This window comes from Lepus europaeus, chromosome X (genome assembly GCF_033115175.1).
Source record: "Lepus europaeus isolate LE1 chromosome X, mLepTim1.pri, whole genome shotgun sequence".
NCBI classification, from domain to species: Eukaryota; Metazoa; Chordata; class Mammalia; order Lagomorpha; family Leporidae; genus Lepus; species Lepus europaeus.
The window spans coordinates 31036416-32161551 of record NC_084850.1 but is presented as its reverse complement, the minus strand read 5'-3'; the positions used below and the strand labels follow the sequence as shown (position 1 = coordinate 32161551).

Here is a 1125136-nt window from a genome sequence, read left to right as displayed (position 1 = left end):
CCAAGGACATGGGCCATCTTTCACTGCCCTCCCAGGCCATAACACAGAGCTGGATCAGAAGTGGAGCAGCCAGGACTCAAACCAGCACCCATATGGGATGCCAGCACTGCAGGTGGCAGCTTCACCTGTCATGCCAAAGTGCCAGTCCCCCATTTGTCTATTTTTTCTTTGATTGCCTGTACTTCTGGGGTCTTTTTCAAGAAGTATTTGCCTCTGCCATTTATATAATATATATTTCATATACAGGAATACAGTGTACACACCCAGGTAAATGGAATTATGCTACATATCTTGCTCTCTTGGGCTGAGTGTGAGGAGACTAAGCCAGAAGAACTGGAGACAGGGGCATCTCTGACCCTCATTTCCCTCTATGTGATTACCTGCAGCATTTCTGATTTTCCTCTCCCTTCTTCCATGTCCAAACTCCTTCACCCCTCAACACTATAAGATAAGAACATTAGACTTCCCCATCTAAGATCTGGGTGGAAGAAGGAGCCAATTGCCAAAGATGTGAGGTTGGAATTTCTATTGCCACAGCATGTACTTTACAGGGTTTTGTGATGCCATAATTAACTATTCCCCTATGGAACACCCCTGTTCCTTTTCAGATTTTCTTTTTTAAAAAAATATTTATTTATTTATTTGAAAGTCAGAGTTACAGAGAGAGAGGAGAGACAGAGAGAGAGAGAGAGAGAGAGAGAGAGAGAGTTCTTCCATCCTATGGTTCACTCCCCAGTTGGCTGCAATGGGAGGAGCTGCACTGATCAGAAGCCAGGAGCTTCTTCCGGGTCTCCCACGTGGGTGCAGGGGCCCAAGAACTTGGGCCATCTTCTACTGCTTTCCCAGGCCGTAGCAGAGAGCTGGATCAGAAGTGGAGAAGTCAGGTCTTGAACTGGTGCCCATATGGGATGCTGGCGCTTCAGGCCAGGGCGTTCACCTGCTGAGCCACAGCGCCAGCCCCCCTCTTCAGATTTTCAATATCACTAAGAACATCCTGGTTAACACATCTTCATGCACTTATGTGAATGTGTTAATCAGTTAAATTCCTTAAAATGTAATTACTGAATCAAAGGGAATGTACATGGCAGAATTTGAGAGAAATGCCAATTACACACTCAAAGTTCTTTATCACCAATAGCATATGAGTTCCTACTTCCTTACACACTGTTGATACTAGTAAATTCTCAAGCTTTTAAAATTTTTGCTTATCTGATGGAACAATAGTAATATTTTAATCTGCATTTCATTAATAATTAGGTTGAACAGCTATTTATGACAGTTGATGACCTATTTTCATCTTAAAAACTGCCTGAGATAGACCAGCGCCGTCACTAAGCTAACCCTCCGCCTGTGGCACCAGCACCCTGGGTTCTAGTCCCGGTTGGGGCATCAGTTCTGTTCCGGTTGCTCCTCTTCCAGGCCAGCTCTTTGATGTGGCCCGGAGTGCAGAGGAAGATGGCCCAAGTGCTTGGCCCTGCACCCACGTTGGGAGACCAGGAGGAAGCACCTGGCTCCTAGCTTTGGATCGGCAGAGCATGCTGGCCATAGCGGCCATTTCGGGGGTGAACCAACGGAAGGAAGACCTTTCTCTCTCTCTCTCTCACTGTCCAACTGTGCCTGTCAAAAAAAAAAATAAATAAAAATAAAAAATAAAAAACTGCCCGAGATAAAAAGGAAATAGAAAAAATCCAGAAGTTTATCTCTCACAAAAGTAATGGGCAAACTGGCAAAAGTGGTCAGAAGCAACTTTTTAAGAATTTCTAGAAACTTAAAGCAACCTAGGGGAATACCTCATCAAAAACTACATGTGAATCTCAATAAGTGAGCTTTGTGGCACTTAAACTTGTCTTGCTATCATCCCTCACCTATGCTTAGTAGTGACTCTGAAGACAATAACATTAATTCCTGGTACAAGCACTCAGTATCTGAGGGGAGTAGAACAAACTCTATTCTCATAGAATTTTCATTGATTGGTTTTACCTGATTGGTGACTTCCTTGAGCCGTGGCTAAAAGGCCTTGCTTTTATTTTACCTGACTTGAAACTTTTCCAGGTTGCAGATGACTGCTTCAGGAGCTGTGTGTTCAAAATATTTAAGGCAAATATTTTAGCCTTGGGGCAAGGAATAACAAACACATAAAAAATAGGAAACCTCAAAGCTTGAGAGGAGAGGCTGGGAAGTGAGATGCTTTGGTGAGTAAGACCTTTGCAAATCTCCCACATATTCTTGGGAAACCAGGAGTCCATGTATATACCTAGAAGTATGCACATCCCCAGGAAAGACCTGAGAAGGCCATACACTTTCACCTCTTAAATCCAGGATCTGTGGGTAATAAAGGCTTAGGCAGACTTAGAAACTTTGTAAATGTTCAAGGTGTACCCCAATATACATAAAGTCTCTCATTGAAGACTGATTGTTTTTTAAAATTTATTTATTATATATATTTATTATTATATTTTATTATTATATTTTTATATATTTATATATTATATATTTATTATTTATTTATTATTATATTTTATTTATATTATATATATATATAGAGAGAAACTCTGGTGTTTATTTGTTTAAAAGATTTTATTTATTTATTTATTTGAGAGGTAGAGTTATAGAGAGAGGGAAAGACAGAGAAAAGTCTTCCATCCACTAGTTCACTCCCTAAATGGCCGCAGTGTCCAGAGCTGGGTCAGTCTGAAGCCAAGATCCAGGAGCAGCATCTGGGTGTCCCACATGAGTGCAGGGCCCAAGCACTTGGGCCATCTTTCACTGCTTTCTCAGGCCATTATCAGAGAGATAGATTGGAAGTGGAGCAGTCGGGACTCGAACCAACAGCCATATGGGATGCTGGTGCTGCAGGCAGAGGCTTAATCTACTATGCCACAGTACCAACCCCGGCACAATGACCTTTAACATCTATATTTCCACCATTGCTGTGTTTATGATTATTTGTGTGCAGTATTTTCTAACAATCTGGATGCTTTTTCTCCAGCTTTCCTTTTTTTCTTTCTAACTCCTCAACAGAATAACTCCTCAACAGAATTGTCTTTAATGTTCATATATCTACATATAGTCCCTTAACAACACTCTGGGCTTTTTAAAAAAGATTTATTTATTTATCTGAAAGGCAGAGTCGGGGGGGGGAGGGGGAGCTAGAGAGATCTAGATCCTCCATCCACTGGTTCACTCCCCAGATGGCTTCAAGGGCAGGGCTGAGCCAAGCCAATGTCAGGAGTCAGCAGCTCAACCAGGTCTCTCATGTATGTTGCAGGGCCCAAGGCTTGGGCCATCTTCTGTTGCTTTTCCCAGGCCATTAGCAAGGGGCTGGACTGGAAGTGGAGCCGCTAGGACAGGAACTGGTGCCCATATGGGATGCTGGCATCACAGACAAAGGCTTTACCCTCTAGGCCACAAATGCTGACTCCAACAATCTTGGCTTTTTATAGCATGTATTTCAAAGGTCTTCCAGTTTGTATCCATTACCCAGTTCCAAAGTGGCTTTGCTTCCAAATTTTAGGGATTTGATAAAGTAATACTTAATTTCTCAGTACCAAAATCTGTATTTTTTTTCTTTTTCTTTCTTTCTTTCTTTCTTTCTTTTTTTTTTGACAGGCAGAGTTAGACAGTGAGAGAGAGAGACAGAGAGTAAGGTCTTCCTTCCGTTGGTTTACCCCCCAAATGGCCGCTATGGCTGTCGTGCTACACCGACCTGAAGCCAGGAGCCAGGTGCTTCCTCCTGGTCTCCCATGCAGGTGCAGAGGCCCAAGCACTTGGGCCATCCTCCGCTGCATACCGGGGCCACAGCAGAGAGCTGGCCTGGAAGAGGGGCAACCGGGACAGAATCTGGCGCCTCGACTGGGACTAGAACCCAGGGTACCGGCACCGCAGGCGGAGGATTAGCCAAGTGAGCTGCGGTGCCAGCCCAAAATCTGTATTTTTAAAAGATATATTTCTGTGTTTGAAGATAGAGCATCAGACACACACACACATACACACACATACACACAGAGAGAGAGAGAGAGAGATCTTTCATCCACTGGTTTACTCCCTAAATGCCTGCAACAGCCAGGACAGGACCAGGATGAAGCCAGGAGCCAAAAACTCTATCTGGGTCTCCCATGTAGAAGCCCATGCTCTTGAACCATCATCTGCTCCCTTCCCAGTCACATTAGCAAGAATCTGGATTGGAAGCAGAGAGCTGAAACTCAAACCAGCACCCTGATAGGGTGAGTCTTGCCCACATAGGGAGGGCAATTGGCATTACTTGGGCATTGATTTAGAGGTTAATCTTATCCAGAAAAGTCTCTGACCAAATGTCTGGCACTATGTAACACAGTAAGTTGGCCCTCCTATGAGTAAAAGGGAACTCCTGTCTGACTGTTTGGCTGGGACACTGATTTTTTTTTTTCACTTTTTCATACTCAAATTGAAGCATCAGCTCTTCCTGGGTCTTGAACCTGATGGTCTTCATACTAGAATTATAGCATTGGTCCTCCTGGGTCTCCAGTTTGCAGACCACAGATCTTGGGACTTGACAGCCTCCATAATTGCATAAACCAATTCCTTGAAATAAATCTCGTTCTACATATAATCCTAATGGCTCTGCTTCTCTGGAGAACTTTGGGTAATACAGTGAAGGAAGCACGTATTATTAACCCTACTTTGTTGATGGATAAGTTGAAACTGAAGAAAGTTTAGACTTGCAGGTTAAGTCTGTAAGTTATAAACAAAGATGAGGTCTTTCAGATCAGTCTCTTAAGTACTCTACATCTTTACAATTCTGATTGCACATGTTGAAAATCACTGCTACATGCCCTTGTTTTATACTTTATTAAGACTTCTGAACCAACTGTGTCTCCTCTCAGTTCCTTGTGTGACATTAACAGTGAGTGACAAACCCACCCCCCCCCCCGCCTCATTTTAGTACTCTGTTGAATGCAATTTCCGTGTTCTAGAGTCTATGATTTCAGTAGGGATTCCCAGGAGCTCAGAATCTAAGACAATACTTTAAAATATGAACTACTTGGGGCAGGCATTTGATACATTGGTTAAAAATGCCCATTCGTGTGCCTACTTCCTGTATCAGAGTGCCTGGATTTGAGTCTGCTCTGCTTCCAATCCAGCTTCCAGTAGTGTGCATCCTTGGAGGCAGCAGATCATGGTTCAAGTAGTTGGATCTAACCCACATGGGAGAATAGGATGGAGTTCCTGGCTTCCAGCTTTGGCCTGATCCAGTTCCAGTTGTGAGCACTTGGGGAGTGAACCAGTGGATGAAAGATTTCTCACTATCTGTTTGTCTTGTCCTTTCAAATAAATTAAAATAATTAAATAATTGAAAGTACAGGGGCCGGCGCCATGGCTCACTTGGTTAATCCTCCACCTGTGGCACCAGCATCCCCTATGGGCACCAGGTTCTAGTCGGTTGCTCCTCTTCCAGTCCAGCTCTCTGCTGTGGCCTGGGGAAGGCAGTGGAGGATGGCCCAAGTGCTTGGGCCCCTGCACCTGCATGGGCGACCAGGAGGAAGCACTTGATTCCTGGCTTTGGATCGGCCATTTGGGGAGTGAACCAGTGGAAGGAAGGCCTTTCTCTCTGTCTCTCTCTCTCACTGTCTTTGACTCTACCTGTCAAAAAAAAAAAAAAAAAGCAAGAAAGTATGAATTGCTGTTTTGGTCAGGTTTTCATCACTAACACAAAATACTGACGGCAACCAACTTTGCAAAGAAAAAAAGGGTTACTTAGCTCAGAGTTTTGGAGGTTTTTTTTTTTAAATATTCATTTATTTGAAAGTCAGAATTACATAGGGAGAGGGAGAGAGACAGAGAGAGACATCAATCTTCCATTTGCTGGTTCACTTCCCAGATGGCCGCAATGGCCAGGTCTGGACCAGGTGGAAGCCAGGAGCTTCCTCCAGGTCCCCCACATGGGTAGCAGGGGCTCAAACACTTGGGTCATCTTCTGCTGCTTTTCCCAGGGCTTTAGCTTGGAGATGGATCAGAAGTAGAGCATCCATGACATACCAGCACCCATGTTGGATGCCAACATTGTAGGTGGCAGCTTTACCTACTATGCTGCAGTGGTAGCCCCCAGTTTTGCAGGTTTTGGTACAAGATCAGATGGGTCTCATTTCTGGATTTTTAATTAATATTTATAATGAGAGAAAAACAATCTTCCATCCGCGGTTCACTTCTCAAATGCCTGCAACAGTCAGAGATGAGCCAGATCAAAGCCAGGAACAAGGAACACAATCCAGGTCTCCCATGTGGATGGCAGGGACTGAGCCATCACCTGCTGCCTTCAATGTGTGTATTAGCAGGAAGCTGGAATTGGAAGTGGAACTGGGACTCAATCCCAGGCAATCTGCTGTAAGTTGGTGGCTTTACCTCTTGCCACAATGCCCACACTTTTAGGTATTTTCTTGCTTAGTGCTTAGAAAAATACTTTATTCTTTCTTTCTTCATTTCTTCCAGTTTTGAATTCATTCTACCTTTTTTTTAGAACTAGCAACTCCAGTCTCCTATTAGGAAATGTTTCTCTCACTGCACATTTGATAAAGTCTGGCAGGAGTGTTAATCAATGTACCCTGCCCTGGCCTAGCTTGTGAGTAGCAATGTAGATCCACGATAGATCAGTTAGAAGCTTCTTCCTCTTGAATTGGACTCATGAATGGAGTGGTAAAAAGACTGGGTGAGGGGTTAAGCATTTCTTACTTGATACCTTCTGGAGCTGCCTGATTTCTGCAGAGCTGGATTCCTTCAGGCTTGTTTTAAACCCATTTGCCCTTTGTATTCTTCCAATAAATTACCATTTTCCCTAAGTTTTTCAGAGTTGGATTTTGTTACATAATAAAAAAAAAAAACCTAAGTCATATAAGGGTGGTTCATTAAATCACTCAGAAAATATTTATAAAGTACTTACTATTTGCCAGTGGCTGCACTGGTCACTGGGGAGGGTTTTCCAAGTGCTTGATAGGATGATCTCATTTGTCAGTAAGAGAGAACTGGGAGTTAACGCTACACCTTCATTGTCAGTACCGGGAAAGAAAGTGACTCTAGGAAACAAACTCCTAGGGCTTCACAGGAGAGTAATTAACTCTCATTAAATAAAGTTTAATAGAAACAATAAAGATATTAATGTTAAAATTGTAATAATTTTCTCTCATTGCTGTAACAAGTCTCTGTAGAGGTGATATTTATTGTTACACTCTGATCATGCAGGAGTAAATTTCTTCCCGGTTGCTCACCACTCAGGAACATGTTACATAGTGTTGCCTATGTGAGAAGTGGCTTGATCAAAAAACCAATGCCAATTATTTGAGGCATCTGCACTTGGGATTTATTAATAGCCATGGCATGGGGGGAAAGATACTCACTTGGTATTTCTGGTATTTAAAAGATGAAGGGGTAATTTGAGAGAAGCAGTGATTTGGGGGCATTAAATACTGGTTCGTCTCTATTGCACACAATTGGAATATAATTTAAGCTCTTATGTTATCTTAAAGAAATTGGAATTGTGGTTGATTTTCATTAATAATGATTTTAGCAACTTTTAGGCTCAGTACTTGGTTCCAAAGTGACCTTTTCATTGGAACATGTAGGCTCTCCCTTTCAGATTCCAGACATAGACGTGGTGTAGATTCTTTGGCATGATTGATTTGGGGCTCAAGTTTAAAAGCACTATTTTCTCTAACAGAAGCATGTGAATTTATATCTCATGTATCTCCTGATCAACAGCCAAATGTCTCTTTGAACTGGACTTTGGTTTCAACTGTCTGTGAAAGAACTTGATTTTCCTGATCTTCCACCAAGTATTCTATTTGCAGGTTCTTTTGTCTTTGAAAGAATCCATCTTTCCCATTGACACTTTCAGGGGTGGCCCTTGCAAATTGGGTTTCCAGCTCTGCAAAAATTTTCATCTCAAACTGCTATTGGTCACTTGAAACTATTCATCTTTGAAAAGAGTTTTGTGCCATTCAATTTCTTCATTATATGGACAAAAATATTTAAATTGGTCATTTTGAAAAATTAATGAAATGTTTGAATCTGTGACATTTTCTCAAAATATAGAAAGTGTCAGTTTCTTCATCCAACTCATACAAATCCATGCAATGATGGGCCACAAAACTTACAATGAAGGAAAAAAAATAACAAAGGTTTTCTATAGAATTCCCAAAGTAAATTTTGTCATTACAATGTATTTTAATTTGGATCACATCAAAATAACCTCTGAACCGGTGACAATCTGTCTAGCTGTTTCCACATTGGGGAGAAACAAGCAAAACTGGATGGGAATTACATATAGATAAGAGGTGATCTGTGCAGTTTCGTGATGATGCCTTGACTCCTGCTACTCATCAGTACCTCCACCAGAGGGCAGGCAGTAAAAGAGAAAGCAAAGGAGAGGCAAGGATGTGAGGCTCTTGCAACCAATAAAGAACTCAAGCTACCTAAACCATCTATAAAACCCATTTTTCTGAGGGCCTGGTGGGTCTAGTTTATTTAAATGATGGTATTAGCTCAGATAGGGACACTGGGTCCAAATCACGACTCAGTCACTTCAGGAGTCACAAAGTATTTATGGAGTATCTGCTATATACCAGGCACTATAGTAGACAGTAGAGAAAAGGCAGTAAACAAGGTAGACAAAATGTTAGCTTGTAGAACTAACACTTTAGTGTTATAATCCCCATGAGCTTCATTTTATTTGTACCATGGGAATAATAATACTAGGCATTCTATGAGCATTTAAATGAGATACTTAAGCACCTAGCAAAGTTTGCTATATTTTAATTTATAACCTATATATAGGGTATCCATAAATTTCTAATTTTATTATGTTTTACAGTCTGTATATAGTTTTCTTTGTTACAGGTTTTTTTGTAATTTAAAGAATATGTGTGCGGCCAGTGCTGTGGCGGAGAAGGTGAAGCCGCCACCTGCAGTGCTGGCATCCCATGCGGGCGCCGGTTCGAGTCCCAGCTGCTCCTCTTCCTATCCAGCTCTCTGCTATGAGCTGGGAAAGCAGTACAAGGTGGCCCAAGTCCTTGGGCCTCTGCACCTGCGTGGGAGCCCCTGAAGAAGCTCCTGGCTCCTGGCTTCAGATTGGCACAGCTCCGGCCGTTGTGGCCATCTGGGGAGTGAACTAGTGGATAGAAGACCTCTCTCTCTCTCTGCCTCTCCTTCTCTCTCTGTGTAACTCTGACTTTCAAGTAAAAAATAAATCTTTTTATAAAAAAGAATATGTGTAGCTGTACATTGTGCTTATAAAGTTTTGGATCCTACTTGGCATAGTTTCATGAACATGTTCCTATGAGTGTCTCTAATGAAAATTTTAATGATTATATAAAATTTCACCATTTCAAATTTATCTTAATACTTAAAAATTGCTCTATTTTAGCATATACCTGGGTCATAGTGGATTTTCAGTGTTTGTTGAAATAGTGCATGAATATCACATACTTACATCATTTACATTTTTTCAATAATACAAAAAGCACTCTGTCTTTTGAATAATAACTTTCTGGTAAAAGTTCTAAAAGCAGGATTATTGTATCAAAATGCATGACACAAGACATGACTATTCTCACAATCCTCTCCCTGTTTCTCTCTCTCTCTCTGTCTCTCTCTCTCTCTCTCTCTCTCTCTCTATATATATATATATATATATATATATATATAGACTCATCATGCTGCTTTGAAGACTGGTACTAATTGAAAATTAGTTACTCTATTTTGTTTAATTTGTGTTCTTGTTAAGATTATTGAATTTCTTGTACATAGTTACTACTTGGAAATCCCTGTTGTCTACTTTATCTGTCTATGGACTGAGATACTTGTGAGGGAAGGCAGGCAAAGTCCTCTAGGTAGGATGTGAACTGGGAGAGCAAGCTGCAAACCAGCTGCCTGAGCCACAGGGGCGTCAGGAGCAGGAAATGAAGCAACACAAGGCAGAGTCATGTAGAAAGTAAAAGGAAGGACATTGGAGACAGATGTTAGAGTTTTGCCCAACTACCAGATGAAAGACTATTACCACGAAGGGGTGCCACTGTTACATCACATCAGGGTAGGGGCTGTTTTGGGCAATGAGCGCCTGAGATATTGGAAGTGAAGTCAGCAAATCCTGATGTCTTCAGTGGAATTGAGAGTGCTGATATAGCACTAGGCATGGAAATGTTGATGAATTAGTATGAATCGGGGCCTGGTTTGCATATCTGTGGTTTGGGGTTATACATGCCGTACCTTTACTCTTTTGCCCTGAAGAATAGAATTGTTTGAGTGGTTGAAATTAAACAATGATACTTTGATCTGAAATGGTTTGGTAAAATAAGTGATTGTGTGGTTTTTTAAAATACCATATTTTGAAATATTTTCAAACCTATGAAAAAAATTACAAATGCAGTACAAAGAATGATCATATCCCTTTTACCTAGCTTCCTAGCTATTAGCATTTCTCTGCATTTGCTCCCACTGAAGACATGATGCTTATTCTAGTGTATATTTCGCCAAAGCAAGTCCACTCTTCTAACCTACCAGCATATGACTTTCCAATTCTGCAAGTCCATGTTGGTTCAACACTACTACTCAATCTGCAGGCTCTGGGATGGGCATTTTGATGCCAGAAGGTTAAACTACTGCTGGGGAAACCCAGATCCCATATTGGAGTGTCTGCCAGTTCCAGCCCTGGTTACTCCACTTCCAATACAGCTTCCTGCTAATGCACCAAATGATAGTTCATGTACTTGAGTTCCTACCACCTATATGGGAGAGCAGGATGGAGTTCCTGGCTCCTGGCTTTAGCCTGGCCCAACCTCAGCTGTGTGGGCATTTAGGGAATGAAACAGCATATGGAAGAATTCTCCCCTACGCCCACCCCACACTTTCTGTGTGTGTGTGTGTGTGTGTGCACGCACGCGTGTATTGGGGGGGGGAATAGAGGGAAAGAGAGAGAGAGGCTCTGCCTTTCAAATAAAATAAGTAAATCTTTTAAGAAATCAGTGGACTCCATTAGAACTTTGCCAACTCTCCTAATAATGTCACTTTTTTTTTTCTGGTCCAGGATTTCATCCAGGAATATTTAATGGTCAGAAATGTCCACCCAGCATTTAACTCTCATATCTCATCAGGCTCCTCCAATCTGATATAGTTGTATGGTCTTTTCTTGTCTTTCCTACCCTTTGGGCTTTAGAAACTTTTGATTTTACACTTTGTAGCATGACCAACTTGTTTCTTCATGACTAGGCCAAGGCTGTGTTCCTTGGGGGCAATACCCTGTAAATGATGCTGTTCTTTTCTCAGTGCATGGCATCAGAGGGCACATAATGCTAACCTGCCCTGTCAGTGGTAATCACCTGGTTTCTCTACCACCAGCATGCCATCTTTTTGTCCTTGTGATTGTTTACTATTTCGGGGGGAGGAGATATTCCCAGATATCAACCTTCAGTTGCTCATCAATCATCTTCCACCCACCATAGGGCAGGCATTGTGACACAGCAGCTTAAACCACTGCTTGGGACACCTGTATCCCATACAAGAATGCAGGTTTGAGTTCTCAGCTCCTCCGTTTCTCTTCCAGTTTCCTGCTAATGCTCTTGGGAAGCAGCAGATAAAGGCTCAAGTGCTTGGGTTTCTACCACCCACGTGGGATACCTGGATGGAATTCTGGGCTCCTGGCTTCCACCAGACCCAGCCCTGGCTGTTGTAGGTAGTTTGGGAATAAACCAGAAAGTAGAAAATATCTGTACTGTTTCTCTCTCTCTCTCTCTCTCTCTCTCTCAGCCTTTCAAATAAATAAATTTTAAAAAATATTTCCACCCACCACCCTTATCAACCTGGATCAACCACTACTATCATGGCCAAATAATGATTCTCTATTTCCTTCAATCTTTCTGCATTTATTAGTTGGAATTTTACTGTAAGGAAGAGAAGGAATTCTCTTGCATTCCAGCTGTCTACTGATTTATACCAAACCAGACCCAAATTTAATGGCTTAAAACAATAACAATCATTTCTCTAGCTCATGCATCTGTGATCTGGACAAGGTGATATATGAGCTGGAGCAGTCAGCTGAGACTGGAGGATCCACTTCCAAGGTGACTCACTCATATGGCTGGGAGACCTCTTCATATGGCTACTTAATTTCATCCCAGTATTGTGGTTGGGATTCAATCAAAAACATCCCAAGAAAGCAAAGTGGAAATGTGTGGCCTTTTTCTGTTTCAGCCTCAGAAGTCACCTAGCTTTCACTTCCAGAACTTTTTGTCTCTTGGTTGAGGTGATTACGAATATCCACACAGGTTCAAGGAGAGGGGACATAGCCCTTACAACTTGATGAGAATATTGTTAACATTACATTGTAAGAATAGCCTGTAGGAAAGAATATATTACGATGGGTATCTTTGTAGAATACAATCTTCCTTACCACCCATTTACTTGTTTATTTATTTGTTTATATCCATGTGGACTCATGCATTCCTATTTTATATAACTGGCTGTAATCTATTACTATTATTTATTTTGATGTTCAAATTGTTCTAGATACTATCATTGGAAGCTGTTTTCAATGTGATATCTGTGTCCTGTTGAGATTTTCCAGTTGTTCTTTGAGTACTTCTTTTGGTAGATGGTGGTGTATGGACACCATGATCTGAACATTGGAATGCTCTTTGCTAATGGGTTGTCATTACTTCTAGGTCCCCATGGAAGACACAGCTAGGAAACAAGCATTACCACAGTCTCCAAGTTGGGATGGTTTGACTTACAACTTTTCATCTTTATGATTTTGTGAAAGCAATACCCATTCTGTAGATATTGCTTTGAATTTAGATCTTTTCCTAGGCTCCTGATACATACCATGACCCTTGCTCATGATGCTGAGCAGGGTGGTAGCCACAGCTCCTGGCTAGCCCCTGCACTATGGAGGGAACCACTGAGTCCCTGGAGTGTGTGGGATGCTAAACTGCAATGTTCACTAGCTTAGGTATATTCAATGCATTTCCTCTCCCTCTCCCAGCACCCAACACCAGTGGATTCTGGTACATTTTCAGGTTAAGTTAAAAATGTCATAATGTGTACAGGAAACAGACAAGGGAGTGTCTGGAGGGAAGCAATGCCTATAGGCAGAATGCACAGTCCCACTACCTGGGGGAGAAGCTCGCTATGGTAAGGACCAAGGAGCTAGAGGGTTTCAGGGAAGGTGTTGGTTCACACGATGGAGGGGACGATCTTCCCAGTGATGTTGATAGTGCCTTTGCAGCCTGAGCTGCACTCAATCACTGCTTCTTGAGTGAGCGTGCAGGCCTAGGAGGAGGCCAATATAGACTGCAGCCAAGAGGCAGTGGATGGAGGCACTTCTTGGGGAAGTGCTTCCAAGAGATACACAGGACGGGACCTCTTGATTCTTGTCGTCTGCATCAGGGTCTGCTTTCAGTGTTTTCATGCTGATGCCGCTCTCTCTGCTCTTAGGCATCACAGCTCCTGCCAACAGCTTTACTCTGGGAGAACTTGCTGTTGCTTTCATGGATTTCACAGTGAATGTCTTCTCAGCTTTCTTCTTGTTTTGTGGAGACACTCTCACCTTGTTGCAATTACTTCTCTATTACTGCAGTTTGCTCAGCTCTTCCTCTCTTCATTGTTTTTCTATAGTTCTCGATGCTGAGAAACCTCAGCTTCATCTAAGCCTTTTACTATGTTTTTAAATTTCAGCTGCTTTTCATATTCCTGTCTTTCCGCTCCCAGAGGTCCTAAATCTCCTCTGGTCTGGACATTCTTCTGTATCTTCAGGTTTTTGAACTTTCTCCCATTCTTCTTGCCTCCGATTGCACCATTCTTCTAGTTCTGCCTCTGACACAAACCTCTTTTTGATAACAAGGTTTATCATCATTGCCTCCTTCTGTAAAGCCATAAGTAGTCAGCTCTTGATTCTAAGTAGATGCAAGTGGAGAAAGTGGGGTATTCAGGGAGCCTTAATGATGGTTTCCAGTCTGTACAGCTGGTAGTGATATGCCTATCATAGCATATGGGGGGTGGTGGTGGTGGAGAGACTCCCTCACATCAGTGGTGCCTACCCTACACAACCACTGCAAAGGCTGCTCACTCTTTTTTTAAAAAAACTTTTTTTAAAAAAATTAATTTATTTGACAGGTAGAGTTATAGACAGTGAGAGAGACAGAAAGAAAGGTCTTCCTTCCGTTGGTTCACTCCCCAGATGGCCGCCACGACCGGCGCTGCCCCAATCCAAAGCCAGGGGCCAGGTGCTTCCTCCTGGTCTCCCAAGTGGGTGTAGGGGCCCAAGCACTTGAGCCATCCTCCACTGCCTTCCCGGGCCACAGCAGAGGGCTGGACTGGAAGAGGAGCAACTGGGACTAGAACCTGGTGCCCATATGGGGTGCTGGCATCACAGGTGGAGGATTAACCAAGTGAGCCATGGTGCAGGCCCCCAGGCTGCTCACTCTTAAAGAAAATAAAAGAAAAAAACAAGAAAGAAAAAGTAAAAAGGAAGAAAATGGTCTTTGCTTTCATATTCTTTTTGACCCATCAGGGCTTCCTGTTCCTCACCACCACAATGAAGTTTGGCCCGCATCCAGCCTCACTGCATTTTCAGCTTATGATCTTTGCAATCTATGGTGGCTTTACTAGGTTGTACCTCCACTGTAAGTTAAGGAGCTTCTCCATATCCATCCATATGTACACATGATACACATACGAGTATAGGCGCACACATACTTCTGCAACTATTTCTACATCTCTGTGATTACATATATTTAAAGCATATGAGTTCATACCGAAACCTCCAATTTCAACCCAGAATGTCAGCATTCATTCTGAACTTCCTCCTTTCCATGCTTTTAGTGTCTTCCCCAGCTGTTGGAAAACTGGTATTTATTATCTTAAATATAATCTTCACTTATTTACTCAATTAGTGTAACCACTGTCCCAACCATGTCAAACTTCTCCATCTGCCTGGCTTACACCCCACCACCAGCTGTCTCCATTCTTAGATATCAGCAGGTGCATTGTATGTGTGTGCTTCTGTGTGCCATCCCACAGGGCTTCCACACCAACTATCTTTGGGGACTAATAAGCATACCTCCAATGCACCTCTGTGCTACTCCCCTTTTCTCCCCCTTACCAGCCAATGTCCATGCGTGCCGGTGTGCATGCCCCAGACATCCCCCTGTATAGCATTGCCTGTCTCCCTCTCCAGCACACTAGCACACATATCATTGGTGGGCCTCCATTTGGCAGCTTTTGTCACTGTCACTGAGTCCCTCACCACTGGTGGGAAGTGGGAAAGGGAAGGGAATCTTTTGCATGTTACCGGGTTTAAACTTGACCGAAACGTGGTATAGCATCCTCTGTCTTTGGACGTCTATCTACATCAGCTCCTTTTTGATCATCTTTTATTTTTCTTTATTTTAATTTTTTAGAAAACTTTAATAAATATAAATTTTGAAAGTACAACTTTTGGATTATAGCAGTTTTTCCCCCCATAACCTCCCTCCCACCTGCAAACCATCCCATCTCCCACTCCCTCTCCCATCCCATTCATCATTAAGATTCATTTTTAATTATCTTTATATACAGAAGATCAACTTAGTATATACTAAGATTTCAACAGACTGCACCCACAAAGTATACTTTATACACAAAGTATAAAGTACTGTTTAAAAACTAGTTTTACCATTAATTTGCATAGTACAACACATTAAGGACAGAGATCCTACATGTGGAATAAGTGCACAGTGACTCCTGTTGTTGATTTAACAATTGACACTCTTATTTGTGACGTCAGTGATCACCCGAGGCTCTTGTCATGAGTTGCCAAGGCTATGGAAGCCTCTTGAGTTCACAAACTCTGATCTTATTTAGACAAGGCCATAGCCAAAGTGGAAGCTTGTCTCCTCCCTTCAGAGAAAGGTACCTCCTTCTTTGATGGCCCGTTCTATCCACTGGGATCTCACTCACAGAGATCTTTCATTTAGGTCATTTTTTTTTTTGCCACAATGTCTTGGCTTTCCAAGCCTGAGATGCCTTAAGGGCTGATTCTGAGGCCAGAGTGCTGTTTAGGGCATTTGCCATTCTATGAGTCTGCTGTGTATCCCAATTCCCATGTTGGATTGTTCTCTCCTTTTTAATTCTATCAATTATTATTAGCAGACATTGGTCTTATTTATGTGATCCCTTTGACACTTAATCCTATTTTTATGATTGATCATCTTTTAAAAAGCAAACTTGATCACATTGTTCTCTTACTTAAAACCCTTGAATGACTTTCAGGCCTTTAGGCTAAATTCCAAAAACCATAATGCAGCCTACAAAACAAGTAACTGGACACCCTGCCTGCTTTTCCAGTATCGTCTCTGGCTTTTTTCTCTGTGTTCAGTCAGTTTCCCAAAGAAGAATCTACAAATCTCCTGCTTGGCATGTGTAAATGTGGCTGTTAGTATTTTGGGAACTGAGCCAAGGAAGGGGACTGGAGGTCTCGACGTTCAGAATGCAGACTTAAACTTCATCCCTGTTTTCAACATAGCATCTCAGTGGGTCCTCAGCTGTGCTTGGCTTAAATGTCCCATTTCCCACTGGGGTGGAGGAACAGATCTGGGAACTAACTGCTCCTTACAAAAGTGTTCAATCAATCATCATGTTTTCAATTCCTTACTGAAACTCCCACTTTCAGTGATACCTGGTACCTTTAATTCCTGAGTCTTTTGGGGTTTGCAGTATAAACAGTCTCCGTGGGTTTCAGTTTTCTCAAATCTGCTAAGTCAATTACTACTTGTTTTCCATTTCTAGTTTCTGTATTATGCGTGTGTGTGTATGTGTGTGTGTACTGTCTCAGCTGTTAACACCTCTTGTTCTTTTTTTTCTCATGGTCTTTGGCCTTTTAATTAATTTCTTTACTATTTTTGTGGTGTCTTAGAAGCTTACAGAAATGCATGTGTTCAATTTGCCGGTTTTAACTGGAAGTGGGGTTGTTTTAAATAACAAACACCTGGTTCATTTTAAAACCGATCCCATGAACAGAAAAGGGATTTCAGAGAATCATGAAATATTATAAGTAGAACTGTTCATCTAGTCAGGTGGTTCTTGTCATTTCACCACCGGGTACCTCTTTTATTATATATCTACTGTCCCCAGTGCTGCAACCCCACATTTGAACTGATTCAGACTTTCAAAGCTGAGTTTGGGAAACTTTGGGCAAGTCAATGGCCTCATTTTACAGAAGAGCAGGCTGAGGCTCAGAGAGAAAAGAGGTAATTTGCTAGTGAGTGGCTAAGATATGATGGGCACCTGAGTCTCCTGCTTCCTACACTCCTGCTGTTTTTCCATCTAGGAAGTGGGGTCTCTGACCCCCCAAACCGACGGGCAGGTGAAGGAAAAGCTTCCTTTTGACATCAGGTGGTGGTTTTTCTTGGCAACAGCATTGGTGGCATTGAAACATCACTGCTGATGCCTTGGGGGGTGGGGGAATGCCTTCCTTCCACCTTGAGGGCCACAGGCAGCTGAACATGCTGAGGATCACTGGAGCTTTCTGAAGGCCACGGGAAACTGTTTCTTTGAAACATAATAATGGGTCCTTGACTCCAAACGTGGGCAAAAAGCAGTCCTTGGAACACCTCAGGAACTGTGTGTGACGTCTTTTCTAGCCTAGTTAACCAGCCTCTCAACAAGGATAGACTAGGCACCTGCTGTGAGCTCTTGGCCATGCTGAGTTACCAGCGAGCCTGGGGCCTGGCCCTGAAGGGACTCATGATCAATTGCTGACCAAACAGCCTAGCGGCCAGCTTGTGACCTTTCTCAAGCCAGGACCTCGATTTTCCCCATTTCTTGCGCACCTCAGTGCCCCTGGCCTTCTGCTGGACACATTAGTTATCTCTGGTTGGAGTAAAGCTTCTTTGTTGCATTATTTCCTCTCCCCAAAGTGGAAATAATGAGCAAGTGCTGAGCTGATGCAACTGGGTAGCTCGCTTCCCCGAAGTAAAGTGACTAGGTATCGTTTTATCCGGAAACTCACTGCCTTCTGCACAATCCTTTCATACTGGTACAGGTTAAAATTTGCTGTTCTCTGGGATCTTTTGAAAAACGTCTCCTACATTGAGGAAGCTAACAATAAAACCCCTACTGCTTGTATAGGCTTTGTAGTTGATCGTGATCTCATTTAATCTCCTATCTTGTCTTTTTCCTCAGTGCTTTGTACACAAATGTTATTGATTCCCTCCAGAGGCGGCCCTGGGTGGTAGAATAAACAGGCTGAGTTTTAGCACCCACCTCTTCAACTAACTAGCTGAGGGCTCTTAGGCAAGCTGCTTCCTTTCCCTGGGCCTCGGTTTCCCTCCAAGCAGAAGGAGGAAAGGCTTTGGATTCCACGGGATCTGAGACCCCTTCAGGTTTCTGAGTGGAGTGCAGTGCCATTGTGCAGTTTCTGCTGTAGGTGTGATTGTTCCAAACCAAAGGGCAGAGACAGGATGCAGTCTGATGATCAGGGACAGAGGAGGAGTGGCCCAGCAGCTTTGCACATCGATGGGTCCTCACAGCCTGTCCTTAGATGTCCCAGGCTGTTGAAGTTCACGATCCCGGGGCACAGCCTGTCTGCCCTTAGCACACACAGCAGGCCATTCAGGGTTTCTTTCCCAGGGTCTGCTTGAAAGCCAGTAGAAGCTTCTCAGAGCTCTCAGATCTTCTTAGTTTTTGCCCTCTTGACATGGGAGGCCTGAAAAGAGCTCTAGTTGCCTGCCTAGGCAGGCTTCCGGAGGCCACAGCCTTCTGTCTTCCGGGGCTGGGGGCAGGAGGGTGCCCGAGCTCAGGCAGTCATTGTTTGGGTATTGACTCAAAGGAGCAAGAGCCACAATGCACAGGAAAAAGGATGAGCTCATGACAGCTAAATGAAAAGATTCTTATCTTGGAAACAGCGGTTTCTTATGCAAAACAGGGGGCTGCAATGTGATTATGCCCCACGGAGTACATTCAACAACAGGGATTTCACACTAAGAAGCTATTTTGCATACCTACAGGAGCAGCCATGGGCCAGATTGTTCATCAATTAAAAAGGGGAAGAGGCGGGTGCTGAAAAACCCACGCTCACCCTCGCTGCAGAACTGAAATAATTCATTTGCCTTCCCCTCAGACCCAGTTGATCAGCTGCGAGACAAATGCTTTTTCAACCCTAGACACCTTTGGAGAAAGGAAGGGAGGATGGAGGATGGCGGAGGAGGGGCGCAGGGATGAGGCGTGGAGGGGAGGGGTGTCGCATATCACTAGAACAGCAGTGATCTCTCAGCCATTTCTATTTGGCTTTCAAATGGGTTGTACAGAAGTGCTGGGGTTTTGTTGCCTTTTTTCCCTTCCACCCAGGAGATTAACCTTCCTGGTTCTGTTTGATTTCATATGAAAGAAATTAGCAAATCCCCACTGACCAGGAGGAGAAGCAAGGAGAGAAAGAGGGTGCAGTTCCGGGTGGGAGTAAGAGTGGGGGCAGCCAGGGACTGTATCCTTTAAGTAACTACACCCCCTCTGTTTCCCCAGCATGGACATGCGGTTCCCTGGGGAAAGGACTAGAACTGTGGCTGTCCTGGAAATTCCAAAATATAGGTCACCCCCTCAATGGGGAAGGCTGCCGTAGAGAGTCGAGTTGACTGTGGTTGCAGATGGGAGGCACCCATGCCACCCACATATTTTTCCTACCAGCCAGACTGCTCTTTTACCCCACATCATCTTTTGATTCAGGAATAAGCATGGTTATCATTTATCAAGTACTTTCATATACACTGTCTCATGTTCTCCTATATACAGGTGTGACATGTGTGTGCAGGATACTTTCACATATACTAGCTTGTCTGAGCTCCTCGCTACCCTGGGAAATAGTTAAGCATTATTGCTGCCTTCTTAGAAATGAGGATACTGAGGCTCAGGGATGTTAAATGGGTTATCTAAGGCCACAGAGCTCAGAAGCATCAAAGCTAGGATTTGAACCCATATCAATCGTGATTATGTCAGAATGCACACTCTAAACTCTGCAATGCTACCTCTTCTGCCTTTCCCCCATCTCCCCTACATCACCATTGCTTAGCTGTTACCTAACAGGAAAGCTTCCAAAGGCCAGCATTCTGGCCAACAGCGCAAGGATAGATGTCCTTGATGAAAGTGAGACACTCCCACAAACCATGGATACCATTATTACGGAAGACAAGCCAAAGAAGAAAAGCCTGTGCCATCTCCTCTTGTCTTAGGCTCACTAATATGATTGCATTTTTATTCTTTTACTTAAAAATTTATTTACTTGAGAGCCAAAAAGATGGGGGAGGGGAGATGGTGTGGGAATAGAGAACTCTCATCTTCTGATTTATTCTACAAATGCTTACAACAGCCAGGGGCCAAGGCTGCAAGCCAGCTCTATGAATGTAAGTGGTAGGAACCCAATTACTTGAGGCATTACCATTGCCTCCCAGGGTCTGTATTAGCAGGAGGCTGGAATTGAGAGGAAAGAACGTGAACCCAAACACTCTGATATGGGGTGCAGGCATTTTACTTTTTAAAACTGTTGTTCATTTTATTTATTGGAAAAGTAGGTGGGGAAGCAGAGAGAGAGAGAGAGATAGACAGAGAGAAAACTCCCAACCTCCCATCCTCTGGGTCATTCTCCAAATGCCTGCAACAAATAAGGCTAGTCCAGGCCGTATCCAAGAGCTGGGAAATCAATCTGGGTCTCCCGTATGAGTGGCAGGGATTGAACTACTTGAGCCATCACTACTGCCTCACCATGGTGCATGTTAGCAGGAAGCCAGAATTGGGAATGGCAGTGGTACTTGAACTCAGGCAGTCCAATATGAGATGCAAGTGTCACAAACAGCATTTAACTGCTACACCAAATATCTGTCATGCACGTGGGCATCTTAACCATGAGGCAAAGCACCCATTACATTTTGCCCACTATATGAAAGAGATTTATTGAGATAGTTGATACACAAAATACTGCACATGTTTAGTGTATATAACTTGATTAATTTAGAAATATGCATACATCCATGATACTATCACCACAATCAAGGTGATAAACATATTTATTACCTCCAAAAATTTCCTTGTATTCCCTCCTTTTTTGGTGATAAAAACACTTAACATGAGATCTACCCTTTTAAGTTTTTATGTTGTTAACTATGGCAGTACATTGCATATCAGATATCTATAATTTAATCATCTTGCTTTCCATTTGTCAGTTGGGTTGCTTGTTTTTCTTATTATTGAGTTTTGAGAGTTCTTTATATTTTCTGGGTGCATGCCTCTTACCAGATATGTGTTCTGCAAATATTTTTTCCTAGTCCAATGTTCAACTTTTCATTTTTAGAAAATATTTATTTATTTTAAGGGGTGACTTGGGGAAACAGAGAGAGAAAGAGAGAGAAATTGAATTTTCACCCACTGGTTCACTCCTCAAATGGCTACAATGGCCATAGCTGGTCCAGGCCGAAGCCAGGAGCCAGGAACTCCATTCAGGTCTTCCACGTGGATGACAGAGGCCCAAGCCCTTGGATTATTCTCTGCTGCTTTCTTAGGTGCATTAGTAGGGAGCTGGTTCATAAGTGGAGCAGCCAGATATCAAACTGGTGCTCATAAGGGATATTGGCATTGCAGGTCATAGCTTAACCCACTGTGCCACAACACTGGTCCCTAAACTCACTTATTGCTTTTAGCAGGTTTTTGTTTTTGTTGTGTGTGTGTTTTGGTATACTTTGGGATTCTTTAAGTAGATGATTATGATGTCTACAGATAATTTTATTCCTTCCCTTCCAATACTTATATCTTTTATCTCCTTTTCCTTGCTTAATTGCCCCAGCTAGAACCTCCAGTACAAAGTTGAGTACAAGTGGCAAGAACTGATGTCCTTGTCTTGTTCCTGGTCTTAGGGGAAAAGCTTTCAATTTTGACCATTAAGTGTGATGTTAGCTATGAGTTTCTCATAAGATACTCATTTTCAGGTCTAGAATGATCTCTTTTATTCCTAGTTTCCTGAGAATCTTTTTAAAAGGAATCATAAATGAATCTTCATTTTGTCAAATGACTTTTCTGCATCTATTGGAATGGTCATATGATTTTTATTTTTTAGTCTGTTGATATGGTAAATTACTCTGATTTCAAAACATTTTTAACAGTTTTATTTATTTGAGAGGTAGAGTTACAGACAGTGAGAGGGAGAGACAGAAAGGTCTTTCTTCCATTAGTTCATTCCCCAAATGGTCGCAACAGCCAGAGCTGCGCCGATCCGAAGCCAGGAGACCAGCTTCTTCCTAGTCTCCTATGTGGGTGCAGGGACCCAAGCACTTGGGCCATCTTCTACTACTTTCCCAGGCCACAGCAGAGAGCTGGATTCGAAGAGGAGCAGCCGGGACTAGAACCAGCGCTCATATGAGATGCTGGCACCGCAGGTGGAGGATTAACCTACTGCACCATGGCGCTGGCCCCTCAAAAACATTTTAACAGACATAAAATTGTACTTATTTATGGAATATCATACGATGTTCTTATACATGTATACATCGTGTAATATCTAATCAGAGTAAATATATCTATCTCCTCAAATGTTTAACATTTCTGTATGAGGAAAACACTCAAAATCCTAACTTATAGTTTTCTATAGAGAGATATATACATTATCATTATCATATCATCATTACCTATAGCCACCTGACTAGGCAATGGAAATTCAGAACTTCTTCCTCCTACCTAGCTGTAACTCAGTACCCATTAATCAACCTTTCCCCATCTCTTCTTCCCTCCATCCTTCTCCGGCCTCTGGCAGCCACCATTATACATTTACATCCATGAACTCACCTATTTTTTTGAACTCCACATGAGTGACATCATGTGATACTTGTCTTTCTTTGCTTGGTTTATTTTGCTTAACATACCGACTCCCAGTTCCATCCATACTGCTACAAATGACATCATTTCTTTCTTTTTTAATGATTGAATAGTATTCCATTGTGAATACATACCACATTCTCTTTATCTATTCATCAGCAGATGGAACCTGAGCTTTTTTCCATTCTTTGGCTATTGTGAATAGTGCTGCAATAAAAGTGGACGTGCTGATACTTCTTTGTGAGATTGCGCATCAAGTGGTAGTTGTATTTTTAGATTTTTGGAGGAAACTCCACATGACTGTACTAATTTACATCCTTATCAGTAGTGTGCCAGGGTTCCCTTTTCTTTGCACCCTTGTCAACCCTTGTTGCCTTTTGCCTTTTTGATAATAGCCAATTTAACTGGAGTGAGGTGATATCTCATTGTGGTTTAGCTTTGTGTTTCCCTGTTGATTAGTGATGTTGAGCATTTCTTTGTGTACTTACTGACCACTTGTAGTCTTCCTTTAAGAAATGTCTTTAGAATTATTGACCATTTTTAAATTGGATTAGTTTTTCCTATTTTTTTTACCTATTGAATTTAAGTTGCTTATATATTCTGGTTATTAACCTTTTGGCAGGTTTATAACTTGCAAATATGTTTTCCCATTCTGTAAGTTTCCTGTACCTTGCTGACTGTTTACTTTGTGAAGCTCTTTAAGTTTGGTGAGATCCCACTGGGGATTTTTGCTTTTGTGTTTTCTGTGCTTCTGGAGTCTAGTCCAAAACGAATCCTTGCCTATTCCAATATCCTGAAGCATTTACTTTATGTTTTCTCCTAGTAGTTTAAACATTTCAGGTCTTACATTTAGGTCTTTAATTCATTTTGAGTTGATTTTTGTTCATTGTGAAAGATAAGGATCCAGTTTCATTCTTCTGCATGTAGGTATCCAATTTCTCTCAGCATCATTTATTGAAAACACTGTCTTTTATCTAATGTGTATTCTTAGCACCTTTGTCAAAGATCAGTTAGTTGTAGATGTGTGGGTTTACTTCTAGAGTCTCTATTCTTTTTCTGTTTTTAAAGATTTATTTATTAATTTGAAAGGCAGAGTAGGAGGGAGGGTGAGAGGGAGAGAGAGAGAGAGAGGTCGGTCTTCTATCTGCTGATTCACTCCCCAGATGGCTGCAACAGCCAAGATGGGGCCAAGCGGAAGTCAGGAATTAGGAATTCCTCCTGGATCTCCCACATGGGTGGCGAAACCAAATACTAAGGCCATCATCTGCTTCCTCCCAGGTACATTAGCATGAAGCTAGATTGGAAGTGTAGAGTAGGCCGGCACAGCGGCTCACTAGGCTAATCCTCCGCCTTGCGGCGCCGGCACACCGGGTTCTAGTCCTGGTCGGGGTGCCGGATTCTGTCCCGGTTGCCCCTCTTCCAGGCCAGCTCTCTTCTGTGGCCAGGGAGTGCAGTGGAGGATGGCCCAAGTGCTTGGGCCCTGCACCCTATGGGAGACCGGGAGAAGCACCTGGCTCCTTCCATCCGATCAGCGCAGTGCGCTGGCCGCAGCGCGCCAACCGCGGTGGCCATTGGAGGGTGAACCAACGGCAAAAAGGAAGACCTTTCTCTCTGTCTCTCTCTCTCACTGTCCACTCTGCCTGTCCAAAAAAAAAAAAAAAAAAGAGGAAGTGTAGAGTAGCTAGGATTCAAACTGGCACTCTGATATGGGATGCAAGAATCCCAAGCAGCAGATTAACTAATTGTGCCACAGCACTTGTCCCTCTATGGTATTTTTTCTGTTCCATTTGTTCATGTATTTGTTTTTATATCAATATCATGGTGTTTCTGTTACCAGAGAAGGCAAGGGTTCTTGTCTTTGTGCAAGAAAGAATTCAGGCGTGAGACAGAGTAGTGAGAGAGGTGTTTCATCTGCTGGTTCACTCCCCAAATGGCCACGAAGGCTGGGGCTGGGCTAATCTGAAGCCAAGAGCCAGGAGCTTCTTTCCAGGTCCCCCACAAAGGTGCAGGGGCCCAAGGACTTGGGCCATCTTCTACTGCTTTCCCAGGCCACAGCAGAGAGCTGGATCGGAAGAGGAGCAGCTGGGACTAGAACCAGCGCCCATATAGGATGCTGGCACTTCAGGCCAGGGCTTTAACCCACTGCACCACAGTGCTGGCGCTGAATGTCTTTTATTTCTTTTTCTTACCTAATTGCTCTGGCTGGAACTTTGAGTATATGTTGAATATGAAAGTAGTGAAAGTGGTATCCTTTTCTTTTTTCTGATCTTAGAAAGCCTTCAGCTTTTCCCCATTCAGTATGATGTTGACTGCTGTCTTGATTACATGACTTTTGTTATGTTGAAGTATGTTCCTTCTACACCTAATTTTTTCAGAGTTTTTATCATAAACTGATGTTGCATTTTATCAAATGCCTTTCCCACATCCATTGAGATAATCATGCAATTCTTGTCTTTCAATATGTTGATATGATGTATCACGTTTGTTGATTTATGCATGTTGAAGTATTTTTGCATCCCTGGAATAAATCTCAGTAGGTCAAAGTGAATAATCACTTTAATGTGCTGTTGGATTTGATTTGCTAGTGCTTTTGTGACTCTGAATTTTATCACAATTGTCCTGGCGCTGGGATTCAATTCCCTTTCTCTCTCTGAAGTAGGAGATATCTCTCTCTATACTGTGCTCCTTGGAGTTTGGGGATGTGAGGTGTGGGTGACTTTTTTCTTTATGCTTTCTTGTTTTGTTTTGTTTTGTTTTTTACAGGCAGAGTGGACAATGAGAGAGAGAGACAGAGACAGAGAGAAAGGTCTTCCTTTGCCGTTGGTTCACCCTCCAATGGCATCACACTGATCTGAAGCCAGGAGCCAGGTGCTTCTCCTGGTCTCCCATGTGGGTGCAGGGCCCAAGCACTTGGGCCGTCTTCCACTGCCTTCCCGGGCCACAGCAGAGAGCTGGCCTGGAAGAGGGGCAACCGGGACAGAATCCGGCACCCTGACCGGGACTAGAACCCGGTGTGCCAGCGCTGCAAAGCGGAGGATTAGCCTATTGAGTCACGGCGCCGGCCTCTTTTTGCTTTCTTTAATGCCACTTTTTCTTACACTAAAAACTTTTCTTGTACGAAAATGAGGCACTGTAATCTCTTGCCTGGTGTCTTTAGCTCTTAGGAATGTGACTTGTGTGAATAGCTGTTCAAATTGGTGTCTGTGAGGACTTGCTGGCTGGAGTGTCTTATTCAGGGGTTATCTTGTTCCACCTCTTTATCGACTAATTTTTGAATTTTAACTGGTCTTGCATTTCCAGGATAAACCTTAATTGGTCTTGAGGTATTATCCTTTTATATGTGTTGCTACATTTGATTTGTTAATATTTCAGGGAGGATTTTCTGTTTGGCCTACATTCATAAAACAATATTGGTGTATATTTTTCTTTTAATGTCTTTGGTTTGGTATTGACTGAGTTTTGCATTGTAGTTATGTTTCAAATAGTCAAGCTGAATTTAGGGCTAGTTTGAGACAACAATGCTATAAGAAGGCCAAGTTATTCCCACGCTTTGCTTTGCTTGGCTTTCCTTTACTCTGCAATGCCACATTATCGGCCTTCCTTCCTGCAACTGCAGATGGCGCTGGACCCCCATTTAGTCCCTTCTGCTGCTCAGAGCTCTGGAATTTTCTGTCTCCTTTCTTTGCTCCACTTCCAAACCAAGAACACAATGCACAAAACAAGATAGACCCACCTGCTGTATGTGATAGCTGGTCAGATATGCTGAAACTGGGAAGCCGCAGAGACCTCCAGTCACATCTTGGTCTATGCTTAGGGTTGAGTTGAATGAGTTCCAAGGTGTGTGAACGCCGTGTCACCAGGGACCAAGGGATGCTGGGGGATTGTATCCAGCTAGCAAATGGGAGCACTTTCAGATTGTCACCTGTACTTAGCAAAGATTTGAGAGTTTTCTGTAGTACCCTGAGTATTTAACAAGCATTCTGGTCTTGAATAACGATTACAGCTGTACATAACGTAGAATGATTAGAGTCTCAGTTGCCTGCTTAATATGTAAATGTATCCAGTTATGTGTAAGTGCTTTTGATGAAGTAGCTTGGCACTTCTATTTCCTACATTGAGAATGATTGATGAAAAAAAAAAATACTCTGCAACCCCATCAGAAACTAGCAGCTAATAGGTCCTTTGAACTAGCTGCATGATGCTGTCTTGCCTGGGGCTAGGAGGCAGTTGAACTGGGTTTTTTTTTTAGCCTTGGATTTATATCTGTTTTCTGCTTCTCTGGGCACTAGGAAGTAGACTCCCTTATCCCCATCTGAGCTCAGAGTTGTTGAAGAAATAGCTGTATTCACCCATTTACTTGGGTTAGTTGCCATCTCAATATACAGGTATGGATAATAAACACTGCAGCTACCAGGCCCTGTGCTGAGTGATTAATTCATATTATTCCTTTTAATCATCACACTGATCTTGGAAGACAAGCGTTAATATACCCCCACTTTACAGATGGGGAAACAAAGTCAGAGAAAGGAAGTCCCTTGCCTAACCTGACCTTATCCATTATAGTTAAGCTGGGATTCAAATTCAGATTTTAAAAAAAAGATTTATTTATTCTATTTGAAAGGCAGAGAGAGAGAGAGAGAGAGAGAGAGAGACAGACAGACAGAATCTTCTATTTGCTGGTTCACTCCCCAAATAGCTGCAATGGCTGGAGCTGGGCTGATCCAAAGCCAGGAGCCAGGAGCTTCTTCTGGATCTTCCATGTGGGTGCAGGGTTCCAAGCACTTGGGCCATCTTCTACTGCTTTTCCAGGCCATAGCAGAGAGTTGGATTGGAAGTGGAGCAGCTGGGACTTGAACCTGTGCCCATATGGAATGTCAGTGCTGGCCCCTCAAATTCAGATCTTCATGGCTATTGACCTCCTACTCTTATCATGACACCACACTGGCTCTGTCATTGCTGAGGATGGTGACATCTATCTCCAATAATTATCTCAATTATAGGCAACTGGATGACCTTGGGAAGATGAAGGGTATTGTGTCTGTGAGGAAGAGCAGGATACAGATAGTATCAGGGTTGTGGGCTTCTTTCTGCTTCCTACCACACACCTACACTGCTCCAGGCCTTCCAGGAGGACAATGATTTGGATTTCATCTCTTCTGAAGTCAGGATCAAGAGTGTACACAATTTCCACTTGATGGCCCTGTAGCACTGACGGGCCCTCTCCAACTGCAGAGGCCTCCCAGTGGCTAGGGAATGTTATTCTACCAAATTTCTCTCACTGGAAATAAGTTATATATAGCAGTTATGCACTAAGCTCTTCTCTAATTACTATCTATCTATATTTGTATAGTCCTTACAAAAGTCCTGTGAAAACCCTGATTATTATTTTTTAAGATTTATTTATCTATTTGAAAGTCAAAGTTACACACACACACACACTACATACAGGAGAGAGAGAGAGAGAGAGAGAGAGAGAGAGAGAGAGAGAGAAAGAGAGATCTTCCATCCATTGGCTCACTTTCCAAAATTCACAACAGCCAGGAGCCTGGAATTCTATCCAGGTCTTCCACATGGGTGGCAAGGATTACAAATACTTGAGCCAGCATCTGTGGCCTCCCATGCGCATTGGTAGGAAGCTGAATCATTGGAAGTGGAGGAGCCAGGACTCAAACCAGGCACTCCAATAGGGAATGCCGTTGTTCTAAGAGGCATGCCAACCACTGTGACAAATGGCAGTCCCTTTGACATTTGTGAAACCAGGCTTTAAACTCCAAGCCTTATCTTTTTTTCCCCCAGAAACCATTTATTTAAGGAATACAAGCTTCATACATTTCATAATTATAACTTTAGGAACATGGTGATTCTTCCCACCATACCTGCCCTCCCACCCTCTCCCAGCCCTCTTCTTCCTCCCTTTCCTGTTCCCATTCTTATTTTTTTTTACTAAGATCTATTTTCAATTAACTTTATACACATATAATTAACTCTATGTTAAGTAACAAATAGTATAAAAAAAAAACCTGTTCCTCAACAGTTGAGATAAGGGCTGTTCAAAGTCATTGCTTATCAAAGTGTCAATTTCACTTCTATAGATTACCTTTCCTATACCTATTACCTTTTCTATAGATTACCTTCCTGGTAATCTATAGAAGTTATTACAGGGAGAACATATGATATTTGTCCTTTGGGGACTGGCTTATTTCACTAAATATGATATTTTCCAGTTTCATCCATTTTGTTGCAAATGGCCAGATTTATTTTTTACTGCTATGTAGTATTCCATAGTGTACATATCCCATAATTTCTTAATCCAGTCTTCAGTTGATGGGCATCTGGGTTGATTCCATATCTTAGCTATTGTGAATTGAGCTGCAATAAACATGGGGGTACAGATAACTCTTTCATATGCTGATTTCATTTCCCCTGGGTGAATCCCCAGGAGTGGGGTGGCTGGGTCATATGGCAGGTCTATATTTGAGCTAAACCTTATCACCCCTCCACTACCTCTCTGGCATCAGGCTTGTACTGATCCTTCAATGTTTGAAGAGCTACAGCCTGTGCTCAGAAGTTTTTATTAGTACTGCAGACTTCTGGAAGTCCCATTCATGGCAGGGAATGGAAAGATCTACGGGGGTGTTGGCTGTTAGCTTCTTGTGACTTCTTTCTACAGACTTGGGCTCTTATCAAATCAGTCTGATGTGCTGTGCAGAAGGGGAAAAAAACACAAAGGGGCTTCCAAGTAAGTGTGGCAGACTAGAAGTCTACAGCAGTTCTTTGCTACTTTGGGTTATAGTCATTACCACAAAATTTTCCAGAGCTGGGGCAAGCAGACAGGTGATTGATAATGATTACCTGATTACCAAAAGAGATTTTTCTCATGGGTTTTTAGAAGCCTAAGGAAGCAGAAGCCCCCTTACCAGCAGTTGGCTTTCTTCAGATGAGGTTTTAGGGAAGTTGGCAAGGCTTTAATGATGCTTCTCCATCACTAAAACAAATCTCCCTTTGGGCCTTCCAGAAAGTCTTGCTGCCCTTTCCTATCCCAAGGGAGGGCATGCTGTTTACTTGTTGGCTAACATATCATGTCAGGGGGGCAAAGCATTGCCTAATTTTCCCCCAGGGAGACAAGGGCAGGTTGGAGACATGTGGATGAGGAGGGAGTAGTTTGCTGAAAAGTTGATGATGTGTCAGACACACTTCAGTTAGCTTTCTCTTTAGCCTGTGGCCCTGTCTGCGGTTCAAATTCAGGACAGAAGGTTTGCAAAGACTTTCCATCGCTGCAATGCCTCCCTAAATAGACATTTCTCAGGGATTGCCAGGACCAGGATTTCAAGAATGATAATAACAAACTTTCAAAAACAGAAGGGAGGCCACTGAGTGGTTCTTTGCAGTTAGATTTTGGCATCTGTAATTGATCCAGCGGTGGTTTGCTGCCATATTGACAGGAGGTGGGGAGGCTTGGTGGCAGAGGCTATGTAGCACCCAGGCTCTGGGTGAGAGACAACTTGGACAGCTGGCATATGAGTCAGTACTGTCCTTTCCTTTTGTTTCTCCTCCTGGAAGCAACCTCATGTGTGTTGCTCTCATGTGTGTTGTTATAAAACCTTTCAAAACCTTGCTAGGCCCATTAGAATAATAACCAGCCCTCGTGCCTGAATAGCTGGCTGCCATTTCTAGAGTCTTTGCAAATCCTTCACCTTACTTCACTTTTGCCCGTTTTCTATGGGGTAGGAAGGACAGCAGTGGCATTTCCATTTTAATAATGAGGAGGCAGAGGCAGAGAGAGGCCTCAATGGTTTTTTTTTTTCATGGTAGTGTTTGAGTGGCCTGACTGGAATCTCAGATATTTGACTACCCTTCTGCTTCAGAAGCTTCTAGTAGCTCCTCCTCCTGTTTCTTTTGTTGTGCTCTTGGGGAGGACAGAGATATTTGGTTGTCTGGAAGAGGAGATACCACAGCTGGCACAACGAGCTCTTGACTGGTGTTGAGTTGGTTAAAGGGATTGACAGCACTAAGGGCTTCTCTGGGCTCTGCTCTGCCTCACTTTTGTTCTTGGTTCTTCCCTTTTGAGCCGAGTGTTCCTCTTCTCTCTTGAGTCTGTAAGCCCCTCCAGCATTTTATATTTTTGCCACTGATGGAAAGTCGAGTGTAGTCAGTGCTTACACAGGAACCAAGGGGATTTTCTGCCCTGTCGTCTTCATCAGGTATCTAGCAAGTATTATTGACTGATGATGCTTGCAGGGATGGAAGCCATCCTTTCAGGACTATGGAGGGCCTGAAATGGCAGGTGAATGAGTCTAGACCTTATCTTGTAGGCAGAGGTTAGTGGAAAACCCAGGGAACAAAATATACTCTGGGATATTACTGCAGATGGATAGGAAGCAGCAGGAGCTCTACTGGGTTGAACAAGGTAAAGGGATCACCTTGGAGACGTAATTCAACGAAATACATTGGTTTTTGGTCAATTGATTGATACAGTTTGCTTCTCACCTTCCAGCAAATCATCACAATAAGCTGGTCACAGCCCCTGCTTTTCTGTGAGTATTGAGGACAATGGGATTTAGTCTTATTCTCCAGTTCCTAGCACAGAGAAAGACCCAAAGTAGTTGCTTAATAAATGCTTTTTTAAATGATGAGAATTTTCAAACTTTAGTCACGGAAGCTGACAACAGAGTCTCAATAAGAAATGTCAGTCCTTATCAGAGTCTTTCCTGATAATATGCAGTTACAGAAAATCCCAAAACAGGTTTGAGGAATTGCTATAGAACCCCCCAAACTGGTTCCCCTTGCCTGATGTGCGGCAAGCCAATTATTGGCATCAGGGTGGTGGAAGAAAGTAGGTTTGTATCACAAAGTGTAGAGCCAGGAGCCCGGCAGCTAGTGCCTATTTCCTGGGCTCCTTGAGGGATTAGGGGTAAAGATTCTTACAGATTGAAGTTGGGGCTGAGAGGTGCAGGTTCAGCTCATGTCCAGGTTCCTCCTTCCAATGGTCAATGATATATCTTGTCCTTCAGGGAATTTTGATAAGGGCGAAGTGGGCTCTAGTCAGTTCAGGGGCTACGTGCAGGTGGGAGTTACTTTTTGCTCAGAGGTAACCAGTAGAAACCACCTCAAGACAAGACAGAACATCAAGGTGTTATCTACCAGGGAAAACAAATGGCATCTTGAGTCCCACGATTAAGACTGGTTGCTCCACTCCCTCAACTCAGCAAGTTCATTTTAATGAACACAGGATAAGGGAAAGTTTAAGCTCAGGGAGGAAGGCTGGGAGACCATGGGAAACTAGGACCTGATGGTATTTGGTATCTGCATTCAAGACACCTGTAGGGGCTTGATTTCATTGTTAGGCCCTGGGTGGAGTCACTGGGTCTCATCTAGTGTGCTGGAGAAGGCCTTGTAAATAGTTGGCTGAATGAAGCCCTGGGGTCTTGCACAGGTCATTGCTCCTTAAGGGCTTGTTAGAGAAAAGTTATTCTAACACTTGGTAAAATGGTAAGGAAGACTTTCTACAATGGGCCTGGGTAGTGGTGATGGTGCTGAGACTGGACTTTGAATATGAGGACAAGTGGAGATTTATAGCCAATGGACAGAGGGGGAGGGGGTGTCAGCAGATGGAAAAATAACCAAGAAAATCTTGATTAGACATCAAGGGGAGGCAGACTCTTGCTAAAGGCAGATCTAGGAGGTAGACATCAAGAGTAGAGGATGAGAAGTGTGATCAGGTCTCAAGGGTGGGGTATTTATTTAATTTACTGATTTAGCAGAACTGAGGATGAAGCCTGGTTTAAAAGAGGGCTTAGAGGAGCCTGACTCAGTTTTGGTCAGTGAGGGAGCCTTTGTCAGGCCTAGTCTGCTGGGTATAGTTTTGCTCATTATGCTTGACATTTGCTATACTGTAGGAACCCCCACTTGCCTACCTCACCTGGTGGGAGACGGAAGCTGATGCCAGTATTTATCCAGTAGAGCTGCCCCCTTAAAATCACCTGGGCAGCAGCTTTAAAAACACCTGTGCCTTGGTCCCAGCCCATGCCTGCTAAATCCAGATTAATGAGGCGGTGATGATATAATTATGTTTAACATGATCTCCTAGGGTTTCCCTCTCAGTCAGGGTTGGGACTCCTAGGTTTACAGTACTCCTAGGTTTACAGTACCGACTGAGCAAGAGAACAACAGGGAATGAGAAGTGGCTGTTGGGGAGGGGACAAAAAGCGGTATGGAGATGTAGAGGAGGCTGGAGAGGATCCCACATTTGCTCTCTTTTCCCACAGACCTGGGTTTGAGACCAAGCCCCTTTAATGTAAAGGAAGGACCCAGCCTCTTGTCTGTCTCCCTTAACCCAAGGTGTCCTTGCCTGTCCTTTACCAAAAGGAAGTCACTGAATTGAAGGAATTCAGCTGGCCTGACAAGGTTCTGATCACCAGACTCAAGGAGTCATTTGCTTCTCCAATAGATAAAACCTTGTTGGCCAATATTGTTTGGAGGGGTTTGTGTAGAGGAATTCCAGGTCCAGGAAGGGAAACGCCAGGTCAGGGGCAGAAGGTAACTATCACTTACATGTAACCCCCCCCCCCATCGGAGCCCACCTGAATTCCCTAATGAGCATGGCATCACCAACCAATCAAAGGTAGGCCACGAGCACCACTGACCAACCGGGAACTTGGACACGAGCTGATCATGCACCTCGCAGCCCTAGTTTGTCTATAAAAACCTAAACCCCAACTCCTCGGAGAGTCTGTGGATGAAGCAATAGCTGCCTAGCTCCTTGCTCTGCACTTTGCAATAAACACCTACTTTCTGTCACCACCTGATGTTGGTGATTGGCTTTCTGCACGTTGTCAGGGGAGCAGACCCAGGCCTGGAGGTGCAACAGCAACACCTCCAACTAGTTTCTTTGTTCCACGACAGGTTCCTTCTGCCTTTGGAAGGCTCCAGGATTTATGTCTTCATAAAAATGGCAAAGTGAGTATTATCTACAACATCAGTCACCTTTGCTTCTCAGGCCTTTTTCCCCCTTTTTTTCTGTTGCTTCTCAGACCTCTGGAACCCTTACCTTCTCTATGCTTGTTAGAATTAAAATCTGCTCTCCTGAAAGAGGCAGGCTAACTATGGCTCACTAAGGTTTGCGTGGTTGATAAGGCAGACTGGTTGGTGTTTTTAAAAAGAGACAAATCCAGAAGTTAAAGGAGTAGATGCTCCAAGATAGACAAATCAGACGAGGAAGAGGAGCAACAGATTGTGTGTGTGTGTGTGTATGTGTATATGTATGTCCAGAGGTGGGGCAGGGGTATCTACTATGCCACAAATGTCACAGATAGAGCAACTTTCTTTGTTTATGCCTGAGGTTGACTCGGAGACTGGCTGTGTCCCAGATTCCTAGGACTGTCTGAGAGTGAGAGATAGTAGGCAGAGTTCTATCTTCTTCCTAAAAGAACCGAAAACCAGAAGGTCTTAAAGCTAAACCTTGACTCCCAGGTAAGGTGCAGCCCTTACTGAAATAGCACTATGTCAGCAGAACAGAGTCTTATTGGCTCATTATCGGGCGAGGTCAGGACATTATTCTGGCAGCTTCTGAAAGCCCCAGCCTGTTAGAAAAAAAATTTCTTCCTGAGGGTTTAATACGGCTTGCTCTCACTTGTTCTCACGAGCGCTTTTGCTCCACCGCTCTTTCGCTCTTTTCTTGGGCCTCCTTTTAAAATGCTAATTAAATTTGCTTGATCTCTGCTGCCCCCTCCCCCAGCTAATTTTGGAGATTGAGAAAGGGAGCTTGATATCTATAAAAGATGTGCTTGTCTTTCCACCTGAGCTACCTTTGTATTTCATCCCCTTTTATTACAAGAAATTGTGTCGGGGCCCTAAACACTAACATACATAACATTGATTGTATTCTGCATAACAAATTGGATTAGGATAATTACCACACAGATGTTAAAAAACCCTGAATGCAAATCAATGCAATTAGTCATGACTTAATATCCTATAATTCACACATTGGAATGTCTTATTGTGATTATACTATTTTAGAACTAAATGCTTTAACCAAAAAGTGGGGGGGGGGGATTCTTTTGCTCTGGTGCTGCACGTGCTCTGAACAAGAAATTGTTTTATGCTAATTTGGAATTTCACTACTCAGAATTCTTATTAACTAATCAGATCCTTCAATTTCTCTTGCCCCCTTTTATGTAGAGAAAGCCGCTTCTTTAGCAAGACAATTTCATGCGCAATTCAACTTGAATGCCACCATTATGAACAAAGGCATTTGCACACGGATGCTTTTGACAAACATGGCTTTAGAAAACCAAGCCTTGGCGGGGGCGGGGGGAGGGGGGAGGGGCAGGGCCCCTCTCACTGATGACCAGGACCCTGAAACAAAGCAGACCGAGTGTAAGCAATTGGAGTGGGTCCAAGTAGCTGGCAAAGAGCAGAGCTGTCACAAAGGGCAGTCAGCTTAGAGCTGCCACAAAGGGTTGTGCATCTTGCACCCCGCTGAGGGGGGGTGGGTGGGGGCGGAACTCCAGCCCGGGGTCTAAGCTCCAAGCTGTGCACCCACTTGCAGCTCGGCATCCAACCTAAAGAAAGGGCACCCCTTTCTAATTCTCACAAAGGTGCCTTAAGGGTGCAAGTCAGGAGTTTGGTCACAGAGCAAAAACCATACAGGTAGCACTGTTAGAAGCAACAGCAGCTGGGAACCCTTGAGTCTGAACTGTAAACACAAATCCTAAGGTCTTCATTGGAAAGACTCTGGTGCTCTGTGCTTGCTTAGAATTGCTTAGAGTTCAAGGTGCTCCTATGATCTACATTTTACACTCTTGTTTACATGCTCTTTGCAACTGTTCTGCATCTGATTGATGTCAAAGCTTTGCACACCTGGCTGATCTGGGGGATCCCTTGAGGGCTGGGCGTGTGCCATCATCATCCTGGGCTCTGGAGTCCTACCACCTAGGGCTGCCAGATTTAGCCAGTAAAACACACAGAATGTCCAGTTAAATTTGAAATTCAAATATGTAACAAATGCTTTCTAAGGTAACTGCATTCCCAAAATTCAATTTTAACTAGGTAGTCTGCGTTTTATCTGGCAACCCTAACCCCACTCAGGCACAAAGCATAGAGCTTCATGGTTAAAATAAATCCGGGCCAGTGGCTCTCATGCTTGTGTGTGCAATCAGAATCACCTGGAGGTGATTAAGACACTGACTAAGCTCCACCCCCAGACTTTCTGATTCAGCAAGTCTGTGGTGGTGCCTGACAATTTGCATTTCTAACAAGTTCCCAGGTGATGGGGCTGCTGGTCCAGGGAACACACTTTGGAAAGCATTGCTCTAATACAAGCTCAATAAATGGATCTGGTGGGGTGGAAGCTCAGGCTGCTGAATTGATAACAAGCAGGCAGAAAGCTTCGCAGCCCTCTTTCAGCTGGCTGTGTGGGTCCCCTGGCAATGCTCCCTCAAGGTGTACGTTAATGCTCACCTCCGCTCCCTCCCAGCTGGATCTCTCTTGACTGTGTTCCCCTGACAATAATCAGAGTTGTCGCTTGCATTTGTTACTTCCAGACTTCTTTTTACCTCCATCAACTTTAACTCTCTCATCTCTTACTTCCTCTTTACATGCTGGTATCTGTATTATTCAGCCTGGGGATGGCAAATCTATGTGTTGTAGGTATTGGTGAAGAAGGATTCTTCTTTTCTAGCAGGAACCAACCACTTGGAGGTTCCTGGCAATTTTTAATGAAGATATTGATTCCCTTTAAGGCTTTCTTCTTTGTTTTGGGCATGCCACCATAATGACTAATTACTCACACTACATTCCCATTGACATGGGGTGAGATTTTGGTATGAGAGAAAATTGTGTAAGGTGTACCAGGGTTTTCCTTTGAAGCTAAGTTTGAGATCTGGAATTTCTGACTGAATTTCTATTGGTGGTTCAAAGTTGTAACCTGTTGGGGTGGACTAAGGGCATTCTAGTCAACTCTAGGGGTCAGGCAAGGGCAATAAAACTCCTGATGTAGGAAACAGGACTGAGTAGTTGGCTCCTGCTCAGAGTCCTAAGGTGCCAGAAGGATTCAAGGTCATTTCTGCCAACTCTCTGAAGCTACTGAGACCAGAATCTGCTTCAATACAGCCCTTCCAGGGGGCAGGTTGAAGCCAGAAGCACAAATCCATGTGTATGAAGGAGTTAGAAGGCCCCAGGCCTACTTCCTATATTATTGGACAGGCAGAGAGACCTTTTTCATCTTCTGGTTCACTCCCCAAATGGCGGCAAGAGCCAAGGCTGGGCCAGGCTGAAGCCAGCAGCCCAGAACTCAATCCAGGTCTCCCACGTGGGTGGCAGAGATGCAAGTACTTAAGGATCATCTGCTGCCTGCCAGGGTGAGCATTGCAGGAAGCTGCCAGTAGAAGAGAAACTGGTGCTCCAACCTGAACACTCCAATATGGGACATGGGTGTCCTAACGGCTCTGCCAAATGCCAGCCCCCAGACCTACTTTATCTTGAACCAGTCATGCCTCAGAGTTCCTGTATACCTAGCCCAGGGACCGAGACTGTGTAGTGCTGTTGGGGAGTGTATCTGATACCCTGGGTTCTATGGGACCCCAGGATAAAAGCTGAATTTCCTGTCAATATGGGCATGAAAAAAAAATCAGTCATAAGAATTAGAACATTAAAAGAAATGTTACAATTTGTATTTCAAGTTGATGAAATGCAATGTGCTTATTACATGTGGCCCTTGAGAGTACTTCAAAAAGTTTGTAGAAAAATGGAATTTGTGATAAGTTTATATTGGTCCAAAACTTATGAAATCCATGCATGACTTTTCACAATCTGCATTTTTCAAAGTACCATTGTGTATGTAGTGCTGCTTCCTCTTTTTATGCTGATGGCAGATGTTGTTATTTGATCACAGCCTTATTCCCACTGAGCCTGGGTACGTGCTTTGAATCCCATTAGGACATTTTTGGTTGCAAGTGACAGAAAACAAACTATTAAATAAATCTTTAGCATGTACTAGCTGCCAGGTAGGGTTCTAATGGCTTTATACATTTATAGATTATTTTAAATTGGCCGTACAAAGTAGACCAGTTATCCCACTTTAACAGATGGAATTGTTTTAATGTAAGGATTCAAGGGTGTCTTGCTAAACCCAAGTGCCTGACCATGGAATAAGTGCAGTCTGCATTCTCTCTATACCATTTGCTCCTACATCCCCTTGTACCTATGTTTCATTCTTCTTACTTTTCATCAGCTTTTTCTTTCTAGTCCATATTGAGGGAAACATAGTGGCCAACACCACCCACGTTTTAGACTTTATGGATCTGACAAGATAGAGAAACTGATTTGGTTTTTACAGTAATTTTATAGTAAGTTTCATTTCTTACTATTTTGAAATTGACAAAAATTATCTTATGTACAACATATTTTGAAATACGAATATGTTGTGGAATGGTTAAATCAAGCTAATTAAAATTATATATTACCTCATATTTGTGATGACAACACTTAAGATATATTAAAAATTTTCAGGCATATAATGTACTTTTTTAAAAAAAAAGATTTATTTATTTGAAAGGGAGAGGGAGACAAGGGAGAGGGAAGGAGAGAAGATCTGAAGATCTTCCTTCCACCGCTTCACTCTCCAGATGGCCATGGCTGGGCCAGGCCAAAGCCAAGAGTCAGGAGCTTCTTTGAGATCTTCTATGTGGGTGCAGGAGCCCAAGCAATTGGGCCCTCTTCCATTTGCTTTCCCAGGCACCTTAGCAGGGAACTGGATTGGAAGTGGAACAGCCAGGGCTTAAATTGGTATAGGATGCTGGTATCACTGGTGGTGGCTTTACCTGCTGCACCATAATGCCAGCCCCTACAACACACTTTGATAAAATCTAGTCCCCATGTTGTTTAACACATCCCTTGAACTTACTCCTCCTATGTGACTGAAATTTCCCATCCTTTCACCAGAATCTGCCTATTTCTCCCAACTCCTACCCTCTGGTAATCACCATTCTACTCTCCACTTGTATGAGTTTTTATCTTTTAGATGCCACTCATAAGTTAGATCATGTGGAATTTGTCTTCTCAAAGACAAACTGATCTCTTAATTTAAAAATCTCCTGGGAAGAGATTTTTTTGGGATTAGGTGGTCAGCCCTGGACTCAGTCTCTTAGAAATTAAGTTTTGCTTATTCAGTGCAACTTGAAAGAGGGAAATACTCATTTAAAAGCATGGACAGAGGAATGAGAATCACGTTGTATGAATGCACAGTTCCCACTGGTACCACATGGATAGAGAAGGGATGGGAGAAGTCCTTGAAAAGGAGGTATTGGGAGGACAATAGCTGTCCACAACACCTAATACAGCATTCTACCTGTTTTCTACCAAGTGATCAGAATTGAAACATGGTTCTATTTGTCATTTCCTTTCTGCCTCTCTCCCCTTGTTGGAACAGGAGATGGGTGTATAGATTCATTTACAGTGACTGCATTGTCCAGAGGGAAGTTCCTCATATCTGTCCAAGCCACTCTGTGTTCACTGCCCTTGTAGCTCTTTTCTGCTCATGTCTACTATTGCTAGACCTCATCCTGCAGGTGAACTTGGCTAGGAGAAAGTACTTTCAAGGAACATTTTCTAGACATGGTGGCAAAGATGTTGTTGATAAAGACATTGTCCCATGAGGGATGTGGCAATTAGAAAAGTGAGGTGGGTTGGATGGAGGCATCATTTAAAAAATTTGGCAATTCGGGCAAGACCTCATAGATAACAGGCCCAGAAATTATATATATATATATATATATATATATATATATATATTTTGTTGTTGTTGTTGTTGTTGGAGACACTGAAAGATCAGTGATCTCCCATGCATGGATTCATGCTAACTAAATCTAAATCACAAGGGATAGAGATACTGAGCCAGAATTTGGATTTCTGCATTTTCAGAGCTACAGATAACTGTTAATCAGACTGGAATTGTAATGTCAGGCCAGACCTGAAAGGAAAGCTAAATGATCACAAATGGTTGTGGAGTGAGCAAGGAATGAGAACTAGCAGAGCTCCTTAGATATCTTAATAGCATCTGCAGTTCATCTGTGAGAGTCCTACCCTAGGAATCGGAGAGCAGGCAGGGACTAAGTACTCATATTTGTATGTGAGAATGAGCTCAGTTGTGCTACACGTTGAAAATTTCTTGTTCTTTGACTCCTTTTCTAGATCTCAACACTAACTTTTCTCCTCTGCTTAATATGTCCATCTTCAGCTTCAAATTACCATGCAATGAGCTATTAACAGTGTTGCATCAAACCAGTGTTCTGAAAAAGGAACACTGTTCTGCAGAATTATAATGGATGTTTTGCAGTCAAAAATATTTTCTCCATGGTTGACATGGAGTTATAGATTGCTTTCCCACAGGATTTCTGAGATCCTTTATAGAACCAATGTGTGTTGTGAATTTCCCAAAAATAGGCTAGAGATGGCAAATTTATTTGATCACTTGTGTTCTTCAAAAGTTTTTTTGAATTTTATTTAAGTTATGCAAGTTTCATGTATTTCATATATATAGATTTAGGAACATAGTGATACTTCCCATTCTATCTTCCCTCTTGCCCACACTCCAACCCTTCTTACTCCTCCCTCTCCTATTCCCACTCAATTTTTACAAAGATCTATTTTCATTTTACTTAATGATTGTAAGGTTAACCCTAGACTAAGTAGAAGAGTTCAGCAGATAGTATGAAGAAGAGCACACTGGTCCTCAACAGAAGAGACAAGGGCTGTGAACAATCATTGAATCTCAAAATGTCCTTTTCATTCCAACACATTACATTTCAGGTACTCTATTAGTTACCTCAGATCAGGAAAAACATATATCATCTGTCTTTTTGGGGACTGGCTTATTTCACTAAGTATAATGGTTTCCAGTTGTGTCCATCTTGTTGCAAAAGATAGGATTTCATTTTTTATAGCTGAATAGTATTCCATAGTGTATATATACCATAATTTCTTTATGTAGTCAACAGTTGATGGACATCTGAGTTGATTCCATAGCTTAGGCATTGTGAATTGTGCTGCAATGAACATGGGGGTACTGATAACTCTTTTAGATGCTGATTTCTTCAAAACAAGTTATGGTGAGTGTTTAGCCTAGTGGTTAAGCTGCTGGATAGGCTACCTGCATCCCACATCGAGGTGCCTGCATTTGATGCCCACCTGCAGTCCTGACTCCAGATTGCTGCTAGTGTGCACCCTGGAAGGTAGCAGGTAATGACTCAAGTACTTGGATTCCTGCCAGCCATGTGATACCCACATTGAGTTCCTGGCTTCTGCCTTTAGCTTGGCCTGGACCTGACTACTGTGGGTATTTGGGGAGTAAAGCAGCAGATGGGACTCTTTCTGTCCGTCTGTCTCCCCCTCCCCCGGCTCTGTATATCCAATAAATAAAAACTTTAAATTATGATTAGTGAAATAAGACAGGCACGGGAAGACAAATACCACATGAATTCACTTATATGTGGAATCTAAAAAAGTCAAACTCATAAGCAGAGAGAAGAATTGTGGTTTCTAGAAGCCTGGGAGGCTGAGGAACAGGAAGATGTTGACCAAAGAGTACAAAGTTAAAGTTAGAGGAAGTAAGTTGTCAAGATCCATTGTGTAACCTGGTATACCACAGTCAATGTATATTTTAAAGTTGCTAAAAATACATATTGTAAATGTTTTCACTACAAAAAAACTGTGGAACATATATAAGGTGATCAAATGTTAATTAGCTGATGTGATGATTCTGATATTTATATGTAGATTATATATACATAAATATCACTTTATACCCATAAATATACTTGGATATAATTATCAGTTGTCAATTAACAATAAAAATTTAGTTATGAGGGAAAATGTTTTAGTTTCTTGTTGCTGATGTAAGAAGTTTGTACAAACTTGGTGGCTTAAAGAAACAAATTTGTTATTTTTTGTTATCTTGCAGTTCTATAGTTCTGAAGTTCTGAAATTAAGGTGTCAGCTAGCTACATTCCTTCTGGAGACTCTAGGGAAAAAATCTATTTTCTCCCTCTTTCCAGCATCTAGGGACCACTCACATTCTTGGGTCACAGCCCTTTTCTTCATCTTCGCAGCCAGCAACACAACATCTCAAATGTCCCTCCCGCTCGCTCTGTTACCACATCTTCGGACTCTGACACTCCTTCCTTCTTATGAAGACTCTCGTGATTACATTGGGCCCACCCCAATGATCCAGTGTAATCTTCCCTCAAGATCTTTAACCACATCTGCTATGGAAGGTAAGGTGTTTAGAGGTTTCAGGGATTAGGATATGGACATCTTCGGGCAGGTTGTGATATTTCCTTCCATAAGGAACAATGGGAAGCAATGGATTATAGCATTAAACATATCAATACATTCTTAGTCTTCCGAGATTATGCCAGGGTCAAACTTTATCATATTTGGGCAGTTCTGACATTTCTCAGCTAGTTTAGAGGTTAGAACAGGCTTCTACAAATCTCACAGAATTCTCAAAGGGTATTTATGACCTACAAAATCTATTTGAGCAGTGGAGAAGGCTCTTGGCTCGAGAAGGAGAAAGGGCTTGTGCACCAAAGAAGGGGATTTTCCCCAAGACTCCTTCTCAGAAACGTACCATTCTCAGACGAAAATCATGCACAAGAATTCCATGGCAGTGGGTTAAAGTTACTTGTTTAATCGAAAGTAGAGATAACCTATCACTTGAAATGGAAATTAGGGCTCTAGAATGCCTTAAATGAGAGTGTTACCACCCTGGGAAACCCCCTGTTGACTTGTGAGCAAGAAAGTAAGGTTGCGAGCAGGTGACCTTTTCATGCCACACAATATATTTGTGACAGGTACTAGGCTGTGTTTGCAGAAACTGGCAACCGTAGCTGTTGGCTTTCCTGCAGAGACAATGGAACCCTTTTTGCATCCTCTAAGGATATCTAACTATTTCATGATGATGATAACTCTTGCCTTTGATTTAATCTATTACTAAGTGTGGGGTCTCCAAAGGTGACTATGTCACCAGAAACTAAACTGCAGACCAGACAGGGGTTACTGAAATTCCATTAAACACTACATTGATTAAGAGTGGTAATTTCAGCTTAAGCAACAACCATGCCAAGGATTCCATTAGAGAGGATGAATAACTTAGATTGTAGAAAAATAATTCATGAGGCTTTGGGTCTACTTGGGCAAATACACAGCAGAGTTTCCCAGGGATCGCTTTCTTACCATATCTCTAGACTTTTCACTACTGTGTTTTTCTCACCTCCACTGACACTGACTGTCCTAACTTCTCCTAACCCAGCCTTACATAAGCATTTCTTTTAGCTCTTTGGCCACACCTCTGTTTTATTTCCTGGTTCTTCTTTCCCCATTCTAACAATGGATTCTCCTAAAGACACAGTCCTTCACATACTCCTCTTTTCCTTATGGACTCTTTCATCCATCCATTAAGCACTTTAAAAAATTTTGTCATGCTTATTTATGTTTAGAGACTTGTATGTGCTCTAGGGATACAGAAATCTATCAGGCACAATCCTTGTCCTTTTTTTTTTTTTTAAAGATTTTATTTATTTGAAAGACACATTTACAGAGAGGGAGACAGAGAGGTCTTCCATCCGCTGGTTCACTCCCCAGATGACCACAATGGCCAGAGCTGCACCGCTCTGGAGCCAGGAGCTTCTTCCAGGTCTCCCATTTGAGTGCAGGGGCTCAAGCACTTGGGCCATCTTCTACTGCTTTCCCAGGCCGTAGCAGAGAGCTGGATTGGAAGAGGAGCAACCGGGACTAGAACTGGCTCCCATATGGGATTCCAGCACTTTATGCCAGGGCTTTAACCCGCTGTGCCACAGGGCCAGCCCCAAATCCTTGTCTTTTGAGAACTCAAACTGGGAAGGGCGACAGACAGGAAATCGGCAAAAATGAAATAGTTTAATAGTATGAAATATATATGCCATATTTTATGGAACTCCGTAGCAGGGGCCTTTATATGTGTTTCCATTTGGGATGTTTTCAGCTACAAGCAACAGAAAACTCAAAGTGACTTAAGCAATGAGGACAAGTATTATTTCTTATACCTGATGAGAGAAAGATTCTGGAATTGGTCAATTCAGGAGCTCAATGACCTCATTAATAACCCATATATTTTCCATCTTTTCATGATTTATCTTTAGCATTGTTTCAGGATTGAAGGACAATTCCAGTTTAAGGTGTCACATGTAGAAAAAATGATGTTTACCTGAAAAAAGATTGCTTGCACTACATTTAATTTTATGAGTCAGAAAATCCTATCTTTGAAGTTTCCACCCAACTTGCCTTCACGACCCATCAACTAGGATTACCTAAATCAGTTACTGACAAGGGGAGTGTAACTGCCATGTTTGGCTTAGACCAGTGAATCTAAACTTTGGCTATGCATGAGAATCACCCAGAGGGCTTTTCAAAGCCCATGCCCAGGCACACCCTTGAGCAATTACATCAGAATGCTTGATTGTTGAGACATGAGCATCAACATTTTTAAAATATGCCAGGTGATCTTGCAGCCAAGATTGAGAACTATTGGTTTAGACCAAACAACCCCTCTGACTTGTCCCACTGGAGAGGGGAGAGCTTCCAGCCTCTCTCAGGAATGTGAGTGCCTGCCATGGGACAAAATTGGGCTTGTATAAGCAAGGACGAAATGATGAATAGCTTTTTAGTAGGCAAAGCACAATGTCTGCCACAGTAACTGACCGGCATTCATGATTTCACTAGCGCTTTTATGTGGAGACTAATGTTTCTAGCTCTGACCTCATCTGAGCTTCAGCTGTCTCCCAGCATTTCTCCTTGGATTTTTTTTTTATCCATGACTCAATCTCAATTTACTCCAAAACCACTTGGGAACATTATTTTCATCTTATATGAGGGGTCATCAAAAAGTTCATGGAAAATGTGCATTCTCCTCTGATTCCAGTTTTTTCTCAGGAATGTTTTTGAAGTACCCTTGTAAAAACAGCATTCTCAGAGTATTTCAGGCTCCAGTTCTTAAAATCTTCTCCATCTCTTTTAGCTCGATTTTAAAAGTTGCCTCACCTGCTCTTCATTTTGTCCCCTGAGATGCTTTCACTGTCTTCTACTCGAGCTCCTTCCAGCCTGGTTCAGGCTTCCCTGCAGTACTACAAGCCTGCCTTCTGTAACAGTTTCTTGATTCCAGCCTTAAAACTCCTTCGGCTCATTCTGCATATTACTTAGGAATTACAGTCCCAAGATTCTGCTTTCATTCTATCATTCCATGCAACGGATTTTAATGCTTACCTAAGCCTACCTGTTTTCAAGGCCCTCCAAATTTTAGGGCCTTAGTTCCTACAGGATGCATTCTCCATTTATTCCCATCCTCTTGGGTCCAGACACATTTGCCACTAGCTACATATGTTTCCTTGGCAAGTTGTATAAGCTTTCTGAGTTTCAGTTTCCTTTGCTGTGAAGTACTACTGTTTTCTACTTCATAGGGTTATTGTCAGAATTAAATGAGTTCTGTTTTTCCCCTGCCTCTCTCATATTGCCGACTCTTTAATACATCAGTTAGTCTTTTATTGTCTAATGCCCCGTACCCTGGGCTCCTTGTTTTATGGATATCTTTTCTCCTCAACTTGACAGTCAAGCTCCCTCATGTGCCCTTTGAGTCATTCCTCTTCTGTGCCCTTCTGAATTCTCCTATTGTATACTGAGCCCATATGGAAGGTATTCTACAGCGCTTGCCAACTTTGTAGGTATTAAGTAGCACAAACTAAAAGTTGACAGAATCTGGTAGGAAGTTACTGGCTGCGGCTCAAGGGGATGGGGCTTATATGCAGAGGTACTTCGTTTCTGCTACCTTGCTTACAGTCAGCAGCTTCCATGCTTACTCTCTGCCACTGAAGTTCAGGTGGTCTAATTTGCATGGAAGCGTCTCCATGCTAGTGCTGTGGTTTGAATATGTCTCTCCCAAAGTTCATGTGTTGAAAATGTATTCCAAAATTCATCTATTAATGGTATTTGCAAGTGGAGCCTTTGGGAGGTAATTAGGATCAGATGAGGTCTTGAAGGTGGGGACCCCATGATGGCATCACTGGCTTTACAAGAAGAGGAAGAGAGACTGGAACTATCATCCATGCTACTTCTTATGTGATGCCTTCTGCCATGTTAGGTTGCACCAAGAAGACCTCACTAGATGCCAGCGCCATTGTCCTTGAACTTCCCGGCCTACAGAGCTCAGAGCAAAATAAACCGAATTGCCTGATGTCAGGTATTTTGTTGTAGCAACAGGAAACAGATGAAGACACTCCATTTCCATTGCCTTCACTCTTAAGGTAAGGTGGAGGCTGGGCCTTCTGTGGCTCTGAGCTCACATTCAGTGGCCTGTTCATCACATCAATAAAGCCTGATATTTTTGGCTTCTGGTAGGGTGGGGTGCTTGTGCAGCTTAGTAGCATGGCTTTCTCATTTGAATCTCCATTTGGCTGTTGACTGTGAGGTTACCAAAGTTGTCTCAAGGTGATAGTGCAAATGCGGATACAGAAAAGTATAAAATTTGTTGGAGAAGGATGTATGGAATTTTTGCTCTTTGGTTTCACATGGTTTTTGACTTTGTTTTGCTTACTTGTTCCCCAAATTGTGATTGAAGGACACTATTTGAACCAGAGTCCGCATCATTGGAAGTAAAAATATTTTGGATGGAAAAATAGGAGACCTGTGTCTGTGTGTACCTTTAGCAAAGTTACACCCTTCTCTTGTGCCTCAGTTTCCTCATCTGTACGATGGCAATACTGCCTGCCCTACCACCTCATGTTGATATGGAAAGAAAGGATGATCAACTGTGTGCTGTACTATGAGAATGTATTATTTTAAATGGAATTTAAACACAATCTGGCTTCAAGGGAACAAAGTTTAACAGCTGGGAATTGGTAGGTTTGCTTTTGTGATTAAGCATAAGATTTACACTATCTAAAGGTGTTTGACTTTCCAACCCTTCTTGCAGTATTTGTAGTTATGCATGTGAGGTGGTGGTGATGGGCTTCTCTAATCTGTATTCTATATGATTTTACCTTGTCTCTCTCTATCTCTATCTCTATATATAGATATAGATAAAATGATTTATTTTGTAAGACTCTTATTTGCAGTGTAAGTCAATTACCCCCTGTTCTTGCAGGTTTCAGTGAACACTAATTAAATTGATTTTGAAATATAATAAACATTCACTAAATACTATGCATTGTTAGCTGCCTTTGTTGAACTTGATTTTATTTATGCTCATTTATTTGAAGATAATGGTTACCCTCAAAGAAGTTTAAGTTTGAGATAGATGAAGGTTGTTTATTTTTTCTGCAATCTCCCTATGGAGTTGTAATGAAAGCAAGTCTTGAACCAAATTTTGTAATGCATATTAGCATTTATGAAATAAACATTCATTTGCAATAACAAAGCTGTTCATATAAGCTGTTCTGTAAGCTTGATGACGTCTCTGTCTCTTAAAATTCTTTGACCACAACTTGCCTTGAAGGGTCCCAGGAGGAATGTACAATCACATTACAGAAGTGATATTTCATTTTATTTTTTAAAGATGTGTTTTATTGATGTGAAAGACAAAAAGGGTAAAGGAGGGAGAGAGTTCCTATCCACTGGTTCACTCCCTAAATGCCTGTAGCAGCCAGGGCTAGGACGGGCCAAAGACAGGAGCCTGGAATTCCATGCAGAGTAGCCAGGACTCAAACCTTTACTCTGATATAGGATGCAGGCATTCCAAGCAATGGCTTAACCTGCAGCACCACAATGCTCTCCCCATAGTTGTTTCTTGTTTAAAAAATGAAATTATTTAAAAAAATGTTTTATTAATAAAAGAGAACAGATTTCATGTATTTCATGGGTACAATTCTAAGATAATCGTATTTCCTTCCCTCTTACCTTTCTCTCTCAATCCCCCTCCTCCCTTCCTTTTATTTTTAATTTTTGCAAAGACATGAATTCTGTAATAAATTTTGCAAATACATTTCAATAATCACAGGCTTAATTCGCCACTAATCATAATATTCAAGTAAAAAGTAGAAAGACCATAGTTCCACAGGAGTATAAACAAGTGATAAAAGCAATCATATCACGAGATATCCATTTCATTCCTATATATTTTTTGTATTCTAACACCCATGTATCAGAGAAAACCTATTTGTCTTGTTGAGACTTCCTTATTTCACTAAGTGTAATGGTTTCCAGTTACATCCATTTTATTGCTAAAGACTATTCCATTCTTTTTTATAGCTGAGTAGTATTCCATAGTATATACATACAACATTTTCTTTATCCATTCATTGGTTGATGGACATCCGGGTAGATTCCATTTCTTTTCTATTGTGGCTTGAGTTGCAATAAACACGAGGGTACAACTCTTTCATATGCAGATTTCATTTTGAGTAAACTCCCAGGAGTAGAATGACTGGGTCATATGGTAGATCTATTTTCAAATTTCTGAGGAATTGGCCATACTGTCTTCCATAATGGTTGTACTCGTTTACATTCCCACCAACGGTGGTTTAGGGTACCTTTTCCACACACCCTCCCCAGGATTTATTGTTTTTTGATTTCTGTTTTAAAGCTATTCTAACTGGGGTGAGGTGAAACCTCATTGTGTTTGTTATTTGTGATTTTTCTGATGGCTAGTGATCCTGAGCATTTTATATATGTCTGGCCATTTGAATTTCATCTTTTGCGAAATGCCTGTTCATTGTCCTTTGTCCATTTCTTAACTAGATTGTTTTGTTGAGTTTCTTTAGCTCTTCATAGATTTTAGATACTAATCCTTTATCACTTGCATAGTTTGCAAATACTTTCTCCCATTCTGTCAGTTGCCCCTTCACTTTGAGGGTATCATTTACAGTGTAGAAGCTTCTTAACTTGATGTAATCTCATTTGTCTATTTTTACTTTGTCTGCTTCTGGGGTCTTCTTTCCTAAGAGGCTTTCCCCTATGCAATGTCTTGCAGAGTTTCCCAATGTTTTCCTCTAGTAATTTTATGGTATCAGGTTTAGATCTTTGATTTGTTTTGAATTGATTTTTATTTAAGGTGTAAGGTAGGGGTCTTGTTTCACACTTCATGCATAAATCCAATTTTCCCAGGACCATTTGTTGAAGACACTGTCCTTTCTCCAGGGATGGATTTTTAGCTCATTTGTCACAGATTAGTTGGTTGTAGATATGTGGATTAATTTCAGGGGTTTCTATTCTGTCCCATTGGTCTACATGTCTATTTTTGTGCCAGTACCAGGCTGTTTTGATTACAACTGCCCTGTAGTATGTCTTTAAATCTGGTATTGTGATGCTTCCAGCTGTGTTTTTGTTGTGTAAGCTTGCTTTAGCTGTTTGGGGTCTCTTGTGTTTCCATTTGAATTTTGGCATTTTTATCTAGATCTGAGAAGAATGTGGTTGATATTTTGATTGGGATCATATTGAATCTGTAAATTTTGGTAGTGTGGACATTTTGATATATATTCTTCCAATTCATGAACATGGAAGACTTTCCACTTGTTTGTGTTTTTATTTCTTTCTTTAATGTTTTATATTTTTCATTGTAGAGATCTTTCACATCCTTGGTTACATTTATTCCAAGTTACTTGCTTTTTGTAGCTATTATGAATGGAACTGATCTTTATAAGTTCTTTCTCAGCCATGGAATTGTGTATACAAAAGCTACTCTTTTTGTGTGTGACTTTATATGAGTTCTAATATCTCTTAGTGGAGTCTTTTGGTTTCCCTATATATAGGATCATCTCATCTGCAAACAGGGGTAGTTTGACTTCCCCCTTCCCAATTTGTATCCATTTCATTTCTTTTTTCTTGCCTAATTACTCTGTCTAGGACTATATTGAATAGCAATGGTGAGGGTGGGCATCCTTGTCTCGTTCTGGATCTTAGGGGAAGTGTTTCCAGTTTTTCCTCAAACAATATGATGCTGGCAGTGGGTTTCCCATGTATTGCCTTGATTGTTTTGAAGAATGTTTCTTGTATACCCAATTTGCTTAAGTTTTTTTTAAAGATTTATTTGTTTACTTGAAAGGCAGAGAGAGGGAGATCTTCCATCTGCTGGTTCACTCCCCAAATGGCTGCAAAGGTCAGGGCTGGACCTCCCTCATGTGTGCAGTGGACCCAGGACTTGGGCCATCTTCTACTGCTTTCGCAGGCCATAGCAGAGAGCTGGATCAGAAGAGGAACAGCCAGGACTCAAACAGGTGTCCACGTTGGATGTCTGCACTCCAAGTGGCAGCCTTACCCACTATGCTACAGAGCTGGCCCTAAGGTTTTTTATTTTTATTTTTTAATATTTATTGATTCATTTGAAAGAGTTACAGAGAGAGAGACTGATTGATCTTCAGTCCGCTTGTTCACTCCCCAAATGGCCGCAATGACTGGAGCTGGGCTGAGACAAATCCAGGAGCCAGGAACTTTCTCCAGGTCTCCCACTTGGGTGCAGGGGCCCAAGTACTTGGACCATCCTCCACTGCTTTCCCAGGTTCATTGTCGGGGAGCTGGATTGGAATTTGAACAGCCTTGACTTGAACTGGTGCCCATGTGGGATGCTGACACTGTAAGTGGTGGCTTTACCTGCTATGCTACAGTGCTGGCCTCTGCATAAGGGTTTTATCATGAAAGGATGTTGTATTTTATCAAATGTTTTTCTGTGTCTATTGAGATAATCATAGTTTTTTCAAGATTTGAGAAGCAGAGAGGTAGGTAGAGAGGTAGAGAGGTAGGTAGAGAGGTAGAGAGGTAGAGGTAGAGAGAGAGAGGGGTCTTCCATCCACTGGTTCACTCCCCCAAACGCCACAATGGCCGTAGATGCGGCAATCTGAAGCCAGTAGCTTCTTCATCTCCCACACGGGTGCAGGGACCCAAGGACTTGGGCCATCTTCTACTGCTTTCCCAGGCCGTAGCAGAGAGCTGGATTGGAAGTAGAGCACTTGGGATTTGAACTGGTGCCCACATGGGATACTGGCACTGTAGGCAGAGGCTTTACTTGCTACACCACAGTGCCGGCCCTATCATATAGTATTTTTATTTGACAGGCAGAGTTGGACAGTGAGAGAGACACAGAGAAAGGTCTTCCTTCTGTTGGTTCACCCCCCAAATGGCTGCTATGGCTGGCGCGCTGTGCCAATCCAAAGCCAGGAGCCAGGTGCTTCCTCCTGGTCTCCCATGCGGGTGCAGGGGCCCAAGCACTTGGGCCATCCTCCACTGCCTTCCTGGGCCACCACAGAGGGCTGGACTGGAAGAGGAGCAACCGGGACTAGAACCCGGCGCCCATATGGGATGCCAGCGCTGCAGGTGGAGGATTAACCAAGTCACGTCGCCGGCCCCTATCATATAGTTTTTATTCCTCATTTTGTTAGTTTGATGTAGCACATTTTCTTCCTTTGTTAAATGATTTATTTATTTGAAAGAGTTACACAGAGAAAGGAAGAGAGAGAGAGTTTCCTTCTATTGGTTAATTCCCCAGATGGCCACAATGGCTGGGGCTGGGCCAGGATGAAGCCAGGAGTTAGGAGCTTCTTTCCCATCTCCTGTGTGGGTGAATGCACCCAACTATGTGGACGATCCTCCACTGCTTTCCAAGGCACATGAGCAGGGAGCTGGATCATAAGTGGAACAGCCAGGATTCAAACTGAGGGACATATGGGATGCTGGTGCTGCAGGCAGCAGCTTAACCTGTTCTACCAGAATGCTGCCTCCCACCTCTCAATAATCTTAATAGTGTACAAAAAACTGTTTTACAGCTCTGTTCCAATGTTTTATGTTACTTCTGTAATTTACATGTTTATGTATTAGGTACCCATTAACATGTATTATAGTTGTTTCTTTATTCATTCGTATTTTATATCATACAAGGACAAAAAGAATGATTAACAGAAAATGAAGAAGAGTTACACTATATATGCAATGCCTCAGGCCTTTATATTTACTGGTGTAGCTACTCTATTCTTTATTTCTTCATATGGCATTTGGGTTAATGTCTGGTTTGTTTTCATATCATAGGATTTTCTTTAGCATTTATTGAATGCTATGTCTGCAAGTGATGAATTACATCTGCTTTTGTTTATCCGGGAATATTTTGCTTTTTCCTTCATTTTTGCGGGATACTTTTTTTTTTGATATAGAATTCTTGGTTTAAATATGTCTTCCCTACTACTTCCATGGTTTTCTGAAGATAACCTGTTAATCTTTTTTTTTTATTTAGTAAATATAAATTTCCAAAGTACAGTTTGTGGATTACAATGGCTCCCCCCCATAGTTTCCCTCACACTCGCACCCCTCCCATCTCCCGCTCCCTCTCCCATTCCATTCACAGCAAGATTCATTTTCAATTATCTTTCTATACAGAAGATCGATTTAGTATATATTAAGTAAAGATTGCATCAGTTTGCACCCACACAGAACATAAAGTGTAAAATACTGTTTCAGTACTAGTTATAGCATTAATTCATGTTGGACAGCACATTAAGGACAGATCCCACATGAGAAGTAAGTACACAGTGACTCCTGTTGTTGACTTAACAATTTGACACTCTTGTTTATGGCATCAGTAATCTCCCTAGGCTCTTGTCATGAGTTGCCGAGGCTATGGAAGCCTTTAGGGTTCGCCGACTTCGATCTTATTCTGACAGAGTCGTAGTCAAAGTGGAAGTTCTCTCTTCCCTTCAGAGAAAGGTACCTCCTTCTTTGATGGCTCTGTTCTTTCCACTGGGATCTCACTCGCAGAGATCTTTCATTTAGGTCTTCTTCTTTTTTTCTTTTCCATGGTATCTTGGCTTTCCATGCCTAAAATACTCTCATGGGCTCTTCAGCCAGATCCGAATGCCTTAAGGGCTGATTCTGAGGCCAGAGTGCTATTTAGGACATCTGCCATTCTATGAGTCTGCTGTGTATCCCACTTCCCATGTTGGATCGTTTTTTCCCTCTTTGATTCTATCAGTTAGTATTAGCAGACACTAGTCTTGTTTGTGTGATCCCTTTGGCTCTTAGACCTATCAGAGTCATCAATTGTGAACTGAAATTGATCACTTGGACTAGTGAGATAGCATTGGTACATGCCACCTTGATGGGATTGTATTGGAATCCCCTGGCACGTTTCTAACTCCATCATTTGGGCCAGTCCGATTGTGCATGTCCCCAATTGTACATCTCCTTCCTCTCTTTTTCCCACTCTTAAATTTAACAGGGATCACTTTTCAGTTAAAATTTAAACACCTAAGAATAATTGTGTGTTAATTAAAGGGTTCAACCAATAGTACTAGAACAAAAAAACTAAAATGGACAAAGTATTACATTGTATATCGACAATCAGGACAAGAGCTGATCAAGTCACTGTTTCTCATAGTGTCCATTTCATTTCAACAGGTTTCCCCTTTGGTGCTCAGTTAGTTGTCGCCAATCAGGGAGAACATATGGCATTTGTCTCTTTGGCACTGGCTTAATTCACTCAGCATGATGTTTCCCAGATTCCTCCATCTTGTTGCAAATGACAGGGTTTCATTGTTTTTGACTGCTGTATAGTATTCTATAGAGTACATGTCCCATAATTTCTTTATCCAGTCTACTGTTGATGGGCATTTGGGTTGGTTCCAGGTCTTAGCTATTGTGAATTGAGCTGCATTAAACATTAAGGTGCAGATGGCTTTTTTGTTTACCAAATTAATTTCCTTTGGGTAAATTCCAAGGAGTGGGATGGCTGGGTTGTATGGTAGGGTTATATTCATGTTTCTGAGGAATCTCCAGACTGACTTCCATAGTGGCTTAACCAGTTTGCATTCCCACAAACAGTGAGTTAGTGTCCCTTTTCCCCCACATCCTCTCCAGCATCTGTTGTTGGTAGATTTCTGAATGTGAGCCATTCTCACCGGGGTGAGGTGAAACCTCATTGTGGTTTTGATTTGCATTTCCCTGATTGCTAGTGATCTTAAACATTTTTTCATGTGCCTGTTGGCCCTTTGGATCTCCTCTTGAAAAATGTCTATTGAGGTCCTTGGCCCATCTCTTAAGTGGGTTGTTTGTTTTGTTGTTGTGGAGTTTCTTGATTTCTTTGTAGATTCTGGTTATCGACCCTTTATCTGTAGCATAGTTTGCAAATATTTTCTCGATCGATTTCTGAGAGTGGAGTATTGAAGTCCCCCAGTACTCTGGTGTTGGAGTCTAAGTCTCCCTTTAAGTCCCTTAACAAGTCTTTTAAATAAGCCGGTGCCCTGTAATTAGGTGCATATATGTTGATAATTGTTATATCTTCCTGTTGAATTGATCCCTTAATCATTATATAATGCCTCTCTTTGTCTCCCTTAACAGTTTTTGTGTTAAAGTTTATGGTGTCTGATATTAAGATGGCTACGCCTGTTCTTTTTTCATTTCTGTTGGCATGGAATATCTTTTTCCAGCCTTTCACTTTCAGTCTTTATGCATCTTGGTTGGAAAGATGTGTTTCTTGTAAGCAGCAAATAGATGGGTTTTGTTCCTTAACCCAATCAGCCAATCGGTGTCTTTTAACTGGACAGTTCAGGCCCTTAACGTTCAATGTGACTATTGATAAGTAGTAACTTTGCCCTGCCATTTGCCAAATTTATTTTCTAATATATGCTTTGAGATTCCTGTGATCTTTTGCTGTGAGGTTTCCTTCCTTTACCTTCTTTCATATTGATGACCATGTTTCTGTGTTTCTCTGTGTAACACATCTTTAAGCATCTTTTGCAGGGCTGGACGAGTGGCGACGAATTCTTTCAATTTCTGTTTGCTATGAAAGGTCTTTATTTCACCTTCATTCACAAATGAGAGCTTTGCAGGATATAATATTCTGGGCTGGCAGTTTTTCTCTCTTAGTACCTGGGATATGTCTCGCCATTCCCTTCTAGCTTGTAGGGTTTCTGATGAGAAGTCTGCTGTGAGTCTAATTGGAGATCCTCTGAGAGTAATCTGGCGTTACTCTCTTGCACATTTTAGAATCTTTTCTTTATGTTTCACTGTGGTGAGTTTGATTACCACGTGTCGTGGTGAGGATCTCTTTTGGTCATGTTTACTAGGGGTTCTATGAGCTTCCTGTACTAGGATGTCTCTGTCCTCTAAACCCGGGAAGTTCTCTGCAAGTATCTCTCTAAAAAGGCCTTCTAATCCTTTCTCCCTCCCCATGCCTTCAGGAACTCCTAGAACCCAAATGTTGGGTTTTTTAATAGTATCCTGTAGATCTCAGACAATATTTTTTAGATTTCTAATTTCCTCTTCTTTTCTTTGGTTTGACTGTGCTCTGTCTTCTAAGTCCGATATTCTCTCCTGTTTCACTGACTGTTTTTAAGGCTCGCTAATGTGCTTGTCATTTGATCTATAGAGTTCTTCATTTTGATTTGTATTCGCTATCACACTTTCCTGTTCTACTAGTTTCTGAGTTTCATTTTGATTCCTCCTTAAGATTTCATTTTCTCGAAGGAGACTTTCTATCCTGTCCAGTAAGGATTTCCATAGCTCAAGCATTTGTTTTTGAAAACTTCTACTTGTTCTTATCATAAATTTTTTGAAATCTGTATCTTGCATTTCTTCCATCTCATCATCTTCATAATCTTGGCTTGGGGTGTCTTGTTCATTTGGGCGTGTCATAATGTCTTCCTTGTTCTTGTTTCCTTGGTTTCTGCGTTTGTTGCTTGGCATTGTGGAGATAGCTTTGGATTCTTCTTCCCTCACTGTGGTGTTTTTTCTTGTCACACTATGACTGTATTAAGTGGACTGTCTGCTTTTGATGGAGCCTTAGAGGCTTGAGATGGGTGTGGCCTGAGAGCTCTGTTTGGTTCCTCAGGGTTGAGGGTGTGCCAAAGGTGACACTCCCAGGTTAGGCGTGGTAAATCTCTCTCTCTCTTTTGATTCAAAAGGGAAGTAATTATTTTTTTTTGGACAGGCAGAGTGGACAGAGAAAGAGACAGAGAAAGGTCTTCCTTTTGCCATTGGTTCACCCTCCAATGGCTGCCGCGGCCAATGCACTGTGGCCGGCGTACCGCGCTGATCCAAAGGCAGGAGCCCGGTGCTTATCCTGGTCTCCCATGCGGGTGCAGGGCCCAAGCACTTGGGCCACGGCGCCGCCATAAACAAGAGTCTCAAGTTGTTAAATGAACAACAGGAGTCACTGTGTACTTACATCTCATGTGGGATCTGTCCTTAATGTGTTGTCCAATGTGAAGTGATGCTATAACTAGTACTAAAACAGTATTTTTACACTTTGTGTGTCTGTGTGGGTGCAAACTGATGAAATCTTTACTTAGCATATACTGAAACGATCTGTATATAAAGATAATTGAAAATGATGGCCGGTGCCATGGCTTAACAGGCTAATCCTCCACCTTGCAGCGCCGGCACACCGGGTTCTAGCCCCGGTTGGGGCACCGGATTCTCCTGGTTGCTCCTCTTCCAGGCCAGCTCTCTGCTGTGGCCCAGGAGTGCAGTGGAGGATGGCCCAAGTGCTTGGGCCTTGCACCAATATGGGAGACCAGGAGAAGCTCCTGGCTTCGGATCAGTGAGATGCACGGCCGCAGCGGCCATTGGAGGGTGAACCAATGGCAAAAAGGAAGACCTTTCTCTCTGTCTCTCTCTCTCACTATCCACTCTGCCTGTCCAAAAAAAAATTGAAAATGAAAGTGGTGTTAAAGTGGAAATTGCATACAAATTAATTTTTAAAAAATATCATGTGGGATCTCTGTCTTTAATGTGCTGTACACTGTTATTTAATGCTATAACTAGTACTCCAACAGTATTTTTTCACTTTCTGTTGCTATGTGGGGGCAAACTGTTGAAATCTTTACTTTATATACAGAAAATCAGTTTAGTATATATTAAGAGAATTGAAAATGAATCTTGATGTGAATGGAAGGGGAGAGGGAGCGGAAAGGGGAGGGTTGCGTGTGGGAGGAAAGTTATGGGGGGGAAGCCATTGTAATCCATAAGCTGTACTTTGGAAATTTATATTCATTAAATAAAAGTTTTAAAGAAGTAATTTTGCACAGCTGAGCAGAATTGAAGGTAGTTAGCAGGCGAATGATAAACCCACAGGAGCCAGAGGTTGGAAGCTCTTTCCCAAGGACCACACAGGGAATCTGTGCTGCCCTCAGTGTGGGCTCAAATTCTCCTGCAGTCTCCCACTGGGTTGCCAAGGTTACCAAATTGTAGCCTCTCTGGAGAGTACTCACGTGAATTCCATGAGTTCTCTCCCCCACCATCTCTTTTTTCACAGTCTCAGTTCATTAGCACCACACATTCACTAGGTCCTAATCTCCTGTCATTTCACCCCCCACCCCAGAGTCAGGTTTTTCTGCTTGGCTGAGGGCGGGTGCAGACCTGAGGTCTCCCTGCTTATGACGTATGTCCAAAATGGTGCCTGCTCTTTGTCTTGTTCACCTTTGAGAGGTGAGCGGAGAGAGAGAAACTCGTGTCCGTATCGGTCACTTTTTTTTTCCTCTCTCTTCTAGTTAGCCTGGTGAACTTTTCCCCATGGGGTTTCAAGCCTCGTTCTCTCTAGTCTCCTCTTTCTGCTTGCCCGCCGGTGTCTCGGGCTATTGAGGTTTGGCTCACCTAGCGTTCCAGTGCTGGTGTGTTGATTCTGCCGTTGGAGTCCCGAACTTGTGCTCCCACACTCTCCACGCAGGTCCACTGTGAATCACTAGTTCCGGAAGTGTGTCTTCTGCTGTTTCTTCCCCTACTCTTCCTTGAACCTGCAGTATCTCCACTTTTATTAAACTATCTCTTCCCGGACTATCAGTGTGCTCCCTTCCTATTCCACCATCTTGCTGCTCTCTGTTAATCTTTCTTTTAAATTTTTTGACAGGCAGAGTGGACAGTGAGAGAGAGAGAGAGAGAAAGGTCTTCCTTTGCCATTGGTTCACCCTCCAATGGCCGCCGCGGCTGGCGCGCTGCAGCCGGCGCACCGCGCTGTTCCGATGGCAGGAGCCAGGTGCTTCTCCTGGTCTCCCATGGGGTGCAGGGCCCAAGTACTTGGACCATCCTTCACTGCACTCCCTGGCAACAGCAGAGAGCTGGCTTGGAAGAGGGGAAACCGGGATAGAATCCGGCACCCCGACCAGGACTAGAACCCGGTGTGCTGGCGCCGCAAGGCGGAGGATTAGCCTAGTGAACCGCGGCGCCGGCCTGTTAATCTTTCTTAAAAATGTTTGTTTAAAAGGCAAAGTGGGAGAGTGAGTGGGGGAGAGAAAGATTGATTTTCCATCTACTGGTTCCTTCCCAAATGCCTACAGCAGCCAGATATGGGCCCTGCAGAAGCCAGGAGCTCTGTCTGGGTCTCCTACATGGGTTGCAGGGGCACAAGCACTTGAGCTATCATCTGATGCCTTTCCTGTCACGTTAGTAGGGAGCTGGATCGGAAGCAGAGCTGCCGGAACTGGAGCTGCTTTTCTTTCTTATATGCAATGTGGGTGTTGCAAGCAGGGGCTTAACCTGCGGTGCCACAGTGCTGACTCCTGTCATTCTTACTCAAGATTCCTCATGGGATTCATTACTTCTCTTTTTTGTTTTTCTCAAGATATTTTCTTAGTCTTGTGACAATTTGGTTATTATATTTCTTGGAGTAGATATCTTCAAGTTGATAACACATGGATTTTTTTGCACATCTTGGGTTTATGATGTTTTTCATCCAGTTTGGGAAATTTATTATCTTTCCAATATACTTTTTGCTCTGTTCTCTCTCTCCTCTTGCTTTTGGAATCAGTTCATGCTTATATTTATACTTGATGGTGTCTCAGGGTCTCTTGGGCTCATTTTTGTTTAATCTTTTTTCTTTCTATTCCTGTGATGGATTTTGACTTTCATCTCTAAGTTTTCTAATTCTTTCTACTTCCTGCTCAGTCAGTTGTTAAATACTTCTAGTGAATTGTTCATTTCAGTTTCTATTTTTAAATTTCTATCTCCTCATTGATGTCCTTTATCTTTTGAGATACTGTTTTACTAATTTTCTTTAGTGTTTTTTGTCCATGGTTTCCTTTAGGTCCTCCAACATGTTTGATAGTTCAATTTAACTCTTTGGTAAATTTAATGCCTGGGATTCCCAAGAAAGAATTTCTATTGTATTTTTTTTCTTGTAGATGCACCATATATTCTTGTATCTTTGAATTTGTACCCTACCTAGATTTGGTTCTTATTGCCTGTTGTGAGTTGCTGTTATTTGCTTAGTGGTTTTTTTTCCCAAAATTTTTGTGAAGTCCATGTTCTTTGTCATATGTGGCCCTGTTAGCTTAGTGTTTAGCTTGTGTTTATACAGTGTTACTTTTAATGCTTGGAACCCACAATAGATAAAAGGAAGAGAAAAGAAAAAGGAAGGAAAAATGACTAGTCGCTCAGACTTTGCAGAACGGTTCTGTTTTAGTGTGCCTCTGTAATGCTCGGCTGGGCTAATTACAGCTGTATGATAGCTTTCACTTTCTTCATTCATGGAGCCTAAAGACTAGCCTGAGGTTACAGTTAAAGTCTTCTCAGGACTTTTCAGAGTGTGCCTCCTACACAGGGCATGTGCATGTATTCCTTGATTCACTGACATACACGAGAACTTCAAAAGTCTTTATTTCCACATGTAACAGTTCCTTTCCCACCCTCCTTCTTTCCCGGATTTTTGTCTATTGCTGGTCCCAAATGTTTTCCCTTGCCCTAGACTTCTATGGCCAGTTCCTGTGCCTTTATTTTTTTTGTCCAGAAAATCACCCTAGTGCTGAGAACTCTGAGTTGGGTAAATTGGACAGTAGCTTTTGCGCTGCTTCTTGCAGAAAATAACAGGATGTATGAAGACCCAATTCTTTGAAAATAAGATCCATATTTCTCTGTGTGGCACTGGTTATCCTCACCAGAGGTTTGCACTGTAGTTTGCACTGGCACTGCTGATCTGATGTATGAAGTATGGTGGGTGGGCAATTCGAAAAGATACTGTGCTCTCTTAGCACAAAGCAATCTCTTCTCTCTTCAAGACTTTCCCTGGTCATTGTCAATTTTTTTTTTTCACTTGGGATTCAAGAATTATTCAAAAGTTGATTATGGTATGGTGTGGTTTTTTGTTTGTTTGTTTGTTTTGTTTTTTGTAACTAGATCACCAGTTGCTTTTAAAGATGGACAGAGCCTGGTAGTCCCTACTGTTTTTCAGGTACATCCCTCCCAGAAACAGATCTTGTACCTTAGACAACCAAGACAATTGTTAAAAATCAAGGTCTGGAATAAGGCTCTTTAGGTATTCAGCTTCAAGTGCTTCCTCTGAGAGTCCATACAAACTACAAGATTGCTTAGATTTTTATACCCTGTTTATGCAAGAGTGAGAGAGTCTGTAAAATACTTCAGTCACTTTTTTAAAACCAATGAGAGACCATTTTTTTTTTTGACAGGCAGAGTGGATAGAGAGAGAGACAGAGAGAAAGGTCTTCCTTTTTGCCGTTGGTTCACCCTCCAAATGGCCGCTGCAGCCAGCGCATCGCGCCGATCCGAAGCCAGGAGCCAGGCACCTCTCCTGGTCTCCCATGCAGGTGCAGGGCCCAAGCACTTGGACCATCCTCCACTGCCTTCCCGGGCCATAGCAGAGAGCTGGCCTGGAAGAGGGGCAACCGGGATAGAATCCGACGCTCCAACCGGGACTAGAACCTGGTGTGCCATGCCGCAAGGCGGAGGATTAGCCTGTTAAGCCACGGCACCGGCTGAGAGACCATTTTTAATATTTATCATGCAAGTTAACAGGCCAGTCAATAAAGCCAATTTTTGACATTCATTATGCTAATTAGCAGAGTAGATGGTCCTGTGTTGAAGCAATTGTGGTCTAGTGCTGGCTCTGTCCCTGTTTCTGTATCTTGCTGAGGACAACTGGTTCCTAAAGATAATGCTGAAGTACACTGGTACATACATCATATTATACTGCCTCTGCTGAAATCTCAAAGTGGCAGACGTCACAGCACATGTATTATCACTTCATACAAGAATCCCATGAAGTGGTACTATAATTTTGGTTTTTTTTTTGTTGTTGTTGTTGTGTAAAGAACTTTTTCTATGGGGAGGGTGTTATGGTGCCACAGATTAAGCAATCATTTTGGATGCCCATATCCTGTATTGGAGTACTGGTTTGAGCCTAAGCTACTCAGTTTCTGATCCAGCTTCCTGCTAATTCATCCTGGGAGGCAACAAATGATAGCCCAAGTGATTATGCCCCGGCCACCCATATTGGGGATGTGGGTGGCATTCTGGGCTCATGGCTTTGATCTAGCCCCATGGCTTTGATCTAGCCCAGCCTGTGCTGCTGTGGGCATTTGAGGGGAGTGATCCAGTGGATGGAAAATTGATCTCTCTCTCTCTCTCTCTCTCTCTCTCTCTGCCTTTCAAGCAAATGAAAATAAATATTTGGTGTAAAAATATTTCCAAAAGAACTTTCTGATATCAAATATTTTTAGTGGTTGGAGGCTAGCCCATAGGCAGAATGTGGTCAGATGGTTTCATTACTTGCCTTTGGTCCTCTCAGAAACTTGTCATCTAGAAAATCTCAAGTCCAAAGAGAAATTATGGGAAACGGTAGCAGTGGTCTCTTTTAGGGGTGCTCAAGAAGCACTAGTGGTGGTTCAGTGCTCATAGGGTCTGCAGATGGGTCAGAAACTAGAAGTGAATTTCACTTTCCCTTTCCCTTCTACCCAGATACTAGAGTATGATAGTACTCAAATTTTAGTTCCTCTTGTCTGTCTGAAGGTTCTAGAAATGTAAATAAGGTGAGATGCACTTGTGTTTGATAGGAGTGGAAGACAGTCTTTTAAGAAAGGCTATTAGCAATTGATGACTGGAAATGCATTCATGTGCCACCTAACTTCACTTTGGTCGGTGAGAGACCACATTTACAACAGTGATCCTGTAAGGTTATATCTCCCAGTAACCTTGTAGCATTTTTAGTTTGTATAAGTACACTCGCTGATAGTTACACAACAGAATTCCCTAATGACACATTTCTCAAAACACAGTTGCATCATTAAGTGACACATGACTATAGTTGGAAACATGAATTCAGTTTTCTCCTTGTAGCTTAATACGAGTATCTGCTCATACTGTGGTTTTCGGGACAGAATTTTCACAAAATCTGGAAAGTATTCACAATTCCAGTAATATCTTTAAGTTAACTCTAGCAGAGTTAGCTTTAAGAGGTGGTAGAAAATGAGCTTCTCTTCAGAATGAGATTTGAGGGAGCGGCTACCAGTATGCTACTTCCTTCAAGTTTGCTGACAGTCATTCCACAGTTTCTCTGTGCCTTCAAGAAACTCCTAGTGAAGTCCCAAGTTTGGTAGGTGTTCTAAGCCTTTTCAGAGTAGGTCTCCCACTTCCCTCTCCCCCTATTGAAAAGTGATTTCCTTTTCAGACTTTTGGAGGGCAGACAACAGCATGGGGATCATCAAACTTACACTGGGGGAAATGAGGATATCAGAAACTTTCCAGATGGCTTGAAATGAATGCAGGTGTGCCTGGAACCCTGCCATTGCTTCTCATCGTGAAATGGTAGTCAGTAAAGGCACATCTGATCAACAATCCAATTTTAAATGTGCCAGTGGAATATGCTAAAGAAGTCCAGCAATGAATCTGTTTATTCAGCAGACGTGTCCTCTTTTTGTTATATGCATTTTTATTAGTTTCCTAGATTCTTAAGGCATTTATAATAAGTAGAAAAGCTGATTTAGACAGTGTGAATTATGTTATAAGGACAAAAGAGAAGGGGAAAGGTTTGCATTGATGGGTTGTGTTGTGTGTGTATGCGCATGCATCTGGCATGGAGACAACAATGTCTAACTTGGAAGTATAGATATTTTACACTGTAGCCACGTTGTACAAGTGAATGAGTGTCAGTGATAACACAACAGGCTCCTCTTGGCAATATGAGACAACTTCAAAAAGTTTTTGGAAAATGAAATTAACAGATGTTTATTTTCACATAAAAATGTTAATCTATGGATAGTCTTCAAAAAGCTCATGGAAAATATGTATTATGAAAATATGCATGAATTTCAACTTTTTTATGCACTAAGACTTTCAAGTTCATATTTTCACAAACTTTTTTGAAGTACCCTTGTATATTTTTGTGGTGTTATGGGTTATGTGGTGATGGCTTTTCATTACACTGACATAAGTTCTTAACACTTCTAAAATGCTTTGTTCTCACCATTAGCTTTTGTTTTAAGAGCAACTAACCCCCAGAACATTTATGGCAATTTTTCCTTGACCAAATAAGGATTCTTTTAGTGTTTGTCATTACCATAAAGGGCTGCCCTTGTTGTCTAATATGATGTGGTTTTATGCATTGAAAAACAAATATTTGTTGAGCAGCTGCTACATGCAAAATAATTTTCTGGACATTGGAGATACATCACTGAGGAAAATGAGCACATATTTCTATCCTCATCAAACTTATATTTTAGTGGGCATGGGCAGGCAGTGAGTGAAATATACCAGTTGAGTATATACTACATTATATGGTGATTAAAAATTCTACGGCAGGAAATATAGCAGGTGCTTGGGAGCATTAGGTACAATTGCTTACTACCTCCCTGGGAAAGTCGGTGCTAGCTCTTATTAGCGCTTAAGGTAACAAAACATTTCTTATCTCTGCAGTTAAGCAGACTTTGGAATGAAAAAGACATATTTTGATTTGTAACTTTGTCTCCTGGCTTTGTGACCTTGGGCAAGTAATTTTACTTTATTGAGCATGGAATTTGCCAGTGTTCAATCAGGGAAGTAGAACCATTACAAGTGATTTCGAGCAAAGGATTTATTATGGAGATTTGACCTTATACAATTGTGGGAGCTGTTGTGTTGTATCTAGTGCTGGGCCTGAAATTGGTAGAGCAGATAATCAAAGATGGATGTGAATTGAGGGATATCAAGGTCAATCTCAAGCTCCTGAGAACCTGTTGGAACCAGCAAGGACCTACTGGGATCCACATTCATCTCTCACAGGCTCTAAACCTCCAACTTCAAAGATGGGGGCCATGGGTGTGCTCACTTCACCTGCAGGATACTCCCGAGTCGGAGAAACCAAAGGACGAGATCTTGGGAGTGCCAGAGAAGTTGTGGTCTGTGTTCCCCGAGAATCCAGAGAAGTTGGAGGAGGATTAGCAGTTGCTGTGGGAGGAGATCTCCCTATGTCCAAATTGAAAGCAGGGGGCAAGAACAGCTGGTGCCATCTGCAAATCTTCCAGGAACAAGAAGATGATAGTTGGTGCTTCCCATCTGCTTCCCGAGTCTCGTGTACTATGTCTCATGGCCCGTGCTAGACCTGAACTATTCAGAATAGGGAATGGAGGCCTAGAGATGCTAGTTCCAGCTTAGCTAGGTGACAGAGCACATCTGCCTCAAGCCTGTTTCTTTTTTTTTTCTTCAAACTTTTATTTAATATAAATTTCGAAATTACAACTTTTGGATTATAGCGGTTTTTCACTCCCACCCTCCCACCCACAAACCATCCTATCCCCTACTCCCTCTCCCATCCCATCCTTCATGAAGATTCATTTTTAATTATCTTTATATACAGATAAACTTAGTTTATACTAAAGATTTCAACAGTTTGCACCCACACACATACACAAAGTATAAAGTACTGTTTGAGTACTAGTTTTACTGTTAATTCAGAGTACAACACGTTAAGGACCGAGATCCTACATGGGGAGTAAGTGCACAGTGACTCCTGTTGTTGATTTAACAATTGACACTCTTATTTATGATGTCAGTAATCACCCGAAGACCTCTTTCTTAATGAGGATTAATAATACCTAACTCGTAGGATTGTTGCAAAGAATAGATGAGATCATCTATGTGACAGTACCTAGCACATAGCAGGCAGATGGTCAACTTTTTTTCCCTACTCTCATCCTTTGTGCAAGGCATAAGTTATGAGGGCCTAAGAGATTGTTTCTTTGGGGGAAGGTGAGGAGGGATGCTATGGGTACTATGAAGGTGCCTTTTTTTTTTATTACATAGTTATATGAGATAGAAAGCTGTCTGTTATGTCTATATTTGAGGTTGGCTGCATTTTGAGGATGTGGAAAAGAAACTGAATGCCCTAGGCCATTGAAGATACATCTAACATCCATACCTACAATACAAGAAAAATGGATTGGAACGGACAAAAGTTGGTGGAAAAATGAAACTTAATTTCGGAAGTCACAGGGTCAAAGAATGTCACAGGTGGTAGGGAGTTAGGTGCAAGTTAACTAGTGCGACACTTAATTGTCACAGATGGGGAAACTTAGGCTTAGGGGAAGTAAACTGCCTCAAGTCATCACTTGTTTGGCCCAAGAACATTTTGACAGGTCAGTTCTTTTAGAATCCAGAAGAACTAGTTAAATATATTGTAAGGATAATAAGTACTTTGTTCACTTTCTAATTCACTGTCCTCTATATGACATCTCCCCATGAAAAATTTTGGAAGTGAGTGCCAGGAAAAACTTTGTTTATCCTGAGGAACTAGTGTGCGTTTATTCCTCATAGACAATACAAATCTGTTCAATGATTATGCAGAAACATGACCATTTTATTCTGGCTGCCAGGATGCTCAGAGCCAAATCTGTAAGCCAAATTTATTAACTGTGTAGGTTTCTATGGCTTTCTATCTATGTCCTACCATTCCCTCTGGCTTTGTTGCATTTTACTCCTACCCTTATTTGTGGCTTTTTTTCTCCTGGTCTTGATTTTTGGTTAATATAATTTTTGTGTGTGATGTGTTATATGTATTTTGAGTGACCTCAAATAGTTTGTGATATGGGGAAGTATATAGACAGAAAAATCCTATATTTTCCTTTGTGGTACAATGAAAAAGTGCTGGGCATGTCATAGATTGTAGTGCTGCTCTGCCATGTGACTGGGTTTTTTGAACTTCAGTTTCTTTTGATTGGCTTGGGTATTATAACCTCTGGCACCATTTAGAGGATAGTCTTATTAAAGAATATGGAAATCACACGTGGTGGTTGTTTCTGATCTAAAAGGTATTTTGGGGATCCTGACTCTTAGTTAAGAGACTTGGGGTAATTTGAAAGGAGCATTTTATTCAATTCTGGATAGGAAACCAGGATGATTAAGTCTCAAAATTAAAAAATTGACAAGAGAGAGTTTGATCAATTGATCGATTTTTTTTTTTTTCATTCCCCAAATGCTGACAACAGCCAGATTTGAGCCAGGCCAAAGGCAGGAGCTGAGAACTCAGTCAGATTGTCCTGTGTGGATGCAGGGAAGCAAATATTTGAGCTATCACCTGCTGCCTCTCGGGGTATGCATGCATCCCATGTAGCTGGATTGTAGAGTGAAGCTGGGACTTGAACTCAGGAAGTCTGATATGGGATGTGAGCATCCCCAAAAATATCTTAACTGCTGTACCAAATACCCACCCTATGTCTTAAGAGTAGTGAGAGAACAGTACATAAAGCAGAATATTTTAATTATTTTTGATTTTAAATTTTCTTAATTAAAAATCATCATATAGTGAAATTGGCTTTTTGGTGAGTACACAGTGCTAAGTTTTAACATACATACAGATTCCTGTAACCACTAGCACCAAGAGGATATAGAGCAGTTCTATCCCTACAAGAAACTCCCTTTGACTTTCCATTTATAGTCATACTCTCCTACCCATCTGCCTTGAATTTATTTTAAAACATCCTCAACATTTTATGAGAATAAATAAATTAAGAAGATTAATTTGATATGGCCCTTCACTTTATAGAGTTCCTACTGTATGTTCCCCATCATGGTAGGTTTTGCAGGCTGTGTGCAGAGTATCATGTGGATTAGGGACTTCAGGGATTTTACAATATGGTTGGCAACATCAACTTACACTGCAAATAATTAGAGGCCCTTAAAAGAAGCTGTATGAGCAAGTGCTAAATTGGCACAGACAGGGAGATGGGGAAACATCTGTCTAGGCTAGAATACATGATTCTGTAACTGAATGACATGCTACTTGTATGCATATATAATATATATGTACATATATTTCATGTGAGGAAAGACTAGAATGTATTTAGCAATGCAGAGTAAAGTTTCACCTTTGAAAGTGATATATTAGTCTAAACAGATGAAAGGAAATCACATGTTTGTGAGGGTATTTACAAAAGTCTTCACAATCTACAGTAAAGGAAGTCTACCTAAAGGCAAAATCTATTTTGCATCCATAAAATGTGGAAAGACGGATGAGTGCCAAATGGCTTTGCTCTGTGTCCAGAGAAATTTAACGAAGGTGACATCCAGATATCAATTGCAGAAGTCTGACTACCATTTTCCATTATGAATACAGTGCATGTAAATTTTGAACATATGGCTCCCATCAGTGATCTATGAGGAGGTGATGGAATGTAGGTTGGGGAAGACAAGAGCAAGGCCAAGTCTCTGACTCTAAAGTGAGAGGCAGCTGGACACCATATGTGTGTGCTTAGACTTGGAGCCAGCTTTATGTCGAGGGAGTAGGCAGTCACCCAAGCCTTGTGATTTGTAGGGTGTGGGGAAAGAACCTTCCTTTGCCAAATTGTTCCCCTACAGGCAGGTCCTGAAGGTTGAACTTAACACTGGAGAAAGAAACAAAATGTTGTGTCTTCCAGAATGCTTCTTTAAAATCTAGTGAGCAGAGTAGGGGAGGGACATGAGCCCATTCAGCTGGAAGCAGCCATCTGAACCCTAATGAGGAACAGTTTATCTAATTAGTCTAGCAGAACTGGGGGGAAAGAGTAGGACCCAAGAGAAAAGAATAGGTCTGTGTGTCTGAGGGTGTACGGATGTGTGTGCACATGCATGCATTCTGGGGGTTTGTGTGTGTGTGAAAACAACTGGAACTATACAGATTAGGATGATGGTATTTAGTACACACACACATATTCTGGCCATTAGTTTCATGTTGGGTGAATGCGGTGGCTTACTTTCCAGGGTGGCAGGCCTTTGTAGTATCAGGCAGAGGTACAATTGAACTGCAGAGATTTGCTAAAAATTTTGTCCTCTGAGGCATTCTTGGTTATCTCAAAGGCCTCCCCCCATTTTTTAAAAATTTATTTGAGGGGCCAGTGCTGTGGCGCAGCGGGTTAATGCCCTGGTCTGAAGCGCCAGCATCCCATGTGGGCACCGGTTCCAGTCTTGGCTGCTCCTCTTCCCATCCAGCTCTCTACTATGGCCTGGGAAAGCAGTAGAAGATGGCCCAAGTCCTTGGGCCCCTGCACCCACATGGGAGACCTGGAAGAGGCTCCTGGCTTCGGATCAGCACAATTCTGGCCATTGAAGCCAATTGGGGAGTGAACCATCACATGGAAGACCTCTCTCTCTCTTTCTCTGCCTCTCCTCTCTCTGGGTAACTCTGACTTTCAGATAAATAAATCTTTAAAAAATTTTATTTGAAAGAGCCAACAGAGAGACAAAGAGAAATTTTCTATCTGTTGGCTCATTTCCCAAATGGCTGCAACAGCCATGTTTGGGCTGGACCGAAGCCAGGAACTCATCCAGGTCTTCTGTGTGGATGACAGGGGCCCAACTACTTGGCCCATCTTCTGCCTTACCAGACACATGAGCAGGGATCTGGATCAGAAGCAGAGTAGCCAGGACTCTGGCATTTTGATATGGGATGCCAGTGTCCCAAGCAATGGCTTAACCCACTGCACCACAGTCTGGCCTGGCTTAACCCATTGCACCACAGTCTGGCCCCACAAAGGGCTTTCTTAAACCTTCACGTTACAGAAAATATGGATAAGTCAAGAGTGTGAACCCCGTGATGTGATGCAGAGATTAGCTATTAGAAGTTTTGTGATGAGAGCTTGAAGCCCCACCCATTCCAAACAAATGAGTGATATGAAGAGCAGAGCTTTGATTGCTTCATTCATACTCTGAACCCTAGGTATGGTCCTGCCTTGCATCCTGAAAGTTGACCTTTACAAAACAAGATTGCCTTGAATCCTTTTTCTAAGCTATTTTTAGTAGTCAAGCCCACCTCACTAAATTGGGAAAACATAAATCTCCCTTTCCTTTTGGAAATGAAGGAAAATGTACTCTAAGAAGTTATGAAGATAGGCAAGATCTCAAATGTTGAACTTGACTATTTGAAAAGTGCAAGGAAAATCACTTTAGATGCTTTTCCAATTCTCAGGTAAGAGAAGGAGCTTCACAGAACTTAAAATTTGGGGCCAAAACTAATCCTTTGTCCATTGATGCCTCTTTGACATAAAAGTATTAATTTATCTCACAATCCCATTTCATTTTGGTAGTCCTATAATTCTTCTGTATTCAGAAAGCAATGTGCTTTTCAGGCAGGTTTGGGGTAAAGAGTAATCAACAAAACCCTGTGTGGGTGTGGGTATGGTGTGGCTTTTCTGAGTTCTTTGTGGGATGGGAAATTCAGACCATTTCTCAGCCTGAGTCATTTGACAAAAATTGGATATGTTCATTTGCAGGTGGAAATTTTAATGTGCCCATTAATTTCTTCAGATGATGACATTTAAAGATGAAAGTGACAATGTTGCTAGGGAGGAGTACTGGGGATCATGGGCTTTCTGTTGCTGGGGCAGAGAGCTGTCATTGTGGTTGTGTGAATTGGCTTTGGTCAAAGGGCAGATGCCAGGGTTCTGTTTTGATTTTCCTGTAGATTGATAATGGAAATTTCCCATTATAGTGTGTGGGCATATGATGTATTGGAGATTCACAAATAGTATTCTTGGGCCCTAGTTTCTGATGGATAAATGGGCATCAGTAATTTTTGGGTGATAGCTGGTGATGGGGACCCCAATAGCTTCTAGTAGCCTGTTCCCTTTCTTGGACATTATGGAAACTCTTTCCTATTTCCAACCATGTCCCTTGTGCTTAAATTGTTCCCATTTCTCCTTGGTCAGTGCTTCATTTATATTGAGAATAGCTTCTCAGCACTGTTCTCATCAAATCTCTTCATGGACTATTGGGTCATACTCCTCAGGTCTTCTCCAGGCTAAATAACTTTCTGCAGTGACAATGTAGGCTTTTCTCAACTCACCTCAAGAAAAATGTCTTTTTTGAGAAATGAGTCTTTAGATTTCTTTCTTTGATAACAGTAATGATGATGATAATGTTAATAACTACTAGTCATCTTTTTTTAAAAAAGCTAATATTTATTGAGTTTATTATTTGCTGGGTAATAGGCTAAAGATTTTGCATGTATTGGTTCATTTGATCCTCCTGATAATCCAATAAGAATTATTATTTTGCCATTTTAAAGATTAAGAAACTGAAGTTGAGAGTGACTTTGCCAAGGTTCACACTATTAATTTAACTCTGATGCTCTATAGCTCCTCTGATCATTAAGAGTAATCTGGCTTTCTTACATGTTGGGTTTTCCTCTATATGTGCATATACATTGGAAAATGAGTGTGGGTCAATTTGCTAAATGTGCTCCATGCTAAGGTAGTAATACTTTTAAATGAAACACTAGCTGACCTTCATTGCTACTGAAATTATTCCCTTAGGAATATTTCATTTCTCTTTTCCATTAATAAGATACCTTGAAGAGTGAATTAGTTCTATGAAGGATGCTACATTAAGTTTCAAAGTGCTAAAGTCAAAGGAATTTTAATGTTTTCAGCTTTATTCTATTCACATATGTGGTAGATGATAAATTTTACAACGGTTCCTATTCTGTGCACTTCATCACAGTCATAGGGGCTGTTAGATGGTGGCTAAGAGGAACCACTGCATATCCCCAATGAATGGAATATAGGCCACTTTGTAGTCCTTTATGGTCTAGTAAGAAGGAGTAACCATAACCATACATTGTAGGTGAAAATCAACCATACTGCATGTGGTGTTTGTGTACTAAGTGCATTTGCAGAGTTGCTCCTGAGGAATGCAGACAGAAATATACATTTTCAGGGGATTAAATATTGTCTTGAAAGTCATGGAGCCAGGGTATGGCATTTGGTTTAGGATGGGAAGGCAAAGAACTAAGGAAAAGTAGAGGAATTCCTAAAGTGGAATTCATTAGCTTTGTATTGGAATTGAACTTTTGTTCCCAGACTGGCACTGCTGTATGCTGTGTTAGGCTGGGGACAGAAAGAAGAGCAGCAACACTCAAATCCTAAGCCTGAACTTGGCCCTCTGTAGATGTGCAATCTTGGACAAGTTAAGTCTTCCCTCCGAGCTTGTTTCCTCACTTGTAGATTGGGGATAGGCCTATAGTTGCATTAGAGGCTTTTTTGTGATGGCTAAATGGGTTAATAAATGAGAGGTTGCTTTGAGTCTACAGAGAACATTAGAAACGTTAGTAATCACTAATAATTATCTTTTAGATTGTATTCCTCATGAAATTTCTTTGCTTATTAGCTTTTATCCTCCTTTCATAAATAGCTCTATTATTTTACTGACTATATCTCACAGTAGGGAACTGAAAATGTTGTATTTAGCAATGATAACTATTAAGTGTAGCACTGATCCTGTTTTGTCCCCTTTAGCCCACATCTGAGCAGACTTTGGATGGCCTCCCCCCAGCTGAGGTCAATGAGCTTCACTAATGCTCTTAAATCATTTTGCTGCCTACAACCCACTTATTTCACTTTAAAACTCATAGCTTATTCTTAATCGGTAACTTAAGCCAGTGATCTCCAAAGTGAGGGATGCATAGACATGCAGGGAGTTCAAGATGATCTATTTGGATATGGGGAAACATCAAAACTTACATTTACTTTTTATCTAAAGAAAGCAATTAAGCATTACGATACTTAATCTTTGGATTGCCACTGCCTGCTCAGTTGGATCTCTGTGTTAGGTAATATCACATAGGTCTGTCAGCACCCTGAACAAAGAGTGGGTGTTTCATCATTCAAAGTGGATTTCAGCAAAGGCCTTACTTGCTTTTGGCTTTCAATATATTGCAACACACTGTGGTTACCTGTGCAGGGAGAAAGTTAAGGGTCATATAATCTTAACTAAGAATCTTTAAAATACTTTGTAAGGAGGTGGAGAATGACCATGGAAATCTACTACCTAGAGGGCTCATGAGTTGTCTTGAGGAAAATGTTGTAAAAGCAGTCGAAGGAAGAGATCACTCCATTCTTTTAAACACTGACAAATACTGCAAAGTTGCTGACCTTTTCTTGCTAAGTAGTTGGCAACAGTATAGCACCCAGAAGATACTATTTGTTGTTGATCTATTCCTTCAAGGTGAAGTTTAACAATTTTAACAATGTATGTGAAAAGTAACTGCTTTAAAGAGTGCATTTTAAAACTGACTACTGGGGCCAGTGCTGTAACGTTGTGGGTAAAGCCGCTGCCTGTAGTGCTGACATCCCATATGGGCACTGGTTTGAGTCCTGGCTACTCCACTTCCAATCCTGTTCTCTGCTATGGCCTGGGAAAGCAGTAGATGATGGCCCAAGTCCTTGGGCTTCTGCACCCATGTAGGAGACCCAGCCATTGAAGTCATCTGGGGAATGAACCAGCGGATGGAAGACCTCTCTCTCTCTCTGCCTCTGCCTTTCAAATAAATCTTAAAAAAAAAAAAAACCAACTCTGAATACTGGAAAATGTCTCTTTTATGTAGTTCATTACATATTTTTTTACAGGCAGAGTTAGAGAGAGAAAGGTCTTCTTTCCGTTGGTTCACCCCCAAAATGGCCACTACAGCCCGTGCACTGCGCCTATCTGAAGCCAGGAGCCAGGTGCTTCTCCTGGTCTCCCATGCAGGTGCAGGGCCCAAGGACCTGGGCCATCCTCCACTGCACTCCCGGGCCACAGCAGAGAGCTGGCCTGGAAGAGGAGCAACCTGGACAGAATCGGCGCCCCAACCGGGATTAGAACCTGGGGTGCTGGCGCCACAGGCGGAGGATTAGCCTAGAGAGCCGCGGCGCCGGCCAATGTAGTTCATTACTTTGTCACTGAAGAGAAACGTTAGATACTGGCATACTTTTAACAATTGGAAGGAACTATCTCTAACCTTTCAAAATTTTTTCCAGATGAAAATTTTAGTAAATTTGTAATCTAATGGTTAAAAATGTTAAGATCTCACACCTTGTGGTTTGTTAACATGTGCAACTGACTATAATTAGGAAATAAGTTTACTAGACAAATTACAACAAATACTTTTGAATACTAAAATATAAAACACATTCATGCTATGTTAAGCAGAGTGATATACTTCCTTCTTAAAAATTTATTTATTGAGAAAGAAAAGGAACTCCCATCCATTGGCTCATTCCCCAAATGCCCACAATAGCTGGGGCCAAATTCTGGAGCCTGGAACTCCATCCAGATTTCCCATGTAAGTGTCAGAGACCCAACTATTTGAGCCATTACTTGCTGCCTACTAAGGTACACACACATAAGCATGCAGTTGGAATTTTGAGCAGAACTGTGACTTGAACCCAGGCACTCTAATATGGAATTGGTCTTTCCAACCAGTGGCTTAACCCTAGGCCAAATTACTGTTCCATGCCATGGACAAAAGCAATGATTTCTTCTTCTATTTGGATCTGTGTATCTATATAAGCCCTGTTTTTCAACTAAGACATACATTAAAAGCTAGTGTTTAAACAACCTAAATTAGAGCAAGACCTTCAAATTGCTGTATCATTAGATTTTAAAAATTAAAGAACAGTTTTAAATCACATCATCTCATTAACAAATAATGCTGAACAAAATTATTTTTGTAGAATTAGTCATTTTTAAACTCTGCTGATTGTATTTTGTCATCCTTTTAAATTTATATTATACAATTTACATATTTGTCATCTTTTTAAAATTTATATTTGTTTCATATTAATGGTATAAATGTGTACAATGTAATAGTGCAGTTGTATATATAATTTTAAAATAGTAATATTTGAATTTTTGGAGGGTATGTGCTTTATTTTCCTTTTAAAGTGATGGTAATAAAATTTGGAGGCCACTGAACTAGACTACTAATTGCTGTAGACCCTTGACAGTAGACATAAGCTTGAGATGTCTGCAGCAGCTTCTCTCAAGAGTCTGGCTGAGAGCACTGATATTTAGGTAAGGGATATACTATCCACTTCACCTCCATTATGTGTTTCATCCTTGAGTCAAATCAGATCCCTGAAAGGCTACATATCTAGGTTGTTTAGGGATGGGTCAATGGGAAAAAGTGCTGGAAAGGTGTTAGAAAGTACGTACAGATCATTATCTGGAAAGGGAGAAATGGATCAAAGTATGAAAGGACTGAAATTTGTGATACTATATATTTCCAGCTTGAGCCACATTTAGACTTCAAAAGGGCCAGCCAATGGTAGTGTCCAGTTGCATAAAGCACACAAAACCACAAGTAGGGATGAGAAGTACTAAATGGTATTAGATTGCATTGTTCCTTAATACTTTTATACAAGTAAACCCGGGATGATAGGGTAGTAGTTAAAAGTAAGAACATCAGATAGACTTTAGTTTGAATCCTGGTTTTGCTAGTGGTTTGTTGGTTCTGGGAACTAGGGCAAGTAACTTATCAATTTTTTAAGAAGTATCATTTATTTTCCCCCAGAAACCTTTTATTTAAGGTATATAAATTACATGAATTTCAATACAACTTTAGGAACATAGTGATAGTGATTGTTCCCATTGTACCCACCCTCCCACCCCGACTCTCGCCCTTCTTCCTCTTCCTCCTCCTATTCTCATTCTTATTTTTTACTAATATCTATTTTCAATTAACTTTATACATAGAATATTAACTCTATACTAAGTAAAGATTTCAACAAATAGTATTAAAAACTGTTTCTTAACAGTTTTTTGATTTCTCTTTTGATTTCTTCTATGACCAATGTTCATTCAGGAGCATGCTGTTCAGTCTCCATGTGTTTGCATATGTTCTAGAGACTCTCAGGTTGTTAATCTCTAGCTTTAATCCACTGAAGTCAGGGTAGACACATTGTATGATTTTGATTCCTTCAAATTTGCTGAGACTTGCTTTATGGCCTGGCCTGTGGTCTATCCTAGAAAAAGTTCCATGCACTGGTGAGAAGAATGTGTATTCTGCTGCTGTAGGGTGAAAAGTTTTGTAGATATCTGTTAAGTCCATTTGATCTATAATGTCGATTAACTGTCGTTTCCTTGCTGATTTTCTGTCTGGTTGATCTGTCCATTGCTGAAAGTGGGGTATTGAAATCCCCCATTACTATCGTGTGGGAGTCTAAGTCTCCCTTTACATCCCTTAATATTTCTTTTAAATAGCCAGGTGCCCTGTAATTAGGTGAATAGGCGTTAATTATAGTCACATCTTCCTGTTGAATTGATCCCTTAATCATTGCACAGTGCCCTTATTTGTCTCTTTTAACAGTTTTTGTGGTCTGATGGCTACACCAGCTCATTTTTGGCTTTTGATAGCATGGAAAATCTTTTTCCACCCTTTCACATTCAATCTGCATGTATCTTTGTTGGTGAGATGTGTTTCTTGTAGGCAGCAAGTAGATATATATATTTTTTTCATTCAGCCAGTCTGTATCTTAACTAGAGAGTTGAGGCCATTTACATTCAAGGTGACTATTGATAAGTAACGGCTTGGCCATGCTACTTTTCCATAAATATTCCTATTGTTTACTTTGGATTTACTTTGTACCTTTACTGGGAGATTTTCTGCCTTCACCTTCTTTTATAGTGATGATCATGTTTCTGTGTATGGTACATCCTTAAGCATTTTTTGTAAGGCTGGACCAATGGTGACAAAATTTCTGTTTGTCATTGAAGGTCTTTATTTTACCTTCATTTGTAAATAAGAGCTTTGCAGGGTAAAGTATTCTGGATTGACATTTTTTTTCTCCTAACATTTGGGATATATCTTGCCATTCTCTCCTAGCTTGTAGGGTTTCTGATGAAAAGTCACCTGTGAGTCTAATTGGCGATCCTCTGAGAGTAATCTTGTGTTTCTCTTGTGCACATTTTAGAATCTTTTCTTTGTTTTACTATGGAGAGTTTGACTACAATGTGTTGTGGTGAAGATCTTTTATGATCATGTCTATTAGGAGTTCTATGTGCTTCCTGTACTAGGATGCCCCTTTGTTTCTCCAAATTAGGGAAGTTTTCTGTAATTTTTTCACTAAAAAGGCCTTCTAATCCATTCTCTTTATACACCTTCAGGAACTCCTAAGAGCCATATATTGGGTCGTTTGATAGTATCCCCTAGATCTTCAACACTGTTGTTTTAGTTTTCTAATTTCTTTTTTTGGTCTGTAAAATTTCCAGAGGTTTGTCTTCTAACTCAGATATCTTTCTTCTGCCTCACTGAGTCTGTTGTTAAGGTTTTCCACTGCATTTTTTATTTTATCTATTGAATTATTCATTTCCAATATTTCATTTTGATTTCTAAAATCTTGATTTCATGGGAAAAATGTTCATTCATGTCATGTATGGATTTCTTTAATTTGTGGATTTACTTCTGATTACTTCTAAGTATCCTATGATTGATTTTCTGAATTCCATTTCTGGCATTTCTTCAATCTCTTAATTTTCACATTCTAGTATTGAAGTGTTGTTGTGTTCCTTTGAGGGTGTCATGTTGTCTTCAGCAACTCAAGAAACAAGAATAAAGAATTTATTATTAGGCATTTGTGGGAATACTTGTTTTGATTTTTTTTTTTATCCTGAGATGGATGGCTTTTACCTTTGGACTATGATTCTGTGGCTTAGCGGAATGTCTGTTCTTTCAGTGAATACCCAAGGGTGTGTGCTGGGTGTGGTAAGGAATCTCTGTTCAGTCCTCCAGGGTGAGGGGAATGTCTCAGGTGACACCCAAGTTGGGCATGGTAAATCTCTGGACTCTCACAAGGCTCTTCCCATAGTTTTTTTGCCACTGGCTTGGGCTGCTGCAGTCTGGTCTCGCCTCACTCTCCAAAGCTGGTGCTGAGGCTCTTGGCTACTGGGGTTAAGTTGTGCATGTCCACACCCTGCATGTAGATACACAGTATCCATCTCATTATGTGGAGTTTTCTCTGCCATTTTCTCCCTAACTCTTCCCTGAGATTCCACTCTCTCCATGTTTTGTTAACTATCTGCCCCTAGACTAGAGCAGTAAGCTCTCTTCCTATTCTGCCATCTTTATGCCTCTCACTTATCAATTGTTTTGGTTAATTTAATCTTTTTGAATCTTCATGTAAAAAGTTAGGATCCCAATAACTACCTCTCAGAGTAGTTGGGAGGACTAAATTTATGGAAAGCATTAAGCAAGGAATCTGATATACAGTAGGTACTCAATCTCATAATTCACCAGATAGTTATTTTCTGATTGTTGGGACCAGACTATATGCTCTGTGCTTTTCTATACCCACAGTGCATCAAGATTATATGAGGGGGCCTTAAAAAGTTCATGTAAATTGTGCATTATCTTTAATCCCATTTTCCCATGAACTTTTGAAGTCCTTTTATGCTAGGTGCTCAGTATTCATTGGATTGAACAAAATGGGAGGGAAAGACATGGAAGCAGAAGGCTGATATAGGAGTCTAGTGAAACCTGAAATTAGAGACTTTCAACCAATTTACTTTCCCTCTCTGCTGAAATAACTTATTTTTGAAAGATTCTGAAATTTTTTTAACCCCAAATCTTGTTCCAACAACTGTTTTCATATACAGGGGCTCTTCAAAACGATCATGGAATAATAGAATTAAAAGATAAGCTTACTGGTGCAAAAAATTTTTGAAATCATTCATACTTTCTTCCTAATTCACATTTTCCAAGTACTTTTTCAGAGCCATAATATTCATACAAGTTTCATCTATTTAAGGGGAAAATAAAAGTATTCTCTGTCATGTTGCTTTTCTCCTTATCAGTGACATTTGAGCTATTTGATTTTGACATCTTTCAATCTTAACAGAAAAGCTATGCTGCTGCATCATCATCACTGGAGATTTTAGTGAACACTGTTAAATGAACAGTGATACTTCTGAGGAATTGAATGGACTCTGGGTATGCTGATAAAGGCTCCTTTGACAAGGACTGAAGGTCAGACAACAGTAAGTTCCCTAAGTTGCCACAACTACAAAAGGGTTCTTGGAAAACATGCAGCCAGGCTCCTAGAGAGCCCCCAACTTGTCTTTTTCTACTTTAAACTTCTCTAAAGGCACTTTTTTGACAGTAATGACATCCTTTTTTTCTCCTCTGAATGCTAAAGTAACTTATGCATTTTTCATATGTAATTAAGACACCAAATCTTAGTTTGTCATCTTTTCCATATCTGGCTTAAATTCACTGCATTACATTTTGTAAATATCATTCTGAAACAACTTGCATTACTCAGTCTGCACCTCTTACTTGTGGTATTTGACACTCAAGTTTTCAGTTGGCCACCTTCTTCACTTTTAGCAACTTCACAGCAAACCACACCACACTATGAGAAAACAGTTGATCATTCTGCCACCTCAGAAAGCAGGTTATCTGAGAGTCATTTTAAAATAAGTGTAAAAAAAAAACACACCTCAAACCCCAATGGGCTTAAAAGTGACTTGAGGATGAGTTGCCTTGACTGTTATTGCTACCCTTTGTAGGGAGGGAAAGATCCCCAAATGATTTGAGAATCACTTTCATTCCACTCCGCAGAGCCAAATCATCTGGTCTGTGTGCTGAGTCCAAAAAAACACTGTTGCATATTTCCCCCAAGGAACAAGCCAAGGGAATCTGAAAGATTGCAGTAGGCTTTAGGTGAGAAAACTTCCAGGGTGGAACTTCCTTGAAAATATAGGATATGTACAATGAAAAGTATTGCTCTCCAGCCACTGCATCTGAGTATTTTTTCTTTTATTAAATGACAGAGTGGTCAAACGTCCTATGCCTCTACATTCCTTCACGGCATATTTTCAGCAGTGTTTTCTTCACTTCAGACTATCAAAAAAGGTTTACATATTTTAATCTATTTGAAAGGGAGGGAGAGAGAGAGTTTGAAAGCAAGCATGGGGGAAGAGCTGACATCATGGGGATTTGGATACTGGGTGTTTTTACGAGGCCATGTCAACATCTGTTCTGTTACTGACCCTAGGAACAAGCACTGTGGCCCGAGTTCTGCCTGGGTTTCTCTTCCCTGGGCTCTTGGCATGCTTCGCTTCTTGTTCTTCAAGCCTCAGCCTACATGTCACTTCTTCAAAGAGGCCTATCCTGATGATCCTGTTGAATGTAGCCACCATCCCTCCCAACCTAGTCACTCTCTGCATTATATTCCTCTGAATTCTTCCATAGCAACTTACCTAATTTATCTACCTTATCTTACTTAATTCTCTGAAATGATCTACTTCCTCTACTTTTGTTCCTTCTCTCTTCACTAGAATGTAACCTCGATGCAGAAAGGGATCCTGTCAGTCTTGTTCAGTGGTTGTATATATGCAATGATTAGCATAGTGCCTGGTGCATTCTAAGTGATTGGCAGCTATTTGTTCAATCAATGAACGAGTAGGAAGGCTGGAGGGCAATGCAGGACTGCCACATGTCCCTTATTCCTGGTGTGTATAGCTACGGAAGAGACTCTGCTGAGATTTGTCATACTCACTGACCTCTACCCACATCTGATTCACGTGGGAGAGCAAATGATAGGATCAAAAGAGACTGAACTGTTCAGCGTTTCTAGAGATAGATGTGAAACTTAGTGCACAGGAGTCCAAGTAGCATTTTCATTTCTTTCATGGGTTAAAAGGAATGAATTAGGCAGAGAATGGGTGACACAGGAAGTTGACAGTTGACCCCATTCATAACATTAAGCAGGATTCGATTTTCTGAACTGTGCTTCACAGCAGTGGAACAATAGTTCGCTGTTAGAGGAGGAGATGTGTGTGTGAAGACAGAAGAAAGATAGTTGTCAGGAGACTCAAGCGCATGTTGCTGGATTCAACAAAAACCAAAACCAGATGCCTGGTTAAATTTGAATTTTGGATTTCAGAAAAATAGTGAATACTTTTCTAGTATAATAATAAATCTCTTGCAATATTTGGTGTCCTGAATTTTATCTGGCAACCCTACAAGAGCATTTTCATCCAGTTTTAGTTACTCTATATTATTGATAAGAATACTGTAAGAACTGTTTCAGATGCCTGGCCAACTTCCCTCTCAGCCCATTATTTGTCCTTGGTAACATTTCCTGGAAGCATAGGGTCCCATAATATGTGACTGTACCTTGTTAAAGTGTCAAGTGTTTACAGAGAGCCACAGTACATGTTAGGTGCTGAGAAGCCCTGCAGTAAAGACATGAACATATACACCCTCCCCAAAATTCGATTCGGACTTGAGAATCCACACACACATGCTGCAATTATCTCCCTCTGAGATTCCCAACCTCACATCCTGTGAGCAGCCTTGCTCAATGGTTTGGCTGTGTCAGTGGGCTAGGTTCGGTACTGGCTGACATTCACTTTTCCCTCTAGGGACACAGGATACAGGAATCGGATTTTGATCCTGATGAAGAATTTCATAGTGTTTCTGAGGATCTCACTGCTGCTTCTCAGCTTCTGAGGGTTAGGGCCTGCTTGCACAAGTGCCCAGCTTAGCAGACACCCTGTAATGGGACTCACTCATTGTTTTAGATGTAATTTGTTGTCACGGTTTTTAAAGTAGAGCACAACAATCTTTGTGTGGAAAAAGATGTGTTATCATAGGAATCAATTTGTGCATAATTTTCTAGGTGAAGTCTAGAATGCATCTTCTTTAAAGGTAAACTTAATGACATTTGTTTCATAAATACCATCATTCCTCACTGTCAGTCCTCTGAACGCTCAAGCCTCTGACATTCAGTGAAGCAATAGAGAAATCAAACATGCCTACCTAACCTTTATGAAAATATTTAAAATTATGATTTAATTTTTAATCTCCCATGGCAGCAGTAAAATAAATGATACAAATCTCAACAGGACAAACTGCCTGCTTTGCAATAACACTTGGGGTATGGCCTAAACAGGCAAGATTTCCTTTTAATCATAAACTGATGTGGCATGGGTGTGGGCAAAGGGAGGTGGTAGATGTTGACATTTTGCATTTCCTGGGGACTCATTTATGTAATTGTCTTTCACAGAGGGTAGAGAGTGGCAAAGCAGTTTTGACATGTTCTGTGCTAACAGTTTGGGTTTTAATGTAATGCCTTGTTCTTCCTTGACACTTAGTTTTTCCCTTTTGTCATTAAAACAAACAAGCAAAGAAAAACCAAGCAAACTCAAAATGGGCAAAACAACGACCAAGCAAAAACAAGTAAAGGCAAAAAAAAAAAAAAAAAGGGAGGGGGGCTTTCTAACTTTTTTTTTTTTTGGGGGGGGGAAGATGATCTAATCAGTCTCAAAAGAGGATTTCAGGTTTAGAGTTCATGTGAAATCTCTTACACAATTAGCTAAGGTCAGGGGCAAAAGCCACTGGAGTAGGGACGGGTGGACTTACGGATGCCAAATTAAATAAGGTGGTTTACTGTGTGGAAATGATACACATGCGGTATATTGCAGATGCAGTAATTGGTTTCTCAGTGTGTTTTCACAGTTCAAAGAGCCAACATCAAAAATCTCATAGCCCTAGGAAGCAAATTGTTTAGTTTTACGTTATTTCATGTGCACTAAACATTAGTTAGGCACATGGCTTTATTTTTAGAGACTTATTTACTTGAAGGGCAGAGTTACAGAGAAAGAGGGAAAGAGAGCTCTTCCATCTGCTGGTTCACTCCCCAAATGGCTGCAATGGCCAGGGCTGCTGGACTAGGCTGAAACCAGAGGTCAGGAGCTTATTCAATTTGTCCCATGTGGGTGCATGGGCCCAAGGACTTGGGTAATCTTCCACTGCTTTCCCCAGGTCACTAGAAGGGAGTGGTTCAGAAGTGGAGCAGCCAGGACTAGAACTTTTACCCATGTAGGGTGCTGGCATTGGCACAGCAGGCAGAAGCTTAACCCACTATGCCACAATGCTGGCCCTAATGAGTGGTTTTATGTGACACTTGAACTGTGAATACTTTGAGGCAGGCCACAGCCTGACCCATTTATAGGTACTTGTAAGTGTATGTTGAATCTATGAATATTCTGTACATAACTGTGATTTCAAGATAAAGTATCAAATCTACGAACAATTTTCCATTTGGTTATATCTCATTGGAACCTCTGATTGAACTCTTTGGAACTTGGCTGATTTCTTAGATTTACAGGGTTCCTCACACTTGAGACTATTGCAATTGTGGGCCAGGTGATTTTTTTTTTTTTTTGTTATGGATTCTGTCCTTTGCGCTGTAGAAAGTTTAACAGTATTTCTGGCATCTGTCCACTACATATTAATAGCATACCCCAGTGTCTCCAGACATTGCTAAATGTCATTGTGCCAAGGGTGGGGGTAAAATTGCTCTCAGGTGAGAACCGCTGAGTTAGAAGGCAGTGCAGGTTCAGGTCCAGAGTTCTCATGAGTTCACTCTAGTTCCCTACAAATTACATGATTCTGACGCACTTGCTTTTACAGATGGGATCCAAAGAGCTTTGTGACTGCAAGAGGAGGAGGAGGAAGGTCAGGAATAGAAAACAGGTTGAATGTCCATCAGTGAGTGAATGGATAACATGATACATCCATACAAGGGAAAATTATTCGTAAGAAGGGAATGGAGTTGTGATACATGCTGCAATGTGGATGAACCTTGAAAACATGTTAAAAGTCAGACATACAAGATCACATATTAGAGGATTCTTTTTATATGAAACACTAGAATAGATAAATCAACACAGACAGAAAAACAGCTTGTTGGTTGACAAGGGCTGTGAGAGTAGGGCTGAGAAGAAAACCGCTTAATGGATGTGGATGGCAGGCATTGTAGTGCAGTAGGTTAAGCTGCTGCTTGGGATGGCCATATCCCATATTTGAGTGCTAGTTTGTGTCCTGGCTCCTATGCTTCCCATCCAGCATCCCCCTGATGCATCTTGGGAGGCAGCAGATGAGGACTCAAGTGGTTGTGCACCTGCCATCCGGTTGGGAGACCCAGATAGAATTCTGGCACTAGCTTCAGCGTGGCCCAGACCTGGCTGGGAGTGAAGCACTAGATGGAAGATTTTCCTCGCTTGGTGTGTGTCACTCTGCCTTTCAAGTAGATGAAGGATAAGTAAATAAACATTAAAACTGGATATGTAGTTTCCTTTTGGAGTGATGGAGAGGGTGATTACACAGCATTGTGATTATATCAAATGACAGTTGTTCATTGGAAAATTATTTTCAGCTTTTTTTTTAACATTTATTTGAAAGAGTTACAGAGAAGCAGAAGTAGAGAGAGATCGAGAGATCTTCCATCTGCTGGCCGCAATGGCCAGAGCTGGGCCGATCCGATGCCAGGATCCAGGAACCTCTTCCAGGTCTCCCATGCAGGTGCAGAGGCCCAAGAACTTGAGCCATCTTCTACTGCTTTCCTAGGCCATAGCAGAGAGCTGGATTGGAAGTGGAGCAGCCGAGACGTGAACTGGTGCTCTTATGGGATGCAGGCACTAAAGGCCGGGGCTTTACCTGCTATGCCACAGCACCAGCCCCCTTGGCTTTGTTTTAATTGACATAATTGTACATATTATGTGGTACAATGTGGCACTTTGGTACATGTATGTATTGTGTAATGATCAAATTAGTAGTATATTCATTCTCTCAAACACTTATTTCTTTGTGGTAAGAATGTTTAAAATCTTTTGGCTAGTTTGAAATACACAGTGCAATAACATTATTGGTAGTCATTGTACTGTGGAATAAAACACCAGCACTTATATCTATGTAACTGTAAATTTGTACCCAATGACAACTTCTTTCCATTCATCCCTACCTTCCCGGTCCCTGCTAACCACTGTTCTGCTCTCAACTTCTATGAGATTCACTCATTTAGATTCCACATGTGAGTGAGATCGTGTGCTGCTTGTCTTTCTGTTCTTGGCTTATTTCGCTTGACATGATGACCTCAAGTTCATCCACGTCATCTCAGATGACAGGATGCCATTCTTCTTTATGACTGAACAGTGTCCAATTGTGTTTATGTCCCACATAAATTGTTAATTTTATGTTATACGAATTTCAACTCAACAAATTAAAAGAAAGGAGAGGCCAGATAGACCCTTCAGAGGGCCAACTTAAGCCAAAGGGAGCAGTCTAGGAAAAATAGAACTGCCCAAGTTTTCCATTTTGTTTCAGGGACCACTGAGGGTTTGGAGGAGCTTAAATGGGGCCATGGAGAAGGTTGGAAACCAGATGGGGCAGCAGTCTCCCATCCTCTTTTGCTTGAATCAAAGTTAGCTATACCTAGTGATCCTTAGGGACATTTGGACTAAAAGCAGAATTTCCTTCACATGACTGTCATGAAAGTTCAACGAGTGAATGCATTTTGATTTGCTAGCACATAGAAGGTATTGCCGAAATAGTGGCAATTATTTGTTTCCTGTCTCTGAACAGTTAGGCATCCTTCTGTCCTCTTTAGGATCCTAAAGAGGGGACTAATTTGGACTCTTTGCCAGTTATGCCCCCTCTTTTCACTGAGTAAATTAGAATCTATTCTTCTACATGTTAGATTTATGTCAAAACCAATTATGCCTCTGATCATGGTATACAAAGAATTTCACCTCTGAGGGCAGCTGAAGGTCAGACTTAATCACAACAGCCAGTGCCACAATCACAAGGCACAAACTGGCACAGGGAAGTGATTAGTCAAAAGATGAAGAGCTTCAGTGTCCCAGGCATAGGAGGGATGCTCAAAGAAATGACTTCTTTCTCTTTTAGTGAGGTTTTGGAAGGAACATGGAAACAAATGAAAAACACAAAGAGTTCCAGGCTAAAACTTAATACTCCCCATCAGCTTCTCTAAAATACAATCTTGATAGCTTCTTTTGTGTGTGTGTGTGTGTATGTTTATGTGTGTGTGTATAATATATACATATTTGGAAGGCAGAATTAGGGAGAGACAGATCTTCCATATGCTGATTCACTCCCCCAAATGGCTGCAATGGCCAGAGCTGGGCCAATCCAAAGCTAGGAGCCAGGAGCTTCTTCCTGGTCTCCCTTATGGGTGGCAGGGCCCCAAGGACTTGGGCTATCTTCTGCTCCTTTCCCAGGAGCATTAGCAGGGAGCTGGATCAGAAGTGGAGCAGCTGGAATACGAATTGGTGCTCATGTGGAATGCTGGCGTTGCAGGCCATGACTTAACCCACTACACCACAATGTTGACCCCTACTTCTTTCTTTTATGGTACATTTCATAGAGGAAACTATGAGTATGTGTGAATCTGAAGAAATGTGCCTCAGAAGAGAGAAAGATGGGTTGAAGGGACTTTGGAACAAAACGCATCTTGAGTTATTGCAAATTCCAAGCTCTGCAGTTATGTGCTCTTTCTTTATGAGGAAAAAAAGTGTGTGGTGGGGAGGCTTTGCAGTGCATCTTCTCCATTAGTAGGAGAGAACCTTGAAAGGTTCATGGAAAATGGAGCTGAAAGATGTTTATTTTAGTATAAAATTTTGAAATCCATGAAGTTTTTTCATAATACACATTTCCCACAAACTTTCTGAAGTACCCCTCATTTTAGACCCAGTTATTTTACATGAGTAAGGAAGAGACAAATTGGGGTCCTTTACATCTTGGAGATGGAATTAGATTTTTTTCCTTTTTGACACTGTCTTCCCAGTGGATGCAAGAAGAGTTAGGGAGAAAGATGAGGTAGAATTTTAGACATGTAGAATCACAATCAAATTCATACTTGATCTGCTGCTACCTCTCACACTTCCTCTTTCTTGATTTTATTCTGGTAGTGTTGAAAAATATTGGCTTCCTATCAAATCCAGGAAGAATGTGGGTGCTGTGCACTGGAAGTCACCGAATGAAAATACAATTTCTAAAATTGAAAGCATCTTTTATTGATTTGAGCATCACATTGTCTTGGTAAATAGTATGAGCTTTCTCATTCTGAGGAAGAGATCTCGGAGAAGCCTTTTGCACATTCTCTTGTGGCAACACACCAGCTGTTTTTGAAAAAAGGCTTGGTGCTTTGAGCTAGTCAACCTGGCAGGGGTGGGTGTGTGTGTGCTCTGCCTCTCTGCAGCTTGCCTGCCTGTCCCAGACTAGCAGAGAATTCGGCTAGCTGCCAAATAAGGCCACTGGAGACATATACTTTTTTTTTTTTTTTTTTTTTTTTTATTTTATTGACAGGCAGAGTGGACAGTGAGAGAGAGACAGAGAGAAAGGTCTTCCTTTTGCCGTTGGTTCACCCTCCAATGGCCGCCGCGGTAGCGCGCTGCGGCCGGCGCACCGCGCTGTTCCGATGGCAGGAGCCAGGTGCTTATCCTGGTCTCCCATGGGGTGCAGAGCCCAAGCACTTGGGCCATCCTCCACTGCACTCCCTGGCCACAGCAGAGAGCTGGCCTGGAAGAGGGGCAACCGGGACAGGATCGGTGCCCCGACCGGGACTAGAACCCGGTGTGCCGGCGCCGCAAGGCGGAGGATTAGCCTGTTGAGCCACGGCGCCGGCCCGACATATACTTTTGTAGGTCTAAATGCAACAGGTCCTGGGCAAGGACTGCTGTGTTCTGGACAGCAGTAAGCATCATGAGCACTGGAGAAGCATAACCAAAGCTCTGGTGGGGTTTCTGGTCTTGAGAAGAGAGAAGAAAGCCCCTACGGTTTCCAACAGCTTTGTGGTGTTTGTAGGCCTTCAGAGTTCAGAGGCTGATCCCAGGAGGGAGAGGGCCAGACCTTGCAATTTTCCGGATCCAGGAAAATAAAAAAGAGTGATTGATTTTTTCAGGAAGGGAGCCATGTGCAAAAGAGGGCTTCTGACCCCAGAAGGAGGCATGGGGAGGGAGGAGGAAACAGATGTTTGAGTAATAGCAAAGGGACCCAGGAGGCTGTTATGCTGTGTCAATGATGTAATGCTGAATTGAAATGACTCTTAACTACAGATGTGTGGGCTGTCGCTTGCCCTGGGAGGGAAGAGCATTCCCATGCAGGTGCACGTAGCTGGGTCTCAGACAGCAAGTCATAGACAAACTTGTGCTCGCTTCGGTTTGTGTATGTTTTTTTGGCCCAGTCTGGGCCTTCATTCCTGGATGCTGATTACTCCGTGGATAAAGATGGGCAAAGCTTTGAAATGTGATTCAGGAAGAGCCAATATACCAGGGCCAGAGCGAGGGTTGTGACAGAGCTTGGACAACACATTGATAGCTCCCTTAGTTTTGTGCTTTTTTAGGCTGCTTTCCTTAGGCTAAAGTCTTGCTTTGATAGGATCCCAGAATGTTTTTTTTTTTTAATTTGTGGGTTTCTGCTGGAAACCCTGACTGTGCACAGCTCTCCCTAAGGGTTGAACTATGCACTTTGTCCAACTCTGACTTTATGCTGTGAACTGGCAGATGCCAGGGAAGAAAAAAATGAGCATCTGCCATTACGTTGCTTTAAAACTTATGGTGGCCTTGTATTGCCCATCCCTTTAGCTTCATCTTGTACCACTCTACACCCATTTATGCTCTGGTCTCCTTGGCTTTCTATCAGTTCCTAAAATAAAGCAGGCTTTATCTTACAAAAACGTGGCACTAGCTCTTCTCCCTGTTTGGAAATCTCTTCCCTAAGATCTTTAAAGACCAACTCTTACTCATTTTTCAGTTCTCAGGGCCTAGCCAGTGCCTAGGACATACTGGACACCAAGGAAACTGAATGGGAGCAGATTGTAGTGGACAACAGAAGGTCAGTGGAGAGGTCAGGCTTTGGGGATGGGCATAAGCTAAAGGTTATATGGGAGGAATTGTTTAGTTAAAAAGAGTAAATGCAGAGCCAAGGGGCAGTGGTGACCCATGGGCTTCATCTGTTCTCCAAAGGTCAGAGTTGAGGCACATGGCTAGGCTCTAGAACTAGGAATTCACTGATAGGTGCTGCTCTAACCTGAATCAAGGATGAAAACACCTGGTTAAACTCATTGTCATGACTCAAGTAAGCTAAGGAACAGACCCTGGGATTGCTAGAGAGAATCCCATTTATACTTTTTAAAAAAGATTTACTTATTTGAATAGCAGAGTTGACACAGAGAGATTGATCTTCCTTCCACTGATTCACTCTCCAAATGGCCACAACAGCCAGGGCTGGGCCAGGCTGAAGTCAGGAGCCAGGAACTCCATCAGGTCTTCCACATGGATGACAGGGGCCTAAGCATTTGGGCCATCTTCTGTTGCTTTCCCAGGCACAATAGCAGGGAGCTGGATCAGAAGAGGAGCAGTTGGGACACCAAGCAACACTCTGATGTGAAATGCTGGGTTTGCAAGCAGCAGCTTAACCTGCTGGGCCACGAAGCTGACTCTTCCACTTACACTTTTAGTTAAGGTACTGATTATTGAATAGTGATCTCTTATCATCTCCATCTGTGAGCAGTACAGTTTCCCAAATTCCTTCCCACCCCAGCTGCAATAGATGGCACTCGTTTGCATGTTCATAGTACTCTGTCCTCTCCATCATGGCACTGTCGTTAGTGTACTTGTCTTTGGAGGTTTGAGTCTGTCTTTCATACGTGTCTGTGAGCTCAGGGAAGGGACCATATCACTAACAGGTACTTGGAAAATGCTCTGGGTTTGTTGGATGAATGAATGAACTATTCTCTGATTATAATATGGCTGCCCCTTGTCTTACCATACTCATTCATTTGTTCATCTACTTGTTCCACAAATGTTTTTTAAAGATTTATTTATTTGAAAGATGAAGTTACAGAGAAAGTGATCTTCCATCTGCTGGTTTGCTCCCCAAATGACCACAATACCTGGGGCTGGGCCAGGCTGAAGCCAGGAGTTCCCTTCAGGTCTCCCACGTGAGTGCAGGAATCCAAGCATTTGGGCCATCTTGCACTGCTTTCCCAGGTGCATTAGCAGGGAACTGGATCAGAAGTGGAGCAATCTGGTCTCAAACCAGCACCCATATGGGATGCTGGTGATGCAGATGGAGGCTCTACCCACTATGCAACAACACTGGGCCCTCAGCATATATTGCTGCGGAGCAGCCCATATGGGATGCTGGCATCACAAGTGATGACTTATCATGTAGTGTCACAACACCATCCCTCACACAGCATTCTTACCATAAACAAAGTTAAAAGACAATCATTGATTTAGACTATTTATAGTCTATTTATAGACTATTTATAGTACTATGAATCTAGTACTTTGATCCAGACCCTTGCTAATGCATCTGGGAAAGCCAGCAGAAGGTGGCCCAAGTGCCTGGGCCCCTGCCACCCATGTGGGAAACCAGGATGGAGTTCCAGGTTCCTGGCTTTTGCTTGCCCCAGCCCTGGCCCATTGCAGCCATTTTGGGAAGTAAACAGCAGATGGAAGATCAATCAATCAATCTCTCTCTCTCCCTCCCTCCATCCCTTCCTCTCTCTCTCTTCCTCCTTCCCCCCTCCCCTTTTAAGACTGTTTATTTGAAAGGCAATGTTCAACCTCACTGGTAATCAAGAAAATGTAAATTAACCATGATGAGAGGTCTTTTTACATCTATCAGACTAAAAAAATGAGAAGTCTGACAGTAACAAATGTTGGCTAGAATATGGAGTAGACTCTTCATTCACTATTTGGCCAGAGTGTAAATTAATTTTAGGCACTTGAGAGGAATTTGATAATGTCTGATAAACTTGGCAACATACATACAATCCAGCAATTGCTCTCCTATTTGTCTAGATATACTCACATACTAATGAACAAGGGTCATTCATTTTGGCGTTATTTCTAATAGTGAAAAATTAGTAACAATGTACATGTGTATTAATAGTATAGGTATATAAAATAAGACATTCACGTGGCAGACTTCTACATATCACATGAAAGGAATGATCTCGATTCAGATGCAGCAAAATGTTGGATGACTGAATCAAGTTACAGTGTACATACGAGGATGTGCGTTTTGAGATGCAAGCTCTATGTTCATGGATGTATGTGAGTGCATTTGAAGTATAGAAGAAGGCCTGGAATAATGTACTCCAAATTCATAATGATGATTGCCTTTGGGGATAGGGAAGGATGATGGGATTGGGAGTATGGGGCTGAGACAATCTGACTTGTAGGCTTTTCTTTTTTTATTTTAATGTGATAAGTTTCCCCTGATCTATGTTAACTAATAGAGTACCAAAAAAAAATGTACAGGAGTGAAACTGACATTTTGAGATTTGAGGATTGTTTATAGCCCTTGTCTCTACTGTTGAGGAACAGTGTTTTTTCTTCTATTTGTTGAATTCTTTACTCAGTGTGTGGTTAATCTTATGAGTATAAAGTAAACTGAAAGAAGATCATTGTAGAAATTAAGAGGGAGTAAGAGAAGAAGGAGTAGGAATGGAAGGAGCATGAGTGGGGGAGAGGGTAAGGTGGGAAGTATCACTGTATTTCTAAATCTGTATGTATGAAATACATGAAATATGTTTACCTTAAAAACTTTTAAAAATAAAAATTATTTATTTATTTGAAAGGCAAAGGCACAGGGAGAGAGGGAGAGACAGCAGAGAGATTTTTCCATCCACTGGCTAACTCCCCAAATGGCTGCAAAGTCCAGAGCTGGGCAGGTCCAGAGCCAAGAGCTTTCTCCAGGTCTCCCACATAGGTACAGGGGCCCAAACACTTGGGCCATCCTTTGCTGCTTTCCTAGGCACACTATCAGGGAGCTGGACAGGAAGTGGAGAAGCTAGGATTCGAACCGGTGCCCATATGGGATACCAACATTGCAGGCAGTGGCTTTACCTGGTATGCCACAATTCCAGCATCAATTTTCTTTGTATATGAAGAGTAGTATGCTGATAAACATTTAACAATTGGCTTTCCAGGAAATAAAAAAAAACACATTGATTTATAATGTTTGAGAACTTCCATGGTATAATGCTTTCACTGTGACCAGTTTCAAGCTACCAAAGGTTTAGCCATTAGGTGGCAAAATTTCTAAAAATTTGAAATAAAGCTCTCAAGAATAAGTATGAAATGGTTGCAACATACCATTCTATGTGTATATTGTGTGTGCATACACATGTATGTGTATAAAAACTTGAAACATTGATGAAACTATTCCTCAGTTCTGTATATTGGAAGCATAATATTTGTTGTATAATCCTTTGAAGTTTTATACATATATTACATTTCTTGTAAAAATAATTCTGTATGAGTCAGAATTGGTAAAAAAAAAAATTGACAGATTGTTACTGAAAATGTTGTAGGGGCCAGCTCTGTGGCACAGTGGGTTAACGCCCTGGCCTGAAGCGCCGACATCCCTATGGGTGCTGGTTCTAGTCCTGGCTGCTCCTCTTCCAATCCAGCTCCCTGCTATGGCCTGAGATAGCAGAAGATGTCCCAAGTCCTTGGGACCCTGCATCTATGTGGGAGACCTGGAGGAAGCTCCTGGCTTCAAATGGGTGCAGCTCTGGCCATTGTGGCCAATTGGGGAGTGAACCAGCGGATGGAAGACCTCTCTCTCTCTCTCTGCCTCTCTTCTCTCTGTGTAATTTTCAAAACGAATAAATAAATCTTAAAAAAAAAAGTGTTGTAAAGCAGAGCTTTGTCCTAGATGATTTTCTCTATATTTGGCATCTAAACAACTTGTTGAATATATTGAATAAGCACATTTTTCTTGAACATTTTCCTCTCTACTGGTCACATAGTTTTATGTACCAAGAGCAGCTTTCAGAAATAGCCAATTTTTATGATCAAAACAAAAACTTACAAGAGAAAAAACCCCAGCTAACAGAACAGTAGACTTAAATAATTCCCAAGTATCTCTCCCAGGGCCTGACACTTTGTTGACCCATTAGCAGAATTCGTTTCACTCCATTGATATACTGGAAAAACAATTGCTAGATCAGTTGGACTGTATGTGGTTTTTTTTTTTTTAAACAAGCTTCAAAGGTTTAGAGGGGGGATGCTATGTTATCCTGCTGAATATATTGCTGTTACTGCTCTGGGTTACCACAGCTGAAGGAGGGTCTACTCCTGTGTGGAAGGAAGGAATAGAGCAATTAAATGTAGGAATGGTTTTTCCCTGTTTCCTAGTCATCTGTTATTTAGTGAGTTCCTAGAATAAATCAAGTTCCCATGGCTTCAGGCACTGAAGCGAACACAATGAGGAAGCTAGTCTTTCCTTATTGATTATAGACTCTTCCCTTTTAGGGATCCAGAAAGAAATGCTTTAAAATGCATCTTCTCTCTTCTTTCAATTGTTTTTAAAATGATTTATTTTATAAATAAAATATAATTTAAAATTATGAATAAAATTTAAATTATATGATTATAAATAAAATTGTATAAACATCATGTGATAATATCTTTATTATAAGACATTTATATACTTGGTGTTTTGTAAATTCAATTTTTAATAAAACAAAACACAAAAGATCTTTATAAATTTATAGAGTAAATTAGGAATAAATGTAGATTTATAAAATACATTTTATAAATAGTTGCAGATTTGAAATTAGATTTATAAATATTGGAATAAATTGAATATTAAATTTCTGCTTTTCAATTAGATATGAAGTTATTACTTATTGTAACAGTTGTATTTAGTTGAAAGTCCTGCTATATTAAACATTTATGTAAAATCAAATATGGTAATTAAAACTTGACACAGAGAAGTGCTAATCATACACTGCACATTCTTGACTGTGTCTAGCCTACATAGCATGCTTTCCAGACAGATGATTCTTCTATAGAACCAGGATCATTATAAACAAGAATTTGCTCATATTCCTGATTGAGATTCCCATCTTTTCTTAGCACGTGCCACTGAAAAATTTCTCATCATTTACTTCTATTTCATTTTTTAATTTACTTACTTTTTTTAAAAAATTATTTACTTGAGAGGCAGAGTAGAGAAAGAGGGAGGAACAGAGAGGAGAGATCTTCCATCCTCTGGTTCACTCCCCAGATGGCCACAACTGCTGGAGCTGAGCTGATCTGAAGCCAGGAACTTATTCTGGCTCTCCCACATGCATGCAGGGGCCCAAGCATTTTGGCCTTCTTCCACTGCTTTCCCAAGTGCATTAGCAGTGAGCTGTATAGGAAGTAGAGAAGCTGGGACTCAAACTGGTGCCCATATGGGATGCTGGTGCTGCAGGTGGAGGCTTAACCTACTACCCTGGCCCCTTCATTTACTTATTTCTGCTTTTGCATATGCTTTCAGAATTTATTAGTTTGTGTTTCTATTACTTTGTAAATAAAACCAGTAAAGAAAAACGTATATTTTATTTTTGCACTGGGTGATAATGACCCAAAGATGAGTTAGTAAGAAAATAAATTTTAAAAACTGTTTCACTGATTGAAAACAACAAAAAAAATTGTGCATTTCTAGTACCCAGGGATTATCATTCTTAACTTTTTGATGTATTTTTCCTTCCAATTTTTATGTATACCTGGTATATGCATAATATATTCACAGTCTTTACCTTTCATTGCATATTAAAATCACAAACGGATTTTTTTTTTTAAATCAAGACTAGGAGAACACTCTTGGACCATTTGAATCAGAATTTCTGAATGTGAGATCCAGGCATGGTGGTTTTTTTTTTTTTAATTTTTAAAAATTTTTTGGTTGCCAGGAGCAGAATCATCCCCAAAACAGGTTTAAACAATGAGAGTATCTCTTAATTGCAGTTAATTAAAGTCTAGAGGTAATGAGGGCTTCTGGCATTGTGTGATCAGTATTCTAGCTAAGTTTCTCTGCAGTTCTCCTGATCGCTCTCCTCAATGTGCCAGCTTCTCTCCTGGTTCAAATCAGGTACCATAGCTTCCTGTGACTCAAGAAGCTTTGAATGAAAGTCCTAAATTCTACTGATGGGACCAATATGAATTAATAACTGTGGTCAGATGATTGCTGTGGACCTTTGCTTTAGACTTAATGTTGGCCATCCATGAACCGCAACAAGGCAGGAAATTTGGATGCTTTTAGGAAGACGACAGGAGAGACTGGATGTTGGATAAGCAATGCATGATTATTGGCTACATAGTGTTTAGCCACTGTGAATCATACTTTTTATAGTTTCTTAATTTAAAAATACAATATTTAAATACATTTTGAAATATAATTTTAATTAGCTACATAATAGTGATTCATATGAAATATATACTATTATTTAACACTTGCCCTTTCTTCGTACATTTTAAGTTTTTTCAAATGGAACAATCAATAGCTTTTAACTAGTTATGACCATGTGACCCACTATGCCTGGAACTGTCCACCTCAATATCTATTGTCTTGGAATAATCATTAATAATGCCTTATTTAACTCTCAAAAGTATCCTGGTGGGGCCAGCACTGTGGCACAATGGGTTATGCTGCTGCCTGCAGCACCAGCATCCCATATGGGTGCTGGTTCAAGTCCTAGCTGTTCCACTTTTGATCCAGCTCCCTGCTAGTGCTCCTGGGAAAGCAGCAGAGGATGGCCAAATCCTTGGGTCCCTGCACCCATGTGGTAGACTTGGAAAAAGGTCCTGGCTCCTGGCTTCAGCCTGACCCAGCCCTGGCTGTTGTGGCCATTTGGAGAGTGAACTAGTGGATAGAAGACCTCTGTTTGTCTCTCCCTGTCTCTCTGTAACTCTTTCAAATAAATAAATCTTTAAAAAAAGTATTCTGGTTTGGAGGATAAATTATATGATCATTTTATTTTAAGCATAAAGATCTCCACCCAGGTCTCCCATGTGGGCAACCAGGACCCAAATACTTGGACTATCTTCTGCTGCCTACCCAGATACAAGTACTTGGGCTATCTGTCATATGCTTCCTCCTGGCGCATTAGTAGGAAGCTGGATCCAAAGCACAGAGTAGTTGGGCCAGGAACCAGGCACTCTGATATGGAATGGGAGCATCCGAAATAGTGACTTAATCCACTGCACCACAGGAGTCGCCCTCCTGAATGTTATTTTTGCATGCTTAGTGTCCATTTGTATATCTTATTTTGTGGCTAGTTTATGTCTTTTGCTCCTTAAGAATCCATTTTGTATGGGTCCGTTGTCCACTATATTTGTTGAAATAATTTTTCTGTTTGCACTTTGTTATCTTTCTTTATCACACTAGAGGCTTTATAATTTTAACTGTAGATACTATCATTGAGTATGTTTTCATTGCTTTTATGCTGGGAAAGTCCATCATTCTGAGATCAGATTGATATTCCTCTTTATGTTTATTATCTACTTAAAATTTCTTGTAGCATTTTTAGATTAAAGAAATATTATTAAATATACCTGGAACTCATTTTGGTATAAACTTTGACTATTTGGTCTCAATTTATTTAGTTTTTCCATTAGTTAAACGATTTTTCATATCTCATTTTGATTGAAATTGCCCTACAGTGTTAATTAAAGGGAAGAATTGACCTCTTTATGGTTATATGCCTTATGTTATCAAGGCAGTTTGAATGTGTACTTATTTAAGTAATTTTTTTGTTTCAGTTTGTGTTTTTCCTCAAATAGATGCAACATACTTCTCAAGTATCTCTAGGCAGTTCATATAACACATTGATAAGGTGAATAGAATCTCTTCCCGCCTCACCATTCTATTTTCTCACGGTTTGCTGTGATATAGGAAATGTATTCATTTTGTATATTTTGTATGCAGCCACTTATTACTGCTCTTAGATATTCAGTTGATTTATTCTCTTGGTGTTTCTAGGCAGATAAACATACATAAACTGTAAGAAGTATAACTGTGTACACTTTCTAATAGCTGCACTTCAAAGTGTTTTTAGTAAAACATAAAATAAATTTGAAAAGTGTACAAGAACATAATGTTTATTGTGGGATGTATTCCTGGTTTGTCTCTGCTAGAAGGTAAATGCTTTTAGTGTTTTACTCTTAGATAAGACATTGGCATTTGGATTAAGAACTATCTTTTACATTTTAAACAATTAGTTATATTTGAAAGGGAGAGAGACTGAGAGGAATCCCTCATCTGCTGGATTACTTCCCAAATGCGTGCAATAGCCAAGCCTGGACCAGGCTTAAGTCATGATCCAGAAACTCAATCCAGGCCTCCCATGTGGACGTCAGGGATCCAAATACCGGAGCCATCACTGCTGCCTACCAGGGTGTACATAGCAGGAAGCTGGAGTCAGGAATGGAGGCAGAACTTGATTCCAGGCACTCTGATATAGGATGTAGGCATTTCAAGCTGTGCCAAATGCCCACCCCAAGAAATACATTTTATTCTCAATCAAAATTTATTTTAAGCTTATTGATTAAAATTGAATTTAATCAAGCATACTTTTGCCATTTATCTTTATAGACACGGTACTTTTTTGCCCTACTGATGATGAATAATATGAGTAGATTTCAGTATGTTGAACTTGCATATAAAAACAATGTATTTCTGAATGTTAGTGAGTTTCCTTTGTTGGTATTTTATATGGAATGTTTACACTTGTGAGTAAGATTGGTCAGATGTCTGTCTTTGCGCTATCTTTATCAGATTGGAATAAGAATAATCATACCTTTTGAAAAGTAAGTTGGAAAGTTTCTATTTTTATCCTTTAAAGTTTTGTTTGAGAGGCAAAGTTGGAGGGAGGGAGGGAGAGAGGGAGGGAGGAAAGGAGAGAGGTCTTCCATCTGCTGGGTCACTCCCCAAATGGCCACAACAGTCGGAGCTGGGCCAATCCGAAGCCAGGAGTCGGGTGCTTCTTTTGGGTCTCCCACATGGGTACGGGGGCCCAAGCATTTGGGCCATCTTCTGCTTTTCCAGGCCATAGCAGATAACTGGATCAGAAGCGGAGCAGCTGGGACTTGAACTGGCGCCCATATGGGATGCCGGTGCCACAGGTGGATGCTTAACCACAGCACCGGCCCTTTTTATGCTTGTTTTTAAAATTTCATGTCATTTTGATTTCTTCTTTTCTTTTCTGTTTTATTCCACCCTCAAAGTGACAGTAACCTAATACCATTTCACTCAACTGTCAGCCCCAAGAGGGTGGGGACAGGGTTTATATTTGCTTCCCATTCTATCCACAGCTCTCTGGAGCAGACATGTGAGAAGATGAAATGATCTGTTCCATAACACAGGGAATTGTGGTGAGAGGCTTTAGCTATTTCTTTATCCTATCATCCCTCTTCCACTTACTTCTCATTTATTAAAGCCTACCTTTACTTTTTAACCTCTGGTAATCTTAGCTCCATTCTCAGTACTATACCGAAACAATTCAAGTCTGCACACACCAGTGGCCTTTTTAGTGCCCAAATGGTCTTTTCTCAGTCCTCTTGTTCCTTTCTCTCACTGTAACAACTGCTGCTGGAGATCTCTTTACATTCTGCCTTCTGGTGCTTTGCACTATCCTTTCTTGCTCTTGCATCTCTAATGACTCCTGTCTCCTGTTCCCTCAGTTTTAATCTTTTATGATAATCCTTTAGATTTTTAGCATTCCTTCCGCAGGTCCTATCTTCAGCATTTGTTCTTTTCTTTATCCATCCTTACTAATTGAATTCATTTCTGTGTCTTCAACTATGTGGATGCCATCTGTGAGGGTTCCTAGTATAGTGACTATCACATGGTGGGTGATCAAGAAGTGTTAATCTGGTTTGGGCCTCAAGTCCATATGTCTAGGCTTAACTACTTCTGAATCTGAGCCTTGAAATTGCAATTGGCTATTGAATGATTTTGATGGGATATCCTTCTAATACCTCAGGGTCCGTATGTGTGCAACTGAACTTGCCAGCTTTCCTTCTCTCATGTCTTTCTTCCCAGTGTCCTTGTTTCTATTAGTTGTGACAATGTGTTCTGTCATAACTCAATGTCTTGTGGTGGGCATTGGGAGGAATGGAGAGTACATATTACTGTCATGTAAAATTGTTAGCTCAGTATTGCAAGAGCTCAAGGATTTTCAGGGGAAGCTGAACATTCAAAGGAAAAATAACATTTTTGAGTGTTGACAACTAATTGATTAAAAAATCTGAGAGCAAACAGAACAGACTGCTTGGCTCATTTTGACCTCTGGGATGCTGGTTTTCAATCTTTGGGCCTGAGAGTTTTCAGGCTGATAGTTAAAATGCAATTTTCCCTATAGATGTTTTTAATTAGCCATATTGAAATATTATGTGTATACAGTAAGATGCATATAGTTTAAATGTTCAAATCAATGAGGTTTTTGTTTTAACAAATATATACACCCATGTAACTACTGTGCCCATAAAGATGAATAATATTTTCTTATTCTTTTCTAGTAAGTCCTTTCCTACCCATAGCTGCTGTTCTTTTACAAAAATATATTTAATTTATTTGAAAGGCAGAAAGAGAGGGAGGGGGAGGGAGACAGGAAGGGAAGAAAAAGAGTGAGGGAGAGGGACACAGGGAGGGGAAGGGGAGGGAGAGAAAAGAGAAAAAGTAAGAGCAAGAGAGATTTCATCTACTGGTTCACTTCCCCAAATGCCTACAGCAACCAGGGCTGGATTGGACTGAAGCCAGGAACACAGAACTCCACATGGGTCTCCAGCAAGAAGCTGGAATTGGAAGTAGAGCTTGGACTCCAATATGAGATGTGGGTATCACAAACAGTATCTTAACTACTGTGCCAAATGCCTGTCCCTGCTATTCTTAATTTCTGCTAACATAGTTTAGTTTTTCCCGATTATAGAACTTCATATAAATGGAATCAAACTGTATATACTGTTTCATGTCTGCCTTTTTTCACACAGCATAGCATTTTTGAGATTCACTAGTATTCTTATGTATCTCAGTAGTTTATTCTTTTTATTGACATGTAGTATTTCATTTTATATAATGCAACTTATTTATCTAGTTTCCTGCTGATGTCTCCTCTAGGATTTTAAGTAAAAAAATTTTAAAATAGGACTATAACTGTGGAGTTTTAAAAAACAAACTAGACATCACTGTGAGCAGATCTAATTTTGGTTACAGTTAACTTGTTGGAGAGTAAGATGCCTTTATGTTCCTCTCACTGCTTTTCTTGAGCGTGGGTTTCTTCCACATCTTAATCACTTATGTCATTCATTGTCCATTGTTAACCATAATCAAAGTACCTGAGCTCACTGTAAACAGAGCAGAAGTGATACTAGCTTTACTCTGTGCCCCCATCTGGGATACTAGTTCCTGATGGCTGTGCTGGCTATCTGGTCATAATGTTTATAGGTTTGCATGATGCAAATCATATCTCCTTATTGATTGATTGCGCTAGAAAACCTTAGTGGTAGATAAAATGTCTAGTTACCACTCCTGGAAGTTACTTTATTTTTTAAAGATTGATTTATTTATTTGAAAGGCAGAGGTAGAGAGAGAGTGAGTGCTTCCATCTACTGGTTTACTCCCTAAATGGCCACAATGGCCAGGGCTGGGCCAGGCTGAAGCCAGGAGCCAGGAGCTTCTTCTGGGTCTCCAGCGTGAGTGCAGGGGCCCAAGCACTTGGGCCTTCTTCCACTGCTTTCCCAGGACATAGCAGAGAGCTAGGTCAGAAGTGGAGCAGACAGGATTCAAACTGTCGCCCATATGGGATGCCGGCACTGCAGGCGGTAGCTTTACCCAGTATGCCACAGTGCTAGCCCCTACTATTTCAGGTATAAACAACAGGACGGTGAGTAAATTTATTACTGCTCTTATGTGTTAGATAGCTTTGAATAATTAGCCAGTGTGAACATAAATCCCAAGATAAAATGGGAAATATATCAATTATATCAGGATATTAGGGGTATACATTTGTGAATTCATCATTCACTCAAAAAGCATTAAATTTTGTTCTGAGTTTTCAAAAACAGGTACAGTTGAAGCACCTTCTATACCGTTTTAGAGTTTGATTTCCCTCTCTCCTTCTCCCTCCGGGAGTAACCACTATCCTGTGCTTTATATTTAACATTTCCACATTTATGTGCAAACTTCTAATGTATACATATCTATAAAGGATATTTAGTATAGTCTTTCCTTTTTAAAACAACATACACAGCAGCATCTCATATTTTTATTTTACAACTTGTTTTTTTGCTTAACCTTATATTTGTGAAAGTTTCCATGTTTTTAGAGCACTAGTTCATTCATATTAATTTCCCTGTAGTATTCAATTAAATGAATGTTCCACAATATATTCATCCATTCCCCTGCTGTTAGTCATTTAGGTGGCTCCGAAATTCTGTTGCCAGAAATCCAACAGTGAGCATTCTTGTGTTAGTCTCCTAATGTGCACATGTGAAAGATTCTGTAGGTTTTTTACCTTCAAGCAGAATTAGCAGAATTATTAGGTTACAAAATATGTGTACCTTCTCCCTCCTCTCTATCAAATACTTCATAGTTTATTAATAATTATTTAACAGATTTCCCTGAAAATTTTTAAGAGTATATTTTAATAGTTGGAGTTTAGACTCTCACTAAAGCAGAGGTACAAAATATACTTCCCCAAAACAAAACACAAGTGTACTTCTCTTGTGAGGCATTCTAGAGTCCAGTTCAAGTAAGTGACTGTCATATCTTTGCTCTGCCGTTTCCTAGGGTAAAGTTTTACAAGCTTAACCTTGCTCACTACTTGATTTTTTATGATCATGAGCTAAGAGTAGTGTGTGTGTGTGTGTGTGTGTGTATATTTTTAAGTGGTTGAAAAAATATTTCACGACACATGAAAAATATAAATTTCAGTGTCCATGAATAAAGTTTTATTGGAACACTGCCATATTCATTTATTTCCATATTGTCTAAGGTCACCTTTGAGCTTTAGTAGTAGTTCTGAGTATTTGGACACAGGCTGTATTGATACAAAGCCTAAAATGCTTATTTTCTAGTCCTTTGCAGCAAGTTTTCTGACCCTTACCTTAGGATGCTCTCCATGCACCTTCTAAGCTGTACAGTCACAACTTATTTCTAGCCTTGAGAAGGAACAAACGAGGAGCAGAGAACAGTTATTTTCCTTTTGAAAAATACAATCCCATCATGTATGTACCATTGGCCAGAACTTTTGTTTTTCTCTTGTTGATTTAATTCCTTCAGCTTTATAGTCCAGCTTTGTCTTCATTGTACTTATGTATTTCATTTCTGCTATCCAGTTTCTTATTTTAATTTTAATTAGTTTTAACAAATTCAATGTGCTTTATAGGTAAAATTCTATGAACATAATGATAGTCCCCTCCCTCTCTCTTTCTTTCTCCCTCCCATCCTCCTTCCATCTCCCTTACTCTGTTTTTTTTTTTTTTTTTTTTTTTAGATTTTGAGATAACATTTTAAATTTACATTATGGTAAAAAGGCTTAATACTTCACTGAATAAGTAGCTTAACAAGTAAAAAGCAAAAAGACCCTAGTTTAATGGGAATACAGACAACAGCCATAAATAATAATTGAATGGAAAAATGACCATTTCACCCATATACAATGAACTTTAATCACATTTTTTCAAATATTTATTTATTTGAAAGGCAGAGTTATGTGGAGACAGAGAGAGAGAGAGGTCTTTGATCTGCTGGTTCACTCCCCAGATGGCTGCAACAGCTGGAGCTGTGCCACTCCGAAGCCAGGAGCTTCTTCGGGGTCTCCCATGTGGGTGCAGGGGCCCAAGGACTTGAGCCATCTTCTATTGTTTTCTCAGGCCATAGCACAGAGCTGGATGGGAAGTGGAGCAGCCAGGACTCGAATCGGCACCCATATGGAATCCTGGCACAGGAGGCTGCGGCTTTACCCGCTATGCCACAGTGCTGCCCCCCCCCCCAATATCTTTTTAAGTCTATTTTAATCTGTATGGTTACCCTTTAGTCATTTCTTTTCTTTGCCGTTTAACTCTTAGAGAATAAAATCTATAATTTCCAGTAGTCTGGGTTTTGCTGTTTTTGCACGTCTGGTTGAGTACAACATGTTTCTCTGTCCTCTATGTTTCTGGCAAAGTTGGCAAGTGGATCCAGAGACTGGATCAGACTCAGGCTTGATTCCTTTGACAAAGTTTTAAGTGGCAAGACTATGGGAGATATGCAGCATCTAATCATCTCTTTTTCTGATATTAGCTGCTATTGATATTTAATGCCTGTGTTTATGAAGCCATGGTGATTGTGAAATTCTGATAATTATGTGTGTGTTTATATATTTTTTTGAGTTTTTTTTTTTTAAAGATTGATTTATTTGAAAGGCAGAGTTAGAGAGAGCGAGGTCTTCCATCTGCTGGAGCTGGGCCCATTCAAAACCAGGAGTTTCTTTTGGGTCTCCCACATGGGTGACAGGGGCCCCAGGACTTAGGCCATCCTCTACTGCTTTCTCAGGCACATTATCAGGAAGTTGGACCAGAAGTGGATTTTTTATCTTCGTCCGTTATTAGATTACTCAGTGCTACAGTGCATATGATTCAAGTCTTTTGAAATGATGGATTTAAATCCTTTGTAAGTTTTATTAATTTGGCTAAGCTGGAGCTATGTTTGCCAGAATCCCCTTCCTGCTATGGCACCAGAATGGAATTTGCCAAAAGAGAAATTTGAGTGAGATTTGGAAGGCAGAAATGAAACGGCTATCTCACTGTTGAAGGTTATTGTTACAGGCAGGGAGAACCAGATGCAGAGGTGCCTGCAGCTGCCAGTGTGTCCCTGCTTTCCCTCACTCAGAGTCTAGCTCTTCTTCCCAAGTGCCAGCTTTGCTGACCAGGGTGAGTGAGCCCAGACAAGTGCTGTGGATTGTCAGATGAGATTTAGGACATCCAGATAAATTTGGAGCCTCAGATAAGCAATAAATTTTTTCACTGTAAGTGTGGCCCATTGTATGTATACTCATATATATTTAATACATATATGTGTACATATACATATATATTTTACATATGAGAGTACTTGAAAAGGTTAGTGGAAATGGAATTGAAAGAAAAACTTATTTTGGTGCAAAAAATTGAAATTCATGCATGTAAGAGGTTTTCAAATGTTCATGTATTATGAAAAAGCTGTGTAAGAATTTCAAAATTATTTTCATCAAAATAAACTTTAAATTGCATTTCCCACAAGTGTTCAAATACTCTCATGTGGTTTTACGCTCACACACATGTATGTGTAGTATATGTACAGTACATGTATTGTGTGTGTGCATACATGCATAGTAAATCTGGCAACCCTACCCTAGACCCACGGCCATATGCAGAGGAAACTGCCTTCTGTAGACTTCTGCATCAGCTGTCCTCTGCCTTCCCACTCTGGTAGCTGGTCATGCCTGCCTATTTCGTGAGTTTCTTCTGATCCTCTAATTCTCTTTATCCTTATTTTCCTAGCTTTTTAAATAATTGTTGATTTTCATTACTCTAAGAAATTTCTTATTTTGTAATACTCATAAGGGTTCCTTGTTCCTAATTGAATCCTAATATAATCCTGTGAATGTAACCAAGGCTGTCATACCCTGTGCGTAGACCAATTCTAAAATTTGAAAACCAAGTACCACATACATGTTTGCATAATTATTATTCGAGGCTGAGTTACCTAATTTTGGGCCAAAAAATGCCAAGCAAGTCAGGGTGCTAAAATTACTTCATATTTTCTATTGATCCTCCTATCAAAGTGAAGTGGATTTGCTGTATGTGGGTATTTTATGCTATTTTCTTATAATCATTCAATTGGACAAACTTGTCCTATTTTGGTTTGCCAAATGTTTGGCTCATGAGTTTCCTGTACAGTTAAGTCACTTTCCCTGGAGTTTTAAATTACCTAAATTTATTTCCCTCTCTGCCTGTCTTCCTTCCTTCTTCCTTTCTTTGTTTTGTCATTAGAGCTCTGACTGAAGAGCCAGATGAAGTCTTGGAGAATACATACAATCCAGTTTGTTCCCAGTTAATTATCTAAAGTGCTACAGCTCCATCAGGAGGGAAAATACTGAGAATATAGAACCAGACCATCAAGTGGTTAAGCAACCTGGATGTGGGCTATAGACTCAAATCCAAAGAATTGCATAATGTTTAAACTGAATTTAGTGTTTCTGTGCTATGAGAGCACATCATTTGGAAAGCGTTCACATGGGATTTCTTACTTTTTAAAGATTTATTTATTTATTTGAAAGAGTTACAGAGAAGGAGGGGGAGGGAGGGCGGGGAGAGAGTGAGAGAAAGAGAAATATCTTCCATTCGCTGGTTCTCTCCCCAGATGGCTGCAACAGCCAGAGCTGAGCCAGGCTGAACCACGTGCTTCATCTGGGTCTCCCACATGAGTGGCAGCGTTCCAAGCACTTGGGCCATCTTACACTATTTTCTCCAGGCCATTATCGGGGAACTGGATTCTAAGTGGAGCAGCTGGGACATGAAACGGCACCCATATGGGATGCCAGTGTCACAGGAAGCAGCTTTACCTGCTATGCCACAATGCTGGCTGCACATGGGGATTTCTCCCAGCATAATGGCGTTAGAAAAAACACTGCACCTGTTCACCAGTGTTGCACAGATTATCAGATTCTCAGGTCCTGGCTAAAAAGTCTGGTCAATAAACAACTTAAATCCTAGTGATAGGGATTCCAATTTTGGGAAAGTATTACTGCTTCCATAGTAGGTATCTTTTTAACTTTGGGAAAGTGTTGAATTTATAGAAATCATGAAAAAAATGAAAACCATGATACCGATACTTTCATGTTAACTTCAGAAAGTGTTTTTGTAATCAGTAGAGCAATTTTTACCTATGATATTTTCAACATATATAATGTTAAGAGAATTTGACACATGAAAATATCAGATTATATGATTCCAAGTGAGTAATTGATTTTATAATTTTTTTTGACTTAAAAGGAATAAGAAAATTCTGTTTCTAAACAGTATTATAATGTTTATACAAACAAGATCCATATGTATTTATAAATTTCATTTATTTACTAGTTATTTAAGTACATGTTTAATTATTGTGCTTGTTTAGTGCCTACTAGGGAGTATTTAAAATATTTTTAAAAGAAAATTAAATATATTTACCAATGTGGTTGAAAAATTTGAAGGGTATTTTTAAAATTTTTAAAAATTTTATTTAATAAATATAAATTTCCAAAGTACAGCTTATATTTTAAATTAAGTTGCACATTGGACTGATTAATAAATACAATAGTATTGGCTGGCACCATGGCTTAACAGGCTAATCCTTCGCCTTGCGGCGCCAGCACACCGGGTTCTAGTCCCGGTTGGGGCGCCGGATTCTATCCCGGTTGCCCCTCTTCCAGGCCAGCTCTCTGCTATGGCCCGGGAAGGCAATGGAGGATGGCCCAAGTCCTTGGGCCCTGCACCCGCAAGGGAGACCAAGAGAAGCTCCTGGCTTCGGATCAGCGCAATGCGCCGGCCGCAGCGGCCATTGGAGGGTGAACCAATGGCAAAAAGGAAGACCTTTCTCTCTGTCTCTCTCTCTCTCACTATCCACTCTGCCTGTCAAATAAATAAATAAATACAATAGTATTTTAAAATTGAAGTTAAAAGTTCAAAAAAGGCATAGATTTTAAATTTCTTAATGTATATTGAGATTAATCAATTGTAATTAATCATGTAATCATTCTCTTTGTTGTGTGTATATATAGAAGTCACTGTTATTCACACCAAGAAACTTGCATTGTCATTTTCTTCTAATTCTATTGAACTTTGCAATATCTTAAATTTTTTAAAAAATTTACTCAAAATATAAAGTGACAGGGGGAGGGAGAGAGAGATCTTCTATCAGATGGTTCACTCACTAAATGGCCACAATAGCCAGATCTGGGCCAGGCTGAAGCCAGGAGCTGTATCCTGGTATCCCACATGCGTGGCAGGGATCCAAGCACTCAAGCCATCTTATCCTGTATCCCAGATGCATTATTAGGATCAGAAGATGAGCAGCTGGGACTCAAACTGGCACTCATGTGGAATGCTGGTGTTGTAAGCTATGCCTTAACTGCTGTACCACAATGGCCTCTAATATCTTGAATTTCCCTCCAAATTTTTCATTATGCCATTTATGTCATTGAGGCCACATTTCTTCTTTATAGAACCTCTGTTTTCCTACTCTGATGTGCACTTGTTGTCTTTCAGGCCTGCTGCATAGCTGTAATACTAGAACTTCCCTCTCCTGCTATAATAAATCCACTGTTTTGTTCATCAGGTTATAACCAAGACTTCTGCCTGTCCTTCAATTTCTTTTTTTTTTAAGATTTATTTATTTATTTGAAAGAGAGGCAGAGAGAGAGAGAGAGAGCCAGTGAGCGAGAGCGAGGGAGAGAAAGAGGTCTTCCATCCTCTGGTTCACTCCGTAAATGGCCACAATTGGCTGATCCAAAGCCAGGGGCCAGGAGCTTTTTTCGGTTCTCCAACATGGGTGCAGGGGCCCAAGGACTTGGGCCATCTTCTGCTTTCCCAGGCCACAGCGGAGAGCTGGATTGGAAATGGAGCAGCCAGGAGTTGAACGGGTGCCCATATGGGATGCCGGCACTGCAGGTAGCAGCTCTGCTTGCTATGCCATAGCACCTGACCCTAAAGTCTTATATTTATATGTAAATACTATCTAGAATATCCAGCTACACCACAGTACTGGTCCCTGTCCTTCTAAAATAGTAATAAACCCACTAATATTTTGATGGGCAAATAAGACATTTCCTGGCCTTCCTTGCAGTTAAGAATGACTGTGTAACTAAGTTATGGGCAATGGAGTATAAGTGGAAGTAACACCTGCAATTTCCAGATTGTGATTTATTTGAAAGGCAGAGTGACAGAATGAGACATACATGTACACACAGAGTAATTTATTGATTGATCAATTGATTTTTCCATCTTCTGGTTCACTCCCCAAATAACCAAAACAGCTAAAGTTGGACCAGGCTGAAACCAGGAGTTGGGAACACCATCTGGGTCTCTCATGTAGGTAGCAGGAGCCAAATCATTTAGGCTATCAGCAACTACCTTCCCAAGAGCATTAGCATGGAGTTAGATTTGAAATGGAGTGTCCAGACTCAGTGCTTCAATATGGGATGCTGGTGCCACAAGTGTTGGCTTAAACCACAATGTACCACGATGTCAGGCCCTCTTTGTAAGTCTTCTAGTTACTGTTCAATATGCCTTCATTTCAGGCTGGGAGGCAGGTATTGGATCAATGAACTTTCTCAACTTTTACTTATTTGGGAATATGTTTTTCCCACTTCATTTTTTGAAGGCTAGTTTTGTCAAATATAGAATTCTTAGTTAAAAAGTTTTTTTTTCCAGCATTTTAAATATTTCCTGGTACTACTTTCTGGCCTCCATCTTTTTGAAGGGAAATTGGCTGTTGATCTTTTGGAGAATTCCTTGCACTTGGTAGGTCCTCTCATCCTGATTCAGAGATTGTCTTTGTCATTCAACAATTTGATCATAAGCTGATTTGGGTGAATTCCACTGAATTTATCCTACTTGATATTCATGGAGTTTCTTGAATGTTTAGATGCATGTATTTCACCAATCTGATTTTTTCTTCATTATATCTATCTACAAATTTTCTTTCTGCTCATTTGTCTCTACCTTCTTTCTGAGAGTCCTATTATGCCCATGTTAGTATACTTGATGGTTTCCCGCTGCCCTTAAGCTCTAATAATTTTTCTTCAATTTTTTCTTCCTACTCCTTACACTTGATAATTTCAGTTGACTCATCTTCAAAGTTCTCTAATTCATTATTTTTAGAAGATTTATTTTACTTGTAAGGCAGATAGAGCAAGACAGACACAGAAAGAGATCTTCCACCTGCTGGTTCACCCCTCAAATGACAACAGCCAGACTGAAGCCAGGATCCTGGAACTCCAGGGGTCTCCCATGTGGGTGGCAGATGCCCAAGTACTTGGGCCATCTTCCACTGCTTTCCCACGTGCATCAGAAGGGAGCTGGATTGGAAGAAGAACAACTGGGATTCAAACCAGCGCTCTGATATGGCATGCTGGCATCACAGGCAGTAGCTTAACCCCTAGCGCCACAATGCTGGCCCCTCATTCACTATTCTCCCTGCACAAAACTGTTGTGAACTGCTCTAGTGAAATGTTTAAGTTATTTTTCTTTAAGGCTGCAGAATTTGTTTCTTTCTCCCCCTTTCTTATAATTTCTTTTGCTTTAGTTGAATATTTTCTATTTAGTGACATAGTGTTTTCTTGACTTCTTTGTCCATGCTTTTCTTTAGCTCTTTGAGCATGGTTAAGACACTTGACTTTAAAATCTTTCTAGCAAGTCTAGTATTCTTCAAGGGCAGTTGTTGTTGATCCCATATTTTCCTCAAAATGGGCCATATTTTCCTGTTTGCATGCTTTGTAATATTTTGTGGAAAATTGGACATGTTGAATATTTTAATGTAGTGACTGTAGATATTAGATTCTTACCATTTCCCATAAGACTTGTGTTGCTGCTGGTTTTATTTGTACATGTTTGGTGACTTTTCTAAATGGTTTTTGTAAAGACGGTATTGTGTGTTGCACGTGGTCAATTGAAGTATGTGGTCTGCTGGTTTGGTGGTTAGCTCGTGCTTTGACAGAGCTTCCTTCCATGCTTGAGGTCAGAGAAAGAAAAGAATACCTGCTATTAGTCTTGACACATTGGCTCTGTATCGGAACACTCCTTCAGAGCTTAGCCACATTGGTTACAACTCTGCGTCAGCCTTCACTTCACGCTTGTGCAGAGCCTGAAGGATGTCCAGGAGTGAAAGCTTAGGATCTTCTGATTTTTTTTTTTTGCACATGCTTTCAGCCTTGAGTGGGTGCGTGACCTTTTGAATTCCTCAGTATTTATGGGAGTTTTTAAAAATCCATTATAACTACACACAGCTCTTTTTCTAAACGCTTCCTTCCAACACTTCTTGGTCCATCTGTTGCTTGTCCCTGTCATTGTCCCTTGCCACATCCTGCAGCAGCAGTTAATACTTGTTACTTTAAATGCTTTTTGGCAAATGCTGTCAAAGAAGCTTCTCTAGCCCTAGGAATGCTGTAAGTCATGTGAGAGAAAGCCAATCCTTCGGATCTGTTATTCAGGGGGACACCAAGCATTTAGATATAGGCAACCACAAGTTTGAGAGTAGATTCTACATTGTTCTCTTTGGTACTAACAACCTGCACTAGTAGCGAAGGCTGCAACCTTTAGAGCCACTGCTGATCTGGGAATTAAGGTATAGCATGTTGGCAATTTTAAATGCTAGATTGCTGGGGCTGACATTGTGGCACAGCAGGTTTGGTCATAGCCTCTGATGCCATATAAGTGCTAGTTCAAGTCCCAGCTGTTCTACTTCCCATCCAGCTCCCTGCTAATGCACCTGGGAAACATCAGAAGATGGTCCAGTCCTTGAGCCTCTACCACCCATGGGGGAGACCCGGATGGAGTTCTAGGTTCCTGTCTTAGACCTGGCCCAGTCTGCTGTTGTGGTCATTTGGAGATTGAACCAGCAGATGAAGGTCCATCTCTGTCTGTCTCTCTCTCTGCCTTTTAAATAAATAAAACATAAAAAATGCTACTATGCTATCTTACCACACTGCAGTCATTTCTTTCTTCACCAAGCCTTCTCTGATGTAAGTTTTGGACTAGATTTCCGAGTTCTGCAAAAGTTCATCCTGATGGTTTTTGCTAGCTTATTGCTTGTTTTTGTGGAGGAATAGAGCACTGGAACTCTCTAGCCTACCACTTTTGGTGGTGTCATTATTCTGTCCATTTGCTTTTAAAGAAACATTACTGGGTAGCTGGTGTGGGTTTTCCTTTTGCTGTTGCATAAGCAAGCGTGTTTTCTGGGTAGCTCTCCCTTCTGATGACTGAATGGGACTTCTGACAAGGAAGCCTTTATGAGGTTGGACAGGAAGGGCTGCTTGCTTGGCAAGTTTCCTCCGGGAGTGAGTAGGCTGGCAGTTGGCTGGCTACATACGAGTTCCCTAAATGTCTAGTGAGAAGAGTATTTCTTTGAAAAGGCAATATGCAAATAAAAGTCTTAACTTTCTTCATGGCATTGTTATTTTTTTTCTGATAAAAATCCTCTAGTTTTATCTTGTGTTGTTTTGCTTGTTGGCAAATGCCCATTAATAGTATTGTGGATGAGAGGTTTGGGAAGAATGTGGTGGGGGAGACCGATGCAGCTGTTCTGTTGTACAAATCTTCAATTAATTCCCCAGTTTAAAGCCCCACTTCTCATTTGAGTTCCCTTCTGTACTTGCTGACTCAGAGCCCAGAATATTTCCAGGGTTCTGCCAGGAAGGCCGGCTCTCATCTCCTCTGTAGCTTCTTCATAACATTCCCGGTTGTGGTTTTATCCATCTGTTTCGCCTGACAACTTGCTCACATCTACTTTTCCTCCTTCCAAAAATGTGTTGGGATCTCTTTTTTTAGTGATCTCCTCATCTTCCAGCTAATTGTGTTTTTTTCTTTAAGGTTTTATTTGGTTATGTGCTGTTGTACTTTTATTTAATGGAAGCAAGGAGGGATTTGAAACAATGCATGTACCTAGTCTATCATCTTGAACTGGGGGCCACAAATAGCTTTGAGCACTTTCCCTGCACCAAGTAGTTTCTGGGGAGTAGAAACGTGAATGGAATTTATTGGTATCAAGGACCTCATAGGGTTGTAGTGAATATACCCCTAGGCAATGAATATTAAAATGGAACTTCTTCTGCTTTCTCAGTTTTAGATGAGGACCTAAAGCTGAAAAACAAAGGGTTCACATATTCTAAAGGGAGGAGACATTGTCATTTGTATAGAACTTGTGAAATGGCGTCCTCCAAACCATGATCTGTTGCCTTTAGTTCATTATCTACCACAGATTATGTAAGGGAGCTGGGGATTGATTGAGGGGAAAGTGGTAGAGAGGATGGTTTTGCAGAGCTATGTGGGAGTGCTATAAAGTTTGTCCTCATAAGGGAGTGAAGGAGGCAACTGCTCCCCCCCATACTTAAGTGGAATGGGGCTGCAAGAGCACAACTTTAAGAGCCTGACACGTGTTCCCTGGAGATGAACATGTATAGGAGCTAGCAAGTGACTCACACTTGAAAATCTGAAGGTAAGAGGGAATATGGCTAAAGCAGTCTGACAAGACAAAAGAGTAAGAATTGCATTTGCAGTGCACTGTACATCTGCCAATATACGGGCAAAGCTGGCTGTTTCCCAGGGGCAGACACAGTGTCCATGCTAAGGTCATTTAGTAAGAGATTTCCCCTATGAGGATTGCTCAGAGGTATGAAGTGATCCCAACAGAGGAATGGACCGATGGAAACCCAGGTCAGAGGGGTTGAAGAAGCTGACCAGAGGAAGTGTTGCCCAGGTCAAGGAATCTGCAAGTGAGAGACCTCTGCTGACTGGTGGGCTTCAAAGAACCCTCTCAAGAAGGCATCAGCTTTAGAGGTCTGCCATACTCTTCAATCAGCACCAGGTTAAGGCAGACCCAGTCTAGAAAAGCTGCTTTTTTGGTCCTTTCTGGTCCTTCCCCACGCTTCAACCTGCAGACATGATTGGAAATAGCATAGGAAGGTGGGGAAGAGAGAAAGGAGAGGGTAAGGAAAGGGATTCGTTTGGGAAGTTGACCGTGCTCTCCATTCTTCCCCTACCACAAACTTCAAGGCTGAGTTAGATGGAGCTAGGGGAGGAGAGAAGCTTGGAAACAGGTAACAGATTGAAGCTGTGATATATTGGACTGTACTAGAATTTTTAATGCCTAAAAAACAAAGCTAGTTTTTAATATCTGAGAGTGACTGAAAAAGGTATGAGATCTGTCTGAAATTTCAAGCAGGGGTGGGAAAAAATGATTCCACAGAGCTTGTGGTGTGAAGCAGTGGTGTGAAAGAATTATATTCCTTTCTGCTTACACCCTACTGTGTCTAGCTCATTCAATAAACCAGTTTATATAAGTGCTACACCATATGTATAGTCAAGGTTCAGTGACTGGGTAGCATATAGGAAAATTAATAAGCTCATCCCAGGGAGGCCAGGGAAGGCCTGATGCTTTTTTTCAGAAGAGTTAGTGCTTGAGTTGGATCTTAAGGATGATGACGGGATTTGCTAGGGGAGGATGAGGTAGGAGGACATTCCAGGAAGATGGAACAGCATGTGCAAAGGTCGGAGGTGCATATGGGCAACTGCGTGTAGTTTCTGGATTCTGGATCAGTGTAGTATCAACTGCTATTGGATGGGAGAGAGCTAGGGTAACATTTAGGATTCTGCTTAGGAAATGCCTTTTTTACTCTGAAAAGTGACAGAAAGCTAAAAGAGCCCAGTAGGGTGTGACAGGATCATATTTGCATTTTGAAAGATCACTCTTGTCACAATGTGGTAGGTGCATTGGTGGGGATTGTGGAGGCTGGGCAATAATGCCTGGTTAAAATGGAGCCAGTCAGTGAGAACTCTTGACTGTTTAGAAATACTCTAATAATAGTCTGATCTATTGTTAACAACATTTGATCTAAATAGAGCAGTGTTCCTAGATTGAGTGCAGGGTGGAATTTGGACTTCTCTGGGCTTATGCCCTGAATTGTAGGATAGGCAGCTATAACTTTTTAGCACCAGGCCTTAAAAGAACTGGGGCTAGGGCAAGTTTTTTTTTTTTTAAGATTTATTTATTTGTTTGAAAGTCAGAGTTATATATATAGAGGGAGAGAGAGAGAGAGAGAAAGAGATGATCTTCATTTGTGGATTCGCTCCCCTAGATGGCCACAACGGCCAGAGCAGGGCTTCTCGGAAGCCAGGAGCTTCCTCTGGATCTCCCACATGGGTGCACTTGGGCCATCTTCTGCTTTCCCAGGCACATTAGCAGGGAGCTGGATGGGAAGTGGAGCACCTGGGACATGAACTGGTGCCAACATGGGATGCCAGTATCGCAGGTGGTAGCTTTATGTACTATGCCACAATGCTGGCTCCAGGGCAGTGGTTTTTAACCTAGGTTCATGGATACAATCCATGGTGTCTGGGAACTTGGAAGAGAAATTGCATCTTCGAAAATTAACATTTTTCCTCAATTATAAGCAGAGATAACAACCCACAGTGGTGTTAGCAGTGTCTGTGACTTTTAGAAATCAGATATTTTCATACCTCATTACACTTTTCTTGAATGTCTGAAAATGTAATTTATCCTGGGATCTACATTGTGGTGCAGCAGGTTAAGTCATATTGCAGTGCTGGCTCGAGTTCCAGCTACTCTGCTTCTGAAACAAGCACCTGGAGAAGCACTGGAAGATATCCCAAATGCTTGGGCCCCTGCACCCACGTGGAAGACCTGGATGGAATTCCAGGCTCCTGGTTTAGGCCTGGCCCAGTTCTGGCTGTTGTGGCCATCTAGGGAGTGAACCAGCAGGTGGGAGATTCTCCCTCTCTCCCTCTCTCCCTCTCTTCAGTGTGTGTGTGTCTCCCTCTCTGTCACTGCCTTTCAAATAAATAAAATCTTTAAAAAAAAGTAGTACATGAGTATTTTTAAGATTTATTTGAAAGTCAGAGTTACACAGAAGGAGGGGCACAGAGACAGAGAGGTCTTCCGTCCAATGGTTCACTCCCCAGCTGGCCGCAACGGCCAGAGCTGCACTGATCCAAAGCCAGGATCTAGGAGCTTCCTCCAGGTCTCCCATGTGGGTGCAGGGCCCAAGGACTTGGGCCATCCTCCACTGCCTTCTCAAGCCACAGCAGAGAGCTGGACTGGAATTGGAGCAGCTGGGACTGCTTTGAATTACTGTGGTGGTTGGTCTGCCACTGGGTCATTTATTTAAAGTATTCATGAAAAGCATGTATTATACAAAGTTTGCTTTGGAAATCATTTGATAATTGTGTCATATATCTGTTTTCCTTTGTAATCCTATGTATTTTGTTTTATGCACTTAAGAATGTTATTCTGAAAAAGGTACATAGGCTTCATCAGACTGCCAAAAGGGCATGTGGCATTAAAAGGTCAGGAACTCCCACTGTTTAAGGCAAACAGAATCACCGAGATTTATTACTCTGTCCATTGATAAGTGAGACTGAATGGCTTATGATGAAAAGTGGTATCTGTACATTCTCACCAAGAGATTTTTTTGCTTACTTATACTTCCCACTCTTCCTCTTCTCACTGAAAAAGATAATGGAGCCCAACCAGCATTGCTCCCTGCTTTTCAGCAGAGTACCATGCAGATCTGATATCTCTAGACTCCAGTGTCTCAGCTTCAGTGAGACATCAAGCAGTCAGGTGGGGATGGTAGGAAGCACCTTGTAGAGGACAGTGGTACCTGTTTGATGCCATGATTTCCAATTAGAGAGTGGGGAGGGGAGGTACAAGTGGAAGACACCAAGTGGTTGCTGATTGGACAGCTGGCTAGATTCTTGTGTGCTTGTAAGGTGACCTTCCACTTTCCAGGAATGCCTGCTAACACTTTGGAGGACCCTTATTTGAGAAGCAGCTAGGATTTGGGGTATACAGAATGAAAGAATTGGTAATATTTAGTGATTACATCTACTAGAAACCCTATAGTATCCACAGGCTGAAGCAGCCTGAAGAAATGTGGGTTCCGGCCGGCGCCGCAGCTCACTAGGCTAATCCTCCGCCTTGCGGCGCCGGCACACCGGGTTCTAGTCCTGGTCGGGGCACCAGATTCTGTCCTGGTTGCCCCTCTTCCAGGCCAGCTCTCTGCTGTGGCCCGGGAGTGCAGTGGAGGATGGCTCAAGTGCTTGGGCCCTGCACCCCATGGGAGACCAGGATAAGCACCTGGCTCCTGCCTTCGGATCGGTGTGGTGCGCCGGCCGCAGCGTGCCAGCCGCGGCGGCCATTGGAGGGTGAACCAACGGCAAAAGGAAGACCTTTCTCTCTGTCTCTCTCACTGTCCACTCTGCCTGTCAAAAAAAAAAAAAGTGTTCCAAAGCTGTTTGTTGCGAGAGTGACAACTGTCCTATTGGTTTTTATGTTACTTTTTTATATAAAAGAGAAAAAGCCAAGTGAGTGCTCCTTTTCATGTTCATTATTCCATTAGTTGAACAGCTTCTACATGTATTTGCAGAAATATTTTATGACTTGAGAATAACTTTGGAGGTTGAGAGCATGGTTCCCCCAGCATTTGCTTTAGAGCTTACTTGAATAGTCAGCTCCCAGCTTCCAGAACAAATCTTAGTTTTCTTGAACAGCAGTATCCCTCAGTCGTTCATTGATGTATGTTTTAATGGAAAAAGTGCCAGGTGCTTCAACCTCATCCCCCACAGGCTTATAATTAAGCCATCAGTAGTTTGCTGTTGGTTAAGAAAAATTTTTGGTTTGTTTTATATATGTATATATATAATATATAATCAGAAATTTCCAAATCCCATGAGTTGGAGATGTGCCACTGAGAATGCTGCTACCCTGTGATTAAAAAAGCTGAGTTTATCTGCTGTGTCCATTGAGATTTATCAATTGTAAATTGAGATTTCTTGCATTATAAGTGCGGGTATTCTTTAATGAAGGCTGTGATGTTAACTAAAATGATATGTGATGCATGCTTAGAATAGTACTTGTTGGAATGGAGTGAGTGCTTGATAAATATAAGCTGTCATAATCGTCAGCAACATCCCAGCCAATAAGCATAGATTTGAAAATACACCCAAAGGTGCTGTTCTACACAGAGTGTACATGTGAGTAGAGGAAGGCAAGAATTGGAGATAAAGTCTCTTAGGTGTATGTTGACTTCCATGGTTATAAATTTTAGTGGAGAAAGAGATAAACTAAAATGGCTCAGTTATCTTGGTAAAGGGCTTAATTTGTTAAAGATAGCTTTACTCATATCTTTTTCTGTGAAAAGTTAGTCCTGGAAGATCCGTAGAGGAAGAGGGGTACATGGTCAAATAAGTTTATATAGTTTTTCATCTGTCCTGCCTTGCAGGATCACCTGTCATTTAGCATATTAAGCAAGTTGAACAGTCCCCCAGAAAATAAAGCCATTTAGTTTTCTAAATGCAAGATGATTTTGAAGTATTTATTTAATTTATTTGAAAGACAAAGAGAGACAGATAAACAGATCTTTCATCTCCTGGTTTACTCCCCAAGTGCCTACCATATGCAGGGTTGAACCCTGCTGAAACCAGGAGCCTGGAACCCAATCCAGGTCTCTTATATGAGTGGAAGGGATGCAACTTCTTAAGCCATCACCTGCTGCCTCCCAAGGTGCACATTAATAGGAAGCTGGAATTGGAAGTGCAGCTGTCTGGTACTTAATCCCATAATCTTCTAAATTCAGTTGGACAAAGTTCCTTGACCACATAACTCCTTTTCTTGTAACCTTAATATTCCTAGGCACTGGTGTTCTCTATTTAGCGGGTGTCCTTTCAATGATAACTAATTTTTTCTTCTTTGGAGAAAGGAGTTTCCAGTCACTTTCCATATAGACTGAGTCAGAAGGGCATCTTCATGAGGCTGCCTGAATTATGCAGACATTCACTGGACAGATGTACAGAGCCTGGAGAGAGGGAAGGGCAGTTACCATGAGAAGTCCATGGAAGGAATTTTCAACTCCTTTGTCCTGAGATTTGGAGTTAAGGAGATTGATCAAAGGGCAGATTGCTCTATTCAAGGTCTGATGTTGGAAGAGTTAAAAGGACCCATGAAATAATGTTACCAAAAGTTTTGAGGTCTGGTAGGTGGGCCCTAGCGCTAAGAGGAAAGAAGTGTATGTTGGTAGGACCAACTGTGTAATTTGTGTTGACAGTGAAAAATGAAAATGCAAGGACCCATTGTTAAAAATTGAGAGGAATTCAGTAATAGTAGAGCAGTAAACCAAGGATATGACTGCACAGGTTCTACACTCATGGAGACAGCTCTGGGTTGTGGTCTTGGTTTTTTGAGGCTGTACACTAAGAACTGTTATGGCCCTGTCTCTTCTAAAGCTGATTTAACACCCACAGAAGTATTTGGGTGTGACTTGAAATTGTTGGTCACCACCAGGTGTAATAAAATGCATTGAGGTTAGCTTCTTTGACGCACTAACAGTTTTTTTTTTCATTTTTTTATTGCTGCTGTTGCAACTTACCACAACTATAATGGTTTAAAATAATATAAATTAATTAAATTATAGTTTTATAGTTCAGAAGTTTGGAATTGGTGACATTGGTTAAAATCAAGGCATTGGCAAAACTGATTCTAGGGGAGAATCCATTTCTTTGCCTTTTCCACCTATAGAGGCCACCTGGACACTTTGGTTATAGTTCCCTTACTCTATCTTAAAAGCCAATAATGTTGCATTTCTTAAGTCTTTAGTTATATATCCCTCTGAGTTGACTCTTCTTCCTGTATCCAATTTAAGGACACTGGGCCCACCTGGATAATCCAGCATAGCCTCCCTACCTACTGATAGCAACCTTGACTTAATCTGTAATGTTAATTTTCCTTTTCCACTAAATTAACATATTCATAAGTTCCAAGGGTTAGGACATTATTCTGCTTAGAAAACTTAGAATATAACCAAACTGTATATTGCCTTTAAAATAAGTTTATTGAAATATAAAATATAAAAGGTTCCCAAATCTTAAGTATACACTTGATGAATATTTGCATAGACACCTGTTTAGTTTGTAAATATATTCCTGTGTAAACAACTCAGATCACATTATGAAATATATACAGCACCTCAGAAGATTCCTTCTCAGTGACTGTCTACCCCCAGAGGTAATCACTATTTTGTCTTTTATCACTGTCAGTTATCTATTACAGACCACTCCAAAAAAATTGGTGGCTTAAAATAATAATCATTTTATTTGGTTACAATTTTGTGGATCAGTCATTTATAATGGATTCAGCTGGGCAATTCTGGTCTCACCTGGCCACATGGCAGCTGTTTTGGCAGCTTGATTGGGCTGGATGATCTGAGATGATCTCATGCATGTTTGGTGATTGATGCTGGACAAAGATATGGACATCCAAGAACCCCAAATAGACATGGTCAGAGAAGATCTTCACCACAACACATTATATTCAAACTTTCAAAATGTAAAACACAAAGATCCTAAAATGAGCAAGAGAGAAACAAAAGATTACCTTGAAAGTTTCTCCAATAAGATTGATAACAGATATGTCATTGGAAATCCTATAGGATAGGAGAGAATGGAGGGATATAGTCCAAGTCCTTAATGAAAAAACACTCAGCCTTAGAATACTGTACTCAGCAAAGCTCTCATTTATAAATGAAAGTGAAATAACAATCTTCTAAAGCAAACAAAAGTTGAATTTGTCATCACCCAATCAGCCTTACAAATGATATGTAAGAATGTACTACACATAGAAACAGGATAACCAGCATCATGAAAGAATGTGAAGGTAGAAAACCTCTTAATAATAGTACAAAGGAAATAAAAAACAAACAATAGGAATATTTATGGAAAAATGACAAGATCAAGTCATAACTTATTATTAATAACCTTGAATGTAAGTGGCCTCAACTCTCCAGTTAAAAGATATAGACTGGCTGAATGGATTAAAATTGTTAAATCAACAACAGGAGTCACTGTGCACTTATTCCCCATGTAGGATCTCTGTCCTTAATGTGTTGTACAATGTGAATCAATGGTATAACTAGCACTCAAACAGTACTTTACACTTTGTGTTTCTGTGTGGGTGCAAACTGTTGAAATCTTTACTTAATATATACTAAATTGATCTTCTGTATATAAAGATAATTAAAAATGAATCTTGATGTGAATGGGATGGGAGAGGGAGTGGGAGATGGGAGGGAAGTTATGGGGGGGAAAAAGCCACTGTAATCCAAAAGTTGTACTTTGGAAATTTATATTTATTAAATAAAAGTTAAAAAAATACCCATCTATATGTAGCTTACAGTAAACACACCTCACCAACAAAGAAACACACAGACTGAAAGTGAAAGGATAAGAAAAGATATTCCATGTAGATGGAAATAAAAAATGAGGAGTAACTACCTTAATACCATACAAAATAGACTTAAGACAAAAACTGTTAGAAGAGATAAAGAATGACATTATGTCATTGATTAAAGAATCAATTCAGGGGCTGGTGCCGTGGTTCACTTGGTTAATCATCTGCCTGTGGCGCCGGCATCCCATATGGGTGCTGGGTTCTAGTCCCAGTTGCTCCTCTGCCAGTCCATCTCTCTGCTATGGCCCAGGAAGGCAGTGGATGATGGCCCAAGTGCTTGGGCCCCTGCACCTGCGTGGGAGAACAGGAAGAAATACCTGGCTCCTGGCTTCAGATTGGCACAGTGCTGGCCGTAGCAGCCATTTTGGGGGTGAACTAATGGAAGGAAGATCTTTCTCTCTGTCTCTCTCTCTCTCTCTCACTGTCTTACTGTCAAATAATAAAAAATAAATAAATAAAAACTTTAATAGTATAACATTCTTTAAAAAAATCCATTCAACAGGAAGATGTGACTATAGTAAATGTATATGTACCAAATGCTAGAGAACCTAGCTATTTAAAATAAATGTTAATGGCTCTAAATGGAGATATATGCTCCAATGTAATCACAGTGGGAGACTTCAACATCTTTCGTCAGTGGACAGATCAACTAGGCAAATAAATTAACAACAGAGCTCATCTATACTGTCAATAAATTGGATCTAATTGATATCTATAGAACATCCCAGAGCCACAGAATACACATTCTTTCTATCAGTGTATGGAACATTCCCTAGGGTAGAATATGTACTAGGCCACAAAAACAAGTCTCAACAAATGCAAAAAATTAAATCATGCCATGTATCTTTTCTGATCACAGTGAAGTGAAGCTGGAAATTAATAACATAAGAAACTCTCTTAAAATATATATAAACATATGGAGACTGAATGATATGCTCTCGAATGAACAATAGGGTCGTGGAAGAAATCAAAAGGGAAATTTCTTGACACAAATGAAGATGAGAACATATCAAAACTTAAGGGATATAGCAAAAGCCATGTTGAAGAAAGTTTATATCACTTAGTGCCTACATCAAGAAACTGGAAAGAGATCAAATAAATTATCTAAACTTGTATCTCAAGGACCTAGAAAAGCAAGAAAGAACCAAACTCCAAATTAGTAGGAGGAAAGAAAAAATTAAAAATTAGATAAAGAAAATGAAAACACAAAACAAAAGATCGGTGAAATGAAGATCTGATTTTTTTCTGGAAAAAAAAACTGATAAAAATTGGCCCAACTAACCAAAAAAATGGAGATGACCCAAATTAATTAAATCAGATGAAAAAAGGAGATATTACAACTGATGTCACATTGTAAATAATTGAAATTATAGAGTATGTTCTCCTACATCAATGCAATTAGATTAGACATAAACAAAAATGTCACTAGAAAATCCTTAAATCTTGACAATTAAGAAATATATTAGAATAACTCTTGGATCAAGAAAAAAAGGCATTGTAATGGAAACTAGGAAGTATTTTGAACTTCATTTATATAACATACAAAAACTATTCCTGTGTCTGGTGTTGTGGCTTAGTGGGTAAAGCTTCTGCCTGCAGTGCTGGCATCCCATATGGGTGCCTGTTTGAGTCCTGGCTGCTTCACTTCTGATCCAGCTCTCTGCTATGACATGGGAAAGCAGTAGAAGATGGCCCAAGTGCTTGGGCCCCTGCACCCGCATGGGAGATCTAGAAGAAGCTCCTGGTTCCTGGTTTCAGACTGGTGGAGCTCCAGCCATTATGGCCATCTGGGGAGTGAACCAGCAGATGGAAGACCTCTCTCCCCATCTGCCTCTCCTCTCTCTGTGTAACTCTTTCAAGTAAACAGTTTTTTTTAAGATTTATTCATTTATCAACACAATAGACAAGGGCTATAAACAAACATTGTGCCTCAAAGTGTCAATTTCACTTCCATAGATTACCTTTTAGGTACTCTATTAGTTACTACAGATCAGGGAGAACTATGGTATTTGTTTTTTTGGGACTGGCTTACTTCACTAAATGTAATGGTTTGCAGTTGCATCAATTTTGTTGAAAACAACAGGATTTCATTTTTTACTGCTGTGTAATATTTCATAGTGTACATATACCATAATTTCTTTATCCAGTCTTCAATTGATGGACATTCTGGTTGATTCCATATCTTAGCTATTGTGAATTGATCTGTAATGAACATGGTGGTACAGATAACTTCCATATACTGATTTCATATTCCCAGGAGTGAGATGGCTGGGTCAAATGGCAGGTCTATATTCAGATTTCTGAGATATCTTCACACTGTATTCCACAGTGGCTGTATTAGTTTACATTCCCAACAATAGTGGACTAAGGTACTTTTTTCCCCACATCCTCACGAGCATTTGTTGTTTGTTGATTTCTATATGAAAGCCATTCTAACTGGGGGGAGGTTAAACCTCATTGTAGTTTTGATTTGCATTTCCATGATGCCTAGTGATTCTGTGCATTTTTTCATGTGTCTGTTGGCCATTTGAATTTCCTCTCTTGAAAACTGCCTGTTAAAGTCTTTTGCCCATTTTACTTGATTGTTTCATTGTTGTTAAATTTTTGAGTTCTTTATAAATTCTGGATATTAACCCTTTATTGGTTGCATAGTTTGCTAATAATTTCTCCCATTCTTTTGGTTGCCTCTTCTCTTTGCTGAGTGTTTCTTTTGTGATGCAGAAGCTTCTCAAATTGATGTAATCCCATCTGTCAGTTTTGACTTTGATTGCCTGTGCTTATGGGTCGGTACTTCTCTTTCTTTCTTTTTTTTTTTTTTACAGGCAGAGTTAGAGAGACAGAGAGAAAGGTCTTCCTTCCATTGGTTCACCCCCCCAAATGGGCGCTACGGCCGGCACTGTGCCGATCCGAAGCCAGGAGCCAAATGCTTCCTCCTGGTCTCCCATGGGGTGCAGGGCCCAAGCACTTGGGCCATCCTCCACTGCCTTCCCAGTCCACAGCAGAGAGCTGGACTGGAAGAGGAGCAACTGGGACAGAATCTGGTGCCCCAACTAGGACTAGAACCTGGGGTGCTGACGCCGCAGGCGGAGGATTAGCCAAGTGAGCCGTGGCGCCGGCTAAGGGGTCGGTACTTTTCAAGAAGTATTTGCCTATGCTAATGTCTTGGTGGGTTTCCCCAATGTTGTGTAATAATTTGATGGTATTGGGTCATAGATTTAGGTTTTTGACCTTATTTTGAGTGGATTTTTGTGAAAGGTGTAAGGTAGGGGTGTAGCTTCATACCTTTGCACATGGAGATCCAGTTCTACCAGAAGCATTTGCTGAAGAGACTATCCTTGGTTCAGGGTTTGATTTTAGCTCCTTTGTAAAATATAAGTTGGTTGTAGATGTGTGGGTTGATTTCTGACATTTCAAATCTGTTCCATTGGTGTACAAGTCTGTTTTTGTGCCAGTACCAGGTTGTTTTGATTACAACTGTCCTGAGTATGTCTTGAAATCTGATTTTGTGATGCCTCTGGGTATGTTTTTGTTGTATAAGATTGCTTTAGCTATCTGGGGTCTCCAGTGTTTCCATATGAATTTCAGCATCATTTTTTTGATATCTGAGAATATTTTTGGTATTTTGATTGGTATCTCACTGAATCTGTAAATTGCTTTTGGTAGTATGGACATTTTGATGTTGATTCTTATAATAAATGAACATGGAATATTTTTCCATTTTTTGTGTCTTCTATTTCTTTAATGTTTTGTAACTTTCATCATAGAGATCTTTAACATTCTTGGTTAAACTTATGCCAAGGTAGTTAATTTTTTTGTAGCTATCATGAATGGGATTTATCTTAGCAGTTCTTTCTCAGTCGTTGCATTGTCTGTGTATACAAAGGCTACTGCTTTCTGTGTATTAGTTTTATATCCTGCCACTTTGCCAAACTCTTCTATGAGTTCCAGTAATCTCTTAGTGGAATCTTTTGTACCCCCTTTATATAGAAACATGTTATTTGCAAATGGGGATAGTTCGACTTACTCCTTCCCCAAATGTATCCCTTTGATTTCTTTTTCTTGCCTAACAGCTCTGGCTAAAACTTCCAAGTCTAAGTCGAATAGCAATGGTGAGAGTTGGCATCCTTGTATGGTTCTGGATATTGGTGGGAATGCTTCTAACTTTTCCCCCATTCAATAAGATGTTGGCTGTGGGTTTGTCATAATTTGCATTGATTGTGTTCAGGAATGTTCCTTCTATACCAAATTTGCTTAAGGTTTTCATCATGAAAGGATGCTTTTTGTTTATCAAATTCTTTCTCTGCCTCTATTGATAACCATATGGCTTTTTTTCCTTCAGTTTGTTAATGTGATGTATTGCATTTATTTGATTTGCGAACATTGAACCATCCCTGCATATCAGTGATAAATCCCACTTGATTTGGGTGAATGATCTTTCTGATCATTTTCTGTTGCATTTGGTTAATATTTTGAGGATTTTTGTACCAATGTTCATCAGTGAAATTTGTAGTTCTCTTTCTCTGTTGTATCTTTATCTGGCTTAGGAATTAATGTGATGCTGGCTTCACAGAAGGATTTTGGGAGGATTCCCTCCCTCTCAATTGTTTTGAATAGCTTGAGAAAAAACGGAATTAGTTCTTCTTTAAATGACTGGTAAAATCCAGCAGTGAGGCTATCTAGTCCTCGGCTTTTCTTTGTTGAGAAGGATTTTATTACTGATTCAATCTCCATCTTGGACATTGTGTGCATCATTTTTCTATCTTCATGGCTCAATTTTGGTAGGTTTTACGTGTCCAGGAATTGATTCATTTCCTCTAGGTTTCCCAATTTGATGGCATACAGTTTTTTGTAGTGATTCTTTTTATTTCCATGGTATCTGTTGTTACATTTCTTTTTTCATCTCTGAATTTACTGATTTGGGTTTTCTTCTTTTTGTTAGTTAGGCCAATGGTGTATCAATTTAGTTTATTTTTTCAAAAAACCAGCTCTTCATTTCAATGATCTTTGTATTTTTTGTTTCAATTTTGTTTATTTCCTTTTTCCTAATTTGGGTTTGGGTTGCTCTTGTTTTCCTAGGTCCTGGAGATGCATGAGAGCTCATTTGTTTGGTGCTTTTTCAATTTCTTGATGTAAGAACCAATTGCTATAAACTTCCCTCTTGACACTGATTTTGTTGTATCCCTTAGGATTTGACATGTTTTCTTGTCATTGCCAGAAATTTTGGGTTTCTCTTTTGATTTCTTCTATGACCCACCATTCATTCAGGAGAAAGTTGTTCAATCTCCATGTGTTTGCATATGTTAGAGATTCTTGAGTTGTTGACTTCCAGCTTCATTCTGTTGCGGTAAGAAAAGATGTGTGGTATGATTTCAATATTTTTGAATTTGCTAAGACTTACTTTATGGCCTATATGTGGGCTATCCTAGAGAAAGTTACATGCACTTGTGAAACGAATGTGTATTCTGCAACTGTAGGTTGAAAACTTCTGTAGATACCAGTTATGTCCATTTGGTCCATAGTGTCAATTAACTGTTGTTTCTTTGATGGTTTTTGTCTGGTTGATCTGTCCATTGCTGAAAGTAGGGTGTTGAAGTCCCCCATTACTATTTTATTAGTGCCTATATCTCTCTTTAGATCAATTAGCACTTTTTTTGAATAGCCAGGTATCCTGTAATTGGGTGCATGTATGTTTATTATAGTTACATCTTCCTGTTGAATTGATTCCTTATTACATAGTACCCTTCTTTGTCTCTTTTAAGTTTTTGTGTTAAAGTCTATTTTGTCTGATATTCAGGTGGTTTTTTGCTTTCTGTTAGCATGGAATAACTTTTTCCATCCTTTCTTTCTTTTCTTTTTTTTTTCTTTTTTGACAGGCAGAGTGGACAATGAGAGAAAGAGAGACAGAGACAAAGGTCTTCCTTTGCCGTTGGTTCACCCTCCAATGGCATCGCGCTGATCCGAAGCCGGGAGCCAGGTGCTTCTCCTGGTCTCCCATGCTAGTGCAGGGCCCAGGACCATCCTCCATTGCACTCTCAGGCCACAGCAGTGAGCTGGCCTGGAAGAGGGGCAACCGGGACAGAATCTGGCGCCCCGACTGGGACTAGAACCTAGGGTGTCGGTGCTGCAGGTGGAGGATTAGCCTATTGAGCTGTGGTGCCGGCCTTTCCATCCTTTCACTTTCAGTTTGCATGTATCTCTTTTGGTGAGATGTGTTTCTTGTAGGCAACAAATAGATGGGCCTTGCGTTTTAATCCATTCAACCAGTCTGTATCTTTTAGCTGCAGAGTTGAGGCCATTTACATTCAAGGTTACTATTGATAAGTAACAACTTGGCCCTGACATTTTCCATAAATATTTCTATTGTTTGTTTTGTGTTTCCTTTGTACTTTTACTGAGAGATTTCTTGCTTTCACATTCTTTCATAGTGATGACCATGTTTCTGTGTGTTGCACATCCTTAAGCGTCTTTTGTAAGGTGGATGAGTAGTGACAAATTCAATTTCTTTTGTTATGGAAGGTTTTTATTTCACCTTCATTCATAAATGGGAGCTTTGCAGGATATTGTGGATTGACAGTTTTTTTTTCCTCTGAAGACTTTGAATATATCTTGCCCTTCTCTCCTAGCCTATATGGTTTCTGATAAGAATTCATCTTTGAGTCTAATTGGAGATCCTCTGAAAGTAATCTGGTGTTTCTCTCATGCACATTTTAGAATCTTTTCTTTGTTACACTGTGGGAAGTTTGACTACAATATTTTGTGGTGAAGATCTTTTCTGGTCATTTCTATTAGGAGTTCTATGTCCTTCCTGTACTTGGACATCTCTTTCTCCAAATTGGTGAAGTTTTCTGTGATTATTTCACTAAATAGACTTTCTAATCCGTTCTCTTTCCATGCCTTCAGGAACTCCCAAGATCTGTATGTTAGGTCATTTGATAGTATCCCATAAATCTCAAGCACTGTTTTTAATTTTTCTAATTTTTTCTTTTTTTGGTCTGACTAAGATTTCCAGAGATTTGTCTTCCAACTCAGATGTTCTTTCTTTTGCCTCACTGAGTCTATTGTTAAGGCTTTCCACTTCTTTTTTTAAATTTGATCTATTGAGTTCTTCATTTCTAATAATTCATTTTGATTTCTCTTTAAAAGCTCAATTTTCTGGGAAAAATTTTCATTCATTTTATGATTTGCTTCAGATTATTTCTGAGTAGTCCTATGATTAATCTTTTGAATTCCGTTCCTGGAATTTCATCAATCTTTTCATCTTCACATTCTAGTATTGAAGTGTTGTTGTGCTCCTTTGGTGGCATCACGTTGGCTTCCTTGTTCTTATTTCTTGAATTTCTGCATTTATTTTTAGGCATTTGTGGAGATACTTGCCGAGTTTTTTTCCCCTCTGATGGCTTTTATCTTTGCACTATGCCTATTTGGCTTAGTGGAGTGTCTGATCTTTCAGTGAATAGGAAGAGGCATGTGCTGGGTGTGTCCAGGGAGTTCTGTTTTGAGTTCTAGGGTGGGGGGAGTCTCCAAGGTGACACCCACGTTGGACATAGTATATCTCCTCTTTCTTTAATCAGAGGGAAGGGTTTGAACAGCTCTGTTAGCATAGTCTTACCCTTACCCTCCTCTCTTCCAAGATGATCAACATCTGGTTACTATCCCCATCGGGTGCAATATTCGTCTGTGCTGGCACAAGAACCACACAAAGAATCCATATAGTCCTCAGTATGAGCATGGATCCCCCCACAGTGACCCACTCCTGGCAATCAGGTAGTCCTGAGCATGTGGAACCGTCCACAGCGACTGCCTAGAGACCCAGCCTCAACCTGCATCCTTCCATACAGCCACATTGTTTCAACAGTTCCAGCATACAAGGCTCCCACAGTCATGGGGCACCCAGGATCCACCCGTCCTGCCACTCCATCCTGTGCACAGAGAGGCAGAGACTCTCCCAGAGCCAGCTGCCTGTGGTTGCTCAGCCTAGAAAGCTTGAGCCCCAGGGCCTATGATATTTTGGGAGTCTGGGGACACCTCATAGTCTGACATTGGTACCCAGTCTGTTATCAGTTCTCCCAGCCAGACTCAGGTGTCTCCCTTTGGCTGGTTGCTGGGCACAGGGACACAAGCTCGCACAGCTGTTACATACATACAAAATGGCACTTGCCCTCTCTCAGCCAGTTGTGGGGCACCATTGTAGGGGGATAGAAGTAGACAGAAACATGCCCCCTTTTTCCCTCTAGGTTGGGCTCTAGGCTGGACTCACGACAGGCTTTCCCTGCAGCTGTATCTCCAGTGGCTTGTGCTGCTGCAGTCTGGTCTCTTCGTACTTTCCAAAGTTGGCACTAAGGCTCTTGGCTGCTAGAGTCCTGGTTTTATCTTAATTTAATCAAGAATCTTAACATGGAAAGCAACCCTCCCCTCCCAAATCTTACATGATTCTCCTATGATAGCCTCTAGTAAAAGTCAAGTGCACACTGTATAGTAACATGTAAAAGGGAGCAGCTAACTGAGCAACAAGTGTTGCTTTCTAGCAGTATCAATTAATATATGGTTAAAATGAGAAAAAAAATCTAGAATATCACCAGAATATTGCTGAGACCAGTGGTTTACATATTCTGGTTCATAGGTCAACTCTATCAGGATTTCCTGGTGAACACTTTGAGTTCCCATCCTTAAAGAGTTGGGATCCAGTCCTGGAAATTTACATCCTATAATTTCATTGGGTGATCCATTCTCATGGACATTTAGACTTGGGAAACAGTACCTTGTACCATTTCTCTTAATTAACAGTTGTCTTCATGGTGCTATTTAAAGTGATCTCATTCAATAAGTGTGTGGAATATAGAAAATCTGTTGCTATCAACGTATCACAAATAAAATTGTAGAGACATGCATGGAGAAATTCTTCTAAGTATGTACTCACATATATACACACCATGAGACTTGTACAATTTTGTTAATTATAACTTGTTACTGGCAAAAAGCTGGAAATCTAAATGCATGAAGAGTGGGCTCTTACACAGCAGTTAAAATGAATGAAATAATCTACAGGTATCATCATAGGAAGATCTAGAAAAATCATGTCAAATGAAAAATGTAAGTTTGAAAAGTTGATACTTCCTATCAGAGTTAATGCTAAATATTATTTATAGAAAATACTATCTTCAAGAATATACACAGGGATATCTATGTCAACCTTGGGCTATTTTGGAGAAGTAAGGGAATAAGGGAGGGGAGGAGAAAATATGATAGAGGAGGTCATTAGTTACATCACTAACATTAAATTTCTTTAAAGGAAAAGATCTAAAGTATGACAATATTGACAAAGTATTCTCAAATATACCAGTCTACTACTTCATCACTGCCTGATCTTGTGCAGATTGTTTAACTTTCTTGAGTCCCAGAACCCCGATCTGTAAAATGGTATAATAACTGTACCTATAATTCACAGATTATTTTGAGGATCAAATGTTATGTTACTATATAACATTTTCACATAGTAATGGCATAGTAAGCACTTCCTGAATTATAGCTGGTGTTATGATAGGCCAGAAAGTATAAAAAACGTTCATTCAGTTGGTGGGTCAGAAAGGACAAATGGGAAAAAGGTGCATTCCAGAGAGATGACATCTGGCATTTCAGAGCAGATGCATCTTTGCCGAGGGTACAGGGCTTGGAGCATGTCCAAGGGCAGAGAGAACAGGGCTGAAATATTGCTTCCTTATTCTGTTTCTCTATTGGTTGCAAGGTCTGTCTCTCCTGAAGTGTGCGTGTGTGTGTGTGTGCGCGCGAACTTATGTTTATTAGGGTAGTAAGAAATGAGAGCCCTTACTTGGCAGAAGGTGATCTAAATCTTGTGATCTAAATTCTTCTAAGTTCTAATCAATTCCAAATTTCCTTAGAACCAACAGGCACCTTCAGAGAATGGTCTGTTGTCTTCTAGCCACTGCCTTGTGAAAACCAGGATGGCAGTGGAGTGTGGGACCCAGGCGCTGCAACTACAGACTTGTGAAGAAGTCACTGTTACCTCTTTTTAGCCTTGAGCCAAGTCTGGAAGGAAAACTGATCTCTTTTATTGATGGCTTTATGGCCCATCCTTCTCAGGTTAGGAAAATTTGGCAAAGACAGTTCACCAACACAAAACAACTTTGTGTCTGCTCACTCTTATGGCTTATTTTACCATATACACACACTTGTGTTGTCACTGTGGATCAGGTAAACTTGACTGAATTGTATTTGCTTACAATGTGACATTGTGTTTAGCTATGCTCACACTTGTGTTGATTATCTGCAATGGGCTACTGCCCATGCAGTATGCTCACACGTTAAAAATCTTCTGAGAACATGTCTCTAGTATTTCTGAAATAAACTGCCTCGTTGCCTCTTTTCTTTTTGTATCTGCCAGGCAGTTACATTGAAGGGGTCATTGAGGGTACAAAGTACAAGGAAAGAAAGCGTAAGTTATAAAAGGTGTAAATTTTCCTAAAGCAGTAAAAGGTTGTTTCTCAGTACTCAGCACATACAGCTTATATTTACTGTATATGCCTTTTCTCTATTCTATTTACCCCTCTGACTCCCGGGAGATTAAATCTGCACAAGCGTAGCTACACACTAATATGATGAACTTTAAAATGTTATTTTCCTTCCTTTATCATCAATGATTATCATTTAAAGTCGTTTTGAAGGCTTTGTGACAGAGGTTGTACTAAGATTGAAAGTATATGAACTTACTGAAAATCATGTAAAATTAGCTATGTTTTTAATGTGGTTTCTCAGATTGATTAATTTATGCAATTGGATTGTTCTGCTGCCTTGTAAACACGCATTCACACTTTGCAAACTTGCACACCTGCAAAGTGAAGTGTGGTGGTATTTATGGTATTATCAGTATTTCATCAAGAATGATAACTCAGTCAGGTTACCTTTTAAATCTACTTTATAGGCCATTATATATCACCTTCCTGCTTCTGTGCAGTAGAAATTGATTCCATAAAGGTCCCAAAAACCAAAAGAATTTTAAATGTAGTATTTTTTAAAACACCTTGGCATTTATGAAGTGTTATAACATTAATTTGGAAATAGTTGGAAGTTGTTATAAAGTTTAACAGTATATGAAAGCACTTTCTCAAAGATAGATGTATCAGTTTGGATGTGGTGAACTTTTCTCTTTACAGGTGTGTGTGTCTTTAAAAAATTACTTTTCTCCTAATAGAAACTATGACAAGGTTATGCCCCTAAAAGTTTCAGTCTGAATTTTAACCAGGGTTATGGAAATTGTGGAATAGTATCTGTTTCTCCTCCTGTCTTTAATTAGTCATTTGTTCCCCCCTTTTGGTATTTATAAGCACTATATTTAATAGGGGCTATGCTAGATTCTAGGAATTCAGAGATGAAAAGATGCAGTCTCTGTTCTTGGGACTAAGTCTAGTTGGTGAGACAGAAGAATAAAAAACTAATTACAGCATTGGTGGTGGAGAGGTTGGGAAAGGCTTCGTGGAGGAGACCATGGTTGAGCTAGAAGGATGAGTGATAGCTGACAAGGAGATGAGATTAATCTTATTTGGGATATTAATGGTTATGGGGTATGATAGCACTCTTTATACCAAAAGTAGAGTAGGAAACATCAAGCCTCCATCCTTCCATAAAAATATCCAATGAGCTGGCACAAACTCTAAGAATCAACTTTTTCATAACTCTAGAATCTAGTCAAAAACAAAGCGGATGAGGGGAGAGCAGAGTGGTGAACAGTATTAAAGCTGCAGCTCAGAACACCCGCATCCCACATCTGTCTTCAGTTCCTGGTTCAACTCCAAATTCCAGCTTCCTGCTAATGCACACTCTGGAGGTGATGGTGCAGCTACTTGGGTTCCTGCTACTCACGTGGGAGACCTGAAATGAATTCTGTCCCTACCCTGGATGTGGCAAGCATTTGGGGAGTGAACCAGTGAGGATCATTCTCCTTCCTCTACACTGCCCCCCCCCACTTTAAAAGTAAATAAAATAAATTTTCAAAAGCCCCCAAACTTACAACAACGAAGGGAAAGGCTGAGGAAGAGAGAAGCTGCTGCACTGCAGTAAGGGAGCTCTCTGGTACTTTAAATTCCTCACACACCAGATCAGAGGCAGCCAAGAAGACAGCAGCCTGTACTCTTGGTGCAGGTTGCCAAATGCCAGAAGGAGCAATATGGACCTTATTTTCCAAAAGCTGTGGTTGTGTGTTTCAATCTGCCTACTAGCTCCCTAGAGGAGTGGTGCAAGAGCTTGCCTGTATTTTGTCTTTCTGATTCAGAGTATTCCTAGGGCTGGGGTGGCTTCCCAGGTGGCATCTGCCAAAACATTTAAAGTGAACGTATTGACTATAGAAGTCTGGGGCAAGAGGTAGCAGTTAGAACAAGCCATAGATAGATCAAAAAGCCTGGTAAGAAAGAGGGAGGGAAAGGATTACACGGGGAAGTGAGGGACTTTTATAAAGCTCCTGCATTAATTAGAGAATTGAGAAGGCCATGCATATGCCCAAGAACGGACACATACTCAGAAAAGGCCTGAGGGGGCCAGCACTGTGGCACAGCGGGTTAAAGCCCTAGCCTGAAGTGCCAGCATCCCATATGGGTGCCGGTTCTGGTCCCAGCTGCTCTTCTGATCCAGCTCTCTGCTATGGCCTGTGAGGGCAGTGGAGGATGGCCCAAGTCCTTGGCCCCTGCACCCACGTGGGAGACCTGGAGGAAGCTCCTGGCTTCAGATTGGCGCAGCTCCGGCGGCTGCAGCCATCTGGGGAGTGAACCAGTGGATGGAAGACTCTCTCTCTCGCTGTCTCCACCTCTCTCTGTAATTCTGTCTTTCAAATACATAAATAAAATAAATCTTTAAAAAAGGGCCTGAGAAGATTCCAAGCTTCCACTTCTTGCTGATTTTCAGTTTTTACATAAGGAGGAAGTGAAGGCAAAGGCAGCTTTATATTGGTCTGGATCAATGTTGAAGGATTGTACCCAAACTGAGTCAATCTTCCGAGAGTGGGAGAGTTTTAAAAATTCTTTCTTTAAAAATTTTGGGACTTCAGTTGTTTATGGAAACTGTCAATACACACTTGTTGACCACTAACCTCATGAAACACAAACTTCAATGGCCACAACTGACAAACAGAAACTGTATGAAAATTATTTAGCAAAATAACTAAAACAACATCCCTAAGTAAACAGCAACAAACTAAACAAAAAATTGAGTTAACTTTTTAAGGATTTATTTATTTGAAAGAGTTACAGAGAGAGGTAGAGACAGAGAGATCTTCAATCTGCTGGTTCACTCCCCAGATGGCCGCAATGGCCGGAGCTGCACCGATCCGAAGCCAGGAGCAGGAGCTTCCTCCGGGTATCCCACACGGGTGCAGGGGCCCAAGGACTTGGGCCATCTTCCACTGCCCTCCCAGGCTATGGTAGAGAGCTGGATTGGAAGAGGAGCAGCCAGGACTAGAACCAGTGCCCACATGGGATGTGGGCACCGCAAGCAGAGGACTGACCTACTGCGCCAAGGTGCCAGCCCCCCTGTTTTGTTATTTCTAATTAATCCTTATCATTTTCTTTTTTTTCTGCTGGCTTTGAGTTTTTTTCTTTTCCTAATTCTATAAGGTAGGTGTTTGGTTGTTAATTTGATATGCTTATTTGTTTTGAAAAAAAAAAAAAACTAGGCATTTATAGCTATAAACTTCTTTGGAAGGTATGTTTTGGTTTTCCCTTTTCTCAACATATTTTTAGTTTATCTTGTGACTTTTTCTTTGGCACAATGATTATTTAGGAGTGTGTTAATTTTTACACAGTAGTATATTTTGAAATTTTCCTTCTGTTGCTGATTTCCAATGTCATTCTATTGTGACCAGAGGACATATGTAGTATAATTTCAATCTTTTAAAAATCTATCGAACTTTTTTGGTGGCCCAACATGTAGTATATTCTGAAGAGCTTTTCATGCGCACCTGAGAGGAATATGTAATTTGTTGTTTGGGATTGACTGTTCTATAGATGTCTTTGTTTTACGGTGTTGTTCAAGTCTTATATGTTATTCTGATAAGTCTTCCAATTCATTACTGAAAATGGGATATTGACAACTCCAACTGTTCTTGCAGAACTGCTATATCTCACCAATCTGTCAATTTATGCGTGTATTTTTGGACTCTGTTGTTAGGTGTATGTATGTTTATAATTGATATGTCCTCTTGGTGGAATAATAATTTTAAACATTATACAGGACTCTTTTTATCTCGTAACAGTTTTTTCTTAAAATCTATGTGATACTTGTAAAGTGAGTTTAGCCCTCATTTACTTACTACCTCCATGGAATATAGCCTTTTCTTACTTTAAAAAAGAGGATTTATTTATTTACTTGAAAGGTGGAATTACAGAAAGAGCTAGAGAGGAAGAGTGAGAGAGATATTTTTGATTTATTGATTCCTCAAAAGGCTGTAACAGTCAGGTCTGGGCCAGGCAAAAGCCAAGAGCCAGGAACTCCTCCTCGGCCTCCTATACTGGTGGCAGGGGCCCAATTTCTTGAACCATCTACTGCCTTCTCGGGCTCATTTATCAGAAGCAAACTAGCCAGGACATGAAGCAGCACTCCAATATGGGGTGCTGGCATCACAAGTGGTGGTTTTACCTGCTGCACCACAATGTCAGCCCCTGGAATACTCTTTTCAATCCTTTTATTTAAAAAATTGTTTATTACAGAGGCAGAGAGAGAGGGATCACTTATCTGGTTCACTACCCAAATGCCTACAACAGCTGAGGCCAGACCAGGCCAAAGCCAGGAGCCAGGGATCTAATATGAGTCTCCCTTGTGAATGGCAGGTACCTAACTACTTGAGTCATCACCTGTTGCTTCTCAGGGTGTGCATTAACGGGAAGCTGGAATCAGGAACAGAGCCAGGAATTGAACCCAGATACCCTGGTATGGGATGTAGGCCTCCCAAGTGGCATCTCAATTGCTTTCCTGAATATCCACTCCTCAATCCTTTTACTTTCAACCTATATTTGTCTTTGGGTCTAAAATGAATCTCCTATAGACAACACATACTTGCAATAGATTTAAAAATATTATCCATTTTTCTAGTCTTTGTTTCTTAGTTTAATATAGTTACTGATATGGAAGTACTTCCAACATTTTATCATTTGTAATATCTTTTCCCCTTTAATTTCTCCATTATTGTCTTATTTTGTGTTTCATTATTTTTATAATGTGTCATTTTGATTCTCATTTCCTTCTTTGCAAATTTTTAGTTATTTTCTGAGTAATTACCCCAGGATTACAGTTAATGTGTTAATTTTTGACAATATACTTCAGATACCAACCTAATTTGAGTAGTCTACGAAATTCTTTTCTCATCTATAGCTCTATTCCCTTCATGTTGTTATTGCCATAAATTACATCTTTATATATTACATGCCAACCAACATGAATTTATATTTTTTGTTTCTTAAATCACATATTTAAAAAAGAGGATTTAGAAGCCAGAATACATTAACTATATTTTTTGTTTTTATCTATATAGTTACCTTTACGATGTGCTTTATTCCTCATTTGGATTATAGTTATTCTCCATTTCTCCTAGAGAAGATCCGTATCACAGGAGGAGTTTTTATTCTAAGGTACTATTTGACACCAGGGTTGTGCAGGTAATACAGGAATGAATTTACAAGGAAAATACAAGGACTTCATGGTTCAATCATTTAATTTTCATTTTTTCTTTAATCTTCCCTTCTGAATTATTTTTAATTTTTTTCAAGATTTATTTATTTGAAAGAGTTACACAGAGAGGAGAGGCAGAGAGAGAGAGAGAGAGAGAGAGAGAGAGAGAGAGAGAGAGAAGTCTTCCATCTGATGGTTTACTCCCCAATTGGCTGCAATGGCCAGAGCTGCACCAATCCAGAGCCAGCAGCCAGGAGCTTCTTCTGGGTCTCCCACATAGGAGCAGGGCCCAAGGACCTGGGCCATCTTCTACTGCTTTCTCAGGCCACAGCAGAGAGCTGGATCAGAAGTGGAGCAGCCGGGTCTTGATCTGGCACTTCAGGCCAGGGTATTAAACCGCTGCACCATAGCACTGGCCCCTTATTTTTAATTTTTTAAAAATTTTCATTTTATTTGAAAGACACATTGAAACACAAACACAAACACACACACATACACACATACACACACACACCCCTTCCATCCACTGATTCATTCCTCAAATGCCTGCAAGGAGCCTGGAACTCCATTTGGGTCTCCTACATAGTTACAGGGGCCCAAGCACTTGAGCCATCATTTGCTACCTCATAGGATGCATTAACCAGGAGCTCGGGACCAACCGAAATGCAGCTCGGACCAACCCCCATATTCTGTTATGGGATGTGGATGTCCCAAGTAGCTTTAAAAAAAAAGATTTATTCGAGAGGCAGACAGTGAGACAGATCTTCCATCTGATGGTTCACTCCCCAATGGCTGCAACAGCTAGAGCTTTGCCGATCCAAAGCCTGGAGACAGGAACTTCTGGCCTCCCACATGGGTGCAGGGGCCCAATGATTTGGGCCATCTTCTACTGCTTTCCCAGGCCATAGCAGAGAGCTGGATTGGAAGTGGAACAGCCGGGACTTGAACCAGTGCCCATATGGGATGCTGGCACCACAGGCAGAGGATTAACTCACTGCGCCACATCCCTGGCCCTCCAATTAGCTTTTAACAACTTTGTCAAATGACCATCCCTCATTAAATTTTCTTTTATGTTTTGAGATTTATTTGTTCACTTGAGAGGTATAGAAAGGGTGTTAGGAAGGGAGGGAGGGAGGGAGGGAGGGAGAGAGAGAAAGAGAATGAAAACAAAAGAGAAGAAAATAAAAGAAAGATCTTCCGTCAGCTGATTCATTTCCCAAATGGCTGAAATCGCTGGGGCTGGGCCAGGCTGAAGCCAGGAGGCTGGAACTCCACCCAGGTCTCCCACGGGGGTGGCAGGGGCCCAAGTACCTGGGCCATCTTTTACTGCTTTCCCAGGCACATTAGCAGGAAATGGGATCAGAATTGGAGCAGTCAGGAGTGGAAGCAGGGCCATATGGGATGCCGGCATTGTGGGCAGTGTTTTAATTCATTGTGTTTGCAACAGCAGCACCTCGCTGGGTTTTCTTGATGGTGGAGGATTGTAAATTTATCTGATCAGGGTGAGGAGCAAAGCGTGCAGGCTGCATGACCGACCCCATAGAATGTTTGAAGCAGTAACCGAGAGTACCCGGGATGGAGCTGAGGTAAAAAGTCCTCATGCACACGCCTATCCAATTCTACCACCTCTCTAGGAATTCATTCATAATGCTGGGACTTGTTTTTTCCAAGCTCGTGGAAACAGTTTCTGTTAGCTCGCCGCAGGCTCCAGCGCGAGCACTGACTCTGTCTTCCCTGTAGGTGGCGCTGTGGCACGTGAGGCTGTCCCAGCAGGCCTTGCGTGCGTGACTCAGTGCTTTGCTCTGTGACGCGCCACTTGCCAACGGTTGGTGTGGTGAGTGAATCAGTCGCTTGGAGTGACCACCAAAGGCAAGGCGGGAGAAAGAAGCGAAGCGGGTGGCTAGGACTGAGCAAAGACTGAAACAGGGCCGAGCCAGGAGGCGAGGGAGGGGTGGACCAGTGGCGGCTGCCACCGAAGGCGGTTGCCTGACTGGCCCGCGGCGGCCATGGCTGTGGACTTTGGGGATCCCGCCAGTGGTTTCCACCACAATGAGGTGATCCGTTTTATCAACGATGAAGTCCTCATGAATGGCGGCGGCCCGGAATTCTACGTGGCCTTCCGCTCCCGATCCTGGAGTGAGGTCGAGGACCGGCTTCAGGCAGTCGTGGTCGACCCGCAGGTACCGCGGTCCCTCAAGAGGGCCTGCGCCTGGAGTGCGCTGGCTTTGGCTGTGAGAGCTGCCGCGAGGCAGAGGGAGCAGCAGATGCACAGGCTCCAGCAGCTGCAGGAGCAGGTGGAGGAACGCGAGGTAGCGTCCTGGGCTCTGGCCTCTGAGCTGCAGCAGCTACGAGAGAAGCGTGAGATGGCAGCAGCACAGCTGCACTACGTACGGGCCGCCCTGCAGGTGACGCTGAATGAGCGCGATATGCTGTATCAGAGGCTGCTCCAGATGGAGCCATCTACCCAGTTTGCCCCTCCAGGCCATGAAATGGGTCTCGGGCTGGGGGCTGAGCAGCAACATTGGGCTGCAGCGTGGCCCCTGAATATAGAGCAGCGGAGAGGGATGGTGGCTATGGAGGCACATGGCAGGCTGTTTGGCCAGATGCCAGCTCCAACAGCTGTTGTTTCCATGCCTGGACACCCAGACCCCTGGGTCCAGACTGTACAACCACCTCTGCCAATGACAGTGCCAAACTCTGTTCCTTTCTACCCACCAGTGGGGTTCCCATTCTTGCTACCTCTACAACCCACGGTATTCATGGGAGCAGAAGCTGCAGCAGTTCCACCTTCACAGCCTCCTGTGGGGATCTTCCCACCTGGCCCGTGGCCTGCAATGGTCTTCCAGGAGGTGGCCCCTCAGAAGGACAACAACCAGGAGGCAAGTGCTGAGATCCTCCAGGAGACAGTCCCCCCTGGGGACAACACCAGCCTCAGCCAGGAAGAACATCCAGAGATACTCCAGGAGATGGCCTCCCTGGGTGATGGTGGAAGCCACAACCAGGAAGAAGTCGTGCAGGGGATCCAGGAGAGAGCCGTTCCCAGTGACACAGGGAGGCGCATCCACGGAGAAGGTCTAGAAGGCCCTCGGGAGATGGCACCTCTGGAGGACAAAGGGAACCATACCCAGGGAGAAGATCTAGTGACATCCCAGGGACTGTCCCTTCTCGTGGATAGTGAGTGCAGTAGCCAAGAAGAAGAGCCAGGAAAGTTCCAGGGGATGGGCACCCTGGTGTTTCACAGAAGCCACAGCGGGCAAGAAGGTCCAAAGAAGTTCCAGAGGATAGCTCCCCTGGAGTTTAGAGCAAGCCACAGCCAGCAAGAAGGTCCCGAAGAGGCCCAGGGGTTGGCCTCCCTGCGAGACAGCAGGAGCCGTGGCATAAGAGAAAGCCCAAGGAAACCGCACACACAGTCGCGGAAGGCCAAGCAGCTGAATGGAAGAACACCCTTGGAGTCCCAGCAGCAGCCTGCCCTAGGCTACTCTCCAGGAAATTGGGACTGTCCTTCGTGTAAAACCAATAATTTTGCAGGGCGCAAATGCTGCTTTAAATGCAAGAGAGTCTTTAGGCCAGTTGAGAGTAGATGCGTTGATCCAGGACAAACTCATTGATTTCAAGAAGGTAAGTAAGAATGAAAACACCCCCCCCCCAAAAAAAAAAAACAATTTCATAAGATTCCCTTGCTTATCAGAAACTAACTTACACACAAAAAAATTGAAACCAAACTTATCATAGAGAAAATTAAATTACTCCATCATTCCATTACCCAAATTAACCACTTTTGAGCCCTGTGGGTACACATACACACAAATGCAGATGTATTTATATTTTTATTTACTTGAACAAAGAGGGACTACTTTTGTCTATAATGCTTGCTTTAAGTGGTGAATTTCTCATAACTGCATTTAAGTTTTGCAGGTGATGCATTCTGGATGGCTGATAGTGATTGACACCCTGGAGGAGCTGCAGTCATGAAGCCTTGTTTGTTTTCATTCCTGACTTCTTTAACTCTTTTCCTTGAAGGTGCCATGTTTGAGTATTTAGCTGGGAGCAGCCCCTTCAGTTTAGAGTTATAAGTTGTGTTGAACTTTAGGAACACCACTTTTCCCTGAAAATGCTATCGTTCCTTTGGAAACCCTAGCAATTTTCATGTTTGCTGCTTTTTTCAATTTCATAGAAGAGATCCCGTTTTGAGTGTCAGCCACACCAAACCTGCTTATTGCCGAAGAAGCTGAACCTGTCCTATTAGAAGATCTCCCAAGAGCCAGAAGAAACACCTGATGGACCCATATACTTCAGTGAGACTCCGGTGGAGAGAGGATCCCAGAAATGTGAGAGATGTGTGGACACTCATTAGGCGGATTAGAAGAACAAGATAGTTCTGGTAGAATTGTGTTTTTCCACTGAAACAATAAATTAATTTGAAAGATTTTTGGGAGCTGTTATATTAATTGCATAGGTGATAGCAAATTAAATTAATTCCACTTAATTCATTAAACAGATATTGTATAGTTTGTGTTACAAGCTAGACTTATAAGTTATTGTCTGATGCATATATCATAAACCTTTTTTAGTTAGTCTGGTTAGATGATGGGAGAGAGTATAATTTGGAATGTAGATTCCATCAAGGGTATAGATGCCTTGCATGCAATGTGGCCTTGGGAAAAGCCAATTGAAATTACAGTCAGATCTGTTTTTTTAAAAAGATTTATTTATTTATTGGAAAAGCAAAGTTACAGAGGCAGAGAGCGAGCGAGAGGTATTCCATTTGCTGGTTCACTCCTAAATGGCCATAATGGGCAGAGCTGAGCTGATCTGGAGCCAGGAGTTTCTTCCCAGTCTCCCACGCAGGTGCAGGGACCCAAGGACATGGACCATCTTCCACTGCTTTCCCAGGGCATAACAGAGAGCCAGATCAGAAGTGGAGCAGCTGGAACTTGAACCGGTGCCCATAGGGGATGCCAGTGCTGCAGGCAGCAACTTTACCCACTATGCCACAGTGCCGGTCCCTTCAGATCCATTTTTGAATAAAACTCATCGAAATAGTATCCTGATCCACTTTTTAATAAAACCTGTTGAAATAATATCTAGGTCCATTTTGGGATAAAACCAGTTGAAATAGCATCCAGATCCATGTTTTGCAGGGGCTAGGTGTGGGGCAACACTGATTGAAATAGCATCCAGATCCACTTTTGGGCAAGACCCATTGAAATGACATCCGTGCCCCCCCCCCTTTTTTTTTTTTGCAGTTCTGAGAGCAATGTGAAAGAACTTGAGAACTTGAGTAACCAAGCTGTTCATCACATTGCCCCCAAGTGCAACAGATGAGCAGTGGCAGAAATCAGAAAAGAGGCCTTATGAAAGTGGAGGCAGGTCTTTTCTGATTCTCTGCTGGTTTCCTCCCTTGGGAAGGACAGCTGTTTTCCTTGGTTTCCCACAAGACTGCCTGAAAGATCACTGGGTTTCTTTGAAGGACAGTGCTTAGGAGAGTGTGGGCTGCACATTCTGCTCCTTTGTTTTAGGCTACCCTCATCCCTAGGTCCTTTCCGGTGAGCAGCACATGAAGGACCGACTTTGAGGCTGCCAGGCTAGAGATGGTGTTTCTCTTATGAGGACTGACTGGCCTGGTCTGGGCTAGCATTCTTGAGAGTGCCGCCTGGGCCCCTTCCCTCCCACTACAGGCTCTCTCTTTCCCATGGCAGCTGCTGCAAGGCAAGGTAGAGCCCAGAGGTTGAGGGAGTTAGATACAATCTTAGTCTGAATCAAAGGTGTCCTAGAGTTCCCTCACTAAATCCTGCCTGACTCACTGAGATCAACCGTTGCCAGGGGTTTTCTGATTCTAACCAGTAATAAAGAGTGTGTACTTGCCTACTATGTCTTATGTGTCATTTGTGTTTCTGGGCAGATTTGCTCAGAGGTGGCAGCTTAAATCTTTTCCGCATCCCACTGAGGAGAAAGAAAGTTCGTTCTCAGTCACTGCTGGAGGGCCCCTTTCTTCTTGTGAGTTACCCAAGAATTGGCGTAGTGTACGTGAGACTCCTGATTCACCGTGACTGTCCCCGCTGCTCTCACTGTCCACATCTGCATAGTACCTTGAAGGCGGGCATGTGTGCTGCTCCGTAGCTGGGGAGGCACAGAGGATGGAAACTAAAAACCTGGGGTCCAGCCTCCCTTCTGTGTACCAAGAAGGGCTGTTTCCCTGAGGCCCTTGTCTCCCTGAGATCCACTGATGTCCCAGGAGCAGCCCCCCTGCCCTCCAGGCGCTGTCCCCTCTTCCATGCATAATCCAACCGAGGTGCTCAGGATTTGGGGAAGGAGCCAGGCTACAGACTGCTCACAGGATAAATGTTCCGAGAGGTGAAAGGGAAGAGCGGAGAGGCCAGCTACCTGCTTGGCACAGGGACATAGAGCAAAAGCGACCCTGCCCCACCAGCTTTCTCACTTAGAGTTGTGACTACAGCGGGTAACTTGGGAAGGGAGGGCCAGAGAAGAAAGGTTCCATCAGGGAAATCAGATGCAAAGCTAGGTTTTCTGGGTTGTGGAAGGTTTTGTGATACTCTTGTGTGTGCTGAAAGCGCCAATTATAAGAGATTATTAATGGTAATGAGAGCTACCACTGAGAGCTTCCTATGTGCCAAGCACCCAAGGTATGTTACCTCTTTTGGTGACTGTAACGTGTAACAGGAAACCAAACCAACCATTCTTTGAAGTGGGTACAAATGTGGTAAGTTAATACCCAAATTTGGGAATTGGTGGCTCCAAAGTAAAATTTTACTGGTTCCAATATCTGTCCTCTTTTTGTAATGTTATACTACCTTAAGCTTCTACCCTTACAGAATAATACATTTGCATGTTAGCAAGGATCATCAATGCTTAAATCCAATGAAGTTGTAAGGGAGAGACTTTGAGGCATAATGGCAGTCGTGGTGACACGTCATGGAGCTGCTGTTTTAGAATCTCTCAAGTTTTGTGATATGTGACCACCTAGGCTACCAGTGAATAAGACCATTTATTATTTTCATTTCCAGATAAAGAAAAGGGTGGTAATTTAGGTCATGGAGTGGTTTATGTTTGATTCAGCTGACTGACCTTATGAAAAGTTTGTGTCTAAGTTTAATATAATTAAGATAGAGCACATCTTGACTACTTACCTGAAATCTGTCTGAATTACTTAATTTGTTTTAAGTAGATAAGATGCCAGTTATAAATGTCCATTGTATGTATATATTTTTTTCAGTGAGGAAGGAGGAGGAAAGGAGACTTCAAAACCTAAAAGGTAATCTGTAAGAGTGAAATTGATGCTTTGTGATGTGATTTTGAACAGCCCTTGTGTTGACTGTTGAAGAACAATGTTTTTTGTTTGATTTTTTTTTAAAATTTTTTTCATACTGTTTGAACTCTCTATTTAGGGTTAATCTCATGAGTATAAAGTAAACTGAAAATATATCTTTGTAAAAAAAAAAAGAATGGAAATGGGAGAGGCAAGAGGAAGAAGAGTTGGGAATACGGGCAAGAGAGATAGGGTGGGAAGAATCACTATGTTCCTAAACTTGTATAATTGAAATGTGTGAAGTTTGTATTCCTTAAATAAAATTTAAAAAAAGGAAAAAAGAAACTTCAAGCTCATGTTGCAAAATGGGGACTGGAATTGATGCTTTTAAATTCAATCATGATGCTAAGTCTATGACAGAGGCAAAGAAGTGCATAATTTCTTTATTGCATCCTTTGTAAAGTCTCAACACCATGGTAGCATATCCTTGTTATATGGTGCAGCCACTGTACATAGCACTCTTGAGTGGTTTCCTCACTTTGAGCCACATGATAGGGTGAATGCATTTACTGATGCTAAACCTCATATGCGTTTAAGGATACTAAACAACCCTAGCCTCTGAGGTTGAACAGATTTTCTCATTGACTATAATGTTTATTTTTTGCATTTAATAAAAGTGTCTAGAAACAATGAAATAGGCATAGGGAGTGTTGCTGCACTGGGTATCAATACCCCCAGGAAGCCTAGTACAATTCCTTGAGTACAACTGTCCATTTGGTGCACTGTTGGAAGCACTCTCTTCAATGGACCCAAGAATTCTTCCAGCAGGCCAGATTGTAGCCTATCTAGCCTAACTTCTCTGGGGGCATAAAGCAATTGTTGGAAAGCAGTATATCATCCTGAGTGTCAATTTTAGAGGCAAGCAGTGCCACCAGGAATCTTTAGCTTCCTTTATTACTTTATAGATCAAGTGCACAGCAGGCATTCAGGGCAGGCTTGCTATGAGCTGGGCCAAGTGCTCTACTCTGTGGAAGGTATCATTATTGCCCTCACTGACCTCCCATTCTATTAGAAGAAATAAGGTAAGTACGCACAAAACACTAGTTCGCAAGTCTTTTCATCACTTGTTCTGTCATATTTTTTTAGCCTATAGATGTCAATTTTTGTAAGATTCTATGTATGAAATGGCATCAATTAATAAATGATCATTTTCTTTTTTAAAATTAAAAAAAAACCTATATAATTATAAAGCTCCTCACAAAGTTCATATGATTCTAAGAACAACCACTTATCATTTTAGTACAGGGTTTTTTGAGGATTCACTGAATCCTATTATTAATACTATTATTTTTACATATAGCCTAATCACAGGCCAAAGGACTATTTTATTGGGCTCTTTGTAATACAATACCTCAGAATCCATTAATACCACCTTAAAATTCTATAAACTTGGGAATAACAATTAGGGACAAACCTCTCTAGAAAGCTAGTAGTTTTTTTGTTTGTTTTTTACTTATTATTTGAAAGGCAGAGTTTCACAGAGGCAGAGGCAGAGAGAGACAGACAGGTCTTCCATCTACTGGTTCACTCTCCAAATGGCCACAACGGCTAGATCTGGGCTGATCTGAAGCCAAGAGTTTCTTCCAGGTCTCCCACGAAGGTGCAGGGGCCCAAGGACTTGAGCCATCTTCTGCTTTCCCAGGCCATAGTGGAGAGCTGGATCAGAAGTGGAGCAGCCGGGACTCTAACCAGTGCACATATGGAATGCTGGCATTGCAGGCTGCAGATTTATCCACTACACCATAGTGCCAGCCCTGAAACTAGTAGTTTTAATACATGCTGCATGCCAGAAGGTACTAAGATTTTATAGGAGTCTATGTTTAATGTGTACCATTTTGGATTGCAAATGTTCCATGAGAGCTAGATGGTTTCACATTGTGCCCTCAGTCAACAAAAAGTTGTTAGGAAAATTGACTTTTCTTTACTTCAAAATAAAATTCAATATTGCAGCTTTGCTCAAGACATTCTCTAGCTCTTTTTTTATATGTATATCTATTATTTTAGGCTTTATTCTTCATTCTGCACTACATTATGAAAATAATTGCACACAAGGCAGAAACCTATGATTACTTTTGTAGTAGGCTGCATTAAACCATATCTAAAGTTTATGAAATGATGACAAAAAGCCCTCTGAGAGTTTAGTCTGTAAGTAAAAGTTTTAGGAGATTTAATCTGATTTACTTTTTCCTTCATATATTTATTTTGATAATTTCAATGAACTGTATTCGTTCCAGGTTAGAAAAGGATTGAGCAAATATTGAAAATTTCATATCTTTACAATTGCAATTCCTGATACTGTCTATATAATTTTGAAACTTCTAAACATATATGATTTGTTTTGTGAAAAAACTCATACTGCTGAACTCTCATTGATCAATGATTCTAGCATTTCTTCATGAGATATTTATTACTGAGAGTGGAAAGAAAAATAATGCCAATGTTGCATGTATACCTGACTCCAAATGTGTTTAGAAATCTACCATTAGCTGCTTTGTTTGCTGAGCTATAATATTTCATTTGTATTTACAAAACTGCTGAGGGAAATGTTTATAGTACATTTCGTTATATTCCTTTGCCAAATTTTGGTGTTTGTGATGTATAGATCAAAGTGTTCATTCATGTTTTAAAACATCAGAGGTTTCTTACAAAATACTCAGCCAAAAACAGGGAAAGTAACAGCTTCTTGGACTTTAATCTTTTAAACTCCAGTGGTAGAACTTTATTTGTGAACTTCCAAGAAAAATAACAGATTTTTTTTTATGAAAAACTGGAGCCTCATTTACAAAGAAGTGATAATTGCTTGTGCTGATATCATACCCACGATGAATGGAGGTAGAAAGAAAATTCAGTAATGATCCAAAGGAACCTTAGTAGATGAGGCCAAAAGAGCTACATAATTCGTTCTCTGTCAGATGTTGAGGTGTGGGAATATAACGAGGTGTTTTTACAAACCAAATTTAGGCAGACCACAGGGTGCACATTGGTAAATGATGAATGTGAAAGAGGCTGATGTCTCAGAAATGATAAATTACTTGAGGCAAATGAAAAGCCATGTTCTGCAGAGAATTCTCTCTGAAAAAGGAATGAGGAGGAGAGAAAGGAAGGGCATGAACTGAGTGCAAGGTACTACATTAGGATCTAGGTGTACTAAGAAGACTGTACCTTCATCTCTGTCTTCCAGAGGTTCACAGGCTAATAAGAAAAACTAAACGTGAATGTTTTTAGGTTCCAGGCACATTGCATGTGCCAGCATGTTTATCCTCAAGGGAAAATATGAAAAGTGACAGGAAGTATAGCCTTCATGTTGTCTAGGAAAGGGACAAAAAGAAATGGATAATAAGAGCTTACCTATGAATATATGTCTACCCAGCATGAAAGGTGCCCAGGTTGCTTTAAAAACAAAACAACCCCCAAAGCAGCTCAGGAACATTCTCTTACTTTGGGTGGATAAGCTAATAATCTAGATTTTATACCTGGAACTCTAGGAGAAAGACATTGACTCTAAAGATCCTTCCAAGACAGTAATCAAAGAGACCTAGGCTAAAACAGGGTGTCAGCTGATAAGCTATATCAGATACTATATTTTATCTTTATTTTTTAAAGATTTGTTTGTTTGAAAGGCAAAGATACAGAAAGGAGGAGAGAAAGACGGACAGAGATCTTCCATCCAGTGGTCTACTCCCCAAATGGCTGCAATAGCTGGACCTGGGCTGATCTGAAGTCGAGAGCCAGGAGCTTCTTCCAGGTTTCCCATGTGTGTGCAGGGGCCCAAGGACTTGGGCCATCTTCCACTGCTTTCCCAGGCCATAGCAGAGAGCTGGATTGGAAGTAGAGCAGTGAGACTTGAACTGGCACCCATGTGGGATGCTGGCACTACAGCAGAGGACTAACCTTCTATGCCACAGTGCTGGCCCCCAGATACCATTTTCATATCACACACAGGCATGCTCAAAAGTATGGGGGCAACTGACACTTGAGAAGTGTAAGAAGAACATTCTAGAAGTCAAAATTATAGTTTCTAGATAGACTGAACCCCAAGCAACCTAGTGCAGTGGTCTCAAAATTAACATTGGGAGGCAGAAGAAATGCACAGGCTCCATATTCAGTGGCCTGTGCTCAAATCTTGGGACTGACAAGCTGTGCCACCTAGGTTCTCTTAGTTTTGACTTCTTTGTGGCTAAAAATGAGGGTAAAAGCAGTATTTGCTTTATGGGGGTTACTGATATAAATAAATGAGATTATATATTTCTAGTGCTTAGCAAGATGCCTGAAATGTAGTATGCAGTTAACAAATATTAGCTATTGTTATTATTTTAGACAGAATTTCAGCTCAAATTAGGGGGTGTCTCTCGAGTCATGAAGAAAGTAAAATCAGGTCAAATAAAAATAACTGTACATAGAAGACAGAAATATAAACAACTGGTCTTTTCAATAAGATTTATATACATATAGAATATAAACTGAGTTAGACATGCCACTACTGTGCACCTAGATCCCTACACTTTCCTCTATCACAAGTCTTATTAAGAGACTTGTAATTGTCTACTTGTTCATCATCTTCTCAGGACTACGAGCTACTTGAGGGCAGGTACTATGCTTTTCTTCTTTCTAACCTAAGTACCTACTATAGTATCTGGCATACAGTAGACACACATGTTGATTGAAAGGATAACTATATTTAAAGCAGGTTTAAATAAACACAGCAACCCTTTCTCTGGCTTCTCACAAAAGGGCATTAAAAAACTTATCCCCATAGGTAAACCCAGATATTATTGAAAGGAGGTGCTCTTATTTTTTAAAATGTATTTTCTTTCCTCTTTTTTAACAGGAAATGATTTTAGTAAGTGCTGAGAGAATGTGTAAACCCATCATAGGTGGGTTTATCATAGGTGACACTATTATAACACTGTCACAGGAGAATTCACACTTATAGATAAGTTAGTGGAAGAACAAAGTTAGTTTTGAAAGGTTAGAGAAAAAGATGCTGAAATGTCAGATGCCCTCTATAAACTTGACCACCCTTGGCATCCTTCTTTTAATCTACCTGGGCTTGAGAAAAGCCTAGGGCATTTGAAATGAAGACAATTAACACCTCAGACAGGGCATCCACATGTAAAATTTTGTCACCTCTCAAAGACCTCAGGAGGTGACAAGTTTAGATGAGAAGACACTTTCAACCTTGGCTGACAGCTCCTCTAACTTGCAATACTTTTATATTTGTTTTAAATGGCATCTATATCATAAGAAGTCATAGTTTTCTTTAAACTGTGAAGCCCTCTTCCTCTGCTCTAGAATTTTTATTCTTTAGGCTCTTTCAAAGCACCAAGAAGAAAAATATTTTCCCTACTGGGTGAGATTTCAGGAAACAAGTCTTGCTTATTCAACACAAATGAGTTCAGTCCATTTTTTCTGGTTTCTCTCTCAATAAGCCCATTTGGCTTTCCTTTAGAGCCCAGGGTATTATAGCTGGAATTGAACTAAGGGGTCATATGTTTCAACTCCATTTGACAGATAGGAAAAATGGGGCTCAGAGAGAGGAAGTGAGTTAGTTGCAAAACAGGGTGTAAAATTTGAATCTCATAATTACTGGCCTAATATTCTTCCAATTCACTTTGCCATTTTCTTTTTTTTTTTTTTAAAGATTTTTTTTTAAGAGTTACAAAGAGGCAGAGGGAGGAAGGGGTGAGAGAGGGGGAGAGAGAGGTCTGCCATCTGCTGGTTCACTCCCCAAATGGCCGCAATGGTCAGGGCTAGGCCAATCCAAAGCCAGCATCCAGGAGCTTCTTCTGGTTCTCCCAGGCGGGCCATTTTGTACTGCTTTCCCCGGCCATAGCAGAGAGCTGGATCGGAAATGGAGCAGCCAGGACTTGAACCAGCACCCATATGGGATGCTGGCACTGCAGGCGGCAGCTTTACCCGCTATGCAACAGTGCCAGCCCCCATTTTGCCATTTTCAAAGGTGGGCTACAAACATATAGAAACTATATTTGTGTGTGTGTGTGCGCACGCATGTGTGCATAAAATAGTATCATTTTCTAAAGTTATTTGAAAGAGTGACACACACACATGCACACACACAGTTTTATATTTTCCGGTTCACTCCCTAAATGACTGCGACAGCCAGGGCTGGACTATGTTGACCAGGAGCCTGGAACTCCATACAGATCTCCCACAGGGATGGCAGGGGATCAAGTACTTGGACCATCTTCTGCTTCCTTCCCAGGAGCATTGGTAGGAAGCTGAATTGGAAGTGGAGGAGTTGGGATTTGAATTGGCATTCTCATATGGGATGCCAGTGCCACAAGTAGTGGCTTAAACCGATGTGCTACAATGCTAGCCCATGTTTTACTTTATTTCCTTAAGAGCATTAATTTAAATCACTACTCAACATATGTAGCATCTACCATGTGTCAGACACGGAAGATACAGTGGTGAACGCAATCCTGCCACCTTGGACCTTATACAGACAATAAACAGATGATTTTGCTCCTAAGTGGTATATATTTTGTACCTGGAACCCATTGTTCCTATTACTCTGTTGGCACTTTCCACTATCTCCATTGCTCTCCTCTTTCATTTTTCCCCCTTTCCTCTCTGGGGAGAGATAAGGAAGCCAGCCATTTCTGTGCCTCTTTTTTCTACATTTTAAGCTCAGTGTGTAGCACTAGAGTGACGATGTCAGTATTTTTCATCAACACTACACTAGTGGGCTGGTTTGGCTGTCAGCTTGCTTGTGAAATGACAATGAGGTATTGGATGTGAGAGCTGTACTATTACCTTATAATTTATCCGCCGTTTTTTTTTTTAAATGTGATTTTAGTTGTGCTGAACCCTATCATACCTGGCTGCTTTGACAGGAGTGCTATTTTAGCAACATGGAACAAAACAGAGAAAGAAAAGAAGTACGTATGGTACACTTGTCCTGTCAAATCCAGGTTGCTCTGTTCCCAAGTGTGTGGATGATTTGTCAGAATTGTTTAGAGACAAAAAAGAAAAGTTACATTTTGTTTTTAATCTGTGTCACACCAAATGTTCTCACAGTTTACTTCACAGGTGGGCTGTTGCCTATATGGGCTTATATAAGGGGTTCCCCTTCCCTGTCTTCTTTCGTATTGAAATTCCACCATTGTGATTAGTTTCTCTGGGATAATCCTTTGCACGTTCAAAATACAGAGTCCAGGGTCTGGCGCTGTATTGTAGCAGGTAAAGCCACCACCTGTAGTGCCGGCATCCTACATGGGCGTCAGTTCAAGTCCTGGCTGCTCCACTTCCCATCCAGTTCTCTGCTATGGCCTGGGAAAGCGGTAGAAAATGGCCCATGTGCTTGGGCCCCTGCACCCATGTGGGAGACCCAGAAGAAGCTCCTGGCTTCGGATTGGCACAGCTCTGGCCGTTGTGGCCAATTGGGCAGTGAAACAGCAGATAGAAGATTCTCTCTCTCTCTCTCTCTCTCTCTCTCTCTCTCTCTCCTTCTCTGTGTAACTGCCAAATGAATAATTTTTTAAAAAAAGCTATACTACTATAGTTTAATGATCTGTGATTGCTTTGAAATTTACTGTATATGGGTGAAATGACCATTTTTCCATTCAATTATTTATAGCTGTTGTTTATATTCCCACTAAACTAGGGTCTTTTTCACTTTTTACTTGCTAAACTTATTCAGTATTAAGCGTTTTCACTGTAACATAAATTTAAAATGTTACCTCAAAAAGGAAGAGAATATTATGTTTGTGTCTACAAAGCACGTTCAATCTGTAAAAAACTAAAAATCGTTAAAAAGTCTATAAAATGTGAAAAGAAATGAAGGAGACTTACATTTCAGGTACTAAGGCTGGGCATTCTTCCACCAAGGAGAGCTGTTGTTGGCTACCACTGAAATCTTAAAGGATTGTCTTTAACCCTCATAGTTGGAGGAAAAATAGCCACCTTTGGGTCTGAGCATCCAATTCATTGGTTAAGACATGAGGGTTTAAATGTCCTCCCAAGAGAGTTCCCAGCTCAGACGCATTCTCAGAAAAGTAGGTGCTGAAGTGGTGAAAGGGATACAGCAGACAACATAGCTTCAGCTCTTTGTATTCCAATTCTAAAAGTATTTTACATAATCTAACGGGACATGTGTGAGACTATTGAGTTCTAGGCATTAAACGATGTCTAGCAAAAATGGAGGAAGTTTTTGGGAAATATTACTTATTACTGTTTGAAATAGAAGCAACGCTTTATTTCAGAGAAGGAAATGTAGGCTGAAGGCTTTTAAAAAATTAATTACAGCTTAACATCAATTGAAGAAGAAGCCATTCTATAGAAACAACAGAATAAAAGTTACAATACAATTATCAACATGCACAAAATGTTGTAAAACCAGTTTTATGGCTGAAATGCTGAAAAGTGGGCCCTACACACCAAAGGGCATAGACAAATCCATGTAATGATGAAGACCCAGTTAAATGATTTGGTCTTCATTCCAGGGCCCAGCAAATAGACAAATCTGGAATACCTTTGGACATGCAGTGGGATTTTTGTGCCTCCTCCAGCACATTGGGATCCTAGACAAGGTGCTAGAAAAAAAAATCAGTATTTACTTAGGACCAGGATCATTCAAGATGACTATCTGAGTTAGGAGCTTAGAGGAACTTGCCCAAAGTCCATTGTTCACCTGCTTCATCTGATTCTGCAGGAGTCTCATGGCCATGATCAGTAGTAATTGCATATAGAAGGTGCCGTTTCGGTGCTTTGGTTTCAGAGCTTTTAGTCCTTCCGTTCTCAGTAGGTTTCAGCCCCGCATGACATGCTGCCTCTATCATCAACTCCTTTGAAGATCTGGTAAGCTAAGTCATTCCCGGTGGCCCCAGGGGGGAAAATGCAAGAATAGAAGCATTACCAAGCACTCTTGTCAGTGGGTGAGAGTCTGCATTGGCAGTACAGCCCAAATCGTGCAAAGTCCGTTTTCCAAGGTTGCACTCTTTGTAGGAACCCTATGTTGGTTGGGGGGTGGGGACCACACCCGGTGACATGTTCGATAGAACCAAGCGGCTAAGTTGCTGAGCTGGTTTTAATTGAAGTGTGAGAGGGAGGTTTTTAGGCAGGTAGACAACATCCTGTTGTTCCGGTGCTTCTCTTTCTTTTTGCACATTTAGCTGAACTGGGAGTCAGGTGGCTGACTTGTGCCTGGCTGCAGCAGCTGCATCTCCCAAGTACCGTCTGCAAACCTTGGCCTGCCCCAGAGTCTACTAGGCAATGGATGCGGTGGCTGTGTATCACGGCAAAATCAGCAGGGAAACCGGGGAGAAGCTCCTGCTCGCCACCGGGCTGGACGGCAGCTATTTGCTGAGGGACAGTGAGAGTGTCCCGGGCGTGTACTGCCTTTGTGTGCTGTGAGTACATTATGGCTGTGGCGGCTCAGCTGCACACAGGACCTGGACCTGGGCCTGCGCAGAGTGTGGGCAGTGGGCACGGGGGACCCGGGGGCAGGGATGCGGGTGGCAGGTGTTCATTAAGATCTCCTCTCTGTGGCCCTGAGACTTCCTGTTCAAGTCCAACTTTGGCCGAGTGTCTTCCTGGGGATTTCATTCCCTGGCTGCCGCCTCTCCAGGAGGACCTCACCAGGGACTTTCTGGGCAGCTGCAGAATGTATCCTTGAGGATATGGGGACGCATGGCCTAGAATTTACCTTTGCTGTGAGACTCGGGCTCCTGGCTTCTGTCTTGACTTCCAACAGAGGCCAGCAAGATGGAGTCCTGGAATGATGGGCCAGTCAGATTTGGGGCCCCCAGCTCTGGAGGGAAGGAAAGGCCTCTCTTGAGATGGTTTGGAAGTGTCATCCCAAAGGAAGAACACCAAATTCAGGGAGAGGAGGCAGACTAAAGGGCAGAGTCCATTACTTTCAGAATGCGGCCACCGGTTGGGTCAGGACGCAGAAATGGGGTGTGTGTGAGTAAAACTGCTGCTCTGGATCGGCTTATTTAGCTTCTTTTAGAGGAGGTGTGTGGGGCACAGGAGGTTTTAAAAATAAGACCCTCCTGCATGAAAGCTAGGACTGATAGTGGTAAAGGGTGTGGCGGGAAAACACCCTCGTCATGATTCAGCTTTGCCTTTGTCTAGGCGTGTCTCGGTCTAAATGCCCCATTTTGAATCAGATGCACCTGCTTCTTTGTTCCAGGGCTCCAGAGGCAGACAGCTGTGAGAGCTAAACCCTGTGCTGGTCAGATGCCAGGTGTGTGGCCTTGGCAAATTAATGTCTTGGTCCTTCAGTTTCCACATCCATTAAATGGGTATTACCCACCTCACAGAACTGTGAAGTTTCTGTGCCGTAATGCACGTAAAAAATTAACACTGAACCTAACACATAGTAAGTGTTCAGTGGAAATAAGATATTGGTATTATTACAACCAATCTTCTCTTTCAGTTGATTACTTTTAATACTCCTGGGAAGGACCTAGCTGAAGCATTGTCACCACCAGGATAAAACACCAGCACTCTACATTAGGTTCTAGACAGAAACAAAATAAGGGCTAAAGCTTGGTAGTCAGTTCAGTATTGATGATACATGGATTGCATATTGGTTTTTAAAAATGGTCAAGGTTTGTTAGTAGTAGCTCTGAGATTGTACTAAATACATTCATCATAAGGACTGCAAAGGAAATGTACAGAAGTTATTGAATCTCTTGAGCTTGCAGCTTCATGTTTTCCTGATATTACTGTGCTTTCTGAGTGAAACCAGGAGAGGGTGATGAAAGCCAACTAGGATTCTTAGGCTCTTTTCTTTTTAATTAAAAAAAATTTAAAAATTTAACTGAGATATGAAAATTGTACATATTCATGGGGCTCCATTGATGTTTTGATACGTGCATACGTCATGTAGTGTTCAAATCTAGATAAACATGTCAATCTCCTGCAAGCATTTGTTATTTCTTTATAGACAGGCTCTTTCGTTATCAAAAGAAGGTAGAGGAGTGAGTGGGAGGGTTGAGGGGGCTGCTTTAGGGAAGCTAGCCAAGGAGGTAACGTGCTCCTTAGCTTAGCGGTAAAGAGGAAGGCACAAAAGAAGCCTGGGCAGGGGTCGGGAGAGCAGGGGACAGTGTGTGGCTACATACATTAAGGCTTCATTCTTGCTGGCCTCCTGGCCATTTCTTAAGCTCACTGAGTATGCTTTCTATTTAGGGTTTTTGCCCTTAATGCTCCTTCTGCCAAAAATTTGATTTACATGTTTGGGCAACTGACTCTTCCTTCAGAGAGGCCTTCTCTGACCACCCTATCTAGACTAAATGCCCTCTATCTCTCCCACTTACATGCTCTTTATTTTTCTTCAAGGAGCTTTAAAGGCCTGACATTTGCATGTTTACTTAACTGTATTGCTGGGATCTTCTAGAAAAATGTAATCTCAGCTGGTGCCATGGCTCAATAGGCTAATCCTCTGCCTGTGGCGCCAGCACCCCGGGGTTCTAGTCCCGGTCAGGGAGCCGGATTGTGTCTCTGTTGCTCCTCTTCTAGTCTAGCTCTCTGCTGTGGCCCGGGAGTGCAGTAGAGGATGGCCCAGGTCCTTGGGCCTTGTACCCGCATAGGAGACCAGGAGGAAGCACCTGGCTCCTGGCTTCAGGTTGGCATAGCGCGCCGGCCACAGTGGCTACTTGGGGGGTGAACCAATGGAAAAAGGAAGACCTCTCTCTCTCTCTCTCTCTCACACACACACACACTCTCTCTCATTAACTCTGCCTATCAGTCAATAAATAAATAAATAAATAAAAGAAAAATGTAATCTCTGTGAGGGCAAGGGACTTCATCTCCAGCCCCAGGAATACAGCCTGGTGCGTAGATAGGCACTCAAAATATTTCTGAATTAACCGACCAGTGAACTATAGAAGGAAATTCTGTTTTTCACTGCAAAGAGCCTTGATCCAGGGGCTTGCGTTTTGGTGAGATGGGTAAAGCCACTGCCTGCAATGTCAGTATCCCGAAGGGGCACCAGTTTGTGTCCCGGCTGTTCCACTTCCAATGTAGCTTCCTGGAAAAAGCAGCAGAAGATGGCACAGGTGTTTGGGTCTCTGCACCCATGTGGGCGATTCAGATGAAGCTCCTGGCTTCTGGCCCAGCCCTGGCTATTGCATTTATCTGGGGAGTGAATCAGCTGATGGAAGATCCCTCCCTCCCTCCCTCTTCTCCCTTCCTCTTCCTTTCTCCCTGTGACTCTGACTTCCAAATAGATAAATAAATCTGTGCATTCATTGTGGGGGGAAGAGCCTTAATCTGTCATTAAGGGGGGCTGTCATGGAGCTTAATCTGTCATGGAGGGGGGCTCCAGAGAAGTCACTTATATTCTCTGGGCCTTAGTTTCCATGTTTATAAAACAGGAATAGTAATGCCTGTCTTCTGCAAGTTTGCTGAAAGTGAAATATGCAGAAGAGAAGGACAAGTGTAGCCTTTTGCCCATGTAGGCCAGAACCATACAAGGGACGAATTTAAGCAGGAGGGAAATTCAATTCTCAAATGTGTAAATGTAGTTTGTATGACACTTGGGTGTCCATGAAAGCCTCCTCATGAAGCCGCAGAAAATAGTAGGCAAATTGAGAGTTCCTTACTGTGTCTTTTGACTGGTACACTCTGGCTTCAAAGTTTTCTGAGATTGTTAGGGTGATCGGCACACTGTGCTGCAGAGGGAAGACACAAGGGCATTTTCCTTTGATCAGTGTTTCTCAACCTTTTTGAGCCACGTAGCCTTCTTGATAAACATAAACATTTCATTCCCTTTTTTTATTAAATCAAATTGTATTTTGAAATAAGCCCTGTACTCTTTTTAAACCAGAACACTTATGCTTGAAATATGCAGCTTAGGTGGTAATGTAAATGGTATCATGTACTTATGAACCACAAGGTACAGCTAACAAACATGCATTGATTATAGGGTTTACTCAGAATGGTTTCTCATTCTCTCTCTCTCTCTCTCTCTTTTTAAAGATTTATTTATTTATTTGAAAGAGTTACACAGAAAGAGAAGGAGAGGCAGAGAGAGAGAGAGAGAGAGAGAGAGATCTCTTCCATCTGCTGGTTCACTCCCCAATCAGCCGCAATGGTCAGAGCTGTGCCGATCCAAAGCTAGGAGCCAGGAACTTCCTCTGGGTCTCCCACATGGGTGCAGGGGCCCAAAGACGTGGGCCATATTCTTCTGCTTTCCCAGGCCACAGCAGAGAGCTGGATTGGAAGCGGAGCAGCCAGGACTCGAACTGATGCCCATATGGGATGCCGGCGCTGCAGGCAGCGGCCCCTCTCATTCTCTCTTGTTTGTTCCCATTAACCAAGATTTGGTTGAGCTTTAGTTTCTATACATATTTTTAAAGATTTATTTATTTACTTTGAAAGTCAGTTACAGAGAGGGGGGGTGGGAAGAGAGAGAGAATGTGAGCTTCTATCTATGGATACATATCCCCAGATGGCTACAACAGCCAGTTTTGGACCAGGCCAAAGCCAGGAGCTTTATCCGGGTCTCCCATGCAGGTGGCAGGGGCCCAAACACTTGGGCTGTCTTCTTCTCCTAGGCCATTGGCAGGGAGCTGGATTGGGAGTGGAGCAGCTGGGAAATGAACTGTTGCCCATATGGGATGCTGAAATCACAGGCTGTGGCTTTACCCGCTACACTATGGTGCTGGCCTTTCTGTATTTTTCTTGTAATAGATTTCAAATGCCTTTCAAACTGTACTTTAAGCTGTATTCTCACACTACACTTGCTCTTTTCTCCAATTATGAACCCTCTAATCATGGATTTCAGATATGGCTTTTTCTTCTGTTTGGTTTCAGAAGCCAAAGCTTTATGAATTTCACAAAGCACTAAAGAAGTTTTCCATTTATCGGACTATTCAACTTCATTTTAAGTCAGGGGTTTTTCATCCAATCATATTCTTTAAGCACATCTGGATTTTTGTATCATAAGTCTATTAAAATAGTTCCTTATACCTATTCAATATAAAAAATTTGAAAAATATAGATAATGGAAATAAGGGAAAAAGTTATCTATAGTTTTACAACCTAAAGATAGCTATTGTTGAAAATTAAGTGAATTTTCTTCTGTATCTTAATAAGATGAATTACTTTGTGAGCACACATGTGCTCTTAAAATATTGTATTCTGCGTTCCCACTTAACATGTAATATCCACTTCTTATAATGTTCTTACAAATGATTTTGAAGCATTACTTTTAATGGCCTCATGATAGTCTAGCTAGCTAGTGAATACCACACTTCCCTTTCCTAGTCATCTGTCTTTAGACATTTGACCCTTTCCATTTTCTTATTATAAATTTCATCATGACTTGTACTTCAGTGTATAAAGGTTTCCTTGCATTTATGATTATTTCCTTATGTGATTTCTGTGTAGAATATCTAGGTTAGAAAAGCATGAACAGTTTAGGGTTCATGCTCAGCAAATCTTTCCTTCTCAATGGTTATTCTAATTTATGTGCTCACCAGTAATGCATGAGAATGTCTCTCACTGCATTTTCTTCCTACAAGTAGGAAAACTACTTTTTCTCCTTTTTGTATTTCTTCAATTGTTAAGCATTTTTATATGATTGTTTATATATATTTCCTCATTCATGAATGGACTATTTCTGTACTTTTGTCCTTGAACCATTTGGATCTTCTTATTTTTCTTAGCATATAAAAGCATACTAATCACTGATGTGTTACAGGTATCTTTTCTCACTTTGGTGTCTGCCATTACTTTTCTTGATACATAAGAGTCTGGGAGGGAAGAATGGAGGCAAGGAGAATCCCTTCTACAGGTTCACTCCTCAAGTCATTGGCAATGGCTGGGGCTGGGTCAGAACAAAGCTAGGGGCATTGCAAACAGCAGCTTAACCCACTCTGCCCCAACTCCAGCTCCCTGGGATTTTATTTGATGTGTATAAAGAATATAATTTGATATTGCTTCCAGATAGATAGCAATTGTCCCAATACATTTATCAAAGAACTTTAATTTTTCATTGATTTCTTAGGCTTTTACCATATATTAAATTCTTATATATAATAGTTTCTAGACTATATTTTTGGCTCAATTTCTATATTATTTTTAAAGATTTATTTATTTATTTGAAAGGCAGAATTACAGAGAGGCAGAGGTAGAGAAAGAGGTCTTCCATCCGTTGGTTCACTCCCCAGATGGCCGCAATGGCTGGGGCTGCACCGATCCGGAGCGAGGAGCCAGGAGCCTCTTCCAGACTCCCATGAAGGTGCAGGGGCCCAAGGACTGGGGCCATCTTCTGCTTTCCCAGGTCACAGCAGAGAGCTGGATCAGAGTAAAGCAGCTGGGACTCAAACCGGCGCCCACATGGGATGCCGGCACTGAAGGCGGCGGCTCTATCTGTTACGCCACAGCGCTGGCCCCAGTTTCTCTATTCTTATACCAATAGTACTATAGAACAATAATGTCTTGATATATTTAAAGATTGTTTACTTTTTTCTTAAATTATTAATTAGATGTGGATTTTACAAACATTACTGGTGCTTAAGATAATGGTGTAACTGCAGGGTATTGCGCCTTCCCCAGGCTGCACAGCAAGAATACCCAGTAGTGTGGTGGAACTTGTAGCCCCTTCCAAGGCCACGACTCTTATGGCCCATGGATGTCAGCCCAGGCATTCCCCTGTGCTTGGCAAACTGCTTTGGTGATCCACCAGGCGTCAGGATTCCTTCTCATAGCTTTACGGAATGGATCAATGAGGATAACCTCATATTTCATGTGGAATCTTCTCCACAGTGGCATCCAGCTCGATCCTTTGCAACAAAATGAAGGCTTCATGAAAACTTTATCTGGTTAGCAGCATAACGGACAGGCTTGTCATCAGATGCACCCTTGGGAACTGAGTATAGCCACAATAGCGCACATGAGCCCTACATACGGCATAACGCCACTTGGCCTTATATCCCAGTTTGTGTACTTTGCTGGGCTGAGTGTGGTGAGGTGCCCTGTGGAGTGCAGAGAGCTGGTAGCACTGCCAGCAGTGGACTCTCTAGAGAAAGCATATCATATTACACTGCTGCTTTCTCTCTAGTTCCTATATGTACTTGTATGCATATATCCTGGCTTACTTGATGGCTGCAGAAAGGCTGTGTGCTATTCTTACCTGTTGGTTCTTTGAAATGAGATCTAGGCGCTGTGGCTCAACAGGCTAATCCTCCGCCTTGCGGCGCCGGCACACCGGGTTCTAGTCCCAGTTGGGGTGCCGGATTCTGTCCTGGTTGCCCCTCTTCCAGGCCAGCTCTCTGCTATGGCCTGGGAAGACAGTGGAGAATGGCCCAAGTCCTTGGGCCCTGCACCCCATGGGAGACCAGGAGAAGCTCCTGGCTTCGGATCAGCACGATGCGCCGGCCATTGAAGGGTGAACCAATGGCAAAAAGGAAGACCTTTTTCTCTGTCTCTCTCTCTCACTATCCACTCTGCCTGTCAAAAAAAAAAAATCCAGAATAATTTGGTTAAGCTAAAAAAAGCCATTGGGAGTACATTAAACTAATTAATACATTCTTGCAAAAATATGGTATGTCTCTCCACATAGAACTGTTTGTCTATCAATAGAGTTTTGTATTTTTCTTCCTGTAGGTCTGCACAGCTTTTGTTAAATTTATCTCTACCTCTTGTGTCTGTTGCTTTTTGGTTTTTATCATAGATGAAATCTGTTTCCACTATATTTTCTGTTGCTAAGGAAAGCTATCACTATATTGATTGCTTTTTTGAACATGCAAATAGCTATTTTGACTTTAATCTGTTTAATTTTAGAAGTATATCAAGTTTGTTTTCACTGAGATACATGTGTGCTTTCACATTTCTTCCTGTTTTACCCTCAATTTAGATAGCCTTTGGGCAAGTGCTGACAATTGGGGTTGTTTGATAATGATAAGAAAACTGATTTAATATATTTAAAATAATTAGCATCACAAAATAGTTTATTTCCATAAATAGCTCCTTCTGTAAATATCTGCTTTTGTTTGCTACTTATCTGATGGAAGATTTGGAAGAAGAAATGCTATTATAATTCTTTAGCCTCAGGGGCACATAATGAAGACATTTGACATACATGTCTTTAGATAAAAGCATAATTATCTTTTTGCCCTTTAAGATTTAAAGGGATGAGTGAGAATAAAATGCTCATCAAACAACTGAAATGGAGAAATGGGGGAGAACAATGACAAAATTCAAATTCCAGTTTATCAGATATAAGAAAGGAGAACGGGGGCCTGGCCAGCATCCCCTATGGGTACCTATTAGTGTCTCAGCTGCTCCTCTTCCTATCCAGCTCCTTGCTAATGCACCTGGGAAAGCAGCAGAAGATGGCCCAAGTGCTTGGGCCCCTGCACCCACATGAAGGACCTGGAAGAAGCTCCTGGCTCCAAATCAGCCCAGCTCTTTGGGGAGTGGACCAGTAGATGGAAGACCTTTCTTTCCCTCTCTCTGTAATTCTGCCTCTCAAAACAAAACAAACCCTTAAAAAAAAAAAAGTGGTGTGGCAAAGCACTTGAAGTTATAGCTTAACTATTTTTTTGTTTTTGTTTTTCTTTATTTTTGACAGGCAGAGTGGAAAGTGAGAGAGACAGAAAGGTCTTCCTTTGCCATTGGTTCACCCTCCAATGGCCGCCGTGGCCGGCGCACCACACTGATCCGAAGCCAGGAGCCAGGTGCTTCTCCTGATCTCCCATGAGGTGCAGGGCCCAAGCACTTGGGCCATCCTCCTCTGCACTCCTGGGCCATAGCAGAGAGCTGTCCTGGAAGAGGGGCAACCGGGACAGGATCTGGCACCCCAACTGGGACTAGAACCCGGTGTGCCGGCGCCGCATAGCGGAAGATTAGCCTAGTGAGCCACGGCGCCGGCCTAGCTTAACTATTTTTATGAGAAATCGCAATTTAACTTAGATTTAATTTTTAAGAATATTTATTTGTTTGAAAGGCAGAGTGACAGAGAGGGAGGGAGAGCAAGAGCGAGTGAGAGATCCATCTTCCATCTGCTAGTTCATTCCCAAAATGGCTACAACAGCCAAGTCTGGACCAGGCCACAGCTAGTAGTCAGGATTCCATCCAAGTCTCCTATGTGGATGGTGCAGACATAAGTAATTGGGGCATTTTCTTCTGCTTTCTCTGGCACATTATCAGGAGTTTGGCTCAGAAGTAGAGCAGCCAGAACTCGAACCAGCTCTCTGATATGGGATACTGGCATCATAAGTGCTGGTTTAACCTGCTGTGCCACGCCAGCCCACATTTAACTTCTGAATTAACATTTAGTTTTTTAATTCAGTGGTGCTACATCTATCTCATGACAACTTAGGTTATCAAAATTATTTTGGATTTTCTGAGTACAATGCATTAACAACAGAATGAGCCTGAAGGATTAAATCTGTCACACATAAACCACAAAATGGATGATTCGTAGTCAAATAAAACATGTGCTGACTATGTTTGACAATTTAAAATTGAAATTGCCAGATTAGTCTAAAGATATCAGATTAATCAAAGAGGCATTCCAGGTTGACCTCATCCAACTTCTCTTCAGCTTCCTCCTCTGCTTTTTCTCTCAGTGAAAGTCTCCAGCCCTATATCCCAGCAGATTCTCTCTCCTTTTTAGAATTGTGCTTTTGGTATTGCTTTTAAGATCAATTTCCTCAAATATTAGGGGTTTTCAAAATGCTTGTGGACACATGGATTTAAAAACTTTTGTACCCAAACTTGTTTTTAATTCCATTTTTAAAATATTTATTTATTTGAAAGGCGGAGTTGGAGAGACAGAGATCTTCCATCGACTGGTTCGCTCCCCAAGTGGTCTCAATGACTGGGGCTGGGTCAGAGCTAGCATAGAATGGTGGTTAAGATCCCCATGTCTTCCAGCCAGACCCTCTGGGTGTGCATTCATGCTTTGACTCTTAACTAGCTATTTACCTTGGACATATCAATTAAAATTTCTGTGCCTTAGGTTTCTTATCTGTAAAATGGGAGATGGGGTTAATAATAGTACTTATCTCGTGGTTGTTATGAGGATTATTAAATGAGTTAGTATTTGTAATGTTAACATATATGTATTAACAAAAAAAAAGACTGAGGGCAGCGTTATGGTGCAGTGGGTTAAGCCAGTACTTATGATGCCAGCATCCCATATGGACATCAATTCAAGTCCCTACTGCTCTGCTTTCAATTCATCTCTCTCCTAATGTACCTGGGAAAGGAACATAAGGTGGCTCAAGTGTTTGGGCCCCTGCACCACATAGGAGATCTGGATAAAGCTCCTGGCACCTGGCTTCAGCCTGGTAAAGTCTTGGCTGTTGCAGCCATTTGGGGAATGAACCAGCGCATGGAAGATCTCTCTTTGTCTCTGTCTCTCCTTTTCTCTGTCACTCTACCTTTCAAATAAATATTTTAAAAATCTATAATTGTAATTTAAAGTTAGACATCATAAAATGTGCATAAATAAAAACTTCTTGCGGCAGTTCAGGTGAAGAAAAGGTTATTGTCATAACTCACCAAAATTAGCATTACATAGTTTTATCATCAGACTTGAAGATGAGTGACTTTTGACGTATCAAAAATTCAGATTTCACTTTTTGAAGATTTATTTATTTGAAAGAGTTAGCAGGGGAGAGAGGGAGAGACAGAGATCTTCCATCTGCTCATTCACTCCCCAAGTAGCTACAATGGCTGGGATGCCATCCAGGTCTCCCAGGTGGGTGGCAGCATCCCAAGCTCTTGGACCAACTTCTGCTGTTTTCCCAGGCATATTGGCAGGAAGCTGGATTGGAAGTGGAGCAGCTGGAATGCTCATGTAGGATGTCGGCATCAAAGATAGCCACTTAACCTGCTGTGCTACAAAACTGGTCCTCCCACTCACTTTTAAAGAATGAAATTTGGGGCTGGCATCCCATATGGACACCTGTTCAAGTCCTTGTTGCTCCACTTCAGACCCAGCTCCCGGCTAATGTGCCTGAGAAAGTAGTGAAAGATGGCCCAAGTGCTTGGGCCCCTGCACCCATGTGGGAGACCTGGAAAAATGTCCAGGCTCCTGGCTTCAGCCTGGCCCAGCTCTGGTCATTGTGGTCATTTGGGGAGTGAACCAGTGAATGGAAGATGGATCTCTCTTTTCCACTTCTCCCTCTTCCCTCCTCCCCCTCTCTCCTTTCCTCTTCCCCCCCTCCTCTCTCTCCTCTCTCTGTAACTCTGCCTTTCAAATAAATAACATATAATTTAAAAAAAGTTTGGACCACGGGAAATTCTGAAATCGTTTGAATCAAAATCAAGTATGACAGTATAGGTTACTATTCCTCTGTATATAAAAGTTCTGAAGTACTTGTTTAAAAAGCAGGCACATTATAATTGTGTTGAATTTTGCACATAGCATTAGTTTGTATAGATATAGTGGGCAAGGACACTAGCCTGCTTTATTTGCAGTGTCATGAAGAAGTCAGATGTCACCAAATCTTTTGTATAGTCCTTGAAGTGGTATGAAGAAGGAATTGATGTGGTTTTGTCAGTTTGAAATCGAGATCTGCCCTCAACACTGACCCACTGAGAAGTGTCACGTTGCTTTCTATCTGCTCAGTTCTAACCCAAACACTTTTTAAAGGATTAAGGACAGCTTTAGATGAAATGAAGACACATTTTATTTTATTTATCATAAGAGACAGAAAGACAAAGGCAGATAGCGAGATCTCCCATCCATTGGTTCATTCTTCAAATGCCCACAATGACTGGGGCTGGGCCAAGCCATAGTCAGAAAACTGAAACTCAATCTGCGTTTTACTGTATGGGTAGCGGGAACCCAACTACTTGAGCCTGCTGCCTCCCAGGCTGTACAGTAGCAGGAGGCTGGAATTGGGAGCAGGAGCTGGGACTTGACTCTAGATACTCCCTTGTGGAATGCAGGCATCTTACCTGTAGGCCAAATGCCCACCCTGAAACAAAGACACATTTTATTATCAGCAGAAACTCAATGAGTTGATACTTTGTAGTCATTAAAATGCAAATGTTAGTCATAAAAATAAATTAATGGTAACAATAAAACCCTACCATTCTCTACCAATTATTTTCTGGAATTTTTGTGGTAAATTAAAAATTTTAAGTTCCAGGTTGATCAAGTTTCTTTAAAAAAATGAATAGGGGAAACATTTAAAATCATAGTACTTTCTAAGTGTGTATTAATGGGGAGAGAGTCAGAAAAAATAAGCCTAGGAGATAATCCTACAATTTAAAAAAATGAATTTTATTTTTCTGGTTTGTGATTTACTCAGGCAAGTTGATAAATTTCAAATTATAATTCTTTTTTCTATAATATGATTTTAATCACTTAAATAACTTTATAAGGAAATTTAATATGCAATGATGTGTCTACATTTAAATTTGCTTTTAGTTTATAAACCCACGAGAGAAAGACAACACTGAACAGTTGTAATTAGTGTGGACTATCATTTTATGTCAACATAGTCCATATACTTAAATGTTTTTGGAAAATATGGGACTCTACTACCTTTGAATTGTGGTATAATTTTTAAAAATTACCTTTAATTTATTTGAGAGATAAATATGGAGGTAGAATATATTCCCATCTGCTGGTTCACTCCCCAAATGGCCAGGGCCAGAGCCGGGAGCCAGGAGCCAGGAACTCACTCCAAATCTCCCATATGGGAGGAAAGAATCTAATTACCACCATCACCACTGCCTCCTGGAGTCTGCATTGATTGGAAGCAAGAGTCAGGAGCCAGAGCCAGAAATCAAACTTGGTCACTTTGATGTGCGATGCAGGCATCTTAACTGCTAGGCTAAATGCCTGCTCTCTGATGATTTTGAATTGTTCTTTCTGCTATATTTTTCTTTTTTCCCCTCTTTTTTTATAATTTAATTTTTTGACAGGCAGAGTGGATAGTGAGAGAGAGAGACAGAGAGAAAGGTCTTCCTTTTTGCCGTTGGTTCACCCTCCAATGGCCGCTGCGGCCGGCGCATCTCGCTGATCCGAATCCAGGAGCCAGGTGCTTCTCCTGTTCTCCCATGGGGTGCAGGGCCCAAGGACTTGGGCCATCCTCCACTGCCTTCCTGGGCCATAGCAGAGAGCTGGCCTGGAAGAGGGGCAACCGGGATAGAATCCGGTGCCCCGACCAGGACTAGAACCTGGTGTGCCGGCGCCGCAAGGCGGAGGATTAGCCTGTTAAGCCACGGCGCCGGCCTATAATTTAAAATTTAAAAAAAAAATTGTACTTATTGTGGACATGATATTTTGAAATATGTATACATTGTGGAGTGGCTAAATTGAATTAATTAGCATGTATCACCATTGTGGAGAGACAGAGAAAGAGACTGTATCTGCTGGTTTACTCCCCAAGTGACCGGGATGGCAGAGGCTGGGTCAGGTTGAAGCCTGGAACTCCATCTGGGTCTCCCACATGGTGACAGGGCACAAAACACTTGTGCCATGTTCTGCTGCCTTTCCAGGCATACTAGCCAAAAGCTGGGTTGCACCTAGAGCAGTCAGGACTCGTGTCAGCACTCACATGGGATGCCAGTGTCACAAGCAGCATCTTAGCCTGCTGTGCTATAACGCTGGCCCCACAATAGAGATTTTAAAGGTATTCCTCTTGTCTAACTGGAATTGTGTAACCAGCACATCCCACTCCCTGCCCCTCACTCCCACTGCAGCCCCTGGTGAGCACCAGTCTCGTCTCTGCTTCTGTAAGTTTAGCCTTTTCTTATTCCATATACGAGTGAGATCATGTGATGTTTGTCTGTCTATGCCTAGCTTATTTCACCTTATCATATTTCCTCTAGGGTCATCCATATTATCACAAATGACAAACCTGTTTTTTTAAGGCTACAAAGTATTTTATTGTGTATAAATACCACACCTGTTGAATCTATTCATCCACTGGCGGACACTTACATCTGGGGTGAGGCTTGAGAGTCTGCATTTCTCACAAGCTCCCAGGTGATGCTAACGCTGTTACCCTGGGAGCACTTATTATATTGTACTCTTTTAGAGCTCTTCCATCCCTGACATATCATGGAAGGCTGACGACAGGGGATCCTTGGTGAGATACTTCAGCAAATTAAAGTTAAAGACATGAGCCGATATGTTATTTGAGGAATAAAATAATTTTGCTCATTGAGAAATTTAAGGGATTTGATGGAGGAAGGAAATTGCTAATATTAGATGAGTTAATCACGAGAAGTTTTATGTGTCATTGCCACCGGGTTGTTCAGAGACTGAAAGAGGTAAGAACTTTTGAAGTGGTACTCGAGTTCCTGCTGCTTAACTGAAAGTAAGATAAGATCGCATTCGTTAGGAAACAATTTTCAAAACAGACTCCTTCATTTTGACGAAATGAAGCTGATGATACTAGGGAGACGGATTCCCTGCATTTTTTAGAGACTCCCTGCTTTAGAAGGTGGAAAATGGATTTCTTACCATTTTGTTGTGTTGTTGCTGGGATTTAAAATAATGCATTCTCACATTACCCTTAGTAAAACTGAATTATTGCAATTACTTCCCTTAGGGAAAATGGAACTAAGGATTTCATACTGTTTCCTGCTTTCGTCTCCATTTTGTTGTGTGGCTTTAAGGAAGTCACTTAAAGACTTCTACTTTGAGTTCTTACATAGTACTTGCTGAAATTAGTAGACTTTGAGGTACATTTCAATTACTTGGAAAAAACAAAGGATTTCAATACTGTAACATGTTTATTCAGCTTACTATAATAAATAGGCATTTTAAAGCATATTTTATATATATGATAAAAATTCTGGCAAATCTTTATAACAAAAATGAAAGTTTTCATGTTATCATGCCAGCAGTCAAATTAAGCTTTTAGTCAGAATCAAAATTCAAATGAACCTGATTAAAGTATTTTAGATTTTTTTCTTTCGATAATCAATATCGATGATTATTGATTAAAGATATAACTAGTTATTTCGTATATTTTAAAGACTTTTAATTCTTTTTTTTTTGACAGGCAGAGTGGATAGTGAGAGAAAGACAGAGAGAAAGGTCTTCCTTTTTGCCGTTGGTTCACCCTCCAATGGCCGCTGCAGCTGGCTCATCTCGCTGATCCGAAGCCAGGAGCCAGGTGCCTCTCCTGGTCTCCCATGCAGGTGCAGGGACCAAGGACTTGGGCCATCCTCCACTGCCTTCCCGGGCCATAGCAGAGAGCTGGCCTGGAAGAGGAGCAACCGGGATAGAATCCAGCGCCCCGACCGGGACTAGAACCTGGTGTGCCGGCGCCGCAAGGCGGAGGATTAGCCTGTTAAGCCACGGTGCTGGCCAAAGACTTTTAATTCTAAAGGGAGTTAGTGATAAATGTGGTTAAAAAGTTCAAGCATGACACTCTGTTTGTAATAATCTAGTCTTTTAAGTTTAAACACAGTGTTTTTAGCTAGAGTTTAGTGTGCATCCTAACCAAGGATCTCTCTTGACCCAACTTACACCTAAGAATGGCAACCAGAAAATATGCTGAATAAAAGCATGTTGACTCGGATTCAAAATTTGAAATAATTCACAATTAAGTTCTCCTTATTTTTCTGTGAAGTCAAAGTTTATTAGGCAAGTTCAGTAGCATTAGCATATAATGTAATATAAAATCTTTATTGCAGTGTGGGAATCAAGAGCTGAGTCTCAGTGCCAAATAAGCCTGATTGAAACACACCTCTGCTGCTTGAGCTCTAGTCTGACTGTGGCTACTTTTTTCTTTTTTTAAAAGATTGATTTATTTGAAAGGCAAAAATACAGAGAGAAAAGGAGAGAGAGAAAGAGATCGATCTTCCATCCACAGGTTCACTCCCCAAATGGCGACGACGGCTGGACCTGCTTGGGATCTATCACCTCTTTATTCCTTCTGCTTTCTCCCTTTCAGAATGGGAATGTCTGTCTTGTGCCTGTCTTACCATTTTTGTCTCAAGATGAATGACAACTCAAGTTTCACTCATATTTGTTTAGATCATATTTAGATGAGACTTTGAACTTAATACCAGAATAAGTTGTCTTTTGTGGCTATTGAGGTGGAATGATTGAATTGTGTCTCTGCAAAATATATTTAAACCCTTATCTCCAATGTGACCATTGTTTGGAGATAAGATCTCTAGGCAGTAATTTAGGTTAAATGAAGTCGCAAAGATGCGGCCCTAATTGGATAGGGTTGGGGGGACCTTATAAGAAGAGAAAGGGGAAGGTGGAGGGAGAGAAATATCTCCCATGCATGCACTGAGAGGCCATGTGAGCATACACCAAGAAATCATCCACTAACAAAGCAAGAGGAGAGGCTCCAGGCAGGAGCCTGTCTTCCTGACACTTTCATATTAGGCTTCCCAGCCTGCAGCACTGTGAGAAAATACATTTTTGTTGTTAAAACCACCCAGTCCATGATATTTTGTGATGGTAGCTGAGCAGACTAACACAGCATGTAAAACTCTTGGCATGTAGTAGAAATCAGTTATACAGATATGCAATATCTGTGCAAACTGAGTAATGAGAGAGAATGTTTTTACCAGTTGAAAGGACAAGCTGCTTTCAAGTACTTTAGCAGCACTCGTTTTTAATTCAAATTACTATTACTACTATGTTATATTATAGAATAATGTAGTAACAACAATGTATTACTATATAATAGTAGCATAATGATAGAGGCATTATGTTCTTATAGTTTTCTAATATGTTTAAATAATAATGTTAGTTTATGGGGACATGGTAGTGCCTTATCTCAGTGGAATGTTTTTGCCCTAAAACTCTTTGTGTACTTAAAAATGAAAAGGCTACATTCTGTCAAAACTGTTTAGCAATTCATGGTTTTGATCAATTTCAACAAGTCTGTTTATTTCTGTCTAAACAGTCTCTGTACTATACAAATCCCTAGGAGTATGAGTTCCCACATTTTAAAAAATGAGAAGCTAAAAGCTCGTTGGAGATTGTGGTTAGACAGATATGATATGGAAAAAGTTAGATTCACTGGACTTTGCTACCTATGAATGCTTTGGTGTCATATATGATCCAGGATATTCGTATACAGCGTTTATATATAATCGTAAGCTGAAATTCAGAGCACCCCTTGTTCTTTTGGAATTTTTTAGTAATGGAAATGTATTCTTTCACAGGTATCAAGGTTACATTTATACATATCGCGTGTCCCAGACAGAAACAGGTTCTTGGAGTGCTGAGGTATAGTTTTTTTTCTTTATTTTTGCTTGTGTGGGTATCAGGCAAGTGTCTGGAATTTAGGTTGGTTTTATAAAACAAAAAGAAGTCATATCATACAGTACCAACACATTACTCATATTTAGGTCATTAAATATCCAATCCAAACTTGTTCATGGATCATTAAGAAGCCTCCAGAGAATCTTGGTCCCAGTCCTATTCAGCCACCATCGTGTGGAATGGTATGACTTTGGAGGAAAGCTCAAAAAATTGAAGGAATGTGTCAAACGTTTAGTGCCTATGTGAAACTCTAGAAAGCATATCAAAAACAGGTGAAATACTTAAATTGGCAATTGTTCGTTGAATAATATTAATATATCGGTGTTATGGGTGATTAAGAATTATGATTGTTGTTTGCTAAGAGCCTCAAACTTCCTTGGGGAGATGTAACATGAAATCAAATAGTCAGTAGTGTGAGGGCCTGTGCCTGGTTGTCAGGTGGACCCAGGTTACAGGGATGGTCTACCTTCTTCCTTGCTCCTTCCGTGACTTTGGGCAGATTACTTCACTTTTGCAAAGCAGTTTCTTTATCTGTAAATTGAGCTGAACATCCATCCCTTCCTCACAGGGCTCATTTTTAGGAAAAATGGGATAATGCATGTAATAAAGCTCTTATCCACAAGGCCTGGTACACAGTGAGTCTTTAAAAATGGGACTTACTGAAAATTACTGAACAATATGATTATGCTGTCAAGTGCTAAGTTATCTAACATGGGAAATCAGAGAAGGGAGTGTTTTCCAAGTATTAGGGTAACTGATGATGCTGTACGTGAGGATATATGGAATAGAGAGCTGTGCTCGTTAGAATCCTGGGGTTCTTCTACCTGGAGGACTTGGGACTACCTGGGGGCTTGCAGGGCTAGAGGAGGTAAGTGGGTGTGCTTCTGGTATCTACTTGGGTTTTGATCTGAGTTCTTTTTTATTTTTGCTTATAACCCAGGGGATCTGAATAAGATATCATTAGAAAAAAGGGTTCTTATGGCTTTGAAAACATTTGAAAGCCACTGGATGATTGCAAGAAAAGTCTGTGGAGTGAATCCATTTCCATGGACCACGACAGTGCAGTATATCACATCTTACCAATCATAAAGGCTCTACAACTGGAGATTTCAACCTCAAATGCTTTCTCTGCTTTCTGCCTCTCTATAACAGTCTTTCTTAAAATTATTCATTATAAGCTTTTGAAAATTTAAATGCTAATTTCAACCTCTATTAATACCTCAATCATGCTATGCATTTAAGAAACTCTAAAGTCTAGACCTAAAAAATCAAAATAGCTTTGAACTTTACAAATTCATAAATAAACTGGAAAGTACAAATAACAGACTATAAAAATTTTGAACTACTGAGATGAATTAGGGCAAGTTTTTAAACACATTAGTGCTTTATATCAGGATAATATTTTAACACTAAAGGGAAAGCAATAACATTTCTAATTAAAACTACACCTGTTTATTTCTTTAAATTCTCTATCACTGCAGAGATGATTAAAGTTATAATCAAGAGTGGTTATGTATAATAACAGAAACACATACACACACACATATTTGTATATGATTTGACCAGAAATAGCACTTCTCCTTAGGTAAGTGCCCTTCATTTGCTGAAGAAAATTCTTTATGGAAAGGATATTAAATTCTTAAAGCTTTAACAACCTTATTTTTTCTTTCCTCCATTTCGAGTATAACATTATATGAATTTTGATACATGCTTGTGATCATGTTAAAGAGGAGAGGGCTTATTGCACATAAATGCCCCCTCATGCCCTCGTCTGATCTAACCTTATTTATATAATAATACTGTAATTATCTGCACCAAGAGAGCAGAAGATTGGCATGGATTGTTACCAAATAGAAAACAGTTTAAAAATTCTTTAATTGTTGAAATTCATATTGCATTTTTCCTATCTGCCAAATTGGCCGTCTTAGTTATGGTTTGCTAATGTGAATATTAAACTTATGTGTATTCTCAGAGCTCATACCACCTGACTGGAAGAGGTTTCTCTAGAGCATATTGAAGACCAGCTAGGAGCCAACACATATTTCCATGAATAACCAAGAGGTGACAGTAGGAGAAATGTGCACATTTGAACAATAGCTGAGCTCAGTGACAGGATAGGAGCTGTCAGTGATACAATTCTTGTGGTAAATGCTTTTTCAAAATTGGGTAAATGATAGATATTTATACTAGTTTTTTTTTTGTAACAACTTTTTAGTTTGCCACACTGTAGGAAAAATCATAAGAGTAGTACTCTAATCTCTGTCTAAAGATTATGCATAACATCTGAGAAAGGCTGAGATTTGTTTCAAAATTGAATATTGGATCCTCTGAATTATGGAAGATGTTATATATTCTTAGTATTAGATTAGATTATTGCATAGTGTATTAAGTTATCCCGTGTGACTCAAGTTAAAATTTTACTAGTTTTTTTTTTTTTGACAGGCAGAGTGGACAGTGAGAGAGAGACAGAGAGAAAGGTCTTCCTTTCTGCCCTTGGTTCACCCTCCAATGGCCACCACGGCCTGTGCACCGCGCTGATCCGAAGGCAGGAGCCAGAGGCTTATCCTGGTCTCCCATGGGGTACAGGGCCCAAGGACCTGGGCCATCCTCCACTGCACTCCTGGGCCATAGCAGAGAGCTGGCCTGGAAGAGGGGCAACCGGGACAGAATCCGGCACCCCAACTGGGACTAGAACCCGGTGTGCCGGCGCCGCAAGGTGGAGGATTAGCCTAGTGAGCCACGGCGCCGGCTAGATTTTTTTTTTTTAAAGATTTACCTATTTGATAGGCAGAGTTACAGAGAGAGAGAGAGAGAGAGAGAGAGAGAGAGAGAGGTCTTTCATTTCCTTGTTCATTCCCTAAATGGTTGCAACGTCCAGAGCTGGGCTGATCTAAAGCCAGGAGCTTGTTCTGGGTCTCCTGTGTGGGTGCAGGGGTCCAGGCACTTGGATCATATTCCACTGCTTTCTCAGGCCATTATCAGGGAGCTGGATGGGAAGTGGGGTAGTGAGGACTCAAACTGGTGCCCATATGGCTTGCCAGAGCCACATGTGGAAGCTCAACCTACTACGCCAAAGTGATGGCCCCCTAAAACTTTACTAAATTTTTAGAGAATTATACATGTAGTCAACTATCCTTTATTAACATGTGCATTGGTTTTACATTGTATAAAATCTGGCCGCCCCTTGCTGACTCAGCCTGTGTTTTTTTTTTTTTATATTTGATTATCAGATCAGTAGATGCTAAATAATTTTACTTATTAACCTAAGCAAAATGCTGTAAATTCAGTCACTCATTTGCCAATGAGAGATTGCATCCCAAATCTGAATTGCTTCTGTACAGCTGGCACTATTATTTCTCTCTGTTGGCATGGATAATTAAGTGTTAACTGGATATCAGTACCCAGAAAAATAATCCTTCTCTTGATAAATGGTTTTTTACAAGCCACAAGGACAGTCAAAAGATATGTGGTTTGCCTTCTTTTGACACTGAGGAGGGTGTATGTTTTCTCTTCTAGTTAGTGATTGTAGCTTCGGTAGCCCCTCTTTGGTTCAGTCCTAATCTGAAAGGCAAGAAACTGTGTCCAAAGATCCAGAGCCAGTTCTGCCTGCGATTGTCTACATGAATGACCTTGGGCAAGCCGATTAATTTCTTTGTGTTTACATTTTCTCATCTGTCAAAATGGGAATAATTGAATCTGCTGACAACTGCCAATCTGTGAGGAAAGAGAGGCAGGGGATGAGAAACTGCCTTGAAAATTAAAAAAGTATGCTAAGGAAATTGTAAGAAAGTATTTTTGTAGCCATGGCCTGCATTTGCAAATTTGGAGGTGTTATCTTGGAGGCAAAGAATTGTCTTGACCTCTGAAAGAAAGGCTATCTTATTCTGGATGAAGTCTCAATGGAGTTTTAGGCAGGGGTTTGGATCATTGTGGAGTTTGGTGGGAGAGGGCTTTACGTCTACTGAGAGTATATGGGTGCACAATAGATGAGGGCTAAAACAAACTTTTGTAATGTTTTCAGTGAAAAATCACCCCAGTGTAAGACATGATCAGAGTTACTATGGAGAGTGTGCTAACTCCTGTGCGTGCTGGCGGACAGAAGTCTGTATCCTGGCCTTCGTGGTTTCTCATTAGATGCTAAAAACCAAACAGCCTCCCCCTCAAAAATCTTCCAGATGGAATAGTTGATAAGAACTTTGTTGATAAAAAACAAAAACTAGCCATTGTTGAATGGCTCATAGCAATACTATTTTATTTCCTGTGAAATGACAGTTCCGAGCTACTGCCTAAAGCGTGGCTCACAAGCTTTTGCAGGAAATAGTTGTTGATTTCAGGCACTGCCTTTGCAAGAGAACTGATGTCAGGAAAGGAACACATTTTAATAATTGCCTGCAAACACTGCTCTCTTTAAAAAGAAACAAACATATAAACGTGACCTTTATAGAGTCTTCTATTCTCATGTCATGGAGAAAGCATTGTCACAGTGCAGTGCTGACGGAGACAGCCATTTTGGGGAGAACAAGGAAGTTTCCCAAGGAAGAAACAATTTCATGTGAAGGATGAAGCTGGACATATTTTCAGGCTAAAGAGTATGAGGGCTAACTACCCATGCGCTTCGTGTATTGCAGTAGTCAAATTTTAATTTCTTGCACAGTATTTTATATAATGGAGCTATGACAGGGAAGATGGGCTGTAGGGTTTTTTTTTTGGGGGGGGGGTTGATTCCTCAGGCTTTTTATTAATGACCTGTAGTATCTGTGTGCTTGTGTGTGTGTGTGTGTGTGTGTGTTTCCCTGCTTCCCTCTGTTCGTGAATTCATTGTGGGTAATGGCCTGTATACCCTTAGAGGTTCAGGATGTATGATGGGTAGCAGGCAGGAAGGGCAGAGCGAGGAGCAAGAGCTTGTACAAACTAATACCACCCTTGGGAGAACTTAAATGACAGCTCATTAGCTTCCCTTGTAGGGAAGTTCAGCCAACCAAAGTAAGCTCTTTCGGAATGTTGTTTTTCTTTCCTCCTTATGTTTTCAAATACTTAAACAAGTTACACAAATGTTACCTCTCTAAGCCCCCCTTGCACATTTTTTTAGGCCTTTTTGTATCCATATGAGCTAAATAAATAATTTGCTTGGCCTTTTATTTTTCAGACAGCACCTGGGGTACATAAACGATTTTTCCGGAAAATAAAAAATCTACTTTCAGCATTTCAGAAGCCAGATCAAGGCATTGTAATACCTCTGCAATATCCAGTTGAGAAGAAGTCCTCAGCCCGAAGTACACCAGGTACTACCCATATGGGCCTACTATTATTTTTTGACAGGGCTTGGAAGTTCAGGGTTATGTATGAACCTATTTATAACAATACCATCACTTAGAAGTTCTTCAAGAAAGATGCAATGAGAAAGTCGAGGTAGCTGGAAGATCAAGTGAGTGGTAATTATGTGCTGCAGTTTCAACATGCTATACTACAAACTTTAATAAAGCTGTGCAAAAATGTCAACCATTCTGTAAACCCACAACATTTTAATCTCTATTGTTCCATTTTATTCTCCTCAGTCACTTTGTATGTATGTAAGTCCTATTTCACTTTACTAATTCAGACACTAGCAATTTGAAAGATGGGATATTTCAGGGAGTATCTCAGCTGTTCTTTACCTTTGCTTAGTAAACTTTTTTTTCCCCCTTCAGGGATATAAAAGCTAATGTTACTTGGTCTATGTGATCCTGATGTCTGAATTGGTACTGCTTAATTAATGAAATTTTATTGTGGTAAAGAAAATTAAATTAGTGGGCTTTATTATTCCACTGGCACAAACTGCTATAACTCCTGAGCAAAGCTATTTTAGCTGGTATGTCAGGCTAAAAAGAATACCTGCAGATGCCTGTAATGGTCTGAAACGTGACTGTATGCCTCTATTGAAAGGGATAAATCATAGCCGGTGCTGCAGCTCACTAGGCTAATCCTCTGCCTGTGGTGCTGGCACCCCCAGTTCTAGTCCCGGTTGGGGCACCGGATTCTGTCCAGGCTGCTCCTCTTCCATTCCAGCTCTCTGCTGTGGCCCGGGAAGGCAGTGGAGGATGGCTCAAGTGCTTGGGCCCTGCACCCGCATGGGAGACCAGAAGGAAGCATCTGGCTCCTGGCTTTGGATTGGTGTGGCGCGCCAGCTGTAGCAGCCATTTGGGGGGTGAACCAATGGAAGGAAGACCTTGCTCTCTCTCTCTCTCTCACTGTCTAACTCTGCCTGTCAAAAAAAAAAGGGGGGAGGGGTAAATCATTTGTTTGGAGTAGGAGGATATGCCTTGATTGAAACAATAAATATTTATGATAAAAGAAAATGAATCATTATGTCCTTTTATTTTTTTGACAGGGACTCAGGCATAAACTGACAATTAGACTCAAGTGGCAAATTAAATTAATGAATACTTAGGCTTAATAATGGAAATATAAATAGAACTCTAATTGGCTAATTGTTCTCTTCTGCCCAGTATTCCATTCTTTAAAACTCAGTTTTAAATAATAGTTGCTTAAGGTGTATCATCGTGTTATATTGTTGTAAATTTTATGCAGTAGGAAATTTGATTATATGTTTGAGTTAACTTATACTGTAAATAGTTTGAATGCTTATCTTTTCTTGATTTTTGTTATTACTTTTTTAGGGAGAAGAGAAGATCCTGATGTATGCCTGAAAGCACCATGAAGAAAAAGAAAACACCTTGTACTTTATTTTCAGTAATTTAAATATATGCTAAGTCTTATATATTGTAGATAATACAGTTCAGTGAGCTACAAATGCATTTCTAAAACCATCATAGTCCTCTAATGGAAGCATCTAGCCTGATGTTCAAGCTGAGATGGGCTTTGTAGATAATGAAGAGCTTTGAAATGAGGATTGGGAAAAAAAATAATTCCCTAGGTTATCTTCAGTTATTGTATTTACAAATGGGAAACAATTTAAAGCACAATGAATACTTTATAAGCGACTGATATAAATTCTTGCCAAATACAAATAAAAATAATACTCAGTTTTTGTCAAAAGCACCATTTTTAGTGAAATATTATTTGAGAGTTACCGATTTGAAATTGTTTCGCTTTGACTGTATGGAGGGATGTTGGTTAGTAGCCTTCATCTTTGGCATATGCAGTTCTCCATTAGCTATGGTGTCATAGGCTCTTTTGGGATTCATGAAGCTGTGTACTGTTTGCTAAAATAAGAACTAGAGAAAGAGCAAAGCGTTTCTGTTTAATTCTGAAAGCCACCTTCTTGCCTAGTGTTCTGATGTAGTACAGTAATCATCTTCATACTAATATGGAGTTGAAAATCCCACAATTAAAAATATGCTCTAAATATTGATTATATTTGATGCTCCAGGATTTGAACTTAGAAATCTGATGAAGTGTATTTTTCATCTTTTAGTTTACCTCTGTGCAGGTTGTTTCCACTACACGTGAAACCTGACTTAAAGGGCAACCTCAGCAGCTGCAGGTCTTCCAGTAAGTCATGCAGAAGCCCCTCCCTCTTAGGTATCCCTAGAAGCCCATTGGAAAGCTTACGGTTGCATTAATTTTTAACAATTCCAAATGATTGAAACCTAAGTGAGAGTCCGAATTTTATGCAGTATATTCTTTTCACATTTGTGTTTGCATGACTTGTGTGATTGATTTTATGTTGGGTTGCTTCAGGGCTCATAAAATTGCTTCAGCCAACAAACATAAGAGGGCACGGGGCGGTGGGTAGAGAAATAAAAACACTTGATCCCTGTCCTTGGATAGCTCACTGTCTAGTTGCACAATAAAACAATAATAAAGGTGGATAAATACATGAGAAGTGAGATTCCCCATGTGTAGGTAGGTCTGCCTTTAGAGGCAGAATGAAGCAACAGAAATACTGTGGTTTCTGGCCTACTGGAAAAGGCTGAGCTTTATTGTGAACTAATCAATTGGGATTCCAGGTTGTACATGCGTATTGGTGGGCTGGTTAATAATTAATGGACTGCTGAGAGACAGTACTACTCCCCATGTGCTGTCAAGGTCCGATTTGTGAACACTGAACATCGATGCTGTGGGAGTGCACAAGGTGGAGTACAGCCACAATAAGGTATAGGGCATGGTTTGCTATTTCTTGAATTAAGAGCATCACTTTAAATTGTAAAGGATTCCAGAAAGCCTACTTTCGAGACAAAAATGCATGTGTTTCTTATTTTTTAATTATTTGAAGCTTGAGTTTAAGTTATAAAATGTGTAGCTAATTTTTACTCTTGAATGTGCTCATTCTGGATTAATCCTAAACACATGAATCATGTTTGCATGTTCTTTTATGAGAGCTTTTTTTTTTTTGAAAACAGCTATCTTGAATCATTTATGGTCTTTCACATTTTAATAAAGTGTTTGAAAGCTTCATTTACCTAATTTGTCTTAAAATACTCCTTTTGAAAATATGCAGAGCAGAGGCTATTAATAAAGGAAATAAAGCATTGATGAAGGCCATCTTACTTATCTTATTGAACGGGTCCCCTGGAAAGGTAAGTGCTTTTCTGATTGTGCTATTGTCAGATTTGCCAGCTGATGAGCCCACCCCCTGTCTTCTTTGGCTGGCCTTTTATTCATCAACTTTTTTTTTTCACTTTTTCTTTCCCAACATGCACAACTTGCTGTTTCCCAGTACATAATAGCTTGCACCTTTATAGAGAGGTCACATCCTTGCCATATCTGAAACATTGCCATGCTAACATATACCTGTAAGATGCTGAGTCAAGATAGAAAAATGCACATATATTTCCAAGCCTACACTTCTCTTTGGAGAAAAAAAAGTGTGTCAGCAGGCCCACCAGGAGCATGACAGCTTATCAAATACTTGTTCATTTCCTCTGAAATTTGCTTTTACGAGATAAGGTGAGTGAGGACAAGCTTAGGTAATTGTCTGTTTGGCTGTTACAGACAGGGAACCTTTGTTCATAGGTAGAATGGTGCATATGTAGAATAAGTCTACAGAGAATGCCTTTGATTAAGTCCTCCTGTGTAAATACAAGGCTGAATTTAAGATATTCTTTGGTAGAATAGATAGAAAATTAAAATGTGAGAACTAGCTATAAAATCTGTTAAGAATGTTTTAACATCAGCGTATATTTTATTTGATTCACTTTATTGAGTTCAGAATCCAAAGTCTATTAACAGTAAAATACAGATTTGCCCTTAAGCATGTCAAGGTTATAAGATGCCTAGTCTTCTTGTTAGGATGCTATAAATTCAACTTTACCACCTATGTTTGCCCTTGTAGTAAATGGGTTACTATCACCTTGCACTGTGTGGCTAAGAGTGAAGTGAAACTACCCACTTTGAACACTTTCATAATTTGGAGTCTTGGCCAAACTTGTAGTAAAAGGCTGAATTCTTACCAATAGGTTTACAAATAGACTTATTTTTAAAAATGTACTAAGATGTAACAAGCCTGATGAACAGGATAAAGCTTATCAACCTAACATATATGTCTTGCTTGCATATATACATACACATGCAAACACACAGAAATTGAACTGTTCTCTCACAAGGCAGCAAAAGGCAATAGCATATTCAATACTGGACAGAGAGCATAAAAGCAGGAATGCATGAGACCTGAATTTTTTTTTGGCTTTGTCATAGATTATCTATGTGACCTTAAGTATGTCAGCCAAATAGGAATAATGTATCCTCACAGATTATTAAAGAATTGCAATTATAAAACTTTAAAGTAGTAATATTGATAAATGTTTAATAGCATTGATATTTGAAAATTTTTAAAAGGGAAAGTGAATGGAGAAGAAATGCGGAAAAATCTCATTTCCTTTAATGATTCTGTCAGTGTAGGACCTCTTGTCTTTTTTTTAAAATACTCTGAGGGTGGGGTGAGCTGCACATTTTGAAGAAGAAATTCCCAGGTGATACTAACACCCTAGTCTTCCCCCACACGCCCTACTGTTTTGGATGATGGGTTATGTTGAGACAATCAAGGGTGTTGTTTGTTCCATGACTCTCCTCACTGTACCTGTATATCCCTTATCACTGAAGAACACAGCAGCAGGGTGCTGTGAAGTGGTATAAATTCTAGCATTCCAAGCAAATTTCAGCTACGGGCTCTCTGGATTACATGTGTCCCCCCGTAGCAGATTAAAATCTGTTTGCTAGCTTTCCAGTATCACTTGTAAATACAACTTCATATGGAAAATAACTCTCCCATGGTGACTGTAATTGCCTGGGATGTGGGCTCTTACAATAACTGTTGTTTTTATTCATCTTTTGTGTTTGCCCCTCTCAACGTCCTTTTTTCTTTTTCTTTTTGCTCATGTATTTGGGTGCCCTGGTCTCCTAGCTTTCCCTTATCCCTCTTTTGCGATTTTTAAAAAATTTCCTTTCTATTGCTAAGCAGGCAGAAGGGGGCACTGAAACCTTTGGAAAAGTCATAGCCTAGAGGCATTTACATTTCCAGCAGCTACTCTTCTTTGTTTATTAAACGGTCATTTGTGTCCGAGATCATATTTGTATGAAACATCAAAATGAAGAGACGTCTACCTGGGATCAGGGCCTCTCTGCAGCTACGTTTTCAAAACGTTTTCAATGACATGGTTTCATTGTTCCCTGTTAGGGAGCCACTCACTTTTCCTATCTCGGGTGACCAGGCTGACTTAAAAATGCAGTTTGGCGCATGAATAAAATGGGACACCATTTTCATTTGCAATTTTATTTTTTAAAAATGAAATATTCAAAGTACTTTTCTTTCAAATATCGACACATAATGTTTGACTTTAAATATTTACAGCATGTTGTTGTGATGCTCTTGTAGAAAAATGCATGCTTCTGGCCTGAAAGCCAGAGCAAAATGCAAAAGACCATTTAACTGCAGCCAGAGAACATGAACCTGTACAGTATCCAGTCACTTTTCAGCACAGGAATGAGAGCAGGAATACAAAATTGGAACCTATTGTTTCCTAGCAACATGGCTCAGGCCATTGTAACACAATTTCAGTATGATTAGAACCTCTAACTGTTGTTATATAGAAACTGAAAATGTTGGCATACACTGTAAACATCTTTACTTTTCATGAGAAAGTAAGCAGCTAAAAAGAATATTTTTCTGACATAAAGGCTATACTTCTCTCTCTCTCTTTCTCCCTCTCTCCCCCTCCTTCTCTCTTACTGATACTTTCGCCTGAAGAATAGTAAAGATTTAGACATTGTCATGATTCATACAAGTAAAATATTTTCAAGGACACAATCTGATAGACTAACATTTATTTAAGAGGTTAAACTCCACCACTAAATCTAAGGAAAGATTTTTAACTGCCAAACACATTTCCTTTGACAAATAATGTAAGATGACAACTGCCAAGACAAAATCCACAGCAAGTTTAACTCTAAATATTTTCAGTTACTGTTTAGGAAGTAACTTCTTACACACAGTAATATATTTGGTCCTTAAGAGCTTTCACATGAAGGACACACTGAAATAATAGTCACTATTTTGTGATTGAATTATTTTTGTTTTCTGTGTTTTTTTTTTGTTTTGCTTTGCTTTTTTATTTTTTGTATTTTTTGTTTGTTTTTTTATTTGTTTTTATTTTGTTTGCAGAATAAAGAACCTTACAGAAGGCTGTGGAAAAGCAGTGTGAGATCTGAAGTACTAGTTAGGTTAGCTATGTGTATGTGAGTTCCAACAAGAATGTTGTGTACAATCTGTAGCCTTATGTGTTTTCCATAAGCTATAATACACTCCAATCTCTCTGAAAATTTCTATCAATACTTGGTTACTGTATTTTGGCTTCCATTTATACCAAATGCCATTATAATTGCCCTTCCATGAACATATCTTTATAAGTGCAAAAACTTTGCCCTTTCTCAGGTGATATTACAGTGGGGCCTGGTCTGGTTAAAACATATTTCTAAAAGAGGAAAGAAAGAAAAGAGTCAAAGTAATATGATGGAGTGCCTGAAACTGTGTCAATAGTAATGAAAAAGAAAAGTCGCATGAAAATCATAACATAATCTTTACCTCTCTGTAGGCAGCAAGTGAATTCCAAATTATGCATTGTCAAGTGTTCATACATTTGGCTATGTTATGTATACTATGTTATATATGTGTAGTTTATATATTATAGGTCTTCTAGATAAACTGACAGTAAAGACGCTTATTTTATACATAATTTTGAGGGGTTAAAATAGAACATAGACTTATTTCTATGGTGTTTTGTTGAAAGTATGAATTCAGCTTTATTTCCTTGCCTTCTGCAGTCATGCTTCTAGTCAATTATGATTAGAATGACAACTACAAACAAGCATATTTAAATGTTTGTTAGACTTTGAATTTTCAGCTCATTTGGATCTCTAGAATATAGTGCAAGAGTAAAAACAAAACAAAATAGCACAAATAAAATAGGCCTAACGGAGAAAAAGAACAACCATGCAGTATTCCCTGCCTCCATCCCACAGTGTTCTTCATAGGAGAATCCAACTGCTGTGCTCTCACTTTAACTTACTTGAGTGGTGTGTGGCTGTGCAGTGTCAGCCACCTGTTTTCTGGGTATAAGAAACTCATGTATTTCTCTTAAAACTGACTTTCATCAGTAAATGCAAGTGAATTGCTGTTTCATTAATTTAGACTTCAGAGCTACAAGGCAATGAAGTTGTTCTTTCTATTCAGCCGAATTGGAAGTGTTTAATATCTCCACATTCATATTGAGAAATGCCAAAATGGTTCTCTTAGATTTACTACTCATTAGTGCTAACATTTTGGTTTTTTTCCTTGTTCCCCCCAAAAAACTTTAGGAGTTGTAAAGAGAACAATAATAGTTCAAGGCAGTATTAAAACCGCTAACAAAAAGTGCATTTCCTGAATATAATACAAATAGAACTTTAAGAAACTAAAGGCACAAACTAACTAGATGTGTATTACAAACTAGAAATGCACAGTTCAAGGTAATTACTATTAAGTAAACGCTTCAAATACATGTTTCTAATGGATATTTAAAGCAGTTTGACAATGATGTAACAGTGAATTGCAAAAGAGTATAACTGTTTAAAATATAAGCAAAATAGACTCCAATATTGATATCTTGATTTAGTGATAAAATACATTGACACACGTATGAATGTATTCTTTATATACAGTTCACAAATTATTTTTCCGTTTATTTAAAAGAACATCAGAGGTTCTAGAAACTTAAGGTCCATTTTCGAGGTTGATGTGGAGGTATTCAAATTTTCAACAAGTTTGTTAGTCATTTTAAAGTTCCATCTGGAATAAATACTGTGCCAAGCCTGATTCGGGAAAAACTCAATACTACAATTTTTGTCTGGATTAGCAATATCTTGAGCTAGTGCACTTGCAGTTACAAAGAGGAATGCATTCATGAGGATCTCTCTCTGTCTCTCTCAATATATGAATAAGAATGTTGTTATCCCAACCTAAAGGTTTTGAAAATGAAATGTTTGAATACCCTCTCCCCTAATATCTGTTGAGGTCCTTTGCTTTTCCTCAGTCTCCTCTGTGTGCTTTGAGTCACCTTAACAGGAGCCTAGATTCTGACTTTGCAGATTTTCAGGGACTGTCATCACAAAGCAAGGCCACTTAGGTAGTAGCTGGAAAGAATCCAAACTAACATTCCATCATAAATTCTCCTTCAGACACAGCAAATGTTCAGACTTGGTGCTGAAAGTGCAGAAGCTGGCTCAGGGGGATTCTCTCCAGGCCACATTGTGGTGTATTTTTGTCTGTGGTAACTTACAATTACACAGCACTCTACAAACTGTTTCTTTGTCACTAGGCACAAATCTCCCAGCTCACTAAGGGGCTTCCTTTCCTGTAGGATTCATAGAGATTGAGCAACTGCGCCTGATAGTAACACTAATCCTGACCTTTCTCCAAATTTGAAATGATCGCACAACAGATAACTTGTCCTGGACAAAATAGTCATTTTCCTAGGCAGGAGAGACGATGAAATAAAAACAAATGGGTAAAGACTGAACTAAAATAACTAGCTGTATGAATTCAGTTAGTAAAAATTAGTCTGCCTCTCCATACACAGTTGTAATGTCCTCGGTTGGAAAGGGTTCACTTAATAAATTTCCCGAATGTGGCTGGGAGATGGTCAAGACAAACTACAGGTTTGAAAGATAAATCTAAGTGGGCTGAAACAATGTGACAACTACTGTGAGATCTGGTTTGGTCTTTCACTTCACTCCTAGGTCTGGTTTCTTTTAAGGTTTTGGCTCTTACGAATGTCTGCAGTAGTAGTAAACCTATTTATCAGCATCCCAGGCACGACGGCCTTCTAAAGCCTCTTTTTGATTTTGTTTTGTGTTTTTTTTTTGTTTTTTTTTTTGTTTTGTGGTAACAGAATCATACTTGTTAGTAAATTACCTTTCACGTGCACAAAACCATTGGATTAGTGTACAAATACTGAATCACTAATGGGAAACTATGACCAAAACACACCTTATATAGAAATGAGAAATCCCTACCCAGGTTACTAAAAGCTATGTTTATATGATGCCCAAACAGCTGGACAGTTGGGTAAAAAGAACTCGGTCAAAACAGGTTGTGTGAGAGAGGTCACGTGGGCCAGCTGCTTTGGTATCACGTCCACACACGCGAACAGTGGCTCTTCAGGCTGCTTACCACACCTCCTGGGAAGCGTGGCAGACAGACCGCAGCCCGCACACGCCGAAACACAGCACAACAACATGGCATTTACTTGAACGAGCAAGGAGGAATCACCGGGGAGGAAGGGCAAACGGGGCCTGATTCTAGGAGATGGTGGCTGAGGACGTTTTACATTTCTTTTTAAATTTCCTATCACAGATCTGGAAAATGTGACAGGGCTGGCAGTCTTTGGTGCGATTGCACCGCCTCTGCAAGACCTGCCAACAGTTACGTGTGAAACCCGGTGTCACAATCCAGATAGAGAACCTTGGGTTCCTTCTGTGTCTCTGAACATACAAATGGCTCAGCGAATTTCAAGTGGTGCTTTCCGGAAACTCTGAGCTGTTGGAGTTCTACTTGTGTTATTTTGAATACTGCCACACAAGAACTAAAAATCTCATTTCGTAAAGAGTTTAAACAAACAATATTAAAATACCATCTTCCGTCACATTGAAAGGCAGTTGGATATGTTTTTCCTCCATATTTACATATACAGAGTTCTGATCTAGAAAACCAATACAATAAACCGTTTTATGTTTTAAAAACAGGCAGTCTTTGGTGACGCAAAGGCAGAGATTTTTTTTGTTACCTCCTGCCTATTTCGCTCTGTCTCATAAAGTGAATATTGTTGGCACTGTCAGAAAGTTCCAGATACTGCTCAACAGACAAAACAAAATACCCATCATAACCTTGTACCCTCCCGGTGCTCAGCAGCTGCTGCTTTTCCCCCTCTGTCCATGCCCGAATTCCCTCTTCCCCTTCTTGCAGGCGTCTTTGTTCCTTAGTCCAGGCCTGGGCCACGGCACGCTGTCTGGCGATCTCCAACACGTGATTCTTTTCTTCTTCCACAGTTGTCCCATACCGGATGTTGAAGCACAGGGCTCCGTGTTGGAGCTGAATATCTGCAAACCGTCTAGTCCTCCCATTCAACACAGAGGTCATCTGGGACACCGTGACATTGACACCGTTCTCCAGAATGCGCCTCCCCCCAGTGTTACCGATGAGCACCAGGTCTTCCTCCAGAGACCCAAGCTTGATGAAGTAGTGAGTGTCCCTCCCCTCTATGGTAAAATGTAGATTTTCCAGGTAATGAGCATTATTGAGAATGGCAGCGAGCCGCCTGCTATCTTCATTGGCTACTCCTATGATATCAGCTGTTACTATGCCATCCTTGATGGCAAACTTTATACCTTTTCCAAAAACCGAAGGGACAGCGGCAAACCGTGGTTGCTTTCCTCCTTCAAGGCACCGTCCGTCATTGTAGCGGGGAGTCATGGGAAGTTGGTCCAAGGAAATGAAATTCCTTAGCTGTTTCTGGAGCTCACACTGAATACCCAGGATAGTCTAGGAAACAAGAAAGGCCCAGTTCAAATATGGCACAGGGTTAGACACCTGTCAGACACCTGGGGATTGTGGGAAGGAAAGGTTTGTAAGGTTGCTTCCTTCTCTTTTGGTGAGTGATCTGAAAGCAAGCCAAATTTGGAATCTTCTCACCAGGCCTTTGGAAAAGAAAAGACTAACAGGTGCCTGATCACTTATCATTCTTATATCTTGATTGAAGCAAACATAAGGAAATGTATGCAGATGATATCATAGAATTTCAGAGCTAGAAAGTGCTTGAAATGGGTTCAGATCCCCCCAAACACTTAATTTTTGCCAAATCAACTGACATTGACTAGATGTTATTGCTGCATCTGGAGTAATATATCAGGTACAGTGAGGAAATAGAGCTACACCCTGTGCATGTCTTTAACTTTCAGCTGTTTGTCACCTTACAAATATCTACAGTAAAGAAGCAAGAAGTTCACTCACATCTTTAGTGTACTTTAGAAGAAACTTTTTTTTATTTTTGGCAGTTCTCAAACATATTTACATAGAAGTTCATAAGTATTTTCTTTCTAAGTATCCATTATGAAGTGTCAAGCAATTTTCAATGTTTTGTTTAATAAGGATTTTTTAAATTATAGAAAGTACTTGTGTATTTTCAAAAAAGGATAAGCCCATGGGATCTACTTAGAATTTCTTTTCCCTTATAAGTTTCAGACTCCACCCAAATTTTAGTTTTATTTTGTTAAAACCATTGTTTTTACAAATGTAGGTAGTCCTGTTTCTTTCCACTGAAAGAAAAAGGTTTTTCTGTTTTCTTTTGTACCTCATTATCCAGATGAAATCATTGTTAAATATTCACGATTTTGGCTTTCCTATTTGGTTCAAAGACTTCATCCCTGTAGTATTATGTTTGCTTCATCGCAATAATATATTTTATTAAGATAATTTTATTCTGGTCAACCCATGTTCTAAGGTACCACATCCTAAATTATTTACAGCTGGAAATCTGATTTTTTTTTGGGGGGGGAGTCCTTTCTTATTTTGTTGTTACATTTTAAAAATGTTAACAGACATATGAAAAGTATACATACTTTTGAGATACTATCAGTTACATATTGAGTTACATATCAGTTACATGCATACATTGTATAATGTCCAATCAAGGCAAATATGCTGATCTCCCAAACATTTAACATTTCTTTATAATGAAAACCTCCAAAAATCCTATCTTCTAGTGTTCTTAATAGAGGACTATATAATACATTAATGTTATCTATAGTTGCCCTACTGTGCAATAGAACCCAGAACTTCTTGCTCCCACCTAGCTATAACCTAGTACCTGTCAAACAATCCTCCCTCCCCAGCTTCTGGTAATCACTGCTGTATTTTTAACTTCTATGAGATCACCTATTTTCAAGATTGCACATATGAGTAAGATCCTGTGAAGACATTTCATTTTTTATGTTTCCTAGTGAGTACTCTTTCCTATGTAGAATCCACAATCACCCTTGGTAACCTGCTGCAGAACTTTAAAAGTTCAGTTTCTTTTTCCTCTTGTTTGTTAGTCATCACTTTATCAAAAGCCCCAATTTCCTGATCTTTTCCTCATGGGAGTTTTTCCTTACCTTGTCATAAGTCATGACCGTTTAGTGAATATTCAAATAGACTCAAGAATAAGTAAGCAAATGTATCTAAACAACATTTCATGGTATTACATGCTCTTGTGTTGTTTTTTTTTTTTTTTTTTCAGTTACACAGAGATGGTAAAACTTTGCTCACCTTTCCAGGATCCCACTCTTGAGTTTTTGTCTGAAGCTGTAGAAGCTCATATGTTAATTCCAAATTTTCTAATTCTGGTTTGGGAAATCCAGGAAGTACATTGTGTAACTGGAAACCAAATAGCTCCAACCAACTTCCAATGTCTGAGAGAGAAAATTTAAAAGAAAAAGAAAAAAAAACTTTTAAAGCTCATACTTCACAATCGTTGTTGAAAACATGAAAGATGCCTTCAATATGTTCAGGCAATGGGAAGTTAGGGATCAAACTCCCTCCTTTTATGACCTACTGTAAAATACATGATCGTTCCTCTACAGGGAACGATTTCTGCTTGTAAATAATCCTAGAGCTAGGCTCAGGTTACTGCCTTGAATTTTTTTTTTTTTTTGGTAGTGTTTTTTTTTTTTTTTTTTTTTTTTTGGACAGGCAGAGTGGACAGTGAGAGAGAGACAGAGAGAAAGGTCTTCCTTTTGCCGTTGGTTCACCCTCCAATGGCCGCCGCGGTAGCGCGCTGCGGCCGGCGCAGCGCGCTGTTCCGATGGCAGGAGCCAGGTGCTTATCCTGGTCTCCCATGGGGTGCAGAGCCCAAACACTTGGGCCATCCTCCACTGCACTCCCTGGCCACAGCAGAGAGCTGGCCTGGAAGAGGGGCAACCGGGACAGGATCGGTGCCCCGACCGGGACTAGAACCCGGTGTGCCGGCGCCGCAAGGCGGAGGATTAGCCTGTTGAGCCACGGCGCCGGCCGGTAGTGTTTTTTTTATTTATTTATTTGAAGGAAAGAGAGAGGTCTTCCATCTGCTGGTTCACTTCCCAAACCGTCAGGACAGCCAGGGTTGGGCCAGGCAGAAGCCAGGAGCTTCATCTGGGTCTCCCACATGGGTGCAGGGGCCCAAAGACTTGGGCCATCTTCCCTTGCTTAGCAGGGAGCTGGATTGTAAGTGGAGCAGTTGGGACTCGAACCAGTGCCCAGATGGGATGCTGGCATTGCAGGTGGCGGCTTAACCCGTTACACCACAACACCTGCCTTGAACTTTTAATGTGGTAGTGGTGCTAAAGTCACATTGATGGTGATATTATGTTTATGTGATGCAACATAATTCTGAATTTTCCTTTTATGATATTATTTATACAAGCTTTAAAGAGAGACACAGTGTAGAGGGGGAGAAAAAAATGTAGTGGGATGGAAAGCTTTACAGTTTACGTTAACTTGCATGGTTTGCTCAGTTTAGAAAACTAAGTGAATGCACAAGAACCTGTGGGCTAACTGGCAGGAAGAGGAAGCATATTTACAAAGACATTGAGATTCTGTGATAAAATCAACAGTACTGAGTTATTTCAAGTTTAGCTGAAAGCTTTACACTGTTTAAATACCTGTGGTATACTTGGCGACATCTTGAATTTTGCCAACTGGGTAGTTATTTTCAAAGGAGTAGAGGTTGAATGGCTTAGGAAGGAGGTTCAACTCTTTCCATATGTGATGATTGGGCGTTGTCCATCTACCAGCGACAACATCATAGTCTCTTTGTCCCAGGTGTACTAACTTAGTGAGAAAATCATAGAGTCCTCCATGAAAACCAATGATGACCTGAAAGTCAGGGTAAGTGTCATGATAGATATCACCATAAGGTGTGTATAATATCTCTTTTATCACCTGACCTCGACTGCTGAACACAGCTAGTGGGGTACCTGTATTATCACAGGCTACATAATACTCTTCACCACTGCTTAACTCCATGGCGATAAGATGACCTTGGAGATCATAATACAGAGATGTAATCTCTGAGCTCGTGTGGTTGTACAAATGAGTCACTCTTATGGGGTTGGCAAGGTCTGCATAAAAGAACTGGAGGTGCTGCCCTAGGCTGGACTTACTGGCAACACGTCGCCCAAGCCCGTCATAGTAATATTGTACAGTCCAGCCAGAAGCCTTATTGTAGGCTTTCTGCAGCAGACCATTAGAATTATATTCAAACACATCATTTCCCCTCTGCCTCAGAAAGCCATCTTCATCCATTTTGTACTGAATCTCTCCTAATCTGGTGATGCGGTCTCGGAGGTCATATCGGAGAGGAGTAAGACGAGCACTATTTCCATGGCTTAGGAGGTTGATATTTCCATTCAGATCATAACTATAACGCCACTGGGTTTTGTCATTTACAGAAACAGTTTGAAGTTGCCCATCAGCATCATATTCGTAGAAGTACCTTGTTATATTGGCATCTACTCCTACCCTTATGTCACATATTACCATACGGCCCATATTATCATATTGAATAGTCATCCAGTAGGCAATCGCCTTTAGGATTTCATATTGGACTTCAATGACTTGTCCATTGGCACTAAAGATCTTGGTGTGCTTCATCACTGTAGTAGTTATGACCTGATTTAAATCATAATTAATGACACTAAATTTTCCAAACTGCTCTGTTCTACCGGAGACATCAACATATCTGTACAGATCTATGGGCAAAGGGGTTTCATTGATCACAGCTTGCATGCTGGTGACACGGAAGTTGTTGTAGCTGTAGTCAAACCGTGCATTCACAAGACCTTCTTCACTGAATCTGAAAATCTGGCGTCCAATAAGAGGTCCTGTAGGAATCAAAATTAAAAATGAGAAAGGAACTAGGTGATCAAATGTGGGACAATCAAAAAGTCTAGTGTTATTTCAGTATTGATGCATTTACATTCAAAATGGAATAGTGGAGAATGACTTCTGATACCTAATTCCTGGACATATCTTATAGACTTACAAAGGTGATCCAAAAACTTCATGGAGAAAGGAAATGGAAAGGTATGTTTCTTTTAGTGTTACACATTTTTGAATTCCATGCACAAGAGGGGAGGTCTTCAAAAAGTTCATGGAAAATGGGTATCATGAAAAAACTTTGGGTTTGGAAATTTGGGCACCCAAATAAACTTATCTTTTCATTCCATTTTCTTAGAACTTTGTGAAGTGTCCTTATATATTCTCATAGTGGTAGTCACCAAATATGGAAAAAATTAAAAATATTATATCATTATAGGATAATCTAATTATAGAAACCACAGAAGTAATATTCCATCCAGTAGCCTGGGGTGATAAAACTGATATAATGAACATGCTTTCAAAGGTGCTTTCATTTCATTTAACCTTTGCTATAAAGTCAAAGGGTCAGGTTTTGACAAAGCCCAGTGCTAAAGTAACTGGATCTGGGCATTTTTATACACCCAACAGATGAGATATATTCGAAAGTTCTGACTTTTGAAGATAGTTTGTCATCATCTGAGGCTTATAGAGATTACCTAGGGCTTGAGCTCATTTCAGTGAAACTCATATCTTGCAGCTGCATCTTTAGGAAGCTTTGGTGGTGAGAAGGAACAGGCATACAGTTAGACCAGATCTGTAGATCTCAACTTTCTTGAAAGCCAAGAGAAAGAGAAATGCACTATATGTCTTTTAAAGAATAGACTTTCATGTAGACTACAAGTGTTTTAAATTTTCCATAGAAGATAATTTGATAGCTAAAGTGAAAAGTCGTTGGCTTGGAAGCATAAAGGTCAGTGCTTCTCAGACTGTAGTCAGTAAAAACATCATAAGAAAATACTAATGTTGTATACATCAGCACTTTTTCACAACAAACCTGTTTGCCTGTATCTGATTGTGCAGATGAATCCATCGTGCATCAGGTGTATTGTCTTAATCACTCCAGAAGACTCTTCATATGTTAATGTGACCTGAGTGGTATCATAGAGAATCTCCGACAGCCTTGCTTGCTTGGTGTACTTGTGCAAAACTCTGCGCCCGGTCCCCAGATGCAGGGTCTGCAGGAGTCGGCCATCTCGACTATAGTCTTGGATAAAGGAAGTGCTACTGTCTGGTGGGGTGTAGATGTTCCTGTAGTAGCCCACTGAAAGCATGGTTTGTAAGCTGTGGCGCACCATGCTAGGCATGGTGACTGAGAGAAGACAATCCGATTGGTCATACTCAAAGATGTAACGCCGCTGGCTATGTAAGAGAAGCATCACAGACTGAAATGAGACAAAAGCAAAATAACATAGAATGTGTCATTAAAGTTGAGAACATTAAAGAAAACACACCTTCATCCATCCATCACTTAGTAAGGGGTAATGGAATTGAAAGCAAGTAGTCAAACCAACGTGGTGTGAAGTGTGCTATCACAGGGCTGGTACTGAGTGCTTCTGGGAGACAGCAAGAGCAGATAACCCAGACTTAAGAGGCCAGGGAAACCTTCCTGGAGAAAGTGACATCTGAACTGAGACCTAAAGGATGACTAGGGGTTGGGCACATAGGGTGGGAGAAGAGAGACAGTACTCCGAGTAGAGGATACAATATTATGAGGGTCTGGATATGAAAGAGAACATAGCTTTGTCAGAGAATGACAGGAACTGGCAGACAATGGGGTGGGAGTGGTCAGTGGCAGGAGATGAGAACAGCTGGGCCGGGCTGGGTTCAGATCATGTGGAGTGTTCTAAGTCATGCTAAGGAATTCAAACTTAAGTGTGTTGACAACAGAGAGCCATTGACGGGTTTAAGCCAGTTGAGGGAAGGGGTACCGTGGAGCTGGGAGAAACTGTCAAGTTGGTATTTTAGAAAGGTCCTTGCTGCTTCGATGTGAAGGTGGATTGCAGAGAGGTAAACCAAGGGCAGGGCACTTCATGTATTAACTCAGCCACAAAAGTGCCTTAACAAAGCCAAAAAGTTATTGACTTCACATAGTGGTGTTTTTCTGTGAAGCTACAAAGTATTATTATTTTGCAAGTCATGCTTTATTAATGTTTGAATTTACATTTTCATGGAAGGGAAGCATGATGTTATGAGTGAATAATTCTCTGGTTATGCAACCCCTTTTCCTGCAACTGATTTACTATTTCAGAAACAGCTATATGTTGAAGAATGATGCCTAGTATGTAATAGGTGTTTCATAAGCATTGGTTGATCTTATTTTAATTTTATGTAAAAGCACTGTCTTACAGAGAACACTGATTCACTAACATTTAACTCTCATGTTTAAATTTTTTTTTCATTTTATTTATTTGAAAAGCATAAAGACACAGAGAGAAATAGAGAAAAGTTGCCAGTGCTGGTTCACTCACCAAATGCCTGCTGGGTCAAGCTGAAGCCAGGAGCCCAGAATTCAATCCAGGTCTCCTAAGAACTTGGGGCCAGTACTGTGGCGTAGCAGGTAAAGCTGCCACCTGCAGTGCCAGTATCTTGTATGGGTGCCTGTTCCAGTCCTGGCTGCTCCACTTCCCATTCAGCTCTCTGCTGTGGCCTGGGAAAGCAGTAGAAGATGGCCCAAGCGCTTGGGCGCCTGAACCCGTGTGAGAGACCTGGAAGAAGCTCGTGACTCCTGGCTTCGGATAGGCACAGCTCTGGCTGTTGCAGCCAATTGGGGAGTGAACCAGCGGATGGAAGACCTCTCTCTCTGCTTCTCCTCCTCTCTGTGTAACTTTGACTTTCAAGTAAAATAAATAAATCTTTAAAAAAAGAGAGAGAGATCCAAGAACTTAAACCATCACCTGTTGCCTTTCAGGGTGCACACCAGAAGGAAGCTGGAATTGGTAGTGGAGCTGGGAGTTGAACCCAGCCTTCTGGTATGGGATGCACGCACCAAAAGCAGCACCTTAGCCACTAGGCCAAATGCTTGCCCCTAACTCTCATCTTTTAGAGAGTCTAAAGGAGCTTTAATGCTCTCCTCTTGAGAATTACCTTATCAAGCAAAAGGATTTAACTGAGCTTTATATTCTAAACATTATGTTATGAAAATGGGGATTTTTTTCATTTTCTAAATATAAATAACTTACATATTTATGAATGTGAATTGCATAAACATGTAATATGCAGTTACATCTTCTAAATATGAAATTATATTCTGATACTGAATGTGCTTTTGGAAACTGCATATCTTCCCTACCCTTCTGAGATTACTGAGTTTGAACTGCGTGTCAAAGTCAGTGGTTACTTGCTTGTTCATTCTTTCTTTCTTTCTCTCCTACCAACACTATGGCTGAGGATCCAGAGGTGGGTGCTGAATTCCTGTCAACTCCTCACCTGTGGCCACTTCCAGCTTGCCACTGTTGTGACCTCTGAAAACCTTCCTGAAATACAGGGGCCTTGGAAATCCTGCGTGAGCCTGGGGAACATGAAGTGAGAACGCTTTCCCTTGACCAAAGAGGAACTCAATAGAACCAGCAGGGAATTTTCCTATCAAATTGGCAGTAAGGTAGAAGGGGACAGCAGGGTAGAAGATGCCTTTTCATTATCTCTATGCTGAAAGTCAGACTTCTTAGCTCCTTTCCACTCTACTGTCAATTCTCCACCAATAAGTGACATCTGTCATGTGGGCCAAGAACAATCACCATATGGTCTCCATGCATTATCTAGTATCAGCCTGCCTGGGCCATGCCTTTTCCAGTCACTATGCCAGCCTTGCCAAACATTTACAGCACATCATTATTGTATTCTCTCCCTCCAGCCTGCAATAAACCACTGCTTGAATCTGCTCCTAGGTGGGGCTGATGCTCAGCTGTCTTGATCTGTTTTAAAGCTTCTTGCCAATAGCAAAGATGTGAATGATGTGAACAGAAGTTTCATGAATGTAAATATTGTGTTGCTAGAATACAATTTAGCCATCATGAGGCTGCTTTTCACTTTGGGTGGGTATTATTATCAGTTGGTTCAAAAACAATAAAACAGGGGCCAGCTTCGTGGCGCAGTAGGTTAATCCTTTGCCTGTGGCTCTGGCATCCCATATGAGCGCTGGTTCTAGTCCCAGCTGCCCCTCTTCCAATCCAGCTCTTGGCTATGGCCTGGGAAAGCAGTGGAGGATGGCCCAAGTGCTTGGGCTCCTGCAACTGCATGGGAGACTGGGAAGAAGCATCTGGCTCCTGGCTTCAGATCAGCGCAGCTCCGGCCATTGCAGCCATCTGGGGGGTGAACCAACTGAAAGAAGACCTTTCTCTCTGTCTCTCCCCTCTCACTGTCTGTAACTCTACCTCTCAAATAAATAAATCTTTTAAAAAAACAATAAAACAATGCTTATGAGTGTGTCTAATGTCCACAGTGCTGCTACAGGATAAAAGTCCATTTACTATTAGTCCAAATAACAGAGTTACAGGACTTTTATCATTCTGATTGACTGTGTTTCAAAGGAAAAATAGTCATGATATATACCCAATTTGAAGAAGCGAAGAGAGTAATTTGACTAGTTAAAGCATTTGAATGACCACGAGATGGCAGTATGTAGCCACCTGGAAGCGCAAGCCTAAAATTGCATTCTGTCCCTCTAAGTAGCATTTGAAAACTTCAGCCCCAAAGAGGCAATTTTGTTCAAATGCATTAAGACTAAAGCATCTTATTAAATGATTATAAAATACATTTAAATTAATTTTCAAAATTAAGTTGACAAGAATGATTTTAGGGCACTGAAAGACTTAGATTTCCTGTAATACAAAATTGTAGCCCCACAAGTCTTCAAAAAATAACCCAGAGAAGTCTCATAAATTAAGACAGAATTAATGACCACGTAGAGGAAAGTTAGGAAACAATAATTGATTTTTTTAACAGTGAAGAAATCGTTTAAGCAACCACAGCTATAACCAAAATAATTGTGGTTTTTTTCTTCCCCCTAACGGATAAAAACCATTGTGCATGAAAATGATATAACTTTCACTTACTCTAGAGAAAGTCAAATTAGTTTCACAAAACTTCTGCATGTTAAGATGAAAAAAATCTGCTGTCTTAAAACCTTTATTTCTGAAGGACAGAGAGAAACAGAGAGCTTCCATCCTCTGGTTCACTTTCCAAATGCCTCCAATAGCCAGGGTTAGGCCAGGCTAAAGCTAGGAATCCAAAACTCAATGCAAGCAGGGACCCAAGCGGTTGAGGCATCACCTGTAGGCTGCGGAGTACTAGGAAGCTGGAATTGGAAGCACAGCCCAGACTGGAGCCCAGGCACTATGATGTGGGATGCAGGCATCCTATGTGGCATCTTAACTGCTGTGCCAAATGCCTGTCACTGCTACTACCTTAATGTATGACAGTATAGGAAGGGCAAGAAGATCGACAGAAGTAATACCAGATTATTCTGGGGATATAAAGAGAGATGCATTTTAAAGTTTGCTAATTCCTACTTTATAGTACAGGAACCATCACCTTTGTCCCTGCTCTGTCACAGTGAAAGGGTGTGTTGTCAAAGGAGACTCAAAACCTAATCAAGTCACTTGAAACAGTTACACCCATAAATCACATTTTGGCAACTTCAATCTTCTCTTTTTTTTTTTCCCCCTGGAATCACCATTTCCAAGATGTTTAAATTTCCTTTCTTGCCTCTTCTCTCCTCCTCTCCTTGTTGCCTGCCAGCCTTTGTCCTTTCCTGTTTTGGCCTACCTTCGAGTGGCAATAAGTGCTAGCTGGCATTTAAAATCTCTAATTGGGTATTCTATATCATTTCATCTAATCATACTTATTCAGTGAATTAGTTATCACTGGTAATAATGTTAATAAAATCAATTTCACGATAAATGATTTTGAAAGTAAAGAACCATTCCATAATGTATTTTGTAGGTTTGGAGTTTTGCATAATAGAATTGCTTAAATCAAGACTACCCCTTTTTTTATTAGACGAGTAGAGTTACAGAGAGAGACAGAGAAAGGTCTTCCTTCCGTTGGTTCACCCGCCAAATGGCCACCACAGCTGGTGCTGCGTCGTTCCGAAGCCAGGAGCCAGGTGCTTCCTCCTGGTCTCCCATGCAGGTGCAGGGGCCCAAGCACTTGGGCCATCCTCCACTGCCTTCCCGGGCCATAGCAGAGAGCTGGACTGGAAGAGGAGCGACCGAGACTAGAACCCGGTGCCCATATGGGATGCCGGTGCTGCAGGCGGAGGATTAGCCATGTGAGCCACGGCGCCGGCCCCAAGACTATCCTTTTAATTACAGAACAAATTAGACATGAGGACAGGGACAAAAGTCAACTAAAAGTCATAAACAATTTCACTTGTCTCACTAGTCAATAAGCTAGTCTTTGGAAGTCACTGGGGTTTTTCATGATACTTTATTTTGGGTCTGTAAGATCTCATTTTCTGCCCACTGTAGATGTTGACAGTCTCACAGAGGGTTTTTTTTTTTTTAATTATTGCCAACCAAGTTTCTATAGGAAAGAGAATTCCCGTCAAGTTTGCTGCACAGGATTATCTGTTCAAGCAGATCTCATGAGCTAATCAGCTAATCCAGAAAAGAGAAATGATACAGTATCCTCACTGGTGTCAGAGAAGAGGCTAAATAATTGCATTTGGGGTTGAAATTTAAGTTTTTGGGCTCTTGTTGCTATACAGGTGGCCTAAAAGAAATCTTAGCGGCCTAGAGCTCATTTTCTATAGACAGCTCATTGGGTCATATTCTGGTGCTAATGAGGTTGGAGTTATGTGCTCAAACCCATACATACTCCTAAGAAGTGGTGGCTACTTCCCTAGTCACACGGAGGACCTGTGGAAGGCTCAGGACAAACCCATCCTCGTTGCTGGAAAACAAACTCGGCCGATGTTCTATTAATGATCAGGGGGCATGCTTTTCTCATATGAAGGTTTTCAAAAATGTGCCTTAAAAAACACTTTCTGGAGCCGGCACTGTGGTAAAAGCACTGCCTGCAGCACCAATATTCCATATGGGTGCCTGTTTGAGTCTGGGCTGCTCTACTTCTGATCCAGCTCCCTGTTAATGCACCTGGGGAAGCAGCAGAGGGTGGTTCAAGTGCTTAGGCCCCTGCACCCATGGTGGAGTCTCAGAAGAGGCTCCTGGCTTCAGCCTGGCCCAGCTCTGGCCGTTGCAGCCATTTGGGGAGTGAACCAGCAGATGGAAGATCTCTCTCTCTCCCCCCTCCCCACACCCCATAACTCTGCCTTTCAAATAAATATTTTTTTAAAGAAACACTTTGCCTGTGCATAAACATTAAGCAATATTTGGATTCAGTTAGTGTCATGACAAGTTTGGCACTTTGTCGACATTAGTCATAGGATTTTGCCAATCATTCTAGTTACTGAAATCTCAAAGAGGAAAAACCCAATGTATTAGAGGCAGATTGTCCCAGTAAAGAGGATATATTTTTTAACGAGTAGAAAAGCTCCGCATGATTTGGCACAAATAGTGAAATTTCGCTAAGTGAGCTGTGAGTTCTATGACTTTTCCAAGAACGTCTCTGGGTTACCTTACACTGATTACCCGTGAATCCTCAAGGGAAAGCATGTTTCCGTTTTCACAGAAATTAATTCAAGACTGCTGAATTCAGTTAAATGTATAGATTTGGGAAACAGAGGCATTATCTGAGGCAATCGCATTGAGATGGCAGATGGAGATCAATTACTCAGATTGTCCTCTGGTACTGGTCAGGTCAGAAACCATGTTGCTGTGTAGGGGCTGATGTTTGACAAACGGGTCCAGCTGTGGAACGAAAGTCCTCTCTTGCTTGCTCTTATGAGAAGGCGGAGGCCCAAAGCTCCCATTAGAGATTCGAATGCACACAAAAGACTATTCCCAATGAGATCCCACTGCCACCATTCCCTCAGGCTGATTATTTTTGAAAAATAGTTCTTAAATGTATATGACTCCAATTTCACTGACTATCCGAACAATTAGAATTCCTTATCCTCGGGGTAAGAGGCCCTTCCCCAGAGCTGACATACAATAACACACAGCTTTAGAATTTCCCAGCTATTTTCCCTCAGTCTGCGTTTTCATAATAATAAAGATACCTTTTCAAGAGCATGAACAGATAAGCACAAATGAGGAGAAAGCTAAGCCATTATCTCGACTTCAGTTTGAAAGAGTACTTGGCAGAGTGTGGGATTAGGGAAAGTTTCCAACTGAATGAAAAACAGCTTATTCTCAGAGGCTCCACTTTTTTGGGGGGTGGGGGGGTAGGGAAGGCTGTAACTTCTACAGAACATCCAGACCAGACTTTCTAATTTGGCCATGTTCAATATTCTCGTCAATATTCTCACTCAGAAACTTGTAACTAGTCACCCTCCTCCCCATTACTTACTTTTTTTTTTTTTTGACAGAGTGGACAGTGAGAGAGAGAGAGAAAGCTCTTCCTTTTCCGTTGGTTCACCCCCCAATGACCGCTACGGCTGGCGTGCTGTGGCTGGCGCACCACACTGATCCAAAGCCAGGAGCTAGGTGCTTCTCCTGGTCTCCCATGCAGGTGCAGGGCCCAAGCACTTGGGCCATCCTCCACTGTACTCCCTGGCCACAGCAGAGAGCTAGACTGGAAGAGCAGCAACCAGGACAGAATCCGGCACCCCGACTGGGACTAGAACCCAGTGTGCCGGCGCCGCAGGCAGAGGATTAGCCTATTGAGCCACGGAGCTGGCCAGTACTTACCTTTTCCAAGTAGGTGTAGCTCCAGATTTTCCCATCAGCCCAAGTTCTTGAGATGATTTTTCCACTCTGATCATATTCCATTTTTTCATTCCATGTCCCTCTTTGAATAAATGTCACCAATCCCGAGGGTGAATACGTGATATTCACTTCATTATATCTGCTTACTGGAGACCATAGAACAGGTCGCCCAGTCTGGTCATAAAGAATGCGAAGGGTGAATTTTCGATGGTCGTCATAGATCTTTCCTGTGCGGGTGATATGATCAAAATCTATGGAGAGCAGGTTTCTGTTATGGGCCTACAAAAGAGAGAGAGAAAATACATTTTCAGCTCTGCCTGGTTTCCCCTCATCTAGTGCAGCCTCAGTTCTGAGGATGCTCCTGATTCTCCCAGCGACGGGGTCTCTCTCACCTCGGAGTCCTGTGGTTTCATGTTCCTCGGGTGTCACTTGCTCTTTATTCACCCATCAGAGTGGGCATTCCTGGAAGGTCATGGCTATGTCTTCATTCCTGCGAGAATACCTGTCATAGTCTATCTAGACCTTCAATGTATATTATAGGTTGTTGACTGTCTTTTGCTCAGCTCAAGCCTCAAGCATGGCCACAGTTTTTCTTGGTTCTGTGACTTGACTTTATGTGAGTCAGATGCCTATGAGGGAGTGGGGCTTGCTTCTCCTTTTTTTTTTTTTACCAGTCAAGTAGCTAGAACATAGGATGGTTTGGCTTAGTTCTAGTTCTAGACTTCTGCATACCAGCATTCCATCTAGGTACCTTGAAACCTTGTAGCTGACACAGTGAGCCTGATCCAGGGAACCTTGAACAGGATTCCATGAAAGAACTCACAGGTACCTGGATTTGATTAAATTCTTCTTGGTCCACACAAGATAGCCAAATAATTTTAAATATTTAGTAAAAAAATTTTAAAAATCATCAAAACAATTTTTACCAGATTTTCAAAATAAATGGACAGTTGACCTGATTTTCTTCCACTTTTGAGTTAGTTTGCCAGACCCACCAGTAATGTCTGCCTTGGCTACCTAATTAGAAAAGACACTACAGAAATGCTGCTTTTGTCTCAGAATGAAAGTTGCTGTTCCTGATTCTGATGGTTAAGGGGACTCAGTCCCTGCTGGCCTGGGTGCTGCAGGAGGCTTTGTGGAAGAGGGAGTTTTGGAGCAGGGGTAGCAGTATCAGAGAAGGGCTTTGCAAGTTGTATTTTATTCATTTTAGGTCAGATCAGTTTAGCTAAGTTTTAGTTTTTATTATAACTTTTTATTTTGAAGTAGCCTGACTCACAAGAAGTTGCAAAAAATGGAAGCAATCCCCTGTAACTTTCACCCAGATTTCAGGGGACAGACTTCTGATTTGGGTGGAGGGGGTCCAAGCAGATTGGGCAGGAACAAAGGCAAGAATGAAAAAGCAGAGACTTTGAGAGGTGTAAATAGCAGTAACCAGAGCGAGGAGACGTTTAGCTAGTTACTTGTCTATGCACCACTCATTTCTTCTATCTGGTTTCTTAGTTTTCTCATCTGTGAAATGTGAGTGATATTACTACTTTGTACCACAGACCTGTGGAAGAATTAAATGAAATGACACATGCAGGTACTCAGTAAACTGTGAAACAGCATTAGTTATTATTTCTACAATACAGGGAACACTTTACCCATTTTATTTAAACTTGTGACTAGGCCCATATGTCGGATTCCAAGGTGATTGTAGCATAGTGTACTAGATTGTTATCTGGAAGAATTGTCAACATGATCCCAAGCAGGAGGTTAAATATCTGGTTTAGTGAGGGAGGGGAAAGAAGCCAATGTGAGGGTTTGGCTACATTGTTCACAGTTGGACTAAATCTATTTACTAGCTATTTAATCAAAATAGCTCTTTACTGGCTATATTTCATCAAAATAGCTGTTTGCTAGCTAGATTTAATCAAAACTTTCAACTGTTGTGGTCAAAAATTCCTTTACGTATTTGACAGCTGCAGACTGCATTGCCAGAAATTTGCACATAAGCACACACGTGAACATTTTTGGTAAATCTGGGGGTGGAGGGGTGGGAGTTCTGAACTTCAAGGGGTCTCCAGGGTCCAAGTACAAAAATCTCTGTTCAGAAAGTTTTTAATCTTTACTGGCTTGGAGGACTTCAAAATTCAATACTGTCATATCAGACCCTTCTTTTGCTCAGTGATATTGTGCACGTTGTTGTTGTTTTTTTTAATGTTTATTTTTCATCTGCTTGAAAGGCAGAGTGACAGGGAGGGAGGGAGGGAGGGAGGGAGGGGGAGAGAGAGGGATAGAAAATCTTCCATCTAAAGAATGGGGCCAACAAAGAAGGAGGTACTTTTCTCTGAAGGGAGGAGAGAACTTCCACTTTGACTATGGCCCTGTCGGAATAGGATCGAAGTCGGCAAACTCAAAAGGCTTCCATAGCCTTGGCAACTCATGACTAGAGCCTAGGGAGATTACTGACGCCATGAACAGTAGTGTCAAATTGTTAAGTCAACAACAGGAGTCACTCTGTACTTACTTCTTATGTGGGATCTGTCCTTAATGTGTTGTCCAATGTGAAGTAATGCTATAACTAGTACTAAAACAGGATTTTACACTTTGTGTTTCTGTGTGGGTGCAAACTGATGAAATCTTTACTTAATATATACTAAATCAATCTTCTGTATAGAAAGATAATTGAAAATGAATCTTGATGTGAATGGGATGTGAGAGGGAGCTGGAGATGGGAGGGGTGCGAGTGGGAGGGAAATTATGGGGGGGGGGGAAGCCATTGTAATCCATAAACTGTACTTTGGAAATTTATATTTACTAAATTAAAAAAAAAGGTTTTGTAGAAAAAAAAATCTTCCATCTGCTGGTTCACTCCCCAAATGCCAACAATAGCCTGGCTGGGGCTACACTAATGCCTGAAATCCAGAATTCAATCTAGGGTTCCCAGGTGGGTGGTAGGGACCCAAGTACTTGAACTTGTACCTGCCTCCCAGGATGCATATTAGGAGAAAGCCGGAATTGGAAGCAGAAGTACAAGGATTCAGACTGGCACACTGTCATAGGATGTGTGCCCTGCAAGCAACAGCTTAACCTACTGTAGCATAAGGCCCACCCTCATTTTGCTTACTAAAGTAACCTCCTCCACCTCCCACTCCCAATTATAAAAGTGATAGTTTTATTGCATAAAAATTGGAAAATATAGAAGTGTACAAAGAAAATAATTACTTGTAATCTCACCTGCCAATGAGAATCACTGTGAACACTTTGCTGAGTTTTGTTCCAAATATTTTTTGCATAATCCCTGTTCATACATTTAAAGTAGGATTGTACTTAAACTTCTATGTCTCATTTTTCTAGCTAATGTTTTATCGTCAGCAGTCCTCATGTTATTAAATATTCTTAAAATATTGCTTTTAATGGCAGCATATATCTTACCACGTAATAAACATTATCCATTCTTCTATTGTTGGCAATTAGAATTTTTCCCATTTTTCTTTCATGTCTTTTTGTTGTACCTTTTTGTAAATAAGTATTTCCTTAATATGGAATCCTTTGAGTGAAATTACTGGGTCAAATGGGAAGAGCCTATGAAGAGACTCCGGATGCAACTTTTTTTACCAGTACATTTTTATGGGGTACAGTGCAGTATTTCAACACATAAACATAGCATAAACTGATCAAACCAGGCAAGGAACGTGAGAGAGTATAGTGCAGAGGCTATACAAATTCACACACCCATTAACTAGTAGTGGGAGAGCCCGCCTCATTCCAGTCTTACTAGGATTGAAAATTATCCTTGTTAGCAACCTTTTCCCAATATTAAAGTAGGAAAATGCTGTGTCACTGCAGCCGAAATGTGCATTTCTTAGATTACTGGTGAGGCTGAACCCTTTCTGCTATCTATTTGCCATGTCTGTGTCTCCTGTGAATTGTCTGCTCATGACATTGGCCCGTCTTTCTACTGGGGTGTGGCACTTCGCTTTTTACGCTCCTTTGGATTTCGGTTTCTTCACCAGTCAGCTGAAGCTAATGAGATTTGCCTTTAATTTTGAATTTCTGCCAAAAAAGGACCTATCAAATATTCCATGCTATGAATTCTATCCAGAAAACTAGTGATTACATACTCCAATTATTTGGGGAGACATGCTGTGAGTCTCAGGGGTAGGTTTAATTCAAGGAATAGAGCCACAGATTGCGAATCATGACTGTTCAAACCATCTGTAGCCAACGTGTGCTGCGTTGAATTGCATAAATATACAGTCACCTGCTGTGATTGCCTAAAAGGTGACAGAGAAGCACGTATTTCCTGCCTTTGGATATGCAGGGTTTGGAAGCCTATAGGAGACCAGGTGTTCTTTCTTCAACTACCCTTCCTGTGGTTTTATAGCCATGGATCTCCAACTGTAATACCATTCATTTACAATAGCCGTGAAATATCCGTGGACTCCCAGGGACAGTTGTAACCATTACAATTTATGTTATAATGATAGTTAAAGAGCCAAAGTAGCAAGTGATTTCCAGTTCAACTAAATTTGTGGTTTTATGTGTCTGATAGATTAAGTTTACTACTCAAGAACACATTTCTTAATAAAGTCATTGCTTCTACCCAAAAAGGGATCACTGTTTAAAATCCACTACAAACCAAGCAGAGGAAAACTCTAATGTTTTTTCTCTGCCTGTCGGGACTTCTTCAGCCAGGCATCTCTGTTTCTGGATAATACACCCTGATATTTGAGGCAGGTGAAGTGCTTGTTTCAAAGTCAACTTTGGAAGCTAATGCAAAATTCAGCTCTGAGCTGAAAGAGGATGAAAGAGTAAAAAAAGGCCACAGGTTCCCTTGAGTCTCCTGTGGAAACCATGTGTGAGAAGCCTGGGAAGGAAAATGCTTTCCCAGGTGAGCTCTCCCAACCTCCCGCTTGACTGCCTCTGTGGTGTGAATGAGAAGTAGGTTGAACACCGCTGTCTGCTGGGGTCATGGGCAAGGTTGGGAAAGCTCCATAGATGTGCTTGCTTTCCTAAAAGCAGGGGTCGGCGCTGTAGCATAGCAGGTAATGCTGCCGCCTGCAGTGCTGGCATCCCATATGGGTGCCGGTTCAAGTCCCAGCTGCTCCACTTCCCATCCAGCTCTCTGCTGTGGCCTGGGAAAGCAGAAGATGGCCCAAGTGCTTGGGCCCCTGCATCTGCGTGGGAGACCTGGAAGAAGCTCCGGACTCCTGGCTTCTGATTGGCACAGTGCAGCCATCTAGAGGGGAGTGAGCCAGCAGATGGATGACCTCTCTCTGCCTCTCCTTCTCACTCCGTGTAACTCTTCCAAATTAATTCATTAATTAAAAAAAGCCAATAGTGCTCGAACTAAGTGTGAGCCAACAATCCTTATTTCCACTCTTCTTCCAGTCTATACAAATCTGAAACAGGGGGGAAAGAAAAAGGACAGGAATTTGGGAATAGCTTTGCTATTCAAGTTTCACAACTGATAAGCTGGGTTGTTGTGGTAAGACAGCTGGACTTGCTGATTTTTTTTTTTAATAGGGGAAGACACAGCTATGTCGTAGTTTATCTTTTGGTTTCCTTTTTCCCCCTACTGTATTAAAGAGCAGTGAGAAGGCCTTGAAGTGTGTCCATAGTTGGGCCAGAGAGGAAAGAGGGAAGAATGTGTCCTGGTGAGCTGGAGACAGTGTTGCAGCATAAATGAGAGTGCCTGGGGAAGGTGGGTAGGGGAGAGGCTCCAAAGGCAAGTGTCTTCTGCCTGCCTTCAGAGCCCTTTCCTGATCTTTCCCAGGGGTTTGTATTTTAATTGTTCAGGACAAGGTCCTCTGAACCCTTCCAATTTGAGGTTCATTCAATTAGTAGGATAACGCTACGTTAGGTTGTTCTAATGGCAATTGCTGACATTTGACTTTGTTTTGGCCTACACAAAGGGCAATTTGCTATGGTTCAGCCTACACACACATACACACACACACACTCATGTGTGGAACTGAGCTACGCTTACAGCAGTTGATTTTCTTTCCTCTTCAAGGAGCAGAGGCTGAATTCTCAAGGACACTGTCGAGCATTTCAGCTCACGGTACAACTGACTTACCTGTTTAATTTTTGCTGAAGAAGTCGGAAGATGAATAAGTGAGAGGGGCCAAATAGCCACCTTGGAGTTTGGAAGATACACCGCATTTAATTTTCATGAAGTTATGAGAATGGATAGGAAAGTCACAGCTGATTTTAAAGTAGCACACGCTAGGCTGCTCCCACTAGTTCTAAGGTAATTAGTACGTGATACCTCTACATTGACAATCCAAATCTTGGGCCTGCTTTTATTTCATAGAGTTGCTGACAAATGAACAGGTATTTATTTAGTATTAGCCCCCCTCTCCCTTACATTTTATCTGGAATTTCCTGATTCTTTTCTTTTACTCCTAAGATAACTCTCTCTACATCAGCAGCTCACAAAATTGTTGCACCAGAAGGGTTCTTAGGAAATGGGCTATTGAGTCAGTTAGGGTTCAAATCCTGTAATCACCAGTCACTAGCTGTGTGACCTCTCTGTGCCTCAGTTTCTTCATCTGTAACATGGGAAGGATAATAACAAACTTACCTGACAAGGTGTTAAAATTGTAAATGCATTCATCATGGCGCTACACAGAACAAGGTCTCCCTGTGTGTTAGTTGCTATTACTAGGCTTAATGGTAATAGTGCAAATCACAGAGATTGCACAATCCATTTCCCTTATTTTGAAGAAGAAAAAAGTACAGAACTATGAGTATAGCAGTTTGTCCTCAAAATCTTACTCATTATTCTACTCACCTGACTTGGGCCAAACCATTTATCTTGGACACTTTCCCCCTTAGATGAACTTTAAATACTTTCATGTTGATTACTTTACTGTTATGTGTAACCATACAACATATATATTAAAAAGTTTTAGAACAAACCATTAATGTTTATATATAGGTGAAACAATGGGTAGAATGACACTTTTTAATTATCCTGGCCTTGATCTAAGATGAACAAACAGAATAGTTGCTATGATTTGAAGGCCTTCAAGAATTCTTTGACCCAAAATGCCAATACTGCCAAAGTAGCATTGATGCTGTAAGTTCTGTGTTTCCGTGTGACTCATTAGGGATAGCAGCACTGCTCTTTGGGACTGAAATATACACCTACATATATACCTACGTATATTTACCCAAGAGGCAGCCACACACACACACACCCCCCCCACACAGAGAGAGAGAGAGAGCGAGCGAGAGAGCAAGAGAGCGAGAGAGCGAGAACACTCTTAACCACTGGTTCACTCCTCAAATGCCTACAACAGTCCCAGGCCCAGACTGGGGCCATCACTGCTGCCTCCGAGGGCCTGTGCTACCAGGATGCTAGAAGCAGGATATAGATATCTTAAACAGCATCTTAACCACTAGGCCAAACACTTCCTCTGATATATTTGTAAAACGGGTTAAGCTATCTTCAAGCAGTTTCCTTATCTGGATTTTCCTAAAATGAGTGCCTCCAATTAACCCAGAGAGAAGGAAGTTAATGAGAACTCCAACTGGGAGCACCCTGGAGCTCAGGGCCCTGTCAACAAAGGCACTTCATGGGGCCGGTGCTGTGGCTCACATGGTTAATCCTCTGCCTTCGGTGCCGGCATCCCATATGGGCGCTGGTTCTAGTCCTGGCTGCTTCTCTTCCGGTCCGGCTCTCTGCTGTGGCCTGGGAGTGCAGCGGAGGATGGCCCAAGTGCTTGGGCCCTGCACCCACATGGGAGACCAGGAGGAAGGCACCTGGCTCCTGGCTTCGGATCAGCACAGCGCCGGACGTGGCGACCATTTGGGGGGTGAACCAACGGAAGGAAGACCCCCCCCCTCACCGTCTATAACTCTACTTGTCAAATAAAAAATATTTTTAAAAAAGGCACTTCGTGAGGATAGAAGGAAATGCTGGAACTCCCTCAGCTGTCCCCCAATCCCCCATCCTTAGTCAGCCTGAAGCTCTAAGCTTCAAGTAGACTTACTTCCCCCTTTAGAGCTCAGCTCACATATGAATGTTCACATGTTGCATTTAAAAACTGACCAACCCTATTCTCACTTATCTTTGAGCAGAGAAAAAAAATCAATTGTGAGGGTTTTAGATTAGTCCTTGCTTCATTTTGCTTATAAACACATAATCATGTTACTTGATTTTATGACTTTGGTTGGAAGTGCTAAGCTTCCTCCATTTTTTTTTCTTTTTAATAGAGAAGACTGCAGTTCCGGGGTTTTGCTGTAACCTTACTACTCAGTCTGTGAAATCTCATAAAGAGCTCTGGGACTCAATGCAGGGATAAGTATCATATGACAACATTATTATCCATGGCCACAGCAAGGTGCAATCTGGATGTAGTTCCTAAACCAGTGTGCTTTTGGTGACTGTCCAATTCTTTTACAATTGCCTCTATTGTTATGTGCACTCTAATTTCTCTCCTGTCCAGGGAAATGTATTTATGGGGACAGATTGATGCAGCAGATGAGAAGATACATGGACGGGATGTGAAAGGACTTTGCAAGGAAGATGATTCAAACACAACTCAGGTTGGGGGCAAATGGATTTTTAAAATAAATGAAATTTCAGGATGTTAATGTGATCTATTTCACGTAATGAGGCAGGTGAAGGATGGCCCCGAAGTAACAAATCCCCTGGCTGTTCAGGCTGAGCAGGGTATCCTGTTTCCCAACAGTTTGCCTCCCTCACCTTGAAGAGGACCCTGACTTTTTGTGGAAAAAAAAGTCACTGATCATTAAAGAAAAGCAACTCTTGTTGCTTTGCCTCCAAAGACAGGTCTATTCCTTTCTGATTTTTTTTTCTTTTCAGCTAGAAGATCTACAGTAGGTGTGATCAGATTTTTGGAACATTTGACATCCATCATTTTACCCAATGGGCCTTTAAATGAACCTGTCACTTTGTGCCTGGACAATTAATGCTTTATAGTCCGCTGCCTGAGCATGTTTGCAAATCACAACCACATTTTTGTGTGGATTTTCAAAGAGGCGCCCTATGTCCCACGGTTCCACAGAGCTTCTGTGTTGTGTGACTTTCTGAAATCCTGTCTCAGCGGCTCTGGCCATCGCACCTGCCCTCATTTCAGAATGGCTGCTTCGGCAGGAGAAATAAATGTTCATTCCCAGGTCTCAAGGTAGTTGAGGACGTTACACATATGCTCTCAAACGTGTCGCTGCATATTTGGCCCAGAAGGAAGGAAAGTTGTCAGCTTGGCCCTTGAACGCTACCTGAAGTGAAAGGACACGTCTTTGAAATCATAAAGTCAGTGGAGAAAGAGAATTTGCTTTTTCAAAATAGGATCTTGGGGTGTGGTACAGTGGGTTAAAGCCGCTGCTTGGAATGTCCACATCCCAAATCGGAAGGCCTGGGATTGAGTCCAATCCAGCTGCCTGCTAATGTGCATCCTGGGAGGCAGCAGGTGCTGGCCCAAGCACGTGGGTCCCTGCCACCCACTTAAGAGACCCAGATGGAGGTCTGTGCTCTTGGCTTTGGCCTGGTACAGCCCTGGTTGTCGCAAGCATTTGTAGAGAAGACCAATGGATAGAAGATTCTTTCTCTCATTCTCTCTCTCTCATTCATTCTATCTCTCTCATTCATTCTATCTCTCTCTCCTCTCTGTCTTTCATAAAAATAAAAATCAACATTGAAAGAAAACTGGATCCTGAATAGCCTTTTAGGAGCATATTCATTCCATTAAATTGGGTATACCTAATCTGGGCAAACTGAAACAGCAATATAAAGAAAAATCCCTAAACTGAGGCCATCAGGCAAGAATTAGTCAGTTAAACAGCCTCCCTCCTCCAGGCTTTCCCTGCCTGGAGGCCAGCCAGTTGTCCTGTACCATCCACACCTGCCAGTACATTAGAGTCGATTATTTGTCTCTTTTTGTCAGCATTAAAACAAGGAGTCAGGCCCTGCCAAGGTGGCTTCACTGAGTGGGGCAATGATTTATAGATTAATTATTTTAAGGAACAAGGCAGCACAGCATGATGCAGTGGAAAGAGTGCTGTGCTAGGCAAAGACCTGTGTTTCAGCCTTGGCTCTGTTTCTTTATAGCTGTTTGACTTTGGGCAAATCACTTAACCTCTCTGGGCCTTAGTCTCTGTCTCTGTAAATTGGGAACAAAAATTGATGGTTGTGCTGATTAGATAAAGTCCTGGCAATGAAAGCGCTTTGTTTACTCTAAGGCACTAAACATACATAAAGTATGATCATGGTTATTAGATTTCTAAGGACATGCACAGTAACACACCTAGCCAATAAGGAGCTCCATCCTTCAGTCCCAAGACCTCTGGGACTAGCTTCCAAGTCACACAGAGGAGAAGGTCATGAATTTGTTGTCCTTATAATCCACTCAACTCTATTACAATATGGGAAATGGGTCTAGTGATAATTAGTATTAAGTAAGCACTTAACTCTTTCATGACCATTAGTTTCTCAACACTGAAAACAAGTGGGGCTATGGGGTGCAAATTAATTTATAGTTTCCCTCCATTATCCATACTTATGAAGAGGACAAGACAGGGTTTTATAGAATATGGAGAATCCCAAGGTCACATGGTATAGGGCGAGCTATCCTAAAGAATGGAAAATCTCAAGGTCACACACCATAAGATTTGGTTCATAATGTTTGATTGAGGTTCTAAGCTGCAAGAGGGGCTAAAAATCACTTTTTCAATATAAATTTTCTGTGGTGAATCCATGATGTTGATAACCCATACGTAAATAACTCTTTCTTTTCCAGTACTACATTTTCATGTCATAGGTTAAAAAAAAGGCATTTCTTAAGCCAGTTGTAAAACTGAGAATCAAAGCCAGCTCATCTAAGTTCCTTATCCAGGGTTTTACCCACAAGACCCCATTCCTCAAAGGACTTGTATGAAAATCCTTACTGCTATCCACACAGAGACCTTTGACTACTTGGACTGGGCTCGCTTCTCAATTCAGTGGCATATCTGGTAAATATTCTGTTAGAGGCTGGTCAGTTGAATCAAAACATACAAACTACCTTGTGCACATAGACAACTACAGTGGTTGCTACAAAAACACTGAATTCTGTGTCTATGGGTCACCAGTAGAACTGATTGAAACTGAGCACGGTTGTAGATTATTTTGTCCAGTCATGTGACTAGTTTGTGTGTTTCTCCTTGGAACTGGGTGGTCGTTGGCTGTTGCATGCATTTCCAAAGCCATAAGATAACCAAATTTTTACTGTGAGTGAAGGCCATGCAAGCAGCTCTGGTATCCCAGGTGTGGTGTGGGTGCTCAAAGCAGGTCTGGCCTCAATGGTGAGTGAATGCTTCTTGTAGGTTGGCAGTAGCTCTGGGGCTGATACTGAAGTTACTACATTTGGAAAGTTGGTCATGTCATCAGTTAATGTTCAAGGAGGGACAGGTAGTCAAAGTGCTGTGGTGTCGGTCAGCATTGTGTACTGCAGGAAAGCAATTTTGACAGAGATCTCTGGTGAACTGTGGCAAAGGTGCTTGGGAAGGACCTGAAATCTCCCAAACCTTTACTTCTCGCCAGGCAGCGCTCTCGGAGCCCCCCAGCCCAATCTCACAATTAAGCCTTGACTCTTTTGGCCCTTAATGTTTTCATTGCAATGATATCATTCACTGTTTTTTTTTTCTTTTCATTTTGCCCTGGGGCAAATATTGCCTTAAATCTCATGTCTGTCTGTGTGTGCCCAACTGGTCTTTTCCAGTTCCACCCAAGAGCAGGGATGCCTGGGTCAACCCACTAGGCCTGAGAAGCATCCCCAGGGCATGCTGGGAGGGATACACTAGAGGGCTTCCTGACTAAACATATTTCGCCAGCTAGACTTTCTTGGTGCCTGAAATTGCTACTATTACAGCACTTTAGCTGGCTAATGACAAAGAAAGCTCCTATTAGAATGTTCATTTAAGGATACCGAACCATTATCGGCCATTAGCATCCTCTCTTGAATTAGTATATCATATAAGCTAGTCAGTCACCTAGAAAAGCTGTGGAGAAACAGGACTTCTGATTAGGGAGGCTCTGCAGTTAAAACAACAACACAACAGCAAAAGGCATAAACGGTCTAGATGCTATGGAAGGTCAAGCCTTACCCTCAGCCTCCTTTCAAAAGCTGAAACGTTGCCTTTGCTTTGCTCCTTCCTCTGCCGCCATTCGATGAGGTTTGCATTGTGCTCTCCAGGCAGTGAGATGTTGCATTTGCCCAGGGTGGGGTTGACTGCCCCGGCCAGGATGTGGGGTTCTGAGCTGAGGCTGATCTCCATCCCGCTGGCAAAGGTGACTCGGAGGGATCCATCTGGACTCACCCGATAGGTACTTTGAGTATTTTCTGTCGACAGAAGAACGCAGACGGAAGAGGGTGCGGACAGGGAAGCAGAAACAGGGGAGAGGCAAGTTCAACTTTAGGAGGCATGTTTGGGGAAGGCTGAGCAGGTGGGGCGTTGTGGAGCTAATTGCTTTCTGGGCTAGACAGGCGGATGCGCTCTGCCCATTTGGGCAGGTCCTGTTATTTTCCCAGCTGGATAAAAGACTCCTGTGTAACACTGCAGGCTGTTTTGCTTGTTTTTCATCCGTAGAGGATTCTCTCTCAAACGCCCTCTCTGACTTGTTGGATCAGCTTCCTCAGTTTGATATGTGGGGAACAAGAATGGGAAGAGCAGAAAGCTCAACTCAGTATCCTTACCACCTGGGAACACCATCACCGTTACTGTACCCTACAACATGATAGCACTGACAAAAGTTGGCTCTGTTCCTCCCAGACTGCTGGCCCACCATTTAATGACAGAATGAGTCCTTAATGGCTGGGCAAGAGAGAAAGCCATTTCTTTTCCTCACTTCCCCTCCAGCTTCTAAGGCAGTCCTTCCAAATCCTATCTTACTTCCCTCTCTCCCTCCTTCCTCCTTTTCTTCTTCCATTCTTTCTTAGCTCAGTCTCTTTGAAGGGAATGAGCTTTTGGTTCTGTTACTTCATTACTATTCCTGCTTGTGGTGTATCCTAATGAATACTACTTATTCACCCGTGTCAGCATTGCTCTAGAATGCTAAGCTCCAATAGGGTGCACACTCCATTTTTTTTTCAGACAGCCTAGTCAGGCACAGAGAACTTTACAAACAGCTGGGCTGTAGGAAACGACTTGGTGGAAAAGCAGACATGGTGGGGATTTCACCTCATAACTGCCAGAGATGTGGCCCAAGGGTGAACGTGAACTTGTGGAAGGTGTGAATCTGTCTGGCCTTAAGCCTTTATAGCTGGAACATGGGGCAGAAGAATCCAGTTTCTCAGCAACAGGTGGGCTCTATCTATTAATGATGTGTGTGGCTTTGAGGTGACATGATAAGACACGTGCTGTCATAGTCAGGTGAAGTTGGAAACATTCTTACCTTGCTTTAAAATATATATGGTACTGGTTGCTGTCAAGTTGGTTGACATGAGGACATTTTCACGGTTGGAAGTGTCTAGCTCCACCTTGGTCAGTTTCTCCAGATCACTGTGGAAGCTGCTGACCTCCCCAGTGGGAAATGTTGCATTGGTCAGATGTCCCTCGGGGTCATACCTGAGGAATGTACCCAATCACAGTTTTGAAACCTCTTGGCATGGATTACAGGCCTTTGCAAAAATAAAAATCACTTGCAGCTAATACAGTTTAACTTTGAGTGATAAGAAGTATTATTAACCTTGTTCAATAAGAAGAAAAAGGTCAGAGAGATGATTAATCAAACGAAGGTATTTTTTGCAGCTTCTGAATTCTTGATGACTTCCTTGAGCTGTGCTGTTTTACAGAAAAAATATATCTGGTAATGAATCACCAGGGTGGAAAACTGATTTATGAATCATGTCCTGCTGTGTGCAATGTTGCAAGGAGGCCTCTGCTTGCAATTTGGGTTGATCCCATTAGATGTGATAGATTACAAAATCCAGCAGAGGGTGCTGTTGTCAAAGGGAAAGGAGACACAAAGGGGCCCTCAAAGCCTGAACAGGCCAATACACTGACTTTGCATTGTGATGGGAAAATTATAATTTGCTGCAGTTTAAGTTGCCAAATTTGAAATGAATGAATCATTCTTCCACCAAAATGAACAAGCACACAGGATAATGGGAATGTGTTCATTAAAACATTCTGGAGCCCCCCTGATCTTGGTGTCACTTAAATTCTTTTTATATTTTTAGAGTATAGTGCATGATGTTTCGTAATTTGCCTATATGAGTAAGAGACAAAAAAATAATAATTACCTGGGATAATAGGCAATAGTCTATATCTAGAAATACAGTGTAGTGATTTTGTTTTTTCTTTTTTTAAAAAAGTCAAAATGGCTGGCAATCTTACTGTCCTCCAAATGGAAACTGCTTCCCTGAAGGCTTTTGATGTGCAGCTATTCTTTCATTGCCAATAGAACCATGAAAAATAAACACTTCATGAAAAGTAAAGACATGCACTTGGAAACCCATTACTGTTTTCTTTTCAAGTTGCAAATTACAAAATATTTAAGCACGTTTATTTGCTTTTAAAATGTTAAACAATTATATTCTTTTTGCTCAAACTGATCAGCCTATAGCCTCACTTGTGGGGTCCTCAATGGTGGAGACTGGCTCTCACTATCCCTTCCCCTTACAATTGTGCAAAACAGTAATCCACTGTTAATCCACTAAGTTTTGAAGAACTTGGTCTGGGTGGTTGCTCAAATTTTACAACCTATGCCAGCCTTGGCAGGCTTGGAAGAAGCAATTGTACCATATTTTATGAGACAGAACTGACCTTGAGGGTATAAATAAGGCTGCGTCAAGTTTTAGTTCTGTGTGTACACACGTGGGTGGGCACACACTCATGGAAGCAATTCAGTCAGTCGTGTATGGGAATAAAAAGAATCCAATTGGTCATTTGACATCACAGACTGGCTACTGGCTACATCCTCGGTGTTTGAGTATTCCCTTGGTTTAAATGAATTTCAATCAAAATGGTCAGTGTTGCTAGCATGCCGCCAAGGACTCATGATGAAAGAAAGGCTGAAGGGTGTGGTTTTGGCCTCTGGTTAATGGCTAGATCCTTCCCTCTGCCCAGCCTGTTTGTCTATGGTCTGCCTCTGGGGTTCTGTGGCTGCAAAAAGTAGGCACCTGGCAGGACAGGAGCATGGAAAGGCCTGAATGTCAGTATGGCCCCTACCTTGTCTGCCTGGTCTGCTTTCTAGGAGACGAAAACAAAGTCTAGCCTTTGTACTCCCAAGGTACCAACCTGCTTTTCCCTGCAGGGAGGAGTTTCTTGGCAGCAGATAGAGAAAAAGCCTTGCCTTCCTCATCAGAGAGATTACTGCTCCCACAGCCTGGAATATGCAGGTAGTTTCTCTCTGTTGCGCATTTAGCACCAGCAACTCTGTTGCTTTCCCTGTCCTGATTTCTAAGGGGTTTCCTCAACCCTTGGTGACATCACTCTTCATCATTCCCCAAGGAAATGCAGGTAAGACACCATGGATGCAGTTGCTGATGGACTTCCCAGCTTGGGGGCCATTTCTTTTTTTTTCCCCAATCACACAGCTCCTCGTTTGAAAGATTTCCTATAAAGGGGACAGCTGTGGTTGCAGCCACTGCTCAGTGCAAGATGACAGTCAAATACCAATTAGCAAAGGCCTGTAAATATATTTTATTTTTGAACCCAGCTACCAAACACGTTTTAAGCTAAGATATGGGTGCTCCTTGTCTGAGATACATTTAAAGGCTTATTCCTATAAGCACAGGCATGCCCCCATATACTCTGGTCCTGTTTCTAGGCCCTAAATCAACAACAGTACATTTGGAGAGGAAAGCTCAGGAGTCCTGTGTGAGACTGTAATTACCCAGAGAGATCCATCTGGGAGGCTGTTGCCTGGTTCTTTTCTGGCAAAGGGTGCAGTGGTGTTGGCAATTTGGTATCACTTCCCACATGCCTGTCCACTTGCTGTATAGCTACAAAATTATATTGCCTCCTTTCCTTTCTGTGGCTGGACAGGCATCTTATTTAAAGTGTACATTGGAGTGTAACTGTATCATAAGCAAAGCATCCCATTCTCCAAAGCACTCATGCACCCCAGTTCTGCTAGTCACAGTCACAGCGGTCACACTTGATGCTGTCTGCACTGTGGTGTTTCTCGTTTGTATGGCCTTGGATCAAATATACAGGCCCACTTCTGTTTTGTGGAATCATTTCCAAAGGAAGAGTGATAGGCAGATGTACACATGAGTGGATAATTCCCACAAGTTTGGAAGGATTGCTCAAAGAGGATAAGAAATAAAGGGAGCCTTTGATTTCCTATGGCTTGTTTGAGTTATTCACCCCCCTCCCCTCCCACTGCCATCACAGGGGAATGCATCCTTCCAGACTGAATGTCAAAGAAACAAGTTTAATCAAAATCTCTTATGCTATGTGTTTCCCTTTGGCACAGAGAGCACAAGCCAATATGCTCCAACTGATCCCCTCAGGCCACAACACAGGGGCAACCCCTCTTCCTCCCAGGCAAGGGCATGACACTCGCCTAACCAGGTGCACAAATCCTGATTGGTGCGTCAAGTCATCAGGCAATGCCTGTTGCCTTTATAATCATCAGAAGTGAGTACATGGGTACAGTTAACAGAGATTTGCCATCCAATTGTCACTTCCTGTCCTGCTTTTACTACAGCTGTCTATTGTGGGTGTGTGGGGGGGTCCCCACAGTGACATATTGCGTGAACTTACCCTTTTGCTCAGTATCACCATGATAGACTTTGTGTACATGAACTTGTGTGTGTGTGTGCATGTGTGTGTGCGTGCACTTGTGTACACTGGTGAAGCAAAGGAAGTATCTGTAAAGGAAATCACAATTCAATCCTGTCTTTGAGGAGCATATAGATTAGTTGAGGAGATGATATTTACACATTATTAAAAATATGTTTGGTCTGGCAGTTTCTCATAGGGATAGCTTGCTTTTTCCTTTGAGGACAATTGAAGCCATACCTAAGCTGTACAGGGTAGAAACTAGAAGCTCCTCTACCTTGGTGTTTAAGAAAATACTGCTGATTACAGAAGGAAAATTCATTACCTATTTTTAAAAGGAAACACGAGGGAGTCAGATCCTCTTTCCATTTTCATTTCAGAAAACAGACCAACTTAATAAGCATTCTTTACAAAACACTGGATTCCCCTTTCCTCACCAATAACTGCATTTGGCTTCTTATGATTCAGTTCCAAGTCCACAATGCCCTTCTCTCTTCATTTGTCCTTCATTCAATAAATATCAGAGTTCTGTGCTAGTTACTGGGTTATAGTGCTGCATGAAACTCAGTCTACTAGGGCAGATCAGACATGCACTCAAATAACTGCAATGCCAGAAAATGGCCACGTCTTTACGTAAAGAAGGAGCCGCAGAAGGTCAGAAGAGGTGGAGGTGATTTCTAGCCTGGCTGAGCAAAAGAGGAGGAGGAGGAACAGGAGGTGTTTGAATCCTGGGGGCTGGCAGAAATTGGGGAGGGGCTTAAGGGGTTCCAAAACAAGGTCATGGCATGATGGGAAGCAAACAGGTGGATGGGCTATTTATGAGGCCTGAGGAGACTAGGATGAGCCAAGCAGTGCTTGGGTGGCAATGAGTAGAGTGGGAGACATGGAGCCAGGAGAATTGGTTAGCAGGTAGCTTCAGTTAGTGTAGGTGTAAAACAGAATTATAGAAGCTAGTGGCCTCTGGCCTTATTAAATGTATTGTGATTGCCTGTCAGTGGGTCTAGTCTCCCGCACTAGACTAAACTCTCCAATCTCTGGTTGGGGGGAGGTGCAGTGTCTCCTTCATATTTCTATTCTCGGTATCTGGCTCAGAGCAGATTCTCACTGCACCTACTTGGTGAAGGAGTGTCAACAGAATGCTGCCAGTGTAAATGGAAAGGATGAGGTAGATATGAGAGCCAGTGGGGTTGTAGAACAGACAGAATCAGGTAGACCGGTGTTGGGAGGCCACGCTCAGCTTGCACCAATGGTATGTGCATTGCAGCGAAAGTTCCCTATCAGCCTCTGAGAGCTTTTTCTGCCCACAGCCTCCAGTACTTCTGTTCACTGCCTGTCTGTATTTCAGTGCTCCCCAGCATTACCCATGACGGTTCTGTCCGCCTCGTTCTTGATCCTTATCAAGGGCAAAAAGCACAAAGAGAGGTGTCTGAGGAAAGGTGTTGAATCTGTATCTCTGGAGACCTGAAAGAACAGTTGACAATTCTATGTTCTTCTTTAATTGAACTGGAGACAGGTGGCCATAAGACCATATGGTGCCTTAGTTCCCTTCCTACTCTGGGATTCCAGGAGGCCCTGGAAAAATTAAACGTGTTCGACTGACTGGTCAGCACATAAGCATTTCTATATGGGCATCACTCCCTACCCCCAGGCAGATATCTTACCCAGAGACTCAGCTTGTTGACCTTGCCCTTCCTCCCCCTTATAATCTTACCAGGGCAGAGGGGGAGTCCCTCATTAGCCATCCTTGATAGAACTGATATTTGAAAAACGGCCTCGAAGGTACCCAGGGATGTTAGGATGGCTTTACTGACTCATCAGTAGGTGTTTTTATTTTTCATTTTTTTTTTGCTCGTGGGAGTGGGAGAATGCAGAAGACTGAGGGTCAAGAGATAATTTAAAAACAGAGTCTCCTTTAAGTGCAAGGGCTTCCTACCTAAGGTAAGGGACCTGAGAAACTGTCACCTTGGTCTGACCTGACAGCAGTGACACAACTGATGCTTTGGCCTTAGGCTGGGTCCTCTTCCACTTAGTATAGCATCAGCCTTTGCCAGGGTAATGCAGAGGACGAAAACAAAGGTATCCTGGCTACTCCTGGAGTCTTGTGGGGGAACGAAAGCTCACCTGCTGTGTGACTCACAGGACCCCTCCCTTGGATGCCAACTGTGACAGGGTCATTACAGTTAGGAGCCTGCCAACCCCTTAGACCAGAACACCTGCCTCATTCTGTCAATCTTCTGGCCTTGACAGTCACCTCCTGCTTAGCCATTTCTCTGTAGTCAGCTTTTCCCCCTTGACACTCATGACACTTAAGGGCAGTGAAGCATCACACACTAATACTTGGGGTGTGCAATTATTATCTTTGTCTAAGTCAAACAGAATTATAAAAATCAATGAACAATTTAAACAACATTGCAGTACACAAAAGAAGCCTACACACCACCACTACACAAGATGCATTTTTAAATCTCATTTGGATTATCTACTGCTTAGGGTCATTTCTCCTTTTCATAGCTGTAGATAACTGAAATTTGAATAAATTATTGGCTGGGTTTCTACTGCACAGCAGTCTTCCATAGTGCCAGTTTCTCTCTCTCTCTCTCTTTCTCTCTCTCTTCCTCCCTCCCTACTTCCTTCCCTCCCTCCCTCCCTCTCATTTCAGAATACAGCTGCTATTCCATCTTCCCTTCAGCTCCAGAAAGAAGCCTCTCTTTCTCACTCCAGAAAAATACTCAAGATCTTTTATCAAGGCATGGCAACCTTCTGTACTGTTCTGACTTTGCCTGGAATGGTAGGGCCAATCCTGTGTCCCTCAATTGCAGAAAGACAAGGAAATCTTGAAGGAGTGTTCTGAATTAGCTAAGCATGGATGAAAGAGAAAGAAGTCAAATTTTGTTCAGAATACACAATTAGTCACATTGGGAAGGTTGGGAAGGCGCTCGTTCTTGTGTGTACATGCAAGAAGGGACAGGGCCTGTGTTTTGTTGGGGACTGCCATTCAGCATCAGAAGGCATTGCTTCGGGAAGAAGAGGTACTCTCCCCTCTCAGCAGACATGATGTGGCCAAGAAGGCTTCATCTTGATTCTGGAGACTGTTAAGAAGGTTGGAGAAGGAACAAATGGTTGTTCACCTCCTTTTTTATCTCATGGTACTGCCACATTCCTCTTTTCTTGCTACAATTTCCTACCTGTCCAGACTTTGCACAATAGTTCTGATCCAAACATGTTCCTTCTCTTTCTGGAAGGTGATGTTGTAACAGTGAAAAGAGCAATGAAATAGAGGCTTGAAGACCTAGCTTGACTTGGAGAACTAAGTTTGGAACAGGAAGGCTGCTTCCCTATTCTTAGCCTCAGTGTCTTCATTTGTATTGTGACTTCCAATTTCTCTCTGTGGCCCTAAAATCCCAAGATTGCCTTCATGTGGATCCCTACATTTCTCATCTCTTGGTGGCTCAAGACTGGCTATTCAATAATGATGTTAGTTGATTGCTTTTCACTAACTGCTGGTCAAGTCCTGGTAACAGGTCTGTGCTCCACTTGCTATGAGGAGCCTGCCTCCCACACAGTACCAACACCAATGTGCTGCTTGTGGAAAGCAGACACACAAAGTGATTTGACAACAAACTTTTCTTCTTTATTTGACATTATTGTTTTTTTTCTTCTGTGTTGGATTAATTATTGTCATCAGCAAACAAATATTGCATCATTTTTCTCATTTGAAAGATTCTTTCTGTTTATTCCATTTCCTCCTCAGGTCCAATTTTTCTGCTCTTCTTTGGAGCAAAGCTCCTCAAAAGGGGACTTTACATGCTGTCTTCAATCTCTCTCCTCTTTATCGCTTTGTTTTTATGATTACTATTGAGGTATAATTCACACACCATAAAATTCCCTATTTTAAAATATACAATCATTGACTTTCAGTAGATTCATAATGTTGTGCAACCACCAACACCCAAATAAACCCTGTACTCATTAACATTCACTCCCCATGCACTCTTCTCCCCAGCTCTTGACAACTGATTCTACTTTCTGTCTTTATGGGTCTGCTTGTTATAGATATTTCATACAAATGGAATCATACATCATTGCATATAAGTGGAATATCACATCTGTCCTTTGGTGTCTAACTCCTTTCATTTAGCATGTTTTCAAGGTTCATCCATGTGGCAGCATACATCAGTACTCCATTCCTTTCCAAGCAAAAAATAATATTCTATTGTATGGATATACCACATTTTGTTCGTCCACTCATCACTTTGGGAAAGGAGTGTGACAGTTGCCAGAATCAAGATGGAGTCATCTGTGACAATACTAACAATAAATAAAGCCAAGAGGTTAGGAACAAAGGGTTCTTATTCAGGGTGGCCCGATGGGGACTATCACAAAAGATCCTGCCAGAATGACAACACTGCAAAAAAACCATCACAACCTATACCAAGAAGTACTTCTACAAGAACATTTGCCCAGCAACTGTCTGTTCAACCTCAACTAATGTCACCCTGGTTGTTACTCATTGTGGCTAAAGATTATTGTTTGTAAATATCTGCTGTAATCTCCTTCATTTTTTGCTATGAAAAACTTTCCCTTGCTTCAGCCTTTTTGAATACACCCAGAGTTTACTATGGCAGGCATAATCTCATTGCAATGCTCTGTACCCCACCCATATCCCCACAAATGATTATTCTTTGGAGAGTCTTTCTGATTAAAAAAAATTAGATTGATGACTTGATGGGCACATAGGGTATCTACACTATTTGTCTATAATGAATAATGCTGCCACAACATTTGTGTGCCATTCTTTCTTAAATCTGTTCTAGTCACACTTTGGTCCCCTACTGTCATAGCATCTACTCATCTCCTGGGAAAAATGGTCTCCAGTGTTAAATGGAATCGTCACTTCCTGGTTCCCTCTTGCTTTACTTATCACGGATCTCTGATACAGATGATCCCTTATAGCTATTTGAATTACCTCTTTTACTTGGTGCTATGGATTGAATGTGTCTCCTTAAATTTTTAAGTTGACACTTAATCACCAATGGTAATTTGTTCATGAAGGATCCTCCCCCAATGAATGGGATTAGTGACTTTATAAAATGCCTGGAGGGTGTGGTGGAATGAGAAGGCCATGCCAAGGTGGCCACTGGCAAGCGAGTGTCAGTTACTCAGGAACAGCTTTGAAACCCACCTGGCAACGGAGCCCGCCTGGCAACAGGCTGTGATTGGTTGGGGCATAGACTGCCCCTTGACCAGACTGGCTGGTCTTGGCTATCTAAGCAGCTGTAGCAACTGAAATAAATGAGTCTGCAGGCTGCTCGCCTCAAGCCTGCTTTCACCGACTCCCGGGGTCTGTGTGGTGACTCCGAGCCTCTTGCCCCCACCGCTGCTCCTCTCAGAAACGAATCCACTGCAACATTGTTGAGAAATCAACAGCAACATCTGGAGCCCAACGTGGGGCCAGGAAAGAAATCAACCGATACATCTGGCATGCCAACGTGACTGAGAGAAAGACAGCTGTCGGACTCGGAGAGGTCCCCCCTGGATTTCGGCAAGAAGGCTCCTCAGTGTTTTGTGTGCTGTTCGGTTCTGTGAGGGTGAGCACAGAACCCCCTCCTACGCCCCTTTCCTTGTCCTTGTCCTTGGTCTAAGTGACCCCAGGTTAGCACACACCGCCCAGAAGCGTACGTCGCTTCTCAGCTCCTCCTTTTACTTTCAGTTCGCCCGGCGAATTCACATAAGGGACTGATCATCCCAGAATTCGGAACCAAGTCATCTTCCCTCACTCGAGAGAGGTGACGCTCCAGAGACACTGTGTGGGCATACGGCCTTGACCTAAAGAATCAAGGAAGTCCCCCACTAAGCACAGGACATACGTACGATCTGATACACCACTGTCTATCTGTCTAACGTAGGGAAACCTCCTGCAAAATGCCATCAACAGCTGAGGTGCTAGGAATTTGCTTTGTTACGGCAGCAGCGCTGTACGTGTCTTTCCTTTGGCTAGAGTTGGCATGCCATGCCGCTCTTAAGCGCTCAGATATGGGAAAGATACCCCCCTCTCAGAATCCTGTGCAGATTATCAAACATAGTGAATCTGTGAGTGATAAGAGCCTGTCACTCTAGGCCTCTGTCTCACAGACAATGGTTGATGACTTAGGGAGAGAGAGCTCTGACAGTGAAAATAACAATGTAGCAAACAAGGTAGCAAACAGGTAGCAAACAAGGTAGCAATGCCTAGTCAGCCACCCCCCACATACCCGTGGGATGAACAAAGAGGACCTCTAGACAATAACTCATGCGAGGTCATCCCATCCGCACCCAGCGAGGATCCCCATATTTGTGGCAGTCCTCTGGCACCCCAAGCTCTCAGGACAGCTGCTAGATCCCATGCCATCAGCATGTTTGCTGTTAATGTAGAAGTGTACGCAAAATTCAGGCCCTGGATTCCATCGCCTGTAAAAAGGCTTCTGCTAACCAAAGGTCGAGGATATGCTTGTGTCTTTCCAGAGAGTGTGGAACAGCCCATTTGGGTACCAGCCAGAAACATCAAGCCTGCAACTGACAGCCAACCAGAACCAGCTGAACAAGACCGAGACTCTGCCTTGTTAGCAGACACACCTGCCCTATCATCCTACCCTGAGAAACTGCCCAAAACCATATCTGTTACTGTTGTGTACCCCACTAGCTCTGGTCAGCCACCTAAATGGCCCACAGCCTGTGTGTGGTCATGCCATTCCTGATAACTATTATTCCTCATTCCTACCCCCATCTGAGCAAGCAATCCTGTGGTCTCTCGATTTGAGCGCTGGTTAGTCTGATGGGTAAGATTCCCTGGGGGACAACCTAAGACAGGCACAGCTGCATACGGAGACCACATGGAAACGGGGTCAACAATGGTATGGCCAAGAATCATGCCTCCCATTGCTCAAAAATAAACGAAAAGGGGGAAATTTGGTGGAATGAGAAGGCCATGCCAAGGTGGCCACTGGCAAGCGAGTGTCAGTTACTCAGGAACAGCTTTGAAACCCACCTGACAATGGAGCCTGCCTGGCAACAGGCTGTGATTGGTTGGGGCATAGACTGTCCCTTGACCAGATTGGCTGGTCTTGGCTATATAAGATGTAGTTCCAACTATAATAAATGAGTCTGCAGGCTGCTCGCCTCAAACCTGCTTTCACCGACTCCCCGGGGTCTGTGTGGTGACTCCGGGCCTCTTGGCCCCACCGCTGCTCCTCTCAGAAACGAATGCACTGCAACATTGTTGAGAAATCAACAGCAACAGGAGGGAACTAAACAGGTGTCTTTTTTGCCATCCACTCTTCTGCCATGTGAGAGCATAGCAAGGGGTGCCATCTTGGAAGCAGAGAGTGGCCCATGTGCTCCTACTCTGCTGACCCTTTGATCTTGGATTTTCCAGCCTCCAGTGTGTGAAGTTTCTATTGTTTATAAATTAGCAATTTAAGGTATATTGTTACAACAGCATAAATGGTCTAAATCACTGGGTTTCCAGGATGTGCCACTCTCCTAACATGTGTCCCCATTGTTTTCCTCTCCCACAGCCCCCACCCCAGCCCCACTCTTGTTAGGTTCCTGTTGCTCTAATACAGCCTGTTTTCAATATTCAGTGATTCTTTAAAAACGCAAGAGTATGTCATGCTTTCACCCAAAACTCTCCAGCGGCTCCACCTGTTAGAGTGAAAGTCAAAGCCTTTACAGTGGTCTACAAGGCCCTACATAAAGTAGCTCTGGCCACTTTATTGATTTCATCACCCGATGATTCTTACTCCACTCCTTACTATTCCTTGAACACATCAGGCTTGTTCCTGCTGCAGGGCCTTGGTATTGCTGTTCCCTCTGCCAGAATACCTCCATATCCCCACCCCCACCAGATAGTCATATGGCTTACTCTCTCACCTCCTCTAGGTCTTTGTTTGCATACCTGGCACATAGTATGTACTTGGAAAATATTCGTTGAATAAATGAATTCATCGTTGAACTGGTCATTTTGAAAAACTAGTTCATGCACCAGCCATTCCTTAGTGGGGGACTGAATTCAAGTGTTGGCTTTCATGATAGTTATTTACCTAATTTCAGCTGCAGTGTGATCTGGCATGGCCTTTAAAAAAGATATTCAAGTTTCTCATCAGAAACTTTGTTTCTCAAGGGTAGTATATTTTAAAACATGCTCTCCTGAGTCAGACTGCTGGAGTTTGAATCTTGCATAATCTGTGTGAATGAGGATGAGTTAGCCATGCTATGACTCAGTTTCCTCATCCATAAAATGGGCACGCTAAGAGCACCCATCTCATGCTGTTAGAGGGATCAAAGAAAATAATGGGTGTATGGCCGGCGCCGCGGCTCACTAGGCTAATCCTCCGCCTTGCGGCGCCGGCACACCGGGTTCTAGTCCCGGTCGGGGCACCGGTCCTGTCCCGGATGCCCCTCTTCCAGGCCAACTCTCTGCTGTGGCCCAGGAGTGCAGTGGAGGATGGCCCAAGTGCTTGGGCCCTGCACCCCATGGGAGACCAGGATAAGCACCTGGCTCCTGCCATCGGATCAGCGCGGTGCGCCGGCCGCAGCGCGCCAACCGCGGCGGCCATTGGAGGGTGAACCAACAGCAAAAAGGAAGACCTTTCTCTCTGTCTCTCTCTCACTGTCCACTCTGCCTGTTAAAAAAATAAATAAATAAATAAATAAAATAAAAAAAAATAATGGGTGTAAATTACCTAGCCCAGTACTCAGAATTTAGTAAATCTTTTATGAACAGTAGCTTTTATTTACTCCTACGAAGATGTAAGATAACTTTTTCAAAAAACAGAGGAAGACTTGCAACAGAAACAGCTGAATCCATTTTTCTAAGTAAGACTAAAATAGCTGTCCTGCTCTTTTGTATAGATGGCATTTCTTTGGGAAATGATCCAAAATTTAAAAACGAGCTGTTTTGCCCCATCCCTCAGGAGGCTATATATATTCTCTACATCCTGACAGACTAGCCACACTTGGAAGTCTAGTACTTAACATCTCCACTTCGCACATTCTTCAACTTCAGTGCCATTCTAGACTCCGGGTTCACATCCCACACCTTATCCTCACTCCGTATTTTGGTTTAAAATCCAGCAATCTCATTGCAGGGAAAATGCTTCCTACCAGCTTTTAAAATGGGTCGTCTGGCAAACAAGGGTGTCCACGCTCTAAAGGGCAATGACAATGGTCTCCATATCCATGTCAGGGCCCCTGCTGTCAGACACATTATGTGTTAGTTCCCAGCTAAGCAAAGTCAGCCAGATCCGGTCTGTAAGCGCCATGAGGTGCTGAATTCATTGACGTGGGCAGGAACGGCAAGAAGGCCCACGCCTGGACAGGAGCTCTTGGCACTGTACCTCACAGAAGCAGCCAAAGGCATGGCACCTCTCCTAGGCAGCATTTGCCCCATATACTTCTACTCTCGCTTTCCAGGGTCCACTCCATATATTCTAACTTCTCTCTCACTTCCCGCAGCTTCTTATACTGAGTCGGGTCGGGCTGGGCTGGGCAAACATTAATTTATTCATTCATTAAACCCCACAGGGATCAATAAATACTCGTTAAATCACACTGCTTCTTTGCAGCATTGGAACTATTTTCGTGGTTTGTTATTTAAGTGAAACTTTACCCTGTCTTCCTAGGTATGCTGCAATTTCTTGAGTACACATATTTCTACCTCCTGCCTCCCGCCAAGCCACACTTGATTCTTCCTTCATCCAATCTAGCCTTTTATTATTGTGCTTTGCAAACTGCTCTGGGTTAAAATTACCCTAGGAGTTGGGTAAAATTTTCTCCTTGACATTGTATCTTTTTATTGTAGTTCTTAGGAGAAAATAACATGTAACACTCAGCAATGATGAAGCCATTTCCCCTCTGGAACCCAGTTTCACATAAAAACCTAACAAAACTTAAGTTGAGAATTAGAAACTTACTCATAAACAGTTGTCCATCCATTTTCGTTACTTTTGGTAGCCAGAAGTCCAGTGTTTCCTGGGTAGGTCATCAAGGCCAGATTATAGCCTTGCGCTGATACTCTTTTCAGGACTCCGTTACTGCTTATGGTCAGCCAGTACACCTGCCCGCCAGGCACCACAAGCCAAAGGGGCATCCCACCTGCATCACGGCGAATGTGCACTGAATTGCCATTGCTGCTGGTAATTGCACCCAAGTCACCTTCAGCATTGTAGGTGAAGTTATACACATAGTCCCTCGTTATCAAGTTCAAGGTGTGCAGGTGGGTTCCATTGACAGTGAACTGGTAGAGTTCCTGATCAGCAGGTGAGGCAATCTCATAAAGGTTCATGTCATTCAGGTGGGCTTGGTTCCGGGTGATGGTACGGATTCGAACATTCCCAAGGTCTGCCACATACAGGGTACCATCTGGTGACACTGCTAAGGAGGAAGGGGCTTTCATCTTTGCATCTTTGGCATAGCCACCATCACCTGTTAGAGAAAGAGCCTGATTTTACTAATTGGCATCAGAAGCGTTTTTATAGAACATACCATAGACAGAAAACACTGTGCATCAAGGATCATTTTAAAGCGAACAATCAGTGAACCAGCATTCTCTGTGTGGCCCCCTTGACAAATTCGAAACCCATTATTCAAAAGATTGTAATTCTTGAGTCAGTACCATTGAAGATGAACAGTAAGATGTAATTATCTCAGTTACACTAATTTTGTGAAATCCTCAATCCTGCTGCTCAGAATCTATTGTATTGTAAGAAATAAGAAAAGCAAATAATGATAGCTACACAAAACTCAGGCTGGCGACCCATGAGACTTAAGCTTGTAGGATCTGTTTCAGGACTTTCCAGTCCTACCATACCTAGAGGCCCTTTCTGCTGTTAATTCCAGCAGTCACATTGTCAAAGAATACTAAGTCTATAAATATGACAGTGATTCAGAACATCAAATTGGATAGCTGGAATAAACACTAGATTTGCCCTGAATGGAAGACACAAATTAGCAAATATCTATAAGACTCATTATCTAGGAAAACATTGGGCATATTGATGAAAAGTCATATTGAACAAATTGCTTGCTCTTGATTCCTCTGGTTTAAGAAAAGGCAAAGGTTAAGAGGACCATTCAGGCCTGGATGGGTATTTAATAGGGCTGAAAGTAGCATGGAGGGATTTCTCCAGCCCAGCAGTAAATGTATGTGTTGACATTTAGGAGACTGTTTGCTACCTGTAATGGGAACTCCATGTTTTGGGGAAAAGACTTTTTGCCCCCAATTTCAATTAGAAATAAAGGGCACTACTGGTCCTGGAGAAAGTTTTAAAGAATGATGTGTATTATAGACCAGCGACCCAAGAACCCGCCATGTGGGCTTTAATTTTGCCCATCTAGCCCCAAAGCAGTCTGCCCTTTGAGTCTCAAATAGCACACACTTTTAATGCGGAAAGCAGCCACTTATGGGAAAGCGTTTTTCCTTGCTTACCTAAATGAGTAAATGTGGGTTTTGCCCAGTTTCTCCTTCTTTAAAGTACAAAGAATATCATGATCTTAACTTCTTAAGAGTATACTTTTTTTTTATTATACTAGTTGATCCTCAAAAGAGGAAAGTGATACAACTGAGACAAGCGTTATCTCTCCTTTACAACTGAGGCAAGTGGCTCATGAAGAGACTTTGTGGCTCCCCTAGAGTCACTCAGTGAGTCAGCTGGCAAGCCAACCAGGTGATGCGACTCCCAACCCACTGCTTCCTCCACTAGCTCACACCCACGTTTATAAGAAATACTTTTGTTTTTCCTTTTGGCTTTCCTGATGCACATTTTCCTTTGGAAAGCAGAGCTAGTGAATTGCTAAAAAGGTCATACCCGAAAAACAGTCACAGTTGGGATCAATTTTGCAGTCACAGTCAGTGGGGGCACCAGCGATGATGGAGATCTCCCCATTGGTGGTCACTTGCTGAATGCGGTTTACTTTTCTCTCGTCCGTTTCAGCTATGAAGAGCAGCCCGCTGTGGGAGACGCTGATGGCCCTAGCAGACTCCAGAGTGGAGTGAATTGCTACCTTGCTGACCAAGAAATGATCGATGCCTGGCACCTGGCAGTGAATGGGGCGCCCTGCAATGATCCGCACGCGCCTGTTCTCAGAAATTTGCAGCACAATGTTGTTATCCAAGACATACAATGAATTGTCCATAGGGTTGACTGCAAGGTCTGTTGGCCACTCTAATCTCACCTGCAAAAAGAACAGAACACACTCCATTAGGTTACTGTATCTTTCCAGGGCAGTTTTACCTTGAAAGAAAAATTGGCTCGCTTCCCCTTGTCTTCTGAATTGCAGCAACATTGGTGCTGTTTGGTAAAAGTGGCAGAGGGGATGGTTAATCACATATTCTGGTTAACATATTTGTCACACATGCCATTTTGAACATAATGGAAAATTTTACAATAATTCCAGAATGATCTAGAATAGTGGTTTCCAGACTATGGTCTCTGGGCCAGCAGCAAAAGAATCACTGGGGACCTAGATAGAAATGTGAATTTTCAGGCCCCAGCCTAGACCTATTGAATCAGAAACCCTAGGCATGGGGACTCAGCCATTTGTGTTTAGCAAGCCTTCCAGGTGATTCTGAGAACCACCGCTCTAGGGCTTCTGGATTGCTATAATGTACTCTTATTTTACTGTAGATGAACAAAAGGACAAAGTCATAGAGGCTTTGGGGTGAGAGAGAAAGCAGATTTCACTTAATCAGCAACCTGCGGAGACAGGGCTTATCATTAGCACAAACCTGGTATCCATCTCATGGATTACCCTGGCATGGTTCATCAGCGGTTGATTTGGAATCCTAGGTTGTAGTGTACTACTCCCTTAGCTTGGCCTAGTTTACTCCATATGCCCCTTTCCTCAGCAAAGAAATGGATTGGCTTGCTCTTTTATTCAGTGTCTGCTGAGAGCTTTCTCTGGGCTAAGCTTTGTGTTAAGCCTTGGGTAGTCAAAAATGACTATGACACAGCATTCTTCCTCGAACAACTTATGGTCCGGCAGGGCCTTTGGAGGAACCATTAGGCAATTACCTTCCACATGATGAGAAGGAAGCAGCAGAGGGGATATGAGAGTACTTCACTCGCACTGGAAGGCAGGAGGCAGGATATTACCAGAGAAAGTGCTACTTAAGTAGGGCCTGATGTGACTAGTAGGAGAGAAATGGGAAATGGCCAGATGTTACGGACTAAATTGTCTTCCCCAAATTCATACATCGAAGTCCTAACACCTCAATGTGACTGTGTTTGGAGATAGGGCCTTTAAGAATAAATGAGGGGGCCGGGGCCTGTGGCATAGTGAGTAAAGCCACAGCCTGTGGCACCAGCATCCCATATGGGCACTGGTTCAAGTCTTGTCTGCTCCAGTTCTGATCCAGCTTCCTGAAATGTACCTGGGAAAGCAGAGGAGGACAGCCTAAGTCCTTGGGCCCCTGCACCCATGTGGGAGACCCGGAAGAAGCTCCTGGCTTCAGTTTGACTCAGCTCCTGCAATTGTGGTCATTTGGTAAGGGAATCAGTGGATGGAAGATCTCTCTCTCTCTCTCTCTCTCTCTCTCTCTCTCTCTCTCAGTCTGTCTTTCAAATAAATTAATAAGAGAATGGGACCTTCAGAGTGGCTTCCTAATCCAAGAGAACCAGTGTCTCTCTAAAAAAGGAAGAGATGCGGGGATGCACATGCACCTAGGGGAACATTAGATAGGAACACAGCAAGAAGGTGGCCATCTGCTGTCCAAAGCGAGAAGCCTAGGATAAACCACACCTCTCAATGTTTTCATCTTGGACTTCGAGCCTCCAGACTGAGAAAAGCACTTGGTGCTGTTTAAGCCTCCTGTCTGTGGTACTGTGCTCTTGCAGCCCACGCAGGTAACAGAGGGAAGCACATGTCCAGTTTTACTCTGGTGGCTGCGGGAAGCCACTGAAAGCCTTTGAGCAGGCATATGACCTAGTCATATTTGGCTTCCGGACAGATCATCTTGGCTGCTGTAGTATTGGAGGGAAAGGAGAGATGGGAGGCAGGTAGACAGAAGCCTCCCTGGTCAAGAATAATGATGTTGAACTAGGCTAGCAACAGTGGGCATGGAGAGAAGCAGATAGATTTCAGACATGATATAAAGTTAAAAGCACAAGGACTGGTGTGTGTGTGTGTGTGTGTATCTGTGTGCATGTACATGTCTGGCATGCTTTGTGCCAAGGGCTGTGCTAACCAGTGGGGACACACAGGCTTATCTAAATATGGTTCCATCTTAGTTTCTTTCTGGACACAGGAGTTTGCTCAGTGCCTGGCCTGACATTTCAGTGACAGCAAATATTTGTCCCTAGGCACTTCTGAGAGACCTGTCTTCTAGCCCGTAGTCCACCCCACTACTCATTTGTTTTGTTTCTCCTTGCCTAGGCTAGACAAAGACAGAAGCAATGTCACATTCATGGTATAAGTACTTAATGGTAACATAGCTACTTTTCTTACTTGCTTTCAGTCAAAGTCCAAGAAAGCCTTTGTTTTGTTCCCATAGAACCTTAAAATCTAAAAACACAATATTGCATGAGGCCCACTACTTTCCTAGCTGGATGGAGCCTTACCTGCAGTCAGTAATGAAGTGGACCAAGGCTTTTCTGAGATTTAAGGTGCTTCCTCTAATTGTGTCTCATAAGGGAGGGCATCAGTGTTGTAAGGAGAACAAAAGTTGTCTTTGGCCTCCCCTATTACACCACGAGGGGCTCTTTGCCCATCTCTGAGTATCTGCTCCTGACACCCAGCAACCTCATTCTGTCCTCATGTCTATGTGTGCCCTCTACCTCTACACAGGTTGGCCTTCCCTGCTCAGTACCATATGCCTCTGGGCAGCTAGGAATTTGAGTGCTAATGGGGTATAAAGCTCAACTTGCATTATGCATGTTCTACAGAGCCTTTCGGACTGAGGCCATTGTACAAACATTAAACAGCAGTGTAACAGCTCCCAGAGCAGGCCGCAGAGAGGTGTTGCCCAGCACGTCTGTCTGAGGCCGCTGCATGCCAGTGCCCCGCCACTATGAGTGAGTAGGCCCTTGCTGTGGCAGAGGGCACTGCCGCCTGCTCCATTGTGTGCCCTGGCCTCAGCCCTCTGTATACACTCGTGCACTTGTACAGGAGCTGTCTCTGTGTGTTGGTCCTATGGAGCACAGTCCCCCAGGAAATAAGCTGGGGCTGGCTGAGGAAGAGGAAATGAATTTATTTCAGTACAGCACTCCTATTTTGATCGAGTCTGAAGTCAGTGACCCAGACAAAACAAACCTGGCGGAAATGGCGGTCTAATTATCCCCACTCTGGGAGCCGAGGCCAGGGCAGAGGCCAGGGACAGCACACACCTGGCAGGAGCCAGAGGAGGAGCGTGTTTCGGACTGTGTTCTCAGCTAGCACAGCTGCCTCGGAGAGAAAGGCTGGCAGGTGGAAAAGAAGCCGTTAAATTCTTCAACTTCCCCAACCTGATTGAAGCCAACACTCTTGGTGTCATGTTTATTAGATTTAATATTGCCTCAAAAATATACCAGCTATTGTGTCTGTTTGTTTTCTTTTCCATCAAATAAGCCACCCTCTGGCAGTTTCCTGTGACTAAAGTGGCCTTTGTGCTTCTGAGACACATTCTCTACCAACTACACAGAATGCCTTTAACTCCCATTTGATTTGGCTGGCAGCTTGTCTGGGAGATCTGCTCAGATGAAAGTTGGGTGGCTACTTAGTAGTCGAGGGGCTGCCTTTTCTGAATCTGGCCCTTTTCACCTCGCTTAGGTTGGCAGTTTCTTTTATGCCCTTCCCATGTTAAATACTCTCTTTCCCAGGTAATTTTTCAAGGGACGGGTGCCTTACACTCCCACAACAGAAACACTGTATTTAGTAGCAAGGCATTATACCTGACACACCACCTCTCATATGGAACGGAATCTTTGAGCTAATCCTGGCAGGCAGAATTAGCATCTGTTAGGTACAGAGAGACCCCAGTATTATACACTGCTGAGTTGCAGCTAAGGTTAACCCCTGGGAATGGCTGGCATTTATCCAAGTGGTTTCTGGGGTGGGGGTAGAAATTAGCACTTCCTTTTTTTTGGGGGGGGGGGTGAGAGTAGAAAGTGATTGAAGCACAGCAGTGTAGCTCTGTAAACTCTGCCCACTGACCTGGCCTGAAGGCAAACCATTTGGCCTAATTTGTGGTGGTTGCTCCACCTTGTAAAAATACATTAATTTGTTTGAAATGTCAAAATGTATTTAAGCTAAACTAGCATGAAAGGTCATTGGCATAGCCGCCAGCTGGTGGAATGTGCCCATCTCCCAATAACCTTCCCAGAGAAATGACCCTGAGCAGAAAGGAGTTCTTGGTCAGAATGTCAGCCCTGGACAGCATTATGTCTTCCCCTGCTAATTGAAATCTTGCCTTGAAGGGAGTTGACCCTCAGGTCAACCAGTGCCATGGCTGGTTAAGAGATCCAGCTAATTTTGACCCATGTAACATTTTATATAGCAGCAGAAATCCTGTAGTGAAAACCCGACCTATAAAGAGCAGTATTTAAATTTGAGCCCTTGATTATATTAAACCAGTAATTCCTCACACACAAACCTCATCTGACACTGTACATACAAACCATCATCTGTATTCTTAGGCTCTCAGTTTCCTTCCCTAACTCTGTGTAATCCTAGGCAAATTAGGTAATCCTCTATGGATCTCTGGTTTCCTTGTGTGTAACAACAAAAACAGGTTCATGATAGTATATCTACTTGTACAATTATTTCATGGATTAATTGATAGTGAAGTAAGGTGCTCATCAGAGTGTCTGGAACATAGTAAGGGGCAGCAAATAGTACTAATACTTATAACATGGGCTGGTGTTGTGGCTCAAAGAGGTTAAGCCACTGTTTATCATGCTGGAATCCCAAGATGGAGCACCTGTTCGAGTTCTGGCTGTTCAGCTTCCAATCCAGCTCCCTACTAATGCACCTGGGAAGGCAGGGGAAGATGGCCCAAGTACTTGGTCCCTATCCCCCACATGGGAGACCCAGTCTCATGGCTTTGGCCTGGTCCATATTTAGTTGTCGAAACCATTTTGGGAGTGAACCAGTAGATAGAAGATCTCTCTGTCTCTCTGTCTCTCACTCTCATTCTCTTTCTCCAAATCTCCCCGATGCCTGGAACTCAGCCATTCAAATAAATAAATCATAGAAAAAATACTAGTAACAGATTTATGGTTATAGAACTTCAGAGCTGGAAGCAACCTTGTCTAGTAACAATTCAGTGCGGTTCCCTTTCAATTGTATTTTCCAAACAAATTATTCACATACAACTTTTATGAATTTTGCTTCTCACTTCTATACCATCTGCATTATTACTGACTTGATATTTTTCTTTAAATTCACCTTTTATTTATTTATTTTTTTAAACTTTTGTTTAATAAATATAAATTTCCAAAGTAGCTTTTGGATTACAGTGGTTTTTCCCCCCATAACTTCCCTCCCACCTGCAACCCTCCCATCTCCCGCTCCCTCTCCCATTCCATTCACATCAAGATTTATTTTCAATTCTCTTTATACACAGAAGATCAATTTAGTATATATTAAGTAAAGATTTCAACAGTTTGCACCCACACAGAAACACAAAGCGTAAAGTTGTGTTTGAGTACTAGTTATAGCATTAATTCACATTGTACAACACATCAAGGACAGAGATCCTACATAGGGAGTAAGTGCACAGTGACTCCTGTTGTTGACTTAACAATTGACACTCTTGTTTATGGAGTCAGTAATCACCCTAGGCTCTTGTCATGAGTTGCCAAGGCTATGGAAGCCTATAGGGTTCGCCGACTCTGATCTTATTTAGACAAGGCCATAGTCAAAGTGGAAGTTCTCTCCTCCCTTCAGAGAAAGGTACCTCCTTCTTTGATGGCCCCGTTCTTTCCACTGGGATCTCACTCTCAGAGATCTTTCATTTAGGTTTTTTATTTTATTTTATTTTATTTTTTGCCAGAGTGTCTTGGCTTTCCATGCCTAATATACTCTCATGGGCTTTTAGCTGGATCTGAATGCCTTAGGGGCTGATTCTGAGGCCAGGGTGCTATTTAGGACATCTGCCATTCTATGAGTCTGCTGTGTATCCCGCTTCCCATGTTGGATCGTTCTCTCCCTTTTTTATTCTATCAGTTAGTATTCGCAGACACTAGTCTTGTTTATGTGATCCCTTTGACTCTTAATCCTATCATTATGATCAATTGTGAACTGAAACTGATCACTTTGACTAGTGAGATAGCATTGGTATATGCCACCTTAATAGGATTGAATAGGAACCCCCTGGCACATTTCTAACTCTACCATTTGGGGCAAGTCCAATTGAGCATGTCCCAAATTGTACACCTCCTCCCTCTCTTATTCCCACTCTTATATTTAACAGGGATCACTTTTCAGTTAAATTTAAACACCTAAGAATAACTGAGTGTTAATTACAGAATTCAACCAATAGTATTAAGTAGAACAAAAAAATACTAAAAGGGATAAAGTATTAAGTTGTTCCTTGACATTCAGGACAAGGGCTGATCAAGTCATTGTTTCTCATAGTGTCCATTTCACTTCACAGGTTTCCTTTGTGGTGCTCGGTTAGTTGTCGCCAATCAGGAAGAACATATGATATTTGTCCCTTTGGGACTGGCTTATTTCACTCAGCATGATGTTTTCCAGATTCCTCCATTTTTGCAAATGACTGGATTTAATTTTTTTTTTACATCAAGAAATTGGAAAGGCACCAAACAAATGAGCTATCAATGCATCTCAAGGATCTAGAAAAACTGCAGCAAACCAGACCCAAAACTAGTAGGAGAAGAGAAATAATTAAAATCAGAGAAGAAATCAACAGGATTGAATAAAAAAAATTACAAAAGATCAGCCAAACCAAGAGCTGTTTTTTGAAAAAAAAAAAAAACAAAATTGACACACCATTGGCCCAACTAACTAAAAAAGACGATGATAGACCCAAATCAATAAAATCAGGGGTGAAAAAGGGAATGTAACAACAGACACCACAGAAATAAAAAGAATCATCAGACATTACTACAAAGAGTTGTATGCCAGCAAACAGGGAAATCTATCAGAAATGGATAGATTCTTGGACACATGCAACCTACCTAAATTGAACCATGAAGACATAGAAAACCTAAACAGACCCATAACTGAGACAGAAATTGAATCAGTAATAAATGTCCTCCCAACAAAGAAAAGCCCAGGACCGGATGGATTCACTGCTGAATTCTACCAGATATTTAAAGAACTAACTACAACAACTAATAACAGATGCTGGCGAGGATGTAGAGAAAAAGGGACACTAACACACTGTTGATGGGAATGCAAACTGGTAAAGCCACTATGGAAGTCAGTTTGGAGATTCCTCAGAAACCTGAATATAACCCTACCATACAACCCAGCCATCCAACTCCTTGGAATTTACCCAAAGGAAATTAAATTGGCCAATAAAAAAGCTGTCTGCATCTTAATGTTTATTGCAGCTCAATTCACAATAGCTAAGACCTGGAATCAACCTAAATGCCCATCAACAGTAGACTGGATAAAGAAATTATGGGATATGTACTCTATAGAATACTATACAGCAGTAAAAAACAATGAAATCTGGTCATTTGCAGCAAAATGGAGGAATCTCGAAAACATCATGCTGAGTGAAATAAGCCTTTCATTTATTTCTAAAAATTTAAAAATTTATGTGAGTTGGGGAGGGGGATAGAAGGGGGGAGGAGGATGAGAGAAGTCTCCCATCTACTGGTTCACTCCCTAAATGCTACAACAGCAATTGCTGGGCAAGGCCTAAACCAGGAACCAGGAACGCAATCCAGGTCTCCAACAAAGGTGGCAGGCTCCAAATTACTTGAGCCTAGGGTCTGCATTGGTAGGATATTGGGGTCAGGAACTAGGGTCAGGAATTGAACCCAGGTACTCCAAGGTGGGATGTAGGCATCTTAACTGCTAAGCTAGATGCCTGTGTCTGATCTACTTTTTCAAAAAATAATTAATTAAATTTATGTGAAAGGCAGAGAAAAGGAGAAACAGAGAAAGACCTCCCACTGACTGGTTCACTCCTAAAATGGTTATAACAACCAGGACCAGGCCACAATGAAATCAGGAGCCCGGAACTCCATCTGGGTCTCCTACATGGGTGGCAAGGACCCAAGTACTTGAACTATCATCTGCTGCCTCCTAGGATGTGCATTACCCGAGGTAACACTGCATTACCAGGAGCTGGAACTGAAAGAACTGGATCTCAAACCCAGGAACTCTGCAATATGGAATGTGGAAGTCCAAAGTGGCATCTTAAATGCTATGCCAAACGTCTACCCCAATCTACTTTTTAAATGTGAATAGATACTGCTCCTTCCTTTGAATGGTCTTCATCAATAACACCTATAAAATTATAAGCTCACACATCTGGGTCATTAATAAAAGTAACCGCTGTTTATTGAGTTCTTCCTAGGTGTCAGATACTTTGCATGGACTATTACTTTATATACTTAGAGCAGTCACTTGAGAACAAAACTATTAATATCCTCATTTTCAGATATGTGCTTTTGTCCTCTATGTCATCTGATTCTGCATTTCAAAGCATGAACACGTTTCTTCACTCTTTTCTTACCAGGTCTGGCCTCCTTTTTATCCCTTCTGAATTACCTCCAGTGTTGTTCATTTTGGCTTCTTAGGAGTCATGCTATTTGTATTTCTCTTGGCTGTCTGCTATCTTTGAATGCAGTGTTTTGTGGGTACCTACTATATTCTAGGAACTGTTCTAAAGGTAAATAAAACAGGTTTCTTCCACGATTATGTCACAGTCAAGTGGGGGAAAGGCAGATACAGAAATAGGTCATTCGATACAATGCGCTAAGTGACACAAATGTCTGCCCACAGTGACATGGGGACACAGAGGAGGGAGTTCAAGGCAAGATTCCTAGAAGAGAAACGAAAACTTGACTTGAGGGAACAAGTAAAGTTATCAAGAAACACAATGGGAAGAGTGATCTGAGCAGAGGGAAAAGCACGAACAACGAAGCCATACGGGAATGGGGGAATGGAGTGGGATTTCTTGGGCACAACATAGGATGGGTAGCAGTAGTGAAGGAAGTGTTCAATGTTTGCCAGTGACAAGGTCCAGGTTTCTTCTCTGAGGCATTATTGTTCGGTGGGGCCAGTCCTGTGCTTGGTGGGATTGTAGCAGCATCCTTGGCCTTTATACAGTAGAGGCCAGTAGCACCTTACCCTCCATCAGGACAATGCCAAATGTCCCCCAAGGGACGAAACTGTCCTTTGTTGACAAACACTAGACTAAGCCACGAAGGTCTGGGTATGCTAAGGAATTCAAGCATAAACTGTAGATGTTGAGCAGTCAATGAAAGTCTTTTTAAAGCAGGAAGCTGACATAACCAATGAGACTGTAGTTTGGCGGGGCAGGTTGGAAAATCAGACTAGATGCAAGAGAATCAGTTTGGAAGCCACTCATTCAGCATTATGTTCAATCCATTAATATAGTCTTTCTTCTAATAATCTGAGTGCTGATCTACAGACAGTCCTTGCCTTCAAGGTGCCTGGAGTCTGCAACTCTGCTTCTCATGCTTTTTTTTGAATTATATGGCTGTTTAGGAATCTGATGAAAGCTATGTACTCCCTTTCTAGCCAATGCTCAGCAGTCAAATGAAGTGCCTAGGAGCTCAGGCTCCGGAGTTCAGACTTCCTGGGTCAGAACTTCCACCCATGTGATTTTTTAAAAATATGGAATATGCCTGTATTTCTTTGGTCCCCCTGACTATTGTAAGGTTTTCCCTGATTCTATGTCACCAGCTATTTCTTCCTTATTTGTTTATTCTATTCCTTGTCAATAGTCTTTTTTACATAAAAGATTTATCTTCTATTTATTTGAAAGGCAGAGCTACACACAGAGAAGCACTAGCGGGTTCATTCTCCAAATGGCCACAGCGGGTCTCCCACATGGGTACAGGAGTTCAAGTACTTGGGCCATCTTCCTCTGGTTTCCCAGGCACATTAGCAGGGAGAGGTAATTGAAAGTGGAGCAGCTGAGTGACTGTTGCAGGCAGTGGCTTAACCTGCTATGCCACAACACCGGCCTTTGCTTGTGAATCTTTCTAAGTTATATGGCCTCCAAGAAATACTTGGCTTGCACTGGGATGTATTATCTCATGTACAGTTGTCAGCCAGTTTCATGGCTAATATTTTAGCTTATTACTTGGATTACTCATTGTTATTTGTGACACAATCCTTGGTATAATTCCAAGTACAAACATGCTACTTTAATGAATTCCCTTTCTTCTAATAAATGTCAACGTATTCCTTGTTAGACATTATGCTGGGTAGTAAGGAGTCAGCTTTAGCCAATACAGCATGGATTCTTCCCCTTTTGAGTTTACAGTCTTTTTATCTGACTTCATTTCCTTTATTTTCCAATATGTACAAGGGGCAGCCAGTGGCATAGAACAGTAGACTATTTCTCTGCTATCCTATTCATTTTCAGAAATTAACTTTCACAGCAATGCCTCATAACCATATCATGACTGATCCTGTATTATTCAATCACCACCGAGTGCTAAAGACTTTTTTGCCCAGAGTTCAACCATACTGAAAAGACCAGGTTTTTTTTTCCCCAAAAGGTCCAGCCTTCTCATCCAAAACATGACACTTCTAATCTCCTTCCTTTACTATATTTAGAGCCTTGTGGCTCATTTCAAAGGTGACTCTGTTTGATTTTGATCTCTGAGGCCTCTTCAGCAGGAATATCCAGGAAGTGTATGATTATCTCTTCTGTAGTAAGCAGCCTTGGGGAAGACACTGTGATGGGACTAAGTGCTCTCTGCCAGGTGTTCTGCCAGCTCCATGTTAGATTTCCCCATGCTTCTAAAAGCTGACAACTCCAGATTGTTAGCATCACTTTTTGTCAGTTTTCAAATGGCCTTCTCAATTCTTGACACTGATACTGTCTGAGCTTCTTCAAATTTATAAAAAAAGGAAAAAGCTGTCTGGAGCAAGTTTGGTTTTTTGTACTTTGAAAACGTGATGACACCTTTGCGAGTGATGGCCCCTATTGATCTTGCTTTTAAAAAGTGGAAATTATTAGAAGATGAAATTCACCAAAATTACATGGCCTTGTCAACAGGCAAATTATTTTCCATTATCTCAGATCCACACTCCTGTATGTCTCTCTGCATGATGGCTGCAGAGTTTGAAGAACTTTTCAACCTTTGGTCAAATGCATTAGCATGGACTGTTTCCTTGGCCACCCAATGAGAATAACTGACATTTAAGTTGCATTATTCATTAAAAATGAATATCTAAGATCAATTTCATCAGGACTGATCTTTAGAGTTATTGCACTTCAGGGGATATGGATTAAATTGCATCTACCCCAGTGTTCCCAAAACATTTTGGAAGTGGAGGAAACAGAGGAAAGCAAAAACAAAAAACCCCAAAGTAGTCCTAGTATACAGTGGGTCTTGAGTAAGTTCATGAAAATGCATATAACGAAAAGACTATAAATATACTTAAAATTTCTTTGCACCAAAATCAATTTATCTTCTAATGCCATTTTCCATGAACTTTTTGAAGTGCCCTCATATTTCATCTAGTAATTTAACAAAACTTTTTTTTACAAGCAAGATCAATAAGATCATCGCTCTTTTAGCAGTCATCATATCTTCCAATGGAGTATGTTACTAAAATAGAACACATTCCAGCCTTCTTGCAATTAACTGTAGTGATATGATTAAGCCCCATACAATATGGTACAGGAGGAAGTGTAGGAGGTATCCAAACTTTCAAATGTACACTTTAGAAAGGCTGCTAAGGAGAGCTGACCCAACTGAAAGGAGCCTGTTTTTGCTGTTCCTTCTATTCTGCAATATGGATACACCAGTGAGACTTATCATATACATCTTGGACCATTAGGTAACCTTAAAAATGGAAGCTATGTGCTCTGATAACAGGGCAGAAATCTAAGAGCCCGGGTCCTGGATGACATCACAGAGCTGCCATCTCAGTTCTGAACTATGCATCTAATATGGTGGCTATCATTCTTCTGTCACTGTTACGTTGGGGTTTTATATTATTCTCAGTTGTTTCTAACCATAATGAAGACAATGGCTTGTTAGGCTTTGATCTTGACTGGAGCTACTGACTACATCATTGCTGCTAAACTGGTGTAATAAAATTCTAGGTTTACATCTCTGGATAAGTCACGTGTATTTTCCAAATTCAATGAAACTAAACTGGAATAAATTAATATTTGAAAGGGGTCAACACATGTGTCAAAGTTTGCTAGTACAGCCTTTTGTTAAGAGAGTGACTAATTGCTTAAACTTGGTTATTTACTTCAAGCATTCATGAATATTCCAAGCTCCATTTTGGTGCTCTTATAGCTCTGTGACTCACCCTCTCAATATCCAGTGCCTTTCTGTCATACTATGAATACTATGACTACTTGTTTGTTTTCTGTCCTCTACCAGATCTATGAGTCCTCAAGGGCAAGAATGAGGACTCATTCATTTTTATACTTCCAGTATCTGGTATTACAGTTGGCAAATGTTTTTTGAATGAAAACACTAGTGTTGCAATGATTATAACCTTTTCAGTTCAAGAAAGAATTTAAAGAACTATAATATGCAAACAGGCTTTCAGAAAAAACTATTTTTCATCCACATATTTTGCCAGTAAATCTGGGTTTTGAGAGAAAACTCAACTTTCTTAGTGGTAGTTGACATATTTCCTGAATTTAAAAATATTATTTAATAGAGAGAGAGAGAGAGAGAGAGAGAAAGTTCCCGTGTGCTGGTTCACTCCCCCTAATGCCTCTATCAGCAAGTGCTGGCCAAGCTGAAGCTGGGAGTGAGGAACTCAGCCCAGGTCTCCCATATGGGTGGCAGAAACACAACTGTTTGAGTCATCACTGATAGTTTCCAGGATGTGCACTCGCAGGAAGCTGGAGTTGGGAGCCAGAGATGAGAATTTAACCCAGGTACATTGATGTGGAATGTGTGCATGTTAACTGCATGCTTAACTGTCAGGCCAAATGTTTGCTCCCATTTCCTCAATTTTAAGGTGTGTGTGTCTCACTCCTTTCATACTTTAGCTTTTCTGAAGATATGTCTTACAATTAAAGTATATGTTTAATTAGGCATTTCTCCCTACCATCCAAAGTTACCAAATTAATGCTATGTCTTACTGTCTATGGTATCGTATAAATTTAGAAACTATGGTACTTCCATTTTTGTTCAGGGGCTCTGGGGATTCCTGAGACTCTTCAAGAGATTGTTGAGGTTAAAACTATGTTTCTAATAATATTATTTGAAACCTTTACACTTTCCAATGTATGTATAGTGGAGTTTTTCCAGAGGCTACTTGAGACCAGCATATCTTCAGTTTTAAAATTTTCACAAGTCCAATTTCCAATAAGATAAATATTGAGTTGTTCAAGCCCATACAAAGGGGAGAGCTCATTGGAGTCCCCAGCAGTTCTTAGGGATGAGAAAAGGTCCTGAGATTAACAAAAAAAAGTATGAGACTAGTTGTCCTAGAGGAAACAAACAGTGAAAGAAGCCATTGTATTGTATAAAGGTTTCATTTCAGCTCATGAAGGGAAAAGAAGTATCCCTTCCAAGATGGTTCTTGGGGCTGTAAGCTCTGTTCAAAAACATAATGATGGAGTGGCTAAAAATCTTCACTTCCTCTAGAGACTCCAAGCTGATGGGCCTCTTTACAAAAGTTTGTTCTTGCAGGCTCCCCCAGAACAATCAGCACGTATACACTCTCCATGAGTCTGCTGTGTAATTGCCACTACCTCATCTTAATAACAGGCATAATTGCTCTGAGTTTCCGTCGACCCTTTCCTGCATCTCCTCTCTAAAGCTTCAATTTTGGAAATGGCACTTGTGAATACACAGAATGTTTAACCACTTCCAGTTTTCAATTTACAGTCAAAGTCATCTATCAGCAGGAGAGAAAGGCCCAGTGTGAAAACTACAGAATGTCCTTCAGACTTCACAGCTAATTTGTTTGTAAATTTGCTTGTTATTGTAAGAAGAACATATTGCGCATGGTGCTACTCACATGATGGTACTTGCCAATCTACGATTTGTATCTGTGACTTGGGTTTGATCATGGAAGGCAAAAAATTTAACCCTTCCAGCCCTTTTGGGGATGGAGAAAGGAACACGAAACTGTAACTGTGTTTTAAGTCTCTTTCAAGTTAATTTTATTTTTTTATTACATACCTACTGTATCTCCAGCAGTGTGTGAGATACACATTCAGAATGAGAGCCAACCAGAGAACTGTCCAAGGTAACAGGGATCAAATGTGAGGCTGAGTGGTGAGACCATAAGTTCTGAGAGAATTCAGAGAAAGGAGAGGACGACTGGGGATCTTCATGCAGTGAGAGGTTGGACTCCTGTCCTTCTGAGAGAGAAAGCTTTGCTTGCATAGGAACCAGGGGCTTACAAAGAAGCCCCTGGAATCATCCTGCAGTTTCTTCATGTGGAGCAGTTGCAGAAACGTGATTGTTGCAGGTTGTTAATATTATAGTATTGGCTTGACAGGATAGACCAAGCTTCCAATTCCCTTTGGCACCTAAAGCAATTTACAGGCTAGAAGTATGGCTGCATAGCTTTTATGAAATGGTTTGATTTCATTGATCAGCCACTCTGAGATTATGTTTTCATTTCTGTAGCTACTGCTAACCCCTCTTTCTGGTATAATATTTCAGGAAAAAAACTATTAAAAGTTTCACCATGGAGATATTAAGATATAAGTGGGCACAACTCTGAATGGGAAGTGAAACGTCACAAGTCATGATTGCTCTATTCAAAAGTTCAAGTTAGACTAGAATCCCACAGATTGTCTCTCTCATCTTAACTCTGTAATGCTTCCAAATGATAAGGATACTAATAAGAGCAGATGGCCTAATGAACATTTAGAGAGAATATTTAATTGGTCGTATTTTCATTAGGCCTCCAGTGTGCTTCCGGGTTTTGCCCACCACTTCCCTATGTGCAATTCAAAGCTGCACACACTCAACAGATGGCCAGCTCAAGCTTCATGCTTCTAGAACTCTGGAGATTGGCCATCTAATCTTTACAATGTGTACAGAATCATTTAAGGAAGCATGCAGGCTACAGACTTGAGTCTAAACAAAAGTTTTTTAAAATGGTGATGAATATTTAGTACTCAAGCTTTGATAATAAGGGAATCAAACACCCTCATAAGTACATTGAGCAGCCCTGCTTGAGGTCTCCCAATAACTGCTGCTTATGGATTCAGTAATGATGAAATCCTCTGTGGCAAACAGTCCCCTCTAATTAATGTTACACCAAACTGTAAGCATATCTGAGTGACTCCAGCAGCAACAGTGACACACAAATCTAACACCTCATTGCACAGTGTGTTAGTTATTAAGCTATTGTCTGGCAGCTCCGTACTCACCCCTCTAAAGATGTTGCTTTGTAATGCTGCAGTTGGAACTCTGCAATCTACATTTTTCTTTCCCAAGCATGATTTCCAATAGGTCCTGACAATACGAGGAATACAAGGCTTCCAGGAAGCCAGAGGGAGAAGGGACTTACTCCTTCCTGTTTGCTTTCTGTTCCTGTTAGCATCGCCCCAACAGTAGCCATTAATCCTAGCAGCAACAGTTGGCTGCACTTTCCATCTCCTTTCCATTCTCTGAGAATCAGTCTCATCAAGTCTCCTCAGAGGCACCAGAAGCAGCCAAGATGGCATTCTCTTCTCAAAGGACTAGGTCATCCCTCCATGGAGCAAATCCTCCAACATTTGGGGTGCTGACAACCCCAGCACTTCCCCTTTGTTTCTTCACCCACTTCCTGCAGATATTATCTCTTGTTCCTTTTTTCAACCCCCTAACATCTGAGCAGCTCATTTCCTGTGTTCAGTCATCTCTGTTAAAATAATGTGGTTTCAGCTTATCTGACTGAATCTTGACCCATATTCACAGCATGAACCCACATACAAGGAGTATCTCGTTAGGGAGAATAATGTGCTACTGTACACCAGTGGTAACAACAACAACAACAAAAAGCTAGTAAAGCCAAGCAAGAAGCATGAAGGGCTACCTGAGCTGCACAAGACTTATTCATAAATAGCTTCCTCTACTGGCCAGGCACTTCTAAAGTGTATAGCTACTGAAGTTGCTATGAAAGTGAGAATATCCATATAAATAAATCTACTGTACTGGACATTTATGAAGTTGGTTGTGATTGACTTTAACCAGAACTTCCTTGACTCTCTGGAAACATGTTGACATCATTACTCCCTACAAATTTCTCGTTCTTGTGATTCTTGAGGATACTTTCACAGTGGATCTCATGACTCTCCCATACATCTTTTGGAGAGATAACTCTGTACTGAATGGTTTATGAGGTTGGCCCATGATGCTTTCTATGTGCTTGGAATTTATTTATAAGTGGTTATACAAGCAGTTGTCAAAAAGTTCGTGGAAATGCATATTATTAAAGAAACTATACATGGATTTCAAATATGTTTCTCACCAAAATAAACTTGTCTTTTAATTTAATTTTCTATGAACTTTTTGAAGTACTTTGTAAAATGAGTATTTATTATTAAATTTATTTAATATACCCTCATGCTAGTTTCCTTGTCAGACATTGGGATTGTTCCTTCAGAATTCTCTCCTTGATTTGGAGTTGGAACTATATTCTGAGGAAGACCAAATGAACACCTGTTCTTATGTGTCTCAAGAGAAACACCTCTCAACAGGTGTAGCCTAGAGGGAAATGTTTTATACCTCTCTGTGTTTACTTTCCCAAATACATTAACTATTGTGTGAAAAGGTAGCACACCTGCTGAGAGTTAAGAGTGTCTCTTTGAGTTCTATTTCCATTTGGTAAAGATGGATTGACACTGATTTATGTACTTTCCCCTTTCATAGTACATAGAGAGTGGGACTGTGCTTAAAGGTATAGTCTGAAATACAGTTAGGATAATTGAATTATATTGGAACTTTGCCCAAGATGTTGGCCCTAAACCTGTAGTTACTAACTACTGAATTTACCAACCACAGATTTCTGCATCTTGGAGGACTTCAGGTTCACCTCGGGTCATGGTGCCTGCTGAGCAAAATGTGTGGAAGACTGAATGGTTCAGAAGTATTTTGCAAGCTTTGCATCTTATGACTCTCCCTGAACTTTGAAGATGCTTTTCCTCTGGTGCTTAATAGTTTTAATAAGAGCTAACGTGCCATTGTCCTTTGTGTAGAAAGAGGACACTGCTGAGGGAGTTTTATTTATGTGATAAATTACATTTTCTATATAGCATTGAGCACGGTACTTGACTTTTATTTTAAGGCCACTGACAACTCAGGCTATTTGCTTGTGTGCAGACATTTCAGCAGAATTTGGATATGTTGGAGTTGAAGATGGTGGCCTGCTGTTCTTTACTTCTTATATAAACAACTTAAGCTGTCACTTTGGAATAAGCAATGCAAATATCTCTGATAATAGGTTATTATATTGTGATTTTACCTAAAATATGCAGGTCTGAAAAGTGTTGTTGAAAATCAGTTTAAATGAATTTGGAGAAGAGAATGATATTTAAAGGAACTCTGTGGATAATCTTATTTGAAATGTTTCCCCCAGTTTACTTTTATACATTTGTATTTTTATACATTAGTAGGTTAAAAAGTGATAGAACTTGAATATGTTGATTAAAAACAAAGGAGTCACTGAATGAATCAACTGAGTCAATGAAACAACTCAGGCTAAACTTGTTTCAAAAATCCTAGGATGCTGCTTTCTTCTTATGATATATCAGCTTCATAACTTCCCTCGTTTTGGTTTTCCAATTAGCTAGGAGTCCTTTTGTCCTGCCTTGGGAGAGCCATATTCTTCATGTTGACCTACATAAGCTCTGTCTTCTTTATTATCTACTCTAATATTTATTGATTGATTTTCTTTTGAAATTGACCAACCTAGAATGGCTGTAGGCTACCCTTTGATTTCAAAGGGATGGAAGATGGTCTAAAACTTCAATTCACAGATGTATGAAACTCACACTACTTTTCAACTTTAGCTCCGTAGTCAGCATGACACTTCTTAAAAGTAGAAAGAAAATGAAGTATTTTGGGCATCATCCAGAGCCTATAGTGAGCCTCCATTAAGTGATCTAGATAGAGCTTCACATTGGCATTAGGCAGATGAAACATTCTGTGAAGGTCACAGCAGGTGAAGACCCATCTCTGGAGTATATGTTTGCTACAGCCCATCAAACTCCCTACAGACATATGTGTCTTTATACACTTATGTGAAAAGGACAGAAGGGAAAATTACGCAATTTCGTTAGCACTTCCAAACTTCTTCTTGGTCCTCTTTATGCAGTTCTGTAAATTATCAGTTCAATTCTGTGTTTTGTGGGTGGAAGGTAAAATACCACTACTACTGTTACTACTACTACTACTATTAACATATTGAGCACATAGGATCCAAGTATTTTGCTAAGTGGTTTATGCATATTACCACTTATGAATATGTGAATAAGTGAATATGAATATGAATCATCATAACCTCTCTATGAGAAAGCTGGCATTATCATTCCTATTCACCAGTAAAGATTTCCTCCCCAGGGGAACACATCTGTGAAGTGTGGATCCAAGATTCAAATCCACACAGAATGTGCTCCTAAACACTATGTTTTACTGACTTTTTATATTGGTCTACCTATGAATGACTGTCTACACTAAAGGCCCGATTTTGCCCCTTGCATCCTTGATTAAAGGAATAGAGAAGGTGTTGACTGTCTTTTGCAGCTCCAGATGGATTTTCCTGCTTTTGACAGAGCCAGGAGACTAGGTTTGGGCTGCATGAGCAAAAAATAACATTATCCAGCAGAGAGTGACAACCATAGGTATTACAAAATCTGAATAACCACCTTAGAGTTATTATTTTCTTGTGTCCTCCCATTTTAGCAAGTGTGTGATGAATCAACAAAAAAAATTTCCCGAAGATGCCAATTAACATCTTACATCATCCTTTATATTTGTAAAGCACTTCATACTTTTCCAAGTGCTTTCACATTAAAAAAAGGGAGACCACTTAATCAACAATTAGGTCATTTATTGAATTAGCCTTCATAAAGAAGAAAAATTTACCAGCTCTAAAATCCTCATGTCGGTTTTCCAAGAGTAGTGCTGAATCTAAAATTATAGAGAAGCCTCTTTTGGGTCAAGAAATAGACAAAAATGATTGAATTTTTCCTACATTACCATATTTCAGAGGAAAACAGAATAAATGATTTAGAAAGAAATGTCCTTTTCCTAAAATATAGAAATGGAAACTAAAAGTAGTGTTTATTTGACATTCTTAAGTGATTTTAGCCAATAACTCTAAGTGATCTCTTATTTTCAGGTGTGCAATGTTGAAAGCCACTAGGGACTCCTTAAGAAGTCGTTTTTAAATGGTTTTTGGTGCTGCTGTCACATCAGAGCCTAAACAACTCTAACTTCCATTTCATGCTCTGTGACAGTATAATGTGATCACTATGTAGATTGGGGTTTGTGCCACCTTCCTTCCACATGCCTACTTAACTGGTGTGGCAAATGAACACCAAAAAGTCAAGGCTACATGTAATGCCATATAGTTTCTCTCTTCAACAATTTACAATGGCAAGTGCCTTTCAAAAAGAAAGTTCTTTCTATGTGTTTTGGCTGTGACTACTGGTCTGATTGAGTGCATATGGTGCAAATAAATTGAGCAAACATTGCTGATTTAGGGTGCTTTCATTTGGACCCTTGCAATAATAACCAATTGCTGAGCCATTAGAATTGTGTACTATTGATGTTGTCCAGGCATGAGAACAGTGAAAGAAAATGGGGAAATCCATTGAAGGTTTGGCTTGTTTGACTTTTAATACTATTCCATCCACTAGCTAATGGTTATTATGCAGATGGAAGATGCATTTGACTAAACTAGCCATGGTCAATTAGGAAGGAGTAAATGTTTGCCACAAGGGCTACAAAATAACATTTTTGGTTCCTTTCTGCTGTCCTGGGTCTCATTAATATGCTGTTTGTCCTTTTCTTCCTGCATCTTCTCTTGTCTTTTTTGTCACCTTTTTCTCCCCTATACCTATATATACCCCTATACCTATATATACCCTATACCTGCTGCCCACTGGGTTAGCTGACTCCCAAGAGATATGTTTCCAGATTTTTCAGATAACTTGGTTTCATCTTCCCTATCTTGCTGTTGACCCACAACTCATTTTTTCCTTGTATCACGTATCTGTCTGTCTGCATTAACTGGAGTGTGGTCACAGACCTTTTCTTTGCCTTGAGAGTGAGATAGGTTCCATAGTCACTGAAGCATTGAGAAGGTGTGGTGGAGGTGGAGGTAGTGAGATTTTTCATCTCTGGTGGCAAGAACTTTAAAAATAAACTTTCTTTTTTCCCCTGAGAGATCCCTTTATTCAAGTAAACTTATTATAATTCAGATTTTCTTGATTCCCTACAGAGCTTCACAAAATTCAGAAGTCTGTCCCTGCAGGGAATTTCACTTATAATGGCCTTCATTCGAAAGATCTAATTCTGTTCTCTTTCAGTGTGCACATGGGAGAGTGATGTACAAAGAAAGGCAAATAACCCTTAAAGAACTTGAGCTTCCGTATCATCCATATCACTCAGGCAGACGGAGGACATTCTGTAGACATGAAAGGGTCAGAGAAGGAGGGACAATGAGAGACATTAGGCAAGAGTTTAAGGGAGAAATGAAGGTGCCTTTTATGTTTTAAAACTGTTTCTTTTCTTCATTATCTCAAGTTTCCTGTAACTTTTCATGCTTGGATGTTATTTTATATATATATATATATTTTTTTTTTTAAAAAAAACAACAGGAATTGTTGAATCCACTTGTGTAAAGTTGAATTGGCGTGTAGATTTGGAAGAGGAAGTTTTATATTTCCCCTGCTATCCGGTTGTGGTTAGCTTATTTGCTTGCAAAAAATTCTAGGGACAACAGAAAATGACTTTTTAGTTATGTGGAGAATAGAAGACAACTGGAAAAGGCAGAGGTCTGATGCTTGAGGCAGGTAGTATAGTGTTGATGGATGAGAGAGGGGGAAGGATTTGTTTTCTGTGTTAAGAATGATTGCTGAATGTATGAGTGAAATTGACAACTTATGATCTGATCATTGTTTATAGCTCTTGTCTATATTCCTGTATATTTTACTTGTTGAACACTATATTTAATTGAGCATTAATCCTTTGATTATCAAATAAATTATAAGTATGTTATGGCAACAATTAAAAGAAAACAAAGAAAGGAAGAAGCTGCAGGTAGGCAGAGAGGGAAAGAGGGAAGTATTACTATGTTTTTAGAATTGTATCTATGAAATACATGAAATCTGTTCTCTTTATATTAATAAATAATAAAAATAAAAAAGAATGAATGTAAAAAACATGGGATTTAAAGTTACTAAAGTCCAAGGTGTGTGAAGAGATTGTAAATGAGTACCTAACTTCTTTAACTGAATTCAAGTTTTTTGGCCAGGAAGACTTTTCACTTAAAGAGAACTTACAAATTGAGTATTAGAACCTTTTTGTTATTACTTAAAAATAGTAGAATGTGTTCTAGGAGATTAGAGATGGTTAAATACAGTTCTGACTTCAAGAGGAATCGGAAGATGTGTCCTACAAACTGCATAGAGGGAGCCTGATTGGGAAAAGATCCTTTAAAGTATCATAAAACAGTTGCTTCTTAGTATTTGGATGAGGAACTTGTGTTTATAGATACTATGACTGTAAACAAATTTTGAGTAGTTTTTATTTATTTTCAGAGATTTATCAACCTGATAAGGGTTCTTGTGGTACATTTGTGGATAAGTTGGGGGAAATCAGGTGAGGAGATGGCTTTTGAACTTTTTTTGATTGTGACCCTCACTCAGAACTATATTTTACATCATTATCCAGTTGGAATAAAAGTTTTATGAAATAATATTTATATTTACTGCATATCATATAGTCAAAAATTTTTGTTGCGATTCATTTTTTAAAAGAGGTGATCATAGTCCATTATATTGATTTCCTGATCTACTACAAATCATAATCTATAGGTGATAATTCAAATGAATGGGTTCATAATTGAACAGATAACTAGGATAGTATTGCCATAATTGCACGTTGGCCTACTTATCCATCGATTTTTATCATGGAGGTAGACATAGATAGTGTTTATGAAATTTACAGGTGACACAAGGCTGGGAATAATGGTGAAGCTATTGGGTAATAGTAGAATACAAAGAAATGGATGAATTAAATGACATGGAATTGAATATATACTAATAGAAGCCCTTGTAGTATGATACAAATAACTGTGCAAGAACAAGATGAAATGGCAATGAGAAACATGAACTTTTAGTCCTGGCTAATATCACATGTTGAAAGTGTGGTGTGGGGTAAAAAGCAAAAAAATCCAAATAAACTTTAGCTGTGTCTTCTGAACCTGTGCTTTTTACTTCTTTAGCATTTTACAAAAGTACCTTAGGGCTGCCATACATGTCACCATTGAATGCATGTGAGTCAGAATAGGGAAGGTTCTGGGACATTACTGTTTGACTGAATCTGCTGTTTGCATCTATTTTGTAAATACGAACTTGTTTAGTTTGAAACAAAATTTGTGGCTAAAGTCCTTTTGAAGACTACCAGGTGAAAGGAACAGAAAACAGAATGTAGATGGGTTTGATAATCCCCATTCTACCTCTTAGTAGTCAGAACACATCTGGATCATTCATTTCTGGAAGGTATCCTTTAAAATAGATATTAAACAAATGAGAACACATCCAGAAAAGAGTGGACAGAATAGTGAATGAACTCAAACCCACAGCAGGTGAGGTAAAGTTACATGAATTTGGGATGTGACTATAGAAGAAGCAGTTTAAAAAATTGCTTCTTTATGTATTTAATCTAAAATTTTATTTGAAATGGAGGGAAGGAGGAAGGGGGGAGGGAGGGAGAGGGAGAGGGAGAGGGAGAGGGAGAGGGAGAGAGAGAGAGAGAGAGAGAGATCTCCCATCTGCTTGTTCACTCCTTCAATACCTGCAACAGTCTGGGCTGAGCCAAATTGAAGCCTGGAGCCAGGAACTCAATCCTAGTCTCCCACATGGCTGGCAGGGACCCAAGTACTTTGAGTCATCAAACTGCTGCCTCTTAGGGCATTCAACAATAGGAAGCTAAGATTTGGAGGTGAGCTGGGACTCAAACCCAGGTACTCTGATATGAGACTGAGCACCCTACATGACATAACTGCTAGGCCAAGTGCCTACTCTAAGGACGCAGTTGCATATCATGTTTGGTGAAAATAATGTGGACTTTGGCAACAGGTTGATCACATTCAAATTTCAACTCTGTCTCATATTGATTATGTGATCTTGATCAAGTTACTCAACTTGTCTGCATTTTGTATCCCACATTTATTAAAAATAAGTGAGTGGAACTGGCACTGTGATATAGCTGGTTAAGCTGCTGCTTGCAATGCTGGCATCCCAAATGGGTGCCAATTAGTGTCCTGGCTGCTCCACTTTGCATCCAGCACCCTGCTAATACACTTGGGAAAGCAACAGAAGATGGCCCAAGTGTTTGGGTCCCTGAACCCATGTTGGAGACCTGGAGGAAGCTCCTGGGTTCTGGCTTTAGCCCAGCCCTGGCCATTGTGGCTGTTTGGAAAGTGAACAAAAAAATGGAAGATCTCTCTCTGTTTCTCTCTTTGTCTCTCCGTCTCTCTCTCTCTCTCTGTAACTCTGACTTTCAAATAAATAAATGAATCCTTAAAAAACCAGGAGAGCAAAATACTTGAAGAATTTTCTTGGGGATTAAAATAACATATATTTGTGTTTCAAAAAGTTCATGGAAAATAGAATTAAAAGATGAATTTCTCTTGGTGCAAACAATTTTTGAAATCTATACATAATTTTTCATAACTAAAATATCTGTTTTCCTTGAACTTTTAAAAGTAGCCTTAAATAAAATATTTCTTTGGGAAAAAATAAAAATAGATAAAAAGAAGAAAAAATCATTAATTGTAATAAAGATACTAATATGAGATATTAATGAAGAAATGGTTTGAGGGTATATGTGAATTCTTTATATTACTCCCTCACAATTTTTGTTTTGTAAATTTAAAACTATTCAGAAATAAAATTCTAAATAAAGTTAAAAATAGGAAAAGAAAGGAAGCCTAATATCTGAAAGGACCCAGTATAGTGCTTGTTTTCTTAATTAATTTCATAGAAAATTGATTAAATTTATAATTCAGAGCCTGAAGACTTGCAGTAAGGCTAGAAGGTGAACGTTAAAGGAAGATACAAAGTTAAAGGGATCCCAGAAGAGCTTTCTGTAAGTCAAAGACATTCAAAGATTGAGTCAGCTGCCTGGGCTATGTAGTAAGTTCCCTATTAGAAGAAGCTTTTGAGATATTTGGTTATTATCGCATGATGAGAAAATTCTGAAGGGAAGGCCAGAATCAAATGACTAGGGAGAGATGTATGACTCGCAGTGGAATGGCTCAATAGAGTAAATGCTTGCGGCTACAATTTGCCCCTCTAGGGAACCAGAGTCTTTCCCTCTTTCATAACCATGAGTATTGTATCCTCCTCCACCCCATTAGGTCCATCTGAGAAATGAGTGCTATTCAGAACCAGTGTGGGAAATACAGATCATCCAACAAGCATGGATGGCATGCTGGATATGTGTCGGAGGCCTGGAATAAGACCTCAAAGTGTGTGCCTCATGGGCAGTGGGTCAACAGGATTATTTATGACTACAAAAAGTCCATGCTACTTCTGTATCTGCTGTTGGACTGATTTTTGGAATAACATTAGGGCAGCTCCAAGGACTGAATCCAGCTCTGAAACTTGTTGTTCCACCAAGAGACTTGGTCTAACTTCCAGTTCCATTATAGTCAGGCACCAGCTGGAAGTATAGAGCAGGAAGATTCAAAAGCAGTAGTGGAAATAAAGAGCCCCATCTCTCCACCATCAACTCATTTCCTGAAGTGAAAGGCCTGGTTGTTTATAGCAGTGCTTACAAAGGGAAGTTATGCTTTACAGTTCTACCAAGAGTTCAGTTTCACATTTCAGTAAATCAAAAAAGAGAAAAAAAGATATTGATTCTGAACAAGTGGCTGATTTTTATTGTCAAAGCAAATTTCATTTCTTGAGATGATTAGGCTTTATTAAACTCTTCCTTAAGTGCCACTAAACACACATTCTGTGAGTAAGCAACATATTCTTCATCCAAGCAGCATTTTTCACCCAGTTTGTTTGGTCATTTTCACTTGTCACTGAATATATGGAAGTTGGACAAATGTACCCTAAGATCAGATATCTCATGCTCAAATCTTGCCTGTCTCACTTAATAACTCTATGGCCATAGTACAATATGAAGATACTTCAAAAAGTTCACGGAGACTGGAATTAAAAGTACAAGTTTATCTAAGTGCAATATTTTTTGAAAGCCATGCATAGTTTTTTCATAATATTCATTTTCTCACAAAATGAAATGTTTTTGTACCAACATAAACTCGTGATTTTAACTCCATTTTCCAGGAACTTTTTGAACTACCATCATGCATCATCTTCTGGCTATCAGTGTTCTTCTCTGTGGAGGGGATCATAATAACTATCTCTCAAGGGTGGTTGGGTTGTGGAAGTAAAATGCAACAGTGTGAATAAGACGCTTAGCATGGTTTCTGGCACATAATAGTAATCTCTCAATAAGTGGCGGTAGGTATTCCTAGAATTAATACAGGACATGATGATTTGCTGAAGATTAGGACAGGCTACTGAGAATTGATTCTTGCTGGGGCTCAGGTTTGCCTCAGAAAGTACAGAAGAAAAAGTCAAGTAAGAGAGAGAAGAATTCTGTTGTATCACTTCACAGCCTCTATAGGTATTAGGCTAGCATGGATGGGCCTTTCCTTGTTGGAAACCTTTTGGTTTTGAAATGCAGAGAGAGCAACAAGAAAAATTGAGGAATTTGGTTTTATTTCTGTAGAGAAACCTTCATGGAGTTGGAAGGAACTCTGAGAAAAAAGAGTTAGTGCGTCTTCCTGACTCCAGAGAGGACTGTAAGTCAGCATTCATAGATTATTGGTACCCAGCATCTGGTTGGAAAGTATCAAAAGATGGGGATGCTACCAAAACCTTGGATAATATACAGTGCTGCCACACAGTCTTAGAAACAGTAACCCCTTCTTAAGGTCTGACTCAAATTTCCATACTGCAGTTCGGGCCTGTATTGTGTCTTGTCAGCAGAAACCGTGTGCTCTCACTGAGACATTTGTTTCTGTCCTCAGCCATCAATACATTTTGATTTACTGAAATATGAACCTGAATACTGTGTAAGCTCAGCTGGATCACTGTAAGTACTAGGATAAACAACGGGGGCTTTGCTCTTGGAGGGCTTTACAAAGCTCCCTACTCAGCTTTCTTCTCTCTAGCTGCGGATGGCCCATGTTCTTAAGTATTGCCATGGGAAACATCAGTTGCAAATCTGCCACAGCTGTCTAAACAGACAGGAAGCACCGGCCGTAATGGCGGAGCATCTAGGAAGCTGTGCCACACATAGGCTTCCTCCTGGTAAGCACTCTTATCTACTCTACCTCAGCAGATCTCATTCAGGGATCTCCTGTGCCACACCTGTGTGCTGATTTGCCCACATCTGGGCACTGATTTGCTTCAATGCCAAGGTTCCACTTCCCAGCCAAACATTTCAAAGGAGTGATCTATTTTCACTTTCTGCACTTCCTCATTTCATACTCTTACCACTAAAATATGACACCCATTAATTAGTATCCTATTAAAGGCACTCATATCACAGTCACTAATGCTGTGAATCAAATGGCTTCTTAAGAAAACAGCTAATTACCCATGACTTCTACAGAGCATTTGCTATTGAGCATTCCCTTCCAGTTTTCCTCTTCATTTGTCAGGTCTCTTCCTCTCAATCTCTTTTGTGTGTTGGTCAGCATTCTCTTGATATTGACGGTTCTCAGAGTTTGGCCTTGTCCTTCTCTTTTTATGCTATATACCTTTCTTGGGAGTTCTCACCCACTCCCTTTGTTTTGCCATTACCATGGAAAATCCAATAAGCACAAATATAATCTATGTTTCAGCCCTTGAGCTTTAGACTTGTACCCAGCTGCCTGCCAAATATCTTTCCCTGCATGCCACATAAGTACCTTAAATTCAGTATGTCCCAAACTGAACCCTCAACTCAAATCTGCTTCCATTCCTCTTGTATTCCCTATCTCAGTGAACGGTATTATCACCCATGTGCTCCTTTAATTCTCAAATTAACTCAGTCAACAATTCTTTCATTTTAGCTCCACTATTTCACTAATCTTTTTGGCTTTCTCCATCCATACTGTGATATTTGAGGTTCAGCCATTATCATTGCTTTTATAGCTAATGTGACCCAGAGTTGTATTTTAAAAACACATCAGCAGAATATCCAAAAAACAATGGAAATCAAGTTAATTTGATAGGCATTTCTTGAAAAGGTGCTAATCACTCATATATTGGTATAGTTTATCCCTGTCATATCTATATTACTTCTATTGCCTCAGAAGTGGTCTCTCTGCCTCTAGCACTGTTGTGCTCCACTGATACTCCACACTACAACTAGAATGATCTTTTAAAAATGCATTTCCATGCTTAATGCTATTTTAAAAGCTGTATTTCTCTGCTTAATGCTATTATTGGCTACCCATTGCCGACTATATAAAACTGAAATGCTATCAGACTTGTAAGGTCTTTCACTATTTCATCCTCTCTAGCTCCATCTGATTCCTCCATATTCTTTTCACCATAGTGTCCTTTTGGTACAGGTATACATGTTTACTGTGCCTGCCTAGCACTTACTGTGCATGTTCAAAGAATACAGTCTATTTTGGGAGATTATTTGGATACACAGTTTGCCAAGAGAGAATAAATTACATATTAAGCATGGTGATACTAAATTCCAATGGAGAATGTGACAACAGTGAGGACTAGAACTAGCAGGGAAGGCTCCCATGGAAGAAATGAGATATGAGGAAGATGGAGAGTGGTCTTTGGACCAGCTGAGGTCATTCTAGACTGGGGAATGGGGCCATACGAAGCAAGGCTGTAATAAAAGAGAAGAGTGAAAATCTGGACACTGAGGTAGAGATCAGTAGAGACTTCTTCTGAGTCAGTCTGGGCAGATCAATTGTAGTTATTTTTTAGTGCACAGAACAGGGAATGGTGGCCAGCAGCAGAGTTAGCTGCCAAATAATTTATACAGGAAGCTTGCTCTCTTTCCCAGTGAATCCTACTGGTTTCTAGCACCCTCCCTTCACCTTGCTCAACTCTTTCCCCTTCACCTTCCCCCCAAATGAAACTTCCCTGTGGCTCCAAAGCTCAAAAAGTGCTTCAGAGAAACTAAGGCTTGGCATCAAGTGGCAGAGTGAAGATGTGATTCTGTGTCCTGGTTCCCAGGGCTCCCTTTCAGTGGGCTGCATGGCACCCTCACAACCTGAAAGGGATGAGGTAGCTTTTATGGTGGCAATTACGGTTACAGATGTTTTATGAAAAAGAACCCTCCTCATGATGAGGCTCATATTTTTGAACTTTTTAGACAAAGCCTTTTTAAGCTTTTTGCTTGACTTTCCATGCAGAAACAGATAAGTTGTTTAGAGTTGCCTGATCGCAATACTAAGTGCCCTATTTTAAGTTAAAAATATCTTACAAATGAATCATATGCGTGCATCTTCTCTCTTCCCCTTCCCCCATAGAAATCCATTCTCCCCCTTCCTTTTTGCCATAAATAATGCTCATTTTCCTTGCCTTTAGCAGAAGATTGAATCATGGAAAGTTAGACCATTTAAGGATTTGAGGGTGTGATGCACTCAAATCTCTATTAACAATGGTTGGTTCAGTTTGTCAGTTCTCCAGGCTTTCCAACTCTCCATTTTGTCTTTGTAGTTGACTTTGACCATTTTCTGAGTTTCTGGGGGCAAGGCAGGGGTACGGTGAAAAAAAAGTGGACTTCAAAATAGGCACACTTCTGATGTTTTATAGAGATGTGTACTCATGGTGAGTAGAGGTAGCAAGAGCTATTACAGTTAAGGAATAAAGCAAGATTTCTGGGTGATGCATTCATTGCATTTTACTTGTTATCCTAGGTCTCAGGTGAGATGACAAATGAAGCTACAGGAATATTTTAACTGTGAAGGATATCACTGGTTGCCTACCCAACAGCAACCCTTTATTTCTTGCTACCAGAACCCTGATTTTGGTTCAAACATCAGGCAGCAAAATGCTCATGGAAGGTGACCCAATTTCAGAGAGTCTGAGTCCATTAGGAATCCCATTTTCCCTTTGCCAGTGACTGGCAAAGGCATAGGCATGTGACTCAATTCTAGTTAATGTGACACAAGAAGGAAATCTGCTGGCATCTTAGCCTACGTTTTGACATCCCATAATGTGAGATAATTAAACCTTGTTGTTTAAACTACTTTCAGAAAAGCATTTTATTACTTGCAGCCCAAACCATCACCTCTGATACACTAATCAATCCTAAAACTTCCAACATCTCTTCTAATTCCTTTGGAAAAATCATCTAATAATCTCCTTCATCAGAGTTGAGATTTATGAAATGTTAGAGCTTAAAAGTCCCTTTGAGGACTGTCTGGTCTATTTCCTTCATTTTGCATATCAACTCCTTAAATCTGCAGACTAAGAAAGGCCTTCACAGCTGGGACTATGCTGTGTGCTCTATAATACCTCTGCATGTCCAGTACTGATTTTGTGGAATGGTGGAAAAAATCAAGGGTTTGGAACCAGATGAGAGCTACACAGAATTTTCTCTTTTATTCTAGATGGCCAAAAGCTTTTCTAAATAAGTGTAAAATATGCAGATTTCAGAGGGGATGTTGCTTTTACTTAAGAAAACTTTCAAATACCTTAGAAATGGCCATATATCATATATGGCTATGGCTATGTATGAATAACTAGTTACGTTCATATATTCATTAAAAGTATTTTAAGTCACAACTAAAATGACTGCTTTTCCAAATTTGAGTTGTTGTTTCATTTAAAAATAATAACATTACATGTCTTGGAAAAATAGCCAATAAATGAGGTTGACCTCCTTACTCTCCAAATGATTCAAATTTGGGAGACTTTAATTTTTATGTCAATATTCCACCTCACATTGCACCCAGCCTTACCATACTCTCCCAACTAAGTTTTTTTTTCCCTACTCCAAGGAGAAAAAAAGTAGCTTACATAAAGAGAAACTTCTGCTAGCTGGCATTAAAATAGATCCACCAGGCTTCCTTTCTACCTAATTTCTGTATGAGAAAATTATTCTCCATTTCAATGATGCCAAATGGCGATAATGCTTGAAAAACCAGTGGTGCCTACCTGAGTGATGTCCATTCCCGAGTCACAGCTCAGCGGCTGCGTGGAAGTCAGACCGTTTGAGCCGATTACAGTTGTGATCACTGCATTTTCATCAATTCTCCGAATCATAGTGCCATCCACAAAGTAAATGAATCCATGCCTATCAACTGTGATACCTGTTGGGAAACAGCCAATGAGCATTAGTATTCTAGGGGGCCACATTTGCACTGAGCTCACTATTTTGAAAGAAGCCATAGAAATGGAAAGACATTTTAAAGACACATGGGTTCAATTTTACTCAGCATAGGCAGGACAGTCATGGGAGAGGTGTGTTGGGACACACATTCACTTCTTTGTGTATCAAAAAGTAACATATGAACATAAAGCCAGATCTAATGATTTTGTTTGGCATGACTTTACATTTTCACCCCTTTGATACTTGCTTCCTCCTACAAACAGAAAAAGAAATCTCTAAAATAATTGGGAAAAGATGGTGGAGGTAGTATAAGTTACATTTCTTTTATGGTATAGATGCATAGGCCACTGCTTCTATTCAGGGTTGCATTAAGAAATAAGTGACTTGGAAAGCATTAGAATTATTTTCATCAATTCACACTGAGTTAACAGGGAGTTTGTAATAATTCTGATAAATGGCAATGAGCTTTTTTCTCTGTATTATCTACTAAGAGGAAGGCCGTAGAGCAAAATTATGACATTACACAGGGAATGGCCGAACTTCTAGAAAAATAACAGCCAATAAAATTTTCAGTTTTTATACACTGTTAATTGCAGCCTGGTTTCTTGGAAAGTATACTTGTACTATAATAGCAGTAAGAAGGTATGGGTTCTAGTACTGAATATACTATGTACGCCAGATGTGTGCCTTTGAATTGAGTCATTTATCTCCAAATTGAGGTCTCCTATTATGTACAATAGAGGGGAAAAAAGGTCTGTCTCATCCAAGATGACCAGCTGCTCTGGTTTTCCCAGGACTGAGGCAGAGGTCAAGGGTTTTTTTGTTGTTGTTGTTTTGTTTTAAAAGACTTATTTATTTATCTGAAAGACAGAATTAAAGAGAGGCAGAGTCAGAGAAAGAGAGAGAGAGAATCTTCTCTTCCCTAGTTCACTCCCCAAATGGCTACAATGGCAGGGGCTGGGCCAGGCTGAAGCCAGGAGCCAGGAGTTTCATCTGGGTCTCCCACATAGGTCTAGGGGACATGAGCCATCTAGTGCTGTGTTCCCAGGTGCAGTAGCAGGGAGCTGGATTGGAAGTGGAACAGCCGGTACCTGAACCAGTGCCCATATTGGATGCAGGCATTGCAGGCAGCGGCTTTACCCAGCCCCCAGAGCTCAGTTTAAAATTAAGACAGAGCTGGAAAAATGGGGATGAGCGGGTCACTTGATGCCTAGGTTGTTGTAAGTATCTTATGAGATAATAAATCTAATGGGACTGACATTGTGGCACAGTTAAGCTGCCACTTGTGACACTTGCATCCTATATTAGAGTACTTGTTAGAGTCCCAACTGCTCTGCTTCTGATCCAGCTCCCTGCTAATGCACCTGGGAAAGCAGTGGATGTTGGCTCAAGTACCTGGATCCCTGCTATTCACATGAAAGACCCAGATGAAGTTCCAGGGTCCTGGCTTAGGCCTGATCCAGCTCCGGCCATTGCGGCCATTTGAGGAGTGAATCAGCAGATGGAAGATCTCTCTCTCTCTCTCTTTTCTATGTCATTCTGCCTTTCAAGTAAATAAATAAATCTTAAAGTATTTAGACAGAAAATTAAAAAATAATAATTGTAAAAAGTGTCAGACACATATAAAGAACACATGATTCAACTCTGTCTTCTGTTGGTGCTATTGACAGTGCTCTGGAAAATAACCACATGGAATTAATGTAGCCCTCCCCACCTGCCTTATTCACAGGGCTTATATTCCAAGACCCCTAGTGGATGCCTGAAACTGGACAGTAAGTCCTATATATACTATGTTTTTCATATACATACATACCTAGGGTATAGGTCTAAGTTTAATTTATAAATTAGGCACATAAGAGATTAACAATACTTAATGATTACAGAGAACAATTATAGCAATGTACTGAAATAAAAGTTATGCAAATGTAGTCTCTTAAAAATGTTATATTGTACTGTACTCACCCTCCTTGTCATGATGTGAGATGCCTATGTGATGAAATGAAGGACACAGGCATTGTGCTGGATGCTTAGACTATCATGAAAGGGTTACAACTGAGGCAATACCACAACAGCTTATATCATAACCAAGATGATTATTGACTAATGAACAAGTGGCATTATATGGTGGTACTTCCAAAAATTCATGGAAATGTGTGTTATGAAAAAAACTATGGGGTCTGGCACTGTGGTGTAGTAGGTAGAGCCACTGCCTGCAGTGCTGGCATCCCATATGGGCGCTGCTGGGTCAAGTTCTGGCTGCTCCACTTTCAATCCAACTCTCTGCTATGGTCTGGGAAAGCAGTGGAGGGTGGCCTAAGTCCTTGGGTCCCTGTACCCGCATGGGAGACCCTTAAGAAGCTCCCGGCTTCCAATTGGCACAGCTCCAGCCGTTGTGGCCATCTGGGGAGTGAAAGTGGATAGAGATCTCTCTCTCTCTCTCTCTCTCTCTCTCTCTCTCTCTCTTTCTTTCTGCCTCTCTATAACTCTGCCTTTCAAATAAATAAATAAATAAGAGAAAATTATGTAGGATGGAGTAGGACAGCACAAGATTTCGTTATGCTTCTCAGAATGGTATGCAATCTAAAACTTTTGAGTTGTTTATTTCTAGAATTTTCCACTTAATATTTTTGGATTCTGTTTGGCCATTGGTAACTGAAATTGTGGAACATGAAGTGACAAATGAGGGGGAAGGGAGTACTGTACACTCAAACTAGTCTATATTTTAGTCTTTTTCTATTTTCATTTTATTCAGACCTAGTAAAACTTATTAAAAATATGTTGAAGTTAGAAATTTCTGTTCTAACAAGCATGTCCTTTTACCACCACCACCACTACCACTACCACCACATGTGCGCGCACACACACATACACATATACACATACACTAATTTTCCTGGCAAAGGGTGAACTCATCCAAAAATAATTTATAAACCCAATATAATAAACTGTTTTGTAGCGAACTATAGAAATGATCCCTGAAAGTATAGTCTTATTGGGATGGACTCAAGACAAACATGTTCTCCAGGCTCTTCAGCCAAACTTGCATCTCCCAGAGTGTATCCTCTGCCAAGGCTGCATCCCGAGGAGCAACAACGGACACTGGTAGTGATGGATCTGGGATTTCCTCAACAGTAAATACACTCACACCAATTTCCTTCTTTCTTCTGTGCACTTCAAACCCTCAGATTGGTTCTGGTTCAGATTCAGCAGGTGTATCAGATGTGAGGGTGGAACTTGAGTTTGACAGAACAATTTACCAAGAAGGGTATCTTCCTATGGAACCCTACCTACAATCTAGCAAGGTACGTATGATCAAGAATATATTCCCAGGCCAAAAATCTGAGAGGCTTCCTCTAGAGAAATTAAGTAAGTTACCTGAAAAATGGAAAGTTTTATGATTTGTGTATGGATTTTCTGTCACCTAATGGCATTCTGGGGGTCCCAAAGTTAACAGTGGACTCTATCCATGAGCAGCTACATCAATATCCAGGAAAATGGCAACACCAATTTTGGTGAACAACGTACAGAAGTGCTAGCATGGTCTATGATCCTAAGAAAGGTTCCGTCTCACTAGTAAGCAGGAAAATGCAAAGTCATACAGAGATATTACTCCTAGTGCATCAGACTGGCATAAGTTAGTAGTGTAAGTCTACTTCTGGTATGGCTTATTCATTTACAGTCTTCCATTTAATAAATATTTACTACCTAACAGGCATCAAGCCTAGTTTTAGTGCTGAGGATGCAATAATGAACAGAAGACCCAAGCCCCGTCCTGCAGTTTGTGTAGAGCTGAGCAAAGTGCAGGCCAGGTGCTTGTATTGCTAATAAACTTGTTTGCTAATCAACTTGCTGATAAAGCCTATTGCAAAGTCATTTAACAGTATCTGTTCAAAAACAAACACTACCACTTTGAGCTTTAACAGGCTTGAACATACATGATGTGTGAGGACTCTGGTAAACATGCAATTCATTACTCCTTGAAAACAAAATAACGTGTACATATGGACATTTGTTACTGGTGTCAAAGCCATCATCCAAAGTGCAGAAACACATGCATAAAATTGTTAAAAAATATTGAGGAGTGGGATTAGGAAGCAATAATGTCAAAAAGTCTGAACATCTGGTCAATATTTTGTACAAGTATATGACACCCAATGTATCTAAAAATTTCTATGTCTGAATTTTTCTATCAATGGGAAACATATGGAATGATGGTTACAAAACTGTTAGTAGTTGAAATCTCAAAATTGAGATAATTATTTTTTCTGTGAAAAAAGCTTTTTGAAACTTATGTAAAAACTATGAACATGAGTTGGTTGTATACTCCAAATCTCATACATTATCAAAGTTTTACAGTAAGTATTGAAAATAATAAACTATCAAAAATTTGGGGGGTTGGCTTGTTTGGAGGTAACATGAAATATCATAAAACATTCATTGAAAATATGAAAGAATTATGTATGGATTTTAAGGTTTTTAATGCTAAAAATAAATTCACCTTTTAATTCAAAAAAAATAAAAATAAACTGTTTTTTAGGTGAGCTAATTTGTTGATAGGAGTTTAATATTAAGATTTGGATGTATCATCTACTTTGATTAATAACTTTGATATTCTTCATGAAGTACTAATCTTTAGTATCTGTGAAAATTGCAGATTCATTTTATGATCCCCTGACTACCTCTAAAGTCATCTATGCTTTGTTGAGTTCTCCAAGGAAACAAGTATGTCCACATGAGGGAATTCCAACAAATACCTTTTTCATTTCTAGAGGCATAAAGATTTTTAAAGCACTTTAAAAAAGGACTTTTAAGATTGGGACAGAGCAAATGATCATGGCATGTGAACATTTATTTCATTTCCATTTTGGTTGAGGATGAACCAAGGGAAATCTGTACTTTTCATTTTTGTTTATGTTTTGGCAAAATCAATTTCTTGACTGCCCAGAATTTGGTCTGGGTAGTGGCAGGCCTATGATTTTAGGACCACCTTTTATAACTTCTATATTAAATATCACTGAGTGTGAAATTTAAACTTTGGCTGTCATAAGATGATGGACTCGAAGTTCAAGACTCAAGTCTGGAGAGAGACAGGCTGAGAGTAGATGTGATCAAGGTGTGTAAAATCATGAATCATTTACTAAATGTATACTGAATGTCACTGTGCTAGGCTCTGTGAGGGTAAAGGACAAAAAACCTGGGAACACTGAAGCTAAGACTAAGAATACTCTGAAAGTTTAGACAATTAAGGAAGTTAAAAATAAAATGAAGTATTCTTAGTAGGAGGCAGTAAATATAGAGAATCTGATCCTCTGAAAATCTGAGGAGGTCCTCAAAGGGTATAGAAAAATAAATGTATGTCTCACTAGCATATTTGGAAGGATCTTTACATCTTTGTGCTAACATCAGAGAAAGATAATTCTGTACCTTGACTACTACTTCTCATCCTCATCAGACTGTGAAGTGTGGGCTGATCCAGGCAGGATAATCCTGCACTTCACATAGTTTTCCCATTTTTAACTTTTATAAAGTTCTAAACATTGCATTTCTCTTTCTCTGTTCCTATAAGCTGAGTTCCACAGATCAGTGCCCTTTGAAATAACTCTGGCCTTATTAAATACTCACTACTGCATTTGCCCTCAGGGTTTTTTCTCCTGACAGTTTGTAAAATAGTCTCCTTTCATATATTTGTGTAGTAACTTCTTTTATCGTGGTCCAAATTCCAAACACACTCCTTTTTCCTTGAGACTCTTTAATTAACTTTGATTGGGCTATGACTTATGTTTGAGGTTGAAAAGAAATAGTAGAAAGGACTACGAAGGTACTGTGTGATGGGTGCTTTATAAATGTACCTAGTCATATTCATATATATATATATATATTCATACATATTTTCCTTCCATGATGAACCACCCAACCATCCAATGCACAAAGCCTCCAAATACCTTTACAAACTCATCTCTGGTGAACTTTAAGGGGTGTTTAATTTGATTTTCACTGAGGATAAAAATCAAACTGGAAACTGTAGGCAGGCAAAGGAGAATTATATTTTTGTCCACTACTTGGGGAGGTTTCCCCTTCCAACATGAGTACTGTTATAACCCAGAGCTAGTGATGATGCAGTGTGATCTCCTACTGTTTGTTAGACTGAGTGGGAGGAGGTGACACATACCCAGGATATTTTAAGCCTTATTCTTCAGAGACAGGAAAGTGAGTGATTTCAGATCACAGAAAGCCATCAGGGGCTAGCAAGATCTGCAGATTCAATTTAGTTTCAAATTTTGATATTGCTCTATCCAGACCTCCAAAACTTGGTATCCAGTGTTGTGGGTATCCAATTTATTCTGTATTTTTTTTCAATTACTTTTTTAAAATTGATTTGACAGGTAGAGTTATAGACAGTGAGAAAGAGAGACAGAGAGAAAGGCCTTCCTTCCGTTGGTTCATTTCCCAAATGGCCACCACGGCTGGTGCTGCGCCAATCCGAAGCTTGGAGCCAGGTGCTTCCTCCTGATCTCCCGTGCGGGTGCAGGGGCCCAAGTACCTGGGCCACCCTCCACTGCCCTCCCGGGCCACAGCAGAGAGCTGGACTGGAAGAGGAGCAACCGGGACTAGAACCTGGTGCCCATAGGGGATGCCGGTGCCGCAGGCGGAGGATTAACGAAGTGAGCCATGGCGCTGGTCCCGGCATAATTTATTCTAATGGCTATGCCCATGGATGTGCTTACTGACATTGTTTTTGTAAGAACTTAAAACATAATCAAAGGTACAGTTATTGGATAAGAAAAAGAAAAGAGTTAAAGGCACAAATATATAAATCTCTAAAATAACCATGAAGTTAGGCAGTACTGCTGGGGAGGTGGGGTGGAGGTGGGAAGACCAACACACAACAGCTTGAGTCCCCATACTTGCACCCCCTCCACCAAGGAAAACACTGGGCTCAGATACCCAGACAGCATATTTAGCTTGGAGCACATTTTTGCATTTGTGAGAAAATAACTAAATCCTTGTAAATTAGTGCACGTAATGAAAGCACTGCCAAATCATAACCTGGAAGTGTGAATGGTGCCATCTCAATTCATCAGCATTAAGCCAAAGAAGCTCTTTCCATGGAGGGATCAGCTCATAAATAAATTGTATCTTTAAAAAAAATCTTGGAGGAGAGCGGCAAGATGGCAGAATAGGAAGGGAGCACATTGATAGTTCATCAAGACACACGTTAATATAAGTGGAGATACTGCAGGGTCAAGGAAGAGTAGGGGAAGAAACAGCAGAGGAAACTCTTCCGGAACTAGTGATTCACAGTGGACCTGCGTGGAGAGCGTGGGAGCCCAAGTTCGGGACACCAGCGGCAGACTCAACACACCAGCGCTGGAACGCGAGGTGAGCCGAACCTCCATAGCCCGAGATACCAGCAGGCAAGCAGAAAGAGGAGACTAGAGGGAACGAGGCTTGAAACTCCGTGGGGAAAAGTTCACCAGGCTAACTAGAAGAGAGAGAGGAAAAAAAAAAAAAAAGTGACCGATACGGACACGAGTTTCTCTCTCTCCGCTCACCTCTCAAAGGCGAGCAAGACAAAGAGCAGGCGCCATTTTGGACATACGTCATAAGCAGGGTGACCTCAGGTCTGCACCCGCCCTGAGCCTAGCAGAAAAACCTGACTCTGGGGGTAGGGGTGAAATAACAGGAGATTGGCATCTAACTTGGCAACCCAGTGGGAGACTGCAGAATTGGAGCCCACACCGAGGGGAGCAGAGATTCCCTGTGTGGTCCTTGGGAAAGAGCTTCTAATCTCTGGCTCCTGTGGGTATATCATTTGCCTGCTAACTACCTCCAAGTACGTTCAGCTGTGTGGAATTACTTCCCTTTTGAATCAAAAAAAAAAAAAAAAAAAAAAAAAAGAAAGAGAGATTTACCACGCCTAACCTGGGAGTGTCATCTTTGACACACACTCAGCCCTGAGGAACCAAACACAGCTCTCAGTCCACACTCATCTCAAGCCTCTAAGGCTCCACCGAAAGCAGACAGTCCACTTAATATAGAGCCATAGTGTAACAAGAAAAAACACCACAGTGAAGAAACCAAATATCTCCAACATGCCAAACAACAAATGCAGAAATCGAGGTAACAAGAACAAGGAAGACACTATGACGCCCCCAAATGAAAAAGACACCCCAATGCAAGATTATGAAGATGATGAGATCGAAGAAATGCAAGAAGCGGATCTCAAAAAATTGATAAGAACATTAAGAAGTTCTCAAAAACAAATTCTTGAACTACAGAAATCCTTCATGGACAAGATAGAAAATCTCTCTCGTGAAAGTGAAATATTAAGGAGGAATCAAAATGAAATGAAACAATTAGTGGAACAAGAAACTCTGATAGTGACGAGAAATCATAATGAAATGAAGAATTCAATAGATCAAATGACAAACACATTAGAGAGCCTTAAAAACAGAATGGGCGAAGCAGAAGAGAGAATATCGGACTTAGAAGACAGAGAACAGGAAAGGAAACAGGCAAACCAAAGAAAAGAAGAAGAAATCAGAAATCTAAAAAATATTGTTGGGAATCTACAGGATACTATTAAAAAACCCAACATTCGGGTTCTAGGAGTTCCTGAAGGCATGGAGAGGGAGAAAGGATTAGAAGGCATTTTCAGTGACATATTAGCAGAAAATTTCCCAGGTTTGGAGAAGGACAGAGGCATCTTAGTACAGGAAGCTTATAGAACCCCTAATAAACATGACCAAAAGAGATCCTCACCACGACATGTTGTAATCAAACTCACCACAGTGAAACACAAAGAAAAAATCCTAAAATGTGCAAGAGAGAAACGTCAGATTACTCTTAGAGGATCTCCAATTAGACTCACAGCAGACTTCTCATCAGAAACCCTACAAGCTAGAAGGGAATGGCGAGACATAGCCCAGGTACTAAGAGAGAAAAACTGCCAGCCCAGAATATTATATCCTGCAAAGCTCTCATTTGTGAATGAATGTGAAATTAAGACTTTTCATAGCAAACAGAAACTGAAAGAATTTGTTGCCACTCATCCTGCCCTGCAAAAGATGCTTAAAGATGTCTTACACACAGAAACACAGAAACATGGTCACCAATATGAAAGAAGGTAAAGGAAGGAAACCTCACAGCAAAAGATCACAGGAAGCTCAATTTCTCTTTGACATAGAATTAAACTCTGATGCTCTGTTAAAGCAATGTGTTAATCTATTATGTTCTCTTGATGTCTGTTAAATTCTAATTGTTCAAAAACAGCTGAATTTTTATTAAGAGCTATGGGTTATGTAAATATGTGCTTATTTTCAAAGATTTGAATAATCACCTTGTAACAAGATCAAATTTGGTCTATGAGTTTATAATTTTAAACATGGCGACTTAAAGTCTTTTGTCATCCACAGTTATATATGATGTGCTGCTCATAAAACTAAAGCGTTGTTGGTTCTGTGTTTAGCTGTCCTCCTATAGGTTCCTATGGACTTTTTCCAGCCACTTCCATTGTATTCAGTACTTTGGGATGGCTCTGTAAACAGATGAAGCCAATAATGTATTAACAGTACCAACTGAGAGAAAGTATGGTTAACTGAGGTTACTAAAAAAGCAATTCAAATCAATTGGCAATCTACAAAAAGAGTTAAAGATTTTAAAAGCTATTATTAAAATTGCTATATTGGTCTATTATGTTATGTTATATGTGTGTACATATTGTATGTCCACATGGGGAAATTTTATTAAGAGGTTTATTTTAAATGGCTTATAGATAAGATTGTCCATAAATTTAAGCTGCTAAAATCAATCAAAGATACATTTTAATTTGTGTGACCTGAATCTGTGTATCATATGTTTTAAACTTGTTGGTAGAAAGAAACTAAAAACATTTTAGATGGTTGTGCTTAAGTTTACTGGTTAAATAAACTACACCATGTTAGATATTTAAGAGGTGTTTTCAAATACATGATTCTTAAAATTTCTAGAAGGCATTGGACCTTCTGGTAAATGTTTTCTTAAGTTGTTATCTAATGGTTGAAACTGTTTGCTAAGTATTCATGTGATATTGCTATTGTCAGTAAGCGATCTAGGACTTACTCCCTCATTTCTCTATTCTAAGCCCAACTTCTTCTTTCATTTCTCTATTCTCTTCAAGGTAGGAAACTAATTCTATTATGAAGGAATCTGTAGGACGCACAATTTAATCTTTAGACCTTATAAAAGAGATGGCTAACATTTTTCCGTAATAGCATAGCCAAAATAAGAACTTAAATAATAATCTCATAGCTAGATTCACTTCGCCATCAGCAAAGTATACAGTAAGTAGAAAAAACCTCCCTTTCAGACCAAAGGGAAAGAAAGTTTTAAAGTGAGAATATAATTTTCCTCATGGGCATTGTCTACCTTAGAAAAACTACTACAGAACATGCCTGTGACTATAGACTTGTAGTTCAGGCCACCGAAGTTTAGAGATGGGACACGGGCACTCCCTTGACTTGCATCCTCTGGTCTGCTTTAACACAAACCAGGAGGAAAAGAAAGCTAGGCATCAGAAGCAATGGGTGGCAGGCCTATTAATGGCTGATCTGTACAGTGATCTGCCCTCAAGGAGACCCAACAGGCCAGTCCACTGCAGTGGCTTTCAATGTGGTAAGCCTGGGCTTCAGCAGAAGTCAGCTTGTGAAGAGCCCTGGCAGCTCTGCCAAGAGTTGGATCACTGGAAATGGACCTGCCCTGGAGTCGAAGGATGCCCAGGTCAGAGCCACAGATCTTATTGGCTCTAAGCTGAAAAGCCCTTCACTCAGCCCAACTTCCAAAGTGACCACTGCAGCTGAGGGTGTGGTCAAGTAGGGTCAGCAACATTGAAGGCAGAACTGTAAATTTCTTGTTAGAGATGCCCCCTGCCTTTACCTGGCCAGCTCTCCTCCCAGCCCAGCCAAGTAATGAAAGTCAACAGAGTGCCTTCCCCTAGGAGGTTCACACCTCCCTTAGGATATACCCCATGTGAAGAGATAGATAGGTCTGGGCCTCTGAATTTACAAGGCCTAAAGCCCACCAGAGTATTATCAAGCCCCTTCTATCAGGTTCTATTTGCCTCTCAATCAGAAAACTTAATTGTAGCTTAGACAGCACCTTTCTTAGCTCCTCTAATAATGACTCTGTCCTTTGTTCTAGACCCTGTCTAGCGTACTCGGGCCTCATTCCTTCGTAATCATAACCTCTACTCTACCACCAATGGCTCTACTCCCAACCTGTGTGTACTGATGGTCCTCTTCCCCACTTAATGCTGTATAATTGTTCAAACCTGGTTAATGCCACTCTTAGGATCATTGGTTACTATCCTCACTCTGTCTTTTATGACCTTGTCTAAATATGATCAGAGTCGGCAACTTGGAAGGATTCCATAGCCTTGGCAACTCATGACGACAGCCTAGGGTGGTTACTGGCGCCATAAACTAGAGTGTCAATTTGTTGGGTCAACAACAGGAGCCACTGTGCACTTGCTCCTCATGTGGGATCTCTGTCCTTAATGTGCTGTACATTGTGATTTGATGCTATAACTAGTACTCAAACAGTATGTTTCACTTTGTGTGTCTATGTGAGTGCAAACTGTTGAAACCTTTATACTAAATTGATCTTCTGTATATAAAGAGAATTGAAAATGAATCTTGATGCAAATGGAAGGGGAGAGGGAGCGGGAGAGGGGAGGGTTGCGGGTGGGAGGGAAGTTATGGGAGGGGGAAGCCACTGTAATCCATAAGCTGTACACTGGAAATTTATATTCATTAAATAAAAGTTTAAAAAAAAATCTTCACAACATCTTATCCAAAATAGGGGACATTATATAATATCTGAACTGCAGGTTTTGTTCTCTGAGAAGCATTGCTTTGTAGGAAATGGCTGCAAATTACAGGTGAAATTATTTGACTTCTTCCCTTGTCTTATTATCCTCCAATGAATAAGTACTATAATTCTTGACAAGTGAGTGCCTAAAGCTCGGGCATCTTGTATAGTTACTAATAAATTTATCACCTCTTGGGGAAGATGCTGCTGCTGATCAATATGGAGGAAGAGAGGTATCCTGATGTGATCACTGGGAGTCCAGATGTGGCACTTAATAGCCTGGAAATAGTAGCTCAAATCCCAAATTAGATAACAGCAAAGATCAGAAATTTTGGCTGTGCAGAATGCCTATTTTAAAATGTTGGCAGAAGGCATCTCTATTTAATTTTTTGAAAATTACAGCTGTTGAGGCCACCTAGATTTTTATTATGAAAAATGAAGCTTCTTTCAGTACATAAGCTTTGGGAAGTAGTCATAAAACCTTTTTCATCTTATAGCCCTGGCACTCAGAAAACTGAAATACTGAATTTTTTTCTGCCACAATCTGCTCTTTAATTTTATGAGACAGAGATAAATGATAAATATCAACTTCCAGGGAATGTCCTAAGCTCAATATGGCGTCACCTCAATTTTCAATATTGAGAGTGCTGAATTGTATAAGTGACATTTAGCTAGTTGATCCTACAGTGTTCTTTAAGTCAAAGAGAGAGAAAAATATTTCTACTTTGTTCATGTGTATTCCAACTGTCTTTCAACTGGTGTAATATTTGTGGACCATATGGAAACTCTCTACTAGGCAGAAAAGTTTATTCTCCAACTGATGTAACTACTGTCTACTTAATTACCCATTGGGATCAGAAAGGGCCAGGTTCATTTTGCACAAAAAGCTTGTGAAGTACTTTTGCTAGGTAGCCACTAATGGAGCTTCTAGAACTTGGAGGGTTTATAGATATGTGTGTCACTAGGGTTGGAAGGAGCAGAGCTTAATGAGCAGCTGAAATGACTGCACTCTGTGGTTAGCAATGAGGTAAGGATGTCTCCTGTAGAAGACGCTAAGAAAGTGACTATAACATTACAGGACTAGTAAATACTGTGTTATTCAATCAGATATTCTGTTTCATAAAATAAGTTACAGTATGTTCTAAACAGTAAAGGTCAATTTCTAAATAACTTAAATCCAAGTTAGAAATGGGAAGCATTCAAACTGCCTGGAATATCCTCTTTCTTTGATGATTCAGAAGGTGCTTTAAGGGGCTGCAGAGTCATCATAAGGGACAACAGATGCGCAAGTTAGTTAGCCAAGAGTTTAGAATGAGAGAAAGACAGACAAGGCCACTGTTAGCATTTTTCTTCTCTTCGGCTCCTTCTGATCCTCTCCCCAAGCTTTAGGTCTCAGACTTGCTGCAAGGTCAAGTAAACGAACAGTTTTCTTACTTCCACAAATTACTATCTTTCTAGAAACGTTCAGAGGAAGCTGTTTTCCCCCTTACTTATTGATTTATTCAAGATTTATTTGATACCTATTATGTGTCAGGCACTGTGATAGGGACTGTGACTACAGGAGAGTGTAAAACAGACATAGTTTTGCCCTTTAGGAGCTTAGAAAGCAGCGAGGGAGATGAAGGAATAACCAGACAATGCCAATGCCATGAGTTGAGCATTAGTTTTGGGTAAGTCCAGGTTGTCATGGGAGCAGTTGGGGATAGGCTGTGTACATGAAGATCACAAGTAATTTCTCAGAGTTAAGTGATATGCAAACTGAAATCTGAAGGATCACACTGAATTCCTGATGAGCTTACTATGAAATCCAGGTAAGCACCACAGAAAACCCATGAAGCATGACTAATACTACTAATAATTATTTCCTTTTGCTGAGAATACTATGAGATTCTAGGTACTGTGCTAGATTCTTTAAATACATTTTCTCATTTATTCCTTACAGCAGCCTTGTGTAATACATATTTAAGTCACTTAATTTTTAAATTGATATTCATTACACAATGTTATTTTTCAGATGAAGAAACAGAAACGCAAAGGTCAAGTGATTAAGTCCAAGTTACATACCTAGAAAATGCTAGATTGAACTCATGTTTGTGTGAGTTCAATGGCATTGTTTTCTTAACTGTCATATCAAGTAGCTTAAATGAGGGCATCAATTGCTTTGCTGTGGGGGTGGTAGACAGACTGGCTTAAGAAAGTTCAGAAACCATTGCTTTTGTTAGGTTGTCAAAGAGATCCATTGTCCTTCCCCCAAAAATTGTTAATAATTTTTGTATTCCTGTGACTACCATAGATCTATACAGAATTATTATGGGGCTCCATCCTTACAAAGCTGAACGTCTGGACAGAAGTTCTCAGAGTTTCCATTTGATAGGGTGGTTGGTAACATGACTATTATCATATAAGCTAGCAGCTAAAAAGGAGACCCCAGAAGTAAGGTTACAAAACACATATGCCATATCTCTGGCAGATGACATACGTGTATAAGCTAGGCCAGGTGTTAGACGATTCAGGTTCTTGGGCAAACTAAGGTTAACTAAAATGAACATGTCCCACCTAAATGCATTCAATGTTTTCAAAAGAAGATCCTTGAACTTAGAATAAATCCAACTAACACACTTAGCACTGCTATTTTTTTCACATTGTCTTGATAACTTTTATTACTGATAATATTACACATAATTAATAATTTCTTCAAAACAAGCCAGTAGTTAGGTGATTTAATCTTTGGCTTGGTATATTTTGGATTCTCACAGTTTTGTCCATTTAATACTGCTATTAAAATTGTGTCTCTGGGGCTGGCACTGTAGCATAGTGGATAAAGCTACTGCCTGCAGTGCTGGAATCCCATACGGGTGCTGGTTCGAGGCCTGGCTGCTCCACTTCAGATCCAGCTCTCTGCTATGGCCTGGGAAAGCAGTAGAAGATGGCCCAAGTCCTTGGGCCCCTGCGCCCGTGTGGGAGACCTGGAAGAAGCTCCTGGCTTCGGATCAGCCCAGCTCTGAACGTTACAGTCATTTGGGGAGTAAACCAGCAGAGGGAAGCTCTTTCTCTCTCTGCCTCTGCCCCTCTAACTCTGCCTTCCAAATAAATAAATAAATAAATAAAACTTTTTAAAACAAAGCTGTGTCTTGATATAAGTGATGTGAAACCAAAGATAAACAAATCTAGTAATGGCTCTCATCACTGGAAAATGAAATATCTGGATAATTGATAGGCAAAACTTTTTAATATAGCTTCTTCTGTTCCTACCAAGAGCAACATTCAGAATTTGTGACAAGTTCATCCAATGTCATCAAATCAAACCAGAAAAGTAGGTGGCCAAGCTGAATTCAACTTTGCTTTTGCTTTGGTCACCATTCTCTAACTCACTCTTCCTTCAGAATTTCTAACCTTTGGTATGACAGAGATAGGGCTTTGTGGTCAGGTCATCCTATTTATTATTCCTTCTGAGAATAGGACTGTATTATACTTCCCAGCCTCTTTTACAGTTCCACGTGAGCAATAGTAATGTATGTTACTTTTAGGTCCGGCACCTAACAAACCCTCTATTGCACTCCTCTGTGGATCATCTGCTTTCTTTGCTGCCTGACTGGATACAAAGCAACTAGTGGAAGACTCCAATGCCAAAGGCATTGAGTAAGCCTTATATGGAGAGAGACTGGTTCACTGAATCACTGTTTGGATTAGAGATTCCTCCCATCCATCCCCGAGGCAACCGATATTGGACTGTAACATGAGAAGTAAATTACTATTTTCTTAAGCCATCGGCATTATTTAGGTGTACACGTCTAATATAGTTGCTAGTTTGGCTTAAAATTCTATTCATCTTTCAAGATGTTTATAAGATGTTTCTCTTTTACAAAGCTTTCCCTCTAAACTCTAGTTCATCATGATCTCTCTTTTCTAACCCACAGAAGCTGTGATTAATTAAAACACACACACACACACAAGTTATCCAGTCACACTCTGCAGGCAATAAGCTCCTTGAGGGCAAAATCTGGATTTTATGATTATTTTTATATCTTAACAAATCTAGTAGACCTGGGCACAAATGTTCAATGAACTTTCATACATTATATACTAAATTTCCATGTAGTTATATTGGGGCACATTTAACATGAATAAAAGAAAGTGAGCCATGAGGCCCCAAACTCCTTATGAATTTCTCTAAAAATGAGCTTAAAAGGGACACAAATACAATCTTGTTCTCTAAAAACCTTTAACAGAAGTATGGCCTCTATCAATTAGCAATGATTGGAGTACAGAGAGAGGGAAGTTGACAACCAGGAACAGATAAAGAACTATGGATTAAATTAACTGCACATAAATTTGATCCAAGCAGACAACTACATTCAATAGCCCAGTGATCCCCACCTCCCACCACTAAGTGTACTTTTCTCTGTCAACACAGCTTTGTGTTGTCATATGGTGATTTCTTCCAACATTACCACAGTGGGAGTTCTAAAGAGACAGAAGTACCTCAAGAGTTTGCCTTAATTTGCTTCATTATGGATCACACAAGGGAAAACAGAGATAACTCACTGGCTCCTGGGTCAGCTCAGGGGATATGCATCTCAGGCTGACTTTTGTTATGGGTTAGCTGTAGCACTCAGTACCTGGAGTTCCTAACACATATACTGCCTACTACACAGGGTAAAATGGTGTGAAGCCCACAAGAGTTAACGAAGTAAAAGGACCCTGAAGAGGATGAAGTATTATGGGGGTGCTAAGTGGTGTCCTAATTGCTCAGTTATTGCTATAATTCTTTCTGAAAGTGACTTTTCTAAGCCTAGGATCATAGACACAGGTTTCCACACAGGCCTTGCTTCAACACTGTAGGCTTTCTCTGTTGGAGAGGCATACTATAAAATTTAAGTCCATAAAGCAGAGTGCCTTGAGTTAGATTCACATTACAGACAAGGCAATGGTTGAAAACAATTTCGTTAGCTTGAGGGAAATATTGCACTGTTGAACTGTTGTTGTAAAAGCCTTCAAACTTTTATAAGGTGGTTAAAGTTTTCATATAGAGAATGAAATAAATGAAGCTCCATTTTGTGCAACTGGCTAAGAAATACCTTGGACTGAGGGGAGTTGTGATATCTAAAAATTTAATGGCAAAGCCAGGTATTAATAATGATGTGAGTTATTTTATGCTTTATAGATGTTGGTGGTTTGAGTGTGTATGTGTATGTACATATGTAAGTAAGAGAGATGGGGTAAGTAGATGGTTCTGGTTCAAGTTGAAATGCACACCTCTTGTTTTATTTTTATGCTAGGATTCTTGCTCAAAATATGCCTGCAGATTGAGATTTAAGGAGACTCAGTACATATGGGCTAAGATAAATGAGGTTTACTAAATTCAAGCCGAATATTTTTTATTCTCCCCCCTTAAAAATTCTTTAAACATCAAGCAACTATATCTGGGACAATACTAAGATACCTTTTCAGGAAATGCCTCTGTCATCCTAAGGAAACAAAAGTGCCTCACAAGAACCTTATGTGAACAATTAGCCCGAGGAAGGAAAGTTCATTTATTGTCCATGGACTAGAAAAATGTAATTGCAGTTGATAGACTCTAGGGAAAATGAATCTCTTTCAAAATATGTGAATGACCAAGAGTATCTAATAAAAAAAATCAAACTAAGTAGAATACCTTGGCCTGAATACATAATAAAAGCAGGATATGAGGAATTAAGTCAACAGTGCTTACTATTCACATAAGTGGACTAACTCAAGAATTAAAATTTCTTTTAGGACAATCATTTGCATGTGGTGCCCATTCCAAAAGAACACAGAGGGCCTATTTAAAATTCTTCCTATACTTGTTCATCTTGACTAATGAAGATAATGCCATAAGAGAAGTTCACAAAGTCAAGAGTAGGAGTTAGCCATTTGCAAAAGGTAAGACAGGGTAAAAAGCACCATGTGAAAACAATTTTTCAATCTTTTAAATGGAAGTTCAAGAGAATGACAGTTGAGTAAAACCAAAAAATAGTCAAAGTAGTTGTTCGAAGCAGTTGTTTCATGAAGCAAAGAATTCCTTTTACTGTATTTTTCTTTTTCCCACTCTGACCTACAAGTTTGGCCAAGTTGGGTACCAGAAAGTTACAATTAAAAGGCATTATAAAAGCTTGGATGCCTTGTTCAGAGGGGGCTTTTTACTGTTTTAGCCTAGTCTTGATGGATGCTGGGTTTTCCAAGGTCATTTTCTCACCTTTTCTTCTCTAAATTCAATCACCTAGACAAGTTCATGAGAATTATGGGAGGAGGAGGGAAGAGTCTGGAAGTAGAAACTGGAAGATACAGTTGTAAGACTGTGATTTAAACAAATGTACATAATCTCCCAGTCTTTAGATTTTTGCCTTTGTCCAGGTGTGAGAATCAAAACTGACTTGGCCATGTCAGCGGATTACTATAAAGACCAAACAAAATAACAACTGTTTTGTCTGTGAAAACTTTATGAAAGGTTAATATTTATTTACACTTTTGATTAACAGTGTTCTGATATCATGCTGTGGTTTATCTGTTACATGATTACCTGCTTCAGCATGGATTGATTTAGATGGCAGGCACCCTACAGGTAATTCTGTCAGTATCTCCTCCACACTGATGGTGAAGATCAGTCTTTACAGGGTTTTGTATTATTTTTCCAGTCAAATTAATCCACATGCTGGCTCTGAAATGCACCACCCACTTTCCTATCACTGCAGATTTGCCTACGCTTGTCCCTAGAATTTCCCTACTTTCTCCTAGTATCCAAATCCTATTAATCTTTCACGGCACAGTGCAATTGCCTCTGGAATTATAATATACAAACTGACTTGAATACTTGCAAGTAGCCTGATGGGAGTAGTTCTTTGTCAATGATACCAGATAATTCCATTGGTCTTATCTGAGGGTAGAAATCTTCTGAGCCTGTTGGAATAGACATGTAATACCAATGCAAGTGGGTAGGAATGAGATGTAATAAGCCATCAAGTTGCAAATCTAAAGCTTAGACCATAACTAAGAGCACAGTGTGCTTTGATTGGGCTCAAGGATGCATTTTACATACTGAGTTGGGGCCATTGTAGCAAGTGCAGGCCAGCTCCCAGGAAGGGCCATGTTATTCATTACTCATTTAGAGCTGCCTCTTATTCTCCACCACCATACCTTCTCGCCTTTCATTTATCCATTGATCTCATTCCTTTTGTGGTTCACTGAATTGCTCCTATCAGGAAGAGAGTACACTCTCGTTTCTCAGATTCCTTTCTTTTCCTCTGCATCTTCCCTGTTCTGCTCATTTCCCTCCTATTCCTCTCCCAGTCTTGATCAGCTCTTCATTCTCTGAATCACTGTAGTGTTTAAAGTTAATATCACACACCTAATGCTGGATGATCATCTTCTCTAATGAGCCTTTGCTTCTATCCTCAGCCAGATCATTTTCTACTGAAGGGAAGGGAGCTTGTCTTTTTACTTCACTTATGATTTCTGAATTTGCTGCTTGAAAAGCTTAACAAAACAGCGGAGCTAGAAGAACATGGTTATTTTTCTAACAAAATATACTGGGAGCATGATGCGGATCTGATAGAGTAGCAAAAAATAGTGTGAGTCTTACAGATAGTAAAGAATACTTACTGACATCACTTGAATATATTGAAAGTATTAATTTAATTAAGAGTTTTGCATCTTTGCATACCTGACAAACAAGATGGTCATGATGTTTGACTATAACATTTAGCCTAGTTACAGCCATACAGGAATGCTGGTTTTGTTCATAGAATAAATGACTTAGGTATACATTAGAAACAAAGCAATCTAAGCAATTAAAGAGTAGTTAGAAACAGCTAGTGAGTCTAATACAGGAGGTAAAACAAAGCAAAACTGAGACATATTAAAAAGATTGCCATATAACAACTGCAGTGGTCCCTATTTCCACAGTCTGAATACCTCTGGAATTTCTAGGAACGATGTAGGCCTCAATTTAGGATCAATTCAGAAGTCAGTAGTTTTGATAACTTTTTAATTGACTAGTATTTTTAAAAACATTCAAATAAATCAGATGATTAAAACCATGTTGTTAAAAGTGGACCAGCTATATTTGTGAAATACAATATTGCTCAGCATCAGTAAAAACTTCAACAAGAAGATTTTGAGGATACTAGGTGTTGATCTGTGGTTTCTCAAAAATTTGAAGCCTATCAAGCCAAAAATCACATGATTTAAAAGTAGCCCTTCTAATGCCATCTCACTAGTTCAAGTGATCAATTTCAGTTCACAATTGATCACACTGATAGGTCTAAGATTCAAAGGGATCACACAAACAAGACTAGTGTCTGCTAATACTAACTGATAGAATCAAAAAGGGAGAGAACGATCCAACATGGGAAGCGGGATACACAGCAGACTCATAGAATGGCAGATGTCCTAAAGAGCACTCTGGCCTCAGAATCAGTCCTTAAGGCATTCGGATCTGGCTGAAGAGCCCATGAGAGTATTTTAGGCATGGAAAGCCAAGACACTCTGGAAAAAAAAAGACCTAAGTGAAAGCTCTCTGTGAGTGAGATCCCAGTGGAAAGAACAGGGCCATCAAAGAAGGAGGTACCTTTCTCTGAAGGGAGGAGAGAACTTCCACTTTGACTATGACCCTTTCGGAATAAGATCTAAGTCGGCAAACTCAAAAGGCTTCCATAGCCTTGGCAACTCATGACTAGAGCCTAGGGAGGTTACTGACGCCATAAACTAGAGTGTCAAATTGTTAAGTCAACAACAGGAGTCACTGTGTACTTACTTCTCATGTGGGATCTGTTCTTAATGTGTTGTCCAATGTGAAGTAATGCTATAACTAGTACTTAAACAGGATTTTACACTTTGTGTTTCTGTGTGGGTGCAAACTGATGAAATCTTTAGTTAATATATACTAAATCAATCTTCTGTATAGAAAGATAATTGAAAATGAATCTTGATGTGAATGGAATGGGAGAGGGAGCGGGAGATGGGGGGGTATGAGTGGGAGGGAAATTATGGGGTGGGGGGAAAGCCATTGTAATCCATAAACTGTACTTTGGAAATTTATATTTACTAAATAAAAAAAATAAATAAAAGTAGCCCTTGTTCAATCTACTCTCTAGTTTTACTGCTTTTGGAAAGGGGAGAAGGCACCATCTGAGAGACCTCTAGTCCTCAGGTAGAGAACACAGATTATAGAAGTCAGTGTAGGTAGTCTTGCAGAATCCATTTTGATGTATTTGGGCTTGGGGAAATACAAAGAATACCTATCAATCTACTACTATGGTTCAAATTTTCTTGGGCTAGAGATGCCTTACAAAATCAGAAATCAGTCCTGCCAACTCAGGGAAACTAGTTGCTATAATCACCTTCCTTTCATGAGTAAATACTGGTGAAATGGGGAAACCTACCTACCTTCCTTTCCCTCAAAACCCATTACACAAACAAGCTTTTTGAAAATCCAAATGGAATAGCCAGTAAATGAAACTGGAAGGAAAATAGAATAACACTGGGGCTTTCTGGCCAGGCTTTGCTATTTGGGGCTTGGAGTTATATATAGAACATGTACAATAATTCATAATATTTGAGTTATTAAGCTTGTGATTCCTCAAACAAAAACTTTAAATGGTACGGAGCCCAGTCCCAAGGAAACAGTGACTTTCTTTGACAGATAATAAAGCCGAGTCAATACATTGAGGCTCTTTCAGGAAGTTCATAGTCAGTCATTTTTGGAACTTCACATTTGGACATATAAGAGGTGCTGGAGAACTCTGCAGCTCATAGAAGAGCTTCAAACCCAATCAGTTCAGAAAATAATGCATTAATTCTGGCCACTGCAGGGACCTTGAAGACCCTGATCTATGACCAAAGTTGGTTTGTGTTCTCATATATTGGCACCTGTGTGTTATAGCCTGTTAAATTTTGTTTATTATCTCTGTATGAGTAAAAGCCTCATTTAAAACAAAACTAAATAGATCATTTTTGAAATAGAATTACCAGGTATAAATTTAAAAGCTGCTCTCTAAACGCAGCTTAAAAGGTCTTATAATTATGAAATAATTTAAATGGTAGACAATTCAGAATTATAGAATTCCATACATCTACCACTCACATTTAATAAATGTTAACATTTGTTTCATATATCTCTTTTTAAAAAGGAAATGTCTGGGTGGGAATTTGCCCTAGTGGTTAAGACGCTGGTTAGTATGCCTGTGTCCTACATCTGAGTGCCTGGGTCTATTCCTAGCTCTGGCTCCTGATTCCATGTTCCTGCTAATGCAGACCTTGGGAGGCAATGGTGGTGACTCAAGTAATTACATCCTTGTCACACACAAGGGAAACCTCTATTTAGTTCTAAACTCCTGCTTTGGTCTGGTCTGGCCCAGGCTGTTAAGGGGCTTTTTGGGAGTGGCAGAAGATGGAAGCTCTCTCCCTCTCTCCTTCTCTTTCTGCTTCTCAAATTTTTTAGAAAGGAAATTTATGAATATAACCAAAGCCTGATTTCCTTAATACCTTTCCTTTTTCTCCTTTCCTCCCCAGAAGCAATCACTATCTTGAAGTGTGTTTTGTTCATATGCATGTTATGATAAATAGCAGATAAACAGAGAGAGCTACCATCTGATGGTTCACTCCCCCAAGTGCCTATAATGGTCACTGGAAGGCAAAAACTGGGAGCCAAGAACTCAATATAGGTCTCCTACATTACAAGCAGGAACCCAATTACCTGAACCATCACTGCTGCCTCCCAAGGTGTGCATTAGTGGGAAACTGGAGTCAGGAGCCAGAGCCAGGCACTGAATGCAGGTACTCTAATCTCTCATCCTTATTATTGTTTTTACATATAGATCTAGTTCACTCATTTTTACTATTGTATAATTTTTATCATTTGACTACCCCCTATTAATAGAATACTAGGTTGCTTCTACTTTTCAATATTGTGAGGAATATTCTAGCTTGTGTCCCCTTACATACATGTATACTTGTGATTTTCCATGCATTTTTCCTTATTCAGGCATTCTCCTAGAACAACTCATGACAAGGTTTAAATTTTTGCTTTTTATTTGGACAATGAATTTTCCAAGTAAACATAATTAAGTCAGAACAGTGTGTAAAAATTAGACCCCTACCTATCACCACATACAAAAATCAAGTCAAGTTGGAGCAAAGACCTATACTTAAGACCTGAAAGTATAAAATTGCTAAAAGAAAATGTAGGGAAAACACTTCAATATATTGGTGTAGATGATGACTTCTTGGATAAGACCCCCCAAAGTACATGCAACAAAAGCCAAACAAAACCAATGGAATTATAATAAATTATAATAAACTCAGAAGCTTCTACACAGCAAAGGGTACAGACAATGAAGTTTGAAAGAAGAGAACTTGAATACAGTCAAGTTTGAAAACAATTCTTATTAATCGTCAAAATAATCCAGCTATTAGTAGTTATTAGTTTTAGAAATATTTCACCACTCATTATCATACCCTATTCTGCACTTGATCTGTGCCAGGCTCCGGTTTTTAACCCATCTTGTGTCATTTCATCCTCCATAAGCCTAAGGAAGCTAGGTACTATTTCCATTTTACAGATGAGCAAACAGTGGTCAGAGATTGGTTCAAAATGGGTTTTCATCCAGATTTATCTGTGTGACTCCAACGCCTGTAGATTTAACTGGTCTAGACACTTCCAAAACTCAAAATTCCACAGGGCTCAAATTGGAAAGACAGATGGTATGACTTAAGGGTCACTAAAAGGCCTTCCCACTCATCTTAAAAATACCTTTATTTCAGGAAGGCTTTTCTAACAGTACACAAAACTTAGAGACATTAAGGAAATATAAACCCAATCTTATAAAATTAAAGAACCACATGTTTAGAAAAGAGAGACAAATGACAAACTTGGAAAAATATTTACAACACATGAGATACAAAGAGTTTTTTTCTTAATTTGACAAATAGAAATACCAACAGCTCAGTAGAAAAATTGGCAGAGGATATGAAATTGAGTTTACCAAAAATGAAACACAAATGGTGACAATAGATAGGAAACAGTATTCAACTTAATTGGTAATGAAAAGGAATGCAAATGAAAGCTACAAGCTACCACTTCATACTGCTCAGAGGTACAACATTAAATGGTTTATATTCAGAGCTGTTGAGAGTATAGCAAATGGGTACTCTCATGCACTATAAGTGAGAGCATAAATGTGTTTCATTTTTTGGGAAGACACTTTGATAATATCCACTATTGCTAAAAGATTAACCATATTGGGACCTGCACTGTGGCATAGTAGGTTAAGCCTCCACTTGAGGTACCAGCATCCCATGTGGGCACTGGTTTGTATTCTGGCTGTTCCTCTTCTTTTTTTAAGATTTATTTTATTTATTTGAAAGACAGAGTTACAGAGAGAGGTAGAGACAGAGAGAGAGGTCTTCCATCTGCTGGTTCACTCCCCAGTTGGCCACAACAGCCAGAGCTGTGTCAATCTGAAGCCAGGATCCAGGAGCTTCTTCCGGGTCTCCCATATGGGTGCAGGGGCATAGGACTTGGGCCATCTTCCACTGCTTTCCCAGGCCATAGCAGAGAGCTGGATTGGAAGAGGAGCAGCCAGGACTAGAACCGGCACCCATATGGGATGCTGGTGCTTCAAGCCATGGATTTAGCCTGCTGCACAGTGCCAGCCCATGGCTGGGCCTCTTCTAATCCGGCTCTCTGCTTATGACCTGGGAAAGCAGTGGAAGATGGCCAAAGTGCTTGTTCCCACACACCCACGTGGGAGACCCGGAAGAAGCTCTGGGTTCCTGGCTTTGGATCAGCCCAACTCTGGCAGTGGCTATTTGGGGGAGTGAACCAGCAGGTGGAAGACTTCTCTGTCTCCCCCTCTCTGTAGCTCTGCCTCTCAAATAGATAAATCTTTTAAAAAATTAAAAAATTAATCATATGGAAATACTGACAATAGTGTTCCAAAATATATGAACTAGGTTGTTGTCTGCAACACAATAAAAGTAAAAGACTGAAAACAAGCTCACCAAGAGGCAACTGGTTTAATAAATTATATCCATATGTTGATATATCATGGGATTCTTCCAGAGAGGTATATACATGTTTTTACGGAATGATCTTCACGGTGTACTATTAAATGAAAGAAGCAGGATGAGGAGGAATCTATATGGCATTATTCCCTTTTATGTAAGGAAAAATATATAATGATCTAGAAGGAATGTCAATAAACTGATGGAATTAGTTACCGTTAGAGAGGGACAGGAGTGTGTGTGCGTGTAGTGAAGAAGTCCCGAAAGTTTCTTTTTGCGTCTTTCTCTACAGATCCAACTTTCAAACCATAGACATGAGTTGCATTCATATTCTTATATTTAATTATCAGTAAGGCTTATCTAGATGGTGAGATTATGGGTTGTTTTATGTTTGCTTCTTTATACTTGTTTTTAAAACTAATAACCTAATTAAAATAAATTTTACTACTGGATTTCCAAGATTCCTTTAAGGTATTCTACTTGGGTTACTTCTTTGACTTACAGTATTGCCCTTGTAGCAGCATCTGAGCATCTGTAACCTGCTCAGATGAGACTAGCCCATTGCCAACATTCAGTGCCATGACACTTCTTTGGAGAGCCCTATCTAGGAGAGCAGAGACCTGGGTCAACAGATTGGTGCATAGGACAGGGCTGTGTGTGTGTGTGTGTGTGTGAGAGAGAGAGAGAGAGAGAGAGTGAGAGAGAGTGAGAGTGAGAGAGAGAATGTGTGTGTCTTTTAAAATAACATATATTTTTGAGAATAATCCAAAACATGTATTTTATTCCATAATTAAACCCTTAATCAATTAAACCACTAACATATTGTGTCTTTTGTTGAATTATAAAAATAATAAATACTTAGAAAACTGAAGAGAAGAAAATAAAAATCTCTTGTAATTCCTTAGGCAGTAATGATCATCGCTAATAGATATACTTCCTTTCAAAATTTTGCTCACTTTACTATAACACCTTTAAAGATGTAGCAGTAGGGGCCAGCATCGTGGTACAGAGGGTTGAAATATATCTTAAAAAAAGACATGTAGCAGTATACATATACAGAGTTTTTTGTCCTGGGCTTTTTCCTGAGTATTATTTTGTGAGTATTTTCCTAAGACCTGCAGTGGTGCACCAAGGTTTGGGGTGCATGTGAGTGGTCTGTCTTGGGTGCAGATGGTAAGAGGGAGTGTATTTTCTGCAGACATATCAGAAACAATAATAAGTGTGCTGTGTAGCAGGGCTGTGTTTACCATCACCATGCACTGGAAATTTTACACAATGCCGGTGATCAAATACTACCCTCACTGTGCCAGCTGTGATGAGGACTGAGGGAGGAGAAAAGGTTACATTTCCCTCTAGAGGAGACAGGTGCAGTGCTGCCTGGGTGAGTGACTCTGAGTTAGCCAGGGAGTCAGTGAAATGCAGAATGCAGAGGAGACATTTCAAACAGCTGCGACTGCACTAGTTTGCTTCTTAGATCTATACAGCTCAGAGAAATGTTCAAACATGCTTGACTCTAAACAAAGTAGCTGTCTTCCTTATGTGCATATCACTGAAGTCATTTGTGGTGCTTGTGTAAATGTCCTGTGTGGTGCCATCTATAATACTTGGGGTGAATTGGCTGAGAAATGTAATCAATTGTTCAATTATAAAATAAAAATGGACTTTCTGACTTCATTCCAACTGTGTTTTAGCCCAGGATGATGTTAACTTTATGAATTTCCAAGGACATTTTGGTTTGTTGCATGTTCTGTGAGTTCTATATCTACCTGTTAATTTACCCAGTATTTCTGGAAGATCAATGAAGCTAAAAACATCTTCTGATGACTCCTCTGTTGTGGAGTGAATATTCTGGATTCCCTGGGAAGTCAATGCACTATAGATTCAGATTCCTTCAAAAATCAGCAGAGCACACTAGACTCATCAGGAAATGGCTTCCCCATGTCTTTGATTTTACAGTCAGCTCCATGCATTTGGTAAACATGAAATCACTGGGTCAGCTTATATTGATGTTGGAGCAATATGGGGCCATGATCAAAGCATGAACTCTAATACAGTTTCATGTTTTAGAACCTTAAAAACAAACATTTTGCATTGAAAGAAATTTCCTAATTAACTTCTGAAGAATTTGTACATTAAAACATCTCACCCTGCTGGAGAAGACTGATAAAGCAAATGTACTACCTTCTGCTGAAGAGAAACTGTATTTAGAAGGAACTTGCTATTCTCATAAAACTTTTAATAGGAAGAAGTGAATCAAATTCCTTAATTACCATTTTATGGTTGGTAAAAGGGCAAATTACATGCCATCCATTTCTAAACTTCTAAATGTCTCTGGTGCTTTTAATTAAAGCTGCCATCTAGAAACTACTAAAGCAATTTTACGCAATTAGTTATTTATAGGTTACCATAATACAACACTCAAAATATGATTTAAGTGATTTGCAGCCTGCTAGTGTGTGATTGCCATCATTTTTGGGGGAGGGGAAGCTCTTCTTTTTAACCAGCTGAGGCTATTCTTAAGTGGACAGATAAGAAAGGTGCGACACTGAGCAGCTGTGATAAGGAAGGAAAGTTATTCTGGCTACGGATCTTGTAGGGGCCCAAATTTTATTCCAGAGGACATTGTGGAGGGGAAGTATAACATTGTTATTTTCCTACCTCTCTTCACTTGTGTTACCATTCTGCCATATACCTAGTTCCACATTTCCTCTGCTACCTCGAATAGATCCCACCTAGGGTTGTTCTCCTCAGGTGACCTCATCTACCCAAACATATTCATTTTGTGTTCCTTGACCTCAAGGCCCTCATAAAGTGTTTTAATTAGGAATTAATGTGCTATTCTTCCAGGTAATTCTCTGAACTGAACACCAAGTTTGCATCTGAAGAAAATCCTCAGGGAATGAATTTGATGGTACAAGAGTAGGCTGCTAAGGGAATTATTTCGGTTAGGTGGGGTTCCCCAAAATACAACATGTACAAGGAACCAGCACTAAAATTACTGCATGTCAAAATCAAGAGGGTCAGCTAGTCAAATGCAATACCTGAATTCCACCCTACCTTGACACTTACTTCTTTTGTGGCACCATTTCTACCTAGAAATCATCAAGTATTGGATTTACCTATAAGGGCATGAAGCTTTCCTCCTTCCAAATTAAAGTAAATTGAGAATAAAAGATCATTTAATAATGTATCTGTGGCTTTATAAAACTTAGAAGTCTTCTCAACAATGGTTATCACCCAGACCAAATAGGCAATTAGCTAGAGCTAGGCATAAATGCCTTCCTTTTGTCTAACTCTGCCCACCAACAGCTCATGGCTTTAGAGATGCAACAGAAAAGGCATAAAGGTTTTCAAATTCCAGCTGCTGTCATAATCTAAGGCCAAAATATTTTATCCATTATGAGCAGATGAATCAACCCAACTGTACATAAAAGGAGTTTAATGGTCACATAATAGGCCTCTGTTGCAGTTACAGTAAACTGAGAAACCAATAACTTAGTTTAAGAAAGAAATCTCCCTAAATGAAAACAATTCAGGATGAGGGAGGGATAAAGAGCTAACATTTTTCCTGAATTTTAAGGCTTGTCAAACATATTTTTCTAAAGATAGTTCTGATTCTAAATCAAGGAGGTTGGAGGAACATTCGCATGGGAAACCTTGAAACTGAGCTGGGAATGATTTGGCCATAGGTGGTAGTGATACAGGAAATAGGCAGGGAGTTAAGGAAAAAATGACTTAGAAGATTTTCCCCCAGTTTCTGTCTCATAGTGCTGCACTTCAACTCCACCCTCCCTGCATGCCAATCCAGTATGCCAACGTCCCCATGATACACCTGCATCACCTCCAGGACTGAGAAGGAGGGGACATCCTGATGAGCACAAATAAGCTGAGCTCCACAGGGAGACACCATGAAGCTCTCAGAAAATCTCACGCATATTAAACACTACCTAAAACTCCACCCTGTTTGTATATTTAATTAGGGCACCACCCTCTTCCCCATAAAGGTGACTTCTGGATTTGGGAGCCTCCCTTCTCTTGCCTTCCTCCAGGTTTTCTCTTCATGGGTAGCTCTTTGGCCCTCTCATAGTATTTCTCCTCATACTAATTCTTCCATTTTGAATAAACTCTATTCTCACTTATGCACATTACTTATACCTCTGTCTTGACTTTTTATCTCACTTGGGGGCAAGGACTTGGAATAAAAACTGGGGAACAATAGTAGAATGTTGATCTTACCAGAAAATAGACTTCATTAAGTGATTCTCCCAAAGCTTTTCCACTTATCTCAAGGCCTGACTGAGAGACTCCCTCATTTTCAGCAGAACAGATCCACTTCCATAAGCTTGCTGAGACTATATCAGAATAGAGAACCTTCAACCTTCTACCTCTTCTTATCTATAAACTTATCCTCATCCCTATACTTACATATAATCCTAGGAGGATCTCTTCATTTTCCCCTCCTGTCCAGTTTCTCTCAGCCTTTGTTTCATCATTTATTGCCTGTCTTACATATTGACCTATATGCAATGACATTATCTCTTTTATAGAAAACCTCCCTGAGCTCCAAAGCCTCCCAATACTTATCGCTGTATACCTCACATTCAACTTCAGAAGTTATCTTCACTAGTGATATTTATTTTCTCATCTCATGTTAGCTCATTAAATGACTAAAATCTAGTTTCCTCTTCAATTACCAATAAAACCATCAATGGCAGACTCACCAATGGACCCATTACCTGAGCTAATGTGTCCTCATGGGTGACATTTGATACTGTTTTCCACACCTCCTCGAAGCAAACTACTCCCTTGGCTTCCTGGACACCATGCTCTCTTGGTTCAGCTCCTATTTTCCTGAAGGTTTATTTTCTCTTTTGTTAGATTCCCTTCCATTGCCTAACTTGCAAGTAAGTAGAGCTTCCTATGGCTTCTTGGCCTCAGCTATGCTCCAGTACATTTATTGTCCAGTTACCAAAATAGTAAAAAAAAAACCAAACAAAACATGTATCAGATGATTATGTCATTCCCCTGCTTCAAATCTTTGGTCCATAAGTAAAAATCCTAGCTTCCTATTCCTGCCCCTACCCTTCCTATTACCCTCAAATATCTTTATCCTAATGATACTGAATTATTTGCCACTTCCTAAATAAACCATTCATTTTATTGATGCTGTGGCTTGTTTGTAATTTTATTGAGGGTTGTCTCTAGCATTGGTCCAAATGGCTATGTCACAAAGGTAAATAATGTACTAAAGCAATATAGGAAAAATCTTACTGCCCCCAATTGCACAGGATAACCAAAAGAACACATTCATGTTCATTTCTGTACTATATTCTTGCCCCCATAGACGTCAGTGATCTCAGCAAGAAGTCATTGATTATCACCTTAGTATCTCCATTCACTTAAATATAGATTTCAGAAGAACATGGAGATGCCAAGGAAATGGGTAGAGTTTCAGCAAGATCTGAGTAGGGACAAAAGCAAATTGTTTGTGTCTAGGCTTCATCATACTCAGATTTCTTAATTGTCAATAAAGTGAAAATGAATTCTGTATGGTTAGTGTCAAGAATACCCTCAGGGCTGGTGCTGTGACATAGTGGGTAAAGCCGCTGCCTTCAGTGCCAGCATCCGATATGGGTGCTGGTTCGAGTCCTGGCTGCTCCACTTTCAATCCAGCTCTCTGCTATGATCTGGGAAAGAAGTAGAAGATGGCCCAAGTCCGTGGGCCCCTGCACCCTTGTGGAAGACCTGACTCCTGGCTTCAGATCGGCCCAGCTCCAGCCGTTGTGGCCAACTGGGGAGTTAACCAGCAGATGCAAGACCTCTCTCTGTGTAAATGCCTTTCAAATAAATAAATAAATCTTTTTAAAAAAAGAATACCCTCAAACAATTTTTGGAAGTTGTTGAGACTTAAGGATCATTTCCTACCCATGGGGCAGCTCAGAGGCTGCTTCCATTCATTCTGGATTCAGAGGTTGGTTTGCTTAAAGACATATGTGAAAATAGAGATATAATCCTTGGTGAGGTCCAAGAAAACCAAATTAAGTCATTGATTAATTTCATCCTGTCCAGTTACTGCTTCACCTTCGGTATCTACTTAAAAAAATAAATGCATTCGGCTTGTCACAAATTTTATTTTATATCCCCACCTAGTACCATTTCACATTCTGCTTAAGTACTTGGTCATCTATTACATGACTCATTAGTTTGAGTTCTCCGTAGAATTAAAGAAAGTTGCAGTAAAAATAATAAATGGAACCTAAGTTTCAACGACATCATCCATGCATGTTTTAAAAGCATCTTTCAAAGTCAATTCAAACTCATATACAATGCCAGGGATTAGCACTCAGTCAACCTCTTTGCTAAACTTTTTTTCTTGCTCCATTACATTGAAGAATTGATGAGTAAAATGGCAAATGTTTCTCTTTATTGGGATTCAAACCAAAGTGCATAAACTGAATCAGATAAAGACTCTTTTCCAGGAGAAGAACCCAAGGGCTATCATATAAGATTTTATTTGGGGATGTTTCCATTTTTCCTTCAAACAAAATTTGTAGCTACTACTGTACTGAAGAAATTTAATAAAATGAAGATTTCCTGCCTCAGTCCCTTAAGGAAAATTTAGTGAAGTTCCTAATTGCAGTATCTACCAAAGAGATGTGACAAGGTTTCCTGGAGATTTATTTGGCTAATTACATTTACAGATTACACAAATGCTATGTAGTGTGGTATTGGTACGCTACTAGGTCAGAAAAATCAGAGAAATTGCTTTAATAGGAAAAGGAAATGACTAAAAGTTATTTGTCCCGTAAATAAAGGAAATTTGTTTGCATTCAATACATGTCATGCGACTGAAAAGCATTTTCCAATATTTCCAACCTTCCCAGAGATCATAGATTTTTGTGGAACAACTGTGGTATAACGGAAGCATCATGGGTTTTTGGAATAAGGCAGACCTGGTGTGAACCCCAATGTTGTTACCTGTAAATTGTGTGACTCTGGGTAAATGTCTTAACCTCCCTGAGTCTGTTTCTTTCTCTGTACAGTGGGAATAACACTATTTACCTTGCTCTTTGCTGTGAAGATTAGAGAGAGAGTGTGTTAAATATCTAGCACAGTGTACAGCACAGAGTAGGCTCTCAGTAGGTTATAGCTGTATTTATTTTAAAACATTAGAGCTTGGAGGGAGGTCATCCTGAGCACTTCAGTTTACAACTGAAGAATCTCAGGACTCAGGGTTTAAATGCCCCACGTCACAAAAGTATTCAATGGCATTTTATGTCTATTTTAGTGTTCAGTGAAATGAGATTCCAATGTGGTATACTGACTTTCACAGGATCATTTAAGGAAACATGGGCATTACATGAATAAACAAGAAAGTCCAGAATGTACAACCCAATATGTACCACAATTTGCTGCCATTTCTCACAAAACAAAACAAACCCAAATTCCCGTGGCTCTGTCTTTTTATCTTTTGCTGACTGGCTTTAATCCTATTTGATAATTTACTCCAACTTTAGGCTGTATGATCCCCAAAACAAGGTTTATTTTATCCTATTTTTAGAATAGATTCAGAAAGTCTATTAGCTGCCTTGCAGATTAACATTTACTTGACTTACCTTGTATAATTAAAGACATGTTGGAGAGTCTTCCCATAATTGCAATATGTTGCTTGTTAAAGTCTTAGAGCAAGCTTTCTTTCCTAACCTAGAAATGGTGCTCCCTAGATGTACATTTCCATTTTCTACTGATCTACAGCTTTTCTTTATGAGCTTCTAGATAGATGGGGAAAAAATCAAACTTCTCCTTAAAGAAATCCATTGAACACTTGCTCTCTTCTGGGGGGAAGGAAAAAGCTGATGTGCATAGTAGCTGCAGAGCAAAAATAAACAAATTGGGCCTTATTGGGAGACAAAGAGCCTACAGGATAACCTCAAAGATGAAATTAACAATCAACAATATTCTCCTTTCAATTTGCACACTATGCTTTAATAACCTCTTGCCTGATTTTTCCTTCTATGGAAGGCTATGAAATTGCCCTGCAGCATTCCACACAACGAGAATCTCAGTTTTGATTCACTGACAAGGGTGAATTCTGTCTATAGTCAGCATGGAGATAGGTGCCATAGCTGAGCACCTGAGTGTTCTGAGCAGCATTTTCAGAGTGACTGATGTCTGGACATACATTTTGCCAGATGAGTGACTTTAAAGATCACCAACAGGGTCTTCAAATACTGTTAACATGGTTGAAGGAGATGTAGCAGATACCTGTAGTGTGAATCACACATCCTACTCCTTTAAGCATTCTAGTTTAATCAGTGGACCAGAGCAGAGGCTGACAACACCAGCTTCAGGAATGTTACGTAAAAGCTGTCCTGGATGGCTTAAGACATTCAGCTCTGTCCTAAGCCTGGGCTAGGAGTCTTAGGGCTCCCCCATAACTTTGGGATAAATGAAGTGCAGTGCATTATGGTAAAGACCACTCTCAGATAGCAAGATTGGTAAGTCAGGCCAAAGGGAAATGCACTACTAGCTATGACAAGAAGAAAAACTTAGTTTAATATTAGTTTTAATAGATATATAAATTTTGGCATTCTCATTACTGATGCTTCAAGAGTTCACGTAAATCTTGTTCATCAGGACTCTCTTATTGCTGCTTTCCAAGCCACCCACCCACCCACCCACCCACACATGCACACACACACACAGCTGCAGTGAATCAATTATTTGCTTTCTTTGGAAAACCCAAGATATTCATTCTCTGTGTGGCAAGTTGAACGTGGTTGGTGAGTTGAGTGGTTCTCATACTAGCAGTAACTCAGGAGGATGTCAATTTCAGGTCCAATACAAGCTTGATTCCTCCCTATTTCTTATGCAGAAATGAGTTTTAAATCTGCGTTAAAGGTGAGACCAAGTTTAGTGTATTTCCTTGAAAGATGGGACAATTACATGTTGGACCTGAGTTATTCATTCACTCATCAAATGCTTGCTGTGAACCTACTACAGGTAATAAATGAGAACTGGCACAGAGGAAAAAAAGAAACACTTTACTATAATACTTGGCCAGCAGTGGTGGGGATGGGGGTGGCATGGGGCCAGAAGAGCTCTCTTATATCTCTTATGTTTTTGTTGCCTCCTTTAAACACCACTGAAATTCTTTTTGGGAATATTTGGCATAGATTATGAATTACTTAATTGATAAGTTGGACAACAAGCAGGTGAGCACATGTAGTGGATGCCACACTGTGCTAGAAGTTGGTGGGAAGGTAGGGAAGATTAAAAAAATATTAGATACAGTTTCTCATCTTGAGTAATTTACTTTGGTAGAAAAATAATCTCCCATTCATGAAAGATCTGGAGAGAAAAAGGCGGCAAAATGTAATCAAGGGCTAATTGGGTAGTACAGATGCTGTTAAGGAAATTGAGATTTAATGGGTTGGGGTTAGCCAGAGAAGATTATGAAAAACAAAGACCTTGAAGAAAGCAAAAGCTTTAAGCTTTGATAGTAGTTGGAATTTAATTCCAATGTAGCAAATGTCAAATGGCTAAAGAGTAACTTCATAATATTTGCAATAATAAATTACCATCTAACAAATCAAACACATTGACCTCACTACATTTATTGGCGTGAAAACATGTTCATCCTACATTAAGTATATAAAGCAGGTTATAAAATAGAATTGAATAATATGAGTCCATTTTTAGGGAATTAAAATATATGACATGCACAGAAAAAGTCTAAAAGGACAAACACTAAAAATTTAATGGAGGTTTTCTATATATGGTAGGCTTACAGGTAATTTTAATGAAACTTTTTTTCCTTTTTTCTAATTTTTCTTCAATAAATGCTTATTGTTATTGCAATAATTTTAAAAGCGCATGGCTTTATAAAAACTAGTACATGAGTATATTTTAAAATGTGTGCACACACATCTAGGAGAAGGAACAGTGAAGTGATTAAATAATAAAGAGACAGTGTATGTAATACATGATGACAGACTTAAAAATCAACTATCCTTCAGCTTAGTGGCCTAAGATGGGCATATGATCCAAGACTAAAAAATAATGATTTTACATTACACTGAGAGACAGATATTTGCTCACTAAATTCCAGGGGGTAGAATTGAGGGTTGGTCCTTGAAGATTGAGAAATGAATTTAGTCAAATAAAAGTAAGGCTGAGCTTCCATGGAAGGCAAAAGAAAAAAAAAAAGGGGGAGGACTATGTTATCCTAGAGGTGCTATAAATAAAATATATAAGTAGCTTCCAGAATGATTTAGATAAATTAGTGTAAGAAAGAGTCATTAAAATTTGTTAAACCTCAGCCAGAAGAAGTGTTTAGGGTCTGTAAGATATTCAACATATTTGACAGGGGTAGAAAGTGGGCACAGACTTGCTCCCAACCAATGCAGGCCACAGAGATAAAGCAGGGAGCTGGAGGTTTTCTGCTGAGCAAGGTTAACCCTTTAGATGTTGGGCTGTGAGGAGTTTCCAGGAGGACTCCTCGCAGGGTGGTGGTGGTGGTTGTGGTACAAAGAAGGCCAGAAGATTCTGGACAATAGATATTTATCAGCTAGAAAGAAAGAATTTCAATGTCTTAATATCAGTTACAGCCATAATGACACATACTAGCTAAAAATTAGTCTTGGATGTGCCTATCCTCTGAGATAGACTTCAGAACAGGTGTCCGTCAGAAGCAGAATATTCAGATGGATGGATGGGCTACAGTGTAGTGATGGTTTTAGGATTTCATGAAGTCAAGTGAAATCTTTAGATCACCAAAGGATGTTTTTTTTCTTACCTCGAGGGCTGTTCAATGAAGCTTCTGATGCTCTCCCGCCATCTCCACAGTGACTCTGGTCAAAGGGAAGGCACTGGTCACCTGTTCCCGCTACCACTTCAAAATTCTTGGACAAATCTTTTGTTTCCACAAGAGATCTCAACTTGTAGACTTTTCGAGTATTGGTGTCTGATAGATAGAGGGATTCAGACATAGGGTCCATAGCCAGGTAATATTTGTGAGCAGGACTTGTGCTAAGGAAGAGAAAAATAAAGTTATTCAAAGCAATTTGTTCAACATGTACCCCCCGGGGTCTGTCTTTGTCACAATTGGAAAAAGCCTCATAATAGATGAAAGAATTCATGTATCTTCCTTTTTATGTACTGAGAGGATGAATATCTCTTTGCTTTTCTAGTAATGGGTCTAGGTATGAAAAAAATCCAATGTCTACTGTTAATCTGCAATGATGTTGACATTTCAATACCATTCACTAGGGGATAGAAACAGAACACAGAAAATCTCAGGATATCACATTTCTCATACTTTTTATACTCGTTTACCAAAAAATTACCAACTAAATGACTTCCTGAATATCTCACTGTCACCTCCAACTCAACAAACCCAAAACAGAAGTTATTTTCTTTTCCCTCCTTCCCCATGCCTCATAAACCTACTCCTTTTCTTCTGGGGCCCTGCTTCCCTTTTATAACTGACCACTACAATTCTCTAATCCATTTTTCCTTCTTTCAGGGCATAATAGAACTAATTATATTAACCTTTTTCAAATTACAGTCACAATTACATGATTGTGCAATCACATAGCCATACTCCTGAAGGTGACACTGAAGTTACCCGGAGTAGATACAGGCATTCCTGAAACTATACAGTTAAACATCCATAGTGCGTCACATGTTATATCAATCTGCATAGATATCTGAGCTCACTCATTATTTTGATCCCTCCTACTTATTTTTGGTGGCTGCAGTAATTTTGCTTTGGGGGATACTTAACTTGAACCTATGATTCATGAACTATTTACATCATTCAAGCCCTAATCCTGGAAGTGGTCTCTGATCCCTCCTTTTCTCCCCACATGCCACTGTCCGTAAAAATAGTTACATTAGTTCTACCTTTCATTATCTCTGGCCTAGAATATTTTCTATAGTCTGGTACACAGGAAGGTTTTTGTGGAATCTTAAATTCACTTTTTCCTACACTATCTCCATGATTATTCTGATTGCTTGGCTCTCATCTTTAAAACCCTTTTACTACTCTTTTCTTCACTTAATTTTCACTTGCCTCTCAAGCTTTACTTAGGCTTCATTGCCTGAAGGAAGCTCCCCTAAATCTTCAGTCTGGTTACTTGCACTGTGCTTACATGTATTCTGGGAATTACACATTACATTTGTTCATGTGTTTGCATCCCTACCCAATAAACTATGAGAGGCTGGAGGAGAGCAACCTTGTCTTGTTTATCTACTGTGCTCAATGCTCAGAAATCTGCCTAGCACTAAATTTTCTAAGCCCAAACCAGAAGCCACTGTCTCCCCCTCCTTCTTTCCACCATTCTGCACATTCAGCGAAGCGTAGTTTTAAAAAATTCTACCTCCTAAAATCTTCACCAGTCTGTTGGCTTTTTCTTAACCTCTGATGTCATTAGTCTGTCTCATCATTTCTCATCTGAACTCCTTCATTGGTACCATTTCTACATTGTAGACTGGCTTATAAACTCATTAAGAAGCATTTACTAAGGGAATACACTGTGTCCAAGAACTGCGCTGAGGTCTAATATGGTATATTGCTACTTGTATGCAAGATACAGTCCCTTTCTTCATGAAATTCAGTCCAAGCATTAAGAGCAGTGGAGAGAGAGAAATGAGCAGAAAGGCTATGAGCTAGCAGCACCTTTCACATGATATTAGCTCTATTCTTTAGAATTAACTGAAATCCATACTTTAGATTTCTTTAGTCTTTTTTTAAACCTAATGTCCTTTTTCTATTCCAAGATCTCTTTCAGAATGCCACATCACATTTAGTCTTCATGTTTCCTTGGGCTATTCAGGGCTGTGACAGTTTCTCAGATGTTTCTTGTTTTTGATGACCATAACAATTTTGAGGAGTACTGGTCAGATTTTTTTTTTTTGGTAGGATACCCTCTATGTGAATGTATCTGATTTTTTTCCCTTGCAGGTTAAGAGTATTTAAGTGGAAGGCCAGAGATAAAGTGTCATTCTGATCAAATCATATCAAGGGTACATAAAACGACATGATGTATTACTGATGGGCTGACCTTGATCTCCTGACTGAGGTAGCGTTTGTCAGGTTTCTCCACTGTAAAGCTACTCTTTCTCTATCATGTTCCATATTACACTCTTTGGAAGGAAATAACTGTCCAACCAACATTTCAGAAGTAGGGAGTCATGCTCAACCTCCTTGAGGGTAGAGTGTCTATATATAAATTATTTGCAATTATTCTGAATGGGAGCCATCTTTTATCCTCCATTTATTTGTGAATTCAACCATTTATTTATGTTAGGATGGATTAATGGATGTTTCTTTTGGATGTTGTATTAAATCCAATGCTACTTCATTTTGTTGTTCAAATTGTTCCAGCTTTAGCTATTGGGAAGCTCTTTGTGGTGGCTTATGTACCCCTTTGCCTTTTGAAGCTTTTAGGTTTTAGCGCTGCCTTACTTTTTAGCACTGTGAGATGCTCTAGGCTTAACTCATTATAGTGCCTTCTCCAATTCTAGAATCAGCCATTTCTCCATAGACTTCTCATTTTTTATTGGAGAATGGGTGCTGAGTGTAAGTGCTGTTTTCCCACATGGCTCTCTTTCCAGCACTGTGAGTTCTTTGTCGGCAGGAACCATAGGCATTTCTCTATCCTTAGCACCAACACAGTGGCATGGTTGGTGTTTAGTGAGTGTGGAACTGAGCTGAACTGTAGGATATGAAACCAAGACATTTAGTCAAGCAAAATGGAGGTAAGATGATCCTCAGAACCATTAAGATACCTTTAAGGACTGGCATATTTTTAATTGTATTTATAATTGCATTTTCTCTCTAAGCATATTTATGTATATTAATAACAATAAGGCTAGAAAGTACTCATTTGAAAATCAGTTCATAGTTTTCATTGGAAAAAAATCAGGTCCAATTGGAATACTTGATTTTTTTCTACTTACCTTCATTGAGTAAGAGAATCCAGTAGATTCCAGGGACATCTTCAACCCTGGAATCTCCATGACAGGTGCTGTAAATAAATGTAAAGGGCCCCAACCGACTCCAGAACTGAATTGGCATTCATACCAGACAAGGCATCTCTGTAGCAAAGACTGCTTGAACAGGGATTTGAGTAAAATTTGAACATATTTAGTGGAATTTTTTCCTTCATCATAAAATTTGTCCAATGTATTTAGATCTTTTTAGACTAAAGAAGGGGTCACAGTTCTTCCCTAAAACAACTTCAATACTTTGGTAGCCAGTTTGTGGAGTTTCCACAGAGCCAGATTAATCATGCTTTGTTTAGGAAGAGTCCATAGGCTATTTTTTCCAAGAGAAATGTTATTCGCACAAACTACTTAGGAATGCATTACATTCATTCATTATTGAATATTCCCAATGTGCCTGCAAGGGAAGTTAGAATTAGCATTCTCCTCAAATACCAGCTGGGGAAAACCAGACACAGAGGGGGCTTGCCCAGGGTCAGTAACAAATCTGGGCCTGGAGTGAGATTAGATCAGACCTAATCTTACGACTATATGCAAAATACCATCAGGTGATCATTATTCTGAAGGTGACCAAATAAAATAAAATAAAATAAAATAATCAGTGTTCCTGCTTTCTTCTGAGCAACATGTTCTATTTTGTTCAGCTAGGGTATTCTCAAACTTTGTGTACTGGCCTTTAGAAAATGGAATAGCCCAACATACCAAATTCAAATCTGATTAATGTTATTTTCTTGACAGTTAACAGGAATGTCCTGTATATTTATATGCAATTTCTTGCCATTTCATGCCATTTCCCAAGTGCATTTCAGCTCTTTTGAGACTGTTTTCTTTCTACTTTCTGAAAACATGCTATGCCAGAGAAGAAAAACCACTGGACTATATTCTAATTTGCTTTAATCTCTTGTGTCTAAATACATATTGAAATGGGGATATGTGAATATTTCTTTTGTAACTTAGGTGTTAGATTTATTATCACCTTTTGGTTAGTTTTACATTCAAGCAATGCCCTTCAACTTCGCAAATATCACTTCATCCATACTAGCTAAAAATCACATGGATTGTTAAATGGGCAATTAATGCTTATAATTAATATTGTGCAACACTTTACCAGTAAGCAATTTGACAATCAACTTGATCTGCTTAAGAATGCCAAAGCAGCAGGCTGATCTTGTGCACTGGCATTTAGGAGGTGGCATATCCAAAATGAAACTCAAATTAAAAACCCAATCAGTGCCATTTTGATAACAATTGGCATTGGAGAGTTAGCAAATTCAATTTTCTCCTTTGCAATATCAGGTAATTTAGAACAGTTTTCACAAGTGTAATGTATAAACAAATTGAAAAGAAATATGATGAATTTTGGAGCTACATGGCATTGTTGGTAAATGATCAGTTTAGAATTTTTTTGTATTACTTCTTTTTAGTGGGAAGAACTAGAAACTATAAAGTCACATAAAAGAAAAAAATCTTATTAAAGAAGGTCATTGTGGTCACTGTCTCTTAATATACTTGTCAACTGTATTTCTGGCTCTAGGGAGATTGCTGTATTACCCCTCTCTCTACCTGCAACTTGAAAACATCAAATGTGTTTGAACTTATGGACTCATTTGTGATAGCACCTTAGGGAAACATAATGAGACTTAAGGCTTTGCTTTCCCATGAAGAACTGAACTGCCAGTTTTCACTTATCTTGTTTTCTTTTCAGTATGTTCCGTTCCTCAGGCAAGTCCTCCTTTGTGCAGCCCTCTTCTTTTGGAAGATACTTACCTGCATCATAGCTTCCAAATTCAACCTTCACCTTATCCCTTTCAACTTACTTAAGAAGCACAATTTCCCTGTCAGCACATTATTAGAAAGTGGTCTCTTAGGCAACAGGGGTTTTTAGGCAGCTGCCCACGTGATTTGCTTACCTATGTCTGGTATCTCTGTTTCTAGGGTGCACAAGGTATCCACGAGTGGCAAGTGAAAACAAACAGAGAGTCATCAGTGTTATTCAACAGGGCAAATCTACCGGACACACCAATTCCTAACACAGCTTGTGGCTATTCCAGGATGATTCAGGCAAGTACACAAGGCAATCCCTCCAGGCCTCTCCTAAGATGGTGTGAAGGTGAGTGTGTATTTTGCTGGAATAGAGCAAAGTTCTAAGGCAGGTTTTTCAAAAAGTTCTCCCTGGACTATTTGCACATCTGCAGTTTCGTGGGACTCTCCCCAGTTCTTTTTTAGAATCTTATCATAGGGGTAAGGTCTAGGAGTTTTATTTTTAACCTCAGGTGGTGATTGTGAGGCAGAGTAAAGTTTAAGAGTCACTTGTATAGAAGTTGTAGAAGCAGCCACTGCAAAGGGTCTGATCATTCTAGGCTCTGTTTTGATAGCCATTATCACTCCTATCAAAATGGGGTATCACTGTGCCTGAATATCAAGTCATAAGTACAACAGGCATCCCAACCCTAACTGCAAGTTACTTGTCTGTTTGCAGGGACAAGACTGGGACATCTGTTACGCATATTTCTTACCAATATTAAAAACCTTAATATTTTTAATGTACAGGGTTTTCTCTTAAACCATGGGACAATGTGCCTGGCATCAAAACTGCTGCATCCAAACAGCTTCAACAAAATACCATGTACATCAACTCTTAAGGCCTGTGCCTTCCAGTCATCCTTGCTCCATGGGGCCAATTGGAGTGGGCAGAACAGAACTGTCAGGCCAGAAGCAGCAGAGCCCTTTGCATCGCCTGATCTGTGAAGCCTCTTGACACTGGGTGTTGCCTAGGGCATTTTATTCTGGAACCTGGTATGAGGCTTCTCAGACACAGGGCACCCGGTGTTTGGGTACAGGCCTGACTCCGGGTCAAGTTTGCTTGGAATTGAAAGGCTATAATCTGTGAAACACAATCATTTTAATTTTAAAATCCTTTTAAATCTAGCCCTATGTCATTTTGAATACATGAAGATAACCTTTTTTTTTTTTAATCTGCACTAGAAAATGTTCTCATTCTTTGGAATTTCAAGGAAGAAGAAAAGATATAAAATTATTTCATTCGAAGCTATCTGCTACCATGTGTTCAATTCTTTTTAAACAGACCCTTTCCGGGACTTTGCTAGTTGGGTCAGAGGTCAGCAAAGGTGTGCTGACTTTTCAGTTTCCCTGGCCCATCTCCAAAGGGTAGATATCCTCTGGGTTGACACAAAGGTCAGCTGGAAAGGATGGGGAGCTCTGATTTGAAACCTGGCCTCAGGCATTTGCACTTTTCCCAGTTTCTTTGTCTCTAGACATTCGGTGTGTTTTCGCAGGCTCTGGATTACAGGATGAGTGTGCTTGAGGCTGGTGCTCATTGCGGTAATGCAGTTGATCTTCCTGAAGAAAGTTGAGTTGTGAAAGTCCTAGAAGGGCCTCATTAAAATAGAGCTTCATCTCCAACACATTCTTGTGGCACAGAACCATTTGTCTGGCTACAAAGAGTTTTGAAAATCTTGGGTGACAGCAAGGAGTGGGGAGAGGGGTGGTTTGACTTTCTTGCAGCTGCTTCTGATCCTGCCAATAATGTCACTGTGAATTTGGAAAGATGGCCCATATTATGCAGAGCAGCTTCTCTCATTAACATCTCAGAGGGAGGAAGTGAAAATGACGGAATTTATTTCCAGTGTGTGACCTTGTTCTGTCTCAGAATTACTTTTAGTTAAGGGTTTAGGATTGAGCCACCACCAAGGTTGGTCTGCTGTCTAGCTAGCAACTGATGGCATGCTTAGGCCCCAGTGTGTGAGCTCTTCACAAGTGCCTAGGCCCATCAGTAAGCTGCATTGCCTGGCAACTGACTTGAAGCTTGCCATGAGTTAGGAGGAGAAAAGAGTGGATTTGCAAATCTGTTTTGAACAAGAAATGTTTCTAATGATAAGGCCTTTAAATTGATCTTTGATTTTCTCAGGATCCAGATGATGATAAGAGCCACCTACTCTTTTTATTTAAAATTACTGATATAATATTTATACAGCATACCATTCATCTTTCTAAATTACACAAATTCAGCAGTTTCCAGGGCATTCAGAGAGTTGTGCAACCATTACCATAACCATGTTCCAGAACATTTCATGACTGACCCCATGAAGAAACTCTGTACCTATTAGCAGGCATTGCCCATCCTCCCTTCCTTCCCTGCCCCACACAGCCACCAATTTGCTGTCTTTATGAATTTGCCTATTCTTGATATTTCATATAAATGAAATCATACAACACATGACCTTTTGTGTCTGATTTCTTTCACTTAACATCCTATCTAGGAGCTGGCACTGTGGTGTAGCGGGTAAAGCCTCTGGCTGCAGTGCCATCATCCCATGGGGTGCTGGTTCTAGTCCCTGCTGCTCCACTTCTGATCCAGCTTTCTACTATGGCCTGGGAAAGCAGCAGAAGATGGCCCAAGTCCTTGGGCCCCTGCACCTGTGTGGGAGACCCGGAAGAAGCTCCTGGCTCCTGGCTTCAGATCAGCGCAGCTCCAACCATTGTGTCAATTGGGGAGTGAACCAGCATATGGAAGTCAGTCAGTCTCTCTCTCTCTCTCTCTCTCTCTCTCTCTCTCTCTCTCTCTCTCTCTCTCCAGCCTACTCTGTGGTGGCTGCAACCCTTTATTTTTCTTCATGCTATTGTCAACTTCCTTCTTTATTCTTGGCTAAAAATATTTGATGCTGAAGAATGGACCATCTTTACATGGTCTTTTGAACATTCAGTGCCCATTGCTATTTATCATTGACTTCTTAGAGCTTCCATCTCCAAGAATCCTCATCTAAGATTACCTTCTCGCATGCTCCAGCTCTGTCCCTTCCTTTATTACAACTTACTTAGCTCTTGAATAGGACCCTGCTTTCAACTAGTAGCCCCTTTGAAAAGAAATCTGATAAATGAATCCATGCTGAAGGACTAAATTTGAGACTCTTAAAGAATCAATGCTTCAACTCAAAGGAAAACATTTCTTAGAATAAAAAATTTGAGCACTGTGAAAGGCCAGCCAAGACCCCTTTTGGGTGAGTGGAGGGAACCTTTGACGGTCACTGCTAATGCCTGAGATCAAATTGGTGAAGCAACCACCTATTTCATCTATGTGCAGTGTTTCAAGTGTTTGTAGCTCTAGCGCTGCTAATAAGAGGATGGTTCACAGCCATTTCCCAGATATTTGCTGAGATCTGAATGCCCAGGTTCCATTTGTTGTTTCAACAGAGTGCTATACAAGTTCCACTGTCCATCAGCATGCTAACTAAGCCTATATGGCTGCTATTCCAGTTCTATTCCATTCCTAGCCAATGACAGGAGTCAAGGTCTGAAAACAGTGTAAGAAATATTAACCCGTCACTAGAAAAGAAACAGTAAAACCTCAAGAGAAATTTTCATGTCACATTGACATTTGTCAAGTCCAAATTACTCAAGGTACCAATAAGCATTTACCAGGCTCTTATTTTCTTTTCTCTTTCATTTTTAAGAAAGGACAAAATAAATATCTGGAGAATAACAGAATCCCAAACAAAAGCAGCATGAGGTTTTTGTAAAGAATAAATCACTTCCAGTCATGCTTAATGGGTTTTCTAATAGAATTGTGAAATTAGAAGATGAGAGGGGAGCAAGGGGATATTAAATATTTGAATTCTTGCAAAGCATTTCATATAGTCTCATATTTTTACTTTTATAATTATACTTGTTAGTTTTAGAAAACCAAAAAGTCATCTTGAGGCCATAATCAAACCAAAAGAAAACAACAACATTTTAATTGATGAGAAGTATTTCAAAAGACTTGGAGATGGTTGACTGAAGAAAGCCCAGGAATCTATGATACCTATCGTCATACTTGCAAAAGTATCAGGTAAGAGAGAAACGACTACTGTGCTGCTTCATATGCTAGCATTTGCCACCACTGAGTGGATGTTTTATGAAGGCAAATTTTAATAGAATGTAAGAAAAAGTTTTTTTTTTAAATTAGAGCAGTCCAAAGGCACAATAGGATATCTTGAGAGGTACTTAAATTTCTTATTGTTGAAAGTAGAGATAATAAACTGTCAACTATGCACTGACCATGACATTGGATCTGACACTTTCATGGACCTTTCTAATGTTAAGCTCACAATCTGGGATGTCACTTTTTTATTATTTGAGAGGGAAGGAGAGAGAGAAGAAAAGGGAGGGAGGGGGAGGGGGAGGGGAGGGAGAGTGTGTTTCCATCCTAGCTCACTATCCAAGAGCCCCAAACATCTGGGGCTGGGCCAGGATGAAGCCCAGAGCTAGTGACTCCATCCAGGTCTCCCATATGAATGTCAGAAGCCCAGTTACTTAGACTATCTGCTGCCTTTCCAGGTGCATTAGCAGAAGATAGATTGGAAGTGGTGGAGCCCCAGGTATCTAACTCAGGTACTTTGATGTGGGATGCAGGTATCTCAACAGGTATCTTAATCTTTAGGCCAAATGTCAGTCCTTGTGACATCACATTTGTGTTACTGGGGTGTGTGTATATAAATAAAGTTTTGACAGTACATACAATTCCCTAGGGAAACCAAACTATACATATAGAAATGAATGCATCTTGGAATGGGCATTGTGATAGCAGCAGGTTAAGCCAACACTCGTGACACCCACATCCTAAATCAGAGTGCCAGTTTGAATCCCAGCTCCTTGGCTTTTGATCCAGGTTCCTGAACCTGGGAAGACACCCAATATGGCCTAAGCACTTGGGTTCCTGCTACCCACATAAGAGACTCAGATGTAGTTCCTGGCTTCAGCCTAACCCAGCCCGTTATTGTGGGCATTTTGGGTAGCAAACCAGTGCATGAAAGTGCACACACGTGCTCTCTCTCTCTCATTCTGCATTTGGAATGATCCAGATAGGGTTCCTGGTTTTTGACTTTGGGCTGGCTCAGCCCTGGCTGTTGACAAACTTTTGGGGAGTGAATTGGCAGATGGAAGATCTCTGTCTCTGTTTCTCCCTTTCTCTATCACTCTGTAAGACAAACCTTTAAAAAATTTTGAAGGGCCGATGCTGTGGCGCAGTAGGTTAACGCCCTGGCCTGAAGCCCCGGCATTCCATATGGCCACCGGTTTGAGTCCCGGCTGCTCCTCTTCCTATCCAGCTCTCCGCTAGGGCCTGGGAAGGCAGAAGAAGATGGCCCAAGTCCTTGGGCCCCTGCACCTGCGTGGGAGACCTGGAAGAAGCTCCTGGCTCCTGGCTTCAGATTGGCCTAGCTCCGGCTGTTGTAGCCATCTGGGGAGTGAACCAGCAGATGGAAGACCTCTCTCTCTCTCTGCCTCTCCTTTTCTCTCTGTGTAACTCTGACTTTCAAATAAATAAATCTTTAAAAAAATTTTGAATAGCTATACTGGACTTGGTTTCTATTGTTTGCATGTAAAACTGCCTTATTGAACATAATAAATTGTTAAATAATGAAAAACATTATATGAAAAAAAGAAGTGAATCTATCTTCAAAAATTCTCAAGATAATACATTTCAAAAACTTCCTTAGGTTTAATTGAATGATTGTATAAACATCCCTTCTTTATTATTTTACTCCAATTTCCCACTGGAAGAAAACACTGAGATATGTATGTATAGATAAAATCTGAAGCAAACAGGCAAAGGAGTACTGTAAACCACAAGAAATAATACTGGGGCCAGTGCTGTGGCATAGTGGGTTAATGCCCTGGCCTGAAGTGCCAGCATCCCATATGGGCGCCAGTTCAAATCTTGGCTGCTCCATTTCCGATCCAGCAGTCTGCTACAGGCTGGGAAAGCAGCAGAAGATGGCCCAAGTCCTTGGGCCCCTGCACCCACATTGGAGACCCAGAAGAAGCTCCTGGCTCCTGGCTTTGGATCAGTGCAGCTCCGGCTGTTGTGGCCATTTGGGGAGTAAACAAGCAGATGGAAGATCTCTCTCTCTCTGTCTCTGCCTCTCCCTCTCTCTCTATGTAACTCTGGCTTTCAAGTAAATAAATCTATCTTTTTTTTTTTTTAAAGAAATAATACTATTCCTCTTGGCAGATTTCTAGTGATAAGTACATCACCAAATTTTTCGTTTTCTTCCTGTTAGTCAATAGGGCACTAGCTGGAGGAAATAAAGGCTTGACAACCAATGAAAGTGAAATTATTTTTGAGGACAGATAAAAAAAGTTCAACGAATTGACAGCTGGAATCAGTAGGGGTGAAGTAGGAAATATCTAGTCTTCTAATACTTGAAATGTCAAAGGGTATCTGGAATTATTTAGAATGGCTCGATATAGAAGAAAAGGATGGAAGAGAAGGAAATCTAGAAGGGTATCCATTAGGGGCAAACTTTAAGTTCTCCCAAGGGTCATCCAAGTTTTGGCTGAGAACTACATATATGTAAAGTTCAAAATAAATTCAACTGTACGAGACATGTAAGAAAATGCTCAAATATAAATTTGAAGTCAATTCTATAGATAGGGAAGTAAAAGACATAGTAGTAAAGTCACATTACAAATAACTTGACAGTGCTTCAAGGTCTAGAAGTTTTCTACCCTTTTCTATAATAACCCATTGGCAATATTGCTCTTCCATTCACAATTATAAACATAATCAATAACATAATGAGTATATTGATCTTTGTTTCCAAGGAAGTGATGACTCAACCAAATAAACTGACTAACATTTGTGGGATGGGGAGCAATTAAATTAGCTGATTTTAACCAAAAAAGTACAAAATGAACTTTCTATATAAATACAGTAGAAATCAATGAATCATATGGTCCTTAAGATAGCATGGCCTCATTTAAATCAAATTATTTCTCCCCAGTAAGTTTAAAAATGGAAAAGTTATAAAGCAAATATATAAATTTACTAATTATATTTGAAAGATTCAATGTGTACACATAGATCAGGACAAATTTTTTTAAAAAGGTGAATGTAATAATATTAGTTTCTGACCAAATATAATAGCTAATGTGCTGACATAAACCAGTTTGACAGTTTTGATTAAATTGAATAGTTAGGGAGTTTAGATGAAAATGATCATGTGTATTCCATTAGCTTTTCTCTTTAACGGCCAAACACAGGAGTATTGGAACAGAGAAGGTAAATTTTTTCTTCCTCCTTGAAGATAATATAGGGAATCTTATTTAAGAGTCTGTGAAAAGAATTCATCTACAGGGACAGGTAGCTCTCAGTGGTGGGGAGAGGGCTTAAGGGAGGGCAAAAGTGCGATCTGTTAAAGAATATGTACAATTTTGGATATTGTTCTGTTTTTTTTTTAGGATTTATTTTTATTTTTCTTTGAAAGAGTAACAGAGAGGGAAAGATAGAGACGTATCTTTTTTTTTTTTGACTCTTCACTTTCTTGAGATGTATCTTCCATCTACTCGTTCAGTCCCCAAAATGGCTACAATGGCTGGGGCTGGGCTAGGTTGAATCCAGGAACCTAGAACTCCATCTGGACCTCTCATGTGGTGGGAGATCACATAGTGGGTGCATCAGCAGGGTGGCAGATTGGAAGCAGAGCAGCTGGGACTCAAACTAACGCTCTAATAAAGGATGCTGGCATCACAGGTGGCAGCTTGTCCTACTGTGTCACAATGTCAAGCCAATGTGTTCTTTCTACAGATTGGGCTCATAGTCTTACATATATTCTCAAAGAAGTCTGAGACTAACCAAAATGTCAGGGATAACTACTCTAAAGGATCTCAGAGGGGGGCCAGTGCTGTGGTGCAGCAGGTTAATGCCCTGGACTGAAGCGCCGGCATCCCATATGGCAACCAGTTCGAGTCCTGGCTGCTCCAATTCCTATCCAGCTCTCTGCTAGGGCCTGGGAAGGCAGAAGAAGATGGCCCAAGTCCTTGGGCTGCTGCACTCACGTGGGAGACCCAAAAGAAGCTCCTGGCTCCTGGCTTTGGATCTGCATAGCTCCAGCCACTGCGGCCAATTGGGGAGTGAATATTGGATGGAAGACCTCTCTCTCTGCCTCTCCTCTCTCTGTGTAACTCTGACTTTCAAATAAATAAATAAATCTTTAAAAAAAGGATCTCAGAGAAGTCAGCTAAGGAGATTCAGGCTAAATGAGAGAGCCTGGGTGTGTGAGCTCATGTTGTGTATGGCTATGTTTTGAAGAGCTGTGACAATGAGGGAAAACAATGTTGTGGAGTAAGAATGAATAGAGGTTAGGAGTCCCATGACAAGTTTTTATGCTGTACCCCTAGAAGTAAGTCTGTAGGACTGTCTGCAGAACTATACAGCTTTACAGTTGTAGACTACTTCCTCCCTCTCTTATTCCCCTTCTTATTTTTTACTGGGATCTTTTTTCAATTGTAGGACCTCCATTGTTAATGAGTTGTACTATGAGAATTAGCTGCAAATCTTGTTCTCAAACTGTATATGTTGTGTGTGTATATGTGTGGGTGCAAACTGCTGAAATTTGTACTTAACATAGAGTTGGTTCTCTGTATATAAAATGAAACTAAAAATGAACCATAATGAAGAAGGGGATGAGAGAGGGCGTAGGAGGTGGGGTGGGAGGTGGGGTGAGAGGGTGGGTATGGGGGAAAGAACCACTGTATTCCTAAAGTTGTACCTATGAAAAATGCATTCGTTAAATAAAAGCTTTAAAAAAAAGAATGAACAGAGGGAGGCATTGGACATATTTCAAACTGTCAGAAACTCTAATTTTTCTTTATACTAAGAAAATCATGTTGCAACTATGATCCAAGTTATTCTATTTGATACTTCAAATGACTTTTCATTGAAGGTCATAAAAACTTTGGACTAAAGTGTACATTTGTGAACTGTTGAGGATCCTTGACCAGGAGAGAATCTCATCAATGAATGACAATTGCTCCACCTTAGTTAAACTTACACTTAAATTACAAAAGAAAGGACTAGATCAAACTGGGGATTTCTTATGATTTTTGTTTTATAACATAACTCTCTTCTCATTGAGGAGTTAACCATAAAGAGACTAGCTAAATAGACTTTGTTAGATTAACTCTATAAGGGGGCTTCAAAACGTTTGTGGAAAAATGTAAATAAAAGATAAGTTTATTTTGGTACCAAAAACCTTGAAATCCATGTACAGTTTTTTTCATAATGTGTATTTTGCATGAACTTTTGAAAATCCCCTAGTATAAGTCCAGCAACATAAGGGCTCTGTCTACCTGGCAGCCAGTAACTAGATGGCTAGAAACATTCAGATGTTGAATGACTTGTTCAGTGCCCTCATCAGTTTCGTATCATACAGAGAGAGTACTCTTGGGGTTTTCAAAACAATGTAGAATATTGTGTACATCATGGCTGAATCCCAGCATATAACCATCTTGGCCTTTCTGTTGACATTTGTTCAATCGGTCCTCAAAGAGATAGTCGTCCTGCTAGAAATGACAAGTCTCTGTGAGGTGTGATTCTGAGGTACATGAACATGAGGTTAGGGTGGGGTGCTACAAATTAGTATCTTTCTAGACTCTCTTGATGTGCTTTGTCTTTATAAAGTCTTAACTTTAGACTATGTTTTATTAGCCAAGGGATTTAACAGCTTTCTTCTCTTTGACAGCGTTTGCAATTATAATTAAGAAATGTATTAAAACTAGACTGAATTAAGTTGAAAAAATGGATGGGAGCTTGGGACTAGATTTCCCCAGCTAGGTGTGAAGGAAGAAACCGGTCTAAGAAAAGAAGGGTCGATTCCAAAGGAAGCACACAAAGCTGGCAAACTTCAAGGAATGCCCTTACACATTCAAATTTCTACATGTGAGTGAACAGAAGTGGGAAATGGAAATGACCCAAGACTTCTCATGTGTTTTGACTGGCCTTGATAGTATTCTGTACATACAAATTGCTCTCTCAATGTCTCTGCTGTCCTAGACATGTTTTTTGGTCACTATTTTTTTTAGGTCATCGAGGAGATGCCTAAGGCAAAAACTGTTTCATGGTGTAGTTCAGAGGAAGGCATCAAAATCTTCTGGAACATAGAAAAACATTTAGCCTAAAGTAACAAAGGCAAGTGACAGACATAAAGCAGTCATAACTAATTGGAGGGAGGGCTCTACCAATTTACTCAGGGAAAGGAAACATGTTTATTTTTTCCTAGTGGGATGAAAGTAGATGTTTCCCTTTTCTTGGACTGCAGAGGCAATATTTTGTATCTTCTAGTCTCAGAAAGGGAAAAAATAAGCTGATCAAGCATGGTCTATTTACTTGTAATCTTTGTGTAACTTTAGGATGTGAAATACCAAAGGTATGATTTCCTTACAAAAGGCATCAAAACACTTTTCACTCTCAAGAAAATTCTAGAACAGAGTGAGAAAAATCCAAAGATGAATGCTTTAATCACCATAGGGTAGAGCTTTTAAGGGTAAAGAACTCATTCTTCCTTATCATGCCATGCAAACATAGGCTTCCATTTTCTTCTTTATGATATGACAACTTCAAAAGATTGGACCTTGAGAACTTAGGAAGTTTTGATTCTGGCAAAACCTGCTAGAATGAAATAGATACTTTTGATTAGTGTTTGTAGTGGCCAGAAGGGGTAAGTGACTTACCTGAGCACTTGGAAGTAGTGAGAGCCATGTCAGTGACAGCTATGTACACGGGGAAGGCCACACATACAGGGATATCAACACTTCCTGGTTCTGCAACACAGTGCTCAAGGATTCCTTCAAGTAGGAGTAGTCATGTTGACTTTGTCCCTATTCCTGCATGTGAACTCAGTGCTACAATATGGGCAAATGCATTTTCTGCTCCTTCTGGCAATGCCCTGTCTCTTCACATTCTCTTATTCTTGCTTTTTCCTTTATCCGCTAAGCAAACAGAGAGATTAGAGGAGACTTACCTTAATTCCAAAATACTAACGGAGTTCCCTGAGGGAAATATTCGCCTTACAAAATTGAAATCACCAACATATACACTGCCATCAGGGCCAGAAGCTAAGGCGACAGGAGCAAAGAGTTTGTTGTTGTGGGCTGGCCCGTTGCAGTTGGTACAGGCTACACTCCTTTGGTGTCCATTACCCATAATGGTTGATATGACTGGAGGCTGCTGGGAAATGAACATGTTTTCTCCATTCCCTTTATGTATGATTCCTATACCCAAGGAAAACAGAGAGAGAGAAAAAAGGAAAAAGTTAAAAAGCAATCACCACATAACAATCTCAGCAACACCATAATTTCTCTCATTGCTCAAAGCAGGAAGGAACTTTGGTCTGCCAATAGAGAACCTATGAAGTGCACTGTCCTTGTTTTGGTGAACTGCATAACTGAAACAATAGTAGTATGACACTTTGCCTCAGTTTTCCCATCTGTGAAGTGGAGTAATACAAGCAGTCCCTTTAATGATTATTCTAAATGCCTTAATAAAGCATTTGATGACTAACCTTTAAAGATATCCTATTCACTTTGGACTCTGAATCATTGGTGGCCAATTTTTCATCTTTGGTTGGCTCTCTCCTGATGCCTAGCACACACCTGTCTGACTTCAAATTACTCTTACTATGTAACTGGTTCTTGAAAAGAGAGTATCAGTCAATTTTAACATTAACCTTAGCAAAACACAATCATGAAGGCAATTTATTTCTGCAAAAAGGAAAGACATCCTACTGCTAGAATGCGCTTCAAAGATACACAACAGGGACTTGAATTTTCCACTCTTTTGGACCATATCTCACTGTCATCAGTGCAGGAAATAGAGATACTCATTATGAAAATGCTTTGCAGCTCTTCTATTTGGGTAATCTTACTTTATCTATAGCTTTAACTCTCATCTTTAATGCTAAAACTTTCTCCCATCGAGTTCTTACTTGACATGCAATGCCCTACTAGAAGTCGTTACATCAATGCTCCACAGGTGTCTCAAAATCAAAAGATTAAAATGGACCTTATTATTTTCTGCACATCCCTATCAAAATCCTGCTGTTTTTCATGTGTTCCCTACTCATTTCATGATTAGTATAACCCAAGTTATAAATCTGGCTATCACCATGGCTCTTCTTTTTCCTTCATTTTCTAAACCTAATTAATTACTGACTCCACTTGAGTCTAGCCCCTCACGTGGTGCAACCATTTTCTTCTTCCTCTGAGTGGACATTCTGTTATAGAATGCCTGCTCTTATTGTTTAGTTCAGTTTTTCTTAACTTCTCAGTCTCCTGGTCTCCATGTGTACCCGTCTCCAAACCATCATCTACACTCCTACCATAGAAATTATTTCAACCTCTGGCTGAGAACCTTTCAATAGCTCCATATCCCCTAGAGGATAAGGGGCACATTCCTTACTGTTAAAGTATATAAAGTCCTTCCGAATTTGGCCCTTGCCTACTTCTTCAGTTTCTCTTCTCATCACATTCTCATTTGTATCCTAAGTTACAGCCATAGCAAAGTATTTACAGCTACTTTCATATACTTCTATTCCTCTCTGCTTCCTTATAAAAATTTTTAATTAATTAATTAATTAATTTGAACAGCAGAGAGAGAGAGAGACTCCCATCCACTGGTTCACTCTCCAAATGGGCAGGTCTTGGCCAGGCCAAAGCCAGGATCCTGGAACACCATCTGGTTCTCCAATGTAAGTAGCAGGGGCCCAAGCCCTTGGGCCATCTTCTGCTACCTTTCCAGGTATATTAGCAGGGAGCTGGATCAGAAGCAGAGTAGCAGGGACTCAAATGGGTGCTCATAAGGGATGCCATTGTTGTAGGCTATGCCACAATGCTGGTCCCTCTTCTCTGCCATTGCACATACTATTCTTTTTTTTTAATCATGAATTCCCTCCTCATGTTGTCTGCTTGGAGACTTTCTACTCACCATTCAAAGCTTGGTTCAAATCTTCCCCAATGCTCATCTAGGCAGAGTTAGTTACTCCCTCCTTTGTGTACCCATAATTTGCTAAAACAACACATTGTATGATAAAATTTTCATCACTTCTTTATCTTCCCCATTAGAACATGAATGAGTGCCTTGAAGGCAGACCCTCTGTCTTATTCCTTTCTGCATTCTAATGCCAATCTCTACGGCCAAGCCATTTTAAGTGTTCAGTAAATGTTGAAAATAGGCTTTGAATCGCTTGTAGTTTCCTTGTCCCAATCCCAATGATTTTGCAAACCTGCAGAGCCTGTGCAGAAAACCCAGGGAACAAGTACCGCTGTGCTAAATAGCTCAAGTTAGCCCACAATGAGCCAGGGCAGGTAAAAGATCTATGTTGTAAGAAAGCATGTCGGCATGTCAGACTGAAGTAAGTGACAACAAATGAATGCAGTTATAGTGTGCAGTCTGATTTTTTTTTCCTCTCGTGGTCCCTGCCATCTATCTCCTCCGAATGTCTGCTACTTTCCCTAAACATTTTCTGAAACATCTTCCTCAGTTTTCTTCCAACTTTTGGTCCCACAGTTCTACAATAGGAAAAATATTGCTTATTCAGAAATAATAATGTCCCTGGCAAAAATAAATAAGAGGGTAAAACATGCATACATTGGCATTGATTTAGATTTGGTGTTGGGGGAGGATCTTCCTGGGAGCGGAAACCCCTTCCACAATATAGTATCTGGGTTTCAAACATAAGTATTGTTACTTTTACTCCCAGGGTAATTTCTGGCTACTTTTTCAACACATGATTTGCAGGAGCAGCTGTGAGTTTAAACCCCAACAAATTGGTCTTTTATTAGAGAACTATGAGGTATCTTGAGGATCACCACTTTCTTGCTATTTTATTAATAACTTTATTAGGTGGTAAAGAAATTTCTTAAGATTTAGAATAGTTAATTAAATAAGATTAATGAGGCTGAATTTCATTTCCCACCAAAACAATTAATTGCAGTGTGATCAATATTGCACTTTAAGTGAATTGGGAGGAAGTGAATGTACACTGGAATGACAGTTGCACAACATTATTGAAAATAATTCTCCTGATGATTGTCAACTGAATGTCCTTCCTACCAATGAGACTATGATATGTTCTTTAATAAATGAGGAAACCACTGTTTAGTATGTCAGTATTTCCGCAATGCACCATAGGATATATCATTCAAGAATCCTTCCAATTATTGGCTTGGAAATACCAGATTTGCTATTAACATCTATTTTCACAGGTAGATCTCCATTTTTTTATATCAGTATAATGATATAGTTAACAATTACCCTCAAAATGACATGTTATTACCAGGCTCCTGGCAATTTAAAAACTAAAGATGGCTATTCTCAGCCATTCTTCTAAGCCTGCAATTCTAAAACTCCCCTTTTCGATTAGAAAGCCCCGCACTCCATCAAAGAAGAAGAATGATTAAAGGAAATAAAACATAAGGCAATGTACTTTCTGATTACATCTCAACAATTGATGTCTTGCTTTCATGCAAGGTACTAAAGTGCCCGTGTACTGAAATTACCATTCCTGTTTAAAGCTGAAGCAATCAAAACAAAAATGGGCAAACCCCTTTTGTATTGCCCTGGAAAAATAGATCATTTTGAAGGGTGTTTTTGTTGTTTCAAGAATCTGTTTAACCTTCTATTACATAGAACCAAGCCATACCATCTAGCAACAATGATTTAACACCAATTCTTCTGCAAAAGGTTGCTCTGAAAATATTTTGTTTATGTTCCTGGAAATCTTGATCAATTACTGTTGCCTCCATTCTAGTTTATTCTGCCACACATGCTCATTTTGGAAATAGAATCAAATGATCCTAGGATGACACGTATTATTTATATGAAGGCCTACTCCCTGCTAAAGATTGGGTGTTTTGTTTACAATCAACAATGAAACCCCACAGAACAGGACCTACTCTACATTTTCTCTCCTAAGTTTTCCTTTTCTCTGCCAAAAAGCCAAGTCTGTTCTGCAATAAGGTAAGCATATTTTGAAACACACTACTCATACCCTCCTGCTACCTGATCAGAACTTCTTTTGAAGCTGATAAATAAGTCTGAAATAAAAATTCCCCTTGGAAGCCAGTGGGTAGTGCTTTATGCTGATTTCAAAGAAGAAACCATTTTTCAGACTTATGTACAACAAGGGACACAATACATATTTCTCTTCCTCCTTGACTGAGAGGATATAAAAACAAACTGGGAGATATGCCAATGTGATCAATGGAAATTTACTTCTCCTCCCAGTAAAATCATTTGTCGACAAACTACTGGCCTATCCTGGAGGCTAAGTTAAAGGAAATTCTTTATCCATTTCAGACATACGACAATACCCAATTAGTACCTTGGATAGTTCTTTCTAATTTTTAACATTCTGCTGACAGGAAACAATAGTAAACTTGTTTGATAAAGATATACTAAACAGAGACCTTTGTAATGAATGATTCATATGTATACTCATGATGTTAAAGAGGTAAGCTTTCTTAAAAAGTATTAATATGTACTCTATCATTAAGAAGATATATTTTGAAGGAATGATGTTGAAAAACACAAGTTCCTGTGTTTTTATCTCAGAGAAAGTAGGAACCATCTATACATATCAGGCATTAACAGTCCTCCACAAGCAATGGTTAATTGTCAGATAAATGCTGCAAGTGAAATGACAAATGGTCTGAAAACACTGCCTACTGCAAACTACCCACTGCATAATGATTGTGAAGCCAAAGAAAAACTTAAGCGTAGAATGGCAGCTGACATCCAATCTAATTATAGGTGTCTTTTTAACCAGTGAGAGGAAATTGAGGGGAGATAGATTCTTGTTTCTAGTCTGCTGTCTGTCTCAGATCAAAAAAGCTGGGTGCCTTAAGAGTTCGGCTGTTTCCAGAGAGAAGAGGAGTGGGGGAATTTGGCAAGAAGTCGCTCTTGCCTTAATCAGTCAGAAAAGACCATCTGACCTGAGGGGGAAAGAGCATTGCTTTCGAAATTGGTGTTCCCAAAGCTGCGCATCACACTTATCATTCCTGCTTCTGAAACTGCCTTTGTGGGTGGAATTTAGACTCCGAAAATGTCCCAGGAGAGGTGTTCGTGTCCAAGGTCAGTCTGGTTTTAGATCTCTTTCCTGGCAAGTGTGACCAATTCTTGGTTAGAAACACAATGCAACTACAACTGAGATGCTAAAATGAACAAATGTTCCCTTTAAAACAACTGTTCTGACAGTAGGGCCTTTTTAAAAAAAATCAGAATAAAACTTTCAGAAAGGTAGAGACAGAAAGTAGATTTAATGGGGCTGCAGGTGAGCAAAGATCTTTTGGGGGTGATAAAAATATCCTAAAACTGGGTTGTAGGTGATGGTTGCACAAGTACAAATTTACTAAAAGTCATTGAAGTGTACCCTTCAACTGGGTGAATTTCATGCTGTATAAATTTTACTTCAAAAAAGCTGTTAAAAATTCTCAGAAACAACTTGGTTCTTATTACCTCAAAACTAATTACTGGTGAATTATGGGTAGAGAAAATATATTTGGAAATTGGGTAGCCCCCAAAGCCAACTTTCTGAATGGCTCCCTTCTGTTCTGAAGTCTGTGTGAAGTAAATGGTAAGAGGATACAGGACTGGGAGCGCACAGCTGGGGGTTGGCTCGATTGAGGTCATTTCCCACTTTGTGTTTAATGTCAATGACAGGCATTTGAAAGAGACAATCCATATGAGCCAATAAAAGTGAGTGGAAAAGAAACCGCTGCTCAAAATGTCAAACTCTTTCAAATCAAAACAAAAAACCTAATAATTTAATAAGTGGCATCTGCCCTTTCGTTTTTGTACTTTTAAAACTGTGGCTCTCCTTTTGACAACAGAAAAAAAAAGTTGACATTTTATATCTGGGCCTGAATCTTTACTCTTAAAAACTAAACAATTTGAAATGGAATTCGGGATTTTCTTTGAAGGAGGGGGAAGGAGGGATAGTGGAGTTAGATAATAATGGACTCATCTACCTTCAGGGTCCCACTCTGTTACTTTGGTGGGGAATCTCATTGTATGGTTGAAGCAAATCTGGTTAGCTTTGCCAATTAACATTTTTCAGCCTGCGTGACTGGTTGGCAGGGCTAATTTGACTGTGGTATGAAATTAAGTAAGATCATTGGAACGATCAGAAAATGAATCTCTTAGCTTTACTCAGATCACAGGTTACAAGATAACCCAGCCTAAGCTAGCTGTTCACAAAGGAAGGATGGGTACATGATTGACTGGATGGAAAAATGTAGCTGTCCCGATACATTCCCATCTCTAGTTCTGGAAAAATAATCCAAAGTACATGTCTTACTTTAGCTTGTTCAGAAAATGCCTTTTTAGATGGAAAGGAGTGTGATTCCACAGTACATGTTCAGAGGAATGTGGGATGGAAACACCAATGACTGGTTTCCCAGTAGGATGCAAAAGGAACTGGAAGAATTTGTCTGAAAAAACTATCATCAGTGTAGGAAAATCAGTTTGTCTAGGCGAAGCATGGACTCAGGGTCCATCTGTGCTTGTTTCTCCTGATTTCTTTTCTACTTAAATCATAAACTAGGAAGAAGGGACAGCAGGAAAAGTGGTCCAAAATAGGGAGGAAATAAAGAGGAGTGTTCTGATTCTTACCACACTCACGCTAATTCAAAAATCAAATTATTGTGCTTCAAAGGAAACATACTGATGGGTTCATCTCTAAATGGTGTTCTTTAAGGTGATTTTTCTCTTGTACTTTTCCAAATTTTCTACAATGAATGTGTATTTAACAGCATTAGGAAAACACTCTTCATACAGATTTTTGAAAGCAGCTTACCACTTTGAGGATTCAAAATGTGATGCTTATTCAATGACCAGCCTCCTAGATTAGAAGCATCCATCTCAAAACCTTGCAAAATGACTGTCCTTTGCTCCCAGAGAATAAAATCCGGGCATGTCTCATATTCATATCCCACAGACACTGCAAACAAAAGTTAACAGCACATTAGAAAACCGTAAATATTTGATTCATGTTTTCAGTGGTTGATAATTTTGTGGCTATCACATTTGCTACTGAATTCTGATTTGGGTTGAAATTAGATGGCCAATGTCTTTCACTGAGCACAATACAAAATTATACCTAGCTTACCACTGGTTACCCAAAAGTTATCAGTTAAGTGCTTATTGTATAAATATATGAAGCAGTTCATTAATGAGTGCTTCAATTAGGTGGGAACTACATTAGGAGTTTTTGTATCAGGAGAAAACTGCATGTATTTCACATTTTTGGTACCAAAATAAATTCATCCTAACTTATTATAGCATGTCTGAACAGGATCTGGTTGGAGGAACTAAGAAGGATAAGACATAATTTTGGAAAGAGCCTCTATCAGAGCAACATGAATCCTGACACAACTGAAGCAAGACAAAAAAAAACCCATCAAATTTACAGTTGAAGTTTAGGTGGAAAAATGGTGAAAATCATGGATGCTTTATGGCAAGTTTATGGGAACAATGTCCCAGAGAAATAATCAGTTTACAAATGGATACCACAAGAAGGGGTAGACAAGGCTTAAAATGAAGCCCACAGCAGCAGATTATCTACATCGGTTTTATAGGAAATAATTCATCTTGTTCATATCTTAATTGAAGAGGACTGATGATTAAAACCAGAAACAACAGCCAACAGCATAGGTAGCTCAACTGGTCCAGCAGACAATATTCTGACTAAATAATGAAAGTGAGCCAAACTTTTGACTCAGTGATCTGGATCCAAACTGTTACACCCAGATCAGGTGCAGAAAAGAGCAGAGCTTTCAATGGAAATTTTAAATAATGCTTCAGATCAAGATCCTGAAACATTTCTTTGAAGCATTATAACTGGAGATGAGACATGGCTTTATTAGTAGGATCCTGAAGACAAAACACAATCAAGAGGTGGAAGTGGTCCGGTCAAAGCAAATATGAATCAGTCAAGAGCAAAGGTCAAGGCAGCAGTGTTTTTTTTTGGGCTGCTCAAGGCATTTTGTTTGTTGAATTTCTAGAGGGCCAGAGAATGATAACATCTGCTCTTAGGAGAGCATCTTGAAAAATTAGCTAAAGCTCTAGCATAAAAATGCCTGGAAAATCTTCACCAGAGGGTTTTTCTTCACTATGACAGTACCTAGGCTCATTCTTTTCATCAGACAAGGGCAGTTTTATAAGAGTTTTCATGGTGAATCATTAGGCATCCACCTAAGTCCTCATTTGGTGCCGTCTGACTTCTTTTTGTTTTTTAATCTTTATTTTTTAAAAGATTTATTTATTTGAAAGACAGAGTTACAGAGAGAGAAGGAGAGGCAGAGAGAGAGAGAGAGGTCTTCCATCCACTGGCCCACTCCCCAGATGGCCACAACAGCCCGAGCTGTGCCAATCCGAAGCCAGGAGCCAGGAGCCTCCCCTGGGTCTCCCACATGGGTGTAGGGGCCCAAGCACTTGGGCCATCTTCTACTGCTTTCCCAGGCCATAGCAGAGAGCTAGATTGGAAGTGGAGCAGCAGGGACTCAAACCTGCGCCCATATGGAATGCCGGTGCTTCAGGGCATTAACCTGCTGTGCCATGGCGCCGGCCCCTCTAATCTTAAAATTTCCTTAAAAAGCACACACTTTTTTTTTAAAAAAAGACTTATTAATTTACTTAAAAGGCAGAGTTACAGAGAGGAAGAGGTATAGAGAAAGACAGAGAGAAGTCTTCCATCTGCTGGTTCACTCCCCAAATGGCCGCAACGGCTATAGCTAGGCCCCTCTGAAGCCAGGAACCAGGAGCTTCATCCAGGTCTCCCAATGGGTGCAGGGGCCCAAGATTTGGGCCATCCTCTACTGCTTTCTCAGGCCATAACAGAGGGCTAGATCGGAAGTGGAGCAGCTGGGTCTCAAACCAGGGCTCATATGGGATGCTGGCACTGCTGGTGGCAGCTTAACCCACTATGCCACAGTGCCAGCCCAAGAGCACCCACTTTCCTTCAGTTCATAATGCAAATAAGACTGCATTGGAATGGCTAAATCCCCAGGAGTCCAGGTTCCTTAGGATGAACTTAATGGCTGGTATCTTGCTTACAAAAGTGTTGTGAACTTGATAGAGCTTATGTTGAGAAATACAAGTTTATATTTTGAACATTTCTCTCTTAATTCTATTTCCTACAAACATTTTTAAACCTCATATGTTTATGGACATTAATATTTATTTTGGGCTTTTTGTTGTTGAGTGTGCTGTAAAACTGAAGAGAGAAACTCCCTGCTGGATCCAGCTATGACAATATAATTTCTCTATCTTTGCAGGAGAAATGCAGGCAAGGCTCATCTCTTACCTACAAAATACACTCAGGAAGCTGGCTTTGGAGTACTGGGTCACTTTATACAACAAATGACTACACATGAAAGGAATCAAAATCGATTTGCTCAGTTAATATTTTTGCCTGTGCTAACTGGCCTTTAGTTTGCTGAAAAGACTGAGTTTGCTTAGACCGCTGCAAGGGTAAATTCTACTTTGTGCACATTAGGTTTGGGTTTCTGCATATAGCTAACCAATGGGACATCAACTAACATTTGGCTTCAACTCCTATGAAGCACAGATGTTGTGCATTAAACTTGGAACCCTGGTATGCTGCAGAAATGGAAAGTGCAGAATGTGGTAGCTTGGGTGTCTCTGCTCTACTGAAATATGCATATCTTAAGTATACCAAGTCTTGGCCATTTTCTCAGTTGGCAAACCTGCTTACCTGTTGGAACCCCAAATATTTGATTCTTGATTTCAAAATATTTTCTATCCTTATAATATTTGAAGTCTGATTGCACTGGTTCATAACACTGCATATCCTGAAGCTGCTTTCACCCTTTCTGGCAGCTTAAAATAGCCCCCAGTTGGTCTGTAATCTGTCATTGCTTTCAAGTACCTGCCTTTACCTGACTCTTTAACAGCCCCTGGAGAGCTCAGTCCTTTGTCATTTGCATAGGAAAACTGTTAATGAAAACAGATACTTAAATGCCAGCAAAACAGGTCCAAAAATGAAAGATTTAAGCAAACTAGTTTTGGTTTGGGGCATTAGGTAAAGGGAAACAATAATAATTTTATCCAAACTTATGTGTGTGTATGTGAGAGAGAGGAAAACACACACACACACACACAGAGAGAGAGAGAGAGAGAGAGAGAGAATGCACAGATAAGACTGAAAGTCTTTTTGACTTTATGATTATCAATATGCAATTCTCTACCTTTGTGGGTTAGATATGCAGATATGGCCAATTTGAAGTTGTAGACTGGCTTATCTTTGTCCTCAACTGCCAAAAAACTTATAATAGGGATCAAGGTCATCTTCATGGAGGTGGCCCATACTTAGTAGGGTTCCCTACTTGGGCTAATGCTTTGCTGTCACTGTCTTGAAACTCTTAATATTTTTTAAAACAAGAGGCTCTATAGTTTCATTTTCATTTCACTGTTCCCTGCAACATATGCAGTTGATCCTGATGGGGGGTATCCTTCTACCAGCTGTCAGCTGGTGAAGACTCATGGCATGCAGTCATTTTAATATTAGTCTCAAAAAGGGCTTATTGTCAAAGGAGATGAATGGGAATAGGGAAGCCTAATCATAAAATGGAAACAATTTTTAAATTAAAATTATTTGGGGATCATCTGTACCAATACCATTGTCTATTAAAGTGGGTAGAAATAGAATGCCAGAGGTGAAAGGGATCTCAAAGGTAATCCAGTACAGGCTGCATTCATGGCATCAATCAATGGCATCTACAATCTCCCTGACAGCTCATCACAGCCCCTTTATTTGATAAAACAACTCTAGTGCAGTGAAAGCACTGGTTTTAGACCCAGAGTCATAAATGATATCAAATCTTGGATCTACCATTAACTAGCTGTATGGGTTTGGGCAAGTTATCATCATCATCATCATCATCCTTGGGAGTCCCTCATCAGCAGCAAAATGGGAAGAAGGTGAGTGGAATTGCTGGTTCTTAGAAACTTCTGAGTCAGAGAAAGCTTTATTATGAATCAGATGAAAGTTCGAGGATATTATTCCTAGAAAAATACATGTGTGCACAAACTTTTATGTACAGTTCTAAGTAGGGTTCACCAACCTCGTGAAGTCCAAATAAAAACCTCAGATCAAAGACCCTGTCCTAGATAATTCTTTGAATCCTCCTTTAGCACTGACATTCTAGATTGCATTTGATAAGTTCAAGTTGAGGATCAAACACAAAAGCCAAATAGAACACTGTATCTCATGTTGGAAAAATCAGGTGGTTAGTACACTAGGGGCCAGGTTGGTAAGCATAATAACACAGTTCCTGCTTCTCTTGCCAACATTTAAAAGTCTTGATTAATAAATAATCACAGCAACAATAATTACAAGTTCCCTTAAAGCCATCATCTCCTTCCCCACAGCACGCCTGGAATTACTAGATCTGCCTTCTGTACATTGTACGCCTGGTGAGCTCCCCTAGAATCCCTTCTCTCCGGAAGGTGATTATGCAGTTTTGCAAACAAGTACTGTGCCCTGGTGACCTCTGATGGCGGTTTGGAGCCTGCTTTTTCCCTCTCTGTAACAGTTAAAGATCCTCCCAACTCTGCAGCAGGAAATGCTTACATAAAGCATCAATTAAAGATTCTCAATACAATGGTAATGAGACATGCATCCTCTTTTTACCTCCTCCTATCTGCTCTCAGAATTGCTCTCCAGTCCACAACAAAAAAGTGCATTGGCTGCAAACCCCACAATTATATTACTTTTTCCTCCCAGTCACAGCAAATAGCAACAAGGTAGCCTCTTAATAAGTTTCCTCTAATTTTTATTAGATTTATTTTCTCCTGAGAAGGCTCTATGAGTTAATAAAGTTATAATTTATACTTAAGACTTGCCCTAAATTCCAGCTGTCTTTAATGACAGTAGCTGTGTGTTGGGGTATTTTTGCATGTGGCTCCCTGTTCACAATAAGGTTTCTTCTGACTGCAGCCCGCTTTAAAAAATCCCGAGACTTGCAATCGGCCTCTGAGAAGTACAAGTTTTACCTCACAGAATTGAGCTGCCCTCTAGCCAACAGTTGGGACCAATCCCAGACTTCTCGTGGGAGCAGACTATAACGCACTAAATGCCTACTTTTTTTTCATACAATTTAATATGGGGAGCAAAGGGCTATCCTGGGACTGGCCTGAAAATACTGAGTCTTGACACCAACCCTGTCAATGATGTGACAACTGATCATAAACTAAATAAGTAGAGTGAAGAACTACCACTTCCTATATGCCTGTTGCCTATCATATGTGATCATCAACACAGCACAGTGTAGGGCATGGACTTAGCCTCCGGCACTTTGGAGTGGGAACTAGCAGGAAAAGCATTAACAAGAATGAAAAAAATAATTTATCCATACTTCAGAGACACTATATCAGGCAGATTAGATTGGCAATTAGCAGGGATAGGTAGGCATGGGGTCCTAGACTACACTTTGCAGGGGCTTGCCTAGTGGTCTCAGGCTGATCTGCATATAGTATGAAGTAGTTGAGAGAGAGTTATTAATGTGGAAGAATGTTCACCCTGAACCATGTGACCACCCCCATTGAGATGCCCCTAATTCCCTCTAGATTTCTGTCTTCCCATGTTCTCTCCCTCATCTCCACAAGGAGATATTAATGGACTGCTCCTTAACCAAGAGTCATGGACTGTCAAGACAAGCTTGTTACTTTTGCAGAGGGTTCTGTCCTTTGGACACTGAATTGAACCTTTGACTTTACTTTTCGTCGGCTTGCAAATATTGCACTGGCTTATAAAGAAGATTGAGTGAGAATCTGCAGCTTGCTTCCTCAAATCCATTTGACATAGGAAAAAGAACTCAGAATGCCCATTCTACTTATCAGAGCAGCAGCATCCGTATGGCACGAGGACTGAAAGAAGGCTGAGGGGCACAGTGTCCCTGACATCAGGTTTAGTGACTGTAACATTTTTCCACAAGGGTTGAGAGAGGAGATTGGCATTAAGTAGCCAAGGTAAAGATGTCATGCAATGAAGTTGATGTGAAAAATATGACAAGATTAAGCAGATGATTTTCAACAGCTTCCAGCTAAGGTTTCAGAACTCATACCAGTTGCATTTATTATAAAGGCAATATATAATTAAAAGTAGTTGAATAGTCAGTATGAGAAAATTTATATGTTACCTTTATGAACTCAAGGAACATTTAAAAATAATTTCATGACATTTAAAAGGTAACTAACAGCAAGATGAGAACTTGCTTCTCCAAAAGAAATCATTAAATAGAACAATAATATTTTCCATTCTTCTAAGACACTAAACAGATGCAAAAACAAAAACAACAATAGAAAACAAAATGACCTAAGCACCCAATTAAGGCCATGGCAACAATTGACCAAGACTATGGAGATAAACTGCTATCTATTGAAAACACTGCCTGTTCTCAGAGTTCTGCCTTTTCCTATTCTCCAGTGATTTATTGTAGGATAAGGTGATCATAGAAACTTTTCAATCTGACATATTGCCCAATGGTCTAAATGCTTTATCTATTATTCCTAGCTTTACTAAGAATGCCAGCATCAGGTAATGAATTTCTATTAAGTGCCTTTTCAGTACTTATGGAGGTATTCACATAGTTTTTTTTCCTTTAATCTATTAAGAGATTGAATTATAGCAACATATTTCCTAATGTTAAACCTTCTCTGTGGTCCTAAAATAAATTCTATCCAGTTATGATATATTATACCTTCACTGAATCACTGATTTAATTTGGCAATACTTTACTTAGGTTCTGTAGCCTGCTTGCAAAAATAAATGTTAGGGACCAGTGTTGTGGCATAGTAGGTAAACGCCACTACTTGTGACACTGAAATCTCATACAGGCGTGGGTTCGAGTCCTGGCTGCTCCAGTTCCAATCCAGCTCCTTGTTATTTTTTTCTGTGAAGGAAGAAGAGGATGGCCTGAGTGTTTGGGCCCCTGGACCCACATGGGAGACCCAGAGGAAGCTCCTGGCTTCTGGCTTCAGTCTGGTCCAGCCTTGGCTAAGGCAGCCATTTGGGGAGTGAACCCGCAGATGGAAGATTCTCTCTCTCTGTGCATGTGTGTATGTGTGTGCAATTCTGCCTTTTAAATAAATAAAACAAATATTTTAAAAAATAAAAGGTTAAAATAGTGTTAAAGGTGAGGAGGTTGGATGGAGAGACACAGGAAAAAATAAAAAAGGAGCTAGGCAACCCTATTGTCAAAACTTTCTATATACTGCAATCTAACATTATAAGATTGTTTTCTGGCTGCTTTTTTCAGGCCTAGCTGCACAACAGCCAACCTGGATAACCTATATGCCATCAAATGCAGAATTATATTCTGGCTCACGGATACATTGGCAAGTGTCTTTATGAGCCTGGGTATGTTCTCTTCTCCCTGAAAAGGCTCTTCATCACATTATACTCTTAGAGGCAAGGGTAAGAGGTCACCCTGCATTTCTACCCTTATTCCTTTTATTTGTTCAGTCATTCAACAAATATGCAATATTTTAATGGGCACCTTCTGTTGTCAGGCAGTATGTGGGACATGGGATATGGGTTAGATGGACAAGAAAGAACATGATAACACTCTTCCCAGTGGAGCTTATATTCTATGGGAGGAACAAATAAAAAATAAAAACAAATAACATACACACACATACATACACACAAATTGTGATAAATATTATAGGAAAATCATAGGGTATTATGAAAGAGTTAACAAGGGCATTTATGTTGGACTGGGGAGGCAAAGGAAAGTGTCTTTATGGAGAAAGGGTTTACTTGGTGAAGTCCAGTAGTCCCCACTTATCTGCAAGTGATAAGTTCCAAGACCTCAAGTGGATGCCTGAAACTGCAGATAGTAATGAATTCTATATCTACTATGTTTTTTTCCTATATACCCTATAGCATTGCCACACAGTACTATAGTGGATCTGTTCTTCCATGTTTTATACCCTACTGTCTACTTTGTATCACTAATCTTGCATTCGGTGGCTATTAAGTAAAATAAGAGTGAATTGAACATAAGCACTGTGATACTATGACAGCCCATCTGATGACTGAGATGGTTATTAAGTGATTAATGGGAGGGTAGTATATACAATCTGGGTACACTGGACAAAGTGATGATTCACATATCAGGAAGGATGGAGTAGTATAGCACACGATTTATCATATTGCTAAAAGCAGCATGTAATTTAAAACTTACAAAAAGTTTATTTCTGGAATTTTCTATTTAATCTTTTCAGACCATGGCTGACCATGGTAACTGAGATAGCAGAAAGCAAAACTGTGGATAAGGGAGGACTACTGTACAGATGCTCCTGGAATTATGATGGGGTTACATGCTGATAAACTCATTGTAAGTTGAAAATAGTGTAAGCAGAAAATGCATTTAATATACCTAATCTTCTGAACATCATAGCAACACAGTATGCTGTAGAGTACTGGTTGCTTATACTCAATGATTGCATAGCTGACTAGGGGCTGTGGCTCACTGCTGCTGCCCAGCTTTGTGAGAGTATCGTATCACATATTGCCAGCTTGAGAAAAGATCCAAATTCAAAATTCCAAGTACAGTTTCGACTGAATGTGTATTACTTTCACACAATCACCAAGTTGAAAAATCTAAAGTTAAATCATTGGAAGTTGTAGATCATCTGTATAGGGATGAATATTCTAGGCAGACAGCAGCATGTGTGCAAGGCTTTTAGACTTGGTGTCTTTGGCACATTTAAAGAAGGTTGGAAACACCGTTTTCCTATAATGCACCCCAAAACAAGAACAACCACCTTCCCTGTCTCTAGTAAAAAAAATATATGTGTATATATATATATATATATATATATATATATGATCCTCCAGCAGAATTTAAGTATTTTTCTTTGGGGAGGGGTTTAGGAAATAGATTCATCTTGGACACTGACAAGCTGCCTTTCGAAACAATGTGATTGATCAAAAGGGATGCAATATTGTAATGCAAAGAAAGATATTGCTATTTAATGATTCAGCAAACCTTCACTGAGCTGCTCTCTGTGGCAGGCAGGTGATGCTAAGCACTAGGGATACTGTGGATTTATATAGGACAGGTTATTTGGTCATGTGACAGAGACCATACCCAGAAGAATTAATTACCTTCTGGAACTTTTATCTATGGCTTCCTTAGAAACTACCACAAAAACAATATCGCCTTACATAATAATTCAATATAGTTTCCATGTATTAATTAATTTTAAGACTGACAAAAACTCATGGTGAAGATGTATTTACTCCAGTTTGATAGATGAGATCACAGAAAAGTCCAAGGTCATTTGGCTAGTAAATGGCAGAACCAGAGCTCAAACCCAGTGATCCAGAGGCAGACGTTTTTGGCTACTATGCTAGATTACAGCTATTAAGGAGAAACCCACAATTCAGAGGTATGAGATAAATAGCTTCTTATTTGATCAGAATTAAAAATATAAGGATTGGAAGCTAGAGATAGCCTTGGAGTAGAAGTAGCATATAACCTGGTCAGCCAAAACAGCACCCAGTTATGCTATTGTCTGGATATATTTATCATAACAGCATCTTCTTTTACTATCAAAATATCTGTTTTTAAATAAAAGATTTATTTATTTATTTATAAGACAGTGACAGAGACAGTGGGGGGGAGAGAGAGAGAGGGAAAGGGAGAAGGAGTGGGAGTGGGAGAGGGAAAGGGAGAGGGAGAGGGAGAGGGAGAAGGAGATTGTCTATCTGTTGGTTCACATCCCAAATGGCTACAACAGCCAGCTCTGAGCCAGGCTGAACCAGGAGCCAGGAACCCCATACTGGTCCTCTATGTGAGTGGCAGGGGTCTAATCACTTGAGCTATCTTTCTAGATGCATTAACAGGGCACTGGATCAGAAACAGAATGAACTGGGACTTATATTACTCTGATATGGGATGGCGGTATCTGAAACAGTAGTTTAATCTGCTGTGCCACTACGCCAGTTGACTTAGAAAATAAGTCATGTGGTTTGATAAAATCATTTAAGTTTTTGGATCTTGGCTCTATCTTACCACTGGCTTTCAAACATTAATGCCTGAGTCATCAGAAACACAATTTGTTAACTGTGACTCAGCATATACATAGGGAGATGCGCATGTGCACACATACATGTACACATGACAGAAACAAAAATTTCAGACATTATTCTTCTGATAGCATCACATTCTGATATTTTCTATTTCATTCTGTTCTGTTCAATTTTCTTATTCCATTCCATTCCATTTTATTCCATTTTGCAAAAGTTCTGATTGACTCACCAAATGGATTTTACAATCTTCTGATGAGTATGGCCAGCAGCTTGAAATGAGCACAGGAGGCCGGCACTGTGGCACAGCGGGTTAACACCCTGGCCTGAAGTGCTGCCATCCTGTATGGGTGCTGGTTCGAGACCCGGCTGCTCCACTTCCAATCCAGCTCTCTGCTGTCGCCTGAGAAAGCAGTAGAAGACGGCCCAAGTCCTTGGGCCCCTGCACCCACCTGGGAGACCCGGAAGAAGCTCCTAGCTCCTGGCTTTGGACTGGCGCAGCTGCGGCCGTTGAGACCAATTGGGGAGTGAACCAAAGGATGGAAGACCTCTCTCTCTCTCCCTCCCTCCCCCCCCCCCCCGCCTCTCTCTGCCTCTCCTCTCTCTGTGTAACTCTGACTTTCAAATAAATAAATAAATCTTAAAAAAAAAAAAAAAGAAATGAGCACATACCACTTGTTTACCACAGTATTAGGGTCATTAAACACATTAATGGACACCAAGCACTTTCACTTTTGGAGGGCCTATCCCATCTTATCAGGTATTCAAAAATGGACACAATCTATATTCTCACATAAAACATATTCCACATGTGTGAAAACTGAGTTGCAATTGACACATTGAGATGCTCCATGCTGCAGATACTTATTTAAACATTCATTGACACTGACTTTCTGATTTTCTTTTCATATTTTGGTGCCAGTAAACTAGGTTTCTCAGATCACAAACATTTTTTAGGTCTTTGAGAAACTCATATCCTTGGTACTGTGCCTATAAAGTTGAATGGATAGAAAAGCTCTGCTCTCAGTTAACGGTTATGATTCATGAGTGGAGAGAAGTGATGAAAGATGATCATCTCTGCTAGCTCCTCTGACAGAAAGCCACTGGGACGTTGAATTGGGCACACGCTAAGGTGGGTTGGTCATCTTAGTGGAGAGGCAGCAATGCGAGGCATACAGAACTCATGACTGGGAGACCCAAATTGAAATCCCTGGTTTGTATAGGGTTTTAGGCAAATCACTTGCGCTTTCTGAACCTCAGTTTCCCCTCTGTAAACATAGGTTGTATTAATTCCTTCATGGTTTCCAGGCAGGTGTTTAAGAATTAAAATGAGATAATATGCGTGAAAGTACTTTGCAAATTGTAAAGCACTGCCGATTTATTATGAAAATGCTCAGCAGATGCTATTTTTGTGACTGCCCAGCCTGTTTAGATTTTACTGAAAGGAGATTTATGAATACTAAAGCATCATTCTCAGGAACATTTTGTGTGCACAAAGCAACTGTAGCTTAGCACCTATTACTATTAATGTCCCCCTGTTTCTAACACAATTTAGCCAGACTCCTATGTGTTGTGAACTTTTAGGAAGTCGAGTTCTCCCAGAAACATCATTCTTACTTGCCAAACTACTGTACTAAATAATTATGCAATTGTTGTTGCCAATAAGCTTGAAGGAAAATAGATGGAATTGTTTATAGCAGTGCTACTAAAGGCGCATGGCTGATTTCCTGAACTTCCAGGACTCCAAACTGCTGCAATTTAATTTAATTAAAATGAAGACCATGCAGAATACATTATTACATACTGATAATGTATGCAGACACAGGCGGACATAGGGAATTATTTTGACAAAATTCACATAATGGATGCAGATCAGAGCCCCTGAACAAGTCAGTTTGTCAAATTAAATAAGCCGTCTCTAGAATTTTAACACCAATGCGGACTTAACAATAATGATTTTTTTTTACATTGTTTTGCAAGGAGAAGAGTTGGGAAAGAAACTAAATAAAATACAATGATTTCCAGACATTGCATCTTATTTAGAACTAGAGAATAAAGCATTAAGACCAAATGATTTCAAATGTTCACACCGAGTTTTTAGCAAGGGAGTCTTGTCTGTGTATCAAACAATAAATCTTTAAGCTGGATGAACTAGTGATTGTGGCTTTTGTACTGGAATCCTGGGGGTGATTTTACTCTTCTACTTGATCAATATTGTACTTGGATTAATCAATATTATCAATTGCCATTGATACTTCTCCAAGAAAGGACTTCACAGATCCACTGTATGTAATTTATTTACTTTGGCATTATCCCTCCAGCGGCAAAGTCGTTTCATTACAAAAAAAAAAAAAATGGTAAGATATTCTAGGTTCTCAGGCATTCCTTTTCTCATTTTAGCTGTTTCTTCAACACTCTATTTTTCTTTTGTGAGATTCTAGCCCTTAGTGAGCACACCAATTCCCACAGGTGAACTATGTAGGAAATAAGAGTCCTGCATTTGAAACCAAGTCCTACATTTCAATTTAGATATTTATTCACCATCCCATCAAATTCAGCTTGTTGGAATCTGAACCCCTGTTTCTCTGCAACCCAGAAAAGGATGGGCCAGGGATTAATATTTAACTGGCATAAGAAGGAAGAACAGAGAGACAACTTTCTTTTAACCCAAATCCTTGCTATAAGTAGGACTACATGGATGTCAGTCAAGGCTTGTATAAGTTTCCTATTGCTGATGTAACAAAGTGCCACAAACACAAGACAAATGGATCCTTTTAGAGTTAAGATCAGAAATCTCAAATGTGTTCCTCTGAGCAAAAATCAAGGTGTCAGCAGGGTTGAGTTCCTTCTAGAGATTCTAAGGGAAAATATATTTCTTTGCTTTTTCCAGTTTCTAGCAGTCACTCATATTCCTTGATTCATAGCTCTTTTCCCCCATCTTCAAAGGTAGCAATGTTGCATCTCCCTATGCTTTTCTTCCATAGTTATATCTTTCTATAACTCTGATGTTACCCTCTGCCTCCTTCTTCCACTTTTAAGGACCCTTGTGATGACATTGGGCTCACCCAGAAAACCTAGGATAATTTCCAATCTCAAACCAGAAGCTGGCTAACAACTTGATTTTATCTGTCGCCTTAATTAATTTTTGGCAAGCCATATAACATAATCAAAAGTTCCAAGGATGGGCATTTTGTGGGGTGGCTATTATCCTGCCTACCAACTATCTATACTAGGATTTCTGAATCTAAAACAATTTGAAAAATATCATGTTTAGCAGTATTATTAATATCTGGTGCAAAATTTATTCTGTTCCTTCACTTAACAGTTATGTGATTATGAAGTATAGCCAAGAGTACAAATAAATGTTTCATTAATTGTTTTTTAGATTCAATCATTGATATTAAGGTATCAGCTCAGTGATCATGTATATGATTGCTTTGTCTTCATCCATTCATCACTTGAACTATTTCTTGTCTACTGTGTTCTTAAGGGATTTAGAATCTATCGTCTTAGTGGATTTCCCAACTTCATTCTACCACCTGTTAAAACACTTTGCTTTGTCAGAAAATTCTCTTAGATTGAGATGAAGACTAGGTAATAAATACAATCCCTTCAACCCCCCGAAAACCATGATTAAGTTATCAGGGACATCTTCTACAAGGTAAATAATCCGTACTCCACCCTAGATACTACACAAGCAATTTTTTGGGCTGTTTTCCTTGGGAGCCTTGCCAGTTTTCTTTCTCCATTCTAAGAAATGTGGCCCTGAAGTGCAGAGAGCAACATCTTTTTTTCTCTCCCACTTTGGGTCAATTGTCCCTTGCTGATTTCATCACTGTTATTAGGATTAAGATGGAATAAGCAGCATATATTCTAGCATTTTTATTAAAGTCATTTTATAGGGAGAATGTCTGAGTTTTAACCAAGAACAAAATTATAGAAATAGGAAATAAACCTACACCCATAAGAAAATAATAGGAATGGAGGTTTTGTCACTGGGGTCCATACTAGAAAGTTTCTTCTAATATTACTTGTTTACTCAATTACCCATTGGCATATTTGAAGCTAAGTCACTGATGGTGTTTAACTCGAACAAGGACGAATGTTTTAAAAATCTTTAGCAATAGAGCCATTTAAAAGGCAGAGATAAAATATATCTCATGCCATGTATAGACTAAGGTTGGTAAAATGGTACAAATGCCATGGGAAACAGTTTGGTTGTTCCTCAGTAAGTTAAACATAAAGTTAGCATATGACAGAGATGGGAGATCTCTTTGTTTGTGCCTCTTTGCCTTTTGAATACATAAAAATAAATATTTTAAATGGAGAATGAGTAGCATGGAGTGCCTGCCTGTTAGACCCACAGCCCTCTTCATAGAGAAGCTGAGGCAACAACCACCTTTATAGGCTCCAGGCTTTATACCATGTGATCCTGATACTCTGGCACAGCCAAATTGAAAATAAAAATACCAGCAACCCATATTTGTTGAATGCTTACAATGTGCCAAACACTTTATATTACTTGCCTCCTGTAATTGTCATGTCATTACAACCTTATGGGTAACATAATCTTTATGGAATCCATTTTATAGATAGAGAAACTGTGGTACTTGCAGATGAAGTAAATTACCCAATGTCACAGAGCTAGTATGTGGAGAAGGGATGATTTGAACCTAGGGAGGGTGTCTGGCTCCAGAATTATGTTCTCTTCATCACTATGCTCACTGGACACTCTCTTTCCAACAGGAATATGAATATGATATACAGAGTAAGCTAGCAGGCGTAAGTTGGTGAAGAGCTGAGATAAAATGTCAGCAGTTCGTATGGCAGAGGAAGAGATGAACTCAATCATAAAGATGATCACATCAGCACTGTGACAAGTAGTGGACTCTTGCTGCACAGAGGACAACCAGGACTTCTGTTGAGTTGACAGAGCACATGCTGGCCTTCTAGAACTACAGTTTGTCCTGCGCAAGCCTGTGAGGCTCTGTTGCTCTTTATTGTTTATTGTTCCCACATTCTAAGAAAGTCCAACAGAGATGAGTTAATTATGTAAATATATATGCAGGTCACTTGGGCAAAGAAGGGTTACAAGTTTTTTTTTTTTTTAAATTTTTATTTTCACCCTCTGGCAAAAAAAGAGAGGAACTGAAAACACTGTTGTCTAGGAAATAAAGGAGGTTTTCAGAAAATTAGAAAATTCATGGAAATGCAGATTATGAAAGAGCTATGTATAGATTTTAAATTTATTTATTTGTTTATTTGAGAGATAGAGTTACAGACAGAGGACAGACAGAGAGAACAGTTTTCCATCTACTGGTTCACTCCCCAAATGGCCACAACAGCTGGAGCTGGGCCGATCTGAAGTCAGGAGCCAGGGGCTTCTTCCGGGTATCCCACTTAAATGAAGGGGCCAAAGGACTTGGATATCATCTACTGCTTTCCCAGGCCATAGCAGAGAGCTGGATCGAAAGTGGAGCATCTGGGCCTTGAACTGGCACCCATATGAGATGCCGGTGCTGCAGGTAGAGGCTTAGCCTACCATGCCATAGCACCAGCCCCTCAATTTTTTTTCATCCAAATAAAGTTGTCTTTTCATCCCATTTTGCCACAAGCTTAAAATTCCCTCATATAGGTCAGTTGCATAGGAGTTGTACCATGGAAGACACTTCTAAGGCAGGACACGAAATCATCTCCTCTGGAGAGCTTTACAATAGATTTATCATCTGCCCGAGGGTGGGTTCCATGAGATACTATTCAAAGGTACAAGGATCTATGGTTCCCATCTGCAGGCTCATAGACCTTGATGAAATTTTCACTGACTTCTGCAGTCTGATCATCTTTCTGTCTCTGTGGGTTAGGGTAACATTGCTTACTGTGATTTGTTAGGACAGTTCCGCTTCTGTTTTTTGGTGTTAAGGCATCCCTCCTTCATGAAAATATGGCAGTGGTAGGAAACAATAAATTGTGTTTATTTTTCTTTTTAAAATATTTTTATGGAGGCAGGTGTTTAGTCTAGTGATTAAGACACTGGTTAGGATGCCTGGGACCCATATCAGAGAACCTGGTTTTGATTCCCAGTTGCAGCTCCCGACTGCAGCTTCCTGCTAATGCAGACCTTGGGGGGCACTGATGATGGCTCAAGTGACAGGGTTCTTATCACCCAAGCAGGAGACCTGGATTGAGTGCTAACTCCTAGTTTTGGCCCCTCCTCCTAGCTGCTGCAGGCATCTGGGGGAGTCAACCAGGAGAAGGGAGCTCTCTATTCCTTTCTTTCTCTACATTTCAGATAAACAAACAAACAAACAAATATTCTTACTTGGCCAAAAACAAAAACAAAAACAACTAGGAAACTCTCAGACTCGTTCTTTTTTAAAAATGTCATTTGTTCAAGAAAATAAAATATCTGAAAACCACATACCTAAAGGATCTCTTAAGGTCTCTGTTATCTGTAAGATTTTAGGCTTTAAAGTTTTGAGATTCAGAAAATCAAAAGGAATAGGAAGGCAGGATGATTTTTTATTTAACCTACGAAAGTAACAAGTTAATGGAGTCTAACCATCTTAGATATAAAAGATAATAACTGAAGTTATATTTTTTTAGTTTCTAAGTGGAAATGACAGTCTAAATGTCAAACCCAACAACATGGCCTAAAGAACGCCATGCCAAAGGTCACAGTTAGAAGGCAACATTCAGCTCTGGAGACAGTTACAAGTCAGACCCCATGTGATTCCATTGGTCTACAGCCATCATGGAAGGAGAGCTAAAATCATCCTGAAGCAGAAACATATGAAAAGGGAACTCTAAACATGTCCAAAGGGAGTGTTTAAATGAAAAATTACCTTAGATCTTTTAGAAAAAAAATCAATAGTGCAAACACAAAATAATATGCACCTAGTATTTTCTGTTTTGTAAGCATAATATTGTTATTTTTATGGAATTAGTTCAACATACCTAAAGCCTCTGCCAGGCCCCAAACCTTCTGTCCATAGATGTCGGTCTTGTTCCAGGCAAATGTGTAGACAAGATTAATTGCAGCAGGAAACCATTTCTGTGTGAGTCGACCTTCCACAGCTACTGTGAGGTGCACTTTTATCATCCCTACAGGAATCGTTGAATGTGTCAGAAGAATCCGAAGCAGGGTTTTATACCCAGGGGTGCGGCTGCTCAGGTAACTTAGCTTTACAAAGCTGGAAGGAATGGGGATTTCCTCTTGTACAACCTGAAAGAAATTAAAAAAAGCCACATTGGCTCTTTTCAATGGTCACTGGTAGATGATGATATTGCATTGTCTTAGAAACACACCAACGGAGAAAACCTAAAGCAATTTATGGATGTCATGGCATTTGTTCCTGAATCTTTGTGAGATTGTGTGACTATACATTTCAAATTTTGCACCAGGCTTGCACTTGGACAAGACATTCAGTCAACTCTAAGGCTTGCTCTCATTTTTCCCTTGCCAGGAAAGATTGCATAAAGAACAGTTTCAGTTTTTCCATAGAGCCCTGCAAATTGCTTAGTAGGAGTTGGCAAGATCACACTGCTGAATGTTAAGCAATTCAGGGCTAGGGATGCTGTTGAGGGGTCTTTTTCTTCTATATACATACACAAAATCTTGTTTGGTGCTAAGTCATAGATCACAAAGCTGTTGCTCTAATTCTTATTCAGGTTGGGCTTTCTGAGAAGAAGGGCTCCAGAAGCAGGCCCAGCAAGTGATATTTTATGACAGAGATTATGGTTTCCCTAGAATTAATCTTTACTGATGCCATCACATTCATTTTCTTTGGAGCTTTGGAATGACCTCGAGGCCAAATTTTTAATCAGGTTTTTCTTATATATTTCTCTGTGCCTGGGTATACCAAAGACTGGGAACAGGTTTCTCCAAGTTGGCACCTGTGACTGAGAAGCAAATAACTCCCACTAATTCCTGTGTAAATTTTATACTAAATGTCGATCTTAGAGTGAAAATATCACTTGGCTTATTTAATTAATTGCTATTACTTATTTGCTTGTTTCCAAAGAAATCATCAAATAATCAAAAGTGGTAACTAAAACTGAATCTTGTTTTCCATGGCTTTCATCCTTCAAGACACATCTGAAGAAAAATCCTATCCTATTTAACATATTTAAGTTGATATGAATAGTGTGAATAGATTTGGGCTCTCATTCATTTTTTATTTCAGAACTTTGTTTCTTCTTACTTTCCCAAACCTGGGCAGAAACTGATCAGCAAAAGTGATTGTTAAATACATAGAATGTCATACTGTCCAGGAGTTTTGGTCATTTTCCTACATCTGAGGACCAAATCCCTCTTGCGTATTCCATGCCCGTTTTTTCTATTTTCCTTTGATAGCAGAGTTGTCTATTGGTTGTCTTCTCAGATGGTGGAAGAAGTACAGTAGTGAATGATAGCATGACACTTACCACCTTAGTATTTCATTTTCCTAAGGAAACATGCAATCTAAAATAAGGTTGAAAATTTTGGTGCTGAAAGAAGACCTGTACTTCCTCATGATATCTATGGAGGAGTGGTGTACCAATTCAAAGTACTTATTAAATGCTGTGCTGTTTTTCCTCCTTTATAAGGAATAGCAATGGGAAGAACAAGAGGGGCAACTCATTGGATGCCTTTCCTGTAGAGCACTTTGAGTATTTTGTGGGAGCTTCTCCAAAGTGGTATTGTCTAGACACTGCTAATAGCTGGTAGGGATGTTGAGATTGAGGAAAAATCAATTTGATCTTGGAGTACCCATTTACTTTTCTTTGAGTATACTTCTTTATTTCTGAATCTTTAGAAATGAGTCCATTTTGGTGGCTTCCACATTTAGCCATGATTAAAATGTTTCCATATATTTAAAAAAATGTTTCTATAATGTGGTAAGAGAATTTCAATGTGGCTGTCTGAATGACTTAATACTGAAATGACAATATTGAATGCTCACTAAAGAAGAATTCTCTGGGATACTAAAATATAAATGTTCACAAATGTCTTCTACCTATAAAAGCTTGAATACTCAGAATCAAAGGTTTATTTAAAAAAAAAACCCACAGGCTTAAAAATCACTTTACTAAACACAGCTAAACAAGAAGAGTATTCATGACTTTTAAGAACAGTAACAATAAATGTAAGCTAGACAAAGGGAGAAAACTAGATTTCTTAAGGAGCTTTAATTTCAGAGCCACAAATAGTCCAAGCTTATTGGTTATACTGTTACCACCATTAAGCCAGGTAGATTTGTACAGTGTGGTGTCTAGTAAGTCAAGGTTTGGGGTTTAGTTTTCATGACAGCTAGTTCATCTTGCTATTCCATGGCCACACAAAGAATGCCTTAATGCTCTGGTAACAGAATGTCCAATGCCATTCTCCCTGGACAGGTCCAGAGAGACTGTATTTGAAGGCTTCTCTCCACAGATAAAAGGCAGTTATATTATAGAGGTAGTAGGAATAACAGGAGAAGAAATGTAGCCACTATAAACTGTTGATGACGCTGTGGTACTATCATTTTTTTGTTGTTGTTCTAAGGCCAATATACTTACCTGCAGCTCAGGAACAATAGTTCCCCTCTCTGGACAGGATCCTCCAAATGATGTGAGTGGTGAAGGAAGCACAATAGGGTTTGGACTGATAAAGTTAGAGATATCACAAGATGGTGGGTCTGATACAACTCTCTGCATGGTTACTTTCTCCAACACAACAAACTGATTCCAAGGCAACCAGAGTGTCCTCCTCTCAGGTAGGAAAGGTGACCGGTCAAAGATTAAGATGACAGAGATACCGCCAATAGCTACAAGGTCAAAGCTGAAATGGAAAAGAAAAAATGACAGTTTCAACCAAATGAACAACCAAAGTAAAATTAAAGTTAAAAATTGGATTAATTTTAGTGTCCTTTTTTTTTCTTTCAGGACTCAGCTATACACATTTGTATTCTCTATTTTGTAAATTCCCTCTAGCTAAATATTTCACTCTCTGGTACACTACCGAAAAGAAATTCCATACTATTAGTTGATATCCACCCCAAATTTGTAAATCAATTTTAACACTGTTAAAATCACTGCATGGATTGCTGGACGACCCAATCTGATACTGATATTTCCTCTTGTGTTAAAGATGAGCATTTAACATTCAGCACCATATTTTATATAATGCATTATTCATCCTCAAAAAAATTCCTATAATGTAACATAAGAAAAGTAAGGAGACAAAAGGTTAAATATCTTGTTCAAGGTCACAAACATAGTATTAGAAGCAAGATGGTGTCTTTGAGATGGCATTTGGAGAAGGATACCAGCAGAGGAAATTTGTTCCATGGAATTTGGTTGAACCATGTCATGCTGAAACCCTCCACATCGACTACCATTATGGGCTCCCTGTTAGATTTGAATGCTAGATTTATAAATTTAGAGTTCATTCCAGAATGTTTCTTGCTTTGTTTTTTGGACAGCCTGTAACGGGCCCTGCCCAACTCTACCTAAAATTCCTTCTATATCTCTGACCACAGCAAGGCTATCTCACATAAGCCAACTCTGTCCACTCCCACATGTGGCCTTTACCAAGACTGTTGCCTTGGAGCATAACAGGCTCAGATTTCAGTTCATTCTGCACTAGGTGATTCTACCTTATTTCTCTTTTAACTATAATGACATTCTTTGAGATGATGTACTTGAGAGCATTTGAAAAGCATGAAATACTATTTAGATATAAGATAATGATAAATTATTATCATTAGATCTTAAAAATGGTTCAAGGGCAATATGATGATCCTTAATATTCAAAGCAACTTAAATCCACAGGGGAGAGATGTAAGCAATTTTGTGCATTGAAAAAGACATTTCAGTAAAACATGTTTTCAATGATAAGAAACCCTGATAGGGAATCAGACTTAATTATGGACATCTCATCACACCCTTTATATGATATTTATGATATTTATTATAATAATTCCCATTGTGTCTTGCTGCAGAAATCTTGCGTATAAAGAAAAATGGATAGTAGCAAAAGATGGATAATATAGTATTTTTTATGGCTGCTTTTCAGTGAGGTAGCTGTAGCATTAAGGCAGTTTCCAAAAAGAGGATTTTAAGAACGGCATTAACTATAGAAAATAATCTAGGTTTGCACTAAAAAAAAAAAAAAACTGCAAACAGCTTATGGTTTAAGACAGAGAGGCTGAATTCATGATAATATCGGAGCAGTTTAAGGCAAGAGTAGTTGTGAAAATCCAACATTACTTGTCAAGAAACCTTTCCTCTAGTTCACTTTCTATGTTGATTTAACTCTATGCCCTTGGGCAAGTTTATTTGCTTCACACAAACCTTGACTCTTGACTCCTTAAAAGTGAAGTGCTTATCTATTTAAAAACAATAAAACAAACACACACACAAAAAAATGAAACAAACTATCCAAACAAAAACATATGTAGCTGGGAATTTTTTCATACTGCTAGCAAGATTGAGCAGGCATCTTGTTTTGTGGAAAGAATATGGGTTTGGCTTCACACATATGTGTGTTCTAATCTCAGCTTTACCATGCTAACTTTGTGTCTCTGAGCTAGTTATTTGAACTCCATAAGCTGCAGTTGTCTCATTGATAAAATGAGGCCAATATCATCAATGCAAAATGCTTATCTCTGACTTCCTTTCTTTATAAATGAACCAACTTTTGCTTTGAGGGGACTCAGACAGAGCCTCTCTTCATCTTCTAGCCTTCAGAACAAAGCTATTGAGACTCTTAACGCTGCTCATTTAAGAAAGTCATTCTCATTTCACCCATTGTGCTTATTAGCCAAATTATTTTAAGTAGTTTTCTTTCAACACTTTACTAAGTATCAGTTATATGAGGGACCCTCAGAACATTCATGGAAATGTATATTATGAAAAAACTCTGTATAGATTTTGAAAATCTGCTGCACTAAAATAAACTTTATTCCCATTTTCCACGAGCTTTCTGAAATCCCCTCTTATATCTAAGTTAAAGGTGGTAAATCATAGATAATAAGAGCCAGGCTACTTGGGCTAAAATATTGAGCTCTACCTATAAGAACTGTATTAATCTAGATAATGTTTCTCATCTACCAAATGAGGATAATGATAATAATGATATCAATAGCATAAAGTCTTCGTGATAATAAAATTAGGATGACATTAATGAAAAGTGTTTGGCATAGAGTAGACATTCATAAGTATTTGTTTCTCCTTCAGAATTGTTTATTTTATTTTCTGTTATGCTGGCCCCTTTCTATCTGAAAATCAAACTTCAGACTTTATAAAAAACTATTTGAGATGGAGAGAGAGAGATATAGAGAGACAGAGACAGAGACAGAGAGTTAGACGGGGGTGGGGTGATCTCCCATCTGCTAGTCACTCTCCAAATGTCTGCAATGGCCAGGGTTGGGCTGGGGCCAAAATCAGGAGTCAGGAATACAATACAGTTCTCCCCCGCAGGTGGGAGGAACAGAATTAATTACATGGGCCATCACTTCTGTGTCTCAGAGTCTGTACTGGCAGGAAGCTGGAGTTCAGAGCCAGAGCTGGGAACTGAACTCAGACACTCCAGTGGGACTCGAGGGTCTTAACCACTAGGCAAATGCTTCCTCCCGCTAGACTTAAAAAGGGCTCAGCAGTCCATCACAGCCTTCTACTTTATACACAAGACTTTTGTCCCACATTCTGGGCCTTTCTTTGTTCTCAAGATAAAGTTGTCAATGAACTTTTTTAAGTGGTTGACAATGGAGTTAAATAGTTGTACAACCCACATAACATATTTGCCTTTATATAGACTTTGAGAGCATTAATAGGTTAATCCAAAGCAGTGATACCATTGATGAGAATTACAAACACTGCTGTAGACTGGAGAGTTGACATTTGGAGACAGAGGACCCTCTTAGCATCTTGCATACCACATTCTGTCTACTAAGCTATCTAAACACTAACCTCAGCCTTTTTATACTCCTTTACTCTCAGGCATGTTTTCCTTATGGTTTTCTACTTTTGAAATATACTTACTCAATCTGAGGTAGCAACAAGCTGAAACATATAAATGTCAACTCTCATCACATTGTCACTTTATGTCCAAGAAATAACAGGGGGGCAGTCTGGTTGGCATTTGGGGTACATATTTTGAATACTTACAACATTTTTGGAGCCCGGGGGAGACTTATTGCCAGAGGGGACTCTGGCTATTATCTGTCACCTATATAAACCTAGTTCTCACAGACGGCTCCGGAGAAGGTCTTGGTATTCTACTTAAAACTAAAAATGTGAAAATGACAACAAATGTTCTCTGTAAACTGGAGGCAGAAATTTTTAGATATTTTAGGCATAAGATTCTTTTAGATTCTTTTTGTGAATAACAGATAATTCACTTAATCCTTTGCATGCAAACTAAAACAAAAACAAAAGAAACAGACGGCCCAGCAGGTTTCCATGAGAAGTCAAATGTCTCAGAAGGCATCTTTATTTAAGGAAATAGCCCATTGCTCTGGAGCTGGCGTTGTGGTGTAGCAGGTTAAGCTGTTACCTATGATGCCAGCATCCCCTATGAGCACCAGTTCGAGTCCCTGCTGCTCCACTTCTGATTGAGCTCCCTGCTACTAATGTACCTGGGAAGGTAGCAGAAGATGGCCCAAGTACATTGGTCCCTGCCTCCCATGTTGAATACCTGGATAGAGTTCCAAGTTCCTGGCTTTGGATTAGCCCTCCCTAGCCATTGCGCCTGAATTATCTGGGGGAGTGAACCATCAAATGAAAGACCTTTCTCTCTCTCTCTCTCTCTCTCTCTCTCTCTCTCTCTCTCTCTCTCTTTCTCCCTCCCTCCTTCCCTCCCTCCCTCCCTCTTTCCTTCTCTCCCTCTCTCTCCCTGACTCCCCAAAAAGAACATAAATCTTTAACAAAAAATAAACAATCCATTTCTCACATTTCTCAAATTATAGCACATGGTTGAAGATGCTGGCAAGGGTGAGGCTAGTTTTGTGTACCAGTTACTAGTGACTGAACTACCTAAATTCCATCATTCAGTTTTATTGGGAGAAAAGTCCAATGATAGAATATTTGAAAGGAAATATATATCACCATGTAGTCTACATATATTCTGCTATAAAAGAAATTCCATAAACTAGAGTGTCAATTTGTTGGGTCAACAACAGGAGCCACTGTGCACTTGCTCCTCATGTGGGATCTCTGTCCTTAATGTGCTGTACATTTTGATTTAATGCTATAACTAGTACTCAAACAGTATGTTTCACTTTGTATTTCTATGTGGGTGCAAACTGTTGAAATCTTTATACTAAATTGATCTTCTGTATATAAAGAGAATTGAAAATGAATCTTGATGCAAATGGAAGGGGAGAGGGAGCGGGAGAGGGGAGGGTTGCAGGTGGGAGGGAAGTTATGGGAGGGGGAAGCCATTGTAATCCATAAGCTGTACACTGGAAATTTATATTCATTAAATAAAAGTTAAAAAAAAAAGAAATTCTGTGTTATAATAATGAATAGATGGCTAGCTATTAATTCGCAATATAACATATGTAAGTAATTCATATAGTTTACTGAAGTCCTTAAAAACAGTCTGTTTTCTTAAGTAGGTTAAAATTCTTATCTTTTTAAACTAATTTTTATAAGTACTTTCTTGACAGGCAGTTGAAAAAATAATTTCAGCACGGCCCAAGTCAAACAATTAACATTTCTCAAGTGGTTAGGACTAATAAGGTTTGATTGTAGGTTCTTGAAATCAGATGGTCTCTCACACTGTGCTAAAGCTCCAAGTCAACAGGTCTCTTTGTAAGCATTGAAGTAGCTTGTTATAAGTAGGATATTTTAAGGATAGCCACCTAGAGACTAGAGCGCCTCAAGGCCATTATTACAGTGTTTCTGAGAGTCATAAATAGGTACCTTTAAGCTGGACATGTGGGCCTATTGACTCAAATATTCTGAACAAATGTCTATCTAAATGACAGCAATAAAAATGTCCTCTGTGTGTGTGTGTATGTGAGAGAGGGAGAGAGGGGGGGGGGAGAGGGAGAGAGAGAGAGAGAGAGGGAGAGAGGGAGAGAGGGAGAGAGGGAGAGAGGGAGAGAGGGAGAGAGGGAGAGAGGGAGAGAGGGAGAGAGGGAGAGCAAATGCTTTTCCAGGATGAAAAGGTTTTACTTAGACATGTTGCTTCTCAGGCTCCAGAGAACCTTGACAATCCCTTAGAGAGCAACATGGTGGTTGGTGCTTAAGGTTAAATCCCTATAGTTATATAGGCTGGCCATGTCTGTCAGTCATTTGTAGTCACTAGCCAGATAGGCAGCCTAGAAAGGACACATCAAATGAAAACTTTTAAGAGGTTTTCTTGGAAGAAATCTTTTGTATACATTCATTTCTGAAATATCTTGGGGCTGCTGTGGGAGAATAGCCTAAGTGTTCTGTGTTTCCCTATTTATTGCCAGAATCATCTTACTGAACTTTGAAGTTGGATTTATAAATGGAATTAGATGAAGGATAGAAAACTTTCCACATGGTCAGGGTTTCAAGAAGACATGATAGTAACATTGAAGGGGTAGAAGAGAAATTTGGCTTGATTCAGATGATGAATAGGGGATATATATATATATATCATCAATATCTTTTCCATTTACAGCTGGATGGAAGATAGGTTTACTATCACCCTGTCATCTAAGCCCTGGTTTTGTCCATGGCTAAAAGTCAGTATTTGGCCCCCTCAATGATCTGAAGCAACAGTGACATACCTCCCATCTTGTCGACTGATGGTAAACCCATAATCACTGTGGTGCAAGAAACTGACATTTACACCCACTAGAGGAGTTCCATCTACTGCCACCACTTGGCCTCGAATCACACAGGCACGCCTGCAACACAAAACCAAAGACAAATTTTTAAAAATCATGTTGAAACTAAATTTTAGAAGTGAAGTTATAGAGACTTTGGAAAACACAAAGATAACAAAGAAAACAATTCAATTTACCAGTAATAACTATCAATAACATTTTGGGGGAGGGTATGTGTGTCTTTTTTACCCATTAAAATTCAAATGATATGAGATAAAGTTCAGAATCCTGGACTTTTTTAAGTGAACAGTACAAGTATCAACACTAGTAAAATTAGGAGCTCTTTACTACCCCATCTTATTATCATATAATATACTCTTGAAATAGTTCTCGATGAATTTGCTAACCCACTCTCTATTTTAGGACATTGTTTTTTCTTAATTTTTTCTGCAAAAAAATTTTTTTATCATTTTCTTGGGAAGGATATTTTTCTCTCATTGAAGTTAATTACATTAGTTAATTCCTAAATACAATGTAGACATGACTGAAATCCCTGCTGACAACCCCTGTTCCACTTCCTGGTCCTGTCACTAATGATAATCAACAGTATCCAATTGCTGTGTGCATTTTATATACATTTACATACATAGATATGAACATTTTTAAGGCTCTTGATATCTACTGCCAAATTGTTTTTTTTTTTTTCTGGGAAAAGAACCAACCAACCAACCAACCAAACTTAGATGGGTGAACTTTTAAGTTAAAGTCTGCAGAAGAGATATATTATCCCTGATTATGGTATCCTATTTTTCTTTCCTACTTTAAATAAAACATGTCAGGACATTTTCCCTTTAAATAGATGAGTCTCATTCTTGCCAAAGAATGGGATTCCATTAAACTAGTCCCTTCATAGGGTTGTCTTCTAGGTTCATGCCCACAGCTTTCTGCTCTAGCCTGAGTGACAAGCTCTAACAAATTCCAGGAGTGTGGCAGTAAAGAAGAGGTTCCTGGGATAAATCCCAAGCAAGTATTTTTCACAGGTACATTTTTATTTGGGCAGGGGTAGCTTTTTCACTGCAGTCTAACCCTAATCTTGGCAGCCCTGAGCTCTTGGACATGCATTTTATAGTTAGAGCTTGCAGGGTTGCGGAGGGTTGAACAAGGTCAATGATTTTTCCTAGGGTCATCAATGTCATTTTTTTTCACCAAGTAGGATTTTTTTTCACCCAGTAGGTTATCCAGAGAAGCTCAATGCTGGATTAAAATTGGCCATGTTGGCCGGCGCCATGGCTTAACAGGCTAATCCTCCACCTTGCGGCGCTGGCACACAGGGTTCTAGTCCTGGTTGGGGTGCCGGATTCTATCCCAGTTGCCCCTCTTCCAGGCCAGCTCTCTGCTATGGCCTGGGAAGGCAGTGGAGGATGGCCCAAGTCCTTGGGCCCTGCACCCACTTGGGAGACCAGGAGAAGCACCCGGCTCCTGGCTTCGGATCAGCGAGATGCGCCTGCTGCAGCGGCCATTGGAAGGTGAACCAACGGCAAAAGGAAGACCTTTCTCTCTGTCTCTCTCCACTATCCACTCTGCCTGTCAAAAAAAAAAAAAAAGTGGCCATGTGATTTGGACAAACATGGCTTCTAAGAGTACCTCTAATAATTCCACCCTGAGATATTACATTTTTCTAACAGAGTCGGCAAGGTGAGGCAAATGTTCAGATCATTTGAGGTTATCATTTCTAGATAACCAAAAGACAGTTATCACTAAAATTTTGTTTTATGTGTTTTAGCCAATAAATCTCACTACTAAATTCTGTTGAGGAATTGGTTATAAGTTATGTTAATATGATTTATCCTGCAATATTTTTCCCCAATACAAATTAAAAGGCATTAAGTATTACAAAATGGTGAGCTTGTATAATTGTTGATATTAGTGTTTGTGTGTATTCCGAGCTGTCAGACCAACATTTCTAGGTCTGTGACATAGATCAGTAGCTTTTTTGTTTCCAGCGAGTTGTCCATTTTATGAATTATGTAAATCATAGTTCAGTATGACATGCAAATGGCATATTGGCACTTGCATTGCCATGTCTGATTTTCCAAGCCTCTTTATAATTTTAAAATCCCATTTGTCATAATAGAGAAGACATTTGAAGTCACTGAGGTCTGGGTTTTGAACTAATCCTGACAGATCAGGTCCCAGATTCTAAGTCCAATGTAAAAAGAAGTGAATATTAAGAGGATGTCTCTGGTTTTATACAGTAACCTTTCAGAGGTCTTTACAAAGCAACATTTGACAAGGAGGGTATAGATTAAGCAGAAACATGCTGAGAAAATCTCTGGCAAACTCTATAGGGATTGTAGCCAGAAGAGACTGTGTGTTACTGAGGTCAAAGCATTTAGAAATTAGTTAAACATTGTTTCCCGAGCATGAAATGTTGTTGGGGACATGGCAGGGGTGAGTATTTGCAAACTTAGGAGCCTCCACCAGTTAACAAGGTGGCTTTTGCAACAATGTCGACTAGGTGCTTGCTGATATCCTATGGGCAAGACAATCCCACTCTCCCTCATTTTATTTGTTCACATTAATCTAGATATTGTCTTTCCACAGCTGTACTAGGCTCAATTATTTTTGTTTTTATTTTGTCAAGCCTCGTTGGCATTATTTTCTCATATTTTATGGCAGACACAGACCTGTCTCTTCTTTTTGCTGCTCTTTTATTTTCTATATGGCTTATATTTATGAAGAATTCAGGCTGGTGAGTGAAAGTCTCATAAAAGTTATCATTATTCTGTGCATTTCCCTTGTATTCCCCTCTTCCTTCATTCTGTATCTCATTCTGAGTAGACTTGTCTTTTGACTCTTCTCCTTATTATTCCTCATATTTTATGAAGCACACAGATTTGTGTGATAACGACTCATCAAAGTCATCATTATTCAAGACATTGTCTACTTGTTCTTCTCATTCATTTCACTCTTCATCATTCATAAATAATGTGCAGACTTGTCTCTCAACTCCCCTACTTTTTTATTCTTCATATTTTATGATCCACACCAACTTACAGCATATGATAAAGCCCCATAAAACTTATGATTCTACATTTATCAGTATTGAACTCTCTTTGTAATGTATTAGCCTTTAAATGTTCTAAGATTCCCTGTATCTTGCTGCATTTGCTCCCATTATTTACACACTCTGTGTCATCCATTTTTCACAAGAATAACTTGTAGCTCCTTTTATTCCTGGATTACCAGTACTTACTGTAATCTTTGACCAATATCAGTCATCCAGTGTCAGTATAAATTGTCTACATTTTGGGACAGTATTAAAGTATTCTTTTTAATTTTCAGTAATCTTGACTGACACTGCATGCAGAAACCCAGGAAAAAAATCTACGTTGCAGGCAAACTCTCCAATTCAAAAAGAAAGCTCCTGAGCTTACTCACTTCCTTAGGCTATGCCAGCTCCAAATGGCCCTTAGGGAGCCCTCATATATATTCTTGGTCAGCGCATTGTTATGTGCCACTTTGTTCAGCTCAGCCACTAGTTTGTGCACTCCTGGCTACTAAACTGTTTTCTTTAATTATGGATGGTAGTCTTATTTCTGCTTTGCTTTCCCTGATTCACCCAGCCACTAACATTATTTATATAACTTGTTCTGATTATGCTTCTCATAGGCAAATGATCCTGTATAATTCATCTTTTTCCAAGGTTAGATCCTAGCTGACTATGGATACATGTATGGTGAGGGCTGCCTTTAGTAGTAGCACAATCCTACTTTCTGTATCTTTCTTTATTCCCATTGTGGCAGCCCCCTGTTTCCTCTCACAGTGAGCCCTTGGCTTCTTCAAATCACCATCTATCTAAATCAGGCAGTCTTACTTGGCCTGTCAGTGGCCTGTCTTGGGGAAGCATTTATGTTCTTACATTTCTGCCACATCAAAATGACCCTCAATCTGAATTCGAGTCCTTCAAGGGCCTGTCTTTTTCTGAAAGTTTTTCCATTCAGTTATATGTAGAACTCTTTAAACCCTTTTAAGCCAGACAGGTGAGAGAAGCTAATGTTTAGACTGTCATGAAGCTGGCCTTGCACATGGGCACAGCAGGTATGTGCCCAGTGGACAGTCTTCTGTGTTGGGTTTGTATGCGTGTGTACATGCACATGATCATGTACTCTCAAAGGCAGGTAGCACATACGTGTCATCAGTGCTTGGGGCTCTCCTTTGACTCACAGACATGGATGGGCGGCTTTGCTTCTTCTTACCTTCAAAAATAAGAATAAGGACGTCTCCTTGCTGTTATTGGTTAGAGCAAGATAACTTGAACTTAGATGAGCATGTCCAATATGACTTAAAAAACACGTATGAGGGAGATAACCCCTCACAAGTCTCTCTCTTCCTGTTCTCTGGGGGAATAAAGGCTGCTGCCAAGCTGTCTACCTGCTGTCACTATGCTAAAGCTGCAACCCCAAAGGAATTGCTTCTCCATTTTAACTAAATGCTGAATCCTCTAAGTGTTTGGAGCTTGGCCTGAAGAACAGGGCATCTTGGGAAATGCTAGTCAGAATACACTTTATGGAGAGCCTTATTTAACTAACAAGCTGCTTGTTAGACAGCTCTGATGCAAAAGGTCTAATTCATTCTGTATTAGCTATTTTCATGGCATAGTCAAATTATCCCTAGCCTTCAATCAACACTTGGTTCCATTCTCCTCTTCCCTTATTTGTTGTCTTTTGTCTTCGATGTCAAATTTCCAATATTCATTCAATACCTCAGGCAACAACATTAACCTCAAGCACAAAAGTTGGTTTGAAAAACAAGGCTGAAAACTAAATTGCTGAAAGAAGATGTAATTTACTGCATTGTATTTCTGATTAAAAACTTTCCTAAGGAAAATGAAGCTCAGGGTTTGAAAAGTTATAGTTTTTGCTTTTGTAGCTAACATGCCCATAAGCAAGCTTTGAAGGGTAGATTCAAAATCAAGAACCTAGCTAGCAGGGGATCTAGCAGCACTGAGCAGGTTAGGTTGTTTTCTCCATAGGAACAGATGAAATCCTTCCCACAAGCTCCGGTCAAGAGATAGCACTGGGGAGGACTGAGCTGGGAGTGGCCACACAAATTCTCCACTCACCAGTCTTTGAATCCTGCTCTGTAAATTTCTCTGTGAGCTGTCAGTTGGCCCAAGTCTCCAAGGGATAGAAATCTGTTACATATGAGGTATGGTTCAAGGGTTCCCCCACACCCTTTCCATAGGCTTACCACACCCTTAACAAGAATTAGTCCTTTGTGCCATCTGGATCTGGAATGCAAATAGCTCTCAGTGGTTGGTAAAGGGGCTTATGATATTCCTGCTATCCACTGCCATTACATAATAAAGGATCTTTTCTTCAGAGTGTTATTTTGGAACTGTGATGTTGGTCCTCTGTCGTTTTTGGTAATCTTTCTCTCCTATAGACTAGAGATTCTCAAACTTGATTAAGCACCAGAATGACCCAGAAGGCTTATTAAAATGCAGATCGCTGGGTCCCATCACCAGAGTTTCTGATTCCCTAGCTCTGGTGTGGGATCTGAGTATTTGCATTTCTAACAAGTTCCAAAGTGTTGCTGAGGCTGCAGCTCTAAAGACCAAACTTGGAGAAGTGCTGCTTTAGGGAAAGCAGGACCATGACATATACAGTCAATTAAGGTGTATGAACTTCTGGGGAGGAAGGTAGGGAGCATAAACTACATAAAGGCAGGTAAATCAACAACTGGTTCACAATCGTATCATTATGAAATCTATGAGGCATGTATTTTAATTCTTCTATGCACATTTCCAAAATAGGGATTTTTGCAGCAACTCTATCTCGAGAAGTCACATTGATACTGTCATGACAAAGTGGTGGCTGGACTACAAAATGAAGTGTAGGATTCCTTCAAGTCCAGAGATTATAAAATGGAAATATGTTTTAACTCAATTTATGTATTCCAGATAAGTGTCAATTTTCCCCACCCCTATAAGTCTCCTTTAAACAAGGTTGTACTCATGTTATTGTACTTGTCATAACGTGTCTTGGATGACAGTTATAGATCTGTCTTTCCTAGTAGATGGACACTCTGGGGGCAAGGACGGTGTGCTTTTCCTCTGTGTCCTTCCCAATGCCTGGTGTTCACAGTGGGAGCTAAACAAAGGTTTGTAGGATTTCAACTCAAATATCTGTTTCTATGAAATTGTAAGGTCCAAGTACTTACAACCTATTCCCTTGGCACTGATTCAAGGGCTTCAGGGATACTTTGAGGTTCATGTGTGACAGGTGCCTTACAGTCATTTATTACAAGATAACATTCTGGATTGTGCATCATGGACAATCTCATCATGAGAGTTTTGTTTGATACTCGACTGCTTTGGGGAATTCAATAGTAATCATGTGATTGGAAAGAATAATTGAATATCCTCAAATGCTTAATTTTGCAACCTAACCCCATTATTCATTTATATATCATCATATACTTACTATTTGATATTTCATAATTTACATATATTTGAGGATTCTAATAAACATATTTTTGGGGTTTCCACAGAACACATGCTGCTTTTGATATAAGTTATCTAAGCTGGTACAGCACCAGAAAAACATTTAATGTTGTAGCATAAATCAGTTTTCATGTTCTGAAAATGCGAATGCCATGAATGTTCATATGCAAACCTAATACAATCTCGTTAGGTTTTACTTAAATATAGCAGCCTGATTTAATCCTACTCAGTTGGTCACTAGTCCAAATAAATAATACTACCAAGTGTGTAACATTAAAAGCAGCTGGGAGCATTAGCCATCAACATTCTAGGACTCTGGAAAAGGTGGTGCTATTGAAAATACAGATAGCTTTTTAAGCAGAATTATTTTCCTCATGGCTAGTGATGTTTCAAGTAAAACAAAATGGGGGCACTCACCCTGAGGTAGGGTGGCTATTTTCCCATCTGCCCTGGTAATTGCTTGTCAAAAGTAGGCTTGCTTTGGATGCCTGAGATCCCCAAAGTAATGGGAAAAAGATCAAGTGTTTTGAAAGAATAAGAAAACTGACGACACAGTCACATTTTCAGGACTGCATAAGTGCCAGTTTGCTTCATTTAGACACATGATTATTTTTGTCCAGAATTGGAATCCTAAAATATTTGTCCTATAAGCCCTTGCAACTATTGAATAGTTTGAATTTTGTTGTTGTTGTTGTTTTGTTTTTGGCTGGTTTGTTTTTTGTGTGTTCTATACATTAGTCAAATGGTGTATCTTTGGATAAGCCTTATGGGATTTTGTTAACCTCATTAACCTCTCCTGTCACTTCTCTGTGAATCTGCCTTTCAAATAATGGATAGTCATTAAACTTAGGGCAAGTCCTTCTTGTTGGCTACCTCCCAGGCATGGATTACTCTTCCCTCTGTGGAGGAAAAAGTGCAGCTTAACTCTAGCCACAACTGTGTTCTAGCTCTGGCTTGCTGGTAAACACCATTGTGGTTTTTCCTAACAAACAGAATTACTCCTGGCCTCATTTGCTCATTATATAAAATGATAAGAACAGTTCTTCCTTACCTTCTTTCCAATCACACCACATAGATAGGACAATATTAAAATGATCAAGTCAAATGATCACCTTTTGAATTTGATCTTTCAAATTATATTCTACTAGGTATCCTGATAATTTAAAATATAGAATTTGTAAAAATATTTATTCAGCACTTACTATGAGTCAATTACTATGCCAGATACTTTCTTTACCTTACTTCATTTTACATCCATATAACCCTGGTAGGTATTAGTGTTAGGCCTATTTTTAAAATGAGGAGACAGTATTGAATTGCAATATGAGAATCGACTGCAAATTCTCTCCCCAAACTGTACTCTATATGTTGTGTGTGGGCATGGGGGCAAATTGTTGAAATCTATGATTAGCATAGAGATGGTCCTTTATATATAAAGTCATAATAAAAATGATCCATAATGAAGAAGGAGATGGGAGAGGGAATAGGAGGCAAGAAGGGAGTGGGGTGGGAGGCATGGGGGAAAGAACCACTGTACTCCTAAAGTTGTATCTATGGCAAAATGCATTCATTGAATAAATCAAAAAAATGAGGAGACAGACTCAGTGAGGTAAAACAAAACTTGCTCAAGATAATATAGCTAGTAAGTGGTGCAGTCATGGGGGCCTTCTGATTTGGACTTTTCAAATTTTATATGAGCTGTAACTTACTAAAGAAATTCTGATTAACATGTAATATTTGTTCATTTCTATGAGGTCCAGGCCATCATTTCAACACATGTATCTGGTGTGAACTGATCAAATTGGGGAATTAGACTTTTAATTTCCTTATCTTTTATATTTGAAGCTCCGTTTCCAGTTCTTCACAGTTGACCTGGACTCTGGACTCTAAATTTAGAGTCTAGGCTCTACATCAGATATTTCTGAGCCAAGATATAAATAATGTGGCTACAAAAAAAAAAGTGCTCACTTACAAAGATGGTGCTACACATAGGACATCATTATCTGTAGGAATTTACCAACTGTTGAGCACTATGTGCAAGGTTTGTAGTGGAGATGAACTATAGAATGCCATTCATTGGCAATCACTCTGCCCTCTCTGGGAACAAAATGAAATGACAGAACCAGCTAGAGAGTCACTGCAAGCACATAATATGGCTGAGGTGTAGATAATAAGGATCTGAGTCTTGACTTTTGATACTAATTGAACTATAAGTAGGATAGATAAAATATTGGAAAATACCTAAAACATTGACATAAGTTATAGATAGCTACTGGTATTATTAACTATAAGCATTAAGCATTTCAGAACAGCAGAATTTTAAAATGTCATAAATTATCCATTGAAGAACCCTTTGAAGATTTATGCTCTCCTTTCTTTTCGTTCGTCTTTGCCCAAGAGCTTTTGCAGAGAAGTGAAAGTCACACATTCTTCCTTTCTGGTACCTTTAGGTGTTGACTGCTGATTTCAGGAGCTAGTCAGCACTATAAATCTGGGAGCCTTCAGCACGTTGTAATTTTTTAAATGTGTTGTGAACATGTGTTTCCTGAATTTTAGCATTAGACAAAATAGTTGTCTGAAAATCAAGAGATTCTGTCTTCACACAGGTAACACCTTTCACATAAATGAGATAAAAATGCTTTATTAGCAAGTACCAACAATCTTACTTTCCACTTAGGACAGCAACTACAGAGGTGATAAACAAAGGAGGAAAAGCACCATGGGGAAAGAAAAAAAAACAGAATCAAGGAATTATGGACAACCCAAACCATACTTGGAGTCCTTTTCCAAATGTGGGCAGGGCACCTTCCTTTAGAAAGAAAGATGAACAGTAGGTAGATTTGAGGACGTTGATGCCTTACAAAGAACTTCCCCCAGTCCTCAGTCTATCCAATGTATTCAACAATTTGTGTTCACCATGCCTTGTCGTGTACCTGGCATAATGTTTTTCTAGTTCCTAGATTAAAAACACACACACAAAACATCGGCCATTAGCAAATAGACTGAGAAGTCTTAAACTCATGAAAAAGTTAAACACAAAGTATGTGGATTCCAATTTGTGCCTCAGCAGAAACAAATGAGTTTTATGGGTTCTGGGGGTTACTTATAGATAGAGAAAACTGAGTTAAATCTGTGAGTGTTGAATAATACTATATATTTCTTTTTAAATATTCTAAATATAGGCTTTCTTTAGGTCTTCTTTTTTGTAATTCCAAATCAGTAAGTGGTTTCTAAATATTTGATTACTTATAGGGTCAGCACTAAGATCTGCTATTTATTTTCTCTTTCATGACTAAAGGGTGCAGGGCTGTTGCTGATTTCTCTTTCTAGAACCAATTCAATTTGTCTGCGGCATTTAAATTCTCCCATTGTACTCCTGGATGGCAAGTATCCCATCCATTTTTCAGTAAAACCTAGCATAGTAAGTGTATCATAATAAGTAGTGTATAGTATTTCCTTGAGAAATATTTGTCTCTCTCTCTCTCTCTGAAGATTTATTTATTTATTTGAAAGTCAGAGCTACACACAGAGAGGAGAGGCAGAGAGAGAGAGAGAGAGAGCGAGAGCGCTCCTCCATCTGCTGGTTCACTCCCTAGCTGGCTGCAGTGGCCAGAGCTGCACTGATCTGAAGCCAGGAGCCAGGAGCTTCCTCTCAATCTCCTACATGCGCACAGGAGCCCAAGGACCAGGGCCATCTTCTGCTGCTTTCCCAGGCCATAGCAGGGAGCTGGATTGGAAGTGGAGTAGCCAGATCTCAAACTGGTGCCCATATGGGATGCCAGCACTGCAGGCTGCAGTTCTACTTGCTATGCTACAGTGCTGGCCCTATCTCTCTCTCTTTTAAAAATGGTTGATTGATTCAATTGGAAGTCAAAATAAGAGAGGATAGAGAGAGGTGGGTGGGGGGAGGGAGAGATCTTCCATCTTTTGGTTCACACCCCAAATGCCTGAGCTGGTCTACGAGGAAGCCAGGACCCAAGAATTCCATTTGGGTATCACACATGGGTTGCAGGGCCCCAGGTATTTGGGCCACCCTCTGCTGCCTTCCCATGCACAATAGCAGGAAGCTGGACCAGAAGTGGAGAAGCCTGGACTCAAACCGGAACTCTGATATTGGACGTGGGTATAGCAAGAGGCAGCTTAACTTGCTGTGCAACAATGCTGCCCCCACAACCTTTCTTTATCTAACTCACCAGTAGTTACACCTTCCTGACATTTGCATTTTTTGTTATTGTCTGTTGTCTTCACTACAGTGCATGAAGAAAAGGCTAGGACAGCACCTATCCCTTAATTAAGGAATGAGCCAAGCAAACATTGTAATGTTCATAAATCTCAAGAATTAAGTGATATAATTTTTCCCAATATAAATTTTAAGTAAGAGGAATTGTAAAAATTGCACAAATGGGATTTCTTGATGATTTCTTACTTGCATTCATGTTTAATACAAACATTTTATATTTTAGATTGTAGAAAAAAATCTTCTAATGTCAAAGGCTAAAACTGCTTGCATATAGTTAAGCTGTTTTTGTTGTCCACATAAGCTTTGTGTTTTTCCTGCAAGTCATCAATAGTCTCCTGTGTGTGTCAATTTTAGCAGTTCTCCATGCAATTAGTCCCATCTCTGTGTTATTGCTGAAAACTTCCAGGTCAGTCTCACTTCTATAATTGTTTAATGATTTTATCTTATTTGCTAGAGTACTTCCTGTCTGACATCAATTTCAGTTACCTGTCTGCCCCATCAAAGCAGTTGACTTTGAGAACCCTGCCTTGATGAACTCCAGGCTTCCTTAGAAACTGGATATTCTGTGCCACAGAACTTACTGCAATTTGAATTATTTTAATTTTTTATGTGCTTGATGTGTTGACTGCCTCTGCCGTTAGAAAGTTAACCCTGTAAGAGAACTATGTATTTTTTATTTACTACTGTCTGCACAGTTCCTGATAGAATGGGAAATATCTCAAGAAATATTTGTTGATTGAATGAGCAAATACGTATCCTCATCGCTCCTTTGAAAAATGAATCGATACCAGAATATTACATTAAAAATGGCAGATTGAGGGAATGGTTACACCAATTACTCTTATCTGATCATTGCACATTGTATGCATCTGAAATGTCATTCTGTATCCATAAATATGTACAATTATTATGTGTCATTTTAAAACAAAAATATATTTTAAAAAGAGTGGCAGATTATTAAGCTTCTATGTTACTCTGGGAAAATATTATAATAAAATATATATAAAAACTATAAATAGTACCATTATATGAAGTATGATTATCCTTAATTCTCGGTCTTTATTCAAGATCAGCAGCTTCTGCAGTAATGACCATCTTCCTGTAAACTCCCCTTTACCTCAATCTTGAGCTAATAATTTATTTTACCATTCACAGTATTTCAAATGGTATAAATTCCCAGCTCAACTAAGTGCGAAAAAGCATGTTTTATTAAATAAGTTATGAAAGTAATTATGGCTAATCAGGAGCAAGAATCAAGCTTTTATTACTGAGTGGGGTATAGTAAAGGAGGAGAAGGCTTGAGTAAGTAAAGAGTTTGCCAAGAATCCCACACTCAAGGCACTTGTAATATCTCAATTTGTTTCAGGGCACATCTCTGGTTTTCTCATGAGATGCATACCTAAGTGAGCCAGTTATCAACAGTCTTCCCACTGACTTCTCGATATTGTTCCTTATTTTCTAATTTTTTGATACTAAATTTTGATTACCTAGTGCATGGAAGTTAGAGATAATTATTGATGCTTACACAAAGTTATAAATGATGTCAATTATTGGTAGGCTGTGACAGTGGTGGAATGTCTTATAAGCTTAAAAAACGAGTAATTACTTTGCTTCTGTTATATAATCACTTCATCTTTTATGAATTTTATTCCTATGCTATTTAGAGGACGGTAATGTTACCTTTAGGCTGGCTCTACATTTGGGAATTGTCTTATTTTAGGTCCTAATATCATCTCTGTGTTCTAGGCAACCAAAATGAGTTTTTCATTTGTAAATGTGAGAAGAGCATTTGCCCTCCAAAATCACTACAACAGCAGCAAATAATTACTACAACTAAGCCACTCAGTCATTCAGTTTTTACCTCCTCTGTGCTAGATCTTGGGCTAGGTTTATGTCATAAGGTGGGATGGTAGGATGTTAGATAAAAGATGGTCCCAAATTCTTTGACACTTCTCTCATCAAAATGCAGGATCTATGTCCCTCCCCTTCAGTGTGGACAGACTCTTTACTACTTCAACTAACAGTGCATGACACAAGTGACATTGTTACAATTTCTAGATTCAGGTCTTAAGAAACTAGCATCTTCCATTTCCTATCTCTTGGAATACTCACTCTTGGATTCTTGAGCCAGTATATAAGAGCTCAGAAAAACTCAAGGCTGGCTACCATGCCAATAACAAATTCAAATAGCCAAAAAGAGGGGATACATGAAAAGAGAAAGATCCCCAGGTGCTATCTAGCTGTTCTAATTCCCAGGTATTCATCCTATCTGAGGCCCCAAACATCCTGGAGTAGAGATGAGTCATCTTGGCCATTGCCTGTCTGAACTTCTGACCCACAGAATAACGAGATACAATAAAAATAAATTATCTTAATCCACCACATGGAATAGTTTGCTACACAGTGGTCAACACTCAGAACAAGGAGAAAACAAATCAGACTTGGAGCTCTTCCTCATGGGACTGAAGATTTAGGAATGAGAACAATTCAGAGGTAGCCTTGCATGCTGCAGGGTAAACCAAAAAGCCAAAATGCAGCAATTCCCTACAATGGTAGAACTAGAAGAAATCTATCTTGTTTAATCTCTTCATTTGTAAGTCCGTTAACAGTGACGTTATATGCTTAGTACTGTACTAATTTTGGTCCCAATTCTATATCTTTCCAATTAAAGAAGTTTCACCATAAGTGGGCAGATGAGGCCCCGATAACTGAATTCAGCAACACTGCTGTGAATTGCTTGATCTTTGAACTGTTCTTAAGATTTACTCTGTTAATTGTTAAATCAACAACAGGAGTCACTGTGCACTTGCTCTCCATGTAGGACCTCTGTCCTTAATGTGTTGTACTATGAGAATTAACAGCAAAACTAGTCTTCAAATAGTACTTTATACTTTCTGTGTCTTTGTGGGTGCAAAGTGTTGAAATCTTTACTTAGTATAGAGTTGATCTTATATATATAAAGATAATTAAAAATGAATCTTAATGAAGAATGGGATGGGACAGGGAGTAGGAGATGGGATGGTTTTCGGGTGAGAGGGTGGTTATGGGGGGAAGAACCACTATAATCCAAAAGTTGTACTTTTGAAATATATATTTATTAAATAAATGTTTTCTATAAAAATAAATAAATCTTAAAAAAAGACTCTCAATGAGAAACATGATCAAATGCCTGTCAATATATACATTAGTCTCATAAAAACTAGATTCTTCTTTTAACTATGGCAGGACCTTAGTTATATGATATCATGATTAAAGGAAGGTAAGATACCATAGCTTAAGACCTACTACCCCAAAGGAGTTTGTCTATAGTGTGAGGCAGAGTTTACCCAAAGTTATTGTTGAAGTATGCACAGGTACTCCAGTGAATTAAGCATGGAAATACTCTTTCCTTAATGTGATTTCTATGTCAATGTCACTCCTTTTGCTTTTTTTAAACCAACATAGTAAAGGTTCAAAATTAAATAAAAATAATAACATCAGATATTTAAAGTCTGATCTCAGGGAAAGAGATCAGAATTTTTTTAAAAGACAAATACTTGAGATCTTTCCAAGCAAAGTTATAGAAACCACAAAATCAAATGCCAGCATGGCCAGACATGACATTGGAAGGGAGGGAAGTAATCCATTTGTAAGGGTAAATAGTGAGTGGTGAGTTAGTGAGGCATGTCATGTCCTGTCCAGAGGGGCGGCTGGCCCTCAGCTCCAAAGCACCTATGTTATGCCTTTGAGTCAGGGTTGCTAAGCTTTGCACATTTTCCTGAGAAGGGAGATATTTGGATTTTGATTTTAGATCTTTTAATTTCTAAATGTCAAGCCAAACAAAATACATCTGCAGGCTGATTTTTAAGCAACCTCTGATATAGACACTTGACATGGATTGATGCAGGGATCAGCCTCTCATGGTTACAAAACAGACAAAGGAGTTGGGCCAGACCTTGCTGTCAGCAGTTGCACTAACCCTGGTAGGATTTTGTTTCTTAAATGTACTTCTCCATTAGTGATGGCAAGTGAAATGTCTGGCTTTGCAAATTACTGCTGTCATTTAGTTTAATGTACTCTTGTTTTTACATATTTATAAAAACCTTTTACATTATTAATAGTGATTAAATGCTTAGACACTGAAGATCAATAATGCTTCTGTTCACCTATTTACATTATTAAAAAGTAATAAGTCATACTGGGCACGTAAAATATGTGGTTTACTTTGTAGTGCTGTTTGGAGTAGCTTGAAGGAAAGGAAAAAAATCTTGGGCTACAAGAGTAAAATTGTGTTTAGACACAAATGGTGACTGAATTAAGTTTGCTAGAGACTTCACTATGGACAGGTTGTATGTTCATACTGACATTGCAGCATCATGGGGCACAGAACGTCCACATTCCATTGTGCTCTCACATGCCATACAGCAAACTCAGAACAAGAAAGACTAGTCTCCCTTGAATACACTATGATGGATGGTTACTTAACCTTCCGTGTCCCTCTAACACCTGTATGCCACTATCATTGGCTCCAAAGGCTCCAGATGGTGGCAGTGCTCAGCAGCAAGTCAGCTGTGTTGATCGCATATTGCCAATAGGCAATGGCAATGTTTTCTTCACCTGCCTACGCAGCTGTATCTCAATTATGCAACAAATAAAAAGGAAAATGATTCACCTGATTATGGCACATAAGTGTCCTAGATTTGTCTAAGGGGAACAATCCCATTGTCAGGCATGTGAAGGGGTCACAAATCTTTTCAGGGTCACTAGTCCAGTTTTCTAAGTAGCCAAAGTACCTCAGCATAGAAGTTTAGAGACCGAGCTCTCAGCACTAGCCTACTTGGGTTCAAATCCTGACTCTGACACTCATTCATTGTGACCTTGGGCAAGTCATTTGGCTGATATCTTAGTTTTTGTTTTCCCACTTGAAAAATGGAGATAGTAGTAATGCCTACTATATGGGGTTTTATGAGGACTAAATGAGATACCATATGTAAAAGCTCAGTACTTACAAGACCTGACACATAATAGGTGCTCAGCACCAATTTTCATGTAGCAAAATATCCCCTTTTATGAATAATTCAACTGTCTTACTCTTCTACAAAGAAGTTCATTAGCACTGAACTGAAGTTTGTAAATGATGTCATTGAAATGTAACCAATTAAACTGGATTTGAACAATCACTTGGTTTCTAAGTTTCTTATGTTGACCCTGCTGCTATATATCTAGTGTAACTCTGGTCCACATTAGCAGGCTTATTTAAGGACAACTTGAAATGTGGCCATTGTGGTGTAATGGAATGCTTACAGAAGTTGCTACAATGCAAACTTGTTGGCTGTCTGATTTGGGGCAGTGTATTTAATCTCTTTCAATCTCAGTCTCCTCTTATGAAGTTCACCCAATAGGAGGTTATTTCAAAGCTTTATGGAGGAAGAAAAGACAAGTTGATTTCAGCACAAAAAATGTTAAGATCCATGCATTTTTTCATAATACATATTTTCCATGAACTTTTTTGAGGACTCCTTGTATGTATCAATTTCAAATATTTTTGCACCAAAACAAACATCTTTTAACTCCATCCTCCTATGAAGTTTTGGAAGTGCCATTATATAAATACCTACTTCACAGGGATTCTATGAGGATAAAATGAAATAATGTAAGTAATTTTTGTAACCTAAAAAGCACTATATAAATGTAAGAGACTGTAACTATTATTACTTATATATACTGTGATTAGTGTTGGACTAATTTTGCTCAAAGATACCCAGAGTAAAAAATACATGTGTTGCTTTTTTTAGATCTCTTTCCTTGGAAAAGACATATGCCTTTTCTGCCAGAATGGATGTATCTATAATAGCTGGGACCCCCTGGATGAAGGAGACCCATCACTTTGAATTTAAACGTGCCTTGCAGAGCCAAATGATAACTTGGAGCATTTTATAAAAGAATGAAGAAAACTCAATCAAACCAGGAGAAGGAGAAGGGCATTAACCACCACAAGTAATAAGTTTGTTCACTCTGTGAGCGGCTGGCAAGCGCTGCTGAAGCATGAAGCTGAACTGCAGGGGTTTACGTTTGTCCTGACTTTCCTAAGTTTATTGCTCAAACGCCCTGCTTTGGGTCATAATAACTTGTCTCCTGTTTCTCTCAGGTCCTGACTTTCTCCCCTTACTTGAACTCAGTGTGTCATTTAACATATCTCGGTGCTGTGGAGTTGGTTGGTATTTTTTTTTTTTCATTGTTTTTTCGACTGACTTTTCCCTAAGCGTGGAGAAAGCTACAGAGTTGATGACTTAACCTTATCTTCAATAGGAAAATGTATCTTAATTCCTCTGGTGGACAATAAGTCTCCACTAATTAAATAATTATACCTGCATCTGAAAGCTACCCCAGAATTGTTGTTGAGCTGAGAGAAACAATTCAAAATGGGGATGATTGAACCTGTTGGAAGAAGGTAATCTGAAGCCCTTGCTTGTCAGGCATTGCCATTTGGGTTTTGGGTTCCGTCAGAAACCTGAAAGGTCAGAAGTGTACAATAATAAAATATAACCAACAACTTCCAAGTTTTAACAGTTGTAGCATACACCTGAAAGAAAGGGAGGTGAGTGTTTGAAATTTCTATGCATCTTTTCTTTACATTTTCTACTGTGTATAGGTCAACAATGAGTTATGATTTTCTTAGATCGCCATTGATTTTTACTTTTAATGGAAAGTGTTTATTGGTGGGGAAACCCGACAGACTGGAGGGAAGGGGTAAAGAAGGAAAAGAGGGAGAAAGAGAGTGTAAGAGAGAGATCAAGAGGGAGAGAGAGAGATCAAGAGACATACAGAGAAAGAGATTGAGAGAGAGCCACATGTTCAGGAACAGGTCCTGTTAAATCTTTGCTGGGGGGGCAAGCAGGGAAGTAGCAGCAGTCCCTTTAGAATGGGCGTGGAGCTGACACTGGTGGTAGGGTCATGTGGTCACCTGAAATTGCCACTGATTTTTAAAATTCTTTAACAGATTTTGTTTATTTATTTGAGAGGTAGAGTTAGAGAGAGGAGGAGACAGAGAGAAAAGTCTTCCAATCCACTGGTTCACTCCCCAAATGTCCGCAATGGCTGGAGCTGCGCCAATCCAAAGCTAGGAGCCAGGAGCTTCTTATGAGTCTCCCACTTGGGTGCAGGGGCCCAAGCACTTGGGCCATCTTCCACTGCTTTCTCAGGCCATAGCAGAGAGCTGGATCGGAAGACCAGCAGCCGGGACATGAACCAGCACACATATGGGATGCCAGCACTACAGGTAGAGTCTTAGCCTACTGCACTACAGTGCCAATCCCTATTTTTCCCCCACTGATATTTAATATAAAGTTTTGACCAAGTTATTCTTGGGGACTGGTAATGCCCACCAGCCTGCAACTAAGTGAATAGGATGTAGACGGGAACTACTGGAAAAGTGTTTTCCATTTTTAAAAATTCCTTGTTTAGAGGCTGGCAGTGTGGGGTAGCAGGTTAAGCCACTATCTACAGTACTGGCATCCCTTATGGGTGCTGGTTTGAGTCCCAACTGATCCACTTCTGATCCAGCTCTATGCTAATGTGCCTGGGAAAGCAGAAGATGGACCAAGTGCTCTGGGGCCCCTGCACCCAAGTGGGAGATCTGGATGAAGCTCCTGGCTCCTGACTTTAGCCTGGCTTAGCCCTGGCCATGTAGCCATTTGGGGAGTGAACCAATGGATGGAAGATCTCATTCTCGGTCTCTCCCTCTCTATATATAATTCTGACTTTCACATAAGTAAATACATAACTCTTCAACAAAATTCCTTGTTTTTATTAGTGTAGGAAGCTTGTGAAATATCAACTTGTGGAATGAACAGAAGAGGACATTTTTGAGACAGGAAATGTTGACTTTAGTGACTTCCCTACATTTAGTGCTAATTAGTAAAATATATCATTGCTGAAGATGAAGCAGAAAATGCCAATGAGTAAACATATGCTATTAATACTTCAAATAAGTAAGTTGATTTAAAAACATTTCTTTGCCCAATAGTTTGGGCTTGGCCTCAGATCTTTAGTGACAATTCATGCATCTGAACTTTCCCAGAAGACAGATTTTCACAAGTCTAGAATTTCAGATAAGGATGTCAAATTCATACAACTCTTTCATATGGTAGCACTTTTCATTATAGAATAAGATTTAAAATTTAGCTTTTGAAAATCAAATGTTTTTCAAGGAATCATTCCAGAAGCTACATAACAAATTTGTGCCTTATACTTCCCTCTTATTTTTTCATTCAATGATTCATATATACACGAACACACACACACACACAGTTTTTATAATAAACTCTAGAAAAGAGATTTTTCCCTTAACTGAAGCGTAAGAATTTAGACATTCCAGAGACATCCTAAAAAAGAAATCAGTATGGATTGCGTGAAATCAGTATGGATCATGTGAAATAGGAAGTAATAACAATCTTTCAAGGTTAAGGAAAATCATGGCCACTGTTCATTAAAGGGCCAAAATAAACAGAACGTACCTGCTGTCAAATGAGATCTCTGGAGGAATGACATGAGTACTGTCCTTGCCAATGAGGAATTTGATTCTATCATAGAAGAGTCTTGCAGTGTGCTGAGAGAGGAGGGGCTGGCTTTGCTGAATGAGGTCAAGAGGATCTGGTGAGCCCTGGCAGAGAGGACTGGCATAGCAGTTGCTTTGTTGACAACAATCAGGATCCACACAGTCAGTCAAACCATCTGGGGAAAAAAAAATCCAAGACGAACATTGATATTTAGCTATAAGAGAAACAACATAATTTCAAATGTGCATAAATGGAGAAAAATCTAAAATACAGCCAAAGGTAACCCATCATATTTTGAGCTTGGAATGTGTTAAATTCTCATATTTTTCATAAATTATCACTTACTCTGAATTTATATGGCACCTCAGAGAAATTTAAACTATTTTGTTCATAACTCTTTTCTTTTCTGAATTCTCCAGCATTTATCAGCTAGGGAATATAGTTTCTATGGTGATAGTTTAGCTTTTGAATAAAATTTTCCATTAGGTATCACTCTTTAGAAGTTTCCTTCTTCCTCAGTGAACCCGTTTCTCCAAATAGCAACTATGTCTTGTGATTCTTTTGACTTCCTCATACCTTGTACATCCATGAGCACAAAACAAGTACTTGCTAACCTGAATTTGTTTGTATTTTTTAAAAAAATTCTCTAAATATTGCTGTCTACTGGTACTTCTCAAATTAGAGGCTGGGATTCTTATGGTGACAATTTATCCAGGGTACTGATCTTCATATATATGTTCAATTGCCTGGGAAGTTTAGCAATGTATAATTTTGAGATTGACTTAGTGAACTGGAATTTCTACAGAGCCCAGACTTACTCTGGGTGATTATGGGTGATTCTGAAGCACACCAAAGTTGCAGGACCACTTTTTCAGAAATTTGTTGTAGGAAGTGGAGTTTATTTATGCAGTTAACAGCACCCTCTTTTGCGTTTGTTTATATGAGAGAGAGAGAGATATGAGAGGGGTGAGAGGGGTGAGAGGGGTAAGGGGGTGAGAGGGAGGGAGGGAAGGAGGGAGGGAGGGAGGGATTCCCATCTACTTGTTTACTTCCCAAATGCATGCACTTGCTGGGGCTGGGCCAGGGTCAAAGCTGGAGCCTAGAATTCCATTTAGATTTGCCACTTGTGCGTTAGGGATCCAACTACTTGAGCTATCACCGCTGCGTACTAGAGCTTGCATTGACAGGAAGTGGAAATCAGGAGCTGGAGCTGGGAATGAAACTCAGGTACTCTAATGTGGGACGGGGACTTCCTAACTGGTGCCTCAACCACTAGGCCAAATGCTTGCCCTGAAAAGCATTTTTAGTGTAATTACTACTAAACCCTGAGATATATGAATATGATGAGTCACGCTTTCTCATTTTGTGGGCCTTCATCATTTGCTCTAGACTCCTGAATCTACTGTTGAAGAAAAAAGTTCACATGAAGGCTTCATTCTTTGTTATAGGAATGATGTGGGGCAAGTAGTTGTTACATGAGGAAAGGAAGCTACTGAGAATCTAATAGGTGCAAACACTGTGTGAGGTGCTTGGGGAGGTGAGGAGATAAAAAGATGCTTTTTTTCTGTTTTTAGGAGCTTGGAACTTGGAAGGAGAAATAGATGTGTAACAGCTAACTCTTGCCCTAGTGGAAATGTATGCAGTGCTCTAAGACATGCAAAAGAAGGGGTTGGAGTGATTACTGAGTTTATGGACACTTCACTCTACACCCACTAAGCAAAAAATTAAAGTTCTTTCCAAGCTCCTTAAAGCAGGCAAGTAGTTCAAACTCAGTTCTTTAACAAAGGTGAATACAAAGATGTTAATCATCTTGGCTTGCAGCAGCATAGGGAGGTTCAGATGGATCACTGGCTCCTTAAGGCTTCTGATGAAAGATACTGGCACTGGTTTCCTGCAGCTCCATTGCTTGCTCTCTCACCCTCACTTGGCTGCTTCTGTTGAGCTGGGTGGGGATGTACCACAGCTGGGGGCAATGAAAGCCAGGAACACCAAGAGAGTAGGCTTTTGGAGCAGCAGCCCTAGGGCACCCAGGAAATATTTTTCCCCACATGTGGTCCTTTCAAATTCCCTGTACCATAGACACTACTTTGATTTAAAATGCAGTTTGCTTCTTTCTTGCTTTCCCTGTTTGTAGAGTGTATTTTTGCCACTGATTTCTATTTCTCTGTATACATACTTCATTTTTACTGATGACAAACTTTGAAGTGTGGATTTGTCCCCCCTTTTCCTTTCATTCCGCAAATTATATTAACAGGTTTTCATAATTTGAGATGCCACTACCACCTCTCCCTCCAATATGTTGTTCTCAGCCTCATATTAGCACATTATCTCTTTAGTCTGTTAATTAAACATCTGGATGCACTGGAAAGCTGGTAAAAATATCAGGCTGATTAAAAGAGTTCTCTGATGTCTGGGATTGGTGCATAATACGCCAAGCAATTAAAACTGCTTTGCAGATGGGCAGTCACCTTTATCTTACATTTTTTTATTGAATAGTGAGTTTGTTATTATTGAGATAACATATGTGGAAGTACCTAGTGTCGTGCCTGACAAATATTAACCAATGTAGTAGTAATAATTGTGAGCATTCATGGGCTTCAATCTGTTAACCACACAATTTCAACTTGTTTTGAAAAGAAATAAATTTAAAATAAATGTGAATCCCAAAATGATCTTCAAACTTATATTCTAAACTACACATTGAACTAGTTCAAAATTGAGACATTCTCATCTGGTTATGCATTCCAAGCTAATGTTTCATATTTAATAATTGTCTATTTTACAGAGCTGGCCCTGTAAAGCCTCTGCTTTCTGAGAGAACAGCAAGACTTCTGATAAATCCAGCAAGCTTGCAGGTGGGCAAATCAGTAAAGAGTGTGCAACCTCCAAATTATAATTCATAGATAAACCCAGTGCATGGGCAAAGATCTACTTACCAATGATCACATTAGATAACACCCCATACAGTATGTCTAGATTGTTACAAAGAAGTGCAAATGACAGTCACATTGGATATGTGTAAATTTTTTTTTTTTTTGTGGAGGGGGCTATTAATGGTTCTTTTATTGTTCCAATTGGATGCTGTGGCGGCACCCTACTATCAGCCAAGCTCATGGTGTCAGATAGAGATATATCAAATGTTACCCATTTTTACTTTTAGGGACTGTTCGTTTTAAGGGAATAAAAATAAAAGGCAGCTGAAAAGAGAGATATTACATTGTCTTGAAGAACTAAACATGGCATATATTGATCCTAGTTTTGCAAATAAATTTGGAACTATGCCACTTGGCTCAATTGGTACTGAAGAGAGTTAAAAACTGGTTTCTTTGCTGTGTGACAAATTCATCATTATTCAACTTTTATTTACTAGATGCATGCTCTTTGTTGTTAAAAGAGGGAATGGACAAGGGAATATGAGTGATACAAAGGAAACACATGTTTTCTTAATACTGAAAATGGTTAGGTCCAGTCATAGAGTGGTGAGCTCAGTTACAGTGTTTGGATTTTCCACCTTCCACTCGCATCTGGAAGCACTTGGCAATTCAGATGAAGCTTTAATAAATGAGTTGCATGGAAAGGAGTGGGGAGATATGATCAGAAGAGAATAATTAGGAGTATGCTTTCTGATGCCAGGTTTTTTGACCACAACCAAATCTCACAAGTAAATGTGCAGAGAGTGGCCCCTAAATAAGGTAAATGTTATCAATTCCTTGCTCTTTCTCTTTCATTTTCCTATTTATTAAGCACTGCAGCATGCCGGTCACATTCAAAACATGAGGCTCATTGATCCATGAACTTACATGTGTTAATAACTCACCCATGGTGCTGTTTTCCAGATCTAGAAACACTACATTATAAAAGAGGTTTGCAAATAGCTATTGGTGGTAATGAATGGTGACTTGTTATGAAGAATGATTCCTGGAAGATCATTCTTTTTTTAGGCAATTAACTTACTGATTTTACCAATGAATATGAAAATGGACAACTGGAAGATTTTGTACAAGAGAAGCTTGGACAAACATGTGACAAATGTTTAAAATATCAGAGGGAAAAAAGACCATTTTGATTAAACACTGTGCATCTTTTAACCTCCTGGATAATCTTTCCACAATATCAGAGACTACCTTCCTTCTTCTGTAACTAGAGTGAATAAAACAGAGCCTTTGATGACTAAATATCATAAAATTCCCAATGTTCTGTATTATCTGGCCCCTGCTCTTTATATACGAATCTCTCCTTGACTCGTTTTGTTCTAGCTACAATGACTTGCTTTTCAGTTCCTAGAAGAGCTTAGCACATTTCTACCTTAGGACATTTATATATGTTATTTCCTCTGTCTAGAACATTCTTCCTCTGACTCATATGAGACTTCCCTTACTGCCAAAACTAGGTTAGGCTTCTCATACACATTTAAAGTATCCTAAAATTTCTATGTGTGCTCCACAATTGTAAATGACTAGCTATTCATATGGAGTCTTCTTTAATATTTAACTTCCTTGCTACACCATTAGCTGCATGAAGGCAGAAACTTATCTTGTTTATCATTTTCTCCTCAGTTCTTACCATAATAATTGGCAAGAAGTAATGAATGGATGGCAAACTGGGCATCCAAAGTGGAATATTTGGCTGAAAACTAAATAGTTGAGTTAAAAAATCTGGTTCAGCACCATACAATAAATCTTGGTACTCTGCCATCCAATATGGTAGCTACTAGTTTCATATGGCTATTAAGCACTTGAGATATAACTAGTACAACTTTGAAATTGAATTTTTCTCTATTTATTTCAGGAAAGGAGGGAGTGAGAGATAGAGAATGAGAACGAATATGCTAGTTCATTCCCCAGATTGCACAATGGCCTGGCCAAAGCAATCTAGGTCTACCTCATGAGTAACAGGAAACCAATTATTAGGCCATTATCTGGGGTTTCCAGGATCTGTATTGGCAGGAAGCTGGACTGGCACTTGAACTCAGGTGCTCAGATATGAGCTGCAGGCACCTTAATGGCTTAACTGCAAGGATAAATGGCCGCTGAGAGAAACAGAATTTTTAGTGTTATTTAAGTGCTCATATGTGACTAGTGGTCACCATACCAGTAAGTGCATATTTTGATATCCCCAAATATTTTCATAAAATTCATTGCAAAATACATATTATAAAAAACCTATGCATGAATTTCAAAATTTTTTGAAGCAAAGTAAACATTTTTAATCCCATTTCCATGAACTTTTTGAAATGCCCTCATAAATACATAAACAATCTATAAATTTAGTCAAACATAAATATGTTTTGAATTTTTACTCAAATTGTTGTTTTTCCCCCATTATGGTTTCCTCTTTTGCTTTTATGTCTGAGAAGTTCTTCCTCTTTTAAGATCTGTCACTTATATTCTAATTCTGTTTGAGTTTTCTATCATCTTTAACCCGTTAATCCATCCAGAGTGCTTTTTTTGTGGTGTTTTTATTTATCTTATTCTCTTGGTAAATGGTATGAATTGAAAATCTATGTGTTTTTCGATTTTTTCAGTTGGGCCCAAACTGGAAAAACCAAAGTCCAGGATTTACTGGAAATTTTAGAGACCAGATTGTGTTTTTTGAATAGTTGTCCCAGTATCTTTTATTTCATAATGTTTCTTTTCTCCATTGATTTTGATACTATAATTATAATATATTAAATTCTTATTTGTATTTGAGTGTGTTCAAAGGTTTTTATTTGTCTCTTCTTACATCACTACTACTTTGTTTTAATTACTATAGGTTTGAAGTATTCCTTAATGCCTGATAGTTTTAGCTTCTCTTCTTTATCCTTTGTTTTAGCTATTTTGACTCAGTATAACATTTACACTTTTTTCAAATTTATTTTTTAAGGAATACATATTTCACAAGCACAACTTTAGGAATATAGTTATTCTTCCCACCATACCAGCCCTCCCACCCACACTCCCACTCCTCCTCCCTCTCCCCTTGCTAGTCCCATTCTCCATTAAGATTCATTTTTAATTAACTTTGTACACAGAAGACCAACTCTATACTAAGCAAAGATTTCAACAATTTACACACACACAGACACACACGCATGCACACACACAAAACTGATAACTGGTTTTACAGTTAACTCTCAATACAACTCATTGAGGACAGAGGTCCTGCATGGGGAATTAATGCACAGTAACTCTTGTTAACTTAACAATTAACACTCTTATGTATGACATTAGTGGTCACCCAAGACTCTTGAAATGAGCTGCCTAGGCTATGGAAGCCTTTTGAGTTCACACACTCTATCAGTATTTGGACAAAACCATAAGCAAATTGGAAGTTCTCTCCTCTCTTCAGAGAAAAGTACCTCCTTCTTTGATAGCCACTTCTTTCCACTGGGGTCTCACAGAGATCCTCCATGTAGAACATTTTTTTTTTGCCAGTTTCTTGGCTTTCCATGCCTGAAATGCTCTCACAGGCCTTTCAGTCAGACCAGGAAGCCATATGGGCTGATTCTGAGTTCAAAGTGTTACTTAAAGCGATTGTCATTCTATGAGTCTGCTGTGTGGACTGCTTCCCATGTTGGACATTCTCTCCTTTTTAAACATTCTTATCATGCCAATTCATATCTGCATGTAATCTATGGTGATCACGTTTTCTTTTTAACATTGAAGTTTTTTTTAAAAGATTTACTTGTTTATTTGAAAGGCAGAGTTATACAGAGAGAGAGAGAGAGACGAAGAGACGGAGATCTGCTTCTGCTGTTTCACACCCCAGATGGCCACAATAGCAAGGGCTGGGCTGGGCCAAAGCCAGGAGCCAGGAGCCAGGAGCCAGGAGCTTCATTCGGGCCTCTCACAGGGGTGTAGGGGCCCAAGTAACTAGGCCATCTTCTGTTTCCTGAACACATTAGCAGGGAACTAGATCGGAGATGGATCAGCAGGGACATGAACCAGCATCCAAATGGGATGCTGGAATTGCAGGAGGTGACATTATCTGATATGCTACAATGCTAGCCCCAATCATATTCCTAAATCCCAAATTAGGATGCATTATTAACAAGTGAAAATGTGGTGCTCCAAGCGTAGTGTTGTGCACGTGGTAGGTACTTGTTAACTAAAGAATAAATTATAGGCTTGATTAATTTATAGTAATTAGGTCTTATATATACAACCCATAGGATAACTTTCTGTCATGTTAAGAAAGAAAATCCAAAAATTATTTGTTCTCTGTCCTGTTTTTGCTATTCAAGGAGTTCTTAGGTAGTTTCTACACCAGCTGTGTCACCCACATACTCAGTGCAGGCCAATTAGTTACTAAGAGTCACAATGCATTGAATCAGAAGGTAAATAAAGTCAAAGCTGCAGGAATACTAATGAATATTCAAAGCTTATTAGAATGAAAAAAAACTTCCACCATTCTTTAAGTATCAGCCATAATACGGAGTAATCAGATAAGAGCTACTTGAGACAACTACTTGAAAGTGATTTTTTTTTGATTAGAAAGATTTCTTCAGAATTACATTTTAAAAATTAGGACCACTTTTTTTTTTCAAAAAGGTTCAGTTGGTGCTTTATGATTTAATTTAAACACATACTCACATATATACACATGCACAAACAAGTACACTGACAGCAATTATTAGTCATATTCAGATAAATGAATCCAGCCATTCTAGATAGCTAGAAGCCAAGACCACCAATGAAGGGCATTTTATGCATTCTTAGGGGATAATATTTAAACAGTATAAAATGGAATTATTGGTCTAAAATCCTAGTCATGGGGCTTTCGGGGGTTATTCAATCCATCTTTCCATCTCAAAGTAGAACTGAATCTATATTTATTATCAATATTGTATCATCTTAATCCTACTAAAGGAAAAAATGGTAATTGGAATTCTCAAGGAGACTTCCCTTGTGCTCCTTAAAGAGGCACCATAAAAAAACCACTGAACTCATATCAAGGTCTTTGATTTTTAATTTGCATATAGATACACAATTTTCAAGGAATATTTAGAGGTCAATACACATTCAGTAAAATCTTCTATACCTCCTATGCCTACATATAGACATTGAGAATTGATAATACATTCATTCATTAATATTTAATCAATCCACTCATTAATCATTTTTGGCTGCCTTGAGGTGAACTTAAGGCCATAAAAATGCTTGATAATTAAATATTCAATTATTTTTGTTACTTTACTAAGGCAGAAAACTTATTTGGCCTCAATATTAACTAAAACAGAAATTATAATTGAATAAGCTGTTAATGTATTTTCTGAGTATAATCTTTTAATTAACACATAAACTGAAAAAAAATCTTATTACTACACAAAATTCTCTTTGCAATGAAACTGACCACTAGGTTTATACTCTGGATTTATCATTTGCATGCTGTATGATCTTTAATAACTTACCTTACTTAACTCCTTTATATCTGTTCCCTAATTTGTCAATATCATTTCCTACATCATGGGGATTAAATAAAAGAATTCACAAGAATTCACATCAAGGGCTCAGCACAATACCTGGCAAATAGTAAACCCTGACTACAGAATATGCTTTGATCTAAGTTGTAAGTGTGTGTGTGTGTGTGTGTTGGGGAGCATGTTTATTACCTTTTAACAAGTTCACTGTGATGATTTCATTTAATACTTATAATCACACAATCAGACAGCAAATATATCAGCATCATTGTAGATATAAGGGAATTTTGGGGCATAGAATTATCAAGAAACTTATCCCAAATCATATAGCCAGTAAGTAAGAGTCAGAGCTAGTATTTGAATCCAGAAAGTCTATCTTCAAAGCTCTGTGTTCTTATTCACAAAGTTGCTTTCATTTAATTTTCATAAAGTCCTATAACTTTCTAAGGTTAAATACTAGCTGGAAAAAGGAAGAAACTCATATCCAATTTGGTACTTAAATTATGACTGTTACCTTATATATTTAAGTAATCTTCATGTTTGGATTCAAGCGACATGGCCTGCCATTCTCTAAGAAATATAGAAATCTGAGGAGTCAAATTTAATAACTGACTTTACCTTAAGCTAATATACTGGAATTAGTAAAAACTTTCTGGGTAATTTTATGTTTCCTTGAGTAGAAAGTATAGGGAAAGTGAGGATTTGTTTGTTTGTTTTAGGATATCTTAGAGGGGGTGGCTTGGGTTATTTTGAGGTCTGATTGTTACCCTGAGTCCTTGAAGCCACATGTGACTTTTTTAAAAAAGACTTATTTATCTATTTATTGATTTGGCAGGCAGAGTGACAGAGAGAAAGACAGATAGACACACACACACATACACACATAGATCCTCTATCCACTGATTCATTCTTCAAATGGCCACAAGAGCCAGATCTGGGCCAGACTGCAGCCAGGAGCCAGGAACTCCATCTAGGTCTGGGGAATAAAGCACTTGGGCCATCTTCTGCTGCCTTCCCAGACACATTAGGAGGGAACTGGATGGGCAGAGCAGCCAGGACTTGAATAGTCACTCCGATATGGGATACAAGCACCACAAAGCAGAGGCTTAACTCACTGTACCACAATGCTGGTACTTGCACATGTGCCTTTTTAAAACATCAAGTGCAGCTCTTGAATTAAATACAAAAAAAATTTCTACCTTGAATTGTCTTGACGCTGTGTCCTTTGAAAGATGTAGTGTTAATGGAGGCCCTCACCCCTCCTGCTTCCTGCCTGATAAATTTTCCACAATCTCCCAGGTGCAGCCCAGTATCTGCATCTCAAACACCCTGCTCCCTTCCTCAGGTCTGATAACATTTGCATCCATAAAGTCCTTTGTTTCAGACCTTCAAGAGAAGTTTTTCTATTTACATCCAAAAAGCCCTTTGTTCCAAGAGGAGCAGAGGTGGGGAAGCAAGACCCATCTCCTTAAAACCCCCAGCCTCAACTGGACTGCGCGCTCAGCTCTCTGCATCTTTGCTGAGCCGCCCCCCTGGCCTGGCCAGGTGTACTCTCCACTCACCCATGCAGCCCCGCTCTCCCCCAGTCTGAGCAACTGGGCACTCTCTCTCAGGTCCTGTCTGGAGAGGTGCCCATCCATTTTTACAGACGTCCCTACCCTAATAAACTTTGCTACTTTTACCTCCCACTAAAAAAATAAATAAATAAATAAAAATAAAAAATAAAAGGTAGAGACACAAGAGGGAGCTCTACATAAGAATAAAGAAAAACATTTCACACTATGTGTAGTACAAACTACACTAGCATCTGACAGCTTGAATAGTGGTATGTTAATTTAATTTAGTGTGATAAATGCCATGGGTATGGGAGGCAACATGGTGAAGTAGTTAAAAAACAGACTCTGAAGTCACGCATCCCTGAACTGGAACCATGGCTCTATTACTCTCTAGATGTATGACTATAGGTAAGTCACCTGCCACCCCTTCCCTGAGCATTAGTTTTCCTATCTACAAATAGGGAACGCAATTGTACCTATACTCCAAAGTGTTATAGTGAGATTTAAATGTGATATGATGCATAAAAAGAATTTTGAGTATTATCTAACCACAGCAAATATTCAATAAAATACAGCTTTTATTGAGGTTTAAAAATAGTATGACCCTATATACAATATCATTTTTACTGGTGATTCCTAATTATCACGCGTGGCACAGATTGGTCACCACTGTGTTGAGGCAGGGCTATTCCTTTCGTACATAAACATGTTATAAGTGACTTACCTCCATCATTGTCCAAGTTATCGCCACAAAGCATTTCCATGACGACATTGCAGCCTGTCCCACTCCAACCCACCTGACACACACAGTGCCAACCATTTTGATCCAGGGTGCATCGCCCATTTCCAAAGCAGAGCCCTGGGCAGCCATCTGAAAAGACCGCAGAGAGAAACAATCACTAACAATCACAAAGACATCGGAGTGGTATTGACCAACAATGACACGTTTGCCTATAGAGCAGTATCTCATCACCCATTCAGACGCTGTGTTGAATACATGGAAGAAAACTTGCTTGCTTGCCTGCATATCCTTCCTAGGGAACTTGTTATCAGTTTGTAGTGCTTTTCCTAAGAGAGCCAATTAAGCATTATTAATGCTAACCCCAATTCCCAACCTCTGGTTTAGATAGGAAGAAAACTATGGTGGGGAGAAGACATGCTTTCTTTTTCCTTGAAAAATGTACTTCCTCATTTCAATCAAAACTGGATGGAAGATTCTGGATCCAGTCATGGTCAGTAAGTTGGGACAAGTCAGAAGTTTCTATGAAGAGAAATTTTGCCCGGCTCCTTCAAGCTTATGCTGATTTTCTCTTGTGATGTATTGCTTCAGGACTTAAAGTATGTTGGTACATAGTTCAGAACACACCCTGAAGTATTTGCTCATATGGTGCCTTAGAAATGTGCTGTAGTTGTTTTGCATCTATTCAGCTCTTCAGAACTGCTATTGAATTGACGGCTAAGGATTGAAATTTTTTACTTCTCTGGTATCTCTGTCAGAAGTTAGCATATTATGCCAGTAACAAAAATATTAAATCCTCAACAAATGTTTATGAAATTAATGCATATCAGAACTCTATAGAGAATGACTGGAAAAATAAAATCAATAGTGAAGTTCACCATTTAAATGACTTTAATCCATTGATAAAACACCAACACTGACAATGGTCCCTCATTATACTTCTAGTTTCTCAAGGATGCCCTGTCATTTCACCAATAGTTTAGAGTTAGGCTCTATCACATGGTAACTTGTGCATGTGCAAAGTACTTGGTGGGATGATGAAAGGATACAGCAGCAATAGCATATATCATCTAGATCTTTTCCTAGTAGAAATATAAGACCAGGCTCGAATTTTATTGAGGATAGACCAATAAATACTCTTTTCACTTTATGTTTTTGAAAGAAAATTCAGTAAGTAGAGGAGTAAAAAATTAGTTTCACAAAATCTGTAGAAGTAACCCAGTGTATCTTCCAAATAATTTTTCAAGCAACTATCAATAGACTAGAAAAAGAAAAAAAAGTTGAAATGACAGATGACTATTAAAAATATGAAAAGTTTTGTGTCTATGATATGCTCAAGACGGGAAATGATGAACATTTGTAGGTTTTAGAAGGGATAATGTGTGGTTCCATTCTAATGGTATACAATGGGTAAGGAGAAATTAGGGACGATTTGGGATATAATCAACTTCTGAAGCTAAATGAAAGGCAACGGGATATCTGTAGGAAGCCCTTGTTGTCTCTGGCAGAGGCAGATAAATGCCTGGAGGGCAGATAATTTTTTCCACTTTGTAAGGACTTAAGACTCCTTGTCTATGAGAGGTCTTTAAAAATTTCATGGAAAATGTTGCACTTACAGAACTATACATGGATTTCAAATTTTTCACACCAAAATAAACTTATCTTTAATTCATTTTTTTTCCATGAAAGTTTTGAAGTGCACTCATATATTGGTATGTTAAAGAAAAGATTCCGCTGTCTTCCTAAACTGAATTTATTTGGTAATTATCTGTTTGTGTTACAACCTCCCCCCACCCATGCACAGATACAGACACACACACACATAAGTCATGGAAAACTAGTTTTCAAAGTGCTTATCAGTTCATTCTCTACTGTGACAAAAAGTGATTCTTAAATGTCAGGGAAACAAATTACCTTTTGGTCTGACTATGATAGCATGAAGCTGACTGTACTATGCTTAAATAGATTGGCAAAATATAAAGGAAAAAAAAAGAAACAAAAACTCCTAAAGAAAAAAAAAAAGCCAAACTCCCCAAAATACCACCCCTCCTTTCCCACAGACATATTTTCTGTTTAAAATATATTTCTGTTCTAAAGCTAGTGAGAAAAATCTTACCTCGGACTGCATCTAAGTAGTGAGCTAAAAGGGGAAGAAAAGAGTGATTGAATGAGTTTCTGGGAGACCAAAGCTATACAACATGTACTAATGGTTTACCATCTGTTGCCTGGGAGGAGAACAGCAAACTGTGAACTGCTGAAATGCCTGCAGCTCAAAAGTTGGTACACTGGCTTGTGTAGTTTATGAATAATATTTTCTGTGGGAAAGATATTAATGACTTTTCTGCAAGAAACTCTATTAGGCTGCCTTAAAAAGTGTCATATTTCATTAAAAGTATAAGAACTGCATTTTTACCTTTCAGTAATAACTCCTGTGAAACAGCACTCGCTTCAACTTCTTATAAGTAATATCTTCAGAAGGGAGTTCTGGAGTAACCACCTTTGGTGATTGTCACAATATTTAAATCCTCTTATGTGAAGGCAATAAACTTACTGCAGTGCAGGAATGCAATTACTTAAGCTGCATCTGAATCTTACTCCTCACCACCTTTTTAATGAATCTTAAATATTTTTCACAGTCACAGGACAAGACTTACTGTACCTCTAGTAGAGTAGTAATGGGCTTTATTAAGATTATATGTTATATATATATATTATATATATTATACATTACTTTGGCAGGTTCCAGCCATTATAACAAAATACTTTCACCTAAAAATGAAAGCTAAAAGTGCAGTGTACTTGGGTGGGGGGGAGTCCACAAACAATGGATTGTGTATGTAGAGGCTCACTTTTCTTTGCATGAATTTTCTGTGCAATCACAGAATGCCACAAGAGTACTCCGTGACCCACTTTCCTTAGCTGAACAATGGGAATCTTACTTGTCTCTGCGTATATGCTTGAAACCTTTGTGGCAGCTATGTGTACATGTCTTCTATTGTTTTTTTTTTTTTAAGAAAAAGAAAAAAACCTTTATAAATAGAACTCTTTATTATCATTTGTGTCCTTTCTACTCTGAAGACCCCATGATAGTTTAGTTATCACACAGGCTTTCCCATGCCCACAGATTGTTCTCCTAGGTAATGTCCTGGAAATGTGTGAAATTAGTGACAAGTGGTGAGATAGGATGGATGCTTCAATACAAACTCTCTGCACTACGAGATAAACAATTCAACACAGATGTTCCACTTGCTGATAGGTCAGGAGTGCCTTCCCCATATACATTAAAGACAGCCTCTAATGATATTGAATGGCCCCTGTTAAAACAGTCCCATTTAATGAAATTGCCTCTAAGTGCTTTCAACCAAAACAACCTATACTTTTCAAAAGGAAAAATGGTCAGTGAATGTTACCTTCACAGCCAAAGCACTTCTCTTATTAACTAATGACACATTATTCCAATGTATCATCTTTCAATTAAGTAACTCAAAGCACTTGAAAGTAAAAAACAAGGAACACTGAAGTAATGAGAAAGGGAACCACACAAAATACAGGTAGGATACAGTCAACAAAAGAAGAAACCTTAAAGATCACAAAACTTTCAAACTTATAGCCAACCTTCCTCTTCCTCCTCTACTCCAAACTCAAATTCTACTAAACACTTGGCAAATGACTCCCTCTACTTCTCTTATTTCTTCCAGTAATCCAATTTATTTGGTAAAAGTAAGGTGGTACTTACCAATTGTACAGTGGTCGCCCTCCCATCCAGGGCTGCACTCACATTTTCCATCTTTGCACTGACCGTGCTCAGCACAATGAGAATGACAGGAGCGTTCCTCACATGTTGGTCCTACCCAGCCTTCCTCACACTGGCAAATTCCCCTTGAGCAGACCCCATGGCTGCCACACTCCATGGTACAGAGCTCTGTGGAAAAATCAAAGAAAATGTGTTAACATATTATGTTAAACCAGCATTCATCCTTTACGTTGATCCCAGCTTCTAGTCTATATTAATATTTTAAACAAAATAATTATAAACATTTCATAAAACAAAATGTCACATCTGAGTAAACAGATAAGGAACTCTGTAAAAAAGGGGGAAGAGTAGTTAAATCCCTGAATATAAAATAAACTGTAAGTGAAATTGATTTTGAAAAGTCTATAGCATTATAATGACATTCAAGGCTCAGAAATAAAATGGATGTCAAACTAATGCCAAGGGAGTTTTACAAAAACTACAGTTACATCACAGATAATGTTGTAGGGATTTTATGATACTTCAAGAAATCACTGGGGAAAAAAAAATCGAGTAAAATAGTACCCTAAATTCATTCAAGAAGACAAGTTTAATAATCAGGCACATAATAACTTTGTAATAAAAATCACAATATACAAATATAAAGCTGCTAATGATGACAATCAAGTAGTTTCTCTGATCATACTATCAATAATTGCATTTATTTTAAGCATTTTATATGACTTCTGGTTGAGTAAACATAGTCTTATTTTGAAATGCTATTCATTTAGCCAATATAATGATGAGGTATCCTGGCTCTGCTGATGTTCTCTTTTCTGTTCCCTTGACTTTTTGATGAGATGTGTTGAACCCTAATGAAGTCATGACCACTGAGAAGCCAACATCTTTCTTGATCAGATGCCTTTGCTAGAATAGGAGAAGCGGCATAAAGGCACATTGAAAGAATGCAATAGGTCAGGGCATAATTGGCCATATATCCTTAAAGGAAATAGGGAGTGATCTGGAAGCCTATTTCATAGTCTCAAATTCTGAGACTGGTTTTATATGTTAACATGTACTAAGGTATTATTAATATATTCCATCAGAAACCAGATTATTTTTCAGTAAGTAGTAATATTTTTCTGATAAAACCATGGTTATGGATTTTATTATAATCTGGATCAATTTGTTTACCAATTTATTCACAAACATTCTTTGAAGGCTGAGGTCTGATGGAAAGAATAGTGGATTTAAAAAAAAATATTTGAGAGAGAAAGACAAAACATTCTCTTTCACTGGTTCACTTTCCAAGTGCCTGAAACAATTAAATCCAGTTCTCCCATGTGGGTGGCAAGGACTCAAGTTCTTGAACCATCCCTGCTGCCCCTCAAGATCTACATTAGCAGGAAGTTAGAGTCAGGTGCTGGAGCCAAAGTTCAGACCCATACACTCTGATATGGGACACAGATATGGTAATTGGCATCTTAATTATTACACTAAATACTGTCCCTAGAGTAATGGATTTTAAATGAAGATATCTACATTCCTGATTTCTCTGCTTAGTAGCTCTGTACCCTTTGGCAACTTTCTTTTATTTATTTATTTATTTATTGACAGGCAGAGTGGACAGTAGAGGGAGACAGAGAGAAAGGTCTTCCTTTTTGCCGTTGGTTCACCCTCCAATGGCCGCTGTGGTAGGCGCACTGCGGCCGGCGCACCGCGCTGTTCTGATGGCAGGAGCCAGGTGCTTATCCTGGTCTCCCATGGGGTGCAGGGCCCAAGCACTTGGGCCATCCTGCACTGCACTCCCTGGCCACAGCAGAGAGCTGGCCTGGAAGAGGGGCAACCGGGACAGAATCTGGCGCCCCGACCGGGACTAGAACCCAGTGTGCCGGCGCCACAAGGCGGAGGATTAGCCTGTTGAGCCATGGCGCCGGCCCTCTTTGGCAACTTTCTAATATGCTCTCCTAATCCATGCTTATGTAAGTACACAATAGTAGTAATAATATTTACATCTCACAGAGCCATTGAACAGGTTTGAGATATGTCGTAGAGGTAATATCAATAGGACTTCCTCAAGATTGGATATGAGGGAAGGGAAAAATAAGTGTTTTGTTTAGAAAAGTGGATAATGCTGCTATTAATAGAATTGGAAAGGTCAAAAGAACAATAAGAGTGGAAGATCAAATCTTAAGATGAATGTTAAGAGACTACAGAGCCAAGTGAAGCTGTCGATTAAGCAGTGAGATATATGATTCTGACAGGCTAGGTGTGGAGATATAAAATTAACAGTCATCTTAGCATATAGGTGCTATATAAAGACATAGAACTGGTTAATAGCCTTAAAAAGAAAGAATAGAGCTCCAGGAATAAGTTCTGAAATATTCAGTTGCTAAAGGCCAAAATGGCCACTATAACCATATTTAACTATTGTCAATTAAAAATCAAATTACAAATAAAATCAGGCAGAAAAAGAGGAACTACAAAGGTGACTGGGAGGGAGAGGGCAGTGAGTGATAGGAAGAAATGCAGGAGATCCTGATGTAACTGGAATACAGAGGGCACTTTCCCAGGAAGGAGTGCCTCACTGTATTTAATACTGCTGAGAGGTCAAGTCAGACACATGCAGAGAAGTGCCTATTGGATTTATCAACATGGAAGTTGTTAGTGAATTTACGAAAAGCTGTACTGATAAAATTCTAGTTATGGAGCCAGATTGGAGTGGGTCAAAGAATGCATGGAAAACTATGTGTGACATCAACAGTTTGTAAGGAAAAGTTTGGGACACAGAAAAAGTATTTCTGAATGGTAACCCTCAGCCTATTGATAGCTCAGATCAAATGATCATGAAATAGTTCCTGGTCCCTATATTTTGGTTCTGCATCTCTGATAATCTAATTTATAATTTCAGTTTATATAGAGAACCTGAGATTGTAGTTCTGCTCCTCTTAATAGTCTCTCTAAAGACACCAAAACTGAACTCTGCAGTCCTTTCTGAGATTAGGAAACTAACTGCGCAAACCTAATAAAATCAGTGCTGACTAGATCAACTAGAGCCAAACATTTCCACATACTGTTTTGTACAATTATAAAATCCTAAGCATACAGGAGTATATTATTGTGTTTTCTTGTGCCTACAAATGGTAGAACTAGAGAACAGTATAAGCAAAATGGCAGACTAGGCTGTTTTTTTTTTTTTTAAAGATTTATTTATTTGAAAGTTACATAGAGAGAGGAGAGGGAGAGAGAGAGAGAGAGGTCTTCCATCTGATGGTTCACTCTCCAATTGGCCACAATGGCCAGAGCTGCACCGATCTAAAGCCAGGAGCCAGGAGCTTCCTCTGGGTTTCCCACGCAGGTGCAGGGGCCCAAGGACTTGGGCCATCTTCCACTGCTTTCCCAGGCCATAGCAGAGAGCTGGATCGGAAGTGAAGCAGCTGGGACTAGAACCGGCACCCATATGGGATGCTGGCACTTCAGGCCAGGGTGTTAACCCGTTGTGCCACATTGCCGGCCCCTAGGCTGTTTTTTTAAAAAACAATATTTATTTATTTAGTTGAGGGACGGAGGGAGAGAGGGAGGGAGAAAGAAATAGAGAAATAGAGAGAGATAGAAAGAGAGATTGATTTATTTCCAGCCACTGTGTAACTCCCCAACACCCAGTATCCCACATGAGAGGAAGGTACCCAAGTACTTGAGCCATCTTCGACTACCTTCCCAGGTGCATTAGCAGGGAGCTGGATCAGAATAGAAGCCAGGACTCCAAATGGCCCTTGGAGATGGGATGCGGAAGTCACAGGGATTTAACCCACTGCACCACAACACCAGCCCCTGAACAGGCTATTCTTAATCTATATCAATATAATCTGCTAGAAATATTGGTATAAAGCAACAATTTTTTAAAACTGAATGTCTTAACACACACGGAAAAGAAATCTTCATATTCCAGAAGCAAATAAGATGCCAAGAGCAAAAGTGGTAAGCATATGAGTCAATCCTCTGGCGGCCTCAAGGGTTTTTAGACTCAGTATTGACTATAGGCTTGTGTATTTATGTCCACAAAGGGAAAAAAGATAAAGTCTTGGGTACACTGAGATAGGAAGTCAAATTAAAACTCATGCAGAAAGCTAGAACCCTTAAGAGAGTGTGATCTCAGCAGAGTAGTGACTAATAAGCTCCCCCTGCTAGTTCTTCGGGATGACAAAACAATAATGATGATAATAAAATAATAAATTTGAGAGTGAAAAACAATGTAGAAATAGAGAATACTCTCTAATAATTATAATATATTAGATTAAGCACCCTCAGTGAAATATTTTTAAAGCTTTGTATTATTCAGGCGTTAGTTAAGAGATACTTTGTCACATAGGCTTATGAAAACTTAGAGGTGCAATTCTGTTCCCAGTAATAGTGACCAACGTAATTTTTACAATTGTCTCCTGATGAGAACTAGAAAATCTGGCCCAAATATATCTTAAAAATCTTTTGGAAGTTACTGGAATTTAAAAAGCATTTAAGAATTACTGTGCCAAGGAGAAAAAAAAAAAACCCAGAGAGGTAATCACGATATTTAGGATGCTTTTCCTATAGAAGTGTCTGTTAGGGTGGAGTGAGCTAGCAGGCTCCGTACTTAGAGCTTTGTCCACCTCATGAGGGCAGGAAAAAAAATCTGGATAGATGAAGGCTAAGAAATTTCCAACACTGAAAAAACATTAAGCCAAATATATGAAGCACAACTAAGAGAACGGAAAAGAAAAGGACACATTCACAATCAAAGACTTTACTGCTTCCTTCTCTTATTAACTGAGAACCAGCTGAGCACAAATCGGGGGGGGGGGGATAGAATATTTGGGCAATGTGATTAACACATTGGATGTAATTGAGATATATGGAATATTTTATTAGATGACTATAAAATATACCTAATTTTCAAATATTAACCATGTAAGGATTATAAAACAAGTCTCGTCATGCTTCATACTATTGATATCATATATAGGTTATTTTCTCTCCACTATGAATTCAACTTGAAATCAGTGATCAAGGATATTATGAAATCTATATATGTTTGGAAATCAAGAAATATACTTCTGAATCAACTATAGAACAGAATAGAAATCTCCATAGAACTTAGAAAATAGTTTGAAATGAATGAAAATGAAGGGATCACATATCAAGACTTGTGTAATGTAACTAAATCCATGTGTACTGAAAAATTTCTAAGACAGAAAGTAGAATCAGCTGAAAAACAGTGACCTAAGCATCCATCCAAAGAATTTACAAAAAAGAAGAGCAAATTAAACTTAATGACAACAGAGGCAAGAAAATAATACGAAGAGCTCAACGTAATAAAATAGGAACATAGAAAGGATCAGCAAGCTAATGCTAGATGTTTTTTCACAGACAGATAAAATTGATGATGAAGACTGATCAAGAAGAAAATACAACAGGCTAAATAACCAAAATCAGGAATAAAAGATAACACAGCTATCGGTATTTCAAACATAAATCATCATAAGAAGACATTCAACATGTTTTCAACAGCTTTGGAGTATTTGATGAAAAGGACAAATTCCTAGAAAATCACAACTTAAAAATAAAATGCAAGAAAAAATGGAGAAATAATACACAATAAAACACATCCTATAAACATACTTAAGTCTCATGACTTCACTTGTAAATATAGAAAACTTTAAAGGGGGAAAAACTGCCAGTCTTCAATAAACTTATAAAGAATAAGAAAAGAGGAAACACAATGTGCTTTATGAGGTCAACATAACCCTGACATAAAATTTTGAAAAGGGTATTCTAAAGAAAAAAACACAGGGCAATCTCAGTCATGAATATGGATGCAGAAGCTTAAGCAAAATATCAAAATACCAAATCTAGCATTACATAACCAGAAGTAATGCATGATCATTTTCTGTTTATTTCAGGAATACATGATTAATATTTGAAAATATATGAATGTAATCCATCACATCTATAGAATAAAGAATTATATGATTATCTCAGTAAGTATATAAGTATGTGATAAACTAGTAAATGCTCATTCAAGATAAAAAATTATAGCAAATAAGACTAAAAAGAACTTTAAATCTTATAAAAACACAGTAAACATTATATTCAATAGTTAGATGTAAAATATTACTGAGACTGAGAAAGAATGCTTATAATCATCATTTTTTAACTTTTATTTAGTGAATATAAATTTCCAAAGTACAGCTTATGGGTTACAATGGCTTTCTCTCCCCATAACTTCCCTCCCACCCGCAACCCTCCCCTTTCCCGCTCTCTCTCCCCTTCCATTCACATCAAGATTCATTTTCAATTCTCTTTATATACAGAAGATCAGTTTAGTATATATTAAGTAAAGATTTCAACAGTTTGCAGCCACATAGAAACACAAAGTGAAAAATACTGTTTGAGTACTAGTTATAGCATTAAATCAAAATGTACAGCACATTAAGGACAGAGATCCTACAAGAGGAGTAAGTGCACAGTGACTCCTGTTGTTGACCCAACAAATTGACACTCTTGTATATGGCGTCAGTAATCACCCTAGGCTCTTGTCATGAGTTGCCAAGGCTATGGAAGCCTCTGATCATATTTAGACAAGGTCATAAAAGACAGGGTGAGGATAGTAACCAATGATCCTAAGAGTGGCATGTACCAGGTTTGAACAATTATACAGCATTAAGTGGGGAAGAGGACCATCAGTACACACAGGTTGGGAGTAGAGCCATTGGTGGTAGAGTAGAGGTTATGATTACAAAGGAATGAGGCCCAAGTGCACTAGACAGGGCCTAGAACAAAGGACAGAGTCATTAGAGGAGCTAAGAAAGGTGAAGGAAAAAATATTCTATAAATAGGAGACCAAAGGGGTAGGAGTTGTGTGGCACAGGGCTGCTGAGGACGCCTGCATCCCATATTGGAACACCAGTTTGAGTCCTGGCTATACTGTTTCTGATGCAGCTCCCTGTTAATGCACCCGAGAAGGCAGTAGATATGGGCCTAAGTGCTTGAGTTTCTGCCACCTACATGGGAGACCCAGATGGAGTTCCAGGCTGATAGCTTCACACTAGCCCAGCCCTGGCTCTTGCAGCCATTTGTGGGATGAACTCATGAATGGAAGATAAATACCTCTCTCTCTCTCTTTCTCTCTCTCTCTCTCCCCCACCACACACTCTCTCTCTCTGTCAAATAAATATAAAAAAAACTTTAAAAAATAGGAGACCCAAAAAGAGATGATAGGCTATAAATCCATCAGTAACTCTGGTAATAAAAACCAATTAAGCTTGCAGTGTAAAAGAGGCATTTTTCAAAAGAAGAAATTTAAATGGCCAACAGACACAAGAAAAAATGTTCAGGTTGTAGACTCAAAAGGCTTCCATAGCCTTGGCAGCTCATGTCAAGAGCCTCAGGTGATCATTGATGTCATAAATAAGAGTATCAATTGTTAAAATCAGCAACAGGAGTCATTGTGCACTTGTTCCCCATGTAGGCCCTCTGTCCTTAATGAGTTGTACTATGTGAATTAACGGTAAAACTAGTCTTCAAACAGTACTTTATACTTTGTGTGTCTGTGTGGGTGCAGACTATTGAAATCTTTATTTAGTATAGAATTTATTTTCTGTATATAAAGATAATTAAAAATGAATCTTAATGAAAAATGGGATGGGAGAGGGAGTAGGCAGTGGGACGGGAATGGGGGTGGGAGTGCAGGTATGGGGGGAAGAACTGCTATATTCCAAAAGCTGTGCCTATGAAATTTATATTTATTAAATAAAAGCTTTCTAAAAAATGTTCAGGATCACTAGCCATCAGGGAAATGCAAATCAAAAACACAGTGAGGTTTCACCTCACCCCAATTAGAATGGCTCTCATACAGAAATCAAAGAATAAACACTTTCAAGGATGTAGGGTAAACATTACCCTAATCCACTATGAGTGGGAATGTAAACTAGTACAGCCATCATGGAGATACCTCAGAAAGCTGAAAACAGGGGGCCAACACTGTGGCACAGTGGATAAAGCTGCTGCCTACAGTGCCGGCATCCCATATGGGTGCTAGTATGAGACCTGGCTGATCCATTTCTGATCCAGTTCTCTGCTATGGCCTGGGAAAGCAGTAGAAGATGGCCCAAGCACTCCTGGAGCTGGCACTGCAGTGTAGTAGGTTAACCCTCCACCTGTGTTTCCAGCATCTCACATGGGTGCCAGATTGTGTCCTGGTTGCTCTTCCTCCCATCCAGCTCTTTGCTAATGGCTTGGGAAAGCAGCGGAAGATGGCCCAGGTGCTTGGGCCCCTACACCCATGTGGAAGACCTGGAAGAAGCTCCTGGCTTCAGATCGGCCCAGCTGTGGCCATTGTAGCCATTTGGAGAGTGAACCAGTGGATGAAAGATCTCTCTCTCTCTCTCTCTATGTCTGTCTGTCTGTCTGTCTCTCTCTATGTCTGTCTTTCTCTCTCTCTCTGCCTCTATGTAACTCTGCCTTTCAAATAAATAAATAAGTCCTTTAAAAAATAAAGCTGAAAACTGATATACCATATGACACAGCATTCCCACTCTTGGGAATTTACCCAAGGGAAATGAAATCAACATATGAAAGAGTTATCTGTACCCCAATGTTTTTTGCTGCTCAAATCACAATAGCGAAGATATGGAATCTTTTTGTCAAATTTTAGGACAGAAAATCTCTATTTTAAACTGTATTAGAGAATAGGGAAAAGTGGGAAATCTCAAATTTTATGAAATTACTAGAATTGAATTGCAGGATGGGATAAGGAATAAAAGGAATCTTTAATGAAGATTTATTTATTTTGAAAGTCAGAATTACAAAGAAAGAGGAAGAGACAGAGAAAAAGATCAGTCTTCCATTTGCTGGTTCACCCCCTAAATGGCTGCAAGGCTTGGGGCTGGGCTGGGCTGAAGCCAGGATCCAGGAGCTTCATCAGAATTTACCATGTGGGTTCAGGGAACTTTCCCAGGCACATTAGCAGGGAGCTGGATTGGAAGTAGAGCAGCTGGGACACGAACTGGCACCCATATGGGATGCTGAAAAATCTCCAATATTTTGAAATTCAACACACACACACACGCACACACACACACATACACCAGCATAGAAATCACAACCAGGTAAGCTTGAACACTAAAATGGTTTAATTTAAAAAAAAATCAGTCTATCAATGTAATTAATAATTGAACTAAACTCTTTTGCTTTAATCCATTTCATAATTAAAGAAAATGATAATTTTAGTATATATATATAAAAGAGTACTATCTAATACTTTGCTCCCACTTACGATAGAATTTCCTATCAAAATAGGGCCAGGAGGCAGAGCCAAGATGGTGGATAGTGAGGGCGTGCACCAATAGTCCAGGAAAAGATAGTTTAATGAAAGTGGAGTTACTGTAGCCTCAGGAAAAGACTCAAGAAAAAAACTGCAGAGGAAACGCAGAATCAAGAATCAATATCATCAAAACGTCTATTCTCCCAAAAGCAATTTATACATTCAAAGCAATACCAATGAAGATACTGAAGACATTCTTCTCAGATCTGGAAAAAATGATGCTGAAATTCATATGGAGACACAGGAGACCTTGAATAGCCAAAGCAATCTTGTACAACAAAAACAAAGCCAGAGGCATCACAATACCAGATTTCAGGACATACTACAGGACAGTTGTTATCAAAACAGCATGGTTCTGGTACAGAAACAGATGGATAGACCAATGGAACAGAATAGAAACACCAGAAATCAATCCAAACATCTACAGCCAACTTATATTTGATCAAAGATCCAAAACTAATCCCTGGAATGAGGACAGCCTATTCAATAAATGGTGCTGGGAAAATTGGATTTCCATGTGCAGAAGCTTGAAGCAAGACCCCTACCTTTCACCTTACACAAAAATCCACTCAACATGGATTAAAGACTTAAATCTACGACCTGAAACCATCAAATTATTAGAGAGCATTGGAGAAACCCTGCAAGATATAGGTACAGGCAAAGACTTCTTGGAAAAGACCCCAGGAGCACAGGCAGTCAAAACCAAAATTAACATTTGGGATTGCATCAAATTAAGAAGTTTCTGTACTTCAAAAGAAACAGTCAGCAAAGTGAATAGGCAACCGACAGAATGGGAAAAATATTTGCAAACTATGCTACAGATAAAGGGTTGATAACCAGAATCTACAAAGAAATCAAGAAACTCCACAACAGCAAAACAAACAACCCACTTAAGAGATGGGCCAAGGACCTCAATAGACATTTTTCAAAAGAGGAAATCCAAATGGCCAACAGACACATGAAAAAATGCTCAAGATCACTAGCAATCAGGGAAATGCAAATCAAAACCACAATGAGGTTTCACCTCACCCCGGTGAGAATGGCTCACATTCAGAAATCTACCAATAATAGATGCTGGAGAGGATGTGGGGAAAAAGGGACACTAACCCACTGTTGGTGGGAATGCAAACTGGTAAAGCCACTATGGAAGTCAGTCTGGAGATTCCTCAGAAACCTGAATATAACCCTACCATACAAACCAGCCATCCCACTCCTTGGAATTTACACAAAGGAAATTAAATTGGCAAACAAAAAAGCTGTCTGCACATTAATGTTTATTGCAGCTCAATTCACAATAGCTAAGACCTGGAACCAACCCAAATGCCCATCAACAGTAGACTGGATAAAGAAATTATGGGACATGTACTCCATAGAATACTATACAGCAGTAAGAAACAATGAAACCCAGTCATTTGCAACCAGATGGAGCAATCTGGAAAACATCATGCTGAGTGAATTAAACCAGTCCCAAAGAGACAAATATCATTTGTTTTCCCTGATTGGCGACAACTAACTGAGCACCAAAGGGGAAACCTGTTGAAGGGAAATGGACACTATAAGAAACAATGACCTGATCAGCTCTTGTCCTGACTGTTGATGTACAATGTAATACTTTATCCTTTTTAGTTTTTTGTTGTTTTTGTTGTTCTAGTACTATTGAACTCTTTGATTAACACACGATTATTCTTAGGTGTTTACATTTTAACTGAAAAGTGATCCCTGTTAAATATAAGAGTGGGAAAAAGAGAGGGAGGAGATGCACAATTTGGGACATGCTCAATCGGACTTGCCCCAAATGGTGGAGTTATAAACGTGCCAGGGGATTCCAATACAATCCCATCAAGGTGGCATGTACCAATGCCATCTCACTAGTCCAAGTGATCAATTTCAGTTCACAATTGATCACACTGATAGGTCTAAGAGTCAAAGGGATCACACAAACAAGACTAGTGTCTGCTAATACTAACTGATAGAATCAAAAAGGGTGAGAAGGATCCAACATGGGAAGTGGGATACACAGCAGACTCATAGAATGGCAGATGTCCTAAACAACACTCTGGCCTCAGAATCAGCCTTTAAGGCATTCGGATCTGGGTGAAGAGCCCATGAGAGTATTTTAGGCATGGAAAGCCAAGACACTCTGGAAAATAAAACCTAAATGAAAGATCTCTGTGAGTGAGATCCCAGTGGAAAGAACGGGGCCATCAAAGAAGGAGGTACCTTTCTCTGAAGGGAGGAGAGAACTTCCACTTTGACTATGACCCTGTCTGAATAAATCGAAGTCGACGAACCCTAAAGGCTTCCATATCCTTGGCAACTCATGACTAGAGCCTAGGGAGATTACTGACACCATAAACAAGAGTGTCAAATTGTTAAGTCAACAACAGGAGTCACTGTGTACTTATGTCTCATGTGGGATCTGTCCTTAATGTGTTGTCGAATGTGAAGTGATGCTATAACTAGTACTAAAACAGTATTTTTACACTTTGTGTTTCTGTGTAGATGGAAACTGATGAAATCTTTACTAAGTATATACAGAATCGATCTTCTGTATATAAAGATAATTGAAAATTTAAAAAACCCCTGGTGTTAAACTGGAAATTGCATAGAAAATTAATGAATTTTAAAAAAAAATATCATGTAGGATCTCTGTCTTTAATGTGCTGTACACTGTTATTTAATGCTATAACTAGTACTCCAACAGTATTTTTTCACTTTGTGTTGCTATGGGGGGAAAACTGTTGAAATCTTTACTTAATATATACTAAACTGATCTTCTGTATATAAAGAGAATTGAAAATGAATCTTGATGTGAATGGAAGGGGAGAGAGAGCGGGAAAGGGGAGGGTTGCGGGTTGGAGGGAATTTATGGGTGGGGAAGCCATTGTAATCCATAAGCTGTACTTTGGAAATTTATATTCATTAAATAAATGTTAGAAAAAATAGGGCCAGAAGGGAATTTACTGAATATAATAAATATGATTTACCAAAATTCTTTAGTAAACATCATACTTTCTCATATAATAAAGATATTGCTCTTAAAGTAAGGAGATATATTAGAATAAGCTACTGCTTCTAATTCAGTGTCATAATGAAGATCTCAGCTCCTATAATAAGGTAATCAAAAACATGAAATGTGTAATGCTTTGGAAAGAAGAGACAAAAGTGATCATACAGGCAAACTACAAAAATCAGAAGGGAGGGTAAAAATGCTGCTGTATAGAAGATCAAAAGAAAAAACCAACAGCATGTATCTATTTCAGGTCAGTGAATCAGAATATATCTATATATATATATATATATATATGTATATATATAAAGATTTATGTATTTGAAAGAGTTACAGAGAGGGAGAGACACAGAAAGTGATGAGATATCTTCTATCTGTTGGTTCACTCCCCAGATGGCTGCAATGGCCAGGGCTGGACCAGGGCAAAGCCAGGAGCCAGGAGCTTTATCTTATCTGTATCATGTGGGTACAAGCACTTGGGGCATCTTCCACTGCTTTCCCAGGCCATTAGCAAGGAGCTGGATTGGAAGTGGAGGAACTGGGTCATTCATCGACACCCATATGAGATGCCAGTGTCGCAGGTGGTGGCTTTAACTGGTATGCTACAGTGCTGGCCCAGAATATAAATAGTTTTTAAAAACATCCTATTCACAGTAACAGAAAATCTAGCAAAATAATTCAATACTTCTTTACATAAAATTTGAAAACTATTGAAGAACACATACATATGAAGACCCAATCAATGGAGAGATATACTGTGTTCATGGCTCACAAGCCTCAGTATTGTTAGGGTGTCAATTTTCCTAAACTATTCTATAAATTCAATGTAATTCCAGTCAATATTTCAACAATTTTCACAGAGCTTGAAAATCTGATCATAAAATCCATACAGAACAGAAAAGGCCAAGAATATCCAAAAACATTATGAAGCACGTTTATTGGAATGCTTGTGTGTGTGTATATCCTAACTTAAATGTCCTAAGATACAAAAAATGGATATATAAATTTTAATGTATTCACACAGTATAAAAATTAACAGACATTAACTTAAGTAAGGTAGAGCCTCTATATGGATTCATTTAAAAATGTAATGATAAAGGATGAAAACAATTATTCATATGGAATTTAAATACATGCATAACAATAACATATTTTATGGATACACACACACACAATTGGAAAAGTCAAAAACTGTGCAAGGAAATAATTGATTTTAGGATAGTGGCTTCCACTCCAGGGAAGGGAGGCATATAGGATCACAAAAGGATTCAGAGGGACTTTGTACTTGTTAATTTTTAAAGCAAAGTAATGAGTGGGCTTAAAGCTGTTCATTATATTCCTTTATATGCCTGAAATGTTTAATAATAATGTATAAAAGGAGGAAATGAAAGAGTCAGTAAGAAATAACTGTCTTTAGGGACTGCTCAATTGTAGAAATAAGCGGGGAGGCGACTTAACCTAACTCTCACACTCCTCAATACCCAGCCTTCCACAGACGCAAACCACAACCACTAGTCTGATTCACAGTTTCAGCACCATAAGTATCCAGGAGGGAAACAATAGCCTCATGAGTAATGGAGTCCTCTAAGAAATAAATTACTACAAATGGAGAAGCAGATCTTAAACAATAAGCATTTCTCCATTTGAACTGCATCAACATTCCAGCAACTGCATGCAGTATCAAATAGAGTTTCTGGACTGATTCTACAACATTTTTCAATCCCAATCTTGTTATAATCAGCAGTGGGGTTGATGTGTGGGAAGGACTAACAGAAAACAGATGCTAGCAATTGTATAATTTATAAACATGATAGAAATGATATTTTGTTCTAATATATTTGTCTCATGAATAGTTCCATTCTATGTGTAATATTTTTCTATCTGGTTGAAAATACATTAACATTATAGGCTGCAAAATATGACAAAATAATGCTAAAATATAAACATTCTTCTGTGCAAATATATTGGAAAAGAACATGAAAAATATAGGCAGACACTTTAAAGTTCTATTGAGACATTTCATTTTTAATAAGTTTCTTTATGCATGTCAGCAATGAACAACACTTGTATAAATTGAACTAGGATACAACTGGAACACTTCTTTGTTGCATGCTGACAAAGTACAACTTGATTAAATAGTAAATCCTTCATAGTCTCCCTCAGAACTATTTCTCTGAGATTTACTTTTTATACCAAAGTTCCTAGTAAAGTAAATTCTATTACTCTTGTCACCTCAATTGTGGCCAATTTCATACAATGATAATACTATGTCCCTGCAAAATATTAAATCTGGTGTCAGGCTCTAAAATATTCACTTATGTAAAAATTTCAATGATATAATGTGGCAGTCTAAACAAGGAAAGGACACCTCTAACATAAAAATTCATAAAAATTAAGAAATTATTGCATATTCATTTGCCCAGCATCTAATAAAATCAGTTAAAGATCAAAGGAAATTATGCTGAGAGAAAAAAGAAAAATCAAAAATTGAGAATTAATGAACCTGAATAGAAATTCTCCCTTTGTTAGATTTTAATACAATTTTTGTTAGGGAAATTAACAGAATTTTCTGATTGCTTCGTGTGATTAATGTAGGAAATGTCATTAGGAAAACACAGTAATGAAAGTGTGGGCAATGCTGACCTAAGAAGCTTAAGGGTTGGAAAAGTTTTTACAGTGTATACCAGGCTCTTCAAGCAAAGAATTGACAAAGAATAATAAACGTTACTAAAAACTAAAGTTTGTGTACTCTATTGTCTTACCAAATATTTGAATCACTTTCATTTCACTGCTATCAGCTACTTCTATTCTCGGCAGCAGACACTCTACTAGAGAGTAAGGCCATTATAAGCCAGTTAACCTTGAATGTGTATACAACACAGGCACATATACATGTACTTTTTGTTTTCTATCTTCCTGAAATATAACTTGAGAAAATATTAGTTGATGGTGAATAATATCTGTTTTTAACATGTATTGTGAAGCTTACTACTGACTTTACCTGATCTTAACAACTATCCTTCCTAATTCAAAGATTTGGTCTTACTGTGAGCTATATATCACATTTCCTGTATTTCTGGTATAATATTGTATCTCTTCACACACACACACACACACACACAAAACTTTGATAAGTCCAGCATTACAATAGTGCTTCAACATTTTTTTAAATTTTAACATTATTTTCCATCTGAACAACAATTTGAACAGATTACCAAGTGATATACAATGTCAGTTGGCTCTGTCTGTACAAATAGCAACATACAACCAACAGTAATAACAACTGTACTCTCCATCCTATAATCTTTCTTGAGATGAGTCTCAAATTCTTGAAAAATATGTACAAAAGCCCCAAGTAATTTAGTATTTGAAGATCATGTGTTATAGTGACTTTTAGCTTAACATTTCATGGATTTGGGTTATCATATGGCCATGAATTTCCTTTATAAAATAGCTACCTGTTCTTTGACAGATCTGAAAAAGTCGACAAAAGAAACAAAAATCCATGCCTGGTTTTATCACTATTAAATTCAATGAAATAGTTTGCTGGCCTTTTCACAATACAGAATATTTTCTTTGAAATAAATTCTATTTCCTTGTTTGCTAAATAATATGTTCTTCTCTAACTATAGATGTCACACTATGGTTAGTTTAGTGATTAGAAACTGGAGCTACTGAGAATGAGGTGAATTTCTACTCCTTCTTGACTACAGATGCCAAAATTGTGCCTCAATGCTTTAATTATGAACTGGACACTCTTGCCTATCCAATAGTATCTTCAATAGTCAAAGAATACTGAAATCTAGATGCTTGTCTCACAAAGGTTTATAACTTGACCTACTAGGTACCAGATTGTTAGGGTGAAATCAACAAACATCCTTAAGGAGAAAATGTTAGCATTTGAGACTCATGATCTATCATTAGTAGTAGTAGTAGGTCATGCACACTGAACTGATGGTTCAGCCACAAGAAAATTTGTTTTGGTCTATCCATAGATTTTTCACTTAGATTTTCTTACCATCAGTACAACAAATTTGCAATTTGCTACTGCCTAAAAGGAAAGCCTAACTGGCCCATAGAGGTAACAAATTTAAATCCTAGACTGCAGTCAAACAGTGTGCTTACTTACAAAACTATATACATGGGGCTGGTGCTGTGGCATACTGGGTAAAGCTGCTGCCTGCAGTTTTGGCATCCCATGTGGGTGCTGGTTTGAGGCCGGGCTGCACCACTTCTGATCGGGTTCCCTGATATGGCCTGGGAAAGCAGTAGAAGATAGCCCAAGTCCTTGGGCCCCTGCACCCGGGTGGAAGACCTGGAAGAAGCTCCTGGCTCCTGGCTTTGGATTGGCCCAGCTGCAGCCATTTGGAGAGTGAACCAGTGGATGGAAGACTTTCTTTCTCTCTTTGCTTCTGCCTCTCTGTAGCTCTTTCAAATAAATAAATAAATCTTTAAAACTATATATTGGAACAATTAATACTACATCTCAGCTCAGGTTAGTTGTTTAAGAAGGATTTCTTAGTAAGTCAAAAAAACTGTTCTTCCTATATAAAGTTAACATTCTTTTTGGCATGATTTTATACAATGTTAGAATTGCACTAGGGGCCGGAGCTATGGCACAGCGGGTTAATACCCCAGCCTGAAGTGCTGGCATCCCATATGGGTGGCTGGTTCTAGTCCCAGCTACTCCTCTTCCAATCCACCTCTCTGCTGTGGCCTGGGATAGCAGTAGAAGATGGCCCAAGTCCTTGGGCCCCTGCACCCATATGGGAGACCTGGAAGAAGCTCCTGGCTCCTGGCTTTGGATTGGCCCAGCTCCGGCCGTTGCGGCCAATTGGGAGTGAACCAGCAGATGGAAGACCTCTCTCTCTGCCTCTCCTCTCTCTGTATGTAATTCTGACTTTCAAATAAATCTTTAAAAAAAACTGCACTAGGGAGAATTGTCTTTCCTTTTCCTGACTGATATTTTGACCCGCTTTTTCTTTTTCAAAAATTTTTAGCTACATTACCTCTCTCTCTGCAAAATTAATTTTCACTAATCCCCTTGATGCACATCTACATTTCCTGCCTGGTGTTTTTTCTAAGCCAATAAGTTTCCCAATTCAACACAGAAGTGTCTGTGTTCCCTGAAGCTTTACAAATGATAGACTGAGAAATCTTCAATGACACATGCAAGCCGTGAAACACATCTGATAGCATTCTTCAGTGGGGAAGCCAAAGCTGCTTGTTGAAAGGACATTTCATGCAAACTGAAAAAATTACTCTGAATCAAAAACAGCTCTCTGAGTTGTTCCCTCCATTTAATACATGGTAAAGGATCTCCATGCTTTACAAAATGAAGTGCAATTGGAGTCTGAGGGAGACAATGCTAGCAATCATCAGGCAACTTCAGCGCCTGCATCCTTAATGCAGAAGGTGTGTTCAAGGTATTCCAAAGGTATAGAAAGCAGCTTTCTGTCAAAGAACTGAGCAAGGGCTGTATACATAATTACACGGCTGCCATCATTGCCCAGCAGACCATGCACCTACAATTTATTTTTGCCCCTATAAATAAATATGACAAAGAGAAAAGAAATGTAAAGAATCCAGAGTCAAAATCCTCAGCATGACAAAGACAAAGGTATATAAATGTTCTTATTTAACATTTGAGTACACAATTTAGTTACATTTAACACAAATTTGTAATTTCACTCTATGGCAAAAAAACACCAAAATGTTTAAAAAGCTTTATGGTCATGAAGGTTCTCCAAAGAGTTTCTGGGAAAATGGAATTAAGAGATAAATTTTGGTATAAATTTTTTTTCAAATTCTTTCATAATTTTTTCAAAATATGCATTTTCCATGAACTCTGTGAAGTCCCATCTATGTATGTATTTCAAGATGTTTTGCACCAAAATAAATTCATCTTTCAATTTTATTTTTATTTTTTATTTTATATTTAATGAACTTTCTGAAGTACCCATGTACTAGCGCATTTGAATTTTAAGAGCAATAATTTATATTGTCCTAAAAGTTGCTATACTAATAATGAAATAAAGACTTGATTTGATTTCATGTCTACTGTTGTTTTACAATATCAACATTCTAGCAAGGTTATATGTAGTTAGACAAAGTTAAAATCCTTGACTTTTTATTTCACAAGTAGTATGCTACACATGGCTACCTATTTAGGCCAATAACATCTTAAATTCAACATGTTTATAATCTACCTTTTAATCTCTACTCAAAACTGAGTTCTCTATCCTGATTTCATTTTTTTGTTAGTACTACAACAGTATCTTTGGGTTTCGAGGCTAGGACCTTGGCATTATGCTTTATCTTCTTTTAGTCTTATGACCACCTATTTAACTAGGTCTTTCAATTCTATTTTCGACACCTCTTCTATGGAGAACCAGCATTGCATAGTAGTTAAGAGTTTAGACTCCACAACTGGATTTCCTGGACTGGAATCCTAGGTTGGCCAATAATTAACTATGTGATTTGAAAGAATCAAGAAATATTTATGTGCTGTGCTTTCTCATCTATAAAATGGGATTGTTGCAAGGATCAATAGAATAAATACATCTAAAGTGCTTATAACAGCATTAGGCACATAATAAGTGCTATGGAATTGTTAGCAATTATGGTTATATCTATTTTCAATCTACTTATCTAGGCCTTCATATCATCTTTTGTCTTAACTCTCACAAAAGTATCCTTACTGTTTTGTCAAATGCTCTGTTATCTTTTTAAACACTCCCTACACAATCAGAGGCTAAAATATTAGAATCTTAAGTCTTGGGAGATCTTTAAGATTCATCTAGTTTGATATACAAACCTCCTACCTTTCCAATATTTCCCCTCATGTTCACTTATTGCTCCACAAAGCCAGTAAATTCCAATTATATTTTATGTAGCCATATTAAAAAGTAATTTGTTGATTTGAACTAAACTAAAACCTCCTGCCCTCTTCCTTTCACCTATTGGTGTTATTTGTGCCCTTTAGAAAATTTCTGCCAAAAATTAACATCCCCACCAATAATTGAAAATAGCTCTTTGATCCCAATTAAGGTCTTCTTCTTGTAATCTTCCCTGAGCCCTTCAAATGTTGTTAGTCTTGCATGGTTTGTTTAACCTTAATATCTTTATTATTCTTCTCTAGAGAAACTACAGCTCTGGTCACACATTATATGGAAAATACTTCACAGTGTCCCAAAGAATATTGAAGTTCAGAATCATTAGCTTAGATATCCAGGTACTCCCCCAACCAATCTTCAATAATTACCTTTCAAATTTTTACTTTCATCATTCCCCTACTTGTATCCTTTGTTAAGGACAAATTTGACTGCCAGCCCTGTCCTGGAATCACCTTACTTTTCATGCATCTGGGGATCCATCATTTTTCTCTTCCTTCTTTTTTTTTCATTTATTAAACTTTTATTTAATGAATACAAATTTCCAAAGTACAGCTTATGGGTTACAATGGCTTCCCCCCTCCCATAACTTCCCTCCCACCCGCAACCCTCCCCTTTCCCGCTCCCTCTCCCCTTCCATTCACATCAAGATTCATTTTCAATTCTCTTTATATACAGAAGATCAGTTTAGTATATATTAAGTAAAGATTTCAACAGTTTGCCCCCATATAGCAACATAGCAACACAAAGTGAAAAAAATACTGTTGGAGTACTAGTTATAGCATTAAATAACAGTGTACAGCACATTAAAGACAGAGATCCTACATAATATTTTTTTCTTAACGCCCTTCCTATAGCTTTTCATTATCTGTCCAAGTGACTCTTGAACTTACAGCTTGAATGACAACTTGCTACACTCAAAGGCAGGCATGGTGTCTCCCTGTTGTATACTCTTACAGAGTTTTGTTAACACATATATTATGGCTATTATTGCATGTAATCTTTATTGTAGCTTTTATACACATGCATTATTCTACCTACTAATATTGTAAGTTAATGAAGGCAGTATCTGAGTCTCAATATTTTTTCTGTCTCCCACATTTTTGGCATGATGGACCCTCAATAGATATTTGTGGAGTTATTTCATTTAGCAAACATTTATTGAGCATCCCATGTTGCTCAGGACAAATTGAAGCTTAGTATACATTGATTAAATAAATTGCTGATAAACAAAAAAGTGTCTCACTGAAATTTTCAGCCTGGCTGACTAGAAAAATATTGGCACCATTGAGGGAAATCAGTAGGTCTGGAGAAGGAAGTACTTAGAGTGAGACTTTGAACTTTGTTTTTAGATGAGTTGAATTTAAGGTCCTGGCAACAGATGCAGACACAGATTTATTGAGCTAAGATTCTATTATTCTAGCTTACAATTGTATGTGGGAAAGCTCCATGCTAGGTGACACCGTGGATATAAAACAAAAAAGGTATGAAAGGGGATAGTGTTAATTCTTGGACCCTTGTATAAGATTAACATTGAACCAAAGACACAAAATAAAAACTAATGGCTATAAGATATGGAAACAATCTATAATGTGCACTGATGGAAAAATAGATGAAGAAAATGTGAGATTATATATATATATATGTTATATATTATATATACCACACAATGGAATATTATTATATTATTCAGTCTTATAAGACAAGAACATCTGGCCATGTGCCACAGATAGATGGACCTGGAGGATATCACACTAAGAAATAAGGCAGACACAGAAAGACAAGTATTGCATGATGTTAATATGTGGAATATAAAATATATACACATACAAACACATAAATATTTATGTGCATTTGGGGATAGAGAACAAAATAGTGGTTACCAGGAGCAGGGGTCGGGGGAGAAAATGGGGAGATATGTCAAAGGATGGAAAGCAGCAAATATAGAGGAGGAAAAAGTCTAGGAATCTAATGTCCAATGTGAGCCAGTAATTGATAAAATAGCACTCAATTAGGGATTTCTCTTAAATAAATAGATTTTAGCTCCTCTTATCACAAAAAGTGATAACTATGTGAGATGATAGATATCACTATAGTAACCACTTTACTATCTATAAGTATCCCATAACATCATGTTCTAAACCTCAAGTTTTGGGCTGGTGTTATAAAATAGTGGTTTAAGCCAACATCTGTGACACTGGCATCCTGTATGAGGCCAGTTTGAGTATCCACTGCTCAACCTTATATCCAGCTTCCTGCTAATGTGCCTGGGAAAGCAGCAGAAGATGGCCCAAGTGCTTGGGCCCCGGCACCCATGTGGGAGACCCAGACACAGCTCTTAGCTATTGGCTTCGGCCTGGCCTGGCCTGGCCCTGGACATTGCAGCCATTTGGGGGGTGACCCAGTGGAAAAAAGATCTCTATTTTTCTATTCCTCTCTTTCTGTCACTGTACCCTTCAAATAAATAAATCTTTTTAAAAACATCAAATATAGATAATAAAATTTGTTATTATAAAGATAACTAGTGACTATTAACAGAGATAGACTTTTCTGCTTAGAAAACTTTTTTCTGAATTTCTCTGTTAATACTCAGAAATAAACTGAATTTCTTTTTCTTAAGATTAATTTTTTATGCATTTGAAAGACATTTACAGAGAGAGAGAGAGACAGAGAGAAAGAGGTCTTCCATCCTCTGGTTCACTCTCCAAATGGCTGCAATGGCTGGAGCTGCGCCAATCTGAAGCCAGGAGCCAGGAGCTTCTTTCGAGTCTCCCATGCAGGTGCAGGGGCCCAAGCACTTGGGCCATCTTGCACTGCTTCCCCAAGCGTGTTAGCAGGAAGCTGGATCAGAAGTAGAGCCGCTGGGACTCGAATTGGCACCCATATAGGATGCAGGCTCTATAGGCCAGGGCTTTAACTTGCTGTACTACAGAACTGGCCCTGTGAATCTCTATTTTCATTCTTCATTCAGTGAGGACCTCATTCTATAGAATCATTGGTTTGAGAGGCTTAGTATGTGGAGATAGTTAACTCTTGCTGAGGTTTCAAAGGTTAGTTACCACAAGTTACAACCTCTCAGCCACTTGCAAACTACAAGTAAACATATTAGACAAATACCCATTCTTTTTCAGAAGACGAAAATATTAAAGTGCTGTATTCCTTTTAGGTTTGGTTTCTAAAATATTTATTTATTTATTTTAAAGTCAGAGCTGGAGAGAGAGAGAAAGAGAGATAGAGAGAGATCTTCTCTCTGCCGCTTCACTCATAAGTAGCCACAGTAGCCAGGTTAGACCTAGGCTGAAGCTATATAGGTGGCAGGGTCCCAATCACTTGGGAAGGGAGCCGGATCAGAAGTGGAGCAGCAAGATATGAACCAGTGTCCATATGGGATGCTGGCATCATAGGCAGTGGCTCAATCTGCTACAACACAAAGCTGTCATGTTTCTTACTTTTAAGACCACAAAAGCAGCTCAAATTCATAGTAGAGAAGCAGCACCTTCCCACTCTCTTACAGTCTTCTCTTTAGGAAACTGTTCCCCAGTGTTGTTATGCACCTCTAAATCCACCTCCCAGTAAACTGTAGTGTTTTTAAAGTGTGAATAATGTGAGTATAGTTGACATTTGCTAAGTAGATCTTAAATGTTCTTAGCGCATGCACACACACACGTAACTATGGGAAGTGATCGATGCATTAATAAACTTGATTGTGGTAATGATTTCACATTGTACATAAATACCAAATCATCTCCCAGTCTTGCTTAGGTATAGGAGGGACCTTCAAAAATGTATATAATGAAAAAAATGTATGGATTTCAAGATTTTTTGCATAAAAATAAATGTATCTTTTAATTTAATTTTTCCAGAAACCCTTTTAAGTATTTTCATGTACAATTTTGTTTGCGTATTGTTTAGCAATAAAGCTATAAAAAAGAAACAACTTGAAATGTAAATGATCAAGTTGTAATGATGTAAAATACTTTTATGAAATAGAAAAGATAGGCTCACTTGAAAATCACAGAGCATATTCACAAATTTAAAAAGTGATTATGTTGACCATTTATTGAGAAATGAAAATATCCTCTAATCTTTTTCATTTTAGCATGTAAGTTCAGGCTGAGGTTTACTTGGTTGGCTGTTATAAAAAGAAAATGAAAGTCAAAACTCTTATTTAGGTTGTAATATATTCAACCACATTTCAGATTTTCCTTAACAAGCCTAAATACCAAACAGCTTTAAAAAATGAGCATACAAAATAAAAAAATCATCTTTATCATGAAAGCACTCTGATTTTACTTTCCCTACATATTTAAATGATGACCCTTTTAGAGTTATCCAAATCCTGTAACTGTCAAATTCTTAACTTTCCACTTTTTAATAAAAACGATTTCCATAAAGATTAGAAATTAATCTATCCTGACTCTCAAACTTAATATAGTTTAGTGCTGGAAGCTGTAAAAACTCACCTACCTAGGTTTAATAAAGAAAGTTTTTTCAATTTAAATATACATTGCATTTAATAAGCTTGCATAATAATTTCAACAATGTTCATGGGTTCTTTAAATTGCCTTCCTGCTGTGTCCAGGATACAATCCAATTTCGTTTTTGAGCAAATAAGTTAAGGAAAGATTTCAAAATCACAAAGCGATTTCTGTATGAAACAAAATGAAATGATTAGAAACCAGCCAATCAGATTGCTCTGATGTCTGACTTAAAAGAAAAAAATAGTCTCTCTCTCTCTCTCTCTCTCTCTCTATATATATATATATATATATATATATGTAAACCTGACTACTTGCATATATTTGAATGTTTGAGATATTTACTTATCTTTTACCCAAATATTTGTCATTATGATCAGCATTCTTTTTTCCATTCTTTCCTTCCTTGCAACTTTCTGTCCATTCACCATTGAACAAATATCTCTTGGGCATGTACCATGAGTGAAGCACCATAATAACTAGTAGAAACACAACAAGGATAAATATAATCTCTGTCTTCATAGAGCATAAAATCTACTGCATATGAAGTAGTATGTAGTTACAAACTGTGAAAAGTACTATGAAGGAGCAATGTGGAGGTAATGGGTGACTATAATATGGTAATCTAATTTAAATTAGAGGTATAAAGAAAGGAGGGGGGAGGGTGGGAGGGTAGATGGGAGCAAGGGAGGGAGGAAGGGTAGAGTGGGAAATATTATTATGTTCTTAAAACTCAATGTATTAAATATATGAAATTTGTTCCTTTATATAAATAAAAATGAAAATAAAAATGAAAAAGAACATAAATTGGAGGTGTCAGGATGTTGATCCCTGTTAGGCACTAGTATTTAAGTTGAAACCTACAGGATAAATGAGTATATGTTTGTAGTGATTGGGGAAATGAAAAGTATAATATATGTCTGAAGCAGAACTGGAAAAAGCTCTTGAGAAAGATCTACTAGAAACTTTGAGTTTAATTTAAATGAGAGGGAAAGTATGAGGAAGGGCGGGATCCAGAGCGGAGGAGGAGGGACTGACCTTTCCCAGAGCATTTCCTGCATTATAACAGGAGGGAGAGAGAGCATGGGTGCAGACATAGTCTGATTTTGGATATAACAGCAGAAAACTGGGGGAGTTTCTCATGTGAGGGTTATCATAAAATACATGATAATGTGTGGATGGGCATTCATGGAGAATAGAGGGGAAGTTGCAAGTTAAAGAAAAATAGAGAAATTCTGAAAAAGTAATTATGGAGGATAACAGAGTGGGGTAACCTGAGGAATAAAATAATATTGCTGGGCAGTAATGAGGGCCTAAGTGAGCTTGGTGAACTGTGAATTTTTATTGGTACCAATCTACCCAAACTGTATGATTTTTCTCTAGTAGGGCTTGGTTGCAGCATATAGGCAGGAACAAAGCTGACAGCTGACATCCTGCCAGGGAGGCCCAATGGGGTGGGATGTTGGAGTATCAGAAAGATTGAATTGACAGAACATTTGTATTGAAACCTGGGAGAAATAACTTTTTTCTGCATTCTCCCTTAAAGGAACTCCTACATAAATAGAAATTCTGTAATTATTACTGATGGAAAAAGAACTGAAACTAAAACTTTGTAAACTTCTGAGGTGTCAGAATAAATCCAAAGTTGAATACTCTCCAGGCTGAAACTCTTACTCTCCTCAATAAATTACAGTAATGTTATCTAGTCTGCTCATCACTTGGAATCATTAATCAGAACTTTAAAGTCTGGCACATAATTACAGATTTTAGATTGAGACGGTACTATCTGTTCTGTGTCATTAGAAATGGGTTAAATATATGGATTCTGGAGTAAAAGACAGCTGGTCCACATTGCTGGAAATCCCAACAAATAAGATATTCTCCCATTACAATTCAGATATCTGCATATCAACATGAGCACTTCCACTTTTACCCATTTTATTTATTGGAGCTCTGAAGAAGATTTAACTGGAAGTTTCAGTTTTCAATAAATGGAGTTCAAAACTACTGACTGGTTTATTGAAAAGAACCCATAGCCAATATTTTTTTTTTAATTCCCACTAGAATGCTTGTAATTATTTTCCTCACCAGACTGGTGGGAAAATTAGCTACTGAAGCACTTTTAAAATACATGATAAGATAATTAGGAAGTTGAAGGTAGGAAAATAAGTCTAGAGTTTGAGGCATCATTCGGGGTAAGGAAAACTTGGCTGGGATGGTAGTTGGTGTTCCTAAGCAGAATAAGGGTGTCTATGTACAATGGTAAGGAACAAGAACAGAAGAGCCACACAGGGAAAGGCAGTATCCTAGGCGGATGTGGCAAGCCACTGCAGATAATTTTGATATTTTTACCATTTGATAATATCTGGTTCTTTCCATAGTGAAGTATGAGATAAAATGATACAACCCTTTCCAAGGATGTATCAATCTAAGAGACAATGAAGACAAAAGAAATGAAACTAAGGATGTCTTACGAAGTATAGTGGGTTGAATAGTGTATCCAAGTCACAACTGCTGGAACCTGTATTGAAACCTTATCTTGAAAAAGGGTCTTTGAAAATGTCATTAGGTTAAGGATCTTGAGATGTGATCATCTCAAATGCACCTGGAGGGCACTAAATCCAACGACAAGTGTCCTTATAAGAAACAAGGAGAAAAGAAGAGGAAAAAGCCACGTGAGGAGAGTCAGAGAATGCAGTTATGCAGCCACAAGCTAAGGAATGGTTATAGCCACCAGAAGCTGGAGGAGACAAGATAGGTGTCTCCCCTAGAGCCTCTGGAGGGAGTGGAGCCCTGCTGATATACTGATCTAAGACTTCCAGAATTGTGAGAGAATAAATATGTTATTTTAAGGCCTTCAATTTGGAATAATTTGTATGGTAGCCCTAGAAATCTGATAAACTGAGAATGTCGTTTAAACATGTAGTGGTTTCATTGTCATTATCAAGACCACATGATGCATTCTGACCTGTAGGTCCTTTGGCACTAAGCAATTATAACAACAGTGGTAGCCCCTGCTAACGTTTACTGGGAACTTTATTTATTTGAAGATTTATGTATTTATTTTAAAGGATGCATTACAGATAGAGAGGGATATATATATATATATACATACATACACACACATACATATACACACATTATATCTATATCTATATCTATATCTATATCTATATCTATGAGACAGCAGACAGAGATCTTCCATCTTCTACTCCTCAAATGGCTGCAATGGCCAGGGTCGGGCCAGGCTGAAGCCAGGAGTCTGGAACTGCATGCAGGTCTCCCATTGGGTGGCAGGGGTGTAAGTCCTCAGACCATGTTCTACTGTTTTCCCAGATGTATTGGCAGGAAGCTAGATTGGAAGTGGAGCATCCTGGTCTTGATCCAGTGATCATATAGGATGCCAGTGTTGTAGGTGGCTGCTTCACATGGCTAGCCTCTGGGAACTTTAGATATTACAGTCTGTGCTAAATGATGTAACTGAATTATTTTCCTTAGTCCTATTAACCTCACTTTACAGATGATGAGATGAAGAGTTAACAATTTGCCTAAGGTCAGAAAGCAACTAGGCTTTAGATCAGGGATTTGGATCCATAGAGCACGACTCAAGAGTTCTCACTCTTAATACCTACTGGCCTCAGGAGTAGTGAACACACATAGTAGTTGGTTAAGAGCTTATGTCCCAAATCAGTCTGATTGGCTAGACAATAAAGGGGATTTTGTTTTCAAGTTCAATCTAATTTCAGACAGTTCTTTCCTATATAAGTACAAGTGTACATCATAATGAACTGGAAGCTGTTCAAAACATGTCTAATCATTTACATCGAGTGACTGAAGCAGAAAAATGATAACTTCTGCAATTCCACAGTTCCCCAAGCCAGCATTAACTTGGGGTGTTATTCCAATAAAATGTCCACATTTTCTTTTTTCATTTCAGCTATTTGCTCTATAATATCTACAAAGGATAGTTTAATAAAAATCATTACACCTTGGGAAGTAATTATTTCTTTTTACCATAATAACATTTTCACCCTTAAATTTGACTATATTTTTCCTTTCTTCTCACACCTTTGTACTAACTTCTGTTGTAAATGTACTTAATCTACATAAATTAATGAGCATAGTGGAGAAAAGACATAGTAACATGGTGCTATACCAAATTAGCAGCGCCCCTCAAAAATGAAGGTGCTCTTGACACTGGGATTGCTTAGCTGCTATAGAGAACCCTTATACTTAGAGACCCTCCATTTCCTTGGTATTATCTTCTCATGTTTTTATTTCATAAACTTAGAATTATGTGGAAGAGTACTAAAATGGAGTAGGTTCATTCCCATACTTTTAATACCTTCCTCTGTTTGAGATTCCTTAAAATGTTGTTTTCCTCAAGCATAGCTACATTCTACATACCCCATCCCCCAAATTTCATTCCTTCAAGGGAAAGAGTTGTTCACTTAAATCAAAATGCCAGGAATGACCAAATTGAATCTGGTGAAGGCACGAAATCATCATAAGGTACAAAGTTATTGACATGTGAGGTAGAATCAACAGATCTAACTGGAAGTCCAGTTCAATAAAATGGGTCAATTTCACTACTTTTGACTGGGTGGTTTTACATGCAGAATAGTTTTCTCCTTTCCTATGTCCAACAGAAAGTTTTACCTTACAAATCATACATTGAAACCACCTTTTATCTCCTTTGGTCTATTCTATCAAATAACTCTAGGTGTATTCCATAGTACGTTCTGTTGTTCACAGAGTTAAAGGACAATGAATCATGGGTGAGCTTTGGGAGCATACTCCATTTTCTGGTCTCCAGTATCTTTTTCTAATATCTAAAACACAGCTACTAAACATTCAGAAATATCCTCTGCTTTTCCTTGACCAATTTCTTCCTCAGTAATGTTGGCTTTTCTCAGTGTTGTGTATATTTTCAGCCTCTGAGGACAGATGTCACTTGTCCAGTAACCTAACAACATTTTAAACTCAATTTTGTCATAATGAAACATTAGTAATCCCTGGAGTATTTACTGCAATACAATGCACTGGATGATATGCAACATGATCTACTGTTCTACTGGAATTCCAATGTCATGCATCATTAATAAATGTACAGCTCCCATTAAGTGTGAGGATTTTAATTAGCATACATATTTTTGTCATCATATATCAAATCAGGCTGACTTTTTCTCATCTTGTGTTACTTTTGCTGACTTAAAATGTCAAATTCTTATTGGGGCAGTATACTTGAAAGCTAGAACTTTGTAAACCTCTTCAAATGATTTTCTGTGTTGAAATGACAATGCGATTTTCCCCAAGATTTGTAAACAGAGCAACATGGTGTTTTTCTTCTTAAAAATTAACTTTTATGTTACCTTTGGGACAAGACCACATGTTGTTTACCTACACTTGGAGTGCTTGGATTTTTTTAAGGTTTATTTATTTATTTGAGAGGTAGAGTTACAGAGAGAGGAAGAGACAGAGAAGTCTTCCAATCACTGGTTCACTCCCCAGATGGCTGCAACAGCCAGATCTGTGCTGATCAGAGGCCAAGAGCCAGGAGCTTCTTCTGGATCTCTCATAAGGGTGCAGGGGCCCAAACACTTGAGTCATCTTCCACTACTTTCCCAGGCCATAGCAGAGAGCTGGATTGGGAGAGGAATATGGGTACTGATATGGGATGCTGACACGACAGGCAGAGGCTTAACCTACCATGCCACAGTGCCAGCCCCCAGGAGTACTTGGATTTTACAGGGTTTTACACAGTATGGCCCACAGATCACCTGCTGGGGATCCAGATAAAAATGTAGAGTCTTAGGCTCCACTCCAGATTTACGGATTTGAAATGTGAGGGTGGGGCCTAGTGATTTCCCTTTTAACAATATTCTAGATAATCTTCATGTATTCTAAAATTTTAGAATCACTGATTTGGTGTGGAAAGAGGAAGCTCCTTTCCATTTTCTTCTGCTTCTCTAAGAGCGTTTTAACATTCTCTTAATCTGAATCCCTTCTTAGTAACCTCATGCTGTCCCACTGAGTTTTTTAAAGGTGTATCAGTGTTCTACTTAGAACAAAGGACTGGATTAAAAAGCTTCTAGTCCTCATTTTGCCACTTATTATTAATGTGACATTGAACAAGAGTTAATATTTTGGAGCTTTATTTCCCCCAACTGCAAAATAGTGGAAGGTAGAAGAAGAGGGGGCAGTCAAAAAATTAGATGAGTTAATGTGTAAGATTTTGTTTGGATACAATGTTCTTGGATATCATGAATGCTCCACCTGTTGGAGGGAAAGCAGCAGAGGATAAAAGACAGGAAAATGAATTGAAGTCACTAGGGGAGTGGAATTAACATGGGCTTTGGATTCAGGTAGATTAGGTCTTAGATCAGAGCTCTGATGCACTAATTTTGTCATCTTGAACAAAGTACATCACCATTTGAACTTCAGCTCCTTTGTTTATTAACATGGGGATGATAATATACATATCAGGGTTTTATGATCTTTAAAAGGGACAGTATATTATATACACTAGTACCTAGCAACAAGTACTCAAGTTGAGGATATGATGGAGAAGAGAGGAGGGAGAGGAAGTGCAGTAACAGGAGGAAGAGGAGAAGGGGAAAAAGGAAGAAGAGGAAGAGCAGAAGGGAAGAAAGAGTGAATGCAACAAAATGGTAAGTATTTGTTACTTGATTTATTTGACAATAAATATTCTTAAGGAACCTATGATGTGCCAGGTATTGCTTCAGGCAGTAGAGATACAGTGGTAGTCAAAACAGATAGTTTCTACTACTTTTCTGGAATCCATCCTTCTCTCTCTCTCTCTCTCTCTCTCTCTCTCTCTCTCTCTCTCCATATATATATATATATATATACATATATATACATATATATACATATATATACATATATATATACATATACACACATGTGTATATATATACACACATATATATATAGAGAGATGTATACATACACTGCAAGAATGGTGAATCTTTAGATGCTAATGGCTATGAAAAAAATTAAAGCTGGTACAGGAATACAGAGAGATGGAGGGTGAGGAGTTATTTTATATAGGGTGGTCAAGGAAAACCTGTCTAATGATATATCCAGAGAACGGAGACTACAAGGGAGTGAGAGAGCCTGCAGGTATTTGAATATTTGAAGGGGAAAGCAGAAAAAATAGCAAGTAGAAGGGTCCAGAAGTAAGAGCCTGCCCAGAGTGTTGAAGAGTAACAAGGAGGCTAGAGTCTAGAATACGTAGCTGGAGCACAGTAAAAGAAGGGAAGAGAGGGTAGTAGAAAATGGTGTGAAAGAGATTGTGGGGAGGGGCTGGCGCTGTGGCGTAGTGGGTAAAACCACCGCCTGCAGTGCTGGCATCCCATATGATCACCGGTTCGAGTCCTGGCTACTCCACTTCCAATCCAGCTCTCTGCTGTAGCCTGGGAAAGCAGTAGAAGATGGATCAGGTTGGCCGGCACTGTGGCTCACTAGGCTAATCCTCTGACTGCGGCACCGGTACTCTGGGTTCTAGTCCCGGTCAGGGTGCCAGATTCTGTCCTAGTTGCTCCTCTTCCAGTCTAGCTCTCTGTTGTGGCCTGGAAGGCAGTGGAGGATGGCCCAAGTGCTTGGGCCCTGCACCTGCACGGGAGACCAGGAGGAGGCACCTGGCTCCTGGCTTCGGATCGGCCATTTGGGGGGTGAGCCAATGGAAGGAAGACCTTTCTCTCTGTCTCTCTCTCTCTCTCTCGCTCATTGTCTAATTCTGCCTGTTAAGGATCTGGGACCTGTTAAGCAACCAGTGGGCTACTTTTCTAAAACCTTAGACATGGTTGCACAAGGATGGCCTCACTGCCTAAAGACAATGGCAGCAGCTGCCTTGCTGACAGAGGAGGTATCTAGAATTACACTGGGGCAAGATATCTCCCTTTATACCTCACATCAAATAAATTCTCTATTAGAGCAAAAGGGCTCTCACTGGCTCACAGATAGTAGAATACTAAAATATCAGGTCCTCCTTCTAGAAAACCCCCAGGTAAAAATAAGGCATTGCTCTACACTAAACCCAGTTACTTTAATGCCAGTTCCAGGGGAAAGTGGTCCCCTCCACTCCTGTACTGAGACTATAGATCAAGTCTATAGTCTTGATCTATGCCAGCAGAAGGGACCTAAAAGCCCCCTGACTAATGCAGATGAGGTTTGGTTCACAGACAGAAACAGTTTTGTCAGACAGGACCTGCTTCTCAGGGTATGCAACAGTTACAGCATGGCACGTTATTGAAACGTGCTCTGCCCCCAGGAACTTTTGCTCAGCTAGCAGAACTAATTGCCTTAACCAGAGCTCTAGATCACACAAGGGATTTTTAAGGCATCTTCACTCTGCATGGAGACCTTAGTCTTCTGGTAAGGTAGGAAGAGCCAACCAGGCTCTATGGAAAACATCAAGTATAGAAATGTGTGCTTGGTAAGAAAGGTTCAGAAGGAAAGAGTGTTGTTGGTAAGAAGGGTTAAAAAGGAAAGAGCTTTTTATATAAGGAAAGGACATGGTTTGTAAGAATGACTTTATCCTGATGGCTAGTTTACTCTAGACTGGAATGGAAATGGTAAAATGTTTAAAGTAAGTTAAAGAGGGTGTGTAAAAGTCACAAAAGGTTTTAAAAAAAAAAGTATTAAACATGCTAACTGCTGCTCCAGGGGGTATCTGTGCCATGCTCCAGGAAGAATGTTGTTTCTGGGTCAGACTGGACAGGTACAAACCCAAATTTGTACTTTTCCTGGACAATTCCAAACAGCTCCAGGACCAGGCCAAGCAGGGCTGGGATTTCTGGCCTAACATCTGGTCATGGAAATCTTGGCTATTTCCTCTCCTTGGCCCAATAACTTCTGTAATCTTGCTGCTTCTCTTTGGACCATGTGTTTTTAATGCCCTTGTTCGTTTTGTCTCTAGCAGACTAAGAGCTGTTGAACTCCAAATTGTCATCAGACAAGGCTTCCAGCCCATCCCACTGGACGACCTGAGCAGCCCCCTGGACCGAGCAGCACAGTCTTTCTAAGGCTACTGTCACATACCATAAGACAGATAGCAAGAGGAAATACCCAAATCTCCCTCGACGCCCACATGCCAGCTTTGAAGAAGTTACAGAAGACGGAACTCCATCCATAATCCCAAAAAGAATTTTGGGTATTACCTCTTGAGGGGGGAATGTTAGGTAGGAAGTCAGTTATGAGCTTATGTGTGTGTGACAGGCCTAAACAGAAGACATCTATATGCATCTGCATCTCAAAGTCATCCTAACAATGTTTCAGGGGAAGCCCAGATTTCCCATCCTGCCTGCCCTGCCCCCTTTTACCTGATAACCTGCCAGGTGGAGGCCCTCACCCCTCCTGCTTCCTGCCTGATAAATCTTCCACAATCTCCCAGGTGCAGCCCAGTATCTGCATCTCAAACACCCTGCTCCCTTCCTCAGGTCTGATAACATTTGCATCCATAAAGTCCTTTGTTTCAGACCTTCAAGAGAAGTTTTTCTATTTACATCCAAAAAGCCCTTTTGTTCCAAGAGGAGCAGAGGTGGGGAAGCAAGACCCATCTCCTCAAAACCCCCAGCCTCAACTGGACACCGCACTCAGCTCTCTGCATCTTTGCTGAGCCGCCCGCCTGGCCTGGCCGGGTGTACTCTCCACTCACCCATGCAGCCCCCCCCCCCCAGTCTGAGGGACTGGGCACTCTCTCTCAGGCCCTGTCTGGAGAGGTGCCCATCCGTCCTTACAGATGTTCCTTCTTAATAAACCTTGCTATTTTACCTCCCACTAAAAAAAAAAAAAATGGCCCAGGTCCTTGGGCCCCTGCACCTGCGTAGGGGATCTGGAGAAGACTCCTGGCTACTTACTTCGGATCAGCATAACTCCGGCTGTTGTGGCCAACTGGGGAGTGAACCAGCAGATGGAAACCCCACCCCCCCTGCTTCTCCTCTCTCTGTGTAACTCTGACTTTCAGAGTTTTTAAATATTTTTAAAAATAAAAATATTTAAATTTAAAAATATTTAAATAAATCTTAAAAAAAGAGAGAGAGAGCAGACTGAGTAGGGCCTTGATAATGGTAAGGATGTCAGCTTTTACTCTGAGGGAAATGGGAAGACCGTGGACTGTTCTGAGCAGAAGAGTGGCATGATCTGATTTACAAAGGAACACTCCTGCTTTGGTGTTAAGAGTAATTTCTCTCTCTCTCTCTCTCTCTCTCTCTCTCTCTCTCTCTTTTGGACAGGCAGAGTGGACAGTGAGAGAGAGAGAGAGATAGAGAGAAAGGTATTCCTTTTTCCGTTGGTTCACCCCCTAATGGCTGCTACGGCCAGTGTGCTGTGCCGATCTGAAGCCAGGAGCCAGGTGCTTCCTCCTGGTCTCCCATGCGGGTGTAGTGGCCCAAGCACTTGGGCCATCCTCCACTGCCCTCTTGGGCCACAGCAGAGAGCTGGACTGGAAGAGGAGCAAGCGGGACAGAATCCGGCGCCGCAACTGGGACTAGAACCTGGGGTACTGGCGCCGCAGGTGGAGGATTAGCCTATTGAGCTGCGGCACCAGCAAGAGTAATTTCTAAGGGAACCAGACTAAAACAGGGAGAGCAGTCAGGAAGCTATTGCAATAATCCTGGCAAGATGTGATGAGCAGTATATAGGTAGTAAGAAGTGGCCAGATTCTGGATATATTTTGAGGATGAAGTCAGTAAGCCCATTTACCAATGGACTAGATGTAGATATGAGAGATAATGATATCTCTGAGGGTTTTGGCCTGGGAAACTAAAAAAGTGGAGTTGCATTTACGGAAATGAGAAAGACTACAAGAATAGCAAGCATAGGGAGTACAAAGTATATGTGTGAGTCAGTTGATACGGTAAGAAGAGTCAATCAATTAACATGTAGTGAGCCCTTCCTGTATGATTAGCCCGGTAACAGGCACTCTGAGATTTTGTTAGCAAAGTGCTCTTGTTAGTATTATAAAGGAACGAGGCAACACTGTTTTTAGTTTTAGTTGACTGCTTGTAAAATTATTTCAGGAATAAGCCACAGTCTTCCTCATGCATGGGAAGTCCATATTCAGAGTTAATAAACATCACTTTTCAGCTTTCCAAAGCCATATTCATTATCTCTGAACTTCAGCTTTAACCAAATCAAATGAAAACTAGTGCAAGTTGAGGGGCTGCAACTTTGCTATTTGCTTACTCACAGTGATGCCTTACCATCGCTCCAGTAACTGCCTTAATTGCTTTCTGGAAATAATCCTACCCCATCTGGTGGGATGTTTCTGAAGCATTAAGTGCTCCAGGAAAAAGAGCTTCTGTGCTTTACAGTAAGCACACTGCCATCAGGAGTCTCACTGGCTGTTTTGTACTTCAGTTTGTGCTGCTTCCCAAAGAGCTGAATGGAATGCTATTGTGTCATTTAAATCTAAAGAAGGCATTTGCACGCTGATGATGTTATCTGAAGTCCTAATTTGTGCAAACATTGATCTGCTTTGAGCAGAAAAGAAATCTCCACTCAGACAGGGAGGACTGAGCTCAGATTAATAGTCAGAGGAAGCACTGGGAAGGGTAAAAAAATTTTTTTTTTCATTTTAGGATGCTTTATCAGATTTTCTTTCTAGAATTATTTCTGCTCCAATGAAGACTATTCCTTTTGAGCTAAATCCAATTTGTATATAAAAAATACACACCCATATTGATTTCACTCTGGTTTAAAATGGTATTTTTGCAGTGAAAAAATCTAATCAATACAATCTTATGAGTTGGACTGGTAATAGTAAACATACTAACAGATATTTCATTTCATGGGGCCAAAGCTCTGGAAATTGATATTACGGAAAAGGATTACTCATTCACCATTGGGTATAACTTTGTTTACCCAACCATGATATAGGTGTAAAGCAGAAATACAATTATGCTGTGGCCCACACACAAGGGGTTTTTGAATAGTAGAACTTGCCTTCCCTATTCCCCTTAAGGCCCATAGATTGTGCAAGTTGGCAGACCAAATAAGGATATTGTGGGAAATCATTTACAATAAATGAAAAAATGCTTAATCTCATAGGGTGGAAAATTAGACTGACACAGTCATTGAAGAAATAACGGTCTCCCAAGCCAAGATCAACTTTTTAAAAATTAAGCTTTTAGAAGAGATGGATTTGTAGCTCCTTAAACTAGTGCTGCTCTTTTTTCTCTCACACGTAACTAAAGCATTTCATTTCAAGCGAAGTACGCTACGAGTGAAATTGTAAGACAGTAGTTGCTAGGGGTTCACACTGCAGCCAACAAGCCTTTTAGCATGCTTAATCAAAACAGGCAATACCAATGGAACTGTGTTTCATCATTTCTAGTGGACTTAGAGTGGAGAATGGAATTAATCAAAAGATATAACCTGTACCTGGCTCTGCCTTGTAGTCATGTAACCCTTGGTTGCCCTGGCTAGAGAAAAATATGGTGGAAGCCTACTGTGTAGGAGCATGCAAAGGGTTGTGATTGGGAGAAATAATTCAGCTCAGGTGCAGAAAGAAAGCAACACTCTCCCTAAAGATTATGACCCTTGAATCTAAGATTGATGTGTAAAAGAAGCATAAAGGTAAGGAAAACATATGGGTATTGCTGTAAATATATAGTCACCATAGGAGGTGGATAGTAAAACTATACACACAGATTTTACCCTGGAATCAGCTACAGGCAGATTAGGCAATGAAAATAATGCCACTATCTTGTGATTACTGTGAGTGATCAGAATAATCAATATTTTCTATGATCAATTTATGTGGAAACCTTTCTTACAATAGCTCACAATATTTTCTAACTCACTGGCCCATTAACATGGGCACAAAAATCACACTACTAGATACAATGTTCTTTTTTGATGATTGGGATAGAGACCTAGTATAATTTGTCCAACATCTTGTAGCACTTTGGTTGCATTGCTTTTAACCCCTTCAGAAAACTGACAATATATAAGCTCAAAATATCATCAGATTCTGCTTATAGTACAATAATAGGACATAATAATTCAGAACCTAAGAGGGGGAAAAGATTGTCTTCCATGCAATATGAATTCATACCATTTTAGATACTAGGTATTCACTCTTTGACTCTGAACATATGAAGTTACTGTAACAGGAACATGAATTTCAAATGTCCAAATTGTGCTGACCTTGGACCCTATTTTGTAGTAAGTGCCATAATACAGAAAAGCTGTGAGTTCTACCTTAGTCTTCTGGTCTATAACAAGTGTTATTAAGTTTATTGTCATCTAAGTTCTTTGATTAAAATAATTACAAATATTGCACTTCTTCCTACTAAGGATGTGTGATTAAATTTTAACAGGAAATATTATTTCTTGGTGGATTCTCACTAAAATAAATCAGCCAAATTTAGGTATAGTAGTAGCCTGAGTGAGGCATGAGACCTCCTTCAAACAATATCTTTTCTGCCAGGGAGGTTCTTAGGCACTTAAGGGAGAAAATTTAGGAATCTGGTGTTTTCTCTCCCTTTTATAGAAATTTTGCAGATTATATTGGTTGAAAACATTATATTGGCTATAGTTTCTAAAATAATACTATAACTAAATAATTATTCTTTCATACATAATAAAAGAGCAGTTCAACAGGTTGTTGGAGGTGTGAGTATTTGGTACAGCAGTTAAAAGACTGCTGGAGGGACAGTGCTGTAGCACAGGGGGTTAAAGTCCCACCCTGCAGCACCGGCATCCCATATGGGCACCAGTTTGAGTCCCGGCTGTTCCACGTCCAATGCAGCTCTCTGTTATGGTCTGGGAAAGCAGTGGAAGATGGCCAGAGTCCTTGGGCCCCTGCACCCACGTGGGAGACCCAAAAGAAACTTCTGACTCCTGGCTTTGTATCAGCTCAGCTCAGGCTGTTGCAGTCATTTGGAGAGTGAACCAGCAGATGGAAGACCTCTCTCTTACTCTCTCTGGCTCTACCTCTCTGTGTAACCCTTTCAAATAAATAAAATAAACAAAAAAGAAAAAAAGACTGCTTGGGCTGCTCACAACCCATACAGGAGTACCTGGGCTTGAAGCTCGGCTCCACTTCTGAGTCCAGTTTCCAGCTAATGCGCATCCTGGGAGACAGTAGGTACTTGGATCCCTGCCAGCCATGTAGGAGACCTGGATAGAGATCTAGGCTCCTGGCTGTTTCAGGCATTTTGGGAATGAACCAATGAATGGAATCTCTCTCTCTTGTTTCAAATCAACAAACAAACAATTTTTAAAAATATTTTATTTATTTATTTGAAAATCAGAGTTACAGAGAAAGAGGAGAGGCAGAGAGAGAGAGAGAGAGAGGTTTTCCATCCAGTGGTTCACACCCCAACTGGTCCCAATGGCTGGAGCTGAGCCAAACAGGTAATTTTTAAGTTTATGGAAAAAGGAATTAAAAGATAAGTTTATTTAGGTGCAAAATTTTTTAAAACACAAGCATATGAGAGGTCTTCAAAAAGTTCATGCATGTATGTGAATTAATCTTTGGGCTGGTTCTCTATTCTGTTCTGTTGACCTATGTGCCAACTTTTATGTCATTACCATGCTGTTTTAATTTCTATCACTTTGTAGTATGCTCTGAAATCAGGTATTGTGATGCCTCCATCTTTATTTTTTATTTGTTTATTTTTTTGCTCAGGATTGCTTTGGCTACTCTGGGTCTTTTGTGATTCCATATAAATTTTAGGATCATGTTTTTCTAATTTTGTAAAGAATGTCATCAGTATTTTGATAGGGATTGCAATGAATATGCAGATTGCTTTAGGTAGTGTAGATATTTTAATGATACCAATTTAATGATACAATCTGTGAGCAAGGAATATCTTTTCATTTTCTGTGTGTATCTTTAATAATTTCTTTTATCAATGTTTTATAATTTTCATTGCAGAGATCTTTAATTTTTTTGTTTAACTTATTATCAAATATTTGATTGTTTTATAGCCATTGTAAATAGGATTTTTAAAATTTCTCTTTCAGTGAGATCATTATTGTTGTATAAAAATACTACTATTTTTGGGCCAGCACTCTGGCATAGTGGGTAAGCCACTATTTGCAGTGCTGGCATCCCATATGGGTGTTGGTTTGAGACCCAGCTGCTTTACTTCTGATCCAGCTCCCTGCTAACGTTGTCTGGGAAAGCAACGGAAGATGGTCCAACTGCTTGGGCCCCTGTACCCATGTGGGAGATCCAGATGAAGATCCTGGCTCCTGGCTCCTGTCTGGCTCAGCCCTGGCTGTTGTGTCCATTTGGAGAGTGAGCCTGCAGATAGAAGATCTCTCTCTTTAGTTCTCTCTCTCTCTCTTTCTCTCTGGCTCACTGTTAACTCTGCCCTTCAAATAGAGAAACAAATCTTTGAAAACTGCTATAGTTTTTTGGTATGATGATTTGTATCCAAGATGTTACTGAATTGGTTTATCAGTTCTAACAGCTTTTTGACAAAGTGGCCAAGAACATACAACGAAAAAAGGATAGTATTTTTAATTAATGGTGCTGGCAATACTGTCCACATATATGTAGAAAAAATAGAATTAGACAAGTATTTTTTTTCTTTTTTTAAAGATTTTATTTATTTATTTATTTGCAAGTCAGAGTTACACAGAGAGGACAGGCAGAGTGAGAGTGAGAGTGAGAGTGAGAGAGTGAGAGAGTGAGAGAGAGAGGTCTTCCATCCGATGGTTCACTCTCCAATTTGCTGCAGCAGTCGGAGCTGTGCTGATCCAAAGGCAGGAGCCTCTTCCAGGTCTCCCACACGGGTGCAGGGGCCCAAGGATTGGGCCATCTTCTACTGCTTTCCCAAGCCACAGCAGAGAGCTGGATCGGAAGTGGAGCAGCCAGGTCTTGAACCGGCACCCATATGGGATGCCGGTGCTTCAGGCCAGGGTGTTAACCCACTGTGCTACAGCACCAGCCCCTAGACAAGTATTTCAGTATGGAAAAATATACTCAAAATGGATCAAAGATCTAAATATAAGACCTCAAACTAGGAAACTACTAGAAGAAACATAGGGAAAATACGTCAAGACACTGATGTAGGTGATGACTTCTTAGATAAGACTCTAAAAGTGCAGGCAACAAAAATAAAACAAATGGTATTATATCAAGATATAAGCTTCAGCACAGCAAAGGAAACAATAGAGTGAAGAGACATCTTATAGAATGGAAGCAAATATTTGCAAGATGCTTACCTGACAAACGATTAATATCCAAAATATATCAGCCGATTCAAAAAACCCCACAACAACAAACAACCAGTCTAGTTAAGGAATGGACAAACGACCTGAAAAGACAGTTCTCAATAGAACAAATTCAACTGGTCAACAACTATATGAAGAAATGTAAATTATCACTAGCCACCAGTGAAACGCGAATTAAAGCCATGATGAGATAATACCTCACCCCTGTCAGAATGGTCATTATCAAAAAGCACCGAGAGATAACAAATGCTGGTGAGGATGTAGAGAAGTAGTAACTCTTACACACTGTTAGTTGGAATGTAAATTACTACAGCCCTGTGGAAAACAATAAGATTTCTTTAGAAAATAGAAGTGGAACTGCCATATAATCTAGTAATCCCACTACTGGCTATATAAACAAAAGACCTGAAATCAGTGTATCCAAGAGATAGGTAACTGTTGCACCATGTTTATAGCAGGACTGTTCACAATAGCTAAAATTATTGAATAACCAAGTTTTCACATCACATGAATGGATAGAGAAAATATGCTATATACACACAATGGACTACTATTCAGCTATAGGGAAGAAGGAAATCCTATGATTTTCAGCAAAATTGATGCAACTGGAGGACATCATGTTGAGTGAAATAAGTCAGACAAGGAATACAAATCCTGCATGTACTTCCTTATATGTAGGAGCTAAAAAGTCAATATGAACATAGACTGCTGGTTGATAGAGGTTGGAATGGGTAGGAGGGATAAAAGAAACTTGAACAAAAAATAGGGTAAGCTGCACAATGATTCCTGTTGTTGACTTAACAAATTGACACTCTTGTTTATGGTGTCAGTAATATCCCTAGGCTCTAGTCATGAGTTGCCAAGGCTATGGAAGCATTTTGACTTCGCCAACTTCAATCTTATTCTGACAGGGTCATAGTCAAAGTGGAAGTTCTCTCCTCCCTTCAGAGAAAGGTACCTCCTTCTTTGATGGCCCCATTCTTTCCATTGGGATCTCACTTGCAGAGATCTTTCATTTAGGTCCTCTTTTTTCTCTGTCCTTAATGTGTTGTTCAATGTGAATTAATGCTATAACTAGTACTCAAACAGTATTTTACACCTTATGTTCTGTGTGGGAGCAAACTGTTGAAATCATTACTTCATATATACTAATTTGATCTTCTGTATATAAAGATAATTGAAAATGAATCTTGATGTGAATGGAATGGGAGAGGGAGCGGGAGATGGGAGGGGTGCAGGTGGGAGGGAAGTTATGGGGGGGAAAACGCCTTGTAATCCATAAGCTGTACTCTGGAAATTTATATTTACTAAATAAAATTTAAAAAAAGAAAAAAATAGGGTAAGCTAGTGTAGTTCATTAATTTTGACAAAGATATTAATAAATGACATTGATAGGGGAAATGAGGTGAGGGCTATATTGTAACTCCATTACTACCTCCCAATTTTTGTTTTGTAAGTTTAAAACTATTCTGAAATAAAATGTTCTAAACAAGCTCATGTAAAATGGGTATTATGAAAAACTGTAGAGATTTAAAAATATTTTGCAACAAAATAAACTCACCTTTTGATTTCATTTTCCCACCATAAATTTTTTGAGGTACCCTTGTATATAATTTTCTCTCCTAAACACATTCTGGGATACAAGAAGCTTGCTTTATCTGCTCTTTTTTTTGACAGGCAGAGTGGACAGTGAGAGAGAGAGAGATACATAGAGAAAGGTCTTCCTTCCGTTGGTTCACCCTCCAATGGCTGCTGTGGCCAGCACACCGCGCTGATCCGAAGCCAGGAGCCAGGTGCTTCTCCTGGTCTCCCATGCGGGTGCAGGGCCCAAGCACTTGGGCCATCCTCCACTGCACTCCCGGGCCACAGCAGAGAGCTGGACTGGAAGAGGAGCAACCGGGACAGAATCCGGCGCCCCGACCAGGACTAGAACCCGGTGTGCTGACACCGCAGGTGGAGGATTAGCCTATTGAGCCGTGGTGGCAGCCTCTTTATCTGCTCTAAATAAGAGGAAACCAAGACTGAAAGAAGGGAGTGGCCTGACTAAAGTCACAGGGCTGGTCAGTAGCAGAGCTGGAACTCAATGTAGGACTCCTGAGTCTTAGCTAAGATTCTTTACATAATAGTGCTGGTTTTTAAAGGACACTATACTGGTCAGCATATGTTGGATCAGGTGGCAAATGAGGCCTTAGATATTCATGCTGGAAACAACACTCTCATTCACTCCCCACATCCAACACAGTTCAGAAGGTGGTACTTTGGCCACCATTTAGAACATTTTCTTCTCAACGTGAGGCTTTGGAGTCTTCCAAGGCAGGCTAATGAAACATGGACAATCAAGTAACACCTACTTACAATTCATAGGGCAAAGAAAATCACATGGAAACAACTAAACTCCAAAGGGGCACTGTGCCCCAAAGAAAAAGCAATTGGAATCTTGGTGAACACTAATATGTGTACCAAAATACTCACTGTAAGATGAAATCTTACTCAGAGTCTTGTTATATAAAATGCACATAAAACAATGGGGAGATATAGACCTTTTGAACTGACCCCTTAATTCTTTGGAATATCTTGGGGAACCTTTAAGGGACCTTGGGGTTTAGTAAACAAAAATTGCAGTCAACCATCTCCAGTATACACAGAAATCCGGCATACAGAATAATAAGCATCTCTCTTTATATAACGATAAGAAGACCAATAATCTCTTTCAGGGTCATGAGATAAAATAGAAGCTAAAATTGGAACAGATCACAGAATGATCCATTCTTTTTCTCTTGTTCTACTCAGTAGACTTTGGTTCTCCCACTGTGACACAGAAAATTCTCAAGAATATTGTGACTTTTCATGTCACAATGTATTAGGCACACATAATGTTACCCATAATGAATGCTAAGTCTCAAGTGCACAGCATGGTTTAGAAACTAATTTCTAAAGGAAGTACACATTTTTAGATTCATTTTGAACTCCACAGTTGCTTTTTACCACTAAGCAACTTGACTTGCATGCAAGAGTAAATGTTTTAATATAATATGTCTGTACGTTTTCAGCTTTGGTGAATTTTAAAGTCCAGTTTCTTCAGAAAACAAAAATTCTTTTATTGGATTTTGGCTGGAAGGGAAATGATCCTTTTGAATAAGACAAAGGTCATTCTGTGTCACTAGCTTTTATGAAGAACAGCTTCAATCAAGACGGCAAAACCAAAACAGATGTATTTTCAGGAATATTTGTTTAGGCATAGAATGAAAGTGGTTAGAACGGTGATATCAAGGGGTGTGTGTGTGTGTGTGTGTGTGTCGGGGTGAGGGGCATATGAAAATTGCCTGGAGGGAACTTTTTTAAAATATACAACTCACCTCCAAATTCTGACAACTACCTCAAACTGAAAACATATACAATGCTGCTAAAAGTTACTGTTCCTGATAAGAGGAGCCTTTCATAGCCCTCAGGTAGGTTGGTGGCATAAGCAGGTTGAAATTTACTGGGTTAGAGCAATATTCTGTACTGAGAACATATGTGGCAACCATTTTCCTAGGAATTACAAGTAGAATTCTTTTTCCAGAAGTGCCACTCATCCCCAACTGTGGTGAGAAATATGCCAACATTTTCCACCCAACAACACATTGCCAAGCGAAGAAATTTATTGAGCCATGTGTTTTAAATGATAACTTATCACATAACAATACACAGAACAAGAATGTTTTTGCTCAAGACCTCTAAGTTCAGGAGGTGGAGGGAAGAGGAGGACATGGTAACCTGCAAGTCCTTCTTTTCGTCTCTTCTGTCCCTTTCTTCCTTTCTCCCTCCCATCTATTCATCCACCTCTTACCAATACATCTATTCTTTTCTGTTTTTCCTCTCTCTTCGCTCTCTCTGTGTCTCCCTCTGCCCCATGCCCTCCCTTTCCCTCTCTTTTCTTTCTCCTTCTTCATCATCATATATCTACCAAATAATGTTCTTACATCAATTTCATATTTACATGTATATGCAAAAATTTTTCATGTAAAACACATATGAAGTTGACTATACTGGAGATTAGTAAATCATCTTATTGGTTCTGTAATTTTTATTTTCTTCCTTGAGCCGGAAAAATAATAAAGTCCACATTCTATACAATTGATTCAATGTTACCCTTCCATTGCCGCCTTCTTCTTCTTCTTTTTTTTTTTGACAGGCAGAGTATACAGTGAGAGAGACAGACAGAAATAAAGGTCTTCCTTTTCCATTGGTTCACCCCCCAGTGGCCGCCGCAGCCGGTGCACTGCAGCCGGTGCGCCGTGCTGATCCGAAGTCAGGAGCCAGGTGCTTCTCCTGGTCTCCCATGTGGGTGCAGGGCCCAAGGACCTGGGTCATCCTCCACTGTACTCCCGGGCCACAGCAGAGAGCTGGACAGGAAGAGGAGCTACCGGGACAGAATCCGGCGCCCCAACCGGGACTAGAACCCAGGGTGCCGGCACCACAGGCGGAGGATTAGCCTAGTGAGCCGCGGCGCTGGCCTGCCTTCTTTTTTTTAATTTAATAAATATAATTTTACAAAGTACAACTTTTGCATTATTGTGGCTTTTTCCTCCATAACCTCCCTCCCACCCGCAACCATCCAATCTCCCACCCCTCTCCCATCCCACTCTTCATCAAGATTCATTTTCAATTATCTTTATACACAGAAGATCAACTTAGTATATACTAAATAAAGATCTCAACAGACTGCACCCACACAACCGCACAAGATATAGAGTACTGTTCGACTAGTAGTTTTACCGTTAATTCTCATAGTACAACACATTAAGGACAGAGATCCTACATGGGTAGCAGGTACACAGTGACTCCCGTTGTTGATTTAACAATTGACACTCTTAATTATGATGTTAGTAATCACCTGAGGCTCTTGCCATGAGCTGTCAAGACTATGGAAACCTCTTGAGTTCACCAACTCTGAACTTATTTAGTCAAGGCCATATCACAGTGGAGGTTCCTTCCTCCCTTCAGAGAAAGGTGCCTCCTTCTTTGATGGCCTGTTCTTTCTGCTGGGATCTCATTCACCAAGAGCTTTCATTCAGGTAGTTTTTGCCACAGTGTCTTGGCTTTCCATGTCTGCGAGACTCTCGTGGGCCTTTTAGCCAGATCCAAATGCCCCAAGGGTTGATTCTGAGGCTAGAGTGCTGTTTAGGATATTTGCCATTCTATGAGTCTTCTGTGTATCCTGCTTCCCCCGTAGGATCACAGTTCGGCACATGCCCACTCGGACTTATCTCCAATGGTAGAGCTAGAAATGTGCCAGGGGATTTCAATTCAATCCCATCAAGGTGGCATGTACCAATGCTGTCTCACTAGTCAAAGTGATCAGTTTCAGTTCATAATTGATCAAAAAGATAGGTTAAGTATCAAAGAGATTTCACAAATAAGACCAGTGTCCATTGCCTTCTATCATCTGCAAAGCTGAGTAAAGACTCTAGCTCAAAGTTCTCTTTTCATGTTGAGAGGTACTATTTGAAGTAAAGTTGCTATAGATAGATGTTACCTGCAGAGATGATCAGCAAATGACATTTGTACAGAACTTTAGCATTTATAAAGCACTTTATGATTCATTATCATAATGTGTTAAATTATATACATCACTTTACTCTTTAAACTTCTATTTAATAAATATAAATTTACAAAGTACAGCTTTTGGATTACAGTGGCTCCCCCCCCCATAATTTCCCTCCCACCAGCAACCCTCCCATCTCCCGCTCCCTCTCCCATTCCATTCACCTCAAGATTCATTTTTTAATTATCTTTATATACAGAAGATCAATTTAGTATATATTAAGTAAAGATTTCAACAGTTTGCACCCACACAGAAACACAGCAGACTCATAGAATGGCAGATGTCCTAAACAGCATTCTGGCCTCAGAATCAGCCCTTAAGGCATTCGGATCTGGCTGAAGAGCCCATGAGAGTATTTTAGGCATGGAAAACCAAGTTACTCTGGCAAAAAAATCTAAATGAAAGATCTCTGCAAGTGAGATCCCAGTGAAAAGAACGGGGCCATCAAAGAAGGAGGTACCTTTCTCTGAAGGGAGGAGAGAACTTCCACTTTGACTATGACCTTGTATACATCAATTTAAACTTTCCCTGCTTTCTAGGCCTGAGGCATTATGAGGGAAAACAATAGAAATGATTAAGATAAGAAATGAAGTTGAGAATATTCAGAAAAATGACACCTGTTGATCCTAGTGAACTTGGTTTTAATGTACCTCTGAGCCAAAGTTATTCTAAATATAAAATAAAGGAAGAACATAATGGTTTCCCAGGTTCTGTTATATTAACAAACCACTAAAAAACTGCATACCTGAAAATTCAGATAGAACTTGGCACAGAATGAAAAGCCAATGTGAGATGGGAGATCCAACTCTAATATGGGTCAGGAAATCCTAACATATGTCATTCTTCAGAATATTCTTATAATCTTTACATCTGCCTATCTCATCCTCTATTTCATATCTTTCACTCCCTGATATCATATGACAAAGTCATCAGAATATTCCTTACTCCTTATTTTCCCTATAGCTCTAGGTTGTTGAAACCTAAAGATGATAAAAACTCCAAGACAGTATATAAAGGATCTTCAAAAAGTTCATGAAAAATGCAAATTATTAAAAGACTGCTTGGTTTTCAAACATTTTTACACAAAAATAAATGCCTTGTAACTCCATTTTCCTATGAACTTTTTGAAGTAACATAGTATTTCTGACCCCAGCTTCTCTCTTAGCTCTTGGCAACTATGGTCTCCTTGGGGTCCATTTTAAATGACTCCATCAGGCCTTCTTGCATATGAGGTGGGAAGTTCACTGGGCCAGTGATATATGATTACCTGGGGTTTGTACCCCAAATACCCATTAGACCATTCGCAGGGTAGCTGGGTCCCTGGAATTCCAGAAACTATGTGAGACTATCTGCCTGGTCTATACTGTGTTGCTAGTAGATGCTCCCCTAGGTTTAAGCCAAAAGATGGCAAAGGACAATTGTTTTCTGGGAGTGGGATGGCACCACAGTATGTAGATAGAATTTGTCTGGTGTGGCCAAGTCCATGTGTAAGAAGCCCCTTATAATGTGGGACAAAATCAAGCCTGGGAGGAGAAAGTTGGTCAGGACATAGGCAAGAGTTCTTCATTCATATCTTTACTCCAGGCTCCACAAATGTTAGGCATGGCCCTGTCCATCCCTATTATATTTGGAAAGGATGTAATCCTACATAAAATTCTATCCTGTCAATCCAATGGTTGGAATATCAGATTAATTTAGGAAATTATCCATGGCATAGATCATTTCACCTAAAATGTTAATATATCTACTTCCCAAAAAGCTCTATGTTATGTTTGCTGTCCCACGACAATGGTATCTCATTCTTCTAGTTCTAGGTCATGCCTTTAAGACAAGACTGAAATGGGTGGCTGCTTATGGGATCACATATGGGAGGAGAGGAACCAGGGTTTATTTTATTCTACGTAGGAGAGGCTATCCAGATAGGATTTACAAGTATTGAATAGTAACTAGAAGTAGAACCAAAGATAGAGACAGGAAGAATTGGTCATGCCTAAATCTGGAGGGGATTTGGTTGAAAGTATAAAGTAAAAGGGGTATAAACGTCATAATTAAAGTTGTTGAAAGTAAAGAAACAAGAATTATGATATGAGATGGTTAAAGCCAAATGGTTCAGAATCTAAATCTATAAAATCTGGGCACAAGTGCCTACTTGTGTGTGTGTGTATGTGTGTGTTTCCTTGCTTGTTTAAATGAATTGGGCCAAATGCCCGAATCCAAGAAGTTTCAATAAAGGTATTTCCAAGGGCAAAACAGGGTTCCTTTGCTAGAAACAGGGCCAAGATTTAATATCAGGCCAATAACTGTCAACTACCTATTGTTATGCCTGGAAGCCATCTTTTCAACAGCATTCTTAATTTCTGTTTCTCCCAGAGAAGGAAGAAGAAAGCAGTGTATCTAGATGATAACAAAAAGAACTATTATTACTTAAAAACATGTGTTTAGGTACAGATGGACAGGCAAAGCAGCCACGTACATGTTGGTTGAGATAGCATTTCATGCCTAAATCAGAGGCAATTCCGCATGGAAGTGTCCTGGTTTTAATTCCTGAACTGAAAAGCTGTTATAATTCAAACACACTCTTAGGCATAGTTTCATTTATTAAGCAGCCTGTAGAGGGAGTACTGAACTAATTCAAGAGTCAGTATGACTAGATAAAGTGGAGCAAATCACTTATCCTTTCTGTGCCTTGGTTTCCTTGTCTGTCAAATAATAATATTGTTTCTTCATAAAGTTGGTTGTGGATATAAAATGTAATCATGACAGAGAAATAATTTTTGAAAAGTGCAATTCCATACAAAGGTAAAGTAGCATTATTTTGTACACTCAAAACCTCTTGCCAAAACTAACAGTTTCTAAGTAGGAAAAGAATGATAATGCATGACACACCTTAATGCTTTTTCTTGATTATCCTTAATTTGTTCTTTTAGTAATAACATATATACTACTATCATAGTTACTTGATGACTTGATTATAGATTAACTTTATGACATTTGGATCAAATCTGTAGGGAAATGATATGTATTAAGCACCTACTAGAGCCCTATAGTGCCATTTCATCCTCCAGAAGTTTGTGTCATTATGTTCGTTTAGAGATGAGGACATAAACTTTCCTTGAAATGATTAGCTGCCAACACTCACACCTGAATTGACTGTTGGTGGTTCACAAAAATGAAACCATTTCAATGAAAATTACTTAAAGTATTCTTTAATTCTTGACATGTGATAAGGAAAGAATTAAAAAAAAAAAAACGTGTATTTTGCTGTGACTTGCCAGCCATTGGTCACGTCTAAATGTTGTTAACATGGTTCTATAAGTTCAGTTACTTTACTGGTTATCATAATGGTTGAATTGACAACATATCTATTCTGATTGATTGCCCAACAACTGGCTATTAATATGGCCAAAAGTCCTAAATCAACCACAGAATTTTCAATTTCAGATTATGTATAGAGTTCTTTTATGAAGAACATGCTGAGTATCTGTTTTCTGTGTCCATAGAAGACCGAGAAAAAGTCAATAGCTTCAAATTAAAGTGCGTGAAGTACTAATTAGCTATAAGGAGGAGTGGAGGTAGTGTTCTCAATGTGTTTTTGTAGCACATGCATTACAATGATCTGTGTAGCTTGTTAAATATGCTGATTACTGATCATTTTTCCAGACTCCCTATTAGACTATTTGGGAGAGAGAAGGATAAAACATATATGTTCAATAAGCACCTCAGTTATTGCTGATGCATGTTCAAATTTAAGAAACACTAATGCAGAATCTGTTACTTTTGTGAGCTTTAAGAAGCATAGTCAACAAGTATGAGAGCTTGTTCTTTGTGAGGGTGCTGTGATAGAAATCAAACACATAGTCCCTAAATACTGGACTTCCTAGCATATGAATTCGATGAAGGCAGGGAATGGGTTTGGATTTTTCACCATTGTATCTGAAGCAACTAAGCACAGTGCCTAGCACAGGGTGAGTATTTGGTAAATAACTATAGAAGAGGTTAGTGGAAGACTTTACACAGAAAATTGACTTCATGTATGTATACAGTAAAAATGATGGGAATTTGAAGAAAGAAATAGCAAACCACCTGCCCATGATATTATCTGAAAGAGGGAAACTCTATGAGCTGATACAATAAAATTCCTTCTCCTTTTTAGATCTTGGTGCTAAGGAAACAAAAACATCTAACAAGAATATGTGGTTTAAAAAAGATGAAGAATCCCCAGAGATCTCTCAGATAAGAAGTTTCACTGAGGTCTTCAGTTTTTTCAATTCTTAAAATCATTAGCTATCTCGTTCAGTTTTGAGTGCTGTTACTACTGGTGCTAATTAGTTTTCATTCTTTTAAGTAAAAATTGAGATGCTTGCTATCTTGCCATATGCTCTAAGAGGTATGAACAGATAACACTAAACAAGAATGACAAAGGTGTTTGAGACAAAAGGATACTAATGGATTTCTAATTGTCCTTCCCTAATTTTCATACCAACTAGACTGAACAGTGGCAAATGTAGCAAAATTTACATGTGTGGGAAAGGAAGACTTTTCCAGATAAGATTTGTTTTTGAGGTAATGGGAGCTGAGGCAGAGGGGAATGGAGAATGGACTAGATATAACACAAAGAGGAAAGGAGGCAGGGAAGTGGTAATATTTCTGACCCTCTTGCCAGTAACATCAAGAAGCAAATGATCAAGTAAAGGTTGGCAGCCTAGCCTCTGCCTTGTAGGTTGCCTCGTTGTAATTCTAATACCTTTGACATATCCTATCTCTCAAATCAATGAATGACTGCATTAGGTCCTTCTGGTTCAGCTTGGACTAGCTCCAGAAACGTAGGTTTTCCATCCTGCTGCTCTACAGTTTTTACTTTAAATTCCTCAGGGACTTGATTTAAGCTTTTCTTCCTGTTATGATGATGATGTTTCTTTATTATTTTTTTCCCAGAAAGGAAACTAGTTCACCAGTTAGTTTTTCCCTGGAGTTCTGTTGTAGTCTATTAGAAATAGTGAGATTCCAAGGCAAAAAAGACTTTCTTTATAACAGCAATAAACGAGGCAAGAGGCTATTAACGAAATGAAAGAGAGGGTTAAATATCAAGGGAAAAGAATACCTGGACTCCATTCATCACCACAATGATTATTAAGAACTTCCTCTCCCTTAGTGTCACTACAGGAAAGCAAAATCTTTAAGTAAAAATATAGACAATAAGAACTATGAAATCTCAATATATTCAAATAAGTAGTATTCAAACTTCCTTATCATGTGCAATTACTCCTATTCTGGTGAATTTTGTGATTTTGCCATTCCACCCATCATTTTCATTCTTATTCAGAGAGATCTGGCAGATTTTCATGATGTTGGGTCAAGGATGAAGCTTTACAGAATATGCTAGGTTATCTAGACTATCTATACTGATTTATCATACCCTGAATTCTTATGTACCCTCAGGTTGTTTTCTAGACTTTCTCTTTTCCATGGTCTTTCTAGTCTAGCATCAATACCAACTTGTTTTATTTACTTAAGCTTTGTAACACAGTTTGACACATGGTAGGGCAAGACCTCATTTATTACTCAGTGGAATTCTGCATTTTTCTTTAATGTTTGGCATATTTTATGGTATTTCATGATAGCATTTTTTTATTTTGTTAGTGATTTTTTCCTAATGTATTTTTTTGGTTCCCTCCGCAACCCTAATCCCACCACACTTTCTAGTTTTGGCTGAATTCTCAGTCTTCATTCTTGTCAAATGCCACAAATATCTACCTTAGTCAGTCGTCTCCACTTCTGTATTATAGATCTGTTTCCTAACTTTTATTTATATTTCTCTTTAGTTACATAATATTCTAACCAAGTAGAAAATGCATTCATGTTGTAAAACTTTTTAGTATAGATAAAATAAGAATTCGCCTTGAGTCACTAATCCTAGTTTCTTCCCAAGAGGGTAACCACTAATAAGTTTTTCATAAAAATTCTTTCTGGATATCTTTCTGGATATTCACATTCATTTGTATACATAAAGATACATAGCTAGTTTATGGGTATATTTTAACCTGAATGGTGCAATGTTGTATATATTTTTCTAGAACTGGTATTTAGCTCCAAGATATATTGTTAAGTTCTTATAGAACTAACTTGTTCTTTTAAAATGTTCCATAGCATACCACCAGTGTGAATATTTTCTATAGTTTAATCCTTTACAAGTGGACACATAGATTGCTTCTAAACTCTGTTTCTATTACAAACACTGCCTCTAGAGCATTGCTCTAGAATATTTCATAGAAATGGAATTATAAGGGTTAAGGCTATATCTATTTCAAATTGTGATAGATCGCTGATTAAAGGCTCTATCGATTTATATAGCCACACTGAGAATAAGAGGTGTTTCTCCACACTCTTGACCAATATATCAATATGAGTGAAAAGAAAAGGTCTCTTTTTAATTTGTATTTTCTTGATGACTAAAGAATTGAACATGTTTTTCAGTTGCTTTCCTAGAGACCATCAAGATTTGTTTGAACAGATTTCAGAATGTTTCATAGTAAAAGGCGTAATGTTCAGAGGCCAGAGTTGCACCACATACACTGTGGGCATAGAACAAATGATGCAATCGAAGGACTTGAACTGACTTCAAGAGTACAATCAGCCAACCTTTCTGCATTAAGGAGACTTCCTGGATTGCTCCTCAATCTTTATAGCCAGATAAAAAGTTGCTGTTCGTACCTTCTCAAAAGGAATTGCCATTATTTGCCATCATAAGGCTATTCTAGCTTTTAAGTCATTCCCTCCCCCAATAAAATTTGACCATCTTGACAAACTGGATTTCTCTATTTTACTTCTCCTTATGATATTTTTTAAAAAGAGATTGGAGAAGACCTGGTCACTATGCCCTATCTGAAATCGTCTCAAGTAATTGAAGACTATTACTAAGTCTCTTCTGAACTCTCATTCCTCTGAATGAATAAGGGACTTAATCTGTCCTCAAGGATCCTTTGTCCAACATTTCAAATGATGTTGCTTTCTACATTTCAAATCCTCTGAGTCTTAGAAACAGAAAAGGGCAAAAAAGGAAAATACATCTCCTAACTTGGCAAAAATCACTTGTGACATTTTGGCATCTTTCCTTTAATTCTGTACCCTATGAACTTTGTTGAGATACTAGATATAGAAATTTTAGCTTACTTCTGGACTGCTTACATCTAAGAATTTTCTAATATAAATTTAAAATAATTCACAAACATTTTAATGACTATATAATAGCCCAAAAATGCCCTTTGATTTACCTACCCATTCTAATAAGTGCACATTTAAGTTGTGGCTGATTTCTTCCCATTCTCAATAATTGTTGTGATAACTAAACTGCCAAACTGCTTTCTAGACTGTATGGATCACTATTCCCACAATGCACAGGATTCAGTAGATGTTTCATGTATGTTTATAGCCTTACCCAGAGGCTGAGTCAAGTTCTCTCTAGGGCTGAAATCATTTTATTTTTGCCAAATGATAATAATTATTATAGCTAAGATCACAACCAAAGCATGTACTATTAAACTGTGTCACTGAAGAATAAATAGAAGGAACTACACAGAAGGAGGGGATAGATTATATTTTATCACTCCATTTGACAAGGAGTTCCTAGAGACCTAAGGGGTAGGAGTGGAATGGGACAAAAATCACAAGCCCTTGTACACACAGACACTGGGTTCAATCTGTATAATAGAGAAATCTGGATAATGTTGAAAAATATTTCATAAATTCTTATGTGGAGGTAGCTGGATATGAGTGTTTTTAGCACTGAGATATTTAAATTTTTTAAGTGTTTGGCTCTGACACTAAAAATAAAGAAACAGTTGGTACAAGCTAGCATATGCCTGAAATTAGTCTGAATAAATAAAAGATCCAGATAGGTGAGAATGTACTCAAGTTTATTCATATTAGAATTTGGATTATTTAAAACATACCTGTTATTTAATTTGATCCTGTTAACTTCTGGGTTGTGTATGGGCAGGTTCATATTATTTCTATTTTTGAAATGAACTAATATCTCAATTAAGTAACTAGCTATCTTTCTCAGAAATTATTTTTAGATTACTTTTCTTTTCTCTGTACTTCTGGGATCACAACAAGAAGGTTGCTTTCCAGATAATTACAAATCCCTTTCCTCCCAAATCCAGTTAAACTGAAAATATTAGGTTGAATCATAAAAAATAGGCTGAATGTCAGCAATTTCATACAGTTCAATATAATAATATTAGGGGAGAGAGAGGAGAAGCACAGCCTGACCATTTCCTTCAGTCTGTGTCACCAGCTTCGTTTGCAAAAGGCTCCCAGGACCAAGTCTTCAAATGATCCAGGTTTGTAAGTCCTTTGCTGAATGAAGCTCTTATACTGATATGTAACATTAGCAAAAGAAAGAACAAAACAAGAAACCAAAACAGTTGCAAAGCTCAGGCACAGTTCAGTTCTTAAGAATATATTCAAGTAGCACATGTTTTATTTTTATTCACAATCTGTGCCCTTGCCAAATCAGGATGACTGACACACTTGGCAGCTTCCTAAATTTGAAGACTTTTTTCTTCCTTTTGATTGCTATATAATGGTTTACCTAATTATTTTTTTCAAGTTGCAGTTTTTGATGTTTAATTTCAAAATCAATTTAAGATGTCTCAAGCTCCATTAATACACTGATATTACTTCACTCATTTTCTAGTGAAGCACTCCCTTTAAAAAATGCATCATTCTAATGATTTTAAATTACTCTACAGTGCACATACCAATTTACAACTACTAAAAAATTTTACATTTTTCCCAAAACACTTCATTTTAAAGATGTTCAGTCTTTCCAGATAGAATGAGGGAGAGCTAACTTTCAAAAGGGCACAAATATAATTCAGAGTCATTAAAATTCTCTACCCTCACAGATATAGACTGTAACCTAAGTAAATAAAATCTTAAGTCTTCAATGGGCTTATAAAGCCTGTTTAGGTTGAGGACATTATTATAAAATATTTTTTAGATCCAACTAATATTCTTTATAGATACACAAATTTATTGTGTACATGTATGTGCAAGTACAACAATGTGTGATTTTACATGGAAATATGAATGGTTGTGTATGAATGTTCAAGTGTGTGAGTGTGTGCACAAATGTGTTTGAGTATTTGTTTGATTGTGTTGGGGTGGGCATATATGTGTGAGTGTGCAAGAATCTGAGTACATGTGTGTGTACCAGTATGTGTGTGTGTGTATGCATGAATGTGTTCAAGGGTGTGAACACAAGTGTGTTTGGGTATATATGTCCTTGCATTCATGTGTATGTGTGTCTGATAGCATATTTGAGTGCTCGTGGGTGTGTGAGAGAAGGGGAGAGGAAGGGAAGGGAAAGGAGAGGAGAGAGATTCATTTGCTGGTTCACTCTCCAAAATACCCTCAATAGCTGGCATGGGGCCAGGCCAAAGGGAGGAGCCTGGAACTCACATGCCTGGCAAGGACTCAACTACCTGTGCTATCACCTGCTGCCTCCCAGGGTGCACATTAGCATGAATCTGAAATAAAGTGCAGGGCCAGGACTCAAAATGGGATGCAGGTATCCCAAGTGGTATCTTACCTGCTACAGCAAATGCCTGCCCCATTTAGGAATTACTTTACTAACAGTATAGAATGCGGGAAATGCTTCCCTAATTGTACCTATAACATACCTATAAAATACTTTGCATTAAACATCCACACAATTTATACCTGGCTTCAACTTTTCAGGGAAAAAATAGCTATATTCAAATTTTGTCCCAGGATTTTTACACCTGGTTATATCAGTTTAATAGATGTAAATCAGCTGCCAAAGTTAGGAGACCTTCCTTCCTCATTGCTTTCTTAAAAATGCTTGATTACGTTATTCTCTCTTGGGAATTCTTATTCACAGTGACACATGCCACTCTCTGAGCAATTGAGGATATGTTGGGATTAATATTTAAAAGGCTGTGATTACCATCCACTTTCACCCCAGACCTCCTCTGAAGTTGCAGAGGGCATCATGTGTACTTCATGGGCCAGGCTGATGCTCATTCATTGGTGTAAAATTTCCTCTTTGTTGGGTAAAATATGCTGCTCTATTTTTTTTTTTTTGGACAGGCAGAGTGGATAGTGAGAGAGAGACAGAGAGAAAGGTCTTCCTTTTTGCCGCTGGTTCACCCTCCAATGGCCGCTGCGGCCTGCGCATCTCGCTGATCCGAAGGCAGGAGCCAGGTGCTTCTCCTGGTCTCCCATGCGGGTGCAGGGCTCAAGGACTTGGGCCATCCTCCACTGCCTTCCTGGGCCATAGCAGAGAGCTGGCCTGGAAGAGGGGCAACCGGGATAGAATCCGGCACCCCAACCAGGACTAGAACCCGGTGTGCCGGCACCACAAGGCGGAGGATTAGCCTGTTAAGCCACGGCGCCGGCCAATATGCTGCTCTATAAAGTAGAAGACATAGCCCTAGGGGGCCAAATCTACTCTTTATTGAGTGCTAGGCTTGGGGGCTAGAATGTTTACTAATGTTATTTAATCTTCACAGCTACTTTGAAAGTTAGTGTTAGGTCCCTTTTTCAGATGGGCTGCTATGGTTCAGAGAAGTTAAATGAGTTACTTGGGGTCACGTGGATGAATAAAGGTGAGGGTGGCATCAAATTCAGGTGTGTCTCACTCTATAACTGTGTTCCTTGCATTATAGCATGCTGAATCTTTTGGGAAAATCTGAAGGTTTGACCTTTCCCAAAATTTATATTTCCTGTCACTGGTTATAGGGTTTGTTTGCCTGCCTGCTACTCTATGTCCCTCAATTGCCTTCTCAAAAATTTGCCTTAAAAACTTGATTGATATAATGTTCCTATCTACCTTAGTGGCAATGAATAAACTCATAAATCACCCTTGCATGTTAAGCCTCACTATGCACTTATTTTAAAGTATACTGGCTCAATTAAGCTTATCACTGCCTGTGTAATGGAAGCTATTTCCTCAATAACTGTAACATGTCAAAACATTTACACAAATTAGACCCATTTTACAGATATAGAATTGAAGCATCAAGGGGTTAGGTAATTCATTTAAGAAAACATAACCAGAACCAACTGATAGTCTTGGGTAAGCTTGGTATGGCAGGATCTGGATAAGTCAGTGGATCTAGTGGAGCTTCAGTTTCTTCATTTATAAAATGGGGATGATGAAATCTCTCGCTGCAGGAATTATAAGGGTGTGAGATAAGACATAAAGCACATTGACTATAACAGATAGTTAATATATGATACATACTATCAGAGTCATTATAGTTAATGGTGAGTATGGGGTTTGACGTTAAATAAACTTAACTTCCAAGGCTCTGCCATCTACTGGCTCTCTCGAGGCAGCTGAACTTCTCTGTTTTCATTTCCTCATCTACAAATTGAGGGTAGTGCTTTATAGCATGTTTCCCTGAAGAGTGTTCCAAAGAACACTACTATTTCCAGGAGCTATGAAGAAATGTGAGGTAACACCTAGGTTTACTTATCAAAGATTTGTGGGAAAAATCTCCCAGCTAGATTTCCTTATGCAGGACATTTTGAAAGGAATCTATAATATGGGAATATGCTTTGTGTATTCCCTATTGGAAGCTAGCACAAGTAGTATTTCTCCTTGTCCCCACTACAGAGTGTTCTTTCTCTATCATATTACAAGGGAAATGGTTGTCTAGAGTAAACTTCAAAAATACTGACTTGTCATAAAGATTAACTAGATAATATTTGTAAAGCACACATATAGTAAGAGATTAATGAATATAGCAGCATTTTTATCATCATTGTAAGCATCATTATAATAATTAAGTAAGAATAATACGGGGGGATAAGTTCAAAGGATGTATTACGTATCACAGTGACTACAGTTAATATATTGCATAATTGAATATGGCTAAGAAAACAGATCTTAAGTGTTCAACACTACAACAGTAAACATATGAGGTAAATCATACTTTAAATAGCTTGTTGTATGTCATAAGTACACACAATTTTACTTGTCAATTAAAAAACTAAAATAATAAATGAGCCCCACCACAATGTAGATGATCCTGACCAACAATGGTATTTCTCCTAGAAACCCAGTTTGTAAATCCTGCAGTCAGAAGACTTCGTTTGCCAGACCAGGGTGAGTTAGTCCCATGGGGGTAGAAACTTCAGCAGACAAAACACAGCTGGCCTTCAGTATACATGGGAACTGGTTCCAGCACTCTCTATGGATACCAAAAACCTTGGATGCTCATTTCCTTTATATTCATACACAATGTTGTAATATTTGCATGTAACCTCATACTTCTTCCCATATACTTCAAATCTTTGGAGGTTGCTTACAATACCTAATACAATGAAATACTATATAAATAGTTGTTATACTATATTACTTATGGATTAATGAGAAGAAAAAAGCCTGTACGTGTTCAGTAAAGATGCATTTTTTTCTCCCCAAATATTCTTCATCTATGGTTGGTTGAATCTATGGATACAGAAACCATGGAAAAGGAGGGCTGACTATACCACATAATATTTCCTTTGAGTGTATTTATTTATGTAAAATAGACTTTTTAAGGTCACCAAAGGGTTATTTAATGACTAAGATTTTTCTGAAACATCTCAGGTAGGTAAGCACCCAGATGTTGCATTACAGTTTTTGATTGATGGTAATGTGCTAATGAGATTTTGTTTTTAACACACATATATTCTTATATATAACAACTTTGCCTCTTTCCCATTCTACTCATTAAACAAGCAAAACAACTACAAAACTTGGTAGACATAAAGTGGACTGTTGTTGGATGCCTGACTTATATAACTATCTTTTTTTTGGTCCTGATTCAGTTTCCTGGCAATCTGGAAATGATTTGCCTTATGCAGTTGTATATCTCCTGTCAAAATGCAAACATTTTGCTCAGATATATAGTCCTTTTAAAATAATCTTTAAACTTTTATCCATTCCCTGCTCCTTATGGAGAAGTCAATCATATCTCAGGGGCCGAATTCCGGGATGGTGGTGGATCCTATTGCTCTCTAGAAGAAGTCTTAAGGGACTGTGTGGGTTGCTTCCCCATGAGCCAATCTTTTAGAGAGAGATGTATTAACCCAAAAGGAAAATCTCTCGAAAAAATAAAAAATGTATTTATGCACCAAACCTGCTAGTACTGAAGAGTAGCAGGTAGGATAAATCTGCAAGAAACTTTATATCTAGCTTGGAAGCAAACATTATAGATTTTATTTGTTGTATGAGATGATTGACTAAGATAAGTATCTCCTTTCTACCATTTTTAAGGTGAATATTCTGAAAAGAGTAGAAATTAATCATCTCTTCCCTATCAGCCTTTGGTAGGTTTAGCTGTTCCACAGCTTGCTTTAATTTATATTTGGACTAACAATGGAAGGGGGGTAAGTGGCTGAGAGGGACCCTGAAGCTTCCATACTCTATTGGTAAACAATTGACTCCCAAGGGCCACTTCAACCCTACCCTCTTGGGTCTCAAGAGACGGACAGGTCCCATTAGGGATGAACTGATAATCATTTAAATGCATATACCCTCTCCCTGTCCGATTTTCCTAATATCTGGTTAGATAACAGTGCTGGACACAGAAAAACAAAGAAAAAAATTCTGGCCAGGTTAATGTGTTAGCTTTCAGAAATAAAATTAGAAAATGCCATTTGGATTTTTAACACAGACAATTCTGTTTATGAGATGCTTATTGCTAAGCAAAAACTCAGATTTAACATTAGCTGGTGGAAAGACCTGATTTTGGTTGTTGCATCCCAGAAGGAGGCCAGGCCTTTGTAACAGTTACACAAAGTATGAATTTGGAGCATGAGGTCTTGGCAGCTCAGATGCCAAATGACATCTTGGTGATCCTTAGCTACCTCTGTGTATGTCTTAGTAATTCTCCTTTATATAGCACATATAATTTTTTCAACAGTCCAGCAAAATAAAGCATCTGAGGAAGAATTTATGGCCTGAGAGCCATCTCAGGAATACTCTGAATGAGGAGGCCTAATCCTTGTCAGTTTGTATATTATTAACTCTATAAGTCTTTTTCTGGATAGACCCAGAGTGTGTCTAGCTCATTTTATGACAATAAACCTCTTTGTTTCATCCAAGTTATAAGCCTATTACTTTAGTAGGCACTTCATTTAAAGTATATGTTGGTTTTCTTCTTGAGAAATTGAAAGCTTGTTTTCTTCTGGCCTACGTCCTGTGCACAAAGTAGATTATCAATAGGCATTTAATTATTCTACTACTGTCCCACATTTGTATTCTTCATCATCTTGTGCAGAACTCCGAGTATTAATAATCTGATGCTTTTTATGTCTATAGAAGTATAAATATAAGGTTTATTTTATACTTCCATGATATGGTTTTAACGTTACAAAGTAGAAGTGGATTTAATAATGGCTACCCTTGTTGTCTTATAATTGCCAACGAGGACTATTGTTCAATTACATTAAAATCCAAATCATTACTTTTGGTAGATCTCTTCTACATTTAGCCAACTTTCTCAACAATTCTTTACTACAAGTTAAATTGAGTAGAATCTGAATGTAATCAATTCAGTTTGGAAGATATATTTTGTTCTCATCACTGGGGTAAACTTAATGTTTTCATATGCTAAAGCAGTGTTTTTTAATAGAAATATAATGTGAACCTCAAATTAGGGTAGCCATATTAAAAATTTAAAAATCAGAATAAATTATTTTTAATGTTATGCTTTATTTACCTAATACATCCAAATATTATCATTTCAACATGCAATCAATATAAAATTAAGAGGTATTTTAATTCATTTTCCATATAAATGTTGAAGAGGATCCATAGCAGAAGAGTCTTTACTGATTTCAACAAAAAGAAATTTTATCCCCATTGAGCTGTGCATTTCTCTTTATCTTGAGGACACAATGAATCACGTAACTGATCATGTTCCCCTTGATTCCTTCATACTGCCTAGAATGAGGATGCAATATCTGGATTACTGGCCACTATCATGTATTATGAGGATAAGGACCCATCCCAGGGATAGAGAGGTAAACTAGAAAAGGCTTTCTTTTTGAGGTCACCATATCTGTCTTGGGTTTCCTACCTCTAGATTTCTTTGTGTGAGAGAAAAGCATACTTCTATCTTTTGTAAGCTAGTTTTTTCTTTTGCTTCAGGAAAGTAAGTCCTGTCACTGAACTGTAATCTTAGGTGAACCTACCAGACATATAAATTTTCCTTGAATATTACTTTATAACAAAGAGCAAGGCTCAAACTGACGAGAATAAAGAGACAGAACGGCTAATTCTCAGTAAGCTCCCCAAAAAACAACTATCTGTGTTTTACAATTGCTGGAAACAATATATTTTAGGTAGGGACAGAAGAATATGAGCTTCTGGAGTAGAAAGAATTTTCTTACTCCTTCAAATTAATTTACCTTTACAGTGCCTGGAAATGAATTTCTCTGCGACATCTTCTAATTTATCTCTTACTTACAAAAGATTTGTCTTTGAAAGGTGTCTTTACAATGAAAATTGAAATATAATGACAATAATAGCTACCATTTATTATAATTCAGTGTCTCCTATGGGAGAAGCACTATGCTAGGTTTTGCACACAGATTACCTAATTTAACCCTTATAACTACCATACAAAGTAAGAATTATTTCTCCATTTTGCTGGAACGTCTCAATAAAGCCAAGTAACTTACTTAAGGTTACATAGTAACTTATAAGCAGAGCTGAGATTTGGTTTTATTTCAGTTCTATGCCAAATATCGGACAATTTTTACAATATTTTGAAAGTCAAGGAAGAGATCCTGGAATCCTTTCCTGAATACACTTATTACCAGCTTCCTAGAGATTCAACAGAAGTGTTGACAATGGAAAGATAACATCTGTTGAATTGGAACAAGTTTCTCTGAATGGCATAGGGGACAAAAGGTCTAAAACAAGAATCACAAGACCTGTTTCTCATATTAACTATGGGTCTAATGACCCATTTGCTTATGTACAAATCATTCAACCTTTCTAGGACTCTGTTTTCTCTTCCATAAAAGGTGGGAGCAGAATTAGGTGATGTGTAAAGCCTCATCTAGGACAATATTCCTTGATTATGCCATTAAGTTTATCAAAGAAGAAATGAACACAAGGAAGGCTTTTCGAAAAGAAAGTAGGCGATAGTATTTAGAGTATCTTAACTCTCATTGCTTGTCATGCAGAATTGAATTTTAAAAAATTGAATGATCCTCGAGGAGAAGTGTGGGAAGCTTGCTTTGATTGATGAAATTGCTTATTCTCGACTCCATTGTTAACCTAGGTGACTTTGACTTCTTTTGTTTCCAAAACACCTTTTGAACAAAACTGCTCATAAGGTTCTTCCAATGCACATTAACTGAAGTATTGGTGTTATGGAATGAGCTCTTCTAGGTTTGTTGAATTCTAATATATTTGTTTACCTATACCTTAGTAGGATACATTCTTAACAGGAAGTTAGGAAGTTTCCCCTCTACTTCAAAGTTAAAAACAATAAATACTAAAAATAAATTGAAGCATTTAAGCATTTAGCTTAAAAATCCAGTTTGCAGAAATATACATTGAGATCCATAGTGGTTGATGTGCCCCCTTGTGCAGTTAGAAAACTGTAAGGACACTGGGAACATAGGCTGATCTGAGGGTCTAGGATAGGGAAAAGATTTTTTTAGCTCACCCTTGGGCCCACACAGGGACAGAGATCTGTATTGGGAAAAAATCTAGAAGAAAATGTGTCTTGCAGAGACAGACTAGAAGGAAATAATGTTTCAGTCTTGGGTCTTTGGAGGTGTTAAGCAATAAGCCTCCTTTTAGATGTCATGGCCATTAGTTAGGCTTCATGTGGGTTTGGGATCTCAATTTATATTCTTTGGCTCAAAAACTGTAACCTAAGGTTTTTAATTGACAGTTTACCCAGATCTGAAGGGGATAAGGGTTACTGATAGAAACACATGGAAATTACTCCAAATAAATAAGAAACAATTTCATACCCAAGATTTGAGAGACACAACAAACCATAGACCCAGACACACAAAGATTTAATAGGCTATATTTATCATATATAATACATATAATGATCATGTTTAATATGCTTAAAGAAAAGATAGGATTAGAGAGCAAGAAATTATTCAAAATAATGAGGCAGATCTAAAAAGAAGCCTAAATTATGTAGGATCTCTGTCTTTAATGTGCTGTACATTGCTATTTAATGCTATAATTAGTAATCCAATGGTAGTTTTTTCACTTGATGTTGCTATATGGGCAAAATGTTGAAATCTTTACCTAATATACACTAAACTGATCTTCTGTATACAAAGAGAATTGAAAATGAATCTTTACATGAATGGAAGGGGAAAGGGAGCGGGAAAGGGGAGGGTTGCGGGCGGGAGGGAAGTTATGGGAGGGGGGAAGCCATTGTAACCCATAAGCTATACTTTGGAAATTTATATTCATTAAATAAAAGTTTAATAAAAAAAAAGAAGCCTAAATTCATATTTTAGTAACAAAAAGTGGTAGAGAAATTTAAATTCAATGGAAGGGTCAAATAGCACATTAAACAAAGGCAGGATTAGTGAGCTAAACAATTAATATGTAGAAATTAGACAATAACACAGATAAACCAAAGAAATAGAAAACAAACAAAAGATGCAAAAGACATGGAGGCTGGAGAGGGACAGACAGCCTTAGGGAACCTTCAGAAGGAGATAATACTGCATGGGGGAAAAATTCAAGATTCAAATGGAATGATGACTGAGTTTTTTGTTATTTGTGAAAGATATAAGTCCTTAGATTTAAAAAAAAATTTAGCAAGACTAAAGCAGGATTTAAAATAATTAATCCACCTAGTTTTTTTTTTCAGAAATGTATTTATTCATTTGAAAGGCAGATTGAGAATGAGAGCAAGACAGAAAGAGAGGAGAGAGAGAGAGAGAGAGAGAGAGAGAGAGAGAGAGAGAGAGAGAGAATCTTTAATTTGCAGCTTTATTCCCACAATGTTCACACAACTAAGGCTGGGATAGGCTGAAGCCAGGAGCTAGGATCACCGTCCTGCTTTCCTACGTGGGTGGCAGGTCATAAGTACTTTGGTCATGTTCTTCTGCCTTCCCAGGCACATTAATAGGGAGCTGGATCAGAAGCGGAATAGCCTGGGCCTGCACTGTGGCATAGTAGGTCTAATCCTGCTCTCTGCTAGTGTTCTGGGAAATCAGCAGAAGGTAGCCTAAGTGCATGGGCCACTGCCACTCACATGGAAGACCCAGATGAAGCTCCTGGCCTTGGCCTGGCCTGGCTCTGGCCATTGTCGCCAACTAGGGAGTGAACCAACAGATGGAAGACATCTATTTCTCTCTCCACCCCCCTCTGAATTTTAAATAAATAATATACCTTGAAAACAAATAAAGGAGTGAAGCAGCCAAGATTTAAACCAGCACCCTAATGTGAGATGCTGGCATCACAAGCAGAGGCTTAACTTGCTGCACCATAACATATGCCCAGGTATTTAAGAAAGTACACTGGGATGTGAATTCTATTTCAGGCCTCAACTCTGAAGTATACAAAATATAGTCATTTGCCATGCCTCTCACTTCCTTCAAATGAAAATGAAGAAATTAGGAATAGCAGAGAAAGTTGGTGGCAGAGTAAGACTCTGACAATCTCCTTCCCTCACAGAAATCAATTTGAACAAGTATTCACACATTGGGTCATCTTCACAAGAGCTAGTGAAGCCAGGTGAGGGACCACAGGGCCTTGTTGTATTCCAAAATTTAGCACTGAAGAAAGCAGGAAAGAAAGTGTGGCCTGCACCTCCCCTTCCCCCAGTTACAGGAGTTCATCGTGGAGAGCACTGTCTCCCACTGAGGGAAGGGAGGAATTGAATCTTAGTGCCAAACCCAGAGTGATACAATTCAGAACCGGGCAGAGCCCTATCCCCTGCCTCCAGTCCTGCACACGTAGACTATTTGGAGCCTCCATAGCCAGGATGCTTCTGCCATCCATTTCCTAACCACCTGCAGAAAGCAGAGAAAAACTTCCATTGTTGTGTAGAGAGTAGGAGAGGGAGTTAAAGACTGCTCCTTGAAGCTGAGAGTCAGGCCCCATTACCTTTAGATCCAGCAACAGATGAAGTTCAAAAATCTCTATTCCATGGATGATACTCAAGCATACAGCCTCTGGACTTGTCCTGCATCAGATGGAAATCTGAATTCCAGTGGGATGGATTCCCACGGGATGAACTCATTCTGGCATGTGTCACCACTGTCCTGGTGTGTACCTCTGAGACTTCACAAGGCCTGGTGACATTGGGACTCAGATGTGACCTAGCCCAGTGCTAGGCTTGGAGGCTAAGAGGTTGTTTTTATCCCTCTCTTCCAACCTTGAGCAGACAGCAAGGAACCACAGGACCATGTCTTGGGACTCAGAGCGAGGCTGGAAAAGCCCCAAATTGGGCAGATCAAAATGGTCCCCATCCCTAGATAAATGCCTGTGGACAGAGTCTCTGGACTTGTCCCAGTATCAGGTGCATACTGATGACAGATTTTTTTCAGTGTTTATTACCAACCAGCCTCAAACAAGCCTGGTGTCCTTTCCCAAGATTGCATATGGTCTGAGACTCTGAGATCCATGTGTGACCCGTATAGTGTCTGCCTGTGTAGCTGAGGAGCTGCAGGTATCACTCTTCCCATATCCTTTAGCAGATAGCAAGGAACCACAGGACTCTTGGGACTCAGTTAGAGGCTGATAAAACCCAAAATTGAGCAGATCCTAGTGGCTGCTATTCCAGGTCAGGGTCTGTAGACACAAAGCCTCTGGATCTGCTTCAGTGCCAAGTGGAGTTCTGTGGTCCCAACTGATAAATCTTATACTCCAGATAGCATCACCAGAGGCTGGTTGGAGTGGCAATTGGCATTGAGTCAAACTTTGCAGGAGACAAGACCATAGCAAATAGGCTCCAGTCCTACCCTGCAGGCTCCATTGGTCTTAGGAGGATGTGGGTTCTAGGTATAATCTAGCACTGTGGGATTGATAGCCACAGGACTAGGGATCTGGACCTATCTTGGCCTCAGGAAGAGGGTTACATGGAACACTATCCCTTTTTAGTTACTTTCTTAATTGTTTCAGAATAACACTGATTGTGGATTTGGGAAAATTATGAGCTTGGGGAATATTGTAGGACTGAAACAGTGAATAAATGTCAACAGCAAGCCTATGCCAAACCTTGACTTACAGTACTATGTATCTAGTATTGAAATAGCAGAAGTATCCAACAGGCTCAGAGAAAATAAACAGACTACTTAGAATTTCTGGAAATACAGCCACAAATGAATCCAGACTTCTATAACCAATCTTTCAATGTGTAGACAATGTTGTATACCAAAAAGTTTCAAGGACTTCTAAGGGATTATGACCTCACCTAATGAGCAACATAATGTGCCAGAAACCAAAAATGTATGAAGTGAAATTTTCAAATGCTCAGATGAAGATTTCTAAAGCTGTTTTAAGGAAACTCAGTGAACTTCAAGAGAACAAAGAAAAAGCCTATTTAATACTCTAACACAGAGAGTTGACATAGAGATGGAAGTAATTAAAATATATGAAACAGAAACCTTTTAACTGAAGAGTACACTAAGTAAAATTAAAAACATTATAGAAGGCATCAATAGAGACTAGATAAAACAGAAGAAAGAATCAGTGAGCTTGAAGACAGGGTATATGAAAATACTAAATGGGAACATGAAGAATGAAGAAAACTCACTGGAACTTTGGGATAGCATGAAAGATGAAATATTTGAGTTATTGGAGTACAGTAGGGACTTGAGAATGCCAAAAGGGATAGAAAGCATATTCAAAGAGATAATAGAGATAATAACAGAAAACTTCTCACATCTAGAGACAGATACAACATCCAGGAACACAAAGGTCAAAGGTCACCAGTCACATTTAACCCAATCAAGTCTACCCCAAGACATACTGTAATCAAACTCTTCAAGGTAAAAGATAAAGAGAAGATTCTCAAAACTTCAAGAGAAAAGAAATAAGTATCACATAAAAGGGTCTTTCAGTTTGCCTGATTACAGACATCTTGGCAGAATCCTTACTGGCCAGGAGGAAGTGCAATAAGATTTTCACAATACTGAAGGAAAAAAATTGCCAGCCAAGAATACTGTACTCAATAAAGCTATCTGTTAGTTATAAAGGAGAGATAAAGACATTTCCTGAAAAACAAAAGTTAAGATCATTTATCACTACCAGACCTGTCTTACAAGAAATGATAAATAGAGTTCTTTATACTGAATGAAAGAGATAATGAGTAAGAAGAAAATAGCAGAGAGTAGAAAACTCACAGATAAGAGTAAACATTGAGAAAAATTCAGAATTCTCTAACACTGTAAACATGGTGCGTAAACCATCCACATCTTTAGGATAAATACTAAAAAATTAAAGTAGAAGTAACTACATTAAAATGTTGAGACAGGCAATATAATAAGAGGTAAAACAGAAGACCCAAAGTTCAAAATGTACAGAAGAATGGAGTGCAAATATAAAGTTCTTTAATAGTATTTACATATTCTTTTGCTTAGCTTTTTCTTTATAAACAATGTTAAGTTGTTATCATTTCAAAATAACTTATTATAGGGGTAGATGTGTGTTGCAGTGGGTTAGGCCATTGCTTGCGAAACCTGGACTCCATATCAGTGTCTCAGATTGAATCCTGCCTACTTACTGTCTCTACTTCTTTCTGATCAAGCTTCCTGCTAGTCCGCACTCTGGGAGGCAGCAGCAGGTTGCTCAAATACTTAAGTCCCTACCACATATATGGGAAACTTGGATGGAATTCCTTGCTTCTGGCTGCAGCCTGGCTCTGGCTCAGGCTCAGGCGTTGTGGGCATTTGGAGAATGAACCAGAGGACAGAGGAACTACCTCTATCTATGTCTCTCTCTGTCAGTCATTCTAATGAATAAATAGATAAATAAATTTAAAAAGCCAAATTATCTTGTTGTAACCAAAAGCAGCTTTTTGTAAGCCTCATGGTAACCACAAAGCAAAAGTCTCTCACTGACTTACCAAAAATAATAATCAAAGCACATTACTAGAGAAAATCACCTAACCATGAAGATTGTAACAGAGGAACAAAGAAAGGCACTACTATAAAACCAGAAAGCAAGTATCAAACTGTTAGTTGTGAGACCTTACCTATTGATAATTAGCATCAACACAAATGGATTGAATTAGTCAGTTAAAAGATAGAGTGAAAGGAACACAAGAAACTCACTTCACTTCTACAGATATACATAGACTGAAAGTGAGAAGATGGCATAAGGTGTTCTGTGCAAATAGAATGAAAAGAAAGCAAAAGTAACCATACTTCTATCAGATAAAATAGACTTTAAGTCAAAAATAGCAGAAAGGAATAGCAAAGTGATTATATTGCAGTAAATCTCCATCTAGCAATAGAAAATATCTATTGTAAATACATATGCTTCTAATAGCATAGCACCCAAATACATGAAAATAAATATTGAGAGAGAGAGAGAGAGAGAGAGAGAGAGAGACTGACTTGAATATAATAAGGAGGGTACTTTGACATCCCAGTTGCAGAAATGAACAGATGATCCAGACAGAAAATCAGGAAACAGATCAATTGAACCTAACAGACATCTACAGAATTTTCCTTCCAACAGCCAAGAAGTACATATTCTAGACAGCATATGGAACATTATCCAGGATATATTATATTGTAGGTCACAAAGTCATTCTCAAAAATCAAAAAAGTAGAAATAATATCAAGTATTTTTTTTTCTGACCACAATGTAAAAGAACTAGAAATCAATAACAAGAAAAAACTTTGGAAACTACAAACATACATGGAAATTAAACAAATTAAAATTGTTTGTTCCTCCTGAACAACCAAGGTATCAAGGAAAGAAATTTTAAAAATTCTTGGAATGAATGAAAATGGAAACAAAATCTACTAAAACCTATGGAGTACAATAAAAGGTAGTACTAAGAAGGAAGTTTGTTGGAATCAATGAATGTATCAAATACCAAGAAATATCTCAAATAAAGAACGTATTACTATACCTTAAAGAATTCAAAACACAAGGACAAATAAAATTCAAAATTAGTACAAGAAAAGACATAGCAAAACTCGGTAAAATAAATGCTATAAAAAAGAAAAACAAAAATTCAGTGAGATGAAGAACTGGTACTTTGAAAAGATAAACAAAACTGACAAACCCTTAGCTAAACTAATTAAGACAAAATATTCAAATACATAAAATCAGACATGAAAATGGAGATATGACTGACACCACAGAAATGGAAAGGATTATTAGAAGTCACCATGAACAATTAGATGGCAACAAATTTTACAACCTGGAAGAAAAGGATGAATTTCTAGACACACACAGCTTACTACTTTTGAATCATTTTAAAATAGAATACCTAGACAGCAGTGAGTTTGAATCAATAATAAAAAGTCATCCATCAAAGAAAAGCCCAGAATCTGATGGCTTCACTGCTGAATTCTATTAAACACTTAAGGAAGACTTAGCAACAATACTTTTAAAATTATTTTTAAAAATATAAGTGGGCATTTTTTTTCCAAACTCATCTATGAGGCCAACATTACCTTGATACCAAAACCAGACAAGGAGGCAACAACAAAGAATGCTGGGGTGAGCTTTTGACACAACAGCTAGTGTTGTTGTAATCCCATATTGGAATGCCCGGGTTAAGTCCTGGTTCTGCTCCTGATTTCAGTTTTCTGCTAATGCACATCCTGGAGGACAACACGTGACAGCTCAAGTGGTTGGATCCCAGACTCAGATGGAGTTCTGAGATCCTGTGTTTGTGCTGGCCCAGCTCTGGCTGTTTTAGAATTTTGGCGAATGAATCAACAGATGGAAGATCTGTATCTTTCCGTCTTTCAAATAAATAAATAAACACTGAAATAGAAAGCTATATGCCAATATCCTTGGTGAACATGGATACAAAAATCCCCAACAAAATATTAGTAAATTGAATCCAACAGCACATTAAAAACATTATTCACCATGATCAAGTGTGATTCATTTCGGGCTGCAAGGATGTTTCAAAATACCCAAATCAACAAATGTGACATACTATATCAACAGAATGAAGAACAAAATTTATATGATCATCTCAATAGATGCAGAAAAGGCATTTAATAAAATCCTACATCCCTTTGTGATAAAAACTCTGAACAAATTAGGCATAAAAGGAATATACCTCAACAATAAAGGTCATATATGACAGATCAACAACTAACATCAACTGAATGTGGAAAAGCTGAAGGCTTTCTCTAACACATGGAACGAGACAGGGATGTCCACATTCACCATTCTTATTCAGCACAGTGTTGGAATTCCTGTACACAGCAATTAAGCAAGAGAAAGAATTAAAGGGAATCTTAATCATGAAGGTGATAGTAAAAGTTTTATTATTTGAAAATGACATGATCTTGTACATAGAAAACCCCAAAGACACAAAGAAAACTCATGTGGTTTATTAATTGTGAGAAAGATACTAACATGAGGGCCTGGAGCTGTGGTATAGTAGGTTAAGCCTCTGTCTGCAGTGCCAGCATCCCATATGGGTGCTGTCGATTCATGTCCTTGCTGTTCCTCCTCCGATCTAGTTCTCTTCTGTGGCCTGGGAAAGTAGTAGAAGATGGCCCAAGTGCTTGAGTCCCTGCACCCAAGTGAGAGACCTGAAAGAAGCTCCTGGCTTCTGATATGCCCAGCTCTGGCTGTTGCGGCCATTTGGGGAATGAACCAGCAAATGGAAGACCTTTCTCTTTGTCTTTCTCTCTCTCTCTCATCTGTGGCTTTACCTTTTAAATAAATAAAATCATTTTTTAAAAAAAGATACAATATGAGATGATAATAGGGGAAATGGGATGAGGGATATATGGGAACTCTTTGTATTACTACCTCACAATTTTCATTTTGTAAATTTAAAATTATTCTTAAATGAATTTTAAGTAAGAACTAATGAACAAATTGATAAAAGATTCAGGATACAAAGTCAACATGCAAAAATCAGTAATGTTTTTATACACCAATGATGACTCCTTTGAAAAAGAAATCAGGAAAGCATTCCCATTTCTAATAATGATAAAAAAGTTCCCAGGAATAAATTTACCAAAGGAGGTGAAATATCTCCACAGTGGAAACTATAAATCGTTGATGAAAGAAATTGAAAAGGACAAAGGAAAATTGAAAGACATTTTGTGTTTGTGGATTGGAAGACCCAATATCATAAAAATGACCACACACATAAAGCAATTTACAGATTCTACACAATGCATATCAAAATACCAATGACATTTTTCACAGAACTGGAAAAAAAACACTATGGAACGGGAGGTGAGCTGAACCTCAATAGCCCAAGACACCAGCAGGCAAGCGGAAACAGGAAACTAGAGGGAACGAGGTTTGAAACTCCGTGGGGAAAAGTTCACCAGGCTAACTAGAAGAGAGAGAGGAAAAAAAAAAGTGACTAATACGGACACAAGTTTCTCTCTCTCCGCTCACCTCTCAAAGGCGAGCAAGACAAAGAGCAGGCGCCATTTTGACATACGTCATAAGCAGGGCGACCTCAGGTCTGCACCGGCCCTGAGCCTAGCAGAAAAACCTGACTCTGGGGGAGGGGTGAAATAACAGGAGATTAGCATCTAACTTGGCAACCCAGTGGGAGACTGCAGGAGAATTGGAGCCCACACCTAGGGCAGCACAGATTCCCTGTGTGGTCCTTGGGAAAGAGCTTCCAATCTCTGGCTCCTGTGGGTATATCATTTGCCTGCTAACTACCTCCAATTACGTTCAGCTGTGTGGAATTACTTCCCTTTTGAATCAAAAAAAAAGAAAGAAAGAGAGATTTACCACGCCTAACCTGGGAGTGTCATCTTTGACACACCCTCAACCCTAAGAAACCAAACACAGCTCTCAGTCCACACTCATCTCAAGCCTCTAAGGCTCCACCAAAAGCAGTCAGTCCACTTAATATAGAGCCATAGTGTAACAAGAAAAAACACCACAGTGAAGAAACCAAATATCTCCAACATGCCAAACAACAAACGCAAAAACCAAGCTAACAAGGAAGAAACTATGACGCCCCCAAATGAAAAAGACACCCCAATTCAAGATTATGAAGATGATGAGATAGAAGAAATGCAAGAAGCGGATCTCAAAAAATTGATAAGAACATTAAGAAGTTCTCAAAAACAAATTCTTGAACTACAGAAATCCTTCATGGACAAGATAGAAAATCTCTCTCGTGAAAATGAAATATTAAGGAGGAATCAAAATGAAATGAAACAACTAGTGGAACAAGAAACTGTGATAGTGACGAGAAATCATAATGAAATGAAGAATTCAATAGATCAAATGACAGACACATTAGAGAGCCTTAAAAACAGAATGGGCGAAGCAGAAGAGTGAATATCAGACTTAGAAGACAGAGAACAGGAAAGGAAACAGGCAAACCAAAGAAAAGAAGAAGAAATTAGAAATCTAAAAAATATTGTCGGGAATCTACAGGATACTATTAAAAAACCTAATATCCGGGTTCTAGGAGTTCCTGAAGGCATGGAGAGGAAGAAAGGATTAGAAGGCATTTTCAGTGAGATACTAGCAGAAAATTTCCCAGGTTTGGAGAAGGACAGAGGCATCTTAGTACAGGAAGCTTATAGAACCCCTAATAAACATGACCAAAAGAGATCCTCACCACGACACGTTGTAATCAAACTCACCACAGTGAAACATAAAGAAAAGATCCTAAAATGTGCAAGAGAGAAACATCAGATTACTCTTAGAGGATCTCCAATTAGACTCACAGCAGACTTCTCATCAGAAACCCTACAAGCTAGAAGGGAATGGCGAGACATAGCCCAGGTACTAAGAGAGAAAAACTGCCAGCCCAGAATATTATATCCTGCAAAGCTCTCATTTGTGAATGAAGGTGAAATTAAGACTTTTCATAGCAAACAGAAACTGAAAGAATTTGTTGCCACTCATCCTGCCCTACAAAAGATGCTTAAAGATGTGTTACACACAGAAACACAGAAACATGGTCACCAATATGAAAGAAGGTAAAGGAAGGAAACCTCACAGCAAAAGATCACAGGAAGCTCAATTTCTCTTTGACATAGAATTAAACTCTGATGCTCTGTTAAAGCAATTTGTTAAAGTAATCTATTATGTTCTCTTGATGTCTGTTAAATTCTAATTGTTCAAAAACAGCTGAATTTTTATTAAGAGCTATGGGTTATTTAAATATGTGCTTATTTTCAAAGATTTGAATAATCACCTTGTAACAATGATCAAATTTGGTCTATGTTATGTCATGATTTTAAGGAATCTTATTTCAACCAGATATTTTGGATTTTGAGCCTTCTTGGCATTCTTGACAGGCATTCAAAAAATCAAAGTTTCAAACAATCTGGTCTCTAAAATTTCCAGTAAATCCTGGACTTTGGTTTTTCCAGTTTGGGCCCAACTGAAAAAAATCGAAGGACCTATGTCTCTCATCTTATAGAGACACCAACTAATCAGTCTATTTGGATTATATTAGAAGGACTGTCAAGATGTGACGTGGTACTAAACTTTAAGTTTCTATAATGGAAAATGCTATTAATACACATGTTTAAGAATTAAAAAGTCTAATGATCTTGGGTTACTAGACATGATAGTTATCTTAATGAGAAAGCCCCAGAGGCCTAAAGGGTTAAATACTTGTAAAATCCTACAGGTGCTTTCAAAAATACTGTGAAGTAAGCAAGTGCCTCTTGTTGGTTGATGAGTTTATCATTTTAAACATGGCGACTTAAAGTCTTTTGTCATCCACAGTTATATATGATTTGCTGCTCATAAAACTAAAGCGTTGTTGGTTCTGTGTTTAGCTGTCCTCCTATAGGTTCCTATGGACTTTTTCCAGCCACTTCTATTGTATTCAGTACTTTAGGATGGCTCTGTAAACAGATGAAGCCAAGAATGTATTAACAGTACCAACTGAGAGAAAGTATGGTTAACTGAGGTTACTAAAAACAAAAAGCAATTCAAATCAATTGGCAATCGACAAAAAGAGTTAGAGATTTTAAAAGCTATTATTAAAATTGCTATATTGGTCTATTATGCTATGTTATATGTGTGTACATATTGTATGTCCACATGGGGAAATTTTATTAAGAGTTTTACTTTAAATGGCTTATAGATAAGAATGTCCATAAATTTAAGCTGCTAAAATCAATCAAAGATACATTTTAATTTGTGTGACCTGAATCTGTGTATCATATGTTTTAAACTTGTTAGTAGAAAGAAACTAAAAACATTTTATATGGTTGTGCTTAAGTTTACTGGCTAAACAAACTACACCATGTTAGATATTTAAGAGGTGTTTTCAAGTACATGATTCTTAAAATTTTTAGAAGGCATTGGACCTTCTGGTAAATGTTTTCTTAAGTTGTTATCTAATGGTTGAAACAGTTTGCTAAGTATTCATGTGATATTGCTATTGTCAGCAAGCGATCTAGGACTTGCTCCCTCATTTCTCTATTCTAAGCCCAACTTGTTCTTTCATTTCTCTATTCTCTTCAAGGTAGGAAACTAATTTTATTATGAAGGAATTTGTAGGACACACAATTTAATCTTTAGACCTTATAAAAGAGATGGCTAACATTTTTCTGTAATAGCATAGCCAAAATAAGAACTTAAATAATAATCTCATAGCTAGATTCACTTCACCATCAGCGAAGTATACAGTAAGTAGAAAAAACCTCCCTTTCATGAGGACTAGGAAAATTAAAGATGATTATAGCCAAAAATGGCCCAGACACAGAAAGGTTACCTACATCTCATACTTGCTTTAATGTCCTTTTACTTCCGGAATATTCAAGCAAAGAAAAACTTAAAGAGAGATTGTTGAAGGCCATCACATATGCCAAAGGATTTGGCATGCTGTAAATCAAAATAAAAACACAAACAAAAAAAGGAAGAAAAAATTAAATTTTAATAAATATAATAAGAGGGGAAAAAAAAAAAACCTCCCTTTCAGACCAAAGGGAAAGAAAGTTTTAAAGTGGGAATATAATTTTCCTCATGGGCATTGTCTACCTTAGAAAAACTACTACAGAACATGCCTGTGACTATAGACTTGTAGTTCAGGCCACCGAAGATTAGAGATGGGACACGGGCACTCCCTTGACTTGCATCCTCTGGTCTGCTTGAACACAAACCAGGAGGAAAAGAAAGCTCGGCATCAGAAGCAATGGGTGGCAGGCCTATTAATGGCTGATATGTACAGTGATCTGCCCTCAAGGAGACCCAACAGGCCAGTCCACTGCAGTGGCTTTCAATGTGGTAAGCCTGGGCTTCAGCAGAAGTCAGCTTGTGAAGAGCCCTGGCAGCTCTGCCAAGAGTTGGATCACTGGAAATGGACCTGCCCTGGAGTCGAAGGATGCCCAGGTCAGAGCCACAGATCTTATTGGCTCTAAGCTGAAAAGCCCTTCACTCAGCCCAACTTCCAAAGTGACCACTGCAGCTGAGGGTATGGCCAAGTAGGGTCAGCAACATTGCAGGCAGAACTGTAAATTTCTTGTTAGAGATGCCCCCTGCCTTGACCTGGCCAGCTTTCCTCCCAGGCCAGCCAAGTAATGAAAGTCAACAGAGTGCCTTCCCCTAGGAGGTTCACACCTCCCTTAGGATATACCCCATGTGAAGAGATAGATAGGTCTGGGCCTCTGAATTTACAAGGCCTAAAGCCCACCAGAGTATTATCAAGCCCCTTCTATCAGGTTCTATTTGCCTCTAAATCAGAAAAGTTAATTGTAGCTTAGACTACACCTTTCTTAGCTCCTCTAATAATGACTCTGTCCTTTGTTCTAGGCCCTGTCTAGTGAACTTGGGCCTCATTCCTTTGTAATCATAACCTCTACTCTACCACCAATGGCTCTACTCCCAACCTGGGTGTACTGATGGTCCTCTTCCCCACTTAATGCTGTATAATTGTTCAAACCTGGTAAATGCCACTCTTAGGATCATTGGTTACTATCCTCACTCTGTCTTTTATGACCTTGTCTAAATATGATCAGAGTCGGCAAACTTGGAAGGCTTCCATAGCCTTGGCAACTCATGATGACAGCCTAGGGTGGTTACTGGCACCATAAACTAGAGTGCCAATTTGTTGGGTCAACAACAGGAGCCACTGTGCAGTTGCTCCTCATGTGGGATCTCTGTCCTTAATGTGCTGTACATTTTGACTTGATGCTATAACTAGTACTCAAACAGTATGTTTCACTTTGTGTTTCTATGTGGGTGCAAACTGTTGAAATCTTTATACTAAATTGATCTTCTGTATATAAAGAGAATTGAAAATGAATCTTGATGCAAATGGAAGGGGAGAGGGAGCAGGAGAGGGGAGGGTTGTGGGTGGGAGGGAAGTTATGGGAGGGGGAAGCCATTGTAATCCATAAGCTGTACACTGGAAATTTGTATTCATTAAATAAAAGTTAAAAAAATTGTATGGAACAACGAAGACACTAAATATCCAAAGCCATCTTGAGCAAAATGCACAAAGCAGGAGGCATTACCACACCTGACTTTTAAATAGCTTAGAAAGGTATACTAATTAAAATAGCATGGTATTGGCATAAAAACAGATACATAAAACCATGGAACAGAATAAATACCCTAGAACAAACTCTGGCATCTATAGTCAATTGATCTTTGACAATAGTGCTAAGAATGTGCTTAAACAATGCTGGTAAAATTGGATATCCACATGCAGAAGTGTGAAATTAGACCCATATCTTTCACCAAGTGCAAAACTCAACACAAAATGGATTGAGAACCTAAAAGTAACATCTGAAACTGCAGAATACCCTAGAAGAAAACACAGGGGAAAATTTTCAGGACATTTGAGTAGATAAGGATTTTTTGGATCAGTCCCCAACTACACAGGAAACAGAAGAAAAAACCTACAAGTTGGGATGTCATCAAATGAAAGAGCTCCTGTCCAGTAAACCACCAACAGAGTGTAGAGATAACCTAAAGAAAGGGAGGAAATATTATCAAGCTAAGTATTTGACAAAGGGCTTATACCCAGAATATATAAGGAACTCCAGCAACTCAATAACAAAAGACCAATTGAACAAAAGGGCAGTAGATTTAAACAGAAATTTCTCGAAGCAAGATATATAAATAATCAACAGAGACATAAAAATACTCAAATCACCAGTCACCAGAGAATTGCAAATCAAAAACACAAAACTACAACTTCACCTTAGATTAGTTTTTATCAAAAGTACAAGAGATAGTAAGCATTGATGAAGATGTGGAGAAAAAATGAACACTTGCACAGTGTTGATAGAAGTAAATTAGTAGAGCCCCTGTGGAAAACTGTGTGAAGTTTCCTCAAAAAGCCCTATCTCAGGGAAACAAATTCATTCTGTCAAAGAGACATATACACTCCTATGTTTATTGCAGTACTATTCACAATATCTAAGAACTGGAAACAACTGAAGTGTCAATCAGCTCATGAATGGATAAAGAAGATGTGGTCCATACACATAATGGAATACTATTAAGTCACAAAACAGGGATGAAATCTTGTCCTTTATACCAGTATGGATGGAAGGGGTGGTCATTATGTTAGGTGAAATAATCCAAGCACTGAGAGACAAGTATAACATTAATCTCACTTACATATGGAGTCCAAGAAAAAGTGATCTCACAGAAGTTAAAAGTATTATGTTGCTACTAACGGCTGAGGAGGGAAGAGGGGAGAAAGGGACAGGGAAAAGCTGTTTTACAGGCATTAAGCTATAGTTAGATAGGAGTAAGAAGTTCTATAGTTCTATTGCATAGCAGGGTGCCTATAGGTAATGCTAATGTATTGTTATTTCCTTCAAAAAAACAAAACAAAACAAAATAAAAAAAAAAACAACCAAAACCAACTAAAAGCAAAGAATTGCCCTAATTGGGCATTATAAAGTGTGTCCATGAATTGAAATATCGCATGGTACTCTATAAGTATGTACAATTTCTATAAGTCTTTTAAACATTTTTAAGTAAAAAAATAACTAAAAGAAAAGAAAACATAGAAACTATTACTCATCCTACTTATACCTTTTGGGCATTATGAGAATAATAGAAGTCTTTTGCTTGGTTACTAGAAATTTGGTAGCTGGGATACAAGTCAAGTACTTTATAGCAGACTCAAGTTCCCATTCAGAGTCTCTGTGAGCTTGACCTTATCAAGTTTCTAAGTGAAAATTTATTGTCCTTACTCTTTATTGGAGAACTAATCTCTGTCCTTACTATCCTTCTTCTCTCTCTCCAATGACTCAGAGGAATATGAATATAAATCAAATCTCTGGAACAGTCCTGCAGGTATTGTACCATCAAAGGTCAGGATGCAATCCAAATTCTAATAATGTCTCTCAATTATGGTCACAATGATGTAATGAAGAAAATGAGTATGTAAGTATTAGGAGAGAAATTTAAAAAATCTACTGAATGAGAATAGTTTATAGGAATGATATTATTTAGCTTATTTAGGGGGATGTATGTTATGGGGTACTCTTGTATATCTCTAATCATCATCTGATTTTGGCCTGCAGTATTGGGTGAATTTATTCTGATCCTTCTCTGTGCCCTAACCACCAATTTTTCCTGATTGGGTCTTAGTTTTCCTCACCTTCTTTAACTTATCTCTACCACAGAAGCTTCCTACCATCTCCTCCTCTGTCAGAGATCTGCCATGTGGAGGGGGTAACTCAGGTGAACATTTTCTCCACAGGATCTCATGTCCAAGGACAAATACAGGTTTTGAAAATATCCATTTACACTTCATGCAGCTAAACATGAATTGAGCAAAAGGCCAAATAGCAAATCAACCTGGAAATTAGGGGAATGCATTTAATAGTGAAATGAAAAACTTATCCATTTTCTTTTGATGTTCCTATTGGAATGTCCTGATGCATTCCTTATTATACTGTGCTCTAACCACATAAATAAGCACACATCCTGACACTCGGGCTTGCTATTCTTGCTTCACAATTTCTACCTTATTTTAATATGTCCATAGTCTGAGAAACAATTTTAAAGCTTTTATGTCCTGGAATAGTCAGTAGAGTTAGCTCAGATTTATAGAGAGGCAGCTGAAAATTTACCTCTTACTTCAAACATGTCAAGTTGTCAAAAGTTTCACTGTATTTTTGCATTGCTGCCTGCTAATAATGGCATAACAGGTGTGGTTTTTATTGTCTCAGAACAAAATGTAAAAGATGGCTCTTGGAAACATTAGATATTTGGTGCATTTAAAGTAACCTCAAGATATATGCGTACATAATCTTTTGACCATTAAATGACCTCTTGTGTAAAGATAAGGAATTGCTGAATCTGAGAATATTTTTGGGTTCAATTTCTATTTTCACTTGAGCCCAAAAAAAGCTTGCGGTGATAAAACATGTCTGAGTAGGAAGTGTTGCTAGGAAATCATTATAATAGTGTGATTTTTTTCCATTTAATATCTATCTCCCAAAGAGATTTCAGTAGATTCAGTCTTACATACTTCATTTGGCTTGGAATTCTCTTCAGGATGCTTTTGGGTTGTATTTGCAGTGCCATCAATGAACTCCACTAATTTTAATAACCCATAGTTAATGTTTTCACTGTACTCTACTGTTAATGGTATAGCTATCATGTTTCAAATAGAGATTTTTTTTTTGACAGGCAGAGTGGACAGTGAGAGAGAGAGAGAGAGAGAAAGGTCTTCCTTTGCTGTTGGTTCACCCTCCAATGGCCGCCACAGCCGGCGCACCGCGCTGATCCAAAGCCAAGAGCCAGGTGCTTCTCCTGGTCTCCTATGGGATGCAAGGCCCAAGCACTTGGGCCATCCTCCACTGCACTCCTGGGCCATAGCAGAGAGCTGGCTTGGAAGAGGGGCAACCAGGACAGAATCCGGCGCCCTGACCAGGACTAGAACCAGTGTGCCGGCGCCGCAGGCAGAGGATTAGCCTATTGAGCCACGGCGCCGGTGGGATTTGTTTTATTTAAATCAATCAAATCAGGGTCACCTTAAAGTTTATCTTTTATAATGTTACTAAGTGGATAAAGAATTACCTTAAAATAAATTTGAACATCAGTTGTAGTTTCGACATTGAGTGAAAGACAATTAAGCCTAATACAAATTTGTCATAAGGCTTTTATCCTTTTACGTGAAAAAGAACTATAAAAACAGCATCACGTTTCAGTGACCAGTTGTCTATATTTGAGCTTTTCTTTAAGTCCAGGGAATTTGTAGCTTTATGGTATGTTAACTTTGCTGCTAAGTAATAGAAATCTTTCTTCTGAGAATGTAGCTATGGTTCCTAAGAAATATAGGTGTGTGTTCAGAATTACATAGGGAAAAGTAGCTGCAATCCTGGGTTTCTAATGTGGTACATTAATTATCTCTTTTCTATTGAAGACACTAAATTCAAATTACCTTACATGTGATTGGACTTTTCCCTTCAGTGGAATGATGGATGACTCGATAGTCATCCAAACAGCATTTGCATTAAATTTTGAACAATGCTTCTTTGTCAAATGCATACATGATCCTGTTGTAACTGTAATGTGTGGAGGAAAAAAAGACTATGTATAAACAAATCATTTTAAAAGGCGTAATCAATTCCTGGAAATTGCAGGAAAATTATGCATTATATGTGCCAGAGTCAGATAAAATTTTTTGATTATTGGCACTTTCAATAAAGGGAGAAACTAATGATGTTTTTAAAGCATATGGTACTTGTATAATCAAGGAAAGTTTCCCTAGCAACAATAATTATATGAGCCTCTTACAACTTCCACCTCTAATTATCTGTTTTATTAGTAGATGCATATCACCATCCATTAGGGAGCACTTTAAAACATAATGAGACATTGTTATAATCAAGATACACACTCACATTTATATTTGTGTGTATGTGTATCTCCTTATACAGAGGTAAGTCCTCAAATGATGTAGTTTATATAACAAAGTGTGGATGTCCTTGTAATGACAACAAAATTATTTACTATTAATATTTTCTCACCACACACAAAAGGAAGTTAGGAGAGTTTATGAGGTAAATCCATGAAACCATTGATAATCAGTGTCAATATTCCACTACACCGGATTAAGAATGATAGATCTCAGTGTTGGAAGGGGCCCCAAAGGCCATTTGGCTCATTTACCATTTTATAAAATGAAGCAGCCATGATTCAACTTAAGTGAGTTACTCAGTCACTGTACTGTGAAAACACACACACACACACACACATCATCTCTTTTATTGACAAGATGGTTAGATAGCATAAAAATGAATACCCTTATAACAAAGCCACTGCCATATTGAGGAACTAACCCTCCTTGGATGGCATACAGAATGATAGTACCTTACATGATTTCTGTTGTACATGAATAGCAAACAGTACATTCAATGCCTCATGGCCCAATGCTTCATATTTCCTTACCTGATTATCCCACTTCTAAGACACGGTATGGTAAGAGGGGATTTTGGTAGAGAAAGGGTAAGGGGTGGGTTCTCTATGTGGACATGTATCTCCGTCCTATGAAGTCCCCTGACAGTTATTTGAGAATAGCGATAGAGGAAGTGTTGCAGAGAAAGTTTCATCAAGAAGAGTGGAGTGCAAATTTCCAAGCTCTGCTTTTATGTACCCTGTCCTTAACTAGGGGACCAGAAGAAGCCAGATATAGATATGACTTTACATATTTTATATAGACATGTTTTACAATGCTTATCTCAGATGTTAGGGTCAATAGACCCTTGGAATAGCCTAAATGCATTACTGAGATTTTATGGCGGAAAAGAAAAAAAGAAGAAGACCTAAATGAAAGATCTCTGTGAGTGAGATCCCAGTGGAAAGAACGGGGCCATCAAAGAAGGAGGTACCTTTCTCTGAAGGGAGGAGAGAACTTCCACTTTGACTGGGACCCTATCGGAGTAAGATCAAAGTCAGCGAACCCTAAAGGCTTCCATAGCCCTGGCAACTCATGACTAGAGCCTAGGGAGATTACTGACGCCATGAACAGGAGTGTCAAATTGTTAAGTCAGCAACAGGAGTCACTGTGTACTTACATCCCATGTGGGATCTGTCCATAATGTGTTGTCTAATGTGCAGTGATGCTATAACTAGTACTGAAACAGTATTTTTACACTTTGTGTTTCTGCGTGGGTACAAACTGATGAGATCTTTACTAATTATATACTGAATCGATCTGTATATAAAGATAATTGGAAATGAAAAAATAAAAAACCTGGTGTTAAATTGGAAATGGCATAGAAAATTAATTAATTTTTAAAAAAATATTATGTAGGATCTCTGCCTTTAATGTGCTGTACACTCTTATTTAATGCTATAACTAGTACTCCAACAGTATTTTTTCTTCACTATGTGTTGCTATATGGGGGCAAACTGTTGAAATCGTTACCTAATTTATACTAAACTGATCTTTTGTATATAAAGAGAATTGAAAATGAATCATGATGTGATTGGAAGGGGAGAGGGAGCGGGAAAGGGGAGGGTTGTGGGTGGGAAGGAAGTTTTGGGAAGGGGAAGCCATTGTAACCCATGAGCTGTACTTTGGAAATTTATATTCATTAAATAAAAGTTTAAAAAAAGAAAAGATATAAAAGAACAGAAAAAAAAGATTTCATAGCAAGGAATTCTATTTGATATGTGATATATCCAAATCTAAACCATGTTGTAACAAGCTCTATTGTATTCCTCTTGAGATGTTTTTTGGAAAGACTAATGAGTTAACCTTTGTAAAGTATCATGAGACTATCAGGTTACAGAGACCTATGCCAAGTAACAATTTAAGACCACTAACAACACTCAATACACCTAGAAAAACAGAATGAAAATAATCAGTAAACTGTTCATTGCTGTCCCCTTGGTATCACTGACACATAGTTAACATATTAACAGCTAAGATTCATGTGTTTAGAGCAAGAAAATGATCAATGGCAAAGAGCATATCCACCTTTGAAATGACATGATCCATTATAAGAATCAGATGTTAAATTGCTTCCTGCACTGAGCACACTCAATTAAAAGTCTGCACAGTGAGATCATCTCGATGGTTAAATATGCTCTGTGGGAACAACCTTTATGGAGCTTAAAAATCACAGAAGGACTATTCCTACCATGACACTGGAGATTTGGAAGGCATTTCCTCCCCCTATTTCTCAAATTGGTAGTTTTATTTGGAAGACTTTGCATGAGAGGCTGTTGAGTTTGGATTCATACCAATGCACACCTTTGATTCTGTGAGCAAGAGATGCTTTCAGTAAATCCAGAATGGATGAGTGCAGCTTTCGTCCATGATGCCTGGACAAAAATGTGTTATTCATGCATTTAGTATTTGATGGCTTTCATCTCCTTTTCAGTAAGCTCATCTATTCTCTTGAGTTTCTTCTCTGTGTCTAACTTTCTTTCTTCCTTTGGTAGGCGTGAGGGGGGGATTATTAATAATGCTAGAGATAACACAAAATCATCAGACCTGGTTTTTACCTGCAACTGACCAGGTATATGACCTTGGAACAGTTATTTAACTATTCTAGTTCTTAGTTTCCTCATGTTTTAAAAACTTGCATAGTACTTTTCCATTGTTAAACATCTGTCTTTCCCTGCCAGACTGTAAGCTCCATCACTGCAGGAATCTTATTTTTATCCACTAATGTATCCCAAGAGTCTAGCATATGTGAGGCACATAGTAGGTACTCAGTAAGAGTTTGTTTAATAGATGAATATTTTATATCTCAGTTAATAGTTCAACCATTCATCCAGTCTCCCAGTGTAGAGGTCAGTGAAAATTCCTGCCACCCTTTATACCCATACATGTCAATAAGTCCTATTTCCTAACCTCTATCACACCTATCAAATCCTTTCTATCTGTATCTAGGTTCCTATTTATCAGGTTTTCATCATTTTTATTACATTCTCCAAAGCATTCACAGAGAGTGATTTTTCTGTTTTTTTTAAAGTTCTTATTTATATAAAGAGAACAAATTTCATGCACCTTATATATATACAGTTTTAAGAGCATAATGATACTTCCCACCCTCTCTCCTCTTCTTTCCTTTCTTATTTTTCTTTTAATTTTTGCAATGACATGCTTTCAATTTACTTACAATAACAAACTTAACCCTCCACTAAATAAATAATTTAACAAGCAAGAAGAAAAAATTTGCTGTTCCTCAGGAGTTTAGGAAAGGGCTATAAACAATAATCAGATCTACACACATGGTCATGACATTGTCCTCTTTAAAATCTTGCCAGGGCTTTCCCATTGCCCTCAGGATCAAGCTTAAATTTCTAGACATGACATACCGGGATGCTCATGATCTATAAAGTCCTTTGTGACCATGTCCTCAATCTTCAGATAATATTAAATTATCCTTGCACATTATGTATCTCTTCGCCCTTTTAGCACTTAGTGCAAGGCATTTTACATCTTTGTTCACATTCTCTCCACACTATAGATATTATGCTTCATCATTTTTTATATATCATGGTTGCACAGGTGTATGGAGACATACTAGGTGCTCAGTAAATATTTGGCAAGTGAACAATTAATTCAGGATGCTATATTAGTGCAATAGTTCTCACACTATGGAGCAAACTGCTTTACCTTTCTGTATCTCAGTGTATTAAAATCCTTAGGGATACTGAAGTAGGCACACTAGAGACCACCACATTTGGGGACATGAAACTACTTTCTTCAAGATCTAAGATTCTACAGGGATGTCACTTTTCTTTCACCATCTGATCTGTGTTGGGGGTAGGGGCTGTTTGCTATGAAGGAAGATTGGGGTGGGTTTAAGGACTTTGATCTGGAGAAGGAAGGAGGGGGAGTGTTGAGGTGTGTTTATAATTAGCTTTTTTCTTTCTTGTGTGTGATTTTCTTCTTTGCTGACAGGTCTGATGCATGTCTGTGTGATAGGGTATAGGAGTGGGCAGGGAAAAAGAAATTCTCAGCATATTTACTTTAATGTCAATTCTTTGGAAATACAAATATTTGATTATACAACTGGTGAGTGACTGGTCCATTACTAGTAATCTTATACATTTCTGAGTCATCATGGAGGACACAAAAGAGAGGTGAGTGATCTGACAGAGCATGTATATGATATGGTATCACTATTTAACCTGTCAGTGTTTACTGAATCATATATAAAGAGAGGTATATGACTCAATGAACCTTATCATAGTAAAGACATTAAATGTTGGTGTTCTCTCATTTTCTAAACACTCTCTGAACAATAATGTGCACTTCTGTGATCTGTACTATGCAACATATATTTATCTTCAACTCAGGATTCTTCTATAAGTTGCATTCATAACTATCAAGTGATCATTGGACATAGCCACTTGGATCTATTGCAGATGCCTCTGGCACAGCATATCCACAAAGGAGCTTACAATGTCTGGCCCCTCTGTCCCAAACCTGCTTTTCTGCCTATGCCTTTCTCTCTCTGCTGGTTGTGTTTCTTTATTATGATGCTCCAAATAGTTATCCCTGGCTGCTCTGCACTCTCGTGTCTCTTTCTCTCTTTCTCCCTTTCTCCCGTTCTCTCTTTATCTCTCTCTCATCTACACAGTATCTCCTCTGGTTTGTCTACTAGTTTTACAACTACAGTTTCATTTCAGGCCCTCCCCACCATGCTCCTGGACTACTCCAATAATCCTGCTGCATTCTGTGTGAGCATACATCAAAGCGTTCATAGGGAAATGGAATTAAAAGGCAAGTTTATTTGGGTTCAAAATAATTCTGAAATCCATGTGTAGTTTTTTTTCATAATACACATTTTCCATGAACTTTTTTAATATCCCCCAATATGCGTTTAAAAATGTTTCCAGCAAAATAAGCTCATATTTTTATCCCATTTCTATGAACTTTCTGAAGCCCTCTCATATAGTTCCCTATATCATCACTTTCCAAGCAATATGCTGCTGTGAGAATGGTCTATTTTACATGTAGCTTGGTTCAAGTTATTCAGTGCTTTCCTATTGCATCATGAGAAAATTTAAATTCATTTTTTAAAGATTTATTTTATGCATTTGAAAGGTAGAGTTACAGAGACATACACACACACACACACACAGAGAGAGAGAGAGAGAGAGAGAGAGAGATCTTCCATCTGCTGATTCACTCCCCAAATGATGTCAACAGCAAGGGCTGGGTCAACCTGAAGCCAGGAGCCAGGAGCTTCTTCCAGGTCTCCCACATGAATGCAGAGGCCCAAGCACTTGGATTATCCTCTGCTGCTTTCCTAGGTTCATTAGTAGGGAGATGGGTTGGAACTGGAGCAGACAGGACTTGAACAAGTGCCTATATGGGATGCCAGCATCACAGGTGGCAGCTTAACCAGTTGCGCCACAGTGCCAGCCCTGAAAATGTAAATTCTTTAGCATGGTGTGTAAATAAGTTTCCCATACTCTGACCTCTGCTGATCTCACCAGTTTTATATCTTTCTGCCCTTCTAGGCTGCAGCCCCATCCAGTGACTTGCAAGTACCCAAATGTGTCATTTAGATTCATACTTTATTTAAACTACTCCTTCTGCCTAGAATATTCTTTCCTCTTTTCCACTGACAAACATGCAATAACCTTTCCAGCATTAATTCCAGTGTTATGACTGCTACAAATCCTTACCCGGCTTTAAGGTCTCTTCTCATCCACATAATCTACTGTTCCCCATGTGGCACATGACCCTGAACATGATCTAACAGTGGCACATTTTTACACATGCTGAATTAGATGATGGGCTTCTTGAGGTCAGTACATTTACAGTGGTTAAAGTGGTTGGCCGTGAAGCTAGTACAAATTCTGACACTTATATGGATGAATGTGGGCAAGTCATTTCACATCTCTGTGTCTCAGTTTCCTCATGTGTAAAGTGGGCATAAATATTGTGCTTATCTCATAGATTGTTATGAGGATTCATTAATGTATATACAGCATTTGGAACAGAAATGACTAACACATAATTATGTGTTTGATATAATAATGTAATAATAATATAAACAATATGACTTTAAACTTGAAGCTCCAGGCCATGATAGTCTGACACAAGGAAGGGTAAAAGGTGTCTAATAACATTTACTATATAAGTTAATAATCAGGTTAGGTTCCAATTATACAGTCCCATAACTCCCAGTGACTTTCCTTTCATTATTCCTTTTGAACTTATTCAGTGTATCTCCTCTATTGTACTCTAAGATCCATTTGTGCAACAACTACATCCATCTTGCACCAAGCACCATACCAAGCATACAGAAGGTACACAAATATTTGTTAGTTATATAAATAAATGATGTTAAGGTTTGCATTTTAGTGATAATCAGATTTCTTTAACATTTGGATCATTTTCTGAAATTATCAAATGCTATAGTCTCTCCCCCTTATTTGTATGCAAGGTGACCAAATTTCAGAGGCTTATTATATTAGAACTAATTCTCCTAGTGGAGGAATCCTCCTGTGTTTTTATAATATATGATCACAGACTTTTCAGTTCACAAACTAATTCAGTGGTACAAAGAGCCCCACAACACACTGATTCTTTCTGTTTTCTTTCATTTTACATCTTTAACAAAATTCATGGGCAGATGCTTTGTAAGAGTCACCATTCATTAATTCTACTCATTTAATGAGTACACGGTCTAAAGTTCATGAAAAAAGTATAAAGATTTGTCCATTGTTTTTGTTGTTTATAATTCAGGTGGGAAAAAAAAACAAGCCTTGTGTACAAATACCTGTATCACAATGCCTTCTTTGCTCTCTAGCAATGTACACCATAGATATTATTTCAGGGGGCACCAATTGATATGATAGGAAGGGTTTCATAGGATGGCTAAAATTTTAGTTAGCCTTGGTGGAAAAGTAATAGCATTCTATGCGAAGGAAAAAGTGTGGACAAAAGTGTGAAAATATGATGCATTGGGGATAAGGACAGCATACAGACTATTTTGGCAGAAGGAAGAATTTGCACAGAATGCAAAAGTGGAAGATAGGTTGGAGGCAGAGATATAGAATAATTTGAGATGGGATTTTGATAACAGGCTAAGATATGTTATCTGTAGACAATGGAGAACTGTGGAATATATTGGGGTGGGTAATGGGAAAAGGAAAGAAACGTTGTGGGAATAGTAATTGAGTATTAGCATGGCTTTACATAAAATGGAATAGAGTTCCTGGGATAAATTGTGTTTTAGGTGATGGGATATCCAGTAGCAATATTTAGCAGATGACTACAGAGGCCTGATTCTTAAGCTTGGGGGAAGCACAGATTGAAAATAATCTGTATAGAACCTGTAGTAGGAGACTTAGGAATGGTTGAAAGGACTACAGAATAGAGAATGAGGATAGAAATTTAAGCACATACCATGGAAAAAATAAGATGAAAAAAAAAACGAAAAAGAAAACAGGCAACAGTATGTCATAAGTGAAAATACAGTAAAATAGCAAACTGGGAAATACCTGGAAGCTCCTTACAATCCACTAAAGCATCCCCATCACACTTTAAGAAGCACTACCCTAAGGGAAGAAGTAGTTAGAACTCTGTAGCGGTGGGATGAGGAGAAAGAAATAACTGTATAGGTACCTGTTGAGCAGTCTGATCCTGTCCACTTGGGATCACAGCTACACACTCCAGCATCCAGAAGAAAAGTCCCATGTCCTGAGCACTGCTCTTGACATATAGGAAGTGGAGTTTCACAGTTGACTCCTCCCCAGCCAGTAGAGCAGTGACATTCTCCTTTTACACAGATGCCATGGCTGGAACACATTGGGTCTAAGCAGTCCTCTGAAAGCCCAAAAATGGAGGGGGTGGATGTTAGTAAGGTACAGATGTGAAGAGCACACCTTAAAATAATGAAATTGAGATACATGGATTTCTGACTTATTAATACTGATCATTAATACTGATCATTTTAGATCATTAATACTGACAATAAAATGACTTGATACATGCAAACACTGTGTTCAAGTCAGAAAGATTGTAACCTAAAGTTAAAAGAAAACCACATGTAAGCTGTGAAAATTGTGGATGGTGTGCAGTGCCACACATAAAAGATGGGTAGATTGGTCTGGACCTTAAGAGGGTTTTTTTCTTTTCTTTTCTTTTTTTTTTTTTTTGCCTTTGCAAAACAGAGAGGCTTTTGGTAAACAATTTCTTATCCTTTCTGAAATTGCAATAATAGCTACCAGAAAGGACTTTTACTTGACATATCAAGAGGAGTTTACACAATTTTTAAAAAAATTTGGATTATTTGAGGTTTTGGGTAAGGTGATTGCTGTTGCATGAAAGAATAGAAATTACATCAATTTATTATAATTTCTCATTTCTTCCTTAGAAGCACTGAAAATGCAACATTTTAAATCTAATTTTAAAATTCTTTTCTTCATGACTTCTATCAGGACACCGTGACACAGTTTTCAATGTCACAGGCCCACTCAATGTGTCTCTGATTCTGTGAGGCTGGCAATGATTGTGTATGTTCTGAAAAATGTATAAACTATTTTAGAGGTAGGCTCCTATGCTTTCCTTGGGGAAAATTGTTTTACACTTATAACTGAATAATCATTTCATTGGAAATGGGAAGATTCATTTCCAGATTTTTTGTCTTCTTTTACAAATAACATGAGGCTAAAATAACTTTCATAGTGAGGATGTGTGCTTTAAGTCATTTTTCTAGTAATGGGAGTAGATGGACAAAACCTGCCTATATTTGCAAGATTCTCCTTGATTTAGGGTGTGGCTTGTGGCTATGGAACAGAGTAAGTCTAGCTAAGCACTATTATAATTAATGTTACTGCCATTATACTTAGCCCAAGATCTAAGGTTCATTAGCACAATACCCTACTACCTGAGCTATTTAGCAAATAAATACCAGAAGGTACATCTAATTTGGTTTATCATTTGGAGAGAGAGGGAAGGTTCGAAGTATAGAATTTTTTAGAGGGAGGTTATTTTGTTATATTAAAAATTTTAGTAAACAAAATATTATTTATTTATCTTAACATGGCTTATTTATTAAGAGGTGTACTTAAGGGCAGGTGTTGTGATTCGTGGGTTAAGAGGCTGCTTGGGAGGCCTGCATCCCATATCAGAATGTTGTTACTGGCTGCTCTGCTTCTGATCCAGCTCCCTGTTAATGTGCTTGGGAAGGCAGCGAATGATAGTTCAAGTGCTTGTGCCCCTGCCGTCCAAGATGGAGACCAGGATGGAGTTCTAGGCTTCTAGCCTGAACCCAGCTGTTGCAGTCATCCCAGGAGAGAACAAGCAGATGGAAAAACTCTCTCTCTCTCTCTCTTTCTCTCTCTCTCTTCACTCTGCCTTTCAAATAATAAATTTTGGGGAAAAAAGGGTCTACTTCAATGCATTTGTGTAAGTCTCATTTAAATCATGAAAGACATACTTCAGTCAAAGGTACAGGTTGTATGGCTAAGAGTCCAGACAAATGGAATACATGAATGAAATGGGTTGGATGTAAGTTGGGAGCAAACTAAAAGCCAAGTGTCCTGTTTCAAGAGACCTGCTGATACTCAGCTCCACTTGATTGTCACTGTATAGTAATGTGGGTCAGCTATCGGATTTTCTAGTGCTCAAGGGAAAGCACATATCTCTTAACACTTTGGTAAATACCACATTAAACAACAACAAAACCAATATTACCACTATGTGAGTCAAATAATACCCATCCATAGACCTCATGTCAGCCTATAGGCTCATACTCTATAATATCTGACTTAAAATATTTCTTTCAATTGAATTTGAAAAGTTTGCTCACTAAATATGGTGAGCAGTCTTCCTTGCTATCTTGGTTTTTCTATAAATTCTGTTAGTGACAAATGCAAATTTGAGCTAATTCCTTTTTCATCTGCTTACAAAATTTAACTTAGAAGGGTTTAAATTAATTACATTACATGTTGTAGATGTTGTGATAGACAACCATTTTTGGCGGTTTGTGTGTCCATACAGCATCTGAATTTATAGCAAACATTATCCTTTCATTTGGATTACATAAAAACAATTTTCAAAAGTAACTCAGGAAGTTGGTGCCTGGTCCAGGCCTAATGCCACTCATTTGGACAGATACAATCTTCACACCAAAATTTTACTCTTGCTAATGGGAGGCGGAGAGCTAAAGTCTTGCTTGTTCATGGAGTGGAATGAGATTAAACCCTTTAAAATGCTGTGTAATGGTCTTAATGAGCCATCTTTAAAAAGCAATTATAGTGCATTTTCAGCAGCCTCTTTCCTGAACAACAGTTGTGATGAGACCATCTCCCACGGTAATGGTTTAATATTATTTCTGAAATCAGCCTTGTTTGAGGAATGCGGCATGAAAACAGGTGTGATTGGTAGTAAACTTATTCCACAATGTGTCTCTTTAAATGATGAAACTATTGCTATTTCCAAAAATTTTTTGCAAAGTCTCCTTTGGGGTGAATTTAATATACAGACACTTCTTTGAAACTCCTTAGTGGTAAGCCTGCTTCCTTAGGCATAGAGGTCGTTTCAGAATGAGGTATGTTAAAATAAATAATATAAAGCAATAATAATAATGGTAATTACAAATCACTCCCAAAGAAAACATTTGTGAAATGGCTCCAAATGTGCATATATTATTTTATTATGTACTTTAAAATGAGATGTAGCATAATACATTCTGTAATAATGAAAGCATATGAATTAACACCTAGAATCATCAATATGGAAATTCCCAAGTTATAAAACAATGTTAGAAATGAGGGAGAAAACACCATTTTTTCGTTACTGCTCTGAGTACCACAGATACAGCCTTGTGTATAATATTACAGACTGTCAAAAAAGACATGAGTTCGCCTGACCCCAACCCCTGCTCCATGTACTAAGGACATGTTGAGCATTTATTGTTTACAAAGCAATGCTGCTGCTTTCCTAGAGGCATAGAATAACACCTAGGGCATTTCTTGAGAGCAAAGCCTGAAGCAATAGATCAAAATGGGGCTCTGACCTTCCTCGCATATTTCTCCTTTGTATCCTGGCACACAGATACAGACTCCCATGATGCAGGTGCCATGGCCAAAGCACGTTGGGTCAATGCATTGTTCTTCTGGAACATCACACTCTGGCCCCTTCCAGCCATTTCGGCAGACACAGTGTCCTTTCTCGTATTCTCCGTTCCCACCACACAGCACAGGGCACGAATCTGAAGGTTGGTAAATGAACTTGTAATGTTCTCATATTGCTTTCAAAATCTCCAAAGAGCAATTCTCTATTGATTCTTGCATAATATTTTAGGCAAAAATTGTATTATTTCTGTCTTACCCTTTATTAAATAGGCACATATTCATGATTACAAACATAGAATTTTCTTCCTATGGGGGTGGGGTAAAGATATTTTGTAAAGATATTCTGCATGAAAAAATTATTTCACATATTTTTCTTTCCATCTCACCATACTCTTAAACTATTACTATTATTCTAAGTTAGAGTTTTTCTTCCTCAAACAAATGTATATTACTTTTAGGAATCAAATCCTGTCTTACTCTATTTTAAAACACCAGCAATCACTTCCATACCCAGCCCCGATTCTTCAAGCTCTGTCATGGTTCTGGGAACCTAGAAAGTACTTTAGGATTCTCTGTTGAATGGAATTCAGCCTAAAGAAACTGAGTATCTGAGAACCTGGAGAGTAAAACGTTAGCAGAGCAGAAACTTCAGGAACACATGGAAAAGGAGCAAAAGACATCTGTAAAATAATAGTTATAAGCTTATAGAAAAACACTGTGTGATTTATCTAAAGGTTTTCAAGGATTAAACTATAGGCAAATCTAGGAAGCAGTCAAGTTTGCTATTTAACTTCTGCCTTTCCAGTCTTTATGTTCTAGGTTATGTCCCTGTTCATGATTTTCCATTCCTTCCAGTTACATTGGTGTGTATAAGCAGTTATCAACTTTGCCCACCTTTTAAAAATATGTATATATATATATATAGAAAATTTTCTTAACTGATGCATAAAAATTGTACATATTTATGGGGTACCAACTGATGTTTCAACACATTTATACATTGTGTAATGTCTAATCAGGACAAATAAATATATCTTCTCGAACATTCAAAATTTGAAAAGGTGAAAACATTCAAAATCCTTTCCTCCTCTATTTTAAATAGAAAAATATATAGTACATTATCTATAGTCATCATATTGATCAACAGAACCCCAGAACTTCTTTTAAAGTCATTCCATTGTGAATTAATTTGTCAAGGAAATACAAGCATCGTATAGTGGTTGAGTCAGACAATTTTGGTGCAAGTCCCAGCTGCTTGGTAACCCTGCATAAGTTACCTGACCTCTCAGTTTACCCATAAAACTGGGATAGTAGTAGATCTTACCCAAAGAGATAACATGAAGTGTTTAGAACAGCATTTGTCATAGTAAGTGCTTTGGGTGGCAGTGGTGTGGTCACTGCTGCCGCAATTAATACTGCTACTACTACTTTTGTTATTAGTACTAAATCCAAGTTCTCAAATGGTATCTATTTCTCTAAATCAATCAGAACCGCAAAGCAATTTTACCTCTAGCACAATCAGGTCCAAGGAATCCTGGGAAACAATGACAATGGCCAGAGATACATTCTCCATTTCCATTGCAATTGGTGGAACAATCATCCATTATTTCTATAGAGGGAAAAAAAAGAAAAAAATGAATAAGCCAGGAGGCTGTAGAGAACACTGAAGAACTATTTTTTAAGTTGCAGGTACTCTTGAGCCTATAGTAGTCTTGCCCTGTGCTGTCTACAGAGCACTTACTGCTCAAAATCAGATGCCAAAGACTTCAGTAAGATGTCACATGCAGGACAAAATTATTAAAAGGATCTGGATTTGCTGAATTGGCTATTTAAGAGTGAAACTAAAAATGAACTTCATCTCTAAAGTGCATAAAGGGTCTAGATGAATTGTATTCTTAAGAGACATTCATGATAAGGCTAAAAATGTACCAGGATTATCAGATATTTCTCAAAAGTAAAACAGGCTTAAAATGCAACCATGAAGACTAGTCTCATTTTTTCAAATTCAGGTCATAGCAAATAAAGTTTCTCCACTAGCAACGTAGAATATTTAATCTACTATCTTGACAGGTTTAATATGATAATCAGTATTTCATTTTCATTAATAAGTGACAATTGGATGCTTTTAAAGTAAGTGTTCATATTAAATTCCCCACCACTAAAAGCACTAGAACCTAAGTATTTTGTTGAGAAATGCTTTCTTGACTGTAAATGCTTATCAGTTCACTGCCACTAATATCTTTTCAATCCATTCTTGAATAGGTTTCTGGGAAAATTAAAAAGACTTCGAAGGTACTCATAGACAGCTATGGTGACACAAAGATGTACAGTGCAACACAACTTTGATAAGTCTGGTGGTAACTTTTCTGAAAAGCGATAATGTTATACAAATGGCCAGACTCCACGAAAGACATTAAAGGTGTTCCCAGGTTAAAATTGTGCTTGAGTATAACAGTGATCAAATTCTATGAATTATTATAGTATTTATGCTTTACTCTTAGATTTTGTCTGTGTGTGGGGTTTTTAAAAAAATCCTCTTGCCATTACTCCATTTTGTAAATGTTGTATACCTAACACTACTATACTAAAAGTTTTATGTTCTGGCCTATTAAACTCACACTTCACTTATGTGCCAATTTTTCCTTTTTCAATCCAAATTATCTGCTTCACCAATTTTCACTTGGATAAGCTATTTTCAATTAGAGGGAGAGATTCTAGGAGGTGGTCCTGGCAACTTTCACTGAACAACAACAGTGAGAATTTATAGTAATGGTAGAAAAATAGCATTTCTGTAACTGTGGTTTGTGCCCACTTGTATGAGCTGTAGGATGCCATGGATATTTAGAATGCAGAAGCCTGGGTTTTAGCTCTAGATTTACTGAACCTGTTTCTAAAGAATGTAGCCTGGTATTCCGCATTTTTAAGATTTTATTTTTAAGTTTTAAGTTTTATTTATTTATTTGAGAGGCAGTATCAGAGAGAGAGAGAGAGAAGGAGAGAGAGAGGTCTTCTATTCACTGGTTAACTTCCCAAATGGCCGCAATGGCTATAGCTGTGCTGATTCAAAGCCAAGGAGCCAGGAGCTTCCTTGAGGTCTCCCATGTGGGTGCAGAGGCACAAGGACTTAGGCCATCTTCTACTGCTTTCCCAAGTCACTAGCAGGGAGCTAGATATTAAATGGACTAGTCGGGAGTCGAACCGGGTGCCCGTATGGGATGCCAGCACCGCAGGTGGAGATTTAACCTACTAGGCCACAGCAGCACCCCTAGTTATGTGCCTTCTAAAAAGTGTCTCGGGTGACCCTTCAAGCACTTACCATATTAAAGCATTCAGAGCCAGTGCTTTAAATACTCAGCTTCAATGGTTAGAGAATTTGTGATCTAGATGTTGGCGTTCTGCCTGGGGCAGAATAAAACAAGAGAAAGAAACTGGTACCTAGTCCATTTGGGGATTCTCAGAAGGTTGAGAATGAATCCAGTTGGCTGTGAGGATAGCCAGCCTATTATCAATCAAAGAGGATTATTTTTCTTGCACCTGTGTGAATACATCAAATTGCCTTTTGCAAGTTTATGATGGTTTTGTTCTCCAACCATTGTGTTGGGAAATGAACTAGAGAAGCAAATGACACGTGATATTTACTGAACTACAATTGGGCTGGCAGGGATTTAACAACTGGCAAAGAGTCAATGATTTTTAACTCATTAAAACTTCAGTTATTTCCAGAAAACTATGAATTTGTAAATACAAGCAATTATGAAAACGCATAGTCAGTTTTAACTCAAAGATGGAATAATTATTTCGCTATTTTCTATTTATCTAGTTTTCTGGTACCAAGCAGTAATGACAGTTCGTAAATATGCACTTGGATTTCCCCTGCTGTGGATGGTCAATAGAAGGCCATAGAGGAAGCTTTCAAAAATAAATAGAGTTGAATTGAATTTCACACTGGATCCTGTTCACAACCTCATGGACTGAGCCTTGTGAGAATGTAACTATTCTGGAAAAATTCTTTAATAAAGTTTGCTTTCAAAATAAATAACCCTATATCTTACTGACTTAGACATAAGAACTATCCCTGAGCCCACACTGTTACCCAGAGAGCAACTCCAGTAATGCAAATGGAAAGGCGAAAAGAGGTTTGGGGAGCTGCTACCTTTACTGGGTGTCTAAAAGACAACTGGGACAGCCTAGAGACTCTAGGAGGAAAACAGCTGCACAGAAAAGCATAAACAAAACTAGTGATACAAATGGAACAGTTTTTCTATTTATGTTGACCTCCAGAAAGCTTTGCTTTCTATCTTTTAAAGCTTACTTCAGAATTACTTCCTAGACTCCAGTCCATTAACATTAATAATAATTTTGAAGTTCTATGTTTAAAACTATATTCTTTTGTTAGAGTAGAAGGCCCCTTAATGTTTGCATCTGCACTGATGATAGGCTTTGTTTCTGGTTGCCCCGCACTGTGGGAAAAGCTAAAGATGAAAAATAGCCTTATGGAATGAGAATAATCTAAATGGTACTCATCACTTGCTGTTGGTGACACTTTCCAAGCCTCAGTTTCCTTATTTGTAATGTAAAAATCTATATAGGTGCTCTGTCATGGTTTTAAGGAGAATCAAGCAAGCTAACTGAATGTAAAGCATCTAATACAGTGCTTGGGGCAGAGTGACAGTTCATAAATGGCATATATTATCAGGTTACAGTGCAGGTTGCCTGAGATAAGGGGATACTGACGTCTCCATTTATACTACTGGAAAATAATATGTATTAATATAAGCCAGCATCTGGCCTATATTATTCATTCAATAGATGTTAGTTATTGATTCTGTCTTGATTCTTGTTAGTAGCAAACCAAACGTAGTTAAGATCAATCAACTTATATCAATATCATCAATAGATGAATAAGCACTATTTAGAACAAATTTATACCAACCTGACTTTGGTTAATCAAATATATTGAACTGTTTTTACTCTGATTCAGATAAAATATACAAATAAAGAATGGGAAGAATTTAGCGTAAATGACTTATATGGCTTTTAATTGTTTTGGAAATGTATCTGACTTTTCTTTGAGTGGAATAATAGGAGAAAATATTTTGTTGCTTCAAAATTTGAGAAATGTGTTTATGTAATCTTATAAAGATAATAGAAAAGTAAAGGAACTGGTTTGCATAAGCAAAAATCATTTAATTTTGGCCTGTCCTACTGAGTGTGTTGACTGACAAGTCAAATTCAAAAAACAAATACTTTGGCTTTTTAAGATGTAAGATAAGTAGAATTTTCCTCTAGGGGAAAAATCATCAGTGCAATTTTATTGCCTTTCTGATTACTTTAGAGGAAGGTTTTTGATAATCTTATGGCTAGAATAATATTTTCTACTGACTCAAGGTCTTCAGCAGCAAGTAAAAATAGAACATAATTGTTATAAAGAGCAGATGGCATATCTATTAACAGTCAACACATCTTTTTAAACATATGGCTGAACAGGTTAACTAAAGGATAAAGTGGTGAGACTTGTGTAAAAAACTGACAGCTGTATAACATTTTCCTTTCTTTTAAAAGATACATGTTTTAGGAAAATTCATAAAACATGATACTGTGTCTATGAGTTGTTTACCCTCAGGACTCTAAAATTGCTAAAAAGCTCAGCTTTATTCACATAAAAGGTCATGGGGGATGAAATTTACCGAAAAATGACAAAACAATTAGATGACTAACTAGGGTGAAAGTAAGTAAGTCTGGAGAGGCATTATATTAAAAAGTACATGTTTTGAAAGGCTCTGAGCACACTGAAAGAGCCACTGTGATGATTTTCAGACTGAAATGTTCTACAGGAAAGAGCTTTGAATGACTCATTATTACACTTAATATTCTTCTCTAAATATTCATAGATTGTATTTTGAAGCCCTAATAGTTCTAGAATCAGTTGTTCTAAATAATAATATTGATGTCAGTTTTTCTTTTTTCAAAGATGTTTATTTTCTTTTGTAATAGAATTTGAATTTACATGGCTCTTCTTGCTCATTCCTTCTTCACTAAAGTTGTTCATCTATGTAGTGTTGCTACTGATATTATCTAGGTAATTCCTATTGGGAACACCCAAAAAGGTGCAATGTAAGTGCCCTAGAACAGCAGCAAACAATGAAGTATTTAAAAGATCTTAATCAGCATTAACAATGTCAGTGGCAACAATATAAACCTTTCTTATAGCAACCCACAATGAACTTAAGGCAGAATGAGCAATACGTTTCTTACTGATTGTGTCTTTCTGGAGTTATACTCTTTCATTTAAAGTAACAGCTTAGGCAGCTTACCAATTGCTGTAGTTAACACAAATACTTGCTCCATCTTTTTTCCATCATTGTAAAATGCCAGATACCAAGGTCCCTGGTCCATATACTCTATGAAACCTGTCTCCTGAAGTGAGGTTAAGATCAGGTTCCGAGGGGAATGCTGGGTATCATCAGAACTCTTGGAGTCCTGCTTGACCAGTTGTTTGCCATCCATTAGTTTGACGAAATCAAACTGGAACAAATACAATCACAGATATGAACCACTAATTTTTATATCTAGGCTGATAAACATCTCTAACTTCAGTTGCCCTGTTTCATATTTCTTTGCCTTGGAGGTGGGCAAAGTGGAAGAGAAGGTTATTAATTCTTAAGCATATTTGAATTCAAGAGTATATTATAAATTCTGAAAAAAAGCTTCATAATATTTATAAATGTTATAAACCTTTCAGTTTGAAAGTATTCAAAATAACCATTTGAAAACAAGCCAAGAAACAGAAAAAGAAATCTCCTGTAGTATTATGCTTGAGAATCTTGACATTTTACTAAAGTATCTGATAGAAGACACTTGAAAACACACATTCTGCTCAGAAATGTTACAGTGACCTTCTTTACAAATTAAGACAGTTTTACAGTTTCTAAAACAATAAATGAACAGTCAAAAATTTGAGAACATTCACCATAATTTACAACTTTTGTTCTAACATAATTGAATATTGAAAGGATACTCTCTCCTAATCAGTGGACAGGCTCAAGATACATGTATCCTTGAACATTTATACATTTTTTAAGAGTAACATTTGAATGGCACTTGAATTCCCTGCATTTTCTGGCCCAGAAGGTAACGATTTTGTAATCATATCTGTTGAGAAAAAAAGCAAGACCCAGATGTTTGAGTCCTTTCAATACGTCCCAGTTGGAGTAGAGCTCCCAATGAGTTTACATAGGGAAGGAGTAAGAGAAAAAAAAGCAAGAGAAATGAAGCGATTAAAATTTGAGGAAGGGTTATGAAAACTAATGAAAACTATAGAAGTTTTACATATTTGAGTTATCATTAATAATAGCAAAGAAAAATTTCTATCTGTAAGATAAAACCTTCCTTTTGGATCGATTTCCCAAAAGTTCTGATTGAGTATATTTCTTCATTGGGAGAAGGGCATATGGATGTACACAACCAGAGAGGTTGTGTGGGCTGTAAAGCTAAGATTAGAGGGTTGGAAACTCATGATCACCCTGTTCCATTATGCAGAGGTCAAATATAAAGAATAATTTCATAAGCTCTCTTTTCTGAATCTGTCCTGATGAATGATATTCTTTATTTCTCTGTGCCACTTATTTTTCATTTGTTTCTGTGCAATTATTCTTGATATTTGTTCATTACAAAAATTTTTCTGCCCTCACCTTTGCCTCCCTTATACTTCACGAGTAACAAATCCTGAACTGTTCAGCCCACTACTCTCAAAACAAGTTCAAGAAAATATTATAATATCAAATACCTGAGTGTGTGTAGGTGGAATATTTCTTCTTCCATAAATTCCCAGCAGAGAGTCCTTAGCTAAGGAAATATTGAATTTCAGATAAATAGGATGGTGGATAGTAATCTGGAAACGCCAGAATAAGCCAGGTGGAATGGTCTGCATGACCTGTGCGCCAATGTCAACTTCTCCAGTGTCTATCGCTCGTCCCTTCTGAAACACTAGTTTGAAAGGTAGAGAAAATTACACATCATATTACTCTTAATTTACAAAGCAATAGTCTTTAGCTTTTCAAAAACAGATATAACAGAACAACTAATTCAGCTGCTTTCTTCCTTCTCACCTATGCTTCCGGCCTTACCCCAGTTAAATATCTTCCAAGGAACTTTCCCTAGCCAATCATTATGCCAATCTCTGCCTTCTCTTAAACTCCTATTATATTTATTTCAATCAATTTGATGCATTTTAGCCACGATTTACTGAGTGCTGTCTCAGTTGCTGCAAGAAATACAAAGGTGAATAAGATACAGTTGCCAATTGTTAAATCAACAATGGGAGTCACTGTGTACCTGCTACCCATGTAGGACCTCTGCCCTTAATGTGTTGTACTATGAGAATGAATGGTAAAACTACTACTCAAACAGTACTCTATACTTTGCATGTCTGTGTGGGTGCAAACTGTTGAATTCTTTACTTAGTATATACTAAGTTGATCTTCTGTATATAAAGATAATTGAAAATGAATCATGATGAAGAATGGGATGGGAGAGGGAGTAGGAGACGGGATGGTTGCGGGTGGGAGGGAGGTTATGGGGGGAAAAACCGCTATAATCCAAAATTGGTACTTTTGAAATTTATATTTATTAAATAAAAGTTGAAAAGAAAAAAAAGCAGATGACAAATAAAAGAAGATAGCAAAGTAAATAGGACAAATACACAAATAGCCATAATATAAAGGAAAATAAGTTCTTTTGGTATTCAAAGGAAGCAAAGATATTTGGTTGAGGATACTTCTTATTCCTAGCTGTCTCTCTCCCCTTTGTTTACTTTGCCTTTGTACTTATTCACATCTAACACACCGCATATTTTATTTATTTGTTGTTTATTGTCTGTTTTCTTGACAGAGTATAATCTCTGTGAGGGCAAGGGCTGAGGCTATTTTCTTCATTGTTTTATCCCCAGTATCAAAAAGAATGTAAACAAATGTAAGCAAAAGAATATATGTGATCAACACATTTTTCAATGAATAAATCAAAAAAGTGTTATTATAGCAAGTGGCATTAAAGATGAGCCTTAGACTAGGAGGGAGGAGATTTCAACACAGTCATTAAGAAGGGTGCTCCACACTGAAAGAACAATTTGAAATGAAACAAAGAGGAGGGGAACTGTAAAGCTAAGGGGTAGGGAATATGTATTTGTTGAGAAGCAGTTAGACACAGGGCTGGAGGGAAAGAATTGTGTCATATTCCATAGGGTCTCAAGTGCCATTCAAGAAGGTTTATATAGTAAATGATGGAAAATCATTAATAGTTTTTAATACATAAGAGGTTTGGGTACATTACAAAAGCTAATCTTGAAGCAGCAATAGGATGAATTAGAGCAGAGAACACAAAGATGATATAGAAATTATAGGTCAATAATTCAGGCGCAATGACATGAAGATCTAAATTTAGGGTGAACCCAAACAGCTCACATAGAAAAAATACATCCTAGTGAAAAACAACTAGGTGTGAATGGATAAAAGGAAGGACACAGGAGAGACAATGCAAAGCAAGATTCTATAGCAGAGTTTCTCAAACTTTAATGTGTACAAGATGGGGTTCTTGTTAGAATACAAATTACAATTCAGTAGGTCGCAACTTGAACATTTCGCTAAGTTCCTAAGTGATGCTTTATTGCAGCCTCCCTTTCTCAAATCCTGAAACATGAGATTCTACAGAATATTACAAGTAGGTACTTAGGAAGGGTCAAAAATGACCCCATGATTATGAGTTTGGAAGTTAGAGAGTGCTGACAGCAGAAACAAGCAACCCAGAAGGAGCTGGTCTGCGAGGGGGTTTGGACAGAGTTTTATTATTTATCATATTTTTAAATTATTTCTGATGTGTTAGTTTAATATATGTTTCTATGGAAGTCTCTGTTATGTGGTAGTGGGGAGGGAAGGGACGCAAGAGGAAGAGAATTAGTTTGCCCTGGTTTTAAGCAAGGAGGATTATACCTCAGGAGGGAAAGTTAAATTTGGCCTCATTTCACACTGCCTTTATATTTTTCAGCCATCAACTCCTTCTCCACACCAAACACAGTTTAAAAACACACATGGTCTCTGTCCTTTGTGTTCACCCGCTATAAAATTAACAGCCCATTAAGAAACACACCTGCGGTGGCTTTATTCAAAGGCCAATGCCTTGCAGCTTTTAACTCCCTAAAATACCTCCATTATTGCTTTTTGTGTTAAGGCCAAGAGTAATAACTATTTTAAGAATGTTCACTGTTAACTGTTAATAATATATTTCAAGTACAATTTTGAACATAATTACGTATTACAGGACACATAATTTTGTGGAATTGACATTTATAATAAAATACGCCCTTTGAGATAATAAATGACCAACTGAGGACTTTATTTTTCACTGGGAAGTTATTTTTTTTTCCATGTGAGACAGAACAATTTGGTTCCCAAAGGGTTGATTATACACTTAACTCTTAAGGTCCTGGGGCTGATAAATGTCTTCAATGATCAGGCAATTAATAGACCATGTTTATGTGGACACCTGTGTTACCAACTTAATGTTCAGTTTATCCAGCTGCTAGCCACTTTAGGGATTTTTAATCACTTCTTAAAATGCATAATTTGGTAATGAAAACAATACTATAAATATAAAATAATTAAAAATATCACAGTTTCAACAAACACAGTTTTTAAGGTGCTAACAGCAGCCTTTAATGAATAGATGCTGCCATTTAAAAGAATCTGGGCAAAATTGTGTGATAGACATTAACCTTATATACAAGCCTTACCAAGTGCCACACAATTTTTTCCTTCATTATAGCATCATATGTTGCATCATCAAGCTATTTAAATGCTATTTGCTAAATCAAAAGAAACTCAAGAAGCTGTGTTATTGGGATTTCCTGGTTATCAGAATTATTACTATATTTTTGGAGCACATCCATAAGTCATTTATAAAAATAATTTTTATAAAACACAGTCTTACCTTTGAGAATTTACATCACAGTTAAGACAAGGTAGGGAAATGGAGATGGCAAAATATGAATGAACATGAGGACTATAATTTAAAAGAAAATAACAAAGCAGATAGGTGTGGTAAATTGGTACTAAAGAGAAACTTGGGGCCTGCCCTGTAGTATAGCAGGTAAAGCTGCTGCCTGCTGTGCTGGTACCCCATATGGATGCCAGTTCGAGTCCCGGCTGCTCCTCTTCTGATCCAGCTCTCTGCTATGGCCTGGGAAAGCTGTAGAAGATGGCCCAAGTCTTTGGGTCCCTGCACCCATGTGGGAGACCTGGAAGAAGCTCCTGGTTCCTGGCTTTGGATAGGCGCAGCTCCATCTTTTGTGGCTAATTGGGGAGTGAACCAGCAGATGGAAGACCTCTCTTTCTGCCTCTCCTTCTCTCTCTGTGTAACTCTGACTTTCAGATAACTAAATAAATCTTAAAAAAAAAAAAACAGAAGAGAAATTCTCACAGTTCGCAGATGAAAAATTTCTCAGCCTCTACGTTTCAGCGCTCTGTGCATCAAAAAGGAAGGTATCTCCCCCTTAGTAATCCACAACAGTAAATAGCCTGTGCCATTTTATCATCTCTAAAAATTAGTTATGGATTATAATATGGTGACTATAAATTCATTTGTTGGTCTATTATTTTTCTTACTGTAGGCCAAATGTGGGAAAATCTAAAGACAATGAAATTACATGCAAAAGTATAATACAAATATTATTTTGAAGAAATTCTAGAATAAGAAAGTATAGTGGATTTAGCCAGACTGAACATTGAGTTTGATCTTATATTTGGGAATTAGAAGTGGTAGAGTTAAAATACTGCACTAGGTTTTGGTTTTTTGTAACATTCATTTTTCAAATAAGTATTATTTTTCATTTGAGAGGCTGAGAGATAAGGGAGAGGGAGAGGGAGAGGGAGAGAGAGGGAGAAATTTAGATAGAGAAGGCTCTCATCCAATGGTTCCTCCCATAATGTGCATAATGGTCTGGGCTGTACCAGGCTGAAGCCAAAAGCACCATCCAGGTCTCCCTTGTGGAGGGCAGGAACCCACTTACTTGAGCCATCACCTGTTATTTCTCAGGGTCTGGAGTGGTAGGAAGCTAGAATTAGGTGTAGAGCCAGGAATCAAACTCAGGCATTCCAACATGGAATGTGGATGTCTTAACAGCTAGGCTAAACACTCATTGCTATTCATGTTTTAATTGTCATTTAATCATTTTTTTTTTACTGAAGCATATAAAAAGACCTAAGAAGACAATATTTTCTAGTAACAACACTTTTACTTGTACAGATTCAGGATGAAATGCAGAGCCATAGATCATATCCAACTGTGCAGTACTGTTGTTATCACAGTCTCACCAATATCCATCAATTTAGTTCAAGCTAAACATCCTCTTTATAGGTTACAACACAGGCATCAACTGCTGAGCAGGAAAAACCAATGGCAGATAGGCTGTGTTGAAGGGCAGCACACTAAGTGATGGTAGCTTAGTTCAAAAAGAAAAGGTCAAGCTACCTAGAAGTTAAAAAAAAAAAAAAAGGCCTGAAATTGATGACAGCTGTTGTATGGATTAACTGTATTATCTAAACAAAGGGTTCCTATTTCTAGACTCAGACACACCTGAACACTAATAACATGATTATCAATAACACTGTCTATATAAAATATGAGGCATACAATATTCTGAACATATATATATATATAAAATTTGTTTTTTCTACTTCATATAGTTAGACATGCTACAACCAAAGAACTCAGTTGAAATTGTTAGAAGATATAAATACAGAACCACTAAGAAGATTCCACTATTAGGACTTTACAAAAGAATACTAGAGTAAAGGCTATAGTATTGTCCATAACAGAAATAAGAGTAGTGCTTTAAAGATGTTTGTGAATTCCATAAGAAGTACCCAAGATTTTTTTGTCCACAGAGAAGAAAAAGACATGCATTAAGAGCATATATTTGTTCTTCACTTCATCCTGGAGCATTTTCAAAATGTTAAAAAGGCATTGGTATGATTCTTCAGTTGAATTAGTTCTAGAGTATCTCATGGTTTAAATATCATCTTCTTGTGTACCTTCAAGTATAATATTAGTTTCACAGTAACAAATCTTTGTAAAACTTAGATATCAGTGCCTGTGGCAAAATGAGGAGGTGAGACCAACACTATTCCCTTTCATGAAAAGCTTTGAAGAAATCAAAAAGCAATAGCAAAAGACTATCAATTCCATTTATGTAATTTTTCACATATGAACTGTTGAAGAGAAATATTTGTTCAATTCTTCATTATTTAGGGGTAGGTTATCCACAGTATGTGTTAAGCATGCTTTTTTGCATTCATTATATAATCCAAGAATAGTAAGGAGAAAAAGAAAAGGGAGAAAGAACCTTGCACATAGTAGGCACTTGGTGAATACTGTATGGATAAGTTAATAAAATAGTAATATTAATTTATTCTTTTGATAGTAGTTTTGATCATTTATTTTGATACTTCAGAATAAGGTTTGGTGGCAGATGAATTGAAACTATCTACATACATAGGCCTTTGGGAATGAAATGTGAATAAAATATGTTTGTAAATAAAATCCCTCTGTCTTACTGACACTTATAATAGATAGCTTAAAAGTCCATTAGCTAATCTCACACTTGAGAAATACATTACTATATAAGTGTAAACAATTATATGGAGGCTGGCGCCGTGGCTCACTAGCCTAATCCTCCTCCTGTGGCACCAGCACCCTGGGTTCTAGTCCCGGTAGGGGCGCCGGATTCTGTCCTGCTTGCTCCTCTTCCAGTCCAGCTCTCTGCTGTGGCCCAGGAGTGCAGTGGAGGATGGCCCAGGTCCTTGGGCCCTGCATCCACATGGGAGACCGGGAAGAAGCACCTGGCTCCTGCCTTCAGATAGGTGCAGCGCCGCCCATGGCGGCCATTTGGGGAATGAACTAACGGAAGGAAGACCTTTCTCTCTGTCTCTCTCTCTAACTCTGCCTGTCAAAAAAAAAAAAAAAACAAACAAAAAAACAAACAACAACAAAAAAATTATATTGAGACACTGAAAAACTTCAGATTATAGCACAGTACCTTATCTAGTTTTGCATACATCATCTCAGGAAGAAGTGAAATGGCCTTGCTAAAAAACCATCTTTGGCAGGCACCATGGATCACTTGGCTAATCCTCTGCCTGCGGCGCCGGCACCCCAAGTTCTAGTCCGGGTTGGGGCGCTGGATTCTGTCCTGGTTGCTCCTCTTCCAGTCCAGCTCTCTGCTGTGGCCTGGGAAGGTAGTGGAGGATGGCCCAAGTGCTTGGGCCCTGCACCTGCATGGGAAACCAGGAGGAAGCACCTGGCTCCTGGCTTCAGATCAGCGCAGTGTGCCGGCCTCAGCAGCCATTTGGGGGGTGAACCAACAGAAAAGGAAGACCTTTCTCTCTGTCTCTCTCTCACTGTCTAACTCTGCCTGTCAAAAAAAAAATCTTCTTAGTTAAACGGCTTATTTTGAATTGCATTTTTATTCTGCATATCTGTTTTTGGACACATTTTATTTTAAAGATGTTATATTTTTAGAAGGATTTTTTATTTTTAAAGTTCATCACAAAAATATCCACATTCCCGAAAAATCCTTAAAGTTGCACAACTCTTCTAGTGTGGTCTACTGTTTATTAAGTAGCATGCACAAAAATTAGTTTCCTAATTTAAGGTTCTTCTGTTTATATGCAACCTTATACAGTATAATATAAAGTATCTTGGTAGAAGTTTCTGTATACTGATTATCAGAGGTACATGGAGTAACCAATCTCTTGGAATTAGTAAAAATTTGAATTGCTATAAAAATCAAGTTTATCATTAAAGGGTCATGTATTCAAACACTTATTCAGAATCATGGGTCAACATAAAATAAAGTACCTTCTTAAAAGAAAATAATACAAAGGAAGCACTCAGCAAAGTGAAGAGTCAACCAACAGAATGGGAGAAAATATTTGCAAACTATACAACTGATAAACAATTAATAACCAGGATCTATAAGGAGCTCAAGAGACTCGACAACAACAAAACAAATAATTCAGCTTAGAAATGGGCAAAGGGCATAGACAGGCATTTTTCAAAGGATGAAAATGAAATGGCCAACAGAAACATGAAAAAGTGCTTAGGAAGATCTAGACATCAGGAAAATGCAAATAAAAACCACAGTAAGGTTTCAATTCACCCCAGTTCGAATGGCTATCATCCAAAATAAAAAATAATAAATGTTGGTGAGGATGTAGAGAAAAAGGTTCTCTAATACACTGTAGTTAGGAATGTAAACTGGTGCAAACTTTATGAGAAGACACCATGGAGATTCCTCAGAAATCTGAAAATAGATCTACCATATGACCTAGCCATTCTACTCCTGTGAATTTACCCAAAGGAAATGACATCAGCATATGAACCTCCATTTTTTTGTAGCTCAATTCACAATAGCTAAGATATGGAATCAACCCAGATGCCCATCAACTCATGATTGGATTAAGAAAATGTGGTAATTACTGTTGATGGGAATGCAAACTGGTAAAGCCATTATGGAAGACAGTTTGGAGATTCCTGAGAAACCTGAAGATAGCCCTACCACACAACCCAGCCATACCACTCCTTGGAATTTACCCGAGGGAAATTAAATTGGCAAATAAAAGAGCTGTCTGCACCTCAATGTTTATCGCAGCTGAATGTACAATAGCTAAGACATGGAATCAACCTAAATGCCCATCAACAGAAGAGTGGATAAAGAAATTATGGGATATGTACTCTATAGAATACTACACAGCAGTAAAAATAAAAATGAAATCCAGTCATTTGCAACAAAATGGAGGAATCTGGAGCACATCATGCTGAGTGAAATAAGCCAGTCCCAAAGGGACAAATATCATATGTTCTTCCTGATTGGCGACAACTAACCGAGCACCTAAAGGAAACCTGTAGAAGTGAAACTGCAACTATGAGAAACAATGATTTGATCAGCCCTTGTCCTGACTGTCGAGGAACAGCTTACTATTTTATTTTTAGTATTTTCTTTTTTTAACTTAATACCATTGGTTGAACTCCTTAATTAGGACACAATTGTTCTTAGGTGTTTAAATTCAACTGAAAATTGATCCCTGTTAAAAATAAGAGTGGGAATAAGAAAGAGAGGAGATGTACAGTTTGGCACATGCTCACTTGGACTTACCCCTAAGGGTAAAGCTAGAAACGTGCCATGGGACTCTAAATCCCATTAAGTTGGCAGGTACAATGCCATCTTACTAGTTAAAGTGATCAGTTTAAGTTCATAAACTGATCGTAAAGATCGGATTAAGTGTCAAAGGGATCACATAAATAAGACCAGTGTCTGCTAATAATAATGGATAGAATTAAAAAGGAGAGAAGGACCCAACATGGAAAGTGGGATACACAACAGACTCATAGAATGGTAAATGCCTTAAACAGCACTCTGGCCTCAGAATCAGCCCTTAATGCTTTTGGATCTTTTTAAAAAGCCCATGAGAGTTTCTCAGACATAGAAAGATAAGACACTGTGGCGAAAAATGACCTAAATGAAAGATCTCTGTGAGTGAGATCCCAGTAGAAAGAAGCGGCCATCAAAGAAGGAGGTACCTTTCTCTGAAGGGAGGAGAGAACTTCCACTTTGACTATGGCCTTGTCTAAATAAAGTCGGAGTTTGTGAACTGAAGAGGCTTCCATAGCCTTGGCAGCTCATGACAAGAGCCTCGGGTGATTACTGACATCATAAATAAGAGTGTCAATTGTTAAATCAACATCGAGAGTCACTGTGCACTTACTCCCCATGTAGGATCTCTGTCCTTAATGTGTCGCACTATGAGAATTAACAGTAAAAATAATCTTCAGACAGTACTTTATACTTTGTGTTTCTGTGTGGGTGCAAACTGTTGAAATCTTTACTTATTATATACTAAGTTGATCTTCTGTATATAAAGATAATTAAAAACGAATCTTAATGAAGAATGGAATGGGAGAGGGAGTAGCAGATGGGATGGTTTGTGGGTGGGAGGGAGGTTATGGGGGGGAACCACTATAACCCAAAAGTGGTACTTTCAAAATTTATATTTATTAAATAAATGTTTTCTGAAAAAAAAATGTGGTATATATACACAATGGAATACTACTCAACCATGAAAAAAGAGTGAAATCCTGTCTTTTGCAACAAAGTGGATGCAATTGAAAATCAATATGCTTAGTGAAATAAGTCAGTCCCCAAAAGACATTGTCACCTTACACAGAAAGCATCATATACTGTCACTAGAGTTTTCATGTTTTTCCAAGTGGATATAAAACATTATCTGTTCCCTAGATGCAGAACTGTTCTCTGGATAGTGCTTTTGGAATTTAACATTGTTACTACTTGGGAGTGATAAATATTTTTGATATTTAATGCAATATTAGATATCATTACATATATTATGATCATAAACATCTGGAGTTTGGGATGGTGGCAGGAGTACTGGCCATACTTAGTGTATCGAGCTTCCCAGTTTTTTATCTTAGAATATATGCTCTTAGAGGTCAGGACACTCACATTTGTCTAAATTCTTGACATGTACTTACTGGATAGTTACTAAAAACAATTATATGATGATTTAGCTGTTACACAGTTGAAGGTACTGAGGGTGCTGGGAGTGGGAATTTTGCCTAGTGATTAATATGCTGGCTAAGCTGCTGAAGGCCTGGTTTGAGTCCTGATGCCTCAGCTTTCTATCCAGCTTTCCACTAATGCACACTCTGGGAGGCAGAAGGTTCTAGCTGAATTACTTTGGTCCTGCCACCTGTATAAGAGACTTGGGCTGAATTCCTGTTTCCAGGCTTGGCCAACCCAGCTCTGGCTGTTACAGACATCTGGAGAGCAAATCAGCAGATGTGAGTTGTATCTGTTTCTTAAAGATGAATGAATGAATGAATGATTTAATAAAGTAATGTGGGGCTTGTACAGTACCTTCAAAAATAGCAGCAGCCAACATAGACACCAGCTCTCATAAGCTGCTATATTAATACAGCCTTTGAGAACTACCTTTAGGAATCCAGAAAACCTTCAATAATATGAGATTAAAAATTTTTCTTTTTTAAGATTTACTTATTTATTTGAAAGGCAGAATTACAGAGAGGCAGAGGAAGGGAGAGGGGGAGGGAGAGGGAGATGGGGGGAGGGAGGGAGAAGGAGAGGGAGAGGGAGAGGGAGAGGGAGAGGGAGAGGGAGGGAGAGGGAGGGAGAGGGAGGGAGAGGGAGGGAGAGGGAGAGAGAGAGAGAGAGAGAGAGAGAGAGAAAATGAATGAATACAGAGAGAGAGAATACACACACACACACACAGACACAGAGATCTCCTATCTGCTGGTTCACTCCCCCAAATGGCTGCAACTGCTGGAGCTGTGCCAATCTGTAGCCAGGAGCCTGGAGCTTCTGCCAGGTCTCCCACACAGGTGCAGGCGCCCAAGGATTTGGGCCATCTTCCACTGCTTTCTCAGGCCATAGCAGAGAGTTGGATTGGAAGTGGGGCAGTCGGGACTAGAATCAGTGCCCATATGGGACGCTGGCACTGCAGGCAGCGGCTTTTCCCACTACATCAGAGCACTGGCCCCAGGATTAAAACTTTTCATAGACAAAACTCATTGCAGAGGGCAAGAACAAATGTTATAATTTATTGAATACTTTTTTGTCCTCTGAGTTCACACATCTTATTTCTAAAATATCAAAATGCCTCTTTCACATTCAGTGTGCCATACAATTTTTGATGTCCTCATTTATTTCTGAAGCTCCTTCCTCCTCTTCTTTCATGCTTCGTTTGGAACTTTGGTTCTTTCCTAGTCTTCTTTCTTTGCAGCATATTTCAATGTCTCCCTCTCTATAGGCCTTTTATTCTTTGTTTTTAAACAAGCACGAATCTCTCTTCTTTTTGAAATAAAAAGAATAAAATAACCCAGTTGCTCTCTTGTGTATTTACATTAGCAACTTTCTTCCTTGCCAAGCTGTCTCCAACTGCTACCTGTATTACTTAATTATCCATTTACCACTTTGGTTATCACCACCTATATTTCTCCCTTAACAGAACATTCTCCTCCATAATATATTCCTTAAGGTCACTAGGATTGGCTTGCTTCCCCAAAGCCTAGGTCAAACTACTTCTACAAAAATGTTAATCTTTTCATCTTCTTTCTTTTAAATCTCTCAATCGCCTGCTGGTTACATGCTATTTTGTATTGTGTATGTATTATGTGTTCATGCATATGGGATGTCTTCAAAAAATCCATGGGAAAGGGTGTTTGTGGTGCAGTGGGTTAAGCCACCATTTGAGATGCCTTCTTCCTATATCAGAGTGCTGGTTCAAGATCTGGCTCCTGTGCTTCCTATCCAACTTTCTGCTAATGTGCCTGGAAAGGGAGCAGATGATGACTCAAGTTCATGGGTCCTTCCACCAATGTTGGAGACTCTGATGGAATTCCTGGTTCCTGGCTTTTAGCCTGGCTGTCACAGCCATCTGGGGAGTGAACCAGTGGATGGACAAATCTCTCTTCCTCCCTACCCACCATCTCTGTGTGTATGTATGTCACCTTCTCTGACACACTCCCTTTCAATAATATGTAAATAAATAAAGCTTTAAAACAAGCTCATGGAAATTGTGTATTATGAAAAAATCATGTATGGATTTCAAGTTTTTTTGTACCAAAATAAACTTACATTTTAATTCCATTTACCACAAGCTTTGTGAATTACTCTGGTATACATGCACATTTCTTCTAACTCTCTTATTTAGCGGGAACAATTCTCAAGGGCAAAACCTGTGTCTTCTGCTTCATTTGCTAACTTTCCACAGTACTTTGTAAAGTTAAAATAACAGCTTGGCTAATGTACTACTATTTTTGTGAATACTAAGATTTTCATTTTTCTTTCCTTGTGATTATTTTAATGGAGGGTTTGAAGTATTCAGGCATCAATTTTTCTTTCAACCCAACTTGTAACTTTTATTCTTCCTTCACTCAGAACCAAGAAAGGAAGATGACATCTGTGTACAGTTCTGGCCAAGAAATCTTCATAGAATATATAACAGAAAGAGTAAAGTTACCCAAAATGAGTAAGGGAAAATGGGATCTACACGAAAAATTAGGAGTAAACAAAAAACCATTAATATTAGAAAGATGGATGCCATGAAATGATATGGATTACATTTTTACATGGGATTACAAAAATTTTAGAATAAAATGTAGGCGTGTGCATTAAATGCTGTAAAACTAGGTCTTCATTTTCAAAGCAAATTTCACATAAGCTACAATGGCCTTTGAATTCACAAATAAGCTAGTAAGTAACCTGAACTTTTTCCAAAGGTATCATAGACTGAAATACACAAATGGATACTCAACTGAATTAGAAATGCATAGGGCTGATACATTTCTAAAATGAACTGGTTTCTCCCCAAATACTAAGATGTTAAAAGGATGTTGTGGGAAGATTTGCTGGCTTTGGATGGACTAGTCCAGGAGAATAAATACACCATTCCATAGCACAGCACTTAGTGCTCCTGTCTCATGTAGACTGCAAGGCTGGAGGGACAAAACAGATACATTACTTGTGGCATCACAGAGAACACATGCACTAGTTTAAAAAATAAATAAAATAGGATTAAAATGAAATAAGAATGGAACATTAAACATATATGACCAAGAACATTAAGCATGAATTTTTAATGTAATAAATAAGTTTGCCTTTTAGCCTAGGGAGCCCTTTACATAAATCTGTTTTAGAAGTCAGGTCTTCCAGTATGCTTTAGAAAAGCTTTTGGTAAAACTGAAGTATATTGATAAAGTGATTTAATATAGTCGAAAACAAGCTGTAACACTCTAGCTGGGCCATCTAAAATCTTGTGTTAGAGAAACATCTATATAGCATTATAGGAAACATTTACTGTAATTTGCCATCAATCGTTAAAAATAATAATGCTAAGCTCCCAACAATGTTGTCTTTGTTAGTGCATTACTACTATTTTATTCATGTGGTTTGTTGTGCTTATATGAATTATTCCCAATTCTACTACAATGTCCTGGGCCATAATATCCTTTAAGTAAAAGATACCAAAACTATGGATTGACTCAAAGGGTAGCTGAGTGCATTTTAATATCCACACATCCTATGAACCAGCATTGAAGAACCATGGGATTATAAACTGCAGGACTGTGTTCCATCTGAACGCACAAAGATTGCCTGACTGGGGTTGGTGCGCTTCTTACTTGGGTGGGGTTGGTGTGGTTCTTTAGTTTGGTACCAAAAATGAATCTTTACCTACTTACTGGGTCAGGGAAATAAACATATCTGGAATTCTAAATAAATTTATAATTCAACCTGTTATTCAGTGTCTACAATTGTTATTGCATAAATTGCTCCAATGCAGCTATGCCACAGGTATGATAAAGAAAAACACACACACACACACACACATACACACACCCATTCCAATGAAAGGTGATAGTGAAGATATGCATTTTACACTGTCTTTTAATTTTCAATTCCCAGGGGTACAGTATGTGTGTGTATGTGTGTGTGTGTGTGTGTGTTGCTTTGTGGAGGAGCAGAATGCTTGCTGAATGGAGATCTTTGGTACAAACTGCAAGATTTGCAAGGTACTTTTTGAGCTGTATGCATTTAAATCTTTAACCAAGATTGCTGTACCTTATACAATTATCTCGAGGAAAATGTTTTTAAAAAGAAAAAAAGGAAAAGAAAGGTCTAAAGGCGAATGTTCACCTACTACTCTTAAACTGGACTGCAATCTCAGGCCTTTCTGTAGTTACGTCTATTATGCAACACAAGTTACTTAACTTTCTGTTATTTTCCTTTTCAACTGCAAAAACAGAAGTAACAATGGCTGTTTTATGTGGATCAAATACATTAAAATATTTTGAAATTATAAATGCTCTCTAAGTACAGGCAGTTATTGTTATACACATGTCAAAAATTCAAACTTAAAAGGCAGAAAACTAGGAATTAATTACAGGAATTACAACAGAATTCTCTGCAAGCAATTTTAATGGCAAATGCAGTTAACAAATTTTACAGACATACACTTAAACCACTTTCTCAGAGTATATTCTTTTTGCAAAGACAAGTCCACATTTACTTGGATTGCCTAATGAGTTTCCTCAACTGTGGAATTCAAATTCACTGGTTCATAGGGCATACAAAAGGAAGGGATTTTTGAGATAAGCTAGACCTACTTAGCATTACCTCTGTTTTTATCAAAACTATAGGAACTGCAGAGAGAATGGAAAGCCAAGAAAGCAACCGGGAAGGGAGTAGAAAGTTTGACAAGAATCTCTCTCTCTCCAGTCTTGAGAAACTTCACTTTTATCTGTTTTCTATTTAAATTTGTAATTTGGGGGTATTTAATCTATAAAAACAATTTCTCTGCTCCCTACCTCCCCTTCTCAGCCCCACAAGTGTTGAAACCCGACTCCTTTATTTTCCAGATGAGGAAATGGACCCCAGAAAGATGAAGCTATGACAGCATTTGGTCTTGGCTAAACCAGCCTCATGACAAGGCTATAAAATGGTGTCTTATATTTCAGCTGGATGTTGTTTACGTGGTCCTAGAGTCAGCATATGCTGATTAGAAAGTGGCATTTCTCCCCTTCAACTTTGTGGACAGAGATCATGTAGGATGAAGCTCAAAGAAAGACCACTTTCCACCAAGGCCAACCTTACACAAAAGTGTAAAGGAGATAAAGGCTACCTTTACTTCTTATCTGCCCACCCATTCTTCTTCGTTCCTTGTGTTCTATATTGGCATTCAACTAGCAAGACTGAGTACCCTGGACTGCTCCACCAATTCCACCTTTATTCACACCACTCTTGACAACCTGGGATTTACCTGAGCCCTATGATCCTAGAAAACAACGTTGGTTAGAATATTCTCTCAACATTGTTTTCCAAAATTCTCCCTTCCATTTTGTGTTTTGGGAAAGCATTCACAGCAAAATTTACAAACAAAAAACAAAGCCAAATCATCCCCTTCCAAAAATAAAAAAAAAACTTTGAACAAACATACATAAAACACTTTTCTCTATATAACTTAGATAAGGTTCTCTCACCATTCTCTCTCATGACTACTAGGAGACTTACCCATGACCTCTGACAGACCTTTTCCAGAACTCTTGCCTTAACCTGCTGAAACACCATATTTACATCCTCTGATTTCCCTTTCTTTGTCTCATAAATAATTAGCTAGGGGCCTACACTGTGGCATAGCTGGTAAAGTTACCACCTGTGATACTGGTATACCATATGGACACTGGTTTGAGTCCAGGCCGCTCCATTTCTGATCTAGCTCCCTACTAATGCACCTGGGAAAGCAGCAGAAGATGGCTCAAATACTTGAGCCTCTCAGCTTACATGGTAGACCTGGAAGAAGCTCCAGGATCCCGGCTTTTGATGGGCCCAGATCTGGTCTTTGGCCATTTGGGGAGTAAATCAGTGGGTGGAAGATCTCTTTGTCTCTGCCTCTCTCTCTCTCTCTTTCTCTCTCCTTCCCTTTCTCCCTCCCTCTGACTTTCAAATAAATTTTAAAAATGCACTGATTGCATTTCTATTAAAAACAACAATCAGCTGAGATTAGAACTGTTTGTTCCTTTGAAATTAGCCAGACAAGACATACACATTTCCTGGACTGCCTGCTGACTGTGTTGTCCCCCGACTGCAAAACACTCCCACCCACATATAATCCCATATGTAACTTACCTACTCCTTCCTATAAAATACTAAGGCAAAACTTTCTTATTATGATAGCCTGAATAAAATTAATTTCCTAACTTGCTCATTTTTGCTTTGGGCACTTATTGAAAACCTCTTTAGCAATTTATAGATTTAGTTTTTGATACACTATTATAATAATAGACAAGATACATGAAATGTAGGACAAGGTGTCCCCTCTTCTAGTCACAGTTCTCTGGGCAATCTCTACTTTTCTGAACCTCATCTTCATCTTAAAAGAAAGATGTTGGGGCCAGTGCTGTGGCATAGCGGGTAAAGCCACTACCTGCAGCACTGGCATCCCATATGGGCACTGGTTTGAGTGCCAGCTGCTCCACTTCTGATCCAGCTCTCTGCTATGGCCTTCGAAAGCAGTAGAAGATGGCCCAAGTGCTTGGACCCCTGCACCTGCGTGGTAGACCCAGAATAAGTTTCTGGCTTCTCGTTGTGGCCATCTGTGGAGTGAACCAGTGGAATGAAGACTTCTTTCTCTATCTCTGCCTCTTCCTCTCTATAACTGTGTCTTTCAAATAAATAAGTAAAATCTTTTTAAAAAAGATGTTGTATTTGATACTCTTTAGCTTTTTAATATCCTGTAATTGTTGCTAAATTACAGGGTAGTTATACTTAATTTTATGAATGGATCTTTCATGACTCAGGTCTAGGTGTAAAGTCTTTTATTTGTTCATGTCCCCTGCTCTGTTTAAAGTAGTTGTTACATAATGTTTGCTGATTAAACAAAAAGAGTTACAGTTAGTTTATCAGCTACTAAGGTAGTTCTGGGCTGTTTTAGTACAACACCTTTAACTCCGTGTTTACTTAGCACAGACTTGGATTTGCTTCTGGTAAATTCCAGCATGTAGTTGTCTTCAATTCTTATGTGTTAAATGCTAGAGTGGACTTAAACATTTTAGGATACCAAATAGCTATAACCAAATATTCTTTTTTCTTTCATTTAGATAACTAAAAGTTGAGAGAATTTTATCTTCCAAGAAGAAGCAGATACATATAATGACTGTTAATGGGCATCCGATTCCAGTTGACATTAAATTATTTTCTTAAAAATTTTTTATTTATATGAAGTATACAAATTTCATGTATTTCATATATAAAGACTTAGGAGCATAGTGGTACTTCCCACACTACCCTTCCTCCCGTCCACATTTTTACTCTCCTTCCTCTCTTATTCTTTAATTTTTACAATGACTCTAAAAATCTGTCATGAATAGACTCTGGAGTTTTGCTCCCATTGTATAAAATATCTTTTGTTTTTTTCATATATGTTTCACATGCAGATTTCAGTATAGTATAGAAGTCATGAGACTGGGCACTATACTCAGATTACCAGTTTCTAGCTCTGTGATTTTAGGAGTTACTTAACCTTTCCGTTTCTCATTTAGAAAATGGGGGCCACCACGGTACCTTCAATATATAAACTATGTACTGTCTGGAGTAATTCTTGGCACGTAAGTAACTGTTTAACAAATTTTAGCCATCATCATCAACCTACTCCATGGAAATGAATTATAACTGATCTGAATTAAATACAAAATTAAATATACTCATGATAATTACATGATGGCCTTCTCTTAGCATGTTTCACTTTCCTCAAATAGATAATTCATATTTCCAGTGTAAATTGCAAGAAATCCCTACACAGACAATATCAAACAGCAGTTCTTGTCACTTCATACATAATAGGAGAGAAGGTAAGGGAGAAAAAGCAAGTAAGAGAAGTAAGGAGAAAAATCTGAGTGTATTAGAGTCTTTCCTCTGCCACCATTGACCCCTATACTTCTACCACCCACCCTATCCTGTCTCCCAAAGTAACAATGAAACACCTGACAATGATTAGCTCAGGTAAGAACCAAGTATTAGTAATTGAGAATGTAAAGCAAATTGCATCGTGAAAATTGAAAACTAGAACAAAATATACTATTTTTTGGAAACCTAAGCGTTAAGTTTTACTGAAGCATGGGCCAAAGCAAAGCTGTTTTTTCAAAAACAAAGACAAAAAAAATTCATAAATAAGTTCCCCAAAAGGAATTAACAAAGACAAGTGAAGAATAGTAATAAAAACATCTATAAAATAAAGTATCTTAGTTGCAACTCAATGAAACAAAAATAAATCTTCTTACTACCCCTAAAACTTGTTCAGCTTCCTGGAGATAGGATTTAGGTCATTAATTTATTTATTTTTGATCTAAAAATACTTAGGATAGTGGTAGCTATACATTTTGTTCTCTATTTCCACTTTTTGAATTGACTTTCTGAAATTTTACATAGTTTAAGTCTCTTTATGCTGAATGCTATTTCAAGAGAAATCATAGCACAAACTTACTGCTATTTAGAAAGCTTGTATATACAATGTAGATCACTCAATATGAATATGATATTGGGAGTGTTGGTATTGTGACATTTATTGTAACTATCTTACATTGGTTAAATTTAACAATTCAGGACTGAAAGTGATGTTTTTCTTTTCCCCAACTAGGAAGAATTCATATTCCCCAAAAGAAAAAAGTCATGTTCTTCCATTTTGACATAAATATTTGCCCTTGCATCAAGTGTAAAGAGCTTTTCTTATTGTAAACATTAGAGATTTCTCTATTCCGTTTGTAAAAATGTTATATAAAAATGCTGGGCTTGGTCACAAAGAACTTAATCAAAATCCCATGTTGCTTTAGGGTAGTTATATGTAAAAAGCAATTTCCATTGTATTGATACTTTAAATCTGTAAATATTTATTTTCAAAATTGTCAACATATTTGGAAAGTTTATTGGTTTATATTCAAGGCACTGGAGAAAAGGGAAATTTGCTTTCCTGAGATATTTACATGTATTTATCCTGTCCACATAGAATACCTCCTTTAAGTGATCATGAAATTTAATGTGAAGTGACGCCATCCCAGGTATGATCCTAATGACCAAATTAGAAGAAAAGTAGTCAATAATCAATCAATCATTTTGGTCACTGTACCTTTTTTCTCTGATTTATCGGAAACTTTTCCTCCAATTGGAGAGTAAGTAGTATCCATGGACTCAGTGCCTCTGTTCCCTTTGCTAACTCCATTTTCGTAGAGCTGTCCTTCAACTGGTTGCAACTGCCAAGTCAGGCCGAACAAATGCACTGCTGCAAGAAAACAAGCCATACATTAACTTATTCCAGACTCATCCGGAAGGTCTCCAAACAAACTATCCCTTTGTACCTAAAAATATCCGATCTAGTTTACTTTTAGTGAGGGGAAGCAACTGGGAGTTTGTACCTACACCATACATGTCGCTGCTTTTCCAAGTAGCTGTTGTTAAAACTTTGAGGTTAAAAGTATCTGAGTGACTGAATTAGAAGTTACAGTATTTGTTACCAGATATAGTGGGATTGGACTTGGCTAGTCAATGCTGTGGCGTCTTCCTATTTCATTTTCTTTAGTTGGGTAACTCTACTTTGCATATGGAAACTACTGCAGAATAGTAGTGGACAGGCTACCACGAGAACATGGAAGACCTTCTCTATGGCTCTGATTTAACTCAGCAAATATTTCCTAAACACCTAATATGCATAAAACCTCATGATAGCTGCTGCAGGTATTAAATCTAGATTCCTATTGGGGTAAAATTTAGTAGTAGTACACATATAAAGCAACTCTAATATTATGCAGAATAATTGAATTAGGTTCAAATTGCTATGATATTAAAAAGTACCTAGTAATGGTCATTGTACTGGAAGATAGGCATTCTCACACATTTTTGGTGAGAAGAAAAATACAGTGACTTTTTGAGGGCAATGTGGTACCATTTATCAAAAAATCTTAAAATTTGGTTTACCTTTTGAGTTAACTATTCAATTTCTATGAATTATGTATGAATGTAACCAAATGACGAAGTTGTCAGTTATAACATTTGAAGATAATATTATAAAGTTGTGACTAATTTAAATACTCACAGAAGGGATACATTTAATAACTGATGACACAATAAATAATTTAAGATTATGTGGCTATTATATCATTTTGCAGAAGATCATGCAATAGCATGAGAAGTACTCATGATACAGCAAATGAAAAATAGCAGGCTACTCAGCAGTATGAATAATAAGATCTGAATTGTGTGTACATTTACATGTATGCATATGTTTATGTCGGGTCAGAGAGGGCTGGGAGAATAGAAAGCAAATGTGTTAACAGTGTGCACAGCTTACAGAGGGTTTACATTTTCTTTATGATTTCTACATTTTAAAAATTTGTTTCAATTTTTAATTAGTTTTTAAAATATTTAATATTGTTTGTAAATATTATTCTAAGGACATAATGACATTCTCTTTTTCCTTTCCTCCTTTCCCCTCCCTCCTGATTTCTACATTTTTAAATATTTTTTACAATGTACATGTGGATTGTTAGCCATCTTAGGGAAAATATACTTTCTCTTTAAAATAAATAGTTTAAAGATTGATAGATGAAAACTGGTTGAATTGATCAAGGATGATTCTACAAAGGAAGTAGTATTAGATGTTGAAGGATTAGCCTTTTTCCCCAGATGTCAAACATCACATACATTTGATAGGTTTTGAGGGTTGACAGTAATAAGTGGGGATAGGAGGGAGATTTAACACAATATCATTTTGTAAAGCATATGATGTGTTTGAGGCAAAGGAAGTTGCCAGAGATCATTGGAAACTTAGTTATGTGTAGGTGGTAGTGGAAGTTAAGGCCAAAAGGGTAGATGAGGGTCATACTGTAGAGGAGATTAAGTGTCAGACTTAGGTATTTGGATCCAATTTATTAGGAAACAGAGGCACTGCTATTTTCTGAACAGATGAGTGATATGATCAGAGTTCTTTTCAGGAACGTTAGACAGCAATGGGGAGCACTAAAGGTCTCAGGCAAAGGAGCAAAACATGCTTTGTAGAAAGATAAATCCAGTAGCAGTGTGGAGGAGGATGAATTGAGGCCTATAGGTTTTACCAGGAAAGCAACTGATATGGCAATGCAATAATCTAGAGAAGCAGTAATAAGTGTCTCAATTATGCGCTGTGAGAATTTACATAAATTCTTTAAAGATAAATTACAAAAATGGCATCCCAGGATTTGGTAACAAGGTATATATGTGTGTGTGTGTGTGTGTGTGAGTGTGTATACACATACACATAAGCTCTTGCATGTGTGTAGGTGTACTGGAGGGAGGCACAGGGAAAAGGAACATTCCCAAAACGGTTAGAGTTTCAGCCTCAGTAACTGGAAGAATGGTGGAATCATTAATGAATTAGGAGAGTCTTCATTTAGGCCAGCATTTGCTAGAAATAGTTGATACTGGATATGTGTTTTATTGAATGGTAACTGGATGAGCATATGTGAGGAAATGGGAAGAATGCAGTGAATTCAACTTTGGGGATGCTGGCTTCCAGGGACAGATGAATCATCCAGATAGTGATGTTACTCACAGTACTTTTGAAGTTTTGAAAAAAAAAATAAAGCTAGAACAAGACTGCAAAGTCATATATGCATAGAGGCAAGAGTTGAAGTTGTGAGTGAATGAGGTCACTGAAAAGAAAGAATGTTAGAACAGTGCCTAGGGCAGAAGCTGGATAAATCACCTTATTTGTTTTTCCATTGCATTTTGCAACATCAACCAAATCCTACCAAAGGGGAATATTTTTTAAAAAGTGAATCTGCTCATAAGTCGTCTCACATTTTTCTTTGTGTTCCTAGGCAGACTGCAAGTGGCTAATTTGTATGTTTAACTCTTATATATAGAATATGAATAAGTGATAAAGAACAGAGAAGCAAGCCAGAATGCATATTAAAAAATCATTCATACATTTTTAGTTAAAGAGATTTCTAACATCTACTTTATAATTTATCCTTAAAACTTTTAAGCATTTAATTGGTTTCTACCCTTTTCTTTGGATTAAGGCCAGTGCAACCTGAAGAATTTCTCTTGCAATTATAGGAAACAATTGAAACGCATAGTGGTTCTGAGTAAGGTACAGGATGGCATGTGAATAAAGCTATATTACCAATGTTGTTGAGATTTCCTTGCCAAAGGACTCAAAGTTTTGTTTAACATACTTTTCCCAATTAAAGATATTTTTCAATATTAGAAAATTTAGTCTACTCCATGCCCCGAATAATTTGAATATGATGGATATTAAAAGCTATATTGAAAATGTGTTTCATTCCCTTGGTTCAATTACTTTTGTGAAATTAGATGGACTATATGTAAAAAGAAGTCATAGTGGTTTTCATCTTGAACACCAAGGGGACTATTTTCTATATTTCCTTTAAGTTAGGCCAGTTTCCTGAGGGATCTTGAAAATTAGAGAAAATGCATGTGCTGAGAGTCACTTCAAAATATATAAAGTAAGGATTAATTTTTCACAATCAAAGAAATGGACCACTTCCAGCCAATCAAGACAGATAGAGAGATATTGGGTGCATTTAGCAGAACACTTTTTGAGAACAATGGAGCTTTATAATTTTTTCTGCCTACTATATCTTTCCTAGTGAATGAGCTCTTTGCATCTATATTTGCAGAAATGCATAGTGAAAGTTAATTACTTGCTACAGATCACGGGTGCTACAGCAATGCTACTGACCTTCCAAACTGCACTTCTATATGCTGAAGTGTGAAAGAAAGCCCAAAAGTACATTCTTGTACAGAGCAGACAGTGGTTACTAAATAACTCCAGTGTTTGAGGTCTATTAGAGATAAATCATATTTGCTCTTAAAAAGATAAATAAAATTATTTTGATCATTGACATACACCAACACAGCACAAGGAAGATATAGTAATATTTTTTTCCAATAGGATATATTTATTGATTTACTCAACAAATATTTTCAAAGCGTGTGCCAAGCATATTGGGGATACTGGGGATACTAGTGAAGGTAACTAGAAATATTTAACATTCAGTAACACTCAGGGCAGCATAGGTACCAGCCAATAAAAATTTATAGCAGATATAAAAAAGCCTAATCAGTATACACTGGTTGTCTGTCCACTGGTCTGGATGGATACAGGAAAAAGATGCAGCATTCTTAACTTCTAGTGAATCCTTCTCCAGAGCCATATTAGTTGGATGAATCATCTAAGCCCAAGTATAGGAAATAGGAGAAAACAGACTAGAATTAAACATGCAACCACTAATGAACAAATGTGACAGTGTCAAGTCACACAGTCATATATTGACTCAACAAATATTTTCTAATGGACTACTCTGTATCAGGCAGTGTTTTTCTATTTCCAGCAGTGAATCCAGGAGGAAAAAGTTATTCTTACAGAGTTTGTACGAGAGAGTTGTTGGGTTTAGACATGCGGACAAAGAAAAACATATAACATAAAAGAGAATATAACTTTTAGGGAATCAAAGAGACAAACAGATGGGATAATGTCAGGTGGTAATGAGGGTTATGAAGAAAACAGATGAAAGTTATCAGGGAAGGCCTTTTAGAGAAGGTAATTTTTGAACTACAGTCAGAATAAAGTGCAACTATTATGAGTACCCAGTGGAAGAACATTCCAGGTTGTAGGAACTGAAATTATAAAAAACCTGAAGTCTTACATAATATCTAAGAAACTCTAAGGATGCAGTGTGACCTCAGGCAAGAAAGCAAAGAGTGGTGGGAAATTCACACAGATAAGGAATTGACATATAATCCTTCAGTCTCAGCACTCTAAATAACTTCATGGACTGGTCACAAATAAACAAATGAATATAAAGTAATAAAACTAGAATCTCATATACCTGAACATAGCTCTGTAAATATACATTGCTGGCTAATTTTGAATAAAATATAAGTACTCGTAATCCCAAGCAAGGTCAAAGTTGTCGTTGCTAAAGATGTATATAAAGTACGCATACACATTGAGGACCAATGGACATTATCTAGATCTCTCAGGGAGTACCAATCCTGTTATTTGCATTTCACTGAAATTCAATGGCTGTACAGAATGTGTATGATTATCCAGATATTCCAGGAGTATTATCTTTTCAGCTGATTAAGTATGGCAGTACCTCATGCTCTTTTAATAAATATTCTTTGGTACTGAGCCCTGCCTATTTTACAATTATTATACTTCTTGTTTCATGGAATTGCAAAGAGCTATACTCTACATTTATAAATTCATTAGAAAGTTAAAGTAACAAATAGATGATCTTGCTGTTCTCAGTTGCCAAACTCAGTCAAGCACCTTGGATCTCAAGGCCGGCTGCTTCTGTGAGCGGAAGCTCTTCATGCACATTTCTATAGAAACCTCCAAGTCCCTCTGCAGTTATTCCTTTACACTCTTTGTTACGATGCTGGCTTTTTTTTTTAAATGACCTTTATTCTCTAGCAACATTTATAACCAACAATACTTCCCCATTCTACTCTTCTTCAAGATGTAAACATTCACTTACAAGAAAGAGACCACAAGAATGCTTCAAATGTGGATATGGCAAATACATGCTGAATAACTTAGGCCTATGTTGAACAATATGATTGTCACTCAGCATATGTGTCAACTGAGCACTTGAAATGTGACTATTCAGAGCAGAAGACATCGAAGGAAATAAGGAATATAAAATATATCATTACTATTCATATTGATTATATATTAAAATGATATTTTAGAAATATTAAATATAAATTTAATTTCACTTATTTCCTTTTACTGTGTTAACATGACTAGCATAAAATTTTACCTTATACATACATATACTTTGCATATATGTTTATTGGACAGTGATGAGCTTGACTATCTGAAATATTTCACAAAGTTATATTTGTCTTTTAGTATTCTATCATAAGTTTCTAGAATGGAAAATGCTATTAATACAAATGTTTGAGAATTAAAAAGTCTAATGATCTTGTGTTAATAGACATGATAGTTATCTTAATGAGAAAGTCCCAGAGGCCTAAAGGATTAAATACTTGTAAAATCCTACAGGTGCTTTCAAAAATACTGTGAAGTGAGCAAGTGCCTCTTATTGGTTGATGAGTTTATCATTTTAAACATGGCAACTTAAAGTCTTTTGTCATCCACAGTTATATATGATTTGCTGCTCATAAAACTAAAGCGTCGTTGGTTCTGTGTTTAGCTGTCCTCCTATAGGTTCCTATGGACTTTTTCCAGCCACTTTTATTGTATTCAGTACTTTGGGATGGCTCTGTACACAGATGAAGCCAATAATGTATTAACAGTACCAACTGAGAGAAAATATGGTTAACTGAGGTTACTAAAAATAAAAAGCAATTCAAATCAATTGGCAATCTACAAAAAGAGTTAAAGATTTTAAAAGCTATTATTAAAATTGCTATATTGGTCTATTATGTTATGTTATATGTGTGTACATATTGTATGTCCACATAGGAAAATTTTATTAAGAGTTTTATTTTAATTGGCTTATAGATAAGATTGTCCATAAATTTAAGCTGCTAAAATTAATCAAAGATACATTTTAATTCGTGTGACCTGAATCTCTGCATCATATGTTTTATACTTGTTGGTAGAAAGAAACTAAAAACATTTTATATGGTTGTGCTTAAGTTTACTGGTTAAACAAACTAGACCATGTTAGATATTTAAGAGGTGTTTCCAAATACATGATTCTTAAAATTTCTAGAAGGCATTGGACCTTCTGGTAAATGTTTTCTATCATAGAATTTACCATTCTATTGTGAGGTTATCTGTTTACATGCCTGTCTCATCATTATTAACCACTCAAAGGGCGGAATCATGTCTTCTTCATTTTCTGTCCCTGGTATCTAACTGGCACTTGGTAGTCAGGAGTTACTCCATTAATATACTACTTGCTAGGAGTATAAAGTGATGAAGTGGCTTTGGAAGGCAATTTTTTAAATTGGGAAGGACTCTTGACAAAAGAATTAAAAGAAATCTATTTCTATGAGTCTGTATCAAAGAAATGATCACAAATATCCATAAAGGGACATGTACAAGGAAATTCATTTTAGCATTACTAATGTATTGGCTTTGTTAATATAGTAAGAAACTAGAAAAATGAATATACCCATAATATTAAATACTATGTAAGAATTAAACAGACTGATAATGAGAAAATGTCACATTAAAGGAAACTAAGGAAATGTGCCAACAGAATGTAATATGGACTCCTAGATCGGATCCTAGAATAGGAAAAGGATGGTGGGTAAATGGAAGAAATCTGAATTAAACTTTGAGTTTAATTAATAGCATCATGCCAATGTTAATTTCTGAACTTTGGCAATTGTACTATGGTTATGCAAGGTACTAACGTTGGGAAAAGCTGACAGGTATATAGGAATTCTATGATAGATTATTTAAAAAAACAATTGATCTAAAATTATTTCAAACTAAAAGGCCAAAAAGAGAAAAAGGACTGATTCTGTCATATGCTGGAGCTGCCTTAAACTGGTTTATAAGAACCAACTGACACCCGGAAGGAGCTCCTGGCTTTGGCCTGGCCTAGCCCAGGCCATTGCAGCCATCTTGGGAGTGAACCAGAGGATGTAAGCTCCCTCTCCCTTTCTCTCTTGGTCTCTGCTTCTCCCCACCTCCCCAACTCTGCCTTTCAGTTAAGTAAATATGTAAATCAGCCTTTAAAGAAAAAAGAAGGAAGGAAGAAAAGCAGGCAGGCAGGCAGGCAGTCTCTGGGGCCCGCATTGTGGTGTAGTGGGTAAAGCTTCCATTTGTGATGACAGTAGCATCCCATATGGGACCTAGTTGGAGACCTGGCTGCTCCACTTCGGATCCAGCTCCTGCTAATGGCCTGTGAAAGCAGCAGAGGATTGCCCAAGTGTTTGGGCTCCTGCCACCCACATGGGAAACCTGGAAGAAGCTCCTGGCTCTTGGTGTTGGCCTGGCCCAGCCCCGGCTGTTGCAGCCATCTGGAGAGTGAAATTAGCAGATGGAAGATCTCTCTGTCTTTCCTTCTCTCTTTCTCCATAACTCTGATTTTCAAATAAACCAATCCTTTTAAAAAAGGAAGCAGAGTCAGGACAAGAGCTGATCAGGTCATTGTTTCTTATAGTGTCCATTTCACTTAACAGGTTTCCCCTTTGGTGCTCAGTTGTCACCGATCAGGGAAAACATATGATATTTGTCTCTTTGGGACTGGCTTAATTCACTCAGGTTTCCTTTTGCCGTTGGTTCACCCTCCAATGGCCGCCGCATGTAGGATCTCTGTCTTTAATGTGCTGTACACTGTTATTTAATGCTATAACTAGTACTCCAATGGTAGTTTTTTCACTTTGTGTTGCTATATGGGGCAAACTGTTGAAATCTTTACCTAATATATACTAAACTGATCTTCTGTATATAAAGAGAATTGAAAATGAATCTTGATGTGAATGGAAGGGGAGAGGGAGCGGGAAAGGGGAGGGTTGCGGGCGGGAGGGAAGTTATGGGAGGGGGGAAGCCATTGTAACCCATAAGCTGTACTTTGGAAATTTATATACATTAAATAAAAGTTTAATAAATGAAAAAAAAGGAAGCAGAAGCATTCAGTGATTTAATGTGAACAATTCTCAAACACATGAAACAGATAAAACAACTCTACCAACAGAAAAGAATTGGAGGTCCCAAAAGTCTTGCCTCAAAGCTTCAAAGAATATAGGTTGAAATTCAGTGGCCTATCAGAATCAGCCCCTAAGGCATTCGGATCTGGCTGAAGAGCCCATGAGAGTATTTTAGGCATGGAAAGCCAAGATACCATGGAAAAGAAAAAAAAAGAAGAAGACCTAAATGAAAGATCTCTGCGAGTGTGATCCCAGTGAAAAGAACGGGGCCATCAAAGAAGGAGGTACCTTGCTCTGAAGGGAAAACTTCCACTTTGACTATGACCCTGTCGGAATAAGATCAAAGTTGGCGAACCCTAAAGGCTTCCATAGCCTTGGCAACTCATGACTAGAGCCTAGGGAGATAACTGATACCATAAACAAGAGTGTCAAATTGTTAAGTCAACAACAGGAGTCACTGTGTACTTACTTCTCATGTGGGATCTGTCCTTAATGTGTTGTCCAATGTGAAGTAATGCTATAATTAGTACTGAAACAGTATTTTTACGCTTTGTGTTTCTGTGTGGGTGAAAACTGTTGAAATCTTTACTTAATATATACTAAATTGATCTTCTGTATATAAAGATAATTGAAAATGAATCTTGATGTGAATGGAATGAGAGAGGGAGCGGGAGATGGGAGGGGTGTGAGTGGGAGGGAAATTATGGGGGGGGGGGGAGCCATTGTAATCCATAAACTGTACTTTGTATATTTATAGTTACTAAATAAAAAAAATTCAGTGGCCTAAAATTTGTTTCTCAATATATCTGAATAAGGAAACTTTGGGTGCTGAGAAGGATTCCATTTAGGTATTTAAATTTACTGTAGTATCTTTATAGTCCTATGTAAAGAGACAGAGCTACTTTCCACAGCTTTTGGCATTTTGTGTTCATTATCTCACAGATAATATTTGAATCCATTTAATAACAAAGTACATAGATATTTGGTAATAAATATAGAAGTGAACTTGAAATTTTGATATTTTTTAAAGGCAAATACAACCTGGTTTCAAAGATTTCATCTTGCATCTTAAAATGCATAGATATTCAGCTAAGGATGTTATGTTCATTTGTTGCAAGATTTCTGGGGGATTACTTTCTGATTCTATGAAATAAACCTATTTAGAAAGTGTGAAACCTGTCTTACAAATAAAATCCTTATCACTATGGATGATGTCATCAGCTTCAAATCATGCTAAGACAAAAACATGTGTTATCTTTCAAGGTAATTTGTTTTCCCTTTTTGTCAGCATTTCCCCCAATCACCACCACCAATTCTGTTTTGTGTCTTGCTTCATGTTCCTTCAGGCTAGGGAATGCTACAGCTTTTGTACTTTACTTCCAAAGCTTGTCAAAGCTACAGATCTACTTGTATGTTGGACAGTTTCTTTCCTGAAAAATATACCAAGTACATTACCCAGATGGTGACCCCTGATGACTTCAAGCTTTCAACTTAACTCCTATGGGAAGCAATTTCACTAGGCTGATGCTTCAGTGGACATGATGTGAGACTAGATGCTTCTGCAATAAGGAATAACACTGCAAAAATAAATGCTACTTGAATTAAATGCAGTGACTGCAAACATTACAGAAACCAGGTTATCTTTCCATCTTAAAATAAATCCCATTTTTATTACATTAAACATCAGATTGGTGTATGAGTGAACCATAGCCCTTTGATAAATTACCTTCAGATCTTGGTTTTATCCTGGTAATAACCCGATTACATGCAGGATTGAAAACCATTAGTGTTTGAAGAAGCATTTTTCAAGAACTAAATAAAGGAAGTAATGCATGTTTATTTATGGCACCTTACTTTTGCCTCAGCAGTTTCATTCAAGTTTTCTCTTCTTTTGCCTAGGGTTATACATATACATTTTCTACTAAAAATATTATCTGTGCTTGCACTACATCATGAACATAAATAAAACATACTTAAATGTTCCTTTTCAAAGCAATTTGAATGTAGTCAATATGGCTTTGAGATCCTTTTCAAACATTTTTGAAAGCCTGAAAAGCTGTTGTGTCGGGTACAAGTAGAATTTCTTTTGAAAGAAAGGGCTTCACTAATTCTTTTTTTTTTTAAAAGCAAAACAGAAAAAGCATTTTAACTTGAACAGTTTTACATAACACATTTTGCAAGCCTGTCATGATGAAGTAGTAAAATTAAATACCAATTAAGGAAAGATAGAGACAGTACAACAGAAGCAAGGAGGACACCTTTTTTGTTGTTCCACATGTTTGAAACTCTATTTTTCCTCTCCTAAATGCAATGAATTATTCTTTATTGCAGCATACTTTTATTTTTCGCCTTAATATGGTCCTAGTTTTATCCAATGCCAAGGCTAGAAAAGATTCTATCAAAGTAATAAATCATTTTAATATCCAGTTCTATATTATATTATCTTACAATTTTCATTTACTATGTATTCTATATTTTCCATTCCAAGACTGCAACTATATTTATAAATAACATGCCTATTTGGGAACCTTATCACAGGTTTAATATATGATCTCCATTTGCAGTTGCATAACAGGCCCATCTGTGTACTCCTTATCAGACAGACACCATTATTTAGTGGTTTCATCTCAAGTCACAGCACCAATAAGTGCTCTCCATAACTCAAATCTTATTTATTTTTGTATGATTATTTGCTTTGTGGAATCAGGAGGAATAAGCTGCAAAATGATGAATATTTTAAAAAACAGTTTAATGAACAATGCAGCAAAAATATCCATTTAGACAGGAATCAGTACGTTTGGCTCATCTTTAAATTTTTCTTTTTTTTTTTTTCATTTTACTTCATTTTCCCTTTTACTATGGTCCAAATCACTTCATCATTATTGGTGACAGGAATCTCTTTAATTCCTAAACAGTCTGTCACCATCTTTCCTGATTTGAGTACTTGTTGATAATACCTTTCACTTTCTTAAAAAAAAAAAAAAAGAGCAAACAAAACAGGTTAGCAATGGAAAGTAAGAAACAGACCTATGCAGATATTTCCTCCTCTTAGTCATTTTTAACTTTTTTTTTTTTTTTTGACAGGCGGAGTGGATAGTGAGAGAGAGAGACAGAGAGAAAGGTCTTCCTTTTTGCCGCTGGTTCACCCTCCAATGGCCGCTGCGGCCGGCGCATCTCGCTGATCCGAAGCCAGGAACCAGGTGCTTCTCCTGGTCTTCCATGGGGTACAGGGCCCAAGCACTTGGGCCATCCTCCACTGCACTCCCAGGCCATAGCAGAGAGCTGGCCTGGAAGAGAGGCAACCGGGATAGAATCCGGCACCCCAACCAGGACTATAACCTGGTGCGCCGGTACCACAAGGCGGAGGATTAACCTGTTAAGCCACCGGCCGCCATTTTTAACTTTTAAATAACATATTTAAATAACATTTAACTTTTAAAATGGGCATATATTCATATTGGTTTATGTCCACAACTTCTAGTAGTAAATGCTTTAAAACTTGCTTCTTTGGAATAGCCATTTATCCTAGTGGTTAAGATGACTGCATCCCATATCCCAGTATCTGGGATCAATTCCTGGCTTCTGACTTCAGGCAGCTTCCTCTTCCAATGCTGACCCTGGGATGGCTCAAGCAACTGGTTTTCTGCCACCCACAAGGGAAACATGGATTGCTTCCTCATCTCCTAGTTCTGCCTGCCCAGTGCTGGCCACTGCAGGCATTTGGGGAATGGGCAAGCAGATGGGAACGCTCTGTCTCCTGTCCCCCTCTCCTTCATCCTTGTCTACTTCTCAAATAACAAACTAAATTAAATATAAAATAAAACTCAATATTATTATTTAGCATCATGTATTCATAGCCACACATGCATGGTATGTGTCCTCTTGAAACATTTAGATATTTAGATTTTAAAACTCCGTCTGTTACCTGATTATTAACATTAAAGAGCAAGGCGTGTAAGATACTGGAGAGGCAGGAGATATAATACAGAAGGAAAGCAGATAAGTGTTAGAAAACTAAGCCTTCTTAGCTACCATGTGAGATTTGAAGATTTGAGAATGAAGTAATAATAACCCAGTTTGTTCTTGGTTTTCTGAGGTGACACCTTGTACCTCTTCTTCTGTTTTTGTCCTAAATGACATTTAGAATATTAACATTTAGAATGTTCATCAAATGGGGTTGATTTGCAATATGGACCCTCAAGCCTTCTCCTCTTATGTAATAATTCTGTGTTGGTTGATAAAACAGTAACTGCTTGGTTGCAAAATACTTCACCCTCCTGGAACTTACACTGTATCCAAAGGGAGGCATTTACCATTTGGTATGCTAAAGAGCAAAGGTTCCTTGGTTCAAATATGAACTTTGCTATTAACCAGCCTTTGACCTTGTGCGAGTTACTTAATCTCTGTATCCTCATCACAAAAAGTGAATGATAAAAGTAAATAATAGCAGCTTCTACATAAGATTATTGTGAGGACTCAATTAGTACACACAAAGTACCTAGAAAAATGCCTGGCACATATTTTATAAATGCCCAATAAATTTTTCCCATTATTATTAAGTCAGAATAATTTCCCTTCTAAGCTAGCCTTTCAAAAATCATCTTGCAAGTGAAGAAAGGCAGAAGATTATTTGTTTTTGGAACACTGTGTTTTGCTGCTCTAGAAGAGGATGTGTAGTTGTGTGCATCTGAAGAGTTGGAGACTGTAACACAAACACAGAGGGACATAAGCCTTTAGAGAATGTCAGCTTCCCTCTTCACACAGCTGTATAACAGAATTTCAAAAACAGAGAACTCTCACCTAATTTCCTAATTCCAAATCCTAGACTTAGTGTAGGACATCATTCTCTTATCATCTCCCAACAACATTCCCTAAGCTAAGTTCCCTAAGTTCCTTTTCTCCTTCATCATGGTCACTGGTGTCTGGAAGTTGTAGGTTTTACATTTTGATGGTAAAACTTTTCCAGAAACCAGAGCATCCCTATTATTTTTAAATATTTCCATTTCTTAGTAGATGCCATGTTTTACCAAGCTTAGCATATAGCAGTTAGAGTCTCATTTTATGAAACATTACTGAGAATTCACACATAGTTATATAGTACAAAATGGGTCCCAAGAAAATTTTCAGCTGACTTGTCCAGCACAAGTATACAATCCTGGGTTATGGCTTCAACTCTAGAAAACTGATCTGTACAGGTAGGGCGATTTGTCTGCAACAGAATAAAATCATAGTATATTAGAGATCAAAATAACTCAGACTAACTGAATATAGTTTGAAATAAAGAGGGGAGTAATTTTGAAGTGACTAAATCTGAGAAATGCTACCTCAGCTGAGTAAGCAATTTTTCTATCAACAGTGATACTATGTATACAATAGCATGTATCCTTGATATAATGTGATAATAGCACCTCTGTGGTCTTTTTCTCCAAAACCCATCATCACAGTCTAAATATAAGAACAACAATGGCAAAATCCAATTTGAGAAACATTCTGCGAAAAAATCTGGTGTTTGCCACTAAAAACTGTCAAACTCGTCTAGGACAGGAAGCCATCATATGCCAGAGGAAGATAGGAAACCATGACACATAATGTAAAATCCTATCCTGAAACAGAAAAAGGAAGGACACTAGGGAAAATCAATCAAGTTTCATGTTCAGTTAAGGGTAATTATCAATGTTGCTTTCTTAGTTGCAACAAATGTACCATGATAATATAGGATGTTAACAATAGGAGAAACCAGATGAAGAGTATTAGAAATTTTCTACTTTTCAACTTTTTTATAAATCTAAAAATATTCTAAAAGTAAAAGCTTATTTTGGAAATAATATGCCACAAACAAACCATTTGGTACATGTCTTATTTAAAGGAAGAGGAAACTAAAATCTACAGAGAGAAAATGTTTTGTCCTAGAACAGAGAGAGCTGACACTAGGACCCTACTTTTCTCTGTCAGTCTCATCCTACCAAATCACACTGCTTCTTGCCTTATTCAAGGCCAAGAGAAGATATGATCCATTTCTTCTTCTAAATGACATTTAATACTGAAGTAATTTGGCTGGTATGTTGGACTAATGAGGCCAATTTCATAGGTTAAGTTTTATGCCAACCAGTTGCTTCTGCATAGGAAAAAAAACTCTTCTCTTTGTCATAGATTGATTATTCACGTTAATGTTGTTCATCCATCTCAGGTAAGTGCAAAGGCAAGAATTGGAAGACATAAAAATACCTGCAATTCAGAATACATGTATATCACTGAAATAATCTTTTTGTGAGGACACTTCAATTATTTTATTGGATTACAGGGACATACATAACTGAAGTCAAACATGCCCTATGTATTCTCTACTGGTTCTACAATCTATTCACTATTTAATGTCAACATTCTAAGCATGCCTGTTGAAACTGATCATTTTGTTGTCCCAAGTTTGCTCATCTATTTTTGAAATAGACTCAAGTTTCTCTTTAAAGAAAAGGCAGGTGGTGGTAAATTTACTCAGTCTCATATGGTCTCAGAAATTGAGGCTACATTTTTTCTTAATAGCTCCTGAGAGGCCAGAGTTGTGGTGCAGCAGGTTAAGCTGCCACCTGCAATGCTGGTATCCCACATGAGCACCTGTTAGAGTCTTGGCTGCTCCCCTTACGATCCAGTCCCTGCAAATGTGTCTGGGAAAGCAGAGGAAGATGGCTCAAGCTCTGGGCCCCTGCTACCTACATAGGATACCTGGATGGAGTTCCAGGCTCCTGGCTTTGGCCTGGCCCAATCCCTGCCATTGTGGCTATTTAGGGAGTGAATCAGTTGATGTAAATTCTCTCTCTGTCTTTTCTTCTTATAACTTTGCCTTTCAAATAAAAATAAATAAGTGTTAAAAAATACTTTCTGAAACTCTTGCCATAATATCAATAGATGTAGGAAAAGAATATATCTAGTCTCTCAGTTTTTATTATTTCCCTATGCTTTGAGACTATAACTTTCAAAAATATTTATGTACGTATTTATTTGAAAGAGGGAGGAAGGGATAGGGATGGGGAGAGGAGAGAGAGAGAGAGAGAGAGACAGACAGACAGACAGAATATTGAGAATCTTCCATCTGCTGTTCACTCCCCAAATGGCTGCAAAATCTGTTGGGGCTGGGCCAAGTTGAAGCCAGGAGCCAGGAGCTTCCTCCAGGTCTCCTAAGTGAGTGGCAGTGGCCCAAGCATTTGAATCATTGACTGACTTCCCAGGTGTGTTAGCAAGGAGACAAATTGGAAGCAGAGCAGGCTTGACCGGAACCAGTGCTCCAATATGAGATGATGGTATCACAAGTGTGGTCTAACCCACCATACCATGATACCATCCCTGGAAGAGACTATTATTTTAATTCTTTTTATACAGCATTAATATATATGGTTTATCCTAAAATATTCACAACAGAAAATTACTTGTAAATTGTTCAATATCAGCTGAAACCTGTAGGAGAAACATGGTCAAAAGATATCAATAGGCTATTCAGAAAAGAAGAGAGGCATAATTAACACTGACATGAGTAGGCTTTTGGCACAGTGGTTTGAATGCCTGAATCACATATTAGAGTACCTGGTTTGAGTCCTGGATACTCCACTTCCAATCCTACTTCTTGCTAACACATTGTGGGAAGCAGCAGATGATGGTTCAGGTGTTTGGGTTCCTGACACCCACACAGGAGCCCTGGATAGAGTTACAGGCTCATGGCTTTGGCCTGGGAAGCCCTGACTGTTGCAGGCATATGTAGAGTGAACCAGTGAATGGATGATCTCTCTCTCTCTCTCTCTCTCTCTCTCTCTCTCTGTGTGTGTGTGTGTGTGAGAGAGAGAGAGAGAAAGAGAACCTGTCTTTCACCTACAAAATTTAAAGGAGCCCGCATTGTGGTACAGTGGGTTAAACTGCTACTTGTGACACCCACATCCTGTATGGGAGTGTCTTAATTGAGTCCCAGGTACTTTGTTTCGGATCCAGCTCCTGGATAATGTGCCTAGAAAAGCAGTGGAAGATGGCGTAAGTATTTGGGCCTCTGCCACCCATGTAAGAGATGCATGTGAAGTTTCTGGCTCCTGGCTTCAGCTTGGCCCAGTCCTGGCTATTGTAGGCATTTGGGGCGGTGAGCCAACAGATGGAAGATCTCTTTCTCCCTCGGATTGCCTTTTCTTCATCTCACTCTTCCTTTCAAATAAATAAATTACATCTAAAAATGAAAATAATTTTTTTTAAAAAATTAGCAGCTAAACTATAAAATGTTCCACCATAGTGGTGATTTAAAAATGCAAGCTAGAAGACTGATCTGTGAGATGGCACAACAGGAGTTTACAGCGCTCATCCTCTCACAGAAACATCAATTTGAACAACTATCTTTACTCAAGCATTTCTTCACAAGACCTAAGGAATTCAGGTGAGAGACTGCAGCATCTGGGTGGCACAGAGAAATAAGAAAGAGATACACTGAACGATATAGGAAGGAGAACTGCACATCGCGCATATTACCCACCTCAAGCCCATGCAGTGCAGTATGAAGAGAGATACTAAGTAGGGGGAGGAGAGTGAAGTGAGCACTCAAATTCACTGCGAACTCATGCACCAGACCAATGCCAGAAAACACTGGTGACAGGCTAGACCTTGCGGATCAAGGCTCCAGGCCTACTCGAGTATAACTACAAAGAAAAAAAACCCTGCTATAGACACACAAATGTTAAATAGAAAGGAATCAAAGCATGTTACCAAAAAAGTCATCAAATTAGAAAGGAAGACAGATATACAGTTAGAAAGAAATAAGGCAACTGCAAAACAGAAAATAATTAACAAAATAGAAAGTACCTATGCACCAATAATTTGCAAATGAGTTAAACTCATCAAACAAAAGATACAGGATCGCTGAATGGATTAAAGTACAAAACCCAATTATATCCTGCCTGTAAGAGGCTCACTTTAGCTTTATGAGTATGAACAACACAAACTGAAAGTAAAAGAAGTAAAAAAGACATTTCATAAAAATAGTAACCAAAAGCAGGGGTGGCTACACTTACATCAGACAAAATCGGCTTTAAGACAAGGCAAGATATACAAACAACTTTAGCAGCGATCCACAGATGGATGGATACAGTCAATGTGATGGAATGGAATATCACTCATGCTTGAAGAAGAAAATCCTGTCATTTGCAAAAACTATAGATGAGTCTGAAGGATCTTATGCTAAGTGAAATATGCCAGCTACAGAAAGAAAAATATGCACACTGTGTGATCTCACTTACATGTATAATCTAAAAAAAATAAATTTCATAACAGCAGAATAGAACAGTAGCATTCAGGAACTGGGAGTAGAGTAAATGAGGAGATGTTGGTCCAAGGTACAATTCCAGGTATGCAGGATGAAAAAGTTCTGAAAATCTAACGTACAGAGTATGCAGTTATAGTTAATCATAGTCTATTATGAATTTGACATTGTCTAAGAGATTATATCTCCAATACTCTCACCATCAAAGGAAGTAATAATATGAGTGATGGATATGTTAATTAATCCGGTTGTGGTAATCATTACATAATGTATATATGAATATAACATCACATTGTGTACCTAAAATATATACAACTTTTGCAAACTAAGACACTGAAATACCTTTTGCCTATCAAAATTGATTCTTTTCTTTTTTGTAAACGATGATATCAAGAGTTATCAAGGGAGAGGCCAGCACTGTGGCATAGCAGGTAAAGCCACTGCCTGTGTCAGCATCCCATTTGGTACCACTTTGAGTTCTGGCTGCTCCACTTCCAATCCAGCTCCCTGTTAATGCACCTGGAAAAGTAGTGGAGGATGGAACAAGTATGTGGGCCTCTGCTCCCACGTGGGAAACCTGGAAGAAGCTCCTGGCTTCAGATTGAGGAGTAAAACAGTGGATGGAAGACCTGTTTCTCCCTCTCTAAGTAACTCTCTCAAAAATAAATAAATATTTAAAAAATAATTAGCGAGCATTCAGAAAAATGCACACCCTTATATCCTGGTGGCAGTGTAAAGTATTGCAAAACATTTGGGCAAATTGGTAATGTATAGAGAGTCTTGGAAACATTTAAACATATATTTGTCCTGTGATTACAGATTAGAAATTTATATTATTAAAAGGATTTGGATAGTTTTAGACCAATGATATTCAATATAATCTTGCATATAGTACCAAGGTATTGAAATTCTCAAATATTCAACAAATTGAATACTGTTGCCATTAAAAATGTTCCAGAAAGTTCTTCTTCAGCCGTGGCATTGCCTGTGTATACAAAGGCTGTTGATTTTTGTGCATTGATTTTATATCCTGCTACTTTGCCAAACTCTTCTATGAGTTCCAATAGTCTCTTAGTAGAGTTCTTTGGGTCCCCTAAATAAAGAATCATATCGTCTACAAAGAGGGGTAGTTTGAGTTCTTCCTTCCCAATTCGTATCCCTTTAATTTCTTTTTCTTGCCTAATAGCTCTGGCTAAAACTTCCAGAACTATATTGAATAGCAGTGGTGAGAGTGGGCATCCCTGTCTGGTACCAGATCTCAGTGGAAATGCTTCCAACTTTTCCCCATTCAATAGGGTGTTGGCCGTGGGTTTTTCATATATTGCTGTGATTGTATTGAGGAATGTTCCTTCCATACCCAGTTTGCTTAGAGTTTTCATCATGAAAGGGTGTTGTATTTTATCAAATGCTTTCACTGCGTCTATTGAGATAATCATATGGTTTTTCTTCTGCAGTCTGTTAATGTGGTGTATCACGTTGATTGTTTTGCGAACACTGAACCATCCCTGCATACCAGGGATAAATCCCACTTGGTCTGGGTGGATGATCTTTCTGATGTACTGTTGCATTCTATTGGCCAGAATTTTATTGAGGATTTTTGCATCTATGTTCATCAGGGATATTGGTCTGTAATTCTCTTTCAATGCTGTATCATTTTCCGGCTTAGGAATTAATGTGAGGCTGGCTTCATAGAATGAATTTGGGAGGATTCCCTCTTTTTCGATTGTTCTGAATAGTTTAAGAATTGGAGTTAGTTCTTCTTTAAATGTCTGGTAGAATTCAGCAGTGAATCCATCTGGTCCTGGGCTTTTTTTGGTTGGGAGGGCCTTTATTACTGTTTCAATTTCTGTCTCAGTTATGGGTCTGTTTAGGTTTTCTATGTCTTCCTGGCTCAATTTAGGTAGGTGGCATGTGTCCAGGAATCTATCCATTTCTGATAGATTTCCCTGTTTGCTGGCATACAAGTCCTTGTAGTAATTTCTGATGATTCGTTTTATTTCTGTGGTGTCTGTTGTTACGTTTCCCTTTTCATCTCTGATCCTATTGATTTGGGTCTTTTCTTTTTTTAGTTAGTTGGGCCAATGGGGTGTCAATTTTGTTTATTTTTTCAAAAAACCAGCTCCTCATTTGGCTGATTTTTTGTAAGTTTTTTTTTATTCAATCCTGTTGATTTCTTCTTTGATTTTAATTATTTCTCTTCTCCTACTAGATTTGGGTGTGGTTTGCTGCAGATTTTCTAGATCCTTGAGATGAACTGAAATCTCATTTATTTGGTGCCTTTCCAATTTCTTGATGTAGACATCTATTGCTGTAAACTTTCCTCTTTTTTTTGTTTTTTATTTTTTTTTATTTTTGACAGGCAGAGTGGACAGTAGAGGGAGACAGAGAGAAAGGTCTTCCTTTTTGCCGTTGGTTCACCCTCCAATGGCCACCGCGGTAGGCGCGCTGCGGCCGGCGCACTGCGCTATTCCGATGGCAGGAGCCAGGTGCTTCTCCTGGTCTCCCATGGGGTGCAGGGCCCAAGGACTTGGGCCATCCTCCACTGCACTCCCTGGCCACAGCAGAGAGCTGGCCTGGAAGAGGGGCAACTGGGACAGTATCAGTGCCCCGACCGGGACTAGAACCCGGTGTGCCGGCGGCACAAGGCGGAGGATTAGCCTAGTGAGCCGCGGCGCCGGCTAAACTTTCCTCTTAACATTGCTTTTGCTGTATCCCATAGGTTTTGGTATGTTGTGCTGTTATCCTCATTTACTTCCAGAAAGTTTTTGATTTCTCTTTTGATTTCTTCTATCACCCATTGTTCATTCAGGAACATGTTGTTCAATCTCCATGTGTTTGCATTTGCTCTAGGGATTCCCGAGTTGCTAATTTCCAACTTCATTCCTTTATGATCTGAGAAGCTGCATGGTATGATTCTAATTCTTGTGAATCTGCTGAGACTTGCTTTATGGCCTAGTATGTGGTCAGTCCTAGAGAGGGTACCATGTACTGCTGAGAAGAATATAAATGCTTTATGTGTAGGATGAAAAGTTCTATAGATATCTGTTAGATCCATGGGCTATAGTGTCATTTAAATCTACTGTCTCCTTGTTGATCTTCTGTCCTGTTGATCTGTCTATTTCTGAGAGTGGAGTATTAAAGTTCCCCAGTACTATTGTATTGGGGTCTAAGTCTCCCTTTAAGTCCCTTAACAAATCTTTTAAATAAACTGGTGCCCTGTATTTAAGTGCATATACATTGATAATCGTTGTATCTTCCTGTTGAGTTGATCCCTTAATCATTATATAGTGCCCCTGTTTGTCTCTTTTAACAGTTTTTGTGTTAAAGTTTATGTTGTCCGATATTAAGATGTCTACGCACACTCTTGTTTAATTTCTGTTGGCATGGTATATCTTTTTCCAGCCTTTCACTTTCAGACTGTATGTATCTTTGTTGCAAAGATGTGTTTCTTCTAAGCAGCAAATAGATGGGTTTTGTTCCTTAACCCAATCAGCCAATCTGTGTCTTCTAACTGGACAATGCACTAAAATCAACAGCCTTTGTATACACATGCAATGCCACGGCTGAGGAAGAACTTCTAAGATCAATCCTATTCACAATAGCTACAAAAACAATCAAATACCTTGGAATAAACTTAACCAAGGATGTTAAAGATCTCTACGATGAAAATTACAAAACCTTACAGAAAGAAATAGAAGAGGATACTAAAAAATGGAAAAATCTTCCATGCTCATGGATTGGAAGAATCAATATCATCAAAGTGTCCATTCTCCCAAAAGCAATTTATACATACAATGCATTACCAATCAAGATACTGAAGACCTTCTTCTCAGATCTGGAAAAATTGTTGTTGAAATTCATATGGAGTAGACCTCAAATAGCTAAACAATCTTGTACAACATAAACAAAGCCAGAGGCACCACAATACCAGACTTCAGGACATACTACAGGGCAGTTGTTATCAAAACAGCATGGTACTGGTACAGAAACAGATGGATAGACCAATGGAACAGAATACAAACACCAGAAACCAATCCAAACATCTACAGCCAATTTATATTTGATCAAGGATCCAAAACCAATCCCTGGAATAAGGATAGTCTATTCAATAAATGGTGCTGGGAAAATTGGATTTCCACGTGTAGAACCATGAAGCAAGACCCCTACCTTTCACCTTACACAAAAATTCACTCAACATGGATTAAAGACTTAAATCTACGACCCAGCACCATCAAACTATGAGAGAGCATTGGAGAAACCCTGCAAGCTATAGGTACAGGCAAATACTTCTTGGAAAAGACCCCAGAAGCACAGGCAGTCAAAGCCAAAATTAACATTTGGGATTGCATCAAATTGAGAAGTTTCTGTACTTCAAAAGAAACAGTCAGGAAAGTGAAGAGGCAACTGACAGAATGGGAAAAAAATATTTGCGTACTATGCAACAGATAACGGGCTGATAACCAGAATCTACAAAGAAATCAAGAAACTCCACAACAACAAAACAAACAACCCACTTACGAGATGGGCCAAGGACCTCAATAGACATTTTTCAAAAGAGGAAATCTAAATGGCCAACAGACACATGAAAAAATGTTCAAGATCACTAGCAATCAGAGAAATGCAAATCAAAACCACAATGAGGTTTCACCTCACCCCGGTGAGAATGGCTCACATTCAGAAATCTACCAATAAGAGATGCTGGAGAGGATGTGGGGGAAAAGGGACACTAACCCACTGTTGGTGGGAATGCAAACTGGTTAAGCCACTATGGAAGTCACTCTGGAGATTCCTCAGAAACCTGAATATAACCCTACCATACAACCCAGCCATCCCACTCCTTGGAATTTACAGAAAGGAAATTAAATTGGCAAACAAAAAAGCCATCTGCACATTAATGTTTATTGCAGCTCAATTCACAATAGCTAAGACCTGGAACTAACCCGAATGCCCATCAACAGTAGACTGGATAAAGAAATTATGGGACATGCACTCTATAGAATACTATACAGCATTAAAAAATGAAATCTGGTCATTTGCAACAAGATGGAGGAATCTGGAAAACATTATGCTGAGTGAATTAAGACAGTCCCAAAGGGACAAATATCATATGTTCTCCCTGATTTGTGACAACTAACTGAGCACCAAAGGGGAAACCTGTTGAAGTGAATTGGACACTATGAGAAACAGTGTCTTGATCAGCTCTTGTCCTGACTGTATATGTACAATGTAATACTTTATCCATTATATTATTCTTTTTTTTGTTGTAGTACTATTGGTTGAACTCTGTAATTAACACACAATTATTCTTAGGTGTTTAAATTTTAACTGAAAAGTGATCCCCGTGTGAAATATAAGAGTAGGAAAAAGAGAGGGAGGAGCTGTACAATTTGGGGCATGCTCAATCGGACTTGCCCCAAATGGTGGAGTTAGAAATGTGCCAGGGGATTTCCAATACAATCCCATCAAGGTGGCATGTACCAATGCCATCTCACTAGTCCAAGTGATCAATTTCAGTTTGCAATTGCTCACACTGATAGGTCTAAGAGGCAAAGGGATCACACAAACAAGACTAGTGTCTGTGAATACTAACTGATAGAATCAAAAAGGGAGAGAACCATCCATCATGGGAAGTGGGATACACAGCAGACTCATAGAATGGCAGATGTCCTAAATAGCACTCTGGCCTCAGAATCAGCCCTTAAGGCATTCGGATCTGGCTGAAGAGCCCATGAGAGTATTGTAGGCATGGAAAGCCAAGACACTCTGGAAAAAAAAAAAAGACCTAAATGAAAGATCTCTGCAAGTGAGATCCCAGTGGAAAGAACGGGGCCATCAAAGAAGGAAGTACCTTTCTCTGAAGGGAGGAGAGAACTTCCACTTTGACTGTGACCCTGTCGGAATAAGATTGAAGTCGGTGAAGCCTAAAGGCTTCCATAGCCTCGGCAACTCATGACTAGAGCCTAGGGAGATAACTGATGCCATAAATAAGAGTGTCAAATTGTTAAGTCAACAACAGGAGTCACTGTGTTCCTACGTCTAATGTGGTATCTGTCCTTATTGTGTTGTCCAATGTGAAGTAATGCTATAACTAGTACTGAAACAGTATTTTTACACCTTGTGTTTCTGTGTGGGTGAAAACTGATGAAATCTTTACTTAGTATATACTGAATCGATCTTCAGTATATAAAGATAATTGAAAATGAAAAAAAAAACTTGGTTTTAAATTGGACATCGCATAGAAAATTAATCAGTTTTTTTTTTAAATATCATGTAGGATCTCTGTCCTTAATGTGCTCTACATTGTGATTTAATGTTATAACTAGCACTACAACAGTATTTTTCACTTTGTGTTTCTATGTGGGTGCAAACTATTGAAATCTTTACTTAATATATACTAAACTGATCTTCTGTATATAAAGAGAATTGAAAATGAATCTTGATGTGAATGGAAGGGGAGAGGGAGCGGGAAAGGGGAGGGTTGCGGGTGGGAGGGAAGTTATTGGGGGGAAGCCATTGTAATCCATAAGCTGTACTTTGGAAATTTATATTCATTAAATAAAAGTTTAAAAAATTAATTGGGAAAAAATAAAAAAAGGTCTAGAAAATATTTCATAATAGAAAAGGACATTTACAAAATATGCAATAAAACCACATATAACAGATGCTGTTTGATATAGTAAGTGAGGTCATAGGCTCTCTTTGAGTCAGACTGACCTGAAAAGTAATGGCTCTTCCACTTACTAGCTTTGTGATATGGGCCAAGCTACTTAAAGTTTCTAAATTCTTGTTTTCTCAATTCACTCTCCCATGTAAATTAGAAATAAAAATATATAATTTGAGTGAGACTCTGACTGTCCATATAATGATTTACATGAGTTAAATTACAAACCTAGAAATAACTTTTTCTCAGCATCATAGTGTTAAGTTATTCTTGCTGTTATTCAACATATAAGCCATTACCATTAAAAACCAATTACCATTGTTTTTAAAAAATAATTTATTAGGGGCTGGCACTGTGGCTCTGCGAGTTTACGCCCTGGCTTGAAGCGGCAGCATCCTATATGGGTGCCAGTTCGAGACCTAGCTGCTCCACTTCTGATCCAGTTCTCTGAAAGCAGTAGAAGGTGGCCCAAGCCCTTGGGCCCCTGCACCCACATGGGAGACCAGGAAGAAGCTCCTGGCTCCTGGCTTTGGATCGACACAGCGCTGGCAATTGCGGCCAATCGGGGAGTGAACCATCGGATGGAAGACCTCTCTCTCTCTCTGCCTCTCCTCTCTCTGTGTAACTCTGCCTTTCAAATAAATAAATAAATCTTCAAAAAATAAAAATAATTTATTAATAAAATGAGACGATATTTCATATAGTCCATAGTAACCTAAGGGAAACATAATGCATTTAGATTTGTCACAGACACTTTTACTTCAGTGTGAATTATCTTATTACATAGGTGCATGCTTAAAAGTCTACCTAGAAGGAAGGCAAGAAATAAAGAAGAATGTAGAGGGTAGGGTGGGTATTCAGATGGACTGAAGACTTCATGGATCTTTAGGAAGCACACTCTACTAGCTCTATTCTTGCCACAAGAAAGTCTATAATAATGTCTGATACATGGGAGGAGTTAAATAAATGTGTGGCAAATGGGTGAATGAAGGGCTGAGGATGTAAAATCTTTTCAAAGAAACCAGAAATTTTATGTAAATTATAAATTTTATATAAAATCTCATAAGTTTTTAAATTGATTGATAGCATTTAACAAATTTTATGTGTACCATGCAAAACATATCTCATTCATCAGACTAACTTTTGAATTCAGGTTTTGTTAGCAGGTAGAAAGCAGAAACCAGGTTGTTGATTTGGGAGATGGAACAGAAAGGAAGATTGGATTTTGGTAATGAAACAGAACAGAGCTAACAGGTTGAACAGTAACTAAGCCCATGACCTTGGCCTCATTAGCAGAAATGCTACTGAGATAGTCAGTAAAAAAATCTAAATATTTATATTTCTTTCCTACCTACCAAAATCACAAAAGACACATGCATTATAATTGCCTATAAAAATAGGACTATATTCTTCAGTTTGCTATGTATGCTAATAATGAATTATGATTCCTTTAGACCAAAAGATAGCCTGATCCCTAGACTCCTTAGCCTTAATTTTATCATTTTTAAAGTATATTTAATTGTGATTGCCTATGGAATGTCTTATCTTTTAAATATAGCTTTTACTTTCTTTGTTGATGGGTTCTACACTTATTATTTCACTGATTTAAAAGACTATACTGTTGCCCATTAGCAAGAAGGGATATATGCTAACTCATCCAAGGGTAGGATTTGGTCAGAGAAACCAAATTAAAAACATACAGCAGACAGAAAGAGAACCCAAAATTTCTAATGGTTTGTTTGAGTTTTGTTCAGTCTTTGGAGCAGGCTGTGTTTTAGGCATGACAAGAAAGAATCTATCTGTGCCAGCTGGCTTTATAGACTCCCACAGCCTTCTATGTTAGTAAATCTTAACCAGTGCCATCTCTGCAACATCTTACATGATAATATTTGAGCATGTGCTTTATAGCCTGGAGTAATATGTACAGTATTGGGGCCGGCGCTGTGGCACAGTGGGTTAATGCCCTGGCCTGAAGCATTGGCAATCCATATGGGCGCTGGTTCGAGACCCGGCTGCTCCACTTCCGATCTAGCTTTCTGCTATGGCCTGGGAAAGCAGTAGAAGATGGCCCAAGTCCTTGGGCCCCTGCCCCGGTGTGGGAGACCCAGAAGAAGCTTTTGGCTCCTGGCTTTGGATCAGCGCAGGTCTGGCCGTTGTGGCCAGTTGGGGAGTGAACCAACAGATGGAAGACCTCTCTCTCTCTCTCTCTCTCTCTCTCTAACTCTGCCTCTCAAATAATAAATGAAATCTTAAAATCTCTTAATCTCTTTCTGCCTCTCCTCTCCCTGTGTAACTCTGACTTTCAAATAAATACATAAATCTTTAAAAAAAAAAGTTTGTACAGCATTTACCAAATTTTTCCACTGACATAAGAATTTTCACTTCAAAAAAAAAATGTTCAACTAGATTCCAAAGTCATTTGGTCTTTCAAGTACCTATGGAACTAGGTGAGGCAAGCTTTATCACCATGATCAAGTTTCTCCAGGTTTATCCATATTATAAATGTCTATTTCATTCTTCTTTATGGTTGAATAATATTCTATTGTATATCCATACAACATTTTCTTTATTCATCTCTTGATGGACACTTAGGTTGATTCCATATCTTGATTATTGTGAATAATGTTGCAATAAAATTGGAAATTCATGTTTCTCTTTCACATAGTGATTTCATTTCCTTTGGATACATACAAAGAAGTGGAATAGCTGTATCATATGGTGGTTTTATGTTTAGTTTTTTCTGGGACCTCCATACTGTTTTCCATAACAGTTGTAATAATTTACATTACTACCAACAGTTTGCAAGGGTTCCCTTTTCTCAATATCCTTACCAACACTTGTAATCTTTTATTTTATTTCTTTGATAATACAGTTCTAACAGGTATGAGGTAATATCTCACTGTAGTTTTAACTTGTAGTTCCCAAATGATTAGCAATGTTGAGAATTTTTTCATATTCCTTGTATCTCTATACAGCTTCTTTTGAGTAAAGTCTATGCATACTCTTTGCCTAGTTTTAAATCATGTTTTCTTTCTATAGAGTTCCTTGAATTCCATATATATGTTTTTTTATTTTTTAAGATTTCATTTATTTATTTGAGAGGCAGAGTTACATAGAGATAGAGATAGAGAGCGAGAGAGAGCGAGAGCGAGAGAGAGTAAGAGAGACAGAAAGGTCTTCCATCTGTTGGTTCACTCCCCAAATGGCCACAACAGCTAGAGCTGGGCCTGTCTGAAGCAGGAACCAGGAGCTTCTTCTGGGTCTCCCACACAGGTGCAGGGACCCAACCACTTGGGCCATCTTTTACTGCTTTCCTAGGCCATAACAGAGCACTGGATCAGAAGAGGAGTAACCAGGATATGAACCAGCACCCATATGGGATGCTGGTGCCACAGGCTGAGGCTTAGCCTACTATGCTACAGTGCTGGTCCTATATTTTGGATTTTTACCCCTAATCAGATATATACTTTTCAAATATTTTCTCCCATTCTATAGGTTGTCTCTCACTTTGTTGATTGTTCTGTTTGCTGCTCAGAAGCTTTTTAGTTCAAAGAAAATTCATTTGTCTACTTTTGCATTTGTTGTCTGCTTCTAGGGTCATATAAAAAATCATTGCTAAGACCAAAGTCATGGGGTTTTTTATTGCATATTTTGCACTAGTAGCTTCATAGTTTTTGGCCTTACATCTAATTCTTTCATCAATTTTTAGTGGATTTTTGTATATGGTGTGAGATAATGGCCAGATTACATTCTTCTGCATCTGGAATAACCAACAGCATTTATTTAAGAGATTGTCCTTATACCATTTGCTGAAAATCAGTTAGCTATAAATGCATGGTTTACTTCTGGGCTCTCCATTCTGTTCCATTGTTTTGTGTCTGTTTCTATGTTATTATTACATTGTTTTGTAGTATATTTTGGAAGCAGTTTGTATGATGCCTTCGGCTGCATTATTTCTGCTAAGGATTGCTTTGGATATTTGTGGTCTTTTGTGGTTACATACAAATTTTAGGATTACTTTTTCTATCTGTTAAGAATTTCATTGATAATTTGATAAGGATTACATTGAATCTTAGATCACTTTGGGTGGTATGAACATTTGTGCATTTTTCATTTTTTTCATCTAAGTTTTATAATTTACAGAGTTTTTTTTTTTTTTTTTTTTTTTACTTCTTGGTTAAATTTATTCCTAAGTACTTTTTGCAGCTATTGTAAATAAGTTTTCTTTTCTTGATTTCTTTCAGATAGTTTACTGTTACAAGAAGAAACACTACTGATAATTTGTGTGCTGAATGTATCCTGCAACATTGATTTTTAGTTCTAATAGTTTTTGTGACAGAGTCTAGGTTTTTCTCACAGTAGTCCTCCTTTATCTGTGGTTTCATTTTCTGTAGCTTCCATTACCTGTGGTCAACTGTGGCCCAAAAATATTACTGTGGAAAATGAAAAATTAGGATATTTTGAGAGGGACAGAGTAAGATAAAGAGAGGGATCATACTATTTTAATATTAGTTATTATTAATTTCATACTGTGTGCCTAACTGATAAATTAAACTTTATCACAGATAAGTATATATCTATGTTTACAGGCACCCACTTGGGGTCTTGGGGACATACTCCACAGGAATAAGTAGAGATTATTGCATGAAATCATGTCATTTACAAACGGGTACAGTTTAACTTAACTTTTTCCAACTTTTTCAGTTTGGATGCCTATTTCTTTCTCTCACCTAATTGCTCTTGCTAGAACTTCTAGTACTATGTTGACTAGAAGTCGTGAAAGTGGCTATCCCTGCCTGGATCTTAGAAACCTTAAGTGTTTCCCTATTGAGTATGCAGTTAGATGTGTCTTTGTTATATATGGCCTTGTTATGTTGATGTTTGTTCCTTATATATGTGATTTGCTGAGAGTTTTTATCATGAAGTAATATTGAGTTTTGTCAAATGTTTTTACTTCATCTACCAAAATGATCATATGGTTTTTGCTCATTCTGTTAACATCACATTTATTGATTTATGTAGGTAAAAATCATTCTTGTGTCCAAGTGAAAATTCCACTTGATCATGGTGAATTATCTTTTTAATGTGATGCTAAATTATCTTGCAAGTACTTTGTTGCAGAAATCTGCATCTATGTTATAAGATATTGGTATATAGTATTCTTTTTCTGTGTTGTCTTTATTTGACTTTGACATCAGGGCGATGCTGTCCTTGTAAAATGATTTTGGAAGTATTCCCTTCTCCAAATTTTTTGGAGGAGTTTGAGAAGGACTGGTATTACCTCTGCTTTAAATGTTTGATAGAATTCAGCAATTAAGCCATCAAGCCCTGGGCTTTTGTTTGATGGCGGATTTTTTTAAAGTACTGATTCAATCTCCTTACTTGTTATTGGTTGTTTAAGGTTTTCTATTTATTCATAATTCAGTGTTAGTAGGTTCTTATGTGTCTAGGAATTCATTTCTTTCAAGTTTTCTAATTTATTGGTATACAAGTCATAATAGTCTCTTATAATCATTTGTATTTCTGTTGTATCTCTTCTTTCCATCCTCTATCTTCGTTAACAATACTATCATCCTACCAGTCCCTAAGCCAGACAACAACTCTTCTCTCTCCTGCCATACTTCTCAATTCCATTTCCTACTTCTCCATTCCTAGAAGTTTATGTTCTCACTCACTTGTAATATTATCATTGTATTCTCATTTGTCTTTATGACTTCAATCTTACAGTCCCCATCATCCTGCCTGTCAAATTTTAATACTTCTATTAAGGTGATTATTCTAAATACAAATCTTAGCAAATAATTCTCTTGTCATAATGAAAAATGATAATAAACCCACATTTGTTCTTGTAATAAATTTCAAGATCCTTAATTATGGCTGAAAATGTCTTTCATGTAGGGCTGGCATTGTGGTACAGTGGGTAAAGCCATTGCTTGCAATGCTGGCATCCCATATGGGTGTCAGTTAATGTCCCAGCTGCTCCACTTCTGTTCCAGCTCCTTGCTAATAACCTGGGAAAAGCAGTAGAGGATAATCCAAGTGCTTGGGCCCCTGATTCACCCATAGGAGACCTGGAAGAAGCTCCTGGCTCCTGGCTTTGGTCTGGCCCAGCCCTGGCCATTGTGGCCATATGGGGAGTGAAGCAGCAGATGGAAGACCTCTCTCTCTCTCTCTCTCTCTCTCTCTCTCTCTCTCTCTCAATACTACCTTTCAAATAAATAAATCTTTAAAAAAATGTCTTTCATGATTGGCTCCTGCCATTTTCTTGTCTCTTCAATAAACAATTGAAACAAAACATGTTTCCTCAGTTATTCCAATATACTTGCAATTACCAAACTGTATTATGCTTTTAACTTCTCTATGAAGGGACTATCATTGATTCTCAAACAGGTATGTCCCCACTCTGTAAGATACCATGATCTAGTGTTGATTGTGAAGAATCAGACATTCTGTTGGTGATACCGGCCCTTCCCATTCTAGCTGTTGTATATGGAAATTCAGTCAGATATTTGAAGTTTAAATGGGTTAACCTGCCATCTGTTTAAAAGCCATTGTTCTAATTTAGTTTATTCTTATTCACTTCAGAGTAAGTATAGCTTAATGACTTATGCAATGTGGGTCTAAATATATTCACACATCTATACATGCATTATAAATATATATAAATTTGAGTGGGGAAATTAAATATATATATATTTGGGGAAAACTATTAAACATGAGCAAAATTTCTTCCTTATGCATTAGAATTCAAATTATTATTTTGAAGTCATTGATTTCTTGAGTGTTTTTTCTGAATTTATAAGATTGATTCTTGATGGTCTAAAATTTTTTAAGCATGCAACCTACCAAAATTACTCAACTGCTATTCAGTACCCTATTATTAAGACTTCCAGTATATCTTTATCTGTTTCACAAAGTCTCATTTTAATGTACCTGTATAAGTTAAGAAAGTACTATATGAAGGGTAGGCATTTGGTCAACCTGTTAGGATTCCAGTTAGAACGAATGTATCCCATGTTGGATTGCCTGTGTTTGATTCCCAGCCCTGACTCCAGACTCCAGCTTCATTTCAAAGCAAACCCCTGGAGTGATGGCTCAAGTAGTTGGAGTCCTGTCACCTATGCGGGCTACTTGGCTTGAATTCCCAACTCCTGGCTTTGGCTTGGCTCAGATTTATCCGTTTCGGGCATTTGGAGCATGACCCAGTAGATGCTAGTTCATGTCTGTCTGTCTGTCTGTTTCTCTCTCGATATATATATATATATATATACACACATATATGTATATATATACACACATATACATATATAAATTCAAAATTTAAAGCAAGAAAACGTTCTATGAGAAATAGTAGAGTGACTAGTAGAACTGCCTTTAAGACAGTTCTCAAATTTCAGATGGTCTCAAATAACCTCTTGATCTAAGATAAGTGTTTAGTACCTACTATTCACTTGTCCAAGATATTTTCTCTCTCTTTGTCTTAAATACAGAACATGGTGGAGTTTCAAGGGGAAAAAAAGTACAATATTTGTCTTTCATCAAAATGCTTTCATTCTGAGCAACAGGAGCGAACTATAGTTCTGAAAACTAGTTATATGTCACATGAGTTCATCCTGTCATTTTAATATGTTTAATTTGGATGGGATTTATTTTTTTATTTATGAGAGGTAAAAGTACCACATAACATGGTGAGGATAAAACTTATGGAACCTATTACATGAAAAGGTGATACAGAATGAATATATAAATCTTTTAAAAAGAAGGATTTTGATAAATGCTCAGGTGGCAGATTTATAAATATAATAAAGTTATACCACTATTTTCCACACCTTGCTTAAGATTGTTCAAAAGTTGGTAGATTCATGGATAGCAGGCAAAGTCAAGGCTAACACAGAAACTGCCATTACTACCATTATTAAGTCTACAAGAATAAACTAGCAATGATTAGTATTAAGCATGGCACCAAAATGATTGATAGTTGTCTACAGGACAATGTAAAATGCTTTTTAGCATTTTATGCTGAGTCATTTCTTGAATGTTAGAGCTAAAATGCATTTTAATGAAAATGTGTTTCAACCTAGATGTTGCATTCAGATAAAAATACAAAACCATTTGAAGGGTCAAGATACTACAAAAGAGGGAAATTAATAAAATAAAGGCAAAGTGACAGGTATTTTATACCAGGCAGAATGAAACAAACTCATTATAGGATCCTTGTGAGACAGATATTCAAGCTCTGAAACACTGTTTTAGATGACTTTGAAAAGAAGGGAAACAAAAGTAGTTCATGTTAGGATAAATTATATGCTCATTATGCTTACCTCAGCTCAAATTAATAAGCTTCATAACAATTCTGTTCCACTAATAATAATCATTAATCTTTATTTAGATCTGCTAAGTAATGTCCTAGGTGTTTTACATGCTTTAACTCATTTAATTATAAATAAAACCTTTGAGGAAAATATTATTAACATTTCCATTTTATAGATATGGAAACCTAGGTACAGAGGTATAGTGAAGTTGATAGTAAGTGAAAGAGATAGTTTTTGGTAAGCATATTTACCTACATTTAGCATTTTGTGTGAGGGCATTGTATATTTAAAGTTAATGAAAAAACTCCATTTCTATTCTCTCCATTAAAAAATCAAAGTTCCTGAATTTTCCAAAGTCATAACATGCCACACTGCATTTTATTTTTTCCCTTGTATATAAAGTATTTGCCCTTTCTTTATCAAAAGACAAAAATGAACACATTCCACTGCTCTGGTTCTATCATTTTCAGCACTTTCTTATTCCACCATAATAACAGCTCCAGAAAGCAGGGCAATTTGGGCTGGCACAAAGGAGGCAGAAGAAAGCACTAAAATCAATGTTATTCAATTTTAGTTCAGACAGCAACATGAAGTAGGTCCTTTGAGCTCTTGAATAGTTACATCCCTAAACTTTGGATTAAAGAACTGGGCTCAATAGTCTTTCTTTCTCAATTCTGTATTGTTAATACCAAGTCTGGTCAACTTTCTATATGAGGGCCACAGAGTATGTCATGGAAAAGATTTATGGGCTTACAGTCTTTCACCTACAGGATTTGAACATACCTGAATTGCTACAAATTTCATGGCCGAGGAGAAGGAGCATCCATATCATTAGCTTATATTGTGTCTGAGAGCCAGAATCCCGTAGTCCCCAGCTAATTTAAATCACAGCCCATTTGACCCCAGCCATAATGTATATCTCTGAGTTTTTATTGCCTGTGGGTTTCTCTTCCCTCTTAAACAAATTGCTGACTGTGGAAAAACTTGTTTAAAACATCAAATATTGCCACAGAAGTTGTGTTTGTGCCCTTCACAACCATTGATGAAGTATCTTAACCTCACCTCTCTTATGCCTCAGATATGGTCATCTGTCTTCTTGACTACTACTTCATATAGCTTATTTATAAATTCAAGCAAATGTGATTCTGACTGGCACTGATACATCACTGATGCCAAAACATCAGAGAGGATGATGCCTAAGGACATATTTTTTGGCTCAGATGGAAAATATTACAGATTTATGAGGAAGTGATGACAATAGCCATTCCGTGATATCTTCATATAATCAGTATCTTTCCATGCCTCTCTTTACCAAATTTTATGATATTAAAACTTACTCAAAGGAATTATTTTCTTGTTGACACAAAAGGCATAGTGGGTAGGTGTGAGGATGGGGTCAGTTAACTGAACTCAGCTCTGGCTTTTCATGTGTTGGATTTCTCCTGCTTTCCAATGACCACTTATAGAACTATAATGCACAGAATGTCTATTGATGTCCCGTTGATATCGATGTGATTTCCCCTAGTGGATTGAGGGCAGCACAGCAAACAGCCATTAGTATCAAAAGGTTATGTATAATGGATAATAGAGGAAAATGAAATAGCTGAAAGGAATTTGCACAGGAAACAGAAACAGTAAATAGTTTCAGTGAAAGATTTTACTTGTTTATACAGCAATTGCAAAGGGGGAATTGAAAAAAAATGGTGCATCTTACCAACTCAGTAAAAGTAGAGAGTGAAATGGTTTTATATTTTGAATATAATATTTATACATTTCAGTGACAGAAAGCCATTTAAAATCACTTTGTATATTATAGTTCTTATGTGGCATCTGTCATTTGAATGCCCATTTATGAATTCTTACTCTATCCTCTTGAGACCCTCAGAAGTATGGCACTGATGAAGTAAAATGAGGAAGAGATGTTTGCTGGTTTGTCCAAAGTTAAATAATTGTTCAGTTCACCACAAAACCACAGCAAAGTTGCAGTATTTGTAATAAACATCTCATTTTGAACCCATTCAAATCGACTATGTCAGCATTTAGCCAGCTGATTCTGTATTCCAAAAGCAGATCTCACAGTAAATGATGTCAAGAGCTATCTCTCACCAGTCAAGCCATCTTAGCTGTCCTCACCATTACAGTGGGTGACCTGGTATATCTAAATTGAATGTGGAAGTTAATAAGAAAAAATTGCCTGGTAGATTTATTTAGTAGATGAAGAAGTAAATGAGCTATAAAGTTTACTTCAATGCTAGAAGAGCAGCAAGGACAAGCACTCAAGCTCAAGATCTTCACTTTTTAGTGATGTGACATCTTAATCTTAATGTGATCCCAGTGTGACTTCATGACTTTGGCTGCCTCAGTTTCTTCATTTATAAAATAAATATATAATAAATAAAATATACAATACTGTTACCTACCCTTCAGTATGGTGAGATTTAAATGAGCTAGTACAAGTAAAGTGGTTAACATAATCCATATTTTAGACAAACTTTTACTGACATGACTGATATGTGCCACTGTTCTTGAGGCAGTGATTCAGCCATCAACAAAATAGATAGTTCCAACAACTTAGGAATTTTAATAATGAATAATATTGTTAAAACTCAACATTTGTAGGTTACTTACCATATTTTAGACATGAATCCTAGTGCTTTAGTTTTAGTAACTCTTTTAATTCTCACAACACTATTTATAAACACTACATTACATTTTACATTACTTTGGAAACCCATTTTACATATGAGAAAATGGGGACCTGAAAAGATTAAATAATTTGCCCAAGGTAATATACCTAAAACATGTTAGAGATATGAAAAACCTTGCTTACAACTATTGCAGTATATTGCCTACTGGCATGCCAAATTGATATGTCATTGTTTACCCTATAAAGGAGACAGTCCTTGTGTGTTTCTATGTGGGTGCAAACTGTTGAAATCTTTACTTACTTAATATATACTAAACTGATCTTCTGTATATAAAGAGAATTGAAAATGAATCTTGATGTGAATGGAAGGGGAGAGGGAGTGGGAAAGGGGAGGGTTGCAGGTGGGAGGGAAGTTATGGGGGGGAAAGCCATTGTAATCCATAAGCTGTACTTTGGAAATTTATATTCATTAAATAAAAGTTAAAAAAAGGAAATTACTGAAATGTTGTACTTTCATTTATGAAATGAATAAATAATCTGATTAAACAAATCACAGAATATATAATAAAACTTTTTGATACCAAATTTTCCATCAAAATGAGTCTAAAAAAATAAATAGAATCTTAGTTTTCAACACAATATAAATCTAGTAATAAAGACTTTGCCATGATTTTAGATTTGTTTATACCAGGGTTAAGTTCTTTTATCTAAAACATTATTGTTCTATAGAGTGAAAGTTAATAGAAAATTGCCCTAAGACAAGAATACATCTCCTAGTTGAACAAGAACATTTCATAGGGCCTCTAGTATATTTAAACATCTTAAATTACTCCTTTTTTTGAATGCTTTCATATAAAAATCATCTTCAAGTTGTAGTGCTTTCTCATATCCACCTCCATTTCTTTAGGAGTATTTCTCATTACAAGTTAGTACAAGGAAAACAAGTAAATACACATGTTGGTTTATCCTGAAATGCTTGAGATAAATGACATTTTTTGATGCAGTATGGTATTAATATCCATGTGTGACAGAAGCATCATTCAAAAATTATTCTCATGTTGTGATGGAAATATAAAAACAAAGTTGTGAACATCAGCACAGGCTATGCGCCTATATTGTTGACATCATCAGTGATTTCCATACAGAATAACTCTGTGGATGTACTGATCACCCTCTGTTCTGTGATTCCTACATGAACTAGTTATGTGAATTTTCTTATTGTTAACATTTTGGATAAATAAGAATCAGTGAAACATACTTCATTTACAATTATAAAAATATCTAAATCCATTTTTATCTACCTTCCAGAATCATTCACTGCATCTTGGTAGGTAAATTCCCCATCAATTATGAAACTAGATTAAACCTGAAAAGAAATTTCTAGTGACATAACTGGATAGATTTATTTTTCCTACCTTGATATTCTATTCATTCTAGGAATAGTGCTGCCACAAAATACATGTTCCTTGAGTTAATTTACATTTTAGACTGCGGAACCACTCAAGCAAGGAAATTAATATTCAGTCAAAAGAAAATGCCATCCAGAAAAATCAATACAATTTGCTATCAAGTGAGGGCGACTTTAATCAGGGTGATTGAAGAACAACAACATTTGTCTTAAAAGTGGAAGGAGTGCCTTATGACTGTTTTCTGCTTTACCTTCCAAACATGGTAATCACACAATTTTGAGTCAATTCACCTAGTGAAAATAAGAAGGTATTTTTTTTGGTGCTAGTGTAAAAAAGTCTAAATTCTGAGGAAGAAATTATGCACCAGATTTTCTGATAGCTTCCAAGTAACTATTGTTTTAATGAAGTTTCTACCTGAAAACTCAATAGCAGCATTATTGTTTAAATATAATTTAAGAAGCTATTGTAGATCGGTACTTACGACTTCTAATGAGAAAACCATAACCACCTTTTAATTGAAGGGAAAATGGTTAACTACAGTAATTGCAATCAATACAACTATGTTAGTAGTATAAATATTTCTTCTCAAAGAGCATTCTATAGTCTTCTCAGCAGTATTTAAGGTTAGGAAGTGAAAAAAAAAACACTAATTAGAAATCCGATTGTTATTTATAATACTAAGCCTTGGTCCAAAGAGAGAAATTTCTAACCCCATCACCAGTAAAACAAGACTTTGATTAAGAAGAAAACTGAGGCATGGAAAAAAGGGCTTACCAATCACATAGGCTAGTAACAAGGCCAAAGTCACTGTGATTGCAGTGGCGCTCAAGGCTGTGCACTTCCAATTGCAGCACCTATAAGGTTTGTTAAAGGTAAAGGCAGGCCGGGAAAAGGTGCTTCGAGGAAGTGGCCTGGGAGGGGGTGAGTACACGGTATTGGATGTCAGAGGGTAGTTCTGACTGGCTGCACTGAAGATGGCAGAGGAACCAGATCCATGTTTGAACAGGAAATGCCTGCAAAAAGGAAACAGAAGTTTGGGCTATAAAAACCAAAGCTATTTAGTATAAAACCATAAAGTCCACTAATTTCAAACAATTGCGGTGTAGGACATTGCTATTATCCAGGAAGTCCCCTTCTGTCTTTGCTAAGTAGATCCCTGTTTTCATCACCATAGACAACAACCACTATTCTTCATTTTGTCTCATCATGCGTTCATTTTGCCATTTGTAGAACTGCGTCTGAATAGTCATGCTGCTGTCATGTTTACATTAGTACAGGATGATTATTGACTGATCGTGACTGTTATAATATAGGCCTTTCATAAACAGCAGTGACGTATTCACATGGATGCTGTTGCAAACATAAATAAATGAAAGTATAATTTTTGTGCACAGACTACACTTATTGAGTGCTGAATACTATGTGTTGTGCTAAACACTGATTATTTCACTTAGTCTTCACTTACATGAAATAGGCTATATTATTATTATCATTGTTTACTTAAGGAAATGGAGACTTAAAGAGGTTAAGCAGCTTACCCAAATTCACCTAGCAAGTGAATGAGAGTCAAAATTAGAACTCAGTTAATCCGAGCTCCAAAGTCCTTGATATTAACTTCTCTGGTGTGCTATATAGCAGCAAAATGCACTGTTCAACAAAGCACATTCTAGTACTGTTTTTAATGCATAACACAATATCACTCCACTGGGCAAAAAGGTCAACATCACCTTGTACATGTAACACACAGTTAAATATATAAACCATTAACATCCCTTTTAAAAGTTGTATTTATTTTATTTATTTGAAAGGCAAAGGGAGAAGGGGAGACACATAGAGATATTCCATCTGTTGGTTCACTTCCCCAAATGGCTGTGACAGCCAGAGCTGAAGAGAGGATCCTGGAACTCCATTCAGGTCTCCCACATGGGTAGCATGGGCCCAAGCACTTGAACAATCTTCTGCTACTTTTCCCAGGTGCATTAGCAGGAAGTTAGATTTGGTAGCAGAGTAGCCAGGTCTTGAACTGGTGCTCTAACATGGCATGCAAGAGTCCCATGGAATCCCTACATCACAAGGCCCAACCTCATTAAGACTGACTTTTAGATTCATACTTAAATGACAAAAATATATGTATTTAAGGAAAACAACAAACTCCACATTCCACTTAATGAAAAATATCCATCATCTTTTTTAAAGTGCTGGGTTGCTGAGGAGAGTGCAGATTCACAAGGCTTTCTTTGACACAATAATTATACTTATAGAAATTTGTTCTCAGGAAATGATGTATTTGACAGTATACAAAAGAAGTCATTTATAACAGTGTCATTTTAATTAATAGCAAAAACAAAACACTCAAATGCTCAACAATTGGTATTTTACTAGGTAAATTATCTTACAAACACATAACACCATACAATCATTATACATTGTGTTGCAAATGAATATCTATTCACTAGAAAAAATGTTTACAGATGTTGCTAAGTTTAAAAAGGCAGGCTTCCAAAGAGTATGAGCAATAGAATATAATTTTCTAAAGAAAAAATATTTACCTTCACTGAAAAAATCAGAACTTATACTATCTTTGGATGGTAGAAGTACTTTCTGAACTTTTCTGCTTTGAATCTATATAAATTTCATAACTAAAATTAAAAAGACTGGTGAGTCATAGGACTGGAAAAAGTTTACTGAACAACACTAACCACAGGAATAGTTGGTTCTACTTAGACAGACATGATTTATTGATCACCTATAAGGGTCACACACCAAATAAATAAGTTTATATGCATTATTTTGATATTCATATGTCTGTGACATTGATACTATTATTCTAATCTCAAAGATGACTGAACTGAGACCTAAAGAGACTTAAAAGGAGAAACTGACAATAATAGTAATTACCATAATATTGATAAGAAGTAACATTTTGGTGCTTCCTTCTACTAGACATTCTTCTAAATACTTCACAAAATATTATATAATTTAGTCTTCACGATGACCTGTCTACAATCAGTATCTTCATTTCAGGGATGAGGAACACAAAGCACAGAAAGTCTAAGTAACCTGTCCAGGGTTCCACAGCTGGTAATCAATGAAACTGAATTTCAAACTCTCTTAACCAATACACTGTAGTACACTATACTAGGGTTATGCAGTTAGTAGACACATTCATTAAGATTTTGAATCCATGTCTGCTAAGGCATAGAAGAAGCATATTTTGTGCTTCTTCTTTGAGTTTTCTAGTGGATGTTGTTGAATTGAGCTGCACTAGTACCCTGTTCACTCTGGGACTGATGACAATGTTAAAATGAATGCCATAGAATCAGTTAGAAGGGACCTTCAGAAACCATCTACTATATAAATTCCCTCATTTTGCAATTAGCATGACTGAAGTCCAGGGAATGAAAGTGACTTAGAACATAGCAAGTTAATGGTATGGATAAAATTGGTATATAGGACTTCCAAAACAGTGTATTTCCCCTGTCTCATGATACTTGCCACACACACTCTTCACTGGATTAGCACTGGGCTCTAATAACCTGGGTTAACAGACCCAGGTTCAACAAATACTGTCTGTTCAAACAGTACCACACAATACTGTATTCTTCTGGGTGTAATCTGTTCTTACCGTAAGCCTTAAAAAGTGTCTAAACTATTTAGGATAAATGGGTGAGCATTATAAAGAAGCTACCCTTTAGTTGATGAGAACCTAAAAGAGTTATTGTTGCCTCTAAAGGCACCTAATTTATCACCTGAATGAAAGGACAGTATATAACTAGTAGTAAGAATAAATGCATTTTATTGAATGAGTGACTCGTACCATTGTGCTCTTACCTTTTGATTATGCTTTCTCTTTAAGGCTTTGAAATAATCTCTTTTGTGTCATAAAGAGGTGGATTTCTTCTTTAATGTTTACTTAGTTCTCCCAGCCTGTGTTTTCCCCTTTGGCCATCTAATTTACTAGTGAGCAAGAAGGATAGTGCTTTACAGGCTGCATAGTGGGGTAGCCTCCGAATTGCCTCACCCCTGCCCTGTGGTTATTTTGGAAGTAACAAAATGCCACTTCTGTAAAACTGATCCTATATAGCAACACCCTGACGTATTCCTATGGGATAAAGGAGAAACTCAGCAGTATGGGGCTTTTATTCAAAGTGTGGAGATGAAATCTTCAATCCTTCACATAATTATGAAGGAGAACAATTGGATTTCTGAGACAATGTAAGTGGTCCAATATGTTGAATATTGATTCGGTTTGGTATATCATTAAGAGGTAAAAGAAAGACAAGGAAAGATAGTAAATTGTTGGCTATTATGATGGCAATTACAAGCAATAATCAATATCCCTGAGCACTGTAATTTCATTCTGATGTACACCAAAGGGTTTCCAAATGCAGTTTCATAAGTGAAATATTACAGCATAATGAATAAATTCAACAGTCACAGCAGAGAAACATTTAAGCTAATTCATATTTGAGTGGAATCAAAATCACAGTCCTCAGTGCGGGTAGATAATAAAATGGATTCCTATACTAAGGTTCTTATTCTCTTATTAGCAAGCTCAGATTAAGATTCTGTGATGAAAGTGATCTATATTTTGATGTGCATCATGAAAAACAGCAATGCAAATGCTGTGTATTTTCATGGGCTTTGCAGTCCAATGTTGAAAGTGAAACTAGTGGCTCAATGTGTTTTCATAGTCCCTGAAAAAAAGTAGAAGCATAAAGACAAATGCACTGTGCTAGTCTCCAGCTATGTGCTCATAAAATCAGATCATCTGGCTAAGCACATTGCTTTTCCCTGGGGACGTGAGGATGTACTAAAATGTTGCTATCAATTTTGTACAATTGGGTTTTTTCCACATAGAAAATGATAAAAATGCAGTTCAAGAGTTTATGTGTAAGTAGTACTCTTCTTTGCATCTGTTTTAATATTCAAGCTCAAATTTAAAAAGGAAAAGCAAGATATTGCAAAGGAAATGGGGATATAAGGAAATTGAAAAAAAAAATGTTCAAGACTGATGAGACCCAGAGGTGGTAAATGGGAATATAATAAATATTCCTGTAAGGACTTTAAAATCAGCTATAAAAGGTGGGGAAAGGTATTCTATCTTTTAAAATCCTTCATACAACAAAATTCTGGGCATTTCTGTTAGAATTAAATAATGTGATTTAATATGGCACTTAAAATGCTATAGGAAATTGACAGATCTACATCTTTCTAATAAAAGATACATAAATAACCAATGATTTTTCCTTTATATATTATAAACATTCTATATGAGACACATACCTAAATCTGTATTCTTTCAGTTATAAGAATCTGCTCATTTTTACACCCAAAGGGAAGAATTCAACTTGCTTCCAGTAGAAGCTGTGGTTGACTAAAACAAAAAGAAGACACCTATAAGCTCATAATGCCAATTTACATGGCAAGAATACCTCCTTTTTCTCTTCACCAGCAACTTCCATTCTACTCTTTGGTTCTATGATTTTTCCTATTTCACATACTTCATATACAGTAGAATCATATGTTGTAGCATGTAACAATATTTCTTTACTTTTTAAGGCTGAATAATATTCCAGTGTGTGTGTATGTGTGTGTATCACATCTATTTATCCACTGATGGATACCTGGATTGCTTCCCCCTCTTGGTATTGTGAATAGTGTTGCTATAAACATGGCTTTGCAAACATATCTTTCAGATCTGCTTTCAATCATTTTGAAGAAATATCCAGAAGTAGGATTACTGAGTTACATAGTAGTTCTATTTTTACTTTTTCGAAAGACTTTCATAATTGTTTTCGGTAATGGTTGTACTAATTTACATTCACATCAACAATGAATAAGAGTTCTAATATTTCTGCATCCTTGCCAACACATGTTATTTTCCAGTTTTTTGACAGTAGTCATACAAAGTGGTGTGACGTGTTATTGAGGCTTTGATTTGCATTTTTATGCTATGTGATGCTGAACATCTTTTCTTGTGCTCATTGAATATTTGTACATCACCTCTGGAACAATGTCTATTCATAGATATTTATTCTTGTGCCTCCAAAACTTACAAGATAATGAAAGAAACATCTTGCTGAGTCAGCCCCATTTCTTCTCTGACATGAATACTTAATGTTGTTTTGTGGAAAAAATGTGGTTACTGTCCAAAAATATCAACCTCTACATCTCTAGTTTTCCTTTAAAAACCTTTTCCCGGTATGCATTTAGGATAAATGTTCCTAGAAAGAGTATTTAAACTCTTCTTGAGTCTAATGGCATTATCATCTTGGACAACATCCTGGGGGTAACAAACTATTGTTCTACTAAGCTACACATAAAGGAAGATTTGATTGTATTTGTTCTAGGATTCTTTCCTACACTTCTGTTTGAATGTCCTCTCTAAACTTTGTATACCAACTGTTTGTAAGACATGCATGCTCTATCCATTTTGTTCATAATTTTTAAGATTTTTTTAGTTCCAGTATACCTATCTAAGCCTTAATTTCCTAGGCTTAAATCCCAGTTCAATAATCTATTCTCAATGGAAATCTTTGGACCATATTGGTATACCTATAATTTTACAAATGAAGTAGTTAAGAGCTAGTGGGGGATCTACATTAAAAAATCTTTTTGTGACTATCATCCCCTCTTCTCTTTCATTCAGAAGGAATATCTGACCTACTTTGTCAATGGCATTACATATTCCTGAGGCAAAGAAACAAGTCTTAATTTCTAGATATTTGTCACTTCATACATACTCAAATGAACTTATATTGATTCAGATGATGTCCTTGTTTCTTTCAATAGGCTCTTGATTTGCTATGCAGAATGAATGAAATTTGGGCACTCTAAAATGTTTAACAAGTGAGTAAATATCTTTTAGCTTATTGAATGTAAAACAACAACTATAAGCTTTCATCTTATTTTCACATGATTAAAAATAAGAAAATAGTTGATCTACTTTTCAAATATTTTCATTAGAAATTTTGGCAATAAAATAGTTACTGTTAATAAAATAATAACATCAAAATAATCCTTGTAATTAATGGTAATGGCAGTGACCATTTACTTATGAAATGTAGATATTGTCATCTGCCTTATAGGATTGCTGTGAAGACTCAGTGAAGAAAATATCAGAGAGCACATTAATAGAGTGCCTGGCATGCAATAGATGCTCTACTAAAGGGTTTTCTGATTTTTCATCACTTAATCTTCAGTTATTGTATAAGGTAGGTGATATTATCTGCATGTCATAGGTGAGGAGGTTGAGACTCAGGTACTAAGACTAAAAATATCTCCTAAAGTCACACAATTTGTAAGAGTTAGTGTTTGGAATCAACTTCAGTTTTGTTAATTACTAGAACACACAGTATATGAAAGTACGAACATCTGTCTTGTTTATTGCTGTATACACAGCATCTAAAATGGGCCTCTCAAAAATAATAAAAAATAAAATAAAATGTTTCCTAATAGTAATTAAAACAGCATGGAACTGGCATAAAAACTGGCACATCGATCAATGAAACAAAAGAGAGAGCCCAGAGATTAATCCACATATATCCAGCCAGCTGATTTTTGTCTAAAGTGCTCAGACCACACATTGGAATAAGGGTAATCTCTTCAATAAATGGTACTGTCATAACTGGATATATATAATATATATATATATACATATATATATGTAGAAGAATGAAATTAGATCCATACATCTCACCATATACAAAAACCAACTCAAGATGTATCAGAGACTTAAATTTAAGATGTGAAACTATGCTAGAAGAAAATGTAGGGGAAATACTCTAAGAAATTGCTATAGGAATCAAAATCTTAGATCACACACCAAAAGCATAGGCAACAAAAGCAAAACTAAATAAATTGGATTATACCAAATTCAGAAGCTTCTGCAAAGCATAGGATGAAGAGACATCCATCAGAATGGGAAAAATATTTGTAAGCAACCTATCTGATAAAGCATTAATATCCCAAATATATCAGCAGATTAAAAAACTCAACAGCAAAAAAAAAAAAAAAACAACAACAACAAAAAACACCAACCAATCCAGTTAAGGAATGGGTAAAGGACCTCAATAGATGGTTCTCAAAAGAAGAAATACAAATGGCTAACAAATATGTGAAAAAATGCTGTCACCAGCCATCAGGGAAATGCAAATCAAAAGGACTATGAGATATCACCTCACCCCTGTCAGAATGGCTAAAATCCAAAAGACAGAGTAATAAATGCTGGCAAAGATGTGGAGAAAGGGGAACAGTTATATGTTATTGCTGGGAAAGTAAATTAGTGCAGCCACTGTGGGAAAACAGTATGAAGATTTCTTTAAAAAAACAAGCAAAAAAAAAAAAACAAAAAACTAGAAATAGACTTGCCATATGATCCAGCAATCCCACTACTGGGTATAGACCCAAAAGCCTTGAACACATATCAGAAAGATATCTGTATCACCATGTTTATAGCAGCACTGTTCACAACAGCCAAAATATGGAATCAATCAAAGTGTCCATCATCAGATGAATGCATAAAGAAAATGTGGTATAAATACATAATGTAATATTAGTTACCCTTAAAAAAAGAATGAATTTCTATCATTTGTATAAAAATAGATGCAACCAGAGATCAGGTTAAGTGAAACAAGCCAGAAACAGAAAGACAAACACCACACTTTCTCCCTTATATGTGGGAGCTAAAATATTTTTAAAAAATTAAAAACACAAAAGGAAGAAAGAAATGCCTGTGGTTATCAGTATTGCTACAAACATAGTTTCGTAAAACTTTGTTTTATACCTTTGTCAAAGCAATGGTTAACAATGTTATAGTACTGTAGTTTTAATGATCTGTGATTACTTTAAAATTACTGTATATGGTACACTAATGATTTTTCCATTAGATTATTGTTTATAGCCCTTGCATATATTTCCACTAAACTTGCTTTTTACTTGTTAAACTTCTTATCTGGTGAATCATTAAGCCTTTTAAGAGTAATATAAATTTAAAATATGTTATATCAAAAATGAAAGAAAGAGGGAGAGAGGATCATTATATTGTTAGAATTACATCTATGAACTATAGTGAATTTGTTAAAAACTAATTAAAAATTTGGAAATTCTAAAAATTTGAAAAAAATAAAATGGTGCCCAGCAAACAGGTTCTCAATAAGTATTTTTAAAACCATGCATTGGGATAGATCCAAGATGGCTAAATAGGGAAAAGATGTGCCAATTTTGATCAGGGGCAGAGAACAGAAGAAAAATAGAGGAAGTGCATTCCCAGGGGAGAGTTGGAGCGAAGTTTGCAGTGGAAATTCTACAGAAAGAAGACAGATGCTGTGGAGCAGTATGAACAGTACAAACATGCACCAATAAACAGGGACACCACCCATGACTCCTGCAGCTGGGGGCTGGATGAGACATCAACTTCTTTGAGCGAGTTGAAAGCAGACTATGGCAGTATAGGTCACAGCTGATATTGCCTGAAGGAGAACCTTGCAGATCACACTGACATGGAGTGTGCCTAGAGCACTAGTGGGAGTCAGGGTAACCATATAACCCCATAAAGGAAGAGCAAATTTCTTTCTTCCATCTCTGCTAAGGGGGCCCAGGGACCAGCAGCGAGAAAGTGCCATCTTAACGCAAGTAGATGGGGCAGCAGCTTGCATGTGCAACTAGAGGATTTTATAATTGGAATAAATCAGCATTCCCCACTGACTTTGAGGGTTGGCAAGGGGCTGGGCACTCACTTAGGACTGTGAGGTGTCCCCATCACCCCACTCTGGGAATGCCTCTGCATTCTCTGCGGATAGGGCAGGCATGTGGGGCTGAATAGATCCCCTACACCCTGGGACTATGGGAGCCTTATGCACTTAAGCTGTGGGAATTCTGTGACTGCAAGATAGGGTATGGGGTGCAGCTGGGTCTCTGTGTAATCACTGTGTCTGGCTTCAGAGGCTCAGATTTCCCTGACTGCCTGAGGTGAGTCATTGCAGATGGCTTCATGCTCACACTGAGGACTGCACAGATCTTTTGTGTGGGTTGTGCAAGTTCGTAGGCAGTGTTGTAGCCATTGTGGGCTAACCATGGGCACTTATCACCTTGGAAGAGAGGAGGTGAGGCTGTAATTACAGCAGCAGATGTGATCATACTCTCCCCACTGCAGATAACAGAGGAGATCTACCATGTCCAACTTGGGTGTCACCCTGGAATCTTGCCCCGCCCTCAAGCACTGATCAGAGCTCCCTGGCCCCACCCAGTACATGCCTCTGTATATCCACTGAAGGAGCAGATATTTGACTAAGCCACAGAGGCACAGTTCAAATATAAAAGCCTCAGGCAAGAAAATCAACAAGTGTTTCCACAGATGCTTAAAAATAAGTACAGAAATACAAGAAACATCAACAAGGAAGATAGCATGCCTCCACAAAAAGAATACAACATCACTTCAATATTATAATGTGAAGTTGAAGAGATTGATGAAATAACTGAAAATGCATTCAAAATAATGATAAGATTACTCAAAAACAATCAGAAGCAAATTTATGAGTTCAAGAAATCCATATACAACATAGATGAAAAATTTTGCTGAAAGAGAAATTGAAGGGAAATCAATCTGAAATATTAGAAACTAAGAATTCAATATGTCAAATAGAAAATACAGTGGAAAGCATTAACAACATATTTGGTGAGGCAGAAAGAAGAATATCTGAGCAAGAAGACAAATCATTGGAAATATCTAAGTCAGACCAATAAAAAGAAGAAAAAATTAGAAAAATTGAAAATGGGTCCTGGTGTTGTGGCACAGCAGATAAAGCTGCCACCTGCAAAGTCAGCATCCCATTTGGGTGCCAGTTTGAGTCTGGCTGCTCCACTTCTGAACCAGCTCCCTGCTAATGTGCCTGTGAAAGCAGTGGAAGGTAGCCCAAGTCCTTGGGCTCCTGCACCTATGTGGGAGAACTGGAAGAAGCTCCTGGCTCCTGACTTTGGACTGGCCCAGATCTGGCCTTTTTGGTCATTTGGGAAGTGAACCAGCAGATGGGAGATTAATTCTCTCTCTCTCTCTCTGTAAACACTGCCTTTCAAATACATAAAGAAAGAAAACCTGAAAATAGTGTTTGAGATTTATGGGATACTATCAAACAACCAAACATATATGTCTTAGGAATTCCTGAAGGTATGGAAAGATAGAATGGATTAAAAGGACTTTTCAGTGAAATAATGGTAAAACCTTCCCTAATTTAGAGAAAGAAAGGGACATCTAAGTACAGGAAATACACAGAACTCCTAATGGACATGATCAGAAAATACCTTCACCACAACACATTGTAGTTAAATTGTCTACAGTAAAACAAAGAAATGATTCAAAAATGTGCATGAGAGAAACTCTAGAGAAAATGGGCAGAAACACCTTCAGAGGATCTCTAATTAGACTGCCAGTTGATTTCTCATAAGAAACTGAACAGGCTAAGGGAGAATGTAGAGATATATTCCAAGTCCTTAAAGATAGAAACTGTCAACCCAAAATACCATAACCAGCAAGGCCCTCGTTTATAGATGAAAGTAAAATAAATACCTTCCATAACAAAGAGAAATTGCAAGAATTTGTCCCCACTTGTCCATCCTTACAAATGATTTTTAAGGAAGTACTACACACAGGGGCCGGTGCTGTGGCATGGTGGGTTAAAGCCCTGGCTTGATTCACTGGCATCTCACGTGGATGCTGGTTCTAGTCCCAGCTGTTTCTCTTCTGATCCAGCTCTCTGCTGTGGTCTGGGAAGACAGTGGAAGATAGTCCAGATCTTTGGGCCCCTGCACCCATGTGGGATACCCAGAGGAGGCTCCTGGCTCCCGGCTTTGGATCGGCTCAGCTCTGGCCATTGCAGCCACTTGAGTGAACCAGTGGATGGAAGACCTCTCTCTCTCTCTCTCTCTCTCTCTTGCCCCATCTCTGTAATTCTTTCAAATAAATAAAAATAAATCTTTTTAAAAAAAGATGTGCTACACACAAAAATATAGCATGACAGTCATCATTATAGAAGAATGTGAATGCAGAAATATCTCTCAGTAAAAGTATAATGGAAATCCAAAGCAAACAACAGGAATATTTATGGAAAAATGCAGAGCTGAGTTGTTATTTACCAATAATAATATTGAATGTAAAAGGCCTAAATTCTCCAATTAAAAGATACAGACTGGCTGAATGGATTAAAAAACAAGACCCATCTGTTTGCTGCCTACAAGAAACACACTTAACCAACAAAGATACACACAGACTGAAAGTAAAAGGATGGAAAAGGATATTCCATGCTAAAGGAAAGCAAAAATGAGCAGGTGTAGCCATCCTAATGTCAGACAAAATAGACTTTAAGACAAAAACTGTTAAAAGAGACAAAGAGGGCATTATGTAATTATTAAGGGATTAATTCAACAGGAAAATGTGACTATAGTAAATATGTATATACACACAATGCTAGGACACCTACCTTTTAAAAACAAATGTTAATAGAACATCCAATACAATAATAATGGGGTCTCCAACACACCACTTTCATCAATGGACAGATCAACTGGATAAAAATAATCAACAAATAAACCACAGAGCTAATCTACACTATGGGCCAAATGAACTTAATTGATATTTACAGAACCTTTCTTCCCACAGTTGCAGAATACACATTCTTCTCATCAATGCATGAAACTTTGTCTAGGAAAGCAGCAAACTCAAATTGCAATCACACTGTGTATCTTTTCTGACCACAATGGAATACAGCTGGAAATTAGCAACTTAAGAAACTCCAGAAAATATGCAAACACATAGAGACTGAACAACATACTCCTGAATGAACAGTGTGGGTCATAGAAGGAATAAAATATATTCCTGGAAATGAATGAAGATAATAACATAACTTATCAAAAAGTATGGGATAAAGCAAAAGCAGTGTTAAGAGGGAAGTTTAATCTAGCCCAATATTTATTAAATAAGGAATTTTTTATACTATTCTAAGAGTCAGAGCTGGTAGGCAGACTTCTGAGAAAAGAAGATTTTCAAACGTCTCTTAAGCCCTTTGGTGGAGAGAGAGAGAGAGGGAAGCACATTCAGCAAGGGAAGGAAAGAAATGATATATACTGATCTGATTATGTCACATGTGTCTAGATTGTTTAATTCTAATTAGGACCTAGGGAAAATGATTCAGTGACTGCTGTAAAATTCTGGGGTGGAAACATCTTGGCACCATGTTATTTGATAAATTTCGTCTACTAAAAAGGGTTATAGTCTGGGAATGGGATATTATTCCAGAAGTCTTGCCTATTGTGGAGAATCCCACAGGAGTCTCAAAAAGAGTCACGGATCACTGCTTACCTGGAAAGGAGATGAACTGTGGAAACTTCACAGTAAAACATTGAGTTAATAAAAGTTACCACTAGCCACAAAATAAAAGTAAAGTGGAGTTACATAAGTCAGGAGCTAAGGCAATGCCTAACGGCTGTTAGGGAAACACTCCTAATCATACCAAGCAGACATCTCTGGTCAAATAACAGTGTGCTATGGACAATACCCTCCTACCCACACTGACTGGACTGTTCAAACAGAAGTAAGGCGGGAACAGTATTGACTGGACTGTTCAACTGTAAGCAAGGAGGAAACAACATTGATTGGACAACAAGTTGGAGGATGGCAAGCTGGAGGACTGCCGGAAAATGAGGATAAAAAGGGAGCCCTTGCACTACTCTCCATCCTCTCGGGGATCATGGCCCAGTGTGTGTGAACCTCTGGATCTCCACACTTCTGGAGCTGAAGAGGCAGCCCGCTAGCTTTTGCTACGTGGCACAAGGCGACTATGGGATCAAAACCCCAGGCGAGATGTTGTCTCACCGCCTTGCCTGGAGTCCTTATTAGCTTGCTGCCAGACCTGACCACAAAGTTGGACCAGACCTCTCAGCAGGGGACCTCTCCAACTTCTTGCCTTGCCCTCCGCCTGGGAAGTAAGTAAGTTAAGTAGAAGATAAGTAGTTTTGTTAAACTAAGCAGTTAAGCCAACTAGTTACGTTAAGCTAAGTAGCTAAGTTAAGTAGTTAAGTCATGATTAAGTTGTGGTGGGTGTTAAGTTTTTTGATAAGTGTATTAAATAGTATAGATTGCTAAGTATATTAGTACTGATAAGTGTATTGACCTCAATGAGCATGCTGATGAGTAGTGTGATAAAAAAACCAAACAAACCCTGGTGTGTAAGCAATAAAATCTCTCATTGGAAAGACAGTCTTGTGTCCTGGTGTTCCTTTCTTCCCCGTGACTGACATACGTCGCACTTGCTACTGTCGAGCTGCGTGACAGTAGGCGCTCGTGACACCTGTTACTTGGTGAATCTGGAGTTTAAGAGTACTAGGGTAAATAAAATCTAATTATTCTAAAAAAAGAGAGAAGTTTATAGCAATTAGTGGCTACATCAAGAAATTAGAAAGGCATCGAATAAATGATCTAACAATGTATCTCAAGGACCTAGAAAAACAACAACAAATAAAACCCAAATTAGAGGAAATAAAGAATTTTTTAAAATTAGAGAAAAAAATAAACAAAATTGAACAGACAAAAAATATAAAAATCAGTGGAATTAAGACCTGGTTTCTTGAAAAATTAACAAAAATGATACAAAATTGGCTCAACCAACCAAAAAGAGAGAGGATCTAAATTAATAAAATCAGTGATGAAAAAAGAGGTGTAATAATGGTTACCATAGAAATAAAAAGAATCATGAGGAATTACTACAAAAATCTAAATGCCAATAAATTGGAAAATCTAGAAGAAATGGATAGATTTCTGAACACATACAATCTACCAAAATTGAGTCATGAAGATATAGAAAACCTAAACGGACCAATAACTAAAATGGAGATTGAATCAGTAATAAAGACCCTCCCAACAAAGAAAAGCCCAGGACCTGATGGCTTCACTGCTGAATTAAACCAAACTTTTAAAGAAGAATGAATATCAATACTCAAGCTATTCAAAAACAATTGAAAGGGAGGGAATCCTCCCAAACTCCATCTATGAGGCCAGCATCACCTTAATTCTAAAACCAGAAAAAGATACAACATAGAAAGAGAACTACAGATCAATAACCCTTATGAATTTAGATGCAAAAATCCTCACAAGCTAATCGAATCCAATAACACAACAGAAAGATCATTTACTCAGACGAAGTGGGATTTATTCCTGGTGTGCAGGGATGGTTCAACATACATATAAGTTTCACTAGTTAATTTCCCAAAGGGACTACTTTTTTAAACTGAAACTTAAACATTATAAATATTTATGGGCTACTACATGATGTATATACTGTATGATGTCAAATTATGGTAAAATATCTATTCAAACATTTAACATTCCTTTATGGTAAAAACATTGAAAATTCCATTTCCTGTTTTTTAGAGAAATGTATAGTGCATTATCATCTGTAGCCACCCCACTGTATAATAGAATATCAGAATATCTTACCCCTATCTAACTTGGTACTTGTTAATCAACTTTTCTATATCTCTCCATGCCCCCTATTCTGCCATTTTTTGGTAAGTAGAATTATATTTTTAATTTCTAGGAAATCAACTTTTTGATATTCAACATATGAGTAAGATCATGTGGTACTTGTTTTTCTGTGTTTGGCTTATTTCACTTAGCATTGTGACCTCCAGTTCCACCCATGTTGTTGCAAATGACAACATTTTATGTGTTTTTACAACTGAAGAGTATTTTATTGTGGATATATGTCCCATATTCTTTATCCATTCATCAGAGAATGGACACTTAGGCTGTTTCCATTTCTTGACTATTGTGACTAGTGTTGCAATAAGGACAGTATGCAGATGATATCTCTTCCACAGAATGATTTATTTCCATTGTCTGTATACCCACTAATGGGATAGCTGGATCATAGAGTTATTCCTATTTTTAGTTTTTGAGAAACATTCATACTGTTTTCTACAATGGCTATACTAATTTGCATTCCCACTAAAAGTATGCAAGTGTTCCCTGTTCTCCACATCCTCACTGACACTTGCAATCTTTTGTCTTTTTTTAAACTAGTTTTTTTTTTAAAGAATTATTTATTTGAGAGACAGAGTTATAGACAGAGACCGTGCCAGAGAGAGAGGTCTTCCATTCTGCATGTTCACTCCCCAAATGATGGCAGTGGTCAGAGCTGAGCTGATCTGAAGCCAGGAGCCAGGAGCTTCTTCCAGTCTCCCACGTGGGTGCAAAGGCCCAAGGACTTGGGCCATCTTTCCCAGGCCATAGCAGAGAGCTGGATCAGAAGTGCAGCAGCTGGAACTCGAAGTGGCGCCCATATGGGATGCTGGCAGGCACTACAGGCTGGGGCTTTAACTGGCTGCACCACAGCACCACCCCCTCCCTGTTAGTTTTTTTTTTTTTAAAAGATTTATTTTATTTATTTGAAAGACATAAGTTAGGGAGAGGAAGAGACAGAGAGAGAGGTCTTCCATCTGCTAGTTCACTCCCCAAATGGCTGCATGGCTAGAGCTGAGCTAATCCGAAGCCAGGATCCAGGAGCTTCTTCTGGGTCTCCCATGTGAGTACACGGGCACAAGGACTAGGGCAATCCTCCATTGCTTTCCCAGGTGCATTTAGCAGGGAGGTGGATCAGAAGTGGAGCAGCCAGGACTTGAATAGATGCCTATATGGGATACCGGCACTGCAGGCCAGGGCTTGAACCTCCTGTGCCACAGTGCTGGCCCCTCTTTTGAGTAGCTAACCTTAATGCAGTGAGGTAGTGTCTCATTGCGATTTTAACTCACATTTCCCTGATGATTAGTCATGGTGAACATTTTTTTCTACATACCTGTTAGCCATTTGTATGTCTTCCTTTGATAAATGTCTGTTTAAACCTACTGTCCATTTTTAAATTGATTTTTTTTGCTATTGAGTTTTGTTGAGTTCTTTATACATTCTGGTTATCCACCTTTTGTCAGATGTATAATTTGCAAATATGTTCTCCCATTCTGTAGGTTGTTTCATTATTCTGTGATTATTTCTTCTGCTGTGCTGAAGCTCTTTAAGTTGGATGAAAGCCTCTCTATTTTTCCTTTTTGTTCTCTGTGCTTTTGGTGTCTGATCCAAAATACCTTGCCATTCCAATGTCCCCCAGAAGGAACTACTTAAAATGGGAACAAACATGTTACCTGGGAAAAATTTGTGACTATATAAAAGTAATCCATAGCCTAAATTTTCTGGGACTTAAAGATTCCCCATTTTGCAAAGAAATTTAATATATTTCCCTTTGCAAAACCTGAAAACCTAGTTCCAAATTTTATTCGCCAGAACAAACTACTGATTCTATAAAATTGGCTTTCACTGGTTACTTGTGTTATTATTATTTTTTCTTTTTCAAGGAGGAAATATTGTGGATAGATAATATGTTGCAGACAACATATTATATATGTTGATTATATTTTTAATCCTCATTTTCTACATACATTTTTCTCATTTACTTTATAAGACAGTTGACATGGTATAATTTTCTGTATTATTTATTTTTATTGAATTATAATCTACAGTGTCAAGGATAGGCTATTTAAAGAATGATTCAAGTAATCACAAGGCAGTACAAAAATGACAGAGTCTAAGAGAGTCTCACTGAACTTTGCAGATTGAAAATCTAGATTATCATTCCAATGTACCTTCTGAAGGATGTTGATCAACACTTGCCTTTCATTTCTTTTTGACAGTCTTACTCTTCTGTGTGTATTAAAGGTAAGAATGTGTTATAATGCCATAAAATAACATAAGAAATGCCACTCCAATCAGTTCTCTAACCTATCCAGCATAACATTTCTCTAAAGGACAAGCTGGCAACAAGCCTGGCTGTTCTCTGAAATATCAGCTTCAAAATCAAAGGGGTAGCCTGAAGCAGAGACTGCCTACTTCCCACCAACATTCGTGTTCTCCTCTCTTTCTGGGAACACAGACTGCATTTCTCAGCCACCATTTCTCTTAGGTGTTTCTATGTGACCTAGTTCTGGGCAAATGAAATGAAAAGTGTGAGCAAAAGTGACGTTTGTCACTTAAAGGCTTTGCGACTAAAAACTTCTCATCATGGTCCTCATTTTCCTTCCTCATCCACTAGATAGAAGAGAGCAGGCTCAAATAGAGTTAAAGCTTAGTACATTCATTCCACAGAATGTTAAACAATCACAGAGAGTGCAGAGTTTCTAACTATTTAACCACTTTAAATATGCTGATACTTAACTCTCAACACACACACACACGTGAGAGACAGGGCATCCCTATCCATGATCCTCCACACCTCCATTCCGCACTGCCTGCAGCCATAATCATTTGGACCAGTAATGGATATCCAACCTCAGAGACTGTCCCATTTTCTCTTTTCCTTTCCCTCCTCCACTCTGTCTCAAATCCAGACACAGAACCACAATCAACTAGGGAAGCTAAGATGCAGGCCATGTTGAGCCAGAGCTGGAGTTACAACACAATGGGACACAGAGAAAGGAATCTCATCTACAGTAAAGGCTGTGAATGGAGCATACATGCAGAGAGAATTGCACAAGAGACATCACATAAAACTAGAAAGAAATCGAAAGATGGAATATTCCATTTTCATTAGCCTTGTCTGTATATACATACATACATATATATAACAACTACAATGCAAATCTCTGCTCCATAGAGATTTGACATTGAAGAAAAAAATGAAGAAATCTTAGATGCAATTATCTTTGGGGGATTAAATTTGTAGTTATTTTTCTTTGTGCTTATCTGTGTTCTTTCTGTTTCTGACATGAAGGTATACACTACTTGAAAAGATTTATTTATCTGAAAGAGAGAGTTACACAGAGAGGTAAAAGGACAGGAAGAGGAGAAGAGGGAGAGAGGGGGAAGGAAGAAGGAGAGAAGGGAGGGTAAGAAGGGGAAGGGGAGGGGGAGAGGGAGGGAGCAGGGAGTGGGGAGGAAGAAGGAAAGGGAGAGATAGTGTCCATCTGCTGTTTCACTCTCCAAATGGCTGCAAAGGATGGTCCTCATGTGAGATGTCAGCATTGAAAGTAGAGGCTTAATTTGCTGTGCCACAACATCAGCCCCAGAATGCACTGGTTTTATAAGGTCCTTCAAGTTCTGGCCTCTGAGGACCTGTCAATCTCACTACTGCTATTGCCTCCAATCTCCTTTAGGCTTCTTACCATCTTATGCCACATGTGTCTTCACAAATATGCTATTTTCTTTCAGGTTTCTGTGCTGCTATAAGCTTTTTTTTTTTAGCAAAGAATAATATCAGAAGAGCTAAGACGTTTCCAAAGTAGTGTATAAATTAAAGTGATTGAGAGTAAAGTGGGATAGGCAGGATGAGAGTATATATCTAGGGAAAGGAATAGAATAAACAAGGAAACGTATGGATAAGTAGGTAGGCAGGCAGGTAGATTGATAGATGGATGGAGGGACAGACAGTTGATAGATACATAGATCGAGTTATATTTGCAAGGGAAGATGATTGGTTGCTAGTTTCTTCAGAGGTTACCCTGTTATAGGCTGTCTATATTGGATCTAAATAGTCAGCAATGACTATTTCTCCAGATTATACTAGAAAACAAAGCAATGATGTGCAGTATAAACTGAATACATAGTCAGTGTGTCAAAAATACATTCCTGTTGCTTAAAACTCTCACAAAGAAATTGTCTGGAAACTGGTGCAGTTTTATCTATGACGTGATCTACACCCTGATTTACATCCTAGGCTCTAGCCCCTGCTGCCATTGCTGGAAGTCAGGTGGCCACATGGCCCAACCATGTCAAGCTCCACCCCCATCCAATGGGATTCACTGCTCCTGCTTCCCTGCCCGCCCTCCAGCAAAGTTTTAAAAGGACCTGTTCCTGGCTCTCTTGGCTTCTCTCACCTGCTCTCCTCTCCTCCTCTCATCTCTCTTCTCTCTGCTCTATCTTCTCTCCTCTGTCTCTCTTATACTCTCCTTCTCTCCTTTTTTCCATCTTCGCCCCTTTCCTCCAGCCTGCTGGCTTTTCTCCAATAAACCCTTCCCCTTACTCTGGTGTTGGTGTGTTTTGTGATGGCCTAACAAAAATACATAACAGAAATAGGACAAGTTAATTGGGGATAAAAGTATATAAGGAGTTTCCACTGTAGTAAAAGGAAAGCAACTGGGGGAGGCTTAGAGCTAAATGGGTTTAATTTAGTGCTTTCCAACTCAAATTAGACTACAGGCTGGAAAAATAACTAAATCCCCCAACAAAGGCTTTGGAGACAGCAATAGGAAGAGGATGGATGGGAAAGGAAAAAATAAATTGTAGCAGTCTTAAGAGAAGTTCAGTAAAAAGTTAGCATGTCTTAGAAAATTTTGCCTCACCAGTACCAGGACTAGGATGAGAAACACTGATCAAAAAGAGTTTCTCAATTTGGACAAGCAGCCCACAGGGAACTTTTGCAATGTCTGGAGACACTGGGAGTTGTCACACCTAGGGGGAGGGCTACCACCTGGCACTTGGTGCCTAGAGATGCTGCTAAACATCCTACAATGCACAGGACAGTCATACACAACAATGGATTATTCAGACTAAGCTGTCAATAGTGGCGAGGTTGAAAAACTTTGGTCTAAAATTATTCATTCAATTGGTACATGCAGTTTTGAGTATTCAACATCTCTGCAGGCGGGAACCTGTCACTCTAAAGATTTCCAGAAAAAGATTTCTTGCCAGGCACTCATGATCTTATCTTTCTCCCCAAGCTCACAGCTGTTATTCCTTGAGGCTATTTGTATTCGGGATTGGTCTATTATCCAAATAAATACCCTGAACCTTAGGGCCAAAGAGCATACACAACTCACTCATAATTGCCTCAAACATTTACCCTTGCTGACCAAACAAGGAAATCTTTGTAAAATATGGAGAATAGAAAACATTTTCTACTTTCAATTTTTTAAATTGCATTTCAAATTGTACCCTTCATGAACCTGTCACAAAGCATAAATCCAAAACCTGAAATACCGATTAAAACATGCAGAATATGTAATAATCACAGCTATTGAAACATTAGCTCCCCGCCAGTCAGGCCACCTAAGAAACAGTCAAATTCAGCTCTATGCTGTGCTTTAAAGCTTAGTACTACAATCCCACTTGAGCACAGAAGAATTTGTGGAAACCAGGCCTTCCTTCCACTGAAATGTGCTCTCCTTGGTTCCCTGCTGTGCGGATTTGTGAGCACAAAGAAGAAACGCATTGGTTCACTTTAATTATTCAGGGACAGCACAGGCAGATAACCAAGGTAAGGTCAACTTCAACAGTATAGTGACTTCAAGCACTCCTTTGACTTTAAAATATGCATTTATATTTGTCAAATATAATATTAAAATGAAATATAAAATACATATATAAAATCCATTATAAAATATTATAAAATATAAAATAGGGGCCAGCACTGTGGCACAGTGGGTTAACGCCCTGGCCTGCAATGCTGGCATCCCATATGGGCACCAGTTTGAGACCCAGCTGCTCCACTTTCAGTCCAACTCTGCTTTGGCCTGGGAAAGCAGTAGAAGATGGCCCAAGTCCTTGGGTCCCTGCACCCACATGAGAGACCCGAAGGAAGATCTTGGCTCCTGGCTTTGGATTGGCACAGCTCTGTCTTTTGCATCCAATTGGGGAGTGAACCAGTGGATGGAAGACCTCTGTGTGTGTGTGTGTGTGTATAACTCTTTCAAATAAATAAATAAATCTTTTTTAAAAAAAGAAATATAAAATATATTAAAATATGAACTTATTTTCTTTATGCATCATTGTCAACATGTACAGAAAATTATCATGGAACATAAACTCAAACCAGATTTTAAGTATCTTTCTATGGGATACATAAAATGAAGTTATATTTATTTCATGATTATACTGAGAATGACAATATTAAGAAAGATATTGAAACTCCACATCAATTTCACAGTATAACTCAAAATGAGGTAGAAATCCACCCCAAAACAAAAGTGGATTAGATCTCTGTACAATCTGTAGCATCTTGAATCTTATCTTATAGAGGGTTTTGTTATTTTGTTATTTTCAAGTTTTATTTATTTGAAAGGCAGAGAAACAGGGAGTTTAGGAGAGACAAAGAGAGATTTTCCATCACTGGTTCACTCCTCAGATGGCTACAATAGCCAGGTGTAGGCCTGCCCAAGGAGCCAGGAACTCCATCCTGGTCTCCTCAGTGGGGGGCAGGGGTCCAAGTACTTGGACCATCATCTGCTGCCTTCCTAGGTGTATTAGCAGGAAGCTGGACCTGAAGCAGAGGAGCTATGACTCCAACCAGACTTCCAACGTGGGATGCTGGTGACAGAAGCAGTGGCTTAAACACTGGCCCCCAAGGGTTTGCTTTTTTATATTCATCCATTTAAAAAAATTTTTATTGTGTGACTATTTTTTGTCAGGAAAAGTGACTTCATAGACTACTATTACACTGACCTAAAATTGCCTCCTTAACTATATTTGTCTGTCATCATCACTACCTGCTGACAGCGAAGCATAATGTCTTTTTCATTTCCTCATGACTATTGGAAATTCCAAAGGAATTATGACTGTTCAAGTTAAATTTATCTCACTTATTTAGGAACCTCACCAGGAACTAATAAACTTGCAATTAATTAGAATCCAACTAACTAGAAAGCTGAATTGATCAAGAGTCTTTCAGTGGAAGAATAAGTGACAAGGAAGCCAGCCACAAAACAATAGAAACCGTCAAGCCAGAAAGGACCTCAAACGCCATTTAGCTTCATACTCTCATTTGACTATTGAGAGAAATGAGGTTGAGAGGAAGAGAAAGATGTTATCAAGGTCACATAGCTATTTAGTGACAGAACTGGACTTGGACTCACTATTTCTAATTCTAAATCCATGTTTTATTTTTTTCAAAGACTCACAAATGGTCATTAAAAACTTGCAAAGGATATCCTGGGACCACTAGATGTTTTGTTCATTCTACATTTTCTTCAGCACTGTAGGATAAAAACTCATGTTTAAATGACAACCATTCCATATTGCAAGATTTTCAATGATAAGTTATTAAATTGTGATTTGGAGTGAAATGTAGATTTATATTTAAGAATGATTTGCAACAAGAATGCCAATTTTTAAAAGTTCCAATTAACCTTAAGCTAACCACCAAATCAATTAATCAAAATCCCCCAGTTTTCTGGGCATTTAGGCACATCATGATTTTAATATAAATAGAATAAAAACTAGATTATGTCTCCAGGCAGGAAAATTTAAATAAACCATAAATATTCAGAGAAAGATAAAAAGAATTGACTACCACAGACAAATTATTATAGTGCAAAGGACAGTGAATTGGTTGCGTGGAGACTTGCATTCCAGCTCCAACTCTTGCTCCAGCTGGCACATGGATGTTATTAAAATTTCCAAGATCTAGTTACTTATCTTTAAATCAGACATAGTATCTATTATATTTATATACCAGTGTTTTTCAGAGTCTGGTATAAGATAAAAATTAAGAGTAGTTCAGATAGTAAAAAATTATACATATGAACATTATGAAAAAAACTGCATGGATTTAAAATATTTTTGCTTCGAAGGACATTTGCATCTTAAAAATATTTGTTTGAAAGGCAGAGTAACACACACACACACACAATCTTCTATCCCCCAGTTCATTCCTCAAATGGCTAAAGCGAGGATCTAGGAACTCCATCCTGGTCTCCCACATAGATGGAGGGGGCCAAAGTACCCATCTTCTGCTGCTTTCCTAGATGTATTAACCGGGAGCTGGATTGGAAGCAGACTAGCTGGGACTCTAACAGGTACTCCAAAATGGGATGCATGTGTCTCGGGTAGTGGCTTAACATGCTGCACCACAACTCCCACCCCTAAATTTATCTTTTAATTCTTTTTATCCATGAATTTTTGGAGTACTTTCATCTATATAATATGCACAAATGCCTATATGTCACACACACACATCTATGGTGTGTATGTGTGTATGTGTGTGTATATATATATATATACACATATACATATATATATATGAAAACTAAAGTCTAAGTCTTTGATTTTGACAAATAAGAAAAAAGTGTTTAGTTGCAGTTGTTTCTACTAAAAAGCAACCAGCAGTGTTGTCACAAAATTATCTAAGTTAATGATACTATTCACTGTGATAAATGACAGAATTTGAAAGATTAGACTGTCATAGCTGAAAGACAATTATTTTAGTTGAAAGGTGGGAGAAACAGCACACTATGAATATTTTATGCCAGAAGAAATTTAATTTACTGAGGAGGCTAATATCATGTTGTACCTGATATTTTGATAGTTGAATTGGAAATAGTCATAAGTTAGCATCTATGTCGTCAATGTTTTTTTTTTTTTTTTTTTTTGACAGGCAGAGTGGATAGTGAGAGAGAGAGACAGAGAGAAAGGTCTTCCTTTTGCCGTTGGTTCACCCTCCAATGGCCGCTGCGGAAGCCAGGAGCCAGGCGCTTCTCCTGGTCTCCCATGCGGGTGCAGGGCCCAAGGACTTGGGCCATCCTCCACTGCCTTCCCGGGCCATAGCAGAGAGCTGGCCTGGAAGAGGGGCAACCGGGATAGAATCCGGCGCCCTGACCGGGACTAGAACCTGGTGTGCCGGCGCCGCAAGGCAGAGGATTAGCCCGTTAAGCCACTGTGCCGGCTGTCGTCAATGTTAATCCTGTGTGTGTATTTGTCACCATTAAGTATCTTCATCAATAACAAGAGACTGCCTAGTGCTTTCTGTATGCCAGATGGGAAACAGAAGTCTTATGATGGCTTAGCCAATGATAAACACTTGCCCATGGAAATGTGGCTTATATTGGAGAACCAGCTTTTTAAATAAGACTGGGAGGGTATAATATCACCCTCTACCATTAGAATAGCAAAGGTAAACATTTTGCACCTAGTAGACTTATTAATCCCTAAAACTGATGTCATTCATCAGCTGTATGTCCTCATTAGGATCTGGTGATTTGGCAGTCTGTACTGCTGTGTGGAATCATACTAATGTAATGATCACTGCACAATTCCATATGCATTACCATTAGGTAAATCTGACCTCTAGCTTGGTCTGTTAGTTTCTTCCTGTCGATTACCACATACTTCCTCAATGAATATAGTTCCTCTTGTATTCTTTTATAGGAAAGTTTTGCCCTGATTGAATTTCCTCTCAATCTATTGTTCCATTTCAACAGTAGTCTATTTTTTGTTCCCATTTTCTTACCTGTTACCAGTTCTTCAAACCCAACGCAGTGCAGCTTCAATGTCACTAGTGTACTGAAATTGGCTGTTAAAGGTCTAATTGACAGAGTAAGTCATCTCTTCTCATCCACATTTCAATTGACTTCTCCACAGCATTTGAAAGTCATGATCAGTACCTCCTTGAAATCTCCTTCTCTGTTATTTCTGCTCTTCCATGATTGCTGCTCAATAATCTATGCTGGTTTTGTCTCCTCCATGGACTTCTAATATGTAATTGTTCCCATGGCTTGGTTCATGATTTTCTTTGAATCCTACACTAAACTCACTTCCTAGATTTTTCAAGCTTTCTTCCATAATTTATAGAAGTTCAATTATTCTGCTAACTAACCTATGAAACACTTAATTACTTGTGTCTATCATGAACCCTGGAATCAGACATACCTGGGTATGAACCGGCTCCATTACATATTAATTGGTGACACTGTGATGTGTTTATCAACTTTCGTTAAGTCTTAGTTTTAAAAGGTATAAGTTGGATGGGAAGCGGGATACACAGCAGACTCATAGAATGGCAGATGTCCTAAACAACACTCTGGCCTCAGCATCAGCCCTTAAGGCATTCAGATCTGGCTGAAGAGCCCATGAGAGTATTGTAGGCATGGAAAGCCAAGACACCATGGAAAAAAAAAAAGAAGAAGACCTAAATGAAAGATCTCTGCGAGTGAGATCCCAGTGGAAAGAACGGGGCCATCAAAGATGGAGGTACCTTTCCCCGAAGGGAGGAGAGAACTTCCACTTTGACTATGACCCTGTCGGAATAAGATCAAAGTCGGCGAACTCTAAAGGCTTCCATAGCCTTGGCAACTCATGACAAGAGCCTAGGGAGATTACTGATGCCATAAACAAGAGTGTCAAATTGTTAAGTCAGCAACAGGAGTCACTATGTACTTACATCTCATGTGGTATCTGTCCTTAATGTGTTGTCTAATGTGAAATGATGCTATAACTAGTACTGAAACAGTATTTTTTCACTTTGTGTTGCTATATGGGGGCAAACTGTTGAAATCTTTACTTAATATATACTAAACTGATCTTCTGTATATAAAGAGAATTGAAAATGAATCTTGATGTGAATGGAAGGGGAGAGTGAGCGGGAAAGGGGGGGGGTTGCGGGTGGGAGGGAAGTTATGGGAGGGAGGAAGCCATTGTAATCCATAAGCTGTACTTTGGAAATTTATATTCATTAAATAAAAGTTTAATAAAAAAAGACACAAAAGGTATAAGTTGGAATAAATAGGATAATTGCTTGGCAAAAATGCCTATCTTATAGTATGCACTCAGTAGGGATGGGAGAAAATCCTCTTCTCTCATTCTTCACTTCCTGTGACCCAGATCCATATTTTCAACTATCAATTGTACATTTGACATTTCAAACTGGATGTATCACATAGATGTTTCTATATTTCCAAAATAGAACTCATAATCTGATTATATAATTTCTGCTGCTTATTTTAAAAACATACACTCTCTATAATTCCCTGTACAGTAAAGCTTTCTGTCATTGTATGCTTCAAAAATTTTGGGAACAGTACAGGCAAAGTGCTGAAGAATAAAAGTAAAAAAAAAAAAAAAAAAAAAAAAAAAAAAAAGGCAAGCAAGCTTGGGACCTGCGCTGTGGCACAGTGGCACAGAAGGTTAAGCCTCCGCCTGTAGAGCCAGCATCCCATATGGGTGCCAGTTCAAGTCCCGGCTGCTCTACTTCTCGTCCAGCTCCCTGCTAATGCACCTGGGAAAAGCGGCAGAAGATGGTCCACATACTTGGGCCCCTGTATCCACGAGGGAGGCCCTGGCTACTGGATTTGGCCTGGACTAATCCCAGCTGTTGCAGCCATTTGGGTAGTGAACCAGTGGATGGAAGATCTCTCTCTTTCTCCCTCCCTCTTTCCCTTCCTCTCTATCTATCTCTATCTCTGTCTCTGTCTCTATCTCTGCCTTTCAGATAAAAAGGCATTGTCCTGGGGTGGGCATTTGTCATAACAATTAAAATGCTGGTTGGTATCCCTACTTCCCTGTTGGGATGCCTGTATCTCATATTGGAGTCATTGGATTTGGTCCTGAATCTGCTTCTGATTCCAAATTTCTGCTAATGTGTACCCTGGTAGGCAGAAGGTGATAGTTCAAGTAGTTGGGTTCCTGTCACCCATACAAGAGACCCAAATTGAGTTCTTAGCTTCTGGCTTTGGCCTGGCCTAGCTCTGACAGTTGCAAGCATTTGTGGAGCAAACCAGTGGCTGGAAGATCTATTTCCTCCCATCTCTGCCTGTCTCTCTCTACTATTCAAATTACAAATTTTTTAAAAGACATAATCTTTTACACAGGTTGCAATGGAGAATTAAGGTAAGTAAATGAAAGATCTGAAGCAAACTTAAACAGTTGAATCAGGTCTTAATAAACACATACACAAGGTGTTATATAACTGGTTTCTATGGGGGGTTTCAAGAAGTTTATGGAAAATTTGAATAATCTTTAGTTCTATTTTCCATGAACTTATTGAAGCCACTTCCATATGAAGGTAGGGGTAGGGACAATCCTATGATCTGAATGTGTCCTTCCAAAGTTCATATGTTGAGATGTAATCTGCAATATGTTGGTATTAAGAGGTAAGGTGTTTGGGAGATGGTTACATTGTGAGGGCTCTGCCCTCATGAATGGGATTAGAGCCCTTATAAAAGAGGCCTGAATGAGCCTGTTGGCTCCTGTTGCTGGGTGAAGACACAGAATAAATGTACTATTTATGAAAAACAAGCACTCAGGTGCCTTAAATTTAGACATCCTGGCCCCTGAACTATGAGTAATCAATTTTTGTTGTTTACATATTGCACAGTCTAAGGTATGCTGTTACAGTAGCCCCAGTGACTATGGCAGAGGTTAAGGAACATAAAGGAAGACTTCTAAGAGGTATCTTTGCCTCCTCTCTCCATTCTTCCATATTATATATAGTTATATTCTAAATCCTGCAATATCATTCACCTTAGGAAGATTAATATTCTTGAGGAAAAGCTGTCACCTCCACTAGAATGTAACCTCATTAAAGGAAGAGTTTTCATATGTTTTGTTTTTTGCTGTGGCAACAAACAGCTAGAACAGTGCCTGGTATGTGGTAGGCATTCAACTAATATCTGTTTAAGTTGATTGAAATTTATTTATGCAAAATTAATTCATCATAGTATTTATAGTGAACTTTTTTCATTTGAAGTATTTGCATTATACACTTTCTTCTACACTCACACCAAAAGAAATGGAACAAAATAGAGAAGCAGATGTTACTGTTTATTTCCTTATCTGTTTGCCAAAGGGGCCAATTCTTTTTGAGTTTTCCTGTTCTTTAAATGGAATACTCAGTACCATACTTTCACAATTCTTGCAGAGACATGTAAAGACCTCAAGACTTAACCTGATCTTATCTTTTGCTTTTAAAGCTACAAACATTTTATGTTGTAGAATTAATAAAGAGCCAGCTGGATTCTCCCAATGGAAAATGTTTAGTAGAATGTCTTTGATAGACACACATACATACATACACACACTCACCTGTAAAAAGTAAGAGAATAATTGACATGAAAATCATTTTCTACCACTTCAAAAGTAACTGATAATTTTAAGAAAATATAATAGACAAGTGTCTACTAACTTGACATGGTGATGAAAATATTCATTATGAATACCTGGGTAAGTAATTTTGTAGTCAACAAAGTTGGTAAGAACATGTTTTCTTTCTTGCTTAAAACCAGATATTTCTGTTTTAAAAATTCAACTCAGGATACAGAAGTATATAAGTTTATGTTGAAGGAAGCAAGAAGGTAGATATAGATTTCTATGCTCATATATCAATCAACTCATAATAAAAATTCCCTAACACATCTGTTTAGATTCACATTTGGACTGCAAAATTAATCTTCTTTATATTAAAACCAGATTTCATTTATGTTGAAATTTTCTCTATTTATAAAATCAAAGAAATTATGTTTGTCTATGGTTTTTTGTTGAAAACAAACAGAACAGTCATTTTAAAAGTATGTTTAAAAACAATAGGTGCCAGTGTTGTGGTGTAATGGGTTGCATGTGATACCAGCATCCCATATGGGCGCCAGTTAGAGTCTAATCTTTCTCCTTGGTAATGTCACTGGGAAAGCAGCAGAAGATAGTCCAGGTGGTAGGGCCCCTGAATCCATGCGCGGTACCTAGAAGCAGCCCCTGGCTCCTGGCTTCAGTTTGGCTCAGCCCCAGCCTTTGCATCCATTTGGGAAGTGAATCAGTAGATGGAAAATCTCCCTGTCTCTCCCTCTCTCTCTCTCTGTAACTCTGAGTTTCAAATACATAAAATAAATCCTTTTTTTAAAAAAAATAAAAATAATAGCAAGGGAGTTGGCATTTAGTGTAGTGGGTTAAGCTGCCATATGGACACTGATTTGAGCCCCGGCTGCTCCCTTTCCTATTTAGCTCCTTGCTAACGTGCCTGGGAAAGCAGTGGAGGATGGCACAAGTTCTTGGGCTCTTGTGCCCACTTGGAAGACCTAGATAAAGATCCTGGAATCAGACTGGCCCAGCCCTGGCCATTGCAGCCATCTGGGGAGTGAACCAGTTAATGGAAGTATGTTTTTCTCTCTCTCCCTCTCTACCCCACCCTGTAACTCTGCCTTTTAAATAAATAAATCCTTAAAAAAATAATACCATAAGCAAAGTAAACTAGACTGTATCAAAATAATCTCTGAAGCATTGTTCACAATCACCTAAGCAATAGACTATTATAGATGCATTTTTAGTCACAATATCTAAATTTTAAGAATACAGAACTATCTTCCATATAAATTCAACATATTCCACATATATCATTTGGTGTAGGCTGGAAAGCTTCGTTGATTTCTGTTCATCTCTAGTAAACAGGATTTATTGGTCATAGATTAATTCTATGAAGTCTTTTCCTGTCTTGAAAAGAATCTTTAAATCTGTGGTTGAAGATAGATTTTGCTAACCCTGGTGCTGTTAAAGGATTAAAGCATGAGATATTGTTGGATCTAAACTGCATATGTACTTTCTGAGCTTTTCCCCCTAGTCATTATTGAAGGAAAAAATTATGTCTCTAAATCTATTTTTTTCATTGCAAATGTTCTAAGAAAAAAACTGTATAAATGCTATGTAGATTTTAGTAGTGTTATATAATAAAACTATAACTACCCTTGGAGAACTTACATTTATGGGTTAATATTTAAAGGATATTATTCCATAGATATTTAAATCACTGCCATCACCATTAACGAATATTTCTTCCAAATGTTTTTGTTTTCCCAAGATAGGCACTAACTCTAGAAGTGTGGTAACAAGCATTGGTCATACAGATTTTATTTCTTTTTCCATTCATTGCCAATATCTCCTCTACCAATGGCCCCGGCTTTTCTTTCATAAAAATAGCCCTGTAGACTACATTTAATTGCCACATTGGCTTACAGCCAGCAAGGGCAGTTATCTTCAGAACAAGCTATAGGCATCTGTCAGAATACTAAAAATGAATGAAATGGTTGCTATGCACTTTTCTGGCCAGGCATGAATACACAGTTCTGATTTGTCTTTGTGAGCTGAAGTGGTCATGTTAACCTCAAACCCAGGTTCTCTGTAGTATTGAAAATCACAGCAAAATCTTTAAGATTCATTTTGATTAACAGATCTTAGTTAATTTCCATCATCATGATGCTGAAAAATAATTACCACCCAAGAGTAGGTCAAACCAAATTAGTTGACCAAAAATTTTTAATCAGTAACAGAATATCAAGTAAACTTTGAGTTAGCAATTTTAATTGGGTGACAACAAAGAGAATAATTAAGGAAACAAAAAAATTGCTACCATTATACTTAAAAGTGAATCTGGATGAAGAGGTTGAGAAGCTAAGGGAGCTATTTCAGTGTTCTGCAAAGAATGGGTTATGTTTGACTTCTTGAAAGAAGCAAGTGCCACTCCATTTAACTGGGTATTAAAGGCACATATATCCACTGGCATGCAAACCGCACAGATAAAATGGAGAAATGATTGCAAAAAGGAAATTGGGAAATCAGGATTCTGAAAAGTTAGAAAAAGGGTCAAAACTAGTGCTAAGTGGATGGAGATTGGAATAATGCAACACAGGAGAAAACAGAAAAGGGGACAGAAATGAAAATGAGAGTGCAGGAGAAGTTGTTGTGGCACAGTGGGTTAAGTTTCCACCTGTGATGACAGCATCCCATATCAGAGTGCCAGTACAAGTCTCAGCTAGCTCTGCTTTCCATCTGGTCCCCTGTTGACATACCTGAGAGGGCAGTGGAAGATGGCCCATGTACCTGGGCCTCTGTTACCCGTGGGAGACCCAGATGTTGTTCCTGGCTCTTGGCTTCTGCCTGGCCCAGCTCTGGCCATTGTGGCTATTTGGAGAGTGAACCAGGGGATTGATTTCTCTTTCTCTCTCTCTCTCCCTCCCTCCCCCCCATCATACTGCTCTTCAAATAAATAATCTGTTTAGAAAGAGTGCAAATCACATATGAGGTATACAATACTTATAGCAACCTTATGCTGTGAATCGCATCAAACCTTTTTTAAGATAGGAAACTGAGTTTCATAAAGGTTCAGTAATTTTTCTAAGCTCACACAGCTAATCAGGAGCAGAACCAAACCTCAAGCCCAGATCTATTGGCTCCTACAATCCAAACTCCTAATCACTGTTACAGCTTTTATCAAGAGGACAAAACAGTGTGACACCAGAGCCAAATGATAGCTTTGGGATTGAGGATCATCCTACAGGGTAGGGGGTGTGTGAAAAGAGATTGTTGGAGAATATTCAAAGAATAAAAGGATCTGCAAACTAGCATATCCAAAGTTAGAGAATATGGCAGCTTAACAATAGGAATTTCAGCATAAAATCTTGGTTTAAGGCTTACAGTTTAAGAATGACAGGTTTTCAGTGCCAGAATGATTATCTTTCCATTAGCACTTGCTCACAGAGCAGCCAACCTGGTCAAGAGGGTTTAAATGGCAATGAAGAAGAAAGGAGAGGAAAAATAGTAAGAATAATGCCTAATATCACTTAAATGGACAACTGGTGACAATGCCTGACTTTGAGTGTGCTATGCTCTTCCCACAATCTCCTTTCCTTCATTTTTCACCTGCCACCTCTTCATGCTTTTAGAACAAAATGAGACTGAGAGCATTTTCTCAGGGAAATTGCATCTTTCCCTCTTCTACCAACCTCAACAGTTTCTTGCCTATCAATATTCTCAATTTGAATAGTCTACCACCTCCAAGTATTCCTATTTGGGGATTGTTTAAATATAACAAAGCACTCATTATTGTATTGCTATTTAGCTCATTTTGCCTCACTTATGCCATAAAGGCAGTAATGCTTAGTGGTTCAATTTCAAGATCCTGGGCCTATAGCTTGGGTTCAAAATGTGATTTGGTGGGCAGCTAGACATTGTGGCACAGTGGGTTAAGACACTGTGTGGGCAACATTCCTTATCAGAGTGCCTGGGATTAAGTCACACCTCTGCTTCCAATTCAACTTTCTGCTAATGTGCCTGGGAGACAGCAGATGATGGCCCAGGTACTTGGATTCCTATACCTACTTAGGGAACCCAGATGAAGTTCCTGGGTCCTGGCTTTGGTTTGGCCTACCCATGGCTGTTGTGGGCATTAAGGGAGTATACCAGCAGATGGAATCTTTCTCATTCTTCCTCTCTATGCCTTTCAAATAAATAAAAAAATTCTTCAGAAAGCAGAAAAAAGAAAAAAAAATGATTAAATCTCCTGGGGGAGTCAGAGAGTGTTTAAAGAAGTTTGTGGAAAACTGGAACTAAAAAATTAGTTTATTGTTTAAAAAAAGGTGACTTGGATCTGTTCTCTCATATCTGTGGGATTTTAGAAAAATTCCTTAAGCTTTTGTACATAAGTTTCCTCATATTCAATTGAGGATAGTGATACTAATAGTACCTAGCTGAAGAGTTAAAGTAGTTGATTCATAAGGGCTTAGAACAGTCCTTGTCACATAATAATCCAACACACTTAGTTGTCACTATTGTTACTAGTATTAGACCATAAGTTTCTGGAGTACAGGGATTCTTGTTCCTTATAGAAGCCACAGTGTACCAGAACTAATCCATAAATACTTGCTGAGGGGCAGGTATTTAGCCTAGTCATTAAGAAACCTGTGTCATATCAGAGTACCTGTGTTCCATTATTGGCTCTAGTTCCTGATTTCAGCTTCCTTGTGATACAGATCTAGGAAGGCAGTGGTGATGGTTCAAGTAATTGGGTTCCTGTCATCTACATGTGAGAACTGAATTGAGTTCGTGTCTCCCTGCATTGGCCTGGCTCAGTCTGAGCCATTGAGAGCATTTAGGGAGTCAATTGGTAGATAGGGGTGACTTGGAGGTATATGTGAATGCTGGATGTTTTTGGAGAAATTAAGCTAAAGTGGCTCTGGCAAGCCTGTGCTAGGTTTTTATACTGAACTTTCTATAGGACATTTCCTATGTGTCTGGCTCTGAGCACACATTTTAGACATATTTTCACATTCAGTTTTCAAAACAAACTCAAAATGTAGGGTCTGAAATTTCTTCTGCATAACAGGTAGGCAAATTGAGGCCAGAGGAAGTTAAGTAATTTGTCTGAGCTCACAATAATAAGTAACTTAGTCCAGGGATGTTGGAACACATATGCTTACAAGTATCGCCCAGCCTCTTTAGCTTTGGCAGTTTACCTGTTTTTCCAGGTTGCAAAAGACATCCCATCTCCCCAAAAGATCAAACAGGCATTCAGAAGGCTGAGAGAAGGCTTGAAAGAGGTGGTGGAAAAGTTGATCGCTAGGTAAGGGAGGACTCAGGACAGGGGACAATTCTACATACACTAGGTCATCAGGACATTACATATGCAAGGTCATCAGGATGTTGTTTCTCTGAATGGCAAAAGGCAGATAGCCATCGAATAACTGGTTTGGAGATCAATCACAGAGCGGTCTTACAAAGCTTCACAGGTAGGTGTCATTAAAATGTGTGGTAGGGGAGATGGTTCTCATAAGTGGAATATGGTGAGGAAAGAGTCTATTCTGTTTAAAAGCATGCCAAGAGACGATATAAATGATGTTACATGTTTGCTTGGGGGAAATCATGAACATAAGGGTAAAAATACCTTTAGTTAGATGAACACCGAAATAGAAATGGAAAAAAAGGTTGAAATTTTTTCTTGGGCTGTTTTTATTGTGATCATTACTCCCATTTATTGCGTGCTTACTATGTTCATGGTTGCTCTAAGCACATTGCAAATATTAATTTATTTAACCCTCACAACACATTATGAAGCAAATTTTACTGTCATTCTTACTTTGCAAATGAGAAAACTGAGGCACAAAAATGTTGAGCGATATGCCCAAGATCACATGGCTAATGAGTAGTAGATCATGGAGTCTACTATAAACCACTCGGCAAGGTGCAGGAAATGGATGCTCATTTTCAACACAGACCATGGAAGTGTCATAGGAGTAAAGTGTACTAAACATGAGCGATTGCAACTTCCTAGACATTGCTAGTTTTATCATTTAGCTAAAGGCAAATATATGACAGGTCCCTACCATCCTTTGTTGATGACTGTACCTCCCAGAAGGTAAAGAAAATGATAAGGAGACTTACATCTCTGGCTGACTAAAAAAAGAGGAACTGATGAATTGAAGGTGATAAAGGAACCTTTAGGGAAAGAAACCATTTTATCTCAGAGTCCCTGAGTATATTATGAAACCACAATCCTAGACTTCAGGGAAGCAGCTCTCTACAGTGAAGTGAGTAATTCCATGCCTCAAGATACTCTAAAATGGAAATGAATTAAAAGAGTCGGTAACAGCTATTACCTCTTGAAACCAGTGTGCCTTTACTGGGTGCTCTCCATTCAGTTTTGACTTCTAAAAAAATTACCAAAATCAAGAGCTGAAAAACAAGGATAAATAAATATCAGAAGGCACAATGGAAATAATGACAAGAAGAGTCATACCCTCAGTGAACCTGAGGCTTGGACAAAATGCTAAAGGTGACAGAAAACTTCCTTTAAAATAAGTTTAGAGCAAGAAGAGTAAGAACAGAAGAGATGTGTAACTCATGCAATTGCTATTTGATGACCAAGGTCAGAGAGGCTTTATAGCTACTAATTTTCTTTGTGAAAAAGAATGGCTGTAGACTTAACAGGGTAAAATAAATGTCAGTAATCATAAATTGAAGCCTAAGATAGGCAAAGTGTTCAGAAGGAGGAATTTGACTATTATAAGTGAATTGAAATTCTTTCCCAGGGTGACAAGAGGTCTTGTAGAATAGATTTCTAGTGACAGTTGTTAAAGTTTCAGGGACTGTTGGCCGGTGCCATGGCTCAATAGGTTAATCCTCCGCCTGTGGCACCAGCACACTGGGTTCTAATCCCGGTTGGGGTGCCGGATTCTGTCCTGGTTGTTCCTCTTCCAGTCCAGCTCTCTGCTGTGGCCAGGGAGTGCAGTGGAGGATGGCCCAAGTGCTTGGGCCCTGCACCTGCATGGAGACCAGGAGAAGCACCTGGCTCCTGGCTTCGGATCAGCGCGGTGCGCCGGCTGCAGTGGCCACTGGGGGTTGAACCTGTCTCTCTCTCTCACTGTCCACTTTGCCTGTCAAAAAAAAAAAGTTTCAGGGACTGTGCTGTGGATGAAATGTGATAAAAGACTGGAGATGGTAAACATTGGCTTTGGTTTTCAAGAGGGACAGGAAGCATATGGGCTCCTTAGCTCAGAGCAGGAAACATCATGTGAATTGAGTACAAAATTCCAGAACAATCACTGAAAGGTAATTTGTTAGTACTTAGGAAAAAAGTAGTAACCATGAGAAGTCAGCATGACTTCTCTAAGAACAAGTCATGTTAAAAAATATCTTTTTTCTGTATTTGACATGATTATTTGATTGGTAGATCAGTAAAAATGTAGGTATAATATATATGTAAATCAACAAGGCATTTGACGAGATGGAGAAAGGTGGGTAGCATTCTAATAAAAGAATACTGTCTCATGAAAGAGCAACCTGCAGGGAGGATCCAAGATGTATAGCACGTTGACCTAGATCTGGTGCTAACATTTTCGTTAATGAAGAGATACACAGTAAAGCTCCACATGACAATTTTCAGACGACGACAGACCACATATAGCGTGATGATCCCATAAGATTATAATGGAATTGAAAAATTCCTGTTGCTAAGTGACATCATGGCTGTGGTGATGTCATAATATAATGCATTACCCAAAGGTCTTTGGTGATTCTGGTGCAAATAAGCTATTGTGTTGGCAGTCTCAAAATAGGAGAGCACATACAATTAGGACTGTATATAATACTTGATACTGATAATAAATGACTATCTTACTGGTATATATAGTTAATATACTATACTGCCAGCATCAGCCTCATATATCTCATGTTTATTGCATCCCTTCATTGGATCAAGAGTTCATATCAAGTGATCAACCTATACTACCCAAGTTTGGGTTAAGTCTAATGGAGTCATTTCTGAGAATGTAGCCCCATTGTTAAGTATAAGATTTCATCTAGTTAGAACAAGGTGTGGGGGAGCAACTAATTGTTGGCCACTGCGCAGAATACTGAATCAATCAATCAAGGAGACTATCTGCCAAATGTCCCATCTAAAAGGCATAAGATCTGCTCTCAGTTCTTGTTCAAGGGGCAGTCATTAGGTGGCCGCTGTCCTGCTGCTGCTTTTGAACCACATGATTGTTCTCTCCCCTTAGCCTCAGCTGGCAGAGAGGATAACTGACAGGGTTTGCCAAGAAACTTAAACATGGCCTGGTACAAAAGGAATGAACTGGGCTAATCAGATTCCCTTTCCTAGTTTTTTGACCCTAGAACTACAAAGAGAATTAGGCAGTTAGCAAAGCGACAGGCAGCTGAAAAGATGTGAGGTGAGAGGTGTCAGAGGGCACACTTGGAGTCGTGCTGTGCTCTGATAAAGGAGAAACTATGTGGTAGACAAAAGCAATATTAAGCTGATGGAAAGAATAAGCTACTGGGTAAAGAAAGAGACAGAGAGGAACAAAAGTGTAGATAATTGCTGAGCTTTATTAATGCCAGAGATGTAAGGCTTTGCCCTTCTTTTTGGTGTAAGCAGTGTTTCCTGGGTTCCCAGGGACTGACAACATAATTACTCGCGGTACCCTGAATGACCTCTACTCCCTGCAATCACAGGGCCTAATAAGAACCCACACCTGCATTTAGCTTTGGCCATTACATTTCAAGGACAGTTTGGGCAAACTGGAGTGTGTACTAAAGAGAAAGAACAGGAAGGGACATTTGAAACCAGTGAACGTGAGGAACTGGTGAAAGAACTGCGGAAACATTTAGCCCAGAGAAGAGAAGACTCGGGGACAGGGAGGAGTAGTAAGAGGGATTTTAGGCAGTGGGATCCTAAAATTAGAACTGGGAAAATGGGATGGGTTAAGAAGTGCTAAATTTTGGTTTTAACGTGGAATGGGATGCCATAGGAACTAGTGACTTCCTTACTCTGGAGATACTTAACTTTTAAAAAAAAATTAATTAGTTTTTAAAACATTTTTAATCTGCTTTGTAGATACAGTTCTCAGAACACAACGATATTCCCTCCTCCCCCATTCCCCTTCCTTCTCTAGAGATATTTAAGCAGAGGCAGGTGACAACTTAGTAGGGATAGTAATATCACCTTTCAGTTGTAGGGTGATTGTCAACGCATGTGGTACTTTCTGTTACACTGTGTGGGTCTTCTTAAAAACCTGCCAAGGCAGGTATTTCAGTATTCATCGTCCCAGATGAGGAGGCGGGAGCTTCTGTGACATGGTTCATGTACAAGGTGCTGGGCAGCCACTGTTATCTTCCACTAAATATGTGAAATGAACATTTCAAAGGATATTTTTTGGACAATTCTAGTTGATCAAGCTGATAGGGTTTCTAGGTTTTTTCAAATTCATCTTTGTGGGGCTGGATATAATTTCAAATGTACTAAAAAGGTTCCCTACTCAGTCTTACATGAAAACGTATGTTCTTCTGTGCGTCTGAGGAAACTGAGACCAATTAATACATTCCTTGCATAGATACAGAAGGTCCGTGGGTGCAGTTTGTACAAACATGCCTAGATGTACTTTTTCAAATACGAATAGTTTTCTTCCTCCATTTGCCTGAGCCCATTCCCCACCCTCCTTCCAATTTCCTGTTATTTGGCTTCTTAGAGGAAAGGAGGGTATTTGCTTCTCTGAATCGCTAGTTAACCATATTGTCCTGCTGTTTCCTCAGCTCTCTATCACTAAGCCCTGCAAATGAATTAAAAGAAGAATGAGGAAACTGGCACTTTTTTGAAAGCCTCTTGAAGAAGATACACTCAACTACTGTTCTCTGCTTTCCTCACCTCTTCCTTTCCATTAAAACAGTCAAAAACCCCAGTGATGTACAAACTCTATCATTAGTACAGTTCTAATTGTGTTAGCCTCACCATAGCTGCTGACTGCTATATTTTCTCTTGGGAGATAGCAGAAATAGCAGCTTATGAAAGCATTTAATCTGGTAAGTGATAGATGGTAGAATTTTCTGGACTTGGGCCATGGTACTTTCAGTTTGTTGGTGGTGACATATTCTCTGATGCCATGGCTGGCATTTAATTTAATATGTTGCCAAGGGGGAAAAACACTCTTATAATGAAAGTTTATTAGCCCCTCCCTTTCTGTTTCAGTTCCCAGATGTCAGGATAGGAGCTGATTAACAGACATTGTCTAGCACATGGTATGTTATGCCCATTGGTTACATATACATGTTTTGGAGATAGACTTAAATAAGGCATACAGAAGACAAGGGAGAAGTGCATGAATTTAAAACATAACAGAATGCTTTGCTTTCTTAGTTCACATATTTCTCCGTTAATAGTTATAATTTTTGATTTAAGAAAGAGTGATTAGAAATGATGGACAATTTCTCAGTTTGTTGTATCTAGTGATCAAGGGACCTAGAACTGTGGAGGAACCTCAAATCCATGACAAAGATTTGAGGAGTGAATCTGGAAACCTAAATATGTGAAGCAACAGAAAAACAGAGGCAAGTATTTTCTGCTCAAAACACCAAGCCTCATCCTAAAGACAGAATGTAGTCTTTCAAGTTACATATATGTTTCCATTTCATGAAAAAAAAGTGTTTGAAGAGAACTTATTGTTTTGAAGAATCTTATAATAAAGAAAATGGAAACTATCACTGTTCCTACAGTTGTGTTTGGGTGTTCCTGTAATATTGCAGTTTCTTAAAACAAGGGACAATTGCCTTTCTCTTTGAGGCTGCAGTGACAGCTTAGATAATTGCTTCCTTTCATGTTTTTGTGGGTATTTGACAGGGGGTGCTTATGTAGCTGTGGATTCATCTTTTCACATGTGTCTGCTGTGGTCTCTGTCTGCGGGTGTGTCTGGATTTAGATGTGTGTATGTACCTATGTGTACATCTGTGCCTGTGGAGGGATCTGTCCTTTTACTCATGCATCTGGGTGTGTACCTGCATGTACATTTGTGTGTCTTTGCAGATGTCAATAGTGTAATGAATTTTCACAATCAGCGGAGTCATCCCCAGCCAATACATCAGTCTAGTGGCCTCAATAAGAGCTCAATTACCTGGTCTCCAATGGTATGTTGCTATTCAAGACCCAGCTGTTATGCAGATGGACCGAATCCTGGGTACTGGTTGGGGGAGCTGGAGCAGCTGGGCTGGGCTGGCTGCGGGTAGTCATTGATCTCCTCTGAAGAGAATCCGCTGCAGGAGGTGGCTTCCTGGCACAGGTGCAGGCATGAGGAGGTGGCGGCGGCGGTGGGAGGGGTCTGAAGGTGAACTGGTTGTGTGGGCTGCTCTGCATGTCTAAAAAGGAGAGAAGCAAAACACAAAATACAGACTTACTCTCCCACTTGGCAGTCAGGAAAACACAGCATGACAGACTTGCCGGGATTTCAGATAATATAACCTGTGGGGTGGGGGAAGAGTTCTAAGTTCAGTGTGTCTGTAAAAATGTCACTTCACTTAGAAAAGCACGTGCTGCATGCTTATGAAATGTAAAACATTCACAGTTGCATTTACATGTAAATTCTTCAGGGCTATAGCGGCTAAAAAGTAAATGAGGCCGCCTCACACAATTTGTCATAGTTTCTGCTACTGAACAAATAAATCATCAACAAGACACTAAGTTACAGAACAGAAGTGAGCTGATTTCCATCAGTTGCAAAAATCTCACTTCAGAAAATACCAGTGAAAGGCACAAATTTGTTGCAAGGAAAATCATTTGGCACTTCAAACACAAATATAAGGCCACCTTCTGGCTTACCTCAGGAAAGGATGCTAGCCTGCCTACACAGGAGTAAATGCATACTTCAGAAAAACAGCTCACAAGCGTGTAGTTGAACTGCGCGAGACCAATCTCTTCACCAGCCGCCCCTGCCCCCGCCTCCTCAGAGCACTACGTGTAAAAGGCAGGTTACAAGGAATTTGTTCAGGATAGTAAATGTAGTGCCATAGATATGGGAAGCTCTGTCTGCACACACACCCTCCCCCGCCCTTGCCACACCTTTCTAGGAGCTCTGCCATGTTAGCAGCAGCTTAGGCAGCAGGGAAACTGTGTTTTTGTTTTTGTTTTTCTCCCTCCTTGTTTGCAGAGGGGAGCAGCCTGGGACAGCGGTCCTCAGACTTCTGCTGTTGCTATTGCTTGGTATTTTCCCACTGTTTTGCTGGCAGGCACACGTAAAGACAGTGAGTTAGAATTTGGCCCATGAGAAATACCCCAATTAAACCCCTTTGAAAAGAAATCGCTATTGTAGCTGATAGCCACCTCTCCTGCACAGGAGAAACATAATAGATGTCAAGCGATTGCTTGTAACAGCAGCACGTTCTGGATAAACTTTGTAGACAGCATGGCTTTGTCCCACCTCCCAAATGACTGAGAATTGAAAAGCAGAAAAATGCCAGAGGCTTTCGATGCCTAGCGAAGGGCTCAGCTGGTTTGTGCTGAGGCCCACTTCGCAGTGACTGATCACAGAAAAGAAACACTTCCTCCAATCCTTTCACTGCTAACTTGAATTTTGAAGACACTGGCATGGTTTTCATATTCAAAAATGACAGTACAAATTGTTGGCTGTATTTTCCACTACAGGTGGCACTCCCTTTAAATCAACTTGCTATGTGAAAATCTGACCCAACAAACACCAGATAGGGAAGGGAGTGGTGATCATTCATTTCATACAAAGGATTCCTTTAGATGGTCAGTCATCCCTGTGCATTTTAAAGAAACTGAAATGCTTCATGAATATTTTAAAGCATGCACATTATTCCAGGACCAGCCCAAAGCTCATATCCACTAAAAGATTATCACTAGTACTTCTAACATGTCACTAATTCTTTTAAATCTCTGAGTTCACACTTGTAACCATAACCAAGAGCGTGCTTTCTAGCCTCAAAGAAGCATAGAGTACTGCAAATGGAAAGATCCTGGAGACCCTCTTATTTTGCAGATGAGAAAACTTGTCCAGGGGCACTTGACAAGTTAGTGGTCTGGCCAAGACTAGAACCCACACTTCCTGACCTGCCAGTGCTCTATTCTCTGTACTGGAAATCTCTGTAATATATGAGTTATCTTTTCCTTATTAAGACTTAGAGACAGAGATTCATCCAGATTTTCTGGATTTTTCATTTCACGTCAGCTTCTCTTTTAGACCCATAGGTCCCTAAACATAGCCATGAAAGCACTGTGGTACCATGGTATGCAGTGCAGTATAGTGGAAAAGGCACAGGATTGTAGGTTTGCAAACCTTGGTTCCAGTTCTACCTTTGCCATTTGGAAGCTTTAACTGGTCATCTGCAAAATGGAGATAATAATCATTTTCCCTAACAATTCAACTCCGTTCATGTAAAATGTATCGGAACACAGTATGTCAATGACTGTGTATTGAGTACAAGTGAAAGGATAAAACTCTAAGCCTGGAAAGAACCATAAGGACCATCTAATTCAGTCCTTCATGGCTGTTGTACAGAGCAGGCCCCCAAGGCGTACCAAAGAAGTGATTCACTTACAGTCATTCAGCTTTATATGAATGTGCCTGCCCTTGTCGGATGATTCTCAACCCAGAACTCTTTCCATTACTTTACTTTGGAAAAGTAAATATGACTCTCTTTTTCTGACCTCAGCACTTAATGTTGTTACCAGAGTTTGCAATATTATAGGATTCTCTTCATATCTTTTGTTTTATCCCCCAACGCAGGCTACATGTTTCATGGAGAAAAGGCACCTGCTGTTTCTCTTGCATGCCACACAGTGTTGTGCACAATGCTGGATACAGAGCAAAATCCCTAAAACCTTTTACTGATTGAAAAGGGTATGATTGGTTCAAGGAACCTAGAGACTCACTTTCAGAATTCCTTTTGGCCCTCATTCTGATGTAGCCACTGAATATCTATTCGAGGGTTCATAGAGAAGTAGCTTTTTCCCTTGAAGGTCTCAAGGAAATCTCTTCAAGAGCCACGGGAAAGGACAATGATGCCCTGAAGAATTTGCTTAAAATAATGCCCTCTAAGATGTGGAAAGAGCTGTCTTTGAAAGCACCACAAGAAGAAGGACTCAATGACCCAAGGAAGCAAGGGGTGGGAGTCAAGGGCTAGAGAAAGATGAGTCAATTTTAGGTCTTATATTCAGAACAACTATAAATAACACATGTGACATCTACTAGCCTAATCTGTAGTTGTTTCTGTTAGCACAATTGTTAAACAGAGTTTCTATGCAGTATAGTTGTGAAAAAGTATCATTCATGATCAATATGATCATCTAGATTCATTGCTTGCTAGATTTCTTCAAAAACCTTTGTTAGCTCTTATATGAAAAATGATAAAAATGTCACTTTATTGAAAAGTGCAGTCGTGGTATTATAATGTTCCTACTGCAGGTAGAACTGCTTTGTATAGTCATTATATTTGTGTACATATGTATATGAATATGCATACACATACATGTATGTACATATATATATGAGATGTATACATTGATTTTTCTGTATTTTATTATGTATTTTTATTTCCACATTTCAAATATGCACAGGATTTACTACTAGTTAATATTGTCTTTAAAGGATTTCACAATATTGGATTGTGGCGCTGAGTGAATTCATTTGGACCTTAAGCCCTTATGAAATGCAAATGATCTTGGATTTATTCTTTTTTTTAATTTCACCTCAGGAAAAAGATGGGGAATGCACTTGCTCACTCCCAAATGAAGTAATTTAATCCTTGGACTCCATGAAATGGGATTTCCCAACATTAAACACTAATGAAAAATACATTAGTGTTCAGTGTCAGGAGCTCTAGAACACCAATTCCAGGAGGTTAAGAGTCGCATGCACTCACTTCCAAATGTATCTGGCAACCATGTACTTCTGTGCCCTAGAGAGGCAGGCAAGGGAGAAGGGGGGGCAGTGGTGATTATGCAAATGTGGATATGCAGACATACTTGTAAAGCTTTCTGAAAGTAAATTAAGTTTTCAGATGGAAAGGTCTAACTCCCATAATATACTTGGACAGAAGCCAGTTTCAGATTTGAGGTCCTAAAATAACTTGGTAAGATCATCTCTCAGGGGGAAAATAACTCCAAACTGTAGACCTAAGATATTTTTAGGTGTGGCAGAGCTGCTAACAGAAGCATAAGCCTTCAGAAACAATATTGCCCTTACCCAAGAAGGAAGAGGGAGAGAAAGTTGTCATACATACTTTTTTGTTCTTTTATTACCTTTTGAGAATAAACCTTATTTTGGATCATGTGTTAGAGAAAGTTTCAGCAGAAATTAGAGTAACCATGCTCAGAAACATTTGTGGGAACTTATCACTGTGTCTATCAAGGTGTTTTGCCCCCAACATTTCATGAACACTTACAGTTTGTTTTGCTACAAGATGATGTGTGCATTTCTAAAATTCACTGCACTATGCAAAATTGTGCATGGGAAAAATGAGGGTAGGGACACAGCACTCAAATCCATCAACAGTGACACACTAAAAAAGGACCCTAATAAGAAGGGTAGTAAGGTTTGTATTGATCTGAACTTGTGACAAATTATTAATTGCAATATCCAGGATAACCACTGAAAGAATGAACACACACACACACACACACATACACACACGCATGCATGAGTGGACTTTAAAAAATTCATGGAAATGCACATGAACTTTTTGAATTTGTTTTATATTACAGGCAAACAAACACATATTTAAAGTGATATATTGGAAAATATCTTTGTAACTCAAAAGAAAGCAACAGCAGGCAGCTAGCAGTGTAGCATTGCAAGTAAAGTCACCTCCTGCAGTGTCAGCTTTGCATATGGGTACTGGTTTGAGTCCCAGCTGCTCCACTTCTGATCCAGCTCTCTGCTATGGCCAGGGAAGGCATTAGAAGTTGGCCCAACTCCTTGGGCCCCGCACCCACGTGAGAGATCTGTAGGAAGCTCCTGGCTCCAGGTTTCAGATCAGCCCAGCTCCAGGCATTTTGGCCATTTGGGGAGTGAACCAGTGGATGGAAGAACTAACTCATTCTCTCTCTCTTTCTCTCTCTCTCTCTCTCTATCTATCTCTCTCTCTCTGCCTCTGCATCTCTGTAACTTTGACATAAGTAGTTATGGCAATAAATAAATCTTAAAAACGAAAAAAAAATATCTGGAGGATGTTTCAGGAACATTCATGGACCCATTTTGTATATTTGTATGTATATTTGTATGCAGCCCATTCCACTATATGAAGTTTTCATGTTTATCTAGCACCTTCAACAGATTGAAAAAGTTAATATTTGTCTGTTGTCAAACACATCAATAGCAAGAGAACAAAGTGTGTTTTCAAAGCAAGCCTTGAAGCAGAACTGATTGTATGTGAAAAATAACATTCTGGAGTTGTTAAAAATAAATATTGTCCACATTACAGTAATAACAAATCATTTTTCTCTTGAAAAAAATCTGAAGTAGACACATTCTACTACTTGTGGTAGTTTTTCCCCCCAATATATGTACTTAACTGATCATTCTCTTCTTTAGTGAAGTATGACAATACTCTCCTACCCCAAATGTTTTTTCTCCAAATTACTATGCAGCATATGCTGCCAAAAGGGGCATATTTGTTACTGTAGCTCTAGGAGGGATTCAGAAACCATGTCTACACTTCGCAGTCTCAGACTGTGTTTCATAACTCCACTGGGGAGGGTATCTCCACAGTTCTTTTTCTATAACTCTGGAATCAAAAAAATCACTGAAAATCTTGTTTTTATTCTCATCCATTTGATGTCAAAGCCTGACTCGAAGTGATATGAGGATACTTCTGGTATCCGTTGATTTCAGCTGTGAATTTTCATATATTCTTCTGTGGAAGTACTAATGCATTTTATTAAGGGGTGCTGGGCCACATCCTAATCTGGATGTCACATAATATACAGTGTATGCACAGCATTACATTAGTAAAATCTGAAAAACTCACAGTTTGGAAACAAGTGGACCCCAAAGGTTTCAGATAAAGGATTATGGGTCTGTACTAGCATTTAACCACCTTCCTGAACCCTTATGAGGCAATATTAATTAATTCTTATGAAGACCATATTAATCTACATGTGCAAAGAATATCAGGGCACCAAGGGTTATTGCCATAACTACTTATGTCAAGTCTCTCAGGGCTAATTATAAGCCTTTGGTTCCTTGGATTGCTTTTCTGAGCTGTTCTCTCTTCCTAGGCAGCAGAGGGGATAAAAGGAAACAGGCTTAAAAGAAAGAGCAGCGGTTTATTATTAATATTAACTATTACTACTATTTCCAAATGCCTATTACTACTTTACAGTACTTTACATGTCACAAGGAGCTTTCATAGCCTGTGAGGTTGTAGTTTACAAATTTGCATGTTATGACTAATATGCATTAACTTCACAGTGCTCAATGATCATCAAATTAGTCTTAAGTGTATCTGGCTGTGGACACTTCTGCTCTCAATCTTATTATTAATAGAGGCTCAAAGAACAGGAAGGTAAGAAAATTGGTTTTTGGAAGAAAAAATAGAGTAAACAAGTATAATTTATCACTTTTCTGGCTCAAATAACACTGCTTTAATATTAATGTACCAGCAGCATTTAAAAAAGTAGATTCATCAGTTAAATAAACCACTGGATTGAAAACAGATATAAACTCTATTAAATAGCTAATGTTTAGTAAATATTTGTGTATGGATGAGCATGTATATGAGAGAGACATAGACAACAACAGAAAGAAGCAGAAGGGGAGAGAAACAGGAGATTTCCCACTTAAAGCAGATGACCGCAGAAGAGTCACAGAAGTTCTGGGGGAAGGCTAACAAGAAATTACAATGTTTTCTCCTTTACATGGGTTTAAACTGGTTCCGGACTACTGCACTCTTTAAAGTGCCCTCAGCCTTTTGAGATACTAGCTACTGTCTTTGAGATTGTCAAGCATACCCCTTGGAGGAGTTTGAACGGTCCTTTCAAGTAAAATAGTATGCTCTGCTAATTTCCGTCAGTTTGGTTGATCTTTGCTACAACCACTAGAAGTAAAGGTCAACACTGAAGCACCTACAATCCTTTGACATGTTTGTGCTGAAACTCACATTTGTATTACTTTAGTCTCTCCATAAACCAACGCTTATCTTCAAAGGATGTGCTGGTTTGCTTCCATAAAGTCCAAACTTTCTATTTTCTAGGTCTCATTAATCTCTGTTTCTCTTGTCCAATGTGTTGTTCAAACATAGCAATGAGTCAAAGACCCACAAAGCAGACCTCCCCCAGCCCCTTCTCCCTGCCTGTGTTCTAAGGGGTACACACACATCTTTGCTGTGCATTAGATTGCCTTTACATAGTGCAGTTAGCCAATCTTAGGCATAATGGTCAACACTCCTGCCAATAGTTGCTGGTTTGTTAACTCAATCAAATCTCTGACACAGATGAAGACAAATAAGCTAGCACTTTACAACCAAGGAAAAAATATAGATTGTTGGCAAATTCTGTTTTGCTTCAATTAATGAAGCAAGTGCTCAAATGACCGAATTTTCTTGCTTGTGAAAATATAGGGTGGATACATCATGGCTTACATTTTCAGAGTAGGTAGACATCAAAAATAAAAGAAAAATGAAGCCAATACATTTGTTACCTTAGAAAATTATCATTTCCCAAGTAAAAATGGTAAAGAGCTCTATTTTACAGTATAATTGTGAATTTTACCATTTTTTTGCTTTCCATTTTTAATTGAGTTAAAATGTTATACATATTTATGGAGTACGATGTGATGTTTCAATACATGTATACATTGTGTGATGTCTAAATCAGGGTAAACATAACTATATTCTCAAACATTGATAATTTCTTCATGGTAAAAACCTTCAAAATCCTTTCTTGTACCTTCTTAAACATGCAGTGTATTATCAATAATCACCCTACTGTGCAATTCTTTCTCCTAACTATAACTTAATATTTAAATATGAATATATAGTATTAATTAAAATTAGTGCTTGGTCAAAGCCTTTTCATATAGTCTTTTAGGAAAGTCTATTATCCATTATGTACCATGAGACATGACATAGATAATTGCCCTGTTTTATCTTATGCCGACAATGATGCTGTTGCTTCCATTATTAGCCAGTGAAGTATATCAAAAAGAAAATATAAAAAAGTAATGATCCTTAGAAGTTTCACATTTAGTTTACATTCAAACTAAAGTCATATGTAGGTATTACAGTTATCTGCAGTCCCAACTTCATTATTTATTTACAAGTAGGTAATGGGGGGTTATAAATTAATTGACAATGAATCATTTAATAACTTAGCTAATAATAGATATTCTGGAATTTTATAAAATTTTCATTTTCAGGGCTTTATTTTCATTACACTGTTGTAGTCACCCCATTTTTAGTGACTTATTTATTTAAATGAAAGGCAGAGCAATGGGTGCTGGGAGGAAAGATAGAGGAAGGGAGAGAGAGAGAATTATCTTCCATCTACTGGCTCACTCCCCAAATGGCCATAACAGCCTGGTATGGGCCAGGCCAAAGCCAGGAGACAGGAAATCCATCCTGATCTCCCGCATGTACAGCAGATGCCCAAGTCATTGGACTATCTATGGCTGCCTTCCCAGGCACATTATCAGATGCTGGACAAGAAACAGAGTAGCTGGGAGTTGAAACTGGTGCTCTGGTATAGGATGCTGGCATTGCAAGCCATGGCATCACCTGCTGCACCAGTATGCTGGCCCTACTCACCTCATATTTGTTCAAAAATCAATGGATGAAAATAATTTTCAAGAATATTTAAGAAAATGGAACTCTGAATGTTTGAAACACAAATCAAGAAAACATTATGACTGTTTCTTAAGTTATAAGGCAAACATTTTTCAAATTTCCAGATGTTAAATAAGGAGGACATATTATATTAAGAAAAACAGAAAACAAAAAGTCCTAGAGGATAAAAACAAAGTATGGAGAATAGGGATTCCTGGGGGAAGGTATAACCCCTGTTCAGACTTTTCAAACAAAGCCTTTAAAAAAGTTCTGATTGCTAATATTATGATCTAACCACCATTGCTTGCCAATTTGGTGAGAACGGTACCTTAAAAATCCCCTATTCTCTTAAGTTCCTCCCTGCCAGCACTACTTTAGGAACAAAGGGGATCTGTAGATACTTCATGGGGAGTACTAGTACCTGGTATTCTCACTTAGGGGTTGAACATGTACATAGGCCCCACCTGGGACAAGGAGAAGAGGTGACACACAGCAGTATTCACAGGACCCAGAGGATTCTCAAATATCACTCATATTTTCACCCATCAGCAATATCAGCTATATAATTGAAACATGCCAATGTTTTGTGATCACTTGTTACTATAACAGAGGACTGAAGTTCACAAATGATTCATTTTAAAGAGATTAGATGATAGTGGATTCAACATAATGTCACTCTCACCAAGATGCATTTGAACGTGCTTTCCTGGATGGGAGAAAAAGGGGTAGGCTTATAGCTAGTCACAGGAATGGGGTAGGCACAACCCTGACCTTATAAATCATTGGTTGGTTCCCATAACAAGATGCTTGTGAAATGATTCTAAACATACCATGGACATGATAAATTTTGTTTATCTCCATCTCCCCCAAAAAGAAATTGGAGAAGATTGAAAAAAATATTTCTTGTATTCTATGGTAGCATTTTACATATGTATACATTATTCAAATATATTGTGGTTGGAAAATGAAAATTGTGATCTAAGATGTCTGCTAGTAGAACACTACTGGCTGTCACCAGTCTTTTTCCTATACCTTTTGGGTTACTGGGAGAGTCTCTTAGATGATTCTGCAGGGAGTAACAGTTTTTTAAGAGGAGACAGAAGTTTTATTTCATTTTCCTTTACTTAATCTATGCATGTGCTTGTCTTATGTCAGGATCTGGGCCTGAATCTTCTTTATATCTTCCCCAAGCAGCCCTTCAGTTTATTCAATACAAGTTTATTATTTTGCTTATTTGCAGATTTAATTAATTCAAGTAAATCCAAAATTAAGATTTGGAGCCAATCAAGTTTTATTTTATAAAAAAATAAAGGAATTATGGTGGGAGCCTATTTAATCATGCCAAATAATGTACTTGTGTGAATTCTTCACATTGCTACCAGCTGTTTTGGCATTGTGTGTGCACAGCCTATATCTTAAAAATTTTCTGCCTCAAATGTTCATTGTTTGATTCTTTCATTAATACAAATTTTCATTTTCTTGTTTTTTAACATGGTATTTTTTGGAGAGAGTACTATTATTTTGGAGAGGTGCTAACATTAGGATCTACTACTAAGCCTTCCTTAAAACTTGGCTTATGCTAAGCAATGAATATTTAACTTATTTTTCTTTCAGAATCTGATTCATTTCCTCAATTACATAACTACTTATCTCCCTAGACTCCCTCCCATTTAACTGGTCTTTATGGCTCTCCAAGCCAAACTATAGCATTTTGGATGACCATCACCCAGAATACAAAAACTTACTTGATAAATTCTTTTGTAATGATGTCTGTTCACATGTAGCCTCAAACTACATATAGATTGCACTTGAGACTTCATTAACTCAAAGATGACTAATAAAGTCATGAGAAAGCTCAATTAGGAAATATACTGATATATTGACATAGATATATTTGTCAGTTGATTGAAATGTCCATCAAAATAAACAAATTAATAAAATCTACTAATAATATATTAGAGTGAATAATGATGAATTCACTCAACCTCTCACCCCCATTGAGGTTATACAATGTGCACATGCCTTAGGAAATATAAAAAAGTAACTCATCTCAAGTATAAGAAAGCCTGCATAAATAGAAAAAAAATCTGTTTAGGTAACTATGAATATATGAGACTGTAGTAATAAATACAGATGACATTCAGGACAGAAGCACTAAAAACATTGTTTTTGTGAAGCAGCTACTCAAAAAGATCTTTTGTAGTGCCTGGAATTAGTGAAAAAATGCACAGGAGTACCTTCCTGTGTATTAATACTGGGAGTTTGCACCAGGCCAGATTACAGGGTGTGAGGGCACCCTGGATTTGATTCAAGTTTGCTTCTGCTTCTCCAGAATGGCAAAAAAGCACTAAAAAGGATAGAAATGAAAGTAGGACACAGGCATGTGTACACAGCATCATTCTGTCTTTGTACTTCATGAAGACAAGTCCTCATTTGGCAATCTTAGTAGCCCTAACAGTGAGGCGTCTCTCCTTCAGTGCTAAAGGACACAGTGTTATGGGATTGCTGTCTTTTATACTCCCAGCCTCATTAACATTTGGAAACTACTTATGTAAAGGATATTTTTGTTCCCCAGGAAGTCATGATCCCTAGGCTTAATGTCCAGTTCCTTTATCTTTTTAAAATAAAAATATGTATTTATTTATTTGAAAGGCAGAGCAACACAGAGGAGAGAGAGGAGAGAGAGGAGACAGAGAGAGAGAATATGAATCTTCCACCCACTGGTTCTCTCTGCAAATGCCTACAATAGCACCAGGGCTGGGTTAGGTCAAAGACAGGGGCTAGGCTCTCCATGAAGGTCTCCCACATTGATGGCAAGGACCCACATACTTGAGCCATTATGTACTGCCCCCAAGGGTGCACATTTGCAGGAAGTTGGATTGGAGGCAGAGGTGAGACTTGAACCAGGCACTCTGATATAGGTGTGCCAAGTGATGGCTTAACGCATTGCACCAAAATGTCTTCCCCTACTTCTCTGATCTTCAAATTTCTGCTATGGCAGTGCTAGGACAATTTTTCCTTATCTGCATTCACAATACAGGGCCCATTCATTCCTACTTAGGGATTTCAATGGGTAGATCTAACCGTAGTCTGGCACAGAGCCTTCTAGAAGTAGTCAGAAAATTTCTATTGAATATCAAGGTATACAGATATACAGGAAAGAAAAAAGTCAAGTGTCATATTCTACTGAAGTACTGCATACTTCTCTTTAGACCAGGAATCATGTCTTACTAATATGTTATTACTGCTTATAAATTTCAAAGGAAATTAGGAAGCAAAGGAAAGGAGGAATTAACCTAATCAGCTATGGACCACTTTGTATTCAGAAGTAGAAAACAAAGAGGGAATATTTCTAGGTGTCACTTGTTTAATGGGGTTAATCAGATATATTTTTCTGCTACTAACTTGCTTCCTTAAAGATATCATCTGTATATAAATTGTGTAAACTGGCATTTTGTGACATTTTCGAATGACACAGTGGTTGTTACATATATTAGAATCAGACCAATGTGAGTTTAAATCACAGCACTGTCATTTACTAATATTTATATTTTTTTGAAAATTACATGAGGTTTTATACACACACATACTTATATAAAACAGTAGTGTTTGGCACATAGTATGTACTAAAAATATAATTAAATGAATGATCACTTATTGAACTCAAAAAATCTAGACAATTCAGGAGCCATCTAATAAGTAACTTTATAGAAAACCTATTTAATGCCAAGCTACATTATTATTTAAGAGTTCTCCATTATAGTTGAAAGCATTTTACAGTTTTCACGGCTTTCTTTTTTTTTTTTCCAACACTGCTAAGAACCTATTATTGAAGTCATGAGTCAATATTCAGAACGGTTGACTCTTATCCTTTACTCTTCCTCCAAGCCATACCAAGCAGTCTTTATTGATTAGCTTTCTTATTATGTTCCTCAGTCCCTTTTATTTCAGCTAACAGTCTCTATTTCATGAGTTTTATTTAAGTACTCTGAATGTGTTTGCTTGCATTTTCTCCTACACTAAATGGTTTGGAGGTATACATACATGCATTTCTAAAGTACCTTTTACAATAACACCTCCAGACTTAGACAGTGGAGCAAAGGATGTGAAGGAAAAAAAAATATCTCCATGAATACAACATTAGTGCTTTGTATTTAGGAAGCATCTTTCATCTCCATCTCTCAAAGATGTTCACAAATATCATCTGATGCTTTATTCACAGGACCAAGCTGCAAGCAAAATTGCCTTTCAAAGAATTCCCTCAAAGTACATCAAACCTCATGAGGGAAGGAGCTGTGGATAGCTTGTTAAAGTGTCAGAAATGGTCGGAGACATTTAAAAATAGTACATAAAAAATCACCCAATAAACTCTATTACTTAGATGTATAATATTCCATAGAGATAGCTTTTACAGCAAGCAAATAGGAATTTTACCCTACTGTCATCAAGATTGTCATTGACATTATAAGTTCATGATATCTGATCAATTTTTTTTCATTTATTAAACTTTTATTTAATGAATATAAATTTCCAAAGTATAGCTTATGGGTTAATCAATTTTGTAACTGTGTATCAACCTGATTTTAGACATATGACTTACCTGACAGTGTATGCAAATATATTGATTAAAGCATTACATATTTATAATAGCCTACAGTATATGTAAAGAATATAGGCATCCAACCAGGACTGTATACCAAGTACTTATCATAGTGCCTGGTACATGTGGCAAACTCAGTTAATGTCACTTATCAATATAATTATCATTGCCACTGTTACCACTATGGATTTAGACCAGGAAACCAATTTTCTTTCAAAGAATTCAATGAAAACTGACATATAGTCCCATTTTTCATTAGTGCTGCTATTACTATTACTTTCTCTATTGACTGTTTACATATGTATCTGTAAAGTAGAAACAAGGAAAACACGTCCCATCTCTTGGGAAGAGCAGCTCAGAGGGAGAGATGTATGTAAGGCAACTCAAATGTTAAGATTTTCTCCTAGCTTTTGACTGTAGTCATTTACACAGTGTCTTATCGTCATGGAGGTTATGGCTCTGGATATGCCATTAAAATTTGGGGCTAATTATTTTTGGAGAAGAGGCAGAATAAAATTATAAGGATGTTTTATAAGCCGGATGAAATAACTGACCTAAGGAAGTTTTAATCAATTGTATTGCCATGAAAACACAACATTAATCTACACAAACTCACTGTGGAGATAACATCAGTTTAAATTATTACTTTTCGTAGTGTTGTTATTTTTGGCTTTCTGTCCTCTCTTATTGTATCTTCTTGCTCATTTAACTAATATGCTGTAAAGCCTGATTATTTGAAAAAACATGTTATTAAGAATATGAGACATTAAAAGACTTCTGAGGATATGAATAATTTCCGCTTCTTAGAGTAAAACACAGTGTTTTAGGGTCAAACAGTATACACGTTTTAGAGATGGAGAATATGAGACTCAGAGAAGTGAGCAACCCAATCCAAGGTCTTGGGTGCCACAGCATTGATTACCTCCATTTAATGCCACTCAGCTATTCCTCTGCACTTCAAAGCAAACCACACCAATTATGCTTATGCCACACTTGTCATTCATCTCTACTGCAACAAACGAAGATGAATGTTGCGTCTGAATTAGCCATGTAAAAAGTTATAATGAAATCTATATAATGGGTTGCATTATTTGCAAACTCAATTAATTATGCTTATATGGTATCATTAACTACTTCCTTTGAATTCTCAGTAGCAAAGATCCTCATTTTAATAGAACTTCTGCAATTTATATGATTCATAGTAACAGTCTGTAACTTAATTTGATGTGTTGTTTTATCCTGAGTTGGTCTTGAAAATATCGGAAGAGATTACTTAATGAGCTTGCTTTAAAAAGACAACTGAGCAAGTTACTTATGCTATTTAAGTCAAACTATATTTACTAATGAAATAGTATTGCTAAAAATTCTTATTTTATACAGTAACTGGTATTCACAATGACCATCTTTCTACTTATGCAGAGTGGCAGATTGGTTTCAAATAAATGCTATTAAAATAAAATGGATTTTCATAAACTATGCATCACATGTAGAGATATTTCTTTCACTAAATACATGTTAGAATTACAACAATGGATAATTATGAAGATGCTTTAGGATTATGATTATTCAAACAGCAACTCTGGAAATAGTACCACTACATATGTCACTCAGCAAAATAGCTCTAATTATTGGCTATATTACACAAATCCAGAGTATACTGCTTTATGAATATATCAAATTTTAAAGTCTAAAAGTCATGAGAATATTATACCTGGCTTTAAAAATATAAATCCCGAGAATTTGTTTTTGAGAAATTCTTAATGTTCTTATCAATTTTTTGAGATCTGCTTCTTGCATTTCTTCGATCTCATCATCTTCATAATCTTGCATTAGGGTGTCTTTTTCATTTGGGGGTGTCATAGTGTCTTCCTTGTTCTTGTTAGCTTGGTTTTTGCGTTTGTTGTTTGGCATGTTGGAGATATTTGGTTTCTTCACTGTGGTGTTTTTTCTTGTTACACTATGGCTCTATATTAAGTGGACTGTCTGCTTTCAGTGGAGCCTTAGAGGCTTGAGATGAGTGTGGACTGAGAGCTGTGTTTGGTTCCTCAGGGCTGAAGGTGTGTCAAAGATGACACTCCCAGGTTAGGTGTGGTAAATCTCTCTTTCTTTCTTTTTTTGATTCAAAAGGGAAGTAATTCCGCACAGCTGAACGTAATTGGAGGTAGTTAGCAGGCAAATGATATACCCACAGGAGCCAGAGATCAGAAGCTCTTTCCCAAGGACCACACAGGGAATCTGTGCTGCCCTCAGTGTGGGCTCCAATTCTCCTGCAGTCTCCCACTGGGTTGCCAAGTTAGATGCTAATCTCCTGTTATTTCACCCCTCCCCCCAGAGTCAGGTTTTTCTGCTAGGCTCAGGGCTGGTGCAGACCTGAGGTCGCCCTGCTTATGACGTATGTCAAAATGGCGCCTGCTCTTTGTCTTGCTCGCCTTTGAGAGGTGAGCGGAGAGAAACTTGTGTCTGTATCGGTCACTTTTTTTTTTTTTCCTCTCTCTCTTCTAGTTAGCCTGGTGAACTTTTCCCCACGGAGTTTCAAGCCTCGTTCCCTCTAGTCTCCTGTTTCCGCTTGCCCGCTGGTGTCTCGGGCTATGGAGGTTCGGCTCACCTCGCGTTCCAGCGCTGGTGTGTTGAGTCTGCCGCTGGTGTCCCGAACTAGGGCTCCCACGCTCTCCACGCAGGTCCACTGTGAATCACTAGTTCCGGAAGAGTTTCCTCTGCTGTTTCATCCCCTACTCTTCCTTGACCCTGCAGTATCTCCACTGTTATTAAGGTGTGTCTTGACGAACTATCAATGTGCTCCCTTCCTATTCCGCCATCTTGCCGCAGAAACATGGTCACCAATATGAAAGAAGGTAAAGGAAGGAAACCTCACAGCAAAAGATCACAGGAAGCTCAATTTCTCTTTGACATAGAATTAAACTCTGATGCTCTGTTAAAGCAATGTGTTAAAGTAATCTATTATGTTCTCTTGATGTCTGTTAAATTCTAATTGTTCAAAAACAGCTGAATTTTTATTAAGAGCTATGGGTTATTTAAATATGTGCTTTTTTCAAAAATTTGAATAATCACCTTGTAACAATGATCAAATTTGGTCTATGTTATGTCATGATTTTAAGAAATCTTATTTCAACCAGATATTTTGGATTTTGAGCCTTCTTGGCATTCTTGACAGGCATTCAAAAAATCAAAGTTTCAAACAATCTGGTCTCTAAAATTTCCAGTAAATCCTGGACTTTGGTTTTTCCAGTTTGGGCCCAACTGAAAAAAATCGAAGGACCTATGTCTCTCATCTTATAGAGACACCAACTAATCAGTCTATTTGGAGTATATTAGAAGGACTGTCAAGATGTGATGTGGTACCAGACTTTAAGTTTCTATAATGGAAAATGCTATTAATACAAATGTTTGAGAATTAAAAAGTCTAATGATCTTGTGTTACTAGACATGATAGTTATCTTAATGAGAAAGCCCCAGAGGCTTAAAGGGTTAAATACTTGTAAAATCCTACAGGTGCTTTCAAAAATACTGTGAAGTAAGCAAGTGCCTCTTGTTGGTTGATGAGTTTATCATTTTAAACATGGCGACTTAAAGTCTTTTGTCATCCACAGTTATATATGATCTGCTGCTCAGAAAACTAAAGCGTTGTTGGTTCTGTGTTTAGCTGTCCTCCTATAGGTTCCTATGGACTTTTTCCAGCCACTTTTATTGTATTCAGTACTTTGGGATGGCTCTGTAAACAGATGAAGCCAATAATGTATTACCAGTACCAACTGAGAGAAAATATGGTTAACTGAGGTTACTAAAAAGAAAAAGCAATTCAAATCAATTGGCAATCTACAAAAAGAGTTAAAGATTTTAAAATCTATTATTAAAATTGCTATATTGGTCTATTATGCTATATTATATGTGTGTACATATTGTATGTCCACATGGGGAAATTTTATTAAGAGTTTTATTTTAAATGGCTTATAGATAAGATTGTCCATAAATTTAAGCTGCTAAAATCAATCAAAGATACATTTTAATTTGTGGGACCTGAATCTGTGTATCATATGTTTTAGACTTGTTGGTAGAAAGAAACTAAAAACATTTTATATGGTTGTGCTTAAGTTTACTGGCTAAACAAACTACACCATGTTAGATATTTAAGAGGTGTTTTCAAATACATGATTCTTAAAATTTCTAGAAGGCATTGGACCTTCTGGTAAATGTTTTCTTAAGTTGTTATCTAATGGTTGAAACGGTTTGCTAAGTATTCATGTGATATTGCTATTGTCAGCAAGCGATCTAGGACTTGCTCCCTCATTTCTCTATTCTAAGCCCAACTTGTTCTTTCATTTCTCTATTCTCTTCAAGGTAGGAAACTAATTCTATTATGAAGGAATCTGTAGGATGCACAATTTAATCTTTAGACCTTATAAAAGAGATGGCTAACATTTTTCTGCAATAGCATAGACAAAATAAGAACTCAAATAATAATCTCATAGCTAGATTCACTTCGCCATCAGCGAAGTATACAGTAAGTAGAAAAAACCTCCCTTTCAGACCAAAGGGAAAGAAAGTTTTAAAGTGAGAATATAATTTTCCTCATGGGCATTGTCTACCTTAGAAAAACTACTACAGAACATGCCTGTGACTATAGACTTGTAGTTCAGGCCACCGAAGATTAGAGATGGGAAACGGGCACTCCCTTGACTTGCATCCTCTGGTCTGCTTTAACAAAAACCAGGAGGAAAAGAAAGCTAGGCATCAGAAGCAATGGGTGGCAGGCCTATTAATGGCTGATCTGTACAGTGATCTGCCCTCAAGGAGACCCAACAGGCCAGTCCACTGCAGTGGCTTTCAATGTGGTAAGCCTGGGCTTCAGCAGAAGTCAGCTTGTGAAGAGCCCTGGCAGCTCTGCCAAGAGTTGGATCACTGGAAATGGACCTGCCCTGGAGTCGAAGGATGCCCAGGTCAGAGCCACAGATCTTATTGGCTCTAAGCTGAAAAGCCCTTCACTCAGCCCAACTTCCAAAGTGACCACTGCAGCTGAGGGGACAGCCAAGTAGGGTCAGCAACATTGCAGGCAGAACTGTAAATTTCTTGTTAGAGATGCCCCCTGCCTTTACCTGGCCAGCTCTCCTCCCAGGCCAGCCAAGTAATGAAAGTCAACAGAGTGCCTTCCCCTAGGAGGTTCACACCTCCCTTAGGATATACCCCATGTGAAGAGATAGATAGGTCTGGGCCTCTGAATTTACAAGGCCTAAAGCCCACCAGATTATTATCAAGCCCCTTCTATCAGGTTCTATTTGCCTCTCAATCAGAAAACTTAATTGTAGCTTAGACAGCACCTTTCTTAGCTCCTCCAATAATGAATGACTCTGTCCTTTGTTCTAGACCCTGTCTAGTGCACTTGGGCCTCATTCCTTTGTAATCATAACCTCTACTCTACCACCAATGGCTCTACTCCCAACCTGTGTGTACTGATGGTCCTCTTCCCCACTTAATGCTGTATAATTGTTCAAACCTGGTAAATGCCACTCTTAGGATCATTGGTTACTATCCTCACTCTGTCTTTTATGACCTTGTCTAAATATGATCAGAGTCGGCAAACTTGGAAGGCTTCCATAGCCTTGGCAACTCATGACGACAGCCTAGGATGGTTACTGGCGCCATAAACTAGAGTGTCAATTTGTTGGGTCAACAACAGGAGCCACTGTGCACTTGCTCCTCATGTGGGATCTCTGTCCTTAATGTGCTGTACATTGATTTAATGCTATAACTAGTACTCAAACAGTATGTTTCACTTTGTGTTTCTATGTGGGTGCAAACTGTTGAAATCTTTATACTAAATTGATCTTCTGTATATAAAGAGAATTGAAAATGAATCTTGATGCAAATGGAAGGGGAGAGGGTGCGGGAGAGGGGAGGGTTGCGGGTGGGAGGGAAGTTATGGGGGGGAAGCCATTGTAGTCCATAAGCTGTACACTGGAAATTTATATTCATTAAATAAAAGTTAAAAAAAAATATGAATCCCATGTTACTTTATATTTTACATGTTTTTGTAATTTGTTATACATATATTGCTATATTTGTCACAACACTACATGCTGATGCAATCAATCTGTGTAGTACCCCATTTGAAAGAAAAAAATGTTAAAAAAATTCAAATGACATACATATTATAGCAGGAATTTGTTTACATACAAATGTATTGAGTAGAATAATCTGAACATAATTTTTCCAAAATGACATAATGATTGTTTACTTGTACAGCAAGAAAATAATAATTAGAATAAAAAGGCAACCTATTGGATGGCAGAAATCATTGTAAACCATATATCTGGAATGGGTTTAATATCAAGAATATATAAGGAACTCATACAACTGAAGAGCAATTATACAAATGACCTAAATGTTTTCCAATGAATATATACAAATAGTGGTGCATGAAAAGTTGCTGAGAATCACAAATCATCAGGGGATGTAAATCAAAACCACATTGTAATATCACCTCATATCCTTTAGGATAGCTACATTTCTGCTAAACTAGTATAATTTTGCCTTTTATTTGTTAAATTCTTTATTTACTGGAGCATTAAGCCCTTGACTACAATGTAAATTAAAGATGTTATTTCAGAGATGAGGGGAAAAGAGGGAAAGAGAGAGGCAGGGATGGTGGGAAGAAGAAAAAGGGAGAAGAAAGAAATATCATTATTTTCTCATTACTATATCTATGAACTGTATTGAACCTATTAAAAACTTAAAAAAAATGAAAAAAAAACAATTAGTACTGGTGAGAATGTGGAGAAATTAGAGCACTTGTGCACTGTTGGTGAAAATACAAAATGGTACAGCTTCTATGGAAAACAGTATGGAGGTTCCTCCAAAAATTAAAAATAGAAATTCCATATGACCAGCAATCCCATTTCAGGACACAAGCCAAAAATGGTTGAAAACATAATCTCAATGAGATATTTGTACACCCATATTCACTGCACTAATCACAGCAGCCAAGAGGTGGAAGCAACCTAAATGTCTACCAGATGGAAGGATAAAGAAAATGTGGTATATACACACAATAGAATATTATTCACCCTTAAAAAGAAGGACGTTGGGGCCAGTGTAGTGGCATAGTGGGTAAAGCTGCTGCTGCCTGCAGTGGTTGTATCCCATATGGGCACTGGTTTGAGACCCAGCTGCTCCACTTTCAATCCAGCTCTCTGCTATGGCCCAAGTGCTAGAGCCCCTGTGCCCACGTGGGAGACCCAGAAGAAGCTCCTGGCTCCTAGCTTCAGATCAGTCCAGCTCCAGCTGTTGAGATCATTTGGGGAGTGAACCAGCAGATGGAAGTTCTCGTTCTCTCTCTCTCTCTCTCTCTGCCTCTCTGTAACTTTGCCTTTCAAATAAATAAATCCTTAATAAACAAAAAATAAAAAGGAAATCCTGCAATTTTTAACATTTATGATCTTATGCTGTGTGACATAAGCAAGACAGAGGACAAATGCTACCTAATACCACTAACATGAATAAATTAATCAAACTCATAGAAACAGAAAAGTGCATGGTGGCTTCCAGGGGTTGGGTATAGGGAGAAAGGGGAATTATTCAATGGGTACAAATTTTCAGTTTTGTATGATTAAAATATTCAAGACATCTGTTGTAGAACAATGTATACATAGCTAACATTACTGTATGAGACTACTTCATAAAAGTTTGTGGGCAAATGGAACTAAAATATGAGTTTATTTTGGTAAACATTTTTTTCATAATATGTGGAGATGCATATTATGAAAAAACTATGTATATTTTTACCAGTTGTTTTGCTCCAAAAGAAACTTATTCAATTCTGCTTTTCAATGGAATGTTAAAAGTACCTTGTACTGTATACTTAAATATTGGTTAAGATGGTAAATTTTACTTTTTTTAACCACAATGAAAATTACATACCATTTTTTCATCAACTGAAATCACCTGATGATGGTGTGATACTGTGGTTCAGTTATAGCACAGTGGACAAATGCAAGCATTATGGCTGAGGTAGACAAATTATAACAGATGATTACATGATCAACATGGATCTTGCTAGTAACAAGGATTTTGGTATTTTTAATCATTTATGTTTAATAGGTAAGAACAATTTTAATAGATTGGATTGTATAATCATATGAGTACATTATATAGCTTATTCATTAATTCAATGGAAAGAGAAAATAAGTTATTTTCCTTGGAAAATTTGGGCTGTGGCAAATTATGACAAAAGTAAAACACATGTGCTTATTAGCCATCAAAAAGTGGAGGTATATCCTAGATATTTAAATAAATAAAATGATAAAGAGGTAATTGTCTTGATTCAGGTTGCCATAACACAATACCATAGTCTGGGTGGCTTAAACAACTGAAGTTTATTTTCTCACAGTCTAGGGCTCTACCTCCAAGTTCAAAGTGCCAGTATAATCAGTTTCTGGTGTGGGCTCAATTTTTAGCTTGCAGATAGTAACCTTCTTACCATGTTCTTACAGTATATCTCATCTTATAAGGGCACTAATCCCATCATGAAGGTTCTGCCCTAGTGGCCTCATCTAGACTTAGTTATTCTCCAAAGGCCCCATTTCCAAATACTATTCATATTGTTGGTTAGGGTTTCACTATGTGAAACCTAGAGGGACACAATTCAATATATAGCACTAACTAACCTATATAGTGTATTAACACTAAAAACAACCTTTTCCAGGACTCATGTTTTAAAAGCTTGTTTATTTTCTATCTTACTTTACATTCCATATTATGTATCATACCTTTTAAGACACAGATGATTTTAAAACATTTCTTATGATACTTTGCATCCCATAGAGCATAACATAATTTATGGACTAACATGCCTTTAAAAATTGTTATGCTCATTTGGAATTAAGATATCTAAATTCTAATATAATTATCCAGAACAGATCAGGTCTCAGACATTCTGAATAAATGGTTTTCTACTGTATTTAATTACTCTCAGTTCCCTGACACAGGGAGATGTGCAAATATCATTTCATTTATATATCATTCCCATCATCATTCTCATTATAAGATGTGGTAAGTTATTGTGATTATAAAGTTACTGGTGCAATAAATAAATTCATTTAAATATATGAGGAAAACGAGTCATGGAATATTTATGTTGTTTGCCCAAGATCACATGGTCAACCAGCAGTGGTATCTGAGATAAGCATGCCTTTCTGGCAGGTTCATAATTGCTTTCTACTTTTATTTCAAATGGTCAGCATTATATGCCTTTCAGAAAATACACTATACATTGGAGCTAGAACAAGGTATGTCGTGGTGTACTCTTTACTGACTAACCTTATTCCAAAGATTATAGACATTGAGCTGTCATTCCATCCTTCCTCCCCTTGTCTAACAGATCTATCTGCCTGAAAAAAAACACCACAAGAAACAATTGGTGGTCATCAAAAAAGAAAGTCACAACTGACCTGGGGGGAGGTAAGCACATACACAATTGACTGAATGAGCTGGGAACAGCAAACAGTGGGGGGGTTGAAAAAGAAAGAGATCGGACTATTCTCCACAGTTCCACAGAAAAGTTGAGTGATACAGAGGGAAGGGAGATGCCTTGATTGAAACGGAGTAGGGTACTTCGGTGACTTGGGGAATGCCATGTTGGAATGGCAAGGCAGCAGAAGTAATAAGGGAATAAAGAGAGGCAACAAAAATGATGGACATGTGAGTGCTGGGTTAATACATTTCCTACCCCAGACTGGGTTATTTAATTCTTTAAACAAGCATTTAAAGGTTGCTTAGTGTCAGGCATGTTATTTACTCAAGCTATAATGGAGAAAGTAAATTTCACTTTTCTAAAATCTCAAGCATTGTGGGATAGGGGCTTAGGCATAGGGGACTGTCGTGTGTACGATTATACATATTACATGATCCTAGATGCAGTCATGTTTAGCAGGTACCAACTTCATTCATTTCAGAAATATTGTACTGCTACAAATTATTTTCCACCATGAATCTATTCTAATATCTTATATGAACTAGTATTATCTTGTTTTCCTACCCTGTAAGTATTCTGAATCCAAGATTCTAAAAGGAAGTTCAACAGGAAAAAAGGTTTCTTAAATCTTCAAAATACAGAGCACAGCTAAATTCTGTTATCATGCACGCACACACACACATGTCTTTGAAATTCTTGGAGTCAATGAAAAGAAATGGTGAGACATGAGGTTCTCTGTCTTCCCAGGAGCCCAACTGCTATTCTCAGTAGCATTGCCATGAATAACTGTCACATCATTAGTCCATGTACATTCTACAAATATTCTAGATTCCATGGAAGGACAGATCTCCATTTTTTTTCTTTACTAGAGACATTTATATGTGTGCTTTACAAAGTGATCTGTGCAGTGCCAGGAGTTTAATCAGATAATGGGCACAGACATAGCTCTTGGATTTAGGATTAAATTGAAATATTCTTCTTGAATGTAGCCTCCTCTTTCTAGAAGGAATTCAAAAACAGATACTTTTCTGTCCTGGAACAGACTGCTTATGAATCCTACTGTAACCATATCACCTTTTATTAGTTACTCTTTATTTCCTGGAGAATTAGCAAGAGGAAAAAATACTTCCACTGGTCCATCTTGATAATTTTACATACAGTCATTATTCGAAGGGACTTGCTAAGATTTGGCCCAACATTTATCAAGGAATTTATGTTTTAAGCCTTTATCCATGTTATTTTATCAAAGGCAATCAAATTGTATCAGTAATTCATTGCTTGTGTTTCTGTTTGCTAGTAAGATTTCAAGATGTTCAAAGGACAATATTTCTAGTGACAAATTTGTCTCTCTGGAGAGGAGTGCACGGTGTCAAAATGGAGAATGAGTAAAAGGGTGGGGACAATGGCCTTTAAACCCAGGACTAGATATTTGAATTTGAAAACTAATTTGATATCTCTTTGTACAGCTGTGGAGTGTAGAGCAGATTGAGGATTAAGAAGTCTGAATAGGGGGCAATGCTGTGGTGTACTAGGCCAAGCCTCCACCTGCAGTGCTGGCATCACATATGGATGCTCCTTCATGTCCTGGCTGCTCCTCCTCCAGTCCAGCTCTCTGACAGGCCATCTTCCACTGCTTTCCCAGGCCACTAAGTGCTAGGGCCCCTGACCCATGTGGGAGAAGCTCCTGGCTCCAGGCTTCAGATTGGCCCAGCTCTGGCTGTTGTGACCATTTGGGGAGTGAACCATCAGATGGAGGACCTCGTTCCCTATCTCTTTCTTTCTCTGTAACTCCATTTCTCAAATAAGTAAATAAAAAAGATACATTGAAAAAGAAATCTGAATGAAGATACAAGAGCAATAAAGAGGGAGATTGGGTAGTAGCAACTGTGTTCAGTGTTTAGGGATTATGCAAGTACTTGGTGTCAGTTGTATACAAGTATCTGCTTTTGGTACCTTGACATTGTGTTTGTGCTTGTTTGTCTTCTCTCTCAACTAAATGGTGATTTCTTTAAAGGCAGGAGATTTCTTACTTTATTAATCCACACACTGCCTAGTATCATGCCTCAGTAGATAACCTTATTAATGAAGTGACAAATGTGTTCCAGTTTCTGCAATATAAACTCAAAAGCCAGTGGAAGACATTTTGGAGATATGCTTTATTTGAAATGTTTCTTAAATTGGAAAACTACCAAATGTTTGAAAATTGTATATCACATTAAATTTACAAGCTTTTCTTTAAAAAATTTGAGCGGTTGAAGAGGCATGGAATTGGCCCAGTGTCCCTTTCCATACTTCTTGGTTCAGCCAAACTGCAATGTTTGCCATTCAACAGACACAGTGCTTTCCATCTCTGAGCCTTTACATTTCTACTTGACTTCCTACTTTGAATGTCCTTTCCTCCCATGTCTTGTCCATATGCCACTCCTCCCAGGCCCAACACTAATGCTGTCCCTTTTATTAAGCATTCCTTGAAATCTAAAGAAAGAAGTAATATGTTTCTCTTGACCTCCAATAGCACTGTATTCCTATTGTGCCCTCAAATCTCTTAAGACACATGAAGCCAAGTGGTAACAGGATGACAACAGACAGAAACAGAGAAGAGCAGCCATGAGGCCAATCACTATGTTTATGAATTACACAACCCTAGAATGAAGATTCACAGACTTCTGCTAGTGAAGTTTCTATAGCTGGATTTCTTATCAGCTTTTGGACATGTATGTTTATAGTAAACCCTTATCACCTGAGCTGGTCAGAGTGATTCTCAGTTTCACACAACCCAAAAGGCCTAGTATTGTGCCTTGTAATTGTATACTTGTTTAACCTTCCCTAGAGAGGATAAAGCTTTTAGAAAAATAGAGACTCCTTTAGCACTTATAGTGTGGCACACAATACTCAATGCATGCTTGCTAAAAGAATGAATGGAGAAAACCATACAACTCATCTTTAAATAATATTGAATTTCAGGTCATTTTTAGCTTGGCAGGTAGTTCATAATAATATTTCACTAAACGTTGCCTTCTCAAATGAATGGCTTGCCTGCCTCCTCTTCACAGTTACAGATTTCTTTTTACTAGTGTTCTGCAAATGTGTTTATGACATATCTTTGCCAAAGGCTACCTTTAGCAGCAGTACTATGTATCAAAAAAGATGTGCCATATAAGCAAATTATGTAATATAGAGCCATGCATTCCTCCCATTATGTTAACAAGTGTCTTTTTAGTTTAAAGGGTGGTGATCTGTATCAGACTCTTTTCTGAGAGGCCAAAACTATAAACTGTACTTGAACTGATATTACTGTTGTCTCTTATTCAGAATGGGAAGTACTTTGTCAACCTTATTTTCATATATATTTAGTATGAGTAGATAGTCTCAAGGAAATTATTTTTCAAGAATGAATCTGAAGGATTAAAAGGTTCACCAAAGTCACATGAAATACATAACAATGAAGTATAGTCTCATTTTATGGATATCACCTCCTTACACTTACATAGTGTTTTATGGTTTGCAAAGCACTTTGAAATACATTATCTTGTTTGCTCCTTACACTGGAATCTATGAGATAGACACAGAAAGCATCATTCCATTTTGTACATAAAAATCTGAAGAAGTTAACTTACTTTACCAAGGTCACAGAGATAGTAAGTAGGGAAAAGAAATCAGGAAGAGAACCCAAATATTTCAATTTCTAACCCAGTATTGTTTTGACTTTGAATGCAGTTTTCTTTCAACTCCTGTATTTATAACAGTGTTTTTCAAATACCTGGCTTTGATCAATTGATAGTTATGAAACCAATTTTGGCTAGCATTTTAAAAATGAAAAGAGAAAAGAATATTTCATACAGCATCACATCTAGTACAGTTATGAATTGTTCTATGAAATTTGTTTCAGTTTTATGTATTATCATGTAAATTAGACTTCCAACTGTGGAAAATGATAATAAATTTTTTGAAACTCACTGATCTATACCATGACACATATGAAAATTATTAAGTTGCTCAATCAAAAGTAATTTATGATGGTAGAAATTCACATGCTATTGGTTTTAACATTAAAAATAATTGTAGATGATAAAAAAATATATATTTTTTGACAGGCAGAGTGGACAGTGAGAGACAGAGAGAAAGGTCTTCCTTTGCCATTGGTTCACCCTCGAATGGCGCTGATCCGAAGACAGGAGCCAGGTGCTTATCCTGGTCTCCCATGGGGTGCAGGGCCCAAGCACTCGGGCCATCCTCCACTGCACTCCCGGGCCACAGCAGAGAGCTGGCCTGGAAGAGGGGCAACCGGGACAGAATCCGGCGCCCCGACCGGGACTAGAACCCGGTGTGCCGGCGCCGCAAGGCGGAGGATTAGCCTAGTGAGCAGCGGCGCCGGCCTGACATTTCTTGAGTTAAGTCTTCATTTTCTGGGATCATTTCATTGTTTGAATACTTTTAAGAGTATTACTTGAATAGTATATTTTAAAAATTAAGATTTCTATATTGGGATGGAACTAGTTTTATTCCTGTTCTTGTGAGAGAAAATGTTAATCATGCCTTAAAAGGAAATAATCTTTAAAAATCTTTACCTGACTTAAATGTATTCAGAGGAATGTAGGAAACATTGACTATAGGTAACACCCTGATATTCATACATTTGATTCATATCAATAGAAGCATATCTGCTATCTCTGAAATTTATTAACAGCTTGTTTAATTCAATGAATGACACTATCATAATTATTTCTTTGTGTGTGTTTCCTTGACTAGGCAGTGCAGTGAGGTCTATATATTCATCTTTAAATTCCTGGTGCCTCAGTCATAGTAAAGCAGTTGTATATGTGAACAAATATTTTTTTTTGAGAGGCCAAAACAGTAAACTGTACTTGAACTGATATTACTGTTGTCTCCTATTCAGAATGGGTTACACTTTGTCAACCTTATTTTCATATATATTTAGGTTGAATGTACATTGGCAAAGAAAAAACATATAAAACAATTTTATATGTGACCATAAGAATTTTTAAATCTAATTATGTATATACTGATCTGCATATATATCTACCATCTTTTCTTTTTTATGTTGATTGTTCCCTTCTAAATGCTTGAATATTAAAATGTTCATTTTTAGTAAAGAAAATTGTTAATGTTTATTATTCTGTGGTCCATACAGTGGCCAAAGAGCTGGCTGATTTGGTCTGTTCATTATCAACAGTTAATCAAATTGCTGACATGACTTTATCTGATTGTGTGCATAATAAAGAATAATGTATTTTCATTATTCCACAGCTTCAGATGGTGGTTTAGGGATATAGTCTAAATGTTAGAATTTTCTTTTTACAGTTTGTCATCACTGTATTATGAAAAAAGACAAAAGCTAGAAGATAAGCATTTTTTTTATGGATAGTTGGGTCATTTAATATTTTCTGATATGGTACCATTAAAGTTTCATTTATATTCCTATAGGGTTTTCTCCTCACTGTTTCAACTAATAGAGTTTGTAGTCCCAATGTGTCTATCATTCCTTTGAGGGATTTTTAAAATTGTTGTACTGAAAACACAGCATTAACTTCCTCAATAGATAAAACAGGGAACCACAGCTGGAGAAGTGTGAACGTCAATTTAGCCTTCATAACACATAAAATTACACTCTGTGATTGTAGAGGAAGATAATATTTAATTGACAGATATTTTAATACATAAATGTATTAGGACACCATCTGTTTGAGGTCTCTCCTGTGTATATCTATGCCACAAATTATTTTCAAAAAGTGTATGGTAAGCTAAGGAGAATCACCATTCACACTTGAATTTGCGAGACAAATACTGTTTTTTATACTTGGTTTGAATTCTTCATATATTTCTCCCATATATGGTCACTGAATGTTTACATGTCTAACCTCCAACCTAATAATAAGCTTAGGATGCTATTATCCAAATCTTAGACATCTCCAGATGCCAAGAGTGGTCACCACCATTTGGCATAGCATATGAATATTTGGCAACATTTGTTAACAAAAATAAGTTGGTCCTGCTTTGTGGCATAGCAGGTTAAGCTGCTGTGTGTTCTGCTACCATCCCTTATCTGAGTGCTGGTCTGAGTCCTGCCTACTCTGCTTCCGATCCAGCTTCCTGGTAGTGCATCCTTGGAAGGAGTAGATGATGGTCCAAGTGTTTGGGCCCCTGCCAATCACGTGGGAGACTCAGATGGAGTTTCCAGCTCCTGGCTTTGGCCTGGCCTGGACCTGGACCTGGCTGTTGCATTTGACAATTCAATTAGTGGATAGACGATAGATATTTCTAATTCTCTCTCTCTCTCTCTCTCTCTCTCTCTCTCTCTCTCGTTCTGCCTTACAAATAAACAAAAACATCCTTTTTTTAAAAAGAAACAAATATATTTTTAAATCTCTGATGTTTTAAATATTTCCCCATACCCATTTGCTATTTCCCCTAAATGCCACAAAGATAAAAATCTCACAATTTCTTTCTTTGCTTACTGAAACACGTGGCAGTAATGACTGAGAGAGAAGTTGGATTATTCATAACACACAAGATACAAGATATTTCAGAACAATCTAATACTTTGACCTCCTGTGTGAAATATCTGAATCAAAAGTGAAAAATTAAATACAATATTTGAATTTGTATCATCATCTAAAAATGAAACTGGGTAGTAAGAAACATCTGAGTGATTAATCTGCTTACATATTCAATATTATATACTCACAGCCTCAAGGATCTAAATATTGGCTACTGCTTTTGAGTTTCTTGCAGAAATTATGGTTGCTTTTCCTGTCTTTTCCCTTATATCTTTTCTTTTCTTATAATTCCAAGTTGTATACCATATGCACACATACACACACATACACAATTGCATTTTATTTATAGGTAAACTTTTGTGTAACTGAGATTCATTATGGCCTTGTATTTTGAGGTGCTTGCTAGCAAGTCTTGGAGTATACTTTTCTTCTGTATTTTTAATAAACTTTGTATTCTAGGTCATAAAAATGTTCTTTAAGTTTTTTGGATAATAATAGAAATTTCACTTATCTGATGTTAAATAAAACCATATTATGACAAATAAAAGGAAGTAAGGAAACCTACTTTGTCATATGATTTCATCCAACAAAATATTTTAATGAGTGTACATCTATTAAAAGAATCCTCAAGATGCTGTAATTATTATTCATTTTCTAGAATTGTTTCACCATGAAGCTTTATGCTTCTATGGGGACTTTAATGTTTATGTTTTGTGACGGCTGCATTGACTATTAAAAAGCAATTTGGCTGACATTTTAGGTCTTTTGTTGCCAGTTTTAATTGGATTGTTCATCAAGCATCAACTCCCCCGTTAACTGCAAAAATTCCAGGCCAACGTCAGTTTACAGTAATGACTGTTTAATGATTTTATCCTGTCAGTATGCAAGCTTCATATGGATATATGCATGATTAGTTTCATATCAAGACCTGTAATTAAATAATTGAAGCCTAAACAGAATGGATATCAAACACGAGCACATATTTAATAAAGACTCAGAAGCTTATCAAAACACTGATTAGCAATTAAAAGTCAATGCTTTGAGTTCATCTGGTATTAGTACATTTATGATACTTTAGCAAATATTGGTATAAAATGTATGCCTAGAGTTAAAAGACAGAAATTCCTTGTAGTATGGCAGTAAAATTGGGTTTTCAGAAGGTAATTTATATCCAATATGTACCTATCTACCTGAATAAGAAAACACATATTAACTATTATTTCATTAGGAGGAAAAAAAAATAGCCAAAACAGAAAACTCCAGAGTAGCAATATACTTATTAATCAAAAATAATTCCAGTCCATAAAAGGTTGACCTTTATACACCCACTGTATGCTGCCACTTATTTGCATTTTCATTTTGTGAAACATGTATCATTTCTTCATGTTGGGAATTTTTGGATTCTACTTTTCTAGTTCTTTATTTAAAAAAAAAAAAAAGGTTGTAAACTATAGTTACTTTGCCCTGTTGTAGAGAACTAGAACATATTCCTTTCATTTACTATATTTTGGTACCCATCGTCCAACATTTCTCTATCCTTTTCCTCTATCCTTGCTGGCCTCTAGTGACCACAGTATACTTCCACAGTATCAACATTTTTTAGAAAGGCTATTGCAGTGTGGTATGCATAGTACTTAAGGATAATGAGAAAAATCATTACTTTCTATTTGATTTAAAGTTCTAGTCCTAAAGCTCATTGCATAATTAAGATGTTTTCCAGTATTTACTGGAACGGATAAGCTAAACTATGTGTTATTAATGAAAATGTTTACAATGCAATACACAGCACTTTTTTTTTTTACTTTTATCTTGTGTTCAGTAAGCATAGCATTTCAAAATGCTTTCATATCAGTCCAATGGATCATACTAGTAGCTCTCTATTCACTGAAACTCATATATACTTTTCATTTTAAAATAGTTTCATTTCACATTAGAATGGAAGTCCTGACTACACTCTTAGAGTACAGTGAAAGACACTTGGGAGACAGACCAATTAAGGCAGAAGCAGATTTCTTATTAAATGACAGATCCCAGATTCCCATTTCATGAAACATGTACTCCTGCCACATGCCAAATTCCCATTAAGTTCAAGAAGGAATTATGCACAGAAGAAATATGTAGACTGAAGAGGGCAGGATAAATTAGTCCAGAAGCAATCCTTAAATGTCAGTTTAAAATGCAGTGAATGGTTTAAATTATGTGTGGTCATGCTGTTTGGATGGAATATTATCCACTCACCCCCTGTCTCTGAGCACATCTTCAAAATGAGTGGGGCAAAGATTTGCTTGAAATAGAGAAGAAAAGCTTGATTTGGAATTCTAAGTAAAAATGGAATTCAAAGAAAGAGTCAGGAAAATGTAATGATTTCCCAAGAAAGCAGCTTTTCCTCAGCATATAACATATTTACATTTAAGAAAATGGGCATAACTATTTTTTAAAGCCCTAATAATTCAGTTATTCAGAGTCAAGTTGCATTAATGGTTAAGTCCAAATAATACTTAAAATATAAGTATGTGATTGTTACTTTGAAGTATCCTGCATGAATGTTAGTACTACTACTGTCACAAAGAGACTTTTAGGCTCAGTGGTTTAAAGAGAGACAATAAAAATGTCAATTGTAAAGGTTGGCATTGTGGCATAGCAAGTAAAGCTGCGGCCTGCGACACCAGCATCCCATATGGACGCCAGTTTGAGTCCCAGCTGTTCCACTTCCCATTCAGCTCCCTACTACTGGCTTGGGAAGGTAGCAGAGGATGGTCTAAGTATTAGGACCCCTGCACCCATGTGGGAACCCAGAGGAAGCTCCTGACTCCTGGCTTTGTATCAGCCAGCTTTGACCATTGCAGCCATTTGGGGAGTGAACCAGTAGACAGAAGATCGTTCTCTGTCTCCCTTTCTCTCTGTGGCTCTGCCTTTCAAATAAATAAATCTTTTTTAAAAATCTCAATTGTATTCTTACTACTGCTTTTGAAGTACTTAAAGTAAGTTTCTTCTCTTAAGCAGGTAAAACAAATCCCCTAGTGTTTTCATAGTATCCTTTCCATAGGATATGTTGGAGTTAATTTCAACTCACTTCTTTCAAGATGATAATGTTATAAAATTATGAAACTTAGCTCTACATGCATTAAATTAACCAAAAATTCATCCTTTAAAGGGCATATTTATATATTATAAGGTCCAACATTTTAAAAAAGTCACTCTCTAATTTAGAATAGATACTTGGCAGATAACACTTTGAAATTGTCTTAACAAGAACTCTAAAGCAATATTACAACACATTGGAGAGGCACTTGTCATCACAATACTGAGGCTGAAAGCTGCTACAAAGGGTCTTCAAAAAGTTCATGGATGGTGCCAGCACAGTGGTGCAGTAGGTTAAACTGCTGGTTCAAGTCCTGGTTGCTCCACTTCCAATCCAGCTCCCTGCTAATGTGCCTGGGAAAGCAGTGGAAGATGGCCCAAGTGCTTCAGTCCCTCCACCCACATGGGAGACCTGGATGGAGCTCTTGGATCCTGGCTTAAGCCTGACCCAGCCCCAGCCGTTGTGGCTATTTGAAGAAGTAAACCAGCAGATGGAAGATCTCTCTCTCTCTCTCTCTCTCTCTCTCTCTCTCTGTGTGTGTGTGTGTGTGTGTGTGTGTCTGTGTGTATGCCTCCCTTTTCCTCTCAAACTAATATTTTCAAAATTCTCAATATTAGATTTGATATCTGGTTAGTTTCTTAGTTAAAACTGAGGGTCAAATGAAGACAACTTGCTACAAAGGAGAATCACCACCAAGAGACCCTAAAAGAACTATGAGAGGATGCACTTTGCGGAGCATAAAACTGAACCTAAAGTGAAAGGAGAGAGTGGTGGTTGAAATAATTGGTAAACACGTGGATAAACTTAGACAAGCATTGAATGTGGAAAATATAAAATTAAAATGTGGAATTAAATGTAGAAAATATAAAATAAAAGTAATTTTGGTCCAAGAAAAAGCATAAACAATTATAAGGTAGAATGATCAAAATGAAAGAATATTAAGCTCTATCTCCTACTTAGGAAAGTGGTAGTGCTGCTGATCAATTTGATTTTACATTAAGAAAGGATGATAAAAATTATACCAAAATAGTAGAAAAATAAGACTTTTCAGTGAAGAGTGGCTTAAAAGCATAGCAAAAATATTCCTCTGTTTATGCAGGAAATCATTAGGATTAAAGTTCTATAAAATTTTACGAGTAAGGATTAAACAACTTTTTTGTGTGTGTCATAAAGATTTTATAACAGGACAATAAAGTTCAAATGAAGTGGTAGACAGCAAGAAAAGCATAAGACACATGGTAGGACATGCTAGAAATTACACAGGTTGGACACACAAATATTCCCTCTTGGAGTAAGCTTTTTGAATGCCATTCAGTAATATTCTGCTAATTGAAAATACACAGTTGCAGGGCCAGCGCTGTAGCGTAGTGGGTAAAGCCGCCGCCTGCAGTGCCAGCATCCCATATGGCCGCTGGTTCGAGCAGTGGAAGATGGCCCAAGTCCTTGGGCCCCTGCACCCATGTGGGAGACCTGGAAGAAACTCCTGGCTCCTGGCTTTGGATCGGTGCAGCTCCTAGCCGTTGCAGCCAATTGGGGAGTGAACCAAAGGATGGAAGACCTCTCTCTCTGCCTCTCCTTCTCTCTCTGTGTAACTCTTTCAAGTAAAATAAATAAATCTTTAAAAAAAATACATAATTGCTCTCCTCAATAGTTGCTCTCCTCAGTGGAGACACAGAGAGGAGAGGAATCCAAGCAAGCAGAATTTTTACTTTATTTTTCCAAGCAAGAAAACTCTAGCAGTCATTCATACTAGCTTCTTTGATTTTTGGTTTTCATGTCTTGGGCTTTCACTTAAGATACTGTGTAACAAAAGTGACTTTTGGCTTACTGCCTCCAAATTCTGACTGTCACAATAGCTCCCTCTGTGGGATGGTTTGAGGTTAGTATTGGTGATTGTTTTTTCTTCTACTTTTTTTTTTTCTTTTTTAATTTTGTTTAAGGAATACCACTTCATGCATTTAATATACACAAATTTAGGAACAAGATGTTTCCCTCCCCCACCTCCCTCCCATGCATACTCCTACCTTTCTTCCTCCTCCTTTTTTTTCCCATCCTTATTTTTTTTTCTTTACAGACATCAATTCTCAGTAAATTTTGTACTCATAAAATTAACCCTACACTAAGTAGAGAGTTTACCAAATGGTATAAGGAAAAAGAAAAAAAGAACTGAAACAAACTAACAAACAAGGAAAACATTGTTCCACCACAGTCAAGGCAAGGGCTCTTTTGTGTGAACACTGACTCTACTCAAGGCAGTTGTATAAACTTAGGAACAGGAAGCACTGAGTTCCTTCCTATGAAAAACTATTGTTTTATTTCTTGTCCTTATAGCCCTGAGTTTTGCCTGGGGCTTGTTTCATCAGGTATTCAAGGGTTCTGCTAAGAAGTTAGTGCTCATCTTACCACTGAATTTTTGGACTTTGAAGATTTTGGTAAAATCACTTCTCATCTTTCCCCTTGCTGCTTATTAGGTCCCCTGCCTGTTTTAGTCTAGTATAAACTCATGTTTCCTTTTCTGAATTTATTCAGTTCCATTTTCTGTATTTTGAGTTGCAGTGATAAGAAGGGTTTGAGTGTACTACAGTTGTAATAAGAAGGAAAGAAGTGTTCTATTTTTCCAAAATTTTTCCTGAAAATACTAACATTTAAAATGAAGTGCAAGATAGGTGGCCTTCCCTATATTTATGAATTTTTTTCACACTGATATATATATATATATGATTTTTTATTTTATTCTCAATCTTAAATAACTTTATTATTATAGCAAATATTTACTATAAATGACTAGATAGTAATATTTGAGGTTTGAAGTTTATGGTATCTGTTCCAAATACTCATCTTTACTAGTATAGCACCAAAACTGCAATAGACCATATATGTTAATGAGCATGCCTGTGTTCCAAAAAAACTTCATTTACAAAACTAGGCAGTGTGTCAGATGTGGTCAATGGATCATAGTTTACTGACCCCTGTTGTACTGTCTTCCTTTTCATTAATTACCCAGTGGATTCATTTCATATAACAGAGTTCACTACCAGGACTATTTAATTGTTCTGTTAAATTGCAAACTGCTTTTGTTCCAACTAATGGAACTTTTGTTAAAAATTTGCTTTTAAGGTCTGAAATAAAATAATATTGCCTTGGTTTTTCAATATTCTAAATGTACTGCAGCTTAAGAGGCAAGGGGAGGCCGGCGATGTGGCTCACTAGGCTAATCCTCTGCCTATGGTGCTGGCACCCTGGGGTTCTAATCCCGGTTGGGGCGCCGGATTCTGTCCTGCTTGCTCCTCTTCCAGGCCAGCTCTCTGCTGTGGCCTGGGAGGGCAGTGGAGGATGGCCCAGGTCCTTGGGCCCTGCACCACTATGGGAGACCAGGAGGAAGCACCTGGCTCCTGGCTTCGGATCAGCGTGGTGCGCCAGCTGCAATGTGCCCACCACAGCAGCTGCTTGGGGGGTGAACCAACGGAAAAAGGAAGACCTTTCTCTATGTCTTTCTCTCTCTCACTGTCTAACTCTGCCTGTCAAAAAAAAAAAAAAAGAGGCAAGGGGATACATTTATATGTCCAATATATTTTAAGCCATAAAAAAGTAAAAGAAGGAGTTTCATCTGTCAATGTGAGTAAATCATATTCAACTCAAACATCTCAAGGGAGATTATTTACAAATTTTACATTTAAATTCATAGATACCACCTAATCTGCTTAAAATTTTGTTGACAGTTGAATTTCTACTATTTTATCTACCTAAAGAGAAGCCCTTGAAATTTGAGAATCTATGTGATTTACTGCTTTATTTAAACTCATTTTCTAAAGCATCTGTATAAAAATTTAAGCAAAAATTATATTTTAAAATTAGCTGCCATTGATAATTACCCAAACAATTCATCTTCATTAAAAATATGCATATCAGCAGCATCACAGTACAAGGGACATAGTTTGCACACTACCTCCAGAATACAACATTCACATTGGACATGCTATAGATAATTTAGGGAACTGAAAATCGACAGATGTGTTAAAACAGTTTAATTTGGAAGATAGCAGTATGGGATCTTATTCTAACAATCAGCATTTTACAGTAATTTGAGGATAGATTTAGTGAAGTGTCATGAGGAAGGGTCATTGTTCAATAACTGTGGGCACAAGTTGTATCTCACTTCCTTGGAAAGATTCAGGAAATCATGAAAAGTTTGTATTTCTAGACAAAGACCATCCTTTTCAAAATGGTAGGTCACTAGGTAAAGTGAACCATTTTTCTCCTAATACCCTACTGCAGAACTTGTTCAAAAATCATACTTACCAGAGAATAAGCATTTGGGTCATGTAGGGACCTACCAGAAACTCTACAGTACTTTCCTATTCATCTTGCTATTGTTTTTAATGTAATGTTTTAAGTTTCTCACATAACTTTTAGGTGTGTGCCAATGAGTATATGGTTTTTAGTTTTTAAAATTTTTAAAAGATTTAATTACATATTTGAAATTCAGAGTTATAGAGAGCAGGATGGGGGGAAGAAGAGTGGGAAGGAAGAAGGAAGGAAGGGAGGGAGGGAGGGAGAAAGAAACTTTCACATGCTGGTTCATTCTCCAAATGGCTGCAATGGCCAGGGCTGGGCTAGGCCGAATCCAGGAGCCAGGAGTTTCATCCAGGTCTCCCACATGGGTTCAGGGGCCCACATACTTGGGTCATCTTCCACTGCTTTTCCCAGGTGCTTTAGTATGGAGCTGGATTAGAAATGGAGCAACCAGGAAACAAACAGGCACTCATATGGGATGCCACCACCACAGATGGCAGCTTTACCTGCTATGCCACAGTGCTGGCCCTGAGGGAATGGCTTTTTAATTGTGTCTCTAGAACATATCTTAGAGACGTGGATGGGATCTGGTGCTTTGGTTCCTTTACCTTCTGTTTTATCTGTTACATGCATTGTAGTTGCATGTAACATCTGGGGACAAAGGGAAAAATAGTTGGGAATGTAAACTGGTAAAACCACTATGAAAATCAGTTTGGAGATATCTCAGAAATCTGAATATAGTCCTACCATATGACATAGGCATCTCACTCCTGGGAATTTACCCAAGGGAAATGAAATCAGCAAATGAAACAGATATATATACCCCCATGTTTACTGCAGCTCAATTTACAATAGCTAAGACATGGAATCAACCTAATTGCCCATCAACTGCAGACTAGATAAGGAAATTATGGGCTATGTACTCTATGGAATACTATACTGAGGTAAAAAAAATGCAATCCAGTCATTTGCAACAAAATGGATGAATCTGAAAAACATCATACTTTGTGAAATAATCCAGTCCCAAAGGGACAAATACTATGTGTTCTCTCTGATCTGTGATAATAGAGCACCTAAAAGGAAATCTGTAGAAATGAAATTGACACTTTGAGAAGCAATGATTTAAACAGCCCTTGTCTTGACTGTAAAGGAACAGGTTTTTTTTTTTTTTTCTTAATGGAGAATGGGACTGGAAATGGGAGAGGCAGGAGGAGGTGAGGTGGGAGTGGGGGTGGGAAGGTGGGTATGATGGGAAGAATCACTATATTCCTAAAGTTATACTTATGAAATTTTACTCATTAAATAAATGGTTTCTTGGAGAGTGGCAAGATAGCGGAATAGAAAGGGAGCACAATGATAGTCCGGGGAGAGACAGTTTAATAAAAATGGAGATACTGCAGGTTCAAGGAAGAGTAGGGGAAGAAACAGCAGAGGAAACTCTTCCGGAATTAGTGATTCACAGTGGACCATCGTGGAGAGTGTGGGAGACCACAGTTCCAGACACCAACATCAGAATCAACACACCAGCGCTGAAACGTGAGGTGAGCCGAACCTCAATAGCTTGAGACACCAGCGGGAAAGTGGAAAGAGGAGAATAGAGGGAATGAGGCTTGAAACCCCATGGGGAAAAGTTCACCAAGCTATCTAGAAGAGAGAGGAAAAAAAAAGTGACCGATACGGACACGAGTTTCTCTCTCTCCGCTCACCTCTCAAAGGTGAGCAAGACAAAGATCAGGCGTCATTTTGGACATACATCATAAGTGGGGCAACCTCAGGTCTGCACCCACTCTCAGTCAAGCAGAAAAACCTGACTCTGGGTGTGTGTATGTGTGTGTGTGTGTGTGTGTGAAATAACAGGAGATTGGGACCTAGTGAATGTGTGGTGCTAATGAACTGAGGTTGTGAAAAAAAGAGATGGTTGGGGAGAGAACTCACGGAATTCACATGAGTAATCTCCAGAGACGCTACAATTTGGTAATGTTGGCAACCCAGTGGGAGACTGCAGGAGAATTGGAGCCCAGACTGAGGGCAGCACAGATTCCCTGTGTGGTCCTTGGGAAAGAGCTTTCAATCTCTGGCTCCTGTGGGTATATCATTCACCTGCTAACTACCTCCAATTATGCTCAGATGTGCGGAATTACTTCCCTTTTGAATCAAAAAAAAGAAAGAAAGAAAGAGAGAGAGATTTATCAAGCCTAACCTGGGAGTGTCAACTTTGGCACACCCTTAACCCTGAGGAACCAAACAGAGCTCTCAGGCCACACCCATCTCAAGCCTCTAAGGCTCCATCAAAAGCAGACAGTTCACTTAATACAGTCATAGTATAACAAGAAAAAAACACCACAGCGAGGGAAAAAGAATCCAAAGAATATCTTTACAATGCCAAGCAACAAATGCAGAACCCGAGAAAACAAGAACAAGGAAGACATTATGACATGCCCAAATGAACAAGACACCCCAAGCCAAGATTATGAAGATGATGAGATGGAAGAAATGCAAGATACAGATTTCAAAAAATTTATGATAAGAACATTCAGAAGTTTTGAAAAACAAAGGCTTGAGCTACAGAATTCCTTACTGGACAGGATAGAAAATCTCCTTCGAGAAAATGAAATCTTAAGCAGGAATCAAAATGAAACGAAGAAACTAGTAGAACAGGAAAGTGTGGTAGTGACGAGAAATCATAATGAAATTCTATAGATCAAATTCTATAGATCAAATGACAAACACATTAGAAAGCCTTAAAAACAGAGTCAGTGAAACAGAAGAGAGAATATCGGACTTAGAAGACAGAGCACAGGAAAGTATACAGTCAAACCAAAGAAAAGAATAAGAAATTAGAAATCTAAAAAATATTGTTGGGAATCTACAGGATACTATTAAAAACCCAACATTCAGGTTCTAGGAGTTTCTGAAGGCATGGAGGGAGAGAAAGGATTAGAAGGTCTTTTTAGTGAGATAATTGCAGAAAACTTCCCAGGTTTGGAGAAGGACAGAGATATCCTAGTACAGGAAGCTCATAGAACCCCTAGTAAACATGACCAAAAGAGATCCTCACCACGACACGTAGTAATCAAACTCAACACAGTGAAACATAAAGAAAAGATCGTAAAATGTGCAAGAGAGAAACGTCAGATTACTCTCAGAGGATCTCCAATAAGACTCACAGCTGACTTCTCATCAGAAACTCTACAAGCTAGAAGGGAATGGAGAGACATAGCCCAGGTACTAAGAGAAAAACTGCCAGCCCAGAATATTATATCCTGCAAAGCTCTCATTTGTGAATGAAGGTGAAATAAAGACATCTCATAGCAAACAGAAACTGAAAAAATTAGTCGCCACTTGTCCAGCCCTGCAAAAGATGCTTAAAGATGTGTTACAAACAAACACAGAAACACGGTAATCGATAAGAAAGAAGGTAAAGGAAGGAAACCTCACAGCAAAAGATCACAGGAAACTCAAAGCATATACTAGAAAATATATTTGGCAAATGGCAGGGCAAAGTTACTACTTATCAATAGTCACATTGAATGTTAATGGCCTGAACTGTTCAGATAAAAGACACAGACTGGCTGATTGGGTTAAGGAACAAAACCCATCTATTTGCTGCCTACAAGAAACACATCTTCCCAACAAAGATGCATACAGACTGAAAGTGAAAGGCTGGAAAAAGATATACCATGCCAACAGAAATGAAAAAAGAGCGGATGTAGCCATCTTAATATCAGACAACATAAACTTTAACACAAAAACTATTAAGAGAGACAATGAAGGGCACTATATAATGATTAAGGGATCAATTCAACAGGAAGATACAATGATTATCAATGTATATGCACTTAATTACAGGGCAACGGTTTATTTAAAAGATTTGTTAAAGGACTTAAAGGGAGACTTAGACTCCAAAACAATAGTACTGGGGGACTTCAACACTCCACTCTCAGAAATAGACAGATCAACAGGACAGAAGATCAACAAGGAGACAGTAGATTTAAATGACACTATAGTCCAAATGGATCTAACAGATATCTGCAGAACTTTTCATCCTACACATAAATAATTTACATTCTTCTCAGCAGTACATGGAACCTTCTCTAGGACTGACCACATACTAGGCCATAAAGCAAGTCTCAGCAAATTCAAAAGAATTAGAGTCATACCATGCAGCTTCTCAGACCATAAAGGAATGAAGTTGGAAATTAGCAACTCAGGAATCCCTAGAGCAAATGCAAACACATGGAGACTGAACAACATGCTCCTGAATGAACACTGGGTCATAGAAGAAATCAAAAATAAATCAAAAAATTTCTGGAAGTAAATGAGGATAACAGCACAACATATCAAAACTTATGGGATACAGCAAAAGCAGTGTTAAGAGGAAAGTTTATAGCAATAGGTGCCTAAGTCAAGAAATTGGAAAGGCACCAAATTGTCGAGCTTTCAATTCATTTCAAGGATCTAGAAAATCTGCAGCAAACCACACCCAAATCTAGCAGGAGAAGAGAAATAATTAAAATCAGAGAAGAAATCGACAGGATTGAATCCAAAAATTACATTACAAAAGATCAGCCAAAGGAGGAGCTGGTGCTTATTTTCAAAGATTTGAATAATCACCTTGTAACAATGATCAAATTTGGTCTATGTTATGTCATGATTTTAAGGAATCTTATTTCAACCAGGTATTTGGATTTTGAGCCTACTTGGCATTCTTGAAAGGCATTCAAAAAATCAAAGTTTCAAACAATCTGGACTCTAAAATTTCCAGTAAATCTTGGACTTTGGTTTTTCCACTTTGGGCCCAACTGAAAGAATCGAAGGACCTATGTCTCTCATCTTATAGAGACACCAACTAATCAGGCTATTTGGATTATATTAGAAGGACTGTCAAGACGTGACGTGGTACCAAATTTTACGTTTCTATAATGGAAAATGCTATTAATACAAATGTTTGAGAATTAAAAAGTCTAATGATCTTGTGTTACTAGACATGATAGTTATCTTAATGAGAAAGCCCCAGAGGCCTAAAGGGTTAAATACTTGTAAAATCCTACAGGTGCTTTCAAAAATACTGTGAAGTAAGCAAGTGCCTCTTGTTGGTTGATGAGTTTATCATTTTAAACATGGCGACTTAAAGTCTTTTGTCATCCACAGTTATATATGATGTGCTGCTCATAAAACTAAAGCATTGTTGGTTCTGTGTTTAGCTGTCCTCCTATAGGTTCCTATGGACTTTTTCCAGCCACTTCTATTGTATTCAGTACTTTGGGATGGCTCTGTAAACAGATGAAGCCAATAATGTATTACCAGTACCAACTGAGAGAAAATATGGTTAACTGAGGTTATTAAAAAGAAAAAGCAATTCAAATCAATTGGCAATCTACAAAAAGAGTTAAAGATTTTAAAAGCTATTATTAAAATTGCTATATTGGTCTATTATGCTATGTAATATGTGTGTACATATTGTATGTCCACATGGGAAAATTTTATTAAGAGTTTTATTTTAAATGGCTTATAGATAAGATTATCCATAAATTTAAGCTGCTAAAATTAATCAAAGATACATTTTAATTTGTGTGACCTGAATCTGTGTATCATATGTTTTAAACTTGTTGGTAGAAAGAAACTAAAAACATTTTATATGGTTGTGCTTAAGTTTACTGTTATTTAAGAGGTGTTTCCAAATACATGATTCTTAAAATTTATAGAAGGCATTGGACCTTCTGATAAATGTTTTCTTAAGTTGTTATCTAATGGTTGAAACTGTTTGCTAAGTATTCATGTGATATTGCTATTGTCAGCAAGCGATCTAGGACTTGCTCCCTCATTTCTCTATTCTAAGCCCAACTTGTTCTTTCATTTCTCTATTCTCCTCAAGGTAGGTAACTAATTCTTTTATGAAGGGATCTGTAGGACGCACAATTTAATCTTTAGACCTTATAAAAGAGATGGCTAACATTTTTCTGTAATAGCATAGCCAAAATAAGAGCTTAAATAATAATCTCATAGCTAGATTTACTTCGTGATCAGCGAAGTAAACAGTAAGTAGAAAAAACCTCCCTTTCAGACCAAAGGGAAAGAAAGTTTTAAAGTGAGAATATAATTTTCCTCATGGGCATTGTCTACCTTAGAAACACTACTACAGAACATGCCTGTGACTATAGACTTGTAGTTCAGGCCACCGAAGATTAGAGATGGGATACGGGCACTCCCTTGACTTGCATCCTCTGGTCTGCTTGAACACAAACCAGGAGGAAAAGAAAGCTAGGCATCAGAAGCAATGGGTGGCAGGCCTATTAATGGCTGATCTGTACAGTGATCTGCCCTCAAGGAGACCCAACAGGCCAGTCCACTGCAGTGGCTTTCAATGTGGTAAGCCTGGGCTTCAGCAGAAGTCAGCTTGTGAAGAGCCCTGGCAGCTCTGCCAAGAGTTGGATCACTGGAAATGGACCTGCCCTGGAGTCGAAGGATGCCCAGGTCAGAGCCACAGATCTTATTGGCTCTAAGCTGAAAAGCCCTTCACTCAGCCCAACTTCCAAAGTGACCACTGCAGCTGAGGGTATGGCCAAGTAGGGTCAGCAACATTGCAGGCAGAACTGTAAATTTCTTGTTAGAGATGCCCCCTGCCTTTACCTGTCCAGCTCTCCTCCCAGGCCAGCCAAGTAATGAAAGTCAACAGAGTGCCTTCCCCTAGGAGGTTCACACCTCCCTTAGGATATACCCCATGTGAAGAGACAGATAGGTCTGGGCCTCTTAACTTACAAGGCCTAAAGCCCACCAGATTATTATCAAGCCCCTTCTATCAGGTTCTATTTGCCTCTCAATCAGAAAACTTAATTGTAGCTTAGACAGCACCTTTCTTAGCTCCTCTAATAATGAATGACTCTGTCCTTTGTTCTAGACCCTGTCTAGCGCACTTGGGCCTCATTCCTTTGTAATCATAACCTCTACTCTACCACCAATGGCTCTACACCCAACCTGTGTGTACTGATGGTCCTCTTCCCCACTTAATGCTGTATAATTGTTCAAACCTGGTTAATGCCACTCTTAGGATCCTTGGTTACTATCTTCACTCTGTCTTTTATGAAATTGTGTAAATATGATCAGAGTCGGCAAACTTGGAAGGCTTCCATAGCCTTGGCAACTCATGACAACAGCCTAGGGTGGTAACTGGCACCATAAACTAGAGTGTCAATTTGTTGGGTCAACAACAAGAGCCACTGTGCACTTGCTCCTCATGTGGGATCTCTGTCCTTAATGTGCTGTACATTGTGATTTAATGCTATAACTAGTACTCAAACAGTATGTTTCACTTTGTGTTTCTATGTGGGTGCAAACTGTTGAAATCTTTATACTAAATTGATCTTCTGTATATAAAGAGAATTGAAAACGAATCTTGATGTGAATGGAAGGCGAGAGGGTGCGGGAGAGGGGGGGGTTGCGGGTGGGAGTTGAAGTTATGGGATGGAGAAGCCATTGTAATCCATAAGATGTACACTGGAAATTTATATTCATTAAATAAAAGTTTAAAAAATATAAATAAAATTGACACCCCATTGGCCCAACTAACTAAAAAAAGAAGAAAAAAGACCCAAATCAATAAAATCAGAGATGAAAAAGGAAACGTAACAACAGACACCACAGAAATAAAAAGAATCATCAGAAATTACTACAAGGACTTGTATGCAGCAAACAGGGAAATCTATCAGAAATGGATAGATTCCTGGACACATGCAACCTACCTAAATTGAACCCGGAAGACATAGAAAACCTAAACAGACCCATAACTGAGACAGAAATTGAAACAGTAATAAAGGCCCACCCAACCAAGAAAAGCCCAGGACCAGATGGATTCACGGCTGAATCCTACCAGACATTTAAAGAAGAACTAACTCCAATTCTTCTCAAACTATTCAGAACAATCGAAAAAGAGGGAATCCTCCCAAATTCTTTCTATGAAGCCAGCCTCACATTAATTCCTAAGCCGGAAAAAGATGCAGCATTGGAAGAGAATTACAGACCAATATCCCTGATGGACATAGATGGAAAAATCCTCAATAAAATTCTGGCCAATAGAATACAACAACATATCAGAAAGATCATCCACCCAGAACAAGTGGGATTTGTCCCTGGTATGCAGGGATGGTTCAATGTTCACAAAACAATCAACGTGATACACCACATTAACAGACTGCCATATGATTCTCTCAATAGATGTAGAAAAAGCATTTGATAAAATGCAACACACTTTCATGATGAAAACTCTAAGCAAACTGGGTATGGAAGGAACATTCCTCAATACAATCACAGCAATATATGAAAAACCCACGGCCAACATCAAATTGAATGGGGAAAAGTTGGAAGCATTTCCACTGAAATCTGGTACCAGACAGGGATGCCCTCTCTCACCACTGCTATTCAATATAGTTCTGGAAGTTTTAGCCAGAGCTATTAGGCAAGAAAAATAAATTAAAGGGATACAAACCGGGAAGGAAGAACTCAAACTATCCCTCTTTGCAGATGATATGATTCTTTATTTAGGGGACCCAAAGAACTCTACTAAGAGACTACTGGAACTCACTGAAGAGTTTGGCAAAGTAGCAGGATATAAAATCAATCCACAAAAATCAACGGCCTTTGTATACACAGGCAATGCCACGGCTGAGGAAGAACTTCTAAGATCAATCCCATTCACAATAGCTACAAAAACAATCAAATACCTTGGAATAAACTTAACCAAGGACGTTAAAGATCTCTACAATGAAAACTACAAAACCTTAGAGAAAGGAATAGAAGAGGATACCAAAAAATGGAGAAATCTTCCATGCTCATGGATTGGAAGAATCAATATCATCAAAATGTCTATTCTCCCAAAAGCAATTTATACATTCAATGCAATACCAATCAAGACACCGAAGACATTCTTCTCAGATCTGGAAAAAATAATGCTGAAATTCATATGGAGACACAGAAGACCTCGAATAGCCAAAGCAATCTTGTACAACAAAAACAAAGCCGGAGGCATCACAATCCCAGATTTCAGGGCATACTACAGGGAAGTTGTTATCAAAACAGCATGGTACTGGTACAGAAACAGATGGATAGACCAATGGAACAGAATAGAAACACCAGAAATCAATCCAAACATCTACAGCCAACTTATATTTGATCAAAGATCCAAAACTAATCCCTGGAATAATGACAGCCTATTCAATAAATGGTGCTGGGAAAATTGGATTTCCATGTGCAGAAGCTTGAAGCAAGACCCATAGCTTTCACCTTACACAAAAATTCACTCAACGTAGATTAAAGACTTAAATCTACGACCCGAAACCATCAAATTATTAGAGAGCATTGGAGAAACTCTGCAAGATATAGGTACAGGCAAAGACTTCTTGGAAAAGACCCCAGGAGCACAGGCAGTCAAAACCAAAATTAACATTTGGGATTGCATCAAATTGAGAAGTTTCTGTACTTCAAAAGAAACAGTCAGGAAAGTGAAGAGGCAACCGACAGAATGGGAAAAAATATTTGCAAACTATACTACAGATAAAGGGTTGATAACCAGAATCTACAAAGAAATCAAGAAAATCCACAACAACAGAACAAACAACCCACTGAAGAGATGGGCCAAGGACCTCAATAGACATTTTTCAAAAGAGGAAATCCAAATGGCCAACAGACACATGAAAAAATGTTCAGGATAACTACCAATCAGGGAAATGCTAATCAAAACCACAATGAGGTTTCACCTCACCCCGGTTAGAATGGCCCACATTCAGAAATCTACCAACAATAGATGCTGGCGAGGATGTGGGGAAAAAGGGACACTAATCCACTGTTGGAGGGAATTCAAACTGGTAAAGCCACTATGGAAATCAGTCTGGAGATTCCTCAGAAACCTGAATATAACCCTACCATACAACCCAGCCATCGCACTCCTTGGAATTTACCCAAAGGAAATTAAATGGGCAAATAAAAAAGCTGTCTGCACCTCAAGGTTTATTGCAGCTCAATTCACAACAGCTAAGACCTGGAACCAACCTAAATGCCCATCAACAGTAGACTGGATAAAGAAATTATGGGACATGTACTCTATAGAATACTATACAGCTTTCGCCGGCGCCACGGCTCAATAGGCTAATCCTCTGCCTTGCTGCGCTGGCACACCGGGTTCTAGTCCCGGTCGGGGCACCGATCCTGTCCTGGTTGCCCCTCTTCCAGGCCAGCTCTCTGCTATGGCCCGGGAAGGCAGTGGAGGATGGCCCAAGTGCTTGGGCCCTGCACCCGCACGGGAGACCAGGAGAAGCACCTGGCTCCTGCCATCAGATCAGCGCGGTGCGCCGGCCGCAGCGCGCCTACCGTGGCAGCCATTGGAGGGTGAACCAACGGCAAAAAGAAAAAAAGGAAGACCTTTCTCTCTGTCTGTCTCTCTACTGTCCACTCTGCCTGTTAAAAATAAATAAATAAATTAAAAAAAATAAGAATACTATACAGCAGTCAAAAACAATGAAATCTGGTCATTTGCAACATGATGGAGGAATCTGGAAAACATTACGCTCAGTGAATTAAGCCAGTCCCAAAGGGACAAATATCATATGTTCTCCCTGATTGGCGTCAACTAACTGAGAACCAAAAGGGATACCTGTTGAAGTGAAATGGACACTATGAGAAACAGTGACTTTATCAGCTCTTGTCCTGACTGTTGATGTACAGTGTAATACTTTATCCTTTTTAGTATTTTTTTGTTGTTGTTGTTCTAGTACTAGTGGTTGAACTCTGTAATTAACACACAATTATTCTTTTTTTTATTAAACTTTTATTTAATGAATATAAATTTCCAAAGTACAGCTTATGGGTTACAATGGCTTCCCCCTCCCAAAACTTCCCTCCCACCCACAACCCTCCCCTTTCCCGCTCCCTCTCCCCTTCCAATCACATCATGATTCATTTTCAATTCTCTTTATATACAGAAGATCAGTTTAGTATATATTAGGTAATGATTTAAACAGTTTGCCCCCATATAGCAACAGAAAATGAAAAAAAATATTGTTGGAGTACTAGTAATCGATCTTCTGTATATAAAGATAATTGGAAATGAAAAAAAAAACTGGTGTTAAATTGGAAATGACATAGAAAATTAATTAATTTTTAAAAAAAAATATTATGTAGGATCTCTGTCTTTAATGTGCTGTACACTCTTATTCTTAGGTGTTTAAATTTTAACTGAAAAGTGATCTCTGTTAAATGTAAGAGTGGGAATAAGATAGGGAGGAGATGTACAATTTGGGACATGCTCAATCAGTCTTGCCCCAAATGGTGGAGTTAGAAATGTGCCAGGGGATTCCAATACAAACCCATCAAGGTGGAATGTACCAATGCCATCTCACTAGTCCAAGTGATCAATTTCAGTTTCAATTGATCACACTGATAGGTCTAAGAGTCAAAGGGATCACACAAACAAGACTAGTGTCTGTGAATACTAACTGATAGAATCAAAAAGGGAGAGAACGATCCATCATGGGAAGCAGGATACACAGTAGACTCATAGAATGGCAGATGTCCTAAATAGTACTCTGGCTTCAGAATCAGCCCTTAAGGCATTCGGATCTGGCTGAAGAGCCCATGAGAGTATTTTAGGCATGGAAAGCCAAGACACTCTGGAAAAAAAAAAAAAAAAAGAAGAAGACCTAAATGAAAGATCTCTGCGAGTGAGATCCCAGTGGAAAGAACAGGGCCATCAAAGAAGGAGGTACCTTTCTCTGAAGGGAGGAGAGAACTTCCACTTTGACTGTGACCCTGTTGGAATAAGATCTAAGTCGGCGAACCATAAAGGCTTCCATAGCCTTGGCAACTCATGACTAGAGCCTAGGGTGATTAATGACGCCATAAATAAGAGTGTCAAATTGTTAAGTCAACAACAGGAGTCACTGTGTACTTACATCTCATGTGGGATCTGTCCTTAATGTGTTGTCCAATGTGAAGTAATGCTATAACTAGTACTGAAACAATAGTTTACACTTTGTGTTTCTGTGTGGGTGCAAACTGATGCAATCTTTATTTAATATATACTAAATCGATCTTCTGTATATAAAGAGAATTGAAAATGAATCTTGAGTGAATGGAATGGGAGAGGGAGTGGGAGATGGGGGGGTGTGATTGGATGGGAAATTATTGGTGGGGGGAAAGCCATTGTAATCCATATATTGTACTTTGGAAAGTTATATTTACTAAATAAAAAAAATGGTTTCTTTGGGGAAAAATAAAACTGTTATAATAATACCCCACACCTATGTTTTTTGCTTTCTATTGTTTCTGTTACCATTGCCAACTGAGTTCTAAAAATTTTAAATGTAAAACTCTGGAAATAAACAATACATAAATTTTAAGTTGCATGTTGTTGTATCATGATAAAAGTCTGCTTTGTTCCACATGGGGCATAAAACACCCTTTGTCCAGTATATCCACCCATTATATGCTACCCTTCTGTTAGTTATTTAGCTTTCTCAGTTACCAGATTGACTGTTACGGTATCATAGTGCTTGTGCTCAAGGAACCCTTATTTTATTTAATAATGACGCCAAAGTGCACCACTAGTGGTGCTGGCCATTCCTATATGAAAAAAAAAAAGAAGCAACAAAGTGATTCTTTTCAGTGAAAAGATGAAAGTAATACTTTTATTATAGTGTATTGTTATGATTATTCTATTTTATTATTAGTTACTATTGTTAATCTCTTGTTATGCCTAATTTCTAAATTATATTTTATCATAGGTAGGTATGCATAGAAAAAGCAGCATATACAGCTCAGTACTATCCTAGGCTTCAGGCATTTATTCGGGGTCTTACAAATATGGGGGACTACTGTATGAGTATGCAGAGGGAAGTACCAAATACACCTGTTCCTACTGAAAGAGTGGCTTTGATTGAAATGCACCAACAACACTGGCAGCAGCAGAAGTTTCCATTCTTTAAACACCTCACATTTGGTAATTCCCTCAATACAATGATCTCTATTTCTCACAAATATCCCACAAGGGGGTAGTTGATACTACTAAGAAATTAGGCTCAGCGAGGTTCAGGTTCTTGTGTAAGACTACCCTGTTGGTAAATGCACAACTGGGAACTCAATCGAAGTCTGTTTGATCTCATATATCCACTCTCTCCTAGTTTTCTTTTAATGTAAGGTATTTATCAGCAGGAAAACATGAAAGGGGTCCTAGATATCCTGAAAAAGAATATCATGTGTCCAGTGTGGATTAGTGAATGGGCTCATGGCAAACTAGACCAAAATGTCTCAATTGTTAACAGTTACTCTGTGCATAAACATCCAGATGAAGATAGATTTAAAAAATGCCAATAAAGTAAAATTGCATTTTCAAAGTCCTTACCCAAGCACTCATTTCTTAATGCATTATCTTGTTCTGAAATATTTCAGGTTAAACTTACTACTCTTCAAGGACCAAAGTGTACTTAAATACTTTACATACTATATTTCACTGAGAAGAGATTGTTAGCTCTTAAGAAATACAGTTCTGCTACAGTAAGAGAAATTCACATCATTAGTGATTCACCCCACATAGAATTTTATTTGTTGCCTCAATCTGATTTTGAATTCAAATGGTGTTTGGTGATACTATTATTTCACTTAAGCAACTCACTTTGAACCAAAATTGGGACTCAGTGATGGCTTGCAAATGTGATTTAAAGCAACCATATAGATCTGTAAATGACTCTGTAGCCTTAGGGGGAATGCAAAGTGAGGTCACTAGCAGGGACAAGCAGAGCCTTCAACCACTGATGGAAAAAATCATTATTTTACCACCTCTGTTAATTAGTTAAATGTCTGAAGTTGGAGAGAAGTAAACTAGACACACTAGCAAGGACTATGAGCAGGCACACAGGGATAGAATTCAATATCTTCTGAACTCCCCAAATGCCCACACACTACCCATGAGAGTTCCTGACTACAATGGCTATGGAGGAGTATCAGGAGACCCAGACCTTACCTTCAGGAAACACGATGCTTTATCTCCTGCTCACTCACTTCACTTATCATTCCTCTGCACTGGAAAGGCCTTTCTTCTCTAATCTTTCAATTTTGGTTTGCATGCTCACTTATAGTCTTATTTCAAGACAAGCTCAAGGACCTACTCCTTTACAAAGATTTTCCTGAAAATGTATTCTATTGTGCTTCAGCTGGACCACCCTATCATAGTACTTGTAAAAGCTTATTATACTGATTTGTTTCCTTCTACATTAATGCTACTGGATCTTATTACTTATTTCTAATAAGTTCCTCAAAGGGTCATGCTTTATTTATCTCATTAAACAACTTATATTTCACTGAACAATAGTGGTTATGAACCAGGCAGTATAGTTATCTAACACTGAATATATAATTGGTAAATGAAAATATGAAATCTAAACTCCAAATGATGCCATATACTCCTGATAGCAACTGCTCTCCCAAATCCCTTTAGAACTCTGGATTTAATTTGTGTTTACAGATACACATAAAAAGTTCTCCAGTTGTCTTTTGTGTGAATTCTTCATTCCCAGATAGATTAAATCCTTCTTGAGGGAAAGGCCACAAATACTTCTACTCAACTGAGTTTATATCTATAAAGAAGTCAATAACAATGTCCTAGAAAGCAACTGCTTACTTTGGATGAATATTATTAGCATGAAACAGAAAAATCACCATTCATTTGGATTATCAATCTGTTCTAGTCAAAAATCTCCCTACCTTCAAATCCTGTCAACAAATCATGTTTCTGGAAAATATCCCTTTCTTACCCCTGCTGCAAATGCCTTAAGCACTGCAAATACCTTAAGCATTGCCTTTGGGACCTCATTATCTCTCACTTGAACTATTAAAACTGACTTTTATAGGATCTTTCTGCCTTTAGTCTCTCCCCTCCATCTTACCATCAATATTGCAACCAGAATATGTTTTCTAAAACAAGAATCTGGGGGCTGTTGCTGTGGCATAGTGGGTAAAGCTGCTGTCTGCAAGGATGGCATCCTACACGGGCCCTGGTTCATGTTCTGGCTGCTCCTCTTCTGATCCAGCTCTCTGCTATGGCCTTGCAAAGCAGTGATAGATGGCCCAGGTGCTGGGGCCCCTGCACCTGTATGGTAGACCCAGAAGAAGTTAAGCTGCTTGCTCCTGGCTTCTGCTTGGCCCAGCACTGGCTATTGTGGCCATTTTGGGAGTGAACCAACAGATGGAAGATCTCTCTGTTTCTCCCTCTCTTTCTGCAACTCTGCCTTTCAAATGAATAAACTTTAAAGATAAATGTAAAAAAAAAAACTAAATCTGACTATGCATCACACAGACTACCTAGATGTCCACTAAATATTTTTCCTTTTCTTCCAAGAAATGCACTAGACTACATTTCTTAGCCTTGCTTGCAGATAGGTATAGACATATGACTGACTACACAAAGCAGAAGTGTTGAGTCCCACGTCCATTTGAGGCCCATAAAAACTTCCATTCATGGTTATTACTCTTCTCCCTCCTTTAAGCTTGATGTAGATAAATACAGCAACTTTTCAAGCCATACGTTGAAGACAGTGGAGCTTCTAGGGATAGAAACAGCTTGGGTCCTGAGTCAAATCTAGAACAACTGTCCACTAATTAGGAATTCTAAGGTTGCATTTAGGTAAATGAGAAATCACCCATTATTGTTGAGTCAATATATATTTTTACATTAGTTTGTAACAGAAGGTAGCATTGTCTTAACTCATATATATCATGCTACTCCTCTGGTGAAATTCTTTCCTTCATTGAGTAGCATACTCTAGGTAAATTCTTTAGAATGACACATATAAGATCCTTTGTTATCTAAATGTGACTTGTTCTACAGTCTCATTCTACTTTAAATCCTTGACTCAAACCACCCATGGCCAAAGTAACCATATCCTATACTTCAAGCAAAATAAATTACATGAAATTACCAGAAAAGAATACATTCATGCCTACATGCATGCTATTTTTTTTCATATTAGAATACATTTTTGGGCCAGTGCTGTGGCGTAGTAGGCCAGGCCTCTGCCTGCAGAACTGGCATCCCATATTGGCGCCAGTTTGAGTCCCAGCTGCTCCTCTTCTGACCCAGTTCCCTGCTGATGGCCTGAGAAAGCAGTGGAAGATGGCCTAAGTGCTTGGGCACCTGCACCCACGTGGGAGATCTGGAAAAAGCTCCTGGCTCCTGGCTTTGGGCCAAGCTCTGACCATTGCAGCCATTTGGAGGAGTGACCTAGCTGATGGGAGACTTTTCTCTGTCTCACCCTGTCTCTGTCTCTAACTCTACCTCTCAAAGAAATAAATAAAATCTTTAAAAAAGATACATTCTCTTTCTCCTGTCTCATACCAGAAATATTTTTATCATTCATGGAGCAATTCACATTGCAATCCCTAATACATTTTATCTGATATAGCCTCTGATTTCCACTCCTATAACACATTTTTAAAAATATGCATCATAACATTAACTGTATTTATAAATTAAGAAGTAGTTTAGTTGTCTGTATGTTTATTTTCAAACATGGATTGTTATTACCTTGAAGAACAAGATTGCTTCTTGTTCATCCTTATAATCTCCCAACAAATTGTCCAGACTCTTAAATACAGTAGGCACTTGGAGTCCTCCAAGATGGCAGAATAGGGAGGGAGCACACTGATAGTCCGGGAAAAGATAGTTTAATAAAAGTGGAGATACTGTAGTTTCAGGGAAGAGTTAGGGAAAAAACTGCAGAGGAAACTCTTCCAGAACTAGTGGGACATGGTGGACCTACGTGGAGGGCACAGGCACTTATGGCTTGGGACCCCAGCCACTGAGTCTACACACCAGCGCTGGAAAGGGAGGTGAGGTGAAACCTCAGTAGCCTGAGACACTGGGAGGAAGAACCTAGAGGGAACGAGGCTTAAAGCCCCATGGGGGAAAGTACACCAGCCTAACAAGAGCAGAGAAAAATAAATAAATAAAAGGGATCAGTACTGACACGATTCTCTCCACTCACATAGGCGAGTAAGACAAAGAGCAGGTGCCATTTTGGACATACCTAAAAGCTGCACCACCTCAGGGCGGTGCCTGCCCTCAACCAAGAAGAAAAACCTGACTCTGGAGGGGATAAATAACAGGAGGTTAAGACCTAGTGAATGTGTGGAGCTTATGAACTGAGACTGTGAAAAAATACTGAGGGTGTGTGAGAGAACTCATGGAGTGCCTGAGACGTGAGTACTTGGTGGGAGATGCCACAAACTCTGTAACCTCAGCAACCTGGTGGGAGATTGCAGGGGAATCTGAGCTTACACTGAGGACTGCACAGATCCTGTGTGTGGTCCTTGGGACAGAGCAGACGAATATTATACCCACAGGGGCCAGCACACAGACAATGACTGCCTTCAAGGAGAATAGCTCAGCTGTGTGGAATTATTTCCCTTCTGAATTAAAAAAAAGAGATAGAGAAGATTTACCACTCCCAAACTGGGTGTGTCATCTTTGGCACATCCTTAACCCTGAAGAACTAAACAGAGCACTGGCTACACCCATCACAAGCCTCTAAGGCTCCATCAAAAGCAGACAGTTCACTTAATCTAGAGTCACAGTACAATAAGAAAAGGCACCAGAGTGAGGAAAAAAAAGAGAAGAAACCAAAGAATATCTCCACAACGCCAAGCAACAAATGCAGAAACTGAGGAAACAAAAACAAGGAAGACATCATGACACTCCCAAATGAACATGACACTCCAATTCAAGATTATGAAGATGATTAGATAGAAGAAATGCAAGATACAGATTTCAAAAATTGATGATAAGAACATTTAGAAGTTCTCAAAAACAAATTCTTGAACTACAGAAATCCTTACTGGACAGGATAGAAAATCTCTCACACAAAAATGAAATACTAAGGAAGAAACAAGATGAAATGAAGAATCTAGTAGAACATTAAATTGTGATATTGAAGAGAAATCAAAATTAAATGAAGAATTCAATGGATCAAATGACAAACACATTAGAGAGCCTTAAAAACGGAATCAGTGAAGCAGAAGAGAGAATATCGGACTTAGAAGACAGAGCACAGGAAAGTATACAGTCAAACCAAAGAAAAGAAGAGGAAATTAGAAATCTAAAAAATATTGTTGAGAATCTACAGGATACTATTAAAAACCCAACATTTGGGTTCTAGGAGTTCCTGAAGGCATGGAGAGAGAGAAAAGATTAGAAGGTCTTTTTAGTGAGACACTAGCAGAAAACTTCCCAGGTTTGGAGAAGGACAGAGACATTCAAGTACAGGAAGCTCATAGAACCCCCAACAAAATGACCAAAAGAGATCCTCACAACGACATATTGTAATCAAACTCACCACAGTGAAACATAAAGACTCTAAAATGTGCAAGAGAGAAACGTCAGATTACTCTCAGAGGATCTCCAATTAGACTCACAGCTGACTTCTTATCAGAAACCCTACAGGCTAGGAGGGAATGGCAACATATAGCCCAGGTACTAGGAGAAAAAAAAAAACTGCCAGCCCAGAATATTATATGCTGCAAAGCTCAAATTTGTGAATGAAGGTGAAATAAAGACCTTTCAAAGGAAATAGAAACTGAAAAAATTTGTCACCACTCATCCAGCCCTGCAAAAGATGCTTAAAGATGTGTTCCACACAGAAACACAGAAACATGGTCATCAATATGAAAGAAGGTAAAGGAAGAAAACCTCCCAGTAAAAGATCACAGGAAGTTCAAAGCATATATTAGAAATATCTTTGAGAAAATGGCAGGGAAAAGTCACTAGTTATCAATAGTCACATTGAATGTTAATGACCTTAAGTCTCCAGTTAAAAGACAGACTGGCTGAACGGATTAAGGAACAAAATCCATCTATTTGCTGTTTACAAGAAACACATCTTTCCAACAAAGCTGCATGCAGACTGAAAGTGAAAGGTTGGAAAAAGATATTCCATGACAACAGAAACAAAAAAGAGCTGGTGTAGCCATCTTAATATCAGACAAAATAAAATTTAACACAAAAACTATTAAGAGAGACAAAGAGGGACACTATATAATGATTAAGGGATCAATTCAACAGGAAGATGTAACTATTATAAATGTATATGCACTTAATTATAGGGCACCAGTTCATTTAAATGATATGTTAAGGAAATTAAAGGGAGACGTAGACTTTAACACACTAGAATTGGAGACTTCAATACTCCACTTTCAGCAATAGATAATCAACCGGACAGAAGATCAACAAGGAAACAGCAGATTTAAATGACACTATAGCCCAAATGGATATAACAGATATCTGCAGAACTTTTCATCCCACACTTAAAGAATTTACATTCTTCTCAGCAGTACATGGAACCTTCTCTAGGATTCACCACATACTAGGCCATAAAGCAAGTCTCAGCAAATTCAAAAGAATTAGAATCATACCATGCAGCTTCTCAGACCACAGTGGAATGAAGCTGGAAATTAGCAACTCAGGAATCCCTAGAACATATGCAAACACATGGAGACTGAACAACATGCTCCTGAATGAACACTGAGTCATGGAAGAAATCAAAAGAGAAATCAAAAATTTCTGGAAGTAAATGAGGGTAACAGCACAACATATCAAAACTTATGGGGTACAGAAAAAGCAGTGTTAAGAGGAAAGTTTATAGCAATAGGTGCTTACATCAAGAAATTGGAAAGGCACCAAACTGTCGAGCTTTCAATGCATCTCAAGGATCTAGAAAATCTGCAGCAAACCACACCCAAATCTAGCAGGAGAAGAGAAATAATTAAAATCAGAGAAGAAATCAACAGGATTGAATCCAAAAATTACATTACAAAAGATCAGCCAAACGAGGAGCTGGTTTTTTGAAAAAATAAACAAAATTGATACCCCATTGGCCCAACTAACTAAAAAAAGAAGAAAAAAGACCCAAATCAATAAAATCAGAGATGAAAAAGGAAACATAACAACAGACACCACAGAAATAAAAAGAATCATCAGAAATTACTACAAGGACTTGTATGCCAGCAAACAGGGAAATCTATCAGAAATGGATAGATTCCTGGACACATGCAACCTACCTAAATTGAACCCGGAAGACATAGAAAACCTAAACAGACCCATAACTGAGACAGAAATTGAAACAGTAATAAAGGCCCACCCAACCAAGAAAAGCCCAGGACCAGATGGATTCACGGCTGAATCCTACCAGACATTTAAAGAAGAACTAACTCCAATTCTTCTCAAACTATTCAGAATAATCGAACAAGAGGGAATCCTCCCAAATTCTTTCTATGAAGCCAGCATCACCTTAATTCCTAAGCCAGAGAAAGATGCAGCATTGGAAGAGAATTACAGACCAATATCCCTGATGAACATAGATGGAAAAATCCTCAATAAAATTCTGGCCAATAGAATACAACAACACATCAGAAAGATCATCCACCCAGACCAAGTGGGATTTGTCCCTGGTATGCAGGGATGGTTCAATATTCACAAATCAATCAATAAGATACACCACATTAATGCACTGCAGAAGAAAAGCCATATGCTTATCTCAATAGATGTAGAGAAAGCATTTGATAAAATACAACACCCTTTCATGATGAATACTCTAAGCAAACTGGGTATGGAAGGAACATTCCTCAATACAATCAAAGCAATTTATGAAAAACCCATGGTCAATATCCTACTGAATGGGGAAAAGCTGGAAGCATTTCCACTGAGATCTGGTACCAGACAGGGATGCCCACTCTCACCACTGCTATTCAATATAGTTCTGGAAGTTTTAGCCAGAGCTCTTAGGCAAGAACAAGAAATTAAAGGGATCCGAATTGGGAAGGAAGAACTCAAACTATCCCTCTTTGCAGATGATATGATTCTTTATGTAGGGATCCAAAGAACTCTACTAAGAGACTATTGGAATTCATAGACGAGTTTGGCAAATTGAAAATGAATCTTGATGCGTATGGAATGGGAGAGGGAGCGGGAGATGGGAGGGTTATGTGTGGGAGGGAAGTTATGTGGGGGAGAAGCCACTGTAATCCATAAACTGTACTTCGGAAATTTATATTTATTAAATAAAAGTTAAAAAAAGAAATATAAAATCAATGCAAAAAAATCAACAGCCTTTGTATACACAGGCAATGCCACGGCTGAGAAAGAACTTCTAAGGTCTCTCCCATTCACAATAGCTACAAAAACAATCAAATACCTTGGAATAAACTTAACCAAGGACGTTAAAGATCTCTACGATGAAAATTACAAAACCTTAAAGAAAGAAATAGAAGAGGATACCAAAAAATGGAAAAATCTTCCATGCTCATGGATTGGAAGAATCAATATCATCAAAATATCCATTCTCCCAAAAGCAATCTATAGATTCAATGCGATTCCAATCAAAATACCAAAGACATTCTTCTCAGATCTAGAAAAAATGATGCTGAAATTCATATGGAGACACAGGAGACCTCGAATAGCCAAAGCAATCTTGTACAACAAAAACAGAGCCGGAGGCATCACAATACCAGATTTCAGGACATACTACAGGGCAGTTGTAATCAAAACAGCATGGTACTGGTACAGAAACAGATGGATAGACCAATGGAACAGAATAGAAACACCAGAAATCAATCCAAACATCTCCAGCCAACTTATATTTGATCAAGGATCCAAAACCAATTCCTGTAGCAACGACAGTCTATTCAATAAATGGTGCTGGGAAAACTAGATTTCCACATGCAGAAGCATGAAGCAAGACCCCTACCTTACACCTTACAGAAAAATCCACTCAACATGGATTAAAGATCTAAATCTATGACTCAACACGAGCAAATTATTGGGGAACATTGGAGAAACCCTGCAAGATATAGGCATAGGCAAAGACTTCTTGGCAAAGACCCCAGAGGCACAGACAGTCAAAGCCAAAATTAACATTTGGGATTGCATCAAACTGAGAAGTTTCTGTACTGCAAAAGAAACAGGAAAGTAAAGAGGCAATTGACAGAATGGGAAAACATATTTGCAAACTATGCAACAGATAAAGGATTAATAACCAGAATTTACAAACAGATAAAGAAACTCCACAACAACAAAACAAACAACCCATTTAAGAGATGGGCCAAGGACCTCAATAGACATTTTTCAAAAGAGGAAATCCAAATGGCCAACAGACACATGAAAAAATGTTCAGGATCACTAGCTATCAGAGAAATGCAAATCAAAACCACAATGAGGTTTCACCTCACCCCAGTTAGAATGGCTCACATTCAGAAATCTACCAACAACAGATGCTAGAGAGGATGTGGGGGAAAAGGGACACTAACCCACTGTTGGTGGGAATGCAAACTGGTTAAGCCACTATGGAAGTCAGTCTGGAGATTCCTCAGAAACCTGAATATAACCCTACCATACAACCCAGCCATCGCACTCCTTAGAATTTACCCAAAGGAAATTAAATGGGCAAATAAAAAAGCTGTCTGCACCTCAAGGTTTATTGCAGCTCAATTCACAACAGCTAAGATCTAGAATCAAGCTAAATGCCCATCAACAGTAGAATGGATGAAGAAATTATTGGATATGTACTCTAGATGATACTATACAGCAGTAAAAAACAAAAATGAAATCCAGTCATTTGCAACAAAATCGAGGAATCTGGAAAACATCATGCTTAGTGAAATAAGCCAGTCCCTAAGGGACAAATATCATATGTTCTTCCTGATCAGTGACAACTAACCGAGCACCAAAATGGAAACCTGTTGAAGTGAAATGGACACTATGAGAAACAGTGACTTGATCAGTCCTTGTCCTGACTGTTGATTACTTTATCCCTTTTAGTATTTTTTTGTTCTACTTATTACTATTGGTTGAACTCTTCAATTAACACACAATTATTCTTAGGTGTTTAAATTTAACTGAAAAGTGATCCCTGTTATATATAAGAGAGGGAGGAGGTGTACAATTTGGGACATGCCCAATTGGACTTGCCCCAAACGGTAGAGTTAGAAACGTGCCAGGGCATTCCAATTCAGTCCCATCAAGGTGGCATGTACCAATGCCATCTCACTAGTCAAAGTGATCAGTTTCAGTTCACGATTGATCATAATGATAGGACTAAGAGTCAAAGGGATCACATAAACAAGACTAGTGTCTGCTAATACTAACTGATAGAATAAAAAGGGAGAAAATAATCCAACGTCGGAAGCAGTATACACAGCAGACTGCTAGAATGGCAGATGTCCTAAATAGCACTCTGGCCTCAGAATCAGTCCTTAAGGCATTCTGATCTGGCTGAAGAGCCCATGAGAGTATTTTAGGCATGGAAAGCCAAGACACTCTGGAAAAAAAAAAAGAGGTCCTAAATGAAAGGTCTCTGTGAGTGAGATCCCAGTGGAAAGAACGGGGCCATCAAAGAAGGAGGTACCTTTCTCTGAAGGGAGAAGAGAACTTCCACTTTGATTATGGCTATGTCTAAATAAGATCAGAGTTGGCAAACTCAAAAGGCTTCTATAGCCTTGGCAACTCATGAGAAGAGCCTAGGGTGATTACTGACTCCATAAACAAGAGTGTCAATGGTTTAGTCAACAACAGGAGTCACTGTGTACTCACTCCCCATGTAGGATCTCTGTCTTTAATATATTGTACAATGTGAATTAATGCTATAACTAGTACTCAAACAGTACTTTACACCTTGTGTTTCTGTGTGGGTGCAAACTGTTGAAATGTTTACTGAATATATACTAAATCGATCTTCTGTATATAAAGATAATTGAAAATGAATCTTGACGTGAATGGAATGGGAGAGGGAGCGGGAAAGGGGAGGGTTGCGGGGGGGAGGTAAGTTATGGGGGGGGGGAAAGCCACTGTAATCCATAAACTGTACTTTGGAAATTTATATTTAATAAATAAAAGTTAAAAAGAATAAATACAGTAGGCATTTAAGAAATGTAGGTCAGAAGGATATTAATAATTTAACTATTTAACTGTATCAAAGTATTATCATATATATTATCTCATTTTTATACCTTAATGATTATATAAATTGAAATGGCTTAAGTAAAGGCAAAGAGTTAATTGTGTAATATAGTCTAGATCCTAATATTCTAACACTGTTTTAGCTACCTGAGAGGAAAAGCAAATTAGGTAAAGTGACTCTAACCATAAAAGCTCATTAATAAAAGAATTATTTTTTTGTGTGTTTATTTTCTAACTCTCAACTTTACTGAATTGATTTATCAATTCTAACAACTTTTTGGTGGTGTTTAGGTTTTCCCATGTACAACATCATGTAATCTATAAACATGTATATTTTTACTTCCTCCTTTCCAATTTTGACACCCTATATTTCTTTCTTTCCCCTAATTGCTCTTGCAAATCTTTCCAGCACTATATGGAATATCAGTGGTGAAAGTAGACATTCTTGTTTCATACCAGAACTGAAGGGAAATCATTTTAGCTTTTTCCTATCAGTATGATATTGGTTGTTGATTTGTCATATATATCAATTTTTTCTATGAATGTGCCCAGTGTATAAGTTTGTATATGATTTGTTATAGTAATAGTAGATGCAAATTTATTTTTTAAAGATTTATTTATTCATTTGAAAGCAAGGATTATACAGAGAACAAGCTTCCTTTTGCTGGTTCACGCCCCAAGAAGCTTCATCAGCCAGGGCTGGGCCAGCCCAAAGCCAGAAGCGTAGAACTCCATCCAGGTCTTCCATGTGGGTGGAAGATGGCCAAATACTTGGGCCATCTTTCACTGTTTTACCAAGCACATTAGCAGGGAGCTGGATTGGAAGTGGATCAGGCAGGCCTTGAACGGGTACTAATATGGGATGCTGGCATCACAAGTGTCAACTTAATCTGCTGTGCCACAATGCCAGCCCCACAAATTTATTTTAGATAATTCAATATTTAAGATGACTTAGATATCTATAATATGTTGTGCATGTAAAAAATACTACAGAAAGATGATATATACTAAAATTTCATCTTGTGTAGGAAATATCAGGAAGAGTACTCTTTAATCAGTATTCTTCATATTCAATAGAATAGTGTGAGAAATAGAAATTTTAAATGTACTTTACATTAATTTTGTACTATTTCATTTAATGAACTAGTTACATGTAAGTATCTGAGAATAGGACTAGTACATAGTAAGAATTATATACATGGTAATTATTTTTCCAATAGTATTTTTATGGTGAGTATGTGTTATTTTAAATACTTACAAAAAGAAATAGTAACTATCTTTTAGTGGTTATAGTTGTGTAATCTACCATAACCTACCCTTCTGTGGATAATAACAAGTAGATACAATTCAATAAGTAATCAAAGGACTGCAGGTACTTGAGAGCCAATATAAGACAGGGATTCTAGTGAGGAAGCAACATTTGGAAGAAGAGAAGGCATGGGTGAATCTCCAGTTTTTATGTTGTTAATCTGAAGGTAGAAAGCAATCAGAGCTGTGAAAAGTAGAAAAATGTTTATAGACAAATCTCAGTTCCTCTGGTATAATGAATCAGGGAACCAGGGGTGGGTGCCTGGCCTAGTAGTTAAGATACTGGTAGGGTGCCCACACCCAGTGTCAGAGTACCTAGATTTAAGTCCCATCTCTGCTCCTGACTCCAGCTTCCTGCTAATAGAGGCCATGGGAGACAACAGTGATTTTTCAGTGATTGGGTTCCTTTTACCTATGTGGGAGATCCAGATTGTGTTCCTGACTCTTGACTTTGATCCTGGCATAACCTCAGCCATTTTGAACATTTAGGGAATGTTCTCTTTCTCTCTGCCCCCACTCACATCTCTGCTTCTCAAATGAAAAAATAAAAAGAAAAGAATAATAAAGTCACAGAGCTTATACAGTAACAGCCACTGAAAAGTCAATATGGATATCCCACATGGAGATAAAGAAAGAGGATGTACCACACAAACTGTGTATAAACTTAGCTCAAAATCTCTGGTTTACCCTGGAACCATGAATGTGTGCGTGTGTGCATGTGTATGTGTGTGTGTGCGTGTGTGTTGGGGGAAAGAAGGCAGATACCAATTGAGAGTGAATTGAGATTTGTGCTGCACCTTAAGAGAGAATTTTCCATTGGAGTTTAAGAAATTTAATCACATTCTAACCAAAAGGAGGGACAATCACTTGATAGAATAATATAACAGAATCTAGAGTCTCCACAAAAATAACAATCTGAATGCCCAAGATAAATTCAAAAGCTATTCAAAATCCAAAAAGAAACAACCAGGAAAATGTGATAAATTATTAAGATAAAAGATAACATATAGAGACTAACCCTAAAATAACCCTGATGTTGGAATTAGCAGAACATGGTTTTAAAGTAACTACTCTAACTATGCTAATGGATGTGAAGGAAAATATGCCCACAATAAATACAAAGAAAGGAAATTGCACCAGAGAAACAGAAAATAATTAAAAATTATTTAATCAATGCTTGATATAAAAAGTGAGGAATTCCAAGAACATGCCTAATTCTCATCAGTATTTTCATACACAGCAGCCAATTTGGGGTATCTCCTTAGCTTGCCTTCTTCCTCCTCTGAAAACTGCCCAGCACTCACAGAGATAAGGGTATTGTAGCAGTTATATGATTATTCCTCTAATATTCTGAGAGCTAAATAGTCTGGCAGTAGGCTCCTTATCCAAGCTTTATGAATAAGATGATTTCTCATGGGAGTTTAGAATTGGGGCAGAGCCTTAGTTAGTCTCAGTCAGGATTTAAATTGAGATGTCATGTCCATTCAAGATCAGGGGCATCACTCTTTTTGGCCCTGTTCAGAGGAAAGCAAATAGAGCTCATCTTCAGAGAAAAATAAACAAAATGAAATGGTGGAGGTTACGGATTTCTTTCTAATTCATGGGTTCAGTCCCTCATTAGGCCTTAGCCTGATTTCTGTCTTTGGCTTCTGAGATACACCAGTATTCTTGTAATAAACTCGAGTTATCATTTTTTTGGTTCACGCTTCTCTTACTCATAACCAATACAGCCTTGTTTACACAGTATTGGATATTTGTATTCCTTGGTCATTCACCTATTGAGGAGGTGCTGGATATGGCAATGGTTTGACTTTGAGTATTGAAAGAAATATGGATATGAAAATAAAGAACGCTTTCAATTTTGAAAGTAAATGCCACCAATTGAGAATGACTTTAGGAAAAAAACAACTAATGAACATCAGTTGTCTGTAGAAGGAAGTCAGTCTAAAGAATAATTTGTGACTGAGGGAGTAAGTATTTTAGAAACAGCCAGATGTGATTAAATTGTGTTGCTAATAGTTACAGTGGCTTGAAGAATGTGCTACCAGAAATGTAGGACATAAAAAAGAGGAATAACAGAAAGAATTTATCATTGTAATTTTTATTCATGTTGCCTACTTGAGTTCCCTGACTTAATAACATTCTTTAGGGTGTGATACTGACATTCTAACTAACTTGTTTTTTGTGTCTTATCCATATTTCTCAAGGAACCTACTAGTTATCATTTGATTTACTAAGTAGCTTCCTAAGAGGAAGTAAATTCTTGGACCACTATAAGAATATTTTTATCTGCTTGAACATTATATTTCATATTGTAAATAAGTTGACATTCTGATTTTATACATAAGTTTCATAAAAGTTCAGTAAAAGTAAGGCAGAACTCTTGGGTCAAATAACTCCAGATAATATAAGAAAATATAATGGACTTGAATTATCAGATAGTGGAACAGACTAGTACCTCCCCTAGTGATCCTGATTTGCAAGCCAATCTTCCAGATAATGATCATATCTTTTCATTCTTTGTAATAAATATCCAAGATGGTTAGATTTCAAATTATCAAAAATATTATACATTGTTCAATAGTATTTACTCTAGTTTTGAATACTGCATGAGTATTTGGAATATATTTTGAAATTAAATTATTTGAGAGGCAGAGAAACAGAGACAGCAGATAGATGGCTTTCATCTACTGATTCACTCCTCAGATGCTCACTATGGCTAAAGGAGGGATGAGGGAAAAGCTAAGAACCAGAAACTCACCTAGATTGGGTGGCAGGTACACAATTACTTGAGCCATCACTTCTTCTTTCTCCCAGGACCAGCATTACCAGGAAGCTGGAGTTGGGAGGGTGGAGGCAGGTTTAAGCTCAGTTACTCCAATACAGGACATGGACATCTTAACTGGCATCTTAACCAGTGGGCAAATACCTGCCCTGGAATATTTTATAGTAGCTTCATTATGGTGAATATATTTGTCTTAAGTAGCAACTATACAGGGCTCATGTATTTTATTATTAGTGTAATAGGTCAATGTTACCCCTGAATGCAAAAATACCATACACATACATACATTCATTGGAGCATTTCCAAGTAAGGCTAGAAAATTACAAGTGTGTTAAATATAAAGCATAATATATATTCACTATGACATTATCTTATTTGGAAGCAGGAAGTAAAAGCTGCTGTATATTCTCTACCTTAATCCTTCATTTTTCAAGTGGAAAGAAGCTGATATTTGTACAGGAAGACAAATGAATAAATGAGTATTTGCTTCTGCCATTGACTTCTAAGATTTAACTCTTATGTGTCCAATATATGTGTTCTGGGAAGTGTATATACATAATTGGTACTCTGTTACATTATATTTTTATTGCATCATTTAAAATGTACTTGTTGCAAATTCTTTTATAAAACAAAGGATCTCTTTTTAAAATGTAGACTACCCCCTTTAATACCTATCCATGCCAATTTAGTTTTAGGGTATACAAGAGGGCTGCATGGTCAATTTAAAAGGATTTAGTGGACTATCAGTCAACATTCAAATTATTTTCTCACTCATGAAATTCTTCAGTGACTATTATCCACAAACTGAACATTTGTGGAAATCAATTACATCCTGGTGAAAGAGCTTAAGAAGAATGCATATAAGGGTGTGTGTGTGTGTGTGTGTGTATGTGTGCGTGTGCGTGTTACAAAATAGAACTGAAAAACCAGTGGAGGTTTGGTGCTCTTGTGACCAAGTTTTAATGCGGAATACAACATTATCATGGTTCAATGACTTTTTAGTTTTTTACTTGAGCCACTGTTTATATGGACAAATCAAGTTATTCAGAATGCTTCCCTTTTTCTTACCTATCCATGATAAGGCAAAAAGAAAGCCAGAAAAACAAAGTAAATGAATGAATATGGCCTAAGAACACAATAAAAATAGGTGATTAAGTGACTGTCTTCTATTCTTTAAATAATATTGCCATAATAGGAAAATATGACTCCAACATCTCATTTCAAAAAGGATTTATAGCTTTGTAATCACAGGAACTCTATACTTTTTTGTATTCACAAAAACATTAGTAATTTTGCTCAACATTTTGTCCTATCATTTAAATGAAAATGTTATTGTCCACTCAATGCTACTCTCAGTTTCAAAGTATTATGCAACATCCAATTAACACTTTTCTATACAATAGCAGATGCATATTAGTTAGAAATAATCTGAGGTCATCAGATATGGCATTGATCAGACACTGAAGTTAATAGTCTGTGAAAATATCTGGTATGTATATTCTTACTAACAATTGATGTGTCTCCACAAAAATTTTGTGTGTGCTTTTACCCTGTGGAATTAATTCAGTTAAAAGGATTTAATAAACTTTGGGAAAGTTTACCTTCTTGAAAATCTTGCCTTGATGTTATTGGCTATGGGAAGAGTTGTGATCATATAAGTTTAATTTTGGTCCCATTCCATTCTCTTTAATCCTATCAGTTCAGGCCCTGCCTTTAGTGATACTCTTGATGTGTAGCCTAATAACCATTGTGTATCACAAGAGCTGACCTCTACTCAAAGAAAAAAAGTATTGGAGGAAAACAAATACCCAACAGGCTTTCTGTTATCCCTAGAGGTAATATTTTATATTTTTATGTATTTATCTTATTTATTTGAAATGGAGAGGGAGGGAGCAAGGGAAGGGGGGGAGAGGGAGAGGGAGAGAGAATGAGAATGAATATGCTCCCACATTCTGGTTCACTACCCAAATGCCTGTAACAACCGGGCCAAAACAAACAGTTGGAAACTCAATCTGGGTCTCCCATGTGACAAGTAGGAACCCAAGTACCTGGTCCATCATTTATTACCTTCTGGGGAGCACATTAGCAGGAACCTGGAGTTGGAAATGGATCCAGGACTTGAACACAGGCACTCTAAAGTGGGATCTGAGCATCCCAAATCGCTATTCCAACAATCTGCCCCCTCACTGTCCTGCCCTGAGACAATAGTTAATATCATCAGGCTTTCGCTATCTGGGTCAAAGACTGTTCTGACAATGGTACAATCTTTTCCATTATTTTCTAAAACTGAATGAAAAATAAGTTTTTAATATCAGTTCCAGAGACGGGTAAATGATTTATAATACTCCAGAATTCTACAGAATAATGAAATAAGATGATAAGTTCTATAGGATAGTATATGTATTACAACAACACCAAGTAAACCAGCAATTTCAAGGTAGCACAAATAAGGTTCAAATGTGGCTATGGCTTTCATTTAGAATGTTCTGTGTATAAAGTTGCACTTTGTTATACCTATTTTTCCTAACACTTAAAGGCATTTGTATGGTACTATACAATTTTTTTTTAATTTTTAAAAAAATTTTTTTTGACAGGCAGAGTGGACAGTGAGAGAGAGAGAGAGAGAGAGAGAGAGAGAAAGGTCTTCCTTTTTGCCATTGGTTCACCCTCCAATGACCGCCGCGGCTGGCGCGCTGCGGCCGCCGCACCGCGCTAATCCTAAGCCAGGAGCCAGGTGTTTTCCTGGTCTCCCATGGGGTGCAGGGCCCAAGCACTTGGGCCATCCTCCACTGCACTCCCTGGCCACAGCAGAGAGCTGGCCTGGAAGAGGGGCAACCGGGACAGGATCGGTGCCCCCAACCGGGACTAGAACCCGGTGTGCTGGCGCCGCAAGGCGGAGGATTAGCCTATTGAGCCGCGGCGCCGGCTGGTACTATACAATTTAAAAATACATTTACCTCATCATTTTTGGGTACAAATTCCCTAATGAAGTCAAAGACCACAAAAAGCTAGTGCATAAACCACTACTAATTACACTGTCATTTTATCCAAAAGCTATAAGGAATGCTACTTCTCTACTATTTGTTGAGAATATATCTGAAGAAAGAAAAATTAATGGAAAAGAGGGACATCAAAGACTATTAATTTTATTAGTTGTCCCAAACTTAATACAAATTAAATTAGTCAAGTAAAGACAAGTTTATTTGTCTCTGTCATTCAGCAAAGAAGAAAAACTCTAAAGCAAAAACAGGCATAGTGTGTACTTTGGGCTAGAAGAATTTTATAATCTTGCTATTCAATCATGTATTATTTAGATAATGTACATATATATATACACATATAATTTTGACAGTCAAAGATCAAATAGTAGGCAACGTCTATAACAGAGATGAGGAATGAGTAAATAAATGAATCAGCATTTTACTTAGCCTTCTACTGTGAAGAATACTAATTTGTTTAATGTGTAAGGTGCTGCATTGAAGTGCTAAATTAGCTTGGCCCTTGTTATAAAATTTAGGCAAGCAGAAAAGTTCAAGTGCTTTATCATGTATTAATTGCCAATAAAGACTTGCATCAAGGTAACATGTTATCTAAAATAAATTAACAGATACTGAAAGACTCCTAATGAATGAACATACTAATTATCTTTGCATAAATATATATTAATTTTTAAGTCCAAACTATCTATATATGAGCATTTATTCTATTTATAATGATTTCTTAAGATAAAAAAAGTTGGCTTCATGACCTTATTCTTTGCGATCATTGTTTATCTCTTCAGTCTATGTTTTCTCATAGAACAAAAGGATCAGAACAAGTGATGGTAGTCTATGTATTTAAAAATATTTCACTAGGAAACAATTTCTTTAAACAAATCACTTCATGAGGTGCTCAAACAATACCATACATAAAAGAGAAACAATTCGTGTGAGCCACTGTATGATGAGACTTAATTCTCTTTTGTTCTCTTAATATGCATGTGCAAAAAGGCTTCTTTTCCATTACCTCATCTTAAGTAGTTTTTCAAATCAAACCCATACTCATACTCATGCTGTCACTGATAATGGATCTTGTATCAAAGAAAAAGAGCAGAAAGGACCTGATAATAAGTGCAATTATCAAACATCAAAAATGTAGATCAAAGTGGATTTCCCTACTCTTCTATATGCAGACAATTCACAGCATTTCACTATTCATATCATGTGGCCCTGACAGGATATATTAATTTTCTCCATTATTAGAGCTACAGGATTGGCACACTTCAATTAGAAGCTAGCAATAAGTAGAGTCATTATTTCTCCATCTTATTTTAGGCATGCGTGAGAGAGAGAGAGAGAGAGAGAGAGAGAGAGAGATTGAGAGAGGGAGAAAGGGAGAAAGGGAGGGAGAGACATCGCGTGTGTGTGAAATATATTCCCCAGACACACTAACATTGTGTTTCCAGAGGTGATAGAGAGTCTTCGGGGATGTTAACCATCCTATGAAGGATGGATCTAAGCAAGGATTCTATTTCTTTCAGATAGTACAATATTTCCTCTTTCTGGGAAATACCCAACCTATTTTTTGGAGGCCTGAATTATCTCAGAGGGAAACTGGGAGTAATACTAGAAACTTGCCAGCCTGAATTATTTCAATAACTCAAGCGATGAAATTTCTACCACCAACCTCAAACCCATATTCATTCCTTCCTCAATACTTTTCATGTTACATTGTTTCTTTGAAAAAAATGTAATGAGACAAAGCAGGGAGAATCAAAATAAATGTATTTCATGTTTTGCACACAAATGCAGAATTTGTATAGCCACATGACTTCATAGTTGTGATCTCAAAAAAGGCATTTTTCCTTGCAGTTAATGTAAGAATACTCTAAATCTCTAAGCTTCTTTTTTTTTTTTTTTTTGACAGGCAGAGTTAGACAGTGAGAGAGAGAGAGAGAAAGGTCTTCCTTTTTCCGTTGGTTTATCCCCCAAGTGGCTGGAGCGCTGCGCCGATCCAAAGCCAGGAGCCAGGTGCTTCCTCCTGGTCTCCCTTGTGGGTGCAAGGCGCAAGGACCTGGGCCACCCTGCACTGCCTTCCCAGGCCACAGCAGAGAGCTGGACTGGAAGAGGAGCAACCAGGACAGAATCCGGCACCCCAACTGGGACTAGAACCCGGGGTGCCAGCGCTGCAGGTGGAGGATTACCCTAGTGAGCCATGGTGCCGGCCTAAATCTCTAAGCTTCTAAAGTGTTAGAGGTGAAGATGGTCTGGTAATGATGCAGTAGTAATGTTTTCTTTAGCATGTGTTTATTTTTCCTTATGTACTCAAAGGTAACTTATTTGTTCAACTCAGTGATACTACAGCTAAAAATCATTCGTTAGCAAAAGGAGAAGCTGTCTCAACAAAGAAGTTCCTAGTTTATATTGAAAAGAATTTTGACTCAAATAGTTTTGCCGATTCAGAAGACAAGTATCTTGAAGGTTCTTTATAATTACATTATAGAAGGCTTCAGTATAAGTACTTTGAAGATTTGGCATTCAACTGTCATATCCATATGTTAGCTAATTCCTTGTGAGCCCCATGATGGAAAGACTTAAAGATGAATTTGAGAAAGATTGAATGAAATTAGATTATCAGGTTCTGTTAAACTGTTACCTGTATCTTGCTTAAATTTCTGCTCATTAATTTATATCCATCCAATTACATAAAGCAAATTCTGAAGAAACCCCTGAAGTTGGGCAGTATTTTCAGTGCTAATTATTTTATTATGTTTTCTATTTAAACATGTCTGTGTCACCAAGTATTATAGTCAGATTTTCTTTCTTCTATATTGTTAAAATTGGTAAATGAACTTTTTAAAAATAAAAATGTATATTTTCATTTCCTATCAAAAATAACAATTGACTATTAGCTGTTACCTAGGAAAATTTCCACAGTCTATAAGCTTCCAGTAGATGAAGTCATTTTGTTTTTAGGATGTGTCTATTGCTTTGTCACTGCACTAGAAAACTATGCCCATGGCAGAATATTACCATCTTTAAAGTGAACTTTCACTGAAGTATTGTTGATGATGATGATCAGAAAAAAGAAAATTTTCTGGTTCTTTTTATAAAAATCCAACTAAAAGGAACAGACTTTCTCAGTAATAAGTTTATGCCATTTGTCAGTCAGAGAATAAGAGTAAACATTATTTCATATTTTCTATGAAAATTGGGGAAATATTTGTTAAAAGGAAAATAGATCATTTGTGCAACAAAAGGTCAACCTCATATGTATCATGAGAGATGGGACCAGAAAAAAGTTTCCCTAGGGTTAAAATAAATGCTTTCAAAGAAGCAAAACTCAGGGCTGGCGCTGCAGCATAGTGGGTTAATGCCCTGGCCTGAAGTGCCGGCATCCCATATGGGCGCCAGTTCGAGACCTGGCTACTCCACTTCTGATCCAGCTCTCTGCTGTGGCCTGGGAAAGCAGTGGAAGATGGCCCAAGTCCTTGGGCTCCTGCACCTGCCTCCTGGCTCCTGGCTTCAGATCAGCACAGCTACAGCCATTGCAGCCAACTGGGGAGTGAACCATTGGATGGAAGACCTCCCTCCCTCCCTCCCTCCCTCTCTCTCTCTCTCTCTCTCTCTCTCTCTCCCTTTGCCTCTCCCATCTCTGTGTAACTCTTTCAAATAAGTAAATCTTTAAAAAAAAAAAAGAAAAACTCTTTCAAATTAGTAAGTTGAAAATCGGTTGATTATAGCAAAATTTAAATGAGTTAAGTATTTTGAGTTTATAAAATAGCTAGTCATCGATATATTATTTTAAACCCAAGATTTTTTTGTTTTATTTGTTTTATACTTTTCTGTCAATTAGGCTTTTTTCTAAACTTAGGAAATTCTTGAATGCTAGTTTAAAAACAGACTGGTTTCTAAACATGGGCCTTAACATATGGTAAAGCTAGCTTGAAACTATATCATTAAAAAAGCAAATATTACATTATATAGATTAGCCAATTAACACAGTTCATTTTTCTCTATGGGGTAAAATGGCTCTGGGTCTAGAACAGCTGCTGGAGCTGTTTACTACAATGGTGGTTAGATGCAAGTTTCTGGAATTAAATTTGCCAAGCAAGAAAATAATTTTAGAGTCTCCCTCTTGAAAGGAAATATAGATGAAGAATTTGAGATAGCAGACCTCATGGATAAATTATGGTCAACATAACAGGGTTGCAGAATTGGGCAGTGGTTTCTATAAAGGTCAGTAAACCCTACTCTTGTCACTGATTTTAAAGGGCAAGGGGGTTAGAAATATGAAAAGAAAATGCAAACAAAACAAAACAAAGTCACAGGGTATGGAAGCACATATCTTAACATTCTAGAACAATCATCATAATTACTCTCCATGACATAAAATATGTGTAGCTTATAGAATAAAACAATAATGAATATGGAGACATCAACTGTACTCATGGCAAAACACCTACTTATTAGAGAGACAAAAAGCAAATTACAACCACATTTCATATTATACTCAAATTTCAATATATAGTGTGGTGATTTAGGTCATGGTTTCTGGAAACAGTCTGCTAAGGTTCAAATGAAAACACACCACTTAGTATCTTGCTTGATTTAGTGATTACTGAATCTCTCTTTGCCCATTTCCTCATCTGTAAAGTAGTTAAATAACAAATATAACTTTCTGCAGAGAACTAAATAATTAATACATGTAATATACTTAGAAAGGTGCCTGACATATAGTAAGTGGTCAATAAATTTTTCAATTTTTATTAATATAAAGGAACTCAGAATAATTTACAGATAAATACTCAGTTGCAGCCCTGGATCACTGCCAAGTTGTGAAATGACTCACAGATTCTTTTTTAGCATTTTCTCCCTCTTTCTTTAAATCTCTCTCTTTACAGCTTCCTCCTTGTCTTTAAGTGGCCCCTTTCCCTGTAGACTATGAAGCTTTACTCAAATTTCCCTTCTTAAACAGAACTGCATCATCTACACTCCTTAAAAAATCTTTCTGTAGTCTAACAAAAACCCCTTATTCTCTGGCATATTCTCTCAAGGCAGTGTCACAGGATAGTATCTACTTTATTGAACTACTATTGAGGTAGTACAGATATTTTGAATATAGTCATCAATGTATGAATCCAAAGGAGTAAATATTTAGGGATTATTAGGAAACACAGTGATTCTAAATGGTTCTATTTGGGGCCGGCACTGTGGCATAGCAAGTAAAGCCGCCATCTGCAGTGCCAGCATCCCATGTGAGCGCTGGCTTGAGTCCCGGCTGCTCTACTTCCGATCCAGCTCTCTGCTATGGCCTGGGAAAATAGTAGAAGATGGCCCAACTCTTTGGGCCCCTGTACCCATGTGGGAGACCTGGAAGAAGCTCCTGGCTCCGGATTGGTGTAGCTCTGGCCATTCCAGCAATCTGGGGAGTGAACCAGTGGATGGAAGACACCTCCCTCCCTCCCTCCCTCCCTCTCTCTGCCTCTCCTTCACTCTGTTTAATTCTTTCAAAATAAATAAATACATCTTTAAAAAATGCTTCTATTTGCTGACTACTCCTAGTTTATTGCAGGCTAACTACAATGCTCCCTGAGCCCAGGTTCATATAGCTAATTAAATATCATTATATAGTTTGGACATCTCACAGACATGCACTTAACATACTTCTAAAAACATGACGTTTGATTCTCCTATACTCAATATGCTCTTTTTCTCATTTAACCAAGAGAATGGAGCTGTACCATATGTTTCCTTCTTCCTTCCCTCCCACATCCAATTCATCACCAACTTCTATTGGTTTCCTTCAGAAGCAAGTCTTGCCTCTATCCTCTTTGTTTCCTACTCTTATCTCCCACTTGACAAACTGCAGTAGTCCCCTTCCTGGCCTCAGTACTTCTAATCTTATCCTGTTGAATCTATTTCCTGTACAACAATCAGCCCTAGGATAAAAAAAAAAAAAAAAAAAAACCAGATTCTTTAATCTCCTTCAGAGGCTTCCTATTGCACTTAATGAAACTATTTAGACCCATTGTCATGGCCTGTATGACTTTATGTCACTGTTTAGTTTACTATCTCCTGTTAGGCAGTTCTCCCTTCAGTCAACTACCGTTTTGAGATGCTCCTTTTTGGCAGTTCCTTGATGGGGTCATCTTTTCCTACCACAGTAACTTTGCCAGTACTGCAAAGATTTTCTCCACCCTCATCATCATTTGAATGGCTGATTTGTTTCTCTCATACTTCAGATTTAACCTTAAATATTATCAGCTGGCCGGTGCTGTGGCTCAATAGGCTAATCCTCCGCCTGCGGTGCCGGCACACTGGGCTCTAGTCCTGGTCGGGGCGCCGGATTCTGTCCCGGTTGCCCCTCTTCCAGGCCAGCTCTCTGCTGTGGCCTGGGAGTACAGTGGAGGATGGCCCAAGTACTTGGTCCCTGCACCCGTATGGGAGACACCTGGCTTCTGCCTTTGGATTGGTGCAGCGTGCCTGCCTTAGCGGCCATTTTGGGGGTGAACCAACGGAAGAAAGACCTTTCTCTCTGTTTCTCTCTCTCACTGTCCACTCTGCCTGTCAAAAAAAATATTACCAGCTAAAATTGGCTTTCTCCAGCCCTCCCTGACATTTGTAAGTGGGTTCCACAAACACTCGCTTTATTTTCTGAAATATCACAAAATCTCATATATATATATATATATAACCAAATTATCACCAAATATTGTATATTCCACTGTATATGTAGCACTTACATCTTTAATTATATATATATTTCTTTCTCTCTCTCTCTCTCTCTCTCTCTCTCTCTTGTTCCTGTAGCCCCACCAACCCCCACTCCTCCACTAGATTATAAGCTCCCATCAACTGTTTCCCTCCCAAATTGTCTGCAATTGCCAGAGCTGGATCAGGCCAAAGGCAGGAGGGAGGAACTCAACCAAGTTCTCCCATGTGGGTAGCAGGGACTCCAACTACTTGTGTCATGACCTGCTGCTTGCTAGGGTGTGCTTTAGTAGGAAGATGGAGTCAGGAGTAGAGCTGGAGCTTGAACCCAGGCATTCCAATGTGGGATGCAGATGTCCCAGGTAGTGACATAACCACGGCACCAACGGCCTGCAGCTGCCTCTCCCCGCTCCAAATGTGGCATTCTGATCATACAATACTGAACTATGCTGTAGAGGAGGGTAACATTATAGGTGTAAACATGACATTAATTGTAATATAGTCTGCAGGTGGTCCAGTTAATAATTTCTATACTTGCAAAACGTCTAAGTTTTAAAGTTCCCATTGAAATATTCGTTTCAGTCATTTATTTTCAGATAATTAAAAAAACCTAGGAGATAAAACCAAAAGCACTTACAAGAGTTAAAAATGTGATTTCACTTTAGTTTAAGGTTATATTCTGCCTTTTTTATTTAGGTGGTAGTTTCTGAGTATTCAGTATGTAATGTGATATTAAAAATTTTCACAGTCCAAAAGTCACATCAAAACTAAGTTTAAATTCGGATCTGGCTAAAAGGTCCATGAGAATCTCACAGGCATGGAAAGCCATGACACGATGGCAAAAAACAATCTAAATGAAAGACCCTGGTGAACAAGACCCCAGCAGAAGGAACAGGCCATCAAGGAGAGAGGCACCTTTCTCTGAAGGGAGGAAGGAACCTCCACTGTGACACGGCCTTGACTAAACAAGTTCAGAGTCGGTGAACTCAAGGGACTTCCAAAGCCTAGACAGCTCATAGCAAGAGTCTCGGGTGATTGCTGATGTCATAAATAAGAGTGCCAATTGTTAAATCAACAATGGGAGTCACTGGGTACATGCTCCCCACGTAGGATCTCTGTCCTTAATGTGTTTTACTATGAAACTTAAAAACACTACTAATTGAACAATACCCTATACCTTGTGCAGTTGTGTCAATGTAGCCTCTTGAAATCCTTGCTTAGTATATACTAAGTTGATCTTCAGTATATGAAGGTAATTGAAAATGAAACTCGATAAAGGGTGGGATGGGAGAGGGAGAAGGGAGGGCCATGGGAGGGAGGGAGGTTGGGAGGGGAGAAGCCACAACAATACAAAAGTTGCACTTTGTAAATTCACATTTATGAAATTAAAAAAACAAAAAATTAAGTTTAAAACAAAGGCATGAGATGGCTCGTACTCAACCTTATATTTGGAAATCTGCTTCTCAAGATGACCTCAGGAAGAAATCAGAATTGTAACTTATTAATAAGTGTTTTCTTTTAAAAATTAGAAAGAATTGCTTGGTTCTATTTTATTCTAATAATACTCTAGTGATATAAATTAAAAGTCACTCTTACCTACTCTGAAAGACTGAGCTAATCTCTCATTCAAATTTACTAACTTTACTTTTGATCCATGTCATAGCATCCAAGGTAATTATTTTCTTTTTATTTGAAATAATAGAATTCTAAAAATAAACAAACAGCCAACAATATACTTTCACATCCAGACTTACTACATAAGCCTAAAGAGAATATGACAATCTTACTTGTGTTATCTTTGCAGTACTACAATTGCTCTGAGAAAGAAGTAATTTTTTATGAAGAAGTGTTATCCCTAACCCCTTTAAGTGCTTTGGTATCAGATTAAATATTAATTTGAAGTACATCTGTGCTTATTCAGTGCAGCAGGTCCTGCTTACACATGGTGGTAAAAGACATTTTCATTTTGCCACTCTTGGCGATATGCACTACACTGCTTTTCTCCCAAGGACAGACCCGCAGGCCCTTTCCACTGTATTTTATGCTGTTTTTTATTCAAGAAATTTATAAAATCAGGTGTTTCCATGATGAAAACACAGGATAATCTAATAGTTTTCTTCTTTCTGAATTAAGTACCTTCAGTACCACTATCTTGAGATGAGCATCAAACATTGGATTTCAAGAATATCATGCTTGTTGAGAAAAGATCTTTTTACTAAATGTAGAAGATACAGTATATTGGATAAAATAATATTTCTGTGTAACACATCATCTTGTGTTTTCTAAGGTGCCAAAGAACTTTAGTTTATAACTTCAACTATAAGATTTCCACTAAAGGAGCTGACGCCACAGCTCACTAGGCTAATCCTATGCCTGCGGTCCCAGCACCCCGGGTTCTAGTCCCGGTTGGGGCGCTGGTTCTGTCCTGGTTGCTCCTCTTCCAGTCCAGCTCTCTGCTGTGGCCCGGGAAGGCAGTGGAGGATGGCCCGAGTGCTTGTGCCCTGCACCCGCATGGGAGACCAGGAGAAGCACCTGGCTCCTGGCTTCAGATCAGCACATCCCGCCAGCCGTAGCACCCATTTGAGGATGAACCAACGGAAGGAAGACCTTTCTCTCTGTCTCTCTCTATGACTCTATCTGTCAAAAAAAAAAAAAAGATTTCCACTTAAAAGAACTTCACATTAATTGCCATAATTGGACTTTCAATGAAAAAATAATCTTTCTATACTGTGAATGATAATCAAATATTACTGAATTCACCTTGGTTTTTTTTTTCTTATTCTTACATTTATTTTATTTTTTCTTTTTAAATTATCTTTATATACAGAAGATCAACTCTATACTAAGTAAAAATTTCAACAGTTTACACCCACACAGACACACAAAGTATAAAATACTGTTTGAAGACTAGTTTTACCATTAATTCTCATAGTACAATACATTAAGGACAGAGAGCCTGCATTGGGAGTAAGTGCACAGTGACTCCTGTTGTTGATTTAACAATTGACACTCTTATGATGTCAGTAATCACCCGAGGCTCTTGTCATGAGTTGCCAAGGCTATGGAAGCCTCTTGAATTTGCCAACTCCAATCTTATTTAGACAAGGTCATAGTCAAAGTGGAAGTTCTCTCCTCCCTTCAAAGAAAGGTACCTCCTTCTTTGATGGCTAGTTCTTTCCGCTGGATCTCACTCGCAGAGATCTTTCATTTAGGTCATTTTTTGCCAGTGTCTTGTCTTTCCATGCCTGAACTGCTCTCATGGGCTTGGTTTTTAAAAAAGCTATTTTACTACAGTGAATGTTTCTTGATTTCTACTTGCTCATCTTCCATGAGATTGTGGTAAAAATAATGGGTGTCAGTCTAATTTCAATCAACATTGTCTATTTCTGGCTCATTTCACCAAGAGCCCACTTTCATGATTACTTCCACTCCCAGAGGTGGCTTAGATTTGTTTCATCTCCCAAAGTAGACTTTAAACTGCTTGTGTATTTGGGTTGTATCTTACTGAATTTAGTCGGCTACAAAATGCCCCGCAAAATGACTCAAACATTTGCTTGACTGAATTTAGCAATAATGTCACTGAACTGGATGGCTGTGGCTTCTCTTCATTTAAGAAAATAGATATACAAGGGTGACCTAAAAGTAATGATTGTTCCATTGGTTTTATACTTCAGATAGTTTCATTGGGCTGCTCAAGAGGATTTTTAGGGTCCTTCCCCCTTTGCCTCTCATTTCTGGCTTTTTTAGTCACTGGGTATTCCTAGATATTTGTCAATCCAGAAACAAAATTATCTTGATAAATCACAGAACTTGAACAATTCAAGAACTTCCTTTCAAAGGCTCCCATTTACTTGGGTACAGTTTTCACAGGTGGTTGTATGCCTGTTTTTGTGATATAGTGGTTGATCTGGGATAGACTTAGTGTTTCATTTTTTACAATTATTTTCTTTTTTAAAAAACATTTTGTGAAATGAAGACATTCATGTAAGTCTACAGATAAATGAGATTTTTGTCATCTAGTTACACTCAAAACCAACACCAAATTAAGAACAAAGCATTACTAGAATCCCAAGAACACACACTATTCTCCCCTCCATTTCTTTTTTTTAATGTGTGAAATAAGTGTATATGGTCATATACATGGTATGACTCAGTGAGGCATTATTTATAATAATATAACGAATGATGTGACATACACACAATTTTTATACTATCTCTGAATATTAACTACAACAAATAATAGAAACCATGTGATATTTGTCTTTTTGGGTCTGATTTATTCCACTTAGTTGGCTTTGCTTTTTTAAAGTATTTGGTTATCTTATAACCGTAGCTTTAAAAGGTATCATTCTCAATCCCACTGTTTTAGCCCTAAGTCGCCCTATTACTGTAGACACAACCAGTGTATTCCAAAGTAGAGTAAAAAATATGCTTGTTGCCAAGTTACATTTATCTATAACATAGTATTTATGTCATCAATAGATAATAGGGTTTGGTGTTAGGTATCAATAGCAGCTGAGGATTACAATGCCCCCAAGTAAATAAAAAAGTTTTTTTTTTATTTAGTAAATATAAATATACAAAGTACAGTTTATGGATTACAATGGCTTCCCCCCCCCCCAATAATTTCCCTCTCAGTCGTGCCCCTCCCATCTCCCGCTCCCTCTCCCATTCCATTCACATCAAGATTCATTTTCAATTATCTTTATGTACAGAAGATCGATTTAGTATATATTAAGTAAAGATTTCATCAGTTTGCACCCACACAGAAACACAGAGTATAAAATACTGTTTCAGTACTAGTTATAGCATTACTTCACATTGGACAACACATTAAGGACAGATCCCACATGAGAAGTAAGTACACAGTGACTCCTGTTGTTGACTTAACAATTTGACACTCTTGTTTATGGCGTCAGTAATCTCCCTAGGCTCTTGTCATGAGTTGCCAAGGCTATGGAAGCCTTTTGAGTTCGCCGACTTCGATCTTATTCCAACAGGTTCATAGTCAAAGTGGAAGTTCTCTCCTCCCTTCAGAGAAAGATACCTCCTCCTTTGATGGCCCCATTCTTTCCACTGGGATCTCACTCGCAGAGATCTTTCATTAAGGTCTTCTTTTTTTCTTCCAGGGTGTCTTGGCTTTCCATGCCTAAAATACTCTCATGGGCTCTTGAGCCAGATCCGAATGCCTTAAGGGCTGATTCTGAGGCCAGAGTGCTGTTTAGGACATCTGCCATTCTATGGGTCTGCTGTGTATCCCACTTCCCATGATGGATTGTTCTCTCCCTTTTTGTTAGTATTCACAGACACTAGTCTTTGTGTGATCCCTTTGACTCTTAGACCTATCAGTGTGATCAACTGTGAACTGAGATTGATCACTTTGCCTAGTGAGATAGCATTGGTACATGCCACTTTCTTGGGTTTGTATTGGAATCCCCTGGCACGTTTCTAACTGCACCATTTGGGGCAAGTCCGATTGAGCATGTCCCAAATTGTACATCTCCTCCCTCTCTTATTCCCACTCTTATATTTAACAGGGATCACTAAGATAAGATTTAGGGCCAGCACCATGGCTCAATAGGCTAATCCTCCACCTTGTGGCGTCGGCACTCGGGGTTCTAGTCTCGGTTGGGGCGCTGGATTCTGTCCTGGTTGCTCCTTCCAGTCCAGCTCTCTGCTGTGGCCCAGGAGTGCAGTGGAGGATGGCCCAAGTGCTTGGGCCCTGCACCCGCATGGGAGACCAAGAGAAGTACCTGGCTCCCGGCTTCAGATCAGCGTGGTGCGCTGGCCGCAGCGGCCATTGGGGGGGTGAACCAATGGTAAAGGAAGACCTTTATCTCTGTCTCTCTCTCACTGTCCACTTTGCCTGTCAAAAAAAAAAAACTAAAAAAAAGATAAGATTTAGACAAAACTAAATAAAAGTTTCTAACTCTGCCCTACAACAAATTAGGCCCAGTTCATACTATTGGAAAAAAATTTGGACTCCACTTTCTTTTTTTTTTTTATTTTTTTATTTTTTTTATTTTTTTTATTTTTTTTATTTTTTTTATTTTTTTTATTTTTGACAGGCAGAGTCCACTTTCTTACCTGACCATCACATTTTTTTTTCCTAGGGATCAAACATTTTAAGCAGGAAAGTACTGAAAGTACTATAACAAACACCCATAAGTCCACCATAGGAAATTAACAAATACTAAACATTTATCATATTTGCATCATATATCTTAACAGATATGAAAGATTAAAATATTACAGTTACTGTTTCTCAGCCTTTTGGATAAGATCAAGTATAAAACATTAAAGTTACTCCTGAAGTCCCCTTGCTACTGCTCCTAAATTCGATTCTGCTGTCTGGCTCCCCAGAGGCAACCTCTATCTTTCAGTAGGTATCTTTTTTTTGTCAATTACTTGAAGACATCAAGCTCTTTCTTGCTTTAAGGTCTTCCTAAGCAATATTATCTCTTGTTGATATGTTGTTGTTGTTGTTAGCTTCTTTACTGGCTTCATCTGGGTACCACCTGTTCTGCCTTTAGGTTTCAGCTGAACTGTTACTTGTGAATAGCTCCCAAATTCACTCTACCCAAACCGTGTTCACCCCACCTCACCATGTTTTCTAAAGGTACCCTCTCATTTTACATTAGAGTGCCTATAAGAATGTTCATCTTTTTTGTTCTTATTTATATGCTTACTGTGTAAGCATTTGTGTAGCCCAAGCAGATTATAAGCTCTACAGAGGCAGAGACCAGGGCTGCCTCACTCATTACTGAATTCTGTGCACCTATCACAGTACCTTTCATACAATAAGAATTCAATAAATATAGTTGAAGGACAAATCAATACAATATGACAAGCAATATAACCCATAATAAAATCTCAGCATTTGGTTATGGTCATAACCCCAGCCAACATGCTTTTACTTTCCACTCTAACCACATATGTGGCATTCTGCAAAGGAATAGCAACTTGAAGCACTGTGTAATTAAGTCTACAAGTTATACTATGTGCCTTGTAGGAAACTAAAGCACTATGATGGGTATATTTTTAAAATTTTTATAGGAGATAGAACTGTGTTCCCACCGATTTTTAATGTTTTAAAAAATCTTAATTGGCAGTAATTGTACTATTTACATGTTAATGAACAACACCTGGCCCCAGCTGGGTATAAAGAGGCTGACAATGTTTTTCTCTCACCTCTCTGGCAAGGAACTAAGTATATGCAATTTTAAAGAGACTTACTTGCCAGAAATAACACATTCATAATTGGTAGGACAATATGAAATTAGTTTACACGTTTCACCATTCTCAGAGAAATGCCTAATATTTTTCATGTTTAAAAGCTTTATGATTCAAAGAGGACCTTATTTCCTACACTTGGTGATTATTCACAATCATTAAATTATTCCTGTCAATGAATGTGCCAGAAACTAGCTAAATGGAAGCCCAAGTGGCCTTCTATAATAAGGGTCCAGCTCCTGGCTTAATCTCTTGAAAAAAAGTGAATTTCCTTTGAAGTTATTCAAAATCTATAATTAAATATGTTAATTTCTTGGTTCCTTTATACTATGATATTATAAATCGCTAGTCTTTATTCCATTTCCCCCTACAATCCTAAAACCAATTAAGAGGTATTGAAAAGTGACTTCCAATAACAAAGATTGTTTTAGTCATAAAATGATTCATGCTGAATTTTTGTATGGCAACATCTGTGAACAAATAGACATTAGCAAGGACCATAATAAGATGAATAGAGAAGAACCAGGTCTTTGAATTATACTTATTCCTAGAATTAAATTTTTAATTGATACAAGTAAGCTTGGCACTGTTATTCTATTTCCAAATATAGACAAAACAACCATCAAGTATTTTTTGAGTGCCTTCTATCTTCAGTTTTACAGGTGCATTGTGGAGGTGGGTAGTGAATGTCCAAGGAGAAAAGTTTCACATAAAACCAGCTTAGGGACAAGAAAACTACAAATAACAAAATTGTGATAGCATTGGTTTGAGTTACATAGGGAGTATTTTCATTTCAAAGCAGAGTGTGTTCTGGGAAGTTTTTATGGAAAACCATATGGAGTGAGTGTATGAGAAAAAGAAAAAAGTACTGTCTTCTATGTCCCAGGAAATATGCTAGCTGCTTTATCTCATTTTACTTCTTCGGGGTCACACAGTTATTAAGAACTGGTAAGAACTGTGATGGGAACCCAGATATGCCATTATATGCATTTCTCACTCAGCTACATGCTAGCCTTGAAGGATGGAGGAAACAGATAAGGTGGAAAGAATAACAAGAGTAATGGGAGGAATGATGTTGAACATGCTGTGCTGAGATTATTGCAATACTAAATATTTTAAAGAGTCGCAGAAAAATAATATCAAATAGACACTAAGATAAGTGACAAATGATATTTCTGACTTTGAAAGCCAGGAAAAAGAAGTTGAAGTTGATGAGGGAGAATTTTAAGTAAGTTACATGGTGAAATGGACATACTAGTTTTTCAGAGGTTTATAATATACAAGGAGGAAAGAGAGGAATGCAGTCAGAATTATATTGGTAGAGGAGCGTGTTAATGATAAAGGAGGCAACTTCATTGAATGAGCTAGAATATAAGTTCCTCAGTGGCACTGTATCTCTGATCCCTTGAAGAATTTCCATATAGTAAATGCTCAAGAAAAGCATATTGATCTAACATAATGAATAAATAAATACATGGCTATGGGATATATTTGTGCCATCAAGGATACATACTAGATTGAAATTTAGCTTGGCACTAAGGGAATGCTTTGGAATGCAAAAGAAACTAAGAATGGTAATAATTAATGAGCATTACTTAAGAGTTATCAAATGGGATCAGTATGTAATTAATAATGAGTGCTTGAAATAGTATTTCAACATTTAAATAAGCTTTTTAAAATAAAATAGAATTTAATTATCAATATCAGGGTCGGCACTGTGGCATAGCGGGTAAAGCCACTGCCTACAGTGCTGGTATCCCATATTGACACTGGTTTGAGTCCCAGCTGCTCCACTTCTGATCCAGCTCTCCACTATGGCCTGGGAAGGCAAAAGAGGATGGCCCAAGTCCTTGGGCCCCTGCACCCATCTGGGAGACCCAGAAGAAGCTCCTGGCTTTGCGTCAGTGCATCTCCAGCTGTTGCAGCCAATTGGGAAGTAAACCAGAGGATGGAAGACCTCTCTCTCTCTCCCTCTCTCTGCCTCTCCTTCTCTCTCTGTGTAACTCTGCCTTCTAAATAAATAATTAAATCTTTAAAAAATTATCAATGTCAATGATTTCTTAAAATATTCTTAGCAGCAATAGAATAGACAGGTAATCTCAATAATAATTATTAAACATGAAGATCTTTATTTTCCATTTCTCTAGAAACAAAGAAGTCTAACATTATCTAGCAAATGTCATGCATTGGTCAGTAGAATTAATGATAGTATTGGGATTATAACATTTCATAACTTTTAATAAATTACTTTAGAAAAAGGCTTTCAAACTCTACAAATCAGAAATATTAATAAATAAATAAATAAATCTTAAAAAAAAGAAAGAAAACTGCCCTCTTTCATTCAGGAGAAGGGAAATGTAAAATAAAATCTAGTAAAATGGGATTTAGGACTTAATTGGCATAATTCAAAAGTTTGGTCAACACCTTTTGTTTGCAAGTGTTTAAAGAAACAGGCACTCATATATTCATAATAGAAATTCAAATTCATCTAACTTCTATGGTGGGCAACTTGAAACTATTTGTCAAATAGTCTCATTTTTCAAAATAAAAATTCACAGATATTTTGTAACAAATTCTACTAAGTACATATATATATATATAAAATATTAACTATAGTAAGTTTTGGTAATAGCAAAGGAAAGTAATTTAAATCATCAAGTAGTAGTGGTAAAACATTACAGCATATTCCTGAAGTTGAAAACTCATCAGCTACTGAAAATAATTCTAAGATACTAAGTGACAAAATACAAGGTGCTGAACAGTTAATATAGTGTGCTTCTATCTGGGCAAAAAGGGCATGCTCATATGTTTATTAGAGTTTGTGTAAAATGGAAACACAATAAGGTAAGCTAATTTTGGTGGAAAAATTTTGAAATACATGTATAATTTTTAAATAATATACATGTTCATGAACATTTGGAAGACTCCCATCACGTGATTATATATTTACCGAATGACTGACTCTCTAGGGGCTGGCACTGCAGCACAGCAGGTAAAGCCACCACCTGTAGTGCCAGCATCCCATATGGGTGCTGGATCAAGTCCTGGCTGCTCCACTTCCTATCCAGCTCCCTGCTAATTTGCCTAGCAAAGTAGTAGAAGATGGCCCAAGTGCTTGGGCCCCTGCACCTGTGTGGGAGACCCAGGAGAAACTCCTGGCTCTTGGCTTTGGTTTGGCTGAGCTCAGGCCATTGCGGCCATTTGGGGAGTGAACCAGAGGATGAAACACCTGTCTCTCTCTCTTTCTCTCTCTCTCTGTAACTTTACTTTTCAAATAAATAAATTAATATTTTTAAAAAAAGAATGACTGTAAAGATTCCTAAAAAACTGGAGTGGTTGCTTTCAGAGACACTGGGATGAAGGAAATATTATCTCCACTGCATACTCCCTGTGTTAGTTTGGGTATAAGTCACCATGTATTTTTGAGGTGTTTGAAATTGCTATTTTGCATTTTGACATACAAAATAGCAATTTCACACACCTCAAAAATACCATTATAATTTCTACCATGAGCATGTGTTACCTACTGCGGAATGTTTTAATGAAAGCTGTACTGCATGTGAAAGACTTTATTTCTCTAGTATAATTAGTATAGTGTCATCAAATGAGTTTAGGGCCTTGTCAGTTGTGTAGATGACTGGAGGATGAAATGGTTTAAGAAGGAAAGAGCATAGTTTTCCTTCTGTTAGGTAATTGAGGCATAGATGTTAAGAGCACCATTTCTGGAGTCAGACTGCCTAGTTCTGAATCCTGGCTATGTGACCTTGGGCAAGGGAAATAATTGCCCCCTAGTGGCTAACTTATCAGGCTATTTTTAGAATAAAACAGACATAGGGCATAATGTCCTTAGGATAATGCCTAATATATAGTGCTCCAAAAATGTTTGCTGTTATCATAATTACTATTGTTATTATTATTAACATGGCTTATTGATTTATCAGTGTTTCAAATTCATTTCATAGTTTTCTTTTAAATGAGATAACAAAAAAAGCCCTTTGCACCTGTGCTTGCTTTTACATATGTCTTCCTAAGATCCATTAATCATGTTTCTCCTCTGCTTCTTATCCCTGCTCCCCATTCTTAGGTTCCCATGTTGGGTGACTCTTTCCTTGTCCTCCAACCTTAGAGGCTGTGGTAGCTTCCTACTGTTACTTAAAACTGGCTTCTGAGTTCTTCAGTGACCAATGTAATCAAATTCTAATATTAAATTTCCCTACTTTAATGTCTATTTTTATTTTCCTGATTTGGCCTTTACTGATACAGTATGGCAAACACAAAGAGGTGTGATAAAGTAGAGAATAGATGCAGCATGCTATTGGCACTGGTGGCTAGGAACAGTTCCAGTTGCTAATCTCCATTATTTAACTGTTATCCTATGGGTCTAAGTGGAAACTGAAATCAACTGCCAATCCCAGAATTGATCCTAGGATTGTGGCACCCAAATCTTAACAAGTTTTAACATTTTCATTAAATCAAGCAACTAAGTTATTTCTGTTGTGATGATGTATATACACTGTTTCCATTAGCAAGTGCTGAAAACTATTAATTAAAAGCCTAGAGTTGGCCTGACCAGTACTGAAAGCAAGTGCAAGCATCAGTAGTAATGCATAATCCATTGAATGTATTTATGACTGTTCCTTCATTATTTCCTAATGAGTAGTTCAAGAGACTATGCATGGCTGTAGATGGCTGGCAGGCTACTACATCAATACCTTAGGTCTGTCAGAGTCAGCTCCACTTCATGAAGTCAATGTGCATAAAATAAAAGGTTTGCTCTCTATTTATCCTTCATCAAATCATACACTGTAAACCAATTGCAAATACATTATGAAACAGAATGATGAAAGTTATACAGTTCTTCTACATCCATAAAGACAACTTTCAGTTTCATGGCATGAAATAATACATTAAGGATACTTTCCTAAAACCTAGACACAACTGAGTTGCTCTGTTAAAGCTAGAGATTTCTATTTCAACATTTATTTCATTATACAGAGAATTACAATGTCCTAATTGGGACTTTCTGAAACACTAGACAATATTAAATTTTAAATGACTATTGTCCTTTGAAACACTTGCCAGAAAAATTATGGGCAGAAACTAAATAGATTCTATTTTTTTTCTTGAAAATACCATCAGGATGTACATAGCATTTTACAGTTTAGAGATAACTTTTAATAATAAAAGCATCCTTGTTAATTAAAAGGCAGTACTTTAGGTGAATAAAGAAAATTTTTATCTAAGTACTGTACTCAGGAAAATAAAGCTGATTTAAGACATTATGACTCATTCAATGAAACAAAATCATTGAATGAAACAACCTGAAGAGACTTGGAAAATATTTATTTAATCATTAGATAGAATAGGAAGACTTCTATATAATAAAAAGAAAAGTGATATTTGTTGAAAACTAAGCAATTTTAAAGAAAAACAGTTTATTTAGGGACTAAATAATTTGAAAATAACTAAAAAGCCTTCTACAATATTTTAAAATTTTGTTAGTGAAAAATAATTGCGTTCAAAGTTTGAAAATAACCAGGGTATGCTTGTGTTTTTTTTCTTCCTGAGTATTTTGGGATTTATTCTATTTGTGGCTGTATTCAAGAGATGATTACAAAGATGAAAATCATACAGCTGTCTTAAAGACAAAATCAATCATTGGGCATAAAATAGTACCTTTATGAGCAACACTGGAGAGAATGGAGATCATAAAATAAGTATTGATAAAGTATAACAAAACAACCATCTCTTACACCAATTTGCAAAAATGCTTGTAAGAATTATAAATCAGTAAAAAAGAAATGAATAATATATGCATGTATGTATATATATTTATATGCATGCATGCATTTGTGTGTGTTCACAGGCTATATTCAAAGCATATGATAATTCAACATAGGCTAATGAAATATCTCTAAGCATTTGCTTTTACAAATACAGAAGACTGACTCACAATTTGCATATCTGTTATTTATATGTAAGCGAGTCTTGTAAAGTGTTTGAAAACACTTCAGTTTCTCTCAAGTATTTTATGCTCTCTGCCATTTTACTTCATGTCTAATTCTCTTTATAAACCCACAACTTAAAAAGAGCAATGGGATGTAGCCCACCACTATACTCACAATCATAAATAATGGTTTCATAATTAATACATTTTCACCAAACAGAATTTACAAGTGAGCAATTTGCTTTAAGACTCAAAAATTACCTTATTTTGAATTACTATTTTACCACTGTCACTTGTTATAAGCCAAAGTACTTTTCAAATTAATCAAGTGTGTACATTTTATAAGAAATATGCTAATTTTCAAAGAATGTTCCCTTACCTGTGCATCATACTTAATGTATGTCTGAAGGAAGTTATATTTTTGAAGTTGTCTTCATATGCATCGTAGGATTCTCACAGAAGCAGAAGCAGCTATATGAGAGGAGCTTTTCATATTCGACCTTGTTCTATTGTAACTGGAAACCTTATACTACTAAGTGGTTTTATCACCATTTCATAATAGAGCAAATTAAGGCTCCAAGATGTTAACCAACTTCCCCAAATCACATGGCAGTTAAATGACAGAGGAGGATTCTAATGAAGCCATCTCACACTCCAAAGCCTGTGCTTTCTCCAATATGCTCTACTTGCTGCCTCTCCATGAAATATGCATGAGAGAATGACAGAACTGGCAGAGGAAAACAAGATCATAAGTATTAAAGCTTTAATAACATAAGCACACCCACAACCCCAAGACAGAAAAAGAAAACAAACAAGAAACTTCTAGTGAATGTTATAGAACTACTTACATATTTAATCTCTGCACAAAACAACTGATGCTGCGAGTTTCACCTGAGACCCTAGGAAAATCTTCAACTAACCAACCAAAAAGGCAAGAATATCCTCTAAATTCTACTTACTAAGGAAGGAAATCACTAATTTTTTTTAAAAAATTGCAATTAACAGGGTTAGAATAAAAAGGAATTGAAGTGTAATGCTCTGTTAACCGGAAAACTCAATTAATTAGTATACTTCATTTCCCAAACATTTATATTAGTAAAAGCTTTACTCTATTTAGCTTGCCTTTCTCATAGATTTATATTGTGAATAAACATGGTAATGCATGTAATGAGCTCAAAACAGGGCCTGACTCATCAGTTTCTCAAATTGTTTGTTCTAATTGTTGTTCACTGGCTCATCAAACATTTACTAAGTGCCTACTGTGTTCCAGGCACTAGATGATGGAGAAAGAGGTGAATCAAATGAAGATCCCACCCTCCGACATTTCCCTGTTTGACATGTAAATATGATTTGGTAATGCAGCTGCTCCTTTTACTGTTGCTTTTTTAAATCATCGTTTTCATCTCTCAACCAACCAACATCATCACTTATGAGAAAATAAGCCATAATCTCTTTATAGTTCTCCTTTAGGGAAGTTGTCTCTGAATCCCTAAAGTACCTAAAAGGACAGTAAACTGGGATTTCATTGAGCCTATGGAACAGGGTGAATGACATATTTTATATGCTGAATTGCTAAAAATGATAATAATAAATAATAAATGTGTATGGCAGGAGCTGGATTGAGATCTGGTTTTAACAAAACCTGATAATGAGGTTTTGGAGAGAATAATCCTCAACCAAGTGAAGATTTCCTCTGAAGCTGTCATTATTTATCAAAAAGAACTTCAGAGTTCTGTGTGATCAAATTTCCTCAGGTCACTCCACAACAGAAAGTTGCTGTTCTTTAAAAAAAAAAAAAAAGTTGTTGAATTGTAAGAGAATTTTATATAAATTTTAAAAAAAAGTTAAGGTCATTGGAAGGAGATGCACCCCATGTCTGTCAGTCAAAAAAAGACAATGACATCATGATTATAGGGAAACAGTATAAATTTCATATAATCCAACAAATAGTAAACAATTCAAGCACAGATTTTAGTGTCTTCCCTTAGATCAGTTGATCTATGGGTTATTTTTAACAGCAAGATCAAGAATGACCAGCACAAAAATACTTCTGGAAATTCATTTGAATTTCAAACCTTCCAGGTGTTTCAATCTGTCCTAAATTAAAAAGTATTTTCATTGCACAGTCTTGTGCACCAAGTCACTCAAAATGTAAGACAGAAAAGCAAAGAAAAGGGTATAGGAAATTAGTGACTTTTCATTGTACCTTGAAAATTTCAAAGTGATTTTACTCCATGATGCAATTGTCTGCCTCAATTACATGAAAAATATTATATACAGAGGTTTATGGACTTGTCTGAAATCACTAAACATGCCACTGGCACAATATAGACCAGAATCTAGAATTGACACTAGATCATATGGTCTCAATGGTTTCACAACTAATCTTCAGTTCTAATTCATTACTAAGAGTTGTGTAAACCAAACTTTGCCAATACAGGCTATTTTTTTTCAGGCAACAGGAAAGAGAGCATAGAGTGAGGGAAATAATTCTGGTCCATAGAATTGTAGGAATCATATTTCCATTCATAGCTATTGATAATGCTAGTCCTCTCTGACTCATCAACACTATGAAATTCTCAAGTTCAAGAGTTTAAATTAACCTGAATGATATTGGGCTACATGACTTTAGTTCTCTTCATATTAATTAAAATATAAAAAAAATTCCCACTCCAGTCCCTTTTGTTATATCAGTCAATGGTTTGTCCTCATGTTCTGCCTTGGTTTTACTTCTGTGTCGTGCAGCCCATCATTTTTGACCCAATTCTTCCCTGCATCAGACAACACTTCTGACTTATACTTTTCAGTAAGCCATTCACTACTTCCTTGTCTTTCCTTACACTGATTATGTAAATTAAAGTTTCTAATCTTACCTAAAGTCAAAGAACTCCTCCCCCCTCCACACAAACACAGACCTTCATTTATTTGTTTCATTTTGATTGTCTCCAACTCATCTGATGAGCACAGATATAGACATGTAAGTAGCATGCAATTTAGATCTTCCAGAGATTTTTCAGAGACAGCAAGAGATCTCACTTTTTGCCCACCAATAATCATAAATGACTCGAGGTTAGGGGGACTCTTGGAGGTCATTGAAAGCAATCACTCAAAAAATCTTAGATAATCTTTGTCCTTTAAAGCTTGTCATCACTGGGAATGTGAACTCTTCACATTTGTATTGCTTTCTCTCAGTACTGCGTACTCTCTCAATAGAAGTACTTTATACTATGTCTATAGTTAAAAATTGAAATAATTACACAATCTTTTAGGGGCCACAATCCATTTAATCCAACCTTCTTATCTTTTAGATGGGAACATGAAGGCCTAGAAGGAAGGAGAAACCTGTTCAGGGTCACTTATCCAGATGGTGGATATCCTGTGCCTTGTGGGCCTGTTCTTGTCCTCAGATGTGACCTACACTTAACACATTGCCTTGTCAGTATTGCTTCTCACATTTTAAGTACCTGTTGTCTTTTATTAGATAAAGACAGGTATCAACCAAAGGCAGAGTTAAGTTCTCCTTCTTTATGTAACCTTCTACAGCATCTAGAAAAATATCTGGGATACAGAAGTTTATTCATTTATAAAATTTCAAAAATATGATCTTATTCTCTTCCCTCGATTTTCAAATTGCTCAACACATTAAGATAAAACAGATTTACCAATGACTTATTATATGTGTCCCTTATTTGTTATTTATCTATATTTACACATATTAGAATCAGTGTTGTGGTGCAGCAGGTTAAATCACTGCTTGCAACACGGGCATCCTGTATCAGAGTGCTGGTTTGAGTCCTGGCTGTTCTGTTTCCAAGCCAGCTCCCCATTGCTTCAGAAGGCAGCAAATGATGTCCCAAATGCCTGGGCCCCTGCACCCATGTGAGAGACTCAGATGGAATTCCTGGCTCCTGGCTTTGGCTTGTCCAGCCTCGATGATTGCCGTCATGTGGGAAGTAAACCAGCAGGTAGAAGATTTTTTTCTCTCTCTCTCCCTTTGTCTCTCCTCTCTGTCACTCTGCATTTCAAATAAATGAATAAATTTCTGAAAAAATACTGTACTTATCACTTAGCTGCTGTCTCATTAGCTCCTGGACTGAAAAGAGCCTATAAGACAGGTGATGACTATGGACACGTGGGTTGTCCTTCCATTTTGGAGTCACAATTAATTAACAGGATACAAGATAAAAATTGCTTAAAACAGACAATTCTGCACATCACAAATCCGTAATTGGTACAATTTCTGACTTTGTATTAGATTATATGCCACTTCAGCTTATCAAGGAAAATCAGAAAATTAGTACATATGGTGAAAGCTATACACTTCCCATGGCACTATTACCCATGCTATTTTCTACAAAATATTTCATGAGAAAGAAAAACATTATTTAAAATTTCATTTTGGAATTTTTTTCCAGAAAATGAGTTTTAAAAGGAAAAGAAAATTACTTAGTATAGAATAAAGCAACTCAAACAATATTTCCATACCACTCTATTATGAAAAAGCATTGATGGAAAGAGCAGAAAATTCAGTGCACGTAGATGTACTAGTTTTATAATTAACTCTTTCATAACTCATTTTTTCATAGCCTGGGACACTTAGGGATAAAGATATTAACTCTAAGCAGTTAAGGAAGTTTACTCAGCTTGACCTAGGAATTGGGAATTATTTGAATTCTAGTTCACAGTAATAATAACAAGACTCTCTTGGGATCAAACCACTTGAACAACAGAAAATTCACCATGTAGGGAGAAAAGCTAACCCTCTTAGATTACTAGAATACATCTAAGATATGGTGATAATAATGTACTGTGCAACACTAGTAATAATAAAAACGATTATAACAATGGTAATTGAAGCACAGACTATTAGCTAGCCACCAAAACAAGTTCTCCTTTTCTTCCTTAGTAAAATAGTTACAGAAATCATGTGGCTGTGCACCCAGAAAACACACTTCCCAGTCCAATTTCAGGTCGAGGACTATGTATTCGCCAATGGAAGCCTTTAACACATCACTCTTTCACCTTGCTTCCTTATGATAATTAGGATGTGATAGGAACAGGATACAGGACCTAGATGATAACAGTGGCCCTAGGGGATGATGGAACAACATGAAGAAATGAATCCATGCCCCTGCACAGTCACACACTATGTGCAGTCGAGGTGTTTGCTTCTTCACTTCAGACTGGTAGATGAGAGTACAATATCATTCTTTGTTGGGTCAGTTTGTGAATACAGTGAATGAGACTTTTACCCTAAGAAATGTAACTAATACTAATTATTATAAGTATTATCAATGCTTATCATTATAGCAGAGAGGATTTAAAGAGGTTATCATTATATGCACCCCTTGCATCCATCTACTTGTGACAAAGTGCCCCCATATTTGGGCCATAACTAAAATGGAACTTTCCCACAAACTCTCTCCTGATTTACCTCTAAGTTTCCACCAGCTGAACATAACCTTGTTTGTTCCTTTCTCATGGGACTTCCTATTTTCTAACCTCAGATCATATGTTCTGTTTGTGTATGTCTTATCTCTTCTACCAGAGCAAGCTTCATGAAAGTGAGTTCACATCTTATTCTCCTGTGTAACTTCTAAAGTACAAGAACTGGGCCTCTGGAGAAGTGCTTATTGACTAAATGAAGAACTGAAACATTTGGGTTTCATGCTGTTTGTCTATAATCTCCTGTTGTAGCTGAATGAGCCTGGAGCAAGCACACATTTGTCATGGGCAATAAAAGCAGGAAAGAATCTAGGTCCCAGAATCAATAACAAGTTGAGCTCCAAACAACTTTTACCTACAACCTAGCTATCTTGTTCTTAGAATGTCTTCTGTTTCTAGAACTTGATAGTAACAAGGAAGATAATAGGAAAACAGTGGATGATAAAGAGTTTACACTCTACTTAGGACAAAGTTCTAACTGGATTATGGGAAAATGTTCATGGCTAACAACTTTTGTCCTATTACAAAGGCTCACTAGGGCCAAGTCCAATTTACACTAAGTACCATTTTGAGTCAAATGCCTATGCTGTTATGCTCAACTGCTTCTGTTCTACTTGTCTGCATATCTTGCACATCTGGTAGAGAACTATATGCATACTTGGTACCAAAGAGCAACAGGCATTGAAAAAAAAGTAAAATTCCTTGAAATTTTCAAAGAAACTATTCAGATAGATGGGAGTTCCAGTGTGAGGAAGTAACTATTTGACCCAAAACTGACCTTCAAAGATATTACCTACAAATAAATATGCTTACCAATTTGTACGAGGGGTCTTGAGCTGATTTTATTATTTTTTGCTATATTTTGAAATCAGTGTATAACCAGAAGATTGAAGCAAAGCAGTCTACCACACTTTATTCTTTATACTTTGATATATCGTTTTATTAATTTCTTCAATCCTCATGCTAGGCAAAGGTAAAAATTAAAAGATGTAAGTGTGAAGTACTAAAAAGTAGCTTTTACTTATGAGCCCCAAAGAGTAGTAAGTAAATCTACTATCCTTATAGGGTCAGGGTCTTTTTTGTTTACCATAAAATAATGTTTTAAATATATAAAAGTAATCTGTTTCACACACAAATTTAGAATAAAAATATGAAAACACTAAAGATAAATTACCACAATGAATGAAAAATATCTCATCAGTCAGAGACAGCCTTGTAAACAATTTAGTGAATACTCTTCTTATTGATTTAAAAGGTAGATAAATGTTTTTCAAGAAATAGGGGGCCAACGCTGTGGCGCAGCAGGTTAATGCCCTGGCCTGAAGCGCCGGCATCTCATATAGGTGCCGGTTCAAGTCCCAGCTGTTCCACTTCCTATCCAGCTTTCTGCTATGGCCTGGGAAAGCAGTAGAAGATGGTCCAAGTCCTTGGGCCCCTGCACCCGTGTGGGAGACCCAGAAGAAGCTACTGACTCCTGGCTTCGGATCAGCACAGCTCCAGCCACTGTGGCCAACTGAGGAGTGAGCCAGCAGATGGAAGACCTCTCTCTCTCTCTCTGCCTCTCCTCTCTCTGTAACTCTTTCAAATAAATAAAAATAAATGTTTTAAAAAAGGTAGAGAAAAAAAGAAATGATGATCATATTGATACTATTTCCTTACTATCATCTTTCCACTTAGCATATCACAAAACTGTCCCAAGTCAGTCTTATAAAACATTACATTTAATGCTATATAATTTTCTGCTATATAGATACACTGTAATTTATGTAACTATGTTTATATTATAGGACTTCTTTCCTTTCATTGTTTCTCCTCATGCCTTAACATTTATTTCATTTATAACTAATTTACAAAGTTAGGGTAAGCTTGGTTATTAATTATTAAAATATCTTATGAGAAATTTGCTTTTTTTGTCAAAACATCTCTTGAAATATTTTAAAAGAAGTGTGTTATCTATTTAACTCAGCTAATTAAAAGTAAATGATGTAAATGTCATGGATCTCTGTACCTGTGAGTATGTCTAATAGATGCTAGACGAACGTTAGACATCTGTTAAAATTATTATTTATTTTATTTGAAAGGTAGAAAGACAAAGAAAGAGAACCAAAGACAGAGATCGCCCATCCACTGGTTCATCCCCCAGATTCCTGCAACACCAGGGCTGAGCCAGGCAAAGGTCAGAAACCTAAAACTCCATGCAGGTCTCCCAGGTGGTTGACAGTGATCCAAGTATTTGAGCCATCACCTGCTGCCTCCCATGGTGCATATTAACAGGAAGCTGAAATCACTGTTAGAGCTGGGAGTCAAACCCAGGCACTGCAATATGGGAAGCTGGCTCCCAAAAGCCCAAAGCCAAATACCACCTTAGACATCTTATTCATGGGCTTTGTGGACAACCACAAAACAAACACTGTGATTTGTAACCACTTAATGGAAGGAAGAGCCAAATAGATAGGTATAAGAAGGGGTGCCACATATGACTGTACAGGGGGCAGATTGCTATAAAAATGTGCTGTATCTATTTCCCAATAATCTTATTATCTTTATATCCAGCCTAAGAGATACTAATATTTCCATTTTATAGGTATAGGTATTTTCTTTTTCTTTTTCTTTTTTCTTTTCTTTTTTTTTTTTTTGACAGGCAGAGTTAGACAGTGAGAAAGAGAGAGACAGAAAGAAAGGTCTTCCTTCTGTTGGTTCACTCCCCAAATGGCCGCTACGGCCAGCATGCTGCGTCATTCCGAAGCCAGGAGCCAGGTGCTTCCTCATGGTCTCCCATGCAGGTGCAGGGTCCAAGCACTTGGGCCATCCTCCACTGCCTTCCCTGGCCACAGCAGAGAGCTGGACTGGAAGAGGGGCAACTGGGACAGAATTCGGTGCCCAACCGGGACTAGAAGCCAGGGTGCCAGCTCCGCAAGCGGAGGATTAGCCTAGTGAGCTGTGGCGCCGGCCTAAGAAAACTTATTTTCTAGTAAGTTAAACTGTATATGGTTATATAGCTGGTCAGGTATAGCACCAGAAGTGAAAATACATCTTTTTGGCTTCAAAGTCTATTCTCTTATCCACTGCTAGGTTGTTTTTACCATGTACAAATAAAATAAAAGAAAGATATAACCCCAAAAACTAAAATCACAAGCAATTTGCGGTATAATACTACCTGTGTGCAATACTACTGTTTACCTTTTAACTCTTTAAGGTCAGAGTCATGTTCTTCCTAAGGGCTGCATTTTTACCAAGTTGAATATTTCTTGAAATAAATTAATCTCATATACCATGCCTTGCTTTGTAAAAAATAAAATCTAAAAACATACAGATTCCTTTATCATTACACAAATGTTACTCCCACTGAAGTAAAAACAATGAAATGGGTATGTGATGAGATTCAGGAAATAAAGAAAATATCCTAGAGATTGATTATGGTTGAATGATACATGGAAATTGACAAGTATCTCTTTTACATGAGTGTAGATTTTGTTTCTCTCTTTTTAAGTCAAAAACTAGGCAGAAAATATGAATCCCCAAATATTGAACAATTCAGGTTTACTTCTACTCATTTTTACTTTTAAGCCTATAGACTGTAATATCCATGAATAAACATTAAAAATGAATCAAGTAATAATTACACAAGAGTATTCCCTTTTGAGTTGAACTAACCATTCTTTCTATTTAACTTATATAAAATATGCTTGCATGATTAACTTTAAAGATATTATTTTCATGTTATTTGAAAAGTATATGGGGGCGGCACTGTGGCATAGTGGGTAAAGCCGCCGCCTGTGCTGAGAGTATCCATATGGGTGTCAATTCAAGTCCTGGCTGCTCCACTTCCAATCCACCTCTCTGCTATGGCATGGGAAAGCAGTAGAAGATGGCCCCAGGCCTTGGGCCCTGCATCTGTATGGGAGACGGGAAGAAGCTCCTGGCTCCTGGCTTCAGATTTGCAAAGCTCTGGCTGTTGCAGCCAACTGGGGACTGAACCAGCAGATGGAAGACCTCTCTGTCTCTCTCTTTGCCAGTCCTTCTCTGTGTAACTCTTTCAATTAAATAAATAAATCTTTAAAAAAAAAGTATATGGGGGAAAGAGAGGGAGAAGGAAGGGGAGGGGGGAGAGAGGGGAGAAGGGAGGGAAAGAGGGAGAGAGGAAGAGAGAGATGGATCTTCTTTCTATCCAGTGAGTCACAGAGTCACACTTCAAATGCCCAGAACAATTGGAACTGGGGCAGGCTGAAGCCAGAAGCCAGGAGCCCTACTGGGGTCTCCCACTTGAGTGGGAGGGAAAAAGATCTTGAGCCATCATCTACTACCTCCCAGGGTATGCATTAGCAGGAAGCTAAAATTAGGAGTGGAGCTGGGACTGGAATCCAGAATGGGAGATGGGACTTAAACCCAGGCACTTTGATATGGAATATGGGCTACCCAATCTGATTCTTAACTACTGCACCAAACAATTGCCCCTATTTTTAAAATATCATTTAAAACAAGCATAGATAAATAACAGGTGATTCTTACTGTTAACAAACAGTTTTTGTCTCTTGTGGAAGAGACTGTGGTGTAAGATGCAGCCTTCAAGTCTGTCATGGAGTTTATATTAGTTTGAAAATCAAAGACTGAGATGGTAATTAAAACACAAATCCACACTTTACTGACCAATTTAACACAACTGGAAAAATAATAAAATCCACTGTGAGTGAAAGTAAGTAAAATATAAGTCCAATCATACAATGTTGGTTGTAAAATAAATTAGTTGAATTTTTCTGGAAATTAATTTGAAACTATATAAGAAAATTTGAAACAATTCATTCTGCTTTATTTTATTACTGGGAGCTCTAATAAGAACACAATGTGAAATGTAGGCAAAGATATATGCAAAAAGTGCTCAGCATAGGATCTTTTAGAGTGCTGAGGAACTGAAGACAGCCTGCGTGTTTAACATTAGGGGAATATTTAAGTAAAGTTTGGATAATAATTGAGTTCTTAAAATGGTTTCCAAAAATTATTTGAGTTATAATGTACATGTGATTATTGTTAAACAAAAGGTGATATTATATTAAGATTGTGATTCAAATTTTATAAAAATAAAAACTCTGCAAGAAAGTAGGCCAAAATGTTAACAGTTGTTCCTTCTGGGTTGTGGGTAAATAGCTTACTCCTTGCATTTTCGTACTTCTTTGTATTTTTATTATTCACTATTCTGTTCTTTCTCAATTTTCTGCAATGATCATGTATTTTCTCAAAATCAGGAAAAATGACATTTTAAAAACTGCTTAGCATAAAAAATTTAGAATGTATTTTTCATTAACGGCACCGATATTTGTGAAGGGGACACTTTTTGACCACTGCCATATACTTTGGTTGTTTGTTATATTTCTTATATTAAAAACAAAACAAATAAAATGTTTCCAACAGCAAAAATGTGCCAGTACTCTCGAAACTGCAATTTTTTTTTTTTTTCGAGATTTAAAAGTATTTATTAGGCCGGCGCCGCCATAGCTCAATAGGCTAATCCTCCGCCTTGCGGTTCCAGCACACTGGGTTCTAGTTCTGGTTGGGGTGCCGTATTCTGTCCCAGTTGCTCCTCTTCCAGTCCAGCTCTCTGCTGTGGCCAGGGAGTGCAGTGGAGGATGGCCCAGGTCCTTGGGCCCTGCACCCCATGGGAGACCAGGAGAAGCACCTGGCTCCTGGCTTCGGATCAGCACGGTGCGCCGGGAGTAGCACGCCCGCCGGCTGCAGCGGCCATTGGGGGATAAACCAATGGAAAAGGAAGACCTTTCTGTCTCTCTCTCTCTCTCACTGTCCACTCTGCCTGTCAAAAAATAAAAAATAAAAAATAAAGTATTTATTAGAATCAAAGATTTCCAGCTGGAGCTACATGAAGAGGGCCTTCCAAGAGAGGAAAGAATCCAAAAGGTCCCTTAGTAGCATTTGGGTTTTTAAGTACAATTTGGAAAGAAAAAACAAACAAACAAACTTGATAATCAGATTGGCATTCAGTTACCAGGCAGGGACAAAACCCATCAAAAGGCCTGATTTACAATTCTCCATCCAGTCTGGCCTGCTAAAACAAAAAACCATCCAGAAGGGTGGGGTAGGTAACTTGTTTTCACAATAAGCTGTGGGCTTGGGAAGAGCTCCCTTGCTATTCTCATGGTAAATTTGGATATCCTGAAGGAAGGAGGGCAGAGGGCGGCCTGTTTGTTCTTGCTAAGGGTAAGGTTTTGTGGAAGGAAGCACATATTTTATACCCCAAATTCCACTGGGATCCCCTGACTACCAATTAACCTTTTTAAGAGTAATAAACTAAAAAAGGTGATTTTGCTAAAAAAAAAAAAAAAAAAAGGCAAGTTTTCTTCTTTTTACCAAGCCCATCTGGATTATGTCCACTTTTCTAACTGAGAAGTTTTCAGGTAATCAATATGGAAGTGTAAATACTATCCAAACACTCACATCAGAGCCCCTTAAACTAAACCTGGAAGTGAGAGAAAAGGACTTCATTTTGCAGTGAAGTGAATCTGAGGAGATCCTGTGTGAAAATTTTACTTTGGGGCGCTAAAAAACGTCAAAATTTTCTCTCAGCTCCAAGGTCTGTGACATTTCCAAGGTTCATATTATATGTATATGATATATACATATCATATACATATATTTATATATAGATATATATGTATCTATATACATATATATATAGATAGATATCATATACATATATTTCGCTCCTTATGTATATTATATAAGTATATAATATATATAGCTTTAAATATCTTTGGGCTGGATTAACTATTCATAGTTTCCCCTCTTTAAGGACTCAATTTATTTAACACAGACTTATAGGACAAGTAAAAAGAGATAAATTATTTGCATAGCATGTCCATGATTTATATTTCCATGGAAGGCTACTCTTAAAATATGCAGGATCTCCAGTGCTAATATCACCAGATGACATAAAGAAAGTAGGGAATTAAAACTTAGGATAAAACATGAGGAGTCATGGCCAATTTAAGAGTGATCAGAAAGCACTGTAACAGATCTCAGAATTGAATGTAAAAAGTCAATTTTGAAAAAGGCTTTGATTAACAACCATTTACACACACTTTTCCAGCAATATTTTCATTTCAAATAGTGAGTTATCTTCCCCTAGGTTATCTTCTGGAAACCACAGTCTTTCTTCTACTCTGATATGAATATCTAAATATTTATAATGGCTAAAGGATACATTAGAATATCATCTTTTTGAATATCATCTTTTTGAAACACATTTTTCCTAATTCTCAGATCTGTTAGGAGCAGACATGGAATAGTGGCAAAGCAATGGCTGCTATAGGCTATACTCCTAGTATACTTGTTATTATATTGGTTCAGCCACGACTAAGTAAGACATAAATTTAATTTCTCATGAGCATTTGCAATTTATGAGTCAAGAACTCTGAGAAGCGAATTTGATGTACTTTCTACCTGCCCTTTTGTCAACATTAAACAAACAGTATGTTTTACCATGACTCACTTCTGACATGTATCAGTTGCTTTTATTTGTTTCTCTGCCAACCTCAGCCTTGTCAGCAGGACTTCTGCATGACAGCCACAGCAGCTTGTGCCAATTATACCCTTTTAAAATAAGCTGTTCATTTGAGAACTGTGTACATTGGAACAGACTAAAAAATATAAGGAATTATTATTATAGAAGCCAAGTGCAAGGAACTAACCCATCCTGTATGTATCTCTATAACAACACAGACTTCCTGCTAAAGTGGCACAAAATGCATCAGGAATGTAAGTTGTTTGGTGGTTTGAAACACACCATGATATTTATATGTTGTTTGGAAACAATATTGATTATAATAGTATATTTCCAAGGCTTAAATTAGTAACAAGTGATAGAACTCATTTTTTATGAATTATGAGAGTAGTAGATAGGAAATTTTTGTCCTGAGGATTCCACCCACACTCTTCCCACACACATATGTACAAATCCTCTGAAAAAATGGCTTCAAGAAAGTCTCCCCTCTCTTTTATTGAACAAGGCAGCTATGAAGCTTGCCATCCTGGGCTAACAGCCAGGAGAAGATTATGGCAAAAATAATCACCTTTACAACATTAAGGGAAATATGAAGCTGGCATCATGATTCAGGGGCTTTTTCTTCCCCTCTAAACATGATACCACTTTTAAAATTTTATTTGGGAAAGCTTTTCTGCAAGATGTATCTTAAAAAAGTGTTGTTTTCTTTTCAACAAATAGCTAGAGGTGCTGAGAGATTTCCTGTTAAAACTATGTAAGGCATTCAACTACTTAAAAGAGAATTTAGTGCTGATGAAAGATGCCAGTTTGACAGCCATGGAAAATGAAGGAAGTATTCTTTATTCCCAGGGCACATCATCTCAAAACAAGGAATCATCTTTCATAGTTAAGAGGGTCACACCTTATTGTTTAATATTCATTGAGAGTACACACATGCTAGATGACAGAAAGACACACAAGCCATAATCTGTATCCTCTAAGATTTTTACATTCTTCAAACCACAGTCTTTCTAGTCTCAGAGCCATAATATACAAGACTAGTGGTCTTTACTTTAAAAGGGACCGAGGCAACAAAAGCTAGTGGGAGAGAAATTCAAAAGAAGGGTATTAACAGAGCTCAGTTTGGACATCTTTACTGTTTCCTGGAAGTGCTCTGACTGTACTTAGAAGCTGGGACTGGGTAGGCTCATGGTTCTGTGGGAGGTATTACTTACATATGTTATAATCTATGGGTGAACATCATGAAAGAATTGACTTTGAGCATGTGGGGTACTTGGTGATCCCAGAAGTAACTGGGGAGACTCACATTGTGGAAAGCTATGATCCTGGGAAGTACAGAGAAAGACTATGCCTACCAGGATGCTAAGGAGTTAGAGTACAGGCATTCATGTTTCCAAATTGATGAAGGCCTACGGCACTTGATCATGAGGAAAAAAAAAAAAACATCTCAAGGCGTGTTCTAAACAGACCATTTTTTTTTTTGACAGGCAGAGTGGACAGTCAGAGAGAGAGACAGAGAGAAAGGTCTTCCTTTGCCATTGGTTCACCCTCCAATGGCCGCCGCAGCTGGCGCGCTGCGGCCGGTGCACCACACTGATCCGATGGCAGGAGCCAGGTGCTTCTCCTGGTCTCCCATGGGGTGCAGGGCCCAAGCACTTGGGCCATCCTCCACTGCACTCCCGGGCCACAGCAGAGAGCTGGCCTGGTCTAAGAGGGGCAACCAGGACAGAATCGGTGCCCCGACCGGGACTAGAACCCAATGTGCCGGCGCCGCAAGGCGGAGGATTAGCCTAGCGAGCCGCAGCGCCGGCCAAACAGACCATTGAGCCTATCCAACATCACTCTCACCTATTACACACACAAGGATTATTCCAAAGTTTGGACTCTGAGTTCCACAAGCCCTCTTATGGGGAATGGAGAGCATCACCTATATGTTAAAAGACACCTGAGTTTCATACTGGCTTTTGTGTACTCACGTTCCAAGTTTTCAGATGCTTTCTTTTTGAGTTCCTGTGGGGGTAAGGGGGCTGTGATGATTTAGTGTACCAACAGTCTAGAGTTTGTTCTTCCTTAGTGAAGAACATTATTTGAAGATCCGTGTGTTCCTTGCCTTTTTTTCTTGTTCCCCAAACAACATTCTCACAACTTTATTCTCTGTCCCCTGAGTCCTGTGTCTCTGGAGACTGCCTAGTTGTACACTGCACCGTTGCCTTCCTCCTCCGCTTGGTTAAGTTTCTTCTTAGGACTTGAGACTGAAAGCTTCACTAGACATCTTTTCTTTCTAATCCCTTACTCACAAAGCTCTGAACAAAACCTTGAACATCTGGATGTTGTAACTGATTTAAGGGAGTTCATTGTTCCAGTATCCCACAGGCTGCATTGAATACTAAAGTGTATATGTGTGATGAAAAATGGCACCCAATGACTCTTGCAGATTTGGAAGTAGCTTCTTTTTCATTATCATCTTTTATTCATCAGCAAACAGAAGGCTGAGACGTTAATGAACTTTATACTAACAAAATGTGTTATGTAAGGAAATTCACTGTTTATCTAACAGTGCAGAGTAAAAGAAAATGGGTTTATAGTCATGATGAAGGAGAATTCCAGAATTTTATTTAAAACAAAGTAGTATTTAAAGGATCTAGACATTGGAAATGCTTTGACATAAGTGTTTGGGCCCCTGCGTCCATGTGGGAGAGCTGAAGAAGCTGCTGGCCCCTGGCTTTGGCCTGGCCCAGGCATGGCCATTGTGGCCATCTAGGGAGTGAACAAATAGATGCAAGATCTGTCTCTCTCTGTCTCTCCTTCTCTCTCTGTAACTCTTTCAAATAAATGCATACATCTTTAAAGAAACAAATAAGAACAATGGAACCCCAAATTGCCATCCTGAGAAATAATGCAACATGTTACTGTCAAACTTCAACTGGATTGGCATTTATTGCATTATTAAAGTTATGGCCTTTCTGAAGTCATCTGAACAGAGTGTTGGGGAAAAAAAGAAACCATTAACATAGGTCATGGTATGGCAGCAGTCCATGACTATACCTTCTCCAGATACGAGTTTGGCTCATAGAAATGTTTCATTGACAGCACTTTGTCACAGGGCTCACGTCTCATTACCATTGCAAATGCACTTTCTGTGCTCTAAGGTACCTCTCTGCTGCCCCAGGGCTTTGCCAAGACACTAAAAACTTTAGTTGCCATGCATAATATACAACTCAAGTTGCTTGGATGCATTTTTACATGTTTTGCTTTATCCCATTCTAGAGATCTTTAAGATCCAATAAGGGGGGAGGAGGATTTTTATTTATTCTATGTGTTCCTTTTTATTATAACCCCTGCCATTGCCTTGAGTGTATATTCATAATAATAAATGCAAACAAAGTTAGAACAAATGAAAACATATGCATCTTAAGGCAATTGTCAAAACAGAAATAATTGCCTGGATGAGCACTTAGCAGAGGCAAAATGAGAGAAATAAATATTGTTAAGGTATTCATAATTATATGTGAATAGGCTAACATTATATAATTTTCAATTTAGTGCCACTTTCTTAGCCTCCAAGTTATTGGTTAGTATGGTGAGGTGGTTAGGAGCATAAGTTCTGGAGTCAGATTGCCACTGCCTCTATAATTTACTAACTGTGTGACCTCAGACAAGCTACTTAAGCCTTCTGGCTTTGGTTTCCTCTTTTGTAAAATGGTAATAATAATAGTACCATATTCTGTAAGGCTTACACCAGTTCATATATGTACAGCTCTCAAAACAGTGTCTGTTAGATACTAAGCATGCAGGAAACATTAGGTGTTATTATTAGTCATTATTTGGTGTAACAGAAAAAAAAATGATTTCCTGCATTTTGGCCATCAGAGCACATATTCTTTAATGGAAGATAGCAAAAAAAAAAAAAGCTGGAGAAAACTTCAATGGAAATTATATGTCCTATAATGGGAAGTGGAAAGGAGAAAGAACCAGCTATTAAGGTATGCATTATAAGTTAAATTGGTAGGTTTCTAAGGGAGAAAGATAAACTTCTAAACATTGGCTGAATTAGTTCAAGAGGTGTTCAGCAATATTTTTCAATGACAGATCTACCAGTGTTTATCAAATGATACCTCTAGGTCTAGAGAAACATTTCATGGAAAATCACCACCATGCTTTCCAAAAGGGCTCTGCCTAGGAAGATACTGAGTTGAATGAACCACAAGGTACCTTTTGTGTAACAAACAATGCTGGTGTACTTAGTGGGATCTTGGAGCCACAGCATTGATCACTGAGCTAGATGGACTCTCAGTCCATTTCAGGTTGAGAATCCTATTATTCACAAGATTTCTCATATTTTATTATGTTACTTGTATCCTTAACACCTTCATTAACTTTCAGTTAAAACTGAATGAAAACTAATTCCTAACCTTCCAATGTCTCATGTAACTTGTTCAGGTTTTCTTTCTTTCCCCAGTTCTCTATCCCTCCATCATGGTCACTGTTAGTATTTTTAAATCATGTCTCCAAATATAAATGTATTAATAAGATTGTACATATTTTCTCTTACCAAGAAATGACCATTTATACCATTCTTCAACTTCTCAGGGGCTTTGCCTACCATTGACAATTTTATTGAAGAGGAAATTATGGGATTCATAGAATAATATGTTCTTCTCAACTCCCGCATGTAACTGATCAACAATTCCTATATGTCATATAATCCAAATAGCATAATCATATTATCCATTTATTGAGCACTCAAACCAAGCATTGCACCACATCACTTGTAGGCTCAAGGAAGTTACTAATTTTCCCAAAGCCATAGGAATAGAAAATTTTATTTGCTAGAATTAAAAGTTACTTCTGGAAAACTCTAAATACCTGCTGACACTAAACTATTTATACTCATCACTTGGCTTCACCCTCCCCAATTTTGGTCAAAACCAGTATTTCTCATTTGGACCAATGAAATGTCCCCTTAATCAGCTACCTTGTCTCCAGATTTAAGTACCCTTCATGCAATCTTTATCACAGGCTGCTGCAAGATTTATTTTTCTAAAATGCAAATGCAATCATATTACTTGCATGCTCTCTGCTGCTTTCAGAGTAAAGTCTGAATTTCATAGATGACATATAGTTCCCTCTCATCTCTCTAGTCTCACTTTGCCATAAGCACCTTTAGCTATGATTAAACTAAACTAGCCTTAGTTTCTCTAATAATCCCATGATCTCTCATGCCTCTGAGTTTTGGCATGTGTTATTCCTACTGTCTGAAAAGATCAAGTCCACTTTGTGACCTAACCAACTCCTGTCTGTCATTCAAGACTCCTCACTACATAGGAGGTACTCAGTAAATACCTTTTGACTAAAAAAAAAGCTATTTCCTTTTTAAAATGAAGGGATGGAGTTGACATGGGTAAACACAGTAATCTGATTTGCTAAAATGCTATGAATATACATTTGGGGCTTATGCTTCCAGAAATTGTTTTCCCAGCCTTGACCTCTCATCTGTGAAATGCTGCCCAGTGAGTAGATCATAATTATGAAATATAATGTTTGGATATTAGTAGAATCCTTGCTATGTTCATTAAATATACATTAGTTGATATTTATAAATGTTTTATATATATTATAAAATGTTAAAATACGTTTCTGCTCTATGAATGGATTCATTACAACAATCAGCTCTAGTTTTTATTAACCTCTTACCCTAAGTGTTAATATTTCCCATCCTATTGGGAATGATATGACACATTCCCCACATTAACTTCTAAGAGGTCACTGATTTGTTTTCAGTTTGTCTGGTCACTAAGGGTTGGCACAAAGTTACCTTCATAAATGATTCAAGTTAATGGTAAATATTAAAATTAAAGAAATAACAGAAAAATGGGGCCCCGCAAGTGAGAAATGATCAATGGAATATCACTCCTCAGGGGAATCAGTCTACTTGGCCATTTGTTAAAAGTAGCTTCAAGGACACAAGAAAAAAGCATAGCTGTTGCATGCCCAGTAGGCATATTGCTGAAGAGGCAAAGTTGGGTTTAAAATACATAGTGTGGGCTAAGGAAAGGCTTAATAAAAATTTGCCAATAAAATGGTTATCTATGGACTATGGCTGTCTTAGAGATAGTGTTTAAAGATAAGCAGGTGAACATTTAATTATAATTCCATGTCACAGCATTAAAGTATATTAACACAATTTGATATTAACAATTTGTCTAAAAATGGATGCAACTGGAAACCATTATACTTCGTGAAAGAAGCCAGTCCCAAAAAGACAGAGATCATGTTTTCCCTTATTTGTGGTAACTAATATACAGAGTACAAAAAATGCAATGTATATGAGCAAAATTGGCATTTTGAGATTTGATTACTGTTTACAACCCTTGTCTATACTTGTGAGGAACAGTGTTTTTTTTCTACTTACTACTTGTTGAATTCTTTAGTGGAGGGTTAAGCTTGTGATTAGAAAATAAACTGAAAGTCTGGCATTGTAAAAATTTAAAGAATAAATAAGGAAGGAAAAGGGAGGGTGGGAGTTGTATAGAAGGGAGGATAGGATGGGAAGTGTCATTATGCTTCTAAATCTGTTTATATGAAATGTGTGCCCCTTATATAAATAAAAAAATAAATAAAAAGAACTGTTATCTAAAATATGTCATTTCATTCCCTATACCTATAACAAGACTTTCTATAGGAGGGTACTCATTTGAAAGGATGATAAATATGTGTGTGATTAAGCAGGAAAATAAGTCAACTCTCCTTTTTTTTAAAGATTTATTTATTTATTTGAAAGTCAGAGTTACACAGAGATGGGAGAGGCAGAGAGAGAGAGGTCTTCCATCCGATGGTTCACTCCCCAATTGACCGCAATGGCCAGAGCTGGGCCAATCTGAAGCAAGGAGCCAGGAGCTTCTTCTAGGTCTCGCATGAAGGTGCAGGGGCCCAAAGACTTGGGACATCTTTTACTGCTTTCCCAGGCCATAACAGATAGCTGGATTGGAAGTGGAGCAGCTGGGTCTCGAACCGGCGCCCATATGGGATGCCAGTGCTTGAGGCCAGGGCATTAACCTGCTTGCCACAGCACCGGCCCCAGTGCACTCTGCTCTTTAAGAGTACCATCTGTCTTTTTGTTAACCTCTAGGCTTTATACAAGACACTTTGCTGTTAGTGTCTGAACTTCTCTCCCACCTTCCTTATAATTCTTGCTTCAAAAACTTTATACTTCTCCCTCCATCTCCTCATTTCCCTTTTTCTCACACTCCTGACTTGAGTACTCATTACAAGTCCAACCACTGCCTTTTATATTATAACCATAATGAAGTCTTAATTCTTTTTTAGAAGGGAGATTGTGTCCTCAAATTTTTCTACCTCTTGTATAGACAAGCCCTAGAAAATTTACAAAGACTCAAAATGTGGAGCAATCACCTAAATATTATATGCCAGTATCTCATTTGACTGTTGGTCTGCCCTTCTACTAAAAGTAGACAGCTGGGGCTGGTGTTGTGGCATAGTGGGCTAAGCCTCCTCCTGCGGCACCAGCATCCCATATGGGTACTAGTTCATGTTCTGGCTGCTCCTGTTCTGGTCCAGTTCTCTGCTACGGCCTGGGAAAGCAGTAGAGGATGGTCCAAGGGCTTGGGCCCCTGTACCCACGTGGGAGACCCAGAAGAAGCTCCTGACTCCTGGCTTGGGCTTGGCCCAGCTCCAGCTGTTGCAGCCATTTGGGGAGTGAACCAGTAGGAGGGAGACCTTTCTCTCTGTCTCTCCTTCTGTCTTTAACTCTGCCTCTGAAATAAATAAATGAATCTTTAAAAAAAAAGTAGACAACTTGCAGCAGGCATTGTGGCATAGCAGGTAAAGCTGCTGCCAGCAACACCAGCGCCAGCACTGGATGCCTTGGGCACCAGTTTGAGTCCCAGCTGTTCCACTTCCAATCCAGTTCCCTGCTAATGCACCTGGGAAAGCAGTGGAGAATTGCCCCAAATCCTTGGGTCCCTACCCCCACGTGGGAGACCTGGAAGAAGCTCCTGGCTTTGGATCAGCTCAGTTCTGATGGTTGTGGCCAGTTGGGGAGTGAACTAGCAGATAGAAGACCTTTCTCTCTGTCTCTCTCTGTCTCTCTCTCTCTTTTTGTAAGTCTTCCTCTCAAATAGGTAAATAAAATCTTAAAAAAATATTTGGGAAAATTTAGTGTGAAGAAGAGCAATCCTCCACCTAAAGAGATTCCTCATTCAACTGGGTAAATGGGTCTAGTAAGTAAATGCATAAGTAGTGAACTTTTGTGCTAAAGCAGACAGAAGGAAGACTAGATGGAAAAGAAATGTGTAGCATTTCAGTGCAATTCCCACCCTCTAAAAAATCATGTTTTGCCCTAAACCATAGAGATGCAGAGCTAGTTTTAGAATTTGGGCTGGGTTTTTAATACGTTTGAAAGTTACATAGAGGAAAGAAGAGGAAAAATTTACTTACATATGGTTTTTGACTCTATTAATAGGGTATGAACATAAATTTTCCATAATTTCTTTTTACTTTGAAAATGGAAATCAAAGAATACAAAAGTAGAATAGATTTGAAAACCATGAACAAAGTAAAAAGAAAAGATACAGACTGAGATATGGATATAACTGTGACAAAAGATCAGTATCCAGACTAAATAAAGAACTTCTGAGAATCAATTAGAAAAACACAACCTGCTCAAAATAAAAATAACTGATGAACAAAAAGAGACAATTAACAGAGGAAGAAACCCGAAAGGCCAATAACTGTGAATGCATATTCAACCCTACCAATAACTTAGTACAGTGCAAATTGTAACAAGATTTTATTTCACACTCATTAGACTGGAAAAGATTAGTAAGCCTGAAAAATACTAAGTATTGATGAGGACATGGGGAAACAGAAGTAGCTATATATGTCTGGTAGGAGTTAAATCAGACACAAATTTACTTTGAAAGGTAACACCTATTAAATTGGAGATGAAAATCCAAATCAACTTCTAATTATCTGTCTTATTGAAACTCTTGTGTTTACCAGGTGATAGGCATAAGGAAGTTCATTGAAGATCTGTCATGAAGACCTGAGATAATTTCATGGGTATAAGGCAGAGGGAACTTTTTTATTCATACAAGAGGTTATTACACTGGAAAACATTATCTAGGTCTGTATCAACATGGAAAAATCTCAAAAAATAACTGATTTTAAAAATAATTTGCAAAATATGTAGGATATTTATGCAAATTTAGGGATGAAAAGTTTTTAATAATTTTTAGTAATGGGTACTTATATACATAGCAAAATTATAAAAATATAAATGGAATGGTATAAACCAAATCCAACTTCAGAAGAGTGGTTAACTAGGGAAGGAAAGAAGGGAGGCAGAGATTTACCCAGTTCTTTAACATTTTATTTCTTTAAAAAGAGAACTATAAAGCAAATGTGGCAAATGTTAATATGAATTTAGTAATGGTTGCAGGCACATAAATGTCATATTTTCTCTATTTTGTGGCTATTTATAGAAGGTTTCATAAAGGAAATTAAAGTCGACATACATGTTTCTGTGTGTGTATGTTTGTGTGTGCTTAGAAAAGACTAGGGAAAGAAAATAGAGAGCCTCAGTATACAAAAGGGTGATGGAAAGTTGCTGAGTAGACAGAAATGACATCTTTAGCTGTTTATTCAACAAGAATGTTTATCAGCTAGTCACAAGAAGTTACCACATTCAAAACAGGGACATTAATGAAACGTCTTTACAGCATTCTTTTCTAAGTGAAGCGCTTCAACGGTCATTTTATATATATACACACAAAAGAAGTCCTTTTAAATCATTTGGCCCATATCCTTCAGATGCAATCAGCCTCGATCCATTCTGTCAATTGATTGAACTTTATCTCTTTGATACATCACAAATGAAGGAGGTCCTGCTGTTTTTAGTTCTGCTTATAGTAAATCCTTGATGGTTTCAGAGCTGAATGACAGAAATGGATAGAGTATAGGATTGAAGCCTTGAGAATTCAATCTCTGGCAATGAGTTCTTATAAGTTGGACATGTGGCCTGACCTTTCTGGAGCTCTGCTCTTCCATCTTTCAAATGAGGATAATAATATTAGCGACCACCAGACATTACTTTTAAAATATACTTCTTTTCTTATATGCCCACCTTAGATACATGTAACCTTATATAATATTAATGTCATTTGAATCTATAACATGAGATTCCCTCACAGACAAATACAACTTATATAAGTTGTTCAGTGCTTCCATCATCTAAACTCTCAGGAAATGCTCAAGACTGATGTGCTATCATGCTGAATATTTTGAGCATAATATAGTTATAAAGTATTAAATTTTCAGATTAATCATTACCAAGCTATTCAATTTGCAATAAGACTTAGTAATAAAGGTGGTAGAAGCATTGAAAAAATTCAAACATTTATTTAACTTCTAGAATGACTGCTCAGGTATCTGAATACAAAGAATGGCTCTACATTATGTTAGACAGTTAACTTTAGAAACAGCTTAAGACTAACCCTTTGAGTGTTCACTTGCAGATAAATGAGCAAAAAATAAAGAGGGGTTGGCATTCAACTTGAAAACTACATGAATCTGTGAATGTACATGGCATACCATGTCTGAAATTCCCTATGTTCCAAAAAGTGCTATTGTTTTTCATAGGTATATCTGACCCTGTTAAAATATATGCTAATCAGTACCCAACTGACTCTTTCACCACTGCAAGTGAAGCTCTAGATGCTCAATTTTAATGAAATTTACCAAAGAAGAGCTAAAAAATTCATACATAGAATTATGTTACATATTATAATTTAGTATTATAGCCTTATACTATAATTGTATGTGTTAGATATTCTTTTACTTAGGCATTAATATTATACAAAGTTCATATGCCATTTTACTTTTATATTTCAGTTCAATTTCTCTAACAGAACATCACTGAAGTTAGAATAAGATTCACTGTGCTTATTTCAAGGTTATTTACACTTTCCTGTTGATCAAGATAGGACATAGTTACCATGGAAAAGATGTTTCTATACCTAGAATTACCTCCAGAGAATATATACCTGAGGGCTCTGAAGAGCAGAGTCTTGTCATGTAACCAGATACTTTTCAGGAAAATGACAAGCAACAAAAATATTCAGAACATAGTTAGCAGCCTCTAAACATTACTAACACTTAGGTGAAAGACATATCACTTCGCAATGCCTTTACCATTCAATGGAAAGCACCACACTTAGATAAGCACATCCTCTTTTGTCCTTTTGGTTGAAGAAAGGAAAAACAGAGGAGCAAATAGAGAAGCAATAAAATTTAAACTAAAACTGTATTCAGCTACAATATTTGGGAAGTTTGGATTCAGTAAATGAAAGTCAGAACTCCTGCGAAGGCAAAAAGACTTCCTCTGCACACGACATGTGTTCCCTGTTATTAGAAAGGAGTGGACAAAACTCAGCACAGAGGAGAACCAATCACATACAATTGCTTCCTGCCCCATTCCCAGTAACCTGGAGCTTCTCAAAAGCTTTGCATGCAGAGCATAGGTTGTGACCCATCTTGGTTAGCAGGGAGTAATCTAGCTGCCCCTCTCTGAGAATGATAAAAAAAAAAAAAAAACAAGAATGAAGTTGGAGAGAATTTGATAGACATGGAATCAACATGCCACCTACTGGTCCTTTTACCTGTGGTCACGACTCATTGTGTCTTTACTACCTCAGATGCTCTCAAAGCACTGACTATACTTGCTGGGCAGGAAGCTATATGATGCCAGTGCCATCTTGACGGAAACACAAGCCCTGCTGGTGATTATATAAACTCCAGGACACCCGTAAACAAAGTCTACAGGCCATATCAAGGACATGTAGACTGTCTCTCATGCATAATCACCCTAGGTGACTTTTGTGTGGTCTGTTTTTCAAAAGCAAGTTATATTTGTTATTGAAAAGCTGGCCTCTACAAAGTCAAATTTGTTCCCCAGAAATATTTCAAAGTTTGCAATGTTTAATGCTGCACTTGTGGTAGTATCAGAGCTGGAGGTAGAGAAAATCATGACATACTTGTAAGTCTTTCCCTTCCCTCTCTGTTTCCTATGTCCCTTCTGTTTTTTCTTCCTCATCACCCCTTGGGATTTCTATGCTCTTGGTCTACTGCTCAGAATTTCATATTACTATAACTCAATGCCTAGTGTAACTTCTGATGCAAAATATTTCCTTAATAAATATTTGTGAGATGAGTGAGTGAATAAATGAAATTCTCTGAGGACAACAGTATTCCTCAGGAGTCTGCTAAATGACTGCAGAAATCAGATAAATCCATGAGCTTGAAACAATCAAGATGATATGCAAATGTCACCTCTCTTAACTTGCTAATGGCAGATTTCTTTGCTGGTGCTCCATTTATGAAGAGGAAACCTTGGAAATTGAATGACAATACAATGTGTCTTCATATGGGCTGCCATAACAAAATGCTATAGCTTGAATGGCTTAAACAACAGATATTTATTTTCTCACAGTTTTGGAAGTTGGAAGTCTGAGAGCAGGATATCAGGATATTTACCCAAAAGATGAGAGTACAAGAGGATTATTTTATTTTTTTAAAAGTATGTTCATTTTTATTTGAAAAAGCAACAGAGAGTGCTTGAGATAGACAGACAGACAGACAGACATATCTTCTATCTGTTAGTTCACTCCCCAAATGCCTGAACAGCTGGGGCTGGGCCATGCTGAAGCCAGGAGTCAAACTCCTTCCAGGTCTACACATGGGTGACAGAGAATCAAATACACAAGTCATTGTCTGTTGCCTCCCAAGGTGCACATTAGCAGGAAGCTGGATCAGAAGTGGAGGCAAGGCTTAATCTTATACACTTTGATATAGGGTATAGTGGTTTAATCTGCTGTACAACACCTGACCCAGGGAATGTGTCTTGGAAACTGAAACCAAATAAGTTTTTTTTTTTTCCCTTTGATCCATGGGACTGCACACAATTCTTTGACACCATTACTGTCAGTCATTCTGTTCAGGTCCCTTAGATCAAATGATGTCATTTCCTGCATGATCCCTCATCTTTCAAACCCCAGGTCCTTTCAGCAAGCATGAACATACCTCTAGTAGTAGAAGCATCAAATGTAGTTTTGCTGTCATTCAGGATACTTTTTTTCTTCTCTAATTGCATATGCTAGCTGCAACAAGTGATAATGGGCTAGGTATTCCCATTAGGATACTAGGCATATTAGAGTGAGATAACCAGCAGTGTACTTAAAATAAACAAAGCTTGTTCCCTTTATGCATTGTTTCACTCTCAAAATGAGATAGCGTTTTTATCCAAGATGTATTATTGGCTATATTTCCAGACCTATGCCAACTGCATTAACTTCCTGAGGATCTTTGTCAAGCCTTCTGTTCACAACCTCTTTTTCTTACTGCTACTTGCAATACCTTCAATCCTTAGGGTCTATAGAATGTGCTGGTTGCCATGTTACTCAGAGCCTTATATATTTACAAGATGATTCCTGTTGTCTCCTCATTTCCCCTCTCCCTTTCCCCACCTCCCTCATTTCAGAGATCTGCTCTTTGCTTCACAAATAATGGTTCTTTAGCTAATTTGAACAAGGTACTAATAAATTTATTTTTTTCACATATTTCATAAAATATTGCAGCAACCCATTGGGAGGAAATTCAGATATTTTTAGCACTTTCCTTTCAGCAAAAAATGCTATTATTTTTAAGGAGGTGTACTGACTTGATTCTGTTTTTTCTATATAAATACAAATAATGATGCAGACCCTAGAAGGACTCTCCTATTTCTAAAGCAGGGGTACTTTCTGCTTGTCGCTCTAGTAACTGAGATGCCTACTTTTGGTAGTATGTTTTCTTGGTTTGGTTTTGTTGTGTAACTTCTTTGAAGTTTTATATTTTATGTTCCTCTTCTCCTGGGATGTCATAGGAATGCAAGGAACAGATGCACTCAATGATTCATTACCATTAGCAGCCAGAGCAGAATCAAAAACTACATTGGCTTCTAAGGTTGCTTGTTCTGTTCACAGGGGAATCACATTATGCACAAGTGGCTTTTTTCACCTTCTTCTTTGGATGCATAGTTGACCTATGAGCCTTACCTTTCTCAGGTTTTACTTAGAGTCTCTTCTTTACTGCTGTATCTAGAATTTATGGCACTGGATTTGGTAGCCAAGTAGAAAGTAATTTTCCAGTGCATACTAATAAAGAAACATGTTGCTATTTTTAGCACATAAACTATTGTTAATATGGATTCCAGGCTATCATTTCCAAAGTAACTACTCAATTCTAGAATCTGTTTTTCAGGCAGATCAACACAAAATGGACCCAAGTCATTAGCAAGTTCTTAAAAACAGATGGGCTGTTTTCTATATGAAACCTCACAGACTTACACTGGATTATTAAGAGACTTCCTTTCTGCAACATTCCTTTTGGTGCTTCCAGCAACAGTATCTCGGTATTGATGGACTGTGTGGTTGATAGGGGTTACAGGGGTAGAGAGGGAGGAGTGATCATTTTTGTGCTACATTTGAGTGCTTCCAGTAAAAAGACTATCTTTGATCCCATAGCTAATGATAGCTAAGGCTTTTAACCACAGGCCCTTACACAGAACTAATATTTCATGTTGAAAAATAATATGTCACTGATTGTGGAACTTCGTGAAGTTGCACTGGAGATAAAAATGTCACCTGGTCCTTTAAGACAGATCATTTGCCTATTGTGTTGTATTTTTAGGGAAAGATCTATAACAGATTTGATGTAGGTGGTACTTATTTTTATTTACATTCCATTATTTCTTTGATCACTTATGACCCCTCACTGTTTCTCAAAATGAGGTCCATAGATCATCTGCATGAGAATCACCTATGCAGCTTGTTAAAACTGCAGGTCCATGAACTCACCATGGGCCATATTGTATAGAATCTCTGGGGCTGTGGTCTAGAAATGTGCATGTATAATAAGCACCCCAGGAAACTAGTATGCCCATTTGTATCAGAAAATAACTGCATGCTTGGATGGGTAGGATAAAAAGAAAAGAAACACCTTTGTTCTAAAACATTAAAGTTGCATTTTGCCTTATTTTTAAAAACAGCTCTTAATTTTGGATCTGAGGTTGGAAAAGAATAATAATATACAGCCAATAAATAAAAAGTAATTTCATTTCAGTCTTTCATGCTTTTAACTGAGGGACAGATCCAACACACTGGCATCATTCTTTCCTGAACCACTGCTTCTCAAACTTTAATGTACATATAAATCATCTGGGGATCTTCTTACAATCTAGAATCTGATTCAGTAAGTCTTGGATGGGCCCTAGATTTTGTATTTATATCGAGGTCTTAGGTGATACAGATGCTGCTAGTCTGAAGACCATCTTTTGAGAAACAATATCCTAGAGTGTCTAAAAGGGATTGCTTAAACTTTTGTTTGCCTAAGTTTGCAAAGCTCTGCAATATGCAATGTAATATTATTTTTATGAAGAAAGGACTGTCTTAAGGTCTAACACCCAGAGCATCATACAAGTCCCTACAGAGGCTAACTATCCCTTGAACCATCTGAATGATTAAAGACTAAAAGCTAGATGATAGACATGGGACCTTAGAGTGAAGCAGAGGAGAGAGAGAGAGTGCTGAATCCTAACTGCTAAACTACCGGAGAAGCCAAAAACTACTAACAGGGAGATATCCAATATAGAATGCAGGTGTCCCAAACTGTGGGTTAACTGGTCTTTTTTATGACAAGGTGGCAAAATTATAGAATGTGATTGGGCATGTATGGAAGTGTATAAGGTAAGCATCCTAGAGAAATTAGTTTGATGTAAAGAATGCATAGAAGTTTGGCAGGCAGGGCAGGATGTGGGTGAGTGGATGTGAGGAGGAGAGAAGAGATTAGAATGTTCCCGGCACACTGAACAGTATATATAAAGGCTCTGAAGCAACATAAGTTTGGGGTAAATATACACTTGATCAAATCATTGTCTTCACTGAAAATAAATTTAATTTACTCAGACCCCAAAAACAGTAGTATGGAATTTCAGACCTTCTGACAATAGTATAATTATTTCTTCTTAGTGGAAATAGGACAGAGGAAGGTAGGTCAGTACATATATGCCCCATATCATACTAAGTACAACTATTACCGATGGTGCAATTCAGAGGGAAAAGGTAGCCTTTAGTACTTTTGTACTGCTAGGAAATTGCTGACCTGCCTTTTTTTTGATTGGGAAGAAAAACAACATCGGTGGGTGTCAAGCGGCAGGTGGTGACCAGTGTTCCTTTAAAGACGACATATGAAACACTGAAAATTTATTTCCCAATAAACTTGACTTTCTGAGCTGAACTGCAAAAAAAAGTGCCACACAATAAAAGCATAAGGAACAAGGATATTTCCCATTGCCATTAAATATAATCCAAGTGAAATGATTCACTGTGGCTCAGGTGCAGGTTCTCCATCAATACAATTTATAAGGGTTCAGCTTCTAAAACTACACTTCCCTTTGACAGTAATTTCCTTTTTTATTTTGTTTTAAGTTGTCTACAATTTTCAATCACAGTTATCATTTCATCACCTGGATGAAGGTGACCCTGGCAGTCCTTCTTTATCTAATTTCTGAGGTGCCCATAGATTATCTTTCTCAAGCAAAGTTAACAATGATAACAGGAAAAATAAATTAATTCAAAGATGTGGGCTTATCAAAGGCCATCTTCTGAGGGCCACATTTTTTATTAAACATGAATCAAATAGTCTTCTGAAAAGAAAGGTGTGGTTATCCAGAATTAACTTCTTCCCTACTGCATGCCTAATTCCATGACTTTAATGAATATAACTTATATAATGAGTTTTATAAATAAATTTGCTATCAATTTGCCACCACATATATTAATTCAGTATTTTTGAGATTTGTATTTTTAAAAGGAATTAAATGTTCCATTCAATTATAGTTTATAGCCATTGTCTATAATCATACTAGAGTCCTTTTGCTTTAGAAAAAAAAGAAAATATTTTCAAAGTTTAAACAAACAAACAAGCAAAAAAACCTTTTCATCAAATGACTCAAAAAGAATGATCTGAAATTAGGAGAGTAAATGCTGAAATGAATATTTTATAGGTAAATAATGCTAATACTAGGAATGATATCTCAAATCGGCATTTTCTAAAGTATGGGAATATTTATTAGTTAATGTTTTAAGAGAGAAGAGTACCAATAAAATTAACTTTGTATTAAACACATTAGTACAGGCTTCTTTATTATAGGACTTCTCAAAGCCTTTATTACATGAATATGTATTGCCAATTACCAGGAGTAGGACATGGTAAGCAGTATTTCCTAAACATATTGTTTTTCTTTATTCAGAGCATGGTACAAAAGTATGGCTTCATTTTAATATATTTTGGGAAATTAGCACTTATTCAAAATAATAATAATGTACTTTTAAGAAATGGTATAAATTTCATTTAATCATCTCAAAATTGCTTGTGTACAAAGTATCTTCAGTCTTTCAAAACACTATTCCCCAATGTTGTTTTGTAATCAGCAACTTTAAATGTTGGCAGTGAAGTGTGTCTGTAACTTCTATATTGGACATGTAATTCAGGGTGATTAAACCAATTGGACTAAGCCAAGATTACCACTTTACATGATCGATCCACAAATTGTAGATATAATTAATTGAAAGTATGTGTGCAAAACAGAAAGCATGGAATAAGGAGGTTTATTGCTTGTTGTCTTCCTCCTATATACTCTCATTTGAAAAAGACAAACTAAATTGGAGCAGTTAGAATACAACTGTCAGAAATTGCATAAAATTGAGTATTTCTGCAGTATTCATAATTACTTTCAGAAAACTGAACAAGAAATAACAAGAAATGCAGATCTCAACAAATCATGATGGTTAGGAATAAGTCTTGAGATTCTGAGTAGGCTTTGTAATCAGCATTGAAAACTCTCCATGCAGCTCCAGCAATACCATCCTATAAAATATTCTTTGGGATTATTATACATTATCAAGGCAATTGTATTTCATTTTTTGGGAGGGCTATAAACTGTGATATTTTACATGATAGCTCTCAGCAAGCTTTTTAGTACTCTGATAACCTAGTTTACAGAACTATTTTGCTTGTTTTAAGAGGTCTCTAATCATGTAATCATAGGTGATTTGAAAATGGCTTTGAAGAAGGACTCTTAGAGTTGTTGAGTTAATAACACACATTACCAACATTCCATAGTATTTTGTATACTTCCAAAATGTTCACTTTCTATATGGTCTAATCTCATTCTCTTTCCTTCTCCCTTCCTCCCTGTACATGTAGGTATGTGTATATAATGTGGGCTGAATCAGAATCAGTACTCTAATTTGGTATACTATGAGAAATGGCATCTGGACCTAATGCAGTCTTGGGATTAGTTTTCAAAAACTAATAGTGCACTTACATTTTTTTTTTTGTGGCTAGCCAAATGGGATAGTGCCCTGGCTCACAGTTTCCAGGGCTGTTTCATTCCTACTCATCCTCTAGCTCACTGACTTCTTTTGCACCCTCTCTTGGGTTGCGAAGAGTAACACATTTCCAATTTTGAAAAACATCTTGATGTGAATAAACAATCAGCACTCTCATATACACATTGTTGGTAGGATTGTAAAAGTACACAGTATTTTAGAAGACATTTTAGTCATATCAAAATATCACATATCTTCCATTTATCTTCCCATTAAGACATTAAATATGTATAACTTTTGACCTGCTTCTACACTAAGGAATCTATTCCTACAGGATAACTGCCACGGGTGTGTAATTATGTATGTATATGTATATGAGTTCCATATACATTCATAATTAGTGTTGCTCATAACATTTTAAAAAAACTAAAAATTTAAGAAATAATCTAATGTCCATGCATATAAAGGACTATCAAGAAACAAGGGGAGATAATGTTAAACTGCTATCATGCAATATTAACCATTATTTCTCTTAGTTCTTATTCCAGACCCTTATCTATTATTTCTTCAAATACTGTGGCATAGGATGGCCCCCGTGTTTACACCATTATGTAACCTCCTTCCTTTGACTGTGGGTATAGTCTCTAACTTGATTCTAAGCAACAGTATATGGCAAATGTGATGTGGATAGCACTCTAGTAATTGTATTACCATATATACATGTAAGGTTCATTTTCCTAGAATGTAATCAACTTCTCCTCCTACCCATCTCTCATTCTATCTTTGTCATGCTGTGAGTGGGCCAGTGGAGGGGCCCATATTGTGAAGACTGGAGAGCAGCTTCTAGAAGCTGACAGTGGTCCCTGACTGGCCGCTAACAAGAACTTCAGACCTACAATTAAAGGAATTGAGTTCTGCCAACAGTCACATGCACTCAGAATCATCAGATGAGACCTCAGTCCTAGCTGGCATTGTGATTTCAGCCTGGTGAAACCCAGGGCAGAGAATCCAGTTGAGTATGTCCTGACTCATAGCAATTTTGAGATAATAAATGTTTGTTGTTTTAAGACCTTAAGTTTGCAATAATTTGTTGAATAGCAATTTAAAAATCATAATCACCTTGTTCTGATAATCTGTCTGATATCATATACCCAGTGGGAGAGAAAAGAAAGCACTCAACCAACTACTTTGTCTATTGCATCCCTATGATAAGTCACTACCGAATGCATATACTTGAACATCCTAAATAACATTCAGTATGTTAGGCATTTATATTCCTTATCCCACAAATTCCACAAACTACTTCTGTAAAGTGGCCATAGGTGAGGATGATGTGGCCTTAAGAGGTTACAAAATTTGCCCAAGGTGGCAAGGTTAGTAGGTAGCTAAGCCAAGATTTATACTCAAAGACTGTGTTTAACAGGACATAAAAAAGAATGAAAAATAAAACATTATGAAAGATAATATGGAGATTCCTTAGAAATCTGAAAATAGTTCTACCATATAACTCAGCCATCCCATGCCTGGGAATTTACTCAAACAAGATGAAATCAGCATATTAAAGAGCTATTAGTATGCCATGTTTATAGCAGCTAAATTCACAATAGCTAACAGAGTCAAAACAGATGTCCAACTGATGACTGGATAAAGAAAATGTGGTTTATATACACTGTGGAATACTACTCAGCCATAAAAAGAATGAATTCCTCTCTTTTGCAGCAAAATGGATGCAGTTGGAAATAATTATGCTTAGTGAAATCAGCCAGTCCTAAAAGGATAAATATCATATGTTTTCTCTGACAGGTAGTAGTTAATATCAAATACAAAAAAATATATAGGGATGAAATGGACATCTTTGATTTGATTGTTGGTTTTGGCCCTTGTTTATACTCCTGTGGAACTGTGGTCTTTATACTTTTGTTGAATATTGTGGTTAGTGATGCATTAATTAAGCCTGTGATTATGGAGTCGAATGAAATCAGGTTTTTTGCAAAAATTGAAAAAATGAAAGGAAGGAAGGAGGGGGATTGAGGGAGGGAGAGAAGGATGCTTATATTCTTAGAATTGTACCTATGAAGTACACGAAATCTGTTCTCTTTATATTAATAAATTTTTTAAAAAAGAAAAACAAATAATGCAATATTTAACATCCCATTTCCATTTCAGAAAAATACTTCAAAAGTCCACAATGAAAAGCAACTTATATTCTAGCCATCTACCCAAAAGTAGATTTCTTCCTAATAACTTACATTTTCCAGTACCAATTCTAAGTAGTTCAAAATAAAAGTTCAGTTATTACTGGAGAGCCAAGCTAAAACAGTTCATTATTGCACAGCTTTAGATATTCTGACACTCAAATCATTTCCTTTTTGAAACATACCCAAATACAGCAGTGGCTCATAACTCATAGAGGTAGTTCTATTAGTATAAAGATATCAGTGACTTTTAAGTTCATATAGGCATTCTTTTAAGGCAGTAAACTCTACAAAATCAGAAAGACAGAAGCACAGAACTATACACTAGAACATGCCACAATCAATGTAATCATCAATAGGCAAGTTGAGATAAACATCGTACTGACAGGATATGTAGCTGAAGATGGCCAGAGGAAGGAGGACTCAATTTTATTTTTCCCATGGGCAAAGGCAGAAACAGTGTCATCTTGAACAAACTGAAGTTCTACCACAAAGCACTTGTATGATACCAGAAATCTGTGCCATACCAGAAAGCAAAGGGCCGATGATAATTAGAGAAAACAGCATAGAAAAAAAAAAACTAAGAATACTAGGACAAAAGGACATTAGGAAGTATCCCTATCAATTGTGATGACTTTTCTACATATTTGCATTTTGACTGATTTTATAGGTTGTGATTTTTCGTACCAGAGGCATTTACAATTGGCATTGGGACACTAGGAGAGCCAAATTTAATTAACTTAAATTTTTGAATAAAGAAACAACCAGAGAACAAAAAGGACTTTCAATGCTATCACCATAATTTGCTGTGCAAACTACAGACCCATAACCACTGCAATTTTTATTGCCTCTTTCCCTTATCAGTAGAAAATTGCTGCCACATCAACAAAACAAACTCTCTGATGCAAAGTTTATCCCGTTTATGACCTCCTATATTCTTTCTGTTTTCCTGTCAGAATCAATACAATGTATAGTTTGGTCCCTGAGATCATAGACTAAGGTTAAAAAAAATAACAGGGTAGATTCATAGATTCCAGGAGTGCTCTTTGGAATATATTAATATATGGCAATGCAAGAAGACTGATTAGATGGATTCTCTGAGAACTTCAGAAAACTTTCTATTTAAGCCTGGTCAGTTTAAGATGAGAATGGGTAGAAAAAGAAAAGATGACAGATCAAAATTTCTTATATCTAAGGGTCATTTATGTGCATATGCATGTAAATGCACAACACAATAATAAATTCATGACATTCAGGCAACCCACATTTAAATTCAAATCTCCCTGTTTCTATGTACATCTCACTACTCTTCTATTTGAGCTTTATGTTTCATTTATTTCTTCTCATAATGGCCCCAGAGCATAATTCTCAAGTAAAATACTGGTCCTTGCTTCTTAATTTATCCTAAACTCATTCATCTTTCAAAAGCTACTTCCTCTGTGCAGTTTTTTCCTGACTGTCCAACCCCAAGAAACAACCTTGATTATTTCTATTTCTTTATTCTTTGTGCATTTCCATAATATTGTGATAATCATAACATATCTTGCATTATTTATTATCTAAGTATGTGTTCTATCTCCTCAGCTAGATGATCTTAATTATTGGAAGCCTTGGGACTTACAGTCCACTGAGAAAGACAAATACCTAAACAAATTTCTAAGATACAATGTAAACATGTTTTTAAAATAGAGATGTATACATACAATGCACAAAGTTCTAAGAGCAAGGAGACTTTGTGAAATCTGGAGAAGGTCTAAAGAGGTAGTACATGAACTGGGTATTGAATAGTGCTTAGAAGTTTCTCAGACATGGGGGAAGGTAAGTGACATTCTAGGTTAAAAGGAACTGTATGTCTACTATTCACAAAGTATAGTTCTTTGAAAAAAAATTAATAAAGGAATGTGCCCATAGAAATTTTAGAGGTTGGGAAGGTAGGTGAAATCTAGATTTTGTTGAACATAAGAATTTATCTCAAAATGTAATTGATACTGGCCAGCGCTGTGTCTCAATAGGCTAATCCTCCAACTTGCGGCGCCGGCACTCCGGGTTCTAGTCCTGGTCGGGGCACCGGATTCTGTCCCGGTTGCCCCTCTTCCAGGCCAGCTCTCTACTGTGGCCAGGGAGTGCAGTGGAGGATGGCCCAAGTGCTTGGGCCCTGCACCCCATGGGAGACCAGGAGAAGCACCTGGCTCCTGCCATCAGATCAGTGCGGTGCACCGGCCGCAGTGCACCAGCCGCGGCGGCCATTGGAGGGTGAACCAACGGCAAAAGGAAGACCTTTCTCTCTGTCTCTCTCTCTCACTGTCCACTCTGCCTGTCAAAAAAAATGTAATTCATACTCATTGAAAACTTCAAGGGAGAACAGCATGATATGATGTGCTTGATCAATGTATTTTTTTTTTGACAGGCAGAATGGACAGTGATAGAGAGAGAGAGACAGAGAGAAAGGTCTTCCTTTTGCTGTTGGTTCAACCCTGAATGGCTGCTGCGGCTGGCGCACTGCACTGTTGATCAATGTATTTCTAAAGAGAGTGAAAAGCTTCATTGGATGTGGGCAGGCCTCAAGGAAGAGAAATTAGTTAACTGTAGATGCCATGCGAAAAATTCTGAGGGCAAGACATAAGGCAGAGGTGGTGGAGATGGAGAAAACATGGGTAAGTTGGAATGGAACTAGGAAGCAGAGTTGTTAGAACTTGTAGCAGAATTATAGGCAGGGGAGAACAAGGAGCCCATGATAAAGATAAAATGTGTATGCTTTGGATATTGATGCCACTAATTAAAACAAGGCATTCAGGAAGAAGAGAGGGTAATGAATTGGTGTTGAGTGTTTTGAGTTTGAAGTATATGTGGGCCAAACAACACAATAGGCAGTTAGAAATAGTTCTAGAAGTAAGTGGGGACTAGAGTTTTAGACTGGAAAGCCACTGGTCATGTTCAACAACATTCATATGTATGTTATTTCTCAGAAAATCAAGTATGAAGCAGAAGAGCAAAGGTCCAAGCACATATCCCTGGAGAAAGTCCAATAATTTCAGTGAGTAGAATGACAGAGACATAGCAGTGAAGGTGTCTAAGAAGATTGACCTAGAGCAGTAATTTTTCCCAAGGGAACAACTGGATAATAGTATTAATTCTCCTGAAAGTAGAATGAGAAGTATAATGGGGACTGGATTTAGCCATGATATCAATGAATATCTTTTTTGACTGTAACAGAGTAATGGAAATGTAAGTCAGACTACAGTTTGTTCATTTTATTCAGTAAATACTTACTTTGTTCATACTATGTGCCAAACATTGTTCTAATTCATAGGGATTAAGACAAAAACTCCTGCCTTATAAAGTTTATATTCTAGTAGGGAAGGCAAATAATTAAGAAGCCCAGTAAGTCATGGTATATTAGATAGTGACAAGGACTAAAGAGAAAATTACAGCAATAAAAAGGGAAAAGGATTCATTATGTAGTTAGAGTATCTGAAGTTGTTATTTTAGAAATTGGGAAAAAAAAGAAATTGGGGCCAGAGAAGGCCTTCACAGAGTAGTCATATTTGAGTAAATGCTTGATAGAATTAAGAAGCAATCTCTGGGATTGCATCAAATTGAGAAGTTTCTGTACTTCAAAAGAAACAGTCAGGAAAGTGAAGAGGCAACTGACAGAATGGGAAAAAATATTTGCAAACTATACTACAGATAAAGGGTTGATAACCAGAATCTACAAAGAAATCAAGAAAATTCACAACAAAACAAGCAACCCACTTAAGAGATGGGCCAAGGACCTCAAGAGACATTTTTCAAAAGAGGAAATCCAAATGGCCAACAGGCACATGAAAAAATGTTCAAGATCACTAGCAATCAGAGAAATGCAAATCAAAACCACAATGAGGTTCCACCTCACCCCGGTGAGAATGGCTCACATTCAGAAATCTACCAACAACAGATGCTGGAGAGGATGTGGGGAAAAAGGGACACTAACCCACTGTTGGTGGGAATGCAAACTGGTTAAGCCACTATGGAAGTCAGTCTGGAGATTCCTCAGAAACCTGAACATAACCCTACCATACAACCCAGCCATCCCACTCCTTGGAATTTACCCAAAGGAAATTAATTTGGCTAATAAAAAAGCCCTCTGCACATTAATATTTATTGCAGCTCAATTCACAATAGCTAAGACCTGGAACCAACCCAAATGCCCATCAACAATAGACTGGATAAAGAAATTATGGGACATGTACTCCATAGAATACTATACAGCAGTAAGAAACAACGAAACCCGGTCATTTGCAACAAGATGGAGCAATCTGGAAAACATCATGCTGAGTGAATTAAGCCAGTCCCAAAGAGACAAATATCATTTGTTTTCCCTGATTGGCGACAACTAACTGAGCACCAAAGGGGAAACCTGTTGAAGTGAAATGGACACTATAAGAAACAATGACCTGATCAGCTCTTGTCCTGACTCTAGATGTACAATGTAATACTTTATCCTTTTTAGTATTTGTGGTTGTTGTTGTTGTTGTTCTAGTACTAGTGGTTGAACTCTGTAATCAACACACAATTATTCTTAGGTGTTTAAATTTGAACTGAAACGTGATCCCTGTTAAATTTAAGAGTGGAAAAAGAGGGGGAGGAGATGTACAATTTGGGACATGCTCAATCGGACTTGCCCCAAATGGTGGCGTTAGAAATGTGCCAGGGGATTCCAATACAATCCCATCAAGGTGGCATGTACCAATGCCATCTCACTAGTCCAAGTGATCAATTTCAGTTCACAATTGATCACACTGATAGGTCTAAGAGTCAAAGGGATCACACAAACAAGACAAGTGTCTGCTAATACTAACTGATAGAATCAAAATGGGAGAGAAGGATCCAACATGGGAAGCGGGATACACAGCAGACTCATAGAATGGCAGATGTCCTAAACAACACTCTGGCCTCAGAATCAGCCCTTAAGGCATTCGGATCTGGCTGAAGAGCCCATGAGAGTATAGCAGGCATGGAAAGCCAAGATACCATGGGAAAAAAAAAAAAACCTAAATGAAAGATCTCTGCGAGTGAGATCCCAGTGGAAAGAATGGGGCCATCAAAGAAGGAGGTACCTTTCTCCGAAGGGAGGAGAGAACTTCCACTTTGACTATGACCCTATTGGAATAAGACCAAAGTCAGCGAACTCTAAAGGCTTCCATAGCCCTGGCAACTCATGACTAGAGCCTAGGGAGATTACTGACGCCATGAACAGGAGTGTCAAATTGTTAAGTCAGCAGCAGGAGTCACTGTGTACTTACATCCCATGTGGGATCTGTCCTTAATGTGTTGTCTAATGTGAAGTAATGCTATAACTAGTACTAAAACAGTATTTTTACACTTTGTGTTTCTGTGTGGGTACAAACTGATGAGGTCTTTACTAATTATATACTGAATCGATCTTCTGTATATAAAGATCATTGGAAATGAAAAAAAAAAAAAACAACCTGGTGTTAAATTGGAAATGGCATAGAAAATTAATTAATTTAAAAAAATATTATGTAGGATATCTGTCTTTAATGTGCTGTACACTGTTATTTAATTCTATAACTAGTACTCTAATGGTATTTTTTTCACTTTGTGTTGCTATATGGGGGCAAACTGTTGAAATCTTTACCTAACATATACTAAACTGATCTTCCGTATATAAAGAGAATTCAAAATGAATCTTGATGTGATTGGAAGGGGAGAGGGAGCAGGAAAGGGGAGGGTTGAGGGTGGGAGGGAAGTTATGGGAGGGGGGAAGCCATTGTAACCCATAAGCTGTACTTTGGAAATTTATATTCATTAAATAAAAGTTTAATAAATGAAAAAAAAAGAAGCAATCTCTGCAAACTGAGGACTGAATGGTAAAGGAGGAAATACTTATAAGACAATAGAATGCTAATAATGCAAATGAGAGGGCACTGACTGTGTAAGCTCCAGAGGAGGTAGTGAGGCTATAAGATCCAAAATGAGACCTGAAATCAAAATGGAGAAGAGGGGACTTCTGACTGAAACCTTTATTATGACTAAGTATAACTAAAGATGTGTTGAAGATGGGTGGCAGGAAGTTGAGAGAACTTCATGATTGATGGCCTCTATGCAGCGGGAAGCAACATGTTCTCTGGTCTGTGAAGGTATGGGTAGAATAAGTCGTTCCAAAAAAATGGCATTACAGCACTAAAATGGGAACCTAGAAAAGCAGCTGAGAGCTGAGAGAGGAACAAAAACAGAACAGGTGGGCAGCCATAAGGGCTTGGCTAAGGTTGGGTATTATGACTTTGCAGTGGTATCAATCAATCAGGCATACAATTTTCTTTGGTGATGATCAGTATAATGGGAGAAAGGAAGAAAAGTCAAGTGAAGCTGATCAATGGTTGAGGATGGGCAAGATGGTATAACAAAATGGTGTCAATGAGTTCATCCTGATAATCTAGTGACTTAGAAAGCAAAAAGCTTGAAAAGATCTAAGGGATAGATAGGTCTCTAGGGAGGTGGGAGGGCTTTGAAGTGAGTGAAAGAGTGGGAGCAGTGAAGCAATGAGTTGCTGAAGTGGAGTGAGGGCAATGATCACTGGCTTGAGAAAGATCAAGGAATTATGATGTCAGGGTTTCAGATGAGTTAGCTGTTGAAAAATAGAAGCTAATTGTTTCAGGTAGAAGCTTTTTGTTTCAGATAGATTTATCAGTTCAAACAAAGAATAAGGATGTATATAAATCTTATATAGTAGCAATATTTGCATGTACAAGAATCATTAAAATGGTAATTATAAAATCTTACTACAACAGAACAGAAAAAATATTTTATATATACTATTTTTGAAAGAATCTCACAATCTAAAGACTAAATAAATACCTTGAACTGTTTTTAGACAAACTAGCAGAAAACACATTTAAGTTTAAATAATGACTTTCAAAATAGTAAAACGCATTAACTCTGGGAAAGTAGGATAAACCTATTCAATAAAAGATAACATGAGTTTAGCTACACTGCTTTAAACTCTGCCTGGTAGGATAATAGAAAAATGTAAAATTGAATTGGGTGAAGAACGATCTTTTGGAAATGGATATGTAAAGAATATTTTATACTTGAAGACTGAATATTAACAATATCCCTAAAGAAAACAAACTCATTAATTCAAATGCAGCTTATAGTCTTATTATCTGTGTGATTTTCATTATTGTTATTTTGAGATGTTCTGGTTTAATTAAGTTATTAGTGCCCAGAAATAAGTGTAAGTATATTTGCTATTTCACGGGTCTTTGAGACTTTCATATATTTTGCATTTGACAATTGGGAGCCAAAATTTTTTATATTTGCCATGATAAATCATAATTTTTAATGGAATCAGGATAAGTTTTAACTAAAGAAGCATACAGTTAAGTTTCATTTATGACTTTTTAATGAGAGAATTATCTGCTATTTAGAAATTATATGTATTAAATCATCTTTCTGAGGCATGACTGGGCATGACTTGAGTGCAGTGCTTTCTATGAAATTTTCCACCTGCATCAACAACAATCCTATACAAAGAAAAGACTAACATTGAATGTTTAATGGCACTGTTATGATGAACTGTTATGGAAATATAGACTTAAGAAAGAATAGACTTTGTAAAATCAGTGATATGTAACAGTAAGGAGAGTTTTGGTATTTTTATTTTCTTCTTTTCAAGAACTCCTGAGCCACTTATTATGCATAGTTACTTCTCAACTTTAATTTAGCAGTCTACAATTAATTCTCTGAAGGTAAAAGTAAGGAGGAAAAAAGGGAAGTTGAAGTCTCAGCCTTCCCTCTAATTTAGATTGTGTTTCCTATCGAATATAAAATTTGGATTCTTTTGGAAATGGCAGCCACAAGTACAAGAGAGAAGCAAAGGAAGAATGTGGGAGGAGAAAAACAAATGGGCAAGGAAGATTGGTGTATAGGTGGTGGGAAGGTACTTTGGAGGAATTTTTCCAACTTAACATGTGCTTGGGGCAAAGTGTGAAGAGAGAGAGAGGAGTAAGTCAGCAATGAAGTCATCATAGGAAAGGAATAAGAGGGTCTTTCTATTTAGGAACTATGAAGAGGTGTTGTGTGTAAGGGTGGTAGGCTTTTTTTAAAAGTAGGTCATCATTATACATGATAGCATATTATGTTCTATAGATATATGTTTTTCACTGTCATTTCAATTCTGTCAACTATCCTTTCTTCTAGGAACTAAACTGTTAAAGTCAAATTTAGTAAAGCAGGTCATATGAGAAATTAGCCTGAATAGTATTTCAGGTTATTCCATCACTTTCCATGGGAACATTTTGGTATGCTTCTCTTGGACTTGTCACTCCAAAGAAACATTGTCACAGGAGAGGAGAACAGCTCATGAGGTGTACAAGGCCCCAGAAATCGTTTGGTCTGGCTCTGCCAAGGAAACAGCAAGACAAATTCAAAATTCAGTAAATCTATAGCAGGCAATTTTTAAAAATTTATTAATTTGAAAGAGTTACAGAGAGAGAGGGTTAGAGGGATAGAGGGATAGAGAGAGAGGGAGGGAGGCAGGGATTGAGGGGGGGAGGGAGAGAGGTTCTACTTGCTGTTTCACTCCTCAGATGGTGGCAATGGTCAAGGCTGAGTCAGGCTGAAGCCAGGAACCATGGGCTTCATGCAGGTCTCCCATGTGGGTAAGAGGGGTCCAAGCACTTGGGCCATCCTCTGCTGCTTTCCCAGGCACATTAGCATGGAGTTGGATCAGGAGTGGAGTAGGGGGCCAATGTTGTGGCATAGTAGGCTAAGCTGCCACGTGCAGTGCCATCATCCCATATGGGCACTGGTTTGTGGCCCAGCTGCTCCTCTTCCTATCTAGTTCTCTGCTTATGGCCTGGGAAAGCGGTAGAAGATAGCTCAAGTGCTTGGGTCCCTGTACCTATGTGGGAGACCTGGAAGAAGCTCCTGGATTCTTGCTTCAGGCTGGCTCAGCTCCAATTTTTGTGGCCATTTGGGGAGTGAACCAGTGGATGAAAGACCTTTCTCTCTGTCTCTTTCCTCTGTCTTTGACTCTGCCTCTCAAATAAAAAAAAAAATAAATCTTAAAAAAATAAAAGAAGTGGAGTAGCCGGGACTTAAACTGGTTGCCCATATGGGATGCCGGCATTGCAGGTAGAAGCTTAACTTGCTAGGTCACAACATTGGTCCCAGCAGACAATTTTTAAGTTGATAATTTGGTATTTTTGTATGGCGCATGAATAATGCTATAAACATCCAAACTCCCTTGACAGTAAATATCCCCACTCCTAAAAATACAAAGGGGAACAAACATCAGAGCCTTCTCTGTATTTCAAAGGATGCCTTAGAAAGTCTTACATTTAACTGATATATATATTATCTAGAATATTAGATAAAAATCTTGGCTTAAAATGTTGAAGTACCTTTACTACCTTAAAATGTCTTACATTTAAGTGGTAAAAATTAAGTTCCTGGTACAAATAAGTATTCTGAACTCCCAATAGACGACAATATACATAACAGAATTATTCTGCTCTCAAGGTGGTGGACTGTATCAATAATTACTCTTTTGGTTCTATAGGTCAGTGGATTAAAAAAGAAGCGTCAACATGAGGGCTTTCTATTATCTACCAACATTTGATGGGAATAAGCCAGTAAAAGATCATTGTTTAGCTATAAACTTGGAAGATTAGGAAAGATATGGTTGGATGGTGATTGTGAAACTTCTGGTAGTAACAAATTAAGGGGCTATGAAATCATTGTGTGGGGTCATATAAGGTACATTTAAAACACTTGAATGGAATATGATAAAGTAGTGTATGGTAGGACAGAAGAATAAAACAGGACATATTATGAAACACTAGACTAGAATAGGATAGGGCATCACCATATATCGTGTAGTAAGATAAGAACTGTTTTATGAAACTTTTGCTTGATACATGTATTATGTGTGTAATGGATTACAATGGAAAATGTGTTTCTTGTGAATCATGGACAAAAACTTTTGAAAGTCGCTATTTTTAGGAGCTACTCATCCATCTCATAGAGTGCATGGGAAACTTTTTTCATGTTCACATATATGCCAGATTATCTCCATCTGAGGAAAAAAACATTTATTTTATTGTCAAGAAAACACATAATGCTCAGCTGGGAAAATAATATATAGATGCATGTGAATTTCTAAGATGATAAAAAATCAGCAAGATGGAACAAAAGAAAACTAAAATTTAGAGAGTCTATGAAATGAGAAGGACAGAGTAGAAATAGAGGCAAGTGTTTGGCCTAGTAGTCAAGCTGCCAGTTGGAATGCCCACATCCCACATTGATGTTTCTTGGTTCAGACCTCTAGTGCACTCCCAACTTCAGATCCCTGCTAATTTGCATGCTTGGAGGTAGCAGATTATGGCTCAAGTACATGGGCCCCTGCCACCCACATGGGAAACCCGGATCCTGCCTTACAGCTTCATACTAGCCCTGTCATGGCCATTGCAGGTTTTCTGAAAGTGAAACAGCAGATGGGAGCTCTGTTGTCTCTCAAAAATTTAAAAATACCTTAAAAATCCTTTAATAGTGGTAATAATCCAAATATCCATCTACTGGTGAATGGATAAACCAAATGTAGTATATTCATTTGCACAATTAAAACAGATGCAGTACTGACACAAGTTATAATATGAGTAAATCCTGAAAACACGCAAGTGAAAGAAATCATATATGAAATGGCTAATAGTATACGATTCCATTAGCATTAAATGTCCGGAATAGGTACATCTATAGAGAAGACAAGTAGATTAGTGCTTATTTTGGGTTGTGGAAAAAGAGTAGGGAGGTGGTAACTAAAGTATAAGAGATGTCTTTATGGGGTGATAAGAATATTCTAAAATTGATTGTAGTGATCCTGTACCACTTAATATACTAAAAAGCATTTAGTTCTATACTTTAAATGGGAATGGGAGAATTATTTGGCTTATGAGCTATATCTCAAGGAAGCTGCTTTAAAAAGTCCTAGAAGGATACTCTTCTAAAAATGAGAGTTTCTGAAGAAATCTGAATATGAAGCATAGGCCAGATAAAACTACTGAGTGAAACTTGGAGTGAGTAAGCCTTTGTTTTGTTTTGCTTCTTTATTTTTGGTAACCAGTACTTATCTTTTCATAAAACCATACCTTATTATTATTATTAGTAGTAGTAGTAGTACTGGTAAATACCCCTCTCTAACTCTCACTTTTTAAAAAAAGTATTTATTTATGTGAAAGGTAGAGTTACAGAGAGAGAGCGAGACAGAGAGAGAGAGAAAGAGAGAAAGAAGCAGAGAAAGATCTTCCATCTGCTGGTTCACTCCCCAGATTGCCACAACAGCTAGGGATGGGCCAGACCGAAGCCAGGAGCTTCTTATAGGTATTGTACGTGGATGGCAGGGGCCCTAGCACTTGGGCCAATTAGCAGGTACAGCCAGGAAATGGAGCAGCCAAGACATGAACCAGCCCATATCGGATGCTGGCTTTGCAGGAGGTACTACAACCCCAGTCCCAACTCTCATGTTTTAAGTAAGGCTTGTTCCTATTATCAGTTCCACAGATGGGACATAAATGAGTTTAAACAATCAGGAAATCTCATCGCTCAGGATATAGTGACTGGTTCAGCATTGCGCATATGACTAAGCCAAAGGACTGAGATGCACTTAGACATTTCTGAGGGTTTCTGGAATAGAGGGAGGTGTTTTTCTCCTGTTAGGAGAGTTTTTTTTTTCACCACCATATAGACTTATAGGGTAACTGACAGCCAAAAGAGTAAAAAAACAAAAAACAAAAAAAATGAGAGCTTGATGACATGGAGCCCTGAAGTGCCCACACTTGAAGCTAAACACACATGTATTCTTTTCTTGTGAGTCAAACATTCACCTTTTACTTAGGCCAAATTTAATTGGGTTATCTATCATAAATGGAAGGGTACATACTAACAGATATACATGCACATAAACACCTATATACAAGGAAATCAAGAAAAAGATAAGATACTTCATGTATGGAGAAAGACTTGTTAGAGACCACAAGGAAAAGCATAATTTATGTGAAAGTGTATACATGCTGATACAGTAGGCTTCACTAGGACTCTATCAGTATCACCCAGCTCATATGTAAAACCATCACTGCCATCTAGAAATCACAACATATACAACTGTTGCAGAAATGTTGAATCTCTTTATTGGGTGGAGCATTAAGTCTTTGAATATAATGTAAATTGAAAATGTGTAGTCTCAATAATTAAAAATAAACATTTAAAAGAAACATTCAAATCAACTCAACATAATCAGATGTGGTACTGTGCTTTTCAGTCAGATCAAAATGGAAACAAGAGGGGGATAGAGAGAAAAGAAAAGCAAAATAGGTGCCTAGCAGTATAGCTTACTTAATGTATTCTGTTTAGTAATAGCTTCTTGATGCAAAGTATATACATATTAGGCTGATAAAGCAATCACTGTTTTGTCTGAAGAAGCATCATTAAGGGCCATTTTATATAACTTCTTTCTTAAGCTAGATAGAAGTCTATCTCCCATGTAAACATATGCCCAGGTAGTACAGGGATGATATGGGAGCTTCACAATCATTAACTCATTAGTGGCCCAGATTCCTTCCATTTTATTGTTCTGTCATACTCAACATACAGTTTCCATCTGTGCTCCAAAATGACCGGTGTAGCAGCAGTCATAACAAGTGCTTTCTAGAAAACAGAAGTGATTAAAGAGGAGAGGAGAATACTCATTCTCTCTAAAAATATTTTCTGGAATTTTTAATATGTTGTTTTGTTTCCTAGGTCCCATTGGTTAGAATTTAAGTCATGTGATGGAATCTATAAAGCAGACAAGTCTGGAAAATTAGGTTGTCTATTCTGGTGACCAGGAGTCAGCTAATATCTGTGAGTTCATTACGTAAGAAGGATATAATGGATTTTGAGGACAAATTATCTGTCTTTGCCAGTGTCTATACCTTATTAACATGTATAGAGGTGGTTTCCTTTAGTGCTTCATTATATTATACTTTGTTTTCTCTATATGTTATTGCTACTATTCTCTTAATTGATATGGTCTTTATTTTTCTGTTGTGTGTATTGTGCATGTTTCTTCAGATAATGTGAAAAGTTTACATTCTGTATTTAGTTCTGCTAGTATCAACTAATGGCTATCTATATTTACAGATTCATAAAATACTATTATATATATATATGTGTGTGTGTGTGTGTGTGTATGTATGCATATGTATAGTTAGTTAGCTAGGAAATATCCGTATTTTTGTAGGTAGTATCAAGGGCTGGTCCTAGGCACCTGAGAATAAGTGTTATCTTAAATTTTGTTCCATAGGTACCTTGTTTACCTCCCATTTCATGGGCTCTTCTTCCCTTCAGATAACTTTGTAGGCACTGGTTCACTGTCTTTTAGTATTAAAGGTTACTGTGCTGTAGTCTCAGGATAGCCTGCCATGTTTTACCTGGATGTGCTAGATTCTTGAAGCCCAGTTACTTTACTAGAGTGTATCTCAATGCTGGTCACACGTTAAGCAACTTTCTTGGAAGATGTGCCTTTTCAATGAGTCTTGTTTAATTTATAGAATATGTTCCTGAATACTAACATTTTTTGTTTATTTCCTTGGGGAATAAAATTTACTTCCACATAGAACATCCCTTGTCCATCTTCTATAAGTTGTATTTTTTCCCATTTCTCTTTAAGTATTCGTTTATTTCACTATTTTCCCCTTTCCTCAGATCTCTTCTTCCCATGTCTCAGCGTATTTTCATCCCCTTTTCTCCTTTGTGTTGCATTCAGAGTTTGCTTCATTTTCCTAATTGTCTTTCTCTGCTGTTACTTTCCTGAGATTTCTCTCACAGCTTATTCCTTTGTTATTTCTTTTTTATTATTATTTAATAAATGTGAATTTACAAAGTGCAACTTTTGTATTGTTTTAGCTCCCCCCCCAACCTCCCTCCCTCCCGCGGCCCTCCCCTCTCCCACTCCCTCTCCCATCCCACCCTTCACATACAGAAGATCAACTTAGTATATACTAAGCAAGGATTTCAACAGGCTACACTCACACAACTGCACAAGGTATAGGGTATTGTTTGACTAGTAGTGTTGTTTTTAAGTTTCATAGTAAAACACATTAAGGACAGAGATCCTAGGTGGGGAGCCTGTACCCAGTGACTCCCACTGTTGATTTAACAATTGGCACTCTTATTTATGGCGTCAGCAATCACCCGAGGCTCTTGCCATGAGCTGTCTAGGGTATGGAAGCCCCCTGAGTTCACCGACTCTGAACTTGTTTAGTCAAGGCCATATCACAGTGGAGGTCCCTTCCTCCCTTCAGAGAAAGGTGCCTCCCTCCTTGATGTTCTGTTCCTTCCATTGGGGTCTTGTTCACCAGGATCTTTCATTTAGATTGTTTTTGCACCGTGTCGTGGCTTTCCATGCCTGTGAGACTCTCATGGGCCTTTTAGCCAGATCCGAATGTCCCAAGGGTTGATTCTGAGGCCGGAGTGCTGTTTTGGGCATTTGCCATTCTATGAGTCTGCTGTATGTCCTGCTTCCCCCGCAGGATCATTATGTTATTTCAATGCAACTCTAATGCGAATCAATCATTCTCCTTGGAACTCTTTGATTTATATGCTATTCATTTCAAGACTATTTTTTCTACATTTTCTGATTAGAAACAACAATTCTCTAGTGGGTGCTAATCTGTCATTATTTTTCCCGTTTCCTTATAGTTTACATAGCTTCTGTTTTCTTTTGGGATTCATCTTTTGGTGAGATTAGGGTGTCCTATAGCAGCCTTAGTAGTAGGATTATGTAGGGGACAAGTCAAGGAACTTTTTCTATCACAAATTTCCCATTATTCTGAGTGAAGCCCCTTTCCATGTGAAATTTGTGTGTGGTGTGTGTGGGGGGGTGTGGAGAGGCAGGGAGAGGGCGAGAGCACAAGCTGTTTAATTTTTATTCATCTTGATTCAATATACATAAAAAACCATAAGGTTATTCAAAATTCAGTCTCTTTCCTCTATCGTTACTCAACAATATTCCCGCAAAGGTGATGTGTAGATGTATTTCCTTGTTCAGACCTTAATTCCCTTTAGCTTATGGAAGCTTCTACCTTTGGTCTATATCCCTATTCCCATTATCAAACAAAAAGATTGGTAGTTTAATTCCATAAGTGGGCCACTTGCTTTGGAGAAGTATGCACTGCTTTGTTTGAAAACTTGCCATCTTGGCCAGTGCCGTGGCTCAATAGGCTAATCCTCCGCCTGCGGAGCCGGCACCCCGGGTTCTAGTCCCGGTTGGGGCACTGGATTCTGTCCCGGTTGCTTCTCTTCCAGTCCAGCTCTGTGCTGTGGCCTGGGAAGGCAGTGGAGGATGGCCCAAGCGCTTGGGACCTGCAGCTGCATGGGAGACCAGGAGGAAGCACCTGGCTCCTGGCTTCGGATCAGTGCAGCACACTGGCCGCAGCGCGCTGGCTGTAGCGGCCACTTGGGGGTTGAACCAACGGAAGGAAGACCTTTCTCTCTCTCTCTCTCTCTCTCTCACTAACTCTACCTGTCCAAAAAAAAAAAAAAAAAAAAAGAAAGAAAGAAAGAAAGAAAGAAAGAAAGAAAGAAAGAAAACTTGCCATCTTCCTCCATTTCTTGACCATTACTGCTCTTAGAAGCCTTTATCCATGTATTCTGGTCCTGCCTCAGTTATTCTATTTTTCATTCTCATTGTGGTATTTGAATAATTTCAGAGACAAGAAAAGGCAGGGACTACTTTACTCTGCTATCATAAAACTGATGTCAACTCTAGATTTTTCTTATGCGACAATGTCTTTCTTCTCTGTCCCTGTGACAAATTTTTACTTATCTTTTAAACTTTGGTTCTATTGGCGCTTACTCTCTGAAGCTTTATCAAAATTCCAGGATAATTTAGGTATTCTTTTGTCTGTGTTTTCACTTTCTTTTTCTAAAGAGTTATTTATTTATTTGAAAGGCAGAGTTAGAGAGAGGCAGAGACAGAGAGAGAGGGAGAGGTCGTCTATACATTGGTTCACTCCCCAAATGGCCACAATCGTTGGAGCTGGGCCAATCCGAAGCCAGAAGCCAGGAGCTTCTTCTGGGTCTCCCATGTGGGTGCAGGGGCCCAAGATTTGGCCATCTTCTACTGCTTTCCCAGGCCACAGCAGAGAGCTGGACTGGAAGTAGAACAGAGGGACTCACTGGTGTTGCAGGTGGTGGCTTTACCCACCAGGCCACAGCACTGGTCTCTTCACTGTATTTTGGAATAGTGAGAATCGAGGGCATATACACTGAATTTTAATTGCTTATATATTTGTCTTTCTACCAATCTGAGTTTTGGAGGGCAGGGAATATGATTTCTTGGTCTTTTGTGGTCATCAACACTTCTTTGGCAAATAATAGGTGTTCAATAAATATGCTTTGAATTAGTAATTCCAGTCCATACTCTGAAATGTCATAATAGTTACCTTTCTAAAGTATAAATCTTATTGTGACAAATTAGTGGCTCCCATTTTAATGGAGAAAAATATCAAAACTCTCTGTCATGGCACATGAGACTTTTAGAGCATGGCTCCAAATTATCTTGAAGTATGTCTTACCTATCCAACTATCACTTAGCCACACTCAATTTCTTACAACTTCTGGAACATGCCATCCCTGCTAATGTCTCTGTTAGTGTGTTTTCTGTTCACTCTGACTGAAGTGTCTTACCTTTTCTTTTCTGTTGAATATTCATACTTCAAGATATACTTCATATTTCATCTTACATGGGAAGTCTTCCTGGATTACCTCAGATAGTTTATTTCCTTCTCTATACCTCCACTGAGTACATTTTTCATATATCTTTACTACGAAACTTAACATACTGTACTACACTTCTCATATGTTTACCTCTCCACCTTGCCTGCTAAGTATGCCCTTCTCAAGGTTAGGGAACATGTCTAATTATTCAAATATGGGTCCCTAGTCTTTTGTACATGCTAGGTACTTAACAAATATTAGATTGGGGCCTGCGCCCTGGTGCAGCGGGTTAAAGCCCTGGCCTGCAGCATCAGCATCTCACGTGGGCGCCGGTCCAAGTCCCAGCTGCTCCTCTTCCATTTCAGCTCTCTGCTATGGCCTGGGAAAGCAGTAGAAGATGGCCCAAGTCTTTGGGCCCCTGCACCCACATGGGAGACCCAGAAGCATCTCCTGGCTCCTGGCTTTGGATCGGCACAGCTCCGGCCGTTGAGTCCAATTGGGGAGTGAACCAGCAGATGGAAGACCACTCTCTCTCTCTGCCTCTCCCATCTCTGTGTAACTCTGACTTTCAAATAAATAAATAAATCTTTTAAAAAAATTCTTCCAACACTTGACACTTGCCCACTAACTTGCATTTGAGTTTGTACAAGTATGGTTTATTTCAGTTATCCTTTTTCAAACTTTTTTTAAAAAGAGTTATTTATTTATTTGAAAGGTAGAGTCACAGAGAGACAGAAAGTCTTCCATCCATGGGTTCACTCCATAAATGGCCTCAATGGCCAGTGATGTGCCAGACCAAAGCCAAGAGCCAAGAGCTTCATCTGGGTCTATCATGTGGGTACAGGGGTCCAAGGACTTGGCTATCTTTGCTGTTTTCCCAGGCCATTAACAGAGACATTGATCAGAAGAGGAACAGCTGGGTCATGAACTGGCTCCCATATAGGATGCCAGTGCTGCAGGCAGTGGCTTAACCAGCTAAAACACAACACTGGCCACTATTTCAGTAATCTTTACTAAAGAATCAGACCATCCTCATGAAGTAAACCAATAAAATCTGTGATGATTGGCTTTCTTGACAATTGGGAAAAACATTAATCTTATTCTGATCAATTGGCAGTGTTGTACAGAGATAGGCTGATAATGCTATCAGAATTACTTTTACCAGCACCACTAAGTCTAAGTAAGCAAGATGTTAAGTAGTAAGGCTTGTGACCACATTTGCTTTTAATATTTGTCTCTCCTGAACAGTGCCTTGCTTCCAGAAGGGATTTAAGAATGTTTGATAATCTAAAAGGTCTCACAAAATAGTAATGATATTTCATAAAATGTTTGAGTCAAAACCAATTCATACATTTCAGTTAATTATATTTAAGGCATCAAATTATTCTTTTCTTTTTAACTCAACATGCTGCTAATTTATATAGGGAAATTAGGTCAAAATGCCTTAGTCCATAATATATTAAGGTTGCAATAATTATATTTAATAGTCTTAATCATATATCTCTAATAAATTTTGCTCTTCTATAAAATGTTTTCCAGAAAGAAATGTATATCTGTATGAGGCAATTCTTCTTTGTGTAAACATGCTAACCATTTATAATTTAATTGTCTTATCTTTTGGCTGGAGGTACTTGGGAATTTAAATATTTCTGGAGTCTGGGTGAGTAATTAACTATATTGGTATGGGATACAATATGCAGGAAAACACATTACTGTTTAATAAGTATACTATTCCCAAAATATGTAAAAAAAGAATGAGGTTAATTTCCTTATTACTGTGATAACAACAATTGAAGTGTAATGATAATATAAGATTTTAAGTTTCACAAAATATGTGGGATAAATGTAACCGGTAATTTAAATATTGTTCATAATTCAGTGCCTTGAGAAATGATCTTGCCTGGAGCAAGTATTTGGCTTCCTTATGTCCATATCCCTCTTGGGCTAATTAAAATGTGATTTTTATCACATCCATGTAGGAAAATGTGATATTTAAGATGACTAATTTATTTAACAGAAAAATATGAACAAATTGCTGACCTCATATTGTTGCCACATAGTTCACACATTTATACTTCTCACCTATCACATGAAATAAGAGATGATAAAACAATTAAAAAGCATAAAAAAGGAAAGAAACAATGCTAAATATTTGTCACAGAAAAAACATAAATACTCCCTTTCTTGTAAATGGGTAGTGAGTTTTAGTTGAACCTTAAATAAAACCAACAAGCCAAAACCCTATGTTATGAAAGTCATAAATTTGGGAGTAGGGTAATTCCACCACATTATAACACGGCCAGATTTTGTAAAGGACCCCTTTATATAGTGATCTCACACAACATACAAAACTATGAAGTGATTTGCATACAACACCTTGCAAACATGTTCCATGCATGTAATGCAAAATACCTGACTCTTAATAGCACACTTAATCCACAATCTTCTTAAACAAGCTGCCAAGTACCCAAATTACCATGATAAGCGAACAGAGCCAAGGCATTAAAGTTGCAAGGCCTATAAACATATTATTGGAGAATGATTTTCTGGAGGTAAACAAAATGGAACTGGCATAGACAGGGAAAGAGCCAGAACAGTGAAGAACAAGCAGCAGTCTTTTCTCATCCAGATCAAGACTGTGTAATAAATTACTCTCTTCTCTCTCATGCTGTCAAGAGAAAACGATGTTTAGATTAAGCCTCGCTAAGGCCTAAAAGGATAATTTGTCAGTATTTTCCAGTTTACTACCAATGCAGTATTGATTTGTTAGGGTCTTTCTTTCTATTTTATTTACACTAATTCAATCTGGAACAACTGAAATTCAACTTGTTGGAAAGCAAGATATTTCTTTATTTTAAGTCTCTCAGGCCCAAGGTATAAGGTACAAGAAAATATGTCCAAATTATTCTTTCTAGTTCTTGTGGGTAAAGACCAATCTCTTCATTGGAGGCAAATTGTTATCAGAGCAAAGCACTTTCTGCTGAGATTTACCCAGGGCTAATTTCATTTTATAAAATGATGGTTCTTAGGAGAACATGACACACACACAAAATGTAAATGCCTGCCCAATTTAGCAGACTCGTGACTCTAGTCTAGGCAGCTAGCTGCTTAGAAATGAGAAGTAAAACAGAAACATCTTGATAAATCTTCCTGTGGCTGAAGCTGATAAAAATGACAGTATTAGTTTGATGTACAAATGACAGAGCTTAGGGACAAAACAACACTAGAGGCAAAAATAAAATTATTCTCCAAATCCTCACTGCTCCCTATGCCAGTTACTCAAATTAAGAAATAATATCCTATAGATCTTAGAATAAAGTGAAAGCAGCCAAAAGTTAAATAATTTATGCACAAAATAATTTATCTTGAGAGCAAGTAAAAATATATATCATGTACTTAAACCACAGGGCTGGTATGGTCTATTTCTTTTCTGTGCCTTTCTTTTTGTTGTTCTGTTTTATTCCTTGCTGAGGTCCCCCATTGTCAGCTGTGGCATTGTACTGACTTCAGATAAGTGCAGGAGGACTGGTAAAAATGTCACACATTGATGTGTTTATGATTCCTTCAAGGCTGGAATGCTGAACTTTCATTTGCCACTCCTTTTTTCAACTTTTAGAGACATTTCCTCAACTCTGACATGACTCGGGATTAGTAAAATCTCATTTTAATATTTCCTTATACTTTCTTATTTTACTCTTACTTTAGTCATGTCTGTCCTATCAAGACACATTTCTTGAACATTTTCACTGGATTATGACTGGAATGTTTTTAAAAATGTAAATGATATGTTATTTAATAAAATAACATATGGTTGTGTCTTCATAAACAAAAGCCTCAATAGTTTCCACTAGAATGACTAGGAAATACAGTCAGACAACCTATCACTTTAGGTCATCTCTCACATGGATTAACCTACCTGATCATTTTAGTTGACTTGCTGATGTTCATAAATCACTCAAAAAGATACATGTGTGTGCTTATTTATTAGTGGCACACAATCAAATAGCACATACTATTTATTAGTCACAAAATGAACTATGCTGACTACAAGCCCTTACTATACTCATCTGACTTGTGATCTAATTGTGATTGAGTATGGCTACGTTTGCACATGTTGATTTGGCAAATAAAATGCAGTTGTTTCTCTATGCACAAATTATTTTGAATATTTTATGTATAAAGGCTGGTATAGTCATCAAAAACTGAGATTTAAAAAAAATCCAGGAAAATAGTTTTGACTGATTCAATTATTAACTCAGTGTTTTAAAAATTATTAGCCTTAATGAGCAGATTGATCAAGTCATTCAGAAAACAAACTAGTTTTCACAGAGATGAAATCTTAAAAAATGAATAGTGCAAGAAAAATTAGTTCAAATCATTCAGCTCTGTGTTTAAAAACAGACAAAATTTTTATAGTAATACTTATCTTTCTATATGTATATATTCTTTCAAAAGTATTTGCTGAACACCTATTAAGTGCTTGAAACTGTTCTAGGAGCTTTAAGTACTTCAGTGAACAAAACACACAGGGATTCTAGTTGTCATGGAACTTACAGTTCTGATAGGTGGAAACAGACAATAACTGGAAGCATAGTATACAAGTGAATTTTAGAGAAGATGATACATGCTATGGAAAAGGGAAATGGTGGAAATAGGGTAAAAGTATTTGAAGTTTGGAGTGGGGTTACAAATGGAAATATTATCTAGGGACGGGCACTGTGGTGTGGTGAGGAAAGTCACCGCCTGCAGTGCCGGCTTCCCATTTGGGCACCGGTTGGAGTCCTGGCTGCTCCAACTTCTAATCCAGCTCTCTGCTGTGGCCTGGGAAAGCAGTAGAAGGTGGCCCAAGTCCTTGAGCCCCTACACCCATATGGGAGATCTGGAAGAAGCTCCTGGCTTCGGATTGGCACAGCTCCTGCCGTAGCGGCCATTTGGAAAGTGAACCAGCAGATAGAAGACCTCTCTCTCTCTCTCTCTCTCTCTTTCTCGGCCTCGGCCTCTCCTTCTCTCTCTGTGTAACTCTTTCAAATAAATAAATCAATCATTAAAAAAAGGAAATATATATTATGAGTCAGAGTAGGCTTCACTGAGAAAGAGATATGAACAAAAGCTTGAAGAAGGTGAGATAGTTAAACATGTAATATTTTAAAATAACAAATTTTTAAAATTTATTCATTCAAACTTCCACAACAAGCATGTGAAAAGAACAGATTGAATGTTCTCAGTTTTTTTTTAATGTTTTCATTGTGATACGAACACACTTAATGCAGTTCAAAGATACAATTCTAAGAATGTATTGACATCCCTTCCCTTCTCTTCCCTTTTCCCTTTCCCATTCCTTTCCTTCCTTCCTTTAACATGTAATATCTTGAGAAGAATATCCCATGCAGAGAAGTCAGCTCCAGCAAAGTCCCTAAAGAAGTGTCCTGAAGGCTTTTGTTTTCATTGATAAAGAAGCCATTGTCAATGTAGCATACTTGAAAAGGGAAAATGCAGAAATGAGGTGAGGTCAGAGAGATAACAGGGGATAGATAATGGAGGACATTTTAGGTCACCAAGTGAAGCAAGAAGCCAATTGTAGCATTTTAGTAGAGTAGATTCATATTTTACAACCATCACTCTCAGAAGCCTAGAGACCTTTTAAGAGAGTGTTGAATTAATCCAGATGACAGTCATTGATGGCTTGGACAAGGGTGGTAGCAGAGGAGGTACTAGTAGAAGAGAGCTTTCAGGATGACTCTGAGGTTTCTGGGCTGAGTAAGTTGCAGGATGGAGTTTCTATCATCTGAAATGAGAAAAATCTGCAAGTGGAACAAGTTTCAGGCAGGGAGGATTATCAGAAGTTTGGCATTGGGCAAGCTGAATTTAAGACACCTATTGAAATGCACAAATAATTAGTTGGACATGGATGCTGGAAAAGAGATCATGGCTCAAGGACATACGAGATAAAGATTATTATATAGCAATCAATGGATCAGTTCAACAATGGGAAATAATAATTTTAAGCATATATGTAGCTCATATTGGATCTCCCAGTTTTATAAGGTAAACATTAATCATAAAGGGAAAATAGACTGCAATACAACAATAGTGGTAGACTTCAACACCTAACTTTCATCACTAGACAAATAGACCAGTCAAAAAAAATCAACAAGGGGGCCCAGCACTTTGGCTTAGTGGGTAAAGCCATCACCTGCAGTGCTGGAATCCCATGTGGGTGCCAATTCGAGTCACGGCTGCTCCACTTCTGATCCAGCTCTCTGCGATGGCCTGGGAAAGCGGTAGAAGATGGCCCAAGTGCTTGGGCCCCTGCACCCACATGGGAGACCCGGAAGAAGCTCCTGGCTCCTGGCTTCGGATTGGCCAAGTTGTGGCCACTGTGGCCATTTGGGGAGTGAATCAGTGGATGGTCTGTCTGTCTCTGTCTCTGTCTCTCTATCTCTCTCCCCCACCCCCGACTCCCAGCCTCTTTGTAACTCTTTCAAATCAATCAATCAATAAATAAATCTTTAAAAAAATCAATAAGGAAACATCAGAGTTAAAACTATACCATAGTAACAAATGGAGTTAATAAACATTTAAAGAATACTTCATACAACAGCTACAGAAAACACAATCTTTTTAACAGCACAAGAAGCATCTTCTAAAACAGATAAGGTGACACAGCAGGTCTGAAAATTAAAAAAATAGAATTTTATCATGTAATTTTTCTGGTTACAATGGAATAAAACTATAAATTTCAATAAGTATACAAACATGTGGAGACTGAATAACATATAATTGAACAATTGATCACTGAAGAAATTTAAGGGAAAATTTAAAAATTCCTTGAAACAAATTAAAATCTAAATACACTATACCTAAAGTGATAGAGCACAGCAAAAGAAATTTATGAGCAAAGTTTATAGCAATAAGCACTCACACAAGAAAGCAAGCATCAAATAAGCACCTCAATAGCCTAAAATAGAAAGAACAAATCAAACTCAAAACTAGCAAAAGGAAAGATAAAACAGACATCAGAGGAGAACTAATGAAAGAGACAAAAAGTACAAAGTATTAATGAAATAAGGAGTTTTTTGAAAGACAAATAAAATTGACAAATCTTCAGCTAAAAAGAACCACGAAAGTAAGAGAGAAGACTCAAATAAAAACAAGAATGAAAAAGGACACATTACAAGTCATTCCACAGAAACACAATGGATAATTAGGAACTAGTATGAACTAAACTTGAAAATTGGAAAACCTGGAAGAAATAGACAAATTTCTAGACACATACGATCTATCAAATTTGAATCCTGAAGATTTAGAAAATTTGAACAAGCCAATAATGAGTAATGAAGTCAAATTGGTAATATAAAGTCTCACAACAAAAAAAGCCCAGAACCAGATACCTTTATTTCTAAACTGTATCAAATTTTAATGCATAAACTAATCCTAACTTTTCTCAAGCTATTCCAAAAAATTTAAAGGGAGGAAACTCTTTCAAACGCATTTTATGAGGCCAGTATTACCTTGAATCCCAGTAATCATAATAATTCACATCAATAGAATGAAGGATAAAATTATATATCATCTCAGCAGTTCCAGAAAAAAGTATTCAATAAAATGAAATATTCCTTCATGATGAGAATCTTGAACAAATTAGCTATATAAGGAACATAACATAATGAAGACTACATACGACAAACCCACAGTGAACATCATACTGAATGGGGAAAAGTTGAAAGCATTTCCTCCAAGATCTAAAACAAGAAGGATATCCTCATCATTTCTCTTATTCAATACAGAATTGGAAGTTTTAGCCAGAGTAATTATTTGAGAGAAAGGAATAAACGGCATACAAACAGAAAGGGGGGGAAATTAAACTATCTCTGATTGCAGATGATATGATTATGCATATATATAGAAAAATCTAGGGCCGGCACCATGGCTCACTTGGTTAATCCTCCGCCTGTGGCACCGGCATCCCATATGGGTGCTGGGTTCTAGTCCCGGTTGTTCCTCTTCCAGTCCAGCTCTCTGCTGGGGCCCGGGAGGGCAGTGCAGGATGGCCCAAGTGCTTGGGCTCCTGCACCCGCATGGGAGACCAGGAAGAAGCCCTGGCTTTTGGCTTTGGGTCGGCTCAGCGCCAGCCGGAGAGCTCATTTGGGGAGTGAACCAATGGAAGGAAGACCTTTCTCTCTGTCTCTCTCTCTCTCTCTCACTGTCTAACTCTATCTGTCAAACAAAAAAAAAAAAAAGAAAAATCTAGACTTAGATTATTAGAACTGATAAACAACTTCATTGAAGTTGAAGGATGTAAATTCATTAAGTTGAAGGATGCAAATTCAACATATATGAATCAGTAGCATTTTTATGTCAATCATGAATAGGTTGAGAAATAAATCATGACAGCAATCCTGTTCATGATAGGCTACTAAAAAGTCAAGACACCTAGGAATAAATTTAACCAAGAAGTAAAAGCTATGTGCAATGAAAATTCTAATACACTGATGAAAGAAGCTAGACAAAAATTCAAAAACCTCTTATATTAATAGATTGGAAAAATTAATATTGTTTTAATGTATGCTCTACTTAAAGTGATTTATAGACTCAATGCAAGTCCCATCAAAATACCAATGACAGGTTGGGGATGCATTTGACCTAATGGCTAAGATGCCCACATGCCATATTGACATGCCTATTTTCTTTATCCTCCTTTGGTTTGTGACTCCAGATTCATGAAATGTAGACCCTGGGAAGAAGTGGTAATGGATCAATGACTCTACCATCATGTCCAAGTGATAGTTTGAGTTCCTAGCTGTCAACTGTGGCCTCAGTCCAGGCTTGGCTTATGTGGGAATCCAGCAGGAGTGAATCAATGGATGGGATCTCTCTCTCTCTCTCTCTCTCTCTCTCTCTCTCTCTCTCTCTCTCTCTTTCTTTCTGTGTGTGTGTGTGTGTGTTTCTCTCTTCCTCAGATTATATCTCAAATAATAAAAAGGATAGAAATAACAATGGCATTCCTTATAGAAGTAGACAAAACAATCCTGAAATTCATATAGAAACACAAAAGGTCCCAAATAGCCAAACAAAGTTTGAACAAGTAGGACAAAGCAGGAGGCATCACAATATTTCATTAAAAGATATAGTACAGAGTTAGAGTAACCAAAACGGTATGGTACTGCAATAAAAACAGACATAGGAACTAATGGAGCAAAGTAGAGATCACAGAAATAAGCCCATGTATCTATAGCTGATTCTTGACAAAGACCCCCCAAAACATACACTGAAGAAAAGATAACCTATTCAAAAAATTCTACTAGGAAAACTGGATATCCATATCCTGAATATTGAAACTTGATGCCTATCTTTCACCCTAAACAAAAATCAACTCAAAATGTTTCAAAGACCTGAAACTATGAATCCAGTAAAGGAAAACATAGAGGAAATACTTCAAAAGTTCATTATAAGCAGTAATTTTTTTTAGATCTTACCCCAAAAACACAGGCAACAAAATTAAAATTAGACCAATGGAATTATATCAAACTAAGGAGCTTTTGCACAGGAAACAATCAACAGTGTGAAGAGACAACTGAGAGAATGGGAGAAAATAGTTTTGTTTTTCTATTTATTTATTTATTTGAAAGGCAGAGCTACACAAACACACACACAGAGAGAGAGAGAGAGAGAGAGAGAGAGAGAGAGGTCTTCCATCCGCTGGTTCACTCCCCAAATGCCTGCAACAGCCAGAGCCGAGCTGATCTAAAGCCAGGGGCCAGGAGCTTCTTCTGGGTCTCCTATGTGGGTACAGGGGCCCAAGGATTTGGGCCATCTTCCACTGCTTTCCCAGGCCATAGCAGAGAGCTGGTTGGAAGTTGAGCAGCCAAACCGGCACTCATATGGGATGCTGGCGCTGCAGGCCAGGGCTTTAACCCACTGTGCCACAGTGCCAACCCCAAATAGTTTCAATCTATTTATCTGACAAAGGACAAATATCCGGGACACATAAGGAACTCAAAAAACTCAACATCAAACACCCAAATAATCCAATTTAAAAATGGGCAAATGGGGGCTGGCATTGTGGCACAATGGGTTATGCCACTGCTTGCAGAGTTCACAACCCATATCAGAGTGCTGGTTTGAGTCCTAGCTGCTCCACTTCCGATGCAGCTCCCTGCTAAAACAGCAAAAGACAATCTGAATAACTGGGCCCCTACCACTCATGTGGGAGACCTGAATAGAGTTCTGGGCCTCTGGCTTTGGTCAGGCCCAGTCCTGGATGTTGCAGCCATTTAGGAAGTGAACTCATGGATGGAAGATCTCTTTCTCTGTGTTCTTCTATGTCACTTTACCTTTCAAATAAATAAAGTAAATCTTAACAAAAAATAAAATGGGCAAATAATTTGAATAGACATTTCTCAAGGAAGAAATATAATGGCCAACAAATATTTTTTTAAAATGCTCAATCTCATTAGCCATCAGGGAAATGAAAATAAAAACCACAATGAGAAATCATTTCACAAATTAGTATGACTATTAACAAAATGTCAAAAAAAATATAACAAACACAGCTGATGATGTAGAGACCATTGTTGGAAAGGCAAATCAGTATATCCATTATCTAGAACAGTACAGAGGCTCCTCAAAAAAGAGAAGAGAAGAGAAGAGAAGAGCAGAGCAGAGCAGAGCAGAGCAGATGTTTGAGTTAGCAGTTAAGATACTGGTTGGAATATCCACATCCCATATAGGAGTGCCTAGGTTTGCGTCTAAGCTCTGCTTCTTATTTCAGCTTCTTGCCAATGCATACCCTGAAAGGCAGTGGTGATAGATCAAGTAGCTGGGTCCCTGCCATCCATGATAGAGTCCCAGACAGAGTTCCTGGCTTCTGGCTTCGGCCTGACCCTCAAGCCCTGGCTATTTCAGGCATTTGGGGAGTGAACCAACAGATAGGAGATATTCATTCATTCTCTCTTTTTTTAATTTTTTTTTTATTTTTGACAGGCAGAGTGGATAGTTAGAGAGAGAGAGAGAGAGAGAGAGAGAGAGAAAGGTCTTCCTTTGCCGTTGGTTCACCCTCCAATGGCCGCCGCGGTGCAGCCAGCGCACCGCGCTGATCCGAAGCCAGTAGCCAGGTGCTTCTCCTGGTCTCACATGCAGGTGCAGGGCCCAAGCACTTGGGCCATCCTCCACTGCACTCCCGGGCCACAGCAGAGAGCTGGCCTGGAAGAGGGGCAACTGGGACAGAATCCGGCGCCCCAACCGGGACTAGAACCTGGTGTGCTGGTGCTGCTAGGCGGAGGATTAGCCTGTTGAGCCACGGCGCCGGCCGGAGATATTCATTCATTCTCTCTCTTTCCCTCCCTCCTTCTGTTCTCTCTCCCCCACACCTCAAATAAAAGTTTAGAAATTAAAAGCAAATCTATCATATGTTACATATCTTATTTCTTGGAATATATCCAAAGGAAATGAAATCATTATATCAAAAAGACATATGCACTCTCACATTTATTGTAGCAGTATTTGCACTAGCCAATATATGAAATGAAATCAACCTATATATTCATTGATGGATTGATGTATAAAGGAAATGTGGTATAAATACCTAATGGACTATTATTCAGCCTCTAAGAATGAATTCCTGTCATTTGCAGCCAAATGGATAGAACTGAAGAACATTATGCTAAATGAAACTATCTAGACACAGAAAGTCAAATACTGTATGTTCTTTCTCATATGAGGATGATAAACATCATGTTGCCCTTAATGTATAATTATGATTAGCAGAGATTGACAAAAGTGAAGAGGGGAGGGAAGATAGAGGTTGGATTATGGGTACCAAAACATAGTTAGTGTGTTCTGATGTTTTGTAGTACAGTGTGGTGACTGTAGTTCACAATAACCTTTTGCATGTTTTATGAAACAATAAAAGAGAGAAGCCCAAAGTCTCCAAACATAAAGAAATAAGGAGATAGAAAAGCTAATATCATGATTTAATCAACACATGCTGTATACATGCCTTGAAATATCACATCGTACTCCATAAATACACAATAACTATATTAATCAATAATTTGTAAAACTTTTTCTGAATGTAAACGGAAAAATTAAACCTATGCAAATAGGACCATATGAGGTCACTGAGAAAGAATAAATGGTAAAGATTCTGGAACTAAGACTCAACTCTGGGACATGGCAACATTAAAGGGTCAGTGTTTTTTCTTCATAATATTTGTTGAACTCTTAGTGTAGCGGTAGTCTTATGACTATAATGTAAATTGAAAATGGATCTTTGTAAAGATTAAGAATGAGAATAGGAAAGGGAAGAGGAAGAAGGGTGGGAATGTGGGCGGGAGGAAGGATGGTGTAGGACGCATCACTATGTCCCTGAACATGTACATAGGAAATACATGAAATTTGTATACCTTAAGTAAAATTTTAAAAAAGATTAAAATTTCATGAAAAATGGAAAAAAAGAACATGAAATAAGATAGAGAAGGAGAGACTAAGAGGAAAATTAAGTGAAGACAGCATCCTGGAAACTGCATGTAGAAAGTGTGAAACACTCAGATTTTCTTTAAGAAATGGAACACTCCTTTAGACATTTTGTCTTGGGCCCTGTTTAGCCTTGATAACCTACATTTATAAAACACTCCAGGAATGGGAAATTTTTGGATTATTTTACAAAAGCTGCCAATTTTCTCATGGTAAATGCGATTAAACAATCGCACCGAATTTCTTTGCAGGCCATGCAAGCTCTAGCTTCAGATTAATTATTTCAGCAAACATAAACTTGCCAAATAACAATGAAAATAAAGGATATGTTATTTTAGAAAACCTAGCTTTGCACTTACAAACATCAAAATAAGTGAGAACTATTTAAACATAAATCTCTAGAAAATAGTGACCATGAAATTGAAAGCAAAATGTTGAAAGCATGGACTTAGGTGAATATAGAAAAATTTTAAAGTGCTATTTAAAATCAATCATTTAGCATAATAGCCATTTGTTCATGGAACTATAATTACATATACACTGCTGAATTGTTAAATGACAAATGCATGTTTTTGATGTCAAAGGAAACTAGTATGGTATATATTACATGAAAGTTTGAAAATGTGCAGCTGCCTTTTTGTCTTACAACTGCTAATTTTGGCAGACAATTTTGAAATACAAAATTTCTTATGCAGTGGATAATAGTACTTCCATGTTTTGCTTCCTCTGTAAGAGAAACTTGAACCCCAAATGTAGCATTTTCAAGTAAAGACAAGACTACATCCCCTCTACAGGAGGCTCTAATTTTATGAGGATCATCAAAATGAGCAAGTGGCTTAACAGTGATGAAAAAGACAACTATTACTTCTAGTCTAATAGCTGTGTTTCCCACTTTGTTTTCAGACAGAACACACACATACACACACACACACTCACACCAAGCTATGTTAAAGAAACAAATTAAGGGCTAAAACAGTTTGCCCTACAGGGAGTATTTGATAGTATCATAACCTTATTTTTCAAAGAAATTATAAAAAAGTTTAAAACATTGGAAAGAGCTCTGTACACAGCATTATTGGCTATTTTAAAAAGTAGTTGAGAAACAAGTGACTTAGATTCATTCCTCAGTGATGTTATTTTCATTTTACTTATTTTAAAAATTTCGTTAAACTAAAACAAAGTGATAGTACAGGATAGCATAATTCAAAAGAGACAGATGAACACATGGGGAACAAAAGATTTTCATACTCCTATCCCATAGCTACCTAGTCCCCATCCACAAATGCAATCAGAATTATTCATTTATTTTGAATACTTCCAGAGAAAGGTATGAATATGTGATCATGTGTGCATATAGCCATAGGACTCACACAAAAATATAGTATACTTGAATTGTCTTCAAACGAGTTAATGACTTATTAGTGAGCTATGAATTAGTGAATTATCACAATACAAAGACAAAATATAATAGAATATGTTTAGGAATGCTGTTCATAGTAAAGGTAGGTAATTATCTTTCATTGTGAACTAGGTGATAATGTAAATGTATTTCTTTCTAACACTGGGTTACAAAAAAATGCCACTACTATACATAATGATTCAAATCCTGTAGTTTTTGTCTAATAATCCAACTTGAAGACTGTTCTTACATACAGTGTTGTCACACTTTGTTAAATTTATTTTTTAAATTTCATATAGGCATAAAGGAATATAAAAAGCAACACTGTAAGCACTCATGTACCCCACAAGCTAGTTTAAGAAATATTCGTAATAAATACACAAATAAGCATGTTAATGGACTTGAAATTCCCTGTTCAGTTCCTCATGAGATCTCACTTTTCTTCCTGCCATGAATGTCTCATTCCTTGTAAGGCTGCAGAGTATTTCACTGCATGAACATTACATAAATTGTTCATGTGATTTTCCATTTGTAAACATTTTTATTGTTATCCATGACTTTTTGTTATTTCAAATAATGCTATAATGAATACCCTCATCCATATGACTACAAGTTCCTTCAATTTCTGTAGGACAAATTCAAGAAGTGAAATTGCTGGTCAATGTAGATATATTTTTTCAAGATATTTTCGAGTATTTCTTCCTTGAGACTACATCTATTTGCACTCCTATAACCACTTTCTTATATATATTTGAACAATATATTATAACATTTTAGGTCAATATTATAGGTGATAGATGATAATTTATTATAATTTTCATGTGAATTCCACTTCAGAGTGATCTTAAACAGTTTTTCTTATGCTCAATAACCATTCTCATTTTCTTTGCTACTATCTGTGTTCATTTTTTCTATTTTGTTATTGAAATTTTTCTTATTGATTTTAAACAGAAAAATAGGCAAAGGATGTCAACAGGCAATTCAAAGAAGAGATTCAAATGGAGATTAATTTATGAAAAGATGCCCAAGATCACTCACAAATGAATAAAAATAATAGCATAAAGAAATATCATTTTATCTACCGACTAGGAATCTTTTCTAATAGTTTATTTATTCTTTTATTTATTTGAAATGCAGAGAAGGAGACAGATATCTCCCATGTGCTTGTTCATTCCCCAAATGCTCACAACATCTAGGGCTAGTCCAGGCAGAAGCCAGGAGGTAAATCAGGTGTTCCATATGAGTGGCAGAGACCCAAGTACTTGAGCCAGCATTTGCTCCCTCCCAGGTTACGCATTAGCAGGAAGCTGGAATATAGACCAGAGCCAGACTGAAATCTAGGCACCCTAGTATGGGATATGGATATCTCAAGTGGCATCTTAATCACTGTACCAAATGTCTAACCCTAGAAATATTTTTTAAAGATTTATTCATTTGTGTAGGGTTAATCTTATGAGTATGAAGTTAACTGAAAATAGATCTTCGTAAAAAATAACAATGGGAGGCCGGCGCCGTGGCTTAACAGGCTAATCCTCTGCCTTGTGGCGCCGGCACACCGGGTTCTAGTCCCGGTTGGGGCGCCGGATTCTGTCCCGGTTGCCCCTCTTCCAGGCCAGCTCTCTGCTATGGCCCGGGAAGGCAGTGGAGGATGGCCCAAGTGCTTGGGCCCTGCACCCGCAAGGGAGACCAGGAGAAGCACCTGGCTCCTGGCTTCGGATCAGCGCGATGCGCCGTCCGCAGCGGCCATTGGAGGGTGAACCAACGGCAAAAAGGAAGACCTTTCTCTCTGTCTCTCTCTCTCACTATCCACTCTGCCTGTCAAAAAAAAAAAAATAAATAAATAACAATGGGAATGGGAGAGGGAGGAGGAGGAAGGGTGGGAGTATGGGCGGGAGGGAAGTAGGGCGGGAAGAATCACTATGTTTCTAAATTTGTATATATGAAATGCATTAAGTTTGTATTCCTTTAATAAAAAAAGATTTATTCATTTGAAAGGCAGAACTAATGACAGGGAGAGAGGTAGATACACAGACAAACACACACACACACACACACACACCACACAAAGAGAGAGACAGAGACAGAGAGACAGAGATCTTCCATGTGCTGATTCACCTCCCATGTGCCTACAACAGCCAGAATTGGGTTAAGCTGAAGCCAGAAGCTAGGATCTCCATCCTGGTATCCTACCTGTCCTACCTGGGTGGCTGGGGGCCTAAGTACTTGGGTTATCATCTACTACTTTCCCAGGCACATTAGCGGAAAGGTATATCAGAAGCAGAACAGTCAGGACTCAAACCTGCACTCCAGTGTAGGATGCCAGAGTTCTAAGTGATGGCTTAACCTGCTGCCACACAACATTGCCCTCTTCCCACCCTAGAACTCTTTCTCATCATTTCCTGTGTTGATAAGGATATGGGAAAACAGGCAATCTCCATGTATCATTAGCAAGAAGATGAACTGGTAGTTTTTTGTAAGGGGGAAATTAGGTAGTATCTCTTAAGAATGTCAAATGCAAATATCCTTAGCTCATCATTTTCACTTCTAAATAGTTACCCAACAGCTATGTAAAAGGATCTGTACAGGGACATTAAGTGTGGCACTGTTGTTAGTATCAAAACACTGGAAATCTAGATTCCACCAATAGGGGACTGGTTAAAAATAAAATGGTACATACATAAACAGAATACCATTCATACATTAAAATGAATGAAGCAGAGATATACTACATATATGGGAGAATATCTGACATATAACACAAACTGGAAAAAAGTTATTGGACTTTCTGTAGTATGTGATCCTACTTGAACATTCACAGGCAATTTTGGGTATGATATATAACATGTTATTAACACTATCTCTTGAGTGGCACTTGAAGGGTGAATAGAGAGTACGATGATTCACTTTTTCACTTTAAATCCGTTTTTACTGTCTTAATTTTTACACCATCAGCTCACATTACTTTAATATCAAATACTATTTAAGAAGTACTTTGGACCGGTGCTGTGGCATAGCAGGTAAAGCTGCTGCCTGCAGTGCCAGCATCCCATTTGGGTGCTGGTTTGAGACCCAGCTGCTCCACTTCCAATCCAGTTCCCTGCTAATGCATCTGGGAAAGCAACGGAAAATGGCCCAAGTGCACCAATATGGGAGACCCAGAAGAAGCTCCAGGCTCCTGGCTTTGAATCAGCTTGGCCCTGATCATTGCAGCCATTTGAGGAGTGAACCAGTAAATGGAAGATCTCTTTCTCTGCCTCTCACTCTCTCTGTAATTCTGCCTTTTAAATAAATACATAAATCTTTAAAAAGAAACCCCTCTAAATAAATGGTTTTTAAAAAAGGAAACTACCTGCTGAAAAAGAAAACAGTAACTTGTTATATCTATCTTGATAATGGTTTGAAGTTGAATACCATCAAAATGGCTTTCAATTATAATAGTATCACAGTCACCACAGAAGCATCTCAGGCACACATAACATAATCTCAGTGACTTACATAGTTCCTCTGATGGTGGAACATCTCCAAAGGAGCTGTAACAAAGTCAACTGCACTGTCTCGTACATGCCTAATGGGTCCAGCAGAGCCATTAGGATGTCATTATATGGGAAGGCTCCTGCCAAAGCTATTACCAAGCCATTGCATTGTTTTACACACTTCCTTCCACATTCAGATGGTTCCTGAGGAACTGTTACTGCTATGGAAGTGCCCTGCATAACTTACACTACCAGGGGAAAACAAAAAGGCAAAGGATAGAAATGTAAAACAAACAAATTCCCTCCATTCAATGTACATGAATGGTTCCACATGGCCAAATATCAGGAGTAACTCCTCACTTGGGTATAACTATCACTCGTCATTCAAGAAACCCAGGTGTCAGGCCCGTTCTTTTTTTCACAATGCCATCTGTTCCCTTGAAGCAAGTTAGGGTGTGAGAATGGGATATGCATGGCTATGATGGTATGGTATTTATTAGTAGAACATGCTGTATTACCAGAGTTCTGTGGTATGCAGTATAGAAGCAATGAGCAGCAGTACTAGAGGGGTTCTTTTTTTTTTTGGCTGTTTTGGGATTGTACAAGATAGTTCCTCACCTATAAACTTTCTGAGTACCACATAGGGAGCTCAGCTACCCCACAATCATGGAATTCAACAGGGCTTTTTGAGTAGTTGAAATCCCTGTTTATATCCCTAGTCTGTACTCTTCAGGAACAGTGGTTATTCTTACTACTTGTTGAGTGCTTTATTTAGTGGAGGGTTAAGCTTGTGATTATAAAGTAAATTGAAAGGATGTCATTGTAAAAATTTTTTTAAAAATAAGAAAGGAAGGAGGAAGGAGGATGGGAGGGTAGGGTGGGAAGTATCATTGTGCTCTTAGAACTGTATATATGATATACATAAAAATTATTTCCTTTATATAAATTAAAAAAGCAATCCTAGAACCACCTTAAACTGCTACTACAATGACCATAGGAAATATAATAGTTCAAGCCAGGTCTGAAGGGCTTCAGTGAACATCCTCAAAATCCTCTATGCTTAGCAGAACAAGAAATGTCACTATTGAAATGGTATATTACTAGAAATGAGACAAATTGAAATTATTCTTAAATATTGAACAGAAAGTAGACAAAGCTCTTCCAGGCTAGGGAGCTCCCCAGGGCACCTGAAGTTTCAGTAGTCACAATGCATGTCTGCCTAATCCTTGATGACACAGACTTCACTCTATAGAATCTAACCCACAATATGTGCAAATACATTTATTGAGCATTTTAGTATGACAGAGACACACCATGAAGTGCTATATGAGTATATATCTATTTTCTCATCTAGTCCTCACCAAAATGAGCCCCCAAAACTTTGAAGTAGGTAATATTTCCATTTGACAGAAAAACCAACTGAATTGTAGAGCTTCAGCTACTTGTCCAAGGACACGTAGCAGGTAAATGGCAAAACTAGGACACAAACTTGGGTCTATCTTATACCATTGCAATCACTGTACAGAAAACATTGTTTATTTTGATTGCATTAATATAATCATTTTTACTTTAACAAATGGTTTGACATCCCATGTGCTCTCAGAGAAAACTACACATTTTCTATCATGATGTTCTTCATCTCCTTCTGTAACTCTGCCTTTTAAATAACTAAATCTTTTTTTTTTTTTAATAATCAAATGAGTAGGCTTCCAGAAAGCAACATGTGTATTACTGATCTTACCCCTTGATGGTAGCTGATGGTACTATTGGTAGACACCTAACTCAAGGTGGGAAAATTATCCTGTTTGCTTAGACTTTAGTAATAGTACTAAAACATCTTGTTCATATCAGCTTCTTTCTTGCACGGAACAAATATAAACTGGAGCACTCTATGGAGTTTTACGCCTGTCTTGTGGGTGGTGATTTGGAGAATAGTCAATCTTCAGGGACAGGGCTGCAGGAAATGTGTTCAGAAGCAAAACATGAATTCTTGGCAATTTTTGCTTGCTTTAGTTTCTTTGTGGGGTCTACAATTCTTGTCCTGTGTCCCATGAAACATTCTTATCTCCTTTTAATAAATTTGGGTTTTTTGTTTATGCTAAGTTTGGTTTCTTTTGCCTGTAATAAACCAGCTTAATTAGCAGTGCATCAATCTCTCCTACTAGACTATAAACTTCAAGTTGGGGCCGGCGTTGTGGCACAGGTTAATCCTCTGCCTGCAGTGCCGGCATCCCATATGGGTGCCGGTTGTAGTCCCAGCTGCTGCTCTTCCAATCCAGCTCTCTGCTGTGGCCTGGGAAAGCAGTAGAAGATGGCCCAAGTGCTTGGGCCCCTGCACCCACGTGGGAGACCTGGAAGAAGCTCCTGGTTTCTGGCTTTGGATTGGCGCAGCTCTGGCTGTTGTGGCCATTTGGGGAGTGAACCAACAGATGGAAGACCTCTCTCTGCGTCTCTCCCTATCATTGTTTGTAACTCTACCTCTCAATTAAATAAATAAAATCTTAAAAAAAAAAAACTTCAACTAGTACTCAAACCGTTTGTGTTTCTATGTGGGTGCAAACTGTTGAAATCTTTACTTAGTATAAACTAAATAGATCTTCTGTATATAAAGATAATTGAAAATGAATCTTGATAAAGAATGGGATGGGAGAGGGAGTGGGAGAAGAGATGGTTGCGGGTGGGAGGGAGGTTATGGGGAGAAAAAGCTGCTATAATCCAAAAGTTGTACTTTGGAAATTTATATTTATTAAATAAAAGTTAAAAAAAGACATTCCTCTTAAAAACAACAAAAAAAATTGACTAAGGAATTAAATTGGCTTTTCAATGAAAAGTTATCACTAGTCCCATAAATCTGAATAAAAGAATTCTTATTTGAAATGGTAAAAAAAAATTCGAGGTTGGTTATTGTGTATTATTCACCTTTCAAATATCCTCAGTATCTAATGCAGAGTTTGGCAAAGAGCAGGTGGTCAATAAATATTGCCTGAACAAAAATATCACTATCATCAAGACTTTATGGATAATTTCTTTGCCATTTATACTTTATTAGTTAAAGGTTACAAATTCTTTTTCTCTTCCTATTTCTCTTCATTTAGCTTCTTGGTAAACACTTTCATTTTTCATATTTTATAATTCAACTTTTTCATTCAGGCCATATATGAAAAATATTTTCTTGAAAATTGGTTTTTCAATATTAGTTGCTGATACAGTTTTCTCCTTTAGACCAATGTAAAGACAAATGTAATTATTGAGGGATACCCTAATCACTGAGGTTAATATACAAGTAGAACTGTCAAGTCCTTCTAAGACATGCCCATGGATCTCTTGTCAGAGACGTGTGCTAGATGATCAAAGGTCTGACCCTGGTAGCATTTCTATCCTTATCAAAATCTCACAAGATCAGAGAAGATCCCTCAAAATATATTACCTCTCCATTTAATTTTTCCCACAGAGTAATGCAGTTCTCATTTATTTTCTGCTTATTATCCTCCAGATCCTGTGGCTAAGTATTGGAGCTATAACAATTTAATAATAATCCAGGTCTGTCCCCAGGCAGCTTCCAGTCTAGCATTCAATAACAAATTATCTTGAGAACAGAAAATATATAAGTCTAGCATTAGCCTGTGAAGAATGGTAATGTTCATAGTAAGGTAAAACATGAAGCAGTAGAATGAATAAACTGTGTTGCCTGTTTTCAAAGTGTTACCCAGGTGTCAACTGGTCAAAGATCCCAGGAAGAGGTTAATTTGAGTGAATTTGCATTTTTCTAATAGATAATTAAGCACCAATACTTGTGCATGACACAGTACTACTTAAGACAAATGTGAAGGAAGAGAAACATAATGCATTGTGTGCTGATGAATGCTATCCCTGTGATGCCCTAGAAATCCAAATCTCCTTATGTTACCTGATGCTCTCCCTTATATGTCAATACTTTTAGTCCAAGTGTTTCAGGGCTGAATTTCAGAGTTATTTATTATCATTCTGCTTGGGTTATAACATGTCAGAATCTTAAATTCAATTAAAAGTAACCAAATAGAAATGATGGAATGAGAAAAAAAGCAAATATTCTGACAGGTTTGATCAATTAATGAAATTAAAGGAACAATTCCTTACAGACATAATTTTGGAAATATAATTAGGAAACCTAAGTCATACAGTGTTATTCTAGAATAGAGAGAATTGTAAGCATCTTTAAAATCACTCTCCATCACTGAGGAACTGTGTAGTCTAAATGCAGGTTTATAAAATGAATGAAATTTTTTTCATTTGATGGCATTACTGATAATTCATGACATGGATAAAATGTGATTCTAAAGCCAAGTCAGGAGCATCTGCAGGAAAAGACCAAGGCCATATGCTAGGTGGCATGGGAAATTTATGATAGTATGTGAACTACACTGAATTAATTGTTAGAGCCATGCAATGAAAAGAAAGGTAGCTATAAAGGAAGTCATGAAGCCAAACCCAACTCAACTTGATTTCCATGTCTGTCTCCATGGCAAATCAGTGTTTTCCCATTGCATTTCCCATTGTCTTGTCCTCCTCACCAGTTCCCCCTTTACCTATTTTTCACCAATATTCACAAGAGAAGTTTTCTTGAGGAAAGCGATAAAATAATAAGCCAATGGAGTAAGTGATCTCTGACAGGTTCATTGACCACGTCCATGTGTTGGTTGTCAGAATGGTGGGATTCTACTTTGTGGATTGATTCTACTTTGTGGTAAGATAAAAATAATTTGTAGCCAAATATTTGGAAACACTTGCCTTGAGTAGATCCAGCTTGAGGCTCCATGTCACAGCAAACAGGAGAGAATTTAAAACCTGTAAATGCAACATTTTCCTAATCAGTCCTTGTCTAAAGAATCTTGGATTCCTCAAATTTTAACATTAACAGTTTTATTGAAATATTACTCATATACCATAATATTCATCTTTTTAAAGCATAGTGTTTCATGACTATCTTTATTTTCAGAGTTGTACATCCATTAACCGCTATCTAGAGTTATCTATAATATTTTCATCACCCCAAAAGAAAACTCATTCCAAAGGTGTTGTAAGGATAAAATACTGGCAGAACCCAGTGTGTATGGGGACTTACTTTAATGTTTCTACCCAGCGAATTTGCTCTACATTCCAATATCAAGAGATAATAGGAGCAATGCTGTGGCATAATGGGTAAAGCCACCACCTGCAGTGCCAGCATCACATATGGGCACTGGTTCAAGACCCAGCTGCTCCACTTCTGATCCAGCTCTCTGCTATGGCTTGGGGAAGCAGCAGAAGATGGCTCAAGCCCTTGGGACCGTACACCCGCATGGGAGGACCTGGAGGAAGCCCTGGCTTCAGATCAGCGCAGCTCTGGCCATTGTGGCCAACTGGGGAGTGAACCAGCAGATGGAAGACCTCTCTCCCTCTCGCCCTCTCTCTGCCTCTCCTTCTCTCTATGTAACTCTGACTTTCAAAGTAAATAAATAAATCTTTTTTTTTTTAAAAAAAGAGAGAGATATGGGGCCGGCGCTGTGGTATAGTGGGTTAAAGCTCTGGCCTGAAGCGCTGGCATCCCATATGGGCGCTGGTTCTAATCCCGGCCGCTCCTCTTCCGTTCCAGCTCTCTGCTATGGCCTGGGAAAGCAGTAGAAGATGGCCCAAGTACTTGGGCCCCTGCACCCACATGGGAGACCTGGAGGAAGTTCCTAGCTCCTGGCTTCAGATCGGCATAGCTCCGGCCATTGTGGCCATCTGGGGATTGAACCAGCGGATGGAAGACATTGCTCTCTGTCTCTACCTCTCTCTATAACTCTTTCAAATAAATAAAATAAATTTTTAAAAAAAGGAGAGAGATAATATATTCTGGCAATGCAGATCTCTTACCAGTGAATTTCATGTAATTTTGGTCACTGTTTTTCTTGATTGATAGATGAAGCCCAGAACATTCTAGTGGTCAAATGCCAAATTCTCCTAACTTCCATCTTAATGATCTTTCACATACAAGAATATGTATATGTATGTTTATACATACATATACACATATATATAACAACATATATACATATATTCCCTTCTCATTTCCATACTTTATCTCCTACATTTTTTAACAAAGCCAGCAACACATTGTACATTCTTGAAAATGATGTAAAGAAAAAAGACCCAAAGGATACTTTTTGATATTACAAAGTCTTATGAATTACAATTTAGGAAGTGATATTATAATTAGTGGGCAACTATTCAAGTTGATATATCCTTGTGTTCAGTTTCTCCTTTGGGCTGAGAAATGCCGAAGAGGATGGAATAGAAAAAGCTGTAGGTATAGGGCAGTTGGTTAACTCTCTACCACGTGAAAAAATACTAATCAGCCACTGCTGACAGACTAGGCCTGCAGTCACAGTGATGGGGACCTATGAAATTTAGACAAACAGAATGATAGAGAGCCTGCATGTATGGGTTTAGTAAGCATTAATGGGCTTTTTATGAAAAGGTTGCATTCGTTAGTATGGATAGAAGAGCAGATATAAAATAAATTAACCTTTCCCCAACAAAGCAAAGAGACAAAACTTTTCCTTTTCCAAAAGTTTCAGGAAAATAATGTATAATTACAATATAATAGCACTGCTGTTAGTACCTATTGTCTGGCAAATCGATATTAGCTCATGGTTTGTTTTTTAAAAATCATCACAGACTAAAGTGGTTAATTTGAATCTGTACACTGCACAGGTCAAACTGAATCAAAATAGAAAGCACATCTAATGCATTCTTGCCATACAATTATTCATCTCTTTGTTCATACATTAATGTAAAGCCAAAATGCATGAAATGAGTACTTTATATAATAAAGGCCATTAGGATTTCACTGGAAAATAAGGATGAAAATAAAAGGTGAGTAATAAATAAGATGTACACATTATTGCTGACTACCTGGGATTATTTCCCTTGGTTCATGAGAAATGAAAAATATTTTGTCTACCATTACAAATAAATATGTCTATTTGCCAGTATATACCTTGTTCAAGGATATCCTGATAATTTGTATTTTCATCCTGCATTTTTAAATGAAAGATGAGTAGATTCAAGGAAGGAAGCCAAAGCAAAGGCTAAAGAGTCTATTGTCTCTCTGTCTCTGTTTTATTAAGTAAATAGTAAAGATAGTTTTATTACCATTTTCTCCATCAGACTTCCTTTCATGGTCAGTGTCAGTCAAGGATAATGCAGAGTTGGCCCGGCTGGACAAACAGGAACTATGCTCTGATTTCATTCCCCTTATCCACATTCTCAATGCATGATCAGGTGAGGCTGCACCTTCTGTCTCCGTATCCACATCAGATCCCATCTCTAGCTGGTAGCCATGCCGAGAAACACTGTGCATGTCTGTCTGGTATCCAGAGCACAGAGTGTGAGGCGTTTCACAGAATTCCATCTCTGAGAAGAAACAAAAGTCAGAGAAAAATGTAGAAGTATGAGGAAATATCCAATAAAATTCTACTTTTTGTCCCCATGCCCTCCTCCCCCATTGCTAGAAAGTATATGCTTTTTAAAAAGTTAGAATTCTGGCCTTTTATTTACAGTAGCTAGGATTTGTTGCTTACTTTGCACTTCTGCAGCTTAAAATTATGCTCCTGTTGATTCTTATAAGGTTTTGGAAAAAGCATGCCCAAAATAGCTTTATAGCTATAATTTTAGGTGAACAAAATGCAACGAAATAAGTGAGTGTGGAAGAGTATTAAGTACAGAGAGCTGTCCTTTAAAAGATATTTCTCTTCTAGGAAGAATGTGCATGATCTGTGGAGCACACCTATATTTAAAATATTAAAATTATTTGCTTTTCTAGAATCTCATACACATTGGAGTTAAGAATAAATAATTCAGTGTGAAAACTGAGAAAAAGATATTAAGTTCAAATACATGTTTCCAAAATAACTTCCAAAACACATTAATTTAAACTCTAAAATTATGAATACTTAATATTATTTCCCACCATCTCCAAAGGAGTTTAGAGTCTACTTTATGTTGATTATTCTGCTTAATTCATGCTTTCAACAAATACATAGAAAATATTCAGTCATGTATTACATCTTGGCAGTGCTTTATGGTTTAGATTTTCCTTTCAGCTCCCTCGAAATCTTAGAATTATGAAATGTTCAACATCTGAAAGATGATGTAGCAAATCCCCTCTTTGCCCACTTGAAGAAAATAAAGTCCAGAGACTAGATGTTACTTGTCCATAGCCGACAACAGATCACAACAGAGCCCATTTGTCTATGACACCATCTGGGCACAGTATCTGTGGGACACCAATGAAGCTCCATCAGCTTACTACACGAATATCAGCCATTCAGTCTTACAGGCAATTTTACATCCAATTATAGTGAGGTGTCAAAAAGGGGGAAAGATGCTTTAACAATCCCTAATAAGTTAATGAAAAATGACCACATGCCAAGACATATCATCTGAAATGTCCATGTAATACTTAGATAAGGTAATCCGGAGATGTAGTACACTATATAGGATTTTCTCAGACTGACATCAGAGTCGACAGGGTATGTCATTTGGTCAGGAAGAAGCTTAACTGAATACATCTAATCCTTAGCACATATCAATAAAATGCAAAATGTAACATGAGTTTAATTCTTCAAATACAGAAAGTTCCGGCTCTTAGGCAGAACTTTATTAAAGAGTATAGAATATGAATGTATTTTTAATTAACTAGCTTTGTGACATACAACTGACAAATAAGGCTTTAACAAATTAATTCTTAATGCTTATTTAATAGCCATTAGGTGCCTAGTGCTGTGCTTTGTGAAATAGATGTCATTGGCAAATATTCTAAAATAGAAAAATTCATTTAAAAACCAACTGTTTCAGGGCACTGCTGAGTATGTTACTTAATGATTTCTGTGATAAACGTCTTTAGGAATAATTCTACTTTTCTAGTAATTTGTCTAAACTCCAAAGGAGTGATGCTTTTAAAGAAAGGCATGGCTTCCACTTATGAAATATAAAACCTTATCAAATCATGCTTCTCTTTGCCATAAGGCTAAAAGTAAAATTCCATTTTGCCCAATATAAATTTAGCGATCTAGAATATTGTGGTTAGTTAATATTCATGCCTCTTAATTTCACAATGTTTCATTATCCAATAGTACTGTGCAGTTGTTGCTCCAGTGACCTGGTAATGAGCCTGTCAGCTTGAAACTGTAAGAGAGGAATTTTCTATAGGCCTCTATTTCCAATCTCCTCATTCCCCTAGATCAGTGGTTCTCACACTTTCCTGCTTAAGATCACCTGGAGGGCTCACATACATTAATGTGCCCCACCCTCATCACTGCCCGTCAGCCCTATTTTCTGTTTGATTTATTAACAGGTTTGGAGGAGGTTCAGAGTATTTGCATTTTGAGTGAGTTTCCAGGTAAGGCTTCTTTTTTTTTTTTTTTTTTTTTTTTTTTTTTACTTTTTGACAAGCAGAGTGGCTATTGACAGAGTGGCTAGTGAGAGAGAGAGGCAGAGAGAAAGGTCTTCCTTTTGCCATTGGTTCACCCTCCAATGGCCGCCGCGGCTGGCACGCTGCGGCTGGTGCACCGCGCTGTTCTGAAGGCAGGAGCCAGTTGCTTATCCTGGTCTCCCATGGGGTGCAGGGCCCAAGCACTTGGGCCATCCTCCACTGCACTCCTGGGCCACAGCAGAGAGCTGGCCTGGAAGAGGGGCAACTGGGACAGAATCCGGCGCCCCAACCGGGACTAGAACCCGGTGTGCCAGCTCCACTAGGCAGAGGATTAGCCTGTTGAGCCACAGCGCCGGCCAAAGGCTTCTGTTGCTCATGTAAGGAGCCTACTTGGAAAACTTCTGCCCTGGAGATTTCTATGAAGTCAATGGGAATCCAGAAAAAAGGAGAACAGTAAGGATGTCAACTTATCTTGGCATTATCACATATTTTAGCATAGCAGCTCTAATTCTATTTGAAAGGACAGGAAACAAAGCTTTTGCTCTGAATTGCCTCCATTTATTTCCCATGGATTTAGGGCACAGAAAAAGTTAACAATTCAGAAAAAAATTAATAAGCCAAATATGTTATTAGTTGCTCTTTCATTATCATTTTCTTTTTAATTTTTAAATTTAAGGTGAACAAATTTCATATATAGAGATTAAGGAACATAATGATACTTCTCACCCTGCCCTCCCTCCTGCCCATGCTACCACCCTTCTTCCTCCTCCCTCTCTTATTCCCACTCTTAATTTTTATGATAATCTATTTTCACTTTACTTGATATGCATAAGATTAACCCTAAACTAACAGTTCAACAAACAGTATGAAGAAAAAAACACTGTTCCTCAACAATAGAAAACAAGTGCTGTAAACCATCGAATCTCAAAATGTCAATTTCACTCCTATACATTAAATTTTTTGGTACTCTGTTAGTTACCACAGATCAGGGAAAACATATGGTATTCATCTTGTGGGGACTTGCTTATTTCACTAAGTATAATGGTTTCCAGTTGCATCCTTTTTGTTGCAAAAGACAGGACTTCATTCTTTTTAATGGCTTAGTAGTATTCCATTGTGTGTGTATCACAATTTCTTTATCTAGTCATCAGTTGATGGACATATGGGTTGATTCCATATTTTAGATATTGTGAATTGAGTTGCTCTTTTAATTAAAGTGGCAAAGCCAAAAACAAAGTAAAAAGGAAAAGAAAAATATTTCACTTATTTACAGTCAGTAAAGTTCATTAAATTGCCTCACTTCATTTTATTGAAAACAATGTTACCATTATGAAATATTTCCTAGGCTCCGTGCTCTGTCTCACTTGGGTAATCCTCCGCCTGTGGCGCCGGCATCCCATATGGGTGCCGGGTTCTAGTCCCTGTTGCTCCTTTTCCAGTCCAGCTCTCTGCTGTGGCCCGGGAAGGCAGTGGAGGATGGCCCAAGTGCTTGGGCCCCTGCACCCGCATGGGAGACCAGGAGGAAGCACCTGGCTCCTGGTTTCGGACTGGTGCAGCGCACCAGCCGTAGCGGCCATTTGGAGGGTGAACCAATGGAAGGAAGACCTTTCTCTCTTTCTCTCTCTCTCACTGTCTGTAACTCTACCTGTCAAATAAATAAATAAAAAATCTTTAAAAAATAAAAAAGAAATATTTCCTAAAATACATAAAAGTCTTGGTGGTGCTCAAAATTCCCATAGGATGCATTATCTATAAAGCACTTACAATGCCCCTTAAGTGGTTGATTTTTTAGACTTGCACACACAACTTGTTACCTAAAATACTACATATTCCCTAGAGAAGATAAAGTTCAATCAAATTTATTATAGGTCTGTTTTTTTCCAAAAATCTAGCTATGAGAGAAATGTAAGTACAATGTTATAATATCTAAGTTTCAAATGGATAGATGGGTACCATGAGAAACTATGTTTGAAGAGTAAACAGGTATAGAGATGTACCAAATGAATGATACATTTGCAGCCTCACAAACATGTATTTAATTTTTCATCTAAGAAAAACCTATTTTGTAGCCTCACAAGAAGCAAAATGTGAGCAGATTAATAAAGAATTGAAATATAGTTTTTAAGATGGGAAAAGGTTTGAAGATACACTTCACAACAAAAGTTACAGGAATGGCAATAAGCAAGTGAAAATATGCTTAACACTATTAGTTTCCAGGAAAATTCAAACTAAAACCACCATGAGGATATCACTATATACATATTAGAATGGATTATAAAAATTCTGAGCACAGGCCGGCGCTGCGGCTCACTAGGCTAAACCTCCGCCTGCGGCGCCGGCACCCCGGGGTTCTAGTCCCGGTTGGGGCGCCGGATTCTGTCCCAGTTGCCCCTCTTCCAGTCCAGCACTCTGCTGTGGCCCGGGAGTGAAGTGGAGGATGGCCCAAGTGCTTGGGCCCTGCACCCGCATGGGAGACCAGGAGAAGCACCTGGCTCCTGGCTTCGGATCGGCACAGCGCACCGGCCATAGCAACTATTTGGGGGGTGAACCAACGGAAAAGGAAGACCTTTTTTTCTCTCTCTCTCTCTCACTAACTCTGCCTGTCAAAAAAAAAAATTCTGAGCACACCGAATATTGACAAGGATGTGGAACAACTACAGTTTTGATGCAATGGTGGTGAGAAATTAATAGAATGGTACATCCATTATAGAAACATTTTGGTACATTTCTAAAGTTAAAGCTATTCATACCAGGAGAGTCTTTGCACTCTGGACATTCATCCTAAAGAAATGAAAACTTATCCTCACAAAAACTTATAAAAATTTCCATAACAGCTTTATTTTAATAGTTAAAAAGCAGAAATGACTCAAATGTCCAAGAATAGGTCAACGGGTAAAGCAAGCAACTGTGGTATAGTCACACAATAGATTACTATTCCGTCCTGAAACAGAATGAATTATTGGTGCATAACAACATAAATGGACTTCAAAACAATTACGATGAATGGAAGAAAACAAAATGTCCACATACTGTATATATCCATTTTTTTTTATTAAACTTTTATTTAATGAATATAAATTTCCAAAGTACAGCTCATGGGTTACAATGGTTTCCCCCTCCCAAAACTTCCCGCCCACCCACAACCCTCCCCTTTCCCGCTCCCTCTCCCCTTCCAATCACATCATGATTCATTTTCAATTCTCTTTATATACAAACGATCAGTTTAGTATAAATTAGGTAACGATTTCAACAGTTTGCCCCCATATAGCAACACAAAGTGAAAAAAAAATACTGTTGGAGTACTAGTTATAGCATTAAATAACAGTGTACAGCACATTAAAGGCAGAGATCCTACATATTATTTTTTTAAAAATTAATTAATTTTCTATGCCATTTCCAATTTAACACCAGGTTTTTTTTTTCATTTCCAATTATCTTTATATACAGAAGATCGATTCAGTATATAATTAGTAAAGATCTCATCAGTTTGTACCCACGCAGAAACACAAAGTGTAAAAATACTGTTTCAGTACTAGTTATAGCATCACTGCACATTAGACAACACATTAAGGACAGATCCCACATGGGATGTAAGTACACAGTGACTCCTGTTGCTGACTTAACAATTTGACATTCCTGTTCATGGCGTCAGTAATCTCCCTAGGCTCTAGTCATGAGTTGCCAAGGCTATGGAAGCCTTTAGGGTTCGCTGACTTTGATCTTATTCCGATAGGGTCACAGTCAAAGTGGAAGTTCTCTCCTCCCTTCAGAGAAAGGTACCTCCTTCTTTGATGGCCCCGTTCTTTCCACTGGGATCTCACCTGCAGAGATCTTTCATTTAGGTCTTCTTCTTTTTTTCTTTTCCATGGTATCTTGGCTTTCCATGCCTACAATACTCCATGGGCTCTTCAGCCAGATCCGAATGCCCTGAGGGCTGATTCTGAGGCCAGAGTGTTGTTTAGGACATCTGCCATTCTATGAGTCTGTTGTGTATCCCACTTCCCATGCTGGATCTTTCTCTCCCTTCTTGATTCTATCAGTTAGTATTAGCAGACACTTGTCTTGTTTGTGTGATCCCTTTGACTCTTAGACCTATCCAAGCCATCGAATGTGAACTGAAATTGACCACTTGGACTAGTGAGATGGCATTGGTACATGCCACCTTGATGGGATTGTATTGGAATCCACTGGCACATTTCTAACTCCATCATTTGGGGCAAGACTGATTGTGCATGTCCCAAACTGTGCATCTCCTCCCTCTCTTTTTCCACTCTGAAATTTAACAGGGATCACTTTTCAGTTAAAATTTAAACACCTAAGAATAATTGTGTGTTACTTACAGAGTTCAACCACTAGTACTAGAACAACAACAACAACAACAAATACTAAAAAGGATAAATTATTACATTGTACATCTAGAGTCAGGACAAAAGCTGATCAGGTCATTGTTTCTTATAGTGTCCATTTCACTTCAGCAGGTTTCCCCTTTGGTGCTCAGTTGTCGCTGATCAGGGAAAACAAATGATATTTGTCTCTTTGGGACTGGCTGAATTCACTCAGCATGATGCTTTCCAGATCCCTCCATCTTGTTGCAAATGACTGGGTTTCATTGTTTGTTCCTTACTGCTATATAGTATTCTATAGAGTACATGTCCCATAATTTCTTTATCCAGTCTACTGTTGATGGGCATTTGGGTTGGTTCCAGGTCTTAGCTATTGTGAATTGGGCTGCAATAAACATTAATGTGCAGATGGCTTTTTTATTAGCCAAATTAATTTCCTTTGGGTAAATTCCAAGGAGTGGGATGGCTGGGTTGTATGGTAGGGTTATGTTCAGGTTTCTGAGGAATCTCCAGACTGACTTCCATAGTGGCCTAACCAGTTTGCATTCCCACCAACAGTGGGTTAGTGTCCCTTTTTCCCCACATCCTCTCCAGCATCTATTGTTGGTAGATTTCTGGATGTGAGCCATTCTCACCGGGGTGAGGTGAAACCTCATTGTGGTTTTGATTTGCATTTCTCTGATTGCTAGTGATCTTGAACATTTTTTCATGTGTCTGTTGGCCATTTGGATTTCCTCTTTCGAAAAATGTCTATTGAGGTCCTTGGCCCATCTCTTCAGTGGGGTGTTTGTTCTGTTGTTGTGTATTTTCTTGATTTCTTTGTAGATTCTGCTTATCAACCCTTTATCTGTAGTATAGTTTGCAAATATTTTTTCCCATTCTGTTGGTTGCCTCTTCACTTTCCTGACTGTTTCTTTTGAAGTACAGAAACTTCTCAATTTGATGCAATCCTAAATGTTAATTTTGGTTTTGACTGCCTGTGCTCCTGGGGTCTTTTCCAAGAAGTCTTTGCCTGTACCTATATCTTGCAGAGTTTCTCCAATGCTCTCTAATAATTTGATGGTTTCGGGTCGTAGATTTAAGTCTTTAATCCACGTTGAGTGAATTTTTGTGTAAGGTGAAAGGTATGGGTCTTGCTTCAAGCTTCTGCACATGGAAATCCAATTTTCCCAGCACCATTTATTGAATAGGCTGTCCTTATTCCAGGGATTAGTTTTGGATCTTTGATCAAATATAAGTTGGCTGTAGATGTTTGGATTGATTTCTGGTGTTTCTATTCTGTTCCATTGGTCTATCCATCTGTTTCTGTACCAGTACCATGCTGTTTTGATAACAACTGCCCTGTAGTATGCCCTGAAATCTGGGATTGTGATGCCTCCGGCTTTGTTTTTGTTGTACAAGATTGCTTTGGCTATTCGAGGTCTTCTGTGTCTCCATATGAATTTCAGCATTATTTTTTCCAGATCTGAGAAGAATGTCTTTGGTATCTTGATTGGTATTGCATTGAATGTATAAATTGCTTTTGGGAGAATAGACATTTTGATGATATTGATTCTTCCAATCCATGAGCATGGAAGATTTCTCCATTTTTTGGTATCCTCTTCTATTTCTTTCTTTAAGGTTTTGTAATTTTCATCGTAGAGATCTTTAACGTCCTTGGTTAAGTTTATTCCAAGGTATTTGATTGTTTTTGTAGCTATTGTGAATGGGATTGATCTTAGAAGTTCTTCCTCAGCCGTGGCATTGCCTGTGTATACAAAGGCTCTTGATTTTTGTGGATTGATTTCATATCCTGCTACTTTGCCAAACTCTTCGGTGAGTTCCAGTAGTCTCTTAGTAGAGTTCTTTGGGTCCCCTAAATAAAGAATCATATCATCTGCAAAGAGGGATAGTTTGAGTTCTTCCTTCCCGATTTGTATCCCTTTAATTTATTTTTCTTGCCTAATAGCTCTGGCTAAAACTTCCAGAACTATATTGAAGAGCAGTGGTGAGAGTGGGCATCGCTGTCTGGTACCAGATCTCAGCGGAAATGCTTCCAACTTTTCCCCATTCAATAGGATGCTGGCCGTGGGTTTTTCATATATTGCTTTGATTGTATTGAGGAATGTTCCTTCCATACCCAGTTTGCTTAGAGTTTTCATCATGAAAGGGTGTTATATTTTATCAAACGCTTTCTCTGCATCTATTGAGAGAATCATATGGTTTTTCTTCTGCAGTCTGTTAATGTGGTGTATCACGTTGATTGTTTTGAGGACGTTGAACCATCCTTGCATACCAGGGATAAATCCCACTTGGTCTGGGTGGATGATCTTTCTAATGTGTTGTTGCATTCTATTGGCCAGAATTTTATTGAGGATTTTTGCGTCTATGTTCATCAGGGATATTGGTCTGTAATTCTCTTTCAATGCTGCATCTTTTTCCAGCTTAGGAATTAAGGTGATGCTGGCTTCATAGAAAGAATTTGGGAGGATTCCCTCTTTTTCGATTGTTCTGAATAGTTTGAGAAGAATTGGAGTTAGTTCTTCTCTAAATGTCTGGTAGAACTCAGCAGTGAATCCATCTGGTCCTGGGCTTTTCTTTGTTGGGAGGGCCTTTATTACTGTTTCAATTTCTGTGTCAGTTATGGGTCTGTTTAGGTTTTCTATGTCTTCCTGGCTCAATTTAGGTAGGCTGTATGTGTCCAACAATCTGTCCATTTCTGATAGATCTCCCTGTTTGCTGGCATACAAGCCCTTGTAGTAATTTCTGATGATTCTTTTTATTTCTGTGGTGTCTGTTGTTATGTTTCCTTTTTCATCTCTGATCCTATTGATTTGGGTCTTTTCTCTTCTTTTTTTAGTTAGTTGGGCCAATGGGGTGTCAATTTTGTTTATTTTTTCAAAAAACCAGCTCCTCGTTTGGCTGATTTTTTGTAATGTTTTTTTGGATTCAATCCTGTTGATTTCTTCTTTGATTTTAATTATTTCCCTTCTTCTACTGGGTTTGGGTTTGGTTTGCTGCAGATTTTCTAGATCCTTGAGATGACTTGAAAGCTCATCTATTTGGTGCCTCTCCAATTTCTTGATGTAGGCACCTATTGATATAAACTTTCCTCTTAACACTGCTTTTGTTGTATCCCATAGGTTTTGGTATGTTGTGCTGTTATCCTCATTTACTTCCAGAAAATTTTTGATTTCTCTTTTAATTTCTTCTATGACCCATTGTTCATTCAGGAGCATGTTGTTTAATCTCCATGTGTTTGCACGTGCTCTGGGGATTCCCGAGTTGCTAATTTCCAATTTCATTCCTTTGTGGTCTGAGAAGTTGCATGGTATGATTCTAATTCTCTTGCTCCTTGCTGGCTCGCTTTCTCTCTCTTTTTTTTTTTTTTTTGACTCAGTTGGGAGTGGAGTTGAGGGTAGTTGAAATCTGGCCTCTGTGAGTATTCGTTTGATCTACCCCTGGGACCACACACAGAGTTTATGCAGCCCTGAATGTGTTCTCCAGTTTTGCTAAAGTTACTGAGTTTGGCTGCACTTTACATATGTAAAATCGCGGTGCTCTTTGTTTTGCTTGGTGAGTGAAGGGAGAGGCCTCTGTTCCGCCCCCCCCCCCCCAATGTCTGGGGTTTCTGAGGCCTTTGTCTTCCCCTCCTCAGTTCCTGTGCTGGCGAGATTCTGTGGCTCTGGCTCATCTCCTGCCGCTCGGCTTGTCTTGGTTGGTTTTCCACGGGGTGGGCTCCCTGTAAGTCCTCTGTGTCCCATCCACAAGATCCGGAATCGTTTGTTCTGCAGTTTTTTTCTTGAGTCTTTTCCTGAGGCTACAGTAATTCCACTTTTATGAAACTTTATTTTCCCAAACTAAGGCGCACGTCCTCACTATCCGCCATCTTGGCTCCGCCCCCCTGTATGCATCCATTTATATAAAATTCTACAAAATTCAAACCAATCTGCAGCGACAGAAAGTGAATCTGGGGTTGCCCAGGGAAGATGACAAAGGAAAAAATGGATAACAAAAGAACACTGGGAAGTTTTGACAGTGGTCTAAAGCTCTGTTCTCATGATTGTGGTGATAGTTTCATAGGTGTACACATGCCAAAGTTTTTCATATTGCACTCTTTATGTATAGCACATGTAGTTTATTGCATTTCATCTGTACCTCTAGTTTGAGTGTACTGTATATCACTAGGAATTAATACAATGCGACTTTGAATTAGATCCTTTTCACAGGGAGCCAAGCTCTCAGAGCTAGGAGGAGGTCCTACTCTTTTCTCTGTGGTAAAAGAAATGACATGTTACAGAAACAAAAAGCTAGTCAAGTGTTATGATGCTTATATCTAACCTAAGAGTCAAGCAAGACTAACTGATCCTCTAGGGGGCACCTTTGTCTTAGGAACATAACAGTTGAAAGCCGAATTTAGGAGGGAACCTGGGGATGAAACTAATCACTTCTGAATTTTTATCAACTAATGAATATCTTGTAGTTGGGGATTGTGAAACTAAGTTGAATGTCTGTGGTGTACAGTATCACCTTAGGCTCCTACTAAAAATAACAAATTAGGGGCTTCGCCTGTGGTGTAGTGGGTTGGGCCGCTGCCTGCAACGCATTCCATATGAGTACCCATTTGTGTCCTGGTTGCTCCACTTCTGATCCAACTCCCTACTAATGGCCTGGGAAAAGCAGTGGAAGAAGGCCAAAGTGCTTGGAGTACTTCCGCCTATGGGGTAGAACTGGATGAAGCTCCTGGCTTCAGTCTGGCCCAGCCCTGGCCAATGCAGCCATCTGGGGAATGAAACAGCAGATGGAAGATCTCTCTTTCTCTTGCTCCCATTTTCCCTCTTTCTCTCCATGTAACTCTGCCTTTCAGATAAATAAAAAAAATCTTTAAAAAATACCAAATTAGTATTTTTTTAAATGTTATGAAGTGCTGAATAAAATGAACTACTGTATTTTCTCTCTGAATCTAAGAGTTGATCTTCAGGTGTTCAGCCAGGAAAGGCCATTTATCAAAACTTGAAAGGGAAAGTAATAGTTATCTATATCAGCATTTTTCTGGAAATGCCATTTCTGAGTTTTTGATAAGCTCAAGACTTTATTTTTGTTAAAATTCTACCCACCCACATTCCCACTAAAAAGGGAGCTTTAGGGCATCAGACTCCAAACAAATAATTGTATGTCAAGTAGTGTGATTAATCTTAGTCATGATCTAAGAAATTTTGGATATAACTTTTAAAGACTATAATCCATTTCCAAAATAAGCAAGAGTGGGAGGGGTTAAAATTTTTAGCTTTAATTAGTGATTCATAACAACCCCTATGGATGATATATGCAAAAACAGGTCTTAATAATTAGTCATGTTGTTTTTAGATGAGTCACTAACTTTCTTGGGGCCTCAGTTTCCTTATTTATAAAATATATGAGCTCAATTAGAAATTTCTAAGTAATTGCCTTATTCTAAAGCTCTATAATTATACCTTGAACGTGTTATGGCAAAATGTGGAATGGTCAATATTTTCAAATAATAAAAGAGTCAGTGATTTTATTAAACAGGTACTATTCATAATTTTATTGTGAAGAATAATCACACATATCAGATAAATAAGGTTTTGTGTCATGGTTACCAGTCTTGCTATATTAAAGTACTGTAATAGCCTAGGCATCCACTATGAATTGTAAAACTATGGATAAATATCTAAAATGTGAAATTTTTAAAAAGCATTAAATGAATGGTATTTATCAAACAGAAAATTAGAAGTTTACAACTTGGCTATTGTTAAATTATACCCCATGAAATAATATATAAGATTCATACAATTAAAAACATTACTGACCTACTAATCTTTAATTCATTACTAGCTCCAGAGAAAAATGCAATGGTTGATTACAGACTTAAGCAAGAAATACAAAGAAAGAAAGAAATGAGCAACCCCAGACAGGAGAGAAATAATATTCACTACTGGGTACCATTTTATATATCTCAGTTTGGGGGCTTTGAAAAGAAAACGATATCAAATTGTCAAACAAATTGGTTCATGTAAGTTTGCTTAAACACAGCTTTGCTGAACACCCACTCGTTTCGAATCAAGAAAACAAAACAAAATAGTCCTCTGATTTTTCTTAGTCTTGGAAAATTAGTCCAATTTAATTTCTTCTTCTCTTGATGAAAAAGCTTTATCAAAGGCACAGTGCTATACTATGCAGTGAGCAGAGTTAACAGGACCGTGTCATGTCCTTTGGGAAGTTCCACAGGAAGCCTTTATAAAGACCCTGCTGATAACAAAGCAATAAAGGCCCATCACCCAAATCTGACCTTTATTTTTCTGCTGAGGGCTCATCAACATTTCGTGGGGCACGAGAAGGAAAGATGGAATGCTCCCAGGTGCAAGACTGGGGCTGGCAGTTATCAGAAAACTTAAATGAAATAACTAAGCTTTCTGAAGCCTAATCTCCTCCTCACAGTTCCAAATGCACCTACTATCTCGGCACTCAGGAGTTACCACTCATGTCTTATTTCATTTTCAAGATTTCTCCATCTGTCAGTATACTGAAAAGCATGGCAACAAATCTGGGCAGAGTTTAAAGACTGAAATATAAACATTCATATTTTGTGATCAATATTGGCTAACTGGAGACAACCCAGAACATAGTTAAAAACCAATGTTAATGTCAAAAATGATGCTCTGGGAAGAAACAGAAATTGCAAACCTGTAAAAATAGCTCAAATCACTGAAAGATATTAGAATTACAGCACAAAGTCAAAAAACATGGAGATGAGGTAAGAACCTGGATGAAATGAAAACAAATTCCAATCGCATTTAGAGGCAGATTAAAATACCCTTTACCAATCTAAATAAGGAAATTTGATGTGGGAATAACAAACTGCTATTTCCTTGAACTAATTTTCACCTTAGCGGTCAGCTCCATTTAGACTATATTCACATAAGAGGGATAACTTATTTTGAAGATAATTCAGACAGTACATAGCACTACAATGAAAAAGGTAGATGCCTGTTCTATGGTATTTTTAGTGAAAGTCTAGAAAAACAATCAGAGACTAGACAAGGTAGTAGGAGGTCCTGAACAGCAGCAGAAATTTAGATCAATGAGAACCTGTGCATGTTCCCCTTATTTCAACATTTTGAACGAGACAGAGACTTCCTGGCCTAAATGAGAAATTTTCAGGGCTACTGAACACAGCAAATGCATGGTGCTCAATGGCCCTAAAAATTTCTCATTTCTTACCTGTGTTGGTCCAATTTTCTGGCTGTTCATAACGCTTTGGAGCCTGAATCCTTATTGCCCATGGTGGTCTTCCTGGTATACTTGTGTATTTCCATTATGCTCACTAAGCATGTGAAGCTGTTTGCTCAATTGTGTGTGTGTGTGTGTGTATGTGTCTGAAATTTTAAACATTAATCTGCTGCACAATTCCATCTCGAGGAGTGAGACCAATGAGCTAAAGAGTTAAATAACCATTAAAAAACATTTGTAATTGCTTCAAACACACTCTCATAAAGGCAAACTGTGACTTCTGTAACATCTACACTTCTCTGTAATTATTTATTTTGTGATGAATGAGTAAAGATGTCAGCATAGAACTGTGTGCCACAATCAATGCCCATGAAGAATTACTGAATAAACTACATTCTGCTCTGTTAGAACAACCTTCTTCTTCTTTCCTTTCAAATATACCCTTTTTATTTTTGCTTCTGCATCTCTAGACATTTTGTGCCAACTACGTAGAATACCTCTCAGTTTTCACTAATCTAATTCCTAATATTCAGCTTGTGTCAGTATCTTCACACAATAGTCTCCATCTTTCCTATCCTATATTCCAGTGATCTCACCATTCCATACGACACTTCTAATCTTCACTACACTATTTTATGCGGGATCGTATTTTTCACTTCTCTCTACATTTGTATAATCTGTTTGATCTCCTGAATTAGATTTCCAGTTCCTGTAGTGCCCCCTAAATTTTTGAGATCTTAAAATCAAATGCAGTACACTGGTAATTTGTTAAGAGAGTAGATTTTATGTGTTTTTATAATATAAAAATGGATATGGGATTGTGAGGTAGGAAGTCAGTTATGAGCTTATGTGTGTGTGACAGGCCTAAAGAGAAGACATCTATATGCATCTGCATCTCAAAGTCATCCTAACAATGTTTCAGGGGAAGCCCAGATTTCGCATCCTGCCTGCCCTGCCCCCTTCTACCTGATAACCTGCCAGGTGGAGGCCCTCACCCCTCCTGCTTCCTGCCTGATAAATTTTCCACAATCTCCCAGGTGCAGCCTAGTATCTGCATCTCAAACACCCTGCTCCCTTCCTCAGGTCTGATAACATTTGCATCCATAAAGTCCTTTGTTTCAGACCTTCAAGAGAAGTTTTCTATTTACATCCAAAAAGCCCTTTGTTCCAAGAGGAGCAGAGGTGGGGAAGCAAGACCCATCTCCTTAAAAACCCCCAGCCTCAACCAGACGGCGCTCTCAGCTCTCTGCATCTTTGCTGAGCCGCCCGCCTGGCCTGGTCAGGTGTAACCTCTCCACTCAAACCTCCCTCCTCCCTCCCCCCCCCCCAGTCTCTCAGGCTGTGTCTGGAGAGGTGCCCATCCGTCCTTACAGATGTTCCTTCCTAATAAACCTTGCTGTTTTACCTCCCACTACTCTCTGTCTCACGCCTGAATTCTTTCTTGCGCGAAGACAAGAACCCTGCAATTTCTCCGGTAACAGGATGACTGGGGGTGTGAGCTTACCCTACAGTAATCACTTCATTATGTATACATATAACAATATAAGTATATCAAAACGTAATGTTGTATACCTTAAGCATATATAAAAAGAAAAAAATCAAATGCAAAATGTGTATGATCTGCAAAGGACTATGTAAATATAAGGTAGTACTGAGACCACTTCAGGCCCTAGAATAATTCTAGACAATGAGTTCTGTTTAAATATCAAAATTCAAAAAATCAAGAGTGAATATTGAACCACTATTGAAAAGGCTAATAGGGACTATCAAAAGGTTCACAGAAAATGCATACTGTGAAACAACTATGCATGGATCTCAAAACTGTTTTGCATCAAAATAGAATTTTAAATATTAAAATATTCATTCATTTTAATGTCAGAGGAAGAGAGAGACAGGTAGACACCTCTCATCTACTGGATCACTCTCCAAATGCCTGCAACAGTGTGTGCCAGGCTAAAGCCAGGAGTGTAGAGATCAATCCAGTTCTCTAAGGTAGATAGCAGGGACCAAGTTTCTTGAGCCATCATCTGCTATCTCCCATGGTGCCCATAAGCAGGAAGCAGTATAGAAATTAGAGCCAGGATTCAAACTCAAGGTCTCTAATTTGAGATGTGAATATCCCCAAGTGGCATCTTTATTTTATTTTATTTTTTTAACTTTTATTTAATGAATATAAATTTCCAATGTATAGCTTATGGATTACAATGGTTTCCCCCCATAACTTCCCTCCCACCCGCAGCCCTTCCCTCTCCCCTTCTATTTACATAATGATTCACTTTCAATTCTCTTTACATACAGAAGATCAATTTAGCATACATTAAGTAAAGCATTCAACAGTTTGCACCCACACAGAAACACAAAGTGTAAAAATACTGATTCAGTACTAGTTATAGCATTACTTCATATTGGACAACACATTAAGGACAGAGATCCCACATGAGAAGTAAGTACACAGTGACTCCTGTTGTTGACTTAACAATTTGACACTCTTGTTTATGGTGTCAGTAATCACCCTAGGCTCTTGTCATGAGTTGCCAAGGCTATGGAGGCCTTTTGAGTTCACTGACTCTGATCATATTTAGACAAGGTCATAGTCAAAGTAGAAGTTCTCTCCTCCCTTCAGAGAAAGGTACCTCCTTCTTTGATGACCTGTTCTTTCCACTGGAATCTCACTCACAGAGATCTTTCATAATAGGTCATTTTTTTTTTCCAGAGTGTCTTGGCTTTCCATGCCTGAAATACTCTCATGGGCTTTTCAGCTGGATCTGAATGCCTTAAGGGCTAATTCTGAGGCCAGAGTGCTATTTAGGACATCTGCCATTCTATATCTGCCATTCTATGAGTCTGCTGTGTATCCTGCTTCCCATGTTGGATCGTTCTCTCCCTTTTTGATTCTATCAGTTGGTATTAGCAGACAGTAGTCTTGTTTATGTGATCCCTTTGACTCTTAGTCCTATCATTATAATCAATTGTGAACAGAAATTGATCACTTGGACTAGTGATATGGCATTGGTACATACCACCTTGATTGGATTGTATTGGAATTCCCTGGCACGTTTCTAACTCTACCATTTGGGGTAAATCTGATTGAGCATGTCCCCAAGCTGTACATCTCTTCCCTCTCTTATTCCCACTCTTATATTTAACAGGGATCACTTTTCAGTTAAGTTTCAACACTTAAGAATAATTGTGTATTAATTACAGAGTTCAACCAATAGTATTAAGTAGAACAAACAAAAAATACTAAAAGGGATAAAGTATTAAGTGTAACCACTGCACCAGAAGCTCACTCCAAACATCTATTTTATTTCTATTTTCTATGAATATTTTGAAGTATCCTTGTATCTTGAATATAATTCTAACCAAAGGGATGGTCTTGTTGACATAAAATAATACCTATTAATGCAAATTGAAAATTGTTATTATGGCAAATAACCATGTATTTCAAATAATAAGTGTTCCACAAATTTGACAAAAAGAAAAGGACAACAATCGTTTGTGGAATCAGGAAAAAACAATTTATAGTAATATTAGATTAAGGGAGAATCAATTTCTGTACTATCTTCTGGCTGAAATAGTCTCACAAAGGAAGGCTTCCTTATAATCTTTGGCTTAGTGAATTAGGAAATAACTTATTAAAATTCTTCAGAAATATATTCTAGGGTGTGGGACTGTAGTCTTTTAATGAGACTACTCCAAAAACTTTGGTAAAGAAAATCTTTAAAGTGGCTCCAATGCAAACTTCTTTTGTCTTTCACATAAGTCAGTTTCACGCCAAACATCAAATGTAAATGACAAACTCTAGCTTTGTAGTGTGCCTGGAAATGGATATGGAGCTCCTCTTAAAGCTTCTGTTTTCAGGAACTCAGAGAATACTACTCAAAACATTTTTCAGGGATAGAAATAAATTTTCCAATGATTAGACACTGAGTAAATAATTCTTTGGATATTCATCAGGAACTTCTAAATTTGATTTCCATTTATAGGAAAACCATTGCATTCTGGAGAAGATTTCTACTTCTAGCAAGGTAGGGTGACAGTAACCAAATGTACTCTCTTGCCTAAAATGAAAACAAAAACAAAAGCGCAGAAAATATATGAAACAACAATTTTCAGACACTGAGCAAAAGAAAATGAAGGAAAGTGATTCTTTTTTTTTTTTTTGACAGGCAGGGTGGATAGTGGGAGAGAGAGAGACAGAGAGAAAGGTCTTCCTTTTTTTTTGCTGTTGGTTCACCCTCCAATGGCCGCTGCAGCCAGCGCACTACGGCCGGCGCATCACGCTGATCCGAAGCCAGGAGCCAGGTGCTTCTCCTGGTCTCCCATCCGGGTGCAGGGCCCAAGGACTTGGGCCATCCACCACTGCCTTCCCGGGCCATAGCAGAGAGCTGGCCTGGAAGAGGGGCAACCGGGGTAGAATCCAGCGCCCCAACTGGGACTAGTACCTGGTGTGTCAGCGCCGCAAGGCGCAGGATTAGCCTGTTGAGCCACGGCGGCGGCCAGGAAAGTGATTCTTGAGATATGGCAAACAAATGAGATAAGTCCTATGAGTGCTCTAGCTTACTGAGGCTGTCCAGTGGGGCTGGGGTTCTGTGGCCCCTCAGACATAGGTAGATGTCCTTCACACTCAGACTGTCAGCTGTGGTTGGTAAGCTTGTTTCCAGACCTGCAGGCATCTCCCCTACTATAGCTTCTTGTGCTGCACATGTGACTGTGCGGTTTTAAATCACATCTTCAAGTTAGTTGCCATCTTCCACCCAGAGCTAGCAAAGGAGGAGGCTGAGCCCCTAAGGAGAAACAGGCTGTCTCCAAGAGATACCTGCTATCTCCATTAGCCCCAAGCCAATCAACATACCATATGTGAAACCTCCGTCCAATGGACACCCCCATAGAATGACCCAGTGAAAAGCTAGTAATGCCTTAAAAACCCTGGGCACTTCCTGAAAGCCAGTGTCCTGTTCGGGAACTCCACCTAGTCTCCTCTCATATCGGATGCTTTGCTGCCGCTTGCCAATCAAATAAAAGTTTTCTACTTCTTTGCAAATTGTTTCCTGGCTTTTTATTTCTACACTCAGCTGAGGAAAAGAACCCACGAGACTCACTCCAGCAATCACCCTCCCCTCTGCGGCCGGTAACACTTACCGCCTTCAAACCGTGTAAGCCTTAGTACAAGGATAGGGCACGTAGGTGCCCCCGGGGTGAGAAGATGGACCTAGAAATCCAGGAAGAACAAGCCAACTAGAATCTGCAGTACAAGGGGACTCAAGAAGAATTACACAGAAAAAGATTTCCAGTGGGTTCTACCTCTTAGTATTTACCAGAGAAATGTAAGCATGTGTCTATTCAGGGAATTGCATGAGCAGCTTACAACAGTTTTACCTGCAAGAGTCAGAAGTTGAAAACAACTTGAAAGCCCATCAACAGGCAAAAATAATTACAAACTCTAGTACATCCATATCACGGGAGGCTACTGAGACATAAAAGCATTACTATTTTTACTATTACTAATATTATACACAGTGTACTATTACTATATATTGCTACATATAACACATAGAACTTTCAAAATATTTACCCTGAATTTAATAAAGTAGACAAAATGTCTACATACTATATGCTTCCATTTATGTAAAATTGCAGAGATTGCAAACTAATCTAAGCAGATCAATGGTTGCCTGGGAGTGTAGTAGGTAGGGACCTGGGGTTAGAAAGGCATTGCAGGCCGGCGCCGTGGCTCAATAGGCTAATCCTCTGCCTTGCGGCGCCGGCACACCGGGTTCTAGTCCCAGTTGGGGCGCCGGATTCTGTCCCGGTTGCCCCCCTTCCAGGCCAGCTCTCTGCTGTGGCCCGGGAGTGCAGTGGAGGATGGCCCAGGTGTGCAGTGGAGGATGGCCCAGGTGCTTGGGCCCTGCACCCCATGGGAGACTAGGAGAAACACCTGGCTCCCACCTTCGGATCAACGTGGTGCGCCGGCCGCAGTGCGCCAGCCGCGGCGGCCATTGGCCTCCATTGGAGGGTGAACCAAGGGCAAAGGAAGACCTTTCTCTCTGAAGACCTTTCTCTCTGTCTCTCTGTCTCTCTCCCTGTCCGCTCTGTCAAAAAAAAAAAATAAATTAAAAAAAAGAAAGGCATTACAAAGGAATTCAAGTGATGCAGGCAAGGAAGTAGCAATATAGGAAGGACTTGAAGTTTGCCAGCCATGGTCAAGCCACTTGATTGCCCCAATCAGCTGTGCTGCAGCCCCGGGCAGTACAACAGCCAATGTGTACTCTAAAACCACCACCCGGTTCCTGTGCCAGCTGAACAATTTGCATGCTCTGTGAAACCCTCTCCCCCACTGGAATTCCATGTAGCAGAAACCACAACTTATTCCAGGTTGCAACTTAGTACCAGTGACAACTAGGTATATCTAACACATCTGCAGGGTGTGTCCCCATGATGACCTTTAGATCATTTAAATAACACTACCATGGAATAGAACAGGGAGGAGGAAGAAGGGTGGGAGTGTGGCTGGGAGTGAAGGTAGTGTGGAAAGTATCACTATGGCTCTGAATCTACATGTAAAATACATGAAATTTGTATACCTTAAATAAAATTTAAAAAAAAAATTATAATGTAACATTACCATGATCGACACTCTAGCTACCACCATGCACGTGATGCCATGACACTTTTGAGATTTCCAAAAAAGGGCCTGGAAATGGGTGGTACACAAGCCCTGCTCCCAAATTCCACCCCCTTTGAATATTCAATTAAGCTCCACTCCAGGCATCATCCACTATGCCTTCAGTTGTATAAAAAGATGCCCCCAAACCTTGTTGATTGAAGATCACTCTTTCTCTTCCTTGCCTGCACTTATTTGTTAAGCATATACTCCTGCTTCAAATCAGTCCTATTTCTTAGCTCACCTCTATCTTTAGCTCTACCTTGAATTCTTTCTGGTGTGGAGAGAAGGACTTGGACCAAGTCCAGGGGATACCTCACAACAAAAGAATACTTTTGGAAATGATAAGTGGTGATATTTTCAAGGGTATAAACAGATGCCAAATTTAACAAACAGCACACTATAATTATGTACAGTTTATCGTACATTAGTTATAACTCAATAATTTTTTTTTAGAAAATACATAGGAAAGAAGAATGTTTTCTTCTTGCCTAACTTAAATGTCACATTAGAACACTGGGGACAATGAGAAAGTATCATGTTTGATAACAGAAAAACCAATCTGTGTTCACAAGCTGCCATGAATAAGGGAAATGACAGATAATTTCTTCTTGAATTGCCTGCCATTTTGCTTTCACTCCAATGGAAGCAGCAAAGCTCAATTATGGACACAAAATCCTGAATGTTTAGATTTTTATAGACTGGTGCTAATATTACCAAAAATTAAAATTAATCCTTAGATGGCAGAAGGAATCACACCAGTCTGGGCCAACAATAAAGTCTTATGGCAAATTAGGTAGACTCAAAGATATCAATGACACATGTTTGTCATTTCTACCTTAATAGGTCTTGTCTTTGTTTTATGTCTTTGTTTTATTCTTTATGTCTTTCATAATCCTTGATAATCTTTCCAAATAGATGTTACTTTATTCAAAGAAGACTAAATGAGATCATATCGTTAACAGTGACAATATAGCCCTACTATTTAAACAACCCCTAAATCTTTCTCTCAACCGTGGAAGGTTAATAATGTCTCCTTTGTTTTCCATTAATTTCTACAAGGGCTCTTTAGTAGCATACTTTAGTCAATGGCAGAATGTGTTATCACAAACACTGGCATAGTATTCAAACACTCTTGTAATCAGGATCAGTTATGACCTCCTTCTCTAGTATAGTAGATCTGAACTGATACGATTATCTTGAGAGTGGTGTTTACATTACATTCCTATCATTACAAACTCCTATTTAGAAGTAGTGGTCATTCTCCATCAGCTTAGGAAACTAATCTATCTCAGTTACCTGTAAATTCACTTGCAATTGAATAAGTATGAGATTTTAGCCTTAACCATTTGGACTAGTAGTTCTGATTTCAAAGCACACATTCCTCAGTCCTGAGGCACAAGTGGGTGGAGGTCAAGCAACCTAGGAGCATACAGCTAGTTTTACATATTAAAAAGAAGAAAGTAAATCTACATATAGACTTAGCATCTTCTGGGTACCAGGCCCTGAAACACACAGTATTTCATAATCCTTACAGTATGCCAGGTGAAAAAGGTTATTCTCCCTGTTTTTCAAATAAAGCAACTGAGGCTCAGAGAGATTAAATAAATTGTCCAAGGCCACATAGATACTAAGTGGCAAAGCTAACTCAGAACAATTTTAACACTGACTTCTAATCACCTCATACAGCATATGAAGTTATAAGTAGCACATTCAAATTCACAGCCTTGTTCTCATCTGTGCAATGTGCATGTGGCTGATGCTAGAATTTCCTGCTTCTTGCCTCCCAGGTTTCATTCAGCTTGCTGCTGTTCCCATCTGGATTTTCACAGCCAATCACCAAAATCCTTTAAGGGATATGGCAGCCAAGAGACAATGGGCATTTTCTCTGTCACTGACAATATGAAGAGATCCTTAAAGTATGCATATATTATCTCCTTGTTCTGATATGAATTGAACACAATTTATACTTCATTTTGAAGTATTATTCTACTTTGTACTCATTCTTGTGGATTCACTTCGCCAACGTCATGTCACTTTGACTCACTGAAAACAACAATGATATTTTGGAGCATATTCTATGCTTCCAGACAACACAAACAACATCTGTGTCTGCAGGCAGACAAATAAAAGAAAATGTTGGCCTCTCCTGTGTTTAGCTCCCTAGCACAGAGCAGCTGCCTTGAGGAGTTTTTTGAAATTATTTAACAACATTAACAAAAATGAGAGGAATATTATTCATTGGGAAATGTGTGTTGGAGTATTACTTCAGCACATTATCACCTAGCCAGAGGAGACAATCAAATCAAAATTGGGGAGCATTTCATGTTTACAAGGCAGCAGCATCTCAAGCTAAATAGATTGAACCTAAATCTATAAGCTGCATTATGAGTTTTACATATATCACAGCACACCAAGAAAGCTTTGACTTGAAAATATTCTACAGTTTCTGGTTAAATGTTCAAGAACATTTTTCTTTATTTTAAATTTATCAAGGAAGTATGAAATGAGATAAAGACGTGTTTCACTTTAGTTCACATAATATCACTTAGTGTTAGCACTGTAGGAGATGTATGTAAAATGCATTTTCCAAAACCTCTCAAAGCTAGAAAGCAAATAAAAATAACAATAACATTAGTGTTTGCAAATTGGAAACTTAAGCAGTCCAAACTCTTATTAATGTTGCCCTAAATAATTAATTTGAACAAATTAACATTTCAGTAACCTTAAAAATGGACAATCTACACAGATGAAAGCACATTCAGTTTACAGATTTTGGAAGAATGTGCATGTCAAACAATCTATGAGGACTGCCCAAGGATGTTAACAACATACAGGACAGATGTAATACCAGTCTATATAATGCCTGGATAGTTGATTCCATTTGTTCCCCAAATCATCTTGTTAGGTGAGAAGAAACACAAATAACCCAACATGTAATTTGGTATTTTATTAACAACTGCTTGGCTAAATTTTTACTTTTGACATAACTACTTAGATTTGTTACTGGTTCCAAGGTTTGTCCTAGACACAATTCTTAGATCTGTTCCTTTTGCCCATCCACTACCCACTAGCCTCTCCTACCCAAAGCCAGTATCCATAACTTTTAGGGTATCACTGTCTTTTCCATAACCTTAACTCCATTTGTTTTTTTCTCCTTTCTTGTTCAAACATTCCTTTTTCATTGTCTGTTGCCCAAGAGCATAGCACTGTGCAAGTGAATTCGATAAATTTAAGCAAGGTTTAGTATATTTTATCTTCCCAAACTTTTTATCAGATTCTATATTATAATTTTAATAGAGTACTTCAAACTTTAGTTTTTATGTACTCAGTCCATAAGTTATTCAATAAGCAATTACTGGTCACCTACTATATGATATATACCATGATAAGATAAAGAGAAGCATACTTTTACCTAATTTCATACTTCCTTGATAAATTTGAAAGAAAGGAAAATGTTTCTAAACATTCAATCAGAAACTGTAGAAGATTTGCAATTCAAAACCTTTCTCTGTGATAGGTATAAAATTCTTAATGCAGATTAGAGATTTAGGGTCAAATCAGGCAGATTAGAGAAAAAGGGAAGAAAATATGCTCTGCCCATGCAGGACTGAGAATCCAGTGCAGATACAGAAATGACGACAGGACAAGAAGTGCCATGGCAGATCTATGCATAAAGGGTTGTGAAGTTCATGGGGTGTGAGAAACTCACTCTGTTTGAAAGACTGAAATAGATTCCAGAGAAGAGTTGATATTTTGAGTTGCATCTTAAAGGATGCCTATGCCTCAGGCAGGTTGAAAGGTGGGGAAGGGTAGGAGGAAGAGTATTTTTAGCAGAAAGTAACATGTGCTCAAAGGCAAAGACGTGTACAAAGGAATGGAGAATTTAAAGAATAGCAACTTTTTTTCTGTAAGGAAGTAGGATGGAACTAGTTTTCAAAGGGTCTATATGTCATGTTAAGGACTTGGTTCTTATATGGTTCAAATCAGATCCCATACTGCTTTCTGTTCCTGTTTGTAGTCATTAATCTGAACACAAGTAACTAAATTGTAAGAATTCATCCAAGTCTACAAAGCAGACAAGAAATTATACAGCTATGGATTTTAATTCAGAATATGGTAACATTTATTCATTTAGGAAATACTTTAATCATCTAAAGACAAAGGTGTTTTTCCAGGAACTAGGGAAAAAGCAGTGAACAAAACAAAGATGCCATCATGGGAATCATATTCTAGTGGAAATAAATTTGTAATAATGTTGTTAAGACAAAATTCAGTATCAGAGCCACATGGATTTTCATCTGTATACTAATCTGTGATATTATCTGTGCAACTTACCTGGGTATTAATTTAGGGTTATTCTAGATGGTCAGGAAAACTGAGCACTACACAAAATTATTAACATAGGACTTTAGTTTTTTTAAAATTTTACTTATTCATTGGAAAGTCAGAATTACAGAGAGAGAGGGAGAGACAGAGAGAAAGAGAGATCTTCCATTCACTGGTTCACTCCCCAGATGGCCACAACGGCCAGGCCAAATCCAGGAGCCAGGAGCTTCTTCCAGGTTTCCCACATGGGTGCAGGGGCCCAGCCATCCTCTGCTGCTTTCCCAGGCACATTAGCAGGAAGCTGGACTGGAAGTGGCACAGCCAGAATTCAAACTGGTGCCCATATGGGTTTCTAGCACTGGAGACAGAGGCTTAACCCTCTGTGCCACCAGGCTGGCCACAGGAATTTAGTTTCTTTCCACCCAAATAAAAAAAAGCCACGTCAATTCTGTGTATCCTCTACTATGGGGAGTTGAGGATGCTGGAAAATTGTGCAGAAATACCCCACATTTGGCTCAGTTCCCTTTGTTTTCAGAAGGTTTTTTGGTCAAATACTTGGAAACTTACTATCTTGGAAGAGAGGAACAGGACAAAGGCAGGAAAAGAAGGATGTAGGGAGTGTTTCAGTAGAATGTCTTTTTTTTGGGGGGGGGGCAGGGCAAGGTGTAGGAGGAGGAGCTTTTCTAGCCAAATAGACACTACATGGAACACTGTAACTACCTGAGCCTTCAGAGATGGTGATGTAGTGTAGGGTGGGAGGAAAGCAGGGGGGAGTGGGATCAATCCATAGCTTATATTTATATGTTGTATCAACATATAAATGTCCAGTGTGGATAGAGTATATTATATTAATACCAAATAATTTTTGTTCAAAAAAATTCCAAATCTGGGCAGGATTATTTAAAACAGTCCACTTCTGAACAGTTTACTTTTAGTATTAGGCTAAAATTATACAAAGCTAATTTTCATTCATTGAGGAAATCACTTTTATTTCTTAACTTTCATAAAATTCAAATGGGCCTTAGGAGAGATGTGAAAAGAAAACTAACTGAAAAGGCAATTTTGAATTCTAATATAAAATTGAAATAAGAATCATCTATTAGTATTAAAAATATCACTAGATTCCATGGCCATATTTTAACAATAAAATTATAAGAATTATACATTACTTTACAATAAAAATCAGTTTAAAACGTTAAATATAAGATGGGAAGCATTGGCATGTGAAAGCTGGCAAAACACCTATCATACATTTTTTTCCTAGTATGGTCACTTAAAAGATAATGGATTTTTATAAGTGGAAGTAGCAACAAGTATCTACTATACACTTAAATATATTTCCAGTGTGATTTCATAAATACACATTTTGTTAATATAAATAAATAAAATAAATCAAACTTCCATATTCCCTCCCAAGTCTCTTCATATTAAAAAAAGAAGGAACATTCTTGTTCTCTTGGAAAGGTGACAGAAAACTTCTTAGCGCAGAGTTACATTAGTGTGGGAGCTAGAGTGCCATGAAACCCCTGGAAGAGGTAATTTACTAAAAGTGCCCCTTACTAGTTTGAAGAGCGAATGCGCTTCTCTCCCCTAAAGTGAACGATTTCTTTCTTTTTACTTGCCAGTAACATAATGACCAATATACAATATATGATATACATACTATGAACAATGAATCCTCTTCATAAAACATTAATAAGAACTTTTCTCCCTCCCTTCTTCCCTCCCTCCCTCCCTCTGTGTGTGTGTGTATTCATAAACAGAACTCATACAATGTAAGTTTTGAACTTAACTCATGCTGTATGAAACATAAGAGATTGGCTCCAGTGGAATGTTCTCTAAAACCAGAGGCCAAGCTCCAGCAAGGGATATAAAGGGCAAATTTATGGCTGCTTTCTGAAGTACAGAAGATGGGAAATCTTATTATAGTAAAAAGCAAGGAGAAACAGACATGTTTTTACCAATTTTTGTATTCACTAACTTGTCACATTATCCCAGCCACTAGCTGTCATATTAAATTATCGTACCTTTTGATCTCCACAAATTTAAAAACACTGATGGCAACAAGAGCCACAACTAACAGTCATTCTAGTGTTGACTGTGTGCTAAACACTGTGCTATACAAATCCCACACACTGTTTACTTAACACAGTAACTCTCTGAGGCAAGTATGATTATCTTGGATTGACAAATGAGGAAATTGACTTTGAAGATGATAAAATACTTAACCATGGTCGTCACCATTGCTGGTAAGAGACAAAGTCACAATTCAAATCCACTTGTCAATATTTGACACCTTTTGCTTCTAATACTATTTTGTAGCAGAAAGGTGTCCACGCACTTTGTGAAAAGTAAACAGATCTTTTTCTACATATACAGCTGGTAGTGGTGGCGAGAGATAACCTGATGTAATATGGATCTCTAATTTCAAGGAACTTAATTTTTAGTTATAGAAACAAGTTGAATTCCCAAATACATGGCAGAGTATATTCGTGGAATTTAAGGAGTTATTTGGACAATAAGCACTAGGAAAAAGCCCAAAGGAGAGGAAGATTGGGATGGAAAAGCATGTCTGCAGTGCATCTTGTGGAGGTGGTAGATCAAGCTAGGATTTAATGAAGGGGGAAAGTTTGACTGAGAAGAGCAGAGTCTAGATTCTGGTACTTTGCACCAGATTTGTATTTCAGAATTTATTCCATAGACAATAGAGAACAACCAAAGGCTTGAGATAGTTCAGAACAGCCTATCAGAATCTACTAGTATCCCAATCACACATGTATTTTTCATTTCACCCTGCTATTTATTAACAAATGTCTTTATTTTCATTATCTCGAGACCATGCATGTGATCTTACCAATATGACTATCACATTTTGGAATTACTGGCTCACAGTGATTCCCTGTGATCATGCCTATCCTATAATCTCCATTTTTTTTAAAAAGAAAACATTCTTCTTATCCCCATTTTAGACTTGTGATCTGAAAAGAATCTTCTACCTTTCTATTGTAGTCTTAGCCACAGTGATTATTTTTTTTAAGACAGGCAGAGTGGACAGTGAGAGAGAGAGACAGAGAAAGGTCTTCCTTTTTGCCGTTGGTTCACCCTCCAATGGCCGCTGCGGCTGGTGCACTGAGCTGATCCGATGGCAGGATCCAGGTGCTTCTCCTGGTCTCCCATGGGGTGCAGGGCCCAAGCACCTGGGCCATCCTCCAATGCACTCCCTGGCTACAGCAGAGAGCTGGCCTGGAAGAGGGGCAACCGGGACAGAATCCGGCACCCCAACCGGGACTAGAACCCGGTGTGCCAGCGCCGCAAGGTGGAGGATTAGCCTATTGAGCCGCGGCGCTGGCCCCACAGTGATTATTTAATGGTTGAATATCTGATCTAATCTGGGTGAATCATACGGCCCCACATGTTATGGCCCGAATGTCCCCTCAAAAGTTCAAGTTAAAAATTAAGTGCTATAGTAACACTATTAAGAGATGACAGCTTTAAGAAGGATTAGGTCATGAGCATTCTATCCTCATGAATAGGTTGATGCCATAATAGCAAGAGTGGGTTTGTTATAGTGTGTGTGTGTGTGGGGGGGGGTGAGGGGGTAACAGGAGAAGTTCAGCTCACACTCTCTCTCTTGTTCTCTCTCTTTCTCTCTCCTCACCTCCATCCTTCTTTTAGTCCTTTCATCTTGTGATGCCTTCTGTCATGTGATAGCAATGAATAATGCCAGCAACTTGATACTGGACTTCTTAGTCTTCAGAATTGTGAAGCAATACAATTTTATTCATTATAAATTACTGAATCTGTGGCACCAACTGATAAAGACCACCATAGATTGGTCCAGATATTGGTATAGCACATAGGCCAGGCCAATCCAGGCTTGTCCTCAGGTTTTTGTTTTTTTTCTTTATTTTTTAAATCTTTACTGGAAGCAGGCAGAAGAAGATCTATTTCCTTTCAGTTAGCTAGGCTGTAAGTCTGACAGCCCATTGCAGTCAGTGGCAACTAGATGTCCATCTTGTGCTTAATGATACCAACCTGGAGATAGAGTTTAGGCGTAGGAGGGACTCTTGGCAGTGTTCAGTACCACGGCTCCAGCCTTTGCTGTAGCTTTTGCTAAGATCATGTCCTGATTTGTTCTAGGGTTATATGAGCCAAAAACTTTTTCATGAACTAGAGAGAGTCCAGTTTCCATCATTTGCTTTGCTATCTAATCACATTGTATTTTACATTTCCTGACATGTTTTGACTCTGCTAAACTCTGTTAATGCATTCACTCTCTGGAACTTTCTGTTCCTTCCTACTACATTTGTCAACTCAAATGGCTTTATCATATGTATCAAATCAAAGTGATTTGGTCATAATTTGTTCATCACACTTTTTCTTTGACAGGCAGAGTTAGTCAGTGAGAAAGACAGAGAGACAGGTCTTCCTTTTCTGTTGGTTCACCCCCCAAATGGCTGCTATGGCCAGTGCGCTGCGCCGATCCAAAGCCAGGAGCCAGGTGCTTCCTCCTGGTCTCCCATGCGGGTGCAGGGCCCAAGCACTTGGGCCATCCTCCACTGCCTTCCCAGGCCACAGCAGAAAGCTGGACTGGAAGAGGAGCAACCGGGACAGAATCCGGCGCCCCAACCAGGACTAGAACCCGCTTCAGGCAGAGGATTAGCCTAGTGAGCCGCGGCGCCAGCCTATCACACTTTCATGGTAACCATGTAGTATAAAGGCTTAAAGTTTTCTATACTCTGACATTCTCTCTGTCCCTAGGGATGTAATAGAAAGCAACCATGCAGCTTGTAAGCTTTAAACTCGGTTTCAATTTGATGCTTGCTTCTTAGCATAGGTTAATCAAGCAAAAACCTTATCTATGTTCCTTCTTTCTACTCAGACTCCCCAGCTAGATTTCATGTGGTAGTTTGGGTTGTCTCTGAAATACAGGAACAGATATTTACATGTAGCAATTAGGAAGGGGCAACAACACAAAGGAGTTGCTGAAAAATGGGCTGAGAGAGTAGCCAGCTTTCTAACAGAAGCAAAGAAAAGAGTCATGACTGGGCTCAGAGTGTGAAGAGAATTCCAGGGACTGGTGCTATGGCATAGCAGGTAAAGTGGCTTCCTGCGATGCCAGCATCCCATATGGGCGCTGGTTCGAGTCCTGGTTACTCCACTTCTGATCCAGCTCTCTGTTATGGCCTGGGAAAGCATAGAAGATGGCCCAAGTCCTTGGGCCCCTGCACCCATGTGGGAGACCCAGAAGAAGCTCCTGGCCTCGGATTGGCTCAGCTCCAGCCATTGCAGCCAACTGGGGAGTAAACCAGCAGATAGAAGGCCCTCCTCCCTCTCTCTCTCTGCCTCTGCCTCTCTGTAGCTCTGCCTTTAAAATAAACACATAAATCTTTTTTAAAAAGAGAGAATTCCGATATACTGTGTTGTCTAAGCAACTAAAATTGAAAAGGTCTAATTTAAGCCAGTGTTAAAGACAATAGGGAATGGACAATCAGTAAGTGCCTACTTTGCACCAGACACTACTAAGGCCTTTGCATGCATTTCCCTTGTAAAGCTATAATAATCACAATGGCTCAAAGAGGTAGGCATTATTCACTTTACAGATGAGATAAGAGAGTCAAGTAACTCGCCAAGGTAAGGAACATTGCCAATAAAAAGTGGAGATAGAATTTTATCACAGATGTGCTCCTATCTACACTAGGCAAGTCAGATCTTTAGATACTTATACTCCAGCTACATCTATCCTAACCATTGTATGCATTTTATCCTACATGCATTTCCTTGCATGGAAAGCTCTACTTCCCCTTGACTGAGTGTTGAAGTCCAAGCTCTCTTTCAAGGCTCACTCAAATCATTACTTTTTAAAGGCCTGCTGAAGCTGGAGTTAATCAGCCCCTTCTCCATTGTTCCACAGTCCTCTGTTTAGTCATTTATTCTGATACACATTATTGCATGCTTTGTAGTAGTTCTTTGGTTTGTCTGTTTCTTCTATCGCTAGACTTGACAGAGAGGTAACAAGGAATATGCAAGTATTTATACTTTACAGCATCCATAATGTTACCATTTATTTAAAGTGATATCATGATGTCCTTCAAATATGATTGCAGGATAAATAAATTATGGCAGAGTCATACAATGGGATACTATATAACCTTGAAAGTAAATGATTTATCTCCATACTAAACTAATGGAATTTCGCCAATATAGTATTGTGCACAAAAGCAATATCCAGAAAAATACATATGACTCTATTTATAAAAATTTGAAAATATGCAAAACTAAACAACATGTTGTTGAAGGATGCATATGTACATGGTCTAACTATTTTTAAAAATGAGGAAATGAAAACACAGTTCAAAATAAGTCATACCTGGTAAAGAAGTGAAGGAGGAGGGTTCAAATCTGGAAAGATCATACAGAGGGCCAAACAGTACTAGTAAGTAATGTTCTCTTTCTTAATAAGTGAGGTGCTGAATACATAGAATGTTACTTATTGGATTTCAACAGACCAACATTTGTAACAAATTGGCTTTTTTCCCTCTAGCCTTTTATGATGAGGAAGAAGTAAATGAAAAACTAATCCTTTCATTTCAAGGATGCAATCAATGGGAGTAGCTACCAAGGGCTTTTCTGTAGTGAAAAATAAAATTAAAACAATTTTGCATCAGAGTGGCCTGGGTTTGAATCCTGACTACAAATGAAGAACTTGTTCCTATTAAGGTTTCAGAAAAAAGAGAACAAATATACAGAATGAAGAATGTAAGACACTTAAGATAGATAGTTGTAGCATGAAGGTTCAAAAATGTTTCCTAGATATAACACTGGTAGAAATGAAGTCATTTCATAAAGATTTTCAACAAAAATTGAAATAAAAAGTTATGACTAATTCTGTATCAAATATTAAGTATTTTTTGAGTACCATTCTCAGAAATGATAATACAAAAGATTGTGATATTTTACATTTCCACCAATAGTAGACACAAATACTTGCTTCCACATATTCTCGCCAATAGTGTATGTTATTGATCTTTTTTCCTTTTGCCCAATTAGTGAAAAAAATTTCATTATATTTGTATTTTATTCATGTGTATTTATACTTACACACTTTCATTTAAACACATATTCAAACATTTACTGGTAATGCATAGTTTTTTTCATTTTTTTATAGAATGTGCTCTTAATATATATTGTATTTGGTATGTATCAAATAGTATATTCTAAGCTATTTCTTTCCCCCTTACTGTTGGTTATGGATGTAAATCTGTCAGGGTTTTTTTTTTTTTTTTTGCCTTTATAGGTTCTGTTTCATGCTTCACTTGGGAAGACCTTCAATGTAACAAAATGAAACCAAAAAAATACCTCCTATCCATTTTCCCTTAATTCCACTCCCTTTAGCTAATGACTAAATAATGCTATCAACTCCAGCTCCCTCTGACACCACCAAGAGATCAAATCCTTTTTACTCACCAAGAGCTGCTGTTGCTTTTTCTCTCTTTCTATCATTTATACTATATAGAATATTTTAGAAATTATTAAAAAGTTCTTATAACAATTCAATAATAAACATGTTCATAAAGACGAAATAACTTCCTGTCTGTCTCCTTCAGTCTTTTCAGAAGGCAAATGATATAAATTGTAGAGTTTCTTTCCTTACCTGTATCTAAACACACATTAATATCCACAAATATATAAACACATATAAAGAGGATTTCCACTTATTTTTATGAACATGGGATTTCTTATATCATACTATACTTATTTCCCCTTTCTTCTCACTCCCAGTCCATTGTTGAAATAGTTTACTATATTCAGTTATAAGTTTGTGTTATTTAATATGGCAACCACTAGTCTCATGACTACTGAGCATATGAAATGTGAATTAGTAGCCTGAATTATAATGTGCTTCATGTATAAAATATATATGAGATTTTTAAGAATTGGTATAAGAATGCAAAATAGCTCATTAATAATTTTTGCATTTAGTAATCAATGAAATAATATTTCAAGTATTTGAATAAAATAAATTATCTTCATCTGTTTCTTTTTACTGCTATATAACATAGTATACTATATGTATATATCTACTATATAATGCAAGCCATAAATATAATTTATATAGTTATATATGTATATCCCCCTTTATCCATGAGGGATATTATCCACGACTTCAGTGGATGCTTGAAGCCTTGGATAGTACTGAATACTATAAATACTAAGTTTTTTCACTATATACACATCTATTATAAAGTATAATTTACAAATTTTACACAGTAAGAGATAATGAGCATAAAGCAGAATAATTACAATATATAGTAATTTAAACATCACTTTCACGTTTTTCATTTAAAGGAAATATTTTATGGCTTCTCTTTGACATATCCAGCCTGCTAGCATCACTCCTCTTGGACTTTGGAGACATTATTAAGGAAAATAAGACTTACTTGAAAACAACCACTGTGATATCACCACCGAATGATAACCAAGATGGCTACTAAGTGACAGAAATACACTGCACAGGGGGGTGAGTCATATCCCAGTTGGGAGAGGAGAATAGCACAAGATTTCACCATGCTACTCAGCATGTTGCACAATTTAAAACTCAGGAATTGTTTATTTCTGAAATTTTCCATTTAATATTTTTGGACCATGGTTCATCAAGAGTAACTAAAACCATAAAAGAGACAAACTACAGAAAATGAAATTGTAGATTAAATCCCTACTATATTTTCATTGGACAGCTCTTTACTAGAATGCTATTACATTTCCTTTGTAAAATATTTTTCCTGTTTAGAGACTTCTAGTTTGGTACTTTATCTTAGGCAATCTGCCTTTCCCGTTAGTTAGTTTTCCAGAGAGCCAGGTTCATTGCTTACCATTGCTTCGTCTCTGCTCCTGAGATAGTAATTCTGATTCCTGTATTGTTTGGTTGAGCTTTTTCTCAAACACTCTTGTCAATAGAGTATGAGAGTGATATATTTTTTTGAATTCCTGCATGTCCTCAAACATCTTTCTATGATCCAAACAGCTAAATGATATCATGATTGAGTAATAAGATAATTTGCTTATGGTACTCTTCTCTTGGAAATTTCTAGATTCTATTTCATTGTCTTCTAGTTTCCATATCTTTCTGCTAGGGAGTCTGCAATATTTTCACTTAATTCTTGGAGTTAAGTGTTAAGTTCTTGGAGTTAAGTTCTTGGAGTTAAGAGTTAAGTGTATGTTTCAGTGTAGAACAATGTACCCCTGTTCTATGCATTTTATAGATCAATTTTGGCTTTCCTAATTTCACATTTAAATTTTGTAATTAACTTCACCTTTCATCTTTATTAGTTTTGTTTGACTATTGTTTGTTAGTTGAAACTTTTTTTTAACTTTTATTTAATGAATATAAATTTCCAAAGTACAGCTTATGGATTACAATGCACCCCCCATAACTTCCCTCCCACCCACAACCCTCCCCTCTCCTGCTCCCTCACCCCTTCCATTCACATCAAGATTCATTTTCAATTCTCTTTATATACAAAAGATCAGTTTAGTATATATTAAGTAAAGATTTCAACAGTCTGCACCCACACAGAAACACAAAGCATAAAGTACTGTTGGAGTACTAGTTATAGCATGAAATCACAATGTACAGCACATTAAGGACAGAGATCCTACATGAGGAGTAAGTGCACAGTGACTCCTGTTGTTGACTTAACAAATTGACACTCTTGTTTATGGCATCAGTAATCACCCTAGGCTCTTGTCATGAGTTGAAACATTTTAAAATTATTTCTTTAAACTCAATGCTATAAAATATCCTTTGTTTATGGTTTTACATATATCCTGGAGGAAGTAAAATCATTTGTGCTTATTTTAAGTAATTTTATATTTGTTTTGATTCCCACTTTATCCAAAAGTTATTTATAAAAGCTATTGCATAGTTTCAAGGTTTTTAATTTATTTTATCACGTTTTAATTATAGATTTCTAGCTTTATGAAATTCTTATCAGGGAATGTGACCTGTCAGTTCTCCACTTGAGCATTTATTAAAGTTTTCCTTGTGGCAATGTACATGATTAATGTTTGTACAGGTTTCAGGGCCATAAGATATGAGTGTGTATTCTTTGCCATTAGTCTATAATTTTATAAATTCATCAATATATAAGATGAGGCTTCATAATTATTCAAATTCTTTGTATTACTTGTTTGCTTCTTATCTTTCAAAATTCTGAGACTTGTGTTCCACAATTGTCATTACAGTTTAATCAGATGTTTTATGTAAAATTCTAAATAGTTATATACAATAATATTTAATTAATTAATCTCTTTAACATTCTATTTCAATGTATTTAGCCTTACATGTCCATTTATTAAATATTAGTTATTAATCTGACCCAACTCTCTATTGAAAATTTCCTGGCATATTTTTGTTCATTCCCTTATTTTGAAGGATTTCTATAATTTGTTTAATGTTTGTCTCTTTTATGTTTATTTAGCTACAATTAATAAATCTGTTTTTTTTCTGGGAATAAAAGATGTAAACTATTTATATAGTGTAATAATTTATGCTTAGTGTATTTGTGGTAGGCAGAATAATCTCCCTGAAGAGAATATACCCAGGCCTAATCCTCTCAACATGTGACTGTTAGGTTGCATAGCAAATGAAGTTTGAAGATGGAATTAAGGTTGCTAATCATCTGACCTTAAGATCAGGGTTATCTGAGTGCACCTAATGTAATCAGAGGGGTCCTTAGAAGTAGTAGAGTAAGACAGAAGAGTCAGAAGTGATAAAGTGTTAGAAGATGGGTCAAAGAGATATAAAATTGCTGACTTTGAAGATGTAGGAAGAGATCATAAGCCCAGAAAAGCAAGAAACCTCCAGAGGCTGGAAAATGCAGCGAAATATATTCTCACCTGGAGCCTTCCCAAAAGAATATAATTTTTCCGACTCCTTGATTTTAACCTGGTGAGACTCATTTCAAACTTCTGACTTCCAAAATGGTAAGATAAAAAATTTGTGTCATTTTAAGCCATTAAATTCATGATAATTTGTTATAGTGGCAATAGAAAATTAATACAATATTATAAAATGTAGATAATAGTACATTTCCAAATTACTGAGGGCAGTGGATGGATAATGGAGAGAAGTCAATTAAAAATTAAATAAGGAAATTAATATTATTCTGTTATCTATTCTTCTTTCCATTTCCTTATTTAATTTTTGAAATGACTTTTTCTCTCTCATCTACTCCTCCTCAGCAGCAATTTGCAAATTGACTGGTATCTTTATTTTATATTTCAATCTAAATTAACAAAACCTTTCAGTCATAATTCCCCATTCCTTTTGCACTCAGAGTAATTGAAGTCTTACTATCCTTTTAATCTATGAGCAATAGATAACATGGAGATTATCCTCAGGGAGGGGGTGGCAGGAAATAGGTAAAATTTAATCTTATTTTCCTTTTGTCTTCTCCTTTTTATTGTCCCTTTCCTTTATCAGCAGTCCTCTGCTACCAACCAAGTACATAATGTTCAGTGCTTTCTACCATGTAGCTTATTCCTGGCATGACCTTCCTGGCAAATAGCTTATGCTCAAATCCAATTTTCCTCTTCTCCCCTATTAAGAGTAACCTGTTCCGTATCCTGTTCATTCATTCAAGGGCCATTGTATTTTGGTTTGCAAGCCGTGAATAAGTTCATGTTGTTAATAAATTCAATATTATTTATATATGGAACAACAACTTAACCTTTTCTAAGTGTTTTTGTTTTTCAGAAGGGGACAAAACAGAAAAAAATAACTCTTCAAGGCTGGAAACTCTAGGAATTGGGGCACGTTATATAGGAAGGCATTTGTAGTTGGGGCAAGGGAGGGGGCTCTGTGCCATACTGCAACATACAGTCTAAGTGAACGCCTATTCCACCCGTGTGAAATCAAACAAGTGACAACAGAGTATGAACCACCCAAACAAGCGAGATACTCTGGCCATGGAAGCTACTGTACCCCAGGGCAGCTTGAGGGCAACCACATGAACAGATAATTGGGCTTGTGAGCTGACCAAACAACTTGTACCCACACCGTTAAACAACTGTAATTCACATTGAATCTAGCAGAGATTTGATTGTTTACTCCTATAAAATTAAGTCAATAAAACTTAAAAATATGGAGAGTGAAAAAACATAATGTGGCATAGATATCATAGAATATGAATAAAAATTATTATACTGTAGAAATACATTTTAATAATCTACTTAAGAATATTTATACTTTGAATGATTTTCATGAGAGGTCTTTTCCTACTCTCCCTTCAGTATTATGACTGGATTTTCTCTTCTAAACCTATATTAGCTTAATAAATTATTTGGATTTTAAAGGCTATGGCGAATTATAGACTTAACTAAAACATGGACTTCTAAAGCGGCCTGTATGCTTCCACACTGACAGAATTTAACTACCATTGTGAATTACTTGTTAATTATGCTGTTTATATTTTATATGCATACTTGAGACTTTTATATGTTTAGGATGTTTCACTTCTTTCCTGCTTAAAGACTCTCCCCCTCCCCACATCCCCCCCTCCATGTGTGTGTGTCTGTGTGTGTGTCTGCGTGCACGTCCTGCACTGGGTTATATTTTAAAATGAAAAAAAGGAAAAGGAGGTAATGTATAGTTTTGATTATTGTTTACACGGTCATTAAATCACAAAAAATAAGCAAAATGAAAAACAAATGAAGAAAATCACTTAAATATAGCTAAGGCTTGCAAATGAATAGAGTTTACAACAGAGACTAAATTTTCAGCATTGATTCATAACTTTGGAATTGGAAGGAGATTTTCAGACTATGTTATCTAGTGGGTCACAAACTCAAATACTTACATAGGGCAAATAAGTAATATGAACGCGTGAAGTGGATCAGATATGATGATATGAATTGGTGGGGGCTGTGGAGATTGAGAAAATTCATGCTCTAAGAGATGGGTGATGCTACTCAAAGGTTGCTAGACTTTCCAGTATTTTGACACAAGTTGGAAATTGGTAATTATTTGGAAACCTCTTACTTTTAAATCTGGATAGTTAATACAAGTTTTAAAATATTACTATCCAAAATACATGTCTGTGAGAAACATAGGGTACCTGGGATGCCATATTTAAATCTCTGATTAAGTCTAACACTATTATTCTGTAGAAAATAATATGGAAACCTACAATAAGTCACTCAAGTGCTGGCCACATGTATTAAAGAGAAAAAAACATGGAATTTGAACTTGGGCTGATCTGAGTTCCAATTCTTGCTCTGTTACATTAACACTAGGTAATCTTAGTCATGTTTTAAAGAGTCTGCAATCCTCAATTTCCATTTCCTTAAAATGAAGAAAATACTACTTATTGCATAGCTACTTAGTATTTTAGGCATGGAAAGCCAAGACACTCTGGAAAAAAAAAAAGAAGACCTAAATGAAAGATCTCTGCAAGTGAGATCCCAGTGGAAAGAACAGGGCCATCAAAGAAGGAGGTACCTTTCTCTGAAGGGAGGAGAGAACTTCCACTTTGACTATGACCCTGTCGGAATAAGATCGAAGTCGGCGAACTCAAAAGGCTTCCATAGCCCTGGCAACTCATGACTAGAGCCTAGGGAGATTACTGATGCCATAAACAAGAGTGTCAAATTGTTAAGTCAACAACAGGAGTCACTGTGTACTTACTCCTCATGTGGGATCTGTCCTTAATGTGTTGTCCAATGTGAAGTAATGCTATAACTAGTACTGAAACAGTATTTTTACACTTTGTGTTTCTGTGTGGGTGCAAACTGATGAAATCTTTACTTAGTATATACTGAATTGATCTTCTATATATAAAGATAATTGAAAATGAAAAAAAAACTCAGTTTTAAATTGGAAATTGCATAGAAAATTAATCCATTTTTTATTTTTATTTTTATTTTATTTTTTTATTTTTGACAGGCAGAGTGGACAGTGAGAGAGAGACAGAGAGAAAGGTCTTCCTTTTGCCGTTGGTTCACCCTCCAATGGCCACCGCGGTAGGCGCGCTGCGGCCGGCGCACCACGCTGATCCGATGGCAGGAGCCAGGGGCTTATCCTGGTCTCCCATGGGGTGCAGAGCCCAAGCACTTGGGCCATCCTCCACTGTACTCCCTGGCCACAGCAGAGAGCTGGCCTGGAAGAGGGGCAACCGGGACAGGATCGGTGCCCCGACCGGGACTAGAACCCGGTGTGCCGGAGCAGCAAGGCGGACGATTAGCCTGTTGAGCCACGGCACAGGCCTTATTTTTTTTATTTTTGACAGGCAGAGTGGACAGTGAGAGAGAGACAGACAGAAAGGTCTTCCTTTTGCCGTTGGTTCACCCTCCAATGGCCGCCGTGGTTGGCGCGCTGCGGCCGGCGCACCATGCTGATCCGATGGCAGGAGCCAGTTGCTTATCCTGGTCTCCCATGGGGTGCAGGGCCCAAGCACTTGGGCCATCCTCCACTGCACTCCCGGGCCATAGCAGAGAGCTGGCCTGGAAGAGGGACAACCAGGATAGGATCAGTGCCCCCACCGGGACTAGAACCCGGTGTGCCGGCGCCGCAAGGCGGAGGATTAGCCTAGTGAGCCGCGGCGCCGGCCGAAAATTAATCAATTTTTTAAAAATATCATGTAGGATCTCTGTCCTTAATGTGCTGTACACTGTTATTCAATGCTATAACTAGTACTCCAACAGTATTTTTCACTTTATGTTGCTATGTGGGTGCAAACTGTTGAAATCTTTACTTAATATATACTAAACTAATCTTCTGTATATAAAGAGAATTGAAAATGAATCTTGATGTGAATGGAAGGGGAGAGGGAGTGGGAAAGGGGAGGGTTGTGGGTTGGAGGGAAGTTATGGGTGCGGGGAAAGCCATTGTAATCCATAAGCTGTACTTTGGAAATTTATATTCATTAAATAAAAGTTAAAAAAAATAAGGATATTATGTAGCAAGTGCCCATGGTAGATCTCAACACATAGGAAATATCAAGTATTTGTACATCTTTCCGCCACTCTGTTGTCCCTACCTTGATTTATTATTATTATTTTTTAATGGAAATTTTCTTTACCTAGAATTATATTATGCCCTACCTCCTACTGTAATGTAAGCTTCATGAAAGTAAGACATTTGCTTATTTCTTTTCACTGTTGTAATCTTAGCTCTAAAAATCATTCCCGAAACATGCTACATGTTCAATAAATATATTCTGGATAGATTGACTCTTACCCTTTAATGAATGAACAAATGCAAGTATATATATGTATATGTTATCAGAGTTCAAAAACCAAATGCTGTACCTGGAACTTCAATTCATATCAGATTCCTTCTCCATGGTTATTTCTAGTATGTTATTAATGTCTTCAAAAAGTATTCTATGTTTTACATGGACATATTTCTATTTTTTGTTTATAGAGAATGAAATATTTGAGGGAATAGCCTTTTAAAGGCATTATGTTCCTCACATTACTATTGAATTTGATGATTAAAGGTACTTACAGTGCTCTATTGATTACTCTAGTTTTTTTTGTGCTAACCAAAAAAAAAAAAAACTAGATTTCTGTATCATAACACCACTTCTACATTTATCTAGCATATTGTACTTAAAAATATTGTCAAACGAATGCTCATAACTACAAATTTCCTTTGAATCACATCAACCATGTGAGGTAGGACTGGAAATATTTTTCTTCATTTAATAGAGATGTCAGACATACCCAGTGACAAATAACTTAAGTCATAATGTGAATAACTACAAGATTCCGCAATATACCATAGTATTAAGGTGTTATTTTATGTTCACAGGGCCTATCCGAGACTTTCCTACACAACTACATTATCTTATGATCTAGATTTTGCCTTTCTCTCCCCCCCTTGTAGGAAGTGTCTTTTGCTTTAAGTGACTACATAATGAAGTAGGAGAGAAAGACACTGGTGCAAGTGTAATATGGAGCTTATCCACCCTGCCTACCTATTGGAATTTCCTGGTGAGCTCTGGAAGATTCCAAATCTTGGATAAATTGAGGGAGAGGTCTGGTCAGTGAACTCTGCAAGTTCCCTCGGGATTCTAATATACAGCCAAGGTTGAACCTCTGGTCTAAAGGGAAAAAAATCACACTATAGGGAGATAAGTGAAGAAGGCAAAAGACAAATAAGATACTTGACCTTTTTTCCTCTTACAATATGTCATTTAAGTAACTGGTTCTTTTAAATGTAGTTTCTAGTGTCTTAATCTCCTATTTTTTAAAGAAAAAAATATTTCCTTCCCTCAAATCTAGCAATCAGTTTCCCTTTGATGGTTATACAAATCTGACCAAGTTTATACTTACAAAGTTTGGCAGAGAAATGCCCAAGTATATGAATCAAAACTGAAATAACTGTCTTAATGTTTATGTTTAACTCAGGTAAGATTCGGTTTATGTCCTGACTTCTTTGCATTGTCCGTCTTATTCTAATTTGTCTTTATTTGGAAAGGCACTTGTTTGCCTTTCTGTTTTCAGCTACTTCCTGGGTTTGGGGTTATCCATCTACATTGTTTTAGTTTGCTTATTTTTGCTTCTTATTTATACATATTCTTCTTTAAAAAATAGCTGTCTTTTTAAATGAGCTCTGCTTTTTCTGCAATAGGAGTCCTGAAGATTTTCCATCAGCCTCGGATGGAGAAAAGTTGAGAGGGTAGCTTTGTAAAAAGGAATGGAAATTACTTAACGAACATCTGTACAGATTGAATTAACCTTGGGAGATGCAGATTGTGTCCTCTGAAGCAACTGCATGATTCCTCCAGCCATGGATTCTGCCTCTAACAATGGAATCTAGAACATGGCTGAGAATGACCTACACAACCTCTTTGAAAGGTGAGATTTAAGTCAAACAAGTACATTTTCTAGGGCTATGGTAATAGTTGTGTATCTTCCTCTCCCTTCTTCAATCTCTCTGGGACATCAGTTTTTTTTTAAGATTTATTTATTTATTTGAAAGTCAGAGTTACACACACACACACACACACACAGAGAGAGAGAGAGAGAGAGAGAGAGAGAGAGAGAGAGAGAGAGAGAGAGAGGTCTTCCATCTGATGATTCACTCCCCAATTGGCCGCAACAGCCGGAGCTGTGCCAATTCGAAGTCAGGAGCCTCTTCCGGGTCTCCCATGTGGGTGCAGGGGCCCAAGCACCCACCAAGCAGGGGCCATCTTCTACTGCTTTCCCAGGCCATAGCAGAGAGCTGGATCAGAAGTGGAGCAACCGGGACTAGAACCGGCACCCATATGGGATACTGGTGCTTCAGGCCAAGGCGTTAACCCACTGTGCCACAGCACCAGCCCTGGGACATCAGATATTAATCTTCCTAAAATGCCCCCTCAATGACCATTCTGTATTCCTATCTTTCCTTATTTTATACTCCTATCTTGCATTTAACATGCTCTTTCCTTCTTAATATACCAAATTCAAAACTTTAGATCTATTTTTCAAGGTCTTTTATAATCTGGCCCTACATTATTTTCTATTGATCTCAATCAAGCATGTCTTCCATGACAATTTAACTGATTTCCTTATTCTACTCTAAAATTATACCACATTTCTTGAATGTCTTCCTCTGAATTGTTTTCAATATGAATAATTTCCCCTTTTCACTCCACCTCTTTAAATCCTACCTATCTGTTGTGTTGTAGGGTAAGTTCCAATTGCCTTATGAACACTTCCCCCAATATATTACTATAATTGATCTCTCCCTTTCCTAACATCATGAAATACTCATCCATCTCCCAATGTGACATTTGATTAAATATAGCCCTGTCACTATTTTTGTTACTTCAAGGATGCCAACCCCATGAAGTACCTGAGGGGATTGTTGATTGTCTATCTTCTCTTAGATCTCCCTTGTTTCTAACTTGATACCAGGTACATGGTTAACATATAATACATATTTGCTGACTTTTAATTGTTGGTGTTGCCTAGTAGACTGGGCCTATATATACTGTCAGTTCTGTCAACAGAGGCTGTAAAAACTCTGCCAGAGTTTGTGTCTGCATAAAAATAAGCCTCTGGCATAAATTGTGATATCTACCTCTAGAGAACTTACTTGCAAGCACAATAGTTTGTGCTCTAGGAGGCTCTTACGCTGGGTTTTCCACTGTCATAATGCAGCAAAGCCATGTGCTAATGTCTCTCCAATAAGTCATCGTAAGTCTCCACCTGCTTAGTTTTCTGACATGGCATTGGCATTCTAATTTCTAATAGGCCATGCCTCAGAATTATCACAGGTTACAAATTTGTAGAGAAATTGGAGAGATAATCTGTCTAAGTCTATTTTGTGCTGTTATAACAGAATACAGACTAAATAATTTATAAACAACAGAATTTATTTGGCTCCTGGCTCTGGAGGCTGGGAAGTCCAAGACTGCCATCTGGAGAGGGCTTTCATGATACATCATCCCATGGCAGAAAGCAGAAGGGCAAGCACATGTTCAAGACAGAAACTGAGAGAAGGCTGAACTCATTTTTATCAGGAACTCAATCTTGTGAGAACTCCAATAATCCATTCATGAAAGTGAAACTCTCATGTAATAATCATCTCTTGGTACCATGACAAGGGCAATTACATTTCAACATGATTTTTGGAGAGGACATTTAAACAGTAGCATTCAAGAAGTCAAAATCAGTCATTTAAAATCAGTTTATTCTGTGTGAAAATTTTATTTTCATCTTAAACAATTCTATTTTACTGTAGAGTGATATTAGACAAAGAAATCTAGAGCTCTAACTACTCTCTTTCTCCCTTATTTATTTATTTATTTGAAAATGTGACAGAGACAGGGAGGGAGAGACAGATAGAAATCTCCCATCTGCTGTTTACTCCACAAATGCTTGTAACAGACAGAGGCTGGATCAGAATGAAAACTCAGATTACCTTTTTCATATTTCTTTTCTTATTTAAATTACTATCCATCCACAGAAGAATCTCTAATTCTCAGACCTATCCTATTATTTAAGTCTGTCTGTATGCTTCTCTCTCACACACATGCACACGTGCACACACACACACTCAGAGAGAAAAAGAAAGAGAGAGAGAGAGAGAGAGAGAGAGAGAGAGAGAGAGACTTAACCCACCTTCCACCTCCTCATGGTCATACATTTCACATTTCAAGAATGTATTTGTTGAGAGACTGTATTTTACTATTCCCTTATGATTCCATTCTTAGTATGTTGACATAGAGTAAAAAGTCAATACATGGTAGCAACTATTATCATTATTGTCATATAACTGAAAGAGTAAAAGCCTGTTCATGCACTGGGCATTGTCTTTCTAAAATCCCTGAGGACCCTCATAATAAAAGCTCTTGAGCTCAGATCATTGGCTCCTCTGAGACACTCAATAAAGATGCCTAATGCCTACCCCTTTCCAACTGTGTGCAGTTGGTATACATGTTGCACCCATTTATCTGATGTCTTTAAAAACATATCCAAGTCTTTTATATATACACACTTTGTCTCTCTCACTCCATTCTTGGGTCCAGATTACTTGGTTCCTCAAGTATTAGAATAATATGCTTGCTTCTTTTGTACCATACCATGGGACCACTATAAGGGTCCTTCACACTGTGCGGGTTCAGTAAATGTTATATTGAGAGTCAAATACATGCCCCAAAGAGTCTTTTTAAAGTTAACCCTCAAATACCTACAAAATGCCCAAGGAAACCCAACAGAGGAATAGGTAAGATTGAGCAGCAGAGCTTATTAAAAATGATCTGGGCTTGCGATATAATTTCTTTTAGACTAGATTTTTCCTTAGGCTTAGGACACGTGTTAATTCTCTCAGCTCCTTTAATCATGTAGATATTAAACAACGTGGGGGCATCAAACAGTCCTTTAGAGTTATGAGAAGTACATGCTATGAATAGAAACGAGGGAGGATGAAAGCCAAGCATGTGGTGACTGGCAGTCCCAGCAGCAGGTGTCTTGACTGAGGACAGACCCCAAGATCTACTGGAAAATGCAAAACTGGAGAAACACAAAGCTGTCACAGAAGAAGGCTTCAAAAACTCAATCCAAATCAAAGAGGGCCGCAGACTTTCATGGAGGCATTTAAAGGGAACATGTTAAGTTTGTCTGAATTGTAAATAGATTCCATCTGAAAACATATTTTCCCTTTTATAAATCATCCCAAAACAGAAAAGAAAAATCAACAATGACAAAAAAAATATTTCAACAGAACCTAACGTCCAACAAGGGAGGACTGACAGCCAAACCTTTTTTTTTTTAAAGTAATGGTAGCCAGGAAAGAAGATGATGGGTTGTAAGAATTCACCACCTGGAAAAGAGAGTTACCTGGGGAGTGACAGCTGCCATAGGAAAAGTAGAACAAACACACCTGCTGTCAGGCACACCTGTTCTTTTCAGGGAGAGGAACCATGAGGCTGAAACAGCAGAAAACGCCCAAGAGCAGGATAGGATGCCTCTTGCGACACTTAAATATTGTCCCTGACTTTTATGCAGCAATTTCTTTGGCAAGAAGAGCTGCAGAGTAGCCACATAATATTCCACCCAAGTGTTTCAAATTTCATAGTCTCTCAAATCGATTTTCTGGCAGATAGAAAGAAATTCCTTAAAGGCCTGGACAGAGGAGGGAGGCAAACATTTCCTAAGGCCTACCCTGGAGAAAGAAGATAAATTATTATATGCTGTATTAAAATATTACTTAATGGTGTTGGATCTCAGGTGATATGAAGCTGATTGAGACTGGTAAAGTAGATAGAAGCTGTTGAGGAAGAGGGAACACACTACACACACACACACACACACAGACACTTGCCAAAAGACGTTATCTTCCCACACACAGGAATTGTTTGGCCTTTAAGTGCAGAGGGTCACTTATGAGCATGCCATCATTTCTGGTTCTATAAAGTTGCTACCTGGTCATTGATGCTTGCAAAAGTCGAATTCTGAGCTCCCACCATAACCCTGAGAATATTGCAGCCCCATGAAAATAAATCAGACCAAAAGGGCAAGATAGCTCTGTAACAGATTAGCTATACTAGCTTTGTAAACGTTCACAATGCCCTATAGGAAATCCTGCTGCCAGCAGATAAGCCAAACTAGAGTTCAATATCAGTGGCGATATTTTGCCCTGCCTTGTTAAAAAAAAATGATATAGTAAGAGATGGGACTAATTAAGGCTATGGCAATAGTGAGACAAAGAATTTTAAATATAGCTCATGTATGGCCCAAAATGAACTAAAAAGTTCAGTATTTGAGTACCTACTATGCACTCTGATATTATGAAGAATTCAAGGAACCTCTACATAATTAAAAGTATCTGCAGTTTCTGTCCTTAAGTAAATTACCATTTCACTGGATAGGCAAGCTTTATGACCAATGCTTAAGCCAGTACACAGTCAACAGCAAGACTGTGAATGTCAGAAAATAAAAACTGTAGTTCACAGAAAAAATGAGCAACATAACAAAGTTAGGAAGGGAGATATCAAAGTTGGGGGGAAGGGCTTGAGTTAGGCCTTGAGAATGGATTGGATTGTAAATGACAGCAAGTTGGGCTGGAGATGTGACATAGCACATAAAGCCACATCCCATATGCAGTGCCGGCATGCCATATGGGCTCCGGTTTGAGTCCCGGCTGCTCCGCTTCTGATCCAGCTCTCTGCTACGGCCTGGGAAAGCAGTGGAAGGTGGCCCAAGTGCTTGGGCCCCTGCACCTGTGTGGAGACCCAGAAGAAGCTCCTGGCTCCTGGCTTTAGATCGGTGCAGCTCTGACTATTGCAGCCAATTGGAAAGTGAACCAGAGGATGGAGGACCGACCTCTCTCCCTCTCTCTCTCTCTCTCTCTCTCTCTCTCTGCCTCTCATACCCTCTGTGTAACTCTGACATTCAAATAAATAAATAAATCTTTAAAAGAAAAAAGATAGCAATAATCTGAAAACAATGCTTGTTATTAATACATAAGATGAATATAAGATTCCAAATATGACCTTCAGCATGAGTCACACTATATTTTAAGAATAAGTGGAGATATTCTTACTAATATGGAAATTTTTAAAGTCCTTAGAGATTAAAATGGAAAAAAAATCACCAAAATTCACATGGGATTTTTCTAAGCTTGCATATAATGCAAATAGGAAATTTTAAAAATTGTGCCTTAATTAAATTTTAGATATCTCTGCATACTTAGGTTTCAGATCACAATCAGTACTAGAGTAAAAAAAAAATCCCAAGTGGTGTCTCTGAATGAATTCCATAATAAAGTTACTACACTTGGTGAGTTCATGTTCAAGCCAGTCATAAATTCTATTTTAAAATAATCCCAGGGCCGGCGCTGTAGCTTAACAGGCTAATCCTCCGCCTTGTGGCGCCTGCACACCGAGTTCTAGTCCCAGTTGGGGCGCCGGACTCTATCCCGGTTGCCCCTCTTCCAGGCCAGCTCTCTGCTATGGCCCGGGAAGGCAGTGGAGGATGGCCCAAGTGCTTGGGCCCTGCACCCCATGGGAGACCAGGAGAAGCACCTGGCTCCTAGCTTCGGATCAGCGAGGTGCGCCGGCCGCAGCGGCCATTGGAGGGTGAACCAACGGCAAAAAGGAAAACCTTTCTGTCTCTCTCTCTCTCACTATCCACTCTGCCTGTCAAAAAAAAAAAAAAAAAAAAACAATCCCAGGAGTAATCTTAAAATAAAATTCTCTGATTCTATAGCTCCAACTCTTGAATATCCATGTGATTGTAGTAGAGAAAATTAACCTCTGCTTTTCATGACATTCTGCTCCAAGTTTTTTCAATTTTCATTTTTATTTGATAGGCAGAGAGAGAGAGAGAAACCTTCCACATAGTGGTTCATGCTCCAAATGCCCTCGACAACCAGGGATGGATCAGGTTGAATCAGGGAGCTGGGAACTCAACTGGGTCTCCCACATGGGTGGCAGTGATCTCAGTACTTGAGCCATCACCTGCTGCCTCCAAGGGAGCCCATTAGCAGGAAGGTGGAATTGGGAGCAGAACCAGGACTTGGACCCAGACACTAATATGAGATGAGGGTAACCCACTGTGTCAAACACCCTCCCCTACTCCCAGATTTTTATCTTGAGGTAGCAGTATTAACCACTTTGTACTTCATCTTTCTTTTCAGGTATCCACATTCTCAGACAAGTGCTAATGAGCACGAAAAAGGCCAAAAGGTCAGTAGCAGAAGGAAGAAAGGCATTACAAAATCTAGCTGGAAAAGTTCTCAGTCAAAAACTCAACATTTCAAGCATTTGATTCACCACCAATGAAATAGACTATGTCCATGAGTTAAAGAGGATAAATAAATCTAAAGATTCAGGATGGGTGATTACAACAGTCTTGAGTGATTTCTCAATTTATAGATAATAGGTAATTTAGTATTTCAAAGGGCAATTTAAAAAGAAGGATTAGGTATTATCCATTGTTAATTTTAAAAAGATGTTTAAAATCCTAATTAATGTTCTACAAATCCAGATTTGTTAAAATTTCAAAAGGCTTTGTTAGAAATTTACTATTAGCAAAAATATGCATAAAACAGATTAATTTCAAAATTACAATTTGGAGATGAAAGCTTAAGCTATTTAAAATCAGCTTTTAAACAACACTCTAAAGGCATACATTTACATTTCAATAATTGGTAATCATTCTTATATGTTCATTAAGTCAGGCACCAAAGGATCTTTATTTGGCCACACTTTATTTACCCAGTTGAAATTCAACTAAATTCTAGAACTATTTTTGCATATTTTACTCTGTAATTTTTACACAAGGTATACAATACTACTTAAACTATGTTATACGATTTATTTTCCACATAAAGATTTTTGCACGTTGTCTCATACTTTTCATTATTAAACAAAGAATACTTGCATGTGGTAAACATTTCTAAAACTACATAATATATAATGAAAAGTGATATACTTTCTGTCCCTCTCCTAAAATGCTACTCTCCAGAGGTGACAATATATATTTTTATGTATCTCTTATGAATAGAAACACACACACAAACACACACACATCTTCTTGTGTGCGTACATGAACATTTATATAAATGCAGCAAGTATAATTTGTATATATGTGTATACAGATAACATATTTTCAATAAAATCTGAAGAGCTTTTAACAGACTATTCTGCATTTCTTTTGTTTAACAATACATCTTAGATACTTCTGACTACAACCTTTATAATGGCCCTATGGATGGAAGAACTGATTTTCAACCAGAATTCTCCCATTTTGCTTTTGTCTGATATTACTACAATCATCCTCCAATGAAAATGTAGGCTTGCATTACATGAGAGTACCTGACTCTCTGTATTTCAAAGTAGTAAAATTGTAATTCTTACTAACATATCCAAATATTCAGAAGAGTTTCTTCTCAACTGGTCTAAATTAGGTCTGACTATGCAATCCTTTCCCTTGATTTTGAAGACACTGCTGCTATTGTCAGGGCATAATTTTCTCTCTTTGCTAATATCTTCAGTCAATTTATATTATGTATTTGACACTGCAGGGAGGGAAAGGGAAGGAAAAATGGTTTCTCTCATTTGTTTTTGTATTCTTTTTGACAACCTGTATGGCTTGTGAGTAGCTACTTTTTCTAACATGTACAGTACTGGAAATAATGGTGGCAAAACATGTAGGAAATCAGTGGTACAGTGAATCAGAGTCAGTCTGGCAAAGGACAAAGAGTGGTACAAACAAAAGGGCTATGAGAAAACCAAATATAATTGTATTTTGAGTAGTCAACTCTTTCATCTTTCTCACAAAACATTGGTATGCACAGTGGAAGAAAATGAAGACCTACAAATGGTTTCACAGGTAAAAAGAATGCGACTGCAACCATTCTTTTGAAAGATTATATCTGAAATGTCTCCCTAAATGTTACACAAGGCTGTTTAATTGCAGACATCACTTACTAAAGGATTGCCTCACATTGCTTCTTGTGAATTAGGGAAATTATAACTGAGGAGCATTATGGGGAATGCAATCTCTCTGGGAATAAAATATTCTCTTATAATAGGTGGTCAATTTGGAGGGCAAAATCACTGCTTTAGGCAGCATGATTTAGTAATTTACTACATTGACAGTAAACTTATAATATTTCAAAATGAAAAAGTTACAGTAGAATTGATTATTTAGACAGTTCACTTCTCTCAGAGTAATTCCCAACCAGTGAAACTAGGTGATTATACTAGGCAAATTCTAAAAACTTCCATTTCTATGATTCTGATATTATGGATACATTCCAATAATCATATAGTATAGGCATAAAATATTCTGTGATTAGAAACACTAAAAGTTTTCAGATGCCTTTTGTTCATTGCTAGCATAATTTTTTCTAACAAAGATAAAAACTGGCATTTCTTTCGCCCCACTGTGCCTGGTTAGATTTTACTTTTGAATTTAACTCAGTCGTCACACCTTCTAGGAATCCTTTCCTGACCCATCTAACCCCTTATTCTGGTTAGATGTTCCTCCTACTGTGATTATCACATTCTGTTTTAAATTGTTTCTTCAGCCTTCCAACTTGATTATAATAAACTCTTGATGGGCAATCACTATGCCTTTATATTTCTAGTGCTTTAGCACAATACCTGCCACATAGCAGAGACTCAACAAATATTTGCTGTATTAATTAAAGGATGCCATTCAAATCACTTATATCAATTATTTTTTGTCATAGAGACTTCTGAACTTTCTATGTCATTGGCTGGTAAGTACAATTACCTATCCATCTTCTTAGATGTATCATGGGTATCTCAAATTGAAAATGTTTAGGGACAGAATTCTTGATTTCCAGCCTAAAACGGTGTGCATTCTGTTTTATCCACATCAATTTCTCTAGTCAGAAACCTGACTCATTAATTCTTCCTTCTCTCTCTCCTCCCTCTGTCTTTAACTCAAATGTAACCTTGATCACAAGGTCTTTTAGGTTATATCTCCAACCAATATTTTAAATTAGTGCACTTCCCTCCAGCTTCACCTCTTGCATTGACTTCTGCAATAACATTTAATTGATTTTTCCTATTCTTTTTGGCATTCTCTATCCATTATCAAAACAACTGACAAGGTAATCTTTTCAATTTGTAGAACCCATTCCTATCTCTGATTAAAGTGTGTCTATAACTTTCTATATACCAAGCTCTTTATGCCTCAGAGCCTTTGTATATTCTGTTCCCCTGGCTTGGAATGTTTAGTCCCTGGTTCTTCACATATGTGGCTTTTTCTTAACCTTATCTTTCTTATCTCAGCTTAAAGATTATCTAATAAAATGACTAAGTAGATTCCTAGCCTTTTCTTGTTATCTTCTAATGCTATATCCTGTTGGTTACTTTCATAGCAATGGTTACTGTCTGCTTCCACCAATGGACCACAAGCTCAATGAAGACAGGATCTATATTTATTTATCACTGTATTCTGCACTTGGCACATTGAGTGGCACATAATAAGTGTTCTCTCTATATTTCTCAAATGCAGTACTAAGCAAATGCATAACAGATACTGACTGAGTGCAAATAATGAACACTGCTGTATTTTCTTTAGTGCAAAATCAAAACATGTTTAATCTTGGGGTTGCACTCTTAATAAATAGTTTTTATTGGCTAGTCACAAGTTATAATGTAGTTTAACTATTAGGCACTCATCTATCACATCTCACCCACAAATATTGGTGAGAACTGCTGAGGTTATTCATTCACTTATTCAATAAATGATGGAAAAATTCTGAATCAGGGGGCCAGTGCTGTGGCACAGCGGGTTAAAGCCCTGGCCTGAAGCGCTGGCATCCCAAATGGGTGCCGGTTCTAGTCCCAGCTGCTCCTCTTCCAATCCAGCTCTCTGCTATGGCCTGGGAAAGCAGAAGATGGCCCAAGTCCTTGGGTCCCAGCACCCACGTAGGAGACCCAGAAGAAGCTCCAGGCTCCTGCTTCGGATCGGCGCAGCTCCGGCCATCTGGAGAGTGAACCATGGAATGGAAAACCTCTCTCTCTGTCTCTACCTCTCTCTATAACTCTGTCTTTCAAACAAATAAAATAAATCTTTCAAAAAAAGAAAAATACTGAATCAATAATGACTTACTAATCTGTATTAGTAAGAACACTGTTACCATAAATGAATGTATCCAATGAAACAATAACATGGAAATATAAGTCAATATTTACTTTAAGGGTAAGTTATATTTAGGTGCCTTTAAACTCCTCTACAGGTATATATTTATTCTTCCTGTATGGAAGCTATATGTGGAAGTTAGGGTCCCCAGGTTTTGTTTTTTTTTTTTTTTTAACTGCAAGAATGCCCATTGCAATGCTCAGTAAATAGATGACACTCATGTAAATGCTTCTCCCTATATCAACAGCCACTGACTTTGACATTTGCCATTATAACATTATAACTCAGACTAGGACCTGAATCGAGAAATTCCTGAGAAATAAAAGAGAAAATATATATTTAAAAGAAAAAAACTAATGAGAGCTGGGAAGACTGTCAATGATGACCAGAATCACATTAGGAAAGGCACTATCATATAATACCAAATGAATATGGTCATTTTTTTTTGACAGGCAGAGTGGATAGTGAGAGAGAGAGACAGATAAAGGTCTTCCTTCTGTTGGTTCACCCCCCAAATGGTTGCTATGGCCGGCGCGCTGTGCCTATCCAAAGCCAGGAGCCAGGTGCTTCCTCCTGGTCTCCCATGCGGGTGCAAGGCCCAAGCACCTGGGCCATCCTCCACTGCCTTCCTGGGCCACAGCAGAGAGCTGGACTGGAAGAGGAGCAACCGGGACAGAATCCAGCGCCCCTACCAGGATTAGAACCCCGGGGTGCCGGCACCATAGGTGGAGGATTAGCCTAGTGAGCTGCAGCGCCTATCTCCCCTTGCCTCTTAAGCTGCAGTACATTTAAATAGTGAAAAACCAAGGCAATATTATTTTATTTCAAACCTTAAAAGCAAATTTTTAACAAAAGTTCCATTAGTTGGAACAAAAGCAGTTTGCAATTTAACAGAACAATTAAATAGTCCTGGTAGTGAACTCTGTTATATGAAATGAATCCACTGGGTAATTAATGAAAAGGAAGACAGTACAACAGGGGTCAGTAAACTATGATCCAGTGCCCAGAACCCAGTGCCCCAACCAGGACTAGAACCTGGAGCACCGGCGCCGCAGGCGGAGGATTAGCCAAGTGAGCTGCGGCCCCGGCACATATGGTCAAATTTAATTTGAGGGTGGCACTAGGCTTAGCACTATACAAACTAAGTTTGTTTACCCCTTCTAGTAGCTTACTATCCAAGATGCTGATGCAAAGTACATAAATAATTTGAAGGGTTATTATTCATGTTGCCTCATATAGCAACTCGATGGGCTATGTCATTGCAGTATATTATTTGTTATTGAACTTCCTCATTTTCATTTGCTGAGCTGATTTTATCAATACTATTACAGCTTCTTTTTATTTATAGCTTCTATTAATCTTGACTGTGTATTGTTTGCATTAAAGAGTGGTCTGAAATGTTTCTATTAAAATGATTAACATTTTTTCACTGAAACTTAGCCAAAATATTAAAGAAAATACATTTCAATATAACTGCATCTATGTTGGTACAAAGAAAAATATAATTTAATTTGACTTGTAAACCAGAACAACCTATTCTCCATAATGTCATAAAACACAAAAACAATATAAACCCATAAATGCCTGGATAAGGCACCAGTCCTCCAATAGCACAGCAATTAGATAATATTTGTCCAGAGAGAAAAAGCAAGACTTTTGGAAATTATCTTCCTAAAGGCAATAATCTCACAATTTCAATTACATTCAAATTATAAGAGCAAACTGGTCACACAGGCCAGTTTTCAATAAAAAAACCAGAGTTTACAAGTGCCTGCCTTGTGCATGTATATGTGTGGGGGAATGTGGTGTGGTGTGTGTGTGCATGTGTGTGCTTTGGCTCACGCTATATCAATTATTTGGTTTATTTAAATCATTTAACTTTCAACTGCTTGTTTCAGCATGACATAAACACTGCTTAAAAACAATTTTTACAATGAGAAAACCTGTGATATGTGTAGATGACTACCACAATTTTAGAATTCACAATAGCCGCAGTAGATAACTTGCATCTAGCAACTCCATCAACTCACATAGGCATCAGGAGAGGAACACAGTTTAATAAATCTGAATTGGTTCTGAAACGGGAATTGTGTAAGGATGACAATAGGGAGAAATATGGTAAAATGGAAGAACTATTTTTGAAATCTTTTTTCCTCATGCAGAAGACTACTGAGGGTTTGTAGAATTGCTGAAAAGGGTAGAAACTACATTTGTGGATTTCTTGGTGAACATAATCTCTCCACAGATTCCTGGCTAAATTGTAAAACTGCAGCATTCTGGTGAGTAATTGTATATACATCAGTGCTCAAATGAAGGCATTCTGTAGAAGTTGTATGCACAATAAATCACCATCTGTACTTGGCCCTTGGAGTCTATTTGAATGCCCATTCAATCCAAGCCGGCTTGCTAGATATGTCATTGATTTTCTTCTTCAGTGCCATCCCTGGGAAAAAAGCCAATGTTTAATAATGGAAAAGATCACAATTTAAAAAGAGAAGGGAGGGGAAGAGAGGATGTTTTGAACCCACATCAGCGAGTTACTGGAAACTAGGTTTATTAACAAAGTATTCATAGACTTAGGTTTACTATAAATAAATATATAGAAATATTCATCTGAACAAGAAAAGCTACGGCAGTACATTTGACTTGGAAATTTCACTCTGACAATGATATTCTACCCTTCTACTTGTTCAACTTTTCATGGCCATAAAATCTACTCTTCAACCTTGACAAAACCCAAACGATTGTTAGCCTCATTTTATTCTCCTAATCTGTTACCTTCCCACACCTCCCCCGCCAACACACACCAATTTCAGTTCTTTTAGATGGTGGGCTTAAATCCAGAATCAGTTGTTTCAGCTAGGCTCTTGCTGCTAGGAATTTTGCCCACCATCCAAAAGGTTACTATATGAACAGCCCTTTAGTTTTAACTGGATCAAACCCACTGGCCATTCCTTACAGTGGCTGCCAGGTCCTATGTGATCCAGCCCCTGCCCACTTCTGTGACCTCATCTCTCATCAGTCTCTCTGTCACAAGGGCCTTTTTCCTGCTACTTACATATGACAAGCTCACACACTACTCAGGGTTTTTGCATTTATTCTTCTCTCTACCTGAATAGCCTTCATCTAGGCTGGTTTCTTTTTGTGATCTAGGTGTCAACTTTTCAGACTTCCCTGATAATCCAGTCTGAAATCAGCCCCATCACCAATTGCCCCCTATTCTAAATCTGTTTTACTTCAGACAATATATGAATAACCACAAATATATTACTTATTATCCATTTCTCCTTACAAGAGAGGAAGCACTTAAAAGTAAGTATCATATCTTTGTTTTTAACCACTGAATTCTCAACACCTAGAACAAGTCCTAAAACTGTAAGGACCCAACGTAGAATGGTTGAATGATGGAATAAATTGACATAGTCAACCGATTCATGGATTCATGTGTGAATACTTGACCTGAACATTATCAGTCAAGGTACATTCTACAGATCCTACTTCTGTTCATGACTGACTGATCCAAGAATGGGAAACTAAAAAAGGAGGGCTAATCAGAGTCCTAATTTTAAGACATGTAGCCTATAGAATCCTTTGGATCAACATATCTAAAATTGTAAGAGATAAAGCTCAAGAGCCTTTACAAGCCATTTTTCTCTCTCTGTAGAGAATGTGTGGGAAAGCAAATGAAGCGTTACATACAAAGACCATTAGAAAAATTCAAATATAATGTCAATAGTATTTGATAATTGGCTCCAGTTATTTCTGATGTCAATAATGTCACTATCTTCAACAGTGTGCTATGCAAAATTTTTTTTCATTCATTACCTGAGTCAATTATTTTCCTCCATTTTGTTTATGCTGGTTTGAGTTCTGTCACTTATAAATGAGATCTTAATTTATATGCTAACCTTCTCTGCAACTCTACTACCACTTAGTCTCCCATCTCTGATTGTTCACTCTACTAATGTTTCTTCACTCACAGCTCCCTCTCACTGAAATTGGCAGATGACACTGTCTCCCACTTTTTTTTTCAAATACTTTTTTTTTTAGTAAATATAAATTTCCAACGTACAGTTTATGGATTACAATGGCTTCCCCCCCATAAATTCCCTCCACCAGCACCCCTCCCATCTCCTGCACCCTCTCCCATTCCATTCACATCAAGATTCATTTTCAATTATCTTTATATACAGAAGATCGATTCAGTATATATTAAGTAAAGATTTAATCAGTTTGCACCCACACAGAAACACAAAGTGAAAAATACTGTTTCAGTACTAGTTATAGCATTACTTCACATTGGACAACACATTAAGGACAGATCCCACATGAGAAGTAAGTACACAGTGACTCCTGTTGCTGACTTAACAATTTGACACTCTGGTTTATGGCGTCAGTAATCTCCCTAGGCTCTAGTCATGAGTTGCCAAGGCTATGGAAGCCTTTAGGGTTTGCTGACTTTGATCTTATTCCGACAGAGTCATAGTCAAAGTGGAAGTTCTCTCCTCCCTTCAGAGAATGGTACCTCCTTTTCTGATGGCCCTGTTCTTTCCACTGGGATATCACCTGCAGAGATCTTTCATTTAGGTCTTCTTTTTTTTTCCAGAGTGTCTTGGCTTTCCATGCCTAAAATACTCTCATGGGCTCTTCAGCCAGATCCAAATGCCTTAAGGGCTGATTCTGAGGCCAGAGTGCTATTTAGGACATCTGCTATTCTATGAGTCTGTTGTGTATCTTGCTTCCCATGATGGATCTTTCTCTCCCTTTTTGATTCTATCAGTTAGTATTAGCAGACACTAGTCTTGTTTGTGTGATCCCTTTGACTCTTAGACCTATCAGTGTGATCAATTGTGAACTGAAGTTGATCACTTGGACTAGTGAGATGGCATTGGTACATGCCACCTTGATGGGATTGTATTGGAATCCCCTGGCACTTTTCTAACTCCACCATTTGGGGCAAGTCCGATTGAGCATGTCCCAAATTGTACATCTCCTCCCTCTCTTATTCCCACTCTTATATGGAAAACATTATGCTGAGTGAATTAAGCCTGTCCCAGAGGGACAAATATCATATGTTCTCCCTGATTGGCGACAACTAACTGAGCACCAAAGGGGAAACCTGTTGAAGTGAAATGGATACTATGATCAGCTCTTGTCCTGACTGTTGATTTACAATATAATACTTTATCCATCTTAGTATTTTTTTTTTGTTCTAGTACTATTGGTTGAACTCTGTAATTAACACACAATTATTCTTAGGTGTTTAAATTTTAACTGAAAAGTGATCCCTGTTAAATATAAAAGTGGGAATAAGAGAGAGAGGAGATATACAATTTGGGACATGCTCAATTGGACTTGCCCCAAATGGTGGAGTTAGAAACGTGTCAGGGGATTCCAATACTGTCTCCCACTTATCATAGAAAACAGATACTATGAGACATGATGGCTTCCTTCAAGTATCCGTCCTCCTCTCATGTTTCAGAGACTAAGCCTTCCATCTGTATTCTGGAACACATTCCTTTGGTCTTTCTCCAGAATCTTGCTCCATCAGATACTATGTCTTTTTCCTGTCACTTATTTTTGTTTTCTTCATTAATCCTTTTCCTTTAGGGTATTAGCATTCATTCATTCATACTTCAAATATTTATTCACTGTACTATGGGAGAGATGGGACTAGGACAGGTTATGTTCAAGTTTTCTTTTTTCATACAAAAACAAAGACAACAAAATACCTTTCTGAAGCATCTCATACACCTGTATTTCGTATCTCTACTTCTCTCCTTTCTACTCATTCCTTAAGGTCCACTGAAATCTGTCTTCTACCGCTACTATTATACTAAAAACTCTCTTGTTAAATTCAGCAATGAACTCTCAAATGCCAAATCTGGTAAAAAGTGTTAAAGTCTTTCTTTGGCTAGATCTTTCCTCACATGATACCATTAGCCTGTGTTTCTGGATTCTTTGTTCTTTTTTGACTTCTGTGATGCCAGCTTGCCTTCATTCTCCATTAGTTCTCTTTTTGTCAGTATATATATTCATAGACTCCTCTTTCTGTCAGTTCTTTAAATGTTACTGTGCTCCATACTTTTGTTTATTTATTTTTATATTTTCCACTCACTGTACATACTCTTTCATGTGGTCACATCCAATCTCATGTATTGGTTATACATCAACTACTACAAAATCTACTTTCTGATCCCATTACACAAAGTCATATATATTCAACTTCATATTAGATATGAAGATATCTCTACCTGGAGAACCTAAAGCTTCTCCCATGTCATGTTTAAAAGAAACTATATTTTCTCCAAAATTCTTTTTCTTACTTCTCTACCTTGATTGATAACACACCCTGCTGATTTATCAAAGATAGAAATCTTGATTCCTTTCTTCCCTCTTCACAATATCTAATCAGCTGCTAAGTCCTGGCAATTTAGCTTATCTTTAACATCCTTATCTTTTTCTTGATTTGGACATCTAATGCCTAAGTTAAGCCCCTCATCATCTCTTTCTCTAGATTCTTGTAATAACATCCTAACTGATCGCTTTGCAACCCATGTTTCATTCTTCCAACATGTGTACCTCATTGCCAAGAGAAACCACAAAGTTCAGAAATCATCTTCACTGTAATGTGCTTAGAACACACCAAAATCCACATTCAAGTTTGGATTTTTTCCCATTGGGCTCACTGGGAATAATTAAAAAGCATACTTTTGACTTTTTCTCTGGGATTTTAATCAGGTTGTAATTAACCAAGTAAAGTTGAAGTCTAATGATAGCAATAGGAAGCCACTAAATACAGGCAATACATTGGAAAGAGAGGTTAAAAACAGTATAAAGAAGAAATACCAATGTAATTTAGAAAACTAAATTATTTTCTGACTTCTTGTTACAATTTGGATATTGTCTGGGTTAAATCACTTCTTTTGAACCATATCCAAATGCATATCAAGGATAATATAAACGATTATAACATAACTTATAAGCCATTTCAGTTCTTTTGTATCTCAGCACAAGCATCATAAGGAAATATCACAAGTTTTATTATTTTTATTTCAAATAGATGTCAGTCTTGTCACTTTCTAAGGTCTATTCTTCAAATGAGGAATTATACAGAAGAATTTCAGAAATGAGTATTTCAGTTTTAGGAGACTAAGGAGGATCAGACAGGCCAGTGCTGAAAAGGAAATCATCACACAGAGATATTGTTGATTATCCTAGCAAATCTCCCTTTCCATTTTACTTTTCTTCTTTGGTTCAAAGATTCTCTCTAGGGGCAGAAGGGAGGGCTGCACATTTCAAATTATTTTTAGGACTTTGATTAACTGTGCCACCAGACCCCAGGTGACTATTAATATACTAGTAACAGCAGTTAAAAGAAGACCTAAGGTCATTCAGTGAGTGAATGAAGCAAAATTGAAAGCATGAGTCTTGACCCAGTGATGTGATCTTTCTAGTAGACCATATAGTAAAGGCAATCTAAAAGGGGCCAAATGGGAATAAGGGACACTAACTGCATAAAAGGTTAGAAGACAAGGCTCCTCAGCATAGAATTCAGTATTAAAATGAAAGAACTTACCCAGTGAACTTTCAATTCATCCATTCTATCTCAATAAAGCACAACCCTATTATAACACCGTCACGATTATAAGGCTACAGATGTACTGTAGAGAAAATTCTATGTCTTGAAATATAAAAGCTCAGTAAATCAAAAGCCCAAACAAAAAAGCTATCAGTTATGCTCCCCAATATGAGCTTTATAAAGGGGGTGCCGTTGTATAAAATTGGTGTCTGTGACCAAAAGAAAATTCCATGAATAGTGCTCTGTAAATGTTTGTCCAACTGAATTATCTAATTGGATAATGTCATTTTTTAAATGCTTAAGGATCATTTGGGATTATATACTGATTAGTTAACAAGTACTTCTCATCCAAAGAAAACTGGAAGCTCATGCCATAGCTTACTAGGATTTTTACAAGAGGAGACAAACATTCATAAGAATGCTGTTAATTATGTTTCCACTTCTCATGAATTGTTTACTTTTCTTATTTACCTATGTCTTGAATGGTATTGAAGCAAGCCATGTAAGTCCCTTTGTCAACTGCCAGAAGTATAATTCTCCACAATTAATCAGTAAAAAGAGAATTAAGCATTGCTTCTTTAGAATTAGGAAAAACCTGCTGCTGATAAATTGAATGCATTAAGAAATTAACATACCAGTAAATGATTGATCATTACAATTATCTGAATTTGCATTTCTAGAATTCTCCTGAAAGAACTCAAAATCACTCTTCTAAGATATTTTTATCCACATTTCCCAACTGGATAAAGTATACAAGAGATGTGCTAGTTGTTATTACAATTAGAAGTTGAAGACTCTGTTAAAAATGTTCACAACTGTACTATAAAAAATTAATTCAATGTATTTTCAAATATAAACAACAAGTTCTTATTAGCTAATTTTTTATTATGTACCTTGTTGTATAAAAGAACAATTCAGCAGTATGTCATGAATCACAAAGACTCAGAAGTCACTCAACTACTGTACATCCTGATTTTAAAAAAAAGCTGGTAAAGAGCAGTGCACTTAAATAAAAATTATCTGGCAGTTTCAAATATCTGTATAAGGCAGCCCATGAAAATAGTACTAAGGAGTAAATAAAATAGAATAATGCCACCTAAGAAACACCATTCTGGGTTAGAGCTGAAAGCAATCTCTTATTTGATAACACACAATCATAACAATGATTGAGAACACTAATTAACATTAGTTGACAGCCACTATGTGCCAGACACTATTTTTGTATTTTGTTGCTTTGCACTAATTACATGAAATTTTACCCAATGCTTGGTATGTTTCAGGCATTTTGCTAAATACTGGGTTTTGGCAGAGAAAAAAATAGATAAAAGTCCTTGCTCTCATAGTAGTTATTCAGGATGGAAAAGATGGAAAATAAATTAGCAAAATAAATTACTATTATGTTTAAATTATATAATGTTCTGCAAGTATATATTGCTGCATGTTGTATAATTAGTATAATATATAAATTATAAATTAAATAAGTAAAATAGTATGTCAGGTAGTAATAAGCATGGTGACCATAATGCCTCAGTTTTCTCAGAATTTTGTGGTTAACATCTATGGTTTTATGTGTGATTATTCCTAGTACACTCATTCAGTCTCAAAAATGTCTTAGTTTGTGCAATAAATGGTATGGTCACCTAAGCAAAAGTCAGTAAGAACGGAGCAAAAAAAGCAGAAAAGAGTAGGTATGTGGGGAGTCTCATAATTTTCAACAGCATGATCAGAAAATGCCTCTTTAAGAAGGTAACATCAGAGTAAGGATGTACATCAGCTGAGAGAGCAACCCAGGCAGACATAGAGGAGGAGGACATTTGAGGCACAGTGACTGAAAAGTCAAAAATATGCTCCCTTTTTGCAAATTAAAGATAGAGAGAGAAATTTGTTAGCTTACTCCCTGAATGCCTGCAACATCCACAGCTGGAATAGGCCAAAACAAGGAGCCAGGAGCCTGGAATACATTTCAGGTCTCCCACATGGGTAGAAAAGATTCAAGTACTTAAGCCATTTCTTGTTGCATTAGCAACAAGAATCAGAAGTGGAGCTAGGACACAAGTTTAGGAACGCTGATACAGGATGCAGACTGTGGGCATCACAAGTGGCATCTTAACTGCTATACCAAAAACCCACTCTGTCTATTTAGGAAACATCACAGGATGCTTCTAGCAGAATGGATGAGAGAAGAGACAATAGTAGGACCTAGGATCCCAGATGTAAAGGGAAGCTACATTCTGCAGTGTCTTGTGTTCTGAATGAGATGGGGAGCCATTGCAGGTTCTGAGCAGGGGAGTTACATGATATGCCTTATGTTTAAATGTATAATTCTATTGTATTTTGAGTAATTGTAGAGGTACAAGGGCAAATGCAGAAAGATCAAAACTGTTGCAAAGATCCACATGAGCTTGATAGTGGCTTGGATCAAGATAGTAGTATGGTTAGTAAGAATTGGTCAGATTCTAAATATGCTTCAAAAGTAGAAATGGCAAGCTTTGCTGGAAAAAAAATGGATAAAGACAGCCTTCACGTCAATGTTTTCTGGAGAAAAGAAAAAAAAAAGTTGTTAGAGTCTAAGAGAAAGTTGAAGTGGCAAGTATTGAAGGGAGGGTCAGGAGTTTTACTTTGAATATGGTCTCAGCCTGAATTTCCAAAAACTCAGAATGTGAGTGAAGGAATTGTATATAGAAAGTGAATTTGGGAAAGTGATCTTGAAAGCAGAATGGAGGATCATTAAAACTGAAGTACAGAAATAAAGAAAGTCATTCCAAATGTGAGGTTTTAAGCTGGTCACAGCTATGGACAACAAAGCTTGACCTTACTGGGAACTCTCTGAAGAGCTTGGAAAATGCCCGGGAAATGTGTCTGCTTGGACACAGAAGAGGAAGTTAGTCATGAATGGCTGTCTTTTCCTTTTTTTAAAAAAAAGATTTTTTATTTATTTAAAAGGCAGAGTTAGAGTGGGAGGGAGGGAGGGAGGGAGGGAGGGAGGGAGGGAGGGAGAGAGAGGAAGGGAGGGAGAGAGAGAGGGAGAGGGAGGGAGGGAGGGAGATAGAGATTTTTTTCATGTACTGGTTCACTCTCCAAATGACTGCAATGGCCAAGGCTGGGCCAGGCCAAAGTCAGGAGCCAGGAACTGTATCCAGGTCCCCCATGTGAGTGCAAGAGCCCAAGTACTTGGTCTATCTTCCGCATTAGCAGGGAACTAGATCAAAAGTGGAGAAATCAAGACTCTAACAGGTGCTCATATCGGATGCTGGCATGTAGGCAGAGCTTAACCTGCTGTGCCACAATGCTGGCCCCTTTCTTTTTCTTGTAGGTCAAGAGTTGTTCCATACATTATGGCTCACATTTATAAGCTTGTACATGCTTCAGAATGGCTGAGTGGGTTTCTGCAGGCAGGCATTCCACAAACAGAAAAAAGAAAAAGAAGACAATGAGTGTTGTCTGGTACATATAACTGTATGCAGCTGGCAGCTGCAGTAACATAAGGACAAAAAGGTAAAATGAAAGAATGTGGAGAACAAGAAGCATCTGAATCAGCTATCTTAAGCTTTGATATTTATCAAATATCTAAGTGGAGAAGGAAATTCATATATTCAGGTGACAGGTCCAAGCTGAAGATATAATTTTTTGTTTCAGGATTACATGGTATTTGCATCAGGAACAAGGATGATCTTACCAAGGGAATAAGTGTAGCAAAGGTGAGAGAAGAGGTATGAAGGCTAGTTTCTCAGGCCCTTCAATGCTTAATGGTTGGAAATATAAGGAGGATTCAATAAAGGAGAATGAGATGGAATGGTCAACTGGATAGGAAGAGACTGAGAAGGACATTGTATCCTGAAAACCACATGCAGAATGAGCGATCAGCTGTGCCGAATGCTGCTGAAAAGTCAAGAGAACTAATCATTTGGCCATCAAATTTAGCACCATAGGGGCCTTACCTATATTGATGAACATTTACTAAAGCATGGCAAGGAACTCTAAAGCTTAGACATAAGAAAAATCTTTAGTTTAATGGTTGGGTTTCCCGCAGATAGCAGTAAGGAATGAAATGAAGAAGATAATGATGCAACAATCAGACACTGAAAAACACCTGTCAGTCTAAGGATTGATAGAACACTTCAATGAGGCACAAGCAAGGAGAAGACAAAAGTGAGATGTCATGAACTTCAAAAAAAGTGAGACAATTAAACAGAATTGCTATCTGTTACTGAGTATTACTGAGTAAATTACCTCTGGCTCAGTTAATTCAGGTAGTTAGTGCATGATATTAGAGAGAGAGAGAGGTCAAGAATTTTTTCTTCATCCTAGATAGTTATCCTGGCAAAGAAAAGAATACTGTCAGTTTTTCATGGCATGCACTTTAGTCTTCCACAGTTATCTTGCAAATTGGATCAAAGGAATAAGTTCTGAGTGTTACACAATAACCTACTAGATAGTTTATGAACAAATAGAAGAAAGAGACTTCAGGCCTCTAATAATAAAGCAATACCTAAGAAGCAGAAATTCTGATTATACATGAACTGAAATGCCCACATGGTGGTCTATAAATATGTAAAATTTATTGTTAATAAAAACTTTTAAAAATAAAATGCAGAATTTTAATTTGACCCAATTTTGATGCCAATTTCTATTAACTAGTAAAATCTTATGAATATTTCTAATTGTATGTAAGGAGCGTCATCTTCCATTATAGTGCCATTTGAAAGATAACTATTATATATTATGAATACCCTGCTATTTATATAGCATATTGATTAAGATATGTAGTAAATACATGTTCAAGCCCAAACTGGCCAGTTTGCTAGATTTGTTATCTTAGGAAAGTTAGCCTCTGTTTTCAAGACTCAATTTTACAATCTGTATAATAGGGATTTGTCTTAGGGTTACTTTAAAGATTAAATGACACCATGCTTAGCAGTGTCTAGCACATAAAAAATACTAGCTATCATTATTTTTGAAAATTTGTAAGCATGAGATTTATTTGCTTAAATACAGGTCCCACCCTGCTGCCTTTGTTAGTTTAGAGCATTTTTCTGCAATAACTTTCAACTGTATTTTAAACGTGTGAACTCATCAGAGACTGATTTTTGTTTTGTTTCAGCTGTACAGATGTCACCTATGAAGTTAAGCCTCTTATGTGGATTAAGTCAAAGGCAATATTGATTTGGGCATGTTATGAGCTACCAATTCTAGTTATCATAACATTTCAAGGAAGAAAAAAAATCCCCTAGAAGATTAGAAACTCTCCCATTCTCAAGCTGAGTAGACTTAATCATGAAATAATCCAGTGACTGTTAAGTTAGGAAGGCCATCAGAATTATAAACTAAAGAGCAATAGTTCCATTTATTCAAATTACAACAGCAATAGAATGCACCTCCTAAAATGTATCTGAACACGAAACTTTTCACACTATTTGTTACAAATTTTAGTAGTTTTTGAGCCTTCCCAATGTATCTGGTCCATGAGTACACACAGAATTTTGAGTAAATATGGGTGTGTAATGATAGCAACTGAAAGATTGAATCACAAAACCTTTCCAATGGGCTTATGGATTGAAAACAATAGAAACAGATGAACCTAAAATGGAAAGACATTGTTGGAAAAGGTCCTTAAAGCCTTATCCTGGGGTCAATGCCATCAGCAAGTATTAGAGGAGCACGTGTTCTACTGTTGAACTACCTTGCATAGAGTTTATAGAACCTATAGTATAATGAAAAAAAAAAAATGAAGTGCCCTGCAAGTTGTAGCAGACTCAGACTCTTCTAATCCAATTGGTTAATGTGCATGAATACACATGGATGTTGGGAATATGAGTTTCATCAAATACTCTTTCAGTATTTAAAATTTTTATTAGGTGATGTTAATTGTGTCATTTTTATCAGATTCTTGAGGAAATTTGAACTAAAACATTCTCTTGTTTCGCAGCAGTTTAACTGAAGATGTTACAATTATAGTCACCATGACGGGGCTAAATTTTTTCTAACCCTTATTCCATTATGGTTCATTCATATAATTAAGCTATAGTGAAAGTATATGTAAACTTCAAATCCTCAATGAAATCAGACTAGCTTGTATGGAGATAGAAGGCTCCCCTATTCCTGTGTATAAAATTCCAATGCATTTGTTATTTCCAGTGACATAGCTTCCTAGTTCCTAAAAATGCTGAGAAAAATCATCCTCTGGAAATGGTTGTAACAATCTGTGAGATAAAGGCACCTGTGAATGTGATAACCAAGACTAGTATTTGTCTTGATAGTTTTCACAATGATTTGTTTATATAGCCTCAATTGATTTATGTATATAATCTCTATTATATATAATCTCAATTGATCCTTTGTACCACACAAAGAAATATTATCCTCATTTTGCACAAGTAGAGACACAGGTTTATGAAATTAACCTCATTAAAAGAAAAAAAATCATTGAACACTTACTACAGAGCTGGGTTTATAAAAGGAAACAAGACAGCCCCTGCCCTCAAGATATTTGCTTTCTAGCTTGAGAAACAAACAAGTTAATCATTAATTACACTTTAGGGTGTTTGGTGCTGTGGTAGTAATGAGAAGAAGGACTTTCAGAGCATGCAGTATCTAGGTGGAGACTTGAAGGCTGAGAAGGACCTAGCCAGATGAAGAGATGACAGCTTCATAGCAGTATTTCAATCATAGATTAAAGCTGATGCAAATGTCTCCAGGAGTATAACAAACTGAAATAAATTGGAATAATTTTTATCAGTTCCCAAAACTTTCTCTAGTGAGGTACCATGCCAAATGGTTGGTAGTACTATAGCAGGATGGCACACAACAAGTAGGAGTACTTTATTGTTTTATTGTGCTTTGTTATGTTGACCTAACAGTAGTTTTAGTGCTACAGTGAAGATTTAGGCTGTGGAGTGTAGAAAAGTAAAGAATAAATATGTTCCAATGGAACATCTAATGGAGAATCTGTGGCCTCAGAGGAAAGCTACGGTTGAGAATGATTAAAAGGTGACAGGAACCAACTGAAAGAGTTGAAGGAAAAGAGATACCCGAGATTTTATGCATTCATTCAGAAGATACTTAGTAAGCAAGCATTTATTCTATGACACTTTGACACCACTCTGAATAAGTCAGCATCAAATACATCAAAACAAAAAAAAATACAGTTTTTTAATTCAATTTACTAAGTATTTTTAGATTCCTGACAAACTATGTACAAAATAACACGCTATATTAAAGTGTCCAGTTACTATTTAATGGTAGCTGTTTATAGTTTATGTTCTCAGGAAAAGGGGAAAGAGGCTTGACATGTTACCTGTAGAGTTTTGATAAAATATGCTTAGAAAACACCATTAAATCCTAGAAAATGATGGAAATTTCTTCAAAATCAAATATCAAATAGTAATTATTAATGTTTCTTTATGGGAAACAGTAATTGTTGAGTTGAACTCTAGTAAAAATAATTTTTTAAAATGAAAAGAATTTCTGTGATAATGTAGCAAGGGAAAAATAAACACGTCACAATATTATGAAAGTTACTGATAAGACTGATAGAATTTTTTGTAATTTTTAGGGGTACAGGCTTAATGTGGTCCTGTCTCAAAGGGTGTGTTCTCTGAAGGTCTTTGGCAGCCTTATGATTTAATTTCAAGTGCACTGAACTTTGGTATGAAGTAATAAAAACTACTTCACTGTGGTCCTTTTCTAACCTCTGTGTTTTTAAGCTTTGTTTTAGTGAAGGTGCAAGAGTTATACGAAAAGAGCAACTTAGAAGAAGTCTGGGGGCCGGCGTTGTGGCTCACTTGGTTAATCCTATGCCTGCGGTGCCAGCATCCCATATGGGCGCCGGGTTCTAGTCCCGGCTGCTCCTCTTCCAGTCCGGCTCTCTGTTGTGGCCCGGGAGGGCAGTGGAGGATGGCTCAAGTGCTTGGGCACCTGCACCGCCTGGGAGACCAGGAGGAAGCACCTGGCTCCTGGCTTCGGATCGGTGTGGCTCCGGCTGTAGAGGCCATTTGGGGGGTAAACCAATGGAAAAGGAAGACCTTTCTCTTTCTCTCTCTCTCTCTCTCTCTCTCTCTCTCTCTCTCTCTCTCCAACTCTATCTGTCAAATAAACAAATAAAGAAGTCTGCTTAACTTGTGGAAAAGGCAATTTCCTAATGACACTCTTATGGAATCCAGATGTCATGTAATATTAAAAACACAAATGCAAGAGTATTCAGTATGTATATGAACGCATAAGTCTAACAACAGAAGGTTCCAAACTTTATAGTAAAATGTAAATTTTGATTCCAAAATACATAAGTACATGCAAATAACAATTGCACACATTTATTTTATATCATCTTATCAGTATAGTACAACCATAGTTAACAAAAAACAAAATAATAAGAAGCCTTATTTAACTGGAATATTTCCCTTTCTATACACTCCTGGTAGTTGGCATTGATAAGAATGAAACAAATGTCAAGAATACAAAGCTACCTCCAAGCTTTCAGGTTCTCTTTATTTTTACATTGAGACCATTCATCAATGGTATCTGTGTCTGCAGTTCAGTGCAATAAAAGTGAAAATACCTGAGCAGAATAATGGACTTCTCCACAAAAACCAAGTCTTAAATTATTCCATATCCAAACCCAACTCTACAAATTAAGTCATGGAAAAAGGGCAGATTCATACATTTTAGGAAGCTTTTCATCAATGAATTTTAGGCTAACCCTTGTTAACTGCAAAGGTTATGAACTTAAACTTCTGTTGTATCTAAAGTTGATTTTATGGTATGACAAAGCATTAAATACTGAAGCTACTGTATGCTTATCTACTCAGAGAAGCCTTTTGTAAAAACAAAGTATCATATGCCAAAACTACCTCATATTTCTCTATGAAAAGTAAAAAACAAATATATAGCAATGAAAGTGGTCAATATTTAAATCTGAACCTCTTTCCAATTTAATTTACCAAATGATCAATGATATATATCTAATAAATTTAATTGTCTAATAAGTATTAATTGAACTATTATGTGCCAAATACTTTCCAAGTTCTAAAGTAAATTCTAAGAGCACAATGGCTGAAAAAACAGTGGTACAATCAGTCCATTTGTACTTTTAAAAGTTACTTATTTGAAAGACAGAGAACAAAGTTAGCGTGACAGCTAGTATGTGTGTGTGTGTGTGTGTGTGAGAGAGATAGAGAGAGAGAGAGCAAGCAAGCGAGCAAAATACAGACACAGAGCTCACATCTTGTCAATTCACCACCCAAATGTCCACAATGACTAGAGCTATCCAGGGCTGAGATAAGCAGCTGAGAACTCAATCCAAGTCTCCCATGTGGGCGGCAGGAACCTAATTACTTGAGCCATCACTGCTACCTCCAAGGGTCTGTATTGGCAGGGAGCTGTGTATCAAACCCAGGAACTCTGATGTGGGGTATGGGCATCTTAACCAGATGCTATGCTATGCTACTAGGATAAAAGATTGCCCCCAACCAACTTAAGTTTTTGAGTCAAATTGATCAGATATATTCCACACTCCATTGGCCTGATGCATTGGTCCTGCCAATCATGGTGTGGATTGGAAAGAACATACTATCTTGGCTGTGTGTTACAGTTAGGATGTTTCAGAATCAGCTTTATTGTCATCTATCCAAGTGTGAGTCTAAGGGAAATCATTGAGAAACACAAAGCTTGCCAACCACTATTACTTGCCAAGTATACCTGGGGTTTAGTGTATTTGGGATGGGAAGCCACAGGAGAAATATGAGGCATCAGTATCCATGCATGCCTTTTAGATGCTGCTATGCATGGCTTCTTTCCTGTTTTGTTTCTCCATTATTATATACAACTATTCATTGGTTAAGAAAATGCAATCAATAGAAAAAAATTAGAGTGCAATTTCATTATAAATTGCTTTACCTCATTATTCCATATAACATGCACACACAAACCTATATATGCATGTATACATAAATTTATATAGCTAATTACTAAACATATTATATAAATACATATTATATATAATACATATAAGTCATACAATAAAATTCTGCAGTCTTGTGACCATCCCGTTTATCAAAACCACAAATTACTTTTTTTTTCAATTAGTTCAGGTGATCTGGGACCATATTTATTGATTAAATCGAGGCATGTTAGCATTCGGCCTAGTTTTATGTCAATGTGATAGTTTTTTTTTTTTACGTGTTTTTGAGATTCCAGGTTTGAACTATTAATAAGAAGACCTAATTGGTCTTGAGTAGTGAAGCTTTGTAAATGTCTCAGTTGAAGCTTGAGAAATGATTCTTAACCCAAACCTTTAAATTCTATGAAAGATTTGGGCGTGCCCTTATTTCTTTAGCCTTTGAGCTCATTTCTAACTTCTTTCTTCCATGAGATAAAAGATACAAAGGGTCATTTGTTCAAATAGGCCCAACAGTAATGAAATTAAATACCTCATGTGTTACAGGAATGATTGGCACCAAAATAGCACTGCATATGGTTCAGTTTATACTAGAGGGATAGCAGAATCCTCAGCTTTGGGTATTTAGGTTTCAAATGAGAGTATTTCCAAGGTTTCAGGGGATTCAAGATTTATCATCTGTCACCTCTAGACCCTTTCAGAATTATAATGAGAAAGAAAAGTGCTGAAAATAAATAGAATTTATTTGTATATGGAGCCAGTTCTGCATCACAGATGACCAAAAAATCAGAATAACAGTTTTTTTGACAAGAGGATTTTCCGACAGGACATGTTGGCATACCTCATAGTTATGCCTTTGCAGATATTTAAAACTGCTTTTGACCGTTCCCATGAATATAAAGCTACACTTCAAAATTCCAATTCTGTCTCCCTCAAATCTTTATAATAAAAAAAAAAAGAATCAGCATGTAGTATGGACATAGTCTCAATCAACCCTGTGAACTAAAACCCTTCAAGATTCCACAGAGGTTTCCTATTATGCATTGAACCATATCCATGCCTTTTTACTTTACTTTTTAGGTTTAGCAACTGCTTCCCTCTATATTTCACTAACCTCTTTTTAAAAATAATTCTTCAACAGTCTCTCTGCTTCAGTTATGTTGTCTATTGTGTTTCTCATTCAAATGATCTGACTTGCCCTTGTCTTTGTGCCTTTGCGTAAACCACATAATAAATGGGCTCTAAAGTGTTAAAAGGAAAACAGAAACCTTTTTTTCCCCCAGTCTTCATAACCCCAGGGACATATATCCCCTTTGATCCTGCCCGGTGACTGGGTGATTGAAGCAATTCAAAATGAGGAACCAAATTATGTATCCAAAAATGGATAGCTGCTTTGTTTCCCAGGGGATAGTCGTCTGTGTGACACTTAGCCAGGGAATCAGTTTTTCCTTCTGAAATTACGTAGATCCTCAAAGAAAATACATAGTTACACTGAGTAAAGGGCTATTTAAAAGAGAAAACCACAATCATCCCCCATATTATGGTGAAGTTTCAAGTCTAGATTTAGGAAGAATCATTAAAGGGATGAGCATACTATTAAGCAAAGTGGCTCAGAGACAGAGAGTAGAAATGGAGAGTGCCTGCAGAGGCAAGAGTTATTTTCAGACTGAGAGCAAAAAGCTATGTGGCCTCAGAAGCAGCAAGATAAAAGAAGTGAGAAACTGACCTAACTATTCATGGCTAAAGAATGTCTGCAAGAAGCAGCTTGATGATTAAAGATAAAATCAAACTTGGGAAATACGTCTATATTTAGTGTGATTCTATACTGTTTCATAAAATTAGTTTAAGAATTTACATAGAGAATTACTTAAACCAAATGAAGATCTACTAGGTAATGTCTACCATTTCTTAAAAAATTGGTACCTAGGAAGTGAAGAATTGTGGTTATCTTTACTCCTAGCTCACTAATATTGAAGAAAAAGGAAGTTTTACAGAAATGATAACCTTCAGAAAGATTCTTGAAGATGCAATTTCTATACTGCACCACTGGAATAATCCCTCCTACCTTTCTCCACTTAACTGGCTCCTTTCTATTCTCTTAACACTGGGTTCCAAACTTGCCCATACTCATTCACTCACTCACTCACTCTCTCTCTCTGCACTTCTCAGCATAACTTGAAAATATCATTGATGTGTAGGGTTGTGTTGTATAAATATTTATGAAAGGAAATAGTGCCTTTCTTATTAAAAACAAAACCCAAACTGTCTATGAATTTGACATTAGGTGGAAAACTTCCTGGTTGTTGATGATAACAGTAAATCAAGATGACATAATGCTAAAAGAAGCCGAACTTCGAAGGCAGAGATCGCTGCCTGGCAGTCTCCCACTTCTATGCTCCTATAGATTCTCCTGTTATTGCTAAATCTTGAAGGATCTAAGTTTCAGGAAGTGGAGTAAAATTCTCTTAGGAGAAACTATTAACAAATGGCCTATGGATACAGAAAATCTCCAAGGACTTCCTGAACTCCATGAAATATGTGGCAAATATTGTGTTTACATTTTTTTCTGAAAAGAGTTTTGATTAGATTCTCAAACGCATTTTAGTAGTGTCCTCCCGTCTACTGTTGAGAAGAACTATGACTCCACTCATTGATAGCCATTGGAGGATTTTCAGAACAGTATAATCTGATTTGTGTTTTAGAAATATGTCTAGTAACAGTATAGAAGAGATTCTGGAGTTCCCCTTTTGTTAGAAGGGGAAAGAAAATTTAATACATAAAATATATATCCTATCTCCCTTAAATCTATTGTACAAAGTGACACTCTAAAAGAATATGATATCCAACTTCAGTTGGGCACTCAATACTGTTTGGAAAACATCTTTACAAATGATAACAGCTTTCTGGAATTCATAGCACAGTGTGGACATCATCTACTAGAGATGTATCTATAGTTCAGGGGAAAGAATATAGGCTTTGGTCAGAAAGCCATGCATTTATATCTTAGGTCTACTACTTACTCGAGCTATGTGACTCTATAATAGTGGCTTACTCAAAAACTTCTCTCAGTACACATCTGAAGCTCGTAACTGGATCTATGTATTTAGCAGATTATGTTGTCTCTTATTTATCCAACAAAATTGAGATCATTAAGATATTAAGTTCTTCTTACTCCATTGTAGAATGTACTTCCTGTCTCAGGGGAAGTTCTCATGCAAGTTCTCCTTTCAAAGCCTTTCCTTCCACCTGAGATCCTGACACATTATCCAAAAGATTCTCACTCCAGAAATTACATTCCTGTGCACTCTTCAAATCCTTGTCATCTGGCCTCTTTCCCTAATATTGGAACTGCTTACTCTAAGGCCACGAATCCCAATTTTGGATGCCTACTGAAATCTCCTCAGGAGTTTTTTTAATGCCTGGGTGGCACTCCCTGCAAATTCTGATTGCAAATTCCAGTTAAGTTGGATAATCTGTGGTTTAAAGTCAGCAAAGTCCTGCTAAATTATCTGCTTCACTGCCTTTTGTCCATTTTCATTCTACTTAATTCTGATACACATGAAGATGTTAGTTCTGCCTTTGCTGTTGTAATACCATTTCCTTTTGTTTCTTCTCAGACACCTCAACATCAATTCTTTTCTTCTGCTTAGTGTTTTAAATCCAGATGCTTCTCATGGTTTCATACTCAATTCTCGTTATTTCTGAGTATACATATGTCACACTGGATGAGCTCTTCTATAGTTTCAAGAACCTATTTATACTTCTTTGGAAAATGACATTGGAATTTTGATAGGAACTACATTAAATCTGTCAACTGATTTGAGTAATAGGGATTTTTTAAATTTATTTGACAGAGTTAGACAGAGAGAGAGAGTGAGAGTGAGAGTGTGAGAGAGAGAGAGAGAGAGAGAGAGAGAGAAAGAGAGAAAGGTCTCCCCTCCATTGGTTCACCTCCCAAATGGCCGCTATGGCCAGAGCTACACTGATCCAAAGCCAGGAGCCAGGTGCTTCTTCCTAGTCTCCCACGTGGGTGCAGGGGCCCAAGCATTTGGGCCATCCTCCACTGCCCTCCCGGGCCACAGCACAGAGCTGGACTGGAAGAGGAGCAACCAGGACTAGAACCTGGCACCCATATGGGATGCTGGCACTGCAGGCATAGGATTAACCAAGTGAGCCATGGTGCCAGCCCCAGTAATAGGGATATTTTCAAAATGTCTTGCAACACATGCACATACAAAAGCACATGCACATTTGTAAACACACATAATGACATCATTTAATTAAACCTGAGATCTGAATTTATGGCTTTCTATCTGTGCTTAGTAGTTATAGCAATGGGTTCTACTGTCAGACTTCCTGGTGCTAATCCCCATTCTATCATTTCCTACCGCTACATTACTGGGCAAGAATCTTGGTGTCTTACTTTATTGATTTGTAAAATGGGTATAACAATGATGCTAACCTGATAGTATTGTTGAAAAATTTAAATAACATAACCTATTTAAAGTACCTTACTCAATGTCTGATGGTAGATAAATGTTAGGTGATTTTCTATAATTATTGTCATCATTCTTAAGTAGATATTGTAGCTTCTAGACCTCAATAGTATTTTACATATAATACTATTGCAACACCAATAATATTGCATCACTATTATTGATTTATACCTGCCTTCCCAACTGTTCTCTGAATACGCTGAGGTCAAAGACTACTTCTTATTCACCAATATTTCTGCAGAGCCGAACACAGAATTTGGCACAGAAAAGAAGATCATGTATTGGAAATAGGTTTCATCTTTTGCCAACTCTGATTGATTGACAACGCTTGCTTGGAATGCTGTGTTGGAAAGAATGTGAGGCTGCATCTGGGCTCAACAACAAAGAGCAGCATGATTAATCAGGGATGTCTACACAGGGTGGTGGGTAGAGGGAGCAAGGGCACAAGTGTCATGGATAGTCCATTCCAGCTTTAGATACCATATAGTAAATGTTTTCTGAATAAGTTTCCCTGAACAAATGTTATTGGCTGAAAGACACGAGCCAATTGGAATTGTTGCTAAATAACTTTGTTAATTTCCTCTGATAGCCTCTGCTCATTCAAGGAGGTCAGTATAAATTTCTATGCCACAAACTTATGACAACTATGATCATAACATGTTCACGGCAGAAAATTCATTACATGTGATCAAATGCTGTTGAAATTTTCATTTTATAGGCATTGCTTCATTATATTATATCTGCCATCTGTGACCTTTACCATGAAATACAGATCCAAAGATTAAGGGTTCTTTCAAGATTTTTGCAGCAATTGTTATCCAAACTGTTTAAATATAAGCAAAAAATAAATTAAACTACTGCTAAATGCTTGAAATAAAAATAGAGAAATATGCTTTTTGAAGTTGGCCTTCTGTCTATTCCTTGAACCCATAAGTGTGGCAGTGTGTGCTTATGCCTTCTACTGTGGGAAGAAGTGACTCATGAACCCGAAGCAAGGAGCAGGAAAATAACAGTCAACTGATGTCCATTTATCTCAAGATGAACCTCATCCACCAATTCCAGCACCTGGCACATAGTTGACACCAAATGAATGTTCATGCATAAATGGATGGATGGATGGATGGATGGAAGAATGGATGAATGATAGAAAATCTGTGCTTTCCATGTAATCTTGGTAAATACAAGCTGGCAGTTTAAAAATTTCCCACCAGATGGCGATAATGTGAGATATAGGTTCAGTTTGCAATCCTGAAGAGGAAAACAACCAACCAACCGAACAAACAAAAACAATAGTAGTAGAAAAAGAAGCCACAAAAGAGCAGGGTAAAAAGGAAGAAACCAAATGTATGTGGCAGCTGTTGTATGTTAGGAGCCTATGATATTGTGGGATTTGTAACAAGTCCTCTCCATATCTCCTTTTTATGCATGAGTGACTTTTCATTCATAATTACTTTGCAGTAAAATGGCTACATTCAAAACTAATCTATATAAAATTATAGGGTAATTATCACAACTAAAATTACTATCCTTGGTTTATGTATACATATACTTATATTTTAATTTGATTCATCCTAATTCCTTAGTTAATTGATACTCCCTTGGAAGTAAGGTTGCTTGGGAACAATTGCTAGCCTGTGTGCCTCCAGCAAATCTACCTCGCTATTCAATCTGCCAAAATCATATAAAGTAAACCTGCCTAGAGCTCATTTATCTGTTAGTAAATAATTGTGAATTATAGTAGATTACAGACCATCCTTTAATTCACAAAGTTTTAGAAGATTTAAAAAAATCAGTTTTAGAATCTGGCACTTGACATGTGTGGAGGTGAAGGTTGCTGTTTTCTTGGCAAATAAAGATAAGAGGGTGAACTTGATACTTCAGATAGATCAAGTGTTTCATCAAGTATTTTCCCTCAACGACTCCTGAATTAGGTAAAACATTAACTTCCCAAAAACGTGGAAATAAATTGACTCAGGAATATTTCATGATAAATTATAAACCATAGCATCTGCTTTTTGTTTTTGATGTTAATCAGGTTGATGAGGCATTTAACCTCCTTGTAAACCCTTAAGAGAGATTGCTATTTTTGAGTGCCTACACTTTTTCACACTTGTGATGAAAATTAATCTTTATCATGACCTCCTGATGTAGGTATTGAGGCAGGTAGTACAGGGCAGAATCAGGGCTTTGAAGCCATAGACTCCATTTCCAGTTTCAACTCTCATTACTTCCTATAGGTGGAACCTCTGGCAAGTTTTTGGTGTCTAAATTCAGTTACCTCATCTGCAAACTGGGGACAATGTGTCATACTTTGAAGAACAGTATAAAGCACCTAGCACTTAGCAGAGTCTTAGAACAGAGGCGGTATAATTCAAGATTTACTATTGCTAATATTCATTATTATTACTATTGTGGCAATGATAATGATAAAGTAAATTTTCCAGAGGAGAAAAACAGGCTCAGAGCTAAAGTAATTTCCTAAAGTTGCATAGCATCTAACCATAGTGGGCACTGCAGTGGGTACCCAGTCAACATTATGCTTGCTTTTTTCCTTTCTGATCTGAAACTGATTGTCCAAGAATCCATAATGTATATACACTTTAAAGTATCATTTTGTATATGATAAATACAATTTTATCTGCCAAATTAAATAAAATTAGGGCCCAGTGAGTGACATAATGGGTAAGGCTGCTGCCTACAACAGCAGCATCACATACGACTGCCAGTTGGATCCTGATTGCTCCACTTCTGATCCAGCTCCCTGCTAATATGCCTGGGAAGAAAGAAGACAGTCCAAGTGCTTGGGCCCCTACACCCACATGGGAGACCTAGAAGAAGCTCCTGGCTTTGGCCTGGCCCTGCCCTGGCCATTGCAGCCATCTGAGGAGTAAATCAGTGGATACCAGTGCTCTCGCTCGCTTGCTCGCTCTCTCTCTGTGCCATTCAAATAAATAAAATTAATGTCTAAAATATAAATAAAATTTGAAAGATAATGAGTTAAGCTCAATTAAGCTCAATTTATTTTATTTTTATTAGATATCATCACTGACAAATATTTGTGAAAATTAAGAATGGTTTCTCTTACTTATAGATAGAACACACGGAATAAAACAAAAATAATCCGAATCCTCAAAGAAAAGATATTTGGACTCACTATTTTGCCAAACAAGGGGTAATTCATTTCTCCCCAAAAGGTAATTCATTTTTCCACAGACGAGTAAATCAGTGGAGGATGAGATCTCAAGTTTCCAGACTTTTGGCTTCTGAATCTATATAAATGAGTGCACTGAAGGATGGCTAAAAATATAAATAGGCTCAAAACGTGGATCTGCCAGTTTATGGATGATAGATTCCGGTTCTTGTTCTTGGTGTTTTTCTAGACTTACCCTACATATAACCCATGGATGATCTCATCCATCCCCAGGCATTTTCTACTCTAAGACACTGATGAGCCAGAGTATACTTATATCCACAGCCAAGATCTGTCCTGAACCTTAGACAACCATTTCCAACTGTCTGATGTCTGATGAGATAATCTACCTGGATGTCACAAAAGCATCTTAAACTTAATATTTCCATAAAGAAACTCAGCCTCTTCCTTTCCAAACTTGCTCCTCCTACTCTGTTCTGGCTCTTGATAAATGGAACATCACCCTTCCAGGATACCAAACTTGAAACTTTAGAATCATCCTTGACTTTGTTACCTCTTTCAACTTCAATAAGCAACCAATTATCAAGTCCTATAACTTTGGCCACACTAATATCTCTTGAATGTTCCCTTCACCTCCACAGCCATTTTTATATCCCTTCATCACCATTCTTATCTTTAATTCCATGCTACGTATATTTTTCTCCTTGCAACTATAATCAATCTTCTACAATGTTGGCTACATGTCTACAATTATCTCATACATTACATATACTAAATATTATAATTAAAAACAGAACCCTTCCACAAATGAAAGCCTGATTTTCAATGCTTAAAGAAAATAATTTCTAACTTGGAAATGCAAGACTTCATGATCTGGCTCCAAGATACCTTGCTATAGTCATGTTGCATATTTACATATTCCAATAGTTTTCATAGCTTTGTATTTTGCACCTGCTAATATAATTTCTTAAAATGTCTTGCTGGGAAACTCTTATTCAACTTTTAAGGAATAGATCCAATTTTTTTCTTTTTACAGACCTCGATTTCCCTGAAGAAATTAGTTATTTCATCCTGTGTATTTCCATAGCATTTTGTTTTTCAGTAATGTAAGAACAATTATTAAATTTAATTGCAATGAGTTATTTCCACATCATTATTTTGGGATCATTTTCACAACCACACTATGAATTTCATACAAGCAACACCAGACTCAGGGCATGACACTTATTAAGTGCTAAGTGAATGATTATTGTGTAAAAAATATCTATTGAAAGGAAGTTAGGATAGTATCATAAAACACAAAAACACTTCTCCCCAAATTCTTTATCACATTTTAGAAAGACAAAATCTGAAGTTAGTGAGCTCTTTATATGGATTCAGCATAAAATTTCTCATACTTTAGGAACTGCCACCAGTGTGTGTTCTTATTTAAACTCGCAACATAGGTTAACCACTCTATTCACCAACCCTACAATCCACAACTCACAATTGTTAAGTTCATCTTATATAAGTACAAACATACAGAGAAATATTTTAATGGAAGGTATACATTACTTAAGGCATAACACAGCCCCTCCCCCAAATTACCAAAACAAAATATTTTCTAATTGTCAGGCAGGCAGAAAAAGAAAATTGCTAGAACAAATGTCCACAGTCTTTGGCAGAAAAAAATAGTAATGATTAAAATGAATTTCTTGAAAACACAGAAATGAAATTTTTACGAATTATGTTAAGAGATAAAAATGAATAATATAGTTAATATCACAAACATTTAATGTATATCCAAATGCATGAATATCCTAAATCTTTAGCTCAATTTCAAGTGCTAATTAGAAAATGGTAGCTATCATTTGTAATAACTGCATTTGACATGGCAATAATTAAAGAAAAGTTTCCAGTGCATGACAAGCACTTGTGTTTCTGTAGATAATTCCTTTAAGACTATTAAAGGGCAAATAGTTCAAACAGAGTTTCATTGAAAATAAAGTATTCTGGAAGGTCATGAGAGAAGAGATCATCTACACAGTGGAGTAGAGATGGTACAGCAAGGATTCAGTGGCACAGGATGCCTGTAAGGTATTCCTTGAAAGATGGCTTAATATGGATACAGGGGGATGATAGGAAAGGGTATTACAAGGAAGAGGTAACAAAACAGTAAATGGATTCAAGAGGGATGAAGTGAGACCCAGGGAGATAAGATAGAACAAAGAAGTCTAGGTAAGGAATAAATGAAAGCAATGATAACGAAAATGAAGAGGAAATAGATTCGAGAGATGTAAAGATCAACTCTCCTTTTGAGGGAGCTGATTATTTGACAGAGAAAGTATGTGGATTCACTGGGAAAATGGGGACATTGTTAACAGATCTCAGAGATTTAAATAAGTACTTCCATTTGAAATATATTGACTTAGAGTTTCCAGCATGTTATTCATTTATATATGCCCAGCAGGTGACTCAAAATTTAGAACTAGCATTTAGGAAATTGATTAGGACTGAAGATATTTGAAAGTCACCAAAATAGATGTGATCATTGAAGCCTTCTAAATAAAGCTGATTTCAGAGGCCTTGGACAGTGGTCTTCAGACATCAGAATTCCCTGGAGGGTTTATTAAACCATAAATAGATGGGTCCTAACCTCAGAGTTTCTGAATCAATAGGTCTGGGGTAGGTCTGAGACTGAATTTTTAATAAGTTCTCTAGTTATGTTGCTGCTGGTTCACTGTCCATACTTTCAGAATCGCTGATCTATACAATCAAATCCATTTTATAGTCTCATTATTGACTTATTAAAAAGAATATTTCAATGACAGTCTTTTCTATATAGTTTTTAATACTGTTTTTCTTTTTTTTTTTTCCTTTTTTTTTGACAGGTAGAGTTAGACAGTGAGAGAGAGAGACAGAAAGAAAGGTCTTCCTTTTCCATTGGTTTACCCCCCAAATGGCCGCTATGGCTGGCACGCTTCTGCTGGTGCACCACGCTGATCCGAAGCCAGGAGCCAGGTGCTTCTCCTGGTCTCCCATGGGGTGCAGGGCCCAAGCACTTGGGCCATCCTCCACTGCCTTCCCGGGCCACAGCAGAGAGCTGGATTGGAGGAGAAGCAACCGGGACAGAATCTGGCACCCCAACCGGGACTAGCACCCAGAGTGCTGGCACCGCAGGCGGAAGATTAGCCAAGTGAGCCGCGGTGCCGGCCTCTAATACTATTTTTCAATTGAAAAGCAGTAGGAAGCCATATTTTATCTATATTTTTGTTATTTGAAAGGCAGCGTGACAGAGAGGAGAGAGGAGAGAGAGCGAGAAAGAGAGATCTTTCATCTGCTGGTACACTCCCCAAACAGTGGCAACAGCCAGGTCTGGGCCAGACCGAAACCAGGAGCCAGAACTCCACCCTGGTCTCCCATATTTGTGATAGGGGCACCAAGCCCTTGGGCCATCTTCCACAGCCTTCCCAGGCACATTAGCAGGGAGCTGGATCAGATGCAGAGTAGATGTGATTCAAGCCAGCACTCTGAGATGCGGGTACCACAAGCAGGGACATAACCTGCTGTGCCACAATGCCGGCCTCTACATTTTTCTATTGGTTAAAACTGTCTTATGAGTCCAAAATGGAGAAACCAAAGATGTCCAAGCAATTTGCTCTAAAATATCACTATAGTAGAAAGGGTTCCAAAAATGTCTTACTCTTCCTTTACAAAATTGCTGCTCCTTTTGATAGACTTTCTGAATCCTTTTTAGTAGTCTCCCCTTAAATTTTCTAGCTTTCTCAGTAGCCAAATATGTATTTGGGACTTTTGTCCCATATAGTCAATGGCTTACAAAGCACTTAGATGTTTACTTTTCATCTTACTATAAATTATTTATCCTTCAGTCTGTAAATGGCTATTTGTAGGATCAAATTTTGAATGCTCTGATAAGAGGATTGTTGCATCCATATTCATGCATAATCCGTAGAAAGCACAGGAATCTACAACCTCAGCTGGGTTAGCATATGAAATGGATTTCCTGAGCATATGTAAGAGTACAAATTATTAACCAGTTTTTTTGAAACCTAAGTTTATGTACACAAGCATTCCCTAATGAAAAATGATATTATTAGTTACACAAATCCAATGAAAATGTACCTTGAGTAGATTTCTCTACTTCTTTCCTCTTTCTGCTCTGGCTGTTGTAATTCATCCTCAGCTCTTGGTTGTACTCATGCAGAGTTTCCCTGGAGTTGTACGACTGTCTTGGTTTTCTTCCATCTTCACTCTCATCAGAAGAACTGGTATAAGCTAGATCCATTTCATGCTTGACTTTTGACAGAGGCTGGTAAGGTTTGCAATCTGTTTGCTCCATCTCTAATTAAGGAAGATCAGTTTCATGAACAAAAGGACAAGGAAGCCCTTTAAAGCAAGCAGTCCTGAAAGACAGAGGGAAAAACACAAGCCTTCTTAGATTTGTTCTTTTGCGAGGAAACACATCTGGCAGATTCACAATTGGTCGTGATAATACTATCAAAGGAGTGAAGCAAAAGACAAACTAGATGACATGAGGCTAGCCGGAGGCAATAACAACACTCTGTTCATGCATATATTGTCAAGTATTTAGGATTAAGCTGGAGGTTGCAGAATCAGAAAATACTCAAGGTAAAAGAGAAAAATCCTTAAAAATATTTGTTTTGGAATACAAATAAAGGATCATGTTGTTTATGGTATACATGTGTTTTTAATGTTAGATTCAGTAGATTTAAAAAAAATATTGGATATTAAAGTGGCAAGAGTACAAATATTAACCCAGCACATCCCTTGTTTGAAATGAAAACAAGTGAGAAAACTTCGTTCAGACAAAAATACATTCTTGCTTCTGGTTTTAATATTACATTTAAGACAGGGGCTCTGTAAAAGGAAGGGATTCTGAGTGAGAAAAGCAGCTACGAGAGTTCATGAAATAAAGTGTCCTTGAGGGGGACTGAGCTCTTTGTGTTCAATTTTGTGGCTTTGGAGTCTCAGGCCTGCAGAGCATTTTTAATGAGTTACGTGGTGGTAAACTTTTGTTCTCTCTAGTACTGAGAGGATGGAAACAACACTTGTGGTGACTATACTGGTTTGGGAACAGCAGGACCTATATCGGGTTTAGAAATAGCAATGATAAATTTCATGAGAAATCACTGAAAGAACCCCCTTTCCTGAAAGAATGCTGAGCTAGGAGCCACTGCAGCTCTTAAGGCCAGGAAAGGCATTAGCTGCCCTACTTAGCACAGAGAGGTTTGAGGAGATCAAGTGCCATCTGAGATGTCAAAGTCCTCCGTAAACATAAAAGCCCTACAAAAATGTCCTGATTTTCATTCTTCACATTATTTCATCATCACCATTTCTATCCACTGCTGCGAATTTGCAACTTGGTCCTTTTATACAATGTTAAAAAAATAAAAAAGAACGTACTTTGAAGACAAATAACTTTGTAAGTTTAGCTTGCAATTAAAAATGACTCTTATTTTTCTTCAGTTCTTCATCATACATATTTTAAAGAAATCTCCACTCATCTGGATGATTCTTCTCTATCATGTTCAGCATCTAACTCCTTGGAATTCCTATTGCATTTAAAGCCAGCATATAGAACACAGAAAAGACCCAATAAAGCCTTAATGATTGACTGGCATATATTAGATGGTAAGTATTGCTTTATAGTATGAACGGTGTTTCACAAGTCAAGATCTTAGTTCCCTAACAAAATGTTAAGGTCTTTGAAGGCAAGATTTGAGTACTATGCCTCTGAATATCCCTCAAACCACTTAGCATTACTCTAGGCACATGCCCTCAAATGAACCTACAGATTCCCAAAATGGCCTATGGAAACAGCTAGTTTGTTTTAATATCAGAGATGAGCATGATTACAAAGAAGGCAGGTAAACAAATACATACTAATGATTTACCAACATCAGTGATATAATGTTATGCCATGTCATTACTTTATATACCATCTACACAATCCTACCTTTCCAATATGTACTTCCAGCCTGGCTCTCTCCCCTGAACCACAGACTTAAATATCCAACCGCCTATTCAATGTCTCTACTTGGTTATACAAAAGGTATCTTAGATTTAGTAGGTTCAAAACTCAGCTTCCCATTCCTCCTCAAACCTGCTCCACTCATAGTGTTCTCCATCTTGGTAGATAGTCAGTCCATTTTTTTTTTGGTTGATAAGCCCAAAGAACTTGAAGTCATCCTTGGCTCATTGCTCTCACACCCCACATGCAATCCATCAGTAAATCCTGTTGGTACTACCTTTGAAATATATATAGAATCCACTCATATCACTCTACTTCCCCAGTACCAAGTTGATTAGAGCCATCGTCTCTCATCTGGATTATTGCAGTATTCTCCTAATTGGTCTTCTGAGTGCACTATTTACCACTTACACACATTCTCTACACTTCAGATGGAAACTTGTAAAATCGAAGTTATGAAATGTCTGCCTTTTGCTCAGAAGCAGCAATGGTGACCTATTTCCTTCAAAATAAAAATCCAAATCCTTACAATGGCCTACAAGGCCCTTACAAATTATCTCTCTCCCTAGCCTAATCTTTCCAAACTCACCTCTTGATATTTTTCCCTGACTTCATGCACTCTAGCTGAACTAACCTTCTTGCTGCTTCTGAAAAGACCAGGCAGGTTCTCACCTCAGAGCCCTTAAAATCTCTCGTTAAAAACCACCAAAACTCAATGCTCCACATCCTCCTTTCTATCTTTCAAAACACTTATCACCAAATAACCTACTCTGTATTTTACTTATTGTCTGCTATCTGTCTCTCTCCATTAAAATGTAAGCTCCACGATGGTACTAACTTTATCTATTCACTGCTGTATCATTCAGAATAAGCACAATATCTGCCATATAGTGGATATCAGATCAATAAGTGTTAGATGAATGAAAAATTGTTGAGTACTCTCAAGAGGGGGTAGAGAGAATGTGGAAATGAATAAGCCATAGTTTCTGCCCCCAAGGAACTATCAACCTAATGCAATGAATAAATTCAAAAAACTACCAAAAAAAGAGAATGAAATAACTCTTACAAAGGAAAACAAAGTAATATTTGATCACTAAAGATAAAAAAGATTGGTTATGAAAGTACTTGATTTCATTTGTTTATCACCAACACTATCACAACAACCACTGAAATTCACTGAACATGTATATTATAAGTCAAATTTTCCATATCATAGTTACTTGGTTCCCATGGCATGTTTTGCAGAAGGTGAATCGCTGTCTGAATTTTAGGCCTTGACTTTTCTACAAATAGTGCAAAGTGAGAACTGAATCAACAATGGACTTCCAGAGATACATACTGCAGCCAATTTTACCTAGAAAAAGAGGCATCAATAAAATTCACCTAACTTCATTGCAGTGAACACATACATTTCTTTGTTCATTGAAGAATGAATGCTCAATGAAAGGGGGTAGGGCCATATTTTCCATATACAGCCATTGACAATGCAAAAAATCTACCGACTTTACAACTAAAAAGACCTTAATACAATGGTTTCTATTATAATATGGATATTAATAAATATTATTTTACTTTCTAAAGTATACTTTCCATTTATTCACTTGCTCTTTCCATTGAGTCTTTGGTCCACTTGGGTCAAGATAAACACTGTACAGGTATGGTCAAGAGTAGTGTTCCTGCTTAAACCTCAGTTGATTATGACTCTGTACTTAACACCACTCATTATATTTAAAAAAGAAAGCATCTCACTTCTAGTGCTTATTGTTATATTTTAACAGATATGATTTATCATGCTAAAAGTACCTTTATATTTATATATGGAAACTAGATACTCTCTTTTCCTTCAGTAAGTTTATTTGTAACATGTAAACTCCAGAAACAGAAACAGCGAGAGCACTTATTTTGAGTGACATAGCAGAGAACATCCATCTTGAACCATGACAAAAGAGAGAAATTTCCATGGCCATTTTCAAAGTTCTAATCATTGTTAGTCATAACCATAAATCAGCTAAGAATGTCACGTATATTCAAGGTCAGTGTGTGTCCTTGGAAGCAATGTTCTTTAAACCACAAAATCAGGGCCAGCGCTGTGGCACAGTGGGTTAATGCCCTGGCCTGAAGTGCTGGCATCCCATATGGGTGCCGGTTCTAGTCCCGGCTGCTCCTCTTCCAATCCAGCTCTCTGCTATGGCCTGGGAAAGCAGTAGAAGATGGCCCAAGTCCTTGGGTCCCTGTACCCGTGTGGGAAGCCCCGAAGAGGCTCCTGGCTTTGGATTGGTGCAGCTCCAGCCATTGAGGCCATCTGGGGAGTGAACCAGTGGATGGAAGACCTCTCTCTCTGTCTCTACCTCTCTGTGTAACTCTGACTTTCAAATAAATAAAATAAATCTTAAAAAAAAATAAACCACAAAATCAAGAGAAATGACTCTGCTCCTGTCTCTGACTCTCAACCACAGAATTTGTAATAAAATGTGGGTTAGCATACCCACATCATGTGGGAAACATTCCAGGCTCTTTAAGTATATGATATAGTGGTATATACTGTGTGTACGTAGGGTTGTGGAGGTATATAACTGTGATCTTTGTCAAAGCCTTGAGAAGTACAGCTTGAATTTGCTGACCAATATTTCAGTTTCTGAATAATGGGAAAGTATAATCATGAAGGAAAAAGATTAATATTTTAAACCCAACAAACTTTGAAAGCACAACAATTATGGAAAGTTGTTGTTCCAATTAATGCAGAGTAAAGCAAGATTCATATTTGCTTCAGTGACTTTTTCATTCAGGGCCCAACAAAGTATCCTGGAGGTCTGCTGTCACATAAATGCTATTTAGAAACTACGAGTATCCTGTTAACTCGGAAAAGGCAACTGTATTTATAATGCTATTCACATCACCACAATTTTTGTTTCTCTATGATTTTGCTAATGATAAACTTTCAAACAAAGCAATGTGTACATAAAACTCATGCTGCTCTGGAACAGAGTGAAAAAGAAGTCAATTATCCTTGCTACTGCACAAGTTATATTCAAAAAGGTCACATGGTATACATTTAAATGTCACCACCTGTGGTTTGCTCTTGGTTTTTCTTTTCTCTACTTGCTAAAAGATGAACTCCAAGTGGCTTTAGAAGACACCCATGGAGGTTTATGTTCATTTATTTAGTCATCACAAGACTAGAGAGAGACAACTTAGTATGTGGGATGGCAGAATTATCAAAATAACAATAGCAGCAGCAGTAGGAGTAGCAGTTAACTTATGATAGAAGTTGTCAGGTACCAGGTCCTGTTTTAGTGCTTTCCATATATTAATTCATTTAATTTCCATAGCATTCTGTGTGATAGGTACTATTTTCATGCCCATTTTACAGATAAAGTAAGCCAAGGACTGGAAATTAAGTGATTGGCCAGGGTTACACTGGTAGTAAACTGCAGAACTAGGATTTCAATTCTTATAATCTATACCAGCCAAACTCTTAACCACTATTCTCCATTGTCTTTCAAAGTAATACTGTATGTATATATATATGCATATATATATATATGAAATACTACTAAACCATAAATAATGAAATCCTGTCTTTCACAATAAAATGGGTGCAACTGCAGACAATTATGCTTAGGAAAATAAGCCAGTCCCCAAAAGACAAATATTATGTTTTCCCTCATTTGTGGTAACTGATATACAGAGTACAAAAAATATATAATAGTGAAATCGACATTTTGAGATTTGATTATTGTTTACAGCCCTTATCTATACTCTTGAGGAACAGTGGTTTTTCTACTTACTACTTGTTGAATTCTTTATTTAGTGGAGGCTTAAGCTTATGATTATAAAGAAAATTGAAAGCATGTTGCTACAATTAAAAGAAAAATAAGAAAAGGAGGAGGAAGGAAGGTAGAAGGTAGGGTAGGGTGGGAAATATCAGTATGCTCTTAAAATCGTACATGTGAATTTATTCCCTTTTTATAAATTAAAAAAATTGTTTAAAGGAACAGCTGGCAAAGTGACCCTTGGTAAATCACTTTTACTCTCTCAGGGCCTTGTTTCTCTAAAGGTAAAATACCAAGATTGGATTATTTCAAAGAATTCTTCCAGTTTTAACATTCCATGATTGTATAGGGAATTACAAGGACGCTTAGATGGATTAAATAAATGGGATATTCAATATTCTAGGCCCTGTTTATATTATCTACTATCACCATCCTCTCCCTTCCCTTTCTCCAACCTTCCCACACACACTCCAATCTGCTCTAGGGAAGTTGAAAGTATAGTTTTCAATCCATAAGTTTGTGAAAGTATCTATATGTTGAGGATAATGTTCTTTGTCTATCCTTTTATTTTCTTTCCACCTGTCATCTTGAATCACATATACTACCCTCCTGAAATGGATACCTGTTCCTGGGTTTACCCTCAACATGAACAGGCAAGTCCTATTTATAGCAGCTGCTTACATTGGAGCCTTCACCAAAAAGTCTCACTCCAATTCAGGGAAAAAACAAAGGATAAAGAGAACATTGCCTAAGGAGTGCGTGCCTTATAACACAACAGATAGAGGAAATGAGGCCACACAGTGCCCTGGGAATAGCTAGCAAAGCGGGGGGGGGGGGGGGGGGAGGGATGGAAATGGGGAGGATTTTGTACTCTTTAGAAATATTATAACAATTTTTCCCCAATGAAGACTTTAAACACTAATGCAGACTGACTGATTTAGGAAAAAAACTGGATTTAAGAAGCTCTTAAAAGGAATCTAAAACCCTGACTGATTATTATCTTATCTTTCTTTGTTTTTCTTAAGGAAACATATAAGTAGTGAAGTACAGTAGGGAAAAAAAAAGCAAGTTATAAAAGTCGCATAATTACTTGATTCTTTGCAAGGCTGAGGGAGAAATCCCCCATAATCTTACCAGCCTGTAAGAGCAACTGCTGTCATGCTCATCCATTTCCTTCTAGTCAAAACATACAAAGTTTTTCATGTTGTTTCCTTCAGTCTAGATTTTGTTAAATATGTTCTGCACAATTTCTATAACCATCATTTCTAATGGCTATGTAGAGTGGCTATACCACAATTTACATACACAGTCTCCTATTGTTGGGAATTTACATTCCTCTTCCCAATTTATGAGTATTGTAACAGAAGCCATATAAAGATACCATGAACATCTTCAATATTTTTATGACTTCCTTAGGGTAGATTCTAAGAAGTTGAATTAATGAGCCAAAAGGTTTGAACATTTTTTGTGGCTTTGGGGGATTATAATGATTTACACTACTATTAGCAATGTGTGGGGACATGCTCTCCTTTCATTGTACCCTTGCCAACTTTGAGTATTATTTTTAATGTCTACTTAAAATAAGTAAATTACTGGTGCTTTTAGTTTGCATTTCCTTGATAATTAGTGAGGCTGAATATTTTGTCTGCATATTTTTGTTCTGCTTTCTCTTCTGTGAACTGTCCATATACAGCTTTTGTGCACTTACCTACTAGGAAACAGTGAATTTTTAATATATTATACTGTACTCATGCAATACAATTAAGAAGTTAACTCTATATTTATAGTATTTGATAGAATTATATTCACAGTCTGTTTGCCATTATATTTTTTTATGAATATCACACCAAGAAGAAAACATGATCACAAATTTGCACATAACCAAGTTGCTTTAGAAAAATATGACAAACTGGGGCCCCAGTGTTGTGGTATAGCAGTTAAGCCACCACCTGCAACGCTGGCATCCCATATGGGTGCCAGTTCCTGTCCAGCTGCTCTGCTTCTCATAAAGCTCCCTGCCAATGGCTTGGGAAAAGCAGAAGACGGTCCAAGTGCTTGAGCCCCTGTACTCATGTGGGAGACTAAGATGAAACTCCTGGCTTTGGCCTGGACCAGCCCTGGCCATTGCGGCCATCTGGGGAGTGAACCAGCAGATGGGAGATCTCCCTCTCTATGTAGGTCTGACTTTCAAAAAAATAAAATATTAAAACAAAGAGAAATTTAAAAGAAAAATATGACAAACCCTGTAAAGCCAAGTGTTTCCCCCAAGGGGCCAGCATTATGACATAGCAGGTTAAGCAACTGCCTGTGAGGCTGGCATCTCATATGAGCACTGGTTCGAGTCTTGGATGCTCCACTTCCAATCAAGCTGCCTGCTGATGTGCTTGAGAAAGCAGCAAAAGATGGACCAACTGCTTGGGCCCCTGCATACATGTGGGAGACCTGGAAGAAGCTCCTGGCTCCTGGCTTTGGCCTGGCCTAGCCCCAACTATTACAGATATTTGGGTAGTGAACCAGAAGATGGAAGCATGCTTGCATATTCTCTCTCTCTCTCTCTCTCTCTCTCTCTCTCTCTCTGTAACTGCCTTTCCACTAAAATATATAAATCTTCAAAGAATATTTCCCAATTTTTTCATATATAATTATTCATGGGCTATATGATTTATTTCAGTTACTCACAAAATCAATTGTAACTTGAATTTTCTAGTGACAGAGGGAGGGAGGTAGGGGGGCGAGGGTGAGGGAAGGAAGTGGGAGGCTAGGGCAGGGGCCAGGGCAGGGGTGAGAGTGTTCTTTCATCTGTTAGTTTATTCCCCAAATGGCTGGAATAACTAAGGCTGGGCTATGAGCCAGGAATCTATCTTAATCTCCGACTTGGGTGGCAGGGACTCAACTACTTGAGTCCTCATCCATTTCCTCCCAGGGTTTGCATTAGGACAAAGCTGGATAGAATGAATAGGTGGAATTCAAGCCCAAGCACTACTGGATATACAAGTTCCAAGCAGCTGACCCTGCTGCACCACAGTAAATCCTAACATTTAGAAAACGACATTGATTTGTATATGATGTCAACCTAGAAAGATACATGAAGCCAAATGACTGTTTTGATTTTTGTCAGGGAATTGGCCATTTTTTAGTGTCACACAGATGCGACTATAACATTTTAGTAAATAAAGATGAGTCATCATTTTTAGAAGATAAGCTGAGAATTTTAAGTACTGAATATGTGATTTCTTATCCTGAAATTATGGCTTCTGAAATAGACCGGTTTTGTGATACATACATAACCTGTTATTATCAAAGGGAGTAACACTCAAGAGTTGAAAAAGAAGTTTACCTCATTGATTCACATGTGTTTAAGGTAACTGTTTAATTACTATTATTACAATGGAATTATGAAAGGTCCTTTCTGGAAAAATATTCCTCTGAGACTGATTTGACTCATTTGTGAGAACTGCTACATTTGATATCCTCATGGTACCTTGGCAGGCTCCCCTTATCTCTACAACTGAATAGTGAGGATCACACAACTCTTTATGTAGATTCTCAAATTTTACAGCTGTTTGTATCTTCATTTTTCTCAGAACTTTGCATAAATCATCAAAAATGTGCATGTACACCAACTGTGGATCACATGAGACAAGTAGAGAGGGGGAAGAATTAGTGAATGGAAAAGTTAGCTGCATCACTAGACACCATAAATAAGTGATAGCCAATCATTTTGGGGATGGGGCACTCACTCTTAGCATTCTGTATTGCTGATAAGTGAACTTCTCTCTAAAACTTTCCCATACATAACTACCCCCACCACACACAAACACATACATGTTAGGGACTAGCACCATATATATCATGATTTTGAAGATTGATTGACAAGTTTACACTATCCCATTAAGATAAATGGCCAAAACTTAGTACATCCAAAAATAACAGCACAGAATCTCAGGTTCATATTTCAAATACATTGATGTAGACACTTTTAGTAATTGTGTAAGTACCTAGCACATGTCTATCCCTCAGTGATTTGTACATAATGATACATCTCTGAGTTTCAGTGACATATATCTCCATGACACCATCTCTTTTGGAACTCTAGCAACCTCCTAAAGTAATTTCAAATCATTTTTCTCTTATTATTTTTCAATATCCTTTGTGGTAGATTATGTAGATCATCAAAACACTTAAAATAGGAAATAATCTTTTAAAAAATCGAAGGTAACTCAATGTATAAAACCTTTTTTCTCTTTAGATAAGAACAGTAACTGCTTATTTCCCCAAGTAAGCAATATTAGTCAGTTCATTTTTCATACAATGGAATCCATTGGGGTTTTATAAATTTCATATTAATTTTAGCATTAACACATTTGTCCAAAATGTAGCATCAAATTTAATATAGTATCTTGAAAAGCAATAGGTTTTAAATATGGTATTATAAAATGAGAGATGTCACTTTCTTCCACAGTTGACAAATAGCAAGTATTAATCATAGTTTTCTATTGCCACTCATCTTTAGCATTAGTTCAGTGAAATCGGCATATGTTCAGTTACTCTCAAGTTTCATGTATAACAACTAGAAGTAGTAGTTTTTCCTCTGTTTGCTGTTGGGACTTTAATTTCAATTATGTTAAAGACTAGACTGAAAAGGAGCTAATCAAATTAATATAGCATTCTACAAAGATACAGACCCCTTGGTGACTTAATTGCAGGGGTGGACATAGGGGATAATAATGATTGCTGGGATTTGCACCAAGTAGTTTGTTTCTGTGGGAAAATGACAGCTGCCAAAAAGCAGCAGGCTATATAGGGAAGTGAAAATGTTCATGGAAAGTGAAATTAAAAGGTTAAGTTTATTTTGTCATACACCATTTTGAAATCTGTGCATAGGTTTTCCATAATATGAAATTTCCATAAACTTTTTGAAGACTCTGCCACATTAGAAAGAATCATAAAACACAGGTTCTAGACTCAACTTCATGAAAAAGAAATATATTTCTATTCATATCTATAAGGGGGGGGATACCTCTATCATTAATCCTGTATAGCTTACAGGGTTTTCATGACCAATAGATGAAAATAAGAAAGTTTAAAAAAAAGTAGCAATGGTAAGCCCATGATAGCATTTCAAGTTATCAACCTTCTTAAATACTACAACTCCTATTAATATTTAATATTATTTAGTACTATTAATACTAATCAGTCACAATGATTAGTATTACTTTTTCTCAGAAGATAACTGGAAATGAGATCTGGGTGATCTTTTAAGCAACATCCATACAGGATCACAATTAATCCTCAAAAATTTCCTAATGAGATATGTTTCCTTATTGTCCAGGTGAGGAAAAAGGTACAAGGAGGTTTAGTAATTTCACCAAGATCACACAGTAGAACAAGAATTCAAATCCAAAAGATCCTGTTCTGGATTACATACTCTTAATATCTTTGCTACATGACTATCACTGAATCTCTGAAATGCAATTCATATGAACTTAATTATTATCTTGTAATCACACAGGATATATTGAGATGTTACATGTCATTGTTATATTTCATTGAAAGAAATTGTGAATAACTAACTGATCAAAAAAACCTGTGTGTGAGTGAAATGGTCATTTATACATTCAATTATTGTTTATAGTTGCTGTCTATATTCCCACTAAACTCAGGTCTTTTACCTGTTAAAATTTTTATTTGGTGTAGTATTAAGCCTTTTTAGTATAATGTAAATATAAAATATGTTATCTCAAAAACTAATAAAAAGGTTGAAAGAAAAAGGGTAGGAGGGAGGGAAGGAGGAGGGGAATATTATGTTCTTAGACTTCTATCTACAAATTATATTGAATCTGAAAAATAAAAAAAAGTCTATAAAAAAGCAGCTGGAATCAGAGTGAGAAATTCAGACAAGACTCATTTGCAATTTATAAAGAGAACAAAGAGCCTCTGGAACTTACAGAGCACCTGAAAGGTATTCAACCATGCTTATAACAAAAAGAATAAACTTCTTGGACAAGGATGACATAAAGGTGCCCAGAAAAGACGAAATCTAGATCCAACTTCATACATAGTATTCTAAGATTTCATTCCCAGAATCTGCTGCATTAACTCCCCCATATTAAGTATAAAATTCAATGATTTCAGGTTCATTTATAGTTTGAAACCATCTTTAACACACTATGAATAAAACTGGAAAACTATAAACATATGGCTGCTTTGCAAGTTTATTGGGTATCAGCCTCCAACGTAATTTCCCCTGCCAACCATATTTTGCACTTACTAGATACCCAGATGAAAGGGGGCTGGAATTCACTAGATGTTGTTGGGTCAAGGTGTGATCAGTTTGATATAGATATCTGCACCATTCCATGCCACAAGCAGGAAATCTGTTAGATTTCCTCTGCCTGCCTACCAACAATCAGATCACAATACAGATGGAAGTATAATTTTTGCTTCTGTGAGTTCCTCTTCTAATGTGCAAGTTTTCATATTAACCTACAGGCAGTAAATACAATACAATTGCAAATGGGTTGTTGCCACAGAGAGTAGTGTTGGAATAATGTGGCAGAAAGGGCACTAAACTTGAAGTCAGGAAGCCTGAGTTTGAGCCCATTGTGTCATTTACTGTATGACATTGGGCAAATTTGTTAACCTCTCTTTCTTTTGGATGTTAAAGGCTAAATGCTTCTTCTCCCACAGAGTGCTGGCTGATAACTCAAATTAAAGAACACATGTGGGGGCTGGTGCTGTGTTGTAGTAGGTTAAGCATCTGCCTGCAGTGCTGGCATCCCTTATGGACACCAGTTCAAGCCCCGCCTGCTCCACTTTTGATCCAGCTCCCTGCTGATGGCTTGGGAAGCAGAAGATGGCCCAACTCCTTGGGCCCCTGCACTGACGTGGGAGACTTCAGATCAGCCCAGCTCCAGCCATTGAGGCCATTTGGGGAGTGAACCAGCAGATGGAAGACCTCTCTCTCACCCTCTGTCTGTAACTCTGTCTCTTAAGTAAATAAAGACATCTTTTAAAAAAGGAATACATGTGAAAGTATCATTTAAACTATAAATCAATTTAAATAGTTATGATTAAGGCTTTTGAAATTACAAATATATGAAAATTGGACTATCTGTTGCTTTGAGAAAATATTATTCAGGGAGCTAATGTTTATGCCAGCTATTGTGGGTCATATAGGAATAAGAGCCAGATAATTTGCTTTGTTTTTGTTGTTGGTTTGCATACTATTCCTTTTTCTAAACACATTTATTAAGACAATTTTTATAACATACAAATCACCCATTTTAAGTGTGAAATTTAGTGATTTGTGGTTCATTTGCAGAGCTGTGAAACCATTACCATCATACAGGGGTTTTTTTGTTTGTTTTGTTTTTGACAGGCAGAGTTAGTGAGAGAGATTGAGAGAAAGGTCTTCCTTCTGTTGGCTCACTCCCCAAATGGCCGCCATGGCTGGCGCGCTGCTCTGATCCGAAGCCAGGAGCCAGCTGCTTCCTCCTGGTCTCCCATGCAGGTGCAGGGCCCAAGCACTTGGGCCATCCTTCACTGCCTTCCCGGGCCACAGCAGAGAGCTGGACTGGAAGAGGAGCAACCGGGACAGAATCCAGCGCCCCACCACCATACAGTTTTAAAATATTTCCATCACTAACCTCCACATTTGTTAAGCTGTCACTCCCTATATGCCTTCCCACTCAAACCCTAGCAACCACTAATACACTTTATGTCTTCATTGATTTGCTTATTCTGGACATTTTCTATAAATGGAATCCTACAATAAGTAGTCTTTTTCATTTAGCTGCTTTCATAATATTTTCTTAAGACCCTTAAGGTTCATCCATCTTGTAAGCATGTATCAACACATTTCATCTCCTTTTGATTTTTTCTATCAGCATCTTTAAAAGTTGTATCATTCTGGCTGGTGCTGCGGCTCACTTGGCTAATCCTCCACCTGCGGCGCTAGCACCCCAGGGTTCTAGTCCCGGTGGGGGCTCTCCAAATGCCTACAACAGCCAGGACAAGCCAAGCCAAAGTCAAGAGCTCAGAATCCCATCCAGATCTCCCAGGTGGGTGGCAGGGGCCCAAAGACTTGGGTCATAATTTTCTGCCTCCCAGAATGCATTAACAGGAATTTGAATCAGAAGTTGAGGAGCTGAGTCTCAAACTAGGACTCTGACATGGGATGCAGGTGTCTGAGTCTTAACCATCTATGCCACAATGTCTGCCCCTAAATTTCTGGTTTTTAATGGCAGGATTTTTATAGAAATGCCACAATTGGGGATTTTTTTTTGCTTAGTAAAGATTTAGTACAAAAATTGCAAATGTTTCATTAATAATTTCATATTGAATATATATTTGTATAATATTTTTGAAATATTGGGTTAAGCAAATGTATTATTCATTTCACATGTTTATTTAATTTAAGGTGGCTCCTGGAACATTTTAAATTCCACATGTGTCTGCATTGTATTTTTATTAGGCAGCACTAGTTTAGATCAAATATCCAGTGATGGACATAGTACTAGAGATGAAAAACTATATCAAACAATGCAATGAGGATGCAAACAGCAAAATCTGGAATGTGAGAAAATCTATATGAAAAACGATCTAGTTTCCTCAACAAATAAATCGCAAGTAAAAATAAGAGAGAAGGGAAGTATAGGGATTAAAGAAGATTTAAGAGACGTATCAACAAATTTTAACTTGTGCATTTTACTTAATTATTTGAACAAAGAAGTGAAAAATTGCATATACATTAGTCTGAAAAAGTTAGGAATGTACAAAATATCTGATATAAAAATTCACTGTTCATTTTTAAGACACAATACAGTATTTTAGTTTTGTTGAAGGGGTATTTTCAGATTTTTGTAATCATATACAAGATTTTATGGATGAAATTATATGATATTTTCTATTTGCTTCAAAAATACATGCAGGAAAGGGAGAGAGTTGGGTGGTATGTAGATGAAGCAAGACTGTCCTTGAGTTTAAAAGCACTTTAGACTTTTTAAACTTAACTTCCACCTGTAGTATTTTAATTTTTATGCCTGACACTCCACTGAGTTAGCAAGTCAGGTAGATATCATTATACCCACTTTCAGATGAGCAAAGAGGCTCAGCTATTTGTTGAGGGTCTCGCAGTAAAGTATTAGGAGACCTTGGACAAGAATCCAGATTTCATTACTACTTGTCTGGTGCTCTTCTCACTGTATTATGTTGCTTCCTATGAAGACAATCAAACTCGACAAACTATTCATTTATCAAATAACTAACTTAAGCCCAATTGAATTCAAGTTACTTACATCAATTAAATCTGCTATCCATTTTACTTAACTGCACCCGAGAGCCATGCGCAGGAAAGAGGCACTCAGATGAAATAACGAGGAGGAAGCGGTAGAATTTTGTGACATATGGCATGCTTGCTGGTGAAATCAAAGGTATGTTTCATGCCAGCTTTTTGTCTGCAAAGTGTCTTTCATTTCACTAAGAGGAATACCCCATGCCAGGAAATGCACAACCTCCTAGCCCTTTCTTTTGAAACCTAAACCCATGAGAACATGGACTTGGCATGACTTGATGGAACACTGAATGCAATATGCTTGACCCATTTGTGTGTACAAACTATCCAGAGTATCCACTGTGGAGAAGGGCTCTAGGTTGTCATCTGGATTTCCTATCATCCAAGGGAAAGTGGGGATGCAACTGAGTCTTAGCTTTTTCCAGAATCTACGGTGATTATAATTTGTTCTCCAAGGGATGACTGGAAATAAAGCAGAAGCTAAAGCAGTAAGTAACCAGGTGTATAAAAGCAAATATTCTGTGCAGAATAATATATTTTTACCCTAGGGGATTGTAAATCACCTAGGTGGACTCTAATTTAGCCCAAATGGTCTAGTATTGGCAAGTAAGTCTACCTCTTATGAGCAGGGAAGGAAGATGTGGGAGAGTACAGCACCAAGTGTATTTGAAGGAGACATCTATGTAGATTTTTAAGAATATACAAGTTTTGGGCCCGGTGCTGTGGCCTAGCGGGTAAAACTGCTGCCTGCAATACTGGCATCCCATATGGGTGCCAGTTCATGTCCCAGCTGCTCCACGTCCTATCCAGCTCTGTTCTATGGCCTGGGAAAGCAGTAGAAGATGGCCCAAGTCTTTGGGCCCATGCACCCATGTGGGAGACCCAAAAGAAGCTCCTGGCTCCTGGCTTTGGATTGGTACAGCTCTGGCCATTTGGGGAATGAACCAGCAGATAGAAGACATCTCTGTCTCTCTCTCTCTGTCTGTCTCTCTCTCTCTCAATAATTTTTTTTAAAAAAGAATATATGAGTTTTATTTCTCTGCTCGAAAAACCTTTGCAACCAGTTCAATAGAAACTCAGTGAAAATGTTAACTTAGAATGAAGACCACATATTTAAATGAGGAGTGCACTAGTTAAGAATGGAAATTTTTCTAGAAATATCAATGTCATTTTGGACTTGGTCCTCCAGCTGATGTGGTCAATCTTTTTTCATTTAGTAAACTTTACCTTACATGCCATTATCACTAGGAATTTTGTTTCTGTAAGCAAAGAAATACTTCTGAGTTTGTTGTAATCACAGAAGTCTAATTGGCTAAAGAGAGCAATATGAATCCTTAAACTTCTCTGCTACAGCAGAATGAGAAGAAATATATTGGAGAAAGTTTTCAGTCTGAGCACTCTGGGTTCTACTACCAGCCCCTCCAGTCACTTAACCTCATTTCCTCAGCTATAAAATGAGAATAACAATATCAACCTCACGATGTTCATGGGAAAATTCACAAAAATTTGTTGTATATATTTTCTAGCAAAAAGTTTTAAAGAACATATACCACCAAGTTATTAACAATAGTTAATATGGTAGATTGTTTATATTATTAGAATTATTATATAATTTAGAATATTAGATGGTGGCACTAAGGGCAGGTTTTAATTGCCTTCTTATTGTCTATTTTTTTTTTTTACAATAAATAGACTCTAACATTCTAATAATATAGAGCAATGCTGGGGCAGGCACTTTGGTGCAATAGGTTAACCCTGCACCTGTGGTGCCAGCATACCATATGGACACCGGTTCCAGTCCTGGATGCTCCACTTCTGATCCAGCTCCATGCCAATGACCTGGGAAAGCAGTAGAAGATGGCCCAAGTGCTTGGGCCCTTGTACCCACGTGGGAGACCTGGAAGAAGTTTCTGACTCCCGGCTTTGGATCCACCCAGCTCTGGCCATTGCAACCATTTGGGGAATGAACCAGAGGGTGGGATACCTCTTTCTCCATTTCTCCCTCTCTCAGTAATTCTGCATTGCAAATAAATAAATCTTTTTTTAAAAAAAGAGCAATGCACATTATTTTAAAACAACCTGTGAGACATTCCTAGTCTAATGAGCTCTTGCTTCCTCATTGTTGGCTGCCATTCTTATCATGAACATTTGCACCATCTTCTTGCTATTTTGGTAGTACCACAGAGGTTTGCAGAGGTTTAGTAGTTTAATTAAGTCTATGTAGCTTAGAAGCAAGTAAAATACCTAGCACTCTTCTTGAAACATATATACAATATACACATTCCAGCTATTATAAGTTGAACTGATTAAGAAAGTCACTAATTCAAAACTTGATATACACATAATAAGCCCTCATTGAACCGGGCTGCTTAAAATGGAGCAAAAGTTTTATAAAAGGGTAGTTTATAGAAGAAGTGACAGGAATATTTGAAGAAGAGACATATAATCATTTCAAAAAAGGACAAATTTGACAATAATAAAAATTGAATCCTAACAGGTCATGGTGAACTATAGTTTTTCCAGTGTAGAGCATATATAGCATTAGAATTTATTCTTTCCATCTAATTGTATTTTTCTATCTCTTAGCCAACTTACGCCAGTCCCCCTTCTGTTTTCTTGTAATCACTATTCTACTTTCAGATTTTTTTCTAGCTCCCCTATGATAAAGAACATTTTTGTATGTCTGACTTACCTCACCTAACATAATAATCACCAATTTCATTAATTTTATTGCACTGATAGGAAATCATTATTTTCTATGGTTGAGTAATATTTCTATTATATATATACACCATGTTTTCTTTATCGATTCATCTGTTGATGGGTATCTAGGTTGACTCCATATTTTAGCTATTGTAAATAGTGCAACAATAAACATGGACGAGCAGATAATTCAACATACTTATTTCATATCCTTTGGAGATATTCCAGAAATACTATAGCTGGATCATATTTTATGAATGGCTAGAAAGAAGGAGCTTAAGAGGCCGGCACCGTGGCTCACTTGGTTAATCCTCTGCCTGCAGCGCCCGGTTGCTCCTCTTCCAGGCCAGCTCTCTGCTGTGGCCCGGGAGGGCAGTGGAGGATGGCCCAAGTGCTTGGGCCCCTGCACCCGCATGGGAGACCAGGAGGAAGCTCCTGGCTCCTGGCTTCAGATCGGTGCAATGCCGGCCATCTGGGGAGTCAAACAATGGAGGGAAGACCTTTCTCTCTCTCTCTCTGTCTATAACTCTGTCAAATAAAAAAAAATTTAAAAAAAGAAAGAAGGATGTTGAATTCCCCAAACATAAGGTGGTAAATGGGGAGCTTGAAATGTTGACTTCCCTGATCTGACCAGTTATACATGTTATACATATATTAGAATTATTACATGCTAATAGTTTAAAACTTCAATGCTTTTCAATATTTGCCAATTATCATAGGTTATAAACAATGACCAGGTAGTTTTTCTCTGAAATGATTGTTTCTTTGCTATTTCTCACACATTTGTGCATGCACATAGCATTCACACACATACACACTGAAAATCCCTTCCCCTTACTTCTTTGGAATCCCAGAGGCTTCTTGCTATTCTAAGATTGAATAAAAGATTCTAGTATAGCACCTTTTTAAATTTTTTTTTTATTTTTGACAGGCAGAGTGGACAGTGAGAGAGAGAGACAGAGAGAAAGGTCTTCCTTTTCCATTGGTTCGCCCCCCAATGGCCGCTGCGGCCGGCGTGCTGTGGCCCGTAAGTATAGCACCTTTTATTCATCCCTACTACAGATCTACTCCTCTCCTTCATCAAAGGTTACTTCATCTGTCTACAACCCTGTCTTTTATGTCTTTTCCAGATGCCTACCTGTCAACAACTTATTCAAAGTGATTAATGGCTAATCAGAACTAAACGGGTTATCTCTCCCAGAAGAAGATAATTTTTACAGAGGTCATTTAAAAATGCAGTGTCTTTGACTAAAGGTATTAATTTTTAGTTGTAAAGCATTAAGCCCCACAGTAGACCATTAAGGGAGATATCTTGTGACTGAAGATTGCTTTATTTTGTATTTCCAAAGTCAAAGTATTCCAGCAATCACAGGTTTTATGGGGCTGAGTTCTTACCAGACCTACTTCTTCAACCCTTAAAGAGACAGGATTGGCCTAGGTCCTTATGAGAATGTCTTCTGTGAATTTAATATTAAGTGAGGAGAACTGAGCTCATCCTTAGGTAGAAGCTGACAATTATGAATATTCTCTCCTCCACAGTTTCAGAGGGAATCAATGTTACATTGTTGGTAGCTTGAAAATATGAATTAATATTGCTGAACAGGTTAAGGACTTGAAATTTCCTATGAATTGTAGTACTCATATCCTTAAATAAAATTCCTCTAGAAGGATTCAGTGATACAAAACAAGGGTTCTTTCACCCTTTGTCAATTTTGCAGGTATCCTGGAGAAACTCCAAGCCTCAAGTGACTGAAATGGAATTGATATTTCCAGAATTTTCTTTTTCATCAAATATTACTTGGTATTTGTTTCAAATATCAAAGGTAAAGGATGCCTAAAGTAACTGATTTTAACTCTTTCTTCTTCAACCAATAATGTGAATTACAGTCAACACTCTGTTCTTCCAGCATTCCATTATCAAAAAATCCCTGCTGACTGGGGCTTCAGCCATTAAAATAATATTTCTAATGATGACCCTATAGGACATCATAACCTGAAATTGCCTTCTGAATATTCAAAGAAAAATTCTAATACATTCAATTTAGTTTTACATTTACATATATTTTACAAAATTATCATTCCTCGGAAGAGGTATAAAGCATATTGTTTGATTAAGCCGGGCACCTGATTCTTCAATCATGTTGAGTTTATAAAAACACTACCATCAAGGCACAGAACTTTGAGTCATTCTCTAGGCCCACTATAACTTTCTTTGATGAAGTGTTACCGTAAAGCATTTACTCATGGGCAAGTGTGACTAACACATGGGTGACATCCACTATGCTTAACGATAAGTAGTCATTTATATCTCTAAGGTATCTTGACATCAGAATACACATAGGTTGACAAATGTGGCATGAGCTGTAATCATTTACAAACTACTTGTCACAGAAAATGAACTAGGTGTGGGCTATTTTTTGGCAATGCTGCCACTGTTTTATATAATATGTAGCCTGGACTTCCAACTGTGTTTAATTAACAGAATATTATAAACACTAATTAGCTGCATTTAATTTTAAAGCAATTTAAAGTTCATAGTTTAAAGGAAAAAACCTAAAAACAATAGACTTGGTTTCTGTGCAATGTAATTAATGTTTGGGAAGCAGTCACTGGGGTACAGCATAATGAGGTTGACAAGTCAGTAGTTCTGACATTTTTACACAACATCACAACTCAAACTTCATTTTAAAAAGCAATAAAAATTAAATGTGGCACATCAAGTGTACTGAGCTGAAGTGCCACTTGGTGGGGGAGGGACTATAATATCATTAAAAATTTGCAATCTCTAACCGACAGGATATAAATTAGAAAGAATGGTGTACACACTGACATGCAGAGGGAAACAAGGTGAGGTATGTGCTACTATTTAATTGAAGTAGTAATACTTATATTATAGTCATGTCTTAAATAAGGAATTATTTCATGTTCTTTTCTCACTATTCCCTATTCCTTGATCCTAAGGCCTTTAGTCAGTGAAAATGAAATAGTAAGGTATGCAATTTATTTGGGAAGGGCTAGCCCAGTGGTATATCAGAGCTTATACATTTGAACTATTTTCGCAAATCTTCCTGTGCATGATAGTAAGGGTGACCTTTTTCCTCATATCAAAAAATGAAATAGAGTTATCACTTTCACATTATGTGAAGAAGAAGTTGAAAGACCCCTTAACTTTCTCAAGCATGGAGGCCACTGACCTAGGGTTTACTTCATCATACAACATTCTTTGAATCATTTTCTGCTTATGAAACATTGTTCACCATTCCCTCTGAATACAAGAATAGAATGCCCAACAAGCTTAAAAGCAATCACATTGATTTTAGCTTTGATTTCTTATAGAAAACTCAATATTTAAAAAATTAGTTATTGAGAGATGGAGGGAAGGAGGAGGAGAGGGAGAGGAGGGAGGGAGGGCAAGAAGGAGGGAGGGAAGGAAGGAGGGAGGGAAGGAAGGAGGGAGAGAGAGAGAGATCTCTTCTATCCACTGATTTATTCCCCAACTGGCTCTAACAGCCGGGATTGGGCCAAGCTGAAGCCAGGAGCCAGGAACTCCATTCATGTCTTCTATGTGGGTTCTCAAAGTACTTGGGAACTTCATATGTTTATTCTCAGACATTTTTGACAGGAAACTGAACCGGAAACACAGCAGCTGGGCCTCAAACTGGCACCTGGATAGGGGATGCCAGTGTTCCAAGTGATATCCTTACCCCTGTGCCACCATTCTGGCCATAAAAACTCAGTATTTCTGGGGCAGTTGTTTAATGTAATGGTTGAGACACCACCTAGAAAGTCTGCATCCCATGTTGTAGTGACTGGGTCAGAGCCCTGGCTTTACTTCTTCCCTGTTGAAGATTACTGCTAATGTGCACTTTGGGGCAGTAGGTAATGTCTCAAGTAGTTGGATCCCTTTCTCCCATGTGGAAGACCTGGATTGAATTCTTAGCTCATGGCTTCGGTTTGGCCCAGCCCAGCCTTGGCCATTGTGGACATTTGTTTGGGGAGTAAACCAGTGGATGAGAGCCTTCTCTCCCTCTCCTTTTCTCCCTCTCCCCCTCTCCAATTAATAAATAACTTCATGGAAAATGCATATAAAAATAAAATGACACTTCTATGGAACAAGAACCTACCCAGTAAATGTTATCATGGGATTTCAATCTTCATCACTATCCTCAAAATGTGAGGAATTTGAACAGGAAGTTCATGATCACAAAGTCTTTGTAGTTATCCAAATTAAGAAAGAAAAAAATTACATCCCATGAATTTCTTCTTGAATGTTGGATTATAATATCACTTCTATGAATCTATCCCGCTATGCAGAAAAGTTACACATATGAAGATGTTCACCTTGGTATTATTTTAGAGAATTAAAATATTGTAAAAAAATCCATTGGGTCAAAGTAGAGAAATAGTTACATGACATTACAACCACTTGAATGAATATTATGCTATCACTTAAAGTGAAGGATATATAAATGTATATATATATATATATATATATATATACTTGGAAATGTGATTATGACACAATTTTAAGTATTGGAAAAATAAATATACTCTACTGCTTACAATTAGTTAAGAAAATCTGTGTGTAGAAAGGACCACAAATGGACACATAAGAAAGGACCAAATGAAAATACATAAATGACAGCTTTTATGTTGGAACTATGAATAACATATATTGTCCAGGGCTGGCACAGTGGCATAGCAGGTTAAGCCGCTGCCTGCATTGCCAGCATCCCATATGGGCACCGGTTCGAGTGCTGGCTGCTCCACTTCCAATAGTGCTCTCTACTATGGCCTGGGAAAGCAGTAGAAGATGGCCCAAGTCTTTGGGCCCCTGTGCCCACGTGGGAGACCTGGAAGAAGCTCTTGGCTCCTGGCTTTGGATCGGCACAACTCTGGCTGTTGTAGCCAATTGGGGAGTAAACCAGCGGATGGAACACCTCTCTCTCTCTCTCTCTGCCTCTTCTTCTCTTTCTGTGTAACTCTTTCAAATAAAAAATAAATAAATCTTTAAAAAAACATATATTGTTCATATGTGTTTTTTTTTTTTTTGACAGGCAGAGTGGACAGTGAGAGAGACAGACAGAAAGGTCTTCCTTCTCCGTTGGTTCAACCCCCCAATGGCTGCTGCGGCCGGCGCACCATGTTGATCCAAAACCAGGAGCCAGGCGCTTCTCCTGGTCTCCCATGTGGGTGCAGGGCTCAAGGACTTGAGCCATCCTCCACTATACTCCTGGGCCACAGCAGAGAGCTGGACTGGAAGAGGGGCAACCGGGACAGAATCCAGTGCCCCGACCAGACTAGAACCTGGGGTGCCGGTGCCGCAAGGTGGAGGATTAGCTTAGTGAGCCACGGTGCTGGCGTTCATATGTTTTACATTGTATGTGTGTAGATGTGAATGTGTACAGTTTGTCCTCTAGATCTACAAGTTATGCATCCTTGGATTCAACTACCAATAGATTAAAAATATTCAGGAAAAATATTCTATCTATACTAAATATGTACACAATTTATTTCTTGTTATTACCTAAACAATAGAATATAACATTGTTTATATAGGAATCATAAGTAATCTAAAGATGACTTAAAGTATACAGGAAAATGTGTGTAGGCTGTCTGCAAATACTATGTCACATTTTAATTTGTGAAAATTTTTATTGAAATGTAACATACATACAGAAAAGTCTGCTTATAATAAGCATGCATCACTTGATGAATTTTGACAGGATGAATCCAGTAGCGTCATCACTTACCTTACATTCATATTAAGTAAACTCTTGAGCATTCACAGATTTTGGTTTCCATGGGAGGTCCTGGAGACAATCCCCCATGATGAATGAGGGATGACACTGTGTGTGTGTGTGATTACATATGCATATAATTACAAAATCTTTTGATTTTAAAAGGAAATTTGGTGCTTCCATAGCCTTGGCAACTCATGACAAGAGCCTAGGGTGATTACTGTTGCAATAAACAAGAGTGTCAATTTGCTAAATCAACAACAGGAATCACTGTGCACTTACTCCTCATGTAGGATCTCTGTCCTTATTGTGTTGTTCAATGTGAATTAACGCTATAACTAGTACTCAAACAGTATTTTTCACTTTGTGTTTCAGTGTGGGTGCAAACCGTTGAAATCGTTACTTAATATATACTAAATTGATCTTCTGTATATAAAGATAATTGAAAATAAATCTTGATGTGAATGGAATGGGAGAGGGAGTGGGAGATGGGAGGGTTGCATGTGGGAGGGAAGTTATGGGGGGAAAAGCCATTGTAATCTATAAACTGTACTTTGGAAATTTATATTTATTAAATAAAAGTTAAAAAAGGTAATTTGAAACTATTTTGAAATATACTTACCTCATTTCCAGCTAAGATGTTATACTTCCTAACTAATTTGATCTTTCACTCCCAAGGACTTTAGAAGAACACACCTGAGCCTTAAGCTCTGGCATATCAATTCAAGAATTTACATTAGGGTCCGGTGCTGTAGCGTAGTGGGTGGAGCCACCGCCTACATTGCCAGCATCCCACATAGGTGCCAGTTTGAGACCCGGCTCCTCCATTTCTGATCCAGCTCTCTGCTGTGGCCTGATAAAGCTGTAGATGATGGCCCAAATGCTTGGGACCCTGCACCTGCGTAGAAGACCTGAAGGAAGCTCCTGGCTTCTGGCTTCAGATGGGTTCAGCTCTGGCTGTTGTGGCCAACTGGGAGTGAACCCAGCAGATGGAAGACCTCTCTCTCTCCTCTCTGTGTAACTCTGACTTTCAAGCAAGTAGATAAATCTTTAAAAAAAAAGAATTTACATTAGCAAAAGGTCCTAGGTTGTTCTTCAAACAACGTGAAAGCTCTATTTTGTTAACCTGAAAAAGTGGTAGCTAGTTTTGGAATCAGGTTTTATTGGTTTAAGATAATTAACTATTTCCTGCTGAGAAAAAATCCCTGGAAGAAAACAGTCATGCCTTATAAGGAAATGGCTTTTCTGGGCAACTGTAATGCTTTGAGAAGTATGAGCAGTGGATTATGTTGAGAGGAACAAGTGTGTGGAGATTAAGAAGCACTGGCTACTGAATCTAATAAGGAGGATATTCATAATTATATCTTATTCAGGGTTAATCAATTTCAGCAAATAGAATAGAAAAAAATCAGGAATGAAGGAGGAGACTCATATAGATGATGTAGACACTTAGGAACAAGTTTATGACAATAAATTAAACAGCATGGATGAAATTGACAAGTTTCTTTAAAAATTGACAGAACACAAAAAGCAATATAAAATCTAGTTGCTTTCATATCTACTAAAGATATTTTAATTTGTGGTTTGTGGTTTGCAAACTAAACTCAAAATAAAATTTTTGACCTAGACAGTTTCACAGTGAAGTCTATTGAACATTTAAGACCTAATTAATACCAATCATATGCATACTCTTTCAGAAAACAAGAGGAAACATTTGCAATATATTCTGCCAGGCTTGTATAACTCTGATAACCAAACCTGGAAAGAACATAGTAAGAAAGAAGTATAATGATAAATTTCATACATAAAGACACAAAATCCTCAACACAATGTCATTAACTGACATTAATCAACATATTGACATATGTAAAAATCATAACCAACATGGTTTGTCCCAGAGAAGCATAGTTGGTACAACATTCAAAAACCATGTAATTCACAATATGGAGATGATATGGTTTCACCCCAGTTAGAATGGCTCTCACACAGAAATCAGCAAACAATAAATGCTGGTCAGGATGTGGGGGAAAAAAGTAATTTAATCCACTGTTGTTGGGAATGTAAACTGGTAAAGCCACTATGGAAGCAGTATGGAAATTCTTCAGAAATCTGAATATAGACCTACCATATGACCCAGCCATTCTATTCCTGGTAATTTACCCAAGGGAAATGAAATTAGCATATGAAAGAGTTATCTGTACCCCCAAGTTTATTGCTGCTCAATGCAGAATAGCTAAGACATGGAATCAACCCAAATGCCTGTCAACTGAGGACTGGATAAAGAAATTATGGTATACGTACACCATGGAATACTGCACAAAGGTTAAAAAAAAAATCTGTCATTTGCAACAAAATGGATGAATCTGGAAAACATCATACTTAGTGAAATAAGCCAGTCCCAAAGGGACAAATACCATATGTTTTACCTCACCTGTGATAACTAATAGAGCACCTGAAAGTCAATCTATGGAAGTGAAATTGACAATCTGATAAGCAATGCCTTTGAACAGCCCTTGTCTTGACTGTTAAAAAACAGGCTTTTTTCTCTTTCATAATATTGTTGAACTATTTACTTAACATCGTGTTAATCATATGTGTATAAAGTTAATTTAAAATAGACCTTAGTAAAAAATTAAGAGTGGGATTAAGAGAGGGAAGAGGAAGAGGGAAGAGGGGTGGGAGTATGGGTGGAAGGATGGGCACAGTGGGAAGAATCACCATGTTCTGAAAGTTGTGATTATGAAATGTATGAAGTTTGTAACTGAAAAGCTGTATAGTTCTACATACATTCCTACGGAATTACTTCTAAGGGTACAGTTTAAAATCTTGCTGTGGGACCCCAAATCCCCATAAGTGGGGTGGTAAAAATAGCATTTTAAGTGTTACAGAGATCATATGGATAGGATTGTTAAAGTGATCATATAGATAGGAAAATGTATAGATAGTCTGAAAATGATCATATAAATAGGACTAAGTGTTTGGTAATAATAATAGATAGAATTAAAAATGAGTGAATGCTCAAACCTGGGAAGCATTCCAGAGAGCAGACACACAGAATGACAATTGCCTTCAGTAGCATCCTTTTTATGATTAGTACAAAAGTTTCAGCAAACTGGTAGTAAAAGGAAACTTAACCTGTAAAAGACATCTGTTAAAACAATATCATACTTAATAATGAAAGCTTACAAAATTTTTCTCCTAAGATGGAGAAATGGAGAAAGGATGTCTACTCTCACTGTTTCTGTTCAATATTGTGCTGGAGTAGATCACATCATAAGATAAGCAAACAAAATAAAGGGAATACAAATTGTAAAGAAGAAGTAACACACTTGTAAATTACTTCACTTCACGTAGAATCTTAAGGTGTTGAAAACTAGTTACTAGAACTAATAAGTGAAAATAGGAAGGTGATAGGATTCAAGGTCAATATATGAAAATCTGTTATATGTCAGTGTATAAAAACAATCAACTGGAAGATTAAATTTAAAATGTCAATTATCATAGCATTAAAAACAAAATACTTATGAAAATACTTTTCAAAAAGGTGCATGAATATAATTATACAGATATGTAACATTTCTGAGAAATTAAATAAGATCAATAAACAGAAATATAATATGTGGATAGGAAGACTGAACATTGCAATTTCAATTCCCTCCAAATTACTACCTCAATTAAAACTAAAGAATTATTTTTCAGTAGAAATTGACAAGCCAATTCTGAAATTTACATAGAGAAGCAAGGAACTTAGACTAGCCAAAACAATTTTTAAAAATAGCAATGTTAAATATTTGATTTTAAGACTACAAAAAGATAATAATCAAGAAACCATACTGTTGGTATATGACAAGATTAGTGGCATCAAATATACTAGGTCAGTGGAAATTAAATAGAAACAACTTTTACAAAAATCTTCTATAGGAAAAATATATGAAATTCTAGATCTGACTTGAGTGTATATGAGACATATTTATTTACTAATAATCCTTGAGTTCCCATTGTACCCATTTTTGGTATCTGGTACATAATTTGTACTCCAACACTTATTAAATAAATGACCATCTTAAGTATTCACACTATCATAATAAACCATTTGGCAGCTCTTTTATTAATTTTTTGTGATAAATGAAATCTTGTTACTTGATCTAAAATTGGATCATTTTTGTGTAAAATCTGACTATGTACATACATATGTCTCAGAAAGCTTAACTTCTTAAAACTTTTAGAAGACTCTGGTAACATATTTCTATACACCTCTTAAAGAAATAATTGGCCAAGATGAAATGTACCAAGGTGAGTCAAACTGGAGCCTCCTAGAAGGGAAGAGAGTATAAAGTGAGAGTTGTCTCTCTTTTTTTTATTTGTCTCCTCTTTCCTGAGATGTCCCACAATTTGCTTCCATTAGCAGCTTCTACATAAAAATTTCATTCAGGATTGCACAATGCAGGAATTGCAACATTTCATAATAGTACATTTTTTATTGAACACATTTTATCTTGAAAGCAACTTCAATTCAAATCCTAGTTAATTAATCTAATTTCACAGCATCACGCATCTGATTAGACTTAATCATTTGTCTTTGCCCAAAAGGGCTTGAGGTTATGCTCCAGAGAATCAACAAATCTAATATAAAACCAAAAAAGGAGAGCAAAAGATCATAATTTTGTTTAAGAGTTATTCATCAAAGTCGGCACAACACTTAGGTGAAGTAGGCAGTTGCCTATATGGTGCCACTATTGAGACCCTCCTATCACACCACCTCCCCTAACAAATCCAGCTTGGCACTGATGCTGGCTTTTTCACCCTTAAGATTCATTCCTTTGCCTTGAGGAATTATCTCCAGAATTGCCCCCATTAAAATGCAAATAAGTTATGTAAAAGGGGTGACTCATTAACATACTCACAGTAATTATCTACTGCTATCATCCCATCAGGATTAATTTATCAATTGTCCGGCAGAAATAAGGCCCTGAGGGTAGCTAATGCAGGAAAGATACAATTTAGTGTGAGTGGGGAAAGGGGTGAACTCAGGCATTCAAACCTACATACCACTGGAAGGCTGGGAGCTTTGAGCAGCAAACTCTTTTGATTGCTTATGACAGCTATTGTACTAGTCAAAAAGTCTACGCATGAGAATAAGTTAATTTATTGCTTTACTCAAAGACATGGAGAAAAGTTACATATTTGAAGATAAGAAATGGGGCTCATGTTCCTGAAGCTCAGATTATCTAACTGTAAAGTGGAATAACTACTAGTACTTCCATCACAGGACTGGCAAGAATTGAACATAATAATGCATGTAGTGTGTCTCATATAGTGTCTGGCATGAAACAAGAGCTTAAAATTGTTCCTATCTATTATCATTGAGTGATCACAAAGAAAAAATTTCTAAAAGTGACAGGGGATGTAGAAGTAGGCCCAACACATATAAAATGGTACCAAGAAGGGCTTCCGTGAATGTAGGGTATTTCAGATATAATCATAAAAAACTATTCCATATTAAACATCTTCTATTTGTCAGGCATTGTGCCATGCATTTTTTTGTAATTTGAGAGGAGTAGGAGAGGGAGGGAGGGAGGGAGAGAGGAGGAGAGGGGGTTAGGGAGAGAGGGAATGAACCACCTGACACCCATTTGTTGGTTCACTCCCCAAATACCCATAATGGAACTCAATCAAAATGTCCTATGAGGATAGCAGGAACCGAAGTGACAGAGGTGGGATCTAAATTTATTCCTGGTCTTTCCCTTCTACTGAGAGAAACATTGCAAACACAGGCATGTATATGGTGCAAAAAGTGGTAAAGTTTATTTAAAAGGTGAGAAAGCAGACACACACATTTGGGCATATATCAGGACTGGGCCAGGAGGGGAAAAGAGGTGGGTGAAGGGAAGTGGAGAGATAGTGCCTCAGCATTTTCTCTCCTTCGCATCTGCAGATACAGACATCACTTCCTAGGTGACAGCCTCTTTTATAAGGTCAGAAGGGGAGTGGTTACATTGCAGCTCCTTTTCCATGTCCTAGGTAAAGAACACATACCAGAAAGGGGGCCATTCTGATTTACAAGTAGGTGATAGGATTATAAAGGGTAGCTGCAGGCTGTGGCTTCCACCTCTTGGCCCTAATCTAGGCCACCTGTTTAGCCCATAAGAGAACCCAATTACTTGGGCCATTATCACTGTCTCTCAGGTTCTACATCAGCTGGAAGCTGCAGTCAGGAGCCAGAGCCAGGAATTAAACCCAAGCAATTTGATGCCAGACACAGGCGTCTCAAAGGCCAGCTCAAATGACCACTCTACTATTATTTCTATTTTATATGCAAGGAAGTCAAAGCTTACAGAATGGGTGATGACAATCACACTGTAAGTAGAAGAGCTTTTATTTGGCTTTATAGAATGTAGATGATTTCAAAAGGTGGTGATGGAAAGCCTCAGGAGGGTTTCTAAGTAGTAAGACTAGTGTAAGCAAATTCAGTGTGGTGGGAATGTGCTCATATTATTCTCAGAATGAATACTGAGTATGTCTACTTGTCTAAAGTGGAAGAACAGTATAGGAGAGCAAGGAATAAGGCTACAAAGGTAGGTAGAAGCCATGTGATTGTGGACTTTGTTGTTGAACAGAGGAATCTGAACTTAATCTGGTAGACTTGTTATATTGATGAGAAGGGCACTGAAAAGTAAGGCAGGAGAGTCAAAGACAGATTGCCTCATTCTTAGGTAGGGACTTTGTACAGAACTAGCCCTGGCCAAAGTGACACTTTCTACCCATTCTGTGTCATCTCTGAAATTAATATCTGCAATAATTTTTTCTCAAACTGATCATTCAACAACCATATATTTTTAAAGAAGTGGCCAGTGGAATGATTTCAGGCCAGACATAGCAGGAAACAGCCAGGATTAGGGAAGAGGGAGCATTGTAGACACTTAAGGCCAGCTCTGTTCTCCAGGATCCACATATTTGTATTTTTTTTAACTTTTATTTAATGAATATAAATTTCCAAAGTACAGCTTATGGATTACAATGGCTTCCGCCTGATAACTTCCCTCCCACCTGCAACCCTCCCCTCTCCTGTTTCCTCTCCCTTTCCATTCACATCAAGATTCATTTTCAATTATCTTTATATACAGAAGATCAATTTAGTATATATTAAGTAACGATTTCAACAGTTTGCACCCACACAGAAACACAAAGTGAAAAATACTGTTTCAGTACTAGTTATAGCATTATATCACATTAGACAACACATGAAGAACAGAGATCCCACATGAGGAGTAAGTGCACAGTGACTCCTGTTGTTGACTTAACAAATTGACACTCTTGTTTATGGCGTCAGTAATCACCCTAGGCTGTTGTCATGAGTTGCCAAGGCTATGGAAGCCTTTTGAGTTTGCCGACTCTGATCCTATTTAGACAAGGTCATAGTCAAAGTGGGAGTTCTCTCCTCCCTTCAGAGAAAGGAACCTCCTTCTTTGATGGCCCCATTCTTTCCACTGGGATCTCACTCGTGGAGATCTTTCATTTAGGTCATTTTTTTTTTTTGCCACAGTCTCTTGGCTTTCCATGCCTGAAATACTCTCATGGGCTTTTCAGCCGGAAGGATCCACATATTTGTGAGAATATGAATGGGCTGTGTGTGTTAGAGAGAGAGAGGAGAGAGAGAGGGAGGGAGAGAGAGAAAAGGAAAAATAAGGAGGAAGAGAAAGAAGAAAAGGAGAGGAGGAGGAGGGGAAGAAGAGGAGGCGGAGGAAGAAGAAATAGATTTTTAAATTCATGTGGCAAGGTGGTTCTTATAACTATAGCTCTATCAAAATGAATGATGAAATGAATGATGAAAAATGGAATTTTTCAACCTATTCTGTTAATGGTAAGATATTCTTGGTTTCTTGACTTCATATCATTTTTTAAAGATTTTTTAAAATTTATTTGACAGGTAGAGTTACAGAGAGAGAGAGAGAGAGAGAGAGAGACAGAGAGAGAGAGAGAGAGAAAGAGAAAGAGAGAAAGAGAAAGGTCTTCCTTCCTTTGGTTCACTCCCCAAATGGCTGCCATGGCTGGCACTGTGCCGATCTGAAGCCAGGAGCCAGGTGCTTCTTCCTGGTCTCCCATGTGGGTGCAGGGCCCAAGCACTTGGGCCATCCTACACTGCCCTCCTGGGCCACAGCAGAGAGCTGGACTGGAAGAGGATCAACTGGGACTAGAACCCAGCGCCCATATGGGATGCTGGCGCCACAGGATTAACCAAGTGAGCCACGGCGCCAGCCCCGACTTCATATCATTTTAATATAAGCAGTTAATTTAACACTACACATTTATATTCAATGCTCCCTTCTTCATACCTGAAGCTAGGGTCAATCTTGAGTTATGCATATGGAATAATAATAATAATAATAAAAAGGAATCACTCTATGCAACTCAACTGTCTGATGTCAAATCAACTTTGCTGCTGGACTTGCTCTGACCCTGAAGACGTTTGCAGCATTTCAGCATTGTTCCTTTAAAATTAAGTGCCATCCTTGATCCCTGTTCCAGGAACAAAGTCCTGGCCTTGCCTCTTTGTAACTCCCTAGCCCAAAAGTATAGTTTCCCCAAGCCTAGGGTAGCACCTTCACTTCAGTCTTTCTAAAGAAGAGAATCCTGGCTCCAAATCTCAGTTCTTATTAACTCTTGATAGAGCTAGACCTGGTGTTTTCTGACTACCAGAATATCCAAATCTGCCATTGGCCTTCCTTTGTACATGCTAAACCTACTTACTATTTTTCTATTTACTGTTGGACTTCCCTGTGGACAATTACCTGCATAATCTTAATTTCATTCTATTTCCCCACTACCAAGATCTTCTTGGATCATTGTAATTCTCTGCCAAAGTCCTTCTCTGTCTTTCTGGCTTCCAGAGTCTGGCAACACTTAGGTTGGGCTCCCCTTCTATAGGTCAAGTTCCAGTGATGATAGGCAGGAGTAGTATCATTCTGAATCAATGCCACAGTTAAAACTTTTGCTTACGTTGTAAACTAAGACTTGACAAACTCCCTGTTCTCCCCTCCAACCATCTCAGGCAATAGTGTTCAATAAATATTAAATAACAATAATATAGCATATGAGAAAAGGTATCTCATTATATGAATCATGTAAATGTCAACCTACCTGTCTGAAATTGAAAGAATTTTATGAAAAATATCTTTGGCTTTAGGCTTAGCTTTCTTACATTCATTCATAACAAGCTGTAAAGAATGGAAATGAGCTAGTATTTCATAAGGATGACTTATGGGCATGATTCGATTAAAATTTTTACTTTTTCCTGAGATAGTCAATTATTCACACAATTGCTATAGTCGATATACTCAGAAGCCTCATTTTGCATAGCTATTATATAAGTCATGTTCACACATGGTTAACCCTTGATCATCCCTGCTAGTGTTGTGGAGCAGAATATCATTTTTATCCTAAACAGCATGAAAACCTGGATCTACTGAGATTTGGGATTTCATTGTAAGATACTTATACCATATTCAGACACAAACATTTATCAAGCAGTGACTATAGACAAAATAAATATCAACTGAAGATGAGAGAAAGCTATTTCAGCATATGGGGTGGCAAAGATGAAGCCAAATGAGAATTGAATATAATACTCAAAGAATAAGCATAATTTTGACAAAAAGCCAATAAAATTAAGAAATGTTCACTATGTGAGAAGTCAGATTACTGTGTACTACCTAACATAATTTTATTTCCCTGAATGTGCTTGCATATATACACATATTATTTCCATTGATGATCTGTTGTACTAGTTACATCTGATATCTCCAGACACTGGTAGTGGTAACAACCATGACTGGAACAGGAGGCAACATAAATAATAATGGTAACTTCTACTCAGAGATTAAGTGCCTCATTTCAGGATAACTGTTCTGACTTGCTATATTTACTGTTTTCACTGATAGGGAAGTTATAGTCTCCCGATTGTCACCCCTCAGGTTGGGAGGAGGGCCTATTTTGTCATAGTTAGACCTTCGTAAGTCTATTGTACCAAGTAATTTTACTTATTTGACTTTTTAACTAATGAAATAATCAGTTCTTCATTGCATTGACTGGTTATTTCCTGTAATTGACAAACTTGTCATTTGTGCTGACATGGTCTAAGGAATACTACATCTGATTACTGAGGTCAAATGCATTAATCCAGCTGCAACAGTTGAGTGGAGTAGTTACATCAGAGATTCCACATCCCACAAAGGCAAAAGCATTATCTGACTCTTTCAGAAAAAGTTTTCCAACGTCCACTTCAAATCTCAGAGATTCATTGCCTGTATCTTATACATTAGGAAACTAAGGTCCAAAAAGGTTGACAAAGACTCAAACTCAGTTTAACTGATAAAAATAACAGATGGCCTTATTATCCTTTGAGCCCCCCCAAAGGCAATCATAATTCTTCGATAGTGTTCCTCATTTCAAGAAATGACACACTATCTACCTAGGCAAACAAGCCTGAAATCTATGAACTATCCTTTACAGACTCCTCCTTATCTCCACTAGATCCAGACAATGCTCTACCAATCTTATCTCTCTCCTACTGAATCTTTCCACTTCTCTCCACTACCACTATCTTAGTCCATCTGCCATCATCTCTCCTGCAGCATTACCATAGTCTCCCTGTTTCTTTTCTGGCCACTTTCTGAATCGCTCTTCACACTGTAGTGAGAAGGATCTTCTTTAAACTCAAATATCATCACATCATATCTCTGCCTAAAACTCTTGAAAGGCATATATTTGATTTTAGGATAAATAGAAAATTTTAAATGTGACTCCCAAATGCCCTTTACTATTTGCCCATTGAACCCTGCAGATTTATGACTTACCTTGTGTTGCCTGCCTCTTTACTGTCTCTCTTCTAACCACTCCGACTTGGTTTTGGTCCCTTCAATTCACCAAGTTCCCGTGCATCACAGGTTCTTTGTACATGCTTTAATTCTGCCTGGAATGCTCTCTCTGCTTTTGCTTAGTGTTGCCTTCAGGTCCTTCAGACATTAGCAAATCAGCACTTCCCGAGGAAACCTACTCTGATCTTCCTGATGTGGGCAAATCCCCAGGTTATATACTCGTATATAGCATTGCATCTTCCTGGCATGTACTTATCACAGGTGCAGCATTACAATTAATCTGTGTGGTTAATATTGTCTGTCTTCACTGTTCTGTAAATTCCATCAAGGCATGGATCCTGCTGATTTATTCTATTGTCCCCAGTACACAGCACAGTGCTTTGTCTTTAGCTCGATAAATATTAATTTCATAAATGAATGTACGAATTTTCTGAAGTTCACACAGCTAGAATCCAAGTTTCCTGAGTCCTAGCATAGAAATCTCTGTGGCACAATGCTGCTTCTACTTAGGCCAACAACACAGCATTGAGTAATTTAGCATTTTTCTATTTCTTGACTACAAACTAACCCCATAACTTCTGCCAGCTGCTATATATAAGCGTGGCATTTTTCAATGAGAGCAATGTATGAGTGCATCAGAAACTCAGTCCTGATACGAGAACAATAAATCACATGCTTTAAAGAAGGTGAGGACAGAGTGTTGTTATTATCATCAAAATAGGATCTACATGAATTCTGAAGGGAAGTATTTGGGCATCAACCATAAAAGGAAAACATGTATTGCTGTTAAAAGCATATTTACATTCCTTTTGAAAAAAATTGTCCAATACTTTCAACTTGATGATATAGGTTTCTGGATTTCATTTTCCTTAAAACACTTACTGTTTTTATAGGAGCATCTCAAACAATCTTTCATAGACTAAGTTGTTGCTTATTGGGAAGGAAAAAAAAGCTAATAGAACTCTGCTCTTCCTTGAGAAAAACATAAGCTGAAATATATGCACTTTTATACTTTTAAAGCTAAGTGAAATAAAAGAAAATTTATGACATGCTCTTCTGGAAAAGCTACTTATAGAATTTTTTTTTATTTTAAACTAATAAGTATACTTTTAATAGCAAAATCAGAGAATTGTGAATATTCTTTGGAAAATCCAAGTTATAATCCTGAAGTACTATAATCATCTAATAGGTGCCTGATCTTTCAAATTCTTTAATCCTTCTCCATATTAACTTTCTGACCTAGCTTTTTTGCAAACATTCATAAGCCTTGGAAATATTTTCATGACACAAAACCCTAATTTACTGAGGTTGTCCCATGTTAGCAACTATCTTACAGACGTAGTCTGGTTCTGAGTAGGTCATAGGAAAACATATGTCTAATACAGCATTCCTAAAAATAGATATTCCTGTTGAAAGTCCAATTTTATTTTCTGGATTTCAGGATTAGGAATCCAACAGCCGCTTACCAAGAGATTCCATGTTAAATCAGGAGGGGATTTACTGATTCTATTACAGCTAAAAGGCAAATAACTGAAAAACATATTTTTATCCTCTCAGAAAAATATAATTGCACTTTCAAATGAAATTCAACCCACTATTTCATTCATTGTAAAACTTGCACATCCTCAAAACCCCCCTCACGGTAGGCAATACATACTCATTAAACAATTTCAAAGATTTGGCAGACCAAGCAATCTTTGGATCATGGAACAGTGTTATTTACTAAACATAGCATGGTGATGGACATTTTGGAGGGTATATCAGTCAACAGGAAGCACTTTTTGTACACTTAGCCATCATAATCTCATTGAAAAGATCTACCCATGTGAAACATTTATCAACTAGAACCAGATTCTAGCATCTGGCACCAAAGAAATTAAAGAAAAGAAAAAGCAGCAGAGACAACACCACAAGAAAACTTTCCAAAGATAGGGTGGAATGTCAGTAGCTTTTACTCTGTATTTATTTGTTTAACTTATGTGAAACACAGAGAGTGAGAGAGAGAGAGATCCCACATCTGCTGGATCACTCATCAAATGCCTAAAAGAACTGTGGTTGGGCCAGACCAAAGTCAGGAGCTTGAACTCAAACTGGGTCTCCCATGTGTGTGGCAGGGAACCAACTACATGAGCCTCCTCTTGCTGCCTCCCAGGGTGTACATTAGAGAGAAGCTGAAATCGTGATTGGAGCCAGGACTTGAATCCAGGCACTCCAATATGGGATGCAGATGTCTCAAGTGGAGTATTAACTGCTGTAGGATTTCAGTATCCTTTTAAAGGATTGGTACAGACATCCAACTGATTGATGTACAATGAGGAAGGCCCAGAAGTAAGAGCAAAAACTGATTTATTAAGCAACTACCATGTGCAAGGACTATATAAGGGATTTTATGAAAGGATAAGGCAAATCAGGGCCAGATTATGGAAGACTTCAAATGCAAGAGTAAGGAGTTTGAATTTGAGCCAATAGCAATTACAACTGTATTCCAAACCTCCTACATAGCACAGATTTAGCTGAGAGTGTCATTTGTCTATGGCCCTGAGAAACTGTTAATTCTAACTCTTCAAGGTGAATGAGCTGAATAACAGTGCAGGATATGGTGACTATGATTAATTAAAGGAAGAGGGCCTTTTAATTTTATGTTGGGGCAACTGGATGCTCAACTATAGAAATGAAATCCAAATGGCAGCAAATAAATTGGATCACAGGAGCATCCAACCCAGATTAAACAAGGGTCCTCCTAAATCTCACTTTGAAACCAAATGTCAAGTATCAACAAACACAGATGTACATAGCGATTTGGCTGTTTCATTACTTTGTGTAATGAGAAATCTCAAAACAGAACGTTATTCTGCTGAGACAAAAGGTCTCAGTCTAATGTGCTTTAACATTATTGGTGTGCTCTCATCATTAATGCTGCCATTAATTTAGGTCAAGTGAATGATAAGAACTTGGACACTGTGCTCTCTCCATCAAATGCCAAAGTCTCACATTCCCCAGTACATTTTAAACCACTGTGAAACAGTGGCTCCAGACACCAAAGCAGACAGAGGAGACCTGAACACAAATTGGGCTGTAGTTTTCTACTTTAGACCTGATTGTTCCCTTGTACCATTTTCAACATGCATAGTAAGGTTGTTCAAGTAGAACACCTCTGAACATTTTTTAAACCACCCGGGAAACCCTCCATCTCCTACAGCATTGTTTTTATCAGTGTACAAGGTCAAAGCAGTGATCCTTGAGTTTATTAACAGCATCAGTTGTCCACGTTCATTTTAGAAGAGGTGCATTTGCCAATTGCTTCTTAAGTGATTCAGCAATATGGCCAATCACTGTGTGGTTTTGAAATGGAGGTTTAGGCCGGCGCCATGGCTCAACAGGCTAATCCTCCTCCAAGTGGCGCCGGCACACCGGGTTCTAGTCCTGGTCGGGCGCCGGATTCTGTCCAGGTTGCCCCTCTTCCAGGCCAGCTCTCTGCTGTGGCCAGGGAGTGCAGTGGAGGATGGCCCAAGTGCTTGGGCCCTGCACCCCGTGGGAGACCAGGAGAGACGCCTGGCTCCTGCCTTCGGATCAGTGTGGTGTGCCGGCAGCAGCGCGCCAGCCGCGGCAGCCATTGGAGGGTGAACCAACGGCCAAGGAAGACCTTTCTCTCTGTCTCTCGCTCTCTCTCACTGTCCACTCTGCCTGTCAAAAATTAAAAAAAAAGAAATGGAGGTTTAATTTTAGGGGAAATCCTTGTTTCTCACAAGGATTTCCTTGTACCTTTCAGTTTGCTGCCAGTCTTTTGATGTAGTTTATTATGGTATCACTGTTATGTACTAATGTAGTCATCATGAAACATGTATCATAAAGAAGTATAGTCCCTGACTTCAAGCAGCATAAGCATTAGATATAAGGATATAAGCACTGAAATTGACTTCAAGAGGTTTGAAGTTAGATAGGAAGCAACTAAGAGGTTTTAAGACAAGGAGTAAGCTTGGAAACAGATCCAGATAGTTTTTACAGGAGTGTTGTGTGTGGTCAACTAAATAAAATTGCATTCCAAAGTAAGAAGTTTGGCCACAGAATTTAAGAGAGTAGACATAAAGAGGTAAAGAGGTACTTCTAAAGAATCAATTATGGTAGTAACAACAACAATAGCAGCTAATAGTTACTGTATATTTACTGCATAGTATCCTCAATGTACATATACTTTCTATATTTCTCATTTGGTCTTCATGGCATGTTATGAGATAGACCTTACTGTAACCATTTGACTGATGGGAAAAGTGAGCCAAAGGGAACTTAATCAACTTTCCTGAGGTTATAAGCCTGGTTGAGACATGAGGTTGCATTCTGGTGGCAACAATAAGACTTGGATATAAACTTAAATATATGCCTGATGTGTACATAGTAATCATATATTTTTAACAATATTGAAGAATTTATATGAACAAATGAGAATTATTGTCTTTAAAGTTGTCACCTTAGAGAACAATATGCTTATTACATTGCTGCAAACATTTCTGGAATTTCTCTTTAGTAATTGTGATCTAAATCGAAACCACACATATTTATCCCACTCAATAGTGGAAAATCTTTGAGGTTGAATTTAAGTTTTGTAAATACAAAAAAGTTGGAATTACATAGTCAAAGGAGTAGTTATCAAGTTAGATAATTTCATGAAGAAATAGAATTTTTCTTCTGAAAGCATTCCCGCAAAATCCTTAGGAGCACCATCCCTCAACTCAGTAGTAACTTCCCTAGAAGAAAATTCCTGAACTCTATCAAATCTGTATGAGGGTACCTCAAAAAGTTCATGGGAAAGAAATGAACTTGAAATCTATGCGGTTTTCTCATTACATGCATCTCCATGAATTTTTAAATTTTCCTTGAGCAATTTTAAACATCCCATATATATATATATATATATATATATATATATATGATTTCAAAAATGGTTTTGTTCCAAAATAGATTTTATTTTCCCATGGACGTTTTGAAGTGTTTTTATTAAAAAGAACAGGTTATATATTTTTAATCACATTTTCATGTAAGACCATTGGAAAATAGTATCCCTGCAAATGTGATATCCAAGTGCAGATACATTAAAAGTATTATGGATATTCAAATATGTGGAGATTAGCAAGGACTAGGTTAATTGCAAAGGGATTCATGAGAGAAAGTAGGGATGAACCAAACTTGAAGAACAAGTTAAATTTCAATACCTACCATGTAGAGTAGAAGAATCTGACTTGGTTAGCTAATAAAAACAGACTTGAAAAAAACTCTAATCTGAATGATGCCACAGCCCTTGTGAAGCCCATTTGTAAACCAAGCATCAAGCAAAGGAGCTGATATTATTAGGAGCTGCTCAGTGCATACAGTGTGGTGGGCCCAGTTTGCAAGCGGAGGGAGTTGCCGAATAAGCATCGGCAGAGGAGTCTGTACATGATCTGAAGTTAGCCTATTATCCCTTCACAGGTGATTTTCTAAGTCTGAAGAATATGTCAAGGCCCACTAATAAATATCTTGCTCTACAAAGGCAATTTAAGAAAAGAAAAGTAACATGGATACTTCAGATTCTCTCTCCCTTGAGTAAAGGCCCTCCCACTGACCGTGCTTTAAAAACAGGGCAAGCTGGCAAGAACTGAAAAGGGCCATCAGCAGCTTGCAGATAAGCTTTTAGAAATGCCTTATTGTCTTTCAAAGGGATGAACAGATTTTCTAGTAGAATTCAGTAAATGCAGGGAATTATTTTTATCAACTATGAGCTTTCTGGTTATTGGATAATCATTTTCTACACAAAATACAACCCTACAAAATCTTTGCTATTCCCTTAATTAAAGTAAGTATTTGTTAATATTTTTCTACTGCCGAATCTCTAAAATGCAAGATAGTAGTGAATCCCATTTTTGCAGTGCATTATAAATCATATTAGTAACTTCTGGTGCTCTCCAGGTTTAATAGGTGATAGTTTATTATTCATGTTCAGCATAAACTATGTCATTAAAATTATAAATTTACAAGTGAGCTACAAAAATTATGCTTGTCTACAAAATTATGGTTTTAGTAATTGAAAATACTATCTGACCTAGAACAAGTAAAATGTTGAAACTTGAAACATGAGACTCATAGCTGAGAATAACAGAAATTCCTAACCACTCAGATTATCTTTTTATTTATTTGTTTCAATACTGGAAAACCAGTAAATGAACAAAAGAATATTAGGCTGTTTTATGGGATTTACATTTTCTGAATACTTTTAAAAGCATTGTATTTTCAAAATGCACGTTACAAAGATGAGAGGAGACATGTACATGGAGTTCTATTGTAGCATGAACAAAAGATGCTTAACATAGAATAACAATTTTTTTCTTTGTTTACTGAGTGCTAAACTTTATGGAGAATTCTGAACTCTGTGAGAGTCTGTTTTTTCACATGAGATATGACCGTGCACATGTTGAGCTGGTTGTAACCAAATGTCTTTTTGCTGGCCGGCAAGCCCAACCATTTGAGAAAAATCTTCTGAAATAAAATACTTCAAAATTCATCTTGAGCTGCTGACCCTATGAGGCCAAACTCTCTATATCCAGGTTTTGAGGCCTCTAAAGGCTTCCAGTCACAACCAGAGAGGACTCCTCTGGAATTCAACTTACTGTAGTTTTTGACCTTTCTTTCTTTTTCTATATGTCTCAATTCCAATTAGTGTCTTGATTAAATTCCAGAGCGGTCTCTGCTAATAAAAGGCCTGCCAAGGGCTTACTCAGTATCTTCTAAGAGACCGTATACCAAACATTTTTTAAGCACATCTATGACCTTGTTTTTAGTTTCTTGTCTAACTTCAATCCTTTTCAAATTTTTCTTTATATTTGAAAGGATCTTTTGATAGATAAATCTATGAGATGGTGTCCATGTACCAGAAATAGTGAATAATGTGGTTCAGCTAAAACACCTATTTGTTCTCTATGCAAGGTAACAGAAAGAACAGCACACCATGGTTAATCACCCGTTATCTCCTCTAGTCCTCAGTGCCCTTTCCATATGATATAGGGCTTTGGCTTTTCTGACTTGAGATTCACTGAGAGAAATAACAATCCTCAGGACTATCTTCCGGTCTTAGTGTCCTCATTGGTGAGATGCAGTGGTTGAGACTAAATGATCTCCAAGTTCTTGTCTCTGCCTTAAGTATTCATCAATCAACTCACTTTGAAACTGCTCCAGTTGGATTTAATAATCTACACATATATAGAAAATTATCTTCAACAGACATGTGATTGGCACCGTGGAAACAAAACATGTCCATTATCCTAACAGGGCAGTGCCCGTGAATGTTATTCTGCACTTCTCAGGATTAGAAACTGCCATGAACCCAAAGATTGTATCTGTGTTTGGTGGAAAAGCAGAAAAAATGTAGAAAACTACCTGTGATTCTACACGTAATCCTGTGTTTCCATGAAAATCAGGGAAGAACTTTTGCCATGAGGGAGAGTAGGAAATAAAATATAGTCAACAAATGGCTATCTTCATTTAAAAATATAAGAATTGAGGACTACATACTTTGGATTTAGGATACATATATAATGTCAAGCACCTAGTTAGAGAAAGGATCCTAAATTTCCACTTTCTCATTAATTCCCACATATAAAGAAATAATTCTTTTTTCTAACTCAATAAGTTAATAATAGAGTGCAAAGATTTATGCATGCCTCTGATGCAGCTCAAATAAGGATGTTTTTTCAAGATAAAAGATGTTAGTCACCTCCACCAAAAAGCCTCAAGAGGGAAGATTTTGTTGGCTGCTTTGTTACTTTTGGAAAACTCAACCTGATGGCTGCGGGTTCCTTTTGCTTTTTATCAAAACTGAAAGAGACCTTTCCACTTCAGTGGCTAGCTCCTAGTTAAATGGAAACTGACCACAAACTCTGTGATCCAATAACTTTTATGCTTTTATACATGCTGCAGGCATGGAGATAGGCTGCCATCCACCATCCACAGATAAGCAGACCCTGCTAGAGAATATCCCTGTCACAAAACCAAGATAATAAGCCATCAACAACAACTGGAATGCTTTAGTCTAAATATATCATCACAATAAAAAGTTCTCATTCCATTTAGTAACTATGCCTTGTGTGGATGGGGCCACTGTGGCATGGTTCAATGCTCTCAGTGCTTTAAAACAGTAAATGCATTCTCCTGCCCTAATTCCATCTATACAACCTGTGTGTAAACAATGTCCTAAAGAGAAGAACCATGTTAAGTCAATCGGTGAAAGAATCTTTGGCCAGCGCTGTGGCTCACTGGGCTAATCCTCTGCCTGCGGTGCCAGCACCCCGGGTTCTAGTCCTGGTTGGGGCACCGGATTCTATCCCACTTGCTCCTCTTCCGGTCCAGCTCTCTGCTGTGGCCCGGGAAGGCAGTGGAGGATGGCTCAAGTGCTTGGGTCCTGCACCTGCGTGGGAGACCAGGAGGAAGCACCTGGCTCCTGGCTTCGGATTGGCACAGTGCACCAGCCGTGGTGGCCATTTGGGGGGTGAACCAACAGAAAGAGGACCTTTCTCTCTGTCTCTCTCTCTCACTGTCTGACTCTGCCTATCAAAAAAAAAATCTTTGTTAACTGTTCCTCTTATTCAATTCAGAGATGATGTGTAATAATGTTAACAAGAGAGATTTCTCATCACACTTCAATCTCAATTCTCAAACCTGAGCAAGCATGAGAATCATGTTGGGGGGCAGTTCAGAGTTTTCTACAATGCATATTGTTGGTTATCTCCCACCGAAATTTGTGATTAAGCAAGTCTGGAAAAGGAATCCAGGATCCAGGAAACCAATTTGGGTCTCCCATGTGGGTGGCAAGGATGTAACTACTGCAGCTAACATTTGCTGCCTCCCAGGGTACACAGCAGCAGGACACTGGCATTGGAAGCAGAGCTGGGACTCAAACTCAGGCACTTTGATGAGGTTATTGTGGGCTTCTCAAGCAGCATCTGAACCACTGTGCCAGATGCTCACCCCTAGCTGGTGTATTTTCAAGTAGCTCTCAGATATCATGGTATTTCTCCCCTACTCTCCTAAATCTTTCTGTAAATAAAATAGCATAACATTTTATATTACACTTTCACTCGTTTACTTTCAAATTATTTTAATTTCTATTATTTTCTCAATATCTATTTAGCAATTAGGACAAGTGATATTAAACATTTAAGACAAGGAAATTTTAAAAATATTCAAAAGACTGATCCAAGATACGAGAACAAGTTGATGACAGAACAGAGACCATAGCTCATTAATTCACTCACTTATTTACTGATTTATTTGCTCTGCGAACGTTTGCCATTTTTGCTTCAGACATTGCACTAGGCACTAGGCATACGGAAATGAAAGTCTCCTGCCTATTAGCCCTATGCTCCTTCCAGAAAACTAAGTAGCTGCTAAAAATTCTAAAAGAATACCAAAAGAAGTTAGGTTAGACACCATTCATCGAAGTGCGTTTCACATAACACTCCTTCCTCAGGATGCTAATAGGGGTACACATGCCCAGGAAAGAGTTCCGTGGTTAAATAAGTTTGGGAAACCCTGTGTTAAATAAACAGGTTTTGTTGTTGCTGTTGTTGTTGTTGTTCTTTACTGAAGCATTTTTTCAAACCTGTAACAAAGTACTACATATTGGCAAGCTCCAAAAGGTACTGCTGTAAGTATGTAGCATTTCTCTAATAACTAAAACCATGAACATTTGGGTTGTTGTGTGTGCACAAGCAGTGCTGGAATATTGTTTTGTTGTTTAAGGACCATCTCTACCAACTCTCATTTCATAAATGCTAAATTAGGAGAAACCTGGGTTTGCTTTACATGCGCAAGAAAATTTTCTTGGAAAATTTCAGTGATAGAAACTAAGAACTGATTCCTGGTCACTTTCCAATACTAAAATGACACTACCTTTTAGAAACTAATTAGCTCCTCACAACTTTAAAATATTAAAGTAGACATTCAAATTAAATGTATTTATTACTGTCCTTTAAAGTTAAAGCATCACAGAATTGTAATAATTTAATCACACTACCATACCCAGACTCAGGTCTATAGATTTTAATAATTTAATTAAAATATTTTCTTTAATATATATCTCAATAATTTAATTGTATTAAGTTGGAAGTACCTTAGACATCCACAGAATAATAATAATAAAACCACTCTAAATCAAGTGAAAGCTTTGTTAATCTGAATTATCCTTTGTTATCATTAAACTAAATTAAATGAAAGCTAAAGGAAGGAAACCTGAAAGCATTGATAGAGCATAGGACCAATATATATGTGTATATATGTGATCAAACCAATTCAAGTGCATTGGCTGAAGTCATTCACTACCTAGTTGACTATCATGACATTTTAGCTTCCTGTAAATATATACAAATCAATAATGCTGTCAGTCATCTCATTTACAAGTGGAAATAATCAACCAGATGTTTTCAAAGTACCTAAAAGTTGGGCATTATGTAGATCAACTGACCAGTTAACACAGTTTCACTTTTTCTTTTCTTTTTCTTTTTTTTTTTTTTTTTTTTGACAGACAGGGTAGACAGTGATAGAGAGAGAGAGATAGAGATAAAGGTCTTCCTTTTTCTGTTGGTTCACCTCCCAATGGCCACTGCGGCTGGTGCGCCGATCCGAAGCCAGGAGCCAGGTGCTTCTCCTGGTCTCCCAGGCGGGTACAGGGCCCAAGCACTTGGGCCATCCTCCACTGCACTCCCAGGCCACAGCAGAGAGCTGGACTGCAAGAGGGGCAACTGGGACAGAATCCGGTGCCCCGAATGGGACTAGAATCCGGTGTGCCGGCGCCGCGGAGGATTAGCCTATTGAGCCGCAGCGCCGGCTACAGTTTCACATTTTCTATGAATGGTTTTACTATCCAGAGGACAGAGCTTCAAAACATTCAATATTTAGAGTTTTACCTAGAACTAGGCTGAGAAGAAGCTTTAGAAAGGCCCTTTATGAAGCGACTTTTTCCTTCTGCATATCCTTGTCCTCATCTCTAAAGCAGCTTGCAACCCTTTTAGATGTTCTATGAGGATAATAAAAGAAATATCTAGGAGATTTAGTACATACACATATAAGTTCCTTCCATATATCTAGGAGAATTTAGTACATACACATATAAGTTCCTTTCATAGGGCTATAATTGCTTATATATTCATTTTTAATTAAAAATTCTGCCCTGAATTTTTTTTTAACTTTTATTTAATGAATATAAATTTCCAGTGTACAGCTTCCCCCTCCCATAACTTCCCTCCCACCCGCAACCCTCCCATCTCCTGCTCCCTCTCCCCTTCAATTCACATCAAGATTCATTTTCAATTCTCTTTATATTCAGAAGATCAATTTAGTATATATTAAGTAAAGATTTCAACAGTTTGCACCCACATAGAAACACAAAGTGAAACATACTGTTTGAGTACTAGTTATAGCATTAAATCAAAATGTACAGCACATTAAGGACAGAGATCCCACATGAGGAGCAAGAGCACAGTGACTCTTGTTGTTGACCCAACAAATTGACACTCTAGTTTATGGTGCCAGTAACCACCCTAGGCTCTCGTCATGAGTTGCCAAGGCTATGGAAGCTTTTTGAGTTCGCCGACTCTGATCATATTTAGACAAGGTCATAAAAGACAGAGTGAGGATAGTAACCAATGATCCTAAGAGTGGCATTTATCAGGTTTGAACAATTATACAGCATTAAGTGGGGAAGAGGACCATCAGTACACACAGGTTGGGAGTAGAGCCATTGGTGGTAGAGTAGAGGTTATGATTACAAAGGAATGAGGCCCAAGTGCACTAGACAGGGCCTAGAACAAAGGACAGAGTCATTATTAGAGGAGCTAAGAAAGGTGCTGTCTAAGCTACAATTAAGTTTTCTGATTGAGATGCCCTGAATTTTAATAGTTCATACTAGGGCACTTCAAAAAGTTCATGGAAATATGTATTATGAACAAATTATGTGTAGATCTCAAAATGTTTTCTCACCAAAACAAACTTTTTAAAATTCCATTTTCCATAATTTTTGAAGTACCCTTATACATCAATAGATGCCTGAGGCATAAGAATGTGCAATAAGGGTGTTTAGCCTTGTAGTTAGGATGCCTGTGCCCCATAGTTGAGCACATGGGCTTGATTCTCAGATCCAGCTTTTTCCAGCTTCCTGCCAATGCAGACCCTGGGAAGCAATGGTGATGGTTCATGGAATTGAGTTTATGCGAACACAAAGGAGAATTGGATTGTATACCTGGCTCCTGGTCTTGGTCCCAGCCTTGATCTATCCTCATCCATTGTGGGCATTTGAGGAGTGAACCAATTGATAGGAACTCTGTCTTTCTCATACAAATTAATTTAAAAAGTAATGTCTTGTACTTTTTAAAGATGCATTTATTTATTTGAAATACAGAGTGCCAGAGAGGGAGACAGAGACAGAGGGAGAGAGAGAGCTCACACTAGATTCCATCTGCTGATTCACTCCCCAGATGGCCACAACAGATAGGTCTGAGCCAACCTGAAGCCAGAAGCCAGGAACACAACCTGGTCTCCCACAAGAGTAACAGGGGCCCCAAAAACATAGGCCACCCTCCACTGCATTCCCAGGCACATTAGCAGGGAGCTAGACTGGAAGCAGAGCAGCTAGGACTTGAAGCAGCACTCTGATATGGGATGTTGGTATCACAACCAGTGGCTTAACCTGCTGCTGCACAACAGCAGCCATTAAGACATAATTTTTAAAGATAATTCAATAGAAATTTAAAAGATTCCATGGCTTACAATGAAGATTATAATTTGATCTTCAATTTTGTGACCAGGTAGTTCATGATTCAGAGTGTTTTCTTCATCTCAAAATAGCAATAATATAACTATTCTCATGTTGAAAGGAATGAGATTTAAGGTTATAATGTTACGACTGTGGACAACAAAAAGCTTTTCAGATTTGTATGTGGATTACAATTATTTCATGATTGCTATTTAACCTTTGTAACTTTTAGAAACAATGATTTAGAAAAACATTTAAAAATATTATTAAACTGGCAGTGAGATTGAGTACTTGAATTCTCATTGATTTGTTCTGACATCTCACAGATCACTGATTCTCAATTGGGGGCCATGTACTATAGTGGTCGATTTCAAAAATCTCGAGTGGTGTTATATGGAGTGTAGCTTGAAAAAGCATGCTTACTATCATAGTATAATTTTATATTTGCAAAATGGAAAAGATAAAATATTTTCATAAAGAAGCTACAGAAAATAATACTCTCAATAGTTCAGGTACATAAGTTTTTATGTTTATCAAAAGGAGATATGTGTTTGAATAGGTTGAAAAATGGTGTGGAAGGCTTACCTCTGGTTTCCAAAAGGCTCTGGGGAAAGGATTTTGTCATGCCTGGACCACAAATCTATTAACAGGTCATGTAAATTTCCAGCATTAGCAACTGGTCCACACTGCTCTGAAGATTTACTAACACATAATGAAGAGAATGGCTAGGAAAACAATCACCATAACTACTAAAATCAAGCAATTAAGAGCTGACTGTTGGAAAGCAAGCTGGGACATCCTGAAGTGTTTTTAATATGACAGAGAATCTAGGGCTGCTAGATTTAGCAAATAAGTCTCATTTGGGTCATAACTTTTATTAAAAAAATTCTTATCTGAAGTTAATTTTTTCCCTAAATTTCTGTTTGAGAGGCTGAGAGGGAGGAAGGGAGGGAGTTAGAAAGGTAGCGTATGGGATGGGGCCATCGCCTGCAGTGCCGGCATCCCATATGGACACTGGTTCGAGTCCTGCTGCACCATTTCCGATCCATCTCTCTGCTGTGGCCTGGGAAAGCAGTAGATGGCCCAAGTGCTTGGGCCCCTGCACCCATGTGGAAGCCTGGAAAAAAACTTCTGACTCCTGGATCTGGATCGGCACAGCCCTGGCTGTTGCAGCCAATTGGGGAGTGAACCAGTGGATGGAAGACTCTCCCTCTCCCTCTCCCTCTGTGTAACTCTGAATTTCAAATAAATAAATATTTTTTTAAAAGAAAGGTTGGGTGTGGGGAAAGAGAGTGACCTCCCATTCACTGATTCACTCCCCAGATTCCCACAATATCTGGGACTGGGATGGGAGAAAACTGAGATCTAGGAACACAATCCAGTTCTCCCATTTGGATGGCAAGTACCCAGTTACTTGAGCCATTACTGCTGCATCCCAGGATCTGAATTACAGGGAGCTGGAGGTGGAAATCAAGCCCAGGGACTGATATGGTATGTAGGTATCTTAATCAGTGTCTTAACAGCTAGGTTAAGTACTTACCTCTGAAGGTAAAATTTAACCAAGGATCCTGTATTACATCTGGCAACTCTTAGTGAAACCTTATATCTAGTGCATAAATGAGCTAAAACTTCCCACGGGATTTTGTGGTATGTCACAGGATAGGATATATAATATATCAGAGTGAGCAATTCAACATTATAATTTATTCAGAAAATGTTCCTGCTCCCATGTTGCCCAATAGCTATTTAATGAGAAAATGCTGTGATGCACAATAGTTTGTTTTCACTGCTGATATCCAACTTACCCTAGGGAGAGTAACTAAAAACTGACTTTTTGGAAGAATCACTATTAACCTAGAAGTATGGTACATATGCTTAAACTATCTGTATATTGTTTTGAGAGTGCAGTCATATATTGGGACAAGGTCTAATAGAAATTCACCTTTCTAACCTAAGTCACTGGAAATTAGGAATGAGAAAGCAATGCCAATAAAATAGAAGTAACATGGTACTCTAGGGGAAAAGACAATGAGTGAACGAGGAGTCAAGAGGCAAAAGTTCTTGTTCCTCTTCTACCATTAACTTTTGGTTGTGATCACGTAAAATCATTTTACTTCTTTGATTTTTGGGTTCAATAATAGTAAAATTAAAAATTCAGAGTGGCAACTTATTTATCGACTGCTTTCTGAGTACTTAATAAACACCAGACCTAGAGCTAACCAACTGAGATACTTGTTTTAACGAACTCATAGATGGGGCTAAAGTTGTGGCACCTCAGGTTAAGCCAATGCCTGTGATGGCTGCATCCTGTATGGGTTTGTGGGATACACAGTGGACTCATAGAATGGCAGATGTCCTAAACAGCACTCTGGCCTCAGAATCAGCCCTTAAGGCACTTGGATCTGGCTGAAGAGCCCATGAGAGTACTGTAGGCACGGAAAGCCAAGACACTGTGGCAAAAAAAAAAAAAAAAAAAAAAAGAGGTCCTAAATGAAAGGTCTCTGCAAATGAGATCCCAGTGGAAAGAACGGGGCCATCAAAGAAGGAGGTACCTTTCTCTGAAGGGAGGCGAGAACTTCCACTTTGACTATGACCCTGTTGGAATAAGATCGAAGTCGGCAAACTCAAAAGGCTTCCATAGCCTTGGCAACTCATGACTAGAGCCTAGGGAGATTACTGATGCCATAAACAAGAGTGTTAAATTGTTAAGTCAACAGCAGGAGTCACTGTATACTTACTCCTTATGTGGGATCTGTGTCCTTCATGTGTTGTCCAATGTGAATTAATGCTATAACTAGTATTCAAACAGTATTTTATACTTTATGTTCTGTGTGGGTGCAAACTGATGAAATCTTTACTTAATATATACTAAATCGATCTTCTGTATATAAAGATAATTGAAAATGAATCTTGATGTGAATGGAATGGGAGTGGGAGCAGGAGATGGGAGGGGTGCAGGTGGGAGGGAAGTTATGGGGGGGAAGCCATTGTAATCCATAAACTGTGCTTTGAAAATTATATTTACTAAATAAAAGTTTAAAATAAATAAATAAATAAATAAATAAATAAATAAATCTTTTTAAAAGGAGTTCATAGTGTATTACCCTTCTGGTTACATCATTCTATAATTTGAAGTTCTCTGCATTTGAGCCTTAAGAGGAGTTCCTTCAAGGAATGTTGTCTTATCTACAATACTATGCATTGTAAAATCTCACAGGAGTTCCACTGGTTGCTAGAGGCTAGAAGAAACAGAAGCAAAAGCAGGTTTGTGTGAAGAACACTAACATCGTGGGGGTGGGTTGCTATTGAGGTAAAGCAAGTAAATCATCTGCTTTTGATGCCTGCATATTATATGTAGGGCCAGTTCAAGCTCTGGCTACTCCACTTCTGATCCAGGTTCTTGCTAATGCATCCTTGGATGCAGCAGATGGTGGCTCAAGTGCTTGAGTACCTGCCACCCACGTGGGAGACCCACATGGAATGCCTGGTTCCTGCCTTTGGCCTGGCCCAGCCCTGGTTGTTGCAGGCATTTGCGGAGGAAGCCTGTTGGTAGATCTCCCTCTCTCTCTTTGCTGCCCTTTCAAGTAGGTGAAAATAAATGTTTCTTTGAAAAGTGGGGATAAGGGAAGGCATATTAGGAAGCCTCTGTCTCAAATCAGAATGCCTGGGTTCAAGTCCTGGCTCTGCTCCCAGCCTTAGCTTCCTGCTAATACACACATTAGTAGGTGGGGGTGATGGCAGGGTCCCTGCCACTTAAGTTGGAGACCCAGATGAATTCTAGGCTCTTAGCCTTGTCTTGAACCAGTCCAACTGTTGTGGGCATATGGTGAGTGAACCAGCAAATGGGAGTTCTCAGTCTCTTTCTCTGCTTCTCAAATGGATAAATATATTCAAAAATAAATAAAAGCTGGGATCAAGTTTAACGTTTAAATTTTGGAGACAGAGAAAGGTAGAGAGAGAGAGAGAGAGAAGAGGAGAGGAGAGGAGAGGGGAGGGGAGGGGCGGGGAGGGGAGGGAATAGAAAGTTCATCTACTAATTTACTCCCCAAATGCCTGCAATGGTTTGGGCTGGACCAGGTAGAATATGGGAGCGGGGAACTCAATCCAAGTCCTCTATATGGGTGGCAGGAATCCAATTACTTGAGCCATCACCCATTGTCTCCCAGGGTATGCAGTAGCAAAAAGCCCCCAAATAAGGAGTAGAGCTGAGACTTGAATGTGACCACTCTGATATGGGATGTGGGCATCCCAAGTAGTGGCTTAATCACTAGGCCAAACAGCTGCCCTATGGATCAAGTTCAGTAAGTCTTAACATTAAAATAATTGAAAGAAAATGTAAATTTTGCCTCAAATAAAGCAAAAATACCAGATAGTTTAGACTTCATGACATCTGTTTTCCATGCTTAAATCATAACCAGAATGAATCAAGGCAGTAAATTGTGTTGAAGACATTCAGGTTATGATCATTACTAGGACAATGAATCTGATCATTCTAAGATAACTTTGATGATCATGTAACAGGTTCATGGACCTCAGATCTAAGAATTATCATAATGATTTAGTTTGAGGACATTAGTTTCTGGTAACATTGCCAAAATGAGATGACTAGTATCATTGATTCCATCATATTTTACAAATGCTATTCATGTTTAATTTTCTAAAAATTCATAGCAGTAAAATGTTTACTTTGGAAACCATTTTTGAAATCTTATTTGGAAAGAAAAATCTTTTTAAAACTCACTATATAATTTATGCAATCTTCCTCAACTTCCTTGTAAAAGTTTAATTTAAAAAACAATTAAGAGCATGCTATGTTGATGGCAAAATTTCCTAACTTCCTTCTGAAAGTTCATATTAGCCCATTCTAAACTAAATTACAAACCTAAGAAATTATGAAACTGAAATGTTTAAAGTTATAATCTAGTCACCATTTTAAGTATGACACATATGTAATATTAAAATGTAGATAACCTTTGAATGTTGCTTTATAAAGAATTGAGTAATAGGACACATGTAAAGCTGTTTAAAGGCCTACAGACTAACATGAATGGACAGATCTTAAGAGTGTCAGTTCAGCTTGGATGAAAATTCACAATTAACAGATTGAACAAGCAATATAGATGTTTCTCATCAACCTTTGACAAATGAAAGGTAAGCAGAGCTGTGTGCTTCCCATAAATTGCTGACTTTGTTATGCTGAGGCTTGTGTTATATTGTAAATGCTTTACATCTGTGAATGGAACATGAAAATCCTGTCAACCATAGCCAAATCTGTTTTGCTCACAAGACGCTGTGTACCACTTTACTATGGACATAAAGTCAATGAATATTCCACAACTCCAGGTAGGGATTTTAGCATTCGTGCTGGGGCAGCACAAAACAAAGACTAAAACAAACCAAACAAACCTTCACCTAATTGCAATTTTACTCTATGATTACTTTTAAATTCAGTGGACAATTTTCCCTTTAAAAATAAACCATTAGCAATGTTAATATTTATAAGTTTGAATTACTTTGCAAAGAGCAAAGAATTAAATATGGGTAATCATATGTGATACTATATAGTCAATCATACCCTCTGTTTTGATCATAAACCATGGAATGTTCGTACTAAAAATTCTGTTCTGATTACTTTTCCTAAAGTAGTAGATTCTGAACAGTCTTACTTTATTGGACAGAAATATGTTGTCTGCTGTGGATATTAATTAGTATTCAGACTCTTATAATTTACAGGGATAACTTACAGTAGAGAGCTGTAATAAAATGAGCAATTTGGATATTTGGAATGAAGCGTCTGGCTTCCAAGCCCTGTCTATCCACAAAGAGTAAACTGCTCTGGGTGACCTTGGGTGAGCTACTTGGTCTCCTTGAACCTCAGGTTGTCTTTTCTATAAAGTGGACAGATTAACAGAACCCTTACCACATGAGGTTCAAATGAAATAATGTGAAAACATCTCAACATCTATGGATTACTAAAATATTAATTATAGGAGTTGGCGTCATAGTTCAGGAGATTAAGCTGCTGCTTACAAGGCCAGCATCCCATATTGAAGTACCTATTAGAGTCCTGGCTACTCTGCTCCCTATCCAGCTTCCTACTAATGTGCCTGGGAAGGCAACGGTGATAGGCCAAGTACTTGGGTCCCTGCCACCCATATGGGGGACCTGGATGGAGTTCCTGGCTCTTAACTTCAGCCTGGCTCAGACCAGGGTGTTGCAGCCATTTGGAGCGTGAACCAATGATGTAAGATCTCTCTGCCCCTGTCTCTCTTTCTCTCTCACTCCCACCCCTTTCCTCTCTGTCTCTTTTCTTTGTTGTTCTTTCAAATAATTCTTTAAAAAATAAGAACAATGAAAACCATAAATCCATACCATATTCGCCCCTCACAGGTGTTTGACTACTGATTGGAAAACTTATAGTTGGATTTTAATTGTGAACACAATGAGATAGTCTCTGGAATGAAATATGCCTTCATGTTGGGGATAATTTTATATATTTGGAAATATCTTCTGCGTGATGGGCTCTTTCTCATTCAGGTCTCAACTCAAAAGCCATTTCAACAAGAAGTCCATTTCTGAACACACGAAACTGAAATATTACCACTCATCTCATCTCTGCCTATCTAACCACTAGGCTTATTTTATTTTTTTGTCATATGGCAATGTATTATATATTTTCTTTCACATCGATAGATTTTCTAACATGATTCTTATTGGCTGTATACTATCCCATCATATAGAAACAGCTTAATTTTTTTTAACTTTTATTTAGTAAATATAAATTTCCAGTTTATGGATTACAACGTCTTTCCCCCCCATAATTTCCCTCCCACCCACACCCCTCCCATCTCCTGCTCCCGCTCCCATTCCATTCACATCAAGATTCATTTAATTATCTTTATATACAGAAGATCGATTTAGAATATATTAAGTAAAGATTTCATCAGTTTGCACCCACAGAGAACATAAAGTGTAAAATACTGTTTGAGTACTAGTTATAGCATCACTTCACATTAGACAACGCATGAAGGACAGAGATCCTATATGAGGAGTAAGTGCACAGTGACTCCTGTTGTTGACTTAACAATTTGACACTCTTGTTTATGGCATCAGTAATCTCCCTAGGCTCTAGTCATGAGTTGCCAGGGCTATGGGAGCCTTTAGGGTTTGCCAACTTCGATCTTATTCCAACAGGGTCATAGTCAAAGTGGAAGTTCTCGCCTCCCTTCAGAGAAAGGTACCTCCTTCTTTGATGGCCCCGTTCTTTCCGCTGGGATGTCACTTGCAGAGACCTTTCATTTAGGACCTCTTTTTTTTTTGCCACAGTGTCTTGGCTTTCCATGCCTACAGTACTCTCATGGGCTCTTCAGCCAGATCTGAGAGCCTTAAGGGCTGACTCTGAGGCCAGAGTGCTGTTTAGGACATCTGCCATTCTATGAGTCTGCTGTGTATCCTGCTTCCCATGATGGATGGTTCTCTCCCTTTTTGATTCTATCAGTTAGTATTCGCAGACACTAGTCTTGTTTGTGTGATCCCTTTGACTCTTAGACCTATCAGAGTGATCAATTGTGAACTGAAATTGATCACTTGGACTAGTGAGATGGCATTGGTACATGCCACCTTGATGGGATTGTATTGGAATCCCCTGGCACATTTCTAACTCCACCATTTGGGGCAAGTCCAATTGAGCATGTGCCAAATTGTACACTAGGCTTATTTTATTAAATGGAAGGTGTCCCTATCTAAAATTATTGATTTAAAAATTTATTTATTTGAAAGACAAAGAGAAAGACAGAGATATCTTCCGTCCACTGGATCCCTCTCCAAATCCCTGCAATTGCCAGGGCAGGGCCAAACTGAAGCTGGGAGCTGAGAACTCAATCTAGGTCTCCCATGTGGATAGTAGGGAACCAAGTACTTGAGCCATTATCTGCCTCTCCCAGGGTGCACAAGAGCAGGAAGCTGAGACTCAGCAGAATTTGTACTTGAAACCAATCAATTTGGTAGGGGATGCAGCTGTCCTAAGTGTAGTCTTTTATCTGCTGTGCTGAACTGCTGTGACCCAGAAAATCATTTTTTTTTAAAGATTTATTTACTTGAAAGGCAGAATTACAGAGAGGCAGAGAGAGAGAGAGAGAATCTTCCATCTGCTGGTTCACTTCCCAAATGGCCTCAACAGCCTGAGCTAGGCTGATCAGAAGCCAGGAGCCTCTTCTTGGTCTCCCACATGGGATCAGGGGCCCAAGGACTTGGGATATCTTCCACTGCTTTCCGAGGCCATAACAGAGAGCTGGATCAGAAGTGGAGCACCTGGGGTGCCATATGGGATGCTGGCACTGTAGGCGATGGCTTTACCTGTTACACCACAGCTCTGCCTCCAGAAATCATTTTTAAAATGGTAATCATCCTCTGTCTCTCTCCCCACAAGAATGTGAGCTCTAAGAAAGCAGGGAAACTTTGTCTTGTTCACCTCTGTATTCCCAGGGGTTTCACGTGTACTTAGCATATATGATCATATATATGATCTATATGAATAGATCTACTGACTCAATGAAGCAATATAAGCATTTTTTTAAATCAGGAAAATAGGCTTTGGGTTTGTTGTTAATGGGCTCTAATACTCCTGAAGATTTTTATCCTAGGGCATTTTTCTAAATAGAAGGCACAGGTTGAGATTTCTTTCAGAGTTAAATGCTTCAAAATTCTAGATAATTCTCCAGGTGAGTAATTAGGAAAAGACTTAATTCTTCAGATGAATTCTAAAGAATTATTTCTCTAGTGTTCATTGGGCTGCATTTAAATCACCATTTCACTTTTGACTCTGAATGATCCAATTTACAAATCCCAGTGAATCAAATTAACTAGTTAACTGCCAAAATGTAATCCCATTCAGGAAGTGAGATATCTGGTTTTATTGTCTACATCAGTTAAATGAACTTCTATTTCGGCTGTTTTAATGCATCTCATGTTATAAGCATTTAGTCCTAAAAAAATGGCTGTAGTGCTTTCTAAAATCTGCTCAATTTTCCATATATTATTCAAAATTTGATATTTTAGTCTTTTGCCTCCTTCATCACTGATTTAAGATCCTGTACACCCACCTCAGAGAGAATATAAACATCTCAGTAAGGCTTTATAATTGTGAATAAACTGCCAGCATTTTCTACATGACTTGCTGTTAATAAAATAAAACCTAACTTTTGCCTGAACTGGTTGATGTTATGCAAATTTTAAGGAAATTAAGGTTTTTGCCTAAGAAGAGAAAATTGTTTTATGGTCTTGTAAATTTTTTTGCATTTTTTGTTAGGCTGTCTATTAAAAAAATCCATTGCAGGGATTGTACACATGAATTAAAGACAAATAATGCCTTTGCCTGTGCATCTTTTCAGGTTGTAGGTACAATTCCTGTATCAGTTCTCCTTTTTTTCAGTGAAGACTTACACATTTTCATTTCAGTTTCCATTCTTTAAACATTGGCTGCAGCTATACCTGCAGTTTTCTATGAATGTAGACAATTATGGAAGGAGTTGGTGTTCTATTCTTGTGCATTAGCACCTGTTACCATTACAAGGCCTGCAAGTAAATAGCTCAGAAATAATAGCAATATATTTAGAAATAAAATAGTTTTAACACTTTTGCGCTTATATAGCACTGTTTTCCCCTAGTAGGTTTCTTAATGAAAATCATTTCATCAAGTCTGAAAGTCAGTAGTTGGTACACAGATACTTTATTTTTTCTTTAAAGGTTCAGATAGAATTTTAGGCTTTCTCATTCATATGGTCTCTATGATTAACTTCACAGTACTGTGATTGTGTTGTAGAAGAGCATATAAATGAATGAACATAGCTATGCTATTAAAGCTTATTTTCTGAGGGCACTAAAAAACTTAATATAATTTTCACATTCCTGAAATATTGTCCTTATTTTTTTTAAAAATCATTTTAAAAGATTTTTATTTTATTTTTATTTTTTGCCAGGCAGAGTTAGACAGTGAGAGAGAGAGAGAGAGAGAGAGAGAGAGAGAGAGACAGAGAGAAAGGTCTTCCTTCCATTGGTTCACTCCCCTAATGGCTGCTACTGCCGGTGCTGTGCCAATCCAAAGCCAGGAGCCGGGTACTTCCTCCCAGTCTCCCATGCGGGTGCAGGGCCCAAGCACTTGGACCATCCTCCACTGCACTCTCAGGCCACAGCAGAGAGCTGGCCTGGAAGAGGAGCAACCAGGACTAGTACCCGGCACCCCAACCGGGACTAAAACTCATGATGCCGCCGCAGGCAGAGGATTAGCCAAGTGAGCCAAGGTGCCGGCCTATTTTAAAAGGTTTTTAAAAGCTCACAAATCACACAAGAACAGGTAGCAGGCTATATTTAGCTGAGGGCCACAATTTGCTGACGCTTTTTCTAAATTGTTCTATGACATCTGTACGAGTATATGGCAGAAAGCATTATCCTTTTTTTTTCTCTCTAGTGATGGCAAACATGGCACTAAAGAGGTAGTTGTATCAAGCTGCAAACAAGTTTATGTCCATCCACTCATTCAGCAAATGTTTGTTGAATGTCTATTTGGATGGAAATGAATGTTGCCAACTCTTCTTATGTCACATCAAGGATTCCCCTGATCATTCAAATAATAATATGTATCCCATCTTGCAAGTCAAAAAATAAGTTTCTTCACAATGAATGTGGCCTTGCCATAGTGCTTAGTGACTCTAAATTCACTGCCCGAAAGATTCATATAGCCTTTTCAAAGAAACTCATATTTTATGAGAAATACAACCTGAACTTTACAAGTTTACTGTATATCTACCTCAATTAGTGTGCCTCTGCAAAAGGATAATAAGAGAGACAAGCAAAAATGATGTTCAGGGTTCAATAAAATTAGGATGAAAATCTCCAAGTCAAAATGTGTAAACAGGGCCATGCTGTGGCTTAATGGGTTAAGCTGCCACCTGCAGTGCCGGCATCCCATATTGGCACAGGTTCCAGTCCCAGCAGCTCCTCTTCCAATCGAGCTCTCTGCTATGGCCTGGGAAAGCAGTAGAAGATGGCCCAAGTCCTTGGGCCCTGCACCTGCATGGGAAACCCAGAAGAAGCTCCTGGTTCCTGACTTCAGATTGGCGCAGCTCTGGTCATTGCGGCCAACAGGGGAGTGAACAAGTAGATGGAAGACCTCTCTCTCTCTGCCTCTCCTTCTCTCTCTGTGTAACTCTGCCTTTCAAGTAAATAAATATTTTAAAAATGTATAAACTATATGATCTAGTTTAAGGTTAAATACTCATTATCAAGTTGAGGGGGCATGTAGTAAAATTATTAGCATAAATGAGTATGATCTTCAGTTTTAGGAACTGAAACTCCAGTGATCTAAAAGTTCCAGCCCTACATGATATGTAATGAACTATTTTGAAAAGACTTCTATAACTTCCAAAATTTCTTCTAATATTTTATCTTTAGCATCCCAAGCACCAAGGGGCCTAATTAATTTAGAGCAAAGCAGTTTCTACTGAAAGAGACCATTTATCTCTCTGAGGTATGAGTTATTGTACAATTGATTTTATATTTGAGAAACTTAGGGCTATGATAATTGTACATATATTTTATATCCATCCCCAAGAAATACAATAAAATAAAAAAATAAAACTTTATTTTAGAATTCCTTTTCAATTTTCCTTTTCTTGGTTTCAGCAATCGTTTTGTAAAATGTAGATTTATTGCCAATCACATGCTCTGCATATTGAATTATGGAATGGAGAATTAAAGGAAGAAGGTAGTCCATGAAGCTTTGGCCATATCAGTTTTTAAAGCCACAAGTATGAAGCTGTGCAGTGCACCATTCAGCTAAGCGTTGGGCATAGACACATGCTAACTTTAAATAGAGAGGACAGGCCAAGATCTTCATGGCTTTTCATCAACCAGTCAGGTAAGATGCTAGAGAGGACAAAGGAAACTAGTACTGCAGAAGAGCAACATTGGATGATGATACATGATAACACGCATAAAATGTTAATGAGTTGCTTGTGCCTCATGAATAAAGAAAGAAGAATCTGAAAAAGAAAATTCTGTGGACAGGTCAGTGGCATAGAGACCGTCCCTAGATGCTTTGGTGTAAAGTGTGTAGCTACTACTCTAGTCACGGGTGTTGGCAAAGAAGATGCAGTCTTCAATGCCTCCTCTTAAGCCAAGGCTTTGCCTCTGACAATCCATTAACATATGCTTGGAATAATGCAGTTAGTTAGCTTCATTACTCCCATATAATTACTCTTAATATCCTTACCAAATGCAAAGAGGATCTTTACATGTTTAACTGTTTTTGGTGTGAAATGATTAGCCTTCACTAAACCTCCTGATAAGATTAGAATGCAGAGAGGCCTGCCAATTTCCAGTCGATTCTGTTTGGCTTTAGGATTCACTGCTACTAGAGCATGCTAGTTATCAACAGGCAATATGACCTTCAATTTTATACTAAGTTGAAATTTTAATAATTTATATTGGAAGTATTCAACATAATGCAACTGTATTAATTTTATTTTGGAATAATCACTTCTGAAAGGTTAAAAAAAGGGTATTAATCTTGTGAGTAAGCATTGCGGTATGTGCTCACAAAGCAAAAAAGAGGAATTTTCAATATTGCACTAAGAGGGGTTTCTAGTCAAAATAAGAGATTGAGACCATACAAGTACACATAACTTTGATTTGGGGAGAGGAGAAAGCGGGAAATGAAGATGCTATGCCAGTTCATCTTTATAGAGGAGTAAATGTCTTAAAACCAGAAAGTTACTGAAATTCAAATGACTCATCCTTCTACTCTAAATACATAAGAGTCATGGATAATATATAAAAAGGAAAGCAAATCAGCATAGCTGGGTTCAAAGACAAGATTAACATCTCCTTGGACTAAGAACAAAAGGGAAACTGCAAAGCAGTGTGAAGCAAATGCCTTGCTGGCTTCTGAGTGCAGAAGCATGCAGTGTTATCCAACACTTCAGTTCCAGAGAGGTGACCATGATAAAAGTGCTCAGAGGAAGGCAGGGTGAATAACAAAACAGCCAGTCCCATGTCAGACTTCCTGAACAGAGTTATGGATTTATGCAAAACTGTTAACCTAGGGAGAAAAAAGAGAACCAGACACAGATTCACACTCCAAACTGAGCTAAAACCCCAACTGACTCAGGGATAAGATTGGTGAGAATCCTAAAACAGGATCCTAAAACTAAACAATTAACATTATAATGACATTCCAAAACTCCTGTATGTATGGAAACATTAAAAGCACCACTAAGTACCTAATGAGTTAAAAATATTTAAAACTATAGATGGCAAAATTATACAACATACCACCACTTGTGTGATGCCTAAGGGTATACAATGAAGGAAATGTAGAGCATTAAATATCTTTGCTAACTAATAAGGAAGATGGAAAAATAAGTGAGTTAAATACTTATTTCAAGAAGTGAGAAAAATAGCCTTATATTAAATCTAAAGACAGAAAAAGAGAACATAAAAATATATACAGAAAGTGCAATAAAGAAAAACAAAAGTATAGAAAGTAATGATAAAACTAAAATCTGCTTAAGTAAAACAATGTAGAACAATTAAATGATAGAGAAAAGGCAAAAAAGTAAAAGGACCAAAAAAAGAAATAGATATAATAAAATTATTAAAAACATGATTACTAACAACTTAATACAAATATATTTGAAAAATTGGATTATAAGGAATATTTTAGAAAATATGTACCATAAGAAAACTCAAAGGAAGAACTTTTAAAACCTAAAGATAATAACCATTAAAGAAATGGAACATATATTCAAAAGTCTACCACTATTATAAGAGGTTCAAAGAATTTTATCTGCAAAACGTATCAGACTTGGGGGCCTGCTCTGTGGCATAGTTGGCTAAGCCTCTGCCTGCATCCCAGATGGCCCAAGTGCTTGGGCCCATGCAGCCATGTGGGAGATCCAGAAGCAGCTCATAGCTTCCGATTGGCCCAGCTCCAGCCATTGCGGCCAGTTGGGGAGTGAAACAGCAGATGGAAGACTTCTCTCTGTCTCCCTTTCTTTGTCTGTAACTCTGCCTATTATAACATCTTTAAAAAATAAAAATAGAATTTATCAGGCTTACAAGAAATAATCTCCTGTCTATATAAACTGTGAGAGTAAAAAGAGGAAAATCTATCCATTCATTCACTGGAGGCTTATATAACCATGAATAAAAATCCTGACAAGGGCAATCTGAGAAAGATTACGAACTAATCATATGGAGAATCCTTAAAAGAAATAGTGAAAACAACCCATCAATGTATAAAAAATTAATGTATCATGTCCAAATTGAATTTATCCAAGAAATGAGAAGCTTAGTCAACATTAGAAAAATTAGTCAACATGATTAATTCAATTTAAACAACAAAACCAAAAACATGTGTTATTTGAATAGATTACAGAAATAACATTTAGCAAAAATCAGCATCAATTCACGTATTAAAAACATTTTTATAGCAAATTATAAATACAACAGTAGTCTCGATTTCTTAAAGGATATCTATTAAAAGCCTGCAGTAAGCATAATAATCAAAGCTGTAATTTTAAGAATTCTCATTAAAGTCAGGATAAAGACACCAACTGTCATCATAACTTGTGTTTAACATTTTAATGGAAGACCTAGAACATGCAATAAAAAAAGGGAAATAAATCAGGTATAAAAATTAAAAGTTAGACAAAGCTGTCATCATTTGCAAATGATTTAAATGTCTACATAGAAAAATCCAGGAGTAACTATAAGCTATTAGAACAAGAAAGTTTAGCAAGGTTGCTGGAAACAAAATCAATGCAGTAAAATTAATAACAAACCTCTATATAAGTAATAACCAATTAGATAACTCAATAGGGAAAAAAAACAAGACTCCATTTATAGTACTAACCAAAGCTGTAAAGAACCTTAGAAGAAATTTAGAAATGGCTATGCAAAATCCTTATGGAATGAACAGAAGTTATTAAAGGATATAAAATATTTGAGTGAAAGGAGAGATAAATATGAACGTGAATTGGGAAATTCAGTACCATGAAGGTGTGAATTGTACTCAAATTGATCTATAAACTTGATGCAATGCCAAAGAGATGGGAAAAGAACTGAAAACACAAGTTACAAACTCAAAGAAGGTGATTGCAAGGATCGTAACTGACAGATTATTTAAAAAAAAAAAACAACTTCTACAACTAAACAAAAGTAGAAAGAATGAATAAATGGTAAGAACAGACAATACTCAGACAAGGGAAAATGTGAATAGAAAAAAAAGCACTTTGCCTTAAAACCAGTTGCATATACATCAATTCAGCAAGGACTCATAGCATGTGTGCAGATTGTTTAAATTTTTAACCATACCAACTGTTGAAAAGGATATAGAGATTAGGAATTCCATGCCCTGGTAGTGGGAGACTAACCTCATTCCCTTTGAAAGTCAATTTGCCAATAGCTAGGAAAGTTGGAGATATTCATACTTTTGACCCAGAAATCTCACTTTTAAATATCTACTCCAAAAAACTTTCTCTTGCAGAAAACTACAAAGTGTTTTCTGCAGCACTATTTGCAAAATTGAATATTGTGAAAAGTCTAATTGCACCTAAGGGAGGATGAATTTTATAAATTTTTTTTTGACAGGCAGAGTAGACAGTGAGAGAGAGAGAGACAGAGAGAAAGGTCTTCCTTTTACCGCTGGTTCACCCTCCAATGGCCACTGTGGCCGGCGCTCTGTGCTGATCTGAAGCCAGGAGCCAGGTGCTTCCTCTGGTCTCCCATGTGGGTGCAGGGCTCAAGGACTTGGGCCATCCTCCACTGCACTCCCAGGCCGTAGCAGAGAGCTGGACTGGAAGAGGAGCAACTGGGACAGAATCCGGCGCCCCAACCAGGACTAGAACCTGGTGTGCCGGCGCCGCAGGCAGAGGATTACCCTATTGAGCCGTGGTGCCAGCCAAATTTTATCAATTAATAGAATAAAACAGAGCCTCACATATAAGCATAGATAAATAACAGCAATGCTAAAAGTCAGAAGACAATTGAAGGAGGATATGTATTTAATGAAAATCTCTATGGGTGTTGTAAAGAAAAATAACACATACATAGGAATGATAAACTTCTGATTCAGGAAACTGGTTATATCTGGGATGAAAGAGAGGGAAATGGGATGGGGGAACATAGGAAGTTACCGTATTTTTTTTCTGTCAATGTTTTATTCCTGAAAAATAAATCTGAAGAAAATCTGGTAACATGTTAGATATAATAGACTGAATATAAGACTGATGGGTATGTGGGAATTTGCTAGGTGAAACCTCCATATATTTGACATGGTTCTTAATTAATGAAAATATTTAGATGAAATAAAAGCGGTTTCATCCAATATTCCTGAAAATTGCCATCCAGTATAGGAATAAGCCTGACATTAAAAACACACTGAGTAATGGTAGCACTTGGTTTTAGGTTGGCCTTCAGACTGCTTGATACCAATCTTATAGGTAGTTCTTTCATCCTTTTACTGGAAAGTTCTGATTCCAGTCCTTTGAAGCCCTACTTTTATCCTGACCCACATCTTGTTTTTCTTAAATTTATTCATAATCTGGTTGTTAAGAATAGTTTTTATCCTTAGCTTAAATCTCACCAACAGGCGCTAATCACCACCCTTTCTTGGAATCAGTCTGTATTACATCAAACTCTTCCTATATCCAGAGGAAGAAACCTCATGTCTTGTCGTGTAGTGCTGCACCTTAAAGTCAAAACATCCTAGCAGGGTTGTAAGCATGTTTTGGGGACATTTTACAGATGTGGAACTGAGACTCAGAATGGTGCATCAACCTACCTGATGTCACACAGCAAAGCTCATGTTTGTCAAACCTGAGACTGGAATTTAGGCTGATTACCATGCTCATATTCTTTCTCCTGTGCCTAATGTAACTTAGTAAACCTTAAATACATCTATTAAACTGACCTGCTATTCTTTTCTTAGAACTCATGTAGTCAATGGAGTAAAGAGTATCATGGAATCCTCCTGTATAAGGGAATATAGGTCCAAGCTCACCACACACAGCTTTTAGAATGCTGATTGTGCTGCTTATAGCTGTCGTCTGTCCATGGTCTAGGCAAAAAGAGTCCTCGTCATTGACACATGATCCAACTTAATTCAGCAGGGTAAAGGCACTGATCAGAATGTAGGACCAAAGCTACCAAACAGGGAGACTTTGGTCATGGTAGATGTTTGAAGTAGGATTGGAGATCCTGATCCTGGCCCATTTACTGACACGATGAAATGAAAGTTGCTTGCAGATTAGACCTATGTCATTTGTGTTCTCTAAGTGACTGAAGTTGATGAATGACTGTCTATAGTGTATCTGTTACTTTTCAACTAATGTGTATTTTAAGGCATTTTCAATATACTCATATAAGATATCAATTGGTTAATCTGAATGTTTTGGGAATTAATACACATTATGGTGTCTTTTCAACCTTCAAAGTACAGAATCACAACTGGCTCAACAATATCAAACTTAAGTACTGAAATATACAAATAAGTTTGACAGTTAGGAACCCATGAATATCAAACGAATTCTTAGGAAAAAATACGTCCTTCATTGCATTCTTTTCTTTGATCCATAAATGTGTTTGTACTAACTGTTTTTTAGTTGGCCTACTAGAAAACTTAAGTTCAAAAAGATGTCAAAGGAAACTTAACTGCCTAAAATGGCACTGCTCTGTTTTCCCTAGTTTTGAGCTACCAGAATGGTTTTCTTTCCACAACTTCTAGGATTTTATACTCTATACTTTAACAGCTAGTCCATGAAAAGTGCTCAAACTTATCCCTTTCTTTTCCCCAGAAGGCTCTTTCAAATGACATATGATAGATGGTAAAAGTTTATTTCTACCTAAACAATGTAACAGTTGTTCTGCTTAGTGTTATGTGTTAGCACACATTACACAGAGAGTAAAGTTTTAGTGGAATGAGAAAATTGTGAATTATTAAAAAGAAAATGTATAAACTTTAAAATAGTTCAATTATTTTAACAGTTGCTTTACTTAAATTCACAAACAATGATTCTTGTTGTTAAGTGCTATTACTGGTGTTCTTTTAGGTAACCTAGAAATCAGATAAAAATAGCTTAACATTAGTATATTGACTATATTTAAAGGAATGCTTGAGTAAAATTATGCTTTGGAAATATACTCCAATTAAAATTTAAATAACCAGCCTAGAAATCTTGTAACACTATATTAATTTTAATCTTATTATAAATTAACAAAATTAAGGAGTTGATGGCATATTATATATTTATGTTAATTGTATCACCTCTTTTCTGGTCATTTGAAGGAAATGATAGTTCTTCTGAGAAGTAAGGACATACATATTTGCATTTCTAACCTTGCCCAAATGAAATTTAATATATAGGTAACTGAATAAATTAATCTGCAAAGAAAAAATGAGTTAACATAATCCAATACATAATCAACTTTTTTTTATAAATCCAAGGTAATGCTCCTCTGTGATACTCATACATTCATAGTTCAGAACCCCCATATTTAGAATTGTGTTTCCCTTTATTCTCCCATGTCTCTTCAAAGCAATCACTGAGGTGGTTCTAGTTATCTTCTAGTGGTATTAAGATTTAAAGTGTGAACTAGGAACTAGAAGACAGAACTATGCATGTTTTTCAAAATCATAAAAATAATAAAATATGTTTCATTGATACTAGAAGAACATGCAATAGTGAAAGGAAACATTGAGTTATTAAAAATATTATTGGGGCTGGCACTGTGACACAGCTTAAGCTGTGGCTTGAAGTGCCAGCATCCCATATGGGTGATGGTTCGAGTTCCAGCTGCTCCACTTCTGATACAGCTCTCTGCTTGTGTGCCTGGGAAAGCAGAGGAAGATGGTTCAAGCTCTGGGGCCCCTGCATCCACATGGGAGACCCAAAAGAATTTCCTGGCTCCCAGCTTCCGCCATTGCGGCCATTTGGAAGGTGAACCAGTGGATGGAAAGTCTGTTTTTCCTTCTCTCCCTCCCTGTCTCTCTCTGTAACTCTACCTTTCAAATAAATAAAATTTTTAAAAAAATATTATCAGGTTCTATGCCCGGTCGGGGCACCAGATTCTGTCCTGGTTGCCCCTCTTCCAGACCAGCTCTCTGCTGTGGCCCGGGAGGGCAGTGGAGGATGGCCCAAGTGCTTGGGCCCCTGCACCCGCGTGGGATACCAGGAGGAAGTACCTGGCTCCTGGCTTTGGATTGGCGCAGCGCACCAGCTGTAACGGCCATTTGGAAGGAAGGAAGGCTTTTCTCTCTGTCTCTCTCTCTCACTGTCTAACTCTGCCTGTCAAAAAAAAAAAAAAAGTAGTCTACCACCAAAAAGGGATTGAAAAAACATTATGAATGACCAAATAAATGACCTTAGTGTTTTTTTTAATTAAAAATTCTTATTAAAATTTATCAGACATATACAATTATACATATTTATGGGGTACTATCTGATGTTTCATTACATGTATACATTGTGTGTTGTCCAATCAGTAAATATACTTAGAGAAATGCACAATAAATTAACACTATTTGTATTCATCCTCAAAACTTTTTTCTCCTGTTCTAACTGTAGCCTAATACCCTTCAATCAACCTTTCCCAATTCCTCTCTCTTCACTTCTTTCTCCAACCTCTGGTAACCAGAATTTTATAACTGTAACTTCTACGAGATCACCTGATCTTTTTTAGAGTAAACATATTAGTGAAATCATGCAATGTTTGTCTTTCTGTTTTTTTAATCCCTTTTTGGCTTATTTTATTTAACATAATGACCTCAAGTTCCAGCCATTTTATTGTAAAGGATAAGATTTTATCATTTTTTATGGCAGAGTAATATTCCATTATATATATGTACTGCATTCTCTTTATAAGTTCATTAGTAGATGGATATGTAGATTGTTTCTACTTTCTGGCTATTTTGAACAATGCTGCAATAAACATGGGAGTACAGATGTCTCTTCAACAGATTTCAATTCCTTTGGTTATATACCCAGTAATGGGACTGCTGAATCACATCGAACTTCTATACGTAGTTTTTTAAGGAATTTCCATAATGTTTTTCTCAGTGGCTCTACTGCTTCGCATTCCCACCAACAATGTGAAAGGACTGCTTTTTCTCCACATCCTCACCAACACTTTTATCTTTTGCCTTTTGGTTGATAGGTAATCTTACTGGAGTGAGGTGATATCTCACTGTGGTTTTGATTTAAATTTCTCTTATGATTAGTGCTGTTGAACATTTTTTCATGTGTTTGCTGGCTATTGGTATTTCTTCCTTTGAAAACTGTTTAGATCTATTGCCCATTTTTTTTAATACCTTTTTTTTATTAATTTTATTTATTTATTTATTTATTTATTTATTTATTTATTTTGACAGACAGAGTGGACAGTGAGAGAGAGAGACAGAGAGAAAGGTCTTCCTTTTGCCGTTGGTTCACCCTCCAATGGCCACCGCGGTTGGCGCGCTGCGGCCGGCGCACCGCGCTGATCCGATGGCAGGAGCCAGGTGATTCTCCTGGTCTCCCATGGGGTGCAGGGCCCAAGGACTTGGGCCATCCTCCACTGCACTCCCTGGCCACAGCAGAGAGCTGGCCTGGAAGAGGGGCAACCGGGACAGAATCCGGCACCCCGACCGGGACTAGAACCCGGTGTGCCGGCGCCGCAAGGCGGAGGATTAGCCTATTGAGCCGCGGCGCCGGCCCCTATTGCCCATTTTTTAATTGGGTTGAGTTCCTTATATAATCTGGATATTAACTACTTGTCAGATATAAAGCTGGCAAATATTTTCTCCTATTCAGTAGGTTGTTGATTATTTGCTTTAATGTACAAAACTCTTTAATTGGATGCCATCTCATTTGTCTATTTTTGCTTTCATTTCCTGTGCTTTGGGGTCTGATTTAGAAAATCCTTACCTGTTTCAGTGTCCTGAAATGTTTCCCCATGTTTTATTCTAATAATCTCAAAGTTTCAGGTCTAACATTTAGGTATTTTCAAAATAGATCATGACAATAATTTCTTAACAATTCCACTATCCACTGTGGGCCTTCTTAAATTGATTTTATATTCATTAGCCACACTTTTCTTCATAAGACTTCCATGTTGTTATAACTTTGCACAAAAGTCTTTGGAAGTAAACTGTAGATTATAGACTCAAATCCAGTGGTCCATAGTCTTGCCCATTCTTAATATACAAACATCTCTTGTATTATCTTCCAGTCATCCAATCAAGTCTTCCTGATTCCCTCCAAACTCTATCCTTGTTTAATTTTTTTTTTACCTTATTCTTTTACAGGGGTTGCTGCACTCCCATTCACTTTTGAAATCCTACCTATACTGTAAGGCACAGCCCTAGATAATAACTCATGTCGCCCAGCACAGCATAGTCTCATTTCTCAGAGCCCTAGTATACTAGTATCCTGTCACGGAGCTTCTTGCATGTGATTTTATACTCAGCTGAATTGTTGTCCAATTGATATGCTTCATGAATTCATTCCTTCAGAAAATATGGATGTAGTGCCTATCATGTGCACGTAACATCTTTGATACTATAAAATGCCTCTAAGTTGAGGAATAATTTCTTCCATATTTGGAAAGGTGTAGAGGTAGGTTTTTTTTTTGTTATAATCACTGAGATGCTATTGACATGTAGTGTATAGTGTGTAGATGATGTACAGCAATCTCATAATATGAATTATTCTTTCTTAAATGCTAGTTTGAGAGAGTTCAAGATGAATTAGACATAGGTCACAGCCTCAAAAAGAGTTTATAGATCCAAAGGGAAGATAGCATGAGTGTCATGCATGAAACCATTTATATACCAACAACTATTCATTTCAGGATTGGGCTTGATCATATCACATCAATCTCTCATCGTGTCTACTAGTAGTCTAGACACATAATAGACACTAGGTAAAGACTTCCCGACTTGCATATATTAAAAAAAAAAACCCTAAAACTCAGTGAATTATATGCCACCCAGGAGAGGGATAGTTACATAGATAATCATATCTCTCTCTCACTGCATTTTGAAACCAATGAAGAAGACCAAGCTGTGAAAATAGAGTCTGCAACCCTCTGAGGGGGCAGCTGTGAAGCTCTGGGAATGGAAAAAAGCTGTGTCTCATATGAAGTAGCAAGACAAAGGGAAGTAAAAAGCACTGATGAAACATTAGAAACTGCAATTCTTTGTCTTGAATCTTGGGTCTGCTATATAGCATTTTACCTTATAGTGATTGGTGCTGAATAGCTGTAGATTTGTTTTCTTTTTTCATATCCTCTTCCTGACTATAACAATCATAAACTGCATACATTGCAGAGAAAAATTTACTCAGCTTATCTACACAATATTATTCCTTTGTTTATAACCAAATTTTATTCATCTGTACCTCTTGTTGGGCTGCAGCAGTTAAATAAAATGACAAATAGTTTTCATTATACATGTCAACTGTGGAAAAACATATACATGCACATCTGAAAATACTACACTGGATACAGATTATCCCTTTCTTCTGAAGGGAACATAAGCCTTTTTTCATTTGTTCTTATAACAGTGCTATGAGACAGACATTGTCATTCCATTTTATGGCTGTAGAAACCATGGCCCCCAGAGATAATGTAAGTTTCCAGAAGTCATGTGGTTTGTGTCAAGGCCTGGACTAGAAGCCAGAGCTCTTGACTCCCTAGACAATATATTACTCAGGAGACTGACTTTATTGCTTCACAAATAAGAAGGGTCCTTCATAAAAAGCAACAAATCTACATACCATCCGAGATGCCAGACTTCTGCAATCTGTTTCAATTTGCTGGATTCTCTATGTTACACTGATCTTAGTTAACTATACACCAGAGAAAGCAGAGGAATAGAAATTGTCATTTGCAAAAGTTGGCATCAATCTACACTGCTCAGCACATTCTTGCCCAGTAATCTAAACTTGCTATAAAGAAACAAGTTTGGGACTGTCTTATACCTGCCATTCCCGAGGGAAATAATGAAAATTTTTTATCCAAGATCACTGGAAGGATTATAGCAGACTCACAAAATAACACAAGTCCAACTGGGCTGTAGGATCTTCTTTAACAGACAATAAAAATCCTACTAAAAGCAAAAAAAAGTCTTTTGAATAGAAAAAGTATAAAAGCAGATTGGTCCAATGAAGATTAATACTAACATCTCTTGATATTCTTGATAAATTCTTAAAACTTAGATATATAAAGGTTAATTTCAGAGACATCGACTTTGAATTAACAGAAATTTTAAGTCACTTGGTAGAAAAAGGAAAAAGCAATTGACTTGGGAACCTGGATATTGGATGCTGGGTATATTTTAGGATAAAACCTTTATCAGGCTATATCAGGCTATCTTAAAGAGCCATTCAGATCTAACATTTATTATTTATCACTTCAAATCGATTATAGACTCTTTAAAGGCAAGGAGAATTCCTTATAGTCCCACTGTTTGGAGTAATGAGATAATGTATTTTAAATGACTATCTAATGCCTGACATATGAGAAGTAACCAACAAATGGAAATTTCTATGGTAGTATTTTTTTATACATGAAAGTGAAAATCACAGGGATTGGATCTAGCAGGTGGTCAATGTTTACACATATTGCTATTTAACATCTAATTGTCAAATTAATCAAACACACCCTAAACCCTTAGTAGTTAAATAAACAAGTAAAATTTACTAGATATGGTTATACCTGCATTTCAGAATATCAGAAAGGGAGCATGGATAGCACTGCTTGTCTTAGATACTATGACTTAAAATCTGTTTCCCAGATCTCTTTGTGAATTTGGTTACACCAAGAGTCCCTTAGATGCAAACACTTTTAATACTTTGCTATAGCAACCAGTGAACGCAACTTCAAAGCTCGTTAAGCTAGTAAATATAGCAGATCTTTGGAATTTATGGATTTAACATTTGCAATTTACATGATTCCTAAGTAACACTATGAATCCATGACCTGTAGAAACTTACAATGTTGTTGACACCTGAATTTGGTTCTTGGATGTTGAGAATCTGGCATACTAGGATTGGCAAAGCTAGTGAGTGAGTCAGCTAATTGCCCGGCATTCAAAAGTCTATGCCCTTCTACACTTGTTGGGACATATGTAGCAATTCTACTGAAGTGATAGTAGTTAACTTTAATTCTACGTGAAAAAATGGCCCTGAAAAGAAAAACAACTGCAAGAGCTAATGCTGGCAGTGAAAGAAAGTGCTAGTTCTTAGCTAGAAAATGGCTTTGTAAATGGCTTTGGTCTTGTATTTATAGAATCATTAATGGTCTGAAAAGGGTCTGTTAAATTTTTCAGTTATACTTTACTGCATTTTATGAAGGAAATTATATGCTACAGTGATATCTGAGGATGTGAGGAGTCAAGAAGGTCTCAGGGCCTATCCCTTGTGAATGAAGAAGGTGTGCTGTCCTCCCATTATGGTGCTTCATTAGAAACAATAGCATGTCACTCTGAATGGATAAGTTTCTAAAAATTATTTGAGAAACTATTCCATGTTTTATCTCTCAGGCTACTCTAGAGACTGTGGGTTAGCAATCCTGTTACAAGGACAATCAAATCATTTATTAAAATTCCACAGAAACAATTAAAATGCATGCTCTAACAAAAACTGCAGGTCCTTATTAATTGACATTTACAAACAGAGATTCATTTAATCTTCACTAAGCAAATGTAAATATATTAAGTCATTGAAACATTATGTGGCAGTTGGCACTTAGTCAAAATTTGCTATTTCCACCTGATTTGTTTTTGAATGTAATTTATGCTCAGTATTACTTTTGTTATATTCATTTTGAGGATTCATTTGTTGAAAGCTCAAGCATTGTATCCTTACAAAGATTATTTTTCATTCTAAATAAAGCATCACAGCTTTGTAACATATTTGTGTTGATTTTTAACATCTGATAATTAAAAACACATTTTAATTTGAGATGCTTGTGATGCAAAGTGACAGAATATACAAAGAATTGCAGAGGACAACAGAAAGACAAAGACTAGATAGAGTTGGACTATAGTATAGGTTTTTGAGGAAAGGTTAGAACACATCTTTGTATTCAGATATATCAGGATAGCCACCAAAAGTTGCAGCACTATGAGACTACTCCAAAGGCTAACCAGAAGCTTCAGCTTCATGAATATGGGTGATTTCCACTGACAGAATCAGAAGGATAGGAAATCTCTTTGGTATAATACAACCTTTATATCTTCCATCAGAGAAATGCTGTGAAACATAATTTACTTTCCTTTTCAGTGGCATTATTGGGCTTTCACTATGTACAAAAAGACTTAAGTTGAATCCAGAAGTGAAGGCTTCAATAATGGCTCACTCTAGAGTCCCTTCTGCCCCGAAGGAGTTTAAGTATTAGAGTCCCGTCTGCTTGGCTGATAAGGCAGGCATGTTCAACATTGCAAGGACAGGGAGTAGTCAAAGGAAGCACTTAAACATCATTCTGTACAAGTCCACTGAGCAACAGATAGTGATAGGTACCTTTTGTCAGCCTTCACATACATGATTAAATTTAAAAACTTAGTGGCATATATTTTTTGCTAGCCATATTTTACAGATGAGAATACTTTGAATCTATGAGGTCTGTTCATTCATCCATTTATTTATTCTATAAATAATAAGTGAACACTTACTGTATTAAGTAAAATGTGCAATTTGCAATCTCTAATCTCCTGAGTTCCAGCCTCAGGTCTCTGCTTGAAAAAACACTTCCTCCCTCAGTAGACAGGCTTTGATTCTCACGTGTGCCACCCCTCTGCCTATAGAAGAGCTATCCAGAGAACCAGGCAGAAAACTACTTGACATGCCACTGGCACTGGGCAGGAAGAAACAAAACAGAACAACTCTGACTTACACTGTAAAGTGATTATGGGGAAGGATGGGCTGAGGTCTTCCCAATATGTAAGGGGTATTATAATCTAGAACATTTAACATAGATTACATCTTCTTTTTCCCCCAGTTAAACATTTAAAATGTATTGAAGTTTTTGGTCAAAATACTTGAATACATAAAACCCCATTTTACTAGAAACTTTTTCTTAAGTGCCATGGTTGTCCATGCTTGAACAACTCCATTCCACATCTTAGACTTTACAAATTGTGCCACCTCGTTGGGCGGCAAGATGGCGGAATAGGAAGGGAGCACACTGATAGTCCGGGAAGAGACAGTTTAATTAAAGTGGAGATACTGCAGGTTCAAGGAAGAGTAGGGGAAGAAACAGCAGAGGAAACTCCTCTGGAACTAGTGATTCACAGTGGACCTGCGTGCAGAACGTGGGAGCCCAAGTTCGGGTCACCAGCGGCAGAATCAACACACCAGTGCTGGAACGCGAGGTGAGCCGAACCGCAATAGCCTGAGACACCAGTGGGAAAGTGGAAAGAGGAGACTAGAGGGAATGAGGCTTGAAACCCCGTGGGGAAAAATTCATCAGGCTAACTAGAAGAGAGAGAGGAAAAAAAAGTGACTGATACAGACACGAGTTTCTCTCTCTCCGCTCACCTCTCAAAGGTGAGCAAGACAAAGAGCAGGCGCCATTTTGGACATACGTCATAAGCAGGGCGACCTCAGGTCTGCACCGGACCTGAGCCTAGCAGAAAAACCGGACTCTGGGGTGGGGTGGGGGGTGAAATAACAGGAGATTAGGATCTAACTTGGCAACCCAGTGGGAGACTACAGGAGAATTGGAGCCCACACCGAGGGGAGCAGAGATTCCCTGTGTGGTCCTTGGGAAAGAGCTTCTGATCTCTGGCTCTTGTGTGTATATCATTCGCCTGCTAACTACCTCCAATTCCGTTCAGCTGTGTGGAATTACTTCCCTTTTGATTCAAAAAAAAAAAAAGAATGAAAGAAAGAGATTTACTACACCTAACCTGGGAGTGTCACCTTTGACACACCCTCAACCCTGAGGAACCAAACAGAGCTGTCAGGCCACACTCATCTCAAGCCTCTAAGGCTCCATCGAAAACAGACAGTCCACTTAATCTAGACCCATAATATAACTAGAAAAAACACCACAGTGAAGAAACCAAATATCTCCAACATGCCAAACAACAAATGCAAAAACCGAGTAAACAAGAATAAGGAAGACACTATAATGCCCCCAAATGAAAAAGACACCCCAATTCAAGATTATGAAGATGATGAGATAGAAGAAATGCAAGAAGCGGATCTCAAAAAATTGATAAGAACATTAAGAAGTTCTCAAAACCAAATTCTTGAACTACAGAAATCCTTAATGGACAAGACAGAAAATCTCTCTCGTGAAAATGAAATATTAAGGAGGAATCAAAATGAAATGAAACAACTAGTAGAACAAGAAACTGTGATAGTGACGAGAAACCATAATGAAATGAGAACTCAATAGATCAAATGACAAACACATTAGAGATCCTTAAAAACAGAATGGGTGAAGCAGGAGAGAGAATATCGGACTTAGAAGACAGAGAACAGGAAAGGAAACAGTCAAATCAAAGAAAAGAAGAAGAAATAAGAAATCTAAAAAATACTGTCAGGAATCTAAAGGATACTCTTAAAAAACCCAACATTCGGGTTCTAGGAGTTCGTGAAGGCATGGAGAGGGAGAAAGGATTAGAAGGCCTTTTTAGTGAGATACTTGCAGAGATCTTCCCGGGTTTGGAGAAGGACAGAGACATCGTAGTATAGGAAGGTTATAGAACCCCTAGTAAACATGATCAAAAGAGATCTTCACCACGACATGTTGTAATCAAACTCAGCAAAGTGAAACATAAAGAAAAGATTCTAAAACGTGCAAGAGAGAAACGTCAGATTACCCTCAGAGGATCTCCAATAAGACTCACAGCTGACTTCTCATCAGAAACCCTACAAGCTAGAAGGGAATGGCGAGACATAGCCCAGGTAGTAAGAGAGAAAAACTGCCAGCCCAGAATATTATATCCTGCAAAGCTCTCATTTGTGAATGAAGGTGAAAATAAGACTTTTCATAGCAAACAGAAATTGAAAGAATCTGTCGCCACTCATCCAGCCCTGCAAAAGATGCTTAAAGATGTGTTACACACAGAAACACAGAAACATGGTCACCAATATGAAAGAAGGTAAAGGAAGGAAACCTCACAGCAAAAGATCACAGGAAGCTCAATTTCTCTTTGACATAGAATTAAAATCTGATTCTCTGTTAAAGAAATGTGTTAAAGTAATCTATTATGTTCTCTTGATGTCTGTTAAATTCTAATTGTTCGAGGCCAGCGCCGCGGCTCACTAGGCTAATCCTCTGCCTTGCGGCGCCGGTACACCGGGTTCTAGTCCTGGTCGGGGCACCGATCCTGTCCTGGTTGCCCCTCTTCCAGGCCAGCTCTCTGCTGTGGCCAGGGAGGGCAGTGGAGGATGGCCCAAGTGCTTGGGCCCTGCACCCCATGGGAGACCAGGATAAGCACCTGGATCCTGAAATCGGATCAGCACGGTGCGCCGGCCCCAGCACGCCGGCCGCGGTGGCCATTGGAGGGTGAAAAAACAGCAAAAGGAAGACCTTTCTCTCTGTCTCTCTCTCACTGTCCACTCTGCCTGTCAAAAATAAAAAAAATTCTAATTGTTCAAAAACAGCTGAATTTTTATTAAGAACTATGGGTTATTTAAATATGTGCTTATTTTCAAAGATTTGAATAATCACCTTGTAACAACGATCAAATTTGGTCTATATTATGTCATGATTTCAAGGAATCTTATTTCAACCAGATATTTTGGATTTTGAGCCTTCTTGGCATTCTTGACAGGCATTCAAAAAATCAAAGTTTCAAACAATCTGGACTCTAAAATTTCCAGTAAATCTTGTGTTACTAGACATGATAGTTATCTTAATGAGAAAGCCCCAGAGGCCTAAAGGGTTAAATACTTGTAAAATCCTACAGGTGCTTTCAAAAATACTGTGAAGTAAGCAAGTGCCTCTTGTTGGTTGATGAGTTTATCATTTTAAACATGGCAACTTAAAGTCTTTTGTCATCCACAGTTATATATGATGTGCTGCTCATAAAACTAAAGCGTTGTTGGTTCTGAGTTTAGCTGTCCTCCTATAGGTTCCTATGGACTTTTTCCAGACACTTCTATTGTATTCAGTACTTTGGGATGGCTCTGTAAACAGATGAAGCCAATAATGTATTAACAGTACCAACTGAGAGAAAGTATGGTTAACAAAAAGCTATTCAAACCAATTGGCAATCTACAAAAAGAGTTAAAGATTTTAAAGGCTGTTATTAAAATGGCTATATTGGTCTATTATGTTATGTTATGTGTGTGTACATATTGTATTTCTACATGGGAAAATTTTATTAAGAATTTTATTTAATTGGCTTATAGATAAGATTGTCCATAAATTTAAGCTGCTAAAATTAATCAAGGATACATTTTAATTCGTGTGACCTGAATCTCTGCAGCATATGTTTTATACTAGTTGGTAGAAATAAACTAAAAACATTTTATATGGTTGTACTTAATTTTACTGGTTAAACAAACTACACCATGTTGGATATTTAAGAGGTGTTTCCCAATACATGATTCTTAAAATTTATAGAAGGCATTGGACCTTCTGGTAAATGTTTTCTTAAGTTGTTATCTAATGGATGAAACTATCTGCTAAGTATTCATGTAATATTGCTATTGTCAGCAAGTGGTCTAGGACTTGCTCCCTCATTTCTCTATTCTAAACCCAACTTGTTCTTTCATTTCTCTATTCTCCTCAAGGTAGGAAACTAATTCTATTATAAAGGAATCTGTAGGACGCACAATTTAATCTTGAAACCTTACAAAAGAGATGGCTAACATTTTTCTGTAATAGCATAGCCAAAATAAGAGCTTAAATAATAATTTCATAGCTAGATTTACTTCGCCATCAGTGAAGCAAACAGTAAGTAGAAAAAACCCCCCTTTCAGACCAATGGGAAAGAAAGTTTTAATGTGAGAATATAATTTTCCTCATGGGCATTGTCTACCTTAGAAAAACTACTACAGAACATGCCTATGACTATAGACTTGTAGTTCAGGCCACCGAAGATTAGAGATGGGACTTGGGCACTCCCTTGACTTGCATCCTCTGGTCTGCTTTAACACAAGCCAGGAGGAAAAGAAAGCTAGGCATCAGAAGCAATGGGTGGCAGGCCTATTAATGGCTGATCTGTACAGTGATCTGCCCTCAAGGAGACCCAACAGGCCAGTCCACTGCAGTGGCTTTCAATGTGGTAAGCCTGGGCTTCAGCAAAAGTCAGCTTGTGAAGAGCCCTGGCAGCTCTGCCAAGAGTTGGATCACTGGAAATGGACCTGCCCTGGAGTCGAAGGATGCCCAGGTCAGAGCCACAGATCTTATTGGCTCTAAGCTGAAAAGCCCTTCACTCAGCCCAACTTCCAAAGTGACCACTGCAGCTGAGGGGATGGTCAAGTAGGGTCAGCAACATTGAAGGCAGAACTGTAAATTTCTTGTTAGAGATGCCACCTGCCTTTACCTGGCCAGCTCTCCTCCCAGGCCAGCCAAGTAATGAAAGTCAACAGAGTGCCTTCCCCTAGGAGGTTCACACCTCCCTTAGGATGTACCCCATGTGAAGAGATAGATAGGTCTGGGCCTCTGAATTTACAAGGCCTAAAGCCCACCAGATTATTATCAAGCCCCTTCTATCAGGTTCTATTTGCCTCTCAATCAGAAAATTTAATTGTAGCTTAGACAGCACCTTTCTTAGCTCCTCTAATAATGACTCTGTCCTTTGTTCTAGACCCTGTCTAGCGTACTTGATCTCATTCCTTTGTAATCATAACCTCTACTCTACCACCAATGGCTCTACTCCCAACCTGTGTGTACTGATGGTCCTCTCCCCCACTTAATGCTATATAATTGTTCAAACCTGGTAAATGCCACTCTTAGGATCATTGGTTACTATCCTCACTCTGTCTTTTATCACCTTGTCTAAATATGATCAGAGTCAGCGAACTTGGAAGGCTTCCATAGCCTTGGCAACTCATGACGACAGCCTAGGGTGGTTACTGGCGCCATAAACTAGAATGTCAATTTGTTGGGTCAACAACAGGAGCCACTGTGCACTTGCTCCTGATGTGGGATCTCTGTCCTTAATGTGCTGTCCATTTTGATTTAATGCTATAACTATTACTCAAACAGTATGTTTCACTTTGTGTTTCTATGTGGGTGCAAACTGTTGAAATCTTTACTTAACATATACTAAATTGATCTTCTGAATATAAAGAGAATTGAAAATGAATCTTGATGTGAATGGAAGGGGAGAGGGTGCGGGAGAGGGGAGGGTTGTGGGTGGGAGGGAAGTTATGGGAGGAGGAAGCCATTGTAATCCATAAGCTGTACTTTGGAAATTTATATTCATTAAATAAAAGTTAAAAAAATCGTGCCACCAACTCACATACAAAAATTTTTAAATTGAAACATGTTTTTAGATTCTCAACTTCTTACTTCATGTAAACTAGCGTGTTCTGTTAATGTTATTCCAATGTAAAGAGGAGACATTTTGTCCTTGAGTATCTTTTTTTTTTTTTTTTGGCCAGGCAGAGTTAGTGAGAGAGAGAGAGAGAGAGAGAGAGAGAGAGAGAGAGAGAGAGAAAGTAGGTTCTGGGGGCGCAGATAGAGAAACGTCTTCCTTCTGTTGGCTCACTCCCCTAATGGCCACTACGGCCAGTGCTATGCCGATCCGAAGCCAGGAGCCGAGTACTTCCTCCCAGTCTCCCATGTGGGTACAGGGACCCTAGGACTTGGGCCATCCTCCACTGCCCTCCTGGGCCACAGCAGAGAGCTGTACTGGAAGAGGAGCAACTGGGACTAATACCCGGGACCCCAACTAGGAGTAGAAGCCGGGGCTCCAGCGAGTATCTTAATATACCTAAGTGCACGTTTCTGTAAGTGTGGTTGATATTCCTAACGTTCACACAGTGCTCTTTTTTATTTTCTAATTGCATTTTATAGGATAACATATTATCTACCTCTGAAGACATTTTAAATGCTATCATACCAAAATGATCCTCTAATTTATTTTTTTAAAGATGTATTTATTTATTTGTAAGGCAGGGTTACAGAGAGGTAGAGGTGGAGAGAGAGAGAGAGGGAGATCTTTTTTTAACAAAATTTTATTTATTTTATTTGAAAGGCTGAGTTACAGAAAGGCTGAGGCAAAGACAATGAGAGAGAGAGAGAAAGAGAGAGAGAGAGAGAGAGAGAGGTCTTCCATCTGCTGGTTCACTCGCCAGATGGCCACAATGGCTGGAGCTATGCCAATCCAAAGCCAGAAGCTTCCTCTTGGTCTCCCACACGGGTGCAGGGGCCCAAGGACTTGGGCCATCTTCTACTGCTTTCCTAGGCCATAGTAGAGAGCTGGATCGGAAGAGGAGCAGCCAGGACTAGAACCCATATGGAATGCTGGCACTTCAGGCCAGGGCTTTAACCCACTGCACCATAGCACCAGCCCCAAGAGGTCTTCTATCTGCTGCTTCACCCCCACATGGCTGTGCTGATCCAAAGCCAGGAGCCTGGAGCTAGTTCCGGGTCTCCCATGTGGACACAGGGGCCCAAGAACTTGCACCATCTTCTACTGATTTCCAAGTCCATAGCAGAAAGCTGGATGGGAAGTGGAGCAGCTGGGTCTTGAACTGGCACCCACATGGGATGCCTGCACTGCAAGCTGTGGCTTTACCCACTACACCACGGCATTGCACCCCACACCCCAGTTTCAACCAGTGTTTCTAGTTTCATCTATTTGTGCCTCCACCAAGTCAATCTCACTCTTTCTCAGCATATTTATTCTTTATATAGTTATTGACAGTTCTCATTTCCTCATTAGTTATTACTTAGGCTATATATAATTAATCTTTTTTAATCTTTCCTCATAAATTAGTCTCTCTAGGTTCTTGGAAAACTCTCTGCACCATGTGCTGCGTTTCTTTAGTTTTTCTCAGAATTTTGTTACAAGTTGCCCTGTATTCCACTTGCCATTGCAACAGAATCAAGTGGGGGAAAAAACTATCCATTTCACATTGGCATATGAAACTCCAAATTTACAGGTATATTTCTTCAAGGGCTGTACTCATTATTCTAAGGCAGTAAGACAGTTAGTAACACCACAGGGCCTCATGATCTTGTGTTTTTTTTTTTCTCTCACATCTGCCCAGCAATGTTTATCTCACATTTCCTCCTTAGCTCACAGCAGGAATTCCAGTAGTTTATTTTTGTAAATACCTTCTAATCAGTATATGTGGTTTATCACATATTTTTGTAGGTGTAAAATGGCTTTAATAAAAAGTTGTTTCTATGTCCTTTGATATTTTAGCCTTCCTTTGCTTTCCTTACTATATCTACTTTATTCAGAATGGCCCTGGAGCCAAACTCTCCCATGTTGTACATGAGCGCTATGACCTTGGATCTTTTACTTTGACACCTTTTGTCTCCATTTCATCATCTTTAAAAAAGAGATCGTTCCAAACATTATGTTATAAAGACTAAATTAGGTAATATATTAAAAAAGCACTCAATATGTTAATGACTCATTGTAAGTGCTATTTACATATTTTCATTAGAAAAATCATGTTATTGCTCATAACAGCTATTATAAGAACATCGGCATACTTTACTATTTAAGCAGAAATTTCTACTATAAATTTCTCTTAGGGCCAAACCTAACTATATATAATAGGTAACACAGTCTCATGGACACTTGAACCTGTTTTTAATATGACACACATATGTCCACAGCAAGCAACTTTCAAGTTAAAATATTAAATTGGCCTGAAAAGTTATTTTCAGTTTACTTTTCAATTTACAAAACAACTATAATTGACATAGACCTCAGTACCTAAACTGAATATTGCAAAAAGGGGAAGTGAATCTGGATTTGGTAGTATATTTGCAAATAGTGACTCCTACAGCTATCAGTGGCAAGTAGTTAACAGACCTGAGTTTACAGAACTCTAATTTAGTATTCCAGCAAACTAACCTTAAAAATATAATGTTCAGGGTTGGCATTGTGGTACAGTGGGTTAAGCCACTGCCTGTGATGCCAGCATCCCATATGAGCACCAGTTTCAGTTTCTGCTGCTCCACTTCTTTTTTTTTTTTAACTTTTATTTAATGAATATAAATTTCCAGTGTATGACTTATGGATTACAATGGCTTCCCCCTCCCATAACTTCCCTCCCACCCGCAACCCTCCCCTCTCCCGCTCCCTCTCCCCTTCCATTCACATCAAGATTCATTTTCAATTCTCTTTATATACAGAAGATCAATTTAGTATAAAGATTTCAACAGTTTGCACCCACATAGAAACACAAAGTGAAACATACTGTTTGAGTAATAGTTATAGCATTAAATCAAAATGGACAGCACATTAAGGACAGAGATCCCACATCAGGAGCAAGTGCACAGTGGCTCCTGTTGTTGACCCAACAAATTGACATTCTAGTTTATGGCGCCAGTAACCACCCTAGGCTGTCGTCATGAGTTGCCAAGGCTATGGAAGCCTTCCAAGTTCGCTGACTCTGATCATATTTAGACAAGGTGATAAAAGACAGAGTGAGGATAGTAACCAATGATCCTAAGAGTGGCATTTACCAGGTTTGAACAATTATATAGCATTAAGTGGGGAAGAGGACCATCAGTACACACAGGTTGGGAGTAGAGCCATTGGTGGTAGAGTAGAGGTTATGATTACAAAGGAATGAGGCCCAAGTGCACTAGACAGGGCCTAGAACAAAGGACAGAGTCATTATTAGAGGAGCTAAGAAAGGTGCTGTCTAAGCTACAATTAAGTTTTCTGATTGAGAGGCAAATAGAACCTGATAGAAGGGGCCTGGTAATAATCTGGTGGGCTTTTGGCCTTGTGAGTTAAGAGGCCCAGACCTATCTATCTCTTCACATGGGGTATATCCTAAGGGAGGTGTGAACCTCCTAGGGGAAGGCACTCTGTTGACTTTCATTACTTGGCTGGCCTGGGAGGAGAGCTGGCCAGGTAAAGGCAGGGGGCATCTCTAACAAGAAATTTACAGTTCTGCCTGCAATGTTGCTGACCCTACTTGGCCGTCCCCTCAGCTGCAGTGGTCACTTTGGAAGTTGGGCTGAGTGAAGGGCTTTTCAGCTTAGAGCCAATAAGATCTGTGGCTCTGACCTGGGCATCCTTCGACTCCAGGGCAGGTCCATTTCCAGTGATCCAACTCTTGGCAGAGCTGCCAGGGCTCTTCACAAGCTGACTTCTGCTGAAGCCCAGGCTTACCACATTGAAAGCCACTGCAGTGGACTGGCCTGTTGGGTCTCCTTGAGGGCAGATCACTGTACAGATCAGCCATTAATAGGCCTGCCACCCATTGCTTCTGATGCCTAGCTTTCTTTTCCTCCTGGCTTGTGTTAAAGCAGACCAGAGGATGCAAGTCAAGGGAGTGCCCAAGTCCCATCTCTAATCTTCGGTGGCCTGAACTGCAAGTCTATAGTCACAGGCATGTTCTGTAGTAGTTTTTCTAAGGTAGACAGTGCCCATGAGGAAAATTATATTTTCATGTTAAAACTTTCTTTCCCTTTGGTCTGAAAGGGAGGTTTTTTCTACTTACTGTATACTTGGCTGATGGTGAAGTGAATCTAGCTATGAGATTATTATTTAAGCTCTTATTTTGGCTATGCTACTCCAGAAAAATGTTAACCATCTCTTCTATAAGGTCTAAAGATTAAATTGTGCATCCTACAGATTCCTTCATAATAGAATTAGTTTCCTACCTTGAAGAGAATAGAGAAATGAAAGAACAAGTTGGGTTTAGAATAGAGAAATGAGGGGGCAAGTCCTAGATCGCTTGCTGACAATAGCAATATTACATGAGTACTTAGCAAACGATTTCAACCATTAGATAACAACTTAAGAAAACATTTACCAGAAGGTCCAATGCCTTCTATAAATTGTAAGATTCATGTATTTGAAAACACCTCTTAAATATCTATGATGGTGTAGTTTGTTTAACCAGTAAACTTAAGCACAACCATATAAAATGTTTTTAGTTTCTTTCTACCAACAAGTTTAAAACATATAATACAGCTGCTCCACTTTCAATCCAGCTCCCTGCTATGCAACTGGCAAAGTATTGAATGATGGCCCAAGTGCTTCGGGTCCTGCCACCCATAGGAGACGCAGATGAAGTTCCAGGCTCTTAGCTTTGGACTGTTGCAGCCCTGGCTGTTGTGACCATTAGGGGAGTGAAACAGCAGATGGAACATTTCTCTCTCACTCTCTTTACTCTAACTCTGCCTTTCAAAACGATAAATTCAAAAATGATATTTGACATGTCTTTAAATGAACAGACTTTTGCCACTGGAAGTAACTGACTGTATTACAAAGAACAGTGTATAGAATCCAAATGACTTCCCAGAAGTCACACAGTTAGCTAACAACCAAACCAAGAAGGAGTAGAACTAAGGCCTCTTTTCCTATGAGTTTATCACACTTATCTCACTAAATTCTACTTGTGCACCTAGGAAAACATCCCAGTAGCAACTTTTATCTTCCTCTTCACTAAACGTTTTTAGCTGAATTTATAGCCATACTCTTATCAGTTTTATATTTGGTATGTTATAGATATCAGATGAGTTTTTTTTCTCTATAGGCTTATTTTTTTGATGATTTAAGGATAGTATTTTAAACCTAAATCATAATCAAAATGGTGTGAATTTTCAGACACTAGCTCAGGACAGACAGTGGATGCTCTACCAAGAAAATCTTGTGGTACTCCTCAAATGAAATCATTCAGGGAGTCAAATGATTTCCTGATATTTACGGCTGGACTCCAAAGCATGAGTCAACTGTAGCAGTCTAACATTGGTAATATATCAATACATATTCTAATTGTCACACTAGTAATGATATAGAAAAACTTTAAACTTTCCATGAGGTAAAGAACAGAAATAGGTAAATCAAAAACCAATAGATAAAATGTGTGTGCACAAAGGTTCTTAGTGAGGCTGAAGAGAACTAGATGCTACTCTTTAGTGACAAATCCAGACAATCAGATGCCTAAAAGTGATTCTAGATTAAACTGCAGTTTATGTCACAAGTTAAAAAATGAATCATTACTTTGATCCTGGTTTTCACTTTATATGTTACAGAAGACCATCTGTTTAGAGGGCATTTGTGAAAATGTTGAGCCTTTTCTTATTAACCTTGATCTGATTGAATGTATTTCTTCGTAATTCTCATTTAATTGGAATAAAATGTACTATCAGTGATTTAAAATAATTGTAACAAAATTTCTCAAGATGTACTACATAAAGACAAACCAGATTGTCATAGCACTATCAAAGTTTAATTGATCTAATTTAGATCTCATCAAACTGTGCATTATAATTCTTTGACCAAATGATTGTAATCTTGTCATTTGTAATTATACATGTCATTAACATATCAAAACCCTGCCAATATCAAAGAGTTTGATTTTTTAAGATTTTTAAAAATTTTATTTAATATAAATCTCCAAAGTACAGCTATCGAATTAGAGTGGCTTTTTCCCCCATAACCTCCCTCCCACCTGAAACCATCCCATCTCCCGTTCCCTCTCCCATCCCATTCATATCAAGATTCATTTTCAATTCTCTTTATATACAGAAAATCAATTTACTATATACTAATATTTCAACAGTTTGCAGCCACACAGAAACACAAAGTATAAAGTACTGTTTGAGTACTAGTTATACCATTAATTCACATAGAACAACACATTAAGGACAGAGATCCTACATGGGGAGTAAGTGCAAAGTGACTCCTGTTGTTGATTTAACAATTGACCCTCTTATTTACAGCATCAGTAATCACCAAAGGTTCTTGTTATGAGCTGCCAAGGCTATGGAAGCCTCTTGAGTTCGCTGACTCTGATCTTATTTAGACAAGGTCATAGTCAAAGTGGAAGTTCTTTCCTCCCTTCAGAGAAAGGTACCTCCTTTGATGGCCCCTTGTTCCCACTGGGATCTCATTCAGAGATCTTTTATTTAGGTCATTTTTTTCCAGAGTGTCTTGGCTTTCCATGCCTGAAATACTCTCATGGGCTTTTTGGCCAGATCTGAATGCCTTAAGGGCTGATTCTGAGGCCAGAGTGCTGTTTAGGACATCTGCCATTCTATCAGTCTGCTGTGTATCCTGCTTCCCATGTTTGATCGTTCTCTCCTTTCTAATTCTATCAGTTAGTATTAGCAGATACTAGTCTTGTTTATGTGATCCCTTTGACTTTTAATTCTATCATTATGAGCAGTTATGAACTGAAATTGATCACTTGGACTAGTGAGATGGCATTGGTACATGCCACGTTGATGGGATTGAATTGGAATCCCCTGGCACGTTTCTAACTCTACCATTAGGGGTAAGTCCGATTGAGCATGTGCCGAACTGTACATCTCCTCCCTCTCTTTTTCCCACTCTTATATTTAACAGGGATCACTTTTCGGTTAAAATTTAAACACCTAAGAATAATTGTGCTAATTAAAGAGTTCAACCAATGGTATTAAGTAGAACAAAAAATACTAAGAGGGATAATGTATTAAGTTGTTCCTCAACAGTCAGCACAAGAGCTGATCAAGTCATTGTTTCTCATAGTGTCCATTTCACTTCAACAAGTTTCCTTTTAGGTGCTCAGTTGTCACCCATCAGGGAGAACATATATTTGTCCCTTTGGGACTGGCTTATTTCCCTCTCCTTCACTGATCAACTACTAAATTATTAGTGGTACTTTCTTCATGCAGGAGTGTTTTTTACCTTGAAGCTTAAACCTCAGGGCACTTCACTTATATAGGCCCCCTTCTAAATATTCACTTTTGTACCTAATTTGGCATTTATGAGTTTGTGTTTTTTCAAAGAGGGCCCCTCAAACTGCATAATCCTCAGGCTCCTATAAAACCTAGACCTTCAGCCAGCGCCATGGCTCAACAGGCTAATCCTCCACCTTGTGGCGCCAGCACACCGGGTTCTAGTCCCGGTTGCCCCTCTTCCAGGCCAGCTCTCTGCTGTGTCCCGGGAATGCAGTGGAGGATAGCCCAAATGCTTGGGCCCTGCACCCCATGGGAGACCAGGATAAGCACCTGGCTCCTGCCTTGGGATCAGCGCGGTGCACCGGCTGCAGCACTCCAGCCATTGGAGGGTGAACCAACGGCAAAGGAAGACCCTTCTCTCTCTCTCTCTCTCACTGTCCACTCTGCCTGTCAAAAAAACAAACAAACAAACAAACAAAAACACTAGACCTTCAAGGGAAAGAAGGTTTTCTGAAGGAAAAGCTGTAGAAGCCTAGGACAACAAAAATCAAATAATTGGAACACTATGTATGTGAGGACTGTAAACTGTCATGATATGATATTTATTTCTATGCTTCATGGTCAGCACATCCTAACACTTACATTGCAATTCCCATAAACTGGGAAATTGAAAATGCTCATCCATTGCAAAAACCCACTCTTATCCTTAATATAGACAATCTTCATCACTTAATATTTTAAAACATTAGTTGATGTATATCATCAACTGTCCCCTAATTAGCTTAGTGTACAATAATTAACAAGATTTCATTTGGAATCAGTGTTTCACTTTACAATAAAAGTTCTATTTGGGTTCACTGATTACATCTATTTTGCAATATATAACATCCTTTCCTCTTATGTTACAAATCTGAGCTGAAGGAAAAAAATTGACACTATTTATCATTTGGAATTTTGAAATAAAATTTAAGCTCATGACCTCAGTAAACTGGTCTTCACCAGATATTATTTGTTTTCAGAATGTAATCTAGAGTAGGGAGACTCCGACCTACAATTCATTCTCCTGTCTCCTAAAGGTCACTCACTTTACTTGGATATTTGCTTAATGTTAATTAGGGAGTCATTAAAACACTAAGGATTACCAGTGATATAACACCTCTATCTAGTCTTCATTATCAGCTGCATTGCAAAGTTTCTATTAGAAATTGTGGCTCCTACCAGGAAAGTTCTGGGACCACTCCAGTGGAGGGAGAGTCCTGAATTAGGAATCAGAATTTTGGGCTTCCAGTCACAATTTGTCCACAAAATACCTCTGGGATCGTGAGTTAACTTTAAACTCCATGTATTCTGTAAGCCTCCAAAGAAGCAATAATGAACACAGAAGGTAAGCCCTAATGCTCTCCCATTCATCTATTTTACACATTGTACGTTCAGAGCAAATACAAGTTAAATAAGGGACTCTGGAACATAGCAAAAAAGAAACAAAATATCTAACTTCAATTGAAAACTGGAGATGACACTGTTGAAATAAATTGGCTTAAACCAGCTTCCATACTTGAGTGATGGGTTGATTCCAAAGCTTCTCCATATATAGTGAACTATAGCCTGGCTTGATTTGGATGCAGCCTGTAACCTAAATAGTATACTTTTGTAGCTAAACAATTGAGTCTCAATCATAGTAACTGACTTCTCAGCCAAAGCCAGGCTGAAGATAGTCAAATTCCAAGGAAATAAGGCAAAGACCAGACGGCAGCAATCACATAACCTTGGCATGTCATTTCATGTATTTCTTGATATATGTATGTATGGTGGGAACAGGGAGCATTCAGTGCTATCTTCGGTGTGGAATGCTGCCTGGCTCAAGAATATTTTCCTTTCTCAAGCAAATGCTGTTTGTTACAACTTGAGGCCAATTCAATCTATCTCAAATATCCTTTCCAACTCTAACATGCTAGCTCATATAAGTCTTAAAGAAATGGAATATTTTATCTTGCCTGCCTTTTAAGAAATAAAGGAGGTTGTATGTGTATGTGCTTTAGATATTTGTACTGTCTTTATTTTTTGAGACTAATGTTTTAATCACAAATCATAAACAAAAAGCTGATAATTTCAGGTGCTAGTTTAGTGCAGAAGAGGAAGACACTTTTTTTTAAAGATTTATTTATTTATTTGAAAGGCAGAGTTACAGAGAGTCAGAGGCAGAGAGAGAGAGGTCTTCCATCCACTGGTTCACTCCCCAGGTGGCCGCAACATCCAGAGCTGCACCAATCTGTAGACAGGAACTTCTTCTGGGTCTCCCATGCGGGTTCAGGGGTCCAAGGACTTGGGTAATCTTCTACTGCTTTCTTAGGCCACCAGGAGAGAGCTGGGTTGGAAGTGGAGCATCTGGGACTGGAACTGGTGCCCATATGGGATGCTGGCACTGCAGGCAGTGGCTTTACCTGCGAGGCCACAGTGCGGGCCCCAAGACACTCTTTTCAGCAAATAGACTTTATGGTACCCTTTCCAATGTTAGCACTCAATGGTACCACTCATATATATTCCCTTAGCTTTGTGATGTGGAAGATAGCTGAAAGTGGTACAGATAAACAGTAGGGTATAAAACCAAGTTTTTTCATTTTCAATTATCTTTATATACAGAAGATCGATTCAGTATATACTAAGTAAAGATTTCATCAGTTTGCACCCACACAGAAACACAAGGTGTAAAAATACTGTTTCGGGGCCAGCGCCATGGCTTAACAGGCTAATCCTCCGCCTTGCGGTGCCGGCACATCGGGTTCTAGTCCCGGTTGGGGCACCAGATTCTATCCTGGTTGCCCCTCTTCCAGGCCAGCTCTCTGCTATGGCCCGGGAAGGTAGTGGAGGATGGCCCAAGTCCTTGGGCCCTGCACCCACATGGGAGACCGGGAGAAGCGCCTGGCTCCTGGCTTCAGATCAGCATGATGTGTTGGCCGCAGCGGCCATTGGAGGGTGAACCAACGGCAAAAGGAAGACCTTTCTCTCTGTCTCTGTCTCACTATCCACTCTGCCTGTCCAAAAAAAAAATACTGTTTCAGTACTAGTTATAGCATTACTTCACATTGGACAACACAGTAAGGACAGATCCCACATGAGATGTAAGTACACAGTGACTCCTGTTGTTGATGTAACAATTTGACAATTTAAATTGGAAATTGCATAGAAAATTAATCAATTCTTTAAAAAATATTATGTAGGATCTCTGTCCTTAATGTGCTGTACATTGTGATTTAATGCTATAACTAGTACTCAAACAGTATTTTTTACTTGGTGTTGCTATGTGAGGGCAAACTGTTGAAATCTTTACTTAATATATACTAAACTGATCTTCTGTATATAAAGAGAATTGAAAATGAATCTTGATGTGAATGGAAGGGGAGAGGGAGTGGGAAAGGGGAGGGTTGCAGGTGGGAGGGAAATTATGGGGGGGGAAGCCATTGTAATCCATAAGCTGTACTTTGGAAATTTATATTGATTAAATAAAAGTTTAAAAAACAAACAAAAAAAAAACAGTAGGGTGGATAAAGAGGGGGACTTGTAGAAAAAAATATGAAGAGGATATAACCACATGGGTAAATGCTAGCAAAAATTATGTAAATACAGCAGGTCAAATAGAATGTGTGTGTCTTAATCGTCATTTAAGATTATATTATTCATTGTACTTTACATTGGATAATAAAACCTCTCATATCTTGATGTGTTCTATTCTTCAATTAATGGTCACTTTTTATTCAACAGCTTTAAGTATGACTTCAGTGCTCTTAAGGAAAAAAAAACTTGACAGCTGAGGTTGTTCATTAATTTCTCTTCATCACAGAATTAGACACAATTTAAGTTTATAAGTAGCAATATACTTTGAAGTGAACACCAGCAATGAGCTGAGTTACTTCTAGATTTTTGAATCAGGCTTCGGAAGAAAAGTAAGGTAAGTAAATTTGTTCCTTGTAGATCTACTTTTCCTTTCTAAGTCCTCTTTCCCTATTACCATTTCCTTTTCCCCTTTTTATCTAAGTAGTCAAAAATATTAATACAGGGCAGGTATTGCTGATATCCCATGCTGGAGTGCTGGTTTCAGACCTGGCTGCTTGCTTCAAATCTATCTTGCTGCTAATGTACCAAGGAAGGTAGAGGTAGATGGCTCAAGTACTTGGACTCCTGCCACCTATGCAGGAAACTGGGATGGAGTTCATGGCTCTTGACATTGACCTGACCCAGACCTGGCTGTTGTGGCCATTTGGAGAGTGGGCCAATGGATGGAGTAAGATTCTCTCTCTCTGCTCTTCAAAAAATAAATAACTTTTTAAAAAATACCAATATGGGTAATTTTCTTTTAGCATAGGACTCTTAGAGCAATAAAGTCTTAATTGTAAAGAAGGAATCTTATGCAGCATAGTAGGGTGGAAGGGAGCTGTGTGAGGAGTTAAAACAAATATCAAAGCAAAGGGCACTGATATAAAATCATTTCTCTTTTATAATGCAGTTTATTAAAAATGAACCTGTTAAAGGGAATATGATTTCCCCTTTGGTAGAGGATTTCATGGGTGATGTATAAAAAGTATTCAGTAGCAAAGTGCAGGGGCCTGGATAGGTGTCAAAAGTTAGATTCATAACCTGAATATAACCCTACCATACAACCCAGCCATCCCAATCCTTGGAATTTACCCAAAGCAAATTAAATTGGCAAACAAAAAAGCTGTCTGCACATTAATGTTTATTGCAGCCCAATTCACAATAGCTAAGACCTGGAACCAACCCATCAACAGTAGACTGGATAAAGAAATTATGGGACATGTACTCTATAGAATACTATATAGCAGTCAAAAACAATGAAACCCGGTCATTTGCAACAAGATGGAGGAATCTCAAAACATTATGCTGAGTGAAATAAGCCAGTCCCAAAGGGACAAATATCATATGTTCTACCTGATTGGCAACAACTAACTGAGCACCAAAGGGGAAACCTGTTAAAGTGAATTGGACACTATGAGAAACAGTGACTTGATCAGCTCTTGTGCTGACTGTTGATGTACAATGCAATACTTTATCCATTATTTTTTTTTGTTCTAGTACTATTGTTTGAACTCTGTAATTAACACACAATTATTCTTAGGTGTTGAAATTTTAACTGAAAAGTGATCCCTGTTAAATATAAGAGTGGGAAAAAGAGAGGGAGGAGCTGTACAATTTGAGACATGCTCAATCGGACATGCCCCAAATGGTGGAGTTAGAAACGTGCCAGGGGATTCCAATACAATCCCATCAAGGTGGCATGTACCAATGCCATCTCACTAGTCCAAGTGATCAATTTCAGTTCACAATTGATGGCTCTGATAGGTCTAAGAGTCAAAGGGATCACACAAACAAGACTAGTGTCTGCGAATAATAACTGATAGAATCAAAAAGGGAGAGAACCATCCATCATGGGAAGCAGGATACACAGTAGACTCATAGAATGGCAGATGTCCTAAATAGCACTCTGGCCTCAGAATCAGCCCTTAAGGCATTCGGATCTGGCTGAAGAGCCCATGAGAGCATTTTAGGCATGGAAAGCCAAGACACTCTGGAAAAAAAAAGAAGACCTAAATAAAAGACCTCTGCAAGTGAGATCCCAGTGGAAAGAACAGGACCATCAAATAAGGAGGTACCATTCTCTGAAGGGAGGAGAGAATTTCCACTTTGACTATGACCCTGTCGGAATAAGATTGAAGTCAGTAAACTCAAAAGGCTTCCATAGCCTTGGCAACTCATGACTAGAGCCTAGGGAGATTACTGACGCCATAAACAAGAGTGTCAAATTGTTAAGTCAACAACAGGAGTCACTGTGTACTTACATCTCATGTGGGATCTGTCCTTAATGTGTTGTCTTATGTGAAGTAATGCTATAACTAGTACTGAAACAGTATTTTACACTTTATGTTCTGTGTGGGTGCAAACTGATGAAATCTTTACTAAGTAAATACTGAATCGATCTTTGGTATATAAAGATAATTGAAAGTGAAAAAAAAAACTGGTGTTAAATTGGACATTGCATAGAAAATTAATCAATTTTTAAAAAATATCATGTAGGATCTCTGTCCTTAATGTGCTGTACATTGTGATTTAATGCTATAACTAGTACTCCAACAGTATTTTTCACTTGGTGTTGCTATGTGAGGGCAAACTGTTGAAATCTTTACTTAATATATACTAAACTGATCTTCTGTATATAAAGAGAATTGAAAATGAATCTTGATGTGAATGGAAGGGCAGAGGGAGTGGGAAAGGGGAGGGTTGCTGGTGGGAGGGAAATTATGGGGGGGGAAGCCATTGTAATCCATAAGCTGTACTTTGGAAATTTATATTCATTAAATAAAAGTTTAAAAAGAACGATTCAGGTGGCAGTCAGTACATTATATAAGTTAGGATATTTCCCAGCAAGGAAATCATATCTAGGTTGAAAGTGTCAGAACAGGTTAATTTGGCCTTGACCTTTACAGATAAGTAGGTATCTATCAAACTAGAAAGAACTCAGAAATTATAAAATCATCATATTCTTGGAATCTTCAATTAGCCAAAAATTAAAATAGATATGCATTTCTTTAGGTATTACTGATCAATAACAATAACTATATAAATTCTCGGTTATAGCATATTAACTGTCAGTCTTAAATCCTAATCCTATACAAGGATATTCTATGAATGCAAATGAATCATGTGAGCACATAGAGAGGTAACATAAAATTCTTGAGTCCTGACAAATAATTTCAAATTTATTAGAAGATATGACTAGCACTTTATTTATTCCATTAGTGATTGAGGTCTTTCTGATTAGGGTTTTTTTCTCTTTACAAAATATACCCAAAATCAATGATATCCCACTTTACCTCAAAGCAATAGAGTGGCTTTTGATTCTATTACTGGGTGAAAACAAGCTAGACTCTAGACTGAGACATAGTCCATTCCTATGCATGTATCTGTGGGAAAGTTGGAACCATGCTTGTTTTTCCTTTTTCTTTATTCTTATATAGTTTACAACCATAGCTATAGCTGATCTATATTAAATGCTAGGAAAATTGTAAAATATATGTTCAAGATTCAGGAAATCTGGATCTAATAACTGTGCCAGTTAGGCATAGCCCTTTCCCATAGAAATTCTGACCACCATCATGACTTCATTGCAGACAGAAAATAATCTGCTCCTCATGATAAAGGCAGTAAATTAGCATCACCAGTCAGCTCCAGATCTTTTTACTATCAAGTTTTTCATTTATTTCAAGTTTTTAAAGCACATTAGTGACTAAATCAGTTTAAGCCAAAAAATGTTTTACCAATTAATTTCAATTTATTTTGAGTTTAAAAATCCCTTGCATACGAATTAGTGCACCATTTTTTATTAACAAAATACTAGAAACATGTTCTACCACTTTGTTGTCCTTGAAGAAGTAGAACATTCAGTTCTTACACTTGCCCCCTCCCCGTTTTTTAAGGTAATCTGGGAAAGTCAAAATACTAAAAAATATTTTTAAAAGAAATTCTAAGTATTTCTGATCCATTTCTGGTGATATAAACTATGTTTAGAGGAGGTCCACTAAGTACCCAAATCTGCTCACTTTTTATAGATGTATTTGAAGGATGAAAGAAAAAAGTACAAAAATATAACCCCTTTAAAAAGGTGTTATTTTTACCCATAGGCACATACTTTAAACAGAGTCAAGGTTGATCACCAACTGAAATTTTTTCCCTGACCTCGGTCTAAAACTCTGATGTCTGTTTGAATGTAGTCGTGACCTTAGACAAGATATATCTTACATGGCTTGCTGAAGAACTGAAGTATGAATCTTTACAGGCATTTCTAATGGAAAAAATGTCCTATATACCTTCACTGTGTCTATGTCAATAGCCATAAAATTTCTTGTTATCCTTTGTTACTTATTCTCTTCTATATCATCCCATATCCATTGGTTTAAACCTAGCACTAATGAGACAAAGGTTAGGGTTCAGTCCTCAAATGGTCCAGTTATCTTTTTACTGGTGTATAGTTACAGAAAAAAACTTATCCTCAACAAACTGTTGCAGAAATGTGTGGCACAGGTAGCAAAGGAACTGGCAAGGTCACGTGCATTTCTGAACATCTCAAGGGACATGTTATGCTCTGATTGGGTCACTGGGTTCACCTTCATTTTGCCTATAAACACTTTCATGCCCCAAAACGAACTAACTTCCCTAAAAAACAGGCAACCAAGAAGGTTAATACAAAGGAATCCACAGCAGACTTACTCATCTAAGTGTATGTGAATTGGGAGATGAAGTAAGGGGAATACATTTAAACAAGTAAATGGGGCATATTACCACTCAAGCATCATTTAATAGACACACTCAAAAAGATGGTATGCAGACCTGTGTGAACAATTCAGGGCTGAATATTCTAAAATAAGCAGAAATATTTTTCAATCCCTCCCTAAAGTTTCCTACTCAGTAGATATGTATGATGTTTATATACTTCTGCATCTAGAGGCTATACACTGCCTTGGATAAAATGTGATTCTAAATAGTATTTTAGTGTAAAAACCTTGTTGCTTTTAGAATCAGTTTTTAAGAGTTGTTTAAAAATACAATTAGCATATCTGCATTACTAAGTGTTTAAGTATCAAACACACTTTGAGCTTATCCAGCACAACATAGGTGTTTATGGCTTACAAAGCTGAACAATAACAGTGTTGCTTCCCACTTTCAGCTCAGAGTTGACAAGCTGCAGGCATCCATTAGGAGTAATACATATTAGTTAGAATTTACTACTAGGCTGTAAGAGTTCACTATAAATCACTTTTAGAGACCCCAGCTGTTTTTATTATGCTACCTTTAAACATAAATCATCAAGAAAATTCCTCAGGGAAATATGTCGCCAAATATCTGGCTAGGTTAAATGAGAAAGCACTAATTCTTAATTCAAATACTATAACGTTCACAAGCTTATTTTGGAAATTACTGGTAATTAAAACTGAAGGGCATTTGTATGTGCACTGTGAGTGGAATCACAAAATAAAAAACCTAGAAAGAATTTTTTTCTACTCATTTTGCATTAGCCACTATTCACCACTAATCTACACCATACATATCTTCTCTCAAATACCTAGTTTGGTGCATAGTCAAGTATGGTCAATTTCATTAATTCAACGGTGACTTTCTAAATCCAACTCAAATTTAAAAGGTTCTTTTTATATTTTTGTTATTCTTAATGAGGATTTTAAACTCCACCTTTTAATTTTTAGGTTAATTGTAACCAAGGGACACTAGTTACCTTTTGACACTCCCCCAAATTACTTGTTAACAGGAAGACATATACTCAAACTGAAGTCAAGAGGGTCAGGAGGAAAAGCAGTAGCTTCAGGACAAGGAGGGAAGGAAAGATGTGTAGCAAAGCCACTTAGTGAAACCATTTAGCTAGAGGGCATTGTGTCAGTTTTAAAGGCAAGAAAGTTCCTGAGAATTTCTGCAGTCTTTCCCAGAAGCAAAATATACTTTCTGCAATCAAAATTTCCCTATCCTTGAGTAGACTCCACTCGATAAAGAAATGTATGCAGTTCCAGAAACAGGGCAAATCAAAATGTGCAATGATCCCCCTTTGCCTTTAGGAGTCCCTGAAATGATATTGTTACTCTTTTCTTACAACAGATGTTTCAAAGCCATTTTTAAAAGGAATTCTACAGTCTCACAACTCTTTGATTGTATTTACATTGCCTAACACAGTTGAAACAGAGATAACAATGATGCAAATGATGATAGGTGGCAGTATCTATATACCACCATTAAGACAGATTAGTGGTTGCTTAGGAATGGGAGGATGAAGGAGAATGAAGTTGATGGCTAAGGCTTTTTTTTTTTTTAACAGCATTACTGAGATATAATTCATACATCATACAATTCATTCATTTAAGCTGGGGGTTATTTTTAAGATGACTAAGATGTAAAATTGACTATGTTGAGCATCTGTAAATACACTAAAATCACTGGGTGGATACTTCATTTAAGTGAATTGATGTCATGTTAATTATATCTTAATAACACTGTAATTTAAAAATATAGGCAAGGAATATATATAGTAGTCGAAAGTTCAGAATGGCTACCCAGACCTTAAATACTGATACTTGAAATTTTAGCATCTGGTACCTTGAGCAAATTAATAGGTAACTTGTCTAACATGACTATAATTCAATATTTATATCTATAAAATGGAGGCAATAGTACCTAGCCACATACAGATCTGAATATTAAATATGAATATGCATGCAAAAGTTCTTAGTCTAGTTCCTTGAACCCAGTAAGTGCTCCATGTTAGCTACTTTCCTCCTTTTTCAAAACAGATTGATTGAAATATAATTCACTTAATATAAAATTCACCCCTTTAAAGAGTACAAATCAATGGTTTTTAAGTATATTTACAGAAATGTGCAACCATCACCACGATCTAATTCTAGAGCATTCCCAATGATTTGGCCTAGGCAGCGAGTCAGTGAGGGACAAAGGAGCTGAGAAATTTCCACCACTCTATGCACCTTAACTCTGTATTCCACCTCCATACGTGTCAATTCAGAATACCCCCTTTCCCATGATATACCTAAGTCTCCTCCATCATGAAAAAGATGCCATAATACTTGGGAGACACCATAAAACCTTCCCCAGTTGATATTCGAGTGCTCTGAATCCCATACATACTCCACCCATGTGTATATTTAATTAGGGCACTACCCCTATGCAATAAATGGGACAGTAATATTGGGGTGTGGGTGATTCTCATCAAGGGCCTACCCACATTCACTTTTGGGTATTACCTTTTTAATCTCTTTAAATAAATCCTGCTCCCATTTTTGCATTTTAGCCATGTCTCTGCATTGAATCCATCTCTTGCATGGAGAAAAGAACTTGGAATAAATACAGTTGAGAGAACCCCATCCCCACAACATCATCATAACAAAATGAAACTGTGCTCATTAGCAATCACTCCCCATTCCTGTCTCCCCAAGGGACAACCATTAATCTTTCTATTTCTATGGATTTGGCTATTCTTAATGTTTCATTCAAATGTAATCATAGAATATGTGACTTTCTGTGTGTGGCTTCTATCACTAATCCTAATATTTCAATGTTTATCCATTTAGTAGTATGTAATAGTACTTTAACCCTTTTTAAGGTTGAACAATATTCCAACATAGGTATTTTGTGGATTTCCACTTCTTGACTATTATAACACTGCTATGAGCACTTAAATACAGATTTTTGTGTGGACATGTTTTTAATTGGGTAAATATCTGTGAATGTAATTGACAACATTTAATTTCTCACTCTTATTAGCACTTGATATGTGTTTTTTTTTTCTTTTTGACAGGCAGAGTTAGAGAGACAGAAAGGTCTTCCTTCCGTTGGTTCACTTCCCAAATGGCTGCTTTGGCCGGTGCGCTGCACCGATCCGAAGCCAGGAGCTTCCTCCAGGTCTCCCATGTGGGTGCAGAGCCCAAGCACTTGGGCCACAGTAGAGAGCTGGACTGGAAGAGGAGCAACTGGGACTAGAACCTGCGGTGCCGGCACTGCAGGTGGAGGATTAGCCTAATGAGCCGCGGCACCGGCCGCTATGTGTTTTTTTTTTTTTTTTTTATAGCCATCCTAATATGTGTGACATGCTATCTTTGTGGTTTTGATTTGCATTTCCCTGATGAATAATAAAACAGACTCCTTATTGATCATTTATCTATTTTCTTTAAAGATCTTCTGCCCATGTTTTGTCTTGTTTCCCCATTATTTACTTGTAAGACTTCTTTATATATGCTAGCCACAAGTCCCTCATATGATTTGCAAGTATTCTCTTCCATCCTTTGGGTTATCATTTTACTTTTGTGATGGTGTACACTGACCCTTCCTTCCTTTCATAATAATAATAAATATTAACTATAGAGTTTTTTAAATGATCAGAAATACCAATGCATTGATAATACTTATTAATGTTTCCTTGTAATTTCTACACGGATCTGATGCAGGTAACACAGGCAGTTCATTCCACAACCTGGGAGATGGAGAAGCACACACGTTTTAAAGTGACAGCAGAAACAACATCAAATGTCAGCTTGAAAGCAGCATTTTTGGGGATGTTTAATGTGCTATTAAAAATAAGCAGTGATGCTAGCAAATCATGCTTAAGGGGTCCAACCAAAATCACAGAAAATTTGGAAATTTGAAATGGACGGGGGTCAAACAGGAACAGCACCAAATGACTCTTCAGATAGTTTTTTGCTTTACATCACTTTTTATCATTCCATAAATTTAAAAAATGTAGAAATGAGAACACATTTAAACTGGAATGTTGTCATTTTCAATTAACAAACTAACTGGATGCAGTGGAGAACTGTAATGCATTTGGTTTTAACTGAAGAGACTATATACTGCTGACAGCCCAACCCAAGTAACCAAATCGCTGAGTGTCCTCTAGTAGGAGCAAACTGAACTTCTAAGATAGTATCATACAACTAAATATCTTTTGGGGTGGGAACCTTTTATTTGCCAACAGCCATTTGGATATTTATATCATAATGGGCCATCCAAAATTATCAACTTAAAAATTAGCCTGCTAGAGATGTGTTGAAACTCTAGTCCTGCCTGTGGTTGCCTTGGCAGAGCCAGGCCAAATGAATTTGTGGGCCTTGTATGGCCTGTGGGCCACACATTCCAATCCATTCTAATCAAAGGAAGTAACCAGATTTCCCACCTCCTTTTTTCTATTAGTATTGTGTTTATTTTAAAATTAACTTCATTTTTGATTGACACATAATATTTGTACATATTTATGAAACATGATGTAATGTTGTTTCATTGGGCAATGATCTAAGGGTAATTAGCATATCCATCACCGTAAAAAGTGATCTCTGTTAAATATAAGAGTGGGAATAAGAGAGGGAAGAGATGTACTTTTTATAATTTCTTTATGATAAATTTTATTCAAAATTTTCTCTTCAAATTATTCAGAAATAGATATTATAGTCATTATAAATTTATTATATTCATTGTTCTGTGCTATAGAACCAGAGCAATAATGTGAAAAGAAAATTTAAGTAATTTTACATGTAAAGTCTGATATTAGTAAAATATAAAAACTCAATGATCTAATGAAGAGTTCCCTTAAGTAAAACAGCACAACCAGGCAGGGCCAGCATTGTGGCATATGTTAAGCCACTGCCTTCAATGCCAGCATCCCATATGGGTGCCAGTTCAAGACATGGTTTCTCTTCTTCCCACAGAGCTCCTTGCTAATGTGTCTGGGAAAGCAGCAGAGGATCGCCCAAGTGTCTGGGCCCCTGCACCCATGTGGGAGACCCAAAGGAAGTTCCTGGCTTCAGCCTGCCCCAGCGCTTCCTGTTGCGGTGGTTTGGGGAGTGAACCAGCAGATGGAAGTCACCTCCCTCTCTCTCTGCCTTTCAAATAAAAAAACCAGCACAACCCCTATTTCTCTGTCCAAGTACTTGGAAGAGGAGAAGCATAAACATTTCAAACTTTGCCAACAGAATACAAAAACAGAACAATGTTCACTAAAAAAGTGTTAAAATTGATTTTTCAGTTTTATTGAGGTATGATTGACAAAACTGTATATATTCAAGGTGTACAATGTGATATTTTGATGTATGAACACACTGAGAAATGATTACCACATTCAAACTAATTAACACATCTATCACCTCCCATATTTACCTTTTTAATTAAAAATTCAAAGTAGTATGTGGACAAAATAGTTGCTAAGACTGACAAGGCAGGAGGAGACTGAAAATCTTGAGAATAATGATTGCATGTTTCTATTTTACTATGCTCTAATTTAATTCAGATTAAACAAAGTTAACAGATGACTTCAAAGTCAAAAAGCTAATCCATGGCTGACAGTGTTCTCTTTGGGGGCAGGGGAGAGGTATCTATGTTCTTCACAGTTACTAGTTTTGGAAGTCAACAAGTAAAAGTTTCTGTTCCTTTGTCTAGCTCCTTCTTTTAATCAAAAGATTAAGTCAATCAAATTTGAACATGTAAATTTTCTTTTTTAAAAATTTTTATTTATTTATTTATTTATTTATTTTTGACAGGCAGAGTGGACAGTGAGAGAGAGACAGAGAGAAAGGTCTTCCTTTGCCGTTGGTTCACCCTCCAATGGCCGCTGCGGCCAACACATCGTGCTGATCCGAAGCCAGGAAGAGCTGGCCTGGAAGAGGGGCAACCAGGATAGAATCCGGTGTGCCAGTGCCGCAAGGTGGAGGATTAGCCTGTTAAGCCACGGCGCCAGCCAATTTATATAAAGGGAACAAGTTTCATGTATTTCATGTATACAGTTTTAAGAATATGATGGTACTTCCCATCTTTTCCTCCCTCTCTCAATTTTTCTTTTAATTTTTACAATGACATAGCTCTTTAGCATGGGTTCATAGTCTATATCTTCAGTTTGCTAGCAGCAGCATCTTGAGTTACTGAACTTAATCTAGAAAAAAATAGAAACTATTATGAAAATCAAATGAGTTAATACGACTAAGGTAATTTCTCATTTGTCAAAATAACTGATTGGCTTGGATTAATAGCTCTAAGTATTTTCAGGTGTTCCAATTATGTTCCGTGCCTCTACTTGAGGAAAAAAAGGATGGAGTCAGAAGGGTAGAGGCTGTCAGGTAGATTATGGCATGTGACAGGCCTGCACTGTCACTTCTGCTACTCTTTCCCAATCAACCAGAGTAATTTTTCTTTTCACTGTTATATAGGTTTAGCTTATGTAAAAGATTACTTTTGGGAAAACATACTAATTGTTTACATGGCACTTTGTATTGAGTGGTATCTTAAGTGTTTTCATGGAGCAGCTGACATATGAAATGGATATCAATATGGTACACATTTTCAGAGAGAAACGAGGCTCATGGAATTGAAGTGTGAGAGAAGGGAAGCCCAAATTCTTGAAGCTAATAAAGACACATAATTTAAACCAAGGCAGTAGGGCCCTACTATCCACACTCATAAGCACTGTGCTACACTATGCTTCAAAAATAAAGTTTCTATTGCTTAAGAAATGAAGGATACTCCATTAAACTATAGACTTCTAAGGATCTTTTATCTTTAAAAATTCTTCAGTTTTCCAATGAGATCAGTAAACCAACATCAGAATTTACTCACAGGATGGGCCCAAGATCAACTAAGACCTCTTATACCATCACTAGCTATGATCCTGTGCAGCAAAAAATACAATTTCAAAAGAGTATCAGAATTCATAACTAATTTGGAGAAATATCTACTTATCTGTTCACATTGTTTCCTTTGCCAGCAGGAGGTATGCATATAGGTATACAGGCCTTTTGATTCAAATAGGTGTTGCAAAAGTTGGGGCATCAGGAGAAAGATGTCCTTGTCAGAAATGACTTACACATACTAACCTGAAGCTACCGTAAATCCAAGGTGTACCCCTTACCTAAAATTAACCTGTGCCTTGACTTTTAACTCCTCATCTCCCTTCAAACCTCTACCTCCACTTTATGGGTTCTGTGCTGATGACAGCCTTGCCATAATGGGTGCTGAGAGACTTGAAGCCAACACTTAGTGAGTGCTGAGATGGCTCTCATAAAGACATTTCCTTGCCTATAGGACAAGAATTCCACAAAGCCAGGGAGCTATGACCACACAGAGGACATTCTTCCCCTACCCAGGTTATGGTTTGGTCCACAACTCCCTGCAAAGAGGTGTTGTTCCAAGACCCAGTGGCATGAAACTGCTTGCTAGATGATGGCATAGCACACCCTTGCTCTATATTGCCAAGCCTTGAATTTGTCCCCTGTTTCACTTCTCACTTTATATAGCTGCAATTCCTTGTCATGAATGATTTGAGAAGTTTCAAAAAGACTGAATAGACTGTGAATAGAAGTCAAAATCTATTGAGGCCGGCGCCGCGGCTCAATAGGCTAATCCTCTGCCTGCGGCACCGGCACACTGGGTTCTAGTCCTGGTCGGGGCGCCAGGTTCTGTCCCGGTTGCTCCTCTTCCAGTCCAGCTCTCTGCTGTGGTCCAGGAGTTCAGTGGAGGATGGCCCAAGTCCTTGGGCCCTGCACCTGCATGGGAGACCAGGAGAAGCACCTGGCTCCTGGCTTGGGATCAGCACGGTGTGCCGGCCACAGTGTGCCAGCTGCAGCAGCCATTGGGTGGTGAACCAACAGAAAAGGACCTTTCTCTGTCTCTCACTGTCCACTCTGCCTGTCAAAAAATAAAGTCTATTGAAGTATTGCATCTATAGGGAAACTTTTCCTGACCCCTTCCAGATATGTCGGGTATCCATTTTTAAAGCTACTTTGGCATAGTACAACTATTTAAAATCACTTACAGTATTATTCCTGGAGATTATCATTTTTCCTACTACATTGATCTCATGAGGATCAGAAAGATAACCTCCCCCAACACACACACACGGCACTTCATAGGTACTCAATATTTGATAACACTCAGGTTTCGTTTCTATGATTTCTGTAATTTTTCCCAACATGTCGACAGTTCCCTCTTCTTTGAGAATCTGATTCAGGGTTTTTTACCCTTAGCATTATTGATGCTTTAGGCTGGATAATTTTTCGTCACAAGGCGCCCTTTGTTGAGGAAGTAAGATATCTATGGTTTCCATTCCCTATACACTTATAGCACCTGTCCTCATGCCATGACAATGAAACATCTCTAGGAATACCCAAATGTCCCCTGGTGGGAGCAAATCATTCCTAGTTGAGAACTATTTTAATGCAACAAATACTTGTCCCAGCATGGTCATTTGGTGCAGTGGTTAATATACTACCACGTATGATACCCACATCTCAGAGTACTTGGGCTTGGGTCCCAGCACCACCCCTATTTCTAGTTTCCTGCTTATGTGCACTGGAAAGGGTTGTTCAAGTACTGAAGTCCCTGCCTACCACGTGGAAGATGCAGACTAAATTCCTAGCTACTGGCTTCAGTTTGGCCCAATCCTGGCTGCTGCAGGCATTTAGGGAGTGAATGAGCAGGTGGGAGCTCTCTATCAAACAAAAAACCAAGAAACATACATATTTTTCCATGTTCTTAACACATGTCACTCCTGACCTTCTTTCATCTTTCAAATTAAATTGTCACTTACTTAGGGAATCTTCTCTGCCTACCAGTCTAAGTTTAAGGCCCCCAGTTTATTTTCTCACAGTATCTGGTAGTTATCCTTTAGCATACTTATCATCGTTTTAATTTAATTTTTATTTTTCTTTAAATTCCATGAAGCCAGATATTGGATCTATTTCATTACTTTAGCTCTAGTGATTTCCATAGTAACTGGCATATAATAGGTGCTCAAGAAATATTTCTTACACCCATGAATAATAGTTAGTTGCTCTAACCTCTCTGTTCATACTGTATTATAACATTTACCAAATCCCTATGGTAAGTTTCTGTTTACACTATGAAACTTCTTCAGGATGGGTGAAGGAGGAAACATTTTTTCAGTTCACTCAATATTTACAGTGACTTGGCATCTGATTTCTTAACATACACACACATGCAAATTGATCTTTGGCCTAACTTCTGACTAAGTTCTGATATTATTTTTTACTTACTTCAGGCATTAATTGAACTTAACAAGGAAGTGAAATTACTTGGTGGACTTTTAGTTAGTGATAATGAGAAATGAATTCAGGATTAATATTTAGTTAACAAAAACTGATTAAATTTTGAGTTCTGCCAAGACAAATATTCTGACTCGGGATACATATAAGTTCATATCAATAAATCACAAACTTTCTGTAGCAGGAAGTTGCAAAAGATCAGCCAGTTAAAAGATCGGTCTATGCCGGCGCCGCGGCTCACTAGGCTAATCCTCTTCCTTGCGGTGCAGGCACACCGGGTTCTAGTCCTGGTAGGGGCACCAGATTCTGTCCCGGTTGCCCCTCTTCCAGGCCAGCTCTCTGCTGTGGCCAGGGAGTGCAGTGGAGGATGGCCCAAGTGCTTGGGTCCTGCACCCCATGGGAGATCAGGAGAAGCACCTGACTCCTGCCATCGGATCAGTGCAGTGTGCCAGCCGCAGCGCACCAACCGCGGCAGCCATTGGAGGGTGAACCAACGGCAAAGGAAGACCTTTCTGTCTCTCTCTCACTGTCCACTCTGCCTGTCAAAAAAAAAGATCGGTCTATAAATGGCCAACTAATCTGGCTGTTATTTTTCCAAATGACTATTTCAGTATTCAGTAGAGAAAGTTTACAATTAGCAACCTAAAGCAGAGACTAGAGAAGAGCAAGAGAAATATGTTGCTTACATAAGTCAGGTTGAGGCACTTTGGTTTCTTTATTCAGTGCTAGCATTAGATGTCTTAAAGTGGGTTCAATTTTAGGACTTCCATTTGACAGGGAGGATATCAGAGAATAGAAAGGATACATGTGGAGGAGGGGAGGGTTACGTTTTTCTATATACTGTCTTTTTTTGGCACAACCCTTGCAAGAGAAATAGGAAGGAAAAATGTGTGAGACAGAAGTTAAGTGGCAAGTGAAATTATTGTGTTTAAGGCAAGCATAATATGCATGCCATGCTGGACAGATACAGAATGCATCACCATAAAAGCATGTTTGGTATGTTCTACAAGTGCTCCTAAGCCTCTGGGAAAATATAGTCATTTTCTTCTCCAATGTCTGTCACATTTTAAATTGCAAAATTCTTGTCTCCAAAGTGGAAAAAAAAACCCTCAGTCACACATCATGCAACACATATAAGCAAATTTTATGTGAATAACTGTCATAAGCATCACCCTCGCTACCATTTACTGACTGTTCACAAAAGAATAAACATATATAATTAGACATAATGTATACATAAATTAGAAAGCTCAAACTTTCCAAGGTAGTTATTAGTACCTCAGTTTTCTAAAGGGAAAATGGAGACTCACAGAATTTGGGTAATTTGTGCTAAGTTTTGCACCTAGCAACTGGCCGGGCTGGGATTCAGATAGGGGTATGCTTGTTTCATTCTTTTCATGAAGAAAGAGATGGAGAAAGCCTTCAGTGACTCTTTCAGTGCCACAAGATACTTCTTTCCCAGCACCTTTTATATTTATTGCCCTGATTATCACATGTCCCCACTACTCTAAACTCTATCCTCATATCAGGAACTCCTCAAAAGACTGAGGCCATCTTCTTTTTTTTTTCATTCTCAGTATCCACCACACTGACTGCCATGTAGTAGACAGGCAATACATGGATTTGAATGGAGGAGTGTCATTTTTGTCAATATAAATCCATAAAATCATTTGCAAACACTACCAACCATATTTTGTCCATTCCTTTGCAGTGACGAGCTCTGTTCCAAAAAGGAACACACCACAGTAGAGCAGTAGGCACACCCTCCCAGATGGCAAGAACTTTGGGATGCCTGAGAAAGGACTTAATTGTAGACCTGAACAATTAGGGATTTTTAGAAAACTTTTATTTATGTGATCCCTTTGACTCTTAATCCAATCATTATGATTTATTGTGAACTGAAATTGATCACTTTGATTAGGGAGATGGCATTGGTACATACCACCTTGATGGGCTTGAATTGGAATCCCCTGGCATGTTTCTAACTCTACCCTTTGGGGCAAGTCAGATTGAGCATGACCCAAATTGTACATTTCCTCCCTCTCTTATTCCCACTCTTATATTTAACAGGGATCACTTTTCAGTTTAAATTTAACACCTAAGAATAATCGTGTGTTAAAGAGTTCAACCAATAGTATTAAGTAGAACAACAACAACAACAACAAAAAACCTAAAAGGGATAAAGTATTTAGTTGTTCATCAACATTCAGGACAAGGGCTGATTAAGTCACTGTTTCTCATAGTGTCCATTTCACTTCAACAGGTTTCCTTTTTGGTGCTCAGTCAGTTACATGAAAAGCGGGATACACAGCAGACTCAGAATGGCAGATGTCCTAAACAGCACTCTGGCCTCAGAATCAGCCCTTAAGGCATTTGGATCTGGCTGAAGAGCCCATGAGAGTATTTTAGGCATGGAAAGCCAAGACACTCTGGCAAAAAAAAAAAAAAGACCTAAATAAAAGATCTCTGCAAGTGAGATCCCAGTGGAAAGAATGGGGCCATCAAAGAAGGAGGTACCTTTCTCTGAAGGGAGGAGAGAACCTCCACTTTGACTATGGCTTTCTCTAAGATTGGAGTTGGTGAACTCAAAAGGCTTCCATAGCCTTGGCAACTCATGACTAATACCATAAACAAGAGTGTCAATTGTTAAATCAACAACAGGAGCCACTGTGCACTTACATCTCATGTGGGATCTGTCCTTAATGTGTTGTCTTATGTGAAGTAATGCTATAACTAGTACTGAAACAGTATTTTATACTTTATGTTCTGTGTGGGTGCAAACTGATGAAATCTTTACTAAGTAAATACTGAATCGATCTTTGGTATATAAAGATAATTGAAAATGAATACTGATGTGAATGGAATGGGAGAGGGAGCAGGAGATGGGAGGGAAGTTATGGGGGGGGGGGAGCCATTGTAACCCATAAACTGTACTTTGGAAATTTTGGAAATTTATATTTGTTAAATAAAGGTTAAAAGAAAGGAAAACTTTTATTTAATAAATATAAATTTCGAAAGTACAACTTTTGGACTATAGCAGTTTTTCCTCCCATAACCATCCTCCCACCCACAAACCATCCCAACTCCTAGTCCCCTCTCATATCCCACTCTTCACTAAGCTTCATTTTCAATTATCTTAATATACAGAAGATCAACTTAGTATATACTAAGATTTCAACAGATTGCACACACACATACAAAATATAAATACTGTTTGACGAATAGTTTTACCATTAATTTGCATAGTACAACACATTAAGGACAGAGATCCTACATGGGGAGTAAGTACACAGTGACTCCTGTTACTGATCTATCAACAATTCGGAATTTAAAACAAAAGTTAATCAACATTGGGTTGCCTCCTCATGCCTTAAATGAAAAACTATGGAAGGAAATATGTACTTATTTTAGGACACTGTTCTCTATTTTGAAAGTTAGAGTCTATTTTCAGGATTAAGAGTTCAAAACACTGGACATCCTATCTATCCTATCACGCTTAGAAATCAAGGTTCCTTTCTTATGAATGGCTTTCATAATGACTTCTTTTCATGACCTACACACAGTACCAAAAATCTTTATTATCACAGTCCAGTGATTTTTTTCTAGCTCTGTGCATCTAGCATCTGAATGTTATACAAAGAAAAAAACACACAACTATTTGCTCCATGATTCTTATATAATCTAGGCAATATTAGCCACAAATTATTATTGTATCCTTCATTAATTTAAATTCCAAACTCCTACATAGGTCATCAAAGTCAATGAAAATAGATGGTGTCCTTAAGCAAGAAATTCTTGGAACATTAGGACACATTAATGATTTCATTAAGTGCAAATTTTAAAAAAAAACTTTAAGCATCCCAATGTGAACGGTGAGAATGGAGGTAGAGAATGATGAAGGTGTATATCTTGCTTCTATAAAGAGATAAGAAATTAAGTTAAGCAGAAGTGAAGCAGCCTATCTGCTCCAGAAACAGAACTAATCAGACAATTATATAAAAATAGATTTTAAAAAAGAAAGAGCCATTGTACAATGGGTAATTAAAGATCTGCAGAAAAATCCAGGGGCTCTTCTTCACCTATGAGATTGTCATTATACCCCTCAGGGATACTGTCAGAAGCAAAAGTCTGTGCTGGATGCACCATACTGCTGACCTAGATGATGTGCCTTGGGCTCCTAGGGAGGGGAACTAAGGTGAATTTTGTAACCAGAACAGAATTCTGACATCCAAAAATCAGTACAGCAGAATTTATATATTCAAATGAACTTCAGTTCCTTAACTGTCACCTTGTGATGCCATAAGCATATATTATTTGAAAAACTTTGTCATTCAAAACATTTTTATAATTGATCATTCATGATTATAATGATTGTTACTGAACTTTAAAAAATCAGATTTACTACTGCAGTGTTTCTGATAAATATATGTTGAATGTTTCTATTCAACAGATTTGACTCCAAATAGTATTTGGTTTTTCTGAAAAATTAAATCCACCTTCAAAGAAAAAAATCCACCAGTAAACATATTTCATGGTAATTCTTGAGGTCTACATCAACCGCCAGAAAAACATTCCAAGAAAATTTTCAGCAAAGATAACATCAGAATCAGTGTAAAGACCGAGATCATTATTCCTCAGGGAATCACACTCATTTTTATGCATATATTCTTGCAAGATAATATATTACAGTACACACACACACATTTGTATTCCCATAGAAAATTTCAAGAAATATATGTAAAATTTATATCTTTTGAGGCGTATAAATGGAAAATCAGGCATGGAGGTGAGTAGGAGAGCCTTTAGTTTTCCTTCATATACCCTGTTTATAATGATATATCTTTATATTACATATTTTACTGTGAGCATGTGTTACTTCCATAATAATAAGGAAGGAAGGAAGGGAAGGAAGGACAGAAGTGAGGGAGAATGGGAAGGGGAAAGAAGGAAGAAAGGGAAGGAGTTGAATCCTTTGAAATGAGGGAGGGAAGGAAGGACAACAGAAAGAGGAAAGTAAAGTATTCCTAATGGATAATACTCTACTATTAGGTCTTTTATGTTTATAACTGCTTTTTTTTTTTTACAATAACCATTTTCTGTGTCTTTTTGCCTCCATGTTAAAATTACATGTTGTAAAGATCCTTATGTGGTATATGAAAAAGGAGTAATAGAGTTAAATTAGCAAATAATGTAAGCATAGTGACAGCTGTTATGCTGAGTGAAGTGAGAATGCCCTGGCAAAGGAAAAAAGACCTAAAATCTGTTCAATGTTATGTTGTTATTGATCAATCTGTGACCAATTAAAAAACAATGAAAACTACCCTTATCTAATGGTAAGCTTCAGGAAAAGAATCAAGTGATGTCCTTAGAAAAATCAAGGAATAGAATAGTGTTGGGAGAAAAAATGAAATACTTACAGTGGTTCCTTAGGGAGTAGGATGGGGTCGAGTGAGCACAGATTGGGGTGGGAATGAGAGGGAAATTCTCCAATATATGCTTTTCAGCACTGTTTGAAACATTATATAATATATATACACATATATATAATGTGTATATAATGTGTATATATATGTATGTGTATATATATGTGTATGTGTGTATATATATGTATGTGTGTATATATGTATATGTATATATGTGTATATACACTATATATATTATACATATATCCTAAAATATTTAAATCTTTCATATCATACAATTCATCCATTTAAAGTATAAAATTCAATGGTTTTTAGCATATTCACAGAATTGTGAAGTCACCATCACAATTACTTTCATGACATTTTTGTCACCTCAGAAAGAAGCCTATACCCATTAAAAGTCACTTCCCATTTCCTGTTCTCCCCCCAGCCCTGCACAAACACTAATCTACTTTCTACTCTCTGGATTTACTTATTATTTTAAAATTTACAGATAAAGTTACATGTATTTACCCTGCACAACATATTTTGAAGTATTTACACATTGTAAAATGGACAAACCCAGCTAATTAGCAAGTACATTGCCTCAAATAGTTATGTTTCAGTATTTAACACTCACTTTCTTACATTTTTTAAGAATATAACATTTTTTGGAAGACCTTCAATTTTTTATTCTTTTAATTTAATAAATGTAAATTTACAAAGTACAACTTTTGAATTATAGCAGATTTCCCCCCTATAACCTCCCTCCCACCTGCAGCCATCCCATCTCCCACTCCCTCTCCCATCCCACTCTTCATCGAGATTTATTTTCAATTATCTTTATATACAGAAGATCAACTTAGTATATACTAAGTAAGGATTTCAACAGACTGCACCCACAAAGACACACAAAGTATAGAGTACTCTTTGAGTAGTAGTTTTGCCATTAATTCACATAGTACAATACATTAAGGGCAGAGGTCCTACATGGGGAGCAGGTGCACAGTGACTCCCATTGCTGATTTAACAATTGACACTCTTATTTATGAGGTCAGTAATCACCCGAGGCTCTTGTCATGAACTGCCAAGGCTATGGAAGCCTCTTGAATTCACCAGCTCTGATCTTGTTTAGACAAGGCCATAGTCAAAATGGAAGTTCTCTCCTCCCTTCAGAGAAAGGTACTGCCTTCTTTGATGGCCTGTTCTTTCTGTTGGGATCTCACTCACACAGATCTTTCATTTAGGTCATTTTATTTTTGCCACAATGTCTTGGCTTTCCATACCTGCGAAACTCATGGGCTTTTTAGCCAGGTCCAAATGCCTTAAGTAAATTGAATCTTGCGACTGGCTTATTTCACTTTGCATTATGTTTTCAACACACACCTATGTTGTAGCATCTATTGGAACTTCATTCCTTTTTCTGGCTGGATAAGATTTCCTTCTATGAATATATCACATTTTGTTTACCAGTTGATGCACATTTGGGTTGTTTGCACTTTTGAGCTATTATAAATAGTGCTGCTATGAATATCTATATGCATATACATGTATCACTTAATGAAAACAAATAAAATTTCCAAAATTACTATAACCACCATAACTTAGTTGCTCAGGGAAACCTCTGTAAGATGGTAAGATGGTGAGAAAGCATCAGCAACACATAGAATTCAAAATTTGAGGGAGTCTTCAATAGGAAATACACATAGACACATTTTTGTCTGGTCAAGAATTATTTCTTAAGGCTAGCTTGTTACAAATAGAAGACATTTATGTTCATATCTTATACTTACAATATTAAATTATATTTATAATATTAAATTATACCAAAGTTTCAGAAATGTGTCACTTCTATCATTTCCATGTATGCCCCCTGAAAAATACAATCTACAATCTGTAGCATCAGGACCCAACTAATAATATAATTCTCTCACTGCACATACCTATGATGATCAATTTTATGTGTAAAACTGGCTAAGCCGTGACATTGTAGATGTTGCTGTGAAGGTATTTTTTTTTTTTAGATGTGACTAACATTTAAGTCAGCCAACATTAAGTAATGTGAGGTCCTCCAAAGAAGGGATTCTGCCTCCAGAGAAATGCTGTATCATCAGTTCCTCCCTGGGTTTCCAGCCTGCTGACCTCCCCTGTAGAAGTCAGACTTGCCAGACCAACAAATGCATAAGCCAATTCCTTAGAATCCTTTCTTTCCCTCCCTCCCTTCCCCCCGCCAACAAGGTCTTCAATGAGTTCATGAAAAAACTATATGTGCATTTCAAAAATCAACTTATTTTCATTTCATTTTCCACAAACTTTTTGAAATACTAGTGTGTGTGTGCATGTGTGTGCGTGTGAGAGGGAGAGAGAGAGAACGAGAGAATATCCCTTTGCTTCTGTTTCTCCGGAAAGTCTTGACTAGTACAAGATTCAATGATTGTTACCATTAGGAAATATCTTACAGGTCATCTAGTTCAAGTCCCATCATTCTGTGTGGGAAAACTGACAAGCAAGGAATAGGAATTTAAGCAATGTATATGAGTACCCAGAAAGACTTACAAAGAAAGGATAGTAACTAAGGACCTCCTATGATGATAATTTGTCTTGAAAGCTTCGAAGAGTACATGGGAATAAGGTCACAAAAAAGTGTAGTCACAAAGACCTATGTGGTTAGGGAAGGTGAGAGGTAAAGTAAAATTACTAAATTATCATTTTAAGCATATACAATGTGTTAAAAACCTTCACTTTCCTAGTTTCCCCAAACTACTTTATAATATAATTATATGGTTCCTAGAGGCTACTTATAATTGAATTATAGGGTGTCTTGTTCACGTTCTAGCTGGTGAAAAAAATTACTTAGCTCTGCTTTGCGGTTCTCTAAACACCAGCTAGAATACTCATGAGGCAACTTATAATTCAATTATAACTCCCCTCTGGGAACCATATAATTATATATGAAAGACCTAACCCATCGTATGTTCTCCATTTATTTTTGTTATGAAAGGATTCGTCTAAAGTCTGATATTAAATTTGAATAGGTCTGAGTCAATTGGCACACCTCAAGATTTACCCAGATACAAAGATAATAAACCATCTTTGACTAGCTGAACATACTAGGAGTTGGTCTGTTTACCACCCTCCCCTCCCCCCAAAAAAAACATAAAACATGTATATCTTTCTTCAGAGATTATTCAAGAATACTTGAAAAGGTTTGTGGAAATGGAAGTAAAAGATAATTTTACTTAGATGTAAAATAATTTTAAAGCCATGCAAAATTGTGTATATAATAAAATAAGCCCTTCACATATGAAGATACTATCAATTTCAGATTGAAAATATTTGGTAAAAAAATTTTGTCTATAATGAATATGTTACAGACTATTTCTTGCTGTTATTCAATAAGCAATACAGTATAAATTATATTATATTTAGATTGTATTAGGGATTCTAAGTAACCTAGAGATGATTCAAACTCTATGGAGTAGTATATGTATAGGTTATATGCAAATATCACTCCATTTTATAAAAAGGACTTGAGGAACTGAGGCTTTTGGTTTCCAAAGAAGTTTTGGAACACATCCTCTGAAGATACAATGGGATCACTATATATATATATATATATATATATATATATATATATACACACACACACTATATATATATACACGCATATATATCTACATGCATGTATTTACTTGAACTTTTAATGAAGTAGTATACATAAATACTGGCATAATGACTCAAAAAAGAGTTAGTACATTGAATTAGTTAATGGCCCAAAGAGTATGTATGTTGCAGAAATAAGGCATGGGGACAATTGATACTCTTCTTATTCCAGGGACACTCTTTCTCCCTCTATACCTCATTCATAAATTCATCACTCAGTAGTTACTGAATACTTATTTGTGCCAGGAATTATGTTTTCCCACTCTTCCCAGTATATTTGAGAATGCATTTGAGCTCATGAATGTGCATGTACAACCACCACCTCTTGGAGAACAAAACTCATTATCCTTTTTATAAGGCGATGAATTGTAAAAGTTGTCTCTTAACTCCACAAGGATATCACATATGTCCCACATTTAAATGTGTTGATCTTGGTTGTAGTATGTGGGAAACAAAGGCATATCCATAAAATGTAGCACACTCTCTAGAACTTTAAAGTTTAGCTCAAGAACAAAAGATACCATATAAGTAGAGGAAACAGAGATTGTCTACAAGAAGCAATGAGGGTAGTTAAACGTGCAGAACAGGAAGTCAAGTATGTCAAACACATTCTGTATACCCCACAAATTTCCTATGAGATATTCTGAAATTGTATCATGAATTGTATCATGCCTTAGCAATTCAATGTTTCAGTGTCTAACTTGCAACAGAATTATGACTTTATCCCAGGGTACAGAATGAGGATGCAAGGTTTCCAGGTCTGACTCTTACCAGAGATTTTGGAAAAATAATTTAACCTTCTATGTGACTATGCTTTTCCATGCTCATACATAAAATGGAGATAATAATAAAAGTTATTTCAAAGGGTTGTTGTAAAAACTAAGAGTAAATATGGTATAAGCACTATCAATAGTTCCTGGCAACAGCAAAAGCTTAATAGGTGTTAACTATTGCAATATTTTTTGTTATTGACATCTCCATACTCATCATCGTCATTATCCTAGTAATGTAGATATAAAGGGGAAATTTTGGTAAGACTAAGGCAGCTGCAACTGGGAACTTTTTGAAAAAAGATGTATAGTTTTAAAAGGTGATTCTAAAAGATAAAAATAATTGCATGAAACAAAGATAGCATCTGGACAGCTAAACCTAATACAACTTATGGAAAATGTACAGGTCACAGCAAAGGAAGAGTTTTGTTTAGGTATCTTTCAGGGAAGTTCAAAGTGAGTGAATAACAACACTGCTAGAGTCAGGGGGTATAATGATGTAATGTTCCTGGACCTTTGTGAAAGATTTCCAAGAATATTAATCTGGCTCTGAGGCTAGCACAGGCATAGTCTGAATATGTCTTAACAGACAAACCACTTCCTTTATGAGCAGGCTGACTAAATTGATAGAGCAGGGAAATGGATAGATATGTTCATAACAAAATTCAGGCATTTTGCAACGACCTTCATGATATGAAGGCATGTCAAAAAGTTCATGGAAAATGACACTAAAAGATAACCTTATTTTGGTGTAAAACAATTTTGAAATCCATGCATTTTTTAACATTCATTTTCCATTAACTTTTGAAGACCCACTTGCATACTACTGGAAAGGATTTTAAAACTATATAAATGATAGCAAAATTGATACATAAACGAATGAACAACTACACCGAGGTAGGTGATTAATTTGTCTCTAGGAATCTCCTTTACTTTGTCCTATCTAACATTTTAATCCATGCCATGCATGAGGAAATAAAGTTTTAAGAGGGTATTTACTTGAAATGGGGGGACGCAGAGAGAGAAGAGACAGATAAACATCTGCTGGTTCAAACCCCAAATGCCTGCAATAGCTGGAGCTGGGCCAAGCTGAAGCCAGGAGCCCAGAACTCAGCTTGGATCTTTCATGTGGGTAGCAGGGACCCAAGTACTCGAGCTATCACCACTGCCACCCAGGGTACAGATTAAAATGAATCTCGAATCAGAAGCAGACATGGGTCTTGAACCCAGACATGCTGATACAGGATACAGGTATTTCAAGGGGTGTCTTAACTGATGTTTCAAATGTTGCCACCAGAAATAAAATTGTTAGATAATGTAGAAGTAGTAGAAATAGCTAACCTGTTGAAAGACATATCATGCCACCCCAAATTCATGCCAAGATAGAACTGTGAGTCAAATATAATGTGCTATATTTTTAGAGATAGATATGTAAAGTCTTGAATTAAAAAAAAATCTCTACTATATAAGTACATGGTTGGAGAAAGTGGTTTAAAATAGCCATGTATAGAGAAGAGATTTTAGTTAACCCTAAGTACAATGAGTTGGCAGGATGAGGTGGCTGATGCGAGTAAGACTGCATGAATGGAGATGATATTCTTGATCTAATTTCAGCTGCCCAAACCATAGCTGGAGTCTTGTGTTCAATTGCAGGCTCCTCATCTTAAAAAGGCCACTGATCAAATAAAATGTATCCAGGAGACAGTTACTCAAATAATTGAATCTCACAAAGCTATATTATCCCTGCATGTGTCTAATGACCACATGTCAAGAAACTTATGGAAAAGATTGAAGCAACAGGAATACATGACTTTGAAAAATTTTTCTGAGCCTATCTATGCCTTAAAAGGACAAACCGGTAGGAAGCAGGGACCTAAAAGTGACAGCTGGTGGGAAGCTAGGAACCAAGGAACACAGGAATGTGGAATAAGGGTATTCCACAGATAATTTCTTTCTGGATCAGCTTTTCTGAAACTCAGGTAATTTGGAATTGCTTTTCAAGGTCTATATACTACTGATGTCTAGTCCAAAGATCTTTCCCCCAATAAGCATAATTTTGAGTCTAGATACTTACATAGAAGAAGGAAAGCAGAAAATTAGTAGTAATTATTTCCCACTCGCTCTCCCTTTCCATTCCCATCAAGATTCATTTTCAATTCTCTTTATATATAGAAAATCAGTTTAGTATATATATAGATTTCAACAGTTTGCCCTCCCATAGCAACACAAAGTGAAAAAAATACTGTTGGAGTACTAGTTATAGCATTAAATAACAGTGTACATCACATTAATGACCGAGATTCTACAAAATAATTTAAAAAAAAAGATTGATTTTTCTATGTAATTTCCAATTAAAAAAAAAAAACCAAGGTTTTTTTTTTTTTCATTTTCAATTATCTTTATATTGTGGAGATCGCTTCAGTATATACTAAGTAAAGATTTCATCAGTTTGCACCCACACATAACCACAAAGTGTAAGAATATTGTTTCAGTACTAGCTATATCATTACTTCACCTTCAACAACCTATTCAGGACAGATCCCACATGGGACGTAAGTTCACAGTGACTCCTGATGTTGTTTTAACGAAAGACTTTCCTCTTATTCCTTTTTTTTTTTTTTTTTTTTTTTTGGACAGGCAGAGTTAGAGAGAGAGAGAGAGAGAAAGGTCTTCTTTTCCATTGGTTCACTCCCCAAATGGCCACTGCGGCCAGTGCGCTGCACTGATCCGAAGCCAGGAGCCATGTGCTTCCTCCTGGTCTCCCATGCGGGTGCAGGACCCAAGCACTTGGGCCATCCTCCACTGCCTTCTCGGGCCACAGCAGAGAGCTGGACTGGAAGAGGAGCAACCGGGACAGAATCCAGCACCCCAACTGGGACTAGAACCCCGGGGTGCCGTCGGTCACCACAGGTGGAGGATTAGCCCAGTGAGCAACTGCACGGGCTCCCTCTTTATTTTTTTTAAGCATTCATCTCTGCTCATTACTTCTTGCGTTCCAATTGATCTGTCATCTCACTTATCTGGGCTTTCAGTAACTATGATCAGTCTTTGAAAGGAATGCTCATCCAAAGCAAATTGGAGAGGCAGGCAAACTTTTATTATGTCTGAACTAGGTAACAAGTCATGGCCTTCCTAATATTGGAAGTGTGAAGTGGCTTTTCCAGGTGCTGGTCTCTGTTTTTTGGTGTGTGTATTTCAGAATTTGGTCATTTACATTTTTAGACTTTTAGCTAAAGAAACTGACTTTAGGCTCCCATTCAACCCTTTATACTTTTACTTCTCATACCTTCTATCACTTTTTTTGAGAAAATAAAAGTTGGTCTTGAAATATCTTCTAAGTTTCAAGGAATTCCAGTGAAAAGTTGATTGAGGATTGACCTGCAATGTTTGGAAAGACACACTAGTTCAAAGGAAGAGTAAGAACTAAATTCTAGTGCTGTACACTAAAATGTGTGTAATTTTAAGTAAAACACTCTGATTTGCATTGTTGAGCAAAGAAAGGCAAACTAATAATAAGCCACTGACTTGGAAATAATCACAACTGCTCTGTGATTCAGTGAGAATTAAAAGAGCTGTCCTGGGGAAAGCAAGCTAGAATGAAAAGAGGTGGTGATGCTTTTGTGTTTAGGATTTTTTACCCAAGATGAATGGTGCTATCAGTTGCCATGGTGTCTCAAAATTAGAACTGCTCATGGCCTAGCTTCATAATAGATATGGAAAACAATCCAGAAAAAAAGAAACACTTTAGAATAGGGGGCAAAAAGGATTTAAGCTTCCACAACTTAGACAAAGACTGAGAAAAATGTATGTATATGCTGTAAGTAACAAATGAAGTTATGGATTAAATGAAAGGTCTTAACATTTCAGAGAAGCAAAATTAGGTCAGCTTTTATAAAATGGGTGAATAAGGCTTATGACCAATAAAATAATGTTATAAATATCACTAATGCATTTTTTTTCAAACAGGTTAAATCAAGGGAAAAGAAATATGAATCAGGCCTAATAACCTCAAGAGTTCACATTCTACCTGGGAAAATACATAAAACTAAATATGCTAAAACATTATAAATGATATAATAGAGCATTGCACTATAATAAAGGCTATAAGAATCTATTCGTGATTCATTTTCTCAGAAGAAAGGAAGTGGGTATGTTGAAAAGTTTAGGGAGATTTGACAAAAGCAAGAACATCTGATCAGAGTGATATCGGAGATGACCCCCTAAAATCTATATGAAAATGTGGCCCCTTAGAGTTCCCCGGAAGTGCCATCTGGGATGCCACATATGCTACCGGGATTTGGGATGCCATATGATATCACCATATGCTTATTAATAAGTCCCCAATATTAATAAGCCCGAGATGGTTCTTGCCTACTATTTAGAGAAGAATTCTAAATACCGGTATAAACAAACGAGGCAGCATGGTACATTTTAAGCCTTTATTTAGTGAGAAAGATGCATAGAAGAGTGACAGCTTTATCTAAGAGAGACAGGGGTAAATCTGGGTTCATACCAAGCACCAGGAACCAGCCACGTGGAGAAACATCTGGGCCAGGAAGCCTAGAGCAGGTGGCCTGAAGGCCATGCATCCTGGGGGCACAGGGCTACAGCCAGCCCCCTCCTGGCAAGAGGCCAGCAAACAGAAGAGAGGGGCGGAACACACCGTGTCCCAGGCTTTTAACCCACTTCCAAAGGGGAGTGGTTAATTAACCTGATTGGCTGGTGGGCACTCAGGTGTGGCCAGGTAGGGGCATGAGGTCACACGAGGGCATGGCGAAGGCATGGTCTTCCAGTTCACAAACCTAATCAATTTTAACCTATATGCCTGCCTACTTCAAGAGCCTGACAATTAGTTACTTGAAAGTTCACTGGCGTCAGAAGCGAAAGCAGAGTATCCCAGAAAGGGGAAAGTATCAACGAAGGCATTGATGAAGACAAAGATAAATGATTTGTTAATGAAACAAAAAGGTCCAGAATAATTCACTGTAGCCTCCATGGGAGAAATAATGAGAATCAAGGCTAAAGGAAGCAGAACCTTAAAATGGCATAAGGAACTTATACATTATCTTGGGATCAACAGAATGTAGCTTTTAAGTAAAGGAGTGATACTTATCCCAGCACTACTTTCTGGAGAACAAGTCTACTTTATAAGATTCAGAAGAGTAAAAGTTAGATCCAAGGAGGACATTACTAGTTGTTTTCAAATATCTAAAGGTTTGTGGAGTGGAAGGGAATAAGAAATACCTTGTATGGCTCAAACAAGTGACTAGACACATTCAAGTTCAGTATGAAGAAGTGTGAACAGGAGCAGTCATGGGTGCAATAGCTGCTTCAGATCTCTGGATGTTCCCAGACATCTAAAAATACTGGAGAAGGGATTCAAATACTATATAGTGGCACATAAAAGGGGAGGGAGAGGACCAGAGAATTTTTCGGGTTCCTTCTAAATTAGGCATTCTAATTGCTTTTCCACAAAAGACTTCAGCAAATAGATGGAACATGATATATCTCATGTGCATCAATTTTCTTCAATCCAACTTACTTTCACCTTTTTGAATATTACATATTTTACTTCCACCTTTTTGGTTGATGCCTTTTAGCTATCATCATATAGGAAGTCCATGTTCCTAACTGAACATATTTCTCAAAAAGGCAACCAGACTTCTTGTGTTACTATCTGGGATTTTATGTAAAGTAAAACTTAAAAACTGAAGCTCAACTAATGGAACATTTTATTTCATGTTCTATACTCAATTTTATGGGAAAAAAAGAAACACAGTGACTAAGCAAGCAGATATCTTGAATTCACTGAAAGAAAAACAAATTCATCACCCAAGAAGTGATTTAATGCCAGTATTCATCCCAACCTCCCACTTCCCTGTACAATAAAAACTGATTTCAGAATGACGAACTGGAGTTTCTGATAAAATATTCCAAATGCTCTATGTTCATTAAACTCTACTTATTAAGATAGTAAAATCGGCTACAATTTTTATAAATTGTTTCAATCACAAAGACTGTAGATAAGGGAATATTTCATTTTTACCTAACTACTACTCTAATGGCATTTAGGTGTTCATGAATACTTGTTGAGTGAATTTATATATATATATATATATATATATATATATATATATACACTAGTTATTATCATTAGCCTATTTCTATAGTTATATTCTTTCTTTGCATCTTCAAAAGTTGATTCTTGCTAAAAGTTGAGCCTGAGACCACGTCTGATTTCTTCCATTATTATGCTGTGTGACATTGAGCAAATCTTTACATCTAAGCTTACGCATGTGTAAAATCTAACTACGCTACTTGTCACAAACACTTTCAATGATAATTGAATTCTAAGCTCCTGGCTTTGGCCTGGCACAGTCCTGACTATTTTTGGCATTTGGAAAGTAAACCAGTAGATAGAAGACCTGTCTTTGTCTTTCTACCTTTAAAATAATTTAAAAAAAAAACCTAAAATATAGTTGCTTTATATTAATATATTGCTGTCAGGCCATAGATATAAGATATATAATTAAAAATATATTGGGTATTATGTGCATTCATCTTTTAAAACTATAGAATATCAAAACTAAGTGACTTGGAAACTCACTGGATTCAAACACCCAATTTTACAGAACTGGAAACTAAGACACATGGAACTTAAGTGATTTAAGGTCATATAGCTTGTTATTGACAGAGGCTGGACAAACATGTTGGTTTTTTTTTCCCTCTCAATCTTGTGATTTTTCTTCTATAACAAATGAGCTCTGTATTCCTTAAAGTCAAGTAGGAAACAGATTTGTGCTGAAAGAAGAAAGTACTAAAAATGGTTTTCCCTTTTGACACTAGAAATCTCAGGGACAAAGAAGACTGATTTTCCTCCCCTTCATTGCAAAGTATTTTGTATATTTATTTTGTGTTCTTGCTACTCTAAAAATCAATCTGATGATGTTTTAAGAGACAATAAAAGTCAGAATAGTATAGCATAGATTTATCTATCAGTGGCAGCAGTGCAGGGGTTGCCATCTACTGTCATTTGTCAGTAATTTAGGAGCAGCTATTAGGCACCAAGATATGAAGACTTATTTGTGTTACCAAACCAATAACTTATCACTCATTCTTAAGCAATTATAATTCTTGACTAATGAATTGCTCACACAGGGACTACCATGAGGCAAAGTTTGGAACTGTAGTATTCAAAATTTTGAGGGGAAACCTTTAGAAATTTGGGGAAGAAATTGCAAGGACACACAACTCTAATGGAATCTGCCATGTACTCCTTACAGCTTTTGCACCTCACTTGGTTTTGAACGCCACAAATATTTTACTGTGTTGTATTGTTTTTACATTAAAGCAGAAGGTTTTAGTCATTTGCCTTATGATTCTATTAAGAAGTTAACAAGAGGTTTCTCAAACTGTAGTCTAGAATGAAGAGCTAAAATGTAACCTGGATGATGATAATGATGATAACAACAACAACGAAAAGATACGGCAAACAACTTTAAACAAAAATTCATGACATGCTAGTCTGTAAAAGCAACAAATACTTCAGATCAAACCTTGTGCATCACATTGAGGCAAAAGCTGAGGAAAAGCCATATTCCCTGTTCTGTCAATCCTCTAAGTAATGTGTGTGCATTGAAGTAAATATTAGAAGAAAACTGATAAGTTACAGAAATATTAGGAAAAAAAGACAAAAATAATCATGTTTCTTCAGTTTGCAAACTATAATGTTTATAGTCTTTTTTGGAAATTGGACACATTGATGAAGAAGAGATTAAAAGCATCCTAAAACTTAACGGATGATCAACTCAAAAATATCACATACTTACTTTGCTGTTATGGCCAATCATAAAGTGTACCTGAAAAAATAAAAATGCAATTTCAATTTCCTTGATCTTTTATGCTTTTATTTTGAAAATGATGACATAGTTCTTAAATTTTCACATCAGAAAGGTCATCTGAGGAAAATGGGCTTTAACAACTCTAATCTTTTATGGGCATTTTTTTCAATTTTATAAAGCTGATTAAACCCCCCAAATAAGAGTTATCTGCAATATATTTTAATTCTGTATCTGCTGATTAGAAACACTTGTTTCACTGTGCCATTATGTATATGTGGGTTAGAAAATGAGCAGTCATCATTTTAAAAATAAATCATAGTTTGGTAGTGGGCAGGCAGCACTAATGTCTGCCAAAGTTCCTGTTCAGTTTGTCACTTGAAGGTCTACTTCCTATGTTTTTACTTCATTAAGCAATGGTAAAACACCTAATAAGTCCCTTCCAAGTCAAGGTGCATCAGTCACCATACCCCATCATTGCAAAACTGAGTTGAAGATATTGCCACAACAGATTACCCAGACGCTTGACAAACTACCTGATATCGTTTCATTCTGACCCTGTCAGGCAAAATTTAGCAGAATTAGGATTGACATTAAAGACATTTCTGAAAAGGTCAGGATCTTATCACATCACTTAGAGAAAGCTCTGTAAGGAGTTACTTCAAGGTGGGTGGGAATCTTAAATTCTAGGAAACCCCAAGAAGACATTCAGAGATTCCCCCTCCCCCCTCCCCATGACTCCACTGACTTTGTTGGAAAACTGGAGGGTATCGTGTTGACAGGGCTATTAACTTAAATAACTTCTAAGACTTGAAGGCAGCTTAGTCAGAACTTAATTTGAGAAATCATAGAAAACAACCTACTGCGTGTGGGAGGAAGGGGGTAGAGGGAAGGGAGAGCGTGAGGTGGAGGGAGGGAAGGGGGCGAGAGACACTGTCCATTTGCTAGCTCATTTCTCATTCCTAAATGCCCACAACAGCTGGGGCTGGGCTTAACTGAAGCTAGGAGCTTAGAACTCAATCCAATTCTCCCACATGGATGGCAGGGACCCAAGAACTTAAGCTGTAACTTGTTGCCTCCCAGGGTGTGCATTAGCAGGAAGCTGGAATTGGAAGCAAAGCTGGAACTCAAGCCTAGACACGTTGGTAGGGGATGCAGGCATCCCAGGTGGTATCCTAACCATGACTAAATTACCCAGTCCTTGAACCCCTATATTTCTACCTCGTCATGAATGGTACAATGTCAGCTATGTCCTAGCAGTCCTTTTCAGTCTCAGGTCTGATTCCAGTAGTTTCTTATCTCCCAATTATCTCCCCAAAATAGACTCTTTAGTCTTGTCAGCTCTACAGAAAAACAAATTGTATTCCAGCCCATTACTCATACTATTTTCCTATTGTTTCTTCTTCCTTTTCCCATTTCCTCATCATCTAGCTAAGTCCTCCCCATCATCCATCATTAAAGGTCCATTTCATCAGATGCACTTCTTCGATTCCTACAACAATGAAAAGTTACCACTTCTTGAGCTTATATTACTGATACTTTGACTCTTAGTTTTTTTAACCTTTTATTTAATGAATATAAATTTCCAAAGTATAGCTTATGGATTACAATGGCTCCCCCCCCCATAACTTCCCTCCCACCTGCAACCCTCCCCTTTCCCGCTCCATCTCCCCTTCCATTCCTCCAGGTCTCACACACGGGCACAGGGGCACAAAGACTTGGGCCATCTTCTTCTACTGCTTTCCCAGGCCATAGCAGAGAGCTGGACTGGAAGTGGAGCAGCCGGGTCTCAAACCAGCACCCATATGGGATGCCAGCACTTTAGGCCAGGGCATTAACCTGCTGTGCCACAGCACTTACCCCACTCCATTACTTTAAGATTTTTATTTATTTATTTATTTGAAAGACAGAGTTACAGAGAGGAGAGACAGATCTTCCATCCACTGGTTCATTCCCCAAATGGCCGCAATGGCTGGTCTGGAGCCAGGAGCCAGGAGTTTTTTCCAGGTCCCCCACATGGGTGGCAGGGATCCAAGCACTTAGGCCATCTTCCGCTGTTCTCCCAGGCCCATTAACAGGGAGCTAGATCAGAAGTGGACCAGCACCCACATGGGAAGCCAGCATTGCAGGCACTGGCTTTATTTGCTACACAACAACACTGGCCTCTCCATTACTTTCTAGTGTCACCTCACCCAATAGCAATCTGTCCTTGGAATTGCTCTACGACTATGTATGCAGTACATGATGCAGTTGTTCAGAACTTTATGTTTTACCTGAATTTGGCCTTGCCCTGTAGGTGTTAATGCCAATACATTAGACCTTGCCTTCCCAAATAGATAAAAAGCTTCTCATAAGACATGGATTGAAATAGCATAGCCAAATGAGAGCTTAAATTATGATTCAACACCTAGATTACTTTGCCATGGGCACAGTAAACAGGCAAAATCTTTTAAACTTAAGAAGAGTTTTAATAAGTTAAAATTGTATAGATAAACTGGTCATCATTTTGACACAGCTTTCCTCATTGGCATTGTCTACCTAAAAGACAAACCACTATCAGAACTTGCCTGTGACTACAGATTTCTAGCTTAGGCCACCGAAGATTAGGGATGGAGCACCCCCTTGACTTGCACCCTCTTAAAGGTTTCCTCTGGTCTGCTTTAACAAAAACCAGGAGGAAGATGAAGCTAGGCTGCAGAAGCAATGTAAAGATAGGTGGCAGGCCAATTACTGGCTGCTTTACACAGTAATCTGCCATCAAGGAGACCCAACAGGCCAGTCCACTGCATTGGTTTTCAATGTGGAAAGCCAGGACTTCAGCTGAAGTCAGCTTATGAAGAGCTCTGGCAGCTGTGTCAGCCAAGAGTTGTGTCACTGGAAACAGACCTGCCCTAGAGTGGAAGGGCTCCAGGTCAGAGTCACAGACATTGTTTGCTCTAAGCTGAAAAGTCCTTCACTCAGCCCAGCTTCTGAAGTAACCACTGCTGCCGAGGGAATGGCCAACTAGGGTCAACAACACTGCAGGCAGAACTGCCCCCTACCTTCTCTTCAAGCCAGCTCTCCTCCCAGGCCAGCTAGGTAATGGAAGTCAACAGGGTACCTCCCTTAGGATGTACCCCATGTGAAGAGATAGGTCTGAGCCTCATAGCTGGCAAGGCCTTAAAGCCCATCTGATTATTTTCAAGCCCTTTCTGTCAGTTTCTCTTTGCCTCTCAATGATAAAACTCACTCATGGTTTAGACAGCTTTTTTAGGGTCTTTAGTCCTCGGTTTTAGATACTGTGTTTAAACTGCTTGTTAGATTTGTTTTCTCCAAAGTAAAATTCTAGGTAGCACATGAAACCTCTGATGGAAGCAGTTTCTGTAAGCTGGCACTGCATCTCCCTGGAGAAGCCACCTCCTGCTGGAACCCTGTCTTGACTCCCCTTCCCAATGACACCCCTTTTCAGCATGAAGCAGCCAAGGCGATCATCGTCCAGTTCCCCCTAAAAGATGTTCAGGTACATTCGTGTTAAGGAGGGGATATGAGGAGTCAGATGGGTTAACGAGTAGTCAGGGTGGTCCCATGGAATCTGGGGTATAAAATACTTGTTTCCCTCCCCGAAAATATTATCTTTAGCAAGAACAAACAGGCCACCCTCCTTCCTTTGGAATCTCCAAATTTACCATGAGACCAGCAAAGGAGTTCTTCCTGATCTCACAGCTTATTGTGAAAACAAGTCACCTATCCCACCCTTCTGGATGGTCTTTTGTTTTACTGTGAGCAGGCCAGACAGGATGGAGAACTGTAAATCAGGTCCTTTGGGTTTTTTCCCTGCTTGGTAACTGAATGCCAATCTGATTGTCAAGTTTTTTCTTTTCCTTCGAAATTGTACTTAAAACCCTGAATGCTATGGGGCCCTTTGGGTTTATTTCCTCTTTTGGAAGCCCCCTTCCATGGCCCTCTGGCTGGAGTTCTTTGACTATACTAAATCTTTGTAAATCTAAAAAACAAACAAACAAACAAGGATTGAGTTCTGAGCTCATTGTTTTGGCTTGACTCACCCCTAGCTGTTGCAGGCAGATGGAGAGGGAACCAGCAAATGGAAAATCTCCGTCTCTGCCTCCTTCTTGCTGTGTGTCTCTTTCAAATAAAATGAAATAAATAAAAAAAAAAGTAAAAACTGCTCATGGGCAAATGCTATGTTTTGTTTTGGATTCCTTGTCTTAACCAATGGAGTGATAAATAAATAGTACGTCTTTAATAAATGTTTCTTTCATTGCTTGAACGGTGTGAACAGCATCATGAAGAAGTCTCTCATATGTTCTTGCTCTGGGAGAGTAAAGTCTGGCATTCTTCTCCATGCTGAGGCAGCTACTATTGTGCTGCATGCCTTTGGGAAAATTGCCTCACCCTAAGCCTCTGCTCTGCCACCTGTAGCACACACAGTGTTTGGATTGGAAGATCTCAGTATTGCTTCCCAGTCCTGAATCATTGTCTCAATATATTTACTACAAGTTCTCAGCTATACATCCCAGAATTTTAATATTCAATCATTTTGGCTTGATATTAATGATGTATCTACTAAAAATTCTTATCACCTTCTTATGTTCATTTTTATTAACTTGAAATAGTTTTCACCTTTTGTGCACATATGTGTTATAATATCTTTAACTCATCCTGAGATGACTTTTTCATCACTATCAAACTTAAGAAGCTTCCACAATATTTTCTCATGGCTACAACTCCTTCCTTCCAAGAACAATTTGCTCCCTCAGATTCCTTTCTTAGCTTGTATCCTAGAGCATCTTTCCTACAAAATAAAGTTTGTGCAAGTATTTTCAACTCCCCCCTGCTCGTTTCTCTTTCAGAAAAAGTATTACTATTCATGGACATTAAATGCAGTCATATTTCACAATCAATGGAGCATTTTCTCATTAACTGATAGAAAAATGAGGAGAAAATTTGATAATAAAAAATTGAAGGAACTAGAAATTTTCTGTAATTGTCATCCAGATTAACTTTTAAATAAGCTACTTTATTTTTACACAGCATCTTACCTTATATATAGCCCTGAAAGTACCTAAACTAGTACGGTAATTTTAAAATGTTATTAGATAACATTTATACAGTTAATAATAGATCTTGTTGCCATGGAACCTTAACTGGATTTTCTAGCTCTGAGGGTTGATTTTTCAGCAATTAAACCTTTAGCTCTAATGTTTCATTAACAGATTTTTTATATGAATGTAATTATTTGGATGAGGATATTGAAAACATTTCCTAGTTTGCAAGTGATACTTAAGTTGAAAGAAAAGCAAAGAATGAAGGAACTGTAAGCAAAACCTTAAAGAGGCATATAGTTCAGGTGACTGAATCAATACAAAGCAAAACGTATTCTCACATAGAGAATGCTTGGAACTCAAAGCAGATGCACTGGTATGCCTGCTCTCCACCTCCTTCTACAAATACATTACAAGAATGGGAAAACAGAAGTTATCAGGAGAGAAAGGATAATCTTTTCAAATTATTGTCCCCCAGGCAAAGTACAACCAGAAGATTATTAGAGGCTTAATAATCTGCCAATTCTAAGACAATAAATCAACTGACATAATCTTGTTTATATTCAAGTTGCTCATTACAGTACATCTGGACTTGAGTCAGCAGTATTGATCATGTGCTTTTTGTTCTGGACCACTGCTTCAGAGTAGTACTTACTAATTAAAATGTGATAGCTAACCTCAGTGTTGAAACAGATGGATAAAGATAATGTTTTCATTTTTTGATTACTCTTACTGAATAGGAAATCATAAATGCATAATCATAACTCATACCTATGAAGGGAAGAAAAATCTTGAGGAAAGATAACAGGATATGCAGTCCTGAATTGGCAGTGACAAGGGAATTTGGAGGAAATGATCAACTTGTGGTTCTGGAAGCCGGAGAAGCAGTCTGACAGGGAAATGGCAAAGTGGGTCTTTCTGGATAAACATGGGCTCTGAATTCCAGGCTGTCACATGTTTGGTGAAATGTAGAACTGTTATGTGAACCAAATTCAGCTGTTTTAATCAAGAATTCTATTTTTTAAAAAAACATAAAAATGAAGCAGTGTGCTGTTTGTAATTAGAGACCAATCAGTTTGAATCCTAGATGAATGATTTGTAAGTTGTTACTAAACCTTTATAAGAGTTCCCATTTCCTAATTCATAGAATCATTGTGATTAAAAGAAATGACATAAAATACCTAACACTAAAAGGTATTTGATAAATAGGTGTTATTATAATTAGCATTAATTATTAGTAAGAAAAGATGTGCTTCCTATTTACCCCACCTCATTACCAACTGCTTATTGGTAGCAGTTTTTCATAATTGTGGCTTCCATTTTTTAAAAATTTATAATTTACTTCATACTTGGATCTGCAAATAGAGTCTAATGAAGATGATGGCAAACATTACAGAAATAATAAATACACTGAAGGAAGTATACAGCAAATAAAATATATTGCTCCCATACTTAGAGTGTGTTTAGAGTCTGGCTAGAGATATGAAACATGAGTACCGACATGAACTAGTTTACCTTATAAAATGATTAGGAAGGTTATCCAATATATTTTAATACTCTAAGTGTTCACAACCTTTGGCTACTTTATATGAATTAGTTCACAGTATTATCCCCAACAACCTTAAGTAAGGACTATTATTCCCATTTTACAGATGAAGAAACCAACACTTAGAGCTTAAATAAGTTCTCCAAAATCACAGGTGTCAAGTGGCAGTGTCAGGATTCAACTCTGTCCCTAAAGCACATGTTCTTAAACACCTGACTATACCACTTCTCATATCAACTGATAAAGTATAGACAAAATACCTAAAGGGCTGTGGATTGAAAATTCAATGAATTTAAATAGCAATGGAAGATAATAAATGTACTAAAAGTCACAGAATGAAATTCAGTGTTTCATTCATAAAAAGAGTATATCATGGTGAAAAAAATCAAACTAGGAACACTGTAGTCATCAATTTATGGTTTACTCACTGAGAAACAAGATATCTGGGGATATTCAGGAGTATCTAGATACAATGTCTGTTTCAATCGCTATTTATCAAAGTCCTTTCTTGAAGGATTTTTTTTACGATAAAATATGCTGGTCATATTGGAACAATATTTGAAAATCACATTTTATCTCAATCATAATGAAAATCTTTCTCTATATTACAAGTATTTCTGATAAATATATAATTTGTATTGAATGATTTTTCATCTTGCCTAAATTTCATTTCTAATGGTTGCTCATGCTCTGCCACAGCAATTTCTCAGATAAACTTCTTTTAGTTGTGGAAACACTTTTCTGACTACATTATTTCTCCATTGTCCCATCCATTCAAACAGGCTGCAATAAAATTCCATTATGTGATTTTTCATGGGATTGAAAAAAGAAAACATCATAAAGAGGAAAATGATAAAAGCAAGATATATTGCTCCATGGAGACTTTCCTCTGAAGCTCTCTTTGCAGTAGACAGCTGTACACTCACATCTGTTTCAGGACAACATGGAGGCTGTAGGGAATCATGTGCAGTAATCCTGCTTTAAAAAATTCATTTCCTACCCCAATTCTTTCTGTAAACTGGGTGCAGTGTAAGAGAACCACCTGAGGATGAAATGAGAAGCAGGAGTAATCATGGCCATCCTGTCTGACTTATTGGAGATTCAGAGCACTGACCGCCCCAGATCTACTGTGTTTTCTAGTGTTATCCTAAAAGGTTTCCTAGCTTCATGCCACTCTCCGTTGGTTCCTGGAAATAGCACCAGTGTCAGCATCACTAGAAAGCTTGTTAGAAATCTAAAACTCAAGCCCTACCCCAGATCTGCATTATAGCACAATCCTCTGGTGATTCCTGTGTGCACTAAAGTTTGAAAGGCACTTCTCTAAAGATGACAAGAATCCCAGCTGAGAAAAATCTTTTCTCTTGGCTGAGAGGGAACATATGGAAAGACCTTGAACCCAGGACAATGTAAAACAAAAGGGTAGAATTACTAAGTCATAAAAGTATGAAATATACATGTTTACAAAATATAGATTGCATATTCTAAGTTCAATACCATCCATGAAAGCTTTCTTGATTGAGACATCTTAACCTATCAGCCTCATTAACTCCATATTTGTCCTCAGTATTTTGGGAGGATATATCAACCTCATGGACATCCATACTAGCCCGGCAGTGAAAGATTCTTAACATTTATTATTGTCCTTAGAATCACCTTTAACATTTATTTAGGGCTTATTATATAGCAGGTATACTGTTAAGTGCTTTCCATACTCTTCTTCTGCATTTTATATATGGGAAAACTGAAATTCATGGAGTAAATAGCCTAAGTCACATGTTAAAGGTGGCAAATATAAAGTAATGTATATCTACCTTTGGAGGTTGAGTTAGTAGGCATTGCCTACCTTTCTGGTCTTTTTTACTTGTGACTTCAGACTTCCTTTTCTGGTACAATGTGAAAGCACTTCTGTTCTGTATCTACTCTGGGTGAGAGACTTTTTAAAGATTTATTTATTTGAAAGTCAGAGTTAGAGAGAGAGAGAGAGAGAGAGAGAGAGAGCGCAACTTCCACCTGCTGGTTCATTCCTCAATTGGCTGCAACAGCCAGAGCTGTGCTGATCTGAAGCCAGGAGCTTCTTCTGGGTCTCCCATGTGGGTGCAGGGGCCCAAGGACTTGGGCCATCTTCTACTGATTTCCCAGGCCACAGCAGAGATCTGGACTGGAAGTGGAGCAGCCAGGACTCGAACCAGTACCCATATGGGATGCCGGCACTGCAGGCTGTGGCTTTACTGGCTATGCCATAGCACTGGCACCAAGATATTTTCTCAATAGGCTCAAACACCTACTCAAGGCTTCAGGTCTCCCTGAATGTCCTCAAATATATCTAATGTCATGGCTGGAGGCATTCCTGACGACTCCTCATCCCCATACTTACTCTGGATACTCATTTCCTTTCTCATCTTGGCTTACCTGGTACATATTGACATAGCAATTGGTAGGTTTGTTTTATTCTTTGTAAAACTCAATGTCTTAATCCATTTTTCCTCTTCACTGTAGTCCTAATCCCTTTGTCATGTAACTTTTCCTTCTATGCTTTGAGGACAGTGGCTTTATTTGTCTAGTTCTATACAGTATCCTCAGATCCTACAACAATGACTAGCATAAAATAAGCACTCAAAGATTTGTTAATTGAACAAATCTTGGTAAGAACAATTTCTTGGATTATGTGTTTGTTGGGTCTCCTCTCTATCCCTACTTATTTCATAGATTATCTATCTCATCTTGTACAATAGTGTAAATAACATTTATCTACTACTCAAATTTTAATTTTAATCATGACTATATATTTCACTCCATATACATGCATCTAACTACTCCAGATCTCCCCTTGATTACACTACAAGTATCTCAAACTGAACATGTTCATCCCCACCCTTGTAACTCTTTGTAAATGGAATAACTACTACTCAGTTACTCAGATCAAAAACCTTGGTGCATGCCACGTTGTATTATCTTTTCTATCCTACCACCACTCAATTATCTAGTTATATGGTGTTGACATTCAAAATAAATTCTGAATGTGGTCACTCCTCAGCACCTTCACCACTCCCTTCCTTGTCCATACCACCACCAGACTGTGTCTGATCTATGGCAGTAACCTCTGAACTGGCCTCACTGTTTCAATTCTCGTCTCTCCAAAATCTTTACTAAAAAGCCAAGATAACTTTTCTAAAACATAATTGAGACCATGTGACTCCTCTGCTCATAAGCCTTCAATGGCAGCATTCCATTATAATGAAAATAAATTTTTGACTGTAGCCTAGAGAGTCCCACTCTTACTGACCCATATTCCCTCATATCGCTGAGATACAACCAAATCATCTTGCTTTTGCTTCTTGTAATATTGCAATCTTAACACCTTGAAAAAATTCATAAATCACTGTTAGGAATGCCATCTTCCTCCCAGATTTTAGATGGTTGGCTTCTGTATCTCGTTCACATCTCAGTTCAGTTGTCTTCTCAGAGAGAAGGCCTTTGATCCTTACAAGGTAAAATAGTGCTCCAGCTGTACTACATTATTTACCTCGTTGTGTTTCTCTTTATAGCATTTATCACTACCTAACACATTATATATGAGGGTACTTCAAATTTTTGAGGAAAATGGAATTAAGATAAATTTTTAAATTTTTATTACTATGAGATAAATTTAGTGAAAAATTGAGATGCATGCATATGAGAGGTCTTTAGAAAGTTCATGGAAAATAATTTTAAATACATGCATAGTTTTCTCATAATGTGCCATTTCCGTGAGTTTTTAATTTTATTTATCATACAAGTTTAGTGTATTCTATATACAGATTTAGAAGCATAGTGATACTTCCCCCACTACCTTCCCTCCCACTCATGCTCCAACCCTTCTTCCTCCATCTCCCATCCCCTCTCAATTTTTACAAAGATCTACTTTCAATTTACGTAATGATAGTAAAGTTAACCCCACACTAAGTAAGAGTTCAACAAGTAGTATGAAGAAAAACACACTATTCCTCAATGGAAGAGACATGGGCTGTAAACACTGAATTTTTGAAGGTATTTCATGTGCATGGATTTCATAATTCTTGAAATTTTATTTACTCTTCTGGAAAATTGGATTAAAAGAAGTTTATTTTGGTGCACCAATTTTTGAAATCCATCCAGATGAGGGGTCTTCAAAAAATTCATGGAAATTGCATATTATGAAAAAAAAAAAAGCTACACGTGAATTTCAAAATTTTTCCAGGAACTTTTTGAAGATCTCTCATATGCATGGATTTCAAATTTTTTTCACTGATAAAATTATCTTTTAATACCATTTTCCATGAACTTTTGGAAGTACCCTTGTATGTATTCTTTAAATTCATTTATTGTTTTTCACATAGAATGTAAGTTTCTTGATAGTGGGCACCAGATCGATCTTGCTTACTGCTCTATCACTGGTGCCTAGAACACTAACACATAGAAGGTACACTGGATTGACTGGATGAATGGTGGTGGACATCACTTTTGTCTTTGGAACTGTCCACATTCTGTTTCTCTTCAAGCTAGTGAATATGAACACTTATGCTATTTCATAAAGCCCAACATCACCTGGACCCTTTCCATGAAGATGAAGTTTCCCATTTACTAAATACATCTACTTCATGGCTTATCTACATAGTATAAATAATCACTGCTCTTTGATCACAGTAAATACTCAATCTTCCCTTCTAGTCCTGTTTTCATTCTGAAACTCCTGGAGACTGAATTCTAATTTGTATTCGTATAAGTCTACTTAGTATCACATTGGTCCCTACTCTATCACCCCTGAGGATGCATAGGTCTTTTCATTTTCCTTCTTGGACTTTTGCACCTTTGTTATGACTACAGAAAACCTATCAATATGAAATCCTGACAGGACTTCCTATAGTAACTGTGCGTATGTATACATCTGTGCATGTACGTGGGTGTATATCTTTCTCTTATCAGTGAGATTACTAAATTTTTGGAAGTAAAAAAAAATCTTATATTTTAAAAGATTTAAAAATCAGGCAACCATATGCTTCCCTCTTTTTAGACTAGCCCTAACTTCAGAATTTTATTATTTCTGGTAATAATAAATCATTTAAAGGAAGTATTTTACACACACACACACACACACACACCCCTTGAAATTTTAACATTAATACATATTGAGAAAAAAATCTTTGGTCAAACCATGAGTCCCAATTCAGGGCTCAGAAAATAGGTCACTCTAGCCCTGGTCCTACTGCCCTGTTAGCCTAGATTCTAGATCCCCACAGACTTTAAAAATAGCTCCCTGGAGTAGACATTCCATTGTCGTCTTGCCACTATTTTCATTAGGAGGTCACATGAAGGACTTGAGAATTCTCTTTCTCCATCAAAGAGATTACATAAGTTTCCTTTCTTACAGTAATTTCTTAGTTGTTTTAGCTGGGTGTGAAAATGGTTCTAAACAATATAGAATACAGGGAGAACTGTAGATCAAAACATTGGAGGGTATCTTTTCAACATCCTCTCATCTCCTTTCCTTCTCTGACGCTCATATCTTGTCTTGTACTGACATCCATGCACTAGATTCCTTCATATTGCCTCCTAGACAAGGGCTTAGATTTTTACATCCCAGCCAGCCAGCCATTCAATAAATGTTTACTGAGTATTGGTGTCTGCTGGGAACTGTGCTAGGAGCTAAGGATAAAAGGGCAGATAAAGTATGGTCCCTAAGTGCCACTTGCTTAGTGCTTCTCCTGGGAACTAATTATTTCGTTTATTATTGTAAATACTTAGAAAGGAAGCTTAGCTGATGTTCTGTCCCTCTGACAACATTAGCTGCAAAAATAAAGTACCTTTTTCTAAGCACATAAATATTTTCTTTTGAAATTTTTGGTCTCCTATAGGCTCTAGGACAAAACAGCAGTATTAGCTATAATTTTAACTTCCTAGTTTGCAGTGGACAATGAATTGTTTCAGATTCTATCACTTAATCCATAACAAATGAGACTCAGAGAAAGTTATATCATTATCCCGAATTCACTGGGTTAACTGGTAGCAGAAATGGAGTCTAATCCCAAATTCACACTTACCATACTGCTTAATGATAAATTGTGTGTCTTAACCCAAAGCACAGCCATTTAATGACAGTGGATTATCTGAGGAAGCTAAACAAATCCATTGACATCACAGTACCCAGATTTTAAAACATACTACAGGGCTGTAATAATTAAAAGAGCCTGATTCAGGCACAAAAATAGGCATAGACAAATGGAACAAAACTGAAACCCAAGAAATTAATCTACACATCTATAACCAACTAATCTTTGAAAATTGAGCTAAAATCACTCCCCAGAGAAAGGAAAGTCTCTTCAATAAATACTACTGCAAAATTCAATTTCCACATGCAGAAATCTGAAACAAGACCCTTACCTTAAACAGGGATCAAGATCTAAGACCTCATATAATCAAATTACTAAAGTAAAAAATAGGGGGGACAATGCAGGAGAAAGGCATTCTAGGAAAAGACTTCTTGGATAAAATCCCTGAAACTCAGTCAATAAAAGCAAAAATGGGGGTCTGTGCCATGGCCTAGTAAGCTAAGCCTCTTCTTGTGGTGCTGGAATACCATAAAGGTTCCAGTTCATGTTATGGCTGCTCCTCATCTGAAACAGCTCTCTGCTATGGCCTGGGAAAGCAGTAGAAGATGGCCAAAGGACTTGGGCCCCTGTACCAGCATGGGTGACCTGGAAGAAACTCCTGGCCTCAATTGGCCCAGCTCGAGCTGTTGCAGCTATTTGGGGAGTGGATGAATGCATGAAGATCTGTCTCTTCCCTTCTCTGTCTGTAACTCTGCCTCTCAAATAAGTCTTAAAAGCAAAAATGGACAACAGGGATTAAATCAAGCTAAGAAGCTTCTGCACAGAAAAATACTAAACAAAGTTAAGTGGCTTCCAGCAGAATGGGTGAAAATATTTTCAAATTATACATAAAATAAAGCATTAATATCCAGAATATATACGGAGCTCAAGAAACTCAATAACAACCAACCAACCCAGTTAAGAAATGGGCAAACGACATAAACAGGCACTTTTAAAAGAAGGAAACACAGTAGCCAATACACTCATTAAAAAATGCTTAAGATCACTAGCCATCAGGAAAATCCAAATAAAAATCACAATGAGGTACCACTATATCCCAGTTAGAATGACTATTATCCAGAATTGAAAAAAATAGCAAATAATAATAAGGATGTAGAAAAAAGTTATCCTAATACACTGTTGGTGGGAATGTAAACTGGTATAACCATTATGGAGATTCCTCAGAAAACTAAAAATAGATCTACCATTTTACCCAGCCATCACAGTTCTGGGAATATATCCAAAGGAAATTACAGAAGCATATGAAAGACTTATGTGCACTCCTATGTTTATATAAACCCAATTTGTTATAGCTAAGATATGGAACCAATGATGCTGTCCATCAAAAGACGACTGTATAAAGAAAATGTAGAACAGATACACAATGGAAAGCTAGTCATGAAAAAGAATGAAATTCTGACATTTGCAACAAAATAGATGCAGTTGGAGATTATGCTAAGTGAAATAAGCCAGACCCCAAAATTTAGATATCACATGTTTTCTCTCATTTGTGGTAGTTAATACATATAGATACACTACTATAGTTTTAATGATCTGTGATTATTACAAATTTTATTTATGAGTAAAATGTGCATCTTTTCATTTGGTTATTGTTTATATTCATTGCATCTATTCCTGCTTAACTATGATCTTTTACTTTTTATTTGTTGAATATTTAGTGGAATATTAAGCCTTTGACTATGATGTAAATTAGCAATATGTTAGAGAGAAAGGAAAGAAGGGAAGGAAAGGAAGGAGGGATATATTAGTATATTGTTATAACTATTCTAGGAACTACATAGAATGTTCTCTTTGTACTAATATTAACATGAGAATTGATGACAATTATATTGTGATTATGCATTCACTGTGATACTAAGAATTTAATATGTTAATAAATTCCTTAAGGAAAACAATAATTTTTTCCCATTGTGATACTTCATTTATCATAAAACAAGGCTTTCTATTTACTCAGCCGTCCATTCTTGTAACTTTACAGCTCTAGCAATTATAAGACTGATACATTTTAAATACTCTTATTTTCAAAATACATTTTCACTATTAAAATCTGTTTATAAAAAAATGAACTTCAGAATCACTGTTTTAAAGTGCAGGTGCCAGCACTGTGGCATAGCTGGTAAAGCTGCTGTTTGTGGTGCCAGCATTCCATTTGGGCCCTGGTTCAAATCCTGGCTAATCCACTTCCCATCCAGCTCCATGCTAATGTGCCTGGGAAACCAGAAGATGGCCCAAGTACTTGGGCTTCTGAGCCCACATGGGAGACCCAGAAGAAGCTCCTAGCTTCAGACTATCCTAGCTCCAGCCAGGTTGCAGCCATTTGGGAAGTGAACCAGTGGATGGAAGACCTTCTCTTTCTCTCCCTCTCTCTATAACTCTTTCAAATAAATCAATAAATCTTTTTAAACAAGTTAATGGAATTTTCTGTTGACTTTGTATAAAATCTATAAATTTGAAATATCATATACCTATAAACCTATAAATCAACTGAATTAGAAAAACACATTTTTAATATTCAGATATCCTAGTCAAGAAAATGGTATATTTCCATTTATTCAAATTTTATTGTTTCTCAAGTAAATTTGGTAGCTTTAAAAAATGTAAGCCTTACGTTTTCCTTATAAAAATTGTTTCCAGAGTGTAAAGATATTTATGTTTTAAATATTATTAAGTTCTTTTTACAATTTCTAACTGATTGTTACTGGCACATCAATAGAGAAGTTTAACATAATCCATAGGAACTACATCAATAAACCTTTAAAAAAAGAATCACTTATTGTCATTTAGGAAACATTGTCTGCTAGAGTTGCCTGCTGCGGAATCAAAGAGTTATGATATTGCACATCACCCAAACTCAGAATTTAAGGCCATGTCCTTATTCAACAGTCATCTTTCTCAGATGAGAGAGAAAACATTTATCAAGACACAGGAAGAAAGTAGCTATCACACAACTCAAAACACTGGGACAAAACAATGATTCTTATTAAATTTAACAGAAATTTTCAGTCTGCAATTTTGGTTGGCAAGTTTAAATCCCAAATGAAATTTTAGAGATGTTATATGCCCTTGAAAAGTAGGTTTCTAATGAAAATACTGAGAGAGCTTAAGAAATATTGTAATATCAGGCATACCTCTAATGTCACTTAAGTATAAATAACAAAATATTTGTATATATAGACAAAATGTTAATTGAAAAGTTTTCCTCCTTTAAAATCATTGTCTTGGGGCCAGCGCTATGGCGCAGTGGGTTAAGGACCTGGCCTGAAGCGCTGGCATCCCATATGGGTGCCAGCTGTAGTCCCGGCTGCTCCTCTTGTGATCCAGCTCTCTGCTATGGCCTGGGAAAGCAGAAGATGGCCCATGTCCTTGGGCTCCTGCACCCACATGGGAGATCTGGAAGAAGTTCCTGGCTCCTGACTTCAGATCAGCACAGCTCCGGCTGTTGTGGCCATCTGGGGAGTAACCAGTGGATGGAAGACCTCTCTGTCTCTACCTCTCTCTGTCTTTTAAATAAATAAAATAAATCTTTAAAAAATCATTGTCTCATTTACTATATTCAATATCCTCGTTTACTTGAAGTTATTATTAAGATATAATCCAGGAGGCCGGCACTGTGGCACAGTGGGTTAATGCTCTGGCCTGAAGCGCAGGCATCCCATATGGGCGCCAGTTCTAGTCCCGGCTGCTCTTCTTCCAACCCAGCTCTCTGCTATGGCCTGGGAAAGCAGTACAAGATGGCCCAAGTCCTTAGGCCCCTGCAGCCATGTGGGAGACTTGGAAGAAGCTGCTGGCTTCAGATCGGCACAGCTCCGGTTGTTGCGGCCATCTGGGGAGTGAACCAACAGAAGGAAGACCTCTCTCTCTCTCTGCCTCTCTTCTAACTCTGACCTTCAAATAAATAAATCTTAAAAAAAAAATCAAAGTTCTTAAAAAAGGATATCTGTAAAACATTATTTAATAAGTCATATTTTCAATATTTTATAAAGGATACAATATTTCTAAAATATCTAGTTCTCTTCAAACGCCTAATTATAACTACTGCTTATACTATCAAAACAGCTACTTTCTTCTAAAGATTTATGTTCATTTAGTGAATATAAAAATCCATTGAAGCCTTTGTGAATTTATAAAAGTCATCAGCCTCAGGAATGATGTTTCTAATAGAAAAAAGTTAAATTTTGAGGGCAATCAATATATAGCAGAAGAATTCTTGTTAACTACAATCTGAAGTCATAGATGAGAGACTATCAAAGGCATGAGGTCACATTACGTTTCTCAGCCATTAATCAGCCTTATCTGGTTGTTTGTGATCTTCTAGCAGCTTCTATGAGTACAACTGAGATTAAAAGGCGAATAGGTGAATATACAAATTAAGCCTGGAGCATCCTGTTCTAACAAAAAGTAAATACTCAAATGAAACCTCAAAACCACATAGATGAAGGTATTTTCAAGGAACACAAGAACAAAAATAGAGAGCTTCCAATGGCCAAAAGTTGGAACACTTTCAGCAATAAAGAGGTTAGTATTGGATTAAAACCCAAAGTTTAAAATATACATTTGTAGGTCTATACTGATATAAATAAGTGATTGAATAATTAAATGAATGACAAATAGGTAAATCTCTCAAGAAGTAGTCCAAATAAAATATATTAATACTCTTCCCTCAAAGAGTTGGAGTATAACACTTTCTCATTATGTGTGGGTTACACATTATGACTTCCTACCCAGGTGTAAAATAATGAAAACTGGTGGGTACAGGGAGGGTGTGGAGGGAGTACATTTACATTGGAGACATCTAACAGATATCATCTCAACCAGGTGAACCAAAATCAACATCAGTGAAAAGTCATGGTGCTAATATCCACCCTTGAAGTAATGTGAAACAGTATTTGACATGTCTCCGTGGTCTTCCTCCCAAAAAATTAAATGTTAGTGTAATCATAAGAAAAAACTGAGACGATTTCCTACAGGGCATTCTACAAAACACCTGCGCAGTACTCCTCAGAATTATCCCAGTCATCAAAAACAATAATCACAGAAACTGTCATAGCTAAGAATAGCTGAAGAAAACATGTGATATCCTAGATGAGATCCTGTAGCAGAAAATTGATATTATGTAAAAACTAAGGAAATTTGGATAAACTATGGACTTCAGCTAATAATTATGTATTAGGCCCAACATTATGGCACAGTGGGTTAAACCACTGCTTGTGATGCCAGCATCACATATGTCACATGTTTAAGTACTGGTTGCTCCACTTCCAATTCAGCTCCCTGCTAATGTACTTGGGAAAACAGCTGATGATGGCCCAAATACTTGGGCCTCTGTCACCCCCATGAGAGACCTAGATGGAGTTCCAGGCTTCTGGCTATTATGGCCATTTGGGGAGCGAAACAGCAGATGGAAAATCTCCCTCTCCCTAACTCTGCCTCTCAAATAAATCTATTAAAAATTATGTATCAATACCGCTTCATAAATTGACAAATAAACCATAATAATGTAAGATGTAATAGTAAGGGAAACTGGAAAGGTGCATGGAAAATCTCTGTACTATATTCTTATCTGCAAACATAAAATTGGTTTATAAATAGATTCATTATATTAAAAGTTCATTTAAAAATAGTTAGATGGTCAGAAAAATTAGGTGTTATAGTGAAAAAAGGTGAGAAATTGTGTTCTTGGAGGAAAATGTATGAACAGATATACCAGAGAAGCCTTTCCTAATATCAAGTCCATCTTATCTACATGTAAATATCATAACCTAGCTCATTACAATAGGAAACATACTATCAATTGAAATCACCACTTCAAAAATACCTATACACAATATTGATATAACTTACAGTTCTCCTATCACCAATGATGTAAGTAGAACTCACCATATTCCAAATTAAGCCATAGATCACTTAAGTTTGCTTTCCTAAATGGGATGTCAAAAGGTAACCAGAGAACTGAATAGAGGTTTGTCTTAGAATGTGGAAGGGGAGAGGGAACGGGAAAGGGGAGGGTTGTGGGTGGGAGAGAAGTTTTGGGAGGGGGAAGCCATTGTAACCCATAAGCTGTACTTTGGAAATTTATATTCATTAAATAAAAGTTTAATAAAAAAAAAGAACACCCCCCCAAAAAAAGAATGTGTGATACAAAGCATGGATTCTAACCATAGGATCTTAGAGCTCAAAAGAGTACAGGAACGTCAACCGTTTTAAGTTTCTGATGTCTAACATTTTAGTGGGGTACTCATGTCATATAAATATCTACAGAGAAAATTCATGAATTTTCAGGGTTATACTCATGGTCAAGGATACTTGTGTTATGGTTTCCTGAAAATGGCTGATAAAGCCAACTATTTTGCAAGATTCCATTTTGTAAGAATTTTCAGTAATAACTTATAACCTAGTTTTAAGATTGCTGTGTTTAAGATTGATTAGGAACTCCTAACTTTATTTACTATTATACATGTCTGGTAACTAACCTCAAAAAAATGCTTAAAGTTAAAAATCAGAAGGTGTATTACATTTCAGTTGGTATATAAGAACATATTATCCCCTGCGGGCATGATAAACATATTTCTAATTACTGTGTGGCTTGGCACACAGTAGGTATATATAATCTAATTGTTCCATTTATGAATAAGTGGGGCAATCTTTCAACACATTTGGTTTAAAGGCTCATAATTTAAGTGTATACCCTGCTTTTCAGTGGGTAGTAGGACCAAGCAAGCAGGAGAAGACTAAAGGTATAGTTGAGAAGAGCAGTAAATTCAGTCATCCTCTCTCTGATGCTCTGCCATTGAGGAACATAGGGAAAGAAAGTCAGAACACAGCCAAATGGTGAACATTGCCCTTTGGGAAAGTATAAATATAATAAGTTAATACTTAAGAGGATCAGACAAAAAAATCTAGGACTCCCTCCCACCCCCATGGTATGTGTATGTATGTGTGTGTGTGTGTATGTGTGTCATGTCCCATCGTTGTCACTCATCATCTTCTTGCTTCCCTTTATATCCCAGCCTCCCCTGTCCCATCACCGCACAAAAGCTTCAGCTAGAGCATGAGTTTATCAATCCAGTAATTATCTCTGCACTATCCATGACATCATCCTCTTTGATTTCATTAGTTTTCTACTCAAAGCAAAACCCATGCTGCTTACTTGTCATTCTTCCATTTTCTTATTCAATAACAGGTATGGAGTGTCCACTATATGTCAGGCACTATGCTAGAAGCTTGAGCTACAAAAAATGATGAGGACTCCATGTTCAGAAGTCTAGAAATGACAGAAAGTCACACAAATGGATAACTGTAAAGCAATGTTCAGAGGCTATAATAAAATCATGTAAAGAGGATTATGGAAATACATAGGAAGTAATGCTGCCTACCAGTAGATCAGAAAAGGCTTCACATAGAGGTAATATTCAACTATTCTTGCAGTATGACTAGGAGCACAATATGTCCAGAATGTGGTAACATTCTAGGTAAAGAGAACAAAGGTAGCTGCATGAACAAAATAATCAAGACATAATAGGGCATGGTATAACTAGGAAAATGTGACTGATGACATCAAGTAGAATGATGTAAATTGAGATTGTAGCATGACAGATTAGGAAGAGCTTCGTTCATTATGTTAAGTATTTTAGGTTTTAAATTGTGAGAAATGAAGACTCGTAAGCAGAGGAATAATGTGATTGGAATATGGAATAACTTTGGTTACCTTTTGAAGAACAGATTGGTAGGCTGGGGAAAAGAATGAGGACAATGACAGTCAAATGATGACAGATTATGATGGCCTGAGGTGAGGAATTTGCAAAAAAAAAAAAAGTAGAAAGAAAAGGGACAAGTGAAAAAGATTGGCAAAACAGGATTGTTACTCAGACAAGAGGGAAAAATGACAATGTTCTGATGATAGAACTGAGGAAAACAGAGTTCATGGTCAATGACTTCCATTCTGTTGGTGAAGCTGGAAGGTCCAATCACCTACTGTGAAGGAGGAAGACATGGCAAGAGGTAGATATTAGATGGAATGGGAAAAGAATCCACATCATAAGAATACAAAGATTGTCTCAAAAAAAAATGCTGAGGGATCAGCCTAGTTTGTACAACTTCAGTTGTTGTATAGTCAACTAACAGAAAACTTGGATGGTCGAGTGTGTTAAGCAAATGATATCAGGAAGTCAGAATTTATCCATTGGGGAACATAAAGACAGGTGATCAGAACCCTAGCCCCAGTAAACAGAAAAAAAAAGCTATTTAGGGTTTAGGAGAATAAGTTGAGTGTGCATTCACAATACATATTTATAAGATCTAAACCTATGGGCCAGGGAACCTAAGACCTAAACTGAAATGAAGCAGATGAGAAAATATTTCCTTTGCATGCAATATCGGTCTATAATTTAAACTACAAATAGTATTTTTAAGGGGAGAAAAGTGTGGTTTTTTGTGGTATTTAGAACAACGGATGATTAGAACTATTTTTTGTTTGGGGTAAATTTATACCACTATCTGCCAATATGATGTTTTGAATAGAAAGATAATCTCATGAAAGCAGAAAATAATTTGAAAATAATCTCTACCAACTTCTATAATTATGCCCCACCCTTGTATAAAAATTTTTAATTAGGGATCATATCAATGTGAAGCTCTTTAGAATATAATGATTCAAGCTATATAAAACATTACCTGCTTAAGTAGCTTGTCAATTTAAGTATCACAAGAGAAGGAAGCCATTCAATCAAGAAAAGCAAGTGAAGGGCAGGCATTGTGGCACAATAGGAAAAGTCCTGGCTTGAGATGTCTACATCCCATACTGGAGTGTTGTTTCCAGTCCTGACTACTGGGCTTCTGATCCAGCTTCCTAGTAATGCATACCCTGGAAGGCAGCAGATGGTTCAAATACGTGGGCCCTTGCCACCTGCATGGGAGATCTGGATGGAGTTCTAGGCTCCTGGCTTCAGCCTGGCTCAGCCCTTACTGTTGTAGGCATTTGAATCGGTAGATGGAAGATCTGTCTCTGTCTGGTGCCAGTCTCTCTCTACCACTTTGCCTTTCAAGTAGATGAAAATAAATAGAACATTTTAAAAGGGAAGGGAAAATGTCATGGTGAACTTTGTTGTGTTTTATTTATTAGAAGATTATTCTTCCTGACAATTCTCTTCAATTAAAGCTTTGTAGATTTTATAGTAGCCAAACAAGGAACAAATTCTATGTTATTTCCAAAAATGTCATTCATGTAAACAATAAAAAAACTCAATGACACATTAAAGAAAATCATATGAAAATTATTTAAGGAAGTAAAAATAGCAGATGTGATATCAAGGAAGGTAGATGCTAGGAACAAGTTGAGTGAAGTTTAATTCTGTGGTCTAATATGGAAGTAAAGTATTTAAGAGAAGACATTTTCAACCAGAAAATTGATAAATTAATATGGATTCTGACATAAGTCTCAGCAGAAAACAAGTAACAGAACTAAATATGTGAATCACAGATCAAGTTATAAAAATGACTAGCAAATACAAAAATTTCCCTATTTCCATGTTGTTTACTAAAAGCATTCACAATGAAAGGAAATTTTCCAGAGAGCTTCTTCCCATAATTCCAGAGCTCTTAAGAACTACAGGGATATTATTGGATCTTGATTTTATATTTATTCTTGGGATACAGCTACATTTTAGGATTCTTACACAATGGCTTATGCCTCACTAGCCACTGTAGAAACCATTAATGCACTACATATTCTAACACCAAAACCTGCCTAAAACCTCCAGTGGCTCTTTCCATTCCTGTGTGAATAACAAGCTTGGGATACTGTTGATAAGTATATCCTAATGCAATGGCCTTCTCTCTCCAGTACTGTATCTACTTGGGAAACTAAATGGAACAAACTTCGTTAACAGAATAGTAGTCCTGTAGGCCATCTATCAATTTCTAAATGTGATTGTAAGGATAGCACAGTGGATATAGCATCATTTGATTTCTGTCATCTGATTTCCCAAAAGATATTCAAAATATGGTCGTGTGAGGCATCTCCCCTTTGCAGCTCAAACCCCAACAGACAAGGTTACAGCATGGAGAGCGACTTCCTCTAAGTCCCAGAGGCAGTCATTATGTAAGAAATGGTTCTCCAAATTCCCAAATTCACACAAGTGCAAGAATCATACATATATTCCATCAGTCAACATGTACCAGAGGTGATTTTTACTTAAGGTAAATATTGTAGGTTGGCTGATTATTTTGCTTTAAAATAGCAGAGAGTCATTTCTTTGCCTCATAAATCATTCATTTCAGTCTACTCATATACTAAATTTCATTGAAATTTAATAATATTTATAGTACATATATTTAAATGTTATAGAGTCAATCTGATTTATTTATACATTGCACATTTTCCATTAACTCAACCAAGGTCACAAAGTCAGTAAATATTGGAATTCAGATTAAAAACCTGGGCTTTCTCTCTGCAAAGATACAGTTCTTTACAGTGGAGGTAATCCTTGCATCATTTTTAGAGATATTATGGAATTACGATTAAATGTTCTATCCTTTCTTAGCTCCTATCCCAGGGAAAGGTCTCAATTAAAGCATTTTATCCACTCCAAGTACAACCAGGAAGCACACGAGAGTAGAGCCCAAGGCCCAATAGAGATTGAGGGTCAGGTCTGAACTCTTCATGTAGCACTGGCATAGTTACCAGAAGGTGTCACCTTCAGGGAGAACAAGTAAGAACAGTCCACAGTGAATGGAGGCTAGGCTATACTTAAATCCAAACTCATGTCATCCCAGCAGGGCCACCTTGTACAGAAAATTTATACAAGTATCCCAGAGACCCTGATGACTATCTGATAGAACCTACAACATGTTTTTCCTCCAGCTGCCTCTTTAGAAAACTTGTGTTACTTGTCCATCTTTTCACCTTTGTCCTTACAGGATTGACTCTCACCAAACTTTGGTGGTGGTGGTGGTCGTGGGGGGGGGGGCGGATTTCATGATACAAGGGTTTAAGCTGCCACCTGCTATGCCAGCATTCCATATCAGAGTGCTGATTTGAGTCTCAATAATGCTATCTTAGTGATTTGCAAACAAAGCAAGAATTTTTCTCCAAGATTCAATTTAGTAGGAATAAATAGTTGGGTCTAAAGCTTTATAGATGTATTTATATAAATAAACTATATTAAAAATAGGATGTTGGAAGTAAATTGGGACAACACATTGAGGTGTTTCTCTTGGCTTTGTGTAGAAATTAACAATGGACCACTCCAAACCTGAAGTTGTAGGAAAAATTAATATATATCTTATAACAAATGATATTTAAATGAAAATATTTTAATGCTTCATTTGAAAGCTTTACCTCCCACACGTTGAAAAGTATCTGTTATTTTACAAACTATTATTATTAGTACACGCAATTTTGCATGACTATCCCTTCACACAGAAATTAATAATTCAAATTTATTGAAACTACAAACTGAATTATATAGGCCCAGAATGACATCATGGGTGTTGTAAGACATCCCCAAAATGTTTTTCAGCAAAAATATAAATCAGCATTTTAACCAATATTATTTCTTCAAAAGAGCTGGCATTAGTTTTATGAGTTGGTAAATCACTATATTTGGAAATCCTATTATTAACCATTTTTCTATGGAAAAATATGGGGAGCTAAAAATAAGAAAAGATGATTTGCCTCTCAAAAGGTTTGCAAACCACAAATCTATACAATGGGCTATTGGAAGTTGCCTTCTGAGGGATTTATTAGGGAGATTGGCTATCAGAGCTACTGGGTGATAGATAATAGAATGATACAAACCTTACCACCTATTCATCTCTAGGCAATAACTTGAATAAATGTACAAGGCATTCACACAACATGGGTGAACAGCCTATGTCTCAGACAGCTGATGAATATAAAAGATGACATAGCCAGGATCCAAAATGACTCGTTTGAGTAGTGGGATGGATCCAACAAGACAAAACAAAAAAATAAAATAGATCAATATTTAAGTTAAAAAATAAAGCAATAAATATGAAGACAAGACTAAATAGTGAGTTGTACTAAAGAATGAAACTATAGAGTCAAACTATAGTCTAAAAATGTAATTTTATGTTTCTTTAATATGTAGTATCTGCAAAAACAATGAATCACTGTCTCTGTAATGAGATATTCAAATGTTATAAGAGTGAATTTTCATGACCAAATGAGTTTGGGGGGGGATTCCCACTTAACTTAAATAGATTACATTTCTACAGGAAGGATCAGAGCCTATAGTGACCATCCAGCTGGCAGTGAGGCATAGTGGGTTAAGCCATTGCCTGCAATGCTGGTGTCCCATATCTAAGCATGGGTTTGACTCCCAACTTGATCTGCTTCTGATCCAGTTCCCCGCTTCTGTGCCTGGAAAGGCAGCCTTTGATGGCCCAAGTACCTGGCCCCCTGCCACCCATGTAGGAGATGAACATGGAGTTCCTTATTTCTAGCTTCAGCCTGGCCCAGTCCTAGATGCTGCAGCCACTTGGTATAGGTCACTCTCTTTCTATGTCACTCTGCTTTAAGATGAATAAGTAAAAGGATCTTAAAGAAATGTTGGGGCTGGCTCTGTGGCACTGGTTAATACTCTGCCTTCAGTTTTGGCATCCCATATGGGTGCCGGTTCGAGTCCCGGCTGCCCCACTTCCCATCCAGCTTTCTGCTATGGCCTGGGAAAGCAGAAGATGGCCCAAGTCCTTGGGCTCCTGCACATGGGAGACCCCTAAGAAGCTCCTGGATTCAGGTTGGCTTAGCACTGGCAGTTGCAGCCATTTGGGGAATGAACCAGTAGATAGAAGACCTTTCTCTTTGTCTCTCCCTCTCACTGTCTGTAACTCTTACCTCTCAAATAAAATCTTTTTAAAAAGATGACCATGGAACTTTTTTTGTAGAGTAGTTCAAGATTTGTGTTAAAGGGAACTCCCTTGAGGAAACACTGAATAATGGTTCTCTCAGACAGCAATGAGTTCTCTGTAAGTGGGACACTTCTTAAAAATATAGAACATATAAACATGAGATGTCAGCCTCAATTACAATGAAGTTTCATCCTACCTTAAAAGTATGTAATACTTGATTACTTAGATCTAGCAAAAAAAACTCCAATTTCCTATGACTTCTGGAACAGAATTTTTAGAGAACTACCAAAGTAGTAGCAGAGCAACGGGAAAAATAAGTTAAGTTCCTCCAATGAGTATAATGGTTCAAAGGGCTGTTTGTTTCCACGATTTTAGTCTTTATGATATCCCTAATATCTTTTCACCAATGTAAATGAGAACTAACTGAGATAGAAAAGGCAGTCAAAGAGTAGCACCCTGTTGTGTATGTGTTCAGCTGCCATATAACCAGATAGGTAAGTAACTTTCAAATATGAAAATATGAGAGTTAGGTGAGCGGTGAGGCCCTGGCGCCCTTCCAAGCACTGTCTGACATGGACTCCCCAGCCACCATCACCTTACCCTCCTGTAGAAACCTGGCTACTTATTGGGTTCTACCCACTGAAGATGAGATTTCTGGTATGGTGTGCTAGTTTTTACCTGGCCATTAAGAACAAGTTTATGTTAGAAAATGTTTTCTGCTTTTTACCCATTTTAGGATATTGTAAACTATCTAATGCTCCAGAGTATTTTGCTGGCCTATCCCCTAACCAATCAGGAAAGCACACTTTGATTTAGACATAAGTTCATTAAAATTAGTTTGATATATTAAAAATTAGCTTGATATAGTCCAAACATCCAATGCAATTTTATTTTGCTTTAGATAATATGTATTTATGAGAGATAGAGAAGAAACAGTCACACAACGTCATCTCTACAAATTCAAGAGATGTTGTAAAGCAACACAAACCATTTTATTAAATCTCAGATAAAGTGCAAAGTGATGTTACCAAAAATTCTAAATAGCCTTCTCACAACCCGAAGTCTCACTGACTTTTAATTCCTTCAATTTAGTTTACTAAATGTGTTAGAATCGAGGACTGTGACACAAATATAGTACAGTATTTCTTATTTTGATCCTGAGCTAATGTGCTTCCCAGGAAAAGAGCTTAGCAATATGAATCACATGACTGAACAGACCATTATAGAAAAGTCTGTCAGTGTTTTTTAAAGGGCTACCAGTCAAGCAATTTAAATTTCCAATAAAATCAGTAATTCAGCAAATATGCTGCTATCATCACAATTAGTTACTGTTATCATTGTGAAAGCATACTTCAGTTACTGATAAATATTCTGTCACGAGTTTAGCCAGCTTCTAAAAAATATTTTCTTAATGTCAGTCTGACTATTTAAGTGGTTTCTGTCTTGCTATGTCCTCAGACAATACCACAAGGCGTCTTTTAGCTCAGTACATTGAACCATGTAGGCAAACAAATATTTGTTGAGTGACAGACTAAATAAGGTTCAATGCTTAGATTTACTTTTAAATAGCATTGACAAACTGATAGATCTACTGCAATTGTATTTGGTATTTGGTAGGAAGAGCACAATTAATATTGGTTTAAATTGCTACCATAAATGTCTATTTCTTTTTATGTCAATAAGGTAGGAATTGTTAAACTAAAAGGCAATACCAAGAAAATAAAAACAAGTCTGTCATTGTGGCGCAGGTGGTTAAACCACCATCCATGATGCCAGCATTTCATATGTTCATAGGTTTTCATATGTTCATAGCATTTCATAGGTTCAAGTCTTGGCTGTTCTGCTTCCAATGAGTACACTGCTAATGCACCTGGGAAAGCAGGAGAAAATGGTTCAAGTACCCATGTAGGAGACCCAAACGGAGTTCCAGGCTCCTATCTTAGGCCAACCCCAGCTCTGGCTGTTGCCGTCTTTTGGGGAGTGAACCAGCAGACAGGAGAGGTCTCTCTCTGTATTTAAATAACTTTTTTAAGAAAAACCAATATTGCCAAAGCAAAATGAAGTATCTTAATCCCTTTATCCTAAAAATGGGGTATATATAACTTTAGCTCAGTGAACTGAAGCAAAGAATTTGGTCTGTAGCCCTGTGGATCAGAGACTGTTATTAAACACTGTCTTTTGCCCAGGAAAACAAGATAATGAAATTTACCATCCAATTCGTGTACAGAGTAACAGCAATTGCTGATTAGGGACTAAAACTAGTTGCAACAACATTTTAATTACATTTCAATGCAAGACTATAAATTAATTTATCCAGATGAAATACTGCACTGTATTGATTTACAAAATGGCTAATTATCCCATCCAGAACGTAAAGGAGATCAAACGACTTCCCATTAAATATATAAAGAAAATAACGAATGAACAACCACCAACAAATTATTTCAAGGACATACACATTTATTTCAGACCAGAATCAATATTAAAATAGCTCCACTGTCACCCTCAGTCCTCCCTAATACACTTCTTAACACCAGAAGGCTCACTATTTAGTAAATGTTAAGAAGTACTTCTGATAGTTGCTTCACATTTGGAGCTGCAGAAACAGCAAAGAGTTTTGAAAAGAGTGGAGGTGGTTTTGGTTTTGGTTTTTTATGATCTCTTATTTAGCCCCCTAAGCTCTGTTGAGTGGAACCCAGACAGAAGCATTAATCCACCCATGGAGTTGCCATTAGAGGAATGCTTTTGTCAGCGTAGAAGCTCATTTAGGCTATGCACAGATTCTGTAGCAATTACCCTTTCTTATATATTGAAACCATTCTTTAAATAGTGACATTATTTACGTTCTATCCTTTATTGCAAAGAGATGGATACACACCTCTCATGAAATCACAGTTATCAGAGAATGAAGCTTGTAATTTGGGGCTGTAACAAAGGAATCAGAATGTCATCACATCAGAAGCAGTTCTGCTTTCTCCACTTTAGCCAGCGCTATACCTCAGAGACCAAGTGGCCAAACAAAGTCGCTTCCAGCAAATCTGAATGCTATCAGTTCCATCTCCTCCCTTTAGGATGCATCCTGTGTGTCTGAAAACCAGAGGTGACAATAGTGTCTTACCATATCAGAAACTTTTTAAAGGTTAATGAATTCTGGCATAAAATAATGTCAGAGCCATAAACAACTCATAAATACAAAATCTAGGAAAGCCACGGAAACACTCATCGCACTTCTGAGAATGGTAGAACCCTGGATGATAAAACCACTATAGACTTCTAAATTATTCTTTTAATAAACTTGGTGGAGTATTATACTATATATCAATATTTATGACATCAGCTAATGACAGTTCAGGGATGCAGAATGCAAAATGCAGGCTGCCTCAGTTCAATTGTGCACTGCCTAGGTAATTACTTCTAGATTGAAAACGGGATTCAGTTCAACTTGGGTAACAAGAAAATCAGTTCACAATTTTGCAAGGAAGATGTCTAATTAGCAGTCCTCTTCTCCACTGTCATAAACTCATCTCCACATTCAAGCTGGCATGTAGAATAAGCCTACAGAGAGCAGGAACTAGTTTATATTATGTATTGTATTACTTATTTATCGAATTTACAAACAGAACACTTTATAATAATTTTATTATTTTTATTTTTATTTTTTTAAAATTTTTGACAGGCAGAGTGGACAGTAGAGGGAGAGAGAGAGAAAGGTCTTCCTTTTTGCCGTTGGTTCACCCTCCAACGGCCGCCGCAGTAGGCGCGCTGCGGCCGGCGCACCGCGCTATTCCGATGGCAGGGGCCAGGTGCTTCTCCTGGTCTCCCATGGGGTGCAGGGCCCAAGAACTTGGGCCATCCTCCACTGCACTCTCTGGCCACAGCAGAGAGCTGGCCTGGAAGAGGGGCAACCGGGACAGGATCGGTGCCCTGACCAGGACTAGAACCCCGTGTGCCGGCGCCGCAAGGCAGAGGATTAGCCTACTGAGCCATGGCGCCAGCCATAATTTTATGACAGGCAGAGTTAGAGACAGAGAGAAAGGTCTTCCTTCCATTGGTTCACCCCCCAAATGGCTGCTACGGCTAGCGTGCTGCGCCGATCTGAAGCCAGGAGCCAGGTGCTTCCTCCTGGTCTCCCATGTGGGTACAGGGCCCAAGCACTTGGGACATCCTCTACTGCACTCCCGGGCCACAGCAGAGAGCTGGACTGGAAGAGGAGTAACTGGGACAGAATCCGGTGCCCTGACTGGGACTAGAACTCGGGGTGCCAGCGCCACAGGCGGAAGATTAGCCTAGTGATCCGCGGTGCCGGCCGACAAACAGAACATTTTAAAAAGGCTCTCATAAATTGGGGAGAAATGAATCTACATCAAAATCATTAAAAACTGAGCTTGTAGAAGGTCAAGGAGAAGTGAGTTTACTTCATATGGTGAATGTGATAAGTTGAGAGATAACAGAGCCCCAGGAATGAGGTACCACTTGTATATGGTAGAGTCAGTGGCATGAGGCAGAGACACAAGTAGGTTATACAACATCAACTTAATAAGTAAAAAATGAAACTCAGTTTCTAGCTTAAAACCATAGCAGCAAGGAAAGTTGCACTTAATGAGCAAAGCTCTAGTATGCAGCCTTAATGTACTTCTAGTCTCAATATCTTAAAGAAGATTTATTTGAAAGTCAGAGTTGAGAGAGGAGAGAAGAGAGAGAAGAGAGAGAAGAGAGAGAAGAGAGAGAAGAGAGAGAAGAGAGAGAAGAGAGAGAAGAGAGAGAAGAGAGAGAGAAGAGAGAGAAGAGAGAGAGAGAGAGAGAAGAGAGAGAAGAGAGAGAAGAGAGAGAAGAGAGAGAAGAGAGAGAAGAGAGACATCTTTCATCCGCTGGTTCATCCCCCAATTGGCCGCAATGGCCGGAGCTGTGCCAATCCGAAGCCAGGAGCCATGAGCTTCCTCCATGTCTCCATGCAGGTGCAGGCGCCCAAGGACTTGGGTTATCCTGTAATGCTTTCCCAGGCCATGGCAGAGAGCTGGATCAGAAGTGGAGCAGCTGAACTCGAACTGGTGCCCATATGAGATGCCGGCACTGTGCCAGCCCCTAGTCTCAATTTCATAACAGTACCACTGTATGTCTTAATGCTGTACTACCCAATTTGATCAGTACCTCAATCTAATAGTCTGGCTATCAAAATACACAATACTTATAAATGAAAATGTGTTCTGATGACCTTTCTGGACAGCTACAACTATTTTTTGTTTGCTAAGTATTAAACTTCTAAGAACAAAAGCCAGCATTCGATGTTTTGAGTGAATATGTTGTTTCCTATGACTAGTGTTTGCCCTCTTGCTCCTAATTCTGGAGAGCATAAATCCTAATTTTTTTGAATTTTTTGCTGAAATGTAGTACTATAAATTCAACTCATTTCATCTTTAAAACCAACTTTATCATTTTAACATGTGTAACCAATAAGGAAATTAAGATTGACTGATTTGTCCAAAATGGTTGTATACAGTTAATTGGTGGCAGAGTGAAGAATAATCTAACATTTTAATACAACAAAACCTCAATTCTTAATCTTTAAATATGGATAATACCTAATTTAGAATCTAAGCATAAAGATTTGATAAGCTAATGTAGGCTTGACACACGATGCCCACTAAATATTATTTCCCTTCCTCGGGTCGAATATGTTTGCTAAATGCCAAGATAAACAGATATTGTTTTGACTGCAGGACTCCTCAGAGCCTTCAATACACTATGTGATGTGCCAGAAGGTAAGCAGAGTACATAACCTTTCTCCAAACAACCAATTGCTTTTCTGGGAGGCATCATTATGGAAAACTAGTATTCCACATACACACTTTGGGAACTTTGCTATTGACCATAAAATATATTGGGTAATACGTGAAACGGGTCATGTGGAACAATTAGTAAATCATTAGTTCAAGTAGCAGACATGGATACACTAATGACCTTTTTCAAGGTCACCCAAAAGATCTAACACATAGAAAACAATCATGCGGAGTTAGAGCCACAAGCTGAATTAGAAAGACATTGGGGGTACATCAATTTTCTTGCAAGTCTATGTGGATGTTGGACACATTGTATGATTATTTACACTTACAAAGTAAAAATAGAGAATTTTCAAAAGAAGAAAGGTTCTTAGTGATTCTCCCTCTTTTCCCCCAATGCACGACATCAGTTTTTCTGTGGTTTGCTATGATAGGGGCCAAATGTTCAGAACAGCAAAAAAAAAAAAAAAAAAAAAAAAAGGATGTTCAAAGAAGGTTTTTTAATTTTCTGTATTAACTCTAAGAAACTAGATTCTGTTGTGTCAGAATATATAAACCTCGTTCATTCAATGGGAATCTGACCATAAAAACTGCTCCAATGTATGGAAACTGTGACCCACATATGTGTTGCCAAGCTAACAGTTATTAAATGCCAGTTCTCTGTTCAGCAGTGAAGATTGGAAGAAAATAGATTTGAGAAACTTACAATGTCACAGGTGAGACAAGACATATCTAAAAGGACAGGTGTGGGGGAAGGTATAATATAAAACAGTATATAATGAAGAGCTAGGTCTTGAGGTACAAACTGTAATTGCCATATGAACCAGAGAAAGATCATTGCACATCATGGACCAGAGTTGGTGCTTAAGCTAGACCTTGAAAGTCTGTATGAAGTTGCTACAAGGCTTCCTTCTAGAAGCAAACTAGTTCCCACAGCCCCTAGTGTTTGCCAGTTCTTAAGGAAGTATTAAGGCCACCCTTCTCTCTCAAACAGGAAATGCGGAGATTTTGCTTATTTGCCTCTCCCTTATGCAATGGATAGATGTATCTAGCTGAAGATTCTCACATCTAGCAGCCTTTCCCTCTGGATCAGAATGAGGATTTGGCTGCTTGCCTGCCCCATAAAGAAACTGGGTAAAAAAACACCAACTATAACAACAATTTAAGGGTTAGAACTGCATAAGAACAATTCAGCAATAAGAGAATCTACATGAGCTTCTGTGGAAAGACAAGTGCTATTTTCTGCTTGAGTCTGTGACTGGTAGAGAATCACTCAACCCTATGATTGTATTATTTATACAGAACTCACTAGGGCACCATCTGGTGCTAAGCTAACCGCAAAAACAGGAAAATCAAACCCAAAGCCAACTGTCTTCATTGGAGTTTTCACTAATGACATGTTTCTCGCCAATATTTCAACTGATCACATTTTAGTTTGAAATAGGAAAAGGCATTTAATAGTTTAAGGGGAATTTAATTCAACACACCCCTTAGAAGATTCTGTACCTATCTAGATCTTCTCAGTTGAAAGGGCACTGCCCCTATTTCAGGTCTTATTACATCTTATTAAGTTGTCAGATCAAGTTCACAATGTCCCATCTCAGTATCTAGTCATCAAGAGATAAGGGTTAGAGGTGATTTTGTAAGATTATGTCCTAGAGATAGGTCAAAATTGTAAGAAGAAATCTGCAAAGTATATGAAATATCACAACACATTTCCATGATGAAAATAACCCTAACCTGAAATAATTTTAAAATACCACATTTGGAATTTCAAGAAGTTATTCTCTTTGAGGTAGCAACTTAGCATTGCAAATTAATTTCCCTTTGTAATCAAAAAAGTTTACTTTAACTACAATGCAAAAGGTAAGTGTGTGTGTTATAATATATAGATTTGCCTTTCCAATTATTTTTGGCTTTTCCTAGATGCTCCCTGCTCTAGTAATTTTTTATATAAATCTTATAAAAATTAATTTGCTTTCAATATTATAAATTCATCATGAGAGGAATACACATTTTTCATCTTGTTTTCATTTGTAGCTAACAATTCAGGTTTTTTTTTTAAAGATTTTATTTATTTGACAGGTAGAGTTACAGTGAGAGGGAGAGACAGAGAAAAGTCTTCCTTCCATTGGTTCACTCCCCAAATGGCCACAACAGCCAGAGCTATGCCAATTCGAACCCAGGAGCAAGTTGCTTCTTCCTGGTCTCCCATGTGGGTGCAGGGGTCCAAGGACTTGGGCCATCCTCTACTGCTTTCCCAGGCCACAGCAGAGAGCTGGACTGGAAGAGAGGCAACGGGGAATAGAACAGGCACCCATATGGGATGCCGGCACCACAGGTGGAGGATTAACCTAGTGTGCCATGGTGCGGGCCCCACAATTGAGGTCTTAATGGTACCTTGTACATAATAAGGTGCCTTGATTCCCATTTCAAGCCCAGCTGCTCTACTTCTTATTCAGCTCTCTGCTATGGCCTGGCAAAGCAGTGGAAGATGGCCCAAATCCTTGGGCCCCTGTCTCCATGTGGGAGCCCCGGAAGACACCCCTGGCTTCAGATCAGCGCAGCTCCAGCCATTGTAGCCAATTGGTGAGTGGACCAGCAGATGGAAAAACTGTCTCTCCTTCTGTAACTCTGACTTTCAAATAAATAAATAAATCTTCAAAAAAAAGAGGATCATAGGCATCTTCTCACCTGTAAAAAAGGCTTAGTATTTTTGTTATATATTACATATGTTTAATATGTTATAAATATATGTATTTATAAATGCATTTTAGTATTTTATATCCTATTTTTTTTCTGGAAAATAGATTGGATAGCATTCAGAAAAATATTGTCACAGTTCCTAGCATGTTTTAGGAAGTCTATAAAAATGAGTTTAATTTGGGGCCAGCACTGTGGCACAGCAGGTCAAATCCCTGGCCTGCAGTGACAGCATCCCATATGGGTGCCAGTTCAAGACCCAGTTGCTCCACTTCCAATCCAGCTCCCTGATTATGGCCTGGGAAAGTAGTGAAGAATGGCCTAAGTCTCGGGCCCCTGCACCCACATGGGAGATCCAGAAGAAGCTCTTGGCTTCAGATTGATTCAGCTTTAGCCATTGCAGCCATTTGGGGATGGAAGACCTTTCTCTGTCTCTACCTCTCTAACTCTGCCTTTCAAATAAATTAAAAAATTAATCTTTATTAAAAATGAGTTCAATTTCTCTTTCACAGCTACTTTCCAAACTTTTCCTTCAGGACAACAATTCTCTGAAAGGGATGCGATTTACACCTGGTAAACCACTGATTACAAAAGCCTAGGGAAATGGCACTGTTTTTTCTAACTTCATGCTTCCAACTGAGGCAATTGTCAAATCCCTTCAAAAAATTCCAGACCTTGTTGGGTCCCATCTGCCACTGTATATAAGTAGAGTCTATTCTTCATTAGTAAAAACATCTTCTATTTCACAGGTTCAGTCCTTCTAACCTCAACCATACCTCCTAACCCAATAGGAAACAGCCAATTTCCTCACATTAAAAAAGAAAATTTGATATTCCTAAAAATGGTACTCAACTCAGTGAACAAGATACTAAAATTGAATGACTTAATCTAGAGCTACACCAAGGAGAACTAGAAAAAAGAAAAAAGGGAAATGTTTGTCTGAAAAGTTCATCTTAGCTATAGGAAATCTAAACAAAACTGTCAGAAAAATTCATAGCCGCTTTCTAGTAACAACTATATACTAACTTTACTCTTTCAAATTTGTCTGTAGTAACAAAGAAGTCATCTTATTCATCTTCCATAACTGAATTATAAAATAAAACCCTCATGGCTCTGTTTCAAAGATACTAAGCACATTTGTTAATTTCCCTACATTTTATATAAACATTGATATTTTTCTGGGAGCCTTTTCTATGGTCCTCAGTTTCATAATCATTAACATAAAACCTACTGTGTACAATTAGTTTGATGATGAGATTAATTTGCATCTGTGATAAGGTTTGAGAACTGGAGAAAATATAGTACAAATAGAGAAGGTTATTTTTGACAGTTTTGTGCCCATAGTATCTCAAAAAGGGAAACTAGAGTGCTTAGTGGGCAATTTTACCCATGCTGACAGAATCCCAAATGACAGTGTTTTTCTAAAGACTTAAAGCCTCTATTTACATTCTCCATCTTAGACTAGGATGATGGAGAGGTAGAGAAATTTCAGATCTCTAGATTGCCTTTTCAAAATTCCTTATTAGGGGCTGTCGCTATGGCACAGCAGGTTAATGCCCTGGCCTGAAGCACCAGCATCCCATTTGGGCGCCAGTTCGAGACTCGGCTGCTCTACTTCCAATTCAGCTCTCTACTATGGCCTGGGAAAGCAGTAGAAGATGGCCCAAGCCCTTGGGCCCCTGCCCCTGTGTGGGAACCCTGGAAGAAGCTCCTGGCTCCTAGCTTCCAATCTGCTCAGCTCTGGCCATTGCAGCTAATTGGGGAGTGAACCATCAGAGGGAAGACCTCTATCCTTCCCCCTCTCCCCCTCCCTCTCTCCTTACCATTGGGATCACCAGTGGAAAAAATGGGGTCATCAAGGTAGGAGGTAACTTACTCTGAAGGGAGGAGAGAACTTCCACTTTGACTATGACCCTGCCGATCGAAGTCGGCAAACTCAAAAGGCTTCCATAGCCTTGGCAACCCATGACTAGAGCCTAGGGAGATTACTGACGCCATAAACAAGAGTGTCAAATTGTTAAGTCAACAACAGGAGTCACTGTGTACTTACGTCCCATGTGGGATCTGTCCTTAATGGGTTGTCCAATGTGAAGTAATGCTATAGCTAGTACTGAAACAGTATTTTTACACTTTGTGTTTACACGTGGGTGCAAACTGATGAAATCTTTACTTAGTATATACTGAATCGATCTTCTGTATATAAAGATAATTGAAAATGAAAAAAACTTGGTGTTTAATTTTCTATGTAATTTCCAATTTATCAATTTTTTTTTGAAAAAATATCATGTAGGATCTCTGTCCTTAATGTGCTGTACACTGTTATTTAATGCTATAACTAGTACTCCAACAGCATTTTTTCACTTTGTGTTGCTATGTGAGGGCAAACTGTTGAAATCTTTATATATACTAAACTGATTTTCTGTATATAAAGAGAATTGAAAATGAATCGATGTGAATGGAAGGGGAGAGCGAGCAGGAAAGGGGAGGGTTGCAGGTGGGAGGGAAGTTATTGGGGGGGGGGAGCCATTGTAATCCATAAGCTGTACTTTGGAAATTTATATTCATTAAACAAGAGATAAAAAAATTCCTTACCAGGCACCAAAAGTTTTTATTATACTGGCATGTCCTCATGAAGCAGATGTTTAAAGCAATGATATTGCAAGTATCTTCTGTGGATTCCTTTTGAGAGATGCCTTCCTGGGGTACCTTCAAACATCTGTCTGAGGAGTGTTGCTGTAAGAAATTCCACTTATCTATACCAGTAAGATTCATGATATGGAATCCTTTTAAAAATATTTGTAATGTCAACAAATTTCATATATTTCATATGTATTAAGCAGCATATTGATACTTCTACCCTACATCTTCCTATTTTTTCTTCTAATTTTTGTAATGACATACTGTTTATTTTATACTCATAAGATTAACCCTACACCAAGTTAAGAATTCAACAAGTAGTAAGCAGAAAATACTGTTCATCGACAGTAGAGACATGGACTGTAAACAATCCTTGAATCTCAAGGGGGAATCTTTTTTTTTTTTTAATCTTTTTTGACAGGCAGAGTGGATAGTGAGAGAGAGACAGAAAGGTCTTCCTTTTTGCGGTTGGTTCACCTTCCAATGGCCGCTGCGGCTGGCGCACCGTGCTGATCCAAAGCCAGGAGCCAGGTGCTTCTCCTGGTCTCCCATGCAGGTGCAGGGCCCAAGGACCTGGGCCATCCTCCACTGCCTTCCCGGGCCATAGCAGAGAGCTGGCCTGGAAGAGGGGCAACCGGGATAGAATCTGGTGCCCCAACCGGGACTAGAACCCGGTGTGCAGGCACCACAAGGCAGAGGATTAGCCTGTTAAGCCACAGTGCCAGCTGGGGAATCCTTTTATGACCAGAACCCCGATTCTGGATGTGTTCCTGTGGTAACAACACACTCCCACTCAGAGCCAAGACAGAGAGAAGTGAAATTGCAGAGGCAGTGATAGCAGAAAAGCTGGTTATAAATCACTGGAGATATATGTCCTGAGGCAGTGAAAACTGAGCATCAGCTACTATAGCAAGAAGCAAGATTCCAAGAAACAAGGTAGATGCAAGGTAAATTTCAGAAGCTACAGTACCAAACCCAACAAGGATTTCCTTTTGTCCTTTATATCATCTCCCATAAGGCCGTGGATGTTCTGAATTCCACCTGCCTCTCTGACTTCACGTCATATAGTAACCCCATAATCCATGTCACTATACTCCGTTCACACTAACATTTTTATTCCTTATACTTGCCAACTCATTCTACGCTTGGAGGCTTTGCACTTACTGTTCTTTCTGTCTGGGATCTTCTCTCTTGATTTTTGTCTGGTCATTTTTTCCCTATCATTCAGGTTTCATCTCTGATGGCAATCTTCATTAATGTTTCCCAGATCTCCACTACCACCACCACTGTCAAATCACCCTACCCCATTACTTTATTGTCTTCGTGGTACAAATCACTACTTGAAATGATCTGATTTATGTATTTGTTTGTATATCATCTATGCATCATCATAGAATATACAGAAAAATTCCTTGCCAACTAGGGAATGAACTAGCAGATGGTACAGCTCTAATGTCTAGTAAACTACCTAACAAACAGCAGGTACTCAATACATAGTTATTAAATTTGAATGGTACAAAGAATATTTAGAGACAGGAAGAATAGAAATTTGTACAACTATTTGGAATTCTAACAAAGGAGACATTTAATGTGATGCAAAGAATCACAGAGGGTTAAAAGGCCTAATTTATGAGCTATGTTATAGAAAGAGTAGACGTAGAAGGAAGGAAAGGGTCACAAGCCGGCGCCGTGGCTCAACAGGCTAATCCTCTGCCTAGCAGCGCCAGCACACCAGGGTCTAGTCCCAGTCAGGGCGCTGGATTCTGTCCCAGTTGCCCCTCTTCCAGGTCAGCTCTCTGCTATGGCCCAGGAGTGCAGTGGAGGATGGCCCAAGTGCTTGGGCCCTGCACCCCATGGGAGACCAGGGTAAGCGCCTGGCTCCTGCTTTCAGATCAGCGCGGTGCGCCGGCCGCGGCGGCCATTGGAGGGTGAACCAACGGCAAAGCAAGACCTTTCTCTGTCTCTCTCACTGTCCACTCTGCCTGTCAAAAAGAAAAGGGTCACAGAAATGCCAATTAATTAAAATTCTGCTGACATATTCTGCAGCTACCTCAGAATGAGACTCAGAAAACTAGCTTGGGCAGCAGTACAACTCCACACTTTACAAACAGGCTCTGCATCAGTTAATTCTCTATTTCTAAATGTTACTGTTGTGGGTTGGGTCATGGTCCTACATTTAGTTAATCTGAGGTTAAAGATTTGCATGGCTGGATATACTAATTCAGAGTAATCAAGTATTGATTTTGTCTTTTAGCAACAATGAAATAACAATGCTTGGCTTTTATTCAGTGCCTCGTGTCTTCTCAAATCCCAAAATAATCACTGGATACTTCATTTAAACAGTTGTATTGTGATGCCATGCTGAAACATTATTCTTCAATTTTCAACAAAATGAATAAAAGCTTAGTTTATTATTTACTACAGTTAGAAATTTTCTGTGCAATATTAAAGCTCAAGTTGAAGGACTTCTCCCTGCTTTCACTAAATCAAATATAATCTTAATAAAACACAAAATTTACACGTTGTACATGACTATATTACCATATTTGAATGGAGAAAAGAGCTCAGTCCTTGGTTAAGAATGGAGCAGTAGGAACCTTCTCACCTCCACTGTTACCAATCCATCTCTCACCCTGTTTCCTAGTTAACAACTCAAAGCCTCTCACTGTACTGTCCTCAGACCCCCATTTCCTAGGACTACCCAATAAAATGAATTTACCCAATGCACACTGTTAAATGATGGATAGCTTTTAGAAACTAATCAGAGATGTCCCTCTTCTCAAGTAGCTGATAATTCAATGGAGTTCTGAGGTTCTAAAAACATACCCTACAAAACACTATGAAGTTTGTATTTTCACAAGGAAAATGATAAATTATGTCAGGAAAGGAGTACTCCATCCCTAGTGGTCTGGTCTCTTTTTTTCATTATTTACACTTATTTTTTAACTTTTATTTAATAAATATAAATTTCCAAAGTATAATTTTTGCATTACAGCAGCTTTTTTCCCCTCATAACTTCCCTCCCACCCGCAACCATCCCATCTCCCTCTTCCTCTCCCATCCCATTCACATCAAGATTCATTTTCAATTATCTTTATATAAGATCAACTTAGGGCCGGTGCTGCAGCTCAATAACTAATCCTCCACCTTGCAGCGCCACCACACCGGGTTCTAGTCCCGGTCGGGGTGCCGGATTCTGTCCCGGTTGCCCCTCTTCCAGGCCAGCTCTCTGCTGTGGCCCAGGAGTACAGTGGAGGATGGCCCAGGTCCTTGGGCCCTGCACCCCATGGGAGACCAGGAGAAGCACCTGGCTCCTGCCTTGGGATCAGCGAGGTGCGCCGGCCGCAGCGTGCCAGCCACGGCAGCCATCGGAAGGTGAACCAATGGCAAAAAGGAAGACCTTTCTCTCTGTCTCTCTCACTGTCCACTCTGCCTGTCAAAAAAAAAAATAATAAGATCAACTTAGTATATACTAAGTAAAGATTTCAACAGTATGCACCCACACAGGAACAAAGTGTAAAGTACTGTTTGAGTACTAGTTATACCATCAATTCACATAGAACACATTAAGGACAGAGATCCTACATGAGGAGTAAGTGCATAGTGACTCTGTTGTTGATTTAACAATTGACACTCTTATTTATGATGTCAGTAATCACCTGAGGCCCTTGTCATGAGGTGCCAAGGCTATGGAAACCTCTTGGGTTTGCTGACTCCGATCTTATTTAGACAAGATCATAGTCAAAGTGGAAGTTCTCTCCTTCCTTCAGAGAAGGGTACCTCCTTCATTGATGGCCCCTTGTTCCCACTGGGATCTCACTCAGATCTCTCATTTAGGACACTTTTTTGCCACAGTGTCTTGGCTTTCCATTCCTGAAATACTCTCATGGGCTCTTTGGCCAGGTCAGAATGCCTTAAGGGCTGATTCTGAGGCCAGAGTGCTGTTTAGGACATCTGCCATTCTATGAATCTGCTGTGTGTCCAGCTTCCCATGTTGGATCATTCTCTCCCGTTTTATTCTATCAGTTAGTATTAACAGACACTAGTCTTCTTTGTGTGATCCCTTTGACTCTTAATCCTATCAGTGTGATCAATTATGAACTGAAACTGATCACTTGGACTAGTGAGATGGCATTGGTACATGCCATGTTAATGGGACTGAATTGTAATCCCCTGGCACGTTTCTAACTCTACCATTAGGGGGAAGTCTAATTGAGCATGTGCCGAACTGTACATCTTCTCCCTTATTCCCACTCATATTTAGTGGGGATCACTTTTCAGTTAAATGTAAAACACCTAAGAATAATTGTGTGTTAATTAAAGAGTTCAACCAATGGTATTAAGTAGAACAAAAAATACTAAAAGCAATAAAGTAGTAAGTTGTTCCTCGACAGGACAACGCTGATCAAGTCATTGTTTCTCATGGTGTCCATTTCACTTCAACAGGTTTCCTTTTAGGTGCTCAGTTGTCACTGATCAGGAGGACATATTTGTCCCTTTGGGACTGGCTTATTTCACTCAGCATGCTGTTTTCCAGATTCCTCCATTTGTTGCAAATGAAACGATTTCATTTTTTACATTCCTCCTGGGTAATTTTATTTATATTCATACTTCCAACTATTGTTTATATGTTGACGGGTCCAGGTTTTTATGTACAACGCGGATCTTTTGATCTGTTTTGGTAATTGTCTAGAAACCACCTTCAATGCATTTCAGATCTTGAAAATCACAGAAACATCTAAATCACTTAATGTCTACCACTACTCCCTCCTAAATTCTTTATCTATACAAATGAAATTATCATATCCACTAAACCACATCTCCCATACAAGAAGCCACACTAGAGTCATCTTCTACTCCTCATTCTTTTTTAACCTCCAACAACAAACAAGTTACTAAACCACATCGTCTTTCAGTCTCAGAGGACACATCAGAGTCTCATCGTTCTGTCTTCACCTCACCACCAGCAATTCCTCAGTCACTCATGCTCATAGATCCTGGTCCAATAAACCTAGGCTCAACTCTTCTGTCATTTCTGGTTGGTGATCTTGGGAAATTAATCTTTTCTTCAGTTTCCTCATCTATATAATGGACATAATAATCCCTCTATCTCAGATAGTTGATACAAAGCTTTGGAAAAGGTGATGCATATACAGTTTTTTATATAGTGCCTAGCCCATAGGGTGTGATAAGTAATTACAATAATTGTTGTAATACAATTCCCAAACTATGTCCAACATTCAACACTATAATTTTCCACTCTGTTCCCATTCCAACACTGTGTTGAAGCCTCATTAGACTTTGTATGATTCTGCGAACATATAAAACCACTTCACAACTCTCTGTATCTTCTCCCTGTTTCAAATGTTCTCCATATCCTACCACTACCCTTCTTGTTCTCCTTGAAGTGTCACATACTTCAAATATATGCTCAACTCTTACACTCTCAGTGAATGATTAACTGCATTAATTGGCCATACTTTACTATTTTGGCAGAATACACACACATAAAGTGATATACACATGCACACAGATACACAGAGAAGGGCAGTATCACGTGTTATAATTTATTAAAAATATTTTTCTTGTGATTCATTGAGAAGCTCATTATAATCCTCATTTCTAGGATAATGTCTTATATAGATTTGATGCCTTATAATTAATTTAAAAAACATTTTCTGACAATAATGAAATTCATATAAAATATCTATCCAGGGTCAGCATTGTGGCATAGTGGGTAAAACTGCTTGGAATGCTGGCATCCTATATTGGTGCCAGTTTGTGTCCTGCTTGCTCCATTTCCAATCCAGCTCCCTATTAGTGGCCTGGGAGAAACAGTGGAAGGTGGCTCAAGTTCTTGGGCTCCTGCAGTATACATGTTAGACAAGAAAAAAGCTCCTGGCTTTGACCAGGCCCGGCCCTGGCCATTGCAGCCACCTGGGGAGTAAACCAGTAGATGGAAGATTTCTCTCTCCCTTCCTCTATAACTCTTACTTTCTAATAAAAAAATAAATAAATCTTTTAAAAAAGGATATTTACCCTTCATAGGACATTTTAATGTTTGGGGGTAAAGGGGAATCAAATATTTTCTCAGTGTTTAAGACAGGAGGATGACATCAATCAGCAGCCCAAACATCACATCACCAGCCTCTCTCAAGCCCTAAGTCAAACCTCTATCTTTGTTTAAACAAAGTACTCTGACCTATTGGAGAAATACTCATGCTAACAAAATTGGGTTTGAATAAAATATTCATGTAGGGTGGTAGTGAGAAATAGTTGGGTTTCAATTGGGAGGACTTTCTTGGATTAAGTTTGATCTCTACCCAGCAGATAACGGGAAGCCATGGACATGTTTGGCATGGCACAATATAGTCACAAAGAATTTTTAGGAGATTCTTGTGGCTACACTATCTAGATAGTTCATGCTAGGGAAGTACAAGTTGCATAGAGGCATGTTGAAAAAAATCAAGTTAATTCTTAGGGGAACAGAAAAGAAAAAAGGGGCTAACATTTAAGGGCACCTACTTTTTAAGTGTCAGTCACTTTTGTGAGCATTTTATGTACTTATCCCATTCAACTCTAGCAACAATCATACCCATAAAGTATCCTTGCTAAATCTGATTTGAAGAAGCAAAGACAGTGGTTAAATAACTTGCTAAAAGTAAAAAGTTTCTAAATGGAGGAGCTGAGAAACAAAGATCTGTTTGACATAAAAGTATAGACTGGATATTCCTAACTTAGATTTGTACCCTGGATGTATTTGAAGAGGAGAATCCTTTTCTTCACTTGTGTCAATTTCTGGGATTTCCTTTCAGTCCCTCTCCATCCTGAAAGGCTTAAATCCCATTTGAATGTCTAAGGTTTTTCACTCCATACTCTTCAAAGGAATATTCCAAGTGAAAAGATTAGAAGTGTCAAGGCTCAAAGTGGTGAGCGAAAAGGGCAGGGGAAGAGTGAACAAACCCTTGACAGCTGCTCTCATCAGCGCTGTCCTAGCCGTTTTTGCCCTGTTCCCATTTCTCTCCTTCCAGAGCCCCACATTCCTCCTACCCTCATCTTATGCCAAATCCAAATTCGGTGGGAAATGACCACTATAGCTTAACACTTCTTTTCAAAAGTGATGCTAAAACTAAATTCATTTTGAATAGTCAGACTTGTACTAGTTTTATATACCAATTTGTTTCTCCAAAGAAAAAGGGAACAAGAAAGGATGGAAAGGAGCCTCCTTGAAAACCGTCTTTCTCACTATCCTAAGAAAATTCCTTAGGAATCCTCCGAAGAGCTGTGTGTCTGCTTTCAATTCAGAAAGGAAAGCTGTAAGATTTATAAAGGCGGCCTATTTTCTAAGACTGGAGAATTAGCTCTTCAGGTGCAGAATCTTTGTTTTGTTCATTGATATAGACTAAGTACCTAATAGTGCCTGACATGATAGGCACACAACAAATATTTGTTAAATTACTGAAAAAAGTTATGGGACCGGCGCCGTGGCACAGTGGGTTAACGCTCTGGCCTGAAGTGCCGGCATCCCATATGGGAGCCGGTTCAAGACCCAGCTGCTCCACTTCTAGTCCAGCTCTCTGTTATGGCCTGGGAAAGTAGTAGAAGATGGTCCAAGTCCTTAGGTCTCTGCACCCGCATGGAAGACCCAGAAGAAGCTCCTGGCACCTGGCTTCAGATCAGTGCAGTCCGGCTGTTGCAGCCAATTGGGGAGTGAACCATCGGATGGAAGACCTCTCTCTCGCGCTCTCTGCCTCTCTCCTGTGTAACTTTAAAAAAATTTATTTGAAAGAAAAAAGTTATGCAGTAACTTGTTTATAGAGAAAAACATATTGAATGATTTTTGCATTGCATTATTTTTACTGGATTGGCCTAATAATTTAATAATCAATTACAACACTATTTCTTTGAGAAAATGTAAGTGGTATGCTAAACAGAACACATTCATGACATTTTTCAGTACAGATTCAACACTTGCTGTGGTGACAAAAGCAGACTAAATTTGTGGGTAATGTATAAGCCACTGCTTCTCATGTCAGCCTCCGTAAGAGTGCTGGTTCCAGCCCCTGCTGCTTCACTTCTGATCCAGCTTCCTACTAATGTGCCTGGGAAGCAATAGTAGATGGCCCCAGAATTTAGGTCTCTGCCACCCATGTGGGAGACCAGGATGGAGTTCCTAGCCCCTGGCTTTGGTTTGGCTCAGCCCTAACTATTGTAGCCACTTGAGTGATGAACCATTGGATGGAATCTCGCTAGGGCTCTCTTGTGCGTGTACCTTCTCTCTCTCTTCCCATCATACTGCCTTTCAAATGAACAAAGTTTTTTTTTTTTTAAGATTTACTTATTTATTTGAAAGTCAGAGTTAGAGTTAGAGAGAGAGAGAGAGAGAGAGAGAGAGATATCTTCCATTCGCTGGTTCACTCCCCAATTGCCTGCAACGGCTAGAGCTGTGCAGATCCGAAACGAGGAGCCTCCTCCAAGTCTCCCATACAGGTGCAGGGGTCCAAGCACTTTAGCCATCTTCCACTGCTGTCCCAGGCCACAGCAGAGAACTGGATCAGAAGTGGAGCAGGCAAAACACAAACCAGCATCCATATGGGATGCTGGCACTGCAGGCAGCAGCATTACCTGCTATGCCACAGTACCGGCTCCAACCATTTTTTAAATTTTTTTGAAAAAGCCACCAGGGTAGGTTGAAGGGGCCAGAAAGGAAGATACATTTAAATATTATATTCATAATAATATTTGTGAACACTTCTTGAATGATTTTTTATGTGGTAAGTATTGAGATAATGAATATTCAATACCTAAGATGGAAGTTTGGAATAGAAGTTAAGATCCTTTATAGTCCATATCTTAGTGCCTGAATTCAATGCCCAGTTCCCCTCCTGATTCCAGGTGTCTCTTAATGCAGACCCTGGTAGGCAGTTGTGATGGCTGAAGTCATTGAGTTCCTCCTACCCCTGTGGCAGAATTGGATTGTGTCCCAGGCTCCAGAATTCAGACTTCAGACCCAGCCTAACCCTGGACATTGTGAGGTTTGGGGAGTAAATAAGCAAACTGGGGCCTTTTCTCTCATCTATCTCTGCATCTGCCTCTTGAAAATTTAAAAAAAAATTTACTACCTTACTTTATCTTTATAATAATACTATAAGGTAGAATTATAATTTGAATTTGATACAGAAGGAAACTGAAGCTACAGAGAAATTAACATGCCAAAAGACACAACTAGTAAGTGATGGTATCAGGTTTCAAAAATCAGCCAATAATGACATCAGAGTAAGCACTGTTAATAACTGGCTATATTGATTAAAATGGTAATATCTAGTCACTGACCTTGTAGTTCAAGAGAACTCAAGAATGACTGAGTTTTCAAACATGGAATGGGCTAACATTGCTAAAGACAAAAATTTTATGAGTTATTCTACCTGATGGACAAAAGTGGATTTGAGCTGTTCCAGTTTAGATACAATATTTTTGGTGAAGTATCTGAACCTACTCTTCAGAGTCAGGTGCTTCCATAATAACCTCTTTTTTAGATGTCATTTGTCAGATTATATAACTCATGTGACATCTGTGTTTTCTTTTAGACCATGAACTTGTCTTTGTATGCCAGACACCAGATACTACCAGTATTTTAATGATTGTATGTGTGTGTGTCTTATGAGGGGAAAAGTGTTTGATTTCAGATATGTTTTACTTGACAAACCCTTATGTGTGGAAAAATATCCATCAAGAAGTAGGTAATTGGGAACTAGAGATTTCATAAAATATTGGGCTGGAGACATAGGTTTGTGAGTTTAAATAAAAGTTGATAGCCAAAGTTATTAATGTAAAAGAAAGTTCTGAAGAAGGAATATATATTATAGTCTTCATGTCTCTAGATCAGTGAACAAATAACATATTACTCAGTGACCAAAAACACTAATCCAACTTTTAGAATAAAAGGATCATTTGGAGATTGTTCTGAGAATATATGTAAAAGACACTGATAGCAAAAGCTAAAAAAAGTTACAGATGTTGGGAATAAATACTCATTAGAACACCTGAACTTATCAGAAAGCTTATTGGTATCCATCAAAATTAAACTTACAAAACTAGATTTCACTCATTGCTGAGTTGTTCTCTCCCTTTTTATGTTTAATTTCAAAAGTGTGTTCTAATACATGGGCATAAATTTAATAGTCCATGGCATGTACAAAGAAAACATTGAGAAAAATAAATGGAGTGATATTCCATGTGTGTGTGTGTCCCCGTCTCTCTCTCTCGCTGTGTGTGTGTGTGTCCCCGTCTCTCTCTCTCGCTGTGTGTGTGTGTGTCCCCGTCTCTCTCTCTCGCTGTGTGTGTGTGTGTCCCCGTCTCTCTCTCTCGCTGTGTGTGTGTGTGTCCCCGTCTCTCTCTCTCGCTGTGTGTGTGTGTGTGTCTCTCTCCCTCTCTCGCTGTGTGTGTGTGTGTCTCTCTCCCTCTCTCGCTGTGTGTGTGTGTCTCTCTCCCTCTCTCGCTGTGTGTGTGTGTCTCTCTCCCTCTCTCGCTGTGTGTGTGTGTCTCTCTCCCTCTCTCGCTGTGTGTGTGTGTCTCTCTCCCTCGCTCACTGTGTGTGTGTCTCTCTCCCTCGCTCACTGTGTGTGTGTGTCTCTCTCCCTCGCTCACTGTGTGTGTGTGTCCCTCTCTCTCTCCCTGTGTGTGTGTGTGTCCCTCCCTCTCTCCCTGTGTGTGTGTGTCCCTCCCTCTCTCCCTGTGTGTGTGTGTGTCCCTCCCTCTCTCCCTGTGTGTGTGTGTGTCCCTCCCTCTCTCCCTGTGTGTGTGTGTCCCTCCCTCTCTCCCTGTGTGTGTGTGTCCCTCCCTCTCTCCCTGTGTGTGTGTGTCCCTCCCTCTCTCCCTGTGTGTGTGCCTCTCTCCCCTCGTCTGTGCCTCTCCCCCTCTCTCCCCTCGTCTGTGTCTCTCCCCCATGTCTCTCCCTCTCTCCCCGTGTCTGTGTGTGTGTGTTTCTATATAGTTCTGCCTTTCAAATAAATCTTTTATAAAAAACAGATCTATATATATATATATATAAATTATTTTTGCATAAAATTAAAAGGTAAGGGGCCAGCGCTGTGGCATAGCAGGTTAAGCCACTGCCCGCAGTGCCAGCATCCCATATGGGCTATAGTTCAAGTCTTGGCTGCTCCACTTCCAATCCAGCTCTCTGATATGGCCTGGGAAAGCAGAAGAAGAAGGCCCAAGTCCTTGTGCCCCTGTACCCACATGGAAGACCCAGAAGAAGCTCCTGGCTTCACATTGGCACAGCTCCGGATGTTGCAGCTAACTGGAGAGTGAACCAGTGGATGAAGACTTCTCTGCCTCTCCTTCTCTGTGTAATTCTGACTTTCAAATAAATGTCTTTAAAAAAATTAAAAGGTAAAATTTCAATGAGGAAAGAATGATTTTTAATAGATGTCTGTATAACTAGAACAACCATATGGAAAGTTCAACTTCAACTCTTACCTCATTCAATGTATATACATTTCCTCAAAATGCCTTATACACCTAAATGTCAAACTAAAATGTGAAACTTTATAGAATTACCAGAGGAAAACAGGTAAGAACTGTCATGACCTTGGAGTATGCAAGAACACAAAGGACAAGCAAAAGAACCAAACATTAAAGAAAAACATGTTGAGTTTCATCAAGATTGAAGATTTGAAGATTTTGGTCCTCAAAAGATAAATAAAGCAGTAAGCCACCGACTGGGAGAAAATTTTAGTGATACATGTTACCTGGCATAGGACCTGTATCTAAAACACAGAAAGACCTTTATAACTCGATAAATAAGGAAAATAACCCAATTATGAAAAGTGGGTAGATGATTTGGAATGACACTTCTCCAAAAAGATACAGGAATGGCTAATAAGCACACAAAAATACATCATTAGTCACTAGGGAAATTAAAGTTTATATCACAATGAAATACCATTAGACATCTGTTAGAATGTCTAACATTGATAATGCAAAGTACTGCAAGGATGTAGAAACAAGATAAACTGTTGTTCTGAATGAAAGAAGTTACGCACAAAACAGTAAATATTGTATTAGTACACCAATCTGAAATTCTAGGAAAGACAAACCTAATCTATACTGACATAAAGAAGATCAATGATATCTCAAGGCTGGGGATAGTGAGAATTGCCTGCCAAAGGATACACACACACACAAAAATCACATGGATGATGGAAACAGCCTGTGTCTTGAGTACTAAAAAAAATTACTAGTGCATGCACTTAAAAATTACATTTTACTGCACAGTAATTGTATCTCAAGTTTCTTTTGAATTCCAAAATGTGTTCAAATTTTCTAATTTAAATTTAGCAGCTAAGTAGAAGGGACTCTTAGTTATTTTTAGTTGAAATTTTAATTGAAAATCATAATACTTGTTTAGAAATATTGGTATTTTCTAAATACATATTTATGTGGACCTCACAAACAATTCTTGCCATTTACTATTTTTCCCCATAGTAATGGACCCAACACATTCTACTAACATTTTTGCAGAACATAAATAACATCTGACCCAAGACTTTTTTGTAATCTAAATGTCCACTGTAATTTAGGGGTGCTTTGAATTTAAGATAATTTTTTACAAAGATCTATTTTCAATTTACTTAAGAGTGGGAATGTGAGAGGGAGGAGGAAGAAGGGTTGGAACTTGGGGGCAGGGACTTATCACTATATTCTTAAATCTGTATATGAAATACATGAAACTTGTATAACTTAAATTTCAAACAAAAAAAAAGAAATGCAGAATGCTTTCCAAGTTTGTTAATTAATAGCATCCCTAGATAAATATCTTCTTACTGCTGTGCCTGATTACTAAATCTCTGTGCTGCAAGGCAACAGATGGCTTACGTTCTCCCCGAATTAAAAAGGAAATAATCTAGAATGTCTTGTGATTCAAAGGACTAAATATAATCAGGTTATCCTATTTTATAAGCTACAAATATCCTAGAAAAAAATGAAGATGATCAAAATGCAGGTGAATGGTTGTTATCTTCTAATCATGTGGGTGGTATGCAATAGTATTTATAGTGTCAACTTATGACATAGTGATACCATAATATCTACATGTGTTAACCTCAACCACATCGTCCATTAATCTTTCTTCATGAACTTTAAGACTGCACTCTTCCTCTTTATGTTTGCAAAATAAAATAAATTACAAAACCCCTTGTGCAGTCTTCAATACCTCTGATTCAAAACCCGTTTCTCAGAAATTTCATGTTAACGTTCACTTGGACCAGAGTCGTTTTCCAAGTTAAGCCAGTCTATCAGTTGAATGCAATAACAATATTTAAATATCTGCTTAAGCAACATTGGAAAAACTCATTTTTCTTTACAGTCAGTTTGTGAACATGCCACAATCTCTCCTCTATGCTGGAAGCCCTCTAAAAGGATTTAAAATGTCTGCATCCATTATATTACAAAGCCTATTGCTCATCGATGCTTAACGAGTGCATGATTGACACTACCTTAACATCTGCCTGTTGTATGGGATATGCCATAGAAAATAATAAAATATATTTGAAGCCATATTTTTTTTGACAGGCAGAGTGGACAGTGAGAGAGAGAGAGAGAGAGAGAGAGAGAGAGAGAGAAAGGTCTTCCTTTGCCATTGGTTCACCCTCCAATGGCCGCCGCATCGCACTGATCCGAAGGCAGGAGCCAGGTGCTTATCCTGGTCTCCCATGCGGGTGCAGGGCCCAAGCACTTGGGCCATCCTCCACTGCACTCCTGGGCCAAAGCAGAGAGCTGGCCTAGAAGAGGGGCAAGCGGGACAGAATCCGGCGCCCCGACTGGGACTAGAACCTGGTGTGCCGGTGCCGCAAGGTGGAGGATTAGCCTATTGAGCCATGGCGCCAGCCCAAATATATTCTATATTAGGGCTTTCTATTTTCATTCTTCTCACTCAAAACTTTGTCTATTACTTTATACTTGCGTGTGTAACCAGACAGGCTACTTGCAAAAGCATGCCTGTCTTATACAGAGATGTCTCTGAATTGGTTAAATCTTTCATAATACATGTGTAAATTTATCTTTTGCAGATGTTCTGGCCTTCCTGTGTTTTCCATGATACTATCTTTGAATTTGGATTAATGTTTAGTTTCAAAAGCATATTCCTTAGTAATTATTGCTTATTATTCATAAGTTAGTCATTAGTTTTATTTATAAAGTCTTAATATTTTTTATTTAATAAATGAAGCAAAGACTGAAAAGGAAAAAAAAAATCAAGGAAAATGTGCAAACTCATATTAACTGTCTACTCCACTTTCTACACCATCCCCACTTACCAACATATGCACGCAGATACAAACACAACATTCTGACGTATTGCATATCACTCTACCACTTGATATTCTGGTAGAGAGAGGAGATATGCATATAGAAAATAAAGGAAGAATAGTTGATATTTTGATAATGTAATAAGGTTTCTGTTCAGATGATTTTGAATCAATCAATATTTGAAACAACATACTTATCCTATCTTTGAACCTCATGCCGCATCCCTAATCTATGTACCATAAGAATATGGGACAACAAGAAGTTTGGAAATGTAGTTAAGAAGAAAGTTTGTATTAGACATCATGTGGCATCCACCAGACATAAAACTCAGAGCCACATGTTTATCACATACGATTTTCTGACAAAGGAATACCAGTCCTACTCATTTTCTTTTCTGAATTGTCATTTCAAAGTATCCCTTCTGAAATACAGATTAACACAATAGAACTGTGTACTTTTTCCCCTGTTCTAGTAGAAAATACTTTTAAATTGCTACTACTTTTGGGTCAGTTTTTTGTAATTCCCTAAGACACTAAGGCTGGGGTAGGAGAAGTCTTTCTCTGACAATTTCAACAGTGGATACATACATAATGAGGTAGCACTTTTCTAATGATTTGGGGGGACAAAACCATCCATCTGCTGAATGTTAACCCAGTTGTACACATTCTTGAAAGGGTTATTTTTAAAATCACTGTAAAACAATGAAAAAAATCAAATATGAATAAAGTAGAAAGTCCAAGAACTATGAAGTAGGTGGGACTTAGAGACAGAACTAAGTTCCAAAATGACTGATATGAAATACAATCCTTGTGAAAGAAAAAAGATCAATGATTTTTTGATACAGCTATTTAGATGTGGTAATATCGTTATGTCTGTATCAAAACGGTCACGTCAAACAGCCATAAAAAATGCTCTGCTTTAAGAAAACTAGTGAAACACAAGAGGGAGAGTGTAGGGTAAGATCTAGTGAATGAGGTGTGCTCTTGTGAGGTCTATATCATTTTGATCGATGTTAGGGGAAGCAATCAAAGAAACCTGATAAACATCTGTATTGTACTTGAGATTTCATTTCATTTGTAAAAATCAATTTCTGGGTCATATTATAAGATATTCTTAAATTATATTTCCAAAATGCTGAATGATATGCATATTAATTGGTTTAATAACAATTTGCAAGATATTGTTCATTACCATTTTAATATAGTAATTATCACTAATCCACGGAAACAGTTGTTAACTTATTTCACAGATGAGAAAACTATAGGCTCAGCAAGTTTATAGAACTGAAAGTTCACATGGACTTAAAGGGATCTGATATGTAGAAAGCACTGACTTACTTGGTTAAGAAATGAATTATTTTATTCTACTTTCTGGAATGGTCACTATTTATAATAAATACAGTAATTTATAGGGCAAAACTATTCTTTTGGTCTTTATGCAAAATAATCGATCATCTTGACAAAAAGTGGAAAAATAAAAATGCTTAAGTATTCATAAATGATTAGTAGAAAAGACAGGAATGCATATTGCAAGATTTTTATGCATATAGAATTGTGCAATTGATTTTTTTTGACAGAGTGGACAGAGAGAGAGAGAGAGAGAGAGAGAGAGAGAGAGAGAAATATCTTCCTTTTTGCAGTTGGTTCACCCTTCAATGGCCGCTGCGGCCGGCGCATCGCACTGATCTGAAGGCAGGAGCCAGGTGCTTCCCCTGGTCTCCCATGCGGGTGCAGGGCCCAAGCACTTGGGCCATCCTCCACTGCACTCCTGGGCCATAGCAGAGAGCTGGCCTGGAAGAGGGGCAACCGGGACAGAATCCAGCTCCCCGACCAGGACTAGAACCCAGTGTGCCAGCACCGCAAGGCGGAGGATTAGCCTATTGAGCCGCGGTGCCGGCCACAATTGATTTTTCATAGTGATTGGATTTTGTCTTGAGCAGAAATGTCAGCATTGAATCACAGTGAAATAATTGATTGCATTACAACCTAAAGCCAAAAAGTATATTATACAACAGAACATACTTAATATAAGCCCTCTTTTAAAGAGTAATTTGCACTAGAATATCTTTAACAGCCCTCACACCTAGCTACAGACAGTTCAATCTGAAGCCATCCATATCATTTCTAGTTTTTATATATTTTTATTATATGAGGTTATGAAATATAGAAATACCAGTTTAAGCATAATTTTATGAATATGTGGATACAAATAACCTTAACATTTTAAATACTTCTGTAGATAGATGAAATCATTGTAATTTATGAAACAGAATTAATATGATAAACATAATTTGCTAAATTTTGAGATCACTCATTTAATTTATTCTAGCATCTTGGGTAAAACAATTTAACTGAATGCATACTTTTACCTTCATGAACAATATGCACAGAGTTTCTCCAAAATATTTTAACATTATTAAACATATTATTCACATTTACTTAAAAGCTATGCAGTGTAGTAGTTAAAAGCAGGCAGATGTACATTTGAATATTGGCTCTGACACTGAGTAGCTACTATGACACTGGAGAAGCTACTTTGTATCACTGAGGTTGGGTTTCTTCCTCCATAAAAATGAGGATAAAAATAAGCACTATGCAATACTGTTGTGAAATTGCTGTTAAATATGTGTACATATGTGACAGTGCTTGGCCCAGAGAAGGCACTCAGTGCCTATAAGTATCTTGTTCAAAATATTACATGCCTAATTTAGAATTTGGTGGCTCCAAGTATTCAATTAAGAAAGCTTATCCATGTTGTAATTTTCCCCTTAAACAATTCAACATTGTTTTAAATCAGTGTAAAAATATATAGTCTAGGAATAACTTCAGTTGTTGAAAAAAAAAAAACACAAGAATTTGGTGATCTGCTTCTTAAATAGGACCAAAAAAAAAAAAAAACAAAAAAAAAAACAAAAAACAAGGTTTTCTTACAGATTAACTATGACTGCATGTAGTTGAAGAATAGTAGCAATAAAAATGAATGCTGGGTCATTAAGTTCATTTTCTGGCTTTTCCATTGTTTAAAAAGATAGATAAAATAATAATTACACAAATCATTTGGGTACTGTGATAAGAGAATGAGATTAGGAAGGAGCTTTATTACCAATCTATAAATGTGTCATAAAAGTACAGTCATTTTATTGCTTTTCTATTTAAAGCAGCTGTCATATTAGTCATGTGTCCCTGCTATTCATCATGCATACGTATGTATTTTCAATCAATGAGCCAAGAAAAAGGCAGATTTTCTAAAGTTCAAACTGAGTTTTTAAGTGAATAAGGGAAATGTTTTAAAAACCCATTTCTAAAAAAAAATATGTCACTTGATTCATATAAATGATTGTCTAACTACTGAACTATAGACATCATCATAGCATAGAAATGATATTTTAGCTCTTTTGACAGTTGGTGAGTATTTCTGTATACAGTCTACAAATTAACCAAGTCCTCGTATTACTTGTTTTAAAGAAATAGGTCAAGATAGCCTGCAATTCAGTTTGTTTCAAAAGGAAACTTTGACCCCCTCAGGGTAAACAACTATGTTAAAGATGATCTGCACAGCTAGAAACAAATTTTTGAACCATTCGATCATGTGATTGAAAAAAATGGTCAATATATTGTAAAAAACAAATGTGAGACATTATTAAAGTAGAATGAATGGTTATTGAATTTATTGCATTGATTCATATCCAGAGAATTCTAGGTGAGATCAACACATTCCACCTTAAATGAGCATGTTCTATTGATTCTGCCAAGTAATCAGCACATGACGTGCACAGGTTCACATAATAGATTAGTGAATAGCTTTAAATAAATATACAGTATAGCCTTAGATCAGTTAATTCCAAACTCAAAAATCAATTTTTAGAAATTACCATTCAGAACTTATTTTCAAAACTCCCTTAGAAATCCAGTCCTATAATTAATCTTTTAAACAAAACCCCTATTACAAATAACCCATCTCTTACTACATCTGAGCCAGTACTCCTCTTATCTGTCCCGTTTTAAAATTTCAAGAAAACAAGAGAGCAGCACTTACAGATTCAAAATGGCAAGGCTTTATATGCTTCACCTCCTCTGGAAGCATATACATGAATGCTTTGCAGCCCTGCCTTTGTCAGTGCATACCAGAGTGCTTTAGCCTTGCCCAGCTGTTCCAGCTTCTACACCTTAAATTTCCCCTTCACAGTGACCTTGATGTACCTGTGTAATGTACAGCTGCATTCTCTTGAGTAGGCAAGTTCCTCCCACAACACAGTTAGTAACTTAGTGGTATAGAATCAATACATCATAAGAATCGTTTGCCTCACTTTGGAGGAAGGCAGTTAAACTTGACATCGGTAGTCACAATTCTTCACTTTCCAACCAACAAAAAACTTTAGAGCACATCAGAAGATGCCATTCCTAAATCCACAAATAAATTCCATAATGCCCAAATATACACATGCCACTCCAAAAGCATTGCTTCCCCCATATTAAAACAAAGCATATGTATTTTTAATGGCTCAAACTGGCTGTTTCCAAACTTTTACTTCAATGCACACTAAGCCTTCAGAAATAATTATTCACAGCAAACTAATTTATGTGTAATGTGAGTCTAGGAGATTATCACACTTATCTTACCATTTATTTGAAAATACTTTATTCCAGGAAGACTCCTTCTGTGTCAGATTTAATTGCCTTTGAAGCTCCTGCCATTTGAATCTGTCTTCTGGAACATGCATTTCATCATTATTTTTTAGCCTTGTTACATCAATCACCACAACTGCTATAGAAGATTTCTGGGCTGTGAAGTGATAATTTGTTCCAGTGGTATTAATGAGGCAAGCAGTGGTCTTGAGGGAGGTGACAGCCCATTGCTTTACAGACGGCACCAGATTAAGGTGCTGGACTATATACATGGCTTTAAGCATATACTCTAGAGCCTTTGGAGCATTTTATAGCTTCCCTTATCAAGCTGAACATGGGAGACATACCTCCAACACCTTATCTACAATGAGCTAGGCATATCTAATCACCAAGGGGGGACTGTTAATAGTGTTACTCAACTTATCTTGAGTTACACACACATCAGAGAAACTTTGTACTGCTCCAAATTTGAAGGCTCCCTGCTGTGTTATAAGCTCTGAATTGGTCTATTTCCGTTACCATGGTTCTAATGGCATGTCCCTAGCCACAGAAGAGTCTCATTCCCTGACGTGCAGCCAATGAAATCGTGTATATCTGGGAATTAAGTCCCAGAACTAGGAATGCCGATTTGTTGGTGTTATAATACCATACCCATGAATATTGCCTCTAGGAAGCAGTGCATCTGGAAACAACAGATGGTACATGTGGAAATGGATTCTATAGAGAATTTTAACACCACATCTCTCTAATTCAGTTCTAGAAGTCTGATTGCAATGTTTTCTCAGATTACAGGGTGCTTCAGATTGATCCCTATGACTCAGCCTTGATCCACATTATCAACATTGCTAGATGGAAGCCTAATTTAATACAAAAATCTATGAACTCTCATTTAGTCACACGTAATATGTATATGAAACAATCCTAAGTTGGCTTTTAATAATAGAACAGGTCAGTCGACTGTACATCCCTATCCCTATACCAAACCACAGAATGCAAATTTATTCCAAGATGAACCATCCCAGAATGCTACTCTCCTTAATATAGGATGGGAACATTTAAGTTCTTTCACACTCTGTCTAAACAGTCTATCCCCCTACCACCACCACCTTCAAAAGCTACCAAGACTATTATAGTATTGGAGAAATTTGATTTAATATGGCAAGAAAACAGCTTTGCTAGAAAAGTAACTCTTGTGCTTCAGGAAGACTGAATTAGATTGTCTTTGGAATATGTTGGCATTTTAAGAAACATACCATCTGAATAGTAGGAAGATAACTTTTAAAAGCTTAGAATTTCCTTGGTTAAGTTTATTCCAAGGTTTTTAAATTTTTTATAGCTATTGTGAATGGGACTGATCTTAAAAATTCTTTCTCAGCCATGGCATTGTCTGTGTATACAAAGGCTACTGATTTTATATTCTGCAACTGAACCACACAAAAATCAACAAACTCTTTGAATTCCAGTAATCTTAGTGGAGTCTTTTGGTTCCCCTATATATAGAATCAGGTCATCTGCAAACAGGGATAGCTTGACTGTCTCCTTTCCAACTTGGATTCCCTGGATTTCTTTTTTTTTCATAGTGGCTCTAGATAAAACTTCCAGAACTGCATTGAATAGTGATGGTGAGAATGGGCATCCTTGTCTGGTTCCGGGATCATAGTGGAAATGCTTACAATTTTTCCCCATTCAATATGATGCTGGCTGTGGGTTTCATATATTTTGCCTTGATTTTGTTGAGGGATGTTCCTGCTATACCTAATCTGCTTAAGATTTATCATAAAAGGATTTTGTATTTGATCAAATGCTTTCTGTTCAGTTTGTTAATGCGAAATATCACATTTGATGTGCAAATGTTAAACGATCCCTGCATACAGTGGATAACTCGCACTTGGTCCAGGTGAATGATCCTTCTCATGTGTTATAGATTTGATTATCTAGAATTTTGTTGAGGATTTTTGCATATAGGTTCACCGGAGATACTGGTCTATAGTTCTCTGGTCTATGTTTTTCTGGTTTAGAAATGAAGGTGATGCTGGCCTCATTGAAGCAGTTTGGGAAGATTCTCTTTCAATTGTTTTGGATAGTTTAAGAATTGGAATTAGTTCTTTAAAAGTATGGTAGAAGGGCCGGTGCTATAGCATACTGGGTAAAGCCACTGTCTATAGTGCCGGGATCCCATATGGGCACTGGTTCGAGTCCCGGCTGCTCCACTTCCAATACAGCTCTCTGCTATGACCTGGGAAAGCAGCAGAAGATGGCCCAAGTCCTTGGGCCCCTGTACCCACATGGGAGACCCAGAAAGAAGCTCTAGGCTCCTGGCTTCAGATTGGCACAGCTCCGGCCATTGCGGCCAATTGGGGAGTGAACCAGTTAATAGAAGACCCCTCTCTACTCTCTGTAAGTCTGACCTTCAAATAAGTAAATCTTTAAAAAATAAAGTCGTAGAATTTGGCACTGAAGCCATTCATCCAGTCCTTTTTTTTTTCCCCAGGAGGGTCTTTATTACTGATTCAATCTCTGTCTTGGTTATTGGTCTGTTTAGGTTTTCTGTGTCTTCATGACTTGATTTTTGTAGACTGTATATGTCTAGAAATTTATCCATTTCTTCTAGGTTTCCCAATTTGTTGGCATACAGCTTTTTGTAATAATTTCTGATGATTCTTTTTATTTCTGTGGTATTCACTGGTAAATCTCATTTTTCATCTGATTTTATTGATTTGGGTCTTCTTTTTTTTGGTTAGTTAGGTCAATGGTGCACCAATGTTGTTTAATACCCCCCCCCCCCACCAAACTCATTTCACTGATCTTTTCTGTTTTAGCTTCAAGGTTCTTAAATTTATTTTCTTTCTTCCTACTAATTGTTGGTTTGATTTGTTGTTTTTCTAGGTCCTTGACATATACTAATAGTTCATTTATGCGATGCCTTTTCACTTTCTTGATGTAGGCACTAATGCCTATAAATGTCCATCTTAACACTGCTTTTTGCTGTATCCCACAAATTTTGATATGTAGTACTGTCATCGTCATTCATTTCTAGGAATATTTTTGTTTCCCTTTTGATTTCTTCTAGGACCCACTGTTCATTCAGGAGCATGCTGTTGAGTCTACATGTGTTTATATTATTTCTAGAGTGTTAATTTCTAGCTTCATTCCACTGTAGCAGAAAAAACATATGGTATGATTTCAATGTATTTAAATTTGCTGAGACTTGCTTTATAGCTTAGCATATAGTCTATCCTAGAGAACACGCCATGCACTGATAAAAAGAATATGTATTCTTTAATTGTGGGATGAAATTTCTATAGATATCAGTTAGGTCCACTTGGTCCATAGTGTATATTAGCTCTGTTGCTGCTTTATTTTGTGTCTAGCTGATCTGTCCACTGATGAAAGTGGGATGTTGGAGTCTCCCATTACTATTGGAGTCTCCCATTACTATTGGAGTCTCCCATTACTATTGGAGTCTCCCATTACTATTGGAGTCTGTCTCACTTTAGGTCCATTAATTATTTTAAATAGACTGATACCCTGGTTGTGAGTGCATATATTATAGTCACATCTTGTTATTTAATTGACCCATCAGTGATTATATAATGCCTTTTTCTTAACAGATTTTGTGTTAAAGCTTATTTTGTCTGATATTAGGATGGCTACTACAATGAAAATTATAGAACATTAAAGAAATGTAAGACACCAAAAATAAAATCTTCCATGCTTATAGATTGAAGAATTATATTAAAATATCCATACTATCCAAGTAATTTACAGAATCAAGGCAATTTCAATATATCCATGACTTTTTTTCATATCTAGAAAAAATCATGCAAAAACTCATATGGAAACACAAGAGATGCCAAATAGCTAAAGCAATCTTAAACAACAAAAACAAAGATAGAGGCATCACAATACCAGATTTCAAGACCTACCTCAGGGCAATTATATTCAAAACAGCCTGGTACTGGCACAAAAATAGATATATAGACCAATGGAACAGAATAGAAAACCCAGAAAATAATCCATACATCTCTAACCAACTAATCTTTGACAAAGGAGCTAACATCTATCCCTGAAGAAAGGGCAATCTCTTAAACAAATGGTGCTGGGAAAGTTGGATCTGTGTGTGCAGAAGTATGAATCAAGACCCCTACCTTGTGCCTTATATAAAAATCTACTCAAAAATGGATCAAGGATCTAATCTACAACCTGATACCATCAAATTACATTGGGGAAACACTGCAAGACATCAGCATAAGTAAAGATATCTTGGAAAAAATCCCAGAAGCTCAGGCAATAAAAACCCAAAACATATGGGATTATATCAGTCCAAGAAGCTTCTGCACCACAAAGGAAACACTCAAAGTGAAGGGACAACCAATATAATGAGAAATTATTTGTAAACTATAAATACTTGCAATTGTTAAAGGATTGAAATCCAGAATCTATAAAGAGCTCAAGAAACTCAACAGAAACAAAACAATCCAGTTAAGAAATGGGCAAATTACTTCAACAGGCATTTTTCAAGAGATGAAATTCAAATGACCAGACACATGAAAAAAAAATGCTCAGGGTCACTAGCCATCTAGGAAATTCAAATCAAAACCAGAGTAAGGTTTCACCTCATCCCAGTTAGAATGGCTCTCAAACAGAAATCAAGAAGCAATAAATGCTGGTGAGGATGTGGGGAAAAAAAGGCATCCTAATATGCTGTTGGTTGGAATGTAAACTAGTACAGCCATTGTGGAGGATATTATGAGGATTCCTCAGATATCTGAAAAATAGATCTACCATATAACCTAGCTATCCCACTCCTGGGAATTTACCCAAAGAAGTGAAGTTAGCAAATGAGGTATCTGTACCTCCACATTTATTGCAGCTCAATTCACAACATCTAAGATATGTCATCAACCCAGATGCTCTGATGATTGAATAAAGAAACTGGTATATATACACACTATGGAATACTATTCACCCCTAAACAAGAATGCAATCTTGTCTTTTGCAACAAAATGGATGATACTGGAAAACATACTTAGTGAAATAAGCCAGTCCCCAAAAGACAAATGTCATGTTTTCTCTGATCTGTGGTAACAAGTAGAGTACAAAAATTGTAACATATGAGCAAAATTGACATTTTGAGATTTGTTATAGTCCTCGTCTTTACTGTTGAATAACAGCATTTCTTTTCTTCTTACTATTTATTGGACTCTTTACTTAGTGGAGAGTTAAGCTTATGATTGCAAGATAAAGTGAAAGTATGTCATTGTAAAAAATAAGAAAGGGGGATAGAGGGTAGGGTGGGAACATGGGCAGGAGGGAAGGTAGGATGGAAAGTATCACTATATTCATAAGCCTGTATATATGAAACACTTTAAATTTGCTCACCTTATATGAATAAAAATTATAAAAAACTAGAAGATAGGATTTGGATACTTTATAAAGGAATGTAAAATGCTTGAAAGGGTAAAATATTTCCTGTGGTTTGGCATTGGACAATATATACATGTAGTAACATATCACACAATGCCCCACAAATATGCACAACTGTATATATCGAGATTGAAAATGATAATTCTAGAGTTAGGAAATGCTTAGAATTTTGCATTCTGTAGTTAATATAACTTAGTTAGAATTAATGTAATATTGTGCTGTCAAATCAAAAGAAAATGAACTCTCAACTGAATAGAACAGATAAAAATACATGTGTGTTTGACAAATATAATAAACTGGCCAATACATCATCTAATGTGGTACAATTGAGAGGCTACCTAATTCAGGTGGCTATAATAACCTGCAAGATAAAACAAGTGGCAGCTTATTGTAATTTATGTTCAGGACTATAAGTACTTAGATCAAAAGAAAAGGAGATCTCGCATCTTTTCTATTCTGGAACATTTTAGGAAACCCTTGGCTCAATGAGAAGATGTTGTACACCTTGATTTGCAAACCTGTGATGAATGTGGACAAATGAATTTAAATTGAGATGAGTTTATATAGTCTTGCTATACAGTACAGGTTTCCTTATGAAGGACTGATGCAAAGATAGAACAAAGACTCTCAATACCTTGAGACCATGACCATATCTTAAACATATTCAAGAGTATCTCTAATTTTGTTCCAATGAGGCAAAAGACCCTAATGGTAAAACAAGCTACTACTAACAAGCATACATATGATTACATGAAACAGTACTCAATTATCCCATAATCTTATTATTCTTATTTGTTTTCCTTCCTTTACTCCCTCCTTCCTTCTTGCTCTTTTTCTTCCTTTAGCAACAAAAAAATTTAAGAGTAAGCAAAGTCTTTGATTTATTACTTAGCCAAATGGTCAATGTTCACAATAGTAATGAAATAACACTCTTACCTAGAGTTCAGAAATAACTGCACAGTGGTTAAAGGTAAATTGCAAAAGCTAGAGTGTTCAAATCCAATGGGACAGTGATGGTATCTACCTCATTGGGTTACTATGAAGATCCAATGGGTGTGCTAGAGACCAATATTGTTCACCAATGCATTTCCCTATTCTCTTGACACACAAACAAATCACATTTCTTAGTAGTTATATGGCCAAGTTATTAAGTTCTTTCTAATTAAATGTAGCCACGTATCACTTTTAGACATTGCACATGGGAGGTTTTTATGTTCAGTCTCCACCTCCATTATCCATTTTTGGCTAAATGGAGAGGACTCCCTGGATTCAAAAGAGTCCAGAACCACAAGATGGAAAGAGCCTGGGTCTTACGTACTTACATGAAGAATAGCCTTGGTCACAAACTCTCCTGGGATTGTGATTAATCAAATCACTGGCAATATGACTAACACAATAAGTTACAATGACTACAACAAAGTTAATCATTGCAGTACCTGGCACACACAAAGTACTCAATAAAAAAATCTTATAATAGTGTGCTGATGCTGTTGGTGGCTGTTATGGACTAATTGTTTCTTTTCCACTGAATTCATGTGCTGAATCCCTAATCTCCAGGATGACTACATTTGAAGAGGGTCCTCCTAATGATGAAGGTTTAATCAGGTCATAATGGTGGGGCCCTGATTCAGTAGAATGAGCGTCCTCATAAAAGGAGGCACTAGAAAACTGTACTCTGACTATACACACCCCACCAAGGAAAGGATCCGTGAAGACAGAGTGAGAAAGGGCTAACTAGAAACCAGAAGGAATGAACTCACCACAAAACAGACTCTCCCAGACCTTGATCCAGGATTTATACTTCCAGAACAGTGAAAACAAATTTCTGTAGCCGAAGTATTCTAGTATATCTTATTTTGTTATGGCAACCTGAGCTAAGATGGAGCTTAGGTCCAATGTCCTCCTACAGGAAGCCATCAGAGACAAAGGATTTGAAGTATTTTGTCTCACTAAAGAAAAATTTAAGTCCATCTATGCTGAATATTCAACAGGAAATTTGAGATAATTTTCAAAGTATTACATTATCACATGTGTTAAATTTTGCCATTAGAAAAAAAAGTTTTTCATGATCAAGACTAAGTAATATTAAAACTTCTCTTCATTCCTGCTGCCTATTTACTCTGGTTCAGTAATTTGAAAAGTGATGACCATATACAAGAAAATACACTAGGTTCAGATAAAATCAATTGCCTACCACATGCTGATATACATCTAGAAAATATATGATACCACATCTACACCCAAGGATTCCCCTTCAGTTACCTTAGTTTCTTAGCTAATAACCTTGTTGCCTTCTGTTTTGACTGAAAATTCAGTTTCTTACAACTCTGACTTTGGCTCCTCTCAAGGCTTACATTATTTTTTCCACCTTGCTTTAGAGGTGTTCACAAACACACAGAGGCATTTTAGATAACAGCTACTTGACCTCTTCAGACTATGCTTCTCTAGGCTGGCTCATAAGCCCCTTTTCCGCATATCAGTCAGCCGGTGTCAAGGTTGTCCTACTCTCATTGGAAAGTGTCAAACTTCTTCTACCATCAAACCACACAATAAAGTATTTCACACTTCCTTCTCATTTCCCACCTTATCATTGACCTTCGAAAATGTAATTACCATTGCCATGCTACTGAAACCAAAGATATCCCCAAAGAGTGTCTATTAGCTTAAACCATTCTTTAACTCTCCCTGAAAAAGTTGACACTGATGACCAATTCTTTGGAAAGAATGTCCAGTCTACAAACGTATTCATATTCCCTGTATTTCTTCTAACACCAACATACTCCTTAACTCATTTTTCATTCTAAAGAACCCTTTGAGAATATTGCCTATTTTGAAACAAATCCTCTCATTCTAAAGGCAATGTTATTAGATAAATGAATTGATTTACTAGCATATAACTCCTTTGATCTGAATCTAACTTTGTTTCATAGAGAATTTCTTATATATCTAAATAATCCCTGAATAGGCATGACAAAAATTAACCAGTTTATAGGCAAGGAAATTGAGACTTGGACACATCCAGTGCTTTTTCCAAGGTCATCTGGCTGGTAAGATTCTCTTTACCATATCACAACTAAAACTTTGAAAACGTAGTTACATGGGCAATTTGATATTTAAAAAGATAACTATACATACCCTAAATTTGTCTGTATAGTATTACAATTTAAATCCCTTATTTTTTGCTAAATATAATACACCTTCTCCAAATAGAAATCCAAGAGAAAAATGCTATTAAATTGTGTTATCAATGACAAGGTTCATTATCTTGATTAATGATATGAGAACAGCAAGCAAATTTGGCATAATTACTTCAAAATTAATTACCTAAGATACCATCAAGTGTTAGCAGGAAGACTTTTCCCCTTAGTGATAGTATTTTCTATTTTTTAGAATTGCAGAAAGACAAAATTAGAGTATGTATACTATAAAATAATTATACTTATACTATATTATACTTTATTATACTTAACTTTTATAGGAAATTTTAAACTTTTATGTCAATTTTACTTATTCAATAAACATATATAGAGCATCCATTATGTGCCAGTCACTGTTCTGGGAGCTAGGAACATAATAATGAATAAAGTTCTTACTCTAAAAGTTTTTCTAGAGGAAATAAGGGAGATATACAATAAATAAGTACACAGGTAAAATGTAAGTATGTTAGAATGAAATAGTTGCTATGAATAAACATAGCAACATCAGGAGTTTGGGAGTATTAGAGGGGTAAGCTCCCACTGGTAAAATGAAATGATAGCAGGTATCTGAAGCAAGTAAACTTTAAAACAGCGAAACACATAAGTAGTTTATTTTTAATTAACATACTACAGGAACTTCTTCAAAATGGGTGAACACTGACCTTGTTCTACTATTAAGTTTTTAAATAAAAGATTTGTTAGAAAGAGAGAGAGAGAGATTGATCGATCTTCCATCCACTGGTTCACTCCCCAAATGGCCAGAATTGCTGGAGCTTGGCCAATCCAAAGCCAGGAGCTTAGAGCCTCTTCCAGGTCTCCCACGTGGGAGCAGAGGCCCAAGGATTTGGATCATCTTCTACCGCTTTCCCAGACCATAGCAGAGAGCGGGATTGGAAGTGAAACAGCTGGGACTCAAATCAGCGCACATTTGGGATGCCGGCACTGCAAGGCGTGGCTTTAGCTGCTACGCCACAGTGCTAACCTCTACTATTAAGTTCTAAACTCCTGTTCTTAACACAGATGATTTATTTCTTTATAGGCTCTGTTTTAATATATTGAGGACTCAAATATTCATGTAGTCTCCTTTTTCTGACAGACAACTTCAGAGATACATTAGTCTAAGCATGTGTTTACAGAGATCCTTCACATTCCTATTGAGAAGTCCCTGCCATCTAGTGAATAAGAATACCACTTTGGTTAAGGTTAAGGTATCAACTACATCAACATGTCAAAATTACAAATCTCAGACTGTTGGGAATGTCTAACTAGAACTTGAAAGTCTTACCTGACCAAAAAGGGATGAGTTACCCACATTAGAGATCTAGCCAGGCCAAAGCTAGGAACTGGGAACCCAATCTAGATCTCTCATATGAGTGGCAGCATCCAACTACTTGAACTATCACCTCTTTCACAGGGTCTGGAGCAAGAAGCTGGAGTCAAGAGCCTGAGGCAGGAATCAAACCAAGGTGCTACTCTCATATAAGATGTAGATGTCTTAACCAATGTCTTAACTGCTAGGCTGAACACTTGCATCCCAAAACATAATTAAAAAAAAAAGTCAGGACAAGGGCTGATCAGGTCATTGTTGTCCTGACTCTTGGTGTACAATGTAATACTTTATCCTTTTTAGTATTTTGTTGTTGTTGTTGTTGTTGTTCTAGTACTAGTGGTTGAACTCTGTAATTAACACACAATTATTCTTAGGTGTTTAAATTTTAACTGAAAAGTGATCCCTGTTAAATATAAGAGTGGGAAAGAGAGAGGGAGGAGATGTACAATTTGGGACATGCTCAATTGGACTTGCCCCAAATGGTGGCGTTAGAAATGTGCCAGGGGATTCCAATACAATCCCATGAAGGTGGCATGTACCAATGCCATCTTACTAGTCCAAGTGATCAATTTCAGTTCACAATTGTTGACACTGATAGGTCTAAGAGTCAAAGGGATCACACAAACAAGACTAGTGTCTGCTAATACTAACTGATAGAATCAAAAAGGGAGAGAACGATCCAACATGGGAAGCGGGATACACAGCAGACTCATAGAATGGCAGATGTCCTAAACAGCACTCTTGCCTCAGAATCAGCCCTTAAGGCATTCGGATCTGGCTGAAGAGTCCATGAGAGTACTGTAGGCATGGAAAGCCAAGACACCATGGAAAAGAAAAAAAGACGACGACCTAAATGAAAGATCTGTGAGATCCCAGTGGAAAGAACAGGGCCATCAAAGAAGGAGGTACATTTCTCTGAAGTGAGGAGAGAACTTCCACTTTGAATATGGCCTTGTCTAAATAAGATCAAAGTCGGCGAACTCTAAAGGCTTCCACAACCTTGGCAACTCATGAATAGAGCCTAGGGAGATTATTGACACCATAAACAAGATAGTCAAGTTGTTAAGTCAGCAACAGGAGTCACTGTGTACTTACATCCCATGTGGGATCTGTCCTTAATGTGTTGTCTAATGTGAAATGATGCTATAACTAGTACTGAAACAGTATTTTTACACTTTGTGTTTCTGTGTGGTTGCAAACTGATGAAATCTTCACTAAGTATATACTGAATCAATCTTCTGTAAAGATAATTGGAAATAAAAACAACTTGGTGTTAAATTGGAAATGGCATAGAAAATTAATTTTTAAAAAATATCATGTAGGATCTCTGTCCTTAATGTGCTGTACACTGTTATTTAATGCTATAACTAGTATTCCAACAGTATTTTTTCACTTTGTGTTGCTATGTGGGGGCAAACTGTTGAAATCTTTACTTAATATATACTGAACTGATCTTCTGTATATAAAGAGAATAGAAAATGAATCTTGATGTGAATGGAAGGGGAGAGGGAGCGGGAAAGGGAAGGGTTGTGGGTGGGAGGGAAGTTATGGGAGGGGGGAAGCCAATGTAATTCATAAGCTGTACTTTGGAATTTATATTCATTAAATAAAAGTTTTTAATAAAAAAATTAAAAAAAAAGATTTGAAAGGCAGTGTTGGAGACAAAAAGTGTGTGTGTGGGGGGGAGCACTTCCAGGCACAGGTTTTCTCCCCAAATGGCTGTAAAGGCTAGAGCTGGGCCAGGCCAAAGCCAGGAGATTCTTTGAGGTCTCCCATGTGGGTGCAGGAGCCCAAGGACTTGGGCCATCTTTGCTGCTTTCCCAGGTGCCTTATCAGGGAAGTAGATCAGAAGTGGAGCAGCCAGAATGAGATGCCAGCATCACCGGAAGCAACTTTACCTGCTATGCCATAATGCTGGCTCCAGAAACCCAATTCTTAACCAGTGTTTGAATAAGTTGTTCACCCTCAGAGCTATGGTTTACTCAGCCATAAAATGATAATGTATACCCACTTATAACATTAATAAATGTGAGCACTTTTCTTTCCCATTTGTCCCTCTCCTTAAGAACCTAGGCACTGTTAAGTTCTAAGTGATACCTGGAGAATTATTTGTCAAACTCAAACATAACCCCAAATTCATTCTTTAACTGATTGTCCTGGAGTACTTTAGAATGGCCTCCCCACATCCTCACACCTGCCCCCAGCATCATTACTTTAAAACACAGAGGTAAAATGTCATGAAGAATGACTCACCACTGGTTTAGTGTACCTTTATATCCTTGTCTCCTCTCACCCATCGCCAAGTGTATGTTTACGTTTATTCCAGAAAGGGCAGTAGTGTTTATTTATCATATCACTGTTTACACTATGTAAAAGCAATAACATTGACCCAGCTGAGACACAGTATAGTGGTGAATGGCATCAAACTAAATGATGACTAGATGTCCAAGGTGAATTCCACAGGTAAAGGATGACTACATTTCCTACAGAAAAACTAAAACTAAAAATCCAGATAAATTTAAAAATAAGAAACAGGGACCGATTTGGTAATTACCACAGAACAGATTCACCCATTGTTGGAATTTACCGCAAACCAAGAACCCTTTTTGGAAAGTCTTCTGCCCTTAGAGAGGAGAGATTAGGAAAAAAAAATAAAGCACTATGCAGACACCAAATGGTTTCCTCAGTTTAAATGTTAAAGGTTGTTTTGATGGATATCCACCTGTATTCCCTATTTCATTGCAAAAAAAGGGAATCCTGAGAAAAGGTTCAAGTACACTGCAATCCTGATATGCTAGATATCATTTAACCTTCAAATGAATTGTTTATTCTTAATGTTTTCTCAAAGGTTAGATTACAAGAACTGACTCTAGGATCCTCCTGGTCTGTATTGTCACATATAGTGTTTGTAGCATCCTGTCTCACCTTAGGATGCAACCAAAACTAGTACTCCTGAGCCAAATACGTGAGGGAGGCTGTTTTAAGTCAGGGACAAAGGAAGAATATAGATCTCCACCACGGCTGTGTAATTAGGTATACACACTTAGCTGTTTTGAATCTGGGCCAAAACTATATTTCCCATTTCTTCTTGCCTGATATGAATCTTGATCAATTTTCTCATATGCTCGAACAGATTTCACTCCTGCCTGTGTCCCATCACCATGCTTGATTCTTTCCGTAGTCCACACATACTAATCAGGCTTCTGTTAATATGCACAGTATGACTAGACTTAATATTATTCCTTTAGCTCCACTGAAACTCCAAATTGTGACAAGGTTCTCTAGTTTGGCCTTATACCCTGACCCCAAGTTTGTTCTCCAAGATCTTGTTTCATCCTGTCCTTCCACACAGTGATCCACACAACTTGGCATTCACTCTTCAACTTGAACACTCAGAGGACAGAAAATGTATCCCTGTAATTCTCTTGGCATAGCACACATGCAGTTAAGTGCTTTTTGATTATGATAACTGAATGTACTCAAAAGTTCTCATAATGGAAACAAATTAAGTCCCTTCAAAATGAAATTTATGAAGGCCTAGCAGATTAATACTGCTTCATAGTGGTGGATGAAAATGCCTTTTCACCACTACTAGAAATGAATCACCCTCAAGTAAGAGGACATTGTCTAAGACAGCTAGAAGAGGAAAGTGAATGGGGGAGGAGAAGCAGAGAAGGCCCTAGACAGCAAAAATGAAAACAAAAACCACGCAGGAATCTACTGCATCCTACCAAGAATCTTACTAGCAACTACTACCTTCAGCCTTCCATGTCTAGATTCACTTCAGATAGTACAGTGTCTTTCGAAAAGTCAGGAGAAAACAAAGGCCTTGGGTGTATACTGTATGAACAATGGTTGCAAAATGTATTTTATCTCTAAAAGTTCCTAAGTTTCTTCCTTAATACAACTTTTTCAAAGCTAAAATTATGTAATATCCAGAGTAAAATGAAGGCCATTTTATGTATGTGATCTTCTATGACACTAGCTTCCTGGGGATGAGACCATTTCTAACACAGACCTACAGAGTACCTTCTGCATTGTTGGCTTTCAAATATTTTGCAGCAATGACAGAAAAAAAATATAGAAAAACTTAAAAATTAAAGTTCTCATTACAATGGTAATTGGTTATGTGCTGGATTTTAGATTAAAATGATGACTACTAAATGGTGTCTATCAAACCCTGCGGCTAATTATCTTTTTTCCCCTCTGAATATGCATCACTTTTATGGATACCAACAATTACATAAAGCATGTGTTTCTATAAGCTTAACATTGTACAAGTGAAGTAAAACAAAAACAAAAGGGAATTCTGGATTTAAGTTAATAACATTGCAATGGATCTTAATAACCTCTACCTTATTACTTTAAGGCTATTCAGAGAATTACCGATATGCTTTGACTCAAAAGAAAATATGGAATTATGTGTGTCCCTGATCTTTAGAGGAGTTCAACTTTAGAGTTCTACATTCTTATCAACAAGGGTAATTCATAAAATATATGCCTAAATGTAATTTAATTTTCATGTCTCCATATATCTTATCATATAAATCAGATTACAGCTAAAAATTCTTTGTTGGGCCATGTGTTCCAATTTTTAGTTTGTATTATATGAGAATAAAAGAGTTATGGAAACATAAGTTCTGCTATTGCACATTTTAAAAATTTTAAGATGCTAGGATATATATGATTTGTTTTGTTTTTTACTTTTGTGGTTATTCTTTGAACCTTAAGGGTAAGAAGAAAGGCTAAAGTCAGAGTGTGAAACTCAGGATTCTTTAATAGTGTCATTGAATTGTTAAACTCTGGATAGCAAAAAATATTTTCTGATCCTGATGGGATGAGAAAGCTCCTGAGAGAGCTAACTGAGAAGGAGAAGAGATTTCCAAGGTACTGTAAGTTCAAAAGACATTCCTAGTGTCATTCGTACCAGTATTTCTTGAACATCTATTATGTATTCTTTATAACTTTGATACGTTTTCACTTACATCATGCACCTTAACCCTTAGAACACTTCTATGAAGGCAATTATATTGCATTACCTAGCTCATGGAAGAATAACCTGTACTTTGCAGAGGTGAAACAACTTGCTATAGGTCTCTTAGGTTTGAACCTTGCCTTTGCCTCATGCCACCTAAGACTAAATTCTAGGTTTTCTATGTCTTCATGGTTCAATTTAGGTAGGTTGTGTGTGTTCAGGAATCTATCCATTTCTGATAGATTTCCCTGTTTGCTGGCAGTGGAAAGAATGGGCCATCAAAGAAGGAGGTACCTTTCTCTGAAGGGAGGAGAGAACTTCCACTTTGACTATGACCTTGTCTAAAGATTGGAGTTGGCAAACTCAAGAGGCTTCCATAGCATTGGCAGCTCATGACAAGGGCCTTGGGTGATTACTGACATCATAAACAAGAGTGTCAATTGTTAAATCAACAGGAGTCACTGTTCCCTTACTCCCTATGTAGGATCTCTGTCCTTAATGTGTTGTACTATGAATTGACGGTATAACTAGTACTCAAACAGTACTTTATACTTTGTTTCTGTGTGGGTGCAAACTGATGAAATCTTTACTTAGTATATACTAAGTTGATCTTCTGTATATAAAGATAATTGAAAATGAATCTTGATGTGAATGGAATGGGAGAGGGAGCAGAAGATGGGATGGCTGCGGGTGGGAGGGAAGTTATGGTGGGGGAAACCGCTATAATTCAAAAGTTGTACTTTGGAAATTTATATTTATTAAATAAAAGTTTAAAAAAGACTAAATTCTAGAGCCAAAACTTACCACGCTGAAAAGTGACTAGGAAACAAACCATATAAATCTAGAAATATATGTAAATCAGAAGTTGTGTATGTTTCAGAATCTTACTTGAAATAGATCAGGGTTCCTGAAGTTTCAGAAAAACATAGTGTAGAGAAGGAATATGGATCTTAGAGTCAAACAGACCTGAGTTCATAAGCCAGTGCTTGAACTAACGAGCTATGTGACTGAAGGCTACTTATCTGACTTGGCCCAGACTCACTCCATTTATAAGTGGATTTATAGTAATATCTGCCTTGCCAGATCATTGTGAGAATTAAATGAGATAATGTATGTAAAGTGCCTACCAGTTCCCGGCACCTAGTATGCACCCAATAAGGAGTCTAAGTGGTATTGATTATTATTGTATAAGGAGCCATAGTGCTTTGTAAATACCTTTCAAGCAGTGTCTGAACTGGTTCAATATACAGGTCACACAAAATTGTGGGTTAAAAGTGTCATTTTGACTACTTTGCAAAGCAATAAAAACATTTTTTAAAAAGAGATCCAGTAAATAATAGCTTTTTACCCAAGGAACAGCACAATGCATTTTTTAATGTGAGGCACTAAGAGTGGAAGCAGTTAAATACATGGTGTGTGTGTGTGTGTGTGTTTTACTCCAAGTGGTCTCTGGAATAAAGTCCAGAGGGACTGCAACAGGGAGAGGCGACAGAGGGGGAAGGGGGGTACTGCATTTGCCAAAGGAACATCTTATTTTATTCTATAAGTTTTGAGGTACTTTTTCAGGCTTGAGGAAATCTAATCATCGAGTAAAAACTAACCTTTTCCCTCTAAGATCATGTCATCCAGCCCCCTGGCTGTAGGTACAGTTGCATGAGAGCCCTGCTGAACAGATGGCCATCGATTCCCCAGCCTTCTTTAGTAATTTGTGCAAGTGCTTGGCAACCTTCTCTGTCAGGGAATGCCTCCTCATTATATAGGACTCTAGGATAGTTACTCCACAGCTTCCATAGATTATTTGATGCCACACTTATTTTTAAGAAGGGATTTTCTAAGGGAAGGTTGTTAAGGTGTGTTTAATTAAAGTTTCTCCCTTTCACTGTCAGAAAAATATATAACTCATGATTAATAACTCAGATTTCTTCATACTGAAGCCTATCCTTGTCAACTTTCAATCATGCATAGTATCCTATTTTTATCTATTCATGTTTAAAGTCCAAAAACTTAATTGCTTTAATAGCACCTCCCCAAATAAGTCTTACAGCCTTATGCATTAATATGGAAAGAATAAGGTCCTTAAACTCAGCTTAATACACCCTCTAGAACATATAGATTAAGAATCAACAATTAATTGCAGACCCTGGTATAAGTAAATGATACTTCTGACATACCTGAGGAAGAGAACATGGGCTTAAAAGTTGTGCCTTTTTTCATTTTGTCTTGTGTTTTTTGGAGTGTTAGAGATGGATTTTCAATAACTATTTTCCCCAAGGGAAGATATTTATAAGCTGAATGTTTAGGATTTGGGAAGTGAGTGTGAAGAAGCAAAGATGGTAAGGTGAATTTAATATAACATGGCTTACATCAGCATAAAAATCATGATCTTCATAATATTTGTCTAGCCTCTTTGGCCACTACCTTGGCTCTCATTGGGGCTGGGGATTCATTTACTTAAAAATATTAAGAGTCAGATGTGTAACAATATAGCTAATGAATGAATCTCATGAATATAGTATTGAAAGAGTAGAAACTGCATGGTTCCATGTCCTGCGATGGTCCTTGTCCTCTCAGAGCTTACAGTTCGATGGAGGGAACATATAACACATGAATGATTAAATCAGATAGCAGATTGTGATAAGTAAGACTTAGAAAATGGAATATAAAATGAGTTATTACCTTATAAGATGATACATCAAGACTAGAATAATGCACTCTATAGTTTTCTTAGCTTCTTATATATCATAGCTTTTATAATCTCAAATCTCAACTCCAAGAGACTGTTTGATATAATCTCATTAGCCTATACTGTTAGCATTACTCCAGCTTCTACTGCAATTCTCCATCCTCAAACACACACACACAGTTTACAGGGTTTCACTATAGTTTGAGGATGTTCTTTGAACTGGTTTTTAAAAATGCCTTTGTAATGTTAGTGGGTCTTAAGCTACAGCAACATCATAGGTATTTCTTTCAAGTATGAGTAAATTCATTAGGAACAAAGCACTCAGCATTTCCTAGTCGTATAAACCTTGTTCCCATATTGGTATAGTAAGAACATTTCAGGCAAGGTGGACTATACTCATGTTTCTGACTCATGTTTAAGGCAACAATGTCACAGGGTGAATGCTTTACATGATGTTCATTCTAATTAAAAACATTATTGTATAAACATTGACTCCATGCAAAAGTACCTGAGGAAAATTTATTTCCACTTAGTTTCCCTGAGAAGTTTCTGAACCTTCTGCCTTATTCTGGGAATTCCAAGTTTACTTTAGATGAACTTACCTCTCCCACAGGTCCCGAGTGGAACAATTCGACCTTCTTTTTAAGAGAAAGTCCTGCCTGCTACAGAGGACTTCCCCTCATTCCATTTTCTTTAGAGTAATCAGGGCAAAAGAATACAACTGGAAGCAAAGCCCAGGAAACTAGCCTTCCATATTCACTGCATCTGTGGATTCCAGCAACTGCAGATGGAAACCCCCTACCCCCCAAAGTGATGTCTGTGTCAAACACAATTAGATTTGTCGTCATTTTTCTATAAACCATAAACAACTATTTATATAGCATTCATGTTGCATTAGGTAGTATAAGTCACCTAGAGAAGATTTAAGTATATGGGAGGATATGTGTAGGTTATATATAAATTTTTTTTTTGTATTTTATGTAGGCATTTTATATAGGGACGTTTAGCATTCAAGAATTTGTATATCTGTGGGGGGTCCTGGAACCAATCAATAGATACTAAGCAGTGACATATACTAGTCTTGTCTTGGAGTTCATACCCTACCTACAGTCACTATTAAAAGGACCATATTTGAACCTATTATCTGCTACATCAGTATAGGTGACAAGAAAAGGGTTGAACACCTATAAAAAGGAAGGGCTATTCATCAGCCTGGCAGAGCCAATCATATGACAATCATATGGCAAAGGAATTTAAAGATGTGGTACGGGATCTGAAAGTGTAGATTTAGAACTAGGATTTCCACACTGAGCAATGCTGAGCATGACTAGTCAGAAGAAGCCAATTAAGGGGAGAAGAGCTGTTGGGGGTAGAATGTGAGAGGGAATAAGAGCAGATGAGCAGAGAAGCTGTAGAAGAGCAGCAGATGTAAGTAAAACTACACCCCAGCTCCTGACATGACAATTACATCTTGCCCTTGCATTCAGTGAGATGCATTTATGTTATTTAAAATGGGAAGGTTATTTATGATTTTTAAAAATTATTTTAAGCAAGTTTTCTTGTCACCAGAAGAACCTAGTCTAGAAGAGAAATACCCAACTCCCTTTAGGACTGTGCTATAAGTAAGGTGGCAGCAGGGAGATGGGAAAAGGAGAAAAGAGTGTAGGAGAAGAGGAATTGGGAAGGAATAGTATACCAAATATATTGCAAATACAAGGAGTAGGCATGGACATAGTGCGTAGGTAAGATAAAGATGTAGCATTGTAGGTCAAAGGTAACTATGCATATTTTTAAAAAAAATATTTTATTTGAAAGGCAGAGTTACAGTGAGAGATGGAGAGACAGAGAGGTCTTCTATCTGCTGGTTCACTCCCACAAATGACCGCAATGGCCAGGGCCAGGCCAGGCCAGGCAAAAGCCAGGAATTTCTTCTGAATCTCCCAAATGGTTGCAGGGGCCCAAGAACTTGGACTGTCTTCTGTTGATTTCTCAGGTGCATTATCAGGGAGTTGGATAGGAAGCAGAGCAACTGGGAATGGTGCCCAGATGAACTGGTGCCCATATGGGATGCCAGTGCTATAGGTCAAAGCTTAAGCTGCTGCACCACAACACACCTGCTGCTGTGCCAAAATACTATCCCCTCCATGCATACTTTCCAGAGCAATCTTGTGTCTACCTTTCATGACATTCTTGCCTCTACTATATATTATGCCTTACTATATCATTGGAAAGATAGTATGATTTGGGAGAAAGGGTTTGAGTATTTAATCTAGACAGATTAGCATTCAGAATACAGATCTTTCATTTCCTAGCTATAAGAACTTATGCAAATTTATTTATCTCCACCAGCCAAATGTTAATTGTTGATAAAACAGCAATGATTTCCACCTCCAATGATTTTTGTGTATGTAGTAGTATACTGTGAAGATAGTAGATGCACATCAATTATTAATTCCCCTTCTATCCACACAGTGCATATGGGGAAGGGGGGTAGAGTGTGAAGTCTAGATTTTCAATTACTTGAAACTTCATCACTATTTATGCTTACTTAATTTTTGTTAGGATGGTAATGAATAGGCTTCTCATTCTTCCTGTTTGCATTTTACATCATGGAACTACTTTTATTTGAACCGATATGATTTCACTAAATAACATTCCAATTTTGAAATGCAAAAACAAAAGAAGTCCAAAGTCAATTTTTAAAATGTTTTCACATCACAATGGTTTTCTATCTCATTCCTTAGGCTAGAGCTTTAGGACTCCAGAGCTTCTGGAAGAATCATGGTATGGGGTGAAGATGCAAAGCAGAAGGCACAGCAAATAAAGACATGGCCTAAGCTCTACTCCATTTCCTTAATTTTTTTCTTAATTTAAAATTTATTTGTGAGTGAGAAAGCAAGTGAGCACCCCTCAAATTCCAACTACCAGGGCTGGGCCAAGCAGAAGCCAGGAACTAGGAAAACAATTCAGGTTCCCCATGTGGGTAGCAAGGACCTAAGTAAACTGAGCCATCACCTGCTGCTTCCTAGGGTGTATATTAGCAGGAAGCTGGATGGGAATCAGAATAAGAATCAAACCCATGCACTCTGATACACAGGCATCACAAGAAATATCTTAATTGCTATGCCAAATGCCCACTCTTTAATAATATTAAATATTTGGATTGTTCATGGGGTATTACTTCAGAAGATGATTGCTTCAAGGGGGAAAAAACTGCAAAATTCTACTACTATACAACATGGCCTCTTTCCATCAGCATAGACAGTCAAGCCTGGACTACAATTCTTCTTAAGTCTGACTCTTCTACATCAAGTCATCCTGTCCTAGTGCAGCTGAAAACACAATAGAACCACATTCTAATATGGATCAGAACCATAGTCTAAAATTATGATAACTAATCTTAGGTACATCAGTGTAGAGCATGATGTCCATATAGTTATCAAAAATTATTTATCCTAAGAAAACAGTATTGGGTATATACAAGAGTCCTTTGGAAATAAGATGTGGTCCTCAGAACTGGCCTACTAATGTTAAATCAACATCAAGAGTCACTGTGTACTTACGTCCCATGTGGGATCTGTCCTTAATGGGTTGTCCAATGTGAAGTAATGCTATAGCTAGTACTAAAACAGTATTTTTACACTTTGTGTTTCTGTGTGGGTGCAAACTGATGAAATCTTTACTTAGTATATACTGAATCGATCTCCTGTATATAAAGAATTGAAAATGGGAAAAAAAAAACTTGGTGTTAAATTGGAAATTACATAGAAAATTAAAAAAAAAAAAAAGAACTGGCCTACTAAGGAAATATCCATTAGTGATCAGTAGGACTTGACAGGTTCTACCAAGGAGATAAAATGAGAAATATGAACATCACAAATATTTCAAGTATGAAACATCAGAATGGGATGTGTGTATACACAAGAACAGAAAATGTAAAAAAAATACTTGTTCATCTTGTTAGAAGATGGATTTAAATTGAGGATTTTTTACATAAGAGAAGCTGTCTCAGAGAGTTTTCTGGACTGAGCAAACTGTTTTCCAAGTGCCCAGGGTATATATGTCTAATAACAATATGATTAGTCTCAGTCAGTGATAAATGGGTCCCCAACAGAGCAAGAGCATCTCTACTACATATTGTTTTCTAGTATTTTACATTTTTTATTTTATATAAAGATTTTAATAAATGTAAATTTCATGGTTACAGCTTTTGGATTATAGCTGTTCTCCCCCCCCCATACTCACCCTCCCACTCCCAAACTGTCCCACTTCCTACTCCCTCTCTCATCCCATTCTTCATATTCATTTTTAATTATCCTTATATATACAGAAGATCAACTCTATACTAAGTCAAGATTTCAGCAGCTAGCACCCACACAGACACATAATCTATAAAGTACTGTTTTACCATTAAATTTTTTTTTTTTTTTGACAGGCAGGGTGGATAGTGAGAGAGAGACAGAGAGAAAGATCTTCCTTTTTGCCGCTGGTTCACCCTCCAATGGCCGCTGCGGCCAACACCTCGTGCTGATCCGAAGCCAGGGGCCAGGTGCTTCTCATGGTCTCCCATGCGGGTGCAGGGCCCAAGCATTTGGGCCATCCTCCACTGCCTTCCCGGGCCATAGCAGAGAGCTGGCCTGGAAGAGGGGCAACCGGGATAGAATCCGGCGCCCCGACCGGACTAGAACCCGGTGTGCCATCGCCGCAAGCCTGTTAAGCCACGGCGCCGGCCACCGTTAATTCTCATAGTACAACTCATTAAGGACAGAGGTCCTATATGGGGAGCAAGAGATTTAATCTCAAACTGACTCCTGCTAATTTTGTTTAAATGAAAGGTTGTTATTCTTGAATGTGTAATGGTACCAGAGCATAAGAGATTTCCTGGTATAGATTCAGTTGAGATTTTACTCTAATATTAACCTAAATGGAAACTTTGAGCTCAGCTGATCTTATTTCTATGTTGTGAAGACCGACAACAACTTACACTTCTTGTTACTGATCACGGAGGGAGGGCGGTTGTTGGAGTGAGTCTCGTGGGTTCTTTTCCTCAGCTTAGTATAGAAATAAAAAGCCAGGAAACAATTTGCAGGGGCAGAAACTGTTATTCAATTGATAAGCGATAGAGAAACTATCTGGTCAGAGAGGAGACCATTCAGAGTGCCTGAGCGGTACACTGGCATTGAGGAGATGTCCTGAGTTTTTAAGGCGTTACTGATTTGCTCATTGGGTCATCCTATTGGGGGTGCCCATTGGGCAAGGGGTTTCACATATGTATGTTGATTGGCTCGGGGCTCATGCAGACAGTGGGGGTCTCCTGGAGACCATCTTCTGAGGGGCTCAGCCCCCTTCTCTGCTAGCTCTGGGTAGAAGATTGCAACTAACTTGAAGGCATGGTTTAAAACTGCAAGGTCACACAAGATAGCCAGGGTCTCTTGGAGCCAGTTCAACTCTCCCCAGATGCTTAGCCTCTTCCTCTGCCAGCTCCGGGTGAAAGCTTGCACCCACCCTGAAGGTGTGATTTAAGGCTGCAAGGTCACACATGCAGCACAAGAAGCTATTAGTGGGGGAGGTGCCAGTTGACCTGGAGACAGGCTTTCCAGCCACAGCTGGCAGCCTGCTTGTGAAGGCATTCTACCTACATCTGTAGGGGCCGACAGACTCCTAGCCCTACTAGCCGGCCTCACTTCTGCCACAAAAGTTGATGTAAGCTAGTAGGGAAAGTAGTGCAGCCATTTACAGTTTTCATTTAAAACACCTAACACCAAAATACCTACATGCTAACCTGGGAGTAATAGAAATAAGGAAATCTGCCAAAGAGAAATTAACTACAGTAACTACAGTATTTTCTTCTTTTTTTTTTTTTTAGTGGGAGGTAAAACAGCAAGGTTTATTAGGAAGGAACACCTCTCCAGACAGAGCCTGAGAGACTCGGGGGGCGGGGGGGGAGGAAGGAGGGAGGTTTGAGTGGAGAGGTTACATCTGACCAGGCCAGGCGGGCGGCTCAGCAAAGATGCAGAGAGCTGATCGTGCAGTCCAGTTGAGGCTGGGAGTTTTTAAGGAGATGGGTCTTGCTTCCCCACCTCTGCTCCTCTTGGAACAAAGGGCTTTTTGGATGTAAATAGAAAACTTCTCTTGAAGGTCTGAAACAAAGGACTTTATGGATGCAAATGTTATCAGACAGGAGGAAGGGAGCAGGGTGTTTGAGATGCAAATACTAGGCTGCACCTGGGAGATTGTGGAAAATTTATCAGGCAGGAAGCAGGAGGGGTGAGGGCCTCCACCTGGCAGGTTATCAGGTAGAAGGGGGCAGTAACTACAGTATTTTCTACAAAGGCACAAAACATTCTAGATTGTGAAGCAAGAGTTTTTCTAATATAGTGATTATTAATGCCATGAAGAAAAATATGAGAAAAGAGTCAAATTTTACTGGGAAAGAATACCAAAGCACTTACTTCTCCCTATATATTATATAAATATTGATTCCTGGTATTGGAAGAAAAATGTCAATTTTTCCTAGACCATGAAATTAATCACCTAGATCTTTAAAAGATCTGGCCAGCTCTGTGGTTTAGTGGGTTGGGCCATCATCTGCAGCACTGTCATACTATGTGGACACCAGTTCAATTCCTGGCTGCTCTACTTCCCATCTGGCTCCCTGTTAGTGTGCCTGGTAATGTAGCAGAGGATAGTCCAAGTGCTTGGGCCCCTGCACCCACAGAGGACACCTGGAGGCGGCTCCTGGCTTCATCTGGCCCAGCTCCAGCCTTTGTGGCCATTTAAGGAGCGAACAGGAGGGCAGAGCTCTCCCTCTCTAACTCTGCTTTTCAAATAAAGAAAAAAAATCTGAATTATAGATTTTTTGAAAGATATGTCTCATGTCTCATTGACAAAGTAATTTTATTTTAAAAAGATTTATAGTAAAAAGTTACAGGAGATGTAGAGCCCAAGAGAGAAAGAGGTCTTCCATTATCTGGTTCACTTCCCAAATGACTGCAATGTTCAGAGCTGGGCGGATCCGAAGCCAGGAGCTTCTTCCATGTCTCCTACACATGTGCAGGGGCCAAGGACTTGGACCATCCTCCACTGCTTTCCTAGGCCATAGCAGAGAGCTGGATCAGAACTGGGGCAGCCATATGTGATGCTGATGCTGCAAGCCAGGGCTTTAACCCACTGCACCACAGCACTGGCCCCAACACAAAGTAATTTTAAATCATATTACTTAATACAAAGTAGCTTTGAATGTTCCTGAAATGATTTTGTTCTATATTGAAATGTAGAATGGTGTGCTACTAAATTCAAATTTATACAAGGTCTGTGGATCATTCTGGTAACTGTTGGTCAAATTCATTTGATAGTGTCAGTTACCCTGCATCATTTATAGATATGACGTTGGAAATCGAACTTTAAATGAATCTAAAAAGGTGGTTCTATTTTTACATTGCTTGCCTCTTATACATTAATAATTATTCTGATAAAATTCATAATTTAAATACAGTTGTTGTAACACAGCAGGTTAAACTGCTGCTTGGTATGCCAGCATCCTATATTACTGTGCCTCTTTTGAGTTCCAGCTATTTGGATCTTGTTATTCAACTTCTGATAATGCACCTGGGAGATAGGGGGTGGCCCAAATACTTTGGTCCTGGCTGTCTGTGTGGAAGATGCAAATGGAGTCCTTGGCTCCTGGCTTTGGTCTGACCTAACCCTGGCTATTGCCAGTGCTGGGGAGAGTGAACTAGTGGATGAAAGATCTCTTCCTCTCTGCCTTACAAATAAGTAAGTGTAAATGTCTTTTTAAAAACATCGAAAGTTTACACACTAAATCATACAGTTATAGTTGTAATCATAGCTTATAGCATAAAATTAAAAAATGAAGAGTAAATCTCATGCCTACCTCCAATGCTATCAATGCTGGGCTTCTGATTCCTGCCACTTTCCCAAATGATCATGAAAAACTTGATATGGTGTTATATGCTACCTACAGAGCACTTCACACTTATTAATCCATTGTGAAAGTGAGGCAGGCAGTGAGGGGAAAAAGGTAACCTTGTTTTGTTCAGCTAAACTCTTCCCTCTTCTCTACCCAGCATCTTCAATTTAACCAAGTTAGGGCATTCACCACGTTTCTCCATCAAATAACAGAACACCAAATAGCACAGGAGCATTCAGACCTAACAGTAAAGTGATAAATATCCATAAGGGAAAGGACCTCATCTGTCTTATTCTCAAGACCTAGTGTAGGACTTAGTACATAATTCATTTGCATAAATATATAATGAATAAATGAAGTAAAGGTGAGTACAAATCCTTCCTCTTAGCCATTTTCCATTTCCCCCCATTAATTTAATCCCCATCTTATTCAGAATAGTTAGGCATAATTTTTTAAAGACTACAAGTATTTCACTGTAGTCTAACCATGTTTATTCCACAGGGAGGTCATAGTGATGGAGTTCACTTGTGTTAGACCATGGAAGGTTTTGCTTCTCAATCACTGTTCTTATTGTTGCAAATATGATGCTTGAGACACTACTATTTAAAATCAAAGCTATACTAAATTTTCTCAAGTATTTCAAGTAAGTTCAAGTTATTCTCCAGTTTTTAAAAATTGGCCAACAATTAAATTGCATCTGAAAAATTACATCTTACCCTTAAACTCTATAATTGTAATAGTTACATAATTTGCCAAGTTTGCAATATGTAACCCCATATTTACTTAGCAAAGCTACATTATGTGCAACATTAATATTAATAAAACAAGCCATCTCATTTATCTTTATTAACAAGACTGTCACTTCGTAAATTTTCAACACCCAATGACTTTTTATATTTGAATGCAGAAAAGACAAATTAAAATTCTTCATCCATTTCACTTCAACTGAGAGAACTCAAGCAGAGAACACAGTAAGAAATGCCCTTTTAGAGTTGAGAACTTGAGTTAGGTTTGATCAAGGTTTAGATTACTGGCATAAGACAAACTTAGATCTTTGCACCTTGCTCTCTAACTTTCTTAATCAGATAAACCATACTGATTCAGAAAACCCTGAGAGTAAACATTTGTACCTTTCAGAAATAAATTTTATATTCAAAGTACTACCTTTTAAATATTTATTCATTTTATTACTGCAAGAGTGAGAGCAGGAGCTAATGAATCAAGCTAAAGCTAGGAGCCCACAACTGAGTCCAGGTCTCTCCCATGTAGTTATCAGGAATTCAAGGTATGCATTAGCTGGCAGCTCGATTGAAGTGGAGAAGCCAGGGCCTGAACCCAGGTACTCCAATATGGAATGTGGGTGTCACAAGCAGCATCTTAACCTCTGCACCAAATGCCTACCCCCAGAGTACTGGCTTTTACTTGGCACAAATGACCAACAAAATTTCACTAGGCAACATACATAAAATTTGCAGAAACACAAGATCAGTCCCACATAAGACTAACATAACCACCCATGTGGTAAGACTTTCATGATTAGAAAACTTGTCTGCCCAAAGGAAATAATATTCCCAATGTGTGTGATATCAGAGACCCATGCCTCTGGTATCATTTCTCTGGATTGAAACAGGCTCTTCAGAGGCTCCTGTCAACAAATTGCTATCACTTAACTTACCAGATTATTGTGGAACTGGGCAAAAAGGAGGGAAATTTTAATGAAAGTAAGATCAGGGAGAGAGAACAAAGTAGTAAATGGACTTGAGGAAAGGGTTTTCAGGGATCTGAGGGGCCATGTAAGGACTTCAAAACCTTTGGGAATAAAGGCATGTATTCTCAAACATACTTGTTTATGATTGGCACTTCCTCCTTTATATACCACAGTAATTCTTATAGCAAGTTTATAACATGATTTAAATTTTACTGTTATTTAGGTATTTATTCATACATACTTCTAATCAAGCGCCAGGAAATGTGCTGTGCATTGAGCTTAGGACCACTTGTTTGGTGCCAGTGCAGGTACAAAGTTTGATTCAAGAAGATTTCCCAGCCCTTGCTGCGGTACGGTGGGTTAAGCCACTATCTGCAGTACTGGCACCCCATATGGGCACTGATTGGAGTCCCAGCTGTTCTGCTTCCGATCTACCTCCCTGATAATGTGCCTGGGAAAGCAGCAAAAGATGGCCCAAGTCCTTGGGCCCCTGCACCCATGTGGGAAAACCAGATGAAGCTCTTGGCTTAAGCCTGGCCCAGCCCCAGCTGTTGTGGCCATTTGGGGAGTGAACCACCAAATGGAGGATCTCTCTATAACTCTTTCAAATAAATACATATTTTTAAAAAAGATATTTCTAAGGTAGAGAGTGAGTTGTGGGTAAATGCAATGAAGGGTAGAGTTAATTGGAAGTTTTTCCTATTAAGAAGGAAAAACATTTTAAGTGCCATTGAAGTGATTACATTTGAAGTTACTGTAACATGTGTTTAGTGAAGCACAAAAAAAGTTAAAGAGTTTATGATTAACAAGCCAGATCCCTCTCATTCATGGTTTATTTTTGACTCTGCAGTACTCTATAACATTCCCTAATTGAATTTTCTTGATTTCTAGCCATTTATCCAATATATTAAAGTCACTTTGAATCCTGGGCCCCACTACTAAAAATTGGACCATAGCTTCTGAAAGTTTCCATTATTGCCTCTCAGGTACAGTCTTCTATTTTTCACTTAAACACAGATGCATAATTTTTGCACATGTTTATTGTTTCAAATATGTTGAAAGAAAAATGTATATAATATACAAAATATATATTACAGAGAAACATTCCATTTCTAACTTCAGCTTTTGCTACCTTCTGTTAGAGCTTTCATAACTCTAATCACAGGCACATGCTTCATGGGCATCACAGGATTTTCATGTTTTACTCAACATTACTTTAGTTATAAAAATCAGTTGAGCCATAAGACTCAATTTAAATCAGCAAAACTCTAACCTTATAATTAGACTTTTTTTTTTGGCAGGCAGAGAGGACAGTGAGAGAGAGAGAGAAAGGTCTTCCTTTTGCCGTTGGTTCACCCTCCAATGGCTGCCGCGGTTGGCGCGCTGCAGCCGGCGCACCGCGCTGATCCAAAGGCAGGAGCCAGGTGCTTCTCCTGGTCTCCCATGGGGTGCAGGGCCCAAGCACGTGGGCCATCCTCCACTGCACTCCCTGGCCACAGCAGAGAGCTGGCCTGGAAGGGGGGCAACCGGGACAGGATCGGTGCCCTGACCAGGACTAAAACCCGGTGTGCTGGCGCCGCAAGGCGGAGGACTAGCCTATTGAGCCGTGGCGCCAGCTTATAATTAGACTTTAAAATATACTTGTTCACTCCCACTAAATCTGTTTAACTTCAATGAGCCCTCCAATCATATCCCTGTCTAAAAGTTTCTATTCTATCAGCTTCTTTCTGACTGCCTTTCTATGTTTACCTGACCCTCATCAGACCCCTTATGTACCTTACCTGGTACTGCATCTGACCTACCAATTCACAATCTGCATCTAACCCTGCTCCATTTTTTTTTCCTTTCTACTTACAAGCAGCTCAGAGCAAGTGGAAAAACCCATGGTATCTTGCTAGTTGTTTCTACCACTGAACATCTACGAATTTTGTTTTATACTACTTGGTCTTCAAAGATATATCAGTGATGCTTTTATTCAGTTCTTCACAAAGGACAACTCACTCATGTTTGTCAATTACTTTTCCTCTTGTTCATAGACAAATCCAGCCATCATATCTGAAATCTCAACTTCCCTTAACTATACATGACTTTCAAAATGTATTTTCATTTATTCTTATTATTTTCTCTTCTGCATGGAAGGCATGTTCTTCAAATTTCCTAAAGTCTTTGCATCTGTGCTGTTTAACCCACATTTGTGCTTTTAACCTGAAATGTCTCTTCTGAAAACGGGTTCTATCAATCTAATCCAGGCAATCATTGTCTTTCACCTGGACAACTATAGTAAACTATTAACTAGTTCTTTTCCATGCCATATCCTTTTCTTCCAATCCAACCTCAATACTGCTGCCAAAACTCCCTCTCTAAAGTAAAAACCAGATAATGCCAAACTCTTGCTTGAAATACTTCAGTGGTTATCCTTTGCCTTTAGGACAAAATTCAAATTCATTAAAAGGAATTTAATGTTTTATTTCTCAAGTGTTATGTACTTTACGCTGCACCACTGCCACATTATGACATCTGACCACATGTCAAACAAATAATGTATTTTCATACCTTAACTTACTCTTCCATGTATTTCATCCTCTTTCCCAGCATACGCTCTTACATCTTCAACTAGGAAACGTCCATCTATTTTTCAACATCAATCCATATGTTACTTTCTCCCCTGTGTAGCCCACTCTGTACCCCCATTAACAGAATTAACTTCCTATGTCTGAACTGGCAGACTGTATATCTGAATCATAACCCTTGTTCCCCTAGACCACGTTTATTTGTACCCTCTTTTCTCCCACTAAAATGGTAGTTTCTGAGGACAGGAATGTCATCTCAACTATTGGTATCCCTAGTGTTCAACACAGGGTGTGTAAATATTTAGTTCTCAATGAATGTATGGGTGGTACATTAACATTTAATTATTAATACATTCTAAGCAAAAATGGATAAATTCTAATATATTTGAAGTACTATTGAATTGAATATATATTTAAAATATTTGACTATAATGCCATATAAATCATTTTGTGTCCTCATCTGGAAAGAGGAAATAACAGTAATCACTGAAAAAACTAAACATAAAAGAAAGCAGCTTCAGTTTTTCACTCAGTGTAAGGATACACTAAACAATGAAAAAATAAATTTAAATATCGTCTATATGTGAAGCATTGATTTAGGATAGAAGTATACAATAAAGGAACATAAATATAATCGTAATTGTATATCTTCAGTTTTGTAGTACCTACCTTCTCTAGGGTTCTACCCAGGCAGTATTATTTTTGATCCCAATTATCCTATTATTTCAGCAACCAAGACATGTTAGTAGAACCAAGACAAGGATTTCAGGATCTCCCCATAACACTAAAGGATAAAGGAATTAATGAGGACCACAACTAACTAAACGCTGCTATCAAGAAATGAAAGGATGGTAAGAGATTTAGTCTAGCAGTTAAAACACTGCTTGGGACAGCTTTACCCCATATCAGAGTGTCTGCAACCCAGTCCTGGCTCCAATTCCAATTCCAGCATTCTTACTAAGTTGCACCCTGAGAGCAGTAGTTAATTTGGGTAGTTGAGTCTGTTACCTAGGTAAGAGACCCAAGTAGAGTTCCTGGCTCCTGGCTTCTACCTGACCCAGCCTTAGATATTGTGGGTATTTGGAGGAACCAGTGGATGGGAGCTCTGTTTCTCCTTTTGCCTTTCAAATTAAAAAAAAATGTTAAGGAACTGAAAGGGAGGAAGGGAGGGAGGGAAAAAGGAAGGAAGGAGGGACAAAGATAATGAAAATCCCTAAATGGTGGTAAGCTGTGAAAGGGACTTTTCAAATTTCATACACTCAGTATGTGTTTACATGAAGCCAGAATGGGTAATATGATTGTTTGGCTGATATTTGTTTCCCTTTCTCAACTATTCTAAATAGATCTACATGAGTTTTAAAAATTAAAGCTTAGTCAAAACCCAGAGAGTATATTGTTTTAAAAAATGCTAAAAGGCTTCCCATGCCTAAAATACTCTCATAGGCTCTTCAGCCAGATCCAAATGCCTCAAGGGCTGATTCTGAGGCCAGACTGCTATTTAGGACATTGGCCATTCTATGAGTCTGCTGCATCTCCCACTTCCCATGTTGGATCGTTCTCTCCCTTTCTGATTTTATCAGTTAGTATTAGCAGACATTAGTCTTGTTTGTTTGATCCCTTTGACTGTTAGACCTATCAGTGTGATCAATTGTGAACTGAAATTGATCACATGGACTAGCGAGATGGCATTGGTACATGCCACTTTGCTGGTATTGTATCAAAATCCCCTGGCACGTTTCTAACTCCATCATTTGGGGCAAGTCTGATTGAGCATGTCCCCAATTGTACATTTCCTCCCTCTTTTTCTCACTCTTATACTTAACTGAGATCACTTTTCAGTTCAAATTTAAACACCTAAGAATAATTGTGTGTTGATTACAGAGTTCAACCACTAGTACTAGAACAATAAAATACTAAAATGGACAAAGTATTACATTGTACAACAGTCAGCACAGGAGCTGATCAAATTACGATTTCTCATAGTGTAGAAGACCTAAATGAAAGATCTCAGCAAGTGTGATCCCAGCAGAAAGAACGGGGCCAAAGAAGGAGGTACCTTTCTCTGAAGGGAGGAGAGAACTTCCATTTTGACTATGACCCTGTCAGAATCAGATCGAAGTTGGCGAACCCTAAAGGCTTCCATAGCCTCGGCAACTCATGACTAGAGCCTAGGGAGATTACTGACGCCATAAACAAGAGTGTCAAATTGTTAAATCAACATCAATAGTCACTGTGTACTTACTTTTCATGTGGGATCTGTCCTTAATGGGTTGTCCAATGTGAAGTAATGCTATAGCTAGTACTGAAACAGTATTTTTACACTTTGTGTTTCTGTGTGGGTGCAAACTGATGAAATCCTTACTTAGTATATACTGAATCGATCTCCTGAATATAAAGATAATTGAAAATGATAAAAAAACTTGGTGTTAAATTGGAAATTACATAGAAAATTAATCAATTTTTTAAAAAATATCATGTAGGATCTCTGTCTTTAATGTGCTGTACACTGTTATTTAATGCTATAACTGGTACGCCAACAGTATTTTTCATTTTGTGTTGCTATTTGGGGGCAAACTGTTGAAATCTTTACTTTATATATACTAAACTGATCTTCTGTATATAAAGAGAATTGAAAATGAATCTTGATGTGAATGGAAGGGGAGAGGGAGCGGGAAAGAGGAGGGTTGCGGGTGGGAGGGAAGTTATGGGGGGGGGAAGGCATTGTAATCCATAAGCTGTACTTTGGAAATTTATATTCATTAAATAAAAGATTAAAAAAATGCTAAAAGGAATAAACCCAGTAGTTTATATTATTCCAGTAAGTGATGACTGAAGTTTGCCAAGTCTACATTTCTTTCACATGGTCTCTGTTGTGAAGCAGCTGGCCAGGGTTAGAGGGCACAGACTGGTGAGAAGACAGATTAAAAATAAGTGGCTCATTTAGAGGAGTTCTAGCTTACTTGTTTCAAAGCAACTGGTCACATACTATTAAACATACATGTGGTTATTAGCCACCTCCCCTAGTGAACATCTAACCTAAAATAGTCACAATCTTCTGTTTTTGTCTCTAAATATGACTACAGATGAATTCAAATAAGTTTAAAGCTAGAAACATTAAAAGCTGCTTCTCATAAGTTCAGGGCAAATAAACTACACAAGACATTCTAAGATTTTTAATCAGACAATTTCTGAAGAAATTTGAGCAAGGATAAAACTTACATGCAATGGAAGTCTTTCTAAGAAAAACTGCTTCAGTGAGATCATGATTCAATGTTTGACATTCCTATTGTTTTCTATTAAAAGGCTTTTAGCAGTTCTCAGCAGAAAGTCAAACCAGTTCATGCACCAATATTTATTACTTAAATGGCACAGTGAGGTTTATACAAAAATCAAAGATATCTTTAAATAGAAAATCTGTTTGTATTATATTCCTGTGAACGTCATGGGGAAATTTTGAAATTCCAGTGGGCCTTCAGGTCCTGAAAATGTACGACACATCTTAAGCTTATAGAAGTAGTTATGTTGAAAGGGTAAACTTAACCAATATATCATCAGAACATGGTATCTTACAAAAACAGTGCTAGCAAAAGATCCTTAGTAGAAAATAAATCTTCCAAAATGTTAAAACAGATTTAAAATTTACCACAAAGTTAAAGAAATGAAAGTATTTATTCAAAATAGTTTTGCATAACTGCTTTATGAATAATGGCAAGTCAGCATAACAGAGTAGATCAAAGATGAAAATGACACAAATGAATTAACTATTTGTGGTATACTATAGACTATTGCTTTGTGATAACATACAAAAAGTGCTTGGGTTGGGATGTTATGGATTGCTTGGATAATCGTGCCACAACTATGGAAAGTAAGTGAGAATATTTTTAACCCTTTAAATATAACTGATATAGAATCAGCATATGAAAGAGATACCTACACTTCCATGTTTACTGAAGCACTATTAACAATATGGAATCTATCTAGGTGCCCTTCAATGGAAAACTGGATAAAGAAAATATCACACACACACACACACACATTCTGGAGTATTATTCTGATACAAAGATGAAATCCTGACATTTACAGCAAAATGAATGGAAGTAACAGGAGATCACTGTATTAAGACAAATATTTCATGTTCTCTCTCATTTGTGAAAGTTTACAAAAAGTCCATCTGAACTTAGAATAGTGACTACTAGAACTTTGGAAGGGTAGAGAAAGGGGGTACAGGGATCTTGGATAATGAGTATCAAAAAAAGATGAAAATAACAAGTTTGGGTGTTCCATAGCAGCCTAGGGAAACTATAGTTCATAGCATTGTATTATGTACTATTTGAAGAATCGTAAAGAGGAGTTGGTAGAAACCAAAAATAAATAGAAGGAAATGGAAATGGCTTAATTTCCTGATTTGATCAGTTTACACCACAAACATTATACTGTTCCCCATAAAGTATACAAGTATCACGTTTTAGACTTTGAAAGCTAAAAACAAATTGTAAAAAACCAATAAGTATAGGAAGTATATGGATGGCCTGTAACTTGGTACAGGCAAATATCACTGGCATTATTTGTAAACATTATGTATGATTTATATTGAAAAGTGATTTCCAGTGAAATGCCAGACCCCAGATATTATAAACTAGTATTTCTCAACCCAGGGACAATTTTTCTCTCCCAGCACTACTTTTGGGGACTTTTGTCAATGCTGTAGACACTTGATTCTCATAATTTACAGGTACTGGTGTGACTGGCATGTAGTGGCTAGAGGCCATATGTGCTGCTAAATGTCCCACAATGCACAGAACAGTTCCTCACAAAGAATTATCCAGCCCTAAATGTCAATAGAGCCTTGGGGAGAAACTTTGTCCTATGTGAATACAGTAGCACTTTAAGTGGAAAATTAGAAATGAAAGATAAGTTTATTTGGGTACAAAAGTTTTTGAAGTCCATGCATTGGGCTCCCCATACATATTTTCCATGAACTGCCTGAAGACCCCTTGTTTACTAAGATTTCACAACATTAATAAACTGAAAGTTATCATAAAGAATATAATCAGATTTCAAAACCAAGCATCTTAGATCTCATTTCCAAGTACTTTCTAGATACTAAAAGATGTTTTAGTTTATAAGTTTGTTTTTAATTTATGGACTTACCTAGAAAGCATGATCATAAAATTATTCTGTATACCCTTCTAGTTGAGAATATTCCATGGAAGACATTTAACAGTGAGAAGTATGAGGATGGAAGACTTTTCTGTTTCTCCCTCTCTGTAACTACCTCTCAAATAAGTCTTAAAAAAAGCATGAATGTGAACAGGTTTGGGTTCAATAAAGTAATAGATGATTTAATCCAGGTGTTGGCTAAGGGGGACATTATATATATAGAATACTACTTATTTGCAATGAAAGTACATGACTTACAGAAAAAAGATGACTTTTGTTCATCTGCTCAAAACACACACATACACTTAGATTCTCTGATCTCAGTATTTACAGAAAGAATTCTAGTATAATTTAGGAGTCATCATTCCACAGAGCAAGTTCTAAGAGGAAAGCTACAGCCATTTAATTTCAGGAACATGCACAATCAGATTTGCCTCAATAGCTTATGCAAACTATGACACTGGGCAGACAGAAGCTTGTGATGGCCAAGATCATTGCCACTTGAAAATGCCTTCTGAATGAGTTACAAAGTCAAGACTGATGCTATGGAAGAAGGTGATATGACAGCTTAATCCAAGTCACATTTACTGAAAGAATTGCTTGAGAGAAGAGATGAGAGAAGAAAAAGAGCAATTGATAGAGTGAAGAATGGAAGGCCATCTTTAAATCCCAAAAATACAATTCCTTCCTAAGCAGTCTCAAATGAAAAGGTAATCATAAGGCTAGAGCCCCCCCAACTGATGTTTTCTCACTGGAGAAACCATTTTAGTAATACTCACTGCTTCCAAGGGAAAGAAATCTGTCAGGGGCCCCAAGAGAAGCTCTTATTTTGTTTCCCCCAAGAAAGAGCTAAATCATGGAAATTTGGTGCTTAAGAAGGACTGCCACCAAGTGTTCTCTTTTAACATGGAAAAGGTAAAACAAGCAGAGTTCTGTCCTTGAGTTTCAACCATTAGAATGCCCATGGGGTATATGACTGGGGGAGGAGAATTCTATTCCAAAGCAATTTTCAAAATCACTTACTGCATTAATTATAGGCCTTTCAACATTAGTTCAGCCCTTAAGAAAAAGATCTTTTCCTCTTATACATGTAAAATGAATTAATCTCCTGAGGGGGGGAACCAATGAGCTTAAATTTCTCAGGTGAGACTACTAAAACAGAATTCTAAGTTACTTCTCCCCCCACCTTTTTCTTGATGGATAATTAGAGAAAGTTTAATAGTCACCAAAACAGAAGTTGTTTTACTGCCAAGCATACTTGAATGAAAAAATAATCCCATCTAACATTTGTAGAGCTTTCACTTTCACAAAGTACTTCCTCACTGGAGTCCTATTAGGCCAAGTGCATTAAAGCTGGGATTTCCAGATTAAACTATGTTTTGACCTTTAGTTTCTACCCTACTTTGCTACTGTGATTCTGCAGAGTCAAATTGGGTGTTAAATGTAAGGCACAAACTCAGATGGCAATTCAGCATGAAAATGCTTCAAAAGGGAACACTTGGAGAGGATTTGAATGTAGTACCTACACAGAGATGAATAATGCATACACACGTTCCCCGGCAATGACAGAGTAATCTCTTACACAAGACATCTGTCCCTGCACATAATACATCAATTGGCTGTCATTTTCCCTACATGTATGTTACATCAATTATTGTTGAGGTGTATTTCTTCCACCAGCTAAAGCTGCATTTTAATCCTCAAATCATCTCTCAACATTAGTATTCTTAAGACACTGTGTGATAAAATATAACACCATTTTCAAAGAGCAGCGGGATGTTTTTCTGCTTCATACATAACTCAACTCAATTGCAAACATGGAATTAATAAAAACAAAATAAAATCAATTAGTTAAATGTTACCCGATTCACCACGCAACTAGATTTATTATAGGTCAAAGTAATTATCAAATCCCAGCTATGCCAGCTTTTGGAGTCAATCTACGCTAAAAAGAAAGGGCACTAGCATTACATTTCTTAAATTTACATATTTAAATTGGAGTCATAACCCTGGGGTTTGGGATAAGACTCTGAAGTCACGGAAGTCATGACAACAACAAGTAAGACATGGAAAGTAATTTGAAAGTTTTCCGTTTAGAAAAGTTTCTGAGACACAATTAAGAGCAAGCTAAATCTCAAAGTATGAAGTCTTAGCAAGAGTATAAACTCACAGAACTGGAAACTACCTTAGTACCTCCACAAAGGTCCGTTCCTCGGTTCACTCTACAGAGTTTGGCCTTCTCCCTCAACCCCCACCCCTTCATATACCTTTGAAGACAAACAGATACACCTGTTGTAGTTGTTCCCCTTTCTTAGTGGAGTTATAAGCATAAAGGAGACCACAAAGAAAGAACATGGGAAATTAGTAGTCCATGCAAATTAAAAACACCTTAAGATCACCACCTACTTACTTTGTGTTTTTTGAACACTTTGTAATTAATGTACCATGAGTCAAGAAGCCCTCTTCATGAGGACTTTTGTGAGATCAGATTTTGTATAACCATCCATAGGACTCGAACTGATCTGAACATTTAGCAATGTCACTAATTGAATACCTAAACAGCTGAGTCTAAATGTTGAGCTTTCTACCAGTTCTACAGCTGAAACACTATTATTTGAGCAGCTGAGTATCTGCATGAAACAAGTATCTATTGAACTTGTGGCTGGCACTGGTATAGACGCAAGAAGTACAGCAGTAAACAAAACACACACATTAGCTTCCCTCATCACAAGGCATATATTCAAGTTCAATAAAGCTCAACTTTGATTGCATATTAGAGTTCCCTAGGGAACTTAAAAAAAACCTGATGCCAGGGCCCCACTCAAGAACAATTTCATCAGAACCTCTGAGAGTAGAGACTGGCTATCATTTTTTAAAAAAAAGATTCCCAGTTGATTCTAATGTGAAACCAAAGTTGAGAACTGCTGGTCTAGCTAATCATTTTTACTGAATCACTTAGAAAATGGTTCCATGGTCATGCATGTAGACATCATCTGCTTGCCTTATATTAGAAACTCTGGGGGAAATTTTCTACTCTGTTTAACTAGATTGTTATAGCAATCACAGTATATACAATACAACTTGCAAGTACAAATGTCAGCACTAAGTCACAATCCAAGTTTGTTCTCATCACAATGCTACATGCAGACAGACACTCATACATTGCATATGCTTTCGTATCCATCGACTGATACCACGTTTTTGTTGCCATTATAGATTTTGGAGCACTTTACAACATGCATATATAATAAAACTTGATGATGATTGGTTTCTCTGGGAGCAATTTCCAAGAATGGCTGAACTTCCAACAAGTCTATTTAGTGGGAACAAACTAACATGCCTCGATTTCCAAATAACTTTGTGTTATAAATTCAGCATTGATGGCTGTATTTAGAATGCTTTTCTAAACTGAAATAAGTCTAAAACCCAGGCATAAAAATGTGTTCGTATGTTATTCAGAGCTTAATTAGGGTACAATTCACAGAAGAAAACTTGGGCATACCTAAATATGTTCCCCAAACACTTTATAATGTTGGTAAATCAGGGAGAAAGAGTCACCATTTGAAAAAAACTCACTAGCTGATGAAAAGTAAAAGGGAAGAATATTCAGTCTACATCATTATTCTTACAACCCATTATAAAACTATATTTTTAAAACCTAGTAATTCTAACATATTTTAGTACTGTCTGCCAATTTCTATGCAACTCTTAAAAGGCTGCAAAAACACCACACTGAAGTTTCTAGCTAAAAAGCCAAATTTTTAAGTAATCTACAAGCTGGTTTGCCTGTAAGCCACGAAACAACAAGCCCAAGTGATTTTTTTCTGAGTGTAATTAACACATAGTGCTCCTGTAATAACGAGCTGATTTGGAGAGAAACAACTGAGTTCAATCAAACTGGTTGTTTTCACAACAGTTCCCAGTCAGCTAGTTTCAAAACAACTAGTTCTTTGACTGATTTCAGCCATGTATGTACACAACAGCTGAATAAGCCATTTGTTTAAGTGATTGATTGGCAAAGTTTACTGCAATACCCTTCTAATGATAAACCCTCGTTCTCTTACAGCCGCTTTCAATCCCTCCCATAATACTATTTTACCATGTGATATGCCTGCTTCAAATGCTGAAATAATTTCCTCTTGCATATCAAATAAAGTCTCAACCTTTATTTTATCATTCTGCTCAAGTAGAATATTTTCACTCTTCTCAGTCTCTCCAGATCGTAGATTTTGCTCAAGCCTCAATGTCTCAGCTCCTTTACAATGCCATCGATAAATATTAAAGGACACACTTTTTCTCTGGATATGTATTGCACTTAATGGCTAAAGCATATAAAGTTACACTTGAAATGTCAAAAGTATCACTTTTTAGCTAGAAGAGCACCTAGCAGAGTACCTAGCACACAGGCGACATTTCACCAACGGTTGTACAGTTGTCTTACTGGCTTCAGCCATTGGACTAGGAAGGTACTTAAGCATGGCAACAACCTTTCAAATTATGCCTCACTGAATAAATAACAAGGGAAAACTCCTTTCTTCCATGTCTTTTATTCTCCACTGACTCATTTAGAAAATTACACCATAGTTGTATGCACTGTTCTATAAGTGAAGACATATCACAGTAGAATCAATTTGTATTGGCCCTGAGTGCAAGATGTTTCTGAACAGGGATTATTGTTTACTTCCAGTTACAAACATCACCTCTATTCAATTTCTTCCAAAAAAGGTGTTGTTAACTGAATATTCTGTGCATGGCTAGAAAACAAACTCCACCCAGTAAGACAAAGGTTGCTAAAGCTGGCATAAAAAGCTGGCAGTGACACAGATGACATTGAATGTCTGTCATTACAGATTAGTTTACAGTGAAAAAATGATTCTCATCCACATTATCTAGGCCATCAAAAGAAACCTCCTATATTAATTTGCATAACCTCTAGTTAATGAAATTATACCAATTCTTAGCATCATTATGAGGATGGAAGAGACACAGAAGGAGAAGGCGGGATGGGATGGATGGAAAGGATCGATTTTGCATATTAAACAGAAATGTGGAGGCAGTTGGATTATTGCCATATTCTTTCTTCTATTAATAGCCTATATAACCATAATTCGAAATAAAAGTGCTAGATATTAACATAGAGAAATGTATCTGAAGATATGAGACATAATTTTATTTTTAAGATGTCTCTTCCACAGGCACTCTAAATTTGCTTTACTACACTGCATGAAATAAAAACAGTAGAAAAATTTAGACACTTGTATCATAAATGCATCACAGTGACTAGAAATGTTCCTTTTTATTTTTTAAAGATTTATTTATTTTATTTATTTATTCAAAAGGCAGCGTTAGAGAGAGAGAGAGAGAGAAAGAGAGGTTGAGAGAGAGAGATTGGGATCTTTCATCTACTGGTTCACACCCCAAATGGCCACAATGACTGGGATTGGGCCAGGCTGAAACCAGGAGCTTCTTCTGGGTCTTCCATGTGGCTATGGGGGCCCAAGGACTTGGGTCATCCTCTGCTGCTTTACCAAGCACATTAGGAGGGAGCTGGATTGGAAGTGGAGCAGCTGGGACTTTTTTTAAAAGATTTATTTATTTGTTTGAAAGGCAGAGTTACAGAGAGGCAGCGGCAGAGGCAGAGAGAGAAAGAGAGATCTTCCATCCAACTGGTTCACTCCCCCAAAAGGCCACAACAGCCGGAGCAGGGCCGATCCAAAGCAAGGAGCCTGGAGCTTCTTCCAGGTCTCCCACAGGGGTTCAGGGGCCCAAGGACTTGGGCCATCTTCTACTGCTTTCCCAGGCACATTAGTAGGGAGCTAGATCAGCAGTGGAGCAGCCAGGACTGTAACTGGCGCCTCTATGGGATACCAGTGCTGTATCCATGGCTTAACCTGCTGCATCACAGCACCAGTGCCAAGATAATGTTCCTTAAAGATGTGATAAGACTCTCATGGATACAGGTGGGGAAAGAAAAGCAGAGGTGTTTTTAATGATGAGTAAGCAGACAAAAGCTGAGCTGCTTTTCCACTCAACTTTTTAAAACCTGATATCAAAAGACCCACAATTAAGGAAGATCATTCTGCTAGCCTGTTAACTTTGCTTCAACAGAGAACTCAGGTAGTAAAAATTATATGGACATTTCTTGGGGTTAACATTTTGTATTCTCCTGGTTCACCATATATTTTGTCACGACCATGATTAATAGAGTAGTCTCACGTTTAAGTTCTCATTGTTGGCCTGTGTTACATTCTGGCTGCTTTCAAGAGCCACAGTTTCACCATTGGAGAGAAAAATAATTTTGGTAAAGAGTATCTCGAGTGATTTAGAGCCAATGGCGCCTGAGTTTTACACATCTGATATCTATCAATAGAGCATGTTTTTGAAATACATATGAATACATAACAACATTACAGGCAGGAAAAAAAATCAATATCTGTTCCTCATTTTATACTCTACCTGTTAGGGAACAGACTCTAATCACATGTAATGCTTTATGTAACAAATATATTGGAACCTTTAGAAAACTTGGCCCTTTTCACTTAGCCATGATAACTATAAAACATAATAATCTCCTTAGAAAACCAGATTTAAGTTCAAATGCAAATGCCGATATTCACACTATGGAACAATCATTTAATTTAATAAAATTTTACAATAGTATAAATTTAAATAGCAATACCATCCAAGTTACCAACATTTATTACTTTTATTAACAACTGCTCTGTCCATTTTACTCTGTGGTCTATAAAATTTTTTTGTATACACTGTGTTGAGGGTTTTTTTGTTTTTGTTTTGATTTTTTTTGCAAGAAGATCCTTGGGAAATAAGCTAGAAAACTGAGGCCTAGAGAGGTTACATAATTTTCTCATTGCCACACAGGTGGCTAGGAATAAAACCAGCAACTAACAATCAAGGACCCAAAATACTTGTCTAATGTCTTTATAATGTAAAACAAAAGGCTATTGATGTTTATGTTATAACACAGTAAATACAGAGATACCAGAAAGAAAATAAATTTAATGTTACAAAGAGATCTTTGGAAAACAGACTACCAAAAATATTTGGATGGAAAGGCTGGTATTCTTTTATGTTTCTGAAATGACTTAACAAATCATTGAAGACGGACACAATTGTATATTAGGTGGTACTTAAAAGATGGAAGAATCCTAAATTTCATTTCTCCCATATTCAAGCCCCCATAATTAGTTTGGTTTGGTATTGTTAGCTTCCATCAGATATGACACTGTTGTTTTATCTTCAAGTTTCACCTGGAGAAAATAAACATTACAGTAGAATCCTGAGAGAGATTTTTCAATTAATTTATGAGATACCAATATGAAGCAAATTCCCATCCTTTTTAGGATTTAGTGCACAACATGCTCTCCACTCAACAGGATTGGGGTAACTTTCGGTAACCAAGCAATTTCTTCAATATACTATATAAAACCTGGATGCAGACCGTATGCCTTCAAAGCGAAAAACTGACTAAACATTTGGTCAGAAATAGCCTGAAAAATAGAACAAAACATAAAAACTGGGGAAAACTGAATGAACTAAAAACACCCCAAAGTAAATTTAAACAAGCAGTCAGCAGTGTCCTGAAGCTTATCATTTAAACTGTCAGTTGTGTGATAACGTATAGGAAATAATTTGGTGATTTCAGTCTCATTCCCAGAGGCAAACATTTGCATCCTTGCAATCATTGTGAAAATGGAAGCTTGTTTGCACTCTCAGTAAAGAAATCAACCAACTAATGGGCCACTGAATACCTAATCATTAGAAGTGGTCCTTCTAGGTGAGTCCAAGGGCACGTTTTAGGAACAAAAAATTTTATATTCATAAACTGTTGAGTAAATACTGTGACTCTGTAAAGAATTCCAACCTTCATAATTTGGGGCTTAAACATGAACAGGTGGGAAAGAAGGTACTCCAAAGAGCCTGAGAAAGGAAATATTACATGATGGAACTAGTGAAGTGGGGTCCTTTTATTTTCTATATTATATATTTTCTATATTATATATTTTCTATATTATATATTTTCTATATTTTTCTTACCTCACCCCTTTATTTTTAATTCATAAGTGTGATAAAGAGAACCTCTAAATCCAGACAAGGAATTCCTCTGTGAAGTGGCAAACTGTGCTCTTTGTATGTGATGTGGCTGACGTCTTGAAGTAATATGTAAAAGGACTGAGCTAGGAAGCTGCTGTCCTCACCACATGCGTTACTGGAATAGACTCAATAGTGGGATCTTCAAACCCTGGTTTTGGTTATTGTAATTTTCCATCTTCCACACAAAGCATGTAGAGTTCAAAATAAAGCAATCACAATTTTGTGTCAGGAACTATTTTTTAGAACTATTAAACTCAGTCAAGCCTACTTATGTTGCCAGTTAAACAGGCTTCAGTGTGTGTGTGTGTGTGTGTTGTATCTCTACAGCAAGAGAGAAGGAACTCATGGGTATAAGTAACCATATTTACAATCATTTATTTAGTATCAATTATTTATTTATTTGAAAGGCAGAGCGAGTGAGAGAGAGAGAGAGAGAGATCCTTCATATGCTGCTGGTTCACTCCACAAATGGCCACAATGGCTGGGGCTGGTCTAGGCCAAAGCCAGGGGCCTGGGTCTCAATCTCAATTGCCCATGTGGGTGGCAAGGACCCAAGTACTTGAGCTGTCCTCTGCTGCCTTCCCAGGCTCATTCGCAGGAAGCTGGATTGAAGCAAAGCAGCTGGAACTTGAATGGGAACTCCAATATAGGAAGCTGGGGTCACAAGCAGTAGGTTAACCTCTTGAATCATGATATCGACCCTTAGTATCTCTTTTTCAGACAAAAACATCTAGTACAGTTCTGAAATCTTACAAAATTGAAAATTGTATGTGTCCAACTGCCATTCAAAATTTATTCCAGGCATCAAGGCTCAGCAGAGGCCACGTACATGGTAAGTGCACAGAAAACTTTGGTGAATAAATGAGCCACCCACATACAGGGATCAACCTTTTACTCTGTGTTATCTCAGTCTCTGTACATACTTTCCACTTATATTTGTTGTCTGTACCCGGATATTGTACTGTCACTGTTTTTGGGAAGTCTTCAAAAAGTTCATGGGAAATATATACTATGAAATTTTGCACCAGAATAAATTTACCTTTTAATTGCATTTTTGAACTTTTTGAAGTACACTATGCTAGTATTTTCTGAGTGTGGTAAGCATATTCTAGGGTGACACCATAGGTCACACACTTATGTGATCTTCCGTGCTTGAGTATGAATAGAACACACAACTTAATTCTAACAGAATATGACAAAAGCAAAAAGAAATTTTAGGCATAATTAAGGCCCCAATCAGTTGACTGTAGCTTAATTGAAACATAAACTATCCTAGGTGGGCCTAGGTTAATCAGCAGAACTCTTCAGAGAAAAGTCAAAGTCATCCCTGAAGTTAGAGATTTGAAGCAGTAGACTCTCTGTTACTGGCTTTGAAGAAACAACTTGTCATGATGAATTCTACAGTCACAAAGAAACTGATTCTACTACCAACCTGAGGGAGATGGAAGTGAATTATCCCCTCATTGGCCTTCCAGATGAGAATAATCCCAGGTGAACATTTTGATTGCAAGCTTGTGTGACTCTGAACACAATAACCATCTAAGTCACGACCAGATTTCTGACTCACAGAAACTGAGAAACAATAAAATTGGTATCAGGGGCAGGTTTCTGGCCTAATGGTTAAGACACAGTTGTGACACCAATGTCCCAAATAAATGTGCCTCCCAATTCCAGCTTGCTAATAATGCACACCTTGCAAGGGAACAGGTAGGGGTTCAAGTGGTTGGGTCCCTGTCACCCATGCAAGAGACTTGAATTGTGTTCCTGGCTGCTTGCTTCAGCCTGGCCCAACACCAGATAATTTGGACATTTGAAGAGTGAATTGACATATGGGAGATCTCTCTCTCTCTCTCTCTCTCTCTCTATGTATGTCTCTCTGCCTTTCAAAAATAGATTAAAAAATAAAATTCAGAATAGCTAAAAAAAGGGTGTCATTCATCTCCTGCTACACAGTTTGTGATATTTGTTACACAGCTACAATAAACCAATTTATTCTACAAATGTACAGATCATATTTGTCATTTTAGAGAGTAAGCATTTTGGGCTGGCACCGTGGCTCACTTGGTTAATCCTCTGCCTGCAGCGCTGGCATCCCATATGGGCACCAAGTTCTAGTCCTGGTTGCTCCTCTTCCAGTCTAGCTGCAGCCATAGCAGCCATTTGGGGGGTGAACCAATGGAAGGAAGACCTTTCTTTCTGTCTCTCTCTCTCACTGTCTAACTCTATCTGTCAAATGAATAAATAAAAAGGAGAGTAAGCATTTTGAGGGAAGAAGCCACATATTTTGCCTTATCCCCCCACCCCCTCAGTGCCTAATGCCCAGCCAAGTACACCACAGGAATGTTTGTAGGCTGAAATGAATTGTTTCTACTTGTGAGCACTAGATAGTATAGTGTACCTCCTACTGAAGCTGTTTTCTATGGAGGAGGTAAAATGTAATACACTAACTTCTGTTTTGTCACATATTTTTCAGCAGACTGACAAAAATTAGACACACATGAAAAACAGTGGGAGTTGTGGACCTACTTATCAATGCATGAAGCTGAAAAATGACCACATTCCTTTTAAAGATGGCAATAATGTAGGATGAAAAAAATAATTCAGAAATCCAATTACAATGAACTGACTAACAAACTGGCTATGGTGGCCACACATGGCTGGTATAAATCAGAGTTATTTTCCTCTTTCTTAATTTGCTTCAGTCAGGCTTTGGCTTTGCTTGTAAAGGAACTGAGATAATCTAGTTCACATGTGACCCTCAGATATTTTGAACAGTTTCAGTATTCAAAACTTAACACATTGAGCTCATCCCAATTTGCTCTCCTATAATACAGTTATTTCAATAGTTAAGTTTCTATTCAAAACCTTAAGAATCTCCTTGCCAACTAAAAGTCAGCTTCCTCAGCTCAACAACATGCAAAAGTAGCCAAAAATAAGGTACCATGGGGAAGAATAAAAGGCCAAGGAAGTCATTTCTTCATTCTTTTTTTAATTTTTTCATTCTCAATGTCTTTCTCTCTAGCCAAATATGTCTATCGCAATAGAGGAAAACAGCGAGTGTGAGAAATAGCATGGAGACTCAAATCCTTCATATTGTTGTCATTATGGAAATCTGCCCATATTCTCCTTTCAGTTGCAATAACTATTAAACTTTAAATAACTTAATATTACTAGACAAGATAAAAAGATATGAGGTATTATGAGCGACTTGATGATGTTAATATTGAGGTTGTACCTACCATTAATATTAGACATCAGATGCCTCCCTAGGTAGACTAGGTGTTATTAGAAATTGTAAACCTTGTTATTTAAATTAAGCTTTTTTTTAACCTCCTTAAAATGCACCCAACACTGGGAAACTAATTTACTGAGACTGAAGAGTCAGGTTTCAAATGACTGCCAGTTCCTTTTCTTAGAGTAGGCCTCATTTTTGAGATAGAAGGGAACAGACACAAAGGAAGAGGATAAACACAAAGTCCCTGGTTGCCTGAAGGGAAGAGGAGGCATCTACCACTGAGACTTGAAAAAGTGTCCAAAAAGACAGATCCAGGCCGGCGCCGTGGCTCACTAGGCTAATCCTCCGCCTTGCAGCGCTGGCACACCGGGTTCTAGTCCCGGTGGGGGCACCGATCCTGTCCCGGTTGCCCCTCTTCCAGGCCAGCTCTCTGCTGTGGCCAGGGAGTGCAGTGGAGGATGGCCCAAGTGCTTGGGCCCTGCACCCCATGGGAGACCAGGAGAAGCACCTGGCTCCTGCCATCGGATCAGCGCGGTGCGCTGGCCGCAGCGCGCCTACTGCTGTGGCCATTGGAGGGTGAACCAATGGCAAAAGGAAGACCTTTCTCTCTGTCTCTCTCTCTCTCACTGTCCACTCTGCCTGTCAAAAATAAAAATAAAAAAATAAATAAAAATAAAAAAGACAGATCTAACTTCAAAATTCCTGAATAAGCTTTTAATATTCAAGCCTGAATGCAGTGTAGTATCAGCTGTCTCTGTTGCTGTCTACTGTTAGGAGTTATAAGAGTTTAGCTTCAGATGCATGCTTAGGTTTTTTCCTATTTTAATTAGTCAACAAACACATTAAGACAATCTTATCATCCCTAATATGCATGCAAAAGAAAAGAACAAAATAGTACTGTTTTGAATATATAGAACAGTTGAGAAAGATGATTCTGAAATATTAATGACAGACAAGAAAAAACTCCTTAACAAATTCCTCTTCTGGGCTATCTCTTCTACTCTACTGGATTTGTTACTTTTAGAAAATGCTCAAGGATATATGCCCTCTAGGAAACTAAATGAACTTGGAAGGTCAGTGATAAGCTAGGAAGCTGGTCTGCTACTCCAGTCCCTTCTTCTGAAAATATTTTTCCTGAACATTCTATAATCAAACTATATCAGATAGTACCTCAAACATACCATAGACTGCATGCCTCTGTGCTTTTACTTATTCTAATACATCCACTTGGTATGCACTTCCCTACTTTTTCTGACAGCCAGGTTCCTAGTTACTTTGTAAAGCTCAAATAATTCACCTTTAGGTAGCATTCCTCTCAGATATAAACCCTAAGTACATTGAAATGCTTCCTTGCATGTGATTCCAAATCATTTCATATGTGCTTCTATCATTGTTCTCATTATGCTATATCTTAGGAGTTACTTTCTTTGTTCTTAATATCTATTGTACCCCAACTTCTCCACTATGATCCACTTCAGGACAAAATTTATTTCCTATCAAACTTTATACACACTTATCTCCTTCCAACCCATCACAGTGTCTATCACAGTACCTGATACATAGGATGTGCTCAATTTTCATTGACTGGATTGGATGAGAAAGTTGACATTAAAGGCTCAGAAAAGAAAAATGATGCAAATAACTCCCTCCTGCAAACAAGAACTTTCTTCTCATAAATGGCATTCTAAGGTCTAAATACCCAGAAAAATATCATTTTTATTGTAATATAAGTTCAATTCAAGAGGGCTCCAGCAGTAATATCAGAGAGTTTCTATGGTCTGAATATTTGTGTCCCACAAAATTCATATGTCACAATCCTGACTCCCAAAGTGATGGTATTAAGATGTGGAGCTTTTTGAAGGCAACTAGGTCAGAAGGGCACAGCCTTCTTGAATGGGATTAGTGCCTTATAAGATAGGAACCAGAGAGATGCTTGCCCCTTCATCATATGAGGACACAGTGAGAAAGTGCCATGTATGAATCAGAAAGTAGTCTCATTATAAATCTGTAAGTGAGTTCTTACAAGACATTGAATTTGCCAATGCCTTAATCTTGAACTTCACTGCCTCCAGAACTGGGAGAAATATATTTCAATTGCTTGTAAAACAGACAATTTTTGTTATAGAACCTCAAATAAACTAGGACAAGAGTCCTCTATACTCTTTTTAGCTAGCAAGTGAATCAGCCTCCCATGTAAAGAGATTACCATTGTTCACATCCTGAGTTCTTTCAAACCAAGCAGTAAGTGATTAGCATCTGATCCAAATCAATGAACAATTTCATGCACTTCATAATTTAACAGATCATATGGAGGAGATAGAAAAGGTATATGACACAGTTCCTGTATTCAAAGACTCTTCAAATTCAGTTGAGGAGACAATTTTAATGTACATAAAAATGAGCAAGGTAACTAGATAAAAAGAATTAGATAAGCATAACTGTATAAATATGCAAATACTGAATTCTGATTCTATAAATGCTGTAGGAATTTTACAAATGGGCAAGTTAAGTTGGAGTCATAAGCCTTAGAATCTTTCATGGGCCTTAAAGAATAGAAGGGATTTAATACACAAAGAAAGTTGAAAGAAAAGCTGCCTAAGATGTCAAGACATTTCAAGGACTTCTACAGCATTCCAAAAAACAGATGATTCAACCTAACCTCCTCATTTTATCTGAGGAAGAAACACATGCAGATAGAGCAACAGACTTTCCCAAGGTCCCACTGTGTAAATACACAGTGCTAAGAGAGATCCTGCATTGTTCCTATCACCTAACTTGTCTGTCACAACCTCACTTAAATTGCATAGAAGTTGTTGTTTGTTTTCCATTTATATGGGGGAAGATGAGCTCAGATGCATAGTTGTTCACTAAGAAACTGTTAAAACATTGTCTAGACCAAGTTTAAAAAAAGAAACTGAAAATGTTGGTGGTATAACCATGGAATGTGGAATAACTTTGTTGTATTTGAAAAACAACAAGAATGACTTCTGGGTAGGGGGAGGCGTGAAACTAGAAAAATGAATCTATTACAGACTTTGTGTTATGGAGATGTGAGTTATTTCATCACATACACAGCAATAGGATTTCTACTGAAATATAATTAAGCTTATTTTATGAATGAATTATATTATTGTGTTTTTTTTTCAAATTAACCAGTGGTTTTCAAAAAAATGGCACTGCCAAGCAGAGACTACTCTGACATTAGCACTCTGAAAGAAAGTTTCTTTCTTTTTTACATGCTGATTCTTGACATGCCAGACCAATTTTAATTTATGTTCAGGCAGCATCTGAGCTGCAAGAAACTGAGGGTACCGACATCTGGCTTGATAAACCACATAGCTGTAAGCAAGCTTATAAATTAAATTATTTAAGTATCCCCATTTAATTTTCAACATCTCAAAGGACAGGGTGACAGACAGAAATGTGTCAAACCCAAAGAAACCAGCCTAAACTCATTTCAAACATGACACTTCAAGTAATTCAATGATATTCCACGTTTTATAAGCAGACGTGAAAACACATTTCACTCTCTCAATATAATTTGTGGTACCCAAGTAGAATCATTCCATGCTATCTCACAAGAAGTATAACTTAGCATGAACATAAATTTTACTTAAAGATTCAATTATTGCCTTAAATATATGACCATGTGGAAAAACTTCAGCATGTTAGGTACAATCCCCTCAGTCTAATATATTACAGTGAATGAGGCAAGAAAACAAGAGATTTTTGTTCTCCCCTTTTGGGACAGCAGAGTCCTATTGCTGGCATTTATTCACTAATTCATTCAATATATATTGGTTTAATACCTATTTGTGTGAGGCAGTGGGCTGGTGCTGGGGATCCATCAGTGAGAAAGACTTTATAGCCATCATCATCGTGGAGCTTATTATCTCACCCTCACTAGAGAAAATGCCCTGACTGTCCTTCTAAAGCATTGGATCTGGGGCCAGCACTGTGACATAGTAGGTTAAGCCTCCATCTGCAGCGCCGGCATCACATATGGGCACTGGTTTGAGTCCCAGCTGCTCCAGTTCCAATCTAGTTCTCTGCTAATGGCCTGGGAAAGCAAGCGGAAGATGGCCCAAATGCTTGGGCCCTTGCTCTCACGTGGGAGACCCGCAAGAAGTTCCTGGCTCCTGGCTTTGGATCAGCCCAGCTCTGGCCATTGCGGCCATTTGAGGGAGTGAACCAATGGATGGAAGACTTCTCTTTCTGTCTCTCTCCCTCTCTGTCTGTAACTCTGCCTCTCAAATAAATAAATAAATCTTTAAAAAAATTGTATCTCATTACCTCAGGATCAATTTCAGTCCCTTTCCCTCTTGTAGCTCACAAAAGACAGGCATATAACATAGACTCTGCTCATATCTATACAACTGGCTACCAAGGAGATAATGCAGAAAAGAAGAAATGCAAGAAAAGAAGGACTCCAAAAAGCCTAGTTGCAAAAGCAATTTTCATGTTGTGGGAGGCAGGAGGTAACTCACATCTCAATGAATCACAAAACCAAAATATACTGAGTCCCTGCTACAGGCAAGGCAACATACTAAGCTTTAGTAGGGAATTAAAGAGTAAGATGTTTGTCCAAATTAGAGGTAAGTTTAGAGCAGTGGTACAGAGAGTAAGGGAAAGAAAAGGGAGAACATCATCAAGCACTGATGGGACATAATGACTGTTTACATACAGAGAGCAAAGTACAAGAAGTAGGCATAGTTTGCAAATATTTTTTTCCCATTCTGTCGGTTGCCTCTTCACTTTCCTGACTGTATCTTTTGAAGTACAGAAACTCCTCAATTTGATGCAATCCCAAATGTTAATTTTTGCTTTGACTGCCTGTGCTTCTGGGGTCTTTTCCAAGAAGTCTTTGCAAGTACCTATATCTTGCAGAGTTTCTCCAATGCTCTCTAATAGTTTGATGGTGCTGGGTCATAGATTTAAGTCTTTAATCCATGTTGAGTGAATTTTTGTGTAAGGTGAAAAGTAGGGGTCTTGCTTCATGGTTCTACATGTGGAAATTCAATTTTACCAGAACCATTTATTGAATAGACTGTCTTTACTCCAGGGATTGGTTTTGGATCCTTGATCAAATATAAGTTGGCTGTAGATGTTTGGATTGATTTCTGGTGTTTCTATTCTATTCCATTGGTCTATCCATCGGTTTCTGTACCAGTACCATGCTGTTTTGATAACAACTGCCCTGTAGTATGTCCTGAAATCTGGTATTGTGATGCCTCCGGCTTTGTTTTTGTTGTACAAGATTGCTTTAGCTATTCAAGGTCTCCTGTGCCTCCATATGAATTTCAGCATCATTTTTTCCAGATCTGAGAAGTAGGCAAAGAAAACTTCAGGTTATTAAGCCTGGATAGCTGGAAGTGAGAGTATCACTGACAGAAAGTGAAAAGGTAGATAGAAGAGTCAATATTGAAAATATGATATGTTTGCTCATCTTCAGAAACACGAGTTGCAGCAATCAGCAAGATACACTAGTGTGTATGTGCAATAGGAGGTTGAAGATATGAGACCATAGAGTAAAAAAGTAATTAAAAATAATTTGTAAGAAATAGCAGTTAGCATTATAAAGAGTTATAAGGAGAGAAAAATAGGCAATCTTGAGTATACCTACAATTTGAACACAAGAAATAGAAAGCAAGCCAGGAAGAAGTTTCCATGTTCTTTACTCAAGGAAACTTCATGGTAAATGGACAACACTGTTATAAAGAGAGGAGACAAACAAGCGTTTCTAAGACTGGTGACGTGGGTAGGCAAAGGATTAGAGCATACCTGAAAATCAGATTACTCTGATCACTTTATTGTGACCTTTGCTACAGCAAAATATACCTACTACACTCATACTGTAGTGGGGCCTCATTAGACTCCTTTAGTTGAGGTACATATCACAAGAAGAGCACTCTCTGTGCAGGGCTCTGAAATTTATCTGCCAGATTATAACTAAAGGCCCAGTCCAAGAATTCAGATGCCTTAAATTAAAAATTCTTAAATTTGAGTACTCAGACAAGAAAAACAAAACACTTGTAAAGAAACCATTATTCTGTTAACGAATGTAGTAACAAATGGGGAACTGAGGGAATGGTAGCAGAAAACACTCTTTTGATTACTAGCTATACCACTTACTTGCTGGGAGTGTAATTTAGCCAAATTGCATAACCTTTCTTGGCCTCAGTCTGCTAAACTTGAAAACTGGAGATGATAAATGTATAAACTTCACAAAGTTATTATGGAAATTAAATAACACTTGAGTCACACTGTGTTTGGCATACAGTAATTGCCCATAATTTGCTAGATTTCACACACACACACACACACACACATCAATAAGCAACACATGGAGAAGGCTACATAAGAAGAAAGGTGGATTGAAAACTAAATATTCTACTATTACTTAAAATACAGCCATGTAAGTCATTTAGGATCATCTATGTCCTCAAGAAAAAAAAGAGTGAAAAGCAAGATAAGCAGTCATTTTTAAAGACCTACTAAGTATATAAAATAAAAAATGTGAACACAAAAAATGAGAAGAGAAAATACCCTTTCAGGAATGAGTCAAAGAAGAAGGCTATAGTGCAGTTTGGCAAACTGAAAATTTAAAACTGGAAATTATTATTTAGGGAATATTCTATATACAATGCTCTTTTTTATTTTAGACTTATCAAAAATATTATTGTTTAAATAACTGATGTTTAGACACTGGAAGTAACCATGAATGAGTGCTATGTGGATACCAATTATTTCAGGCCAATTTAATTTCTTTTTCAGGATAATATGACAAGCCTCAGAGGTGAAGGCAGATTGATATAATCTACAGCTACAATCCTATATCTGTGGATTTTGCATTAATGGATTCAACCAACTACAGAAGATGGTATAAAAAACAATGACTGCTTCTATACTGAACATATACATACTTATTTGTCATTGTTCCTTAAGCAATATAATACAACATCTATTTACATAGCATTTATACTATATTAGGTATTAAAAGTAATCTAGAGGTGACTTAAAGTATACTGGTAGAATGTACCTAGGTTATATCCAAATATTACCCCATTTTATATATAGAATTTGAGTTGCCACAACTTTAACAACCTGCAGGGAGTTCCTGGACGACTGTACTTTGATTTCTAATAGAAATTGGGCATGAATTCCATGATTTCCATGACCTTCTCAAAAGCAATAAGAAAAAAAGGTTTACGTTGAGAGTTCAGTAACATTATTATACTGAAGTGCCTCACCAAGCCTGGAATAGTACTAGGAAGAATCAAATAGTGGGGGAAAAGGAAGCTGTGAAAGATGTATACAGAACAAACAAACAACAAAAAAAAAGGGGGGGGGAAGAGAAAGAATAGAAGGAGGGAGAAAGTAGTACCAACACATATGTGCCCCATTAACGTGCAGGGACCCCTTCCCTTAGGTAGAAAAAAATGCTTGCTAAAAGCAAAAACAGTAGGGCAGCAGGTGCTTTCTGGGAACAGGGGTGGGGAGACTAGCCGGGTAGGGAGTGGAAGGAGCTAAGAAATAACACAATTGCAACTAGGTCAACTAAAGCAAATCTCATGCACGCAGGTGTAACTTTGTGTAACAATTGTATGAGTAGTGCTACAGCTTTTAACTATTCAATCAAATATGCGTAATCAAATGTGTAAAAGGAAACTTCAAGTTGTTTGTTCCAGGGTATATATGACAACACCCTGTATTGTTCAAGGCCCAGAGTCTGGATACAATCCTCTGGGACTGCCGGCAAGAATGAAAGCTGTTTTCCTGTTGAGAGCCTTGGAATCCCACATTTCTGTCCAAGATTTCCACCACATTAATATTTATAAAGTGCTTAGTCTAGTACCTGACACATAGGTAAATACTGTATATATTTGCTAAATGACGGATTCTGTACTCATAACGCTTTGGACATGATTTGCTTACCCTTCCTGTAGACATCCACATACCTGAAAGCAGAAGCCTAGAGCAAATAATTTATCAAGGTTCTCTGTTGGTTGGTTATTTCATAATTCCATGTTTCCTATCATTTTCTGAGGTTTTACTAGAGGAAAAACTTATGGTATTGTCAACACATCAGAATTCTATTTTCTCCATCTTTACTCTCTGTTCTATCTAAAGGTATAATAGAACTATTGTTTTTAACAGTCAACACTTACTTGGTAAATTTCTTAGAATTTCTGGGTATTGTGTACTTAATTTGATTCTAAACAAAGTAACAACCAGTATTATTCTTTAAACATCCCATTCATTTGTAAGATAGCCCTGTTAGTAAGCTCTACTGTAAATCATTGGTATACTGAACTCTGTGTTCCCATCAGTAATGAAGTAGGCATTTTTATTCAAATGTAGCAGGATGTTCAGCTCCCAGGATAATGATTAAGTGAAGATCTCCTTTTTTATTCTGCAGACAAAGCAGATACCATACTTACAGTTTAGGCTCTCTGGGACAAAAATCTTAATGGAGGCCAAGATTTCCTCAGACTTTATGGAAATAACCTTTCAAAAAGTTTGTATTCTATGGTCCCCCTCTGTGGCAATCCCAATAGCTTCTTCCTGGGGTCATATTATTTCTGACAGGCCTTCCACTCCCTTGCCATTCTTTAATAGTACCATGATTTCATCATTTCTGTTTCTATTGAACATTTTATCTGTCTGAAGGAATAATAATTGTGCTTGCCAAATGACAAAATGACTTAGAAAGTGAACTTAATTGAAACTAATCCTTTCTTAGATTTACCACAGGATCTTTGAGCTCCTTCTTCGGCCTCTCCAAACCACTGTGAGCAACAACATGAATAGTAACTTCATGCAGTCTTTTACAATTAAACCTATATGCCCGGTGCAAATTAACACTCATAGATGGCACTCAACATCCTACACAGTATATAGATGTAAGCTTGGATGAGGCCATATACATAAGTGCACCTTTCATTTTGTGTTCACACACTGTCAACAAAATAATAAATTATCAATTTTGGTGCTTTTGAGTAAACCAGGAAGTAAAATTAAATGACATTAAGAAGGGCATCAATTTGGATATGACTGAAAACACCATGAGAGCATTTCAGGCATGGAAAGCCAAGACATAGTGGCAAAAACTGTTCTGCATGAAGGATCTCTGTGAGTGAGACCCCAATAGAAAGGAAAGGCCATCAAAGAAGAATGTACTTTCCTCTAAAGGAAGGTGAGAATTTCCACTTTGCATATGGTCCTGTCTAAAAACCGACGGAATTTGTGCACTCAAAAGGCTTCCATAGCCTTGACAGCTCATGTCAAGAGCCTTGAGTGGCTTATTATTAAATTTTATTATTAAATTTTATTATTAAATCAACAACAGGAGTCACCATGCACTTACTCCCGATGTTGGACCTTGGTCCTTAATGAGATGTACTATGAGAATTCAGGGTAAAACTTGTCTTCAAACTGTACTTTATACTTTGTGTGTCTGTGTGGGTGCAAACAGTTGAAATCTCTACTTATTATAGAGTTGGTCTTCTGTATATAAAGTCAATTAAAAATGAATCTTAATGGAAAATGGAATGGGAGAGGGAGTAGGAGGTGGGATGGGAATGGTGGTGGGAAGGTGAGAATGAGGGGAAGAAACACTATATTCTTAAAGGCTGTACATATGGAATCTGTATTCATTTAATAAAAACCTTCAAAAATATATTAAAAGGGCATCAAAAGTATATTATTTATATTAACTTATTATTGAAGATTTACATCAGGTACTATGTATTATACCCATCCCATTTAACCATGTAGGAATTTTACAAACAAGAAGAGAATAAAGTGAGTCATATATTATACACAATCAGCCATGTCACTTAAAGCATCTTTTAAAATTTAAGTTTCCATGCAGTAGTATAGATGAGTCTGTGATAAAATAGATAGATGGCATGTTCTCAGAAAACAGATATTTAAAATCATTTAAGTTGTACTGTTTCATCTGACATTTGTCAGCCATCTAGTGAAAATGGGAAAGTATTTGAAGGTTACCAATTTAACATCCATTCTATAGAAAAGACCCTTGCTACTTCAGAAGGTGTGCCACATGGCACATTACATTGCCCTGCTGTAGTTACTTCAGAATTTCTGTTGTTTTTTATTTTTCTTTACCTTTTTAAAAAATAATATATAGTGATATGCAATATACTTTGGGAGTGTGTTAGGTTGAAGAAATAGTGATTTCAAATTTATTAAGGTGAGATGGAGGTCTATGAAAAACTTGGACTTTGCCTCACCCAAAAGGCACAGTGTTGCATCAGTTGTCAGGTTGCCAATTTCATGGGGCTGAAGTAATACTCTTAAGGAAGAACTTCTGCTTAGAAAGATTTTCCAGAAACCACAAAAGCCATTTGTATTAACTCTGATCCCAGTTTTTAGGCATCTGAATTTTTGTTGGTAAACATGAATGCATTTTGGATCATGGCTTATCTATAAACATTTAGCAAAACCCTAAGGCTTTGTTTTCAGTTTGTGGTTGTTTTTCCTATGAGTTTTTCTAGGGCAGAGGAATAGGTATCAACTGAGCAATGTTTCTATTTTCCTTAAAGGATCAGAGCTAAATGTTACAAGAAACTGAATAGAATTTGCAACTTATGGTTTATTTAGGGTCTTGCAGATGGAAGCGTATGAGTGACTGTCCTATCTACAACTTGGAAACATGCAATCAGTCTCTAACATAAGCAGTCTACTGAGGAGACTGAAGGACACAGTTAAACATATCTTTTCAAGAAAGTTTTTCTGGCAGTGAATAGCTATAATTGACTATGTTACCATATTTCTGTCCTCTTTATTAAGATCATTCTGGAAGGCGCCGTGGCTTAACAGGCTAATCCTCTGCATAGCGGCGTCGGCACACCGGGTTGTAGTCCCTGTCGGGGTGCCGGATTCTGTCCGGGTTGCCCCTCTTCCAGCCCAGCTCTCTGCTATGGCCCGGGAGTGCAGAGGAGGATGGCCCAAGTGCTTGGGCCCTGCACCCCATGGGAGACCAGGATAAGCACCTAGCTCCTGCCTTTGGATCAGCGCAGTGCGCCGGCCGCAGCGCGCCGGCCGCGGCAGCCATTGGAGGATAAACCAACGGCAAAGGAAGACCTCTCTCTCTCTCTCTCTCTCACTGTCCACTCTGCCTGTCAAAAAAATTAAAAAAAAAAAAAGATCATTCTATAACTTTAGGAACTGCATGCTGACAAATGAACTGAGAATTTTAATATGCTAGAATATGCATACACACACATATCTGTAAGGTCATACTACGTGCCGGGAAAGATCAACTTACCAGTACAACTGCACCTTTCAACAAAATCAACTACCAATTTAACCCTTTTTTGCTTAGTATCTCTTCCATTGCTCCCGTAAATTTTAAGAGGCCCTGTTTTATTCCTCATCTCACTACTGCCTGTAGATACTTTATCCTGTTGTCAGATCTTTTCTTTGCTAACTCTCTGCCTTGAAGAGATAGCTTGTAGCTTCTGTGAAAATCTTGACCACTATTGAAATAGGCCACCAGAAAAAAAAGAAACTAAAAGAAAAAAAAGGGGGGGGGGCAACCTTAATGGTGCTCTCTTGCTAGCCCCTACTTAACAGCATGGATATTCTACTATACTTTGATTTTTCTTTTTGGTAAAACAGCAATGTAGAGAAAGCTAGGTCACAGGAGTGTTCAAGAGGAATTTAAAAATCAAAATGTTTTGGATTAACTGATCTATACTATAAAAAGAATGATTGTCAGTCATGGTCAAGTTTAAAAATCCTTATAGGTCTGAGTGCAAACATACAGAAAGTCACAGTGTTATAGTTCAATCTAACTGCATTTAGACCTATATCTTTACAATTCCAATTTTGGATAAAAATGAATTAATGATCAAACTGAAATAAGGATATTCACTTACTTTAAATTAAAAACAAAGACTATAGTATGAAATATTTTTTCAGGCACTCTGATTTGGTTGTTCCACAGGCTCTCCAAACTCAACAGGTATAAAATGGAACCCATTATCCTAACCACTCCCCTGAACACACACAGACACACACACACAATTTGTTTCATATTCTGAATGTGAATGGCACCAGGGTGGTTACAAAGGGGTAAGGTGGGAGCAGGAGAAGCTAATACAAAAGTACAGGGTCAAGCTGTCTACAAAGAGGACCAGGATCTGATCATAAATCTGTTTAAAGATTTTTAGCTTCCCTGCCCTTGCTGGGTCATGAGCTTTTTTTTTTTTTTTTTTTTTTTTTTTAGTTCAGCTGAACTTGCTCTTAGCAGTGCTAAATGGAGCATCATCTTTCTAGTATTTCAAGCCAGAAACCTTTCCTTTACTCCCCACAGGTAATGAGTGACCCATGCCTTTCAGTTGTATACATTTAGCACATCCCAATTCCATTGTTCTCAAAGTATAGACCACAAACTAGTGGCATCAGCATCCCCTGGGAACTTTTTAGAAATGCAAATTCTTGACCCCTACCTCAGACCAACTGAAACAGAAACTCAGATGTAGGGTCCAGCAATTTATGGATTAATAAGCCCTCAAGTAATTTGGATTCACCCTCAAGTTTGAGAACCACTGTTCAAATGTATCACATTATTTGTATTCTCATTGCTAGCATGTGGCTATCATCATGTCTCATCTAGCCTATAGCAATAATCTTCTGATTTCCTGGTGTTCACTCTTGACTTCTCCAATCCACCCTCCATACTACTGCTAGGGTGAACCCTCTCCATCACAAATGTGATTATTAACATCCTTCCCTAGTCTCATCTTATCTATGGCAGTGGTGTTTAACAGTCTTCCTAGGTGGACTTGGTTCTGCAATTGCTTATTAGGCAGTAAACCAAATCTCCAGTTTCACAAGCAACGTTTGAAAACCACTGACCTACAGGAAAAAAGGAGATGCTCCTCAGTACAACACTCGACATAGAAGTCCCTCTATATCTGTGCAAGCACACATGTTTAGCTTCAACTTTTCTCATGCTTGCCTTCCATGACACCCTCATGCAGTTTCTCAAACAGATAAGACTATTTGTTATATCCAGGCCACCACTTCTTTTGCTTAGCATTACTTTCCATTCGTAACATTTGTTCATCTGGTAATACCAAATTACCATTCCTTACTCCCTACTAGTCCACACTTACAGATCTGGCTTCAATATCACCAGCATTACCGCCTCCAAGACATTCCAAATGCCTACTTCTAAACCCCCTATCAGATGGAACTGTTTGCCTCCCCACACTTTGTGCCTTTACTATGGCAATAGTAATAGTGGGGATAATAGTTAATATTTACTGACCATGTCCAATGTTATATGCCAGGTATTGTGCAAAGTGCTTTACGTGTCATCTGAATGTCACTATAAACTCTACAATCATCTGAGTTATGAGGAATAATTATCAATCTCCATTTCACAGGTAAGGAGACTCAAGTTTAGAAAAATTATCATTAATATACTTGATCAAGTTCTACAAGCAATACATGGCAAAATTTTACGTTCTTATGTACTTAAACACAAAAGCATATGCACTTAACCTCTCTACCACGGGTGCGAGGCTGGTAGCCTACGTCAGGAAAGCAAGGACTATAAGGGCATACTCAATATATAGTAAGCATTTTTAAAAGGGAGAGGAGAGTGGAAAAGAAGAGAATGGAGAAGAGGAACAATTCTGGATTACAAATAAAATACATCTAAGGACTGGTGTTGAGCAATAGATACTGGCTTGAGACTTTTTGTTTCACACTATACTCAATTTCCAACTTTTTGCTTGTCACAAAACCCATATTAGAATAACTTATTGGGACAGTAGTGCCTATATCACTCTTGCTGTTCATGAATGAAGAAAGATAACTACTTCTCAAACCTATCCACAAACCGTGCTTCCTAGACAACAAGGTAAAGGGATGTGGCCCAAGACAATGGAAGGAAGGAACAGAAATGATCCATAGAAGGAGAAGGAAAGAGGCATAATTTCTCCCTCAATCTAGAAGTAGGAGGATAGTGAATTTTCAGGTTTTTCAGGGACCTCACAAATGGCTACAGTTCTGATAAAGGGGTAGGGATATAAATATCAGGAAAACCGGTCACCAGACAGATATGCCTTTGTACCAAGATCATCATAAACAATATCTTTCAGCAATTGTGACTGTCTAACAACTACAGACTTCTCAAATTTTCTGTACTGGATGGATGGTGTTGTACTAGTTTTCTATTGCCACTGTAATAAATTACTGCAAAATTGGTGGCATAAAACAACATGGATTTATCTTAAACTTCTGGAGCTCTGAAGTTTGAAATGGATTTGATAGTTTGGGTGTCAGTAGGGCCAAACACATTCCTGAAGTCTCTAGAGAAGAATCTGCATCCTTACATTTTCCAGCTTTCCAGAGGCTTTCCACATTCCTTGGCTCATGGCCCATCATCCATTTTCAAAACTAGAAATGTCAGGCTAAAATCTCTTCATGCTGCTTATCATTCTGTTTATCTTGATTTTGCCTCCTTCTCCATTTTTTTGAAGATTTATTTTATTTATTGGAAAAGCAGAATAAGAGAGAGAGAGAGAGAGAGAGAGAGAGAGAGAGAGAGATTCCATTCATTGGTTCATTGGTTCATTCCCCAAATGGCCGCAATGGCCAAGGCTGGACCAGGCCAAAGCCAGGAGACAAGGAGCTTCTTCTGGGTATCCTGCTGCTTTTCCAGTCACATTAGCAGAGAGATGGATCTGAAGTGCAGCATCAAGGACTCGAACCAGCGCCCATATGGAATGCTGGCATTGCAAGCAGTGGCTTAACCCCTTATATTCCACCACAACGCTGGCCCTACCTTCTTCCAACTTTAAGGATCTTTGTGATTACAATGAGCAAACCCAGGTGACCAAGATAATCTTCCTATCTTAAGGTAAGAAGGACTTGGGAAAGCACTAGAAGATGGCCCAAGTCCTTGGGACCCTGCCCTCGCATGGGAGACCCGGAAGAAGCTCCTGGCTCCTGGCTTTGGATTGGCGCAGCTCTGGCGGTTGCAACCAATTGGGGAGTGAACCAGCTGATGGAAGACCTCTCTCTCTGCCTCTCCTTCTCTCTCTATCTCTGACTTTCAAATAAATAAATATATTAAAAAATGTAACCAGGACAATTATCAGCTGATTACAAAGGTCAGCTGATTATCAACTTTAATTACATATATAACCTTAATTACTCTTTGCCATGTAGTGCAACATAGTTACTGATTCTAGAGATTAGGATAAGATTATCTTTGGGAGAGCCATTCTGCATACAATAACTAGTGATGCCCATAGACCATTTTGAATCAAGGACTATTTTAGATTACATATAAGAGTACCCTACTAGGTATGTTTTCATATATGAATCTTTTTAATTTACAAAATAAATAAATGATGGGAGAAAATATATACATACCACATCTACAGTACTTATTTTGTTTCTCTGTATAGATCAGTCCCCAACTCTCCATCATGAGCTTGTGAGTGAAGAACATGTCCCTTATTGATTTTTGTTTCCTCGGCACCTAGCACCAGACCTGGCACATTGTAGAGACTTATTAATGTTTGTCACGGTAATAAATAAAAGAAAAGTGCTTCTTCTGTAAAAGAACATTGTAGATTTGTATTTGTAACTGAGTTCAGAGCTGTACATATCTCGAAAAATGAATCTAGTGCTAAAAAATGGGGGGAAAAAGCTGAACATACACTATTTAAAAAACCCATTTAAAATACATGTCACAGGCATTTTTTTATTATTTCTAAATTGGGTCATTCATCAGTGGAGTACATAGCAAAAGAAAGAGAACTGCTCCCCTAAACCATATGAATTCTTACTTATACTTCATTTTGAATCAATAAGGGCAAAGTCACTTCTAAAATATTATGATTCATGAACTTCATTTACTGCTCCTTCTTTTGGTTTGATCAGAATAACCATCTTTATATAGTACTTGAATTGTTTATATTTTATTGCATTGCCACATCTCATTATTATGTATTAAACGCTATTATTTATGGCCACTACTTAATCTGATGTGAGACAGAAAAATTATTGAAGGCTTGGCACCTCAGGAATAGGCATTTTTATAGGGATGAAGGACTGGCTAGGAAGAGTCAATGGTCCTTCAGCTGCCCCCCAGATCATTAACTCCAAGTGGTTATTTGCTCCCAGGCACTGTCCTGTGCCCAGGTTATTATTGCTGTGATATGTAGATGAAGGAGAGTATATTTTAAATGCTTTAATATGAGTCAATGCTCATGAAGGGTGCCAGATTGAAAGCATTGGAGTCTGAAGTCATTGGGTTATGCACTTGGCTGGTTCTAATGTACAGAGGGATGCTTGACCTTGAATGACCACCCTGCAAGAGGCAGAAAAAAGTAGTTTCCTGAACATCAAGAGTCTGACAGGGGAGCAGCATGGCAGCATCTCAAAGTTAAGCATTTTTATTAAGGAGGGCAACTTGAGGCTACTAACTAAACTTCTACTTGAATCTGTTTAGTGTAATGCCAGCACTGGTGTGTGCTGGGTGGGTGAGTCAGGGGTACTGGTGTTAGGATGCACACTGGCTTTAAGCCAAAGAAAAATAAATGTTCTATTAACAACTGACTAAATCATGTAAACAAGCAGCAATCATTTTATTTTATTTTATTTTGACAGGCAGAGTGGACAGTGAGAGAGAAACAGAGAGAAAGGTCTTCCTTTTCCGTTGGTTCACCCCCCCCAATAGCCGCTGTGGCCAGCATGCTGCGGCCGGCGCACCACACTGATCTGAAGCCAGGAGCCAGGTGCCTCTCTTGGTCTCCCATGCGGGTGCAGGGCCTAAGGACTTGGGCCATCCTCCACTGCCCTCCTGGGTCACAACAGAGAGCTGGACTGGAAGAGGAGCAACCGGGACAGAATCCGGCGCCCCGAGCGGGACTAGAACCCTGGGTGCCAGCGCCACAGGCGGAGGATTAGCCTATTGAGCCGCAGCGCCGGCCGCAGCAATCATTTTAACAACTAGTGAGTCTTTCAGTTTAATCATCAATCCTGATTCTATATTGAATTCTTGAGAAGAGTTTTTAACTTTCAAAAACCCATAGAATGCTTGAGTAGGAACAAAGTTAAAACTATCCACTAAGATTTTTTATTAACGATATGAAAAAACCAGAGAGAAGTGACCTGAGGAGGAACATATTACTAATACAAGACTGGGTATAGAGCCTAGGCTTTTAGATTAACAGACAAGGGTTTTTCTACTATGCCGCGTTGTCCCTCTAAAGTAGGAAAACTTGCTACTTTTTGATTTTTTTAAATATTTAGTATCAATTTTTTATGTGTGCCTTTTGGGTGCCTATTAGGCAGTTTTTCCCCTCTACTCAATTCTATTCATTCACATTTGCTTAGTAAGACTAAAGTTTTTCACACATTTAAACTTTCTTAGTATGAAAAACATCTTTAAGTTAATATCACACAATTTGCAGATGTCCAATTCCCAAATTAAGAAAATTATTTTCACAAATGACACAATATGTGACAATCTTGACTTCCTTCCTCAGTAAGTTTATTTTTTTAATCTTCCATTTTATTTTATGGTCTTACTTGTTTTTCCTATAGAGATCTGAACATTTTTGCAATGTCATTTACTCATAAACGGTAACTTTGGAAGAATGACAAATAGAAATACTTTTCGTATCATAAAAATTGACACATTCATTTGAAATTCCCAGTACAGACTAATATCAATTAATTGTAACCCTTAATGAAACCCTTAATGAGGTATTTTTATTGTATTTTTCAAAGGGCAATGCAAATATCTAAGATTTGGGGAATTTCTTTAGATATGTGCTTCCTTTTTTATGTACTATAAAGAAAGCATAAAGTGATGCCAAAGACTTACCATAAATTTACATCATCCTTTTGACTTTTTTACAACTTGGAATGAGAATACATATTTGAGTAATGATGTATATCACTGACAGATATAGGTACAAAAGGAAAAATCAATGCTTTCTGTTCTCTAGTTACTAAAAACTGAACACTGACTGATATTTTAATAAGAATTGAGGCCAGTAAAGGAGATTCCCTAACTTGCTACATTTTCTCATATATTCTAACAGTGGACTGACTATAGAAGTAAATACCTGTCGATATTCCTGCTGAATTCTATCTACATCGGCACATTTACCAGCATAAAAGGCACAATAACTTTCACCTGGAAGTTGCTCAGTGTCATGGTTTGGAAAATAGCTTGGGTGTCCCCCAGAGACCTATATGTTGGAAGATTTGCCCCTACAGTATCCTTAATGGATTAAGGATAGAAATTAATCTACTTACAATATCTGAAGACAGGACCTTGGAAAGTGATTCAATTGGATTGGGTTGTTAAGGTGGAGGCTTTATGATCAAATCATGGTGGTTTTATTAGAAGAGACACATAGGCATAGAAAACAAGCATGCTTCCTGTCTCTGCTTCTTGTTTTGCTATGTGGTCCTTATTCTGCCCACATTTCACTATCCATTGCCTTTATCAGATGCCAGACCAATGGGTCACCCAATCTTGGACTGTGAGCTAAAATAAACCATGAGCCGAAATAAATCTTCTTACCTCAAAAGTGGCTCATCACAGGTATTTTAGCAGTAGTAGTGAAAAGTTGACTACTACATTCAAGAACTATTTATTGGGCATACAGATGAATAGATGAAAGAAAGAAGAATGGAAAGCTATAAACAAATGCAATACCAACTCAATACAAATATTTGATCTAAGACTTTCCTAAAGTTTCAAAACATTCATATGAGGAAGTAAATATTTACTTTGACAGTAAAAATTTCTGAGTGGAAATAATGTGCCATTTATATGAAGAAATGATATCTTTTTTATGGTTGCTAAGAAGTACTACATAGCTTTGCAAATATCCTCATTGCTGCCATTCCTTTGTACTTCTGCAGATGTTCCCATTAGTCAAGGAGTCTTCTGGTTTTAGTAGGTGTATGTGGAAAAGGTCACAGTATTACTCATGCATGTAGGGACAGCCTGCATATATGGTTTCTCTAAGGCTCTCCAATAGTTATGGGGTAAAGACACAAGCTTATCTATATAATGTACAAATAGACTTTAAAAAGTTTGAAACAATACTTTTGATTTACATAGCACTCAACTAGTTATATTATTGGAACAGTCTGTTCTTTTCACAGTATGTAGACATGTGTTCAATTTCCAAAAGAAATTTCAGTGTAGAATGCACATACCTTGATAGATCCAGAAGTTATGGGAATCAAAAAGGAGACAGCTGAATAAAGCTCACCCTTGTAATTCCTGTGAACAAATTAGGTCAAATTATCCTTCAAATATATGTACAAGCCCAAGCCACTCCTATGAGATAAAAAATAAGATAATGTGGGGTGGGGATGGGATTTGTAAATATAAGACAATTCATTTTGCAATTCACGAGGGGTAAGAGGTTTTGTTTTTTTTTTTAAAGGATCTCAATGAAGATTCAAATAATTTTATGAACTATGTTGCTAATATAAAATTTATTTTCTATGAGTTATTTTCTTATTTGAAAGGCAGAGTAACAGAGAGAGAGGGAGAGACAGAGAAAGAGACAGTTTCCATCTGCTGGTTCACTCCCCAAATGCAGGCAACAGCCAGGGATGGACCAGGCTAATGGCAGGAGATAGAAACTCCATCCAGGTCTCTCAAGTGGGTGGCAGAAACCCAAGTACTTGGGCCATCATTGGCTGCCTCTCAGGGTCATTAACAGGAATCTGGATTGGAAACACGGAGTAGCTAGGACTCGAACCAGTCACTCTGTTACGGGATGTGGGTGTCTCAAGCAGCAGCTTAATACACTTACCACAATGCCCAAGAATTTAGTAATTATAGAAGAGTTTACCTGAGGGAATATGGAATTCTCAATACTCCACAAAGACTTTCCAGTCTAATACTGTATTCATTCAACATACTACTCATTTAGAGATGAAACACCTACAATTTCAAGTTTTCACCAGTGTAAGCAATTCACAGTAATTGCAATTTCAAATAAGATAGTCCTTTACAGTTTACAGAAAACTTTCATACACACATTGATTTAGTTCTCAAAACATCTTTGTTCTAAGATCCAAGAAAGTGAGATTCAAAGAGGCTAAATGGTTAGCACAGTAACATATATGATTAGTGGCAAAGTCAGGATTAGAATCTATGTCCTCTCATTTTTGATTCAATCTTTCCTCCAGTGTTGTACATGGAATTCTTTATTCAGTAGTTGAAAAATAACTGAAAAATATCTTCCAGAGCCATGCTTGGTTATAGGGCAGGAACTGTGCCATTATATACTGATCTCCACTAATTTTCTCCATCTGAGATATAAACTTCTCCCTGTGATTAATATACAGCTCAATATAAAGTCACATGGATATTTAGGCCGGCGCCGTGGCTTAACAGGCTAATCCTCCGCCTTGCAGCGCCGGCACACAGGGTTCTAGTCCTAGTTGGGGCGCCGGATTCTACCCCGGTTGGCCCTCTTCCTGGCCAGCTCTCTGCTATGGCCCGGGAAGGCAGTGGAGGATGGCCCAAGGCCTTGGGCCCTGCACCCGCATGGGAGACCAGGAGAAGCACCTGGCTCCTGGCTTCGGATCAGTGAGATGCGCCAGCCACAGCGGCCATTGGAGGGTGAACCAACGGCAAAAAGGAAGACCTTTTTCTCTGTCTCTCTCTCTCACTATCCACTCTGCCTGTCCAAAAAAAAAAGTCACATGGATATTTAATATATGAGTTTTACAAAAATCCTTGAACTGTAATGTAAATTGGTACAATCTTTATGGAGGACAACATGCCAGTAGGTACCAGAACTCTTAAAAATATGCACACCCTTTGATCTAGTAATTCTACATATATATACTTAATGAAGAAATTATCAGAAATGTATACAAATGAGCATGTACAATTTTTTCATGGTTATTATGATAATAAATATTGTAAATTTTCTAAATATTCAAAGTTGAAGTCTGGTTAAATAAATCAAGGGACAACCATATGATTATTAAACAGCCATTAAGTATGATATGGGAACAATTAGGAAATGTTAATTGTCATACATATCATATAATTTCCACCTAAGGATTTAATTTGCTACTACAAGTTATACCCTGGAAGAGTAAGGAGAAGGTGGACTATAAATTTCTCTTTACAAACACTCTGTGTGTGTGTGTGTGTGTGTGTATAAAACGTGTTCTATTGACATAGAAATATGTTTGCAAAAATGTTAATAAATGAAAGAAGCACTTTGTAAAGTAATTACAATGTGAGTTCCACTTAGAAAAAATATGTGTATGTAAAATATGTATGATTTTATTCTGGGCATGTGTATTTTCTGAGTTTTCTATAATTAACATAATTACTTATACATATAAATAAAATTATATGTTTTAAGTAAAATTATATGTTTTAAGTTAAAGCAAAAGAAAATGGAAAAATAAAACTAAATTTTAATATTTCAATATGTTATGATTGACAAATAACCTTATAACTCTCTTTATCAATTATATAACCCCCAAACCTATTAATTTTATATTTGAAGAGAAACTTCAGTAGTAAGAGCAAACACTTTAAAATAGCTACTATAAATCAAGACAAAAGACAACAATGTACTTTTTAAAATGCATGTTAATAACATCATTGTCACCCTTGACAAAGATCAACAAGGTGACCTTGTAATGATAATAGAGTATCATATTATTACAAATGATCTTCATATCCAATGCACTATTTATAAATCATTCATATTAGACTGAAGTGGTGCTCTTGATTAGTTGCAATCTAATTGCCCAATGTGCATTTTTCATCAATGTTAATGTTGCTCGAAAAAGACATAGTTCTGCTCAAGTGTTCATATAGCTCCATAACAGTGCTAAGTTAGATCTTTCAAGGGAAGACATTTCAGAAAGTAGTTAGATCCAGACTACAAAAAAAATTTCTGGCTCTTGTACCACATATACCAGAGAAATTCTGTAAAAATTGGCTTCATACCCACCAGGCTGATTCTGCAAGCAAGCTAGCGAAGAATGCTTTAAAAAATAAACTGCCAGATATATGTAGCATTTTGCCTTGGTGAGATATACAGAAGACTGGGAAGCAAAAGGACTTAAAATGATATAGCTCTTCTCTGCTCACTTCTCAATTGCCTTCAAGCTGGAGCCTTTAAGAGTGTATCACTCCATTTATGATTAGAGGAGGCCAGTTCATACATTGATCTATATCAGATACCTTAGGTTACTTGCCATCACTTATCAGTTCCCAACATGTACAACTTCCCTCACCCTTTACCTCTTTATTCCACTCAAGAGTACATTTTCAAAATAGAAAATACTGACTCTTAATACAGCATGTGGATTAACTATTCTCTAAGTAAAAGAAATTAGAATGTTTGACAAGACCACTATTGGACTCAACGAAGTAATACATACTAGAGGCAAAAACATCAGGAGTGACAAATGTTAGAAATGAGCTCACAGGGGCTGACATTCTGGCGTAGTGAGCAAAACTACCACGTGCAGTATGGGACATCCCATATGGGCGACGGTTCGAGACCTGGCTACTCCACTTCCAATCCAGCTCCCTGCTAATACGCCTGGGAAAGCAGCAGAAGATGCCCCACGTGCCTGGGCCCCTGCACCCATATTGGAGACCCAGAAGAAGCTCCTAGCTCCTGGCTTTGGACAAGCCCAGCTCTGGCCATTTGTGGCCATTTGGGCAGTGAACCAACAGGTGGAAGCTTGCTCTCGTTCTCTCTCTCTTTCTCTCTCTGTAACTCTGTCTTCCAAATAAGTAAATAAATCTTTAAAAATATAAGCTAACAAAACTGACTATACGTTTTGGAGACAGGCAAAACTCTGCAGGCAGAATCCTAAATCCCAATCTCCACAGCTCATTAGGAGATCATCTGGCCTAGACTTTAATAAGTGCCACAATAAGTGCCACTGCATTTTGTTTGGTTCTACAGAGAGAATACTATTCTACCTCTTTCATTTATCAGCCTCTTATTTTTTCTAAAAAAGGATTAATTTTATTTACTTGAAAGGCAGAGTGACAGCGAAAGAGAGAGGGAGAGAGGGAAAGAGAGAGAGACCTTATATTCACTGGTTCACTCCCAAATGGCCTCAAGGGCATGGGCTAGGTCAGACCGAAACCAGGACTCCAGAACATCATCTGGGTTTCCCACATGGGTGGCAGGGGCCCAAGCATTTGAGCCTTGAACCATCTTCCACTGTCTTCTTAGGAACATTAGCAGGAAAGTAGATCAGAAGCAGAGCAGTCGGGACCAGAACTAATGCTCTGATATGGGATGCTGGTGTCACAAATAGCTGCTTATCCGACTGTGCCACAATACCAGCCCCAATTCTTAGCCTCCTAAAATGAAACTACTCACTAAGGAGATGAAGTTGGTAGTGAGCAGAAGGATCTAAGAGCGCAGTTCAAGATGTTGACATCAAACACACACACACACACATGAATATGCATATATACGTGAATGTGCATCTAAATGTGTATGGATATAAATCTTTCTCAAATAGATATTAGAAGTATAATCCCTACTGGCTTAAGATGCTTACATATTTTTCTGTTTTAAGTTAAGATTTATTTATTTATTTATTTGAAAGGCAGAGTTACAGAGAGAGAAAGGGAGAGATAGAGAGAGATATTCCATCCACCGGTTCACTCCCCAAATGGCCACAATGGCCGGAGCTGGGCCAGTCAGAAGCCAAGAGCCAGAAGCTTCTTCCGTGTCTCCTATGTGGGTGAAGGGGCCCAAGGACTTGGGCCATCCTCTGCTGTTTTTGTGAGCTGGATTGGAAGTGGAGCAGCCAGGACTTGAACCTGCACCCATATGTGATGCCAGCATTACAAGAGGCAACCTTACCCACTACACCACAGAGCCTGCCCCAACTTCTTTTTCAATAATTTCTTAATCATACACTGATTATAACACATGTATTAACACCATTTCTATTTTCAAGAGAACTTAGACTACATATAGGTCATGTTTTACTCACTAGTTTATCTTTACATTTTGCTACATATGCTTTGAAACCCCCTAATGCTGTTTTTCTAATGTAACATGTACTGAAAACCTTGTAGAAAATAATTGTTAATAACAGAGACAGTTTCCCTATTACAATCATCAGTACTCTTAAACAATTAATGCTGCAACACTCTATATTGTCACTTTCTTCCTCAGGGCCTAGAGAACTTCAAGGTTTACATTATTGGCTGCAGCTTCTTTTCTTTCTGGCAATATGGGCATTTCTAATGATGAGACCTGCCAAAAGTTGTCAATGCTATTTTTCTTCTTTTCCATTAGAGGTGACTGTGGCTGAATAGCCAAGTAATCTATAGTCTAACTTCACTTAATTGTCTTTACTACATGACATGAAGAAATATAGTGAGTAATCACTTCTGCTTTTCATGAGGCAAATTGCTACTGCTTTCTACAGCATTATGAAGAAGACTTAAGTTGCTTAATCTCCCTTGAACATCATGTTCAAATCCTGACTGAATAAATTCAGCATTCCTTAGTTCTCTAGTGAGTGAAGAATAGATTGGATAAGTGGATCTCAATTATTTTCCGTGTGTGGACCTCTTCAAAACAAAGCATTCAGAGAAGCGTGAGTCCCACTTACACTTGGCATATCCCTCTCCCTCCAGTGCCATCTCTCAAGGAGAGTGGGCTTATTCTCTTTGGTATTTATTACCAAAAGCTCGCTTCTAATATGGCCATATTTATTTTGTGTTTTCTATTTCCTCTTTGTTTTGTAAATATTTTTTGTCTGATAATTAAAGTTATAATCTTGGGGCAGGCACTGTGGCATAGCGGGTAAAGCCGCCACTTGCAGTGCCGGCATCCTTTATGGGCGCTGGTTCGAGTCCCAGCCATTCCACTTCCAATCCAGCTCTCTGTTATGGCCTGGGAAAGCAGTAGAAGATGGCCCAAGTCCTTGGGCACCTGCATCTGTGTGGGAGACCAAGAAGAAGCTGCTGGCTCCTGGCTTCGGATCAGCACAGCTCCCTCCATTATGGCCAATTAGGGAGTGAACCAACAGATGGAAGACTCTTTCTCTGCCTCTCCTTCTCTTTGTGTAACTCTGACTTTCAAATAAATAAATAAATTTTAAAAATAATAAAGTTATAAATATTATTATGGAAAATACAGAAAGTACAAAAGAAAAAAAATCACCTATTATCCACTTGTCTCACAGAGCATCGTTTTAACAATTTTGAGCATCTTTTCCAGTCTTTTCTTCCTTACATATTGAGTATATTTGTTTTCTATCCTGTTTCATCACTTAATAAACATTTGCTTTTTATCATAAAATATTTGTAAACATTATCAACCATCAAATGCTACATTGCCTATATGTAAAATAAATCACTTAACAATTCCCTTGTTAAACATTTGGGCTCCCTCACTTTTTCCACTGTTAAAAAATATTTAGTGAAAATCTTTGCAAAAGAAGCTTCTTCTGTACCTCATGTTGTTTGTATTGGGAAAAGGTCCAAAAGTACTTTAAGTACTGGGTCACTTGGTCTGAGTATTTTTAAGGCTTTTGCTGCAAACTGACAAACCTATACCTAACATTTCAAAATGTCCTAATCATTCATTCATTTATTCAAGCAATATTAAGCACCTCCTACTTATCAAGCACTGTGTTAAGCGATATGGATGCAGAGGTGAACAAAAAAGATACAAAGTGCATGCCCTCATGGAACTCATATCCTAGAAGAGATGAGAAATTAAAAATTAAAAGCATACATTATGATACAAAGTAGTGATGAGTAATATGAAGAAAACTAGAATAAGATAAAGGCTCAGAGAATTAAGGACAGTAGGACATGTTACATAGGACTGTGAAAGTAAGTCTATATGATGAAGGAATATTTGATCAAAGATCTGGAAAAAAAAAAGTAAGGTAGAAGTTTTGGAGAAGATTTATTTCAGGCAGAGGAAAAATCAAGTGCAAAGGCCCTAAGAGAAAAAAAATGCATGGCCTATTTAAGGAACACCACAGCTGGGTGTATGGTTAGTAGGTTATGAGCAAGGTCAGAAGGGGAGAATACTAAGACACAAAGCCCAGTAAGTAGGTACCAAATCAAGTAGAGCACTGTAGGCCATAGTAAAGATGTTTTTTAAGAACTTTAAAATTCTTAAGTGTGATGAGCATCCAGCTACTGGAAGGCAGAAAACATGCAAATTACATAGTCTTGTTTATGTTTTAAGAGGATCATCCTGATTGCTGGATTGAGAAAAACTACAGAGGGGTAAAAATGAAAATAAGGGAATCAGTTAGAAGGCTATTTTGGTAGTCCAGTTGAAAGATGGTGGTGGTTTAGTCTAAGATGTTAATGATGAAAGAGGAGAAAATGATTTAGAAAAAAGACCTAGTTTGAAGTTAGAATCAACAACATTTATTAGCCGATTGGGTATCAAGTGTTAAAAAAAGAGGAATCAAGAATGACTGGAAGGTTTGGAACTTGAATAATTTTGCTAAACACTATCTTACCAAAAAGACCTTGTGTTGATTGTTTCTAATTTGTGTGTGTGCATTTTGTATGACTTTTTTTTGTGGCAAGAACATATAACATGAGATCTACTCTCTTAAAGGCATATTATAGTATTGTGATTTATAGACACAGCACATCTCTGTAACTCACCTTGAGCAACTGAAACTTCATACCTATTGAATAAAACTTATTTTGATTACTGAAGGTTGAGCTTTTTGCCCACATTTATTGATCATTTCTATATCTTCTCTTGGGAATTATCGTTTCATGTCTTTGCCCAGATGGTATTTATAAAACCTTTTCCTCTTTCACCTTCTATCTCATTATTTGCTTGTTTGCCTCCTGCCTCTCTGATCTTATTCTGACTTTCTCTCTCAAAGGCTCTTCTTAACTCAGTAGTCTTTTAAGTAGTGTTCCTCAAGATTTTATCCTTGCTTTTTCTTCTTACTGTATATACCAGATTACTTCAAAAGTTCATGGAAAATGGAATTAAAAGGTCAATTTATTTTAGTGCAAAAATATTTTGAAATCTATGGATAGTTTTTTCATATTATGCATTTCCATGAACCTTTTGACAATTCCTTGTATTCTCACAAGATGAGCTCACCTATCTATCCCAAGACACCCAAATCTCTACCTCCAAACCTGATATTTAGATATATAATTTCCATCTATCACAATCCATAAGTCCAAAATTGACCTCATTATCCCCACACCCTCCATAAAAAATATAAATCTTTTCTTCTGTGTTCCTTGTTTTGCTTAATGACATTTCCTAGTTTCCCTAGCCAAAAGCCCCAAAGTCAACTCCTCCCTCTTCCTCACTCCCTAAGCGTAACCAGTTTCCAAGTCCCATTGAATCTACCTCATGAGTGACTCTTAAATTTGCCCCCATCCCCATGGTTACTGTCACTGATTTGGCCCACACCCTCTTAATTGATTTCATTGCTACTACTCTTAATCCACTTCAATCCATCCACCATGTGTATTTTATTCGAAAGGGAGAAAGAGAGAGGGAGGGAGAAGAAAATGGAAGGAAGGAGGGAGGGAGGGAGAGAGAGTGAGAGAGAAATCCCATCCACTGATTCATTCCCCAAGTACCCACAATACCTTGGGCTGGGCTAGATCTAGACCAGGAGTCAGGAACTCAATACAGGTCTCCCAGATGGGTGGCAGGAATCCAATTACTTCATGATGGAACAAAGACATAAGCCTCAGCCATTCTCACTCATTGCCCCAAAGATAGATAAACATCAGAATGTATTCTTTGCCCTTGAATCTCAATTGGATCTCACATCCTATTGTCTTTACATCCCATCCCCACATTCTTCCCCAGGTTCAAAGGCCCCATAGCCACAAGAAAAGGCCGGTTCTGAGGAATTCACCTCCACCTGCTGCCCCCTATTCCTATCCCCACCCCTAGTTCTCCTAAGATATAAAAAAGCCTGGTCCTGGGGTCAGGCCTCCTGCCACATGTTCCATCAGTGTGCAGGCTGGCAGTTGGTCACCCACCTCTGTGGATTTATGTTCTCTGAATAAATTTGGTCTGGCCATAGATTTGTATACTGCCTCCTCTCTGTTCTGTGCCTCTTTTCCTAACACTTCAGCTAGCACCTTCTGGCTTCCAGGATGCATATTAGCAGGAAGCTGCAATCAGAAAGGTGCCAGGACTCAAATACTGGTACTCACATATGGGATGCAGGTGTTCCAAGCAGTATCTTAACTGCTGCACCAAATTCCTGACCTACCATCCCCACCCAGTCCACCACACTAATATTATATTTTACATCTCAAAGTTAATCACACATTCCTCAATATAAAGTCCTTGTCTGGTTCAGTAGACTCTGCTAGAAAATAGTGCATTTCATGATTTTGCATAAAAACCACTATTTTCCATGATAACTCTCCATGCAGAAAGATATTAACACATTCATGCATTCCACAAGCATGTACTGTGTATCCCTGTCAGGTATATAGAAGTAAATAAAATGAGACAATATCTATGACTTCTGTTTCCCCAGATCCAAATAGAAAACAAAATAGTGCTATCTTGTTCCAGGTTGGTATTAACCATTGGTAATTTAGCCCTGTATCCTTTCACAATCCTTATGTCATGTAGAATATGATTGTTCATATTCTCTGAGTAAAAACTTCTAGCCGCTCTTTAAGAATGAATCCAAATGACCTATCCTTTACAAAACTATATCAACTTTTGGGTCTCCACAGCATTATAAATTATTCCTCTACTAAGTCATTTGTTAAATGATTTGAATATGCTTGTGTATCTGTCTCCTCCGCTAGATAGCAAGTTTGTTGAATGTATCCCCAGGTAAACAGGGGTATTCAAACTGGTTTGGTAAATGAGTGAATGAATGAAAGAATAATCAGATGAAGAATTTCCATCATGAGGATTGTACTATGTCCAATCTCACATAATACTGAAGTCTCTAGCCAAAGAAGATGCCACGAGACCTGGAAGTTTTTTGTGGAAAACCCTTGCGACTTTAAGACTCATGCAGAGAGCTCTTTGCAAATGTCTTTTTTTCTGTCTCTTCAACCACAGAGAAGTATCAAGTATTTTGCTAAATGTCTGGGACCAGTGCTCTCTCACTGTGTCTATTGCCATTTTACACATTTTCTTAAACATGATTTACATAAATGTATTGCTAAAAATTCCTCTCTTCCATGTTAAATTCACCAATAAACTATTTCCCTTCCACTGAATTCTAATTGTTTACATTAAAATTACCTCACTTTCACAAGTTGTCCAATGTTTCAGCAAGGCAATAACTCAAATAGAGGAAAAGAGCAAAACAATGAAAAAAGTAGCACCTCTGTGTTAACGCTTCATGGATTCCAAACCAAAAATAAGTGGTGTCACATGTAAGTGTTAAGATTTTATTAGACAAAACATGAAAGAGAAGTCACAAAGGCACTCTGTATGAATACATGCACAGAGTAAAACTATAATAAAGAATACCAATCCAGAAAATCAGGGTGTCATTTTAGCTTCTACCGAAGATACTTGCAAGAATGTATGAGCCAAAGACAATATAAAGAATTATATGTCACTTTATAGCTATAATTCCTTAGGAGCTACATAAAGAATTGGTCAGAATTGGACTAATAAAATGAGTCAGAACTCCCAATGCTTTGGTGACTGTTTCACATTTTATTTCCTTTATTGTAAGCCTGTATACCACCTCAACCCTTGGAAATTGTGTGTGTGTGTGTGTGTGTGTGTGTGAGAGAGAGAGAGAGAGAGAGAGAGAGAGGGAGGGAGGAAGAGAGAGAGAGAGAAATAATAGTGATTTTACTGATACTGAATCTTCTCAAGTCTAAGCAATAAGCATCAATTGGCCAATCAACTGCATAGCTTTCTCCCTTAGAGGTCACTAGATCTCATTAGCGAAATTAATACTACCTTCCCAAAAGGAGTTTCTTTATTTGACTTGCTTAGCAATTCTGTCAATGCTTCCCTACATTGCTTACAGGTTTAAACCTACAATGATTCACAGTCACAGAAACATGTTCATTTGAAGTTTAGCAAAAACAAATAGGTGACATATGTATCTATTTCTGTAAATAATGTTTATGAAATCCACATCAAAAATTTATATATACGTTTTAATTAATACTCATTTAGAAAAAAATTGTTCCACACACATATATACATAAACACATTTTGGGGGCTAGTTCATAGAGCAGCAGATCACATCAATATCACTCAAATGCTTGCAATTATGCAGAGCAGCTTTAAAAAAGAAAATCATTAATGGTAAAGGTGGGGGGGTTAATGCACAGAGTATAAATTCAAATTGTTGATCATAAACATTTTGTTGATAAGAGTTGAGTTAGCTAGGAACAGAGCCAACATTTCAGGTTTAGATGGCTTCCAGCCACTGTGTGGTTGTAGTATATTTATACACCTCTATATTTAAACGCAGGTGGTAATTAGCAAGATTGAGACACCTTTAATAAGGCATCATCATAGGTGCAAAGGATGTGTAGCATAAGATGAGTTCATTATCAATAACTTTCCTGAATTAATCATCTCTTAGGACATTTAATTTTAAATGTACCTGAAAAAACCTGGATTATTGAGATAGACCATCTGCAGTATTTTTTTCTAATTTCTCTGTACAACGGAAGGATTTTCTTAAAATGTGTGCATGCAGCTGGGGCACAGGGACTGCAATATCTAATAAACCAATTGTCCATCTAATCTGGCACCTTCTCTTTGACAGGTGTCTACACCAGATAGAGGCATTAAAGGTAATATACACAGTTAGAATCCACCAATTATGCAAAACCATGCAACTGGGAAATTTTCTCTTTAACCTTAGCCAGTGATCAGATTTTCCCTGAACTATGCAAACTAATAGCTGTGTACTTTTATTTTGGCCATCTTAAAACCTCTCATATATATCTAAAAATATAAACTGAGGGGCCGGCGCCTTGGCTCACTTTGTTAATCCTCCGCCTGTGGCGCCGGCATCCCATATGGGCACCAGGTTCTAGTCCCGGTTGCTCCTCTTCCAGTCCAGCTCTCTGCTGTGGCCCGGGAAGGCAGCGGAGGATGGCCCAAGTGCTTTGGTGCCCACACCCACATGGGAGACCAGGAAGAAGTACCTGGCTCCTGGCTTTGGATTGGTGTAGCTCTAGCCGTAGTGGCCATTTGGGGGGTGAACCAATGGAAGAAGACCTTTCTGTCTCTCTACCTCACTGTCTAACTCTATCTGTCCAATAAATAAAAATATATATAAACTGATACCAAACATTAAAATGAAAATGGATTTCCTTTAATATAAACATATAGGGATTATATTGCCAGTTACATCAGCATTCTGAACATATATAACACTTTTCATCTAAATAGACAAACAATTTTGGAGTAAATAGTAATTTCAAGAGGGAAACTAAGGCTAATAACTATAGAAATTGCAAAGACTCATTGATCAAATATTTGGAACCATTCAGATAGTTGAGTGACTTTTTTCACTGTGTATCCAAATGCCAAGCATTTGCTGAAAGGTTAGAGGAAATAACACAGGATGTAGATATTAGAAAATTTACATGTTCAAGGCCGGCGCCGAGGCTCAATAGGCACACCGGGTTCTAGTCCCGGTCCGGGCGCCAGATTCTGTCCCAGTTGCCCCTCTTCCAGGCCAACTCTCTGCTGTGGCTCGGGAGTGCAGTGGAGGATGGCCCAAGTGCTTGGGCCCTGCACCCCATGGGAGACCAGGAGAAGCACCTGGCTCCTGTCTTCGGATCAGCACGGTGTGCCGGCCGCTGCGCGCCGGCCGCAGTGGCCATTGAAGGGTGAACCAAGGGCAAAGGAAGACCTTTCTCTCTGTCTCTCTCTCTCACTGTCCACTCTGCCTGTCAAAAATAAATAAATAAATAAATAAATATTTTTAAAAAAGAAAATTTACATGTTCAAATTTGATGATTGACTTAATCTTTTGAGTTTAATCAGGTATGTGGTTGTCACAAAGATATAACTCAAGTAGCCAATAAATTAATAATATCTGAAATTCAACACTCAGCAACTGGCTTCTAATATCCCCAATATTTACAAAAATATAAACACTATTTTTAAAAACTATTAAATAACTATTTCATTTTATCATTAATTCTGTCTGGGATATTTATTTATTTATTTATTTAGAGAGGTAGAGTGGACAGTGAGAGAGAAACAGAGAGAAAGGTCTTCCTTTTTTTTTCCTTTGGTTCACCCCACAATGGCTGCCAAGGCCGGCGTGCTGTGGCCGGCGCACCGCGCCGATCCGAGGCCAGGAGCCAGATACTTCCTCCTGGTCTCCCATGTGGGTGCAGGGCCCAAGCACTTGGGCCATCCTCCACTGCACTCCCAGGCCACAGCAGAGAGCTGGACTGGAAGAGGAGGAACCAGGCAGAATCCGGCACCCCCACTGGGACTAGAACCCGGTGTGGGGTGCCACAGGCGGAGGATTAGCCTAGTGAGCAGTGGCACTGGCCAATATTTTTTATTTTTTAAATTCTATTCACTTTAAAACAGAAGAGTAGCTTCTGACACACACACCCCCAAACATACTAATATATAAAGGGACTTCAAAAAGTTCATGGAAAATCTTTATTAAAAGATTATTTTATTTTGCTGCAAAAAGAGTTTTAAAGTCCATGCCCAGTGTTTTGCTTGTTTTTCCCCATAATATGGATTTTCCACAAACTTTTTGAACACCCCATTATAAGCATGGATTTTAAAAATTTTGTACCAAAATAAGCTTATCTTCTAATTCCATTTTCCATAAGCTTTTTAAAGATTTTATTTATTTATTTCAGAGGCAGAGCTACAGACACAGAGAGGGAGAGACAGAGAGGTCTTCCATCCACTGGCCCACCCCCAAAGGGCCGCAAAGGGCTGAGCTGATCCGAAGCCAGAAGCCAGGAGTCTCCTGCAGGTCTCCCGTGTGGGGGCAGGGTCCTAAGACCTTGGGCCATCCCTCACTGCTTTTCCAGGCTATACCAAGGAGCTGGACCAGAAGAGAAGCAGCCAGAGAGGAACCAGCACCCACATGGGAACGCTAGCACTACACACAGAGGCCTAGCCACTATGTCACAGCGCCAGCCTCTTCATAAGCTTTAAAAAGTAATCCCATATGTGTGTGTGTGTGTGTGTGTTTTAATTCTTTTGTTCATTACCAGAATCATTTTGGGAACTTTGTTTTTCCTAGTAATAATGTGTTTATAGCTATGAATTCACAGAAAAATAAATGTTTTGTCAAGACCTTTAGTGTGTATTGCAAAAGATTTAACATAGATTGTAATTCATATCATGTTAGAGATAGTGATTCCAAAATTCAAATCATAAGTTGTAATCAGCCACAAAAATGTTAACAACAGAATATGAGAAATATTAAAGGCAATATCCTCATTGTTGACTACTTTTCAATAGACAACTTTGTCTACTAAAATTAAAATAATCAGTATGCTTTATGGTGATGGATAAAATGACTGTTTTAAAGATTTTAAGTAAATGTATTCAAATTCAGTTGGTCTCTGTAGTAAAAATGTGGGGCATAGATATTTTAATAAAATTGTTCTTCCTATTTTAAAAAGAAAAGTAACCAATTGTAGTGGAAAATTTAAGCATCATTTATAGTTTTACTATGAAGGCTAACTAGGGCTCTTCAAAGTCTACCAAATCATAATTTCAAAGAACATTTTTAATATCATAGCTATTATGAAGCTATTTTACAGCTGTGAATGTCCTAGTAAAACAAAAACACTTTGTAGAATACATAAATACCAACAAGAATGCACAAATGAAACTTCTATTTCTGTGATTATGTTAAAAGAACAGCTTGAGTAGGGACAAAGAAGGTTGCAGTAAGATTTTCAGAAAAATGACAAGAGATGGCACTGATTTTTGTTCTGCTTAATCATTTATTTCTAACAAATTCAATTCCCCAGCCTTTTACAGTTACTTTCAGGGACCAACAGACTGGCATGAAATTAAATTAACAAGCAGGTTCCCATCCTGAATTAGTGACTCCCAGCTGTCTGTCCCATCTAGTTTCCATGGCAGTAGAAGAATTGGTAGAAAATGAGGTAGAGGAAACTGTAAGAAGCCAACATACTATACCCTTTAAGGTGATTTCTTTAAACCAATGAATTAGTATAGGCAAGTGGAAGAGTAGAATTGAAGTTAAAGTTTTTAATTTTTTGGCTTGTTGAAAGAGCAGAGTGTTTCTGTTTTTGTAACTGGTGGATAATGTAAGCAGTATCACACATTTCATAGAAGGCTGTAGATTCAGGGTTGCATTTAATTCATTATAGATTAAACACAAGAGTGTTTAAGATATTATACATGCATTTGAAACTGTTTCATTTCATTTTTTCTTTCTAGTTTCTATTTCTACTTTCTTCCTATTTTGACATAAATATTAAGAGTCATCATCCTTTAAATGACTTCCAAACACTCAGAAATTAAGTAACACATTCTCTCAATCAATCAAATGTCAAAGCAGTAGGATGGTTGACAGAACTTTGCACATACTTATTTGGGTGTCACTTAGATACAGACATAAGTATCAAGAAAAACAAAGTTAATTTTGGCACAATCCTACAATAATCACAGATATGAAGACTCCAAGTTAGAGCTTCACAGGAAATGATCCCCTGGTATGAAAAGAGATTTCTAACACATTGTCATGTATCCATTTTCCAATTAATGTATCCACTCTTACAGTTAGAGTAGGGCAAACCCAGTATTTCAGAATCATTACATCACATTAAAAACATCATCCAAGAGGTAGTGGTTAGTTGGCACATAATACATGTTTCACCATATGCTATTGTTTACCTAAAGTGGAGGCTTGGACAGGAAGTACAATTTGGAATAATTTTTTAAGTTGTCAATTATCCAAGATTATACTTTCAAGTCTAGAAATGAGTCCTGAAGTTATATAAGAATTTAACGGGTTTCATTTATTATACTATCTCTACATATATCACTAGTTTTAAAATATTAGGGGTTGACATCAACTGTAAAATTATTTACTGTCTCCAATTAAAACTAGTTCACTTAAATTATACACAGAAATGTTACCACTGCAATTGACATAAATATTGTTTTATAATAATTTTCAGTTTACGTCATCTTATTCCAATTTCCTCAGCCGTAGTTTTCATGGGTTCCAAATGTGAGCAATTTTATTAGTCTTGCTAAGTTGTGCCACAGTGCACCTAGCAAACTACAAAATCTCTATACATTATATAAATTGTCATAATAGAACACAAAATACTGAAGACACACCTACGGTTGGACTATCCAGGTTGTTAAGAATAATCAAAAACTTTGTGAAGGTTTTTATAGCATTTATCTGCTCAAATTAAGCATGGTTCTAGCTGGTTCTGTTTCATATTTACTTTATGCTGTTTTTTAAAAAACTCATTGGAAAACATAAAATAATAGAAATAATAGATCAAGTCAGGATTGATATATTAATGTTATCCTACTAATTATATATAATTATTAAATTGGGTAAAAAATTACATTGTCACTTTCACAGAAAATAGTAATATTCATTCAAAAGTAGTCATCTAATCTAGTACTCAGAATTTGAGGATGATTTAAAGCTGTTATTGTATATTTGAACAACTCTGAAATTTGTGTTTTTAATTTTTATAATCAGTAGATACATTTACAGACATGGATATATGCTGTTAATCACTACAGCCAAATTCTGTATCTTACAATATTTTTCATCTGCCTGTAGTTTTGCTAGTAATCTTGTTCAAACCTTCCTTTCAAGTGGAAAGTTAAGGGGAATATTTTAAAAGTATGCACAGGTGATTATTTTTGAGGTTAAAATCCTCAGCAATTTAAGAAATATATATTTTTAATAAAATGATGCTACATGTTTTATATCAGATGCATGACATTCACATGAGATTACTTCCAGGTGGCTGTTACATGTGTCTCTATGCATGTATGTCTGTGCGAGAGGAAAACAAATATGAGTCCTATAAGAAAATTTGTTTTCACTAAAAAAAATCATTCATTGAGTTAGGTATTCAAAATGCTTAACCTTATTTTACCACCTTAAGTCTTTCATAAGTAAGCAAATAAATAAATAAATGCCTAACAATAACAACAATAATAATAAATTAACTTGTTGGGAAAGCCTAGGAAATTTATTACCTAATCTAAACCAAGCACTTAATAATTGTACTTAAATGTGAAACCCATGGGCTTTTGGGAAAACCAAGCTTCAAGCAAAAACTGCAGGAATTCTAAAATGCCTATCTCTAACACAGAATGTAAAAAAAAAAAATGTTAATTAAAACTACAATTCCTTGCCACGTCTAAGTTTTAGAGGCTGTCGTGGGAAATAAATTTCCCCTAAGCTTTCTGTTTTCAGAAGCAACATATCAAAAATATTTTGCAGTTCGACCATTTAAAATATATCATACAGAATAAACGGATGCTAGACTTTTCTGCTTCAGCAAGAATCTTTGTATTAAAGGCATCAGAGAGGTGCAATGACTATGAGGGAAACTACGATCATGTCAGTATTATTTACACACATGATAGCTGAACTGAAACACTGAGACCTTTAGAGTGTTCAGGCTTGGGGAGTAGGCCTTTGAATGAGATGATGGTTGCATATAATAGAATTTTACTTTTTAAATACATCTATATATTTGAATAGTTGAGATCTCACTTAATCACCCTTACAGCACAATGATTCTACGGAGCATTCTTTCCTCCAGCTCCCTTGTATATTTTGTTAAATGCCATGACTAATTCATAATTGGGACCTAGCTTAATGGTAAACATTACTTCATGCACACAAAAATACTTATTCTCTTTTTACTATTTGTCTGGCATTATGCTAAGGACTGAAGTCATTAGTTTTATTATGCAAATGCTAACATTTCTCCATAGAGTTGTTTTCCAGAAACACCTGTTTTCCCAAAACGTTCTGGTCAACAATCTGAAAACTTTTAAATCACATTCAGGGCATGGATTCATCTTAGAAATTACCTGCACTCCTTTTCAAATATATTTTGCAACTTCCTTTTATTACCATTAAAAGTTTCCAACATTACTTGGCATCTCTAAAAGCTTTCAAGTATTTTTTACCGCGTTGCAATAGTACATTATTTAACACATCACAAAAAAAGTCTTATGAACTTAGACATAAAAATGGCAAAGCTGGGATTAAGCTGTTCCAGTTATTTATTTGAAGGATCATATTATGCTTTATGAAAATGCATTTTTCCCCACCTTGCAGATATGAATAGCAAGGGGCGGGAGTAAGCAAGCAAGCAAAAGCTAGGTAATCAGGCTGCAGAAGTTAAAACTGTGGATCACTTTTTCATTTAAAAAGAAAAAGAAGAAGAAAACAAAGCATTTTCTTCTTAGGATGTACTCCTTCCTTCCTGGCAGTAACAAAGTACCCTCTGCTCCAGATCAGAAGATTTAGGACTAAGAAATGGACCAGGATATGTGAGTCAAAGGATATAATGGAGCAGGCATTTGCAATGTCTTCGTCAAACAGACTAAGAGCAGCAATTGATTCTCACAGTGCAACGTACCTGGCTTGTTAATTATTATCAAAGAACAACAATCTAAAATTCAAGTTAGCTGTCTTTGACCCTTACTTTCCACATTCGCGATCAATTAAATGTTAATCTAACAGTACTTATTACAGTCCACTGGGGTGTTTCGCTTCCTTTTGCTTTCTAAAACCGAATAGCTATTAATTTTCCTTCTGTGGTACTGGGAACTTCTTTTTGTATTTCTTCGGGCCACCTCGAATGTGCTTCCGGATTGGCATTCCAGGAAAAAATGGGAAAGTTCAGGGCGTCTCCTGACCAATTGTTTCATACTGAAGATGTAGAGGTTTTCTACCCATATTAGCATATTGCCTGTAGCAGTGGTGCTAAACCCGAAGCCGCCGAAGGCAAGTACGAGCTGCAAAGGAGCCCCCGCCCCCGCCCGTACCCTCCCAGCGGCGAAATAGATGTGGAGAGGATATCTACTAGTGGAGTGAGATCGTCTGTCTCCGCAATTGTAAACAACCGACTGCACTGGTCCGCCAAAATGTTTAAATACATCCCTGCTTGCAAACAGATCCACTCACCAAGTAGCGCTAAACAGTCTCCCCTTCTCCACCTCTAGGCAAAGCATCCTAAACCTGAATTGGCAATCTGCCCGTTGTGGAGTAGAAAAAAAGTGAGGTTACATTTCTCCGGCCGTGCCTAGCGGGTGACTGACGCACGGCAGGTGTGCTGACCATGGCTGGATCTCGGAACCAAGTGTCGGGATAAAATGCGAAAGCACACAAATCGGCGCAGTTGGGCGCGTGGTTAAAGCCAACACCGACGGCTTCTGGAGCACGGACTGTTCGTAATGACTCTCTTTTGACCAAGATTGGAGTGTAGGGAGGGCACATCCAGGGTGGGCCTCGACGACTTAGGTAAGGAGGTGAGTTCCTCCCCCACCTCAACTTGGGCTCTCTGAGTGAGCTTCATATAGGAAATCGGAAGCAAACAGGTACTAAACTACGTCCTAGTCCCTGTGCATTTTGTCTTATAAAGCAGGAGCCAAACCCAGAGCTCCCGGGTGGACGCTCCAGGTAGGTAGAAGGGATGCGAACGGAGAGGTGCTCCCTTCTCCTTTTCAGTAAGGAGCCCCCACCCCCAACCCCAGCATCCAGGTCCACTTGTTAGAGCGTCCGGTCTGCGCAAGAGCCGAGAAAAGGGGCCCCCTCTCAGAACTGGAGGAGTTGGTTGGCAAAAGTGCCGCCTGAGAAGCTCAGCAAACCCTCGAAGGGCAGCGCCCCCAGGGTCCACTGGAAGCTTGAACTGCGAACGAGGCCGAACTCCTATCTCCCCCGGGTGGTCCAAAGCTCCAGGGCCGGCGGAGATCGCAAGAAAAGGGTTGCAGTGGTTCTGCCACCTCCGGCAAGAGTCCCAGAGCGGGCGCAACCAGCCGCACATAGCAGGGAGCAGACATCCGCCGCCCGCAGCCTCGGGGCGAAGTTCGCCCCGAGACTTGGGGTGGAAGGTGGAGGGTTGGCGGGCGGGAGAGAAAGGAGAAGGAGGTGGGAGGCGTGAGAAACACACCTACCTAGTCCAGGCGCAAGTTTCGGTAGTGTCCCCAGGTGCGGTCCCCCGCCCCCTCGCCAGGTGCTCAGCAATGCCGGGCGATGCCAGTGCCCGGGACTCCGGGCGTCTCGGCCGGTTCCTGCGGGAAACGACTGTAAATCCACATTACTGTTCGAGCTGCCGCTCGGGCCCCCGCATCGCTCTCCTCAGGCGGGCGGCGGCGGTGCTCTCAGCCAGTGTCCGCCGGGGGGCAAGAACCGAACCTGTCTATTACGGCACCGGCACCAGCGGACGACAGCTGGCAGGAGGGTGCTTGCGTCCGGGAACGTTTGTTTGTGCCAGAGTGGGGATACGTGTGTGTCTGTGAAAGAGAGAGAGTGTGTGCGTGTGTGAGAGAGCAGAAAGGGCGAGCTCAACCCCCGGGGCACTCGGAGGTGAACTCCGGACTGAGCCGGACCCCGCCGCGCTCCCGGGTGCGGGGCGTCTGCACGGCTGATGGCTGAGCTGATGTTGCCGTGGCCGCCGCCGCTGCGCTCTAAGGCTGGTCGCGGTGGTGCAAAAAATGTTTCTCCGCTACTCGAGACCAAAAAACCTGCCCTGTCTACTGAGCATGCCCGGTTTGACAGCTCCACAGCCGAGGTTTTTTTTTTTTTTTTTTTTTCTCCTCCCTTTTCCCCAAGACTCCAGGTTTTAGCCGCAGCTGAGACAGGGTGGGGGGAGGGAGGAGGCGGAGGAGGAAGAAGAGGAGGGCTGAAGGAGCAGGTAGCGGGTGCTGAGACAGGGAAGTGGCCACCAGAAAGATAAGGGTGTTAGAGGGTCGGAAAGAAAAAGCTGGGTATGGGTGGAGAGGAACATGGGTCAAGAAAATTTAGATTTCGTACCACAATGGGTAGGTTGCTGACCAGGAAACTCGCACCACCAGTTTTTAATATTTTCTCCCGAGCTACCGGTAGGGAGGGAGATTCGGGGAGTATGTGTCAAACCCAGGATCAATCTGGGACAGTGTTCGCTAGTCCTGACATACACAAACACGCCCGTGTACACACACACACACACACACCCTACACAGCAGCGCAAACAGTGCTTCGATGTGTAAAGAACGTTCGCCTCAGGACTGACTGAGAAAGAATGAGAAGTCTCTTGCCAGCACAAGTTTGGCGAAAAGAAAACAAAAACGAGGGGGAGAAATTGTTTGGGTTTCTCCTGTCTCTCCCGTCTCTGCCGCCTTCCAGAAAAGCCAAGCCCGTGAATGCAGGGCGTAAGCGACCGACAAGCTCTCGGGTGTCGGTTGGTGAGCGAGCACCGCCGACTGCCTCCCGCTGACAATATGACCCTGGCGCGCCAAGGCCGGCCGCACGCAGCCTCTTGGCGGCGCATCGGGTCAGCTACGACAACGTTCCCCCGGAGGGGGCCGGGAACGAGGAGCACTCTGGCTTCTGCCCCGCCTGGTCGCCTTAGCCCCTCAGCCCACCAAACAGCTCTGCCCCTCACCCAGCCCGGCAAGAGGGCACGTACCCAGGCGAACTCTGCTTGCTACCCCAAGCCCTGGATTTCTTCTTTCCCACCCTCCTCAGCTTCCTCGAAAAAGCGGAGAAGCGGAATCTGCACTCCCAGAAACTCGCTTCGGGAGCCGTAAGAGTCCTACTGGGCATGCTCAGGACTTGGGGCGCCTCGCAAGGATGGACTCTGCAGTCCCTCACACCTGCACGGCGGGGCCGGCTGTGAGTCTGAAGTAGGAAGCATTGGCGCCCGCTTGAAGCAAGGCCTGGTTCCGGGAAGGGCGGCGGCGACGCCCACACCAACCTTCTTCCTGGCTTCCCAGAGAGAGAGAGAGACCGTGGGAGATACCAAGTGCCGAGCCAGGGGAGCTGCACCAACTGGAGACAACAAGTCTTGCGGACTCCCAGGTCCCCTGCCCCCAGCGTCACCCCAGCCATAGGCAGGTAGGGGGCGTGCAGAGCAAGGAGAGGATCCCACGTGTGTTCCCAGGGACTGCTAGCCTCTAGGTAAAGAAACGTTAACGCCAAGAGTCGAACCTTCTCTGGGCGAAGGACGTTTAGAGATGGTTTTCTTGAGTGAAGAAAGAAGGGTGTGTGTGCGCGTGTGTCTGTGCATGTGTTTTAATTTCCGTCCGCAAGAACTGAGAGCGGAGAGCGAGAAGCTATTGCGGAGTCGGAAGCCCGCTAGGGGTTGCAATAAGGCACGTTAGGAGCGTTGGCTGGCGCTAATTACCGGGAAGCGGTGCTCTCCGCGCTGTGGGCGCGCACCAAAGCTTCCAGCTGTTTCCTTCTCTGGGTGGCGGCAGCTGCCTGTGGACAGCTTCCGGGCAGGATGGTCTCTGTGTTCTTGAGCAGGGGGACTGGGTTAGGCATCCAAAAGAGAGGTAGTACAGGGTGACGCCAGAGGGAGATCTCGGAACCCCGTGTTCCCATCTTTTTGGTTTTGATACAGGTATTTGCAAAGAGAGAGCGTTGTAAGCCCACCACACCACCGAGGGGAGGAAATACATTGAGCTGAACACTCCCAGGGGAAAAATCGGAGAATCAAGAGCATGTTTATTTTCATCGTCCTTTTTCCAACACTGCCTTCAGTTTCAGGCGGGAATCATTTGGATCCCAGCCGCTGTCCCCCCACCTCCCACCCCATCCCGCCCCACCGCCCTGCCAACAAAGAAACAAAAGATGACAACCAGACTCTGTAGGGGCATAGCAACTGCTTCCACTACCGACTCTGTTGGGCTGCTGCAAAAGCAGTGGGGAAGGGATGCCAATAAAACCTGTGTCTTGCCACCGCTGTGTAAACGAACCTTGCTAAAACCCACTACCCTCCTCTGAAACAAAAGAAAACAAAAACAATTTTTGTGAGCATATACACATATATAAATTTTCATGTATCCTAAATAAATGCAAGATAACACATTAAGGACTGAGCAAACCCTAAACTGTAGAGGGAAAAGACTTTCAGAATCACCTTCTCAAGCCTCACCTAAGAGTTCTGGAGAGAGGAAAAAGAAACATCTCTAGTGACTCAAAACACTCTGCTTTTAAGGGAATTCTATAACCAGAGATTAAGGGGAAAAGCACCCTATCAACACAAAGGGAATTTTTGGCTGAATTGGACGTAGACAAACCATAATAGCCCTGGAAATGGAATATAGGATTTGAAATCATGATTAGCTCACTCTTGCTCTTGCTATCTCTTTGTCACTCTTTTTGAAAGCACTGTGAGGAAGGGACAGTAGGTACCTAGGGATTTCATGAAAAGAGACTCAGCCGTGTCTCTCCTGACAGGTCAGCAGTGTGTTTAATCATTAAAACAAAACAAAACAAAACCTCTCTATTGCATTCTCTTTATATCTTCTCTTACATTCTTCTCTCTCTTTTTCCTGCCATTCTTTGTTCTTCTGCAGCTCTCTGGTGTCCTTAATTCATTTGGTTTGCACCTGTCTCCCTTTAGTGCCTTCAAAACATGGTTTCCCACCTTAATTCCAAAGTACAGAGGACTCTGCACTGTTCTGTTTCCTAGGAACTGGCATGCTGCTTCTAGAAGTCCATATTACCAATATTAGGTGGATTTCCTAAAGCATTTATTCAACTTTAGAGATTTCCCAGACACATTTAAGCAACAGGAAATTGTGGAATTTTCAAATAGTTTTGCTCTTGGGACCAAGAATTTCTATTTTAACTGTGGACTTCAGGAAGAAAGGAAGGCACACTCAATTTCTAGTTTCAGAATGGCCAATGTAAAGGGCAGTATAACCAATTGTAACAGAGCATGCAGTCTCTATAGAACACTTACCCAGTTGCCTCATTTATATTATTGAAATAATTTGCTGGAAATTTTAAAAGAGATATGCCCCTTTTGTTGACAAACACACACACACACACACATACACATGACCTCATACACCTTTATCTGTTTATTCCTGGAACTAACGTAATTACATAAATTCAATCCAGCAAGTGATTATAGAGCGTCTACTTCATTCCAGGAACTGTGCCAGCACTGGGAATAGGCAAAGAAATTGAGACTTCAAGAAGCTAAGAGATGTTCAAAGATAGGCAAACAATTCAGTAACTAAACAAGTGTACATTGTGTGGCTATTGCATATACCTAGAACAATTCAGCAATAGAGAAAAATACTTAGATGTTCTGGCCTTTATTTTTAAAATATGTTTGTATAATCCATAGGTTGCATTCTCTGAGGAAAAATGCACAATGGAAGAATATCACTTATTTCAATCTTGTTTCTAAGTACCCTCATAAGTAAGAGCATAAGTACAATAATATGAGAAGACAAAAGTCAATAGCAATTACATAAAGAAAATCAATGTGCACAATCTGAAATGAAGGCGTTTGGTTACTTGTCTAATGGGAAGATGTTTTCAAAGGTGTACTTTCAATATCTACTTGTTGTGGTGAACCATTATTTCCTATTGCAACTGATACAGCGCCATCCAGAGATTAGCTACCAGAGATTAGGAATGGTGCTGGCACCTTAACTTTTGGCTACGTTGATTGGAAACAGGAAAAGTAGCTTAATGATTTTCTGCCCAGATTCCATAAACAGGCCTGTAAAATTGCAGTCACCAGCTTGCTGCTAAGAGTGCCCATTTCCGGCAGGCTGTGGGCCCCTCTGCGGAAAGCAGCCACTTTGGAGGAAGCTCACTTGAGTCTGGATGTGAACAGTTGGTGGCCAGGATTCTGCATCCATCTGTTCAGAACAGAGTCAGACACGTTATTTTTCACACACCCAAGTAAAGCTCAGGAGAACAACTGACAAGCCAATTAAAGTCTTCTCTTTACCTATTCCTATTTAGTATCCACACGGGCCTTGTGGAGCCACTTCTTTAGCAAAAGGGCCAAGGAGAAACAATTTTTTTTTAATGTTGGGGCTTTAGCAAGTCACTTTATATTTCTCATAGCAAGCCCTACTCATGGAAGTGAACATTCATAGAATATCCCTTATTGAAAAGGCTCCATAAATGATTCTGTACCTTACTTACTCTCAAAATAAAATGTATTCCTAGTACAGATTAATCATAACCTTCAGAAACCAAGCCTTCTCAATAGGGAGTAGTAGCAATTCATTTGTATTATTGCTGTAATGGGATTCAAATAACTGCCTAAATTTAAAATTATAGCCAGTTAAAAGAATGGTACCTTGGCCTTTAATTTATATGAAATTCACTTATATTTGATATTTGCACATATAAACAAATACGGCAATAACAATAATTTGTACCTTCATAAAGATACATAGTGCCTTTCCTTGCAGATCTAAAAGTCAACTTTATGCTAGTGTTTTGTCTTTTTATAGGAAATACTTTTAAGAATATTACTTTCTGGCACTTTTTTAACTATCACAGTTGTTGAAAAGGGGAAAAATTGATTTCAAAATGAACCATGATTTCTGTTTGAGAGATGAAATTACACTCCAGAAAAAGAATTTGAAAAGAGTATAGAACAATTAGGATTGTTCTGTTGGCATTTAAATGCACTTGAACTTCTCTCTAACTTTGTGACCTCCTCATCATAACCTTTTAAGAGAATTATTATCATGATTGACTTACAGGTAACTATTAATTTATATTGCAATAACTAAAGCCTTTAGTGCTTCTAAAACACATGCTTAATAATGGCCATAAGAAGATTTTATAGTCACATACATTAACAGTTGCTATTAGATGCTAACAATTATTAGAATAGTCTATCATAAACAGATTTTAAAATGCACTTTATATGAAAATTGGGAACTAAGATCTTATAATTTTCCATATAGCACCATAAACATGAATAATTTCTTCTAAGACTTAGGAAGTAAGATCCTCATATGTATCTTAATTCTCCCATTCATACTTTCACCATTAAAATATTTATAGAACAGCTTTGATGTGCCTAGTCAGTGCTGGGAAGAGAGCAGTAAGCAAAACAACCTATTCCTGCACTGTGGAGATTAAAGTCCAATGGAAAGCGACAGACCTAGCCAATCCTACAATGAAATGCATAATTCTTAACTGATGTTTGTTCAGAAGGAAAAAAACTAGGTACCTGCAAGAGAACAACAGAGGAATCCCAATCTAGGTAGGGGTAGAGAACATTAGGTGGGCTTCCCTCAGGCAGCGACTATGTATCTGAGTCTTGGAGAATGTGTAGTAGTTGGCATTCCAGGCAGAGAGAACATAGCTTATAGTAATTGACATGAGCAATACCTTGGCACATCAAGGAATTGCATTCAGGACATTGCACACAGGAATTGCCCATAGGAATTCAGGAATTGCACGCATTCAGGAATTGCACACAGGACAGCCTGTGTGTCTGGAGTATAATGAGCACAAGTAGTATCTAGAGGGAGTGACGTAACATGAGGCAAGACAGGCAGAAAAACGGCCAAATCATGGAAGGCTTTTGGATTTTACTGTAAGGACAATGGGAAATGGAAAGGTGTGATATGATCTGATGTACAGCTCAAAGTGTGTTTTCCCTTGTCAATCAAATCCATATACTTGCTAACTCTTAAGAAAACATTTTCTGCGCTTATTACTTTTGACCTCTCTATATCAGATGCCAGCTATCCGCAGAGTATAGTATGGAAAATTTTAGCGAGTCTCTGCAGTCAAACTTATTTTTATAGCAGTCCTAAGATATTATTTGCCTTTCACTCACATTCTCTTATATGTTTGTATCAATTAATTTAATGCAGAAGTAGACATGACAATTCAGCTGCCTTCTAGTAAACCAGGAATTAAAGATAACAATACCACTCTCTTCAATATTTTGGTCTTAGAAAATACAGCAATTTTTCATGAAAATGCTATTTATGTTAACACATAATGGGTTTATTATTATTATTCTATGTGAATCAATACATAAGTATTTAATTTCTGGTTGATTTTACTTCTGATACATAAATATAAGTAGGTATAACCAACAAACCAAACCAAGAGTACTTTCCTCAATAATTTGTAAGAGTATAAAGGGGTTCAGATGCCAATGCCAACCATTGAGCTTCCTCTTTTCTTAAGACTGATTGTGGTTTCCCTCCTGTCAGTATCTTTTACTGTTCCTAAAGGCTGAGTCCTTTGATTCACAATAGGAAATTGATTTTTATATTGCAATCCAGTATGAATACTTACAACTAACTGTGTGATGCATTCTGAATTATCTATTCTGTTCCAACTAAATCAATTGCTTTCTTAACCCACTAACTCATATTTTGAAAAAGTGTGGATGATTTCACCTCATTTCCAGGTTCCAGTAATTACTGCTAAATTGACATCTTTCAGAGCATATCCCCTGTTCCAACATTCCTCCTAGGCTCTGTCTTTAACAGCTGGCTGGGCATTTCCTCATTAATATTTCACAATTGCCTCAAATTCAAGTTGTTTAAAATCAAACTTGTCCCACATATATTTTTAAATAGGGAAAATGGGAGACTATAAAAATATTACAATTCCATCTTCATATAAACAGACTAAAACGAGAATATTTATAAAAAGATACAAGGGGAATGACTGAGAAAAACACATCACAATAGTAACAGTGATCCATGATATTTCAGGTGATTTTAGTTTTTTATTATATTGTTCTAGACTATATTTTCTGTAATAAATATACATCATTTCATAATCAGGAAGCTATTATTACAAACTAAAAACAATGTAAATCTTCCTCACAAATTCCATACATATCTGTACCTTTCAGTTTTTTTTAAAAAAATATGATTCTATGCATCTCAAAGTTTGCCTCACACATATATTTTTGTTACTATCGTTATCATAATGCAGCCTTCTCCAGGACCCATCTGTTTTGTCAGCAAAGGAATTCCAATCACACGATGGACAGTAGGAGTTACCTACCTTCACAAAGTAGACATACCAATTCTCTAGGAAACTTGATGCTTTGGTTGAAGTTCTAGGTGCTGCACGTTACTTCTGCTCCCTCTGTCTTGAAACTGTGTGAAGTACAGTTTATCCCACAGACCATCAGATGGGTGCTTGGGTGCGGTGGAATAGTCTATCCTTTTGTTCAAATACTATTGTGAATAAAGCCTAAGAAATCTGTAGTTCAAAACACTCTTTCATCTGCCTGGAATGCCCTTCTTTCTCCCTTTCTAGCTGTCTATACATATTTGTCAGACTCATATCCATTGCTACCCTTACAAGATGCCCTCCCTGAACTTCCATCCTCAAATGCTTTCTCTCCTCTGAACTGCTAAAGTACTTTTCCTTTCATAGCCCTTATCCCATTCTCCTCTGTATCATAGTTATTTCAATGCCTACTTTTCTTATTGCTCTTTTATTTTTCTGAGGGCAGGGACATGTCCTTCCATATCTCTTGATTATACCTACTAGCTCTGCTAGAAATAATTGGGAACAAGTATTGAATTTAAGAACTTTACCTCTAAAAGAAAATTAAAACAATATTGAGAAAAATTAAGAAAGTATCTAGTAAATTAGGCTTCTTGGATATGGTGTCAAATCTATATTGCTACACAACACATTACCATAAAATTAAATAACTTAAAACAATGATTTATGATTTCTCTTAAGTCTGTGAGTTAGATGGGAACATTTTTTCTGGTGCTGTTGTCCCAGCTTATGAAAGAAACTGCATTCCACTGGCAGGTCACCTGGGGTTGGGCTTTTCCCACGTGGCCTCACTCACATGTCTGGTGCTATAGCTAGGATGGCTGAAACACTTGAGGTTTCTGATCCTTTCTCCATGTGGTCTCTATGGGCTCTCATATCTTCTGTATCAGTTAACTATTCATTTTTAAGGATTTACTTATTTATTTGAAAGACAGAGTTACAGAGAAGCAGAGGCGGGGTGGGGGTGGGGGTCTTCCACCTGCTGGTTCACTACCCAAATGGCCGCAATGGCCAGAGGTAGGCAGATCTGAAGCCAGGAGCTTCCTCCAGGTCTTCCATGTGGGTGCAGGGCCATCTTCTATTGCTTTCCCAAGCCACAGCAGAGAGCTGGATCAGAAATGGAACAGCTGGGACTCAAACTGGTACCCATATGGGATGATAGCACTGCAGGCGATGACTTTACCCGCTATTCCACAGTGCTGGTCTCTATATCAGTTAACTGTTATTGCATAATAAATAACTCTAAAATATAGTGACTCTAAGGGGTGGGCATTTGACCTTCAAGGTTATGCCTCAACTTGGAACATTACCTACCAAATCAGAGTGAGCGAGTTTGTTTGAGTCCTGGTTCCTCCTCCCTGCTCCAGTTTTCTGACTAATGCATACCATGGGATATAGCTGAGGATGGCTCAAGTAGTTGGGTCCCTGGCACCCACGTGAGAGATGTGGATTGCATTCAGGCTTCAGCCTGATGGATGTGACCCAGACCCTGGCCATTGTGAGCATTTGAGGAATAAACCAGTAGATGGGTGCCCCCTGTCTGTCTGATAGTGAACCTCTGCTTCTCAAATAAATAAAAAATAAACAAAAAATTTAAAAATCTTTATGACTTAAAACAAAAACAGTTTATAATACCTCATGATTCTATGAGTTAACTACACATTTGTGCTACTGGTTTTTCCTGTGTGGCTACATTCAGCTGAAACATTGGCTGGGTTGGAAGGTACAGGCTGGCCTCACTCACATATCTGCCAATAGGTTCTGGGTGTTGCCTGGATATCTCAGTTGCCTGGATATCTTCTCCACATGGTCGCATTCTCTAGCAGACTATGCCAGCTGCTTTATATGGCATTGCTGGGACAATATCCCACAATAGCAAAGGCACAAGATGCAAGGCCTTGAAAGGCCCAGGCTACAGAATATACAGTGTTACTTCTGCCATATTCTAACCATCAAAGAAAATCATAGGACCAGGTCAGATTCAAAGGGTAGAGAAAGAGACGCCATCTCTTAATAAAATGAGAAGCTGAAAAACACTGTGACTATATTTTTCTCTCTACAAAAGGTATAATTGTAGATATCTGTTATGAATCTTACATTCTGTTGGGTTGTAGTATAGTTAAATTCCAGTATAGGTGATACTATTTTTCCTTTTTTTCTTCTTTTGTATATAAAAGCATTTCTGTCCCATATTAATTTTAGTTCTTCACATTTCTTTCTTTGTTATTACATAGGAAGTCCATGAATGCATTCTCATTGTAAAATATTTAAGGAATATAATAATTGCAAAATCACATATGGTCAGCTTATACTATGTGCCAGGATTCTTTTTAAGGGATTTACATACATCGACCCATTTAATCCTGATAAGGCAATACTATCATCACCATTTTGTAGATGAAGAAACCAAGAGATATACAAAAGTTAAGTAACTTGCCAGAGGTCACACAGCTGGTAAATAGCAAAGTCATTAAGTTCTCTGGCATGAGAACTTGTGCTCTTAACCTCTTAACCACTTCTATAGCTCTCTTTAGTCTTCCCTGCATAATAGTTTGCTATGCATTTCTGTAATCTTAGTTCTATGCATATATATATATATATATAAACATGTATATAATATATATAATGTGTTCACATGCATTTATTTATTTTTTATTTTTTGACAGGCAGAGTGGACAGTGAGAGAGAGACAGAGAGAAAGGTCTTCCTTTTCTGTTGGTTCACCCTCCAATGGCCGCCGTGGCTGGTGCGCTGCGGCTGGCGTACTGCGCTGATCCGAAGCCAGGAGCCAGGTGCTTCTCCCGGTCTCCCATGGGGTGCAGGGCCCAAGCACTTGAGCCATCCTCCACTGCACTCCCTGGCCACAGCAGAGAGCTGGCCTGGAAGAGGGGCAACCGGGTCACATGCATTTTTTTACCTGAACTTAAATCATCCTATACTATTAGTAGTAGTTAACATCTCACAGAGAAAACATTCTTTTTTCTCACTCTATTTTTAAATTTTCTCAGTTGAAAAAAATACTTTTCAAGTGCTGATAAGGATGTGAAGAAATGTAAACTGTTGATAGGAATTTATAATAGTATAACCACTGTGAAAAAAACCTAGAATTTCATTTAAAAAACAAAAAAAAAAACTTAAAAGTATAAATACCATATGATCCAGACATCCCACTACTGGATATATATCCAGGAGAAATGAAATCAATCTTTCAGAGTGATACTTGAATTCTTATGTTTATTGCACCACTATTCACAATAATCAGGGCATAGAAATAACTTAAGTGTCCATCCATAAAGAAAATGCAGTATATATACAATGGAGTACTATCCAACCCCCAAAAGGATGAAATGTCATTTGTAACATGGTGGACTCCGAGGTCATTATGTTAAGTGAGATAGGCAAAGCACAGAAAGACAAGTATCGCATGATCTCACTCACGTGAAATCTAAAAATGATGACCTCCTAGAAGTTAAGAGTATGGTAGTAACCTAATGCTGGAGAGAGTAGGGGTAGGGGAGTATGGGCATAGATTAGTTAATGGATATTAATTTATAGTGAGGATTAAGAATTACTGGCATTCTATTACACAATAGGGTAATTATGGATAATGATAATAGATTATTTTTCCAAGAAAAGCTATAATAAAGGATTTTGAATGTTTTTACCATAAATGTTTAAGGAGATAGATATATTTACTTGTATTTGAACGTAACTCAAGACATACATGTATCAAAACTCCACATGGAACCTCATAAATATATATAATTTTTCTAAGATTTATTTCCTTGAAAGGGAGAGTTGAAAGTGAGAGAGAGAGAGAGAGAGAGAGAGAGATCTTCCATCCATTGAGCCACTCCCCAAATGGCCACAACAGCCTGAGCTGGGCCATACCAAAGCCAGGAGCCAAGAATTCCATCTGGGTTTCCCTCATGGGTGCAGGGGCCCAAACACTTGGGCCATCTTTCTCTTATCCCAGGCCATAAGCAGAGAGCTGGATCAGAAGAGGAGCAACCAGGACATGAACTGGTGCCCATATGGGATGCCTGCATCACAGGCATCAGCTTAATCCACTATGCCACAATGCTGGATCCAAATATGTACAATTTTTATTTTTATATTATATTAAATTTTTAATTAAATTATTTTTTCCTTCTTCACTTCTATGACATTTTTACATTGACTCTGCCTTTTTCAGCAGTGCTACTGAAAATTGATTATGAATTTGTATTGTTGTTAGTGAGACTCAAAATTTAGAAATGTATTTGTAATTCTCAGAGGAAAATTATCTGTAATGCCAAGGAATAACCTTCTATAAGAGGAGAGAGGCCATAAGAGAAATCCACAGACAAATTAGGTGGAGATATTCCATGAGCAAAACAAAGAGGACACAATTCTTAATTTAAATAAAGGACCCAAGAGCAAGGTCACAGAAGCCAAGCCTCTTGCTCTCATTGGCCCCACTAAGCTGTAACCAATTACATCAGTACAACATTCAATCAAAGAATGTTGGATTGGAGTTGCTCCCTGGGTAACTTTCACTTTTGCTCTCAGCAGGGATTGGGCCTGCTATTCACTTATCCACCCAGGAGCCCCAAGCTGTTTGCACCTGTCCTTCCACTAGTTGAAGATTCCTTCCTTTACCAAATAAGCCAAACATTAAATAGCTGGTGGTTTGTAATTCTTTCCTTCTTCTTTTTTGTTCTTCCAATCTGTAGGAAAGCAAGAAGAAAGAAGAGTCGGTAAAGCCTTACAAGTATAAAAGACACATAACCCTCTCTGGTCATGGCAGAATCATCTAGGAAGATAAGGCAAGAACTACTAGTTGCATCATTTTTCACAGTGATTTTTGTTGTTTTATCTATTTACTTTATGCTTCCTTTTATTATACTTGGTAGTACTATATGCCATTAACAGGCCTAGGTTTGTAAGTAATTTAACTCATACTATAAGCATTAGAATCTTCTTAAAATCAGGGGAAGTAGGCTGTTTAGGTTCAATCTCTAAGATTGTCCCACAGGCAAAACAAACATGATCTATCAAGCATTAGTTTTCAATATGCCTAACTTCGAAGTAATGTAAAGATGTTGCATGTGGTTCATCACAGGAATACTGCCAAAATTATTAATATAATTTCTTTGGAGAAAAGGAAATTGTTTCCCTTATGTCTGTAAAATTTAAATGAAAATGAATGTGATTTGAGTGTTAGTATTCATGGCTGCTAGTTCTTCTCTGTTAATTTACATTTATATTCTTAATGTCTAGGTTGAGCCTAGGGAAATTTAAAACTCAATTTCATTAATGCTATAACTTCCATAGGAATCTCAATATGCACACAAGTTCCTAGATTGTGGAGTTATTGGATGAGAATATAGCAGCTAAGCATAATTGCCGAGTGGTTATGATAGTTAAATATGTACTGTCAATTTTGATTTTCAAATTCCTCTGGGCCTAAGCCCAATGTCCGAAAAGCTTTTAAAAACATGAATCTAATATAGTAATGAATTTTAACATCTTTAAAATGGAAACATTACATTTATGAATGATTTCCCATCTCTGATTAAATATGATTTAAACTAAGTCATGTTTTACATTTACAGCAACTACATTGACATACATGATGTTTGTGATTACTGCATAACCTGAGGTTTGCCAGTTCGGCTCATTAGAGTTAGAGTTTTTCTATCTAAGTGTTTTTATTGCAAATATGATGCACTATTTCCAGTTGCTGAAGGTATTATGAATTGGGAGTATGTGGACCAAACAATAATGGTTTCTGCTGAGTCTTGTATAGATATACCTTTTTTATTTTTCTTCTTTGTAAGTTACATGTATAAACTTTAAACATATAATATTTAAAGATTATTCTTATGAAGTAAGATTCTGGGGACAAAATTTCCTGGCCATTCCTTAACAGAAATGAGGTTTAATTGAATCCTGTTGTTAATCTTCACTTTAATCACTTTGATTAGACTACTCCAGGATCATACTGAATGATGTCTTAGAGTTATATCCACCCCAGAGAGATTCCAGTTTTTGCAACTATTTTGCCTTGTGTGACTCTAGGCCATAAGAATTTTGACTTAAAGCCACATTTATCTTAATACCTTCTTTCATAAGCTGCAGCTGAAGTATTTCTTAAAATGTTCACTTAACTTGCAATAGCAATAAGGTAGAAAGAGGAGAAAGAAAAAAGGAGGGAGCAGGAAGGGAGAGAGAGGGAAATACTATACTATTAGACAGTGGTTATCAACTACTCTGCCTCCAGGCACATTCATGGCCACACTCAAAGCTATAGCAATGACTCTACCAAGATACACCCTGTCTTAGGAAGCAATATATGGTGGAAGGGAAGGGAAGGGAAGGGGAGGGGAGGGAAAGGGAGGGGAGGGGAGGGAAAATGAAAGGAAAGAAATTATATGCACACTCAAAGGAATTATTTTAAAAGCACACTTTAACTTCATGATAACATAATTTAATATGACTCCTCCTTAACAATTTCAAAAATTGATACTTTAATAAAGAAATAAATGCTTCAGATGCATTCAGCAGGGAATCTAAGAATCTTTTTATTGTCATTAATATCACACTTAGAAAAAGCTTAGATTTATATACACATTAAGGATTCACTCCTCCAATCTTGTTATATGGGGCACACACACTCAGGATATGTTGAGGTTCCTGCCTGCCACTCCATTGTCCATTGTAGCTAATATGTGGTGTAAGGCCTAAATTGAAGGCCCCATATTATATTCTGCTTTGCCATCTGCTGAAACTCAGAGGGCCTCAAATAGCCTAAATACAAGTTTTACTCTTCCCTCTGCCCCCATGGATAAGGTTCCATAGTCTAAAACCCTCTTTGCCTAGGAGATCAGGTGCAGTTCCTGCTTATCCATGAGTAGCAGATTTCAGTTCTCTGGTAGTCTGTGAAATTATTTCAACAAGCCATTCACATTCTTCTGTGAGAACTTCAGGTAACTTCACTTTCCTGGTACTATAAAGCCTGCCTCCCACAGTTCCTGGTTTTGTTCTGTTCCAGAGTGCAACCTCTGTATAGCTCTGTGTAGTGTGCAGTGTCCTCTACTTCCATCCTGTATGTATTTGAAATTATTTAAACAGCTAACAATTTCGCCTGTCCAGTGTCAGATGTCATATGTTCAGCCATATCCACAACCTTAACATAGGAATCCACCCCTCAACAGTGGAGCTAAGAGAAGGTAATCAAAACATAGTGATGCACTGGAAAATAGGTTTGATTACTAGAGCTAAGCAGTAAAAAAATCACTGGAAATTTTGAAATTATGGGTAGGAAATTGTTATGATTTGGATATTTATTTTGGGTCTCCTTCAAAGGTCCACGTGTTAAAAGTGTGGTTCCTGACGTCATTTTTATGTTTTATTTTTAAATTTTTATTTTTTTTTAGATTTAACACTATTTAACATTTTGCAATATTCCTTTAATATGTAGATATTATATGCATGCACATGCATATTTTATTGAAAACAGACATATCGATATATAATGTGTGGCTCATGGCAATGATAATGAAGTGAGGAAATAAGGGTATATTATTATGTAGAGGGTACAATTTAGTGAGGGCAATTTTTTTAGATTTATTTGAAAGGCAGAGACAGAGACAGAGACAGTGAGCTCTACCATCTGCAGGTTCATTCCCCAAATGGCTGCAAGGGCCGGAGCTGGGCTGGTCCGAAGCCAGGATCCTGGAGCTTCCAGGTCTCCCACGTGGTTGTGGGGGCCCAAGCACTTGTGCCATCCTCTACTGCCTTCCCAAGCGCATTAGCAGGGAGCTGGATCAGAAGTAGAGCAGCCACGACTCGAACCAGCACTCATAGGGGATGCCAGCACCAGCGCCTAGCTGCTCCTCTCTATGCTTTCTGGCTCACCATGTGATCCTTCCTTCTCACAGGGTTTGCCAGTCATACTCCAGCCTCACCTGACAGCCAGACCAACAGGGCCCACCCAGTATGAGCCAAAATGAACTTCCTTCCTTCATTAGTAGCTTATCTTAGCTATTTAGTAATGAAAAACTAATACACAACTGGTGGGAGTTAAGGCAGAGAGACACAGTGGAATTTTCATCTTTTTCATTTAAATATCATGATTTTAGAAGTATTTAAAGAATATGGTGATCCACAACTGGCATCAAATATGAAGAGCTGCTTTTGTGGGCCATGAGATAAATCAGCATTTCTTAGCTAAGGTGCACTAAAAGAATTTATTGCTAAAACAGATATCCAAGCCTCTCTTTCTAAAAACTCTTATTCAATGAGTGTGGGTGGGACCTGGGAATTGTTTTCATCAATCATCCTAGATGATTTTTATTGTCAGGGAAATTTGATAAATACTGTTAAATTGTAGAGTGATAGGCTCAGAACAATTGAGAAAATGAATTTCCTAGGAATTGAAATAAAGCTCACTGGTTACTGGTAGATTCAGTTGCTTGCACTGTATACCTGAGGTTCACATTTTCTTGTTAGCTTTTGGCAAGGGACCTCTCCTAGCGTATTGAGGCTTCCTACAGTTCCTTGCAACATAACCACTATAGGAATTTACATTGTGTGTGTTCGTTTTATTTCCAGGCCAGCAGAAATATCTTTCTGACACTTCATCTTCTTTGAAGAGCTCATCTGATCATATCAGTCCCACTCAAGACAAACTCCCTTTTGATTAAATTAAAGTCAGCTGACTAGTGACTTGATCATAAAAGTTATATTTTAGTCAAAGGCTTGATCACAGTCAACAAGAGGGTCTTATACATAGTCTGTACCCTTGGGAGGGGAAGGGATATTTGGGTCCATTATATAGTTCTGTCTACAGCAAAAGTTATTCATAATAGATTATGATAATGGAAATAAACAAGGATAATGGAATGACATTGTTCATCAATACTAATATCTATGTAAAAATCCATGAATCTTAGTGTAGAAATATTATGATGTATTTGTTAGATTAAATAAAAAGGAGTGAGAAATTATTTTTGAAGCAAAAATACCCTTCCCAGAAAGACTGAAAATATGATAGATACCTATATTAAGATACCACAGTTCTTTTTTAAATTTTTTTTTTCTTTTTTTTATCTTTTTTTTAAATTTGACAGGTAGAGCTATAGACAGTGAGAGAGAGAGAGACAGAGAGAAAGGTCTTCCTTCTGTTGGTTCACTCCCCAGGTGGCCACTATGGCTGGCGCTGCACCGATCTGAAACCAGGAGCCAGGTGCTTCTTCTTGGTCTCCCATGCGGGTACAGGAGCCCAAGTACTTGGACCATTCTCCACTGCCCTCCCGGGCCACAGCAGAGAGCTGGACTGGAAGAGGAGCAACCGGGACTAGAACCCGGTGCCCATATGGTATGCCAGCGCTGCAGGCAGAGGATTAACCAAGTGAGCCACGGTGCCGGCCCCAATATCACAGTTCTTACATAGGCAAGACATCATAGTGATATTATCATAAAATACACATATTTTAGAATTATTTCTGCTAAAAGCAGAAACATTTATACATTATTGTGTTAATTTTGTTGAAATTATAATTTCTCCAAAGGAAAAAAGGAGAAAGCACCAAGAGGAACATTGCTTTGGACTTTCTTTTAACTAAGAATTAAATATTGAGTGAGAAAATAATCATGGTACAAGCATTCAGAGAGGGTTATGCCTTTTAAACTTGAAGTAGCCAGGAAAAGAAATGTAGAAACAATTAGTGCACTGTAGGCCTTAAGGAAAATGACATTTTAAAAGATGGAGACAAACTGGAGGTAAGACCTAAGGAATACATCTTCTAAAAGAAGTATGAGAAGCTCTAAAGGCAGGAGGGAAATTAGCCAAGTGATTCCTCAGAAGAATTACTGTTCTGAATTAGACAGCTCCAGAATCAGAGATAATAGTTGTGAAAGGAATGAAGTAAGAAAGGGGTTCTATTTCCAAAAGAGAGAGTATAAAGTATGTCATTGTAAAAATCAAAAGAAGGAATAAGAAAGGAAGGAGAGGGAGGGTGGGAGGATGAGAGGATGGGTAGGAGGGAGGGTAGGGTGGGAAGTATCACTAATACTCCTATATCTGTGTATATGAAATCCATGAGATTTGTTCACCTTATACAAATTTTAAAAAAAATATCTTTACTTAATATATACTAAATCGATCTTCTGTATATAAAGATAATTGAAAATGAATCTTGATGTGAATGGAATGGGAGAGGGAGAGGGGTATGGGAGGGATGCGAGTGGGAGGGAAGTTATGGGGGGGAAAGCCATTGTAATCCATAAACTGTACTTTGGAAATTTATATTTACTAAATAAAAGTTTAAAAAAAGAGTGGAGACCCTAGGGCAGAATTCTAAGGAATACCAGCATGTGAGGGGTGGTCAAAGAAGTAGAAGAGATAGGAAGAGAACTTAGAAGTAGTGTAATGGGAAGCAAAGTAGGAGATTACTTACTAATGAAGACTGATGTAATCTTTGACTATTATGTCAAATACACTTGATCTTAGTCAAAAAGCCAAAAATTGATGACTATTGTGTCAAATTGGAATTGTCAACTAGGATTGGGGCTTTTGATGAGAATATTTTACTTATGGTGGGAGAGCAAAAGCCTGTTTTTAGTCTAGGGGAGTAACCAAAAGGAGGAAGGGAAGCAGAAATTGAGATAATTGGTGAATATCGTCTAGATATCAGGAAAGGCAGTAGCATCTGGCAGTAGACTCTGAAATCAGTTTTCTAAGTTGTTTATTTTGTCCTGGCTTCCAGATATAACTGTCTTCTGTCTCACAAAAGCCATCTATAAACTTGACTTCTAAAAACTAAGTAGTGGCAAACTGACCAGGAAATCCATAGGCGTGAGTCAGGAGATGGGTTACCTAATGATAAATGCATCTTCCAGGACACTTTTTTTTAACAGGACAATGAAAAAATAATCCTTTGAATGTAGTAAATGATGGTCAGAAAATACTGTTTCCCAGAAACACTCTTGTTCCTCCTTTACTCAAAATATAATGATGTTTGGCTTTCTCTCCAGTGGTCTTCTTGGGGCGATGGGTCCTTGGAAGAGAGAAAATGTTTACATTAAGTCAGGGAGGTAGAGAAAGTGTTTCATGATTAGGCAAAGTATGTTGTTTATCATGAAACATATTGGCATCTCGCAAAGTATTGTAAAATAGGAAGATGTTCATAAAATGGAATGGGGAATCTTATCCAGGCTGGAAGGATAAGAGGAAGAAAGAAGTTCAAGGTAATAAAGGCTTGATAGTTTGAGAAAACATATGTAATGAAAATATTAGAGATATGATTGAATGGTTTCAAGTTTCTGAATAGAAATTTGGTCACATTGTTCCAATATTAATGTATCTATGAAAAAGGTGGAAGGTAAAAACTTATAAGCTATCCTAAACTTCAGAATATTTGACTTGCAAACCTTCTCCCTACCTTGTTTAGAGTAAAAGTCACACAATGAAAATAAAACCTCATATTTCTGACATTCATCTATGTTTATGACTGTGTCTGATGCCAGTCCATGGATAAAATAGGTAGGGTTGGCACAAGACCAATGTAATCAACAGTCAAAAGAAAACATGTTGGGCTGATACCTCAGATGGAAACCCTTTTAACTGCATTGATGCATGATCAGATACAACAAATCCAAAAGCTTCTAGCCAAGCAACAATTTTGGCAAAGGCATTCTAGTTTCAGGTTACTTAAGAACAGGCATATGGAGAACCAGAGGAAGATGTTTTTCTCATGATATTTGCTACAGGAAAAGAAGAAATAGCAGCTTCAGAACTGAGGAAAAGCTGCAGTGGTGAAATGTGACAAGACTCGACTCATGATCTTTGGCTCATAACAAATTAAGTAGTAAATTAAGATTCTTATTTTTTCTGTACAAATATCCCATATGAAGAATGGTTCATAGAACCTTGGATGACTAGCCAAAAAGAAAAAAAAAATGATTGCTGTCTTCAAATATTGCTGTGGAGAGAAGAGACTAAGCATAATTTCAAAAAACCCAACTAAGACAAATAAGTGGAAATATTGGCAGTCTGGTAAGACAATAAAATTTAAATATTATTGCTTTATAGTAATAGAGCAAACTATTTTTCATGCTGATCTGTGGGTTTCTCATCACTGGAAGGGCTAAGCAGAGATTGGATGTTCACCTAGTAAGCATAGTACAGAGGGAATGCACTACTCATAAGCTGACTTGGGAAATCTTACAATCCCTTCCAACTCCTATGTTCTATAGTATGAAAATGACTTCTGAATTTGGGCAGATTGAAGAGGTGAGCCAGAGTGCTTTGGTATCTTGTAAACTTCATACTTGTATTATTTTTATTGTGGTACTAGTATTTTACTTCTGGCATGATGTAGTAATAGAGACACTTCCATCTTTAAAAGAGCAATGCACAGTATACAATGCTATTGATTAAAGCCTGGAGCTCCTTTGTGTTTTAATAGTGCCCTTCAAATGAATGAATATATATATATATATATATATATATATATATATATATATATATATACAGTACTGTCCTGTCTATAGTGGGACATGATCTTTGATTGGTTTCTTTTGTAGCGGAAACAGCAGATTTTCTATGAGTTATTCATTTTATCTGCCCAAGTCTTTGTGTTCTTCCATATATTTATGAAATTGACTAGGGTTTACTGGTCAAGTCTGTGACTTTTTTTCTAAAAAAAATAGGTGAATAACAATTGTACTTGTGAAGATATCAAAAGTTTGACATTTTTAATTTTGCTATTTATTTAAGAGAGGGAGAGAGAGAGAGAGAGAGAGAGAGAGAGAGAGAGAGAGAGAGAGAGAGAGACTCCTATCTGCTGTTCATTCATCAAATGCCTGCCGCAATGGCCAGACTGAAGTTGCAAGTCAGAAACTCAATCGAGATCTCCCATGTGCATGACAGGAACCCAACCACTTCAACCATCACTGGTGCCTTCCAGGGTCCATATTAGTAAGAAGGTAGAATTAGGAGTTGGAACCAGGAATGAAACCCGGGCATCCTAACCATCATCTTAACGGTTAGGTTAAATACCTATCCCAAAACCTTGACAATTTTAATCCCATTATCCAGTCAACTAAACGGAATGCTCACTATCTAATGCAAACTTTAGCATTGTGAGTGTATTCTGTATTTGAGTTATGACATATATGTGTACCATTAATTGATTCTGGTCCATACTTTGCAGTCACCGAAAACTTTATGAAAATTTCCCATAAAATAGAGTATTATAAAAACATCAAAGTGTAGTCTATATGGAGACACTATAATACAGTGTTACATGTGTAGACTCTGCATTCAGGTAGACCTGGTTTAAGCTTATGTCTCAATTTCATTACTTGCTAACTCTGAGATCTTCGACAAATTACTTAACTTCTCTAAGCTTTGGTGTCCAAACCCATAAAGTGTAAAGTACCAGGCTCATACTTTATTTGGGGCAAAATATGAGATGATACATGAAAAGTCAGAATTTTAAATATTATTGTTGTTATTATGATTTCATAACTCTAAAACTAAAAATGTGTATTATGTAACAGCAAAATAACTAATTCAATTTGAAAAGAAATATGCAAATGGAAGGGGAGAGGGAGCGGGAGAGGGGAGGGTTGCAGATGGGAGGGAAGTTATGGGGGGGGGAAGCCATTGTAATCCATAAGCTGTACACTGGAAATTTATATTCATTAAATAAAAGTTAAAAAAAAAACACTAAAAAAAAGACAAAAAAAAAGAAATATGAAACAGATTTTAATAAGCCATAAGTATACTTTTAAATAAGTTCATTTATCCTATTTCATATATATAAAATTTGCACATTTTGTTCTCGATAAAAGAAGCTAAAATGGAAGTAATAAAATGGACTACAAAATATCATCTGTTGCATAATCTCAGTCATAAGAAGTTTATTAAAACCAATGAAATCAGTTTGTGAAACAAAGTTTACATGTTAGAAAATGCATGGTTGTAGAATTCCTAGTTGGAAAGCGTGTATGATAATAATAGCATTTTCCTACCAAAGGAGAAAAAACAAACTTTGATTTGCTGTTAGCTACCCAAGCTGTGATTTCTTTGATTAACATAATCTTTCATAACACACTGAAAATAAAAATTTGTATGATTTCTCACTCTCCTTGTATTGCCAAAGGAAATGTAGTTCTGCAAACCACAAATGAACTGTGTTAACAATTATGAACCATTTGACAGTAGAACAACATTATTGTTGAGAAACCTAATTTGGAAGAGGCATAAATTGGGTGGCGTCCAACCAGGTCACATTGAAGCTGTGTGATTTAGTTCAATCTTATTACTGTTACTTCTCTCTTACCCCCGATCTTTGAAAATTAAAAAGAAAACATACACAATAGACTGTATATTGTTCTGAATCTGCAGTGGGATAAAAGAATGAAAACATTTTATTACATTTTAAAAGATCTGACATATTACTTTTCTATCAATGAGATATGGACGGAATAGACCTTTTAAAATATTTTGTCTTTCTTTTCTCAAAGACCACATGATAGAAAAATGATAAAGCTTAGAAAATGGAAGGCTTATCTAAACTGCAACAGGAACCTTCTGAATTCTGAAAACCCAAATGCAATTAAGAAACCTATGTATGTATTAAAATTCTTTTCTGAGCTTGTGTACTTTTAAATTGCTATCAACTGTTAAACACTTTATTTCTGGTATGCAGGACTGATTTTTCCATTAAGCATGGTGCCTAGGGCACAAAATACTTTTAGGAATCTACCAAAAATGTTCTCATTTTAATTCTTTTTAAAATCCTATGATGGGTCCAGCGTTGTGGCATAGTGGGTTAAGCTGTTGTGTTCAATGCCAGCATTCCATATCAGAGCATCACTTTGAGTCTTGGCTGCTCCATATCCTATCTCCCAGGTAATAGACCTGAAAAGGCAGCAGAAGATGGTTCAAGTATCTGGGCCCCTGCCACCTATGTGGGAGACTTGGCTGGAGTTCCAGGCTCCTGGCTTCAGCCTGACCCAGCCCCAGCTACTGTGGCCAACTGGGCGGTGAACCAGCAAATGGAAGATCTCTCTCTCAGTCTTTCTCTTTCTCTATCAGTCTGCTCCTCAAATAAATAGAATAAGTCATTTTAAAAAAGTGAACCCAAATAAAATCAGAAGGAAAATAATAAAGCATACACAACCATGGTAACAATGAATATATAAATATTCATCATTATACCAATGTACTCATAAGATACAATTTTGACTGCTTCTTAGGGAGGAAAGGACCACAAAAACAAAAGTGCCTATGGTCTACAGTAGTCATAAAGTGGTCCTGTATTTATTCCAAAAGTGTATAGTGGGCTAACAGTGAGAGCAAAAGACATCCATGTGTTAATCCCCTGAAACCTGGAGATAGAACCTTATATGGCAAAAAAAAAAAAAAAAAGACTCTGCAAATTTGCTTGAATTCAGGAATTAGAAGGGGAGACCAACATGCATCTGGGTATACTCCTAAATGTAACCACATGTGTACTTATAAAAGGGAGGCAGAGGAAAATTTGACATTCAGAAGAGAAGGAAATGGGACCATGGAGGCAGAGGTTGGAGTGATGTGGCCAAAAGCCAAGAAATGTTGGGAGCCATCAGAAGATGGAAAAGGCCAAGAATGGGTTCTCCCCTAGAGTATCTGGAGGAAGCAGGGCCTGCTAATACTTTCATTTTATCCCAGTGAACCGTATTTTGAAATTTTGATCTCCAGAACTGTAAGAGAATAAGTGTGTGTTGTGTTTTATGTCACCACACTTGTAGTAATTTGTTACAGCAATCACAGAGAAACTAATACAAAGGGTATTCAAATTTAATTTGAATGTGTTCATTCCTCAAATACATTTTCCATTGTTTGTAAAAATAAATGATATTATCAACCTAATGAACACTGATGAAAAATGACCCATTTATAATATTGAATGACAGCAAAAATCTCAAATTATGCCTGAATGAATATTAAATGTGGTTGAATGAATAGTAGTCATATTTCATTAAAGCTAACTGACCAATGATAACATTTTATTTAAAACTAACAGAAACTCAAAAACATGCTTTTTAGCAACATATATTATACATGTAACGCATAGACAACAACGCTTTTTTAAAAAAAGTCTTAAGTTTGATTAACCTCAGAAACCAACCACAATCATGAACGCTAAATCTTTACCTTATTACCCCTTTCTTTTTAATAAAAAAATTATTTCTTTTCATCATAAGAGGAATGGAATGGTACAAATTTTCTAAGCTGCTGAACCTTGTGATTGAAATTAAGCTTTATGACACTGCTTACAGAAATAAGAAGGGCAAATGTCAATGCTCTTTCAAAAGCAAAGGCAAGGAATGAATTGTTAAACGGTCAGAGTTAAGTAGTCTTCTGAAAAGGGCATCTACTAAAAGTGATATGTCAAAGAAACAGTCTAAATGTGTTGCTACAGATCTGTTACTGTAAGTTTTGCATTCAATAATATCTTTGCTTTAACATTTAATATCTTTGGTTCTCAGTGGTTTTTTAGTAAGATTGATCTTTTTAAAGGCTGAATGACTCGGAAAATACCTGGCCATTTGCTCATCGTTAAATAAAAGTATGTGTATATTTCAGGATTTATCAGAAAATGGGAAGACAGGGCCCTTATTTTTCTAATATAATCTAGCAAATTTTCAATTCCAAATGTATAGAATGCAATAAACCATTTTGATATGAACATGCTTCAAAAGTTGCTTATTTAAAAAGAAATCTATTACAAAAGGATATTTTCTAATTCACAATACTTCCTTGTAAATTTTTTCATCAAGCACTACTGCTTCATGAAAGCAAAATTTGTCTCTAGTGTGATTTAAATTATTTTACAAGGCAATATTAACATCTTTTCCTATAATATATTTGCAGAGAGGAATAGGTATTGCTGTACATTCTAGATAATATCTTAGATTGAGAAAAATCATCGCTGGTTATCCTATAACCCTGACAGCAAAGACAATATCTGTCTTTTTTTCTGGTGCCTAAAATAGCATCTGGCTCTTCATGTTTCTTGAACATATGACTGGTCGAATAAGTGAATGGATTAAATGAATTAACTAACGATCACTGTGCCCTACTAAAAACTGTGGACCATGTGGTAAAAAAAATGTGACAGGAAAGCAGACATCAACCTTTGTACAGGTAGAGAAAGTGCCTAAAATCACCTATTGATATGCTTTTAGGAGTACAGCATAAAGTCCTATGTGCCTGAAAATAGTGTCTACCTTTCAGTGCTAGTATTCCCACCAGTAAAACATCATTGCCTTAGAATGAATGGTTTGTATTCCCTAGTAATGCCTGTAGAATGTAGCCACTCTAGGGCAAGATTACATTTCCCTTTACTCTTAACTGTTAACACAAAGACAAAAATGTGTTTACATACTCAGCATCTAGGGTTAAGGGACTTTGAAGTTAGACTGGAATGGAATCCTGAACCATGGACTATAGGCTGAATTAACCTCACTGAGCCTTAGTTTCCTTATCTGTACAAAAAGGAGGAGAATACTTTTTCCAGGGTTGTGAAAATTAAATGAGATATCATTAAGTAAATGTTAAGTAAGGAACTTGATACTTAGCAAATGTTCAATTCAATGTAACCTGAATTATTATTATAGTCTCCAACAAATCAAAAAAGACCAAGGTAAGGAAGAAACAGCTGCTGGTAGGAAGGGATTCTGAGTCCTGAGAGACACAAGAAAATACTGAGTCTAGAATGATAGATTCTACAAAGAACAAGGTAGAGCCAAAACAAACCTTGTTATCCTCAAAATGCTTCTTGAGCTCAATCTTGTTCATTGATGATCATTAACCAGGGATTAAAAATTGCTTTATTCAGTTTCCCCATCTAAGGCACTTGTTTATTTGCTTGGTTTATTTTGTTTTATTTATGTTATATTCATATAGCCAGTATCTTTACCCAGTAAAGAGAGTACTAAGAGGAAAACGTATATAATCAAGAGGCCAAAAGTCTTGTAAATTGATAACGGAATAAAGGACTGCTTCGGACAAACATAGTTGAAAGCAGGCTTCATAATTCTGTCACTGGTATTATACCTCTAGCCCTTTGTAGGGCCAGAGTTGTCGTGCAGCAGGTTAAACCACCAACAATGACATTGGTAGCCCATATGAGAACTGGTTTGAGTCCTGGCTGTTCCACTTCTGATCCAACTTCCTGCTAATGCACCTGGTAAATCAGAGGACGATGACCCAAGTGTTTGGGCCCCTGCCACCTATTCAGGAGACCTAGATGGAGTTCTAGGCTCCTGGCCTCAGCCTGGACCAGCCCTGGCCCTTGTGGCCATTATGGGAGTGAACCAATGGACAGAAAATTGCTTTCTCTCTGTCTCTCCCTCTCTCTCACATGCTACCTTTCAAAAAACTAAAGAGTACCTGGTTTCCTATAGTCCTCTCTACTGGATTTTAAGGTACTTTAAGATAGGGGGCATGCTCTATTTATTCTTAAATCCCCTATGCTTAGCAGAGAACCTAGCAGATATTAAATGCTCAATGAATTTTTGATGACTTGAAGCAAATATAAACAAAAAAAGCCTTTAAAAACATACAAAGCAGCTTAAATTATTTCTATCTTAATGTCTCCTGGGTTTTTTTTTTTTTTGGAGAGGAGGTATTTCTGAGAGTATTAAAAGAACTGTATTGTTAAACCACTTAATTTACAATATAGTCATGTGACATAAGCCCCAAAGGTAACATCATAATGAAGTGCTGCTCTCTGTGTGATCACGTGTTCCTGTTTGGGTACACTCACTGCACGTGTTTCCAGGCAAGATATGTTACTTGATAGAATGCTTCCTTACTGTACTTGTTTATGAATCAAGTACTCTATTCACTTATTAGAATTTAATATTCTTAATATGCACTTTGATTCTTTATGCCTTTATCTTTGGTCTGAATTTCTGGGGAGTTTCCTTCTTTGGGAAACATTGGTTTTCCAGTAGAAACCATTTCTGTTCTGCCTGGGGTATTGTGTTTCATCTTGTTCAAGTGCTGCTTTTGTTCAAATAGTCTTTTTGACATGGAGATATTTTAATCAAGCTTTTTTGCTCAGTTTTTCATCCTTTGCAGGGGGGATAGATTAATTTACTTCTTTCCTGTCGCCCTTATAGTAATTTTGAATTAATCTTGGTCACATATGTTAAGCTGGTGTCTCACTGGTACTTTTCCAAACTCCCCTTTGATTAGTCTGTGTAGTGTAGGTCTTTGATGGCCAGGAAAAAGATAAACATTCATATAGCCTTGTATTTTTGAAGCAGTAACTGTTTTACTCTATAGTAAAATGAATATAATGGGATAAAAGCTCTTAGCAAGACTAAATAGTTCTCATAACTGAGAGGAATCCAAATAACTCATGCATATTATCATCACATCATGGTGTCTCTCTCTACTATTTTCTTATGTAAATCTAAACCTTCCTCCCAGTAGAGAACTAGGACCAGCAACTACTTGCAAGATTACTCCTAATAACTGATTAACTCAAAATCAGAACTCTTTTCACTCAGATAATGGAAAAATATTTCAAATTTTTATTAATTGCTTCTCAAGTAGATAGAACACATTACATAAAAAATAGGTCAGAGGGGAAAGTAAAATCCTGATGAATTTGTTCCTTGGGCCAGATGTCTTTATTGAAGGGACTGAAAAATTGGGCACTGTATTTTCTGGGAAACTATAAAGTATGTCATAGAATCACAGAATATCAGAGCTCTTTTACAGGTGTCAAATTAAAGCTCAACTTTGGGCATGGAAAGCAAAACACTGTGGCAAAAGTGTCCCACATGAAGGACTTCTGCGGGTGAGACTACAACAGAAAGAAATGATCATCAAACAAGGATGTACTTTCCTCTGAAGGCAGGAAAGAACTTCCACTTTGCTCATGGCTTTGTCTAAATACAGAAGGAATTGGTGGATTCAAAAGGCTTCCATAGGTAGCCGGCACTGTGGTATAGCAAGTAAAGCCGCCACCTGCAGTGCCAGCATCCCATATGGGCGCCAGTTCGAGTCCTGGCTGTTTCACTTCTAATCCAACTCTCTGCTATGTCCTGGGAAAACAGTGGAAGATGGCCCAAGTCCTTGGGCCCCTGCTCAAGCGTGGGAGACCTGGAAGAAGCTCCTGGCTTCTTACTTCAGATCAGCGCAGCTCCGGCCATTGCGGCCAGTTGGGGAGTGAACCAGCGGATGGAAGACCTCTCTCTCTCTCTCTCTCTCTCTGCCTCTTCTTCTCTCTCTGTGTAACTCTGAGTTTCAAGTAAATAAATAAATCTTTTAAAAAAAACTTCCACAGCCTAGGTAGCTCATGTCAAGAGCCTTGAATGATCACTGAGGTCACACATAAGAGTGTTAATTGTTAAATTAACAACTGGAGTCACTGTGCACTAACTTCCCATGCAGGACCTCTCTCCTCAAAGAGTAGGATTATGAGAATTAATAGTAAAAATTGATAGCAAAGATTTACCTCATTTTAATGTATTAACTAGGATATTATCTATGTCTCATAAGCTATAATGATGTCTAAGTGCTTGCGAAAGACACACCATCCTTGGATTCTTCTCCAAAGTTATCTCTCTCTCAAAAATATATAGAGAGAGATAAATCAAACCTCAGAAAGGTTTACTTTTATTGAATTAAAAAGTACTTTCTTTCCTTATTGTAGAAACAATCCTGTTGGTGTTCTATTGCACAATAGGGTAATAATACTTAACAATAACACACTGTACATTTCTAAATAGCTAGAAGAAAGACTTCTGAATGTTCACACTACAAAGAAACCTTGAATATATGAAGTGATGGATGCTAATTATCCTAAAGTGATCATTAAAATGCATGCATTTTTGGAAATATTATATTGTACTCCATAAATATGTACAATTACTATTTGTCAATAAATAAAAAGAAACAAAATTAAAGCTCAGAGATGGAAATGACTGGATTGAGATAAACTAACTAATATATTGCCAAGATAGTCTATATTTCAGGCCTTCAGAATTCAAGTTCAAGATTCCCTTAGTCCTCCAGGTCTCTGCACAGAAGGGACCTATGCTTTGTTTCATGCTCCATTATTACTGTTTTGAAATTCTTAATTTTTTTGAAAAAGAAGGTGTCACAATTTCGTTTTGCAATGGACCCTACAAATTATGTGACTGGACAGAATCTTAGTATTACAATATCAAAACTGTACCACTTAATAAAGTGAGAAATTATGTTGTGTTTATTGCTCTGTTTTATTTGTCAAGATGACTTATTAGATGATTTTTCTTATTGGCATAAGTTCAATAAAATTTTCTTTTATAACTTTTACAAAATAAATGTAGAGTTTTTCATGAAATTCCAAAAAATCCTTATGATGTTTTTGATTCCTTTTTTTCTTTGAATGATATTAGTATGGTATTGCTTCATTCTAAAAGAGTCTAGAACAATATAGTAGATATTATTACCACCAAGAAATATCTAGTTCTGTTCTCCTCTGGGAACTATAAGACTGTATTTTCCAGCTCCTTAACATATAAGTGGGGTCATATACCTATTTCTGGTCAAAGGGCTGAACGGATATGATTCATATTACTTCTGGGCTGAAACACTTATGATGAAGCATTCAATTTTTCAGCTCCCACTTCAGTGACAATTGTAGAACGTTGTATTAAGATTGTCGAGTCAAATTACTGCAGGAATCTGATCTAATTTTTGCAGGATCACCACAACATGGAGGAAAAATGCCCTGGAGACTTGCCCTGACACATGCTGGATTTTATTGGCTTGACAAATAAACTTCTGTGTTAGACTTCTAAGACACGGCTGCAATGTCACCCTAGCATAGTTGACTAATAAAAATGATAAGGCATGCTAGATAAGTACCATCAGTATATAATCCTTATTGTTATCACCTTGTGTCATCTAAGATTATTCCCCTGCATCTAGCTATTATAATCACAATGATCATTTTTGTTTACAGTAAACCCAGCTTAAGTTGGAAAACTTCAAAGGAAAGAAAATATGATAATTTCTAAGTACCAATTGATTTCCTTTAATGCTGGATGTGATAGAATACCAAAACTGTGACATTTCTAATGAGACATGGCTCTAGCTAATGCAGTTTGAAGGAACACATCCACATGTTTTGAAAGTTACTTTATTTTTGGTGGTACTATTTCTAGAAACGATTACTCATCCCCTGACTTTATAGATAGAGCCTACTGAATATAACACTAATTTAAGTAATGAGGCTAGTCTTCATTATGAACACCTGTAGCCTGTGACACTATGATATGTTCACAGGTGCTATTAAGTTGTAAGGTAGATATATATATATATATATATATATATATATATATATGGATGTGTGTGTATGTATGTTTGTATGATGGGATCTTCAAAAAGTTCATGGAAAATACATATTCTTGAAAAAACTTTGCATGAATTTCAAGTGTTTTATACCAAAACAAGCTCATTTTAAAATTACACTTTTCATGAACTTTTGGAAGATGTGTTTGTATACATACATACATGCAAACACAAGCATGTATGGATAAGTATTTATATCTATACAATTTTAGTATTTTATTATTACTTTGGAAATTGTATAAAATATATGTGTATTTTTTAAAAAGATTTATTTCTCTATATAAATATATTTGAAAGACATAGTGATAGAGAGAGAGGGCAAGATACAGAAAGAGAGCTTTTGTCAATTGGTTCACTCTCCAAAATGCCTGCAACTGCTGAGTCTGGGCCAGGCAGAAACCAGAAGCCAGGTACTCCATCCTGATCTCCCATGTGGGTGTTGGGCCTAAGTACTTTGGCTATCACCTACTGCCTTTCCAGGTGCATTAGCAGTAAGCTGGATTGGTAGCAAAGCAGCTGGGAGTGGAACTGGTGCTCTGATATGAGATGTCAACATTGCAAGTAGAGGCTTAACCCACTGTGCCACAATGTCAGCCCTGAAAATTATGCAATAATATATATGTATCTATACATACACATCTATGTGTATATGTGTTATATGCATCACTCTTCAACATTTTTCCTTTATTATGAAAAGCCTGTAAAATATTTTATCCAAATTATGTCATTACTGTGGAAAGAATGTCACCATCAGGAAATATTACAATGCTATGACTTTCATATAGTTTAAGGTTGATTAAAATGAAAGAAATATTGGCTCACAATGAAGGATATGTAGTTGTTTATATCTGACTTCATCCTAAACTGGAAAATGCACAAGAGTAAAATTGATGTATTAAAATACTTAAGGTAAAATTTGGTCTTACTTTCATCATTGAATGTGATGTGACACACTAGGCCATGATAATTTCCGTGTCAAAGATTTTGTTAATGGAAGCTTGAAGCTAACAATGTAGATTTTTAAATAAGACAGCTCAATTGTAGAAGATGAGAAAATAACTAAGACATGAATTTGTCTCAACACAAAGGCCTTTTCTTGTATATTCCTACAAGATTTATTGTCACTTTGCCAACCAAAAGAAGACACATGTGCTGCAAGGGATTGAGTAAATTCATGTGCCCTGCAAATGGTCAAACTGAATCATGAAAATAAAAAAAAATACAGGCCATGGTTTTTCTTAAATCTATCCATAATTAATGATTTTCCTTCTAATATTTTGAAATGGGGCATGAAGAAATAGTCAGCTAAAATGTTTGCCTCTAGCAAGAACTGAAATTAGATATCACTATTCACTTCTCTCACTGTAGACTGAATCTTGTATAAATGCTATATGCATACAAGCACCAGAAAGTAATTCCTGATTTTTTTAAACCCCTTTTAGAGACTCACATGTTTTTGACATCTTTAATAAAATGGAAAACTATTTACCTAGCAAAAGGTCAGTGGAATGAAAAATCTTGGTACTCTTTTTTTTTTTAAAGATTTTATTTATTTATTCGAAAGTCAGAGTTAAAAAAAAAGAGGAGAGAGAGAGAGAGGTAGGTCTTCCATCCAATGGTTCACTCCCCAATTAGCCACAATGGCCAGAGCTGCACCCATCTGAAGCCAGGAGCCAGGAGTTTCTTCCGGGTCTCCCACGCGGGTGCAGGGGCCCAAGGACTTGGGCCATCTTCTACTACTTTCCCAGGCCACAGCAGAGAGCTTGATCGGAAGAGGAGCAGCCGGGACTCGAGCCAGCGCCCATATGGGATGCCAGCGCTTTAGGCCAGGGTGTCAACCCGCTGTGCCACACCGCTGGCCCCTTGATACTCTTTTTAAAAAAGAAAACATTCATTTTTACTTATTTGAAGTGAGAGAGGGAGGGAGGGAGGGATAAAGAGAGAGAGAGCATAAGAAGAGAGAGAGAGAGAGAAGAGAGAGAGAGAGAGAGAGAGAGAGAGAGAGAGAGAGAGAATATCTCCCATTTTTGGTTCCCTTCCTACTTGCCAGCAGCAGCTGAGACTGGGTCAGACAAGAACCCAGGAGACAGAACTCAGCCCAGGTCTCCTGTGTGCATGACAGGGACACAGGTCCTGGAGCCTTCAACTACTGCCTCCCAGGGTGCACATTAGCAAGGAGTGGGAATTGGGAGCAGGACCAGGACATGAACTCAGGTCTGATGTAGGTTGCAGGCATCTCAAGTTACATTTTAACTGCTAGGCCAAATGCCTGCCCTGGGACTCTTATACAACTAGATTACCTGCAGTGCTTGGCTTCATATCTAGTTTTCCATTTTAGTGAATGACAAAGCTTTCCTCATTAGCCTCAAAGGCAGACAACATTCTGGAAGAAGTCTTGTCTATTGGCATGAACATTAGTAGCTAGAGTGATGGAGTAGTGCCCAGGAACTGGAAGGTGTTTGGAGCTCTCTGTATATTTAGTAATAGCCAAGCTAAATCGGCAAAGACTAGCTTCTACTAAATTTTTATTTATTTATTTTATGTATTATGAGCATACCTGTTATTATGCTATGCTTTTGCAACATTTGAATTGACAATAACAATGTCATATATTATTGGGTATATTTTGATATATGCATACTTTGTTAAAGGATTAAGTCTATCTAATTAACATATTTCACCTCACACATTTTTTTGTGCAACAGATCTCAAAAACTAGTTCCTACTGTCTAAGTGGAATTTTGTACCCTTGGGCCAACATTTCCCTACTTCTTCTTCTCCAAGCTCTGATAATGATCATTTTACTTTCTGCTTTTATGAGTTTAACATCTTTAGATTCCCTGTGTGATTGAGATTATTATGCTGCTATGTGCCTGGAATATATTTCATTGTGCATAGTTTTCCCTGGTTCATCTATGTTATCTCAAATGACAATATTTCTTTATTTTGTGAGGTGTACAAGTCTATACACCACATTTTCTTTGTCCATTCATCTGTTGATGAACATTTAGGCTGAATACTTTAGGCTATTGTAACAATTGCAACAGAGAACATGGGAATACAAATACCTCTTCAACATATGTATTTAATTTCCTTTGGATATATATCCAGGAGTGAGATTGCTGGATCATATGGTAGTTCTATTTCTAGTCTCCTGAGGAACCACCATACTGTTTTCCAAAACGACTTTAAAAATTTGCATTCCCCTTCAAAAGTGTACAAAGGTTCCCTCATTTCTACATCCTCAACAATGCTTGCTATCTTTTTGATAACATCCATTCTGACAGGTATGAGATATTATCTCATTGTATTTTTTATTTGCTTTTCCCTGATGACTAGTGGTATTGAGTATTTTTTCATATACTTATTGATTATTTATATGTATCCTTTTGAAAAATGTTCATTCAGGTTTTTCAACAAAGGCTAGCTTTTCAAGAATATTTAAAGACATTTATTGAAAGACGGTGATTGAGAGAGAGAGAAAGATGGGAAGTGGGAGAGGAGAGGAGAGGAGAGGAGAGGAGAGGAGAGGAGAGGAGAGGAGAGGAGAGAGAGATGGATTTTCTATCCACTGATTAATTCCCCAAATGGTTTCAAGAGCTAGAGCTAAGCCAGGCTGAAGCCAGGAGCCAGGAACTCCATCCCACATGGGTTGCAGAGGTCCGAGGCCATCTTCTACTGCCTTCCTAGGCACATTTGCTGGAAGTTGGATCAGAAGTAGAGCAGTGGGGACTGGAACTGACACTCCAAAATAACATGTTGTTGCAAGTTGACTTAACCCACAGTGCCACAACACTAGCCCCAAAGGCAGTTGTATGTATGTATGTATTTATTTATTTATTTATTTTGCTATTTCTGATACATTGGCATGGGGTGACTTCTACTCTGTTTTTGCTATACTAAGGGAGTGGTAGAATTTGCCAACAACCTGATAGCCTGTCTTTTAAATCATGTTTTCTTAAAGGAAGTTTTATGAAGAAATGGGAACAGAATTTGAATTTTCTGACCACACGGGAGTTTACTAGCTTTCTAAAAAACAAGTTTTGTACTGCTTGATTGAAATATATGAAGACATTTTAGTTAGTGAGTTGACTTTGACAGCAATAATTTTGCTTATTTGAAGAATTTTTGGGATAGGAATAAAAGAGATTTTTTTTAACATTTTAATTCATTTCAGAGGCAAAAAGACAGAGAAAGATAGAAATAATTCATCTGCTCATTCACTCCCCAGATTCCCACAGTGAGAAGGACAGGGCTGAAGCCAGGAGCCAGGAACTAAGTCTCAGTCCCCTACATGGATGGCTGGGACCCAATTACCTGATATATCACTGCTACTTCCCAGTGTATGCAGTAGCTGGAATCCGAAGCTGTTATCAAACCCAGGGACTCAGATCATCATCCAGTGTCTGCATTGCTAGGATAATTGCCCATCCCTAGGTAATTTTTGATTCAAGGCCATGCAATCACCATTGTGGTGCCATGGGCAAATTTGGCAAGTTTTGTTTTTGGGGGGCCAAGCTTGTTGTTGTGAAAAAGGTGATTAAAAGCAACCAACTCTACAAACTTTCTGAACTTGTAGAAACTCCTGCTGGTGGTAGCCAATTGCAGATTTTGGCCAGTTTTTATGCAGTTAGAAATTTGTGTGGTCCTAATACTAGTACTCAATTTTTTTAGAGCTTTTTCCTCCTCAGAAGATTTTGAAATGAGTGTCAATTTATAAACAATCTTTTTTTTTTTTTTTTATTAAACTTTTATTTAATGAATATAGATTTCCAAAGTATAGCTTATGGGTTACAATGGCTTCCCCCCTCCCATAACTTCCCTCCCGCCCGCCACCCTCCCCTTTCCCCTTCCATTCATGTAAAGATTCATTTTCAATTCTCTTTGTATACAGAAGATCAGTTTAGTATATATTAGGTAAAGATTTCAACTTTTTGCCCATATAGCAACATCAAGTGAAAAAACTACCATTGGATTACTAATTATAGCATTAAATAGCAATGTACAGCACATTAAAGACAGAGATCCTACAGAATTTTTTTTTTCAAATTAATTAATTTTCTATGCCATTTCCATTTTAACACCAGGTTATTTTTTTTTTCATTTCCAATTCTCTTTATATACAGAAGATCACTTCAGTATTTAATTAGCAAAGACCTCATCAGTCTGCGCCCACACAGAAACGCAAAGTATAAAAATACCGTTTCAGTACCAGTCGTAGCATCACTTGGCTTTAGACGACACATTAGGGACAGATCCCACATGGGGTGTAAGTACACAGTGACTCCTGTTGCTGACTTAACAATTTGACACTCCTGTTCATGGCGTCAGTAATCTCCCTAGGCTCTAGTCATGAGTTGCCAGGGCTATGGAAGCCTTTAGAGTTCGCTGACTTTGATCTTATTCCGATAGGGTCATAGTCAAAGTGGAGGTTCTCTCCTCCCTTCGGAGAAGGGTACCTCCTTCTTTGATGGCCCCGTTCTTTCCACTGGGATCTCACTCACAGAGATCATTCATTTAGGTCTTTTTTTTTTTTTTTTCCCATGATATCTTGGCTTTCCATGCCTGCTATACTCCCATGGGCTCTTCAGCCAGATCCGAATGCCCTGAGGGCTGATTCTGAGGCCAGAGTGTTGTTTAGGACATCTGCCATCCTATGAGTCTGCTGTGTATCCCACTTCCCATGTTGGCTCTTTCTCTCCCTTTTTGATTCTATCACTCAGTATCAGCAGATACTTGTCTTGTTTGTGTGATCTCTTTGAGTCTTAGACCTGTCAGAGCTATCAATTGTGAGCTGAAATTGGTCACCTGGACCAGTGCGATGGCATTGGTACATGCCATCTTGATGGAATTGTGTTGGAATCCCCTGGCACGTTTCTAACTCCACCATTTGCGGCCAGACCGATTGAGCATGTTCCAAATTGTTCATCTCCTCCCTCTCTTTTTCCACTCTTAGATTTAACAGGGATCACTTTTCAGTTAAAATTTAAACACCTAAGAATAATTGTGTGTTAATTACTGAGTTCAACCAATAGTACTAGAACAACAACAATAACAACAAATACTAAAATGGATAAAGTATTACATTGTACATCTAAAGTCAGGACAGGAGCTGATCAGTTCATTGTTGCTTATAGTGTCCGTTTCACTTAACAGGTTTCCCCTTTGGTGCTCAGTTGTCACCGATCAGGGAAAACAAATGATATTTTTCTCTTTGGGTCTGGCTTAATTCACTCAGCATGATGTTTTCCAGATTGCTCCATCTTGTTGCAAATGACTGGGTTTCGTTGTTTCTTACTGCTGTATAGTATTCTATGGAGTACATGTCCCATAATTTCTTTATCCAGTCTACTGTTGATGGGCATTTGGGTTGGTTCCAGGTCTTAGCTATTGTGAATTGAGCTGCAATAAACATTAACGTGCAGATGGCTTTTTTATTAGCCAAATTAATTTCCTTTGGGTAAATTCCAAGGAGTGGGATGGCTGGGTTGTATGGTAGGGTTATGTTCAGGTTTCTGAGGAATCTCCAGACAGACTTCCATAGTGGCTTAACCAGTTTGCATTCCCACCAACAGTGGGTTAGTGTCCCTTTTTCCCCACATCCTCTCCAGCATCTGTTGTTGGTAGATTTCTGAATGTGAGCCATTCTCACCGGGGTGAGATGGAACCTCATTGTGGTTTTGATTTGCATTTCTCTGATTGCTAGTGATCTTGAACATTTTTTCATGTGTCTGTTGGCCATTTGTATTTCCTCTTTCGAAAAATGTCTATTGAGGTCTTTGGCCCATCTCTTTAGTGGGTTGTTTGTTTTGTTGTTGTGGATTTTCTTGATTTCTTTGTAGATTCTGGTTATCAATCCTTTATCTGTAGTATAGTTTGCAAATATTTTTTCCCATTCTGTTGGTTGCCTCTTCACTTTCCTGACTGTTTCTTTTGAAGTACAGAAACTTCTCAATTTGATGCAATCCCAAATGTTAATTTTGGTTTTGATTGCCTGTGCTGTTGGAGTATTTTCCAGGAAGTCTTTGCCTGTGCCTATATCTTGCAGGGTTTCTCCAATGCTCTCTAATAATTTGATGGTTTCGGGTCGTAGATTTAAGTCTTTAATCCATGTTGAGTGGATTTTTGTGTAAGGTGATAGGTATGGGTCTTGCTTCAAGCTTCTGCACGTGGAAATCCAATTTTCCCAGCACCATTTATTGAATAGACTGTCCTTATTCCAGGGATTAGATTTGGATCTTTGGTCAAATATAAGTTGGCTGTAGATGTTTGGATTGATTTCTGGTGTTTCTATTCTGTTCCATTGGTCTATCCATCTGTTTCTGTACCAGTACCATGCTGTTTTGATAACAACTGCCCTGTAGTATGTCCTTAAATCAGGTATTGTGATGCCTCCGGCTTTGTTTTTGTTGTACAGGATTGCTTTGGCTATTCGAGGTCTTCTGTGTCTCCATATGAATTTCAGCATCGTTTTTTCTAGATCTGAGAAGAAGGTCTTCGGGATCTTAATGGGTATTGCATTGAATGTATAAATTGCTTTTGGGAGGATAGACATTTTGATGATATTGATTCTTCCAATCCATGAGCATGGAAGATTTCTCCATTTTTTGGTATCCTCTTCTATTTCTTTCTTTAAGTTTTTGTAGTTTTCATCGTAGAGATCCTTAACGTCTTTGGTTAAGTTTATTCCAAGGTATTTGATTGTTTTTGTAGCTATTGTGAATGGGATTGATTTTAGAAGTTCTTCCTCAGCCGAAGCATTGCCTGTGTATACAAAGGCTGTTGATTTTTGTGCATTGATTTTATATCCTGCTACTTTGCCAAACTCTTCGATGAGTTCCAGCAGTCTCTTAGTAGAGTTCTTTGGGTCCCCTAAATAAAGAATCATATCATCTGCAAAGAGGGATAGTTTGAGTTCGTCCTTCCCGATTTGTATCCCTTTAATTTCTTTTTCTTGCCTAATAGCTCTGGCCAAAACTTCCAGAACTATATTGAATAGCAGTGGTGAGAGAGGGCATCCCTGTCTGGTTCCAGATTTCAGTGGAAATGCTTCCAACTTTTCCCCATTCAATAGGATGTTGGCCGTGGGTTTTTCATATATTGCTTTGATTGTATTAAGGAATGTTCCTTCCATACCCAGTTTGCTTAGAGTTTTCATCATGAAAGGGTGTTGTATTTTATCAAATGCTTTCTCTGCATCTATTGAGAGAATCATATGGTTTTTCTTCTGCAGTCTGTTAATGTAGTGTATTACGTTGATTGTTTTGCGAATGTTGAACCATCCCTGCATACCGGGGATGAATCCCACTTGGTCTGGGTGGATGATCTTTCTGATGTGTTGTTGCATTCTATTGGCCAGAATTTTATTGAGGATCTTTGCATCTATGTTCATCAGGGATATTGGTCTGTAATTCTCTTTCAATGTTGCGTCTCTTTCTGGCTTAGGAATTAAGGTGATGGTGGCTTCATAGAAAGAATTTGGGAGGATTCCCTCTTTTTCGATTGCTCTGAATAGTTTGAGAAGAATTGGAGTTAGTTCTTCTCTAAATATCTGGTAGAACTCAGCAGTGAATCCATCTGGCCCTGGGCTTTTCTTTGTTGGGAGGGCCTTTATTACTGTTTCAATTTCTGTGTCAGTTATTGGTCTGTTTAGGTTTTCTATGTCTTCCTGGCTCAATTTAGGGAGGTTGTATGTGTCCAAGAATCTGTCCATTTCTGATAGATTTCCCTGTTTGCTGGCATACAAGTCCTTGTAGTAATTTCTGATGATTCTTTTTATTTCTGTGGCGTCTGTTGTTACGTTTCCCATTTCATCTCTGATCCTATTGATTTGGGTCTTTTCTCTTTTTTTTTTAGTTAGTTGGGCCAATGGGGTGTCAATTTTGTTTATTTTTTCAAAAAACCAGCTCCTCGTTTGGCTGATTTTTTGTAATGTTTTTTTGGATTCCATCCTGTTGATTTCTTCTCTGATTTTAATTATTTCTCTTCTCCTACTGGGTTTGGGTTTGGCTTGCTGCAGATTTTCTAGATCCTTGAGATGACTTGAAAGCTCATCTATTTGGTGCCTTTCCAATTTCTTGATGTAGGCACCTATTGATATAAACTTTCCTCTTAACACTGCTTTAGTTGTATCCCATAGGTTTTGGTATGTTGTGCTGTTATCCTCATTTACTTCCAGAAAATTTTTGATTTCTCTTTTAATTTCTTCTATGACCCATTGTTCATTCAGGAGCATGTTGTTCAATCTCCATGTGTTTGCACGTGCTCTAGGGATTCCTGAGTTGCCAATTTCCAATTTCATTCCTTTGTGGTCTGAGAAGCTGCATGGTATGATTCTAATTCTTTTGAATTTGCTTAGACTTGCTTTATGGCCTAGTATGTGGTCAATCCTAGAGAGGGTTCCATGTACTGCTGAGAAGAATGTAAAGTCCTTAGATGTCGGATGAAATGTTCTGTAGATATCTGTTAGATCCATTTGGGCTATAGTGTCATTTAAATCTACTGTCTCCTTGTTGATCTTCTGTCCTGTTGATCTGTCTATCTCTGAGAGTGGAGTATTGAAGTCCCCCAGTACTATTGTATTGGGGTCTAAGTCTCCCTTTAAGTCCCTTAACAAGTCTTTTAAATAAGCTGGTGCCCTATGATTAGGTGCATATATGTTGATAATCGTTATATCTTCCTGTTGAATGGATCCCTTAATCATTATATAGTGCCCCTCTTTGTCTCTCCTAACAGTTTTTGTGGTAAAGTTTATGTTGTCCGATATTAAGATGGCTACGCCCGCTCTCTTTTCATTTCTGTTGGCGTGGTATATCTTTTTCCAGCCTTTCACTCTCAGCTTGTATGGATCATTGTTGGATAGATGGGTTTCTTGTAAGCAGCAAAAGGATGGGTTTTGTTCCTTAACCCAGTCAGCCAATCGGTGTCTTTTAACTGGACAGTTCAAGCCATTAACATTCAATGTGACTATTGAGAAGGAGTGACTTTGCCCTGCCATTTGCCAAAGATGTTTTCTAATATCTGGTTTGAGATTCCTGTGATCTTTTGCTGTGAGGTTTCCTTCCTTTAACTTCTTTCATATTGGTGACCGTGTTTCTGTGTTTCTGTATGTAACACATCTTTAAGCATCTTTTGCAGGGCTGGACGAGTGGCGACAAATTCTTTCAATTTCTGTTTGCTGTGAAAGGTCTTAATTTCACCTTCATTCACAAATGAGAGCTTTGCAGGATATAATATTCTGGGCTGGCAGTTTTTCTCTCTTAGTACCTGGGCTATATCTCGCCATTCTCTCCTGGCTTGTAGGGTTTCTGATGAGAAGTCTGCTGTGAGTCTAATTGGAGATCCTCTGAGAGTAATCTGGCGTTTCTCTCTTGCACATTTTAGGATCCTTTCTTTGTGTTTCACTGTGGTGAGTTTGATTACGACGTGTCGTGGTGAGGATCTCTTTTGATCGTGTTTATTAGGGGTTCTCTGAGCTTCCTGTACTAGGATGTCTCTGTCCTTCTCCAAACTTGGGAAATTTTCTGCTAGTATCTCACTAAAAAGGCCTTCTAATCCTTTCTCCCTTTCCATGCCTTCAGGAACTCCTAGAACCCGAATGTTAGGTTTTTTAATAGTATCCTGTAGGTTCCTGACAGTATTTTTTAGATTTCTGATTTCTTCTTCTTTTCTTTGATTTGACTGTTTCCTTTCCTGTTCTCTGTCTTCTAATTCTGATATTCTCTCTTCTGCTTCACCCATTCTGTTTTTAAGGCTCTCTAATGTGTTTGCCATTTGATCTATTGAGTTCTTCATTTCATTGAGGTTTTTTGTCACTATCTCAGATTTATGTTCCACTAGTTTTTTCATTTCATTTTGATTCCTCCTTAATATTTCATTTTCACGGGAGAGATTTTCTATCTTGTCCATTAAGGATTTCTGTAGTTCAAGAATTTGTTTTTGAGAACTTCTTAATGTTCTTATCATAAATTTTTTGAAATCTGTATCTTTCATTTCTTCTATCTCATAATCTTCATAATCTTGCATTGGCGTGTCTTGTTCACTTGGGGGCGTCATAGTGCCTTCCCTGTTCTTGGAACCTCCGCTTCTATGTTTCTTTCTTGGCATGTTAGAGATAATTTGTGGTGTTTTTGTTTTTGTTTTTTTCTCTCGTTATACTATGCCTCTAAGTGAGCTGTCTGCTTTGTTGGAGCCTTAGGGGCTGTGATGGGTGTGGCCAGAGAGCTATGCTTGTTTCTTCAGGTTTAAGGCTGTGTAAAGAGCAACTCTCCCAGATTTCTCACTCACTTGCTCCTTGCTGGCTCGCTCTCTCTCTCTCTCTCTCTCTTTTTTTTTTTTTTTTGACTCAGTTGGGAGTGGAGTTGAGTGTAGTTGAAATCTGGCCTTTGTGAGTATTCGTTTGATCTACCCCTGGGACCATACACAGAGATTATGCAGCGCTCAATGTGTTCTCCAGTTTCGCTAAAGATACTGAGTTTGGCTGAGCTTTACATATGTAAAATCGCGGTGCTCTTTGTTTTGCTTGGTGAGTGAAGGGAGAGGCCTCTGTTCCCCCTCCCCCCAATGTCTCGGACTTCTCAGGTCTTTGTCTTACCCTCCTCCTCCGTTCCCGCGCTGGCGAGATTCTGAGGCTCTGGCTCCTCTCCCGCCGCTGCCACTCGGCTCGTCTCGGTTGGTTTTCCACGCGGTGGGTTCCCTGTAAGTCCTCTGTGTCTCATCCACGAGATCCGGAAGCGTTTCCTCTGCAGTTTTTTTCTTGAGTCTTTTCCTGAGGCTGCAGTAATTCCACTTTTATGAAAGTTTATTTTCCCAAACTAAGGCACACGTCCTCACTATCCGCCATCTTGGCTCCGCCCTATAAACAATCTTTTGCTAAAATTGACAACAATACAAGTTCTGGCAAAAATGGCTTTATTCATTTGAGAACAAAGGACTTGTTGGGACACGATTTCAATTGGAAGAATCTTGAAGACTTCTAAAGCCCTTTGACTCAAGTTTATTCTAATCTAATAAAGCTGTGTGAGCTCTGATTGAATTTGTTATATGATAGCATTTTGTGAGTTACCATTTCAGCATTGATGGCTATCAAAAGTCAAGTCATTTGGTGATCTCAAATTGCAGGTGTTGCCATGTTACTTTTAAACTCTAATTCAAAACAAAGGCATTCTTATTTAAGTTTACCTTTTCTTTGATTTAAAATTTCGTTGTCTTATTTTCACAATTTCAGTGAATTGCATAAGACAGACAGACATAACTTTAAAAAAGACCCCATTAAATTATGTTTATATGAAGGAAACAATACAATTATTAGCATTTTCTGAATGAAGGGCAGAATTTATATCAGATTCTAAGATGGGTCTACAAATTCAAAGAGGTTAGGCATCTTGGCAATAAATTTTTTTACTTTTACAATTATTTATTAATCCAGTAATTATATTTCTAATCATTTATCCTGAAGGAATAGTGAGGATTTTTCTCAGAAATAAAAAATATGTTTATCACAATGTTATTTATAATATTGAAAAATTAAAAGCAACGGCAATTCTCAACACTAGGGAGAATTCTTAAAAAAACAACAAGGATTGTTGTATAGTCACTCGATATTATGTTTTAAAACATTTTAATAACATAAGAGAATGCTTATAGTAAAATTAATCTTAAAATGATATAAAATCATAAATATTATTTTAGCTACATGAACATTTATAGGAATATCTGGAAAGATGTTTGCTGAGGTGTTAGAAATGATCATTTCAAAATGGTAGGATTATGAAAAGACTTTCTTTTTCTGCTTACACTTTTTATAAAGCACACAAAATAAGTAGGCATTATTTTTATAATCAATGTGGAAAATGTAAAAATGAGAATGATAATCCATATGCAAAGCATCTGTCACAGAAATCATTTTGTAAGACATACATTATTTCAAATATTCTTTCAATTAAGGAAGTAATAGACTAAAGAAACAATAAGTGTGAAGATAAGTTTTATTAATCTTTCACTGTTAGGTAGTCATTTAGACATGGAAACATTAAGCACTGATCTTTTTTGGATTTTGTGACAGATACACATGAAATTCTCTTTTTGGAGAGCTGTACAATGAACAAACAAAACTCATGTTTTTTTTTTTTTTGTTGTTGTTGTTGTTGTTTGTTTTCACTGCAAGTTTAGGATGGCTTGGAACTTGAATTCTTCCGATAAGTTTCAGTCAGTTGCCATGAAATATCAAAGAAATATGTGGCAAGTATCTATTTTTAAATCATTGCAATTCTTCCTGGAGCATTTCCACCGAAAGCACAAAGGATATAGAAATCTAAGTTAAGCACATTTGGGAGTACAGAAAAATCTCAAGCAACATAGTCTCTCATCAGGTAGATGTGCTCAGATAGGTCAGTAGAATTTTGCCTATGGCTATATGAGCTGTTTTGCCCCAGAGACATCTATTTCAATTCTCTCTTTGGGATTCACTTGTATATAAAGTTCTTCAGAGGATTCTTTGTCTCACTAAAAGTATTTTCTTTCTCACTAGAAATACTTTCTCTTCTTTACCCAATACTTTTTATCTCTCAAAAATCCAAGTCATTTACCTGGAATTTTCGTAAAACATAATAGTGGAAAGAGTCCAAAAACTGACATGGAAGAAAAAATGCAACGTCAAAAAAATCACAGAGACCCTTATTTTGCTAAGAGTAGCATGTGGAGATGTGTTGTTATGTATATGGCTAAACTTTTTAAAAATATATTTATTTCAGAGGGGGAGAGAGAGAGAATGAGAAAAGGGGAGTGCCTATCTGCTAATGAACGCCCCCAAAAGCCTGCAATAGCTGAGGCTGGACCAGGCTGAGGCCAGGAGTTGGAATGTCAATCCAGGTCTCCCATGTGGGTGACAGGAAACTGATCACTTGAGCCATCGTTGCTGCCTCCAAGGATCTGTATAAGCAGGGGTTAGAGTAAGAGGCCAAGTAGGGTAATGAACCCAAGCATTTTGGTATAGGACACAAGTGTCTTAATTGCTACGCCACATAGCTGAAGTTTTTAAAAAGTAAAATATATATTTGATGTGGATAGACACTATGATGCATTAAAATTTCATGGACGATATGAAAAAATATTTTTAAATGGCAGTATTTTTAAATACTGTTGTTACTGGCTGGGTTCGGCTCTTCAGGTTCAGGCTCAGCTTTAAAAAGAACTTCATTTTATCCTTCCAAAAACCTAAACTTATCATTTCAATGGGTCACTTCTGAATGGTCACTTCTGAATGTGGTAGTATTTTAGTAATTATTAAGATTTAAAAAATAAATTATAGGGACAAGCATTGTGGTGTAGTGAGTAAAGCTACTGCCTACAATGCTGGTACTCTGATGGATGCTAGTTCATGTCCCGCTGCTCCACTTCCAATACAGTCCCCTGCAAATGGCCTGGGAAAAGCAACAGAAGATGGGCCAAGTGTTTGTGCCTCTGCACCTACATGAAAGACCCAGAAGTTCCTTGCTCTTGGCTTATATTTGCCTCAGCCCTAGCCACTGCAGTTATCTGGGGAGTGAACCAGTGGTTGGAATATTTCTCTCTCTGTGTCTTCCCCCATCTCTGTAAATGACTTTCAAATAAATAAATACATCTTTTAAAATTAAAATATAGGATATATTGCTCATTTTATGTTTATGTATTACTCATAGAATTCAGGCATATTAGGCAGGATCTGTTGTCTGGAGTTTAATACTACAACCGCCAACTGCTAAGGAGGAACAAGCCATGTGTCTGTCTGTTAACTGTTAAGGGGGAACAAGCCATGTGTCTTTCTGTGTGTATGTGGGTAGGTATGCAGTAGGTAGATAGTGAGTAAGGGTCACTACTCTCCAAGGGACTTCAGCTATAAACTTAACATCAAATGAAAAATCATTCTATCATTTATTAGAAAAAGGCACCGTTCAGAGTAAAGGGCTGGGGAGACAATGCGTGGATAGTCCAAGTACACAGTTGGATCCACAAAAGTGGTGCTTTAAATAGGGAGGCAAAGGAACCAGAAACCAGGAGTACAGAAACAAGAATGAAAAGTCAAGTACAATTAAGGTCCCATAAGAGGCATGCCATGGTAAGTTAGACTGTAGAAAGGGAGAGGGAGGGGAACTAAATTGTCAGAATCAAAAGGCAAGCTTAGTGTGGAATGGTACTGTTACAGAGTGAATTATATTATTCCAGAATTGATATGTTGATGCTCTAACTCCTAAGGTGAATGTATTTGGAGACATAATTAAGGTTAAAGGAAGAAGTAAAGGTGGGACCCTAATCCAATAGGACCCGTGCTCTTTTAAGAAAGGGAAAAGAGGCAAGCATTTGGCTCAGTGGTTAAGGCACAACTTGGGATGCCAGATCCCATATCTGAGTGCCTGGGTCTGATTCCTGGCTCCACTCTCCAATCCAGTTTCCTGCTAATGAGCACTCTGGGAGGCAGTGGGTGATGCTGAAGTAGTTGGATCCCTGCCACCTACATGACAAGACTTACATAAAATTTCTGGCTCCTGGCTCCTGGCTTTAACCAGGCCCCACCCTGGCTGTAATGGGAATTGTGGAGTTAACCAACAGATGGTATATTTCTCTCTCAGTCTCTCAAATAAACAAATAAATACATTTAAAAAAGAAGAGCATGTGTGTGTGTGTTTGTGTGTGTGTGCATGTGCGTACAGAAGGAGAGCTATGTGAGCATACACCAAGAAGGCAGCCATCCTACAAGCCAGGAAGAGAGCTCTCACTGAAAATCAACCTTGGTACTCTGATCTTAGACTCTCAGGTTCCAGAACTTTGAGAAAATAAATTTTGGTTCTTTAAGCCATCCAGTCTGTGGTATATTGTTATGGCAGCCTCAGCAGGGAAATACAAGTACATAATCCATGAACTTGAGCAGCTGGAGAAGAGCCAAACAGATAATTGATTCTGATGGTGAGCTCATCTGAAGTGCTGAGTTGGGGGCTCTTACCTCTGGCTCTTCTGGTTTATTAGGGGTGAGGTGTTTCAGGGTCATGTTAGGTGGATTCTGATAGCCACTTCCTCAGTAATAGCATTCTTCTGACACTTAGCATTGAACATTTTAAAAATAAGTTTTTATTTGTTGGGTTTAAAGTGATTTCATGATAGAATGAAAGCTGACAACAGGTAAAGAGATGAGGAATAAGGAAAGCAGATTTATTTTTTATAGTAGAGAGTATAAGCATATTAAAGATATGAAAACAGAGAAGAGAAAATATTTGTGTGTCACATGGATGGAAAGAACTTGCATAATGTACCCCACAAGAATTAGATATTATAAAGAATGACAGAAATCATTTTCTAAAGAATAGTTTTTAAATAGTCCCACTAAATGAAATTGGCACTCTAAGGAGAAGGAAAGACAATTAGTAAAGGGAAAATTTTTCCTTCCTCCATAGATACAAAGGCACAAAGAACTCTGTTAGAACAGCAATTACAGAAATTCTTCCCAGAACATCAGTTTTATGATTTACTAGAAACCATTCTAAACCTCAGAGAAAAATTAACACCTTCTGTAATATCAGGAATTGAGAATTCAAGGATAAATGAATATGTACTGTATATGGAATATGAGTGGGCAGGAAGGATAAAAATGGGAAGGTTCTGGCAATCTCAAAGTTGTGAGCATGATTCAAAGACAATACACACTGTCTTTACTATATGAAAATAGCATTTGTGTTGTTTCTCTCCTAGACCAGGGGATACTGTTATGAGCCCTCCACATTCCACTAAGTACATTTGCACAGTGGATATGGGTGTAGCTTATGACAAGGGAAAATGGATTTTTCTCTCTGATTATGAAACAGCCTATAAGAGGAACAAATCAGCAATTCCATACTCAAGCGTACATTAAGCAAAATAAGTAGTCTGGAATAAGACATAGAAAGTCTACTAGCATGAATATTTAGTAATACAGCATTTATAATTAAACATTATCATCATATTTTAACATATCAACTTTCCCTTCTCTAGCATGAATTTCTTTAAAGAACACAGAAGCTGTATATTGAATAATTATTACATTTGACTAAAATTTCTTTCATCTGCATTGTTCAATATACATAATCATCCAAATTTCCTAGGCTTTGCCAGCTAATTCTATTTTTGGTATTATTTTTTAAGTTAAATAAATGTGTATGTTCTATTTTCTTTGCACCTAAACATAAATTGCTACCTTCTCATTAATTGGAAAGAAAAAAATGATATTGTGTTATTTACCACTTATACTAGGCATAGGACCAGCTAGATATAAAATCCAAACAGGAAGAGGTAGATTACAATACACATGATCTAAGTTTTTTTTTTTTTTAAGTCAACCAAGCAAGAACTCGGTTTATTGCGTGCATAGCAAAGCCTTTTAAAGCACAAGACCGCAGGACTACTGGGGCAGGACATAAGGACCAATCAATTACTTAAAAGGTCATTTTACAGGGTGACTTTTTACAGGACCAGCCATATGTCTGTACATTCGTCATCAGTTGTCACCTCCCCTGATGCTGTGTGGCCAATCAGCTTTGGTGGTAAACGACTTTGGGTCCCGCCCACCTCACTTCCTTTGGGTCCCATCTTTGAATTGCCACGTGTGCCTAATTTCCCTGCAGGCCCCATCTTTGAATTGCCTCCTGTGCCTAATTTCCCCACAGATTCCCCCTTTTTTGTTTTATATAAAAGAGAGAAAAAGAGGAACTGAGCAGTGAGTGTGCCTGTCTTAGGTTGTCCCCTCTGAGTGGGATCAGCCCTTTAGGGAGCATGTCTGTCTTAGGTTGTCCCCCTCTGGGGATCTTACCCGTCTTTGACTACTACTCCAGCTGTTAAGGGCTGTCCCAGGGGATCTTACCCGTCATTGGCTACCACCTCAGCAACTCAGTCTATGATGTGTTATATCTCTACATCTTGGCAGTGGCCATGGGCGGATGTATAGAGTTCCCAATATGGCGCTTAAAGAGCGGCAAAACCCAGTTCTTAGAGAGTGGCATATTGTTGTCGGACCACCATTAACTGGACCACATCAATGCAATCTTAGACAAGGAGAAATTTACAAGGACAATGGAGACCAAGGGACCACAAGGGGGAGGAGATAAGGAAGCCATCCCCCAAGGCCAGACCACAGGTAACTAGAGCTTCAAGGTCTTCTTGGAGGGTCTTGATCTGTCCTTGATGATGCTGGAGCGATTAGCATAAAAGCAGCACTCCTGATGTACCATGATGATCCAGTCACAATGAGGCAGAGAGTTCAATATGGTCTTTTTATCCCTCGAGAGAAAAGAAAAATCACTCTTCAGGAGGGGGTCCTCCTGGGTGACACTCTTTGGCAAAAAGGGGGATATTTTAAGGTTTCTCGCAGGTACCCACACGGGACTGGAATTCCACTGAGGGAAAACAAGATGTAAAATGATTCAACACTCTGCTAAAATTCCTCACAACCCACATGATCTAAGTTTATAACACTACTAAGTTGCATTTTATTCTAGGAAAGGGATAAGAAAAAGTAAATCATCATCAATTTCACCTCTAGGTTTGTATGTTGAAATAGACCAGATGTTTCCACAAGCAGATCCATTGTGAAAAATGATGTTTATCAAGGCTAGCCCAAGATTGAAGGCCAGGCAGGTTTCAAACTTGGTTGCCCAACTTAATTGAAAGTAGGAGACAGTGTTCAAGGCGGGGCACTTTTTATATATTTATTTGAAAGTCTGAGTCAGGGAGAGCGAGAGAGAGGAAGAGCGAGCAAGCAAGAGCTCTTCCATCTGCTGGTTCACTCCTCTGATGGCCACAATGGCCAGGGCTGGACCAGGCTGAAGCCAGGAGCCAGGAGCCTCTTTCAGGTCTCCCACATGAATAGCAGGGGTCCAAGCACCTGGGCCATATTCCACTGCTTTTCCAGGCCGTTGACAAGCAACTGGATCAGAAGTGGAGCAGCCAGGACATGAACTGGTGCCCATAAGGGATGCCATATTGCAGGCAGTAGCTTTACCTGCTCGACCACAACTTCAGCCCCAAGGCAGGGTACTTGTGATGTATAAGACAGTAACACTTTTAGGAGTACAGTTTCAAATGGAAGTCCTTTACTATTAAAACTATAAGCATTTTGCTATTCACTTTGTAGAACATTACACATTATTTTAAACTCTTTCTGCATTTTGCATTTGTTAAATGCAGAATGCAAGATTATCTTCTAGGGCAGAGAAATGTAGTTATCCATTTATTTACTGATGGAGCTTGAGTGCTTAGAACAGAGGCTAGCACATAATAGATACTTAATAAATATTTAAGAAATAAAGTGTAGATAATTTTGTCC

At 38.5% G+C, this 1125136-nt stretch overlaps 3 protein-coding genes and 1 pseudogene across 4 annotated transcripts; 2 read left to right on the top strand and 2 right to left on the bottom strand.

Moving 5' to 3' along the window:
• Positions 1 to 13167: 13167 nt before the first annotated feature.
• On the bottom strand, positions 13168 to 17699 carry LOC133752542 (PSME3-interacting protein-like; annotated as a pseudogene).
• A 118414-nt stretch (positions 17700 to 136113) lies between these two features.
• TEX13D (TEX13 family member D) lies at positions 136114 to 137715 on the top strand. The gene has a single exon (XM_062183019.1). It carries the CDS (start codon positions 136114 to 136116, stop codon positions 137713 to 137715), a length of 1602 nt encoding a protein of 533 aa, XP_062039003.1.
• A 12935-nt stretch (positions 137716 to 150650) lies between these two features.
• On the top strand, positions 150651 to 174862 carry SH2D1A (SH2 domain containing 1A). Of its 2 annotated transcripts, none has more exons than XM_062184162.1 (4): positions 150651 to 150805; positions 167520 to 167583; positions 172766 to 172901; positions 174276 to 174862. In XM_062184162.1, exons 1-4 carry the CDS (start codon positions 150669 to 150671, stop codon positions 174314 to 174316), a joined length of 378 nt encoding a protein of 125 aa, XP_062040146.1. In that variant the 5' UTR covers positions 150651 to 150668; the 3' UTR covers positions 174317 to 174862. The 2 variants fall into 2 exon arrangements, with proteins under 2 accessions (XP_062040146.1, XP_062040147.1); XM_062184163.1 differs by having other exon boundaries at positions 172766 to 172916.
• A 7435-nt stretch (positions 174863 to 182297) lies between these two features.
• Positions 182298 to 1075595, bottom strand: TENM1 (teneurin transmembrane protein 1). The gene is made up of 34 exons (XM_062183627.1): positions 1075565 to 1075595; positions 1055631 to 1055697; positions 813300 to 813580; positions 732090 to 732350; positions 729702 to 729758; positions 569648 to 569888; positions 530486 to 530724; positions 492887 to 493039; positions 473914 to 474113; positions 472442 to 472652; positions 467635 to 467736; positions 466070 to 466264; positions 462673 to 462873; positions 374434 to 374619; positions 372814 to 372837; positions 370683 to 370829; positions 359960 to 360176; positions 340678 to 340797; positions 334490 to 334751; positions 331907 to 332174; positions 314690 to 314833; positions 307859 to 308108; positions 296969 to 296989; positions 291847 to 292079; positions 256004 to 256158; positions 225360 to 225726; positions 223467 to 223977; positions 210179 to 210351; positions 208891 to 209126; positions 196774 to 197070; positions 189018 to 189405; positions 186766 to 187986; positions 185396 to 185538; positions 182298 to 183631 (listed from the first exon to the last, which is right to left on the bottom strand). The coding sequence occupies exons 3-34, from the start codon at positions 813514 to 813516 to the stop codon at positions 182873 to 182875; spliced, it is 8199 nt and encodes a 2732-aa protein (XP_062039611.1). The 5' UTR covers positions 813517 to 813580; positions 1055631 to 1055697; positions 1075565 to 1075595; the 3' UTR covers positions 182298 to 182872.
• Positions 1075596 to 1125136: the final 49541 nt, after the last annotated feature.

Coding starts and splice junctions, on each gene's coding strand:
- SH2D1A (XM_062184163.1), top strand. CDS start 150,669: ATGGATGCGGTGGCTGTGTATCACGGCAAAATCAGCAGGGAAACCGGG. Junction 150,806..167,519: donor GTGTACTGCCTTTGTGTGCT/GTGAGTACATTA, acceptor ATTCTTTCACAG/GTATCAAGGTTACATTTATA. Junction 167,584..172,765: donor CAGGTTCTTGGAGTGCTGAG/GTATAGTTTTTT, acceptor TTTATTTTTCAG/ACAGCACCTGGGGTACATAA.
- TENM1 (XM_062183627.1), bottom strand. CDS start 813,516: ATGGAGCAAACAGATTGCAAACCTTACCAGCCTCTGTCAAAAGTCAAG. Junction 332,175..334,489: donor CTATTGTTCCTGAGCTGCAG/GTAAGTATATTG, acceptor AATTTCTTTCAG/GTTGTACAAGAGGAAATCCC. Junction 296,990..307,858: donor GTTAGTATTTTGGAATTAAG/GTAAGTCTCCTC, acceptor TGTGCACCCTAG/AAACAGAGATACCAGACATA.
- TEX13D (XM_062183019.1), top strand. CDS start 136,114: ATGGCTGTGGACTTTGGGGATCCCGCCAGTGGTTTCCACCACAATGAG.